Source organism: Diabrotica virgifera, chromosome 4 (assembly GCF_917563875.1).
Source record: "Diabrotica virgifera virgifera chromosome 4, PGI_DIABVI_V3a".
NCBI lineage: Eukaryota > Metazoa > Arthropoda > Insecta > Coleoptera > Chrysomelidae > Diabrotica > Diabrotica virgifera.
The window spans coordinates 112,195,532-113,348,964 of NC_065446.1; the positions used below are offsets into that span (position 1 = coordinate 112,195,532).

The window sequence follows — 1,153,433 nt, forward strand, 5'->3', positions numbered from 1 at the left end:
ATCCATTTTTCATAATTTCAATAAAACTCATTGAGTATTTTTCATTGTAAAATAATATTCTATCTAATTGCATTCTAAGTAATTAAATATTAAATTTTAAATTAAAATATAAAATAAATTAAAATATGAAATATCTCAAAAATTAAATTGATTTAAACTCATTTGTGGTGATTAAATTTGCAACCGCCCGAAAATGAGTCTAAGCCTCTTAAAATAAAAATTACTCGAGCAGACAAAAAACTCGCAGGTGTAAATGGATCAAAATGAATAAGTCAACCTATATTTCGCTCAGAGCTCGGTAATTCACGCTTATAATACAATATTTCATTTGAACGAGAAGTTAAATAGAGGGACGAGGATGTAGAAAAAATGGCGGGTAATTTACAAAGGTATTAGTACAGGAAATCCTCACCCGAAACAGTCCAGCCCTTCCGAGCATCGCTCTCCTTATAGTGCGGGGATATTTAAAGAGGTTTTGTGCATATCACGATTATAATAATTAATACTCATCTATAGGCAGTCCTAACTAAGTTGACGATCACTGGAAAATACGCTTTAAAAAATTAATAAAAATGTATAAACATTTTCAATTTCTTTGCAATCCGAAAATGCAGCAGAATTTTACTCTAGTTCTAGTTAAATCGGAGAGTGCAGGAAGAGTCTATACCGGTTTCGGGGATTCTGTTCGCCTCATCAGTAGTCCCATATCCTCTTCTCTCCAACTAAACTAGGTACGTTGCTGTGGGCCCTTCCGGATTGCAAAGAAAGAAATGCCACGGATATCGTAGAGACATCTACCAAGAAACAAAATAAGTTCTCAATACAGTAGCACAGAAAACGACAATAAATATCGTTCTCATACCACTACATTGACAACAGGTGGAAGTTCTCTGGTTACTACCCCCGTGACTTTCAAAAATTATGAGCCATACGGGTGCCGAGACTAATATTAGGATGAGGAAAATTTAAATAATTCACGTCCCATCTGCGCCGCGTGGTAAATTTCCAACGAGAAAGCTTCCTAAGTACCCTACAAAAGAGTAAATGGATTAAAAATGTATAAACATTTTCAATTTCTTTGCAATCCGAAAATGCAGTAGCATTATACTCTAGTTAAATCGGAGAGTGCAGGTCATGGGACTACTAATGAGGGGAAAATAATCTCCGAAACCGGTGTAGACTCTTCCTGCACTCTTCGATTTAACTAGAGTATAATGGTGCTGCATTTTCAGATTGCAAAGAAATTGAAAATGTTTATACATTTTTAATTCATTTACTTTTTTGTGGAGTACTTAGGAAGCTTTCCCGTTGGAACTTTACCACGCTGAGCAGATGTGACGTGAATTATTTAAAATTCCCTCATCTTAATGTTCGTCTCGGCACCCGTATGGCTCATAATTTTTGAAAGTCAGGGGGTAGTAACCAGAGAACTTCCACCTGTTGCCAATTTAGTGGTATGAGAACAATATTTATTGTCGTTTTCTGTGCTACTACATGGAGAACCTATTTTGTTTCTTGGTAGATGACTCTACGATATTCGTGACATGTCTTTCTTTGCAATCCGGAAGGGCCCAAATCAAGGTACCTGGTTAAATTGGAGAGAAGAGCATATGGGAATACTAATGAGGGGAGGGGAAAAGAATCCCGAAACCGGTATAGACTATTCCTGCACTCTCCGATTTAACTAGAGTATAATGTTGCTGCATTTTCGGATTGCAAAGAGATTGAAAATGTTCATACATTTTTAATTCATTTACTTTTTTGTGAAGTACTTAGGAAGCTTTCTCGTTGGAACTTTACCACGCTGAGCAGATGGAACGTGAATTATTTAAAATTTATTTTAAAATAATTAAATCCCAAATGACCTATAAATTTATTCCGCAAATAAAAAAAATAGAGGGTCGTGTAGAGAAAAAAATACCTTTCAAATGATGTGCCACTCGACTACACTTGCTATTTAAAAAAAACTGGATGTTGATGCGAGGGAGTAGGGGGTTACATTTGAGGGTATGGATTTTGCATGAAAATTGGTCCCCCTTTCAATACAAATTAATGTGTTTTTTTAAATTGTGAAGAAACTCGTGGTTTCTGAGTTACTTGGGGGGGGGGGGTCAAATTTTCGTTGTAACACCTTGTATTTGTTATTTTTCTTAATATGTATGCGAGTTGGGGTGTTATGAATAGGATCGTATCCAACTTGGTGTCTATGCATTTTTGATGTATCTTAGTTACGCGTGAGAGAAATGGTGGTGACATCTGGTGACTGTCTCAATTAGAATCAAATAAATATACCTATTAGGCTGACTAACTATTACTATATAAACAATGGTAATACTGTATTCATCTCTCCAAGATGATTACAAATTTAAAATATTTTGGACTTATTTCGGTCTAACACCAGGCATCATCAGCAACAACAGGTAACAACAAACAAGATGGATTCTCAACAAGAGTACTACTTCCTTAAATTATTTTTTTTATCAAATATCTTTAGAACCACAACATGTGAAGTAGTAGAATTTTAAAACTTTTGATGATTGTGATGTGTTTTAACTATACTGATCTAACTGATGCATACTCCTTCCTGTTTGGTTTGTTGCTACCTGTTCTTTCTCAGGATGTCTCATGTTGGGCCAAAACGAGTCCAAAATAGTTTAGATTTGTATCTTATGATTTTAATACATTAATTTTTTTCTTTCTTCGTGATGACTGCGGGAAAATAAAATCATTTGTGGTTCATGTTAGAGAGATTGTATTATTAACTATTTAACATATTTCTCATATTAGTCAAGGTATATTAAGTTGGTTTTTTGAAGTTTATGTAGTCTGCTAAAAGAACGACAGAGTCTATTTTTAATTGTAAAATTAGTAGTGTTTTTAGAAAAAACAGTGTTTTATTTGTTATTACGAATTTTCTTAGGTATATCTATATTAGTCATGTTACTCTTGTAACAAAATTCGATATCTGACATCCAGGGAAAGTGCGTAAATGGTATTTTATTAAAGTTAAAGTCATGGATGGTGATGTTCTTTCTAATTCTATCTCTGTTTAGATTATTGCCGCTTATATACATATCTTTAGTTTTGTCTTCATTGGTTAGGAGCCCCATCTTCTCTGCTTCCTTCTTGAACCTTACGAAAGTCTCCTTTATCCTTATACTGGCGGTTTCTATTAGATCGATATCGTCTGCAAATGTCAACATTAATTTTCGTTTTTCTCGATGAAATACAGTAGTCGGTTTTTCGATTCTTACATTTCTGATTATGTATTCCAGAGCTAAATGGAAGAGTTGTGTTTGAAGTGTATCTCCCTATTTTGGTTCATTGTTTATTTCAGATGTCTCCGAGTAATGTTGTCCAATATCTGCGGTATCAAATCGACTAGCTTTTTTGAAAGCCAAGTTCTTTCATCGCTGTCCACAGTCCCTGCATGCTCTATCAAATGCCAATTAATAATCTATAAACATCTAACGAAGTTGACAATCAAACACCAAGCATTTTTATTTTCCATTATCTGTTTTGTTGTGAATACCTGGTCAATAGTAGAGCTCTCTCTCTCTCTCTTGTCGTTTCCCCATTACTGAGGATCGTGATATCTTCTAATATTCTTAACAATGTTTCTCCATTGGTCTCTATCTTCATCTGCTCTAAGAGCTTCACAGAATGAGTTTCCAGCTAAATGCTTTATTTGGTCAGACCATCTAGTTGGTGATAGTCCTCTTGATCTTCTTCCCCGAACGTTTCCAGAAACAATTAATCTCTCCAAACTCTCGTCACCTCTGCGAACCACGTGACCAAAGAATTGCAGTATTCGTTGCAGGCATATTGTGGACAGCCTTTTTAATATTGAGTTGGTTTAGAATGGAAACGTTTGTCCCATGAGCTGTCCAAGGTATGCGCAGCATTCTTCTCCAGCACCACATCTCAAAGGTATCAATTTTTGGCGCTCGCATGCGCGAAGAGTCCAAGTCTCTGCTCCATTTAGAAATATTGAGAATACAAGGGCATTCACCAGTCTCATCTTGATATTTTGAGAGATAGATCTGTCTTTCCAGACTTTAGTTAGGCGACTCATCGCATTTTTGCCATACCAATACGTCTTCGAACTTCTGCTTCACAGTTACCATCGTTAGTTATACTAGACCCGAGATAGATAAAGGTGTTTACTATCTGGTAAGTATAGCAATAGTAGAGCGTCTTGGTCTAAATCTGCATTGAGAATCTCGAACGATTTCTGCTATGCGCCTTTCTCCATTCATCTGGAATTGTTTCTTCTCACCACTCACTGAATGTCTTGAATTAACTTGTATATCTTCTTCTTTAGGTGCCTTGTCCGTAATCTGACGTTGGCCGTCATTATGTTTACAAGTTTCTGAAATCTTTCTCTATCGATTGCTACGCGAAATAATTCTTCAACTGTGGAACCACAACACTGTCTAATATAACGCAACCATGAAAGTTTCTCCATCTCTTCCATCTCTTTCCATCTCTTTTATATAGATCTGTACAACGTTTCTCCTGTGTTTTAAGCTCTCTGCGGATATATCATCGCTGCCTGGTGCCATAAATTTTTTAAATTCCTGAGTTATTTCTTCGTATGTCGAGTATTGGTTTTCTATTTTAGCTGTATGCATTTCTATGTTTGATAAATTTCTACTAGATTTGTCGTTTAATAGTTGGTAGAAGCATTCCATCCAGGTTTTAAGGATTTCCTTGTCATCAGTAATAAGCTGTTCGCTGTGGATTGGAAGGAAGTTTCCTGTTCTTGCTTGATAGTTGGCCTTGATATCTGAGATTTAACTCCTTTAAAGAGTTATCTCACATGGTTGTTCTTCCGATTTTTTTCTATATCTCTGATTATTTGTTCCTAGTACTCCTTCTTTTCCCTTTCCGTTAATTTTCTTTTCTCTGTTCTTGTCTGTTTATACCTTTCCCTGTTGTTGTGCAAGGGATTTTGTAGCATGCTCCATCTATCCACGTTTCTTTCTTTTATGGGTTTCAGGCAATCGTCATCGAACCATATTTTACTGTTCTCTTTTGTATCCTAATATCTCATCTGATACTCGTGTCAAAGTTAATTTTATATTTCTCCCAGCAGAGACTATGTTGTTAGTTGAATCAAAATTTGGAAAAATGTTTTTAAAAACATTTTACGAAAATTTTGTAATTTATTTCTTTAACCGTGTATAATGTAGAAGCAAATAATATGCAACTTATTCTAACATTTTTAAGTCTTAGGTTTCAAACCTTGTCCTTTTTGTATGCATTAAATATTCATCCCTTTTTTCTGATCCTCAGATAATTGGCAAATCAAAAATCGCCCTCGTAAATTTTAAGGGATCGCAGAGTCTCTACTTAACGGAATTTCGAATGTCGTTTCTCACCCCTAAAATTCCGGCAGTAAATTACAGAAAAAATAAAAAAATAGTCTAGTCAAAGAGGGACAATTCTGTCATATAGGCAGGCTAAAGCATTATTTTTAAAATAGTCAACTTAATTTAGAAATTTTTAGGAATAAAAATCTGCTTCTGCTTTTACTTCATCTCCTTTTCCTTATCATTATGATAGCAGTCTCATAGTGAATCAGCGTGTTATAATGAGAGTTATGAAAAGGTGCTTGAAGAGCATTGAGATCGGATGATTGGTCCTTGATCTACTTGGACCAATCCTCCTCACGCAATTGTATGTTTAAATGTTTGGAAACAGCCGGTAATTATGGGCCCTTGAGACCTCAGGTACTATTTGAAATATATTTTTGTATTGTTTTTAAATTACATTTAAATATAACTTGACTGTTATAATATATCATAAACTTTTTTAATACTACTTTTTTTTAAATGTTAGCCACATCCCCAAACTTTGTTATTGGTACGTTTGTGTTTTTACCCAAATAAACAATGTGCAAAATATGGAGATTGTTTGAATATTTTGATTTTATCCAGAAGTGCTTCTCAGGACACTCAAAATATTTGCTATCTGATTTATTTCTTAAATTTAGAAACGTATTATATCTATTCATCTTACCAATAAAAAATGAATCAAGCAGGTATACCTAACAATATGGTCAAAATATGCGCCAATAGATATTTAACAAAAAAATTACAAGGATTTAAATACGGCGAACTTGACTGCTTATTAGTTAAAGGCATTTGTCTTATACATCCATGTTGTATCATAAAACTTTAACGAAAAATACTCCCCATGAGTAGAATCATCATCATCATTTAGAAAATTACGTCCACTGCTCTACACAGACCACGCTCTGTTTTTCGTACAATGTTCTCTATACTGGATCGCTTGTAATGGTGAAATGACAACTGACAAAAAATAACTTTTTGAAAAAGCATTTAAAGAGCCAGTTGGATTATACTCATTCTGCAAAGAAGAGGACGTGGACTTCATAGAAGAAGTAGAAAATCAAAGAAACAGGCCAGATGAACCAGAAGAAGATATCCCTCCAACATCACCAGCAGGGATAAATGTACATATTAAAAAGTGTTCACCAAAAAAAGCACCAGGCCCAGACAACATAACGAACAGAGCTTTAAAATATCTACCTGCGAGAGCTATAGTATACTTAACGAATATAATAAATGGCATATTAAGATTCAAAAAATTCCCGAATCGATGGAAAGAGGCCCATGTCATAATGATACCTAAACCTGGTAAGGACAACATTTTCCGCAAAACTACAGGCCGATAAGCTTACTTCCAGCAATCAGTAAGATAACGGAAAGAATAATCCTAAGCCGCTTACAAGCCGAAACGAACAGGCTAGAAATCATCCCAGAAGCCCAGTTCGGTTTCAGAGCAGAACACTCCAGCGAGCTACAAGTACTCAGCATAACAGAGTACATAGCAGCTGGACTAAACGATAAGCAATACATAGGGACAGCATTCCTGGATGTAAGCAAAGCCTTCGATAGAGTCTGGCATAAAGGCCTAATATATAAAATGCGAGAATATGGATACGGTGAGGCAATGACGAGGCTGATCTCTTCGTACCTGAGCGGCAGGAGATTCAGAGTTCGGATAGGACAAGTCCTGTCGGAACTCGGAACTCCAGAAGCAGGGGTGCCACAGGGAGCAGTATTGTCACCCTTGCTGTATTCAATATTCACCGCGGATATACCAAGATCACACGGTACTGTGCTAGGCCTTTATGCGGACGATACAGCAATAGCGGCCAAACATAGAAACATCGATACAACAGTAGAGAATCTACAATCCGCACTAGAAGATGTAGAAGAATGGTGCACTAAGTGGAAAATCGCCATAAACGCGGAAAAAACACTAGCGGTAATGTTCAAAAAAGAAGAGACCAGCCAGGTGAACAACTAAGGCTATTAGAAAATCCAATCGAGTGGAAAGACGAAGCTAAATACCTAGGAGTCACCTTAGATAAAGGCCTTACATTTAATAAACACGCAGAAACAACAGTAAATAAAGTCAACGCTGCGAGAGCGTCGATAAGAGGACTCATAGGTAGAAAAAGCAAATTAAAAATAAAAACGAAGATACGACTTATAAATAGCTTAATAATACCGATAATAACTTATGCATCTCTCGCATGGGGGCAAGTATGCATGACAACTAAAAAGAAAATTCAAGCGGCACACAACAGAAGCCTAAGGGAAGCAGTCGACGTATTACCAAGATACGTAGCAGAAAGATTCCTATTTAGAGAACTCAAACAAATCAAAGTAATTGACACAATAAAAGAAAGAGCGAGGACAAAATTCCCTGAACTAGAAAATCATCCAAGTCCAATATTGCGAGAGATGCTTAGGTACGACGCTTTCCACCGATGGAAACACAAAAGACCTAAACAACAGATAGTTGAATAAAGGTACGAAAACGGAAAAACGACAAAGCAGACGGTTCGTAGCTCTAGACAAAACAAAACGAAAAACGAGAAAAATCACAGTTAAGACTCACAAACTAAGACATATTCTTTAAAATAACAACAAATGGGACCAGGCCTTAAGCCTGGGACCCAAGCAAGCAAAAACAGTACCGCGGACAAATCACCAGTAGTCAAAGGCTAAAAGCGCTTCACGCTGGCCTAGTTTTCAAAACCGATTAGGACACCACATTGGAATCTTATTACCCAGGATTCCCATGTGAAGAGCATTTGGCTGATAGTTGTGCCCCCATCGCGCATCAGCGTGCTATGGGGGGGAAAGGGAAGGCCTGGAGCATTGGAGCGGGGTGGAGTGACTCCTGCCATAGGCACGGGTTAAAACATCTCGCTCCCATGAATTGTTACACCCGAACGTAATTTTTAAAGGGTGAACAAGTCTCACGGGTCGGGTTTAATCATAATGCTTGCTTGCTTACTCATTCTGTATATCACTTGAACTTGATCCAGATGGTTCGGTGCTTGCGTCTGTACCATAAACAAAGTTTTTAATATGTTTTTTTGTGGAGTCCCATACACACTTTTAAAATACTTTTCTTTTCAATTCATTCCTTTATTATAAGGGTGTACAAAACATATTAATATTTTTCAATTTATAAGATATAGGTATTCTAAAGGTATATGAGTAAATATATTTGATTTAACCATAAATAAATATTTCAGAAAAAAGGGAGAGTTAAGGTTTAATTTCGATACAGAGTAGGGGAGATCGGGTACAATTGTAACGCGGTACAAATGTAACATTGCTTCTAAACATCTTGTTTCTGGTCGACTAGAGCTGGCCACGCTGCATGTGAGAAAGTATTTTAGTGGTGTAATGTTGACCGTAGTTTGGCGATGTTAAGTGAGGGGGTTACGTTGTTAGACGAAAATATTGGTTTTTACGCCTGGCGAGTAAAATTAATTAAATTTTGTATTTTTTGGATAATCACTCTAGTTTTAGAGTTATTGTTTAGAAAGGGTGGCATAAGAATTGAGTCATATTATACATTTATCAATATATTTATTAAATTGAGATTAGATTTCGTGATCTGTTATAAAATTCTGACCAACCATTGGCATGTCGTTGTGGTACAATTGTAACACTAGCAACGGGTACATTTGTAACGTGTATTTCCCATACCAGTATATATATACACATTATATAATGTATGTATCACTATGTATGTGTGTGTATATATAAATAAATATATATATAAATATATTTATTAATAATATATATTAGGTCTGGATCCCGCGTATGAAAAAAAAGTTGATTAATAGCAAGCTGAAAATTTGTTAATAGCTTAAGGGTGTCTAGTCGGATAAAGTTTGATATGTGGGAACACTGGAACAGAGGACAGGGGACAGAGACTGGAACAGTAAGTTTGTTCTGTCGGACAAAATACAAGTGCCGTTTTCATGGTCCGACCGTTCCAAATTTTTAACCTGTTCCACAATTAAAACTTCCCCTGTTTCAGTGTTCCCATGTATCAAAGTTTGTCCGACTGGACACCCTTAAGCTATTAACAAATTTTCAGCTTGCTATTAATCAACTTTTGTTCATACGCGGGATCCAGATCTACATTATATATTATATTATAAATGTGTGTGTCTGTTTTGGAAAACATTTTTGATTTATATGTTTGATTTTATTTCAAGTAGTAGTAAGTAGGTCTTTATATAATATTTGATTCTTTATTGGTTTACAAGACACCTGTTTATAAATATTTATTTTGGGAATAAATTGGATAAAATTCCATAATTTTGACATTGCTACATTTGTCCCCTTTATGTGTTACAATTGTCCCTTGAATGGGTACAGATGTAACACTTGTTGTTAAGTTAAAATTATGCATTTTTCTGGTTACCTAATCAATAAAACTTACAAATTAAAATTGGAAATTGAAGTCAAATGTTCAACCTATATTCCTCTATGTTTATATCCCACTTATATGGAACCCATTTTTAAATAAAAAATTACAAGTAAAAATTGTTACAATTGTACCAGACCTCTCCTACCACTATTCGCATATACGGATTTCATCATTTTGGAATCATAAGACCGAGCTGTGGCAGGCTCTCTGCCCTCGCTTACATGCTTTTCGTTCTTTTGGAATCATCAGAGTGAGTTGTGGTAGGCTGTCGGCCACTCAGATCCGTGGCAGACAACCTACCACAGCTCGCTTTGATGATCCCAAAAAGAATGAAATGATATACGCGGATTGTGGTTATTCTGTATAGGAATTAAATCTTAACCCTCTTTCTTATTTTTCGTTTTCGCACACAATTGGGTGTCTTGAAATCAAATAGATATATTGACGTATTATGGAATGCAATTATTATTTATTAGATTTCTCACGTCCGTTCATTTATCGTCTGTTTGCTTTGTAAATTGTAGAAAGCACAGATTTGGGTTGTTACCTGAACTGATTTCAAACAGAAAACATCTTTAGATCTTCGAACTTCTTTTGGTTTTAGAAATACTTAAGTTATTGTTTTAACCTATATTTAGTTAAATTAAAAAAACAATAAGAAGATAAAAATAATATGTCACATTTTGACATTTCTCTGTTAGCACTTTTATATCAGAAATGAATATTAAAACAGAGTGTGGATACATTTCCTGGACTAAAACTTAAAATTGAACATATAAATATAAAACACATAAAAAATTTGACTTTCGTAAGAGCTCAGGCCTGGCGTTGTCTGGCCGGGCCCTGAAAAGACAAATTTAGTATCGTCAACTTTTCTTTCAAAACGTTATAATCCACGAGATAGGGCTGGAAAGTTTCGGCAGATCCTAAGGGAACTTATAACACAATGTAAGTACGGTCTCCAGATCTAGTACAGTTTTTCTTTTTACCGGGGATCCGCAAGCTGGCAGGTATTATCTACATAAAATATATTGAAATTTCTGCGTGAATATGGTATAGACTCAAGGGGTGGCGAAACAGTGGCCCGCGAGCCACATGTGGCTCTTTGAAGGATTTGTGGCTCTCAATAAATGTACCTGAATTACTTTTAATTTTTGTGTTTCAATATGTCTTAAATTACTGACAACTAATATAAAAGACTAAGCGTGACATCAGGACTTTGACAAGGAGATCCCCATTTCACCGTTGCTGTTCAATTTGGCCTTAGAATATGTAATGAGTAAAATATCATCTGAGCTTAGAGGGGGATTTCCCCAGATTTACAGGTTAACCACAGATGACAACAACATAATATAAATAGAGATTTCAGCAAGTATAGCTGAGTGGAATAGAACATTAAACTCCCTATCATCATTATTTAGATCTAAGTTGCTAGAAAGACAATCTAAATAAAGACTGTACATGGCAATTATTCGCCCAATGGTTACATATGAAAGTAAAACATGGACTCAACATCAGCGGGAAATAAATAAGCTGTTGGTATTTGAAAGGAAAGTTCTCAGAATGACATTTGGCCCTCAAAGAGATGAATTGACAGGAGAGTGGAGAAGGCGCCGCAAAGCTGAATTGGTGACTGTGTATGGTACTGATGCTGAAAACATCGCCAGACATATAAAAGCTAAGACAAGACGGGCAGGTCATGAGGTAATATCAGGGGAAGACAGAGTGTGAAAGACATTGTTGTTTGAGAGACGGTAGAAGATCAGTGAGCCGTCCTAGAAAAAGATGGAAGGATGATGAAGAATTGAAGTATCCTGAATTAGTAAAGGCTGCTTGTAGAATTATTTGCATATCTAAAACAACGATGTGAACCAAGTGATTTCACTTTAAAATTCGTGAAATCCAAACACCGACAGAAAAATTTAATACATTTTTTACACTTTTTAAATAATTGTTTAATTGCGGCTCTCAAAAAATTTCAAATTTTGAAAAATGGCTTGGACTATTAATTAGTTTGACCACAGACCTTAAAGAATAGTATGTTTGGATAAATACGCTACATAATGCATTCAAACTAAGATTGGTATATTTATATGCGTATTAATATTATGTAACAATACGATACGAAAAATAAGATGAAGATAACTTTTAAGTAGTTTTTTTTAAGGAGATAAGTCACATTTTAATAAATTCTGTATACAGCGAGGAGTACGGCAAGGAGACACCATCTGAGAAAAAGCTATTCACAATCCTTTGAGAACACAATTTTAAGAAGGCAGATCTGAACGAATATGGTATCTACATAAATGGAGAGAAGCTCAGTCATTTGAGATTCGCAGATGACATCGTCCTTATAGCCGATCGCATGGATGATGCAATAATAATGTTAAACAAATAATCACGCTTCCTTAGAGGTCAGACTAAATATTAACATCAACAAGACGCAAATAATGACTAATCTGGTGCTAAATCGTAATATTGTTGTTGGTGGAACGGATAGTGAGCAGACTGCATCTTATAAGTACTTTGGGACATGAAATTCGGTTGGGAAGAGAAAACCAGACGTGCGAGCTCCCACGTCTCATAGGATACGCCTGGGCAGCGTTTGGTAAACTGAACTATGTATTTAAATCGGACTTACCCATATGCCTGAAAAGGAAAATCTTTGACCAGTGTGTGTTGCCTGTACTCACTTATGGAGCGGAAACATTAACACCCACAAAAAAGGTAGAGAGCAAGATTCGCGTAACTCAGATTCAAGATCTTCTCATACCTCTCTTTAAGGGGGGCGTAGGTTTTGAAATCAACATTTCAAGCGCATATTTGTGAATTTTTTTTTGAAAGTATGGTAGAATTATTTTATTTTTAAATTAAATAAGCATATTAGGTACAATTCATAGAATATTAAAAAAAAGGAAAAATCTTGAAAAATAAGCCAACGTTGGCAAATTTTTATAGACACCTCAAAAAACAATGGATTTTGAGGTGGACATCAGAACTCATCATTGGATCTAATTAAAAAATTCAAAGAGATTTTATTAGCTTATGAGTTTCTCGAGGTAACGTTGTCAAGTTTTTTTACTTCTAACGATTTTTGACTTTTTGGTACCACTCAGAAATCAACACAACGATTTCTTTTTGTAAAAAAGTGTGAAAACCAGCATATTTATTATTGATAAACAAAAACTAAGCACAAAACAAAAATTATCTTGACATCGTACCTCAGAAAATGTCTAAAGAAAATATATACAAAATTCCATGTCGATCGGTCAAGTAGTTTTTGAATTACAATGTCTACCGCCTTTGAAAAATCAGTTTTGAGAAAAACGTGTTTAAGGTTTTGTCAACTTTTATTTTCAATTTTTTTTGTCTCTTAAATCGTAAAGTGATGCACACCAGAATATATTTTTGAATAGCGGAGTAATTTGCAAAAAAGAATGGGAACAGCTGTTGAACGTTACTCACTACGCTCAAGCGAGCTGGCGCGAACCTGCTGCAAGTCGAAGGTAGAAAGGTAGGGAGATAGTGTTGAATATCTCTACCTTCGACTCGCTTTGCCGCAAGTTCGCACCAGCGTGCTTGAACGTAGTGAACAACGGTCAACAGCTGTTTCCATTCTCTTTTGTAAATTACTCCGCGATTCAAAATCTTACTCCGGTGTATCACTTTACGATTTGACAGACAAAAATGAAATTTAAAATAAAAATTGACATAACATGAAACGCGTTTTACTCCAAACTGCTTTTTTCAAAGGCGGCAGACATTGTAACTCAAAAACTACTTGACCAATCGACCTGGAATTTTGTATATCTATATTTTTTTCAGACATTTCTTGAGGTAACCCTGTCGAGATATTTTTTCTCTTAGGTTTATTTTTTGTTTATCAATAATAAATATGTCGATTTTCACCCTTTTTGCAAAAAAATTGTTGTTTTGACTTCTGAGTGATACGAGAAACTCATAAGCTAATAAAGTTCTTTAGAATTTTTTGCTGTGTAAAATCACCGTAAAATCCATTGTTTTTTGAAGTGTATTTAAAAATTTGCCACAGTTGGCTTATTTTTCAATATTTTTCCTTGATTTTTTTTTGAATATTCTACGATTTGTATTGAGTATGCTTATTTAATTCAAAAATAAAAAAATTTACCTTAAAAAATTTTTACTTTCAAAAAAAATTCAGAATTAATAATATTATAGCACATATTATGTGCTTGAAATATTGATTTAAAACCTTACGCTCCCCTCTTAAGGATAGCTATGACAAGATTTTGATAGGCAACCCATGCAAGTAATATTTGTCTATGAATGAAGTTTAATAAAAAAAAATGTTTCATCCGGAAAAAAGATGGGTGAAGGTCGACCTAAATTCGGATATTAGATTATAAATTAAAGGCCAATATTGAAACATATTATCTGAAAATTGCATTGAAATAGAAGAACCGATGAATGAACAGATAAATGAATAAATGAACAGAAGAACCAGAAAAACAAAAGTCGTAGATCATACCTATTATTCATCGGAAAACTATTATGACACCAACAGTATTTTACGGATGCGAGACATGGGCGATGACAGAAAATATCAACAAGAAAGCTGAAAGTCTTTTCAAGAAAAGTCTGTATGGCGCAGAAATACAGATAGACCAGGAATAATCTGTAAAAAACGTGTATTTTTGGATGTCAGAGGTGGTATTCGGATTTTTGCAGATAAAGTTAGGTGACACCTTCAGTAATAATAATTGACTTATGCTCCTTCTCAACTATGCCCGGAACATTAATAATAAAATGAAAATATGTAAAAATTTCGAAAAACATCGATTTTTTTCTGCTTTCTTTACTTATAACTTTAAAACGGTTCGTTTTGGAACAAACTCGTAAGGAAATAAAATAAAAACAATTGAATTTTGTATGACATACGACTGGTCAAAAATGTCTTAAGGTATTACCTTTTCTGCAATATAGCAATAAATACAAAATAAGGGGGCAAAATACGCCTGTTGGTATTCAATATTTTTAACCACTTTGGTGGCACTTAGAAACTTAGTATTTCGCTTAGAAAATTCTTATAACTTAATTAAATGGTCTACCAAACTTCATTAAAATGGACCTAATAGATTTTGAATAATAAATTTGAAATATTAATGTTTTTAAAAAAGTTCAAATTTTTTAAAATCTTTCTGAACAAAAAGTAGACCATTTAGAAGTTGGCTAATTTTTTTACATATAAAGAGGTGCTCTACCTATCTAATACACTTTACAGAATTGAAATCGGATTATTTAGGGGCCTCAGCAATGTTTTAAAATTATAAACAATTTTTTGGCTTATAAACAAATAGCTTTGTTTAATAATAAAAAAATTAATTCTTAGCAATGCAAATAATTAAAACCGGTATAATTTGACTTAAACTTTCAAATGCTGTTAGCATAATTGCTATTTTACTTTTTAATCAAAAGTTATTCTCGTTCAAAAATTGCAATTTTTCGATTTTTTGAATGTTCCACCGCGTTTATCACGAAAACTATGCATCCTACGAAAAAACTTGTAAGAACATTTTTTGCTTAGAATTACTTAAGAAATACAAAAAAAATGTTTTATTTTGAGAAAAATCGATGTTATGTAATTCCTCAAGATCTTTGTTTATAACAATCTTATCGACATCCGGATCAACTGTTACCCAAAAAATTCGTGTTCTACGGGTCAAAATACATAAAAAAAGTTGGGTAAGTCCATCTAAATAAAGGATCCCGTAACACCCCCCCCCCCCCCAGGGCACAGCACTAATTTGTTTATAAGCCAAAAAATTGTTTATAACTTTAAAACATTGCTGAGGCTGCTTAAATAATCCTATTTCAATTCTGTAATGTGCATTAGATAGGTGGAGTGCTTTTTATATGTAAAAAATATAACATATTTTAAAAAATATTGACAAATATTGACAAATGTTTTTATCTTCTAGTTTTTGTTGTGCAAGATTTTAAAAAATTTTAATTTTCAAAAAAAGTTTAGATTGCAAAATTGTTATGCAAAATCTAGTAAGTCAATTTTGATGAAATTTTGTGGACGATTTTAGCACATTAAAAAATTTTAGGAGGAAAAATGCTAAGCGAATTAGGAAGGTTCCAAGTGTAACCTAAGTGATGGAAAAAATTTAATGAGGACAGGCTTGTTTTGCCCCTTTATTTTATATTTATTGCTATTTTGCAGCAAACGTGTTAAATTAAGACATTTTCCAATCGTATGTGATAGATGATTTAATTATCTTTGTTTTATTCCTATATGTTTTTATTCCAAAATGATTCGTTTTAAAGTTATAAACAAAGAAAAATAGAAAAAAAAAACTTTTTGAAATTTTTAAATATTTTATTTTTTTTTATTAATGTTCCAGGCATGTTTGAGAAGGAGCATAAGTCAATTATTATTAACGAAGTTATCACCTAACTTTATCCGCAAAAATCCGAATGCCACCTCTCATATTCACCTACAAACAGATCCTTCCTTGTCTAAGAATGCTCAGGGTTTTGAGACGAATGGACTCAGAGAAACATATACTAATATATTTCTGGTAAGTAAGTTGCCAGCTCTCATTGTTACAGAAATTATTGCGTCGTCGTCACGGAAAAGCTCATTAAGTCCACTTTTGTAAAAATTGAGTTACGTGTTTTGATCGATTTACAATATCAATTTTCATAGTCTAAAAGAAATAACGAAGTCCTAGAAAGTACGTAGAGATATTTGGCTAGGTCACTGAATATGCAAAAGTTCTAAATTTCCATTTTGTTTTCAGGGAGAAGTCACTAAATATTCGTTTTCTCAGATCTACTATTTTGGACTTAGTGACTTTTGCCGTGACGACGATGATTGGTGCAGTTTAGCGAATGGATATTAATCGGTAAACAGATTTAAGAACTATGTGTACCTAAGGGATATTTAGTATTGTGTTTGAACCACGAACAAACCTACTATTATCTGTTCATTGTCCAAGCACAACGGTTCAGTCTAGTGATAAATGACAATTTACTTAGTATATATCTGAGTAAATTGTCGCTTTACACCAAAGAAGACCAAAGCGACAAATAATAACAAATACTGAAACTAATAATAAAACGACAAAATAACCAGGTATGCTCTATCTGAATGTATCCACGTATGCTCTATTCATGATGTTCCAATCGAAAGAAGATGAACCTCAGTTAGGTGAGCCAATTAACGTAGTATAGCTGTGAATTCCAATAATTCGTTAACTGACCGGTCTAGATTATCGAATGAGGATATCAATAAAAAATATGTAAGTACAAAAGATAAAACTTTACGTACTTATTATAAATAACAATGGAACGAATAAATTTGACCAGATAATTTAGATTTATTCTTAGCGTGGTAAATCATAATCTGAACTTCAGAAAAAATCAGAAGACAAAATCGAACAAGTTTGTAGTACCACGTTTATTGCCAAGATAACCTCAAATGTTAGTTTTAGACGGCTTATCCGTGGGTGTGTCGTGAGGTCACAGCTTGTCACAATGACAAACTACAACGACACAAAACATACCAATGACGTGTCTGAAACTGGCCTCTAAGCTTATATTGGAAATGAATATAGTACGTTATCGTATGATTTTGCACGACTGTATAAAATGTAATAACCTTAAAACACAGTATTTTTGTCAAATATAATACTCATAGAGCCAACTTGCGGTACCCCCTAACAAAGAACAGGTACCATTTTAGTACGGGACCTCAATATGGGCTGCTCCCCTTGTCAAGTAGTGTTCTATCACAACATTAGCTTCTCCTTTCCTTATTATTTTGCTTTCTAAGTATAAAACAAGTGGTACTACATACAAAAGATATATTTTTAACGCACTATCTATATTACACATAGTACAATTTTAAGTAACATAGATCGAAGATGATTATTTTACACAAAGATAGCGCGTTTCTTAATACAAAATATTTACAATAGTTCTTACAATTTAAACAAATCACAAAAATCTTCAGTTTTAACGCCAATAAATTTTTAATGGTGCCACTATATTATGCGGTTTGCCGCCGCGTTCCTTCTATAGCTTGCGGTCTACCTGTGCGGCTATACAACACCATCATCTTTTCTCAGACGGGTTTGCATACAATAATGAAAGGCAGTAAACCGCTCGTAGGCAAAATGTTTATTGCTAAATAGTAAGTGACATTTCCATGAATATATTATTATAATAAACTTATTTCTTTACTATTATATAAATAACCCCATAATCTTCTTGATTAGGGTGCCTGCATGACTTTTTTAAGCTAGAACCATTGACTGCCTTTCTCTCTTAAATTAAGGTGCATAAATTATGACTATAATAACAATTAGGCTGTATCGTTTTGTAAATAAATAGGTTATATATAATAATTTTTTTTGTAAATATTTGAAGTGCATTTTTTTCATTTTACATTTATTTTCCTCCAAATGTTTATTATTAATAATAATCTCCCGTTTTATACCGCTCACGTGGCTTTGGGATTATAGCAGGGTAGTCTGATATATCTAGGGCCTACAGTATACAAGGAAGGTAACAGGGCCAGTGCTACGCCTTAACTGCCTATTATTACTCCTGGTTTTACCCAAGGTACTCATTTTATTCAGGCTGAGTCGACCTGGGGTCTATAAACATTTTAAAAATGTCTAGTTGTTCTTGCCGGCGGTAGGATTTGAACTCCGGACCACCGGCAAGCGAGCCAAGCACACTACCGCTTAGCTACGCCGGCCCTATGTTTATTATTACTTATGAATAAATATTTTTTTCTGCAAGATTTTTCTTGGATTTCATTATTTTGCACAAATCCTTCAGGAATTTTCAGATTGCAATCGGTACACTGCACACTAATGGTAGGGGAGGCCAAGCGGGGATTTTTGCAGTTACTCGAGCGCGTCCGATTATAACATTTATAGAAAGCTTGTACCCTGTAAATGTACCTCTACCATATATTGGCTCTTAATACAAGGGGGTTCGTTTAGGGGGGTCCGAAAAAAGTCTATCCTTAGAAAAACTTCACAAAAAAAGCAAATATTTCACGAAATGAACGTCAGATCAAAAAACTAAAAACTACGTGTTCATTATTTTTGAAAATTCTATCGAATGATACCAAACACGACCCCCCGGAAAGGGTTGGATGTCAATTTAAAATTTTAATTACGAACCCCGCGAACTTTCGCGAAATGAACATAAGATCAAAAAACTGGAAAATACATGTGTTCAATATTTTTAAAAAATCTATCGAATGACACCAAACACGACTCCCACGGAGGTGAGGTGGGGGCCTACTTTAAAATCTTAAATAGGAGCGTTCATTTTTTATTGCAGATTTAGATTCCTTACGTAAAAATAAAATTCCTTTTATTCGAAACATTTTTTTAAATTATGGATAGATGGCGTAACTGCAAATTTAGCATACTCTCCTCCCCCACTATAATAATAGACTTAAATGCACATGTAGACCGCATCCTCAGGGTAGACCGCATACTATAGTAGCACCTCTTTAATTGTATAATACGCATTTCAAATCTTTTTAAAGACCAAATTATTGTTTTACTATGTCAACTTTTTTTAATTTAATACCGGAGATTAATTTATTTAAAAAATTTCACATTTTTTTATATTAAACTAACAAAATTTGGCAATGTTCAATAAATGATTAGGTCAACTTTTAATATACACAAACTAGAGCCATTGATCTATAATGTACAGTCTCTATTTGCTTGTAACAGTTACAGCTGGCCCAAGTAGTCCTGCCGGTGTCAATAGAATGTGCAGTGGCAAAAAAACTAATAAATTACTTTGCCACTGGCAAAAGAATATAAGAAGTAAGTCCTCTATTAGTAATAATAGACTCAAGATTAAAGAAAATAATTATAATTATTTTGTATTGCGACGTTAATAATCACTCTTATCGTCTAGAATTCTAGAATATGTCTATATATTCAACAAAACATGTTCTCATACCATCTCTGGCGGTACAAAAGACCGAAGAGAAATCCACTAGTGGTCATTCTCGGTGTGTTGAACGGAGAATATCTACCTACCTATCGGAACTGGTGAGCTGAACGTATTCCTAAGTCCGTTGATTTGGCGAGTTGAACGAAATCGATAAGTCCCATCCTACCCAACGACTACATGCGCTTACATTCTTTTGCGTCTGACGTATTTGGTCTAGCACCTCTTTCCGTATGAATTTATTTCGTGTTATAATTGTACATCAATTAAAAACTAAAGAAAATAGTGTAAAATTAGAAAATAGTTGTAAATCATTATTAGATAACTAATCACTTCACAATATCTTAAAAATGTGCTTTTGAATCTGTCTCATTCATTTTTACATGAAAAAGTATGAGGTAACTTTACTGAATGTAATTTACTGGCTCAACTACTTGGGCAGAGACGCACCATCACAAAAACATCGCAAACTGCTTGTGTTCTAGGGACGTAGTCTACAGGAAATGCTCTGATAGTGAACACCACGTGACGTGAGAGGAGTAATACATCTCAAATGTTAAGTATTAACACGTACATTGTCGACAGACACCGTTGTCGTTAGCGTTAGACGACTAGAGAGTCTAAAAGTTAACAGTAAGCCAACAAAACATACGAAATGAATGCCAACGCGCCCAAAGAGGGGCCCATTCTCTGATTGCCTCCATGTTGCATCGCTTCCGGGTGTTCACCTAAAACATACATCAATATATTAATAAAAGTTTTTTACATATACACATTTTGTAATACATTTTTTTTGTACGCTTTTTAAATAATTTTATTCATACATTGAAATACAACGACGGGTCAGACAGGGTTGTGTGCTATCAGTGATTCTCTTTAATTAACGTCTACTCGGAGATAATATTTGAGAACGATTTATCGCACTTTAAAAAGGTATAAATGGACAAAGAGTAAATAACGTCCTGTGGTATTATAATATCACCCTGTACAAAATATGTTTAAAACTCATTCAAAGTCATTAATCCATGTAGTATCTGTTCTTGTATCAATAACCGCAAGTAACATTGAATCGTCATGTTTTGTTATTATTTAAATGTGTATATAAACAATAGGGAGTTTTTGTGCACACAAATACGTAAACGTAACGCATCTTTTTGACATATACGCTTGCGCATTAATGGTTGAACTCCCGTATCGCGATACGTGTTACCTAAGGTTACGGGCTGGTACGTTAGGTTCATACGCATCCCTATCGAGCCGAAAGTCACCGAATGCACACGAGGATCTTGCCCGATTACCTACCAAATGAACATTTCATCAGCGTACTATCCGTTTATAAACATTTTAAGGTTATATTGGTTATTGGTTTAGTCTATTTGAGTAAAATTATTCTGTTTGTAATTGGAAATGAGAACTTCATAATAGATTTAAAATTTTATTGTTTTTAAGTTGTCTATTAATAAAGCAAAACAAACAAATCTTGTATTAATTTAAGAAATACAGTGATCACCACAATTAATAACTAGATAAACAAATGACTTAGTTTCAGTAAAATTTTCAAATAAAATATTACCACACTATCTACCTACTGGAATTCTGATGTAGGTATACAATAATTTACAACTAAAAAGTAGGTATAAACAAAAATAAAAAAATTTTAACCTAAGGAAAAATAATATTTTTATATTTAAATAGAAGCAATTAAAACCATACAATTTCATTATTCATTTATCTTTTTTTACATTTGTATATTAATTGTATATTGTGTGAACATTGTTTTATTTTTTTGAATGTCAACGGAATTTAAAAGTGACTTTACGATTTGCTTTACGTTACGTTAAGGCAGTTACAAAAACTACCTATTTTAACATTCATCCTCTACGACACGTTAGTTGCTTTACGTATACGGAGATGCGTACGTTACGTAGCAACAAAAACTCCCTATTAACTCGGTGGAGAAAGATTATTGTACTCAGTATTTAATTGTTGTAGTAGGTCGTTACTGTGATATGTAAACATATTGTTATGATTAGTCGTTGATGGAGGTGATTGTAAATATAATGTATTTGAACCAAACAATAGAGTTTTAATTAATTGGGACCAGAAGGCATAACATCACACTATTTAATACATGGCTGATCCTGCAGATTAGAGGAGGTCTTCTGAGAGGAGCAGAGATGGCGGCAACAAATTGGAAACGGAGACGGCGAAGATGGACCAGGACGATACAGGAAACCCAGTGAAAAAAAGACAAAAGTGGAAATAAAATGTAAGTAAGAATGTCTATCTTTATTAAAAATGCTTCCCTCGTTTTATATTATTATTGAAAATTGAATATTTATCTTTGCTGATTTTTGAATAATTTATGAAGTATCGATTTTTTTTTTAAGAATATCTATGAATTTTGAAATATGAAGTGATTTTTGAATTGAATATTTTTATCAAAGTTTATTATATATGCTATTCTTGAATTTTTATTGAATTTTGAATCTTTATTAAATTTATTTGAAAAATCTCTATCCGATTTCGATTTTTAGTGCGGTTATTTTTGAATATTTTATGGAATATCGAATTTTTTTTCAAAAATTTCTATCGAAGTTTGAGATATAAACTTATTTTGAATATTTTTATCTAAGTTTTGCATATGCTATTTTTTTATTGACGAATATGTATACTATTATTGAATTTTATTAGCCAGTTGTTTTTGTTATTGAGTATATAGATACATTTTCATCGATTTTGTGTTAAATTTTGTATGAGATGAACCTGAATTAATATTTTTTTGAGTGATAAATGATATTTTTTTTAATGAATAATGATTAGTGATGACATACGTTGATCAACATTGCTATAAGCAAGAGATTTATTTTTAACGAACCGACCTGATGCGTCGAGATAAGGAATTTGGAGAAGAACTATAGAGATAAGAAGAAGAACTAACAATATTATAAGCTAAATATTATGAGGCAACTAGAGACAATAAGAAACCCACTGATCTTGTCAAATTGGGAAGGTACTAAGTGATTTATAGAAGCTTGAAAGCTTATTAGAGACCCACTCTGTGTTTTGAGAGTACCTATTTTATTCATGATTATTCGTGAATAAACAACGGCCTCAAAGCAAGGGATTGAGGTTGTGATATTTTTAGAAGAATTTGAACCGCATAAATACCTATTTCGTGTTTTGAGTTAACTATACCACCTTAATGGTGCGTACAGATCAGGGCGAAAATTCGGGTTAATATTGGCGGAGAACTAAGACATCCGAGTGAAACCTCTTTTATTAAGGTAAAACGAAGGTATCGGAGCTAGTATATGAAGTGATGATTATGATGTTATATGAAATGATATATGAGATAAATGATATATGATTGTTATATGAAATATGTATATGAAGATGAATTATGTACACTGTAGAAGTGCTACTATATGAAGAAAAATGAATTATATGAGTTGTAGTACCAGACAAGAAGAAAAGACAGAAAAAATGAGAATTTTATTCAAATATGTGGGAAAAATGAAAGAAGACACATAAAAATTGCAAGAAAAGGAGCAAAATTAAGAATAATATCAAATAAGTAGCTAATCATTGAATTATGTCTAAGAATTAAAGTTGTAAATTTTTTTTTTCTCTAAAGTAATGTTAATTATAAATAACTTATTTTTAAATGTATATAATGAATTCAGGTTAAATTTTCGCGGAAAATGGAAGTGTTTGAATTAAGGATAGACAATATCTTACAATAGTGTTAGTAGATAGTAAGCAAAGGGACACAAAAAGTGAAGTTCTTAGAGAGATTAAATCTTTATTATAGGTACAAGAGAGTTATTAGAAGTTTTTTTAGAGACACATATTAAAAGTTTTAGAGAGATTACATTTCTATTATAGGTACAATATTTTAAAGTTAGTAAGGCGTATATAAATAAATCAAAATAAGACTGAAATAATAAGATGAAATAGTAAAGTAACGTTAAATTCTTTTTTTTATATACCATTTAATAGAAGTTTAGGTAATATTTAGCTTAGCTTAGGAAGTATTAAAGTCGAGATTTTATTACAATTAGATTAGTTACGGCTTATAGGCACTAAAAGACTATTTAAAAGTTAGGATCAATTTCATTCACTGTGGACACTGTTTTGATGAAGTGAATTAGTGAACGAAAAAAAAAAGGACGAAAAGACACGACGTGAAAGTACGTGAACTAGTAATAGGTTATAAAATACCAGTTTTAGTATAGGGAAAATATGAACTTTTGTGTAAAATAGGAAAAAGAATATACATGTTTAGGGAAAAATTGATTGATCTGAAATGTACCATGTTACAGTTAGTTAGGATAGTTAGGAAATTTAATTTTTGAAAATAGTATTAGGTAATCATAAACACTCTGTGAAAGGGAAAGAGGGATATACACTCAGATATTCTTCTTCTCTTCTTAGGACTTTCTTTTTTTAAAAAAACGGCGATGATAGACAATCAATCTTATTTTAAAAATATGTAATTTTAACAAAACGGGGAGGTGTGGTATTATAATATCACCCTGTACAAAATATGTTTAAAACTCATTCAAAACCATTAATCCATGTAGTATCTGTTCTTGTATCAATAACCGCAAGTAACATTGAATCGTCATGTTTTGTTATTATTTAAATGTGTATATAAACATTAACTCGGTGGAGAAAGATTATTGTACTCAGTATTTAATTGTTGTAGTAGGTCGTTACTGTGATATGTAAACATATTGTTATGGTTAGTCGTTGATGGAGGTGATTGTAAATATAATGTATTTGAACCAAACAATAGAGTTTTAATTAATTGGGACCAGAAGGCATAACATCACACTATTTAATACAGTCCACTATGCAGATCACACTGTTTTAATGACTGATTCGGACCATGGTACAAAGACGCCAGGTACGATATTGCGCATGCGACTATCAGCTGATCCCGTTCTGTTGACGTCACAATGAGAGTAGCCGCTGTTGGAATACATATGTTTGTTGATATGGGAGTTTTATCGATTTTTAAGCTTTTGAGGAGATTTTTGTGAGATATAAGTTGATTAGTAGGCTTGTTAGTGTGAAACAATTATTATTTACCCCTTAATGTATTGTCTCCAAAATTAGTTTATTTAAAAAACAACTGACTGAAGGGTATCTTAAAATAAGTTTGATGTAGTTTATTATTCTGAGATGTTTGATAGTTTAAAATTTATTGTTTATAAAGTACAGCTTTCTTGAAACTTTTTTAAATTGATGCCGTTAATAAATAAATAATGTACAAATTAGTTTTGAAATTTCATTCGACAAATTATTGAATTTTACAGAAATTATTGAAATTTAAAGATGGATAACTACATATATAATTATGTATAGTTAATATTGGTGATTTGATAATTTGATATACTATATACAGTGCCGGCAAAAAAATCTTTACATTGTCAAATAAATCACCAAATTTGAAGACAATTTGCATGCGTTCTGTCTGCGCTTGGAGGGAAGGGTTTCGAAAGAAACACAAAAGACGAGAAGGTTTGTGCTTTAACATTACTGGAGAAAGGAGACTCCGTAATTACTGTAGCACCTGATATTGGTGCTTCAAGAGGGGCTATTTATCAACTGAAACGTTCGGCTGCAAGGTTTCAGTTGATAAATAGCCCCTCTTGAAGCACCAATATCACGTGCTACAGTAATTACAGGATCTCCTTTCTCCAGTAATGTTAAAGCACTAACATTCTACTCTTTTGTGAGTTTCTTTCGAGCCATATTTGTCAGTTCAATTTAGAATTTGACGATCTCAAACTTTACACGATAAATGAGAAGAAGTTTACCACTGACTACCCGCACAAAGCCAACTGTTTACAGTGCAAACGCGCAGAATACCCCAAATTAGTCAAGGGGTCCGTAAACTACAGATAATTGTCGTCGCAAATACGCTATCCCCCTCCCCTACCCTACCCTCCAAGCGCAGACAGAACGCATGCAAATTGTCTTCAAATTTGGTGATTTATTTGGCAATGTAAAGATTTCTTTTGCCGGCACTGTAAATTAAAACCAATATTCTTAATTATAATTTACGCTATATAATATGTCGGTATATACCTACTTAACATTTTTCCTATGCTAAATAGTTCAAATTTCAAAATTGCTGTGGTAATATTTTATATTGAACATTAAAATAATAATTAATTATTCATCAAATTTTGCCCTATCGCAAAACAAAATTCTGACATAAATTCGTATCAGTTATCATTAGTTCCGACTGGACGTTATTAGATAAAAATAAATATCATCTTATGCCTCCTCTACACATCGGCAGACGCGTCCGTGGACGGCATCTGCGTATGCATCCGCAGATGTGTAGATGGGGTAATTTGATCGTTTGTTGTTTATATATCAAGTCATGGCCGAAAAGCTCCATGGTTTTTCGGGTGCTTTAAACTATATATTGTCATCCAAAGTATACAAAATGTAATGTGCAACATCTTCAAGCCTAGCCCCCCTACAAATTTTTATATGTACGACCATGGCTCGATCCCCACCTTAACACTGGCCCCAAATAAGACAAGCCAATCAAAAACAAGCTCGTAAAATTTATTTAAAAAGCGACGAATACAAAAAATTTTTTGAATATAACTCACAAATTTATTTTATAAATTTATTTTTGTTCATTGTATTGTTAATTAATTTTTTAAATCAAAATAATAAAACACCCACATTTCAATAAATCCGAAATACTTAAACAGAAATTATATTAGTCTATTAAAATTACTCTTTGTGACCACTTTAAGACTAATTATTGTGTTCCGAACACTAATGTTTTAAATGGGGAATATTTAAAATCACTCTCATTGTGACGTCATGCGCGAACTCATCCGAATTTCGGATATTCCAGCTATCGTACCTGGCATCTTTATACCATGGATTCGGACCATAGTCTCCAGATACTATTAAATAGAGTCACTGAGAATTATGAGAAATGGGGATGAAGAATTGAAGATCAGTTAGTAATTCGATAACCAAAGTTATGAAAATATCAAGGAACAAAAATGTACCTGTCCAATATTATGTGAACCACCAACATATGGAACACCTAGACCATTACAAATATCTTGGCTGCTGGTTCAACAATCAACTTGACTATGAACAAGAAGTACGAGCGAGAATAGAGGTAGCTCGACAAGGCTTTATCAAAATGAAAAGCTTATGTTGTAACAGTATCATTAATATCAGTCTTAGGTGTCATTTTCTGCATTGCTATGTATAGTCAATACTATTGTATGGAACGGAGGCCTGGACGCTCAACATAATACTGATTAACAAGTTAAAAGCTTTTGAACTCTGGCTTTATAAAAGGATATTGAAAATACCTTGGACAACCCATACCACCAATGAAAATGTCCTGAGGAGAATACGTACAGATAGGTAGTTGCTAGAGACCAATAAGGTTAGAAAATTTAGCTAGCTAGGACAACGAGAAACGAAAAGTACCACCTCGCGTAACTAATCATCCAGGAGAAGGTTAAAGGAAAACGGGGCCATGGTTGGCGCCAGATTTCATGGCTTAAACATATCAGAGACTAGAGTGGCCTTGATTCCACATCGTTGTTTAGAGCCGCATTGAACAGAGACATACTTGCCAGTATAATCGCTAATCTCCACTAAAGGAGACAGCCTACAAGAAGATCCATACAAATTTTACTTGAAATTACTAGTTCAACATATATACATAACTTTACAACTTACAAAATTTGACTAAAAAAAAGCACATACATATATGCAAATGTGCCAAAACTGGCAAAACAAATGTCGAAAATGTTTGCAAAATATGGCATCAATGTTGGACAGAAATCGTCAAAAACTTCCGGAAAATATTTTTCAAAATTTACACCCAATGTTGCTAAAGATCAGCAGTCGAATGTTGTTTATAAAATAAATTGTAATAATTCAACATATTTATATTGTTCAAACACACCAACTTCTACATAGAAGGGCAAACAAACATAGTGCAAAAACCAACAAATTAAATACTTTTTAACATTCCTGTTTTCCTTGAGAAAAATTTCTCACCTCTGTTCAAAATTTTTCTGATGGGTGAGAGGAGTGTGTAACGTTACAAACGTCACATCTTTGATATTTTAGTTTCAAATATAATTATCTTTTTAATTTACATGTATGCACGTTTAGTAATCAGAATTTTAACTATTCTCATCTAAATTCCATGTAATTTAACCATGTCATTTACTATTTCTGAATACTATTTGACAAAGGTACAATTTGGTTTTCTTCTTGATGATTGATATGTGTCTTTATTTTATAGTTTTTGGGAATAAAGATCACAGTCCTCCCTCCGGGAGCTTCAAGCCATCCACACCGGTGATGGAACTAGGGCTATACCACAACAATGGACCATGCAATCTAGGCTGCAACACTGAACATCTTTTGCTGCACTGACCGAGGGCCTCAACATCTGCCCAGGTCAAGAGAAGTCCACAGCAGTACCATTCAACATCAAGAAGTTATCATCAGATACCAAAAGCCATAAGTATAATCCAGAATTGTTAGTTTTTGGCAAGAATTTGAATAAATTAATTTGTTAATGCAATTTACTAATTAATTTGTTAATGCAATTTACTAAGTCATTTTATTTATTATATCTTTATGAACAATAAACATGATTGGTTAAAATATATTGTTTTGTTTGCTACCATTCTAAATTTTCACAGTTCATATCTAAGGTTAGGACAAGACGAACACACACCTGAGTGACTGAGCTAAGCTAAGGGTGTAACGATGGCTATCTTGGTTAGTTGAGGTAATATTTTCGAATACTGTTTCAGTTAGCTGGGGTAGTCCATCGCTTATTCGTTACACTTATTATAATTTATATGTGACGTTTGTAACGTTACACACTCCTCTCACCCATCAGAAAAATTTTGAACAGAAGTGAGAAATTTTTCTCAAAGAAAACAGGAATTTTACAACTTTAACCGCAGCTAAGCATTCTGTTGAAAATGACCATACTTTTGACTATGAAAGTAAGAAGTAAGAAAGTAAGTAACACATTTTAGAAAGTAAACAGAATTATTACAAAATATGTATATTGTATACTGTTTAATATTAACAATATATAAAGTGAGCGAGAAGAAAATTTCACTGTAATTGAGGTTAATTATTAACCTCGTTTATTATTGACGAAGAATTAATTGATGATACTATGATGGGTCGAATGCATAGTTAAATGCCAATTTTTACCTACAAATCTTTGGTAACCCAATGGGATCTTCTATTTCTACCCTGTTGGTTGGTTTTGTCTTATATGATTTGATTTCTGATAGACTCAAGTATTTAAATTGTAACATTACTTTTGTTAAGAGATATGTGGACGATCTGATCTTGGCTGTACCCACTGATCAAATTATGAACATCCTTTCTGTTTTTAATGAATACAATCCCCACTTACAATTTACATGTGCGATGGAGGAAAATAACACCATTCCCTTCCTTGACATGTTAGTTGTACGAGGTGTTGACAACATTCTAAGAACCAAATGGTTCAGAAAGAGCGTCGCTAGCAATCGCTTCCTCAATTATTTTTCCTTTCATCCTAAAAGATTTAAACACAACCTCGTACAAGAAGTAGCCCTAAGGACTCATAGGTTGTCACATCTTCTTTACAGAAGTGAATCTAGTCAATTACTTAAGACCATTTTAAGTGAGAATTCTTATTCAACTTCTCTTATTAATAGATATCTATTTTCAACTCCTCGTTTATTACTTGACCAGACCTATTCCAATTTGGGAGAGGTTGACGATTCCTCACAAATAAATAATGAAGTTTACAATGAAGAAGTTTCCACATCTGAGTCCCCTCAGAGATACTGCTCCTTACCTTATTTCCCACATTTAACTGATGAACTTACAAAATTGTTTAAACCGTTATACACCAAAATAGGTATCATGAATTGTAAAATAGTCGGAAATCTTTTTTCTTGTACTAAAACACCAATAAATATTTGGGAGAAATCTAATGTAGTTTATAGCATTCCATACAAAGACTGTCATTTGAAATATGTTGGTCAGACAAAAAGAACCCTTAAAGAAACGATGGTTTCACATTGAAGCAATATCAGATGCAATAAGCATTCTTGTGCCCTCAGCTCAAATTCCATTACACTTAATTATCAAATTGGTTTTGATAAAATTAAAACGACCCTGTATAAATAATTATGTTAATATTTATATTACTCAATAGAGAATTAAATAATCTTTCAAGTGAGGTCGCACACGACCCCTAGTCTCATTAAAAAATCATCGATGACGTCATCACACCCAGATGGATGACGTCACTAGTATGATATATATGGCAAACAATCATAATTGATCATTAAAAATCGACTTGCTTCGGGATTTTTCCCTAAAGTCGCCGACTTATGAAATAACGAATTTATTCCGTTCATTTACACCATACTGTATAAGCAAATAAACACAATAATCACAATGATCTAATTGCAATTGTAAATAATATAAGGATATTTAAACACATCAAGAGCATAATTAGCTCTTAAGGGGAAAGACGAAAAAGGTTGCCTGTCAAAATTTTCAATGTATTTTAAATGAAGGTATTTACTTTTTTCGAATCCTGAGAAAACTAATAAGTATTTTTAAGTATACGATTACGCTATTACCGAGGCGAGGGCCAAAAGTCCCTTAGAATAAATAAAAAGTTTCTTTTGAACGAAATATTTCACCCCTGCAACTCATTAAAATCAACAATATAGAAGTTTTCAGGGACTTTCAGCCCTCTCTAATGAGTAATCTTTCATTCAGCGTTTAAATTTTTCAAAAATACTTATTAGTATTCTCTGAATTCGAAAAAAAAATAAATACATTTGAAACACATTCAAAATTTTGACAGGCGACATCTTGCGCCTTTCCCCTTAACTGAATTATAAATTAATGAATAAATCAAGCTAATTTATGTCTTTGATGAGCTGTAATTGAAACTAAAATTCGTTTATGTTGATTTACAAAATGCTGATAAATAATAAAACTGTGCCAACTTTATTTTTAATGTTACTGAAGGCGTCGGTCCATGGAAGCGGGGGAAGCGCCGCTTCCCTATTTATTCATCGATATAAGAAAACATATTATTAATTAATGTGTAATAATAAAATTTTTTCCCTAATCCAAATAATCTACATATTACCAAGCCAATAGGCATTGAAAAATATTAAAAATTAATCGCGTACAAACGAACTCAATATGCACACAATTGAACTATTTGGTCCACTCCCGGCAGAAGCGCATCTCAAAATCGCCGCTTGTCATGCAGTTGTCCCTTTTAAAATTGGTCAGGGTTCAATAACCGCAGCCACTAGTCGCGCGAATTTTGGTATGCCATAGAAGCGCTCGTCGTATCGCATTCCCGAAAGTGAGATGCTCCGACTGTTACTGCTGCTAAGGGGTGCTTAGGTATTACATACATTCGCTTAAAGAATATTTCGATTTAAATTTTTTGCAGAGATATTTCCTTTTACTGATCTTTTATTTGACATTTTACAGAAATCAAATGGTATTGCATTTTGTATAAGACAAATTGATGACTTTATTAATACAATAATTAAAAAAACGAGAGCAGTTTAAAAATATTTGGAATAAAACTGAACATATGGGGTTTGAAACATGAAAGAAAAATAATGAAGATTGATAATTTCGGAGACAGAGAGACAGAGAAAACAGAGGAAACAAAGAGACCTTTTGATAATATTCTACAACAAATGAATTCTAGCTTTCAAAATTTTAACGATTTAAAATTTGTAGAATTATATATAATCTTAATATTTCTAATTATAATTCATCAAAATTTCGCACAGAGGAATTTATGTCATTACGATTAAATAATGAAAATTTTTTGATATCCCAGCTTTGCATTCTCAGTTAAGTATCATTTATGAAACAACTGACATGAATGATAAAGAAATACCCAGAAATCTGGGATTTCTTTAAACTACTGGTTTAAACAAGTCGCTGTGTGTAGTGGTAAAGTTGTGTGAATTAGTACTACTAACTATCCCAGCCACAAGTGCATCAGTTGAACGAAGTTTTGCAGTATTATGATGCATTAAAAGTTTCAAATTAAGAGTTTAAAAGAAATTCAACAAGCGAAGACCGACTTTGAAAGTTAGCCTTATTATCCTTTAAAAAAGACTGCACTCAACAATTATCAGAAGTTGATAGGAGAATAGACCTCGAGTATAAATAAGTGTCATTTTAGTGAAAGTTGTGTGTTGTGGAAAATGCCTCGGAGTATATTTTTTTTAAATATGATTCTTCTTTAGAAAACCAAGCTTGGCGCGAGGACTCAAGGCCCGAGCTAGCAATACAGATCAATGTTAGGTCACTAGTCACTAGAAATAGCGGGAATAGAGTGCCTCACGCATTCACACGTCACGGATTTAATGTGTGAGTCTTTGTACGCAGGACGTCTCACATAATTAAGTACTTTGCTGATAGAGAGCCCCTGCGCATCAGAGTGTTATCAGGTGGAAAGTTGCTCGACCCTCGACCCTCAAAAAAATATTTTTATATCCTTATTGAATCGCCTCCCCTTTCGAAAAAGTCAACGCACGTCACTGATATCAGCACAATGAAGAAGAGGAAGACTGCAGACGCAGAAGAGGCTGACAATATCTTACGGTCATGGAGGAAAATTTACAGAAGCTAGATCTTAGTAAATGGAACGCGAGGGCACATAATAAAAAGAAACTAGAGTACAATCTTCAAGAAGGCCTGCAAAATCATATTTTTATTAAAAAACATTACATTTTAAAGGTCGCTATTTGCTAGAGTTCGCATACATTCCCAAATATTACAAAAAAAAAAATAACACAGAAGCTGATTTAGGCCAAACGAAGCAGTTATATCTGGAGTAAATGGACCATTTTTTATAAAATAGTTTTACTTCTTCTTCTTCTTCTCGTAGCACTAGAACCCGCGGTGGGTCTTGGCTGACTGCACAACTCGCTTTCATCTCGAACTGTCTTCCATGGTAGTTGGATCAGTGGGTAGCTTCATTGTCCTGAAATATGACCATAATATATTTTCTCTCCATAGCATTCGTGGGCGTATTAAGGGCCTTCTTCCTGTGGGGGCTTTCTCCCAGATTAACTTGGCAAGGCGGTTATTAGGGAGTCTATGGACATGGCCAGCCTTAGATTATATCTCAGCCCGTCTTAGACGTTGGGATACGTCGCTCGCACTGTACATTTGCTTGACCTCAGCATTTGTTCTCATTCAGTATTGGTAGCTATTATATATTATATAGTGACTGTACACTCCGATATGGGGCTAAGTCGCGAAAGCTTTCTAGATCCTATTTCTTTGGAGGATCAGTCCCTTTTGCTTATGTTATCTTCTTAACGATTTCTCTCCATTTTTTCCTGTCTCTAGTTTTTCGGCGCCATTATCTGACTCCTGCGTTTTAAGTCTACTTCAAGTTCTTTCAACCATTTTGATCGTGGTCTTCCTCTTTTCTTTCTTTCTCCTGAATTCCATTCTATCATAGTATATGTCACTGCTTCATCTCCTGCCCGCCAGATGTGACATAACCATCTAACTCTGCATTGCTTTATTTTAGTCACAATATCTTCTTTCAGTTCTTTCCTAATCTGCATTTGTTCGGCTTCTATATTCATTTTGCTCTGTTCTGATTGGTCCCAGTATGGTTCTCATGATCTTTGTCTCGACTATTCTTAAGTTTTTTTCATCTTTTTTAGTCATCGCCATTGTCTCTGCTGCGTAATATTTGGTCAGTGGATGAAGCATTTCATTAAGCATGCCAAATCAACAGCTGTTTTACCAGTCCTATTAATTATGGACAATCATGAAACCCATATACGCTATGAGACTATACAGCTCGCAAAACAAAATAATGTAATTTTTTTAACGCTGCCACCCCATACCAGCCATTAGAGAAAAGTGTTTATTTTCCTTTAAACATTTTTTACAATCGAAGCTGCCAAAACTGGTTGCTAAATAATACCGGAAAAAGGATCAATATATTATATGAAATTTCCTAAATATTAGGAGAGTCTTATCCTCTAGCTTTTACACAAAAAATTTAATGTCAGGTTTTAAGGCAACAGGAATATATCCCTTTAACAATAACATATGAAGGCAAGTGAAGACAGTCAGACAAGGTGGAAATGTTGGGGTAACACAAGCTATGAGAAATGAAGCAGGTGAACTGATAATGATGGAAACAGAAATCGTAGAGCGATGGAAGGAATACTTTCGGAATTTACTAAATATTGAAAGTGAGATGGAGGAATCAGAGACTACATTTCATTCTGCAGATGTGGAAATACCACCACCAACACTCCAAGAAGTAAAGAATGCAATAGCATCTCTTAAAGATCACAAAGCACCAGGAAATGATGGTATAAATGGAGAATTGATAAAAAAAGGAGGAAACGTTTTACATCAAAAATTGTATGACATTATTCTCAGAGTATGGCAACAGCAGAAAATGCCTAGAGAATGGAATGGAAGCGTTATAATACCCATACATAAGAAGGGAAATAAAGAGCAATTCCAAAACTACAGAGGCATATCGCTTATTAGTACTGCGTATAAGATTCTATCAATTATCTTACTAAAGAGACTCACTCCGTATTCGGAAGATATTCTAGGCGACTACCAATGCGGCTTTCGAAGTGGAAGGTCAACAATAGATCAAATATTTACCATTTGACAAATATTAGAAAAAAACTGGGAATTCAACCGAGATGTACACCAAATCTTCGTAGATTTCCAGCAAGCATATGACTCGATAAAAAGAAGCAGACTATGGCTAGCAATGCTAGAAATGGGAATACCAAGAAAATTAGTGCAGCTCACTCAAATGTGCATGGCAGACTCATATGCACAGGTAAAGATAGGAAACAGAACATCGATGCCATTTAGTATAACATCAGGGCTTAGACAAGGAGACCCTTTATCACCATTGCTATTCAATTTTGCTTTAGAATACGCAATAAGTAAAATATCGTCTGAACTAACAGGGGGATTCGCAAATCGAGGAAAAAAGTATTGTTGGCCTTTGCCGATGATCTAGATGCAGTCGCTCATTCTACAAGAGACGTAAGTGAGGTGTTTTCACAGCTCGAGGAGGAAACAGGTAACCTGGGCCTTCGAATAAATGAAGAGAAGACGAAATATATGCTAGTGACCAAAAATCCAAGACCAAGAGTTAGGCAGAACGTAACTATTAATGACCACAACTTTGAAGTAGTAAAAGAGTTTAAATATCTGGGAGCAGTAATCACAGAGGACAATCACATAGAAAAAGAGGTCTCAGCAAGAATAGCTGCTGGAAATAGAGCATTATACTCCCTATCATCATTATTAAGATCTAAGCTGCTGAAAAGATAATCTAAATTAAGACTGTACATGTCAATTATTCGCCCAGTTGTTACATATGGGAGTGAAACATGGACTCTACATCAGCGAGAAATAAATAAATTGCTGATATTTGAAAGGAAAGTCCTCAGAATGATATTTGGTCCTCAAAGAGATGAATTGACAGGAGAGTGGAAAAGGCGCCGCAATGCTGAATTGGTGACTCTATATGGTACTGAAAACATCGTCAGACATATAAAAGCTAATCGGATAAGATGGGCAGGTCATGTAGTAAGATCAGAGGAAGACAGAGTGCTAAAGACAGTGTTCTTCGAGAGATCAGACGGTAGAAGATCAGTGGGCCGTCCCAGAAAAAGATGGAAGGATGATGTTGAAACCGATCTATCTAGGATTGGGGTACAACAATGGCAAATCGAAGCGCAAGATCGCAGACGATGGAGGGCCATAGTGGATGCGGCGAAGACTCACCCCGAGTTGTAAAGCCAGTCAAGAAGAAGAAGAACAATAACATATTTACTGACCAGGATTTCATGGCTGCATCTGTAACTAATGTGCCTCTAATTCAACAACAAGAGGAATCTGTTGACACGGAACCATCCAGTAGACCACCAACATCGCGAGATAAAACCCCAGGTCCATCAGCATCGCAAAATAGAACTCCAGACCAATCAACATCGCAAGATAGAACTCCAGACCAATCAACATTGCAAAGTAGAACTCTAGACAAAACTTTTATAAGTCCTTATGAGTTAAAACAACTTCCTATATCCTCAGCTACCACATCTACGAGCAAAAGAAAATCTAGAATAAAATTGTTTCACTTCTTTATTTGCGTCTTTATGCTAATTTTGGTAGTTCTCACTGTCATATTTATTAATTTTCTGAGTTTAAGTGTGATTTTTTATTTTTCCAGAGCAATCATTAGTCCTTTTCTCTTAATCGAATTAAATGCCTGTTTGAAGTCGATGAATAGCATTTCAAAATCTAGCTTGTATTCATTTGATTTTTCCATTATTTGTTTTATCGTGTGTACAGCATCTATTGTCGATCTTCCTTCTGTGAATCCACATTGGTATTGTCCCACTCTCTTTTTCGTGATCTTTGACAATCTTTTTCTTATTATTGAAATCAATCTTTTATACGTTGTGCTTAGTAATATTATTCCTCTATAATTTTCACAAATTTGTTGGTCTCCCTTTTCATGTATTGTTATTACCTGCCTGTCTCCCAGTCCACCGGCATCTTCTCTTCCTTCCATATATTTTTCAATAGTGATAGTATTTTTTCCTTCAGTTCCTTTCCTCCATATTTTATAAGTTCCATGTTAATTTCGTCTTGTCCTGGAGCTTTTCCATGTTTGCTCCTCTGTATTACTTCCTCAAGTTTATCTATTGTTGGCTCTTTTGAGACTTCAATGTGTATTTCGTCTGCTTCTTCGTCCACCGTTTCCTCTTCCTCATACATTTCTTTTCCATTGTATTCCTCCGTCAAGAGTTCTCTGTAGTGATCTGCCCATACCTGCTTATATCCATTGTCTTCTACTATGACTATTCCCTCTTTATTTTTTATTCCGTTTGTTTTACATTTGTATTTTTTGTTTTGCTCTTTAATATTTTTATAGAAATGTTTCGTGTTGGTAGCTATTAGGGTCGTGATAACGGGCAAAGATTCGTGTGAGGATTTTTCTCTCAAAACATCTAAGTTTTTTTTTCAATTGTTTTGGTCAGAGATCACGTCTCACACTCATACATGAGCACCGGTCTAATCACTGTTTTATATAAAATATTCTGATCTTTGATGTTCTTGTTAGGCTCTTAGATTTAATAGCGTTGTGGAGGCTATACATACATCTGTTTGGTGCCTGAATTCTCATTTTCATCTCTTCCATGATATCGTTATCTGCAGTGATTGTGAAAGTCTCCCTCACATTGGTGACTCTGTTTCCCAATGTCAATGTTATCCGCGCATGCTAGTAGTAATTTTGGTCCATTTACTGTCAGTAATGCTGTTTGAATTCGTTATGTGCTTACTATTTTCTCCAGGATTATATAAACGAGAGGGACAACGCATTCCCTTGTTTCAGGTCACTGCTTATTTCGAACGATATCTTAACAAGCTGGATAATTTTTTTTGAAACTGAAAGTTCTGTCATTTCATTCCACATCTGATATCTTTTAATGCTGTCGTACGCCTGTATTAAAACTATGAAGCAGTTATGGATAGTTCTATTGAATTCCCTTCCGTTTTCGAAGAGCTGCCTTAGAGTAAAAATCTGATCAATGGTCGATCTATTTTTTTCTAAATCCGGCGTGGTATTATCCTATAAAGTTTCTACAAAAGGTGTTAGCCTACTTAATAGGATGTTCGATTAGACTTTATACGCCGTCCGTATTGAGTGGGGAGACGCTTCTATAATTAAAACACTTGATTTTGTCTCCCTTTTTATGGATGAGGATTATTACATTTTTTTACCATTTTGTTGGTATTTTCTCTTCGTTCCATATGTGTTAATAATTTGTGTATTTGTCTATGTAATAGACAATACACATACAGTAGGAAAAATGAAAGAATACCCATGAACGAACATATAAAACACGCTGTATTTTCCTGTCACCGTGTCACACAAAAAATTGGCCAGCGCAAGTACATGTAATAATTATTGTTACATGTACTTGCACTGGACAGTTTTCTTTGTGACACGGTGACAGGAAAATACAGGGTGTTTTATATGTTCGTTCATGGGTATTCTTTCATTTTTCCGACTGTATCTGGGCACGAATTTAAATAGCCAATGGGACAACTAAACAGAAATTAAACAGCGAATAATAAAAGCGAAAGCAGCATACGTTAGAATGATACCCACTTTCAACAGACGGGACATATCATTAAAAACAAAATACCGTCTGTTGAAATGCTACATATTCACAGTTCTGCTCTACGGAATTAGAGCGTGGACATTAACTGCTGCATCTATAAATCGGCTCAAAGCTTTCGAAATGTGGTGTTATAGGCGCATCTTACGGCGTATATCCTGGGTTGACCGAATTACTAATGTGGAAGTCCTGCGTAGAATGGGAAAAGCGTGTGAAATTCTCATAACCATCAAAACAAAAAATTAGAATATCTAGGACATGTAATGAGAAATCAAGAACGTTACGGCCTTCTCCAACTGATTCTCCAAGGGAAGGTAAATGGCAAAAGATGACCGGGAAGAAGACGCATTTCCTGGCTTCAAAATTTACGAAAGTGGTATAACACGACTACCACTGAACTGTTCTGCGCTGCGGTAAACAAAGTCAAGATAGCCATGATGATCACCAACATCCGAAACGGATAGGCACTTTAAGAAGAAGAAGAAGAAGTAGAAGAAGAAGAAGAAGAAGTAGAAGAAGAAGAAGAAGAAAAAGAAGAAGAATAAGAAGAAGAAGAGTCTATGTAAAATTTCTCCTCCGTACTTAAGGAGTTCAGCTGGTATATTGTCGGAGCCTGGAGCATTTGCGTTCTTCAATTTGTTAATTGCTTGCAATTTTTCGGCTATGTTTGGGTCTTCTACCAGTAGGTTCACCCCAAGATTTATTTATCTTCTCGATGTTCTTCCTCTTGATGTATGTTTAGTAAGTTTTTGAAATATCCTTGCCATTTTTGAAGCAGTTCCTCTTCGATAATTATTAATTCATCATTTCATAAAAATAGTTTTATTGTTGGGTTATAACTTAATTTTATTTTATCCCTTATATTTTATCCCTTATATTATTATTTATTTTACCTCTTATTTAAATATTAATTTGTCAATTTTAGGGTTGATCTAAAATGCGTTAATTAGCTCCAAAAATATTTTTTTGGCAAACTCTGTTCTTATTGCTTGTTTTTACCCGACATCTCAACACCATAAGAAAATCCATAAAAAACAACGACGAAGTGAAATGTCCCTTTTCACTTGCTAACTGTTTTATAATGGAACATTTTACCACCAAAGCTACGTAAAGCAAAATATAGTACAGTCGTATAAGGAAAAAAGAGGTGGTAAACAGCAAAATGGAAGATAATAATGTATATAGAACTTTCATTTCGTATTTTATACATTGTCTGAAAAATCTCATACTAGTTCGTGTATAATACACTGCGTTATAAAATTAACTCATAATTTTAAAATTATAATATTTTAGCCGATAAATCTTTACTATGTACCGATATGCAAAAAGGCTCTTTTAAAAATACCATTTCTTAATTTTTGTTTCAATCTATTTTGGTTTGAACACGTTTGACTAAATTTTAAAAGGAGTTTTTCAAGTTTTGTTAGTGTTTTTCCTTAAAATCAACTACATACCACCAACAAGAAAATAGGAATTTGTTAGAACATGACTTAATTAGAATCGTTATTTTTCGCGAAGACCGATAAACTCAAGTTGAACTTGCTACACAGTTTATTGTCACTCTATCAACCATTTTAAGAGTTTTAAGATGTTTTTTTTTGTCACTGTAAGTAGGTTAGGAAGACTCGGTCAAGGCTGTATAAGGGTTATAACTCCTGATCAAGACCGATTCTTTACCATTACACCATTGTTTTGGAGCATTACAATTTTAAAATAAGCCCAAATACGATAAAGGGAAGACTTGTCGAAATTGACCTGCGCCTTGGAAGAGCAGCCCCTGGTCTAGTATTGATAAGAGAGCAAAGAAGATAAATATTGCATTCTGCTTGTGAACATATTGTTTGGAATAATGAAGATTGGAAAAGAATGTTATTTGTCGATGAATCCAGATATCCGGGTTTTTTCTTCTTCTTCAAGTACCATCTCCCAATTGGAGGTTGGATATCATCATCACTATCCTCACTATATCTACCGCTGCTCTGAAGAGTTCTAAAGAACTGAATTTACCGACTGACCGCAGCGACCAGTCGCTTAAATTCTTCAACCATGACACTATTCTTTTTCCTATACTGTTCTTCCTCTTGTTTTCCCCTGTATTATCAGTATTAGCATTCATATCGCTGTCCCCTCAATACGTGTCCCAGATATTGTAACTTTCTTATTTTTATTGTGTTTATTATTTCGTATTCTTTGCCCATTTCTTGCCATACTTCCGTGTTCGTTTTATTTTTTGTCCATGTTATTCTAAGCATCCTTCTTTAACACCACATTTCAAATATTTTTGTTTTATCCTGGCCCTTGTTTCTTTAATTTGATCATTATTGTTTAAAATCCAGGTTCTTATCTTTGCGTATCATCTGCATATCTTATGTTGTTAATAGATCTGCCGTTAATTATTATTCCTTCACTTTTAAATAATAATGCTGATGGTTTTTGAATGCATAATAATGAAGTTTTTTTTAAATGACAGGTAAAATAGAATATACAGAAGCCCTGCGAAATGCTACGCACAGTGTAATATTGTACGGACTTTACAGTACGAAGGCGGCTCAGTAATGGCTCAATAAAGTTCGTACGGTGTTAGTTCGAATATACAGAGAGAGTCTGTAAAGTGGAATAAATTCAATATCTCAAATACTAATTGTTTTTTTGGAAAATGCCACCCGTTGTCCTAGGTGAGCGACGGAAAACGACGCGACGCGATGCGATGCGATGCGACCAGTAATTCACGCGACGTGTGGCTTATGTAGCGTCGCATCGCGTCGCTTTCCATCACTCAAACCAGGACAAACGTGACGATGTCAATTATTCATTCCTATTCTTAAGTGTGGGGAAGTATACGGCAGTGTTACTAGAAAATTCATATTTTAAATACTTAGCTAAAAAATTCCATAAACGAAAAAGAAAGACAACAAATGTCATATATTTAGAACGAGTAAATTTGGAGAGTTTAATCATTTATATCCGAAATTAATGAAATAATCCACGTTGGTTTAAAGAGTATTGCGGCTTATTCACTTTAGATTATATCATTGCAGCTGTTAAACTCAGTATTAATAACTGAGCTATCAATAACTATCAATAAGTAATTTTCAAAAACCAAATTCTATTGAGGAGAGGCTGTTACTGACTTTAAGGTATGTTAATGAAAAAACACTGGTACTATATAGTTATTATTAGTTTTTATTTATTTAATAAACTATTGCGTAGCATAATTTGAATTGAAAAAAGCAATGGGGCGTCACACTCTGTCATGTCTCGTCGCGAACAAATCAAGTTCGCACTTCGTCGCGTCTTGTCGTAGACTGATTAAACCGAAAACGTAGGCCATACACAAATACAACCATTACTTGATATTTTCGCGTCGCGTCGCGTCGTGTCGCGTTGTCGCGTTTGTCGTTCACCTAGGACAACGGGTCAGACCCGTCGATTAGTATTTCAAATTGTCCTTTTTGACATTCAATAAAAATTTATACAGGGTGTCCCAATTTAGAGATATGACGTCATCGTCGATTTTCTTAAATGGCAACACAGTCATTTTGATAGCTAATTTGATAGGGTTTGTAAAGTTATACATAACTGCAAAATATCAAATTTTCATTCTCTACCATTTACAAGATAATAGAAAATAACAAAGTTATATCTGTAATTTGGAATATATTCAATAATTAAAATACTAACTGTTTTTTTGAAAAATGCTCAGACCCGTCGATTAGTATATCAAATTGTCATTTTTGACATATAATAATAATGTATACAGGGTGTCCCAATTTAGAGATATGACGTCATCGTTGATTTTCTTAAATGGCAACACTATCATTTTGATAGCTATTTTGATAGCGTGTGTAAAGTTATACACATCTGAAAAATTTCAAAATTTTATTCCCTACCATTTAAAAGATAATAAAAAATAACAAAGTTATGAAGAACAAGAAGTAATCAAATAATAATTGAATTTATTTATTTCAATTAAGCAAATGCTCATAACGTTGCCCATTGACAATTTGACAATAATTGAGGGCAACATTATGAGTTTTTGCTTAATTTATTGAAATAATTAAATTCAATTATTAGTTGATTACTTCTTTTTCATAACTTTGTTATTTTTTATTATCATCTAAATGGTAGAGAATACAAATTTGAAATTTTGCAGTTGTGTATAACTTTACACACCCTATCAAAATAGCTATCAAAATGACAGTGTTGCCATTTAAGAAAATCAACGATGACGTCATATCTCTAAATTGGGACACCCTGTATACATTATTATTATATGTCAAAAAGGACAATTTGATATACTAATCGACGGGTCTGAGCATTTTTCAAAAAAACAGTTAGTATTTTAATTATTGAATATATTCCAAATTACAGATATAACTTTGTTATTTTCTATTATCTTGTAAATGGTAGAGAATAAAAATTTGATATTTTGCAGTTATGTATAACTTTACAAACCCTATCAAATTAGCTATCAAAATGACAGTGTTGCCATTTAAGAAAATCGACGATGACGTCATATCTCTAAATTGGGATACCCTGTATACATTATTATTGAATGTCAAAAAGGACAATTTGAAATACTAATCGACGGGTCTGAGCATTTTCCAAAAAAACAATTAGTATTTGAGATATTGAATTTATTCCACTTTACAGACTCTCTCTGTATAAAGTGCGGCTTAGATCATAACGACCTTGTCATGTCTTGCCATTTGCGCCATTTCTTGGGGAAAATGTGCCAGAGGAGGATATGTTTATGCATAATAATGTCAGGCCAAACCTTGCACATAATTGTGCAGCGATATCGTCAGGAAGTTGGAATTCCTTCCATGATTTGGCCAGCGAGAAGTCCTGACCTCAACCCAATAGATCATATTTAGAATAACATACAGAGGAAACAGCCGACCACTATCTAACCCACCACATACATTAAATCAACTCTTAACTGTCGCCACTACGGTTTAAAATATACTATGAAGAAATTATGGAAGGAGCTCTTGAGGGATAAACAGCTGGAATGAGGGTCTATGAAACACCAATCAACAACATAAAGTTGTTGAGTATGGAGAAGTATGAAGAAAATTTATGAGGTCATTCAAAACTCAAAATAACGATAAATGCCTTAAACTAACAGTAATATTTTAAAAGAAAGTAGAAAACTACGAATGTCTTGGCACGATAGTTAATAACGCCAATGATTAATCTAACGAAATCAAAGTTCGAATAGAAAAAGCACGAATAAACTTAAATAAATAAGAAAGGTACGTTGTATAAGAGAACTGAAACTAGAACTGACTCCGATTTATGGAATTGAAGCATAACCCCTTAATGCGGCGAGTACTACGAAGCTAGAAGCATTCGAACTGTGGATCTATAGAAGAATCCTGAATTGTTATACAGGGAAAGATCCAGGACAGAAAAAGTATAGGAATGAGAAGAATATCATTAGGTCAAAACGGCAAACAGGTGTATGTTTTCAAAAAACTTTTGATAGTGTGTAAAAAAAAATATATTTTATATCAGCTAAGTACTTTCAGCACATAACGTGCCATCAGCAGAGCTTCGTCCTCTTAAAATACCTTCATCGAAGAGCAATTGCTTAACAACACAACAAAAAACATGAATACTGGGCAAAAGCCACAGATATAGGGTAATACCCCTTTACAGTGAATAGAATCACATCTAAATTCTTTTATTAATTTATCAAGGCAACATGGCTGATCTGCTGTTCACGTGGGCTCAAAATGGTCTGACTCAGCCATGTTGCCTTGATAAATTAATAAAAGAATTTAGATGTGATTCTATTCACTGTAAAGGGTTATTACCCTATATCTGTGGCTTTTGCCCAGTATTCATGTTTTTTGTTGTGTTGTTAAGCAATTGCTCTTCGATGAAGGTATTTTAAGAGGACGAAGCTCTGATGATGGCACGTTATGTGCTGAAAGTACTTAGCTGATATAAAATATATTTTTTTTACACACTATCAAAAGTTTTTTGAAAACATACACCTGTTTGCCGTTTTGACCTATTCAGAAGTGTGTACAAGTCTTGCAGTCTTTTCCAATTTCCAATAGAATATCATTAGTCCATTCTTTCACGGTTTTTGCTCTAAATTTTAAAGAACCGCTTGGAAAGACATGAAATTTGGCATGCTTATAGCTTACATGTCAAAGAAAAAAAGTGATATTGTGCCGATGTGTGCTTTTGCCCTGGGGGTGACTTTCGCCCCCTTTAAGGGGTGAAAAAATATATGTCCAAAATAAGTCCGGAAATGGGTAAACTAACTAATTTTAAGTACCTTTTGTTCTATAGAGCTTTTTCGCCAAGTCAACACTTTTCGAGTTATTTGCGAGTGAATATGTTCATTTTTCAACAAAATAACCACATTTTTAGACGGTTTTTCGCAAATAACTCAAAAAGTAAATATTTTGCCGAAAAAAACGTTCTAAGCAAAAATATAGCCTATAAAAAAGTAAAAAAAATGGTGTACGCGTTAGGTCTCTGGATCTCGTAGAACTAGAGTTATAGCCAATGAAAAATAGATTCATATTCACCAAATTTCAAATAGAATATTTCGACGTGAAATATCGAAAAAATTAAGCACTTTTTGGTGAAAACCCATTTAAACATTTAAACCCTAAGAAAAGTTATTAAAAAAAGCTTTATTTCTGTTTTTACAAAAAGTTTCTAGCATTAAATTTAAGCAAGTTACGCTCAAAATAAAGTTGGTCCCTTTTGTTTTTGCAAAAAAAAATCGGGAAGACCAACCCCTAATTAGCAACTTAAATGAAATTAATCGTTACCGCTCCACAAATTATTTTATTTATTTATTTTATTTATGTTGTGTTTATATGATCTGTAAGTTTCATCGATTCAAAGTGCATATTTTTGAAAAAATTTGGTTTCAAAATAAAATTTTTAAAAATTTAAATTTTGAAAAATATGCTTTTCTTCAAAATAACTTAACAATTGTTAGAGCTACCAAAAATCTCGAAAAACAAAAAAAGTCAGATTTGCTTTTCTGAATATCACGTATTTTTGTGTTTTTCTGTTAGACAAAAATTGATTAAGATTTGGTGTTTCTAAATTTGCATACATTCGTGATCAATGACTCGTTCAACCCCATTTAACTACAGCCCTTTCAATAGTAAGGACTTTGAACCGATGAAACTTACAGATCATATAAACAATATATAAACGATTCAAGAAACTTGTGAAGTCGTAACGATTAAGTTCATTTAAGATACTAATTAGGGGGTGGTTTTCTCGATTTTTTTACCAAAACCAAAAGGGACTAACTTTATTTTGAGCGTAACTTGTTTAATTTTGATCCTAGAAATTTTTTTTATAAAACAAAAATGAAGCTTTTTTTAAACATTTTAAATAAGTTTTAATGTGTTTTCCCCGAAATGTGCTTAATTTTTGGTTATTTCACGTTAAAATATTCCATTTGGAATTTGACGAATATGAACCTATTTTTCATTAGCTATAACTCTGCTTCTACTAGGTGTAGAGACGTGATGTATACACCATTTTTTTAAATTTTTTACAAGGCTATATTTTCGCTAAGAATGTTTTTTCGACAAAATACTTACTATTTGAGTTATTTGCGAAAAACCGTCTAAAAGCGTGGTTATTTTGTTGAAAAAGTGAACATATTCACTGCCAAATAACTCGAAAAGTATTACTTAGTGAAAAAACTCTATAGATCAAAAGTTACTTAAAATTAACCAGTTTATCCATTTCCTGACTTTCTTTGGACGAATATTTTTTCACCCCCAACAGGGGGTGAAAACCACCCCCAGGGCAAAAGCACATATCGGCACAATATCACTTTTTTTCTTTGACTTGTTAGCCATCTATATGCTAAATTTCATGTCAATCCAAGCGGTTCTTTAAAATTTAGAGGTTTTGCAATATTTTACCGTTAAACAACGGACTACATGGCTCCGTAGCTTGAAAGAATAGTACGTATGCAAATTAATCGAATTCAGTACGTATGCAAACTATTCAGAGCAGCTACATCTAATATCAGAATACCCAAGTTGATTACCAACCTCCGTCTCGAAGGTGAGAGACAAGTAAAGAAGAAAGAAGAAAGGTTTGTACACAATTATTTGTCTTGGAAACAAAAAGGCTCTGTTCGGGTAGACGACGATGAGATCAATAAAATTTTCATTAAAACAGGAATCAGGCAAGGTTATGTGTTGTTCCTAACCTAGTTTAATACACGGAAATACTATTGAACGAAACTTTAGAAAGAAAATTTGTAGTTTTAATTGAAAGAAAAGTCTTCAACAACATTAAATATGTGGATAACACAATGACTTGTGGTAATATCTGTGGTAATAATAGCTACGTGGTAACTCTATACATTTCTTATTTCCTTTTATTCATCATCAACAGCTATTCCATCCACCGCCAGAAGGAAGCCTCCCTTGGGTGTATCCATTCTTTTCAGTTCGTTGTTTTTTCCATCCATTCGTGACCAACCATTCACTTGCTGTCATTACTTTATCTTGTTTAAGATATGCCTCCACTTTTCTTATTTGCTTTTGGTCGCCAATCAATAATTCGCTTTTTTCCATGATTGTCTTCCATTTTTCTTGTGTCATGTCCAGTTCCATTGTCACATGGTCATTTCTTGGTTTGCATATGTTACTTTTTGATCCTCTTCTTATTTCTTCTTTGTATTTGCGATCGCTTAGGGATAGTTTAGTTTATATATGACTCAAACTTTTCTGTATTACCATTCTCCATAGTTATAACCTCGGTTATACCTAGAAAGTAGTTTGATCCTATTTATATTCTTTTGATTTTGTATTTAGGTCTAATAGCATTTCCTGCAATTCTTCTCTTTTCATCGGCAAATCTCAGATGGTTCAGATTTTTCCGTCTATCGCCACTCCTTTATTTTCCCATTCTCAAGTTCGAAACATATCTTCTATATATTATAGAGCCAATGTAAGTAGCTTGGATGAGATAGAATCCACTTCGTAGTTTTATCTTTTCGGTGTTTTTTGTCTTTACCGGGCGGTTTTTGCTTTTGACTCGTATAATGTTTGGTAGTATTTTCTATTATAATTTTTATTTTTTGAGTTTCTCTAATCTCTTCAATTTCATCACTAACTAGCTTTGTAATTAGATTTCTACCTTCGCTTGATTTCTTCTTTCATTCCCGTATGCCTTTGTTTTTTTGTAGTATGTCATTTAACTGTGTTATTTTGTACTTCCTGAAATCTACCCTCTACCCTAGACATTTTCTTAAATAATTTGTTGATTTTTATTACCTACTTCTCTTTTATTAAGTGCTTGGTCTTGAACAAGTTGTTATCTCTTTTTTATTAAGTCCCGTATTTGCTTGCTGAGTTTTTGAACTTGATCTGTTTAATTATTATGGAGCGATTGTTTTGCTACTAATATTATGGTGTTCGTTAAATTTTTATTTAGGATTTCAAGGTTTGGCAATGGGCTAAAACAAGGAGACTCCCTGAGTTCTCTATTTTTTTAACCTGATCAACCGGATGAAATAATAAAAAAACTAAGAACTAAAAAAGGATACCAAATGGGAGAAAAATAACAACAAGAAAAAAAGTAAAACTGTAGAAGAGAAAAAAAAAAAAGAAACAATCTGCGATGCATACGATGCAATAATAATCTCTCAAAGTGAAGATTATTTACAACGTACGCTGCACCAATTTAACATAACTGCTAGAAAATTTAAATGTTAATTTCCCCAAAAAATACCAAATGTATGGTTATAACAGCAAATCTAATCAGATATAAACTAGAGGTGGACGGTCAGGTAATAGAACAAGTCATGGAGTTTAAAAGTATCACACTACCTAGTTGCGGAAAGCTCGAAACAGAAGTGGAAGATCAAGTGAATAAAGCAAGCAGAGCCGCAGGTTGCCTGAACAAAACAATATGGAGAAATAAAAATATCGAAAAATAAGTGACAGGATGAATTTACCAAACCGTCATCAGACGAATAATGACCTAAGCAGCAGGACCTGATGCATAAAGGACAAAAATAATGCAAGAAACAGCAGAGATGAAAACCCTTCGAAAAATCAATGATTAGACATTAATGGACATAGTTAGAAATGCAGACATATGACGGAGATGCAAGGTAGACAACATTAATTACTGGGTAAAAATCAGAAGAGTAAAATGGAACGACCACATCAGACAAATGACAACAAATAGAGGACAGCGAGAGACGATTCCCCAATAGGAAGACCAGTGGGAAGACCAAGAAAACGCTGGAATGACAATTTACTGAATAGTCTAAGATCCGAATAGGAGGTCAAAATGTACCCATCTACTTGCCGGATGAAATATTTTTTTTTCTTCAAACGTCAAATAATGATGACATTACTTATCTAACTTGATCCTGTCAAAGTTTGATGTCTCCGCCGGCAGCAGTTTTTTTTCCCATTTCTTTACGGCGGAGGGAAAAATGTTGTCATGGCAACAATATGAAACATGTCACAAAGCAACAATACAAATGTCATTAACAACAATTAAACATCATTTTTATTTATAGTAACATTAAAAGTACAATTAGTTAATGAGGCATTTTCAAAATTGAAACCGTGCAAAAATGTTCCCGACTCTTGATACGCATTGGTAATTGTTGATGATACTGATGGTCGAGCACAACTTTCAGCAATCATTCCCGATGTTGGCGAATCATGAGGGTTTAAAATTTTTTGAGCATTATCGTTCTTATTTCTTATTGAATCCTCTATATATCCTTCGGCAACCGTGCTTGATTTCCAGCCCCCATGTCGTTTGAGGCATTCTAGATTTCCGCCTCCATCAATTAAAAGTGTTGCTGAAGTTCGTCGTAAAGAGTGACCCGTGTATGCGCTTGCATCGTTTAAATTTAAATAACTAGCTACTTTTTGGGCTACTGCGCTGATCGAATGTATTCCCATGACGCTTCGGTAACACTTTCCATTTTGGTACTTGATAAAATATCGGTTTTCTGTGAAATTTTCAGGCCGCAGTGATGCATACATTTTATACAGTTTAATGTAGTTTTGACCAATTATCGTAAAAGATCTAATTTGTCGTGTTTTACTGTCTGGGATTTTGATAATTATTACATTTTCTTTATCCTCAATGTCCACAGTCTTCATTTTTACCATTTCGTCGCATCGACAGGCGCCGGTAACCCCAATTAACAAAACAATCTGAAATATTTTTATAATTTAGTAGAGTATACTACATGCTTTGCAATATATTTTTTTTTACCTTTAATCCTAAATACAACTTATCTGGCGCTTTAAACAAAATTTATCAAACTCGTCTTTAGTGAAAACTGTAGACTTCTTTGCAGTATATCCTTCGCTTGTCTTTTTCAGAAAGGCACGTAACTTTAAAAATTTGCTTATATCCACATTTTTTCTAATAACTAACTCGGATTTTATCATAGAGTATTGTGACCACATTGTAGAAGATTTCCATTTATTTTCATTTTCCATTATATTAAAATATGCCAGTAAAACGTCTTCGGTAACTTGCCGTACTCCTCTTGTATCGCACCACTCTTGGAAGTGCTTGTACGCTAAACGATACTTTATTCCGGACTTGGAGGGCCCCAAACGTGCTACTGCATCATTAGCCGCGGACTCAATTTCGTTTAGGTTTTCCATTTTCGCACTAAATTTGCGCTTGCGGTTGCAATAACAATAAGCTGTCTTTAATAATTGCAAACAACTGTCAAACAACTGTAACCAGGGAGACGCAAATCCCACCGACGACTTAATTATTTTAATTTCTAACATCTAGACGACTTTGATAGTTGTCACAGTTCATTTCGAGTAAAAATAGCGTATGAATTGTACTATTTATGGTTGAAAATTGCTACGTTTGAAGAAAAAATAGTATACTTTATTCGGCAAAGAAGCGACTTTTCTTGACTTGCCCTCTATTACGCGCCTCACTTCGTTGGGCGCGTAATATCGGGCGCGTCAAGAAAAGTCATGCTTCTCCGCCTCATAAAGTAATATACCATTATTAAATTTCATACATGGACAAATATTTCTAGCATGAGTTGCATATCAAAATCGTGTCATAGCTATCCTTAAGCGGGTGCCGAAGGGGTTGAAATCAATATTCCAAACACATTTTTTTTTTGAAAGTATGGTAGAATTATTTTATTTTTAAATTAAATAGGCATATTCAGTACAATTCATAGATTATTCAAGAAAAAACTCAAGGAAAAATCCTGAAAAATAAGCCAACGGTGTCAAAATTTTAAAAGATACCTCAAAATATAATGAACTCATTATATTGATTTGACATCATGATTTTATTAGCTTATGAGTTTCTCGAGGTAAAGCTGTCAAGTTTTTTAGTTCTATCTAATTTTGACTTTTTGATACCACTCAGAAGTCAAAACAATATTTTTTTTGTAAAAAAAGTGAAAATTAAAATATTTATTACTGTTAAACAAAAAATAAGCATACAACAAAAAATATCTCAACAGCTTTACCTCAAGGAATGTCTAAAGGAAATATATACAAAATTCCAGTTGGGTTGGTCAAATAGTTTTTGAGTTACAATGTCTACAGCCTTTGAAAAAAGGAGTTTTGAGGGAAATGCGCTTAAAGTATTGTCAAATTTTATTTTCAATTTCTTTTTTATCTTTCAAGTCGTAAAATGATGCACACCGGAATATTCTTTTGAATCGCGGAGTAATTTACAAAAGAAAATAAAAACAGCTGTTGACCGTTGTTCACTACGTTCAAGCGTGCTGGCGCGAACCTGCTGCAAATCGAGGCGAAGCTAGGGCTATTTAACACTATCTCCTTACTTCCCTACCTTCGACTCGTTTAATAACAAGTTCTTGCCAACGCGCTTGAGCTTAGTGAGAAACGGTCAACAGCTGTTCTTATTTTCATTATTGTAAATTACTCCGCGATTTAAAAACATATTTCGATGTGCATCAATTTACCATTTGACAGACAAACAAGAAACTGAAAATACAAGTTGACAATACTACTTTAAACGCGTTTTTCTCAAAACTTCTTTTTCAGGCTGTAGACATTGTAACTTGTAACGTTACAAACGTCACATCTTTGATATTTTATTTTTAAATAATTATTTTACCTTATTTCCTTTAATATTTCATTAATAATTATCTTCTTCTATTTGGTTTACCCATTTCCCCTTTAAAAATTGGTTGGCGTCCGTTCTATAATAAGCAACCCTATTTACATTGTATCATCTCTTGTGTTCCATGTTCGTTATTTCAAATTTCGGTCCAAGGTTCGTTGTCATGTCATTTTAATGACAGTGACAACCCCCATATCTCATCCTCAAAATGGAGGGGTAATGTTTTAAAAGGCAGAGCAGCTTCAAAAATAAATCATTTCTATTTCAACAAATCTTCCCCTTGGGTTTTTGGGATAAAAATCAACGTCCTCCCTCCGGGAGCTTCAGGAATCCTCAATCGCCGGCGATATAACAACGAGATTCCACATTCCATCTTGACTGCAACCAACCAACACCTGTAGGCCTGGTGGCCTAGAACATCCACGTCTCCAGAGCCAGTTGCAGAACCAGCAGCAGTACCATTCAACATCAAGAAGATACCATCAGCTACCAAAAGCCATAAGTATAATCCAGAATTGTTAGTTTTTGGCAATTTGAATACATAAAAAGAATTTGAATATATTTGTTAATGCAATTTGCTAAGTCATTTTATTTATTATATCTTTATGAACAATAAACATGATTAGTTAAAAATATTCTTTTGTTTGCTTCCATTCCAATTTTCATAGTTCATATCTAAGGTTAGGACAAGACGAATACACACCTGAGTGACTGAGCTAAGCTAAGGGTGTAACGATGGCTATCTTGGTTAGTTGGGGTAATATTTTCGAATATTATTTCAATTAGCTGGGTAGTCCATCGCTTACTCGTTGCACTGGCGCCAGTGTAACGAAAAGACTAAGCGATGGACTACCCAGCGAATTGAAATAATATTCGAAAATATTACCCCAACTAACCAAGATAGCCATCGTTACACCCTTAGCTTAGCTCAGTCATTCAGGTGTGTATTCGTCTTGTCCTAACCTTAGATATGAACTATGAAAATTGGAATGGAAGCAAACAAAAGAATATTTTTGACTAATCATGTTTATTGTTCATAAAGATATAATAAATAAAATGACTTAGCAAATTGCATTAACAAATGTATTCAAATTCTTGCCAAAAACTAACAATTCTGGATTATACTTATGGCTTTTGGTAGCTGATGGTATCTTCTTGATGTTGAATGGTACTGCTGCTGGTTCTGCAACTGGCTCTGGAGACGTGGATGTTCTCGGCCACCAGGCCTACAAGTGTTGGTTGGTTGCAGTCAAGATGGAATGTGGTTGCAGTCTAGATGACATGTCCCTCGTTGTTATATCGCCGGCGATTGAGGATTCCTGAAGCTCCCGGAGGGAGGACGTTGATTTTTATCCCAAAAACCCAAGGGGAAGATTTGTTGAAATAGAAATGATTTATTTTTGAAGCTGTTCTGCCTTTTAAAACATTACCCCTCCATTTTGAGGATGAGATATGGGGGTTGTTACTGTCATTAAAATGACATGACAACGAACCTTGGACCGAAATTTGAAATAACGAACATGGAACACAAGAGATGATGCAATGTAAATAGGGTTGCCTATTATAGAACGGACGCCAACCAATTTTTAAAGGGGAAATGGGTAAACCAAATAGAAGAAGATAATTATTAATGAAATATTAAAAGGAAATAAGGTAAAATAATTATTTAAAAATAAAATATCAAAGATGTGACGTTTGTAACGTTACACACTCCTCTCATACATCAGAAAAATTTTGAACACACGTGAGAAATTTTTCTCAAAGAAAACAAGAATGTTACAAACTCAAAAACTACTTGACCAACTCACCTGGAATTTTGTATATATTTTCTTTAGACATTCCTTGAGGTAACGCTGTCAAGATATTTGTGTGTTATGCTTATTTTTTGTTTAACAATAATAAATATATGTTGATTTTCACCCATCTTTGCAAAAAATATCCTTTGTTTAGATTTCTAAGTGATATCAATAAGTCAAAATTAGATAGAACTAAAAAAACTTAACAGCGTTACTTCGGAAAACTCATAAGCTAATAAAATCTTTTTGAATTTTTTGTTTACCATGATTCAATGATAAGTTCTGATGTCCACGGCAAAATTCATTATATTTTGAGGCGTCTTTTAAAAATTTGCCACCGTTGGCTTATTTTTCAGTATTTTTCCTTGAATTTTTTCTTGAGTAATCTATGAATTGTACTGAATATGCCTATTTAACTTAAAAATAAAATTATTCTACCATACTTTAAAAAAAATGTGGTTGGAATATTGATTTCAACCCCTTCGGCCCCCACTTAAGGATAGCTATGACACTTAGCTTAAGGATATGTATGAAATTTAATAAAAAAAATGTTTCATCCGGCAAGCAGATGGGTACATTTTGACCTCCTATTCGGACCTCGTACTAGGAGGCACATTGAAAAACAGACAGTCATGTCTACACAAAAAAAAAAAAGAAGAAAAAGAGGATTTCAAGGTTTGAATCTTTGTACATTAGTTCAGTAGGTTCTATCAGTTTTTGTTCGTATTCGATTTTTCTGTTTTAGTTGGTCTATATTAAATTTATTGTTTGAATAATGCATTCAAAATAATGAACAGTCTTTTTTATTTCTCATTATTAAAGTTTTCCTTGTCAGTGTGTATTTTTCACAAGACATTAAGTTTCGAACTCAGAAATCTTTCTTTAAACGATTTTTTAAAATATATTTGTTATTAAACGCACTATTGTCTACGATAAAATAAAAATCGTGTTGTTTTATTTTATATGACCGGACTACAACAGAGCTACGTGAAGCGAAAGACGGTGTCCGCCCGCCTCTGAACGAAAACTTCATGTTTTATGCAAAAATGTTATAAAGGCCTGCGTACCGAACATTGGAAAAGTAATTACTCAAGAAAAACAGAATAAAATAATTCATTAATATGCATGAGAGATAGGAAGAAAGGCGTTTCATAGAAACTCGTTAAAAGCAAAGTGTGAGACATTGTGTTGGACGGATAAAACAAGAGAAGGAATTCGACAATGGATCAAATTATACGACAATTTTAGCGCATTGAAGGAATGCCAGAAAAAAGCTTTGTTTAATCTGAATAAAGGCCTGTTTCCCATTTGAACTTTGCCATATTTTACTCACAATAATAACCACAAATGTGAGATCGATAGCCGCAAGAATGTACAAATTTATATAAATAAAATTTTATATAAGCCGCTTACTGATTGGCAGGTTGAGCTCACTCCATATTTTGCTTGGTCAGTTAATACTTCTTCTACCATTTATTCAGTATCTCAGTGTATTTCTTGTAGTTCTTCTGAATATTCTCATTTCGGCTGTTTCCAGCATTCTCTTTGGCTGTGTCGGGTCTTGTTTCTGCTACATACTACCCTATTTGTTCTTTGTTTTTGATCACCTCTTTTTCATCGTTTTCGTAGCTACGCAGTGTAATCCCTAGGTAAATTATTTCTATTACCTGTCCAATGCTAATTAAATCGACTTCCAGTCTACATCTTATTGGTTCTTTACTGATTACTATTATTTTAGTTTTCTGGGTTGAAATCGGCATGTTAAATTCTTATGCTCTTGTAATAAATTAAATTCTCCATCATCTTGCTTTGTTGGTAGTTTTGATGATTTTATTCATGATTAAAATAAAGAGTATAAGTCTTATTCCGCTGGCTATGTCTATAGGTTCTGTAAGTTGCCCATCTATTCTGACTTTCATTTTGTTGTTTTGGTAGATGTTTTAAATTGCTTTTATGATATTCAGCAGAACTTTATATTATACAGAAGATGGATTATATCTTTGAGCCTTACTTTGTCAAAAGCTTTCTTCAAGTCAATCAGACACAGAAATATTAGTCTATTACACTCTCGTGATTTCTCAGTGATTTGCTCTTGACGAATATTGCATCTGTCCACAATATTCCAATACGAAAACCCTGTTGTTCATCTGCTGAACTAACTTATCTCCTGATTCATTAGCTCTTGTAACATTTTCGTTGTAAGTTTTAACAAGTTTGTACGTCTGTAAACAGTCTGTTCTTTCTGGCTGTTTATAAAAATATCTCCTTTTTTGAATAGTAGAATTAGTTCGCTAGTTTCTAATTCTTCCGTTAGTTTATTGTGTTTCACAATTTTGTTAATTAAATTTACTAATTATTGTTCTGTTATTGCTGCTACACTGCTGGTATTCCTGCATTCCTACAGAAAAACTGGTGTCTTGCAGCTTTTCTGTTCTTCACCTTTCTAAGTGTTTTTCTAACTTTCTGTGTATTCATATTAACATTTATATGTGTACCTATACATTTGAAGGTATTTTTGTTATTTCCGGTTCTTGCGTAAATTTAGGTGTAGAATGTGAAGTAGCGTTAAATAAAACTGCCAATAACATAGAAAAAAGCATCATTGCAAAATCTATTACCGATGTAGGTAGTGAAACTAATAATTCCTGTTACAAAGAAAACCAAATAGCCGTTTCAATTAAAAATAAATCAATAAAACATGACATAATATTTACAAAAGCAGACAAAGGTAACACTACTATTGTTATCGATAAAAGTGACTATAATAACAAAACAATAGAATTTTTAAATAACCAAAATAGTATAACACTAAACAAAGACCCCACAGAAAAATACCGAAAACAAATTAAACTAGCCATTGAAAATTAAAAATCAATACTAAATCCAACAGAACAGAAATACCTTAATATTATGAACCCACAACCCCCTAAATTATACTCTTTTATTAAACTACACAAACCTGACCACCCAATAAGACCTGTAGTTTCTTTTTATACAGCTCCGTCATATAAACTTTCAAAAAAACTGTCAGATATTATTACAGAATACACTAAATTTTCACCTATATTCACCGTAAAAAATACAATAGAACTAGTTAATAAAATACAACATTTTCAATTGCCCAACAACTCCAGACTAATTTCATTTGACGTAAAAAATCTTTTACCTAGTGTTCCTCCTACAGAAACTTTTGTTTTAGTTAAAACCCTTTTAGAACATAATAGTACAAATCCGATCATTGCATCTGAAATTTTACACCTTCTTGAAATTTGCATAAATCAAGACTATTTTGAATTCAATAATCAAATTTACACAAACAACAGTGCAGGACTTATTATGGGTAATCCTCTAAGCCCATTACTATCAGATATATTTATGAACCAACTCGAAACAACAATTTCTACACACCCAGTATTTAAACAGTTCTTATATTGGTGGAGATACGTGGATGACATACTAGTCTGCTTTACAGGAACTAACAGACAACTTGACCAGTTTCTATCATACATTAATTCACTTCATAGTAATATTGAGTTCACAATAGAAACAGAACAGAATAATTCCATAAACTTTCTAGATGTAACGATTACCAGACTACACAACAAACATGAGTTCTCCGTATATCATAAACCTACCCATACTGACACAACTATACAAAATTCATCATCCCATCCTACACAACACAAATTAGCAGCCTACCATAGCATGATACATAGACTGACAGAAATTCCTATGACAATAACTTCGAGACAGAACTAAATATCATTAGACAAATAGCAGTAAACAATGGCTATAACGAACAAACAGTTAACAACATTTTAAACCAAAAACTCCATAAGAAAGCCTTGAAATTAGTGTATCCACCACCACAGAAAGAACCCAGTACCTTCTGCTCTCTCACATATACTGGCAAAATAACAACAAAAATAGCCAGATACATAAAAAAGAAAGGAATAACACCAGCTTTCAGAACTAACAACAACTTAAGCAAACATATTAAAAACAATAAAAGCCGAAAGAGAAAGCAACTACAGAGTGGTGTGTACAAACTAACTTGTGGTGACTGTCCGAAAACTTACATCGGTCAAACTGGCAGAACTTTTGACAAACGGATAGCAGAACACAAAAGGGCTTTCAACAATAGAAAAACAGACACTTCTACATACGCACTTCACCTTCTAGATCATAATCATTCTTTCAATGAAGAGTTTCAAATTCTACATATTCAAAATAAAGGCCTTAAGCTATCACTTTTAGAATCAATGGAAATTAATAAATTGAAAAATACAGATATAATTCTGAATGACCAACTCGAGACAAACAGCTCCCCATTCCTCAACCTCTTCAGTTAAAGACTTAAAAAGGCAAACACATTGTAAAATATATCACTTGAGAAAGGCACTTTGCCGAAACAGCTGTAGTAATAGCATAGTTGTAATAAATTTTTTGGAAGTATAGAAAACAAACGTTTTTCAGTGTTTTATTGTGAGATAAAATGAACTTCCATCAAGTAACGGTCGAATCAATCAATTATATTAGACTTAATTTTTGCCCAGCTTTCTTCGACTCCATCTGTTATGTTTCCGCTCTTTATATTATTATTTTTTAAATAGGTATCTTGTGAAGTCATCCTATAAGTATTCGATTTTTATATTTGTGCTGTATTTTGGTATTTTGTTAAAACATATTACGTGTTTTCATTCAAATTTTGCCCAAAACCAATTTATGATCGCTTCCTATTTCTGCTAATGTTAGTACTTTTATATCCAAGATTTTACAGGGATGTAACTCTCTAGTCGACAGAATATTCGACAGAGTTCTCTAGTGTTTCAAAAGTGTATTCGTATTGTTGTTTATGAGAGAAAATGTATTATTAATAAAAATACCAAGTTTCTTGTAAAAGTCTTTTTGTGATTTATGGTATACAGCCAGCTACAGGAAGTTTATTTTCCTCGTGGATTTTGTATTATTAATACGTATTTCGTTTTTGCTGGAGAGGTCTGTCAGAAAGTCTCCCTTTTTATTTCTGATATTTAATTATATTTTATTCCTGGAACTATATCATAGACAGCACGGGTGTTAAAGTCGTCCATAATGATTATATATTCGTCATTGGGGGTCTCGTTTATTAAATTCTGAGGGTGTATATACACTGCGCGTCATAGAAAACGGGCCCCCCAAAAAATGGGTCATGTTTGGTGTCTCGTATCTCCTAAACCTGAAGTCCGATTTAAGTAATTTTTTTAACAGGTTATAGTCTTATTCTTAAGCAATATCGCAGTAATAATATTGTTGCTAAACAGATACAGTTTCATTGTATACCGTGTGTATGAATCAAACTGTGTTTTTTCACAAAGTTCGCAACACCCTGTGGAATATTCTAGCATTTATAAAATACTTCAATTAAAATCCAACTATAGCCTCAGGTTCTCTTAACATTCTGTTTTTTGACTCATTCGTTTATGTTGGATAATACAGAAGTTAGGTAGTTTAACAACTAGCCATGTTCTTCATCAGTACAGGGTGTTTATAAATAAGTGCGACAGACTTTAAGGGGCAATTCTGCATTAAACAATAATGAGAGCTTGCTTTATAATCGTATGTGCGCAAATGCTTCATTTCCGAGATACGGGATGTTGAATTTCTTCTTACAAACTGACGATTGATTTATTACTTTAAATCAGGTTGAGATATGCAAATAAAATTTGGAGGTTTTTAAGACACAGTTATTGCGAATTCTTTGACATGCAATTAAGAATTTCATATTTACCATTGGCGCGCATACGAGTAAAAAGAGCGATCATATTACCCGTATGCACGCGAATGGTGAATATGAAATTCTTAGTTGTATGTCAAAAAATGCCCAATAATTACTTCTTAAAACCCACCAAATTTCATTCGCATATCTCAACCGGTTTTAAAGTAATAAATAAATAGTCAGTTTCTAACGAAAGAAATAAACATCCCGTATCTCGGAAACGAAGCATTTGCAGACATACTATTATAAAGCAAACTGTCATTATTTTTTAATGCAGAATTACCCTTTAAAAGTTGTCGCCCTTATTTACAAACACCCTGTACTGATGAACAACATGGCTAGTTGTTAAAGTACCTAACTTCTGTATTATCCAACATAAGCGAATAAATCAAAAAACAAAATGTTTAAAAAGCCTAAGGCTACAGTTGAGTTTTAACTTAAATATTTTATATATGCTAGAATATCCCACAGGGTGTTGCGAAGTTCGAGAAAAAACACAGTTTGATTCGTACACCCGGTATACAATGAAAATTTACCTGTTTAGCAACAATATTATTACAGCGATATTGCTAAAGAATAAGGCTAATATAACATGTTAAAAAAATTACTTAAATCGGCAAGTTTAGGAGATACGAGACTTCAAACATGACTCATTTTTTGGGGTGCCCGTTTTCTATGACGCGCAGTGTAGTAGTTGTAAATAATATATAACATAAATTTTTATCACGTCCAGAGGTTAGAAATCGATTTTGACTGAATGTCAAAGTTCTTTTGACGAATTTCTTTATAAAAAAGAAAAATATTGCCAGTATAACTATTACCCTTGAAATTGTAATTAATTCGTGGGACGAACCACCCTGGACTATTCCAAACATACAAATATGCTCATTTTTAACTTATTTTAAAAACTTTTGCAAATGCTAGAGTTTTTGATGCGTAAAAAATTTTCACTTTATAACTTGTTAGGATGCTCGAATATTCAGAAAAAACATATTTAGCTTAACTTTTATAAATTGATCAAACCGACCTGCAAATAATTTCGTCGTTCTCTTTTTGCCACTCGAATGTTTTTCGTGTTCAACGGGACGAACGCTGGACATCCGGTCCAAACGTCGATTAGATAAGGATTTCGCCAGTAATTAAATTCCTCTATTGAGCACCCTCAACGTGTTGACCTCTGCAGGTTAAATTCTCTGTTTTATTTAATTAGCGATTATCATACATGGTGTGTCACAAATATTTGGAAAAAATGACGTGGTGAAAGTATTACAAATATTGTAACCTGTTTTATTTGCCATAAAATTGAATTTTATTTCTTGGAAATATTTCGAATATTTTCGAATTAATTTCTATCCCTCTATATAGTCCTGTCACCAAGGGGGGTACAATGGCCTCCTTAATTCAGATGGACTTACCCAAGTTTTTTTTATGTATTTTGACCCGTAGAACACGAATTTTTTGGGTAACAGTTGATCCGGATGTCGATAAGATTGTTATAAACAAAGAACTTGAGGAGTTACATAACAGCGATTGTTCGCAAGACAAAACATTTTTTTGTATTTTTTGGGTGATTCTCAGCATAAAATAGTTTTACAAGTTTTTTCGTAGGATGCATAGTTTTCGAGATAAACGCGGTTAAACTTTCAAAAAATCGAAAAAGTGCAATTTTTGAACCGGAATAACTTTTGATTAAAAAATAAAATAGCAATTCTGCTTACTGCATTTGAAAGTTCAAGTCAAATTCTATCGGTTTTGATTATTTGCAATGCTAAAAATTAAGTTTTTATTTGTTTAATAAAGCTATAAACACATAGTGTTTCCCGTGCCCAATGCATGCGTTTTAATGTACATAATATACGTAGAAATTCTGTATGCGGGCCTACTCGTTCGATTTCAAATTAGAAATGCACTGAAAACATTATTCAATCACTATGTGTTTATTGCTTTGTTTAAAAATAAAAAAATTAATTTTTAGCAATGAAAATCATCAAAACCGATAGAATTTGACTTGAACTTTCAAATGCGGTAAGCAGAATTGCTATTTTATTTATCAATCAAAAGTTATTCGGGTTCAAAAATTGCAATTTTTCGATTTTTTGAAAGTTTAACCGCGTTTATGTCGAAAACTATGCATCCTACGAAAAAACTTGTTAAAACCATTTTTGGTTAGAATGACCTAAAAAATACAAAAAAATGTTTTGTTTTGCGAAAAATCGCTGTTATGTGATTCCTCAAGTTCTTTGTTTATAACAATCTTATCGACATCCGGATCGACTGTTACCCAAAAAATTCGTGTTCTACGGGTCAAAATACATAATGAAAATTTGGGTTAGTCCATCTGAATTAAGGAGGCCGTTGTACCCCTACTGGCGACAGGACTAATAACAGGGGGTCACCAATTGGCGGACCGCGGTCGGCATCTATTACAAATATATTGGGCGTTTTAATAAGTCTGACACGTGGAACATTTCAAATGACAGGAATTATGTTTCTGATAAATAGGAGTCTGATTTTTGCATGAGAGTTTAATGAAAGGGTGACAAATCAATTGGAAGTTCTGTCCGATAAAATTCATGGGACGTTTTCGTAGTCTGACGTTCAAAACCTGTAACCTGTTCCACAATTAAAACTTCCCCTGTTCCAGTGTTCCCATATATCAAAGTTTGTTCGACTAGACACCGTTAAGCTATTAACAAATTTTCAGCTTGCTATTAATCAACTTTTTTTTGGTGTGCGGGATCCAGGCCTAGCTATTATGTGTATACGTGCGTCTATACATATTAGGCGTACTTATGCGAAATTATATTATTTAGGTACGTACTTATGCGAAAATTGATTAAAATTTTCAACGAAAACATTTCGTTTATAAATTCGCAAAAGTGTGTGTGTTATTGCTTTGACGCTCCTGCAATACTCAGATCAGATTTATTAATGGATTCTTATGTAGTTTTTTCTTCTGAATCCAAATCTGAAAACGGCATTTCGATGTTTCTAACCGTCTTCGAGATAAACGACTTCAAAATCTAAAATGTGACGTCACAATCGTTTTATTTTCTGCCGACAAGTCCAGCTGAAATCGTTGCTATTAAGTAGGCTAGTTTTTTAATCTCGATTTGTTAAGCAAAGCATAGGTTATTTACATTTAAGTTTGACACTTCGTGAATGTCAAACTAAATTTTAAATTAAGTATTAATAAAACATCAATGACATTTGATCATCATTCATCATCATTCTCTTTGCCTTATCCCTATGCGGGGTCGGCTTCCCAAATTGCATTTCTCCACACAATTCTATCTTGGGCCATATCAATGTTAATCCCCTTTACCAACATGCCCTGCCTTATTGTCTCCCCCAGGTCTTATTTGGTCTTCCTCTCCTACTCCTTCCAGGAATCTGCACTTCAGCTATTCTTCGTATTGGGTGGTTAACGTCTCGACGTTGAACATGACCAAACCATCTTAACCTATGCTCTCTCATTTTGGCATCAATTGGTGCCACACCTAGACTTCCCCTAATATACTCATTATTTTATCCTTCTTTGTCACTCCACTCATCCATCTAAGCATTCTCATTTCCGCCACATGCATTTGCTGTTCCTCTTTCTTTTTCACTGCCCAACATTCAGTTCCGTACATCATAGCTGGTCTTATGGCTGTTTTATAGAATTTTCCCTTCAGCTTAATTGGAATTTTTCTGTCACACAACACACCACTCGCTTCTTTCCACTTCATCCATCCAGCCCTAATTCTACTGCATGCATCTCCATCTATTTCTCCATTACTTTGTAATACCGATCCTACGTACTTAAAACTATTGCTTTTTACAACCATTTCACCATCCAAAGATACCATTTTATTTGTAGTAGCTCCATCTTTAAATGACCATTCCAAATACTCTGTTTTTGTCCTACTAAGTTTTAAACCTTTTTCCTCCAGAGCTTGTCTCCACTGTTCCAGTTTTTGTTCTAAGTCTCTTTCACTATTTCCTACTAACACGACATCATCAGCATACATTAAGCACCATGGAATGTTACCCTGTATTTTCGCTGTTATCTGGTCCAAAACTAATGAGAATAAATACGGACTAAGCACAGAACCTTGATGCAATCCTACTTTCACATGAAATTTATCAATCTCTCCCACACCTGTCCTAACACTAGTCGTTACTCCCTCATACATATCCCTCACAATCTTTATATATTCACCAGGGACTCCTTTCTTATTGAGTGCCCACCACAGAATCTCTCGAGGAACTCTATCATATGCTTTCTCAAGATCAATGAATACCATATTAGCGTTTGTTTCTTTACTCCTGTATGTTTCCGTCAACTGTCTTATAATGAAAATTGCATCTGTTGTTGATCTACCCTGCATAAAGCCAAATTGATTCTCGGTTATTTCGGTCTCTTCACGTATCCGTCTATCAATTATTCTTTCCCATATTTTCATGGTGTGGCTAAGCAGTTTTATAGCCCTGTAGTTTGTACATTGTTGTATATCTCCCTGTCTCTCCCAATGCTCTCCATACTTCCCCAGGAATATCATCTGGTCCTACCGCTTTTCCTTTCTTTATTTTTTGAAGCGCTTGAGCCACTTCCTCGTTGGTTATTTTGGTGACCATTGCTGCTACTGTCTCCGTTGACTCTACAGGCTGTCTGTCAAATTCTTCATTTAATAAGCTGTCAAAGTACTTTCTCCATCTCTTTTTGACATCCCTTTCGTGAACTAGTATTTTATTATTTTCATCTCGGATACATCAATGACATTTGACAGTGAATTTAATTATTACATAAAATAAATAAGATGTTCAAAAATACAATTTAATATATTTTAAAAGCAATAATTATTTATTAACAGCCTTAAAAAGGTTTATACGGGTATACGGCTTCCCCTTTATGATAAATGGACTGTTCCATTTGCTATGAAATTAAAATATAGTCGGTTCGCTAAACTCGACACACCTAGCTAGTAATTTTAGTAGGTAACTTTTTTGTTTTTGCGAATTTGGCCAAAATTGACAAAATTGGCAAAATTATTGACTAAAATCACTAACCAGTTGTGTCTCAGTTTAGCGAACCGACAGTATATGAAATAATATTGTTTGGTATAAAAAATTATGATCTGATAATATGTGCAATTACATCCTTCTAATGGAAAAAAATATTTGAAGATTTTTCTCAAATTATGGATACCAACAACATTTTCATTTATAACTCTTTTATTTTTAATTTGACAAAGAAAAGTTATTCTTCATAAAAACCTCTTCATGTTCTAAGATTTATGATGCAACCATCATATGTAAAGTATATAAGAAATATTAATTTCGATCAAATGTAAACTACCTTTATAGTTCATAACATTTAAATTAGAATGATATAATTGCTCATTAAAACATAATTATTAATTCTAAACTACTTTTTATAATAGCAATTTTCAATATTATGAATTAAAATACGTAAATAAACAAAGTTTTCGTTATGATAATGCTCGCATTTTCAGCTTCTTTAATATATTATTAACATAGTTTTTTAAATAATTTATTTATTTATTTAGTTAATTATTGCCAATGTCCTAATTAAATACGGCAATCATATTGTGCGATACGCACGATATAATGCGACGCACCGCCGCGCCGCGGCGGCTTAAGGCTCAAGTGAACGCGCATAATTAAAAATTAAAAGCAACAGTATAAATTGAAATAAGTACCGATTACTCGCCAGAATCTTGAAATTGAATGTTTAAACTTCAATTTAGGTACTTGACGACATCAAAAATAATAATTTACAAAGTTTTCAAGCTTCAAAAATGCTTATTTTCGCGTTCTTCAGAGTTTAAATCGCCTAAAACTCGAAATCTATTAACTTTTGAGAAAAAGTAATTTATCAAGATCAAAAGTTTTGATCTTTTTTGTTTAAGGTGACCCCAAAAATGCTAAAAACATAGTATGTTCGGGGGCAAAAAGGTGATGTTTTGAATTTGTTAAAAAAAATTGTTAAACAATTTCTGGCCAAAAATTTCGCCCGGTATCCTTCTGATTTTTTTGGGAAAATTTTAACAATAATTCGCAAATAAACCGAATCAGAACAACCAGACACAGCTAGCATTAAATCCGGACCCCGAAAGTGTCATGGATTTTCGACACGGACCCTCAGGGAACATAATTGGTGACCCCTGCTCTATAGTAGCAGTAGACATTACCACTTTCTGTCAACTCGTTCTGATTCTAACGATTTAAAATCGCTTGTCGCCTCTGCTTGGAAGCTTGGAATTTAGTTGTGTTCGATCAATTTAAGCGGTGTAAGTATGCTCTTTAAAATCCTCTTTCGTTACGATTTATTGAGGTTCCCGTTTTTATTTCTTGTAGGAAAACTCAACCAGGTTTGGGCAAATGCAACTGTATTGAGTTTTTATTAACAGCCTTTTGAGTAGCCATGTATTTTGAGGATTTATACGCGTTACCGGTGCTCTAATTATATTCGGGATGGTCTGGGTCTGACAAATGCGCCCATATTCTAAAATTTGAGGTTGAGGTTCCTATTGAGGACATTTTTGTATGGTTTCTTCTCGTACTGAGGATATTTGGTAGGAGTTTGGTTTGGGATGCAATGGTATCAAGTTAAGTATAACAATAATGTGGTAATTTTATAAGCCGTTGAATTTAATTTAATTAAAAATTGTTTTTTTATGTATTATTTATAGCTGGTGTTTTGTGCCAAAAAAAAATGTGCATATTGGTACCTTTTTGTAAAGTTGATTTTTTATCGAGTGATCAGGCATGAAATTATCCGATAATTTTTTGTTTGGTCACTCATATAGATTCAAGGATTCAATATGGAGTTTGACCGATTACCTTGAAATTGGTTTTGTTAACATTTAAAAATAATTCTAAATTTTTAATTAAATTATGTTGAGATCAATTATTGGGTTGTACAAAAAAAAATATTTTCTTTTCGTTTATTTTTTATGAAGGTACGTCGCTTTTTTTTCATTTTCATTTCATCAAGAAATAGATGACCTTGACGAAATTTATCGAATTAAATGAAGAAGTAACATTACAAAAAGTAGACAAAAGGAACACTTTTATCAAGGAACAATGATCAGGATAAGAAAATTCAAGAAGCGGTGAATCATGTTAAATTGGTATGTATGGTACAAGTCGAATGATTTCTAATGACAAAAAAATAATACTCGGGGACGAGAATTCCAAGATTGGAACATAAACGGAGTACGTGGGAACCAGAGGTAAGTATAGTCTCCATGATACAACAAATAAAAATGGAAACTTTTTAATAGAATTCGCTGCTACTAGAGTAAGATACTGATCCTCAGTTCAACCTGTTTTTTATAAACGACATCCATAACACCATACGGCTCTCACCGAATGGTCAAACAACTACTCAGATTGATCGTATGTTAATAGACAGAAGAGAGGCAACAAAAGTCATGGATCTGAGAGCTAGGAGGCGCTACAAACAGACAGGAGAAGAACAAATACCCAAAGAACGAATAACCGATAGACCTATAACCTCAAAAATCGAGAAATAAAAAAGATATTGTAAAAATAATTGAATAAATAACCCTTAGAAAAAATGAGGAAATAAAAAAATATGAAAAAAAATTTTAGGAAACGCTTTTCTTTAGTTACGAGTGCCTAAAATTAAAAATATTATAAAAAATCAACTAAAAATAAAAAAAATTGACAAAAACCTAACACATTCGTTAAAGAAAAGCGTGGCGCGTCTTCATCAAATAAACGGTTTTCGCCCCACGCTTTTCTTTAACGAATGTGTTAGGTTTTTGTCAATTTTCTTTATTTTTTGGTTTTTAGTTGATTTTTTATAATATTTTTAATTTTAGGCACTCGTAACTAAAGAAAAGCGTTTCCTAAAAATTTTTTTTTCATATTTTTTTTATTTTTTACTTTTTAGTCGTACACTTTTCAAACATTAAAATATATCGTCATGTTTATTAAAATATGTATAAAACATATGATGTAGGTACAAACATGAAAAGTAGTCGGAATCGGCAAAAAATTTGAAAGTTTATTGCATAACGTAAATAATTAACGTAAAAAGTGAAATTATGTATAGTGCATATAATTAGCTACACTCTGTAAAAGTTTCAAGTTTCTTCATTGTAAAAAACAAGAGATTTTAATCATTTTCCGTTAAAATCGTTTTTTTATTTAGACAATTAATAAATATAAACAATTTTTTTATTGACTATTCGTGTATTGTTTCCGCGAATGCATATGTCTGAAAATTTTTAGTCATTTGCATTGAGCAAAACGCATTCAAATTAACGTCTAAAGATTTGGCCCAAACGATTGAACTAAAGAAAAGCGTTTAATTAATACGCCAAAACCAATGCGTTAATGTTAATTGTAGCACAAAACCTCCCTACCGGTGGTTTTTCTAAGACTACGATAAAAACAGGAATTTTTTAATTCGAAGTTTGGTTGAACGATGGCTTAGTGTAAAAACCTCGTATCTCATTGTTCAGAAAATTTTACATGAGTGACTTTAAACTGAATCTCTGCATACTATAACCCAAAATATATATGAAAAATGTATGTGTAATGATTAAAGACCGGATTATATGTTCCTGTTTTGACTGAAATATGTGCATATATATGTCTGAAATATGAGTAAAATATGTTGAAAATATTCCCTAAAAGTTTAAAATATGTTCCAAATATGTGGAATATGTGAAAAACATTTTAAAGTAACAAGAAAATATGCATTACAAAATGTATAAAAGTTTTATTAAATAACGGTAAGTACATATATTGACAAAATTAACCTAAATATACGAATGTATACCTATCTAGTACCTATTACTATTACACGTTTCTACATTTTATTCCTTCTTATAAAAACAATTCACAATCAAATGTTTTTAAATATTTTCAATAGTAAAATTATGTCGCCTATCCGTTAGTAGTAATTTGTATGTTGAAAATCTTTGTTCAACATCAACTGATGTGATTGGTGCAAATTTTATAACGTTAACAATCTCCGCATTTAAATTGGTATTGACATCAAAATCGCCCCAAAAATTATTTTTTTTTGCTTCCTGTAATAATAATTTTAAATCACTATTTTTCTGTAAAGTTTCAATCCATTTTTTATTTATTGACTGTCCAATTTTTCCAGAAACTTCTTCAGCGTTTTCCTTAAATTTCTGAATTAAATTAAGGGACTCTTTTAGTGGAAACGATTCAGTTTCATGATTGAGGATGGTTTTATAAACAAATTCATAATTCGATTTAATAAAACAAAGCTCATTGTGCAGTGATCTGTTTTCTAAAATTGATTTGCATTTTAAAATCGCACCAATATTTGTTTCTTCAAAACATAAAATTAGTTCTTTTATATGGAGAAAATGTTCCGCATAAAAACAGGCAGCTTTTAAATATGTTCCCCAACTTGTGATTATAGGCTCCGGTGGCAAAGGAGTATTTGGTAATTTTTCTTTATATATCTGAATCCTTAAAGACGATTTTAAAAATATTTTCTTCACGTTGCTAATTAAACTATTAAATGTAGGAAATGAATTTAGAACGCCACTCTGTCTAAACCATGCGACAAAAACCCGTCACATGAATTAAATTGGGATATAAAACTTTTAGTTGTTGGCCAGATTTGACCATGTATGACGCAGCATCGGAAACCATAAGCAAGATTTTGTTAGCTGGAACAATGTCGGGAAGGAAAAAGTTCATGAATGCATTATTTATAAACCCAACCATTGTTACATGGTTAACTGTGTCAAGCTGTTTACAGCGAAAAATATGTCAAAATATGCCAAAATATGTTAAAAATATGCCAAAATATGTTAAAAATATGCCAAAATATGTCAAACGGTCGAAAATATGTTCAAACCATCAAAATATGTTAAAAAACCGAAAATATTCTAAATATGTAAAATTAAATTAGTGTCAAACGCCTTTAATTATCATAATTCGTCCACATCCTGAAGCGTTTGATTGTATCTTTGATGGTTATCGATATGCAAAAAACATATAATCCGGTCTTTAGTAATGATCTAAGCATATTCAGAATCAAAAATATGTAAACATAGTTTTTTTGTTTTAAGTTATAGTATGCAGAAATTAAGTTTAAAGTCTCTCCTGTAAAATTTTCTGTGAAATGAGATACGAAGTTTTCACACTAAGCTATCGTGAAGTTTTGTTTCGTATCATATTGAAATTTGACACGAATAATAGGGGAGCAAAGTATGCTAAATTTGCAGTCACTTGAGCGATATGGGGACCTATTGGGTTGTGATTATTAGGTCCTAAAACCAAAAAAAGTTAATAAAAATTTTCCCTTTTAGTGGGAAATTCCCACTTTTTAATTTATTTTCAATTTCCAATAAAAGTTGCCTATTTTTACGTAAAGAATCCAAATCTGCAATAAAAATTTGGGGCTTCTATTTAAGATTTTAAAGTAACCTCCAACCCCACCTCCGTAGGAGGTCATGTTTGATACCATTCGATAGATTTTTCAAAAACATAATGAAATTGTATTTTGCAGTTTTTAGATCTGATATTTAAATTTAAAATTTACCCCCCAACCCTCTCCGTGGGGGTCATGTTTGGTACCATTCAATCGATTTTTGAAAAATATTGAAGACATATTTTTTAGTTTTTTGATCTGACGTTCATTTCGCGAAATATTCGCTTTTTTTGTGAAACTTTTTGATTCACGCATTTCCTTACGCCCCGCTCAAATCGTCAGATTTTTGAAATATACACTCTTTTGCATGTACTTAACTTACCTTATCTTATGACAATTTCGAGTATTTTTAAGGATAGATTTTTTTTTCGGGCCCCCCATAACGAACTTCCCTGTGTTAAGAGCCAATATATGGCAGATGTACATCTGCAGGGTACCAGGTTTCTTCCCATATGATAATCTGACGCGCTCAAGTAACTGCAAAAATCCCCGCTTGGGCTCCCCTACCATAAGCGCCGATTTTTATATAAACAAATATGAGCGTTCAAAATTTGAAACTTCATTGTTTATCTATGAAGCATAACGTAAACAATTAACGTAAAAAGTGAAATTATGTATAGTTCATATCATTAGCTACAAAAGGTAAAAGTTTCAATTTTCTACATTGTAAAAAACAAGAGAATTTAAGCATTTTCCCTTAAAATAGTTTTTTTTTATTTAAACAATTAATAAACATAAAAAAAAAAATTTATTGACTATTCCCGCGTATTGTTCCCGCGAATAAATATGTCTGCAAATTTTCATTCATTTGCATTGAAGACAAGGCAGTCAAATTAACGTCTAAAAATTTGATGCAAACTATTGAACTAAATAAAAGCGTTTAAAAATCATCGATTACGTCATCGCGCCCAGAAGGATGACGTCACTAGTATGACATATATGCCAAAATATCGTAATTTAAAAATAAAATCGACCTCTTTCGGGATTTTTCCTTAACCCTGGATTGCTACACTTATTTTCTAAACTCAATCTGCTACATTGAGGTACAGTGGTACCCCAAATAAAATCGACCTAAAATATTTATATATGTATGTTTTAAGAACTTATGACAAAAACAATCTTAAGATAACATGCTAAGAATTTATTTTGTATACAAAATATTTTATTATATTATTATTCACAAGTTTATTTTCATATTTTCTACACCCACTACTGCAAATTGGTGTAACTTACAAACAAGGTTGGGGTACAAGTGTACCCCAGGTAGCATTCCAGGGTTCAAGTCGCCTTTTTACGAAATAACGGATTTATTCCTTTCACTTGCATCGTACTATATAAACAAATATATGAGTGTTCAAAATTTAAAACTTTATTGTTTATTTATGACGCATAACGTAAACAATTAACGTAAAAAGTGAAATTATGTATAGGCTATATCATTAGCTACCATCCGTAAAAGTTTCAAGTTTCTACATTGTAAAAAACAAGAGAATTTAGGCCTTTTTCCATTAAAATCGTTTTTTTTATTTAAACCATTAATAAACATAAACAAAAATTTTTTGTTGTCTATTCGTGTATTGTCACCGCGAATGCATATGTCTGCAAATTTTCATTAATTTGCATGGAAGAAAAGGTAGTCAAATTAACATCCAAAAATTTGACACAATCTATTGAACTAAATAAAAGCGTTTAAAAATACAAGAAGAATGGATTTAGAATTGTGAAGCTAACATAGATAATGCATCACTAAAGAATGGAAAGAACCAAAAAACATCAAACAAAAGAGCTTTAGTGGAACAAAAAAAACCAAATACTAAAAATGGAGGAAGATTTCAATCAGGGTGATACTAGAGGAGCATATAAATTCTAACTTAACTTCTAACTTTGTCTTTAAGAGTCTGCAACAGAGGAAATTAAGGGTCTGCAACAGAGCATGTAGCAGCGGTTTTGGAGATAACAAAAGATCAGAAACAGAGTAATGAACTAACATACTCACCCACAACACAAGAGATAATGGATGCCACCAAAGCACCGAAGAATAATAAAACCAACATACCAGCTAAAATTCTCAAAATTGATGGATATATGTCATAAACTAACAAAAGACTTGTGGAACACAAAGGAAATTTTATGGTGGAAAAAAACAATCATATGCCCAATCGACAAGAAGAGAGACAAACAGCCATGAAAATTACAGAGGCATAATATCCTTAATATGCGTGAGCTTTAAGGTGTTTACTTAGATCATCATGAGAAGTTTAAATCACTTAACACTTTCAGCTCCGGGCCAATATCAGATATTTGTCTCATGTGCCCTTTTTATAGTCATTGGAATAATGTTTAAATGTAAACACGGTAGCCGTGTCGGTGGCATCTGATTTACAACAGCTTGAACACGGAAGCCGTGTCGGCGGAGTTGAATCTGTTAACAGAGCAAACCATAGACCGGCTTCAGACCAGGACAGATACTTGCAAATTGACAATAGACGATACCAATATTGAAGTTGTAAACCAGCTCACATCTAACATCTAACATGATATCACGACATGGGCTTACATCTAACTGATAACGACAGCGAGGAGGAGGAAATGCGGAAAAGGATCATGCTTGCTAACGTAGCATACTTCTTTCTGTCGCGGTATTTCATCATCATCACGTAGCGCTACAACACTGGGAGGGTCCTCGCAGACTGTACAACTTTTTTCCAATTTGTTCGGTCTTCCATCAACCTAGGGTCAAATGGAATGTCTATTTTCCGGAGATCTGCTTGGATGTTATCTCTCCATCGCATTCTGGGACGTCCGAGTGGTATTTTGCCTGTAGGAATATCCTCCCATACCAGTCTTACAAGTCTCTCGTTATGAAGTCTGTGCACGGGGCCTGCCCGTCTTAGTCACTGTGATTTAATTTCTTGGACAATGTCGGTGCCATTGTAGAGTTCTTTTAACTCAATGTTGGTTGTGATCCTATACTGGTTTGTGTTAATGTCGTGGTAAGGTCCGAAATTTTTTCTAAGTATTTTTCGTTCAAAATGTCTGAGCTTTTCTTCGTTTGCTTTGGTCATGGTCCACATTTCGCATCCATATATTAGTACAGGTCTGACGATGGATTTATAGATTTTGATATTGGAACCTCTTGTGAGGTTTTTTGATTTTATAAGCTTATCCAGTGCGAATAGGCAGCGATTTGACGATTGAATTCTGTATTTAATTTCTTTAGTAACATCGTTGTCAGCTGTCATTACGACCCCCAGATACTTAAAACGTTGTACTCTTTCAAAATTGAAGGTTTTGACCGTCACATTTTGTCCTATCCTGTCTCTTCGTGTCGTTCTATTTATACACATATATTTTGTCTTCTCTTCATTAATCCTCAGCCCTACTTCGCTTGTTGCTTCTTCGACCTTGTTCAGTCTCCAACGAGATCAATGCCATCTGCGTATGCTAGTAACAGCTTGGCACCTTAAACCGATAGCAGTTCTGTTTTTATTTCGGTCAAACCGCAAGGCTTACTCTAATACAAGGTTAAAAAAAAGTGGAGATAACGTTTCACTCTGTTTGAGTTTACTGTTGATTTCAAAGCTGTCAGACAGTTTATAGACCAGTGCAGATAGCTCTAAAATGGACCAAAAAAATAAAAAATTAATAGCAGGATGAGACCAATTCCAAATGGAAGTACACATATTAGATAACATGTGGAACATTTTTCACCAAATCTGGATGAGGTGAACACGGGTTGGGGGAGCGTTTTTAGGGGTGAAAACGGTTAATTACGATTTGCGGCAAAACGGCACATCCTATCGAAAAAAGTTAAATCGCAAAGTTGTAGGCAATATAAATATCTACAACTATTGTAAATAAACATTTTTCACATAACCTCAAAGTATCCGAGAAAATTGGAAAATTCGATGTTTTCGATTTTATTTTTTTTTCTCAGTTAAAAAAAAAATTTTTTTTACCAAATATGGTGGAAACTTACCTCTTTCTGTCCCAAACACGCTGTAATTTTTCTGTATAAAAATATTTTTTAAAACTCTTGTTTTTTATGTTTAAGGGAAAATGTAAGCATTTTGTCAATTGAAAAATCTCCCGAAATTATTTTAGCGTTTTTAAAGAAGTTGGCATTTTTTTTGTTTATTGAAACCTCTATTTTCTGATGGTGTAAAAAATATATATACGTTACTGTGAAAAATTTTGTCACAAAAGGCAAAAATCGGAAATTTATTTTCAACCTCTCACCATTTTCAGATTCTCAGATGTAATATAAGTTGCATAGCGAGCAGGAACCAACGAACCTCTGTTAAAAATTTACTACACTAATGCCGTTGTCTGTGATTTTTAATTTTGTGAATAAATTATTGTTAAAAAAAATAAAAAACACGCTTTTAAAGCACTAACAATTTAAAAATAAAATATTACTAGCTTCAATTTTAAAAGTTATTTTTAAATTTTTTGTGCTTTAAAAGCGTGTTTTTTATTTTTTTTTAAACTATATTTTTTTTTTAAAGTCAGCCTACTTACCTATAAGCTACATTTTTTTAAACTCTTTTCTTCATGAATCAAATTAAAAGTCGCAACAACTTTTTTAACGAAAAAGTTTATTTAATACAAAAGAAAGTAATTATTATAATTTTAATGGCCAATTTTTCATCAATTAATTAAGTTTTTGTTTGTTTGATGGCATTTCTTCATCACATTCGATAATGCTTACAGATTCTGCAGTTTCCTCTATGCAGCTTTCCGCAGCTATGCAACTTACATTACGTCTAAGAATCTGAAAATGGTGAGGGGTTGAAAATAAATTTCCCATTTTTGCCTTTTGTGCCAAAATTTTCCACAGTAACATATATATTTTTTACACCATCAGAAAATAGAGGTTTCAATAAACAAAAAAAATGCCAACTTCTTTAAAAGAGCTAAAAAAATTTCGGGAGATTTTTCAATTGAAAAAATGCTTACATTTTCCCTTAAACATAAAAAACAAGAGTTTTAAAAAATATTTTTATACAAAAAAATTACAGCGTGTTTGGGACATAAAGAGGTAAGTTTCCACCATATTTGGTAAAAAAAAATTTTTTTTCAGTGAGAAAAAAATAAAATCAAAAACATCGAATTTTCTCGGATATTTTGAGGTTATGTGAAAAATGCTTATATACAAAAGTTCTAGATCTTCTTATAGCCTACAACTTTGCGATTTAACTTTTTTCGATAGGATGTGCCGTTTTGCCGCAAATCGTAATTAACCGTTTTCACCCCTAAAAGCGCTCCCCAACCCATGTTCCCCTCATCCAGATTTGGTGAAAAATGTTCCACATGTTATCTAATATGTGTACTTTTATTTGGAATTGGTCTCATCCTGCTATTAATTTTTTATTGTTTTTTTGCTATTTGCACTGGTCTATTATTATTTACACGTACTTTACATATTCCACCCTCCATACAGACTTTGGTCATCCGAATATATGTCGCGGTATCTGGATGCAAAGAAATCCGTAGGGAAGTAAAGTTTAAAATATATAAAACAGTCATATCGATGGCATAGGGCACAATTGTGGTAAGTGCAAAAACTAACATTTTACAGTACAGCCATTTGAATGTTATAGGTTTGTACTTACCACTTTGTACCACTATGTACTTTTCTTATATTGTACATACCCCATTTGACAGGTATATACTACAAGCTTCTAAATGAAATTAAATAACAAATATCAAGGAAAAAATTGTTTAATTCGCAAAAACAATTAATACAAATATTTATTCATCATCAGAAGTATCATAATATTAGAACAGTGAAGAGAAACCATTTGTGGTAAGGGCACATACAACATTTGGCTTCTTTAATTTTTCTTATATTTAGCATTTACCACATTATGTCAACTTGTATTTCTTACACGTTTCATTATTTGCTTATCACATTTGTGCACAATAAACTTTGGGTCAAAATAATGTACTATGTGTACTTATCAATTTTCTAAAAAAGTTGTACTTACCACATTTGTGCACTATACCATCGATATGACCAATAGCAACATATGATAGAGAAACATGGATCGTGACAGAGAAAACAATAAACCTTACTAATACTGGGATACCGGGACCCATCTCTGATAATGGTATGTGGAGTGGAGATTAAGGTTCAACCACAAACCACACTGATTTTTTTTAATTCGTATTACCTTTTCATGTTCTGTATACATATGCGAATAACTTTTTATTTAAATTACTAATTAATTAATTACGGATATTGGTGATACAACAGTCTGGATAATATATTATATTTGATATATATGTGTTACCGTTAAAACCCGTTTTCAGTTAAAACCCGAATTGTCTAGGAAAACTAGAAAAACTAGGAAAACTATTTAACTACGCGCTTTAGACAATTCTAATTTTAACTAGTCAAAACTAGATTTGACTGCTAAATTCGGTTAACACTAGAAATCCCGAATAAATTTCAATATTATGTATGTACCTGCTGAAAACATTTTTGACATCATTGAAGCAGCCCACGTTGCTATTGGTTATGGAGGTTGGGATAGGTTGAAGACTAAAACCGCCAGAAAATACGCAAATATAACAATTTGATATGTTCAATAATTGTGTATCAATTTGTGAAACCTGCCAGCGGAAGAAGAGTAAAGCTTAGACGAGTCTTTTGTGGAAAAGTCGAAACCTATACGCTCTGAGCTTCGCTGGTGTCGCTCCTGGCGGATTACTAATTCAACTTTCACCGGTAATTTTTAAATTTAATATTTAATTGTTATCGCTTAATATTTACAACGCAAAAAAGTAATTAAATTGTAATCGATTTTTTTTAGATTTTGCTAATCATTTGGACGTTCTATTGATGAATTATAAATTTTTTACTTCGGATACTTTCACAATTATCGTGTAAATGGCGCTAAGATTACTAGATTAATTTATAATTAAATATTACGGAACATTAAAAAAACTTAAATTCAGTATTTAAAACGTAAGTATATTTAAGGTAAAAATATATACCACAGCTTTGACCAACTAATATTTTTTATAATTAATGTTTTAATTTTAATTTTCAATTAATCACTTTGACATTTATGTGAAATTTCCAGTAAACGTTTACAGACTTGTCACTACTGGCGCTCGCGAATTTGTAAATATCCCCTCTACGTACGAGCTCACAGCGTATATTGCATTCAGAAATAAATAGTCGCTGTTAGCTAGATTTGATGGATATGCAATCACAAGAGGATAACGGCTACAAGTTTGTTATGGTTTATCAAGACCATTTAACAAAATTTGTTTTGTTGAGACCATTACAAAGTAAGATGGCGGAAGAAGTTGCTTATCCATTACCGGATATATTCTTGAGCCGAGAGTTCGGTAATGCAGTTATAAATGAGGTAAGGTCATACTGGTCTGAGGCAAAATTAGTTCATGGAAAACCAAGGAACAGCCAGAGTCAAGCTTCAGTCGAGCGAGTTAACGAAGACAAAAAGAAAATGTTAACAGCCTGGACGCAAGACAATAACACAACAACGTGGTCAAAAGGACTTGCGTTTTTTACGTTTACGATCTTGTTCAGTATTTTACGTTTTAGAGAAATTATTTGCAAACAACCGGGGTAGCAAATTATTTACCGAGTTTTAATTGAATTTGGAAATTACTGAAAAGTTTAGTAAATACTAGTTTTGACTGAAATATGTTTAGTCTCAACTAGAATTAACTGAAAATATTTTATAGTTCTAGTTTTCACTAGTTAAAACTAGAATTGTCTAAAGCCCACAGTTAAAACTAGTTATCCCTGGTAAATTCGGCTTTTAACTAAAATCGGGCTTTTACGGTAACATATGAATATACTATATTATACACTATAAGTATAGGGGGGTCAGTAGAAGCTTTATTTCAAGTTGGTGGGGTCCCTTGTCCCCCGGCCGCCATCTTGGAAAAAGGGGGTTCAAGGGGTTTCGCGCTGTATCTCGTAAAGTAGCAACCCGACAAAAAATTTAGTTTAATATAAAATATAGCAAATTAAATTTTCTACAATTTTATTTCTATTACTTTTTATAGTCAAGTGACCAACATAAAAGCTATAAACAAAAATAAGTTAAACTTTTGTAATAAGTTTCCTTTTGGACGTTATAACTTTTTTCAGTTCATTTTACAATAAAATGACATCATAGCAATTTTATAGAAGGTTTTTCAACGAACAATTAACATTATAAAGCTGTTTAATTTTATTTGTTTATCTAGGTTTTATAGCGCCTCAAACGTGATCAGATTCTCTTCTCGAATGCTCATAGAAATATAATAAAAACAAAACGTTAGTTATTTTTCTATCTACATATTCTTTTATTTATACAATTTATTATAACCGTAAGATTCCTATGCTATTATTAAACTATTTTTGACCTTTCTAAGCAGGTAAAAAAGACATAAGTAGTTGTTTGAGGACAAATAAACATCTGCCTGGTATTGCTGTTATGATTATAATTTATCCTAGGTGGCACATCAGTGGGTGCACCGCTACTTATTCTTACAGTTGTGCTGCATATTTTGCCACGTGCAGTCGTGCAGTTGTATTAAAAATTTTGAAAATATTTTGAGTTTTATCAATAATACTGTTGAGAGTCTTGTGGGTAAAATTTATATTTTTGTGATAAGCAGTTTAGACTTTTTTTGAGCGTGCATCATTAATGATTGTTTCGTTTGTAAGAAACCTCTAGGGGACATTATTTGTCAGTGAGAAAGTCAAGCCATATTTACTCAGTGTTGTTGGCGAATGCTTTTGCGTCTCTTAATATGGCGAAAATAAACGCGATTCTCTCGAAACCCTGAGATACAAACGATTAGCGAAGACAGTTACAAAAAATGGATATAATCTCTTCTCACTTCCTTCAACACAAGATGTAGACCTTTTCTACAGTCTAAGAGTGTATCACCAGATTCAGTCATGGTTCGGTAAACATTGTGATCCAGACGGTTGGGGCTGGAAAAAGCATGAAAAATTTCGGATACCAATCCAAATTTACAAGCCTTCAGTACCCCCGAGCTTAACTAATCTTTTGCAGTTGCAATGGAAACTAGAAGTGCGTGTGTTTGACCAAGAGCAGGCCTCGAATGTTAGTAAGCCTTCATTATGGTGGCGAAAGCTGAAGGAACATCGTGCACATATCAACATTAATTGAAGAAAATGAATTGGAAGATGAATTACCGACAATGAGGCCAACGCTAACTCCCACTATACCACAAAAATTCACCTCAGATACTGATTCAGAGCTCTACTCACAACCTGGATCATCGAAAAGAATAAAAAAATAATTACTATTTCAATCACCTTTTTCAATTTATAATAATAAATAATATTATTTTGTCTATAAATTGTCCGTGGATTAGGCCTACTTACTGGGGATACCACACAAAAAAACCGCGCCAGATTCTCCAGACTCTACCTCATAGGTGGCGGTAAAAAGAATCATCAAAAATAGTTTAATAATAGCGTATACCTCGTCCAATTTACTTACCGTTGCACGTCATCCGCGCCATAGCCTGTGACACGATACCAACACGAAATATCTAGGCGGTAGGTGTGGTCCCCTTTAGAATAATTTTGATTCTAAAAAAGAACACACTCACCGCCTAAATATTTCGAGTTGGTATCGTGTCACAGGCTATGGCGCGGATGACGTGCAACGTTAAGTAAATTGGACGAGGTATACGAATGTTAAGATCGTAATAAATTGTATTATATGAATAAAAAATATATAGATAAAAAAGTAGGCGATTTGTTTTTATTTTATTAAACGCTTTTATTTAAGATAATAGTTTGCGTCAAATCTTTAGACGTTAATTTGAGTGCCTTTTCTCCAATGCAAATAAATAAAAATTTTCAGATATATGCATTCGCGGGAACAATACACGAATAATCAATAAAAAAAAATTTATGTTTATTAATTGTTAAAAAAAAAACGATTTTAATGGAAAATGCTTAAATTCTCTTGTTTTTTACAATGTAAAAACTTGAAACTTTTACGTGTTGTAGCTAATGATATGAACTATACATAATTTCACTTTTTCCGTTAATTGATTACGTTATGTTTTATAAATAAACAATAAAGTTCCAAATTTTTTGCCGATTCCGACTACTTTTCATGTTAGTAGGTACATCATATGTTTTATACATATTTTAAGAATGTTTGAAAAGTGTAAGACTAAAAAGTAAAAAATAAAAAAATATGAAAAAAAAATAAGAAACGCTTTTTTTTAGTTACGAGTGACTAAAATTAATAACATAAAAAAATTAACTAAAAGCAAAAAATAAAAAAATAGAAAAAATCTAACACATTCGTTAAGAAAAGCGTGGGGCGAAAACCGTTTATTCGATGAAGACGCGCCACGCTTTTCTTTAACGAATGTGTTAGATTTTTAAAAATTTTTAAATTTTTTGCTTTTTAGTTGATTTTTTTTATATTTTTAATTTTAGTCACTCGTAACTAAAGAAAAGCTTTTCTTAAAAAAATTTTTTCATATTTTTTATTCCTATGTGAACTTTTGAGAATCTGGTTAAGTTTGGAGTACTGTAAAACCTAAATAAATAAATAAAATTAAACAACTTTAAAATGAAAATTGTTCGATGAAAAACCCTCTACAAAATTGATTTAATGTTATTTTATTGTAAAATGAACTGAAAAAAAGTTATAACCTCCAAAAGCAAACTTGTTACAAAATTTTCACTAATTTTACATCCTTTAAGAAATGCAAGCTAAGGTCTAAAAAATGTCGGTAACATTTGAATGGACTAATAATCATAGTCTACAATCTATCTGTTAGGTACTTCCTTGTCATTTCTAAAATAAACTCGATCGTCAATCACATTCCTTTAAATTTCTCTACTCTACTTTCGGATAAAACGCTGATAAATCAAAAACAAAAAGGCATCTTACGTATATGAATAATGCATGGACCTTCCTCCTACTCAGCCATTGTCATTTTATAGCATAGTTTCAACAGAGAAGTATGGTGCAAAAAATCTATCGAAATGTTAGATTTAAATCTCAATGGCGTAAAATATGAATGAGATTTTCAAGTTTTTATAGGGTTTATAAAGAATCAGATATATGTATAAAATCTCTTTTTTTATCGTACTTATTTCACGAACTAGGTACGTAAGGAAACGTTTACAGGTTTGCACTATTAGGGGAGTGCAATTAGAACGAAATATGCATTGTTTCGGAAAAATTCAAACAAGCTTATATTATTCTAAAACTTTTTGTTAGTTTATATACATGTTAAAGTAAAAAGTTCTACTCGCGGATATGGCCGCTAATTGTTTATTAATTGCTTAAACAATAACAATTGTTTTGTATTAATAATTTTAAAAATATCGTTAAATTCATCATTTTATTTTGATCAAATATGTTTCTATTTTGTTTTTGATTATACTGAATCCGAATATGGCATTGCAACTTTAAAATTCTTATACAGAAGCTTTTATACAGTATGTCTGCGTAGCTAGGAACCACACGGAAAACTTTTTTATTATCAATTTTACGAAAAAAAGTTATTCTTCATAAACTGCTCTGGATAGTCAAAAATCCAAAACTCAACCATAAGATATCAAATTTTATCAATTTATACGAATTTCGTTAAAGAGTAAAGTAGGTACCTACCTTTATATTGCAGGATATCAAAAAATGTTATTATGAAAAGTTGTTTGAAATTAAAAACTATGTTAAAATATTCAATTACATTATTCTAATCGAAAAATTTTTTTTTCTAAAATTACGGATACTCATCATCATTTTATTACAATTATGATGACTATTTTATTATCACTTTTACGAAAAAAAGTTATTCTTAATAAAATGCTCTCCCTGGTCTAAAATCTAAGCTACAACCATCAGATATTAAACTTTTTTAATTTTATACGAGGTATGTAAAAAACATGAATTTTTCTTAAGAATTAAGTGCTTTATTATTCACAATATTTTAATTAGGAGGATGTAATTGAACACTAAAACAATTTTTTTAATTCCAAACAACTTTTCTTAATAACAATGTTCGATATTGCGAAATTTAACGATACTTTACTCTTGAGTGAAATTCATATTTTTTTGACATGCCTCGTATAAAATGCAGAGTATTTTATAAAGAATAACTTTTTTTCGTAAAACTGATAATAAAAAAGTTATCAATAGGTTTTAAGTTACGCAGACATACTCTATAAGAGCTAAAAAAAATAATTTTAATAAATTTTAACATAATTTATTATTGTTTAAGTTGATTATTAAATGTATTTTAGTTAAGTTTTACAGAAAAAAGTTTTGATCACTTTATATGTATAAACATTTTTTTAGCTGGTAATTTTCGGTTTTTGTATTACATTTTTGTTATCTTTCTTAACTTTCTCAAAAAGAAATAGTTGATTTCATTTTTAAAGTAAAATAATCAGTGCATTTTAAAGATTACGTCCTAAGCTTTAAAAAACACTTTCAAAACAGTAATAGATCTGTTCAAACTTGAGTAATACCGTCTTAAATGGTGGTAAGTCTATAAAAGTACGAAGATTTCGAAAATTACATTTTTTAAGACGTCATATCATTTGGATTAAATTTTTGAGATTTTTTTTGAATGAAACATCATTTAGTACGATGCTTGAAAGGCAAGTTGTCCAAATTGAGGGTTTCATAAGGAAATTTGTATTAGTTACACATTTTTAAATAATTTTTAAACAAAATTCATGTAAGGCTCATTTTTCGCGCCCACCGTACTTGTACATTTCATTTTATTTCTTTTTATTATAACCGTAAGATAGCTTAATTATTCTTCTTTTAGGTTAAATTTGTAAAATTTCATTTGATTTATTAGTTAAAGAATTACATTAAAATAACTCAATCGTGTACTTCGCCGTACGCTAGTTACAGGTTTAATTTTAGAAAAATCTTTATATAAGATTTTTTTTTGTAAAATTTTCTGAATTTTTAAATGGTCGAGTCAGTTTTGTTCTAAACTTTATATTTTTGGAGTTATTTAAAAAAACATCAAACTTCGAAGTTCATTTGTTTAATAAAAAATGAAGCACCCACTTCTCGAGTAGAACTTTTTGATATGTTGTTTATTAAACATTTCTTAATGAAATTACAAAAAGTTCTATCTTGTTTGATTTTTTTTGAAGTGAAAATCTATATGCACTCCCCTATATACCAACAAAAAATTTGATTAGACTTTTTTTAGTAATATTCTTTTTGTTTATTTACTTTATCAATTTTATATGAATAACATTACGTATCAATATAATCGATATGATTTGAGTATCAATATAAATCTATGTGTGTGTTCGTTTATTTATTTTCATTTAACAGAATTCTATGTGTCATAAAATGATCAATAAGAACAGAAAATCGATGCAATTTATAAAGTGAATTGTAGGTAATGTAATTCATACAGCCTATATTGGACAGACGCGTAAGTATTTTAAATGACGAATTACTGCACACAATCAGTGCTAGAAACAATAAACCAAACATTATATCCTTATCTAAAAATATTCTTTCGATATTAAAAATGACAGGGTCATTTCGTGATCCTCAAAAATAGGGTTTTCTGACGTTGTCTCCAAAAATGGTAACACTGCTCTTGTAGTGATCCTTTCTTAAGTTAACACTCTCCTTTTTTAACTTGGCTACACCGTACTGATGATGGCCAACTAGTCTGAAATACGTCCTTTCTATACGGTTTCCTTCCACCTTTTTATATATTTTTTTTTATTCACCTTCACGTTGCGAGTTTTTTGTCAATGATTTTTCTTATTTATGTATGTAGGTATATGTTAAGGACAATGAGATAAATTAGACATTGACGTTAAAGATCAGGCATTGTCGTAGATATCCATTTTCACTGGTTATAAGCGACAATACCCGACCTTTAACAACAATAAAATTAGCTATTAACCAATGTTGTAAAAAAAAAACTTAAATTAGAGGTTTCATCAACTTAATAAACGGTCAATAACGACAGTGAAAAGAAGCAAATGGCCAATGTTGATAAATAAATAAAATTATGTAGGATGTATTAATTTTGATTTAAGATAGCTTTTGAAAGCTAGTAATTTTTATTTTGACAAGATAATGAACCATAGCATTTCGTTTTTACATAAATTTAGGTACTAAGAGTAATTGCAGCACGAGAACAGAAATAAAGTATACAATAAACTTAACCTAGATTTTAGTCAAAGTTTCAACATTGACCGATTAACAACGGGCATTGTTGACATTGACCGGACAATGATAGAAATGTTATCAAGAATTTAAAATTATTGTCAATATCCAGTTTCGATGGACAATAACGTTAATATCCAGCCATTGTCGACAGTGACTAATTCAACAGGCCATTGTCGACATTGACCGATTAATAACGTTATTGGCCGGATTTACGTTATAGCCCGTAACATATTTAATTTCAATTAAATGACGTCGTTCCATGATAAAAAACAGTATTTTCAATGCACTTATTAAACAAGGCATACCAAAAGAAAATATGGAAAAAAGAGCAAAGACAGAAAGATTCATGGAAAGACAAATGCTGAACATTAAACTATCAGACAGGAAAATAAACGAATGGATCCGTAACAAAACAAAAGTTAAAGATGTCTCAACCCAAGTAGCAAAGCTGAGATGGAAGTTCTTCGGGCACACCCTACGGCAGAGGGATGAAAAATGGACTAAGATGGTTATACATTGGAGACCGAGAGAAGGCCACAGATGCGATGGTCGGATGACCTGAAGAAACACACCGGATCAAAATGGATGCAAATTGCCCAAGATAGAGAGGCATGGAAGAAGGAAGAGAAGGACTATATCCAAGGATGTTTAGGGCTGATTAGATAGAAGGAAACAAGAACTTTATAGCATAAACAAAATCGAAACTAGAGTAATATTTACTGCACTATAAAACCTATTAGGGCCTCGATCCCGCGTACCAAAGAAAGTTGATTAATAGCAATCTGAAAATTTGTTAATAGCTTAACGGTGTCTAGTCGGACAAACTTTGATGGATGGGAACACTGAAACAGGAGAAGTTTTAGTTGCGGAACGTGATATTAATTGTGGAACGTGTCATCCTGACAAGTTTATGATTGTAAAAACTAGCAGGTTGTTATTAAGTTTATTCAATAGGAAACCTTATATAATATATGAAAAAATGTTTGTCCGACAAATTTTTTGCGCATTTTAATAAGTCCGACACGTAGAACAGGTCAAATGACAGGAGTTATATTGGGGGTAAATAGCAGTCTGATTTTTGCATGAGAGTTTAATAAAAGGGTAACAAATCAATTGGAAGCTCTGTCCGACAAAATACATGGGACGTTTTCGTAATCTGACGTTCGACACCTGTAGCGTGTTCCACAATAAAAAACTTCCCCTGTTTTAGTGTTCCCGTACATCAAAATTGATCCGACTAGACACTGTTAAGCTGTTGACAAATTTTCAGCTTGCTATTAATAAACTTTTTATGGTACACGGGATCCAGGCCTAATAGGATGACAAATTAATTATGGAATTATAGCTCCAAATATTCGTTATCACGTTTGCCATTATGTTTTACTCACAAAAATGTACCGGTTGAGTAACTGTACAAATTCAATTGAAATTAAACGATCACGTGAATTTATTCTTATCCATTTGTTATGTTATAAAAATATCCTTACACTTTTCCAATGTATGTATAAATATATTGTAACCTAATCTGTTGCGTCAGTTATTCGAAAACATCGCCATACGTTTAGGTATAAATTCTAAATGCAAACGTTGAAATTATTCAGTCGAAAACTGAGATTTATCACATTTATGGTACACTAAACAAGTTAAATATTATGCTTGTATGGGTTTTGAAGAGAATTAATAAGGAAATATTAATTTCAATACCCGAACACATAAACTGCAAACCCTCATCTCATAATTGGATGGTCAAAGTTAACTGTGTTTTGTTATGAAGTTCCCCGAAACACCCTTGTGATTCTAATTCACTTCTCTTGTCCAGAGATACCCATATCCAATTATTATTTGGAGAGAATTACCAAATTTTACAATTACTCAAATGTCGACCCCTTCCCGGTCCATAATACAGGAGTATATGTTTGAAACCGGATGGTTGTGTCCCTCTGGGATCTACACAGGAAGCTTTGTGACTATTTATAAACCGGCAATATAATAGGACGAAGGGACGATTTCGTGAAGATAATTCTGATATACGAATCAAAAATTTAAAATCAATTCACTCTTTTCTGATATTCCTGTTTCTTTGTTATCAATCTGAGATATTTTTCACAATATATCTCAGAGGACTATAGATAGGTCGGGCACAAATTCAAATTATTATTAAAACTTTGGTGATATTAATATCTTGACGTAATTCTATCGAAACAACCTTCTAGCTTGACAATCTTTGATTTTCTCTTGACATTTTCAATTTATCTGGGCGTGATGAAGTAATCGATTTTTTAGATGGGAATAGGGGTCGTGTGCTAGCTCATTTGAAAGGTTATTCAATGCTTTATTCAGTAACATATGTACATATTAACAAACTTATTTATACAGGGTAACCAAAAATATAAAATTTTTGAATTAAATTCATTTATTTACACAACACAAAATATTTATTGATTTAATACAGTTTACTGCCGGTAGAAAACAGAAAAAAGCTTTATGGCAATTGACAGTTTTTTTTTTCAGAAAGTAAAATAATTTTTTGTTTAAATTAAAGGTTCAAATTGTCACCCACTTTCCTCTTGGCAGTAATTGAACCAAAAATGACAATATTTTTGAACATTATAGATAATTTATTGAGTTTTAATGTCATTTTTAATGTCTTAATTTTTAATGTTTTAATGTCATCTTATAAGTGGTCGCTCGATGTAAACTTTTAATTTTAACCATTCTATTGTTCCTAGTCTACCAATCCATCTCCCAGGAACATAGCGATTTAAAAAACCACGAACAGGAATTTAAAAATGTGTTTGTGCACCATCTCGCTGAAATCATAATATGTTTTTATTTGGAAAATTATGATCATTATCATTTGGAAAATTGTCCAGAATGACGGAGAGGGCCCCCGTAAGAACTACTGGCGCCTGTGTGAAAAAAAAATGATTTTGGCGCCCCTTGTCATTTTATAGGCATAGGTATTTTGATTCTGTTTTTTTATTTATTTTTTGGGGTCCGGACAAATAATCACCGGAACAATAATCCCGGACAAAAAATCCCCACAAATTATCCCTGGACAAAAAATCCCCGGACAAAATATCCCCAGACAAAATATCCCCGGACAAATAATCCCCTGACGAAGAATTCCAACAAAAAATCCCGGACAAATATTCCCCACAATTATTTTTTGACAAAATATCCCCACAAAAAATCCCGGACAAAAAATCCCGATGAATTATTTGTTGCCGGATAATTCTCTAAAAGTTTTCCCGAAATTTTACCAAATTTCGAATTACAATTCCATGCTGAAATCTTCAAATTTTACATTAATCGTCCAACACTACATGGAATACAATTTTTACGTACACCCAGCTCGACCAAAATGGCCGAGTTGGGCGTACAGAACAAACTAACTGCGGTAACGCAAATGCATCTAAGTAACTCCTTTTTACAACTTAGAATAGTGGGAAAAATATCAAACGGTTTCTGCGTAAATTCAGGACTGAGACAAAAAGATCCGGTGTCAGCATTAGAGATGCATCAAGTCAAACTAGTTTGATTTTATTCAACAAACTTGACTTGATTTGAAAACCAAACTTGTAAAAAAGTTTGACTTGACTTGATTTCAATATCTTTAGGTTTGACTTGAAATCAAACTTCTTCAAACAGTTTGAAGTTTGAATATCATATTTCCCAACGTGTTTATTTCCAATTCTAATTATTGAGAGAGTACTGACTTTTGTTTTGACTTATTTGGATAGGTCTGAATCTGCTACTCCGCAAATTAGTTTGTAAATAGTTGATATTATTAAGAAGCAATTAAGAAGTATATACTTGGCTTGTTTATTACGTTCGTTTTGAAGTGTGTGCTTTGTGAAATAATATCTGAACTTGAATATTTTTCGGCTCAGAATAAGTACCAGATCAAATTGAGTCTGATTTTGAAGGTATTCCCAGTGCAAAAATTACTATGTAAAAAATACTATGTAAAAATAAAGAACAGCGTTATAAAATGACAAATAGTGAACTAATTATTTAAATTGACATTGCAAAGTCGCAAAAAATACATTAAACCCACTCTATCAAAAATATAATATTTTATTGTTCCTTCATAAATTTTTGTTAAAGGGTTCGTTCAGGTATTACGAAACGCAATTTTTGAAGCTCTTACAAACTCTTTATCCCATCTGCATCTTTTCATATTTTGTTGTGAAGAAAGGTCCAGCTATTTATTGCAAACACGTGTTACTGTGCTTGATCTGGTTAATATAAATTTTAAGATTTTTCCACTTGAATATTATTGTCCTATTGTAACATGAGCGGAGCATGAGGGGGCAATATAATACAATCCAGGGGTTCTATGTAAAATATAAACGAAAGTTGAAAAGGTATCAAGGAGATTGTGATTCCGTAGTTTTTTATTGAAGTTAAAAACAATGCTACGTAACGCGCTGTTTGAACCCCCCCCCCCCCCGCATAACGCGCCGTAACGTTTTACATGCCCCCCACCTTGCGTTACGTAATACTTGAAAGCTTCTAAAGTAGATTAAATTACACTTTGTATGATAAAAAAAAACTATCCAATGAATTCTTTGTTTTAATCTAGTAACACTCGAATATAAAAAAGTTATATGGATAAAAAGAAACTTGCCAGCAAGCAATTCTAAGCATACAGGAATCATTTTCAAAAAATTTACCCTATTTTGATTATAAGAGCTGCCTGTATCAAGATACTTTTATGTGGCACTCATTGTATTATTAATTTTCTTATCTTAATTGGCAACTAACATGCCAATCTCGACAACAAAGTATATCTACTAAATAAATTATTTTTCAAACTATCAAACTAGTTTGACAAACAGTTTGAATTTTCAAACCTGTACAATTGACAAGTTTGACTTGACTTGAATTATTTGTCAGAATAATTGACTTGAGTTTGACTTGAAATTAAGTCAAAGTCAAGTCAAATTCAAACATTCAAGTCAAACTTGTCCAACTCTAGTCAGCTTGTTGTTTAATCTTGCCTTAGAATATGTCATGCCAAAAATTTATCCAAAAATCAAACCAGACATAGCTACTCGGGAAGAGGCCAGATGGGAGAAGGTCTGTAGGACGGCCTAGAAAAAGGTGGAAAGATGCAGTCAGAGGAGATTTGGAGAAAATGGAAGTGAGACAATGGGAAATAGTGGCACAGGACCGACAAACGTGGAAGGCAATAATAAATGCGACAAAGACTCTCGAAGAGTTATAACGACATTGATGATGATGATGACTAAATATTTTTGACGCTAAATGTACAAAAAGGAATGTACTGGACATACTTAGTCAAAACAGAGTGAGCAAAAGATTTAAGCCAATAATTACAACATGATTCCCACAGCCTTAGCTCATTCCCCATATCATTCTCTCCCACAATTTTTGAAAAATCTCACACTTTTTGTCACGTAAAATTTGAAGTTTTCGACATGGAATTGGAATTCGAAATTTGGTACTTAATCGAAATTACAATTCATGCTTAATATTAATTACTATTCATTATTTTCGTACCGAAAAGCGGTTTCATGGCGATTGCTATCGACCTATACCGATTACATTCACGGGAAAACTTTTAGAGAACTATTCGGCATCAAATATTTCTTGGGGATATTTTGTCCGGGATTTTTTGTGGGGATATTTTGTCCAAAAATATTTGTAGGGATTATTTGTCCAAGATTTTTTGTAGGGATTTTTTGTCCGGGGATTATTTATCCGGGGATTTTTTTTGTCTGGGTATTTTTTGTCCAGGGATAATTTGTGGGGATTTTTTCCGGGATAGTTTGTCCGAGGATTATTTTTCCTAGCTTCAATCCACAGGGTGCCAGGCGGTGTCGTGGTTGAAAAATTATTTAAACATTTTTTAAAACAAATTCACAAAAAAAAATTATTTCGAAAAAATTTTTTCAGATAACTTGAGTCATTCTTTGTAAAAAGGGTCCCTTGTCATTTTTCTCTAAAATGGATTGTTGTCGAGTTATATGCGATTTAAGATTTGAAAAATGCGAAAATGGCCATATAACATTACAACAATAAATTCTAGAGAAAAATCACAAGATACCTTTTTTGCTCAAAATGACCCAAATTATCTAAAAAAAAAAATTTTGGAAGTAAAAAAATTATTTTTGTGAATTTGTTTGAAAATAATTGTTTAAACAATTTTTCGACCAAGGTACCGCCTGGAACCCTGTGGATTTGTTATAGGACCTTTTTGAGTAAGTTTTTGCAAAGAAATCTAATCGAAATAATTTTGCTAACATGTGCAACGATATAGCCTGGACTATAGCGCTAATTGTTAATAATTAAAAACAACAGCTTTGTAATAAGATAATAACAAAAATTTCTTCAGAATGTTGAAGGAGGGGTTTTAAACTTTGATTTAGTCGCTTTTTGACTTTCATAATATTAATTTTTAATCGAGTTATTAAACCTTGAAAATGGTCATTTTGGCATTTTTTAAATTTTAAATCGCATATAACTCGACAACAATCAATTTGAGTGAAAAATGACAAGAGACCTTTCTTACTCAGAATGACCCATCTAAAAATTTTTTTCCGAAATGAAAAAATTATTTTGTGAATTTGTTTACAAAAAAATGTTTTACCAATTTTTCGTCCACGGCACCGCTTGGCACCCTGTGAATTTGTTATAAGGACCTCTTTTTGAGTTAATTTGTGCAAAAAATCGAATCGAAATAATTTTGCAAAGGAGGCGAACTTACAGTCCGGTCTAATTAGTTATTTGATAGGTATGCGATTTTCAAATATTGTCGATTCATCATTTGAGCGCCTCAGAATCGTTCGCTTATCGATGAGATAGAATTACCGCCCACACACTATTGTTCAACCAATGTGTTTGGAATTTTTCCACGAAATCAGCGCATAGTTAGGTATTTCTTATCTACAGCTAGGTGTTTGTTATTTTTATAGCGGGATTTTTTATTTTATATTTATAGAAAGACAAAAAATGTCATTCAAGATCCAAACAAAATAAAATTGAACTATTTAATTTCTCAACTTTTATTTTAAAATTAATTTTTGCTTTTTTATTTTTTTTTGTAAATATTTTTGCACTTTTTGACCCTCGGTTTTGGCGCCCCTAAAGGACGGCGCTCGTGTGCATTGCACACTTTGCACATATGGTAGCGGGGGCCCTGACGACGGATATAAGTTATTTATGTAAAAAATAATATATATTTGCCCCCTAAGCGGTTCATCGAAGAAAAAATTTCCTAAAATTCTAAAGTTCCTAAAGTTCTCGACTGTCTTTGCCCATAATATGTTTACTTTTTGACGGTGTTGAGTATCTGCCTCAGTCATCAAATAAGGATTCTCTTAACTTCAATATCTGCCGTTTTGCTGATTCACTGTTGCATGTAAATAGAAAGTTGCTTCATCAGAAAAAAAGATTTGGCGAAATAAGAACGAACCGTTGATTTTGATTACATGAATCTTGCACTTTTTCGCAAAACTGCATTCGGCAATCTGGATCATCCTCATTGATTTACTGGAGGGTGTAAGGTTTATATACATGTTTATATACATGTGTTTATATACATATTTTTTAGAAATATTTGTACCAGTTGCAATTTGCATTAAATTAATTTGAGCATTCCCTGCCACAGTTAGTAATACAGAACAACAAGGTTTTAGGTCGGGAAGATCATGCGCCGACGCTATATTTATAATGAAGCAGGTTCCAGTGAAATCATTAGAATACAACAAACCGGCAGATTTATGTTTCTTGGACATTAAGAATGAATGTGACATGGTAAAATTAAAGGACGTTATCCATTTATTATATGCAAGAGAGGTACCTCTAGTAATAACTAAAACGATCGAAAATATCTAAAAGGACAACACAATAAAAGTAAAAATAGATGAAGAACTAACTGACCCAATTAAAGCTGTCAATGGGATAAGACAGGGAGACTCCCTGAGTCCTCTATTGTTCAAACTGATCATGAGTTAAATAATAAAAAAGTAAGAACTAAAAAAGAATACCAAATGGGAGAAAAACAACTTAAAATAATCTGATATACAAACGACGTAATACTAATCTCTCAAAGCAATCATTTAACAAACACCCTGAATAATATTACACCCTCTACCGCGAAAACAATTTTAAATCATATATGGAATATTCTGAAGCTATGAGCTTTCGCAATTAACGAGTAAAGAAAAAAAAAATAATAACGCAGGCTCTAATTTCTCAATGTATTATTAGCGTACCTTAAAAGATTATTAGTAGCACTTACAAAAAAGTATCCGAATAACTCACAAGTTTGTTTCTTTTTTATTTATTTATTTATTTTAAAATTTATAATGTAAGTAATATTGCAGTTACCTGTTCCCTTAATCTCATTATATATTTATCTTGTTCTTCCTATACTCCGTCTATCGAACAGACGGAGTAATCAGGTAAATAAATCACAATATTTCTTCAAAATACCTTAACTCATGCTCTTGTACACAATACCATTAACAAGATATTCGGTACTAGTGTTATCGCTATTGTGTACAAGGGCGTTAGTTAAGGTATTTTGAAGAAATATTGTGATTTATTCACGTGATTACTCTGTCTGTTCGGTAGACGGAGTATAGATATGTAATTATGTAATGTATGTGTATGCGGGTAGGTGGGTATAGGTGTGTATGTTTATATAATATGTAATATAGGTATGTCTATATATGTATAAGGTTGTATTCTAGAACCTACTTGCATTTTTATACTTTTTTAATGCTATTTATATCTAAGTTATTTATGTACATGTAGCGAACTAAATTTCTTGTTATGAACCTGTAAAGTTTTTATAAACAATAAAATTCTATCTATCTATCTATCTATCTATCTATCTATCTGTCTATCTATCTATCTATCTATCTATCTATCTAATACTAATCTCTCAAAGTGAAAATGATTTACAACGTATGCTGCATCAATTTAATATAACCGCTAGAAAAAAAATTTAACATATTATTTTCCCAAAAAAGACCAAACGCATGGTTATAACATCAAATCTAATGAGATGTAAATTAGAGCTGGAGGGATAGATAATAGAACAGAAGTCATGGAGTTTAAATATCTAAGTATCACACTATCTAGTTACATAAAGCTCGAAAGAGAAGTGAACAAAGCAAACAGAGCCACAGGTTGCCTTAATGAAACGATATGGAGAAATAAAAATATCGGAATAGGAGTGAAAGGCAGAATCTACATCTACAAAACAGTCATCAGACCAATAAGGACACACACGGTAGAAACACGACCTGATGCAGAAAGGACAAAAAATTATAGAAATAGCAGAGATGAAAACCCTTCGAAAAATCGATGATAATAGGATAGAGCTATAGAAGTGTAGATATACGACGGACATGCAAGTTGGACAAGATTAATAACTGGGTAAACAACAGAAGAGTAGAATAGAATGACCACATAAGCCCAATGACAACAAACACAGTAGTCAGGACGGTGAGAGACAGTTCCACAATCACCCACGAAATGGACCACGAAAACGATAGAACGGCAACTTACTGGAGGCATATATTTAAAAACAGACAGAGTCATGTCTACAGAAAAAGAAGAAGATGACTTAATAATACATCAACGTTTACATTATCATTTATAGGTGGATAACAAGCATTTGCATTTTTCACGTATCCCGTTCTCTAAATTTCTTCTCCATTTTACTAACGGTACATGTGTTTACAAATGGGCATTAGGATTTTTTTATATTAAATAAATTGCATACTTCTTGTTGTGTTCTGGTTTTATCTTCATATCCAACCATAATAATTATTAACACTTCGGCTCTTTGCGTTTCCGTTAATGGAGCCCTTATTTATTTATTCCGGAGAACAGTAGTTCTCGCCAGTGGCGCACAAACCCCTACGTGCGACAATATACATACGCGAAGTTTTCGATTCTGGTTAAATGACTGAATTGAAAAATGGGCCACATCTCATATGTCGTTAGAACTAATTTATGTTCTAAGCATATGACAACTACCATATCCAACTTCATGTAACGAGACACAGAAGATAACCTCATTTTTATAACATGTAACATGTGACTTCAAATAAAATATTAAAATAATAAAAAGTGTATTATTTCCAAAATATCAAACGTAAGACATGGTGTCAGGTTATTAAAAATTCAGATAGATAAAAATCTTAATATGGAGGGAAACTTCAAGCCGCCGAAAAACCTGGTGTTCGACCGGAACGTCCAAGTGAATTTGGATAATTTTTTAAGAAGCTTGGACATTTATTTGAAGGCGACCGGTTTGAGCGAAAAAGATGATGAAATCAAAGTGGCAATATTACTCAACCTTGCTGGTGAAGAAGCCCAGAAAAAGTTCGAGACATTTAAGTTGTCAAATGAAGAACAAAAAATATTTACTTAAGTTGTTGAGGCCTTTCAAAATCATTGTAAGCTAATGAGGAACGAGACTTATGATAGATACAAGTTTTTCACGAGAGTGCAGCAAGAAGGTGAGAGATTTGACCATTACATCACCGATATAAAAACCCTTGCATCTCCTTGCAACTTTGGGGACCTTAAGGATTCCTTAATAAGAGATAAGATTGTAAGTGGCATAAGAGACTTGTCCTTACAAGAAAGATTCCTTCGTGAAACTAATCTAACTTTAAAAAAGGCAGAAGAATATTGCAGAGTCGCTGAAATAAGTTCAATTCAAGTAAAAGAAATAAGAAATGACCTGGAAGTGGATTTTGTAAGATATAGTAACAAGAAATCAATGGGACGCAGCAGTAATAGACAGGGTGATGATGTGTACAAATGTTTCAAGTGTGGAACAACCCATGGTAAAATGAACTGTCCAGCGTATGGTAAAAACTGTCAAAATTATGGAAAACTTAATCATTATGCAGTAGGTTGTAAATTTAATAAAAGACAGGTAGGATCAGATCAGGCAGGTCAATCTAATAGTAGGTATCATAGTAAAAGTTTTGGTTATAAAAATAAAAATCCTTTAAGAAAAAATGTACACGAGGTTGATAATGAGAGTTCAGATGAAGATGTTTCACTTTGTATTGATTATTTAACAATAGATTCAGTTGATAATAATAATAATAAGGCTTGGTATGTACAAGCGCAGATTAACAATCAGGTAGTATCGCTAAAATTAGATACTGGGGCTAGTTGTAACTGCATGCCTCTCAGTTTATTTAATAAATTAAATCTAAACAAAAATAAAATTGACAAGTCTAGTGTAACGATTGTGTCATATGGCAATAATAAGGTTAAAACAGTTGGGAGTATCATAATAAAATGTTTAATAAAAAGTGCTTTCTATAATATAAAATTCTTGTTGGTTGAGGAGGCGTCGGTGCCTATTTTCACGGTGCTTTCACGAGAGTGCAGCAAACAGGTGAGAGTTTTGACCATTACATCACCGATATAAAAACCCTTGCGTCTCCTTGCAACTTTGGGGACCTGGAGGATTCCTTAATAAGAGATAAGATTGTAAGTGGCAAAAGAGACTTGTCCTTACAAGAAAGATTCCTTCGTGGAACTAATCTAACTTTAAAAAAGGCAGAAGAATATTGCAGAGCCGATGAAATAAGTTCAATTCAAGTAAAAGAAATAAGAAATGACATGGAAGTGGATTTTGTAAGATATAGTAACAAGAAATCAATGGGACGCAGTAGTAATAGACAGGGTGATGCTGTGTACAAATGTTTCAAGTGTGGAACAACCCATGGTAAAATGAACTGTCCAGCGTATGGTAAAAACTGTCAAAATTGTGGAAAATTTAATCATTATGCAGTAGGTTTTAAATTTAATAAAAGACAGGTAGGATCAGATCAGGCAGGTCAATCTAATAGTAGGTATCATAGTAAAATATTTTGGTTATAAAAATAAAAATCCTTTAAGAAAAAATGTACACGAGGTTGATAATGAGAGTTCAGATGAAGATGTTTCACTTTGTATTGATTATTTAACAATAGATTCAGTTGATAATAATAATAATAAGGCTTGGTATGTACAAGGGCAGATTAACAATCAGGTAGTATCGCTAAAATTATATACTGGGGCTAGTTGTAACTGCATGCCTCTCAGTTTATTTAATAAATTAAATCTAGACAAAAATAAAATTGACAAGTCTAGTGTAACGATTGTGTCATATGGCAATAATAAGGTTAAAACAGCTGGGAGTATCATAATAAAATGTTTAATAAAAAGTGCTTTCTATAATATAAAATTCTTGTTGGTTGAGGAGGCGTCGGTGCCTATTTTGGGTCTAAACGCCTGCGAAAAACTAAATTTAGTACAAAAAATTGATTCTCTAAAATCGCAGTGTGATGACAAGGAAAATTTTGTCAAAAATTATATTGAAGTTTTTGAAGGGACAGGCAAAGTTCCTTTTCAATATAAAATAATGCTTAAAAATGATTATAAACCATATATAAGTTCTTGTCGTAGAGTTCCAGATACAGTAAAACCATTGTTACAAAATACATTAGAAGACTTAGAACGTAGATACATAATTTGTAGGTTGGATGAACCAACGGAGTGGGTTAACAACATTTTAATTGTTGAGAAGCCTAATAAAAGTCTTAGAATTTGCTTAGATCCAATGCATTTAAATAACAACATATGTACCGAGCAATTTCCTATACCCACTGTGGATGAGTTGTCATTGAAGTTACAAGGTAAGTCAATATTTAGAGTATTAGACTTGAAAGAGGGTTTTTATCATCTCCCTTTTGACAAGGAAAGTATGAAGTACACTGCTTTTATCACACCTTTTGGAAAATTTTGTTTCAAGAGGTTAGCATTTGGTTTAAATATTAGTCCACAAGTATTTCAACGTATAAATGAAAAGATTTTTGGAGATTTAAATATTGGGATATATTTTGATGATCTTATTATTCCAGTATCTGATGAGGAAACACATGATTTAATTTTGTCAAAAGTGTTGCAAAGAGCAAAAAAATTTGGAGTAAAATTTAACAAAAATAAAATTCAATATAAAGTAAGGGAAGTAAAATATGTAGGTAAAATATTTTCAAGAGAAGGGGTAAAACCAGATCCTTCCTATGTTGAAGACGTCTTAAAAATACAAGATCCGACTAATAAAAAAGAGTTATTAAGAATAATTGGTATGATTAATTACCTAACTAAATACATTCCAAATTTGTCTCAGTTGTTAACTCCTTTAAGAGAGCTAACTTAAATTAAGATACCTTGGTCTTGGACTACAGAACATAAAACATCCTTGAATGATGTAAAATGCTTAATTACTAAAATTCCCACTTTAAAAATTTTTGATGCAAATTTGCCTATTGAAATACAGTCTGATGCGAGTCAATTTGGAATTGGTGGGTGCCTTTTACAACAGGGACAGCTAGTTGCCTTTTGCTCACGCAGTTTAACTGAAACAGAAAGTCGATATCCATAAATAGATAAAGAGCTTCTGTCAATTTGTTTTTCACTGTCTAAGTTTCATAAATATGTATATGGTAGAAAAATTGTAATAAAAACTGATCATTTGCCATTGATCTCAATTTGCAAAAAAGATTTTTATAAAGTTAGTGGTAGACTGCAACGTTTAAAATTAAAACTGCTTAACTATGATTTGGAGGTACAGTATATATCTGGGAAATATATGTATATAGCAGACTTACTCTCTAGGTCATTCATACAAACCAAGAGTAAAGTTGATACAGAAATGTTGGTAACAGTGCATTCTCTTGAGATAGATTTGCCCATATCTGAAGAGAGATTAAAGGAATTACAGATTGCGATTAAAAATGACCCAAATTTGTCTTCAGTTAAAAACTTTCTAAGTAATGGCTGGCCACTAAATTCTCAAAATTTTAATTCTGAATTAAAAACATTTTTTAAAATTCAAAATGATTTATATGAAAAAAATAACTTAATATTTTATGATGACAGACTAGTGGTTCCCAAAAGTTTACAAAGCCTTATGCTTTCTAAATTACATATTGCACACTTGGGAATGGAAAAAACTAAGTCAAGAGCCAGGAAAATTTTCTACTGGTTAGGTATGACCTCAGATATTGAAAATTATATTTCAAAATGTAATACTGGTCTAAAATTTTCACGTAAACCAACAAAAGAACCTTTAATTCCACATGATAGGCCTAACATACCTTTTTATAAAGTTGGATGTGATATTTTAACTTTTGGTGGTATAGATTATTTGGTACTAGTGGATTACTACACTAATTGGATTGAGCTAAAAAAGTTAGAGTCAAAAACTTCTGGCGATGTGATTAATAAATTAAAACAAATATTTTCAACTTTTGGTATACCTATGATGTTGATTGCTGACAATTAACAGTGCCGAATGTCACAGTTTTGCTAAAGACTGGGAATTTAAAATTCAAATATCAAGTCTCCGCTATATCCAAAATCTAATGGTCTTGCAGAAAGGACAGTAGGTATATGTAAAAATATTTTGAGAAAAAGTCTAGAAGCAAATACAGACGTTTTTAAGGCGTTATTAGAATATAGGAATACTCCTTTAGCAGAGTGCAATATTTCACCTGCAGAATTGATTTTTAAGAAACAGTTGCGTAGTGTCCTTCCCCTTTCAGATAAACATTTGGAACCATCCTTGAATAATGAATCACAGACACTAACCGAAAAAAGGAACAAGGATAAGATTCATTATGATCAAAATTTGAAAGGTAGGTCAGAATTTAAGGTAGGAGATAGTGTAATAATCAGGTTAGAAAAAGAAAAACATTGGATACCAGGGGAAATAGTAGGGAAATGTGATACTCCTAGGTCATATATGGTTCGGGATAACTTTGGCAGAGTAAAGAGACGAAATACTTCATTTTTGAGACAATCACCAAATGAATTTCCTCCCATTCAGAAAGAAGATAATATGTTTCCATTCATTAGGTCTGAACCTAGCTCCTCACAAACAAATTTAAATATTAATAACTTTAAACCTGAGATTTGTTCAAACGAACCAACTGTTTCAACCAAAATTGTATCTAGTAACTCAAATTGTAATAGTAACTTGAATTTAGGTAATAGTAAGACAGTTACAACAAGGTCTGGTAGAGCTGTTGTTAAACCAGCTAGGTATAAAGATTAGTTATAAGTTAGAAATAATATTTTGTAGATGTATTCCTCGAGTATAGTCAGAATAGTTGTTTTTCTTAGTTTTTTTATAAGAAATGTAAAGGGGGAGATGTCTCATATGTCGTTAGAACTAATTTATGTTCTAAGCATATGAAAACTACCATAGCCAACTTCATGTAACGAGACACAGAAGATAACCTCATTTTTATAACATGTAACATGTGACTTCAAGTAAAACATTAAAATAATAAAAAGTATATTTTTTCCATAATATCAAACGTGAGACATGAGATGCCTGGGATATGAAGTTGGATTGCCCTATCACAAGTTTAGTGTCGTAACTACTAGCCCATTTGGGCGATAATGCGACAAAGGCATTTATAACGCTTAACGTGTAATCGAGGAATATTCCATTCAAGTTTATACATTTAATTTATAAAAAAGACTTTGAAAAACCCCTGATACAAAAATAAATAAAAAAAAATTGAAAAAATCTAACACATCCGTCAAAGAAAAGCGTGGCGCGTGTTCATCGAATAAACCGATTTCGTCCCACGCTTTTCTTTAACGAATGTGTTAGATTTTTTAAATTTTTTTTTATTTTTTGCTTTTTAGTTGATTTTTTTATATTTGTAATTTTAGTCACTCGCAACTAAAGAAAAGCTTTTCTTAAAATTTTTTTTCTAAAACCGTGTTAAAAATGCAATTTTTAGCACTCCATACGAGCGTTAAAAATGCTACTTTAAGGCACTAGTGCTTTAAAATAATTTTAAGGCACTGCAGTTCTTATTGACCGTATAGGCAATTTTGATGTAATGTCAAAAAAATATAAAAATGGAATGTCAGTAAAGTTCAAGTAAAAGTTTTTGTAGATATTGTCCTGTAATTACGTTTGTAGAAAAATATTGTATGATATGCGTGTTAAAAAGTACATTTTTAAGGCACTCATGTGAATTGCAGAACTCGCTATCCTGCAAACTTTCACATTCGTGCCTTAAACGTGTACTTTTAACACTTATATCATAAATAACTATTTTTTTCATATTTTTTTATTTTTTACTTTTTAGTCTTACACTTTTCAAACATTAAAATATATCGTCATGTTTATTAAAATATGTATAAAACATATGATGTACTAACATGAAAAGTAGTCGGAATCGGCAAAAAATTTGAAACTTTATTGTTTATTAATGAAGCATAACGTAAACAATTAACGTAGAAAGTGAAATTATGTATTGTTCATATCATTAGCTATACAATTCGTAAAAGTTTCAAGTTTTTACATTGTAAAAAACAAAAGAATTTAAGTGTTTTCAATTAAAATCGTTTTTTTTTATATTTAAACAATTAATAAACATGAAAAAGAAATTTTTATTGACTATTCGTGTATTGTTCCCGCGAATGCATATGTCTGCAAATTTTCATTCATTTGCATTGAATAAAAGGCAGTCAAATTAACGTCTAAAAATTTGACGCAAACTATTGAACTAAATAAAAGCGTTTAAAAAGCGTTTAAAAAATCGCTCAACGCCGTAAAAATGAATGGGCACACAATATTCCAGCTAGAAAAGATCTGATATGAATGTTACGTGGCGCGAATCTGATTTTGATAAAACTAATAAAATAAAACTATAATTTTATTTTGAAATTTGTTCGCTAGTATTCGCTATATTTGTGTGCATGCAAAGAGTACCTTTGATAAAGTTTACAGTTTGAGGCTCTTTTGTGGCGCGTTTTACTATGGAAATAATTTTCAGTAGTAATTGCACGAGAGCTCTAAAATTATCGATTTGTTTTCCGAGTGACACTTTGATACTTTTAATGTCACGACCCGAATGTCGATAATAATTTTAGAGATCGAGTGTAATTCGCTGAGATTATTTCATTATCAAAACTGTCCTTTTAAATCATTTTAACTAATATTTTATTGAAACAGACTGTGTGACTTGTACACACTTCTAAATAGGTCAAACCGGCAAACAGGTGTATGTTCTCAAAGAAATTGAAAGTGTGTAAAAGCACACTTTTTGTGGAGGAGCGGTACGGTAAGGGTTTGCGGCTTGGTGATACCCGTCCATAGATCCCTACCGAAGGGCGCTGACTTCTAAAAACGGTGTATATATTATATAAATAATCCAGGTAAATTGTACTCAGGCGAACTAGATTTTTAAAAGCTATACTTAATTCTTTTGATTTCTCGTTATTTATGTACCTAATAGGAATTTATTTTTCCCATATTTGTTTTTTTTTAAACTAGTAAAAAGAACAGCAATACTCAACATTTATTTATAAACTTCAAGTGTTTTAATAGTACCTATACTTTAAGAACTGATAATAAAATACATTACCAGAGAACGGCAGTTCTCGCCAGTGGCGCACACCTACACCCCCTACACGCGACACTATATATACACGAAATTTTCGATTTTCCAAATCTGACTGAATTGAAAATTGGGCCAACTCCCATCTTAAAGTTCACAAAAAGACTCACCCATTCATATATGAGCCATCCATTTTGGTCCAAGAGTGTGGATTTTACGGCCCTTTCTATTTAGGGTCTGTTTTTCGTTCTCGTCCCCGAAACTCTCAAAAACTTCGAAAATTTAACTCCGAACTTTACGGCTTCTAATAGAAGCGATCATTACCTTTCCAACGCATGTCTAATTTTGAAAATCGGTTATACCGTTCAAAAGTTACCGAGCTCAGAAATATGAGTCAATTTTTATTTAAAAAAGGGAAATGTTTGTGGATATCTATGTATGTATGTATGTATGTATGTATGTATGTATGTATGTATGTGTGTGGAAAAATTAAACCGATCTGAATTTTTTTCTGTATTTGAAGAGGGGATGAGGGCCGATTCAGAACCGGTGTAGTTTGTGAGTTTTGACTACCCATAAGCCAGCTATAGGACTTGGTAGGTACAAAACGGCATATTTTTGGAGGTATATATCTTCGGTTCAAGAAGAGACAGGAGAAAGTAAATATACCAAATCCATAGCGTTTAGTTAAGCTTTCGAACGGTGTTTAAGCTGTCAGGATCAGACATACACACGGCTCAGTATAGCCGAAAAACTGAAAAACTAAACTTTGAAAATTTTGGTTTTTCGACAATTACTCAAAATTTCAACCTACGAATTACGCCAATAACTAAGCGTCTGTAAAAGGACTCTAGACCAATCTAACGGTGTATACCTTATATCCGGGAAAATTCGAATTTTTAAGTTATAGACTTCATAAATATGATCAAATCTATTTCTTATGGGAAAAACGGTTTTTCAAGCTGAATAATTCCTGTAATAGCTTCAGTTATCATACTTGACCTTAGATGCATATGATACTACTTGTCAATACGTTTCAAACTCATGTTTAGTGAACAAAATCGGTTAAGCAATTTAGAAGTTATTAAGCTACAAAATATACTCCAATTAACGATTACTCCCTAAATGGGTTATGTAGTTTTAGTGGTCACGACGCTAATTTGATCTGGCAACGGTCAATCCGAGTTCATTTACCGGCCATCCCAATATTTTTTTCCATCTATTTCGAATAGAAAAAAAAATCTAGTATACATTCGATGGACACTAGATCATTTGGGAGATTTATAAAGCTTAACGTGTAATTGAGAAACATTGCATTCAACTTTATACATTAAATTTATAAATAGCTTTGAAAAACTCCTGATACAAGAATAAAAAACCGCTAAACGCCGTAAAAATGAGTGGCGCATACAATATTCCAGCTACAAAAGGTCTGATATGAATATTACGCGGCGCGAAAATGTATTTTCATTTTGATGCAAAACAAAATTCTAGTTTTATTTTAAATTTTTTTTTTATAATATTTGCTAAATTTGAAGTAAACGCGCCACAAAAGGGTTTCAAAATTCAAACTGTATCAAAGTTACTTTTTTGTGGCGAGTTTTACTTTAAAGTGGGCAAATATTATAAAAAAATCTTTTAAAATAAAACTAGAATTTTGTTTTGCATCAAAATGAAAATACATTTTCGCGCAACGTAATATTCATATCAGATCTTTTGTAGCTGGAATATTGTATGCGCATGCGCCACTCATTTTTACGGCATTTAGCTGTTTTTTATTCTTGTTATTATAAACAAAGTGGTTTATATGCCTGAGCATAACGCCGAAAGCTTTGTTTCAGCAATCTGAACTGTCCTTCGTTATATTTAGATTCCTCGCTGCTATGGAAACATTATGATGCGGATAAAAAATTGATTTATTTGTAGGGAGCAAACAATAAAAGGATCGTTCTCCATTAAATGGATAATAGCACACTGTATTTGTTGAATACATATTAAAACCGATGAATGCGAATTTTACGAGAAATTTACTTTTATTAAAATGTAAATTTATTTCACACCGACATTCACCAATTCAAGATTTTATGGAATAAAAATGTATCCCAATAACCATTATTTTTTATTAGTAGATACATATAACAAAAACAATTTAATAAATTTAGACAGGTATAATTTTTTATTATACCTGTGGATTAAACCTACCTATTTAAATATTATAGGATACCCTATTTAAATTGGTCTGGAATAAACTGGCGTCTGATCGGCCTATGGAGGAGCGGTACGGGAAGGGATAAGGGCTTCCGGCTTGGTGATACTCCTCCATAGATCCCTACCGAAGGGCGTTGGCCTAAGAACGGTGTATACATATAATTTTTTAATTGAATAAAATTTTGTGTCAACGTACGTAGGTAAATCATTGTTTTAGTAATTAGTATGTTTTCCTTTTAATATACACGGTGTCCCAAAAGTAACGAAAGGTCGAATATTTCGCGAAATGAACATCGGATCGAAAAACTGAAAAATACGTGTTCAATATTTTTCAAAAATATATTGAATGACCCTAAACACGACCCCCCACTACACCCCCTGGAAGTGGGGTAGGGGTAACTTTAAAATCTTCAATAAAAACGCCCATTTTTTATTGCAGATTTGTATTCCTTACACAAAAATAAACAACTCTTATTCGAGACATTTTTTTTGTTGATAGATGGCGCTATAATAGATAAAAATGATTTATCGTGATACCATAATGTAAATTATAGAAACGGTCTAATTTCTCGAGAAATACACTTCCAAATGAAAAAACAAAAACATGTTTTTAATATTTTTCACTCCATGCCCTGGAGGTGGGGTGGGGGGTAACTTTAAAATCTTAAACAGGAACCCCCTTTTTTTACTGCAGATTTGGATTCCTCATCCACCCTTTGGATCCTCCTTGGGGGGTCGTGTTTGGCGTCATACGACAGATTCTTGAAAAGTGTAGAACACGTATTTTTCAATTTTTCAATACGACGTTCATTCCGAAAAAATATTCGACCGTTCTGCTACTTTTGGGACATCCTATACAATAAAATAGACGAATTGGATTTTTCAAAAAATAATAACAAACCATTACTGGAATCAAAGAGCCTAAATTGCATAAGATAACGAACCCAGCTAATGGACAAAAGCCAGACGAATGGAGAATTAGTATATTAGTACCTGTCTACAAAAACAATGGAGACATATAACAATGCACAAACCATTAAAATATATGGGAGAGAGTAATTGATAGACGGATACGTGAAGAAACCGAAATATCCGATAATCAATTTGGCTTTATGCAGGTCAACTCAACAACAAATGCAATTTTCATTGTAAGACAACTGATGGAAAAATATAGGAATAAAGAGACCAACGCTCGTATGGTATTCATTGATCTTGAGAAAGCATACGATAGAGTTCCTCGAGAGATTATGTGGTGGGCACTCAATAAGAAAGAAATCCCTGACGAATATGTAAAGATTGTGAGAGAATTTCAGGTGAAAGTAGGATTGCACCAAGGCTCGGTGCTTAGTCCTTATTTATTCTCATTAGTTTTGGACCAGATAACAGCGAAACTACAGGGTAACATTCCATGGTGCTTAATGTATGCTGATGATGTAGTGTTAATAGGAAATAGTGAAAGAGACTTAGAACAAAAATTGGAACAGTGGAGACAAGCTCTTAAAACTTAGTAGGACAAAAACAGAGTATTTGGAATGTTTATTTAAAGATGGAGTTACTACAAATAAAATAGTATCTTTGGATGGTGAAATGATTGTGAAAAGAAATAGTTTTAAGTACCTAGGATCGGTATTACAGAGTAATGGAGAAATAGATGGAGATGCATGCAGTATAATTAGGGCTGGATGGATGAAGTGGAAGGAAGCGAGTGGTGTGTTGTGTGACAGAAAAATTTCAATGAAGCTGAAGGGACAATTCTATAAAACAGCCATAAGACCGGCTACGATGTACGGAACTGAATTTTGGACAGTGAAAAAGAAAGAGGAACAACGAGTGCATGTGACGGAAATGAGAATGCTTAGATGGATGAGTGGAATGAGTGGAATGCTTAGAGAGCATAGGTTAAGATGGTCTGGTCATGTTCAACGTCGAGACGTTAATCACCTAACACGAAGAATAGCTGAAGTACAGATTTCTGGAAAGAGTAGGAGAGGAAGACCAAAGAAGCTCTGGGGGGGAGATGATAAGGCAGTACATGTTGGTGAAGGGATTAACATTGATATGACCCAAGATAGAATAATGTGGAGAAATGCAATTATGAAAGCCGACCCCGTATAGGGATAAGGCAAAGAGAATGATGATGAACGAACCTAGCTAATAACTAACAGAAGAACTATTAACAAAAAACAAGCTCTGCTGAACAATTTTTTTTAAATATGTACTAAAAATGAAGATACAAAGATACATTTACACTATGTAAATTATATGATAATATAGGAAACAAATATACAAACATACATTTGGGAGATGTGCCGATAGAAAGGATTAATAAATACAATGAACTGGGAACCTGAATTTCAGAAAATAATGATCTTCTTCTTCTTTTTCTTTTATGTATGCTGTTATGCCTGTTTTTCTTCAAGGGTGCCTTTCATTCTGTCCCTAAATTGTCATATGCTTCTGATTTCCTCACTTCTTACTCTGTCCTCTAGTCCTTTTCCAGCAATTTTTGTTAACATCTTCATTTCGTTGGTCTCTTCAAGTACTAGATATTACTGATATTTGTATATTATGTAAGTAATGTAACCGTTATGTCGCTAATATTCTTCGGGAGGATGCGGCTTTCTGTTTTAAATAAAAAGAAATAGTTTTCTGGTCCATATTGAGTCTTTTAGTCTCGCTATGTGACCTGCCCAATTCCATTTCAGCTTGGCTATAAGTTCGATGGCATCAGTGATACCTATTCTTTTCCTTAGGTCTTGGTTCCTAATTTTTTCTTTTTTTGTCACTCCGAGAATCGATCTTCCCATGCACCTTTGTGCCACTCGCATTTTTAGTGCTGTTGTTTTTGTGAGCGGGAAAGTTTATGCTCCGTATCAGGAACAAGTGCGTATGTCATGTCATAATAGGCAGAACGCATTGGTCAAATAGCTATCGGGATGTTGCTCTTAAATATGTCTCTTAGTGAACCATACGCCGCCCAAGAAAGTGTTTTTCGTCGTTGAAATTCACAAACAAATTGCTTTGTTTCAGCGGTTATTTTTTCTTCTTGGCGTCTTTAGGGCAGCATTTTTCTTGGGCCTCTCGAATAGCTTCTACGATATTTTCGTTTATGGCATTTACATTATTCATGCATTCATATTGTTGTAGGATTTTATTGATATTATCTTGGTATTTATTTAAATTCGTTGGGTCGTTCCATATTTGGTTGACTTTCTTCCTAATCATTTTGGATATTTCTGTTATTAAGTCTAATTTTACTTTACCATTCTATGATCGCTGCCTGTAGTAAATCTATTAAGTACAGTGACATTGTCAGTAGTAATTGCACAAGAGCTCTAAAATTTGACAGTTTGAAGGCGAGTGAAATTATTTCAAAGTGTCACGAGGGCAAAAATTCTATATTAATTTTAGAGATCGAGTGCAATTTGTTGCGATTATTTCATGAATAAAACTGTTCAAAACCAAAATTTTATTGTAATTTATTTATGTAAGTACAAATTAGTACAATTAAACACACAGTCCTTATAAATATTTCACGGTTGAAAGTCATCACTTTTATAATTTTTAAAACATTAATAGGGATGTTCACAAAAAATTAAAAAGTCATTTCAAACATGTAAAACGATTAAGAAACACCCTAGGAATAATTGTCCAAAATTTCAACAAAATTGAAAAAGCCTTTCTATAAAAAACCTTTATTAGAAATCTAGCATTATTTTAAATTTCAAGAACGCTTCTCTATTGGCCTGACGTCACTAGTTGCATATCCCAAGCGCGCGCCATTCTCAGAGTGTTACTGTTTACCTGTTTTATAGTGAGTTTTATAGTGAATTTGTTTAGTTTAAAGTGGATAGACTGTTTGTAAGGACATATTTTGGGTTTTACAAAAATAAACAAATAAAATGGAAGAAGGTTTTCATAAAGCCGATTCGTATAAACTACCGACTGTAGTGTAGATGTAACAATGGTGTATGATTTATTGGCATCTTGTAAAAAAATAAATCTACCACAGCTTTACTGAGTGTATATTCCATATAATTTTCCATGTCTTCTTTAAGCTAAAAATAAATGCTTAATACTCCACAAAAAAAAATAGAGAAAGTTGTATGCTTGCATTGTACGCATGCATATTGTATACATACATTGGCTGGTTATTACTTTACCTTGGTTAGGTGTATTAAAAATATTTTTATTCTTCTTCATGTGCCTTGTCCGTTGTGGACGTTGGCTATCATCATGGCAATTTTAATTTCATTTGAGGCGTTTCTGAATAACTCGATCGATTTTTGTCCAAATCATTGGCGTAAGTTTTTAAGTCATGAGTGTCTTTTCTTCCGGGTCCGCGTTTGTTCTCTATTTTACCTTGCGTTATCAGTTGGAGTATACGATATTTATCATGCCTCATGATATGACCGAAATATTTAAGATTTCGTTTCTTAATTGTAAAAGAGATTTCTTTTTGTTTTCCCATTCGACGCAATACCTGTACGTTGTTGTGGGTCGCCCAGGATATTTTGAGGATACGTAGGTACACCCACATCTCGAATGCCTCTAGCTTTTTCATTAATGTTTCCATTATTGTCCAGGCCTCTGCGCCATATAGCAAGACCGGAAATAATAACATTTTAGCAGCCGCATTTTTAGTGGGAGAGATATTATGTCGCAATGGGTGAAAATATTTGTCATGCATGTTGTTAAATGTTGCTATGTCCTTTTCAACTCTAGATCTTATTTCGGTTGTTTCGTATTTCGAGTTGACAACTGTTCCAAGGTAAAAAATATTTTTGAACTTGGGTATTATACATTTTCATTTCAACCAATCTTTTCACTAAATTATTAATGATTTTAATATAATATAAAGTCATACCTACATCCACATGTAGTTATTTCAAGGTTTACTTTTACTGTATGTATTATTAGAATCCCGTTTTTAATAATATCCCAGTTTAAGGAATACAAATTTGAGGTCCCGAAACTTTTTCATTTACTCTTTAAGGGGGTAGGTGCAAAATCTTGGTCCAATGTTATTTAAATTCATTCATTTTTTCCGAATCCTGAGAAAACTAATAAGTATTTTTGAAAAATGTAAATGCAGAAAGAACAATTTTAACTATTTAGAATGGGAAATAAGCCACAATATTATTAAAAAATTATTTTTATTAACGTTTCGACGCCCAAATCGGGTGCCGTTGTCAAAATACAAAATACTATTAATATAAACAAAAATGTTGTTGCTTAGTAAAAAAATTCTTCTAATAATTTATTTAATTTGACTCATTTATATCGGCAATTCAGATACATATGATACATTTTAAAGTAGAAGACTTTAAAATGATATTGCCAATATTTATGAGTTGCGTTCCTGGGACGACTTTACTGAAAGATAGTTCATTCGATTACATGAAATCAACCCCAACTCAAGAATATCCGTCACAAAAAAAAAAAAAAAAAAATCATAGCATGTGATCTGTCTTTAAAAAGACAACCACATGCAACGGTGACATTAAAATTCTCGCGTTAGAGATCTCATAGTAAATCACGAGGGAAAACCAGGAAAAACCTCGTGATACTATCCCGACATCGTAAGTATTTGGTCTTACATTTAATTTACTCTCAAAATTAATACCAAATTCTGACTTTACTATAATTTTGTTTAAATTATAAATAATATCAATAATACATGGGTATATAAGTAATACTAAAATATAAAATATGTACTAACTCGACTATTGACTTACTAATTGTGATATTTTCTTTCTATTGACTTCCTCTTTCAGTATGGGTATCCATATCCTACTGCATTCCACCGAGGAATTTGCGACACAATTGGTTTCGTTTAGCATAATTAGAGCCGCTTCTTTGATTTTTCTCTTTTTACTATCTGTTTCTTTCAGGACTATACTTGAATCTCTCCACTGAACTCTATGTTCATTATCCCATGCGTGTTGACATATTTGAGATCTATTAAATTCTCTATTTTTAATATAAGATTGATGTTCACTTATTCTAACGTTTAATGGTCTTGATATTTCACCTAGATAAAACTGTTCGCATTCACAAGGTATTTTATAAATACAATTCTTTGTCCTTTCTTGTTCATTGTTAGGTTTAGTTTTAGATAGAATAGATCTCAATGTGTTGGTTGTTTTGAATGTTGTTGAAATGTTGAATTTATTTCCTATTGTTTTAAGTTTCTCGGATAGTCCTTTTATGTATGGTATTGATATTTTCCTCGTATTATTTCTTGTGAATGTTGTAGGATCCCGTTCTATGTTGTTCTGTTCCATTCGATCCAATCTTGACAATTCCTTATTTATAAACGATAAAGGATAATCATTTTTTAATAAAACAGATGTTAAGAATTGTTTTTCTTCTAAAAAGGAATTTTCGTTAGAACAAGTAATTTTGGCTCTATCATATAAGGATTTTATGATTCCCTTTTTAACGTTGATGTGATTTGATTTGTAATTGAGATATCTGTTGGTATGTGTTGGTTTTCTATACACTTGAGTCTCATATCCAGTATCCTTCTTTAAGACTAAAACATCGAGAAACTTAAAACAATAGGAAATAAATTCAACATTTCAACAACATTCAAAACAACCAACACATTGAGATCTATTCTATCTAAAACTAAACCTAACAATGAACAAGAAAGGACAAAGAATTGTATTTATAAAATACCTTGTGAATGCGAACAGTTTTATATAGGTGAAACATCAAGACCATTAAACGTTAGAATAAGTGAACATCAATCTTATATTAAAAATAGAGAATTTGATAGATCTCAAATATGTCAACACGCATGGGATAATGAACATAGAGTTCAGTGGAGAGATTCAAGTATAGTCCTGAAAGAAACAGATAGTAAAAAGAGAAAAATCAAAGAAGCGGCTCTAATTATGCTAAACTAAACCAATTGTGTCGCAAATTCCTCGGTGGAATGCAGTAGGATGTGGATACCCATACTGAAAGAGGAAGTCAATAGAAAGAAAATACCACAATTAGTAAGTCAATAGTCGAGTTAGTACATATTTTATATTTTAGTATTACTTATATACCCATGTATTATTGATATTATTTATAATTTAAACAAAATTATAGTAAAGTCAGAATTTGGTATTAATTTTGAGAGTAAATTAAATGTAAGACCAAATACTTACGATGTCGGGATAGTATCACGAGGTTTTTCCTGGTTTTCCCTCGTGATTTACTATGAGATCTCTAACGCGAGAATTTTAATGTCACCGTTGCATGTGGTTGTCTTTTTAAAGACAGATCACATGCTATGATTTTTTTTTTTTTTTGTGACGGATATTCTTGAGTTGGGGTTGATTTCATGTAATCGAATGAACTATCTTTCAGTAAAGTCGTCCCAGGAACGCAACTCATAAATATTGGCAATATCATTTTAAAGTCTTCTACTTTAAAATGTATCATATGTATCTGAATTGCCGATATAAATGAGTCAAATTAAATAAATTATTAGAAGAATTTTTTTACTAAGCAACAACATTTTTGTTTATATTAATAGTATTTTGTATTTTGACAACGGCACCCGATTTGGGCGTCGAAACGTTAATAAAAATCATTTTTTAATAATATTGTGGCTTATTTCCCATTCTAAATAGTTAAAATTGTAAAAATGCCACAAGAAAATAGCTTCAGAACAGCAGAAAGAACAATTGCATTATTACCAAGGGCCGAAAGTCTCTGGAAAACTTCTATAATGTTTATTTTATTAAGTTAGTTCTTTAAGTTAGTTATTTTAAGTTCTAGCTGCAACAAACCATTTCTTTTCCTGTTTTAAATTTGCTGGAACGGTAATAAAAATCTTGTCAGAACTGTTTTTTGATGTATTTACACACCCAGGAGCAAAACACCACTTATTTGGCTTTATTTTTAATAATGAAATACGTAAAAAACTGCGCACATTCAAATACACTGAGTAACTAAGTGTACAAAACTAGTCGTCGATCAAAGACGTTACGACTGCTGACGTCACAGACCGTAGCCTCGCTGCAGGGTACCGTTTTTCTAGCCTCCAAGAAAATCAACATTATGAACTAATTTATTTTAAAAAATATACATTTTTAAACAGTTTTATGATTGTTACGTTATTATATACCTTGTAATCTATTGAATTTAACTATATTTAAAAATTAGTGAACATCCCTATTGTCATTAATGTCACTGAATGTATTTTTTCGTAACAACGAAGGGCATCTGACGCAATATACTTGACGACGGAAAATTATCAAAAATTATCGATTTAATTTAGATTCCTGTACCTTTCTATTGGTCAGAATCTCCTATGAATGAAATAATCGAATATATATTTTTTGTCACTGATTATCTAGTCTATTTCGTTTCTGGTCTTGCCATCTCGGCTTTTCCACGTCCATCTTCTGTGGCCTTTTCTAGAGAAGAAACTATTCTTCTGGTATAGATTTTGTTGTAATATAAATTCTAGTAGTGTTTTTCCACGCTCATTTCTGCCTTTGGATCCAAATTTACCTAGTCCTGTTTCCTGTTCATCCTACTTTAGACCGATTTTTGCGTTAAAGTCGCTGCATATAATCCTGTAGTGTGCTGGTGGTTCTTTCAGTGCCGTTGAGATTCGTAGAAGTCCTCAATATATATACCTGATTATAATATAATCTTTATTTTATACCTTCGGTTTAGCTTTACGATTAAATAGGCTTCTCTTGTGGATATTTATTTGTAATTACTATATCATCTGCAAGCCTTTTATGTATAAATAAACCGACCCCCCGATTGATTCGGTTTCACTATCTATACTATAAAATATATTCCCGATTTTAGTGCTGTCAAATTTTCTCCATGTTGCCTTACTTTACTGACTCCAATGATATCCCATTTTACTTTTGACATCTCGATTTCCATTTCGGCGAATTTTTCTTCAGATAATAATGTTCTGGCATTGTAGTTACAGGTAAAGGTATTTTCGTTTTCTTGTCGTCAGTTTTCTGTCCCCCCCCCCCCCAGTATCCTTGGGACAGACTCATAAATCAGTGTGAAACTTTCGATTTCGCCTTGTAGTCCAGAGCGCATCTGTTTTGAGATGGACGTTGAGAGGTGACTCAAATTTTTTTGCAGAAATTGCTTGAAAATAAGTCAAATAATCATATTTGAGTTATCCTCCTTCTCAAAAAGATCCGGAACATTGTTTAAATAATCAAAATGTCAAAAATTGAAGGAAAAATTCGATTTTTTTCTTCGTTTTTTGATTATAACTTTAAAAGTATTCATTTCCGAGAAAAGTTGTACTGACATAAAAGTTGCTTAATTAAATTTCCTACAATATAGAATTGGTTAAAAATTTAAAAAATAGTCACCCTAGTTGCAAAATAGCAATAATTGCTAAAAAACCATACAAAAACAAGTATTCGCATTCTACGTTTTTCAACCATTTATGCTAAACTTAGGAGCTTCATATTTCACCCAGAAAAACTTTATAATACAGTTAAACAACATTGTAAATTTCATTAACATTGGTTTAATAGATTTTGCAAAATAAATTTTGCAATCCAGCTTTCGCAAAAAAAATTCATTTTTTCAAAATGTTACAGGACTGAAAATAAAGCAGATAACAAGTTGATTTTTTTTTGCTTATAGAAGTATACTGTACCTTTAATTTTCAATTTTCAAAATTAAAATCGATTAATTACCACGGCGTCAGAAAATTTTTGAAATAATCAATAATTTTTGGTGCTACGCGCAGGACAGCGGTGTTCGATTCACACAAGTTGATTTCCACCAAAATTTCTTCCAATCTTTATCTAATATATTATTTTCTTACTCTATATTTTGTTATATTTTAATATTTTAATTCCACAAAAATCAAACTAATATTATTATTGTTTGTGAAATATTGTTTAAACAATTGCATATGTTTAAAAATAATAAACGTTTAATATTTAAGTTAAAAAATATGAACAAAGAAAGTTTTTGCTAATAATAGTATTATTTCAAAGGATAGAGTATGTGTTTTTATTTTGCAATATGCAAATTTATTTATTTATATCGAAATGTAATAAAAATTAAAATGTATTTCATTATCAAAGGTCATTGGAATGCTCAATCAGAGCAAACTATCCGCTGTCCTGCGCGTAGCACCAATAATTAATGTTTATTTAAAAAAATTCCTGACGCCGTGGTGTTAACTGATTTTAATTTTACAAAATTGCAAATGAAAGGTACAGTACACTTCTATATGAAAAAAAATTTTCAACTTGCTATCTGCTTTATTTTCAGTCCTGTAACATTTTGAAAAAATGAATTTTTTTTACGAAAGCTGGATTGCAAAATTTATTTTGCAAAATCTATTAAACCGATCTTAATAAAATTTACAGTATTGTTTAATTGTATCATAAAGTTTTTCAGAGTGAAATATGAAGGTCCTAAGTGTAGCATAAATGGTTGAAAACCGTAAAATGCGAATACTTGTTTTTGTATGTTTTTTCACAATTATTGCTATTTTGCAACAAGGGTGACTATCTTTTAAATTTTTAACTAATTTTATTTTGTAGGAAATTTAATTATGCAACTTTTATGTTAGTACAACTTTTCTCGAAAATGAATACTTTTAAAGTTATAATCAAAAAACCAAGAAAAAAATCGAATTTTTCCTTAATTTTTTGACATTTTGATTATTTAAACAATGTTCCGGACTTTTTTGAGAGAGAGGATAACTCAAATATTATTATTTGATTTATTTTCAAGCAATTTCTGCAAAAAAATTTGAGTCACCTCTCAACGTCCAAATGTACTAATATTTTTACAGATGCGCCCTGGTCTATTGAAACACCACGCTGGCAAGGCGCGTTGGTAAGTTTTAAATTCAGCCGCTCATTCTGAGTACCGACGCTGTTTGAAGCCGTCCGCTCCGGGTCAGACGCTTCTAGGTTTCTGATCTTATACTAACCCTAAAATCAAGGGTTGCCAACTCCGCCATCTTCTCCGTACCGAAAGTATTTTTAGTCGCCTTGGATGCTATTTTGGACTTCATCCGTGACCCTGGACAAGGGACTCTTAGAAGATGCTAGCTTACCGGGTCAAGAAGCTCCTGGAATCTGCGGAGGGCAGGGATTGATTCACTTTCCCTGATAGGACTATCCAATAGAATCCAAGGGACTCCAAAGGATACCCTCAAGGAATGGACATTATGGTTAAAAAATATCCTTTCAGACTGTTTTAGTTTCTGACTGTTAACGACAATTTTTTTTGTAAATAATTTACTGTATCATAATGGATCACCAAAAGTTTAAAATGGATGCCAAAAAATTTAATGAAAAAATATAATATAAGGATATAATCATTAAATAAACCAAGATATTGGAACAAGATATTTGATTAAGAGACATATATGGGAGCATATGAGGAAGATTGTGAGGGGCGAACAAAGAAAAAAGTGAAAAAATCAATTTAATAATCAAAAAATTAAACCATAAAATAAATAGGTACGTAATTTTTAAATTAATTAAGCTGCTTACCGTTTAGTACATGTACAGTCACATTAGCCGACCTGGCATTGGAAGGGTTACACTGATAGTTTCCTGAGTCCGATGGTTTGGCTTTTTGGATCAAAAGAACGCTTCTACTTGTTTCACCTCTTTCAGTTGAGACGCTAACGCCACCTCTAGAACTCGTGTAACTAATTATCTGAAAGAAAAAAAATATTTATTAAAGATTAAAAAACTTTCTAGAGAGGAAAGTTCTCTAGAGGGTAACTTTCTTGTTAAATTTTACATTACTATTTAGCAGTATACGTCTATACGCTGTGAGCTCGTACGTAGAGGGGGTATTTAAAAATTCACGAGGGCCAGTAATGACAAGTCTGTAAACCTTTACCGAAAATTTGACATAAATGTCAAAGTGATTAATTTAAAATAAAAATAAAAACATTAATTATAAAAAATATTAGTTGGTCATAACTGTGGTATATATTTTTACCTTAAATATACTTACGTTTTAAATACTGAATTTAAGTTTTTTTAATGTTCCGTAATATGTAATTATAAATTAATCTATTAATCTTAGCGCCATCTACACGATAATTGTGAAAGTATCCGAAGTAAGAAATTAATATTTCATCAATAGAACGTCAAAGTGATTAGCAAAATCTTAAAAAAATCAATTACAATTTAATTACTTTTTTGCGTTGTAAATATTAAGCGATAACAATTAAATAATTAATTTAAAAATTACCGGTAAAAGTTGTATTACTATTCCACTAGGAGCGACAACAGCGAAGCTCAGAGCGTATACCAAAAACACAATAAAGATGCACTTGAAATAAACAAACCAAGACAAGTTGAATGTTACAAGGGGCACTCCCAAATCATAATTTGCAATGTACATACATTGTATATCCCAAATAACGATTACATAAATATTGTACATCCCAAATATGATTACATAAATAAAGATCCATACATAAATATGGAGTTAATTTCTTTCTTATTTAACACATTAACCGCCACACTGACATTTTTTGTATGTGCCGTCAGGCCCCACCTGCAGAATCTCATTGTTAATGTGAATTATATTTAACTCACTGAGCGCCTGGGCCTAGGACTTACAATACCGGAATTCCGGAATCCCGAATACGGGATCCCGGACGATTGTTGTCCGGTATTGGATACCGGTATTTATAATAAAAATACCGGTATTTCGGTATTAGCTTAATTTATAAAAAGTGATTGATGCACAATAAACTTTCTTCTAAGATATTTTTTGCTATTACAAGAAATTATTTTTGAAGCTAAACAACCAATATCATTGTAAAAAATGTTTATTAAATACGTTTATTACACAAACAAGTCAAGCATAGCGCTTTCTAAAAGCGTGAATGTCGTTAATTTAAGGCGAAGGGTTATATCAGCTTCTACAAACAAATTATTAAATTTCGTCTATACAAATACATAAAATGAGTCATATAAAAATTCTTAAATATTTAAAATTAGACTACTTGATTTTAGAATGATTGTTTTTACATTTTCAGATCTATTTTTCATTTTTTTGTGTATTGTGGTGTATAAATTAGGCTCACTTATTTTCTGAATTATTAATAATAACTGAAAATATATAGCAATCTAAATACAGAGTACCCAAGTAGCAATTTTTCGACGCATTGGTTGTCAGTATAAACAAATGCACTGTATACAACGTTGGCCGAGAGCATTTTCAGTTGTTTCGGCCAACGTCCCCTACGCCAACTGACATTACGATGTTACAACCTTTAGTTATACGGGCAACTAATTTATTACCATTGTGACAACTACATATCACAGTTCAGTTTTTTCAACAATCGCAACGACTTAAAATAAATGTTATAATGCTAAACTAATTTACGCCCTGGCCGACTCTGTAGTTGAGTAGAAGATTTGTCTGTCACGTCACGACCCTGTGTTGTTCTAGAGGTGTGATACGTTTGCGGCAATTTCCAGAGGAGAAATTACTTTATAACCTTATTTTTTTCTTATTATTATATATTTTATTTTGATGGAATTTTTCGATTTATTTAACAACCTGTTTATTTGTTTTTTTAATAGATGGTTTCCATTCCATTGTTTTATCAATAGATTTGAGATTTGATAATCTTTGTATCAGCTTTCGTAGACAGGGTTGCCAGGTCAGTTTTTAATCTTTCAGTAGTTTTGTTTTCACAAAATCAGTAGATTCTTTTTAGGCCATGTAAATATACAGTAATACAGTGATATGCACATCCGTCCTAAATGTCCCAAGAGAAATTCCACAAAATTGGAAACCTAATTATTCCAAACCATCAACTGGTAATTACCATTTTTTAGCTAAAATCTACTAAATCAAAAACTAAAATATACTTAAGGATTTTTGGGATATATTTGGGATTTTTTACAATAAAAACAACAGCTAACTTAAGGGGATAGGCGCAAATCGTCTGTTAAAATGTTCAATGTATTTTAAATGTTTTCATTTTTTGCGAATCCTTAGAAAACTAATAAGTATTTTTGAAAAATTTAAACGCACAAAGAAAGATTACGTTATTACCGAGGACCGAAAGTCCCTGAAAACTTTTATAATGTTTATTTTAATAAGTTACAGGGGTGAAAAAAAGAAAAAAATTAGTGTGACTTTTAATTCCAAATATCTCGTTCAAAAGAAACGTTTTGGTTTTTCCAAATAATGCAGTCTTTCATTCTGCGTTTAAATTTTTCAAAAATACTTATTATAGTTTCCTCATGATTCGAAAAAAATGGATCAAATTCTGTTAAAATATACCAAAAATCTACTAAAAAATATTGCCTACTAATGGTTTTTTTTTAACCAAGAGGAGTGATTCAAATTTACCGCGCTGTAATGCTTGTTTGTAATTGGTCCAACTGCAGGCAAGTTTACTCCACTCTTATAAAATTTTGACACTAATGACATTTATCAAATTTTGACACTAGTGGAATTTCATAGGTTAGTTAAGTTATACCGGCGATTTTTTGTGTTAACTGTGTTATTCCTTTAATAATTGTTAGTCTGCTGCTTTTATATAAAAAGCAGTCGTTTTTAGAACTCTTTAGCGACGTATTAATATAATACAATATTAACATGGATTACCGTTGAGGGCCGACATGATCAACCAAAAAAGAAGATGTATTTGGTTATTATACACTGGTCACATGACTTCTGTCGCCCAATAAGAGGGTGCGTTCTAAAATGGTTTTGATAGTCGGCGCGGTCGGGTTTGGTTGGCGATTGGACTTCTAAGTTGTTTTATCCGTCTAAGGTTGGTTGTAAGGTATTTTTTTAGTAATATTGGTAATATTTTTTAATGCGGCATTTTGGTTTTACTTGAGATTTTTGGGATGTAAAGAAAAAGAAAACACAGAATATAAAAAATGCAGGCATTTTCTGATACCTTTAAAAGCACCATCAATACATTAAATTTATACAGAACATCTTTAACATAAATTTTGACATTTATATTAAAATTTGGTTTTTTAAATTTGCATATTTTTGTCAAAAATGTCATAAAAAAAGGAGCGCGTGTGTTTTTTAAATGTGAAATATCCATATTTGACGGTAATCTGAGATGCGTTTATAAATTTCACATCAGGTAATAAGTCCTTTATGTATTTATATAAATTTAAATACCCAAGACGATGTCAAAACAGTTTACTTTTTGGTTTTCGCATTCACCATACAGGTGTTAAAAATATAGGTAAAAAAACATAACTAGTCTGACTCCTTGAGCAACTATTGCACGCGCAGGTGCTTTTTATAGTCGCTTCAGTTGTCTTATGCAACGCTTACGAAACGATGTTGCTTACAGGAGGTTGCCTAGGCAACGTCAAGACAACTCAAAAATCGTCCACCAAATCAGTGCAGAATAGGGTCGTCTTCTAGGCAATAAAAACGTTGTAAGAAAACGTTGCCACGCGGTAGACAACGTTGTCGCGTCGACAAATTGCTACTTGGGTAATCCATATAAAATATTTGTCACAGTAAGTTAATCTTTGTATTAATATATTTTAAAGTTAAATTAATTTACAAATAGCAAATTTCATAGGTAAAAGTACTATCCTATTACATATATGCAAAATTTATCCTACTATCAAATATATAGTTTTTCTCTTTGCACATTTTTTGTATCTATCTATTCCTACTCTCTATGTAATGTTATGGTAGGGGAGCTCAAGCGGGTATTTTTGCAGTTACTCGAGCGCGTCAGATTAGCATATGGGGAGAAACCTGGTACCCTGCAGATGTACATCTACCATATATTGGCTCTTAACCCAGGGGAGTTCGTTGAGGGGGGCCGAAAAAAAAATTTATTCTTAAAATAACTCGAAATTGTCAAATTAAGATAACGCTCATTAAATGCAACAACGTCATATCTCAAAAAATCGAATTTTTGAGTTATGTGGTTTAACAGAAAGTAAATTGTATAAAGTTTACTTTGTTAGATCGATATATCTGTAACTTAACAATTAACTGAGAGATGGCGCCAAACGATTGTAGTATTTCTGCGACGAGGTCTAAATTTTTACCGCAAGAGTGTTTTATTTCAGTTGTGGTTTGTCAGTTGAAGTGGCACGTGCTTACGCTTTTGTTTAAAAACGTGTTATTGTGTTTTATGAGGATATTTCACTAAAGGTAAGATCTTTTATTTGATAATATTTTATTTCAATAACGCATTATTTAGAATTAGTACTTTTTTCGCCAAAAAATGATAAACGTTTAGGTTTTAATAATTAAAAATATGACGCTATTGTTCTGAAAAAAATATTTGTTTGGTGTATTATTTTTTCTTGAGACTTTATTACAAAGAATTTAATATTTTTTTGCTGGAGGTGTCTGAGTTTTTGTAAACAATATGACTTTATTGTTACAAAATATTATTTAAAAATTTAAAAGGAATAATATTTATTTAATGTTAGGTCAATCTTTAAACACAACTTTTTTCTCCATTTGGGATTGCAACCAATTGATTACATTAAATTTTACTAATTTTTAAATTTAAAACCAAAAATAATTGCATATTATATTTATTTGTCTAATACTTTTTATTTGATCTAATTTAAAAAATATACTATTTTAGGCTTTCAACGTAATAATGTCCTAAATTTCGCTTAAAAAAGATTCAGCAGCTTTTAAAGCAGCAGCAATCTACCAATGAGGATGCATCGACCAAACAGTATATGTCTGACTACACAGTTTCTGTTTTTGAATGTGAAAATGGTACCCCAAAGAATATGCTCGACAATGATGAACAACAAAACAAACAAGAATATGAAACAAACGTTTCAGAGATGGACAATGAGTTTTTTTTGTAAAAAATCAAGAATCTTCAAGTACACTAGGTAAGTATTTTTTCAGTGGCTGTTCCAGCTTTTGGAAAAATGTGAGGGGGCGCGGCGTTGCGGTTTAGAAATATTGGTGCTACAAGGAAAATATTTTTATAAAAAAATTAGTTCTGAAACATTAAAATAAAAAAAAATATAGTTTGCCTACGTATTTTATGTTATAATATGGAAAAAACAGTATAAGATTTAATGGTGTATTTTATTTGACACCTAGTCACTCCCATATAAAATTAAAAAATGCAAAAAAATTCAAAAATGGTATGATTTTGGAAGTTAATAGTGTTTGAAGATAATTATTTTTTACAGCTGATAAGAATATAGCTGTTCCTGGAGTTTCTAAGTCAACAAGTTCTTCATCATCTTCAAGCAGCTGTTGTAGTAGGTGTTCTAGTAGGTCTTCCAGTAGTAGTAGCTCTTCTTCGTCCTCTGAAGATTGTGAAGACATAATTAACGATCATAACTATGTACCAAAGAGTGATGAAGAATCAGAAAAGTGTGATAAAGAAAACCACGACGACGGTAATAATGAGCCTAATCAAACCTTATCAGCAAACCAAGACATTCCTATTCTTGTTACACCCCCAAAGAAAGGCAAGAAACGTCAACGGAATACTGAAAACTGGAAGAGAAATCTTACAAAAAAAAAATGAGAAATTGTGGTGAAGCCTACCAAACTCATTCAAAAAACAAAAAGATGAGACAAAAAAGACAAGTAAGGTATCCGTGCAAAGATTGCAAACTCAAGTGTCCATCTAAATTTACCGAAGAGGAGGGAATACAGATTTTTTTAAGCTATTGGTCACTCGGTGAATTTCAAAAACAGAGAGAGTATATTAACAAACTGTTGGTACCAGTTGTACCCCAATATCGGTATATTCGTGTCGGAGGTACAAGAAAACCCAGAGACAAAAACAACGCATACTATTTTGTAAAAGAAGGTAAGTAGATTCGAGCTTGCAAAGTGTTTTTTGCAAACACTTTGGACATACCTGATCGCATAATAAGAACTGTGCAAGAAAAACGGAATAAAGTTTTAGAGGTCCTCCTTGATTCGGACAAATGTGGAAGACACGGAAACCAGAAATCGCTAAATCTAGAAATTCGGGAAGATATTAGACAGCACATAACATCAATCTCAAGAATTGAAAGTTATTACTCGCGCCAATACATCCCGAATATTTATTGATGGTAGCCGCTCATTGGCAGATATTCATAGAGACTATATTGAAATCTGTAAACAAAGAAATAGACCTTTTGCAAGTTACGCAATTTTCCATGAAGTTTTTGTCAAAGAATTTAATATTTCTTTCTTTACACCCAAGAAAGACCTTTGCGAAACATGCGTATTTTCATTAAAATATCTAAGCCAAAATATTTTATTAATGTTTCTTGAACTGTATTTTTATTTGTAGTTTTCTTATTTTGTAACTTCTTGTTTTTAACAAGTTGACATATTAAAATTATTTGGGAAAAACTGTGTTTAAATAATGACAAGATCATCATATTTCAATTTGTACCTCTTTTACAAATGCATTTAAGTGACAATAACGTCACAAAATGGAACATTTTTTAATAATTTGACCTTATTAACCCTTAAAATTAAAAAACTCTTTTTTTTTCAATTGATTCTTAGACAAAACAATCACATTGTCTAATGGTTTTAAGCATTTTTTTTTTCAATAAATTAAAAATTTTTTTAGCAGCATCCAAAACTTAAAATTGAATTTTCTCGAAAGTAAGTTTTTTGAGATATGACATTGTTGCATTTAATGAGCGAGTAAGTTAAATACATGCAGAACAGTGTATATTTAAAAAATCTGACGATTTGAGCCGGGCGTAATAGTCGAGGAAATGAAGCATTTTGACTCGCAGTTTTTTCGTCCAGAATGCATTTACTTGAAATTTTCACAGAAGATAGGGAAGAGTAAAAGAATCATTTTCTATATCATGCCGCTGTACGCTAAAACCTTGGGGGTGGTTGCCATCCCATCTCGGGGGTGGGAATTTTTTATTAAATTTTAACCATGTAAATCGATGTAAAAATTAATTCTAAGAAAAAAACGTTAATTACATTTTCTTCCTAAAACTAATATTTTTCGAGTTATTCGCGGTTGAAAATAACAGTTTTTCGACGAAAAAATCAACTTTTTAAAGGGTTTTTTGAGAATACCTCGAAAAATATGCATTTAATCAAAAAAAGTGTAGATATTAATCTTGTATATTTTAGTAACACAAACCAAATTCTTTTTCTGTAATATCTTTAAGACCAATACAAACCGAGATACGGCATGTTAAAAGTTAGCTTTTTTCGTCAAATGCATAATTTGAAATATTAAAAGTCAAATAACGGAAAAACTTTGAATTTTTCGAGGAAAACTTAAATAATATTTTTTCAAGTATACAGCTAGACGTTTCAAAAAATAACAAAAAGTTTCTAGCATGAAACTTAAGCGATTTAGGATCAAAAAAATTCCGGTACCTGCTTTTCTCTATGAAAAAATCAGTGAAAACAACCCCTTACTACCCTTCTAATTAAAAATTGGTCTTCACCTTTCTGTATTTCCTTTCATATTTATATTTTCAATACACCTAAGAAGATTGGCCTATTTAAAAAGCCTAAATTTATAAAAATTGGAGTTTAAAGGAAAATTTATTTTTTGCAATTTCCTATTTTTCACCTTTTACTTCAAAATATCTCCGAAAACACTCGAGATACGAAAAAAATGATGGACTACTAAATTGTAGCTTTTTTAATAACTAAAATTCCCTTTGCATATATTTTCATTACAGTGCACAGTTAGTGAGATACAGCTGTTTAAAACCTCTATTTACGAGCAAACACCCCCTTATTCGAGCCCTTTAAATCCACCCCAATTAAAAACTAAGGGATCTTACGGAATATAGTTTACACAGTCTTATAGCTACAAAATACTACAAAATCATTTTTGAAAAAACTTTTTATCGCCAAAAATGAAGGAGCCATGTTAATAAAACGATTTTTTTTTTGAAAAATTTGAATAGTCCGCTTATGGATTATTTTCAATGTATGTATAATACCACAGAACCGGTTCGTATACTGGAAGATGACCAATAATCTATTTGTATTCGTATTTGTACATATTTGTAAATTCGTATTTTTGTGTAAATAAATGTTTTTAAATAAATATTTTTGTAATTCTTTAATTCTACTTTTTTTTCTGTATAGATCTATTAAACTATCTACTTATAAAAATTTTCATGTTATTAAGGGTGGTTTTTAAGGGTTGAAATATTATGAACTTATATCCTAAAACATAAAACAATCATTATAATCAAAACCAAATTTTTTCCATATTAAAGTTTACAATGTTTCTACATAATTTTTGACAATAAGGGGTAGTTTAGACCCCTAAAAATAATCAACCTCCTTAAGCATGATATAGAATATGAAGTACAGGGTGAGATGATCATATTCCCAAATTTTTATGTAAATCGATGCAAGCCAAAATTATTCTCTTAGGATAAGTAAACTTTTTATATATAGCTCCAACAAGGGTGGTTTTAAGGGTGGAAATATTATGATATTATATATTAAAGCATAAAACAATCATTATGTAACTAATAAGAACCAATTGTTAACAATATTAAAGTTTAAAATGTTATTTTATAATTTTTTAAAATTAGGGGTAGTTTTCACCCTTAAAAAACCAAAAGCGTACAACGGCTCAATATAGAAAATGAGCTAGAGGGTGAAATGAGCCTAATCCCAAATTTTTGTACAAGTCGATGCTGGACGAAAAAATTGCGAGGCTTTGCCATTTTTTCAGTTTCATTTTCTCGACTATAAGGAAATGAGCGAGTCCCAAAGTTTCACAAGAAAAAAGCGAATATTTCGCGAAATGAATGACACAGCCAAAAACTAAAAAATATGTTGTCAATATTTTTTAAAAGTCTATCGAATGATACCAAACAAGATTTCCACGGAGAGGAGTGGGGGTAAATTTAATATTTTAAATACGGATCAAGCGATATTTCGCGAAATAAACATCAGATCGAAAAACTGTAAAATACACTTATTCAATATTTTTAAAAAATCTATCGAATGGCACCAAACATGACTGTCTACGGAGGTGAGGGGGGGGGGTTACTTTAAAATCTAAAATGGGAGCTCCCATTTTTTATTGCAGATTTGGATTCCTTGCGTAAAAATAAGTAACTTTATTCGAAATATTTTTTCGAATTATGGATAGATGGCGTTATAATAGGAAAAAACGATTGTTGGAAATGGAAAATTAAATTAAAAAATGGCAAGCGCCCACTAAAATGGAAAACTTTACCTAACTTTTTTTGGTTTTAGGACCTACTCTTCACAACCCAATAGGTCTCCATAACGCTCGAGTGACTGCACATTTAGCATACTTTGCTCCCCTACTATTATAAACAACTACTTATTTCAAAACAAAATTTAATAGGTTTCATATACTAATTAATAACAAGTCGATATAACAACTAAGGATAGTATAAATACACTAAGCGCCAAAATTAACGCACCACCTTAAAAATGGGACATTTTTAATGTCTCATATTTCCTAAACCTGTTGTCCGATTTTAGTGATTTTTTAATATGTTATAGCTTTATTATTCAAGAATATCGATGTAATAATATTGTTGCTAAACAGATAAGTGTCATTGTATACCGGGTGTAACAATGATAATGTGGTTTTTCCTCAAAGTTTGGAACACCCTGTGGAATATTCTAGCGTATATAAAATATTGAAATTACAACTCACCTGTAACCTTAGGCTATTTTAACATTTTGCTTTTTGATTCATAAGCTTATGTTCGATAAGAAAAAAGTTAGGTACTTTAATATCTAGCAACGTTCTTCATCAATACAGGGTGTTTCTAAATAAGTGCGACAAACTTTAAGGGATAATTCTGCATGAAAAAATAATAACTGTTTGCTTTATAAACATATGTCCGCAAATGCTTCGTTTCCGAGATACGGGATCTTGAATTTTTTCTTACAAACTGACGATTTATTTATTGCTCTAAAACCGGTTGAGGTATGCAAATGAAATTCGGTAGGTTTTAAGAGGTAGTTATTGCGCATTTTTTAGCATACAATTAAGAATTTTTTATTCACCATTGGCGTGCATACGGGTAATATGACCGGGTAATATGACCGGGTAATATGGCCCGTATGCACGCCAATGGTGAATATAAAATTCTTAATTGTATGCCAAAAACTACCTCTTAAAACCTACAAAAAATTTCATTTGCATATCTCGACCGGTTTTAGAGCAATAAATAAATCGTCAGTTTGTAAGAAAAAATTCAACATCCCGTATCTCGGAAACGAATCATTTGCGGACATATGTTTATAAAGCAAACGTTCATTATTTTTTCATGCAAAATTACCCCTTAAAGTTTGTCGCACTTATCTAGAAACACCCTGTATTGATGAAGAACGTTGCTAGTTATTAAATTACCCAACTTTTTTATTATCCACCATAAGCGAATGAATCAAAAAGCAAAATGTTAAAATAGCCTAAGGTTACAGTTGAGTTGTAATTTCAATATTTTATATACGCTAGAATATTCCACAGGGTGTTCCAAACTTTGAGGAAAACACACACTATCATTGTTACACTCGGTATACAATGACACTTATCTGTTTAGCAACAATATTATTACACCGATATTCTTGAAGAATATTGCTATAACATATTAAAAAATCACTAAAATCGGACAACAGGTTTAGGAAATATGAGACATTAAAAATGTCCCATTTTTAAGGTGGTGCGTTAATTTTGGCGCTTAGTGTATAACGTGTATATTTTTTATTCATAATACCGGTTTTAATACTGTGATCTCGGTATTTGAAATTTTAAAAACCAAATACAGGTATTGAGATTTTAGCTCGGTATTGTATGCCCTACTGGGCCAAACAAGGCGTCAGTTAAATACAACTCGCGTGGCGTTCAATGTGTTAACAGCACAATGTTCGATAGCGAATGCGAGTTGTTAAAGCAGTCATCTTGTTAAACCAGTAGCGTTGCGCGCTAGCTCTCTATCATTTTATCTCTGATACCTCGCATTTTTAACAGCTGGCAATCTGAGTTTCTTCTTCTTCTTCTTCTTCTTCTTATAATAGGCCTCTTGGCCTGTTCCTTACCGATTTTGCGCTTGTATTCGTAGCTGTGATGTTGACTGCCAGCTATCTCGCCACCTTTTAAAGGGCCTTCCTATTGGTCGCTTGCCTGTTGGCTTCGAATCTCTGGCTATACGGGCTATTCTCTCGCTGTCCATTCTCGTTACATTATGCTGATTCCACTCTCGTCGTTTCTGTCTTCCCCATCGTATTATATCTTGTATGTTACAGAGATATCTTATTCTGTCGTTCGGTATTCTGTCTCTCAGTATTTTCCCAGTTATTGACCTCAGTGTTCTCATTTCTGATGTTCTCAGTATCCTCTTGGTTTCTGCTGTGTCACATCTTGTTTCTATCTCGTACGTCATGATCGGTCTTACACATGATTTGTATATGCGTACTTTCCCTTCCAGCCTCATATCTCTGTTTCTCCAGATGACATCCCTCTGACATCCTGACACGTAATTGGCTTTATTTGCTTGCTTTCGGACGCTCTCTTTAACATCTCCATAACTACATATATTTCGATTCCCAGATATTGGAATCTCGAGACTTGTTCAATTAGTTCGTTGTTAATTACTAATTGGCATCTTATGTGTTCCCTTGACACTACCAGGGATTTTGTCTTAGCTGTTGATATTTTCATGTTGTAGTTCTTCGCCACTGTATTGAAAGTTTGTGCCCTTCGCTGTAGGTTATCCTCGTTATCGGAGATTAAGATTGCGTCGTCAGCATAACAGAGGATTTTTATTTGTTTTTCCGCCATCTTATATCCATTTTCAGTACCTTTAATGTTTTCTATGATTTTGTCCATGACTAAATTAAAAAGCAATGGCCTCAAGCTATCCCCTTGCAATCTTAATTTGCAGCCATTTTTTCACAAGCAACCTTATATTATCGTCTTAACAAAACATTATCTTATCTACTAAGTAGATGTATAAACATACATCTACGTCATAAACGAATTTTTTTCAAAAATGAATTAGTATTAATTTAATTTAAACTATTGCCGATTACCTTTTGGATGGCAGTAAATGTATTTTTCAATTCTTAAACTATAAAATTGTATTTTAATTAACTAACTTATTAAACCGGGAGATATTAACAGAACTTCAACCACGATTTTGTAAGTCCTGCTCTTCGCAATACTGGAAGGTTAGAAAAGGTACTTATAATTTATGGAAAAATCCACGGGTTTCCTGTGACATTTTCCTGCGAAAGTTAGATCTTCCATGAGGAAAAAAATGGGGAGTTGCGATGAATTTCTGAGTCCTGCCATATCCATAGAATGACAGGATACTATCAATTTTATGAAGAAAATTTTTCGGGCAGGAGGGTTGCAAAAGGACTAAGAGTGTATATGGATATACGAACATGTAATGAAAATAATGAAATTTTCATAATTTTCTGAGTCCTACCAACTTAATAAATTAAACATAATTATTTGAAAATGATCGAAAAAAATGTTGGCATGACGTCTCCTAATGTTTAACTGCACTTGTCCCTTGGAAAATTCTGTGGACAATTTTCACCCTGGTTTCGTGATTTTCTGAGTCATAAAATTAATTGTATTATAAAATAAATAATTTAAGTAGACATTATTCAAAATGGCAGGATGTTTAGTTACACCTTTTTTACTACACATGGTTAAAAATATGTAGAAAAATTCGTGGAAAGTTACACGATTTTCTAAGTAATGCCATTTTGGACATATCTCAAGAATGTTAATATAAAGCTATTTACAAAGAGGCAGGATGGTTGTGTAGTTATTTCTTATATAAAAATATAATTTTAAGTAAAATTATTGCAGGTTGTTATACAAACATATTCATATCACCACAATTTTCTGAGTCATGTGATGTCAAGTATGCTTAAAAACACTAATCTAAAACCGTTTACAACGTGGCAGGATAACCGCAGAGATATTTAATACATAAAGATGAATTTTTATATCGTTAAAAGAATCGTACGGTAATAAATATTATTTTCCTGAGTAATGTCTCGGATTTTTACACGCCTTTCAAATCTAATACCAAACTGTGACCTATTTATTTTAAGCGATTAGATCATATTTGTATCTAAGTAAACGTAATAAAAGTAATAGGAAGAAAATCAATAATTTTACAATTAATTGGTTATAGTAGGGATTGTATTTATTATAGAGGTTGTCCAGAAACTCTTCTAACAATCGAAGCCCGGAGATTCCTCAGATAATTTTAAGAAAATTTTACTCAATTCACATCGTCGGAAAATGCTTCCCAAGGAAGCTAGAGCTCTTTAAAGATGGCGTATCCTAATTAGTTTTTTTTTAAATAGCTCCAGAACACTTCTATTTAAAAAAACGAAAACTGATACACCTATTTATCTTCCAAAGATAAATTGATTCCATCATTCGTCAATTTTTAGTACCGGTCATAGGCGTCCGTTTAGGGTAGGGAAACGGATATTTTATCGCATAACTTTTCTGTGTATAACTTTTAAGCATTTTTGACACTGGATTATTAAACTATGGGGTATTCTTGTACTAAAGCTTGCTTTAAGTCGGTAGAATACGCCATGTTCTAGAAAAATCGATTTGAAAAATTTTTCGGTTTTTGAATTTGAAAAAAAAAATTAAAAAACTATTTAGAAAAACGAAAACTGGTACGTTTATTTCTCTACCAGAGATGAATACTTTATCAATTGTTAATTTCTAGTATCGGTCATAGCGTCCGTCTTGGGTAGATCAACGAAATCTCATAACTTGCTTTAATTATTAAGCATTTTTGACAGTAGAGTATTCAATTATGAGGTATTCAAGTACTAAAAGTTACTCTTGCTTTAAATCGGTAAATACACCGTTTATTAAATGCTATTATTAAACTTCAAATCTTTAGACGTTAATTTGACTGCTTTTTCTTCATTGCAAATGAATGAAAATTTGCAAACATATTCACTCGCGGGAAAAATACACGAATAGTCAATAAAAATTTTTTTTTCATGTTTAATAATTGTTTAAATAAAAAAAACGATTTTAATGGAAAACGCTTAAATTCTCTTGTTTGTTACAATGTAAAAACTTGATACTTCTACGGATTGTATAGCTAATGATATGAACAATACATAATTTCACTTTTTACGTTAATTGTTTACGTTATGCTTCATTAATAAACAATAAAGTTTCAAATTTTTTGCCGATTCCGACTACTTTTCATGTTAGTACTTCATATGTTTTATACATATTTTAATAAACATGACGATATATTTTAATGTTTGAAAAGTGTAAGGCTAAAAAGTAAAAAATAAAAAATAGGAAAAAAAATTTTAAGAAACGCTTTTTTTAGTTACGAGTGACTAAAATTAAAAATATTAAAAAGAAGTCAACCAAAAAGCAAAAAAGAAAAAATTGAAAAAATCTAACACATTCGAAAGAAAAGCGTGGGGCGAAAACCTTTTATTCGATAAACACGCACCACGATTTTCTTTGATGGATGTGTTAGATTTTTTCAATTTTTTTTACTTTTTGCTTTTTGGTTGATTTTTTTATAATATTTTTAATTTTAGTCACTCGTAACTAAAGAAAAGCGTTTATTAAAATTTTTTTTTTTCATATTTTTTTATTTTCATTTTTTTCAAACTTTTCTTAAATTCAAAATACGAAAATTTTTTAAATTGATTTTTCTAGAAAACGGTGCTGCAGATAAAAAAAATCTAATTACAAGGCGCCATCTTCAAAGAGCTCTAGCTCCCTTAGGAAATATTTTTGGATTATGTGAATTGTGTTAAGTGTCTTAAAATTATCTTAGGAACCTTAAGATTATATACAGGGTGTTCCATTAAAAAAATAGAAGTTTGTGTCATCCTGTCAATACGGGTAGCCCTGTATATTAGAAAATATTTTTAAATTATGATCCTCTTCTTGCCCCACGTTTTACCTAAATAACTTTTTTTCGTATCTCTTACGACAAACGAGTAATTGAACTTTGTCACAATAATGCCCCACCCTGTATACGAAATAACTATAAAACCATCCTGCCTCTTTGTAAATAGACTTATATTAAGATTCTTGAAACATATGCAAAATGGCATGACTCAGAACATCTTGGAATTTTTCACGAATTTTCTTACAAATGTAGGACTCCTGCCATCTTACAAGAACCGTTTAACCTTACTGCCGAGTACCAAAAAAGTATTGATTGCATTTGAGTATTAGAACGTTTTAAGGCAGGTCTCAGAATATCACGGAATCGGGGTAAAAATTTTGCGCATAATTTTCCAAGGGACAAGTATACTTAAACAGTAGGAGACGTCATGCCAACATTTTTTTTGATCATTTTGAAATAAATATGTCTAATTTATTTAGTTGGCAGGACCCAGAAAATCATGAAAATTTCATTATTTTCCTTACATGTTTGTATACATATACATATATACTCAGTTAGCACGTTTGCAACCCTCCTGCCCAAAAAATTTTCTTCATAAATTCCATAGTATCCTGTCATTCTACGGATATGGCAGGACTCAGAAATTCATCGCAAAACCCTATTTTTAGTTTTTGGAAAAATCTAATTTTTACAGGAAAATGTCACAGGAAATTTGTGGATATTTCCACAAATTGTAAGTATGGGCAATTCTACGAACATACGCCTGTTTTGGATTACTTCCACAACGAATATTTTACTGTGCAACATAAGAAGTACGAAAGTAAATGGCGCTAATAATTATTCCAATAAACAACAATGTAATTTGCAATTTACTTTCGTTCTTCTTATTTTGCACAGTAAAATATTCGTTGTCGAATTAATCCAAAACAGGCGTATGTTCGTGGAATAGGGTATACCTCGTCTACCCTTCCACTATTGCAAAATGCAGGACTTAGAAAATCGTGGCTGAACTTCTGTATAATATCTCCCGGTCTAATGAACCTGCCCAAGTAGCACCGAACGGGTTTATTATAAGTATTTTAAGGATGCTTTAAAACTGTAGAATAAAACTAAAATTAAAACCACTTGGTTTTTAAGTAAACTTTAAGGTTGCAATAAACCCGCTTTCAGCATAAAAGGGCCCACACTGAAAGAGGTTAATAAAACCAAAAATAAAAACCTTCTTAAAACTTTGTTTCCTTATGCAGCTGGTGTTAAAGCAGCCGTAAAGGTACTTTTAGAACCATGTCAAAAGAAACTTAAGTTCACGCGGTTTTATAGAAAACTTAAAAATGTTTCTTAAATGGAGACTTTTAAAGACAATTTACCTTATTATAAACATAAACTCTAAATTAAATTGATTATTTAAAACCATATACTCCATATAGACCAACAAATTTTTACATGTGTTATGGTATGGTAGGTAGGTACGTATTTGTAACCATAAGATAATAAAAAGTACTTGGTTATTTGGGACCGTCAAGGTAGAAAACACTGTGCACCAACTTTATTGATAATGTTAAAAAAATAGGTCTAAATATCTCACGCGCCCTAAAATTTCTCTTGACGATTAAAAAATAATAATAATAATAATAAAAAAATTTAAATTAGAAAACTATGAATTTGAAAGAAAATAATTATATCTATAATTTTAACCCTTAACTGGTCCGGTACTGTAGCAGTAGCGTAACTGGTCCGGCGTCGTCTGCGAAATTACTCTTTTCAAGAAAGCAAAACAACAGTCAAAAATAATTTTTTATTAAGAATAAATTCTTCAATTCTTAAGAATAGATTTTTCAATTTTTTAAGAATAAATATTACAAACATACCTTGATATGTTTATATAAAAGTGAACGTATTAGATTTGGGCGTTATTTGGGCTAAGAAAAAATATTAAAATAAAACTGAAATCCGCACAAATATTTGTGAAAAAGTACATAGTTTTGTAAAGTAAATAAAAAAAAAATAACATGAAAAAAAATGTATTGCTAGGATAGATTCTCAAACTGCACTCTAAACAAAAAACTAGGTAAAATAAAAATCGACCAAAAATGTTTGTTTCCAGCATCAGTCAAACTTTACCTATTTTATATGCAATTTTTACATAGGTAGTGGGTATATACATCCCAAACACACAGGCTTTTTGCAACTCAAGCACAGGTATTTTGTCATCCTGCACTTTCTACAAGGACATAAACTGCAAATCTTGCGCTTTTTCTAAAATAAGAACATCCTCTTGCTCTTCTTGAACTCCAAGTATGAACAAAAAAAGTGACACAAACGGTCCGGCGTCGTCTGAGGAGCTACTCTCAACCTAAATGTTGCGATAACTTTTTAGGAACTGAGAGAAACTTGTCTCAAATACCCCACTTGTCAAGCTCCAATTGTTTAAGGATTAGATAGAACGACTTGCCTGTGGGCGGTGCCAATTTCCAATAAAAAATAATCAAAATTATTGAATCGTCTGTCAGACGACGCCGGACCAGTTAAGGGTTCATGTTTTAGTGTTAAAATAAATCGAATTGGTCTTTAATGCCTGGTTGAGTCCGACGCTCTAATAGGGCATAAGGACAAAGAGAAGAAGAATGCCTGATTGCACCCACATATCTTATGCTCAAGACGTGTCTTAAGATTAGCTTACTAAATATACGCGTTACACCATTGAGCCCTAGATCAATTTTCAGCTTGTAACAATGGATTGCCACGTCGATTGCATCTTAAACTTTGTTTCAATTAAGACGTGCTTAGATAAAAATCGAAAATTATGGATCTATAAACTGAGCTGAGCTAAGCTGGAGCTTAAGATTTGTTGGCGCAACCAGGCATTAGTCACTTATTTATTTTTATATAAGCCTTATATTGTAATCTATCGTGGCTTTCAGCATCTCGGGAAGGCAATATGGCCAAAAACAAAATAAAAATATCTAGTCTATCGATAGAGAATTGTTAAGATCAAATGGTTTTATTTTATACCTTTTTATAAGAGCGTATATCCTACGTAAAAGCATTGTTTTCTTGGAATTAAAACCGTGTAGATTTAATGCGACCGTCAATAGTTCCATTTGGTTTTAATGTGAATCTAACCTTAAAATCGAGGCGTCGTAGTGCTGTGTGTGTTGTGTTCTTTGAAAAATAAGCCGTAATGACCAGATCGTTTATATCTTAAGTGTTTGCGACTTATTTCTTCCCTACTAACTGCACTTCCACTTTTTACAACACACTACACCACTTTTTTGCTCTAAAACAAATGACCGACCATTTTGGACATAAAAGAAAAGGGGATGAGTTTAGTTTTATTGTTTTTAACAAGAAGCATAGTTTAGCCTTTACAATAACCAAATTGATTCAGTTAAGAGTGTTCGGTTTTAAAATAGCCTACAAATTGCTTTTAAGAGAGCAACTGACATAATAGTCTTGAGATCAAAAGTAGATTTAATAATAGGTTTTATTAGTCATATTAGGAGAATCTTTAAAACTGCAATAAAACTACAAGGTCACAAACTAGAATCTAATAAAACCAAACAGTCCGAAAATTCTTCATAAAACTGAGTAGGTTTAAAGTGAACTGAGAATAAACCAATTTAAAACTACAATAAGACAACAAACTTATCTATGAAGATTAATTAGTCTTATTTGATAATCTTATTAGATACTTAAAAGCCAGTGACAAATGCTTAACAGTTTTAAAATTCTGGCAGTATACCTACATCTGGCTTAAAAGTGTTTCCTTACAATCTGGCTTTTAAAGTTCTGGCTTTAAGGCCATTATCTTCTTATTTACCACAATATAACCTTTTTAACCATTAAATAAACCTAAAATGTTTTTATTATGCTACTTGGGTAGTGATTCTGCAGTGTAATCTCGTACTATGTATTTATTAAGCATATTCTAAATTGCTATAACTAAATAAAAAACACGTATATTGTATCTGTTTCACCGCCTTCAAAATAACTAGAGAAAAATCAATATACCTTCTCCCAAATCACTTACAAATTAGAATCCCGCACATTCAAGTTTACGTCATTTTCTTCTACTTCAAAATTCTCTCAAAGCTTCCCCAAACTCAAGTCACAGCCCTAGCGTTTGTTCTCATCCATACAAATTCCAGCCACACTCAACACAAAATCAACAATCTTTTCTTTGCTGTAAACCAAACTAATTTAAATATGAAGGGGTTCGTTACATAATATTTGTTTTTCACAAATTCGTAATTGAGAGAAATATATTTTTTTAAGTTAAAATTAGTCAATCCCAATTGAATTATAAATACGTACAAATTACAGAGATATTTAAACGCAAAGCATGCTTTTTAAGTGTTTACTTCCTCTTGAGAACATCTTTTGTACTTATTCCACGAAAAAATTTTATGTCTATAAAATAATTTGTTTATTTCATAATAAGTAAGCTAACACCAAATGAAAAAAGTTGTAAAATAAAAATATATACCATCTTTATCCAGTTGCAATGCGAAGCAAAATTTGTCGTAATTTTTACTTAGATTAGAGAGCGCAACCAGCACTCTTATCGACGATTTTACCTCTTGTTAGAGGCTCTTCAGAGAATGCATAGGCTGCTATCTCTACTCCAGGTAAAATTTTTTGACATTTATTAGCCCCTCATTGCAACTGACGTGAAGGTAGTAGGTGCGTAGCGGCATCTGCTAAATGAAAGTTTTTCAACCCAATAAAAATGTTTGTAAAATAAAATACTTTTAAAAGATTATTAATTGAAAAACTTATTGGACTATTTTTCTGGTGACAACCTCCATGGATTGTAAAAATTGCAAGCCAGATGGATGCTGCAGTGAAGACAAGAGGGAATTCTAAAAAGTTGCAATTCACAACCCCGTCTAGAGCTTGGTAAAGTTCCAACGGAAAATGGACTTGTTACTCTATAGGAGTAATATACTAATATAAAATAAAAATGTATACAATTTTTATTCAGTTGCAATGCGAAGCCAAAACTGTCTTAATTTTTACTTAGGTTAGAAAGCGCAACCAGCACACTTATCGACGATTTCATCTCTTGTTAGAAGCTCTTCAGAGAATGCATAGGCTGCTATTCCTACTCCAGGTAAAACTTTTCGACATTATTAGTCCCCCATTGCAACCGACGTGAAGGTACTAGGTGCGTAACGGCATCTGCTAAATGGAAGTCAAGTTTTTCAACCGGGAAAATGGTCCAACAAGTTTTTCCAACAAAATATTTTTTTTATATTATGATTACTTCTATATTGAATGTTTGGAATTTTGTTGACTCTAATATTATACTCATTGTATTTTTGATAAAATCTGTAGAGTTATGTTCAGCTTCTACTGTTATTTTCTGTTGCATGTTCTATTTTTACTGCTTTTTCTCTACCTGATCCGCACCAGACTTTTTCATGTTTAAAACCGGTATACAAATCTGTCTACTTCCTTTATTTTATTTCGATTTATTTTAATTTCTGTTTAGTGACTGTTACTTTTGTCTGTTATTTATTTTAAGTATAGAATAGAAACAGACTGTTTGACTTGTACACACTTCTATATAAATCAAAACGGGAACTGGTGATGTTTTCAAAGACTGATAGTGTGTAAATAAATTTATTAAAATCAGCTACAGTCGGAAAAATGAAAGAATACCCATGAACGAACATATAAAACACGCTGTATTTTCCTGTCCCCGTGTCACAAAGAAAATTGACCATCGCAAGTTCATGTAATAATAATTATTTCATGTATTTGCGGTGGTCAATTTTTTGTGTGACACGGTGACAGGAAAATACAGCGTGTTTTATATGTTCGTTCGTGGGTATTCTTTAATTTTTCCTACTGTAAGTACTTTCAGGATTTTTAATGTCATCATCAGAGCTATCGTCTTATATAAGAATAGGTCCTGGTGAGTCCTGGAATCCTGCGAGTCTCGTAAAATCACTTTTGAATCGTGTTACGTACAATATTTTTCTGCAGCCGTTACGTAAGTAATAAAACCAATATTATATTAATTTATTAAGTACGACAAGCTGTTAACAAAAGACCCTACAGGTAGTAGTCAATGGAAACTATTGCTTCTTTCCCATGATGAAAATATCCCTAACAATAAGGAGAGTAATGATCAGTCCAATATGGAGAATGTTGCCCCTGAATGCACAGAGTGCATCGATACTGATTTCTTTTTAATATTTGTCTTTCTATTGTTTAAATAAAACAAAATTTTTGTCACTAGAATTTTAAAAACTTTTTTTGGAAAATTACCAGTTTTGTGTTGTTCCAATATTGCATACAGCCGACGATAAGGAAAATATAAACTACTGTTGTCTATCGTCGCAATAAAAGGTAAATTTTAAATACTTATCGTCTTAACGGCTCTACTACCATTTTTGTTACATCCAAAGGTAATCAATAATGCCGAAAAAGTTATTGTTTTTTTTTTCAATAAATGCTTAAATCATCAAATAGACAAATTAACCTTGTATCTCCGAAGGACTTTTTCCAACACGTGGCAGTCACCCAAAGCGGAGTTATCCGCTCTTCTGGACTTCCTAAAATTCCACCAATTTCGGCGACTTCGACTTATTCGTATCACAGAGGCCCACTACTGGAATCCTCTTTATCTTAAATGTCGATATCACCTTATCCGTGTCGCCTGCATGCAAAAGTGGTTTAACTCACACATTAACAAAATTGAGCTAACATCAACAGAGGGCTTGAAAAAGCCTTATTTCTGATCTGCAACACTGGCACAATAATAGTAGCCCAAACGTCCGCTAGACGTCACTAGTGTCGCTATCACATGTTGTCAGTTAAGATCTTAGAATATAAAATAAACCAGGAAGTAGTTCAATGCGAAATGACTTCGAGCCAGGAAGGAGGCTGCAAATGGCGATCAGCTGTCAGATTTGCATTCTATCTCCAGTGACGTACCTTTGAAAGAGGGAACAAAAGAAATTCCTAACGACTTTATTACGTCTTTGATGTTAAACTAACAGCTATAAATGAAGAGAAAATAAGTATTAATATAATATTTTGTTGAAAAGTCAGTTAAATAACATTATATTATACTAATAACTTCAGTTAATTGATTGCATATACAGGAGCTTTACCAGATGGTACGCCTATGCACACAGCTGATCCAATACACAAACACCTTCTACCTCGTTGACAAAAACTTATGAGTCATCCACAGACGTTCAAGATGGCCGGTTCCGCTAGAAATTTAAGGTGTTGTTGATATATGACAGACTCCTTCCTCTTTATTTTATATTCTAAGGTTAAGATAAATCGTTTCTTGCAGTACTGGCACTTTTAAGTTGAGTTGTGGAAGTCGAAACTCGCGGTTAGAGAAAACATAATACTTTAGCTGGCGAGCTTCTAGACAATTGACAGTCTAGTCAGGATTTGGCGGGCAATATTTGAAAAGCATATTTAAAATAAATATAATATTTAAGACAGTAAATAAAAGATCTCATTCGCTTGTTCGATTATTTATATAAATGAAATTCAAAATTTGCTTTACCTAATACAGTGGAACCTCGATAACTCGGATTAATCGGGACCGCGGCCGATCCGGGTTATCGAAAATCCGGGTTAGCCGGAGAATATAGTAAAAATTAATAAATAACCTCCATTACAATTACAAAAACATGAAACACATATGCACAGTACACATCTAAATTACGTATAGTTGTATAGAGTGTAGAGTTTTGTTCATTTCTTGGTAAAAAACTCAGTCATACTGTAGAGATGTACCGACACCATAATATGGTAGGTCTGGATCCTGCGTACAAAAAAAAATTGATAAATAGCAAGCTGAAAATTTGTTATTAGCTTAAGGGTGTCTAGTCGGACAAACATTAATATATGGGAACACTGGAACAGGGGAAGTTTTAACTGTGGAACAGGTTAAAAATTTGGAACGGTCAGACCACGAAAACGGCACATGTATTTTTTCCGACAGAACAGACTTAAACTCTCCGAACAGAGATTAAACTCTCATGCAAAAATCAGACTGCTATTTATCACCAAATTGGCGTTTTAATGAGTGGAACATGTAGAATTTGTCAAATGACAGGAATTATGACAGGTGATAAATAGCAGTCTGATTTTTGTATGAGAGTTTAATCTCTGTTCGGAGAGTTTATGTCTGTTCTGTCGGACGAAACAAATGTGCCATTTTCGTGTTCTGACCGTTCCAAATTTTTGACCTGTTCCACAATTAAAACTGCCCCTGTTCCAGTGTTCTCATATATCAAAGTTTATCCGACTAGACACCCTTAAGCTATTAATAAATTTTTAGCTTGCTATTAATCAACTTTTTTTTCATACGCGGGATCCAGACCTATGGTAGCATAATATCATATTATGATGCTGCAATAAATTTATTTTAAAGATTCGTCTTTATCAATCCTACGTAATGTTTCTAGTTTCTTTTCCATTGTCACTGCAACATTTTTACGTTTTGTTACCATTACGTAGACAAAGCAAACACAATCTGAAGCACGATTACATTACAGAACGGAAGTGATTAATAGGCTGTACTACACACAATACAAGAATTTTTAAATAGTCACGTCTTTTTTAAACAATGCTAAGACAGTTTGACATAAATAAAGAAAAAGGAATACAGACAGGTGTCTGTTCTTTCCGATAAGCTGAGACGGTCGCTCTGGCTGCCGCCGTGTGCATGAATCATTTTTACTATTGTACTTATGTGTTCAAATTACACAAATACACATTATCTCTGAAATATTATTTGGCCTACATACATTTTTATTTGATAAAATTGTTAAATTGTTTATTTGTTAAATTTTTGTCTGATGAAAATCGGTCCGGGTTAGCCGGACTTCCGGGTTATCGGGGGCCGACTTATCGGGGTTCCACTGTACCTAATTGTAAAGCAATAGCAATACTTTAAATATACAACATCAATAATATGTATTAGTTATATCACAAATGGGAATGTAGCAATTTTAGAGCATTGTTTTGAATTTCTTTAATAGAAGATTTGTTCAAACGCCAACTTTGAGTTTTTTCTTAACCTAATTTCCTTTGTTTAGTAATATTTTTATTGTGCGGAATATTTCTATTTTCCTCTAGTATTATTATTGATGTGCTTCCTTCTGCATTTAGCACAGCCTCAATGAACGGTTAAACGTTTTGTTTCATTTAATTCTGTCATTGAGGAAATTAGATCATTGTGAGCACATATCAAGCCAGTTTTTTAAATGTAATTTTTCTTTGTCTAACTTGGCATCATGCATTATCATCATCTTCAGTTTCCTTAATATGTTAACTAAATCCAGTATTTTGAATTTCTCTATAAAATAATTAACCATAGGAAAGTTACAAATTATAGTAAAATAACCATATAAAAGTCATATCATTACCAGATTAAAGAACAGTCCAAAGGAAAATAGAAATATTCCACATAATAAAAATTTTCTTAAACGAAAGTGATTGTTTTCAAAAAACAATAAATCCTGTATAAAAGGTATATTTAAAAAACCCTCAAAAGGGCCACATCAAATTCACATAACTAGTTTTCGACTGGTTTACCAGTCATCATCAGTGCTTACGTGCAATGTACATGCTAACCACCAAGATAGTATTATACAAAAATATGTGGGTCAAAGCCCAGTAAAAGTAGTCCGTCAAGGAAACATAGGTATAAAATGCTACCTTAAGCCTGGATGTTTAAAATATAATCTAATTTGCCCTAGGTAACATCTGAGATCTAGATATGACTTGTTCACAAGTTACCTAGGGCAAATTACATTATATTTTAAACATCCAGGCTTAAGGTAGCATTTTTTACCTATGTTTCCTTGACGGACTTTCCTTTACTGGGCTTTGACCCACATATTTTTGTATAATACTATCTTGGTGGTTAGCCTGTACATTGCACGTAAGCACTGATGATGACTGATAAACCAGTCGAAAACTAGTTATGTTAATTTGATGTGGCCATTTTGAGGGTTTTTTAAATATACCTTTTATACAGGATTTATTGTTTTTTGTATCACATGGTATACAGCCAACTACAGGAAAACATTTTCCTTGTGGATTTTTGATTGTTTTCAGTTAATAAGAGAAAACATAAAAGGGAAAATTATTGTTTAAACAAACCTTCTGTTAGAGAAATTCAAAATACAGGTGTAAAATTGCTAAGTCCCCAATAACTATAACCTATAGCATAGGTATCGTATACATAATATACATAACGATGTTTTTTATTTAAAATATTGCTAATACTATATACTCCATCTAATTTACTTACCGTTGCACGTCATTCGCGTCATAGCCCGAGACGTCACATGATACCAACACGAAATATTTAGGCGGTAGGTGTGTTCTTTTTTAGAATCACTTTGACGAGTACACTGGCGTTACAGCCACTAGGCATATTTTATTATGTACGCGTAGAAATAATATTTAAAGATTTCTATTAATGTTAACTTAAAGAAATACACAATAATATGTTTCACTTAATTTGTATAAATTGATTATAAAGCGTTTTTATGCAGCACATTTGTTCGGCATACACTGTAACTATAATCGAACGAAGGTATTATTTTGGCATAAATTGGTAACATTTATTTGACAGTTGCGATGATAACACTTCATATTTGTTTATATTCTTTACTATAAGTATTTGTTTCATTACATTTACTGTTTATATTATGTACTTTAACGTAAGATTATAACTTAATTCTTGTTTTCTATTTCTAAAGTTTTTATTTATTTACATTGAATATTAATTTGTTTTGCTGTATAATCCACTTCCGCAAACATTGTGTGATGTATTTGATTTAAAATGAATTCAAGAATTTTCAAGAACTTAGATCTCTAACGTAAATAATGACGTGCAACGGTAAGTAAATTAGACGGACTGTATAATTATATTAATAAATATATTTTGAATTTCATTTATATAGATAATCGACCATGCGAAGTGAGGTCTTTCATTTATTACTATGGTAATGTATTAAGTGTATAATATATGCTTTTCAAATTGCCCGCCAAACCAGAAGCTCGCCAGCAAAGTATTAGTGTTCTCTAGCCGCAAGTAGGGATGGCGGTTTTTGACAAAACACCGGTTTTCGGTTATACCGGTTTTTTTGCTTACGGTTTAACCTGGCGGTTATAACCGGCCAAAAAAAAAACGGTTTTTGGAAAAACCGGTTTTCGGTTTTTTTAATCCAATAGGTTACAAAGTTACATTTACAATGCACTTTAGTTTGCGATACTCCATTCGACTCGATATCAATATGATCAAAATTAGTACTATCGAAAGAACATAAATATCAATATAAATAAAACACAATTTTTAATAAAACCATTTTATTCCATTAATTAATATATTTATTTATTATTTTATTATTATTATATATTTACTGATTATTATTAAATATAATATAGCGTAAGATTAATATAATAATACAGTAGAGCCTCGATTATCCGAACTAATTGGGGGACATGGGCGTTCGGAAAACCGATTGTTTCGGATAATCGAACTATATTAAGATTTTCATACATAATATATTTATCCACCAGTGAATAAAAACCATATTTATATAACTCTATATTTGTTTATACCTTGATAATGACAAATAGCAATTAAACAAAAAAGTGCAGTCTTTGCAACAACATATTTTTGGCTACACAATTGAAGAAAATTGAAGATATTTTAAGCGTTAATTACTAACGCTTGCTCAGTACTCGAGTGCGGGAGTCGGGAGTTCGTATAACCGGTCGTTCGGTTGATCGACGTTCGGATAATCGACGTTCTACTGTATACATTGGATCGAAATAAAATTTGATTTGTGTGAATCCCAAAGATTTGTGAATTTCAGTAATCAGATGTAGAGAACAGTAAACCAAAATTATTATTATACTACTGCTCAGCAGAGAGCGCTGAAATAATTCAGGTTCTATCGTCATTGAATATATTATGAGAGTAGAATATAATAGGCAATTATTGTATTCAATTAATGATGCAAATTTAATTCACAATTTAAAAACATAATCCTCTAAAATACCCACCAATTTTCCTCTCCTCCCAAACCCAAAAAATCCCCAACCATTTCAACTTATAAAAATTTCCCAGACTCTTTGAAATGGGATTTAAAAAAATAATATCAACATAAATATTTTACTTAAAAATAAATTGGATAATGCAATTTATCTTTTATTTTCACTACCATCTAAAAAAAAATTTTCATGTATTACTTTTAACACGTTTGTATATTTGTAGAATAGGTACATTTTAACTCATTTAATACTTCCTGTATGGGTGTATCGTTTTGAAAACGTAGGGAAACTCTTGGAGATTCGTATTCGTAATCAGTAATTTGATATTCATAATCAGACCATTAATTTTGGTAATCAGAAAAAGTAATTCACCCACTTTCAATGTCAAGAGTTCAGTGTGAAAAATAGATGATGTTTGCGTCTTTAACCAGATCACTTCGTATGTAAATATTATGATTACAAATACCTTTTCAAGGAAATATTATAATAAAACTTATAAATTGTTTCTGGCTGATATGAGATTGCACTTTTAGTTTGCTTCTGTATTTATAAAATAAAATAAAATTTGAATTATGGTTTTGTTTGGAATAATTACTTGAGAATAATAATTATGATTTGGATCCAAAATAATACCTAACCTAATCCTAATCACCGTGAAAACCTAATAATAACCGGTTTTTACTTTAAAAAGAAAAAACCGGTTATAACCGGGACAAAAAAAACAATCGGTAAAACCGGTTATTGCGAAGTAAAAAAACCGGTTTTAGGTTTAAACTGGTAGGTTTTTCCCATCCCTAGCCTCAAGTGAAGTCGAACCGTGTCAGTATCAAATGTCTCTGCAATACCGACACTTTAGTAGGAAATCTTAGATATTTTCAAACTGCATCAGTAAGCATTTTGGAGTTGTGTTACATTAAAATAAAGGGAGTCATTTTATTGTTTTAAAAAGTCAGATCCGTAACGTTATCAGAAAAGAAGTGAATTAATCAAATCTCGAGCTCGAGTAACGTAAGTAATAAAACCAATATTATATTAATTTAATAGGTACGGTAAGTTGTTAAAAAAAGACCCTACAGGTAGTAGTCAATGGAAATTAGAGCTTCTTTCCCTTCCCATAATGAAAATATCCCTAACAATATGGAGGGTGATGATCAGTCCATTATGGAGAATGTTGCCGCTTAATACACAGAGTGCATCGATGCTGATTTCTTCTTAATATTTGAGGACCTTGCTGAAAGAACAGCTCCATTTATAGTAACTTTTGGGAAAATAGAAAAACGCTGGACGGAAGGGCCGCCCGAGAACTTTATCGTACCGGTCTATTATCGTTATCGTACTAGATACTGGCATTCTATAAAAATAACAAAATTACTCGTTATTTTGATATTTTAGAAACACCTTGTATACTTGAAAATATTTTATGGTTCTACGCATTATTAATTCCTGCATTTGAGAAAATGTTCGGGGACACACTATAGATTATTGTATAAATCAATAGAATATTAGTCATACTTTCATTTCAAATTAGTTCATTTTTCTGAGAAATTAATAGTTTACAATATTTGCATTTTACTGCATGGATTTTAATGAAATTTTGAGAGTATCTCCTAATCTCCTAATTCAAAGTCTATCCTATATAGTATATACAATGGCGCTTTTATCATGGGGGCGGTTCCCACCACTTCTCGGGGATAGAACATTTTTATTTTCGAATTGCATGGAGCAAAAGGAAGAAATTAAAAAAAAAATAAAATGCGCTCTATAATTTGATCTTATTTTTTCACCCGCCCTACTTTTTGAAAGTAGAAATAACACTATATATAAGGTATTGCAAAAGAAAAACAATGCATTTAAATTCTGGTGGATGAGGGGTTAAATGTACGTACTTCTTATTTTTCCTTAAAATACATTAGTCATATATATTTTTGCACCATATCTCACTTAGTTTGAATGTAACCGACATTTAAAGGTGCTCGTTTTAAAGGCCTTTTCAAACACTACAAAAGCATGAGCACTTTGAGCATGCACCAAAAAACAAACTCTTTTTACCTACCATATCTCTTTTTGTATTATAAATAGAAAATTTACGAAGGAACGAATCTCTTTGTTATTTATAATCTAAAAAAAATTTTATACAGTGTTTTTAGTTTGATGCATAGTTTTTAAGGTATTCACAAAAAACCGTCCGAAAACGTGTCATTTTTAAATGAAAATGGCCAATTTTCAACTACGCATAACTCAAAAAGTATTGAGTTCTCAAAAAAAAGTGTAGATCAGTTTTGCGTAAAAATAGGTTCTCTAGCCACTTCCATGCTTATTTTGACCAATAAATTTTCCACCCCATTGAAGGGGTGGGAATTGCCCCAAGATAAAAGCGCCATAGTATATAGGTTAGATATTGTTCCTTGAGCTATTCCCTGCTTACTGTGAAAATATCAAGTATATCGATGTAGTAGGATGGAATTGGAAGCCAAATACCCTCATTGACTGCCCTATAATAATGCTCTGCTATGATCGCGTGAGAGAGGACACACACAAGATTTTAGCAAAATTTCTATTTTCTGTAACTTTTCGAGTGTTTGAGATACAGCAACGAGTTTTATGTCTTTGGAAAGGTAATTTTACATTATTTCAAAATGTGTAAAAATATACAGGACGTATGTAAAAAATTAAGATTTTTTTTTTCATTTTCGGTTCAACCAGAAGCCACATTGTGGCTAAAATTGATTGTGCTAATAGATAATAAAGTACTATATATGTCTGCCAAATTTCAAATTTTAGTTTATATTACAGAGAAAGTTATGGGCAATCGAATATTTTTTTATAAAAAATTCATAACTCCCCTCTTATGAGGAATTAAGGAATCTGACTAACGTTATTCAATTTAACGATAGGATATTAAAAATATGTCAAAAAACAAACAAATTCCTTGGAGTAATTTTTGAGAAAATTTAGTTCAAATTTATATCAAATTTTGACCCCTTAAATATAGGCAACCCATAACTTTTTCTGAAAAACGATAATATTCTTGTTATAGCCCCAACTTTAGGCTATATAAATGTTTTTTCAAATTAAATTTATCTTAAACAAGTTTTTAGATTGGTAGGGAAATGTATCGGGTGGGCGGTCGGCCATGCTGGCCGCCATTTTGGATTTGGAAATGTCAAATTCCGTATTTCTATGTAACTATCGATGAGCTAATTTTAAGTTAAATTTCATTCGTTTCGGTCAAAATTTGAAAAAATGGGCCCCAAATAACCCCCCTATTTCGGCCCCCCTTTGAGAGGTTTTTTTCAAAAGCTTAGTTTCTCGACAAAATTCTCTTAAACTTACTCATACCGAATTTCATCGAAATCGGTCCAGTAGTTTTTGCTGGGCGGTGGCGACATACGTACGTACGTACATACTTCCGACATGTTTTTTTATTTGCTTTATATAGTCCGTTCTTTAACGGTAAAATATTGCAAAACCTCTACATTTTAAAGAACCGCTTGGATTGACATGAAATTTGGCATACACATAGCTAATAAGTCAAAGAAAAAAAGTGTTATTGTGCCGATATGTGCTTTTGCCCTGGGGCTGCTTTTCACCCCCTCTTGGTGGTGAAAAAATATTCGTCCAAAGAAAGTCAGGAAATGGATAAACTGGCTAATTTTAAGTAACTTTTGTTCTATAGAGTTTTTTCACTAAGTCAATACTTTTCGAGTTATTTGGCAGTGAATATGTTCATTTTTTCAACAAAATAACCACGCTTTTAGACGGTTTTTCGCAAATAACTCAAATAGTAAGTATTTTGTAGAAAAAAGATTTTTAGCAAAAATATAGCCCGTAAAAATTTTTAAAAAATGGTGTATATATTACGTCTCTACACCTACTAGAAGCAGAGTTATAGCTATTGAAAAATAGGTTCATATTCGCTAAATTCCAAATGGAATATTTTAACGTGAAATAACCCAAAAATGAAGCACATTTCGGGAAAACTCATTACAACTTATTTAAAGTGTTTAAAAAAAGCTTCATTTCTGTTTTGTAAAAAAAATTCTAGCATCAAAATTAAACAAGTTACGCTCAAAATAAAATTAGTCCCTTTTGGTTTTGGTAAAAAAATCAAGAAAATCACCCCTAATTAGTATCTTAAATGAACTTAATCGTTACGACTTTACAAGTTTATTGACTCGTGTATATATTTTTTATATGATCTGTAATTTTTATCGGTTCAAAGTCTTTATTATTGAAAGGGCTGTAGTTCAAAGGGGTTGAACGAGTCACTGATCACGAATGTATGCAAATTTAGAAACAACAAATCTCAATCAATTTTTGTCTAACAGAAAAACAAAAAAATACGTGATATTCAGAAAAGCAAATCTGACTTTTTTTGTTTTTCGAGATTTTTGGTAAGTATCTCTTACAATTTTCAAGCTATTTTGAAAAAAAGCATATTTTTCAAAATTTAAATTTTTAAAAATTTTATTTTGAAACCAAATTTTTTCAAAATTAAGCACTTTGAATCGATGAAACTTACATATCATATAAACACAACATAAGTAAAATAATTTGTGGTGCGGTAACGATTAATTTCATTTAAGTTTAAGACCAACTTTATTTTGAGCGTAACTTGCTTAAATTTAATGCTACAAACTTTTTGTAAAAACAGAAATAAAGCTTTTCTAAATACTTTAAAAAAGTCATAATGGGTTTTTCCCAAAAAGTGCTTAATTTTTGGGATATTTCACGTCGAAATATTCTATTTGAAATTTGGTGAATATGAATCTATTTTTCATTGGCTATAACTGTGGTTCTACGAGATCCAGAGACCTAACGTGTACACCATTTTTTTTTACTTTTTTATAGGCTATATTTTTGCTAAGAACATTTTTTTCGACAAAATACTTACTTTTTGAGTTATTTGCGAAAAACTGTCTAAAAATGTGGTTATTTTGTTGAAAAATGAACATATTCACTCGCAAATAACTCGAAAAATGTTGACTTAGCAAAAAAGCTCTATAGAACAAAAGTTACTTAAAATTAGTCAGTTTACCCATTTCCGGACTTATTTTGGACATATATTTTTTCACCGCCAAGAGGGGGTGAAAGTCACCCACAGGGCAAAAGCACACATCGGCACAATATCACTTTTTTTCTCTGACATGTAAACTATACGTATGCCAAATTTCATGTCAATCCAAGCGGTTCTTTAAAATTTAGAGCAAAAACCGTGAAAGAATGGACTAATAAGACTCAGGGGGACTCGAAACGTCAAAAAAAAGTGAAATCTAAAAAAATTTTTTTTGCACGATCCTATAACTTTATCTATTATACTCATACTAAGTATGTAGTACGATAAAGTAAAAATGCTTTATAAAAATTTACTCATGTATTAATTACAATAAAGCAGTTTAGTTAAAAGATAATCATATTGGTACACCTTCGAACTTTTTCCTTTATTTATATAAGCTTCTTTTTGCAGAAAAAATGCAAAAAAATTTGGAGCTGCCCCTCTCTTGCACCAAAATTAAAAAAAAAATAATATCCATTGTAGTTATTATTGGAAAATAAAAAAAAAATACTGCAAAATCTGTTTATTATTATTAAAAATTAACAAACTCAATTTCGTTGGCTGGAACGTAGTTGGTAGCTAACTGCATTAGGACTTTTTACTTGGCCTTTTTTAGGGGTATTAATGACTCATACACCATCAAGTTAGCTTCAACTGAAATATTACCTTCATTGTCCTTAAAATGTAGTGCGGTTCAAAAATAGGAATAACAGTTGTAATAGACACATTAACTGTATCCATGTGGTCCTTGCTGTATTCAAAAATCCGGTTTTGAGAAATCTTAAACCTCTGTTTCTGAGAATTCATTATAACTTGTTTAAAATGGTTCTCAAAGTGATTGCCAAAGTTGAAGATCATATCTTGAACCATAATGGGTATGAAATATTTGGATGTCTGTTGAATAAACTGACAGTATTGTGTAGGAGAGAAAATATAATCTTTTTTTCGTAAAAACTTTTCTATAACACCAAAACAACGGCCACACGGTAGGAAACTGTGCCCTGGTTCAGGGAAATGATGTTGAATATTCCCCAAAGACGTGATTCTTACAAGAAGATGCAGAAACTGTAGTATCGTTAAATTTTTATTTTGAGCTGCAGCATTATCGGAAAAGAGGTACAGTTGTCTGACATTTTTTGGAAGGATATTTTTTATGTAGTGATAAAATAAAGAAACAACTTCATTTGGTGATTTTCTAGCGGTTGTTTCATCGTAAATGTAAAAATGAACTTTGCCGGTTTTGCCTGAATGTATGCAAAAGTTGTAGACCCATAGTTGACGTTTGTAAAAGGCTTCGCCGGCCGGAAATTTCAGCAGTGGAAGATTCTGCTGAAAATCAAACGTTAAAATTTCAATGTCGTTATTTTGTTGGCTCAGTTTTGTCTTTTCTTTTAAGTCTGCAAAAAAACGACTTGTTTTAACCTCATGTACTTTCTTTTTAAGTCGTAAATTTTCCTTTTCATTATCATCAAGAGATGGATCTTGAAGGCTATTGTGTAATATGTCACATATTTTGCAGGTGTCTGAACGAGGCGTCCCAAAACTATAATTAAAATTTGCATTAAAATACCTAAAATAAAAATCGTAGGTTACTTTAGGTTTATAGTTTTTATCAACAACACTTTCCGGTTCATTCACTTGCCAATAAAGTTCATGCATCTTTTTAACATTGAGATCAGGAGACAAATAAAAACGGGACGTTTTCACTCAGCTGTAGTGTGACACACGTCGTGGAAAACTTTTTATGTGATTATCTACCTTCTGCAGTAAATCTTTTTAAATGCGGTTTTTTGTATTTTTATGTTTACGTTGTTTGCTGTTCGATTGTGTAATGCTGTTACAGCGCAAAGTTTTAGCAATATTATCCACCTTGTTTTTTGGATATCCCGTGTATTGCTCCTAATTCACTCCTACAAACTCGTATTTTTTCCATACCCAGCTTAATATAGTACTTGTGAGCACAACTACGCCTCTGATGCTCACCAGTTTTAGCTCGAGTTCTGGCAACATTGCTTGTTGTTATTAAACCACCCAAGTAGGTAGTTTGAATCTGTTTGTCTCCTATTTCATTAAAGTTTACTTAAACTGCTTGTCTCTGTTCTTCTTTCACCTTTTCAAAATATTAAACTTACATTCACAATTAGGTCCAGTTTGCCTAGGTCCCACACTACTACCTTTCCAGTTAACTTAACTTTTTCCTTCTGCAATACACTTTTTCTTAATGTTCCGTTTCCACTTAGCTGGATCAACACTTTTTCTATTCTTCGCAAACGAAACACTCTGAACCTCGTTTTGAACTGTATTGACTGGAAGCTTTTTTACACGCCTTCTTCTCACTGACGGCCCTGCTTCATCAGGATCAGAGCTTTTTCCGATTCGGATGGATTATACAGATCAGACGAACCTCTACTAAACAGACTAACATTATCAAAATCAGATTCTTTACCACTCATGACACAAATAAATTATAAACAAGCTGAAAATGCGAGCATTGTCTTAACGAAAACTTTGTAGATTTACGCATTTTAATTCATAATATGGAAAATTTCTATTATGAAAAGTAGTTTAGAATTAATAATTATGTTTTAATGTGCAATTATATCATTCTAATTTAAATGTTATGAACTATAAAGGTAGTTTACTCTTGATCGAAATTCATATTTTTTATATACCTCGTATAAAATTAATAAAATTTTATACAAGGTGTCCCAAAAGTAGTGGAACGGTCGAATATTTCGCGAACTGAACATCGGATCGAAAAACTGAAAAATACGTGTTCAATCATTTTCAAAAATCTATCCAGTGACACCAAACACCAACCTCCACTACACCCCCTGGAGGTGGGGTTGGGGGGTAACTTTAAAATCTCAAATGGAAACCCCTAGATTTTCTTGCAGATTTGGATTCGTTACGTAAAAGTAAGCAACTTTTATTCAAGACATTTTTTCGAACTGTGGATAGATGGCGCTATAATTGGGAAAAACGATTTATCCTGATACCATGGGTAAATTATAAAAACGGTCTAATATCTCGAGAAATACACTTCCAAATGAGAAACCAAACAAATTTTTTATTACTTTTCGAAAACCTATCGAATAACACTAAACATGACCCTCCAACCCACCCCCCTGGAGGTGGGGTGGGGGGTAACTTTAAAATATTAAATAGCAACCCCCACTTTTTATTACAGATTCGGATTTGTCATGAAAAACTAAGCAACATTTATTCGTTACATTTTTTAGAATTGTTGATAGATGGAGCTTTAATTGGAAAAATACGATTTATTAGCGCCATCTATCAGCATTTTTAAAAAATGTTTCGAATAAATGTTGCTTAGTTTTTCATGACGAATTCGAATCTACAATAAAAAGTGGGGGTTGCTATTTAAGATTTTAAAGTTACCCCCCACCACACCTCCAGGGGGTGGGTTGGAGAGTCATGGTTACTGTTTATCGACAGGTTTTCGAAAAATATTAAAAACCTGTTTTTTGGTTTCTTATTTGGAAAGGTATTTCTCGAGATATTAGACCGTTTCTATAATTTACCCATGGTATCAGGATAAATCGTTTTTCCCAATTATAGCGCCATCTATCCACAGTTCGAAAAAATGTCTTGAATAAAAGTTGCTTACTTTTACGTAACGAATCCAAATCGGCAAGAAAATCTAGGGGTTTCCATTTGAGATTTTAAAGTTACCCCCCAACCCCACCTCCAGGGGGTGTAGTGGAGGTTGGTGTTTGGTGTCATTGGATAGATTTTTGAAAACGATTGAACACGTATTTTTCAGTTTTTCCATCCGATGTTTAGTTCGCTAAATATTCGACCGTTCCCCTACTTTTGGGACACGGTTGCATCATAAATCTTAGAAAAAGAAGAGCCTTTTACGAAGAATAACTTTTATTTGTCAAATTAAAAATAAAAGAGTAATAAATGAAAATGTTCTTGGTATCCATAATTTGAGAAAAATCTTCAAATATTTTTTTCCATTAGAAGGATGTACACAGACACAATACTGGCTAGTGATTTTAGTCAATAATTTTGCCAATTCGACAAAAAAATAATTTCTAAATAGTTAATAATTATTACTAAATAATTAGTAATTTTGCCAATTTCGGCAAAATTCTCAAAAAACAAAAAATTACCTTCTACAATCACTATTCAGTTGTGTCGAGTTTAGGGAACGACTAGGTATACATAATATTTTAATTTTATAGCAAATGGAACAGTCCATTTATCATAAAGGGGAGGCCGTATTTATACTGGTATAAACCTTTTTAAAACTGTTAATAAATTATTGCTTTTAAAATATTTATACTCAAATTGTATTTTTGAACATCTTATTTATTTTATATAATAATTAAATTCACTATCAAATGTCATTGATGTTTTATTAATACTTAATTTAAAATTTAGTTTGACATTCACGAAGTGTCAAACTCAAATGTAAATAACCTATGCTTGGCAAATCGAGATTTAAAAAAAAAAGTAGCCTACTTCCTAATCAACCATTTGAGCTGACGTTTAGTACGTCTGTAGGAGATAACCGGATTGTGACGTCACATTTTAGACTTTGAGGTCGATTATCTCGAAGACGGTTAGATATATCGAAATGCCGTTTTCAGATTTGGATTCAGAAGGCAAAACTACATAAGAAGCCATCGATACACCTGCTCTAAGTATTGCAGGAGCGGCAACGCAGTAACACACAGCCTTTTGCAAATTTATAAACGAAAAGTTTTCGTTGAAAAACACTTAAAAATAAATAAACAATTGTATAGAAACACACGTGGTTAACTTTCGTAAAATGCACTGCGAGAATACGTTAGACCGTTAGAGCAATGGACTTCAATCTACTGAAACATAGACTGAATACTAAACTTAAACTTCCGTTAATTCCACATAAGGCCAAGCTAACGGTTACAGCTGAAGCGTCTCGATGTTTGGTGAAAGAAGGTGGCAGCTCCGGAGCTGCATCCTTCTTGCAGCAAACAATTTCGGAGGCAGGTACATAAACAGTTATAGGTTTACCGTTCATAAATGGATCTGCTTCTTTCTTGCACTAATCGATTCAACTAATTTTTTACAAAATATGCATTTATAAACTAAAATTTGACCAAAAATGGAGCTGCCCCTTCTTGCAGCAAGGTCCTCATTTGTCTTTATTTTGTTAAAAAAAAAACAAAATTATAGTCAGTAGAATTGTAAACAGCTTCTTTGGAAAATTACCAGTTTTTTTGTTGTTCCACTATTGCATACAGTTGACGATAAGGAAAATGTGAACTGATGTTATCTACGAGTATTGTCGCAATAAAAGGTAAATTTTAAATATATTTATCGTTACAACGGCCCTGCTACCATTTTTTGTTACATCCAAAGGTAATCAATATTGCCGAAAAAGTTATTGCTCTTTTCCAATAAATCCTTAAATCATCAAAAAGACAAATTGAACATTGTATCTCCGAAGGCCTTTTTCCAACACTTGACAGTCACCCAAAGCGGAGTTATCCGCTCCTCTTGACTTCCTACAATTCCACCAATTTCGCCGACTTCACCTTATCCGTGTCTCAGAGGGCCACTACTGGAATCCTCTTTATCTTAAATGTCGATATCGATTGGGGAAACTCTTATATAGCAACTTTTGCATTAATGAATGTTCTGCGCGTCTAAAGGTGTAATTTAGAGCTCGAGGCCAGTGCTAATGGTCTATAACTTTTTTTAAACTTCGGGAAGTGAGTATCTTACCGTGATCGATGAATGTAGAAAAAGAAGTAGTCCGGAAAACGTTAAGTGAATTATTTTTAAACATATTAACGATTTATTTGACAATATATTTCAGTTAAAAATTGCTTTTATATTATATTTGCAATAGCTTTCTTAAATTTGTTATTTTCGAAGCAAAATAATCAAAAAACTCGTAAGAGTCTTTTTGATATGTAATTCGTATAGTTTCCCAGAAAACAAAGCTGGAAAACACTTAAAAAATTGAAATATTAGTCAATAAAAAAGGTGTACTCTCTCGTGGGTATCGAAATTTTTACTGCGTGAAAAAAAACTTTTTCATTCATTTCAATATTTTAAAAAAAATTTTTTAAATATTTGCTCATTAATATGAGATTTTTTAAATTAAGGAATACTTATAAACAAAAAACTTATTGCAAATAACTTTTTTGTTTTTTGTACACGAAAATAAGCATTCGTTCAATTGCTTGATATAATTAAAATGAGCACTAATAGTTATTTATAAAACAGTTGGTGAAGTATGCTTTTTGCGAACGCACGCGATGTTTAGAGCACGACCGACAGCGGAGCGAGTGCTATACATCGCGTAAGTTCGCAAAAAGTACTTCACGCACAGGTACGATAAACAAATGAAAAAACTGTAACATTTCGTCACTGAAATTCATTTCTATTCTACAATTTTTAGAACTTTGACATTTAAAAATCCTAACTTCTTCCAAAGCACAAGACTGTCAAAACTTTTGTTGTAATTTATTGCTCATTATGTCATCACCATAACAACACGAACGTTAAGGATATTTGATAATATGAAAGTGTGCCAAATAACAGTACGAAAAAGTAAATCCCATTTAAAATACATTGTTACTTCACGCACACTTTAAACCCTTCACGCACTGCTATCTATAATGACAGTTTTAACAAACTAAAACTTATACATAATATGACATAGAGTAGATAATAGTTATTTATGTATTAAGAGCGAATTACTCCAAAGCAATAATGTAACTTTGCGCTTGTAATACATACAACATTTTTTCTACAATCACTTAATAAAATGAAACTGTTTTTGGATCATTAACTTTATTGTAACTATTTTATATCTGTCATTATAATGTCATAACATAACATTAACTTTTATATCTTTCAGTTTGAATGTTCAATTTGTTTGTATTTTATGGTCGTACGGTTGCTACGGACAACGCGCGTAAAATCAAACTTTACAAGCTAGAGCGATAAAGTGACAGTACTCAGTAAACGTCAACTTGACGTTGCGAAAAAAATTGACAAGCGAAAAATTTTTCTTTATCAAGTGATTGCAGAAAAAAATAATTATAGCACTTTTATAAAATGTTTTTATGTTTTTATCCAGTTACTATACAGTGAGGATGTTTGAGTTCGAATAAATTCATTATCTCGAGAATGGGAGAATTTGGAGAGAAAGCCTGAGACAGATCGATTTTCAATTTTAAATTATGACTTTTTGGCATAAGTATACAGGGTGTTTCATTAATAATTGTCCATATAGTAACTGGAGAAACGTCATCACAAAATACGAAGATTCAACGTAAAACACTTAAATAAAATGTGGTTCCTTACTGAGTTACAGGGTGTTTTATCTAAAAATTTAAAAAATTTTTGCTCAGCATTTTAAAACTATTCAACGCATCCTTTTCATACTTGGCAGAAAATGCGAATACTAGACACTCTACTAAATTATGATAAACAAACGTTTCTAGTTACTACCAGAGGCGTACGACAGGGGATGGTGAATGGTTGACCCTTCTCAAATTCTACGCCACTGGAGGAATTACTATTTTAGTGCCATTTTTAGATTCTACAATACTTTCTACGTAAATAATATACTCTTCATTGGTAACGATAAAGACATTCGAGATATTTGAAGTTAAATATGAAACGGCACAGTTATTTTGATTAAATTATGACATGATTCATAGGATTAAAACTTAAAAATTATTTGTACCCAGTACTTTAAAACTATTTGGCGTATCCTTATCATACTTGGCAAAAAGTGTAGGTACTGTACACCCTACTAAATTATGATAAATAAACGTTTCTAGCTACGACCAGAGGCGTACGACAAGGGTTAGTGTCTGGTTGACTCTTCCCAAATTCTACGCCACTGACGAAATTGTTATTTTAGTGTAATTTTTTAATTTTTCAATAGTTTTTATGTAAATAATATACTCTTCATTCGTAACGATAAAATGATTAGTTTTCGAGATATTTGAAGTTAAAAATGAAGCAACACAATACACTGATCAAAATAACCGTGTAGTTTCATTTTTAACTACAAATATCTCGAAAACTAATGACTTTATCGTTACGAATGAATAGTATATTATTTTCATGGAAAGTATTTTTTTTTTATTAACATCCAAGTTTTTTTACAATCTGTTTTACAATGAAAACAATAAGTAAAATTGTTTGTCTTTATAATGGCAGAGAGATGTGTAAGGTCCAGTGACCAAAGCATCACGACACACACACATTACCTTGTTTACCGGTAAGATGCGCACATACACTGATACGCGAGCACGAAAACTAAAACTAAAACTGGCACAGAACACAATGGCTGGACGCTGTTGAAGGCGTAGCTTCCTCTGCTGTAGGCTCTATCAGGATCGGTTAGGTAGGTCCAAGGGATCATATCGCTTCAATTTCTTCGCTTGTTGGTTGTTGAGAAGATTGTGTGCCAGGGTGTTTGGATGTACCCGCAACCTATTTTGATATTTTTCAGAAGATTTTTTGCACTCTTCGGAGACTGATAGTACCTGAAGATCTCTATGTATTGCGTCATTATGGATGTACCAAGGGGCATTAGCGATTGTTCTTAGAGTTTTGGATTGAAATCTTTGTATGTTCATAATATTAGATTTGCTAGCTGATCCCCAGAGCTGCGAACCATATGTCCAAATGGGTTTTATTATTGTTTTGTATATAAGCAGCTTGTTATCGATCGATAGGTGAGAGTTTTTTCCCAACATCCAGTAAAGTTTTCTATATACAATTCCCAGTTGAAGTCTTTTCGTCCATATATGTTTGGTCTAAGTTAGTCGTTTGTCAAGGTGAATACCTAGATATTTTACGTCATCCTTTTGAGGTAAAGGATGTCCATCGAGATTAAGTTCTGGACATGTACCTCTTCTTAGAGTAAATGTAATGTGTGTGGATTTTGAGGGGTTTACTCTAATTCTCCAGAGTTTAAGCCATTCATTTGTTTTATTCAGATGTAGTTGTAGTCTCTTTGATGCTATTATTGGATTACCATGAGAGGCCAGGAAAGCAGTATCATCTGCGAATGTTGCAAGTGTTAGGCCGTTGCTTGTTGGCAAGTCAGCCGTATATATTAGGTATAGGATCGGTCCGAGCACACTACCCTGAGGTACACCAGATAGGATGGGGTAGAGTTTTGTATAGGCTTCACTATATTTTACCAGATATCTCCTTTCTGTAAAGTATGATTAAAGCAGTTTGAAGTAAGTGTAGGTAGGTTTTTCTTCAATTTGTACAGAAGTCCTGTGTGCCACACCTCGTCAAAAGCTTGAGAGGCGTCTAAAAAGGCTGCAGTGCAGTATTGCTTGTTTTCGAGACTAGTTCTTATTGTTGTGTACAGTCTGTGAACTTGTTCTATTGTACTATGTTGATTACGAAATCCGAATTGATGGTCAGGTATGAGACTCTTCTCTTCTAATATTGGTTTTATTTTTCTTAACAGAAGTTTTTCAAACACCTTAGAGATGACTGGGAGCAGACTTATCGGTCGGTATGAGTTGACATCTTTTGGATCTTTTCCAGGTTTTTGAATTAGTATAATCTGTGCCAGTTTCCATTGCAACGGGAAGTAGTGCAGACTTAACTTTAACTTAACTTAACTTTAATGGAAAGTATTGAAGAATCGAAAAATTAAACTAAAATAGCAATTCCTCCAGTGGCGTAGAATTTGGAAAGTGTCAACCATTCACTTTCCCCCGTCGTACGCCTCTGGTAATAGCCATAAACGTTTGTTTAACATAATTTAATAGCTTGTACAGTATCTATACTTCCTACCAAGTATGAAAAGGATACGTCGAATAGCCTTAAAATGCTGAGCAAAAATAGTTTTAAACTTTTTAGATAAAACACCCTGTATCTCAGTAAGGAACCACATTTTATTTAAGTGTTTTAGGTTAAATCTTCGTATTTTGTGCTAAGGTTTCTCCAGTTACTATATGGACAATTATTAATGAAACACCCTGTATATTATTCTAGTGACGTCGTTAATCTGGGCGTGATTACGTAATCCATGATTTTTTTAAATGAGAGTAGGGGTTGTGTGATAGCTCATTAGAAAGGTTATTTAATTCTCTATTTAGTAATATAAACATTAATATACCTATTTATACAGGGTGTACAAAAAATATTTTTTTATTAAGATAATTTACACAAAAAGAAGAATGTAAGCAATTTATTTAATTCAGAATACATTTTACTGCTGTCAGAAAAACGGGTAACAATGTTTATTTCTCAAATAAACATTGCTTTTCGCTTGAATTGAATGTTCAAACTGCTAAGAGACAGGTGGGTGCCAGTTTTAACACTGAATTTAAGCGAAAAGCAATGTTTATTTGTCAAACAAATATTTATTTCTGTTTTCTGACAGCACTCAAATGTATTTTGAAATAAATGAATTACATAAAATTTTCTTTTCGTCTCAATTAATTTAATTCAAAAAAATTCTTTGGTACACCCTGTGTAAATAAATATGTTAACGTTTATATTACTGAATAGAGAATTAAATAATCTTTTAACTGAGTTGTCACACGACCCATACTCTAATTTAAAAAATCATCAATTACGTCATCACGCCCAGATAATTGACGTCACTAGTATATGCCACAAAGCCACAATTTAAAAATAAAAATCGACTTGTCTCGGGATTTTTCTCCAAATTTATCCCTTCTCGAGATAAGGAATTTATTCCAACTCAAACGTCCTCACTGTATATGAAAAAGATGAACCTGATTGGGCAATTAGTTATTGACCAATTCTATATGTTTATGCAATTTGAGAAAAAAACAGGTAATTTTCAAATGGCTGTATAGTGCAGTCACTGGAGGTGGATATGAGCTATTACCTCCGATTTCGTTGAACCTTAATAGATTTACATGAAAATTGGTGAGTGGTTAGAGGGTATCTCAAGGAACAAAGGTGACATGGTGTCAATTGCGCTTTTACCCTGGAGGTGGATGCCACCTCTTCTCGGGGTGAAAATTATTTTATTGAAAATAACCCCATAATTCGATAGAAAAACAAATTCTAAGCCAAATTTGTTATATAAAGTTATTAAAATAAATCAAAACTTTTTGAGTTATCGAAGATTAAAGATTTTAATTTTGCTTTAGTTTGCTTTAGAAAAATGCATGTTTTAACCGATTTTTCATCAATAACTCAAAAACTATAAGTTTTTGGAAAAAAGTTAATATTACCAAAATTGAAGCTAATAAAAAACGGAATAAATCCTTTACTAGAAAAACCTTTTAGTGTTAACTGAAAGTGAGTTATAGGTAATTGAATATATATTTTTTTCGGCTAGTAAAAAAATCTAAGTATTCAAGCTGAAATAACGGGAAAATGATACATTTTATAACACAAACTTATTTAACATTTGTCAAAGTACTTAAAAATATCTATTAAATGAGCATCCGAACATGGTTGATAGCATTAAAATTTATGCACCAAAACTTTTTCAAAATTTATTTTTTTTTAATTTTTCCAAAAAATGTTATTGTTTTTTTTTTTAATAACTCCGTTTATTTTTAAGGTTTCAGGTTTATCTAAAAACCGTTTGGGAGTTAATTCCAAGGGATATTTATCCACGTTGAATTAAATCTTTTAGACCCCTCACTTTTTTAAAAATAAAAGGATAAAAGGGCCCCGGTTGCATGGTTTTCACGGCAAAATTTAAGATTTAAACGTTTCTATCTCGGTTATTTATTACCCTATGGAAATAGTAAAACAGGTAAAATATTTGACACAGAATAACGTAAAATTTGGGTTTTTATCATTTTTTACATATATTAAGTATTTTTGGAGTTGTTATCAAAAGAATATAAAAATTACAATCATTTTAAAAATTATGATTTTTTTTTAATTATACAAGGTGAGTCATGAGGAACTGTACATACTCCTACCTCGTATAGAGGCTCCTATGGGGAATAACAAATGACCATTAAAAAGTGTCTGCTCCCATTGTTTAATAATATACAGGGCGAGTTTCGCATTTTGACAGAAATTTGTATTCGTCATAATTTTTGAACGGTCAGATCGATGTATGTATCTCTTATTTTGGCCAATCGTTACACTATTACCACCTAATCACTAAGTTATTCAAACTAGAAAAAAATCAGGTCCGGCTTTAAAAAAATTAGTTCGTTTGGGTCTTAGAAAAAATTTCACCCTGTATACGCTTTTTGAAAACTCTAATATGAATTTTACAAATTAGACAAATAGGCAATTAAAATGGCATATTTATTTTTTTCCGCACACGATTACTTAATTTTTTATAAAAAAATCAAATTTCACTATGAATTAAAAGTTTGGTAAAGTGAACCATAGATTAAAAAAAATAACTTTTATTACAAAAATTAATTATTTTTGCACAAATAAGTAATTTATGTTACCATCCAATCAACTGACTTATTCAAACTAGAGAAAAATCAGGTCCGGATTTAAAAAATTAGTTCGTTTTGGTCTTAGAAAAAATTTCACCCTGTATACGCTTCTTGAAAACTCTAATATGAATTTTACAAATAAGACAAATAGGCAATTAAAATGGCATATTTATTTTTTTCCCCACATGATTACTTATTTTTTATTAAAAAATCAAATTTGTCAAAATCGGAATTTTAACCTAAAAATGAAAAAAAAAATGAACTCACGGTTTAACTCGCTACAACTCTGTTCCATTTTAATATTCTTTTTCTGAAATTTTTACAGCACATACCTCTTACCATTGCGAAGACTATGAAAATTGTTGTAGACTTTCAGTCTTCTTCTTGTAAAATTGGCAAACTTGTAAATCGCAAAATTTAGGTGGAAAAATTTAAAATTTATCAATTTGATCACGTCTGTGTTAAACTATAGAGTCCAAAAGAAGTGTTATGGGCAGTTTTAGATCTAGACGTGTTATAGAAAAAAAAAATGGTAAAACTTTTAATTTTAAGAAAAACGTTTTTGTAAATTAATTTTTGTAAAAAAAGTTATTTTTTTTAAATCTATGCTAAAACTTTGCCAAACTTTTTATGCATAGTCAAATTTAATTTTTTAATAAAAAAATAAGTAATCGTGTGGGGAAAAAATAAATAAGCAATTTTAATTGCCTATTTGTCTTATTTGTAAAATTCATATAAGAGTTTTCAAAAAACGTATACAAGGTGAAATTTTTTCTAAGACCCAAACAAAGTAATTTTTTAAATCCGGGCCTGATTTTTTTCTAGTTTGAATAAATCAGTTGATTGGGTGATAACATAAATTAAATATTTGTTCAAAAAAATTCATTTTTGTAATAAAAGTTATTTATTTTATATCTATGGTTCACTTTACCAAACTTTAAATTATTCATAGTCAAATTGGTTTTTTTTTATAAAAAATTAAGTAATCGCGTGGGGAAAAAATAAATATGCCATTTTAATTGCCTATTTGTCTAATTTGTAAAAATCATATTAGAGTTTTCAAAAAGCGTATACAGGGTGAAATTTTTTCTAAGACCAAAACGAACTTATTTTTTAAATCCGGGCCTGATTTTTTCTTGTTTGAATAAATCAGTTAATTGGTGGTAACATAAATTAAATATTTGTTCAAAAAAAAAATAATTTCGGTAATAAAAGTTAATTTTGTTAAATCTATGATTCACTTTACCTTAAGCAATCGTGTGCGGAAAAAAATAAATATGTTATTTTAATTGCCTATTTGTCTAATTTGTAAAATTCATATTATAGTTTTCAAAAAGCTTATACAGGGTGAAATTGTTTCTAAGACCCAAACGAACTAATTTTTTTAAAGCCGGACCTGATTTTTTTCTAGTTTGAATAAATCAGTTGATTAGATAACAATAGTGTAACGATTGACCAAAATAAGAGATACATCGATCTGATCGTTCAAAAATTATGACGAATAAAAATTTCTGTCAAAATGCGAAACTCGTCCTGTATATTATTAAACAATGGGAGCAGACACTTTTTAATGGTCATTTGTTATTCCCCATAGGGGCCTCTATACGAGGTAGGAGTATGTACAGTTCCTCATGACTCACCCTGTATCTTTTTTTTTTAAATATGCATTCTAAACCGGTCAAAATTATTGAAATCATTATTTATGCAAATTTAAAGAAGTTGTTGTAAGGATTATTATAAATTTTAATTTTTGTGGAAATGGCGTATGTTTTATTTTTCACTTTTTCCCAAAATATTCGAAAGGGTTCTTTATTTTCATCATAACTTGCTTAATTTTGACGCAATTAAGTTGTTCTGAAGCTCATTTAATAGGTATTTCAAAGTACGTTGACAAATGATAAGCAGGTATATTTTATACATTGCATCGTTTTCCCGGTATTTAAGCTTGAATACTTAGATTTAAGTACTCGTCGAAAAAATACACATTCAATTGCCAATAGCTCGCTTTGAACTAACATTAGTTTAGTTCTTTAAGTGAGGAATGTATTCAGTTTTTTATTGTCATCAATTTCAGTTATAATATCTATTTTGTAAAAGCTTATAGTTTTTGAGTTATACGTGAAAAATCAATTTAAAACATGCATTTTTTTACGAAAAAATTAAATCTTTGGTCTTTAATAACTCAAAAAGTGTTAATTTATATTAATAACTTGATATAACAAATTTTGCTTATAATTTGTCCCTCTATCGATTTATGGCATTATTTTTAATAAAATAATTTTCACCCACGAGAAGGGGTGGCATCCACCCCCAGGGTAAAAGCGCAAGTTGGCATTATGTCACCTTAGTTCCTTGAGGTATCCTCTAATTACTTACCAATTTTCATGAAAATCGATAGAGGTTCAACGAAATCGGAGGTGAAAACCTTCAGTGACTCAACTAGTACAGGTGTTTTGTCAACATTTAGAAGAATTTTTCTTGTCTTATTCTCTTTGTAATGCCTCAAGTTTTCGTGTTAAAAAAGTGCATTATTTCTTTATTTTTTACTTCTAAATTATTGAGGCAGAATGAAGTAATACCTTATTTCGTCTTATAAACTAAATTATCTGCGCCGCTTTATCCTTTACAAAATAACAACATACGCCATCGCAAAGGTTATGAAAAAACCAATCATAAAAAAATAGAAGTTTGTACGGTCCGGAGAACCGGAGATATTTATATTTTTTTAATCAGGGGGCAATTGTTTAAAAACATTTATGCCTAATTGCACCAACAGATTGTAAGCTTAAGACGTGCTTTAAGCTCAGCTTACGAAACATACGCTTTGCACCATTGAGTCTTTGATCAATTTTCAGCTTGCCACAATGGATTTCTACGTGAAGTGCTTAGACGAGAATCGAAAATTGTGGTGCAACGTAAGTGAGACTTAAGGCGGCATTAGGGATACAATGATTTTAAATTAGAACAATAGCGGAACAATAAAGAAATTGGTACATATATTACCTATTATAAAATATTTACTACTGAATTTAATATCGGTTTCTTCCAACAAAAAAAAAGATCAATGCGATCTGTGTAATACCTACAACAATTCCAATGTTAATGAAAATAAAGACCTGGAGCAAAAATATAAATCAAATTTAGAAGAAAAAAAAACTGGAGTAGGGCTGAGAAATTAAATGACCGAAACAAAGTCAGCCAAAATGTAAGAGTAGCTAGCTGTGCTGCAATGTCATACAGGTCAGTCTTCTTCATTTTATTATAAATCAAAACTGAACTGTTACAATTCAACGGTGTCGGAACTGACAGAAAGAATCTAAGCAGGCATATAAAAATGTACACTGTTATTTTTGATCTAAATGTGATGCAAAACGAGGCTCCATAGAAATCGGTTCTTCCATATGGGCATATTTAAAAAAATATAAGTGAAGAGGGCGATGGTGAAAAATAAGTCATATTCTATTCAGACAATTGCTGTGGACCAAAACAAGAATAAGTATATAACGTCGCTGTATTTATTCGCTGTGCACACGTTAAAAATTAAGAGAATTACACATAAATTTTTAATAAGGGCCCACAGTCAGAACGAAGCCGATAGTGTGCACAGTCTTATTGAGAAAGAAGTTAAAAAGAGCTTGAAATCTGGATCTACTTACACTCCAGACCAATATGTAACTTTAACAAGGAATGCTAAAAAATCGAACCCACCTTTAATTGTGCACGAGATGAATTACCAATCATTTTATGATTTAAAATGTTTGCAAGAAGAATTGGGGTATAACTTTACGATTAATACTGAGGGAGAAAATGTTAACTGAAACGAAATCAAAGCAATACAAGTGAACAAAGATAATCCTATATATTTTTTATGACATCATACAAGGATGAGATTTATAAACAGGTAGATGTAAGGAACAAACGAAAAAAAAAATAGGATCAATAACGGAAATATCACTCAAACCCGCCTATACAGAAAAACAAAAATTGAGTACAAACAAACGGAAAGATTTGCAAGCATTGCTATCTAAAGGATTGATTCCTTCTTTTTACTCCCAATTTGATAATTCAATAATTTAATCGTTTTTTTAATTCATAGTTCTAAGATAAACGTTGTGCCATATTTAAGAGTAGCTACACAAGTTTCTTGAAACAATCTATTTTATATTTTCTGTTTATTTTTAAAATGTATTAACATATTTTCATTGTATTATTATAGTGTTACTTATGTTTTAGTTTAATTTTGTAGTCAGGCAATTATGTTAATAAAGATAAATAAACGAATAATCAGTATTTTTTATAAAGAAAACGAAAATTCATTTTGTGTTTAAGAAAATATAGAAACAACTAGGATTAATTCAGTGTCAACTCAAAGTTTTTACATCAAAACTGCAACAAACCTAATTGTTTATTTTACATGACAGTTCATTTAGCAATAAAAGAGCATCATGTAGAATTATTTCATCGGCGCAGAATATATGTTTAATCATAAAGTGAAATAACTATAAACTATCAAAAGAACAACACATTTGCACCCTTAACAATAGACAAGAGGATTAGCATTTACTAAAATCTAAGAGCTTACTAATTAAACTCTCCACACCAACCTTTAGAATTCCTCTAACCCGTATGATTTTTGTGAAATTAATTTTTAACCTGTACTGTGCAAAACTTAAAAACTTTGACTGCAAATTCCCACAAACTGTGTTTTTTGAGTTATTTCTTTTGTTATTAAAGGCGCAATATTAGTCTGGGCTGATTATCGGAGAATAGGCCATTTTTGGGAAAAGTTATTTACCAGCAATTTTATTGCTGGAATCGAATCTTGTGATTGTATATATTAATAATATAGATATGCAAAGTCCACAGATAGTGTGCTACTTTTTTTATAAACAAAATGGCGCCCAAAAATCGTGTTTTTTCAATTTTTGCTCTATCAAAGATTTTAACTTTACACCAAAAACACTCAAATAAAAATTCATCGCAATTAAATTCTGCATAGAGTCGTGTTTTTTCAGATTTACTTCGATAAAAATTTTCCCCGAAAAAAGCGGGGTTTTCCAACAAAATCTTTAATTTCAACTAAACTTTTAGATGAGTATTTGTTAATCAATAATTAAATAACTTGGTAATGTAAAAGCCCTTTTCGTATAGATTATAATTCCAGAAGTCGATGGAGATTGAATGAACAGTTTAGCAACAATTGAATTGTTAATTAAAAATTTACGGTCGCTGTAATAACGAAAATAATTATGATGCATAAGAATAACTATGAATTTTTCATAAAAAGGCACTATACCTATCTAATGTACTTTACGGAATTGAAATTGGACTATTTAAGCGGCCTCAGGCATATTTTAAAATTATTAAGAATTTTTTGGCTTATAAACAAATAGAATATCTCGGGAAATAATAAACTAAATTAAATTATAAAAACGGTATTCAAAGAACAGCCTCAGGACGCTTCTTTTAAAATAAAAACGTTTAATTATGAAGAGTGGTTCCTCAGATACAACCGGTCAAAGTAGACCGGAATTTACGGCAAAGATATAAACAATAGGATCATAATTTTCAAACCATCACCTTTTTATTTTTGTCGTCTTTCTCCACACCAATTTTCATATCCTTAAAATACTCATAACATATATTATTATAATAAAAACTATCGATAATACGTGTGAAAATTGCCAAAAATAACAAAATTCCAATCAAAAATTAGGTTGGAGAAAATGTAACCCTCAAAGTTCAAAATCGTTATACCTTAAAAAAATGCATTTTCTCGGCTACTCATGGAGCAATTTCCTTCATTCTTTTTTTGTTCCCAAGTAATTCGAGTAGAACCATCGAACTAACGCATTATTAAAATGTCAAACTTGCTTTTGTTTTGTTATAATAAATTAATTTATTTATTATAACACAAAATTTTAATATGTTTAAATAATAATTGTTTAAATAATTATACAGCTGTCAAATGAGAATATTTATGTTTTTAACTTTAAAAGGTACACTTGTAGTAAGTTTATCAAAAAAAAGCCTACAACTGGAAAAATTATGTAGTTTTCTGTTCTTATAAATAAATTAATCTATTATAACAAAGCAAAAGCAAGTTTGACATTTAATAATACGTTAGTTTGATGGCTCTACTCGAGTTATTAGGGAAGAAAAAAAGAATGAAGGAAATTGCTCAATGAAAAATACATTTTTTTAACGTATACCGATTTTGAACTTTGTGGGTTACATTTTCTCCAACCTAATTTTTGATTGGAATTTTGCTATTTTTGGCAATTTTCACACGTATTATCGATAGTTTTTATTATAATAATATATGTTATGAGTATTTTAGAGATATTAAAATTGGTCTGGAGCAAGAGGACAAAAATAAAAAGGTGATGGTTTGAAAATTATCATCCTATTGTTTATATCTTTGCCGTAAATTCCGGTCAACTTTGACCGATTGTATCTCAGGAAGAACTCATCATAATTAAACGTTCTTCTTTTAGAAGAAGCGTCATGTCGCTGTCTTTCGAATACCGTTTTCATAATTTCGTTTAATTTAATATTTCCCGAGATATTCTATTTGTTTATAAGCCAAAAAATTGTTTATAATTTTAAAATATTTTTGAGGCCGCTTAAAAAGTCCAATTTCAATTCCGTAAAGTACATTAGATGGGTATAGTATCTTTTTATGAAAAACTCATAGTTATTTTTATGAATCATAATTATTGTCGTTAGTATAGCGACCGTAAATTTTTAATTAACAATTCAATTGTCGCTAAACTGTTTATTCAATGTCCATGGTCTTCTGGAATTATAATCTTTACGAAAAGGGCTTTTACATTACCAAGCTATTTAAATATTGATTAAAAATTACTTACCTAAAATTTTAGTTGAAAATTAAAGATTTTGTTGGAAAAACCCGCTTTTTCCGGGGAAAGTTTTCGTCCAACTGAATCGGGAAAAACACATCTCTGAGCAGAATTTAATTTCGGTCAATTTTTGTTTGAGTGTTTTTGGTGTAAAGTTAAAATCTTTGGAGTTATAGAGCAAACATTGAAAAAAACACGATTTTCGGGCGCCATTTTGTTTATAAAAAAAGTAGCACACTATCTGCGGACTTTGCATACCTATATTATTAATACATACAATAATAAGATTCGATTCCAGCAATAAAATTGCTGGTAAATAACTTTTCCTTGTATTTTGCTAATTAGCCCAGAGTATATAGTTTCAGAACCTTTTCAACATTTATATTTTCTGGATTTATATTTAATTATTTTAATAAAGTATTTAACAAAAATTTGCATAATGAGAAATTATATTAACATGAATATAATTCATAACAGACACAGCAAATTGTTTCTTAAATACTTGTTAAAATAATCAAAGTCTAATTTAACTAGTTGCTCTCTTGTTCAGTATGTTTAATAAAACTTATTAAATTTCGTCTGGAAGACTTGTTGCTAACTTGACGACTTACCGTATAAGATTTCGTGTCTCCCGACAACTTACAATGATTTTAAGTCTTTAATGTGGCCCTCGGCACTCTGAGCAATATAAGTAGGTACGAGAAGTTTGGAAAATGTAAAATTAAATAAAACTTTTTAAGAAAAAGGTGTCGCTACCTGATATATACGTCAAGTTTATTATTAAGAAAGTAATTGAAATTGAATAAGTTAAGATATAAACTAGGGAAGCAACGATTTTCCCAATAAACTTTTTGATACAGGTATTAGACCAGGGTAATAAGCTAGAAATAGACCATGTTCGGGACACTCAAAGATGCAGGTAGCTGACTACTGTTTTAGTTATTATAGACCTATAGGAAGAAAACCTACCTGTTTCCTGCCTAGAGTTCGCTTCCGTTTTTAATTATTAACAATTTAGTGCAAAAATCGCGATTTTTTCAATTTTTTGCACCCCTTTCAAAAGATAAATAGTTGACATAAAATTTCAAAATTTAATTTTTTAGAACATTAAAAACCTTCAAAATGCCGATTTTTGAAAGATAAAAAGTTAATTTTATTTGTTACTACGCAAACTGCACAATAAGCGAAAATCGTTATTTGTTAATAACTTTTACTAAAACTACCTTAGAACTTTAGTGCTTCACCCAAAGTTGGGTATTGGGGTACTTAACAATTTCCTTAAAATTTGAGACCGATCCATTAATTAGTTTAAGAGTTATTCTAATTGTTTATCCCAGATACCTTTATTCTGCAATAACGTAAGACAGAAAATAATGAATATAGGACAATTCTGAGTATGCCAAATGAAAGTAGAAAACTGGTACTATCAAAAAGTAACTGGTACTATCAAAAAACGATAAAAAGATTATCTAATATAGTCAAAAATCCTAAGGCCAAATTTGTGAAATTTTGTATTTTAGAAACATTTAGAATAACTTTAAAAATATTGTCTGTAAAAAAAGTAATTTTACATTTTACAAAAGCTGGTATTTTTCACGAATTTGTAAAAATGTAGTTTAACTGGTGACTAGTCGTGGTAAGTGAAGGGAGAGCTGGGAGCCGACAAATGCACGAGTTCAAAAACTAAAAAAAGCAATTTAAAACTACTATCATTTTCTATATCTAGGGATCTACTGAATATATTTTGATAGTTCTGTTTTTAATTCCTATGTAATTTTTCTGTACATTACAGATATGTAATTTGTCTAGACATTTATTAATTAATAAACAGTCTAATTTGTTCAAACAATTTTTGAAAAAATAATTTTTTCCCAAAAATCCATAATTTTAATCATACTATCCCTATTAATCATAGAAAAAGTTAAGGCATACTTTAATAAATAAATTATCTTCAATAAATAATTATGTAGTAAAAATAATTTATTAATTAAAGTGTACTTTAATTTTTCTGTGATCATTAATAATACTATGATTAAAAAAATAGATTTTTGTAAAAAAAAATATTTTTTCAAGAATTGTTTAAACAAATTAGACTGTTTATTAATTAATAAATTTATAAACAAATTACATATTTGTAATGTACGTATAAATTACATACCAATTAAAAAAAAACAAAGTCAAAATCCATTGAGTTGATCCAGAGATACGGCAAATTGTATTCGTTTTGAAATGGCTTTTTCGGTATTTTAACTCGCTGGATTTGTAGGTTCCCCCTAGTAATCGTTGGCACTCAATTTTTGAAAAATCGTAGAGGGTGCTGTGAAGGTATAATGTTTGTGCAATTTTTTTAAGAAAAAATACAAATCCCCTTTTTTAAAATGGCATTAATGAGATTCCTTAATTATTATAAACAAATTAGCTGTGAATTAAAAAATACATATGGCCAACTTTGTCCCAAATGAGCCCAGGCTAAATTTTTTTTTTGAAAATTCGTGTTAAAATACTATCTTTTCGAATATATAAAAATAATGTTTCTACGGACAACATCTTTAAAGTTATTCTAAATGTTTATAAACTACAAAATTTTAAAAGTTTGGCATTAGGATTTTTGACTATGTCAATCATTTTTTATCTTTTTTTAATACATTTTGATGCTATCACTCTTCTACTTTCATTTGGCATACTCAGAATTGCTCTATCTTCATTATTTTCTGTCTTATCTTATTGCAAAATAAAGGTCTCTGGGATAAACAAATAGAATAACTCTTAAACTAATTAATGGATCAGTCTCAAATTTTGAGGGTTTGTTAAGTACCCCAATATCCAACCTTGGGTGAAACACTAAAGTTCTAAGGTAGTTTTAGTAAAAGTTATTAACAAATAACCATGTTCATTTATTTTGCAGTTTGCTTAGCAACAAATTAACTTTTTAACTTTTAAAAATCGGCATTTTGAATGTGTTTCAATGTTCTAAAAAACTTAATTTTGTAATTTTATGTCAACTATTTAGTTTTTGAATGGAGTGCAAAAAATCGAAAAAATCGCGATTTTTGAACTAAATTGTTAATAATTAAAAAAAGGACGCGAACTCTAGGCAGGAAACAGGTAGGTTTTCATCCTATAGGTCTACAATAACTAAAAAAGTAGTCAGCTACCTGGATCTTTGAGTGTCCCGAGAAAATTCTTATTACCCTGGACTATAATCTAACAATTGCTTGTGATACATTTGGTGAAAGCAATAATGTGATTTTTAGTTACAATTTTTCCAATTTATTTTATTTTTAACATCGTCTTGTTTTTTATTTGTCGGATTTTTTTTGTTTTCTATGATAACGTTCAACGTAATAGCGCAATCGAGCGTATGTTTCTATTTCAGGACATTATTGTTTAGTTAAACAACAATTGATTGCTGATCATCGAAATTGGTAATGTTAATTACATTTTCCAATATTGTTAATTTTAATTTGATAATGTATTGCCAGCCGTCAATTACATATTATGGCATATAATTAATTTGTTTGATAGTTGCATCATTTACAAAGCTCGGTAGTTTATTTGTTATACCCAGATGCATTAAAAATTTACTGTTCAAAAAAAAATTAATTTCTGTACTGCATTTAGACTCATAGAAGCCAATTGGAAATGAAAAAAGAATATGTTGGAAAATAGCTATTTGTATAACAAGGGAGGAAAGTGCTACTTTTCCTCCCGAGAATGAAGTTTACTGCCCGACGCGTAGCGGAGGGCAGTAATCATTCAAGGGAGGAAAAGGCACTTTACTCCCATGTTATACATATGGGTTTTCCACCTTCCTCTAATAACAAGTCATTTTTTCATTTTTACTTAATTTATTTATGTAACTAACCAACAAAATTTATTAGAACTAAAACTAACAAGTAGGTACAATATAACTGTCAACTGTCAAATATAAGTCAAATTATTAATGTAAACATTGTTAAATCAGAATAACAATTTACTGTTTTTTTACCATTCTGCACAATACAGAGTGTTTTTAAATAAACGTTAACCCAGGAGTAGTCGCGCTCACTTCTGTAACGTCGATAGTCGCGTGTGAAATTCTATCTCAAAATACCAATTTAAAACAAATTTTTATTTTGTACTATTTTTATCTACTTTTTATATTGAAAATATATATTTCTAACAATTTTATTAAAAAAACCTGTGTTAACGGCCACCTGCCAACATCGGCCACCTGTCCTAATGGCCAGTTTAAAAATTTCCCAAACCAATTATATGTATACTACAAAAACTGGCAATACCGTCCACCTTTCTATATCGGCCAATAGTTCTTTCATTTTTAGTGGCCGTTAATGACAAATTTTACTGTACAGCAAAACCTGTGTTAACGGCCACCAGCCAACATCGGCCACCTGTCCTAACGGTAAGTTTAAAAATTTCCCTTCCAAACGCATTATATGTAGACTACAAAAATTGGCAATAGCGGCCACCTTTCTATATCGGCCAATAGTTCTTTCATTTTTAGTGGCCGTTACTGACAGGTTTTACTGTATTACGAAAAAGGATGAAATGTGTGATTCTATCTAACGGCGCGACTACTCGCGGGTTAAAGCTAATTGGCTCTCCCCAAAGCCATAAATTCCACAAAAAGAAGAAGAAGAAAAAAAAATTCCTACGCATTACTACACCCTTTCTCGAGGCACTTACAAAATTTCTTCAAAATTGCAAAATTTTTCATCAAGTTATCGCGAAAAAGGATAAAAATTGAGATTCTATCTCACCGCGCGACTACTCGCGGGTTAAAATGTATAGATACTTACGTAATAGAAAATAGGTATTGTACAGAGCGTCAATAAGTTATATTTAATGAATGAAATACCATGACGTCACTTTTACTTTTCCTCCTTAGGGAGGAAAAATATTTTCCTCCCTAGGGAGGAAAAGTACAACTTTGCTCCCTACAATCAGGTCCGGAAAAGTATACTTTCGGTAGAGGTAGGTGGAAAAAACAATTTACTAAAATGTAGACAAATAGAACCGCACTCAATGAAGTCGTTACTCAAAACACAAATTTATACAAACCAGTAATGGTTTAACATTTTTTTTGTGTGTGAATTTGATGGCCTCGGCTGAGCCAATTAGCCAGAAAATTTATTTTAAAAACAAACAATTTTTTTTTCAATCAGAGGAATTTTTTCTGTATTTCTAACTCTAAATATATACATAGCAAACTAATATACTACTATCTAAAAGATACACTCTTTTGATGTAAATTTTTTTTGTATATATTTATTTTTTTTTTGTATTTTTTTGTATTTTTTTATTCTACGTTTTTAATTGTTTTTTACTACGCTAAGAAATAAACCCGATTCAACATCCTGGAGGTTTACATCTTCTTAGTTCTTAGTTTTGTGAAATTGTTGTTTAGGTAGTGTGATATGGTATATCAAAAGGCATTTTGACTAATTTTATATTATTCTTTTTATAAATAAGGGTGATATGGAGTGTATCCCACAAGATACATGACTAATTTTATATTATTCTTTTTATAAATAAGGGTGATATGGAGTGTATCCCACAAGATTCAACATCCTGGAGGTTTACATCTTCTTAGTTGTTTTTTCCTTTTTTTTTTCCTTTTTTTTTCTTTGTGGTTTGTTTTTTTTTGTTCTTTTCTTTCAATTATAATATAAAATAATCACTTAAATCTACAGAGGTGACACTCTTTTACTTAAATACAGGGTTAATTATATTGCTACAATTTATATTTACAGTTTTTGATATGTTCGTAAATTGTTTTTAATGTATTAATATCTTCAGAAAAAGTCAAATTGTTCAGGTAGACGGGAAGTGGAATTTTTAAAATATTAAGATTTTCATAATTTGTTTATATTTACTGATTGATGGGAACATTCGAGCAGAATATGTAGTAGATAACCTTCTTCCACACCCACAGTTAGGTGACTCTGTGATACCCAAACTGAACATATGGAGGGGGTAAGAGCGTGATTATATCTCAATATATTTATAACTCTTATGAAATGGCGATTTGATAGAGAATGAAACCATCTTTTTATGGGAATTTCAGGCTGCATTTGTTTGTAATTACTTCCACTTCTCGTGTTTCGATAATACGTTTGCCAGTTTTTTTTTCTTGATGTCGTTTACTAATAATATCAATATCCGAAATTGGTAATAAGTTCAAGGGAGGTTCTTCGCCTATTTCTAGGGCGGATTTGGCTAGCCTGTCTACTATTTCGTTACCCCTAATGCCCGCGTGTCCCTTTATCCATGATATAATGATGTTTTTTCCTAAATTTGCAATTTTATTATAAAGAGTCATAATTTCCAGTTCTGTATGATTTAGTTGTTGGGACTTATGTACGTAAGTTAGTCTGTCAACGGCACTCTTACTGTCTGTAAATATTATGCAGTTATAGGGTTCGTTACTATATATTATTATGTGTCTTAAAGCAAAAGTATCGCTATCATTTCAGCAGTGTATATCGATTATTCATATGGCAATATGAATAATTTTTAAATCGACTTTGAATATTTATTATTGCACATCCTACTTTTTTTTTCCTTACATTACGCATCAACCACGCAGGGTTATTAGCGTGTATGGATTGTGTTACAAAATGATAACTTAAAAATAGATTTTAAACATAACAATAGGAAATTATAAAAAGCTCTAAATCTATACAAAGTAAAGTAAAATACTATATTTTTGGTAAGAGGTTGCAGTCTTTGAGGAATGTGAAGATGCTTTTTGTATCACTGTCTTTTCCGAGTGCACTATTTAATGTTGGTGGTATGTTGCACTTTTTTCGTTGCACTTTATACTTCGGACACTGCAATAAACAATGCTTTACGGTAAGGACACTTCTACACAAATCACACACAGGTTGATCGGCACGTTGGAGTATGTAGTCATGGGTTAATCGAGTATGGCCAATCCGGAGACGAGTGAAGATTACTTGCTCTCTTCTGTTTTTGAATTGTGGAATTTGATTGTGGTTAATGTCAACTTCGTATAGCTTGGTTGATGAGTCCCTCCATGTTTCCTGCCATATTTTAAAAGTATTTACTTTGAAATATGCTTTCAGGTCGGTGTGTAGGGTTTTCATGTTCTCTTCTGCGTTTGGGTTATTAGGTGCATTCTTTGCTATTTTGTCCACAACCTCGTTACATTCGATTCCAGTATGAGATGGTACCCAAATAAAATTAACTTTAATATTCATATTTTCTGCATATTTCAGTTCCTTTTTAATGAAAAGTAGTAGTGGATGATCAGAATAGAGTTGTTTTAATGCCAATACTGAGCTGAGAGAATCTGTGATAATGATGTTTCTCTTATTATTTTTGTTAACTATCAGAGCCAATGCTTTTAGAATAGCAAACAGTTCAGCGGAGAACGTTGTTGTATATGAAGGTAACTTATAAGCTGCTGTGTAATCTGACGAGTAGATTGCTGCGCCAGTTCCGTCTTCGTTTTTGGAGGCATCGGTGTAAACTTTGAAGCAGCTACCATATTTGCTTAATATTTTAAGAAATTCTTGATTGATTTGACTTGCAGGCGTTTCTGATTTGTTTAGTCGCAATAAGCTGGTGGTAGCGGGTAGATACTTCTCTGCGATCCCGGCAGGGAATAGATCTACTTCAGGAATAGCACACCTGCCCACGCGAGCTCATGGATTTCCCCAGCATCCCTTCACCGGGGAAACCATGTCCTATCCCAAAGCAATCCCATCTCCACCCTTTCCTCCCTCCACATCCAGTCAACTCGCCAACACGCACTAGCCAAGCGTGGCGTTTTAATGGCTTAAAACCCCAAAGGCAAATTTTCATGAAAGACGATAGTACTGAACGGCCCTCAGTCTCCGGCCGCTCCAATACCCCCAACCAAGGTAGCGGATGGAAAAGGGTTGGAGCAGAGGGTGCTAAGAATCCCCGGAAAAGATCAGGCTACCACAAAGAACGACAAATGCATATCACCTCATACAATGTTAGAACCCTTATATCGGACCAGAAGATGATGGAACTGGAGGAAGAGCTGAAAACAATAAAATGGGACATCATCGGCCTCAGCGAAATCAGACGAAGAGGAGAAGCCCAAATTACTCTTAAATCGGGACATTTATTTCATTTTAGAGGAGAAGAAGACACTTCACACGGTGGAGTAGGATTTATTATACATAGAAAACACACCCAAAATATAACTAAAATTAACAGCATAAGTCCCAGGATTGTATACCTCATCTTCAAACTAAATGCAAGATATAACCTTAAGATAATCCAGGCATATGCTCCAACGACAAGCCACTCCGATGAAGAAATTGAAAAATTTTATGATGACCTAGAAACAGCATTACATACTACACCAGCATATTATACAATAATTATGGGCGACTTTAATGCGAAAATTGGCTTCAAACAAGATGATGCAGAAGTAGCAATGGGCAAGTATGGGTATGGCGACAGAAATGAACGAGGACAAAGACTGCTTAATTTCTTACACCAGGAAAATTTATCCATGATGAACTCTTTTTTCGATAAAAAGCCTCAGCGTAAATGGACATGGATAAGCCCAGATGGCAGTGTCAAAAATGAGATAGATTTTATAATAACAAACAGAAAAGAAATCATTAAAGATATTGAAATACTTAACAAATTTTCGGTAGGAAGCGACCACAGATTAATCCGAGCAAAGATTCGATTAAATGTCAATTTCGAAAGAACCAAGATGATCTTCAAAACACGAAAGACGAAATGGATTCCCCCAGGAAACAACAACCTCTATGAAGATGTACTAACCAGACGTATACAAGACCTTGAAAACGACATAGAAGACATTGAACAAGCAAATAATGTCATAACGAAAGCACTAAAAGAAACAGAAAGGGAGTGCTGCCCGACTGTCGTGACCCATAAAGAAAAATTAAGCCAAAATACCAAAGAGTTAATAAGTAAAAGAAGACAATTGACGGAAAAATACGACTCCAACTACACAACACTGAAGAAATTAAATAAAGATATCCACCGATCAATCCGAAAAGACATAAGAGAAAACAACACAAGAGAAATAACTCACATAATTCAAAAAAACAAAGGTTTAAAAGTTTTGAGGCGTAATACGAATAACATCGGTAACAAAAATATGTACAAAATCAGAAACAAAGATGGCAACATTGCCACGGATAAAGCCGAAATCCTCAAGGTTGTCGAATCGTTTTATCGCGAAATGTATGAGAGCACCAACGAAAGGCAAGATCAGCCCCTGCCCAAAATCACAAACCAGGGATCAGAATTAATGCCAGAAGTAACACCACATGAAGTTAAAAAGGCACTTTCAGAAATGAAAAATAATAAATCCCCTGGCGATGACGGAATAGAAATCGAAGCAATCAAACAAGGTGGAAATAAAATTATCCAGGCTTTGGCCAAACTTTTCACCCAATGCATTTACCAAGGAAAAACTCCTTCTCAATGGAACAATGCAGTCATTGTTTTATTACACAAAAAGGGTGACATAACAGATCTGAAAAACTACCGTCCTATCAGTTTGCTATCACACATATATAAACTTTTCACAAAAATTATCAAAAAAAGACTGGAGGCTAAGTTAGACTTCTATCAACCTAGAGAACAAGCTGGATTTAGATCTGGATATAGCACTAACGACCACTTACTGGTAATAAAAAATCTAATAGAGAAGTCTGCGGAATACAACAAACCATTGGCACTGATATTCGTGGACTACGAGAAAGCATTTGATACCATAAGCCAGCAGAAAATGTTAAAAGCATTGACAGAATGCCGAATAGACCATCGCTACATTAACATGATCAAATATATCTACCAAACGGCAACGGCTAGCGTAAGACTGTCTGAACAACAAACAAATACATTCTGTATACAGCGAGGAGTACGGCAGGGAGACACCATCTCACCAAAGCTGTTCACAACCCTTTTAGAACACACATTTAAGAAGGCAGATCTAAACGAATATGGTATCAATATAAATGGAGAGAAGCTCAGTCATTTGAGATTCGCAGATGACATTGTTCTTATAGCCGATCGTATGGATGATGCAATAATAATGTTGAACAAATTTTATTACGCTTCCTTAGAGGTCGGACTAAAGATTAATATCAACAAGACGCAAATAATGACTAATCTGGTGCTAAATCGTAATATTGTTGTTGATGGAATGGATATTGAGCAGACTGCATCTTATAAGTACTTAGGACATGAAATTCGGTTGGGACGAGATAACCAGACGTGCGAACTCCCACGTCGCATAGGATTAGCCTGGGCAGCGTTTGGTAAACTTAACTATGTATTTAAATCGGACTTGCCCATATGCCTCAAAAGGAAAATCTTTGACCAATGTGTGCTGCCTGTACTCACTTATGGAGCCGAAACATTAACACTAACAAAAAAGGTAGTGAACAAGATTCGCGTAACTCAGAGGGCTATGGAGCGCCAGATGTTGGGTGTCTCCCTGAGAGACCGAATCCCAAACGAAGAAATACGCCGTAGAACAAAAACAACAGACGCTGTCGAAAAAATCGCGTCGCTTAAGTGGAATTGGGCAGGACACGTCGCCAGATTGCCAGACAACCGATGGACAAAACGTATTGTCGAGTGGAGGCCGCGAGAAGAAGCACTACGGAGCAGAGGACGCCCACTAACCAGATGGGCCGATGATTTGAAACATGTTGTCGGTAACTGGATGCAAGCCGCACAAAATAGAGATGAATGGAAAGAGCTGAGGGAGACCTATGTCCAGCAGTGGACGCGTACGGGTTGATGATGATGATGAATAAGCTGGTATCAGTATAGGGAAGGCGAATTGTCCAAGGAGGAGGGGTTTGGATTGCGGAAATATCGTAGGTGTCTGGAAAATGAATACCTATTTTTGATAAGTAAGTTTGTATGCGGTAATAAAAAGGGTGATCAGTTCTATTTGAGTTTTGGAAACAACTTTTAAAGCGGTCAGCAAATACGTTGTGTATAACTGCGTTATCTTGATTAGAGGATACTGCAGCGGCATAAGAAAGACTTAGATATTGTCTTCTAAACGTGAGTGGGATCTCTCCAGTCTCCCAGTATAGAGTTTGTATTGGACTTGTGTGGTGTGCTCCTAAGGAAATTCGAAGACCTGTATTTTGAATCATATCTATTGTTTTTAAGTACGTCTTTTTTGAGGAGTTGTAAACGATTGAGCCGTAGTCAAGTTTGGAACGTACTAGGGCCTTGTAGATATGTAGTAATGTAGACGAGTCGGCGCCCCATTTTTTGTTTGCAAGTGATCGTAACAAATTTATTCCAGGCTGACATGTCTTTTTTAAATATTCTAAATGTATTTTCCAAGTTAGTTTTTGATCAAATATCATACCGAGAAATCTAACTTCGTCTACATATTTAACCTGTGCTCCATTTAAGTATAAGTTCTTCAGTTGTATTTGGTGACTTTTCGTAAAACACACTGCTTTGGTTTTAAGGGTATTAAACTGAAGTCCACTTGTGGATGACCATTCTTCAATATGATTTATGGCTTTTTGGACATGGTTATGGATGGTTGTTGGGTTCTTTCCTCTACAAAGTATAACCAAATCATCTGCATATAGCCTAGCTTTTACAGGATGTTTAATTTTTGCGGTAATAGAGTTCATAGCTATAAGAAACAGAGTTGTGCTAAGGTTCGAGCCCTGTGGTATACCATTTTCTTGATTTCTTATTGCGGAATATACGCCATCTACTCTGACTTGAAACTGTCTATTTTCTAATAAGTTTGATATATATTTGAGTATATTACCTCTAATTTTCCATTCGCTAAGAGTTTTTAATATTGATAATTTCCACACTGTATCGTAGGCTTTACGAATGTCGAAAAATATTCCGATACAATGTTGTTTAATTGCAAAAGCCTCATGTATTTCCGATTCTACGTCAATAAGATTGTCTACAGTAGAACGATGTTTTCTGAAGCCACTCTGTTCTGGTATAATTAATTTTTTTGATTCCAGATACCACATTAGTCTGTTATTTATTATTTTCTCTAGCATTTTGCCCATACTACAAGAAAGAGATATTGGCCTATATGTTTCGGGATCTGATTTTGATTTACTTTGCTTAGGAATAGGAATTATTATTGAATTTCTCCACGATTTTGGAAATAAACTTTTCGAGAAGATAAAGTTGAAAATGCTGAGTAAGTGTTCTTTAGATGGGTAGGTGAGGTTTTTTAGAAAAATAGTGGGTATATTATCTGGTCCAGGGCACGAGTTCTTACAGTTTTTTATTACCGCTTCTAATTCATCCATTGATATTGGAAAGTTTATTTCACTATTATTTTGATCTTCATAATCTGTGGTATATCTTTCCTCATTTCTTTTGTTCCTTAAGAAATTTGGTGAATAGTTTGCGTCGCTTGAATTTTTTTCATAAACTAATGCCAGTATATTTGATATTTCCTTTTGGGATTTATATATTATATTATTTTGCTCTAACAGATTTATTGACTTGTGTGATTTTGCACCAGATATTCTTTTTACTTTTTTCCATACAGTTGCCATTGGAGTAGAACTGTCAATTGTTGAAACGTATGTTTTCCAAGATTCGCGCTTAACTTTTTGATAGTAAATCTGGCTATAGCTCTTAATCGTTTAAATTCTAAAGAGTTTTGTTCATTTTTCTGTCGTTTGAATTTATTAAACGCTGTTTTGGATTGTTGTATTGCTTGTCGACATTCATGATTCCACCAAGGAACTGGATGGAATTTACTATTGAAGTTAATTTTTCCAATATTTTTATCTGCTGAATCTATTATTAGTTTTGTAATGAAATCTACTTCTTCGTTCACATTACTATTTTCATTTATGGCATGCAAGTTGCGTTCGATATGATTTTGAAATTTCGTCCAATCCGCATTTTTTAAGTTCCATTTTGCTTCTGGTATAGCTGTAGATGCATCTTCGTTATGGATTAAAATAGGATAATGGTCGCTGTCGTATGGCTCTGGTAATACATCCCATGAAAGTGTATGCGTTATTGATGGTTCACATATAGATAGGTCGATAGCAGAACCCTCGCCCGTTCTTATGTCGAAACGGGTATCTCGTCCATCATTAAGTAAATTTAGGTTGAGTTTTTCCAGAAGTACTTCTATTTTTCTACCAAGATGTGTTAATTTTTTTGAACCCCATAAAGGATTATGTGCGTTGAAGTCCCCGACAATTAATCGTGGAGTAGGTATTTGTTCTAAAAGATCCGATATTTCGTTATGGTTAAGTTCTTGATTGGGGGGGGGGGGGATGTATATGTTACATACGGAAAAACTAGTTACGTCTTTGATTCTGACTGCAATTGCCTCAATGTTTGTTTCTAGTGGTATTGCTGTGCTATTAATGTCGTCCTTTATGTATATGGCTACTCCTCCACTGGCGATTTTAGCATGTTGTCGATTTTTAAAGAAACAATTAAAGTTTTTTAGTTTATGTGCAGTGTTGTTTTTAAAATTAGTTTCTTGTAAACATAGAATCATTGGTCTGTATTTTGAGATTAGTATTTGCAACATTTCTAAATCGGTGTAATACCCATTCAGATTCCATTGAATTAAACTAGTGAATGATATTGATATTTTAATATGTGTCCGTAGAGGTGTCGCTTTCTGGTTCGGTATGGAAGTCCGGATCAATCTGTCGTAAAATTTTATTTCTTATTCGGGTGCATGTACTTTTAATTTTTCGGTCAATTAGTTTAGGATAACTTTTTGTCAGTAGGTCTGTAACTTCAGAAATTTCATTGGTATACATTTTTGTAATGCTTATTGGGTCGGAAGAGCCTGTACAATTTTCGAAGAAATCTATCAGTTGATCATAGTTTAAGGGATAACTGGAATTTTGGTCTCTAAATAATTCTTCTGTAGGTTTCAGCATTTCCTCTAACGTCTTTTTTGGTTTATTGCCTTGGTTTAATTTAGTCTTTTTCTCTTTGTTTTTTGTTACTTCAATAGCGTGTTCTGATGAAGGAGTTGGAGAACGCTCAGAAACTGTGCGTTTTTGTGATATTGGATCTGTTTCTATTTGGTTAGTTTGGAGTTCTGTGCTTAGTGTTTCATTTTGTACAACTTGATCGTTAAGTTCGGTTTTATTTTGTGGGATGCCACTCGTTAGTTCTTTAGTCGCCTGATTGTAATTATTTTCAATAGAGTTCTCACCTGATTCTGTATTTTGAGGAATTGAAGTGGTGTCACCTGATACAGATGCCTTTGTTGGACAGTCTTTTGCTGAATGCTTGGTGTTTTTGCATATATGACAAGTCTGGTTGTCTAAAGATATCCATATTCTATATGATGTCTCCTCGTGGGTTATAATAAAAGAATCGGGTAAGGTATGGTTGGTTAAAGGGGATATATAGGTTTGTCGCCTAAAGCTTAATATATGCTGGAACTCAGGACTGGAAGTCCCTATACGGAGAAATGATAAGGGTGACAAAAGGTTGACACCAAGTGCTTGCAATTCGGATTCTAAGATTGAGTGTGGAATAGATGGACATACGCCTGAGAGTACTAGTCGTTGGCTGGGTGTGATTAGTCGTCGTGCTTGTAAGAGTTGTTGATTAACTTTGATTTTTCCGTGGTTGGTAATAAAGTCGTCCACTAATTTTTCATTTGCTAAGTAAATGCACATTCTGTTGTTGGATAGCTTTGAACAGAAAATAATATTTATTGGTCGAATAATTTGGCTTAAACTGTGGAGGTAATCTTCAATTTTGGTGTTGTCAATTGCGTCGAACACAATTGCTTGGTTTCTTGATGGAAAAACATTACGGTTGGTTGTCTGGTTACGGAAGAGTAGCTTTTAGGTTCTAGAGATTGTTGGTCTGGTGTAGAAGTAGGTTTAGTTGACGTAGATGAGGATGCCATGATGTAAAAATTGATATTTTGTATGCCAAAATATCAATTATTTGGGGCCAGTAAATACTGGCCTATTTTTGAAGTCGTCTATAATATGTATTTAAATAAAGTCACCTTACCAATGTTTATCGTTAGAATAACACATTCACAAAACGCGTTTTTAACTTTTGCAAAAACTGTAAGCGAATATTAATTAGAATTTAACGTCTTTACTCGTCGGCTGGTATGATAAGACTCCTCACATCCTACTTTGTTTTGTACTTTGGATGCATCTGTATAGTAAAACTGATAATGTGGCCATTTATGAAGTATAAATGATTGAAAAACAGCTGGATTTAAATTAGTATCCATAAAAAAAGTATTAATTTGTTTTCAGAAAAGATCTTCTAATATATGGGAATACATTATAGGTGAAACTTAATTTTCATAAGTATAGAAAGTACTTCGGTATTGAGATATTTTCAAGTAACTATCTACAAGAAGTGAACATTTTTTCTTTGTCCAATATTTATGAGTTAGATCTAAAATTGATAACTTATGTATATCCTGCAGATAGTTTGTATCTTTTCCTATGGTTCTAGTAATGAATTTATCACTTAAAAACTGTCGTCGAAATTCCAGGGGTGATTTTATCGCCTCAACTTCCATTACATTAACGGGTGTAGACTTCAAATACCCAAGACAAAGTCGAAGGCATTTATTTTTTTGTGTTTCTAATTTATCCAAATGTGTGTTTGCGGCACTTCCATAGAAGTGACAACTGTAATCGGAAATAGGACGAATCATAGTACGGTAAAATAAAAGTGCTATATTTGGATCGGCACCCCAATTTGTGCTACAAAAAAGGTTAAGGACAAAAAAGGGGGATTTAAAAAATTATTATTAATCAATATCATACATTGGGCTAATGCATTCAGTAATTATTAATATAAAATAAGTTCATAGTAGAAATGAACGAAACTGATTGTAAGAATGAATAGAATTGCTTGTAAGAATAACCGTATTTATTGTGGGAATGAACGGAATTAATTGTAAGAATAAACGGAAATAATTCTAGAAATAAACGAGACACGTTACGAGAAATAACACTGGTATTGACACAACGAATAGTCTGCGTCGGTAAATTAACGACGTTGTTGTTTCAATGAGTAGTGTTTTTTGACTCAATAAACAGAGTTCGTAACATCAATAAAGTGATATTATGGTATACATAATGAATGTTCATCCATTCAATAAACGTAATAGATTGGCTCAACTAACGAAAATAATGAATTGATGAGCATCGCTTTGTTGTTACAATAAAACCAAGAATTTGACAAATTTTAGGTAATGCGTTTGTTGTCTGAATTAACATTTTTATTGATATTACGTACCTTTTTCGTTGAGTATACCTAACTACCGGCTTCTCCCACTGTTCAAACTCACTTCAACCCTTAATTTGGCAAGCCTTAATATAACAGTAATTTTTGTGAAATTGTTGTTTAGGTAGTGTGATATGGTATATCACAAGGCATTTTGACTAATTTTATATTATTCTTTTTATAAATAAGGGTGATATGGAGTGTATCCCACAAGATACATAGCCAAATATCCAAATTTATTGTAAAAGTTTATTATGTATCTTATAAGAAGCATAGTCTAAGATTGTAGTTGAAACCTCACAATAAAAGCAGAAACTAAAAGTACTAAAACTAGTTTTTTAATAAAAAACGGAAGCAAAAAGTAATAAAGGAAGATATTAATTTTTTATTTTAGTCAAAAACAACCAAAACTGTTGTAAAACTTACTAATGTGCTATTATGAAAAAACAGTTTCTATCCTTTACTACACACAATCTAAGAGAACAATTTGAACATGACCAGTGTGTCTCTCCTAATTTGCAATACCTAACCTGGCATTGGTATCATAAATAAGAAAATGATCAACTTTATCAAATCGTATTTCATCTGATGGTCTCGGCAGAACGCACATTTTAATTTCTTTAATTTCTTTGTTTCACTCGGCAAACACTCTCTTATTGTTTCTTCCTTTTTCTGTTAGAGCCTCTGCTATGCCCTGCCTAGAATATTTAAGAGTATGTGTATTCTTTGGACGTGTGTTGTAAAATATTTTTATCCCTTCTATACAGAATCCATGCGTTATTTATACAAATATCTAGCATTTGTGCAAATATGGAAAGGTACCAGCGACGAGTTTTTAACTCGCCCATGTGAGAATTGTAGTGTTTTATGAGAGTGAGGATTTCAATTTTTGCTCGCTGAATTTTATCATACCTTTTAATTGTTTGGATAAGTGTAGAAGATATAATATATGTGTTATAGTCAAAGCCCGAATTTCAGGCACTCCTAGGTTTGACTAGGCAATCCTCAGGTCTGACTGACGGTCTTAGTCAAAGCCCGAAATAAATTACAGTTTCGGCCTTTGACTAGTCAAACCTAGGAGAGACCAAGTTGGTCAGGCAAAGGTCGAAATTTAATTTTATGAAATCGGGGTTTGACTAGTCAAACCCCGATCATCTATTAAAATGTCGTAATTTGTTAGATTAGGTTTAATAAAACGTCATTTTTTAATTTCAATCTTTATTATTTAAGTATTGTAATAATTAAAAAAAAATAGTGTTTATTCTCATATGTTGAGGCATTACGGCATTTAGAGTTGCACAATACGTTACACCTTTTACACTTACATAATTTTGAGCAGATAAAATAGCAGCCTGATTTTTGCATGAGAGTTTAATGAAAGGGTAACAAATCAATTGAAAGTTCTGTCGGACAAAATACATGTGACGTTTTCGTTGTCTGACCGTTCCAAATTTTAAACTGTTCCACAATTAAAACTTCCCCTGTTCCAGTGTTCCCATATATCAAAGTTTATCCGACTAGACACCCTTAAGCTATTAACAAATGTTCAGCTTGCTATTAATCAACTTTTTTTTCATACGCGGGATCCAGACCTATTATCTTGTATGATACACAAAATATTTCGAACATCTGCTTTGCCTCTATCAAAGCTTAGGATACGTATTGTTACAGTTTTACAGACGTGGCTGACAGACTAGACAGCCACGTCTAGTGTGTCAAAATGTAACTAAATCGGCAAAAAAAATTACTAAAATCACTAGCCAGTTGTGTCTGAGTTTAGAGAACCGACTATATTCGTGACGTTTAGTCACAATGACGACCTGTCGTGGATGTTTCCAATAATTCTTTTTTTTTTTTAATAAAACTTTATTTGAGCTGTTAATATTGTGAGATAGGAAATTTTATGTTGTATGTTTCCTACTCTGAATTTGTCAAAATGCGTTTGAGTTGAGCGAACGGAGTTTGATTATTATTTCCACGTAATTTGGTTTGACTAAGTATATGAGTTTTATTTTAACACAAACAGATGGAATGGGAATGTCATCGTCAACTGTGAAAGAAGACATTGCAATCGGAGAAAAAATTGGAAACTATTATGGATCACCATAATACTAACGAAGCCCCTGGACCGTCGTCACTAGGAGAGGAAGAAATTTGTCAGAAAATTCAGATTACTTCTTCAGACGTGGTTTGTTGTATTTGTCAAAAAGAGAGCTCTGACGCACATACGTGCGTCATATGTGCGTTTGTAATTAGGTGGTATAGTCGGTTCGCTAAACTCAGACACAACTGGCTAGTGGTTTTAGTAAGTCATTTTGCCAATTTGGTAAAATTGGCAAAAAAAAATAATTAGTAAATATTTAATAATTACTAAATAGTTAGTAATTTTGCTAGTTTTGGCAAAATTGGCAAAAAACAAAAAAATTACCTATTAAAATCACTAGCCAGTTGTGTCTGAGTTTAGCGAACCGACTATACATGATGTGTGCGCTGACAGCACATTGGTCCATACTATGAAGGTTTTGAAAGAAAAGTTAATATGCATGCGTTGAGCACAGACAGAAAAGATTAAAATAAATAAAGGGAAGGCGATTGAATGCCCAGGCTAATGCTATGAAACAATTAAGTGAAAAAAATTGTCTCGAATTTCGATCGGAAAAACTGTAACAATACGTATCCCCAGCTTTGATACAGCCAAAGGACATGTTCGAAATATTTTGGGTATTATACAAGATAAAGCAATTGACGGTTTATATAAAGTTGATACGAAATCATCATCATCATCAGTAGCTCGACAACCCTTTTTGGGTCCTGGCTTGTTCTAGGATTTTCCGCCATTCTGCTCTGTTCCTTGCTTTGTTCTTCCAGTGGGTAATCTCAAGTGTTTTCAGATCTTGTTCCACTTGTTTCATGTATCTAGGTTTGGATCTTCCCTTTGACCTTCTCCCTACTGGTGTTTGCTTCATTATGTGTTTTGGTGTTTCGGTCTCCAACATTCGTTCAACATGGCTCATCCAGCGCAGACGTCCGATCTTTATGGATGTTATGACGTCGGGTTCGTTGTATGCTGCGTATAGAACAAAATTATATCTTCTGCGCCATACGTCATTTTCTTTCACCCCCTTATATATGTGTCTAAGGATTTTTCGTTCAAACGTACCTAATAAGTTCTCATCGCTTTTCGTCAGTGTCCATGTCTCTGATCCATATATAAGGACCGGTTTTATCAGGGTTTTGTATATTTTGCATTTGGTTTTCCTCGTGATGTTGTTAGATCTTAGATGTTTAATGATTCCATTATATGTTTTATTAAAATATGTATTCTTCTCTTAACTTCTTCGCTGACATTGTTATCTGCGGTAACTAGTGAACCTAGACATGTAAAATTTTTTACGCTTTCGATGTTATAGTCTCCTATTGTAAAATTCTGTAGGTTTCTTTGGCCTGTGGATTTGCCGGCCTTTATGTATTTGGTTTTTATTTCATTAATATTTAGGCCACTGTTTTGTGCCGCTCTTTCTATACCATTAAATGCTTCTATCATTTCTCTTTTACTTCTAGCTATGATATCAACATCATCTGCAAATGCCAATATTTGTACACTTTTTGTTATTATTGTTCCTCTGGTGTTGACTTTTGACTCTCTAATTATTTTCTCTAATGTGATGTTGAATAGAATACAGGATAGGGCATCTCCCTGTCGTAGGCCCGTTCTAACATGGATTGTATCTGTTAGTGCGTTTTGAATTCGAACCCTGCTTTGTACTTTAAGTGTTTCTTTTACTATTTCAATGAGATGAGTTGGACTATTAAACTCTTTCAGGGCGTTGATCAGAAATTCTCGATGGATACTATCATAGGCACTCTCAAAGTCAATGAAGAGATGATGTGTTTCTATATTAAATTCACTAGTCTTTTCTAAGATATGTCTCAAAACGAAGATCTGATCTATTGTGGACTGCCTGCAGAAACCACATTGATATCCCCCAACTATTTGTTCCGCATATGGTCTCAATCGCTCAGACACAATATTTGACAGTATTTTATATGCCACAGTCAGTAGCGTTATTGCCCGGTAGTTGTTACATTGAAGCTGATCTCCCTTGTTATGTAGTGGAATGATTACTCCGGTATTCCAGTCTTGTGGGAGCTGTTTATTATTCCATATATGTTGATACGAAATACGGAACAATAAACACACTTTTTTCAAGAAATTAAATAAGAGAATTCAAAGAGAATTTTCTTAATTTCGAAGATGTTCCAGACGTTAAGCTGTCTCTAAGAGAAATAAGTACAAAAGATTCTAAATTTGGAGGACAGTACTTTATAAAATGCTACTGCAATAAGAAATACTGTTCAGAATTATGTAAGTGTAAAAGATCTAACGTATTGTGCAACTATAAATGCTATAATCCTACATATGATAATAAACACTAGATTTTTATTTTAATTACGACAATGTAAAAATAATAAATATTAAAATTAAAAAATGACGTTTTATTAAACGTAATCTAACAAATTACGACATTTTAATAGCTGATCGGGGTTTGACTAGTCAAATCCCGATTTCATAAAATTAAATGTCGACCTTTGCCTGACCAACTTAGTCTCTCCTAGGTTTGACTAGTCACAGGCCGAAACTGTAATTTATTTCGGGCTTTGACTAAGACCGTCAGTCAGACCTGAGGATTGCCTAGTCAAACCTAGGAGTGCCTGAAATTCGAGCTTTGACTATAACATATGTACTAGCACGGAAAACAGGTTTGTTGTCAAACCATTTCACAACATTTATTTTATTAATGTTGTCACTTCTTGAACAAAACGACTCTCTTCCTTTTTTCTTCAGAGAGTAATCATCTTCTAAATCACAATTTTTTAATCGATCCTTTCTCATTGTTCCCAGAGCTAAAATTCGATAATCATGGCGAAGAATGTAAAACAAATCAAAACTTGAAAAGAAATTATCGACATAGATAACACAGAGCGCCGGTGATTTCATTGATTGTGTTAGAGCAAGAATAACTTAAGCCCCTATCAATCCTAGGGATTCTTCTTTTTGTGAAAATGTTTGCTGCCTAAAAGTATCATCCCCCCATAAACTACGAAATCGTACACAAACCCTGAAATGCCGGCTCTAACAAATATTTTAAAACCCCATTTTTTTGGTTTTGATTTTATGTACTGTCGTCGTGAATCAGCCTTTTTCCCTTTATAAGGGACCATCATCTCGTCGATACTCTGGCGTTTTTCTTCTTCTATATTACAACAATTTCTTCTCACTGTGTCCAAAACTGGGCGAATTCGGTAGCACTGATCAATGTTTATATGATCGTTATAAGCGAAGTGAATATACCGGCGAATTTCCTGATATTGTTTGAGAGGTATTATTTCTGATATTTTATCGTATCTGAAGTTTACATTCCAGTAGTCCAAGTATGATGGCGTAGCTACTATACCCATCAAAATCTGTATCGCTATGAAGTCACTTATATCATCTTTAATAACACTTATCGACTTGCTTGTTTGCTGAACGGAATAAAGGTATGTATTGTTGACAATACACTGTAATAGATCGTCTGGGCAGGTAGATTCTAATGGTGACTTTAATATGCTTTAATTCATCTATCTCAGAGAAGTTATTTTCGCGAATGTTTACAGGATATTGAATTTCTTCTTTCGTCCAGTGGTATTCAACAAAATTCTGTCGTTTTGTGCGTTTACTTTGTAGTTTGCCTTTAGGTTGGTTAGTATTGTCGTTAATCTCTTTATATGGTCCAGGGATCTGATGTTGTGATCGTGTTTTTAGAGGACTTGAAGCAGATTTAGGTGTACTGCAAATAGATTTAGGCGTACTATAAGCAGATTGATGTGTTGATAGCTCTGGTTTTGAATGTTCAGTTTCGGATACTGAATCTGTATCTGATAATATATCAAAAATCTCTTGAACTTCAGAAGGTAAACTTTCGACCTTTCATCGGTTTCAGAACTTTGAGTTCTAGATGGTTTAGTATAACTTTCATTTTCTTCATCGCTCGAATCATCCATATCAGATGAAGGTGGTGTAAGTAATGCCAAAATTCTTTCGGACCTTGATGATGTCATATTGGTATTTCGCTGAAACCAAGGAAACACTATACTTACATTATAACTAAATGAATTCATTTTGAAATATTTCATTAAAACAAATTCTATTAATGTAATTGGAAATGAAGTGTGGGATAGGTACAAAACAAAAATATTTCACAATACTGAATATATGTTCACAATACATAACAAAAAGTTCCATGCTATATATGTGGCAAAGTAGATTACAGGATACAAAATAAAAATGCTCCTTTATACTGTATCTTTTGCAAAGTAGATTATAGGACACGGCTTAAAAACGGTTCGGTATTGTCACTTTTGGATATTTATATATAAATATTTATATATGTATGATCACAACACATCATCATACTACAACTTCACCTCCTGTATTAAAACAATATACTTATTTTTACACTAATACTGAATAAAACTTACCAGCATTTTTCTTATCGGCGTTCACTAGACAACCATCTTATAAATAATTGTAAATAAATTTAAATGATCGCTATAGATGGCAGTACTATTAGCTTTCTGAGTTTAGTATACGTATAGGCAACACAATTAACAGACAATAGTGAGTAAAGTAATAGACAATTTGAATATCTGAAAATGACGTAGCTTATAAGATACAAATCCAAATTAGGGTTAAAAAATTTGACTTTCCTCCCCTTTCTTAACCCTCCCCACCTTTTTATCAATTGGCCACTCAGCTAATACCCTCACTTCCTAACCCATCCGAAATCGGTTTCTTCCAAACAAACCTTGCATACCAAAATAATTTCTCTTTTTCCTACGAAATCGAATTCACCGTAGTTCCATGTAAATCAATATTTAATTATATTTACAAAAATACTGTGCTACCTATCTATGTACAAATCGTAATTACCTTAATCTGTATAAAAGTTTCTATTTATCCGAAACTTCATTGTCTTGACTATGCCGTAATAAAAAAATACTCGCATGCTGCATTTTCACTGGCCGTGAAACTTTTTGGTTATGCCGTAAATTTTAATATAATCTTCTCATACATTCAAACATTCATCGCATTTTCGAATCACTACTATAGGGTGTCCCAAAATGTGCGGAACTGTCTATTTCGCGAAATGAACATCGGATTGAAACACTGAAAAATACGTCTTCAATAATTTTCAAAATTCTGTCGAATGACACCAAACACGACCTTCGACTCCACAACCTGGAGGTGGTGTGGGGGGTAACTTTAAAATCTTAAATAGAAACTCCAAGTTTTTATTGCAAATTTAGATTCCTTATGTAAAAGTAAGCAACTTTTATTCCAGACATTTTTTCTAATTGTGGACAGATACATTTTTTTATATATCATTTAGTTATTTTATAGATATCTTTTCTAATTGTGGAATATTTTATAAATTTCATTGAAACTAAAGACAAATTTACCGAAAGAATTTCAAAGATGATTTTGGACAAGATTCAAGCTGATGGTCTAGATATTAAGCAACTGTAGAGGCCAAGCATATGATAATGCTGCTGTTATGGCTGGAAAGTATCCAGGAGTTCAGCAAGGAATTCAAGAAATAAACGCTAAAGTTGAATTCGTACCTTGCTCAAATCATCCGTTAAACCTAGTTTGTTTACACGCTGCCGTAGTTGAGGTGGATTCAGTAACTTTTTCGCCACTTTAGAACGTTGCTATTCTTTTTTTCTTCATCAACACATCGTTGGGAAGTTCTGATAGCAGCTACATAGCAAATCTTAAAAAGAGTTCAAGACACGCGGTGGAGTGCAAGACGCGATGCCGTAAATGTGACATGGCATCATTACAAAGACATTCTCGTTACTTTGGGAAAACTGACAGGGACAGGTGAAAGTTTAAATACTAGGAAATATGCAGGTGCTTTACTAGTTTCGATGCAGTCATTTTCCTTTCGTTGTTTTTTGAGCCTGTGGCAACCGGTGCTACATGAAGTGAATGAGGCACAAAAATATTTACAAACAAGGGCACTTGACATAAGATTGTGCGCTTAGACAGTAAATGCTTTGCATGTGATATGGACAGAGAAAAGAGAGGAATGGGCAAATGGCGCTGTAGGTTATGCAAAAATATGTGTGAAGAACTTGGAATTTTTATAAAACCTAGGAGGCGCATAACAATATAGCATATTTTTGATGAGGGAACTAGAGATGCTAACTTGTCTTGTGAAAATGAGTTGAGTCGAAAGCTGTTTTCTTCGTTAGATAGTTATCGCAGAAATTCGTGAGCGTTTTCTTCAACAGCTACAGAATTTAACGGATAAGTTTTCATATCTAACGCCGGCTATTAGATCCAGGCAACACTGAATGTAATCTAGACTACGCAACTGACGAAATTGACGAGCAGGATTTCAAGCCGGAAAGACTTCGACTGCGGACTTTCGTTGCTGCTACAGGCAACGAAAATAAATAATTGAATAATGCAGACTCACTTGAATTATTTAAATTTATTGTTAAATCCAAGCTGGAAGATAATTTGGCAAATATTTTAATAATATTCCGAATATATTTCACAGTTGCTATAAGCAATGCCAGCTGTGAGAGAAGTTTTTCAAAATGGAATTTGATTAAAAATTAATTAAGATCGACAATGAGTAAGTGTTCTAAGAATAACTAGTTTGGCTATTTTGTCTATTGAGCAAGAGGTGTGTGATGAGATAGACATTGACGGTGCAATAAAAGACTTTTCTCTTAAAAAAAAGTAGACGTATAAATTTTTAATTGAAGGCGGAAATTTTGTTTTTAATTCGAACAAATACTCATATTAATTTTCAATAAATATAAAAATAAAACATTATAGTTTTGTTCTAGTTCTAATTAAAAATTGATTTTATTTAATGTTGTCGATCGTCAAGGTGTACCTAATCTTAACTGATAGGTACCTAAGTTATATCAATGTATCTAATTGGATAAAGTAATAGAATTTTTGTATTAATAAACGTGATTGTAAAACTTAAATAAACTTATTTATTTAAAATCCAACCAGGATAATGCAAAATCATGATGACTGTTCTCGCCGAAAAGTTCTCTATAATTAATTTATGTAATGTATAGTATACATTAAATTAAAATATCTCAATAAGAGGGCGGCAAAATTGTCTTCTGCAATAAGAGTACCAGCAAACGTCTAATGAAAGCTTCCTACTCAAGTAGTAATCTTACAATGGCGCCTTCTACTGCGACAGCTCGAAGAAAACTTACAAGTGTTAAGAGTACGAAATTGATAAACGCCAATTCAAAGCAGAGGAAGGAATGGAAGCTGAATATAGAACAGGCGAAGACTCACCAGGAGTTGTGAGCCAATGGTGATCAATTAAATTGTTGATTTTATTACTTTGCTTAATCAATTATGTTTCTAAGTGTTAACATTCTTATCTATCTAAAAAAGCTCTATGAAGAGGAAGAACAAATGATGCTAGAACCGGAAACACCAGAAATTACCACAAATTCTGAAGATGTTAATACACTAAGCACCAAAATTAACGCACCGCCTTAAAAATGGGGCATATTTGATGTCTCGTATTTCCTAAACCTGTTGTCCGATTTGGGTGATTTTTTAGTATATTATAGCTTTGTTTTTCAAGAATACCGATGTAATAATAATATTGCTAAAGAGGTACGTGTCATTGTATACCGGCTGTAAAAATGATAGTGTGTTTTTTCCTCAAAGTTTGGAACACCCTGTGGAAAATTCTATAGTATATAAAATATTGAAATTAGAACCCAACTGTAGCCTTAGGATTTTTTAATATTTTGCTTTTTGACCCATTCGCTTCTGTTGGATAATAAAACAGTTAGGTGCTTTAACAACTAGCAATGTTATTTATCAATACAGGGTGTTTCTAAATAAGTGCGACAAACTTTAGGGGGTAATTCTGCATGAAAAAATAATGACTGTTTGCTTAATAAACATATGCCCGCAAATGCTTTGTTTCCGAGATACGGGATGTAGAATTTTTTCTTACAAACTGACGACTTATTTATTACTCTAAAACTAGTTGACATATGCATATGAAATTTGGTAGGTTTTAAGAGATCGTTATTGTGCATTTTTTGATATACAATTAAGAATCTGATATTCACCATTGGCGTGTATACGGGTATAAATATTTTAGATACATCCCGTATGCACGCCAATGGTGAATATAAAATTCCTAACTGTAATTCAAAAATGCGCAATAACTGCCTCTTAACAACCACCAAATTTCATTTGCATATCTCAACCGGTTTTAGAGCAATAAATAAATCGTGAGTTTGTAAAAAAAAATTCAACATCCCGTATCTCGGAAACAAAGCATTTACGGACATATGTTTATAAAACAAACGGTCATTATTTTTACATGCCTAATTACCCCTTAAAGTTTGTCGTACTTATTTAGAAACACCCTGTATTGATAACAAACATTGCCAGTTGTTAAAGTACCTAACTTTTTTTATTATCGCACATAAGCGAATAAATCAAAAAGCAAAATATTAAGAAAGCCTAATTCTACTGTCAAGTTTTAATTTAAATATTTTATATACGCTAGAATATTCCACAGGGTATTCCAAACTTTGAGGAAAAAACACACTATTATTTTTACACCCGGTATACAATGACACTTACCTCCATTTGATATTCTTGAAGAACAAAGCTATATTATACTAAAAAAATCACTCAAATCGAACCACAGGTTTAGGAAATACGAGACATCAAATATGTCCCATTTTTAAGGTGGTGCGTTAATTTTGGTGCTTAGTGTATAAGTGCACAGGAAGTACGCAAAACACTCGAAAAGCTGAAGAACAGAAAAGCTGCAGGTAAGGATGGAAAACCAAACGAATTACTGAAATATTGTGGAGCAGCAATGATAGAACAATATTAACAACATTAATTAACAAAATTGAAATCTACTGAGAAATCACTAGAGTATAATATACCAGCATTTCTATGTCTGATTGACTTAAAGAAAGCATTTGACAGAGTAAGACTCAAAGATGTAATCCATCTTCTGTATGATAGAGAAGTCCCTCTAGATATCATAAAAACTATTGAGAACATCTACCAAAACAACAAAATGGAAGTCAGAATAGATGGACAACTTACAGAACCCATAAATATAGGCAGAGGAATAAGACAGGGAGACTCATTGAGTCCTGTGCTTTTCAATTTAATCATGGATGAAATCATCAAAAACGTCAACAATAGTGGAGTCAATGAAAGTTTTCACCTCCGATTTCGTTGAACCTCCATCGATTTTCATGAAAATTGGTAAGTATGTAGAGGATACCTCCAGAAACAAAGGTGACATGGTGCCTACTTGCGCTTTTACCCGGGGGGGGATGCCACCCCTTCTCGGGGGTGGAAATAATTTAATAAAAATAATACCACTAATCGATAGAGGGACAAATTATAAGTAAAATTTGTTATATAAAGTTATTTCAATAAATCAATAGTTTTTGAGTTATTAAAGATCAAAAGTTTTGATTTTTCCTGAAAAAAATCCATGTTTTAAAGCAGTTTTTCATAAATAACTCAAAATAGTCCTTAGGCCCCCATATAAAATTATTATTTATGACCACACTGTTGAAACTTTTTGTACTTGTTATTTGGGTGGAGTCGGACCAATTTCGAGCTTAGCGCATCATGGCAGTGCGGCGTTTGTCTGTCAAGCGGTCACGAAGTTGTCAATTTTATGCAAGAAAAAAAATTTATAACCACATTGGTCATTTTATTTTAATCAATGGTTTTTATCATTTAAACAGCGAAAATAATTTTGTCGGACAAAAATATTGGGGCATATGACGCGTCGGACACGCTAAAGATGTCAAATTTATGAAAAAAATAAATTTATTACCACATGGATGATTTTAACGGTATCTACCATAAAACCCTTTTACAATAATGTGGTAACCTTGTCGGACAATTTTCACGGGGCATATGCACAATCGGACGCGCCGAAGATGTCAATTTCCTGAAATTTTTTTATTAACAACCATTTTTCCGACAACATTAGTAGGTTATAAGTAATTATATTCTTAATCAAAAAATCAAAGTGTCGGACAAAAATATTGGGGCAACTCGACAGTCGGACAAAAAATTTAATTGTTATTAGTAAACTATATTTTCAAACAATGCTGCGTTCGTGCATCCCTTATCTTTACAACCATTTTTCCGACAAAATTAGTAGGTTACAAGTACTTATATTCTTAAACAAAAAATGTAATTGTCTGACAAAAATGTTGGGGCAAACGAAAAGAAAACTTAATTCTTTTAGGCTATCGACGAGGAGGTATTATCAAAAAAAAATTCAAACAGTGTTTCTCGGTTACTTTTGAATCGATTTAGCTGATAATTGGTACACACACTAAGTAAAACATTTAAAAGGGTATGACGTAGATCTGAACCCAAAATTTTCTTAAAAAATTTTCCTACGAGAGGGAAAATTTTAGAAAAATTTTGATCTGATAATTTGTGTACATACTCCTTGAACAACGACAAACATCGTTCTGTAGTTTTATTTCTCGAATTAAAATAAAATCCGACACATGTATCAGGTTATAAGTAGTTATATTCCAAATCAAAAAATCTAAGTGTCCGACAAAAATATTGGGGCAAATCCAAAGTCGGACAAAAAATTTAATTTTGATTAATAAATTATACTTTTAAATTATGCTGGGTTTGTGTATCCCCTATCTTTACAACCATTTTTCCGACAAAGGCAGTAAGTTACAAATAATTATATTCTTAAACAAAAAATCTAATTGTCTGACAAAAATGTTGGGGCAAACGAACAGAAAACTTAATTCTTTTAGGCTATCGACGAGGAGGTATTATCAAAAAAAAAATTTTAAAACAGTTTTTCTCGGTTATTTTTAAATCGATATAGCTGAAAATTGGTACAGACACTAAATAAAACATTTAAAAGGGTATGACGTAGAGCTGTAGCCAAAATGTTCCCAAAAAATTTTCCGACAAGAGGGAAAATTTTAGAAAAATTGTGATCTGATATTTGCGTACATACCCCTTGAAAAACGACAAACATCGTTCTGTAGTTTTTTTTCTCAAATTAAAAAAAAATTCCGACACAAGTATCAAGTTATACGTACAGTGGAACCTCGATAACTCGGATTAATCGGGACCACGACCGATCCGGGTTATCGAAAATCCGAGATAGCCGGAGAATATGGTAAAAATTAATAAAATACGGTATACTTACAGATAAACTCCGTTAGAATTGAAATAACATGAAATATTTTTATAAATATGCACAGTACATATTACCTACTCATTACAATTCTAAAAAAAACACCAAACCCAAACAATACAAGACACACAATACTAAAGACCATTGTTTATAAAAGAATTTTTTAAATAGTCTTTCCTAAACAATGCTGACAGTTTGAAATAAAAAGGAATCGATACTACAGACAGCTGGCTGTTGTTTCTGCGGCGTGTACTCTGAGTAATTTTTAATCTCGTGTTCAAATTACACACATAAGTACACGACACAGAGAGTCTAGACACATAATCTCTCAAATATTATATTACATACACTTTTATTGTTGAAAGGATTGTCTGATAATTAACTATTTTGATTGGAAATAAGCCACAATTAAATTGAAAAATACAAAATATTGAAAATCAAAATGTTTATCTGATGAAAATCGGTCCGGGTTAGCCGGACTTCCGGGTTATCGGGGGCCGACTTATAGGGGTTCCACTGTAGTTATATTCTAAATCAAAAAATCTAGGTGTCCGACAAAAATATTGGGTCAAATCCAAAGTCGGACCAAAAATTTAATTTTTATTAATAAACTATACTTTTAAATTATGCTGGGTTCGTGCATCCCTTATCTTTAAAACCATTTTTCCGACAAAGGCAGTAAGTTACAAGTAATTATATTCTTAAACAAAAAATCTAATTGTCTGACAAAAATGTTGGGGCAAACGAACAGAAAACTTAATTCTTTTAGGCTATCGACGAGAAGGTATTACCAAAAAAAATTTTAAAACAGTTTTTCTCGGTTAATTTTGAATCGATTTAGCTGAAAATTGGTACAAACACTAAGTAAAACATTTAAAGGGGTATGACGTAGAGCTAAACTCAAAATTTTCTTAAAAAATTTTCCGACAAGTGGGAAAAGTTTAGAAAAATTTTAATCTGATATTTGCCCACATACTGCTTGAACAACGACAAACATCGTTCTGTAGTTTTTTTTCTACAATTAAAAAAATTCCGACACACGTATCAGGTTATAAGTAGTTATATTCCAAATCAAAAAATCTAGGTGTCCGACAAAAATATTGGGGCAAATCCAAAGTCGGACAAAAAATTTAATTTTTATTGATAAACTATACTTTTAAACAATGCTGGGTTCGTGCAGCCCCTATCTTTACAACCATTTTTCCGACAAAGGTAGTAAGTTACAAGTAATTATATTCTTAAACAAAAAATCTAATTGTCTGATAAAAATGTTGGGGCAAACGAACAGAAAACTTAATTCTTTTAGGCTATCGACGAGGAGGTATTATAAAAAAAAGTTTAAAACAGTTTTTCTCGGTTATTTCTAAATCGATTGAGCTGAAAATTGGTACACACACCAAGTAAAACATTTAAAGAAGTATGACGTAGAGTTGTACCCAAAATTTTCTTAAAAAATTTTGCGACAAGAGGGAAAATTTAGAAAAATTGTGATCTGATATTTGCCTACATACTGCTTGAACAACGACAAACATCGTTCTGTAGTTTTTTTTCTACAATTAAAAAAAATTTCCGACACATGTATCAGGTTATAAGTAGTTATATTCAAAATTAAAAAATCTTAGTGTCCGACAAAAATATTGGGCAAATCCAAAGTCGGACAAAAAATTTAATTTTTATTGATAAACTATACTTTTAAAATATGCTGGGTTCGTGTATCCCTTATCTTTACAACCATTTTTCCGACAAAGGTAGTAAGTTACAAGTAATTATATTCTTAAACAAAAAATGTAATTGTCTGACAAAAATCTTGGGGCAAACGAACAGAAAACTTAATTCTTTTAGGCTATCGACGAGAAGGTATTATCAAAAAAAATTTAAAACAGTTTTCTCGGTTATTTTTGCATCGATGTAGCTGAAAATTGGTACACACACTAAGTAGAACATTTAAATGGTTATGACGTAGAGCTGTACCCAAAATTTTCCCAAAAAATTTTCCGACAAGAGGGAAAATTTTAGAAAACTTGTGATCTGATAATTTGTGTACACACTCCTTGAACAACGACAAGCATCGTTCTGTAGTTTTTGTTTTCAAATTAAAAAAAATTTTCCGGCACATGTATCTGGTTATTAGTAGCTATAATCCAAATGAAAAAATCTAAGTGTCCGACATAAATAGTGGGGCAAATCCAAAGTCGGACAAAAAATTTAATTTTTAATAATAAACTATACTTTTAAATTATGCGGGTTCGTGCATCCCTTATCTTTAAAACCATTTTTCCGACAAAGGCAGTAAGTTACAAGTAATTATATTCTTAAACAAAAAATCTAATTGTCTGACAAAAATGTTGGGGCAAACGAACAGAAAACTTAATTTTTTAGGCTACCGACGAGGAGGTATTATCAAAAAAAAATTCAAACAGTGTTTCTCGGTTACTTTTGAATCGATTTAGCTGATAATTGGTACACACACTAAGTAAAACATTTAAAAGGGTATGACGTAGATCTGAACCCAAAATTTTCTTAAAAAATTTTCCTACAAGAGGGAAAATTTTAGAAAAATTTTGATCTGATAATTTGTGTACATACTCCTTGAACAACGACAAACATCGTTCTGTAGTTTTTTTTTCGAATTAAAAAAAATCCGACACATGTATCAGGTTATAAGCAGTTATATTCCAAATCAAAAAATCTAAGTGTCCGACAAAAATATTGGGGCAAATCCAAAGTCGGACAAAAAATTTAATTTTTATTAATAAATTATACTTTTAAAATATGCTGGGGTTGTGTATCCCCTATCTTTACAACCATTTCTCCGACAAAGTTAGTAAGTTACAAATAATTATATTCTTAAACAAAAAATCTAATTGTCTGACAAAAATGTTGGGGCAAACGAACAGAAAACTTAATTCTTTTAGGCTATCGACGAGGAGGTATTATCAAAAAAAAATTTTAAAACAGTTTTTGTCGGTTATTTTTAAATCGATATAGCTGAAAATTGGTACACACACTAAATAAAACATTTAAAAGGGTATGACGTAGAGCTGTAGCCAAAATTTTCCCAAAAAATTTTCCGACAAGAGGGAAAATTTTAGAAAAATTTTGATCTGATTTTTGCGTACATACCCCTTGAAAAACGACAAACATCGTTCTGTAGTTTTTTTTCTCCAATTAAAAAAATTTCCGACACAAGTATCAGGTTATACGTAGTTATATCCTAAATCAAAAAATCTAGGTGTCCGACAAAAATATTGGGTCAAATCCAAAGTCGGACAAAAAATTTAATATTTATTAATAAACTACACTTTTAAACTATGCTGGGTTCGTGCATCCCTTATCTTTAAAACAATTTTTCCGACAAAGGCAGTAAGTTACAAGTAATTATATTCTTAAACAAAAAATCTAATTGTCTGACAAAAATGTTGGGGCAAACGAACAGAAAACTTAATTCTTTTAGGCTATCGACGAGAAGGTATTACCAAAAAAAATTTTAAAACAGTTTTTCTCGGTTATTTTTGAATCAATTTAGCTGAAAATTGGTACACACACTAAGTAAAACATTTAAAGGGGTATGACGTAGAGTTAAACTCAAAATTTTCTTAAAAAATTTTCCGACAAGTGGGAAAAGTTTAGAAAAATTTTAATCTGATATTTGCCTACATACTGCTTGAACAACGACAAACATCGTTCTGTAGTTTTTTTTCTACAATTAAAAAAATTCCGACACATGTATCAGGTTATAATTAGGTATATTCCAAATAAAAAAATCTAAGTGTCCGACAGAAATATTGGGGCAAATCCAAAGTCGGACAAACAATTTAATTTTTATTGATAAACTATACTTTTAAACAATGCTGGGTTCGTGCAGCCCTTATCTTTACAACCATTTTTCCGACAAAGGTAGCAAGTTATAAGTAATTATATTCTTAAACAAAAAATCTAATTGTCTGACAAAAATGTTGGGGCAAACGAACAGAAAACTTAATTCTTTTAGGCTATCGACGAGGAGGTATTATAAAAAAAAAAGTTTAAAACAGTTTTTCTCGGTTATTTCTAAATCGATTGAGCTGAAAATTGGTACACACACTAAGTAAAACATTTAAGGGGGTATGACGTATAGTTGTACCCAAAATTTTCTTAAAAAATTTTCCGACAAGAGGGAAAATTTAGAAAAATTGTGATCTGATATTTGCCTACATACTGCTTGAACAACGACAAACATCGTTCTGTAGTTTTTTTTCTACAATTAAAAAAAATTTCCGACACAAGTAGTTCTATTCAAAATCAAAAAATCTTAGTGTCCGACAAAAATATTGGGCAAATCCAAAGCCGGACAAAAAATTTAATTTTTATTGATAAACTATACTTTTAAACTATGCTGGGTTCGTGTATCCCTTATATTTACAACCATTTTTTCGACAAAGGTAGTAAGTTACAAGTAATTATATTCTTAAACAAAAAATGTAATTGTCTGACAAAAATCTTGGGACAAACGAACAGAAAACTTAATTCTTTTAGGCTATCGACGAGAAGGTATTTTCAAAAAAAATTTAAAACAGTTTTCTCGGTTATTTTTGAATCGATGTAGCTGAAAATTGGTACACACACTAAGTAAAACATTTAAAAGGTTATGACGTAGAGCTGTACCCAAAATGTTCCCAAAAAATTTTCCGACAAGAGGGAAAATTTTAGAAAACTTTTGATCTGATAATTTGTGTACACACTCCTTGAACAACGACAAACATCGTTCTGTAGTTTTTTTTTCAAATTAAAAAAAATTTTCCGGCACATGTATCTGCTTATTAGTAGCTATATTCCAAATCAAAAAATCTAAGTGTCCGACATAAATAGTGGGGCAAATCCAAAGTCGGACAAAAAATTTAATTTTTATTAATAAACTATACTTTTAAATTATGCGGGTTCGTGCATCCCTTATCTTTAAAACCATTTTTCCGACAGAGGCAGTAAGTTACAAGTAATTATATTCTTAAACAAAAAATCTAATTGTCTGACAAAAATGTTGGGGCAAACGAACAGAAAACTTAATTCTTTTAGGCTATCGACGAGGAGGTATTATCAAAAAAATTTTAAAACAGTTTTTCTCGGTTATTTTTAAATCGATTTAGCTGAAAATTGGTACACACATTAAGTAAAAGATTTAAAAGAGTATGACTTAGCGCTGTACCCAAAATTTTTTAAAAAAATTTCCGACAAGAGGGAAAATTTTAGAAAAATTGTGATTTGATAATAATTTGTGTACATACTCCTTGAACAACGACAAACATCGTTCTGTAGTTTTTTCTCGAATTAAAAAAAAATTTTCCGACACATGTATCACGTTATAAGTAATTATATTCTTAATCAAAAAATCAAAGTGTCGGACAAAAATATTGGGGTAAATCCAAAGTCGGACAAAAAAATTAATTTTTATTGATAAACTATACTTTTAACCATGCTGGGTTCGTGTATCCCTTATCTTTACAACCATTTTTCCGACAAAGTTAGTAAGTTACAAGTAATTATATTCTTAAACAAAAAATGTAATTGTCTGACAAAAATGTTGGGGCAAACGAACAGAAAAATTAATTCTTTTAGGCTATCGACGAGTAGGTATTATCAAAAAAAAAATTAAAACAGTTTTTCTCGCTTATTTTTAAATCGATATAGCTGAAAATTCTTACACACACTAAGTAAAACATTTAAAAGGGTATGACGTAGAGCTGTACCCAAAATTTTCTTAAAAAATTTTCCGACCAGAGGGATAATTTTAGAAAAATTGTGATCTGATATTTGAATACATACTCCTTGAACAACGACAAACATCGTTCTGTAGTTTTTTTCCTTAAATTAAAAAAAATTTCCGACACGAGTATCAGGTTATAAGTAATTATATTCTAAATCAAAAAATCTAAGTATCCGACAAAAATATTGGGTCAAATCCAAAGTCGGACAAAAAATTTAATTTTTATTAATAAATTATACTTTTAAACTCTGCTGGGTTCGTGCATCCCTTATCTTGAAAACCATTTTTACGACAAAGGCAGTAAGTTACAAGTAATTATATTCTTGAACAAAAAATCTAATTGTCTGACAAAAATGTTGGGCAAACGAACAAAAAGCTTAAGTCTTTTAGGCTATCGAGGAGGAGGTATTATCAAAAAAAATTTTAAAACAGTGTTTCTCGGTTTCTTTTGAATCGATTTAGCTATAAATTGGTACATACGCTATGTACAACACTTAAAAGGGCATGACGGTGAGTTGTACCCAAAATTTTCCAAAAAGATTTTCCGACAAGAGGGAAAATTTCGGAAAATTTTTCTAAAATTTTGGAATGTTCTCTACGTTGCGTCCTTATAAACATTATAAGGAGTATTTATACAAATTTTCAGTTTGATCTATGTAGATCTAACCGAGAAAAATTGTTTATAGTTCGCTTTGGTCTCCTTGATGCTTATTATTTTTTTATATCCCAGAGAACGGCTGTTCCCGTACATGCGACACTATATTATACAAGAAATTTTCGATTTTCTAAATGTTACTGAATTGAAAAAATTGGGCCAAATCCAATCTTAAAATATAGGAAAAGAGAAATATGTCAACCATCCATTTTGGTACAAGGGTGTGGATGTTACGGCCATTCCCATTTAGGGTCTGTTTTTCGTTCTCGTCCCCAAAACTCCCAAAAATTTCGAAAATTTAAGTCCGATTTTACGGCTTCTTATAGTACTGAACATTACCTTTCCAACGCATGTTTAATTTTGAAAATTCTTCTCTTCTTCTTCTTCTTTTTATATAGACATTACTCTGTCTGTTTTTCAATGTGCCTCCAGTAAGTTGTCATTCCGTCTTTTTCGTGGTCTTCCCATTAATCGTCTTCCTATTGGGGAACCGTCTCTCTCCGTTCTTACTACTCTATTTGTTGTCATTCGGCTTATGTGGTCGTTCCATTCTACTCTTCTGCTTTTCATCAAGTTATTAATGTTGTCCACCTTGCATCCCCTTCATATATCTACACTTCTAGCTCTATCCCACAGCGTCTTACCATTGATTTTTCGCAATGTTTTCATCTCTGCTGTTTCTATAGCTTTTTTTTGTCCTTTCTGTATCAGGTTGTGTTTCTGCCGCGTATGTCATTATTGGTCTGATGACTCTTTTGTAAATTCTGCCTTTCACTTCTTTTCTGATGTTTTTATTTCTCCATATTGTTTCATTCGGGCAACCTGCGGCTCTGTTTGCTTTATTCGCCTGATCTTCCACTGTTGTTTCGAGCTTTCCGTAGTTGCATAGTGTGATGCCTAGATATTTAAACTCCATGACTTGTTCTATTATTTGGCCCTCCAGCTCTAATTTACACCTTATTAGATCTACTGTTGTAACCATGCATTTAGTCTTTTTTGGGGAAATTAAAATGTTAAATTTTCTAGCGGTTATATTAAATTCGTGCAGCATACGTTGTAAATCATCTTCACTTTGAGAGATTAGTATTGCGTCGTCTGCATAGCAGATTATTTTAAGTGGTTTTTCTCCCATTTGGTATCCTTTTTTTGTTCTTACTTTTTTTATTATTTCGTTCATGATCAGGTTGAACAACAGAGGACTCAGGGAATCTCCCTGTCTTATCCCATTGCCATTTTGAAAATTGTATATACCATTCAAAAGTTACCGATCTCAGAAATTTTATTCAATTTCTATTTAAAAAGGGGAAAATGTTTTATATGTTTGTGTGTATGTTTGTGGAAAAGTTATACCGATCTGAATTTCTTTTCTATGTTTTAAGAGGGGGTCAGGGCCGATTCAGAACCGGTATAGCTTGTGACTTTCGACCACCCATAAGCCAGCTATAGGACTTGGTAGGTACAAAACGGCATATTTTTTGGGGGTATATATCTTAGGTTCAAGGAGAGACAGGAAAACCGAAAGTACACCAGATTAATAAAGTTTAGTTAAGCTTTCAAATAGTGCTTAAGTGGTTAGGATCAGAGATACACACGGCTTTGAAAATTTTGGTTTTTAGACAATTACTCAAAATTTCAACCTACAAATTGCGCCAACAACTAAGGAGGACTCCAGATGCGTCTATCGGTGTATACCTCTATTTGGGAAAATTCGAATTTTTAAGTTATAGCCTTTATAAGTGTGATCAAATCTATTTCCTATAGGAAAACCGGTTTTTCAAGCTCAATAGTCCTATAAAACCTTCAGTTATCCTACTTGACCTTGGATGCATCAGACACTACTTCTCAATACGTTTCAAACTCATATTTAGTGATCAAAATCGGTAATACCGATTAGAAGGTATCTAGTTCCAAAAGTATAATCCATTTGACCATTATCGCCGAAATGGTTTATGTAGTTGTAGTGGTTGCGACTCTAAATTTAGATAGATTTCTTTAAAAATAGAGCAATACGAGTTCATTTACCGGCCATTAAAATAATTTTTTATTCTATTTCGAATAGAAAAAAAAACTCTAGTGTACATTCGATGGACACTAGATCATTTGAGAGATAATCATAGAAAGGCGACCATATATATCTTAACGTGGAATCGAGAAACAATACATTCAATTTCATTTAATTTATAAACCGGTAAAATTTGGTAAATAATGGGCCATAGCTTAACGTCAGGTTCCTGAGGTAAAAATAGACCGATTTAAGCGTAGTTAGTTAGCTTAGATTTAAACTTATCTTAGTACAAAATTTATAATAACCGAGATAAAGGATGTCAAAGTTAAACTTTTTTTTATTTATTATTGAATATTTCCTGACAGGTATGAGATAACAACATGAAATTTGGTATGTGGGGGTTTTTGGATCGAGAAAACTAAATTCCCTACCAAAAATTATGTATTGCCCAGAGGGCGCCACATACGCCTTTCAGCACTCATTTATTACGTTCAATTTTTTTTATACCTCACTCTGTATAATTTTGACATTAAAATTTTTATTTTCCTATTAGTTTTACTTAAAAAAGATATACTTCTTTGATCTCCCTAATCTCAACCGTTTTCGAGATAAACGCATTTTAAATCTGCGATACACCATCATTTTTAGCATAATATCATTGTAGTTACACCCGAAAAATAATTTAATACCATAATATTTGTGCCAGTTCTCAAATTTATGTCATTGCATCGCAAATTCCATTTGAAGAAATTTGCGATACATTTTTGGATAATTTTTTGGTTTTAAGTTATTTGCCGGGTGTAACTACAATGATATTATGCTAAAAATGATGGTGTATCGCAGATTTAAAATGCGTGTATCTCGAAAACGGTTGAGTTTAGGGAGATGAAAGAAGTATACCTTTTTTAAGTAAAACTAATAGGAAAATAAAAATTTTAATGTTAAAATTATACAGAGTGAGGGATAAAAAAATTGAACGTAATAAATGAGTGCTGAAAGGCGTATGTGGCGCCCTCTGGGCAATGCATAATTTTTGGTAGGGAATTTACTTTCCTCGACCCAAAAAACCCACACATACCAAATTTCATGTTGTTATCTCATACCTGTCAGGAAATATTCAATAATAAATAAAAAAAAAGTTTAACTTTGACACCCTGTATCTCCAAAACGCCCCATTATTTTTGTCCGACAAGTGATCCAATATGCATTACAAATATAAAAGAACAGCACAAAATAAAAATGACATCTGTGGTAATAAATAAAAAATTTTCAGGAAATTGACATCTTCGGCGCGTCCGACTTCGCATATGCCCCGTGAAAATTGTCCGACAAGGTTACCACATTATTGTAAAAATGTTTTATGGTATATTCTGATAAAATTAGCAATGTGGTAATAAATTTATTATATTCATAAATTTGACATATTTAGCGTGTCCGACGCGTCGTATGCCCCAATATTTTTGTCCGACAAAATTATTTTCGCTGTTTATATGATAAAAACCATTGATTAAAATAAAATGACCAATGTGGTTATAAATTTTTTCTTGCATAAAATTGACAACTTCGTGACCGCTTGACAGACAAACGCCCCACTGCCATGATGCGCTAAGCTCTAAATTTGTCCGACTCCACCCAAATAACAAGTACAAAAAGTTTCAACGGTGTGGTCATAAATAATAATTTTATATGGGGGCCTAAGAACTAAAAACCATAAGTTTCTTCAAAAAAGTTGTTATTACCAAAATCGAAGATAATATAAAAATAAATAAGCTCCTTATTCGAAACATCCTTTATTATATATACAAAGTGAGTTATATGCAATTGAATATATATTTTTTTTCCGGGAGTACTCAAATCTTAGTATTCAAGCTTAAATAACAGGAAAACGATGCACTTTGTTAAATATAGATATTAAACATTTTAATAAAGTACTTAAAGGTAACTATCAAAAAGCTATATAAGAAGTCGATAACATCAAAATTAAGCAAGTTATGATGGAAATAAGAGGACCCTTTCAGATTTTTTAGGGAAGAATGAAAAATGAAACATACGTCATTTCCACAAAAATTAAAATTTATAGTAACCCATTTAAAACTTTATTTATTTTAACATGAGTAATAACTTCAACAATTTTGACCGGTTTAGAGTGCATATTTTTGAAAAAAAAAATTCGATTAAAAAAAATTAGAATTTTTCAAATTTTCGTGAATTTCATTTTCTTTTGATAATTACTCCAAAAATACTCGATATACTTAAAAAATGGTAGAGAACAAAATTTTAGTTTGAACTTTTTTTAAGTTTTTTCTTTTTTTAATATTTTTTTACGACAAAAAATAACCGAGATAGAAACATTTAAATCCTAAATTTTACTGCGAGAACCATGTAACCGAGGCTATTTCACCTTGTATTTAAAAAAAAATAAAGGATTTAGAAAATTATGTTTAATACAGTGTTATAGAACTTTTACTTAGCTTTGTAATGGTTTTTGGATAAATCTCATATTTCAAAATTTAACGGAGTTATTTTAAAAAACCAATAACATTTTCTTTGAAAAAATTTTATAGCGGAGATTTTGTATGTATACAGGTTGTGGGAAGTCCAATTAGTCGTTTGTTGTAGGAGATACGAAAAAAGTTTATTTAGGTGAGATTGGGGCATAGATAATATCAGAATTTAAATACATTTCCAAATATACAGGGCCACCCATATTGACAGGGTGAAACAAAATTATCTTTTGTTTAATGGAACACCCTGTATATTTTTACATTTTTGGATTCTCCTCTATGTTTATTTCTTAAAATATCAGGTTTTGTGATGTTATACGAAGTAGTTTAAAAGATAATTACGTTTTTATTTTCAAATTTCATAGCAATATTCACCCCCTGTATAATTGTAGTGATTTGACATCAGAAAATCAATTTATGTTCAAGTGATTTTTAATATAATCTATTATTGTTAAAAATTATTAATCTAGCAAAACGTTTAATTTTAGCTAATACAGGGTTGGTCGAAACTGAATGAGTGTTTTCTCAAAGTTTGAGAGTATGAGTTTTCTCAAACGGAGCAGCCTGTAATGCCTGTAATGAGCATTGTAATGAAATGCTATTGTATGGCACTTTATTATTTCCCACCCTGCCAGTGAGAACTGAATTTATTATTGAAATCCCTAACTGTATGTCTTTAATTATTTTAAATATTGTAAATGATTAAAAAACAATCAAATTAAATTGAAATGAATAACCAGTGTATATCTTTGCACATATTACTTCATATTTAACGTAGCCTGTACCATAACATTGCACAGATTATTATCCCTGTATAGCAACGATATACCATGAATGTGAATTCATACTTGAGAAATGTCCTATATCCAGTCTCACAAAAAAAGGGATTCCTCAAACATAATATATATGCAGACAAAATCAGCCGAAGTGATTTGCGATATCTAATTAAAGGCCCTACCAAGTTGGTTTTGTTGAATATAGCATGGAAGCACGACGATACTTTAGTGATAAGCGTATTTTTCGTAGTAGCTATAGTATGTTGTTTTATATTATGTATTACCTATATTAAATTAGTTTTATTATGTTTCGTTTATCTAAAAAAATGTAAAACAAACAAAAATTCTGTTTTTCTTGTAGTTGTTTTTTCGTATAGATATTGTTTTATATTGTAGTAAATTGAATTTAGTTTTAGTATGTTCCGTTTGTTTGTAGAATTATATTTAATTAGATTTGCTTTAATTACTAAAATAAATAAATTTTCAATTATATTTTATGTATTTGTGGAAAAGGAAATCTAGCATTAGCGGCCACATTTCTATAACGGCCAATTGTTTTCTATTTTTAGTGGCCGTTATTGTCAGGTTTGACTGTATCAATAATATTTTATTAAATTATGAAATATTATTTAAATAAAAAATTTATAAACTTGATAAAAGAAAGTTTGCTTAGAATTTACTCCTCTATCTAATTATGGGGTTATTTTTAATAAAATAGTGTTCACCCATGAGAAGGGGTAACATCCACCCCCAGGATAAAAGCGCAAGTTAGTACCACATCATTTTTGTTTCTTGAGGTATCCTCTAACTACTTACCAATTTTCATGAAAATTGATGGAGGTTCAACGAAATCAGGGGTGAAAACCTTCAGTGACTGCCTTTTTGGAAATATAAAAGATTAATTTTTTTCGTGATTATCGATTTGCTAATTTTCTGATTTTTGGTTGCTATAAGGTTTAAAAAATTAATAAAAATTATAAATCATACACATAAATGTAAAAAAATATTTATTTTACTTAATTAAACGAGATTGCTTGAGCCAGAATGTTGAAATCTGCATTTTTATCATTAAAAAAAAGGTGGATTTCACTCCTAAAATGCAGAAAGCGCAACTTGGTGCCATATCACTTTTGTTTTTTGAAGTATCCTCTAACTAATCAACAATTTTCATGAAAATCGATGAAGGTTCAAAGAAATCGTGGGTGAAAACATTCAGTGACTACACTTTCAGAAATATAGAAGAATAAGGTTTTCGTGATTTTCGACTTGTTAATTTTCGGATTTTTGGTTGCTATATGGTTTGAAAAATTACAAAAAAATTGTAATTCATGCACATAAATATAAAAAAAATATTTATTTTTCTTAATTAAACGAGATTACTTGCGTCACAATGCGGAAATCTGCATTTTTTACAATTTAAAAAGTAGGGGTGTATTACACCCCTAAAATGCAAAAGCGCAAGTTGATGCTATATATCTTTTATTGCTTGAGGTATCCTCTAACTACTTACCGATTTTCGTGAAAATCGATAAAGGTTCAACAAAATAGGAAGTGAAAACTTATAGTGACTGCACTTTCAAAAATCTAAAAAATAATTTTTAAAAAAGGGGTGTATTTCACCCCTAAAATGCAAAAAGCGCAAGTTGGCACTATGTCAACTTTGTTCCTTGAGGTATCCTTTAACTACTCACCAATTTTTATGAAAATCGATGGAGGTTCAACGAAATCTGAGGTAATAACTCATATCCACCTTCATTGACTCCACTAAAAGGAAGAGGGTATAAAATGGGAAACAAGGAAGTAAAAATACTCTGCTACGCAGACGACGCAATATTGATAGCCCAAGATGAAGATATTCTGCAAAGATTAGTCCACAGATTTAACATAAGGGCAAAAGAATTCAATATGACAATTTCATCTCAGAAAACCAAAACAATAGTAATCAGTAAAGAACCAATCAGATGCAAAATAGAAATTGATGGTATCAGTATTGAATAAGTAATGGAAGTAAAATACCTTGGAATTACATTGTCAAGTTACGGAGACCTAGACAAAGAAGTGAGAAATCAAGTACAAAAAGCAAATAGATTGGCAGGATGCCTTAATAACACTATATGGCGAAACCGACATATTAACACTGAGATGAAATCAAGAATTAATAAAACCAGTGTAAGACCAATAATGACATATGCATCAGAAACAAGACCCGATACAGCCACAACACAAATACTACTGGAAACGGCAGAGATGAGAGTACTGAGAAGAATTAATGAGACACTGAGAGATCGAAAGAGGAGCGAAGATATTAGAAGACAATGTAACGTACAGTGTATAAACGAATGTATACTAAATAGAAAAAAAGAATGGAACAACCACATAACCAGAATGGGGGAGACACGTGTGGTCAAAATAGCACGAGATACATCACCAATCGGTAGAAGAAATATCGGCCGAACGCGCAAAATATGGAGTGACAACCTTCCATAGAGGTATCAATCCGCCAATGAACAAGCAGAACTGTTTATAAAGAGGAAGAAGGAGAAGAAGAACATTCTTATAATATCTTTCTTTCTCTTACCGCCCTGTTTTTTACGCTTTATTTCTGTGCGATTAGGAGTGTTTATTGAAGGAGTGATTATTGAAATCTTTATACGAAACATTTTTCCATTTCGCCAAAACACGTATTTATGTAATACCCTGCACCTGATCGGCATGTTTGACATTCTGTATTTGATACTGAAGTAGTAAAAAATTTCTTGCTACTCATATTTCCCGAAGGAGCAATATTTCCCTTTTCCCCCTATTTAGTTTTTCATCGGGAGGCTCGGGATATTCGATACAGGCGGGGTGTAGCATTAAGGTACTAAAAGACGCTCCCTTCAGGGAGAACAAAATGTGCCAATTAACGGTGTTTCCTACAAGAAAAACGTTCTGTCTTGGTAGAGATATTTGGAAAAAATGTTAGAATATCATAAATAACTTTATCATGACAGAATTTATTCACTAAACAAAATTTATTCAGTAATATATTTGTTCAGTATTACTCAGAAGTGGAAGATCATGTAACGATACAGTTTTTGTGATAAGGCAAATAGCGGAGAAATCCTTAGAATATAACAAGCCAGCCTTTTTCTGTTTCATAGATCTAGAGAAAGCGTTTGATAGAATACAATTTAAAGATGTGATACACCTACTATATCACAAAAATTCACCACTAGATATAATAAAACTAATAGAAAACATATATGCAAGGAATAAAATAGAAATGAAAGTCATGGAATAAGAACAGAACCCATACAAGCAAAAACAGGAATCAGGCAAGGAGATTCACTAAGTCCTCTACTGTTTAATAGGGTGCATCTAAAAAATAAAAGTTGGAAATGTTATATCTAATAGCGTGAAAAAGTTGCTAGCGTTATTTTTCAGCATATTAGTATTTTAAATTTCTTTTTCTAAGCGAATTTTCTGCCTCCCCGCACCCCCCCAACGACCATGGATTTTATTAAATATCTGATTTTATGGAAATTTCAATTTATATTATTGGAAATAAAATATGTGCTAACTCGATCTAAGATCAATTAAAGAAAACTTAAAATGTTGTCAATTACAAATATTTAAACGATATTTAAAGTTTTATTTGTTTTTTCAGTCTCCCCAACCCCTTTGAAATGTACCGCTTCGTGAGTGCGTGCGTGCAATTTTCACTTACGTTTGGTGCGATGCCTTAATTTGTTATTATTGTTGTTTGTAAATAAAATATTTTTAAAATAGATAATCCAGGACCATGGGGAATAAAAAATCAAGATGTGCTGTGGACCGCCCCATTTTTGGGCAACCACCAAATATACCTGAAAATGTTTTACCGAAATACAAACAAGCGATGAAGTTTTGTGGTGCAAGAGGATAAAAACTTAGCAAGAAAGAGCCAGAATTTTCTGGTATTGCCGAACACAGGTTGCAATTAAATTGGAGGAAATATGGAAAAAGGTTTTAATTCTAATAATTTAACATACAAGAATTATTCAGCTTTTAAAAACCTATCATGACAAATATATGAAACTTATGAAACCATTTAAGAACAGGCAAAACAGTGAATTTTACAAAAATAAAATGCAATGCTTTAAGAACAAAAGTAAAACTACACTTTTCGATCTTGCAGCATGCAAATGTGACGTTATGATTAATTGTCTTTGTAGCAAATCTCAAAAAGTACCTCTGGATGAGCGCGAATTTCTATCAAATCAATAGGTCCCAGAAAAATGGTGATAAGCTCGTTTGATAGGGAAAACAAAATCAAATATAATCAGAGAGAACAACGGTAAAAGAAGAAAGTTAGCGATGCAAAGACAAAACTTAAGCTCAAGTAAAAAACAGTACCAAGTTTTATGGTCAGTCGATCGTGGAAGAACACATAACACCTGAGCATGAGCCAGGGTGCAAATATTTTTGATATGGGTATTCGCTATCTGGTATATCAGAAAGTCTTGCATGTGACGAAACAGTCGTAAATAGTGGCGTTAAGGGTGATGTAATACCGCTGTTAGAAGAACATCTTATAAAACCGCTTCAGTGGTTTGTATGTCTGCGACATTTAAACGATCTACCCCTTGGACATCAAAAGAAGTTTACCAGTGACCAAATCAAAAAACGTGAGGTTCTTCAAACTTTCTCCAATAAAAATTTTGATTCAAACGACTACTTTGAGTTAATTAACTAGCAAGAATATCACCTTACAGAACTACCTATATTCTCTAGATTTTCGAGTGAAAATCTGCGAGATTTTATTAAGAATCCTAACTTAGACCCTTTTAACATTGAGATTGAGAAATATCACTGCCACAAACAATGTGTAGAACGATGTGTCAAACTTGTGACACAAGCTTCTCTAGCAGTTTGTGAAGCGTATTCGAGGGATGGATTTATAAAAACTCGAATTGATTCAAGAAAAACTATGCCTCACTTTAATGCTAAATCGGAAGGCATCTTCGAATAGAATGCTTTTACCATATTTTTTTGTAATATTTTATACCTTTTGTTGTCCTTTGCTTTATATTTATTTTATTGTTAAAAAACTTGGGTAACGTCAGGGAGACGGATATCTTAGGCTATTTTGTTATAAAAAGAATGTTTTAGTATATGTACTTTTCTTAAGTATAATTTTTAATTGCCTTGTGAAACCAGAAAATATTTTCCAATTTAAACCGAATTTATTTATTCAAGTTTTATAAGGTACTACATTTCCCTTACAAAAGAAATTCGCATATTAATGTATTTTTCCTAATTTTTAGTTGACGTGGGGGGCAGAAAATATTTTTTTATTTCAACGCAATTTTACTAAAATACTAAATTGTGTGTTAGGTAACATTTGTGAGCTATTACATTTTCGTTTCGAAATAAAAATTTTTTTCGTCTGTTAACATTTTTCAAAATTTTTAATTGTCGTGGGGGGGGGCAGAAGATATTTTCCAATTTCGATAAAATTTTACCAAAATACTTAACAGTTGGGCAGATTGGGCAACTTTTGTGAGATATGACTTTTCCATTGCAAAACAAATTTTTTTCGCCTTTTTCGATGCACTCTACTGTTTAACATAATGTTAGATGCAATAATAAAACAAGTGAAGAAAAAAGAGGGTACAAAATGGACGAAAGAGAGATAAAAAATACTCTGTTACGCTGATGACACCGTGTTAGTAGCAGAGTCCTGAGACGACCTATAAAGATTATTGCACGAATTCAACATAAACGAAAAAGAGATTAATATGAAAATATCAGCCCAAAAATAAAAAGCTTAGTAATAGCCTAAGAATCAATAAGATGCAAATTGGAGTTAGACAATCAAATTATACAACAAATAATGACTTTCAAATTTCAAACTCATGTTTAGTGAACAAAATCGGTTAAGCCGTTTAGAAGTTATTAAGCTACAAAAGTATAAACCCATTAACGATTATTCCCTAAATGGTTTATGTAGTTGTAGTGGTTACGACGCTAATTTGATCTGGCAACGGGCAATCCGAGTTCAACTACCGGCCATCCAAATATTTTTTCAACCTATTTCGAATAGAAAAAAAATCTAGTGTACATTTGGTGGACACTAGATCATTTGGGAGATAATGCGACAAAGGAGACCATTTATACAGCTTAACGTGTAATCGAGAAACATTGCATTCAACTTTATATATTTAATTTATAAATAACTTTGAAAAACTCTTGATACAAGAATAAAAAACCGCTAAAGGCCGTAAAAATGAGTGGCGCATACAATATTCCAGCTACAAAAGATCTGATATGAATATTACGTGGCGCGAAAATGTATTTTCATTTTGATGCAAAACAAAAGTCTAGTTTTATTTTAACAGATATTTTTATAATATTTGCTAAATTTGAAGTAAACGCGCCACAAAAGTGTTTCAAAATTCAAACTGTATCAAAGTTACTCTTTTGTGGCACGTTTTACTTCAAATTGGGCAAACATTATGAAAAAATCTTTTAAAATAAAACTAAAATTTTGTTTGGCATTAAAATGAAAATACATTCTCGCGCCACGTAATATTAATATCAGATATTTTGTAGCTGGAATATTGTATTCGCCACTCATTTTTACGGCGTTTAGCAGTTTTTTATTCCTGTGACTTTCAAATACCTGGTAATTAATCTATCAGCCGACAACAATATCGAAGAAAAGGTAAATAACCAAATAATTAAAGCCAGTAGAACGGCCGGATGCGTAAACGACAAAATTTGGAAAAACAAACACCTAAGACTATAAACAAAGGACGAATATTTAAGTCAGTTATTAGGCCAGTTATGACTTACACGGATAAAAAAATACCAGATACAAGCAAAACTCAAAAACATCCGAAGACCATCGTATTGAAATCTTGAAGGATTGCTTGAAAAGGACTACAGGACAGGGTAAGAAGTGAGAAAATCAGACGCATATGTAGGGTAGACAATAAAAATACCTGGGTAAAAAACAGAAAAGAAGAGTGGAATCAACACATAAGCAGGATATCTGAATCAAGGATAGTAAGAATAGCCAGGGACAAGTCATCGTGAGACAGAAGAAGTATAGAACGCCCAAGGAAAAGATGGAATAACAATTTAGGGACAGAATGAAAGTCACCGTTGAAGAAAAACAAGCAGTACTGCTTGTATAGAAGAAAAATTAAGAAGAATAAAAAGAAGTGTTACTTAGCATTATTCAGTAATATATTGGAAATAAACAAAACAAATATTATACTATACTGCGTTCCACGGTCACCTTTCAGTACAGACTCTTATGAACAGTGTTGCCAAGAGATATTAATATTTATATTAAATCAATTTTAAAGCCTTTTTATACCTCACTTGGTCTATTAAATTTGTCAGTGTGTATGAAAAATCTTGTAAGCTGTCAAAGCAAAGGGAGTTTAGCTCGGTGGTAGCGCGTTCGACTAGAGATCGAGAGGTCCCTGTTTCGAATCCTTGTGTTATCTAACTTTTTTATTTTTAGTATTGTTTTAATAAAAATTTTTGGAAAGTAGTAAGTCAAAAGTATTTTAATCTTTAAATACAAATAACCTGTTAAAAGTATATTTATTTCGTTGAAATCATATTATAATAGAAGTATAACTTCTTACGTGCGTACAAAGTACACGTGTTATAATAGTTATTTATGAAACAGTTCGTGAAGTATGCTTTTTGCGAACGCACGCGATTTTTAGAGCACGAGCGACAACGGAGCGAGTGCTATAAATCGCGTAAGTTCGCAAAAAGTACTTCACGCACAGTTTCATACAATATTTTATCTACGATAAACAAATAAAAAAAGCTGTATCTTTTCGCCACTGGAATTCATTTCTATTCTACAAGTTTTACAACTTTGACATTTAAAAATTCTAACTACTCTCAAACCACAAAACTGTCAAAACTATTGTTGTAATTCATTGCTCATATTGACACTTTGACACCATTATGACAACGCAAAAGTAAGGATTGTCACCATGACAACGCAAAAGTTAAAAACAGTGCGAAAAAGTAAATCGAATTTAAAATACATTGTTACTTCACGCACACTTTAAATCTTTCACGCACTGCTATCTATAATGACAGTTTTCACAATTTCACAAACTAAAACTTATACTACATAATATGACATAGAGTAAATAAAGTACATTTTTAAGGCACTCATGTGAATTGCAGAATTCGCTTGGCTCATTCTGCCAACTTTCACATGCGTGCCTTAAAATTGTACTTGTAACACTTATATCATAAATAACTATTAAATAAATATAATATTAATCACAGGCTAATTATAATTAATATTCAAATGATATATCTTTAATATCGAATAAATATCTTTCATAGTACCTATCTATGAATTATTATATAAAAATAATAAAACCCACAGATTTTCAAATCAAGATTTTTTGGACTTCTGAAATATTCTATTTAGACGGACTTTAAGTTCGTTTGCTTAAAACCGGCAACATTGAGCTGCAAGGTTCCATAAGTTTTATATTGGGATATGCTGCCCACACTGCAAAGTGACTGCGGAACGCAGAATAGGCAGTTCAATATGTTTTGCGGATCGATAAGAAAAACACAATTTTATGGTTTGAAATAAACTTTATTATTCAGTATAGTCTCTCTCAACATCAATACACTTATTCTAATGAGATTCCAATTCATAAATTTCATCCCTGATGTGAGAATTTGAAAGGGCTGCAAAATACGCTTCCACAGCTGCGGATTCACTTGTTCATTTGAGGAAAACCGTTTTTCACGCATGAATTTTTTCAGGTATTGAAACATATGGAAGTCAATAGAGGCCAAGTATGTTGAATACGGTGGATGCTCCAACAATTCAGCAAACCAAGTCTTTTTTCACGGACTTTTTCCTTGAGCTGATCTAAAATGTTAAAACGATATCCAGGATTTATTGTTTTAGCAGTGTGTAAGTAATTCACAAACAAAATTCCTCTCGGATCTTAAAAAACTAATGATAACACTTTCTTGGCTGATTTCTTGACATTAACTCGTTTTGGAGCCGAAGATCTAGGTTCACACCAGTCTTTAGCCTCTTGTTGTAATTCAGCATCACGGTGATAGACCCAAATCTCATACATAGTGAAGAATCGATGCACAAAATCTACTTTGTCTTTTGAGAACGCTCTAAGTCTAAATGTTGCTCAGAAAGTAGCATTAGAATGTGTTTTTGTTCCGTCGTTAGCTAATGCAGCACCCACTGTAAACGCACCCATTCTGAAACGCAATAGTTCAGTAAAAGTATTGCTTACACTGACCATTGATATGTCAAGGGTTTCTACTAAATCTCTTTTAGTCACTCGACTATTTGCCAACACCGTTTCCTGTATTTTTTCTCCGATTTCTGCCGTTGTTGCTGTCATTGGATGACCTTGACGTGAATCGTTTTTAAAGCTTGTACGACAGCGTTTATATTCAGCAACTCTTCTTTCTACTGCATTAATAATTAAATGCCAAGAAGAGTCCTTAAACGCTCACTATACTACTCGCGAAGTCGATCGAAGTTCAGCGAGTACGAGAGTGTAGACAGCTACTTCATGCGACTTCGCTTCGCTTCGGCCTACTTCCATTCTGTGGCGGTTTTTGCGACCGAGTCAAAGGAAATGAAGTCGGTATTGCCCCGCGTGAATGTGTTCCTCGCGAAGTTGAACGAGTGTGTAGTGACGGGTACTGCGGACTTCGGTGAACTTTCCCGAAGTAACTTCGTAAGAGTGTGGTGCTTCCTATATATTTCTGATATTCGTTGTTTAATTTCGTTTGCTTTGAACCTTAACAAAAATAAAAATTCAATCACTGCACGATACTTGATTGTGTCCATTCTAAAAAATACTTCAAACGTCGATACTAAAAATGGCTTTTAAACAAAAAATGAATTGATACACCGAGAGAACAATTTCTTTTTCCTAAAACGCTGATTCCTTTGAGCCATCTTTGTTAAAATTTAACATAAATATCATAATATTAACCTAAAACACACCGGTACACGTATAAAGAAACGAGTTTTTTAAACACAACTTAATAATTTCTTACAGATAATTTCTTCAATACTAAGAAATATTCTTAGGGCTAGAGCCGAAAAATCATCGTCATAAGTAACATGGAGTTTGGCATGTGAAATGTGTCTATTTTATATTGATAATTATGACCCTTTTCAGGCTGACACGTCAGTGAATACAGGAAGTAGCAATAAGGGATGAAAGGGGAAAGTTAATGTAGTCTTTAAAGGTTTTCACCTCTTATTCTGTTAAACCTTTATCGATTTGCATGAAAATTGGTGAATAGTTAGAACATACCTCAGGAAATAAAAATGATTTGGTGCCAACTTACACTTTTACCCTGGGGGTGGGTACCACCCCTTCTCGGGGGTGAAAACGATTTTATTAAAAATAACCCTCGATATAGGGACAAATTATAAGTGAAATTTGTTATTTATCATGTTATTAAAATAAAGCAATACTTTTTGAGTTATTAAAGATGAGAGATTTTTCTGTTTAAAAGCACATGCGTGAAGTTACGGATGACAAAAAGAAATTATTAATTAATTGTATGTTACTAAAATATTATTTTTATATTATTCGATATTATAAATTTAGCAAAAGTGTATTCGAATATGTCAAATGTACCCATTATTGGACACCCCCAGTTTCTGGACATATTCAGTTTATAAAGAAAAAAAAATTCAAATAAATATCGACATAATATAAAAATAATATTTTACTAACATACAATTAATTAACATGGTCTTTTTATCATCCGGAACTTCACGCATAAATATGCTCTTAAATAGACAAATCTTTCATCTTTAATAACTCAAAAAGTATTGATTTATTTTAATAGCATGATATAACAAATTGTACTTAAAATTTGTCCCTCTATCGGTTTGTGGGGTTATTTTTAATAAAATAGTTTTCACCCGCGGGAAGAGGTGGTCTTCACCACCAGGGTAAAAGTGCAAGTGGCACCAAATCAGTTTTGTTTCTTGCGGTATGCTCTAACTAGTCATCAATTTTCATGCAAATCGATGGAGGTTTAACAAAATGGAGGTGAAAACCTTTAATGACTGCACTGACTTTCCCGTTTCATCACTTATTGCTACTTCCTGTATCCACTGAGGTGTCACCCCAAAAGGGTTCATAATTGTCAATATAAAATGGACACATTTCACAGGAAAAACTCCATATTACTTATGACGATGATATTTTTCGGCTCTAGCTCTCCGTCTAAAAGGCATTAATCGTTACATTTTTATTTTCTTATCCTAAAGTTTTTTTCTTAAATTAAAAACTACAAATATTTTTCAGTATAAGAAATAATATGTTAAGTTAATCTATACTTATGTTTGTGAACAAGAAATTTTCTTGGAATCAAATAAATATTTTAAACCACAAGGAATAATTCTTCAAAAATACTCTCTGTAGTAACTGTGGATATAAAATAAAAACTTTATCATTAAGCCGAATGTTACTTGCAAATAGATTTTCTTCCACAAAAGAGTTGCGCAGATTAACTATTTATAATTTAATCGTCAGTGTTTGTCAAGATGGCGTGATATTATTTCATGTTCATATAGATGGATTTTGTAATTTTTTTTTTATTGAATTAACGTGTCTCGATTACAATGATCATTGACACAGGTACAATTATACATTAGTGAACAATACATACATACAATTAATACACAGATACTAGTGATTTACATTACATGAACATTTATATTTTATTGAAAATATTTATACTTCTTAGGTAGCTTATTATATGGCGTGGAGAATATCAGTTGGCGAGTTTAGTGCTTCATTCAGGCTACTCTTGAGTCCATGAAATCGTCGTTCATGTTGATATTTTGGCCAATATTGGCACATAGGAGGGTCTTCAGAAGCCATTAAATATCCGTGGGTTAGTCTGGTATGCCCAATTCTCAGTCTTCTAAGTACTACGGTTGATTTTCTGCAGATATTCGGCGGTGTAAATGTACCAGTATTCAGTTGAATTTCTTTCAGTTTCTAAGGCAGCCTATTCCAATGGGTTTGCCAGCAGTTGCCTGTTAAATGTTTGAAATGACATTTTGAAGCTTTGTCTATTTGGATACATTCAGGATCACTGGTTGATGATAGTGCTGATGTCGCTGCGGCGTCTGCTCTTTCATTTCCCTGAATACCTACATGAGAGGGTACCTAGATGATTGTCGGATAGACCCCTTGAGAGGTCGGTGAGTTAATTGAGTCATGGATGGCTTTAACAATTGGATGTCTTGTGAAAATATTTTTTATGGAATTGATAGATGCTAAGGAGTCAGTGCAAATTGCTGGAGATGCGTAATTATGTGATAAAGAGTTTATTGCGTTAAGTATTCCTACTAATTCAGCTGTATGAATGCTGCAAAATGATGGGAGGGTCGATGTTTTGATGATTTCTGTTGACGTTGTGACTGCATAACTAACTCTGTCATTATTCTTGGAGCCATCAGTGTAGATTATTAGGTCAGAGTGTAATTGGCTAACAATATTTAGGAAAATTTGTTGGAGAGTTAACGGATGAGTTTCATGTTTGGGATATTGACTTAAGGTAGTATTTATTTTGGGGATAGTTTTATTCCAAGGAGGAACGGAGGAGATCTTATTGGGGGAAGTAACTGTCAAGTATATATTTTGTAAAAGCGGTGAGAGTAGCTGTCGAATCGTGGGTAGTTTGCCCGAAGTAAGACCAATATTTTCTTGGGGGTTAGCTATCAAAGAATATACTAAATTACTGGGAGTGGCTGATATCCTAGCAGCGTAGTTAAGTAGTAGCTGCTGGCGTCTGACCCAAAGTGGAGCTTCATTAGCTTCAACGTGTAAACTATCTGAGGGACTGGATCTGAATGCTCCCAAGCATAGCCTCAGAGCACTGTTGTGTATCGGATTCAACTTCTTTAAATCAGATTTTGATGCAGTCATGTACAAAAAACAACCATAATCTAACCTGGAACGAATCAGGGATCTGTATATTATCAGCACCATTTTCTCTTCTGCTCCCCATTGATGATGTGCAAGTGTTTTCAAGATGTTTAGTTTACCAGCACAGTTGTCCTTTAGATTTTTTAAGTGATTTTCCAATTTAATTCTGATCGAATACTAGCCCCAAGATTTTATGATGATTTACTGTGGGTAAAGCAACATCGTTTAGATATATTTCCGGGTTATGAGCACTTGATTGCTTTTTGGTAAATCTTATTATTTTAGATTTTGAGTTGGAAAGTTTGATGCCATGTTGTGTTGACCAGGAATATACGTTGTTTACAGCATTTTGAATAAGATTTGATGTACTGGATATTCTTGCTCCACTACAGTAAATAAGTAGATCATCAGCGTACAGTAGAGCTTTTACCGGTTGATTAACTACTTCTGAAATATCATTAATTGTTAAGTTGAACAGAGTTGGACTTAAAACAGAGCCTTGAGCTACACCATTGAGTTGTTCGAGAACATGCGACTCACTTCCATTTATTCCAACTTTAAATTTACGGTCATTTAAAAAGTTACCCATGAATGCGTAAATATTGCCTGTAATATTATTATCGATGAGTTTCTGTAATATTACATTCTTTGGAATATTGTCGAAGGTGCTTTCAATATCGAAGGCCGCCACAACTGAATCATGTTTCTTATTGAAATTCTCGGTTATATCATTTTGTAGTAATACTAAACTGTCCATTGCGCTTCGTTCTGGTCTGAATCCCGATTGAACCGAGCTAATTATGTTATGCTTTTCAGAAAACCAGATAAGCCTATTATTGATTAATTTTTCCATTAATTTGCACATGCAACAAGTTAATGAGATGGGTCTATAAGAGGATGGCTCTATTGAAGGTTTGTCGGGTTTGTCGGGGGAAGAATGATTGATTGTCTCCATAGGTTAGGAAACTTTCCGTTGATCCAAAGAGAATTATAAAATGAAAGTAATTTTGTAAGTCCATTGATAGCTAAATTTTTGAGGAATATGGATGGTATATTGTCAGTTCCTGCCACAGAATTTTTTAGCGTGGATATCGCAAAAGTAAGCTCTTGAAAGGTGAAAGGTGAATTTAAAGCGTGAAGGTCATCTGACAGATCTGTAGTAGAAGAAATAACTTTATGGGGAATTAGAGTATTTTTTTACTGGTCATTTTTGCTTTTATTATGAAAATGAGTTGCCATGATGTTAGCAATTTGGTCATCTTCCGTTACTATTGAATTATGAAAACTAAGGGCTGAAATTGACAAGTGTGTTGTTTTTCCATGCATTTGTTTGATTTTCTTCCAAACTTGACTGGAAGGAGCATCAACAGATATGGAGGATATATATTTATTTCAGCAGTCTTTTTTACTTTGTTTTATGACTCGTCGCGCTATAGCTTTTAGTTGTTTGAATTTGATCAGGTTTGCCTCGGTTCTGGTTCTACGATATTTATTTAATGCCGTTTTGCTTTCTCGGATAGCGTTCTTACATTCAGTATTCCACCAGGGTACAGTTTTTCGAGAAGCCGATATTGTGCATGTTCCAATGTGTGTTTCAGCGGCTAGGGAGATTAAACTCACTAAGGAGTCTAGTGCTGTTTCAGGATCTTCTGACAGTTGTAGCTGGTTGATCTTGTTTTCAATGAAGTCTGAAACATTTTTCCAGTTAGCTTGAGATAATTTCCATCTTGAAATTTTTGCTCTGGGTTTGCTGATAGAATTAGAAATCAAGATAGGAAAGTGGTTACTATCATAAAGGCAATCCATTGTGGTCCAAGTTGGAAGTGGTGTCAACCTTGGATCACATAAGCTGAGATCAATTGAGGAGAAAGTACCACTAGAAATGTTGAAGTGTGTTTTGGATCCAGTATTTAAGATGCAGATGTTCGAGGAGTTTAGAACATTTTCAACGACTTTTCCTCTACCAAATGTTTTTTCCGATCCCCAAAGTGAATTATGGGCATTAAAATCACCTACTAAAATAAAGGGGGCTGGAAGTTGATTAATTAAATTTATTAGTTTAGATTCAGTAAGATTGTGGGAAGGTGGTATGTAAATGCTACAGATAGTAATTATATTTGGGCACCAAAGAGTAACCGCAATGGCTTCTAGTGTGGTAGTTAAGTGTACTTCTTGACAATAGTAGTCTTTAGAAATATATATCGAAGTGCCTCCGCTAGCTCTAATGTAATTTGTTCTTAAACAGTGATGTGCTTCAAAACCATTAAGATAACCCTTGTCCGTTTGCTTGAAGTTTGTTTCTTGCAGGCAGATAATGTCAGCATTCGTGTCCATAATTAATTGTTGAATACGTTCTAGACGGGGGTAAAACCCGTCGCAGTTCGATTGGCTTAAATTGAAAATGATTAAATAAAAATGTATACCATTTTTATTCAGTCTGCTACTTCGTCTGAAAATGATTACTTTATATTTCTGATGTGGCTGGACCTTCAGAGAAATGGTCTTCTTCGAAATTGTCCTGTGAGGATACCGAGATTATGCTTTCTGCGTCAAAATTAGTTGAGCCTAGTTCCATTTTAATTTTTTAAATAATTCTAGTTAGTCGATTTTTGAGAGATCTATCTGTTAGTGATTTGTGGATCTTGGAAATATCAGAGAGGAGATCTTCTATATTTTTTGTAAACAGAAGTGCTTCACTCAGTGGGCTGGATTTACCGTAACAATTCTCTAAGAAAGCTATGAAGTTATCGACCGGTAACATAAAAGAATCTTTTTGGTAGTGGTCTCTGATTGCATTCTTGGATTCCAAAGATATTTTGCAGTCATCGTGAATTGAAGAGTCCCTTTTGAGTTTCTTTTTGGGTTGAGTTGCTTTTTTTGTGACTTGCTCCGGTATGATAAACTCTGAATTAGTTGGTTGTTCTATTTCTGACGAGTCCGATGACTTTGGTCTCTTTGCACCTTTTGAATCTGTATTAATTTTTTGCGTGTCATTGGGAGTTTCCGAATTATGGTCTTGTGGAGCTACCGGTGGTGTGTTTAGACTTGCAACTTGGGAAATATCAGAAGGAGGGGAAGGTGTTTTGTTCGAATTTTCTGATTGATTAGATTCAGGAGTGGGGCAATTTGATGCAGTGTGACCAGGTCTTTTACATAAGAAACAAATCATTTTATCTGTGGATAAAAATATTCTATGATCAAGATTGTCAAATGGAATAATCAGCGATGTTTCAACTTCAGGATTATCATGGGGTGGCACAAAATATACTTGCCTACGGAAGGACAAAATAGGGTTGTATTCATCTCCTGGAATACCAGCTCGTAGAAATAATATTGGAGAAACTAACTGAAGTCCTATATTTTTCAGGGCGGTCTCTAACATTTCATGTGGTATTGAGGGACATATATTAGATATGTTCAGTCGTTTTGCTGGTGTGACTAATTTTCTTACTGACAGGATATGGCTTCCGATGTTAATAGTAGTGTTTGTGGAAATAAGCTGCTCAACTAGGTCGATTTTGGTTAAATAAATACATATTCTGCTGTTTGAGATCCTTGAGGCGAAGCATATATTTCTTGGTCCGATAATGTCTCCTATGGATTTGACGTAGTCATATAACTTAAGGTCTTCTTCAGAGTGCATCACTACGGCTTGCTGTTTGCTGGGAAGGATACTTTCGGTGGTATGTTTTTCTTTACTGCTGCTGTGTACGAAGTGGAAGGCTGTGAGGTGTTTGTCATTGTGGTGGTATCTGCGGTTGTTGAACTCATATTTTTTTATTTATGGTGCCCTCGTAGTCAAAAGCAACCCTGGAGATGATCTTTTATTTTTAGCGTCTATTTGTGTATATTATGTTCAGCAACCAGTAATTACTCATCGTAATTCTGGCTGCCTATCGACAGCTGATTAGTTGTTCCAAGAATAGGTTTGTTTTGATTATTGATAAGAGAAGCAAAAAGTTGTTTAACAAATATGGTGTTGTGAATGTTTATATTTAGTGCCAGTAAGTGCAGTAAAACTAAATTTCACTCACCGAAATATCACCAGCAGGGGCACAACACAATAGATTCACTTCACTGTGACTCCTATCAATTAACATCAACTTTTTCTCCACCAAAACTTCAAAATATTACAGAGGTCGTCCAATGCGAAATAACTCGTTCTAGCTCGATTAGGCCAGTCTCGGATTTTGTAATTCTTAGAGCTCGGGAAATATGCACTTAAAAAACCCTAAAATATGCATGCAAATATGCAAAAAAAAAGTTGAAATATGCACTAAAATATGCGTTTATGCATTTAATGCATATAAATAAAAAACTCAGCAATCTTTGTATTCAAAGTATTTAATTTATTTTATGCTAGTCACAAAAATTATTTATTGAAATTTCTATTATCATTCTTTATTATTAGCCCGATCAAAGAACAGTCTGACCTCAAAAAAAATAAAGGAAGGATAAAAATTTGGAAACAGGTAGTTGAAATTGTCTATTATTTTATAAAAAAAAGTTTACAATTCTACACCCCCTCCATTTTACAAAAATAGGGATATAAGGGTTGGTTTTTCATTAAAAGTGCTGTATTTCGGAAAATAAAGCAATAATAACCAAAAATTGTATTTAAAAATCATCAAGGTACTTTTATCCTAACATTTTGACTAAAAACTTTGTTTGCATCTTGATTTGTTTCTAACCTATAGCCCTTTTTAAAGTACTTAACAGGGGCGCTTATTTGACTTGCGCGCGCAACAAAAATGTCACATTTTAAAATTAACTAACTTTTAAATCGATAATTTGGGGCATTTATCAAACATTAAAATGTACGAAAAAAACACAATACCTTTAGAAAAATATCAATTTTAACGTGAATATATTTTCATTGTGAATTGCAAATTATTTAATTTAGAAAAATATGTTTTAAAATATACTAATACAAGTTTTGAGAGCAACACATATTTTTTGTCACAAAAATTTACATAATCATTTAAATTAAAATTCCTTTTAGATCTACATTTTAAGATGGCTAATTAACATTTAGATTTAAAATTGCACAACGTTACTTTAAAGGATAAAAATTTGTATGGCGATAAAAAATGGATATTTTTTTTATTTTTATTTTAAGTCAATTTTCAAGATTTCAATCAATAATATCTTTGTTGAAAATTCATAAAAGAACTTTAAAAATATGCTTGTAGATTCTTGAAAATGTACTCTTTCGAAAGCGGTGTACATTTTTCTTATGCATAGAATACCTTTTAAATAAAGCTCACTTATTATAAACAACTACAAAAATATGTCATGTTTTAATAAAATCGATGCCATGCTTTTCTGAAAGCCTTTTTTTAAATGAAAACATGGGAACATATCAAACAAAGGCTTGAGTAACATATTACATATATACACAACAGGCCTATTGCAAAGGTAAAAATATATGGGGCACGTAAACACAGGGGAAAAAGTTGCTTAAAAGAGAAAACGGCGCGCTTCCTAAACACAGTAGACGAACATAACCTAAAAAATTGGAGCAATGTTCAGGCTGCAATGTTTTGTTATCGTTTTCGGCTGTCAAAGTTGTTGAACTTATAACTTATTATCAATAAAAGTGATCTGTTTGTTATATAATAATTGTGTAAATATTTACAATGAGTGCGAACAGTGAAACAAATAATAATACTTTGTTTTATTTGTGAAAAACATTTAGAATGTGATAACGAAAGAATTGTAATTGTCAAACGTGGAATTGAAACAGTAAAAAGTGTAAGTTTAGAAAGAAAAGATGATAGACACAAAATGCTTTTGGACTGTGATGAAATTAGAATCTAGACAAAAATATGTATTAAAAAGAGGAGAAACGTTTTCATGCTGCATGCGGAAGTTGTCAACCTGGTAATTGTACAAATCACAAAAAGGAAGACATTATAGTTTCTGATGATTAAGATGATAATAGTTTAGATGGTAGCTGCCAAGAGACCCAAATTTATGATTTTACAGTTGATTCTATTATAAATAAAGTTGATTCAGACACAAATTTTACATCAGACGAAGATGAAAATGAACTTTGAATAATTTAGATTAATTAATTAAATGTAAACAGTGACGATCCAGTTCGATATACAATAAATGATTTTTCATTGCACCTTTTATCATTTTAGTACTTCATACTCATTTGATCCTTATATAACTTTTGATCCTTTATAACTTAGGAGGCAACATCAGCGCGAGAAAAACGCGTTCCAATATTGCAACTTTAATTTTGAATATTCTGTCGAAATATCTGGCACACGTATTCGCAATATAGTAAAGAATTTGTAGTACAGAGCCCAATTTAAAAAACATGTTATTATGAATATGTAGAAATTACTCTAAAATTAAATTAAATATAAAAACGAGTCTGTGCCGCTTTAAGAAAAACAAAAAAATACAGTTTCCTCAAATAAACTTTTTTATCCCATGTCTAGATTTTATGTCACAATGGAATTACTAGAAAACGATTATCTATACCAAGAAATCGAACAAGCATCGAAGAATCGAAGTTATCACATTACTGTGCCTTTGTTTCTGAAAGTATAGTGTATAGTGTATAGTGTCACTGACACTGTAGTACTGCCGACACACTGTTGCCGCACTGTCGAAAGTTGGGAGAACTATCGAAAAAAAATATTGATGACGCGCTGATGTAGCCTCTTAATAGAGTACATTTATTTTTAATTAAGTTAATTTAATTTTTTAATGAACTTTAGAAAACCTAATAAATATTAAGTAAAAGAAATATTTTTTTGAGAAATTTTGATATATTTTCATTTTATATGTTTATATTGAAATAGTTAACTTAAAAATACAAGTATGTACTTTAAAATTATAGTTTTTCAAATTATTAACTTAAGTCAAAAAGAAAATAATATAGGATACGTGCACGCGCATGTAATTCGTTCAGGTAAATACATACTTACAAGAAAAAACAAAGTTTTCAGTTCTTTTTCCAAAAATTCAAAAAAAAATTCCAAAATTTTTCCACTGGCCGTAAATTTTTTTTGAAAATTTTTGGAAAATCTTAACCTCAAGCCCTTAATAGATCTGTAAAGAGTGTGTTCACCAATTTTCAGATTAATTGATGCAAAACTAACCGAATAAGACCGTTTTAAAAATTTTTGGTTTTCAACCCTTAATAAAAATAGGCTATATCTCATAAAATAATCGAGATCTAAAAGAAATTTTAAGACCAATTTTTAAGGTTAAATCCCTCTGATGACTATTTTATTTTTTACTGTTACATTTTTTTTATTATTTCATTATTTTTAAAATACAGCACTTTTAATGAAAAACTGACCCTTATTTCCCTATTTTTGTAAAATGGAGACGGTTTAGAATTGTAAACTTTTTCTTATATAATAATAGACAATTTCAACTACCTATTCCCAAATTTTCATCCTTCCTTTAATTTTTTTGAGGTTTTTGTAAAGTTTTGTGTTCCTTGATCGGGCTATATATTGTTATTAAAGTTAAAACTATATATCATTAAATGTTTTTCTAAATTTTCTAGAGAAAAACTGTGCCGTCTATCCGATAATAATTGTTTATACGCGGAAAAACTTCTTTATATTTCACCCCTGTTGAGCTGACCCCCCCCCCATAGGCGTAACTGGGGGGTTTTGGGGGTTATAACCCCCCCCCCTTTCCAGTAGTTGTACCCCCCCTTTCCAGCAGTTGTAACCCCCCCTTAGGATCATCTTGGTTACGCTTATGGGCCCCCACCTTAGAGACTTAAAATATAAATAGTGCAAAATTACGAGCTATTTATGAGATTTCATATACCGCAGATTAAAAATTTCGGGCTCGTTACAGTGGGCAGAAATTTAATATTTTTGTGGGGGCTGACGTACACCCCTCCCACTACTTAAAAATAGAGATATTGAATTGATCTTTACGGCGGAATTGCGAGCTATTTATGAGCTTTCGAAGTGATACAGTTTAGATTTTTGAGCTTATCCCCTTATCCCTAGAACAACACTCTAATCTAATTGATTCAACTCAATAGAAAAATGTCGAGAAAAATTAAAATATATGATATCGAGGATATAATTCATATAGCGTATAAATTATAAGAATAAACTTTTAAAATACGCTCATTTCGATTATTGAGCTACAATCCCTTCGCAAGAAAACCTCCCCATCTTCCCGGATCAAGAGAGAATTGTACTTAAAATAAAAAAAAAATAATTATATTGCAACTACATATATTTATTAATTTATGAGCTTGCAAAATATGCGCATTTCGATTATTGAACTGCAATGTCTTTTCTAATTATAGTGCCGTCACTGAAGGTAAAAATCAACTATTACCTTCGATTTCAGTCAACCTCCAACGATTTTCACGAAAATTGGTGTATGGTTAGACGGTACCTCAATAAACAAGAGTGAAATAGTGCCAACTTGCGCTTTTACCCTGGGGGTGGATGCCACCCTCTTTTCGGGGGTGAAAATTACTTTATTAAAAATGACCCCCCAAATAGATAGAGGGACAAATTCTAAGGAAAATTTGTTATATAAAGTTATTAAAATAAATTAACACTTTTTAAGTTATCAAAGATCACATATTTTGATTTTTCGTGGAAAAATGCATATTTTAAAGCGGTTTTTCATAAATAACTCAAAATATGCATTTTTAATAAATGCATATGCACTTATAAAATTTATCCAAAATATGCAAAAATGCACTTAATATGCATTTTGCATATTTCCCGAGCTCTAGTAATTGTTGGTGTTCTTTTAAAATTAACGGATATTTGGAAGGTACGTACATATATAGGTATTAAATAAAAGTAAATTGAGTAATTTAAGATGTAATAATAATATTGTTACGTATCCCAATGATTATAAAAGAAACATAATACATAGTATCTTTATATGATTTTAGGTATAATGATGGACAACTCTGAAAGAAAGGAGCTTATTATTCTAACTGGGAATGCCACAATTTAAAGCTGGGACAGAATGATATAATAGCTTTAGAACAATATTAAGAACGGAGCTATTAACCAACTACGGGGCGTTCCAGTAATGGTAGAACTTTGTACAAGTAAGTACCTTTTTATTAATGTGTATACTTATACAGGGTGTAACAAAAATACAGGTCATAACTTAAGTCACATATTCTGGGACCAAAAATAGTTCGATTGAACCTAACTTACCTTAGTACAAATATGCACACAAAAAAAGTTACAGCCCTTTGAAGTTACACGATAAAAATAGATTTTTTCCGATATATCGAGAACTATTCGAGATTTTTTAATGAAAATGGACACGTGATATTCTTATGGCAGGAACATTTTAAAAATAAATTATAATTAAATTTGTGCACCCCATAAAAATTGTATGGGGGTTTTGTTCCATTAAACCCCCCCAAACTTTTTTGTACGTTCCAATTAAATTATTATTGTGGTACCCTTAGTTAAACACAATGATTTTAAAACTTTTTTGCCTCTTAATATTTTTTCGATAAACCAGTTTTAATCGAGATGCGGCTTCTTTTTTAATATGTTTACATAAAAATTTTATGGGGGTTCTGTGCCTTTAAACCCCCCAAATGTGTGTGTACGTTCCAATTAAACTGTTATTGCGGTACCATTAGTTAAACAGGATGTTTCTAAAACTTTTTTCCCTCTTAGTATTTTTCCGATGAGGCACCTTTTATCGAGATGTGGCTTCTTTTCTAATATGGTACAAAATATACCTCAAACTGTAATTTATAAAAACAATTTCATATTATTACCAGGTCTCTACAGTCGTACGTAACAGTATACAAAATATGTGGTGGATTGGACAAATTTTCAACATATCTCGATAAAAACTAGCTTTTCCAAAAAGTACTAAGAGGCAAGAAAGTTTAAAAAACATTGTGTTTAACTAATGGTACGACAGCAATAATTTAATTGGAACGTACAAAAAAGTTTGGCGGGTTTTAAGGGAACAAAACCCCATAAAGTTTTTATGGGGTGCACAAATTTAACTATAATTTATTTTTAAAATGTTCCTGCCATAAGAATGCCACGTATCCATTTTTATTAAAAAATCTCTGATGGTTTTCGATATATCGGAAAAAATCGATTTTTATCTTGTAATTTCAAAGGGCTATAACTTTTTTTGTATGTTCATTTGGACTAAGGTAAGTTAGGTTCAATCGAACTATTTTTGGTCCCAGAATATGCCATTTAATTTATGACCTGTATTTTTGTTACACCCTGTATATTAAACAATAAGAGGTTTCTTGAATGTATCGTCTTCTATAAAAATATAAAACACAACGCTATATCAAACATGGCGGATGCAACGCTGAGGATGTTTTCTGTTCATTTATTTGTGATAAAAAAATCAGTTAGCCTAAAAGAAATATTTTAATTGTTAAGAAATTTTATTGGCGAAAACTGTGAATTGGTTAATATGTATTAAATTATTTAAGATGTAAACTAATAATACTTTCCCGTAATAAAATTTCTTAATGATTAGGTATGCTGTCCCTTTTAGATTATAAAATAAAGAAAATTACATATTATGTCTGCTTCAGTGTTTTACATTGGTTGTATTTTCCCTCTTGTTTTAGCTAAACAATGTTTATTGTGTGACTTAATATTATACAGGTAAATAATTAATATTTCATTAACAAAAAGAAAAAAATAAACAAAGATATGTAGGTTAAATAACACCATGTTTGAACTAAATATGATTGATTATTATTAGTATTAATAGTTCTTATCTGGGGCCGTGTATTTGTTTTTTTTTTGTATTCCCTAAATTTGTCAAAATAAAGATCTATATTTTTATAAACAAATTTTATTAAAATAAGGTTACTCTTTCTACGTAACGATTTTGTTTTAGTGAATTGCTGATATACAAAGTGCTATTAACAAAAGAAGGAAACATTGAGAAAATTGGATTTGCCTCTCCAATCTTTTATTGTTGTATAGGTGTAGAAGTCGGTGGTTTAAGAGTGGAGAAAATATTTGTATGTAATAATAACGTTTTATAATATCTCGTTTTTATTAATAAATAATGATTTTACCTTAACACAATGATTTATTTCGCCTTATGTAATATCACTTTATTTTCAAGAAATATTAACTTAATTCTAAATATACGATTATATCTGCGAAATATATTTCGTAACATTAAATACATTACTTATTAATAGTAAGATAATAATATTCCTTACTAAGAAATATTTTTGCTCAGAAATAATAGTTTTGTAATGTCAAGAAAATATATTATTATAACTAATTCAATTAACATCAAGTGTAATTTCTTTCTGATAAATGGGTTTAAAGTTTGCCAGAAAGTGATAGTTCAATCATGTTTAAGAAATATTTCTTTGGCTATAGTAAAATTTATTTGAAATATTTTAGAAAATTATATATTACATACAAAGGTATATTTCTTAGGCAATTATGCCAAGTCGATCTTTCTTAAATATAAATAAAGTTTCTTTATGTCAAGAATTTTTTTCTCTCGGTGTAGATTTAAATGAAACTTTATACACGTTATATGAAGAACGTATATAACAAAATAAAATTGGGCAAGTAGCAACGTCCTATCTTATCGAACCGCAAAACTTATTGAACAGCTTAGTATTTATAATGAATATATGTATTGAAAAATATAATTTGGAAAGCTAAAATAAAAAGTAATATTTTACATACATTTACAGAAAAATATTATTGTCGATTTATGTTTTGCTTTTTATGCTGTATTTCGGTTAGATGTTGTATACTCGAAGATATATTCTAATGAGAGGTTCCACATTCCCCTGGGCAATTTTAGATGTAAGAAATCTGATATCTTACTTCTTCCAAAAAGGTGAACGAACGCAACACAGCAACATAAACAAAGTTCAAAAAGAAACGCGGAATTTAAATATTTTATCTTAAATAAAATTATACTTGAAATCGTGGAACGAAATATGAACTCTAAGGTTCATAAAAACTCAGAAGTTCGCAACCAAAGTTTTATAAAACACGGCAGTTCTCGTTATTATCTATATTCCTCTTTCTGCCGCAATTTCAAACGGATTCCTCCGTGATGTCGCCGCATACTGCAAAACGTACCTGAATTAATTATTTCTCTTCTATATTATAACTGTCTTCTAAACCTGAAATTTTCAACGACCTATGTCTCTTTTGTTCACAGTTAAATTTCTTGGAAACTAATTAGTCGACTGTATTTTTTGGAAACGTCACTCAAAGCGATAATTTAATTAAAATATTTCGTAAACTGTTTTATATTTGATTACAAAAACGTAATTGAGAGACGGGAGAATCATATTGTACTATGACTTAATATTAATATATGATTATATTCAAGGTGTCTTGAATTAATCATTTCTGAATTAGATTTTGTTCTATTTAATTCTAAATTAAATAACCAAGCACACTCTATCGATGAATATTGTTTCTAGATGCTAGCATATCTTCAGTTCAATGAAGAATTACACTATGTACTTGTATAAATAGCACTATCCTATTCATTGGGGTCAGTGCAAAACGTAACAAAAGTCCATATGTTTCTATAATTGAGTTAAGTGGAGGCATCTACAGGGTGTTTTATTAATAATTTGAAATATTTTGACTGTAGATTCTTGGGCTCAAAATATTAACCCGCGAGCAGTCGCGCCGCTTAGAAAAAATTTAACATTTTACCCTTTTCGCGATAACTTGATGAAAAATTTTGCAACATAACTTTCCACTCGTAAGTGCCTCGAGGAAGGGTGTAGTAATGCATAGGTTTTTTTTTCGTCTTCTTCTTCTTCTTTTTGTAGAATATATGGCTTTGGGGAGAGCCAATTAGTTTTAATAATTGTTAGAAATAATATTTCTAACATAGCAAGTAAATAAAAATACTATAAAATAAAAATGTGAGATAAAATCTAACACGCGACTGTTCACGTTACAGAAGTGAGCGCGACTGCTCCTGGGTTAGGATTTAACCCACATCACTAAAATGTGGCTCCTTACTGAGTTACAGGGTGTTTTATTTAAAAATTTAAAAACTATTTGTACCCTACATTTTAAAACCATTTGACATATCCTTGCCATACTTGGCAGCAAGTGTAGGTATTGTACACCCTAGCAAATTATGTTAACTAACGTTTCTGGCTAGTACCAGAAGCGTACGACGGGGGAAAGTGAATGGTTGACCCACACCAAATTCTACGCCACTGGTGGAATTGCTATTTTAGTGCAATTTTTGGATTCCCCAATTTCTATGTAAATAATATACTGTTCATTCGTAACGATAAAATCATTAGTTTTCGAGATATTTGAAGTTAAAAATGAAACGGCACAGTTATTTTGATTAATGTATTATGCCCCTTCGTTTTTGACTCTAAATATATCTAAAACTAATGATTTTATCGTTACAACTGAAGAGCTAAAATAAACATCGAATTATTGTCACTTACTTGGTTAATGCACATTTCAGCATAGGGTAGATTTTGCTTGTTGTTATTCCCTTCTTCTTCTTAAGGTCCTATCTTTTATCGAAGGTTAAATATCAGCATGACAAATATTATTTTACTTACAGCAGTTCAAAATGGTTGGTTAGAGCTCAAACTAAACCATTCCCTTAGATTTCGTAACCAGGAGGTTTGTCTTCTTCATATATCTCGTGTACCCTTTATTTTGCCCTTAATAATCAAACGCAGCAGGCTATAACGAGGACCTTTTATTATTTTTTTTTAATTTTTTTTTAATGTTTATTAGGCAATCTGTTATAACATATAACAATAGGCACATTTTATCTGAGTAATAATGACATGAAGAGATTGTGACCAGCGCCACACATCTCAATAGAGATAATATTAAATTACTGTGTTACATATATTAAGTTAGCTACTGTAACAATATTAATGTCTGTGCGGTAAATCTAATGGTGTCTGTCTCTTTAACCGTTTTGTTTCCTGACTGTTGTCTAACAAATTAATTGCAAGCACATTCGCGTGGCTTTCAAGACGTACGATGTATTTTGCACTTAACTCCACTATCACTTCACTGACGGTTTTGGTTTCCAGATCATTGTAAATATCCCAGTTAGTAACAAACCACGGAGCATCGATTATTGAACGTAACACCTTGGACTGGAATCTCTCAATTATGGATACATTCGACTTGGATGCTGTTCCCCAGAGCTGCAGACCATATGACCAGACTGATTTGAATATTGTGTTGTAGACTAGCAGTTTATTTCTTGTCGTGAGCTTAGACTTACGCCCTAGAAGCCAATAATGCTTACTAAATTTTATGCCCAGTTGTTTCCGTTTGTTCTATATATGGGTTCTCCAGGTTAATCCCCTGTCCAAGTGCATGCCCAGATATTTTACAGAGGTAACTGAGGGAATTACCTTATTATTTATTGTTACTGTAGGTGATTCGCCGTGATATTTTGTAAACCTCTTATTATGTGACCAAAATATTCAATCATCCGCCTTTAACTGTATAGTTTCTTCCCTCATATTAACCGTATCAAAAACTTCAATATTACTAACCTTATCTACCTATAACATTTGTAGCATTCTCCGATAATACCAACCCTTAAAAGCTTTCAATTTATTAATCTCTAATGATTTCAACATCCAGGCCTCAGATCCGTAGATCCGTAGATCAAAGTTATGAAAACGTAGTAGCCCAACAACCTTAAGTTTAGATCCATTCTTAGGTCTCTGTGCGACAGATTCGTGCAAATATTATAAGAATTGTGCATCTAATGGTAGAATCATATAATTTGGACCACATATACTACACATATAAAGGTTTGAAATTAGATATCACTCCATGTCAGATTTTACCTTTTACAAAAATGGCGGACATTCAAAATGGTGACGATACATATATGACTAATAGCACGATAACTTTTGAACGAGACGTCAGATTTTAACCAAGTTTGGTATATACATAGGTTCTTTTTTTAATGTGTAAGATCGAGCTCCTGAACCGGAAGAAATGGTTTGCCAGAAGTTGTGTTTTTCCTGATTTTATATATAAAAATATGTTGCTTTTTTTTTCAATTCTTTCTCCCTGTATATATTCATTTTTCAAAAAGGTAATACCGGCATTAAAAAGCTCGTAAAATATTTGTCAGGAAATATTTTGAACTTTGTAGTTCAAAATATTTGGTGAAAAGTATATAAATACCTTTTAGAAAAATGGCGGGCATTCAAAATGGCGACTATACATACATATGTGACTAATAGCACGATAACTTTTGAACGAAAAGTCCGATTTGGACCAAATTTGGTATATAGCTTCTTTCTATGATGCATAAGATCGAGCTTTTAAACCGGAGGAATCGGTTTACCAGAAGTTGTGTTTTTCCTGATTTTTCTTGTAAAAGTAAGTTGTTAATTTTTTAAATTCTTTCACCCTGTATATATTAATTTTTCAAAAAGGTAATACCGGCGTTGAAAAGAGCATAAAAATATTTTTTAGGAAATATTTGAAACTCTTTAGTTATATTAATTACCATTTAATAAATGCATAACGTATCTTCACATGTAGGTACCTATTCGCGGCAGATTCTGGCAAATAATAATATAAGAATAATTGTGAATTTATTGGTAGAAGCATATAATTTGGACCACACATACTACACATACATAGATTTAAATTTAGATATGAGGCCATCTCAGATTTTATCTTTTACAAAAATGGCGGGCATTCAAAATGAATCTGCCGCCCATAGGTATGTAAAAATGTGAACATACGATATGCATTTATCAAATGGTAATTAACATAACTTAAAAGTTCAAAATATTTTCTAAAAAATTTTTAAACTATTTTCAATGGCAGTGTTACCTTTTTGAAAAATTAATATATACAGGGTGAAAGAATTAAAAAAAAAACATCATATTTTTACATAAAAAAAAACCGTTAAAACACAACTTTTGATAAACCGATTCTTCCGGTTCAAGACCTCGATCTAATTCATCAAAAAAAAACCTTGATGCCAAATTTGGCTGAAATCGGAGTTTTCGTTTAAAAGTTATCGTGGTATTAGTCATATATGTATAGTCGCTATTGTAAATTCCCGCCATTTTTTTACAAGGAACAAAAACTGAGATGGTCTCATATCTAAATTTGAACCTTTTTATATGTAGTATATGTGGCCCAAATTATATGCTTGTACCATTACACGCACAATAATTCTTATAATATTTGCACAAATCTGCCGCACATAGGTACATGTGAAGATACGTTAAATACGATTAAATGGTAATTACCATAACTAAAGAGTTCTAAATATTACCTAAATAATATTTTTACGTTCTTTTCAATGGCAGTATTAACTTTTTGAAAAATTAATACGTACAGGGTGAAAGAATTGAAAAAGAAAACAATATATTTTTATATAAAAACCAGGAAAAACACAACTTTTTGTAAACCGATTCTTCCGCTTCAAGACCTTGATCTTACACATCAAAAAAAGAACCTATGTATATACCAAACTTGGTTAAAATCTGACGTCTCGTTCAAAAGTTATCGTGCTATGAGTCACATTTGTATAGTCGCCATTTTGTATGCCCGCCATTTTTGTAAAAGGCAAAATCTGAGATGCCCTCCTATTTAAATATGAACCTGTATATGTGGAGTATATGTGGTCCAAATTATATACTTCTATCATTAAATGCACAATTGTTTCACATATCGGCTACACGTTACTACATAATACATGTTTCATTTTCACAAAATTTGCCCTTTGTATTTCTATACGGCGTCTCATCTCTTGTGTTTGTTCTTCGTTTTGACTAACCGATGTTCCTAGATATTTGTATTTGTCTACATTTTCTATCGAAATATTATTAATATGGAGTGCCGCGTTGTCTTTTGGATGTTTTGTAATGACCATGAATTTTGTTTTCCTTGAGTTCATCTTAATACTATATATGATATACTTTTCGTTCTTCCGTTCCAGTATGTTTATCATACTTTGTAGAGTTGAAGTAGATGTGACATTGTCATCGGTATATCTTATATTATTAACGATTTCACCATTTATGATCCCATCCTTACAGTGTCCTAAAGCCTATGTAAATCAGCTTGATGATTCTGTCGTGGATTGTTCGTAGAAATACTTTCAAGGGGTGGCTCATTAATGCAATTTATCAGTGTCCTGAGCATTCTTTTGCATTTTTTTCCATACTAACTATTCTTTTGTAATAAAAAGTGTGATAAATATGATAATATAAATCTCCTAAAATTTCTATCATTTCTTGATAGACCAGTTTAAGAAAATTAATCGGAATTTCATCCGGACTTTTTTCCTTTTGTCTGTTTTAATGCGTACTCTACGCCATGCGTTGTAAAAATTTCGGTCCCGATTTCTTCAGATTCATCAGTTATAATTTGTTGTGTGTCATCTCCGAGCAGTTGCTTTCCGTCTTCTATTCATCTGTTTACTTGTCTGCCATCTCCGAACAGTTATTTGTATATATGATATTGTTACCGTTCTAGCCTTTTTCTTCATACTTTCCAAGTTATTCCATATTTACTGTTAAAATTTCAAGAAAATCGATGCATGATAATGGCATTCGGAGTTAACAACCTTGGTATACTGCACTATAATAACCTTGCCTCTACAGCAACGCACTCTAAAGTTGTGCTTACTACGGAGAGCAATGGATTGTATCCTCGCTCCTACCCTTGCTCCCTGGTATTTATATTCGTGAGTTCTCGCATTTAAAATAATGTATTTATTTTAAATGTGACAATTCACGAATATAAATACAAGGGAGCAAGGGTCGGAGCGAGGATACAATCCATTGCTCTCCGTAGTGAGCACACCCTTATACTCTGCTGATGTTGAGTATACGACTACCATTTATTTCAAATGTGTGTACAATGCATTTATAAATAATGAGATACAGAATATATCTTTAGCAAATATTTCAAATGTGTTTAGTCCAGGCCCAAAGAAAGACGTCAATATTCAGGTAATTTTCTTGGAATGTCTCAAATATTCTCACGCTGATGAAACGCAAACCAACACGCAAAACCTTTTCTTGTGTTTCTGAGACAATGGCAACTAGAAACAGGGTCGTTTGCAGGAAAGAGTAAACACGCTGGAAGCATTACGTCCCGGAAAATTTAAGGAAACATATACTATTGTTTCGTATCTACATTGAACATTCTGATTCGAGCGTAAATGAAAGAATGTTGGTGAGACTTTATAGGACACCCGCATGAATTAAATGGCGTCCTTGGAAACACATACAGGAATGTAATAAACTGTTGTCACGGTTAACTGTTTTAAAAATCTTTGTTGGATTATTTAAAAAAAAAAAGAATATATGATGGATTCGACCGATATTTGATATAAGTTCAAACAAATGAAATAGAGAATGTGGAAAAATCCCCTTACGAATAACTCACACATCCACCATTTCTGGCTGGGAAAAATTTTTCGAATAGAATCAAAGATCCAAACACCAGTTCTTAGAAATGTGTTTCGCCCTCTTCAACCTCCGTGGGCTCATCGGTAAAGATGAGAGGTTGAATATCTTTAGACACATTCCATCATGATATAAGTTATATATAACACATGATATAAGTTCATTTTATCTAACAATGAAACACTGAAAAACTGTGTTTTTAACACTTCCACAAAATTTATTACAATTTATTGTCAGTATAGCTGTTTCGGCAGCGTGCCTTTCTGAAATGATATATTTTTATTACCCGTCTATAGCCTTTAACTAAATAATTTGAGTAAGGGAGAACGGTTTATTTCAAGTTGCTTATTCAGAATGATTATGATCTAGTCTAGAAGGTGAATTGCATATTTATGCCCGATTTCACCAACGATACCTAAATATTTAAGAACTACCTAAGTGGATTTAGGTACTTCCTAACTCTAAAACGGATTTCACCATACCATAAGAATTGCCTAAATCGCTTAAGCATTACCTTACGTTAGGATACGGTTTTCGATCTTCCTAAATATTAGGTATTACTTATCGTTGACAGTCAGGTTATATTTTTACAATTTTGACTAATGTACTTGTGACGTTTTTCAATAATTTGTTTCTTACCTTAATTTTTCTGTTATTCTGTAATATTAGGTATATTAGTCGTTATTTTGTGTTATCTTTTATATTAATAATATATGTAATATGTGTTGGAAAATATAGAAAATCGTTTGGAGTTTTTTACAGGTCTATTGTCAAAATTATGTAGTCTACCTACTACCTAACAAACTAGTGTTCTGTTTCAAAAACCCATTCATGATATCGCTAAAAGTCTATCGTTAAAAATTAATAATAAAAGAAGCAATTTTTAACATGGTGTTTATTTTAAAATTATTTCATTAATGACAATTCACCTAACTTTAATTTTTCTTCATATATGTGAAATTTACAACTCTTTTCTTTTCCTCCATTTCACTGTACATATACAAATAACACACAAAACTTAACAAACTGAATTCACAAATAACTAACTACTAAATAAAATAACTATAACATTAGGTACAAAACTGAATAAAACCAACTTAGCAAACAAACAATTTTGACAATTAATCAAAAAAGTAAGGTAATGTCATCTTATTCTTCTTTTTATTTATCAAAAATAGTTCAAACGTACCCGAATTAATACCTAGGAAATAATTTCCTAGATAAACAGTTCTTTTAGTTGTGAAACGCTATTATTGTTCTTAAGTACTGACTTGGGAAGTTCCTATCGATAAGAATTACTTAATAAGGCAACTGTTTAGGTATCGTTGGTGAAATCGGGCATAAGAGTCTGTTTTCTGTTATTGAAAGCTCTTGTGTGTTCTGCTATAAGTTTGCTTAAGGTTCTGCCAGTTTGACCGATGTAAGTTTTTGGACAGAAAACCACAGATATAATTATTCTGAATGCCTAACTTGAGACAAACAGCTCCCCACTCCTCAACTAGGACCTATTTTACCACTAGGCCCGTGAGACACCTGCCTCGCATAAGTCTAATGGGGCCCGGAAAAATCACCAAAAAAATTTTTTAGTGCAATAACAAAATGAAAATTTAAAAATTCTTTTATTTTACGAACAGGAAATCATAAATGATAACTCCGCTGTTGATTTTCAAGCGACTTCACTTGTCGCAAGTACATGTCCGTCATCTCCTATAGAAAACGACAATGTTAAAACTCTTTTCCTAGCGATAGGTATAGGCGATTGGTCAAAACATTTAAATCTGGAATTTCAACAACATTTTATAAAAAAAAATCGACCGAATCAATACATTGATAAAATTAATGAATGTGTCACACAACTGGATAATAATAAAACCAGATATTTGCAAAGTGCGATTTTTTATAAAATGTAAGCTATTGGGAAAAATTCTTCGCGAGTGGTTAGTGTACAGTCCTAAATGTAGCCGTGTTATGTTTGCAAACTGATTTCCACGAAAATGATTGTTCTTCTAACTTTCGATGGGTATTACCGCTGGACAAATATCAATAGGACAGATTCAACATGAGCGATATCTCCTGAACATGTTTTATCAATTAGTATGTTAGTCAAGAGAAGTAATACAGCAGGACAGATTGTAATATTAATTTACTGGTTTCTTTGGGAAATAAAGCCAGAGTTCTATTTTAAAATTAATTTATTAACATTTCGACTTCCACGTCGAAAGTTGAATGAAATTATTTAAAATTATTCCAAAGAAAACAGTAAATTACATAATTATGACACAAGGAAATAGCTTCAGAACTTTGCAGCATTACTGAAAAAATGTTATTTAGAAGAAAAGGAACATTAGAGAAACGTTCTTCAACGAATAATAGCGACCATTAAATTTTTGTCCAAGAACGGTCAATCCTTTTATGGTTCAACCACGAAATTATTTACAAACAAATTTACATATTTATATACAGTGTGTCGCATTTAAGATGAAAACAGCCCTATATTTTCACTATCAAAATAAATACAAATTTGAAGTTTTGCACAGCCATACAGGCTGATTTTTCACATTTTTTAAGATAATCGTCTGAAATTTAAATTTTAAACGCAGCCTACTGCGACTCCACAAACATTTTAGATATTTTGCTTCGCGTTTGAGATATCGGGAGTTATTTCTGAAAAAGTTGTCCCAAATATTATTCTAAACCCACATAACAAATTTCACGACAACATTCGCACTTTTGTTTTTTCATTATTTGTAGTCAGGGTTAAGACCCTAAAACTTAAAATTGGTTGCTCCGAGATGCATCTCGTGACAGCTGAGATGAATTTAAGGGTCCTGACTGCAAATAATGAAAAAACTAAAAGTGGGAATTTTGTCATGCAATTTGGTATGTGGGGTTAGAATAAGATTTGGAAGTACTTTTTTAAATTTAACTTTTTCCGATATCTAACGTGAAGCAAAATATAGAGAATTTACGCTGTTTGTGGATTCGCAGGAGGCCGCGATTAAAATTTATTGAGTATTAAAAAAATGTGAACCTTCAACCTGTATGACTGTGCAAAACTTCAAAATCTGTATTTATTTGACAGCCGAAATATAGAGCTGTCTGTACCTTAAATGCGACACACTGTATTTAAATGTATTTAAACAATGATTAATTATTAATACAAACTTAAATTTCTGGTGCAACTATATTTCTATTAAATAATTAATTCTATTCAAAAAGTTATTATTATTATTAAATCATAATTAAGGGCCCGAAAATTGTGTAGTGCCTCGGGCCTGATTTGAAGTAAAATAGGCTCCTATTCAGTTAACCCGGCATCTGCCACGTGGGGTGCTACCAGCACCCCATAACACATTTTTATCAAATATTTGGTATTTCAAGTTTGGTAACCGAGCTGTGCGTCATAGTAGCTTTCTATAATATTATATAACATAGATGTGTTAGTGTTTGAAGTCGTTATTTAGTATCATTCTGAATTTATAGCTCTAAAGTCGAATTGGGGTGTCATCATCTGGCACTTTAAGTTTTAAATCTTTTTTTATATTTTTGATAAACAGGTCAAATTTACATTTTTTTATTGAAATAACTGATTTAAATTATTAATATAGTCTCTATACTCACTAAGTCTTAATTTTTTAGATATTTTACTTGACTTCATTTATTATGGCTTGGTACTTGCTAATTTGCTTATAACACCTTTTTCATTTTATTTTTTAACTTTTATAACATATTAGTGGCTAATAAGTTAATAAAACATGTTTTTTTATATTCTTGTGTTACTCAACACATTATTTTGTTTTTTAAACAAGTAGATCACAGAAAATTTTTAAGGGGTGCTGTTAGCACCCCACGTGGCAGTTGGCGCCTTGCAAAGCCACGTGGAAGGTGCCAGGTTAAGGATTATAAATTCAACGTATAGTAAAAATAGATCAGTTGAGAAAGGCACTCAACCGAAACAAGTGTAGTGACTAGATAAATTGCAATAAATTTTAGGAAGTAATGAAAAAAAAAGTCATCAGTGTTTTATTGTTACATAAGAATCACACTATGTGACAAACCAACTTCTCGAGTTATTAGGCCGATGAATAAAAATTAATATAATAAAATAAATAAAGAATATTAAATTTCTGGTTCTCCTTTTTTTCTTCTGTTGCCGGAGGCTACGCAGCGTATAAGCATTCATACTGTTGGATTATGCATAAGAATTCTTATGGCTCGTTTTCACGCTATGTCTTATTTTAGGTTTTGTGTGGTATGCAAAACGTACGACAAAACGTACGTTTTGTCCAGTGTATAATATGGCCTATAAACAGCAAAACGTACGTCTTGTCGAATCGAAAAATGTATAGGGTTTGTCCTATCACAGAAAACATACAATAAGACGTAGCGTGAAAACAGCAAAACGTACGTCTTGTCGAATCGAAAAAATTAAATCCGCTTATTGACAAAACGTATGTTTTGTCGTACGTTTTGCATAACATACAAAACGTACAATAAGACGTAGCGTGAAAACGCCGCTCTATTTTGCTCTTCTCATTATTGTACCTACTGATGTTAGATATGTCTCACCAGAATATTATGTATTTTAACCATGAGTAGATATAGTTTGCGACTTGATCCTCTCCAACATTCAATTTTACCCATTAAAATGGTCCTTAATAGATTATATTTGTCGCCTCTTAATAGATGTCCAAGATGTGAGAGTTTAGCGGTTTAACAATGTTTAGAAGCTCTCTTTAGGTTTTAGCCCTTCTTAAGACTTTTTCATTTGTAATACGGTCGACCTATGCAATTTTAAGCAATTTTCTTAGACACCACATTTTGAACGCTTCAATCCGATTTGGCGATCTTACTTTAAGCTACCGTACATTATTATTGGCCATATCTAAATACTAATCTACAGTAGTTTCTTGCTGACAAAAGTAGTTATTGAATTTGTTAAAAGAATTTTTAGCTATTTCTACTTATATTTTGACTTCTTTGTCGCAATCCCACTTACTGTTTAAGGTAGCTCCAAGCGATTTGAATTTCTCAACTCTGTCTATAAGTTGGTTGTTTACATTCAACTGTATGGGATTGTCTAATGATTGCTATATGAAGAAAATTGAATGCATTGCCAAATTCGAGTTCACAATCATCCTTTGTTGTAAGGGAATGGCAATATACTTCACTTGTTATGTAACCCCATATAAAAAAATCTTTAACAGAGCTGTTACTTCTGGTGGTCACCATGAAGTTTTATTAATTCAATGGAGATGTTTCCAGGTACTGCGGTTTTCACGTTTTTCATTTCCTTTAAGGTTCGTCTTATCTCCCCCATACTAATTGGTTGTATTTTTTGTATTTCTCTTTGTCTATTGGTCTGTTCTGAAGTCTCTTTACTTTAATTCGCAATCTGGTCTTGCTTCTGTTAATGGGGATTTGCAATATTTTCCCACTCTAACATACTTCTTGGGTTTCATTCCCCTGTTCCTTTGTGATCTTTTTTGAGGTTTTCTATTAATTTTCGTGCTTCAGGTACTAGAGTTCCACAGATCTATTTATTTTTTTACATTTTTGTCCGACGCTTCTCTTTTTCTTATGGTCAAATTTTTGTTAACTTCCCTATTCCATTGTATGTTTTTCAGTCATCTGGATTTTTTGTTTGTAGCCACATTAGATAGGCTTTCGTTTTGGTGTCTAGCAACTCTCTTATTTCTTGTGATCACCACTTCGGATGTTGGTTTTGAATATTTTCCTTATAGCATATGGCGTCAATGGGAAACACTAAAAAATTGCCTACTTGTTCCATGCGAAGAGATATTTAAAGAACCGGTAAGAAAGAGAGACAACTGGATGACCGACGAGATACTCGGCATGATGGACCAACGGAGACAAGCCAAGAACAAAGACAGTCACAATTACAAAATAATTAACAATGAAATCAGAGAAAAGATAAGAGAGACAAAACAAACTTACTATGAGGAAAAATATAAAGAGATAGAAGATCTTCAGAACAAATACTATCTATTCAACCTGCATAAAAAGGTTAAAGAAATGGCAGGGCTGCAAAAAAGAAACCGCAACACAACTCTTTTAGACAAAAATGGAAACACTATTATAACGACTGACGAAAAGCTAAAACGATGGAGAGAATATATGGAAGAGCTATTCGACGACGAAAGAGGAAACCTACAACACATATCTTTCGAAAACAGAGAAACAAGTAATGAAATTAAAAAGGAAGAAATATTGTATGCACTAAAAAACACCAGTAACGGAAAAAGCCCGAAAAAAATGAGTACTTAGATGTCCTCTTAAAGCTCTTTAATGAAATTTATCAGTGGGGTGACATACCCAATGAATGGTTGACCTCAACATTTATTTATCTCCCAAAAAAGAAAAATGCTACATAATGCACCGACCACCGCACCATAAGCCTGATGTCTCACACACTTAAAATGTTTTTAAAGATCATTCATAAACTCATTTACCAAACAATTGATATGGATATTGAAGAAACCCAATTTGGATTCCGTATAGGCGTAGGTACCCGTGAAGCTCTCTTTGCATTCAACGTACTAATCCAGGAATGCTTGGACGTGAACCAGGATATGTACGTCTGTTTCGTAGATTACAACAACCCTTTCTATAAAGTCCGCCACAAACAGCTAATGGATGTCTTCAAAGCAAAAGAATTACAATTCGATGACCTTCGAATTATAACAAATCTATATTATAAACAGCAAGTACACATACGCATTAACCAACACACATCAGAAGAGTTCGAAATTAAAAGAGGAGTGCGACAGGGGTGTGTATTATCACCACTACTATTCAATGCATACTCTGAAGAAATTATGAAAAGAGCTCTTGAGGGTGAAACAGCAGGAATAGAGGTAAATGGAACGCCAATTAACAACTTTAGATATGCGAACGATACTATCATAATAGCAGACAACCTTAAAGACCTCCAAAAGCTAATGAACAAGATAGTTGAGTATGGAGAAGAATATGGATTATCAATAAACATCAAGAAAACTAAATTTATGAGGATATCAAAACCCAAAATAATGACGAAAGCCTGACAATTAAAGGTAAAACTTTAGAACAAGTAGAAAACTACAACTATCTTGGCACAATAATTAATCACACAAACGATTACAACAAAGAAATCAAAGTTCGAATAGAGAAAGCAAGAACTGAAATTAGACTTGAGAGTTAGGCTGGCGAGGTGTTATATTTTCTCGGCTCTGATTTACGGGATAGTAGCATGGACACTTAACACATCGACTACTAAAAATGGAAGAATTTGAACTGTAGGTGTATAGAAGAATCCTGAAGATATCATGGACCGAGCATATAACAAACAACGAAGTCATGAGAAGAGTCAACAAAAGACTGGAAATATTGGATACCATCAAGACACAAGAGCTGCAGTACTTGGCGCATGTTATGCGTAATGAGGTATACAACATACTTCAGTTGAATATACAGGGGAAAATCCAGGGCAAGAGAAGTGTAGGAAGGAGACGAATCTCGTGGTTGCGTAACTTGAGGGAATGGTACGGATGCACATCAACCGAACTATTCAGAGCAGCAGCATCTAAGATCAGAATAGCCATGATGATTGCCAACCTCCGTCGCGGAGATGGCACGTGAAGAAAAAGATATGGCCTCTTGTACTGCATTATGCATACAGTATTTAATGGATAATATGGTTCCTCCTATATAGAATAATTCAATAACGGACTTAGCATAAACACATCAAAGACAAAGTTACTTGTGGTGAATAAACAAGTAGTCCAGAAAGCCACTGCGCATCCGCTAGGAAAAATATTCTAATTCGGATTTTTTGCCCAATCTTACTCAAAAAGAACTCCTTTTAACAAATTTGCATGTTGCCAGGACCAAAAGGTGGTCAAAAATTTTTTAAACGTTTTTTTTTTTTGTTTTTTTCCTAAAATTATTATTTTTGCATGGAAAAAAGTTTTTTTAGGTTTTTTGGATCATTCCAAACAGAAAAGGTCTTTAGTGACTTTTCTCTAAAAATGGGAGTTTTTGACATATAAGCGATTAAAAATTGAAAAATTGCGAAATCGGCCATTTTTAACCCTCAAAAACTATGTGAAAAACTCAAAATTTGAATGTTGCCAAGGTAGGTAGATATTCTTTAAACATCGATTGATGAAATCCCGAAGAGTTTTTTGCAATACAATATTCAAAACTCCTTTGTTTTTAATTGCTAATCAAGTGTGCGCGACACTATTTTCCACCGACAGTATGGTGCAAATGAAAGGAATAAATTCACATAAAATCACTTTTAGAGAAAAGTCACTAAAGATCTTTTCTGTTTGGAATAATCCAAAAAACATAAAAAAACTTTTTTCCATGTAAAAAAAAATAATTTTAGGATAAAAACAAAAAAAAAACGTTTAAAAAATTTTTGACCACCTTTTGGTCCTGGCAACATGCAAATTTGTTAAAAGGAGTCCTTTTTGAGTAAGATTGTGCAAAAAATCCGAATTAGAATATTTTTCCTAGCGGATGCGCAGTGGCTTTCTGGACTAAAGACCTATTACAAAAGTTAACCATTTTAAATACCTAGAATGTGAGATAAACGAGCCACTAAATCCTGATGGAGTCTTAAATAGAATAGGTCAAGACGAAGGTGACTTGACAAAGATGATCAAAAAGCGGAAACTTGAATATCTGGGGCATAAAATGAGAGATAGCAGATACTGGATACTGCAGTTAATACGCAACAGAAAGATCAAAATACAAATAGGAATTCTATGTCTCCATGGCTTCGAAACCTTCGTCAATGGCCTATCAACAGTTGAATTGTTACATGCCAAGCAAGATCGGCAACAATATCGGCAAATTGTCTTGAAAGCCACCCACACCTCAAATTTGGTCAAGATACTCAAAGAAGAAGACAGCTACATCCTTTGGCTCAATTGCTCTTTGGTATACCGCTGCACATTTGCATATTATTATAGTTACCGACTTTTTCGTTACCGTTACTTTTAAATTTATTTCCGTCAGGACACAGATATCGATTCCTTTTTTTTTTCTATTTCCAATATCACTTCCTTTTGTGTATTTGATAATATTAATACTCAATATAAAACTATAATTTATTAGTTGACTCCCGGAACTACTTACTGATAACAATTTTTTTCATATTCAGAAATAGCTTAACAACAACATAACTAAAAATTTTATTCCACTACAGGTTCGTTCTAAAATAGATATCCAATCAATGCATATCCCCTTGTGATTAATAGAAAACTTGTAATTGTATACTTACAGCATCGTTGTGGTTCCAGAATATGAAGGCTGGCGGCTCGGGACTGTGTCGAACGACGCAGGTGAGGTTAATAGTGCTACCACGATCGATGAACAACTCAGGCCCGCCCACGATTTCTGTATCTGGTTCTGCAACAACAACAATCACAAACGAATTAGATTTAAGCGTGACACCAGATGATGCCTATATATAAAGCACAGACAGACGAAATTGCCTGGATATCCCTTAATCTCTAACCTCTATAAACAGGCTTTTTAGTTGAATGATATACACAGGTTAATATTTTACATACAGGATGCAGACAAAAAAGCATACTGAAAATAATTGACGTAGATAAAAACTTAGTTGTATGCAAAATTTGTATACAAAAGTCAAAAGTTAACCTTCAAGAGGGCGCGTTGTCGTAAATTTTACGACAAAAACTTGTGATTGGGCCCCCGCTCATATCACACGGTCTAGCGCATCGAGTTTCTGGATTTGTGAAGTTCAGTATGTTACCCGTGTTCAGCTGCCCCCCCCCCTCACTTGCAAAAATCAAAAAACAAATAGCCCTGATTTATGAGCTATTTATGAGCTTTCATATTCCGCAAACTAAAAATTTTGAGCTCGTTCCACTGAGCAGGAATTTAATACTTTAGTATATAATACCACTACTTAAAAATAGGAATATTGAATCGGTTTTTGCGGCAGAATTACGAGCTATTTATGAGCTCTTGAAATTATAGTTTCGATTTCTGAGCTCATCCCCTTCACCCCCAAACAACCCTTTAATTGATTTAACTTAAGAGAAAAATGCCGAGAAAACTTAAAATACATTGTATTGCGGATATAATTCCTATAGCTTATATACTCTAAGAATAAACTATTAAATCACGTGCATTTCGATTATTGAGCTACAACCCTTTCGCAAGAAAACCACCCTATCTTTCCGGCTTAAGAGAAAGTTGTACTTAAAATGCATTAAATTAATTATTTGGCGACTACATATCATTTAATAATTTATAAGCTTCCAAATTACGCGCATTTAGATCAGTAAATTGCAATTTATTTTGTATAGTGCAATCACTGAAGGTAAAAATTAACGATCACCTTCAATTTCGGTGAACCTTCATCGATTTTCACGAAAATTGGTCAGTGGTTAGAGGATACGTCAAGACACAAAGGTTACATGGTACCACCTTGCGCCTTTACCCTGATGGTGGATACCGCTCCTTCTCGGGGGTGAAAATTATTTTATAAAAAATAATTGCACAAATCAATAAAAGAACCAATTAAAAGCAAAATTGATTATATAAAGTTACTAAAATAAATCAATACTTTTTAAGTTATTAAAGATCAAAAATTTTAATTATTCGTGAAAAAAAAATGCATGTTTTGAAGCGGTTTTTCGTAAATCACTGAAAAACTGTAAGTTTTTATAAAAAAGTTAATAGTAGTTTAATTCGTATAGCTTATATTCTAAGAATAAACTCTTAAATCACGCGCCTTTCGATTATAGAGCTACAACCCCTTCGCAAGAAAACTATCCCATGTTCCCGGCTTAAGAGAGAGTTGTACTTAAAATAATTTAAATTAATTATCTGGCGACTACATATCGTTTAGTAATTTATGAGCTTGCAAAATATACGCATTTCAATTATTAAATTGCCATTTTCTTTCTATGGTGCAGTCACTGAAGGTAAAAATCAACTATGACCTTCGATTTCGGTAAATCTCCATTCATTTTCACGAATTGACAATAACAACTTCACCCCTTCTCGGGGGTGAAAATTACTTTATTAAAAATAACCCCACAAATCGAGAGAGGGACAAATTGAAAGCAAAATTTGTTATATAATGTTATTAATAAATCATTACTTTTTGAGTTATTAGAGATCAAATATTTTAATTTTTGTGAAAGAAAATGCATGCTTTAAAGCGATTTTTCATAAATAACTCAAAAACTGTAAGTTTTTACAAAAAAGTTTTCATCCCTAAAATTGAAGCTAATAAAAAATATAATAAATTGCTTACTTGAAAAAAACCCTTTAATGTTAATTCAAAGTAAGTTATTGGTAATTAAATGTATATTTTTTTTGCGACTGTTCAAATCTAAGGATTCAAGCTTAAATAACGGGAAAGAGATGCATTTTATAACACTTTGGTACTAAATACTTGTCGAAGTATTTAGAAATACCTATCAAAAATGAGCTCCAGAAAAAGTTGATAGCATCAAAATCCGCTCAACAATTTTCGTGAAAATGAATGGAGATTTAGCGAAATTGAAGGTCATAGTTGATTTTTACCTTCAGTGACTGCACTATATAGAAAGAAACTGACAATTCAATAATTGAGGTGCGTATATTTTGCGAGCTCATAAATTATTAAAGGATATCTAGTCGCCAAATAATTCATTTAAATTATTTTAAGTACAACTCTCTCTTAAGCCGGGAATATGGGATGGTTTTTTTGCGAAGGGGTTGTAGCTCAATAATCAAAAGGCGCGTGATTTAAGAGTTTATTCTTAGAATATAAGCTATACGAATTAAACTACTATTAACTTTTTTGTAAAAACTTACAGTTTTTCAGTGATTTGCGAAAAACGGCTTCAAAACATGCATTTTTTCACGAATAATTAAAATTTTTGATCTTTAATAATTAAAAGTATTGACTTATTTTAATAACTTTATATAATAAATTTTGCTTATAGTTTGTTCTTTTATAGATTTGTGCAGTTATTTTTTATAAAATAATTTTCACCCCCGAGAAGGGGCGGTATCCACCCTCAGGGTAAAGTCGGAAGGTGGTACCATGTCATCTTTGTTTCTTGAGGTATCCTCTAACCACTGACCAATTTTCGTGAAAATCGATGAAGGTTCACCGAAATTGAAGGTAATCGTTGATTTTTACCTTCAGTGACTGCACTATATAAAATAAATTGCAATTTACTGATCTAAATGCGCCTAATTTGGAAGCTTATAAATTATTAAATGATATGTAGTCGCCAAATAATTAATTTAATGCATTTAAGTACAACTTTCTCTTAAGCCGGGAAGATAGGGTGGTTTTTTTGCGAAGGGGTTGTAGCTCGATAATCGAAATGCACGTAATTTAATAGTTTATTCTTAGAGTATATAAGCTATAGGAATTATATCCGCAATACGATATATTTTAAGTTTTCTCAGCATTTTTCTCTTAAGTTAAATCAATTAAAGGGTTGTTTGGGGGTGAAGGGGATGAGCTCAAAAATCGAAACTATATAATTTCAAGAGCTCATAAGTAGCTCGTAATTCTGCCGCAAAAACCGATTCAATATTCCTATTTTTAAGTAGTGGGGGGGCTGACTCAGACCCCCCCCCACTAAAGTATTAAATTCCTGCTCAGTGGAACGAGCTCAAAATTTTTAGTTTGCGGAATATGAAAGCTCATAAATAGCTCATAGATCAGGGCTATTTGTTTTTTAATTTTTGCAAGTGGTGGGGGGGGGCAGCTTAACACGGGTCAGTATGTTCCTAAATTAACAACGTATCGGGTGTACGTACGCACAGATGTTTGGTATCGATAAAATTTTCTGGAAAATGGATCCCGACACTAAAGACTTATACTAGATTATAATGAACCCAAAGGTGAAGTGGACACTGTAAATAACATGTGTGTTGGTTACTCGGCCTCTAGTATAAAAACGAGATGGCGTGTGTAATGTTCTACTTGTTCTTCAAGTGCCATCTCCGCGACGGAGGTCGGCAATCATCATAGCTATTCGGACTTTAGAAACGGCTGCTCTGAGAAGTTCATTTGATGTACATCCGTACCATTCTCTGAGGTTGCGCAGCCATGATATTCTACGCCTCCCTGTGCTTGTTTTTCCTTGGATTTTCCCTTCGCAATGAGTTGGAGCAAGTTTTATCTCTCTCCAGGTGTAATGTGACCAAGATATTGCAATTTATAATCTGGTTTTGATTGTATTTAAGACTTACATTTTTTACTGACCTTTCTCAGAACCAAACAAAGAGTTTGTGACATGTTCTGTCCATGATTTTTAGAATTCTTCTATACACCCACAACTAGAATGATTCCAGTTTTTTATTGATGCCAAATTCAAGGTCCAAGCTTCCATTCCGTAAAACAAAGTCGAGAACACGTAGCACCTAGTCAACCTTACTATTAGCTCTCACTTCAGATCGTTTGTTCAGAGCATTTTTCTCATTTTGTTAAAAGTAGCTCTAGCCTTTTCTACTCTAATTTCAATTTCCTAAAAGTAATCATTTGTGAAGTTGATTAATGTTCCTAGATATGTACCAAACATCAGACTGGTGTTTCTCACCAACTGGGCATTTTAATGAGTAGAACACGAAGAACATGTCAAATAACAGGAATCATGTTGGTTAGTAAAAGCAATCTGGTTTTTAATAATAGCAGACTGCTATTACTAACCAATACGATTCCTGTCATTTGACATGTTCTTCGTGTTCCACTCATTAAAATGCCCAGTTGGTGGGAAACACCAGTCTGATTTTTGCATGACAGTTCAATGAAAGGATAACAAATTAATTGGATGTTCTGACCGACAAAATACATGGGATCTACATGGGAAATACAATGTTTTCGTAATCTAACTCTCCAAATTTTTAAACTGTTCCACAATTAAAACTTCCCCTGTTCCAATGTTCCCGTACATCAAAGTTTGTTCGACTATACACCGTTAAGCTATTAACAAATTTTCAGCTTGCTAATATTCAACTTTTTTTGGTACGCGGGATCCAGGCCTATAAGAATCTTCCTGTATAACCGGAAGTAGCAAACATTTGAAAATATTTTCGATAAACAGACCACTCTTCAAAACACCTTAATTCCAATTTTCATGATAAAGTTATCTTTAGATCTCGAAATATTTTTAGTTGGGTTATCTGCTTCACTCTTTATATCTTTTGATAATAATTACTATGAATAATTGATGCGATTTTTTGTGACGAAATAAACAAAAAGTTGTTAGAAATATGTAGACAACTTAAATCCAAAACAGCAACACCTTTTTTCGATGTCGTATTCTGTTTACTGAAAACACAGTCCATTAAGGTGATCACCGTTTTAAGTTGATCCTCTTATTTAGATTGATTGCATGAAGTAGTTGACGGTGAGGACTCACTTCGACTTTCATACAAAATTAATGAAGATGAATTGGATTCTTTACGCGTGTAAATATTTTCCGCAATCTTACAATCGAATCGACATAAATCAAATAGCTGTTGTAGCTTGGCTATATTACGATGATGTTTAAGGAGTAAGTAGCGGTTTGGGAATAAAATAAAGACCAAAAGTTTAAACCTATCTTTAGATTCATTTAATTTTATATATGTTACGGTCAATGATGTAAATTGGACATTGACGTTAATGGCCGGGCATTGTCGTGAATGTCCACTTTCCTTGGTTATTAACGACAATGCCCGGCCATTAACGACAATAACCTTAAATATTGGCCAATGTTGTAAAAACTTAACGAAAAATTAGATTTTTCATCAATAACCGAGAAATAATGACAGTGACCAGCAGCAAATAACCAATGTTGATAAATCGAGCCTCAGAAGCCAATCGGTGAAGTCAATAAGTGTTTAAAATGAGATACTAAGATGTTTCTGAAAGTAGTTGCAGATATATAAGTAGTTATCATCATTCTCTTTGCCTTATCCCTATGCGGGGTCGGCTTCCCTAATTGCATTTCTCCACACAATTCTATCTTGGGCCATATCAATGTTAATCCCCTTTACCAACATGTCCTGCCTTATCGTCTCCCCCCAGGTCTTCTTTGGTCTTCCTCTCCTACTCCTTCCAGGAATCTGCACTTCAGCTATTCTTCGTATTGGGTGGTTAACGTCTCGACGTTGAACATGACCAAACCATCTTAACCTATGCTCTCTCATTTTGGCATCAATTGGTGCCACACCTAGACTTCCCCTAATATACTCATTTCTAATTTTATCCTTCTTTGTCACTCCACTCATCCATCTAAGCATTCTCATTTCCGCCACATGCATTCGCTGTTCCTCTTTCTTTTTCACTGCCCAACATTCAGTTCCGTACATCATAGCTGGTCTTATGGCTGTTTTATAGAATTTTCCCTTCAGCTTCATTGGAATTTTTCTGTCACACAACACACCACTCGCTTCTTTCCACTTCATCCATCCAGCCCTAATTCTACTGCATGCATCTCCATCTATTTCTCCATTACTCTGTAATACCGATCCTAGGTACTTAAAACTATTGCTTTTTACAATCATTTCACCATCCAAAGATACCATTTTATTTGTAGTAGCTCCATCTTTAAATGAACATTCCAAATACTCTGTTTTTGTCCTACTAAGTTTTAAACCTTTTTCCTCCAGAGCTTGTCTCCACTGTTCCAGTTTTTGTTCTAAGTCTCTTTCACTATTTCCTACTAACACGACATCATCAGCATACATTAAGCACCATGGAATGTTACCCTGTATTTTCGCTGTTATCTGGTCCAAAACTAATGAGAATAAATACGGACTAAGCACAGAACCTTGATGCAATCCTACTTTCACATGAAATTTATCAGTCTCTCCCACACCTGTCCTAACACTAGTCGTTACTCCCTCATACATATCCCTCACAATCTTTACATATTCACCAGGGACTCCTTTCTTATTGAGTGCCCACCACAGAATCTCTCGAGGAACTCTATCATATGCTTTCTCAAGATCAATGAATACCATATGAGCGTTTGTTTCTTTACTCCTGTATTTTTCCATCAACTGCCTTATAGTGAAAATTGCATCTGTTGTTGATCTACCCTGCATAAAGCCAAATTGATTCTCGGATATTTCGGTCTCTTCACGTATCCGTCTATCAATTACTCTTTCCCATATTTTCATGGTGTGGCTAAGCAGTTTTATAGCCCTGTAGTTTGTACATTGTTGTATATCTCCCTTGTTTTTGTAAACAGGTACCAGTATACTGCTTCTCCATTCGTCTGGCATTTGTCCAACTTCCATAATTCTATTAAATAGACCTGCTAGCCACCTTGTTCCTGTCTCTCCCAATGCTCTCCATACTTCCCCAGGAATATCATCTGGTCCTACCGCTTTTCCTTTCTTTATTTTTTGAAGCGCTTGAGCCACTTCCTCATTGGTTATTTTGGTGACCATTGCTGCTACTGTCTCCGTTGACTCTACAGGCTGTCTGTCAAATTCTTCATTTAATAAGCTGTCAAAGTACTTTCTCCATCTCTTTTTGACATCCCTTTCGTGAACTAGTATTTTATTATTTTCATCTCGGATACATCTAATCTGATTAAAATCTTTTGCTTTCTTTGCTCTCTGTTTGGCTATTTTATATATCTTCGTTTCGCCTTCCCTGGTATCAAGTTGATCGTATAGGTTTGAATACGCTTCTGCTTTAGCTTTTGCTACTGCTACTTTCGCTTCCTTTTTGGCGACCATATAGTTTTGAAGATCTATGTCCGATCTGGTTTCTTGCCACTTTTTATATAATTTTCTCTTCTCTTTTATTTTTCCTTGTACTTCATTTGACCACCACCAAGTCTCTTTATCTTCAAACTTCTTTCCTGACGTTTTCCCAAGTATTTCAATAGCCGTCTCTCTAATAATATTGGCCATTTTTCTCCAAATTGTGTTAGGGCTTCCTTTCATGTTCCAACATATTTTTTCTACTATTCTTTCCCTGAATAGACCTTCCTTCTCATCTTTTAGCATCCACCACTTGATTTTTTGTGGTCCTCTCCGATATTTTTGTTTAGTTTCGCTTTTTACTTCGATGTCCAGAACAAGCAGCTTATGTTGTTGGCTTACTGTCTCACTAACTATTACCTTGCAGTCCTTGCATTCACGTATGTCTTCTTTCCTTATCATGAAGTAGTCTATTTGGGATTGATGTTGTCCACTTTTGTAGGTAATAAGTTGAGTTTCTCTCTTTTTAAAGAATGTGTTAACAATCGCCATATCCAATGCTGTTGCTAATTCTAGCATGTCATCTCCAGCTTCATTTCTAGTTCCAAAGCCTAATCCCCCATGTATTGTTTCATATCCTGTCTTGGCTTGGCCCACATGTGCATTGAAATCACCTCCTATTATAACTTTCTCCTCCGCTGGAATATCACTCAGTATGTCTCCCAATTGATCATAGAAAGCTCTTCTTTCATTCTCACCCAGACCTGTTTGAGGAGCATACACACACACAACATTCAATACCTCTTTATCAATTACAAATTTCACTGACATCATTCTATCACTCGTTCTTACAACTTCTACTACGTTATCTTTCATTTCACTATCAGCAATTATACCAACTCCATTTCTAGTGTTACTACTCCCTACATACCACAATTTATATCCATCACCTAGTTCTTTCGCCCTTTGTCCTTTCCACCTAGTTTCTTGAATACAAGCAATTTGAACTCTTCTTCGTTTGAGCGCATCCACTAACTCCAGACTCTTACCTGTAAGACTACCAAGATTCCAAGACCCTATCCTGATTTTTCTAACCTGTAATGGTGTTCCCCCTGAGATAGTCCTCACCCGGAGATCCGAATGGAGGCTCATTTTACTTCCGGAACATTTTACCTCAGGAGATGCCATCATTTCAGTATAAGTTTTTATTTCGTTTGGAGAAGGTCTTTTCATTATTATGGCCTGAAAAGATTTTTGGATATTTGATGCCTGAATGCCTTTTCTATCAGCACCATACCCTGCCCTGTCCTGCACGTTTAGCCAATACACCACCAATGCAACCAAAGTGCAGTATTACCCCACACCCGCCTGCATTTTTCTGTATAGGCCAGGATCCCTACTGTAAGGACTGCCCTATAAGCCAATGTATTGTTGCCCGTATCCCGCCACTAGGAGGCACGTACTTCATTCGGGATACATATATAAGTAGTTATTAAAAACAAATAAAACGTCTTTATTTATCATAATATGGGTAACATATTCATAAATACAAACAAGGAAATAATAATATTTTTATATACAGTATGATGCAAATGAAAGGAATAAATTCGTTATTTCGTAAACCGGCGACTTTAAGGAAAAATCCCGAAACAGGTCGATTTTTATTTTTAAATTATGATATTTTGGCATATATGGCATACTAGTGACATCATCCATCTGGATGTGATGACGCAATCGATGGTTTTTTAAATGACAGTAGGGGTCGTGTGCTACCTCATTTGAAAGGTTATTCAATTATCTACTCCGTAACATAAACACTTACATAGTTAATTATAGAGGGTGTCCAAAAAAAATTTTTAAATTAAATTATTTAACAAAAAAAGAAGAATGTATGTAATTCATTTAATTCAAAATACATTTTACTGCTGTCATGAATCAGAAAAAAATATTTATTTTACAAATGAACAATGGTTTTTCGCTTAAAATAATGTTTAAACTTCCCAGAGGCAGATGGCTGGCGGGAGCTGGCTTGATCATTAAATTTCATTCTATAGTGCTTTGTTGTTTTTTTAGCACCCGGTGTTCTTAAAATAAAACGAAGATGCAAGGCAAATAAAAAACTGTACTATCAAAGTATATGCAAAGAAATTATGAGACATGATAAGAATAATCAGCCGAGAGATCTATTTAAAAAAATACGCTACTTTACAAGAGACTTCAAAGCCAGAACTTGGGCCATTGAAGGCAACACTGGAACTCTGAGAACAAACAGAGAAGATATAGCAGAGGTATGGAGATCGTATTGCAGGGACCTATATAAATATGATCAATGCCAAGAACCTGTTAACCAAATCTCTGACGAGGTAGAAGAAGAACCTGATATACTTGAAAATGAAGTAAGACTCGCGATCATTAAGCTAAAATATAATAAAGCACCAAAGCTCAAAGCCACAGAAGAAACTGGCGTAAAATTACTTCATCTACTCTGTACCCAAATATGGCAATCTAAACAATGGCCTGAAGACTGGACAAAATCTACAATAACAACAATTCATAAAAAAGGCAGCTTCCATAAATGCGACAATTATAGAACTATTTCTCTTATATAACATGCCAGTAAAATAATGCTACATATAATCAATGAGAGACTAAAAACTTCCCTTCAAAGAGAAATTCCACAAGAGCAAACTGGATTTACCAAAGGTATAAGTACTCGAGGACACCTGTTGAATATAAGACAAATAATCGAAAAATCTAGGGAATTCAATATTTCACTGTACATATGCTTTATAGATTATCGTAAGGCGTTCGACAGGGTCAAGTGGGAAACACTTATGGCGAATACTAAAAGAAGTAGGCGTACCTCAACACCTTAATTCACTTATAACTGAACTATACGAACACACTACTGGATCAGTTAAAGTTCTTGACACACTTTCAAACGAATTTCATCCAGAACGGGGTGTCAGACAGAGATGTATACTATCTCCGCAGTTATTCAATATATATGGAGAGCATATTATGAGAAGAGCACTTGAAGGATGGGAAAAAGGCATCTAAATAAATGGTCATAAAATCAACAACCTACGTTTCGCAGATGACACAGCCCTTCTTGCAAATAGTCAAGCAGAGCTGATTGATCTTATACGACTGGTTGAAAACGAAAGTCAAATATTTGGTCTGCAATTAAACATATCAAAGACAAATATCATGATAGTGGATAGACTACATAACAATCATCCACACATAACCACAATTGATCGCTTTGAATTTGTGAGCTCATACTTATATCTGGGATCATTAATCACAAACACAGAGTCACTACAAGAAGAAATAAAACGTAGATGTGATCTAGCAAAAGTTGCCACAGCAAAAATGACCACAATATGGAAGGACTGTCAAATTTCAAGAGCGTTAAAGATGAGATTGATCAATTGCTTAATATTCCCAATACTGACCTATGGATGTGAGTTTTGGACCCTGAGAAATTCGGAAAGAAGAAACATAAACGCCACTGAAAAGTTCTGTTGGAGACGAATGCTACGAATTATTTGGACCGACCATGAAACAAATAATTCAATTTTAAGAGAGCTTAAAGTTAGCCAACGACTCTCCAGTAAAGTCCATCTCCAACAATTAAAATACTTTGGACATGTTATGAGAGCAAATACAGAAAACATGGAAAAACTCATTATACAAGGAAAGGTGGAAGACCGAAGATCACGAGGAAGATCCCCAACAAGATGGATCGATCAAATTACGGGAATATGCAAAAGACTTATGCATAAGTTAAAAGAAATGACCAGAGACAGAGATCTTTGGAGACGGACAATACACGACATCACGTCGACCACTACACTCCCTCCGGGGGGTCAGGATTGAAGAGAGAGGGATAGTTCTTAAAATATTTTTCGCTTCTTTAATTTCAGTTATTCGGCTATTGTATTACAGTTTAAAAATGATTTATTGTCATCACGTTTTGACTTGACCATTAAGTTTATATAATTAATAAAACGAGTGAGCACATCGTTGATATCCATGATAACACTTGTTAAATAAATTTACGAATAATTAAAGCACGAAAGCAATACAAAATATACATAGTATACATGAAGTAAACAATAGTAAACCTACACATAACCTATCTTTTAGTTAAAATATCAACATTGACCGATTAACAACGGGCATTGTCGACATTGGCCGGGCAATGATAGAAATGTTATCAAGAATTTAAAATTATGATCAATGTCCAGTTTCTATGGACAATAACGTTAATATCCGGCCATTGTCGACAATTACCAATTCAACCGGCCATTGTCGATATTGGCCGACCAATAACGTTATTGGCCGGATTTATGTCATTGTCCGTAACATATACATTTGCTACACTTATTCTAAGATCCGAATCTAGGTCGAACTTCACCCATCTTTTTGCCGGATGAAACATTTTTGAAATGAAAACTTCTTTAGGGACGTTGTGCGATTTTTGGATGGGGGAAAAAGCATTGAACTCGCGACCGTCATCGCGACCGTCATCGCGACCGTCATTGCGACCGTCATCGCTTATGCTATAATATTATGTGTATGTATATTGTATATGTATATATAAATTGTGTAGAGGTATTTAAATTTAAAATAAATGTAAAACCTATTTTAGGATGAGGAAAAAGGATTGATTTCGCGACCATCATCGCGACCGTCACCGCTTCGGCGAAATAAATTTTATACATATATAGGTATATTATGTGTATGTATATATAAATTGTATAGAAGTATTTAAATTTAAAATAAATGTAAAACCTATTTTAGGATGGGAAAAAGGATTTATTTCGCGACCGTCATCTCTTCGGCGAAATAAATTTTGTACGTATCTATATTATGTGTATGTATACATAAATTGTATAGAAGTATTTAAATATAAAATAAAAGTAAAACCTATTTTTGGATGGGGAAAAAGGATTTATTTCGCGACCGTCATCTCTTCGGCGAAATAAATTTTGTACGTATCTATATTATGTGTATGTATACATAAATTGTATAGAAGTATTTAAATATAAAATAAAAGTAAAACCTATTTTTGGATGGGGAAAAAGGATTTATTTCGCGACCGTCATCGCGACCATCATCTCTTCGGCGAAATAAATTTTGTACGTATATTTATTATGTGTATGTATACACATAAATTGTGTAGGAGTATTTAAATTTAAAATAAATGTAAAATCAATTTTGGAATGGGGAAAAAGGATTGATTACGCGACCGTCATCGCGACCGTCATCGCGACCGTCATCGCGACCGTCATCGCTTTGACGAAATAAATTTTGTACGTATATTATTATTATGTACGTACAATAATAGTAGGTAATATTATTGAAGTGAAAACTTCTTTAGGGACGTTGTGCACTTTTTAGACGGAGAAAAAGTATTGAATTAGCGACCGTCATCGCGACCGTCATTGCTTCGACGAAATACATTTTTGAAGTAAACACTTCTTTAAAAATACTGTGCACTTTTTAGATAAGGAAAAGTATTGAATTAGCGACCGTCATCGCGACCGTCATTGCTTCGACGAAAATAAATTTTTGAAGTGAAAACTTCTTTAGGGACGTTGTGCCCTTTATAAATGGGTAAAATGTATTGAATTAGCGACCGTCATCGCGACCGTCATTGCTTCGACGAAATACATTTTTGAAGTAAACACTTCTTTAAAAATACTGTGCACTTTTTAGATAAGGAAAAGTATTGAATTAGCGACCGTCATCGCGACCGTCATTGCTTCGACGAAAATAAATTTTTGAAGTGAAAACTTCTTTAGGGACGTTGTGCCCTTTATAGATGGGTAAAATGTATCGAATTAGCGACCGTCATCGCGACCGTCATTGCTTCGACAAAAATAAATTTTTAAAGTAAAAACTTCTTTAGGTAAGTTGTGACCTTTTTAGATGAGGAAAAAGTATTGAATTAGCAAACGTCATTGCTTCGACAAAATAATTTTTGAAGTGAAAACTTCTTTAGGGACGTTGTGCCCTTTTTATATGGGGAAAAAGTATTGAATTAGCGACCGTCATCGCGACCGTCATTGCTTCGACGAAAATAAATTTTTGAAGTGAAAACTTCTTTAGGTACGTTGTGCCCTTTTTAGATGGGCAAAAAGTATTGAATTAGCTAACGCCATTGCTTCGACGAAATAATTATTGAAGTGAAAACTTCTTCAAGGACGTTGTGCCCTTTTTAGATGGGGAAAAAGTATTGAATTAGCGACTGTAATCGCGACCCTCATTGCTTTGACGAAAATAAATTTTTGAAGTGAAAACTTCTTTAGGGACGTTGTGCCCTTTATAGATGGGTAAAATGTATTGAATTAGCGACCGTCATCGCGACCGTCATTGCTTCGACAAAAATAAATTTTTAAAGTAAAAACTTCTTTAGGTACGTTGTGACCTTTTTAGATGAGGAAAAAGTATTGAATTAGCAAACGTCATTGCTTCGACAAAAATAAATTTTTAAAGTAAAAACTTCTTTAGGTACGTTGTGACCTTTTTAGATGAGGAAAAAGTATTGAATTAGCAAACGTCATTGCTTCGACAAAATAATTTTTGAAGTGAAAACTTCTTTAGGGACGTTGTGCCCTTTTTATATGGGGAAAAATATTGAATTAGCGACCGTCATCGCGACCGTCATTGCTTTGACGAAAATAAATTTTTGAAGTGAAAACTTCTTTAGGTACGTTGTGCCCTTTTTAGATGGGGAAAAAGTATTGAATTAGCTAACGTCATTGCTTCGACGAAATAATTATTGAAGTGAAAACTTCTTTAGGGACGTTTTGCCCTTTTTGATGGGGAAAAAGTATTGAATTAGCGACCGTCATCGCGACCGTCATTGCTTCGACGAAAATAAAATTTTGAAGTGAAAACTTCTTTAGGGACGTTGTGCCCTTTATAGATGGGTAAAAAGTATTGAATTAGCGACCGTCACCGCGACCGTCATTGCTTCGACGAAATAATTTTTGAAGTGAAAACTTCTTTAGGGACGTTGTGCCCTTTTTAGATTGGGGAAAAGTATTGAATTAGCGACCGTCAGCGCTTCGGCAAAATAAATTTTTGAAGTGAAGACTTCTTTAGAGACGTTTTGCACTTTTTCGATGGGGAAAAAGTATTAAAATAGCGACCGGCATTGCTTCAACGAAATAAATTTTTGAAGTGAAAACCTCTTTAGGGACGTTTTGCCCTTTTTAGATGGGAACAAAATTGAATTAGCAACCGGCGTTGCTTCGAAGAAAATAAATTTTTGAAGTGAAAACTTCTTTAGGGACGTTATGCCCTTTTTAGATGGGGAAAAAGTATTGAATTAGCGACCGTCAGCGCTTCGGCAAAATAAATTTTTGAAGTGAAGACTTCTTTAGAGAAGTTTTGCACTTTTTCGATGGGGAAAAAGTATTAAAATAGCGACGGGCATTGCTTCAACGAAATATACTTTTGAAGTGAAAACCTCTTTAGGGACGTTTTTCCCTTTTTAGATGGGAAAAAATTGAATTAGCGACCGTCATGGCTTCGACGAAAATAAATTTTTGAAGTGAAAACTTCTTTAGGGACGTTGTGCCCTTTTTATATGGGGAAAAAGTATGGAATTAGCGACCGTCAGCGCTTCGGCAAAATAAATTTTTGAATTGGCGACCGTCATCGCTTCAGCGAAATAAATTTTTGAAATGAAAATTTCTTGAGGAACGCTGTGCACTTTTTGGATGGGGAAGAAGTATTGAATTAGCGACTGTCATCGCTTCGGCGAAATAAATTTTTGAAGTGAAAACTTTTTTAGGGACGTTGTGCAATTTATAGGTGGGAAAAAATTATTAAATTAGCGACCGTCATTTCTTCGACAAAATAAATTTTTGAAGTGAAAATTTCTTTAGAGGCGTTGTGCACTTTTTATATGGGGAAAAATATTGAGTTTGCGACCGTCATCACTTTGCCGAACTAAATTTCGTACGTATATATATTATGTGTAATTACATGATACTAAAAATAACCAGATACTATCTTTCCGTAGCCCAAATACGTCCGAGTTCGCGCATGATGACGTAACTGGAAACCAATTTGAATTTGAATTCTTGTTAAAGTTAAAAGGGATTTGTATGCATTCTGTCATGAAATTATTCAGTTAGAAAAATAATATGAAACGACTTTTTGTGTCATTTGTTTATAAAAGATATCTCACTTTTACAAAGATAAAATATAAAATACACTTATCTTACAACCGCGAACGATTCAAACTAATCGGACGTTACGAACCATTACGAACGTGCCGGTCTCCAGTTATGTCACGACTCCCCCTCCCTTTAGGATGCGCAATATATTATCTTCTTCTTTATAGTATCATGTGTATGTACACATAAGTAGCATAGAACGTACCAAATGCGTATATAATATAGGTATAGCACTTATTTTCGGATGGGGAAAAAGCATTGAGCTCATAATTTATATACTATAAAAAGTTTTCACTTCTGTCGGCACTCCCATGAGTGCTTTAATTTTTTTTTATTAAATTTCATACATAGACAAATAGGACTTGCATGGGTTTACTATTAAAAAGTATTGTCATAGCTATCCTTAAGGCCCTGATCGACAGGTGAGTAAAACCGCGGTTTTGTATCTCGTCGGGAAAGCTCGTCAGTGTATCATTGCAATACCGCGGTTTTATATACCGGTGAGCCTGGCTCGCGGCTCGTCAGTTTGTTTTATTTTTTACCCGGCTAGTAGCTCAAAACCGCGCGTCGATCACGGCTGGCGAGCCGAGCCTGCAGTTTTCGGCGACCACTGCAGTAAAAGGACGTGCGCGCGAGTTTTTAATAATGGATATGCGAACTCTCAGGCGCGATTTTGTATTGGAATTTATACTAGACTGTCCTTTTTTATTGAAATCTACATCTCCATAGAATAAAAACATAGAAATTCGACTCTCCGCATATGTATGTATTATATACCGCAGCTGTTAGAGATCCTAAAAAATATGAACTGAACGCAAATATAGCCGATGTCAAGCAAAAGATTAGTCATTGCGAGCTTCCTACAGGAAATAACGTAATAAGGTTACGGCAAACATTAGAACAGGCTCCGGAATTGAAGATTATCTGCCATAGTTATGGTAGTATCTATGCAATAGTATCTGTCAAAATTATGGTATTATAAGGATCTTGAATTTCTCAACGATCAGGCTCGCTAGTCGATCAGCACTAACGACCCAAGTAGCACCGAACGGGTTTATTAAGTATTTTAAGGATGCAAAACTATAGAATAAAACTAAAATTAAAACTAATTGGTTTTTAAGTAAACCTTAAGGTTGCAATAAAACCGCTTTCAGCATAAAAGGACCCACACTGAGAAAGGTCAATAAAACCAAAAATAAAAACTTTTTAAAACTTTGTTTTCTTAAGGAACTGGTTTTAAAGCTGTTGTACAGTTGCTTTTAAAACCATGTTAAAAGACACTTTAAGAGCAGGCAGTTTTATAGTAAATCTAAAAAGTTTTTTTAAATGGAGACTTTTAAAGACAATTTACCATATTAAATGATCCTTTAAACCCATATACTCCATATCGGCAAACAAATTTTTACATGGGTTATGATAGGTAGATACGTATTTGTAACAATAAAATAATAAAACGTACTTGGTTATTTCGGAGTGTCAAGGTAGAAAAACACTCGCGCACCCAACTTTATTGATAATGTTAACAAAAATAGGCCTAAATAACTCACGAGCCCTCAAATTTCTGACTTTTGGCGATTAAAAAATAATAATAAAACAACTTGTCGAAACCCAAAAGACTCCATTTTCAAACAAATAAATGTTTAAAAATAATAAAATCTTTGGATTTCTTAGGTCGGAAACAGATTCTCTCTTATACCTATTCCCCATCCTTCTAAAATTTGCAAGGAATAAAGGGTGATGAATGCAGAGACATGGGGAGTCTATATAGTTGCACTCCACAACACATCAATTCACCGAGGCAAAGATCAACAAATCTGTTTCCTAGTACTCAATACGTGAGTAAGAACGTAGGTAGATAAAGGCATTATTTTTATTTTCGATTCAGAGATCATTACCATCTTTCTATGTACCATTTCGAACTCCTTAGTTCTCATCAGGAAAGCTACCGTAATGATGCTCTGTTACGGTATGATGAGCATCATTACGGTAGCTTTCCTGATGAGAACTAAGGAGTTCGAAATGGTCCATAGAAAGATGGTAATGATCTCTGAATCGAAAATAAAAGTAATGCCTTTATCTAATAATAAAACAATTTAAACCCGAAATGTTGTTCTGCAGTTATTTCCTTGTGGCATTTTTATAATCAACTAATTTTAATAGGAATAAGCCACAATTTTACCAAAAAATTATTTTATTAACGTTTCGAAGCACAAATCGGGTTTCGTTTTCAAAATACAAAATACAGTAGTATTTATATCTAAATATTCATCATATGTTGGTATGCCTATTTCATTATCTCTAATGTCTTCCATTGTGCCTCCTTTCTATTTTGGGATTTCTATGCATCTATATATTTCTGTGAAGTGTGTTTTCCATGATCTTTTGTCAATTTTAACTACTGGTCTGACTTTTCTTTGTGAGCTTTTAGGTATCCAAATAATTTGGCGCTGTCTTTCCTATTCTTTTCTAGGCCCTTTAACAGCTTTTCAATCCACAGTTTTTTTGAAGTGAAAACTTCTTTAGGGACGTTGTGCGATTTTTGTATAGGGGAAAAAGTATTGAATTCGCGACCGCTATTGCGACCGTTACTGCGACCGTCATTGCGACCGTCATCGCTTATGTTATACATTAAGTGTATGTATATATAAATTGAGCAGAGGTATTTAAATTTAAAATAAACGTAAAACTTTTTTTCGGATGGGGAAAGAGGATTGATTTCGCGACCATCATCGCGACCGTCATCGCTTCGGCGAAATAAATTTTGTACATAGGTACAAAATGTAGATGTAGGTATATTATGTGTATCTATATATAAATTGTATAGAAGTATTTAAATTTAAAATCAATGTAAAACCTATTTTAGGATGGGGAAAAAGGATTTATTTCGCGATCGTCATCGCGACCGTCATCGCTTCGACGAAATAAATTTTATTATTATTGTTGTTCTGGAGCTATTTCCTTGTGGCATTTTTATAATCAACTCTTTTTAATGGGAAATAAGCCACAATTTTACCAAAAGCAATGATTTTATTAACGTTTCGAAGCCCAAATCGGGTTTCGTTGTCAAAATACAAAATACTACTAAAATAAACAAAAATGTTGTTGCTAAGTAAAAAAATTCTTCTAATAATTTATTTAACCTGACCCATTTATATTGGCAATTCAGACATATATTGTACATTTTAAAGTAGAAGACTTTAAAATGATATCGCCAATATTTATGAGTTGCGTTGCTGCGACGACTTTACTAAAAGATAGTTCATTCGATTACATGAAATCAATCCCAACTCAAGAATATCTGTCACAAAAAAATCATAGCATGTGATCTGTCTTTAAAAAGACAACCAAATGCAACGATGACAGTAAAATTCTCGCATTACAGATTCCATAGTAAATCACGAGGGAAAACTTGGAAAAACGAAACGTTAATAAAATCATTTTTCTGGTAAAATTGTGGCTTAATTCCCATTAAAAATAGTTGAGTATATTATTATCATGTACGTATAATATTACTAATATTATTGAAGTGAAAACTGCTTTAGGGACGTTGTGCACTTTTTAGGTAAGGAAAAGGTATTGAATTAACGACCGTTATCGCTTCGGCGAAATAAATTTTTGAAGTGAAAAGTTCTTTAGGGACGTTGTGCACTATTTAGATGGGGAAAAATATAAATTAGCGACCGTCATTGATTCGACGAAATAAATTTTTGAGGTGAAAATTTCTTTATAGTGCGGCAGATTGGTGCAAATATTATAAGAATTGTGCATTTAATGATAGAAGCATATAGTTTGGACCACATATACTACACATATAAAGGTTCAAAATTAGATGGCCTCCTATCTCAGATTTTGCCTTTTACAAAAATGGCGGGGATTCAAATTGGCGACTATACATACGTGACTAATAGCACGATAACTTTTGAACGATATTTCAGATTTCAACCAAATTTGGTATATAGGTTCTTTTTTTATGTATAAGATCGAGGTCTTGAATCAGAAGGATCAGTTTACCAGAAGTTGTGTTTTTCCTGGTTTCTATATAAAAATATGTTGTTTTTTTTTCAATTATTTCACCCTGTATGTATTAATTTTTCAAATAGTTAATACAGCCATTACAAAGAGCGTAAAAATATTTTTTATAAAATATTTTTAACTTTTTAGTTATGCTAATTACCATTTACCTATATGCGGCAGATTCGTGCAAATATTATAAGAATTATTGTGCATTTAATGGTAGAAGCATATAATTTGGACCACATATACTACACATATAGAGGTACAAATTTAGATACGAGGCCATCGCAGTTTTTGTTCCTTTTACAAGAATGGTGGGCATTCAAAATGGCGACTATACATATGTGATTAATAGCACGATAACTTTTGAACGATATGTCAGATTTCAACTAATTTTTTTATATAGGTTCTTTTTTTGATAAATAATATCGAGGTCTTGAACTGCAAGACTCGGTCTACCAAAATTTGTGTTTTTACTGTTTTCCTTTTATGTAAAAATATGTTTTTTGTTTTTCAATTCTTTCACCCTGTATATATTAATTTTTCAAAAAGGTGATACCGGCGTTGAAAAAAGCGTAAAAATATTTTTTAGGAAATATATTGAACTCTTTATTTATAATAATTACCATCTTCCTACCTACATTACCACCTACATGTGAAGATACCAAAGTATCTTCACATGTAGGTACCTACGTGCGGCAGATTCGTGCAAATTATAATATAACAATTATTGTGCATTTAATGGTAGAAGCATATAATTTGGACCACACATACTACACATACAAAGATTCAAATTTAGATATGAGGCCATCTCAGATTTAGTCTTTTACAAAAATTGCGGGCATTTAAAATGAATCTGCCGCCCATAGGTACATGTGAACATAAGTTATGCATTTATTAAATGGTAATTAACACAACTAAAAAGTTCAAAATTTTTCCTAAAAATATATTTACACTCTTTTTAAAGGCGTTATTACCTTTTGAAAAATTTAATATACAGGGTGAAAGAATTGAAAATTAACAAAATATTATTAAATAAAAAAACAGTAAAAACACAAATTCTGGTAATCCGATTCTTCCGGTTCAAGACCTCGATATTAATCATCAAAAAGAGAATCTATACACCAAATTTGGTTGAAAGCTGACGTTTCGTTCAAAAGTTATCGTGTTATTAGTCACATATGTATAGTCGCCATTGTTAATGCACGCCATTTTTGTAAAAGGAACAAAACTGAGATGGCCTCGTAACTGAATTTGAACCTTTATATGGGTAGTATATGTGGTCCAAATTATGTGCTTCTACCATTAAATGCACAATAATTCTTATAATATTTGCACGAATCTGTCGCATATGGGTACACGTGAAGAAATGTTTTGTATTTATTAAATGGTAAAAATATTTCCTAAAAAATATTTTTACGCTCTTTTCAATGGTGGTATTAACTTTTTGAAAAATTAATACATACAGGGTGAAAGTCCATGCCTATTTAATTTAATAATGGATGAAGTTATAGGTAGTGTTAACATAATGAATCAGGGATACAAAATGGGTAACCGAACCATGAGAATACTTTGCTACGCAGATGATGCAATCTTAATAGCCGAAAACGAAGACGACTTACAACGCCTACTACAAAAATTCAAAATAACCGCCGAAAAGTATAACCTGACACTATCCAAAGAGAAAACCCAATCGATGGTAATATCCAGGAACCCAATTAGATGTAAGTTAGTAGTGGACGACCATATAATCGAACAGGTAATGGATTGCAGATACTTAGGTGTGGAAATATCTAGCGACAGGCATCTGTGGCAAGAATCAAAACAGCAGGCAATGAAAGCAGCGAGAATATTTGGTTTCCTGAGGGATATAATCTGGCGGAATAAATATATGAGCACCGAAAGCAAAGTCCGCATTTATAAGACATGTGTTAGACCCGTACTGACATACGCAGCTGAGACAAGGGCCGAGACAACAAAGACCAAACAGATAATGAGAACAACAGAGATGAAAACCCTAAGATCCATAAGAGGTATCACACTCAGAGATAGAGTACGAAACGAAGACACATTGAGAGAGCTAGGCGTTCAGGACGTAGTGAGATGGACAAGAGCGCGACGACGCATGTGGAGAGACCACGTAGATCGGATGGACCCTGAACGTATGGCGCATTGGGCGAAAACACAGAAGCCCAACACCAAGCGACCCATAGGAAGACCCAAAAAACGATGGTACGAGAGTTGGAGCTCCGGATCGCAGCAAAGACTGTAACAGAAGAAACAGGACATAGTCCTATTACAAGAAGAAGAAGAAGAAGAAGAAGGGTGAAAGAATTGAAAAAAAAAACAGCATATTCTTATTTTTACATAAAAACCAGAAAAAACACAACTTCTGGTAAACCGATTCTTCCGGTTCAAGACCTCGATCTTATACATAAAAAAACCTATATACCAAATTTGGGTAAAACCTGAAGTCTCGTTCAAATGTTATCGTGCTATTAGTCAAAATGTATAGTCGCCATTTTGAATCCTCGCCATTTTTGTAAAAGACAAAATCTGAGATGGCCTCATATCTAAATTTGAACCTTTATATTTGCAGTATATGTGGTAAAAATTATTTTCCACCTACCTCTACCGAAAGTATACTTTTCCGGACCTGATTGTAGGGAGCAAAGTTGTACTTTTCCTCCCTAGGAAGGAAAAGTAAAAGTGACGTCATGGTATTTCATTTATGAAATATAACTTATTGACACCCTGTACAATATCTATTTTCTATAACGTAAGTATCTATACATTTTAACGTTTATTGAAAAAACACCCTGTATTTTGAAGAATGGTAAAAAACAGTAAATGGTTATTTTGATTTAACAATGTTTACATTAATAATTTGACTTATATTATTGACAGTTGACAGTTACATTGTACCTACTTATTAGTTTAAGTTCTAATAAATTTTGTTGGTTAGTTACATAAATAAATTAAGTAAAAATGAAAAAATGACTTGTTACTTGAGGAAGGTGGAAAAACCATATGTATAATTGCCTTTTCCTCCCTTGAATGATTACTGCCCTCCGCTAGGCGTCGGGCAGTAAACTTCATTCTCGGGAGGAAAAGTAGCACTTTCCTCCCTTGTTATACAAATAGCTAATACTTCTATCATTAAATGCACAATTGTTTCACATATCGGCTGCACTATTTAGGGACGTTGTGCACTTTTTAGATGGGGAAAAACTATTAAATTAGTGACCGTCATCGCGACCGTCATTGCTTCGACGAAATAATATTTTGAAGTGACAACTTCTTTAGGGACGTTTTGCCCTTTATAGATGGGGAAAAATTATTTAATTAGAGACCGTCATCGCGACCGTCATTGCTTCGACGAAATAAATTTTCGAAGCGAAAACTTTTTTAGGGACGTTATACACGTTTTAGATGGGCAAAAAACTATTGAATTAGCGACCGTCATCGCTTCGGCGAAATATATTTTTGAAATGAAAACTTCCTTAGGGACGTTGTGTACTTTTCTTATGGGAAAGAAATATTGAATTAGCGACCGTTATTGCTTCGACGAAATAAAATTTTGAAGTGAAAACTTCTTTAGGGACGCACTTTTGAGATGGGGAAAAGTATTAAATTAGCGACAGTTATTGTTTGACGAAATAATTTTTTTAAGTGAAAACTTCTTTAGGGACGTTGTGCACTTTTTAGATAGTAAAAAATTATTGAGCTTGCAAACGTCCTCACTTTGCCGAACTAAATTTCGGCAAAAAAAATATTATGTGTATGTATACATAAATAGCATAGAACGTAAGCAACGCGTATACCTATAATATAGGTATAGCGCTTCTTTTTGGGTGGGGAAAAGTATTGAGCTCGTAATTTATATACTATAAGAACTTTTGAGTACTTTCATTTTTTTTTTTTGTTCATGCAACATTTATCAGCTGCTTGCTTTTTTCTTTATATACGTCGAAAATACAAGATTTTAAATTGGTGCTCAATTTAATATACATAATCAATATTTTGTTACTCTATCATACGGGGTGTCGCAGATGTATTTATTTCCATATTTTAAGCGTGCACTGTATATGTGTGTATGAAAGGAATTACTATTATGATCATTCAAGATAGAAATTAAAAATGGATAAACATTTTCAATTTCGTTGCAATACGAAACTAAAACCGTATTATTCTTTAGTTTTATCAGAGAGTGCCGCAAGCACCACTACCGTAAGATGGGGTTACTTTGATCAAAATTAATCTTTCATCGCACCTAGCAATCATAAAGTTATGATTTAGTTTTTGAAAAAAATATATTTAAATCGGTTTTTACTTAGCTATTACACTATATAAAAATATTCTCAAAAAATAAAATATTTTAATAGAAAAAAAAGGTAAATGCCTGATCAAAGTTACACTTCAAGTGGGGTTACTTTGATCACACATACAATTTACCTGATATTTGTATTGTAAGCCCTAAATTTAAAAAACAAAATATTAGAAAAAGTGTTGTTATGTTTGCTAATAATTTCGCCGTACGGTAGATTCTTCTTTATCGCCTGGACGTGGCTCACTTGACCTGTGTTTGGATGGTTGAAACTTTGATTTATCCATCTGATCTAAACACTGTCTTAAAAGGATAGGAAAACGATCTTTAGGCACAGTAGTTAGACGTAAATTTTGTAGTTTCCAAGTTGTTGGTGTAGCACGCCATGCGCTCTTCATGGGTCTAAAAAATCCGACATCTAGGGGTTGGCACAGATGAGTCGAATTTGGCACTAAGCAAACGAAACTGATGTTGTTCTCATTGCATCTTTTTATTACATCCCCATCTAGGTGTGAAGAAAGGTTATCTCCTAAGAGTACTTTTCTGCATTGTAATCTTTTGACATGCGGTAGAAAGGAGGTCATAAACCAGTCGCGAAAAGTGACTATCTATCCAACCGCTAAGTGTTCTATTGTATCTACTGCCTCTCGAACAATATGGTTGATCGCAACAAGGTGCTCCAACAGGACCACTTTCTTTCCACGTGTCATAAAGATGGGTAACTTTATAGATAATGTAAGGAGGTAACAGTATTCCATTAGCAGAACCACAAATCATTATACTAGTTGCCGTCTTGAAATGATTACATATTTTTTCGGGGTATTTTACCCCTCGTTTGTATACTCCCCATTTTGTTCCTGGGTCGTCAGATACATTGGACTCATCATAATTAAATATGTTTTCAGATGGTACATCTTTTAAAGTATCTGATAAGTTTGCAAAATAAGCCTCAATCGTTTCTCTGGAAATTTTACTTCGTACTTGTTTAATGTTTGTGGATAAACGTTGGCCAAATTAATTTTTGTGTCGTATTAATAGACTAAGGGCCCAATCTTTTCCCGGCATGTTATTGACAAACTTTATTGACCACCCTTCCTTGACGTTCCAAATAACATCATTCTTATATCGAGTAAAGTTTGTGGAAAACCCCAATCTGCACACTTAGCCGCTGCTGCTAAAATAGCTTTTTCTTCAACATGACCGAAAACCGGCTGAGCTCCTGGATTTTTAATATGTGCCCCTTTGAATTTGTTACGAAGTATTCCAAACGGAATTTTATAAGTTGCTGAAGCTTCTCTTAAGGCAAGACTTCCAGTAACGATGTCATTAAGTGCTCGTTCTACCGTTTCTTCATCGTAATTTTTGTAAGGCCTACTGCCAAGACGTTTTGTGTACGTACGCACCATATTTCCGAAAAAGAAAATGTACACTAGTAGACTATTTTTTATACGCTGGGGTTACTTTGATCACTGATTAAAGAAGCCCCACCTCTCCGATCAAAGTTACCCCGCGACACAATATTAAAAATAAAAACATGGTAAAATACAGTACGTTAAAATTTGAGGTTAAACCTACATCATGAAAGTACCTATATTAACATAACGAAATGATTTTGTTACCTAAATAACATGCCTATAGCTTACCATAGAAGTAATTCTGGTGCTAAAATATGCACAAATTATTGTTTCTTATAATAATACTTACATGTATGTATATTTGCCAGAAAACACGTGAAAACACGTGAAACACGACTCACACGGTTAACAATAACATTCCACTGTTGCCACGTATAAAAATTACATCGAAATATTCGATCAGTTTCGATTGAAATGAAATATATTTTAGGCGGGAAGTTATGATTAAAGTAGCCCCATCTTACGGTACCGGTTTCGACACTTATTAGTCTCTCGTCAGAGAGAGCATATGCAGCTCTCTCTGACTGAACCAGAATAATGCCCTAGCGACATCTGCTAGAAAAAAGTCTAAGCTTCAATCTAATAGCACATAAAATAAAATTTAAAATATTATTTTACATCTCATCAGAATAAAATATTGGAACCATTTTGTGGTTACACCTCCGAGGCTTCCAAAAATGCAAGCCATAACTTATGCTGAGACTAAAGAAGATGAGGGATTCCAATTTTCCGAAAAGAATCCTTTTTACTCCAATCAGAGTTATGGGTGGATCAATTTTCGTTGGAACTTTACCGCGCTGAGCCGATGGGACATGAATTATAAATTGTAAAATTCTTTCATAATCTTTAGTCCGAGCATCCGTTATGGCTTGTATTTTTAGAAGCATCGGTGTAACCAGAAAATGGTCTCAATATTTTTAATCTGGTGAGATGTTATATGGGATATTTTAAATTTTACTTTATGTGCTATTAGATTAAAACTTAGACATTTTTCAAGATAGAAACTTGGAAAAATATAATTAAGGAAGCCGACTTGGCATATTGCTAAAGGCAAAGAGAATGATAAATTAAATAAAAAAGCATTTTTAATTTTAAAGCTGGATTTTGTATTGTATTTTATACCTTATCTAGACATTTTTATAACCAAACGCTAATCATAAAAGCCCAAGCAGCTTTTTTTAATTGAATAATATTACAAACTCAAACCTCCTTAAACTTTTCCTTTGCAGTTAAAAGTATTAAATCTGTTATAAAATGTTTACAGCCCTAATTCCGTTGGTTACGACTGCAACGATGTTTCATTATACTTGTATAATTAAAAATCTTGTCGTCATCAGGATAACGAACTAATGCCTAATTCTATGTTTACAACCTTTTGCGAAATTTACGATTGTTGTAAATACCGGCATTGCTGACTTTTAGCACGAGTTAAAGAATTTATAGAAGATATAGAACAAAACTAAGCACTGCGACAGATGGCAAAATCTTTTGGAAGTGTAGAAACGAACTTTTATTAACTTTGTGATATTTCTCATTCTGAGTGCAATGTTTATTTAAATTAATCATCTTATAGAGTAGCAAAATACAGTTGACTAATAGTAAGCTGAAAAATTGTAAATAGCTTAGTGGTGTTTAGTCAGACAAACTTTGATGTATGGAAACACTGGAACAGGGAAAGTTTTAATTGTGGAACAGGTTAAAAATTTGGAACGTCGGACTACGAAAACGTTCCATGTATTTTATCGGACAGAACTTCCAATTGATTTGTTACCATTTCATTAAAATCCCATGCACAAATCAGACTGGTGTTTATCACCAACTGGGCATTTTAATAAGTTTAACACGAAGAACATGTCAAATGACAGGAATCATGTTGATTAGTAGGTAATAGCAGACTGCTTTTTGCATGAGAGTTTAATGAAAGGGTAACAAATCAATTGGTTGTTCTGTCCGACAAAATACATGGAACGTTTTCGTAATTTGACGTTCCAAATTTTTAAACTGTTCCACAATTAAAACTTCCAGTGATCCCGTACATCAAAATTTGTCCGTCTAGACACCCCGTTAGGCTATTAACAAATTTTCAACTTATTATTAATCAATTTTTTGGTACCCGGGATCCAGGCTTATTAGAGAAATTTTTATCTAAAATGAATAACCATTTTCAATTTCGTTGCAAAACGAAAACACAGCCGAACCATATTCTAGTCCAATCAGAGAGTGCTGCAAGCACCCCTACCGGTTTCGAAACTTATTAGTCTCTCATCAGGAGGCACATATGCTGCTCTCCCTGATCCAACCAAAACAAACCCCAGCGTGTAGTCCCGGATTGCAACAAAAGAAATGGCATAGATGCCCTAGCGGCAACTGCTAGCAAAAAGATTAAGTTTTCACTTTAATGGCATATAAAACAACATAATGCTATTCTACACCCCACCAGAATGAAAACAATGGGAACCTTCTCTGGTTACACCTCCGAGGCTTCTACAATTTGCAAGCCATACGGATGCTGAGACTAAGGAAGATGAGGGAATTCTACAATTTACAATTCACGTCCCATCTGCTTAGCGCGATAAAGTTCCAACGAGAATGGTTCCCTTCATACTCCACACAGAGTAAATGTAAATCAAAAATGAATAACCGTTTTCAATTTCGTTGCAAAACGAAAACACAGCCGAACCATATTCCAGTCCAATCAGAGAGTGCTGCAAGCACCCCTAACGGTTTCGAAACTTATTAGTCTCTCATCAGAAGGCACATATGCTGCTCTCCCTGATCCAACCAAAACAAACCCCAGTGTGCAGTCCCGGATTGCAACAAACGAAATGGCATATATGCCCTAGCGGCAACTGCTTGCAAAAGACTAAGTTTTCACTCTAATGGCATATAAAACAACATAATGCTATTCTACACCCCACCAGAATGAAAACAATGGGAACCTTCTCTGGTTACACCTCCGAGGCTTCTACAATTTGCAAGCCATACGGATGCTGAGACTAAGGAAGATGAGGGAATTCTACAATTTACAATTCACGTCCCATCTGCTCAGCGCGGTAAAGTTCCAACGAGAATGGTTCCCTTCATACTCCACACAGAGTAAATGTAAATCAAAAATGAATAACCGTTTTCACAGTTAACACAGCCGAACCATATTCTAGTCCAATCAGAGAGTGCTGCAAGCACCCCTAACGGTTTCGAAACTTATTAGTCTCTCATCAGAAGGCACATATGCTGCTCTCCCTGATCCAACCAAAACAAACCCCAGCGTGCAGTCCCGGACTGCAACAAACGAAATGGCATATATGCCCTAGCGGCAACTGCTTGCAAAAGACTAAGTTTTCACTCTAATGGCATATAAAACAACATAATGCTATTCTACACCCCACCAGAATGAAAACAATGGGAACCTTCTCTGGTTACACCTCCGAGGCTTCTACAATTTGCAAGCCATACGGATGCTGAGACTAAGGAAGATGAGGGAATTCTACAATTTACAATTCACGTCCCATCTGCTCAGCGCGGTAAAGTTCCAACGAGAATGGTTCCCTTCATACTCCACACATAGTAAATGTAAATCAAAAATTAATAACCATTTTCAAAATCTTTATCTATTATTTGCAGTTTTAGTTTATAACAAATGAATCAGATTTGACGAAATCTGCCCATTAGGCGAGAAAATGAAACAGTAAAAAGTCCAAAATTTATCCAAATTTTTGCAGTTGGGTGCATCTCAATGAAAAGTTTTGCATTTTTGTAACTTTGTGAAAAAACATGCATTTTCAAAGTTTGTTTCGAATTGATGAAAAATTATAAATTTTTATAAATATATAAATTATATATAATTTATATAAATTAACTATAATTAATATATTTTAATTTAATTATAATTAATATTATAATAATTTTTATATGAATTATATAAATTTTTAATTCGGAAGTAATAATTGACGAAACTGAGTTAAATTTTGCTACCTGGGGGTTTTTGGGCTAGCCGTACACGAATATCATGACGACGCTGGTCTGCGACACATCTGGTGCCCGTGGATTAAAGAAATTAAATTAATTAAAATTAAATTGGATATAAAATCAATGCACACTCTTTACTCGGGTGTTTCTGTGGTCACTGAACACCAATATCATGTCGGCGATGGTCTCTTAAGGTACATATCGGTACGTGGGTGCTCTGTGCTCAGTGTAGCTGCTCAAATGGATACGGCATGCGCTCCCCTACATATAAACCGCAAACCGGTTGAATCGAAGAGGGTGAGCGCCGCGCGGTGAGCACCAACGTATCCACTATTTGGAGCTGCTACACTGCATAAAATTTCCATAAATCTCCAGGAGACGAGGCTCATCATGTGTACTAAGTGTCTCAGAGACCATCGCCGGTATGATATTCGTATTCAGCGAGCCCAAAAATCGCCAGGAAACAAAACTGAACTTTTCTTCTTCTTCTTCTGCTTCTTCTTCTTCTTCTTCTTCTGCTTCTTCTTCTTCTTCTTCTTCTTCTTCTTATTCTTCTTTCTTCTTCTTCTTCTTCTTTTTGTATAGACATGTCTCTGTCTGTTTTTTTAATGTGCCTCTAGTAAGTTGTCGTTCCATCGTTTTCGTGGTCTTCCCACTGATCGTCTTCCTATTGTGGAACCGTCTCGCGCTGTCCTGACTACCCTATTTGTTGTCATTCGGCTTATGTGGTCATTCCATTCTAGTCTTCTGTTTCTTACCTAGTTATTAATGTTATGCACCTTGCATCTCCGTCGCATATTTGTACTTCTAGCTCTGTCACATAGAGTTTTACTATCGATTTTTCGAAGGGATTTCATCTACGCTGTTTCGAGCAATCTTTTGTCCTCTCTGTGTCGGGTCGTGTTTCTGCCGCGTATGTCATTATTGGTCTGATGGCTGTTTTGTAGATTCTGCCTTTCATTTCTTTTCCGATATTTTTATTTCTCGATATTGTGTCTTTCAGGCAACCTGCGGCTCTATTTGCTCTATTCACTTGATCTTGTACTTCTGTTTCGAGCCTTCTGTAGCTAGATAGTGTGATGCCTAGGTAGTTAAACTCCATCATTTGTGCTATTATCTGACCTTCCAGCTCCAATTTACATCTTATTGAATCTGCTGTTATACCCATGCATTTTGTCTTTTGGAAGGAAATTAACATGTTTAATTTTCTGGCGATTATGTTGAATTGGTGCAGCATAGGTTGTTAATCATCTACACTTTGAAAGATTAGTATTGCATCGTCCGCATAGCAGATTTTTTTGAAGTTGTTTTTCTCCCATTTGGTATCCTTTTTTATTTCTTACTTTTTTTATTATTTCGTCCATGATCAGGTTGAACAATAAATGACTCAAGCAATCCCACTGTCTTATCCCATTGCCGGCTTCATTTGGGTCAGTTAGTTCATCGTCCACTTTAACTTTTATTGTGTTGTTCTGGTAGATTTTTTTGATCGTTTTAATTATTCCTAGAGGTACCTCTCTCGAGTATAACAAATGTATAACGTCCTTTAATGTAACCCTGTCAAATGCTTTCTTAAGGTCCACGAAACACAAATATGCCGGTTTTTTGTATTCCAACGATTTCTCTTGAACTTGCCTTATTATAAATATAGCGTCAGTGCATGTCCTTTCCGACCTAAAACATTGTTATTCTCCTGCTAATGTTATAATTTCATTTAATTTGTTTGTTATCACTTTGATTGTTAGTTTTAATGTTGTGTTTTGACTAAGTTAATTCCTCTGTAATTCTCCGGGTCCGACTTGTCTCCTTTTTTGAAGAGAGAAATTATAATGCTTGATGTCCATTCTTGTGGTATTCTGTTTGGTTCTAATATTTTTTCGTATTGGTGTTAATAGTTGTTTAGTTAGATCTTGTCCTCCGTACTTTAGGAGTTCGTTCGATATTCTGTCCTCTCATTTACCTCTCCCTCCTCGATGTTTATTTCTTCGTTTGTCGTAACTTCAGGTGTTGGTGGTTCATTATCGTCGCCTTTAGCAAATAGAGATCGAAAGTAGTCTGCCCATGTTTCCTTCTGAATGTGTTTCGCTTTTATTAATTCGTTCATCTCCTTTCTTTGCCCTCTGATTTTTCTCCATACTTTTTTTTGTGTTCCGTAGAAGTCGTGTTCCATGTGTTTTGAGAAACTCTGCCAGTGCTCCCTTTTTTTGCCTCACTGAAGTATTGATTAAACTGAACATAAGTATTGATAAAAACTGAACTCATTTCCGTCAATTATTTCCGAATTACAAATTTATCATTTTTTTCATCACTTCGAAAATCATTTTGGAAAAAAACATTTTCCTTTTTGAATAATGCAATTTTCATTTTGGGCTCATTATTTTTGTTCACAAAGTTTCCTAGGTCTCTTATGAATCATTCAGTATATCCATAAAAATCATAAACGCATTAGAGAGGTCGCAGCTAGAATTTGTAATTTACAACAAAAATAAGATACGATTAAATACTATCCCGACGAATAAGATTTTGCTAATAAAACCTAGTGGGTAAGTAAATAAGAAAGAAAGAAAACGAATAGTAAGCATAAAATGGATTCGTCATTTTCTTTTCCCTGCCTAAAAAGGCAAGTCAGGAAAAGCAAAATAAAAGGTCTAAACTATTTTATATGCCCTATTTCTTAAATCTTCCCTTATGTCCGTAGCTTAGCACGTTGGATACAGTTTTTTTGCAACCTCTAAAAAGCCTATTTTGTTTACCTTCAAACGAGTAACGTTGAAGATCTGTGCCATTTAGCATCTCTGTAAGCTTTCTGTAGCTATTTTCTGCTAGCATCCTAGGCTGATAAGATATTTCTTAACTGATAGGTGTCTCACTAGGTTGTCATATTTTTACAAGTTTTTTATACTGACTGGTGGTAATTTACGTGCCTTTGACTCTCTTTTGATTTACTTCTCTGTTGTTGGGGATGGGGTTCTCCTTTCTTGTCTTGTTTTACTTTTTTTTTTAAGTTTGGAACTCGAAATGGCTGTACCATCATGCCGTATTGTTTATCCTAGTTTAACTTATTGTGGTTCCTATGGACAAGCGGTTAGCAGACCTAGTATAATAAGTAATTCCTGAATAACTTGATGCACGTGCAAAGATAGATTGGAAGGTCTATATATATTGTGAATATAAAACTTTTATATCGTATTGTGCAAACGTGGGGTCCGTCAGGGATGTATACCATCACCACTGCTGTTTAACATCTACTCTGAGGAAATCTTTCAAGAAGCAGTGGATGATGTTGAAGCCGAAATTCGAATTAACGGAGAATGTATCAATAACATAAGATACGCAGACGACACAGTGGTATTCGCTGACAGTTCTGAAGTCCTCCAGGATTTAATGAACAGAATCGCAGAAGTCAGTCAGAGATACGGACTTTCGCTAAACACTAAGGAAACAAAATGGATGATGATCTCTAGAAGGAACAGCAATTTGGATGAATCAGTGTGAACGGTCAACAAATAGAAAGAGTAAAAACATACACCTACCTTGGTACGAACGTCAATGAAAATTGGGACTATTCCATAGAAATCAAATGTAGGATAGAGACAACAAGATCTGCATTTCAAAAAATGGCTAAGTTATTCAAATTTCATGACTTGTTGATACCAATAAAAATCAGGTTACTAGGATATTATCTTTCCTATACTGTTGTAAGATGTTGAGTCGTGGACTCTCACAGACGCCACCTGCAAGAAAATGGAGGCTTTTGAAATGTGGCTTTATCGTCGAATTCTGAAGATATCTTATACCGACCCCATTACTAATCAGTAGGGAGCGGATTTATATGCGATCAATTTTGATGAAATATGCGCATATATATGCAGTAAAAAATTACGAAATATGCGTAAGATATGCACAAAAATTAAAAAAATGCGCATTTCGGGAAACCACAAATTTTTTGTTCTATTCTATTCTAGGGGGTTCTTTTATAGGGGGGTGGGCTGAATCTTATGTTATCTTTGAAATAAAGACATATTTTTTTAAATATTATGCAATTTATTCACATTTTCTACAAAAACTGATACCAGTAGTTACCTATTTAGAATAAAACAACAATATTACTATATGTATCTTCGATTATAATTCACTACAATGTGTTTTTCCAAATTTTTTACGAGGAAACATTTTCTTTGATCAGATAAAATATTTTTATAACTTGAAGAACTCCTTTCAACATCAACAGAAGTAATTGGGGCGTATTTAAAATAACTTGTTAAAGCCGAAAATTCTTCACCAAAATCAATTTTAAAATTTCCATTAAAAATTTCGCATATGTCCTCCAAAGTTTTAAAGCCGTTATTTTTTTCTAGAACCGATTCTAATTTCTTTATAACTGAATTACCGATTTTACCGGGAACTTTCGAAATGTTTGCTTTAAAATTTCTAACTATTTCGACGGACTCTGTTAAAGACATTTTCCGCTTTTCTAAATTATTTATGGTTTTTACTATAAAACTATAATGCGTCTTAATAAAAGTTAGCTGATTTGCCAATGAAGTTGCTATAACAATATGTTGTGCCTTTATAATAGCAGCACTGTCTTCGGCGTTAAATTCTAAAAGCAATTCCTTAATTGCAACAAAATGTTCAGCATAAAAAATTGCAGCTTCCAACCAAGTTCCCCACCTAGTCAGTACTGGTTCGGGAGGTAAAGGTACATTAGGTAATTTGTTCCTGTACAACTGAACCCGTAAAGGACTTTTGACGAATACTTTTTTTACACTACTTATTAGTACATTTACATCAGGGAATTCACCCCTAATATGTTCAGCTACTCTGTTACATCCATGCGCTAAACAAGTTACGTGAACTAAATTTGCATAAATTAATTTAATTTGTTGACCAGCTTTAACCATGTAAGGGGCAGCGTCTGATAGCATAAGTAAAATTTTTTCAGTGGGAACTACATTAGGAGCAAAAAAATTCATAAAACATTCATTGACAAATCTTAAACTACTTAAATGATTAGTTTTGTCTAACTGTCCACATGCAATTAAATAAGATTCACTAGGTTCATCTTCGCGCATAGATCCTACTAATAGATTTATAATGTAACGTCCACAAGAATCTGTAGTTTCATCTACAATAAAATAAATGTACCGATTTTCCACTATCTTTTTGATTTTTTTTTATGGTATCATTGTAGATTTGAGGTACGTAATTTTTTCTCAATGTACTTTCATCGGGAACACTTTTCTTGGAATATGTTTCCAAAAAACTTTTAAAAATAGGATTTTCCAGTTTTTTCAAAGGTATGTTTGAACAAATCATTGCCTCGCATAAATCAGAATTAAATTTATATTGGTCATTGGATGACCCCATCAAAGATTGTCTACTGTCAATGGGTAATTGGACAACTTTAGACTTGCTCATTTTCTTGCACTTTGACTTATGTAGTTCTGTCCCGACGTGTTGTGTGACCGAAAATTTTCGCTGGGATGGTATCTACGACAATAACACATACTTTTTCAAACTGTTTAAACGTTAAATAGGGTACATGAAACTGGAGATTAATGGGAAGGAGTGGAAATGGGACCATAATAATGAGAAAATGATACAAACTCACATAAATATCGGTTAAAGGACTCCAAAAAACTAACAGAAAATAATAAGACCGGACCCACAAAGATGAAGACCAAGGCAATGAATAGGAATAGAGCTAGGGAAAAAGATGATGCAAAGATAAACAAGAATGAAAATAAGAAGGTGAAAGCTGGATTGCGGAAAAAAGGAGAGATAAAAATGGGACCATAATATGTGCTAAGAATCGATGGAAAAGAGGAAGAACTGGTAGAAGAAATGAGAAGACAAAAAATAGAAATACTAGGAATAACGGAAACGAAGATGAAAGGAAAATGTCTTAAGAAAATATACAAAGGATATTGGTTACTTTGGGTAGGAGCGGATACAAAGGAGAGAGCAAAAGAAGGAGTCGGGATAATAATTGCACCGAATAAACCACACACGTTATAGAAGAAACATAATAGAAGAAAACGAAAGAGAATGATAAATTTTTCGAGGTGCTCCAAATGCAATTGATAATGAGGAAGAAAACATAATTATTATAATGGGAGATCTAAACGGTAGAGTAGGAAACAATAACAACGGAATAGAGGAGTGCATGGGAAAAGAAGGGGAAGAAATACTAAACAGAAATGGTGACAGAATAATAGACATACGTTTAGAGAACAAACTAGTGATAACAAACAAAATATTTAAACGTAAAAGAGTACACAAATACACGAGAGTAACTACAAGATAGCAGAAACGAAAAATCAAAGATTTTCTTTTGGTAAGCAGCAACAAATGGAAAGAGTACAAGACACGAACGTGAAAAGAGACTCAGAAATTGGCAGTGACCATCATCTAGTAATAATAAGAATGAGATCAACAGAGGAAAAAAAAAAAGAAAAGATATAAGAAGAAATTCTAAGAAAAACTAGATAATATTTTGAAAGGTAGGGCGAAAAATAAAAATAAAGAGGCAAAATGGGATTATTTAAAAACCAGCATAATCAAAGTAGCTGAGGAAACTTGCGGGAGGCAAAAATAGCAAATACTAACATGACGAGAACGGAATGGTGGACGGACGAAATACGAGAGAAAATAAAGAACAAAAAGACACATGAAAGAGATACCTAAGCACAAAGCACCCGGAAGATTACGGGGCATATAAGGAAAAAAAGGAAAGAAATTAAAATAGCGGTGAAAGCAGGAAAGGAAAGGTCATGGGAGAGGTTTGAACAAAAAAGACAAGAAAATTATAAGGAAGACGAAAAACCTACGGCGCGTTAAAGCAATTCAGACAAAAGAAATAGCACACGATGTCGAATAAAAAAGACACGAATGGTAACGTACTAACAGAAGAAAAACAAATAATGGTTTGATGGAGACAACATAGTGGAGATACAAGAAATGAATGAAGAATAAGAAACAGGGAGACAAGAGAAACTGTAATAATTACCAAGGTATCACCATATCAAGTATTCCTGGGAAGATATTCGCAAGAATTATAGAGACCAGAATAAAAACCCAAATAGAACCAACTATGGAAGACACACAGTGTGGATTCAGGAAGCGCAGAAGCACGCTTATTCACAATAAGACATGTAAGTGCGAAGGTAATCAATAAGAATAGAGAGATACATACACGCTTCATCTATCTGGAAAAGGCGTTTGACAGAATCCGGAGAAAGGACGTATGGAAGAAACTAAAAGAGAGGGGAGTCGACAGGCACAAAATAGAAGTAATAAATGATGTGTACAAAAATAATACAAATACATTAACAACCAATAACGACGAATCCAGAAAATTTACTACAAGTCAATGCGTCAAATTATAGGGATGTGTGTTGAGTCCACTGCTATTCTCAGTGGTACTGGGATTCCTGTCCTGAAGAGTACAGACAAAATACAAAACGAAACAATCAGCCAAAAACCTAGAACCAATAAATGCAAAAATAGTAGATGGACAACTTAGATGGTTGGGGCACATGTGTAGAATGTCGAACGTGAGACTAACAAAACGAGAATGCAGGGGAAAAATAAAAGTCTCCTGGAAGACCAAGAGTTATGTGGGTAGATGAAATCAGGAAAGAAGTCGAGAAGAAGGGATTGACATTGGAAACTGCAAGAAACCTAACACAAGATCGGAAGACATGAAGACTACAATGCCAAATTCAAATCCACCAGCCTTACACCTAAAGGTAGAAAGGCTTAGGACTAAGTAAGTAACTAAGGCATTTATTAGGCAAATATTAGGCATTTATTAAAGCAAAAAGAGGAAGAAAGCAATTTTAAAACTCACCATTTTACTACACGCTTTTCAGAATAAGTTTCCATTGCTGTAATGAAGCTCGGGATAGGTTCTGATCCAGGAATAAACCAGGCTAGATTCTTTCGGCATATTGAAATATTTTCAAACAGAAGTATTAAACAAAAACTAAACATTCGCATTGACCAACTAAAGGTAACTAATTTTACTGATTTACGGGATCTGATCTAAAGCATGAATATTTCAATTTTCGTTAGAAAATCGTAAAACTATGGTTAAATGTGTAAATAATTCTCTTAACAATAGGGGATTTAAAATAATCACCAGAATTATAGGTACTTACTAAATATAATAAAAGTAGATACAATTCGGATTTCCCGGTAAACCATCCTTCATCATTTTAACATCCTACAAAGTACTTTGTGTAAAGATCGGGTATTTTCTAAGAAAAAATGAAAAGGCAATGAATAAGCCGTCTCTCTTCAGGTAGTTCTTCAATTAATAGATAATATGACAGCCTGTGCGGGGAAATATTTTGTGCCGAATTAAAAAACTTTAAATTTTTTTTGGACGTAAATGTTTTTAAATATGCACGAAATATGCATGTTTCTTTAAAAATATGCAAAATTTCGTAAAGTTCTCATATATGCGAAATATGCATTCAATATGCATTTAGCATAAAATCCGCTCCCTACTAATCAGGGTGTTTTGCTGAGAATGAAGAAAGGAAAAGAGCGGTTAATTACAATAAAAACAGCCAAAATCGAATACCTCGGTCACATCATGAGGAGCAGTGAAACATATGGACTGCTGCAACTAATCTTGCAAGGAAAAGTAGAAGGCAAGCGACGACCAGAAAGGCGAAGGATTTCCTGGCTGAAAAATCTGCGTACGTGGTTCAACACAATAACCACAAATACTTTAGAGGAGCAGTGTGCAAAGTACAGATTGCCATGATGGTCGCTAACATCCGAAACGGATAGGCACTACAAGAAGAAGAAAAATATATCATATTACTATAGGATTTTAACTTTGCAAGTAAAAAGTGTCAAACTTTTATCACAATGGGCTTTTAATTATTATCATCGTATATATGGCTTTATTCATTTGCTATCGATACGTTGTTTACTTGACGGAATTCAAATGAATACTCATTCTAATTTACATACGCAATGTTTGTTTTACGAATACTGCATTACTTCACATGATAAATATAAACATCTAACTAAACTCAAATAACAAATTACGTTCAGCAGCCAATTATATTTGATTTGGAATTCAACTCCAGTTTCCCAATATTTACTGCTCAGTTTACTCTTTCATATATTTTGTTCTTGATTGCCTTCCATCGACTTGAAATTCCACAAAAAAATACGATAAAAATGTCAATATGGCCCCTTTTCAGTTCCAGTCCCAAACCTTTCGAAGGACCGAAGATATTTTTCTTGAAACTTTCCAGATATACCTACACACTTTTAATAGAAACGATTTGATACTTTATCGACGCGATGGCCCCATAAATGTCTTAGGCTTCGACCAACAGAAATTTATTTCATGTTGACATTTTCAATATATTTTTAGGTACAAATGTACTTGATGTTTTTCTATGGATTTCTATTTTTTTGTGACATCATAAGTTTTACAGTTTTGTACGGTTTGTTTTTGGACATATGGTCCTATTATAGGTAAAACTTACTAACTACACTTTTCCGAAAAAGAATAAAAATCGATTTAAAGGATCAAATTGTTTTTTTTTTAATTCACCTCACTTAAATATTAGAATTTTTTTAATGCAACTTAAAGAATAAATAAAAACAGATATGAACTATGGTACAATCAATATTAGATCAATGTTTGTACTTGATGAGTTTTTCCATGAACACAATTATTGGATATTGATATCCGATTAGAGGCAAAACTCAATAACTACACTTTGTACTTGATTTTGTACTTTGTATTTTGTACACTTTGTACTTTTCCTTGGACACATTTATAAGATATTGAGAAGTTAATGAATTTGTCTCCGTAAAATTTCGCTGAGTTACAACAAACGAACTATCAAAAATAACAGTCTATTATTTAAAAAATAAACAAAATAAATGCAATTTTTTCGGCATCTATGACATCCACAAAAGTCGCCTGCTTAATCGCAAAATAGATTATATTACCCTTTATGTAGGCTATCACTGTTACAAAGAACTGTCAAGTTCAAGTAAAAGTTTTTGTAGATATTGCCCTGTAATTGAGAATAAATAAATTAAAATTGTTGATATACAAGACGTTTGTAGACAAAATATTGTATGATATACGTGTTAATAAGTACATTTTTAAGGCACTCATGTGAATTGCAGAATTCGCTTCGCTCATTCTGCAAACTTTCACGTGCGTGCCTTAAAATTGTACTTTTAGCACTTATATCATAAATAACTATTAAACACATTTTTCTTTAATCAATCGCCGAACACAAATATAATGTACAGTTTCAACAATACAATGTAACACACAAGGCACCTGCTTAATTAGAAAATATATTATGTTATCTAATGTATTGTTTGAAAAATCACTAAGTACAGATTCGGCATTCCAGATTATAAGGAAAAATTCACTAAGTGCAATAATACGTTTTAATGAGTTTTGACCTGAAACAGAAATTCACAATAATGCACTTAGTGAATTGTACCATAAATTTAAAATAATAATTCCATTTTAATTCAGTTGCAATGCGACGGCAAAACAATCTTCCATTTTCGCGAATCGACGATTTTCGACTCTTATTGGAGTCATCATCGGAGAGGCGTAGGCATGCTGCTCTCTGCTCGAAGTGACCAAACCATGAAAGTTTATCCTCGCATTGCAACTGACGTGTATGGAGTAGGTGACTAGCGTCATCTGGCAACTGAAAATTAAGGTAAAGTTTTCATTCTAATAGCAACATTAATAATATTGAAAAAAAGCAGCAGGCCTACGCCTCTCCGATGATGACTCCAATAAGAGTCGAAAATCGTCGATTCAGAGTGCTGGTCTGCGCTCCCTGTTCTAAGTGAAATTTTTTTAACTCCTTTATTCTGCAATCTATCAGTAATGACAATAAGCGTCTTTGTTGATAAATGATTATGACATGTACAGGATGCTCCATTAAGCACCCTGTTTTATAATGTAGCTATTGCTAACTTTGTGGCATTACCTCTAATATTTACAATATGTTATTATTTACAAAGATATGTAGGTACATTACTAATTACTTAAACCTATTAAGTCTCTTGGTTTGAATTTTTTAATCTTCTTTCTTCATGTTCATGTAAGTCTTCAAACAACCGCTTGGCTAACTCGTTAGGATGTTCAGACACTCTTTCGCGATATGTTGCACTATATCACCTCTTGCACTGTTGGAACTGCTAAGTCTCGTTGGATCACGTAGTTGGGTACGTAGTATGGAGCATCAAGAATCAGCCTTATCGTCTTGTTTTGGAACCTCTGTATTATATTTAGGTTGCTATTAGAGACTGCTCCCCAGAGCTGGATAACGTAGGTCCAAATGGGCTTTATAATGGCTTTGTAGACCAGTAGTTTGTTTTCTAGAGACAACTTCGAGTTTCTGCCGATAATCCAATATAGACGGCTTAGTTTTAGTCCTAACTGTTTGCGTTTAGTGAAACTATGTTTTCGCCATGTTAGTCTTCTGTCTAGGTGGATTCCCAAGTACTTTACATCTTCGGCTTGAGGTAAATTGTTGTTGTTAAGTTGTACTGGTGGGCAAGTTTCTTTACGGAGTGTAAATGTTACATGTGTAGATTTTAGTTCTTTAGCTTTCATGCGCCATTTCGACAGCGATTTTTGTATCTTGTTAAGCCAGATTTGAAGTTGTCTTGATGCCATCTTTGGGTCTTCGTGTGAAGAAAGAGCAGCTGTATCGTCCGCAAATGTGGCTATTGTAACCATCGGTGTAGTAGGAAGATCACTTGTGTACAGTAAATACAGGATAGGTTCGATTACACTGCCCTGTGGTACCCCTGACTTTATGGCGTTCAGAGAAGAGTATTCTTGGTTTTGTCTGACAAGGAAGTGTCTATTGGTTAGGTATAATTTTAGTAACAGGAAGTGGGGATATGAAAGTAGCTTCTTAATTTTGTAGAAGAGTCCAATATGCCAAACTTTATCGAATGCTTGTGACATATTAATAAATGCAGCAGAACAATAACGTTTTTCAAAAATGAATAACCATTTTCAATTTCCGTTTTTGTTGGAAGTCATCGTTAATCTTGTTAACTATTCTATGTACTTGTTCGATAATGCCATGTTTGTTTCGGAATCCAAATTGGTAGTCTGGAATTAAGTGCATCATTTCTGTTATCGACTTCAGCTTTTTGACGTATATTTTCTCGAAAATTTTGGAGATAGTTGGTAGCAAGCTAATAGGTCGATAAGAGGTAACTTCTTCTAATTTTTTGCCTGGTTTAGGGATCATTATTATTTGTGCTACTTTCCAGATCTTTGGGTAGTACCCTAGTTTGAGGACGGCATTGAAGATATTTTATATAGAAGATAATTTAAAGCATTTGGGTGTTGATTCCTGAAGCACTTTTCCTGTGATAAGATCCAATCCTGGTGCTTTTTTAATGTCAAGTTCATTCATTATTATATTTCTGGTTTCACTTACTAGAATTTTTTTTACAGGCAGGTCCATTTGGAAGGGTGCATTAAGTGTTTCGTCTATTTCTTTATCTTCTGAATGCTGCTCTGGATCGTATGGATGGAATACTTTTTTTAAGTGTTCAGTAAAAACTTCTGATTTTTCTTTGTCATTTCTTGCCCATTTATTTCCGTTTCTAATTGGAGGATTAAACTGTTGAGGTTGTTTAAGCTTTTTTGTAGCCCTCCATAGTGCATAGTCTGAGGCTTTCGTTGGGGTTAGAGATTCTAAATAATTCTTAATGTTTTCATTTTTACTGTTCGATAATGTCTGTTTTAATTCTGTGGTAGCTCTGTTATATTTTCTTCTATTTTCTAGTGTTCTGTTTTTCATCCATTGTTTTCTCAGTTTTCTCTTAATATTTATTTTCTCTTTAATTGATTGGGGTAGTTCGTTTGCTTCTCCTTCTCGGTATATTATTGGAGTTGCGTTCCATGCAGCTTGTTGAATTTTTGTCGTTAGGTCTTCTGTCGTGACGTCTATATCATTTTCTGTTTTAAGTGGTATATTTAGTGATATTAGGATATCTAAATTGTTTCTGTATTCATCCCAATTGGTTTTTTTATTATATAATGTAGGGGGCATTTCTTTTTTAAGATCTTTGAATGTATTGTAATTATTATCGGGGAGTGATCGGAGGACAGGTCATCAGATGTGGTCACCTTGCATTTTCTTAATATCTAGGCCTTTGATGGTTGCGAAGTCTAACAAGTCTGGAAGTTTGTTGATGTCTGATGGCCAGTAAGTAGGTTCATTAGTAGATAGGTATTTGAGGTTATTTGCATTCATTGCCTTTAATAGTTCTCGGCCTTTAGTGGTTGTTATACGTGATCCCCAAACGGTATTTTTGGCATTGTAGTCTCCGCCGGCTAGAAATTTATTGCCCAATGTCTTGAAGTATTCTTCGTATTGTTCTTGTTTATTGTTGTGTTTGGGCGGGCAGTAAATTGCAGATATGGTTAGTGGACTGGAGTCATTTGTTATAGTTACGCTCGTGGCTTGTATGTGTTCGTTAGGAAATTTTTCTCTCTCAAAATATTGAATATTATCCCGTATAATTACTGCGGTTCCTCCATGTGCCTTCTCGCTCGGATGTTTCGTAGTGTACACTTTGTATTTTGCTATAGGGAAGTGGTGTTTTTCTGTACAGTGAGCTTCAAATATAAGCAACATGTCAAGGTTTGCATTATTTATATATGACTTTATTTCATCTCATAAGTGAAAAATAAGGTTGTTTTGCCTTCGCATTGCAACTGAATAAAAATGGAATTTTTATTTTATTTTTATATTGGTCTTTACTCCTTTGAGTAACTAGGTCCATTTTCTGTTGGAATTTACCAGCTGAAAAGACGGTGTCGTGAATTGTAAGTTTTTGAATTCCCTCTTCTCTTCTTCGCTTCAGCATCCATCTGGCTTGCAAATTTTAGAAGCCATGGAGGTGTTACCAGGGAAATGGACCAAAAAGTTTTCATTTAAAAATCTTTTGGTAGGTAATATTTTTAATATTTTCCAATATTGTTAATGTTGCTATCAGGATGAAAACTTTACCTTATCTTTCAGTTGCCAGATGACGCTAGTCACCTACTCCATACACGTCAGTGGCAATTCGATGAGAAACGTTCATGGTTTGGTCACTTCGAGCAGAGAGCAACGGGTCTACGCGTCTCCAAATATGACTCCAATAAGAGTCGAAAATCGTCGATTCAAAGTGCTGGTCTGAGCTCCCTTTTCTAAGTGAAAAATAAGATTGTTCTGCCTTCGCATTGCAACTAAATAAAAATGGAATTTGTATTTTATTTTTATATTCGTCTTTACTCCTTTGAGTAAACAAAATATTTATTTTTTTAAAATATTTTGGTTGGATCAGGGAGAGCAGCATATGTGCCTCCTGATGAGAGACTAATAAGTTTCGAAACCGGTAGAGGTGCTTGCTGCACTCTCTGATTGGACTAGAATATGGTTCGGCTCTATTTTCGTTTTGCAACGAAATTGAAAATGGTTATTCATTTTTGAATTACATTTACTCTGATTGGAGTACGAAGGGAACCATTCTCGTTGGAACTTTACCGCGCTGAGCAGATGGGACGTGAATTGTAAATTGTAGAATTCCCTCATCTTCCTTAGTCTCAGCATCCGTATGGCTTGCAAATTGTAGAAGCCTCGGAGGTGTAACCAGAGAAGGTTCCCATTGTTTTCATTCTGGTGGGGTGTAGAATAGCATTATGTTGTTTTATATGCCATTAGAGTGAAAACTTAGTCTTGTTGTAGCAGTTGCCGCTAGGGCATCTATGCCATTTTGTTCGTTGCAATCCGGGACTGCAACGCTGGGGTTTGTTTTGGTTAGATCAGGGAGAGCAGCATATGTGCCTCCTGATGAGAGACTAATAAGTTTCGAAACCGGTAGAGGTGCTTGCTGCACTCTCTGATTGGACTAAAATATAGTTCGGCTGTATTTTCGTTTTGCAACGAAATTGAAAATGGTTATTAATTTTTGATTTACATTTACTCTGATTGGAGTACGAAGGGAACCATTCTCGTTGGAACTTTACCGCGCTGAGCAAATGGGTCGTGAATTGTAAATTGTAGAATTCCCTCATCTTTCTTAGTCTCAGCATCCGTATGGATTGAATATTGTAGAAGCCTCGGAGGTGTAACCAGAGAAGGTTCCCATTGTTTTCATTTTGGTGGGGTGTAGAATAGCATTATGTTGTTTTATATACCATTAGAGTGAAAACTTAGTCTTGTTGTAGCAGTTGCCGCTAGGGCATCTATGCCATTTCGTTCGTTGCAATCCGAGACTGCACGCTGGGGTTTGTTTTGGTTGGATCAGGGAGAGCAGCATATATGTGCCTCCTGATGAGAGACTAATAAGTTTCGAAACCGGTAGAGGTGCTTGCTGCACTCTCTGATTGGACTAGAATACGGTTCGGCTGTATTTTCGTTTTGCAACGAAATTGAAAACGGTTATTCATTTTTGATTTACATTTACTCTGATTGGAGTAAGAAGGGAACCATTCTCGTTGGAACTATACCGCGCTGAGCAGATTGGACGTGAATTGTAAATTGTAGAATTCCCTCATCTTCCTTAGTCTCAGCATCCGTATGGCTTGCATATTGTAGAAGCCTCGGAGGTGTAACCAGAGAAGGTTCCCATTGTTTTCATTCTGGTGGGGTGTAGAAGCATTATGTTGTTTTATATGCCATTAGAGTGAAAATTTAGTCTTCATTTTAAAAAAATTTAAACGCAGAATGAAAGACGAAATTATTGTCGAGGGCCGGAATTCCCTTAGAATTAATAAAAAGTTTCTTTTGAACGAGATGTTTGAAATTAAAAATCACACTATATTTTTCTTAGATTTTCACCCCTATAACTTATTAAAATAAATATTACAGAAGTTTTCAGGTATTTTGGGCCCTCGCTAAGAACGTAATCTTTCATTCTGTGTTTAAATTTTTCAATGCAACATACTTATTAGTTTTCTCAGGACTTGAAAAAAAAAATGAATCCCATTTAAACAGCCTTGGAGCCGAAACTACGTACCCATCCCCTTAATTAATTCATGATATTTTTTTATAATGCATATTACCCCTACCTGAGCTCTATTTTTGTCTTCTACTTCACTATATTAATAAGTTTTCGTTTCTCAATACCGTGGTTCCTCATCCTTCCCCTTTCTATTGCTTTTCCGAGTTTTATTTCTTTCCCGTTTATACCTGTTAGATTCCGTGTTACAATTTGTAAAATGGCCTTCTCCTTGTTTGTCATAATGTTGCCCTTTTCATATGATTTCTTTCTGTGTGTTTATCCTCTTTATATTCACTCATGTCCCTATTCTGTATTTTTTACATTTCCCGTTTCGTCAACGTATTTTCTTACACTAGTTTTTTAACTAGCTGGCATTGCACCTATTGTTTGTAGCGTTTTTCATCAAATTTGTTTTTTGGTTCCAATTTGATCTTGTGCCTTCTATATTTATGAACCCTTAACCAATTTTTGTCCTTTTCCCATTTGCTCTTTCAACACAACAACCACAAATGCAGTATTTTTGTTACCCAAGAAATACAAAAACAACTAAAGAGTCAAAAAATTTACTGTGAATAATATTCATAAAGAACAAAGAATTGAATCAATGATAATAATTTTTAAGACGACTAGCTTCCTTGTGCACTCAACTGTAATGAATGTATAAAGCAAAATGTTACGCTTCAATAATTAAAATTCATCAATATTTAAGTATCTCTGGAAAAATACAACATTCAAATTATAAAAAGATTGTTTTGCTAGATTTTGTTTTTAATTGAAATAGCAGAGAACTATTTGCTAAAAAAAGTAGAGTTTACAGAATTGAATAGAATGAAAAGAAGAGGCTTTTATGATTTAATTAATAATTACTAATATTTTACAGATTTTACAGTGCCGTAGGTATAGTGTAGGAAACAGAGTTTGAACCTCGCAAAGTGGACACAAGTCCGGTTTTATTTTTTTTTTTTCTGGTACATCACGGAGTGCTTAATATGAGACTTTTACTTAAAAATTCACCCCGGAACTCTCCTTTTCATCGCTTTAAATGGGGTAATTTGGGGTTTTTGTGAAACGTAGCACTTCCTGTACGTTTTGCAAAAAATTTCCTTAATAGAAATATGAAGAGATCTATAGTTCCTACTATTTATTTCCCGATAGCATATGTCTACCAACCACCGTTTAGCGGGGTGGCGCCCCAAACTTGACAAGTTTTTAAAAAGATGTTTTTAATTATTTTTCCCTAACTGTAATGGAAATCAAGAAGAAAAAGTGCGGCAATTAATCAAAAATAAGTGACTGATTTTTTGGATACGTTTCATTTAAGGGCAATCGCCCATTTTTTAATTACAGGGTGTTACATTTTAAAAAACCCCTTTTTATACCATGTGAACCGCCTATTCTAGAGTAAAAAGCCTTTCAGCGATTATCCACGTACTCGTGTTATTTACAAATTTGTATAATACACCCCCCTTTTTTCCCCGGAAGCACCCAAAAAAAAGGTGAATTAATAAAGAAAGTGATTTTCTTGGAATCCTTGCCCATTATTAAAATGCTTCATATATCATTTTGGGCACGCTCTTATTACCCATGCATGGCCACCAAAAGCGATTTCTTGATGCAACCCCTGTAGCCAACAAAAATAAATAAAATGGGGGGTTGAAAATTTTTTTTTGCTTTTTGACCCATATGGGTATATTCTTCATCAATAGGGTTTTTTCATAAATAAATATGGTTATTCCATATATCTCTGCGGAAACTACCCCAATCCCTGAAAATAAACTGCGGAAACTACCCCTATCCCTAGGCGAGCACGTTTTTACGATTTTATCATTACCTATTCATTTACTTGAAACAAAGCTTCCACAGAATTAAAGACCACTATTTTCTCTACAAATAAGGTCGAATGCATTTTTTTTTCGTATAAGCAACCGTTACGGAACAGTGGCGCCGTAAATCTAAAAAATACTTTGGCGGGCTCCAGTTTTTGTTTTTTGAAGTTATACTGCTTTACCGGCGATATGAGGGTGAATTTTTATATGTTAAAACCTATGATCCCGGCTCATGCGCATTATAAGTTTGTTCTGATTGGATGTTCAAATGACATGTCAAAAATTATTCAATATGGCGGCTGTGGCACAGCTGTAGTTAGATTATTTATGGTTGTTGCATTTTAAAATTTGTGTGAAAAGAAACAACAAACAAAAGTTAGTTAATAGTTATACTGCCTTTTTAAATAATTTTCATATACCTATATTTTTGGACTTTTGGACTATTTTGGACAAGAAAAACTCATTCTAATTTGGTAAGCAGTTTCTATTATAATCATATTGTAATTATACATTTGGATTAGGTTGAAATACAGTAGAGCGTATATTATCCGAACTAATTGGGGGACATAGGTGTTCGGAAAACCGATTTGTTCGGATAATCGAACTACAATATATTGATACATATTTATAGTCATACATATTTATCCACAAGTGAATAAAAGCCATATTTATATACCTACATATTTATTTATATCTTGATAATAACAACTAGCAACTAAACAAAAAAGTGCAGTCTTTGCAACAACATAATTATTTTTGGATACAATATTGAAGAAAATTGAAGATATTTTAAGCGTCAATTATTAACTCTTACTTGGTATTCGAGTGCGGGACGCGGAAGTCGATAGTTCGAATAAGCGGTCGTTCGGTTGATCGACGTTCGGATAATCGACGCTCTACTGTACATTTATTTTCTCAAGAATGGGGATTTTAGAGAAAAATCCCAAATTAGGTCCGATTTTTATTTTAAAATTATGATTTTTTGGCGTAGATTTATTTATCTAGTAGGTATGTAATGCTTTGATTTACATACTTAATTTGATTACCAACAAAAGTTCTACCAATCTTCATCTAATATATTGTTTTCTTACTGTTTTGTTATAGTTTAATATTTTCTTCCACAAAATTTAAACTACATAATTTAATTATATTCAAAACAACTGTCAAACAGTAAAACGTTCAGTTATCCTATTTTTCCACATGACAAATAATGTGGAATTGGACGAGTGAGTCTAGGCTTCGATTACGAATCAAAGCGCCCCGAAAGTCACGGGTTCGATTCCCGATGCAAGTTTTTATTTTTTTATTTTTTTATGCATTTTATGATTGTAAGTATATTTGTTATATAATTTTTTTTTCAGAAAATGCGTATTTAAAATTTTTGCCAACAATTATTATCGTTCAGAAATCATTTTTTATTTGTGGCATTTTGCAATGTGTTTGTGTGCGTTTTATTCTTTTATTTTTTTAAATTTTTGGTATTGTCTTAAAAATCACATAATATGTAGTAGAAGTATAACTTCTTACGTGCGTACAAAGTACACACACATTCTTTTTTTTTTTCGTCACCTATTCATTTTATTGATAACATATTTATCGAAAATAAAAGAACACACTGCCTGCTACACATTATGACCTATGCATATTTTACTTTCTTTGCATCCTAAACGGCAGTGGTGGCCCAAAATAAATTTTTGATTATTTTCCTTATTAATTCTCCATTTTATTGGGGTGGTTTTGAGAAAAATATGGGGGTGCATTATACAAATTTGTAAATAATACTTTTACATGGGTAATTGCTGAAAGTTTTTTAACTCTAGCATAAGCGGTTCAAATGGTATAAAAATGGGTTTTTTTTTTAAATGTAACAACTTGTAATTAAAAAATGGGCAATTTCTGGATGTTGTTTTATGAGCTATTAGATTGAAAACTTAGTTTTTCACAAGAATTAAAGTTTTTAAAGCAGTTTATAGACCTGTCCTGACTTTTGGTAGTGAAACGTAGGTACTAACGAAACGTCAAAAGAGCAAGATACAGGCTATAGAGATGAATTTTTTAGGAGTCTTAAAGGTAACCCAAAATTAATAAAATAAGGAACACGGATATAAGGAACGAGCTGAAAATACAATCCACATTAGAGTTAGAACAGAGAAAGCTCAGTTCGTGGGGTGATTTATTCTGGAGGAAAGATAATATACCAGTGAGAACAGTGTGGGAAGCAAAAATATTCAAAAAAGGTGTAAGACCAAGGCATGGAATGAAGCAATTGGAAAAATTGTGAAGAGAAGAGGAGTGACGTATAAATATGATAAGATATTGGCACGTAACAGTAAAGGATGGAAGATATTTCTTAAGAAATAAATTAAACCTTACACCCTGACACCATTATATTATGAGTGTTATTAATTGAAGTAGCGGAGAACTTTTATGAGTTAATTAATGATATTTTACGGAGCCGTAATAAATTATTAATGCTTGAGAAGTTAAAATTTTGGTGGACGCTCTCGTTCAAAAATTGGCGTACCTCGTCCCAGTTCTTTCCAATTCCCTACAACACCCTACAATAATTTTTTTTTCAATTACCTTTCAATTATCTGCAAAGTTTCTGTTTTAGTTTTGTCAATTTCTGATTAAATAAGCTACATTAAATTACCAATGTCTTAAAGTTGATTTTATTATTGTATTTTGTTCTGGCTGTTAAATAGTATTGACAATCACGAAGTATATTCGTGTTTTATTGAAATAGAGGGGATGCAATACTGAGACTGACTAGACCAACAGTGGAATGTTGAAATTTATTAGTGTACATATATGTATAGGGTGAGGTAGATAAAGGGCCTATTAGAAATATATCGAGAGCTTAAGGAAAGAGAATAATAAAAATTGGAATACAGATGTTTTGAAGTATGAACTATTCAATGAAAATATTTTCATCTATTTTCTACTTCCGGTTCATTCTATATAAATGGAACATTCTATATATTTTTAAATTTTTGGATTCTCCTTGATGTTTTCTTTCTTAAAATATGGAGTTTCTTAAAATAGCACGAAATGTATTTTAGTATTTTAATTAAATGACATTTTATAGTACTTTTTTATTTCTTAAGCATTCCCCATACCAACTGCTGTATTTTTTGAGTTATTCGTGATTCCTCAAGCCAAAGATTATTTGCAACAAAAATTACGTGAAATTTTATTAGGGTGGCTGTGAAGATGTTCAATCAAACATAATTTTTTGAAAATAAAAACATATTAATTTAGAATGATCCTTAATTTATTAATATTGGATAATATAGCAAATTGCCTACATTGCTAAGATTGTTGGTGCATAAAATATTAGTAAAATCATACCACATTCTACCTAGTTCCTAAGACTTTGACACTAAACTTGCTTAAACATTAGACATTATACTATTTTTATAGTTCCAGTTGCTTTATTACCATTACTTATATAAATTTTTCTAATGCGGAAATAATTAGTATGGTTTTTGTTCTAGGAGAGTGTAACAAAAATGTACTACCAATAGCCATAAGAATTTATCATCTGCAATTCCCTGATAGACGACAACCAAGAAGAGAAACTTTTCAAAGTTTACTAGAATAGTTTCGACACTTATATTACGAGAACGTTCGTACTAATATACAGATTTTCAGTAACACTAACGATTACATTTAATTCATTTTCATCATTTACAATAGTTTTTGTTCGCTCAGATTTCTGGTAATCTGAATGTCCAGTCCGTTAAAACCGCTCTGGTAAATTTTTAAAAGTTTTTTGGTTGCCGTCTATCATGGAATTGCTGATCATAAATTCTTATTGCTAGTAGAACATTTTTGTTATACTCTCCTGGATAAAAAAAAACATCTTAATCAGTTCCTCATTAGAAAATTCATATTAGTAATGGTAGCAAAGCCACTGGAACTACAAAAATAGTAGAATGTTTAAGTAAAGCCAATGTTTAAGCATATTTAGTTTCAAAGTCATAACCAACTAGATAGGATATTGTATATTTTTATTAATATTGAACGCACCAACAATCTTGACTACGTAGGTATAGTCTTTTTACTACAAAAGCACGCTTACATCAGTCAAAATTTCTGAGATCAGAGCACTGTCAAAACATTAGAATGTGACTTTTATCATCTTCTTCTTTGGGTGCTATGTCCGTTTATATAACGTTAGCGATCATGTTGGCTATCATAACTTTATTCGCAGCAGATCTGAAGAGCGATTCCGAAGTGTGTCCAAACCATTTCCTCAAATTTCTTAACCAAGATGTTTTTCTTTTTCTCGATTTATTCTGCCTAATATTTTACCTTGCATAATTAGATGTAGAATGCTATATTTTTCCGGATGTCTACAAACATGCGCAAAATACTCGAGTTTTCGAGACTTTATCATTTTTACCAGTTCTCTGCCTTTCTTCATCCTGCTCAGAATAATATCATTACGCACCCTGTCCATCCAGCTTACTCTCAGCATTCTTCGATAGCACCATAATTCAAAGGATTCAACCATCTTAAGCATTCTTTCTGTTAAGGTCCATGGCTCAACTCCGTAGAGAAGAACGGAAAACACGTAACACTTTAAAATTCTTGTCCTAAGACTCAAATGTATGTCACGACTGCATAGAATTTTCTTGTAACGGAAAAATGCTGATTTGGCTTGAGCAATTCTGCAACGTATTTCGGTGGATGGATCCCAATTACCAGTGATTCTGCTTCCCAAGTATGTTATAGCTTCAACTCTCTTAAGTTGTACATCATTAACATGAATTCCAGCATCGATGGTATTATCCTTACTGACGACCATATATTTTGTTTTTTTGATGTTAAGGTGGAGACCATAATTACTGCACTGTGCTACCACAGAAAACAATAGATATTGTAATTCGGTATCACTACTGGCAATCAGTACAGTGTCGTCTGCATATCGGAGATTATTTATCAGTTTCCCGTTTATCACAACTCCACCTTGTGTAGTACTGAGTGCCTCTTCAAACATCTTTTCTGAATAAATGGTAAGAATTAATGGCGAAAGAATACATCCCTGTCTTACTCCACGTTGAATTTGAATCTCTTCTGTGTGATCACCGTCTAATCTAACTGTGGCTTTTTGATTCCAGTACAAGTTAGCAATGATTTTTAGATCTTTATCGTCAATATTAGTTGACCTTAAAACATCTAATATCTTAGTATGTGATACTTTGTCAAATGATTTTTCGAAATCAAGAAAACATAGGTACACATCAGCATTTACATCTCTACTCCTTTGTACTAATACCTGCAACCCAAACAGGGCCTCTCGTGTACCTAGTCCATTTCTAAAGCCAAATTGAGTTTCGTCCAAATGTTCTTCGATTCTTTTACATATTCTCGCATGGATCACACGCAGAAAGACCTTAAGTACGTGCCTCATTAGGCTAATGGTTCGATGATCCTGACATTCTTTTGCCTTAGCTTTCTTGTGAATTGGTATAAAAGTAGATTTTAGCCAATCATGTGGTAAGTAACCATGATTATATATAGCATTATACAAGTCAACCAGTACTTTACTTCCGCAATCTCCTAGTAGTTTTAGAACCTCTGTGGATATTTCATCAGGTCCCATGGCCTTTTTTGATTTTGACAAGCGTATAGCATCTTCCACTTCCCTTTTAGTTATAGGTGGTCCACTATTCGCGTCCGTTATGTTATGTTGTATTGGTCGATCATCCTGAAAAAATCCTCAATGTATTTCCTCCATCGGTGCAGATTTTGTTTGGTGTCAAACAATAGATTTCCATTTGAATCAGCTATCGCACGACTACTTATATGTCCACACTTTGCTAATTCTTTTACCTTCTTATGCATGTTGAAAGAATCATATTTTCTTTCATACTCCTCGATTTCGCTACTTTCTTGGGAGAACCATTGCGCTTTAGCACTCCTTATTTTCCTGCTTATTTCAGTGTACAATAACTTATATTGGTCTTCATTGCGATTTCTGTGTAGTCTTCTTCTTTCCATCAAATCGAGAATTTCTTGCGTCGTCCATCTTTGTTTTGGTTCAGCTTTCACCGTCTCCAATTTCCCTTTTATATGATTCTGAATGGTATCTCTTATATTTGTCCATATTTTTTCGATTCGATCTTCCGGTGATACTTCAGTGATACTTTCGATGTTTTCCATTTCTCTTTTCAAGTCTGTTACAAATATATGCTTAACGTTTGGCTCTTTAAGCGCTTCTAGATTCATTTTAGGTTTTGGCTTTTTCCTAAATATGTGTTTTAATCTTACAGTCATCTTAGCCAAGAGTAAATTGTGATCTGATGGCACATCCGCGCCTGGATAGGTTTTGACTGACGTTATAGTATTTATAAATCGTTGATTGACCGCTATGTAGTCTATCTGGTTACGGACAATATTACCAACTGTATCTGCTGGCGCTTTACACGTATATAGGCGATAGGTCTGGAGCCCGCGTATGAAAAAAAAGTTGATTAATAGCAAGCTGAAAATTTGTTAATAGCTTAAGGGTGTCCAGTTGGATAAACTTTGATATATGGGAACACTGGAACAGGAGCAGTTTTAATTGTGGAACAGGTTAAAAATTTGGAACGGCCACACCACGAAAACGGCACATTTCTTTTGTCCGGCAGAACAGACTTAAACTCTCCGAACAGAGATTAAACTCTGATGCAAAAATCAGACCGCTATTTATCACCAAATGGGCGTTTTAATGAGTGGAACATGTAGAATATGCCCAATGACAGGAACTATGACAGGTGATAAATAGCAGTCTGATTTTTGCATGAGAGTTTAATCTCTGTTCGGAGAGTTTAAGTCTGTTCTGTCGGACAAAATAAATGTGCCGTTTTCGTGGTGTGACCGTTACAAATTTTTAACCTGTTCACAATTAAAACTGCCCCTGTTCCAGTGTTCCCATATATCAAAGTTTATCCGACTAGACACCCTTAAGCTATTAACAAATTTTCAGCTTGCTATTAATCAACTTTTTTTTCATACGCGGGATCCAGACCTAGACGCTTAGGTAATTTGAAGAAAGTATTCATTATACATAACTTGTTTTCGGTACAGAACTCTACGAAACGCTCTCCTATATCATTCCTGTTGCCTATACCATACTTCCCTACAGTGTCTTCTTCTTCTCCACTGCCTACTTTGGCAGTTAAGTCTCCCATTAGGATAGTGATCTCATTGTTCTTTATCTGTTTATCATGACCATGTTTATGTTATTACTTGTCACAAAGATATTTATTTTTCTTTGTTTTTGTTTACTGTAATATCTAAAAAATAATTATTTATTCTAATTACTTAATGATTTCAATAGGTTTTCATTACTTGAACTCAAACTACTGCAAAGGGTAAAATTTATAAAAAAACTTTTTAACCTTTAAATCTAATAATAATCTTATTTCTACTAAACCTAATCTAAGAAATAATCTAAATTATTTAACTTACTGCTCTGCTGTTAATGGAAAAACGGGATCCCAGTATTTCGTTCTTGTTCAAAATAATCTATTACAGAAGCATTTTGATTTGGCATGTTTCTAACACAGGAATGTAATACAATGCACAACAATAATTACAATAGTTTTTAAATTAAGCTATATTTAATATGTAGGTACATTTACGTTACATGTAGGTATACTCCATCTAATTTCTTACCGTTTCACGTCATCCGCGTCATAGCCCGCGACGTCACATGATACCAACACGAAATATTTAGGCGGTAGGAGGTTCTTTTAGAATCCTTTTGCCGAGTACACTGGAATTACAGCCACTAGATATATTTTATTATATACGTGTAGAAATAATATTTGAAGATTTCTATTAATGTTAGCTTAAAGAAATACACAATAATATGTTTCATTTAATTTGTATAAATGGATTATAAAGCGCTTTTATGAAGCACATTTTGTTCGGAACACACTGTAACTATAATCGAACGAAGGTGACATTTTGACATGAATTGGTAACATTTATTTGACAATTGCGATATTGACACTTCAGATTTGTTTTTATCCTTGACTCTAAGTATTTGTTTTATTATATTGATTGTTTTTATTACTTACTTTAAGGTTATAACTTAATTCTAGTTTTCTATTTCTAATGTTTTTATTTATTTACATTGAATATTAATTTGTTTTGTTGTATAATCCAAGTTTGCAATAATTATGATTGATTTAAAATGGACTCAGGATTTTTTATACTTTGGCAACAATGTCAAATTAGATCTCTGACGTAGATAATGACGTACAACAGTAAGTAAACTATACAAACTGTATGTAGATACTATTTATAAAAGCAGTACAGTTTTTTAAAAGCTTTATTATTGTGAATCAAATTGTGTATGAAATAAATTATGTAAAAATTTAGTAACACTGAACTGTCATACCATTAACGTACGACGGTGTAAAATATTTAATTAAAATTATTATTTTCTGGAGTATTTAACTTAAACGATTGTTTCATAAAATTTTTATTATTAACAATACAAAATATTTTTGGTTACTTAATGAATATAATTCTAAAATTCCCAATGTAATGGCAATTACGTTTTCCTTATAGGGCTTTTCATCGATTTTCATTTGTTTCGAGCTTGTCATGTGTCACATAATATTAATATATCTCCGTCATACGTCTTTGGTTTTATTCATTGGCATAAAAATAACGTATGACGTAGATGTATTATTATTATTGACACATGACAGAAGCTCGAAACAAATGACTGTGAATGAAAAGCCCTATTACAAAACCATAGGGCTTTTCATCGATTGGCATTTGTTTCAAGCATCTGTCAAATGTCGTATAATCCGTGTATAACATTAATATACACGGATTATACAACTATGTCAGAAGCTCGAAACAATTGACTGTGAGTGAAAACCCTATTGACACGTTGACACTTATGCAAGATCGAGCAGTACCGTGTGGATGTCGTATAGCTAGAGAAATGTCAATTTCTAAATTTGATGTTTATTTTCCTTAATAAACATTACAAATATTTCGGCGTATTATTAATTTAATTTGGCAAGAAATGAAAGCCGATTGAATATTAATTAGAATAAATAATGATGGATATTATTTGTACAATAAACAAAAACAAAGAAAACTATCTGGCAAGTAATGACATTAAGGTAGCCATATAAAGAATCATATTCTAATGTTTTGGCAGTGCTCTGACGTCAGAAATTTTTACCTACGTAAGCGTGCTTTTGTAGTAAAAAACCAGTATTAATAAATTAAGGATCAATCGAGATTAATACGAATTTTTTTTTTAAATTATTTATGATTGAATATTTTCACGGCAAACCTAATCAAATTTCACGTAATTTTTTGCAATTAATGTTTGGGTTAAAGAATTACGAATAACACAAATAAAAAAGTATGTAAAATTTCATTTCAATACAATAAAAAAACACATTCATTATTTCGTAAACGGGCGACTTTAATAAAAAATCCGGAAACAGGTCAATTTGTATTTTTGATTTACGATTTTTGTCATATATATCTTACTATTAGTGACGTCATCCATCTGGGCTTTATGACGTAATCGATGATTTTTTAAATAGGAATAGGGGTCATGTGATAGCTCATTTGAAAGGGTAGTCAATTATCTATTGATTAATATAAACATTAACATAATTATTTATGTGTTCAAAAAAATTGTTTTAATTAATTTAATTGAAACAAAAAGAAGAATGTGCGTAATTTATTTAATTTAAAATACGTTTTACTGTTGTCAAAAAGAAGAAAAAAAAATGTTTATTTGACACACAATGATTGATTTTCGCTTGAACGAAATGTTCAAATTGCCAGAGGCAGGGGGGTGGCAGCTTTAACATTGAATTTAAGCGAAAAGCATGTTTGTGTATATAAACATTTTTTCCTGTTTTCTGACAACAGTAAAACGTGTTTTGAATTAAATAAATTACATATATTCTTCTTTTTGTCTCAATTAATTTAATTAAATTTTTTTGAACACCCTATATAAATAATTATGTTAATGTTTATATTAATCAATAGATAATTGAACACCCTTTCAAATGAGCTATCACATGACTCCTATTCTCATTTAAAAAAAGCATCGATTACGTCATCAGATAGATGACGTCACTAGTATGATATATATGCCAAGAAATCGTAGATCAAAACTTAAAATTTACCTGTTTCGGGATTTCTTCTTAAAGTCGCCCTTTTACGAAATAATGAATTTATGCGTTACTTTATGGACGCACTCTATAGGCAGTTCCATTCAACAAAACTCGGAAAATACTCATTCCGAGTTTCGACCAACCCTGTACACTAAAATTAAACATTTCGCTACATTAATAATTTTTGACAATGATATACCTTATTAAAAATCATTTGAACATAAATACAGTTTTGATGTCAAATCAGTAGGTATACTAATTCTACAGGGGGTGAATGTTGCTATGAAATTAATAAAAAAACGTAATTATCTTTTAAACTACCTTGTATAATATTACAAATCCTCATATTTTAAGAAAGAAGACATCGAGGAGAATCCAAAAAGGTAAAAGTATACAGGGTGTCCTATTAAAAACAAGTTACAATCAACTTCCGGTATAACCGGAAGTAGCAAAGACACCAAAATATTTTCATTAAATAGTTTACACCTCAAACCCCCTGAATTCCAAGTTTCATGATTCTCTTTAGTTCTCGAGATATTTCTAATAAGCCCTTTATCTGCCTCATCCTGTATAAGCCGTGGGTGTTCTATTCATACCAGGGACATGAGATTTTATCAAGAGAGTCTCTGTATGTATTGTTTTATAATTGTTTTAGGTTTTACATGGATACATTTTTATTTATTAACAATTCTGGGGAAAAATTGTCGATTATAAGAATATTCGTCTATAATTTTCAAAACTTAATTACACAACTAATTTCAAAAATTACACAACTTTTGTTATTTTACCCATATTTAATCCAAAGCCATTATTACTAATATAATAGTTACAATAATACTCTAGGGAAATAAGCTAGAAATAGACCATGTTTGGGACACTCAAATATCCAGGTAGCTGACTACTTTTTTAGTTATTGTAGACCTACAGGAAGAAAACCTACCTGTTTCCTGCCTAGAATTCACATCCGTTTTTTAACTGTTAACAATTTATTGCAAAATTCGCGACTTTTTCGATTTTTTGTACCCCATTAAAAAGCTAAATAAAATTAAGCCCACATAAAATTACAATATTTAGTTTTTTAGAACATTGAAAAACCTTCAAATGTCGATTTTTGAAAGTTCAAAAATTAATTTGTTGCTTCGAAAACTGCAAAATAAGTAAAAATCGTTATTTGTCAATAACTTTTACTAAAACTACCTTAGGACTTTGGTGTTTCACCCAAAGTTGGGTATTGGGGTACTTAACAAACTTTCAAAATTCGAGACCGACCCATTAATTGGTTTAAAGTTATTCTATTTGTTTTTACCAGAGACCTTTATTTTGTAATAACATAAGACAGAAAATAATGAAAATATGGCAGTTTTGCTAATATAGTCAAAAATCCTAATGCCAAATTTTTAAAATTTTGTAGTTTATAAATATTTAGAATAACTTTACAAATATTGTCCGTAGAAGAAATCAATTTACATATTCAAAAAGCTGGTATTTTACACGAATTTTTAAAAATGTAGTTGAAATGGTGACTAGTCGTGGTAAGTAAAGTGGGAGCTGGGAGCCGAAAAATGCACGAGTTTAAAAACTAAAAAACAACTTAAAACTACTATCATTTTCTATAACTAGGGATCCACTTAATGGATTTTGGTCTTTCTTTTTTTAATTTTTGTGTAATTTTTGTATAATAATCAGTCTAATTTGTTTAAACATTTTTTGAAAAAATTATTTTTTTTTCAAAAATCCATGTTTTTAGTCATACTATGTAAAAATAAAATCATTGTTAATCGTAGCAAAAGTAAAGGTATACTTTAATAAATAAATTATTTTCAATAAATAATTATCTAATACAAATAATTTATTTATTAAAGTGTCCTTTAACTTTTTCTATGATCATTAATGATACTACGATTAAAAAATAGATTTTTGGAAAAACAAATTTTTCAAGAATTGATTAAACAGTTTAAACAGTAAGATTGTTTATTAATTACTAAATTTATGAATAAATTGCATATTTGTAATGTACGTAGAAATTACATACAAACTAAAAAAGAAAGATCAAAATCCATTGAGTTGATCCGGAGATACAGAAAATTGTATTAATTTAACATTGCTTTTTCGGTATTTAAACTCAGTGGTTTTGTAGGGCCCCCCTAGTAACCGTCTGAACTATATTTTTGAAAATTCGTAGAGGGTGCTGTGAAGGTACAATGCTTTTGTAAATTTTTGTGCTTGTGCAAATGCTTGTTCTTTAAAATGGCATCAATGAGATTCCTTAATTATAATAAACAAATTAGCTGTGAATTAAAAAAAACACATGGCTAACTTTGTTCCACATGAATCTAGGCTAAATTTTTTTATTTAAAAATTCGTGTTAAAACACTAGCTTTTATAATGTATAAAAATATTGTTTCTACGGACAATATTTTTAAAGGTATTTTAAACGTTTATAAACTACAAAATTTAAAAAATTTGGCATCGGGATTTCTGATTATGTTGATAATTTTTTTTGTCTTTTTTTGATACATTTTGATATTATCACTCTTCTGATTTCATTTGGCATACGCAGAATTGCCCTATAGTCATTATTTTTTATCTTATGTTATTGCAAAACAATGGTCTCTGGGATAAACAAATAGAATAACTTTTAAACTAATCAATGGATCGGTGTCAAATTTTGACGATTTGTTAAGTACCAAAATATCCAACTTTGGATGAAACCATAAAATTCTAAGTTAAGTTTAGTAAAAGTTATTAAAAAATATTGACTTTTATTTTTAATGTTGTTCTGAAGCTATTTCCTTGTGGCATTTTTATGATTAATTATTTATATGGGAAATAAGCCACAATCAAAATGAAAAAATAATTTTATTAACGTTTCGACGCCCAAATATTTTTATTTATTTTGCAATTTTCGAAGCAACAAATTTCAGTATTTGAAAATGGGGATTTTAAAGCTTTTTCAATGTTATAAAAAATCAAATTTTGTAATTTAATGTCAAATATTTAGCTTTTTAATCAGGTGCGAAAAATCGAAAAAATCGCGTTTTTTGCACTAAATTGTTAATAATTAAAAAACGGAAGCGAACTCTAGGCCGGAAACACGTAGGTTTTCTTCCTATAGGTCTACAATAACTAAAAAAGTAGTCAGCTACCTGGGTATTTGAGTGTCCTGAGAAAATCCTTATTTCTCTGGACTACAAATAGAGATAAAGGATAAAGACGAGGCGGAAGAAAAGCAAGTAGGACACCCCAAAGGAAAGTAGTCGAAGTAAGGATAAGGATTTGCCAAGAGTGTTTTAGAGTAGAGTGATGGAGGAGCTTGTGGAAAAAGATGCAGTTAATAACTGAGAGCAAGTGCTAGGAAAAATACCGGGTCCATATAAGAGCTTCCTAGGGACAAAGAAACTTGGTGGTGGAAGGACGAAATGCAACAGATGTTTAGAGATAAGAAAGATGCTAGGTATAAAACAGAGGAAAATAAGGAAAGACACAAGGTAGGGAATAGATAAGCATAATGCGCTGTAGGCAATGCTAATGGTCCAGGAACTGAAGCTTTTCACCTCGCAATTTTTACAGAATTGATCGATTTGTTAGAAAATTTGAGAACAAGTAGTGGATAGTCCAAGGATTAACATCTATATGATGCGGAAAGGCGCATTTACCATGGGGTTGCCACACTATCGCGGGGGTGGAAATTTTTTATTATATTTTGACCACAAAAGTTGATAGAAACATTCATTTTAAGCAAAAAATGTTCTATACATTTTTTTGATAAAATGAATAGTTTTCGATTTATTCGCTAACGAACGTGTTAGTTTTATATCGAAAAAATAAGTGTTTTTCAATAATATACTAATTTACGATTCACTTAATTTTTACCGTAGAAAAAATTTTCTCAAACCAATTTCTTGGGAAATAAATAACATACAATTTCATATTTAAACATTTTTTCGTATCTCTGATGCTAATCTTTCTATTCTGAAGAAATCCACATTTTTACCAAACTACAAAAATTCGGTATTCGCTTTTAACTCCAGTTTTTTAAAAACTAATTTTTTTAAGCCAGTCAAACTTCTAGAATCCATTAATAATACATAAACAAAGACGAATGAATAAGGCCAATGACTAAAAACATCGCTAACTTACATTATTATGCTTCCAATTGGATTTCTCAAACTATTAATTTTATCAAAAAAATGTATAGAACCTTTTTTGCTTAGAATGAATGTTTTTACTAAATTTTGCGGTCAAAATATAATAAAAAATTTCCACTCCCGCGACCCCCCATGGTGAAAGCGCCTTTCAGCATCATATAGATTTTGATCCTTGGACTATCCACTACTTATTCTCAAATTTAATATATAGAGTATACCTATACTATGTATCTTATATTTATATAAATTAAGATATTTTTTTATGTAGGCAAAATATTTTAAATATTTTAATATTTTTTTATCTATATTGAAAAAGTATATACAGTCAGGACGTTTGAGTTGGAATAAATTTATTATCTCGATAAGGGACGAATTTGAAAGGAAATCCTGAGACAGGTCGATTTTTATTTTTAAATTATGTATTCTTGGCATATATGTCATACTAGTGACGTCATCCATCTGGGCGTGATGACGTAAGCGATTATTTTTTTAAATAAGGGCGGGTGTCGTATGACAGCTCTTTTAAAAGGATATTTAATTCTGTATTCAGTAATATAAACTTTAATATAATTATTTATACAGGGAGTCCAAAATTTTTTTATGTATGTAATTCATTTATTTCAAATGCATGTAAGTTCTGTCAGAAAATAGAAAGAAATGTTTACTCGACAAATAAACATTGTTTTTTGATTAAGTTCAATGTTTAAACTGCCACCCACCGGTCTATTAGCAGTTTGAACATTGAATTTAAGCGAAAAGCAATGTTTGTTTGTAAAATAAACAGTATTAAAGATATTTTAAACTCGTCCGATCATCTTCATAACCTAACTAATTTCTTGAAAGATATTCAATTATTTAACACAATATGATCTTTTGTCTTTATAATACCTACCTGTTATTCAAAATTCAGTGATTAATAATTAATCATTATAATTAATAATTAATGGTTGTTGTATTAATTAGTTTTACGTCTATGTTGTTGTATTAGACCAGGGCATTTAGCACTAAAAACACCCGAATACAGCACCTAGAGACTTGCAGTTTTTTGCATTATGTTCAGAATGACGTCAGGAAAAAAGTCTACTATTCAAAAATGGGTGGAAATGCATAACTGCACTGTAAAGTGCATAAAATGCATCAAAAATTGCATAAATATAAAAATAAAGTCAAAATCAGTATACTAAGGAGTAAAATTTATTATTTTGGGGGTTTTGGGGGTCACTAAATACGATTACGCCATCAGAACTGATCCCCGAATCACCTGGTGCCCAAGGTCACGACAAGAGACGTCATCTTCTGGAGTTTCTATGGTTTTCGGCATTAAATCGATGCAAAAGGATTACTCACGAGTTTTAGAGGTCGCTAAATACGAATATCATATTAGTATTGACCTCCGGAGTACCTGGTGCCCAGGGTCGCTACCAAGGCACGTCATCTTTTGGAGTTTCGAGAAATTTTGGCACTATATTGATGTAACTGGACTACTCGGCGGGTTTTTGAGGTGGTTAAACACAAACACGAAGATGCAATCAGGACAGACCTTAGGATCACCTGGTGCCCAAGGCCACTGTAAGGGACGTTATCTTCTGGAGTTTCGAGGGCTTTCGGTATTAAATTGTTGCAAACGGATTACTTACGTGTTTTTGGAGTTGCTAAACACGAATATGATATCATAATTGAACTCCGGAGTATCTGGTGACCAGGATCGCTACTAGGGCACGCCATCTTCTGGAGTTTCGAGGGTTTTCAGCATAAAATGGATGAAAATGGATTACTCGGGGGGTTTTTGAGGTCGATAAACACGAATATGCCATTAGAACATATCTACGGAGCACTTGGTGCCCAAGGTCACTGCAATGGACGTCATCTTCTGGAGTTTCGAGAAATTTCGGAATTAAATTAATGCAAATGGATTACTGAAGGGTTCTTGAGGTCGCTAAATACAAATATGCCATCAGAACTGAATCCCGGAGAACCTGCTCCCCAAGGTTATTGCGAGGGCGTCATCTTCTGGAGCTTCGAGAGTCTTCGGTATTAAATTAATGCAAATGGATTACTCATAGATTTTTGGGGTTGCTGAACGCGAATACGCCATCAGATCTCACCCTCGGAGCACCTGGTACCTAAAACAGGCCATCTTCTGAAGTTCCGACGGTTTTTGGCATTCAATTGATGCAAACGAATTACCTACTTACTAAGCGGATTTTGGAGTTGTTGAACACGATTGCGTCATCAGAGCAGACACCGGAGCACCTGGTGCCTAAGGCACGTTATCTTCTGTAGTTTCGATAGTTTTCGGTACTAAATTAGTGCAAACGGATTACTCTTGAGTCTTTGGGTTTGCTGAATATGAATACGCCATCAGACTCAACCCACGCAGCATCTGGTGCCTAAGTAGGTCATCTCCTTTAGTTTCGAGTATTTTCGGTACTAAATTGATGAAAACGGATTACTTATGGGTTTTTGAGGTACCCGAACACGAAAACGCCATCAAAATAGACACCGAAGCACCTGGTGCATAAAGCGCGTTATCTTTTGGAGTTTCGAGAGTGTTCGGTAGTAAATTGATGAAAAATGGATTACTTTTTGGTTTTGGGGTTATTGAACACGATATGGCTTACATGAGGAATTCTAGAGTATTTTGTGATTACGATCACTAATAACGTCAACGCATAATAACACTCATATAAAAAGAAATAAATATATCAACATAGTAGAGTTCGTATTCCGCAAACCCAAAAACCCATGAGAAATTTGTTTACATCAATTTAGTACCAAAATTTTGCTAAGCTCCATAAGATAAGTATACTCCGGTGTTTGCTCTGATGGTGTATTTGTCTTCAGCAACCCCAAAAACCCGTGAGTAATCTGTTTGAATCTATTTAAAGACAAAAACCCTTAGAGGATAACGTGCCTTAGGCCCAAGTGCTGCGGTGTCTCTTCTAATGGCGTATGTATGTTTAGCCACCCCAAAAACCCGTGAGTAGTCTGTTTGCATCAATTGAGTACCTAAAACTTTCGAAACTCCAGAAGATGACGTGAATTAGTCACCAGGTACTCCGGTGTTTGTTCTGATCGGGTATTCATGTTCAGCATCATCAATAACCTATAAGTAATATGTTTGCACCAATATAGTACCGAAAACCTCGCCTAACGGATGACGCCCCTTGCAGTGACCCTGGGCACCAGGTTCTACGAGGGTCAGTTTTGATGGCATGTTAGTGTTTACCGATCTCAAAAACACCAGAGTAATTTATTTTCATCAATTTAATGCAAACATTCCTTAAAACTTCTGAAGATGACGTCCCTTGTAGTGACCTTGGGCACCAGGTGCTCAGGAGGTCGGTTGTGATGGCAAATTCGTGTTTAGCGACCCTGAAAACCCTCCAGTATTCCAGCTGCATCAACTAAATCCCGAAATCCCTCGAAACACCAGAAGATGACCTGCCCTAGTAGCGACCCTGGGCATCAGGTATTCCGAAGTTCAATTATGATGGCATATTCGTGTTTAGCGACCCCAAAAACCCGTAAGTAATCCGTTGGCATAAATTTGATAGCTAAATCTTTCAAAACTCCAGAAGATGACTTCCATTGCAGTGACCTTGGACACCAGGTGATCCGGAGGTCTGTTCTGATGGCATATTCGAGTCTAATACCTCAAAAACTCCCCGAGTAATCCATTTTTATCAATTTAATGTCAAAATCCCTCAAAACTCCAGAAGAGGACGTCCCTTGCGGTGACCTTGGGCTCGAGCTGCACAAGGGGTTGGTTCTGATGGCATATTCGTGTTAAGCGACCTCAAAACCCTCCAGTAATCCATTTGCATCTATTAAATGCCGAAAACCCTCGAAACCCCAGAAGATGACGTGCCTTAGTAGCGACCCTGGACACCAGGTACTCCGGAGGTCAATTCTGATGGCATGTTCGTGTCTAGCGACCCCAAAAACCTTCCAGTAATCCATTTACATCAATTAAATGCCGAAAAACTTCGAGACCCCAGAAGATGACGTGGCCTAGTAGCGACCCTGGGCACCAGGTACTCTGGAGTTCAGTTCTGATATCATATTAGCGTTTACCGACCGCAAAATCCCGTGAGTAATTAGTTTAAATCAATTTAATGGCGAAAACACTCGAAACTCTAGAAGATTACGTGCCTTAGTAACGATCCTGGGCACCAGGTACTCCGGAATGAATTCAATATTCTGATGGAATATTCGTGTTTAGCGACCCCAGAAACCCGCAAGTAATCCGTTTGCATCAATTTAATACCGAAAGTACTCGAAACTCCAGAAGATGACGTCCCTTGCAGTGACCTTGGGCACCAGGTGATCCAGAGCTCTGTTCTGATGGCATATTCGTGTTTAACCACCTCAAAAACCCCCCAAATAGTCCAGTTGCATCAATTTAGTGCCGAAATCCCTCGAAACTCCAGAAGATCACGTGCCTTACTAGCGACCCTGGGCACCAGGTATTCCGAAGGTCAATTCTGATGGCATATTAGTACTTAGTGACCCCTAAACCCGTGAGTATTTCGTTTGCATCGATTTAATGCCGAAAACCATCAAAACTCCAGAAGATGACGTCTCTTGCACTGACCTTGGACACCAGGTGATCCTGGGGTCTGTTCTGATTACGTAATCGTATTCAGTGACCCCAAAAACTTCCCAAATAATAAATTTTGTTCCTTACTATACTGATTTTGACTTTATTTTTATATTTATGCAATTTTAAATGCATTTTATGCAGTTTACAGTGCAATTATGCATTTCCACCCATTTTTGAATAGTAGACTTTTTTCCTGACGTCATCCTGAATATAATGCAAAAAACTGCAAGTCTCTAGGTGCTGTATTTAAAAATTTATTTATTTTGTGCTAAATGCCCTCATGTATATCCAATGATTGTATATCCATTTTTTTTTCTTCGAAATTTTTACCTAATGTTATTTAAGATTTAGAAATTAACTGTTATAATAATTAGTTTTAAGTCCTTATTGTAATTAATTATTGTAAACCAATGTTGTTTGTGTCAATGGCCATTGCAGCCGAGATACATAAATTTAAATAAAAAAATATATTACGTGTTTTCATGATAGCAGTAATAGTCTAGGCGCCAAATAGAGGTCACCGTCTTCTTTTCAAATCTGATGGACAAACTCAACAACGGTTTCTTATGGATTTTTTTCTGCTGATTACGAATTTCGAGGGTGAGATAAAGAGATAAAAAATATTTCAAATAAAATTTGTTTCTTAATAAAAAACGAAGAAAAAACGTTTACTAAACTTAAGTCCATCAATTAGAACTCAAGATATTGTAAAATTAGTGCACAATGCAAATTGCAAATTGCAAAATAAGTACTTTTCGAAGCTTTATCGATCGTAACTAGGCTTCTACGCATGCACATGAGCCTTAGAAGGTCTCATTTTAAAACTTGATTAATAGGCTTACAAGCAAATTTTGTTAAATTACTTTAGTTTTATTTGTTTTAAAGTTATACTCGTTTTAATTTATAATTTTCTTAAACAAAATGTACATTAATTTGTTTATGAGGGTTTCAAGCAAATATGGACTATAAACATTTATACTCTAATTAACAATAATGATAGAAAAACTCAAAAGGAACAATTTGACCTTATGAAAGTGTTCGTAAGTTTATTTTTGACTAATATATCGATATTAAAATGGCGCGCTATGAGGCGCAAGATCGGCTCACTTCGTAAAGGTTCAGGCGCTAACTTCTCGATGCAAATTATAATTTCTACGTATTTAAACGATATCTTTATTTTGCATTTATGAAGATCCTAATAAAATCTCATCATATAATCCTTATAATTAAATCATTACATTGTACCTCACCTATCACCTTTCATTTTATTTACTTTCTCTTCTATTTTTTGTACTAAATGAGAAAAAAAAAACATTAAAAACCAATATTTCAGAAATATAACTAAAAAGTAAGTTGATTAGCCAACTGATTAGACAGATTGGTGCCTGAAAATTCATGACAAGATGTCTGAAAATTCATAACATCTTGTCATGAATTTTCAGGCACCAATCTGTCTAATCAGTTGGTTGTTAACCTCTCACCTGATCACAACCTTGTGTAAATTCCGAGCAAGGATGACATACATCCACATGTGATATATTTTTAATCTTAAGACATCGACTTATTGTCGATTACTACACAGCTCATAATGTAGCAATAATGTTATTTTGAGGTTTTACACCTATTCAAGTGGCTAGTTTCAATTACTTGTACACTGGACGTAAGTAACCACATTTTCTTTTTTTAACTGTCGAAATTTCACCCTTTTGCATTTCAATCTAAGTGGTTCACTTATTTCCAGGTTTACACTGAGGATGGTCAGTTTGACCGAAAACGTTTTGTTGTACTTCCACTCCCTTGTGGATAAATTTTAAGAATTTTTTAATAAATTATATACCTACATACAACAGAAGTGTTTACTTCATTCTACGTTGTCTTAACAAAAGTATACAGCCAACTACAGGGTTTACCCTTTTAAAGTTTTAAAATATTTTTTTGTACACGCTGTATAAATAATTATGTTAATGTTTATATTACCGAATAGAGAATTGAATGACCTTTCAAATGAGCTATCACACAACCCCTACTCTCATGTAAAAAAATCATTGATTACGTCATCATACCCAGATGGATCACGTCATTAGTATGATTTATATGCCAAAAAGTCATAATTTAAAAATAAAAATCGAACTGTCTCAGGATTTCTCTTCAAATTCATCCATTCTCGAGATAATGAATTTATTTCAACTCAAACGTCCTCACTGTATGATCTGTTTTTATAGAAAAGTTCGAACCACCTATTATGTCATAAAACTTTCAACATTCTTTGGAAGCTAGCCATAAAATACAATATTACCTGCTAACGCATCTTTAAAGTGATACATTATTGGACAAGAATATTGAATTACCTTATAACGACCATCAATTGCTAAAATTACTTTCCAAGAACTTACAGTTTTAAAGTAGACTATTAAAAATTTATTTCCTGATTAAGGATCTTGAAGTGTGCAACTAACTTTAAAATTGACTCAAAGAGAATATCTTTCAGTATTCAGACAATAGCATTAATTTTTTAGATGATATTTAATTATTTAATTACAGTGAGGACAAATTGAAAAAAAAAGATCTGTTAAGTTTGATTTTGGAGATATTTTATAGGTATTTAGGCATCATCATTATCAACATCTATTCTATTCACGTATATAAGTAAATGATATGGCATACAAATCAGATCAATAAAAAAAATGATAGAAGACAACAACATATGCGTGAACAGTGAACAATGAAGAAACATAAAAAAAACAAGAATAAGGAAAGAAAATATAGCGAAAGGTCTCCAACGGGGATGAATACGATAAAACAAAAATGTCGAAGGTTCTTAGAAACTCTTCACGCCCTGATACAAGGACAAAAAACTGATAAAAGAGGAAACAAGTTATAGGACTGAATACAGGATAATAATTAATACCGCTGCGATAACGGAATATGATAGGACAATGAATGAAAATGACAAAAGGACAAAACAAATCGAAAAGCAAGAGATAAAAAGGTAATAAATACGGAAAAAGAAGAAGAAATAGAAAAAATGTATGTACCAAAATTAAGGATATTGAATGTCCGAACAATGCTGGTACCGGGTAAGATGCAAGATATTACTACTGAGCTTGAAAGATACAAAATATATGTTGTAGCAGAACAGGACACAAGATGGTGTGGCAAAGGGAAATCGATAAACAAAACTTTACACTCCTATATTCGGTGGATCATAAACAGTGGCAGTGTGGATTTTTGTAATGAAAAAATTAGTTCGAAATATAATAGAATTCAGACCAATAAACGAGCATATTTAAGACTGAACTTGAGTCCTTTTAATATTTCAATATTAAATGCCAACTGAAAAGGCCGAAGAAGAGAAAAAATATAACATATATGAAAAGATAGAAGAAGAGGTAAAAAAATTGCCAAAAGAAGACACAATTGTAATAATTGGAGATTTCAACGCACAAGTAGGAAAAGAAGACGATATTAAAAAGTTGCTGGAAAGCATACTATACACGAAAAAACAAATAATAACGGCCATAGATTAAGCAATGTAGCAACAAGCATGAACGTGGTTTTAAGTAGTACAATGCGTGAACATCCTAAGTAGCACAAAATAACGTGGGTATCTTCTTTTTTTTCTTCTACGGCACTACAGCCCAAATTGAGCCTTGGCCTCCTTTATTTTTTGCCTCCACCCTTGCTTTTCTGTGGCTGCTCTTCTCCATACACGGACTTCTCAAAGGGCTTGTGTCTTCCCGGCGCTTTTTTGGCTTTCCAACCGGTCTCTTTCCCTGCATTCTAGCATTCAGTGCTCTTTTTCGTAACCTGTCCTTTCCCATTCTTATCACATGTCCAGACCATAGCAATCTTTGTATTCTAATGAAGACTGCCAGGGGTATTTCCTAATAAAGTTGATAAAGCTCGTTGTTGTATAGACTTCTGAAAATTCCGTTTTCACTCACAGGTTCTAGTATTTTCCTCAGTACTGTCCTTTCGAATGTGTCGAGTTTGTTTTTGTATGTTTCTTTCAGGACCCATGCTTCACTGCCATAGCATGCTATTGGTCGAATTAAGGTTTTAAAGATTCTCATCTTTGTATTTCAGTGGACATTTTTAGACCGAACGTGGGTATCACCAGACCAGAAATCCTCTACACAAATAGACCATGTACTGATTACGAAACGAAAACAATCAACTATAAGGGACGTAAGAACTTATAGGGGAGCCTGTGCAGACAGATCACTTTATGGTCACAACAACAATAGAACAAAAAGAAAAAAAAAAGAGTTAATAGTACAAACAAGCTGAATAAATGGGATGTAGAAAAATTAGACAGCACATATGTAAGACGTACATATGCGATAAATGTAAAAAAAGTTGAAAGAACAAAAAAAAACAGACACCAACACACAGAAATGCAGTGGCAATATATAAAATAACGCTTAAATGAGGCAGCAAAAGAAAACCTGGGAGTAAAAGACAAACGAAACATAAAGGAATGGTATAATCAAAATTGATATGATATACAAAACGCGAAAGTAGAGGCAAGAATTAAATGGTTATAAACGAAAAAAGAAGACAAACAACATTATGTTAGCTTGAGAAATGACAGCATAAGATTTACGAAAATAAGAACTTGGATTATCAACAAAGTAAAGGAGATTGAAAATTAACGTACAAGCAAAAATTTGAACATGTTCTACCAAAAAATCAGTCAGAAAAATAAAGCACATAAAAGTCAAATAAGAAATATAAAGGATGTGAATCGAAGATTTACTTAAAGTAAGGAACAATTCAAACAAGTATGAACTGACTATTTTAAACATCTATTCATTTCTCTGGAAGCAAACCCAGAACTAGAAGTAGTAGGAGAAGAAAATATATTAGAAGAACCAACAAAAGACGAAATCAAGGAGATGATTAACAGAAGCAATAATGAAAAGGCACCTGGTAAAGATGGTATAAACATGGAATTAATCAAATACGGTGGAGAAGAATTACAGGAAAGACTATATATTATGTAATCATTCAAAGAATATGAAACGAAGAAAAAATGCCCATAAATTGGGAGCATGGACAAACTATCACGATATACAAAAAAAGTGACCAACAAACATGTAAAAGTTACAGAGGGTTTATATAACTAAATACGGCTAATAAAATTATGTCGACACTCATTCAACGGAGATTATCAAGCGCAACAAAAAATATACTAGGACAATATCAATGCGGATTTTCCCAAGGCAAGTCAACGATAGATGCAGTACACACTATGGAACAAATAATGGAAAAGGCTTATGCATATAACATGGACATATAGTTACTTTTCATTGACTTCCAGCAAGCCTTCGATTCGATTAATAGGAAGAATTTAATAACTACTTTAGGGGAACTAGGTGTACATTCTAAATTAATAAGAATGATATGAGAAATGGCAATGAGAAAACAACTCTAAGTATAAAAACACAAACAGGAGAAACCGAAGAATTTGAGATAAACAAAGGCATCAGGCAGGGAGACTCACTGTCGGTATAACTAATATTATACGAAGATGATATAGTGCTCATATCCAAGCAACAACACATACTGCATGAAATGTTAAAGGAGTTAGTGGAGGAACGGAAAAATAGGGGTTAGAAATAAACGAAAAAAAAAACTGAAACAAAGATCACAATAGAACACACATTTGAAGAAGTAGAAAAATTCAAATATTTTAGAGTGGTAATTAGGTACTTGCAAAAGAAGGTGAAAGAGATAGCGAAATAAAAGAAAAAATTACAGCCCAAAATAGAGCTTTCCAGGCCAATAAGAAGTTATTAAAAAACAAAATTTCTGGGGAAACGCAGCAAACTATAAATATATAGGGTGTCCCAAAAGTAGGGGAACGGTCGAATATTTCTCGAAATACACATCGTATCGAAAAACTGAAAAATATTTGTTCAATAATTTTCAGAAATCTATCGAATGACGCTAAACCCGACCCCCCACTCCACCCCCTAGAAGTTGGGTGGGGGTAACTTTGAAATTTTAAATAGAAACCCCCAGTTTTTATTTCAGATTTGAATTCCTTATGTAAAATAAGCAGCTTTTATTCGAGAATTTTTTAGAATTATGGATAGATGGCGCTATAATCGGAAAACACAATTTATCGTGGTACCATAGGTAAATTATAGAAACGGTCTAGTATCTCCAGAAATACACTTCCAAATGAAAAACCAAAAAATACTTACTTCATATTTTTTAAACACCTATCTAATAACGCTAAAAATGACCCTGCGCCTCACCCCCTAGAGGTGGGGTGGGGGTAATTTTAAAATATTCAATAGCAACCCACATTTTTTATTGCAGATTTTTATTCGTCATGAAAAATTAAGCAACATTTATTTGAAACATTTTTTAGGATTGTTAATGGATAGCGTTAATAAATCGTCTTTTTCCAGTTATAGCGCCATCTATCAACAATTCTATAAAATGTTTTCAATCAATGTTGCTTAATTTTTCACTACGAATCCAAATCTGTAATACAAATGGAGGTTGCTATTTAAGATTTTAAATTTACCCTACACCCCACCTCTAGGGGGTGGGGTTGTGGGTTATATTTATTGTTGTTCGATAGGTTTTTGTAAAATTTTAAAAACGTATTTTCTGGTTTTTAATTTGGAAGTGCATTTCTCGAGATATTAGACCGTTTCTATAATTTACCTATGGTATCACGATAAATGGTTTTTTCCATTGTAGCCAAACATTTGTTTCCAAATTGTTTCCAAATTGTTTCCAAAATTGTTTCCAAATAAAAATAAAACAAGAATGTGTGTGTACTTTGTACGCACGTAAGAAGTTATACTTCTACTACATATTATGTGATTTTTAAGACAATACAAAAAATTTAAAAAAATAAAAGAATAAAACGCACACAAACACATTGAAAAATGCCACAAAGAAAAAATGATTTCTGAACGATAATAATTGTTGCCAAAAATTTTAAATACGCATTTGCTGAAAAAAAATTATATAACAAATATACTTACAATCATAATATGCATAAAAAAAATAAAAAAATAAAACCTGCATCGGGAATTGAACCCTTGAATTTCGTGCCGCTTTGACTCGTAATCGAAGCGTAGACTCACTCGTCCAATCGCACATTATTTATCATGTGGAAAAATATAAATAAAAAAAATGAAAAAAAAATACGGTAACTGAACGTTTTACTGTTTGACAATTGTTTTGAAAATTATGTAGTTTAAATTTTGTGGAAGAAAATATAAAAAAATAACAAAACAGTAAGAAAACAATATATTAGATGAAGATTGGTAGAACTTTTGTTGGTAATCAAATTAAGTATGCAAGTCAAAGCATTACATACCTACTAGATAAATAAATCTGCGCCAAAAAATCATAATTTAAATATAAAAATCGAACCTAATTTGGGATTTCTCTCTAAAATCTGCATTCTTGAGAAAATAAATGTATGTATTTCAACCTAATCCAAATGTATAATTACAATATGATTATAATAAAAACTACCTACTTACCAAATTAGAATGAGTTTTCCTTGTCCAAAATAGTCCAGAAGTCCAAAAATATAGGTATATGAAAACTATTTAAAAAGGCAGTATAACTATTAACTAATTTTTGTTTGTTGTTTCTTTTCACACAAATTTTAAAACGCAACAACCATAAATAATCTAACTACAGCTGTGCCACAGCCGCCATATTGAATAATTTTTGACATGTCATTTGAACATCCAATCAGAACAAAGTTATAATGCGCATGCGCCCGGTCGCTAGGTTTTCCCATATAAAAATTTACCCTCTATCGCCGGTAAAGAAGTATAACTTCAAAAATAAAAAAAATAAAAAATAAAAATAAATAAATCCATTGTAGCGCCATCTATCCATAACTCGAAAAAATGTCTCCAATAAAAGTTGCTTACTTTTACATAATGAATCCAAATCTACAATGAAACCTGGAGGTTTCTATTTAAAATTTCAAAGTTGCCCCCAGCCCCACCTCCAAGGGGTGGAGTGGGGGATCGTATTTAACCTTCGGATGACCAAGCGGGGGAAATTGTGCCCCAGCTCATGTTTTTCTTTAATAAATTCAAAAGTATTTTCAATTTTTAACTCATTATTTTTTTATTTGACTTTAATATCATTCTAGATATCCTCATATTTTGAAATAAAAAAAAATCCCTAAATTTTACGAATAAAAATATATTCTGAAGTTGATGTTTAGTAAAATACCGTGTATTATGTGTAATTCAAAGTAGATTTACGCTAATGACGTCGACTTTGAAAAGTAACAAGACACTTACTCAACATACACACTACACATGACACTAATACTCACGTTGTGACTGGCTGAATGACATAAAGTCCATGCCATAAAAAAAATTCATTTTTTTGTTAATTGTCATTTTTGACATTTTTTACCTGGGGTCATTTTTTCCTTCTTGATCATCCGTGTAACATGGTCATGGTCATGGTTGGTCATCGGAAGGTTAATGTCATTGGATAGATATTTAAAAATGATTGAAAACGTGTATTTCAGTTTTTCGATCCGATGTTTAAATCGCGAAATATTCGACCGTTCTGCTACTTTTGGGACACCTTGTATAAAACTATAATACGACCAGTATTTATGTATGGCGCCGAAACGATGACAATGAATAAAAAGCAAGACGAAGATCTAAGAATAGCTGAAATAAAAATATTGCGGTCGATTCTGGGACCTGTCAAAATAACTGAGAGTGATTACAGAAGAAGGACAATCTATGAAATATTACAAGAGATAGGAGAACACTTAGTAAAAAAATAAAACAACAAAGAGTAAAATGGTTAGGACATGTATGGAGAGCGGTGCCAAACACAACAATATACTCGATGTTAGAGTGGGAGCCTGGAGCTAAGAGTAGACGGTTTAGGCCTAGATCAAAATGGCCACGAGAAGTGGAGGACGATGTTAAAACGGCCGGAATTAGCAGTTGGAGAAACGAAACAGAAAATACAGAATTATGGAGAGTTATTGCTAGCAAAATACAAAGAGAGAAAGAGGGATTGGTCTACCCCGGGAAATAGACTTAGAGAGCTTTTATGAAGCGGTGGAACCCCTCAATAGGGTATTTAGCCACTGTATATATTCCATTCATTACCGGATGTAAGCCTCCCTTATGTGTGTCCATTCATATCTGTTTGCGGTATTGTTGAATCCCTTCGTGGCCAGTCGTTGACAGGGGCTGCCATTCACTTGATGTCATCAGTCCATCTTGTTTGAGATCTGCCTCTGCTTATTTTGCTTGCCCTTGGTCGCTGTTCGAGAATTCTCTTCGTCCAACGGTTGTCTTCCATTCTTCCGACGTGTCCGGTGCAGTACCATTTTAACATGGCAATATTCTGGAGCATATCTGTTACTTTTGACCGTCTTCTTATCTATTTATTGGATTTAAGAATCATCATCACATAGCCAAATTTGTCCACTGTCGGACATAGGCCTCCTCAAGATATCTCCACCCTTCTCTGTCCTGCGAAGCTGCAATCCAGTTTGTTCGCTATTCTTTTAATGTCGTCGGTCCATCTGGTAGGTGGTCTTCCACGACTTCCCTTGTCTGCACTTGGCTTCACTCCAAAATTTTCTTTGTCCATCTGTTGTCTCTCTGTCTTGCGACGTCTCCTGGCCATTTCCCCTTCAACAACGTAATGCGTTTTATGATGTCTTCCACTCCAGTTCTTCGCCGTAACTCATCATATCGTATTCTGTCTCTCAAAGTTAGGCCAAGCATGGATTTTTCCATTTTTCGTTGTGCTACTTGTAATTTTCGTATTGATGCTTTAGTCAATGTGAGTGTTTCAGCTCCATAAGTAAGCACCGGAAGTACGCACTGGTTAAATACTTTTCTTTTTAGATTTATTGGGATGTTTTCCTTGAACAAGTCTCTTAGTTTGCCATACACTGCCCATCCTATAGCTATTTTTCTAGATAATTCGCATGTTTGGTTGTCTCTACTTTAGATGTATTTGTTAACTGTTTCGATATGGCAGTTTTCTAGTTTCAATGGTCCGCTAGGTACCAAATTGGCCATCATTTTAGTTTTCCCAAAGTTTATTTCCAACCCTACCTTTTGAGAAACTCGTATTTCTTGCAGCATTTCGTGGGCTTTCGTTGGTTATGTAGGTTTATTGCTGTTGTGGAATTTGCATAATAATATACCTATATATTGAATAATATTGGATTTAAGAATGCTAGTTTTAAAACTGTAATTAGTTTTTATCTGCCTCATCAAGTTTTTTCTGTACCTCACAATCCAGCATGGATCATAAGACAGCTTGGATATTAGTGCACCCTAATATGTCTGTGTAGATTTTGGCATTGGATCCGAGCATGATATGTAACACCGTTGCCGTATCCTCTATTTTTTCATACTATCACATTACAATTTTTTGTGATGTGTTATATACAGGGTGTCCCGAAAAGATTGGTCATAAATTATACCGCACATTCTGGGGTCAAAAATAGTTCGAATGAACCTAACTTACCTTAGTACAAATGTGCTCATAAAAAAAGTTACAGCCCTTTGAAGTTACAAAATGAAAATCGATTTTTTTCAATATATCGAAAACTATTAGAGATTTTTTATTGAAAACGGACGTGTATGATTGTTATGTCAGAAACATCTTAAAACAAAATTATAGTGAAATTTGTCCACCCCATAAAAAATTTATGGGGGTTTTGTTCCCTTAAACCTCCCCCCAAACTTTTGTGTACGTCCCAATTAATTCATTATTGTGGTACCATTAGTTAAACACAACGTTTTTAAATCTTTTTTGTCTCTCAGTATTTTTTCGATAAGCCAGTTTTTATCGAGATGCGGCTTCTTTTTAAATATATTTACATAAACATTTTATGTGGGTCTTGCTCCTTTAAACCCCCCAAATGTTTGTGTACGTTCCAATTAAACTATTGTTGTGGTACCATCAGTTAAACACAGTGTTTTTAAAACTTTTTTGTCTCTTAGTCTTTTTTTTTGACAAGTCACCTTTTATCGAGATGTGGCTTCTTTTTCAAAATATACATAAAAATGTAAATTATAAATAAATTTTCAGATTATTAACAGGTCTCTATAATCGTACTTAACCATATACAAATATGTGGTGGATTGGACAAATATTCAAAATATCTCGATAAACACTAGCTTATCGAAAAAGTAATAAGAGGCAAAAAAGTTTTAAAAACAATGTTTTTAACTAATGCTAATACAATATTAATTGAATTCGAACGTACACAAAAGTTTGAGCGAGTTTAAGGGAACAAAACCCCCATAAAATTTTTATGGGGTGCATGTTTTGGCTTTTAGGAAAACCAAATGGAAAATATTTAATAATAATAACTTACCGAGATTTTCTTAGATTTTCTTCGTGTTGTTAAATGTTGAAGCACTATTTTCGGTGGCATTAAGGAAAATGAAGGATGGGATAAAAGAAGGGAACTTACCGAAAATATGTTGTCTGGTATCGTCAATTTGTCTCACGGAAAACACACACAAAATCAAATTAAAATTGTCAAAGTGTACTATACGTTCCGACCGTATGTCTGTTAACGACTGACTGACTTAACATAAAGGACAGAAGATTATGCTTACTTAGAACTGTGTTGCCAAGACGTTCCCGAATTAAAATAAATGAAATATATATTTATATTGGCGCAAACATAGCCCCCGCCCTGAAAAACCCATTTTTCAGCCAAATCTGTATGCAATTTGTGCCGAAAACACAATAAAAAAACTAGTTCCAAATAAATACTCAAAGGACCAGGCATAAATTAATATACCAAAATTTTCAGAGTTAATTACCGTAACTCAAAAAAAATAATCGAAAAAAATAAATAAATTCTAATGAAAAATACCTATAACTATATTCAAAAGATATTACTCTAAATTTATTGATTCGGAAGAGGGCATAACTTCAAAACTGGTCGTGTAAATGTCCCTTTCGAAGTTTTTACAGTAACATTTCTAACAACTCCGTCTTTACCCGGATGAACCTCAGTAACAATGGCCAACGGCCAACAAAGTGTAGGTACATTGTCTACCTTTAAAATAACAACCGTTCCGATTTTAACATTAGGCAAATCTATATTCCATTTTTCTCTAGTTTGTAAGGTAGTCAAATATTCCAAACGCCACCTTTTCCAGAAATCTTGCACCATTCGATCGATTAACTGGAACCTATCTAATCGGTTTATATTTAAATCTGTTAAATCGTCGGCCGGCAAACTTCCTAACGGTGTTAAATTTAAAAAATGTGATGGAGTTAATACCGATATTTGAGATGAATCAGTTGGTCGACGACAAAGAGGTCTCGAATTTAAGATTGCCTCTATTTGAATTAATAGATTATTTAACTCTTCATATGTTAACAACTGATCCCCTATGACCTTATAGAGATGCGACTTAGCGCTCTTTACATTACTTTCCCAAAGACCCCCGTGACTCGGACTTTGTGGACTTATAAATTTCCATTCCACACCGTTCAAATTTAATTCACATAACAGTGCATTTTGATGTTCTTCCGAACTAGCAAACCGATTAATTTCACTTAAAACCGTTTTCGCACAAACAAAAGATGATCCCTGATCAGAATACAAAACCTTGCATGGGCCCCTTCTTGCTAAAAGTCTTTTAAATGCTTGCATAAAATGTGGTGTGCTTAAAGAACTCACCAATTCTAAATGAACCGCTTTTGTGCTTAAACAAACCGCTAATAAACAATACGATTTATGAACCGCCGCATTACGTTTTTTACCTAATGTAATATTTATTGGCCCAAAATAGTCAACCCCTACGTGTAAAAAGGGTTTAGTAGCAGTAACCCTCGATACCGGTAAATCTGCCATGAGCGGTGTCAAAATTTTCGGTTTATTTCTAAAACAACGATTGCATTTAAAAACCCGATTTCTTATAAGATTTCTTGCCCCAAGAATCCAATACTTTTGACGCAATAAAGCTTCAAGCAAATATGCCCCCGTATGCATATAAATTATATGATAAAAATCAACAATCCGTTCAACTAACGTTTCTTTTCCCGGTAAAATTAGTGGATGTTTTCCCGAAAAACTAAGGGATGAATTATTAAGTCGTCCCCCCACCATAAGTAAACCGTCTTGTAAAAATGGCCGTAATTTCTTAAGCTGTGTTTTACATTGTTTGTTTTCTTTTATCATTTTTATTTCAGTTTCAAAATGTTTTAACTGAATTAACTGAATTAAATAACATTCTGCTGTTCTTAGCGCAGTAGCCGTAATTAATTTTTGCACAGGAATTAATTTTAACAACATTAAAACCCGAACCGTAATCCGTAAAATTTTATGCCAGCTAGAATGACGTTCAACCAATTCAAGTAAGGGATGAATTTTTTCACCCTGCTTCTCCTCCTCAATAACCAAAACCTTAACCTCCGAAATATCCGATTCTAATATTGAAGAAGGCCAGTCCGATTCCCGTAATTTTATCCAACTAGGACCTTGTAACCAAAGTTCATGATTTATTAATTGTGAGGGTGTCAACCCTCTTGACAAGCAGTCCGCGGGATTATTTTTACCTTCAATATGTTGCCATGAAATATTAGGAAGGTTTTCTTTAATTTGCTGCACTCGATTAGCTACAAAAATATCTTTGGTATTTGCCGAAGTTAACCAACTCACCACCGTGGTCGAATCAGAATAAGCAACTAGTTGTGAAATATGAGTAAGTTTGCTATAATTTTCAAATATTAATTTCAGCAAAGATGATAACAACAAAGCCGCGCATAATTCTAGCTTCGGAATGGTCATGGTCTTTTTTAAAGGTGCACATCTCGATTTTGCAGCAACCAGTCTCACACTCACTTCACCGCTAGAATTTACAACCCTTAAATAAACTACCCCACCGTAACCGTCTCGACTTGCATCCGCAAACCCCAAAATCATAATCGGAACATCCCTCATGGCTCCTACATGTCTAGGGACCTCAAATTTTGAAAAATCTTGCCATTCATTGCATACCTTTTCCCATGATTTTTTAATCGTATCCGGGGGTGAGTCATCCCAACCCAATTTTAGTTGCCATAACTCCCTGATCATTAACTTTAAATGCAAAATAAATGGAGCAATCAGACCAATAGGATCATAACATTTTGCAGTAAGAGATAAAATCTTACGTTTTGTACAATTTTTATCGGGGGTGGTTAACCTATAGTTCAAAACATCCCTCTGCGGATCCCATTGCATCCCTAAAACTTTAGTCTCCGATTTAAATGTAACCGAATTTTGTAAACGTTTTTCCAGCGGAATTTCTGATAACAAATTGTCCAAATTAGTCGACCATTTAACTAAGTCAAAACAACCACCTTTGAAGAGCTTTACCGATTGATTATATAATTCTTTAGCTTCAATTTCGTCCGGAACACTCGTTAAAAAATCATCCATATATAGCCCCGAAGAAATATATTTTTTAGCTAAAGGATAATCTTTGCCATCTTCATTTATCAATTGCTGAACCGTCCGTAGCGCTAAAAAAGGTGACGACCTTAAACCGAACGCAACCACCGTAAATTCATACGTTTTTATTTCCTCGTTTGGATCAAATCTCCATAATATTCTTTGAAACCGCCAGTGATCTTGTACTAATTTTATTTGTAAAAACATCTTTTTTAAATCCGAACTCAATGCTACTGGAAAAAGCCGAAAATTTATTAATAAAGTGCATATGTCCGCCTGCAGTTTAGGCCCGCTATGCAATAAATCATTCAAGGAGACATCACTTTCTGAAGGGCAAGATGCATCCAATACGATACGTATAGGTGTACTTAAACTCTCTAATTTTATTACAGGGTGATGACTAATATAATAGGATAAGTCACAATCTTCTTTTTCCAATAATTTTAAGTATCCTTGATCCAAAAAATCCTGCATAATTTTATTGTAATCCGCACGCAAGCTGTCCGATTTTGTTAACCGTTTTTCCAAGGTTTTTAACCGATTTTCCGCCGAAACCCTTGAATTTCCCAAATTTTTTGGTGAACTTTTAAAAGGTAATGCAACAGTAAACCGGCCCAATATATCCCTGGAAACCGTGGTTTTATAAATATTTTCACATTCTATAGCGTCTAAATCCGGAATTTCCCGTTTTGGAACCTGCTCTAATTCCCAAAATTTTGTCAAAATTTGTTCAATCGATGTTTCTTCCCTTAAAGTGAGCAAATTTATGGGAGTGGAATATTCCGTATCCACCTGACCCATAATAACATACCCGAACGTTGTTTCTAAAGCCGCCCCTAAACCTGAAGAACTCAAAATCCGATTACCGCCGAAAAGAATAGGAAAAAACTGCGCACCGATTATGCCATCGATTGATTTAGGTTCAAAAAACTTATCGTCCGCTAATTGTAAATTTTTAAATTCCGATAAAGTTTGCAAATTTAATTTCGTTTTTGGCAATTTATCTGTAATATGATCAATAACTAAAGCTTGAACATCGTATTTTTTAGTCTGATCAAAACGCGAAGCGATAATAATGTCCGTTACTCCCCTTACCGACTGAGAGTTTTGTCCCAAACCTTGTACCGAAGAATTAATTTTTGTATATCTAAGACCTAGTTTTTTACAACATTCCGTGGTCAAAAGATTACACTGACTACCGTTGTCCAAAATAAACCGCGCCGTTGCATTTTGTAAAGGACTATTTAACACACATACCGTTACCGTTGCTAATAGAACCGTTTTTTCCTGATTTCTACTCAAAAAACTAGAATTTTGAAACGCACAATTAACTGAACCCGAATTGTGGTTATTGGAACCCGTTTCTGGAATACCGACACCAGAATTTGATTGATTATTTTGATTATTTTCCTTCGCACCCCTTATTTCCGGTTTTCCTGCGCATAAAAGAAAATGATGATTCTTGGCACACTGGGCACACGGTCTTTTTAAGCACTGTCTTACACCATGTGACTGTGTAACGGAACGTTACTTAATGAAAATATTTTAATTAAAAATCAATAATTTAATATTTATAAAATGCTACTTTTCCATCTTGCAACACCGCCAACACTGGATATTAGTTCCACGAGTAGCCGCTGTCGCAAGTATCAAGAAGAACTGTCAAATTTTTAAAAAGTTTCACTGTTAGCTGAACCTCCAAATAAATAAGTTCCAAGTGGTCGGTGGCTTTTTGAACAAAAAAAGGAATCACCTTTTAGTTATTTTTTTTTATACGGAAGCTATCGTAATTAAGTTGAAGGAGGAGAAAGTTTTGTTTTGTTGAAGGAGAAAAGTATTAATTTGGTAAAAATTTGGGATGATTGCTATCGGGTAAGTTGTATTATTACTTCATCCATATAGGAAGCCATATTGATGACCGGAAAATTTATAATTTCCATAAATTCTTTTCATTTCTTCTTGTCTTTATTATATATTTCGACTAACTATCTATAGATACAATTTTTAATATCATTCCTAGCTCTAAATCCACATGTTTCTATATAAAATTCCATAAAGTTATTCAAGGTCAAGTGGAACCTATGTTTTTGGTACAGAAAAAAAAAACAACACTTCTTTTAATGGATCCTGACCAGTTTTTATTGGAAGTTTAACTTCCAACTTATTTCCTAATTCCATAAGATTGATTACCCAAATTAACAACGGGTTTGTATCTTTTAGCCACTTGGAACCACTGGAATATTCATCCCACTAACATCAGGGATGAAATAAAAAAAAACTTTAGCGCAGTCACGGGGTAGCCTAGGAGCTGGAATCGTCTTTTGAGTTGGTTTTTGGACTATCATTATTTTGTTTGGAACTTTGGAAAAGACTTTACGTTAGTTGGTGTTGGACAGTGATTAAGTATTTTTTTTTATTATTATTTTCAAGAACATTAATTTTTTCTAAATAATTGGAACATTCAATATCTATTAAAAATATAAAATTAAATAAGTTTACATTATACTCCACTAAATTATTCATAATTTTTTCAAACAAAAACAAAAGAAATAATTTAAATATTTTCAATTTTTAATAATAAATAATACCTCCTCTTTAAGGCTTCAAATTTGCATTTTTCTAATAAATTAATTTCTTTTGTTTCTTTTCTCACGTGTAAAGGTAATTGAGCTCAACTATCCGGAGAAAATTTGGTAAATTTTTTATATATTATAATTACTGAACCTTGGCTTTTGTCCCCCTCAGGGTAATTGACCATTTAACTTGTTTTTTTATTATTGTAACCGCACATGAGTTTTACCTCGAGTAGTGTGTCGGTTCATTTTTGTACCATAAATTGGATTTGACATTTCAAACCAATTTTTAGGGGTGGACTTTGTTCCTCTTTTGTTTAAACTACTCTGTAGACTGTAAATTGTACATACTTTATTAGTAAAATATTTTTTATTAATTTTAGGGTATACCTTGTTGGTACATATATGAATTTTTTTGTACATATAAGTAAAAGCTAAATACACTATTGATTGGGTTGTATAATATTTCTTTTATTACCTAGTGGTTGTCATATGTTTCTAGGTTTACTAATTTTATTGTCATAGCAACTAACTAGTACGAGTGCAGCAGTATAGGATACCTGGTAGAGCCATAGTCTACGCTCTACTGGCGCCCACGATTTATTGTTATTTTTCTATATTTTCTAGTCTTTGTTCATCTTGATATTCCCTTTATATCCATCATCTATATTCTGTAGATTTACTGTCTTTGACGGCGCGAAAATTGGCCGAACTATCCTTGAGTATCAAGGGCTCATTCTCTTCTATACCCTGCTAGCTTAACTACAGTCAGTTTCATCCATCTACTTCTGTTTCTGTCAATAGTTTACCATCTGACTTTTTCATTTCACATTCCCATACAAGTACTACTTGTACGCTAAGGTAGTATTTGTTACATTTGCTTCCCAACGTAGAAGCCCCTTCATTCCAATACATTTGCTTCCCCTTCTTTGCCTACTTCTGTTGGAGTTTAGATATTTCTCCCAACGGTTACTCAAACAGAAGTACCCCACATTTTTTGTTACAGTGACGTATCCCAACGTGGTGCCATCTTAGGTCAAAGACAGTATTTTCTTTAGGTCATATTTTCTCTTTTATCTAAGTTTCTGTATTATTTTCTGTTGGTATACCCTCGCATCTTGTTGTTGATTTATTTTATCCCTAATTTTGTTATTACTATTTTTCAGGTACTCTTATATTGCTGTATTGTTAGATAAATATTTAAATACCCTATTTTTTGCTTATAGTTGTACAGCTGACAGTCTATATTGGAGTTTTAACAATAAATAACTAAAACATATATTATTCTATACATTTGAATACATTCAGACAATATTGGTATATTTTTAGGATCAACTAATTGTTGACCAAATATATAGGTACATATTTTTTTTCAGAGCTATTTTTGAACATAACTGAAAATTATTTTCATTACTCACATTTACATTGATAACCTGATTATAATTATTGGTGAGATTTGTTGATTCTGTTGGTGTGTTGCTAATATTTTCTTCATAGATACCCTTACAAACTTAAATATACTTTGCTGGTCACATTTTTGATTTTGATTGTTTCATTGTTTGTTTTTCCTCTCATCATGTGTGCTTTTAAAGCAGATCACCTCTTAGTGAAAGAAGTGGATTATGAGTTGAGGATAAGGGAGGTCGAAGTTGAAGAATCTGCCAAGGTCGAGGCGAAACGTAAACTATTGCGAGGTGCTCTTCAACAAGAACAAGGGAATAGAAGTTTCCGACAAATTTCTGCTGCAGCTATTCCTTTTCCTGAACAACAACAAGGGATAAACGAGACAATTGAGGATCTTGCTAAAAAGATATCTGAGTTTAGAGGGACTGTACATGATAGCAAGTATTCTAGGTACATCTCACGTCTTGCCCATATCTCTGGTCGTGTTCATTTACTAACTTGTGCTGATGAGGAACAACAAACTTACAAGCGCTCTATGTCTGTTAGGATTCTCGGGTTAGAAGGCGAACTTGATTCTCGAGTAAGTCCTGTAGCCACCTCCACTCCTATTTCTTCTGTTCAAGCCGCTAACCCTTTGTTACACCCCAAACCTATTCATATACATAAGTGGGGAATTTAATTTTCTGGTCAAGGTCACTACGATCAAGTAATTACATTTTTGGAAAGGGTGGAGTGTCTCCGTATTTCAAGAGGTGTGAGTGAGGATGATCTTTTTGCAGCTTCTGCTGAATTATTTACAGGTCCTGCATTTACTTGGTATATGAATAATCGTAATAGTTTTTCCACTTGGTCTGAGTTAGCTCAGAAATTAAAATCTGATTTTCTCCCTTATTCTTTTCAAGATGACCTCTTAGACGAAATAAAGAACCATAAACAGAAACCAAATGAACCTGTGACTATGTTTATTAACACAATTTTGGGCATGTGTAGTCGACTTGAGACTTCTCTAACAGACTCTGCCAAAATTAAAATCATTCTCAAATGTCTGTTACCTTCTTACCATAAGCAATTAGCTTTGATGGACATTCAAAGTATCACAGACCTCACTGAAAAGTGCAAACGTTTGGAGGAAACGTTATCTTGGTCTTCTCCACCTTCTTCCTCATCTCGACAATCACCTATTTCTTCCTCTCAGCCAAGTTCTTTTAGGCCCCGTTCATGGCAAAATAAGGGTCCTGAACGGAATGTTTCGGCATTGAATTCTGTTGTCTGCTGGAATTGTCATCTTCCGGGTCACACGTTTTTTGGGTGTGAGATCCCTCAAAATCGTATTTTCTGCCACGGTTGTGGTCGAGAAAATACCCTCAAACGGAACTGTTTCAAATGTTCGGGAAACGGAACGTTGGAGGTCCGTCCCCTGAGCGTTTCTCCTTCCACTTCCCTATCAGGGAACCAAACCCCAGCATCAACAGAATCTGCAAGTCCAAGCACGTCAAGCAACACAAACCCATCTCCCAGTCGGAAAGGGGTGTCATCAAAAAGATCAGCACGCTCCACAGATCAAAATCCATCAAAACAGTAAGCTCTAATTGTGATATATTAAGTCCACATGGTTCAAGTGATCATAGATGGTCATCCATAAATACTCATTTAGTTGATAGTGTTGAACATAATGGTAAGTGTAGTAGTGAAGTAGTTCCCTTGTCTATACCCGTTTCTAGTTGTGTTAGTAATGATAATATGTCTGTGTTGTTACCCCATAATTTTGATAACCAAGCAGATGCTTTAGGTTTTGATATAAATTCTTTATTAGTCAGAAAACACAATGATAACCGACCGTATCTTGAAATTGAGATATTAGGACAATCATGCTTAGCTCTATTAGATAGTGGCTCAAATATTTCTTTAATAGGTTCTTATTCATTAAAGTTACTAGAAAATACTGATATTACTATTATGCCTATTTCTTCTTTGCAAGTGTCTACTGCAGATGGTACAGTTCAGTCAATTACAGGTAAATTTGAGACAGACATCTTAGTTGCTAATATTCGGAAAACAATTACATTTTATATCATACCTTCTGTTCGAAACTCCATAATTCTTGGCATGGATTTCTTAAATACATTTAACAGCACATTGAACTGTTCTGACTTTTCCGTTTCTATATCATCATTCAATTTGTCAACCCTCAGTGCTATTCGTGAGTTTTCTAGTTTGTCTGTCAGGGAACAAAAACAACTAGAGAATATCGTTTCTAAATTTTCATCGATTTCTTCTAACGATAAATTAGGCCGTACTCATCTAATGTCTCATACTATTGAAGTGAATACTTCAACCCCTTTTCGACAATATCAGTATCCCATACCTCAAGCATGGCAGGCAGATCTAGAAAAGGAGGTTGATTCGATGCTCTCCTTAAATATGATCGAACCGTCCAAGTCTTGTTATTGCAGTCCGCTTTGGCTCATAAAAAAGAAGGATGGATCCTTTAGAGTTTGTTTCGATGGTCGGAAATTAAATAGTATCACTGCTAATAGGGACGCTTATCCTATCCCCAGAATAGATGTTATCTTAAGCAAACTTCAGAATGCTAAATACATCTCTTCCATTGATCTATCTAAGGCCTTCTTACAAATTCCTTTGAGTGAAGAGAGTAAGAAGTATACCGCTTTTGCTGTCAGTGGGAAAGGGCTATTTCAATTTGTTACCATGCCTTTCGGTCTTGTTTCTGCTCCCCAGACAATGTGTCGTTTAATGGACTTGGTTATCGGTCCACAACTTGAGCCATATGTCTTCTATTATCTAGATGATATTTTAGTTGTTACTCCTGATTTTGATTTACATATTGAAATATTAGGCAAGCTATTTTCACGCCTTAAAGAGGCTAATCTTACGGTGAATTTAGATAAATGTAATTTTTGTCGTCCTAATTTAAAATTCCTAGGATACGTTGTTGATAGTCAAGGTCTGAGGACAAATCCGGATAAAGTATCTGCTATTAAAGACTTCCCCATACCTAAAACCACCACCCAGTTACGTAGGATCTTGGGAATGTGTGGATACTATCGCCGGTTTGTGCCTTCTTACTCTACTTTGTTGTCACCTCTTACTGACCTTCTTAAGAATAGGAAAAAGGGCCAGACTATTACCTGGACTCCTGAGGCTGATGATGCTTTCCATCGCATTAAAGAAGCCCTTACCAGTGCTCCAGTCATGACCTCTCCTGATTTCAAGGAACATTTTTACCTCATGACTGATTGTTCGAATACAGCTTCAGGTGGTGTACTCTTTCAGATGAAAGACGGTTCAGAACACCCCATAGCTTACACAAGCAAGAAGCTGAACAAGGCTCAGAAAAATTACTCCACTACTGAACGTGAACTGCTTGCCATCATTCATGGCTTGGAGGCATTCCGTTATTATTTGGAAGGTCGTAAGTGCACACTTATAACTGATCATAGTTCGTTGTTGTGGTTGCATTCTATGCGTAATCCATCCCAACGATTATCTCGTTGGATTTGTAAGTTATCAGCGTTTGACTATAATATCGTACATCGCAAGGCTAATGGTGTTGTAGTAGCTGATGCATTGTCTCGAACGTTTGATGTCAACCTTCTTGACATATCCACCTTAGTTCCGGATACATGGTATCAGAATATGTTGGAGAAAGTTACCCAAGAACCTGGTCAGTACCCTGATTTCAAAGTAGAGAATAATGTCCTATATAAACATGTTATCAGTCGTATAGAGTCACTGTCGAATATGTCTGACTGGAAAATAGTAGTTCCAACAGCTAATAGGGAAGAAGTCTTGAGAAATTTTCATGATGATGTGACATCAGGTCACTTCGGGTTTTATAAAACTTTTTGTAAAATAGCTGAGTTATATTACTGGCCTGGTCTGCGCAATTCGGTCAAGAAATACATCTCTAGATGTAGAGTTTGTGCAACCTGCAAGCCAAGTAACCTACCTCAAGCTGGACTCATGGGTTCCTTCAGGAACATTAATTTTCCTTGGCAAATGATATCATTAGATCTTATTGGACCATATCCACGTAGCTATAAGGGTAATACATGTTGTTTGGTAGTTGTGGATTATTTCACTAAGTTTCCCTTAGTTTTTCCTCTTCGTCAGGCCACAACTCCAGCCATTTTAAAATATTTAGGAGAACAAGTTTTCTTACTATTTGGGGTTCCTCAAATAGTATCATGTGATAATGGACCACAATTTGTGTCCAAAGCTTTTAAAGATCTCTTGAGTAAATACAAGGTCCAAAAGATTTTTTATAATGCTGCCTACCATCCGCAGGCAAACCATACTGAGCGTGTTAATCGCAGTATCGTAACTGCACAAAGGTCTTATACTTATATGGATCATAGAGCTTGGGATCAATATATTCATTCAGTCGCTCAGGCCATTCGTACTTCTGTTCATGAAGTCACCCAATGTTCTCCAGCCTATCTTAATTTTGGAAGAAATGTTCCATTGTCTGGTGACTATTTTGGATTAATTTCTTAGAATCGTACTACTCTTCCTCAGATTTCGGAGAATCTCCATCGTCTGGAAGATCTCCAACAGTTACCCCCCATTTTTGCTGACATTAGGAAAAGGTTAAAAACTTCTTACCTCAGGAATCAGAGTCAGTATAATTTAAGGAAACGAGATTTGCGATTCTTTGTTGGTGATCGGGTCTTAAAGCGTAATTTTGTAAAATCCAGTAAGGATGATGCCATTTCTGCAAAGTTATGTCAGAAATATATCCCGTGCACGGTCGTGAGGGTATTATCTCCCTTAGTGTATGAATTAAAGGACAATTCGACGAACAAACGAATTGGTCAGTTTCACATAAAGGATTTACTGCCTGATAATACCATGGACGAGGTTGGTTCTTCCTCTTCAGATGAAAATTAGCTAAACAGAGTTGTTTAAGCTAATATCTTCCTCTGTTGTCTTTAGCTCGATTTTTACTGCGGTTTGTTATTTTAATCTAATGTTGTTTTGTCACCAGATAGGTTTTAGTTACATGGATTAATTTTTATCTTTTGGCAGTTTTTGGAGACTTCAATTTATTAGGTAATTATTGGATATGTAGTACCATATGTGTGAGTTCATCATTTTTTTTGTAATATAAATTGTGCATTTTAATTACTATCAGTTAATAAGCTTACTAGGTACTAGTCCTGTCATCAGCAATATAAAATAAATAGGGACTCAGACTTATTTCTTTTTGTTCTTTTTGATATACATCCACTACTTTTGATAGGAAGGATGATTTATATGTCTATATAATATATCTGGCAGTGTAGACTCATACAACTACTCGTATTTATCTGAAAGGGGACTACGTTGTACACTACTATATCTTGACTTGTGTGTTACCTTTTGATATTTGATTATCTGCTATTTGTTTTATATCCTGTTATTGGATTTGCCATATTGGAAAGATGTTACAGTTTAATTTGCTATTGGTTTACCTTATCTATGTTGTCACGGATGTCCTAAATACTTCACAATAATTTATACCCTTATTAATATACAGTATGAACCTGGAATTAGTTGTAATTTAGATTTAGGTATGGATTCTTGTGTCTTCCATATTATTTACTCTAAGAATTAGTCTGTGTGTACTAGGATTTAGTGAATACGTGGGTTCGAAGTTGTTGTTCGGTACGTGGCCAGTGCTGTTCGATTAAATTTCGTAATCTATGTCTTTCATGGCAGAGTACACAGATGTTTATTCGTCATAACCAAGTTCAATCATGAAATGATTGATCCTTTTTTGTTGGATAATGACAACCATTTTTAGTGTAATTATCTAATTATTCCAGTTACCTTGTTACAGGTTGATAGGGAAGTTTATTTAGTTTATATTATGTCTCTTATTCATAGAGTTTGTGCTTTGACTATCCCTATACCTAGCAAGTTCATTTGATTCCATATTTAGGGTATTTAGACAGATGAGTTGTTATTGTCATTATATTGTTACTTCTTTCCTTAGGCAAAAGTTGTTGTTTAGATTCAGGTATATTTCCTAGATAATCCTACATATGTGAGAACATATCATAAATCTACAGTTTTATTTAAAATTGTTTGCTTGTTCTCGACATTTTTCTGTTACCCAGATAGTGGTATCACAGAACAGAATATTAGTTCACCACTTTATTTTTACTTATTATTGTGTCTGGTTATTGGCATACATCTGCTGTAGCAACATGCTATAACTAGCGAATACCAGCACGAATCAATTTTATTTAGTCACCGAATTCCTTTAGTCGATATACTTTGGGTATTTATCTTATTATCGGTTTAATTGATTACATTTCTGTTGGTTAGTATGGATAAGTGTGACATACATTACCTCACACTTTGTTCATTTTTTTTTTGTTTATTAGATTTGGTTCATGGATGCTATGGTAACTCGATATAAGGATGGAATCGATCTATGGCTGTCCTTTTGTTCGAAACCATAAATTCTATATCTATATCCAATAGATTAGTTTGGTATAAGGTTTAGGTAGACCTAAGTTATTTATTTTATATAGTGTTAATGAGAATTGGTCCATAAATCTTCCTGATCGTTCTTCTCTGGATATGCTTTTATGAATCTGGTGTCCATTGTTAGTCCGATTTTGGATAGCGTCCGATTGCTCTTATTTTGTGTTAATTATTTCCTTGTTATATTAGTATTATTTGGTATTAGTGAGAATTGTTCCAAAAATCTTCCTGGTTGCTCTTCTCTGGATATGCTGTTATAAATCTGGTGTCCATTGTGAGTTCAATTTTGGATTAAGTGTTCAATTCTTCATTTCCTTTAGTCAATCATTACTATGATTTTATTTTAGTATAGCTACTAGTTCCTTATTGTGCGAATTGGATCACATTTTGCCTGGTTGTTCGTCCTTGGATATGCCATCATAAATTTGATGTCCATGGATATTTCAATTTTGGACCTAGTGCCCAATTCGACACTTATTTGTCACTATAAATTTATTACTATAATCGAGTCAATGTTTTGGTTTCTTCACTAATGGTTTATACAGACATTTAATATGACTTTGAGTCATCTTATGGAATCTGAAGAAGTCCATACTTTTTCTTGATAAAATTGTCTTAATCTTGTTAATCAATGTGTAATGAAAAAATAGACCACTATGGTTAGTGATATATTAAGTTTAGAAAAAAAAAATTTTTGTACCTAAAATTTTTTTTTCATCAAGTTGGAGGGGAATGTAACGGAACGTTACTTAATGAAAATATTTTAATTAAAAATCAATAATTTAATATTTATAAAATGCTACTTTTCCATCTTGCAACACCGCCAACACTGGACATTAGTTCCACGAGTAGCCGCTGTCGCAAGTATCAAGAAGAACTGTCAAATTTTTAAAAAGTTTCACTGTTAGCTGAACCTCCAAATAAATAAGTTCCAAGTGGTCGGTGGCTTTTTGAACAAAAAAAGGAATCACCTTTTAGTTATTTTTTTTTTATACGGAAGCTATCGTAATTAAGTTGAAGGAGGAGAAAGTTTTGTTTTGTTGAAGGAGAAAAGTATTAATTTGGTAAAAATTTGGGATGATTGCTATCGGGTAAGTTGTATTATTACTTCATCCATATAGGAAGCCATATTGATGACCGGAAAATTTATAATTTCCATAAATTCTTTTCATTTCTTCTTGTCTTTATTATATATTTCGACTAACTATCTATAGATACAATTTTTAATATCATTCCTAGCTCTAAATCCACATGTTTCTATATAAAATTCCATAAAGTTATTCAAGGTCAAGTGGAACCTATGTTTTTGGTACAGAAAAAAAAACAACACTTCTTTTAATGGATCCTGACCAGTTTTTATTGGAAGTTTAACTTCCAACTTATTTCCTAATTCCATAAGATTGATTACCCAAATTAACAATGGGTTTGTATCTTTTAGCCACTTGGAACCACTGGAATATTCATCCCACTAACATCAGGGATGAAATAAAAAAAAACTTTAGCGTAGTCACGGGGTAGCCTAGGAGCTGGAATCGTCTTTTGAGTTGGTTTTTGGACTATCATTATTTTGTTTGGAACTTTGGAAAAGACTTTACGTTAGTTGATGTTGGACAGTGATTAAGTATTTTTTTTATTATTATTTTCAAGAACATTAATTTTTTCTAAATAATTGGAACATTCAATATCTATTAAAAATATAAAATTAAATAAGTTTACATTATACTCCACTAAATTATTCATAATTTTTTCAAACAAAAACAAAAGAAATAATTTAAATATTTTCAATTTTTAATAATAAATAATACCTCCTCTTCAAGGCTTCAAATTTGCATTTTTCTAATAAATTAATTTCTTTTGTTTCTTTTCTCACGTGTAAAGGTAATTGAGCTCAACTATCCGGAGAAAATTTGGTAAATTTTTTATATATTATAATTACTGAACCTTGGCTTTTGTCCCCCTCAGGGTAATTGACCATTTAACTTGTTTTTTTATTATTGTAACCGCACATGAGTTTTACCTCGAGTAGTGTGTCGGTTCATTTTTGTACCATAAATTGGATTTGACATTTCAAACCAATTTTTAGGGGTGGACTTTGTTCCTCTTTTGTTTAAACTACTCTGTAGACTGTAAATTGTACATACTTTATTAGTAAAATATTTTTTATTAATTTTAGGGTATACCTTGTTGGTACATATATGAATTTTTTTGTACATATAAGTAAAAGCTAAATACACTATTGATTGGGTTGTATAATATTTCTTTTATTACCTAGTGGTTGTCATATGTTTCTAGGTTTACTAATTTTATTGTCATAGCAACTAACTAGTACGAGTGCAGCAGTATAGGATACCTGGTAGAGCCATAGTCTACGCTCTACTGGCGCCCACGATTTATTGTTATTTTTCTATATTTTCTAGTCTTTGTTCATCTTGATATTCCCTTTATATCCATCATCTATATTCTGTAGATTTACTGTCTTTGACGGCGCGAAAATTGGCCGAACTATCCTTGAGTATCAAGGGCTCATTCTCTTCTATACCCTGCTAGCTTAACTACAGTCAGTTTCATCCATCTACTTCTGTTTCTGTCAATAGTTTACCATCTGACTTTTTCATTTCACATTCCCATACAAGTACTACTTGTACGCTAAGGTAGTATTTGTTACATTTGCTTCCCAACGTAGAAGCCCCTTCATTCCAATACATTTGCTTCCCCTTCTTTGCCTACTTCTGTTGGAGTTTAGATATTTCTCCCAACGGTTACTCAAACAGAAGTACCCCACATTTTTTGTTACAACTGGGAAAAACACAGAAAGCATAAATTATTATTTTTTACCAAATCGTACCTTTGTGTAGGATTCATAGCCTTAAATTTATCACACCTACCCAAAAAATGTGACGATTTTTTACATAAAACACAAAAAGGCATTCTGTTATTGTTTTTATTCTCATGCTGGCTTACAAAAAATGATTTCGAATTTTTATTTTTATGATAGCCACCGGAGCTAGCCTCTTGTGAGTCACTATTATGCAAAATTTTTGTTTGATCCTTAACAAATTTAATTAAATCCGTGTAAGTAGGAATAACCGTTCCGCGCATGTGATTTTCAAAAGATTTTACCGTTTCCCTGTCCAGTTTTGAGAGTGCATGATAAAGTAAAATAAAATCCGTTAAATCCGGGACATCCAACTTTTTTAAGGCATTAACCGAGGCGTCAAAGATTTCTAAAAAACTGTTTAGATTTTTTTCAGATTCCGATTGCAAGGATTTAAAATTAAAAATTTGTTGTAAATAAGTGTTTGCTAACAACCTTTTATTATGATATTTTTCTAAAAGTGCTTTCCATAACGTGTCATAATTATCCCCAGAAGTAGATATTCCCGCACAAATACTAAGGGCCGATCCCTTTAAATGTGAAACCAAAAGCCGAGCCTTATCTGCATCCGTCAGCTGGAAATTATCGTGTACCAATGGTTTGTAAATCGAATAAAAAGTTTCCCATTCCTTTGTTTCTCCGTGGAAATCTGGAATAGTGATTTTTGGCAAAAGACTGTGTACATTACACTGTTGTTGTGTACTTTGCTGTAAAGTTGGAATTACAATATTGGTGCTTGGTTTTAATTTTGTATAAGCCGCCCTTGCTTCACAACACATTTCGTTAATAACAGACATCACCTGAAAATCTGGTTTATAGTTTTCATCAACGTCAAACCCGACTGCGTTGATTTCATCCAAAATTTTGAGAATTTCTCTCCTTGTCGAATCCAACGACTGATACAAGTTTGTGAATTTTTTAATGGTTTTATCCGGTTTTTCGATAAGTCATATAAAGTCTGAATGATTGTATAAAGCGTTTCTTTTTTAGCCGTTAATATTTTAAATTGCCTTTCGTAAGTAGTCATTGTTACTGAAATCAATCCGCAAAATCAGAAAAAAAACAAAGTCTACTTTAAGAAAACTGTAGCATATAACAAACCAGGTCTGAGTATAAATTTTGAATAAAATTAATTAATCATAGAGATTTGTTAAAAAACAAGCCTTCCGGGCAGTTATTATGCAAACTCTTTATTTTGTTTAGAACCGTGAATCAAATTTAGTATTTGTTTACAAAATAATTTTTATTCATACATCCGAATTTTTCCGTAACCGATTGAGTCGAAAAATATTCACGTTTGACAACACCGCAAATATTTAAAAACCTAACTTCTTTCACGCCCGAAGCCCAAGTTGTTCCGAGAAACAAAAACGATACAAATACAAAAATCAGCAAAAAGTTATCACAGAGTTTTTTTTTTCCGATACGTGCCGACATTAAATTTTACCGAACAATTTGTTTCTAAATAAGAATATTATTATTTAATAATACAAAACTAAGCAAAGCAAACTGTAAACCTACGCTGAATATCCGAGCTAAAAATTGACCAATTATGTTTTGGCTTTTAGGAAAACCAAATGGAAAATATTTAATAATAATAACTTACCGAGATTTTCTTAGATTTTCTTCGTGTTGTTAAATGTTGAAGCACTATTTTCGGTGGCATTAAGGAAAATGAAGGATGGGATAAAAGAAGGGAACTTACCGAAAATATGTTGTCTGGTATCGTCAATTTGTCTCACGGAAAACACACACAAAATCAAATTAAAATTGTCAAAGTGTACTATACGTTCCGACCGTATGTCTGTTAACGACTGACTGACTTAACATAAAGGACAGAAGATTACGCTTACTTAGAACTGTGTTGCCAAGACGTTCCCGAATTAAAATAAATGAAATATATATTTATATTGGCGCAAACAAATTTCACTTTAATTTTTTTTAAGATGTTGCTGCCATAAGAATGCCACATGTCAATTTTCAATAAAAAATCTTTAAGAGTTTTCGATATTTGAAAAAAAAATCGGTTTTCATTTTGTAAATTCAAAGGGCTGTAACTTTTTTTATGTGCACTATTGTATATAGGTAAGTGAGGTTCAATCAACCTATTTTTGACCCCAGAATCTGTGTTATAATTTATGACCAATCTTTTCGGGACACCCTGTATATGTGTGAAATGTATCATTTGTGTATTTTAGGTATGTTCTAGTATGTTATGTAAAGATAGGTTATTGCTTGATTATCATCATTATTAAATCATTGTGAAGTTTAACTTGCTAGACACCTTGTAATATTGTGTAATGTGTAAAAATGAAATAGTTTTGAAGCACCAATTAAGTAAAGTTTATTATGTTGTTGTTTTCACCAATTTTGAAAAATGTGAAAATGTTGAATTATCTACGTTCGTCTGTCCGTCTGTCCGTCTGTCCGTCCGTCCGTCTTGTCTGTTTGTTTGTAAACTCAACTCCTCCGTCATTATACCAGGTAGAATGGCAAATGAAGTGTCAAATGAAAGTTTTTAATTCAAGGATGGTACCAAAGGTGAGAAATTTAACCTAGGCTGTCTGTCCACCTGTCCGTCCGACCGCCAATATAACTCCTCTGTCACTATAGCAGGTAGAATGACAAATAAGGTGTCAAATGAAAGCTTATAATCCAAGAATGGTACTAAAGGTGAGAAATTTGACCTAGGCTGTCTGTCTGTCTGTCCGTCAGACCGCTAATATAACTCCTCCGTCACTATACCAGGTAGAATAACAAATAAGGTGTCAAATGAAAGATTATAAACCAAGGTTTGTACTAAAGGTGAGAAATTTGACCTAGGCTGTCTGTCCGTCTGTCCGTCCGACCGCGAATATACCTCCTCCGTCACTATACAAGGTAGAATGCCAAAAGATGAGAAATTGAAAATCGGACTTCCGGTGTTAGATTTGCAAACGTAAGTACTGTTTTTAAAGTCACCGAAACAGTATAAGCAATATATTATATCATTCGACGTGCCTTACCAAGATGAGAACAAATGTATAATTTTGGTTTTTATGTCGTGCCATATTATAGTCGCAGAAATAAATGTAACACATCAATCGAAGCGTATTTAAAAGTCTAGTTTGAATCTTTAATTTCGATTTTGAAGTCATTTCTGATTAAACAATAATTATTATGACCCACAGTTTAGTAACTATGACTCAAAATTAGTAAAATCGTATATCAATCGACGCAAAGTTACAGGAAGGGTTCAAATATCGACTTCCAGTTCTACTTTCGATTACTTTGGGTGAAAGCCTTGGACTTGGTTGTCCAATTACTACTTCGTCTAATAGGACGAAGTCCAATTACTTGTTTTTTACAAACAGCTCAAAAGAGGGATGTTAATTATAAAAAAGTAGATAAATAATTATAATAAATTAAAAAATAGTTTTGGAACACCAATAAAGTAAAGTTTTTTTAATACAAAAAGCTCAAAAGAGGCATTTTAAATCAAAGTTACCTTAAAATTGTTATAAAAAAGAAGATCATCTGATAAATAAAAGAGTAAAAATGTTTTTAAATCGAAGTTAATTTAAATCGTTATAAAAAAGTAGATAAATAAATAAATCAAACTAATGAATAATTATAATAAATTAAAAAATAGTTTTGAAACACTAATAAAGTAAAGTTTTTTTTTTCATTTGACACCTCATTTGTCATTCTACCTGGTATAATGACGGAGAAATAAACGTTCTTATAAAATTATTCTATTGTTCTTGTAGGTACATTTAACATTGATTGAAATTATGAAACAAATAATGAAAACAGTACCTATGGCAGCACTGTGACGCACAAGCAAGATGTTGGTTACATAGGGTGCACTAATATCCAAGCTGTCCCACTATTCATCTCCTATTGGCAGAAACTAATCTTTTCTGATGGAGGGAACGGGGTTTAATGACGCTTACGATGACGACAGGTCTATACTGGACTTGTTCAATTACGTCTGAGATCCTTTTTAGTGACACGTTAAAATTTTTCTCTTTTATTTTCTATTTCTTGTTCTATTTCTTCAGCCCACCTGTACGAGAGTTTTCTTTGGTTCTGAGTTTGGCGTCCAATGTCTTCTGGTGCTGTCCACTCTGGGTACATGTTTATAATGTTATATTTTATGCTATTATTCAATTGAATATTTTACAACTCTTAGTCCGTCTTAGCGCTAACGGACATAGACGAGGGAATACTTATAAACGGAGAACGATTGAACAACATAAGATACGCTGATGATACTGTCATTTTTGCAGACAGTCTTGAAGGTCTGCAGACATTTGTCTCCAGGGTGGCAGAAGTAAGTACCAGGTTTGGGCTTGATTTCAACATCAAAAAACCAAATACATGGTTATAAGCAAAAATAGGATACCACCTGATCAATTACTAGTTAACCAACAACCTATAACACAAATCACCAACTTTTGTTATTTGGGTGCAAACTTAAATGAACAGCGGGACCAATCGACGGAAATTAAGATAAGGATCGAGAAGGCAAGATCAGCTTTCGTCAAAATGAAAAAAATCTTTAACAGCCACGATATAAAATTGGAAATATAAGTTCGTTTACTAAAATACTACGTATTCTCCGTTCTTTTATATGGCGTGGAGTCATGGACCTTAACTGAAGCATCACTGAAGAGACTCGAAGCATTTGAGATGTGGTGCTATAGACGCATGTTGAGGATTTCCTGGATAGACAGAGTTACCAACGAAGAAGTTCTACATAGAATGGGTAAAGAGCGCGAACTAGTCGTAACCATAAAATGTCGCAAACTGGAATACATGGGCCATATAATGCGCAATGAACAAATATATGACCCACTTCGGACCATACTTCAAGGTAAAGTGCATGGGAAAAGAGGTCCAGGACGAAGAAGAATATCCTGGCTGCATAACCTGCGAAAATGGTTTAACTTAACCACTACCGGACTTTTCAGGGCAGCAGTCAACAAAGTCAGAATAGCCATGTTAGTGTCCAACATCCGTAACGGATAGGCAACATAAGAAGAAGTCCAGATTCTTTCTATAAAATTCTCGATCGTTATCTTGTTCTAGGATCTTTGAGTTGTATCTCTTTTCTGGTAATTTCTTTATTTTATATTTTTCTTTTAATTTTTGTGGTTCCGCTACTTCAAATGTGATCTTAGTCTTTCATAAGTAATAGTAATAATCTTTTAATATTATACAAGCCACACTGTATTCCTTAAGGTACATATACATATGCGCGCCGCTCGGTGCGCGCGCTGCTCGCCCTCAGCATGTTTGTCAGATTATTATGTGTTTTTAACAGTGCGCACCGTTTGTGCGCCTCTTGAAAATACAGACTAATCTAACAAACACCCGGCGCGCGAGCGGCGCGCAAGTAAATACTTTTCGAGTTATTTGCGATTAAAATCGTTTATTTTTCGATAAAAAAAAACACGTTTTGAGGCGGTTTTTCGCAAATAACTCAAAAAGTAAGTATTTTATCGAAAAAATTATTCTTAGAAAAAGTTTAGCCGAGAAAAATACGAAAAATATTTTGTACTCGCGAAGTCTATACACCCAGCAAAGGAATGTTGCAGCTCATGGAAAATATGTTCTTAATCGTCAAATTCCAAATCGAATATTTCAACGTAAACTAACCTAAAAATGAAGCACTTTTCGGGAAAATACCTTTCAAACTCTTTTAAAGTGTTTAAAAAAAATTAAGTTTTTTTTTTCTCTTTTTTTTTAATTTTTTTTTATGCCATGGACTTTACGTCATTCAGCCAGTCACAACATTAGTATGAGTATTAGTGTCATGTGTAGTGTGTATGTTGAGTAAGTGTCTTGTTACTTTGCAAAGTCGACGTCATTAGCGTAAAACTACTTGGAATTACACATTATAGACGCTATTTTACTAAACATCAACTTCAAAATATATTTTTTTATTCGTAAAATATAAGGAATTTTTTTTATTTCAAAATATGAGGATATCTAGAATGATATTAAAGTCAAATAAAAAACGAATGAGAGAATTGAAAATACTTTTGAATTTATTAAAGAAAAACATACGATGGGGTCACAATTTCCCCCGCTTGGTCATCCGAAGGTTAAATGATCTGTAAGTTTCACCGGTTTAAAGTGTTTGTTTTTGAAAGGGTTATAGTTGAAAATGCTTAAACGCGTCACCAATCACGGGTGTATGCAAATTTTGTGCAGCCATATCTTAATCAATTTTTGTCTATCAGAAAAACAAAATAAAACTAGATTTTTAAAAGCAAAACCTACATTTTTTTACCCTTTGATCATTTTCGTATCGCTTATACTTTTTAAGTTGTTTTGAGAAAATGGCATTTTTCCAAAAATTATATCAACAATTTTTTTTACTACAAAACCAATTTTTTTTAACAATAAGTACTTCGACAGATTCTATAAAAAATGCACATACATTTAAAGTAAATGGTATAATAAAGCGGTAACGTATAATAAAGCGGTTAATTTTATTTAGGGCGCTAAATAGAGGGAGATTTTCACGATTTATTTTTACCAAAAAAAAAAGGGGGCAAACTTTATTTTGAGCATAACTTGCTTTGTTTTGATAATGAAACTTTTGTAACAAATACAATTAAAATTTTTTTTAAAACACTTTAAACAATTTTAATAAGATAATCCGGAAATTTGAATAATTTTTGGGTTATTTCACGTTGAAATATTCTATTTGGAATTTGGAATTTTACGAAGGTATTTTTCATGAGCTACAACTTTACTTTTACTGGGTTTATAGACTTCATTAATGTACCATTTCGTGTTATTATCAGCTACAATTTTGCTAAGAATATTTTTTCGATAAAATACTCATAAAGTAACACACATGGAACAACATTTACTTAGAATTAGTCAATTTATCTATTTTCGGACTTAGCTGGAACGAATATTTTTTAACCCACGACAAGGGGTGGCTCTCATCCCCCAAGTAAAAGCAACCAACAGCACAAGTTCAACTTTGAACTGGAGGGTAAGTAGAATCTAAAACCAAATTTTCATGCAATTCGGAGTTGATTCTGAAAATTACACTACAAAACAGTCATTTACTGGGCCAACAATACTTTTTCTGTCGTTAATTTTCTCTTTTTGCCCTATACAATACGATTTCTATACCAAGCAAAATAAAAAATTAATAAATATTTTTTATACCATTAATAAATCAAATAATATAAATAATACCCACCATTAAAACCATTAATAATTTATTTTCAGTATTATACAGGGTGTTTCATTAATAATTGTCCATATAGTAACTGGAGAAACCTTAGCACAAAATACGAAGATTTAACCTAAAACACTTAAATAAAATGTGGTTCCTTACTGAGGTACAGGGTGTTTTATCTAAAAATTTAAAAATTATTTTTGCTCAGCATTTTAAAACTATTCGACGTATCCTTTTCATACTTGGCAGAAAGTGCTACTACTATACACCCTACTAAATTATGATAAAAAAAACGTTTATAGCTACTACCAGAGGCGTACGACAGGGGATAGTGAATGGTTGACCCTTCTCAAATTCTACGCCACTGGAGGAATTACTATTTTAGTGCCATTCTTAGATTCTCCAATACTTTCTACGTACATAACATACTCTTCATTGGTAACGATAAAGTCATTAGTTTTCGAGATATTTGAAGTTAAATATGAAACGGCACAGTTATTTTGATTAATTTATGATATGATTCATATGATTAAAAAATTTAAAAATTATTTGTACCTAGTACTTTAAAACCATTAGGCGTATCCTTATCATACTTGGCAGAAAGTGTAGGTACTGTACTCTGTACACCCTACTAAATTAAGATAAACAGACGTTTCTAGCTACTTCCAGAGGCGTACGACAGGGGATAGTGGCTGGTTTACCCTTCCAAATTCTACGCCACTGACGAAATTGCTATTTTAGTGTAATTTTTTGATTTTCCAATACTTTTTATGTAAATAATATACTCTTCATTCGTAACGATAAAATGATTAGTTTTCGAGATATTTGAAATTAAAAATGAAGCGACACAATACATTAATCAAAATAAAAGTGTCGTTTCATTTTTAACTTCAAATATCTCGAAAATTAATGACTTTATCGTTACGAATAAAGGGTAAATTATTTTCATAGAAAGTACTGGAGAATCCAAAAATTGAACTAAAATAGCAATTCCGCCAGTGGCGTAGAATTTGGAAAAAGTCAACCATTCACTTTCCCCCGTCGTACGCCTCTGGTAATAGCCAGAAACGTTTGTTTAACATAATTTAGTAGTTTGTACAGTACCTATACTTCCAGCCAAGTATAAAAAGGATACGTCGAATAGTTTTAAAATTCTGAGCAAAAATAATTTTTAAATTTTTAGATAAAACACCCTGTAACTCAGTAAGGAACCACATTTTATTTAAGTGTTTTAGGCTAAATCTTCGTATTTTGTGCTAAGGTTTCTCCAGTTACTATATGGATAATTATTAATGAAACACCCTGTATATGGAATGTAAACAATAACACAAAACATCAGAAAATTGAATTGTTATATTTATTTACTTTCGCATAAAAGGAAAATTTCAGGGCGAACATAACAATAGGATTAAATTAAGGTAATTAGAACATAATTATATTTTTATATCATCCGCTCTATTTTCTTTGTTGGCTGTTTATATAATCCGGTTTTCTTCTACCGTGAGGTGTAGAGAAATCTGTTTCTAATTCCTATTCATCTCTCTCCGAAGTTTTCTGTTGGATGTCCTTCCCTTGGCTTCCTCCCACATGAGGTTTCTGCTTTGTAGTGATTTTTCCACAGTATCTTGCCATTGTTGATACGGTCTTCCTCTTCTCCACGTACCAATTCCCTTTGCTTCCCAAACTATCTTGGCTTGTCATGTGGATCTAATCTATTTAAATGACCAAACCATCTTAGTTGTGATCTATTTATTGCTTTGTAGGCACTCTCCACATCTAGGTTGTTTCTTATCGTTTCGTTTTTTACCTTGTCCATTAGCGTAACTCCTTCTACTCTTCGTAAATCCTTCATTTCGGAAGATTGTATCTTGCTTTTCCCCCGTTCTGTTAGCATCCATGTTTCTCTTCCATGTAGCATAGTTGGGAGGCTTTTTTTTTTCAACCCGACCTGTGGGAATGTCCACTCTCTCGAAAGAGTACATTCGGGTGTAACAATTCATTGGGGCGAGGTGTTTTGACCCGAGTGTAAACAGGGATCACCCCACCTCGCTCCAATGCCCCAGGCCATCCCTTTCCCCCCCCCCCCATAGCACGCTGATTCGCGATGCTTAGGCTCAGCGTGATGCGCTCTATGCCTTTATCGTCTTACTTACTTAACCGCGGTACTAAAAATTGCTTCCTTGGGCCCCAAGTCATTGTGCTGAGCCCTATTGGGCTCTGCCCAATGACTTGTTGCTCGAGTTTTTATGTGTTTTTTTGTTTTATTATATTTTTTTGGGGGCTTACGCCTTTTTATTTTTTATATATATTTTTTTGGGGGCTTGCGCCCTTCTATAATTTTCTATAATTGTCTTACCTTGAAGGTGATCGTGGTGTTGGATCTTCGTGTGTAACGCTATCTTCGTCATTTGTTTTCGAGCTACGAAGTGACTACTATCACTTTTCACTGTTGTTCACTTTATTCCACTATTTGCTGTTTAGGTCTTTTGTGCTTCCATCGGTGGAACTCATCATACTTTAGCATCTCTCGCAGTATGTGACTTGGGTGGTGCTCTAGTTCCGCGAATTTGACCCTTGCCTTGTCTGTCATGATTTCGGTGACTCTCACCTGTTGGAGTTCTCTGAACAGGAATCTTTCTGCTACGTATCTTGGGACTCTGGCGGCTTCTCTCAAGCTGCTGTTATGGACCGCTTGAATCTTCTTTTTGTGGGTGTTACATGCTTGTCCCCATGCGAGAGATGCGTATGTTAATACCGGTAGTATAATGCTGTTTATCAATCTTAACCTTGTTTTTAGTCTTAGTTTGCTTCTTCTGCCTGTAAGTCCTCTTAGTGTTGCTTTCGCTATGTTGGCCTTCTGGACTGTGGCATGTACATGTTTTTGGAAGGTTAATCCTTTGTCCATGATGACTCCTAGGTATTTAGCTTCGTTTTTCCACTCGATGGGGGTGTTCTGTACCGTCAGCTGTTCCTCTGGTTGTTGTCTTCCTTTCTTGTATAGAACCGCTTGTGTCTTTTCTGAGTTGATGGCTATCTTCCATTTTATACTCCATTCCTCTATTTCTTGTAGTGCTGTTTGCAGGTTGGTCACTGCTATATCTACATTTCTGTGTTTGGCCGCTATCGCTGTGTCGTCGGCGTATAGGCTCATAAGGGTACCTGGTGTTCTAGGTACGTCAGCGGTGTATATCGTGTACAGCAGGGGTGACAGGACCACTCCCTGGGGTACTCCAGCCTCCGGGTTCCCGAGTTCGGACAGGACTTGTCCTATCCAAACCCTGAAACTCCGGTCGCCCAAGTACGACGAGATTAGCCTCGTCATCGCCCCGCTGTACCCGTAACCCCTCATTTTGTATAAAAGCCCCTTATGCCATACTCTGTCGAACGCTTTGCTTACATCCAGGAACGCTGCTCCAGTGTACTGCCTGTCGTTGAATCCAGCTGCTATGTACTCGGTTAATCTGAGTACTTGTAGCTCGCTGTAGTGCTCTGCTCTGAATCCGAATTGAGCTTCTGGGATAATGTTTAATCTATTTGTTTCCGCTTGCAGTCTGCTAAGAATGATTCTTTCCACTATCTTGCTGATCGCTGGAAGTAAGCTGATTGGCCTATAGTTCTGCGGGAATGTGTGGTTCTTGCCAGGTTTTGGGATCATAATGACATGGGCCACTTTCCACCTGTTCGGGAATATCTTATATCTTAGTATCGCGTTCATTATGTTTGTGAAGTACACTATAGCTTTTCTGGGCAAATACTTTAGGGCTCTGTTTGTTATTTCGTCTGGACCAGGCGCTTTTCTCGGTGAACTGTTTCTGATGTGTTCGTTGATTTCTTCCGGTGATGTTGGGGGAATGATGTCCTCTGGGTCTTCTGGTCCTTCTTCTTGTTCTTCGACTTCTTCCAGGAAGTCGTCGTCTTCGTTTTGATGGAAGTTTAGGTCGCATTCTCTTTCGAGTGTAGACCTCATCGCCTCTACTTTATCCTCTATGGTGTATACCATGCCGTATCTTCCATGTAATGGGGGGATGGGTTTTCTGTCGCTTCTCAACATTTTTTTGAGCTTCCAAACATTTTTCATGTTTGAGTCTAGTTCTTCCATCTCTTGTACAAAGTTGTCCCATTTTTGCTGCGGTGGAGTTGTAGGGCCGTTTTGACCTCTCTGTTTAATGTATTTGCCCAGGTTTTGTCTACTCCGTTTCTTGTTCTTCTGGCTATTTGTTTCGCTCTATTTTTTTCCCTTATCAACTCTTGAGTTTCTTGTGGTATGTCTTTGAACCTTCCCGTACGGATCTCGACTTCTTCCTCTGTTGTGCTGTTTCTGATTGCCTCTTGGATGATGTTTTCGAGCTCTAGGACTTTTACTTCTATTTCTTCAGGGTTATTTATAACTGGCACTATATTTATTCTTTCACTCACTAATCTTTTATAGTTCGTCCACTTTGTTTTCTTTTTTGTTCTTTTCGGTGGGTTTGTCTCTTCCCATGTTCCAACTTCTAGTAGAATGGGGTTGTGGTCTGTTGATCCTTCATCCAGCGTGATTAGTTCTAATTGTAGTCCTAGGTTTTTGGCCACAACTATGTCGATATGGGTGGGAAGTCCATTTCCTGGGAAGTGTGTTGGTTCTTCTGGGCCCATTGCCACTCTATCTTCGTTATTTTCTATGTAGCTATTTAGTAGTCTTCCATTTCTGTTCGTAGCTCTATCGTACCAGTTGGGGGATCTTGTATTCAGGTCTCCTATTATGATGGATGTTTCAGCGATGTTAAGGAACGCATCTAGGTCATCGTCCATTAATGGGTGTTGCGGTCTTACGTAGGCTGATGTTATTCTGACTGCGCCTTGCCTCATTTTCACTTCTACTGTTGTTGCCTCCATCTTAACTAGTGGTGGAGTCGTGAATCTGGTGTGAGTGATTCCCTTCTTAACTAGGATGGCCGTTCCTCCTGATCTTCTAGTGAGGTCGTTCCTATATACATCGTACCCAGGAAACTTTAGGTTGAAGTTGTTTGTTAGCTTGGTCTCCTGGATTGCTACGATGTCCATCTCATATCTATTGGCGATTTCATCCATGATGTTTTGGTTTGTTGATATACCGCCCGGATTCCAGGAGCCTATCCTCAAATATCCCCTGTCTGTCAGCATTACTTCTGTGTCTCCCTGGTGCCTAGTATAACTTCTTTGACTACCCTAGTCACTATTCTGACTATGTAGTCTTCATCAGGGATCGCTGCTTGGTGTTGTTTATTCTGCGTGGCCTGGGCGTAGGTGGTGCCGGTAGCTTGTGGTCGTCTTGCTTGTGGTTTTTGTTGTGGCCTCCTTGGTGGGGGTCTTCCGAATGTAGGGCATCCTCTGTAGCTGGCTGGATGGCTGCCTTTACAGTTGGCACATGTAGCTTTGACTTCTCTGGCCCGTTTGCACATCTTAGTGGGGTGATCCTCACCGCATTTGACACACCTGGGATCCTTGTGGCACGCGTTCTGGGCGTGGTGGTAGCTCTGGCAGTTGAAACACTGCGTTGGTCCTGTCGCTTTTCGAAGATCCTCTACCACGACCTTCATGTGGCACAGGTTGGTTATGCGCCTCGCCGCCTCGACGTCCCCCTGATCCAGAGTAATGACGAACATAGGTAGCTGTCTTCTTGGGCCGGCTCTTGTTGACATGTTTTTGGCTGCTTGGCAGTCAATGTTATATTGTTCTGCCATGTCATTCTTGATGTCTTCCTCTTTGGTGTTCGTTGGTAGCCCTCTTATTACCATTTTAGGCTTTACTTCTTCCTCGAATGGGAAGGCTATCCATTGTAGTCTCTTCTTGCGATCTTTTAGGGTCATATTCTTTGCATAATCCTCGATAATGTGGGTCATCTTACGATAATCTTCCGGGCTTTTCGCCTGGATGAGGGTTTCCCTTCCGCTTCTGGAGATCTTGTTTATCGTGATCACGTTTTGTTTCTGGGCTATACTGAGGATAGCCCCTGTCTCGCTCACGCTCTGTAATTTAATTACAGGCGGCTTTCTTTGACGGGTTACCTGTTGTTCAGGTAACGCGGCAGCTTCTTCTTCTTGATTCGTCACCATTCGGTCCGACTCTGAATCATTGGGATGCCGTGCGGCAGGCGTATCTCCACCCGTGCTCGTAGATGGATGGATTGGTGGGGCTTTCCCTCGGGGCAGATTGAAAGATTCTTCTGCTGGGGGTGAAGCAGCTCTCATGGCGTTGCTCGCTTGGAGTTCCCATGCCGTCGTCTCGTCTTTTGAGATTGGAGCCTTCAATTATGGGAAATCTTCTCGAATTTTCTTTAGTATTTCCTCTGCGGGTGACTTTTTGGCTTCAGGGAGTGGCTGCGATTTTTCGACTTCAGATACTGGCGTCTGTTGGGAATTCTGTATGAGTTTTGTCATTGTTCTTATTTTTCCTATCATCTCTGCCATTTGGGCTCGCATTGTCTGCATCTCATCGTTTTGTTGTGAGATGAGGATCATCAATCTCTCGTTTTCGGCCTTTTGTTGGTCTCTCTCTGCCGTCATCGCCTCTAGCATCTTTCTCATCTCTTCTTGTTCATTCGTCTTTAATAACTTATCTTTCTTGTCTTCGTTTGCTTCACTCTCTTTTGGTGGTGCCTCTGACTGCCTGCTCTGCTTCGTCGTCCATGGGCTCTGCTTTTGGATTTTCCCCATCCTTCTTCGCTTCTACGTCTCTCTTCGTATTCTGCTCTTTCTTCTTTTTGGATTTCTCCTTTTTCCTCTCGCTCCTAGGTTTTTTGAAACCATTTTCATCCACGGATGAGCAGTCGTCTGTGTCGGAGCTTAATCCCTGAAACAGGTTTGGGCCCACTTTGCGTGAGTCCTCATAGATTGGCGGGGATTGCGCCATGGATCGGGGCCGTGATCGAGACCTAGCTTGATCAATCATCTGGGGTTGGGGGCGAACGGTCCTAATATTGACGAAGCCTTTTTTTTCTGCCGACTGGCCCGACTTCAGGGTTGGCTCCCTGCACCAAGCGCGGTAGATCACGTACCCAGACAGAACTAGGTACGGGTTCCTCTTGCGTTTCTCAATCTACTGACCTAGGGGCCGGGGCTGCACGATGTAGGATTCTAGAAAACTACACCTTGCAGTGTCGAGGTACAATGTTTTAAATTGCACCCATCCCTTACGGAGGCACAGTAGATATCCCGTAGCGGGCTCACGTCGAGCCCGCTAATTCTTTTTCCGCTAGCCGATCTCTAGCTGTGGCGTCTCAGAGAATCCAATAAAATCAAATTCCCTCAGTTTCACCACATCCAGCCGATCGGCCTTTGCCTCTCCTTCTCGCCTAAGGCTTTGAAGTGCACGACTTCGCTATCACGCTTACATTCGTGATTGGAATGAAAATTCCTGCTAGCCGTACAACTTCTTCCACCGTTGGCTCGTCGTCTTCACGCCTCGGAGAGTGAAAACGCTCAACTGCTGCCTTGCTTACATTCAAGGCAGGACTGAAAAGTCCACAGCCGAGCTATCCCCACTTCTCGTTGGCTTCTCTTCTCTGCTGCTGCTCCGCTCCGCTCGCACGCGTGTTACTAGTTCGGTGGTCGGCACCGAACTTTTTGTAGTTGGGAGGTATATTGTCTTATATGCTGTCATTTTTTTTCTTGCTAATTTCTCTTTTGCTAATGAAACCTGTATTTAGGGAGTGACAAAATCCTCCACTTGTTCTACCAAATTTTGGTCTGGGTTTATATGGCTTTCTCTCGGTGTCTTAAATATAAGTAAAGTTTTGGTCTTTGTTAAATTTATTTTCATTCCTTTGTCTGCAAGTGCTCTCGTCCATAAATTTAGATTGCTTTGTAAAGATTTGTCTGAACTTGTTATCAATGCAATATCACCTTCAAATACAGATTCACCACAGTTAAACTTTTTAATCGATGGTAACCTAAATCTAATTCTCGGGACTCTCTACTGCATTTTTCTATTACTTCATTCATGTATATCATAATGAATAGCGGTGGGCTCAAAACTCCACCTTGCCTTACGCCTTGTTTGGTAGTATATTTGTTTGATTCACAGTTTGATGCTCGCACAATGTTCCAACTCTTCCAGTACATAGATTTTAACATCGAACTGTTCAAGCGCTTTCCAAATATGATGTCTGGGTACCTTGTCAAAGGCTTTTTCCATATCTATGAAATACATGTATCAGAATTAAAATACTTTATCAAAATTAAGGAATTTTTCTGTTATTTGTCTTACACTAAAGATATGATCTTGGACACTGTGCCCCGGTCGGAAACCACCTTATGCATCGTGTAGTTGATGTTCCAATTTCTTTCTCAGACTCATCTCCAGTTTATTTTTCTTCGGTATGTTTTAATTTCACATTTTTCTTTTAGATAGAAGGCGAAGAGATAGTAGAGGGAGTTGATATGGTGAAGAAAGCTGTAAATGAACTAAAAAATGGTAGAGCTCCAGGGCCAGAAAATATTCCTGCCGAATTAATAAAATTTGGCACAGATAAACTCTTTCAAGCACTTACTTGGTGTATGAACAAATATATAAACGGTGTCACACCACCCAGTTTATGGAAAGTAGCTTATATTTCTTCCATTCATAAAAAAGGAAATAAGTTGGATTGCTCAAATTACAGAGGAATATCCGTAACTAGTACACTAAGCCGGGTGTACGGGCGCATTCTCAGAAATCTCATTGAGATGGAGTATAGGGAACAAGAAGAAGAAGAACAGGCTGGTTTCCGCGCTGGAAGGACTTGCAGAGATAATGTCTTCTGCCTAAAAGAATTAATTGAAAAAAAAATCAGCAACCAATCAAGAGACCCATCTCATGTTTGTTGACCTCCGTAAAGCATACGACAGCGTTCCTGTGACTAAATTGTGGAAATCACTACAAAAAACTAACATCAGCTACACTCTAGTCAACGCCTTAAAAAATCTATATGAAAATTCTACATCACAAGTAAAAATTGGCAACACACTATCTAAAAAGTTCATAGTTAACAAGGGTCTGCGCCAGGGCTGCTGCCCTATTTCACCAACTTTGTTCAAGATATATGTTGCAAAAGCACTAAACCAGTGGAAACGTAAATGCCACGGTATGGGTATAGACCTCGAAGAGGTTTGTTTATATACCTTACAATTTGCTGATGACCAAGTGATCATAGCTAATGATAAAGACGACCTACAGTATATGGCAAGAAAACTAAAGGAGGAATATGAACAGTGGGGCTTGGAAATTAATGTGGAAAAAACTAAATACCTACCCATAGGAGCTGAGTTATCCAATATCGAACTAGAGGATAATGAACAAATCACATCCTGTAGTGAATACACGTACCTGGGAGTAATATTCGATAGAACGGGAAAAGACGATGAGAAAATAAAGAAAAGGGTAACACAAGCTAGAAGAACAATTGGCTGCCTAAATGGAATACTTTGGAGCTCCGAAATAGGAATACAGCGAAAATACAATATCTATGAAACACTTATTAAAAGTAGCCTACTTTACGGAGCAGAAACTTGGAGAATAACCGAGAACAACAGACAAAAATTAGAAGCTGTAGAAATGGATGTGTTTAGAAGATCGTTAGGTATATCCCGTAGGGAAAGAGTTCGAAATGAGGAAGTAAGACGACGAATTGGAATAGATGGCTACTTAACAACAGACATTGAGAGGAAACAGTTGATTTGGTATGGTCATGTTCAAAGAATGGAAGACACAAGATTGCCCAAAAAGATCATGTAGTGGGTACCACCAAACCGCAAAAAACGAGGAAGACCCAAAAAGACATGGAAAGAAGGGGTAACCAAAGCAATGAGTGCAAGGGATCTTAGAGATGGCCAATGGGATGATAGAAGGACGTGGAAGTTAGGCATCGGAAAACGTCGAAAGACGTTCTAAAACCGATACATATACATATTATTCTTTTAATTTTTATAGTTTCGCTACTTCTAATAATGTGATGTTAGTCTCTAATAAGCAATAGTTAACTAACTTTTAATTATGCAAGCCACACTGTATAATTCCTAACAGAAGCCACAAAAAATAATATTTTTTCTTTCGTTAATTTGCTGTTTTTATTCTGTACATACGATTTCTAAACCAAGCAAGACAAAAAATTAATAAATATTTTTTACACCGTTAATGAATAAATCAGATAATATAAATAATACCCACCATAAAAACGATTAATTTATTTTCAGTACGGAATGTAAACAATAACACAAAACATCAGAAAATTGGGTTTTTGATATTTATTTACTTTGGCATGAAAGGAAAATTTCAGGGCGAGCATAACAATGGAATTAAATTAACGTAATCAGAACAGAATTATATTTTTATATCATCCACTCTATTTTCTTTGTTGGCTGTAATAGATTTTTAAATTTGCTTCTATTATATGTAGCAATACTTGGATTGGATTTAATGCGTCAATAATGATAGCTACAAAAAAGAAATAACGATAATAATTGATTCGAGTATTCAAGAAAATAGTTTAAGATGCAGACAAATTGATAAAATTTTATCTAATTAACAATAAAAACTGAAAAGAATCTAATAATCAAATTAAAAAGCAAACAGAATGATATAATATCCAAGAGGACTGAGTTGTTTAAAACTGTGGAAAGTTTCTATCAAAAACTATACATTAGTAGACAAAACACCGAAATAAAGAGAAAAAAGGCAATTGAAAAAAACAATATTAAATGAAGGCTCTGAACTTGTGGCTCAGTGGTTAGAGCGCCTACCTTTGGATCGAAAGGTCATGACATCGAATCTCACCAGGGTCAGGAATTTTTCGTTGTTATAAATTAATAAAAGAAAATAGTTTCTGTCCTTGTGGGATCGGTCCTCACCGGAGGGAACGCAGACGTTCGGATACAATTAGCGTCTCTTTGCAAAGACAGTGACGTAGACTTTGCAAAGTAACAAGACACTTACTCAACACGCACATTACAAATGACTCTAGGTACCTAACTGAAAAAATTCACCGTACCTACGATGCCAATGGCCATTAGTTGTCGAGGCATTAGCTAAATAAAAGAAAGGCGCTGAAATAATAGCAGAAATCAGATAATCGATGGATCAGATAAAAGATAAGACAATCTATTGATTGAAGGAGTCTGATCCTCAAAAGACAATAACTTTTTAATTGATACTTGCGAGAAAAGTCGGTATGGTTTGTTGAACAGTAAATGGTTGAGTGCAATTAGTGCGGTCGTAAATATTATTAAATTTATCTGACCTGACCCATTGTTAAGACCCACCCGGAGTGATAAGCAATCGAGGTAGACAGAGTTGGTCTTTTGACAATTAAAACTGACTAGACGGTACTCCCATAATAAAGCAAAAGAAATTTTACCAGAAAACATATATAAATTTTACCTGAAACCCGGCCCTTTATACTATTATCGGTTAATCCAAGATGTTTATAGTGGTAACTAATTGAAGTCAACCATTTACTGTTAAACATACCATACCGTCTAATGGAATATGGCTGTAACGATTCTGCTTCTGCGATAAAAAGAAGAAAAAACTAAACTAGAAAATTATCAACCCATCAACCTATTCAGCCATATGTATAAGAACCATTCTTTAAAAGAATCCTAATAACTGTATTGGATTAAAAACTTGATTTGTACAAAGAGTTTGACTCGGTAAACACGGGTAATGTAATCGAAGCATTAAGTGACATTCACATTTATAGCCTTCATTCCAGACCATTACAAAATATTTATAGAAATGCGACAAACCTAATAAAATTATACGAAAACGGTAACGAAATCAAAATTCAAAGAAGTGTCAGACATGATGACACATTAGAGAGATATCGAAACCCTATTAATTTAACATCGTCCTTTAATAAAGGTCGTTTATTTTGATATAAACGCAAGCGGCGCAGTATCACGTCCTTTATTTTTTTCCTGTAATAAAGTACACGCCGCCCGTATGTAAGGAAAATAGAGGACAACAATTTTTTAAGAAAGGATGCTTTATTCTGACGTAACGTGTCAAAATGTGACAAATTTGTCGAATTATGTGAAGAAACAAGAAAAGAAAGGCGTCTAAGTTCACTTATATTTATGTTTTTATCTAAAAATAAATTTTTAAAAGTTATTTTTATATTTACAAAAATATTTAATGTGTCATTAGTCAAAATAAGAGATTCCTTAAAACTGCGTTTCCGATAACTCTCATTAGAAATATCTCGAGAACTAAAGGCAACAGAATCATGAAAATTTGAATTAAGGGGTTTTGAAGAGTCATCTGTTTAATGAAAGTATTTTCATCTATTTGCTACTTTCGGTTATACCGGAAGTTGCTTATAATTTCGTTTTTTTAAATAGATATACATCCTGTATATTTTTATATTTTTGGATTCTCTTCGATGTCTTATTTCTTAAAATATGAGGTTTTGTAATGTTATACAGGGCATTTTAAAAGATAATTACGTTTTTTTATTAATTTCGTAGCAACATTCACACCCTGTAGAATTGTAGTAGCGTGACATCTAAAACTCTACGTACGTTCAAATGATCTTTAATATAGTCTACTATTGTTAAGAATCATTATTATAGCTAAATTTTTAATTTTAGTATACAGGGTTGGTCGAAACTCGGAATGAGTATTGTCTGAGTTTTCTTAAATAGAACACCCTGTATTTTAGTATTGTAATGAAATGATATTTTATGGTACTTTTTTATTTCTTAAGCATTCCCTATACCTAACTGCTTTAATTCGTGCTTAATTGTTAATCGCACCAACAATCTTAACTACGTAGGTATTTTAATAGCTAAACCATTATTGGTAATTTTAAGAATCAGTCTGGATTAATATGTATTTAGTTTTGAAATATTATTTGTGATTTAATATTTTCACGGCCAACCTAATAAAATTTTACGTATTTTTTGTTGCAATTAATGTTTAGCTTAAATCACCAATAACTCACAAATTAAAGCAGTTAGGTATAGGAAATACTTATAAAATAAAAAAGTACCATGAAATATCATTTCATTACAACACTAAAATACAGGGTGTTCCGTTTAAGAAAACTCAGAAAATACTCATTCCGAGTTTCGACAAACCCTGTATACTAAAATTAAACATTTCGCTATATTATTAATTTTTAATAATAACAGACTATATTATTATAAATCACTTGAACATAAATGGAGTTTTTGATATCAAATCAGGACAATTCTATACGGTGTGAAGTTTGCTTCAAAATATATAAAACACCGTAATTATCTTTTAAACTACCCTGCATAATTTTTTTGTCAATTTGCCAAATTATTTAATTTAATAAAAATTTTTTGGACACCCTGTATAAATAATTATGTACATGTTTGTATTACTGAATAGAGAATTAAAGAACCTTTTAAACGAGCCAGCACACGACCCATATTCTCATTTTAAAAAATCATCGATTACGTCATCACGCCCAGATGGATGACGTCACTAGTATACTATATACGCCACAATATCATAACTTAAAAATAAAAACCGACCTGTTTTGACATTTTTCCTTAAAGTCACCGGTTTACTAAATAACGAATTTATTCCTTTCATTTGCACCATACTGTATACACATGCAACGGTGGAAAATAGTATCGCGCACGCTTGATTGGCAATTAAAAAACGAAGGGGTTTTTGATATTGTATTGCAAAAAACTCTTCGGGATTTCATCAATCGATGTTTAAAGAATATCTACCTTCCTTGGGAACGTTCAAATTTTCAGTTTTTCACATAGTTTTTGAGGGTTAAAAATGGCCGATTTCGCAATTTTTCAATTTTTAATCGCTCATATGTCAAAAACTATCAACTTTAGAGAATAGTCACTAAAGACCTTTTCTGTTTGCAATGATCCAAAAAACCTAAAAAAATTTTGTTCCATGCAAAAAAAATTAATTTTAGGAAAAAAACAAAAAAAAAACGTTTAAAAAATTTTTGACCAACTTTTGGTCCTGGCAACATGCAAATTTGTTAAAAGGAGTCCTTTTTGAGTAAGATTGTGCAAAAAATCCGAATTAGAATATTTTTCCTAGCGGATGCGCAGTGACTTTCTAGACTAATATTTTGTAAAAATAAATGCTGGAACATACTTTAATATTATTATTAATAATTAATAATAACATAATATCTGAGATATAAGTACATAAGTACAAGTATGTATATAGGGTTGTTAAAAATTATAATATAATTGAAAGTATCAAAACCGAAACTTCAACGATAGAAAACACAATATTTAACCAAAGCACTCAGTGTTTTTCATCTGAGTTTGAATCTTCAAACCAAGCATCTGATTCAGACTCGATCCCCGCTTCATCATCCTGAACGGACAAAACAACATGATTTTTATCTGTTTTTCGTTTATTACCAAATTTAAATGAATATCTTCTGAATTTTATCCTGTGATCGTATTTCTTTTGCTGGTATGTATGAGGCCGTGTAAAGACCAATTTCTGAAGAGGCGGAAGATGGAGGTCCATTTAAAATTCGGGAGCCAATTGGCATAAGTGGCTGCCATGTAAACAAACCTTGCCACCAAATAATGGGATGAGCATTATTCGCACTATCCCATAAAGAATTTCGACTAGAAGATCCAGTTTTTATACTAAATCGGGTTAGATCTGCCACTACCTTCCCTACATCTAGTTTAAGTGAACGAGCCATTTTAGAAATGAAGTGTATAGCTTCAATTGGTTGGTCTTCGTTCAATGATTATTCTCCTTTAAAACGAGCATCAAGAAAATTGGCTGCAAAGTCAATCGGCCTAGAACAAAATTCGTAACTTTCTTCAATATATTTTAGCAAGCTTTCGATAATAGAAATAGTCTGGTTAACTTGTTGGGCAATATTTTTTAATATTGTGTCTTTTATATACTTAAAGACAAAAGGCACTTCTGATAATACAGATGTATGCGATTCTACTAAATTTATCGATTTTAATACGGGATGCAGGATATGTTTATTATATTGTCACAAATTTCAATTTTTCCTTTTTTTCCGGAAAAAATAGGTTTTTTTCCTTCACCCAATTTTTCCGGAAATTTTAAATCTCCAGACACACCTAAGAGAACGCTTACATCCTACTATGGATGGAATAGCTGTTAATAATGATGATACTTTTGATAGGAGATGACTATGTTAGAGGAACTGGAAAGAGCCTGTAGAGAAATCGGTTTAAAAATAAACATCCCCAAAAGAAAATACGTGACAAACCTCGCAACAATTGAAAAATTGAGAAAAACGAAGTAAAACTTATTGATAAACACATATGTATACCTAGGTCACAAAAGTAAAATAGGTAAGGACAACCAACAGGTAAGGTATTAAGAAGAATAGTACCTACCTCGATAAGCAGCATATGGAGCTCTTAAAAACGTATTTAAAGATGGTAACATACTGATTAATCTGAAGAAAAACATCTTCGATAAGTGTGTTCTGCAAGTAATAACCTAAAGGTATGTATAAATATGCGCGCCGCGCACTTCGCGCAGTGTGTGCGCCGTGCGTTCTTGGCGCAGACAGAAGTTGGATCGTATGCGCACCGTTTGTGTGTCACTTGAAAACACGAACTAACGCGTAGTAATCTAACTAACCCACGACGAACGCGTACCGCACACACGGCGGGGAGTGTTCGGCGTGCATATCTATACGTACTTTAAGGTGAGGAAAGACTGTCCCTAACAAATGGTACCCTAAACTATATGGTGTAGTACCCTCAGCCTACACTGAGGGGAACATGCCAAAGAATACCATCAGGGCCAGCCCTGTCTCTCGTAAGAGGCGAGAAATGGGCCTGAACGAAAGGTGCTTAGGCCGTCGTTTGAGGTGTCGAGTTCGTAGAAACGAGTGCAGGGCGCGATCCACTTGCTGCTTGCAGTAAGGGTAACGTGGCCGTCGTTTGAGGTGTCGCCAGGCGGGAGGGGCCTGATAGTATCCGAGACGAGCCATTAGTCGCACTGACCAACGGTCTACGTACTTAGTATCCGAGACGAGCCTGACGGGGGACCACTCTACTTTCGTTCTGTATAACCTCGCCAATGGTTAGGCGCAGTCCGGGAACGACAAACCCTACTGTGACTTTGGGTTAGGCAAACAGCAAACCCTGGAGGCGCTGGTAAGGCGTTTTAGCATACCCTGCGACTCTCAGGTTAGGCGACATGCAAACCCCACTGACGCTTATAGGTTAGGTCACATGTTCTTAAACGCTGGATCCAAGGGCCAGCGTGGACACAGCAAACCCAGAAGCGTGGAGAGAGTGGTACAGGAGTAGGCTCCTGGAACGGTTATCCTGTCAAACGTGCTATGCCGGTGGACCATTCCGCCAAGATGTCGACCTGTTCTGCCGGATAGGACTTCGTCTAATAGCGACACAGGTACTACGGGGAAGGGGAGCCCCACGTGTTCGGCCAGCGTGCCTCTTCACTGGAGACGGACTCGTAGGGGCAGTAGTCTTGCTTGATAGGACAGTTTCTTCTCCTGATGCGGAGACACTCTCGGCGCGCACCTTTCCTCCCAAATGGGTGTTTGCTGAAGACTCCGTATCGGGGAGACCCCAGACTTCACCACCTGGGGGGGATGTCTCGTTATCCATTTGTGTTGACACGACATACTTAGTAGGGCAGGGGGTTGATGGGTCTCCTTGGCTTCCATCGACTTCTAATCCCACACTGACGCGCAGGTGCGTCCTTCTAACGAGGGACGCGTGCGACGGTGCCGCTCACAGACCGGAAGATCGTCTGTACATAGTCCATAGTTCCTCCTGGAAAGGCCATCCAAGGCGTAGCGCCGCACTCCAATTCCTGCCACTTGGAGCACTTGCCACGGCATTTAGCAACGAGGAATGGTGTAACGGGACATCCGGGGAGGAGTGGTCGGTATTGCGGGCAAGTTGCGAGTACGGGAGGAGGCCGCATCTGTCTCCGCAAAGACATTCGAACGTTTACGGGGGGTCCTTACGGGACCAAAAGCCTCTTTTGGTTTTGGGGGGGATTACCATCCCCCCCAAACCCCCCTGGTGCGGTCGTAACTATGACTCTCTTGAGGAAAGACTGTCCCTAACAAATAATAATGCTTCAAAACTAAGAATAGAACAAATAAAAGACAAGATCACAAACGATGACCTACGTACAGAACAGAGTTACAGCTGTTGTGGAGAGAGTTGCAGATTGGAAAAGCGATCGGCTGGTCACATGGCAAGGATGAATAGTAGAAGGTGGAAACGCAAGTTAACTGAACGGAGACCGAGATTAGATAAAGCAAACAGAAGAAGTCCATCACCACGATGGAAAGGTGATCTAGCACAAATGACAAAAAATTAGATCCATACTACAAAAGACCGTGGTACTCCGGATAAAAACAGGGAAGTGAACTTAAAACGGGCTAATGATAATATAGATACTGTTAAATACTTCGGCACGTGTTTTCGAATTTCTCGTTATTTTATTTTCCCGTTCTTCGTTTAATTTTGGAAATATGTATATAAATAATAATAGTGCCAAAATTAGTAAGTTAAATGAGATTATTTTAATGGATACGAATAAATATCCGAAGCGCCTGATTAGAGCGATCAAAAGTGCTCTCAACTTCTTTAAAAGTTCTTAAAAATCATTAAAAGTATAAAACCTTGAAAAAGCAGAACTTGCTTCAAAATAGTCAACCTTATGCAAGAGACCATTTTAAAGGTAATTGACTCCTCTTTATAATAAATGTACCATTGCGTATACCTATAAATGCGTAAGAAGAGGTTACAGACCAATGTTTGCAAAATAATGGGAAAAATGACCCAAAAATGCTGTGAGCGGCGAATTTTGATAAAAATTCTATTTCGAAAAATATAAAACCAAGGGACTTCTACTAAACGTCATTTTAAAGAGAAAGAATGTAAGTTATTTTTTGCTGAAGCAATGTCTATACTTTATACCTATATCCCCGTGGAAAAAAGTTATGGGACAAAAAACAAAATTGCTTTCTTTTGTGTTGTTCTTTTGCTTTTCTTTTGAATATATTTTTGTAAATAAAAATAGTATTGACTTTAAAATGTAATATTTCGATAGTAAATTTAACCTGAAACAATTTTCCTATAGACGTATCTGTACCAAGAGTGCATAGCACGCACCCTTATTCACCCTGTGCCTAGGAACTAATTCACCCATTTCTCAAAAACGCACCCATTTAAATGGTAGCACTCCGCGGTTTTTTCAAATTTAGAGGTCCATTGACTATATGAGACAATAAAATCCCGTTAACGTTGTAGTTCCTTTTAGCTCTCTTATTTTGAACATAATCAATAGCCTATAAAAAGTAAATAAAAAATAAAAAAAGGTTTGCAAAATATGAGACTACATATTATTATACATATTATTCATGCATAACCACGTTTTTACCTTTACCTCCCTACAGGTTGTCTCAAACTTCTGTTTCGGTTAAAACACAGGTAAGTTACAAAACCGTCTATTTTTTTGTTTCTAAAGATATGAGGCACATTTAAAAAACAAAATGTTCACAAAACATAAGACTGCAATACCATTCCGATGTATGCTCAAATTTGTACCTCGTCCTTTGTACCCTATAGGGTGTTTTAAACTTAACATAAGAAAAACATTTATTTTATTCTACCCGATATAAGTACAAAAAAGAAGTTTGAGCAAATATTTGCATACCTGTGTAAATGCTAAAGAAATATCTAAAATAATAAAAAAATGGCGGGAACCCTTAATCCGTTCACGAAAAAATCAACTATGAAAATGAGCATACGTTTTCTATATCCCGAACTTATGCTATATCTCATTCAAAAGAAAATTTCTATTCAGTTTAAGGGACTTTCGGCCCTCGCCTCGGCAATAATTTAGTCTTTCATTCTGCGTTTAAACTTTTCAAAAATATTTATCAGTTTTTTCAGGATTCGAAAAAAATGAACACTATGTCCTCGGTGGTATTTTCCAAATCGAACATTCGCTATCTTTGTCATACAACGCACTCAGTCGAACAGAATGTCGTGCTGAAAATACAGTGACAAACAAGGCAACTAAATACTTGACACGGCTTCAGGAATATTTTGAGTTGTTTATTAAATAACATTGATAGTGTATTTGATAAATAATTGATTTAAGACGTGAAATTAATAAAAAGTTATTTATTGCTTATTATTTATGGAAGATCCAAGCAGAGAATACATTAGGATATACAGTGATGAGCGCGCTAATAACTAGCCAACTAACGCAAAATATGGAAAATATAATACATTGTCTAATACAAAGAGATGAAACTAGTAGAGGTATAAATTATCGATATAAACGTATAAGTTATCATTACATAGTTTCCCACCTTTAGACGTCTGTGACAAGAGTTTTTTTTTGTAAAATTCTCCTGTCACAGTGACAGTTGTCATACTCCTCCGATACGTCTATAGGTAGAAAACTATGTAATGCAATGTTAATTTATACGTTTATCTCGATTATTTCCACCTCTATTAGATTCATCTCTTTTTACTCACAATGTATTTTGTTTTCCCTTTTTGCGTTATTTTGCCGGTTATTCGCGCTATCACTTTATTCTGCGATCCAAGTATTTTGTTGTTAACCCGGCATTGGTCGCTAGGTTGGCTTTTACGTGAATAGTCGCACGTGAGATTTTGTCTCACATATCCAACTTTTGCCTTTTTTTACGAAATAAAATTTTGAAAATAGTTTAAACTTAATTATTAGCTTTACACCATGTGACTGTTGATGCGCTTGTACATTTTAATCTAATTAAAAATGTAAAAATAATATTAAATTTAATATTCCAATATAAATTTCAAATTTGTACCAGTGCCTTTATTTTCTTGTCCTGTAACAGGGCAAGTTCTAAAACTATCTTTGCACGATTCATATTGCAAATACAAAATAAAATAATACTGCAATATAAAGTAATTCTAAATAATATTATAAACGGTGGTCGCGCGATGAGAGAATATCTCACGTGAAGCGCATCAACTTAACAGTCAGGCCATGCTAAGTCAACTGAACCACCATCTGAGCAGACGAGTCTATTCCATTGTAGAGGAAGGATAAATAGGGACTAGAAGGAACTACAGCATGTGTAACTTACCAGGGAAAAAGTTGTGTGCAATATTCTAAAACCGTGAGAGAAAATCGAATATAGCGACAAATGCTGGGATAAAGATTTTCAAAATTGATTTAAGCCTTACATAGTAGTAAAAAAACACTTTATTACTTTTCCTCTTTTCTAGATTATTATCTAGTTTTATTGTATAGTATATAAATCACTGTAATCACTGGATACACAGTTAGTGAAAAATAATCATATTAATTAACAGAATTAATAATTAATTAATAACTTAAGTAACAGTTATCCAAGAACATTAAAGAGCCATCTCTAAGTTAATGATGATGATATCACTGTGAAGTAATGTTTACATCTCTATACCAGTGAGAATTTTACTACACGTAATTTTTCGTGCAAAGACAAAAAGGTAGGGATAGCCGTAAATTTTTACGCCTACGCTCTTAATACACTGTTAGTCTGGGCAGATTATCGGAGAATAGGCCATTTTTGGGAAAAGTTATTTACCAGCAATTTTATTGCTGGAATCGAATTATAAGATCCTATATATTAATAATATAGGTATGCATAGTCCGCAGATAGTGTGCTACTTTTTTTATAAACAGAATGGCGCCCGAAAATCGTGTTTTTTTAAATTTTTGCTCTACTAATAAAAAGATTTTAACATTACACCAAAAACACTCTAATAAAAATTCACCGTAATTAAATTCTGCATAGAGACGTGTTTTTCCCGATTTACCTCGACGAAAATTTTCCCCGGAAAATGCGGGTTTTTCCAACAAAATCTTTAATTTTCAACAAAAATTTTAGATAAGTAATTGTTTATCAATAATTAAATAACTTGGTAATATAAAAGCTCTTTTCGTATAGATTATAATTCCAGAAGACTATGGAACTTGAGTGAACAGTTTAGCAACAATTGAATTGTTAATTAAAATTTTACGGTCGCTATAATACCCACAATAATTATGATACATAAGAACAACTATGATTGTTCATACACTGTACCTATCTAATATACTTTACAGAATTGAAATTGAACTATTTAAGCGGCCTCAGGAATATTTTAAAATTATAAACAATTGTTTGGCTTATAAACAAATAGAATATGTCGGAAAATATTAAAGTAAATTAAATCATAAACGGAATTGGAAAAAAATGGTAGGACACTTCTTTTAAAAGAAAAAACGTTTAATTGTCATGAGTGGTTCCTGAGATACAATCGGTCAAAGTTGACTGGCATTTACGGCAAAGATATAAACAATAGGATCATAGTTTTTGAACCATCACCTTTTTATTTTTATCCTCTTTCTCCGCACCGATTTTCATATTTTTAAAATGCTCATAACATATAATATTATAATAACAACTATCGATGTTACTAGTGAAAATTTCCAAAAGTAGCAAAATTCCAATCAAAAATTAGGTTGGAGAAAATGTAATCTCAAAGTTCAAAATCGGTATACGTTAAAAAAATGCATTTTCTCGGCTTCCCATGGAGAAATTTTCTTCATTTTTTTTGTTTCCAAGTAACTCGAGTAGAGCCATAACTATCGCATTATTAAATGCGTAATATCGATAGTTTTTATTATAATAATATATGTTATGAGCATTTTAAAGATATGAAAATTGGTGTGGAGAAAGAGAACAAAACTAAGAGGGTCACGATTTAAAAATTATGATCCTATTGTTTATATCTTTGCCGTAAATGCCGGTCAATTTTGACCGGTTGTATCTCAGGAACCACTCATCACAATTAAACGTTTTTTCTTTTAAAAGAAGCGTCCTGCCTCTTTTTTTTTTCAATACCGTTTGCATGATTTAATTTAATTGAACATTTCCCGAGATATTCTAATTGCTTATAATGCAAAAAATTGTTTATAATTTAAAAATATTCCTGAGGCCGCCTAAATAGTTCAATTTCAATTCTGTAAAGTATATTAGATAGGTACAGTGTCTTTTTATACAAAAATCATAGTTGTTATTATCTATCATAATTATTGTGGTTATTATAGCGACCGTAAATTTTTAATTAGCAATTCAATTGTTGCTAAACTGTTCATTAAATTTCCATGAGCTTCTACAATTACTATCTATACAAAAAGAGCTTTTATATTACCAAGTTATTAAATTACTGATAAACAATTACTTATTCAAAATTTTAGTTGAAAATTAAAGATTTTGTTGGAAATACCAGCATTTTCCGGGGAACATTTTCGTCGAAGTAAGTCGGCAAAAACACGTCTCTATCCAGAATTTAATTACAGTGGATTTTTATGTGCGTATTTTTGGTGTAAAGTTAAAATCTTTGGAGTTATAGAGCAAAAATTGAAAAAAAACACGATTTTCGGGCTCCATTTTGTTTATAAAAAAAGTAGCACACTATCTGCGGACTTTGCATACCTATATTATTAATATAATATACAATCATAAGATTCGATTCCAGCAATAAAATTGCTGGTAAATAAATTTTCCTTGTATTTTGCTAATTAACCCAGAGTATTTCCTGGTATTTTCTGAAATTATAATATAATATTATTATGTATCTTAAATAGTATTAACTTACCTATGACAGTAAGATGAATGAAATGTGAGAGATGCGGCGTCGACGACACTTGGCATTCGTAAACCCCCGAATCCCTGTGCTGGGGATATTTGATTTGGAGAGTCCAATCCTCAGAGTGTGGTTGATGGATGGCCCGAAACCTCTGGTCGCTGGTGTACGTGTATCTGCCGACGGTGAGGAGGTGGACGTCTCGGTGCCTCACCCACGACACCTGCGGAGACATCTGCAATAACATTTCTGTTTGCCTAATAGATTAAGCGAGTGATAAGAGGCTGGCAATGGGTGATATGTGTTTGGCATGCGGTAATGAACTTCGGTGTAGTTTATATGTATTAGATTCAAAAATACGTTTAATACATACTAAATTTACAATCAAGATGCAGTAGAAATAAACAAACCAAACACATTTTAAATCCTAAATCATGATTTCCAAAGTTTACACATTGTAAATGTAAATTATGATTCGGGAGAGCTCCTAGTAACATTTAACGTGTCTTAGTTTGTTTATTTATACTTATACTGCATCTTGATTGTAAATTTAGTATACAGAGAGAGTCTGTAAAGTGGAATAAATTCAATATCTCAAATACTAATTGTTTTTTTGGAAAATGCTCAGACCCGTCGATTAGTATTTCAAATTGTCCTTTTTGACATTCAATAATAATGTATACAGGGTGTCCCAATTTAGAGATATGACGTCATCGTCGATTTTCTTAAATGGCAACACTGTCATTTTGATAGCTAATTTGATAGGGTTTGTAAAGTTATACATAACTGCAAAATATCAAATTTTTATTCTCTACCATTTACAAGATAATAGAAAATAACAAAGTTATATCTGTAATTTGGAATATATTCAATAATTAAAATACTAACTGTTTTTTTGAAAAATGCTCAGACCCGTCGATTAGTATATCAAATTGTCCTTTTTGACATATAATAATAATGTATACAGGGTGTCCCAATTTAGAGATATGACGTCATCGTTGATTTTCTTAAATGGCAACACTCTCATTTTGATAGCTATTTTGATAGGGTGTGTAAAGTTATACACAACTGCAAAATTTCAAATTTGTATTCTCTACCATTTAGATGATAATAAAAAATAACAAAGTTATGAAAAAGAAGTAATCAACTAATAATTGAATTTAATTATTTCAATAAATTAAGCAAAAACTCATAATGTTGCCCTCAATTATTGTCAAATTGTCAATGGGCAACGTTATGAGCATTTGCTTAATTGAAATAAATAAATTCAATTATTATTTGATTACTTCTTGTTCTTCATAACTTTGTTATTTTTTATTATCTTGTAAATGGTGGGGAATAAAATTTTGAAATTTTTCAGATGTGTATAACTTTACACACGCTATCAAAATAGCTATCAAAATGATAGTGTTGCCATTTAAGAAAATCAACGATGACGTCATATCTCTAAATTGGGACACCCTGTATACATTATTATTATATGTCAAAAATGACAATTTGATATACTAATCGACGGGTCTGAGCATTTTTCAAAAAAACAGATAGTATTTTAATTATTGAATATATTCCAAATTACAGATATAACTTTGTTATTTTCTATTATCTTGTAAATGGTAGAGAATAAAAATTTGATATTTTGCAGTTATGTATAACTTTACAAACCCTATCAAATTAGCTATCAAAATGACAGTGTTGCCATTTAAGAAAATCGACGATGACGTCATATCTCTAAATTGGGACACCCTGTATATATTTTTATTGAATTTCAAAAAGGACAATTTGAAATACTAATCGACGGGTCTGAGCATTTTCCAAAAAAACAATTAGTATTTGAGATATTGAATTTATTCCACTTTACAGACTCTCTCTGTATACAAAATATGTATTCCAAAATTTCTTAATCAAATAAAAATGTTTACGATAGTTTCTTATACAATATACACAAAAATTAATAGACAGTTTCATATACAATAGATAGCTTCCTAAACAATATACACAAAAGTGGATTTTGTATGGGTAGATCCACAACAGACAATCTTAGCCCGATCAAAGTACAATCTGACCCCAAAAAAAATAAAGGAAGGATGAAAATTTGGGAATACTTAGTTGAAATTGTCTATTATTATATAAGAAAAAGTTTAAAATTCTACATCGCCTCCATTTTACAAAAATGGAGGGGAATACCCCCTCTCGAAGGTGAAAAATATACATTTCAAATAAGACCGGAATTGGGTAATATCACTAATTCTAAAAAACTTTTGTTCTATAGCGTATTTTCACCAAGTCAATACTTTCTGAGTTATTTGCGAGTGAATATATATTCATTTTTAACAACAAAAAACATGATTTTGGACGGTTTTTCGGAGATAACTCAATAAGTAAGTATTTTATTGAAAAAAATATTGTTAGCAAAAATATAGCTTATAAAAAATTTAAAAAAATGGTTTATACATAAGGTGTGTAGACCTAATAGAAGCAGAGGTGAACCTAATGAAAAGTAGGTTCTTTTTCGTCAAATTCGAAATCGAATATTTCAATGTGAAATAACAAAAAAACGGAGCACTTTTCGGGGTAAATTCATTTCAACTTTTTCAAAGTGTTTAAAAAAGGTTTATTTTTGTTTAAAAAAAAACTTCTAACATAAAAAGTAAGTAGTTACGCTCAAAATATTGTTGGTACCTTTTATTTTTTGGTAAAAAAAAATATCGCGAAAATCACCCCCTAATTAGCATCACAAATAAATTTTATCATTACCATTTGACAAGTTACTTTTCTTATGTATTATTTACATGATCTGTAGTCTGTAAGTTTCATCGGTTCAAAGTGCTTATTTTTGAAAAGGCTGTAGTTAAAATGGCTTGAACGAGTAACTAATCACGAGTTTAGGCAAATTTTTAACAGCCATAGCATAACCAATTTTTGTCTAACAAGAAAACAAAAAATCAAAAATATTCAGAAAAGCAAAACGAACATTTTTATTACTCTTTGATATTTTTGGTATAAGTAATAATTTTTAAGTTAATTCCATAAATAATTTCATTTTTTTTTCGAAATTAAAAGAAGTATTTTATTTTAAACCCCCCAATTTTTTTCAAAAATGAGCACTTTGAACCAATTGAGCACACTTTTGGGAAGCTAATTAGGGGTGTGATTTTCGCGATTTTTTTTAGCAAAAAATAAAAAAGACCGGCAATATTTTGAGCGTAACTCATTTACTTTTAATGTTAAAAGTTTAAAAAAAAAACAAAAATAAACCTTTTTTAAACACTTTAAAAAACTGTAATGAATTTTCCCCGAAAAGAGCTCCGTTTTTGGGTTATTTCCAATTGAAATATTCGATTTGGAATTTGACGAAGAAGAATCTACTTTTCATCAGCTACAACTCTGCTTCTCCTAGGTCTGCAGACCTCATTCATACACCATTGTTTTCAGTTTTTTATAAGCTATATTTTTGCCAAGAATTTCGCTAAAATACTTACTTTTTGAGTTATCTGCGAAAAACTGTCCAAAAACATTTTTTTTTGTTAAAAATGAAATTCGCTCACAAATAACTCGAAAAGTATTAACTTAGTGAAAAAACTCTATAGAAAAAAAGTTATTTAGAATTAGTCATTTTATACAATTTCGGACTTATTTTGAACGTATATTTTTTCACTCCCGAGAAAATATTTTTCACCCCGTATTTTCCAATTTTTGTAAAATGGAGGGGATGTAGAATTGTAAACATTCTCTTATATAGATAATTTCAACTACCTATTCCCAAATTTTCATCCTTCCTTTATTTTTTTGGAGGTTTTCGTAAAATTTTGTGTTCCCTCATCGGGCTATCTAGGAAGACAAAAGTCTGCTACATATGGATCTTTTCTGCACAACTAAAAATTTATCGTCGTGTTTTTTGACATAAGAAAAGCTTTTGACACATTATGGAGACATCCTATATGAAACACATCAAGAATGGGATGTGCAACGGCATATGCTGTCCTTTATTAAACATTTTCTTCTCCTTCTTCTTCTTCTTCTTCTTTCTAGCATGACCCATCATTCTAGTATTCTACTGCCCGTTCATTACCATCAAGTCTTCCTCGGACGATGAGGTCCAGCACTCTCGCCATCGTTTTGGTTGTATACTCTGTGCTATTTTACCTACTAGTCCAGGTCGCATCTGTTTTGAGATGGACGTTGAGAGTTGACTCAAATTTTTTTGCAGAAATTGCTTGAAAATAAATCAAATAATAATATTTGAGTTATCTTCCCTCTCAAAAAGGTCCGGAACATTGTTTAAATAATCAAAATGTCAAAAATTGAAGGAGAAATTCAATTTTTTTCTTCGTTTTTTGATTATAACTTTAAAAGTATTCATTTCCGAGAAAAGTTGTACTGACATAAAAGTTGCGTGATTAAATTTCTTACAATATAGAATTGGTTAAAAATTAAAAAAATAGTCACCCTAGTTGCAAAATAGCAATAATTGCGAAAAAAAAACATACAAAAACAAGTATTCGCATTTTACGTTTTTCAACCATTTATGCTACACATAGGAACTTCATATTTCACCCGGAAAAATTTTATGATACAGGAAAACAATACTGTAAATTTCATTAAGATCGGTTTAATAGATTTTGCAAAATAAATTTTGCAATCCAGCTTTCTCAAAAAAAATTCATTTTTTCAAAATGTTACAGCACTGAAAATAAAGCAGATAGCAAGTTGAAATTTATTTTGCTTATAGAAGTGTACTGTACCTTTCATTTGCAATTTTCAAAATTAAAATCGATTAATTACCAAGGCGTCAGAAAAATTTTGAAATAAACAATAATTTTTTGTTCTACTCGCAGGACAGCGGTGTTCGATTCACACAAGTTGATTTCCACCAGAATTTCTTCCAATCCTTATCTAATATATTATTTTCTTACTCTATATTTTGTTGTATTTTAATATTTTAATTCCACAAAAATCAAACTAATTTTATTATTGTTTGTGAAATATTGTTTAAACAATTGCATATGTTTAAAAATAATAAACTTTTATTATTTAAGTTAAAATATATGAACAAAGAAAGTTTTTGCTAATAAAAGTGTTATTTCAAAGGATAGAGTATGTGTTTTTATTTTGCAATAAACAAATTTATTTATTTATATCGAAATGTAATAAAAATTAAAATGTATCAATCATTATCAAAGGTCATTGGAATGCCCAATCAGAGCAAACTATCCCCTGTCCTGCGCGTAGCACCAATAATTAATGTTTATTTAAAAAATTCCTGACGCCGTGGTGTTAATTGATTTTAATTTTGCAAAATTGCAAATGAAAGGTACAGTACACTTCTATACGCAAAAAAATGTTCAACTTGCTATCTGCTTTATTTCCAGTCCTGTAACATTTTGAAAAAATGAATTTTTTTTACGAAAACTGGATTTCAAAATTTATTTTGCAAAATCTATTGAACCGATCTTAATGAAATTTACAATTTTCTTTTACTGTATCATAAAGTTTTTCAGAGTGAAATATAAAGGTCCTAAGTGTAGCATAAATGGTTGAAAAACGTAAAATGCGAATACTTGTTTTTGTATGTTTTTTTCACAATTATTGCTATTTTGCAACAAGGATGACTATTTTTTAAATTTTTAACCAATTCTATATTGTAGGAAATTTAATTACGCAACTTTTATGTCAGTACGACTTTTCTCTGAAACGAATACTTTTAATGTTATAATCAAAAAACCAAGAAAAAAATCAATTTTTTCCGTAATTTTTTGACATTTTGATAATTTAAACAATGTTCCGGACCTTTTTGAGAGGGAGGATAACTCAAATATTATTATTTGAGTTATTTTTAATCAATTTCTGCAAAAACATTTGAGTCACCTCTCAACGTCCAAATGTACTAATATTTTTACAGATGCGCCCTGGTCTATACTGGGTTATTCGTTTTTGCGCTTGTAACGAGTCTGCTGTCCTCCACTCTCTTTATATATTTGTTCCAATATCTTCATCTCTATCTGAGCAACTTTCCTATGGCCTGTATTCCACAGTTTTGTCTGATGTCTTCACTTCTTATTCTGTCACGTAGAGTTTTGTCTTGTTCACTTCTTAATGTTTTCACTTAAACTGTTCTCATCATTTGTAACGTTTGATGTGTGTCTGGTCTTGTTTCTGCCGTATATGTTATAATAGATCTTATTGTTGTTTTGTATATTTTAACTTTATTTTCAGTATTTAGATATTTGTTTTTCCATACGATTTCTTTCAGGCATTTCGAGATTCTAGCTGCTTCATTGTTGTTTGTTCTCTGACCTCTTTTGAGAGATTCCCATAGCTTGTTATTTCCGCTCTAAGATAATTGAGGTGATTCACATTTCACAGTCTTGGAGTCAATTTCCACTTGCACTTAGTCTTCTCGGTGTTGATGAGCATATTTTTTTCTAATAATTTTATAATTTTCGAGTTAGAACATTTTATATAATACGAAATTTTCGAGTTAGATTTAATGGATTTACATTTTCCATACGAGTACTTCACAGACCCGGCCCCAGGGGTGGGCGAACTGGGCGGCCGCCCAAGGCGGCTAATTTAGGGGCGGCAAGTTTTAGAGGACGGCCAATTTTTGAAATTGAAGAAATAATAAATTATGTTTTTAATATTATAAAAAAACAAATTTATGAACAAAAGCGGCGAAACCAACGACAGTCACCTAGGACTATCATCAGCATCCACATCTGCTGCCGCCCCCTCTCACTCCAACGACAGTCATCTAGGACAATCATCAGCATCTATGTCAGCTACTGATGACACTACTACTGTCTACTGTCAAAGGTAACAATGTTATTATTTATTATGATCCAGCAAAGTGGTCCAATAAAATGAATGATTTTGTTAGAACAACTTTGATAACAAGAGACCCCCGCCAAAATTATTCGTTGCAGAGGCTCAGTTGTGCCCGAAAGATAATTCAGATTTCTAGATAGATGCCCGTATATTTACAACTAACTACTACAGTTACAAAATCTGCAATGGTGAAACTCTTTAGAGAAAGTGGTTAATTTATTCTAAGACAAATACTTCTGTGTATTGATTTTTCTGTAAAATATTTTCCAATGTCAAAATTAAATTTAGTGAAAATGAATATAATAATTGGAAACATATGGCTGACTTTGTCCAGCCGCGCTAAGTCTCCAGCTCATCGACAGTCACAGCGACAGTGCAAGAAGCGAACTAGCAATTAGACAAGAATCGGACAAAACCATAGACGAAGAAACACAAAAAGTAGAACGACTTATATCAATCATACAGTTCCTAGCACAACATTGTCTTCCATTGAGAAGCGATTCTGATAAACTTTTTCATCACAACAATGGTAAGTTTTTAAAGCTTGTTGAGCTTTTTGGAAAATTTGATTCTGTTTTAGAGGAGCACATTAAGAGAACAACGAATGGTAGTAACAATCAGCATCACTACTTGGGAAAATGTATTCAAAACAAAATTATTCAGATCCTATATGACCAAACCAAAAATAAAATTTTAAACTTTTTAAAATCAGCAAAGTTTTATAGCATAATAGTCTAGTAAAATAAAATTACACTACATGTAAATCAAAATGTAAATTCGTACAGGTTGAAACAAATTTTATATCAAAGTTTAGGTGGGTACAAAAGATATTTTCAAAAAAGTATCCAAATCATACAAGGGGATCATTGTTTAAATAATTAAAAAGGGGTCATTTTTGCAAAAAAAAATTGCTTTTTTAACTGCTGAGGCCATTCAATTACTAATGAAGGTCTATAGGATTGTTTTCTGTAAAGTTGAAGGGTAAATCTTTCACATAAGTCTAACTAAATTAAATTTGACCCCCTATTTATTTAAATAATTATATATAAATCTTTAAAAACAAATTTGCAAAAAATTATTTTTAGCGTTTTAAATAAGCACTATAAGATATCTTATTTTACAGGATAAGTTGTGCTATGTTATCAGTATTAAGCAAAAAAAATTGGTCGAAAAATATTTGATATTTTTTGAGATATTGAATTTGTTTATTAAATGTTACTATTTTCAATCGGAAAAACGCGGTTGTTGCCAAGGAAATATTCACCTGTATTAAATCTTATTATTTTTATTTTTATGTATATTTTCGATAAATGTCTTGATAAATTTAAATTTCAATTAAACTGCCCCCTAAAATTGCATTTGAATATAATTCAAATTTGTTTATAATTTGTTGTTTTAATAACGTCGCGGTGATTAAATATTTTAAAATGCCGTTTCGATAATTGGGTTCCTGGGAATTTTTCACTAATTAGCAAAATTTTTTGTCTTTTTTTCCTCTCCTTTTTTTTTCTTGGCATTGTATTACTACGGGCCCTTTTTGGGTTAAGTTTCATTAAGAATGTCGAATCTCTAAGTTGTAGATTCTAGACCTAAAAATATCAAGATTGGTCTAAAATCACTTAAATAAAATGAAATTACTTACTGAGTTACTGGGTGTTTTATTTAAAAATTTAAAAATTATTTTCACCAAGTACTTTCAAACTATTTGACGTATCCTTATCATACTTTACAGAAAGTGTGGCTACTATAGAGTCTACTAAATTGTGATAAATAAAAGTTTCTAGCTACCACCAGAGGCGTACGACAGGGGCCAGTTAATGGTTGACCCTTCCCAAATTCTACGCCACTGAGGGAATTACTATTTTAGCGAAATTTTTCGATTCTCCAATACTTTCTATGTAAATAATATACTCTTTACTGGTAATGATTAAGTCATTAGTTTTCGAGATATTGGACGTTAAAAATGAAACGGCATAGTTATTTTGATTCATTCATTCATTCATTCATTTTAAACTTCCAATATCTCTCAAACTGATGACTTTATCAATACCAATAAAGTTATTTACATACAAAGTATGGGAGAATCGAAAAATTTCGCTACAATAGTAATTCACTCAGTGGCGTAGAATTTGGGAAGGGTCAATCATTCACTATCCCCTGTCGTACGTCTCTGGCACTAGCTAGAAACGTCTATTAATCACAATTTAATAGGGTGTATAATAACCACATTTGCTGCCAAGTATGATAAGCATACGTCAAATAGTTTTAAAGTACTTGGTAACAATAATTTTTAAATTTTTAAATAAAACACCCTGTAACTCAGTAAGTAGCCACATTTTATTTAAAAGATTTTAGTTAAATCTTAATATTTTTAGGTCTAGAATCTACAACTCAGAGATTCGACATTCTTAATAAAATTAACCCTAAAACGGCCCGTAGTAATATAACTCCAAGAAGAAAAAGAAGAAGAAAAAACGACAAAAAAATTTTGTTAATTAGTAAAAAAATCCCAGGAACCCAATGATCGAAACGGCATTTCAAAATACTTAATCCCCGCGACGTTATTAAAAAAAAACAAATTATAAACAAATTTGAATAATTTTCAAATGCCATTTTAGGGGGGAGTTTAACTGAAATTTGAATTTATCAATACATTTATCGAAAACATACATAAAAATAAAAATATTGAGATCTTAAGCAGGTGAATATTTCTTTGGCAACAACCGCGTTTTTGCAATTGAAAATATAGTAACATTTAATAAACAAATTCAATATCTCAAAAACTATTAAATATTTTTCGATCAATTTTTTTTTGCTTGATACTGGTAACATAGCGCAACTTATTCTGTAAAATAAGATATTTTATAGTGCTTATTTAAGACGCTAAAAATAATTTTTTGCAAATTTGTTTTTAAAGTTTTTTATATAATTATTTAAATAAATAGGGGGTCAAATTTAATTTAGTAAGTCTTATTAGAAATATTTACTCTTTAACTTTGCAGAAAAAAATCCTATAGACCTTCGTTGGTAATTGAATGACCTCAGCAGTTATAAAAGTAATTTTTTTGCAAAAATGACCCCTTTTTAATTATTTAACCAATGATCCCCTTATATGATTTGGATACTTTCTTGAAAATATCTTTTGTAGCCACCTAAACTTTGATATAAAATTTGTTTTAACTTGTACGAATTTACATATTGACTTTTTTTTACTTTATTAGGCTATAATTTTAGATTGTATATTCTGATATTTCTGGAGTGGAACAGATGACTATTTGTTGATTTAGGTACCTGTTCTTCACAAAAGGTAAAAATTGCAGAACTTTTTCTTAGATTTGTGCCTGTACTGGTAACCACTGGCTTGGGACTTACAGAAGTTATTTTGCAAATGCTGAATAAACTGGGAATATCTTTGGAAGATATACAAGGACAAGGGTATGATAATGGGGCAAACATGAAAGGGAAGAACTTGGGAGTTTAAAACAAAAGTTTGAAAATAAATCCTAGAGCATTTTTGTCCCATGTTCTAGCCTAGCCATTCACTCAATTTAGTCGTGAACGGCTGCTAAAGCCTCACATTTTGCAGTTTCTTTCTTTTCCGTAGTAACAAAAATTTACAACTTTTTCTCAGTATCTCTTTATCGTTGGACTGTACTGAAAAATCGTATTTCTAGCCTAAAATTGAAACCTTTCTCCGAAACTAGATAGGAAAGTAGAATTGATACCATTACTTCCATAAGATACCAAATTGAAGAAATCTACAATGCTTTTGTAGAAATGGCTATCAATAAAAACAACGATAAAATGGTTGCTCATGCTGTTTGGCAAATCAAATTCGTGATTTTACTTTTCTTTGCTCTGTGGTAATATAACATGACATTTTACTTCACATCAACGTAGTCAGCAAATCACTGCAGAGTATTGATATGGGAGTGTATCAAGCTGTAAGTTTATTAGAAAAAACGGAAATCCATTTTAGGTCTCTCAGAAGTTATTTAAAATTCCAGGGCTATTTAACAGACGCAAAACAGCTATCATCAAAGTTAGAAATCGAGAATCCGAAAATCGGAGGCACAGTAATACCAAGAAAGAGAAAAGTGAAAAATGATATTAAGTTGACTTCTATTTAAAAATTATAGACACAACCGTTAAGGTGAAACAGTAGCGATCAACAGGTAGCGAAAACGCGTTCCAAGATTGCGGCTGTAATTTTGAATATTTTTTTTCGAGATATTTGGCACACATATTCGTAATATAATAAAGAATGGCGGTACAGAGCCCAATTTGAAAAATATATTAATATGTGGAAATTACTCTGTAATTAAATACAATATTAAGAAAACGAGCCTGTACCGCCATTAAGAAGAACAAAAAAATACACTTTCTTCAAATAAACTTTTTTATCCGATGCCTAGATTTTGTGTCATTTTGGAACTACTAAAATATTTTATTTCATTAAAGGACTTTTAAAAAACCGGTGTTTTTATTATATTTTTATTATATAAAGCTATAACATATTAAAAAATCACTCAAATCGGACAACAGGTTTAGGAAATACGAGACATCAAAAATGTCCCAGTTTTAAGGTGGTGCGTTAACTACGATGCTTAGTGTATCATTTTTGTTATAGTGAAAACTTCTTTAGCGACGTTGTGCAATTTTGGGGATGGGAAAAAACATTGAATTCGCGACTATCATCGCTTCGCCGAAATAAATTCTGTATGTACATATATAATATTATGTGCATGTATTTTATATAAATATTATAGGACGCACGCAACCCGTATATAATATAGGTGTAGCAAATCTTATATGCATTATATAGCACGTATAGCTTGTGTTATTAATAGCAAATATTTACAACTAATATCTTATCAGGAAACTTATTAGAGGTAAATAAAAAAAAATCGTGAATAAACAAAAAACAATATATTGAACAAATGATTCACCAGAAGGATGAATCCCAAAAACAAGAAATTAATTGTTATCTTCAACCTATAGGTTGAATACATACACACATAAAAAATTGTAGGTACCAAAATTAATCTGTGGTTGTATACAAGTGGAAATAAACAAAATGATAAAAGAAATACCTTTACGTCTATCATATGGTAAAATCATGCACAAATAAATGATCAGTAAAGAGAGACTGGTAATTACTTGAAAAAAAAAAAACATTAGCAAAAAAAACAAATATTTAGGGCTTATCTCGAGATAACGGGTATTGTAAATTTAATAATGGATATGACATACACAAATCAAAAGTAATTTAATTTAAATTCAAAGAATACAAATAGGTTACAAAATTTTGTAGTACAATCACCAAGAACCAACTCGCACTTGGTTTTACACTGTCCTTCTGAATGTTGAATGTTGAATGTTTGTAATTAATATTTGATAATGAAAAGTTCTTAATTAACGATTGAAAAGTTCTATTGAGGAAATAGCTGTCCTTTAGTGGAACAGGTATATCGATGGTTACCTTAACCACAGATCAAGAAAAGTTTGTCGAAGATAGCCCGTAGATTGTTCTACTTATGAAGATAGTTGTAGGTAGTGTTAATAACAAAAAAGAATTATAATAATTCTATATGATTGCTGCCTCTTAAATTGCACTGAATCTAAATTTGACTTTACTATAGGTACTTAACTAGTATCAAGCACTGAGGTTAATTTATGAGGTATATTAAATATTGATCTAATCGGGTGTTAGATCAAAATACTTAAAGATATCTATATATTAGGCAAGCCGCACACCAAAGAAACATGAAACGAAAAACATGAAACATGAAACGAAAAACATGAAACATGAAACGAAAAACATGTTTCATGAAAACAAAACACTGCTAAACAAATCTCAAAGTCCGCCTACCAATGAAACGAGTGTGATTCATGCTCATGACACATTTTTATTTTCGGAGAGTTTCATAATTGGCCGGACATATATTTGTTTAGCAGTGGTTTATTTCCATGAAACGTAATTTACGTTTCATGTTTCTTTGATGTGCGGCCTGCCTTAGAAGTGTATCGAGACATTCAAAGAAATCAGAGGTAATAGATCATGTCCACCTTCAGTGATTGCACTAAGATGGCAGTAAGGTATTCAGTCAAAAGGTTTCCTTTGAAATATAATGTAAACGGAAAATAGCCATAAAATATTTTAATACAGATCCCCGTTTGAATAGAGTACCTAACGGGATTTTAGTAAACTGTAAGCCCAGCCGCACACCAAAGAAACATGAAACGCAAATTACGTTTCATGGAAATAAACCACTGCTAAACAAATATATATCCGGCCATTTATGAGACTCTCCGAAAATAAAAATGTGTCATGAGCATGAATCACACTCGTTTCATTGATAGGCGGACTTTGAGATTTATTTAGCAGTGTTTTCTTTTCATGAAACATGTTTTTCGTTTCATGATTCATGTTTTTCGTTTCATGTTTCTTTGGTGTGCGGCTTGGCTAAGGCAGGCCGCACATCAAAGAAACATGAAACGTAAATTACGTTTCATGGAAATAAACCACTGCTAAACAAATATATGTCCGGCCATATATGAAACTCTCCGAAAATAAAAATGTGTCATGAGCATGAATCACACTCGTTTCATTGGTAGGCGGACTTTGAAATTTGTTTAGCAGTGTTTTCTTTTCATGAAACATGTTTTTCGTTTCATGTTTCATGTTTTTCGTTTCATGTTTCTTTGGTGTGCGGCTTGGCTAAAAGGTCTTTAACAGCTATATAGGTGCCTCTTGTAGCCAACAGATTGAAATAATAAGGCCTAGATAAAATATGAGACTTTAGGTCCACTTCCAAAACACCGTTGTTTCGGCAAAGCTGCAATAAAAAATGGTATCGCTTATAATACCGACCACCTAGGCCCGTTATTATTCCATGAACTAATACGTTTGTCATTCCGACAGCGAAATAACCAGGACACTTAGGCCATGGGCGTAACATCAGATAGGGTGTAACCTATTCATTAATTTAATTATAAAAATTTTTTTATAACTTTCATGAGCATACTACTTTCAATCAGTACTAATAAGTTGTGCTTACGGAGCACATAGTTTGGAGCCATCAGAGATTTAACTTCTGTCGGGTGCCATTTTTTTTAATTTAATTTTTTATGTTAAAGGTTTCCCTTGTATACAAATTTGATTGTTTCATACAGTCACTGCACGTTAATTGGTGGCAGAGCTCTTTCAACCTTCACTCGTAAAATTTGTTTTTGGATACAGTAAAGTTTTCAAATTAAGATGAAGTGACACTTTCAAATTTTACGATCTAGAGTTTAAGGTTGATTAGATCTCGTCGGCCGATACGGAAAACAATAAACTCGGAAAGTAAACAAATAGAAGTTTTACGACTCTTCGCTAGCAATTGGAGAACTTTTCGCTGGCACAATGCAGTAAACATATAACCTGTCTCATATTCAATCAAAAGTACGTAGATATTTTGTGAATAGTTGGTATAAATTTTGAGTGTATTTGCGAGTTTGTTTATTTAAAAGAGATTATGAAACTGTGTTCTTGTAGCATGTTTAATTTGTATTTTTATAGATTTTATTCCTATTGTATTCTTATAAACCTATTACTTTGACTTGTCTTGTGTATTATTAGGTTTGGTTTTGGATATGATAGATCTGAGTGTATTGGTTGTTTTTATTTGTTATTATGTTGTACAGTATGCGGCAAAATAAACAGTACTGAAGTAAAAATTGAAATGTTTATGATATTTAATATGTTTAGTAGTATACGATAAAACATATCGAGGGTAAGTCAATTTTTTTAGTTATTCAACTATTGTTGCAGTCGTATATAAAAAGGTATGCTCTGTATACTGCAAAAACATACTAAGTCGTACTTATTATAATAACAGATAAAAATTTAATACTAAGTCAGTTTGACTGTTTCATTTACTAGCAGAATGCATTAAGTCCTCTTAATGGTACAAAGATTTGCCGTTTGATGAAAAAATTATCAATGTTCTGCGGGAACCTGATGGATTCATATTAGATCATTTAGCACTAAAACCACCGGAGTAAATAGATTTTAAATACAGCATCTAGAGACTTGCAACTTTTTGCATTGTGTTCAGGATGATGTCGGGAAAAAGTCTACAATATAAAATGGGTGGAAATGTATAATTGTATTTTAAACTGCATAAAATGTATCCAAAAGTGCATAGACATGTCAAGATAATTCAGGGCCAGATTTTATCACTCGGGCGATTTTGGGGGCGCTGAATACGAATTCGCCATCAGCACCGACCCTCGGTGTACCTAGGACACAGTTTCACTACTAAGGCACATTATCTTCTGGAGGTTAGAGGGTTTTCGGCATTAAATTGATCCAAACAGATTACTCAGGGAGTCTTTGGATGTGCTGAAGACGAATACACCTTCAGAACAGACACTTGGTGTCTACGGTCACGTCATCTTCGAAGTTTCGAGGGATTTCGGCACTTAATGCATGCAAATAGATTACTAGGCTGTTTTTGGTGTCACTTAGTACGAATACGCCATCAGAAATGAAGCCGGACCACCTGGTGCTCAAGGTCACTGCTAAGGCATGTTACCTTATAGAGTTTGGAGGGTGTCTGTGCTTCGGGGGTCGGCTCTGATGTCGTATTCTTATTCAGCGGTCCCAAAAACCCTCAAGTAATCTGTTTCCATCAATTTGCCGAGAACCCACGAAACTCCAGATCATGTGCCTTAGTAGTGAACCTGGGCACCATGTGCTCCGGTGGTCGGTTCTGATGGCGTCAGCGACCAAAAAACAATCGAGTGGTATCTGGCCCTCAATACACTTATTTGGATATATTTATGCAACTTTGGATGCATTCTTTGCTTTTTTAAAATGCAAGTATGCATTTTCATTAATTTTCTATTGTAGATTTTTTTCTAACAGTATCTTGAGCACAATTCAAAAAGTTTTAACTTTCTATGTGCAGTATTTAATAATCCTAAATGCTCTGGTCTAGATAAAGAAGACTAATTATCTATTTGCTTTTTGAACAATAGAAATTTCTTAAAATTTCTATTGTTCTTTTTTATTTTTATTTTTCAACAGGATTTTTTTAATGCCGAAATTCTAGTTGTCTAAGAATATAGGATAAAACATTATAATGGTAAAATTGATACAACTAAAATTAACATTAAAATGGGATTAGTTGTGTGTCTACTTGTGTAAAATAGTAACATTATGAACAAGCAGAATGCACTAAGTCAGTTCATTATTTATAAAAAAAATAATTACTAATTAACCAAAAACAATAACTGTTGTTGTAATATATCACATTCTTTAAAATAACATTATAGCCCAGGATACCATTTGACCTTGCATTAGGAGCTGACCCAAATTTTATTTTCTAATCTTTAGGGGGTCAATAGTAGTATAAATTTAATATCTCGACTGAATTTGACCGTTGCGTTAGCCGCCATCTTGATTTTAAACAAGAACCGTTTTTGCTCAATATCTCCGCCATTTTCAACTTTTCGACAAAAAATCGCACCTTGAAAACCATATGGCAATATCTGCAATTTTTTCATGAAATGACCTTTGAATGCAGTCTAATAGGAAAAAAAATCTATTTTTTAATGCTATATAGCAGCGTCTGCAAAATATTTTAAGTTCGGCACCAGAAAGATACATCTCTATGGCTTTTGTCAAAAATCGATTCTTCTTTTTATACCATCAGGCATTATCTGCAGTAGTTGATGCTCTACGGTTCTAAAATTGGAACAAAACCCCAGATCTATATGGCAATATGTGCAAAATGTGACCCACGCTCGTAAAATGAAAGCAAGATCTACTAAGGAAACATCCTTTGAATGCAACAAAACAGAGTGCTGCATAGAGATTTGATTGCAACACTGGAAATAAGCGACAAGACTATAACAAATTGATATACAACGTCGTACTGCATATGGATTTATCCCAAAAGAAAAGCGAATTATAACCGACAGACATTATAATATAAGCGACAGATTATAATATGCAAGACTTTGATTAAGTGTTAACACTAAAAATTTGTAATAAATAAGTACAATCAATAAAAAAACTGTTATTTTATATGAATTTTTACTGTATCATGTGCGAAAATTGATATATTTTTTAAAACCATATGGCCGTATGTGCTAAAATACCTATTTCCTGGGGGAAATTTTACGTACTTTTTAATTCATACAAAAATATGTAAAATTAAAGAAAATTGTGCCAAATACCAGGTTTGAAGCTTAATTTTTGGAATTACAGTAAATAAAATTAACTTTACAAAAACTTAAAATGCTCATAACTCAATATTATGATTTTTGCAGTTACTGCCCTATGGTTTTCAAGGTGCGAAATATACAAACTGAAATTGTTGGAAATGCGATTTTCTATAATTTAGTACATTATAATTTTCTTCGTGCGGTCCATATTTTCCGAGTTATGGGGAAAAACACTGACAGGTAAACCATAATTATTGATTTATTGAATTATCTCGTTTATTATTACTTTTACAACAAATTTTAACCCATACAAAAATTAAGATAATTAAATTTTGTACAATTTTGATCTCCTTAATTTTTTTGATAAAATCAATATTTAAGGTAGTATGTATGCGGTAAAGGCGCGAGCGTAAGACCCGATTGATTTTAAAGCAATTGTTTTTGTTCAATATCTTCCTTATTTTCAACTTTTCGACAAAAAGTGTAGGGACTGAAATTGTTGCACTTACGATTTACTACAATTTGTTAAGAGAACCAGTGGTAGGTCTAAGAGGGGGGATGGGAAAATTCCCCCCCAACGGGGTTCAAAATTTAAAAAAAATTGTTGAAATATTAAAATATGTTAGCTGACATGAAACTTCATTCAACCAATAAAACCTGCTGGTTAATAAAATTAAGTGAACTTAATGCATATAAGTTATTATTTATGTCTTTTATGTACTTAGTTTGGTTGGTGTTTCATTGGAAGTTTCAAAAATTGTATATAATATAATACTCTTTATTTTTGTTTATGTACAATTTTGTCGTAAAGTTGATAATAAATGAGACAACTCAATAATTATGCTTGCCCTCCGCTTCCATTATTTTCCTCCCTAACTCGGAGAATATTGATCGTATAAAAAAATGGTGGAAAAGCAATTGTAGGAAATTGCGTTTCCAAGAATTTTAGTTCTTACCGTTTTTGTCGAAAAGTTGAAAATGGCGGAGATATTAAGCAACAACGGTTCTCCTTTAACATCAATACGGCGGCTAATGCAACCGCGCAATTCAGTCGAGATTTTAAACTTACACTACTATTGATCTCCCCTAAAGCATTGAATTATAAAATTTGGGGCAGCTCGGAACAAAGATTCAATTCAGTAATTATGCTCCCCCACCACTTTTTAATATTTTCCCACTTAACTCGGAAAATATCAACCGCATGAAAAAAAATTGTTAAAAAGAAATTGTAGGAAATCATATTTGGAACAATTTAAGTTGAAAATGGCGTAGATATTGAACAAAAACAATTGCTACAAAATCAATCAGGTCTTACGCTCGCGCAAATATCGCATACATTCTACCTTAAATATTAACTTTAGCAAAAAAATTAAACAAACTAAAATTGTGTAGAATTTAATTCTCTCTATTTTTTTATAGGAACATTTTTGTCGTAAAACTAACAATAAACGAGATAATTCAATAATTATAATCTATTTATATATAACTGTCACTATTTTCCGCTAAAACTCGGAAAATATCGATGACACGAAAAAATTGCAGAAATAGAAATGATAGAAAATTACATTTTTAACAATTTTGGTTGTTATACATTTTGTCGAAAAGTTGAAAATGGCGGAGATATTAAGCAAAAACCGTTCTCATTTAAAATAACGATGGCGGCTAACGCAATTGCGGAATTCAGTCGAGATTTTAAATTTACACTACTATTGACGCCACCTAAAGATTAAAAAAATAAAATTTGGGGCAGCTCCTAATGCAAGGTTAGGCCTGTTATTCGTCAAACCCGACTGGACTATTACTATTTCTATACAAGTAATAGAATAAAACTAAAATTAATACTTTTTGTGTAATTTTGATTTATATTTAAAAATTTTACTAAAACTAGATTTTCTCAAAACACTGATTTTTGACTTAGTGCAATCTGCTCGTATACGCTCGAGATGTTAAAGATGCCCTCTGGCAAGAGAAAATTTTTTTATTCTAGTCCGCAATTCCGGAATGTCTGACGGTGGATCGGTCTGCCCCCTTCAACATTACCCATATTTACGCATCAGGTGGCGTTATGTGATAAGTGGCGATCTCCAAAAATGATCGGGCAGTATCCGAAGAGACTCTATGGCCGTGAGACAGGTTGCCCCGTCCTGCTGAAACCATTGCTTATTTTACGTTTGGATCGTTTTCGCGACTGTTATTGCCGAAAATAGCACTCCGCGATCATTTTTTTTTTCTGCAAAACTGAGAACCATCTTGAAACACCTAACATTAATACGACATTCACAAACATTATAACAACATTCGAAAACCACTCGGTACTTTTCGGTACGTGACACATACAAATTTGGGGCATACGCATTTCAGTACTGTTTATTTTGCCGCATACTATACTTGTTTCCTATCCTTTTTGATTTTTATTATAAGCCCTTTACAAATGATATTTTTGTCAACCTTGATTTCCTTCTTGTGCATGTACCTTGATTGATTGTGGTGTTTTGTTGTTTTCTTTCTTCTGTCTTGTGGAATTTCTTGTTTATCTATAAGACAATGGGTAGTCATTTTTGAAGATATTCTTCTTTAGCGGCGAATCGATTGAGGGTAAAATTGTACATGAACCAGGCGCCTGCGCACACTGACAGAATGTAGTTCTGGCAGTATGTAGTTCATTGCTAATCTTTCAAGATAGGTATGTATGTATCTGTAACCGTGCAAATAAGGCATTAAAAGAATATATTAGTGGTTTTAGGAAATGTATTATTTATTATATTTCTTGTGTTTTTGGATTTGTGTTTCCCTGTAGTAAAATAATAAAATATGTAGGCATAACATTTTTACAGTTTGTCGCCGTGTTGTGTAATTATATCCGAAACTTACGTGTCAATTCAAGTGGCTCGATGGCGTAGTTGGCAGAGCGGTGGGACAGAGAACGGAAGCACACGGAAGGTCGCGGATTCTAATCCTGGACGATTCATAATTTTTTTTATTTTTCGTTATTTTAATAAAAAATTTTTGAAAGTGGTAGATAAGGAAGTTAGTTTCATTTTTAAATAAAATACAAATAACCTGTTAAGTATATTTACTTCGTTTAAATTACCTATATAATAGAAGAATATCTTCTTACGTGCATACAAAGTACACACACATTCTTTTTGTTAAAGCCTTTGTCAGTAGGTTTTTTCTTACTGATATGCCTTTTATTAGACCACGTGTTTTGAGCTCCATCATATAAAGACTGAATAATTCGTTTTTTTGTATTCCGAAAATCAAAAAATTACCAGGAGTCAGTGGTTGCTCTTCATTAGGATCAAAATTAACTGATTCTTGGTACAGGACCGGTCTTGCAACACAAAGAAAAATACTTGGAAACTGGCTCAATTCATATCCACATGGAAGAATTTCCTGTAGCTGGCTGAATACCATTAATTAAAAGTAAATTTAATGAACAAATTGTCTTGATAATAGGTCCTGGGTTCTATTCAAGTCAGCAGAGTTTAGAATTTTCCATAACATTTTAACTTGTGTACCCAAAGCACGATGGAAATGGTTTTTAAATGACCTAACATCAGCCTCGGCTAATCTATTAAGGTGCACCGGTTAGGTACATCTGGATGTAATCTACTAGGGTTAGGTTAGGAAAAGATGGGTTCATTACCAGTAGGCTTTCACTTAACCGAAGAGGTCTATTATGACATCACTAAGTTTAGTTGTCCATTTGGTTCATCTTATTTAACAATGTTTATTATGGTCTTTTGTGACACTTCTATGAAATCGTAGAGCTCGAGTTGATAGTTCTCAAGATATTGAGTCTTACTCTAGCCAACCCTGGGCAGCTTTAGAGATCTCATCATCAGCCTTACAGAATCTGCAGTTCGCAGTTTCTGTCATTAGATTTTGTTCATGCATTCTTTGAGGTGACAATGTACTGGGAGGAGACATAAAATCATTTGTAGGTCATTTCTATTCATATCTAGTAGAGTATTGGATCTCTTCTTCGAAGGTTTATGTATATTTGGGATGTTTAGGACCCATTTCCTTCGAATGTTTAGGACCCATTTCCTTCGAATGTTTAGGACCCATTTGTTGGTACTAGTAGTTATGTTTCCAGTCCCAAATTGTTCTTCTGGCTGTGGTTCTTGCTATAAAAATGAAGGGGTCTAGATATAATATGATTGTTTCTTTTGTCCCTCTCCTGTCAAATACGTCTGATTTTTGATTCCCGTCAAGTGTGTTCACGGACCTGGGAAAACTTACTTTGTTAATTTTTTTTGATCCAAATCAGATTCTGAAGACAGTTCCAAACCTGGTAGATTAAATTCTTACGTAATAGAAAGAGCTTAAGCAGCAAAATAGTGAGCTAGTTTATCAATTTCGATACTGGCTTCCTTAAAATTTACACCTTCATCACACCTAATAGGTAGGCGTTTTCGGCATCAAGTTATGTCAATAAAAACAGCTAAAAGATGCAGAGCTAAGACTAGAAGTTATTTCCAAGTAAATAGTCTTTATGCTAGTTCACACAAGGACCCAATCATATCCTTTGTATGTTTTTTATCTCTATGTTTGGAAATAAGTAAGAAAAAGCTCCTGAAAAATCAATACATACGGACAGAAAACCAAACAAGAGAGTAAATAGTCGTTGTGCTAGTTCACACAAAGACACAATCATATACTTTCTATGTTTTTGTATCTCTATGTTTGGACATTAGTAAGAAAAAGCTCCTGAAAATTCAATACATACGGAGAGAAAACCAAACAAGGGAGTAACTTGAACAGTTGGAGCAGAACAGCTGAAAAGAATCAGAGCTAAGACTAGAAGCTATTTCCCAGTAAATTGTGGTTGTGCTAGTTCACACAAAGACACAATCATATCCTTTGTATGTTTTTTATCTCTAAGTTTGAACAATACTAAGAAAGAGCTCCTGAAAAATCAATACATACGGACAGGAAACCAAACAAGAGAGTAAATAGTCGTTGTGCTAGTTCACACAAAGACACAATCATATCCTTTGTATGTTTTTGTATCTCTATGTTTGGACATTAGTAAGGAGAAGCTTCTGAAAAATAAATGCATAGGTACGGACGGAAAACCAAACAAAAGAGTAAGTCCCGGCGCAAATTGAATCTAAGCGAGACACAACCTACGCCGGCGGGACGGGTGACCCGTGCATTTATTTTTCTAGCGCACCGCATATTGAACACAAGCCAACCCAACCGTTGGCCATCGACGTGGCGAATAGAGACGGGTAAAATCAGTGCGGACATGTAACAGTTACTTTTGATACCGGTTCTAAGTGGTACTGAGTACAAATACTGATTACAAAATACTTATGTATCTGATCCTTGTACTGAATTGATTAGGCAACTTAAAATCGGTATTTCCGTACTTGTAACTAGTAACGTTTTAAAAATATCTTACACGTTCCTAGTAGTCGTAGCGGTATGACTTTCGAACGAATTTGATCATAAGCGGGTGTATAAAAAGATATCTTACACTGAGTATTTTATTTCTACATGCCTTTATAATAACAAGCATAAGTTAAACACTGCATTGATTGTGATTGCAAAAACGATTCGCATGTTTTAAATAAGATTTTTGCTGATTATTAATTTTGCTAAAATACTAAATAACACAAAAAATACAATTCACAACCATCGTTTAATTTTTAACGATAAACAAAAGTCTAATATGATGACAAGTTTGAAATTGATCGACTTTGTCGATAACAGTGTCATTAACAGATATTTTTAAATACCTACCATGAATCATTTTCCAATGATTGTGTGGATTTAAGAAATGCATACTAAACAATTTTTTTACCTGTACATAGGAGATTATAATTATTATGACACATTATGGTACTCCTTATTTTTCAAATAATATTAATATGCTCTTAAAAATAATTAACATGTAATAAATTCACTGTTTTAATCAGATATATTATATTCCCTACTATTGCAATAAAATATTATTCATAAAGATAGTGTAAAATATATCGCCGCTTATCTGGTCCGCTGGTAATAAAGTTGTCAGCATTTAATTGCAAAGCGGTCTTCTTAGCTGGAAAATACTTGTAAATACCATCCGTATTCATTTCAGATACTTCCATCTCGCAAACAAAACCCGTAAAAATAAACATCTGGCGGTGAGTCACGCGTCCCAAGGCCCAAGAAAACTGTACGCCGATGACAAACCTTCCCAAGCGAGATCTGCGAACGCATGAACTGATAGTAGGATGCGCAGAACGGTCTACGCAGTCCGCCGACGCAGGTTGTGTCTCGCTTAGGTTCAATTTGCGCCGGGCCTAACTCGAACAGATGTCAAATTTGCCATAATGCGATTATATGTAAATAATTCAGTTAAACTATGTGTTTGCTAGGAAAGTTTTGGGTTAGTTCTGATTGTCTGATTCCGTTCATTATACAGGTATTTTGGGGTGCTGAGTCCAAATATGAGGTTTGCGGACAAAATTTAGTGACGCAATATTGAAAAAATCGCGAAAAAAAAAACGAAAAATTTCTGTTTTTCCCGCTTTTTTACTTAATCTCCAAAACTTTTAACTTTTAGTAAATGCTCTGTTTACAGGAATTAAAATACCAAAAATTATCTACAAATAGGACAATTTAATTTTTTTTTCAGATGAGCAGTTCGGTCTGCAGTGCGAGTTAAAAATGAACAATTTTCAGCGGTCTCTGCAAAACCCACTTTTTAGGAGGGAGAAATGTTAAAATACTTATTCGTCAATTAAGAAAAGATGGAATGGTTGTCCGGGAAACAAGCCAACATTAAATTTTGTAAAAAGAGCTTTTTTTATTGAATTATTTACATGTGGTTTTTTATTGAAAGTGTTACGGGCCGCTCACACCACCGCGTAAAAACGACGCACACCACCGCGTATGAGTGCGAAATTTCAATAACGCACTAAAACTTATTAATGGATGGCAACGCATGCACAGACACGGAACTTGTGCCAAGATGAGTACTCCGGTCAACTTACACATCCGAGGCTACAAAAATTACCCTCAAGCTGAAAATTGGCATGATTGTTTAAAATACCATCATAAATAAAATCTAAAAGGTCCTTATAAATCCGACCCGAGGTCAAAGCGGGGTCAAAGGTCACTAAATATAGTTTTTAGCGATTTTCAGTGAAACGGTAAGTTTTATCATAAAATTAGCTCTAAGAAAAAATGTACATTAGATAATTATCTATAAAAAATGTCATTACTTTTTTTCCTGAGAGCCACACCATTTTTGAGATATACCGATTCAAAAGTGATAATCGTCATAATATGCGCACACGTTTTCACACCACCTTTGAGGTATTGTCCTTTTCATGAGCATTTTTCAGTGCGTAACAAATGATAGGAAAAAGGGTAAGTCCGTGATAATACACATTTATGACATTTATTCTAACATGACATTTTAGTTAAATCTGACAGTTGTCACATTTTATTTTCAATTTGGAATAAAAACAAATCAAATGTGTTTCTTGCATTTATAAAATGGTATTTTCTTTGATTTGTATAGTCTTATAAATTATACAGATTCTATTTGTAATATTATTATCTAATTAAAAAAATATTTTTTTTATTATGGCGCCATCTATCGGCAACTAGAATAACTAGAATAAATGTTGTAAATGTCTGTAATCACGGACGTGCCTTTTTTTCTGTCACATACAATTTAATGCGTTAGAAAGAAATCGAAAAACTGTGACGCACTGAAAAATGATCATGAGAAAAACAATAGTGTGCCTAGCGCGTGCTATTGATATGATATAAAAATGATAAAAGTTATATAAAGCGGAATAAATTAAAAAAAGGGAAAACATAGTATATGATTTTGACACTTTGCAAAAGTAGATAAACTTTTCGATGAATGTATTTCCGATTGGTGTTGAGCTTTTCCAGGTTTAAAAAAAAAGTTAGTTTTTTCGATTGGATTTCTACCAGTGAGAAATACGAGCAAATCTACATCTTCACCTACAAGAATAGGGGCCGGTTGTTCGAACGCTAATCAAAAATGATCATTATCAAATATTTAATTACTGTCACAACTGTCAATGTCAACTTTGATTAGGTTGCTGAAAACATAATTATTGATTACAATTATGAAATTAGTTAATCAATTATGTTAATAATTGTTATGTTAATTGATTAACTGATCTCATAATTATAATCAATTATGTTTTCAGTAACCCAACCAAAGTTGACATTGACAGTTGTGACAGTAATTAAATATTTGATAGTGATCATTGTTGATTAGCGTTCGAACAACCGGCCCTAGTTGTATTTGTTAAATTGAATTGCTATATGGCTGTTTCAATTATCATTACGTCAGCATTATTATTAGCTTGTTGAATCTAGCATCCAAATACCTGAAGGATTTCGCCACCCAGGAAGATTACGGTGTAATTTGCCTAATAGTAAACAAACTAAACTTGCATAAAGTTTATTGTATATTGAAATATTTATTAGTACTGAGCAAAAAAAATTTTGCCTAGAAAGTTGTCTTTCATTATTATGTTCGAACCCTTCTGAGAAAAGGAAAGGTAAGGTGATTAGATTAGCCAACGAACGTGCTTATTCCGACAAAACCCATCTTTACAAATTGAATAAAGGTGCATAAGTAAAAAGAATTATTATAAGTTAATCATATCAATTTACTATTTTTGTTGGGATTAAGCCGTAAAATTCAAATAGGTAATTCTTATTATTTTCGCGTTACATTCACTTTTTAAAGATTTTTTTGTTGGCACTGTAATATAATACAGCTTATACATTGCATCCCTCGGTAGACCGCAAGCTGTATAATAGAAACATTATCATATTTATAATCTTATATTATTATGTGTAATATAAGTTAAGTTGACCGATAGAATATTATGTTTACTTGTATTACAGCTTCAGTGATGTATATACCTGGTATACTAATACATATATTATGACCTGACGATTAGAAGTCTTTCAACTTTTGAATCGTTCTATTTCAAAAACGGTGGCTCTTAGGAAAAAAAGTATTGAGATATTTTTTATAGATAATTATCTAATCTACATTTTGTGTTATAACTAATTTTACGATAAAACTGCTGGTGACCATATTGTAAAAAACCATATTTGGTGACCTTTGACCCCGTGTAAATTTTTTAGCTCGGGTCGGATTTTTTAGGACTTTTAGATTTCATTTATGATGGTCTTTTGAACAATCCTGCCAATTTTCAGCTTGATGGTAATTACTGTAGCCTCACTCCTATTTTTGAGTCTAACTAGACCGGTCTAGAGTCAGTTTGTGAACGTCGTATGGGGCTCAGATTGGCGGTGCCGGCGACCGTGTACTTACCTACCTGCGCGTCTGCGTTCCCAGTCATTTTGTCATTTTTCGATGTCTATAAGTTGTGTTTACGTGTGATCAGTCTAAACGACTTGAGATACAGACAATACGTATCTTCATCATAGAAAAATTAGACCAATATTACATCATTACCCCTACGAAGCTGCTGCACGAGAACTTTCACTAAGAGTTTACTAGTTTACTAGCAGGTGCAGCAGTGGTTATCCTTATATCAAGCCACACCAGACAAGCAACAAAAATATCCAAGTGAGTGGGGGTGGAAAAAAATACTAATGGTCTCGTGCCAGTGCCAACCACTTTGGACCCTGCACCAAACTCAATACTCTGGTATATTTCATGTAAATGTAAAAAAGGGCTTTCAACGCAATTGTGGATGCAGGAAGGCGGGCATCTATTGTTCCCCAATTGGCACATCAAGCGAAGGACTGTTAAATAAGTAAAATTGTATTAGTTACACATTTTTAAATCATTTTTAAACAAAATTCATGTAATTCTCATTTTCCGCCCACACATTACTTATTGCCATACATTTAATTTAGTTTTGTTATAACTATAAGATAGCCTGAATATTCTTCTTTCATGTCCAATTTGTAAAATTTCATTTGATCAATTGGTTAAAGAATTAAATTAAAATAACTCAACCGTGCGCTTCGCCGAACGCTAGTTTACAGTGCGCCAATGTTTGTGAGAATGGTGACTTTAGCGTTATAAACAAAACATTATAGAAGATATATATTTAGTTTTAGAGAAATCTTTGTATAAGGTTTTTTGTGTAAAATTTTCTAAATTTTTCAATGGTTAAGTCAGTTTTTTTCTAAGATTTATATTTTTGTACTTATTTAAAAAAACATTTAATTTCGCAGTTCACTAGTTCACTTGTTTGATAAAAAATTAAGCACTCACTTCTGGAGTCGAACTTTTTGATATGTTGTTTCTTAAAAATTTCTTAATCAAATTACAAAAAGTTCTATCTTGTTTGATTTTTTCCGAAGTCAAAATCTCTATTGACTCCCCTTATTAGAGAGAATAGAATTCTGCCTAATATTAGAATGATGATAAATACATACAGGTATGTCAATCATTCACTAGGAAGGAAAAATGTTATTTCGTTTTATTATAACAATTTATACATGTGCTAGTGACAGACCGGTGAGGTAAAAAAGGCAACAGCGACATTCGAAATATCCTCCTGTGAAATATATGCGAATAATAAATCCAAAGAGCCATCCTCGCGTACATAAAACTTCAAGTATACTTTTCTACATGTAGTTATAAATTTTAGAGGCTCACATTTTACTAAATGTTATTTTCTCTACGCATGCATGAGATATATGTTAGGTATACGGGGCGTGAGTTTGAATTTAGAAATAAATCAAACTCAAAAAACTACACTCAAAAAATTAAAAAAAAAATCCTTAAATAAACTATTATGAAATAAAAAATTTAACCATTTTTTATTCTATTTTTTAAGAGGCTACAGTAGCGCGTCATAAAAACGGAAAACGCGTTCCAAGATTGAGGATTTAATTTTAAATATTTTGTCGAGATATTTGGCACACATATTCGTAATATAGTAAAGAACGGCGGTACAGAGCCCAATTTGAGAAATATGATAGTATGTGGAAATTACTCTATAACTAAATACAATATTAAAAAACGAGCTTGTACCGCCATTAAGAAGAACAAAAAAATTTACTTTCTTCAAATAAACTTTTTTATCCAATGCCCTAGATTTTGTGTCATATTGGAACTACTAAAATTTTTTATTTCTAACAAGAAATCGAACATATTATAACTAAATAACCGATTAGTTAACATAGAGAAATAGTCACTGTCATTTTGACGAACCTGCGTCAGATTTCTATGTGTAATAGCCGTAATAGCACGATTCTCTTACTAGGGCAGTCAATGAGGGTATGTGGCGCCGAATTCTATCCTACTACATATATCGATTTACGTGATATTTTCACAGTAAGTAGGGAATAGCCCAAGAAACAAAGTCTACCCTATGCCGATGTGTGCTTTTGTCTTGGGGGCGGTTCCCACCCCTTCTCGGGGTGGAAAATTTTTTGCTTAACCCGGGAAAAATCCTATATACGGATTCGAGCGCTTACCGGGCGGCTTCGCGCGGTCGGTTAAAATACAGTATCACACTACAACTAATTAAAGTTAATGGAATAATAACACTAATTTTATAAATAAAACTATTTTTATTAAATTTATTATCCTACATAGTATGTGAGTTAAATTAAATTGTATCCATAAAATGCCATTTTAAAAAAAAATTATTAAAAAAGATAAATAAGATAATTCGTATGGAATTCCCCAGATTATTTTGTGCTTGATATCGCCCCAGTCTCCTAATCTGGGAAATTCCATCTGAATTATCTTGCAAGGGATAGTAAGGTAAGTTGTAAACAGCAGCACAGTAACTTCACCTCCCACAAAATCTCATCAGTCAAACATCCAAACAACCTTATCACTTTATCGCCAATCAAATTAACTAAATCTAATCTCCCTCTGGACACCACCCACTTTTGGGCGTGGTTTCCCCACTTTTAGATTTGAATAAGGTAATTCGGACGGAACAAAACAACGGTGGCCCGCTGTATATGGCGAGGAAAGTTTGCCCAAATATTTGACAACCAGTAACTTCCTTATTCAGAATCCAAGCATTTATTCCTACCATATCTAAGATATTAAAAAAAGCCTGCAACAGCCATCTTCTTGAAGCTGATTTGGTTGAACACTGTATGGCCACCTGATCTACAACGTCTACTCCGTATTTTGTATGGTTGTAGTAGGTAATAGTTTTAGGTTTCTCCTTTTTGTCTATGCCTATTTCAATATTGTTTGAGTATAGAGAATTCAGCGCTAGAACATTTTTTATCATTTTTCTCTGGTACACCTGGCTTCCCTGGTTAGCTCAAGTCGTCGTGTATGAACATTTTTTATTTGTATAATTCCATCTTTTGAATCGAATATAAACAAAACCTGCCTTGAACCCTTTTTAATCCATCTTTTGGTTTTTTATTGACGGAGGAATATCCTTTCTTGCTCGGTTTATTGTTCCAGTAATGCTGGTAGCCTTCTTTCGTAATACTTTTTATGTATCGTGACATTTCTTCCCTTATTCATAAATGGGCCCATTAGACGGCTAATTACATGTTCCCGTAGAAGTTGATTGTCTGGTCGTTGTTCATCTTTCCGTAGGTAAGGAAATCCGTGCAATAATAATTTGGACTAGACATTAGCTGTAAGCCAGAATTTGATTCCAAACTTATCGGGTTTATACGCCATGGACTGGGTGAAGGGACATCTTGCCTTTGTGGGAAAAAGCTGTTCGTCGATAGATATATTTTAGCCAGTTGTAGGTGTAGCAAAATATACAGTTCTGTATAAATAAGTTCCATATTGCCGACGTAAGAGCAAATTTATCTGTTGATCATCGCTCAGATCTGGTACTTCTCTGGTGCTTCTAGTGTTAAAAGATGGTTATTTTCGAAGAACCTCGAAATGGAGAACTTTCAATCTCAAATAACTCGAAAGCAGTGCAATTTTTTGGGAAAACTTAAGAGACATATTTTAAGGTTAGTTAAAAAATCTTTCAAATAAGTTCTGAAAAAAGTTTTTTTGCATAAGAACTGACTGACTTATGATGAAAATAAAGTCACTCTCTGCTTTTTCTTTTTGAAATATAATAATTAAAACCTCGTGAACACACTGATAATAGAAATGAATAGCTTCCCACTTGAAACGAACTTTATTTAAATTTATAACTGATACGAACCATGTGATTCGACTAGTTTGGAATGCTTAGTTTAGAAAAGATAGTTGATTAAATCGAAAATGACATTATTATAATTTAAAAAAAAGTGTATTTTTCTTAAATAAACCTAAAAATGTTGATGATAGAAAAACAAAAAAAATGAAAATTTTCAATAAAAGAAATTCTACAATTAATATTTGACACATTTTTTTATATTATAAATACTTTCAGATTTATTTAAGAAAAATGCACTTTTTTAAAAATTTAAAAAATGTCATTTTTCATGTAATCAACTATTTTTTCTAAACTAAGCATTCCAGACCGGTTCCTAAATCACATGGATCCTATCAATTAGACCTAAATAAAGTTAATTTCAAATGGGAAGATATTCATTTCTATTAGGATTCTAACGACAAGGGTTTAATTTTTACATTTCAAAAAGAAAAAAGCAGAGATCGACTTAATTTTCGTCATAAGTCAGTTAGTTCTTATAAGAAAAACTTTTATAATAGTTTATTTGAAAGGTTTCTTAATTACCTTTAAAAGATATCTTTTAAGTTTTCCCAAAAAATTGCACCACATTTGAGTTATTTGAGATTAAAAGTACTCCATTTCGATGTTCGTCGAAAACAACCTTACTTTAAAGAGCAATAACTCAGTCGTTATTGGGTTTACATAAGTCTTTTAGACGCAAATCTATTTGTTTTTGTATTAGCTACAATTTTGTTCTTTTTTTATAAAATTCAAATTTTTTTTGTTATACATTTTGATTGAAAAAATTTTCATCCCCTAGATGGGGTTGCTTTCACCACAGGGCAAAAGAGCAATTCGGCGTAGGGTAGATTTTGACAAACGTTATACAGTCGAACCCGCTTATTGAAACAGCTTTCGTGCCACTATAACCGGGATATTTTAATAACCGATCATTGGTGGCTAGTAGAAACGTTTCGGGGCCTCAAATTCCTATTCCTTAAACCGGGATATGCCTATAACCGGTATTCTAATAAGCGGATTCGACTGTAATTACTACCTAAATCTAAATTTTCAAGGAAATCGACCTTAATTCTCAAAATTCCACGAGAAAGTGGAGGTTGATTGGACTATTATCAGCTAAAGTAAAAACTCGCAATAATATCATTCACAAGCTTACAAACACCTCTTGGAGAGCCAATGCAGACACAATCAGGACAAGCGCTCTTGCATTAGTCTACTCAGCAGCCGAATATTGTGCTCCAGTCTGGCTAAACAGTCATCATACTAACGTCCTAGACACACAACTAAATCAGACAATGAGGTATATTACGGGGACCATAAAAAGCACACCAACTCAGTGGCTTCCAGTTCTAAGCAATATTGCACCAACCAAAACACGACGGTTAGGTGCCCTTAAATCACAATACCAGAAATGTCAAAATAATCCCTCATTGCCAATAAATACCGACATAGATCAGTTAAACCAGGGCCAATTGCGGCTGAGATCTCGAAACCCGCCAACAAGAACAGCAAAAAATCTTCCAAACAATGGGTGCGTTCGGACGACCACAGCGGCTGGATAGCTGAGCCAGCAGTAGCTGTCAGACGTCACCGCTGGAAGCCAGCCGCTGAGAGATTTACTAAGCTTTCCCTATCACGGCTGGATGCAACCACTCAGCCGATTTCTGCTGCCAGCCAGCCGCTATGGTCGTCCGAACGCACCCAATTTCACAATCGATGAGCATTGGATAAGCGAATGGAACGAAGAAGTGAACAATGCACACCTAATAGGAAATCCCACAGTCAAACTCAACGGTTTCTCTCTTCCGCGCCGAGAATGGTGTAATCTGAACCGAATCAGGGCAGGTCATGGAGTGTGCAATAAATCACTTAACCAATGGGGCATCGCAGACAGCCCGCTATGTGACAAATGCAATGCTGCCGAACAAACAGTCCACCACATTATACAAGAATGTCCAGCCACCCGATTCGAAGGAAGCTTAATTGAAATCCACGAACTAACTCCTGAGGCAATGGAATGGCTCCACGGTAGCAATATCCGCCTTTAATGTTTCCATTTATATTCTTACAATATATTGTATATTTTAGCAATTTGTAAAGTTCATACGAATATATATATTGGACTGTTATTATTGTTTTATTATTATTTCGTGAAAATACTTATGTTAATATAAAACTTTCACCCATTTTGGTTTATTTTTATAAGTATTTATCTACTAATAATAAAATTGTTTTCTATTACTTCCATTTAGGGCGCCTATGAGTGTTATGTCAAAACATTGATCTTAGATAATTTTAAATATTGCCACTGTTGCCAAAGTTTCGCAGAACTTTCGAAAAAGGGTATGATACTATCTCCCGAAGTTATATTGATGGCGCGCTACTGTAAACTCTTAAGTACTGTAATAGTAATGAGTGCGCTAAGAACTGGCAAAATAACACAACAGATGGGAAACACATACTTTGTTGAAACAAAAAGAGGTGAAACTAGTAGAGGTGGGAATTATCGATAGAAACCTATCAATTTCTTCTATAATATAGATATTTGTTATTCTACCCATATCTCTTTCACGGTTACCAAATATTATTTTAAACAAGCTAAAAATGCGAGCATTATCATAACGAAAATTTTCTTAACGAAAACTTGCTCTTATAAAAAGTTGAATAGCATTAAAAACTATGTTTTAGGGCAGGTTGTTCGAACGCTAATCAAAAATGATCATTATCAAATATTTAATTACTGTCACCAATTGTCAATGTCAACTTTGTTTGGGTTGCTGAAAACATAATTATGGATTACAATTATGAAATTAGTTAATCAATTATGTTAATAATTGTTATGTTAATTGACTAACTAATCTCATAATTATAATCAATTATGTTTTCAGCAACCCAACCAAAGTTGACATTGACAGTTGTGACAGTAATTAAATATTTGATAGTGATCATTGTTGATTAGCGTTCGAACAACCGGCCCTAAATGTGCAATTATATCCTTCTAATCTAAATATTGTGAACTCTTTAGCGAAATTCATATTTTTTGACATACCTCGAATCAAATTGATAAAATTTGATAATATGGCTGCATCTTAGATTTTAGATCATGCAGATATTTTTAGAAAAAATAGCTTTACTTCGTAAAGTTAATAATAAAAGAGTTGTAAATGAAAATGATTTTGGGTATCCGTAATTTGAGAAAAGTTTTCAAATATATATTTTTTTTTTTCATTAAAAGGATGTAATTGCATACATTAAAACAAAGTATTTAATTCTTAACAATTTTTCATAATAACAATTTTCAATATTGTGTTTTCAATTTCTACAAAAAGAATAAGAAGAAAAGAATATTGTGGAAAATAAAGGTACTTTACTCTTTAGCGAAATTCACATTTTTGACATACCTCGTATAATATACACAGATAAAATTTGATATGTGATGCTTGAACCTCAGGTTTTACCCACATTATGCACAACTTTTTATGAAGAATAACTTTTTTTTGTAAAATTAAAAATAAAAAAGTTTTCCCTAATATGTCTCCAACTTAAGTAGACACGCTGTATTATATAAGTTACAGGGAAAGTTAGGTAAACCGGTAATCCTAGAACTACCCAAGTAAAGTGCAAAGTACTCGCCAGGTTTTGGTAAAATAAGTGCAAATGTAAAACTGCTGTAAATATTTGTAACTCCAAATGTCACAGCAGCTTGTCTTGTTTTAACAACTTTACAACTTTTATTTTTGCAGTATTTATAGTTTTACTTTCCTCACTTCTGCAAAATGCGTTGTGTTGACCCTTATCCGGGCAACATATTTTACTTACGTAACCGGGCAACTCGGGTCCGTTGGGCCCACCACTGTTCTTGATTGTACTATTCATATTTACCCATATATTTCTAATATTCTTTTTTTGATTTTTTATTAAAGTTAAATTTAAATTGTCTAGATTAAAAAAAAAGGTGCTACTATAGTATGCGGTCTACCTCGAGGGCGCGATCTACCTGAAGGATTTGCACAAAATAATGAAATGCAAGCAAACTTTTGTAGAAAAAATATTTATTCACAAGTAATAAACATTTGGACCCAAATAAAGAGTTAATTAATTAAAATTCAGAGAAATAAGAAAAAAAATTATCATGTTGCAAAAATCGATGATTTTTTTAAATGAGAATACGGGTCGTGTGCTAGCTCATTTGAAAGGCTGTTTAATTCTCTATTCAGTAATATAAACATTTACATAATTATTTATACAGGCTGTCCAAAAATGTTTATTAAATTAAATTATTTGACAAATTGAAAATAAATTAAATTATTATACACCCTGTATAAATAATTATATAAATGTTTACATTAATGAATAGAGAATTGAAGATCCTTTCAAATAAGCTAGCACAAGACCCCTATTCTCATTTAAAAAGATCATCGATTATGTCATCACGCCCAAATGGATGACGTCACTAGTATACCATATATGCCACAATATCATAACTTAAAAATAAAAATCGACCTGTTTCGTGATTTTTCCTTAAAGTCGCCGGTTTACGAAATAACTAATTTATTCCTTTCATTTGCACCATACTGTACACATGCGACGGTGGAAAATAGTGTCGCGTACGCTTGATTAGCAATTAAAAAACAAAGGAGTTTTGAATATTGCATTGCAAAAAACTATTCGGGATTTCATCAATCGATGTTTAAAGAATATCTACCTACCTTGGCAACATTCAAATTTTCAGTTTTTCACACAGTTTTTGAGGGTTAAAAATGGCCGATTTGGCAATTTTTCAATTTTTAATCGCTTATATGTCAAAAACTATCAACTTAAGAGAGAAGTCACTAAAGACCTTTTCTGTTTGGAATGATCCAAAAAACCAAAAAAAAATTATTCCATGCAAAAAAAAATTTAGGAAAAAACAAAACAAAAACGTTTAAAAATTTTTGACCCACTTTTGATCCTGGCAACATGCAAATTTGTTAAAACGGGTCCTTTTTGAGTAAGATTGTGCAAAAAATCCGATTCATAATATTTTTCCTAGCGGATGCTCAGTGGCTTTCTGGACTAATTAGGATTAATTCATTTCTAGCAGTAGTTCTACAGTGTCTCCATTGTAGAATTATTATCGCGCTATTTAAAATTGATCAAAGATCCTAGATTGCTGTCCCGAGATGCAAGTTGATTTTAAGGTCGGTTATCTTGAAGATGTTTTGAGATATCGAAATGCGGTTTTCAGATTTGGATTTAGGAGAAAACTACATGGAACTCCATAAGTAGATCGTTTCCAAGTGTTGTAGGAGCGGCAAGGCACGAACGAACGAACGAACGAACAGACTTTGCGAATTAATTTATAAACGAAAACAAACTTTTCGTTGAAAATAACATTGTAAGCAATTCTTTGTTTGTCTTTAATTGACCCAAGTAATTTTCAAGTAACTTATAATTATTCCATTCCGCTCAAAATATGCAATAAATCTAAAACCTGTAAATTGAGAAAGAACTTTTAGACAGATTCGTTTATTTTACTGCTCGTTGTATCTGCTTAACTATCAGTGAATAGTAACTTTAGTGTTATTTTTATGGCAACTCTGATAGTTTAATACTCCGTGAAGTTTTGATAGCTAGGTGTATAACGCGCTTATAGTTTTCGTATGGACTTCTTTATGTGTTTAGCGCTACACAAACTGTAAACACTAATATATTAGAAACTTAAAAGATTTACCCAATAGGAAATTAAAATGTTTATGGGAAAATACGTTTAGATATAATTTTAGCGAAATTATAATATTCTTCCAAATTTAAATTACTGGGATTTAACTAGCTATAAAATTTTAAATGACTATAAATCATATTGGCCTGAAAGTTGTATTGCGATCATATCGTTTATAAAGTACTAGAAACATGAAGCAACTTCAATAAAGTTTTTTTATTTATTAAAGGAACACTCCTTATTATCCTTTAAATCACCAGAAATCTCAGGTAAAAAGTTTACTACAATAAAACAATTAAAATAATTGAAATAAAATAATAAACAATATGTTAAATCTAAGACTTCTCGTTAAAAGCAACTGCTTTCTGGTTACACCCTGAATCTTCAGCTTTAACAATTTTTAAGCACGGAGACGACGAATATACAAGAAAGCAGAAAGGGCAACGGTCACGTATCTACTTTCTTTTCGTCTAGGAAAAGGGCCGAAAGACAGTTTCAAGTACTCAAAAATCCGAGTAAAGGTGAAAAAGGAGGAAAGGTAGTTTTGGTTTTTTTTTTATTCAGAGTTGGACCACCACCTCCTGATAGCTATTTCTCCCTCTCAGGCGTTATCAATGGAGTGATGCATTCATAACTCTGAACCAAATACCAACAGACTGCCTTATTTAAGGGAAATTACCGCGAATGCAATAATTCCACATTTTAGACGCAAATCAGCGACATCTCTCGAGGAAATCGAAATCCATCAATCTCGAGGAAGACACCATCTGCAGATGGTGGTCCAACTCTGAATCAAATAAAAGAAAAAACTGCCTTTACTTCTTTTTCATCTTTACTTCAGATTTTTTAGTACTTGAAACTGTCTTTCGTACCTTTTCCTAGACGAAGGGAAAGTAGATATGTGACCGTTGTCTTTTCTGCTTTCTTTTATATTCATCGTCTCCGTGTTTATAAATTGTTAATGCCGGAGATTCAGGATGTAACCAGAAAGCAGTCTATAATTAAAAAAAAAGATATCAATTTTTTTGCGTTTACGTCGCTACAACTCTGTTCAGTTTTAATATTTTTTTCTAAAATTTTTACAGTATATATCTCTAACATTTACGAAGATAACGGTGCCTGCCTTGGGCTTTTTTCCTTATTCTGATAAAGGTTATGAATTTTTCAAAGGAATAGGTGCGGATTTGTGCATTGCAAAGTTTAATCGCAAAAGTTGAGTAACGAAATTTAAAATTTAGCCTATTAATCACGTTAATGTTAAAATAGAGAATACAAAGAAGTTTTCTGGAAAATTTTAGATCAAAGTGTTTTATAAAAAAAATAGTACAAGTTTTATTATTGACATTAGAAATTCCCAATATAACAGTTATTTTTCGAGTTACTGACCATGGCGGTGAATGGCTAATTTTGGTCTTAGATTATGTTTTTGTCGGTGCTGAAAATGAAAATAAAATTTATTTTAAATTTCAGGTAGGGGAATATTGTCAAAATCGCAATTTTACCATAAAAATAAAAAAAAATTTAATCAAATTTTTTTGCGTTAACTCGCTACAACTCTGGTTGATTTTAATATTTTTGTCTAAGGTTTGTACACTACGTATATGTTGCTAAATTTTTAAAGACACCGGTATCTGATTTAAGATTTTAGTCTTGTTCTAGTAAAAGTTATGAATTTTTTAAAGTACAAGGTGCAGATTCGTGAATTGCCAAGTTTAATCGCAAAATTTAAAAGACAAAATTTAAAATTTATCTTATTAATCACGTTTATGTTAAAACATAGAATACAAAGAAGTTTTCTGGAAAGTTTTATTTACAACACTGTTTAATAGATAAAAAATGGCGCAACTTTTAATATAGACGTTATACATCCCCAAAATAACGCTTATTTTTCGAGATACTGACCATGGGTGGTGAATGGCTAATTTTTGTCTAATTTTATGTTTTCGATGGTGCTGACAATGAAAAAGGGGCTTATTTTGAATTTTATGTGACGGAACATTGTCAAAATCGCAATTTTAACCTAAAAAAAAAAAGTGAAGTCACGAATTTTTAGGTTTAACTCGCTACAACTCTGTTCCGTTTTAATATTTTTTTCTAAAATTTCTTCGGCATAATTATATTTCTTACATTTGTGAAGACTATGAAAGTAACTGTAGTCTTTCAGTCATTTTTTATAAAAGCTATGAGTTTTTAAAAATAAAAGGTGCAGATTCGTGAATTGCAGAGTTAAATCGCAAAAATTAAGTGACAAAATTTAAAATTTATCTATTTGATTACATTTATGTTAAACCATAAATTTCAAAGACGTTTCATGGGGAGTTTTAGGCCTAGATGTGTTATAGAAAAAATATGGTTCAAATTAGTTTTAGGCATAGATGTGTTATAGAAAAAATATGGTGCAAATTTTAATTTAAAAAAAAACGTGGTTTAACTTTTTTTTATTTTTTGGGCAAAATTGCGATTTTGACAATTTTCTCCCACCTCAAATTCAAAATATACTTGATTTTCGTCTTCAGCACCATGAAGAACATAAAGTAAGACCAAAATATTAGCCATTCACCACCAATTATCAGTATCTCGAAAATTTAGCGTTATTTTGGATAAATATAACCTAGATGTTAAACGTTGCACCATTTGTTTTCTATAAAATATTTTGATCCAAAACTTTCCAGAAAATTTCTTTGTATTCATGTTTTATTTATTAATTTGATTTAAAATCTATATTTTAAATTTTGTCAGTCAAATTATGCGATTAAAAAATGAAAAAAATGAATAACCATTTTCAATTTCGTTGCAAAACGAAAATACAGCCGAACCATATTCCAGTCCAATCAGAGAGTGCTGCAAGCACCTCTACCGGTTTCGAAACTTATTAGTCTCTCATCAGGAGGCACATATGCTGCTCTCCCTGATCCAACCAAAACAAACCCCAGCGTGCAGTCCCGAATCGCAACGAACGAAATGGCATAGATGCCCTAGCGGCAACTGCTAGCAAAAGACTAAGTTTTCACTCTAATGGCATATAACATATCCCACCAGAATGAAAACAATGGGAACCTTCTCTGGTTACACCTCCGAGGCTTCTACAATTTGCAAGCCATACGGATGCTGAGACTAAGGAAGATGAGGGAATTCTACAATTTACAATTCACGTCACATCTGCTCAGCGCGGTAAAGTTCCAACGAGACTGGTTCCCTTGGTTGGATCAGGGAGAGCAGCATATGTGCCTCCTGATGAGAGACTAATAAGTTTCGAAACCGGTAGAGGTGCTTGCAGCACTCTCTGATTGGACTGGAATATGGTTCGGCTGTATTTTCGTTTTGCAACGAAATTGAAAATGGTTATTCATTTTTTATTTACATTTACTCTGTGTGGAGTATGAAGGGAACCAGTCTCGTTGGAACTTTACCGCGCTGAGCAGATGTGACGTGAATTGTAAATTGTAGAATTCCCTCATCTTCCTTAGTCTCAGCATCCGTATGGCTTGCAAATTGTAGAAGCCTCGGAGGTGTAACCAGAGAAGGTTCCCATTGTTTTCATTCTGGTGGGATATGTTATATGCCATTAGAGTGAAAACTTAGTCTTATGCGATTAAACTTTGCAATTCACGAATCTGCACCTTGTACCTTAAAAGATTCATAACTTTTACTAGAATAAGACTAAAAGCTTAAAGCAGAAACCATTGTCTTTAAAAAAGTGAGCGATATATAGTGTACAAACTTTAGAAAAAATATTAAAACGGACCAGAGTTGTAGCGAGCTAAACGCAAAAAAACGTGATTTATTTTTTTTTTATTTTTAGGGTACAATTGCAATTTTGACAATATTCCCCCACCTAAAATTTAAAATAAATCACATTTTCGTTTTCATCACGGTCAAAAACATAATCTAAGACTAAAATGAGCCATTCTCCACCCATGGTCACTATCTCGAAAAATACGAGTAAATTGGGGATTTCTAATGTCGACATTAAAAGTTGCACTATTTTTTTTTTCTATAAAACATGTTGATCTAAAACTTTGTACTCTCTAATTTAACATACATAAACGTGATTAAGAAGCTAGATTTTAAACTTCGTCACACAACTTTTGCGTTTAATCTTTGCAGTGCACAAATCCTCACCTTTTCCTTTGAAAAATTCATAACCTTTATCAGGATAAGAATAAAAGCTTGAAACAGATACCGTTGTCTTCAGAAATGTTAGAGCTATAGACTGTAAAAACTTCAGAAAAAAATATTAAAATGGAACAGAGGTGTAGCGAGGTAAACGCAAAAAATGGGATTTTATTTTTTTTATTTTTAGGTTAAAGTTGCGATTTTGACAATGTTCCCCCACATAAAACTCAAAATAAACTTCATTTTCGTTTTCAGCACCCTCGACAATATAAATTGTGAATAAAATTAGCCATTCGCGCTTTTTTGAGGGTGTCCCGCTCGTATATAAATGATTATATAATATAATTCTGACTAACACGAATATAGCAGTTTAAAAAAATGCAATTTGTAACCGGAGATATTGAAAAACTAGTGAATTCAGGGTACGGACAATGCGAAGGTACATGGATGTACGCGGTGAAGGTCGCAGTCGCGGTCGCTACATCGTGTCAAAACAAACGTTCATTTTCATATGAGATCGCACATACTAAGAATGTTTCACCCATTCACACTCGCGACCTGCTCGCGACCTATCATCGCGGTTTACAGAGATGTCGATGCCAGAACAAAATAGTTTGTTTTACATCGCGATCGACCTGTTGATCGCGTGGTAAATTACAAGTTTATTGGAGGTTTTTAAACCACGTGATATTCGCGTCTGAGTGGCGTTTCTTAAGATCTGTAAATAGGTGATGGTATTCTCGTACATACTGCCTTTCTTGGTTTATAGGATGAGCCGAAAACTGGCGATTTGAAAAATTACAAAAAATTCACCACTTTTCACTTGAAGACATGCAAATACTGTCGTCACTACTGTTGCTCATGTACATAATTTTATAATGTGAAAAAACTAACTTTCTCGGAACACGTGTCAGTCAATACCCTCGTTATAATCGAAAAATTATTTATAATAAAGTTAAAATAATTTACAGATATTTTTATTAAAAAAAAGGCATATAATTAGTTAAGAGGCAAAAGTAGCGACAAAGTTGTAGCAACAAACGCGGTCCAAGATTGCGGCTGTAATTTTGAATATTTTGTCGAGACACACACACAATATTCGTAATATAATAAAGAATGGCGGTATAGAGCCTAATTTGAGAAATATGTTAGTATGTGGAAATTACTTTCTTCTACGAGCGTGCAAAACTTTCGCGCACGCATTTTAGTTTAGAAAATTTCACTTTTCCGCACGCGTGTTACTTTTCCGCATGCGTGTTAATTTAGATATGTTAATATGGCTTTAAAGTAATTATAATACATGCAATAAACTAATATTTAGATATTATTTACTAATTTATTTCAAATATATCTTATTGTGTTCCTGTTTTAATGAAATTAACGCGACAATTCGATGAAATAAAATTATTTTGACATAATATTCGAAAGTCAAATCGGTAGACAATAACAGTCGTTTTGAGTCATCATCATGGAAACCAAGATCGTCGTCAGGCTAACTAATTATATTGAAAGTTTGGTTTTGACAACCTTGTCAAAGAATTAATTTGTGTATGTATTTTCATATTAATTAAATTAATTGATTAAGATTTGGTAATTTTTTAAAGACTCTTAGAAAAAATATTGTTCCTAGCTCTTGCAGAAAGTCTCTTTTCCGCACTCGACTGCTTGCCGAACTCCCGCTTGGCGTCGTTCGGCAAACTGTAGTCGCGTGCGGAAAAGAATGACTTTCTGCACTTGTTAGGAAAATAACTATAATATAACTAAATTAAATATTGCAAAAAGGAAATTTATTATATTTATTGTTTTTATTATTACTTTACTTACTCATACTTTAACGTAAGGTTATAACTTAATTCTTGTTTTCTATTTCTAATGTTTTGATTTACTAACATTGACTATTAATTTTATTAATTTGTTTTTATGAATAACATTATACAGGATGTCCCAAAAATAGCGGAACGGGCGAATATTTCACGAAGTCAACATCCGATAAAAAACTAAAAAATACGTGTTCAATAATTTTCACAAATCTAACAAATGACTTCCTGACGTCCCCCCACTCCACTCTCTGGAGGTGGGGCAGGAGATAACTTTAAAATCTTAAATAGAAACCTCCAGTTTTTATTACAGATTTAGATTCAATACTTAAATGTAAGCAACTTTTATTCGAGACATTTTTTCGAATTGTGGAGAGATGGAGCTATAATCGGAAAAAACCATTTATCGTGATACCCTATGTAAATTATTATATAAACGGTGTGATATCTCGAGAACTACACTTAATTAAAAACAAAAAAAAAACGTGTGTAAGATTTTTCAAGAACCTATCGAATAACATCAAACATGATCTTCCACCCACCCCTTGGAGGTGGGGTGGGGGGTGTAACTTGAAAATCGTAAATAGGAATCCCCATTTTGTATTACAGTTTTGGATTCCTCAAGCAACATTTGTTCGAAACATTTTTTAGAATTGTTGATAGATGGCGCAATGATGGGAAAAATACTAATAAATCGTATTAGCGCCACCTATCAAGAATGCTAAAAAATGTTTTGAATAAATGTTAATTATTTTTTCATGATAAATTTAAAACTGCAATAAAAAATAGGGGTTACTATTTAGGATTTTCGAGTTACCCCCCACCCCATCTCAAGGGTGTGGAGTGGGAAGGGGGTCGTGTTTGGTATTATTCAATAGGTATTTGAAAAATATTAAACAAGTGTTTTTGGGTTTTTATTTGGAAGTGTATTTCTCGAGGAGATTAGGCCGTTTCTATAATTTACCTCTGGTATAACGATACATCATTTTTCCGATTATAACGCCATATTCAATCATAAATTAATCCATTATGTAATCTCACATTATTCTTATTTTCCTTAATTTTTATAGTTCCATCGTGTATAATTGAAACATATTGAAACATATCGAGTAATATTTTAATAATTAGAGTCCATTCAACCTGCAAAGCTGCAAACTTAATAAATTGCCAAATAGTATATTATTATATTTTCTAATTGAACTTCCTAAGTTTTTAATTATGTCCTCGATTCAATTGTATTGTAAGCTAAGAAGTCAAAGTTTGTTAGTATGATAGATACATTAACCTCTTTGCTAAGGTAGATATGTGAAATTATAAATTGGGGTTTTGAGCTCTTTTGAGCGCAGTCTATTATAGAGAGTTACCTAACCAACAACAATCACGTTCAATAAAATTATATTTTTTACTCCACGACTTCAAACATTTATTTATCATCGTCGATCTAGAAGAAACGGACACAGGGCATTAGAAAACAATTCGAACCTGATATTACAGCGAATTGTCTACGCCCTACGCCATCTATCCACAATTCGAAAAATGTCTCGAATAAAAGTGGCTTACTTTTACGTAAGGAATCCAGATCTGCAATAAAAACTAGGAGTTTACATTTAAGGTGATACAGTAGCGATCAACAGGTAGCCAAAACGCGTTCCAAGATTGCGGCTGTAATTTTGAATATTTTTTCGAGATATTTGGCACACGTATTCGTAATATAATAAAGAATGGCGGTACAGAGCCCAATTTGAAAAATATATTAATATGTGGAAATTACTCTGTAATTAAGTAAAATATTAAAAAACGAGCCTGTACCGCCAATAAGAAGAACAAAAAAATACACTTTCTTTAAATAAACTTTTTTATCCGATGCCTAGATTTTCTGTCATTTTGGAACTACTAATGAAATAAATAATTTTAGTAGTTCCAAAATGACACAAAATCTAGACATCGGATAAAAAAGTTTATTTGAAGAAAGTGTATTTTTTTGTTCTTCTTATTGGCGGTACAGGATCGTTTTTTTAATATTATATTTAATTATAGAGTAATTTCCACATATTAATATATTTTTCAAATTGGGCTCTGTACCGCCATTCTTTATTATATTACGAATACGTGTGCCAAATATCTCTAAAAAATATTCAAAATTACAGCCGCAATCTTGGAACGCGTTTTCGCTACCTGTTGATCGCTACTGTTTCCTCTAAGATTTTAAAGTTACCCCCCACCTCACCACGAGGAGGGGGAGGGGGTAGCAGTGTTTGGTGTCATTTAATAGATTTTTGAAAATTATTCAACACGTATTTTTCAGTTTTTCAATCCGATGTTCGTCTCGCGAAATATTCGGTCGTTTCGCTATTTTTGGGACAACCTATATAATGACTGTTGTATAACATTTCGAAATAATTATGTGATATATTTGATTTAAAATTAATTTAACAATTTTTTGTAATTGAGCAATAATATACAGCTAGATCTCTGACGTGGATAATGACATGCAACGGTGTCTATATTGTATATACTGTATAAATATTGTATATTTATATAAATGATTTTAATAATAGTTATTTATGATATAAGTGTTAAAAGTACACGTTTATGGCACGCATGTGAAAGTTTGCAGAATGAGCGATAGCGAGTTCTGCAATTCACATGAGTGCCTTAAAAATGTACTTTTTAACACGCATAACATACAATATTTTTTATACAAACGTAATTACAGGACAATATCTACAAAAATTTTTACTTGGACTTGACTGACATTCTATTTTTATATTTTTTTGACATTACATCAAAATTTCCTATACGGTCAATACGAACTGCAGTGCCTTAAAAATTTTAAAGCACTAGTGCTTTAAAGTAGCATTTTTAACGCTCGTATGGAGTGCGAAAAATTGCATTTTTAACACGGTTGTAGAAAAAAAATCTAAAGTAACAAGTCATAAAAATAAACTAGTAAGAGCCAACTAATAAAATACATGCTTAATATAAGGTTAAATAGTTGTAGAACGCTTTTATTATTATTTTTACTATAATTTTTAATCCATACCTCTCAAATTGCTCTCATATAATTGCTATTGTCAGTATAATGATGTACGTCATTTTAACTAGTAAAAATAATTACATAATGGCCATTATAATATTGCATTGAAATTATTTGAAAATGATTTTCAATGTTTTTGGTCTAATAGACAATTATCCATTTATATTTTAAAATGTTGATTTGAAAACATAAACAATTGGTGAACAGGGGCATTGATGCTGCAATTTCCATATAGATAAAACAACAATTAATTATGCTGCTAATGCAATGGAGGTTTTAATAAATTTTGTAGAAAATAAGTTTTTGGCAAATATTTGTTATATTAATAATGAAATTAATATTATTTTACCGGCACGCTATAAACAAAATCATAATTTTAACGACAAAGCTAGAATCATGTTTCAGTTTTTAATTAAATGAGTGCTAGACCAGACAGTATATTTGGTTAAACAATTTGTGAAATAAATTAGAAAATTTCAATTTATTTTCCACTTTTCATTGCTACATTTGGGCAGCTATTCATTTTATATTTTTTAAGCGCACGCAGTAAAAGTTAAACAGATATTATACAGTAGGTTGGAGCGCTGTTATATGCAGAAAAATGAAATATCAATTTTTACAAATGCGGGGTGCGGAATCGACGCTACTGTGGGAAATGATTGGAAAAGTTAATTGTCATTTTTTTATATTTTGACTCTAACATCTGCCCCAACGTGAGTCAAATTTTTAAATTTGAAAAAAATTTTTTTTTACAATTTTACCTACGCGGGGTGCGGTATCAATTCGCTTCTAGGATATCAATCGAAAACTTCAATAGCACTTATTTCTATTTTTATCAGAATAACTGCCCCAGCGCTACTTAAATTGACCTATTTTGAATTTCACGCCAACCCCCGACCTAACGCTGCAACCAAAGAGTTATAACCTGTCACAGGAGTCGACCTTCACTCTCCCACTCAATTTCAATTATAAGTTAGTAGAACACAAAACAATATTGGCCAGAATTATTAGTTTTCCACAATAAGTATATAACATTATTGAAACATTATGAAGGCAGGAAGCACGAAGACGGTTACAAAGAGAAGCTATTAAAGTTTGGTGAGGATAGCAAGAAATTATTTGATATTGCAACTTGCAAATGTTTAGAGTTCAGAGATTGCAACTGTCCTAGAAACCGAAAGATTCCAATACCAGAACGAAATTTCTTAATCGACCAACGAACTGACCATAAAATAATGATTAGTAGTTTAGATCGTGAAGCGCCAAAAAAAATTGAGATGGATTTACATAGATTACACCAACAAGAGCAACGTGAAGAAAAAATAGTCTTGCAAATAGGGGTGGAAGCTATTCCTAGTACTTCTAGATTACCTACAACTTCAAAGATACGACCGAATGTTCAACAGCCAGATACATTAAACAAAAGCGGTGAAATTGAGGACTTCCAATCGCAATCGATTATTTCCACTTCTTCACTCACAATCACTGATGTCACATTTCCGGTTTTTGTCAGAACATTAGATCGTTATGGGGTTTCAGATCGAGCTGGAGTAGCAATCAGTTCTGCAGCTTTCCACGACATTGGTTTTATTACTGAAAACGATTCATCACGGGTTATAGACATAAATAGAGTTCGACGAGCTCGTTCTAAAGCTAGTACTGTGTAACTTTATTCTGACATTTATTTCCTCGAACTCTATCGATGTAAATCAAATAATGGCTGTTGGTTGTGATGAGACTGTCATTAGCCAAGGAAACAAAGGTGGCATTATTCGTTTATTGGAAATCAAGTTTTCACCTCCACTCCAATGGATCATATGCCAACTACGCGCCAATAAACTGACACTGCGTCATCTTTTTTAACATCTAGATGGCACTAGAAGTGGACCAAAAGGTTTCACAGGCCCCATTGGCAAGGCAGTTACTAACCGTGAAGTATTACCCATTGTTCCGTTTGATGCAATTAAATGTACGTTGCCCGATATTACCAAATCGACACAGAAATTAGGCACCGATTAACTATATCTACTACATGTCAGTATATCAATAGTGGACATTGCGATGAAAATTGTGTGAAAAGAAAATCTTGGTAAACTAGTTCACTCTAGATGGTTGACAATGGTTAATCGGATATTGAGATTATATGTCTCAAGCCAAACTCCGTCAGAAAACCTAATTATACTAGGCACATTTATTTTAACGGTCTATGCTCCTATGTGGTTCAGGATCAAGACTAGGCCAGTTTGTGTTTTTGGTGCCAAACATTTATATTATACGATAAAACTGTCGCGCTATTTGCCAAACCACTTAAAGAATGTTATTGTCCCAGTCATACAGAGAAATGCATTCTTTGGCCATTCAGAGAATCTACCACTAGGAATGTTAGCCGACAACAGACAGTACGTCAGAGAAGTTGCACTCGCAGAATATTAAAGATCAGAGAGACATCATACATAGGAGCCTTACATATTTCCCAAGTACCTACCTACAGTGGGTGATCATATTATTAGAGCCACCTTAGAAAATTTTACTTTTGTTTAATAATTTATATGTAAGTTTTTTCTTTATACGGTCCACGTTGCCTTTGAAACTTATAGTAATGTATGTTATGTTTCTGTTGGAGTGATTAGTGTAGAATAATAAAGTTTTTATTTCTACTATTCCCCTTGGCTTTTCCCATTATGTTCTAGTACCACTGGTGTAACGAACGGCATGTTTACTAAATTGACAAAAAATAGTATATGACTGTCAGAATATCACTATAGAGCAGTGGAAACTCTCAAAGTTTATTATAATTCTAAACACCAAGAATACAAAATAATAGGCACACCAGTTGCAAGTTAGGCTGGGCAATACTGACAAACAATGGCATCTCAGTCATGTATTACCACACACGCGTGCTGTCACCATTGGCAGACTATTTATTGCACTTTCATAAAGTGTAACAAGACAGTCAAATGGAAACAAACGCATTAGTATATTATACAGCTCAATTATATACCCTTTCTATAAAACATTGAATTTTACTAGGTGGCTCTAATAATTTGATCACCCACTGTAGTTTAAATATGGATGCTGATGATTACATCGATATGATAGATTGGAAAGATTTTTATATTCAATTGATTTTTCAATCAAGACTTTGAGGCACTGTAGGTGGTCATTTGTACCGTAGTTGGGGCGAAAACCAGCCTGTTCTTTTCGTTGGTACAGCTCAAATTTTGCTTCCAATCGATTGGTTATTATTCTGGTGTACAGTTTGTATAAATGGTTGAGTAGAGAAATTGGCCTGTAATTCTCTAGGTTCATGTTGTCACCCTTCTTATGCATAAGAATTGTAATTGAGTTATTCCAAGCTATAGGAATTTTTTGGCTATACAAGCAGAGATTGAAGAGGTCTTGTATTTTTTTCAGAAGAGAAGTTCCGCCAAGTTTTATAGCTTCTGTAACTATTCCATCATCTCCCGGAGCCTTGTTGTTTTTCATTTTTTGGAGTGCATATTGTATCTCATCTTGACTAATTTCTGGAATATCCTCAGATCCCTGGTTTTGTACCGTGTGTCTATTTTCTGGATTTATGACATTGTTAACTTGGTTTGTGTATAATATAGTGTAGAACTCTTCGACTATTCCTAGTATTTTCTGTCTGTCTGTTGTTATCTCACCATTTTTATCCCTAAGCTGGAAAATTTCTTTTCTACTTGTCGTCATTTTTCGTCTCATTACCTTCATGCTCCGGTTTTGCTCTATAGTCTGTACTATTTTTTCATGTTTAAATTTCCTAATATCTCTTCTCACAGCTTTCGATATGTCTTTATTGAGTGCCCTAATGGTTTGTGGATCAATGTCCCTTTCACTTTTTAACTGTCTTCTTTCTGTTATTTTGTGTTGTGTTTCTAAAGTGATCTTTTCATCTCGTTTGGTCTTTGGGCAAAAACGTGCTTGTGCCAGTTTAAGTGTATCAACTATTTGTTTGTTCAACTCATCGACATCGTTTGATATTATGGTGTGATCAAGAGTGTTATTAATGTAGTCTCCAAATGCTGTTTCGTCTTGTGGGCGTGTCCAGTGAAAGTATTTCTTTTTTAATATATGGCTTCTATCTAAATGAGTTGGTATCTCAATGGTAGCTCTAACCATCCTATGGTCAGTGTTTGTCGAGAATCTATTAAGAACGGTCACATCTCTAAATATAAATTTTTTATCTGTAATAAAATAATCTATTTCGTTGCGGGTATTTCCGTCTGGGCTCCTCCATGTCCAGCGTCTGTGTAGGTTTTTGTAGAAAAAGCTATTCATTTGATAAAGATTATTCTCTAGTAGAAATGACAAAAGCATTTCACCTCTCTCATTTCTACCCAGACTTCCGAAATTTCCCAGAGATATTTCCGATGCATCTAACTGTGTTCCCATTTTTGCGTTGAAATCACCACCTATGACAGTGTAGTGGGCATTATTCTCTCTTATGGCTTCTAATATATCTTCGTAAAATTGTTCTACCTCTTCGTCACGATGGGTTGATGTTGGTGAATAGACTTGTATGAACTTAACAGTACATTTTTTATTTAACTGTATATTTATATAAATTACTCTCTCAGATATTGCTTTTACTAACACCACATTTTTGGAGAGTTTCTTGTGTATTATGATGCCTACTCCTCCTACAGAGATGTGTTCACTTCCCATATAGTAAAGTAGGTGGCCAGAGTTTAGTGTTTCGAGAGACTCTCCTCGTCTTCTTACCTCACTGAGTCCGACTACGTCCCATTTAATGTTCTGTAGTTCGTTTTCTAATTCCAGTAATCTGTCTTCCGACATCAGGGATCTAACGTTAAGCGTTGCAACTTTCATCGTAAATCGCTTTGTGTTTTTCTCAGGTTGTGTCAGAACTTTGTCCCCCCCAGAATCCGTGGGACAGACTGATAGATCAGTGTGAGACTCTGGGTTTTGAACCCTACTCACCTGGGGTAATCTTCCTTTATTATCTGACATTTCATTTTTCGAGGGAAAATGGCAATTTAAAACGCCGCGCTTGCCATGCGTGTTGGCGAGTTTAAGAGGAAATAATAGATAGTGTGAATAAAATAGTGACCCGTCTGCCCTCGGAAACCTAATAGCCATTCGGGGTCGGAAGAAAACAAGAGTTAGCCAAGGGAGGCTGATAGGATAGATCAAAGAACATTTCACTTAAGACCAGTTGAAGAAGAGTGAAATGTGAAGGCCCTCATGACTCGCCAGGTGCGATTCATGAGCGTATGAGTATTTATGCATATTGTGTTCCCGCTCATACATCGGGGTAGTGACTACAGGCTGTATGGCTCGTCCAGCATGCCATAGCATGTACAACTGGGGGCACGATATACTGCGCTGCAAACCTCGTACCCCCCGAAGTCCATGGCCTGACCAGCAAAACCTCCACTTACGAAGAATTTAAGTACCGAAAGAATATCTCAGGCCATCACAGAAAAATTCCGTATCACACACAATCCTCTGAAAGGTGTGTCAAATTAGTTACAGAAGCAAGTGCTGCCCTCTGTGGGTCAAAGAGGAGAGACGGATTCATTAAGAATAAGCTCAAACCATGTCTTTTGATGCCTATATTTCATACTAAGAAAGACTATCGTTCACAATGTTATATTGACTATTTTTCTTTTTTTTTTCTTTATATTATAGTCCTAATAGCTTAAATAAATGAATAAAACATTATCGTTGACTCTAGTTGATTCTATCGAATTTTTTTAGAAAATTTTTTTTTTGAAAAATTCCAAAATTTTAATCCTCTTGGGACACTTTTCAGACTGAAAATACGAAAACATGTCATCTAAGTTTTTCATTCGAAAATGAAAGGCGCATCAATTCCACACCCCGCGAAACTGAAATTCGAAAAAATAAATTTGCGCTCCACCCTATTATACAGCCTTTTGTCACCCATCTTTTTATATTTATTTCATCTGAAAGATCTTGTTCAACTTTTATTCTTGCCACTTGGTGCCAGTATAGATTTATATTTATTCGTAAATGTTTATGGCCAATCTAGCTGTTTTCAGTATTTCTTGTATTTTCTTGTATCGGACCTTGTCAAAAGCCTTTTCAAAATCAAATTCATAGATGTACACATTTTGATTTATATCTCTGTATTAGTACTGTGATACTGAACAAGGCTTTTCTTGTACCCAAGCCACTCCTATCGGAACTGAGTATTGCTAATTCTCTCCTGACGAGAACTTGGGTAACGATATTTATGTTTTTGTTTTACACAAAAACTAAAAGTATGGTCGGGTATATTGGGAACTTATTAATTGTGCCATTTTTTATCGAAGGGATTTTAACAAAGGAGAATTATGAAATGACATTTTTCTACAATCGTGTTAAAAATGCTACTTTAAGGCACTAGTGCAGGGATTCCCAACCTTTTATGTCTGGCGACCCACTTTCTGATGTTTTTTCATATTCGCGACCTATCCCTCACCTATGATATAAATGTACGTTATTCAGCTACTGTAAGAGCCCCTGCGCGACCCACCTGAAATCCGCACGCGACCCACTAGTGGGTTGCGACCCACCGGTTGGGAAACGCTGCCCTAGTGCTTAAAAATTTTTAAGGCACTGCAGGTAAAAGTGAATTGTCAAATTGGGAAACGTCCAAATATTTATATTTAATTTATTAACATTAATATTAATAGTACAACTTGCGCAATTTGAAAAAGGTGGTTTTAAAGGTTTTTTAAAATTGAATTTAAACTGTATTATTGTATTGTTAGCACGTTTGTAGCAAAAACAAGTTTATGTAACGGTATAATATTTTCGCTAAGAATTTTTAGACATTCCCCACGAGTGCAGACAACCAGTTCTATATTTATGTTTTTGTATTACACAAAAACTAAAAGTATGGTCGGGTATATTGGGAACTTATTAATTGTGCCATTTTTTTATCGAAGGGATTTTAACAAAGGAGAATTATGAAATGACATTTTTCTACAATCGTGTTAAAAATGCTACTTTAAGGCACTACTAGTGCTTAAAAATTTTAAAGGCACTGCAGTTAAAAGTGAATTGTCAAATTGTGAAACGTCAAAATATTTATATTTCATTTATTAACATTAATATTAATAGTACAACTTGCGCAATTTGAAAAAGGTGGTTTTAAAGGTTTTTTAAAATTTAATTTAAACTGTATTATTGTATTGTTAGCACGTTTGTAGAGAAAACAAGTTTATGTAACGGTATAATATTTTCGCTAAGAATTTTTAGACATTCCCCACGAGTGTAGACAACCAGTTCTACCTTTTACGGGTCATAAGTTTCATGGTTTCAGCAATTAACAAAAATTTTGTATTTTATAAATTTATAACGTTTGTAGAAAACATAATATTGTATAATATACGTGTTAAAAAGTACATTTTTAAGAAGCTCATGTGAATTGCAGAATTCGCTTCGCTCATTCTGCAAACTTTCACATGCGTGCCTTAAAATTGTAGTTTTAACATTTATATCATAAATAACTTAAAAACGAAACTGTACCTGAGCTGAGAAAAAAGTCTGTAGCCAATTTAAATGAGATAGGGTTTCAACAAGACAGAGATCCAACTCATTTTGGTGTAAACGATAGGCGTTCTTTAGATCAGACATGTCTTGGACGATCAAGTGGTAGATTAAGTAGTATTTAATGTCCTTCTCGTTCACCTGATTTAAATTCAAAAGATTATTTTAATCAGAGATATTTAAAAAGTAAAATTTCTAAAACTAAACCAGCCAGTATTGCAGGGCTAAGGCGAAAAATTATGGATGAATCCATATTAAATTCTAGAGAAAAACATGGAGAAATATCATAGACGCATTCTACCATCGAGCATGTTAAACAACGAGAGACATTTTAAACACTTGATTACGGAGATATTAACTTAGTAATAATATAGTAAACTTTTATCTATGTATTACGTTAAAATTTCTTCTTCTTCTTCTTCTGCTTCTTCTTCTTCTTTTTGTATAGACATGACTCTGTCTGTTTTTTCAATGTGCCTCTAGTAAGTTGGAGTTCCATCGTTTTCGTGGTCTTCCCACTGATCGTCTTCCTATTGGGGAACCGTCTCTCGCTGTCCTGACTACCCTATTTGTTGTCATTCGGCTTATGTGGTCATTCCATTCTATTCTTCTGTTTCTTACCCAGTTGTTAATGTTATCCACCTTGCACCTCCGTCGTATATCTGTACTTCTAGCTCTGTCCCATAGAGGCCTACCATCGATTTTTCGAAGGGTTTTCATCTCCGCTGTTTCGAGAAATCTTTTTGTCCTCTCTGTGTCGGGTCGTTTTTCTGCCGCGTATGTCATTATTGGTCTGACGACTGTTTTGTAAATTCTGCCTTTCATTTCTTTTCCGATATTTTTATTTCTCCATATTGTGTCATTCAGGCAACCTGCGGCTCTGTTTGCTCCATTCACTTGATCTTCCACTTCTGTTTCAAGTCTTTCGTAGCTAGATAGTGTGATGCCTAGGTATTTAAACTCCGTCACTAGTTATATTATCTAACCTTCCAGCTCCAATTTACATCTTATTGGATCTGCTGTTATAACCATGCATTTTGTCTTTTTTGAGGAAATTAACATGTTAAATTTTCTGGCGATTATGTTGAATTGGTGCAGCATACGTTGTAAATCATCTTCACTTTGAGAGATTAGTATTGCATCGTCCGCATAGCAGATTATTTTAATTTTTCTCCTATTTGGTATCCTTTTTTAGTTCTTACGTTAAAATTTATTTATACATAAAGCCGGAAAAATTAAAGAATCCCATGAACGATCACATCAATCACTTATTTTGTATTTGCTGTCTTTTTCTATAAATAACAAACGTTTGTTATAGAAAAACATAGCAAATACAAAATAAGTGATTTGTGTGACCATTCATGAGTATTCTTACATTTTTCCGACTGTATACACCAGGGAAATAAGGCAAAAATATCCCATGTTCGGGACACTTGAGCAGCCAGGTTTCAAATAGGTTGTTTGGCCACTATATACCTAATGAATGATAAATACAAAAATGCCCGTCACAGTTCGGACGAGAATTTTAGTTATTAACAAATAAGTAGCAAAAATGACAGGTTTTTCGTTTAAATTGTCACAGGTAAAAATACGGTAGATAAATATCTTATTTTGTAGTATCCTTCTTTTAGTAGATGAGCAAAGATTAAAAATGGCATTTGTGAATTTTGTTCCTATCCTTTGATGCTTCATAGATTTTAAAATAAAACTAAAATTGTTCTAATCTCATCTATTAGTTGCCTGTTACCTCTTGTAACATAATGAGCTAATTAATTTTTACCTAGTAACTCACGTACCACGTGTGGGAGTCATATGTTGCCCTTGGGCCGTATCCATAGGAATTATATCCATCCTTTGGATTTTAGCATGTTTACATTTATATAAGACTTTTAGTCTATTTTTCAAAAGGTTTTAAATTTTGTATTTTTGGATGGCTCACCATGTCCTTGTAAGTATAACCAAACTTTACTTTTACCTTGGTCATCATTTTAACTTTAACATTTTGCTTTAATTAATACGGTTATACTTATTTTAGGTAACACTGATGATGCTCTTGTTACAGAGCGAAAACGTTTTGTTTTTATATTTGTACCCCTTCCAGGGAATTTAAAATTAATATACCCTTTACCAAGAGGAATTTTTCATTAAAACTTGTAATTAATGGTATAGAGCCAGCTACAGGAAATTCTTCCTTGTGGAAATCTATTCAAATTGTTTTTAAGCCAAAAATGACTCTACTTTATTAAAATGTTTTCGGAATTATAAAAATGACTTTTAAATGATTTTTTTAATTATCTGAAAATATAAGCGTTCTTCTTTCATGTAGTTTCCACAGAATTGCTGCATCATTATTATTTTCTGCACAATAACATTTGGGATAAACAAATTGAATAAAATTTAAACTAATTGACGAAACGTTTTGAAATTTTTTGTGCATGATATGTACTGGCTGTCTCAACTTTTCATGCAATATCAAAGTTTTAAGTTGATTTTCGCAAAAGTTATAGCAAATTTTTTATTTTCGAAATTAGAGTCTTTTTTTGCAATTAGCGAAGCAAAAACTGCCATTTTGAACCTTTACTTATCTACGAAAAGATGGATGCTCTAAATAAGATATTTAATTACCCTTGTTTTACCTGTAGCGATTTAAACGAAAAAACTACCATTTTTGACACTTATTTGTTAATAACTAAAATTCTCGTCCGAACTGTGACGGGCATTTTTTATTTATAACCTATTAGGTATATATGTAGTACCCAAAAAAAGTATATATTATGTAGTACCCAAAAAACCCATTTGCAACCTGGCTGCTCAAGTGTACCGACAAAAACCTTATTTCTCTGGACTAATAGTTTTAATCAAAAAATTTAATGTGACGATTAGTCGTTTCTAGGCTTTTGTTTTATCTTAATAATATGTCATACGTAACATCGAAAGTATTGTATCCGGTTGAACTGCTATTGAAGTGGATATTTTAATAAAGGTACAATCTATACGGTGGTATATTTAAAAAATCAAAGTCACTAATTTTCAGAGCATTGAAAGTGGGGCACTATCGCATGCCTTTGTCAGATCTATAAAGACTATACGAGCAAAAAGATTGTGGGCAAATATTTTCTCAATAATCTGATTTGGATAAAATTTGCTGTATATACAGGATCTACCTATACGGGTTCTTTTTAGTCTTCTACATAAATATCATGTCTTTTTTAATTTTATTTTTTATTATTTTTCCATAGACTCTAAGTGAGACTTTATGGCCCACTCTAGTTTGAACAGTATTTTCTATCTTTTTTTTTTGTAGATGTTGTTAATATGTGCTTTTATCCACTCCGGTGGTAAATTATGTCCTTTATAGAATGAGGTGGAAATATACGCTAGTATAAAGAATAAGCGTGCATAACCCGTAGTTTAGGGACTGGTTAATCTAAAACAGATTATATTGCCATCACTGTGTTTGTACAATTGATAGTATTCTATTCGAAGTAGCACTCTCTTAGCTACCCTAAATACGCTGAACTTAAAATCTCGTCATGTATCAATATTTATTGCGTAAATATGTTTTGTATACTTTTACTTTCATATGTGTGTTATGTTTAATAAATGATATAATATACCAAACTGCAATCTTATAGTAGTACAAGCGTGAGTTTGTTTTTTGGAATGATCTGAACTATTATTAAGATATTGTACACTAATAACTCCCACAGTTAACAAGTAGCAAAGTAATTATTCAACGAGCATGTAATAAATGACTCACGTTGATAAAGTTTGCGACACGAGCCGTAGGCGAGTGTCGTAATTCATCAGAGTGAGTAATAGCCATTACATGCGAGTAGAATACTATACTTTTTCTACGACCTTTTTTTATTTTAATTAGTAAAAAATTTAATTATCAACTACTCGAGATTTAAATTATAATAATTTACAAAAATACCTAAATGCTCTTTACCCCTAGTACGTGGCTGAATAATTGGTTGCCTACTATTACTAAATTCTTATTTATTGTAAAAATACAACTAGAAATAGTCAATATAAGTTATATTCGTTTCCAAAAAATTATAAGCTTAAAGTCCCTCAGTGAATCTAATAAATAGGAAATGGCTGTTGTCGGTGGACGTATTTCATATATATAGTAATATAGATATAATGTATATTTAACCCGCCATTACACGCGCTATGAGGGAATCCCTCACCATATTTGTTTATAACCAATGAAATTGTGTAAACTAACACGATAACCTTAAGCACCCAGGAATGCCTTTAACATGGTTCATGAGAGGGTATGAAAAGGTTATAGAATATTTCTGGCGGTCAGTGTGCTGTGTGATAGTTGAAAGAAGAGACATCCCTCTTCAAGTGAGGGAATTCCTCACTGCGCGTGCAATCACGGTGAAATCACGTTTCTGTTATCTCAAAGAAACTTTTAGGTTTTTATTTAATATTTAGGTAGGTTTAATTAAAATATTATTGTTTGGATTAGGTTAGGAGCAGTGGCACACCGAGTGGGGGGTTTAGGGGTTAAAAGCCCACCCAGAGCATATAGAATAATATACAGTGAGCACGTAAAGGTTGGAATAAATTCATTTTCTCGAGAATGGACGATTTCGGAAAAAATCCCGAAACAGGTCAATTTTTATTTTTAAATTACGACTTTTTGGCATATATATCATACTAGTGACGTCACCCATCTGGGCGTGATGACGTCATCGATGATTTTTTTAAATGAGAATAGTGGTCGTGTGATAGCTCATTTGAAAGGTAATTCAATTCTCTATTCAGTAATATAAACATTAACATAATTATTTATACAGGGTGTCCAAAAATTTTTTTTTGGATTAAATTTATTGACATAAAAAGAAGAATATATGTAATTTATTTAATTCAAAATACATTTTACTGCTCTCAGAAAACAGAAAAAAATGAATATTTGAAAAATAATCATTGATATTGGCTTAAATTAAATGTTCAAATTGTCACGAGGCTGGTGGGTGGCTGCTTTAATATTGAATTTAAGCAAAAAACAACATTTATTTGCCAAAAAACATTTTTTTCTGTTTTCTGATAGCAGTAAAATGTATTTTGAATTAACTAAATTACACACATTCTTCTTTTTATGTCAATAAATTTAATTCAATTTTTTTAGGCACCCTGTATAAATAATTATGTTAATGTTTATATTACTGAATAAATAATTGAATTATCTTTCAAATGAGCTATCATACGACCCCTATTCTCATTTAAAATAATCATCGATGACGTCATCACGCCCAGACGGGTGACGTCACTAGTATGATATATATGCCAAAAAATCGTAATTTAAAAATAAAAATTGACCTGTTTCGGGATTTTTTTCCAAAATCGTCCTTTCTTTAGAAAATAAATTTATTCCAACCTTTACTTGCTCACTGTATAAAAGAAAGTAGGAAAATGTAACTTGTCTTTCACAAATAATACAAAAAACTTTCGGTGCCCAAGCTGAACCCCCCTCCCCCCAGAGGAAAATTCTAGGTGCGCCACTGGTTAAGAACCCATTTTTAAATTTACCTATTCTAATTGGGAAATAAGCCACAATTTAACTTAAAAAATTGATTTTATTGACGTTTCGAATTCCACCTCGGACGTCGTTATCAAAATACAAAATATTAATAGTTAATTACATAAATACCACAAAGAAATAGCTTCAGAACAGTTGTTAATTATAATTTGTATTTTTAGTAAAATTAATTCCCGTAAAGAACGTTAATTTCTTCAGTGGCTTGCTGAAATTGAAAATTAAGAAAACTTGCTTTTGATCTATGTATATTATTTTTACTTTTGTTTTGTTAAATTAATAAAAAAAGTTGGTATACGAGACTTTCTATAATATGTGAGTACAACCCATTTTATATTTATACATGTTGACATTCATTCTTCTTCGAAATAAGTCGACCTTATATAGGTGAGGGCGACGCTCATACGCGTGCAACCACGTCCGAATAGAAGACGCGTGTAACGGCGGGTTAAATTTAACTATATATAATATAATAATATAACTATACATTATATGTTATAACATATTTAACACAATATAACTTGAAAATCAAACACAATATTAATTATAAATTCCAATTAACATAAACAAAATGCGCTAATATCACGTCACTAAATTAAATTATAAACGTCAAAATTTTTAGTAAACAAGATATAAACGTAAAAAATATGCTGACATTGTTACCGTTAAAATTCCTTTAAAAATTTTTCGAAAGTAATTATTGGTATAAATTACAATAATTATTGTATTAAATAAACAAGTTTAAGTAATTTTATTTGCAGTTTATATACGATTAATATTACAAGCGGCATGCGCCACTTGAATCTAACTTCAGCCCGTGTGTAATGACCCGTGAGTAACTTCAGCCCGTGAGTAATGAATTATTACTCACGGGTACAGTAATGGGTGCTATTATTTATGCAAAAATAGCGAATAATGAGCATGTTATTAAACGGTCGTAGAAAAAATAATTTGTTTATTTTGTATTTTAAAACGATTTTTGAAGTGAATATCCAACCGTCAAAAAACGTATTATTTTAGCTGAAATAGTGCTTTATTTTTTAAAAGTAGCTGTTTTCCAAATCTGAACAGTTGTCTTAAGAAAATTATGTCTAGGTTGTAGAATGATCTTACTTCGACATCTCGCTATTTTTTACGAAAATTATATGGTGCAGTCAATGAGGTTATTTGGCTCCGAACTCCATCTTACTGCATCAATTTACTCGATATTTTCACTGTAAGTAGGGAATAGCTCAAGAAACAAAGTCTACCCTATATCCTATGAGGCTTTTATATTGGGGTGGTTACCACCCGCTCTCGGGCGTGGAAATTTTTTTCGTCAAAATAACCACGGAACTAGCTAGAAAACCTAATTCTAAGCAAAAACTGTTCTGTAATTTATTTTTGAAAACTTAATACTTTTTGAGTTATTCGCGATTGAAAATTTACCTATTTCATTGAAAAATGACACCTGAAAAATGGACGGCTTTTTACGAATACATTAAAAATTATGCATCTAACGAAAAAAATTATAAAAAAACATTTTTGTAGCTTATGAAGCATCAAAGAAACTCATTTCTTTACTAATCTTCTAATTATAACACAAAAAGAGATATGGTAGGTGAAAAGAGATTTTTTTTGTTGCTTGCTCAAATAGGTGTATTCAACTTAAAATAACAGAGAAATGGTCGATTTTAGGGTTTTAAGGCTACCAATACCTTTTGTAGTGTTTGAAAACACCTTTAAACGAGCACTGTTAAATGTCGATTACATTCAAAGTAAGCGAGATATGGTGCAAAAAAATTGATGACTAATGTGTTTTAACAAAAAATGAGAAGTGTATTTAATCCCTCTTCCACTAGAATTTAAATGCATCGTTTTACACCTACAGTACTTTTTATTATAGTGTTATTTCTATGTTCAAAAAGGTGGAAGGGATTAAAATGAATGGTTTTTGAGAAAAATAAGATCAAATTATAGAGCGAATTTTTAAATTTTCTTAAAAATCTTCCTTTTTCTCCATGTAACTCGAAAATGATAAGAGGTACGAAAAAAAATACAGTACAAAAATGTAGGGTTTTTTCAGATAAAATTTTGTTTTGTTTTTCATTGCTGTTCGAGTTGCATGAAGAAAAAGGAAGATTTTTAAAAAAATTTAAAAATGCGCTCTATAATTTAATCTTATTTTTTCAAAAACCTTTCATTTAAACCTGTCCAACTTTTTGAACATAGAAATAACACTGTAATAAAAAGTATTTTAGAAGTAAAATGATGCATTTAAATCTGGTGGATTAGGAGTTAATTAATATACTTCACATTTTATCTTAAACTAAATTAGTCATCAATATTTTTTGCACCATATCTCGCTTAGTTTGAATGTGATCGACATTTAACAGTGCTCGTTTTAAAGGACTTTTCAAGCACTACAAAAGATATTCGTAGCATACCCTTAAAATCAACCATTTCTCTGTTATTTTAAGTTGAACACACTGATTTGAGCATGCACAAAAAATTATTTTTTCACCTACTATATCTCTTTTTGCATTACAACTAGAAGATTTATGAAGAAACGAATAGCTTTTCATAAGCTACAAAAATGTTTTATATAGTCTTTTTTTTCGTTAGATTTATAATTTTTAAGGTACAGTGGAACCTCTTTACTTTTTGAGTACCTTTGCACTACTGAACTTGATCTTCTGAACAGGGGTAATAAGCCCACCTTCAGGACATCAAGAGCAGAATCACTAATCGACCTAAGCCTATGCTCTATGGGGATTGGGAACATAATATCTGACTGGCATGTGTCGGATGCGTTATCCTTATCGGATCATGCATACATATGCTTTGAGATAAACTCAGTCAAACCGGAACCAAGGTTCTATAGAGACCCTAAGGTGACCGATTGGGAATCCTTTAAGAGGGATCTTGGAACAAGGGTACGGAATTATCCTAAAAGGCCAAAAAACAATGTTGAGGTTGAGATGGCAGTAGACTGGTTGCAGCATGCAATAGTCGTCTCATATGAGGAAAACTGCCCGTTAAAAGAAAGTCGCCCTCCCAGGCAAGTAACTTGGTGGAATAAGGAGCTGTCTGATCTCAAAAGAGAAACAAGACGGCTCTTCAATAGGGCGAAGAAATCAGGTGATTGGGAAGCATATAAGGCTAAACTGAAAACCTATAATAAGAAAATCCAATCCGCTAAGGAAAGATCCTGGAGAGAATTCTGTGAAAACATTGAAAGTGTACCTGAAAGCGCCAGGGTTAACAGAATCCTCAAAAGAGATAACATTAACAAACCCAAGTCAATGAAATTGCCCAATGGGAAGTATACGGACACAGAGAAGGAGGCTGTAGAGCATCTTTTAAGTGTTCACTTTCCAGGGTCGACGCAATTGACTGCTAATAACAATCATCAAGCAAACAATAGCCCAACCAAAAGGGACTGGCTGACCTCTGACGAGATCTTTGGTTCTCACAAGGTCAGATGGGCTATTGAAACTTTTGAACCTTATAAAACTGCGGGACCGGATGGTATATTTCCTAAGCTTCTCCAGGAGGGTCTGGAAATAATCATGGGTCCCCTGATCACAAAATTTAGAGCTAGCCATGCTCTGGGATACATTCCCAAAGCTTGGAGAAGGGCAAGGGTGGCGTTTATTCCCAAACCAGGAAAAACAGATTACACCTTAGCAAAATCCTACAGGCCTATAAGTCTGACCTCATTCATGTTAAAAACCATGGAAAAAATCTTGAACGAACACATCAAGAAAAACAATTTAAATGAAAATCCACTGCACCAACGGCAATGGGCGTATCAGGCAGGGAAATCAGGTGAAGCCGCCCTGCACAATCTAGTGTCGGAACTCGAAAGGAGTCTGCATCAGAAAGAAGTCTGCATCAGAAAGAAGAATCTGGGTCCAGGATTTCGCAGATGATATCGTGATAGTAACTAGGGGAAAATTTCCCAGCACTGTTGCGTATCAGATGCGATATGCCCTTCACTACATAGAGAACTGGTGTCTGAAAGAGAACCTCTCCGTGAACCCTTCTAAAACTAAACTGGTAGCCTTTACAAATAAGAGGAAGCTTACTGGACTGAGTGAGCTGAAATTATTTGGAGAGGTACTGGAAAGAACCAATGAGGTTAAGTATCTAGGGGTAACCCTGGATTCGAAACTCAATTGGAATACTCATATTACCAATATAACCAATAGGGCTAAGCGACTCTTCTGGAACTGCAGACGAGTTGTAGGTAAAACCTGGGGATTGAAACCAAAGGTGATATGTTGGTTGTACACATCAGTGATACGACCGACAGTTACTTATGGGTCAGTACTCTGGTGGAGAAAGACGGCTTTGCAATCTTGTGTGACCACTCTCACCACCCTACAAAGACAAGCGCTTCTAAATATATCAGGAGCCTTGAATAGTACAGGAACGGCTTCATTAGAGGCTATCACAGGTCTCCCTCCGCTGGAATTGTATATTTCGGCGGTAGCCTTTATGACCATCCTGAGGCTCAAAGCAAACAATACTTGGAGGCCAAATTATGTATTGAATAGCCACACAAACATTACTGGGACTATACTTGAGGAATACATCTTTATGATGAACTTAGATATGATGACACCAGAACTAATCTTCACTGAGAAGATTAACACAATTATACCATCTAGAGAACAAAAAGTCCCAAACATTAATGGAGACTTAATATGGTTCACTGATGGATCTAAAACTGCCCATGGTACTGCATCAGGAGTCTTTGGGCAAACATGTAACTATAATAAATCTTACAGCCTAGGTCAACATACAACGGTGTTCCAGGCTGAAGTTTTTGCTTTGGTGGCCTGCATTGATGAAATAATTGATGAGGACCCTAAAGCTAAGAGAATCAACATTTACACAGATAGCCAATCGGCTATTCTGGCTGTAAAGAACCCTCTCACCAAATCAAAACTGGTGAGAAACTGCAAAGCTCTCCTCAATAACCTGGCAAAAGACAACAAAGTGTCTTTAATATGGGTGCCGGGTCATGAAGGGGTGCATGGGAACGAACGAGCAGATATGTTAGCGAAACAAGGCTCGAAAAAAACTTTTGAAGGCCCAGAACTTTTCTGTGGCATCACTAAAGATGCTATGAAAAACGAGGTTCAGAAATGGCTGATAAAGAATCATCAAAATAAATGGAGAACCACTCAAGGGCAAATCCAGACTAAAAAAATAATCAAGAATATTGATAAAAAACTCTCGAACAGTTTGATGAACCTCAATAAACGAGAGATCAAAACGGTCACTGAAATGGTGACTGGACATTGTCGTTTAAGAAATCACCTATACAAACTAGGTAAGGTGAATGAACCATGGTGCAGAAAGTGCGAAATGGAAGAAGAAACTGCCATACACATACTATGCTATTGCAGTGTGCTAGATGATGTAAGGCAGAACTTCACTGGTCAAATGAGGTTTGAACCAGAAGAGATCTTAAAACTACCAATAAGAAAACTGTTGGCCTTCGTTGAGGCCACAGGACTTATTAAAGTTTAAGGAGAAGAACAGGGTTTGGTACAAAGGTCTTATGACCAAGTGCCAGAGACTAACGAGTCTCGCCTGAGTTAAGAAGAAGAAGAAGAAGACCCTTAAAATCGACCATTTCTCTGTTATTTTAAGTTGAACACACTGATTTGAGCATGCACAAAAAAATTATTTTTTCACCTACTATATCTCTTTTTGCATTACAACTAGAAGATTTATGAAGAAACGAATAGCTTTTCATAAGCTACAAAAATGTTTCATATAGTTTTTTTTTTCGTTAGATTTATAATTTTTAAGGTATGTATTCGCAAAAAATGTCAGAAAAGATGACATTTTTCAATGAAAATGACAAATTTTTAACCACGAATCACTCAAAGAGTATTGAGTTTTCCAAAAAAAATGATAAAACAATTTTTGCTAAAAATTAGATTCTCTAGCCACTTCCGTGGTTATTTTGAACACAAAATTTTCCACCACCCAGAAAGGGGTGAGAACCACCCCCAAGATAAAAGCGCACATATGCATAGGGTAGAATTTAAGTTAGGAGATAAGTAGAGGTTATTCCCAAAATTTCATTAAAATCCATGTATTAGTATAGAATTCGGAGGTAATATCCTGTTCTTGCTCTTATTGACTGGCGTAATAGGCTAATTAAAAATTAAATAGTGCAAAGTTCAACTTCGTAACTCTCAACAGATAAATGTCTGTGTTTAAAAGCCAAGATGATTAAACACGATCTAAATACACAGTCGCATAACCTCAAGTAGTAGTAGAGTCATCACTTACCTCGACTAAAGGCAGAAATGCAGTTAAAATAACCCTTTGATGAAGTTGAAACGACAGTCCCTTTTCTTTGTGTAATCTTTTCAGACAGAACTCTTAACTGAAATCCGCATTTCTGATGGGCCGTTAGTGACGGTGATCGATGGTCTTTTCATTCTGATCTAATGTATTTGCCAGAGGAAACAGACTCAGCAAGAATGGAGGTGATTTTTCAAACGGATAGTTCGTTGCGAAAGAAAACTAATTATTGCTGCGGCTTGTTTGGATTGAGGCGATTTTTATTTATTTGGATACATTGCTGCAGGATTAAGTACTTAAATTAATCTTTATAAATATGTTTAAAATAAATCAAAAATAATACGCTGAAATATTTTGTTTGGACACAAAAAAGATAAACAACCCTCAATATGGTGAAGATAAATAGACGATGTGCAGTGGCGTACTGATAGATCAGCGGGCCCTGGTTCCAGTTGGGACACGGGCCCGCTCGCCCAATAAAAACACACATTGTATATCAAAAGTTTTTAATAAACATTAAATATACAAATAATCATCATATATCATAATCATCATTGTAAATTATCATATATTATAGAATATAAATATTATTTATTTATAAAAACTCAAGCTAATTTATAAATAGTCCATTTGCTCACGGTTTTTGCTGTATATTTTAAAGAACCGCTTGGATTGACATGAAATTTGGCATAAGCATAGCTAGTGAGTTTCCCCCCCCCCCCCCCCCCTCCTTCTACTGATATGTCCTGAATTCGGTAAACTGACTAATTCTAAGCAACTTTAGTTTTCTAGAGTTTTTCCACTAGTCAATATTTTTCGAGTTATTTGCGAGTGAATTTGAGTTCATTTTTCAACAAAAAAATAAGTATTTTATCGAAAACAATATTCTTAGTAGAAATAAAACTTAGATAAAAGTAAAAAAAAAATGGTGTACCTATATACGAAGTCTGTAGACTCAGTAGGAGCAGAGTTGTAGGTAACTAATGCAAACTAGGTTCTTATTCGTCTAATTTCAAACCGAATATTTCAACGTGAAATAACCAAAATATTAAGCACTTTTCGGGAAATACTCATCATAACTTTTTAAAAGTGATTAAAAGCTTTCTTTTTGGTTTTTTAAGTTTCTAGCATCAAAATTAAGTATGTAACGCTCAAAATAAAGTTGATCCCTTTTAAGTTATTGGTGATATCAAAAATCTCAAGTAGCAAAAATATAAATTTTTCTTTTGTGAGTATTTTGGACTTTTGTTTTCCTGAAGACAAAAATTGGTTTAGGTATGGCTATTCAAAATTTGCTTGTGATTAGTGAGTCTATTAAGCCCATTTAACTACAGCCTTTTCAAAAATAAGCACCAATAACCAATGAATCTTACAGATCTTATAAACAATACATAAGTAAAGTAATTTGTGAAGCGGTAACGATTAATTTCATTTCGGATGCTAATTATTAGGAGGTCATTTTCACGATTTTTTTACCAACAAAAAAGGACCAACATTCTATTGATCGTAACATACTTTTGATGTTAAAACAATAATAAAGCTTTTTTTAAATACTTTTAAAAAGTTAAAATCAGTTTTCACGTTGAAATATTCAATTTGGAATTTGACGATTAAGAACCCACTTTTCATTAGCTACAATTTTGCTTCTACTGGGCCTACTGACTATCATTTTTTTCACTTTTTTATAAGCAATATTTTTGGTGATAATATATTTTTTGTTAAAATACTTACTTTTTGAGGTATTTGCGAAAAACCGCCTGAAAAGTGTTTTTTTTTTGTCGCAAAATAAATATTTTCACTCGCAAATAACTCGAAAAGTATTGACTTAGGGAAAAAACAGTATAAAAAAAATGCTTAGAACTTACTTACTTACTTAAGCCGCCCTCTTGTACCTTACGGTGTCGAGGTAAGTGGAGAAAAGAGACGTCTCCATGCCTTTCGGTCGGTAGCTAGTCTTTCTGCTTCTCTCCACCCAATATTTCTTTTTCCGCAAGCCTTTCCAATATTTGCATTCCACGTTCTTGCTGGCCTGCCTCTTCTTCGTTTGTTGTCAGATGCCGCTTTCCATACCCTCTTTACAGTTCTACCTTCACTCATTCTCGCCATATGTCCGAACCACGATAACTGTTTTGTTTCAAGTCTGTCTAAGGTCCTTCCAACACCGCACTTTTCACGTATGTCTTCATTTCTTATACGATCACGTCTGGTCACCCCGGATACCGCACGTAAATATCGCATTTCGCATGCTTGAATTTTACTACGGATGTTGTCGTTCACTGTCCACGTTTCACTACCGTAGAGTAGCACCGGCTCGTATACGGTTTGAAATACTTTCATTTTTGTTTTCAGGCTTACTTCTTTCTTCCTAATAAAACTTTTATTTAGTGCATAGTATAATTTTATTGCACTCATTACCCTGCTGTTTATTTCTGGTTCTATATTTCCTTGCCCATTCATTGTTGATCCTAGATACTTGAAGTCCTCAACTTGTGTAATGGTCTCATTATTCAACTTAACATTTATATTTTCTTGTATTTTCGATATTACTAAAGCTTCTGTTTTTTCAATATTTATTCTCATCCCAAATTTCTTAAAGGCTTCATTCCAAACATTCACATTTACTTGCAAGTCTTTTTCTGATTTTGCCACAATTACCAGGTCATCGGCATATATCAACTCTGACACGCATACTTGTTGAAGTTTATACACCCCAACCCTAGTTCTTTTTACCTTACCCCTGCATTCTTTTGCAATTTCGTCCATTAGAGTGATAAATAACAAAGGACTCAGAACACCACCTTGTCTTACACCTGTCCTTGTGTAGAATTCAAGAGATGAGCAATTGTTCGTTCTTACATTATTACGTGTACATTTATATATACTCTTTATTGCTTGGATTAACTTCGGTTTCACATTTCTACGGTTTAATATTTCCCAGATCTTGTTACGTGGCGCCCGATCAAATGCTTTTTCCAAGTCCACAAAACAGAGATAAAACTTACTGTTATGCTCTAGGGCTTTATATGATAACTGTCTCACCGTGAATATGAGATCGGTTGTACCTCGCCCTGGCCTAAAGCCGCATTGGCTGTCATCCAGTGTGGCTTCGATATTTTCTCGCAGCTTTTTCTCTAGTATTATTTCGTAGATTTTACTAGCAACTACCAACAATGATATTCCTCTATAGTTAGAACACTTATGTTTATCGCCTTTTTTGTGTAATGATAGAATAGTTGCAAGCGTCCAATCTCTAGGTATGCATCCGGTACGCCAACAGCTCTTTATGATCTTTCATAGTAATTGTAATCCTTCTCCTTCCATATATTTAATTACCTCAGCCTTAATATTATCGTGTCCTGCAGCCTTGCCATTTTTAATTTTAAAATTGCTTCCCTGTATTCTTCGTATGTTATGTCATCATCATCTTGTTGTTCATTTAAATTGTACTCCTCCCTGTCATTCTCTATTTCGTTGTTGTCTCCCATTAATAACTCCATAAAATGTTCTCGCCATCTTTCGGTAATCTCTTCATTTTTTAATAATATGTTACCATCTTTGTCTTCTAAACCTGTTACTCCGTTTGATTTCTTTTGTCTTAGATTTTTTAAAGTCCTATAAAGCAACTTCGCATTCCCCTTACTATCACTTTCCATTTTATTTCCAAATTCTTCTCATTGTCGATTCTTAGCTTCTTTAATTTTATTTTTAACCAGTATTCTCTGTTCCTTATATTCTTGATAATTACTTTCACTTTTATTGCTTATATACTTTTTCCACAATTTTTTCTTCTTCAAAACTTCCAATTTTATGTCATTATTCCACCAAGTTGTACCTTTCAGATATCTTCCTTTCGTTACACCACATACTTTACTCCCAGTTGCGTACACCAGCTCCTTAAAAATGTTCCATAATATTTCTATATCCTCCTCATTTTTCCAATTTGTTTTTCGTATTTCTTCATTTAATTTACGACAGTATTCTTTCCTAATATTTTCAGATTGAAGTTTGTATACTTTAATACTTGGTTGTTCGTAGCGATTTTCTTCATTTTTAATATTAAATGCCTGTTCTCTCCTTGTCTTTACTTTAGTTTCAACGAGAAAATGATCCGAGCTGATCTCATAGCCTCTTTTAACACGCACGTCCGCTATTTCATTTTTGTATCTGTTCTGTACTAATACTAGGTCAATAACGGATTTTTCGTTCCGCGAATCCATCACTCGTGTGTATTTATGAATCTCCTTGTGTTGAAAAAATGTGTTACTAACTTGCATATCATTCATGATGCAAAACTCGATGACTTTTTGTCCATTATTATTCCTGACGATTTCCTGCATATCATTCATGATGCAAAACTCGATGACTTTTTGTCCATTATTATTCCTGACGATTTCTCCATATGGTCCTATAGGGTAGTCATATTCATTGCTTGACCCCACTCGCCCATTAAAATCGCTTACTATTATGACCTTATGATTTATTTGGTCCATTTCGTCCTGCAATTGTTCCCAGAAGCTATCTTTGAGTTCCTTGGCTTCATTTTCCGATGGTCCATACCCAACAATAATTGTTGTCTTCTCGTTTTTACTCATATCTATTCTAAGGAGTCTTTCCGAAATATTTTTCCATCTAGTGATATTTTTATGCTCATTTCTGTGAACCATTAGGGCAACTCCTGCCCTCGCACGTTCTGACTCATTAACACCTCCAAAAATCATGTAGTGCTCATTTCTCATTTTAATACATCCACTACCTTTTCTCTTTGTTTCAGTTAATGCTAAATAATCCATTTTTGTGTTTTCAAACTCATCAATAAGTTCCTCTTCTTTAACATTTAGACTTTGTATATTCCACAACCCAATTTTCCAATACTTATTTTGTTTTTCATTTTTTGCATTTATAGTTCTTTCATTGTCTGTATTTTTACGGTTTAGTTTTTGCATATTTTTGTCAAGACTCGCATCGATTTTGTTATATTCTCTCATGCCCATAATCTGTGCCATGTTCGTATCCATATCCATCCTCGAATTTGCATTAACTAGTAGTTTTTTAAACCAGTTGCTGCTACATTATCTCTGACTATTTCTATATTATTCCTACTATGGTTCCATCTCCATTTGGTGTCTTCAATAACGATAAAACCATAACCCATTTTTATTCTTTTGCCATTTGCCTTTTCTTTTGCTGCTATATGTCTAAGATTTTTCTGCATATCAATCTCTTTAAGTGTTAAATCACATTCAATGTATACGCGGTGTTGTCTATAACTTCTAAGATTACTTTTTGCTTTTAGTACTCTTAGTTTGTCTTCAAACTTACTAAACTCAATAATGCACATATTGTCGTTGATCTTTTGTACCTTATTTAACTCTGCCATTATTCGTAGCTCTTTATTTAAAAAGTTTCCTATTTCATTCTTAAGCTGTTCCATATCAGACGTACTTATTGGCAAACCCTTCATTATTAAATTATTTTTCTTTCTTTCTTTTTGGCAGATTTCTAAAATTAGCTCTAATTTATCCATTTTTTGTTTCATACTCATCATTTCCTTTTTTAAATTTTCATTTTCTTGAATTATTTGTTTAATCTTTTCTTTGTACTCGCTATTCTCTTTTCTGAGTTCTTTCATTTCTCCTACCAACTCCCCTACCATGTTTTTTATATCCTCTAGTTCTATCTTTCTTTTTATTATCAGTTATTAACGTTTTCATCAGTTCCGTGATTTCATTCTCTCTTCCTCCAGCATTCTTTTTATCGGGAGATCGATATACTTTTCTGCTCTTACTAAAGATTTCGCCAAATTCATTTCCTTTCCTTTTACCATCCTCTGATAAATAAGTGTCGCTGCCGCTGTCCGTCATCTTAATTTCAATTACTATTATTATTAATTGTTTGGCTGTATTTTACTGGTATTCCTATTTTTATCTGAATGTTGTTTGTTTTTATTTATAAAATAAATATATGTTTTGCAATCAATTTGCTATTTACAGTAAAGGTTTAATTCAAATTGTTTATGCACGAGGAATTTGACACCGATTTCAACTAGGTCAAATTTATAAAACCATTACTAATTAAAAAATCACTTACCGCTCGCAAAATGTTAAATCAAAATCATTCTGTGTCCTTTGTACACAAACAACATTCACAACACTAAATAATCCTAAAACAATCCTAGATCACTTTTAAATCAATTTCCATCACATATCTAAATGGTTTTCGTGGTAAAGCCCGAATCCGAGTTGTTTACCGCCGAATCACATAAATACGTGCCACCTCCGCGCTTGCTTCGACTCAACTCTCCAGTTAATCCATTCGACTCCAGAATTAGTCAGTTAATCCAATTCCGAACTTATCCAGTTCCCTGTGTTCCTTAATAAATTTTGTTTTTTGATGAATAAGTATTCTTCGTTTTTATTATGAGGGTAAGTCCCCATCAAATAAGAAATAAAAGAAGCAAAAAGAGCGTTAGAGGGGGCCCCTGCGGGGCCCGTGCCCTGCTTCCACGGAACCCGCGGAACCATGCTCAGTACGCCACTGACGATATTTTCTCTGTTTGGCCCAACAGAACAGAAGCATTAGATAAATTCCTGACCAACATAACAATAAAGAAAATCAATCAAATTCACTATGAAAAAAGGCAATTCACTTTCTTTTCTGGGTGGTTAAATCACAAAAAACGATACAGGATATGCAAACAAAGATTACACAAAGTCATCCCACACCGGCAGATTTCCACTCAAATCACAACGTAAATATCACCAACGTGGAGTAGAGGGGGTGGGTCGTGTTTAGTTTTATTTGACAGATTTTTGAAAATTATTGAACACGTATTTTTCAGTTTTTCGATCCGATGTTAATTTCACGAGATATTCGACCGTTCTAAAACTAACGCTCTGTATGAGGTTACAACTGACATACTGTTCGCCAACTCTTCTGTAGACAAAGTTTTGTAAGTCTTGTTTCCATAATAATATGTTTAACGCTATGCCAGATGTAACCTCACACAGAGTGTTAATTTTGGTTGTGGCGGCATGATGCTATGGAGTGGTATTTCTTGGAAAGGAGATACATGATAACATTTGAATGATAGCTGATATGTACAGCTGGTTTCTAAAAGAACTGATACCACTCTTAGTAAGATTTGATCATTTTGAGCAGTGTATTTGATTGGTCTGACATTATGTTATATTTATTACAGTGAACTCTACCTTGAACGGAGAGTAGTCGTTCCGCATAAAGGGTCCGTTTAAAGGAGGTGTCCGTTGAAGAGAAAAAAAATATGTTAACTTTAATTTTTTTAAAATAAATGTATGTATGTATGTATTATATAAAAAGGGATACTAGTTTAATATTACGTAACACAAAGTGTGGATGACCACGCAGCATTGTATATGAACATTGATTATTGAATTTTTCGATTTTCTCTCTGCATTCTTTTATCAAAATATCATATTGGTACAAAATAGAATTGTGATCCTATCTTTAGAAGCTCTGCCTTCAATGCACCTTTCTCCTTGCAGGGTGTAAGTTTTCTCGGGTAATGCTCTAAACTCTAAAAAATAATCCCGTCTCATCTGCGTTAATAATGTCTCCCACTTAGAGTACCTTATTAAAATGAGCAGTTTTTCCTTTCAGTTAAAAACTACTAATAAATCTACAGCAGCTGCTTCTCCACATACAGATTTGAAGGAAATATTGTGTCGCTTACAAAATTTCTCGAGCCATCCACCAGAAGCTTTCATATCAAGTTCCCTTGCAACTTCTAATTCTTTTTCTTGAATAGTTTTACCAGAAACAGGAATATTTTTAGACCGTACTTCACAAAACCAATCGAAAACAATTATTTACAGGTCTAATGCAGTACCATCGGTTTTAAAAAAATTTCTTTTCGCTTCCAGGTTTCCGTTCTTAGAAAACTGATTGATTAAATCTATTTTATGTTTTAAAATTTCACTGGCTTGAGGTTTTCCAATTCCAAATTTTTCAGCTAACTGTCTAACACTTAACTTATCCTTCTCTCCATAATCAACCACATCGACTTTTTCTTTCAAACTTAAAAAAATCTAAAACTAGACACAAAATTTAATATGAAATTTAATCCGAAAATAAAATTTTTAAGAAAACACTTATAAAAATACAACGACGTCTATTGCATATTATGCTTAATCAGACATTCCGGTTAAAATTCTTAAATCCTTGTTCCAGTCAAAACACAATTTTTAACAATTTCATGGTGTCGCATTTCTTTCACCGAACAACAAAAACATTAAATTTTTATTACTTATGTAGTGTTGATAACGTGAAGAGTATCAAATATCAGGTCGTAGACATCTGTATTAATTTGAAATAATAAATGTATTATATACATATAGTTTTATATTGTAAAATATTTGAAAATTTTTTTTTCATTTACTGTCCGTATTTACACATCATTTACTGTCCGCGTCCGTTGTTGAGAGTGTCGGCCGAAGGGAGTTAATGGATACAGGTTCATATATGGCCGAATAATTTTTGTTTTAAAAATCGTCCGTATAGAGGAGGTGTCCTCCGAAGAGAGGAGTCCGTTAAGAGGGAGTTCACTGTATTATGACAGACAAATAATAAAATAAACAAACAAACAACAAACAACTCATTAGTATCGTTCGCGGTAACGATTCCGTACTTGTCCAGGACAACTTCGCATGCGCACTTTAAAAAAGAGCGTTCTCTTTTTTAAAGTGCGCATGCGATTTTTAAAGTGCGCATGCGAAGTTGTCCTGGACAAGTACGGAATCGTTACCGCGAACGATACTATTACATACAGTGCGCTGGAATAAATGTTACCCCTCCCTATTAACTTATTTATTTTTAGCACATAACCAAAACGCTCGAACAGGTCGATTTTTAAAATAATCATAGTATATTATAGCATAAATGTTTCGAATTTTACGCGACCCCTCTTCAGGTGACAGGCATACCTTTGATTTTTTTAATGGGAAAGTACGTCATATATTATGACACCTCATTTAAAACTTTTTGAAAGACTGATTAAAAAATGTATAATACTTTAATCCTTTTTGAGAGAGTAGGCGAGAAAGTTCGATCGAATTCTTTTTAAATGCATTAATTTTTTTTAATCCTGAGAAAACTAGTAAATATTATTGAAAAATTTAAATGCAGAATAAAAGATTACATTATTACCGAGGGCTGAAAGTCCCTTAGAATAATTAAAAATTTATTTTGAATGATATATTTGATATTAAAAATCACACTCGATTTTCCCTTTTTGTTACCAGTGTAACTTATTAAAATTAACATTATAGAAGTTCCCAGGGACTTTCAACCCTCGGTAACACTGTAATCTTTTGTTGTGAGTTTAGTTTTCAAAAATACTTATTAGTTTTCTCAGGATTCGAAAAAAATGAATGCATTTAAAAATAATTTGATCGAAAAATCAAAGTTATGCCTCTCACCTGAAGAGGGATCGCGTAAAGTTCGAAACATTTATGTTATAATACACTATGATGATTTTAAAAATCGACCTGTCCGACCGTCTTGCTTGTGTGCTAAAATAAATAAGTTAATAGGGAGGGGTAACACGTATTCCAGTGCACTGTATATGTTAATTCCTACATTGTAATAATTATTAAGGTCTATATTTTGATATTATTTTGAAATTCTGCATTTCATAAAGCGTATATAAATGATAGTTTTTACATAAAATAGGGTTGTTGTTATTATTTTTATTATTATTAAGGAATAAAACAAACGACTTAACTAATGAAACTGTGACATAATTTTGTTCTGAAACTTTTTGTGTTCATTTGGACGTCGAAACGAAACGTGGTCAATTTTTGATAACGGCATTCGATTTGGACGTCGAAACGTTAATAAAATAATTTTTTTAGTAAAATTGTGGCTTATTTCCCATCAAAACTAGTTAATGTGACATATTTCTTGCAGTTTTCGCATCTTCAAAAGAATTCTCTTCTAATCTCTGCAAAAGCCCACGATCTTCATGAGCGGTAGATATTTTTGGTCTTCCAGAACCTTGCTTTCTTTCGAGAGTTTTTTGTTCTCTCCATCTTTTAATAATACTGAAAACTGTTTTTCTGCTTACGTTAAAATGGTTCGCTACGGCAGATAGTGACCACCCATCTTCTAACTTCGTTACAATTCTTGCTTTTAGTTCTTTGCTAGCATGCGGAGCCATTTTTTGAGGTTGAACAGAATAAGTTATCCGACAAATTTTAAGATTTGGCAGTGACAGTGACAGTATGTAAATAATAAGTATTTATCCTTCAAAATACGCTGCTCAATTTTCTACAAAATACGCTTTAGAAGTCGTATCAGTTTTTTTAGGAACCAGCTTCATCTCGGGAGAATAGTGAATACTTACCGTGATGACATTTAATCTAAAAATTATATTGGCCGCCATATCAAATTTAAATCCGATTATATTATTTATATTATACTTCAAAACATCACATTCGGAAAAGACACTCACTGGGGGCAGCACAAAAATTTTTACTTCACACATTAATTTCAAAATATGCAATATTTTTGTCCGTGAGTGTATGATATAAAAAAAGTAAGTTGAGAAAATTACCCCTTTCTTCTATATTTTAAGATGATGCGTTAATTTCTTGAAGAAATGTATTTCCCCGTGATTCAAAATTTTCGTATTGTGTTCGTTTTTGTATCACTTATCGGTACTAATTAGAGTTGAATCAAACTCGTAGATATCATGTTGTTAAAATTTGTGTAATCGTGTCTTCTGCACGCTCCCATGATTCCAAAAATGCAAACCACTTTTGTTAGTAGTAAATATTTTTTATCCAGGGCTTCTGCGGTAAGTTGCTTCATTTCATTCGTGAAGGATGTTTTGCCCTTTTGCATTTTTTTTTCAATTATAAGGTTTTTAATTCCAAACAACTTCTCAGAATAACAATTTTGGATATTATGAAGTATAAAGGTACTTTGCTCTTGAGCGAGTTTCATATTTTTTGACATGTCTCGTATAAGATTGATAAAAATTGATATCAGATAGTTGCACCTTGGGTTCAGTCCCTGCAGAGCTTTTTATGAAGAACAACACTTGTTTCTTAGTTAATAATAAAACAATTTCCCATGTGGTTTCGAGTTACGTAGACACACTGTATATAGTTATTTTATAATTCCATTATCCTATCATAAAAGAATCTAATGAATAATTGAACATTCGTAGTAGTATTATCGAAGCAGCACATTAAAATAGTAATTACTAAATGTTTAATATGGATTACTTGGAATATCAAACTAATTTAAATTTGTAGGTGGAATGAATGCTTTTAGTTTACATTTAATTATAATTATATCGCACATTTGTTATCCATTAGAAAATCAAAATCGTATTCATATTTGGCATTGTAATAACTGCACATTAATAAAAAACATCAGTAATATCAGGATCACTGATAACGATGCGACTTGACGTTATTTTTTTCTATCATATTAGCTATACAGGGTGTCCAAAAACTCTCCCGACAAACGAAGACCGGAGATTCCTCGGATTTTAAGATAATTTAACCCAATTCATCTAGTAAGAAAATGGACTAAGGGAGCCAGAGCTCTTTAAAGATGTCGTCTTGTAATTAGTTCTTTTAAAATAGCTCCAAACGCTTCTATTTAATAAAACTAAAACTGGTACGCCTATTTATCTTCCAGAGATAAATCGACGGCATTAATTGCAAATTTCTAGTACCGGTCATAGGTGTCCGTTTTGGGTAGGACAACGGTTATTTTATCGCATACCTTTTTTGTCTTTACCTTTTAAGTATCTTTGACACTGGATTATTAAATTCTGAGGTATTCTAGTACTAAAAGGTACTCTAGCTTTAAGTCCGTAGGATGCACCGTTTTCTAGAAAAATTGGTTTGAAAATTTTTCGTTTTTTAAATTTGCAAAAAATTTAAAAGGAATTTTCAAAATAAAACGGTGTATTTTATCGACTTGAAGCAAGAGTAAGTTTTAGTACTAGAATACCTCATAATTTAATTATCTAGTCGATGGCTTAAAGCTTAAACATAGTACGTCCACTTTTTTCTGATTTTAAGATAACACCATAGGAATATTCAGTAGGGTCATATGAATGTTCTGCACAATTAGGTCTGGATCCCGCGTATGAAAAAAAAAGTTGATTAATAGCAAGCTGAAAATTTGTTAATAGCTTAAGGGTGTCTAGTCGGATAAACTTTGATATATGGGAACACTGGAACAAGGGCAGTTTTAATTGTGGAACAGGTTAAAAATTTGGAACGGTCACACCACGAAAACGGCACATTTATTTTGTCCGACAGAACAGACTTAAACTCTCCGAACAGAGATTAAACTCTCATGCAAAAATCAGACTGCTATTTGTCACCTGTCATAATTCCTGGCATTTGACATATTCTACATGTTCCACTCATTAAAACGCCCATTTGGTGATAAATAGCAGTCTGATTTTGGCATGAGAGTTTAATATCTGTTCGAAGAGTTTCAGTCTGTTCTGTCGGACAAAATACATGTGCCGTTTTCGTGGTCTGACCGTTCCAAATTTTTAACCTGTTCCACAATTAAAACTTCCCCTGTTCCAGTGTTTCCATATATCAAAGTTTGTCCGACTAGACACCCTTAAGCTATTAACAAATTTTCAGCTTGCTATTAATCAAATTTTTTTTCATACGCGGGATCCAGACCTAAATTATTTAAGTCTAGAATTATTGTAAATTGATTAAACCGCCCTGCCTAAACATAGTATCTCCCATTTTACTAAAAATCGACTTGCACAGACACGTTATGTCCGTTGGAAGTGTACAAACATAGTATGTTTTGGACATACAATATTAGTGCTCACTCGATCAAACTTATCATGGCTGTAAATATTGTTTGACTGGACATGTGATATTTGTGCTCTTTAAATGACTTGAAATTAAGCTAATAACATGATATATGCGGATATACCAGGGGGCTTCGCAGGTTGCGATGAGCGAAAAGGAAAGTTTCAGATAATATCACACTCGAATAGCTAAATCTTTCTATTTTGTGTAAATTATACAAATATGTATATTTCCCTGAGGAAATTCCGGTTTCAATAAACATTTATAGATCAATTTTGAACTTGTTACCAAAAAGGATCAATGTTCTACGTGCAATATTGATTATAATGCCTCAGACAAATCTTCTTTGGAGAATAATTTTAAACTCCATAAGCAAAGGGAAGAAGAAGCTATGATAATGAAAAAAGCCGTATAGCTCAATCACATTTGACTTAGAAGCAATTTTGACAGTGCCATTTCCTGCAGATTCTCAGATATATTACAAACAAAAACTTCCAGTTTTTAATAATATCATTTATGATCGTATTGATCAAAGTGGTCACTGTATGTGCGATGAAACCCAGGATTCAAAAAATGTCTCAGAGATAGGTACATGCCTTTTAGAATACCTATATAGTTTGCCGAAACTGTTGAACATAAAGTCACTTTCTCAGACACATGTGGTGGGCAAAACCGCAACTAGTTTGTTTGTGCTGCAATGCTATACACTGTTGCAAAAATTTACAATCTTAAAACGATCGACCTAAAGTTTATGGAATCTGGTCATTTTTATTTGGAAGCTGATTTAATTCATGTAACAATTGAGCATGCTCGTAAATGCATATTACGTAAAAAGATATACACGACAAAATAATGGACACTTTTGAAGAGCATGACTAGACACAAACCACGATCATAAGAAAAATAAAAACTAAACTATTCAGATTTTTATGACCTGCAAAATCTTGTATCACTTTTAATGTAACATAGAAAAACTGGTGCGTTAGGTGATACCAATAAAATGGCTTTAGGTTAAGTAGTTTAGATTTAAAAAAACAAGGCCATTTTTTATTCAACATAAGTACTCATTGACTAATGAACATTTTTTTGAATTGTTTTACCCTGTACATGTTCTATCGTCTATTCAACAGATTTTTTAAAAATAAAATCGGTTGGCAAGTAATCAATAAAATATCAGTCTATTTTTGTTAATTATATGTGTCCCCGACTAATTTATCTAGGCCCTAGGCTATATTTCTTAAACGAATAGAGATTTTCGAATGGAAAATGGAAATGCTATTTCATTTGTAATACACTGTAATATGGCGTAGAAAAAATCATCTCATCCCCTAAATATTCATCCCTTTGTTACAACCCCTAACTTCACTTTTTTTAATAGCACCCTGTACATTTTTTTATAGTTTTGTATGTGGTCTTTTATCGTCTATTTAACAGATTTTTTTTAAATAAAATGGTTTCGTTTTACAAAACTATACAAAAATGTACAGGGTGCTATTCAAAAAAATTTAAGTTAGGAGTTGTAACTGAGGGATAAATATAAGGGATGTAATGATTGTTTCTATTGATGAAAGTTCGGGGTTGTAACTAAGGGATGAATATTTGGGGATTATTTTTTCTATGCCATATTAAAGTGTATTACAAATGGAATAGATAAGTTTTTGTCCCATTCGAAAATCGCTATTCGTTTAAGATATATAGCCTGGATAAATTAGTCTGGGATACCCTGTATAGGGTATATATTAATTTACGTGTATCTATATTATAAGTATTTATTCTGTAATAGGAGCCAATTAAACTTAATTTTATATTAATTTGTGATAATCATAACACTCTAAATGTAGGAAATATCTAACTATATTATCTTAGAAATCTTAAACCACCATGAAACACTTTGCAAAGATACCTCTCCGTTTGATTAATAAAGTAATCTGGCATCAGGCTGGATTATACGACAGGTACATTTCTATTTCAATCTATTAGAGTTGAATACATGTTTATTTGGGCACTTAGTCTTCTGGAAGACCCTAACAGCATCTGTAAAGATTACACATTGAGATAAGTCCCAGATCGTTATTCGTCCCTTTGTCCAGGCGTTAATACGATACCATCAGGGGCGCTTATTGTCTTCATCAAATGTTCCAGACGGTTCAAATTATGAAGGGTTGTCTAATATCAGGGACTTCTCATATGTGTCTCGGGTAATTGAGCTTTGCGGGGGATATTGTATCTCATAAACAATTTTCAGATTAAAACTTGAAGAAATTTAACACTGATCTAAAACTAACGGGGAAATGAGTCAATACTTTTTCTGCATAAATGGCAATTGAGTCAGGAGCAAATGGAAAATGAAAAATGGAAAATGATAATAATATCTAATAATAATGTTTTATAGACAATATATTATATATAATAATAATCATATATAAAATGTCAATGAGACAAAAAACAGATCAAAATGTATAATTAAAAATAAACATACGTAGCCACAAGGAAATAAATCCTCAAGTTTGCGGTTGAGTCAAATAGTCCATATTATGATACAAAAAAAATTTCAAGACGACTCGTCAATAAGTTTAAATTTTATTCAATTTGTTTACCCCACAGAGATTTTTTTTTTGCAATGTTATTGCTGAGAAAATAATAATGATACAGCGATATTGCGGGTACGATATAAAAGAAAGACCTATACATATTTTCATTATTTTTAATAAAAAATATTTATTTTAATAATGTAAACTAATTAAATAATTTGAATAACTTTGTTAATGTTAACTGTAGACTAAATCCACTTTGTTATTTTTGTAAAGGTGATATTTTTTTTGCCTAGATCAATTAAGGTCAATGTTAGCCCCTTTTTTTTTGTTTAAATTACAGCTAGCTTTTTTTATAACAATTAAGCAAGCTAGAGCCATTTTGAAGTTCAAGGTATATAGTTTATATATAAAAGTTTAAGTAAACTTTGATCTTCAACAGAGCGGTTAATAAAGCTTTAAAGATGACGTCCTGACGAAATCGGCTCGGGGTCGGTGAAGGGGAATTATTAAAATCAGTGCACTCAAAAGAAATTAATTCTTTAAACATATGCTGCGATTAATATCTCCGGAGCTTGTTGATGGATGTTGATCAATATTTTTTTAATTTTTATGTACTCATAGTCTACTAGAGTACGTTATGGACACATATCCTTATCCCCCCTTATCACTCAGGGACATGAAAAATAGATTACGACCGACCGATTCTCAGACCTACTGAAGATAGATATATAATTTCATAAAAATCGGTCAAGCCGTCTCGGACGAGTATAGTAACTAATATTATGACAGGAGAACTTTATAGATGTAAATATATCGATGGCTATTAAAAAATAGGAAATAGAAAAATAGAATTTTCCGCAAACTTGAAGAAGATATAAGTGAAACACAAATGGGCTTCAGGAACGGCCTTGGTACGAGGGAAGTGCTCTTTGGTGTGGGCATGCTATTGCAGCGGTGTTTGGATATCAATCAGGATGTATACGCCTGCTTTATAGACTTTGAGAAGCCCTTCGATAGAGTCCGACACGACCGACTGAGACAACTTCTAATCGAAAAAACATTGATTAAAAAGATATTAGACTAATAACTAATTTGTATTGGAATCAAACAGCACAAGTCAAGGTCGATGATGAAATGACTGAGGAGATCAAATATGTAGAGGAGTAAGACAGAGGTGTATTCTGTCTCCTCTTTTGTTTAATTTTTATAGCGAAGTCGTATCTAAAGAAGCTCTGTCGGAGGTTAGTTGTGGTGTAATGATCAACGGAAATACAATCAATAATGTGAGATACGCCGACGACACAGTGATATTAGCAGACAATCTTGCAGATCTGCAACGACTGATGGAACGCATTAACCACTACTGCTACAGCTACGGACTTACATTAAACCTCAGAAAAACTAAATGGATGGTAAAAACAAAAGATCCACACGCCAGGAATGATTTGGCTGCCAATAACACCGTTATATAAAGCCTCCTATAAATACCTTGGAGCTTGCCTGGATCATACAGGCGATCAAACAAAAGAAATTAGAGCAAGCATAGAAATAGCTAGATCAGCATTTAACAAGATGAAAATATTTCTCTGTAGTCGTGACATAAATCTTGATCTGAGAGTGCGTATGCTGCGGTGTTATATCTTCTGCACTTTATTATATGGAGTTGGGTCATGGACCATGAAGATGGGCAGCATTAAAAACATTGAAGCTTTTGAGATGTGGTGTTACCGTAGAATGCTCCGTGTATCTTAGGTGGACCATGTGACGAATGCCGAAATTTTACGTCGGATCGGAAAAGGATGTGAAGTTTTACTTACTGTTAAAAGAAGAAAGCCTGAATAACTTGGCCTTGTTATGAGAGGTGACAAATACTCGCTGCTGAGTGATCATCCAGGGTAAAATCAGGGGTAAGAGAAGTATCGGTAGGCGCAAAATATCTTGGTTAAGAAATCTGAGGGAATGGTTCGGCTGCAGTTCCATCGACCTATTTAGGGCGGCCGCCAGTAAAATAAGAATAGCTGTGATGATTTCCAACCTCCGACAGGAGACAGACTTTAAGAAGAAGAAGAATTAAAAAATAGGGGTTGGTGATGAAAGGGTGAAAATTAAGGGTTTTGTGTATTTTTTAATGCTACATCATTCAATGTAAATAAGGTAAATAATTTTGTCCCAAAACAATTAAAAACAATGTCAGGGGGGCAACCCCTTATAACTTATGCGTATGAAAAATAGGTTACAATCTAGTCTAAGTCCCACAGGATATACGTGTAAAATTTCATAAAAATTGGTCAATCCGTTTCGGAGGAGTATGACATGAGGGGTATGTAACACTGTTACAGGATAATTTTATATTTAGTGAAGTAGCTGCGAATTAAATAAAAAAGTGGCTAACTTTGACCGTAATTAACCTAGGGAAAATATTTTTTTCAAAAATTCTTGTCAAAATCCCGGCTTTTCAAATCCCAAAGTAGATTTAATCTATTGTCAATATTAAAAAAGTTATTCAAATTATTTATCAGCCATAAATGACTTTACTTTAGTAAAATGTTTTCCGAATGGTAAAAATGAGTTTTTATTGATTCTTTTAATACGATGAAAATATGAGTATTTTTCTTTCACAAAATTTCCCCAGAATTGCTGTATCGTTATTATTGTCTGAGCAATACCATTGCAAAAAAAGTTCTGTGGGAAAACAAACTGAATAAAATTTAAACTAATTAACGACTCGTAGTGAAATTTTTTGTGTATTATGTGAACTGTTTAACTCTCCTTCTTATGCAATATCAAAGCTTTAAGTTTGCCATTAGTGCCATAAAAGTGCCATTTTAAACCTTGGCTCATCTACTAAAAGAAGAATATTATAAATAAGGTATTTAATAACCCCATTTTTACCTGTAGCGATTTAAACGAAAAAACTGCCATTTTTTACCCTTATTTGTAAATAACTAAAATTCTTGAGTTGGCTTTCACCTTTCTCTTTGTGAAAGACAGAGAAATCAACTCAACCACCCACATGCTCGTGGTATAGTCATATGTTGCTTTGAGGTATATCTTGTTTAAATTTCACCCAGGGTTTAATGAGGGTTTAATATATAACACGCCAATGTAAGACTTTTGGTCGGCATTTTAAGGGTTTTAACCCATGTATTTTTGGTGACTTAGCATGTAGAGCTTGCTTAGAACACTGATGATGCTCCCTTTAGAGCGAACACATTCTGTTTTTAATGTAGCCCTTTATTGGGGTTTTAAATAAATATACCTTTTACACAGAAGATTTTTCTTCAATTTTTTTAAATTTCTCGTCGGAACTGTGACGGGCATTTTTGTATTTATAATGAATTAGGTATAATATAGTACCCAAAAAACCCATTTGCAATGTGGCTGCTTAAGGGTCCCGACAAAAACCTTATTGCTCTGGAGTAATCGTTTATGGTAATATTTTGCCTCATTCGTCGTCTTTTTTTTAAACCATGCTTTTTGTTTTGTCTTCATTTATTTTTAGACAGATATTTAAGTCTGGTTTGATATTTGGATACATTTTTCGCATGACATATTATATTCTAAGGTGAAATCTGACAGCGGATCTCCCTGTCTCAGTCCAGAATTTACGCACAAAGCATTTGATATTTTCCCCTCTGTTCTAACTTGTGCAAATTTATTACACACATTTGCGTTACCGCAGCTAGTTTTTTTAGTACGTTTAGCTACGTATGTTAGACTAATTGAATCATAAGCCTGTTTTATATCTACAGTGCGTCCATAAAGTAACGCATAAATTCGTTATTTCTTAAACCGGCGACTTTAAGGAAAAATTTTTTTGGCATATATATCATGCTAGTGACGTCATCCATCTGGGCGTGATGACATAATCGATGATATTTTTAAATGGGAACAGGGGTCATGTGATAGCTCGTTTGAAAGGGTATTCAATTCTCTATCCAATAATATAAACAATAACATAATTGTTTATGCAGGGTGTTCAAAAAACATTTTTTTAATTAGAATATGTGAGACGAAAAGAAGAATATATGTAATTTATTTTAATTAAAAATGCATTTTACTACTGTCAGTAAAGATAAAAAAAAATTACTTGACAAATAAACATTGATTTTCGTTTAAACGAAATGTTTAAACTGCCAAGAGACAGGTGGGTGGCAGCTTTAACATTGAATTTAAGCGAAAAGCAATATTTATTTGTCAAATAAACATTTATTTCCTGTTTTCTGACAACAGTAAAACGTATTTTGAATTAAATAAATTACATACATTCTTCTTTTTGTCTTAATTATTTTAATTGAAAAATGTTTTTTGAACACCTTGTATAAATAAATATGTTAATGTTTATATTAGTGAACAGAGAATTGAATACCCTTTCAAAAGAGCTATCATATGACCCCCATTCTCATTTAAAAAAAAACATCGATTACGTCATCATGCCCAGATGGATGACGTCACTAGTATAATGTATATGCCAATAAATCGTAATTTAAAAATAAAAATCGACCTGTTTCGGGATTTTTCCTTAAATTCGCCGGTTTACGAAATAACGAATTTATGCGTTATTTTATGGACGCACTGTATAAAAATCTGATGAACGTCTTGATTATACTCCCAATACTTTTCCAGCTTTTGTCTAATAGTAAATATTTGATCAATAGTCGATCTTACATGCCTGAAACCACACTGGCAGTCACCAACTATTTATTCGGATTATGGTAGTAATATTTTTAGTAATACCGAAGCCAATATTTTAAACGTAGCACTGATTAGTGAAATTCTTCTGTAATTCATACATGATTCCTTTTTTCCTTTCGTGTGTATTGGTACACTAATATCTAATACCACACCCTTCTTTAGGCATTATCTCTTGTTACCAGGCCTTTTCTATAAGTTCACTAATCTTTATTTAAAATAACATAACACTTTAATACACTTTTCTGATTAACTGGATATAAATAAAAGCGGAAAAAGTAGGTGCTATCAGACTGGTAGTTAAATACGTCTAGCTTTGGCGAAGGTTCAAATCCTTCAGCAGAATGTAATAATTTTATAGACGAGGGCATTTAGCACAAAATAAATAAATTATTAAATACAGCACCTAGATACTTGCAGTTTTTTGCTTTATGTTCAGGATGACGTCAGGAAAAAAGTCTACTATTCAAAAATGGGTGGAAATGCATAATTGCACTGTAAAGTGCATAAAATGCATCCAGAATTGCATAAATATAAAAATAAAGTCAAAATCAGTATACTAAGGAACAAAATTTATTATTTGGGGGGTTTTGGGGTCACTGAATACGATTACGCCATCAGATCTGACCCCCGGATCAACTGTTGCCCAAAGTCAGTGCAAGAGTCGTCATCTCCTGGAATTTCGATGGTTTTCGGCATTAAATCAATGCAAACGGATTACTCACGGGTTTTAGGGGTCACTAAGTACTAATATGCCATCAGAATTGACCTCCGGAGTACCTGGTGCCCAGGGTTGCTATTAAGGCACGTCATCTTCTGGAGTTTCGAGGGATTTCGGCACTAAATTGATGCAACTGGGCTATTCGGGGGGTTATTGAGGTGGTTAAAAACGAATATGCCATCAGAACAGACCTCTGGATCACCTGGTGCTCAAGGTCACTGCAAGGGACGTCATCTTCAGGACTTTTTTCAGGTGCAAACGGATTACTGGGGATTTTTGAGGTCGCTAAACACGAATATGCCATCAGAATACACCGCCGGATTACCTTGTGCCCAAGGTCACTGCAAGAGACGCCATCTTCTGGAGTTTTGAGTGCTTTCAATATTAAATTGATGCAAAGGGATCACTTATGGGTTTTTGGGGTCGCTTAACACGAATATGCCATCAGAATTAAATTCCGGAATATCTGATGCCCAGAATTGCTACTAAGGCACGTAATCTTCTGGAGTTTCGAGTGTTTTCGGCATTAAATTGATGTAAACGGATTACTCACGGGTTTTTTGGGGTCGGTAAACACGAATATACCATTAGAACTAAACTCCGGTTACCTGGTGCCCAGGGTCGCTACTAGGGCACGTCATTTTCTGGGTTTTTTTCTTATGCATATATTTTTTTATACAAATGGATTACTGGAGGGTTTTTAAGGTCGCTAAACACGAATATGCCATCAGAACCGACACCCTGTGCACCTGGTGCCCAATTTCGGCATTAAATTGATAAAAATGGATTACTCGGGGGGTTTTTAAAGTCGTTAAACACGAACAAGCGATCAATATATGCGAATACGCCGTTAGAACACACACTGGAGCACCTGGTGCCCAAGGCACTTATCTTCTGAAGTTGCGTGAGTTTTCGGTACCAAATTCATGCAAACAAATTACTTTTGGGTTTTTGGGATTGTTGAACACGAGTATGAATTGGATGAAGGATTCTGAAGTACTAGTGATTATCCGATGGCGTATACTTCGTGTTTAACGACTCAAAAACCCCCGAGTAATCTATTTTTATCACTTTAATGCCGAAATCTCTCAAACTCCAGAAGAGGACGCCCCTTGCAGTGAGCTTGGGCTCCAGGTGCACAGGTTTGTCGAACGCCCTCGAATCTACAGAAGATTACGTCCCTTACAGTGGTCTTGGACACCAGGTGATCCTAAGGTATGTCCTGAGGGCATCGTCGTGTTTAACCCCCTTAAAAACCCTCGTGTAGTCCACTGACATCAATTTAGTGCCGAAATCGCTCGAAACTCCAGACGATGACGTGCCTTTGTAGCCAACCTGGGCACCAGGTACTCCGGAATTCAATTCCAAAGGCATATTCGTGTTTTGAGACCCCAAAAACCCGTGAGTAATCCATTTGCATCAATTAAATGCAGAAACCCCTCAAAACCCCAGAAGATAACGTGCCTTAGTAGCGACCCTGAGCACTAGGTACCCCCACTAGATTTAGCGACCTCAAAAACCCGTAAGTAATCCGTTTGCATGAATTTGATACCGAAAGCCCTCGAAACTCCAGAAGATGACGTCCATTGCAGTGATCTTGGGCACCAGGTGATCCAGTGGTCTGTTCTGATGGCATATTCGTGTTTAACCACCTCAAAAACCCCCCGAATAGTCCAGTTGCATCAATTTAGTGCCGAAATCCCTCGAAACCCCAGAAGATGACGTGCCTTAGTAGCGACCCTGGGCACCAGGTAGGTACTCCGGATGTCAATTCTGATGGCATATTCGTATTTAGCGACCCCAAAACGCGTGAGAAATCCGTTTGCATCGATTTAATGCCGAAAACCATCGAAACTCCAGAAGATGACGTCTCTTGCCGTGACCTTGGGCACCAGGTGATCCGGGGGTTAGGTTGATGGCGTAATCGTATTCAGTGACCCCAAAAAACCCCCAAATATTAAATTTTGTTCCTTAGTATACTGATTTTGACTTTATTTTTATACTTGTGCAATCTTGGATGCATTTTATGGACTTTACAGTGCAATTATGCATTTCCACCCATTTTTGAATAGTAGACTTTTTTCCTGACGTCATCCTAAACATAATGCAAAAACTGCAAGTCTCTAGGTGCTGTATTTAAAAATTTATTTACTCGGGTGTTTTTAGTACTAAATGCCCTGGTCTATTAGTTACAATAAGATAAATGGCATAAAGGGAAATCGCTGTACTATTATTTTTAGCTGGAGTGTTATTCGGATGGTTTACTTTGGGGCAAACTTTACAATGTTCATTTTGAGCCGGGATCCCAATAAACGAGGCACTCTTCACCAGTTTACGTCGGCAAAGAGAAATAGAAAATATATAATAGTGAAGAGAAAAGAGAGCACGGTTGGTACTGCACATTACTGTGAAATTAATAAATATTTCTTCTTCTTCTTCTACGCAACTACAGTCCAAATTGAGCCTTGGCCTCCTTTATTTTTGCCTCCACCCTTGTTTGTCTGTGGATAACCTTCTCCATACGCGGACTCCTAAAAGTGCTTGTGCGGATTGTGTCTTCCCAGCGCTTTCTTCCCAGCGCTTATTCTGAAGAGGTAATGCGAGAAACTCTGGAAGATGAAGCAGTCGGCATAAGAGTAAATCGAGTCTTAGTTAAAAACATCAGATATGCAGATGATACAGTACTAATAGCCGATAGTTTACAAGACCTGCAAAGACTCATGAGTAAAATAGTAAGGTGTAGTAGGGAGTACGGACTCTCTCTCTCTCTCTCTCTCTCTCTCTCTCTCTCTCTCTCTCTCTCTCTCTCTCTCTCTCTCTCTCTCTCTCTCTCTCTCAATATCAAAAAGACGAAGTTTATGAAAATTAGTAAAAACAACCATAATAATAACGAAATCCTGATAGTAGAGGGCCAGCAGATCGAAAGAGTAAAAAAGTACACTTACCTAGGAACACTTATAACAGAAAATAATGACTACACTGCAGAAATCAAAGTCAGAATCGAAAAAGCACGTTCTAATTTTATGAAAATGAAAAAGGTCCTATGTAGCAAAGATTTAACATTAGCTCTTAAAATACGCCTAACAAAATGTTACGTATACAGTGTACTATACTATGGAGTCGAATCATAAACGTTGAATGTAGAGACAATGAGACGACTTAACGCCTTTGAAATGTGGAACTATAGAAGAATTATGAGGGTTTCCTGGGTAGATAGAGTTACGAGCAACGAAGTACTGAGAAGAATAGGTAAAGAGAAGGAAGTTGAACTTACAATTAAAAAAAGAAAACTACAGTATCTCGGACATGTGATACGGGGCGAGAAGTATGGCATCCTGCGACTCATAATGCAAGGAAAGATAAATCGCAGAAGAAGCATCGGAAGAAGACGAATTTCATGGCTGAAGAACCTGATAGAATGGTTTGGATGCAGCTCAAAACAACTATTTAGAGCTACTGCCTCAAAAATTAAAATAGCTATGATGATTGCCAACCTTCGTAGCGGAGATGACACCTGAAGAAGAAGCGCTTTCTTGGCTTTCCAACCGGTTTATTTACCTGCATTCTAACGTTCAGCGGTGGCGCCCAAAATCCCGACAGCCAAAATCTCGACGGCCAAAACGCCGACACGCCAGAATCCCGACACGCCAGAGTCCCGACAGGCCAAAATCCCGACATGCAACAATTCTCGCATAAGTAAAAATTCCGACCACTACATTTTGAATATTTATTTTTTCTTTTTCAAACACAATACCAAATCATATTATAGAGATTATTGAAATTGAAAAATTATTACTTACTAATACGGGTACTAATTATTGTGTATTTTAAAAGACAAAATTATTTAAACACTTCATTTTATAATAATTAGACTTAGGCAAATATGCAAATAAAAAGGTATGAAATATGCGCATAAATATGCAGTATTTTCCCCAAAAATATGCACGTTTATCTAGAAAATATGCATGTAGTTAAAAAAAATATTTATTTTTTATTTAAAAACATATTTACAATATCTCCACATGGTGTATTAATTAACATGTATATATTTTTCTAACTAAGCTAATTAATTAAATATTTAAGTATTTAAGTATTTTAACAAATAAATAATTAATATTATTTCGAATTGTGGTAATAATAAATAATTACCAAATGCTGTTCAAAATTTTCTAACAAATACTTATGACTTCTATCTGATTACATAGAAAAACTTCTTTCGATATTAACTGATGTAATTGGGGCATTGTTCCAATTTACGATAATAGTTGGTTCTAAATTAAGTGCTTCGAAAAATGTCCTAGCTAGTACTTGAACCACTTGAGAAAGAATCTGGTAATAACCACTGTTTTTTTTCCATGGTTGCTTTAAATTTTTGAAAAATTTCCTATCCAATATGTATTACTTTTAACGTTTTGAAACAGTGATTCAAATTCTTTTATTTAAAATGTACTGTCTAACAATGATATAATTATTTGGAGGATTCTAATTAAGTAATAGTTTTCTGAATAAAACTATAGTTTGATTTTATGAATGACACCACGACACTGAACTGTTTATTTTCGGCATTTTCAAAGCACAATAATTATTCACAATTACGAAGACACGTGTTCACGGCTTATTTTATAACAAAAGCGAAATGGTCCGTCAAAATAAAAATTTTTACCCAGAGATATCGTGGGCGTACTGGGAAAATCCACTAACTCAAAAGTAAAGTTTTCAGAAAAACGCATTTAAACATTATTATACCTTATGGCTTACCTCCTAAAAATCGAGTACACTGGCTGTTCAAATTTTGGTATCTGGATTTGATTTTGAAAGATGTTAACCACAGGTAGTGTGCACATACATGTACATAAAAATATTTGAAAAAACATTATTTTATTCATGAAAACTTAGAAAAAGATGGAGTTAGTTGATTTTATCTGTCATTGAATGTACTGATTTAAGCACGGTGGATGGCGAATTTGGAGATAAACTTAGACACAACTGGCTAGTGATTTTAGTCGGTATTTTTTTTGTTTTTGGCCAATTTTGCCAAAATTAGCAAAATTACTAACTATTTAGTAATTATTAACTATTTAGTAATTATTTTTTTTGCCAATTTTACCAAATTGGCAAAATTACTTACTAAAATCACTAGCCAGTTGTGTCTGAGTTTAGCGAACCGACTATAAAAGGTTTTTCCTGTTAACATATTGATGTTTGTGGATTTAACGGTATTAAAATCTCAAAATTGAAAAAAATGGAGTTAGTGGATTTTACCAGTACGCCCACGATATAAACTGGCTGCATATAACTTGTGTACATATAATAAGCCGCTCTTTTGTTAGTTACTACATTCAGATACCCAAAATTTGAATATGTACCAAGAGATTATAAAACAAAATTAAATGCATTATATGCAAAATATGCAATTTGCATATTTGCCTAAGTCTAATAATAATAATATAAAAGCTATACTTACTAAAATGGAAGGTTGTAAGTGACATAATAATATCTATTATATGAAAGTACACTTGTGAACTAGAAAATTAGTTCATATTAAATGGTAAATACTTTTGTTTAGTAACAAAAAATAAAAAACAGATGGCCATAAACAAAAAACAAGAAATAAATGTAATTATATGTTAAAAAGAAACTTGTCAAACCTGTCGGGATTCTGGCCCGTCATGATTTTGGCCTGTCGGGATTCTGACGTGTCGGGATTTTGGCCGTCGGGATTGTGGCTGTCGGGATTTTGGCTGTCGGGATTTTGGGGTAGACCTAGCATTCAGTGCTCTTTATGGTAGCCTATCCTCTCCCACACAAACATAGAAGTTTTACGAAGGATGCAGAAGGAACCGGAGATTGTGTTTACCATCAAACGCATAAAATTGCAGTATCTGGGACACGCTATGAGAAATCAGCACCGTTACTCCCTGCTGCAGTCCATATTGCAAGGCAAAGTCAAAGGTAAGCGAGGACCCAGTAGAAGGAGACTATCATGGCTGCGGAATTTGAGAACATGGTTTAAAAAACTTCAATGGAACTGTTTCGAGCCGCAGCGAGCAAGGTTATGATTGCCAATATGATTTCCAACATCCGAAACGGATAGGAAGAAGAAGAATCCTCTCCCATTCTTATCACGTGCCCGGCCCCTTGCAATCTTTGTATTCTAAATAAATATATCTGTATGTATCTAAGTATATATATATAATAAATATTTACTTTTTGATTCGGTCGGACCTTCTGATGTGTGTTGTCCGTAGAAATTTTAGTAAGTTGGTTAATTCATATACAATGATAAAAGTTTCAACAGAACGTCGTTAGACTACTTCATAGTAACTGGTACTAACCGTACCAGCCCCTAGTAGAGTCGGAAAGGTTGAAGGGGTACTTACCTATTAGGGTGGGTCGGTTCTCTAGTTTTTTTATGCCTGTAGTGAAGAAAGTTGCCAAATGGTCTAAAATAAATAGTGATATTTTTATTTTTTTTATTTTAATATTTAGCCCCCCCCCCCCCCCCACCGACCCCTAAAAAATAAAAATTAAATTCTTACATCAATGAAACCTGATGCTTCAAACGACTAAAAATAGCTTCAAATGAACTTCAAAAATACTTATTTAATTTAAACAACCTTAAACCCCACCGCCAGGTAAATTTGTCCAGGTCCAGAAGGACCCCTAATACCCCCAAGCACTCTACTTCTACACCGCCTACCTTTGACTGCAATAGACCGAACTGGATTATCGAGTAGAAAAGGATGAATGATCGCTAGTGCAGTTCTTGAAGATATTGGATTGATATTCAAAAATGACAAGTCTATGTAATAGACAAGTCTAAATTAGATCTACAAAGAAAAAGGCAACCACTTGATTTACAAAAAAAAACATAAAGGATAATGCTAGTCTGCAAGCTCTCTATTTTGATGGTCGCAAAAATCAAACCCTTCACATTCAAGAACAGGGAGAATCGTCATCTAGAAAAACCATTATCGAAGAACATAAAGTGTTATTTAAGGAACCTGGTAGCGACTATATAGGGCACGTAACATCTCAAAATGGTACTGCAAAGACCTTAGCATCAACGATTTTTAACTATTTAACAGAAAATCAGGTGTCAATTAGCGAGTTGACTGCAGTTGGCTGCGGTGGTACTGTCGTTAACACTGGGCCCCACGGTGGTGTAATACATTTTATGGAATTGCGAGTACGTCATAAACGACCCTTGCAATGGAAAATATGTCAACTACATACAAACTATTTACCACTGCGACATTTGGTTAAATATCTGGACGGAAATACCACAGGACCTCTATCATTCTCGTGTTCTATCTGCAAACTTATTGAAACTTATGAGCGATTACCTGTTGTGTGCTACGAAAAATTCAAAGTTGTGTTGCCTGAGGTAAATTTAAAAGAACTAAGCAGCAATCAAAAATATTTATACCAGATGTGCACTGCCATATCTTCCGAAAACTGTCCAAATAATTTAGCGAATAACCCTCCTGGCAAATTATCTCATGGAAGATGGCTAACTACAGCGAATCGTATCTTGGGGGCTTACATTGCAGTAAAGAATCCGCCGCCTAGTTTAAAAATTTTAACAGAGTATATTCTGCGAGTATATGCAAAGGTTTGGTTTATAATAAAAACTGTACCAGTGTGTACATTTGGAACTCTTCACATTTGGAAGCTAATTGAATATTCCAGATATTTAAGTGACGAACTAAAAGCTGTAGTTAACAATGTGATCCCACGAAATGGCTTTTATGGCCATCCTGAAAATATTTTACTAACGATGATCTTTGACTCACGTAGTCATATAAGAAAATTAGGATACAAAAGGATATTAAAGTGCAGATCGAAAGCGAAATAAAATCTTATAAATTTGAATAACACTGCGAGAAAATTGGAAATTCCCAAGTTCAATAGTTATGAAGCGGAATCCTAGATTGATTGAATAAATTGGCAAGAGTGCAGATAATCGGAGCCGCTAATGACGAAAAATCTGGATGATGAAGACATTCAAGAATTTATTAAAACTGGTAGTTATCCAGAAGGAGATTTATGGAAGTTAACCTGCCATACACAGGCTGGTCAAAGAGGTGTCAAATTAGTGACGGAGGCATGTGGGTATGTATGTGGCCGTATGTGCGTTTACTAATAGGGAAGGTTGGATACGTACAACTATAGTATCTAGAAGCAACATGCCAAAGCTTAATAGCAAATTAAACTATGAAATAGGAAATTAAAAATTGCTCATATGGTTGGGTGGATGGGTGGACAGGGATGGAACTCGATGGCAGCTACCTCCCCGTGGTTCATTCTAGGTTATTTTGTATATTTTAAACCACAAAATAAGCGAAGAGCTGCTCCAAAGTGGAAAAGTAGCTATAGTATAATGTACATATTATATTATAGTATATCATATCGCTGACTATAGTAATGAGTGAGCCTGCACATACGGAAGCATTAGTTCCATGTATGCTGCCTCACTCATTACTATGAGAGCGGTATGATATAATATACTATTATATTATAGTATAGCTCCCCGTGCGTAACAAGCTTTAAGGGCTGGCGGGGGCCTAAATATATCCAAAAATTAAAAATATTTTTTTTTAGTTAATAAGAGGACCATATTGCATTATTTCATAATACAGGGAAATTAATTTGTTGATTTAATTTTTTTTGTTTTTAAGGGGACTGGCGGGGAGCTCAAATAGTGACAAAAAAATTTAAAAAAATTTGTACAAGATAATTTCACCAATAGCAACTTTTTCAACTACAGGCGTCTTGAAATTTTATAAAAAGTACAAAAACGACCCACCCTATTACCTATTCTGTATCAGCTTCTGACTTTCTTTGAACCGTGTTTATTTATCAACAAATGATGAGAGAGCCCTCAACGACCCGCGTCGGCCATAAATAGAGGGTTTTGTCCTAGCCCAAGGATAGTAAATCACAAATTTTAAGGGACATAATACTATTTAACGTTGCATTGATTCCCGTTTTTAGTTTTTATCATAAATATTCTCTGTTTTTACATATCGTTCTGAAACTTAAGAAGAAATTAAGGAAAAATGTCTCCACTTGACGAAAACCGAAAATAGAAAAGTCAGTACCAATAAATAAATTAATAAATCAATATCCCTTTGTCACTTTTCGAGACAATTTTCTTAGTCGTCGACAAGGGCATAAAGCGTTGTCATTAGTCGACGATGAAAGTTCCCGTCGGCGTTTTTCCAACTTCAATTGGCACAAGACATCACTGAATTTCCAATAAATCACGTCATTGATTGTGAATGTAGCGATTCGAACTTTTGTTCACTTTGTTGGACCAAAACAAACAGTGCTCTCTTCAGTGCTGGCCGACCTCGCTTTCTGCTTCCGAAAATAATTTTGGAAAGCTTGACAGACAGTTAGGAAAGCGTGAGTGTCACGTTTGATTTTCAATTATACACAACTCTGGCTAACGTTGGTAAACGGAGAGTGACTAAAGTGCCCCGAGCCGTTTATACTATGTTTGTGAAAATTCCTACAAATAGTTTCTAGAAAAACAATTGGGGTAGAAAACTAAAAACGAATATTTATGGAAAATAGATTGTTTAGTTGAAGCTTTTACATGGTTGAAATGTATAATGCGTTTGAGGTAATGTGGGACCATAATTGAATCGTTTATTTCAGAAACCCGTCAAGTGCAATGATATGCATATGTATAAATGTCAGTTAACGGGCTTCTGAAATAAACGATGGAATTGCAGAAATAAGTCGTCTTACGAGGTGTAAATATTAATCAACTATTTTTATTTTCTATATCTTTTTCTTGTTAGGGTGCCTGTCCGTTCCAACCCTTGGCGATCATTATGGCTATGATGATTTTTTTGGTTGCTATACAGAATAGTTGTGTTGAGGTCTTTCTATACCATGCTCTCAGGTTAGCAAGACAGAATATTATTCTTCATCCTGGGGCCCTTTATCCTTCAAGTTTACCTTGCAAATGCATTGGAGTAGCTCGTTGACGAAATCTGCGGTTGTGTTCATTCTCCGTAGTACGTCTTCATTGGTGACTTCAATACCTTCATGAAGTATAAATCAAACGAATTTTGTTTAATTGTGCATTTATTTTTAATACATGTTCCCTGGTTGTGTAATCTATATTAGTTTAATTCATTGAGTCCTCCTGTGATTAATATCATGTACAATTAATTAGATTATGTATAATTTATTAATTTTTTTTCGTTGTCTTAAATCTGTGACTCGTTTTAAAGTAACTTTTAGCCTCTAAAAAAATATCCGCAGATTTTGTCTGTTACATCACCTTATTAATATACAATATCTACTGGTTATTTACCGTAATATCTACCGAAATTTTCACCTTTTTAGGGAGGAGTGGATTAACCTCCAATTGCTCCAAAATATTTATAAATGACCACTGGAGTAATAATAAAAAAATTAGTGAGATTTTTCCTTCGATTTACTTAAGTGAACTGAAATAGGGCTGATCCAAACGTTGACAAAATTATCGCAATTCTATGGTTACAAGATATTTATAAATATTATGTAGAGTATAGCCTTAAGAGGATGGGTACGTGTTTTCGGCTGCAATGCTATTCAAATAGGGATTTATTTTTTTCGAATCCTGAGAAAACTAATAAGTATTTTTGAAAAATTTAAACGGAGAATGAAAGATTACGTTATTGGCGAGGGCCGAAAGTCCATGAGAACTTCTACTTATATTGTTTATCTTAATAAGTTGCAGGGGTGAAAAACTAAGAGAAAATTTAGTGTGATATTTAATTTAAAATATATAATTTAAAATAAACTTTTTATTTATTCAGGGGACTTTCGGCCCTCGGTAATAATATAGTCTTTCATTCATAGTAATATAGTCATAGTAATAATATAGTTTTTTCAGGATTCGAAAAAAATGAACACAATGTTCGTGGTAATATTCCAAATCTATCTTTGTCATACAACGCACTCAGTCAAATAGAATATTGTCAGGATACTGTCAGTCAGACAGTGACAATAAGTGACAATTTTAAATATTTGACATGGCATCGGGAATATTTTGAGTTGTTGATTAAATAATATTGATATATAGTGTATTTGATAAATAATTGATTTAAGACGTGAACTTAATAAAATGTTCACAAGGAAGAACTTCCTGTAGTTGGCTGTATATCATTAATTACAAGTGAAATTTAATAAAAAGTTATTTATTGTGTATTATTTGTGGAACGTCCAAGCAGAGAATATGTACATCAGGATAATATATTCTGTGATCCAAGTATTTTGTTGTTAAAGATATTCAAAATTGTAAGCGTTCCGTAGTAGGTAACAATATATTATTAACAAATCACTTGAACACTTTTCCTCTTGTCTCGATTGAGTATTAGTTTTTGTTGTACATATAAATCATTACAATCACTGAATACGTAGTTAGTGAAAAAATTATCAGTAGTAATTGCACAAGAGCTCTAAAATTATTGAATTTTTCCCGAGTGTCACTTTGACAGTTTGACAGCGAGTGAAATTGTTTCAAAGTGTCACGAGGGCAAAAATTCTATATTAATTTTAGAGATCGAGTGCAATTTGTTGCGATTATTTCATGAATAAAACTGTTCAAAACCAAAATTTTATTGTAATTTATTTATGTAAGTACAAATTACTACAATTAAACACACAGTTGTTATAAATATTTCACGTTTTAGAGTCATCACTGCTATATTTTTTAAAACCTTAATAATTGTCATTAATGTCACTGAGTGTATTTTTTCGTAGCAACGAAGGGCAACGAAGGACGACGGGAAAGTATCAAAAATTATCGATTTAATTTAGATTTCTGTATCTTTTTATTGGTCAGAATCTACTATGAATGAAATAATCACATTTATTAATTGAATTAATAATTTGCAATAATTATAAAAATAACAGTTATCCAAGAACATTCAAAAGCCATCTCTTTAAATTAATGATGACATTTTCAAATAGAATGACATTCTAGTAATGTTTACATATCCATACTAGTGTGAATTTTACTACACGTAATTTACCGTATAAAGACAGAAAAAGTAGGGATACCCGTAAAATATTTGCGAATTATATACCGATGGCCTTAAAATGCTTCGGGGAGAATTTAACAAAATGACAAGTACACGTACAGAGCAATCAGCGAAAATAACGTTTTTAGACAATAACACGCATTTTACATCATAGCGATGCGAGAAACAACACTAATACGTCTATTAACCTCATGGAGGTATTTTCAACTGACTGGGGAACAGGAAACTAGTTCCTGACACAGATACATTTACAAAATCTTATACAAGTTGTTTAATATATTAGTTCCAGATATTAGAATAAAATAATATAGGTTGTTTTTACAACAAATACTATATATTTTAGGAGACTCCCAAAAGTCAGAAGCTAGTCACGCACGGGGAGCTATTCTATAATATAACATATATCGTAGCTAAATAGTGAAATGTATTATTAGGCCAGGGTCATAAGACAAAAATATACCCTGTTCGTGACACTTCAACAGCCAGGGTACTGAAGCGTTTTTCGACAAGTAATACCAATACGCTCTGAGCTTCGCTGGTGTCGCTCCTAGCGGACTACTAATTCAACTTTCTCCGGTAATTTTTAAATGTATTATTTAATTGTTATCGCTTAATATTTACAACGCAAAAGAGTAATTAAATTGTAATCGATTTTTTTAAGATTTTGCTAATAATTTTGACGTTCTATTGATAAAATATGAATTTCTTACTTCGGATACTTTCACAGTTATCGTGTATATGGCGCTAAGATTAATAGATTAATTTATAATTACATATTACGATTACGGAACATTAAAAAAACTTAAATTCAGTATTTAAAACGTAAGCATATTTAAGGTAAAAATATATACCACAGCTTTGACCAACTAATATTTTTTATAATTAATGTTTTTAATTTTAATTTTAAATTAATCACTTTGACATTTATGTCAAATTTCCGGTAAAGGTTTACAGACTTGTCACTACTGGCGCTCGCGAATTTGTAAATATCCCCTCTACGTACGAGCCCACAGCGTATAGGAACAAATTGTAACTATTTCCTGCGTAGGATCTGGCGGCCATTTTTATTTATAAACAATTAACTGCCAAAAAAATGACATTTCTCCCTTTTTTTTCAAATCAATTGCAAACAGTGAAACTTATGATTTTGTTAGTACAAATATCTTTGAGATTATGGAAAAAGCTTTAAAATGACATATTGCAAAGTTTGACATACTCATTTATTGTTAATGGCGAAAAAAGTCGGAATTGCAAAAAAAAAATATTTTCACAATAACTGTTGTATAAATTAGTGTACAGGTTTGAAATTTTTGTCAAATGAGGGTTCTCTGGTGTTTAATATGTGATAAAAATTTCAAAGCTATTCATTCAATTGTTTAAATTTTATTCGAATTGTTTATCTCAGAGAGCATTTTTTTGCAATAACATAAGTCAGAAAAAATGACGTTAGAACCAATCCACAGGTGTCAAATGGAAGAGCATGAGCTATATTTTCAACTTGGTTTAAAAAAAGCGAATAAAAAATGCATTTATTAGTAACAAATAATTATGCAAAAGTATCGTAAATATTTCCTTATAAACTTTTTGAATAACTTTTTCCAAAAAAATTAACTTTTTTACCCTATTTTAAGTGCACAACTACCAAGTAATGTTATTTATATCATAATTGATACAAAATTGTAATAAATATATATAATTTCTTAAATAACAAACTAAAAAGCTTATAAGGAAAGATTTACTCTACTTTTGCATAATTATTTATTACTAATAAATGCATTTGTTATTCGCTTTTTTAAACCAAGTTGAAAATATAGCTCATGCTCTTTCGTTTGACACCTGTGGAATGGTTTTAACGTCATTTTTTCTGACTTATGTTATTGCAAAAAAAAATGCTCTCTGAGATAAACAATTTGAATAAAATTTAAAGAATTGAATGAATCGCCTTAAAGTTTTTATCACATGTTAAGCACCAAAGAACCCTTATTTGACAAAAATTTCAAAGCTGTACACTAATTTTTACAATAGATATTGCGAAATTAGTTTTTTTTCAATTCCGACATTTTTTCGCAATTATATTAACAATAAATGAGTATATCAAACTTTGTAATACGTCATTTTAAAGCTTTTCCATAATCTCAAAGATATTTGTACTAAAAAAACCATAAGTTTCACTGTTTTCCATTGATTTGAAAAAAAAGGGAAAATTGCATTTTTTGACACTTAATTGTTTATAAATAAAAATGGCCGCCAGATCCTACGCAGGAAATAGTTACAATTTGCTCTTATAGGTATTATCTGTCGAAAAACGCTTCAGTACCCTGGCTGCTCGAGTGTCATGGAAAAAACCTTATTAACCTGGACTATATACGTATATTAGTAAGTATACCCACATAATGATACAATTTCAAAAGCTATGCATCACCTAAAAAGTATGGTCATTTTCAGAGGTGATTGAACAGATTAACGCATTCCGCTATTTTTTTTTTATTTTGGATTTTTCTTTGGTTTTTACACAGTTTGGCAAAGGTTTACTCAAACTTCTATTTTGAATTTATACCGGGTGGAAGAAAAAAAAATGTTTTTGTTATGTTAAGTTTGAGATATCCTTTAGGGAGGACGAGGTATACACCTCGAGGTATACACCTCGAGGACGAGGTATAGACGATGGAGGTATGTAAGTATGGGTATACATTAGGGTGTATCATAATAAATACTCAAATAATGAATTTTCGAAATTCAAACTTTCAAGTTGATAAAAAGTTGCCTCTTACATTACTCTTTCAGGAAAAAAAAGTTTTGTTTTAATTAAAACATATTTAGGTCTCCCGGAATCGACTGAAACTTTAGAATTTTTTCTCAAAAACACGATTTTTCATCTTTTTTTTTATTGAAAATTAAATTTTATATTTTTATTGTCAACTTAAAAAAAATTCAAACTTTCAAGTTGATAAAAAGTTGCCTCTTACATTACTCTTTCAGGGAAAAAAAGTTTTGTTTTAATTAAAACATATTTAGGTCTCCCGGAATCGACTGAAACTTTAGAATTTTTTCTCAAAAACACGATTTTTCATCTTTTTTTTTATTGAAAATTAAATTTTATATTTTTATTGTCAACTTAAAAAAAATTCAAACTTTCAAGTTGATAAGAAGTTGCCTCTTACATTACTCTTTCAGGGAAAAAAAGTTTTGTTTTAATTAAAACATATTTAGGTCTCCCGGAATCGACTTAAACTTTAGAATTTTTTCTCAAAAACACGATTTTTCATCTTTTTTTTTTATTGAAAATTAAATTTTATATTTTTATTGACAACTTAAAAAATATTAACTACGTGATAACAGTGAACAATAAAAATTAGGATAATATCTGTAACTAAGCATAAAGTCACCCGGAATCTTTATGAAAATCTCAATTGTAACAACGAAAAATCGAGGTACGAAATTTATTAAAGAAATACAAAAGTTTACTTAAAGATTACAGATAAAAAGTTGACAAAGAAAAATCTTTAAAATGGTTCTTTATTTCATCTTGAAGGATGTTGGTTAACAAATCCAGTTAGCCTTCAAAGCCACAGGTATTGTAATGCTTCTTCGATCTGGAACCAAGAGAATTTGTTAGGGCGAGTGTCAGATTGTAATTATAGTACTAATACTAAGTTACTATTCAAAATAGAATGCTGTGATGTAATCCTAAATAAGTATGAAATAAATCTTACCTGTAATTTATTTTTGCAATACAGCTGTAGCAGATGTGTACTGTGCTTAGTTTCAAACTTAGGAAGATACTTTCTGTCCAATAATCTTGATCTTATAAAGCCTTCTCGTTCTTGAACGCCACAAACGTGCTTAGAAGCTGGAGTAACTTCCTTTACAACTCGTTCTACCGCTTGAGTGTGAAGTGGTATTTTGAACTCTTTTCTATCACTGCTTCCTGAACTAACAATCATCTCAATCTCTTCTTTGCTGAAGTCAGCTATAAGTGGTGTTTCTGTAACTGTGGTGGATTGCCAGTCAATGAGATCGATGTAGTCTTCTGCCTCAAAATTAACTTATGGTGGTTTGAAGACTCGATGTGCCCTTGTTTCTGTCTGTCGAGCTTTTTTTATCCGTTTGCCTGCCAAGGCTTTTATATGTTTTTGAGAGTCAAACAACATCCCTAAAAGGATGTGTTCAGGATGAGCCATAAAGGCGTTTCTTTGCAAGGAAGACTGAGCCACAGCCTTCAGTTCACTGTCTAAAAACTTGGTGCACTGTACGATGAAGAAAAAGTGTTGTGATGCGTGGATAACTTTAGGACGACATTTTATGGTAAACCATGAGGTAGCATAGACTTTCATGACGAACTCAGCAAGCTTTTTAAGTTGTGGGGTTGGTTCAATAGTTGAAATATACAGACGTAAGATTCTATTTGCTAATGTCAGCTACCGGGCGTGGGACAAGTTTCCGGGGTTTCTACTGGCCAACTCAGAGGGACATTCACCTTTGACTACAGCCTGACATATATCCCAAAGGTATTTCTGGTCCGTACTAAGTTTTACTATCGACTTCTGGGAAGGTGCTATCTATTTTGTCATAATTAACAACCGGGAAGTCTTGGCAGTTGATCAAACCTTTGCCTAGTGGCCCACTGAATGATGTTGGTCCTGTGGTTGGACCGTCAAGAGCAACAAAAACTTTCCTCAGAGGCAATTCGTTTAAGTGCAACATACATATTACTACTTGGACCGGATGTTTCAATGCGCGTTCAAACAACGAAACTGCTCCTTGCGATGTTCCAGTATTCGTTGCCGTACCATCACATCCAAGCGCTTTGATATTTGAGTTATCAATGGAGTTATCACTCATGTAACTTAATATTGATGATACTATATCTTTCGCAGATCCACTGTTTGGAGTTACATGACCGAAATATGCTGAACCTGGTTCCTCGACCAAAGATATGTGTTCTTCTTGTATGGTTTTACGGACAGATTTCCCACGTACAATTTCTTTGATTATGGTTTCATCCTTCCTACCATCGAAGTAAAGAGCAATTATTTCGTTTGTGCGAGTTGAATTAATACTTCGGCGGTACTTTAACCTTTCACGAAAAATCTTGGACTTGTCTATAACTGCGGCTTGGTTTTCTGGTGATATGACATTCAAATCTTGTAGAAGAGCACTTGCTAGTTGAGCACCTGCTCTGTTTGAAATGCCTCTGCGATCACATGCCCTAGAAAACAATGACAGATTCACTGGCAGGCCTTGTTTTACTTTCACGCTTGGACTTTCAATTTTGTGTCTTAGAGGAGTTATTTTAGAACCTTGAACTTTTTCATCAGGCCTACTTGATTCTTCTTCCATGGATTCATCATCAGAGTCACTACTAAGAATATCCACATTTATTAAATCAGGTGGAGTAGTTAGTTCCACATTCCTACTTAATTTAGATCGCAGGGACTTTTCCTTCCGTTTGTTTCGTTTTTCAATTTTTTTAGTCTCTGCTTGGTCAGTACCTCCGATAATCATCATCCTCAAGTTCCGTTGGTCTGTCAAGAATGCATGTTCTAATTTTGGTACTTTTCTTGGAGCTGGGCACAAATATCAAAAAGACTATTATCAATGTCAGATCTAAACTTTTCAACTGCAACTTTAAAACTCTTGGCATTTTTTGTTTTACAACCTGAAGATTTTTTAATCTTTTCACACCTCTCATGCAATTGTAGAATCATAAAAACAATATTGTTAGTAGATGAAACAGGTATTGATGATTTTTTCCAAATTTGCTGTAACTTATGTGTCACTCGCATTGCAATTAACTTTTTCTGTGGTTGGTAGCATCCTTCAGATTTCAACTGATTTCTCACCCATTCAAAATACCTCAGCACGTCACTTTTAATAGGTAAAACATTAATATCACTAATGTCAAGAGGCTGTCCGACTATAGGAGCTTCAGTGCATTTCCTCGTTGTTATAGTGTTTGTCTTTTTACTCATGATAGAAAAACAACAAAACCACACGGAATTCACAAGTCATAAACCACACACACTAAACAAAACACACTGAAATACATGTAATAACGCGCAAACCACGTGCTGTCAGATTGAATGGTGGAGTCAGACTAACAGAAACAAAGGGTGTGAGTGAGTGGTGGAGGGGAGCCAGACGCCAGATATCCGGTGACTCACAAGTCAGTGCCAGCTGCCCGTCTCATTGACCCATTGCATTAAAATACAGCACTGTAATGATTGTACTAGAATTTTTTTTACTGTTTCTGATTCATGTCAAACTTGAATTAAATACGAAAATTGTGATATATTTAGGGTAATTCCGGGTTACCTAAATAATTTAACTCAGAACCAAAATGTTTACTATGGATAAATTAAATGTAAAAATACACATTTTTTAACTTAATTACATCATTTGTAATTTATAAACTTTGTAAATTATTTTTTCAAAAACGTATTTTTTTACAAAAATTTTTATACTTTTTGTACATTCCGGGAGACTTAAATATTGTTGGAATTCAAAAAGATTTTTTTTGGTAGATCTATGATGGTAGTAACAACTTTTTATCAACTTGAAAAAATAAAAAAAATAATAAAAAATATAATAAATAATAAAAATAATAAAAAAAATTTTTCTGATACACCCTAGTATACACAGAAATGGTATTGTACTTTGTCTTATGTTTTGTGAACATTTTGTTTTTTTTTAAATGTCCCTGATATCTTTAGAAACAAAGAAAACATACGCTTTTATTCTTTAAAATGACGTGTTTTAACTAAAACAACACTAAATTAACGATAGAAAACAGTTAACAATTCTTTAAAAACGGAAAGGCATATAACGTTAACAATTCTGGTCGACACCTTAAGATTTCTTTGACTCGAGCGACCAAGTGAGCGGTATGCACAGCGCAACATAATAGAGACGAGATTGTTTAATGGAGGCTCTGTGATGTTTAGGGGAGGAATTAACTTGATAGTAAGTACGGTTTTGGTGTCTACGTAGTGACTCTTTAAATAGCGAGAGGTACATTGCGCAGATTTTCTTTCTTTGAAGACTTTGTTCCTTTCGTTCGATATGGGTATGAAATGATTTCATCTTAGTGTATGATAAGACATTAAATTCTCACGTATCGCATGTCGTCAGTTGAAACGCATATTACAGAGTTAAACCGTCTAGTTTCTTTGATATTAAAGATATCAGAAACTAAATAAATAAATGTGCACAAAATATGAAACTACAATATAATTTCGATGTGTTTCACCTTTGAACTATTTGATTCCAAAAGAGTGTCTCAAACTTTTGATTCAGTTAAATCACATGTTAAACAATAAAACCGTACATTTTCGATATTTCAAAACATACCAGGGACATTAAAAAAAATATTCTCAAAATATATGACTATAAACGATTTCGATGTACACTTTTAACTTGTCCTCCCTATAAAGGGTGTAGCAAACTTAACATAAGAAAAACATTTCTTTTCTTCCATCCGGTATAAGTACAAAAAATAAAATTTAGCACCTAAACCTTTGCCAAAGTGTGTAAATACCAAAGGAAAATCTAAAATAATAAAAAAATTAGCGGAATCCGTTAATCCTTTCTCGAAAAAATCAACTATGAAAATGATCATAAATTTTCTATATCGCTAATTAATTAGCGTTTGATCTCAAAATTATGTAGAGTGGGGAATAAAAAAAATGAAGTATTAAATGAGCGATGCAATACGTATGTGGCACCCTGTGGGTAATATATAATTTTTGATGGGGAATTTAGATTTCTCGTCCCAAAAAACCCACAATTACCACAATTCGTGTTGTTATCCCATGCCTGTCAGGCAATATTCAGAAATGAATAAAATAAAAGATTAATTTTTGAAAAATTGGAAAAAATCCTTTATAAAAGGTATAAAATTTTATTAAAATCCCTTTAAAGGGCTACATCACAACAAAACCTTTTCGATTTTTATAAAAAAAAGTCATCATCAGTGTTAGATAAACTGGATGCTAGCTGAGCCACAAAAGAAAAATATCCGGGTAAAAACCCTTTAAATATAATATAGATGCATTAAAAGTACATACTTTAATAAAAAGCCTAATGATGGTCACATGGCAACTAGAATAATGCCCGAAGGTAATGTATTGAAATTTCCCAACATGTGGGATCCAAATTGAGTTATTTACATTTCAATGACTTAATGGCATTATCCTAGTTGCCATGTGACCATCATTAGGCTTTTTGAAGTGAAAACTTCCTTAGGGACGTTGTGCACTTTTTGGATAGGGGAATAGCATTGAATTTGCGACCGTCATCGTGACCGTCATCGCGACCGTCATTGCGACCGTCATCGCTTATGCTATTATATTATGTGTAAAATGATTTATTTGGCGACCGTCATTTCTTCGGCGAAATAAATTTTGTACGTATACATTATTATGTGTATGTATATATAAACTGTATAGACGTGTTTAAATTTAAAATAAATGTAAAACCTATTTTAAGAAGGGGAAAAAGAATTTAGTTGGCGACCGTCATCGCGACCGGCATTTCTTCGGCGAAATCAATTTTGTACGTATATTTATTATGTGTGTGTGTATATAAATTTTGTAGAAGTATTTTTTAAAATAAATGTAAAATCTATTTTAGGATGAGGAGAAAGGATTGATTTCGCGAATGTCATCGCGACAGTCATAGCTTCGACGAAATAAATTTTGTACGTATATTATTATAATGTACGTACTATAATAGTAATATTGTTGAAGTGAAAACTTCTTTAAGGACGTTGTGCATTTTATAGGTGGGAAAAAAGCATTGAATTCGCGACCGTCATCGCTTCGGCAAAATAAATTTTGTACGTATATGTTTAATTAATATGTATATGTATATATAAATAGTGTAGGAGGCACGCAACGCATATATAAAATTGGTATAACACCTATTTTTGGATGGGGATAAGAATTGAGTTCGCGACCGTCATCGTTTAGTCGAAATAATTTTGTGTATATATATATATATATATATATATATATATATATATATATATATATATATTTAAAAACATAAGATGTAGATCTTTGAAACACACTCAGTGAACCAAAGATCCAAGGTTATTGGTTTAACGACCACTCGTACGAAATCAAATAGATGAAATAGAGAATGTGGAAAAATCCCCTTACGAACAATTCACACATCCACCATTTCGGGCTGGGAAAAATTTTTTGAATAGAATCAAAGATCCAAACACCAGTTCTTAGAAATGTGTTTCGCCCTCTTCAACCTCTTTGGGCTCGTCGGTAAAGACAAGAGGCTGAATATCTTTAGACACATTCTAATCAAAAAACAACATTCGAGACCTAGACATAGAAGGTGCGTAAGTCTACGGCAAATCCGACAATGACAGTCTCAAGTTTTAATTCCCTAATTACTTAAAGTAAGTAAAATATATGTTTAAAAACATAAGATGTAGATCTTTGAAACACACTCAGTGAACCAAAGATCTTTATATATATATATATATATATATATATATATATATATATATATATATATATATATATATATATATATATATGTCAAACGATGACTACCGGGACTTTTTTTAAGGTGTATATACAGACGCAAAATCTTGAGTACATTACTATTTTCTACACGGTACACTATATACTTTTTAAAAAACTGTAATATTTTTGAGTTTCTCATATATTGATGAGTTCCGGTACATTTTAATTTTTCTCAGGTAACGTATTTAGTTAATTATTTATGTCAAACGATGACTACCGGGACTTCTTTTAAGGTATCTATCCAGACCCAAAATCTTGAGTACATTACTGTTTTCTACACGGAACACTATATACTTTTAATAAACGGTAATATGTTTGAGTTTCTCATATATTGATGAGTTCCGGTACATTTGAATTTTTTTCTGGTAACGTATTTAGTTAATTATATGTCAAACGATGACTACCGAGACTTCTTTTAAGGTGTCTATACAGACCAAAATCTTGAGTCCATTACTATTTTCTACACGGTACACTATATATTTTTTAAAAACAGTATACAGTGTATAAAGAAACAGTATATTCTACACTTTGAAATATTGCGATTTAAGCCAACTTACTTTAATAAAATGTTGATATGTATTAAGAATTATACAGGGTGTTGTGCAATTTTAAATTTTTTTTACTACAACTTTCATGAATGTGGACATTTATGTATAAAAATTTATGACTGGAGGCGTCTGAGTATGTGCAACTATAATTTGATACATACGTTGATGTAGCTTATATAGGCCGCCACATATGCCACGTATACGGGATAAATTTGGGCTTAACATTTTGCTTTTCAAGTTATCGCTATTTGTGTGAAAAAACTTGTTAATAACTTCAAAACTCAACAGTTTTCGAGCTAATTGCATTTTTCAAATCAGCCATGCGGGTTACCTCGTAATTTGAATGGTGAGAACTATTTACATTTTTTACAAAATGATTTTATTGATTTGTTGGTAGAATTGCCATTAAACTTAAGGCAAAATTTGTGGTTCATGCAAGATGATGCACCCCCACATTATACGAGGGCAGTGAAAACATACCTAAATACCGAATTTCCTGAACGCTGGATTGGTCGTGGTGTATAGTGGTACATAGGGAGCAAAGAAATAACGTGTTTACAAGAATCCCATATACATTCGCAAACCAACTTTATTCGCAAACCAACTTTGGGAAGAAACAGATAATACAGCAGTTTGTTTTGAACCAACGATGCTATTTAATATGAGACGATCTTTTATGCAACGTACTGATACCTAAATACATTGAAGAAATTGGTGGATATATCGAACACTTACTTTGAAAAAAAGTTTAATGTTATTCAGTTTAACTAATTCTTACTTTGGTTTATAAATAAAATGTATTTTATTATGACTTTAATTTAATATAAAACGTAAAATGTTTGATATCAAATCCTATAAAACGTTATTAAATATCCTACTGATGTATGTAAACAATATTAGCGTATACTATTTTTATCGTCAATCTTTTGGAAACTATCAATTTAGTCAAAAGTACTCGTATTCAAAAGTATTATTGTTTTTGTTTTTTTCCTTTGTTGCCTGCAGTAATTGCATTTAAGCCGAGTTATGCAGCTGATCTGAAAAATACGATTAACTCGAAAACTGTTAAGTTTTGAAGTTATTAACAAGTATACAAGTACATTTTTATACATAAATATCCACATTCATTAAAGTTATAGCGAAAAATAAAATTTTAAATTGCAATTTCAACACCCTGTATCTTTCTTAATATTAACATTATAATATTTTAAAGTGTAGAATCTACTGTTTATTTTTGTACAATTACTTAAGGACAACCCTGTATACAGACCTAAAATCTTGAGTACATTACTATTTTCTACAGAGTACCCTATAAACTTTTTAACAAACTGTAATATTTTTGAGTTTCTCGTATATTGGTGAGTTCCGCTACATTTTAATTTTTTTCAGGTAACTTATTTAGTTAATTAGTATTAAGGTGTAAATACAGACCCAAAATCTCTTACTATGTCCTGTTTGGTAGGTACACTATATACTTTTGAAAAAACTGTAATATTTTTGATTTTCTCATATATTGATGAGTTCCGGTACATTTGAATTTTTTTCAGGTAACGTATTTAGTTAATTATATGTCAAACGATGACTACCGGGACTTCTTTTAAGGTGTCTATACGAGTACAGATCAAAATCTTGAGTAGGTACATTACTATTTTCTACACGGTACACTATATACTTTTTAAAAATCAGTATATAGTGTATAAAGAAACAGTAGACTCTACACTTTAAAATATTGCGATTTAAGCCAACTTGCTTTAATAAAATGTTGATATTAAGAATTATACAGGGTGTTGAAATTGCAATTTTAAATTTTTTTGCTATAACTTTCATGAATGTGGACATTTACATATAAAAATTTATGACTGGAGGCTTCTGAGTATGTGCAATTATAATTTGATACATACATTGATGTAGCTTATATAGGCCGCCACATATGACACGTATATGGCATAAATTTTGGGCTTAACTTTTTTGTTTTTCAAGTTATCGCTATTTGTGTGGAAAAAAGGTAAACTTGTTAATAACTTTAAAACTCAACAGTTTTCGAGCTAATCGCATTTTTCAAATCAGCCATGCCAGTTACCCTTGTAATTTGAATGGCGAGAACTATTTACATTTTTTACAAAATGACCTTATTAATTTGTTGGAAGAATTGTCATTAAACTTAAGGCAACATTTGTGGTTCATGCAAGATGATACACCCCCACATTATACGAGGGCAGTGAGAACATACCCAAATACCGAATTTCCTGAACGCTGGATTGGTCGTGGTAGTCATTTTCGTTGGCCACGACGTAGCCCAGAATTTAATCCGCTCGATTTTGGTGTATGGTGGTGTATAGGGAGTAATGAAACAACGTGTTTACAAAAATCCCATAAACACTCGCAACCAACTTTTTAGGAACAAATAAATAATACAGCAGTTTGTTTTGGTAACGTATTTAGTTAATTAGTATTAAGGTATAAATAGAGATCTTACTATTTTCTGTTTGGTAGGTACACTATATACTTTTAAAAAAACGGTAATATTTTTGATTTTCTCATATATTGATGAGTTCCGGTACATTTTAATTTTTTTCTGGTAACGTATTTAGTTAATTAGTATTACAGTGTAAATACAGACCCAAAATCTTGACTACATTACTACTTTCTACACGGTAGACTATATACTTTAAAACAAAACGTAATATTTTTGAGTTTCTCATATATTGATGAGTTCCGGTACATTTTAAACTTTTTTCAGGTAACGTATTTAGTTAATTAGTATTAAGGTGTAAATAGAGACACAAAATTTTGGGTACATTAATCAGAGTTGCCAGATCCGATTTTCTAAATCCCCCACTTTTAAACTAAAATTCCCCCAAATTGAAACTCAAATCCCCCAAATTTAAATTTTTGCCGCATTTTAATAGCTTTGTTCGCGGAGATACTCCATGACTGGTGTCTGACTGTTACGCATGCGCAGTTCCGTTTTCAAACCCTTAAAAACGGAACTGCGCATGCGAATCAGTCAGAAACCAGTCATGGACTGTCTCCGTAAACAAAGCTAATGAATTAGTAGCAGTAGTAGTACGAGTAATACACGGTAATACTCAAATGTATAGAACAGTAAACCAAAATTTTACTACTTATCAACAGAGGGCGCTGAAATAATTCGTATGTTCTATCATCTTCGATTATATGAGAGTAGAATATACAGTTCTTTCTATGTACATTCATGTACATGACCGTTAAATTTTACCATGACCGTTAAAATTATCCATAATTCTTCCCCCAAATATCCCCCAAGCATTAATTCTTCCCCCAAAAAATCCCCCAACCATTTCTGCTTATAAAAATTCCTCCAGACGCTTTCAAATTACCCCAAAAATGGGGGGAAATACCCCAATCTGGCAACTCTGACATTAATACGTTCTACACGGGACACTACATACTTAAAAGAAAAACGTAATATTTTTGAGTTTCTCATATATTGATGAGTTTCGGTACATTTTAATTTTTTTGAGGTAGGTAACATATTTAGTTAATTAGTATTAAGGTGTAAATACAGACCCAAAATCTTAAGTACATTACAATTTTCTACACGGTACACTATATACTTTTACAAAAACGGTAATATTTTTGAGTTTCTCATATACTGATGAGTTCCGGTACATTTAAAACTTTTTTCAGGTAACGTATTTAGTAAATTAGTATTAAGGTGTAAATAGAGACCCAAAATTTTGAGTACATTACTACCTTCTACACGGGACACTACATACTTAAAAGAAAAACGTAATATTTTTAGTTTCTCATATATTGGTGAGTTTCGGTACATTTTAATTTTTTTGAGGTAGGTAACATATTTAGTTAATTAGTAATAAGGTGGAAATAGAGACCCAAAATCTTGAGTACATTACTACTTTCTACACGGTACACTATATACTTTAAAACAAAACGTAATATTTTTGAGTTTCTCATATATTGATGAGTTCCGGTACATTTTAAACTTTTTTCAGGTAACGTATTTAGTTAATTAGTAATAAGGTGGAAATAGAGACCTAAAATCTTGAGTACATTACTATTTTCTACACGGCACACTATATACTTTTTAAAAAACTGTAATATTTTTGATTTTCTCATATATTGATGAGTTCCGGTACATTTGAATTTTTTTCAGGTAACGTATTTAGTTAATTATATGTCAAACGATGACTACCGGGACTTCTTTTAAGGTGTCTATACGAGTACAGATCAAAATCTTGAGTACATTACTATTTTCTACACGGTACACTATATACTTTTTAAAAATCAGTATATAGTGTATAAAGAAACAGTAGACTCTACACTTTAAAATATTGCGATTTAAGCCAACTTGCTTTAATAAAATGTTGATATTAAGAAGTATACAGGGTGTTGAAATTGCAATTTTAAATTTTTTTGCTATAACTTTCATGAATGTGGACATTTACATATAAAAATTTATGACTGGAGGCTTCTGAGTATGTGCAATTATAATTTGATACATACATTGATGTAGCTTATATAGGCCGCCACATATGACACGTATATGGCATAAATTTTGGGCTTAACTTTTTTGTTTTTCAAGTTATCGCTATTTGTGTGGAAAAAAGGTAAACTTGTTAATAACTTTAAAACTCAACAGTTTTCGAGCTAATCGCATTTTTCAAATCAGCCATGCCAGTTACCCTTGTAATTTGAATGGCGAGAACTATTTACATTTTTTACAAAATGACCTTATTAATTTGTTGGAAGAATTGTCATTAAACTTAAGGCAACATTTGTGGTTCATGCAAGATGATACACCCCCACATTATACGAGGGCAGTGAGAACATACCCAAATACCGAATTTCCTGAACGCTGGATTGGTCGTGGTAGTCATTTTCGTTGGCCACGACGTAGCCCAGAATTTAATCCGCTCGAGTTTGGTGTATGGTGGTGTATAGGGAGTAATGAAACAACGTGTTTACAAAAATCCCATAAACACTCGCAACCAACTTTTTAGGAACAAATAAATAATACAGCAGTTTGTTTTGGTAACGTATTTAGTTAATTAATATTAAGGTATCAATAGAGATCTTACTATTTTCTGTTTGGTAGGTACACTATATACTTTTAAAAAAACGGTAATATTTTTGATTTTCTCATATATTGATGAGTTCCGGTACATTTTAATTTATTTCTGGTAACGTATTTAGTTAATTAGTATTACAGTGTAAATACAGACCCAAAATCTTGACTACATTACTACTTTCTACACGGTAGACTATATACTTTAAAACAAAACGTAATATTTTTGAGTTTCTCAATATTGATGAGTTCCGGTACATTTTAAACTTTTTTCAGGTAACGTATTTAGTTAATTAGTATTAAGGTGTAAATAGAGACCCAAAATTTTGGGTACATTAATACTTTCTACACGGGACACTACATACCTTAAAGAAAAACATAATATTTTTGAGTTTCTCATATATTGATGAGTTTCGGTACATTTTAATTTTTTTGAGGTAGGTAACATATTTAGTTAATTAGTATTAAGGTGTAAATACAGACCCAAAATCTTAAGTACATTACAATTTTCTACACGGTACACTATATCCTTTTACAAAAACGGTAATATTTTTGAGTTTCTCATATATTGATGAGTTCCGGTACATTTAAAACTTTTTTCAGGTAACGTATTTAGTAAATTAGTATTAAGGTGTAAATAGAGACCCAAAATTTTGAGTACATTACTACCTTCTACACGGGACACTACATACTTAAAAGAAAAACGTAATATTTTTAGTTTCTCATATATTGGTGAGTTTCGGTACATTTTAATTTTTTTGAGGTAGGTAACATATTTAGTTAATTAGTAATAAGGTGGAAATAGAGACCCAAAATCTTGAGTACATTACTACTTTCTACACGGTACACTATATACTTTAAAACAAAACGTAATATTTTTGAGTTTATCATATATTGATGAGTTCCGGTACATTTTAAACTTTGTTCAGGTAACTTAGTTAGTTAATTAGTATTAAGGTTTAAATAGAGACCCAACATCTTGAGTACATTACTATTTTCTATATGGTACGCTATATACCTTTTAAAAAACGGTAATATTTTTGAGTTTCTCATATTTTGGTGAGTTCCGGTACATTTGATTTTTTTTTCAGGTAACGTATTTAGTTAATTAGTATTAAGGTATATATACAGACCCAAAATCTTGAGTACATTACTACTTTCTACACGATACACGGTGCTATCGACGAATCCTAAAGATATCGTGGGTTTCACACACTTCCAATGAATATGTTATTCAAATGCTGAATTCAGAACGTCTGCTCATAAGCATCATAAAGAGGAGAAAAACAGAATACTTCGGCCATATAATTAGAGGACCTAAATACCATCTGCTTCGCCTTATAATACAAGTAAAAGTGGAGGGAAAGAGATGGATTGGTCGAAAAAAAGCTTTCATGGCTGCGTAATATTAGACAGTGGTGTGGCTGCACAGTAGAAGAATTATTTCGCGTAGCAGCCGATAGAGAGAGATTTCAAGAAATTGTAAACATGATGACGGCCAACGTCTGAATACAGACACGGCACCTAAAGAAGAAGACACGGTACACTACATACTTAAAAAAAACGTAATATTTTTGAATTTCTCATATGTTGATGAGTTCCGGTACATTTTAATTTTTTTCTGTTAACATATTTAGTTAATTAATAGAGAGCGGATTTCGTTCGGTCAATTTGTAAAAAACAGAGTTGTAATCGGGAACTCGTGATATAACTAAAAAGAGGATACCACTTTTTTCTAAAGAAAAATTAATTGGGGTTTTTTGGAGTGACTAAATTACGATTTTGTCAGATTTAAAATCCAAAATAGTGGATTCGGTATGGTGGACTGCTTATTAGAAATTTATAGCCAATTTACACGATGCAAGTAATTGCGCAATTAATTGCACAATTTCTTGCGCAAGAATTGAGGACCATAACCACCCCTTGTGGGGTTAGATAGTTGTTTTACTAATAAAAATTGAGGCCCATAACTACCCCCTATGGGGTTAGATTGTTTAATATTTAGAGACCGGTTACCTGTTTACTTATCTTTATGTCCATAAAAATCGCATTGAAGACTGTCAACTTATCTTTCGTGCAAAGTGCATTCGTATTTAACGAAAGGATAACAGTAAACTCAGACAAAAGAGCGTGTAGAAATTACGCAAATACTGCAGTATATTGAAATTGGCCATACCGCATATTCATCGATGAATCACTTTTTGACCACTAGGACGAAAGCGGTTTAGTTGTTGGTGACGTATTCAAGTGTGATATATTATAAATATGGCTGAATCTAGCACACAACTTAGAGTACCTATTGCAATAACAGTGAAGAAGTAGATAACTAGTAACCCGTAATTTGAATATAATGGTACTCATACATACGTCGGCAGTCCGATAAGTACTTAGCCTACAGAAGAAAAAAGAAAATTTTGGAAAAGTGGCAATTTATTTTTCTACATAGTCTCCTTTTAGCTCGATACACTTGACCCAGCGATGCTCCAACTTCTGTATCCCGTCTGAAAAATACCTTTCTGAAACAAAAAAAATCGTACGGTATTGAAAAAGGAAGGTTTCTTACATGACAATTTACCACCGTTATTGAAAAATTCCGCAAAAAAGGGTTTTAAGGAAAGGGCCCCGCAGAAACCTTTTGGGAAATGGCTCTCTGTCAAATGCTCTGAAACTTTGGATTCTGGTGGTCCTTGATGTGTAGAACAAAAGACTCTATGGGCGCGTAGCTCCAAAAAATCATGGTTTTAAGATATAAGCCTCTGCAGTTATAGGTACAGTGAGGACGTTTGAGTTGGAATAAATTCATTTTCCAAAGAAGGGGCGACTCTGAAGATAAATTACAAATGAGGTTGATTTCTATTTTTAAAAGATAGTTTTTGGGCATATATGTCATACTAGTGACGTCATCTATCTGGGCGTGATGACGCAATCGACGATTTTTTTAAATAAGAATAGGAGTCGTGTGATAGCTCATTTGAAAGGTTATTAAATTCTCTATTCAGTAATATAAACAGTAACAATATTATTTATACAGGGTGCCTAAAAAATTTTTTTGAATTAAATTAATTGAGACAAAAAGAAGAATGTATATAATGTATTTAATTCGAAATACATTTTACTGTTGTCCAAAACCAGGAAAAAATGTTTATTTGTTAAATAAATATTGTCTTTCGCTTAAATTCAATATTAAAGCTGCCACCCACCTCCCTTTTAGCAGTTTGAACATATAATTTAAGCGAAAGGGGTCGTGTTATAGCTCATTTGAAAGGTTATTTAATTCTCTATTCACTAATATAAACATTAACATAATTATTTATACAGTGTGCCCATTTTTTTTTAATTAAATTAATTGAGACAAAAAGAAGAATGTATATAATTTATTTAATTCGAAATACATTTTACTGCTGTCAGGAAACAGAAAATATGTTAATTTGTAAAATAAACATTGCTTTTCGCTTAAATTAAATGTTGAAACTGCTAAGAGACAGGTGGGTGGCAGCTTTAATATTGAATTTAAGCGAAAAAAATTATTTATCAAATAAACATTTTTCCTGTTTTCGGACAACAGTAAAATGTATTTCAAATTAAACAAATTATATACATTCTTCTTTTTGTCTCAATTAGTTTAATTCAAAAAAATTTTTTGGGCACCCTGTATAAATAATTATGTTAATGTTTATATTATTGAATATATAACTAAATAACCTTTCAAATGAGCTATCACACGACCCCTATCCTTAAAAAAATCATCGATTGTGCCATCACGCGCAGATGGATTACGTCACTAGTATGATATATATGACAAAAAATTACAATGTAAACATAAAAATCGACCTGATTTGTAATTTATCTCCAGAGTCGCCCATTCTCCAGAAAATGAATTTATTCCAACTCAAACGTCCTCACTTATACTACAGTGTCGCGCCCGCTTGATTAGCAATTAAAAAACAAAGGGGTTTTCGATACTGTATTGCAAAAAACTCTTCGGGATTTCATCAATCAAAGTTTAAAGAATATCTACCTTCCTTGGCAACATTAAAATTTTTAGTTAAATGTCCGATTTAGGGTTAAAAATGGCCGATTTCGTAATTTTCAAAATTTTTAATCGCTTATATAACAAAAACTATTAACCTCAGAGAAAAGTCACTAAAGACCTTTTCTGTTTGGAATGATTCAAAAAACCTAAAAAAACTTTGTTCGATGTAAAAAAGATAATTTTAGGAAAAACCCCTAATCTTTCCCCTCGCCTGGCAAGGTCTTATGCTCTTCAGAATCGCCTGTCATTGTACACATTTCTTCTAAATGACTTACTCAAACACATACTTAAATTTAAACTTTACATGAGAAAGTTTATTTTACCCCCTAAATTTGCACTTTTCGATACCTGGTAGATACACGTGCACGGCTGATGCCTGCCAGGTCATGGTTTTTAGCCTTGGTGTGCTATGAATTGTCACTAGACAAGTTTCTAGCCTTACAGGACGACCGTTAGTCGGAGGGTTCACTAGCTCTTAGACTATTAGGTACCTTCTCTTAATCTGACGATTTCGAGTTTTTCTAATAGGTCTGGCTCCCGCGTATGAAAAAAAAGTTGAAAAATAGCAAGCTGAAAATTTGTTAATAGCTCAAGGGTGTCTAGCTCAACTTTGATATATGGGAACACTGGAACAGGGGCAGTTTTAATTGTGGAACAGGTTAAAAATTTGGAACGGTCAGACCACGAAAACGGCACATTTATTTTGTCCGACAGAACAGACTTAAACTCTCCGAACAGAGATTAAACTCTCATGTAAAAATCAGACTGCTATTTATTACCTGTCATAATTCCTGTCATTTGACATATTCTACATGTTCCACTCATTAAAACGCCCATTTGGTAATAAATAGCAATCTGATTTTTGCATGAGAGTTTAATCTCCATTCGGAGAGTTTAAGTCTGTTCTGTCGGACAAAATACATGTTACGTTTTTGTGGTCTGACCGTTCCAAATTTTTAACCTGTTCCACAATTAAAACTTCCCCTGTTCCAGTGTTCCCATATATCAAACTTTGTCCGACTAGACACCCTTAAGCTACTAACAAATTTTCAGCTTGCTATTAATCAACTTTTTTCATACGCGGGATCCAGACCTATAAGGATATATATTTTTTTCGGGCCTACCTTAGCGAATTCTCCTGTATTAAAAGCCAATATGTGGTAGAGGTACATTTACAGGGTACAAGGTTTCTCCAGTAACTGCAAAAATCCCAGCTTGGGCTCCCCTACCATTAAATACATAATTTTATTTCAATTTTTTATAAGATATATTTTTGCTTACAATATTTTTTCGATAGAATACTTACTTTTTGAGTCATTTGCGCAAAAACCATCGAAAAACGTGTTTTTTTTGTTGAAAAATGAACATATGCAGTCGCAAATAGCTCGAAAAGTATTGACTTGGTTTATTTGTAGATGAATAAAAGAGAACAAAAGTTGCTTAGAATTAGTCGAAAACATGTCAATCCAAAATCCAGGCGGTTCTTTAAAATTTGAAAGTTTTGTAAAATTCTATCGTGAGTGAATGGACTATACAGGGTAGCCATCTAGTGCTTTTTCAGCAAAAATTTTGTTTGGCCGATTGACCTAATATCTAATTGCACACTCTGCAAACAGTTTATAAGTAGGACGTTTAGTCTGTACAAAAACAATTGAGTGGCTGTCCGTAACAACAGTGGATATGCTATTCGTATTATATTGTTATCACCTTTTAGGCGACATATTATATCTTTAAAAGTTTAAATGCGATATTATTTTACTTTCGGCATCACACAACACAGGAAGATTATTTTATGAATGGAGCTATTCTCAAAATCTAGACAGTTACAATTAATTTCGGAGCGAAGGCGTCGCGTCGTCTGATATTAGGAAAGAATGGAATATTTTATTTTTACATTGTAACAATTTATTATGACCTCTGACTACGTATCCAATAAATAAGTGTTCTTATATGAATATTTTAATTCGCTATGTATGTTTACCGTATTATTCATAATGCGGATAAATCCAATTTTCAAAATTTTTGTTACATATTTTTTTGTATCTCATACAGTGGCGTAGCTAGCCGTATGGGGGACCACAGGGGCCCCATATCAAAGTGTCGCGGGGCCCTTTTCCACGACTGATATGGGATAGTGCTAAAAAAATGTTCAACAAAAGCAGCAAAAACGCGTGTATAGAATAGAATAGAAATATACTTTATTGTCACTGAAAATTTTACAATTTTATGGACAAAGCGTAGGTACAAAGAGTAGGAAAAAAACAACAACAAATACAGTTTACTGAAATTACACAAATCGTCAATATTATTACAAAATAAAAGATAATGAAATAAAACAAAACAATACAGGGTGTTTCATTAATAATTGAAAATATTATAACTGTAGATTTCTGGGCTTAAAATATTACGGTTTAACCTAAATCACCTACTCCGAAAAGGCTTCCTAAGGGAGCTGGAGCTCTAGTTTTTTTTTTTAAATACTTCTAGAACACATCTATTTAGAAAAACTAAAACTGGTACGGCTATTTATCTTCCAGAGATAAATCTATTTCACAAATTGCGAGTTTCTAGTACCGGTCATGCATCCTCTTTGGGTAGGGTAACGGTTATTTTATTAAAAAATACTGAAATTAAAACCCAACTATAGTCTGATGTTTTCTTAACATTGTGTGTTTGATTCATTCGCTTATGTTGTATAACAAAAAAGTTAGGTATTTTAACAACTAGCCAAATTTTTCATTAATACAGGGTGTTTTTAAATAAGTATGGCAAACTTTAAGGGGTAATTCTAAACAAACGAGTCATGTTACGTATGCACGCCAAAGGTGAATATTAAATTCTTAATTGCTTGTCAAAAAAAAACACATAAAACTTACACTTTCGATAGCGAATAAATCGAAAACTATCAATTTTATCAAAAAAATGTATAGAACACTTTTTGCTTCGAATGAACGTTTTTACCAACTTTTGCGATTAAAGTATAATAAAAAATTTACACCCCCGAGATAGGGTGGCAACCACCCCCATGGTAAAAGCGCCTCTCGGCATGATATAGATTTTGATCCATGGACTGTCCACTACTTATTCTCAAATTTTCAAACAAATCGATCCATTCTGTAAAAATTGCGAGGTTTATCCATATGCGATCCATCTTTTATGAACATAGTATCAAAAAGGAACATGAGCTGTTTGTAAGCCTTCAGTATCAATTAAAGTAGCGTAGATTATAGGTTTAGTTAGAGTATGGTTATCGTATATGTTCATTATAGGGTGGAGCGCTGTTATATGGAGAAAAATTAAATAACAATTTTCACAAACGTGGTGTGCGGGATCGATGCTACTGTGGGAAAGGATTCGAAAAGTTAATTGTCATTTTTTATATTTTCACTCTAACATTTGCCCCAACGTGATTTTAATTTTGAAATTTGAAAAAATTTTTTTTTGCATTTTTACATACGCGGGGTGCGGTATCAATCAATCCGCTTCTAGGATATGAATCGAAAACTTCAATAACATTTCTTTCTATTTCTACTGAAATTGATCTATTTTGAATTTTGGGACAACCCCGACCCAACAGTGCAACCAAACAATTATAACCTGTCACAGGAGTCGACCTTCACCCTCCCACTCAATTTCAATAATTCTAAATACACGATTGGTAGTTTGATCGTGAAGGGACCAAAAAAATTGAGATGAATTTACTTAGATTACACCAACAAAAGCAACGTGAAGAACAAATTGTCTTGCAAATAGAGGTGGAATCCATTCCTAGTATTTCTAGATTGCCTATAATTTCAAAGATACGATCGAATGTTCAACAGCCAGATTGAGGACTTCCAATCGCAATCGATTATTTCCACTTCTTCACTCACAATGGCTGACGTCATATTTCCGGTTGTTACCAGAACATTAGATCGTTATGGGGTTTCAGATCGTGCTGGAGTTGCAATAATTTCTGCAGCTTTTTACGACATTGGTCTCATTGCTGAAAATGATTCATCACGAGTTATAGACAGAAGTAGAGTTCGACGAGCTCCTTCGAACGCTAGGGCTACATGACAGATGAACCTACAATTTTTGGTGCTGATATCATCGGAATATTTTACGATGGTAGAAAAAATAAAACGTTGATACACGAAGATGGTCGTAGAAGAGTCACTCAGGAGGAGCATATTACAATATTGAAAGAACAAGACTCTGAATAACTAGGCCATATTTCGTTGAAAATTGCTGACGCCAAAACGATTTGCAACTCTGTTCTGACATTCCTTCCTTCCAATTCTATCGATGCAAATCAAATAATGGCTGTTCGTTGTGATGGGACTGCCGTTAATACAGGAAACAAATGTGGCCCTATTGGTTTATTGGAAACCAGGTTTCAACGTCCACTCCAATGACCCATATGCCAACTACACGTAAATGAACTGATATTGCGTCATCTTTTTCAACATCTAAATGACAATAGAAGTGGACCAAAAGGTTTTACAGGTCCCATTGGCAAGGCAGTTACTAACTGTGAAGTATGTACAGTGGAACCTCGAGTATCCGTCTCTCCATTAACCGTCACCTACGTAAGTTGTATTGACTACATAAGCAAAAATTGGGTCATGAAGTCATTTTGTTTGAGCATTGCGATAAGCCAAACGAAATTCGCTGAAATGTACATTGCGGTAACGAATAAAGTTATGGCTGGATCAACTGTTTTGTTTTCGTTGACTAAAGATGACATAAACGAATCGTTAATTTGTGATAAGGACGCAAACGGCTATCGATTGCTGACAGATGATGAAATCATTGAAATGGCAAAAGTGGAGGACGAAACAGATTCAGAAGCTGACACAGACTCAGAATTTGATGGTGGCGATGTCGATGATGTTATTGCAACTGACTGAACTGACAAAGATTTGCGTAAAGAAGCTAGAAAAGCTGCATCACACATGCAACAATTCATCGACTGGTATTCTTGACAAGAAGCCAATAAAGTAGATTGCATGATCTTACGCGGATTAAGAAAAATGTGAAGCATCAGTAAAACAAAAATTTCAGAATATTTTAAACCAAATTGATTCGTTTGTATGAACAAAAATTCCTCTTGTCTTGTAAAACAAAAGATATATACAGGGTGTAACAAAAATACAGGTCATAAATTAAATCACATATTCTGGGACCAAAAATAGTTCAATTGAACCTAACTTACCTTAGTACAAATATGCACACAAAAAAAGTTACAGCCCTTTGAAGTTACAAAATGAAAATCGATTTTTTCCGATATATCGAAAACTATTAGAGATTTTTTTATGAAAATGGACATGTGTAATTTTTATGGCATGAACATCTTAAAAAAAAATTATAGTGAAATTTGTGAAGCCCATAAAAATTTTATGAGGGTTTTGTTCTCTTAAACCCCCCAAACTTTCATGTACGTTCCAATTAAATTATTATTGTAGTACCATTAGTTAAACACAATGTTTCTAAAACTTTTTTGCCTCTTAGTACTTTTTGGATAAACCGGTTTTAATCGAGAGGCGGCTTCTTTTTTAATATGTTTACATAAAAATTTTATGGGGGGTTTGTGCCTTTAAACCCCCCAAATGTTTGTGTACGTTCCAATTAAACTCTTATTGTTGTACCATTAGTAAAAACACAGTGTTTTTAAACTTTTTGCCTCTTAGTATTTTTCAGATAAGGCACCTTTTATCGAGATGTGCTTCTTTATTAATATGGTTCAAAGTATACCTCAAACTGTAATTTATAAATAAATTTTCATATTATTAAAGTCTCTAAAATCGTACTGAACTGTACACAAATATGTGGTGCATTTGACAAAATATTCAAAATATCTCAAAAAACTAACTTTTCGAAAAAGTACTGAGAGGCGAAAAAGTTTTAAAAACATTGTGTTTAACTAATTGTGCCACAATGATAATTTAATTGGAACGTAAACAAAAGTTTGGGGGGGGGGGTTTAAGCGAACAAAACCCCCATAAAATTTTTATGGGGTGCACAAATTTCAATATAATTTTTTTTCAATATGTTACTATCATAAGAATTTCACATGTCCGTTTTCATTAAGAAACCTCAAACAGTTTTCGATATATTTAAAAAAGTCGATTTTTATTTTGTAACTTCAAAGGGCTGTAACTTTTTTTAGGTGCACATTTGTACTAAGGTAAGTTAGGTTCAATAGAACTATTTTTGGTCCCAGAATATGTGATTTAATTTATGACCTGTATTTTTGTTACACCCTGTATATTATAAATAAAGTTTGAGAGTTGTCTATCAATTTTCAATTTTTTTAATGTTCTGTTAACCGTCTTTTCTATTATCCGTCATACTCTTGGTCCGGTGCCCTGACGGATAATCGAGGTTCCCCTTATTCCCAATTGTTCCGTTTGATGAAATTAAATGTACATTGTCCGATATTATCACATCGACACAGGAATTAAGCACCGACAGTATATCAATAGTGGACATTGTGATGAAAATTTTGCGAAAAAAATCCTGGTAAACTAGTTCACTCAAGCTAGATGGTTGACAATGGCTAACCGGATGAGATTACTTATATGTCTCAAGCCAAACTCTGTCAGAAAACCTAATTAGACTAATCACTGTTGTTATTTTAACGTTCTATGCTCCTATGTGGTTCAGGATCAAGACCGGGCCAATTTGTATTTTTGGTGCCAAACATTTTTATATGATACGATAAAACTATAGCGCTATTTACCAAACCACTGGAAGAATGTTATTAACCCAGTCATGCAGAGAAATGGATTCTTTGTACATTCAGAAAATCTACTACTAGAAATGTTAGCCGACAACAGACAGTAGGCTACCTACGTCTGAGAACTTGCACTCTGCAGAATATTGAAGATTATAGAGACACCAGACATCGGAGCCTAACTTTTTTTCCAAGAACCTACTTTAAATATGGATGCTGATGATTAAATCGATATTATAGATTGGAAAAACAAGATAGAACCTCCACCTACGAAGAATTTAAGTATCGAAATGATGTCTCAGGCCATCATAGAGCCACTGATTGTAGAAAATGAAATCCTAAGAAATATTGGAAAAATTCCGTGTCACACATAATCCACTGGAAGGTGTCTCAAATTAGTTACAGAAGCAAGTGCTGGCATCTGTGTACCACAAAGGAGAGACGGATTCATTAAGAATAAGCTCAAATCATGCCTTTTGATGTCTAAATTTGATACTAAGAAAGATTATCGTTCACAATGAGTTTTTATATTATTCTTCAATTTGTAAGCATATTTTTTTTATTTTGTATTGACTATTTTTCTTTTATTTCTTCATATTGTAGTCCTAATAGCTTAAATAAATGAATAAAAACATCATCGTGTACTCTAGTTGACTCTATTGAATTATTTTTAGAAAACATTTTCTTTATAAAATTCCAAAATTTCAGTCACAATGGGGCACTCTTCAGAGTGAAAATAAGAAAAAATGTCACATCTAAGTTTTTCATTGGAAAATGGAAGACGCATCAATTCCGCAACCCGCGAAAAAGAAATCCGAAAAAAATAAATTTAAGCTCCACCCTAATGTTCATTAAACATAAGTAAATGGTATTCACAATATAGGTATTATCAAGTTTATCTTCTTCTCGTCTAGCTTCAAATAAAGTCGTCTCAGTTAAAACGAAACTTGAAACATGTAACTGTCAAAGATGCTAGAAGTCGAAATTATAATTTTTAGTATTGGGTATAAAGGAGAACTTTAAAATGTGAACAGAAAATTAATTTTTTTCTTACAGTTATAACTTACATGAGCTCATAAAAATAAGTATCCTACTAACTAGATTAATGACTATTTTTTCGAGATGCTTAAAACTGTACCGGAAGCAGGCATTATACATAAATTGATTTCCGGGACAGTCCTTGAAGTCATCATTAGACGTATAGGAATGCCGGCCAGACCCGGAATTCAGTAAATGTCCCTGAAGTCATCGTTAGGTCGCTTAGAATGTCCCGGGACTCATCGCTTGATATATATATATATATATATATATATATATATATATATATATATATATATATATATATATATATATATATATAAACTAGAAATGATCACAGCTGATTAGTAATTATCAATTTACAAATTATTGGGTAAAAATATATAGATGCATTAAAAGTGCATACTTTAATAACAAATTAGGGCATTCGTGGGAGTCCCGACAGAAGTGAAAACTTCTTACGAAGCAAGCCCCTTCGGGTACACACTCTATCCCTCCTCCAACCATTATAACTTCGGTCGAACTTATACGCAATTCAACCTATAGTATATAAATTACTAATATCTGCCGTGTCGATAACGATCGTGAGTTCAATGTTTTTCCCCATCCAAAGAGAAGTGATATACCTACATTATATACCCATTGGGTGCTTCCTATACTATTTATGTAAACATACACATAATACATAAACGTACAGAATTTATTTGGGCGAAGCGATGACGGTCACGAATTCAATGCTTTTTCCCCATCCAGAAAGTGCACAAAATCGCTACAAAAGTTTTCACTTCAAAAATACTTTAAACACTAATCACTTATAATGATTGGAGTAGGGACCGTGTGTCCCCTTATGCGCTTGCTTCGCAAGCTCCTTCGGGTACACACTCTATCCCTCCTCCAACCATTATAACTTCGTTCGAACTTGTACATACTCAATTCAACCTATAGTATATGAACTACTATTATCTAGCCGTAGCGATGACGGTTGCGAATTCAATGCCTTTTCTCAATCCAAAAAGAAGTTCTATACCTATAAGTATTATACACGCGTTGCGTGCGTCCTATACTATTTATATATACATAAACCTAATATTATGTAGGTACCACAAACGCGAGAATTTCAAACCAAGAAGCCTGTTGCCACATCCGTACAGAATTCTTACCAAAATAATTACTAACAGGCTATCAAATAAATTCGATAGTTACCAGCCTGTTGACATAGTACCATAGAACACCTACAGACAATAACGACACTTATCGAAAAGTTCAACGAATACAATGAACCTCTTCATTTGGCATTTGTGGATTACAATAAGGCATTCGATTCAATAGAACTCTGGGCCGTATTAGAAGGAATGAATAACGCAAGGATTGATTCTAGATATCTAGATTCTAGATAAGAGAATACTACTCAAATACATATACGACAATGCAACTATGCAAATAAATGTATTAGAAGGTCCAACAACAAGCAAAATAAGAACAAAGAGAGAAGTTAGACAGAGGACAAAAACGAATAAAACAAAAGTGATGAATATATCACAATCGACTTAGATGGAAGTGATATCGAAAGTGTCGAAAAGTATATATACCTAGGTCACACGATCAAACTAGGCAAACAAAATTAAACGGCAGAAATAACTAGAAGACTCCGAATGACTTGGGCAGCAGGCAGTAGCAAGACTCAGTGATGTGTAGAAGAACAAAAAGATACCAATAAATCTAAAGAAAAGGGTATTCAACAGTTGTCTTCTATCAATTATGACCTACAGAATGGAGACGATGACACTTACAGATGTATCAGCCAATAGATTGAGAACTACACAAAGGGCGATCAAACGAGCTACGTTAGGGGTATCTCTGAGGGAACATATACAAAATGAGGACGTGCGAAGCAGGACGAAAGTGGAATATGTAATTGGATTAATTGAAATGCAAATGAAACGGACGGAAACGTTGTACTTTGGAGACCACGCGAGCACAGTCGTAGTAGAGGAAGACCACAAAAACCATGGCTAGACGACATCAAAGCAAAAACGGCGAGAAACTGATACCAAATAGCACAAAACAGAGAAGAATGGGGAACTCATGGGGAAGCCTTTCTCCAAGAGTGGATGCAAACAGGCTGAAGAAGAAGATAATATATATATATATATATATATATATATATATATATATATATATATATATATATATATATATATATATATATATATATATATATATATATCAATTTACAAATTATTGGGTTAACAGCTGAAATGGAAGACACAGTGTACTCTTTTCTACGATTCCAATATTTCGTTAACAGTCGTTAACATCATCAGGGACGCTGAAATAATATTAAAGGTATAATAGTGAAACTGGGTATTAAAAAATAACTCACCAGTTTGAGATTTTAGTCAACGATGTTATAAATGTGTAAAAAAGCGGCATTAACAAAAAGAATTGCAGTGAATGTTATTAAAAATTAAAAATATAACAATAAAAAAGATAAAAAATGGAACTATAATATAAATAACTATGTTAAAAACCACTAATTATTAAAATCTTTTAAATTCGTCGCACAGAAAGGTATTAGAGACAATTATGTCAATATACTGTCAATTATGACAGAAATAGGTAGTATATTATGAACTAGAATCTAAACTAAAATCTTTATTGACATTTAAGCATTTATTTATCAGAATGAACAGACAATTAATAAAAGAACAGATATTAAACAATTAACAGAAATCTATTCTTTCCTTCTTGAACTTGATAAAAACTTAAATGTCAATAAAGATTTTAGTTTAGATTCTAGTTCATAATATACTACCTATTTCTGTCATAATTGACAGTATATTGACATAATTGTCTCTAATACCTTTCTGTGCGACGAATTTAAAAGATTTTAATAATTAGTGGTTTTTAACATAGTTATTTATATTATAGTTCCATTTTTTATCTTTTTCATTGTTATATTTTTAATTTTTAATAACATTCACTGCAATTCTTTTTGTTAATGCCGCTTTTTTACACATTTATAACATCGTTGACTAAAATCTCAAACTGGTGAGTTATTTTTTAATACCCAGTTTCACTATTATACCTTTAATATTATTTCAGCGTCCCTGATGATGTTAACGACTGTTAACGAAATATTGGAATCGTAGAAAAGAGTACACTGTGTCTTCCATTTCAGCTGTTAACCCAATAATTTGTAAATTGATATATATATATATATATATATATATATATATATATATATATATATATATATATATATATATATATATATTGATGCACGTTAAGTTGTGACTTCCGGTATACAGAAGAGGCTGTCCGACTTCCACCTTTTCTACTAGGAATTATTTTTTAAAAATTGTGTATTTGGTAAAAGGGGGGCTTATAAAATGGGTCTACCTATTGAGGAGAAAGGATTTACCAAAATAAATTTTGTATATATATACGTATATACCGAAGCGTACAGCATACGTTATGGCTTCCATATATAGGGTAGTTCAAGGTGCGTTGTCACTTCCAGCGGTGTTGTCATATTTTGGAAGTCACAACGACTCGTCTGCTGATTTACCTCTTACTTTAAGCGTAATGTGTGATCTTTTGAAACTTTTACTGTGAATACAGTTGTGAATGCAGTTCTATGTTTTAAAGTTGTCTATTTAAATTAAAAGATTGATATTCTTTTGATTAAACAGGTTTACAAAAAAAATACATTTCGGAATATTTGACGAAACCATATGACTAGGGGGTTTTTGGGGTCGCTGGTCACGAATCCGGGGTCCGCTGACCTCTATCACGTCAGGTAATGGTAATCTCAAGGTCAAATCAAGATAAACCGACAGTCTCTCTGAAAAAGTATATTAGGGGGTTTTTGTGGTCGCTGATGACGAATTTGTGTCCGCTGACCTCTATCACGTCTAGCTCAAGGTCATTTCGAGGTCAAATCAAGATAAATAGACACGATCGCTCTGAAAAAGTATATTAGGGGGTTTTTGGGGTCGCTGATCACAAAACTGGGGTCCGTTGAGCTCAACCGCGACAGGTAAAGGTCATTTCAAGGTCAAATCAGTTTTGTGGACTTGTCCTGATTTGGCCTTGAAATGACCATTACCTTACGTGGTAGAGCTCAACGGACCGCAGTTTTCATGATCAGTGACTCCAAAACCCCTATATTTTCAGAGCGATTGTGTCGATTTATGTTGATTTGACCTTGAACTAGACGTGATAGAGGTCAGCGGACTAATGATTCGTCATCAGCGACACCAAAAACGCCCTAATATACTTTCTCAGAGCGACTGTCGATTTATCTTGATTTGACCTTGAAATGACCTTTACCTGGCGTGAAAGAGGTGAGCGGACCCCGGATTCGTGATCAGCCACCCCAAAAACTCCCTTGTAACATGGTTTCGTCAAATAGTCCGAAATTTAGTTTTTTTTTGTAAACCTGTATTATTTATGATATGATTGATATTTATTTTACAAATACTAATATTTTATTATTGCTGCAAAATGGATTTTTTGGAATTAATTAAAAAAGTGTTATTAGTAAGTAATTTATTTATGAAAATTATATCAAAAATTTTAATAAATAAATTTGAACTTATAGGAAATTTTAATATTTATTATTTTTCTTGATTAAATTTTGAATTTTAGATTTTATTACAGGCACCGTCCTTTTAATTTTTGATGTACCAATAATAATGTGTAATAAGAAAATTAAATGGCTAAATACACCAGGTGGGGTTGAGCTGCTAAAAAGCTATCTAGATCCATCTTTTTAGAGCAGATTAGTCCCAGTCTGCTACTCGATACTATTGACTGTGCTTCTCCAGTTCTTTCTATCCTCTGTCTTTTTCTGCTAGTCTCTAATTCCTGCCCTATATAAATTTTCCTTTACTTCCTGTAACCATTTATTCTAGTTCCTCCGCGTCTCCTTCTAACTCCGGGTTTCCATTGTAAAATTGAGTTTATAGTTGTTACGCTACCTGCTCTCCATATATGCCGCAACCATCTAACACTGTGCTGAAATCTGAAAATCTGGAATAATATCTACCAGGGTCGAAACATTTTTTTTTAATATATGAAAATAGTTATTTATGAAACAGTTCGTGAAGTATGCTTTTTACGAATGCACGTGATGTTTAGAGCACAAGCGACAACGGAGCGAGTGCTATACATCGCTTAAATTCGCAAAAAGTACTTCACGCACAGTTTCATACAATATTTTATCTACGATAAACAAATAAAAAAACTGTAACTCTTCATCACTGGAATTCATTCCTATTCTACAATTTTTAGAACTTATTTAAACATTCTAATTTCTTTCAAACCACAAAACTGTCAAATTTTTTTTTGTAATTTATTGCTCATTATGTCATCACGATGACAACGCGAATGTTAAGGATATTTGATTATATGAAAGTGTGTCAAAAACAGTGCGAAAAAGTAAATCCCGTTTAAAATACATTGTTACTTCACGCACACGTTATCCATTAAATAGATCGATGCAGATCGGCCTTATATCGGATCCTCTACTATTAGTCCGTTCGCTGACGGTAAAATATTGCAAAACCCATAAATTTTAAAAAACCGCTTAGATCAGGGGTGGGGAAATTACTTTTAAGCGCGGGCCAAAATGAAAGTTTCAAAATGTCTCTCGGGCCGGAGGACTATACCGGATATGTACGCTGTGCCCACGCGAATTTTTTTGGTGTAGTTTATTCCCTGCCCAAGAAATAAATACTATAAGTATTATTTTAAAGCATTTGGACAAAGAAATTTGACTGTTAATAATTAGAAAATGGTAATAAAAAATTGTCCTACTTGGGAATACATGCGAAAAACTTGTGCCCAGTAAAATATGTCACGTAATTGAAAAAAAAAATGGTCATTATATTAAATCATAAGAAGATCCAGAAAAAGAACCAGATAAAAAATGAAGATATTGAGCAAGTGGACAAAATGAAATACTTACTTAGGAGTCTGGATTACGGAAGATTTAAATTCGAAATCATAAATTCGATCAAGAATAGAGCAATTGAGGGTAGACTTTTTGAAGATGAGGACATTTCTGAGTCACCAAAGACTCAATCTACAAATCTGATATTAGTTGATAAAATGTTGTATATCCACTCTATTCTTTTTTATGGTGCCGAAGCTTGGATTGTTAATGCTGACTTAATGAGAAAGCCGGAAGCTTTTGAGATGTGGCTTTTTGGGAGAATTTAGAAAATACCATGGACCGATCATATACGAACAAAATGATGTTGCACGAAATGGAAAGAGACAGAGAACTTTTGACCTCCATTAAAAGGAGACAGACAGCATATTTACGGCACATGCTCAGAAATGATATGTACGAGTTGTTCGAAGGAAAAAGGGGTCCTGGTAGACGACAAATATTCTGACTGAAAACATTTGAGACTGGACCGGGTTAAACACACAGACGCTTTTAAGAAAAGCAGAAAATAGAGACGAATTTGCAATGGTGTTTTAGCCAACCTTCATTAGTGGAGTCGGCGTTAGAAGAATAATAATAAATTAATGGTAATTAAATAAATCAGTTATTGAAAGATTTTATTTTCTTATTTATTTATATTTTAACGATACAAATTAATTTATATTGATACATATTTTGTAAATATACCTAATATTAAATAAAATTATAAAAAAAGACAAACATTAAACGTTAAAATTAATAGAATACTCATTATAAGTATAACTTCTATAATAGTTAATGCGAAACGTGAAATCGCGAATGTTCATGTGATATTATTTCTTCAAAATTGGGATCCAAATCACTTGTAGCAATCCTTAATACCGAGTGTAGATTTTCGTCAGTAATTTGTGATCGATATTTATTTTTCGTGGAAACCATCAACGAAAAAGTTCTTTCACAAATATATGTCGAACCAAATAAAACTAGGTATTTTTGAACATAGTTTAAAAAATGTTTAAAATGTTCTGTATTCAAAGCACCGTAGAAAGCACTCAATTCGTTTGATTGAACATTTTCTTTTAATAAATTATTTGCCTGTAAGTCAATTAATTCTAGCTGAATTTCAACAGGAGCTTCTTGCACATCGAAATTGAAAGGTTGACTAATTAATGACAAAGGTTTTTCAATAGCTTTGAAATCTTGAAATCTTCTTTGGAATTCAGTATGCAGGTCTTGTGTTACTGAACTATATTTAAGAAAATCAGAATTTTTCAATAATTCTCGTCGTGTTTGTAATGATGGGAAGTGGTTTAATATTTTTTTATTAAAGTTCTCAGCAAATAAGTTTAGTTTTATCATAAATGCTTTGACATTTGAGTGCATATTGAAAGCGAACTGGTTTTTCCCTTGTAAATTTACATTAAGTTCATTTAAATATTTTACAATATCTACAGAAAACGACAAATCGTTTAGCCATGCCTCATTTTGCAATTCAGGAAAATCATGTAGTTTTTCTTTTATCGACAAGAAGGATACTATTTCATCAAGCAAATATTGAAATCTGTCCAAAACTTTACCGATGCTAAGCCATCTCACCTCAGTGTAGTAAGGAATTTCGTAAAAGTCACTTTCAATTTCTTTCAAAAATTCAACAAACTGTCGATGATTTAAGGCACGTTCCCGGATAAAATTTACAACTTTTGTCACAACAGTAACGACGTGATTCAATTTTAAAACTTTTCTACATAACACTTCTTGATGAATAATGCAGTGTAAAAATAATATGTCTTGTTCTGGCTGCAACTGTTTTACTTTGTCGCTGATTCGTTTTAGTAAGCCCACATTTTTCCCTGTTAAACTAGGACAGCCATCCGTAGTGATGCTTACTATTTTGTTCCAAGGTAAATTTACTTTAACTAAACACTCTTCAACAGCGTTAAAGAAGTCTTCACCGGTAGCTGTATCTTTCATTGGATGCACACTAAGAAGTTCCTCGCGAATTTCACATTTTTGTTAATGCCCCGAATAAATATTAATAATTGACTTGTGTCAGTAATATCGCAGGACTCATCCAACGCCAGAGAACAATATGTAAAATCAGCAATTATTGTTTTTAGCTGGTCGAGTAAATTTCCTGAAATATTTTCGATCCGTCGTACTATTGTTCTCCTTGACAGGCTTAAATTTTCAAAAATATGTTTTTTTTCAGGACAACATATCTTCGACACTTCTACCATGCACTGTTTAACAAATTCTGCTTCAGAAAAAGGTTTACATAACTTAGCAATTTTGTGTGCAATAACATAACTTGCTTGTGTGGTAGATTTCCCGATGTTACTTTGTTTGCTAAAAATATTTTGTTGTTTATTTAAGTTTTTTGCTAAGTTGTCTGCAGCATTTTTAAGTTCTTCTAAAGAAAACGATGCATATTTTGGATGTTTTGATGTAAAATGCCTCTTTAAATTATATTCCTTGAAAACAGCAATGGTTTAATGGCAAACTAAACAAATTACTTTCTTACCAATGTTCGTAAAAAGGTATTTTTCTGTCCATGCTTCATTAAAATTTCTGCATTCCAAATCAACTTTTCTTTTTTTAGATTGTATCATTTTGCAAATGCTTACAAATAAATATTTTAATACAATAAAATAAAAACAATGTTTTCAAATTTTACTTACAAAATGTCCTCCACTTTTTCAATTTATTATATATTTGCAAAATAACACACACTGTATCAAAAGAAATATGAGGAGTAATAGGAAATACGACCAGTGCTAAATCAAAATAAACTTATAGGCGTCTTTCGAAGTAGTTGTAAAACTTCGCCAAAAATCGGTAACAATGAATTTTATGCTGAAGTAGGTATTCCAAACAACCATACTTAATTCAGATTTAATAAATAAAGAATCATATTATTGGGACCAAAGTGCTGAGGTATTTAGATCATAAACTGTCAGTGATATGGTTGAAATAGATACCCAAACACCGAGTGCTTGTCTTGAGACCTTGAGAGTTAAATACGATTATTAATACCGAATAAACAATTATGAATCTCCGGGGATTTCCCTATATTTTAAAAGAAATTTAAAGTAAATAGTGACAATTAAACAGTTTTTAAAAATATAGTTAGCTAAGGCTGTTCGTAATTATAATACTCTCTATTATTTATATATTTAATAATTTATGTGAACACTATGCAAACTATTACTGTTGATTTCAACAAAATCACATAAAAGGGATTAAAAAGATTAGGTACTTGCGGGGTTTTTCAACGGGCCGGACAAAGTAAGCGAAAGGGCCGGACCCGGCCCGCGGGCCGGCTTTTGCCCACCCTTGTGCTATAGCCTTATTCTTTAACTATATCGCTGTAATAACATTGTTTCTAGACAGGTAAATTATCATTGTATACTGGGCGTACCAATCAAACTGGTTTTTTTTTTCAATTTTCACAACACCCTGTGGAATATTCTAGCCTTTATACAATATTGAAATTAAAACCCAACTATAGCCCCAGGTTTTCTTAACGTTCTGTTTGTTATTCATTCGCTTATGTTGGATAATAAAAAAGTTAGGGACTTTAACAACTAAAGATGTTCTTTATCAATACATGGTGTTTCTAAATAAGTGCGACAAACTTTAAGGGGTAATTCTGCATGAAAAAATAATGATCGTTTACTTGATAAAGCTATGTCCGCAAATGCTTGCAAATATAAAATTCTTTTGCCAAACGGTCATTATTTTTTCATGCAGAAATTACCCCTTAAAGTTTGTCGCACTTATATTTAGAAACACCTGTATCGATAAAGAACATGGCTAGTTGTTAAAGTCCTTAACTTTTTATTATCCAACGTAAGCGAATGAATAAAAAAACAGAATGTTAATAAAACCTGGAGCTATAGTTAGGCTTTTATTTAAATATTTTATAAAGGCTAGAATATTCCACAGGGTGTTGTGAAAATTGAGAAAAAAAACCCAGTTTGATTGGTATACCCGGTATACAATGAAAATTTACCTGTCTATCAACAATATTATCATAGCTATTTTGTTAAAGAATAAGGCTATAACATATTAAAAAAAATTACTTAAATCGGACAACAGGTTTGGGAGATACGAGACATCAAAAATTACCCATTTTTTTGGGGTGCTCGTTTTTCGTGCCGGTGAGTGTAGATTAAATTAGAAGTTCATTGTAAAAAAGGAAGTAAACAAAAACACGAGAAAAATGAATTTATATAAGTAAATAGGTAAGTAAATATTATAGATTAAAATAAGTACAGAAAATATATAATTATAGAGATATATAATCACTTATTGTACCTTCATTTAAGGCTAACTTTAAAAGTAAAGCAGATCTGCTATTATTCATGTTTAAAAACAAAAGGCACACAAAACACTAAGTACGATTAGGACCGCGAATCTACAACAGATAAATGTCTGGAAACCGTTACAGTGTTGCCAAAAAACGGAAGTCACACCGAGCGGTGTGGTATACGGAAGACGCTACGCGTTGTGTACATAGCCTGTATAGTAGCACGGGAGCGACACTAGCGCTGGTGATATACCGTCGAACTAAAATCTGATCTTATGAGTATGTTAGATACGATATGACTTCCAGCGAAATTTTTAATATAAGCCTTCTGATACCATCTAGTAGCCAAATTCGTAAAAATATAGGCAAAACGTTGTGACTTCCGAAATCGGAAGTCATAACGGTATATATGAAGTAACAACGTATTACGAGAATCTACTTTGGAAGTCACATGGATACATGTATCAATATATATATATATATATATATATATATATATATATATATATATATATATATATATATATATATATATTATCTTCTTCTTCAGCCTGTTTGCATCCACTCTTGGAGAAAGGCTTCCCCATGAGGGAATGTAAATTGATATATATATATATATATATATATATATATATATATATATATATATATTGATGCACGTTAAGTTGTGACTTCCGGTATACAGAAGAGGCTGTCCGACTTCCACCTTTTCTACTAGGAATTATTTTTTAAAAATTGTGTATTTGGTAAAAGGGGGGCTTATAAAATGGGTCTACCTATTGAGGAGAAAGGATTTACCAAAATAAATTTTGTATATATATACGTATATACCGAAGCGTACAGCATACGTTATGGCTTCCATATATAGGGTAGTTCAAGGTGCGTTGTCACTTCCAGCGGTGTTGTCATATTTTGGAAGTCACAACGACTCGTCTGCTGATTTACCTCTTACTTTAAGCGTAATGTGTGATCTTTTGAAACTTTTACTGTGAATACAGTTGTGAATGCAGTTCTATGTTTTAAAGTTGTCTATTTAAATTAAAAGATTGATATTCTTTTGATTAAACAGGTTTACAAAAAAAATACATTTCGGAATATTTGACGAAACCATATGACTAGGGGGTTTTTGGGGTCGCTGGTCACGAATCCGGGGTCCGCTGACCTCTATCACGTCAGGTAATGGTAATCTCAAGGTCAAATCAAGATAAACCGACAGTCTCTCTGAAAAAGTATATTAGGGGGTTTTTGTGGTCGCTGATGACGAATTTGTGTCCGCTGACCTCTATCACGTCTAGCTCAAGGTCATTTCGAGGTCAAATCAAGATAAATAGACACGATCGCTCTGAAAAAGTATATTAGGGGGTTTTTGGGGTCGCTGATCACAAAACTGGGGTCCGTTGAGCTCAACCGCGACAGGTAAAGGTCATTTCAAGGTCAAATCAGTTTTGTGGACTTGTCCTGATTTGGCCTTGAAATGACCATTACCTTACGTGGTAGAGCTCAACGGACCGCAGTTTTCATGATCAGTGACTCCAAAACCCCTATATTTTCAGAGCGATTGTGTCGATTTATGTTGATTTGACCTTGAACTAGACGTGATAGAGGTCAGCGGACTAATGATTCGTCATCAGCGACACCAAAAACGCCCTAATATACTTTCTCAGAGCGACTGTCGATTTATCTTGATTTGACCTTGAAATGACCTTTACCTGGCGTGAAAGAGGTGAGCGGACCCCGGATTCGTGATCAGCCACCCCAAAAACTCCCTTGTAACATGGTTTCGTCAAATAGTCCGAAATTTAGTTTTTTTTTGTAAACCTGTATTATTTATGATATGATTGATATTTATTTTACAAATACTAATATTTTATTATTGCTGCAAAATGGATTTTTTGGAATTAATTAAAAAAGTGTTATTAGTAAGTAATTTATTTATGAAAATTATATCAAAAATTTTAATAAATAAATTTGAACTTATAGGAAATTTTAATATTTATTATTTTTCTTGATTAAATTTTGAATTTTAGATTTTATTACAGGCACCGTCCTTTTAATTTTTGATGTACCAATAATAATGTGTAATAAGAAAATTAAATGGCTAAATACACCAGGTGGGGTTGAGCTGCTAAAAAGCTATCTAGATCCATCTTTTTAGAGCAGATTAGTCCCAGTCTGCTACTCGATACTATTGACTGTGCTTCTCCAGTTCTTTCTATCCTCTGTCTTTTTCTGCTAGTCTCTAATTCCTGCCCTATATAAATTTTCCTTTACTTCCTGTAACCATTTATTCTAGTTCCTCCGCGTCTCCTTCTAACTCCGGATTTCCATTGTAAAATTGAGTTTATAGTTGTTACGCTACCTGCTCTCCATATATGCCGCAACCATCTAACACTGTGCTGAAATCTGAAAATCTGGAATAATATCTACCAGGGTCGAAACATTTTTTTTTAATATATGAAAATAGTTATTTATGAAACAGTTCGTGAAGTATGCTTTTTACGAATGCACGTGATGTTTAGAGCACAAGCGACAACGGAGCGAGTGCTATACATCGCTTAAATTCGCAAAAAGTACTTCACGCACAGTTTCATACAATATTTTATCTACGATAAACAAATAAAAAAACTGTAACTCTTCATCACTGGAATTCATTCCTATTCTACAATTTTTAGAACTTATTTAAACATTCTAATTTCTTTCAAACCACAAAACTGTCAAATTTTTTTTTGTAATTTATTGCTCATTATGTCATCACGATGACAACGCGAATGTTAAGGATATTTGATTATATGAAAGTGTGTCAAAAACAGTGCGAAAAAGTAAATCCCGTTTAAAATACATTGTTACTTCACGCACACGTTATCCATTAAATAGATCGATGCAGATCGGCCTTATATCGGATCCTCTACTATTAGTCCGTTCGCTGACGGTAAAATATTGCAAAACCCATAAATTTTAAAAAACCGCTTAGATCAGGGGTGGGGAAATTACTTTTAAGCGCGGGCCAAAATGAAAGTTTCAAAATGTCTCTCGGGCCGGAGGACTATACCGGATATGTACGCTGTGCCCACGCGAATTTTTTTGGTGTAGTTTATTCCCTGCCCAAGAAATAAATACTATAAGTATTATTTTAAAGCATTTGGACAAAGAAATTTGACTGTTAATAATTAGAAAATGGTAATAAAAAATTGTCCTACTTGGGAATACATGCGAAAAACTTGTGCCCAGTAAAATATGTCACGTAATTGAAAAAAAAAATGGTCATTATATTAAATCATAAGAAGATCCAGAAAAAGAACCAGATAAAAAATGAAGATATTGAGCAAGTGGACAAAATGAAATACTTACTTAGGAGTCTGGATTACGGAAGATTTAAATTCGAAATCATAAATTCGATCAAGAATAGAGCAATTGAGGGTAGACTTTTTGAAGATGAGGACATTTCTGAGTCACCAAAGACTCAATCTACAAATCTGATATTAGTTGATAAAATGTTGTATATCCACTCTATTCTTTTTTATGGTGCCGAAGCTTGGATTGTTAATGCTGACTTAATGAGAAAGCCGGAAGCTTTTGAGATGTGGCTTTTTGGGAGAATTTAGAAAATACCATGGACCGATCATATACGAACAAAATGATGTTGCACGAAATGGAAAGAGACAGAGAACTTTTGACCTCCATTAAAAGGAGACAGACAGCATATTTACGGCACATGCTCAGAAATGATATGTACGAGTTGTTCGAAGGAAAAAGGGGTCCTGGTAGACGACAAATATTCTGACTGAAAACATTTGAGACTGGACCGGGTTAAACACACAGACGCTTTTAAGAAAAGCAGAAAATAGAGACGAATTTGCAATGGTGTTTTAGCCAACCTTCATTAGTGGAGTCGGCGTTAGAAGAATAATAATAAATTAATGGTAATTAAATAAATCAGTTATTGAAAGATTTTATTTTCTTATTTATTTATATTTTAACGATACAAATTAATTTATATTGATACATATTTTGTAAATATACCTAATATTAAATAAAATTATAAAAAAAGACAAACATTAAACGTTAAAATTAATAGAATACTCATTATAAGTATAACTTCTATAATAGTTAATGCGAAACGTGAAATCGCGAATGTTCATGTGATATTATTTCTTCAAAATTGGGATCCAAATCACTTGTAGCAATCCTTAATACCGAGTGTAGATTTTCGTCAGTAATTTGTGATCGATATTTATTTTTCGTGGAAACCATCAACGAAAAAGTTCTTTCACAAATATATGTCGAACCAAATAAAACTAGGTATTTTTGAACATAGTTTAAAAAATGTTTAAAATGTTCTGTATTCAAAGCACCGTAGAAAGCACTCAATTCGTTTGATTGAACATTTTCTTTTAATAAATTATTTGCCTGTAAGTCAATTAATTCTAGCTGAATTTCAACAGGAGCTTCTTGCACATCGAAATTGAAAGGTTGACTAATTAATGACAAAGGTTTTTCAATAGCTTTGAAATCTTGAAATCTTCTTTGGAATTCAGTATGCAGGTCTTGTGTTACTGAACTATATTTAAGAAAATCAGAATTTTTCAATAATTCTCGTCGTGTTTGTAATGATGGGAAGTGGTTTAATATTTTTTTATTAAAGTTCTCAGCAAATAAGTTTAGTTTTATCATAAATGCTTTGACATTTGAGTGCATATTGAAAGCGAACTGGTTTTTCCCTTGTAAATTTACATTAAGTTCATTTAAATATTTTACAATATCTACAGAAAACGACAAATCGTTTAGCCATGCCTCATTTTGCAATTCAGGAAAATCATGTAGTTTTTCTTTTATCGACAAGAAGGATACTATTTCATCAAGCAAATATTGAAATCTGTCCAAAACTTTACCGATGCTAAGCCATCTCACCTCAGTGTAGTAAGGAATTTCGTAAAAGTCACTTTCAATTTCTTTCAAAAATTCAACAAACTGTCGATGATTTAAGGCACGTTCCCGGATAAAATTTACAACTTTTGTCACAACAGTAACGACGTGATTCAATTTTAAAACTTTTCTACATAACACTTCTTGATGAATAATGCAGTGTAAAAATAATATGTCTTGTTCTGGCTGCAACTGTTTTACTTTGTCGCTGATTCGTTTTAGTAAGCCCACATTTTTCCCTGTTAAACTAGGACAGCCATCCGTAGTGATGCTTACTATTTTGTTCCAAGGTAAATTTACTTTAACTAAACACTCTTCAACAGCGTTAAAGAAGTCTTCACCGGTAGCTGTATCTTTCATTGGATGCACACTAAGAAGTTCCTCGCGAATTTCACATTTTTTGTTAATGCCCCGAATAAATATTAATAATTGACTTGTGTCAGTAATATCGCAGGACTCATCCAACGCCAGAGAACAATATGTAAAATCAGCAATTATTGTTTTTAGCTGGTCGAGTAAATTTCCTGAAATATTTTCGATCCGTCGTACTATTGTTCTCCTTGACAGGCTTAAATTTTCAAAAATATGTTTTTTTTCAGGACAACATATCTTCGACACTTCTACCATGCACTGTTTAACAAATTCTGCTTCAGAAAAAGGTTTACATAACTTAGCAATTTTGTGTGCAATAACATAACTTGCTTGTGTGGTAGATTTCCCGATGTTACTTTGTTTGCTAAAAATATTTTGTTGTTTATTTAAGTTTTTTGCTAAGTTGTCTGCAGCATTTTTAAGTTCTTCTAAAGAAAACGATGCATATTTTGGATGTTTTGATGTAAAATGCCTCTTTAAATTATATTCCTTGAAAACAGCAATGGTTTAATGGCAAACTAAACAAATTACTTTCTTACCAATGTTCGTAAAAAGGTATTTTTCTGTCCATGCTTCATTAAAATTTCTGCATTCCAAATCAACTTTTCTTTTTTTAGATTGTATCATTTTGCAAATGCTTACAAATAAATATTTTAATACAATAAAATAAAAACAATGTTTTCAAATTTTACTTACAAAATGTCCTCCACTTTTTCAATTTATTATATATTTGCAAAATAACACACACTGTATCAAAAGAAATATGAGGAGTAATAGGAAATACGACCAGTGCTAAATCAAAATAAACTTATAGGCGTCTTTCGAAGTAGTTGTAAAACTTCGCCAAAAATCGGTAACAATGAATTTTATGCTGAAGTAGGTATTCCAAACAACCATACTTAATTCAGATTTAATAAATAAAGAATCATATTATTGGGACCAAAGTGCTGAGGTATTTAGATCATAAACTGTCAGTGATATGGTTGAAATAGATACCCAAACACCGAGTGCTTGTCTTGAGACCTTGAGAGTTAAATACGATTATTAATACCGAATAAACAATTATGAATCTCCGGGGATTTCCCTATATTTTAAAAGAAATTTAAAGTAAATAGTGACAATTAAACAGTTTTTAAAAATATAGTTAGCTAAGGCTGTTCGTAATTATAATACTCTCTATTATTTATATATTTAATAATTTATGTGAACACTATGCAAACTATTACTGTTGATTTCAACAAAATCACATAAAAGGGATTAAAAAGATTAGGTACTTGCGGGGTTTTTCAACGGGCCGGACAAAGTAAGCGAAAGGGCCGGACCCGGCCCGCGGGCCGGCTTTTGCCCACCCTTGTGCTATAGCCTTATTCTTTAACTATATCGCTGTAATAACATTGTTTCTAGACAGGTAAATTATCATTGTATACTGGGCGTACCAATCAAACTGGTTTTTTTTTTCAATTTTCACAACACCCTGTGGAATATTCTAGCCTTTATACAATATTGAAATTAAAACCCAACTATAGCCCCAGGTTTTCTTAACGTTCTGTTTGTTATTCATTCGCTTATGTTGGATAATAAAAAAGTTAGGGACTTTAACAACTAAAGATGTTCTTTATCAATACATGGTGTTTCTAAATAAGTGCGACAAACTTTAAGGGGTAATTCTGCATGAAAAAATAATGATCGTTTACTTGATAAAGCTATGTCCGCAAATGCTTGCAAATATAAAATTCTTTTGCCAAACGGTCATTATTTTTTCATGCAGAAATTACCCCTTAAAGTTTGTCGCACTTATATTTAGAAACACCTGTATCGATAAAGAACATGGCTAGTTGTTAAAGTCCTTAACTTTTTATTATCCAACGTAAGCGAATGAATAAAAAAACAGAATGTTAATAAAACCTGGAGCTATAGTTAGGCTTTTATTTAAATATTTTATAAAGGCTAGAATATTCCACAGGGTGTTGTGAAAATTGAGAAAAAAAACCCAGTTTGATTGGTATACCCGGTATACAATGAAAATTTACCTGTCTATCAACAATATTATCATAGCTATTTTGTTAAAGAATAAGGCTATAACATATTAAAAAAAATTACTTAAATCGGACAACAGGTTTGGGAGATACGAGACATCAAAAATTACCCATTTTTTTGGGGTGCTCGTTTTTCGTGCCGGTGAGTGTAGATTAAATTAGAAGTTCATTGTAAAAAAGGAAGTAAACAAAAACACGAGAAAAATGAATTTATATAAGTAAATAGGTAAGTAAATATTATAGATTAAAATAAGTACAGAAAATATATAATTATAGAGATATATAATCACTTATTGTACCTTCATTTAAGGCTAACTTTAAAAGTAAAGCAGATCTGCTATTATTCATGTTTAAAAACAAAAGGCACACAAAACACTAAGTACGATTAGGACCGCGAATCTACAACAGATAAATGTCTGGAAACCGTTACAGTGTTGCCAAAAAACGGAAGTCACACCGAGCGGTGTGGTATACGGAAGACGCTACGCGTTGTGTACATAGCCTGTATAGTAGCACGGGAGCGAAACTAGCGCTGGTGATATACCGTCGAACTAAAATCTGATCTTATGAGTATGTTAGATACGATATGACTTCCAGCGAAATTTTTAATATAAGCCTTCTGATACCATCTAGTAGCCAAATTCGTAAAAATATAGGCAAAACGTTGTGACTTCCGAAATCGGAAGTCATAACGGTATATATGAAGTAACAACGTATTACGAGAATCTACTTTGGAAGTCACATGGATACATGTATCAATATATATATATATATATATATATATATATATATATATATATATATATATATATATATATATATATATATATATATATATATATATATCAAACCGAATGTTATTTTTTGATTGGAATGTGTCTAAAGATATTCAACCTCTCATCTTTATTGATAAGCCCAGAGAGGTTGAAGAGGGCGAAACACATTTCAAAAAACTGGTGTTTAGATCTTTTATTCTATTCAAAAAATTTTTCCCAACCCGAAATGGTGGATGTGTGAATTGTTCGTAAGGGGACTTTTCCATATTATCTATTTCATCTGTTTGATTTCGTACGAGTGGTCGTCAAACCATTAACCTTGGATCTTTTGATCACTGAGTGTGTTTCAAGGATCTACATCTCATGTTTTTAAACATATATTTTACTTACTTTAAGTAATTAGGGAATTAAAACTTGAGACTGTCATTGTCGGACTTGCCGTAGATTTACGCACCTTCTATGTCTAGGTCTCGAATGTTGTTTTTTGATTGGAATGTGTCTAAAGATATTCAACCTCTCATCTTTATTGATAAGCCCAGAGAGGTTGAAGAGGGCGAAACACATTTCAAAAAACTAGTGTTTAGATCTTTGATTCTATTCAAAAAATTTTTCCCAACCCGAAATGTTGGATGTGTGAATTGTTCGTAAGGGGACTTTTCCACATTCTCTATTTCATCTGTTTGGTTTCGTACGAGTGGTCGTCAAACCATTAACCTTGGATCTTTTAATCACTGAGTGTGTTTCAAGGATCTACATCTCATGTTTTTAAACATATATTTTACTTACTTTAAGTAATTAGGGAATTAAAACTTGAGACTGTCATTGTCGGACTTGCCGTAGATTTACGCACCTTCTATGTCTAGGTCTCGAATGTTGTTTTTTGATTGGAATGTGTCTAAAGATACTCAACCTCTCATCTTTATTGATAAGCCCAGAGAGGTTGAAGAGGGCGAAACACATTTCAAAAAACTGGTGTTTAGATCTTTGATTCTATTCAAAAAATTTTTCCCAACCCGAAATGGTGGATGTGTGAATTGTTCGTAAGGGGACTTTTCCACATTCTCTATTTCATCTGTTTGATTTCGTACGAGTGGTCGTCAAACCATTAACCTTGGATCTTTTGATCACTGAGTGTGTTTCAAGGATCTACATCTCATGTTTTTAAACATATATTTTACTTACTTTAAGTAATTAGGGAATTAAAACTTGAGACTGTCATTGTCGGACTTGCCGTAGATTTACGCACCTTCTATGTCTAGGTCTCGAATGTTGTTTTTTGATTGGAATGTGTCTAAAGATATTCAACCTCTCATCTTTATTGATAAGCCCAGAGAGGTTGAAGAGGGCGAAACACATTTCAAAAAACTGGTGTTTAGATCTTTGATTCTATTCAAAAAATTTTTCCCAACCCGAAATGGTGGATGTGTGAATTGTTCGTAAGGGGACTTTTCCACATTCTCTATTTCATCTGTTAGATATATATATATATATATATATATATATATATATATATATATATATATTATCTTCTTCTTCAGCCTGTTTGCATCCACTCTTGGAGAAAGGCTTCCCCATGAGTTCCCCATTCTTCTCTGTTTTGTGCTATTTGGTATCAGTTTCTCGCCGTTTTTGCTTTGATGTCGTCTAGCCATGGTTTTTGTGGTCTTCCTCTACTACGACTGTGCTCGCGTGGTCTCCAAAGTACAACGTTTCCGTCCATTTCATTTGCATTTCAATTAATCCAATTACATATTCCACTTTCGTCCTGCTTCGCACGTCCTCATTTTGTATATGTTCCCTCAGAGATACCCCTAACGTAGCTCGTTTGATCGCCCTTTGTGTAGTTCTCAATCTATTGGCTGATACATCTGTAAGTGTCATCGTCTCCATTCTGTAGGTCATAATTGATAGAAGACAACTGTTGAATACCCTTTTCTTTAGATTTATTGGTATCTTTTTGTTCTTCTACACATCACTGAGTCTTGCTACTGCCTGCTGCCCAAGTCATTCGGAGTCTTCTAGTTATTTCTGCCGTTTAATTCTGTTTGCCTAGTTTGATCGTGTGACACTAGGTATATATACTTTTCGACACTTTCAATATCACTTCCATTTAAGTCGATTGTGATATATTGATTTGTCATCACTTTTCTTTTATTTCTTTTTGTCCTCTGTCTAACTTCTCTCTTTGTTCTTATTTTGCTTGTTGTTGGACCTTCTAATACATTTATTTGCATAGTTGCATTGTCGTATATGTATTTGAGTAGTATTCTATTATCTAGAATCTAGATATCTAGAATCAATCCTTGCGTTATTCATTCGTTCTAATACGGCCCAGAGTTCTATGGAATCGAATGCCTTATTGTAATCCACAAATTCCAAATGAAGAGGTTCATTGTATTCGTTGCACTTTTCGATAAGTGTCGTTATTGTCTGTAGGTGTTCTATGGTACTATGTCAACAGGCTGGTAACTATCGAATTTATTTGATAGCCTGTTAGTAATTATTTTGGTAAGCATTCTGTACGGATGTGGCAACAGGCTTCTTGGTTTGAAATTTTCGCGTTTGTGGTACCTACATATTAGGTGTATGTATATATAAATAGTATAGGCCGCACGCAACGCGTGTATAATACTTGTAGGCATAGAACTTCTTTTTGGATTGAGAAAAGGCATTGAATTCGCAACCGTCATCGCTACGGCGAGATAATAGTAATTCATATACTATAGGTTGAATTGAGTATGTACAAGTTCGAACGAAGTTATAATGGTTGGAGGAGGGATAGAGTGTGTACCCGAAGGAGCTTGCGAAGCAAGCGCATAAGGGGACACACGGTCCCTACTCCAATCATTATAAGTGATTAGTGTTTAAAGTATTTTTGAATTGAAAACTTCAGTAGCGATTTTGTGCACTTTCTAGATGGGGAAAAAGCATTGAATTCATGACCGTCATCGCTTCGCCCAAACAAATTCTGTACGTTTATGTATTATGTGTATGTGTACATAAATAGTATAGGATGCACTCAATGGGTATATAATGTAGGTATATCACTTCCTTTGGATGGGGAAAAAACATTGAACTCACGATCGTTATCGACACGGCAGATATTAGTAATTTATATACTATAGGTTGAATTGCGTATAAGTTCGACCGAAGTTATAATGGTTGGAGGAGGGATAGAGTGTGTACCCGAAGGGGCTTGCTTCGTAAGAAGTTTTCACTTCTGTCGGCACTCCCACGAATGCCCTAATTTGTTATTAAAGTATGCACTTTTAATGCATCTATATTATATTTAAAGGGTTTTTACCCGGATATTTTTCTTTTGTGGCTCAGCTAGCACCCAGTTGATCTAACACTGATGATGATTTTTTTTATAAAAATCGAAAACGTTTTGTTGTGATGTAGCCCTTTAGAGGAATTTTAATAAAATTTTATACCTTTTACAAAGGATTTTTTCCAATTTTGTGATTGATGGTATACAGCCAACTACAGGAAAAACATTTTCTTGTCCTTGTGAATTAATTTTTGACACCCTGTATTCTGGTTATTATCAACTTTCGTACTAAGGTACGAAATACAGGTAAAGGAATCTAAGGTTAAGCTATGGCTTATTCATTACCAAACACCCTGTATATAAATGCATTCAATGAATAGTGAAAGTTTATCATAACAAAACATCAGAGTTGTTATTTCATAAAAATTGGGCCAATAATCACTGAGTAAAGTCAAAATGAAAAAATGTGGTCCATCTAACCCGGAATTACCCTATTATTATTATAGTTTGCAATATAAATGTATTATTATCTGCCTGTATATTATATTATATATTACCTGTCTTTCTCGGGTATCCAAAATGCCGGCGTCGTCGTGGAACTTTATTAATTTACTCGATTTACCCAATTAAGCTCCCACGTTCGATTTTCTAGAGATTTTGGATAGATTGTGATCGAGAGTGTATCAAGTTTCATAAGACAAACAATATATCATTGGGGCTGTTTGTATAAACCTCCCCAGGCGTCGCTGCAGCTACGGCTCGAGTGTTAAAACAGGGAAATTTTTATAAGACTTAATCCATTAGTGTTGTTTACCGCCAATATTAATATATCGAAGACAAAAATTAGTATCTTAACGACAGAGATACTTTGACAGAATGATTAAGTATCAGTGCTTCAAATATAACGGCGTTATAAAAAGTAGGGTTTTTTTTTCTGAGAAAAATATAAAATATAAATATATTTAATTATTATCGTGGTGAAAAAATTTTAGAGTGGGCATAGTTAATTATTCAATTAATGATGCGTCTTGTAGACAGATATGTTTGTTTATTGATCTCTTGGTGAAGAACGATGGTGTTTTCAAAGGGATGGCTTTTCAATAAATTCAAAAGGGAATTTATCGAAATGTCCTATATCTTCCTTAATGATTCATCTAATAATGTTAAATGTGATGTAAATCAAAAATCTGAGTGATATTTATCATCTTTTACTCAGATCAGATACCAGCCATATATCGAATTTACATGACTCCAACTTGACTGATAATACGTAGTTGTCAATATTAAGACTTCTTATAATAAAAAAATTATTTTTGTTTGCCGATTAATCAACAATAATTTTAATTTTTAAAAAACTTTTAAATAAATAGAATATGTAATTATGTAACATGACACTAATTTGCGGTACATTCTCTTGAAATATTTAGATGAATAAACCTTAATATTTTTGTTTAATAATACCTTTTGTCTGCACCGACTAGGTGTTTTGGTACTTCTATGCCTAGGTCAAATGAACCAACATGTCTATTTATGAGCATGCGCTCAATATAGGTAACACCGAACGAGAAAGTTCAAAAAAAGAAGGACATATTTAAACATTCATTGTTCTCATCTACATGAAAAGTGTACTTCCAACATAAAATGTAGTTATTTGGTAGTGTAATTGTTTCCTTGAGTAAATACTTCATTGATTGTAACCATATAGCCATAGTTTTCCTAAGTGAGGTGTTGTGTTTTCGTTTTTACTTCAAACAAAAATAGAGATATGTTTTTATGCATATCGTCTTTTTTAATACTGAACAACGTAACTCTACAATTCTACGTATTGGCAATGAAAGCTAACATTTTTCATGGAATATAATATAATAGTAATTCTTATAATAAAAAAATAATTCTTGTTTGCCGATTAATCAACAATAATTTTAATTTTTAAAAAACTTTTAAATAAATAGAATATGTATTTATGTAACATGATAGTAATATGTGGCTAATTAACATTTTCTTTATTTCAGCCCTGAAGAAGTGAATAAACATTCACGAAAACCTTAGGCCGTACAATTGATACACATTGAGTTTTGGTTTGCAGATTTCCCCAATATTTAAAACTTTACTGTTTAACTTATCTGAAAGATTAATCTTTCTTTATATATATGAGGAGCAAACGACTGTCAATCTGAATAATGGTAAAGTGTACAGTGAAAAGAGATGAAAAACCTTTTACACTGTGAAATTTGAAGATATCAGTCAGAACAGAGGAGAAAGAAAGGCTACGATGTCGTACTAATTCATATATTTTGGAAACGTATCGTTTTTTGTTCAAAAAACATCATCAGTCCATTTATCTGCAAGAATAGCTACCTTTAGAAAGGAATACAACTAAGTGATGGATTGCTTACTGTAAGTCAGCAATCCATGAACAATTAAGGATTGTAAATTAAAAAAAGAGAGAAAAATTCTGTTTTTAAAAATTTACATGTAAACTATTAATATTAGCTGGTAAAGGCAACAGGTATGAGAAAGTGGTACTCCAATTTGCAAAATTACAATAGAGAAAAGGTGGTTGTTCCACCGAAGCACGAAAAATATTACCAAATATACAATGAGACATGTTGATTAATATTAAAAAAACTAGGGCTCAAAGTGTTTATACGAAAATTACACCTGGGCCAAGTAACACTTAAAAAAATCGAGTAGTAAGCAATAATGGCATATAAGAAGCTTAATTTGGAAAAATTATAAAAAGTTAACTTGTCTTTTTTTTGAAGATCCGGAATCCAAAAAAATTGTCACATCACTGAATGGTCTATTGCACTAGCTGTTACGTAATTACATTATTGTTATTATTATTAGGGTGGATATAAACAGATAAATTCACCGTGTGAAAATTATAAAAAAGGGCAACCACACACAAATATTAAAAACGTTACCGTTAAGTTGTCAAAGTGTCAAATTGGGCAACAATGTCAACTTATATCTCTGACGTAAACAATGACGTGCAACGGTAAGTATATTAGACGGACTGTATAAGGCTAGCAACGTCATCCACGAAATTAAATTAAATTAAATCATTTGGATATTGCCCCTTTTATGAGTATAACAAGCTTCAAAATTAATTAAAATGAATGACATGGGTGACTTTCTATGTATACCTAAAGCAATGAGGGAAATCTCTACACGTTAGAGATACCCAATATATCTCTAACGTGTATCGTTTTGTCCATAATGCACATAAAACGGTTTCAAAAGAACATTAAAGAGTTTGGAGAGGCCTGACAATGAAGTATTGTATTTTATTTTAACGAATCTACGCCACATAAAGTCGAAAGTTTAAAAAAACGATTCACGTAGCCGGATGTTTTAATTATCTAATAATTACGCCCGTTTACAAAGGAATGCTGACTACTATGTCGGGGGTTTACGAAACGTTTCTCTGTAAAAATGTTACGAGAACATGTTTATTTAATAAAGAGATGTACCGTGCTTTAGTTAATTATTTTCTCTGTGAATTTTGGAATAAAAACCGATGAAAATTGGTTTGAGAGCTCGTGTACAGAGGTCAGGAGACGAATTAAAGATAAAGAAATAAATATATTAGTTTTTATTTAAAACTAAGTACATAATTAAAACAGGCCAGGGTCTGCGCTCATGGGCTGCAATAGTGGCACAACTCAAAAAACACGTGCTTTGGACTCAAAATAGGTGTAAATGTAATAAAGGTGTAAATGTTAAATAGGTGTAAATGTTAAATAAAATAGAGATTTTTTTTCAGCATCAATACCGGCACAATATTAGACCGTAAGATGGCTGAAATATAGTTATTATCACAATATGTGATTAGTCCCAAATACTGGCTACTACAAATAGTGGCACAACTCAAAAAACAGCATCAATACCGGCACAATATTAGGCCGTAAAATGGCAGAAATGTAGCTATTATCACATTATGTGATTAGTCCCAAAAAATACTGTCTACATAACGTCCGATAGGATCAGGGTACGTTCTTGTCATCCACAGTGGCATATTTGAAGTTAAGTCAGTGTTGCAAAAATATTTGGCTATCTCTAGTAACCTATCTAGTAACTTTTCGAGTGCCAGTAGAGTGTTGTAACTACAGTTTTTATAATCCATATTTAGTCTATTCAATGGAAAAAGATCTTGCTGAAATAGTAGTATAATTCAAAATATTTTTTTAAAACTGGCATTTAAAAGATGAATTAAAAAATAAAATCAAAATTATACACACATTATTAAATCATCCTTTACAAAAGGTACGAGATTGAAGATAATCTTCGTTTAAGCAAAATAAAGCATTTTTTTCTTTCGAAATGAAAACTTTAAACTCATTTATGTCAAAACATCATTTTTTTAGTTCTGCCACTATTGCAGCACATGAGCAAGCACGTTTACAAAGGACTGCGAAATACTATGTCGGGAATTTAGGAAACGTTTCTTTGTAAAAATGTTACGAGAACATGTTTATTTAATAAAAAGATGCACAGTCGGAAAATGAAAGAATACCCATGCGTCATGGATGATATGCATACGAGTCAATGTGACTACTACCCCACCGTACGAATTTTCGCTACGTAAATGTGTCAAAAAATTTTTGTGATGCTATTCTTTTTCTGATAATACCTATAGTCCAGGACGCATCTGTTTTGAGATGGACGTTGAGAGGTGACTCAAATTTTTTTGCAGAAATTGCTTGAAAGTGGCTCAGATAATAATATTTGAGTTATCCTCCCACTCAAAATGGTCCGGAAGATTGTTTAAATAATCAAAATGTCAAAATATGAAGGAAAGATTCGATTTTTTTATTGGTTTTTTGATAATAACTTTAAAACTATTCATTTCTGAGAAAAGTTTTACTAACATAAAAGTTGCGCAATTAAATTTACTATAATATAGAATTGGATAGAAATTTAAAAAATAGTCACCCTTGTTGCAAAATAGCAATAATTGCGGAAAAACCCATACAAAAACAAGTATTCGCATTTTACGTTTTTAAACCATGTATGCTAAACTTAGGACCTTAATATTATACCCAGAAAAACTTTATGATATAGTAAAACAACACTGTAAATTTCATTAAGATCGATTTAATAGATTTTGTAAAATAAATTTTGCAATCCAGCTTTCGCAAAAAAAAATCATTTTTTAAAAATGTTGCAGGACTGAAAATAAAGCAGATAGCAAGTTGATTTTTTTTTGCTTATAGAAGTGTACTCTACCTTTTATTTGCAATTTGGAAAATTAAAATCGATTAATTACCACGGCGGCGTCAGGAATTTTTTTAATAAACATTAATTTTTGGTGCTACGCGCAGAACAGCGGTGTTCGATTCACACAAGTTGATTTCCACCAAAATTTATTCGAACCTTTATGTAATATATTATTTTCTTACTCTATATTTTGTTGTATTTTAATATTTTAATTCCACAAAAATCAAACTAATTTTATTATTGTTTGTGAAATATTGTTTAAACAATTGCATATGTTTAAAAATAATAAACTTTTATTCTCTAAGTTAAAATATATGAACAAAGAAAATTTTTGCTAAAAAGTGTTATTTCAAAGGACAGAGTATGTGTTTTTATTTTGCAATAAACTAGTTTATTTATTTATATCGAAATTTAATAAAAATTAAAATGTATCAATCATTATCAAAGGTCATTGGAATGCCCAATCAGAGCAAATTATCCGCTGTCCTGCGCGTAGCACCAATAATTAAAGTTTATTTAAAAAAATTCCTGATGCCGTGGTAGTTAATCGATTTTAATATTGCAAATTGCAAATGAAAGGTACAGTACACTTCTAAATGCAAAAAAAATTCAACTAGCTATCTGCTTTATTTTCAGTCCTGTAACATTTTGAAAAAATGAATTTTTTTTGCGACAGCTGGATTGCAAAATTTATTTTGCAAAATCTGTTGAACCGATCTTAATGAAATTTACAGTATTGTTTTACTGTATCATAAAATTTTTCTGGGTGAAACATGAAGGTCCTAAGTGTAGGATAAATGGTTGAAAAACGTAAAACGCGAATACTTGTTTTTGTATGGTTTTTTCGCAATTATTGCTATTTTGCAACAAGGGTGACTATTTTTTAAATTTTCAACTAATTCTATATTGTAGGAAATTTAATTGCGCAACTTTTATGTCGATACAACTTTTCTCCGAAATGAATATTTTTAAAGTTATTATCAAAAAACGAAGAAAAAAATCGAATTTTTCCTTCATTTTTTGACATTTTGATTATTTAAACAATGTTCCGGACCTTTTTGAGAGGGAGGATAACTCAAATATTATTATTTGAGTTATTTTCAAGCAATGTCTGCAAAAAAATTTGAGTCACCTCTCAACGTCCAAATGTACTAATATTTTTACAGATGCGCCCTGGTCTACTATATATTTATTGGTAGTTAATGTTACATTTACTACCGTAATTAATTATTTGATATACGCTGTGAGCTCGTACGTAGAGGGGATATTTACAAATTCGCGAACGCCAGTAGTGACAAGTTTGTAAACGTTTACTGGAAATTTGACATAAATGTCAAAGTGATTAATTTAAAATTAAAATTAAAAACATTAATTATAAACAATATTAGTTGGTCAAAGCTGTGGTATATATTTTTACCTTAAATATACTTACGTTTTAAATACTGAATTTAAGTTTTTTTAATGTTCCGTAATATCTAATTATAAATAATCTATTATAATCTTAGCGCCATCTACACGATTATTGCCAAAGTATCCGAAGTAAGAAATTGATATTTTATCAATAGAACGTCAAAATGATTAGAAAAATCTTAAAAAAATCGATTACAATTTAATTTCTTTTTTGCGTTGTAAATATTAAGCGATAACAATTAAATAATAAATTTAAAAATTACCGGTAAAAGTTGAATTAGTAACCGCTAGGAGCGACACCAGCGAAGCTCAGAGCGTATAGATTAATAATACAAAAATAAGGAGTAAGCAAATATAGTATTATGGATTTCTCCTTGTTAAAGTTGCCGGACGTAAATAGTAACAGGAATTTAAAAAATGTCGCTTATGTCAGCTGCATGAAGTGACAAATAAAAGAAAATTTAATGAATTCAGATAATTTGGTATCCAGATCATTTTCCAGACATTATCTGCAAATAAATGTAGGTACATACATTCGTAACAATATACAAATCTGTAATTTTATACACTATGATGGAAAAGTCAGAGTAATATGTAGACGTTTGTAAAGTAATATGTTTAGTAAATAAAGAAATTAATTAAATAAATAATTTTGTCAAAACAAGGAGATATCAGAGTTAGAGTTTTAATTTATTAAGTTAGAGATTGTTGCAACAAAGTTAAATTTTAATATTTATGAATCATATGTACACGGCATTTAATAAAAACAGTAGATTACATTTATATGAATTTGAGTGTTGTCAATTTCCCTGTTTCTACCCTGGAAGAAGTAAGCAACTAGAAATACTAGAAGCCACAGATTACAGGTATTGTATCAAATACAAAATTAGCCCTGATAAGAAAATTGATTTCAAAATTTAATTAGAATTTAGTTATGTCTCTACATGGGCAATAAATAAAATAATTGGATAAACAATCAAATTAAGAATTTGCTAATTAATCTAAATAAATAGAAAAGGTAGAGCATATATACATATACAAATACAGTGCGTCCATAAAGTAACATAGTGCGTGCATAAATTCATTATTTCTTAAACCGGCGACCTCAGGAAAAATCCCCAAAACAGGTCGATTTTTATTTTTAGATTACGATTTTTTGACATATTTATCATACTAGTGACGTCATCCATCTGGACGTGATTAGGTAATCGATGATTTTTTTAAATGAGAATAGAGGTCATGTGATAGCTCATTTGAAAGGGTATTTAATTCTCTATTGACTAATATAAACATTAACATAATTATTTATTCAGGGTGTCCAAAACGTAATGTTCAAATTTCTAAGAGGCAGGTGGGTGGCAGCTCTAACATTGAATTTAATCGAAAAGCAATATTAATTTGTCAAATAAACATGTTTTTCCTGTTTTCTGACAACAGTACAACAAAATTTTAATTAAATAAATTACATACCCTCTTCTTTTTGTCCCAATTAATTTGAATAAAAAAAAATTTTAACACCTTGTATAAATAATTATGTTAATGTTTATATTACTAAATAGAGAATTGAATACCCTTTTTAATGAGCTATCACGTGACCCCTATTCTCAGTTAAAAAATCATCGATTACGTCATCAAGCCCAGATGGATGGCGTCATTAGTATGATATATATATATATATATATATATATATATATATATATATATATATATATATATATATATATATATATATATATATATATATGGTAAAAAATTGTAATTTAAAAATAAAAATCGACCTGTTTCGGGATTTTTCCTTAAAGTCGCCGGTTTACAAAATAATGAATTTATGCGATACTTTTTGGACGCGCTGTATATTATACATACATGCAAAAAGTACCGTTAATATGGAAAATAAAAGTTAGGACGGATTTCCTGTCACGAAATATTTGAAGCAAGGATGTTCTTTTTTCCCAACTTTATTCAAAATCTATATCAGGAAGCATTAAACATCTGGAGGAGAAAATACGTAGGGATGGGAATAGAACTTGACAATAAGTATATAACAAATATTTTCTTCGCAGAAGATCAAGTGATTATAGTAAACTAGGAGAAAAAAATGGATTATGTGATTCGATAGTTAACCCTCGTAAGGCGGTGCTTAGATTCTTACATTTGCACCCCATTTGCATCTCCATTTCTTTATATGTGAACGCCGGGGAAATTAATTTGAAAGATAATTAGGACTTATTTATTATCGTACGAAATATAATTTTACAAAAAAATACTTATTTCTTCTTAAAAAAATTATTATCGTCACAAGACAAACACATGAAATTTTTCACAGAATGAGCAACACAAAGTTTTTACACACAATACAGTTATGCCGGGACTTTCGGTCTATTTTCTCTGGCATAATCTAAGTAACACCGACCTTGCCCCGTAGCTCTGTTAGCTCCAGGTGGAACATCAGAAACGTCCAATTCAGGATACGAAATTTTCATCATTTGCACCCAAAGTAATTTTTTTGAAAAAAGCACGTAAGCGCATAGAGTTTTAAATGCTGTAATGGGTGGTATACGTTTAGAATTGAATTTAATACGAATAAAAAAATGGACAAAAATCAAAAAAAATTATTAAAAAAGATAGGTGAGAAAAACGAAGTCTGGGGTGCTGTTGCACCCCGCACCGCCTTACGAAGGTTAAGCGAGTAATATAATAATTGGAGACTCACCATCAACATTAACAAAACGGGATATCTTAGAATGAAGGACGAATAATGAGACCCATAAGTCTCGATTGGAGTGATAAAAAAATGCTAAGAATTTTAATACTTAAGGCCAGTGATAGCAAAGGAAGGAACATCGAAACGTGACATTCGGCAGAAAATACAATAGGATCGAAATGTGGTACAAACACTAAACTCATTACTTACTTTAATCTCCTATAATTCAAATCAAATTCTTTTCCTATAATATCTTTAAGACCAATACAAACCGAGATACGGCATGTTAAAGGTTAGCTTTTTTCGTCAAATGCACAGTTTGAAATATTCAAAGCCAAATAATGGGAAAAATTTGCATTTTTCGAGAAAAACTTAAATAATCTGTTTTCAAGCATACAATTATTAGACCTTTCAAAAAACAATAATAAAAAGTTTCTAGCATGAAAATTAAGCGACTTACAAAAAAATGTCGGTACCTGCTTTTCTCGGTACTTTCTTTTTACGAAAAAATCAGTGAAAACAACCCCCTAACTACCTTCCTAATTCAAAATTGGTCTTCACCTTTCTGTAGTCCCTTTCATATTTATATTATCAATACACTCAAGGAGTTTGATCTATTTAAAATGCCTAATTTTGGAAAAATTGGAGTTTAAAGAAAAATTGATTTTTTGCAATTTGGTATTTTTCACCTTTTACTTCAAAATATCTCCAAAAATACTGAAGATACGAAAAAAATTATATACTACTAAATTGTAGCTTTTTTAATGACTAAAATTACCCTGTGCATAGATTTTCATTACAGTAAATAGTTAGCCAGATATAGCTGTTTAAAACCTCTATGTACCAGCAAACACCCCCTTATTCGAGCCCTTTAAACCCGCCCCAATTAAAATCTAATGCATCTTACGGAATTTAATTTACATAGTCTTATAGCTCTTTAAAAATCCTGCAAAATCATTTTTGAGGGGTCTCATTACTGAGAGGGTATCAAAGTTGCATTCCTACGAAGGTAATTAAATCCATTTACTAAGGCTGAAAATCAGTACACAGTGAGATATAATATTTTTCCAAAAGTAGGCATTCTAAATAGGTCAAACTCCTTGAGTGTATTGACAATATAAATATAAAAGGAACTACAGAAAGCCGAAGACCAATTTTGAATTAGGAAGGTAGTTAGGGGGTTGTGTTCGCTGATTTTTTCGTAGAGAAAAGCAGGTACCGATATTTTTTTGATTAAATTCGCTTAATTTTCATGCTAGAAACTTTTTATAATTTTTTTTAAAAGGTGTAAGTGTATGCTTGAAAATATATTATTTTAGTTTTCCTCGAAAAATGCAAATTTTTCCCATTATTTGGCTTTGGATATTTCAAATTATGCATTTGACGAAGAAAGCTAACTTTTAATATGCCGTATCTCGGTTTGTATTGGTCTTAAAGATATTATTGGAAAAGAATTTGGTTTGTGTTACTAAAAGATACAATTTTGATATTTACAGTTATTTTGAATAAATGCATATTTTTCGAGGTATTCTCAAAAAACCCTCTAAAAAAGTCGATTTTTTCGTCGAAAAACTGTTATTTTCAAGCGGGAATAACTCGAAAAATATTAGTTTTACGAAGGAAATGTGAAAACATTTTTTTTCTTAGAATCACTTTTTCCATCGAATTACATGGTTAAAATGTAATAAAAAATTCCCACCCCCGAGATGGGGTGGCAACCACCCCCAAGGTTTTGGCGTATGATAGCGGCATGATATAGAAAATATTCGTTGGACTATTCCCTACCTTCTGTGAAAATTTCAAGTAAATCCATGCTGGACGAAAAAATTGCGAGCCAAAATGCTTCATTTCCACAATCGATTATTGGGGGCCGACCGACCGGCTCTGTCCCATCATACAGCTGACCGAATATAATAACTTTTATTTATATTTAATTTAGAATGTGTGTACTAATTTTCAGCCTTAGTAAATGGAAATAATTACCTTCGTAGGAAAGCAACTTTGATACCCTCTCAGTAACCCCTGTTCTACGTTTCGCTTTACCGACCACCGTATGTTTCTCTACACACTCACAGTAATCAACTGTGAAAAATCTAGCTTTAGTAAATTCAAAGAGATTTTTCAGCGCTGCCTCTCCGTCTACATGTACATTATAAAAAGACCATATTCCAGTTGCGATTTTGACCACCGCAACAGTCACTGAACAGTATTAATTTTGTAGCAGACATGGGGAGATTGGTTATAAAATACTGGTACAAACAACTAGTTACTTCCTGGGACACTCTAGCTCCCTTAGTTTCATACCACAAATTCATAAATACTTTTTCTCCATCATGTTGATAGGAATGTATTCCAAAGTTAAGAACGTGTAGTTGTCTTAAATAGTACACCTCCCCTGTATTTAGGTAGGGCAATGGAAGAGTCCGTTCTAAATCGAAAGTAACTAATACACTCGTACTTCCAGGCTGTAGGAATTCTATTTTATAATTATTTAAGACTTTTCTAGCTTTTGCAAAGATGTCAATGTGCTCTTTCTTTTTTCTGTAATTTCTATACATTTTACCTCATTATTTTCAGAATTTAAAGCAATTTGAAAAGAATCACAAAATTTGCATGTGTCCTTTTTGGGGATATATGTTCGCATATATGTACGCATGTTAAATTTTGTTCTAAAACTTTTTTCGTATAAACTTTTTTTCAATATCAGTTTTCCTTTAGCCTCGCATTTATTTTTGAATAAAGTATACATCTTTGTTAATGTAGACAATGTAGGTTCTAAATACAACCGACTTGAAACCCTATCTCTAGTAGCTTCTGTATCTAGGAAAACTTCTAATATGTTCCCTTATCCATTCTAACTTCTCCTCTGAGATCTTATTCCCTGGAACTTCCTTTCCTCTCTGATCTGGAGATAGAAGAGTGCTACCATCGCGATTTTTAATCGTTAAGGCGTAGTCCAAGCGGTGATTGCTTATTTGCAACACACGCAGAAAAAAACTCTTACAAACCTTTTGGTTATTTAGCACAAATTGTCTAGTACATAATTTGCGACTAGCTGGTTGATGCCTCGATCGTTTACGTGGTCTTTTTGGTACTATTATTTTTACAGTGCTGCACAACCAAGCTGGGCAACTGCGCATTCTATAATTTACTCACCCATAACTGCATCGTCGCCCAAGCCGGAATTGTCTGATGGCTCATAGTTATCGTAACTAGATCCAGAAAAAGACTCTGAATCACTTTCTTCATACGCTTGCAATGCAGTAGAAATAATTCTACGCGCACGAGATGTTCCAACATTATAATTTTTAGCCATTTATTAAGTATAAACTTTACTTTGAACTAATAATAACCTCAAGTAAACAACAAACACGTGCACAGTACCGCTCTTGCTCATAGTTTGCTAACGAATCAGCAGATTACAGTGTTGTTAAGACAGGAATGTTTGTCGTGCAAAGCAGATTGCTACTTAGACCACTATGGAATTCATCTAATATTTTAACTGAAGTGGTCAATGTTACACATCGTTACTTAGACCACTTTTGAATGATTTCAATATTAATTTTTCTGACAAAGCTAAAGTGAGATATTGTGTTTGTCCTTATTTAATATCAATATGTAATACAGACCAATTTAGAATAGATAGATTTTGGCTTCTAATATCTAAATTTGATGTTAACTAAATTTTGACCAAAATGTAACATAGACCACTCTAGTTCCAGGCTGGCCAAATGTATCGCTTCCCGAATTCTCACCCTATCAAACGCTTTCTTCAAATCTATCAGGAACATATTCCGGTTTGTTGTATTCCAGCGACTTTTGTTTTATTTGTCTTATTACAAAAACTGTATCCGTGCATGATCTTCCTGTCCCAAATGCTTGATGTCCCTCTTGCAGAGTTATTCGTTCGTTTATTTTTGTCGCTATTATTCTTGTTGTCAATTTGAGTATTGTATTTAAAAGATTTATTGCTCGATAATCATTGGGGTCATTCTTATCTCCTTTACTGAAGGACATCAACATGATCGCTCTCCTCCATTCATCTGGTATTCTGTCCGTGGTGATTATTTTATGAATAGGAAGTTGCAGTTGTTGTACGAGGTTATCATCTCCATATTTTAAGAGTTCATTTGGTATTTGATCTTCTCGTGGCAATTTTATAATTTTTAATTATTGGTTTATTTCTTGTTTCATATCTTTTTGGGAGATTTCGGTGTTTTCATCAGTTATTATATTTGACGTTTCTGTTAAAAATTCCTCGTTTTTTTTTGTAAATATTTCTGTCAACGAAGGCCAGCCATGCTTCGCCTCAAAGCAACAGTAGGATATGTAAAAAAATGACTTTTGTGATATCCATGACAAATGCTTCGAAATAAACCCTGCTGTTGAGTGTAACACTAAGATAAATAAAAAGTGAAATACTTTTTTCATAATATTACATATCCTTGTGTAGCTTAATTCCTTTTAGCCCAAATTCTATAATGCAACACTAAGACAACATACATCATACCATTATATTTTGTCGTTTACCCATTTTGGTCATCAATATTAATGCAACACTAAGTTATCTTACGCACATATCCTACTGTTCCCATGTAGTTATTGCTAAGTTGCAATTATGTCTTTGTTTATAATATCATCCAGCTTGCGGTCACAATTTTATCTTCAATAATCTTAAAAACAATAGTTCTATTACATTGATGTTAAAAGGTGTATGTTAAGAGTAAAAATGAATAATTCAGCCAATTTAAAGTGTTAAAATTTTGGGTAGGTATCTAGAAGAAGTCAGTATTTAGTGTATTTAGCGAACAAAAATAATACTGATTCTGAGTTGTTATCTGGAATTTATCAAGCACAGGAAAAAGGTAAGTTAAATTCATGATAAATTCCCCCTATAGAAATTTAGGGTTAATTTAAGAAAATGCAATAAGTTTTTACTTTCACAATTTTCAGCATCCGCTTTTACCAAAACTGATTCTGATGATTTTTTCATTTTATTTTGTTTATTACCTTGTCAAATTTATAAATTTTTGGAAAACAAGTATGTTCATATAGTTTCTGTCCTTGTGGGATCGGTACTCACCGGAGGGACCGCAGACGTTCGGATACAATTAGCGTCTCTTTGCAAAGACAATGACGTCGACTTTGAAAAGTATCAAGACACTTACTCAACACACACACACACACTACACATTGCACCTGAGTTAGTGATAAGATATACAATTACGTGGCTAAAGGTTCTAGTTCTAAACCAAGGCCAGAATCAGAGAAAAAAAAAGTATGTTCATGTTATAATTTATGTAATAACATGTTTGAACAACAAAATTGTTTTTTTTTGTATTGAAATGTGTACAATTTTAAACAAAATTTTAGTGAAATATACGTTTATATAACAGAAATATACGGATATCGTTAAAAAACAGATTATCTTTGAGGGCAACAGTAGGAGAACTAACTTGTTTTCCAATTATTTTTCACTTTTTTTATGAAATATTATAAATTTTTATGTGACGCATGTAAAGTTAGGTACTCAAACAAAATTCCATGTAAATCCATGCAAATATAAAAAAGTTATTAATTACTGAAGTTTCGTAAAATTTTCAATTGCGTTTTTCTCGAAACTACATACATTATTTTACATATCCTACTGTTGCTTTGTGGCGACGAATGTATCCTCTTTTATGTGTTCTATTTCAACTAGTTCTTTCATATCGCTTCTTTTTTGTCTTTTGAAGCGACATACTGGTTTCTGTGAAAACAAAATTTAAAACAGGACTTCCTAATTAGAAATCGAACGAGGCGTACGCTTAAAAAAGCTCCACAATAAAACTAGTTTTTAAGTGTTAAAAAGCAACAAAGTAATTCTAGTTTTACGTATAGAGTGAATCTAAGTGATTGTTCTAACGGCAAGTACAAAAACTGTGAGTAAAAATTATTATTTACTCTGAATAATTAACATTTATCCTAAATCCACCTAGACAGTAATCAATTTCGGATATAAAGCAAAAACTTTTTATACCTACCTGCTATGAGTTCTGGTATCAAAGGGACAGACCGTACTTTTAAAATTTATCGTGACAATAATAATTGAAAATGGATAGTTTTCCGCTTCTTGGGGCTCGTGATCAAGAACTGGAGCATAATTTACCAAATACAACTATGAAACAATCTTTTGCCACTGTCACAAATCAAAATTGACCCAAATTCCCGTTAAAATCACAAGCGGTAGAATATGTGTTTGAAGAATATGCAGTTGGAAGAATATTTGTTTGCAGTTGGTGATTTAATGCATCCCAAAAATATTCTTTTCTCCTCTAAAATGTCAAATTGTCGAATTTTTATTTGCCTAGCAAGCGAAATTTTAGTTAACAATTTTCTACAAATTAATAGGGGAATAATAACTGTAAACCACCAAAAAATTCAGGGTCGTAGATTAATATCACCAAATGAAAGATTGTTGATATCAAATGTTTGTCCTTCAATCCCTCATTCAATTATTGAAAATGAACTTTCCAATTTTAACTCCATAAATTTTTTTAAAAATTGGTATATCAAATCCTGATTACAAACACATTTACAGTTTCAGAAGGCATATTTTATTTCTTCCCCTGTCTCATCAATACCTGACTTAATACTTGCAAATTACGAAATGATATCATACCGTATATTTCTTGAAATGGAGAAAGATCTATGTACTATTTGCAGACATGCGGGACATTCGGCTGAAAATTGTCCAACTGTTTCGGAAATCCAAACATCTTAAATACAAAATGGTGCTCCAACTACTTCAACTGATCAAATAAACATTGAATACATTCCCCGAACGCAAACTATATCTTCGTTTACTCCTACACTATCGACTAAACCTAATATTCATATTTTACCCGCTACTCATGCTACACAAAGTACTGACACCCAACAAATATCACACGATCCTCCTTCAAACAAACGAACTATTTCTGAAATTATAAGCCCTCCCCCAAAAAAATGTATTAAAAAGATAGGTGAGAAAATCGAAGTCTGGGGTGCAGCTGCACCCCGCACCGCCTTACGAAGGTTAAGCGAGTAATATAATAATTGGAGACTCACCATCAACATTAACAAAACGGGATATCTTAGAATGAAGGACGAATAATGAGACCCATAAGTCTCGATTGGAGTGATAAAAAAATACTAAGAATTTTAATACCTAAGGCCAGTGATAGCAAAGGAAGGAACATCGAAACGTGACATTCGGCAGAAAATACAATAGGATCGAAATGTGGTACAAACACTTAACTCATTACTTACTTTAATCTCCTAAAATTATCTTTTAAATTGCCTCGTAAGAAATGCAAAACCTTATAAAAGAATGGGAACATCGAGGTGAATTTAAAAATGTAAAAATGTACAGGGTGTTCTTAAAACAAAAGATAAACTTGTTCCATCCTCTCAATATGGGTGGCCGTGTATATTTGAAAATATATTTTTGTTAAATACGGTTCTATTATTTATGACCCATAGTTTACCTTAACAATTTATTTAGTGTCTGTTACGACAAATGAGTAATTGGACTTTTTCAAACTAATGCCCACTCTGTACATATTTAAATATATTTAAACATAATGTTTGGATTTTATTTCTTTCTTCAAATTATATTCTCTCCGTTTAACTTGATCATAATTATATAAAAGCCTCAAATAAACAGTTTATATCAAAAATAAAACATCAAAAGTGCAAATTTTTTTAAGAATTCAGAACTAACGAGCTTATAAAAGCTTTCAAAACTGCTTATTTTCAACCGTTTTCTTCCGTTACCAGCGATATTAATAAAATAACTAAATTTTTTTGATATAAATTGAATTTGAAGGCAGTTTCAGTTTGAATAAAAATTCACTATTATAACCGGCTGACGCCGAAACGATTATTCAGGAAATTCCAGATATCTTTTTAGATAAATTATTCAAAATCACGTCTTCGGCATGGAGACCATTACAGTTTTCTGATTCCAGGAACTTCGCCCTTTTTGTAATGGCAGGGATCTCGCTGCTGGATAAATTATATAAGATTGAAGGTTTTATTGTTGAAAAATTGTCACATACAGGACGGGCATTAATATTAAATCAAAGAAGGTCCAAAACGAAAGAGCGAGCGAAAAAATTGGCAGGTAGTAAACCTTAGGTTTTCGTCTGTTTTTCGGCATTTAGAAAGGTCAGCATTCAATCTGTTGTTCTTTAATAATTTATTTATCGCCTAGGATTTTTATTTTTTTATTACACCAAAGCTAAGAAATTCGGAAGTATATGTCATTTTTGTAAGATACACTACAAGGAGTGATCTAGGAAAAAGAGCAACATGCTATTTATCGAGGCAGTATATAGAAACAAGTTTCATTTAAGAGGATGGGTACGTATACGTATTTTCGGCTGCAATGCTATTCAAATGGGGATTCATTTTTTTCAAATCCTGAGAAAACTAATAAATATTTTTGAAAAATTTAAACGCAGAATGAAAGATTACGTTATTAGCGAGGGCCGAAAGTCCCTGAGAACTTCTATAATGTTTATTTTAACAAGTTACCGGGGTGAAAAACTAAGAAAAAATTTAGTGTGTTATTTAATTTAAAATATCTCATTCAAAATATACTTTTTATTTATTCTAAGGGACTTTTGGCCCTCGGTAATAGTATAGTCTTTCATGCTGCGATTAAATTTTTCAAAAATATTTATCGGTTTTTTCAGGCAACGCACTCAGTCGAATAGAATATTGTCAGCATACTGTCAGTCATACAGTGACAATCAGTGACAATTTTAAATATTTGACATGGCGTCGGGGATATTTTGAGTTGTTGATAAAATAATACTAATATATAGTGTATTTGATAAATAATTATTGATTTAAGACGTGAACTTAATAAAAAGTTTTGTTGTTGTTTGTTTGGGTTTATATGACTGCGGACACTAAATCCATTCGCCAATTTTACTATTTTTTATTTTATTAGTCATTTTTTCGTTTCTTATTCTAAAACTAATACTAATATAATAAACAATTCTACTAATAAATAATTATTTTTGTATTTTTTTAATAATTTTTGATATATTTTTTTTCATTTATTTTTTTGTCTAAAATATATTTTTTAATAAAAAGTTATTTATTGTGTATTATTTGTGGAAGATCCAAGCAGATAATAAATCAGGATAATATATTCTGTGATCCAATTATTTTGTTGTTAACGATGTTTAAAATTGTAAGCGTTCCATAGTAACAATATACCTATTATTAAAAAATCACTAAAAAACACTTTTCCTCTTTTCTCGATTGAGTATTAGTTTTTGTTGTACCGTAAAATGGGGTTACTTTGACCGCTGGGGTGAATTTGACCGAAAACATAGAAAAATATCTATTGTGATATACTTCAGCCAACCTGTATAATATTTAAAATTATTTTTAACGATTCAAATTTATAAATATCTAAGAACTCATTTTTAATTAAAAAAAAGAATTAATATTCCAAGGGTTGTTAAATCCACCGATATAACGAATTAAGAAAAAATGGTTTAAAAAACGGTCAAATTAACCCCACTTACAAGAAAAATAATTTTACAGGCAAAAGGCATATACGGTCAACTTCCCCCCAGATGGGTGAACTTGACCAAAGGCATTTTTCATTTTTTTTAAGTCATGATTATTTTATTGTAATTATAATCTAAGCTACTGAAAGTAGACGCCTAAACCCATAACATACTTGCATATAGAAAAATGTAGCAAAATTTAAAATATGATTTTTATAGGATTAAAGTACAAAATCGGTCAAAGTCACCCCATTTTACGGTACATATAAATTATTACAATCACTGAATACTTAGTTAGTGAATAAATTATCACATTTATTAACTGAATTAATAATTTGCAATTATAAAAATAACAGTTATCTAAGAACATTCAAAAGCCATCTCTTTAAATTAGTGATGACATTTTCAAGTAGAATGACATTCAAGTTATGTTTACATATCCATACCAGTGTGAATTTTACTACACGTAATTTGCCGTGTAAAGACAGAAAAAGTAGGGATACCCGTAAAATATTTGCGAATTATGTACCGGTGGCCGCTTAGATTTTTCTGGTAAAATAAAAAAAAACAAACTTAGAGCCGCTTCTTTGATTTTTCTGGTTTTACCATATGTTTCCTTCAGGAATACACTTTTCTTTAACACAATCTTCCCATTGAAGGCTATGTACATTTTCAGATGCGTTAACATATTTGAGTTTTATCAAATTCTCTATCTTTGATATTTATCTTTGATATTAGATTGATGTTTATTTATTATAATATTTATGGTCTTGATGTTTCACCTAAATAAAAATGTTTGCATTGACAAGATATAATAACATTTCTTGGTTCTCTCTTGTTAATTATTATATTATTATCCCATATGGCTCACTCTCCCTCTAAGGGGAAAATTGTCTTATTCCAGATACCTACGGTATCAAAAGGATTGAGCTCTGGTGGGATTCTTTCCGTGTTATCGAGCCCTCTAGGTGACTTGGTATGCAGGTGTATCTCCCAAAAATTTTCGTACACATCTGGCTGTTGCGAGTATTACAGTTTTCTGCATGGTCTTGTAAAGATGTTCATTTAGACCCAGCTTTATTATGCTTTCGAGGAGGTTCTTCGGAACGACTCCGGTGGTAGACATAATAATAGGTATCGTGTGGGTACTTTGAATTCTCCATTGTCTTCGAATTTTAATTTTCAGATCTCTGTACTTGGCGATATTTTCAGTAAATTTACTACCTAGATTATTGTTGTTAGGTTTCGCCACATCAGTTAGTGTTGTTTGTCTTGGTAATTTATTAACTAGTACAAGATCTGGTCTATTATGTGCCAATGTTTGGTCTGTGAGCACAATGCAGTTGCAGTATAGCTTGTAGTTGCCATCCTCAAGCATACTCTCATGGGCGTATTGATAATATGAAAGGTGGTCCGTTTGGAGAAGCTCCAGCTTGATAACTATCTCTTGATGAAGGATTTTTCCCACTGCATCATTCCTTGTATTCGGTTGCAGAAAATGCCTGGTAGCCCCCTGTAAGATGTTGGATGGTTTCTTGGGTTTGGCATTCATATCGGCATTTGTCGTTTTGGACCTGAGGGGCTTTGACGATATATTTCAGATACAGTTTGGTTGGTATAACCTGATCCTGAATGGCCAGTAATGAACCTTCTGCTTTAGGGAACATTTTTCCTGATGTCAACCAATAGTTCGACGGTGTATTGTCGACATAGTCTTGGCTGACCTCATTGGGATGTCGCCCGTGCAGAGGTTTACCCATCCAGGTGCGCATTTTTCGTTTTAGTGAGGTGGTTTATGCGCATTTCTGGTTCCCTCAGTTTTATCGGTGTTGTGTCATCTACTGCGCAAATAGCTCGATGTAGAGTAGATATCTCAGCTTGAATCTGAAAATAAGTTCTTAAATTAGCAATTTGTTTATCTAATTGCTCACGTATAACCATAAGTCCTCTTCCTTCTAGTTTCCGTGATAATGTTCTTTCTACTGCACTTTTAGGATGGTGTTTTTGTGCCTTTGTGAGGTGAGTTCTTACTTTTCGCTGAAGATTCTATATGTCCGTTTTTGTCCACTTAACAATGCCAAACGAATAGCTAAGCGCGGAACAAGAGTAGGTGTTTAGTGCCTTAGACAAATTTCTACTGTTAAGGTGTGAACGAAGCAGCTGTCTACCCTTCGTATAAACTCAGTAGTTACCTCAGTTTTCATTTGTTCATGGTAAATTTTCCGCGCCTCCATTACTCCAAGATATTTATACATATCGTTTTCACCCATGACCTTGATGTTCTGGCCATTTTGCATATCGAATCCTCCAGGCTGTACTTTTCCTCTGACTATATTTAAAACACGGCACTTCTCTAGTCCGAAGTGCATACTAATATCATTTGAAAAAAGGATTTTATTTTTCTTAGCACTCATCTAGTTGGTTTCGAGCGGAAGCCATTAATTTCAAATCATCCATATACAACATATGACTAAGCTTCGTCACCTCTTTGTTGTTATTTTTGATGCTAAAACCTGTGTCAGTGGAGTTCAATAGCTGAGATAGTGGATTCATAGCTAGACAGAACCACAGTGGACTTAACGAATCTCCTTGGAAAAGGCCCCGGCTGATTGCGATATTTTCAGTTTAGATATTATTTTCACCAGGTATTTGAAGGTGTATTCTAGTTTTCCACTCTGTCATTATATGCTGTAAAAAGGTCAGTGTATTATCATCGACTTTATATATTCTCAATATATCTATGAGCAATTCATGCGGCACTGAATCAAAGGCCTTCTTGTAATCAATGAGGGAAATAAATAGGTTCCTCCTTTTGAAATATGCTTGATTAGAAATGACAGTCGATGATGTTGTTCTTTGCAACCCATGGAACCCGTAGTGCATCCTTTCTGTTGAGGCTCTATGATATTATTCAGTGCACAGTGTTGGTAGATACGGCGGGCTACACAGGATGTGACCAATTGATACAAAATTGAAAGACAAGTAATTGGGCGGTATTTGGCTGGATCTTGGGTATTATTTTTATCCTTCGGTATTAAATAAGTGGCTCCCTTATTTAGAAATACTGGTGTTTCCTGCGGATTAAAAATAACATTATTAATTAGTGTTGATATGCAATCAAGTTATGAAACTCTTTGATGATATTTGAGACTTCTTCAGCGGTGAAGGGTTCGTAGAGAGTAGTAGTGTAGTGTTAGCAGTTCTGTGTCGTATCTTCTATCCATCCAGCATTGTTTTTAAGAGCAGCTGGTGTGGAAAGTTGATTTCCCCAAAACTCATGAATTTTTTCTTGGCTTGGGTAAGTCTTATCGACACGTTCTACATTGGAATTGAGTTTTCGATAGAACGCCTTTTCAGAAGAAAACCAAATAGCCGAAATAAAAAGACGCATAGAATTGTCTTGGGTAGCTTTCGGCAAGTTAAGCTTTATCTTGAAGAATAAAGATATACCAATATGTCTAAAACGTGGAGTTTATGAAAAATGTATCTTGCCTCTAATTACATATGGATTGGAGACCATGGTCTTTACAAAGAAAAACTTAGAGCAGCTCAGTACAACCCAAAGAGCTATGGAGAGGGCTATTCTGGGGATTAGTTTAAGAGACAAAATTCGAAATATCGGCATTAGTGAAATAACAAAGATTACTGATGTCGTAGAACGTATAGCAAGGCTCAAGTGGCAATGGGTCGGACATGTTGCCCGAGGTCATCCCGAAAAATGGACACAAAGACTAACAAACTGGAGACCAAGAGAGAACAGGCAGACCGCAGAAGAGGTAGGCAGATGATATCAAACAAGTCGCGAGCAAGCAGTGGATGAGAATTGCCAAGAGTAGAAATCGATGGAAGAAAATGGAAGAGGCCTATATCCAGCAGTGGACGAGCACAGGCTGAAGAAGAAGAAGAAGTAGAAGATTTCAGTATAAGTTAAATGTAGGTGGGTACTTAAAAACGATTTTTAAGTAACAGTCAAAAGATTCATTCTGGTAATTGGATTTTCTTTATTATTTTACAAATATAGCACTTTTTTCATAAAATCATTGAATTTTCCCCATGAACTAAAAACCGTTTAAGGATAACCAGATTTAAATACGCAATTTTTTTATTCCAACAACCCTTAAACCCGTTCCATCTTAACATAATATCGAGCGTCTTGAAAAATCTCCATAATAACTCAACTGCCGACTAACCCTTTCCCTGAATAAAAAGGATCCAGGGAAAGTAGCTGATAAAGCAGGAAGGTCTCAAGGGGTTGGTCGATGGGGACGGAGAAAAAGGCGAACGGCTTACTGGAGCGACCCGAGCAATCGTGGAAACAGAATCAGCTTTAAGAGGTGGAGAGATAACCAGAAAATAATTAAGAGAAATCAGCAATATTTTTGAGTTATTTTTTGTAATGCAAGAGTGGTCTAGAATAGAAATTGAATAGTTTGCAAAAATGTCTCTGGTGGATTTAAATTGGTTTTCTTTTTGTTTTTGAGCAGGAAGATTTGAATATGCGGTTTGGGTATACAGAATGATTTATGGGCTCTGGAAACGGTTAGAATTTTACTCCTAGATAGACACTGAGTTATGAATTGTAGAAATGTATATATGAAAAATATTTTATCATAGTAAATTGTTTCCCACTTTCAGGTTACATTTTAATATGTATATAAAATTGCTGGAGACAAACTATTTGTTATTTTAATCTTTTCTATTTTAATTTTAAAGTTATATCCATATTTACGTTATTATTAACAATACTATAATAATTAAAAAACTAAATTTGGTGCAGCGTGTTAATACAATATTAAGCAAGCAGCATAAGAAAAGACTCGTACATTGAAACCTATATTAAAAGGAAACGATTACCCAAAGGAAGTAAGGAACATGATACTGAAGAAAAGATGATACTGGAGAAAGGACGATACTGGTGAAGAACTTGACAAAAATCAAGACTCTTAAAGAAAAGACTAAACTAAATCTTGCAAGTGAATATCTCCAAAGGATATCCTACAACTAAAGAACAATTCAATTAATTCTTACATACCGGAGTTTAGCAGATGACGGAGCACTGACTATTACCTATTGAAAACTACTAAAAGACTGAAACGTCCTATATAAGTCACTCTCCGCCTATTCAACTAAAAAACGGGAACTTAACCAGAAGTAATGCACAAATAGCAGAGCTATTTGCTACGTATCTTGAAAATACATTCAAACCAACTGTATGTCAAAAAGATAAAGAAAGATGGGAGACAATCCAAAAGAAGTGCTTGTAGAAATAAAGGAAAAGACTAACCTAAATTGTCTTGCTTGATGCGGCATAGGCTTTTGATAAAGTCTGGTATGAAAGTTTAATAAATAAGTTAAAAAGTTTTGCCCAAATTGGACTGACAACTTTTAAAGTAGTAGATAACTGAACTGAATTTTATAATTAAGCGATAAGACTGATGTTCACACTTAAAAGAAATTAGAGCAGGTGTTTCACAAGACAGTGTGATACAGGGAAATCAGCAATATTTTTGTGGCATTTTTGTAATGCAAGAGTGATCTAGAAGAGGACTTGAAAAGTTTGTAAAAATGTCTCTCATGGATTTAAATTTGTTTTCTTTTTATTTTTGAGCTGGAAGATTTGAATGTGCTGTTTGGGTATACAGAATTATTTAGGGGCTCTGGAAACAGTTAGAATTTTATTCCTAGATAGACATTGAGTTATGAGTTTTAGAAATGCATGTATGAAATATATTTATCATAGGAAATATTTCATATTTTCACATGTTTTATGTAAATATATAAAATTAAACTTGTTGTAAACAATTTTCTTATTTAACGCGTGTTACCCTAATAAGCTAACAGCAGAGCAGTAACAGCTAATTACACTTTGCTTAGTAAATTAAAGTGTTAAAAACAAAAGCAGGGTATCAATAGTGTTTTCGAGTTTTTTTATTGATACACTGCATGTTCACAACAATCTACTGTATACGAAAAGTAATAAGTAAATAGTCCGTAAGTAAATGGTAAGGTGATTTAGGTACCGTCCAATGTCCCTGTGTGAAGGCTCAAATAGAATATTTCCACAGCTTCTCCTGCTCATCGTAAAAGACGACAAAAATTGGAGCAGCTGTCAGCTGACCGTTAACTAAGTTCCTAACCTGCCCCTGTGTGTGTGATAACTTAATACACTTAACACGTTGACGAACAGTGCGTCAAATGTATAAGCAAATGTTGTGACACTATATATGTATTTTGCAAAGTAGAATAGGGAAAAATGCAACGTCTATAAAAACCAGTGGAGGAAACCACTGAAAACAAACGAATATGAATTGGACAGACGGGTATACATCATTCTAATATATCGCCACATCAACCTTAGGATGTAGCACCACTGTGACGAAAGGGTGCATGGCTCAGGAGTAACATGGTGGGTTACAAGCGATGCCTAAGGGAGATGGGCATACGCAAGGGTGTATTGCCCCACTGAACCAATCAGCATGACTTGACTGGTGTGAAGAGAGATGAGACGAAAAAAGAAAAATAATAAAAGAAGAGAGAGCAACCGGGGCGAAAGAGTAAGCACAAGAGCGGGAAAAAGAATGGGATGAAACTCGAGCGCAGAAACGTTGGAGGAGGAAAGTTGAAGGAGAAATCGGAGCTAGAAAAAGCGCAGACAAAAGCAACAGGAATACAAAAAAGATAAGAGGTAAAAGAGGAAAGAAAAGGAGGAAAGAAAACGAATTTAGGTCAATTAGGCGGCGTATTCAACTAAGATGTCTTTTGAAAATTCCAGATCCCCCTCTATAAAGGTAAAAAAATGACAGTTCTCCATGTATTTTTGCGGTAGATCTGCTGGCTCTACTCTCTTCCGTCTTGTTTGGGCAAGAGGTTGGGTAAATGAATTATCTATCAATTCGGTTTTGTGGTCAATGGTGTGGTCAATTAGAAGGTTTACTACAGCCCCATAGTTTTATTCCGTATGCTTACACTGGTATGAGTATAGCGTTGTACAGGAGCAGTTTATAATTGAGACCTTATGTTAAGTAGGCAGTAAATATTCGTTAGTTTAAGATCTAGTTATTTTCGTTTAATTTTAATGTGCGTTTTCCATGTGAGCTTTTCATCCAAGTGCTGTCCCAAGTATTTGACAACTGATTTTATGGAAATCGGGGTATTATTATAATACAAACTTGTGGACATGCAGATTTTCTTTTTTTAAGTAATTTGTACTGATTTGCAGGCATACATTGATCAACCATCGCTTAAGCCAGTATTGTAACTGGTCTAAATGATTTTGTACTTTTTGTGAATCTACATTGTGGTCGATATCCACTGCCATGATTTCCATGTCATCGGCAAGAGTAGCTAAGAAGGTATTGTTGGGTATTAGGTGAATGGTATTTAATTTTGTGATGACCGAACTCATCGTACTTTTCCACTAGTACATGCTTTACTGTAAGGGATGAACTGCGCTCATCACAAATTAAGCGGTCGTCATTTTTAAACGAATTTTCATGAAAAATTGGGTAAACTTAATTCGTAAACGGAAATTAATTATATTCTTTTGTCTAGATACCTCGGGTGGTTGCCATGATTAAATCTTACTTTTTACTTCCTGAGGCTTTGATGGTGTGGATTTCCATTTATGGTTTCAGGGTTGAAACATGTGCTCTACGATGTAGCTTTTTTTATCCAGAGTTACAGATTGGGATGACATTGTTATTGTTTGTGGCTTCTTTGACATTTCGTTCAGTATGTAATCTATTTAGTTTTTAAAACTAAATAGTAAAGATAGATAGATAGATAGTAAAGCTAATGGACGAGATATTTATCTGATGATGTGTAGTGATGACGTGATGATAATATATAATCTATTACGATTAGTATTTTATTCATCTTGTTTCAATTTGCGTGCAGTATCGCTTTGTAAATCGAATTAAGTTATCATGTTAATACAGTTGCAGCATCTGGAATTCTACGTTTTAGAATCACTATCACTGTATTGTTAATTTTTGCTACTCCAACCGAGTTATATCGATCTTAAAGTTATACTTCTTTTAAAAAAGCCTATCTTCTGGATATGTTGGCGACTACTTTGACCCATTTCATTATATTCACAGCAGCTCGAAATAGATCAGTTGACATTAGACCAGTCCACTTTCTAATGACCAGCCAGGATATACGTAGCCAGGATATACGCCTACGTCTAGGGTCTCTCTTGTCCTCAATTGTGCCTTGTAGAATCAAGTGTAGAAATCGGTATTGATTATTACGCATACTGTAGTCGAAATTAGCCAATGTTCTGTTCTTTACGGTGCTAATTATTTCGTTGTCTTTTCTTAACCTCTGGAGAATAGTTATGTTACTTGTGTGGTGTACATATGAGACCCTAAACATACGTCGATAGCACCACATTTCAAACGCCTCTAATCGTTTTACGGACTCTTCTGTAAGACTCCAGCTTTCTACTCCGTGAGGAGGACACCAAAAACGTAACATCTAAGAATTCTTATGCGTATATTGATACTTAAAGATAAGTTGCAGATAATCTTCGTAAGACTGTTAAAAGAACTTCTGGCTTTTTCAATATAAGTTTTTATTTCGTAGCTATGATTCCAATATCCTTAATGTTGCAGCCCAGATAGCATATTTTCTGTACTCTTTCTAGGGGTGTATTGTTTACGGTAATTTTAGCGTTTAAAGGTTATTATCAACTTTAATATAATTAACAAGTAAATTTAATGTAGCATATTAATGCACTTAAAAATCAACACAGATTTTAATTAAATATGAAAACAAACAAAAAGGAACAATAGATATCTCTGGAACAAAGATTCATAAACATAGTATGTATGTGACTTACTATTAGGAAAAAAAAGGAACATTAGGCTACGAGAAAAGAAAAAATACGCAACTTAGAAAAATAATACAAAAAAAATACATATTATATTATATTAAAAAAGCATTGATAAAATGGAAAACATAAGACTGAAACGACGGCAAGGGAGCTGCAAAAGCTTGGGTACGTAGAAATATAAATATACTATATTGTAGACACAAAATTAAATAATTGGAAACGCAAAGAATAGAGAAAAAAGATTATGTAGCTATAATGTCTAAAAATAGTTGAGAACTACCTGATTTTTATTACATTATAAGATGATAGTCGAAGAGATAGAAGCGGATTTTGTGCGTGAAAAGTAATATGGAAAACCTATACGGGGATATGTTAAATTAGTTGTGTACATGACTCTCACCAACGGCCGGAAACCAGAGTGGGGGCCGAGGGTACTTATAAGGGGTCAAAGTCGCGGTTTTTATTATTTTTTTTGTGACGCTCATGATCGAGATAGTGCACCAAAATTTGGGAATAAGTAGGTCATGGCGTAACTAAGTAAAATCGCTAGGGGTGGAACGCTACGTGACCGACAAAGGGGTAGGGGTAGGGGTAGGGGTGAATATAAAAAATATAAAGGGTTTTTTGCGACGTTCGTGATTAAGACAGTGGACCAAAATTTGGGAACAAGTAGACCATGACATCATTAAGTAAAATCCCCAGAGCCAGAAACCAAAGTGGGGGACGAGGGTAGTTATAAGGGGTCAAAGTCGCCGTTTTTATTATTTTTTTTTTGTGATGCTCATGATCGAGATAGTGCACCAAAATTTGGGAAAAAGTAGGTCATCACGTACCTAAGTAAAGTATTTAGGGGCGCAACGCTGCGTGGCCGACAAAGGGGTGGGGGTAGGGGTGAATATAAAAAATATAAGCGGCTTTTTGCGACGTTTGTGATTGAGATAGTGCACCAAAATTTGGGAATAAGTAGACCATGACGTAACTAAGTAAAATTTCCAGGGGTGATACGCTGCCTGGCCGACAAAGGGGTGGGGCAGGGGTGAATACAAAAAATATAAGGGGTTTTTTGCGACGTTCGTGATTGAGAGAGTACACCAAAATTTGGGAATAAGTAGACCATGACATAACTATGTAAAATCCTCAGAGCCGGAAACCCGAGGTGGGGGATAAGGGGAGTTATAAGGGGTCAAATTAGCCGTTTTTATTATTTTTTTTGTGACGCTCTGGATCGAGATAGTGCACCAAAATTTGGGAATAAGTAGACCATGACTTATCTAAGTAAAATCCCCAGAACCGGATACCAGAGTTGGGGATGAGGGTAGTTTTAAGGGGTCAAAGTCGTAGTGTGTATTAATTTTTTTGTGACCTGGCACAACATTTGCCCCCACGCAGCGTTCCGCCCTGGAGATTTTACTTAGTAATGTCATGATCTACTTATTTCCAAATTTTGGTGCACTATCTCGATCACGAACGGCAAAAACACCCCCATATATTTTTATAATCACCCCTGCTCACCATCCCTTTGTACCCCAAGCAGCGGTCCACCCCTGGAGATTTTGATTAGTTACGTCATGACCTACTTATTCCCAAATTTTGGTGCACTATCTCCATCATGAGCGCCACAAAAAAATAATAAAACCGCGAATTTTACCCCTTATAACTACCCTCGTCCGCCACTCTGGTTTCCGCCTCTGGAGATATTACTTAGTTATGTCATGGTCTACTTATTCCCAAATTTTGGTGCACTATCTCAATCACGAACGTCGCAAAACACCCCTGACATTTTTTTATATTCACCCCTGCCTCACCCCTTTGTCGGCCACGCAGCGTTCCATTCCTGGAGATTTTACTTAGTTACGTCATAACCTACTTATTCCCAAATTTTGATGCACTATGTCGATCATGAGCGTCACAAAAAAATAATAAAAACCGGGATTTTGACCCCTTATAACTACCTTCCTCCCCCACTCTGGTTTCCGGCTCTGGGGATTTTACTTACTTATGTCATGGTCTACTTATACACAAATTTTGGTGCACTATCTCAATCACAAACGTCGCAAAAAGCCGCTTATATTTTTTATATTCACCCCTACCCCCACCCCTTTGTAGGCCACGCAGCGTTGCGCCCCTAAATATTTTACTTAGGTACGTCATGACCTACTTATTCCCAAATTTTGGTGAACTATCTCGATCATGAGCGTCATAAAAAAATAATAAAAACCGCGACTTTGACCCCTTATAACTACCCTCGGCCCCCACTCTGGTTTCCGGCCGTTGGTGAAAGTCATGTACACAACTAATTCAACATATCCACGTATAGTTTTTCCATATTACTTATCACGCACAAAATCCGCTACCAGCTCTTAGACTATGAATACTTCGGTGATTATAAAAACTAACAAAGGGATAACATTGTCCTGTAAATAAAATACAGTAATTCAAAACGCAATACAAAAATATTTTTTTAATAGCAAAACATTTTGCTTAAATTACCAAAACAACCATCCCCAAATGACCTTTAAATAACTTTGCCGACCGACCGACGACAGTGCAAATTTTACACAAACAAATAGGTACTGTTTACCTTTTCACATTTATTAAAAATGATCCCAGCCTGAAAGTTTGATGCAAATTTTTTGTGAATTTTATTCTACATAAATCGATAGATTAGTATGAACTGGCTTTTTGCATATTACCGGTTAATTTCACGTGCAAAATGGCAAGTAAATGTTCAGGGATATTAAATATTACATTTTGGCCTGACGCCGTTTGAGCTAAACGTTACAAAATTTATGGTTACCCAGTAAGTTTTAGTTAAAATAGAGCAAGTATTTATATATTTACAAACACTCTTATGAATAAACTAGACTCTGAGGACTTAAATGTGATAGCAATGTATGCATATCAGTACAACCAATTAATAGGGGAGTCAATAGAGAACGAAAATATGCATTGTTTCGGAAAAATTCACCAAAGCTTGTATTTTTGCAAAACTTTTTTAGTTAGTTTATACAATGGTTTATATACATGTTAAGGTAAAAAGTTATACTCACAGATTTAGCCTCTAATTGTTTATTAATTGTTTCAACAATAACAATTGTTTTGTATAAATACTTTTAAACATATTCGTTGAATTCATGATTTTACTTTGATAGAATATGTTTCTATTTTGTTTTTGATTATGCTAAATCCGAATATGGCATTACAAATTGAAAATTCAAAAATTTTGAGCTCTTATACAGTAGGTAGGTATCTCATCATAACTAAGAACCATATGGGAAACTTTTTTATTATCAATTTTACAAAAACAACGTATTCTTCCTAAAAGGCTCTGAATAGTCTAAAATCTAACAGCATTAGATACAGTTGAGTCCGCGAGTCTTTACCCGTGCGTCATTAATACCTGGCGAGATAAAACACAAACTTTTTATCTAGCATCATTCTCTTCCACACATGAAACTCATGACAAACCAGCTGCCGTTTGTTATTAAGTAAAAACACATGTTATTTTTATGAACCATCTAGACTCAGTGCATTGAAAAGAGATAGGTACAAAAAAAGGCGATTCGGTATGTTTTCATATTTTAAGCACAATTTGTTTGACGTTTCTGCTTTGTTTATTTTTGTGGCTGTCAGTCAGTTGAATTTTTTGCGGTTTTTGTCTAATTTTTGCGTTTTAAAGTTTCTTTATATTACACAAACAGTTGTTTTCACAACTAATTTTATATTGGGCTCTGAAATTTTAAGGTAAGTTATTATATTTTGGCAATTAATATTTAAAACATACAAAGCTAACGTCATTCACACAGTAAAGAAATGATTGTGTTTAGATTTCCGTCAAAGTGAATAAAATAACAAAAATAAAATATGTTATTGAATTTTTTTATAAATTGTTTATTTATTTATTAATCGATAATAGTAAAAGAATTTATTAAGCTACTTAAAATGTAGCTGTAATTCTGCACAAAAATTTTGAAGCAAAACTTACATTTGACATTCTATATATTTGATAACGTCAAATTTTAAAATAAAACCCGTAATAGGAACAGTAGCCAATTTCTGTCAGTTGTTGTTACGTGAAATAGATTTCCAACTTATTTCGTATGCTTTAAATGATGACGCACGGGTAAAGACTCGCGGACTCAACTGTATAAAATTTTATGAATTTTATACGAGTTATATCAAATATATGAATTTCGTTAAAGAGTAAAGTACTTTTGTATTTCTGAATATCCAAAAATTGTTATTAAAAAAAGTTGTTTCGAATTAAAAACTATGTTTTAATATGCAATTACGTCCTTCTAATTGAATTTTTTTTTATTACGGATACCCAACATCAATAATTTATTATTACAATAATTGTTTATTACATAAAATTCTAATAAATTATTTATTACAATTATGATAACTATTTTATTATCAATTTTACGTAGAAAAGTTATTCTTCATAAAATGCTCTAACTGGTCTTAAATCTAAGATGCAACAATCATGTATCAACTTTTCCAATTTTATACGAGGTATGTAAAAAATATGAATTTCGCTTAACAATGAAGTACTTTTATAGTTCACAATATTTCAAATAGAAGGACGTAATTGAATATTGAAACGTAGTTTTTAATTGCTTTTTCCTAAACAACTTCTTTAATATAAATTTTCGATATTTTGAAATATAAATATAATTCACCCTTGAGCGAAATTCAAATAATTTGACATACCTCGTATAAAATTAATAAAATTTGATATCTGATGGTTGCATCTCATGCAAAGTATTCTATCTATATATGATGCAAAGTATTTTATAAGCAATAGCTTTTTTCGTAAAACTGATAATAAAAAAGTTATCAATAGGTTCCAAGTTAAGCAGACATACTGTATAAGAGTTAAAAATTTTTTTAACATTTATTATTTTTTAAGCCTGTTACTAAAAATGTACTTTAGGTAAGTTGTAGAGAAAAACGCTTTGATGACTTTGTACAAACATTTTATTAACTGATATTTTTCGGTTTTTGTATTACATTTTTTTATTTTTCTAAATTTTCTCAAAACGAAGTTGTTTATTTTATGTCTAAAGTAAAATATTGTAGTTCATTTCAAAGATTACATCTTACACTTTGTAAGAACACCTATAAATTTTTAATATATTTGTTCAAACGTGAGTAATACGCTCTTAAAGTGGTAGTAATTATGAAAAACTACGAAGTTTTCAAAAATTATATTTTTTGAGACGTCGTATCATTTGAATTAAATTTTTGAGATCTTTTTTGAGTAAAACATCATTTAGAAAGATATTTTAAAAGTAAGTTGTGCAAATTTAACCCTTAAACGCCCAACCTTTTTTAGGTTCCATGTACGCCCAAGGGTGGGTAAAAAATGTCCACCTCGAAAATAGCTAATATGTATATTTATTGAGAGTTGTTGGAAATGGATTAAACTTAAGAATCTTATGCTTCATAAACAATGCATTGTCTAAAATATTAATAAAAACAATTTACAAACCTTACAACAAAATTACAAAGTACATCAAAATTAACATACTAGTAAAAGCCAGTAAGTCAGATTTGTCGATTTTCTCCATATTCTTCCTTTCAACCTCCTCATTGACGGATAATTATGTAGATTATGTAATTATACGTCGAAAATTATATGGATTATCTTCCTACCAACGAGAAATTATATAGAAACCTTTAGTAACAAGTTTTACCAAGGGTGTACTTTTTATGCCCACCCATATTTAACTCAAGATGCTACTTTTATTTTCAAAAATATCGGTAGGCCCAAATTAACATTCGATAAAGAGCTATCTTTTTAACAATAAATAATTTTTTGAAAATTTTTAAACACGTAATAAATATGTTACAAGGGAATACGCATTAGGTGGACATTTTTTACCCACCCTTGGGCGTTTAAGGGTTAAGGTAAAACTGTATTAGTAACACGTTTTTAAATAATTTTTAAACAACATTTATGTAAGTCTCACTTTCCGCCCACACCGTACTTATGCCCATATATTTTATTTCTTTTTATTATAACTGTAGGTTAGCTTAAATATGTTCTTCTTTCATGTCCATTTAGTAAAATTTCATTTGATCCATTTGTTAAAGAATTATATTAAAATAACATGTTGTTTACTAAACATTTCTTAATCAAATTACAAAAAGTTCTATCTTGTTTGATTTTTTCCGAAGTCAAAATCTCTATTGACTGGAATCAACGGGATTTTACAGAACGAATATAAATTTGTTCATTATAAATTACTTTAATGCTCGTGCTGGGGATAACATAGTACCAGGTATGAAAAAAGTTATATTGAGGATGTTAGAAGTAAAAACGTTGATCTTCTAACGTAGTTTGGCAGAACAAAGAAATTATAGGTACACAAGTATATCATTGTAAATTCCAGAAGACGAAGATCTATGATCGACAGTATTCTCTTAAATAGAGAGCTATCACAAATTTTGGACAGTATTGCAATTAATAACACTGACAGAAAAGGAAAGGGATTATAAGCTAGTATTGTGCACAATCATAATTAAAATACACATTATAGCACAAAAATAAAATTGCAGAATTCATACACCGCAAAGATTAAAAGTTCAAAATCTGCAGGATGACACAACAAGGTGTCACAACAGGTGAAGGCATCTTCCAATTTGTGACGTTTGGTCTTTTTAGATAATCTTCTGCATCCATTTTCTACCTTGTTCTGGATCGACCTCTTGACTGAGACTTGTACTTGACAGTAGCATTTTAAGTAGGTAGTCTATCCTCTAATTAAATCTGTATGTGAGTTTGTTATATTAGCCATGTTGTTCGTTGGGTTTTTAGTACCACCAGTATGTCTGACGCCCCACATAACTCTCTCAAATCTTCATTTGTCCTCTTGGTCCAAACGCTGTTCTTCATTTTTCCTCCAAATATTTTCGTTAGTAATTTTCGTTCCCATATCTGCTCCATTTTTTCTTGATTGTTATCTAGTGTCCATTTAAATAAGTCATTATAGGTGTAATAATTGTTCTATATATTCTTAATTTGGCGCCACTTGATATGCAGTCATTTCTTAATAACCTGCTCGATGCATAAATACACTTGTTCGCTTTCAGTGGTGTATTTTGGATTTATATTTCTATACATATTTGGTTTTCGTGTTATAATATTGTTCCCAGATGTTCGAACCTCTCAACTTCTTCAAATCAATATGGAGTAGAGCATCATGTACCTAGTACTAATCCGTTGGCATCCAATGTAAGCCAAATTGTTTAACAAATTTTACCATGTAGTTAGAACATACATCTTGACCAGTGTTTGGCATTTTGGCTATTTAGCAAGGACAGAGACTTCACTGATGATGGACTGATAAGTCCGAAAACGTTTTGAACGTAATCCGTTTGGATTTTTAAAAAAATTTTAGAATTTTTATTAAATACACCAACTACACTAGACAGTTTTACTTCATGTTAATTTTGTGTCTTTATTTTAGAAAATTACAAAAAAACTATAGGATGTGTCCACTATTAAATTCAAATATTCACTGTTTAAACATAAATTTGAATATAGAGGCTAAATCACGAAAGTCTAGCACAGTTCATTATCTTTAATTTTAATGAAACACCCTGTATATGTTTATGTTTTGAGAAGCTACTTAACAACCTTAAAAATGTGCATTAGGTAGGGTCGGTTATGAATAATACAAGGTGAAATGTTGAAATTATGTATAATTTTCGTCAAGATATTAAACACAAAAGTTTGAAATTAATAATTTAGGTATCACACTTTAAATAACGGTATCATTTTTTAAATTAGCTATCAATTTTCTAAATTAAGTATCAATATAGAAGGGTTTTGTATTTAATGTTTTTTATTTAACGAAATTTTTAAATGATGTCAAAACTTCACCTAATATTATCATAATACACCCATATAGTAAACTGTTTTGAGATGAGGTTGTTAAGTAGCTTCTAATAACATAAAAATATACATGGTAGTTCATTAAAACTTATGATCATGTACATTGCTAGACTTTCGAGACTCACCCTGTATATTTAAATTTCTTAAAATTTCCTAAAATAAGGACACAAACAATTTTGTTCCATAAGAGGTTTCCATAGTATATAATTTCAAAAATTTCAGCCTGTATTGTTTATAATATAACATGATATGGTTGACTAAAATCAGGTTGTTAGGCATCTTTTAAAAATATAAAAATATACAGGGTGCTCCATTAAAAATAAAGCTTATGGACTCTGCTAGGCTTTCGTCAACCACCCTGTACATTTAAATTTATATTTAATAAGTGCATATTTATATATTAAAATCGACGGGTCTCAGCGTTAATTATAATTCTTTAAAACAAGGGCACATATAATTTTATTCCATAAGTGCCTTCCACACTGTATAATATTAAAGCGACCCCTAGAAATTAAAAAGCAAAAAATAGAAACGAACAGAAAGCCATTATCAAGCTTTGGGCCTAAAAGCTCTCTCTACCTCGCTGTTACAAAATTTTCAATCTATTAGACATTTTGCAAAATACTGGCATCATTCGAAATAATATTCTACTAATCCGCTTACACTTTACAAATTTAAATTCTGGTAAAGCATCTGTAAACCCTTTTTATTTTAGGGGTTTAAAACTCCACGTAATGTATGTTCGCAGATTCAAGCACATTTCCAGACAAAAGTTATCAGGATCTAACAAGTATAAGTAAAATGGTATTTCAGGAATAAACTTGTTGTAAAAGCTGGTATAATATCACATGCCACAAAAAGCTCTTTGCTCCATCTACTTACAGGATCGTGGAGTATATTATGCAGGGATAAGTGCATCATCTAAAAGAAAGATATGATCTCTTTTGATGTCCAATGTTTTCGTGCTTCTAACCTTTTTGCTGTGCTTGCGTCTTTCTAGGCACAAAGCTAAAGCAGTAGCGTACGTAAGTGGTGATACCGCTGACTCTATTGAATTGTAACATTCAATATCAGATTTTAAAAATAAAATTAAGTTCTTGCTTTTTTATTAACTGCATCAACCACTGAACGTTATTAGTAGGAGGACAGAATACAATAATTACAATATAAAATTACAAAGTAAATTACAATTTCAATTGGTATGTTGATTAAAAGTTCATGCTATACAGGGTGAGGCAGAAAAACGGTCTATTAGAAATATCTCGAGAACTAAAAGCAACAGAATCATGAAAATTGAAATAAACAGATTTTGAGAAGAGATCTATTTATTGAAAATATTTTCATCTATTTGCTACTTCCGGTTATACCGGAAGTTGTTATAGCTTCGTTTTTTAAAAGGGCACCCTCTATATTTTTACATTTTTGGATTCTCCTCAACTTTTCTTAAAATATGTGGTTTTGTAATGTTACATCGGGTAGTTTAAAAGATAATTACGTTTTTTTATTATTTTCTTAGCAATTTTCACACCCTGTAGAATTGTAGTCCTTTGACATCGAAAACACTATTTATGTTCAAATGATTTAAATATTTAATTTTAGTATACATGGTTGGTCGAAACTCGGAATGAGTATTTTCTGAGTTTTCTTAAATGGACCCTGCATTTTATTATTGTAAGGAAATTATATTTTATGGCAGTATTTTATTTCTTAAGTATTGGCTATACCTAACTGCTGTAATTTGTGGGTTATTGGTGATCCAAACTATTGCGGTACGCTTTAATTACTATTTTTGCTAATTTAATTTTCTTAATTTTTAATAACTTTTATCAGACCTTATGTATACAGAGTGGGCCAAATAAAAGGAGCCACCCCGATATTTGGCAGTATTTATTAGATTTTAAGAAAATAAAAAAACAGGTCAATTTTTGATCTAAGGGGGACACATTTTTACGATACAGACATCTGTCATTTGTCAACTCCCTCCCTTTCACTTCCCCCACCCCTTATTTTTAAATAGGGAATAGGGGTCGTGTGCTAGCTCATTTGAAAGGTTATTTAATTCTCTATTCAGTAATATCAACATCGACTTAAAAATGTATACAGGGTGTCCAAGAAAAATTATTTTGAATTAAATTAATTGACACAAAAAGAAGAATGTATGTAATTTATTTAACTCAGAACACATTCTACTGCTGACAGAAAACAGAAAAAAATGTTTTTTGATAAATAGACACTGCTTTTTGCTTAATTTTAATGTTCAAGCTTCTACTCATCTGCCTCTTGGTAGGTTGAATATTGAATTTAAGCAACAAACAGTGTTTATTTATCAAATAAACATTTTTTTCTGTTTTTGATCAGCAGTAGAATGTATTCTGAGTTAAATAAATTACATACATTCTTCTTTTTGAGTCAATTATATTTAATTTGAAATAATTTTTTTTGGACACCCTGTATACATTTTTATGTCAATGTTGATATTACTAAATAGAGAATTGAATACCCTTTCAAATGAGCTAGCACACGACCCCTATTCCCTATTTAAAAATAGGGGGTGGGAGAAGTGGAAGGTAGGGAGTTGACAAATGACAGATGTTTGTACCGTAAAAATGTGTCCCTCTTAGATCAAAAATTGACCTGTTTTTTTATTTTCTTAAAATCTAATAAATACTGCCAAATATCGGGGTGGCTCCTTTTATTTGGCCCACTCTGTATAACTCACTTTGGACATGCATTCAAAAACGTTTCCTAAAACTGCAGAAATGTTTCAACTTTTAAACGCCAGATCTAAATAATTTATTGCCCTTCTGGTCAGATGGTAGAAACACAAACAGATTAGCGTCTGTGGTTTCTATCAGCCACTCAGTCGGTTACCACACCCCAACCGGCATCGGCCGCTCGCTGGGCTGAAAAAATAACAAACCCTCTTACGAAATGTATAAGCAAAACACCTTTTTTTACCAAAAATAAATAAGTATATTATTTACAATTGTTTTCGTTTTAATTAATATTATTTTATATAATTGTTTCCGTCAACACACACACCTACCGGAATATTGGTGACCCCGAGAACATTTTTAAAACGCCGCGAAAATTTACAGATTAGTGCTAATAATATACTTTTGCCGGTTTTTAAATGCATTGAACATCGAAAATGACGGACGGTCAGAACAGTGCTTCAGTTGATCGAATTTCAGATAAACTCCCACCGTTCTGGCCCAACGATCCTGAAATATGGTTCCTGCAAGTAGAAAACCAATTTACACTAGCAAACATAACAAGTGACGCAACAAAATTTAACTACATTGTTGCTAATCTCGAAACAGTGTACATATCAGAAGTTAGGGACATCATTGTGTCACCATCAGCTACAGAGAGGTATATAAAATTAAAGTCAGAGTTAATTAAGAGACTTAGTGCATCTCAACAACAAAAAATTAAAGGACTACTTGAGCATGAAGAACTGGACGATCGAAGACCTTCTCAATTCTTACGATATTCACAGTCTTTAGCAGGCATAACAGTACCAGATAATATTGTAAAATCCCTGTGGTTAGGTAGACTGCCATCGTCTACACAGGCTATTCTAGCTACTCAAGCTAAAGCTAGTTTGGGAGCACTTGCCGAGCTAGCTGACACAATCTCTGAAGCTATAGCTCCTAGCGCTCAAATTTCAGAAGCTTCCAACGCGCGTGAAATTACCATCGATAAATTGACAGCCGAATTAGCTGAAATGAAAATTCAGCTTGCCTTGTCGCAGGCGCAAGCACAAACTAACACATACCGTCGTAACCGCAGCAACTCAAGAGCCAGACCATATCCTAGAGACAGAAGTTACAGTAGGGAACATAATAGTGACATATTATGTTGATATCACTACCGTTTTGGTGACCAGGCTCAAAAGTGCTCTCCTCCGTGCAAGCATCAGGGAAACATTACGGGCAGTCGATAAGTGCGGCATCCGATCCAAGCCTAAAGTCTCGCCGCATTTTCGTAACAGACTATGCAACTAAAAAACAATTTTTAATCGACACCGGTGCCAATCTGTGCGTTTTCCGCGAAAATATGTACGGAGTGCACGCGAAAAGACTACACACGAACTATACGCGGCCATTGTGGTCAATGACACTAAAATTGCGACATACGGTTATGTGAATTTGACTTTAAACATCGGACTACGGCGTAATTTCACGTGGCGATTCGTAGTGGCGGACATTTCAAAGCCTATTATTGGAGTTGATTTTCTTTCCCATTTCGCTCTCCTAGTGGACATTGCTAACCAGTGCTTAATAAACAGTACGATAACCCTTCGAACTAAGGGACTTGTTATAGAGTGTTTCGCTAGTAGCGTAAAAACTATCGCGAAAGTGTCGCGTTACCATGAACTGTTGCTACAATTTCCGGAAATCATGCGACCCGCCGGTATCGTGAAATACATTCAGCATCAAACGAAGCACCACATCGATACAACACCAGGTCCACCCGTTTTTTCAAAGCCGCGACGATTAGCACCTGACAAACTGCAATGGGCTAAAACAGTGTTTGAGAATCTTCTGCGTCTAGGCATCATAAGACCATCAAAAAGTAACTGGTCTACTCCACTGCATATGGTCCCGAAGAAAGGTAAGGACTGGAGACCCTGCAGAGATTATCGACGTCTAAACCAAAGAACAGTTCCAGATCGATATCCAATTCCGCATATCGAAGATTTCGGTCAGTCGCCAGCTGGTTAGACAATTTTCTCTACAATAGATTTAGTGAGAGCATACAACCAGATATCAGTAGCAACCGAAGACATACCAAAGACCGCCGTTACCACACCATTTGGGCTGAACGAGTACTTATATATGCCTTTTGGTTTACGAAACGCAGGACAGACATTCCAGCGTTTCATAGATGAGATTCTACGTGGTCTAGACTTTGTCTATGCCTACATCGATGACATTCTCATTGCGTCAGAATCCGAAGAGCAGCATATGTCGCATTTGGAAGAAATTTTCAAAAGGCTTAAGCAGTTTGGCGTTGTGATAAACCCAGCAAAGTGTCAATTCGGCAAAAACAAGATTACCTTTTTGGGATACGCAGTATCAGATGGAGGACTCACACCTCCACAAGAAAAAGTAGCAGCTGTACAAAATTTCACTCAGCCAAAAACAGTGAACGACCTACGCAGATTTCTAGGTATGTTAAACTTCTACCGAAGGTTCATACCCAATGCAGTTGAGCTACAAGCACCACTACATGATGTCCTAAACGGTAATGTCAAAGGAAAAGCACAAATCGAATGGAAACCACAGCGAGTCCAAGCCTTTGACGACTGCAAAAACAGTTTACCTAACGCTGCTTTACTGAGTCACCCTGTAAACGATGTTGATATCTCCATCACTTGTGACGCTTCTGATTTTTGTACTGGAACTATACTACAACAAAAAACGAATAGAGGTATGAAACCTTTAACTTTCTTCTCTAAGAAATTCTCACCTAGCGAAGAGAAATATAGTGCATACGACAGAGAATTATTAGCTACATATCTAGCCATAAAACACTTCAGACATATGATCGAAGGCAAGGACATAACGATATACACAGACCAGAAACCAATCACGTTCGCCTTTACTCAGAAGCTAGACTTTTTAAGGGTGAGTCTCGAAAGTCTAGCAATGTACATGATCATAAGTTTTAATGAACTACCATGTATATTTTTATGTTATTAGAAGCTACTTAACAACCTCATCTCAAAACAGTTTACTATATGGGTGTATTATGATAATATTAGGTGAAGTTTTGACATCATTTAAAAATTTCGTTAAATAAAAAACATTAAATACAAAACCCTTCTATATTGATACTTAATTTAGAAAATTGATAGCTAATTTAAAAAATGATACCGTTATTTAAAGTGTGATACCTAAATTATTAATTTCAAACTTTTGTGTTTAATATCTTGACGAAAATTATACATAATTTCAACATTTCACCTTGTATTATTCATAACCGACCCTACCTAATGCACATTTTTAAGGTTGTTAAGTAGCTTCTCAAAACATAAACATATACAGGGTGTTTCATTAAAATTAAAGATAATGAACTGTGCTAGACTTTCGTGATTTAGCCTCTATATTCAAATTTATGTTTAAACAGTGAATATTTGAATTTAATAGTGGACACATCCTATAGTTTTTTTGTAATTTTCTAAAATAAAGACACAAAATTAACATGAAGTAAAACTGTCTAGTGTAGTTGGTGTATTTAATAAAAATTCTAAAATTTTTTTAAAAATCCAAACGGATTACGTTCAAAACGTTTTCGGACTTATCAGTCCATCATCAGTGAAGTCTCTGTCCTTGCTAAATAGCCAAAATGCCAAACACTGGTCAAGATGTATGTTCTAACTACATGGTAAAATTTGTTAAACAATTTGGCTTACATTGGATGCCAACGGATTAGTACTAGGTACATGATGCTCTACTCCATATTGATTTGAAGAAGTTGAGAGGTTCGAACATCTGGGAACAATATTATAACACGAAAACCAAATATGTATAGAAATATAAATCCAAAATACACCACTGAAAGCGAACAAGTGTATTTATGCATCGAGCAGGTTATTAAGAAATGACTGCATATCAAGTGGCGCCAAATTAAGAATATATAGAACAATTATTACACCTATAATGACTTATTTAAATGGACACTAGATAACAATCAAGAAAAAATGGAGCAGATATGGGAACGAAAATTACTAACGAAAATATTTGGAGGAAAAATGAAGAACAGCGTTTGGACCAAGAGGACAAATGAAGATTTGAGAGAGTTATGTGGGGCGTCAGACATACTGGTGGTACTAAAAACCCAACGAACAACATGGCTAATATAACAAACTCACATACAGATTTAATTAGAGGATAGACTACTTAAAATGCTACTGTCAAGTACAAGTCTCAGTCAAGAGGTCGATCCAGAACAAGGTAGAAAATGGATGCAGAAGATTATCTAAAAAGACCAAACGTCACAAATTGGAAGATGCCTTCACCTGTTGTGACACCTTGTTGTGTCATCCTGCAGATTTTGAACTTTTAATCTTTGCGGTGTATGAATTCTGCAATTTTATTTTTGTGCTATAATGTGTATTTTAATTATGATTGTGCACAATACTAGCTTATAATCCCTTTCCTTTTCTGTCAGTGTTATTAATTGCAATACTGTCCAAAATTTGTGATAGCTCTCTATTTAAGAGAATACTGTCGATCATAGATCTTCGTCTTCTGGAATTTACAATGATATACTTGTGTACCTATAATTTCTTTGTTCTGCAAAACTACGTTAGAAGATCAACGTTTTTACTTCTAACATCCTCAATATAACTTTTTTCATACCTGGTACTATGTTATCCCCAGCACGAGCATTAAAGTAATTTATAATGAACAAATTTATATTCGTTCTGTAAAATCCCGTTGATTCCAGTCAATAGAGATTTTGACTTCGGAAAAAATCAAACAAGATAGAACTTTTTGTAATTTGATTAAGAAATGTTTAGTAAACAACATGTTATTTTAATATAATTCTTTAACAAATGGATCAAATGAAATTTTACTAAATGGACATGAAAGAAGAACATATTTAAGCTAACCTACAGTTATAATAAAAAGAAATAAAATATATGGGCATAAGTACGGTGTGGGCGGAAAGTGAGACTTACATAAATGTTGTTTAAAAATTATTTAAAAACGTGTTACTAATACAGTTTTACCTTAACCCTTAAACGCCCAAGGGTGGGTAAAAAATGTCCACCTAATGCGTATTCCCTTGTAACATATTTATTACGTGTTTAAAAATTTTCAAAAAATTATTTATTGTTAAAAAGATAGCTCTTTATCGAATGTTAATTTGGGCCTACCGATATTTTTGAAAATAAAAGTAGCATCTTGAGTTAAATATGGGTGGGCATAAAAAGTACACCCTTGGTAAAACTTGTTACTAAAGGTTTCTATATAATTTCTCGTTGGTAGGAAGATAATCCATATAATTATCGACGTATAATTACATAATCTACATAATTATCCGTCAATGAGGAGGTTGAAAGGAAGAATATGGAGAAAATCGACAAATCTGACTTACTGGCTTTTACTAGTATGTTAATTTTGATGTACTTTGTAATTTTGTTGTAAGGTTTGTAAATTGTTTTTATTAATATTTTAGACAATGCATTGTTTATGAAGCATAAGATTCTTAAGTTTAATCCATTTCCAACAACTCTCAATAAATATACATATTAGCTATTTTCGAGGTGGACATTTTTTACCCACCCTTGGGCGTACATGGAACCTAAAAAAGGTTGGGCGTTTAAGGGTTAAATTTGCACAACTTACTTTTAAAATATCTTTCTAAATGATGTTTTACTCAAAAAAGATCTCAAAAATTTAATTCAAATGATACGACGTCTCAAAAAATATAATTTTTGAAAACTTCGTAGTTTTTCATAATTACTACCACTTTAAGAGCGTATTACTCACGTTTGAACAAATATATTAAAAATTTATAGGTGTTCTTACAAAGTGTAAGATGTAATCTTTGAAATGAACTACAATATTTTACTTTAGACATAAAATAAACAACTTCGTTTTGAGAAAATTTAGAAAAATAAAAAAATGTAATACAAAAACCGAAAAATATCAGTTAATAAAATGTTTGTACAAAGTCATCAAAGCGTTTTTCTCTACAACTTACCTAAAGTACATTTTTAGTAACAGGCTTAAAAAATAATAAATGTTAAAAAAATTTTTAACTCTTATACAGTATGTCTGCTTAACTTGGAACCTATTGATAACTTTTTTATTATCAGTTTTACGAAAAAAGCTATTGCTTATAAAATACTTTGCATCATATATAGATAGAATACTTTGCATGAGATGCAACCATCAGATATCAAATTTTATTAATTTTATACGAGGTATGTCAAATTATTTGAATTTCGCTCAAGGGTGAATTATATTTATATTTCAAAATATCGAAAATTTATATTAAAGAAGTTGTTTAGGAAAAAGCAATTAAAAACTACGTTTCAATATTCAATTACGTCCTTCTATTTGAAATATTGTGAACTATAAAAGTACTTCATTGTTAAGCGAAATTCATATTTTTTACATACCTCGTATAAAATTGGAAAAGTTGATACATGATTGTTGCATCTTAGATTTAAGACCAGTTAGAGCATTTTATGAAGAATAACTTTTCTACGTAAAATTGATAATAAAATAGTTATCATAATTGTAATAAATAATTTATTAGAATTTTATGTAATAAATAATTATTGTAATAATCAATTATTGATGTTGGGTATCCGTAATAAAAAAAAATTCAATTAGAAGGACGTAATTGCATATTTAAACATAGTTTTTAATTCGAAACAACTTTTTTTAATAACAATTTTTGGATATTCAGAAATACAAAGGTACTTTACTCTTTAACGAAATTCATATATTTGATATAACTCGTATAAAATTCATAAAATTTTATACAGTTGAGTCCGCGAGTCTTTACCCGTGCGTCATCATTTAAAGCATACGAAATAAGTTGGAAATCTATTTCACGTAACAACAACTGACAGAAATTGGCTACTGTTCCTATTACGGGTTTTATTTTAAAATTTGACGTTATCAAATATATAGAATGTCAAATGTAAGTTTTGCTTCAAAATTTTTGTGCAGAATTACAGCTACATTTTAAGTAGCTTAATAAATTCTTTTACTATTATCGATTAATAAATAAATAAACAATTTATAAAAAAATTCAATAACATATTTTATTTTTGTTATTTTATTCACTTTGACGGAAATCTAAACACAATCATTTCTTTACTGTGTGAATGACGTTAGCTTTGTATGTTTTAAATATTAATTGCCAAAATATAATTACTTACCTTAAAATTTCAGAGCCCAATATAAAATTAGTTGTGAAAACAACTGTTTGTGTAATATAAAGAAACTTTAAAACGCAAAAATTAGACAAAAACCGCAAAAAATTCAACTGACTGACAGCCACAAAAATAAACAAAGCAGAAACGTCAAACAAATTGTGCTTAAAATATGAAAACATACCGAATCGCCTTTTTTTGTACCTATCTCTTTTCAATGCACTGAGTCTAGATGGTTCATAAAAATAACATGTGTTTTTACTTAATAACAAACGGCAGCTGGTTTGTCATGAGTTTCATGTGTGGAAGAGAATGATGCTAGATAAAAAGTTTGTGTTTTATCTCGCCAGGTATTAATGACGCACGGGTAAAGACTCGCGGACTCAACTGTATCTAATGCTGTTAGATTTTAGACTATTCAGAGCCTTTTAGGAAGAATACGTTGTTTTTGTAAAATTGATAATAAAAAAGTTTCCCATATGGTTCTTAGTTATGATGAGATACCTACCTACTGTATAAGAGCTCAAAATTTTTGAATTTTCAATTTGTAATGCCATATTCGGATTTAGCATAATCAAAAACAAAATAGAAACATATTCTATCAAAGTAAAATCATGAATTCAACGAATATGTTTAAAATTATTTATACAAAACAATTGTTATTGTTGAAACAATTAATAAACAATTAGAGGCTAAATCTGTGAGTATAACTTTTTACCTTAACATGTATATAAACCATTATATAAACTAACTAAAAAAGTTTTGCAAAAATACAAGCTTTGGTGAATTTTTCCGAAACAATGCATATTTTCGTTCTCTATTGACTCCCCTATTAATTGGTTGTACTGATATGCATACATTGCTATCACATTTAAGTCCTCAGAGAATTCATGTAGTAATGTCCTATTCATAAGAATGTTTGTAAATATATAAATACTTGCTCTATTTTAACTAAAACTTACTGGGTAACCATAAATTTTGTAACGTTTAGCTCAAACGGCGTCAGGCCAAAATGTAATATTTAATATCCCTGAACATTTACTTGCCATTTTGCACGTGAAATTAACCGTTAATATGCAAAAAGCCAGTTCATACTAATCTATCGATTTATGTAGAATAAAATTCACAAAAAATTTGCATCAAACTTTCAGGCTGGGATCATTTTTAATAAATGTGAAAAGGTAAACAGTATTTGTTTGTGTAAAATTTGCACTGTCGTCGGTCGGTCGGCAAAGTTATTTAAAGGTCATTTGGGGATGGTTGTTTTGGTAATTTAAGCAAAATGTTTTGCTATTAAAAAAATATTTTTGTATTGCGTTTTGAATTACTGTATTTTATTTACAGGACAATGTTATCCCTTTGTTAGTTTTTATAATCACCGAAGTATTCATAGTCTAAGAGCTGGGAGCGGATTTTGTGCGTGATAAGTAATATGGAAAAACTATACGTGGATATGTTGAATTAGTTGTGTACATGACTTTCACCAACGGCCGGAAACCAGAGTGGGGGCCGAGGGTAGTTATAAGGGGTCAAAGTCGCGGTTTTTATTATTTTTTTATGACGCTCATGATCGAGATAGTTCACCAAAATTTGGGAATAAGTAGGTCATGACGTACCTAAGTAAAATATTTAGGGGCGCAACGCTGCGTGGCCTACAAAGGGGTGGGGGTAGGGGTGAATATAAAAAATATAAGCGGCTTTTTGCGACGTTTGTGATTGAGATAGTGCACCAAAATTTGTGTATAAGTAGACCATGACATAAGTAAGTAAAATCCCCAGAGCCGGAAACCAGAGTGGGGGAGGAAGGTAGTTATAAGGGGTCAAAATCCCGTTTTTTATTATTTTTTTGTGACGCTCATGATCGACATAGTGCATCAAAATTTGGGAATAAGTAGGTTATGACGTAACTAAGTAAAATCTCCAGGAGTGGAACGCTGCGTGGCCGACAAAGGGGTGAGGCAGGGGTGAATATAAAAAAATGTCAGGGGTGTTTTGCGACGTTCGTGATTGAGATAGTGCACCAAAATTTGGGAATAAGTAGACCATGACATAACTAAGTAATATCTCCAGAGGCGGAAACCAGAGTGGCGGACGAGGGTAGTTATAAGGGGTAAAATTCGCGGTTTTATTATTTTTTTGTGGCGCTCATGATGGAGATAGTGCACCAAAATTTGGGAATAAGTAGGTCATGACGTAACTAATCAAAATCTCCAGGGGTGGACCGCTGCTTGGGGTACAAAGGGATGGTGAGCAGGGGTGATTATAAAAATATATGGGGGTGTTTTTGCCGTTCGTGATCGAGATAGTGCACCAAAATTTGGAAATAAGTAGATCATGACATTACTAAGTAAAATCTCCAGGGCGGAACGCTGCGTGGGGGCAAATGTTGTGCCAGGTCACAAAAAAATTAATACACACTACGACTTTGACCCCTTAAAACTACCCTCATCCCCAACTCTGGTATCCGGTTCTGGGGATTTTACTTAGATAAGTCATGGTCTACTTATTCCCAAATTTTGGTGCACTATCTCGATCCAGAGCGTCACAAAAAAAATAATAAAAACGGCTAATTTGACCCCTTATAACTCCCCTTGTCCCCCACCTCGGGTTTCCGGCTCTGAGGATTTTACATAGTTATGTCATGGTCTACTTATTCCCAAATTTTGGTGTACTCTCTCAATCACGAACGTCGCAAAAAACCCCTTATATTTTTTGTATTCACTCCTGCCCCACCCCTTTGTCGGCCACGCAGCGTATCACCCCTGGAAATTTTACTTAGTTACGTCATGGTCTACTTATTCCCAAATTTTGGTGCACTATCTCAATCACAAACGTCGCAAAAAGCCGCTTATATTTTTTATATTCACCCCTACCCCCACCCCTTTGTCGGCCACGCAGCGTTGCGCCCCTAAATACTTTACTTAGGTACGTGATGACCTACTTTTTCCCAAATTTTGGTGCACTATCTCGATCATGAGCATCACAAAAAAAAAATAATAAAAACGGCGACTTTGACCCCTTATAACTACCCTCGTCCCCCACTTTGGTTTCCGGCTCTGGGGATTTTACTTAATGATGTCATGGTCTACTTGTTCCCAAATTTTGGTCCACTATCTTAATCACGAACGTCGCAAAAAACCCTTTATATTTTTTATATTCACCCCTACCCCTACCCCTTTGTCGGTCACGTAGCGTTCCACCCCTAGCGATTTTACTTAGTTACGCCATGACCTACTTATTCCCAAATTTTGGTGCACTATCTCGATCATGAGCGTCACAAAAAAAATAATAAAAACCGCGACTTTGACCCCTTATAAGTACCCTCGGCCCCCACTCTGGTTTCCGGCCGTTGGTGAGAGTCATGTACACAACTAATTTAACATATCCCCGTATAGGTTTTCCATATTACTTTTCACGCACAAAATCCGCTTCTATCTCTTCGACTATCATCTTATAATGTAATAAAAATCAGGTAGTTCTCAACTATCTGCGCGGAATCCGCAACGGTCGCGGCAGAACAGCGTTCCTTTCATGAAACGCTGCATGCACGGTTTTTTCCGCTACCGTTTTAGTTTCGCGTGTTTTAAAATGGTTGTTACAGAAAAACTCATTGAAATTGTTAAACAATATCCTATAATATATGATTTAACGGATGAAGATTATAAAAATATAAGAAAAAAGGATAAAGTCTGGAATAGTATAGGGTCAGAATTAGGAGAAAATGCTAAGTTTTCATTATATATTATAATATTATTATTAATTTGCGTGCATAGAAATTACGTCCACTTAAAAATTTGGTCATTTTTGATGTCTTGTATTTCCTAAACCTGTTGGCCCCTTTAAAAATATAATTTGTTCACATTTGTATGGCGAATAGTCGCGTCGGCTTTCGCGTCAATATGGGGAACCCTTGTCCGCTACCGCTCCGCCTGCGAATGTTCCGCTACGGAAAATTCGCGTCGCAAAACTTTCGCGTCGGTTTGGGGGATCCTTTAAGTAACAATACTACGCTAAAACATCACAAGGCGACCTCCCACTCACCGTCTCACCGGTCCTACACTGCGGTCATATCGTCAGTATTGCACCATATTCCATGACGTCGGCAGTTTGCAACAAATTTAGTGAGACTCAAAATAGTTTAACATCTTACCATTACCGAAATTTGATAAATGGAATTACTATGCTAAACAAAACCTTTCCCAGCATATAATTAGAAAACACTAATATGTTTTGTTATGAAGAAATGCCAGCAGATGATTTTCCTTCTGATAATGTACCTGATTCTATCCAACGTAATTCTTTCACCCTGATAATAATAGAAAACCATCATTATGCCCTAATATATTAGATTTTAATTCAGACGACTCAGTTCTTAACGAAGATTATATTCCGGATTCAAGCGAAGATTCAGACGATTTAAATTTGCCAGAAAACCTTCCTTCGTACCGAAAATTGCAAAAGAAAAGTCAATTAGGAACTTTTCCTACAAATTTAATCTAGCCTTCTACTTCTACAGCTACACTCACCAAATCTTCACCATCTCATACATTTTGTAATTCACTGTCGTCAAAAAATAAACATAAAAAAAAGACGTGTTACGACAGATTTTCGAGAACTAAGATGCATTGAAAATAGAAAAAAAGAGCCAAGAAGACACACTGTAGATTGGACTAATAAAAACAAAAATACTAACACTATGAAAACGAAAAGCACTGGTACGGGGAGAAGTGAACTTGATGTCCAACCACAGAAACGAAAGAAGTATGACACTGGCCTAGGTGAACGGATTAAAGAGAAGAGAGCTAAAAAGCAATTAGAATATGCCGTAAAACCAGCTTGTACTGAAAAAGGTTTGAAAAAATGTAACACGTGTTTTACTGAACAAGATAGAGCACAGTTGAACTCTGATTTTTGGAGTTTGTCTTTTGAACAGCGAAGAGTCTTTGTTATGTCTCAAGTGGCTGTAGCAGTTCCGAAAAGAAAATACACAAGTGAACCTAAAAGAAAGCCGAAAATATGTTTTGCGTTTAAGAAAAAAAGAGATGGATCTGTTATTGAGGTGTGCAAAATATTTTTTTTTGACTAACTTGGGTTATAAAAAAAATAACGACGCGATATTGAGTTCACTTGATGCTACAAATCCCATTCATTCAGACATGCGTGGACAACACCAGAAAACGCCTCGTATAGATCGCCAGTTAATTAATAACCACATACAATCATTCAATCCTGCAGAGCCCCACTACAGACAGGAGCACGCGCCATTGATACGATATTTTACCGAGCGATATCAATATAACTTTTATGTACAAAGATTTCTGTTCAAAATATCCAGAAGAAAATATGTCCTATGAGGTTTATGGCAAACAACTCCAAACCTTTGAATATTTCATTCACTCGAGTAGGTAATGATGAGTTCTAAATGTGTGAGTCTTTTAATTTACATAAACAGCAAGATAAGATAAGATAGCAAGATAAGATTTCTGTTCTAAATATCCAGAAGAAAATATGTCCTATGAGGTTTATGGCAAACAACTCCAAACCTTTGAATATTTCATTCACTCGAGTTGGTAATGAGGAGTGCTAAATGTGTGAGTCTTTTAATTTACATAAACAGCAATAATATCACATGATTGTAATACTGTAGTAGATTGCAATCCTTGTGTCGAATTTCGAAAACATCGCCTTAAGTATACACAAGCCAGGGAGTTGTAAACTAAGCATAAAATTCTGGCTCAAAGTGACAATGTAATAATTTATATATCTTCAGATTTAAAAAAGATCATAATGCTACCAAGATTAGAAACCTGTAAAAGTACCTATAATCTTTTGCCCACGTTTAATTGCTTACAATCAAACTTTTGCTCCCCTGGGAACAATAACATCTAATGAAAAACCGTTAACCGTTTTGTGGCATGATGGCATAGCTGGACGGAAACAAGAAGATATAATGAGCGCCTTCTATGTTTAATGCAAAATCGCGATATCCAGAGCATTAATATATGGTTAGATAATTGCACAGCGCAAAATAAGAATTGGCTACTTTATTCTTTATTAGTTCATATGGTAAACAGTGACTCAATATCTACAGAAGAAATTTCCTTATTTTATTTTGAACCTGGTCATACGTTTATGAGCGCTGATCAAGTTCACCATCAGGTAGAACTTGCAATGAAGAATAAGGGTAATAAGGGTATGCTGTAAGATTTTACCGATTTCGAAGACGCAGTTGCTTCGATAAATAACTCCAAAGTGATAGTCAAATCTATGTCACCACAAAACTTTGTTAATGTTCCGAATTTGATAAGTGAGAGGCGTATACAAAAAAGTAACCCAAGAGGTTACTTAAAAAATATGAAATATGTTTGTTTAAACGAAATTCATTTGGGTTACTATATAAAAATAATATCAATGAAGATTTTATATAGTTATCTGCAATTTATGACTGACAGATATTTAAAAAATCCAAGTTGTATGATTCTCACATTTCGCACTTCTCCAAATGGTGTTGAACTTAACCGAAAAACTACGTTAATTGACAAATTAACGCCTATAGTACCGCCACATAAATTGACATTTTGGAAAACATTACCAACAAAAACTGATGACGAGGAGGGGAATGAAACTAGATTTAATAGAAAGACCACTTAATAATTACCTTAATAAGACTGATAAAGTGCCATTTACTTGTAAGAACTGATTGTGATAGGTAAATAATTTTTGATCTCATTTTTATGTCATTTTGTAAAGGTTTTCTAGTGATATATTATTAAGTCTAATAGTATTTTTACCTATTTAAAATTTAAAAAAATGTGACATTAACGTTTTATTAGTCAGAAAATATTTTTATCACAAAGTGATCATAGTTCTCGCGACGATGTTTATATATTATTATAAGATAAATGTTAACGTTGATAACTTTTAAATATTGTTAATGATAATATTAAAAGAGAAACAATTTCTATGATTAGGAGACGGGCGGACAGGACGGATAACAATGTTTTAAAATACGACAACATTTAAAAATAAATCTAATTCCTGATTCATGTAACAAGTAATAGTAATATTATTAGTGCTTTCGGATTCACGCGAAATATGTCTCATCAAAATCTTATCCATCATATCCACTTAATCTATCCTACGCGCCCGTCCCTTATGTGTTTTGGTATTTTTCTTAGACCAATCTAAGAAATTAAGTACACAATTACATTCTTTTCGTCTAAAAATTTGATATTCATTTGATATAAGTTTTGTTTATTGTTCGATTTTTTATTTGGCCTATGAGTGCTACTTTGTTTTTATACCTTTTCCTTTTCCTTAATTAATAATAAATGTTCCTTGTCCAAAGTTTGCCGTTTTATTTTGTTCGTTAACGACATTTTATTGTATTGCTTCAAATCTAAGGCATAATTACTTAGCTAAAACATCGCTATTAAGGAAAGGTTATCAAATAAGTGATGTTTTAGTTAAGCATATAATATAAAAAATGGCTACTGGAGTAAACTATTTTAGCCAATAAACATATAAACAATAAACACCTTTAGTGATGTTTTAGACAAGGTTGTGTTTTAAAAATTAAATCAAAACCTTAACTATAACGTCATTAAATACCGTAGTGATGTTATAGTGTTGGAATTATTGATAATTTAGTTATGTAAAAATTGTATCAAACATTTGTTCCAAAATACTAAACTACAACGTCATTAAAGTACGGTTAGTGATGTTTTAGTAAAGGTTTTCATATGTAATATATAATAAATGACACAGCTAAAACCACTTCTATTGTTTTTTATACCATAAAATAAATAAAATTTTGTTTGAGACTCTATTTAATTGGAAGAGAATTAAAACACGTTCCTTTCGAAGTAACATACATACTTCTAGGATAAATAGTTTTAAAGTAGCAATGTCTTGAATATTTCCCCCTTTCTTTTGCTCATATCTCAAAATCGGGCGCTGTGGCTTAGCGATGTTTTAGCTAACGGACGGCAGTATTGTATATAGGTAAGTGAGGTTCAATCAACCTATTTTTGACCCCAGAATCTGTGGTATAATTTATGACCAATCTTTTCGGGACACCCTGTATAATAAGTCATATTAAGATCTGTGAAACATGAAACTATTTTATAATTTTTTAAGGATATTAATGTCTTTAGATAGTAAAATTAAACGCCTAGCCAAAAACAGAAAAGCGTGGAACAGAAGGGGTGAAGTAAAAAACAACCGATCATAATCCGACGCCGTAATAGGCATAAGGAAAAAAGAGAAGAAGAAGATTGTAGATCTCTAGATAGTAAAATTGTAACTAGCTCCAAAACTCGTGACATATTGTCAGGTATTGAGTGTTTGTGTCTCCTTTTGATACTTTGCCTGCATATCACTTCTATTATGTTTCTTGTCAGACACATAAAAAAGAATGGCATAACATCAGCTTTCAGAACTAACAACTTAGGCAAGTAAATTAAGAACCAGAGCCACAAGAAAAAGCAATTACAGACTGGTTTATACAAACTAACATGTGATGACTATCCAAAAACTTACATCGGTCAAACTGGCAGAACCTTTGACAAACGTATAGCAGAACACCAAGTGGATTTCAATAATAGAAAAATAGATCCTACGTACGTACTTCATCTTCTAGATCATAATCATTCTTTTAATGAACAATATCAAATTCTTCATATTCAAAATAAAGGCCTTAATCTATCTTTATTAGAATCTATGGAACTTAATAAATCAAAAATACAGATATAATTCTGAATCACCAACTTGACTCACTCCTCCAGTGAGACTTTAGTGTAGACGCATGGTAAAAACATATCACTTGAGAAAGGCACTTTGCCCAAATCGCTGTAGTGACATTAATTTATAATAAATTGTGTACAAATATTGAAACAAAAGTTTTCAGTGATTTATTGTTTGAATTTATTTTAAAAAAGGCTGTTACAAAACAAAGGTCTTTTAAAGAGAGATCGCAATTTTACGAATCTCCCACACAGGTCCACATGAACATGCATGTATGTATGAGCTGATACACAATATTCCTGAAACTAATACAAAATATTCCCCAAAACATGCGGTGTAATCTACAACAGATGGGCCTAATGGAATATGCTAATGTTGTATTATAGCGGAAAAGGATTGAAACAAACGATATGTATCTGTCAAAAATCAGTTAGCGCTACCTATCATGACCAATCAAATATCCTTTGACCCACCGATTGGAGAATATCATTATTACATCGGTTAATTCGTGTGAATATACAAACTTATAGGAAAAGTCTAGGGATATTTTTAGAAAGAGACGTAATTTTTTTTTAATTGTTTTTACTAAATAATAATCGATTTGTAGTGACTAGTACTATGGTGTATTCCACGAATATACGTCTGTGTTGGATTATCGCGACAACGAATATTTTAGTGTGCAACATAAGAAGTACGAAATTATTTTGCTCTAATAATTACTCCAATAAACAACAATAATATTTGCAATATAACTTTCGTTCTTCATATTTTGCACAATAAAATATTCGTTGTAGCGATAATCCAAAACAGACGTATATTCGTGGAATGGGGTATATTTAATATACAACAAAATTTTTTGAATTATCAAAAATAAAAGAATGTCTTTAAGAAATGTGTCTTTAAGAAAATATGGTCTTGATAAAAAAAACAAAATTACTACACAAAGTATGGTATTCACCATCCACCCAGCCCCGGGATTACGAAAACTCGATGCGAAATCGTAAAACGAACCGTAGGCAAATTCGATGCGCATACGTATCGAAGCCAAAAAGTGATTACGAACTGGGTTCGAGTAGACTGTCAAAAAATGATCGGCAAGTCGGCAATCATCGTATTTTTGAACCTACGGGATAATGTTTCGAACAAATGGAATGACTGGCACGTTATATGTCAAGGAATTTCTCTCATTAACCTCAATTATTATAGAATATAAAACAAACTTTTTATTATTTAATTATTATAGACGTTTATTTTATATTCTAAGGATGATTTAGTGATAACGGATACATAAATATATGATTTTCGAACTTGAGTAGAATTTGAGAATAATTATGATTTTTTACCATTATTAAAGATTCTATTCCAGTCTTCCAGATTTCAGAAGGCCAGGGAAAAACGGGAGACGTTACATAAAAATATTACTAAAGTTCGTAATACACCGAGAGAACAATTTCTTTTCTCCTAAAACACTGATTTCTTTGAGCTATCTTTCTTAAAAGTTACCATATCATATTATTAACTTAAACATACCGCTTCGCATATAAAGAAACTAGTTTTTAAAACACAACTCAATAATTTCTTACAGATAATTTCTTCAATACTAAGAAATGCATTAATGGTTACGTTTTAATTTTCTTATCCTAAAGTTTTTGTTTCTTAAATTGAAAACTACACATATTTTGCAGTATAAGAAATATATGTTAAGTTAATAATAATAGTCTCCCGTTTTATACCGCTCACGTGGCTTTGGGAGTATAGCAGGGTAGTCTGCTATATCTAGGGCCTACGGGGTACAAGGAAGGTAACAGGGCCAGTGCTACGCTTCAACCGCCTATTATTACCCCTGGTTTTACCCAAGGTACTCATTTTATTCAGGCTGAGTCGACCTGGGGCCTATAAACATTTTAAAAATGTCTAGTTGTTCTTGCCGGCGGTAGGATTTGAACTCCGGACCACCGGTACGCTAGCCTAGCATACTACCACTCGGCTACGCCGGCCCCAGTTAGCTATGTTAAGTTAATCCATATTTATATTTGTGAACAAGATTGTGACGCGGTCTGACGCGTCGGATGCACAAGACAGACCGCTTGTATAAAGTTTACATTTAAGAAGTGCACAGAACATCGCTTGCGACTGCTGCTTGCGTCGAACGCATGCGACAATCGCATAATCTAAATATCGTTTGATTAACGATTTACATTATTTTAAAATTAAAGAAATAGTCCAGAGAAATAAGATTTTTCTCGTGACACATCCCCCTCCAGGCCGAAACCAAATTTTTTGAGTAGTATGGACATCTATATTAATAACCTATATGTTTCCTGCAGCCGATTTTGATGATATACATAGCTATAAACAAATGAAGATCAAAAAACGCTAAATTTTCGCTTTTTATGTCTATTACTAAAAAATGAAGCATTTTAAACAAATTTTAGAGTAAGAAACTGATAAATCATATAAAAAACTTCAATATGGCGTTCACTGCATATGGCTATCCTTATTTGTTGCTTAGAAAATTGCAAAATAAATCATAAATTTTGAGATTTTATAAATGTTTATAACTTATGTAAAAATTAAGTTAGAACTTTCTTATTAAACGGAATGCTGAGACTTCTGGTGCTTAAATTTTATTCTAAATTTCAAAGCAATTGGTCAAATAGTTTAAAAGTTATTTAATTTGTTTATCCCAAATTAATTTTTTTTGCAACACTATAAGTCAGAAAACGATGAGGTTACAGTAATACTTTGGACAGTTTATGAAAGAAGAAGATTTATTCTATTAACTTAATTTAAAAAAAAAATGACTGAAAAAATGAATGAAAAACTAAAAAGTGTAAAATTATTTTGCAAAGACATGTCGATTTTTTGCTTATAAACAATTAGAATAACTGTTTAACCGTTACCCGTAGAAAAAATATTTTTCCATATTTAGAAAGACTCAATTTTTATACACATTTATAAAGAAAAACAATTGTCCTACGACAATTAGGGACAAAGTTAGCCCCCTTCTTTTTTTAATTCACGGCAGCTTTGTTTATAACAATTAAGAAATAAAGTATAAATAAAGAACATACTTCAAAGTTTTAACGTAGCAAGTATACAAAAGATTTCCTTTCAAGGAAATCGTCCACAAAGCTTAAAAATATGGCCCTTAAAATCGGCCGGCGTTGAAACTTGGGATAGCGATGAGAGGGGGAAAGGAGCTGTTAACTGTATCTCTGGTTCTCGATTATTTATTTCGTTGTTTCTTTTTTTAATTTGTATGTACTTTTTACGTACATTACGAATATGCGTTATTTAAATAAACTAATTGTTATATACACCATCAAATTTGTTTAAACAATTTTTTTCAATTTTTTTTAATAATATTTGATGTAACTTTTATTGTAAACCGTACATATTAGTATACCGGGCGTAACAAAAATACAGGTCATAAATTAAATCACATTCTGGGACCAAAAATAGATCGATTGGTCCTAACTTACCTTAATACAAATGTGCACATAAAAAAAGTTATAGCCCTTTGAAGTTACAAAATTAAAATCGATTTTTTCAAATATATCGAAAACTATTAGAGATTTTTTATTGAAAATGGACATGTATCATTCTTATGACAGGAACATCTTAAAGAAAAATTATAGTGAAATTTTTGCATCCCAGTAAAATTTTATGGGGGTTTTGTTCCCTTAAACCCCCCAAACATTTGTGTAAAACCCAATTAAATTATTATTGTGGTACCATTGGTTAAACTCACTGTTTTTAAAACTTATTTGCCTCTTAGTATTTTTTCAATAAGGCAGTTTTTATCGAGTTGCGGCTTCTTTTGTAATATGTTTACATAAAAATTTTATGGGGGTTTGTTCCTTTACACCCCCCAAATGTTTGTGTACGTTCCAATTGAACTATTACTGTGGCACCATTAGTTAAACACAATGTTTCTAAAACTTTTTTGTCTCTTAGTATTTTTTCGACAAGGCACTTTTTATCAAGATGTGGCTTCTTTTTTAATATTGTTCAAAATATGCCTAAAAATGTAAATTATAAATAATAAATTTTCATACGATTACCAAGTCTTCATAATCGTACTTAACCATATTATACAAATATGTGGTGGATTTAACGAATATTTAAAATATCTCAATAAAAACTGACTTTTCGAAAAAGTACTAAGAGGCAAAAAATTTTAAAAACATTGTGTTTAACTAATAGTACCACATTAATAATTTAATTGGAACGAACACAAAAGTTTGAGGGGGTTTAAAAGAACAAAACCCCCATAAAATTTTTGTGGGGTGTCAAAATTTTACTATAATTTTTTTGTAAGATGCTCCTGCCATAAAAATACCACATATCTATTTTCAATAAAAGATCTCTTCTATATATTGGACAAAATCGATTTTCATTCTGTAAATTCAAAGGGCTGTAACTTTTTTTATGTGCATATTTATACTAAGGTAAGTTAGGTTCAATCGAACTATTTTTGGTCCCAGAATATGCGATTAAATTTGTGACCTGTATTTTTGTTACACCCTGTAATTATTATAATACTAATCCTATTCAATTATTCCTAAATCTAAAATAGGCTTATAATATTAAATTGAAAATAAAAAATCTTAAATAAACTAGGATTTATTTCTTGATAAACATGCTACTAGATAAACGAAAAATGAAATGTAACAAAATTAGAGAGAGGATAAAAAGAACAAAATTATTTTCAGAAATTTTCTACAATATTGTAATAATTGTATCTTACAACATTGAAAGTTATAATTTTAAGATTGCAAAAAAGCAAAATATATTTCATACATCTTGGTATGATAGCAAGACTATTAAAATAAAATTAAAGGAGGTTTATCTAGGAATACTTGTATTTTTAGGAAAAACGTAACAATTATCAATTACCCATTTATTATAAGTTTTTGTAAAGTCATGTGCATATGATCCACTCCTATAATTGCCAACAAAGTCATCCTAAAAATATCGTAAAAGAATTTCCAAAAATTGTTTCCACAATTTACATAGTTAATTAAATAACCACTTTATTAACAAAAAACATATCCGTAACGTATGCAAAGAGTACATGCATATTAAAAAAAGAAACTCCAAAATAGATAATAGAGAAAGATTGAGGTTTTGATAACCGAAGTCCATAAACTATTTATATCTCTGTACTAACAAGTACTCGGTGCAACCAGTTTTGCAAGAGCAGATAGTTTATTTTAATAAAATATCTGATATAAAGATCTGTTGATCGGATCGGCACTAACGGTTGTTAGCTTAATTTCCAACCCCAATCAATTACGTTTATCTCTTTTTTTGGTGGTTCTGTAACTTCAGTTTTTCATTCATCTAATAGCATGTTTACTAAAAATATAATACCTAGTTTATTTGAGATTTTCTGATTTACATAGACCAATACTATTTTTAGAAACAATCGAATGGGATAATTTGTTTTTTCATACTTTAAGTTATTACTAAGTTTAATAAAAAACTATGTATTATTATATTATTCATAAATATGTATGTTTTTAATTAAAATTACTTCAAATATTATTAAAAAAAATGAAAAAAATTGTTTAAACAAATTTGATGGTGTATATAACAATTAATTTATTTAAATAATGCATACTCGTACTGTACGCAAAAAGTACATACAAATTAAAAAAAGAAACGTCGAAATTCATAGGCGAGAACAAGAGATACAGCTAAAATTTCCTTCCCCCTTCTCATCGATCTCCCAAGTTTCGAGACCGGCCGATTTTAAGGGTCACATTTTGAAGTTTTGTGGACGATTTGTTTGAAGGTATATATTTTTTATACTTGGTACATTAAAACTCTGAAGTATGCTCTTTCCAATGTGACTGATTTGATTTCGTAATTGTTATAAAGAAAGCTGCTGTGAATTAAAAAATGGGGGGCGGCAACTTCGTCCCTAATTGTCCTAAGACAATTTTTTCTTTTTTTAAATTTGTATAAAAAGTCAGTCTTTCTAAATGTGAAAAAATAATTTTTCTACGGGTAATGGCTAAAAAGTTATTCTAATTGTTTATAAGCAAAAAATCGACATGTTCTTGCAAAATAATTTTGCGATACTTAGAATTATTTTTTGTCATTCTTTTTAATTATGTTATTAGTATAAATCTTCTTCTTTCATAAACTATCCAAAGTATTACTGTAACTTTATCATTTTCTGACTTATAGTGTTACAAAAAAAATTAATTTGGGATAAACAAATTAAATAACTTTTAAACTATTTGACCAATTGTTATGAAATTTAGTGTGTAATTTAAGCACCAGAAGTCCCAGCATTCCTATAATAAGAAGATTCTAAGTTCATTTTTACATAAGTTATGAATATTTATAAAAACTCAAAATTTATGAATTATTTTGCAATTTTCTAAGCAACCAATAAGGATAGACATATTCAGCGGGAGCCATATTGAAGTTTTTTATATGGTTTATGAGTATCTTACTTCCAAATTTGTTTAAAATGCTTAGCCATTTGGCAATAAACGAAAAAAGCGAAAATTTAGCGTTTTTTGATCTTCAATTGTTTATAACTATGTATATCATCAAAATCGGCTACAGGAAACATATAGGTGGTTATTATAGATGTACACACTACTCAAAAAATTTGGTTTCGGCCTGGAGGGGGTTGTGTCACCAACAGGCTATTTTTTTCCTTATTTCTCTGAACTAAAATCAAAGTATGAAGTAAGCAAGTTATGTCGTTGTGTATTCACTTTTATTAATTTTTATACTTTGATCAGCAAGAGAGAAAGTGTTATAGGAGATAAGAGATCTATCAGAGAGAGATAGATAGTTCGAGTTGGCAACTCGATAGGGTCGTCGGTATCGAGCAGTGCCTTCGAGTTGACTCGCATCGACAACGTAGGGAAAAAGGTTTCGTAATCACTCCCTACGGTAAAATATGGCGGGTACGATGCGTATCGAGTGTTCGTAATCCCACTGCTGATTTATTACGGCTCTACATCTGTCGTTCATACACAAACTGCGATTTTTTTAGGAAACGAAACGGTGTGTATATGTTAGCCATTATGTGAAGTAATGCTTCGTTGAACCATGTCCCATACATGCTCGATGTGATTTAGGTCGGGGAATTGTGCTGCCCAAGGCAACACAACAATATCTTCGTTAATAAGCCAGTCTGTCACTGGGCGGGCGACATGTGGATCACTATTTTCATGTACGTGGCGGAAGTTTTGACCAACCGCATCAGCAAACGGACGAACGATAGGTTGTAGAATGACGTGGAGGTACTTCTGAGCTGTAAGGAACCGGTTTGGAAAAACGAGGTCCGTATGTATGCGTAAACGTCCTGGACATGTTTCAAGCGTTCTACATTTCTAGATCGTCTCCACACTCTTACTTGACGAGAACCTGGATGAAATCCAAATCTAGATTCGTCGTAGAATAAAACTCTATCCAAATCATTTGCCTCACAGTTTTGATATTCTTTATACGACTGTAATCTTGCAGCGTGATTGCCTCTGAAGATAGGTGGACATCTAAGTGGCCTTCGATTATGGAGATTGGCTTCTAAGAGACGATTTTATACAGTATCGCGGCATATGGTTATCTGGTTTTCCCGCTGCAAGTCGATAAGTTCAGGATTCAGGAGCTGTAATTTTTGGTTGTCTTCTAGCGATTAACACTAAAAATCGGTCTTTAGCTGCAGTTGTAGCGGGCTCACCACCTAGATTACGTTTCGATGGACTTCCAGTATCACAAAAACGCCGCGATAATATTTGATTTAATGGTCTTATGCAATACGGTACTTACGCAATAAGTAAACAAGAACTAATAATAAACAAAATGCATACTAGCTGAATATTTACAGCAGTATAAAACCTATAGTTTTTTCTTCTCAAAAAATTGGTCAAAAAATATTCGTTATCACTTTTGCCGTTATGGTTTTTTTTATTTGAAAACTTGCAAATTTACAATCTACTCTGTACAAAAGAGTATTAAGTAAAACTGATAATTATGTAATGTTTTGTATGTGTTGCCGGCCAGTTCCGGTTCACCTTATTCACCACTGTATTCACTAACACAAATGTCACTCACACAAGTCTTCTGGCCACTGTCTCTTGAGTCTCCTAACTGGCAATGGACGATTGGAAAGCGTGGAAATCAGCTCGTTGTTGTGATTGATACTTCTTTTTCTATGTTTGGTCGCATGCAGTCCTATTACATCCTTTATGAATGGTATTTTTAAGTCCTCATGTAATGTTTGGTTTGAAATATACCAGGGTGCATTTGCAATGATTCTTAAAGTTTTTGATTGGTATGTCTGCAGAATTTTAGTGTTTGATGGTTTCGTACATCCCCATAGTTCAATCCCGTAGGTCCATATAGGTTTTAGTATTATTTTGTACTCACAATAAAACACTGAAAAACGTTTGTTTTTCTATACTTCCACAAAATTTATTACAACTATGTTATTACTACAGCTGTTTCGGCAAAGTGCCTTTCTCAAGTGATCACTTGAGAAAGGCACTTTGCCGAAACAGCTGTAGTAATAACATAGTTGTAATAAATTTTGTGGAAGTATAGAAAAACAAACGTTTTTCAGTGTTTTATTGTGAGATAAAATGAACTTCCATCAAGTAACGGTCGAATCCATCAATTATTATTTTGTACATTGCCAGTTTGTTTTCTATGGATAATTGTGATCTTCTACCAAGAAGCCAAATCATTTGTCTGGTTTTTATTTGGAGTTGTTGTTTTTTAGCTTTAATGTGCGCTTTCCATGTTAGTTTCTGATCAAGGTGAATACCTAAATATTTGACTTCAGCCTTCACTGGGATAACTTCGTGGTTTATTGTAACATGTGGACAATTTACATGTCTGTTCGTAAATGTTATGTGAGCCGATTTTTCGTGGTTGACTTTGATTTTCCATTTTTGGAGCCAGTTTTGTAATCGATCTAAATGTGTTTGTAGCTTGTTAGAGGCCACTACTGGATCATGGTCAAGCGCAATTATTGCTGTATCATCGGCAAACGTGGCGACAGTTGTTTCGTTGGTAGTTGGTATATCAGCGGTGTATAATAAGTACAAAAATGGTCCCAAAACACTGCCTTGGGGTACTCCTGCCCTTATGAGTTGGTAGCTTCTGTTATCTTTTTCCATTTTGACATCGAAATGTCTGTCGGAAAGGTATGATTTTAGAAGTAAGTAAATCTGACTCGGCATGTTTGTTTTTAATTTGTATAACAGCCATTGGTGCCAAACCTTATCAAAGGCTTGCTGAATATCTAGAAATGCTGCAGTGCAAATGTTCTTGTTTTCTAAACCGTCTCTGATTAAATTTACTATCCTATGGCATTGCTGAGTTGTGGTGTGTTTTTCCCTAAAGCCAAATTGATGATTTGGTATTAAATTATTTATGGAAGTTATACTATTTATTCTACTTTGCAGTAGTCGCTCAAATATTTTAGAGAGTATAGGCAGCAGGCTTATAGGTCTGTAAGAGGCAGCTTCTGTTGGTGGCTTTCCAGGTTTGGCGATCATGATAATTTCAGCAAATTTCCATTGCGTTGGATAGTAGGAAAGATGAAGAATTCGGTTGTATAAAGTAGTGAGAAACACGATAGCTCTTCTTGGTAAATGTTTGAGAATTTCTCCCACTATTAGATCATAACCTGGAGCTTTATGGGAGTTGATTTTCTTTATCTCTTCCATAATTTCTGATGGAGTAATTGACCTAGCAGGTGGTGATAGTTGACAGGGGCCGTTATGGTTTACGCATAAAAATCTACAGGATGAGCAACTGTACAAATTCAATTCAAGCTAAACGACCACGTGAATTTATTTTGATTAATTTTATTAAGTGTGTTTTAAAAATAGACTTTTCCAATGTGTATACTAAAGCATGGTATTAGTGAAGAGAGTATAAGTATACATAACATTTTATACAAAATCAATGTGAAAATCCCAGTAGCTGGCTGTATACCATAATTAAAAAATCATACAGAAGTAAAAAACTTCGTTTGTATAATGGTATAAAAAGTTTATTAAAAAAAACTATTAAAATGTCATCCAAATGGATTGCAAAACGTTTTCCATCTAAATCAGGTCATCTTTAGTGCGTTACGCTTAGTAGATGAAACTAGCACACTATTAAAAGTGGTAAAATCTAGATATATGATTTACATGTTAAGATTATGATAAATATAGCGACTCCAAGTCGATGTTAAAAGATTATATATTAATATTGCTCAAAGAGCAACATGGTTCCCTGCTCGAATAGAACGTGTGGTTCTTGCCAGTTCAATGGACAATTCAATGGACAGCTGGTCTGTGTCCATTGAACTGGCAAGGACTGCACGTTATATTCCAGCAGGGAACCATGTTGCCCTTTGAGCACTATTAGAATAGAATATAATAGAAACATGCTTTATTATCACTGAAAATTTTTACAATTTTATGGACAAAGCTTACATACAGAGTCAAAAGAAAAATAATATCAACAACAAATAACAAATTATTATATAATATTTTCACATCGACTTGGAGTCGCTATATTTATCATAATCTTAACATGTAAATCATATATCTCGATGTTACCACTTTTAATAATGTGCTAGTTTCATCTACTAAGCGGAACGCACTAAAGATGATTTTAGTTAGATCTAAAACGTTTTGCAGTCCATTTGTATGCCATTTTAATAGTTTTTAATAAACTTTTTATACCATTATACCAACGAAGTTTTTTACTTCTGTATGATTTAGTAATATTATGTTATTAATGATTAATTATGACCAAGAGCTCATAATATATTATTCTAAATCTGAAAATATGAAAAATAATAGGATAAATAAATAATCTTCTTGATCCTTACATTCACTTTGCGACTTTTTGCCAATATTTTTCCTTGTTTATACCTATTTATATTTGTACTAGCTTACTCAACATTACTGAAATACGTATATACGGTTGGCATCCACCTTTTTAAAACGTTTTTTATATACTTGGCTTGGTCGGTGTCACGGACTCCGCAAATTTTGTAATCCATTTTAAAAATAGTTCTAGGCTAAGTAGGTACTTGAAATTTTCAGAATAGCTCAGAGCTGACTAACAAAGCAATATTTAGTTCAAATCCTGCGTGTCGCTTACCTTTTTTTAATTTTTGTAATACATAATTAAAACTTAATATACTTAAAATTCATATTTTATAAGGTAATTGTTATATATGCCACTGTAAGCAACCGTGGTATTATAAAAAGTACTTTTTTATACTAGTGTAATTTTTGGAAAATAATCTTGACCTCGGAGGTAAACTACACTATGTTATTTAGAGTAACTGTGTTTAGCGTGTGTTTGCAACAAAGTTAGGAGCACTTAGGATGTTAATAAAAATCTGATATATCCCATAATTGGTTGAAAAACCATTACCTGCTGTTGTATGGATAAATGATTTTTTTTTAATTTCAAACTATTTTAAAAATGTGACTAATGCTATGACATTTAAATTCCATTTTAACGTAAGATAAGACATCGAGACCTGATAGCTCAGTGGTAGAAAGTTAGGCCAGAGATCGAGAGTTCCTGAGTTCGAGACCTGCGTGGCGCTTACCTTTTTTTAATTTTTTTAATACGTACATAATTAAAAGTTATTATACTTAAAATTCATACTTTATAAGTTAATTATTATATATGCCATTTTAAACAACCGTGGTATTATATATTGTTATTTCGCCGTGGCTTTATACAAAATATGGCACTACTAATTTACTCGTTTGATGTATACTTTTAATAGATGGCGTTACTTTATATGTCATATTAATCTCATATTTTATTTGTGAAAACTATTGAATATTTAAATGTCTATCAGGTCTAGTTTGCTTACATAAAAATTCTGAAAAATAAATAGGTAAACTATAAAAATCTTGTGACAAGAGGTGCAGTTCTTGTGCAGTTTATTAAATATCATAAAAGTGATAAATGAAGGCGTAGTGTTTAAGAGTAGAACAAGAATTCTGAAAAATAAATTTTTGCACGATTGATCATTTTTAACTGTTTACCGTGACATATTTTACGTCAGTAGGTGACATTTACTAGCAACTCGACGGTAAGTAATCCAACTCGACGGTAAGTCCTCCAACTCGACGGTAAGTAATTCACTTACCGTCGAGTTAAAAAATCTCTTAATTTTAATTTATTTTTTGAAAGAATAAAGAAAACTAACGAATTATTAATTAATATTGAAACTTATGGTACAATTTGTTAAATTATTTGTGAACTAGAAATTCTTCATCCGGTGCTTCCATCAGAAATTTTTCAAATTGCTCCCGTGTAAAAAATGCTCGCTTTCTTAGGCCTATAGCCAATATTTTTTCTCTTCAAATACGCGATCAAAGTTGAAAACGTGGAAATATCAATGCCATCATAAAGAAAAATGGTGGATTTAATCATTGAATATTCTGCCCAGAGGCTTCCAGGATCTTTGAACGAAATATGCCAATAGAGTCTTTCCTTCGATTCTTAAATTCTTGCCTTCGCACCATTTTTTAAAACTTTGGTAGGTATTTTGATAACGGATTTTGGATTTTTCGGGAATAATTGCGGAACACCCTTCTTCCCAAGCCCGTTCAATTTCTTCAAATTCACTTTCGCTCATATTTTAATTTATAATAATCAAAATTGTACTTAAAATTATTGACAACTAAATAAAAACTCAATTCTCCATTGTTGTTATGCACCCTAGTTACTACCTAACAACCAAAATATCTATCTTGATAAAATGAATGAAACTAGTCAATATGACGAAAATGTTTAATTTTATAATTTATAATGGTATCAATCGTGCAAAAAACGTTATAAGCATGTCGAACGTTAAGGGTAACCGATCTCAGACAATAATCTTCGATCCAAACAATTGTCTTCGATCGGTATAAAACCCTTACCGTTCTCCATACTTAATATACTATTAAGATTAAAAATTATAGAATTCTTGTGTTAGAAGGTATAGTTTAAATATTACAAAACTGTTAAGTGAAATTGTATTGTTTAGGAGCAGAAAAAAGAAGGTAAGGAATATAATTGACATCCATTGTTCAGCACGTGAATTTATGAAATATTTTGTTTTAAATATATATTCCCAATATTTTAATATGGCGACAGGAAAGCATTGTAAGCGCAAAAAATTATTTTATTAACATTTTGGAACCGTGATTAATTAACTCATAGTTAGATATAAGAAAGTTAGATATAACTCATAGTTAGATATATGATAAGTGAAACAATTTTAGATTTCAAATGCAATATGTCGTGGTTTGAACATTTGGTTTAGGCGATTATTGCAAAACACAGATATTAATATAAGTATGTCGAGCAAAAGTTGCCGAGCCAATTACAAATTTCTTCTTCTTCTTTGACGTATAGGAGATCTTTCGAACTCTTTAATTCTGAAGCTGCCTCTGGTTAATTTCCTGGGAGGTAGATTGCCAACTATCCCTCCATCTTTTAGGTGGTCTTCCGGGGGGACTTGAACCAGGCGGGTTGTTTTCTAGGGCAATTTTTGGGAGTCTATGATGTTTTCGTTATGGTGATGCTCGTATTTTTAGCTTGACATTTCTTCAACATATAAGTTTCCTGATTTGCAATAATATTTAATTTATTACATTTCTTCTTTAATTTCAGCAAGTGTACATCAAAATGACGAAAGAGACGACACTACAACGAAATCGACGATTGGAAAAGGAAGCAAAGAAGCGTCAAGAAAAGCGGGATCAAATGTCGGAAGAAAAGCGCGCTGCTATACGTAAAAAGACCGACTTCGTAAAATAAACTACTGCCATTGAAGAAGAAAAATTATATGTTGCTCCACAATATTGATATGATATGCAAATATTATATAAAATTAAATTTAATTAATTGTATTTTGCTTGCAGTACTGCATTAATAATTAATTTTATTTACTAGATACATACAATTGTTTACCCTGTAATAAATAACCTCAGTCTTAATTTTTCTTTTTATAACTTCTTTAGGCTGTGGCCTTGACAACTATCCAGCAACCAGGACTAATGCAATTGGCCAATACAATTAAAAGTGCGAAAAAAGTTGCTGAGCTGTGAAACCAGGTGTCGCTTTTCCGAACTTGCACGGTCCCAATACTTAAATTTTCATAGATATTGGGTAACACTTCGTCTAAGATTTTCATGTAATTAGCTCTAGCAGTTTTAGATATTATCCCAGTGTTATATTCTGTGGATTTTATGCTGTGACCTTTTTTACGTTAAATATGCGTGCTCTGAGCTTTAATTTTATAAGGTAGTGGATCGGAGTTTTCTTTGATTTATATGAGTTTAAAGTCGATTACAAAATTATTTTGTGACATAGAAATTGAAACAACAAAATAATTTTATATTGGGTCCTATAAATGATAAAAACGTTTTATTATAAAAAGTTCTTTTTTATAAAAGTGTAATTATTATATATTTTCTTTTACATTCACATTCACTTTGCGAGTTTTTGCCGATAATTTTTTTTTTGTCTATATTGATATGCACATCAAATTAAATTTCGAGTTCAATTCAATTTCAGCTACTTCATTGATTTAATGAATACGTTCCGCTTTTCTAAAACTTTTAAAAGATTCATCAGTTCACTACAAATGAATGATATAGTGATATAGTCGAGGAAATGAAGCATTTTGGCTCGCAATTTTTTCGTCCAGCATGGATTTACTTGAAATTTTCACAGAAGGTAGGGAATAGTCCAAGGATCATTTTCTATATCATACCGCTGTACGCTAAAACCTTGGGGTGGTTGCGACCCCATCTCGGGGGTGGGAATTTTTTGATTAATTTTTACCATGTAACTCGATGTAAAACGTAATTCTAAGAAAAAAATGTTTTTTACATTTTTTTCGTAAAACTAATATTTTTCGAGCTTTTCGCGGTTGAAAATAACAGTTTTTCGACGAAAAATCCACTTTTTAAAGAGTTTTTTGAGAATAACTCGAAAACTATGCATTTAATCAAAAAAAGTGTAGCTATCAAAATTGTGTCTTTTAGTAACGCAAATCAAATTCTTGTTCTATAATATTTTTACGACTCATACAAACCGAGATACGGCATGTCAAAGGTTAGCTTTTTTCGTCAAATGTATAATTTGAAATATTCAAAGCCAAATAACGGGAAAACTTTGCATTTTTCAAGGAAATCTTAAATAATCTTTTTTCAAGGATACAACTAGATCGTTCTACAGAAAAAAAATAAAAAGTTTCTGGCATAAAAATTGAGTGACATGATAAAAAAAGGTACCTGCTTTTCTTTATGAAAAAATCAGTGAAAACAGCCCCCTATCTACCCTCGTAATTAAAAATTGGTCTTCACCTTTCTGTACATCCTTTTATATTTATATTATCAATACAACCAAGAAGTTTGAGCCATTTAAAAGGTCCAATTTTAGAAAAATTGGAGTTTAAAAAAATTGATTTTTTGCAATTTCGTATTTTTCACCATTTTCTTCAAAATATCTACGAAAGTACTAGAGATACGAAAAAAAAAACTATTTTACTAAATTGTAGCTTTTTTCACAACTAAAATTTCCTTGAGCATAGATGTTCATTACAGTGAATAGTTAGCGAGATATAGCTGTTTAAAACCTCTATTTACGAGCAAACACCCCCTTATCGAGCCCTTTAAACCCATTCCAATTAAAAACTAAGAAATCTGACGAAATTTAATTTACACAATCTTATAGCTCTTTAAAAATCCTACAAAATTATTTCTGAAAAAACTTTTTATCGCCAAAAATAAAAGAGCTATGTTTATAAAACCATTTTTTTTTCGAAAAATTCGAATAGTCCTCTTGTAGGGCATTTTCAATGTGTATGTACAACGTTTTCAATGTATAATATCACAGAACTGGTTCGTATACTGGAAGATGACTAAAAACCTATTTATATTTGTAAATATTTGTGAATTCGTATTTTTGTGTAAATAAATGTTTTTGAAATTCTTTAATTCTACTTTTTTTCTGTATAGATCTATTAAATTATCTACTTATAAAAATTGCAATGTTATTAAGGGTGGTTTTTAATGGTTGAAATATGATATTATTTCGTTTAGCATAAAACAATAATTATTTAACCAATCAAAACCAAATTTTAGCCATAATAAAGTTTACAATTTTTGTATATAATTTTTGAAAATAAGGGGTAGTTTACACCCCTAAAAATAATCAACGCCCTTGAGCATGATATAGAATATGAAGTAGAAGGTGAGATGATCCTAATCTCAAATTTTTATGTAAATCGATGCAAACCGAAATTATTCTTTTAGGATAAGTCAATTTTTATATATAGCTCCAACAAGGGTTGTAAGGGTTGAAATATTATGATATTATATCTTAAAGCATAAAACAATCATTATGTAACTAATAAGAACCAAACTTTGACGATATTAAAGTTTAAAATGTTAAAAAAAACTTGAACTGAAATAATGATGCGGCTGTAGTTTCGTGTTGCAACGAAATTGAAAATGGTTATGGTACATTCCATGTCAAATCACTCAGGCAAAAAATTTTGGATCTCCGATTTGTCTGAAAATTGGTATATAGCTTCTGTGGGACGTAAAAATAAGATATTTAAGGTCAAAAAATCTTCTTCTTTTTTTCTCAAAATGTTATTTTATGCGATTTCACAGTGATTTGGTGTTTATTTAAACAAATTTGCATTTTCTGTCGTAAAGTATCGATGAAAAACATAATATTTTAATAGAAAGGACTCAAAAATGTCATTATATGGTATTATAACAAGTTATTTTGAATCAAAACAAGTTTTTGATCAAATTTTATAGTGTAAAAAACGTTATTCCTCCATTCCTATGTAATTTTCCTCCATTCCCAAAATACATTATCATCGATTTGGCTGAAAATTTGCCCACAAATAGCCAAAAGATAGGACTTTAAGTGGTTAGAAGGATTTGAATTATATTACAATATCAAAAAAGTTACATGCAATAATATCAGACTCAAAAGTATATATTAGTCCAGTCGGGATAGCACTTGACCTTAAATGCCGAGCTGCCCAAAATTTTATTCTTGTGATCTTTAGGGGAGTCAATAGTAGCCTAAATTTAAAATCACGAATGAATTCCTCCGTTACGTTAGCAGCCATCTTGATTTTAAAGGAGAACCTGTTTTGCTCAATATCTCCGCCATTTTTAAATTTTCGACAAAAATGGTAGGAACTGAAATTATTCCAAATAAATCGTATTTGCAATTATTACAATTTCTTTTTAACAATTTTTGTCGTGAGGTCGATATTTTCGAGTTAATTGTACTTACAGTAGACGCCTATATTTTTGACTATAATATTGCATGTAACTTTTTTCGTATTGTAATATAATTCAAATCCTTCTCATCACTTAAAGTCCTATGTTTTGTCTATCTGTGGGCAAATTTTCAGCCAAATCGATTATGTTGTATTTTGGGAATGGAGAAAAATGTAAAAAACGGAATTTTAACGTTTTCTACACTATAAAATTTGATCAAAAGCTTGTTTTGAATCAAAGTAACTTGTTATAATGCCATATAATGACATTTTTGAGTCCCTTCTAATAAAATATTATGTTTTCCATTGATACTTTACGATAGAAAATGCAAATTTGTATAAATAAACACCAATTCACTGTAAAATCGCATAAAATAACATTTTGAGAGAAAAAGAAGAAGAAAATTTTTTGACCTTAAATATCTTATTTTTACTACCCGTAGAAGCTATATACCAATTTTCAGACAAATCGGAGGTCAACAATTTTTTTTGCTCCAAAATTGAGTGATTTGAAATGGAATGGCCCTTATACATTTTTGATTTATGTTTACTCCCATTGGAGTACGAAGGGAACCATTCTCGTTGGAACTTTACCGCGCTGAGCAGATGGGACGTGAATTATAAATTGTAAAATTCCCTCATCTTCCTTAGTCACAGCATCCGTTATGGCTTGCAAATTGTAGAACCCTCGGAGGTGTTACCAGAGAAGGTTCCCATTGTTTTCAGTCTGGTAGGATGTAGGATGACATTTTTGGATGTTGTTTTATGTGCTATTAGATTGAAAACTTAGTTTTTTGATAGCAGTTGCCGCTAGGGCATCCCTGCCATTTCGTTCGTTGCAATCAATGACTGCACGCCGGGGTTTGTCCTAGTTGGGTCAGAGAGAGCAGCATATGTGCCTCCTGATGAGAGACTAATAAGTTTCGAAACCGGTAGAGGTGCATGTTACACTCTGTGATTGAACTGGAATAATGATGCGGCTGTAGTTTCGTGTTGCAACGAAATTGAAAATGGTTATTCATTTTTGATTTATGTGTACTCCCATTGGAGTACGAAGGGAACCATCCTCGTTGTAACTTTACCGCGCTGAGCAGATGGGACGTGAATTATAAATTGTAAAATTCCCTCATCTTCCTTAGTCTCAGCATCCGTTATGGCTTGCAAATTGTAGAAGCCTCGGAGGTGTTACAAGAGAAGGTTCCCATTGTTTTCAGTCTGGAAGGATGTAGGATGACATTTTTGGATGTTGTTTTATGTGCTATTAGATTGAAAACTTAGTTTTTTAAAATGTTACTTTATAAATTTTTACCATTGGGGCAGTTTTCACCCTTAAAAAAACAAAAGCGTACAACGGCTCAATATAGAAAATGGACTAGAGGGTGAAATGGGCCTAATCCCAATTTTTTGTACAAATCGATGCTGGACGAAAAAATTGCGAGGCTTTGCCATTTTTTCAGTTTCATTTCCTCGACTAATAATGTTTATAAACAAAGGAGTACAATAATATGATACGTAATTACAAAACAATTTGTAGTTTGTGTGGATGTTCTAAAAACTGTAAAGGTACACAACATTTAGAGCAAATATCTTAATGAAAAATAAACAACTACCACCGAGCACTAATGTTAACCAACTCAATTTTATGGTGATTTAAATTTTACAGATGACTTTCATCTGTAAAATTCTGGCAAATGGGTGGTCATGATTCATTATGGGATTATTACCGAGGGCCGAAAGTGCCTGAAAACTTCAATAATGTTTATTTTAATAAGTTACAAGGGTGAAAAAAAAGGAGATAATTTAGTGTGATTTTAATTTCAAATATTTCATTCAAAAGAAACTTTTTGTTTATTATAAGAGGCTTTCGGCCCTCAGTAGTAATATAATTTTTCATTCTGCGTTTAAATTAAAAAAAATGCGTATTAGTGTTCTCAGGATTCGAAAAAAATTAATGCATTTAAATAGAGTTGGACCAAGATTTTGGCCTACCCCATAATCAATTTTTATGTGCCTTAATAGACATTATTATTGAAAACAATGACAAAACTGGAAAATCGAAGTAGCCAATAGATTGGAATCCAAAAAGTTTTTGAGCATTTTATCATCCCCTGTCCGGTTTTACATCGGGTTCCTATTAGGCCAAAGATATATATGACTGCGTAGGCAATAAACATTTTTATGTCCGCCTCTGGTCAATGGCGAGGAAATAAAATTTACAAACGAGTAAAAGTTCCAAAAGTGCTGGTAAATCAGACCGACGAAACGCTGTGATAACTTGGAAAAGTCTATTTATGAATCGTAAAATTTTTGCCCTTTTTGTTAAAATGACTACACTAAAATACATTTGGGTTTTACGAGCATAAGATTGGTTCTTAACGAATGCCGTATTACTTTGGAAATTGCGTGCCAGTTTTCAAGGAACGGGAAATTTCGCTCTAAATTTTCATATGTTATAAACATGCAGGTGCATTCTAAATATGTACACTAGAGTTCAATTTAAAATTCATCATTTTTAATAATTAAAAAACCTACGTCATTTGTTGAAATTACCTCAAAGCTTGTTTCCGATATTTTAAAGATTCTTTTGATGATTTTACTTAACTTTCATAGGGTTCTCCACAAAATATTAAAAAAAGACACACTGGAAACAAAACCGACTCCATTTCTATAGTGTGTGAACACCATTTATACGAAAAAAAAAAAACGGTAATAATACTTTATTTTACAGTATTGAAGATTTATTACATTTCATTATTCGGTATGAAATGTGCTATTACTGAAATTAGGTGAGCGCACGTCATCGATTTTTAAATACAACACCTATTTTGACTTGCAATTTTTTGCTTTTTGTTCTGGAAGACGCCAGTAAAAGTTATACAATAGAAAGAATGTGCATGTATTTGGTACGCACGTAAGAAGTTATGCTTCTATTACATATATGATTTCAACGAAATAAGTATATTTTAAAGAGCTTATTTGTATTTTATTTAAATATTAAACTAATTCTAATACTTAATATTTTCCAAAAAAAAATATTAAAAAAACACCAAAAATTCAAAAAAAAAGTAAAGCAAGGCAACAGCATACGATGTTCCTAAACGTGTCAGCCATCCAAAATATAACCGCGCTCAACATTGCTTGACTATGGTTATCGGACATCAAGCGTCTAAGTCAGTGTGCCATGGCCGTAAAATTGATACCCAAATGAATTATTTTGAGAGATTGTACATATAATATTAACCTTCGTAAGGCGGTGTGGGGTGCAACTGCACCCCAGACCTCGTTTTTCTCACCTATCTTTTTTAATAAATTTTTTTTTGTCCATTTTTTTATTCGCATTAAATTCACTACATCACTGCTAAACGCACTCCACATATTACAGCATTTAAAACTCTTTGTATTGAAGTGTTTTTTTGGACAAATGACTGTAGGGTGCATAATATGATGAAAATTTCATATCCTGAATTGGACATTTCTGATGTTCCAACAGAGCTACGGGACAAGGTCGGTGTTACTTATGTCACAGAAAAAGACAGAAAGTCCCGACATAACTGTATTGTGTGTAAAAACTTTGTGTTGCTCACTCTGTGAAAAATTTCATGTGTTTGTAATGCAACGATAATAATTTTTTTTAAGAAGAAATGAGTACTTTGTTTGTAAAATTATGTTTCATAGTTTAATAAGCAAAAGCAAGTCCTATTTATCTTTCAAATCAATTCCCCGACGTTGACTTATGAAAAATAATGGATATAAGGATGGGGTGCAAATGCACCCCGCACTGTCGTCTACGTAAGAATCTAAGCAGCGCTTTACGAGGGTTAAGATTGCTTTTTAACTCGGGAGCAGTCGCGCTCACGTCACCTAAGTAGTCGCGCGTAGAGAAAAAATCTCACAATACGAATTTAAATACGAATTTAAAACAAATTTCTATTTTATAATATTTTTATTTTCTTGCTTTGTTAAAAATATTTATTTCTAACAATTTTAAAGCTAATTGGTTCTCACCAAAGCCATAAATTCAAAAAAGAAATAAAAAAATAAAAAAAAATTTAAAAAAATTTCCACGCGTTACAAAAATCTTCCTCGAGGCACTTACGAGTGGAAAGTTATGTTGCAACATTTTTCATCAAGTTATCACGGAGAAGGATAAAATGTGAGATTTCTAACGGCGCGACTGCTCCCGGGTCTTTTTATCATATTTTAATACTTATTATTATATTCCCAACGAAGGCAAATCCAAAGACATAAAAATTATATTAAATATATTTATTTACTAAAAACACCAATATCATTTTTTCAGACATTATTTATACTGATAATAATAATAATAATACTAAGGAAATAGTAATAATAGTACGGAAAGTGTCCCACCAGAGCTCAATCTTTTGATACCCTAGGTATCTAGGATGAGTGAATTTTCCCCCTTTTTAAAGGGAGTGTGGACCGTATGGGTAAATCTATGTAAATACTGATACATACGTAACTTGAAAGATTTAGCAACTACCTTCATACTGTTGGTGTGCACGTACTTCATACTGTCGTTTTTATAAAATTTCATTCTCAAAATTTTTCCCAATCGCGCCTAAAGAAGTTAATTGCATTTACAGTGCATAAAATGCATTTAAAAATCAGTACATTAAGGGGAATATTTCGTTACTCGTGGGTTTTTGGGGTCGCTGAACATGAATAAGCCATCAGAAGCGACCCCCCGGAGCACTTGGTGCCCATGGTTACTGCTAAGACACGTTATCTGGGATTTAGGTGGTTTTCGGAAATAAATCGATGTAAACAGATTACTCGGGGGATTTTTAGTGTTGCTAAACACGAATACGTCATCAGAACTAATCCCCCGAGCACCTGGTGCCCAGGGTCACTGCTGAGGCACGTCATTTTCTGGAGTTTGAGGGTTTTCGGCACCAAATTATTGCAAATAGATTACTCGCGGTTTTTGGAGTTGCGGACCATGAATATTATGACATCAGAACCGAACCTCGAAGTAACCATCACCCAGAAGGACTGCTATGTTCATTATATTCTAGAATTTCGAGACTTTCCGACACTAACTTGATGCAAACAGAGTACTTGGGGATTTTCGGTCGTAATTACGATTATGAGGTAGATGAAGGCCTCTGGAGTATCTGTCTTTAAATGTGAAAACCCTTTAAACTTCGGAAGAAACCGTGTCTTAGCAGCGATACTTGGCACCAGTTACTCCAAAATCCCCCAAGTACTCTGTTTGCATCAAGTTAGGGCCGAAAACCCTCGAAACTCCAGATGAAGTAACTTAGCAGTGACCGTGGGCACCAGGTATTCCGGGGGATCGGTTTCAAATCATTTTCAGCTACCCCAAAAACTACCGAGTGGCAAAACCTGGCCCTTAATATACTGATTTTAACATTTATGTTAAATGTTTAACATTTTATGCACTGTAAATGCAATTATTATCTCATTAATTATCTCATATTATATACATCTTACATTCCACCCTCTTCTCCCCCTAATGGTAACAACATCTTATGACGGTTTGTTTTTCAAACCCTTAGGGTTCCGGGTAGCCTGCGGGGTCCTTGGGAATTAGTCGCCTAAGTCTGAGCTTGTTTTATATATCCTCCTAGTATATTGAGATATTTTTATACTTATATTACCCCTAGTGTGATCTTTTCTTGAACTTACACAAACTCCAACACCTACCAACTATTCAAACAAAATTGATAACTTGAAATCAACATAGAATAGTTTTTCCAAGCCCCAGGTGTAATCAAAAGAGGGCTTAATATCGATTTCAGTTTAGATTCCATGTGTAATGTGGTTTGCCTACCACCCTCATTTAAAATATTCTAACTATATGATCTAGTTTATTTTCATTTTAATTGATTATTTATCACAGTGGAGTGATTGTGGTCACTGTTCTCAATTTAACTAGCTCTACAATAGAATCTACATAGCTAACAGGGAAATTTTTAATTTCCTGTGGAACTGTCATTTCTATCATGTCATCGTTCCGAATTTCCGCTGTCACTGGCACTTGCTAGCATACATCATGTGAATAAGTCACATTTGAGCTCAATGGTACCTAGAGCATACAACTAATCTCATTTTGACGACCAATAATTAATTAAAAAATAAAGGAAGATATGCCAGATTTGAATCTCTATACCAGTTGCCTTTTTTTCGTTTCTGAACTCCAATTATCAAATCCTTTAAGAAAACGTTTTAACTTCATGTATTTTTACGTATTTTAAAATTAATTTAAGCGGTTTCCTTAAGCTACTTTAATTTCTTTGTTCACCTTGCTAGATAATACTTAAAACGAAAATTACCTATCATAAATTTAAGTTTTAATTAAATTTAAAGTTGGCTAAATAATGTAGAAATAAAAATGTTGAGTTGGTTTAAACTTTGCATAAAGAAGAGAGATACAGGTTAATAATATTCCTATTTAGTGTCTTTATAAATTAGCTGGTTAGTTATGTCAGTTGTGTTGTTCATAGTTATTTCAGTTCATTGTTCTCTTTGTATTCTATGTATATGATCTTCTAAGGGTAATTAGAGGAATGGGTGTAAAGATATTTACGTAGCTAATTATTTTGCGGATTTAGCGTTCATTAAGAAAGTTTAATGAAAATAATTTTGCCTCTACCATTAATAATAAAGTAGGTAGTTTTGGTGGTTGTTATACTAATTAATATTGTATTTAAGCTATGCGTCTATTATTTGTTAAAATAGGATTGTCATTGGATAACACATTATTCCTAAAAAGACCATTAGAAAAAAAAGAACAGTCAGTAAATATTGAGGATCACAATCCAAATTGAGAAAGATAAATCTTAAATATGAAAAACTTCTCAGTGTCAAATAGCGTTAAAACAATTCAGTAAGTATTATAGAATGCTGTAATTTTGACATTAATTCATAAAACAAACAATAATTTGTTGACGTTTATAGAAAAATTTTGTAAAATAAAAGTCTAGGAGGAAAATAAATTCCTGTAGTGGCTGTATATCACAAATAATAATTAAATTCCTTTATAAAAGGCATATTTATAAAAAATCCCTAAAAAGAGCACAGAACGATTTCGAAATACTTATTCCATCATCATTGTTTAAAACAGGTTAGGTTTGTCAAAAATAGATGTCAACAAGTTGTTATAAAATAACTTCGCGATAGAATTGAACATCATTAAGCAAATAGCAGTAATAGGCCTGGATCCAGCGTATTAAAAAAAGTTTAATAATTGCAAGCTGAAAGTTTGTTAATATCTTAACGGTATCTAGTCGGACAACCTTTGATGTACGGGAACACTGGAACAGTGGGAAGTTTTAATTGGAACAACCAATTAATTTGTTACCCTTTCATTAAACTTTCATTCAAAAATCAGACTGCTATTACTAACTAACATGATTTCTGTCATTTAACATGTTCTTCGTGTTCCACTCATTAAAATGCCCAGATGGTGATAAACACCAGTCTGATTTTTGCATGAGAGTTTAATGAAATGGTAACAAATTAACTGGAAGTTCTGTCCGATAAAATACATAAAACATTTTCGTAGTCTGACGTTCCAAATTTTTAACCTGTTCCACAATTAAAACTTCCCCTGTTCCAGTGTTCGCATACATCAAAGTTTGTCCGAATAGACACCGTTAAGCTATTAAGAGGATGGGTACGTATTTTCGGCTGCAATGCTATTCAAACGGGGGTTTAATTTTTTTCGAATCCTGAGAAAACTAATCAGTATTTTTGAAAAATTTAAACGCAGAATGAAAGATTACGTTATTATTGAGGGCCAAAAGTCCCTGAGAACTTCTATAATCAGCCCTGTGATGGATGACCGAAGTTATCGTTAACGTAAAGTTATCCTGTAGTTATGTTATAACCATCGAATTGGTGTGATGTATCATACTTAACTTAACTATTTGCGTTATTTCTTGACAGTTCTTGAGTTATCTGGTCACTTTATAACGTGACGTTAAACCTCAAGTTATGAGATAACTTTGTAGTTATGTAAGGTTAGGTTCATCTTTTGACTTGTTTTTAGACAGAAATCAAGTGAATTTAGAAGCTAGTAATTTAATAATTAAGAATAGAAGGGTAATACAATTTTAAAAATTATACAAAAATCAAATCGAGCGATATAAGTTGAAATTTTATTTTAAGTACCTACTGAGCTTTCTATCCAGAGTTGCCAGATGATATTTTATAAATCCCCTTAGAAACTGAAACTCCCTGAAATTGAAGCTCAAATACCCCAAAGTCCCCAAATTTAAATTGTCGCCGCATTTTAATATATTATTAGTCAAATGAAGAGAACAGTAAAGCAAAATTCATACTACAATATCAACGAGGGCCATGGAAATAATTCATAGTTCCTATCGTCTTCGAATATATGGGAGTATAATATACAGTTCTAAGTACATTCGCAAATTTAATTTACCATGACCCCTTAAAATCATCCATAATTTTCCGCCCCCAAAAAATCCCACTACAATTTCTGCTTAAAAAAATTTCAATAGACGCTTTCAAATTAACCCAAAATTTTGGGAAAATACACCAATCTGACAACCCTGTTTCTATCTACCGTTTGAAAGCAACTTAGAAACACCAAGGAACCCAAACAGCTGTTTACTGTTCGGTCATCGGCCGTAGCCGACGACGGGTATGTTCGGAACAATCTCTCGCGCTCACTCCAACTTGTACTATTTGTACATAAGGTTCTCTTTGTTACTTCAAAATTTGTTCCTCAAAACTTCTTTCTAATATAACGTTGATAATATAACTATCTCATAACTGCGAGCGATACATCACACCAAATTTTACCTATATAGTTATGGGCACGTTATTCCTGAGAGTTATCTTAACTTTAACTCAAACGTTAAACTTAACTTCGATCATCCATCACACGACTGAATGTTTATTTTAATAAGTTACAGAAGTGAAAAACTAAGAGAAAATTTAGTGTTATTTTTAATTTCAAATAGCTCATTCAAAATAAACTTTTTATTTATTCTAAGGGACTTTCGGCCCTCGGTAATAATTTAGTCTATCATTCTGCGTTTAAGTTTTTTAAAAGTATTTATTAGTTTTTTAAGGATTCGAAAAAAATGGACACCATGTTCGTGGTAATATTGTCCAAATCTATCTTTCTCTTACAACGCACTCAGTCGAATAGAATAGTGTCAGCATATTGTCAGTCAGACACTGACAATCAGCGACAATTTTAAATATTTGACATGGCATCGGAAATATTTTGAGTTGTTGATTAAATAATATTGATATACAGTGATGAGCGCGCTAATAAACGGCAAAATAGTGCAAAAGATGGAAGGCATATTAAATTGTGAGATAAAAAGAAATAAAACTAGTAGAGTTGTTAAATTTAGCGATAGTACCATATAAACTGACATTATATTGATTGTTTCCCACCTTTAGACGTATCAGATGAGTATGTCAACTAAAACTGTCACTGTGACAGTGGAATTTCTCAAACTCGTCCGATACGTCTAAAGGTGGGAAACAATCAATATAATGTCCGTCTATAAGTTACTATCGCTAAATTTAACACCTCCACTAGAGTCATCTCTTTTATCTCACAACTTAATATGTTTTCGATCTTTTGCGTTATTTTGCCGGTTACTAATGCGCTCATCACTGTATAGTGTATTTGATAAATAATTTATTTAAGACGTGAACTTAATAAAAAGTTATTTTTTGTGTATTATTTTTGGAAGCTCCAAGCAGAGAATACATCAGGATAATATATTCTGTGATCTAAGTATTTTGTTGTTAAAGATGTTCAAAATTGTAAGCGTTCCATAGTAACAATATATTATTAAAAAAACACTTTTCCTCTTTTCTCGATTGAGTATTAGTTTTTTTTGTACATATAATTATAACAACCACTGAATACATAGTTAATGAAAAAATTATTACATTTATTAACTGAATTAATAATTTGCAATTATACAAATAGCAGTTTTCCAAGAACATTCAGACGACATCTCTTTAAGTTAATGATGACATTTTCAAGTATAATGACATTCTAGAAATATTTACATATCCATACCAGTGTGAATTTGACTACACCTAATTTGCCGTGTAAAGACAGAAAAAGTAGGGATGGCCGTAAAATATTTGCGAATTATGTACCCATGGCCTTAAAAAATTTTGAGCTTACTATGAATCAACTTTTTTTTGGTACGCGGGATCCAGGTTTATAAACAACGAACAAACAATTAACAAAATTTTAAACCAAAAACTTTCTAAGAAAGTCCGGAAATTAGTATTCCCACCACCACAGAAAAAACCCAGTACCTTCTACTCTGTCACATATACAGGCAAGATATTAACAAAGATAGCGAAACATATAAAAAAGAAAGGGTTATCACCAGCTTTCAGAATTAATAACACCTTAAGCAAATACATTAAGAACAATAAGAGCCAAAAGAAAAAGAAATTACAGAGTGGTGTTTACAAACTGACATGTGGTGACTGTCCAAATACTTACATCGGTAAATCTGGCAGAACTTTTGTCAAACAGATAGCAGAACATAAAAGGTCTTTTAACAATACAAAAACAGATTCTACGTACCTACTCACTTCACCTTCTTAATCATAATAATTATTTTAATGGACAGTTTCAAATTCTTTATTTCCAAAGATAAAGGAATTGAGCTATCTTTACAAGAATCTATGGAAATTAATGAATTAAAATTACATGTAATATTCTGAATGACGACCGGTTTCGCTGTCTATACTTTACACAGCATCTTCAGGTCTCGGTTAAAGTAAAATTAAATGCTACAAACAACAAAAAACCAGAGTTTTAGTTAAAGTCCCTGTTAAAGTAAAATTAAATGCTACGAACAACAAAAAAAGTATATATATATTGTTATGATCTGCTTTCTATTACTTTTATATTAATTATTATTTACTTGATCAATAATTTAATTAACGCAAATCATACATAAAAGTTAAGAAAGATTTTCAGGATGCCTTTTTATAATATAAAAAATGTCTAAATTATCTTATGTTATACTTATCTTCTCTCGTGGTTTCAGTATCTCTTAGTTGATCCTTATCGGGATAAAATAGGAAAAGGAAATAAATAGAAAAATCATAAATAAAAACATACAATTACCTTTATTATCAAAAGCAATGTTCTGTAAATTTATCAATTAAATTCTCTGAGCATAACTGTCCAAAAGAAACTTTTACCATATAAATTAATCCAATTCAAACAAATATTTACCGCTTTGTTCTTGATACCATTAATAAACCCAGCTAAACAAAAAATTTGGTATTCGCAAAATTACTTATATTTCCTATTAAATTTTTGAAATGTTGGAATCTTAAATTCATATGCTTTTACGTCAAAAAATTAACTTCTCTGATTATAGAAAAAATCTATCACATAGGTTATTGACTGACCTTTTTGATTCAAACACAATGATGTCTCCTCTTGACCCAAACAGCTCCTCCTTGTTGATTATGTTAGGCTACCAATCAAAGCCCTCTCCGTTCTCAGCAAACAATCCAGCAGGATACCAGCAACTATTCCTCCAAAACACAAGCCAGGCCTCTTTTTGCCAGTACTCGTTCAATAAACTCCAAAGCTCTCTCATCTCTTTCTCTCAACAATAATCTCCTGAGACCCAAGTATCTTTTTTACTTGGTGTCACAAATAATTTTAATAACGATAATTCTTGTAACTTACTCTCTTGGACTTTACAGAATCAAAGAGGTATTTCTTCTCGATTTGATTTGTCTCTCGTTCCACTTTCAGCTACTCTCACTATCTAAAACAACCACTAGTACTTGCTTCTGAACTACTCACGAAAACTTTTGATTGCTCTTCTCGAATGCCGGTAACACAATAATCTTTTCTTTTCCAAACTGTCTCAACATTCAAACAAAACTTTCCCCATTCCAAATTTCCAAGCAAATCAGAAACATTTCTCTCTCCACTCTTCCTCTGTTTCATTCGAAAAAATCCAGTCATTCTATCAAACAATACTTCTACTCAAAACTTATGACTTTTCGGAAATTATCTAAATATTCCTATCATTAAACAAACATATTTAAAATTACAAACTTTCTTTACCTTCATTTTCTAAGAACTAATTACCTATGGCTTCTATTTTTCCCGTAATATACAATCGGTTTAAAATACTAATCCTAAATAACTTCCACTTTACATTTTTTTTTACAAAAATGTTTTTAATATTCTTCATGGAAAAATTCATTAAGGAGAAACCATTTTGCGTTGAAAGCTAACTTCTAATAAATATTTACAAATCAATATACAGGGTGTATCAAATTTATGTGCCCGCGTTATATTAAAAAAATTGAAATTTTTGTTCTATCTTTGATTGATAAATTGAAACACAATAACATCCCCGACTTGTTTTGAGATAAAATCGTTTTTAATAAGTGCAACAAATAAAATTATTTTCTCTCGACAACAACACTTTTCTATTGTGTCAAAATATTGAGTCCCACCTGAAAAACAATTGCTTCCTTTTTCCCAGTGTCTGTACTTAGGTGGGATAGGGTAAGATTTCGATCGAAAATTTCCGAAGTCTTTAACCTCAAATGAATGTTCATACTTTTTGGCTACTCTGTTTTCTTCATTTTTCTTTCTATTTCTCACCTGTCCTCTTGTAATGCGTTCTCCAACTTATTTTCCAAATTTTCTAGTTCCTTTTTCTGGCAATTTGTTAACTCCTCCATTTTATTTTGAATTTTTATATCTTGTTCTTTCATGTGATCCTTCATTCTCATTCCTTGTTCTTGCATGTGATCTTTAATTTTCGTTTCTTGTTGTTCTATCTCGTTTTTCATTGTTGTCAAACATCCTTTTATTTCCTTTTCATATTTTTCTATGCGTTCCTCTATTTTCTTATTGTTCTCTTCTATTGCTTGTTTTGTTTCCTCCTGATTTTCTTTCATTACTCGTTTTGTTTCTTCCTGATTTTCTTGCATATTGTCCATTTTTTGTTGTGTTTCATCCATTTTTTGATCCACTTTATCCATTTTCTTTGATGTTTATTCCTGATTTTCTTGCAATGTATCCATTTTCTTTGATGTTTCATCAATTTTTTGTGACTGGAGTTGCATCAGTTGTAATAATTTATCTATTCCTGATAATTCCGGTTGTTCTGATGCCATGATTGTTGTTTCGAAAATGTCTTCTTGTTCTATATGTTCTTCTTGTTCCAAATGTTCTTCTTGTTTTTTGTTTTCTTTGCTTTTGCTTCTGGTTGTTATCGACATGTAGTTAAAATTTATCCCCGCCCGATACGAAATTCGAAAATACCCTGTATGCTGTAGAGACGAAAATTTTTCTCTCCCCAAATATAATCAATTTATCAAACAAATTTTCAAATTTATCAAAATTCAAATCAATCAAAAATAAAATAAATATGTAAAATTGTACCTAGATAAAAAATTAACTCAAACAAAATATTTCATAAATTGTAAATATATCAACTTTTCCGACGGGCAAATAAATTTTCCTTCACCTGTTTTTCCGTTTCCTATCATTTCAAATTCACAACCAGAGATACTTTAATGCCTTACGTTGGTTGGCCATGTTGTTATGATCTGCTTTCTATTACTTTTATATTAATTATTATTTACTTGATCAATTATTTAATTAACGCAAATCATACATAAAAATTAAGAAAGAATCTCAGGGTGTCTTTTTATAATATAAAAAATGTCTAAATTATCTTATGTTATACTTATCTTCTCTCGTGGTTTCAGTATCTCTTAGTTGATCCTTATCGGGATAAAATAGGAAAAGGAAATAAATAGAAAAATCATAAATAAAAACATACAATTACCTTTATTATCAAAAGCAATGTTCTGTAAATTTATCAATTAAATTCTCTGGGCATAACTGTCCAAAAGAAGCTTTTACCATATAAATTAATCTAATTCAAACAAATATTTATCGCTTTGTTCTTGATACCATTAATAAACCCAGCTAAACAAACAAATTTGGTATTCGCAAAATTACTTATACTTCCTATTAAATTTTTGAAATGTTGGAATTTTAAATTCATATGCTTTTACGTAAAAAATTTAACTTCTGATTATAAAAAAAATCTATCACATAGGTTATTGATTGACCTTTTTAATTCAAACACAATGATGTCTCCTCTTGACCCAAACAGCTCCTCCTTGCTGATTATGTTAGGCTACCAATCAAAGCCCTCTCCGTTCTCAGCAAAAAATCCAGCAGGATACCAGCAACTATTTCTCCAAAACACAAGCCAGGCCTCTTTTTGCCAGTACTCGTTCAATAAACTCCAAAGCTCTCTCCTCTCTTTCTCTCAACAATAATCTCCTGAGACCCAAGTATCTTTTTTACTTGGTGTCACAAATAATTTTAATAACGGTAATTCTTGTAACTTACTCTCTTGGACTTTACAGAATCAAAGAGGTATTTCTTCTCGATTTGATTTGTCCCTAGTTCCACTTTCAGCTACTGTCACTATCTAAAACAACCACTAGTACTTGCTTCTGAACTTCTCACGAAAACTTTTGACTGCTCTTCTCGAATGCCGGTAACACAATAATCTTTTCTTTTCCAAACTGTCTCAACATTCAAACAAAACTTTCCCCATTCCAAATTTCCAAGCCAATCAGAAACATTTCTCTCTCCACTGTTCCTCTGTTTCATTCGAAAAAATCCAGTCATTCTATCAAACAATACTTCTACTCAAAACTTATGACTTTTCGGAAATTATCTAAATATTCCTATCATTAAACAAACATATTTAAAATTCCAAACTTTCTTTACCTTAATTTTCTAAGAACTAATTACCTATGGTTTCTATCTTTCCCGTAATAAACAATCGGTTTAAAATACTAATCCTAAATAACTTCCACTTCACTTTTATTTACAAAAATGTTTTAATATGCTTCATGAAAAAATTCATTAAGGAGAAACCATTTTGCGTTGAAAGCTAACTTCTAATAAATACTTACAAATCAATATACAGGGTGTATCAAAAAAAAATTAAAATTTTTATTCTATCTTTGATTGAAAAATTTAAACACAATAATATATGTACTTTGACATTGGCTTGATTATTAACCTTTGATTTAAACCAGACCACTTAACTAACCGGGACCTGAAGATGCTGTGCAAAGTTTAGACAGCGAAACCGGTCGTCAGTTTAAAATAAATTGTTTGTGAGAACGTCTCTTTTTTTCTTTGCTACAAAATTAAATCACTTGAGAAAGGGATTCTGCCGAAACAGCTATAGTGATATTAGGTCATAATAAATTTTGTGGAAGCATTGAAAACAAAAATTATATTACTAGTTGCCTGAAAAACCTTTAAAAGCATTGGTTCTCTCTAAATTTGTCTTATCGGAGATATTCAATTGTAGATAAAGTGAAAAGTTTAGGTCTAGACATTCGGGAAAACACTAATTAGCACGATAATCTAGTGCCAGGATCAGTTATTCTAAAACAGAAACTTCAAATATAAATTTCTCGAGAGGGACCATTTTTCGTGAGAGCTGGCAATAAATCCAGATAGGTATATTCCAGCGAAGTAACGCAGTGAGTTATTACTGAACATCGCGCAGTATGTTCGTTTCAATTACCTTTTGACAGGTACTGGCGTAGCATTTATTAAAAGTCGGAAGTTGTATACAAAGTTCATTGCTAGACGGGAACTAAAATTAATCCTATCGAGAAATAAGCCTCAGGTAGTATGAGCCGTCAATCAATCAATTCGTTTGGAATCACCTACGGCTAGAAGTTCGGAAAAAGGACGATCTATTAATCATTGAGGGTTTTACGCCTGCTTATTAATTTATTGATTATTTTGAGCTATACAATAAATTTTTATATTAGATAAATTCATTGTAATATCCATCCTACAGAGTGTGCTGGTATAATACAGTATAGCCCGAAATAAACAGTACTGAAACTGAAACATACCGTTGAATCCACGAGTCTTTACCCGTGCGTCATCATTTAAAGCATACGAAATAAGCCGGTACACTAGACGCAACAGCAAGTGACACAAAGTGGGTATTACTCCGATCACGGGTTACAGTATAAAATTTGACGTAATTAAATAAACAGAATGTCAAATTTAAGTATTGCTTTAAAATTTTGGTGCATAATTACAGCTACATTTGAAGTAGCTTAATAAATTATTTTATTATCATTGATTAATAAATAATAAATAAACAATTGATCCGCCGAAGTGAATAAAATACCAAAAAAACTATATTATTGAATTTTTTAATATAGTCGGTTCGCTAAACTCAGACACACTTGGCTAGTGATTTTAGTAAGCAATTTTGCCAATTTCGTAAAATTGGCAAAAAAATAATTACTAAATAGTTAATAATTACTAAATAGTTAGTAATTTTGCCAATTTTGGCAAAATTGGCCAAAAACAAAAAATTACCTACTAAAATCACTAGCCAGTTGTCTCTGAGTTTAGCGAACCGAGTATAAAAAAAAATCAATAACATAGTTTTTTTTGTTATTTTAGTCACTTTGGCGAAACAATAAACACAAGCATTCCTTAACTGTTTCAACAATGAGGTTAGCTTTGTACGTTGTCAAAATTTATCGCAAAATAACAAACTTGCCAGTTGTCTCTGAGTTTAGCGAACCGAGTATAAAAAAAAATCAATAACATAGTTTTTTTTGTTATTTTAGTCACTTTGGCGAAACAATAAACACAAGCATTCCTTAACTGTTTCAACAATGAGGTTAGCTTTGTACGTTGTCAAAATTTATCGCAAAATAACAAACTTATCACAAAAAACTCCAATATAAAATTTATAAAATCTATAGTATTTTTACTACAAAAGCGATATTACGTAGGTCAAAATTTTTGACGTAAGAGAACTGTCAAAACATTAGAATGTGACTTTATTATAAACATGGCGATAAAGAAAAGTCACATTCTAATGTTTTGACAGTTCTCTTACGTCAAAAATTTTGACCTACGTAATATCGCTTTTGTAGTAAAAATACTATATACATATATACAGGGTGTCCAGAAACTCTACCGACAAACGAAGCCAGGAGATTCCTCAGATAATTTTAAGATAATTTTAAGATAATTTAACCCAATTCACCTAGTCCGAAAATGCTTCCTAAGAGAGCTAGAGCTCTTTGAAGATGGCGTCATGTAATTAGTTTTTCTTAAATATCTCCAGAACGCTTCTATTTAGAAAAACGAAAATTGGTATACTTATTTACTTTCCAGAAATGAATCGATTCCATGCATTGCAAATTACTAGTACAGGTCATAGGCGTCCGTTTTGGGTAGGGCAACGGTTATTTTATCGCCTAACTTTCTTGTCTTTCATTTTTAAGCACCTTTGACTCTGAATTATTTAATTGTGAGTTATTCTAGTACTAAAAGGTACTCTTAGTTTAAGTCGATAGGATACACCGTTTTCTAGAAAAATCGATTTGAAAATTTTTCGTTCCTTGAATTTAAAAAAAAAGATTAAAAAAAACTATTTAGAAAGATGAAAACTGGTATATTTATTTATATTCCAGAGATTAATCGATTTCATTAATGACGAATTTCTAGTACCGGTCATAGGCGTGCGTTTTGGGTAGGTCAACAGTTATTTTATAGCTTACCATTATTGTCTTTAATTTTTAAGTATTTTTGACACTAGATTATTCAATTATAAGATATTCGAGTACTAAAAGTTACTCTTGCTTTAAGTTGGTAAAATACATCGGTTTTTTTTAAATTTTTTAACTTTTTTTTTTCAAATTCCCAAAACAAAAAACTTTCAAGTCGATTTTTCTAGAAAACGGTGTATCCTATCGACTTAAAGTAAGAGTACCTTTTAGTACGAGAATACCTCACAATTTAATAATCCAATATCAAAAATGCTTAAAAGTTGAAGACAAAAAAGTTATGAGAAGACCGGTACTAGAAATTCGCAACGGATGGAATCGATTTATTTCAGGAAAGTAAATAAGTATACCAACTTTCGTTTTTCTAGATAGAAGCGTTGTGGAGGTATTTAAGAAAAACTAATTACATGGCGCCATCTTCAAAGAGATCTAGCTCCCTAAGGAAGCATTTTCGGACTAGGTGAATTGGGTTAAATTGTCATAAAATTATTTGAGGAATCTCCTGTCTTCGTTTGTCGGTAGAGTTTCTGGACACCCTGTATATCCATTCATATACATATCGGTAAAAAATTTTCTAACAAGCCTAGAGCTCCAACGCTTTAATGGTTTTCTTCTATTTATTTCTGTCCCGAACCAGGTTTCTCCAATCTTGTATTTCTTCTTCTTAATGTACCATGTTCTTTCAGAACGTTGGTTACCATCATAGCTATCTTAATTTTATTCACTGCTACCCTAAATAGCGTGCTTGTATCAATACATGTCAATCTCGCAATTTCTTCAACCATGAAGTCCTTCTTTGTCCTGGACAGCGTTTGCCTGCTATTTTTCCTTGCATAATATTGTATAGTAACCTATACAGTCGAACCCGCTTATTAGAATACCGGTCATAGGAATATCCCGGTTAAAGGAATATAAATTTGAGGTCCCGAAACGTTTCTACAAGCCACCAATGATCGGTTATTAGAATATATCGGGTATAGGAATACTTTTGTTGTCACGAAGGCTATTCCAATAAGCGGGTTCGACTGTATTTGGGACCTTTCATTATTTGTCCGAAATACTCCTACTTTCTCTTGTTGACGCTTTTTATAATCTCGATAGTCTTGCTGAGACGTTCGAGTTTTGTGGAGTTTCGAACCTACTCCACCCAAGAAACTTTTAAAATTGTTCTATAGCACTACATTTCGAAAGCCTCAAGGTGATCAGATTAGATTAATTTTATTCACAGTCCATGACCCGATAACATAAAGTAAGACCGAGAACACGTAGCAGCGAAGTAGATGAATTCTAAATGCCAATTTTAGGTCTCTTATATAATACCTTGAATATTGCTTCTAAAAGCGGCTCTAGTCTGCTCTATCCTGGACCTTATTTCACTGTAACTTTCTGTGTTATAATTTAACTGATATCCAAGATCAACAGTTTGATCAACTTGCTCAAATGTGGTATTATTTTTTTTTTCTCTTGCTTACTTATTACGAGTTATATTATATGTAAGACATTGGTATGTACTATCATGTGTAATACGTAAAATCGTAAAATTGTAAAGCCCTAGGCCTACTAGGCATATAGAGCATATTAAATAAATAAAAACTTATTACGAGTAGTTTGGTTTTCCCGATGTTCAGATCCACGCTTGCTTCCTTACTAAGTAACGTTGGAGTTTGCAGATCTTCTTGATAGTCTAAGAGCTAGTGAACCCTCCGACTAACGGTCGTCCTGTAAGGCTAGAAATTTTTCTAGTGATAATTCATAGCACACCAAGGCTAAAAACCATGACCTGGCAGGCCTCAGTGGTGCACGTGTATCTACCAGGTGAATCGAAAAGTGCAAATTTAGGGGGTAAAATAAACTTTCTCCTGTAAGGTTTAAATTTAACTATGTGTTTGAGTAAGCCATTCAGAAGAAATGTGTACAATCACAGGCGATTCTGAAGAGCATAAGACCTTGCCAGGCGAGGGGAAAAATTATGGGTTTTTCCTAAAATTATTCTTTTTGCATCGAACAAATTTTTTGTAGGTTTTTTGAATCATTCCAAACAGAAAACGTCTTTGGTGATTTTTCTTTTAAGTTAGTAGTTTTTGCTATATAAGCGATTGAAAATGTTGAAAATTGCGAAATCGGCCATTTTTAACCCTAAATCGGACATTTATCTAAAAATTTCAATGTTGCCAAGATACGTAGATATTCTTTAAACATTGGTTGATGAAATTCCGAAGAGTTTTCTGCAATAAAATATCGAAAACCCCTTTGGTTTTTTAATTGCTAATCAAGCAGGTGCGACACTGTAGTATAAGTGAGGACGTTTGAGTTTGCATAAATTCATTATCTCGAGAATGGGCAAATTTCAAGAGAAATACTCAGACAGGTCGATTTTTATTTTTAAATTAGGACTTTTTGGCATATATATAATACTAGTGACGTCATCCGTCTGAGCGTGATGACGTAATCGATGATTTTTTTAAATGAGAGTAGGGGTTGTGTGATAGCTCATTTGAAAGGTTATTAAATTTTATATTCACTAATATAAACATTAATATAATTATTTATACAGGGTGTACAGAAATTTTTTTTATTAAATTAACTTTGATTAAATTTGACAAATAGAAGAAAAATTTTTTTTGTACACCCTGTATAAATAATTATGTTAATGTTTATATTACTGAATAGAGAATTAAATAACCTTTCAAATGAGCTATCAAAAAATTTTTCGGTGCAAAAAGAATAATTTTAGGAAAAACCCCTAATCTTTCCCCTCGCCTGGCAAGGTCTTATGCTCTTCAGAATCGCCTGTCATTGTACACATTTCTTCTACATGACTTACTCAAACACATACTTAAATTTAAACCTTACAGGACAAAGTTTATTTTACCCCCTAAATTTGCACTTTTCGATTCACCTGGTAGATACACGTGCACCGCTGAGGCCTGCCAGGTCATGGTTTTTAGCCTTGGGTGCTATGAATTATCACTAGAAAAATTTTTAGCCTTACAGGACGACCGTTAGTCAGAGGGTTCACTAGCTCTTAGACTATGAGTAGAACTAGGAGTACTGTGTCGTCCGCATATCACAAATTATTGATGACTTTACCCTTCACAATTATTATTCCTTCTTGTTTTTCAGAACATTTCTGAAAATTCTTTCAGAGTAAACGTTTAAAAGTAGGAGCGACAAGGGGCATTCCTTACACACCTGCCATCCAAGTAAATGTCTCTTAGAACTTCGATCAATATAGAATGCTTAACACGATTTAATGTCTTTTGGAAGTCAATAAAACAACAGTACACGTCTACAGATATAACACGACATATTTGAGAAATTCGTTCATCCCAAACAATGCCTCTCTCGTTCCAAACCCGTTATTGTTGTAGAAATCTTGTTTTTGTATACATACTTTCCATAATTTTAGAATTTCTCTAACTGACTTACCAGCTTACGGCCGGTTTCACAAAGTCAAGTTAACAGATAACCAGAGGTTACCCCAATATATTATAATGGGGGAACCTCTGGTTATCTCTTGACCACAAGTTAACTTTACTTGTGAAACCGGCCGTTAATGTCATTAATTTTTTGGAACCTGTATCATAGAGTGTGTCGGGAAAATCGTTACTTTCCTAGTCTAATAAATTATATTTTGGCAATGGTCATTACTTGACGTATTACGTACCTTATTATAATCTGTCATAACATTCTTGACAACAACACGCGCGTTTTTTGTTTACTGTCATGTTAAAAACTTGTTGGGCTTATCCTTTTATGTTCTTATTCTCCACGTTGAAAAGTTGAGCCCTAGAGGAAATGAAGGGCTGATCAATCATTCCTTATATAAAGGACTTCGAGTACTGACTATATTTGGCTCAAAATATTACGCAATAAAGTTAACTAATGCTTCTATTATTACCAGCGGGTTGAAGCTTTCCGCTGTCGAACTAAAAAGTGTTTTTAATATATTCCTAAAAAACACTTAACGGTCAATTAATTTTGGAGACTTGCGACATGCGTCTATAAATAATATACTATACTTTTGGCTACTATCAGATAAAAAGTTAATCCGTGTATTTAATTTATTGCAAAGCCATTTTTTAAGTCAACAAAATTGAAGACATAAGTGGATAAAGGTTATATTATGTCACTTTTTTGAGAAAATTGTTTTATTAACGTTTGGTTCTTCTAATATGCCGTTTAACCCTGCTGTCTTATTTTGGTCTATCAGACCGAAAAAATAATTTATTTCTTATTTTACAAATTATTACGCGGCGTAACGATTTGGTGTTTAGTTACTTTATTACCTAATATGAGGTCTTTCAATTGCATATGAGATAAACAATCAACTTCCTGATTTTTTTGATAAAAATGAAATTGCTACCTAGGGTACGTTCGAGTCAATATGACCCGCGTATTTAACCCTTAAGTACTAACACCCCGTCTCTCAGACGGCATTGCTTGTTGAAAGTGGGATATTTCCATTCCTAGAAAATTTTTAAGGTAACCCGTTTATGACTTTTCAAGTTGGGTTGTTCCTTAGTAGTATTGAATTCGGCAATGTGCGGCAGGTTGTTATTCGAAAGATATTTAGGCTCAAAGTGTGATTTCCGTCTAATAGACGGGATGTTAGTGTTTATGCCCAGCTCGTCATTACACATAATGTACCAAAGTTCGTCAAAAAACATCAAATAAGGGAATAAAGACCTTGAGAAAACTTTTTCGAAATGGTTTGATGAGGTAGAAGACGACATAAGCGAACTGGAATCAATTTGTTATGAAAATGTTGCCACTGACTACCATTGCTACACTGTACTAAGTGTAGTACCTGTCAGTTTTTTTTTTGTTTTAACATTTTTTAAAAACCTTTTTATTTTAATTTTTCTTAATCTTTGTTTAACTCGATTATAAATTTTTATTAAGATTATTTAATTTGTTTAATTTTTATCACACTTTTTTTCAGAAGTAAAAAGGTACACAAACAATCCTTCCATTCTTGTTATAATGTTTTTTGTTTTAATAAATACAGAAAAACTAGATTATTTACTGTGTTTTTTAGATAATCAATACTTTCAGTAAGTCATCGAGATATTTTTTTGCATTAAAATATTTAACAAAAACAAAAATTACCTCTAAAATATTAAACCCGTCTGTCAGGCGGTTAGTTAGTGTTTTAGTCATTGATTTAAGATGTTAGTACTTAGGGTTAAACCGTATAAAATTACCTGTGTATGTGTATTTAGTTGGCAGTAATCTATATTGGTAGTACCTGTGTGTTTGTCAGCCGGATATGTTTGTAAATAAAAATAGGTTTCTGCAAGCCAGAACTTGTAAGATAAACTGTAGTATAGCTGGACGATGTTGCAAACCAAATTATAAATATGACCAACATGGACGGATAGCATGTCTTTGGAACCAACTAGAAAGACGTGAATAAAGTTGGTTTCCAAGCATACATTGGTTTTTTTTGCTCGAGTTTATAAGTCCCATGGTAAATCAACTAAAAGTTTGTGGAATAAAGAAACGGGTCGTAGTATATTTCAGTCAACAATGTCGCTTGATATATTTACAAAAAGTTTGCAAGTAATACGTTTTGATAACAAATCTACTAGACAGGATACCAGATGTTTTGATAAACTTGCTGCAATACGTGAAATTTAGGAAACAAAGGTTGAAAATGTACCAAATTTTTTTAACCATGATGAAAATGTTACCATCGATAAGCAACTGGTTTCCTTTAGAGGCCCGCTCCCCCTTCAAATGGTACATTCCCTGCAAGCCAGCGAAATATGGCACAAAAGTTTGCGTTTTATGTAATTATGAACAGTAAAACTCTTATGCTTTAAAATTGCAGATCTATACAGGAATGCGTGTAATGAGTGACTTGAGTAGTGATTTGGAAGACCACAATATTACGTGTAATAACTTTTTTACATCGTAAAATTCAGAACAATTTCTTCTAAAACAAAGTAGATACAATGCCGGGGACTATAAGTAAAATAAACCGAAGCTTTTAGCAAAAATCGCGGGTAAAAAGTTCATAGCTCATCTTTTTTGCTTCACGCAAGATATCACTATTGTTGACAATATTCCTAAAAATAATAAAAAGTGTTGTTCCTATGAGTACTTTGCATCATGAGTCGATGTATCATGCATCACTTTCATGAAATGAAAAAGACCCAAATTATTTTATATTACAATTCCAATAAGGGAGCGGTGGATAATTTAGATTAGCCTGTTAGGACGTATACATGTAAGAAGAGATAAATCGCTGGCCAATGATTGTTTCTTATAATCTACTGGACATTTCTGCCTACAGCGCGTTTGTGTTATGGGCACCAATGGAATACCAATAAAGGGAAAAACGGCAAATTTTTGTTTAAATTGGGAAAAAACTAATGAAACCAGTCATCATTTCCAGAAAAAATATATCAATAACTAAAGGCTCTCACGAACTGGTAAAAAGGACACGAGCAGAAACAAGTAGACAAGATGTACATGTTAGTGAACCGTCTATGGACAATCTAACTAACCATAATTAACCATAATTTCTTGTTAATAAAGGCTTATTTACCACCATTAGCTTATTTTATTTCGATTAAAGTTATTATTAACTTTTAAGACAAAAAAAGAATGTGTGTGTACATTGTACGCACGTAAGAAGTTATACTTATATTATATAATTTCAACGAAATAAATATACTTAACAGTTACAATACAAAAAATTAACAATAATTACCAAAAATTAACCAAAACTTAACAATGCCAAATATTAAAAAAAAGAAAAAAGTATGAATCGGCCGGGATTTGAACCCGCAATCTCGCGATTTCTCGATCCCTGGTCCACTGCTCTACCAACCAGGCCATCAAGGCGCATGTTACTGACGTTTCAGATATACATAATTACACATCACGGTGACAAGTGAAATATAAAAATAGATGTTTTATTATTTTACGCCCAAGGAAGACAAATCCAAAGACACAAAATTATAATAAATAATACATTTACTAAAAAACACTAATATATTATTTTAATGGCTTATTTGCGCTGATACATAATTTGAAAGATTAGCAACTAAATATCATACTGTCTGTGTGCGCATGCGCGCAGATTTATGAAAAATTTTACTCTCAATCGCGCCTAAATAGACCAGTAAGGATCTGTTTTTAGGTGGATGTGAGAGGTGGCATTCAGATTTTTGCGGATAAAGTTAGGTGATAACTTCGTTAATAATAATTGATTTATGCTCCTTCTCAAATCGTCGCCTTAATACTATAACTTGATAACTCGAAATTAGTAGTTCTGAGATAAATGGGTTTAAAGATTTTAAAGATATTTATGCTGCTACCATGATGTTGGTAAATACGGAATTCACTCTGCAGCTCTAAAATACTATTCCTTAACTTTTTGGCAACTGATCTATTTAGGAATACGGTGCAAATTTGTTTTCCAATATGGAAAATAACATCAAAAATTAAAGTTATCAACTTTTAGCACCACCATAATGTTAATATTTGGTAATGTCGCATGTCGTGCCAAGTTGCATCTAAGTGAAATTTTTAAGAATACTAATATTTTAAGCATTATTTTGGTGAAAATTAGCCCTTTGCCATGGGGGTTGCCAGATTTGCTAACAAATCTCGAATTTTTGCATTAACATGAACCGAACAAACAGATAGCAATTGTGTGGTAAGCTCAATGGTTTTAGAAAAACACGTGCTACAACTAGATAACTAGAGTTAGCTAGTTATAGCATTAAGTGTATGTCGTATTTAAGATTATTTCCTTTAAACAATAACTTGATAACTTATCTTGTCAAGTTTTAGCACTGAATATTAGGGGCATTTGAGTTTTATCAACTTTTGTCAATCATAAATAAATACTTAACCCGTTTGGAGCGAGTTATCAAGTTTTTACACAATATGAAGTCAAATAAAATACATCTTGTGAACTAGTTATCTCAAAAACGTCAATTTTGGAGTTATCAAGTTATAGTACTAAGGCGACGAAATATGCCCGGAACATTAATAAAAAAAATAAAATATTTAAAAATTTCAAAAAATTTCGTTTTTTTTTACTTTTTTGCTTTTAACTTTAAAACGATTCATTTTGGAACAAAGTCGTATAGAAGTAAAACAAAGATAATTAAATTTTCTATCAGATGCGATTGGTTAAAAATGTCTTAATTTATCACCCTTGCTGCAAAATAGCAATAAATATAAAATAGGGGGGCAAAACAAGCCTGTTTTTATTCAATGATTTTCCATTACTTAGGTTACACTTGTAAACTTCCTAATTAGCTTAGAAAATTTTTGTAATGTGCTAAAATCTCACACCAAATTTCATTAAAATTGACTTACTAGATTTTGAATAATAATTTGGCAATCTAAACTTTTTTTAAAAAATTAAAATTTTTTAAAATCTTGCACAACAAAAACTAGAACATACAAAGAATTGTCAATTTTTTTGCATATAAAGAAGCACTCCACCTATCTAATGCACTTTACAAAATTAAAATTGGATTGTTTAAGCAGCCTCAGCAACGTTTTAAAGTTATAAACAATTTTTTGGCTTATAAACAAATTAGTCCTGTGGCCAGGAGGGGGTGCTACGGGCTCCTTTATTTAGATGGATTTACTCAAGATTTTTATGTATTTTTTGACCCGTAGAACACGATTTTTTGGGTAACAGTTGATCCGGATGTCGATAAGATTGTTATAAACAAAGAACTTGAGGAATTACATAACATCGATTTTTCGCAAAATAAACATTTTTTTTGTATTTCTTGGGTAATTCTAAGCAAAAAATGTTCCTACAAGTTTTTTCGTAGAATGCATAGTTTTCGAGATAAACGCAGTGAAACTTTCAAAAATTCGAAAAATTGCAATTTTTGAACGCGAATAACTTTTGATTAAAAAATAAAATACCAATTCTGCTGACAGCATTTGAAAGTTTAGGTCAAATTATACCGGTTTTAATTATTTGCATTGCTAAAAATTAATTTTTTTATTATTAAAAAAAGCTATTTTTTATAAGCCAAAAAATTGTTTATAACTTTAAAACATTGCTGAGGCCCCTTAAATAATCCAATTTTAATTCTGTAAAGTGTATTAGATAGGTAGAGCACCTCTTTATATGTAAAAAAATTAGACAACTTCTAAATGGTCTACTTTTTGTTCAGAAAGATTTTAAAAAATTTGAACTTTTTTAAAAACATTTAGATTGCAAATTTATTATGCAAAATCTATTAGGTCGATTTTAATGAAATTTGGTATACGGTTTAAGTATGCTACAGAATAATTTCCTAAGTGAATTACTAAGGGTCTAAGTGCCACCAAAGTGGTTAAAAACATTGAATAACAACAGGCGTATTTTGCCCCCTTATTTTGTATTTATTGCTATATTGAAGAAAAGGTAATACGTTAAGACATTTTTGACCAGTCGTATATCATACAAAATTCAATTATCTTTATTTTATTTCTCTACGACTTTGTTCCAAAACGAATCGTTTTAAAGTTATAAGCAAAGAAAGCAGAAAAAAATCGACGATTTTCGAAATTTTTAAATATTTTAATTTTTTTATTAATGTTCCGGGCATATTTGAGAAGGAGCATAAGTCAATTATTATTACTGAAGGTGTCACCTGACTTTATCTGCAAAAATCCGAATGCCACCTTTCACATCCAAAAATAGACGTTTTTTCACAGATCCTTACTGGTCTAAAAGAAGTATAACTTCAAAAACCATAGTTGGGTCATATCGACCCGAACAGTACATTTGTGTAGTTGACTCGAAGGGGACAGCATGTGGTTAACCTTCTAAAATTTTAAAATTACCCACAGTAGGAAAAATAAAAGAATACCCATGAACGATCACATCAATCATTTATTTTGTATTTGCTGTCTTTTTCTATAACAACCGTTTGTTATTTATAGAAAAAACAACAAATACAAAATAAGGGATTGATGTGATCGTTCATGGGTATTCTTTCATTTTTCCGACTGTATTTTTAGCTAATTAAAAACAAGGAAGGTATTAAATCCATATGCCACACTAGATTTTCGAATTCTAGTGGATAAAGGTATTATGTCTAAAATCGAGGACATATTATTACGCAAACGAAAGGGAAATAATATCTGTATGTGAGGATGCAATTGGTTCGCTGTACCGAGTTGGCTCAAAGAAAATATTAAATCTTCAAAAACAACTTAACCAAGGTCAATCAGCTCCAAGTCCAGGTAAACAAGGGCAGCATACAAACAGGTCTCACAAGATTTGTGAAGCGGTAATAGATTACTTTACTTAACATATTCAAATGTTGCTAGCTGAGAGCTCTCACTATTCTCGAAACAAAAATCAAAACCATCATTATTAAATGTAACAAAATTGTATGAAATGTACCTAAAAAGATGTAACGATCAACAAATTGGCGAAAAATATTTAAAAAACTAGACTTAAAATCCTTTATAAAAAGTATATTTAATAAAATTCCGTAAAAAGGGCTACATCAAAAGCATAACTAGTTTTTAATCTGATGACAGATTATCATCAGTGCTGACATGCTAACCATCAAAATAAAAAATATTAGGGTAAAAACCCTTTAAACTTGGTCAGTCATGGAAACTATTGTGAACTGTATTGGGGACTATTGTGAAATTAAATATGGATGCACAAAATATTGCTTGTATTAATTATGCACATAGCACCACTTGACCCCAAATCGAGTTGGTCACATGTTGAATCTCATTTCACTAAAGCATTTCACTCAAAACTAAAGCCCTAATACAAGCAAGGAACCAACTAAACTTGCAGAATTTAATAATAGATGACGCTAACATAGAAGTAGTAGAACAGCTCACATAGCTGGGTGTATGTACACAAACAGAATAACAGCGGGGAGGAAATACGGAAACGGATAATCCTTGCTAACAAAGCATACTTCTCTCTATCACAGGTGTTTGGATTCAAATACATCCATAAAGAAGTAAAGTTTAAAATGTATAAAACCATGATATGGTTAATTGCAACATAGGGCGTAGGGAGGATATTGGGACCCATTTGCGACAATGGCACATGGAGAATAAGGTTCAACCACGAGTTATACCAATATGTATTACAAAGAACCCTCTATAGCAAGCAGGGCACCTTATAAGAATGGATAACGTAAGAACACCTAGAACGCTCAACGGAACTATGGTGAGACGTCTGTCGGTCAGTAGGAAGATCAAGGAAGAGGCGGATAGACGAAGTGAGAATCGATGCTGAAGAGACATCGAGGGTGGACAACTGGAGGAGAGCAGCCAGGGACATAGATACTTGAGGGCGGATGTTGCCGGAGGCCAGGGCCTGACTTTGGCTATTGCGCCATAGGAGAGGGTGATTCATTTTACCTTGAACCACACTGAAAAAGTCTTTTTCTTCTATAACTATCTTCCTTTGTACTCGCTAGAGACCAGTAACACTCCCATTGAGCTACTTCACCAACCCTATGATACCACAGCTTTTGATTTCAAAGCAGTTCTGGTCGTTTAGGCCTCTTTATCTATGACCTTTTTTTATCTATATTTGTATTATTTATTTAACAGCCTTCTGGTCTAGTTTTTAGTACGGAGTCATTCCATCATTCGTCATTCTCCTAAGGTGACCATACCACTTCAGTTGCTTTATTTAAATGGTTTCTTTAGCGGTTATGTTATTCCCGTTTCTCTTCTAATGTCTTTGCTTTTATCTTTACCTAGTCTGGTTTTTCTGAAGCACCGTCTCCAGTAGTGAAACACCGTTTCAGTACATTTATAATGAACATATCCATGTTGGCGCAACCCCTCTACATACGGTTACTAGGCGAAACCAAAGGAGAGATGGCACCGAAAATGTATTTAAGACGAACGAGGAGAATCATAAAATCAGTTCTTCTTGACGTATTGAATCAAGAGAACGGCAGAGATGCAATGAAGTGAATTTGGACTTTGCCGAGGTGGGCGCCTCCCTATTGACGAGGCGTATAGTCGGAACCGTATCCGCGGGGAGCGGAATAGTGGTCAGTGGCCATTCACCATCTCCGATCTGGAGACGATGGATCGGCGACTGTGTGTCGCTGATTGATTGTTATCGCATTAGGTTGAAATGTGATAAGCTCCGAGTCTGAATGTGTAGATAGATTGATACCGTGTAGCGTGACTGCTATTGTATATATTGTGTCGTGTATTGTATCATTCTATCATTCTAATACATATTTTTATTATGTTTTGATGACAGTAATAAGTATAATCTTATTTTTCCTTTGCAGAAGATACAGTGATATTTTATTTTATTTATTTTGAACTGTATATAAATATGCTAAATATATTTACTTTGGTTTTAACCTGTGTTTTACTGAGTCTGCCGTCCTAAACAGCTACCCGTCACATTATTGAGTTTATGTATTGTTATTCTATTATTTTTTGGGTAGTTCTTATGTCTGTCGTTTATCATTAATCCGAGGGCTTGGTATTCCGCTTCATTTATTTTGTCTTCATTTCGTGCTATATGCTTTTTTGCATCATGTATGGAGTATGGAACGTTCTTTTTAGCCTATTGCTTAATCCTAGTTTGTAAACAAATGAAGTTAAATCAATATGCAGGCTTTCGATATTGTATTTTTCTGTTCATTTAGGTATTTTGTTTACCATATTTATGGTCAACTTCACTGTACGGAGGGTAACAAGTTGTTTTTAAGCAAAAACGACCCATCCCACATTTGGCTCTTTGGTGTCTTCTAATTTGTATCAGGGATTTATATCTATATATAACGTAATCTATGATAGACCTAGGATTTCTTACCGGTTGTAATCAGGTGTATTTCTGAATGGCTTAGTGTTCAGAGAAACCATTTTTTATTGTTGTAAAGAACTGATCACACAATTCAATGTGTGTTTCGTGTTTATAAAGAAATCTTCCAACCAGATTGTCGTTCACTCTTCTACATCTCGATCCATTGAAGTATCCCAACATAGAAGGCCTTCTACAAGACGCTTTTTCTTTATCATTTATATTGTCAGAGGGCATATAAGCCCCTACGACCTTAATTTTATATTCTATTCGAGACATACTCATCCTAATTCATATTTTACTTACACATCCCATTCAGCCTCAATGAAGACTCCTGTTTGAGCAGGTTTAGGTGTGCTCTCTTCAAATCCAAAAAATCTTCGGATCTCCGGATCTTCAGATTTCGTTTGTTTTTAAATTTGATCTGTTTGTCAAGATATCTGTTATTTTAGTGCTCCATCCTTATATATATTTTAGTCCTCCATGTACCAAAAATCTATTTCCTTATCCATTTGCCATGTTTTCTTTGTTCATGACCGTCCGTGAGGCTTCTTTTTGGAATTTTTGCAAAACGCATTTTTTCCGAGTGTACGCAAGCCCTACTGCTCTTTATTATCTCATTATTTCGTGAATAAAACTGTATTTTTAACATTTTAACCAATATTTTATTGATAGCTTACCCTGAATATTTGCTAAACCTGTTTCTCCTTGTTATCTGTGACAAGTTGTTAGATTCTCTATGAATGAAATAATCACTCTAGTTTTGACATGATTTTTCAGCCTCGTATTTCTAACAAATGGTCATTGTAGCTAGCATGTTTACATGCTAGCAACTATAAATAAGAATGCAGTACAAATAATAGATATAAGAATATTCGGACGATATAACCATTATGGCAACAGATAAAAGAGCATTAAAAAACCTTCCAAAAGGTTAGGAAGACAAACTTAGAGGACTGGAAATAAATGAAAGTACATCAAAATACATGAATATAAACAAGAAAAAGAAGACATGAATAACAGAACTAAGAACATACGCACACACATTAAAAGAGGTTGAAACATTCAAATATTGGGGATTATAAGTCAACAGAAGAAATGAAAGTGTTAGAAAGAAAAATTTAAGCTGAAAATAGAGCAATCTACAGAAATAAAAAATGTTTAGAGATAAGAATATAAGCCGGAACACAAAAATCACAATCTACAAAATGACCATAAGACGATTAGTGGTATGGACCTTAAAAATAGTTATTTTAGGAGCAAGAGAAGAAGAAGTGAAATTTTTTGAGAGGAAAATTATGAGAAAAATACTGGGACCAAAAAAGGGAAAACGAAGAGGAAACAAGATCATGGATTAATCTCGAATTACAAGAATGGATGGGTAAAGAGAACATAGAGCAATAAAAGCACAGATAATTAGATGATATAGGCACATAATGAGATGAGAGAAGAGCAATCCGTTAAAAGTTATAACGAAATGAATACCACCAGGTAAAAGAACCAGAGGCAGATCTAAACTGAGATGAAGACAGCAAGTGGAGGAAGACTTAAGCAGTATGGAAATAACAAACATAGGAAGAAGAATCAAAGAGAGAGAAGAATGGAGAAAAGCAGTGGGAACAGCGAAGTCACACTAGAAATTGTAAAACCAAACCCAAAATGGGATGATCTCCCACACAAAAAGGATCTTTAACCCTTTGAATGCTGATAACGTCTAAGAACGTCATACCTTTACTACTGTCAAGTGCACATGACTTCTTAAGGCGTCATATTTATGCATTCACTTAGAGGTTAGTATTTGTTTAAATTTGACTGAAACAAGCTGTATCTATTGAGTACGTAGATAAAGTGTATTTAAAACGTCAGTTTAGATTCACATTATGTATGAAGAAATTCCAGGGCCATCTCGACCAAAACACTACAATGTAATACAGCGAAAAATCGAGTGAGCAACCAGGTCGCGTTAGACATATTTCGTCAGCAATGAAAAGGTTAAGTGAAAACAGCTTCAGCTTCTTTGGGAGCATATAGCTTGTATATATGTATATAACCCTCTTTATTTGGGTGGTGCGAAAAAAGTCAAGATGATAATCCAGTATCGCTATAATGCGGAAAAGTTGCGATTGGTAGTTACAAGAAAAACAAAACAAAAATTATTCAAATCGTAATTTATCTTCCGATCCCGCAACGGGCCTAAAGATTATGAAAAAATGAAATTTTACCTTTTTTTCGGAAATTTTTATTTACTCTCCATGTACATTTTATTTATCGCTATAGTAAAATTTATTTACAGTTTGCATGGTTGAGTAATAAACACAACCGTTTTACGCAATTAACGAATATCTTCCGATCCCCCAAGGTCAATCAAAATCTATAAAAATTTGAAATTGTTGATGATTTTGATAAATTAAAAAACATTTAGTTATCTCATTTTTCTGTTACATTGTGAAGCTCTTCGCTTGTTGATATATTGTATAATAATATTTAAACGACCCAGAACTCACAACAAGAATGTGGTTGCACTTTTTACTCCACCCACACCCTTCTCTCCATACAACCAATGAGTGTGTGGTTTTTACATTATTTACATAGCACATTTCTTTTTCATTGGTTTGTATCCAGCTTTTAAACGTCAATTTTGAATTATGATTTGGTGGTAAAATCTGGTAGCATGGACCTTGATTTAAGTGTTGCCTTGATGAATCCATCTCTTGATTGGGTCCCAAATATATTAGACGATACTTCCGTGACCAACGCTACGTACCGCTAGACAGGGATGGTTTTGTACATTCCAGTCTGGCGTGTTACCTGATATAATGTAGGAATTTATATCTTCATTGGAAACGCTTTGAAGATCTGATGTAAAAGATAGTTTTGCAACATTTCAATCTAATATTTCAGTGTACTCCTGTGCTTCAAATTTTAAAGTAGGAGGGATTAAATTTCTAATACGTTTGCCCTTGGCTTTAGTCTAACCGGCTTTTAACACTCTCCTTAGCCCCAGCTCTCTAATGTGTTTAATTTCTCCCTACTACTTGAAATTTTGAAGCACTCGACTAAACTGAAATAATAGACTGGAATATAATGTTGCAAAACTATTGCAGACTGTTGCCAAACTATCTTCTCCGCCACTTCTTCGAAGTGTCAAATGAAGATATCAAGTTCTTGCATTATATCGGGCGACATACCAGACTAGAATGTACAAAACTATCCCTGACATACGCAAGCTGATGAGAGGTGCCTAAAGTTGATCACGCAAGCATCGTTTAATGCAGGGGAGGCCAACCCGTCGATTGCGACCCCTAGGTCAGTCGATCGATGGCAAGAAAAAATTATCTGCCTACCTATCTATTCTCGTCCTAAATATTACAAAAATCTCTAGTCAGTAGATTCCAGAGAATTAGAAAGGCAGACAGTAGATCTCGAGTCTGATTAAGTTGGTCACCCCTGGTCTAATGTATGTGGGCCCCAATCAAGAGATGGATTCATAAGGACAACACTTAAATCAAGGTCCATGCTGCCAGATTCTACCACCAAATCACAATACAAAGTTGACGTTTAAAAGCTGGATAGAAGCATGAAAAAGAAATTTACTATGTAGATAATGTAAAAGTCACACTCATTGGTTGGTTGGAGAAAAGGGTGTGTGTGGAGCTAGAAGTGCAACCACCTCCTCGTTGTGAGTTCTGGGTTGTTTAAGTATCGTCATACAATATAATATTAACAAGCCAAAAACTTCACAGTGTAGGAGAAAAATGAGATAACTAAATATTTTTTAATTTATCAAAATCATCGAAACTCTCAAATGTTTATACATTTTGATTGACCTTGCGGGATCGGAAGATATCCGTTAGATGCGTAAAACTCTTGTTTTTATTACTTAACCATGCAAACTGTAAATAAATTTTACTATAGCGATAAATAAAACGTACATGGAGGATAAATAAAAATTTCCGAAGGAAAGGTAAAATTTAATTTTTTTCATAATATTTAGGCCCGTTGCGGGATCGGAAGATAAAGTCCGATTTTAATATTTTTTTTTTTTGTAATTACCAATCGCAACTTTTCCGCACTATAGCGATACGGGATTATAAACTTGACTTTTTTCGCACCACCCTACTATTTATATCCTAATTACTTTTAAATTGCGAAAATGTTGCGGGTAATTTTCACTCTGGTTTTAAGACACGATTTTTCAGCCTCGTATTTTTAACAAATGGTCATTGTAACTAGCACGTCCATTCCTAAAGATCCATCTAGCAGCGTAATCGTAGCATAACGCCAACGAAAATAAACGTAGCGATATGAGCTTGCTCCGGGTATCTCTTTCACTCAATTACACAAAAGGGTAAAGAGTTGGTTAACGGTCAAAAAGATGCGTTTTTTAAAATCATCTAACACATTTTTACACATGACATTTTGGTCGGAACTGGACCTATTAGTAACGATAGGCAGATATGCAATGGCCCACGTTTACGTAATTTAGTTTCTAAAACTAGTTTTTTTTGTTCTGAAGTTATATTTGTCAAAGATATATGTATTATGATAAAAGTTAATATTCTAAGATGGTTCTACTTAAATTATACTCTACTTTGACTCATCGACTTCTGCATATAATCAGGACCAAATTGACGATATTAACAAAAGTATGAAAAAAAATTTTTAACAAACGTTTTTCTTAAGTTACGAGTGATTAAAATTAAAAATATTATAAAAAATCAACTAAAAAGCAAAAACTAAAAACAAATCAAACTCGAAGAATTGTTCGAAAAAACTGCTAGACAGATTAAATATCCAAAAATCTCACACATTTTTTAAAAAATTGAAAAAATCTAACACATTAGTTAAAGAAAAGCGTGGAGCGCGAAAAGTAAAGCAGTTATCCTCAAACCGTTTATTCGATAAAGACGCGCCCCACGCTTTTCTTTAACGAATGTGTTAGATTTTTTCAATTTTTTACCGAATGTGTCAGATTTTTGGATATTTAATCTGTCTAACATTTTTTTTTTCGAATAATCCTTCGAGTTTGATTTTTTTTGCTTTTAGTTCATTTTTTATAATATTTTTAATTTTAGTCACTCGTAACTAAAGAAAAGCGTTTCTTCTTATTCTTCTTCTTCTCGTTGTTCTTATGCCCTATAAGAGAGCCGGACAAAAGCGTTTCTCAAAAAAATTTTTTTTATATTTCTTTATTTTTTACTTTTTAGTCTTACATTTTTCAAACACTAGAATATATCGTCATGTTTAAAAAACGATGTATAAGATAAACACATTTTTTGCGTTTACTTTAACATTTTACCCTATTACAGTTTTCGCAGTCTTTAAATTTCGATAAAAATGTATTTCTTTTATTTTAGTAAAGTTTAAAATTTCCAGTATTAGTTAAAAAATGTCAAAAGCAGTTCTTTAGTTAATGCAAATTGTTGCAGGATATATTTACGCGTCAAATATTTATTACATAGCTTCACACTGGACACTTAATAATTGCACGATATCACATGATAACATTCACCACAGCACATAGGTCACAGAAACACACTTGTATACAGGGTGTTTCATTGGGAAAGTAACATATATTAACAGTAGAAAGAGGACACTTAGGCGGTCTCAAAAATACCATACTTAATGGGTCTTACTCCATTAACAACAAAGATACTGGGTGTTTTTTCTATTTTGCCATCTTTTTAACCACACTGTATATTTATTTTATATTTGGCACGCAAGTATCATTTAAGGTGTACAATAAATTAATTTATTTACAATTGTTAAAAATCCATGTCCGGATTAAAAAATATTTGAAAAATATTCCGACCCAAAAACAACACCCTGTACATTAAATTTTTTTAAAATCGATTTTTGAGTTGAAAAGAGGATGAAAAACCAAATTTAGTGGTATACTTTGAGTTTTCGGCAAAATGATTTTTCTGGTCAAATTTTGAGTTTGAATTCTGAAATTATGTGAATTGCGAGAGCTTTAAGTAGAAAAAAATTAAAATACAGCTTACAACTTGTCAACCGCACTGTAAATTGATTTTATATTTAACACGCAAATATTCTTTTAGGTACCCAATCAATTAATCTACTTACAATTATAAAAAATCCTGGTCCGTATTAAAAAATTTTGTATAAATGTTCCGCCCAAAAAAATACCCTGTATATTAAATTTTTTAAATGGATTTTGTATTTGAAAAGAGGATGAAAAACTAAATTTAGTGGTATACTTTGAATTTTCGGCAAAATGATTTTTCTGGTAAAATTTTTAATTTGAATTCTGAAATTATATCAATTGCGAGAGCTCTAAGCAGAAAAAAATTAAAATGCGACTTAATTTTAATTAATACCATTATTTAATCTAAATTGGTAAAATGTTAACATTTCAGTGTTTTTTAATTATGTGCGACAAACAGTTTATGGCGAATATTCATCTTTAAATAATGAATAAATTATAAAAGGTCAATAAAGAATAATCAATTTAATCAACAAAGTATCTAAAAATTATAACAAACAGCGAAAATTTGCAGTATAATAACTATTCAAAACTAAAGCACTTATTCAAAATTGCCACCATAAAAAATTATTGTTATGTGTGCAAATGTTAATAGATTACCAATTTAGATTAAATAATGGTATTAATTAAAATTAAGTCATATTTTAATTTATTTTACTTGGAGCTTCGCAATGCACATAATTTCAGAATTCAAATTCAAAATTTTACCAGAAAAATCATTTTGCCGAAAATTTAAAGTATACCACTAAATTTAGATTTTCATATCCTCTTCAAATGCAAAATCCATTTAAAAAAATTTAATATACAGGGTATTTTTTTGGGTCTGAATATTTATACAATATTTTTTAATCCGGACCTGGATTTTTTATAATTGTAAATAAATTAATTGATTGGACACCTAAAAGAATATTCGCGTGTTAAATATAAAATCAATATGCAGTGCGGTTGATAAGTTGTAAGCTGTATTTCAATTTTTTTCTACTTAGAGCTCTCGCAATCCACATCATTTCAGAATTCAAATTCAAAATTTGACCAGAAAAATCATTTTACCAAAAATTCAAAGTATACCACTAAATTTAGCTTTTCATCCTCTTTTCAACTGAAAAATCTATTTTAAAAAAATTTAATATACTTTTAAAAAATGTTTCCAATATATTTTAATCCGGACCTGGATTTTTTACAATTGTAAATAAATTAGTTTATTGTACACCTTAAATGATATTTGCGTGCCAAATATAAAATAAATATATAGTGTGGTTAAAAAGTTATGAAACAATTAAGAAAATGGCAAAATAGATAAAACACCAGTATCTTTATTATTAATGGAGTAAGACCCATTAAGTATGGTATTTTTGAGACCGCCTAAGTATCCTCTTTCTACAGTTAACGTATGTTACTTTCCCAATGAAACACCCTGTACAAATGACCGTTGAATATGTTTAACGGTTGAATTATTACGCCAAAACGAATTCTAATATTCTCATGTTAATTGTAGCACGAAACGTCTCTACCGGTAGTTTGTGTAAGACTACGATAAAAACACGAATTTTTAGAAATCGAGTTTTGGTTGAAGTTTTGTTTCGCATCGTATTGAAATTTAACCCGAGTAAGCGCCGATGTTCATATAAACAAATATATGAACGTTCAAAATTTGAAACTTTATTGTTTATTTATGAAGCATAACATAAACAATTAACGTAAAAATGAAATTATGTATAGTTCATATCATTAGCTAGAATACGTAAAAGTTTCTTTCTCCATTGTAAAAAATAGGAAATTTAAGCATTTTTAATTTAAATCGTTTTTTATTTAAACAATTAATAAACATAAAAGATTTTTTTACTGACTATTCGTGTATTGTTCCCGCGAATGCTTATGTCTGCAAATTTTGATTCATTTGCAATGAAGAAAAGGCAGTCAAATTAACGTCTAAAGATTTGGTGCAAACTATTGAACTAAAGAAAAGCGTTTAATTAATAAAAAAATAAATAGAAACAAGTGATGGATTCAAAGCTTACTTGATAAAAGTTCATTTTATCTAAGACTAAAACACTGAATCTTTTGTCTTCTACTTCTTCTTCAAATGCCTCATCTTTTAACACGTTGACGGACAGTGCGTCAAATGTATAAGCGAGTGTTGTGACACTATTTTTTTTTAACCATGTGAACGACAACCATGGCCGTTGTGTCACATGTGATGTGCATCTGTAAATGTAATGTGACATTTTTTGATACCGATTTTTTGTTACAACTCAGTATTTTAAAAATGTCGTCTGTAGACGTTGTGTCACATTACATCAATAGAAATTAGACGTCTATAGACGTTATGTCCGTCAACCTCTTAAGGACATTGGTCATCATCACGGCCCATTCCATACTGACTGTTTGAAGCGATTCTAAAGAGTTCTGTTGTTTTTTCATTCCCAGTGCTTAAAATTTTTCAAATAAGACGTGTATCGTCTACTCGGTCCCATTTTTTTCTTCCGCTTTCCTTTGTATAACAAATCGCATCAACTCATATTTTTCATTTAGTAGTACATGACCGGAACGCATTAGAGATATGAGGCACTCATAGCAACAGTGGCCTAACCCACAACCCACAATTTTGCCAAAACGCTTTTATTACATTAAAGTTATCGCTTATTTAAGTATTTTCATGTGCAGAGTAGCTCAAGCATTGGTTAATTGAACCATTCTGCATCTGAGTCATCATTCTCTTTACCTTATCCCTATGTGGGGTCGGCTTCCCTAATTGCATTTCTCCACACAATTCTATCTTGGGTCATATCAATGTTAATCCCCTTTACCAACATGTCCTGCCTTATCGTCTCCCCCCAGGTCTCCTTTGGTCTTCCTCTCCTACTCCTTCCAGGAATCTGCACTTCAGTTATTCTTCGTATTGGGTGAATAACGTCTCGACGTTGAACATGACCAAACCATCTTAACCTATGCTCTCTCATTTTGGCATCAATTGGTGCCACACCTAGACTTCCCCTAATATACTCATTTCTAATTTTATCCTTCTTTGTCACTCCACTCATCCATCTAAACATTCTAATTTCAGCTACATGCATTCGTTGTTCCTCTTTCTTTTTAACTGCCCAACATTCAGTTCCGTGCATCATAGCCGGTCTTGTGGCTGTTTTATAGAATTTTCCCTTCAGCTTAATTGGAATTTTTCTGTCACACAACACACAACTCGCTTCTTTCCACTTCATCCATCCAGCCCTAATTCTACTGCATGAATCTCCATCTATTTCTCCATTACTCTGTAATATCGATCCTAGTTAGTTAAAACTATTGCTTTTCACAATCATTTCACCATCCAAAGATACCATTTTATTTGTAGTAACTCCATCTTTAAATGAACCTAGCAAATACTCTGTTTTTGTCCTACTAAGTTTTAAACCTTTTTCCTCCAGAGCTTGTCTCCACTGTTCCAGTTTTTGTTCTAAGTCTCTTTCAATATTTTCTATTAACACTACATCATTAGCATACATTAGGCACCATGGAATACTACCCTGTAGTTTCGCTGTTATCTGGTCCAAAACTAATGAAAATAAATAAGGACTAAGCACCGAGCCTTGGTGGAATCCTATTTTCACCTGATATTTATTAGTATCTCTCACACCTGTTCTAACACTAGTCGTTACTCCCTTATACATATCTCTCACAACCTTTACATATTCGCCAGGGAATCCTTTCTTATTGAGTACCCACCACAGAATCGCTCGAGGAACTCTATCATATGCCTTCTCACGATCAATGAATACCATATGAACGTCAGTCTCTTTATTTCTGTATTTTTCCATCAGTTGCCTTACAATGAAAATTGTAGTTGTTGATCTGCCCTGCATAAAGCCAAATTGATTATCGGATATTTCGGTTTCTTCACGTATCCGTATATCAATTACTCTCTCCCATATTTTCATGGTGTGGTTAAGTAGTTTTATAGCCCTGTAGTTTGTGCATTGTTGTATGTCGCCCTTGTTTTTGTAGACAGGTACTAATATACTGCTTCTCCATTCGTCTGGCATTTGTCCAACTTCCATAATTCTATTAAATAGACCTGCTAGCCAAGTTATTCCTTTCTCTCCCAATGCTCTCCATACTTCCCCAGGAATATCATCTGGTCCGACTGATTTTCCCTTCTTTATTTTTTGAAGCGATTGAGCCACTTCCTCGTTTGTTATTCTGGTAACCATTGCTGTTACTGTCTCCGTTAACTCCACAGGCTCTCTGTCAAATTCTTCATTTAATTAACTGTCAAAATACTTTCTCCATCTCTTTTTGACATCCCTTTCGTAAATTAGTATTTTATTATTTTCATCTCGGATACATCTAATCTGATTAAAATCTCTTGCTTTTCTTTGCTCTCTGTTTGGCTATTTTATATATCTTTGTTTCGCCTTCGCTGGTATCAAGTTGATCGTATAGGTTTGAATACGCTTCTGCTTTAGCTTTTGCTACTACTACTTTCACTTCCTTTTTGGCGACCATATAGTTTTGAAGATCTATGTTCGATCTGGTTTCTTGCCACTTTTTATATAATTTTCCCTTCTCTTTTAGTATTTCTTGTACTTCATTTGACCACCACCAAGTCTCTTTATCCTCAAACTTCTTTCCTGACGTTTTCCCAAGTATTTCAATAGCCGTCTCTCTATTAATATTGGCCATTTTCCTCCAAATTGTATTAGGGCTTCCTTTCATGTTCCAACATATTTTTTCTACTATTCTTTCCCTGAATAGACCTTCCTTCTCATCTTTTAGCATCCACCATTTGATTTTTTGTGGTCCTCTCCGATATTTTTGTTTAGTTTCGCTTTTTACTTCGATGTCCAGAACAAGCAGCTTATGTTGTTGGCTTACTGTCTCACTAACTATTACCTTGCACTCTGCATCTGAGTGTACTTAAATAATGGATAACTTTAATGCAATAAAAGCGGTTTGATAAAATTGTGGATTTTGGGTTAGGCTACTGTTGCTCTGAGCTCCTCATATAATGTGAATCAAACGAACAATCACCGATGACTTATCAACAAAACAACTTATTCGGTTCGGACGCATACAAAGAATAGATGAACAAGAAATGCCATAGAAAATAATAAAATGGCAACCAGAAAAGAGCTGAGAGAAAAAAAATATAGAAGAGGACCTATGGAAGAACTGGAGGAAGTGGCGATTGGAAGTCGGAAAACTCCTAGTTTAGTATGTGACCAAAGTAAATCATTTTACTTTCCTTCATAGTGCTGAGTAAATCTTTTTCTTTTTTCATCGTTCCTATTTGTAGGTACAATGACTGTACCTCAAATTGCCGACAATAGCCCCTGTTCAATCATTTTAATCTATTTGTTCTTTGTCCAGTGTGTTATTTGTATAATTGTTAGTTTTAAATAAATGTCGTTTGACAGTGTAATAAGGTAGATAGACAGTGTAATAATTAATGATATAAAACAACTAGGCATTCAAGAAAAACTAACAAGGCTCACGAAAATGACGATGAAGGAATCCAAGGCACGAATTTAAAAAGGGATGGCCCGTCAGATGAAGTACAAACAAAGGTAGGCGTCAGACAGGGAGCTTCCTTGTCAACAATATTATTTAACGTTGCCATAGAGGGTCCAGTAAGAGCAGTCAAAATTATGGGAACTATTATCGAATCTTCAGCCCAACTGATAGCGTAGGGAGATGATATAAAGAAGCAAAAAAGAGAGGGCTGAATAAATCAAAGCAAGACGTAATATCTCAAGTGCTTAATAGAGAGAGAGCGAACATCGAGAAACATTAAGCTTGGTGCATATACCTTTGATAGAGTACACCGTTTCAAATACCTGGGAGTGATGGTGAATGGCAGAAATGATAGAACGGATGAAGTAAATGAAAGCAACCTACTGGGTAATAAAACATACCGGAACTACCAAAAATTGTTAAAAGAAAAACAGATTAGTAAGATAACCAAATTAAAAATTTACAAGACTGCAATCAGGCCAGTTATGATCTATGGTGCAGAGACGTTGTCCCTAACACAAAAAGATGAAATGAAGTTAGAAATCTTAGAGAACAGGATAATTCGACGAATAATGGGACCGGTGAGGATAAGTGTAGGTGAATTTAGAAGATTAACCAATGAAGAAATTAAATAAGTCATCCAGGGTGAAGACATAATCAAGATCGTAAAGGCGCAAAGGCTCAGGTGGTTGGGACACACAGAAAGAGCTAACCCAGACTCTGCGGTAAAGCGAACAACTGGCTGGAGACCAACAACAAAGAGACCAACGGGAAGACCCAAAACAAGATGGAGAGATCAAGTTTAGGAGACATAAAGAAGCTAAGAATCTACAATTGAAAGGAGCGGTGTAAGGACCGGAAAAAATGGAGGAAAATTGTAGACATGGCCAAGTCGCACAACACTCTGCTATAATAATAAAAGACAACAGAGGACTCTTTCTCCGCAACAAATGAATCAGAGAGCCCAAAAGGGCGACAAACACTCCGCCAGGAGTGAATAAGCCATGATGATGATGAAGAAAATGTCTACGACATTCCGGGATGTGCTAGATAGATTTATTTTTTTTGACTAAATGCCCTTGATGATGCTTTAAGACCGAAAGGAGTTGAGCAAGATTTAATTGATAACTGTGCTCCATATGTGCCTTTTATTTGTAATTTTTTTTTGGTACTTGGGTTATAGAAAAAAATTTGTCCGTTGTGGATATACCAGGCTAAAGCTGCTTTGTTCTTCTGATTTGTATGGATGGTCCCCTTTACAAATGACGTCTTTTATTATTCTTCCGTACAGTGGACTTAGTGTGCTAGTAAGGGAAAAACCGTAGTAGTTATTTGGCTCTTGTTTACTACCTTTTTCTGGATAGATATTATCCATCTTTCTTTATATCATAGCTGTCAAATCAAACCGGCATAAGTGCAAAAAATCGATTTTTGAGATATTGTATCAAAATATTTTTCTTATTTTTGTTTATTTTATGTCAAACCGCCATAAAATTAGGACAAAAGAAAGTCCATTAAATTACATTAATCCGGTTTGCATAATGTTTTAATCACAACTTTGCTTAACAGAAGATATACTTATTGCCAAATGCGTCAGTTGCTTCCTAAACTTTAAGATGAATGGTTACGCATCTTTTAACTAACACTGAATTATTACCTCACATCTTATATCTGAATTATTGACAGATAATCAGTTGCCACTGCGGCTTAAGTGCAAATAGGAATCACATTTTAAAGTCATAGTGCCATATCTGCATATTTCTCTGGATTTAGTCAATAACCGGGTTGTTGGCTACGAATACTTCCACAAGCAAGAATTGTCATAATTGTATCCAGGCAAATCGTACCACTAGTGTGAATTGAATGGTAGAAAGTGATAAAAAATTAATTGCAAAATCTTTGGAACGCTCTGGTGGAAAATGTCTCTTTTGCGTTTATGTCGGTTTGATTTCACAGCTACGATAAGTCTGTGGTGTCGGATCTCGTTTTAAAAAGTTCTTAATATTGTTATTATTTTTGTTAATTTGTGGGTACCATATTTTAGTAGTTCTGTGGTGGGTGACATAAAGAGATAAAAAGCGGAAGTATGTATTTGATCTCGTCTTGCTAAGGCTCGTCGGATAATATAATGCTTTTACTATTTTGGCGAATTAAACATAGTCACTTCCGGTTGTAATTCCAGAACCGGAAGTCCGAGTTAAATTTTTTCATCTTTAATGTTCTTTTTTGTTTATAAGCTATAATTCGATACCTCATTTGTCATCCTATATTATGCTCTTATAACAAAAGTGTTGTGTTTACGGACAGGCAATTAAAGGCTTTCGCCATTTTTTTATTGTTGTAAATCGGGCGAAAACAAAAAAATAAAGTGTTACCTTCAAATTTACTGTTTTTATAATATATAGCCAGGGGAGTTAGATCCTGACTGAGTTATTAATCAAAAGGGCCAGACGCCATTTTTGCCGCTCATATCTATATTTTTGACCAGTCTACCCGCACATGAAATTAATCGATTCGAAATATAAAAAATTAGATAAATTTGCATTGAAGTACGCTGTCGAATAACAAAAAGCGAATAAATTTTTCCCTGTATTTGTAATTTTTCCGCATGACTACTCGCATTGTATCGGCTGTTTCATGCGGATGCCCTACACCGCTGCTATTCAATGGAAAGTGAATTAAAATATTGTTGCGTCGTGAATGGCACACTAATCGAATGGCTTTTTGTTTTTTGAATAGCTGCGTTAAATAAAACTATGTAATGAACGAGTAAATTGTAATATTACAATGGCGTTCATTACCGATACGGTCGTATCGACTAAAAGCACGGCGTTTATGGACATGTATCGCTACAAAGGAAATATGGGCAATTTGAGTTTTTAATATGAAGGAACATTAAAAATATATTATATACCATGTATGTTTAATATGTAGAAAATTGGATAAATACTGAGCAGCTTTTATCACTAACGATGAAAACAATCTAATTTTCACCACCTACTCAGTAGCATTTTAGTATTAGAAATTTCCCTTTTAATAGAATAAAGTGAGTTATAAATTCATAATATGAAATTATAAACTGTGAAAAATCGTGTAAAAATACCTCAGCGATAATAGTTATTTATGTATTAAGGGCATTAAATAGATGTTTATACCCTAAGAGCGACAAGCTTATAAACTCGACGGCCTCTGGCCCGAGAGTTTATATGTCGCCCGAGGGTATAAACATCTAATAATGCACGTGGTGCATACAAAACTTTATGTCATACCGGTTCATTGCATCAATTAAAGTTTTAATTTTATTTTATATTAATTACAAGTAATAATGTTCGCAGCAGGTATTTAGTACCGTTGCTAGAAAAGTGATGTTGGTTAGCAATTTGTTATTAACGTAAACAAAGTTTTTCTATGCGATATTGTCAAAAAAAGGTCAAAATGCAAGAGAAAATGGATATTTCTGAAGAAATAGTTAAAATATCGGTTACTGAAAATATCCAAAGAAACGTACGACAACGTAGTCTTGATAGTGATTAGACATCCGACGGAAACTGGTCTTTTGACGATTTCGTGAGGCTGCAGAAACTGCAGGAACTAAAACGCGTAAAAACTATATTATAATAATAATTACGGATAATAACCGGAAAAAGACGGAGAGGTGAAAGTGAAAAAAATTTACAGGAAAGGAAAATGAATCTAACACTACAAATGTTAGAAAATCTAACAGGTAGCATAACAGCTAACTACAACTCTCCAAGAACTAAAAGATGAACAAAAGCAGTATAGGCAGGACTTTAAAGAGCTAAGAGAAGAAAATGAAGATATTAAAAAAGGAAAAAGAGTTTACACAGAAAATTAACGAACTAGAGGAGACGATGGATAATAATGCGAAAACAACAGAAGAAATATAAGAAAAACAAGAAAGAAAGAATTAAGAACAATCTGGTAATAATTGGCTTTGATCTCGATTCGGAAGATAAAAATGACCAAATTCTTCTAACAGAAACTAAAAGTTGAGGGCAAAATTAAAGAAATACGAAAAATAGAACCACAAAGGGGCATTATAGGGATGGAAAACTTTGAAGAAAAATTGAAAATCCTCAAAAACGCATACCGGTGGAAATAAATTAAATCTCAACAAATATACAGTGATGAGTGCGCTAATAACCGGCAAAATAACGGAAGAGACGTAAAACATAACACGTTGTGATATAAAAACAGAAGAAACTAGGAGATGTGAGAAATTATCAATAGAGACTTATAAATCTCTATTATATTGGTACTTTCCCACCTTTTAGACTTATCGGTCTCAAACTGTAACAGAAGAATTTTATTAAATTTTATAAAATTTACAGTTTGGAACTACTATCCTCCGATACGCCTAAAGGTAGAAAACTATCAAAATAATATAAATTTGTTGGTTTCTATTGATAATTTCACACCCCTACTAGTTTAGTCTCTATTTATTTCACAACATAGAAGGTATTATGTTTTCCGTCTTTTACATCATTTTGCCGGTTATTAGCGCACTTATCACTGTATATGGACATGAAAAAATACAGACAAGAATTAGACAAGACGCAAACAATTTTAGATTCCGAGGTAAACGAGTAAAGACAAAATACAGGAAACTGATAGCTAACGATATAGTATGGAAGTGGAGTTAAACTTGTGAAAATGGAGGAAGACAAAACAGCGATAAATCTGGATCCAAAAAACTAGCAAAACACATGAACATAACTTATAATCGACCATAATCATGGCATACCTAGTAAGTGTGCATTGGCAGCCAGTTGCTGCGGAAATCTTAAATGGCTAAGTTCTCTTTCCTTCGTTTGATTTCTCTTCTGATTCACTACTTCATTGCTGTCATTTAAAGTTTTTTGCACCTCCATACACTATTCTTCGCCATACCAGATATGCGTTCTGTGGCAGCGTCTTCCTAGGTCCTAAAGTCGATGTCACATATATTTATGTTGTTTTTAAGATTAACCCTGTATTACTTCTGTTATCCTCCCTGCTTACATTCAAATTATATTTCTAGTTCAAAGTTAACATGTATCTTACAACCTTGGATTTAATACTTCTTAAATTCGCTACTTCCAAGATGCTGATATTGGTTCTTTGATCTTACCACGTCTGTTTCAGAATTGTTTCAAATGTACCAAAGACAATTTTAATTATATCTCTCCAAAGACCTTATGAGTTGCCTTTAGGTAGTCAAAATTTTACAGATAGAGCTGAGTGTAGGAATAACCTTGGCAAGGTAAACGTAAAATTTTGTATTACGAAGCTAATACAGCAAGCAGGATAAAGAAGTTCATTTAGAATAAAAATGTCAACCTCTCTGTTGTAAGTATCAGCAAACTGATAGATAGAAAAAAAAATTGAGAAAAAATGGCACATAATAATAAGATCTCCCGATTACAAGAATAAACTAAATAGAGCCAAACAAAAATAGAAGGAAATTTTTGCCCATTATGGAAAAATCGATTATAAAAACATAAATGAAAGAAAATGATTAGTCGCTTTGGAAAAATCAGGATTTTTTGTACACTTAGTGAACATGTCTTCACACGACAGTGGCAAATCCAACTTAAACAATGAAAAAAAATCTACTCATAGTGCAATCACTGAAGGTTTTCACCTCCGATTTCATTGAACTTGCATGAAAATTGGTGAGTAGTTAAAGGATACCTCAAGAAACAAAAGCGACATGGTGCCAACTTGCGCTTTTACCCTGGGGGCCGAGGCCACTCCCAGGCACCACAAAAATTTTGACCGATTTAGAAAGCATATTTTTGAAAAACAAAGTATGATTTGAAAAATAGCAATTTTTCAAATTTTCGTGAATTTCTTTTTTTATAATAACTCCAAAAGTAATCGATATACGTAAAAAATGATACAAAACCAAATTATATTTTTTTCTTTAGCGAATAGTTAACTTTTTTTATTATTTCTGTAGGATAAAAAATAACCGATATACAAACGTTTAAAACATACATTTTACTGCGAGACCCATGTAACCGGGGCCCGTTAACCTTTTATCTTTAACAAGATAAGGGATATAAAGGAATAAATTTAATATTATATCGCACTTGAAACTACCTTTTAAACGGATTTTAGAGAAATCTGATATCATAAAAATTAATGGAGTTATTCTAAAAAAAAAACGTAAAATTTTTTTGAAAAACTTTTTGTAGCATAAACAGAAAAATTTTTAGAGCATAATTTTTAATGCTATTGACTTCTTCGGGAGCTCATTTGATAGATATTTTTGAGTACTTCAAGTGTTTACAAAGTATAGCTTGTTTTAGCTTGAATTCTTAGATTTGAGTACCCACCGAAAAAAATATACATTCAATTACCTATAACTCACTTTGAGTTAATAGTAAAAGGTTTTTCAAGTAAGAAAATTATTCAATTTATTAGCTTTAATTTTGATAATAACAACGTTTTGGTAAAAAGTTATGGTTTTTGGGTTATTTAAAAAAAGCCTCTTTAAAAGATGCATTTTTTTCACAAAAAATTAAATTTTTTGATCTGTAATAACTCAAAAAATATTAATTTATTTTAATAACATGATATAACAAATTTTTCTTAGAGTTTGTCCCTCTATTGATTTGTGGGGTTATTTTTAATAAAATAATTTTTACCCCCTAAAAGTGGTGGCATTCACCACCTATGTCACTTTTGTTCCTTAAGGTATCATTTAGCGACTTACCAATTTTCATTAAATCGATGGAGGTTCAACGAAATCGGAGGTAATAGCTCGTACCTCGGTACTAGCTCGTCACCTTCAGTGACTGCACTATAAAAAGGTTTTGAAGATGATTTTTCTTGCTAAAAACTTATGTGAACAGCTTTATGTTTACCTCTGTCTGTGGGAATAAAGTCCCGCGATTTTTATTGCAATGATACTCTAGTCAACCAGAAATAGTAACACTAATACAGACACAAGAAGATAATAGCAATCCTGTAAGATCCACGGTAAATTATTAACTTGATAATAAGCCTAAGCTCAAAAATCCAAGTCAATTATTTAGTTCCGTAACTCACCAAGTATGAATAATACCAAAATTTTGTTGCGAAAGTGTAAATGAACTTCCATTAAGTAAACATTATTATTGTCAAAGCGAATGTAAATCAGGTTTACATTAACAGGCTATATTGTTATGCAAAACTCGCTTTGTATAACTTATATAACATTTCGTATTCTGGAAACGATGCTGGTTTGTTTTGGTTAACAATATTTGTGTTCGTTATATGTGTATAACAGTATCAGAGGCGGCTTTACCTATTGTGCAGGGTGTGCGGTGCACACGGGCGCCGGGATGTTGGGGGCGCCAAGCGCCAAAGAGAGGGTCCTTTACTTTGTTTCAACATAAAATATGAAATCGAATAAAATGTGAAGCGGAAGATGAATCGGTAACTGACGCGACAATACATTTTAAAGTAAACTTTTACTATCACCTATTAGATACGGCAATTACTAATTTTGACGAATGCTTCAAACTTTTAAAGCAAAATAATGACACTTTTTCGTTCCTTAAAAAATTAAAACACTGGAAGGATTTAGAGTTAGATACAAAAAGAGCATATTGTTCTAATTTAGAAAATAAATTGTGTCATCTTGACTCTTCAGACGTAGATAGGTTTGAGCTCTTTAATGAAATAGAATTATTACCAATCTTTATCGATGATTCTACTACACCTTTGGATATTTTAAATTCTTCTTCTTTAAGTGCCCTCTCCGCGACGGAGGTCGGCAACCATCATCGCTATTCTGATTTTAGAGACGGCTGCTCTGAAAAGTTCATTTGATGTACATCCGTACCATTCCCTCGGGTTGCGCAGCAACAATATTCTGACTGTCCCTATGCTTCTTTTTCCTTGAATATTTTCTATCACCTATTAGATACGGCAATTACTAATTTTGACGAATGCTTCAAACTTTTAAAGCAAAATAATGACACTTTTTCGTTCCTTAAAAAATTAAAACACTGGAAGGATTTAGAGTTAGATACAAAAAGAGCATATTGTTCTAATTTAGAAAATAAATTGTGTCATCTTGACTCTTCAGACGTAGATAGGTTTGAGCTCTTTAATGAAATAGAATTATTACCAATCTTTATCGATGATTCTACTACACCTTTGGATATTTTAAATTCTTCTTCTTTAAGTGCCCTCTCCGCGACGGAGGTCGGCAACCATCATCGCTATTCTGATTTTAGAGACGGCTGCTCTGAAAAGTTCATTTGATGTACATCCGTACCATTCCCTCGGGTTGCGCAGCAACAATATTCTGACTGTCCCTATGCTTCTTTTTCCTTGGATATTTTCTTGCATAATCAATTGGAGCAAGTTGTATCGCCCTCCACGTGTAATTTGTCCGAGATATTCCAATTTTCTTGTTTTGATGGTATTTAAGATTTCCATTTCTTTATTCATCTTTCTCAGAACCTCTTTGTTTGTGACGTGTTCTGTCCACGATATTTTCAGAATTCTTCTGTACACCCACAGCTGGAATGATTCTGGTTTTTCATTGATGCAGTATTCAAGGTCCAGCTTCATTTTAAATTACTTGTATACTGTATACAAATAAATTACATTCGGTGTTCCCAAACTTGTTCATTGCTCTTAGAATTTACCTCACATTGCCAGTGACAGTAGCGCATAGTGGAAGATCATTTTCTAATATTATTTCAAGATTTTGCTAATGCAAAAGCACGAAAAGTATCTTTTTTTAATTATATCTTGTAACGGGTAGTTCTTTCAGGACGACAGACTCAGTAAAACACAGGTTGAAAACAAAGCAAATTTATTAACTCTAAATTATAACAATATAACGCAAAATAATAATTTGATATTTTATCCCGTTCCAGCGAAGTCTTCCTCCGGATGGGCGTCTGTAACAGAAGAACCAAAATTAACAGAGGTATTCAAATATATTATATCTATCGGGGCTCGCTCAATACGCTTGCCTCCGTTGAATTACGAGTCGCACATTACCTCACTTCGGTACACCGTGCGTCTCGTCTCGAGTTGGCCTGCCTGAGTTTACGAATCACCTCACGAACGGTGCACGTCGCGATTCAGGTTGGCCGGCCTCGCTCACTTCGCTTGGCTGGTTATGGAGCCCAGAACGGTCGTTCAGGACTGCCGGATCGTCGCTTACGATGCTCTTAAATATCCCTCTGGCGGCGTTGGTTCGGAGAGGTGGAACTTAGTGGGGGCACCTGCGCGATTTGAGAGAATCGCACGGTTCCGAGTGTCGATGTTTGGACGGAGCGTCAGCCTATCATTACACCCCCTCTTCTTCGAAAAAAAAAAAAAGAAGTAACATACCTTTTTTTTTTTGGCGTCTATAGTCGTTTGATTCCATCTATCCCTCGTGGTATCTTTATTACAATTTTTCTCCCGTTATTGCATGAAATTCTGTATCTTTTGGTCCCTCCTTCAATTAGTCGCTTTGGGACGACTTCCAATAGGTCAGAGTATTCTGCGGTTTGAGGTTCTCCTGGAGTGGATGCGGCTTGGGCTTCGAGCCCCGTTGGTGTATCTGGGGCCGCCGGGGATTCGAGGACACTCTGCTTCCTTGGCGGGGATGGCGGCGTTCCAAATAGTTCGTGGAATCTCTTTAACATCCGTTCCGCGTCTTTCCCTGGTGTCACGGGCAGACCGGGTCTCTCTGGCGTTCCTAGGGGGGTCATCTGTTCAGGAATTTCTAGAATATCTTCCATGGTGGATGTGGACGAACTAAATTCTGAATGCTAATATTGCTGCTTATATAGTGATTTCCTTTGGTGGGGATGGGATTTCTGTCGAGACGTCTTCCCCCACCCATGGCTTTAAATCTTTCACATGCGCCGTTATCTGCTTACGGCTGTTGCTGTCGGCAAATTTCAGTTTTACGATTACTGGCGATATCGCGGATGTTACTGTGTATGGTCCTGAGTACTTTGGCGCTAACTTGCTGGTGAACGCTGCGCTAGCCGATGATAGATAGTGTTCCTTTTTCATGACACGGTCTCCTGGATGTGGCCGCCAGTTTCTTCGCCTTAAATCGTAATGTTTCTTTTGGTCCTCGAAAGCGTGTTCCATGTGTACTTTTGCCAATTCCCTCAACGCTTCTAACTTGCTTAAGTTTTCTGCGTACCCCTGTATACCCTGGTCATTTGTCACGTCTGTTGTATCTAATTCTCTTCCAAAATTGAGAAGCGCTGGTGAAAATCCTGTCGAATCATGTTTTGACGAATTTATGGCATAGCAGAATTCTGGTATGAATTTGTCCCAGTCTTTATGGTTATCCTCCACGTAAGTAGCTATCATTGTTTTCAGTACCTTGTTTGTTCGTTCTACTGGATTGCATTGAGGCGAGTATGGTGGTGTCAGAATGTGATCTATATTGTATGACTTCATGAATGCCCTAAAGCTGCTACTTGTGAACTGCGCGCCGTTGTCCGAGATGATTTTCTTTGGGATTCCGAATTGCATAATTACTTTTGATCGTAGAAAGTCGATGAGGGAGTTCGTAGAAGCTGCTTTTATTGGTTGGGCGACGACCCATTTAGTGAACCGGTCTTGCACGACTATCAGGAAAGCGTTTCCCTTTGTAGATCTTGGGAATGGTCCCACTAAATCGATTGAGACAGTATGCCAAGGCTTTTCTACAGCTGACGGTTGCATTTTCCCGGCTGGTTGCATTTGAGACGGTTTATATTGAAGGCACTTCGTACAGGTTCTAACGTAGTCTGCAATTTGTTTGAACATCTTAGGCCAGTAGTACTTCTGCGCTATCCGGCAAATTGTTTTTGCAATTCCTAAATGGCCTGCTGTGGTTGAGTCGTGATTTTCTTTCAAAATCTCTTTCCTTTTATAACTTGGTACGCATAATTTCCATGGGATGTTAAATTCTGGGTCGGCTAAATTGCGGCTGCTCCAAATGTGTTTATATAGTTTCTCGTTTGATATCTGTAAATCCGGGAAATTACCTGGGTTTTGGAGCACATTCCTATATAAATTATCGTACCAATCGCATGATTCTAGTTCCGATGCTAACAACTCCAGCTCTGGTTCCTCATTAAGGGTTTCTTGTGGTTGCCGTGATAAAGCATCTGCTACCTTGTTCAGAACTCCCTTTCTATATATGACTTCGAAATCGTACTGCTGCAGTTCTAAACTCCATCTGGCTAATCGACCTGACGGGTTTTTGAGATTCTTCAGCCATTTGAGAGATTGGTGATCCGATATAACCTTGAAGTTGTACCCTTCTATGTATGGCTTCATTTGCTTTATCCCGTACACTATGGATAGACATTCTTTTTCCGTTGTGGAATATTTTGTCTCGGCTGGTGTGAGGGTTCGACTAGCGTATGCGATTACCTTATCTTGGCCGTCGTATTTTTGTGTTAGCGCAACTCCAAGTCCGCAGTTTGATGCATCTGTTTGTAGGTAGAATGTTTTTGAGAAATCGGGACACGCTAATACTGGAGCCGTCGTAAGTTTCGCTTTGAGTTCCTTAAACGCGTTTTCCTGCTTATCCGTCCATTTCCATCTTATCTTCTTCTTTAGAAGCATGTTTAGTGGTCCTGCTATTGTCGAATAATTCTCTATGAATCGCCGATACCATGAGGTTATTCCTAAAAAGCGACGGAGCTGACGTGCATTTCTCGGTGGTGCAAGTTCGGTTATAGCGCTGGTCTTCTCCGGGTCAGTTTTTATTCCTTCTGCTCCCACAACGTGTCCTAAATATTTGAGTTCTGGCTGGCAGAATGTACATTTTTCGAAGTTAAGTTGTAATCTGGCTTCTTTTAGTCTTCGGAAGACCTCTTGTAGGTGATATAAATGCTCTTGGAATGTCTTCGATATTACCACGATATCATCCAAGTATGCGAACGCGAATTCTACATCGGGCGGTATTACTTTGTCTAGCAGTCGTTGGAAAGTTGCTCCGGCGGAGTGCAGTCCGAACGGGGTAGTTCTGAATTGGAAATGACCTTTTCCGGGTACGCTAAATGCTGTCACTGGGCGGCTTGTTTCTTCCAGGGGTATTTGAAAATATCCCTGCTTCAAATCGAGAGTTGAGATGAAATTTGCTTCCTTAAGTCTATCCAAAATTTCTGATATCCGCGGTAACGGATACGCGTCCTTTTCTGATAGTTCGTTGACTTTTCTAAAGTCAATGCAAAATCTGTACGAGTTATCTTTTTTTTTAACTAGTACAATCGGTGAACTCCAACCACTTGCAGAGGGTTCGATAGTTCCTTCTTTCAACATTTTATCCACCTCTTGGTTGATGATCTGCAACATTGCGGGATTTTGCCGCCTATACGGCTGTTTGACGGGATCGCACCTTTTCTTCAATTTTATTTCGTGCTTTATTAAGTTGGTGGGACCTGTTAACTTCTCGAATTCCCTAAGCTCTCTTCTTAGGAACCTTTCTATCTCTGTATTTTGGGTGGAGTCTTTTAAAATGTTACATGTTTCCTCTTGATGTTGTTCGTACTGTTTGGATGTATCCCTATCGAACTTAAGTTCGATCGAATGTTCCCTGAGGAATTCCACTCCTAGTATTGCATCTTCCGTTAACCCTGGCATTATTATAAATGTTTGTCTTGTTTGTAAATTATCGATCTCGCAGTCAATTGTTAATTTCTGGTTGAGCTCCATTGAAGATCCGTTTGCTAGTCTAGTTCTTCCGTTATAGCTATGTAGGGAGTGTTTGAATATCTGCGCTATTCTATCTCCGGCGTAATTTTGGGTGGTCCCTGTGTCAATTAATGCTTTGTAGGAACTTTGTCCGATTTTCAGTGATGCGAATAGTCGCATGTCGTTTCCTGCTTGTTGTGTAACGGCTAGAACGAGCGGAGTCGAATCTTGCTCCTCAGACTGGGACGACTCCTTGTTTCTCCAGTCTGTTATTCGTTTCCCTGACGTCTGGAACAGCAGTCACTGCTGTAGACCCCTTCTTTGCCGCATCGCGAACAAAACTTTTTCCATGGGTTTTTACAATTCCTACGGAAGTGACCTGTCATCTTGCACCGGAAGCATGTCCTTTTGGCATCGTATTCTGTAGGGTCTGTACGTCTCCAATTTCCGTGAAAATTTTTATTTTCTCGGGTCCTTTCGTCTTCCAAAGTTTCGTACTCTTGGGCCAATTCTTGCAATCCCGATAAGTCTTCGAAATCCCGGCGGCGAGCGTATAGCTTATATTCTGGCAGCATATTTTTATATATCCTGTCGAGTTCTTGGTTTCTTGACAAAGATCCCTCTCGTCTGATCAATGTTTGAATATCCGTGATGTATCTATCCACTGGTTCGTTTTTCCTTTGCTTCCTGTTTCTGATTTGCTCCTCTAGCTGTAGCAAATATTCTCTGGGATAAAAAGCTTTCTTAAAATCTTTGATGAAGTCCGTCCATGAATCCCAATTTCTGTTGTTGTTTCGGTACCATGACAATGCGTGGTCTCCTAACAATTCTGGTAATGCTTTTAGCAGATCTTGCTTATCGATCTCGTAGGCTAGGCTTAATTCATCTATCCTTTCTATGAAGTCTACTGCATCCGAATGTTTCTTGTCGAAGTGTGTGTTCCACCTCCGCACTTGATTTAGCAAATCTGATTGCCTCATTTGTTTTGTCATTGTTAAGTCTTGTAATTGGTTTCTGATTAATGAAATTTCTTGGGTCAGTGTTTCTGGTTCGGCTTCCTTGGAAGTATTGCTTTTTGGGATTGTTCCTGTCGCTTCCCCGCGATCCTTATAAAAGGTTCTGAGTCTTAATCTTAACTCGTCGACGGTTCCTTTGGAATCCAACCCGCATCTTTCGGCGTCGCGCTGTAATTCCTCTTTGGAAAGACGATTTATCCATGACGTACCCGTCGTGGCACCTGATACTGAGTCTGTGTCTTTATCTGTCGGCATTTTTGGTATTATCTGGGCGTCGAATAACGACGTTTACTTGCGTATATTTCGACTTTTGCTCGGGCGCCAAATTTGTAACGGGTAGTTCTTTCAGGACGACAGACTCAGTAAAACACAGGTTGAAAACAAAGCAAATTTATTAACTCTAAATTATAACAATATAACGCAAAATAATAATTTGATATTTTATCCCGTTCCAGCGAAGTCTTCCTCCGGATGGGCGTCTGTAACAGAAGAACCAAAATTAACAGAGGTATTCAAATATATTATATCTATCGGGGCTCGCTCAATACGCTTGCCTCCGTTGAATTACGAGTCGCACATTACCTCACTTCGGTACACCGTGCGTCTCGTCTCGAGTTGGCCTGCCTGAGTTTACGAATCACCTCACGAACGGTGCACGTCGCGATTCAGGTTGGCCGGCCTCGCTCACTTCGCTTGGCTGGTTATGGAGCCCAGAACGGTCGTTCAGGACTGCCGGATCGTCGCTTACGATGCTCTTAAATATCCCTCTGGCGGCGTTGGTTCGGAGAGGTGGAACTTAGTGGGGGCACCTGCGCGATTTGAGAGAATCGCACGGTTCCGAGTGTCGATGTTTGGACGGAGCGTCAGCCTATCATTACAATCTTGTAGTAAATGTCTATGTGTGTCCTTTAATAATTCGTTAATAAATTATTATTTTTTTAAACAATCACAAAGGTATTCTTTTTTATTCATCTAACCAATTTCTTCCTAGAAGTACTATTTACTCGTGTACTCAAACCTGTCAAATTTCCTGAACCATTAATTGTCCTTTATACCTCATAGATAAAAAAGTTCATTGTTAAATAAATATTTTTAACAGATTTGGGTAGGCTGTTCTGACGCCGTGAATACCTATTGGCTCCCGACATAATTTAACATTGCACTATTTGAATCTAGATTTTTGTTTACATTATAAGCGTACCTAATACCCTCTAATACTCTATGTACTATTAGTACAGGTACTAGGTATTATAGGTACCTATTCGACTATTCCATTTTGACTGCGCGTCAACCAAAGGGCGCCAGGGCATCGACTGCACACGGGCGCTACATGGGCTAGAGCCGCCTCTGAACAGTATCAAAATGGTAAAGGTTTTTACGTGGTTCTCTTAATATGTGTATGTTTTGATCCAGTGTATTTATAGTCGAGGCATTGAAGGATTGAAGTGTCGATTTTTTGCAGTAAGACGGATTTTAATGCGGATTGGTGCGTTGGATTCTTGAGAATGTCAGGAAATTTTGTGAACTAATGTAATAAATAAGAAATCTCAAATTGCATTTGTGCATAAGGAAAATACATTTCAAAAGTGCATTTTGAAATTAATAGGCAATTATTATAAATTTGCAACTCAGTAAATAGTGGGGAAATTGACTCAATTTTTTTAGTCGGGGGTTTTTTGGGGTCGCTGAAAACGAATATGAGGCCGGCGAGAGTGTGCAAAGTACCTGGTGCCTGCAGCGGGTGTAAAACATCTTCTTCTGGAGTATTATGGTAATTTATCATATAATTAGTTTAAACTCGTTACTCGTGGGTTTTTGGGGTAATTTATTTTCTTCGATGTAAATACAGTGATCGAAAAGAGTGGTATTTTTATTATAAATAAACATAAATTTTTATTATTATAATATATTTATGGTTAAAAAATTCATTATACAAAATTTATCATAATTTATCTTTAAAATTCATTTTATTCATTATTATCATCTTCTTCTTCATTATTGCTTTATAATCAATATTTTTTACACTTCTTTATAATAAATTATTTAAATAACAGGAAAACAAAATAAGAAAAAAACGTGTTCTGTTTTGCTTACAGTGTAACCGTTATATTAGTGTATACAAACGTGTGAGAGAGAAAGGCAATAAAGTCTACATGAAATTAGTCAAGAATGTATCAATACTGCCAACATAATTTTAAGCGCCAAATTAAAAAAAAATGGAGATCCTGAACAAAATAATCATGTTTTTTTAATATCCTATGAAATTAGAATTAAGTCGTTGCGATATTTATTTTCAATGACTCCAAAGGCCCCCGAATAACAAGTTTGGGCCAATTATTTAATAAATTACCATAATAATCCAGAGGAAGACGTTCATTACACCTGCTGCAGGCACGAGGTAGGTTGCACACTCCCGCCGACCTCATATTCATTTTCAGCGACCGGACCCCAAAAACCCCCGAGTAATGAGTTTAAGCCAACTATATTATAAATTACCACAATACTCCAGAGGAAGACGTTTATTACACCCGCTGCAGGCACCAGGTAGTTTGCACACTCTCACCGACCTCATATTCATTTTCAGCGACCCCAAAAACCCCCCGAGTAATGAGTTTAAGCCAATTATATTGAATCCCATTTTGGGTTGCTTTTGAATTCAGTTGTCAGTTGGCCATTAAAATCCAATATGTGAGGTTTTCTTCAAAAAAAAAAAATTCCAACCGCGTGGGAAGAGTCCTGTGTTGTCCTGGGAAACATCCAGGCATATCCTTAACATCAGATGATCTTTATATAAATATGTAAAACAACCATATCATTTACATTTAAAGGATTTTACCCAATACATTTTGGTGGCTCAGGCATGCAATTTTTGGCTTTTAAACACATCACGGATTCCTTATTCCGAAAACGTTTTGTATTGTGACCCTTATTTAGGGTATTTTAATATATACATTTTACAAAAAACTTTGTATTTTTTAAATTATATTGCCTATTTCAAAATGCACTTTTGAAGTGCATGTCTCTTATGCACAAATGCAATTTCAGATTTATTATTTATTACATTAGTTCACAAAATTTCCTGACATTCTCACGAATTCGTCACGAATCCTTAAAATCCGTCTTACTGCGCCAAAAATCGACAGTAAAGCCTTTTTTGTGCTTCAATCCCTCGACTACTAAAAATTTGTAATTTTGGTTTAAATAAAGTACGATAACATAAACAGTGACGATGATTTAATTTTATCGTCTAGAGTCTAGAGAATGCCAATGTATTAAGCAAAACGTGTTTTTATACCGTCTCCGATAGTATAAAAGACGGAACGGAAAACTATTTGACGATCCTCTGTGTGTTGAATGAAGAATAATCAACCAGGTATAATAGGTGAGTTAAGTAGTTCCCGACCATATTCCAAAACCTTTCGAACCCCGTCGTCTTGGCAAGCTGAGCGATTTCGACGATTCACAACCCCATTCCTGCGTAGTTGCTGAGCGTAGATCCTTACATGTCTTACCCGTGACCCCTGGCGGGATTTCCTCTCCTTATATATCCATTTAGCGTTAATAAATAAATGCTATTCCTAATCCAATCGATCGCCGTTTAGTATCATTTATTCATGTATCAAATATCGTCACATCAACCTGAGATTTACGAAAGTCCGATGTGTATGTAGATTGTAAATATCATGTTCTTATAAAAAAATAAACAAGTAATTAACGCTAATTACCTTACCTTTTGTATGTTTTGATTTTAAAATAAATGTCTAAAAACAAATCCTGTCTTCGACTGTATTTGTTACCCGAGATCATCACAAAAACGGTATTATATTTATATGGGATTAGTCACAGTTGATTGTAATATCATTCAAAACAGGGTTCCGACAAATCACAGATATGCAAACATTCCTCACGAGAATGAACACACAGTACAGTAAAAAGATGCATCAATAATCAGAAAGAAAAAAACCCTCATCCTAGTAAATGAAGAAAAATGTGTAACAAACCCATCAGAAGAATGTACCAGGCTTTGGTGGCCAATACTTACAGAAGAAGTGAAAACAAGAATATACCAACAAAAGCGGATAAGAGCATGTGAAATACAGGTCTCAATCATATGCAGTACATATTATGTAACACACAATACATAAACACAATTTACAATTTGTACATCACAAACTAATAACTATATGGCCTTAAGGTGAATGTAAAAAAAAATTAAAACAATAGTAATTTCAAAAAAGCACACACCAGTTATAAACATACTAGTCAACAATCTCCTCACACAAGTGAAAAAGTTTCAGGACCTAGGATGTTGGATACCGTAAAATGGGGTGGCTTTGACCGATTTTGTACTTTAATCCTATAAAAATCATATTTTAAATTTTGCTACATTTTTCTATATGCAAATATGTTATGGGTTTAGGCGTCTACTTTCAGTAGCTTAGATTATAATTACAAGAAAATAATCATGACTTAGAAAAAAAAATAAAAAATGCCTTTGGTCAATCAAGTTCACCCCATCTGGGGGGAAGTTGACCGTATATGCATTTTGCCTGTAAAATTATTTTTCTTGTAAGTGGGGTTAACTTGACCGTTTTTAAACCATTTTTTCTTAATTGGTTATATCGGTGGATTTAACACCCCTTGGAATATTAATTCTTTTTTTTTAATTAAAAATGGATTCTTATATATTTATAAATTTGAATCGTTAAAAATAATTTTAAAAATTATACAGGGTGGCTGAAGTATATCACAATAGATATTTTTCTATGTTTTCGGTCAAATTCACCCCAGCGGTCAAAGTAACCCCATTTTACGGTACATGAAATTTTAGACCAAGAGCAAGAGGTTAAATGTAGAATAGAACAAGCAAGACACACCTTTTTAAAGATGTGACAGTTCTGTCCCTACGATACCGCAATGCGGCTTTATCATGACATGATAAAGTGTTATGTATATAATGTACCATTACACCGCATGAAAGCTTGGACGTTCACAGTCAGCTCGTTATGACGTTTAGAGAGCTTTGAGATGTGGATATTTCGTCGTATGTTGAAAATTCCATGGACCGACCACGTTAGAAATGAGTAAGATTTAAGGCGTATGAATAGAGAACGTGAATTCACAGAAATTGTCAAGAAATATAAAACATTTTACCTTGGACACATATTTAGATACGACAGGTATAACTTCCTTTAGATTATTATAGAAGGAAAAAGAGAAGGCAGACGCGGTCCGGATAGATGACAAATAACCTGGCTATGCAGCATTAACCCTTAAACGCCCTACCTTTTTTAGGTTCCATGTACGCCCAAGGGTGGGTAAAAAATGTCCACCTCGAAAATAGCTAATATATTTATTGAGAGTTGTTGGAAATGGATTAAACTTAAGAATGTTATGCTTAATAAACACATCATCTTTTAAAATATTAATATAAACAGTTTACAAACCTCACAACAAAATTACAATGTACATCAAAATTAACATACCAGTAAAAGCCAGTAATTCAGTTTTTTCGATTTTCTCCACATTCTTCCTTTCAACCTCCTTATTGTCGGATAATTATGTAGATTATGTAATTATACGTCGATAATTATATGGATTATCTTCCTACCAACGAGAAATTATATAGGAACCTTTAGGAAAAAGTTTTACCAAGGGTGTACTTTTTATGCCCACCCATATTTAACTCAAGATGCTTCTTTTATTTTCAAAAAGATCGGTTGAACCAAATTAACATTCGATAAAGGGCTGAATTTGTAACAATAAATAATTTTTAAAAAAATTTTAAACACGTAATAAATATGTTACAAAGGAATGCGCATTAGGTGGACATTTTTTACCCACCCTTGGGCGTTTAAGGGTTAAATAATGGAGAGGACTAGACTTTCAAAGTTTAATAATGAAAGCCCAAAATAGAGAAAAATTGGCAGAAGTCATCGACAAACTTCGCCAAGAAGACGGCACCTAAAGAAGAAGGAAAAGAAAAACTCATAAATCAGGTGAGAGCAGGCAATCTTATTTCCAGCAAATTTACCAATGACGACGGAATCAGACAAGGAGAGGTATTGAGTCCACTAATGTTTATCTGTGTAATTCACGAAGTAATTAAAAAAGTGCTGACAAAAAAAAATATACGGAAGTACAAAACTCGAAGAGGTACCACAAAAAATGTATTTTAATAAAAGGTCATAAAAGGACGCGTTTCGGCTCTTCACGAGCCATCATCAGCTTTAAAATACAGGAACAAAGACGAAAACTGTCCTACAATATAAAATGGAAATTTTAAGCATGTGGTGATAAGGCCCACCTCAGCAAAAAACTTACCAGACCAGGAAGGAGGAAGAATCTACTAGATTACATCATTTAAGGTTCTATAGGCTTCATTATTTAAAGTTTTAAGTATTGTATTAGACATGTTTAATAATTTCACTCGCCTTCGGCTCGTGAAATTAAAACTGCCAAAGTGACACTCGGGAAAAATTCAATAATTTTAGAGCTCTTGTGCAATTACTACTGAAAATTCGATGAAATAAAATTATTTTGACATAATATTCGAAAGTCAAATCGGTAGACAATAAAAGTCGTTTTGAATCATCGTCATGGAAACCAAGATCGTCGTCATGCTAACTAATTATATTGAAGGTTTGGTTTTGACAACCTTGTCAAAGAATTAATTTGTGTATGTATTTTAATTAAATTAAGTGATTAAGATTTGGTAACTTTTTAAAGACTGCTAGAAAATATTGTTCCTAACTCTTGCAGAAAGTCTCTTTTCCGCACTCGACTGCTTGCCGAACTCCCGCTTCGCGTCGTTCGGCAAACTGCAGTCGCGTGCGGAAAATAATGACTTTCTGCACTTGTTAGGAAAATAACTATTTCAATCTACATACTTTTCCTGCTTGTGTATTTATTTTTCTCATAAACTAATCACTTTAAGCACTATGTGTTCTGTTCTCAGTACAAAGAGGAGAATCCAAAAATAAAATAAAAAAAGAGGGAAATAATTAAAAAAAATAAGGGATGGTTCGGGGGATGAGAAGGTGTTATTATTTGACTTAAAATATTATTTGACGAGTTTTTGCGATTTTTCTAAATATCAGTGTTTCAAAAGTTATTTAAGGTGGATAGTTTTATCTGAAAATCACTGTACATATTATGTGATATAGCTATTTAGAGCTATGGTAAATACTAAGATGTAGATAGCGCACCAATGGACGATAATATTGCAATAGACAATAAGGTGGGTCGAAAAACGATAATGTTTCATTTTTTAATCGCTATACCGCGGAAAACTTGCCTTTTGTGTATATAAGTAAAATGCAAAGTAAACTAAAGTTATATATTAAACCCCCAGCTAGCGCATCGTACTTAAAATTTAGTTTTTTTTTCAGAAATCAAGACATTTTTCAATTATTTTTACAATCTTTAGCCAATAATATTTAAACGTGCTATAGTTAAAACTTTTTAGTTAATAGTTTAAAAAATAGGAAATAAATTTTAAACAGAAATTATCTTTTAATTTGCGGTAGCGCAAAATACTAAAAAATTGTTAAAATTCACATATTAGCACCTTAAAAGAAGGTGTGGTCTAGTAGGTTGTGTTGGGTGTTAATAGCAAAATCCATTTTTTGTTCTTTTATTTTACACCCGATTTAATTGAAATAGAATTATTATAGTGTGTTTAAAATTATAAAGGATATAAATAAAACAACTTATAATTTTAATAACATGTATAATTGAAACAAAAAAGAAACCAAATTGTAGCCAAACAATGTCAACAAATTAAATGAGATTTTAATTTTAGTCTTTTACTCATTATTTCTGAGTGGGTACGTTGAAGCTGCGCCTGCTGTCAAACCTTGGCATCGAAGCTCTGGATGCTACGGCAGATCTTATGAAACCATCTCGTTCCTAACCACTAGGAGGACTAGTTAATCGCAATCTTTTGAGTAAAGATGAATAGTATCTTCTAGACATAAGTTGTGCGATAAAGTCAGGCAACTGCCCTGTGGACTTATCTGTTCGAGAACCGGGTCTACTTTACCACTCTCGATGGTTGACTACAGCTAACAGAGTTTTGAGACTGTATGTAAGTGTGGAAACGTCTTCAGTTGAACATAAATTGTTAGTATCCGTTATTTTTAAATCATATATGCCTGTATGGTTCAAAATAAAGTACAGCAAATATATAACAGATGGACCTGAACACGTTTTTGAGACCATCAAATCAACTAGATTTCTACCAGAGAATTTGATTAGAGTGTTGATCCTGTAATCGAAAGAAATGCATTTTTTCCGACCCAGAAAATCTGCTGCTGAGGATGATAGTGGATGAAAGGAAACACATTAGATAATTAGGATTCCGAAGAATAATCAAAGCAAGGATGTTAGCTGCAGAAACAGAAACAATTAGGGTTTTTTGACCTCCAATAATCACCTTTCATGCGACTGACTCTACTGAATTATTTGATTGGAACACCACTGAAATTATACCACCATTACTGTTACGGAGAGTCTCTGATGATGAAGTTTGGGCTAAAATCACGCTGGTGAAACACCCGAGGATTGAAACTTTGGAAAATATCCATGTCATACTCAAGCCGTGGAACGCTGCGTCAAGTTAGTGACTGAAGCATCTAAAAAAGTCGTCGGTGCTAAGTAATGAGATGGTTTTATAAGATCTGCCGTAGCATCCCGAGCTTCGATGCCAAATTTTGATAGCAATCGCAGCTTCAACGTATCCACTCAGAAATAGTGAGTAAAAGACTCTTTCTAAAGTCAAAATTTTATTTATTTTGTTGACATTGTTTGGCTATAATTTGGTCTCTTTTTTGTTTCAATTAAACATGTTATTAAAATTATAAGTTGTTTTATTTATATCCTTTATAAGTTTAAACACACTATAATAATTATATTCCAATTAAATGGAGTGTAAAGTAAAAAAACAAAAAAGGGTGTAAAAGAACACCTCCTTTTAAGGTGCTAATATGTGAATTTTAACAATTTTTGAGTATTTTGCGCTACCGCAAATTAAAAGATATTATCTGTTTAAAATTTATTTCCTATTTTTTTAAACTACTAACTACACAGTTTTCACTATAGCACGTTCAAATATTATTGGCTAAATATTGTAAAAATAATTTGAAAAATGTCTTGCTTTCTGAAAAAAATTAAATTTTAAGTGTGATGCGCTAGCTGGGGGTTCAATATATAACTTTATTTTATTTTGCATTTTACTTATATACCCTAAAGGCAAGTTTTCCGCGGTATAGCGATTAAAAAATGAAACATTATTATTTTTCGACCCACCCTAAAGACAACTATATCATTGAACGTGTGGATGCCTTCACATGTGTGGGCACATAAACCAATCAGAAGGATAATTATTATATATAGTCCAGAAAGCCACTGCGCATCCGCTAGGAAAAATATTCTGATTCAGATTTTTTGCACAATCTTACTCAAAAAGGACTCCTTTTAACAAATTTGCATGTTGCCAGGACCAAAAAGTCGTCAAAAATTTTTTAAACGCTTTTTTTTGTTTTTTTCCTAAAATTATTTTTTTTGCATGGAAAAAAGTTTTTTTAGGTTTATTGGATCATTCCAAACAGAAAAGGTATTTAGTGGCTTTTCTCTAAAAATTATAGTTTTTGACATATAAGCGATTAAAAATTGAAAAATTGCGAAATCGGCCATTTTTAACCCTCAAAAACTATGTGAAAAACTGAAAATTTGAATGTTGCCAAGGTAGGTAGATATTCTTTAAACATCGATTGATGAAACCCAGAAGAGTTTTTTGCAATACAATATTCAAAACTCCTTTGTTTTTTAATTGCTAATCAAGCGTGCGCGACACTATTTTCCACCGAGCGACAGTATGGTGCAAATGAAAGGAATAAATTCGTTATTTCGTAAACCGGCGACTTTAAGGAAAAATCCCGAAACAGGTCTATTTTTATTTTTAAATTACGATATTGTGGTATATATGGTATACTATTGACGTCATCCATCTGGACGTGATGACGTAATCGATGATTTTTTTAAATGAGAATAGGGGTCGTGTGCTAGCTCATTTGAAAGTTTCTTCAATTCTCTATTCAGTAATGTAAACGCTTACATAATTATTTATACAGGCTGTCTAAAAAATTTTTATCAAATTAAATTATTTGAAAAAACAAGAAGTAGAAGGACACCGTGTATAAATAATTATGTAAATGTTTACATTACTGAATAGATAATTGAAGAACCTTTCAAATGAGCTACCACACAACCCCAATTCTCATTTAAAAAAATCATATGTTACGTCATCACGCCCAGACGGATGACGTCACTAGCATACCATATATGGCACAATATCATAACTTAAAAATAAAAATCGACCTGTTTCGGGATTTTTCCTTAAAGTCGCCGGTTTACGAAATAACGAATTTATTCCTTTCATTTGCACCATACTGTTGGTGGAAAATAGTGTCGCGCACGCTTGATTAGCAATTAAAATCAAAGGAGTTTTGAATACTGTATTGCAAAAAACTCTTCGGGATTTCATCAATCGATGTTTAAAGAATATCTACCTACCTTGGCAACATTCAAATTTTCAGTTTCTCACATAGTTTTTGAGGGTTAAAAATGGCCGATTTCGCAATTTTTCAATTTTTAATCGCTTATATGTAGTGATGTGAGTTGTAAAATTACATAACTTACGTTACATAAATTACACGTAACTTACGGTAATATTACATGATACCCGTAACTTAATGTAATTTATGTAATTTTTGGAATTTACGTAATTTATGAAATTTAACGTAACTTATGATAAATTTACATAAATTACCGTAATTTATGTAATTACTGGTAAAATTACATATATTATGGCAACTTATGCGCGCGCAATTGTCGTAAGTGCGGTGCGCCGGTGCCGGCGCGCGCGAACCAGTGGGTGCTATTACGCTCGTCGCTCGTTAGTCGTTCCTTAGTCTGAGTCAGGCAGGTTATGTTTACATTTCTGTTATTGTATGTGTAATGTGTATGTATAAGTTAGTTTTCGACTGTTCTTTCTCTATTCATTCACGCAGCGTTGGTTACTTTACATTTATTTATAAGGAAGCACAGAAACTATAAGGTAAGAAATATATTATTTCTACAAACAGCAAAACACGTGCCGGTGATGTCCATAGCAACCTTAGATTGGGAAACACAGGGGCGGGCCTATCGCATATCGACTGTACGTTAAATCTAACGCGCGTCATTTTATATGTGGCTACAGTACTTAATTCTGAATTCGGTTTACCAAGTTTTATTCGATTTTTTAGATTAGTTTACTGTACAATAACTATAAGAATGATAGGAGCAACGGGGTACTTGTGCATGTAGCATGTGTAATTGAATTACACTGACATAACTTACTAAATAAAAAATTTTGATAACGTTGAGGGCAAAATAATGTAGTTGTCCGATCCAGTATTCTGCTTATTCGAATTTCATTAAATTGTTACACAGATTCAATTTTAATCTTTCTTCTATTTAAGGATGCCTAACAATTTTTTATGCCCTCGTGCCCATCAAATACTTTGAAAAATAATGTTTTTTCCCTTCTTAATGTTTAAGTCTACCTGAATATTTTTTTTAGGTCATAAAACATGGTGAAACGTAAGACAGATATCTGGCTTTATTTTGAAGTGTTACCTGCGGGTTCTTCTAATCAAAAGACCATAAATGTGAGGTGTAAATTTTGCAAGAGTGTACATGCAAAAAATGCTACAAGAATGAAATCTCATCTTCAACAATGCACTTATGTGCCGCATATGATAAAACTTAAATTCAATATTTTAACTCCAAAGTCAAAGGGGAATCACTCTAAATTTCCATTTGAAACATCCATGAAAAAGATCACATCGGCAAAATTGGATAACGATAACACTGATGCTGCTTGTACATCATCAACGGTTTCCACAGCATCAACATCTGCTTCTGATAACATTCATGTGGAAACACCTGTTTGCACAAAAATCAACAGAATACAATCATTTTGTGATCGAATGACACACGAACAAAATAACGAATTGAATATTTTGCTTGCTAGAGCTATTTACACCAGTTCAGCACCACATTCAATTACCGAGAATGAAGATTGGAAATTGTTTTTTAAAAAAATTAGACCTTCATACACCTTACCATCGAGATATATGTTATCAAATCGTCTCCTGACCGAAGAGTACGAGCGAGTTGAAGTTCAAGTTAATGATAAAATTAAGCAAGCTGACAATTTATCATTGCAATGCGATGGTTGGTCCAACTTGCGAAATGAAAGTGTAATTAATTTCATTGTTACAACACCCGAACCGTTATTTGTCAAATCAGTACTAACAAAAGCAGAGAAGCATACCGCAGAATATATAACAAAATTAATGGTTGAAGTTCTGGAGGAGTATGGACCTAAAAAATTTTTCGCTATTGTGACTGATAACGCAAAGAATATGAGGAAGGCTGTGAGACAATGTGAAGAGATGTATCCCCATCTTGTATCATACGGCTGTTTAGCGCACACATTACATTTATTGTGCAGCGATATTTTGAAATTATCTTCAATAGAGACACATTTGTCACATATTATACATATCGTTAAAACTATTAACCAGTGTCAAGTACTGAGAGCTCAATTCACAGAAATAAGAAATGAGATGAAGTGTGGAGTGTCTCTTAGCCTACCTGTAAAAACAAGATGGGGTTCACATGTAAAATGTCTTCAAGATCTGACTAAATGCAAGTCCGTCCTACAACGTCTAGCAATATCTCCAGATAAAACAATTCAAGATAGAATACGCAGCGCAAAAGCAAATTTACTTGATGAAGGATTCTGGATAAATTCTAGCGCTCTTGTTGAATTGCTTAAGCCAATTACTGAAGCAATAACACGTCTTGAAGGAGATTCTTCGTCAATTCATTTGGTTTGTGAAACTTTCGCGAAAATCGGTAGTAACATATCTACTCATTTAGAATGCGTGAAACTAACGGATTGCGAAAAAACAGAAGCGATGGATAAATTTATATCAAGGAAGGAATACGCCCTTCAACCGATCCATTTTGCCGCAGACTTACTAAACCCTCGGTCTGTTGGTGCAAATTTATCATCAGCCGAAAGGATTGAAGCGATGAAATACATTACTACTATGTCAACCACGACCACGATAGAGATTGGTGATGAAGGAGTGTCAAAGATTACTGAGGATTTAGGAAACTATTTAGCTAAAACAGACTTTTTTGGCGAAACATTTTTATGGAACATACTCGATAATGTCTCTTTGGTTACATGGTGGAAAGGATTTTGTGGACATTCATGCCTCTCCAAAGTTGCAGTCAGGATATTGACAATGCCGTGCACTTCTGCGGCAACAGAGAGAAGCTTTAGCTCCCAGAGCAGCATTCATACGAAGAGAAGAAATCGCCTAACAACTCAAAGGGCAGCAAATTTAAATTATATACAATATAATTCAAAATTGCTGAAACGTTCACGACAACATCACATACAAAGTCAATATCCTATAGAAGAGACTGTACAGAACAACGTTTCGATAGAAGGTAGAAACTTACAGAAGGAGATAGAAGTAATTGAAAACCATATTTCCGAAGAGGAAGAATTAGACGAGGTAATTTTAAATTTAGGCATTTTTTAGATATGTGATATGTGCATGTGATATATGCAGTTTGCTTCTTTTCCGATTTTCCAATGCATTCCACCGTTTTCGAATAAAAAATTATAAATCTTATGTTTTCAGACAATATCATCATGGCATTCAAATACAACAGGAAATGGAAATTCCGACGATGATTTTAATTTTGCTGACTTTGCAATGACCGATGATGAAATTGATCAAAGAATGGAAACTAGGGAACAGAGACCAGCACGCATTTTGAGACAAAGCAAAGTGAACATTTTAGAAAACGTCTTAATGAAATCGGTAAATTAGTGTAAACACATACATATTTATTGTTTATATTCCAAAATTATCAATTTCAGGGTAAAGGCACAGAACAACCCCAAAAAAAAACGGAAGTCGAGAAGGATACTTCAGATGCCGAAAACAAGGTAGTTAGATCTGTATATATTATATTATAAACCCATTATTTTTACTCTCTATGTTTACACTTTCCTATTTAATTTCAGGATGCAGTTCTGGATTTGCCGGAGATAAAAAAAATTACACAAGGCTCATTGGAAGAGCAAACAATTGAAACTTCGACGTTTTATAACAAGAAGGTCTCCAGTTGTCTGCGAAAAAGGAAGTTGTGATTTATAAAAGCCGCTTAAAACAAAACTAAAGAACCTATGTTTTCATTTCTTTATTATTTGTATGTATTTCTTATCCACTTTTCTTTATTTCATAAGTATGTAGTTACTTTGTGTTTATTATATTCAATATGAATGCAAACAATTGATTTTTTAATACAATGAACATAAATTACATAAGTTACATAAATTACATCTGGTTTGTAATTTTTGGGTAATTTTACACGTGTAACTTACAATTTCTGAAATTACACGTAATTTCACATCGCTACTTATATGTCAAAAACTGTAATTTTTAGAGAAAAGTCACTAAAGACCTTTTCTGTTTGGAATGATCCAAAAAAATCTAAAAAAAACTTTTTTCCATGCAAAAAAAATTATTTTAGGAAAAAACAAAAAAAAACGTTTAAAAAATTTTTCACCACCTTTTGGTCCTGGCAACATGCAAATTTGTTAAAAGGAGTCCTTTTTGAGTAAGATTGTGCAAAAAATCCGAATTAGAATATTTTTTCTAGCGGATGCGCAATGGCTTTCTGGACTAATAGTGAAGTAGCGAAAATAATGTACACATATTTCCAGTAGTAATCCTACATACATACATACTATGTTAATAAAAGATTGATGATATCATTATTATTATAAAAAAGAATCAAAATAACTATCTATAGAATATTGATTACACTGGGTAATGACAAAAGATGATGAAGCTTAATTCAGGACATTCGAAAAAAAGATACTGAGAAAATTATATGGCCCGTGCAAGAGGAAGACGGCACATGGAGAATCAGGATAAACGACGAGGTTAATGAATTGAATGAAGGGTATGATACTGTAAGATTTGTGAAAAGTCGGCAAAGACTGTCATGGCTGAAACATGACCAGAGACAAGAAGATGCAAAACAGCAAAGAAAATATTATAATGGAAGCAGATAGGAAGACCAAAAAAAAGGAGGCCCAGAAGGAGATGGTTGCGTTACGTGAAAGACAACCTGAAAACCATGAATATAAGGCAATGGAGGAGAAGGGTACAGGACAGATCTGAATGGAAGCACATAGCCAGACAAGAAAAGACCCGTTCAGGAATATGATGCCAAAAGACGAAGTAGAAGAAGAGGAAAGAACTTATAGAAGGAGAAAGGAGGAGAGACACTTTATATCGTTAATGATGATGATGGTGATGTTTGGCATGGAAACTAGTCCATTTGCGATAGATTTTTGCATATTAATATAATCTTATTATAAGTTATTAATTATGGTATATTTACGAACTGAAACTTTACTGTTACAAATCTAAATTATATATCCGGAAGCGTATAGATGATTGCATACGAGTTCAAAAATTGATTTCTGATTGAGTGACAGCAGATGGGTTATGTTTGCTGGAAGTTGCACCTTACTTTTTACAAGGTTTTCAGAAAATATATCTGAAAACTTTTTATTCTTAAAACATCCAAAAAGGATGTGATTAATATCACACTGGGAAATATTATCGCATGAGCACTTTCCTGATTCGATAATGTTGAATCTAGCCAGGTGAGCTGGAACAACACCGTGACTAGTTTTTAGTCTAACGATAGTTGCAGCTGATCGTCTAGTTATGTTATATTGAAATATATGTGGTAATTCTGTTAAGGATGGTAACTCAGGATGAATCTTATAATAATGATTATTTGAAGTATTCGCCAATACTTTCCATCTGTCTTTCCAGTTATAGTTTATTTTTATATCGTTAAATATACAATTCAATTAGTTCCAGTTAATTTCTTTTCTCTATTTATTTTAAATTTTCAGCAGATTTATTAACGAACGTCACTGATCCGTGGCGTACATTTGGGTAAGGAAATGTGACTTTAGGCCTGTTTTATGTCAACTCTAATGAAAACCGATCTCAAACAGTTTCTTGGAAATTTAATGATGGAAACGGCTGGTGGGCCTTTGCGGCATGTTTTTACTTAAATGGACAAAGGGGGGAAATGGGTCAATGACAAGATTATGCGGTGCTTCAGCCACCATCACGGCGAAGTTTTGGGGTGGATGTTTAGTCAGATGTCTCGCGAAGTTTTCGACAACGACAGAAAGTTTATCCCAAAGAAGAAAATATTATTGGGATAATGTCGTTAACAGTTAAGCGTTGAAGTTTTAATAGTAGCATATCTTCTTTAATTCCAATATACAGAGTAGACCAAAACTCTGGAAAATCCTAACTATTTCTTAAATGGATGGTCAGAATTATATAAAAGCACGGATGAACTTATTTTGGAATATAAAGATTTGAAATTTGATATTTGTAACGTTGTCAGATTTACTATTTTTCTGATATTATTAATCACTTTGTTATTTTAAATACAACATTCTATATTTATATTGTATTCTTATTGAAATTACCACTTCAATACGACTCTAACCGTATGTAAAAATTGGTATTTTATCTAGTCACTAAAGTCACTAAATTATAAAAATTAACGCTTGCTTGAGGTTTATTGAAAAGTTGATTTGTAAAATAAATTGTATTAATAACTAAAGCTGATAGTTGTTGTATGTATTTTTAAAAGCTCTACAATAAAGATGGTCTATAATGGAGAAGACCGAATTACTATTTAATAATGAGGCGCTGAAGTGAGAGAAAAATATCTTATAGTGAAGTAGCTGACTTAGATTTTTTCCCAAACCACTCTCATATTCATAAGTCAACAGCACAAAAAATTGTAAAGCTCTTTGAGGAAATGAAACGAGTAAATGATGGCTTTCGAGAAGGTGGACAAAAACTACTATAAATCATAATAAAACTTTAGATTTAATGCAGAGTTTAATGCAGAGCTGCACAAATACATGATATTGGTCATTCTTCAGTCTTGCATGTATTACATAAGAATTGATTCATACCTACGAAAATTCAGTTGTAAGAATTAAAAAAAGATTACTACGACCGTAGATTAGAGTTTAGTGAGTTAATGAATTAAGAACTTACAGAAATGGTTCGAATGCAATAGTGCAGAGTTATTTAGAGCGGCAGTCAACAGGGACTGCATTGCCATGATGATTTCCAACCTTCGATAGAAGATGGAACTTAAAGAAAAAGAAGAGTTAATGATGAATAAAATCAAAACTGATAAGAACTTCGTTAACAAGATAATAATATGTTTTCCGACGAAGCAATATACTATACACTGTGTTGAAATTTAAATCGCCAAAATTTAAGGTATATATTTATTGTGAGGTAAATCCATACTGGATACGTGAAAACCATACTCAGGCCACAAAAACTAAACGTATGGTCGGGTATAGTAAGTGTCGGGTATAGTAGGTATCGGTGGCGCCCAAAATCCCGACAGCCAAAATACCGAAAGCCAAAATGCCGACGGCCAAAACACCGACACGCCAGAATCCCGACAGGCCAAAATCCCGACATGCAACCATCCTCGCATAAGCAAAAATCCCGGCCACTACATTTTCAATATTTATTGTTTCCTTTTCAAATACAATACCAAATCATACTATACAATATTGAAATTGAAAAATTAATTATTTATTAATAAGTAAGGGTACTAATTATTATGTATTTTAAAAGAAAAAAATCATTAAACACTTAATTTTATAATATAAACGCTCTACTTACTAAAATGGAAGGTTGAAGGTAACATGATAATATCTATTATAATATGAAAGGAAACTTTAATTCAGGATTTGATTATACATATACATATATTATAATTATACATATACAATAATAATAATAATATAGTTTTTTAATTAATTAATTTTTTATTTATCCGCATCAACCACTCGGGTTATTAGCGGTACATTTATAATACAAAATAGATAGAGCAAAAGATACATTTTTAGAATATAAGAATGACAAAAATATGGAAATTATTTAGAGTTTACAAAGAAAAAAGAAATGAATCATAATTTGTTATACAGTTTACAATGATTTACAAAAGATAAAACTTCATTGAATTTTGTGACCAGTGCTTCTTTCAGGCTGTTGGGTATCTTGAATATTGTTTTCGCTGAAGTGTATTCTGGACATTCTATTATTATATGGTTAACTGTGAGAGGTATTTGGCATCTTTGGCACAATGGTGGCGGTTCCTTGGAGATTACGTAGCTGTGGGTAGGTCGTGTGTGTCCGAGCCGGAGTCTGCTGATAATTACTTGGTCTTTTCTTTTTGGTGGCATAGGAAGATTTTTTGAAGATACGTCTGGTTTAATGGTTTTCAGATTTGTGTTTGTTTGATTCCATATTTCTTGCCAGAGTTTGTTTACATGATTCTTGAATAAAGGTTTAGTGTCAGAGATTGGTATGCCTGTTGTAGTCGGAATGTTCACATTGTTTATCGCTTCGAACGCTGTTTTGTCTGCTAACTCATTACCAGTTATTCCTACATGGGATGGGACCCACATAAATGAATGGTTTTCCCAGAAAATTGGAGCTGATGCAACGCGTCTTTAATTAGAAATAGATTGATGTGGGTAGGGTAAACATGTTTGATGGCCTGTAAAGGACTTAGTGAATCTGATAATATTAGTATTTGGTTTTCATTTGTATTTTTACAATGATTTAGTGCGTCAAGTATTCCTTGAAGTTGTGCGGTATAAATACTGCAGCCATCAGATAATCTAGTGGCGGAAATTACGTTTTCTGATACAGTAGCAGCAGCTATTCCGTTGCAACTTTTGGAGGCATCGGTAAAGAAAAGTTTGTAAGAAGAGTATTTGAGTAAATTTGTATGATATTGAAGCCTGATCTCAGCAGAGGTGTGTGAATGTTTGTTAGAATTATGTAAGGAGAGGTCTACTATTGGTAAAGAAACTGTCCAGGGGGGTGTCTGATATTTTTTTATGGATGCTAAGGTGTTTTGATTGATGCTATACGGTAATCGTTTAATGCGTTCGTAAAATGGTATTGCCTTGGTGGTGTAATTTCTGTATTGTTCCGGTGGTTCTTCCGATGCTAAACTTGCGAGAAAGGTATTTTCCTTTGCGTTTAGAATTTTCGAATTGTAGCATAGTGATAGGTATTGTCTTCTGAGGTATAATGGTATTTCTCCTGCTAGAACTTGAAGGCTTCTTATTGGAGTAGTTCTAAAGGCTCCAAAGATTAGTCGTAGAGATGTGGTTTGAATGATATCCAGTTTTTTTAGTTGATTTTTGTTTGCTGTTTCATAACACATGCATCCGTAGTCGAGCTTGCTTCTTATTAAAGTTTGATATAGCTTTAGGAGAATTCTAGTGTCTGAACCCCATTTATGATTGGATAACACTCTTAGTAAATTTATTTGTTGTTGACAGGATTGAATTAAATTGTTGATATGTGAAGTCCATGTGAGTTGTGAGTCAAATACTATACCTAAAAATTTGATTTCACGGACTTGTATCAGAGAGTATCCATTTAGACACAGGTTTAAGTTGTATTCCTCTCTTCTTTTGTCAAAGATTATTACTTTAGTCTTCTCAGTTGAAAATGTTAAACCAGTCTCTAACGACCACTTTTCCAGGCTGTTTAATGTTCTTTGTAGAATTTGCCTAGCTAAACCTATATTTTTACTTTTAACATATATTACTAGATCATCAGCATAAATACTAGCTTTTACAGGAAGCTCTATGTAGTTTGTTATATTATTAATTGCGATTAGGAATAATATTGGGCTTAAGGCCGATCCTTGAGGAATTCCATTATGTAGTGATTTCGATGTTGATATGAATCCATTGGTTTTTACTTGTATGGACCTGTTTTGAAGAAAATTTTTGGTAAAAGCGAGAGACTTACCATCTATTTTCCAGTTTTTCATCATTTTGAGAATATAATGCGTCCATGTCGTGTCGAAAGCTTTTTTAATGTCAAAAAATATTGCGATTACTTTTTGTTGTTTTGTAAATGCTTTATGAATTTCCGATTCTAGTGCGACAATGTTATCAGTTGTCGATCTGTCTGAACGGTATCCGCTTTGTATTGGAGTAAAAAGGTTTCTGTTTTCCAAGTGCCATTTCAGTCTTTTACTTAATATTCTCTCCATTGCTTTGCATATATTACTGGTGAGCGCTATTGGACGATATGAGTATGGTAAGTTTTTTGGCTTATTCATTTTTAAAAATGGAATTATAATTGCTTGACGCCATATTGAAGGGAACTTTTTATTTGTGTAAATATTGTCAAAGATGTCGACTAAAATTTTCTTTGCGGATTCCGGTAATTTCTCAATAAATATAGTTGGAATATCATCAGGTCCTGGAGAAGTTTTTTTAGCATTACTTAGGCTTTCGCTAAGCTCGTCTAGTGTAATAGGCATATTGAGAGGGCATAAAATATCTTCTATTTCGATCTGTGACAATTCGGACTTTTCTTTGTGTTTTAAGAAAATAGAGTTATATTGGTCATTGCTTGAATGTAATTGATAGTGATCTGCTAAGATTTCTAAAATTTCTAGTTTATTTGAAGTAATTAAGTTATCTGTAGTAATGGTGTCGATATGATTAACTTTGTTTGAGCCTTTTATTTTCCTTATTTTCTGCCATATATCACTTATTGGTGTAGATGAATTTATTGACGAGACATAATCGGCCCAGCTTTCTTTCTTAGATTTTTTGATTAGAAATCTGGATCTGGCTCTTAAGGCTCTAAATCTAGCTAAGTTGACTTCGGAATTGTGTTTTTTAAATATATTAAATCAATGTTTTGTTTGTTTCAAAGAAGTCTCTATTTCGATATTCCACCAGGGTATGGGTGTTTTAGTGGTAGCTTTAGTTTTTTCAATCGCTTCTCTTGCTGAATCAACTATAACATTATTAAAATTTGTTATTGTTGTGTCTACATCTTCTAATATTTTGAAGTCTTCCATTCGTGCAGTTACTAAACTAATGTACTTTTCCCAATCTGCTGACTTTAATTTCCATGTTTCATATGGTTTTGTATTAATGTTTGCGTCTTTAATATGAGTGATTAAAATTGGTAGATGGTCGCTGTCATATAAGTGTGAAAGCGTATTCCACTCAAGTAGTGGTGCTAAAGTTGAATCGCTGAGGGATAAATCAATGGTTGAAAACGTGCCATTGTATGCGTTGAAACGGGTAGGCATTTCCGTATTTAATAGTACTAGTTTGAGGTTGTTAATTATTTCCAATAGGGTTTTGCCATTTTTGTCAGTTTTTTCAGATCCCCAAGATTCGTTATGACAGTTTGTGTCAGCCAGAATTAATTTAGGAGATGGAATTTGTTCTATCACTTTTTGTAGTTCTAGGAGTATGGATTCGTCTGGATGTGGTAGATATATACTAGTTATAGTACAACGACCGCTACCATCCAGTATATTCTACCACGTGGAATCAACACGAGGCTACGCCGCCCCGCAGCGTTGAACATTCTGGACCTAATTGCGACGTATTGGACAGCAAGATCAGCAATTATAAAATTATAAAACACCATGTAGAAATCAATATTTTTCAGTCTGATTTTAAATTATTGAGTTGTATCTAAAATCTTTGTTTGTCGAAATAAAAGTTTTAATTGTGAAGTTTAGTTTTTTAAAAAAGTGTTTTTCCAAAGAATTCCATTCATAATTGGCGCAGAGTCAGTACGGAAGTGGAAGAGTCTTTACAGATCCTCGTCACTTTTAAGTGTTTGTCCACTGTTCCAAGAACCAGCCCCAGGGAAACCGTTGCAGAGTTCACCCAAGGGAATTAGCAGTTAGAAATAGAAGTTAGGAGCCTTCAGGAGCAAAGGAATGCACATCGGCATCGTCTTTATCCTGTAAGCGATTTTTATTATTACTTAGAATTAAGAAGATTAATTTTTGAAAGAGATATTATTAAATCAGACTCCTCTGAGTCCTTAGATTGAATCAGAGCTAGATTAAGAAGATAAAAACAAAGATTTGAATAAATTAATAGAAAGATTAAAATAATTTAGCAATATCTCCTCTAAGTCCTTAGACTGACTTTAGAGCCAGATTTAGAAATTTATTTAAAGAAAAATTTGAATAGCTTAATAAATACTATATATTAATAAACACTAGAGATTAATAGATAAATAATAAGCAGTTTAAGATTGATATATTTGAAATTACTATACGTATTTGACTATGAACTATATATATATTGAAATTTTTTTAAATATGGCAGTTCCACAATTTGATGTGAAAAATTTATGCATTCTTCCAAATTTTGACGGAAACCCAAATGAATTACATGAATTTATTAAAGTTTCTACAATACTTCTAAACCATTATTATGATAGACTAAATGCAGCTAATATTCAAAATAAATTTTTGCTTCATGGTATTATAAGTAAATTAACAGGTAGAGCCAAAGAAGTTATATCTGTATATGGATGCGAAACTTTTGACGAAATAAAAAATGCATTAATTCAAAATTTTGGAGACCAAAGAGACGAAAATTCGCTTACAAGAGACTTAGTAAATTTAAGACAAGGAGCAACAGAATCTATCATGCATTTTTACGAAAAAATAATGGGACTTTTAAGCTGTATCAACAATTACTTAGAATTACATACTGTAAATGCCGACATTAAAAGAAGCAAACAGGAATTTTTCCGTCAAAAAGCTCTTACAACATTTTTAGCAGGCCTACGAGAACCAATGGGCTCTGTTATCAGAGCAATGAGACCAGGAAGTTTAGCTACGGCGATACAATACGTACAGGAAGAAAATAATGTTGGATATCTTCAAAAAAATCAAATAAGTCAACCTTCAACATCAGGAAGAAGCGAAAATTATCAAGAACGCCGACCTCAGAGACAGCAAATGCCTTTACCTGTCCAAAAACCATTTTATCAACAGCAAAATTTTGCACCTCCGCAATGGCAACAACCAATCAGGCAATTCTACCCACAGAATCAGTTTCAACAACCACATCGACAACAAAACTTCAACCAATTTAGACAAAATTCAAACCCTCCAGCATTCAGGACCCAGAACCAGTCAAATGTATGGGCACCCAAACCCGGACAGCCAAAGCAGCCTAGACCAACACCTATGAGTGGAATATCAGAAACCACAACCGGAGGCCGTCAAAAATTTACACCAAATTACCGAGCACAACCAAAATTCACCGTAGAAGAACTTTACAATATACAATGCCACGGAGATAAGCAAGAAGAGAATGCCGACTACAATGATTACTATGAACCCGAATACGACAATTTTCTACAAGATACATACGAAAATCAACCAACCGAATACGAAGAAAACGTAAATTTTCGAGAGGACCCACCAGAAGCAGCCGAAACGTAATTGAACTTCATTCATTTCCCGACAATAAGGAGCTACCTTACATTGAAATTTCTGAGCCTTCTTTACGACTTTTAATCGATACAGGATCCACAAAGTCATTTCTTATTCCAGAAATAGCTTCTTCATATTTTCCAAATTATATAAAACACGAACCCTTCATCGTCACATCAATTTTTCAAAATTATTCCCAAAAATATTGTGCTGAAATTCCTTCATTTTCAGAATTTAATTCTGACAGCAAAATGAAATTTTATCTCTTCAAGTTTCACAAAACTTTCGATGGTCTTATTGGGCTCGATAATCTAAAACTCTTCGAAGCCCAATTAAACTTTCCTAAATCACTTCTAGTTACAAAAGATTCTACAATCCCTATCAAATGTTATGAAACAAACAAAACACAATTTTATTCCATCCATTTGGAACCAAATTCAATTAGCCAAGTCAAAATTCCAGTCAAAGAAGAAAAAGGAACCATCATTATTCCAACTCAAAAAGTACAAGGCGTCGTAGTACGAGAAGCCCTTACTAACGCCGAGAACCACCTCGCCTGGACCGAAATTGCCAACTTCACGCCAGAACCCATTCACCTTTCTCTTATGGAACCACTCGAAAGCCAGGAAATAGACATTCAAGATTTCCATATATATTCCATGGAAACAACCTCCGGACCAGACTACAGACAAGATATCGACGACTTAATTAAAACCGAACATCTTAACGAAGAAGAAGAGGATCAAGTTCGTCAACTATGCCGAAAATTCTCCGATATATTTCATCAACCAGACACTCCTCTCAGCTTTACTAACGAAGTTAAACACCACATCAAAACCAAGGATGAAGAGCCTGTATATACGAAATCATACCGGTATCCGTATGTGCACAAAGAAGAAGTAAAGAAACAAATGTCTTCAATGTTAGAGCAAGGGATCATTCGACCAAGCCAATCGCCATGGTCCTCGCCCATTTGGATTGTGGCAAAGAAACCAGATTCATCCGGTAAAATAAAGTGGAGGATAGTGGTAGATTATAGAAAGGTCAACGAGAAGACAATTGACGACCGATACAGAATTGCTCACATTAGCGATATTTTGGACAAATTGGGAAGATGTCAATATTTTACGACCCTCGACTTAGCGAGCGGATTTCATCAAATCGAGATGGCTGAAGAAGACATTCCCAAAACAGCATTTAATGTGGAAAATGGACACTATGAATATTTAAGAATGCCATTTGGACTTAAGAACGCTCCGTCCACGTTCCAACGTATGATGGACAACGTATTGAAGGGACTTCAAGGAGAAATATGTCTCGTCTATATGGATGACGTAATAGTATACTCAACATCATTACAGGAACACATAGTAAATCTCACAAAAGTATTCCAACGATTAAGAGAAGCCCGACTAAAAATCCAAGTTGACAAATGCGAATTTTTAAAAAAGCAATTTAATTTTCTGGGACACGTAGTCACACAACAAGGAATAAAACCGAATCCAGCGAAAATTGAAGCAATAGAAAAATATCCAATACCGAAAACAGCAAAAGAAATTAGAGGATTCCTTGGACTCTTGGGATATTACAGAAAGTTTATTCGAGACCTCGCAAAAATCACAAAACCTCTAACAAGATGTTTAAAAAAGGACGCAAAGATCGAACATACACCCGAATTCGTAGAATGCTTTGAAACATGCAGGAAATTATTAATGAATGAGCCTTTATTGCAATATCCAGATTTTTCCAAACCGTTTAACCTCACAACAGATGCCAGCAATTTTGCTATCGGAGCAGTACTTTTCCAAGGACCAGTTGGCAGTGATAAACCAATTGCCTTCGCTTCCAGGACACTAAATGAAACTGAGACCAAATACTCAACAATAGAAAAGGAAATGCTAGCAATGGTGTGGGCAACTAAGTATTTCCGACCCTACCTATTTGGAAAGAAATTTAAAATACTTTCAGACCACCGTCCCTTACAATATCTATTTTCCCTAAAGGAACCCAACCCCAAACTAGTACGTTGGAGATTAAAATTAGAAGAATTTGATTACGAGGTAATTTACAAAAAAGGAAAAGCTAATACCAATGCCGACGCACTGTCTCGAATCGAAATTCACACAAAGGAAACTAAGGACATCGATTCACAAATTAAGGAAGTCTTTGACGACTTAGTAGACATGGAAGACGATGGATGGTCAACGACTAATAATCCAGATGCAGATCGAATAATCGACGCGATTGTAGAAGAAAAAGCAACAGAATTAATCCCAAAAAAACATCCCAGAAGACACTGTTGGAAACGAAGATCAAAACATCCCAGAAGACACTGTTGAAAACGAAGATCAGAACATCCCAGAAGACAATGTTGAAAACGAAGATCAAAACATGGATGAAGACGGAAATGAAACAATACATACAGCAGTAGAAAACCCAATTCTTGGTATACCTATTTCGGAAAAACCACTTAACTTCTACAATAACCAAATTATAGTCAAAATCGTCAACTACAATCCACGACCTCCAGCAATTATACAAACCTTTCCGAATAAAAGACGTTATCATATCCAGCTATCGAAAGATCAGTTAAAAGCTGATACCATAAAGATTTTTAAGGAACACCTCAACCCGAAAAAGAAGTATGCAATTTTATTTGAAGCAGAAGAAGAAATTTTTGCAGAAATTTGCGAAATTATCAGAAAAACTTTCAAAAACAACGCATATGACTTAGTAAAATGTAATCTTTTATTGGAAGATGTTAGTCTAGAAGAACAACAAAAAGAAATTATAAAAAACTATCATGAAGGTAAAACGAACCATAGAGGAATAGCTGAAACAGAATGCCAAATAAGAAGAAGATATTACTGGCCTAATATGAAGAAAGACATAGAAGATATCATAAACTTCTGCGATATATGTCAAGAAAATAAATATGACAGACTTCCTCCCAAACCAAAATTTATGGTTACACCAACTCCCACTAAACCACTGGAAATAGTTCACATCGATTTATTCCAGGCTGATGGACAGAAGTTTCTAACCATAATAGACGCATTTTCGAAGTATGGACAAGCCTATCCAATAAATGGAGGAAACGCAATCAATGTACTCAACGCCCTACTAATTTTTATAACCCATCATGGACTCCCAACAATGATAGTAGCCGATAATGGTACGGAATTCAAAAATGGAGTAATACAAGAATTTGTAGACTCCCATAAAATCTCAATCCACTATACGACACCAGAGAATCCGCAATCCAACGGGATGATTGAGAGATTTCATTCTACATTAATCGAACATCTTCGAATCCTAAGGAACACCAAGGCAAAGCTCCCGATAAAAGAACAAATGCTATACGCTATAATTGGGTACAATAATTCCATACATTCCGCAACGAAGTTACGACCCATTGGACCCATTGACATATTAAACGGCCATATCGACGCAAAAGATCCCTTTGACGTTGACATACAGTAAGTAATACTGAATAATTATATTCAAAATCATAGAGAGATAACAAAGGAATTATACAAGGAAGTAAATCAGCATATACAAGAAAATAAAAATAAAGTCATCGAAAATAGAAACAAATCGAGACAAGACCCTATTACGTATAAACCAAGTACAAAAATTTATACCCGAAAAACAGTCACTAGGAATAAATTACTTCCACGATATTCTGCAAAACTTATAAAGAAAAATAACGAAGTTACTGTAAAAACATCAAAAGCCACAGTACATAAGAAGAACATAAAACATCAACCTAAATCAAAAACTAATTCGGAACCTTCCCCACAAGATCAGCCCGACGATAGGAAAGAAATTAAAGATAAAGAAACTGAAAAACAAACCAGAAATAATTCCCCTCAACCTGGGACAAGCAAGGATTTAGATTACTAACAGACAAAAAAAATGATAAAGAAAAAAAAATAAATTTAACTTTTCAAAATATCCAGAGTTATTAAATTCAAGAGCAAACGTTCCAGAAAAATCGCGAATACTTCCCAAAAATTAGGACTACAGAAATTCAAACCAGTCAGGATAGACCACATCCCTTTGGAAAAATTCCATAAACTCTCCGAAGGAAGAAGAACATCCAGAAAAAAATAACCCAAAATTATGGAACCATAGCCATAGCCATTTTTTGGTTAACTCCTGTATAGATTTTTATTAAAATTATTTGCCTTGTATATGTTACAGATACAAAAAAACAAATTCTAGCAACGAAATTCCAAGAGATGCCAATCCAAAAGTTTTGTTCATCCCTTACAAAACTTCTTCAGGGGATGGAGTAGTTATAGTACAACGACCGCTACCATCCAGTATATTCTACCACGTGGAATCAACACGAGGCTACGCCGCGTCGCAGCGTTGAACATTCTGGACCTAATTGCGACGTATTGGACAGCAAGATCAGCAATTATAAAATTATAAAACACCATGTAGAAATCAATATTTTTCAGTCTGATTTTAAATTATTGAGTTGTATCTAAAATCTTTGTTTGTCGAAATAAAAGTTTTAATTGTGAAGTTTAGTTTTTTAAAAAAGTGTTTTTCCAAAGAACATTCATAATTTACTGCAAATGTTGATTTTGAAATGATGAAGTATTGACACTGCAACCGCTTCTAAATTTGTGTTTATCGGAATTTCTTTGGACTCGACAGCAGATTTCACAAAGATACCTACACCACCGCTAGCTATCTGCTGCACCGGTCTACATTTAGTGTAAGATGTATAGTTTTTTAAATTAACTTTATTATTAGAAAGTCGCGTTTCTTGTAAACATATTACTAAAGGTGAAAATTCATTGATTAGTATTTTTAAGTTTTCGATATGGCTGCAGAAGCCATTTAAATTCCATTGAACTATGAATTTGTTATTGAATAGGGTTACAGTCGCTTTCTTCCTGAGTAACAGAAGAGTAGTTGTCTGTTCCGTTTATCTTTTTTAAAATCCTTGAAATATTGTTTTTAAGGCGTCGGTCGTTTGCGTTTGCGTGCACCATTTGCAATTCAGCGCTAAGTCCTACTAGGTCATTAGTATAATCCTTTGCTATTGTTTAAGGCAATTTGGAGCCTATAGCATTTGTAATATAGTCACATTGTTCTGTATATTTTAGTGGGTAACGAGTAGTGGCTGACGATAAAATGGCTTCTATAGGTTTCATTGAGGTTTCGATGTTAAATGCTTTTTTTATTCTTTTGGGTGCAGACTGCTTTGGAGCTGGAAGTATTATTTTTTGATTTTCTGACTCTATTATTTCAGGAGATGTTGAAATCTGTCTTTTGACAGAAGTATGTGCTACTAGGTTGGTAGTATTAGATGATGATTCAGATAGGATTTGTGAGTTGGAGGAGGCACTTGGTGGTGAGTTGGTTATAGAAGTAGGAGGAGTACTGGATTGATGAGCAGTTGGAGACTCTGATGTAATGGATTTTTGATTTATTGGATAATTTTCTGTTTCAGAAATATTAACATTCATAGGTTGAGATAACTGGTCAAAATTTTGTTCATTAATTGATTCAGTAGTGCAGTTTTCATCTTTATGCCCTGTGGTATTACATTTAGAGCAATTTAGACCATCTAAGGAAAGATAAATTCTGTAAGCGGTGTTGTCGTGAGATATTAGAAGTGAATTTGGGATAGACTTATTAATTGTTGGAGAAACAAATACTTGACGCCTAAAGCTCAATATATGACTGTATTCAGATTCAGGCATGCCAACTTTTAAAAATGTTATTTTAGACACTGCAGTAAGCTCCAATTTTTAAGCTCTTCTTCGATTATAGTATTTGGAATACTGGGACAGACACCTGATATCACTAGTCGGCTTGCAGGAGTAATTAATCTTCTGATCTCTATGTCGTTTCCTTGTATTGAAACGGATTTGTGATTATGTAGTAAATTTTCTACGATTGTGGTATTACTAAGATAGATGCATACTCGGTTGTTTGAGATTCTGGACGCGAAGATGATATTTTTTGGTTGTACTAAAGTTCCTATTGCTGTTATGTATTCATGTATTTTTATGTCTGGTACAGATGACAAAACGACTGCTTGTTGCTTGGTGGGGAAGTTAAAATTCGTTACGGCGTTGGAATAAGTAATTGTTGAAGATGTTGAAGAGGTAGTTTGTGTTGATAGTGGTTTGGTGTGAGTTAAATTATCGCTATCCATTTTTAATTTTTGCTTTCTTCATTTGAAGGAAATTTTCTAGAGCCGCTCCTGACTTAATTTAAATAAGCCGGTTATTCGGCGTTTTTATTTTAAATAAAAATGGATTTTCTGTTGGTTAGGTTTCAGCAATATTCTTTAAGAAATGGTTTGATATGGTCGAAATGAAAATTGTACTTACAATTTTTTTTCTCTGTACTTAAAAACCACTTTAAACTTCACTCTTATTACAAACTTGTTTTCTAATTATTGGTATAAACCAACAAAAAACACGTTTCATTGGAGCTGAAATGTATCCATACTTTTATAACGAGTTCCAGGGCCGGAGACCATAATATAGTTTATTTGTACTTATAGCAACTAATTACATAATAAATAAACCCAGTTTCTAACTGAAGTTGCTTGCCACATGGACTACAACTTGTGCGTGAGGGTTAGATTTTGATTATATTATTAAAAAACATTAATGCCTGGTTGCACCAACAGATCTTAAGCTCCAGCTTAGCTAAGCTCTACTTTTAGATATGGACTCCTTGAGTATCACTTACGTTGCACCATAATTTTAGATTCTTACTTTATTATCAATTATACTATCTATTATTATATTATGGTATTCTTATTATAATATATTATAATATTAATTCTAATGATATTCTCAACTTAAGCTTAAGATCTGTTGGTGCAACCGGGCATAATTTACCTTGAAGTTTACAGAAGGAAATCAAATAAACACAGTCTTTTTTTCTCATCTGTTTTCAAATTTGGGCTCCTCTTCTCACTAACTCAATTACTGTTAAATTTTGTTTATCGGACCTACGAAAATCTGTGACAAAAATTCAAGAAAGGGTTACTAAACATTTCCCATGAGATTCTTCTGGCGGACTTCGTTTTCTATGAGAAAATGATCATGGCTTTTGAAGGTGTTTTATCCATTTGTACAATAACTTTCACAATTTAAACATTTATAAGTGGCATTTAAAAAAATATAAAATATATTGGACTATATATTAGAAAAAAAATAATTTAATTCATATACATACACATGTTAGAAAGTTTATTTAGAAAATTAATTCATAATAATAAATGGTAAATACTTTTGTTAAACAACAAAAAATAAAAAACAGATGGCCATAAACAAAAAACCAGGCATAAATTTTAATTATATGTTAAAAAGGAACTTATCAAACCTGTCGGGATTCTGGCGTTTCGGGATTTTGGTCTATCGTGATTCTGGCGTGTCGGTATTTTGGCAGTCGGGATTTTGGGGTAGACCCAGTAGGTATAGTGTTAATTGGGCCGTTTTTTATAGAAGGAAATTTAACAGGCAATAATTATGAAATTCTTCTTAGGAATGAAACTGTATCTATCCTGAAAACAAGCTTGGAGCGAATTTTAATGAGATATTATGGTTTCAGCAAGACGGAGCTTCAACACTTTTTGGTGTAAATGTTCGGCGATATTTAGATCAGACATTTCCCGGATGATGGAATGATAGATTAGGTAGTATTTAATGACCTCCCCGTTCACCCGATTTGAACCTTAAAGATTATTTTTATTGGGGATACTTGAAAAGTAGAATTTAGAAAACTAAACCGGAAAGTGTTGCAGAGCTAAGCCAAAGAATTGTCGATGAATCCATATCAATGTCTCAAGAAATATGGAGAAATGTAATAGATGCGTTCTACCATCGTTGAAAATACTGTCAATTTAATAACGGAGGACATTTTAAACACTTGATTAGGTAGACCTTAGATAAGTTTAGCAATGTAGTAACATTTAATTATTATTTTCAAATTTAATGGTACTAGTTGGAATCAAAATATTTATTGAGACGTTTAGGGCCGGTTATTCGAACGCTAATTAAAAATGGAATCAACTGATCATTATCAAATATTTAATTACTGCCACCAACTCTCAATGTCAACTTTGTTTGGGTTGCTGAAATCATAATTGATTACAATTATGAGATTTATTAATCAACTATGTTAATAATTGTTATGTTAATTAATAATTAATTACAATCAACTAATTGACGTACGAATGAGGGGTGTTGTTATTTGATGGTTGTTAAGGGACTTAATTATAATCAACTTCTTGATTAGCGTTCGAACAACCGGCCCTTAGGCGTTTCTAGGCTTTTGATTTATCTTTGTAAGATGTTTCTGACTACATGAAATCGAAAGTATTGTATAAGGTTTAATTATTATTAAATTGAACATTTTAATAAAGGTACAATATACAGGGAGTTGTATTTAAAAAACTTAAGTGAATAATGGGAGTGTTAAAAGTTGGTGTGAACACAAGTTGATTTGCTCTCTGGTGAAAAAAGTTGTTTTAGTACGGAAGTAAACATTGGTTTTTGGTGAAATTTTCACAAAGTGTGTGGTGAATTCAACATTTCAACTGTAAGTCATCTTTCTGTTAATTTGATGCACGTAAGAGAGGAGATTTGCAATAATATTATACAGAACAATATTTTTTTAAGTTACAAATACAACAAACATTAAATATAACAAAAACGTGTATAATTAAACATTAATGAATATTTAATTACTGAAAGCCATAAATAAATTAGCAAACAGAAGTACGGCCAAATATTCTGCGACGTTGCCGGCGTGTGCAAAATATCTGAGACCTTACCAAAACGTAATTAAAAATAAGAAGATAATAATAATAATAATTACTATTAGACACAGGTTACATTTTCCTATTTTTTGTGTATATTATAAGCTTCAAGTGAACTAAAAATATATTTTTCTCGCATTATATTGATAAAGATTTTCAGTCTAGAAAACAAACAACAAGACAAATAGATGAACAACGAAGAAAATAAAAAAAGAAGGAAAAAGACACAAACCGGAGCACGACAGCTCGATTGAAGAAGACAAAGAAGAGCAACATAAAAGCAAAAAAGCTCCAGACACGCGCATAAAAAAAGTAAGTACAATATTAACGGACATGGAGGAGATTAAGATATTGCTGAGCCAGATGAGGCAAGAAATTAAAGAAGATATCCTGGAAAGCAAAACAGAGATTAAAGATGAAATCAAGGATATGAAAAACGAACTGGAAGATATTAAGCAGAAGCTTAAGCAAAACAAAGCAGAAACAGAAAATTTAAAAAGAGAAGTAGAAAAAAAAGAACAAAAATGGGAGAAAGAAAACGAAGAACTCAAAAAAGCGTTAACACTCATGGAAAATAGATTAGAGAAGATCGATAAAGAAAAAATACGCAATAAATTAATCATAACAGGAATTCAGGTAGATCTGGAAGATGAAGTTAGACTAAGAGAAAACATACAAAAAATGATAGGATACAAGAAATGTATAATAGAAACGAAGAGCTGGGAAGACAAACAGAAAATACTGCAAGAAAAAGGTAAACTCAAATACACAAGAGACTGTAGAGAAATATACATAGATGCAGCGCTGACGTTCAAGGAAGCAAAGATACAAAAAGAAATCAGAGACATAGCAAAACAACAGAGAAGCAAAGGAGCAAAAGTAAAAATCAGATACCAGAAATTAGAAATAAATGACAAAGTGCTAAAATGGAATGCAAGAGAAAATAAACTTATAGAAATTGAAAATGTCCCAAAAAACTAGACAAAAGAGAATTTATTGATGAAAAGGAAACAGACAATGCAAACGAAGAGGTAAATGAGTCACGGTATATTCAAAATAATAAGAAAAATACAAAAAAAAGGAAGAGAATTAAAAAAATGACAAAAAAAATTGGAACATGGAACGTCAGGACACTGCTAGAAGAGGGAAAAATGGAAGAGCTAGCGACACAGTTGAAACAATACAATATAGATATTGCAGGAATTCAAGAAACCAGGTGGGGGGGATATGGAAAAATCGAAAAAGAAAATTATACAGTATGGTATGCTGGAGAAGAAAAACAAGGACATGGAGGAACTGCTTTTATTGTGTTAGGGGAAATGAGGCATAAAGTTATGGAACTTAAACCCATAAGTCAAAGATTATCATACATAAGAGTAAACAGCAAACCGAACAAGTTCTCCATAACAAATGTCTATGCACCCACAGAAAACAGTGATGACTTAATAAAACAACAGTTCTATGAAACACTAGAAGAAAATGCCGAAAAAATCCCGGGAGAAGATATATTAATTATTATAGGCGATTTCAACGCACAAATAGGTAAAGAAAAATGCTTTAGGGAGGTTGCAGGGGAAAACTCATTACATAGCACAACAAACAATAATGGAGAAAGATTATGTAATTTAGCAGCGGCATTAAACATGGACATAAGTAGCACGAGATATAAACACAAAAACATACACAAGATAACATGGATGAGACCAGGCAGTCTGGAGGGGAATCAAATAGACCATGTACTTATTAAAAAGTCACACAAACAGTCGATAAATGACGTGAGATCTCACAGAGGGGCAAACATCGATTCGGACCATATGCTAGTGATTGCAAAATGTAAAATAAAAACAACAAAGAATGAAAGACGAAAAGCACAGGGAAGATGGGACGTAGATAAATTGAAAGATAAAGGAGCAAAAAGAAGATTTGTAAAAGAAGTAAATGTAGAGATGCAGTTCAAGGAGGAACAAGAAATGGAGGAGCAGTGGAAAAAAATCAAACAAGGAATAAACACTGCAGCAGAGAAAGTAGTTGGAAAAATGCAAAAAGAAAGAACAAACAATTGGTTTGACGAAGAGTGCAAACTAGCAGTGGACGAAAAGAATAAAACAAGATTGAAATGGCTAAGCACAGGTAAAGAAGAGGAACGAGAAAAATACCAAGATCAAAGGAAAAAGACAAAGAAATTGTTTAAATCAAAAAAAAATAAAAAAGTAGACGAAATTATGAACGAGATCGAAACAGAAAATAAGAGACACAATTCAAAACCACTATACCAATACTTAAAGCTAGGTAGTAGAAAACGGACAGCTAATGTAGCCATAGAAGCAGAAACATGGCAGAAGTATTTCGAAGAAATGTATCAAGAAACGGATGTAGTAGAAGAAAGAGAAACTATAATGAACCCGGAACAAGGTGAAGAAGAAGAATTGACCTATACAGAAGTAAAAGATACAATATGCAAACTGAAAAACGGGAAAACAGCGGGAGACGACGGAATATGTGCAGAACTTATAAAATACGGGGGTGAAGCACTATACAGAAAGATTTATGAACTAATACAGAATATATGGAATAAGGAAACAATGCCCGAAGAATGGAAGAAAGGAATTATTGTGACAATCCCAAAACAAGGAGATTACAGGATATGTAAAAACTACCGAGCAATTAATTTAATGAATGTAACATATAAAGTACTGACTGGTATAATTAGAGACAGACTAACAATATACACAGAACAAAGCATAGGAGACTACCAGTACGGTTTCAGAAAAGGAAGATCTACGATAGATGCTATCCATACACTAAAACAAGCGATAGAGAAAACATACGAGTACGACGGAGGAGCACATATACTTTTTCTAGACTTTAAACAGGCTTTTGACAAACTAAGTAGAAGAAAAATGATCCAAGACTTACAAGAGAGCAAAATACCAAATAAAATTATAAGAATGATAGAAATGACAATGCGAGATTCCCAAGCAACAATAGACACCGGAAGAGAGAGAACAGAAATAATAAAAATTAAAAATGGAGTAAGACAAGGAGATGCGCTCTCAACTGTACTATTTATTCTATCATTAGATAAGATAATAAAAAAGTTGTCAAACGCAGGAACTATAAATAAAAATACAGTACAAATAATTGGATATGCGGACGATATAACCATAGTAGCAACAGATAAAAAGGCATTAAAAAAACCTTTCAAGAAATAGAAAACGAATCCAAACTAAGAGGACTGGAAATAAATGAAAATAAAACAAAATACATGAATGTAAGTAAAAAAAAGAAGACGCAACTGACAGAAATGACAATAGACGCACACAGCTTCGAAGAGGTTGAAACATTCAAATATTTGGGAGTATTAGTCAACAGAAGAAATGAAAGTGTAGATATGAAATGAAGAATTCAAGCAGGAAACAAAGCATTCTACAGAAATAAAAAAATTTTCAAAGATAAGAAGATAAGCCGAAATACAAAAATGAAAATCTACAAAACGACCATAAGACCAATAGTGCTATATGCTTTGGAGACATTCACATTAACAGCAAGAGAAGAAGAGCAGCTGAAAGTTTTTGAGAGAAAAATTATGAGAAAAATTCTGGGACCAAAGAGGGAAAACGAAGAGGATGCAAGGCAATGGATGAACCACGAAATACAAGAATGGATGGGTCAAGAGAACATAGTAAGAGCAACAAAAGCACAGAGAATTAGATGGTATGGACACATAATGAGAAGATAGAAGAACAATCCGTTAAGAGTTATAACCGAATGGATACCACCAGGTACAAGAACCAGAGGCAGGCCTAAACTCAGATGGAGACAACAAGTGGAAGAAGACTTAAGAAGTATGGAAATTAGAAATATAGGAAGCAAAATCAGAGATAGAGAAGAATGGAGAAAGGTAGTGGAAACAGCGAAGTCACACCAGCAATTGTAAAACCAAAGTCAGAATGGGATGATCCCCCACAAAAAGGATCTTCAAGTGAAAACAGCTTCAGCTTCCTCGGGAGCGTACAGCTTGTATATATAAGTGAATAATGATGTCAGAAAAATAGTGAATCTGGCAATGTTACAAATATCAAATATTAAAAAATATTTATATTAGAAAATAGGAGTATCCCAATTTTTATACAATTGGGACCATTCATTTAGGAGACCTTTGGTCCACTCTGTATACATAAACAGGGTGTTTGGTAAAGAACGGGCCATAGCTTAACCTTAGATTCCTGAGATTAAAATAGGTCGATTTAAGCTAACTTACCTTAGTACGAAAGTTGATATTAACCGAAATACGTCAAAGTTAAACTTTTATTTTATTTATTCTTGAATATTTCCTGACAGGCATGGAATAATAACACGAAATAATTTTCTAAGCGGATGTTTTTTGGGGGACGATAAATCTAAATCCGCCATCAAACATAACGTGTTACCAGAGGGCGCTACAATATACGTCTTTCACGCGCCCATTTAATCTTCTTCTTCATGTGCCGTGCTCGATTATCGAACGTTGGCTATCAAATTGGCTATATTAATTTTGTTAACGGCAGCTCGGAAAAGGGATGCAGAGGATCTGTTATACCATTCTCTAAGCTTTTTGACGCCATGACGTTCTTCTTCGACCTGGCCCTCTTCTTCCGTCTACCTTGCCTTGCATTATTAAATGGAGCATATTATATCTCTCTGGGTGTCGCATAACATGGTCAAAATATTCAAGTTTTCGATTTTAACTATTCTGACGACATCCGTGACTTTTCCCATCCGGTGCAAAACAACTTCTTTACGAACTCTATCCACCCAATTTATTCGTAGGATTCTCCGGTATACCCAGATTTCCAAGGCTCATTTATTACGTTTAATTTTTTTATTACCCAATGTAGGTACATAGTTTTTGAATCAAAACTTTAATTCCCTATTATTCTTACTTAAAAAAGGTATAGCTACTACATTTATTTCGCTAAACTCCACCGTTTTCGAGATAAATATTTTTAAATCTGCGATACAACATATTTCTTGCATAATATCATTATAGTTAAGCCCTAAAATTAAGTTAAAACCATAATTATTTCCAAAAATGTATCGCAAATTCCTTCAAATGGCATTAGCTCATATTCAATAATATAATTATGAGAAGTTGCACAATTATTATTATGGCAGAAAATTGTTTTGCATCCCAGATTTAAAATGCGTTTATTTCGAAAACGATTGAGTTAAGCGAGATGACTGTAGTATTACTTTTTTAAGTAAAATTATTAATAAAATAAAATTCTTGATTCAAAAAGTATGTACAGTGGCGGATAAAAAAAAATTGCACGTATTAAATGAGCGCTGAAAAACGTATGTGGCGCCCTCTGGGTAATACATTATTTTTGATGGCGCATTTAATGTTCCCGTCCCAAAGAACATCCGCTTACCAAATTTCGTATGGTTAGCCCATGCCTGTCAGGAAATATTCAAAAATAAATAAAATATAAGTTTAACTTTGACACCCTGTATTTTGGTTATTATCAACTTTCGTACCAAGGTAAGTTAGCTTGAATCGACCTATTTTATACTCAGGAATCTAAGGTTAAGATATGGCCCATTCTTTACCAAACATCCTGTATATGAGTACTAATAGCTGAAAATAAATAAAATCGAATAAAGGTTTTTAATTTTTTTCTTTTCGAGATATCCATTTTTATATAATTATACCGAATGTTTAAAATAGTGTAAAGTTAATGATTGTATTATGGCATGCAAAAGCAGAAAAGCAGCAAGAAATATTTCTCTGTACTTACTGTTCTATTAGCTAAGTTCTTAACTCGACAATTGAGATAAGCAGTCTTTCCAAGTAATGCGGTGACGTTTTTGGATGCTCCTGCATCAAAATGTGGACCTCTGGTCGTGCTTTCCGCCAAGGCGTTGCCGGTGTTTGCAGCGCCAGTTTGTGCTCCCAGAACTGAAACCAAATTAAACATGTTAAATATTTTATTAAGCATATATAAATAAATAGGAATTACTCAAGATGAGATACAATATGCACTCAAAAAAAAATGAAAAACAACAAGGCTCCAGGAGATGATGGAATAGTAGTTACAAAAGCTATAAAACTTGGCGGAACTTCTCTTCTGAAAAAAATATAAGACCTCTTTAATCTCTGCTTGTATAGTCAAAAAATTCCTATAGCTTGGAATAACTCCATTACAATTCTTCTGCATCAAAAGGGTGACAACATGAACCTAGAGAATTACAGGCCAATACTCAACCATTTATACAAACTGTACACCAGAATAATAACCAATCGATTGGAAGCAAAATTTGAGCTGTACCAGCCAAGAGAACAGGCTGGTTTTCGCTCAACTACGGTACAAATAACCACCCACAGTGCATCAAAGTTTTGATTGAAAAACCAATTAAATATAATAGACCTCTAGTTCTAACGTTTATAGACTTCCATAACGCGTTTGATACTATCCAACGAACTATCCGCACTACTTAAGGCATTGGAAGAGTGTCTAATTGATCATACATAGGTACGCCAATATTATAGAAAATATATACAGAAACGCTACAACAACTATAAATCTGCACGGTCCTACCAATAAGACATATGTATATCAGGAGAGGTATTCAACAGGGAGATAGTATGTCGCCTAAGTTGTTCACTACTGTAGTTGAACGTGCTCTGAATTCACTGGAATGGGAAAATAAATGAATAAACATCGATGGTGAGATGCTTAGTTATCTATGATTCGCAGACGTTATTGTTCTGATATCAGATGACCTAAGAACTGCTAATAATATGTTGAATGAACTCAGAGGTGCAGCACGAAAACTAGGTCTAAATACCAATTACCAGAACACAAAATGATGACGAATTTAGTCCCGAGACATCCTTTAAAGGTAGAAGAGAAATTGAAGTTGTTGACAGCTACATATATCTTGGACATACGGTAAAAATTAGCAGAGACAATCAAACTGCTGAGCTGCTAAGGAGAATAACTCTGGGATGGGCAGCATATGGAAGACTGCGTGATATTTTTGAAGGTGATAACCTATCAGCTTAAAAAGAAGGGCCTTTTATCAATTTGTCCTGCCTGTTATTACATAAGACGCAGAGATACTTACTCTAACAAGAACTGCACAAAAACTACAAGTGACGCGACGTAGAATGGAAAGATCATTATTAGGTATAACGTTAAGAGATAGAGTACGAAATGAAGAAATTCATAAAAGTGGTGTAGAAAACATTATAAAACACTTAGCCAAAATTAAATGGAAGTGGGCAAGACTTGGCGCTAGAATGAAAGATGATAGGTGGACCAAAAAATCTTGGAGTGGAGACCGAGAGCGGATAAATGAAACCCGGGAAGACCACCCATAAGATGGCCTGACGACATAAAGAGGATTTGTACCAACTGGATTGCAGCAGCGCAAGATAGATCTGAATGGAAGTTTTTCGAGAAGGCCTATGTTCAGCAGTGGATGACTCTGGGCTGATGATGATAAATAGATAAAAATAACCACAATTTGGTAGACTCTAGAGTTAGCTAGAGTTAACTAGAGTTAACTTGAGTTAATCAAAACAGTATATTATTTAGATAGTAGTCTGTTAGTTTGTTATACTTGTTCTTATTTTATCTTTTACCTTATTTTATCTTTGCCGCCCATGCGTTACGATTCATTTTCAAACAAATTAAGTCAAAACATAAAGTGAAACGTACGTGCACGTGTACAAAACCTGTATATACATTGTTTATACGTACTGTATACTACAATATACTATACACATCGACCTACGTTTCACTTTATGGTTTGATTTGATTTGTTTGAAAATGAATCATGACTCATGGGCAGAGTTAAAATGGAGCAACTATATGTACATATTTAGAGTTAGAAATACAGAAAAAATTCCTCTGATTAAAAAAAATGATTGTTTTTAAAATAAAATGTCTGGCTAATTGGCTTGGCCAATTTGGCTAATTGGCTTTTACTTTTAATGAAAGAATGTGTAAAAGAATTGAATCTTGTTAGATGTGGTCGTAACGTCGAATGTTGAAGATATCATAGAAGGACAGAGTGGCTAATGAAGCAGTTTTACAGGGCCTAAATAAAGAAAGGGATGTTTTGAATACTATAAACATGAGAAAATTGAAAAGCTAGGCCTAGGTATTAGTCCAGTCGGGTTAGACGAATAACAGGCTTAACCTTGCATTAGGAGCTGCCCCAAATTTTATTTATCTAATCTTTAGAGAGGGTCAATATTAGTATAAATTTAAAATCTCGACTGAATTTCACCGTTGCGTTAGCCGCCATCTTGATTTTAAACGAGAACCGTTTTTGCTCAATATCTCCGCCATTTTCAATTTTTTGACAAAAAGTGTAGAAACTGAAATTGTTGAAGATGCGATTTTCTATAATTTCATTTATTATAACTTTTTTCGTGCGGTCGATATTTTCCGAGTTATGAGGGGAAAATAGTGAGAGTTGGAGCATAATTATAGAATTATTGAATTATCTCGTTTATTATTAGTTTTACAACAAATATGTACCTATACAAAAATGAAGAGAATTAAATTCTACACAATTTTGATCTCCTCCATTTTTTGATAAAATTAATATTTAAGGTAGTACGTATGCGGTAATGGCGCGAGCGTAAGACCGGATTGATTTTATAGTAATTGTTTTTGTTCAATATCTACGCCATTTTCAACTAAAATTGTTCAAAATATAATTTCCTACACTTTCTTTTTAACAATTTTTTTCATGCGGTTGATATTTTCCGGGTTACATGGGAAAATACTAAAAAGTGGTGGGGGAACATAATTATTGAATTGAATTTTGTTTCCGAGCTGCCCCAAATTTTATAATTCTATCCTTTAGCAGAGAACAATAGTAGTGTAAATTTAAAATGTCGACTGAATTCCGCGGTTGCATTAGCCGCCATATTGATTTTAAATGAGAACTGTTGTTGCTTAATATCTCCGCCATTTTCAACTTTTCGACATAAATGGTGGGAAAGAAAATTGTTGGAAATGCAATTTCCTACAATTTCCTTGGCACAATTTTTTTATACGATCAATAATCTCCGAGTTAAAGGGGAAAATAATGGAAGCGGGGGGAAGCATAATTATTGAATTGTCTCATTTATTATTAAATTTACGACATGATTGTACATAAACAAAAATAAAGAGAATTATAGTTTATACAATTTTTGAAACTTCCAATGAAACATCAACCAAACTAAATATATAAAAGACATAAAAAGACATTATATGCATTAAGTTCACTTAATTTTATTAACTAGCGGGTTCTATTGGTTGAATTTGTCTGTCGATATTTATAAGTTTTATGTCAGCTAATATATCGTGATGTTTCAACAATTTTTTTTTAATATTGGACCCTGTTGGGGGGAATTTTCCCATTTCCCCCCTTGTAGACCCGCCACTGGTTCTCTCGAAAAATTGTAGTAAATCGTAATTGCAACAATTTCAGTTCTTACACTTTTTGTCGAAAAGTTGAAAATGGCGGAGATATTGAATAAAAACAATTGCTACAAAATCAATTAGGTCTTACGCTCGCACTTTTACCACATACGTACTACCTTAAACATTGATTATATCAAAAAATTGTTCGGCATCAAAATTGTACAAAATTTAATTCTCTTCATTTTTGTATAGGTATATATTTGTTGTAAAACTAATAAGAAACGAGATAATTCAATAATTATGCTCCAACTCTCACTATTTTCCCCTCATAGCTCGGAAAATATCGACCGCACGAAAAAACTTATAATATATGAAATTATAGAAAATCGCATTTTCAACAATTTCAGTTTCCACACTTTTTGGCAAAAAAATGAAAATGGCGGAGATATTGAGCAAAAACGGTTCTCGTTTAAAATCAAGATGCCGGCTAACGCAACGGCGGAATTCAGTCGAAATTTTAAATTTATACTAATATTGACCCTCCCTAAAAATTAGAAAAATTAAAATTTGGGGCAGCTCGTAATGCAAGGTCAAATGCTATCCCGACTGGGCTATATGTGATAAATCCTCAATGTGAGTTATTGTGTAATTATTTAGGGAAAAGTAGAAGGGAACGGTTGTCCTAGACGACGAAGAATATCCTGCCTCAAGAATCTAACCCCAGTTGAATATAGTCTGCACCACGACACTATTTAGGTTTGGTGCGATCAAAGTAAACATCATGCGACTGATCGCTAATGCTCAGTGTTCCAATATTATTCTGTTCGTCCATTTGGTCACATTATAATATTCTTTTCGATAATTTTTTTGGATTTCTTTGGTGTCAGTGACGTCCAAAGGTGACTTGATATTTTATTTTCGGTAATCGTCTATATAGGGTGAGGCAGATAACTGGCCTATTAGAAATATCTCGAGAACTAAAGGCAGCAGAATCATGAAAATTGGAATAAAGGGGTTATGAAGGATGATCTATTAAATGAAAATATTTTCATCTCTTTGCAACTTCCGGTTATACCGGAAGTTGCTTATAACTTCGTTTTTTTAAATGGGACACCCTGTATATTTTTACATTTTTGGATTCTCTTCGATCTCTTCTTTCTTAAAATATGAAGTTTTGTAATATTATACAGGGTATTTTAAAAGATAATTACGTTTTTTATTAATTTCGTAGCAGCATTCACACCCTGTAGAATTGTAGTAGTTTGACATCTAAAACTCTACTTACGTTTAAATGATTTTTAATATACTCTACTATTGTTAAGAATCATTAGTATAGCTAAATTTTTAATTTTAGTATACAGGGTTCGTCGAAACTCGGAATGAGTATTTTCTGAGTTTTCTTAAATGAAACACCCTGTATTTTTGTATTGTAATGAAATTATATTTTATAGTACTTTTTTACTTCTTAAGTATTCCCTATACCTAACTGCTTTAATTTGTGAGTTATTGGTGATTCAAGCTAAACATTAATTGCAAAAAAAATACGTAAAATTTTATTAGGTTGGCCGTAAAAATACTCAATCCCAAATAATTTTTCAGATATAAATACATAATAATCCAGACTGGTCCTTAAAATTACCAATAATGGTTTAGCTATCAAAACACCTACGTAGTTAAGATTGTTGGTGCGATTAACAATTAAGCACAAATTAGCAGTTAGGTATAGGGAATGCTTAAGAAATAAAAAAGTTCCATAAAATATCATTTCATTACAATACTAAAATACAGGGTGTTCCATTTAAGAAAATTTAGAAAATACTCATTCCGAGTTTCGACCAACCCTATATACTAACATTAAAAATTTAGCTATACTAATGATTCTTAACAATAGTAGAGTATATTAAAAATAATTTGAACGTAAGTAGAGTTTTAGATGTCAAACTACTACAATCCTACACGGTGTTAATTTTGCTGCGAAATTAATAAAAAAACGTAATTATCCTTTAAAATACCCTGTATAATATTACAAAACCTCTTATTTTCAGAAAGAAGACATCGAAGAGAATCCAAAAATGTAAAAATATACAGGGTATCCCATTTAAAAAAACGAAGTTATAAGCAACTTCCGGTATAACCGGAATGAAAATATTTTCATTTAATAGATCATCCTTCAAAACCCCTTAATTCCAATTTTCATGATTCTGTTTCCTTTAGTTCTCGAGATATTTCTAATAGGCCCTTTATTTGCCTCACCATGTATAGTATGTACTTCGGAAAGAAACTACAACATTAAAGGGGTTTTTTATTATTTCATATGGTCAGTGAACCCCCAAATATGAAAACACCGACAAGTGCTACCATTTAAAGGGTGCGTTTTTGAGAAATGGGTGAATTAGTTGAATTTCAGTTTTTTTTATTTTTAATTCGAATCCTATGCATTTTCCGTACATAGACATCTACAGAAAAGTTGTTCAAAATTAAATATCCTATCGAAGTATCCTTCTAGTTTTGAATATATTGACAAAAATATATTCAAATACCAAAACGAAAACACGAAAAAGCGGGATTTTTATTGGTCTTATAACTGTTTGCCAAAACTTTCATTCTTTCTCTTCAAATTGAAAATTACCGTTTGGTAAAAATCTTTAGGATTCACAGTATCCCAAATACGATTTTTCATATTTCGCCGAACCCATCATTTTTGGTTCATTTTCCCTATTCTTTCGCAAACATTGTACTTTTTTCTGTGGATGCAATACAATTTGCCACTTTTCTCACTACTTACATACAATTAAAATGAAACGTTTCCCACGCAATGAGAAAAGTCGGCCATTGCCAATTTTCCATATACATGATCGTTGTTTTCATGGTAACATGCACAATACAAACATAATAATTATTTTTGTCAAACAAAATGTGTTAAAGCAAAACTTACCAAAAATTACCTTTTAACCGTCGTAAGGCGGTGCGGGGTGCAGCTGCAGCCCAGACCTCGTTTTTCTCACCTATCTTTTTTAATACATTTTTTTGATTTTTCATTTTTTTATTCGCATTAAATTCAATTCTAAACGCATTCCACCCATTACAGCGTTTAAAATTCTTTGCATTTGGTTTTTTTTTGAAGTTATATTTTTTTAGGCGCGATTGAGAGTAAAATTTCACAATACTGCGCGCATGCGCATACAGACAGTATGGTGTTTAGTTGCTGAATCTTTCAAGTTATGTATAAATATATCAGTGCAAGAAAAGTTATGTATAAATATATCAGTGCAAGGTATAATGACGCAGATTCAAGAAAAATCGTTGGAATACAACAAACCGGCATATTTATGTTTCGTGGACCTTAAGAAGGCACTCGACAGAGTCAAATTAAAGGACGTTATCCATTTATTGTACGCAAGAGAGGTACCTCTAGGAATAATTAAAACGATCGAAAATATCTACCAGAACAACACAATAAAAGTAAAAGTAGATGATGAACTAACTGACCCAATTGAAGCTGGGAATGGGATAAGACAGGGAGATTCCCTGAGTCCTCTGTTGTTCAACCTGATCATGGACGAAATAATAAAAAAAGTAAGAACAAAAAAAGGATATCAAATGGGAGAAAAACAACTTAAAATAGTTCTCTGCTATGCAGACGACGCAATACTAATCTCTCAAAATGAAGATGATTTACAACGTATGCTGCAGGAATTTAATATAAACGCTAAAAAATTTAACATGTTAATTTCCCCAAAAAAGACTAAATGCATGGTTTTAACAGCAGATCTAATAAGGTGTAAATTAGAGCTGGGGGGTCAAATAATATAACAAGTCATGGAGTTTAAATATCTAGGCACCACACTATGCAGCTACGGAAAGCTCGAAACAGAAGTGGAAGATCAGGTGAATAAAGCAAACAGAGCCGCAGGTTGCCTGAATTAAACAATATGGAGAAATAAAAACATCGGAAAAGAAGTGAAAGGCAAAATTTACAAAACAGTCATCAGACCAATAATGACATACGCGACAGAAACACGACCTGATACAGAAAGGACAAAAAGAGTGCTAGAAACAACAGAGATGAAAACATTGCGAAAAATCGATGGTAAGACGATGTGGGATAGAGCTAGAGGTGCAGATATACGAAGGAGATGAGGATTTGAGGATTTCTTATTTTACCATAATAATAAATATAGTTAATATGTGTAAATTAATTATTAAATTAAATAAACAACCAATTTTAAAGTCTCCTTAGTAATTTTTCTACCCTAGCAGGTAGTGGCATCGGTAATCCGATCGCTGCCGATACAGTGGACGCAGTATGAAGAATAAATCCAATGCGTACGATGCGTCCAATGCGTACGATGCGGACCTGTGGACGCTTCCCTTTATACATCACTATGCAGTCCGTCAGAGACTAATGTACTCTGGATTAAACAGAAGTAACCTACTAGCTTGACAATAACCTGTTTCTTTCCTTTAAGGACACTGGATGGCGCCTGATAAAATATGTAAGAACGCCAGTAAAGTAGAAATAGAGAGAGTTGCAATGAAATATTCAGAAACAATTCACAATAGGGAACTTGTATAAAATTTTAAATTCGAAAAAAATGTTATAAATCACAACAGAAGATAATTTAAAATATTTATATATCAAAGAAAAAGAAGTTGTTTTTGTCTTTCGTTTGGCCCCTAAAGACGATTCTAAATTAAAATTATAGCAGCTAGCCCAAAACGCGTCGTGACGTCATATGATTATATGTTTACACTCCGCACCAACAAAGTAAACAAAATTATATTAGTCCATTCTTTTACGGTTTTTGCTCTAAATTTTAAAGAACCGCTTGGATTGACATGAAATTTGGCATACGTATAGCTTACATGTCAAAGAAAAAAAGTGATATTGTGCCGATGTGTGCTTTTGCCCTGGGAGTGACTTTCACCCCCTCTTGGGGGTGAAAAAATATATGTCCAAAATAAGTCCGGAAATGGGTAAACTGACTAATTTTAAGTAACTTTCGTTCTATAGAGCTTTTTCGCCAAGTCAACACTTTTCGAGTTATTTGCGAGTGAATATGTTCATTTTTCAACAAAATAACCACATTTTTAGACGCTTTTTCGCAAATAACTCAAATAGTAAGTATTTTGTCGAAAAAAACGTTCTTAGCAAAAATATAGCTTATAAAAAAGTAAAAAAAAATGTTGTACACGTTAGGTCTCTGGATCTCGTAGAACCTGAGTTATAGCCAATGAAAAATTGATTCATATTCACCAAATTTCAAATAGAACATTTCGACGTGCAATATCCAAAAAATTAAGCACTTATTGGGGAAAACCCATTTTAACTTTTTTATAGTGTTTAAAGAAAGCTTTATTTTTGTTTTTACAAAAAGTTTCTAGCATTAAAGTTAAGCAAGTTACGCTTAAAATAAAGTTGGTCCCTTTTGTTTTTTCAAAAAAAAAATCGGGAAGACCATCCTCTAATTAGCAACTTAAATGTTGAAAAAACTTAAATTAAACCAAAATTAAAAACTTAAACTAAGTAAACTTAAATTTTGAAAAATATGTTTTTTTCAAAATAACTTAAAAATTGTTAGAGATACCAAAAATTTCGAAAAACAAAAAAAAGTCAGATTTGCTTTTCTGAATATCATGTATTTTTTTGTTTTTCTGTTAGACAAAAATTGATTAAGATTTGGTGTTTCTAAATTTGCATACATTCGTGATAAGTGACTCGTTCAACCCCTTTTAACTACAGCCCTTTCAATAATAAGGACTTTGAACCGATGAAATTTACAGATCATATAAACAATATATACACGAGTCAAGAAACTTGTGAAGTCGTAACGATTAAGTTCATTTAAGATATTAATTAGGGGGTGATTTTCTCGATTTTTTTACCAAAACCAAAAGGGACTAACTTTATTTTGAGCGTAACTTGTTTAATTTTGATGCTAGAAATTTTTTTTATAAAACAAAAATAAAGCTTTTTTTAAACACTTTAAATAAGTTGTAATGAGTTTTCCGAAGTGTGCTTTATTTTTGGTTATTTCACGTTAAATTATTCCATTTGGAATTTGACGAATATGAACCTATATTTTATTAGCTATAACTCTGCTTCTACTATTTGTAGAGACGTGGTATATACACCATTTTTTAAAAAATTTTACAGGCTATATTTTTGCTAAGAACATTTTTCGACAAAATACATACTATTTGAGTTATTTGCGAAAAACCGTCTAAAAGCGTGGTTGTTTTGTTGAAAAAATGAACATATTCACTGCCAAATAACTCGAAAAGTATTGACTTAGTGAAAAAACTCTATAGAACAAAAGTTACTTAAAATTAGCCAGTTTATCCATTTCCTGACTTTCTTTGGACGAATATTTTTTCACCCCCAAGAGGGGGTGAAAACCACCCCCAGGGCAAAAGCACATATCGGCACAATATCACTTTTTTTCTTTGACTTGTTAGCTATGTGTATGCCAAATTTCATGTCAATCCAAGCGGTTCTTTAAAATTTAGAGATTTTGCAATATTTTACCGTTAAAGAACGGACTATATATAATTTTAAATGAGACATTATAAACGTCAGTAGAAAATACTAAACGAAATAGTAGAAAACAATGTGACGTCACAAGTGTTATTTGTCGTTTGAAATTATTTACATGTATAGAAGATTTTAAATTTGTACTTCTAAGTTATTATGAGTTTTTAAGGCGTGAAATTTTGGAAATCGTATTTTTAAACGAAACTGAAATTATTGTGTAATAAAAAAATTTGCAAGTTATGATTCAATAATTTGTAGTGTTAAGTGTAGTGTAGATCGTTCCGTGATCTTAAAAGCGGATTATACTGACTCGTTTGTTACATCTTTTTGTCTGATTCTACGCGCAGTCATTATTTTATCCATTAATAAATGGAGAAGAAAAAAATCGAAACTGTAAACCTGTTTATCAAAAATGGAATCATATTGTCGATTTAGCAGAGCAATAATAGAATTCCATTAATCTTTCAATCCATTAAAACCTCTCCTACGTACATCTAGAAATATCATTAACTCCCAAACATAAAACTCAGTATGAATATAAATAGGAAAAACCATTTCTGGCGTAAATTTCCCGGTTCGCCAGCCACACAACAATGGCTTTATACCCAAATTAGTGGCTGGAAGTTCATTTGGAGGCGCATAACCCAATCATAAATGTCAAATTTATTTCCTTCTTACAAAAGGAGCTCGCGCTAGCAGGAGGCTCATTATTTTTGAAACATACACTTCTCCGTTATTCCTGCTCGAAAATAAATCGTTCCGTTAGGCCAGATATCTGATGATATAATTTTTGGATTTATTATAAGCGGTAATTTACGTATACTTTTCTGTGGTTTTATTGCTTTCCACGGTATTTTTAATGCTTTTTTTCTTATAGGTTTATTTAGCTCATATTTTTTTGAATGAATTTTTACCCTTCCGAATTATTCTTCTTCATCTTCTATGTGGTCCAACTATTGTATGGGCTTGTATAAATTATGTATGCATTAAACAAAACGTGTTCTTATACCATCTCTGACAGTATAAGAGACCAAATATACATCCACTAGTTCCACTAGTAAATAAATCCACTAAAAAAAGTTAAGTAAAATTTTTCATTTTAGTGGGGACTTCCCATTTTCAAATTTTTTCCCATTTCCAACAATCGCTTTTTCCGATTATAGCGCCATCTATACATAATCCAAAAGAATATTTCGAATAAAAGTTGCTTATTTTTACGTAAAGAATTCAAATCTGCAATAAAAATTTGGGGTTCCTATTTAAAATTTTAAAGTAACCCCCTACCCCACCTCCGTGGGGGTCTTGTTTGGTACCGTTCGATAGATTTTAAAAAAATATTAAATATTAAAGTGTCAATCAGTTTTTCGATCTAATGTTTATTTTGCAAAATATCGCGGGATTTGTATTTAAAATTTTAAATTTACCTCCCACTCCTCTTCGTGATGGTTCATATTTGGTATCATTCGATAGTTTTTTGAAAAATATTGAACACGTAGTTTTTAGGGTTTCGATATGACGTTCATTTCGCGAAATATTCGCTTTTTTTGTGAAACTTTTTGACTCATCCAAATCCTTACCTCTTCTTCTTCTTGTAGTGCCTATCCGTTTCGGATGTTGACGACCATCATGGCAATCTGTACTTTGCACACTGCTGCTCTGAAAAGATTTGTAGTGGTTGTGTTGAACCACGTACGTAGATTTTTCAGCCACGAAATCCTTCGCCTTCCTGGTCCTCGCTTTCCCTCTAGTTTTCCCTGTAAGACCAGTTGCAGCAGTCCATATCTTTCACTGTTCCTCATGATGTGACCAAGGTATTCCATTTTGGCTGTTTTTATTCGGGTTAACAGCTCTTTTTCTTTTTGCATTCTCAGCAAAACACCCTAATTAGTAATGTGGTCGGTATAAGATATCTTCAGGATCCGACGATAAAGCCACATCTCAAAAGCCTCAATTTTCTTGCAGGTGGCGTCTGTGAGAGTCCACGACTCAACTCCGCACAACAGTATAGGAAAGATATAACATCGTAGTAATCCGACTTTTATGGGTATCGACAAATCATGACATTTGAACAACTTTGACATTTTTTGAAATGCAGATCTTGCTTTCCTCATCCTACATTTGATTTCTATAGAATGGTCCCAATTTTCATTGACGTTCGTACCAAGGTAGGTATATGTTTTTACTCTTTCTATTTGTTGATCACTCACACTGATTCGTCCAAATTGCTGTTTGTTCTTAGAGATAATCATACATTTTGTTTTCTTAGTGTTTAGTGAAAGTCCGTATCTCTGACTGACCTCCGCGATTCTGTTCATTAACTCCTGCAGGGCTTCAGAACTGTCAGCGAATACCACAGTGTCATCTGCGTATTTTATGTTATTGATACATTCTCCGTTAATTCGAATTCCGGCCTCAACATCATCCACTGCTTCTTGAAAGATTTCCTCAGAGTAGATGTTAAACAGCAGTGGGGATAGTATACATCCCTGACGGACCCCACGTTTGATTTTGATATCGTCGGATTCTCCTGCCTCTGTCCGGATAGAGGATGTTTGATTCCAGTACAGATTGCTGATAATCCTTAAATCACAGGTGTTAATTCCAATATTGGTTAATATCTCCATCAGCTTGTCGTGCTTTACTGTATCGAACGCTTTATGGTAATCAATGAAACAGGCATAAATATCGCAATTTACGTCTCTACATCGTTGAAATAGCACTTGTATACTAAATAGAGCCTCTCTTGTACCCACTGCATTTCGAAAACCAAACTGTGTTCGGCTGATTTTTTCTTCGCACAGTCTATATATATCCTTTGATGTATTCTTTGGTTTTGCTTTAATTTTATTTACCTCATCTATGACAAGACCAATATTTACATATGAAGCACAGACATGGACCTTCACAAAGGAAAATATGGAAAGGATGGTCAATACTCAAAGGGCAATGGAAAGAAAGATGCTGGGTATCAAGCTAAGTGACAAAAATAAAAATACATGAATCAGAAAAAAAACTAAAGTGAAAGATGTAAACAAATATGCAGCTAGTCTCTAGTGGAAAACATGACAAAACAACAGACAAAAAGACGGAAGATTGAATGCAGCGATAATCCACTGGAGACCTTGGGACCATAAAAGAAGAAAGGGCAGACCACAGATGAGATGGTCGAATAACCCAAAAAGATACGCTGGGACCATATGGACAGGAATAGCACTGAACGAAGAAGAGTGGAAAAATAAGGGGGAGGCTTACGTTCAACTTTGGACAAATGAAGGGCAAAAGATAGATAGATGACAAAACGACCACAATTTGGGCCGTACAGTTTTTGTTAGTCTGATCGGCAGGGTCGGTACCTACTCTCATCATTCTTATCCCACTTCTATCTATTTCTCTTTTGTGCGGATGTTCGCCCAATACGAAAGCTCGATAAAAGGAAAATGCAGAATTAATTATAATGTATTACTTACCTATAGAATTAAATTGTATCATGATTCATAGCCCTCTGTTACTAGACGAGATGTTTGTCTTATTATTACCTGCATTGGTGTACATTTAATTACTTTTTATTATCCTATGGATATCCGATCGAAAGTATTGTTTTTTCTTCTCTATTACCATTTCTCGTTTCCCAGATGCTAATCGCCCACCTTATCGCCCCCTTTTCTCTATTGTCCCCCATATCGCCCCCTTTGCCCTATCGCCCCCCTGAAAATCTCAAATCGGCAATAGCCCCCCGGTTGGGAATCACTGGTTTAAAGCAGCTATTGAGTTTTGCGTGGTACCTACTATAACTGCTGCAGTTGTTATCCCATGGTCGACGATGTGCTGTTTGGTTTTGCACGGAAGTCCGAACGGGACAAAAATATATTATTTAGGACAAAAAACAAAATTAAGAAACCTCGTGTTAGCAACAGCGTACGTTTTTAAAGATTTTCTTGCCACAGAAAAAACAATTTTTTGAAAGGACATAGCAGTTGACAAAGGTAAATTAATTGAATATAATAATTATTATAATATATTAGTTAAAATGATTTAAATGAAGATCATAATATGCATATACAGCGTGTCTACTTAAGTTGGAGACATATGGGAAACTTTTTTATTATTAATTTTACGAAAAAAAGTTATTCTTTATAAAAAGTTCTGAATGCCCCAAAACCTAAGATTCAATCATCAGATATCAAATTTTCTCAATATTATACGAGGTATGTCAAAAAATATGAATTTCGGTCAAGGGTAAAGTACCTTTATTTCTCTCAATATCGAAAATTCTTATGATAAAAAGTTGTTTGGAATTAAAAACTAAGATCAAATATGCAATTACATGCTTCTAATTAAAAAAAAAATAAAATTTTTTCCCCAAATTTATGGACACCCAACATCGTTTTAAATTATTACAAATATGATAATTCTTTTATTATTCATTTTACGAAAAAACGTTATTCTTCATAAAAAGCTCTGCATGGTCTAAAATCTGAGACACAACCATGATATATCAACTTTTATTAATTTTATACGAGGTGTGTCAAAAAATATGAAATTCGCTCAAGATTATAGTACCTTTATATTTCACAATATTTCAGTTAGAAGGATGTAATTGCATATTGAAACATAGTTTTTAATTCTAAACAACTTTTTTTAATAACCATTTTCAATATTGTGAAAAATAAAGATACTTTACTCTTGAGTGAAATTCATATTTTTTGACATACCTCGTATAAAATTAATAAAACGTGATATCTGATGTTTGCATCTACGGTCTTAGAACATACAGAGCTTTTTATAAAGAATACTTTTTTTTCGTAAAAGTAATAATAAAAGAGTTATCGCATGTGTAATAAATAAAAACGAAGTTCAGTATCAATAAAGAGAAAAATTTGGAAAATATTTTTTTCCAATTAGAATCATGTAGTTGCATATTTAATCTTAGTTTTTATTTCCAAACAACTTTTCATAATAAGAATTTTCGATATTGAGAGAAATAAAGTCACTTTACCCTTGACCGAAATTCATATTTTTTGACATACCTCGTATAATATTGAGAAAATTTGATATCTGATGATTGAACCTTAGGTTTTAGAGCATGCAGAAATTTTTATAAGAAATAACTTTTTTTCGTAAAATGAATAAAATTTTCCATACGTTTCCAACTTAAGTAGACACGATGTAGATATAGGTATTTAAAAGTTGTATATAAAACGTGCTTGCGTTAGATGTACAAAAACGAAGTAAAAAGGAATATTAGAAATTATCAAAAACGATATAAAATATTAGCTACTACAACTGTGAAATGAAATTGGCACTCACCCCCGAGAAGATTTCACGATATAAATGAATTTATTGACTGAAACGTCAGCTTCAATGGATGACAGATATACCTAAAAATCGATTTCCCCTTCTGCATTGAAGCAGAAACTTAAATAACAGAACGTTTTTTAGCCAAATAAATCTAGATATGCCCTTGACAAGCCATGCTGCAAGGAAAAATATTTGAAAAACAAGATTCAGAAAATTAAAAACTATCAGAACCTGGTGTAACCCTTATAGTAGGGTTATATATTTTTTTGTACTAAAATTTGATTGATGAAAGAAAGGGGTAGTGAGAAACGGCTTAACAAGTTAAAATTAGAATGAAGATAACAATTATTTATGAGGATGAGGATGAGACGTAAAAGCTCAGGAAGTGGAGATCGGCTTATTTTCGTGCTGTTGTTTAGGGGAGAAAGAGATAGTGATAAAGGAAGAAACCAGAAAAATTAAAAAGTAATGAAATACTTAAAAGAAAAGAACTGACCTATGATCAATAAACCAAAGATGGGCGCCAGAAGTAAATGCCTTTTAGAGCCTTTACTTCGTTGATAGAACAGTGTGGGAGACTAGAAAAGAGAGAGAGAGATATATAGAGAGAGAGATATATAGAGAGAGAGATATAGAGAGAGATATATATATATATATAGAGAGAGAGATATATAGAGAGAGAGAGAGAGGGGGAAATAGAGAGAGAGAAAGAGAGAGAGAGAAATAAGGAGAAAGATATAAACAATCCAAATAACTTAATCCTGAAATAAAATATTATATGAACACATATAGTTGAGAGATATCAGGTGCAGGTGAAATGATACAAACCCAATAGGTATACCTTATTTTTATTGTGTAAAAAAAATACCTAGATATATGTAGAGTAAGATTTTGGTAACTAATGTATATATATATATATATATATATATATATATATATATATATATATATATAATGTAAAATTTCTAGCTAAAAATATAAATAATGTATAATAATGTAAAACATTGGCTTGCAAGATGAATATATAATAGTAAAATTTAATTAATAATATAAATAATGAATATGAGTAATGTTAAAATTTTGGTTGCCAAGATATAAGCAGATAACGTAAAAGTTTCCGACTATTAAATGATTTCTATGAGTTTACGTTTCTTTCAGATACAAACAATAAAGAGACAGAAAAACAATAGTGAGTGCTAGTCAACAGAACCAGATGATATTCTTCATAATACCGTATTAATATACTTGTATATTATCTACCACAATACCTAAGTTATTATGTAATGAACCCTATAGAGACCAATGCTCTAGGTCTATAAGTACTTATGTTCCCTTACATGCATTGAGATTTAGATGAAAAATTGACAAAATATTATTTGTTGTGTAGACACAACCGATAGTAAAAGATATGATAAGGGAAGTTAAAAAATAATCTAATGCTTAACAACAAATGTAGAATAAATATATAATATATTGCGGAACACAATTCGGTCTATAAATGAGAACATTAATTAAGTACACTTATCTTTGTTCCAATCTAGATGAAATTCCTTCAGCTCTAATTCCAAGTGTTGGCTTATGGACGTGCCGGTTTATCAGACGGTAAGCGGCTCTATGAGTATACACATCTTGGGGAAGATTTACGTTCCGGATAATTAATAGGAATGTTATTCTTAGTGCATTTTCCATATAAGTTGTCTTTGTGGGATATTAAAAGCTTGGTTCTATTTTATAATTCTCTAGGTACGGCTAAAAAGAGAGGTTCTCATTAGGTATCTAGAATTTTTTTCCTGGATACAAGGTGAGACAGACCGGTTACAAAAGATAACCGAACATATTCTTCCACATAAATGGGAAGGTCATTTATCCAAAATGAAATTACATTATTACTTAAGTAATATATTTCTAAAAGTAGCTTTGCTAGATTTGACTTTTTAAGGTATAAAATTATTCATTTTGATATATGTGTTTCCTAAATTTCCAAAAGAAATTTTTAAAATAAAATCACTTACCAGACGTTCATTTTAGGTATATTATATCTTTACAGATATATTTAGCTTGCTTTGTAATTGCAATTCCAAAATAGATTTATTGCATATCTCCTATTCTTTTATGTATGACATCTGCCGTTTTTTCTCCAACACATATTTGTCTGTATTTGACCTTCTTAAGTCGTTGGTTAGCTAGCACTAATTCTGTTTTCATTTTCCTACCTCGATCGTAAGGTAACTTTTTGTTATTCGATGTTAATTATTACGGTTGTCGGGAGTGGCTACTCGTAAACGTAGCGGAACGCTACATTCCCCCTCCACTCGATATAATTTTCCTTCAGAAAATTATTCTGGCAAAAACCAAAACGAAGTTTATTCTTGGCAGGGTTAGTACTTTAATATGGGTCAGGAGTAGTAGCTCCTAGCAGTTGTAGCTGTAGTTACAGTCACAACCACTCCACAAAGTTAAAGATAGGATTAGTACATCAACTAACTAATCTAATCTAACCTAAAACATTAATTTTGAATTTGGCTCAAAGTGGGTAAACATCCACATTATACCACATATTTACACAAGGGAAATAAAAGGCAACACTTCTCATGCTTCCGAGCATGGAAGAGTGCGGGCACAAAAGTATGACACACTTGTGTGGATCCAACACAAGAGTGCATCAAGGTAAGTTCCCAAGATTCCGGAACCGGTATGGTTTACGGAGATCGCGAGAAAGGAACTTTTCCTTCCTTAACGTAGACAAGGACTAGTCTGATGATCTGCATCCAGACTTTATTTACGAATGAACCGTATACTAGGTATCTTAAAGTTTACTAATAGTTATTCTTGCTGTACCATTACTTACATCAATTAAACTTATTAAATCGTTCACATTAAAGGCTTAGATTACACGTAACCCCAAATTGTTATCAACGTGAACTAAAGGTACTAGAAAAAAATATTCCTGACTAAAACAAAGTATCCACCCAACTACATAAAGAACCATTAAATTTGGCCTTACTCACTATCGGACTCACTATCGATTTGGATATTAGCACCTAAGTTAATCCAAAGATGAACACAAAATTTATTGTTGACATATTCAACCGAGAGTAACCAGGATATTCTCCAACCGATTCAAAACATGGTATCAAAGATAACTTAAGGTAAGGAAATAGAGATGTAACATAACTCTCTTAGGTAAGATAAGATAAGATAAGATAAAGTGAAGTACGATACGCTAAGTTAAATATATTATATATCCAATGCAGATATAAACCAGGTAGTTAAGAATGCACAGCAAAACAAAAAATGGACAAACAAAACAGTTCCACAAATGGATAGCCATTATCGTATCCATCCAAATATGGTTCCGTCAGTATAATTCATAATCCATTCCCGAATTGACTTAATATAATCACAGGTAATAATCATTGAAAGGTAACCTAAAGATAACCTAACTTAATATCTGTATCCGATAAATCTATAGCCTAAGGCTACAGCTGATTTCAGTGTACGATATACCAAAACGTTTGATAATCAGTGTATTTTTATACTAACACATGTATAAGCATCAACACAAGTAAGTTCTTAACTACAATTTCTCAAAGGTAAAACTAAAATTTAAGAACCAAAATCAAACAATTTCATCTGAAACCGTATATTTATAGATCAGTTCCTAAAATCAATGACAGAAGAGGTCCGAACTGGACTACTATAGTGGACCAATGCGTAAGAAAACGAAAATCAAATATTAGAGTAGTCACTAAACAACAGCTAATGAATGTATTTTCCAAAATTATTGATATAACAACCATCAACGAAATTAATATTAAAGGTATTGGGTTATCGCCTTGTACAAGAAAAAAATCCATTGTATAACTTGATGAAGACTTAATCTATGCTACAGAACCGAAGATGGTCAAAGACCATATTCGCCACATAGCGACTCCAGGTAAAAGTACATCCATCACAAAATATAGCATGGATTACGAAATCCGCTAACGATCTAGTCCGGAATTTGATCAACGAATTCGAACCCACGTATTATGCTTAGATACACCTATATACCCATATACAACAAAATTTACTAATAAAAGTGAAAAGACAATATTTAAAAGCAATTTACCTATAACAGTCTAATATTTTGAGAAGTGATAATAATGGAATACCCTGTATAATGCATTTATTACACCAGACAAATGTTATGACATTCCCTGTGCAAACGCTGAGTCCATAATATATGTGAACAACTTAACTATCAAAGGTAAAATCAAGAGCAGAGGTAAAAATAATAATTACCAAATAGCAAAAATAAGAGTTTTTTTTTAGGAAACTAGCAAGTTGCAGACTGCGATAAAAGGTTCCAAAATTAATGCAGAACGCAAGTTAATACCTAATCATCCTCTGGGGTCGAGGACTCAGAATCCATGACTGTTTTATCAGGTATGAGATCTTTGACATGAAAACGACCAATTCGTTTATTGGACGAATTGTCTTTTAGTTCATAGACAAGAGGCGATATGACTTTTAAAACCGTACATTGAATATACTTCTGACAAAATTTCGCCGCTATGGCATCATTTTTACTTGATTTCACAAAATTTCGTTTTAGGACTCGGTCTCCAGTATAAAAACGTAACGGTCTTTTCCTTAAATTATAATATTTCTGGGAACGTAAATAAGAAGATTTCAATCTCTTCCGAATATCGGCAAATATAGGGGGTAGGTCTTGGAGATCCTCTAGTCGATGAAGATTCTCAGAAACTTGTGGTAAAGTAGTTGCATTATCGGAAATTAAACCAAAATAATCGCCTGAGAGAGGAACATTTCGACCAAAGTTAAGATACGCGGGAGAACATTTAGTGACCTCGTGAGTGGAAGTCCTTATGGCTTGGGCAACAGAATGAATGTATTGATCCCACGACCTATGGTCCTCAAATGTATAAGACCTTAAAGCGGTAACAATACTACGATTTACACGTTCTGAGTGGTTCGCTTGAGGGTGATATGCAGCATTATAGAAAATCTTCTGCACCCTATATTTGGACATAAGAGTCTTGAAAGCGTTCGAGATAAATTGGGGCCCATTGTCACAGGAGACAATTTGAGGAACACCAAATACTAAAAATACTTGTTCTTCCAAATACTTAATAATTGCTGGGACTGTGGCTTTCCGAAGAGGGCAAACCAAAGGAAATTTGGTGAAATAGTCCACTACTACGAGACAATAAGTATTTCCTGTATAGCTACGAGGGTATGGACCAATTAAATCGAGAGAAATCATCTGCCAAGGGAAATTAATATTTCTAAAAGAACCCATAAGACCAGCTTGTGGTAAGTTACTTGGTTTACAAGTAGCACAAACTATGCATTTAGAGATGTACCTTTTAATGGATTTGCGCATGCCAGGCCAATAATATAACTCAGCAATACGGTGGTAAGTTTTATAGAAACCAAAATGGCCAGCAGTAACTTCGTCATGACACATACGCAAAATATTTTCCCTGTTTGGCGTAGGTACAACTATTTTCCATTCGGTCATATTCGATAATACCTCAACAGGACTTAAAATGTGTTTGTACAGCACATTGTTCTCCACCTTAAAATCGGGATATCTTTGTGGGTCTTGAGTAACCTTATCGACCATATTTTGATACCACGCATCAGGAGTTAATGAAGATAGATCTAAAACATTAATATCAAAAACACGGGAAAGAGCATCAGCAACCACTACTCCGGCTGCCTTTCGATGGACAATCTTATACGAATAGGCAGTCAGTTTACATATCCATCGGGAAAGTCTCTGAGAAGGGTTTTTCATGCTGTGAAGCCATACCAAAGAACTATGGTCCGTAATTATCGTGAAATTACGACCCTCTAAATAATAACGAAAAGCTTCTAAACCCTGAATAATAGCTAATAGTTCTTTCTCCGTAGTCGAATAGTTTTTCTGCGCCTTATTCAGTTTCTTACTTGTATAAGCTATTGGGTGTTCAGAGCCATCTTTCACCTGAAATAGCACGCCACCAGAAGCGGTGTTAGAACAATCGGTCATCAGATAAAAATGTTGGTTAAAATTAGGTGAGATCATGACTGGAGCGCTCGTTAGTGCATCTTTAACGCGCCTAAACGCTTCATCGGCCTCAGGAGTCCAAATAATCGTTTGGCCTTTTTTCCTATCCTTCAGAAGATCAGTAAGGGGTGATAGTAAGGTAGAATAAGACGGAACAAACCGACGATAATATCCACACATGCCTAAAATTCTGCGAACTTGGGTGGTAGTTTTTGGGATGGGAAAATCTCTTATAGCGGCGACCTTTTCAGGGTCTGTCCTAAGACCCTGGTTATCAACCATATAGCCTAAAAACTTCAAACTTGGTCGACAAAATTGACATTTATCAAGATTAACCGTTAAATTGGCCTCTTTTAACCGGACAAATAATTTATTCAAAATTTCGATATGAGTAGAAAAATCCGGGGTGACTACCAAGATATCATCAAGATAATAAAACACGTAGGGCTCTAACTGAGGACCTATTACTATATCCATGAGACGACACATAGTTTGGGGAGCAGATACTAACCCAAAAGGCATTGTTACAAATTGAAACAATCCTTTACCATTGACGGCAAAAGCGGTATATTTCCTACTTTCAGTACTAAGAGGTATTTGTAAAAAAGCTTTTGAAAGATCTATAGACGATATGAACTTCGAGTTTTGAAGTTTGCTCAAGATAATATCAATTCGAGGGATCGGGTAAGCATCCCGATTTACTGTGATGCTGTTTAACTTACGTCCATCAAAACAGACCCTAAATGATCCATTCTTTTTTTTTCGTGAGCCATAATGGACTACTATAGGAAGAGGTAGACGGTTCGATGATATTAAGTTTAAGCATTTCATCAATCTCTTGGTCTAAATCTTTTTGCCACGCTTGGGATATCGGATATTGGTATTGCCTAAATGGTGTGGGATTATTCACTTCAATAGAATGGGAAAGCAAGGTAGTACGGCCTAACTTATCCGTAAAGGAGATAGAATTAAACTTGGAGATAGTTTCTTGTAACTGATTTTGTTCCTCATTTGATAAACTAGAAAAATCTTGTACGGCATTCAAGCTCGAAATATTAAATGAAGATATAGACATAGAAAAATCAGAGCAGTTAAGTGTGCTATTAAAAACATTAAGAAAGTCCATTCCAAGGATAACTGAATTTTGCACTGAGGGGATAACATAAAAAGTAACATTTCTGCGGATATTCGCTACAGAGATTTCTGTTACGAATTTTCCCGTGATGGGTTGTACAGTGCCATCAGCAGTCGATACTTGAAGAGAAGAAATCGGGTTAACTTTGACTTTATCGTTTTCTATTAAACGAAGAGATAAAGAACCTAGTAAAGATATGTTTGAACCACTGTCTAGAAGTGCTAAACAAGATTGACCTAATACTTCGATAGGGAGATACGGACGATTATCGTTATGTTTCCTAACTAATAGAGAATTTAAATCTAAGGTTGTTTTATCAATCACTATGGTGTTGCCAGAAAATTGAGATAAAGGTAGACAGGTATCTCCTTCCTTAATTTTTCTGGAAGAAGAAGTTAAAGGTAACGGAATTAACGCAGAGTTAAGTTCTTGTTCGAGACAAGGAGATGGGAGATTTAATGAAGATACTGAGAAAGAAACACTATCATTATCTGATTCGACATTAAAGGGTGTCTGCTTCAGAAAACTTAATCTTGAGATAGGTTGTTGTTTGAAGTTGTTGTCTTTTTGGACGAAATACCTTTCCCTTTTCGACTGGTAGAAGGTACGGGAGGGCTTGACGTGTTGAGTCCTGTATTGTTTATGGAAGTTACGGAATTCCCTGATGGAGAGACTGTCAGAGGAGGGCTCAGGGTACAATCCTCTAAACGACCGTTTCCCTGACAATTCCTACACCTGGGTTTAGTGGTATTTTCAAGGCCACACCCAAAACAAAAGGGACGCAATCTGGGGTTTGGGCACGCAGAGAAGGCATGTCCCTGAGTATAACAATTCCAACATACGATCGTGGAGGTAACGGTAGATACATTGTGTTTCGGTACTTTATTTTGCCATGATCGATTTCGTGAAAAGGAATTCTGACTAGAAGACGGGAAAGGACGAGACGAAACTACAGTTGAGGGTTGATTAGACCAAGAAAATGTTTCTTCTAACCGCTTACATTTTTCCGTAAGTTCGTCGATACTACGGATTTCTACAAGAGCTAGTTGAGAGTGATATGAGGGTAACAAAGATTTCATGATGATTCTTACCTTTTAGGATTCCGTGAGAGGAATGTCAAGACGACTACACAACCCAAGGATGTTGTTGATAAACATAGTAACGGGTTCATTCTGGAGTTGTTTCCGCTTTTTAATGTCATCCAAAAGATCATCTTGGTAGGAATATGGTAGGAAATCAGCTTTAAGTTTTTGCACCAGATCTTTCCAGCAAGAAAGGTTAGAGCGATTATTCATAAACCAAGTGAACGCAGGACCGGTAAACAACTCAGCGGAGGCTGCAAATAAGTCATCCTCTGGAATACATCTAGAGATTCGCAAACATTCAACTTTCTCTAAGAAAGCGACAACAGTATCACGATCACCTGTACCAGAAAAAGAAATACCCCATTTATGAACTTGGGCAGATTTAGAAAATGGGAAGGGTGACGCATTGTGTATGGGTGCATTTGGAGTGGAGGTAGCAGCTGGGTTTCCCCGAGCATCGAGATCACCTTCAATATCCAAGATTTTGACTGCGACGGTTTTCTGGTATAATTCCTGTTCATCGGTATCACACTCTAAGCGACTTACTCGTTCAGATAAATGAGCTACCCTAGACGACAATCTAGCAAAGGTAGGATCCAGTATTGTACCCCTGAATATCCCGATTTTCTGGGTAAGGTCTTTCAGTGTGTCCTCAATCTCCTCCTTATGTTTGTCAAAGGGAATACAGGAGGAAGAAATTTGCCGAAAACTCCTATTTTCCTTCTCCTGTCGCAGAGCTCCACGCAATATTTTGCGTTTAGCCTCGACGGTAGGATATTCAGTAACATCAATACTTCGGATTTTAAGCTCGTAATCTAACTCTTTTACCAGTAAATGATCAACTTTAAAAGTGGACATTTTAAAAAAGAACTTTCAGTATCAAGACAAAACACCCCAATGAAGTTTAGATAGATAAACTCAATAAAAAAATTTTACAACTGGCACAAAACCCGCAAATTTAATCGCATACAGTAATCTAAAGTTGAGATAGAAATCAGAACCTAATAAACATAAACCTATAACCCAAAATATATAATTGTGTGGATACAAGTGCCAGTACAGGATATCATAATAATTATAAGATACCAAAAAATATGTAACGTATAAAAATGTAAAAATTCAGTTTATTAAATATTAACGTCACCTTCAATAAACATTTATATATTACCTTTTAACTTATGTTCGTATACCACCCAACAATTAATGCTATATCCTCAATTCTAAAATAATTTCCCTTACACCTGTATACTCTCTCAAAAAAAAAAACAAAATGATACACTGCTACTATCAACTTTTTTTTTTTTTTTATTCCAAAACAACAAACAAACTGTAAGTGATAATTCGCAATAACCAAATTGAATAAGAGAATGTAGTGTAACTAACACTAAATCACCACCTAAATGAAAAACAACAGCTCCACGATGGGCTCGCCACTTTGTAACCCTTATAGTAGGGTTATATATTTTTTTGTACTAAAATTTGATTGATGAAAGAAAGGGGTAGTGAGAAACGGCTTAACAAGTTAAAATTAGAATGAAGATAACAATTATTTATGAGGATGAGGATGAGACGTAAAAGCTCAGGAAGTGGAGATCGGCTTATTTTCGTGCTGTTGTTTAGGGGAGAAAGAGATAGTGATAAAGGAAGAAACCAGAAAAATTAAAAAGTAATGAAATACTTAAAAGAAAAGAACTGACCTATGATCAATAAACCAAAGATGGGCGCCAGAAGTAAATGCCTTTTAGAGCCTTTACTTCGTTGATAGAACAGTGTGGGAGACTAGAAAAGAGAGAGAGAGATATATAGAGAGAGAGATATATAGAGAGAGATATATATAGAGAGAGATATATATATATAGAGAGAGAGAGATATAGAGAGAGAGAGAGAGAGAGGGGGAAAGAGAGAGAGAGAAAGAGAGAGAGAGAAATAAGGAGAAAGATATAAACAATCCAAATAACTTAATCCTGAAATAAAATATTATATGAACACATATAGTTGAGAGATATCAGGTGCAGGTGAAATGATACAAACCCAATAGGTATACCTTATTTTTATTGTGTAAAAAAAATACCTAGATATATGTAGAGTAAGATTTTGGTAACTAATGTATATATATATATATATAATGTAAAATTTCTAGCTAAAAATATAAATAATGTATAATAATGTAAAACATTGGCTTGCAAGATGAATATATAATAGTAAAATTTAATTAATAATATAAATAATGAATATGAGTAATGTTAAAATTTTGGTTGCCAAGATATAAGCAGATAACGTAAAAGTTTCCGACTATTAAATGATTTCTATGAGTTTACGTTTCTTTCAGATACAAACAATAAAGAGACAGAAAAACAATAGTGAGTGCTAGTCAACAGAACCAGATGATATTCTTCATAATACCGTATTAATATACTTGTATATTATCTACCACAATACCTAAGTTATTATGTAATGAACCCTATAGAGACCAATGCTCTAGGTCTATAAGTACTTATGTTCCCTTACATGCATTGAGATTTAGATGAAAAATTGACAAAATATTATTTGTTGTGTAGACACAACCGATAGTAAAAGATATGATAAGGGAAGTTAAAAAATAATCTAATGCTTAACAACAAATGTAGAATAAATATATAATATATTGCGGAACACAATTCGGTCTATAAATGAGAACATTAATTAAGTACACTTATCTTTGTTCCAATCTAGATGAAATTCCTTCAGCTCTAATTCCAAGTGTTGGCTTATGGACGTGCCGGTTTATCAGACGGTAAGCGGCTCTATGAGTATACACATCTTGGGGAAGATTTACGTTCCGGATAATTAATAGGAATGTTATTCTTAGTGCATTTTCCATATAAGTTGTCTTTGTGGGATATTAAAAGCTTGGTTCTATTTTATAATTCTCTAGGTACGGCTAAAAAGAGAGGTTCTCATTAGGTATCTAGAATTTTTTTCCTGGATACAAGGTGAGACAGACCGGTTACAAAAGATAACCGAACATATTCTTCCACATAAATGGGAAGGTCATTTATCCAAAATGAAATTACATTATTACTTAAGTAATATATTTCTAAAAGTAGCTTTGCTAGATTTGACTTTTTAAGGTATAAAATTATTCATTTTGATATATGTGTTTCCTAAATTTCCAAAAGAAATTTTTAAAATAAAATCACTTACCAGACGTTCATTTTAGGTATATTATATCTTTACAGATATATTTAGCTTGCTTTGTAATTGCAATTCCAAAATAGATTTATTGCATATCTCCTATTCTTTTATGTATGACATCTGCCGTTTTTTCTCCAACACATATTTGTCTGTATTTGACCTTCTTAAGTCGTTGGTTAGCTAGCACTAATTCTGTTTTCATTTTCCTACCTCGATCGTAAGGTAACTTTTTGTTATTCGATGTTAATTATTACGGTTGTCGGGAGTGGCTACTCGTAAACGTAGCGGAACGCTACACTGGTTCAATAAAAAATCTACGCAGCTTTTCCGAGCTGTACAGATAAGATAAAGATTGCCATGATATTCATGGATGGACACATCAAGATGTTTGTATTCTGGTGATTTCTCTTGCACTTGCCTCATTATAAATATAGCGTCAGTTTATGATCTTCCCGACTTGTGGTTCTTCTGCTACTTTTATAATTTCATTCAGTTTATTTTTTATCACTTTGAATACTAATTTTAGTATGTGTTGTGTTTAGGTTAATTCCTCTGTTGTTGTTCTCCGGGTCCAAAATGTCTCACTTTTTGAAGAGATATACTAAGATGCCTGATCTATATTATTATTGTGGTAATCCTTTCATCCTTTCGAGGTAATAGAGGCTCTGTACTATAGTCAAATCTGAACCATCTTTTCTTTTCTTCTAGTTTATACTTTATTCACTTTTGTGAATATTCAAGGACATAATTCGCTAAAATAATTATCACGGTGAATGACAGGACGTGAAATGCAATTTTAGATTTCCTTTGTCGAGTATTGCGCCACTCTCTTATGCTTTATTTTTCCATCTTAAAAAGTTCAGAGGATAAAAAATAATTTCGAATTTTATTTCCTGACTCATTTGACTTTCGATTCATAGATGGTGCTAGTAGTATCTTTGGTAATTGTTGTGGTAATTACTCCGAAAGGATGAAAGGATTTGATTGCAGTTCAGTGCCTCTACCCAGGTGCTCCGATGAGGAAACCGTTACTCCGAAATACGTATAAGCACATAGTAGAGGCTCTGTACTGTAATCAAATCTGAACCATCTTTTCTTTTCTTTTATTTTAATATATTTTTTATTCGTAACGATAAAGTCATTAGTTTTCGAGATATTTGAAGTTGAAAATTAAACGGCACAGCTATTTTGATTAATGTATTGCGCTCTTTCCGTTTTAACTTCAAATACCTCTAAAACTACTGATTCTATCGTTACGAATGAAGATTATATTATCGTTACATAGAAATCTCTGGTGGTACCCAGAAACATTTATTTAACATAAATTAGTAGCATTTAGAAGGGTGTAGAGTACTTACACTTTTTGGGAAGTATGATAGGAATATTTCAAATACTTCTAAAGTAGTGGGTACAATTAATTTTTAAATTTTTAAATGAAATATCCCTATTACATAAATATTAATTATTTGTATCCAGTACTTTAAAAGTATTTGACATATCCTTATCATACTTGGCAGAAAGTGTAGTAAATGTAAATTCTACTAAAATATGTTAAATAAACCTTTCTGGCTACTACCAGAGGCGTACGACAGAGGAAAGTGAATGGTTGACCCTTCCCATATTCTACGCAACTGAATGAATTACTATTTTAGTGCAATTTTTAGATTCCCCAATATTTTCTATGTAAATAATATACACTTTATTCGTACCCATAAAACCATTAGTTTTCGAGATATTTGAAATTAAAAATGATGGGGCACAAAATACAATAATCAAAATAATAGCTGTGCTGTTTTATTTTCAACTTCAGACTAATGATCTTAACGTTACGAATGAAAAGTGTATTATTTACATAGAAAGTATTGGAGAATAGAAATATTGCGTTAAAATGGCAATTTCGCTGGTGGTGTAAAATTTGGGAAGGGTAAATAATTCAATGTTTTCTGTCGTACGCCTCTGGTAGTAGCCAAATCGTTTATTTATAATAATTTAGTAGTATGTAAAGTACCTACATTTTCAGTCAAATATGACAAGGACATGTCAAATAGTTTTAAAGCACTGGTTAAAAATAGTTATTAAATTTTTAAATAAAACACACTGTAACTCAGTAACGAGCCACATTTTATTCAAGTGATTTGGGTTGAATCTTAATATTTTGAGGTCTAGAATCTGCAGCTCAGAGATTGGATATTCTTAATGAATCCCATGTATAGCTACCTATTTATGCTGAGTTGCATCTTACCAAATACTATTGACTGTAATACATTGAACTCCCACAGAAACCTCGAAGCACGTTGCCACTAGCGCCACTGTCGCTTTGCGGTGAAACTACGTTGTGACAACGTAAAATTTGACGTGAACATTCAAATTTAATTTTATAGATTTTTGAATAACGAGCTAATTTTGCAAAATTAAATTAAAATAAAAATAGTTCAAACACTTATATAAAAACAATAATAAAGCAATTTTATAAATGAAAGGTTAGATTGCTCTGGTTATCACCGCGGACCAATAGATGGCGCTACTTTTTGGCTTCCTCAAATGTAATGGGAAATGTCAAGAGTTGTATGTATTACAGTAAATAGTATTTGATCTTACGAAGCTGTTATGCTTTGTTCTTAAACCAGGGGGAGTAAACTAAACAAACAGATTCACACCTAAGAAAGTCACTCAAAAATCACCAAATACATCTTCTTTTTTGGCTGATCATGTCGGTCTAATTCATAAATATTATATTACCCCTACTAATATGTGGCTAAAGAGTTCTAACAACAACTGGTTTTTATATAAAGCAGACTAAATAGCTAAAAATTAAAGGAATGCAGAAAACACAAAAAATTGCCGATATAACTTAACTAACCTGCCATGAAATGCAAATAGTACCAAAATTTCATAAATGTCAATGGTGTAAAAATTTTATAACAAAGGGGTAAACTTGCCTGAAGTTGGACCAATAATTAGAAACAAGCATTACGGCGCGGTAAATTTGAATTACCCTTCCTGATTTAAAAACAGAGTATAGTTATGTTAAAAAACAACAAATCGCGACTAACAAACCATTAACTAACGGAATTTCAAACATGAAAATGAAATAAAAAAACTGGCTAACGAGTTTTTCTGCAGTAGAAATATTTACTTTGTTAGCCTATATTTTTAAGTCTGTCTATTCCCCCTAAAAAAATTATGATGACTTCAGTGCAGTATTACGTTTCACCTACATGATAATTTTTTGGAATTTATAAATAATTAAAATTAGAAATAATTTACGTTTTAGTTTTTTCTAAAAATATTTATATTCTAAAGTAATAAATGTATTCCATACTTTACGGACACAATATATTGTTATATTATGAGAGTTATGTTTGATTCATTTCATATAGAAGAAGTCTCTTGTCCAAAAAGAAAAAGAATTAAAAATCTAGAATGCTCTAGACATCGTAAAACTATCCTAAATGTCTCTTCTCAGAACCTCAGAGAAGACATGTAAACAAAAGGTTGACAGCTCAATGAATAATCGTAATTTTAGGGTCACGGTCACACGAACGTAATAGTCCAGAGAAATAAGATTTTTCTCGTGACACATCCCCTTCCAGGCCAAAACCAAACTTTTTGAGTAGTATGGACATCTATATTAATAACCTATATGTTTCGTGCAGCCGATTTCGTTTTTTTTCGTCTATTCCTAAAAAGTGATGCATTTTAAACAAATTTGAGAATAAGAAAGTCATAAATTATATAAAAAAAACTTTAATATTGCATTCCGAATATGTCTATCCTTATTATTTGTTGCTTAGAAAATTGTAAAATAAGTCAAAAATTTTGAGATTTTATAAATGTTCATAACTTATGTAAAAATTAAGTTAGAACCTTCTAATTACACGGAATGCTGAAACTTCTTGTGCTTAAATTATAATTTCAAAGCAACTGGTCAAATTGTTTAAAAGTTATTTAATTTGTTTATCCTAAATTCATTTATTTTGCAATACTATAAGTAAGAAAATTATGAGGTTACAGTAATACTTCAGACAGTTTATGAAAGAAGAACATTTATGCTAGTACCTTAATTAAAAAAAAATGACAAAAAGTAATTTTAAACAGTGTAAAATTATTTTGCAAAAACATGTCGATTTTTTGCTTACTTATAAACAATTAGAATAACTTTTTAACCGTTACCCGTAGAAAAATTATTTTTTCATATTTAGAAAGACTGAATTTTTATACACATTCAGAAAGAAAACAATTGTCCTAGGACAATTAGGGACGAAGTTAGCCCCCTTTTTTTAATTCACATGTTGTTTCAAAATAATTTTCCAAGATTTAGAATAATTTTTTTAATTTTTTTAATTAAATTACTAGTGTTAATTTTCTTTTTTCATAAACTATCCAAAGTATTACTGTAACTTCATCATATTCTGATTTATAGTGTAGAAAAAAAAATTAAATTAATTTGGGATAAACAAATTAAATACCTTTTGAACTATTTGACCAATTCCTTTGAAATTTAGGGTATGATTTAAGAATAAGAAATCTCAGCATTCCGCTTAATAAGAAGGTTCTAAATTAATTTTTACATAAGTTATGAACAAAGTCAGGCAAATATGCAGGCTGAAAAGGAAGATATCGACTCATCCGTAGAACAAAGTCTTATCTGCAAGATGCATAGTTCTCAGCAGAGCGTTTTAAAGACATAAACGTATTTATATCCTAAACTCATAAACTTAAAGTACTGAATTTCGGATATGTTTTTAGGCAGATGGGTTTATTTCTATTACCAATTACACATCTTTTTTATGTTTATTATTTCGTATAATAGTGGGTCTGATCTTAACATGCGACGTTTTAAGGCGGAATCACGAATGTCATTAGTGAATATAAAACATTATTTTACGGAAACTTAAAAAGAATACTTCGTCTTATATGAATTTAGTGCATTTTTGTCCGGAATTACGTATTTCGTTTTGGTCATATGTGAGTATATGTACTATAATTTGACAAATTTTCTGTAAATAATTTCTTGATCTATACGGACTAGGTAATACGTATTCCCTATTTTACCGAATTAAGTTACTTAAGTTAATTGAATTCTATTAAAATCAAGATTTTAGTATTTTTCCCAATAATTATTATTATTCATAATAATTATTATTCAAAACTGTCCTTAATTAGGTAAACCCTTAATGCGATTTATCAAGGAACTAGTAATAAATGAAACTAGGTAGGTAAGTTTATTTTTATAAAGGTGTAAAATTATTTGTTTATTTATTTTTACTAAATTTTTAAATAATACACTTTAACGTTATTAACGTAGCATTAGCTATCACAGGAATTCCTATTATAGTAGTTTTATAACAACATAATATAGAGTTACAACTTCTGCTAAATTAGACTGCTGAATAGGAACATATTTTATTTCACAGTCACTCATTAACAAATTCTTGCTAACGGTTTTATCTTAAGTGTATTTAAAGTCATAATAATTATACTAACGTAAACAAAACTAAACCTATAAAAAATTAAACAACAGCATTTACTTAACTACTAAATTAATGATAAGAAAATCAATCTGAATCTGCAGATTCGTTAATAACATTACTATTGTGATGTGGCAATGAATTAAAAAAAGTATAATAATCTCTTGGAATAACACCAGATTGACACATACCAATCAAATCTTTATATTTATCAATGGATATTTTGATAGGCTCAGAATACAAAGTCTTCAGGTCGGTCTGTAACGAATTTCTTGTGTTACCTCGAAGAACCAAAGTATCGTAATCGCTTTGTGTCAATTGATACTTATAAAATAATTTATTGGGATCATTACAGTTTGCATGAACCTCTTTTATAGTATTCCACGCTATCTTGACGCCTTTGATATTTTTAAGCCAAATTTTATCATTGATATGGGATTTGAAATCAAAAAAATTTTCCTGTTTCATATTTCTAACTTCGTAGGGTTCTCCTTCATTTTTTGACCATTTCACTAACAGACGCCACTCATCCGGAGTGTATATCATTTTTGTTTCAGAGGCACGCTCAATTACAGAGTGAACACTATCACCTTCATTTTGAGTGTGCCCTTTTTCCAAAAAACGATGTGTAATCGAAATACTGAATTTTTTTGCAGCGTAAACGTACAATGAAAAGACAATTCGATTGCGATTTTGGCCAGCGCAATTGTCTGACCAAAAACGGAACTCTTTGGCACCTTTTTTAACGTTATTTTCAATAAAATCCAATAAACAACTGCTCACTTCATTGGCCCCACGTTTTGCCACTGATTCATCCCACATGTAGCATGTGGCCTTTTTCTTTCCCATATCGAAAACAGTAAAATTTAAACAAGACAGCTTCCGTTTATAGTAATAGATACTGACATTTCCATGTGGGCAAGTCAGTACCTTCTCGAAATCGAATACAGCTGTTAAAATTTTTCCTTCTGACTCTATCGCTTCTTTTTTATCTTGGCTTTTTAAATGCCTGGCAACCTTTTTATTATCTTGGTGTTTGTCAAATTTACTCTTCTCTTCTTCTGTTGGAACTTTCTTTTGATGGAAAATATGGCATTCATCGCACTGGTCTTTTTTTGGTATGTGAAATGATAAATTGAAATGTGAATTAACAATATCACGATATTGTCGCTCTTTTGAAGCTTTAAATGTATATTTTGCATCATCAAACCATTCCAGATAAAGTTTGTGCATCTTAGCAATACTTAAATCTCCATTTAGGTACAGTTTTTTGCTGTTCTTACGTATGTAGTGCGATTCAACGGGAACGAACGATTTCACATGATCGCATACACTTTGCACCATAGCATCAGTTAGAACCGTTTTATGATTGTCGTGGCGGCCTCGTTTATCCTCTTCTATATAAGAAGTTCCGTCGAATTTTTTCCATGCAGTCTTCAAGATTCTTGTGCTCACTGCAAGTGTGTTGACAAACATTGTTTGGCACACTGGAACCGTGTCGCAATGTGATACGTTTGAGTCAGTGATCAGAGGTAGGAAGTATTTATAAGTATATTTGCGGTTATTTGGAGTAGCTTGGTTAAGGCACCTTTTCTTATCAAATTTTTGAGAGAACTTAACGATAAAGTGCCATTGCTTCGCTCTATCACCTAGTTGCCAAAATTTTGAGAAGCAATCTACCCTCTGTTGATGAGAAATCTTATCAAAACATTTGTAGCGGCATTTGCATGGTAGTCCTAATGTTTTTTCGTCCTTAGCTACTCCACCTTTACTCATATACTTCTGTCCCAAGTTTTTCAGACACTTTCTTTTAACATCAGACCACTCTTTCTGTCGCCTCGGTCGCTTTTTAGTTGTTTTAGGTGTTGCGTTACTTTTATTTGTAGCAGAAGAGCTTGCACTGCTAACCGAAGGAGAAGGCACCTGAAGAACATATTGTTTTTCGTGATCTGCACAAAACTCGTTGTCACAGACGGCATGAAAATTAAGAGGTGATGGCATTGGTGTTAAACTACGGCCACGGTCTGTACAAGTGGAAGTAGGTGTAATGTCAGAACATTCCAATTCGTCGATTTCTATCGTCGGAGAATGTCTAAAACTCTGGGAAGCCTCAAGAGCAACGGGACTCAAAGGATTACTTTCATCTTCCGGAGCATTATATTCCACAATATTCTCTTCCCTTAAAACATCTTCAACGATTCCCTGTAGGTCTGAATCAATTTCTTCCGCACCAGGAATTACAGGTAATAATTCCTCATATTCTTGTATATCTTCTGTAACTAAAAAGAAAAAACGTCATACCTATGGAATAATCATAAAATTATAATTTGTTCAGTGTGGTAGCAATTAATTACATTTATTTTTATCTATCCAGTATTTAATAAGCAAGTATTTTCTTTAAATTTTGAATATTTTAAAGCGAAAAACGTCTTAACTTATTTCATCTCCGAGTAAAAAGTCCGGATGTTACATAGAACTAATAATTTTACCTAAAACTTTCAGTGAAAAATGTCCTATGTAAATATGAATCATTTAATATTTCATCACAATCTATAGAATAATGTTCTATCTTTTGATATGCTTCAACATTTTGCATAGAACGTTAATCTTGTTAAAAGCAAATAATAAGGTTATAGTTAACTACGGAACTGTAATTATGCTCTTTCTGTTTTTTTGTTATTTAAATGTTAATGTTTGGCTTTAAACAGATTATTTAGTACAAACACTTACCATCAGTCATATTGGTCCTTGTAGTAATCGGCGAAACATTTAAAGTTTGGGCACAAGACTCGGGCAAAACTATGTTTTCGTTTAGCATATTAAGTATCCTACGTGATCGTGACATTTTACACAATGATATATATTATTATTCACTATTATCAGTTTAGATTCACTTCTATAACATTAAATAATTATTGTGGACTAGAACTCAGTTAAACACAACCACTCTCCAAGCAAAAACGTCTGGAATGAGAATCAGACGGAGCGCGCGCTTACCTCTATTCCTCGGCACGACGTCTTATGTTCACTAAGTTCCTTTTACTTCGTAGTGAACAAGACATGGGACGTTATTCGATTTTATATCTTCCAATCCAAATGCAATAGAAAAATTTTAAAAACACAGTTAGATAGAGCTTGCATTGCTGATTTATTTAAACTATTTACCTAATTTTTGTTCTATTATCACATCAGACTCTATTCTACGGACAAGTCGATATATGCGCATATATATGCATATTATTTGTGTCAAATATGCATGTATATGCATTTATTTATGTCAAATATGCATGTATATGCATGTATTATTTGTGTCAAATATGCATGTATGTACATAATACTTTAAGTGTGAAAGTTGCTGTGGTACTATTTTATTTTTCACCAATTCTTTGAAAATTATAAGTGATTCGGAAGAATCTTGGCTTCAATTCAGCAAAAATTTCTGCACAAAACTTTGCAGCCTCTAATCAAGTTCTCATCCAGTAACAATAGGTTTTGGTGGAAGAGGAAGATTCGGCAAATGTTCCTTATACAACTGATACCTTATAGGTGCCTTAAGAAATATTTTGTTCATATTTGAAATAAAATTATTAACAAGAGGAAATTTATTTCTAATTTCTTCTGCGACCCTACTTGAACTATGTGCTGGGCAAGTTGTATGTACTTAACGAGGATAAAAAATTTTCAAATTGCTTCCTACTTTAACCATGTAAGGTACAGCATCTGAAAGAAAAATAAAAAATTTTCGTTGGGAACAGCTAAAGGAAGAAAAAAATTGCTAAACTGTCTTGCAAAAACCTTAAAACTGTTACCGAGTGCGTTGGTTTTATTCAACTTCTTGGAAGCAATTAAATGCGATTTACAAGCTTGCCCATTTTTAAGAGATCCGATTAATAAATGTGCGATGTAACGTCCAGAACAATCAATTGTTTCATCCACACATACATAAAAATGATTGTCTCCTATTGTCTCTAATTTTATGTTACTCATTACCTCAGAATATACCTAGAGAACCGACCTCGTTTCCTCTTAAGCTTCTTTCACTTGGAATATTCGATTTGCAGTATTTTCCAAGAAATATTCGCAAATTTTCGTTTGATAATTTGGACAAAGATATATTTTATCTTAAAAATGCTTCGAACAAATCATGATTAAATGTTTCTTGCTCACTTGATTTCCGATTAGTTGATTTTAAGCACCTAGATATCGAATCTTGCTTTTTATCTCCCGATTCTAATTTATTTTTTTTTACCGGTGTGTAAAGCAGTTTTGCTGGACTATTTGAAATTGTTTTTCGCATGGAATCTGCAAAAATTCCTACAGTAAACTAAATAATTCTTAGATCGAGAGTTATTTAAAGCATTTTAAATTAAAAATGTATATTTTTTGGTTTTCTTATTATTTTTATGCAATTTAAAATAATTTAGGTTTACTTTGTATTTACTTACTGCATGCTGAGCATAATAATTTTCCCATATCAATGACCAATTCTGGATGCCTTGATCCACACAAAAATATCAGGTACGAAGGTATTTGTACCATGAATAAACAAATAAATTCGCTTTAAAAACCTATTATATGCACTTTATTTTTAAATATACATACCAGTATATGCAAAATTCAAAAGAAACTACAAAAATATGCAAATGCATATGATGCACTATTGCATATTTGCCTGACTCTGGTTATGAATATTTATAAAAACTCAAAATTTATGATTTATTTTACAATTTTCTAAGCAACCAATAACGATAGACATATTCAGCGAACGCAATATTAAAGTTATGTATACGATTTAGCAGTTTCTTACTCTCAAATTTGTTTAAAGTTGTTAACTTTTTGGTAAGAGACGAAAAAAGCGAAAATTTTACCGTTTTTTGACCTTCGTTTGTTTATAACTATGTATATCTTTAAAATCAGCCACAGGAAACATATAGGTTATTATTTTATAGATGTCCATACTACTCAAAATATTTGGTTTCGGCCTGGAGGGGGTTGTGACACCAACGGGATATTTTTTCCCTTATTTCTCTGAAATATAATTACATTTTTCTACTGTCATACTTTAATAGGGCTTTTCATCGATTGTCATTTTGTTTCGAGCTTCTGTCGTGTGTCACATAATATTAATATATCTCCGTCATACGTCTTTGGTTTGTATCATTGGTATATTATACCAATACCGTATGACGTAGACATAGTAATATTATGTGACACATAACAGAAGCTCGAAACAAATGACTGTGAATGAAAAGCCCTATACTATATCAATTATGATTTCAGTACCTGTATCATAGTGAACTTTATTATGGTCACAAAAATATATATGTACTGACATAGAGTGAGCCTACCCTACAAGCTTCCTGACGACAGATCTCTTGGACGGGTTTGGTGTTATCTCTTTCTATCACATTGTATCGAGAAACTAAGATGAAATTAAGTGTGAGTATTACTGTCGCAGCTTTACTATGCGTAAGAGTGAAACAGCCATAGACATATTAACCTGTAGATTAGGCTAGCTATGGGCCGCTCTGTGCATCGAGGTGTAACGCCGATATCAAGGACGCCATTGGTCAATATCCATTTTTAGTGGTCTAGCCAACTTTGTCCCTCATATGAGCGGTATCGCTTAGTAAAAAGGGATAGATAGACCACCGATCAACTGCCGCGCGTTACGCTTCTTGCTCAGTATGCCTTGTCTACGGTTAACAGGTCTCTGGAAACAGCACTCAACCAAATAAAAAAGATGGTGTCGTCACTTCATTTAGAATGATATTCTGTCTATGATAATATATAAGTCTATGATTATGATACATATTTTCATTATGATACACATTTTTAACCAATACAATCGCAAGATGACGTTCGCGATGAAGGTGGCACACGTACAGTGACCAATTCCGAGTCAAATACATATGCTTTGACAGTTCCCAATTAGTCCAGGAACCGAAGCTTGTCACCTCGGCAATTTTTACAGAATGGATCGATTTGCTTGAAAATTTGAGAATATGTAGTGGATAGTCCAAGGATCAAAATATATATGATGCCGAAAGGCGCTTTTACCATTGGGGTGGTTGCCACCCCATCTCGGGGGTAGAAATTTCTTATTATATTTTGACTACAAAAGTTGATAAAAATATTCATTCTAAGCAAAAAATGTTCTATACATTTTTTTGATAAAATTAATACTTTTCGATTTATTCGCTATCGAAAGTGTTAGTTTTATATCGAAAAAATCAATGTTTTTCGATATATACCCATTTACCATTCACTCAATTTTTGCTGTAGAAAAATTTTTTTGAAACTAAGTTCTTGGGAGCTAAATAATATATAATATCATATTAAAACATTTTTTCGTATATCTGATGCTAATCTTTTTATTCTGACGGAAATGTCATTTTTCACCAAACTACAAAAAGTCGTTATTCGCATTTAACTCCAATTTTTTTTAAAACTAATTATTCTAAGCCAGTCAAACTTCTAGAATATATTAAGAATATATAAATAAAGAAGAATGAACAAGGCCAATGACTAAAAACACCGCTAACTTACATTATTATGCTTCCAATTGGATTTCTCCATTTTTTTTTCAAAAAAATATATTGATTTTTTACCCGTAACCTTTTTAATTTATATCTTTGAAAGTTTGGTGAAAAAGAATTTTGTAGGTTTTTATAAGGTCTATAAGGCTGTTAATGTTGTTAAATCCTTTTAAAATCCTCAGTCGTAAAAAGTGGTGACTTTGAAAGGGTTGGTAAAGGTGATTTTTGCATGTTATTACCAGATTTAATTGTCAATAGCTCACTCAATTTTTACCGTAAAAAAAAATTTTGCAAACCAGATTTTTGGGAATGAAATAAGCTACAACTTCATATTTAAACATTTTTTCGTATCTCCGATGCTAATCTTTCTATTCTGAAGAAAAGAAAATTTTTTGCCAAACTCCAAAAATTCGATATTTGCTTTTGACTTCATTTTTTTAAAAACGAATTATTCCAAGCCGGTTAAACTTCTAAAACCTATTAATAATACATAAATAAAGAAGGCAAAATAAGGTCAATGACTAATTTTAATTAGGGTGGTGATTAGGATTTGCTTCCGATCACTTTTTCGCTGAAAAATATAGAGACTGACATTCTTTTCATTATTAACCACTTAATTTTTGAACTAAAGACTTGTTTTTATTTCCAGAGATAGATATTTTTAAATCCTTCAAATTATTTGAAACATTTTGTCCTCGAAAAATGCATAGTTTTCCCGTCTTTTGACTTTAATACTACAATATTTAGCAGTTGACGAAGAAGAGCTAATAAAGTATAGCTCGATTACTATTGGTCTGAAAGAAAATTTTAAAAAACGGTTTTGTTGATTTTTTCACAAGCTACATTTTTATTAAGCAAGGTTGTTTTGATAAAACGAAAAGTTTTTGAGTTATTTGCAGAAAACTGATTAAAAACATTGATTTTTTCGATATAAAACTAACACTTTCGATAGCGAATAAATCGAAAACTATTTATTTTATGAAAAAAATGTATAGAACGTTTTTTGCTTAGAACGGATGTTTTTACCAACTTTTGTGGTCAGAATATAATAAAAAATTTCCACCCCGGACATGGGGTGACAACCACCCCCATGGTAAAACCGCCTTTCGGCATCATATAGATTATGATCTTTGGACTATCCACTACTTATTCTCAAATTTTCAAGCAAATCGATACATTCTGTAAAAATTGCGAGGTTTTGCCCTATTTTAAATTTCATTACTTGGACTAAATATGTAAACCAATTTATTAATTTAAAAACTACATATTTTTAAGAAATTGTCTGAAGACGGTAGAGATATTAAAAAATTATCCTCAAATTCATTTTAGTAATTGTAATATATTATAAATATAAATGTAGGTAGGAACAAAATAATTAATTTAACCATATAAATTCTTAATTTGTTTGCGATACAAAATTAATAAATTTGAATATATTTTTTGTTGTGAATGATCATAGAAAAAAATCATGTATACAACTTGCATTTTAATCTCGTTATGAAGCTCGTATTCCTTAGGCTACGGTTCCACGGGCGAGAAATTGACGCTAGCAGTGGCAGTAAAATGAACTTAAGGTTCCGCGGAACGGAATAGGAATAGCCGAACTGTACCGACTACAGGACTTGTGCGTAGTCGGTTCAGTTCGGCTATTCCCATTCCGTTCCGCGGAACCTTAAATTCATTTTACTGCTGCTGCTAGCGTCAATTTCTCGCCCGTGGAGCCGTAGCCTTACGAAACTCGGCGCTCGCGGCTTGTTTCGTGTCTGTTATAGTCGCTTCATACTGATCATCAATAAATGCTCGTTGCAGAATATACTATTTTATTTTTACCGTTTCTTTTGTGTCTAATCAAACTTCAACCTATTGAAGAGTCACATAAACGTATTATGTCCACCTGCTAAGCCCGTAATTGGGTAAGCTCGATTAAAATAGACTCTAGCTAGTTCGGTCATTCAGTTAGAGGTGTTAACAAGTAATATGTTTGGTGTTTTGAAAAGAAGCAACTAGAAAGAGCTGTAACAATATAACATATCGTCTCATCTACCTTCATCACGATTGAATTTAAACTTAAATAAAGTTTATATTAACTTGCTGATTATTTAGCATAATCCTCCAGGTTTGGCCTATTTTCGCATTCCTGTTCCCTTCTGATTTGGCCTGGATGTAGAGTCTATTCACACTTTCCCGTTAATTTTCACGGTATTGAACAGGATGAAAAGAATTTGAGGTTAGGAAGGTAGGGATACAGGATAGAGTGGACTTTATATATAATCGTTAATTGAAATTTTAATCCTCTTACCTTAATTAAGGGGAGACTTTGATCAGGCGTATTGGATCGGAGAAGCAAACTGTATACAAATAAGTCAATTTTTAAAACGCGATGAGTTTTTCTAGTATAAATTATTAAGAGCTATATTATATAAACACGACTTAGGCATATGTTTGAAAAATAGATTTTGAAGCCTTATTTAGTCTATTTTTGGTCAAAAAGACTCTCTTTGAGAAAAGATTTTCTCTACACTCTATGCATAAATATGCCGCAAAACTACCTGCGTCAGCAGGCAAGAGTCCGCATTTTTCTCAGTTCTATAAGGAAGGATGCATCGAAATTTTCCTCAAACCTTTAAAGAAATAGCGTTTTTCTGACTAATTGATGTGATCAGAAATTTTTTTCTTAATTTACGTCTCCATGATGTATTCTGTTGCTCGTAAGACGATCCAGCAACTTCTCTTCTAATGTGAGGTGGACCAGTAGGTGAAAAAGCTTCAAAATACAGCGAAATTGAGTTTGAAGCGGGGCAATGTCAATGATACGATAAAGTATTGAGAATAATGCTTATTGCGTACTTATTTTTAGCCCGATTTATGTGTCTGTTAAGTGCTAATTATTGACATACTGAGACAGTAGAGGGAAGGGGCAAATAATGTCGGAAATATACTTTTATAAACTTTTAAAAAAATATATTTGATTGATGATATAAATAATAATAAAATTGATCTAAAAATCAGGAATGGTTTATATCCCCAGAAAAATATACATACATACTGTTATGATCTGCTTTCTATTACTTTTATTTTAATTGAGTATTTATTTAATTAATTATTGAATTGACGCAAATCATACATAAACAATTTAATAAAAAATCTCAGGGTGCCTTTTTGTCATAAAAATTAACTAAAATTATCTTAGGTTATACTTATCCTTTCTCTTGTCTTCAGTATTTCTTAGTTGATCCTTATCGGGATAAAATAGGAAAAGGCAATAAATAGAAAAATCATAAACAAGCACATACAAATACCTTTATTATCAAAAGTAATGCTCTGAAAATCTATCAATTAAATCCTGTGGGCATAATTGTCCAAATGAAACTTTTACCATATAATTAATATAATTTAAACAAATATTTATCGCTTTGTTCCTGATACCATTTATAAAATAAGCTAAACAAACAAATTTAGGTATTTGCAAAACTACCTATACTTCCTATTAAATTATTGAAATGTTTGAACCTTAATTCATATTCTTTTACGCAAATATTTTAACTTCTGATTATAAAGAATATCTATCACATAAGTTATTGACTGACCTTTTTGATTCACACACAATGATGTCTCCTCTTGACCCAAACAGCTCTTTCTTGTTGATTATGTTAGGCTACCAATCAAAGCCCTCTCCGTTCTCAGCATCAATCCAGCAACATACCAGCAACTATTTCTCCAAAACACAAGCCAAGGCCGCTTTTGACCAGTACTCGTTCAATAAACTCCAAAACTCTCTCCTCTTTTTCTCTCAACAATAATCTCCTGAGACCCAAATATCTTTTTTACTTGGTGTCACAAATAAATTTAATAACGATAATTCTTGTAACTAATAATTACAGCTACCTGTGGATTTTACCTTCCCGCAACAAACAATCTTTTTAAATTATAATCCGAAATAAATTGTCATTTCACTTCACTGTAATTACAAATGTCTTTAAGTCTTCAGGGAAAAACTCATTAAGGAGAAACCCACTGCGTAAAAGCTAACTTCTACTAAATAGTTACAAATCAATATACAGGCTGTATCAAATTTATGTGCCCGCGTTATAATTAAAAATTTAAATTTTTACTCTATCTTTGATTGATAAAGTGATACATAATAATATACATATACACACACCCAAACTTATATGGAATCACCATGTATTTCAAAGTAATATTTATTTCTTTTGAAAAAACTTGTTATTGTTGCGAAGAATAAGGGTTTTTATTGAAAATAAAGAAATACACAAGACAATCGGATAGTACAGCTCGGTAAGGTATAGGTTATTTGCTTGAATTGCAAATTGAACGAAAATAAGTAAAATAACTTTTGCGTCCAAAAACGAAAATATGCCTCATGTGGAGTTATAGAACTTACAACGAGGAAATATTATTGGTCTTGTGAATAAAGTAATGTTCTCAGAGGGACATGTAGAGATAGTCGTAATACAGGGCGTTGTATCCAAAACCTATGCTAGGTAACAGGAACTAGAAAAAGCTCAGAAATAAAGCAAGGAAAAGTCGCCAAAAGTAATAATGGCTCTCCGCGATTGTTTAATTGTCCAATCAGCTGGAAGACACCCAACCATTTCTCACTTGCAGCTCCAAAGGCAGCTTTTTGAAGCTACAGGTGTAACTGTTTCAGTTGAAACGATAAGAAGAAGAGTTCGTACCAAGAAGTATACAGCAGGAGACAGTAGTTATGGGTTCCCGAGTTATCCAGGCAGCACATGATTGATCGCCTAAATTGGTGTCTTCACCACCAAAACTGGAACATTGGGAATTGACAAAATGTGTTATTTTCAAAAAAAGTCAGGATTTGTGTAAAAGCAAATGACCCACGAAATCGTCCCACTAAATCGTGTACTTAGAGGTCGAGGAAGACACAATAACGAAAACTGTCAGATCTGTTCACAAATATACAAAGGGAAGTGTAATTTTCTGGAGAGGAATTGTGATCCGTAAAAAAACTCCGTTAATTTTCATCCAATCAATTTTAACTGCTCACAGATATGTTGATAACCTGTAGTCAGGCTCTGGAGAGGTGCAACAGTAGAAAATTTAATTTTATTGCATGATAATGGATCACTACATACCCTTAGAGTTACAGACATCATTGAAGCAGAAGGTATCCCTTGTTTGGAGTGGCCTGCTTGCTCACCCGAGCTTAATCTCATAGAGTATTTGTGGGATATGCTTAAATTAAAAATTAGAGCTCCCCGGGATAATCCACAAAACACCGCACGGCTATTACAAGCTGCTCTTAAACGATGGAGCAACCTACCACAATAAAATGTTGATAATTTGATTAGGAGCGTACCCACGCAAACTGAAGCTTGCATAAGGACAAGAGGTGATAACACTGACTACCACAAAAAAAAAATAAAAACAATTTAAACAATATTCGTTTTACATTGAAATTTCGTATGCTATTAGCTTTAAAACAACTACTTTCAACTTGTTTGTTAAATACTTTATTGTTTTATTTAATTGTTATGTATTTGTTATTAAATTGCTTTAAAATTAATTTTGTTTGGCTTCGTGTGTTCGTTTTTTTAAATTCGCACGAAATAATAACAAATATCAAATGATTCCATATAAGTTTGTGTGTGTGTACTTGGAATCAGGACACAAGGCAATTCAAATCATTAATTGGCTGTATTGTAGTTAGGTAGACATCTGAAGTCTAGAAATACAAAACACCCCAGTGCAGAGCGGTATACCTGGTCTGTTCAGTAAGGGAATGGAACAAAAACTCATTGTTCAATGAGGGTATTTCCAGAATGATTCACGTAACAAATGAACAAATAAGACAAATCATGGACAGAACAACCAGAATAGATGAAATACAGCAAACAGATTATTTGGAACGCATATGTTTACCGAATGGTAGACTATCGCTTTCCGAAGGTAATATTGGATTGGCAACCACCTGAACGAAAAGAACGGGGAAGACCAAAAACAATCTGGATCGATGGCGTCCAAAAAGCAATGTCAAAGAGAGATCTACGACTAGGAGACTGGGCTGATAACGTGAATGGAGAATGGGATGCATTCTCTAGACCAGCGGTTCCCAACCTTTTTTAGCTTGAAGCACACTAACTTAAAAACTCGTTCAGCCACGGTACACTTAGATAAATAATCTCTATAAGCCTAAGGCCAGACACGCGATAATTTACGGCGCCATAAGGACCGTAAAATGAAGCGCGAAAATGGGTCCCAAAGTGAGAGTAGTGGATGGACAGACTGAGCGAAAAGCCACACGGGCGATAATTTACGGCGCTATAAGAGCAGTAAACCTGACGAGGCATTGGTTGACCAACCGATTGTAGATGAAATAGGAGTTAGTCAACCAATGCCTCATGAGGTTTACTGCCCTTAGAGCACCGTAATTTATCGCCCGTGTGGCATTTCGCTGAGCTGTAAAATAACGCGCAGTAACATCGAACGGGCCCATCTTCGGCGTGTGTCGCAAACGAATGGACCTGGGTCCAAATTTGTAGCTCATCTAGCCACAACAACGACCAAACACTATATTTAAATCTCGCGACACACGCCGTATTTACATCCCCGTCTGGCCATGCTTTTTACGGCGGCTACTGAAGCTTCATTTTACAGCGCTTACTGCTCTTACGGAGCCGTAAATTATCGCCTGTCTGGCCTTACGCTAATGAGTTTAATCATAACGTGATTTTTTTACTATGTTACTTTTTAAAAAAATATAATTTAAAACATAATTCATTGAGTTAATGCTGTGCTCATTATGGAAACTAATTAGGGAAATTAAGAAAACAAAATTTTAATGCACTTACAAATGTATATTTTGTGTTAAAAGAGACGAGTTGATAATAAAAAATAATGGAGTATAAAACAGAATGTCTGTCTAATTAAAAATAGTGACACCATATCTAATGTGATATATTTGTGCTAGGTGGTCCTTCATTATAAAATCCATTTTATGACGTATTGTAGACAAGCACACCCTCAAGTCGTCCTCTAATGGTTTTAGCTGAGAATGATTTTTGTTCTTGATGGTATTCATCGACGGGAAAGCAGATTTACAGATAAAAGAAGTTGAAAACGGTATTATTGCATTCATAGCTTTCTTTGTGACCAGTGGATATTCATTGAAGAGGAGAATCCAAAATGATGCAACACCTACATTAACTTTGATTTTCTTCAGTTTTGACTGAGCCTCTGCTTCTTCAACTGGTTTACTGTACTTAAGTTTAAGTCCACGGTCGTTTTTATATTTATCAGTTCACCCTCTTCATCAGTAGATAACAAGGCCGTGTTATAAGCCGACTCGATGTATGGATTTCGCACCCAGTCCATTGATGACGTATCGAGGAAGGGAAAATACTTTTTAATATGGTCATTCAGCTTACTAAGACTTTTCAAAAAAAGCTCTGGCAGATTTGGTTCTACATTTCAATCGTTTGTTAACTTAAACATGTCCCACGTGGCTTGATTTTCAACTTTCCTTATCCGCAGTAAAATCTTTTGCTCGAGGGAACTGATTTTATCAGTAGAGGTGACGATGTTTTCTTGCTTTACCTGCATGCTTTTATTTAAAGTATACAATTTCCCAAAGGTATCTGCCAAACACGCAACTTCGGTGCATCAGGTGCACCATCACTACGGAATCAGACTCTTCACAATTAAAAAATACTAAAAGCTCCTCTTTAAGTTCATAGAATCTTTGAAGGACACGTCCGCGACATAACCATCTTACTTCTGTATGCAACAATAGCTGCGTATGCTCAGAATTTATAGCAGAACAAAAACCGTTACATAATCTCGCTTTTAAAGGCCTACTTTTGATGTAGTTTACTATTTTCACAACAGTTTGCAAAACGTCATTCAGTTCAGGTATCAATGACTTAGCAACAAGGGCTTCTCGGTGTAAAAAAACAGCGCATAACAGAAGTTTTATTCAATGAAAAATAGTCGGTAAAAGTTATTATCACGGCGAATTAAAAAAGTAAATACCAGTAAACAAAGTCGGTACAATTTCGCGGCACACCTACAGGGACTTCAGGGCACACCAGTGTGCCGTGGCACACTGGTTGGGAACCTCTGCTCTAGACTTTACGTGGCAATTATTCGCTCAGTTGTGACATATGGAAGTTAAACATGGACTCGACAAAGGCGAGAAATAAATAAGCTGCTGGTGATTGAAAGGAAAGTTCTTAGATTGATATTTGGCCCTCAAAGAGATGAATTGATAGGAGAGTGGAGAAGGTGCCGGAGTGCTGAATTGGTGACTCTGAATGATACTGAAAACATCGTCAGACATTTATAAAAACTAACCGGATAAGATGGGCAGGTTATGTGGTAAGATCAGAGGAACAAAGAGTGTGTTTGTTGAGAGACCAGACTGTAGAAGATCAGTAGGCCGTCCCAGAAAAAGATGAAAGAATGATGTTGAAGTCGATTTATCTAGGATTGGGGTACAACAATGGGGAATGGAAGCGCAAGATTGTAAAAGATCGAGGGCTATAGAGGATTTAGCGCACCAAGTTGTAAAGCCAGTCAAGAAGAATATATTGTAATGAATATATATTATGTTTGTGTAATTTATCGTTGAATTTCCTGTTCGGAATTCACTCTTTCCTTCTATTTCAATCATATTACAATCTTCAAAATAAGGATATTTTTTGTTATGATACGTCCGCATATTATTATGTAGTCGACTGTCAAAGTCAAAGTACACATTTAAAGTATTGATCATCTTTATTTCTCCAGTAATTTAAACAATTGTCTTTAGCACTGTTTTTACATATTTATATATGTACTTTAGGAATGTTTTGAAAACTTCGTGAATCTTGGAAATAAGCCTGCCCAAAAAAATGAATCCTGAAAACATTAACTATTTTAATTTTACACTGAATTCAATTTAAATTGTACAAAAAGAATGTAAAAAAGGTACGATTTTGACATCAATGGCAGGCAGCAGACGGCAACCCCGTGACAGACGTCACTACTTTGCACTGTTAATTTGTATAAGACGGATTCCGATATCTAACTGCAATTGCTGTCCGGAAAAACGTCAGTTGCTAATAATTATACAAATTAATAGTGCAAAGTAAATACGTATGTCATGGTAACAACTGTAACTGTTGTCTGCAGTTGCCGTCTGCCGCCTGCCGTCGATGTCGGAATCGTAACTTATAAGAAAAACTATAATTACTGTCTTGCTAGGAGAATGCACTGCAGATAAATAAATATTTTCAGTAAGTCGGATTTTATAGTGTCCATATCAGTGTCTCTGAAAAATGTTTTTAACATTCAGAAACTTTATAATATAATACGTGTTGGTTTAGATGCTACAATACTTTATTAACCTGTAGTGTAGGAAACAGAGGTTGAACCTTGCAAAATGGACACAAGTCCGGTTTTATTTTTTTGCCGTTATATCAAGGGGTGGTTATTATAAGACTAACTTTTTCTGAAAAAAATTCGCCCCGGAACCCCCCTTTTCACCCCTTTAAAGGGGGTAATTTGTGGTTTTGCGTAACGTAGCCCTTCCTGTATCTTTAAAAAAAAAAATTTTTTTATAGAAATATGAAGAGCACTATACTTTCGACGATTTATTTCCCGACAGCATATGTCTATCATCCACCGTTTAGCGGGGGTGGCGCCCCAAACTTGACAAATTTTTAAAAAAGATGTTTTAATAAAAATATATTTTTCCCTAACTGTAACGGAAATTAAGCAGAAATCCTGCGACAGTTATTCAAAAATAAGTGACTGATTTTTTGGTGTAGGTTTCACTTAAGGTTAATTGCCCTATTTTTAATTACAGGGTGTTACATTTTAAAAAACCCCTTTTTATACCATCTGAACCGTTTATGCTAGAGTAAAAAAACTTTCAGAGATTACCCATGTATTGGTGCTGTTTACAAATTTGTATAACGCACCCCTATTTTTTCCCAGGAACCACCCAAAAAAAAGAAGAATTAATAAATAAAGTGATTTTCTTGGAATCCTTCACACACAATGTCCTTTATTAATATGCTTCATATACCATTTTGTGCACGTTATTATTACCCATGGATGGACACCAAAAGCGATTTCCTAGTGCAACCCCTGTAGCCAAAAAAAAAATAAATAAAACGGGGGGTTGAAATTTTTTTTGTTTTTTGCTTTTTGATCCCTATGGGCATATGCTTTATCAATAGTGCTTTTCAAAAATATATATGGTTATTGCCCATACCTGCGGAAACCCCCCCTATCCTTGAAATTATACTGCAGAGACTACCTCTATCCCTTGGCGAGGATATTTTTACGATTTTATCATTACCTATGCATTCTTTTCAAACAAAACTTATACAAGGTTAAAGACCACTCTTTACTCTAAAAATTAGGTCCTATTCATTTTTTTCGTATAAGCAACCGTTACGGCACAGTGGCGCCGTAAACCTCCAGTTTCTGTTTTTTTTCGTCATCTGTTCGTTTTATTGATAAAGTACTTATGTAAAATAAAACAACACAGTGTAACCTACAAATTATGACCTATGCACACTTTACAATCTTTGCGCCCCAAAGCCACAGTAGTGGCCCAAATTCAATTTTTGCATATTTTCGCCACCTACACGCATTTTATTGCATTAATGCTAACTTAATAGCGCAATATTTACCCTTAAGTGGTCGCTAATCAGTGGCGGATCCAGGGAGGGGTGATGGGGTGATCACCTCCCCACCCCCCTCAAACCAAGTGATATTATATTCAAAGATTATAAAAATAATCATTTCTTTTTTTAGAAATACTTATATTATTATTTTTATAAGAATGGCGTACTTTTTATGCGTTACCGACAGTGGAGGATCCAGCATCGTTAAGAGGGGGGTGCCAATTGGCTAAATTTCTATAAAAATAAAACAATATTTTTATAATCTTTGAATATAATATCACTTTTTTTGAGAGGGGGGGAGGTGATCACCCCCATCAACCCTCCCTCGATCCGCCACTGCTTAGCGGGCACCTAAGGGTAAATATTTTGCTATTAAGGTAGCATTAATGCAATAAAATGCATGTAGGTGGGGAAAATATGTAAAAATTTATTTTGGGCCACCACGCGCAAAGATTGTAAAATGTGCATAAGTCTTAATTTGTAGGTTACACTGTGTTGTTTTATTTTACATAAGTATTTTATTAATAAAACGAACAGATGACGAAAAAAAAAACAAAAACTGGAGCCCGCCAAAGCATATATGAGGTTTACGGCGCCACTGTGCCGTAACGGTTGCTTATACGAAAAAAATGAAAAGGACCTAATTTTTAGAGAAAATAGTGGTATTTAACCTTGTATAAGTTTTGTTTAAAAAGAATGCATAGGTAATGAGAAAATCGTAAAAACATGCTAGCCAAGGGATAGGGGTAGTTTCTGAAGTATATTTTCATGGAGAAGGGTGGTTTCCGCAAAGATGTTGCAAGAACCATATATATTTTTGAAAAGCACTATCGATGAAGCATATTCCCATATGGATCGAAAAGCAAAAAACAAAAAAAAATTTCAACCCCCATTTTATTTATTTTCTTTCGGCTACAGGGGTTGCACTAGGAAATCTCTTTTGGTGTCCATGCATGGGTAATAATAACGTGCACAAAATTATATATGAAGCATAATAATAAAGGGTATTTTGTGTGAAGGATTCCAAGAAAATCACTTTATTTATTAATTCTTCTTTTTTTTTGGGGTGGTTCCGGGGAAAATATGGGGTGCATTATACAAATTTTTAAATAGCACCAGTACATGGATAATCGATGAAAGTCTTTTTACTCTAGCATAAACGGTTCAGATGGTATAAAAGTGGTTTTTTAAAATGTAACATCCTGTAATTAAAAAAAGGGCAATTACCCTTAAGTGAAATCTATACCAAAAAATCAATCAATTATTTGCGAATAATTGCCGCAGGATTTTTTCTTAATTTCCGTTACAGTTAGGGAAAAATATATATTTTTTTAAAACATCTTTCTTAAAAACTTGTCAACTTTGGGGCGCCACCCTCGCTAAACGGTGGATGATAGACAGATGCTGTCGGGAAATAAATCGTAGAAAATATAGTCCCCTTCATATTTCTATTAAAGAAATTTTTTGTGAAAGGTACAGGAAGGGCTACGTTTCGCAAAAACCACAAATTACCCCCTTTAAAGGGGTGAAAAGGGGGGTTCCGGGGCGAAATTTTTTCAGAAAAAGTTAGTCGTATAATAAGCATCCCTTGATATACCAGAAAAAAAAAAATAAAACCGGACTTGTGTCCATTTTGCAAGGTTCAACCTTTGTTTCCTACACTACTGGGCATTAAAAGTTTCATAAGATGCCTGACAATGTCAAATTCAAATGGTCTATGCTCTGTTTTTAAACCAGAAGGAGTAATTCAAATTTACCGCTCCGTAATGCTTGTTTGTAATTATTGGTCCAACCTCAGGCAAGTTTACTCTATTGTTATGAAATTTCGACACTATTGACATTTATAAAATTTTGACACCATTGACATTTCATAGGTTAATTAATTTATATTGGCGCTTTCTGCGGTATTCCTTTAATTTTTAGACTTTTAGTCTGCTTTTATATAAAAAATACAGTTGTTTTTAGAACTATTTAGCGACGTATTAGTACATATTTATAATAAATATAATATGTATGGATTGTCGTTGAAGGCCGAATTATTTGGTGATTTTTCTAGTGACTTTCATGGATGTGAATCGGTCTTTTTAGTTTACTCCTCCTGGTTTAAAAACAAAGCATAATATTAGTAAATTTAAGCAAAGCTTGGTATATAAGTGGATCGCTATGTATAAGTCGAGGCAACAAATGTACAAAGTTGTTGCCTCTTACAGATTTAATCAAATCGTTTGGTATATGTACTGCTTAATTAATCGTAAATTAATTCAAAATGGAGCTTCCATAGGGTCGTTGTGGCTGATTTGTAAGGAGGATTTCGAAAATCCTAGAGAAACAATGGCCTACATAAATAACACCTTTGAACAAATATCCTTTTGTGGAATTATTTGGTTTGATAATGTGTTCAGAGAGAAAAGGGGATGACTATTTAGAAGGTTTATTTGGAGCTGGATTTGTTTTGTCCAGTAAAATTGTCTAAAGAGAAAATGAAATTACATCTATTATATAAAGAGAGAATTAACTTCGTTTTTAAATTTTAAGAAGTGAATTACTTATTTTTGTTTTACATACATACATACTTACATAGCTCAGGACAGAAGCCGATGGAAAGAGATAGTTGCTCGTATTATAGGGAATCACGACATTCAGCAATGAGGAAACGACTGAGGAGGAGGAGCATACTTACATAATCGTTTCTCTTTTACTGTTAGGTGTAGAGGGGGGAGCGTCTAGCTTGTTCTTCTTCTTATATCGTCTAGTTTCTTACCAAGATCTTTTTTTAATATCTTTGATATGTTGCAGTTACACTCTTTTATTAATTTGTCTCATCCGTATATCCCCATTGGTTTATTCTTTTCACTTGTCCTTCTTGTTACTTGCCTGTTACTATACACTCGTCTTATATGATCACACCATGCTATTTTTTCCTCTTTATTATGTCAAGTAAGGGTTATTTTGTAAGCAAGTAATTTAGTTTTATAAATAAATAATTATATCGTTATAAAACGAAACAAGAGCCGTCTTATTTTAGTTCGTTGAGAGAGTGCCAAAAGCACCCTAACCGGTTTCAACGTATATTAGGATATCATCAGAGAGTGCATATTTAATAATCTCTGATCAACTAAAATTCGAACTGCCAGTATCGATTCACAACGAAATAACATGTGGATGTCGTGGCGACATCTGCTAAAGACAAGTGAAAGTTTTACTTTTAATAAAATTAAAAATGGTATCAAAAAATAAAACTTTATTGGGACCAATCTTCTGGTAACATTTTCGTGGTTTCTAAAATTTGCAAAACAACGAATTACCGGAGCAAAGAAGACCGAGGGAGATCTAACAGTTGCATCTCACTTCCCTCTTTCCGGCGTGGTAAAATTCCAACAAAAATTAATCCCCAATACTTAGTTAGGAGTAAAACTAATATAAAAAATAATCATTTCGTTCATATCAATTCAGACAGAATAAAATATCTCTTTGATGATATCTTAATAAGAGTTGAAACCGGTTAGGGTGCTTTTGGCGCTCTCTGAACGAACTAAATTCAGACGGCTCTTGTTTCGTTTTACAACGAAATGATTATTTATATAAACTCATACAGAAGTAAAAACTTCAAGTTGTATATTGGTATAAAATTGTTTATTAAAAAACTTCTTAAAATGTCGTGCAAAACGTTTTCGTTCTAATTCAGAACATCTTCAGTGCCTAGAATGAAGTATGTCCACGTTAGATTAAGGCACAAAGGTTAAAATTGTGACTGTTAATAAGAAAAACATGTGGAGAATACTTACATTCTGCTAAGTAATTGTAACTAGCACACTATTTAAAGTGGTAACTTCATAATACATGGTTTACATTTTAAATTTTATGAAAATATGGTGACTACCAGTCGATGTTACAAGATTAAATTAAGTACATGCCTAAAGGGCACCATGCTTCCCTCCTCGAAAAAACTAGGTTTTACTGCTTCGAGCAGGGAAGCATGGTGCTCTTTAGGCATGTTCTTAATTTAATCTTGTAACATCGACTGTCCGTATCCTGCAGTGATTTCCGAACCATCAGCTTAATGAGCCATATTTTAAAGCTATTTCTAAAAATTATACATCAAAGGATATATAGACTGTGCGAAGAAAAAATCAGCCGAACACAGTTTGGTTTTCGAAATGCAGTGGGTACAAGAGAGGCTCTATTTAGTATACAAGTGCTATTTCAACGATGTAGAGACGTGAATTGCGATATTTATGCATGTTTCATTGATTACCATAAAGCGTTCGATACAGTAAAGCACGACAAGCTGATGGAGATATTAACCAATATTGGAATAAACACCTGTGATTTAAGGATTATCAGCAATCTATACTGGAATCAAACATCATCTATCCGGACAGAGGCAGGAGAATCCGACGATATCAAAATCAAACGTGGGGTCCGTCAGGGATGTATACTATCCCCACTGCTGTTTAACATCTACTCTGAGGAAATCTTCCAAGAAGCATTGGATGATGTTGAAGCCGGAATTAGAATTAACGGAGAATGTATCAATAACATAAGATACGCAGACGACACTGTGGTATTCGCTGACAGTTCTGAAGCCCTACAGGAGTTAATGAGCAGAATCGCAGAAGTCAGTCAGAGATACGGACTTTCACTAAACACTAAGAAAACCAAATGTATGATGATTTCTAAGAATGAACAGCAATTTGGACGAATCAGTGTGAATGGTCAACAAATAGAAAGAGTAAAAACATACACCTACCTTGGTACGAACGTCAATGAAAATTGGGACCATTCTATAGAAATCAAATGTAGGATAGAGAAAGCAAGATCTGCATTTCAAAAAATGGCAAAGTTGTTCAAATGTCATGATTTGTCGATACCCATAAAAGTCAGATTACTACGATGTTATATATTTCCTATACTGTTGTACGGAGTTGAGTCGTGGACTCTCACAGACGCCACCTGCAAGAAAATTGAGGCTTTTGAGATGTGGCTTTATCGTCGAATCCTGAAGATATCTTATACCGACCACATTACTAATGAGGGTGTTTTGCTGAGAATGAAAAAAGAAAAAGAGCTGTTAATCAAAATAAAAACAGCCAAAATCGAATACCTCGGTCACATTATGAGGAACAGTGAGAGATATGGACTGCTGCAACTGGTATTGCAGGGAAAAGTAGAGGGAAAGCGAGGACCAGGAAGGCGAAGGATTTCCTGGCTGAAAAATCTACGAACGTGGTTCAACACAACCACTACAAATCTTTTCAGAGCAGCAGTGTGCAAAGTGCAGATTGCCATGATGGTCGCCAACATCCGAAACGGATAGGCACTACAAGAAGAAGAACATCGACTGGTACTCGATGTATTATGAAGTTACCACTTTAAATAGTGTGCTAGTTAAAATAGGGAACTTGCATAAAATTTTGAATTCGAAAAAAATGTTCAAAAAATAAATCACAACAGAACATAATTTATTACATGTATCAAAGATAAAAAAAAATTGTTTATATTTCGTTTGGCCGCTAAAGACGATTGATTAAATATTCAACTTATACCAGCCAACCCAAAACGCGTCCTGACGTCACGGGGTTGTATGTTTACATTCGTAAACAAAATTGTATATAATTTTAAATTAGACATTATAAACGTCAGTAGAAAATACAGTTATGTGACGTTACAGGTGTTTTTGATCGTTTGAACTATTCATAGAAAACTTGTACTTTTACAAAATGGTTTCATTTTTCATAGTAAACTTTCTTTTCTTTCCTTTAAAAACTGTATCAAACTCCAATCTTAACAAGCTGGTATATATTACCAGTAACCTTTTTGCCTTAATCTAACGTGGAAATACTTCATTCTAGGCACTGAAGATGTTCTGAATTAGAACGAAAAAGTTTTGCACGATATTTTATGAAGTTTTTTAATAAACAATTTTATACCAGTATACAACTTGAAGTTTTTACTTCTGTATGAGTTTTTTTAAACCATGGTATTCAGCCAACTATTGGGATTTTCCCATTGATTTCAGATTATTCATTTATATTAGTTGTACTCCCAACTGCGTATTAGGGACTAATTTTCAGTAGTAATAACCCAAGGACATTGATAATTGTTCGAAAAAATTTTATAACAGATTTCGAAAGCTTGTTGCTTGGAAACAGACCGACGCCGTAGGCGGAGGTTCAATGTTCGAGGGTTATTCGGATAGAAATTTTTTTGCTGGTTATGAAAAAAAAAATACAGAGCAGAAACAATTTATTTAAATGTGCAATTAACAAAGGAACAATTAGAAAAATTTAATGAAGATCCAGGCATGTTAGTTAATTTCATAATTTCATTAATATTCTCATCAGTTTTACAACCAAATCGTGACATTTTGAAATATTGAATATTTGAAATGTCAAAATCGAAATGAAACGAAATGTAGGTCTCCATAGCTACATGATTGAGTGAAAACAGCCCATGGGATCTGTTTTCAGTATAATGTTGGTTGTATTGGTTGTATTCAATCAGATGACCACAAATTAATTGATTTCATTGGATTTCTAATTGAGCAAAAAATTTTCGTTAGAATTTTATCACGCTCGACAGGCGGGAAGTGAGAGGCAACTGTTATATTTTCCTCGGCCTTACTTGCTTCGACAATTTGTTGGTTTGCAAATTTTAGAAACCACGAAGTTGAGACTAGAAAATTGGTCCCAATAAAGTTTTATTTTTGATATTATTTTTAATTTTATTAAAAGTAAAACTTTCATTTGATTTAATTTAATTTTAGTTTGTTTCTTATTTTTATATTTTTAAATATGTCTGGATTTCTTGCTCCTATCTTTCTCCTGAGGTATTTAATATCTGCTGTTTGTTTACTACTCTGGTGTCTTCTGCTTAAAATCCAGGTTTCTGTTCAGTATGTTAACGTTGGGTTATACCGTAATGAGCGCGCTAATAACCGGAAAAATAACGCAAAAGATGAAAAGCATAAAACGTTGTGAAATAAAAAGGATGAAGCTAGTAGAGGTGGGAAATTTAGCGATGAAAACCTATACCTTTATATTACCTTGTTAGTTTCCCACCTTTAAACGTATTGGGGGAGTTTGGCAACTACCATTGTGTCATTGAAAGTTTTAGTTGAAATACTCCTCCGATAAGTCTAAAGAAGGGAAATTATCAATAGTAATACCACTAGTTATTCAATTTTCGCGATAAGTCTGTCGATTTACTTCTAAACGAAACTGAGTTGCTTGAAAACACCACGTGTCCGTAGGACGAGTGGTGTTTTCTTTAAGCAACTCAGTTGAGTTTAGAAATAAAAGACAGACTTATAAGATAAATTAAATCACGAGTGGTATTTTATTAGACTATTTCACGAACAAAGTGATAGGTCAAAAATTCAGTAGAATGAGAGGAAGTAATTTAATAATAATACATTTGATATAGGTAACCCAAATCTACCCATTTTTTGAATAATTCACAATTAGTCATAATCATGAAATATTTATTATAACTATAAATAATTTGTTATAATTATTTTTTACCTATAACAATAAATAATTTGTACACGAAAAAAATACATTATTCTCGACTATAATTATTATAAACGGTGCAATTGTAAAAATTTTTAATAGTATGACCGTTATTAGGTGGATACAATGTATTGTTGCTATTATTACTTGATGTACTTGGAGTATTCCTAAAAGTATTCACTATGCTCTGATGATGTTCGGCACTAAGATGTAAATACGGTTTCATCGAGTTCGAAATTCCATGTCCAGTAATTTTCATAGCTTGTTGTTCACTAACGCCAGATTGTAGTAACTGACTAACTGCAGTGTCACGATTAGAGTGATTCGTTATTTTAACTTTTTTAGTGTCTAATCCTATCCTTTCTGCAGACATTTTTGTCCATTTGGATATTGTATTAATACCAATAGGAAAATTCTTGTACTAATTACTATTATTATATTTATTCCACTTGCCATTCACAGTCAGAAAAAGTCTAACATTGGTAATAGTTTCCCTTTTCGATATAAGTTTCCGGTATAATCTCACAGGACACATTTCAGGATTCTTCAAATTTTGAGTAAGCCATTTATTATCTGCACAGTTTTTATCACCACCTTGGCGGGTTTTGGAGAATAACGGGTTATATGCAATTCTGTTTGTTAAACAGCCTTTGTTGTTAGTCTCTTCCTTGAAAAAATGTAACATGGAAAAACTTGCTTCGTTACCTCTCCAAGCTAATTCTACGGCAGCTATATGAAAAAGCTTCTTTTGGTGTCCCTCTGGCGTGTCTTCGTCCCATTGTAAGAACATATTTTTATATTCATCCGAAGTCATAGCGACAGAACTCATTTTCCTTTTATCGGGTACAGTTTGCAACAATTTTCTCTTACTATCACGAGCCGCTCTCGCTTCCTTGAAGGTTATATCTTTGAAGGGATCAATATGTCTCTGATACTCACAGAAATATTTTTGTTGTACCAATTTTGCAGTAGTGTTCCATATGGTTTTAATAACACCCTCTTTGTAATCACTACCATCAATTTTTCGCATGTTGAAGGCCCAGTCTTTTAGAATGAATGCTAGTATTTCGTTGTTATTTTCTGCATCTAATTTGTAGTTGCGATCCACACAGAACATCATAAATTGTCTCCATATATAAGATTTAGATTTTCTTGTGTTACTCGGTATATTTTCTTCAATGTTTTGGTTTATAACTTCGTTTGAAGTACCACCGAAACGACTCAGTTTGACGTATACAGCTACAATAATTTTTTTGGCAAACGCCAAACTTAGCTTTGCGATCGGTATCCATGGTTACGTCGTTGAAAACACGAAGCTGATAGACCAATCAGAATTGAAAGACAGTTGGTGTTTTCGCGATAATACAAGCTGTCTTTGGTATGTGATTGGTCAGATTATGTGAAAATTTTAAGATGAGTGAAATAGTCAATAGTAATACCACTAGTGATTCAATTTTCGCGATAAGTCTGTCGATTTACTTCTAAACGAAACTGAGTTGCTTGAAAACACCACGAGTCCGTAGGACGAGTGGTGTTTTCTTTAAGTAACTCAGTTGAGTTTAGAAATAAAAGACAGACTTATAAGATAAATTAAATCACGAGTGTTATTTTATTAGACTATTTCACGAACAAAGTGATAGGTCAAAAATTCAGTAGAATGAGAGTAAGGAATTTAATAATAATACATTTGATCTAGGTAACCCAAATCTACCCATTTTTTGAATAATTCACAATTAGTCATAATCATGAAATATTTATTATAACTATAAATAATTTGTTATAATTATTTTTTACCTATAACAATAAATAATTTGTACACGAAAAAAAATATATTATTCTCGACTATAATTATTATAAACGGTGCAATTGTAAAAATTTTGAATAGTATGACCGTTATTAGGTGGATACAATGTATTGTTGCTATTATTACTTGATGTACTTGGAGTATTCCTAAAAGTATTCACTATGCTCTGATGATGTTCGGCACTAAGATGTAAATACGGTTTCATCGAGTTCGAACTTCCATGTCCAGTAATTTTCATAGCTTGTTGTTCACTAACGCCAGATTGTAGTAACTGACTAACTGCAGTGGCACGATTAGAGTGATTCGTTATTTTAACTTTTTTAGTGTCTAATCCTATCTTTTCTGCAGACATTTTTGTCCATTTGGATATTGTATTAATACCAATAGAACAATTCTTGTACCAATTACTATTATTATATTTATTCCACTTGCCATTCACAGTCAGAAAAAGTCTATCATTGGTAATAGTTTCCCTTTTTGATTTAAGTTTCCGGTATAATCTCACAGGACACATTTCAGGATTCTTCAAATTTTGAGTAAGCCATTTATTATCTGCACAGTTTTTATCACCACCTTGGCGGGTTTTGGAGAATATCGGGTTATACGCAATTCTGTTTGTTAAACAGCCTTTGTTGTTAGTCTCTTCCTTGAAAAAATGTAACAAGGAAAAACTTGCTTCGTTACCTCTCCAAGCTAATTCTACGGCAGCTATATGAAAAAACTTCTTTTGAAGTCCCTCTGGCGTGTCTTCGTCCCATTGTAAGCACATATTTTTATATTCAGCCGAAGTCATAGCGACAGAACTCATTTTCCTTTTATCGGGTACAGTTTGCAACAATTTTCTCTTACTATCACGAGCCGCTCTCGCTTCCTTGAAGGTTATATCTTTGAAGGGATCAATATGTCTCTGATACTCACAGAAATATTTTTGTTGTACCAATTTTGCAGTAGTGTTCCATATGGTTTTAATAACACTCTCCTTGTAATCACTACCATCAGTTTTTCGCATGTTGAAGGCCCAGTCTTTTAGAATGAATGCTAGTTTTTCGTTGTTATTTTCTGCATCTAATTTGTAGTTGCGATCCACACAGAACATCATAAATTGTCTCCATATATAAGATTTAGATTTTCTTGTGTTACTCGGTATATTTTGTTCAATGTTTTGGTTTAAAACTTCGTTTGAAGTACCACCGAAACGACTCATTTTGACGTATACAGCTACAATAATTTTTTTGGCAAACTTCAAACTTTGCTTTGCGATCGGTATCCATGGTTACGTCGTGGAAAACACGAAGCTGATAGACCAATCAGAATTGAAAGACAGTTGGTGTTTTCGCGATAACACAAGCTGTCTTTGGTTTGTGATTGGTCAGATTATGTGAAAATTTTAAGATGAGTGAAATAGTCAATATAATGTAAATCTATAAGTTCATGTCGCTGATTTTCCCATCTACACTAGTTTCATCTCTTTCTATTCCACAACTTATTATGTTTTCCATCTTTTGCGTTATTTTGCTGGTTAATAGCGCGCTCCTCACTGTATTTTGTTTCATATATATTGTCATCTTCTTTTTTGATACTCCTGTGTTGTTAAGAAATTCTGCATTTAGGGCCTGGCATAGTTTTGCAGAACTCTCCGGTATATTAATAAGATCATCCTTGATGCTTCCTTTAATATTTATTAGTGTTTAGAGGTATTTGTATATTATGTTTGTTTGCTTTATTTTGTGTTAACCTCTCACCACTTCGATTAGGTCATCCGTGTCTTTTTTCTTGTTATTTTCATTATCTGTGTCTTCTCTTTATTTACATTTAAATTGTGTCTTTTTGCTTCTAAGTTTAATTTTTATAAATTGTGCAGATATTCATAATTTCTTCACATAATAATTAATAGTTCTCTACTTGAGAGTGTCTTTTTTCTTGGATTATATACGCTATTCCTTCACATTTAATATTTAATCGTTCATCTATCTCTTTTTCCTTCATACATACTCTTAATATCTATTAGCATCGATCACGGAAACAGCCTTTTATTGTCATCCCATTGGTGATTGTTGCCTTCGATATTGGTGTCCAACTTATCAAAGATTTTAAATATTTTTGAAGTTATACTTCTTTAGGCGCGATGGGAGTGAATTTTACATCAAAATCCTTAGTACCGGACGCACGCGCGATATACCTTTGCTCTGAGTGGGCGTTCAAATGCCATGTCAAAAATTATCCAATATGGCGAATGTAGCACAGCTGTGGTTGGATGTGGTCTATTAATAATACTTTAGTTAATATTTGTACTGCCTTTTTAAATAGTTTTCGTATAAATTTTTGGACTTATTAACATAGAAAAGATGCCAGGTGTGGAAGCCCATCAAACAGAGAAGTGGAGTTTTTTTCTGTGACTGCCGTTTTCAATCACAAAATTACTGATATAACCGATTATCTCGAAGGCGTAGAGATCTGTGGATAACATCAATCAAACAGAACGATCTCACACAAAAACTAAAGAATCAGAGTCGAGTATAATTTATTGCTGGTAAGTGTTTTAACAATAGTTATCTTATGCTTTTTCAAGTGGATATAACAATTAAAAAATAAATAATGAAGAATGTTTGCAAATTTGTATAGAAATGACAAGATTTTGAGTGATTTAAACAATTTTAAAAGCAGACATCTCCTCTCCATTATAACATATAAGCCATCAAAATAATATATTAGTGTTTTTAGTAAATGTATAATTTGTGTCTTTGGGTTTGTCTTCCTTGGGCGTAAAATAATAAAATATCTATTTTTATATTTCACTTGTCGGCGTGATGTGTAATTATGCATATCCGAAACGTCAATAACAGGCGCCTTGACAGCCTGGTTGGTAGAGCATTGGACTAGAGATCGAGAGATCGCTAGATCGCGGGTTCAAATCCCGGACGATCATATTCTTTTTTTTTTTAATTTTTGGCACTGTTAAGTTTTTGTTAATTTTTGGTAATTATGGTTAATTTTTTGTATTGTAACTGTTAAGTATATTTATTTCGTTGAAATTATATAATAGAAGTATAACTTCTTACGTGCGTACAAAGTACACACACATTCTTTTTTTGCTTGAGATTCTGTCTTATAATAATATTGTGTAATTTTTTTACATATACTCCAAGGATTAAGTTATATTTATTTCGTTGAAATTATATAATAGAAGTATAACTTCTTACGTGCGTACAAAGTACACACACATTCTTTTTTTGCTTGAGATTCTGTCTTATAATAATATTGTGTAATTTTTTTACATATACTCCAAGGGTTTTATGGTGTATTTTTAATGTGTTTAAGTGCAATATTGACGACTAGTGGATTGTTAGTATATAGTAACCGATCTCCTTTTAATCCTTTAACGGGCTAACGGGCAGAACTATTGTTTTTGTAAAACTATACTTTTGAATATTAAAAGTAGTTCATTATGCATCGTTAATAAGACAAAAAATGTATAAAAAATTTTTTTTCTGTGCCAGAAGGGCTCGAAAGGGTGCTAGATATAGCTACCAGTGTGCAATTTGACAAACAACTAATAATTAGTGGGCAATGGTATATATAACGACCAGTAAAAACAATTACAATAATTTAAAAAAAATACTTTATTTTGAAAATGTAAAAAAACTAAATACAGTAATATTTTAAATTTATTATCTAAGAACTTTCTATCTACTATGGTAGGGTGCAAAACAGTCTTTTCATAGAGCAACGTTACAAACTTGATAAATCAAATTGCTGCGCGTCTGTTTCTTTTTAGATGAAGCACAAAAGGCACAGCGCCTATAAGTTCCTTTGGTGGATAAGTGTGAACCAGCATTCAAAGTTGAGTTTGATGGTGGTCCAGATTTTTTTCTGAAAGTAAAAGTGCTAATAAAATTATCAGCTAGTTCACTGCGGAACTTTTATGCAGTCATAGGCTTAGCACTTGAGTTTTTTTTTTCAGTCTCCTTATATAAAATATAGCTGTTTATTATTGCTGCGTCTAAAAGGTAGATAATTTGTTGCTTGAGGTAATGTTAACAGTTGTTCATACTCGTCGTCTTCATCAGAAAAAATGTTTTTAGGAAATAACTTAGCCAGCTTGTTGTGCTTGAAACCAAATCCGTCATCTGGATCAAACTGAGGATCTTGATCGGAATTATCAAAATCTTCGTTTCCGCTAGAATTATTTGTCTTTCTTGTAAGAGTACATTGGCGCACCCTTTTCAAGTGCTGTACTGAAGTACTGGAACATGTCGGCTGGCTGTCGATACTAGCAGTCGAGGATTGTGACGGAGTTCTGAAAATTGAGCTTGTTTCAGGAAAATTGTCGTCCGCATCCTCATCGCCATAAAATTCGGAAAGACAATACTCTTCATCACTTAGATTGTCTACTATATACTGGAGTTCAGCTTCTGTAAGCGGTCGGTTTCTAGACATCTAAAAAAACATAGGAGTAGTGTACTGGAAAAATCTAACCAAACCTAAATACTGTACTGGAAAAATTGTAATGACAAATAGGTCTAATAAATAATTTAAAGTCTTATAGAACCTTGCCTAGCAAATAAATACTAAACTTTCCTTCAATGTATCCGTAAAAATTTTAGTATTGGGCGTAAACTACGATCTCGAGATTTTTTGGCTTAGTATGTGAAAAAATAACTTCTTATTTGGTACAAACCTCAAAATGATTAAAAATATTTTCCTATCGCTAATGTCAAACAACAAGATTTTTACAGAAATTTGTTGCCACAATATTTTTTAATAACTGGCATAAGTTTCAAAACGAAAAAATAAAAATTGTTTGTATGCCGGGATAACTAAAAACAATGAATTTTGGGGTTACAATTCTCATAAAACATATTTATTATTGCAATAACTATGCCAGTGCTTTCAAAGAATTATCTATTAGTTAAAAATAATGAAAAAAGTACACTTGACACTTACCTTCAATTTTTGTCGAAGTAGTTTATTCCAAATGACACTTGTGCAAAAAACAAAAATAAAATTGAATGATTTTTTACATAGCCTTTTGCAGAAAGGGGCACTGGTAGCTTATCATACCAGTTTTGTGAAAATCACGTGGTTGCCACGCCGCATACAGGTTTTCGGTATTCACACCTACCAGCAAGCATTCAGTGTATCGACTTCGCCTATAAAAATTGTTTTCTCCGCAACTCCGATGACAAATTAAGCCGTAATAGCTTATGGTATATATAGCTACCAGAGAGCGTTAAAGGGTTAATAAGGCTTCCCCAATCCATGGCCTCCTTCTATTCTTTCAGATCTTCCTTTGCCAATTTTTGCATTAAAGTCGATGATAAATATTCAGATTTTTAATTTTTTTTTTTTGACATCGCTTATATGTTTTCGACCGTGTAGATTAAAGCGTCTAATGGAGTCCAAGCTGAAAAAGTTCACAAAATGATATATTTGGGAACTGTCATAACGGACCAACTAGATCCAGACATAGAAATAAAACGTAGAATAGCAATGACTAAAACCATTTTTATGAACATGAAGACATTTATTTGCAATAATCATCTCAGTTTAAAACTGAGGCAAATAATGGTTAAGTGCTACCTTTGATCTGTACTTTTGTATGGTTTGCACCACACCAAGTATGGACACTAAAAGTATCAATCAGAAACAAAATTGAAAAATTGGAAATGTGGATCCATAGACGGGTGCTGAAGATACCTTGGAGAGGAGTTGGAGTTTTGAAGACGTTATTATATGCCAATACTTTACTTCCTACATAAAAAAAGGCAAAAAACAGAAGAAAAATAGTTTTGTCAAGTATTAAACACTGTAATAGTCAATAATAATATCAATATTTCTCGAAATGTAAACCGTATAGAAAGTTTATACTAACGTTATACATATAATATGTCTAGAAATTATACGAGATATTATTAGCAGCAAGCCTTTCATCCATTTTGTGTCCATAGAAAATAGTTTCAAAACTGAATACGCCAGTCGGAAAAGTCATATAGACGAGGCTTTATTAAAGCCGAACTTCAAATTAGCATACGGAACGTAATATGTTATAAAATTGAATAATACTGTTATAGTTGAAATGCATAAGAAAACTTTTTAAATTAGTTTCAAATTACTTGACTATGGAAAAACAACAGTTGTTTTTCGCACAAGTTTAAAAATTAAATCAAATAAATAAATGCAATGCTTTTGTTCGAGGAGAGTTTTGCAATGGATTATATTTTAATTTTGCTAGTCTTTTTTTACTAAAAAAAAATACGGCATCCACCAACAGGCTATTAGCGGCATTACTTTTTAAACAAAGTATAACCATAATTTCTAACAAATAACAATAACTAGATTTGATACAAAATATTTGTTGAAATTAGAGATAGTTTAATAAGTCTTTTACTGGACAGTTTTCTCCTAGTAAAGCTGGTAGGGTGTTTGGTAGATTGTTTATTGAACGTTCACTTTGATCTTTTGGACACTGAATTAACCCTCGTAAGGCGTAAGATTCTTACGTAAACAACGGTGCGGGATGCATTTGCACCCCATCTGTATATCCATTTTTCTATATGTGAACGTCGGGGAAATTGATTTGAAAGATAATTAGGACTTGTTTATTATAGTATGAAACATAATTTTACAAACAAAGTACTCATTTCTTCTTTTAAAAAATTATTATCGTTGCAAGACAAACATATGAAATTTTCCACAGAGTGAGCGACTCGGTCTTTTTTCTCTGACATAAGTAGCACCGACCTTGTCCCGTAACCCTGTTAGCTCCAGGTGGAACATCAGAAACGTCCAATTCAAGATACTAAATTTTCATCATTTGTACCCTACATTCATTTTTCCAAAAAAAAAGCAAGTTTTAAATACTGTAATTTGTGGAATGCTTTTAGAATTGAATTTATTGCGAATAAAAAAATGGACAAAAATCAAAAAAAAATTATTAAAAAAGATAGGTGAGAAAAACGAGGTCTGGGGTGCAATTGCACCCCGCACCGCCTTACGAGGGTTAACAGATGGGTGACAGTAAGACATACATAGGTCGCACCTGGGACGTTCACTGGCCGAAAGTAAATAGGAGTGTGTAATCTTGGTGTGTCCTACGTAGGCGCGTCAGAACCGTTTGAATAAACCGTGAGCTAGCACTTGTCCACTGTCGTGTATCTGCTTTTACCGATCTTAGTTTAGATTGCGACAGAAGCCATTGGCGTTGCCACTGACCAATCACTTTTTGTTTAAAAAACGTTTTGAGATCTTTACATACACACTCGCGCAATAATTTAGATTCCGCACTTGTTGCTGCATTACGAGAACTTCTGTCTGCCTCTTCATTGCCGATAATTTCTATATGTGATGAGGTCCATATAAATTTCGGAGTGGTGTTTTTCTTTTGGGCAATTTATAGTTCAGTTTTATTTGTTTCTCTAAAGGACTTGTAGGATACAGATGCTGCATTTCAAGAAGAGAGCTGAGCGAGTCGGTGAGAAAGAGAGGTTTTAAAATATTTCAGATGTTTGCATGTTTTAGGGCGCGATACAAAGCAAATTATTCATTGGTGAAAACGCTTGAACTAGGCGGTAGTTTAAATTAGAAAGTAGACGTTGGAGTAACAAATGCACAACCAATACCATCAATAGATTTAGAGGCATCGGTGAAGATGTTTGTGCAGTTTAGGTAGTCTCGGTTGAATGTCGTTCAATTTGTTTTTATAAGTAAGGTGTTGGTGTATTTTTGGAAAACTCTAGTAAATATTGAATGTAAAAAATAGAATATAACAATAGATAGAAGCCAGCTACTGATCAATAATCAATGACCAATGATCAATGATGACTGTTTCTAATCCGGAGCTTACCTCTCCAAGAAAAACAAATATTTTTTTATTCAAGTTATTCAGCCTTGTTTTTATTTATCTTTCTTTTAAGAAGGGACATATTTTCTTTAACATTTCACTGAGACCTCTCAAATCAGAAGTGAAGTCATTCATTGAGATTATGGGTTTCGATAAGCCAGCTATGTTTTTTAGGAGAACGACTACTTGATTACTTGTTCAGCGGAAATTGTGGTTCGTTATTATTGATGAAGGTTTTTGCAGGATTTATCATGAAAAAAATGGATACATCCGAATGCGTTTTTTCAAGTTTAGATGTCTTTGTCTTGAGACAGAGCCGTACTTACTCTTGGCTCAACCCGCAAGAGTGAGTGCGGCCCTGTCCCCCTATTGGGAACCGACTCCCATTCTTGTCAGTGTAGAGCGCAATAAAATTGAAAACGTGTTTAAAATGTTAATAGTATATGCAATTGTATAATATAATAAGTAAATTATTTACTATTTTAAAAAATTACGTGAAAAGTAGATAATTAATTTGCCGTATATCACTGCTTTTTTTTATTTGTATCTATGTAGCGCTTTCACAAAAACTTAACTTATGTATAAATAAATATTATTTACTTAACAACACCATAAATTTTCTACTAATTTCTTTTGATAACTACCTATTAGCTCGTCTTCGATACGTGTTGACGGTTGGAAGGTTAAAACTCTCCTCTTGATAGTCTTTTTATTATATATTTAAAATACCTCGACAAATATGGCCATTAATATCATCTATATCACCTAATGTCTATTAGGTTAAATCTTGTGAAGTTGAGCGGTTTTAAGCGCTCGTGCAGGTGGTTGAGCAGTAGGGTGGGCCGAAAAAACTAAAATTATTTTTTTCAAGTCGTAATACCGCAGAAAAGTTGCGAATGTATGAGACTAAAAAGGGGTAAGAATTTAAAAAATATCGGTTTATATCTTCCATTCGCGCATGAGCCATAAAGTTTGCCGAAATTGGTAAAAACTGATTTTTTGCGATAATTTTTAACAGATTAAATTTAGCGTGGATACGTTTGTAGTAGCTCATTTTCTCATTCTTAATAACCGTGCTAACTAAATTTAACCGTGTTATTAAAATCCCTTAACATTTTTCGTTCGCGCATAAGCCGTAAAGATAGCCAAAATGTAAAATATTTGCATATTTCATACACGTTCAATCTTTCGTATTAAAAGTTTTTCTGAACTTAATAGTTCAAACCGTGCCGTATTAGCTTAAAGTAGCTTCCCCGCTGTGTTGTGATTCAGTCGCGTAAATGCATAATTGAAGGCCTATACTTTGATGGGAGGAAGGATGACACTTTAAAGATAGAAGTAGCTCATTCCAGACGATTTCGCAGAATGAAGAAAGAAGAGCACATCTCATTAATTCAAGAACCTAATTCAGATATATCGGACATGTTACTCCAACCTCCGGAAGTTCTGAACATATTGTCACATGTATTGTTTCTTATCTGTCTAGTCGTGATATTTCCCTTGATAGACTAATTGTTATTGTGCCAGGTACCTACAATTGACAGAAGTCAGCTAAGCAAGGATCAGCAATATCTGCTTGATATTTCAATTGCAGTATATTCAGGGATCTGTAAAGAAGACTTGTCCATACGAGATCCTGGTCCCTTGTCGTATTCTAGGTGGTTGACAACAGCAAACCGAACCCTCAGGTTATATTTAAGTGAAGAGAACTTCTGATCTCAAAGAAATCGTTCAATTTATATTGAAAACATACATGCCTATGTGGTTTTGTATAAAAAATAGTAACAGCTTTACAGATGGACCAAAACTTGTACACCAGTCAATACAAAATACAAGGTACCTGCCTGAAGAATTGCATAATGTTGTTGACCCTGTTATTGAGCGTAATGCTTTTTCGCCCATCCAGAACATTTGATGTTGGCCATGACACAAGATAACAGAAAACATATAAGAGAGCTTGGACTTCGCAGAATTCTGAAAGCTAGACAGCTTGATAAAACAAGATCTAACATCAGAATATTCAAACCGCCAAAACAAAATTTTGAATGTCGAGACTATTCAGAAATAATTCATTGGTTGATTCATAATGATGATAACATAACATTAATTATTCAGAGTGATTCAGCCCCTAACTAGGATGTAATATTAAAGTCATTTCCTGTTCATACACAGGCAGTAGAACGATGTGTAAAACTCGTAACAGAAGCCGCTGGAAAAGTTTACGGAGCTGTGAATCGCGACGGCTTCATAAGAACAACACTGTATCAAGGTCTGAAATGCCGGACTTTACACAGAAATCACAGTTCAAAATGCCTTCTACTATGTAATAGCAAAAAGATGTTAAAATAATACAAGATGGACTGGACGGACAATGTACTGGTGGACATTGGACCAGATTGTCGAATTTTAAACTTGCATCTCGTAAAAAAATTTGGTTTTTTCTATATTCACAAACAATATTTTTAAATAATAGCCTACTAAAGTTCTGAAAATGATGTGTTTAAAGTGTGTTTATTTTAAGTGTCCTCAATACAAGTTTAACAAAATGTATATATGAGTATTATTTTCATTCAACTAAACTCTTAATTACGAAAAATTAAACGTGTATGAACTATGCAATTTTGTCACATTTTGGCTATTTTTATGCCTTATGCGCGAACGGAAAATGTTAAGAGATTTTAATAACACGCTTAAATTTAGTTAGTATGGTTATTAAGAATGAGGAAATGAGATATTTCAAACGTATCTACGCTAAGTTTATTTTAATCTGTTAAAAATTATCGCAAAAATCAGTTTTTTACCAATTTCGGCAAATGCTATGGCTCATGCGCGAATGGAAGATATAAACTGATATTTTTTAAATTCTTACCCCTTTTTAGTCTCATACATTCGCAACTTTTCCGCGGTATTACGACTTGAAAAAAATAATTTTTGTTTTTTCGGCCCACCCTATTGACCAGTGGTTGACGCCGCGGTTAACCGACGTTTGTACCGTACACATGACAGCGTATGACTGGCGGTCCCATTCCCCCCTAGTAACTTACAACCGCCGCGGATTGACGATGTAGCGGTTGTACTTGTACGATCCCATTTGTTCCTTGGCAACTTGAACCGCGGTAGTTGGGTTTTTCAGGTAAACCAAGACGTCGACGTTAGCAAACCAGCCTCATGTAGACCAGCGCAGAGAAACCGAGGATGTGTTTCACGGTCTGGTAAACATTGAATTATGGTAGCAAGTTGGACGAGTTTCTGAGGACATCAAGGCACCATAGGTAAGTCTGAGTGGGTAATTCAGAGTCTTCTAACAATTGATGCTTCTCTCTAAGGAAGCCTAGGGAGAGATGACCAATAAATAAGTAGTTAAAGTTCATGAAGGGTTGTTTTACTTTTTGCCATAAGTTTGTCAAGTATCCCCTTTGACTTTTTGAAAACGATTTTGAGATGGTTAGATGGTTGATTTATGGTTATTTCAGAACTATGGTTCGTAGCTTCTTTGGCAAAATCATCTGCTGTTTTAGTCTGTACAAATGACAATATGTCTTTTTTGATGGGAGATGCATTTAAAAGCCTACATAATATTACAGGGTTCACCTGCGTAAATGGTGCATGTTAAGAGCAACCGAGATGATCTTACAAATTTATGTGTAGTGGTGACTGTAGATCCAACACCACTGGTAGTTTTAAAAGCATCGGTAAAGAGAATTCAATCATATGATTGAATAGCCTTTAGAATCCAGGTCTCTATGCCATGCAGTAACACTGACCAAAAATATAGCATTTTATTATTTGCGTAATTTTTGGTTTAATCTTTGATTACTGAAGAATGCCTTCATCTTTAGAAACGTTGTGCAAGCTGCTTCATCTGCACTTGATCTCTTTACTTGCGTCTATTTGGTCTGTAATATAGCAGATATCTTAAGTTAGTAACTCTCTTAATGTTTTGCTGATCTCTCTATAGGGAAGCAGTTTCGTGAGGTGGAAGACTATATATGATAAATTTTGTCATAGATGCATTCGATTTTAAAATTTGACGCCTCTGTGAACGTATATTCGTCACTTAATCTCGCATTGTCTCGTTTGACTATTTTCTGCTTCCAGTACAAATTTTGTTCTTAGATCTCTGCTATGAATACCTTTGTTCTTAATATGTGCAAAAACGTTCCGTGCTGTAAATTATCGATGAAAGCCACATAAAAAATGTCACTACGTTGGTCGCGACATATTTGGAGAAGGAAATTTAAACCAAAAAGTGCCTCACAGGTACCCAGCTCGTTCCTTAATAGAAACTGAGTTTCATCTAGGTTTCTCTCACAATAACTTCTTACTCTTCCATAAATAATGCAAATAGTGTAGGAAACAGAGGTTGAACTTCGAAAACTCGACGCACGTCCGGTTTTATTTGTTTTCTGGTAAATCAAGGAGTGCTTATTATGAGACTAACTTTTTCTTAAAAGATTTCGTCCGGAACACCCATTCTCAGCCCTTTAAAGGGGGTAGTTTGTGGTTTTTGCGAAACGTAGCCGTTCCTTTACGTTTTTGCAAAAAATTCCTTAATAGAAATATCAAGAGGACTATATATCCTACAATTGATTATGCGATAGCATATGTCTATCACCCACCGTTTAGCGTGGATGGCGCCCCAAAGTTGACAAGTTTTTAAAAAAGATGTTAAAAAAAATTCGCTAATTCTAATGGAAATCAAGAAGAAACCCTGCGGAAATTAATCACAAATAAGTCGCTGATTTTTAGGTATAGGTTTCATTCAAGAGAATTTGCCCATTTTTATTTACAGGGTGTTAAATTAAATAAAACCCTTTTTATACCATCTGAACCGCTTAGGTTAGCGTAAAAAAAACTATTAGCGATTACCCATGTAAAAGTGTTATTTACAAATGTGTATAATTCACCCCCATATTTTCCCCGTCTCCACAAAGGAAAAGGAGTTAACTAAAATTAATAAATTAATAATAAAAGAGTTAACATAATTGAAATAACTGAAAATAATGTTGGTTATTATATGGTATATATAATTTGGGAAAAATTTTCAACGATTATTTTTTTTTAATTAGAAGGATGTAGGAAGTCCTTAGGTCCAAACAAGTTTTCATAATAAAAAGTTTCAATATTGTGAAAATAAAGGTACTTTACTCTGGAGCGAAATTCATATTTTTTGACATACCTTATATAATATTTATAAAATTTTATATCTGATGGCTGCATCTTTAATTATGTCCTTCTAGTTGAAATATTTGGAACTATAAAGCTAAGTAGGTACTTTACTTTTGATCGAAATTCATCCTTTTCAACATACCTCGTTTAAAATTAATAAAATTTGATATAAGATGGTTGCATTTATAGGTATTAGACCATGCAGAACTTATCTTTTATGAAGAATAACTTTTTTCCGTAAAATTAATAATAAAAAAGTTTTTCATATGATTGCAACTTACAGATACATACTATATATTCATATTCTCTTTATTACAAACTGTTTTTTAAATTCTCGTTTAAAAATTAATTTTCTTTTTTTGCATTTATTTTCTTAAATTAAAATATTAATAACTGCCAATGACACGGACCCATAATTATATGCGACAGACTTATTTTGTTTATCCACCTTCAGCCAATATTTCCCATTTGGAATAAATTTAGCGTTTTTCTTAAAGCCCCGTATCACAAAACGCAGAGAAAATCGCAATTTTCACTTCGAGTGCACAACGAGGGTTGCTCGATCGACTTAAATGAATAATTTCCTCACAAAAAAAAAGGAATAGTCCAGTCAATGACCGTCTTGCAGTGTAATTTTTCTAGTCACGACAGATTTGCTTGAAAAGTACACCGCACAGATCTTATGGAAAATTGAATGTCCTTCAAATGAAATAAACTTTACAAGAATAGATTGGTCTCGAAATTAGAATCATTTCATATAATTGCGGCAACTCTAAATTTTGAATAATAACGCCGTAAATTGATATCAAAAATCTAAATTCAAATGGGTATGTACGTGAGTTAGATCGAGAACAGAGATTTTGTGTTTTAGCCTAAGAGCTAGAACCGAAAAATCATCGTCATAAGTAATATGGAGTTTGGCATGTGAAACGTGTCTATTGTATATTGATAATTATGACCCCTTTTCGGCTAACACCTCAGTGGATACAGGAAGTAGCAATAAGGGATGAAAGGGGAAAGTTAGTGTAGTCTTTAAGAGTTTTCACCTCCTATTTTGTTAAACCTTCATCGATTTGCATGAAAATTGGTGACTAGTTAGAGCATACCCCAAGAAATAAAAATGATTTGGTGCCAACTTGAACTTTTACCCTGGGGGTGGATACCACCCCTTCTCGGGGATGAATACTATTTTATTAAAAATATCCCCACAAATCGATATAGGGACAAATTATTATAAGTAAAATTTGTTATATCCTGTTATTAAAATAAATCAATACTTCTTGAGTTATTAAAGATAAAAAATTTGTCTGTTTAAGAGCACATGCTTGAAGTTACGGATAATAAAAAGAACATATTAATTAATTATTATATGTTACTAAAATATTACTAATGTTACTAAAATAAAGTTTTTAGTTTGTGAAAACTGTCATAATAGATAGCAGTGCGTGAAGTGTTTAAAGTGTGCGTGAAGTAACAATGTATTTTAAATGGGACTTACTTTTTCGCACTGTTTTTGACACGCTTTCATATAATCAAATATCCTTAACTTTCGCGTTGTCATGGTGATGACATAATGAGCAATAAATTACGACAAAAGTTTTGACAGTTTTGTGGTTTGAAAGAAGTTAGAATTTTTAAATGTCAAAGTTCTAAAAATTGTAGAATAGAAATAAATTCCAGTGACAAAGAGTTAAAGAATAAAAAAACTGTAACTCTTTCTCACTGGAATTCATTTCTATTCTACAATTTTTAGAACTTTGACATTTAAAAATTCTAATTTCTTTCAAACCACAAAACTGTCAGAATTTTTGTTGTAATTTATTGCTCATTATGTCATTACCATGACAACGCGCAAGTTAAGGATATTTGATTATAATGAAAGTGTTCCAAGAACTTTGCGAAAAAGTAAATCGCATTTAAAATACATTGTTACTTCACGCACACTTTAAACCCTTCATGCACTGCTATCTATAATGACAGTTTTCACAAACTAAAAACTTATACATAATATGACATGGGGTAGATAAATAACTATTGTATATTATTATTTCGATATTATAAATTTAGCAAAAGTGTATTCGAATATGTCAAATGTGCCCATTATTGGTCAACCCCAGTTTCTGGACATATTCAGTTTATATTGATAAAAAAAATTCAATTAACCTTTAACTACCCGCGTATCAAGTTATGACATAACTACACGCGTGGCGTACTTTATACGCCACAAGGAAATACACAATAACAGCGGATTTGTTTATTTTTTTTTTGAAAAAATACACTTAGTTGTTTGTTATAAACCTTATTTGGCATCAGTGAATACTTGGAGTTCCTTCTCAGTAAGCCAATTCGGATTTATATCTGAAATCATGGAATAACTAGATTCCATGATGAATAAAATTGCTAATAAAAAATTTTTTGAAATGTGATTTGTTACGGGAGAAAAAGTATTGTTTATAAAAAAAATATATTTTGTGCCATAATGACTAAGAAACAATTGAAATATGTACTTATATTACTACTTATATTAATATAATCGTGGCGCATATTGTGCACCACCGGAAACAACAAAAAATAAACTGTAAATTACGATCTTCCCAGAACGCCGATTATAACGAAACTAAAACCAAATTGTAAAGCACATTCCAGTGATAGGTTAGAGACATAAACAAGGTCAAAAATTAAATTTTTAAATATATTTGCAGTAGAATTCTTATATCTGGCGTACAAAATACGCCAGCGCGTGTAGTTAAAGGTTAAATATCGAAACAATTTAAAAATAATATTTTACTAACATACAATAAATTTATATGTTTTTTTTATCATCCGTAACTTTACGCATATGCTCTTAAATAGACAAATCTTTGATCTTTAATAACTCAAAAAGTATTGATTTATTTTATTAACATGATACAACAAATTTTACTTGATACAACAAATTTGTCTCTCTATCGATTTGTGGGGTTATCTATATAAATAAAAATGAACGTTTGTATATATGTACGTATGTTCCTTGTAGACTTTCAAACTATGCATTTGATCGTATGATGATCTTAATAGAAGTTGTTGTACATGAACCCGGGATGGTTTCTGAGTTGGTACGACCAATCTAAGTAAAAAGGGGGCTTGCTCCCCCATAATTGTTTTTTATTTTTTTGGACAAACTGTTATTTGTTAATTTTATATGATGTAGAATCAAAAGATACATACAATCCTAAATTTTCAATTTTCTATCACCAACCGTTATTTTTTAATAGCCATTTAAATATTACCTCTTCTATATAAATAAAAATGAATGTTTGTATGTATGTATGTATGTTCCTTATAGACTCGAAAACTATGCATTTGATCGTATGATTATCTTAATTAAAGTCATGAACCTAGATGCCAACTCCGCAAGTATTGACAATCGGCGAAATTACTGAATTCAATGGAGGGTATGATATTGCAAAATTTGTGAGAAGTGAAAGACTGTTATGGCTGGTATAAGTCTAGAGACAAGAAGATACAAAAACAATAACGAAAATATTACAAATGTCAACATGAAAACGAAATAAATGAAGACCTAGAACCATATGGTTGTTTGACGTTGAAGACGACCTGAAAACTATTAATGTACGACAATGGACAAAAACATAACTATTCAGGCAGAGACCAATCCAGGTTTATGGTGTCAAAGGAACAAGAATAATTAAAAAATACATACACCACTGAATTGTTGCCCTTTTATGACCTACTCTTATTTGTTAATAGCCAGATTAGTAACTTAATAATTTCCAACCGAGTTCGATAACTGACCAGTAATAATTAATAATTATCAGTTGAAAGACCAGTCATCCCACCAGGCATTTAACGGTGTCACTTTTTACTCAGTAAACAGCAATATAGTTGTTTATGTATCGAAAGTAGTAGTGGCGATTAATTGGTAGTTTACTTTCTCAATGTAACTCTCAAGTAAATTTATTATTAATTTGCTGGGCCACAATCACCAAGGAGAAATACAAAGAAGAGGATGTCTTTGTCCCGCGTATTCCGATGATTCCAACAGATTTGCCATTTGATTTCAGATATCTTCAATGTGCCGTGCCCTTGGCTTTTACCATGACGATAAACAAAGCGCAATTTTTTGGAACTTAAAAGCATGTGAACTTTAGTAAATTTTATATATTTCTAAGGTGGTACGAATTTCGCCGGGTCAGCTAGTTTTTACTAAAATTGTTTTCACCCGCGGGAAGGGGTGGCATTCACCACCAGGGTAAAAGTGCAAGTTGGCACCAAATCAGTTTTATTTCTTGAGGTATGCTTTAACTCAGGGGTTCCCAACCTTGTAGCAACTGCGTACCACCTGAAATAATTTAAGATTTTGGCGTACCACCAAATATTTGGTAGGGGAGGGGGCATGAAAATTAAGGAGCACCCGCTCCTTAATTTTTTTATAAACATAATGTTCCTTTGCTCGTTTTATTTTAATTAAATAACTAATATAAAAATATCAACCAAAAAAAAAGGTATGAATCAACCAAAATCAATATTAGTCATTGTGTATCGATATTAATGCGAAGCTTGTTGCAGTGTGCCTGTGAATAAAGTGTCAATTGCAGGAGTAATTGAACTTAATTTTATTCTTAAGTCCTTCTCAGCACTTGTTAGTCTGTTCCTATGTTTATTTTTCATATACAATATTTCAGAAAAACCAGTCTCACACAAATAACTAGAAACAATTGGCATCAAAAATATCATAGCTTGCCGGAAGAGCATTGGATACTCCGGATATACACCGGACCTAAAAGCCAATTATGGATTTCCCTTTAAAACTGCCTTTCATAGAACTGTCTTCTGTTAGATCGATGGATGTTCCCTGTCATCCATTTAATAAACTCATTTTGTAACATTGCTGCAAAAGGATTTCTGATCCAGTCAAGTTTGGAATTATCTTCTGATAAATATTTATTTAAACTTTCTTGAAGAGATTCTTATTGGAGAATTATATCAGCAATCACATCTGGTATTGGAGATATTTCGTTTTCTTCAAAAAATTATGACAGCGTAGAAACTGCAAACATTCTTCCCCTCTATTTGAGAACATAAAGAACCATTTTTTTAATGAGTTTATTTTCTCATTAGCTGTGAAGGGTGTTGTGTTTACTCCCTGAAGACCCATGTTCAGCGTGTTGAGTCTGTCAAAAATGTCAGATAGATACGCCAATCTTGACAACCATTCTTCATCTCAGGGAAAAGTTTTTCATGTCATTTTTTTTTTTCAGTTAAAAGCATTAAAACTTCTTACCTCAGTTCGAAGAGACGAGTGAAAATTTTCCCTCGAGATAACCATCTTACTTCTATATGCAACAGAAGAGTTTTGAACCCGCCACCCATATCTTCACACGTCAAGGAGAATAATCTTGAATTAAGAGCCCTAGCCTTTATAAAGTATGTGATAGGGATATTATAATTTTCTGGCACACTTTAAACAGCTTATTCTTCCTGATGTAGACCCAATGTGTACTTCGGCATTCAGGAGCAACTTTTTTTATTTTTGCTGCTAGTCCTGTCAATTTTCCTGACATAGCTTTTGCTCCATCTGTACATAAACGTATACACCTTGACCAAGGAACTCCTAATTTGAGCACATACGCATTTATTGTATTAAAAATGAGTTCCGCTGTAGTGTTTGATTCAAATGGTTTGCAGAACAAAAACTCTTCTATAACTTCTTCATGAAAATCAAGTCGTACCCTATCGTAATAGAGGCATAGCGTAATTGCTTGTTTCGCTCACGCGACACGTACCACCTGAAATCTTCCCGCGTACCACCAGTGGTACGCGTACCACCGGATGTGAACCCCTGCTCTAACTAGTCACCAATTTTCATGAAAATCGATATTGGTTTAACAAAATAGGAGGTGAAAACCTTTAATGACTGCACTAACTTTCCCCTTTCATCCCTTATTGCTACTCCTGTATCCACTGAGGTGTCAGCCTGAAAGTGGTCATCATTGTCAATATACAATGGACACATTTCACAGGAAAAACTCCATATTACTTATGACTATGATTTTTCGGCTCTAGCTCTCCGTCTATTTCGGCAGTTCATAAATATTTATGCAGGGCAAAAATTTTATAATTTACGCACCGCAAAATAAGGGCCAGCCTTGTTAGTTAGTCTGGGTTGAGCTGTTTTCAATAGCAACTAGACTAATAATATTTATGAATTTGGTGGTTTTGTAGACTTCAGAAATATGACTTCTATAAATTTTAATTACAATTTACTCCGTTATTAATTAAACAGTTACTCCGTAATTATAAATTTAGAGTTGACGCAATGATATGAAATGATTGCAATTTCGAGACGAATCTATTATGTAAATTTTATTTTCTATTTGAGTGAAATTTTAATACATTTGAGTGACAATTACATTTTCCACAAGATGTGTGGGTTGTCCTTTGGATATAGGTGTTTTCTAACCTCTACTTCACTTTTGGAATTGAAACCAGGGTTGCCTTTACATTGAGTAATGAAAGCTACCCCTTCTCGATGGTAAAAAAAACATACGTTTAAAATAAGTCCAGAAATGGATAAACTGACTAATTCTAAGCAACTTTTGATCTATAGAATTTTTTCACTGAGTCAAAACTTTTAGAGTTATTTGCGAGTGAAAATCTTTATTTTTCAACAAAAGACCATGATTTCAGAAGGTTTTTTTATTAATAATTCAAAAAGTAAATATTTAATCAAAAAAATATCTTAACAAAAATATTGTATTGATGAAGTCTAAAGATTCAGTAGAAGCAAAGTTGTAGCTAATAAAAATAGGTTCTTATTCGTCAAAATCCAAATCGAATATTTCAACGTGAAATAACCAAAATATTAAGCACTTTTCGAGGAAAGCTCGTCAAAAATGTTTTACACTGTTTAAAAAATATATTTTATTTTTATTTTTAATAAAAGTTTCCAGAATCAAAAATAAGTGAGTTAGCTCAAAATAAAACTGGTCATTTTTTTGTTAAAAAAAAATCGCAAAGATCAACCTCTAATTAGCACCCAAAATGTGCTTTATATATTATCTGTAAGTTTGACTGATTCAAAGTTCATATTTTTGAAAAATTTGGTTTTACTGTATTTTTTTATTTTGGAAAAAATGCCTTTTTTCAAAGTATTACAGTCGAACCCGCTTATTAGAATACCGGATATAAGAATATCCCGGTTTAAGGAATAGAAATTTAAGGTTTTGAAACGTTTTTAGTAGCCACAAATGATCGGTTACTAGAATATCCCGGTTATAGGAATACTTTTTCTTGGCACGAAGGTTATTCCAATAAGCGTGTTCGACTTATAGGCCTGGATCCCGCGTACCAAAAAAAAGTTTACTAATAGCAAGCTGAAAATTTGTTAATAGCTTAACGGTGTCTAGTCGGATAAACGTGTACGGGAACACTGGAACAGAAGAAGTTTTAATTGTGGAACAGGTTAAAGGTTTCGAACATCAGACTACGAAAACGTCCCATGTATGTTGTCGGACAGAACTTTCAATTGATTTTATACCTATTGAATAAGCTTAAAAACAACCTGCTAGTTTTCACAATCATAACCTTATCAGGATGACAAGTTCCACAATTAAAATCACGTTCCACAATTAAAAATTCCCCTGTTCCAGTGTTTCCATAGATCAAAGTTTGTCCGACCGGACACCGTTAAGCTATTCACAAATTTTTAGCTTGCTATTAACCAACGTTTTTCGGTACGCGGGATCCAGGCCTATTAGTGATTAGAAGAATTTAGTGTATCAAACAAAAATGTTGATTTTACTTTTTTGAATGTCTTGGATGTTTTTGTTTTTCTGTGGGACAAAAATTGACAAGACACTCTAGTGACTCGTTCAAGCCCTTTCAACTACAAATCTTTCAAATATAAGGGATTAAAAAATAATTTTATTGATCTTTTTGCCAAACCAAGAAATGTTTTTTAAGCATTTAATTTTCATCAAAAGCTAATAACATATTTTAGGAGATATCAGAACACGTATACTGAAGCATTGTAAGATATACATAATAATGTGCTATAGAATCTACTTTTCGTGAGCTACAACTCTGCTTTTACTTGGTTTATAGACTTCATAGTTACATGATTTTTTGGTTTTTTTATAGTCTACATTTTTGCCAAAAAATTGTTTGATACAATACTTACTTTTTGAATTATTTACGAAAAACCGTTTTTTTAAACCGACAATTTCACTCACAAGTAACTCAAAAAGTATTGACTTAGTGAAAAGGTATAATAGAACGAAAGTTGTTTAGAATTAGTCAGTTTATCCATTTCCGGTTTTATTTTGAACTAATGTTTTTCATCTCCGAGAATAGGAGGATTTCACCCCCTAAGTAAAAGCAATCCAAGAGTGGTAGACTATTAACCACCCATACAATTAATATAAAATATTAATGGCAGGGTATGGTGCTGATAGAAAAGGCATTCAGGCATCAAATATCCAAAAATCTTTTCAGGCCATAATAATGAAAAGACCTTCTCCAAACGAAATAAAAACTTATACTGAAATGATGGCATCTCCTGAGGTAAAATGTTCCGGAAGTAAAATGAGCCTCCATTCGGATCTCCGGGTGAGGACTATCTCAGGGGGAACACCATTACGGGTTAGAAAAATCAGGATAGGGTCTTGGAATCTTGGTAGTCTTACAGGTAAGAGTCTGGAGTTAGTGGATGCGCTCAAACGAAGAAGAGTTCAAATTGCTTGTATTCAAGAAACTAGGTGGAAAGGACAAAGGGCGAAAGAACTAGGTGATGGATATAAATTGTGGTATGTAGGGAGTAGTAACACTAGAAATGGAGTTGGTATAATTGCTGATAGTGAAATGAAAGATAACGTAGTAGAAGTTGTAAGAACGAGTGATAGAATGATGTCAGTGAAATTTGTAATTGATAAAGAGGTATTGAATGTTGTGTGTGTGTATGCTCCTCAAACAGGTCTGGGTGAGAATGAAAGAAGAGCTTTCTATGATCAATTGGGAGACATACTGAGTGATATTCCAGCGGAGGAGAAAGTTATAATAGGAGGTGATTTCAATGCACATGTGGGCCAAGCCAAGACAGGATATGAAACAATACATGGGGGATTAGGCTTTGGAACTAGAAATGAAGCTGGAGATGACATGCTAGAATTAGCAACAGCATTGGATATGGCGATTGTTAACACATTCTTTAAAAAGAGAGAAACTCAACTTATTACCTACAAAAGTGGACAACATCAATCCCAAATAGACTACTTCATGATAAGGAAAGAAGACATACGTGAATGCAAGGACTGCAAGGTAATAGTTAGTGAGACAGTAAGCCAACAACATAAGCTGCTTGTTCTGGACATCGAAGTAAAAAGCGAAACTAAACAAAAATATCGGAGAGGACCACAAAAAATCAAGTGGTGGATGCTAAAAGATGAGAAGGAAGGTCTATTCAGGGAAAGAATAGTAGAAAAAATATGTTGGAACATGAAAGGAAGCCCTAACACAATTTGGAGAAAAATGGCCAATATTATTAGAGAGACGGCTATTGAAATACTTGGGAAAACGTCAGGAAAGAAGTTTGAAGATAAAGAGACTTGGTGGTGGTCAAATGAAGTACAAGGAAAAATAAAAGAGAAGAGAAAGTTATATAAAAAGTGGCAAGAAACCAGATCGGACATAGATCTTCAAAACTATATGGTCGCCAAAAAGGAAGCGAAAGTAGCAGTAGCAAAAGCTAAAGCAGAAGCGTATTCAAACCTATACGATCAACTTGATACCAGGGAAGGCGAAACGAAGATATATAAAATAGCCAAACAGAGAGCAAAGAAAGCAAAAGATTTTAATCAGATTAGATGTATCCGAGATGAAAATAATAAAATACTAGTTCACGAAAGGGATGTCAAAAAGAGATGGAGAAAGTACTTTGACAGCTTATTAAATGAAGAATTTGACAGACAGCCTGTAGAGTCAACGGAGACAGTAGCAGCAATGGTCACCAAAATAACCAATGAGGAAGTGGCTCAAGCGCTTCAAAAAATAAAGAAAGGAAAAGCGGTAGGACCAGATGATATTCCTGGGGAAGTATGGAGAGCATTGGGAGAGACAGGAACAAGGTGGCTAGCAGGTCTATTTAATAGAATTATGGAAGTTGGACAAATGCCAGACGAATGGAGAAGCAGTATACTGGTACCTGTTTACAAAAACAAGGGAGATATACAACAATGTACAAACTACAGGGCTATAAAACTGCTTAGCCACACCATGAAAATATGGGAAAGAGTAATTGATAGACGGATACGTGAAGAGACCGAAATATCCGAGAATCAATTTGGCTTTATGCAGGGTAGATCAACAACAGATGCAATTTTCACTATAAGGCAGTTGATGGAAAAATACAGGAGTAAAGAAACAAACGCTCATATGGTATTCATTGATCTTGAGAAAGCATATGATAGAGTTCCTCGAGAGATTCTGTGGTGGGCACTCAATAAGAAAGGAGTCCCTGGTGAATATGTAAAGATTGTGAGGGATATGTATGAGGGAGTAACGACTAGTGTTAGGACAGGTGTGGGAGAGACTGATAAATTTCATGTGAAAGTAGGATTGCATCAAGGTTCTGTGCTTAGTCCGTATTTATTCTCATTAGTTTTGGACCAGATAACAGCGAAAATACAGGGTAACATTCCATGGTGCTTAATGTATGCTGATGATGTCGTGTTAGTAGGAAATAGTGAAAGAGACTTAGAACAAAAACTGGAACAGTGGAGACAAGCTCTGGAGGAAAAAGGTTTAAAACTTAGTAGGACAAAAACAGAGTATTTGGAATGTTCATTTAAAGATGGAGCTACTACAAATAAAATGGTATCTTTGGATGGTGAAATGATTGTAAAAAGCAATAGTTTTAAGTACCTAGGATCGGTATTACAGAGTAATGGAGAAATAGATGGAGATGCATGTAGTAGAATTAGGGCTGGATGGATGAAGTGGAAAGAAGCGAGTGGTGTGTTGTGTGACAGAAAAATTCCAATGAAGCTGAAGGGAAAATTCTATAAAACAGCCATAAGACCAGCTATGATGTACGGAACTGAATGTTGGGCAGTGAAAAAGAAAGAGGAACAGCGAATGCATGTGGCGGAAATGAGAATGCTTAGATGGATGAGTGGAGTGACAAAGAAGGATAAAATTAGAAATGAGTATATTAGGGGAAGTCTAGGTGTGGCACCAATTGATGCCAAAATGAGAGAGCATAGGTTAAGATGGTTTGGTCATGTTCAACGTCGAGACGTTAACCACCCAATACGAAGAATAGCTGAAGTGCAGATTCCTGGAAGGAGTAGGAGAGGAAGACCAAAGAAGACCTGGGGGGAGACGATAAGGCAGGACATGTTGGTAAAGGGGATTAACATTGATATGGCCCAAGATAGAATTGTGTGGAGAAATGCAATTAGGGAAGCCGACCCCGCATAGGGATAAGGCAAAGAGAATGATGAGAGAATTATTGCATGACATTTTAGTTAAATCTAACAGTTGTCAGAATCGTAATAAGCCAAATATGAAAAGGTTATTGCAATATAACCCTTTTATTTCCAATTTGGTATAAAAACAAATCAATCGTGTTTATTGCATTTATAAAAAGGTATATTCTTTGATTTGTATAGTCGTACAAATTGTACAGATCATGTATGTAACGACTAGTGTTAGGACAGGCGTGGGAGAGACTGATAAATTTCATGTGAAAGTAGGATTGCACCAAGGCTCTGTGCTTAGTCCGTATTTATTCTCATTAGTTTTGGACCAGATAACAGCGAAACTACAGGGTAACATTCCATGGTGCTTAATGTATGCTGATGATGTCGTGTTAGTAGGAAATAGTGAAGAGAACAAAAACTGGAACAGTGGAGACAAGCTCTGGAGGAAAAAGGTTTAAAACTTAGTAGGACAAAAACAGAGTATTTGGAACGTTCATTTAAAGATGGAGCTACTACAAATAAAATGGTATCTTTGGATGGTGAAATGATTGTGAAAAGCAATAGTTTTAAGTACCTAGGATCGGTATTACAGAGTAATGGAGAAATAGATGGAGATGCATGCAGTAGAATTAGGGCTGGATGGAGGAAGTGGAAAGAAGCGAGTGGTGTGTTGTGTGACAGAAAAATTCCAATAAAGCTGAAGGGAAAATTCTATAAAACAGCCATAAGACCGGCTATGATGTACGGAACTGAATGTTGGGCAGTGAAAAAGAAATGCATGTGGCGGAAATGAGAATGCTTAGATGGATGAGTGGAGTGACAAAGAAGGATAAAATTAGAAATGAGTATATTAGGGGAAGTCTAGGTGTGGCACCAATTGATGCCAAAATGAGAGAGCATAGGTTAAGATGGTTTGGTCATGTTCAACGTCGAGACGTTAATCACCCAATACGAAGAATAGCTGAAGTGCAGATTCCTGGAAGGAGTAGGAGAGGAAGACCAAAGAAGACCTGGGGGGAGGCGATAAGGCAGGACATGTTGGTAAAGGGGATTAACATTGATATGACCCAAGATAGAATTGTGTGGAGAAAGGCAATTAGGGAAGCCGACCCCGCATAGGGATAAGGCAAAGAGAATGATGATGATGACAATTAATATAAAATAGGTTTACGCCTAATTCTGAATTAAAATGTTATTCACCTTATTTAAAGCCACCTACCATCAGTAAACATAAAAAATTACTTGACGAAAAATGTTCGTGCTGTTGCAATGATTTCATGTGTATAAAACACAGACAGAATAAGGTGTAAGGTATTCGGATTAGTTCTTAGACGTGAATATTGTCGAAATAGTGTAGATAGATCAGTACTGTTATTTTTTGTTTATAGTTGTGTTTCGCCGCCGTTTTATATTATAAATATAATGTTAAACTGAAGACATTGACTATGAATTTTTTTAACTAAGTACCAAAAGACAATCTAAATAACAACTTCTGCCTTTCTTTACCATACCAGGCTCAAGTCTAAAAGTAAAATGGAGTGTAAATTTTTTCAGACCAAATTTTTCGACCAAAAAATTCGAAAAAAATATTATAAATCACAACAGAACATAATTTAAACATGTATCAAAGAAAAAAAAGTTGTTTTTATGTTCCGTTTGGCCCCTAAAGACGATTCTAAATTAAAATTATAGCAGCTAGCCCAAAACGCGTCGTGACGTCATAAGGTTATATGTTTACATTCTGCACCAACGAAGTAAACAAAATTGAATTTAATTTAAAATTATACAATATAAACGTCAGTAGAAAAAACAGTTATATGACGTCACAAGTGTTTTTGATCGTTTGAACTATTTTAAATACATAAGATTTTAAATTTGTACTTCTAAGTTATCTTTTATTTTCCATAGTAAACCTTCTTTCCTTTCCTTCAAAAACTGTGTCAAGCTTCATTCTCAACAAACTGGTATATATTATTAAAATGACATAAAATAAATGTAGTGTCATTAAACTATAAATATTGTTCCCTTATTCCGCGACGATGAGCTGGTCAAATACCCAAGTAGGTGGAGGCCAATAAACCAAAGAAGAAGAAGAAAAATATAAATATCACATTAAAATAAACATAAATAAAATATAATTATGTGACGTCACGGTTCGTTTGTACTATTTTAAACATACGGAAGATCTTAAATTTGTACTTTTAAGTTATTAAATGGTGAAATTTTGGAAATCTTATTTTTAAACCAAACTGAACATTATTATGTAATAAAAGAATATGCAAGTTCCCTATTCGGTGGTGAGACGGAAAATTTCACGGTATCGCCGTATTTCACGTTCATTTACTGAACTATAAATGAATAATTTCCTCTCACAAAAAAGGAACTGAAGGTGCGGATTTCGTGCCCGTTCATAAATCAGATTCGAATTCTCCCTAAGATGATTAGGAAACTCCGACATTCCTTTTTATTAAGCGCAACTTCTTTTTGGTAGGAAATTAATTCTGGAGCTTTGGGGGAGTTTGGCCCAATTCTATAGATGGGTCTAGCTAATTAAGGAAGTTTTGTTATCGAGAGTAACTACAATTGACAACCTTTTTATTGTTGGTAAATTTATTATTGTTGCACAAATTTAATCAGGGATTATTTACAATTTAAAATCGTTTACAAAATAATAATACTTTATTTTGAAGTAGACAGAGAGTCTCTAGGCCAGCAATTATGAGGCAAAAAATTCATTAAGCTACAGGTCCTTATATATTGGCCAATTTTATTAGTCCTGGTTACTGGATATTTATCAAGGCCATAGCCCAAAAAAGAATAAGAAGTAAAAGTAAGATTGAGGTTATGTTATTAAAAGGTAGACATTGTATGCAAATCCACTTTTACCTTTGTATTAATTTGTGCTTAGAAGTTGGAAACGAATAGAATTTAAATTGACAATTTTTTGTTGTATTTTTACAATTTATCACACAACATTTGCGAAATCTAATTTTATTCAATGACAGTAGGTATAAAATATGTCAATATGACAATATGAATTAAAGAAAGTTGCAAGATTTCTACGCTACTCGTGCACGATCGTTTCTCGTATCACTTCCAATTACTTGCACACAGCAAATTGAAATGATTTTTAAGGCAAATAAATGTAAGGCTGCACCTAACGTTGGATCCGTTTTTCTCCGATCCGATCCGCCGATGAAGATGTGTTAATGTGTTGGCTGTTGTTGGAAAACAACGTTCTTAAAAGACGTCGAAAAAAACGTGGATGGATGCATAAATTTAATAAAGACAGATCTTCAGGAGAATTTAATATAAACAAAAATCTACGTAACTATCATGATAAATTTAAAATCTTATTTTTTCGTCACAAGAATGGTAAATAATTCATGAGAAAAGAAAAATATATACATAGTAACACATAATAATGTAGTGTAATAATTATACTTCCGGTTTTATCATATATTGAGCAGTAATAAACTTCGGTTCACTTTGTAAGGTTTTATCCAAGATTATTTTGGCAATTTCAAAGACACGTAGTACCCGCTAGAATTTTATAACAAAAGTGAAATTGACCATCCCAATAAAACTATTTACCTAGAGGGACAGAATAGGAAACCACAATAATTGATTCCTATTCATATTCCATATATATATAAATAAAGAGATTTTGTAACCCTTATATTCAAGACAACATTATAAAATATCTATCTTGTAGAGACTTATCCTCTGTATCATCATCATTTGGCTCTACAACTCTATGTGAGTCTTGGCCGCGATTACTATTTCCCTCCATTGTTGTCGGTCCTGAGCAGCTATTTCCCATTATTGTACTCCCATTTTGCGTAGATCACTAGCTACTACGTCCTTCCATCTCTTTCTTGGGCGACCAACTGACCTTTTTCCATCGGGCCTTTCCCAGAATGTGGCGTTCAGAAGTCTTTCGTCACTTGAACTTAGCACGTGACCCGCCCATCGTATTCTGTTTGCCTTAATGTAGCGTACTATGTTTTCATTTCCATATATTGTCTGGAGTTCATCGTTGTGTTTTCTTCTCCATTCTTCTGTTGTCTCTTCTCTGCAGGGCCCATAGATAATCTGCAGTATCTTTCTTTCAAGTACCAGTAATTTTGTCGTTTCCCGCTGATTCAGAGTCCATGTTTCGCTTTCATACGTTATTGTGGGAAGAATTATTGTATTATATACTCTTATTTTTGCTGGTCTTCAAAGTATTTTTGATTAAGGTAGGGTCATTAATGAGTAATATGACCTGTTTCCTGCAATGATCCTGGCTGCAACGTCCTTTTCATATTTATTTTCAGATGTTATGATCGCTCCCAAGTACTTAAATTGTTTGACGACTTCAAAATTGTATTCATTAATTGTTACGTTTTGTCTAACCCTTCGTCTTGGGTTCTTCGTAACCACTATGTACTTGGTCTTGTCCTCGTTGACCTTAAGACAAACTTCCTTGGCTCCGCTCTCGAATAGGGTGAAAACTTCTTTTGCATCTCTGGTTGATTGTGCAATTGTGTCCACGTCATCCGCAAAGGCCAATAGTATTTTTGATCCTTAGGTGGTAAATCCGTTTGTCAGTTGTTGTGGCTAAGCTTTCCTTACTGCATGTTCCAGTGCGAAGTTAAACAGCAGGGGGGCGAGAGGATCTCCTTGTCTAAGCCCGGTGTCAATGAGGAATTCCTCCGACGTGGTGCTGCCAATTCTGATTTGTGCGGAAGCTTTCTCCATGCTCACCTATAATATGTGTAGAGACACATATTGCAAAATTAAATATTAAGATTTGGAAGCTATTTATTGTTGATTTATTTCATGAAATAGTTAAAAAAAAATTAAATGTAGGCACCGCCATTTAATACTTTGGGTATATTTTTTAATCCGACGTCGGTAGACGTCGGATCGGATCGGATTGGACAAAAACGGATCCAATGTAGGTGCGGCCTAAGGAATGCAGAACGATTAGTTTGATTACCCATGTTTTCAAAGTTTTCTTGCGAGTAATCCATGAACGTGTCTACAAAAAACTAGAAAATAACATAACAGGAAACCAACTGCGATTTAGAAAATGCTTTGGCATTATTTATTATACACTCATAGAATGGTCTGGTGGACATAGAGAAAGCCTTCGCCAAAATACAACATAAAAGGCTTGCAAACGTATTACGAAACACAGAAATAGATGATCAGGAGAATCATTCGAATTTATACCGAAATTAGAAAGCCATAATTCAAACCGATCACAAAAATCTAAAGAGGTTACAATAAGAAGAGGAATACGACGTATTCCTCATCCAATGATGTATACTATCCCCTCTACATTTTAATATATGCTCAGAAGAGATTTTTAAAGAGGCACTAGAAGACTAAAGGCACATCAAATTAATGGAACACCAGTAAATAATCTCAGATATGCCGACGATACAATACTCCTTGCGGACATCAAAGAAGGGCTGCAAATTTTGTGTTGATAGCATTACGCAGTATTGCGAGAGGTTACCCCGTCAAAATAGCCCCGTCGATAAAGCTCCGACAAAATAGCCCCGACATACTATCCCTCACACATAACAGCTCCGACAAAATAGCCCGCAGACAAAAAAAGCCGCGGAACAATGGCTCGCCCACAAAATATATAGCCGCGACAAAAAGCACCCTTTAGAATTCGTTATGAAATAATCCCTTAAAAATACATTTTTTCGGAAATGGTAATTATCCTATATTCAGATGTTTATCTTAACTACATTAAAAATGATCTTTTCAGAGAACTCGAACCATGTGTCTTCTCTTAGGAAAAACCAGGAAAAAAATTCCTGGTTTTTCCTCGTGATTTACTATGGAATCACTAACACGAGAATTTTACTCTCACCGGTGCATGTGGTTGTCTTTTTAAAGACGGATTACATGCTACGATTTATTTGTGACGGAAGTTGATTTCATGTAATCGAATAAACTATCTTTCAATAACGTCGTCCCAGGAACGCAACTGATAAATATTGGCAATATCATTTTAAAGTCTTCTACTTGTCTGAGTTGCCGATATGAATGAGTCAGATTAAATTAAATTATTAGAAGAATTTTGTTACTAAGCAACAACATTTTTGTTTAATTGATTAATATTTTGTAATTTGACAACGCCGTCCGAAGTTGGAAGTCAATTGTGGCTTATTTCCCAATTGGAATAGTGACTTAAAATAAATGGTACTTTGTTATAATGTAAAATTTTTATTGGGGGTATTTTCGCCGTGGCTGTTTTAGCCGGGACCCTATTGACCGGGGCTATTTTGTATGCGATCTATTTTGTCGGGGCTTTTTTGTTTGCGGGCTATTTTGTCGAGGCTATTTTGTATACGGGCTATTTAGACGGGGATTTTTTGACGGGGCTGTTTTGACCGGGCCATTTTGACAGGTCACGTTGCGAGAGGTATGGAATGGCTCTGAACTAAAAAAAAGACAAAAATCATGGTTGTCAGTAAGAACAAGATTGAAGACGAAACAATATACGTTAAAGGAAAAGCCTTACAGAAAGTACCCACATACAATTATTAGAGAAAGTACCTAGATGGATATAATTTGGGATGTGAGCTAAATGAACAATGGGACCGTAGCCTTGAAATAAAACGACGCATTGAGATGGCCAGAAGCGCTTTCAATAGAATGAAATCAGTGTTATGTAATGGAAAACTGGGAATAGAAATTAGAACTAGAGTATTGAGATTTTTACGTATTCTCTCTCTTTTATATGGAGTTTAATCCTGGAAAATTACGGACGCAACTGAAAAAAGACTTGTCAGCTTTCAGATGTGGTGTTATCGAAGAATGTGGACAATATCATAGATACAACACGTAACAAACACGGAAACATTAAGAAATATGAAAAACGCTGGACGGAAGGGCCGCCCGAGAACTTATCGTACCGATCTATTAGTATAAGAGCTGTGAGACATTTTTGAGTAGGTATTTTAGGCAACCTGAAAATTTTTCAGGTCACTCTTCTATGATAGCCGAATACAAAAATGCCGGTCTGGCTGGAGGGTAGCGGTTATTTTCCCCAAAAATCACCCCCAAAGTTAAAAAAGGGTAAAAATTGTTATTACAAAAAATATCATTGATATGACTTGAAAGTAAATTTAAGTATTCAAATATAAAGAGAATAAACAGGCCAGGCGATTTGAGGGCGATTTTAACTCTGCAAGATACTTGCATGGGCGCCCCAGGATTATTTTCAGGGGGTGCATCTGAACTTCAGAAGATTTCATCTGAATCTGTACATACTATTAACGAGTATACAATATACAACTATATACGCATAGCTATGTACATTCCTTCCGGACAGGGAGGTGCAATTGTTATTTTGACAGGGTATTTTTTAATTTTAAAAATAAATATTCTACGAAAGACAGGTTTTTTTTTTGGTGACATTTTCCAATTGCCATGTGATCAAACAAATTACGCGTGCATATAAATGAAAACCGCTATAAGTAAGCAGCAGTGTGAGAAAGAGCGTATACCGATAGCTATTTGCGTCCTCTGTTGTAGTTGAGTGAGTGCGTTCGCTCGAGAAAATCACGTGACCTGGCGATATCCATGTTGTTGTGCCTCGAAACGTTAGAGTAATTATTATATATTATAATTTTTTAAGTAATTTTTTCTTAATTAAAGTAAAATAATACGTACTATACAATAGATTTTGCAAATATGATAGAAAATGACAAATTTATTATTATAAATATATAATATAGGTAGAAAATATAAAACTATAAACTAAATTAATTCGGTGTCCGAATCTTGTACTGCTTCTTCAAACTCCTTATCTGAGCTTAAATGTTCATTATGTTCTTCTTCGTTAGACTCCCCTCGAGACTCAGATTCCTCTTCTACATGATCTGTAAATAGTTGTAATATGTGTTTAGAATTAATTAAAAATTAATCAGTGATTAATTAATTGAGTTATAATTGAGCTACGTATTCTCTGTCCTTTTATACTGTTAAGTGTTTCTTTCCTTCATAGTGTTGAGTATTTCTTTTGCCTTTTTCATCTTTATTAATGTTTCCGTGTTTGTTATGTGTGTCCATGATATATTTAATATTATTCGATAACTCCACATCTCAACAACGGCAAGTCTTTCTTCAGATGCGCCCGTGATTGTCCAGGCTTCGACTCCGTATAAGAGGACGGAGAATACGTAGCAACTCAATTAGTTAATCACTAATTAATTTTTAACTATTTCTAAATACATATTACAACTATTTACAGATCATGTAGAAGAGGAATCTGAGTCTCGAGGGGAGTCTGACGAGGAAGAAGAGAATGAATATTTAAGCTCAGCTGAGGAGTTTGAAGAAGAAGTACAAGATTCGGACACAGAATTAATTTAGTTTTATACTTTTCTACCTATATATTTATAATAATAAACTTGTCTTTTTCTATCATATTTGCAAAATCTATTGTATAGTACGTATTATTTTTCTTTAATTAAGAAAAAGTTACTTAAAAAACCATAATATATTACAATAAATACTCAAACGTTTCGAGGAACAACAACATGGATATCGCCAGGTCACGTGATTTTTTTTTCGAGCGAACGGACTCTCTCAGCTACAACAGAGGACGCAAACAGCAATCGGTATACGCTCTTTCTCACACTGCTGCTTACCTATAGCGCATTTCATTTATATGCACGCGTAATTTGTTTGATCACCTGGCAGTTGAAAAATTTCACCAAAAAAAAACTGTCTTTTTTAGAATGTTTATTTTTAATATTAAAAAATACCCTGTCAAAATAACAATTGCACCTCCCTGTCCGGAAGGAATGTACATAGTTATGCATGTATAGTTGTGTATTTTAAATTCGTTAATAGTATGTACAGATTCAGATGAAATCTTCTGAAGTTCAGATGCATCCCCTGAAAATAATTCTGGGGCGCCCATGCCAGTATCTTTCAGAGTTAAAATCGCCCTCAAATCGCCTGGTGTGTTTATTTTCTTTATATTTGAATATTTAAATTTACTTTAAAGTCACGTCAATGATATTTTTTGTAATAACAATTTTTACCCTTTTGTTTAAATTTGGGGAAATTTTTGGGGAAAATAACCGCTGCCCTCCAGCCAGACCGGCATTTTTGTATTAGGCTATCATGGAAGAGTCACCCGAAAAATTTTCAGGTTGCCTAAAATACCTACTCAAAAATGTCTCACAGCTCTTGGACCAATTATCGTTATCGTACTAGATACTGGCATTCTATAAAAATAACAAAATTACTCGTTATTTTGATATTTTAGAAACACCTTGTATACTTGAAAATATTTTATGGTTCTACGCTTCATTCATTCCTGCATTTGAGAAATTGTTCGATGCCATATTTCGGGGACACACTATAGATGTATAGATTATTGCATAAATCAATAGAATATTATGGTAAGGGAGCACAAGCGAGGATTTTTGCAGTTACTCAAGCCCGTCAGATTATTACATGGGGAGAAACCTTGTACCCTGAAAATGTACCTCTACCATATATTGGCTTTTAATGCAGGGGAGTTCGTTAAGGGGGGCCGAAAAAAATTATATCCTTAGAAAAACTCGAAATCGTCAGATTAAGCTAAGGCAAGTTAAGTACAGTAAAACCTGTGTTAACGGCCACCTGTCAAAACCGTCACCTGAACTAGCCGGCCAGTTTCAAAGCTCCCAAAACCAAAATTTGTGGACTACAAAACCTGGTATTAGCGGCCACCTTTTTATATCGGCTAATAGTTCTGTCATTTTTAGTGACCGTTATTGACAGGTTTTACTGCACATGCGAAACAGTGGATATTTCAAAAATCTGACGATTTGAGCGGGGCGTAAGGAAATGGCTGAGTCCCACAAGTTTCACAAGAAAAAAGCGACTATTTGGCAAAATGAATGACATATCGAACGACTAAAAAATACGTACTGAATATTTTTCAAAAATCTATCGAATGATACCAAACACGACTTCTCACGGAGAGGGGTGGGGGGTAAATTTAATATTTTAAATACGAATCCCGGGATATTTCGCGAAATGAACATCAGATCGAAAAACTGAAAAATACACATATTCAATATTTTTGAAAAATCTATCGAATGGCACCAAACACGAACCCCCACGGAGGGTTACTTTAAAATATTTAGTGGAGCCCCATTTTTTATTGCAAATTTGGATTCCTTGCATAAAACTAAGTAACTTTTATTCGAAACATTTTTTCGAATTATGGATAGATGGCGTTATAATCTAAAAAAAACGATTATTGGAAATGGAAAATTAAATTTAAAACGGACAAGTCCCCACTAAACTGGAAAACTTTACTTAACTTTTTTCGTTTTAGGACCTACTCTTCACAACCTAATAGGTCCCCAAATCGCTCGAGTGACTGCACATTTAGCATACTTTGCTCCCCTACCACTATGTCATACTTTCATTTTAAATTAGTTCATTTTTCTGAGAAATTAATAGTTTACAATATTTGAATTTCATTCTATTTCTATTACGCCAGTCAATGCCCGAGATTAAGAACAATATATTACCTCCGAATTCTATCCTACTGCATGGATTTTAATGAAATTTTGGGAGTAGCCCAATCTCCTAATTCAAAGTCTATCCTATATTTATACTATGGCGCTTTTATCATGGGGGAAGTTCCCACCACGTCTCGGGGGTGGAACATTTTTTTTTCGAATTACATGGAGAAAAAGGAAGATTTTTAAGAAAATTTAAACATGCATTATATAATTTGATCACATTTTTTACAAAAACCATGCATTTTAAACCCGTTAAACTTTTTGAAGGTATAAATAACACTGTATTAAAAGGTATTGCAGAAGAAAAACAATGCATTTAAATTCTGGTGGATGAGGGGTTAAATGTATGTACTTCTCATTTTTTTCCTTAAAGTACATAAGTCATATATTTTTTTGCACCATACCTCACTTAGTTTGAATGTCATCATCATCAACATCATCATTGGCTCAACAGCCCTTTCTGGGTCTTGGCCTGTGCCAGGATTCTTCTCCACTCTGATCTGTTTCGTGCTTTTTTTCTCCAGTTTTTTATTTTTAAGGTTTTTATATCATTTTCTATTTGTTCTAAATATCTCAGCTTCGGTCTTCCTCTTGTTCTTTTTCCTACTGGCATCTGTTTGAATATTTTATTTGGTATTTCGCCTTCTTCCATTCTTTCTACATGTCCCATCCAACGGAGCCATCCTATTTTAATGAATGTTATGATATCCGGATGCTGGTATATTTCGTATAGTTCAAAGTTGTACCTTCTTCGCCAAATTCCATTTTCTTTAATGCCCTTATATATGTGTCGCAAGATTTTTCTTTCAAAGGTGGCTAGCAATGTTTCCTCTCTTTTAGTGAGTGTCCAGGTTTCTGAGCCGTATGTGAGTACCGGTCTTATTAAGGTTTATTAAGGTTAGTTTGAATGTAACCGACATTTAACGGTGCTCGTTTTAAAGGCCTTTTCAAACATTACAAAAGGCGTTGGTAGCATTATACACCTAAAACCTACCGTTGCTCTGTTATTTCAAGTTGAATACACCAATTTGAGCATGCACCAAAAAACAAACTATTTTCACCTACCATATCTCTTTTTGTATTATAAATAGAACATTTACGAAGGACCGAATCTCTTTATTTATAATCTAAAAAATGTTTTATATAGTGTTTTTAGTTCGATGCATCGTTTTTAAGGTATTCACAAAAAACCGTCCGAAAAGGTGTCATTTTTCAATGAAAATGGCCAAATTTCAACTACGCATAACTCAAAAAGTATTGAGTTCTCAAAAAAAGCATACACCATTTTTTGCTTAGAAATAGGTTCTCTAGCCACTTCCGTGCTTATTTTGACCAACAAATTTTCCACCCCCTTGAAGGGGTGGGAACCGCCCCAAGATAAAAGCGCCATAGTATATAGGCAAGACTTTGTTTCTTGAGCTATTCCCTACTTACTGTGGAAATATCAAGTACATCGATGTAGTAGGATGGAATTCGGAGCCAAATACCCTCAATGACGGCCCTATAATCATGCTCTGCTACTATCGCGTGAGAGAGGACACACACAAGATTATAGCAAAATTTCTATATACTGTAACTTTTTGAGTTTTTGAGCTAGAGCAGAGTTTTATGTCACTCGAAAGGTAATTTTGCATTCTTTTAAAATATGTAAAAATATACAGGGCGTATCTAAGAAAATTAACATTTCTTTTTCATTTCCGGTTCAACCGGTATCCATATTTTGGGTAAAATTTATTTTAATGATATATAAATAAAGTACCATATATGTCTGCAAAATTTCAAATTTTAGTTTCTATTACAAAGGAAGTTACGGCCACTCGAATATTTTTTTATTAAAAATTTATAACTCCCCTCCTATGGAAAGTAATGGAATCTGACTAATGTCACTCAATTTACCGATAGGATATCAAAAATGTATCAAAAAATAAACAAATTCCTTGAAGCCATTTTTAAGAAAATCTAGTTCAAATTTATGTAAAATTTTGACCCCTTAAATATAGGAAACCCATAACTTTTTCTGAAAAAGATGATAATCGTCTTATAGGCCCATCTTTAGGCTATATAACGTCTTTTTCAAGTTAAACTTATCTTAAACAAGTTTTTAGATAGGTAGGGAAATGTGTCGGGTGGGCGGTCAGCCATGTTGGCCGCCATTTTGAATTTGGAAATGTCAAATTCCGTATTTCTATTTACCTATCGATGAGCTAACTTTAAGTTAAATTTCATTCGTTTCGGTAAAAATTTGCAAAAATAGGCCCTAAATAACCCCCTATTTCGGCCCCCCTCTGAGAGGTTTCTTTTAAAAGCTTAGTTTCTCGACAAAATTCTCTTAAACTTACTAATACCGAATTTCATCAAAATCGGTCCGGTAGTTTTTGCTGAGGGGTGGCGAAATACGTACATACTTCCGACATGTTTTTTTATTTGCGTTTTAGACTCAGGGGTACTCAGTACGTCGAAAAAAAGTGAAATCTGAAAAAAAAATTTTTGCACGACCCTATAACTTTATCTATTATACTATACTACGTATGTAGTACGATAATGTAAAAAGAAAAAGAAATACTCAACATTAAGAACGAAAGAAAAATTAGCAACTTCGCTCACATACTAACAAATGGAAAATATGAGTTGGTGCGATTGGTAATACAAGAGAAAGTGGAAGGAAAAGAGGACCGGGGAGACTACGCACGTTCCGGTTAAAAAATTTAAAACAGTGGAGTGGAAAAACATCAATAGAACTCTTTCAAACCGCTGAATACTGAGTAAAATGTGCCATGATGATCGCCAATGTCCTTAAAGGATCAAGCATACGCAGAAGAAGATTAAATATATATCCGCTTTTGTTACAGACATCCTTACTAAAGCTTACGATTTTTAAAATGGCATTTATAAATAGAGAATTCTGAGAACTGTTTTGAAAATTGTTGATGATTAATGGTCATGGAAAGGAGCGAGGGTGCAAAAAGGATATACAGACGAGAATAACAAAGGCGCAACACGCATTCAACGCTTTAAATAGAATTTGGCAAACAAACGAAATATCGGAAACAACAAAAATTAAAATCTTTAATAGTTGCATTAAAAGTATACTGCTCTATGGAGCAGAAACATGGAAACAGGACGAAAATACAACTAAAAAACTACAAACATTTGTAAACAAATCTCTAAGAAAAATCCTTAAAATATATTGGCTAAAGAAAATAACTAATACAGAACTATAGGAAAGGACAAAGCAAACTAACATATCTACTACAGTCAAGGAAAAAAAATGGAAATGGATCGGCCACACTTTGAGGAAAGACCAAAGCAGCATAGCAAGACAAACACTTGAATACCAACCAGAGGGGAAAAGAAAGAGGGGCAGACCAGATAACAGCTGAAAAAGAACAACAACGAGAGAACTCGAAAAAATTGGATTAAGATGGGGCGAAGTCAAAAAGAGAGCAAAAGATGAGAATGGAGGGAATTAGTTCACAATTTATCCAGAGAATAAAAACAAAAGAAGATGCGCTGTCCCGGCCAGACAGCAATCTTGCACTTTTGGCCAAAAACGCATAAGCGCCCAATACTCCACAAGGAGGGATGGAACGAGAGAGAGAGAATGGTTAGAAATTACCACATAACTATGTACTCATCAGCCTAGACGTTGTATCCTTATTATTAAGTAATGTTTAGAGAATAAGCTTGATTGTTATAGATTGTTATGATTGGTATAGAAAAAACAACTATATAAGAAACAACTTCTTCTTCTTCCAGTGCCATCTCCGAGACACAGATCGGCAATCATCATAGCTATTTGAACTTTAGAGACGGCTGCCCTGAAAAGTTCATTTGATGTACATCCGTACCATTCTCTCAGGTTGCCCAGCCACGATATGCTGTGTCTCCTATATTGAAGAAAAATATATCTTATGCCACCGCAAGTACCCAAACTGAAGAGTCCCGACATTTAGAACCAAGTCCAGAGCAAAAGCTAAAAAGTACAGAAGATAAATGTCACTTTGTAGTTATTAGTAACTTTACCCCAACTTACACCCCTATACAAGTGGTTCACTATATTAAAGAGAAGCTAGGCATTAAGGAATATATCAGATGTTACGCACTCCTTAAAGATGCCGACAGAACAACTGGCTCTTCGTTCAAAATAGGTATAAAATCTAAAACATCTATTAACTTATTATTTAATAAGGAAATTTGGCCACCTGGTGTTAACATTAAATGGTCTATAGAATCTTCCTATTCTGAACCAACGCTTTCATCTCAGTCACATAAGAATCCGAAGAATCTCAGAAGCCCTGTCACCTTGGAAAATCCAATTAGCAATTCTCGCAAGAACAAAGATGAAGTAGAAAACACAAACATACGTACAGACAAGCAAGCCATCGAAGTGTGTAAATCTAAGAATCCGTTCCATTCGCCAATAAATTTCGTTAAGAAGGATACTTTAGAACTATCGATAAATCTGGATCCAATAACGCTAATAGTCGATATCTTCTAGCCAGATTAAGGGAACCGGATATCTTAAAAGCCATTAACTTCATCTTTCTTATCTACATGACCAACCAGCTTTAGTGTTTTACGATGGATTTACCAACACAAGCGTTAAACTCTTTTTGGCTTCCGAGGGACTTCCCACTAAGACAGAAAATCTAAAACAAATTCTGCTAGACTTCAACAATGCCTATGGAATTGGTCCAGATGAGGTGGAAGCTGATCTTAATGCTTATAGGTCATTTCTCACTTCTGAAAGAATTATACATCTGCAAAAATCAAGGGAATGTCACCGAAATTACTATTCCGCTGCCTCTCTAAAACGAAATTTTTAAACATCACGACGTGTTCTGAGGGACTAGAATCCTCAAATTGTTTTAGTGATAACAACTTTAGCATGGTTCTGATTAATATTCGTTCTATAAGATACAAAACTGATGAATTGTTTTTGTTCCTAGAAGAATTAGGGTTTCCCCCGGTAGTTGCGGTTACAGAGCACTGGCTTGAAGTCAACGAGCCTTTTTTTGTAGATAAATACACCACAATTGCTAGGTATGATCGTCCAAGCTCAGCTTATGGGGGAACACTAATTCTGTCTACGAGTAATGATTTTTCCTTGGTAACAAAATATGACTTTCTGTTAAGTGAAGCCTCCTTTGAGTTTTCCTTAGTTTACAATAAGAATCTTAATCTTTATATTATTTGCATTTATAGATCACCTGCCTCTTACGTGGAACTATTTTTTCAGAACCTGCTAAATTAGTTAGATGACCTGCCACATAAAAGTAGAAAAATTTTATGCGGGGACTTTAACATTGATTATGCTGCTGCTTGTGCTACACAAATATCCTTGGTAAACATATTTGAATCGTATGGTCTAAAAATGCACGTTGATTCTCCTACAAGGATTACAAATACTTCATCTACCATAATTGATTATACAGTCTCAGATTTCTCACCCCTTGATGTCCACTCTACTACTATTAATGCTGGACTATCTGATCATCAAGCAGTTTATACGAAGTTTAATATCTCCAGCAAACCCTCCTCGAAAACCCGACGTTTAGGCAGGATATTTTCCACCCGGAACTTTCGTAAATTCCAAAATTTATGCTTAATCTCTGAGTGGCGTTTTCCTGCCATGGACGTGGATAATAATTTCAGAAAAATCTTAGATAAGCTTAGCTGTATTTTCAATAAAGCATTTCCTTTAATTGCAATTAAGCCAAAACATCACAAACCCTAGAATACTAAAGGTATCCAAATATCTTTCAAGAATATGCGTTCTCTTCTCTATATCAAGAAATTTACTACCAACGTCTCTATCACTGAATATATCACCAAGTACAGGGCAACCTATCCTAAACTTATAAGATCAGCTAAAAAAGTTTACTACCAGAACCGTCTGGGAAGCTCCAAATGTGTTGCAAAAGAAACTTGGTCCATAATAAACGATCTTCGAAATAAAACCCACACTGCTCAAACATTTTCCCTTCCAGACCCTGAAAATCTAAATGAATACTTTGTTAATGTGAGTAAAAATATTACATCAACTATTTTGCCACAACAAGATCCCATTTTCTATCTCCCTAATTCAAGAAAGGTCTCGAATTCATTCTTAATAAAACCAGTCGATAAATCTGAACTGATCCAAACAATCAATAGTATCAAAAGCAAATCTTCCTGTGGTACTGATGGTCTATGGATAAAATTTTTTTCTAATCTTCCAGAAAATGTGTTAGAAGTCCTCATCTCACTAATTAATGATTCTTTTGAGAAAGGTAAATTTCCAGAGTGCCTGAAGACAGCCATCATTATTCCTCTTCATAAGGGTGGTGAAATATCTAATACCTGCAATTATAGACCTATTGCACTACTACCGGTACTCTCCAAAATTATTGAGAGGCTCATAAAAGCCCGACTTATGTCCTTTCTAGTTGAAAACAACATTTTATCACAAAATCAGTTCGGCTTTTTAAATAATAAATGCACCACTGATGCCATGTTTTCTGTACTACATGGGGTTTATCAAGCACTGAACAATAATCTTCACACTGCCACCGTTTTTTGTGACTACGCCAAAGTTTTTGATTGTGTAAATCACAATATTTTGATAAAAAAACTAAATTTCTACGGAATTCGAGGCATTTCTTCAGATTGGTTCCAATCTTACTTGGATGATAGGAAACAACTGGTTAGAGCAAATGATACAGACTCTAGTCTCAAAAACATTGTATGTGGGGTACCTGAAGGTTCAGTATTGGGTCCTCTACTTTTCCTTATCTTTATTAATGACATCACTAATTTAAAAATCCATGGAAAACTCTTTCTTTTTGCTGATGATACCAGTATCACTTGAAGCAACTCAAATATTGCGACTCTTCATGCTACTATAACTTCTGATCTACTTACAATAAAAACCTGGTCTGACTCAAATTTACTCTCGTTTAACGTAGATAAAACAGTAGCATTGTCTTACAAAGGAGCTCTTCAACCATTACCTCTTAATAACAGCCAGATCAGTACCGTTGATGCTGTAAAATTTCTTGGTATTTTTTTAGACAGCAACCTTAAATTGTCCCTCCATATCGATTTATTACGGAAGAAACTCTCTTGAGCTTGCTATGCTATAAGATCTGTTTCGAATGAACTCAATTTAGCATCTTCGAAAATAACATATTTTTCTTTGTTCGAGTCACATCTTCGTTATGGTCTTCCTTTTTGGGGTTCTGGTACAGCTGCCCAATTCGATGTTATTTTCAAATTACAAAAAAGAGCAATAAGATATCTGTTTGGCCTCAGAAGAACAACACATTGCAGAAGTTATTTCAAAGATCACGGAATTTTAACCCTTCCATCTTTGTATATTTTAGAAACTGTTTTCTTAATTCGTAAACATCTACATGTCTTTCCACCAAGACCTAATCATGACTACTTCACGAGAAATTCTACGCTTGACGTCTATTTGCCGACCCCGTCCTCGGAGTTAGTAAAGAAATCGATATTATATTCCGCAAAAAAAAATGTACAACCATCTCCCCCTACAACTAAAATCTGCACCATCTTTCCACAAATTCCGTATACCTACTGACAAAAGCCTACCTATTTGAAAGATCACATTATAAAGATTTTTTTAGTCAATAACTAAGAAATTACCGTACCCTTTGCACAAGTAGTATTTTTATTATTTTTTTATCTATATTTGGGTGTCCTATGCAACAGCTTAACTTTTTAACTTTTAAACCTTTTTTATTAATTATTAGGTACACTATGCATTTGCAATTTATTTAAATTTTTGCAATTGATTATTTCTGCTTTAACTTCATTACTATTATTATTTAAATATATTGACGATTTATGTAATTTTAGTAAATTGGATTGTTACCGTTTTGTTTTTTTGACTATTTATAAGCTTTGTGGATAAAATTGTAAAATTTTTCATGGCAATAAAGCATATTTCTATTCTATTCTCCATCTGCTTCTCTTTTCTTGAACCTTTTCTTGCATAATCAATTAAAGCAAGTTGTATCTCTATCCACGTGTAATATGTCCGAGATATTCTAATTTTCTTGTTTGATGGTATTTAAGATTTCGATTTCTTTATTAATGTTTCTCAGAACCTCTTTGTTTGTGACGTGTTTTGTCCACGATATTTTCAGAATTCCATATGGAAGAATTTCCTGTATCTGGCTGTATACCATTAAACACAAGTAAATTTAATGAAAAATTTCTTTATAACAGGTATAATTATTTAAAAACCCTTAACACGTTCGGCGCCCATAGAAAATCAATGTGAGTCTCCAAATCCCAACACCTTAAATTGCTTAAAAATAGTTTTTATTGCTTAGGTTTAATGAGTTATGCAATATGTATGTATATTTTTTTTATTTGGGGGGAATAAAGTTAGTGCCGTATATGTGACGACGTGGGCCCTCTACATAAATGATTTAACGCAGGGCCCACTGACGTATGCATAACGTCACTGGTATTTTATAGAAAAACTGTTTGATTTTGGTTTTATTTGTCACCAATAATAAAATATAAATAGAATGAATGACACAAATTTAAAAAATCATACCTAGTAATATTATAACTTTAAATAAAGTGAAAATTAACAAAACAAATGTTCTATATACAGTAAATACAGTGCACAAAAAGAAACACACGTTGTACACATTGCACACCAAGAAAGAAGTTCAGGGCCTTTCATGATATTGTTTGAAGCAGGGTTGTAGACATAAACCTGGGTTCCCGGAACAAGATTTACAAAAAAATAATCTCTCTTTACGAACATCATTTTTTGAACAAAAGCGGCATCGCTTCATCAATATCCTACCACTTGGGTTTTTTGGACACTTAGGGCCAATTTCTCATATCGAGTTCAACTCCAGTTTAACCTGAACTTTTAGTGAACGTCAGTTAAAGTCAAAATCGTCTTTCTCAATTCACGTTCAACCGATGGCAGTTTAAACTTGAACGATGCTTGAACGCTGGAATTCGGCCGTTAAAATATTTCTGAACCCAGTTCAGATGATTTCATGGATTACGCATGCGTTGTGTTAACACGAAACGCTGTGATAATATAAATATACTCTATTTTATTATATTTAGCCTAACGATAAAAGATAACACTATTTTTGTTTTGATAATATTTATTTATAATTATTAAAATGATTATTTGATTATTAATACTTAAATTTAAGAGACCAAGTAGTTTTCAATCCTAATAGTAAATTATTATTATTGAAAATATTAAAAATATTACTAAAAGATTTTTAAATTGAAAACTTATTGGTACACTTTCCTGGTGACACCTCCAAGACTTCTACAATTTGCAAGTCAAATGGATGCTGCAGTGAAGACGAGAGGGAAGGAATTCTACACTATGCAAATCACATCCCCCGTCTGCAGCTGGTAAAGTTCCAACGGAAAAATGCACCTAGTTACTCTACGGAGTAATACGACTATAAAATAAAAAAAAATAAAATAAAAAAAAAAATAAAAAAAAAATGTATACCATTTTTATTCAGTTGCAATGCGAAGGCAAAACAATCTTACTTTTCAATTAGAATACGGAGTGCAGTCCAGTCCCTTGAATCGCGATTTTCGGCTCTTATTGGAGCCTTCATCGGAAGGAACGTAGGCACTGTTCTCCATATTTTAACTGATTGGTATCGAGAGGTTCTCCCACCCACTGCAACTGAAGTGATGATAGTAGGTGGCTAGCGCCATCTGGCATTGAAAGACGAAGTAGTTTTCAATCCTAATAGTAAATTATTAATATTGAAAATATTAAAAATATTACTAAAAGATTTTTAAATTGAAAACTTATTGGTACACTTTCCTGGTGACACCTCCAAGACTTCTACAATTTGCAAGTCAAATGGATCCTGCAGTGAAGACGAGATGGGAGGAATTCTACACTATGCAATTCACATCCCCCGTCTGCAGCTGGTAAAGTTCCAACGGAAAAATGCACTTAGTTACTCTACGGAGTAATACGACTATAAAATAAAAATGTATACCATTTTTATTCAGTTGCAATGCGAAGGCAAAACAATCTTACTTTTCAATTAGAATACGGAGTGCAGTCGAGTCCCTTGAATCGCGATTTTCGGCTCTTATTGGAGCCTTCAACGGAAGGAACGTAGGCACTGTTCTTCATATTTTAACTGATTCGTATCGAGAGGTTCTCCCACCCATTGCAACTGAAGTGATGATAGTAGGTGGCTAGCGCCATCTGGCATTGAAAGACGAAGTAGTTTTCAATCCTAATAGTAAATTATTAATATTGAAAATATTGAAAATATTACTAAAAGATTTTTAAATTGAAAACTTATTGGTACATTTTCCTGGTGACACCTATAAGACTTCTACAATTTGCAAGTCAAATGGATGCTGCAGTGAAGACGATAATTTGACTTGCAAATTGTAGAAGTCTTGGAGGTGTCACCAGGAAAGTGTACCAATAAGTTTTCAATTTAAAATCTTTTAGTAATATTTTTAATATTTTCAATATTAATAATTTACTATTAGGATTGAAAACTACTTCGTCTTTCAATGCCAGATGGCGCTAGCCACCTACTATCATCACTTCAGTTGCAATGGGTGGGAGAACCTCTCGATACGAATCAGTTAAAATATGGAGAACAGTGCCTACGCTCCTTCCGATGAAGGCTCCAATAAGAGCCGAAAATCGCGATTCAAGGGACTGGACTGCACTCCGTATTCTAATTGAAAAGTAAGATTGTTTTGCCTTCGAATTGCAACTGAATAAAAATGGTATACATTTTTATTTTATAGTCGTATTACTCCGTAGAGTAACTAGGTGCATTTTTCCGTTGGAACTTTACCAGCTGCAGACGGGGGATGTGAATTGCATAGTGTAGAATTCCTTCCCTCTCGTCTTCACTGCAGCATCCATTTGACTTGCAAATTGTAGAAGTCTTGGAGGTGTCACCAGGAAAGTGTACCAATAAGTTTTCAATTTAAAAACCTTTTAGTAATATTTTTAATATTTTCAATATTAATAATTTACTATTAGGATTGAAAACTACTTCGTCTTTCAATGCCAGATGGCGCTAGCCACCTACTATCATCACTTCAGTTGCAATGGGTGGGAGAACCTCTCGATACGAATCAGTTAAAATATGGAGAACAGTGCCTACGTTCCTTCCGATGAAGGCTCCAATAAGAGCCGAAAATCGCGATTCAAGGGACTGGACTGCACTCCGTATTCTAATTGAAAAGTTATATTGTTTTGCCTTCGCATTGCAACTGAATAAAAATGGTATACATTTTTATTTTACTTAAATTTAAGTTTATTAAAAACATCATAAAAAAGGTAGTTCAAAATGGCGACAGTTTTTTACCTTTTGTCATCTATTGGCATTTCTCGAAAGCTGTAGAACGTACGCTGACATGAACGTGCAATGAGAAATGCATTCCAAACAAAACCGATGTTCACCGGTGAACCTGGTTCAACTGAACCATAGATTATCGCAGGTATGAGAAATCGGACACGCGCCAACTCGTAACTTTTAATGACAAACATTTTCAAATCAAAATGTACACCGGCCAATTCGTAACTTTTCTATTACCTTACCTGCCAACTCGAAACTTTCTTCAGATGAATTCAAAACTATTGATTAAATGTAATGCCTTAAATCTAAACCGAATGTATCTTGGTTTGCTTAAAAACATTATATTTTGTATTATATGTACCTATAAAAAATGGCAAAAATTGAAATATCTTAATAAAATAATTGAAACAATATTATAGTGTTTCATTAACACGTGTTATAAATATTATTTCCATCAAGTATAGCTCTACAAACACGAGCTTGGTTTTTATCAATTAATTGTAAGTTCAATATTTAGATGTTTAGCAATGATAAATTATTTAAATCCGTCTGATAATTAAAAAAAAAAAGAGATTTTCCATATGTTTATTTTAAGTTTAAAAGATTATACCTTTATTTAATTACGAATTCACCGGTAGTTGATTGGTTACCGAAAAATTACCTGAGGGCCAGATTTACCAATTGGCCTGTAATTAGGATGGGGGATTAAAATAGTTACGAATTCACCGGTACCCGAGAAACCGAGCCTTGGGTGGAAAATGAGAATGAGAATTTTCAGCGACGTTTTTGTCATGATCTTCATCTTTTATTGTTTAAAATAACGCTTCTATAATGGATAAGGGAAAATCGAACAATGGCATTTTTGGTTTAGATGAATATTTGTTATATACCTAGCATCCATGAGTTGTGATTCATCATCTCAATCAGATGAATACCTACTTTCTTATACCATCTAAGTGTCTTTATATTTGATGGATAATAAGACATCATCTGATCTTGTAAAGCTATTCCTGACATATACCGATTGTATTAAACTAGGTCTAGGTTTAATTTTTTTTGTCCGTGTAGCGTCCTCCAAAATGTTTTCGTGCTCGGTTGTGATGTATAGCACCTCTCTTTTATCTTTCCACTTACCAACACACACGTCTCCACAATTACGTTGCACCATTTCTCCAATATTTAACTTTGAATTAGTCACTCTAGGATTTTTTTTCTTGCAGCTCGCAGAGTTCAAATGTATAAAATATTTCTAGCCAACAATTGTTTGGAAAGGCCAACAGAATTGTAAAAGTTGTCCATGGTGGCCATTTCCAAAATAATCTGTCATCAAGTGAAGTATAACTTTGTACAACTTTGAAGTACAACCGTGAACTTTGAAGTACACATCATTATCACAATTATAATCAAAATTTTATTCTAAATATGTAGATCATGTCTTTTTTATTGGGGATAATGTTACTTCGAATTTTATTACCATCTTGTCTACGAAGTATGTAAACAAAATTCTGACCCAAGTGCACTTTTGTAAATTATAAACACTTACTAAAATTCCCCTGAACCAGTGAGAAAGCCTACTACAAACGCCCACTTTATAGGAACTGATATTTATAAGCGTGTGTACGCCGTCACATATACGGCACGGGCCCTACAATAGAACATGCTAACGCCGTATATGTCACGGTGCGGCGTGGGCTCTGAAGCGTGGGCGAAGGGCTACATTATCACAGCACATTTTAACTCTAAAAAGAGCAACATCAGTGCTGTTACCTATACCACTGCTGTTATACTTATTTTAGGTAACAGCACTGATGATGCTCTATTTAGAGCGAAAACGTTCTGTAATAAATGTAGTTCTTTAAGGGTTTTTAAATAAGTGTACCTTTATAAAGGAATTTTTCACTAAACTTATTTTCAGAAGTGTTTCAATTTTATCAAAAAATAAATAAAAAGTTTTCAATCTAATAGCACCTAAAACAACATCCAGAAATTTTACTCTGCATCCGACCAGATTGAAAACAATGGGAACCTTCTTAATGGGAACAATTTTTATTGTTATTTCAATTCGTTTATGTATTAGTAGATTTGTATTTTAAGTATACATTTTTTTATTAATCTGTATTGCCATTCGGCCTGGCTGAAAGGTTTGAACAATTTTTGTTTATCGATTTGCCGATATATATTGTTTATTTTTGGTTTTCTAGTAATAACAATATTCCATGCATGTAGTAATAGAACAGAGCATGTAGGCGTATACAAAGTTTTTTGTTTCAGCCGTTTGGTTACATTCGGAAAATATAACGTCCAATGCAAATTTAATTAGCGAGGCTATTAAAATGGTTTAATCACTATATCGTGCATGACTTAGCCAGAAAAATTAAATGCATTTTTATGGAGGCTCGTGGTGTTTCCTGTTTCCATCAAAATTTTATTACGCTTACCGGATGAATGGGCGTCAGATGTGGCAAATATTTTCGGTGGCGTGGCTCCAGGTTAAAGATAAATTGTACATATATACATATTTATATAACAAGGAAAGATTAATGCGAGTTAATAGTAAAATCAAGGTATGAAGTATATTATGCCGGCATGTTTTTCAACGAGGATGGAAAAAATACGTATACGATGGAATGCAACTCCAGACACGTGTTTCTGACTTATCAGTTGTCATCAGTACGGTATAGCCAAGTTAGAATAGGAATAATTATTATAAATAGATAGACTGACTTAGGTAAGTTTATTTAAGGTGTGTAGAAACCAAGGGGTACAAGTGAATTTTTGGTACTTTTAAGAAAATCAAGTTTTAAGTTTAACACCTTTCCTAAATTCTACCGCTTGTTTTTTCAGAATAGTTAGCGATTGGCTGGTGTTTTCAACATTAAAACTGTTATTTAATAATAATAAAAAAATTGAAAATGGTTATTCATTTTTGACGTTATTTAATAGTACATTTATATCAGATTGAGAAAAACTTATCATTTTATAAGATATTTTAGAATAAGAAACATCACTTATACCCACTGCCTTCCAATTAAATACTTGGACTGTACTTGTATCTTTATTCTCTTAAATACAATTTAATCAACAAAACACCGAACTTTTGTAAAAAAAAGTAACAAACAATTGACGTATAAAATGCAAAAGCAGGAAACACACCAGAAATAAACTAGTTAATTTTAGTTTATGGATTACATACTTCTGCTAATCTTTAACGGAGACATGGGCGTAGATCAAGAAAATATTGAAGGTAGTTTATTATTCTGTTTAGTGTTTTTGTTACAAAAATTTCCTTTCCCAAATAATTTTCTAAGGATTTTTTCCCACCCTTGTAGCACACTGCTAGCACTTGTTCATCGTCATGTTTCACTGGTGTATAATGCTACAAAAATAAAAATCCGCTAAACGCCGTACAAATGAGTGGTGCATACAATATTCCAGCTTCAAAAGATCTGATATGAATATTGCGTGGCGCGAAAAAAAAATGTATTTTCATTTTGATGCAAAATAAAATTCTAGCTTTATTTAAAAAGAGTTTTCCATAATATTTGCTAAATTTGAAATAAACGAGACACAAAAGAGTTCAAAATTCAAACTGTATCAAACTGTATTACTCTTTTGTGGTCCGTTTTACTTCAAATTTAGCAAATATTATGGAAAAATCTTTTTAAATAAAGCTATAATTTTATTTTGCATCAAATGAAAATACATTTTTTTTCGCGCCACGTAATATTCATATCCGATCTTTTGTAGCTGGAATATTGTATGCACCACTCATTTTTACGGCGTTTAGCGGATTTTTACTTTTGTAGCATTATACACCAGTGAAACATGGACGATGAACCAGTGCCAGCAATGTGCTACAAGGTTGGGAAAAAATCCTTAGAAAATTATTTGGGAAAAGAAATTTTTGTAACAAAAACACTAAACAGAAGAATAAACTACCTTCAATATTTTCTTGATCGACGCCCATGACGCCGTTAAAGCTTAGCAGAAGCATGTAATCCATAAACTAAAATTTGTGTATAAATTTTCCGGAGTGGACGTCCGTAGGACGATATTAAATAATTTTCATAATCCTCTTATACGGATCAGCGCAAGTGCTCGTAAAATTAGGATTGTGAATGCAAGGAATTATAGAGGCTCTAATGACTGCAGACTCACTAACTCGTTGAGCTGCTAAATATGCTACAGAAAATTCTAGTGGTCTACTTTACCAACGATGTTTTATGTTATTTGTCTAAATTCAAATAATAGGAAACGATAAATTTTAAGTATTTTAAAGTAAATGTAAATACGGAGATTATTTATTTTTAGAATATTTTTGTTTTTGTGGTTATACGTTTGCAATAAACGTAAGACTAAAGCAAAGTCAAATAGATTAGAGGTATACGTCATTAATCAATCTCAATGAGAACACTACATCAAGTATACGACTACACGAAGAGAGAGAATAATTCAGCATAGATAGAGGAGTAAGACAAGGAGACAATATTTCACCACAATTATTGTTGAACATTCAGTGGCAAGGCATGAGCGTTAATATAGGTGGAGGAAGGATTAACTCATCTGAGGTTTGCAGATGACGTTGTAGTCAACTTACAAGAGTTACAAGATAAAGTTTCTATAATAAATTTGCTTCAAATTATGTGAGAACAGGAGAGAAACTTATGACCTTGAAATGAGTGGAAATATAACTATCGACATCGACAATGATACCATACAACAAACAGACACTTAAAAATATTTAGGACGCCAGATCAAAATAAGCAGAGATAATCTAGCACAGTGGTGCTCAGACTTATACTGCGTGGAATCTACCACATAAACTTCAAGCTTCCAACGATAGGCTGATAGTAAAAAAACAATTTTGAAATTGAAACACTTTATTGCACATTTCTATTTGATAAAAAGTTGTAACTACAGAGTTAAAATTATATTTTTCATCTTAATTTTATTTGGATGTTGATGCTTGGCACTGCGTATCATCCACAAGTTTTTCATATTATGATGGTACGTAATTACCGAGGACCAAAAATGATTACCAAAATCAGTTAGCCGATTACGATACTTCGATTTTACTACCTTAATTTGGGGAAATGCAGACTGACACAAGTATGTTGATCCAATAATGTTGTGAATTGCAGAGCTACTTGCCTCAAAGATGGATATTTGTCTGGCGATATAAAATCCAAAAAAATTTCGTATTGGGCGCTCTGAATTGAAGATATATATCCGACATTATTTTCAGTACCTCATTTTGGACGGAAATTAGCTGATTGAATCTAATTGAAAGTAATGGAGATTTCAGTGGCAATTTTTTTCATCTCTTCACAAGAAAATTGATTAGACATAAATATTACAATATCTGTGTTTTTTAAAATCAGCGAAGCGTCTTAAACTCACTACGAACTCCTTGCAGCTCAGTCTCCTAATAATAAACATAATTCAAATGAGGGTTACCCTTTTTTCAACGATGGAAAATTGTTTATATCCTTTCTGTTCATTTGATTAATCAATAATTTCAATTTGTCGATAAAAGAATGTAGGTACTGTGCTCATCACATCGATAATAATTGTTTTATTTTGATCCTGTAGTTCCAAATTAAAGAGGTTCAAATAATTTGCTAAATCTGATACGAAAGCCAGATCACTGAGCCATTTTTTGGTTTTGAAGTAGATGAGCGTCGTTCCCTCGTTCTTCTAGAAAACAAATTATTTCGAAAAGTAACTCCTGGAACCTAACTAAAATTTTCCACGTCTCAACCACCTCACATCTGTATGCAAAAGTAATCCGTGTTTTCCGCAGAGTCGCTAGCTTTCAATTGCGCTTTAAAAAGACGTCTTTGCAAGCTTCGCGCCCTGATTGAATTCACAATTTTTGTTGTCATCTTCATGACGTCTTTCATATTTAAAATTTTGGAACACAAAAATTGGTGGTGAACGATGGAAAGTCATCGTTAGCTCGATACAGTGCAACACATCCATTGTTAATGCCAGTCATGGATGGTGCACCATCTGTTGTAACACACACTAGTTTGTAAATCTGTAGCTCCTATTATTTTACAAAATTAAAAACAAAACGTTGTATATATCTTCTCCGCAAATTTTTTCTTTCAGATGCATTGTTAACAATTCTTCTTTAGCCAACATATCAGAAAATACCATCCGAATAAAAATAACAACTGGGCGGTATCATTAATATCAGTTGAGTTGTCAAATTGCAAAGAAAAGTATATTATACACGTCATATTATCACTTTTAACTTTGCTTTCCAAGTCTTTCCCATGATATAGATACGTCTATAGAGCGTTTCACGTTAAGTATTGAACATTGCGGAGATAGCCGCATGATAGTAACCGTTGGACGTTACAACAGGACTTCTTTGATAGCAGACATAATATCTTTTCCATTTGTATTTTTCCGAGAATCGCGATCGACTTCAAAAACTTTGGCGATCGACCGGTCGACTGCGATCGACTCTTTGAGCACCACTGATCTAGCACATGAATCGTACTTGAGAATTGGCTTCGCGCAATCGTACTTGAGACACTGTGTCAGGTGTTTGGATTCTGTTTGAAAATTTGCGTAACTGATATTCTGTGTTGTGAACTTTTAAAACTTTTTAAGTGTGGTTTTTGACCGTTGTGTGAAATTATTTATTTAGTTTTGAGTTTATAATTTAAACTCTTGTTTTATTTTCAAAGTGTTCTTTTTGTTGTAAGTAGAAAATGAATCGTTGCACTAAGTGTAACATAAACTTTTCGAAATCTTCGAACTTGACGGCACATGCAAAAAAAACATCCAGGTATTAATAGCATATTTTATACAGGGTGTTTGGTAAAGAATGGACCATAGCTTAACCGTAGATTTCTGAGCTTAAAATAGGTCGATTTAAGCTAACTTCTATTAGTACAAAAGTTGATAATATCCGAAATACAAGTTGTTAAAATTAAACTTTTATTTTATTTATTCTTGAATATTTCCTGAAAGGCATACGATAACAACACGAAATTTGGTAAGCGGGGATTTTTTGCGAGGAGAAATCTAAATTCGCCACCAAAACTGATGTATTTCTCAGAGGGCGCCACATACGTCTTTCAGCGCTCATTTAGTACGTGCAATTTTTTTATCCCCTACTCCATATAATATACTTTTTGAATAAAAATTTTTGTTCTCTCAATATTTTTACTTAAAAAGGTATACTATACAGTGCGTCCATAAAGTAACGCATAAATTCATTATTTCGTAAACCGGCGACTTAAACAGGAAACCGGCGACTTTCGTAAACAGGAAAAATATCGACACAGGTCGATTTTTATTTTTAATTTCCGATTTTTTTGGCATATATATATCATACTAGTGACGCCATCTAACTGGGGGTGATGACGCAATCGATGATTTTTTTAAATAAGAATATAGGTCATGTGATAGCTCATTTGAAAGGGTATTCAATTCTCTATTCCATAATATAAACATTAACATAATTATTTATACAAGGTGTACAATAAAACATTTTTTTAATTAAAATAATTTAAAAAAAGAAGAATGTATTTAATTCATCTAACTCAAAATACGTTTTAATGTTGTCAGAAAACAGGAAAAAATATTTATTTGACAAATAAATATTGTTTTTCGCTTAAATTCAATGTTAAAGCTGCCACCCACCTGTCTCTTATTGCCAGTTTGAACATTTCGTTTAAGCGAAAATCAATGTTTATTTGTTAAATAATTTTTTTTTCTGTTTTCTGACAGTAGTAAAACGCATTTTGAATTAAATAAATTACATATACATTCTTCTTTTTGTCTCAATTATTTTAATTAAAAAAATATTTTTTGAACATCCTGTATAAATAATTATGTTAATATTTACATTAGTGAATAGAGAATTAAATACCCTTTCAAATGAGCTACCACATGACTCCTATTCTCATTAAAAAACATCGATTACGTCATCACGCCTAGACGGATGACGTCACTAGTATGATTTATATTTCAAAAAATCGTAATTTAAAAATAAAAATCGACCTGTTCCGGGTTTTTTCCTTAAAGTCGTCGGTTTACGAAATAACGAATTTATGCGTTATTTTATGGACTAACGTATACAGCTAACAGGGCAAATAAATGATTTAGTTTCTTTCGAAGAATTAAAGGCTGTACAAAAACTCGTAGTCCCGATAAAACCCACCATAAATGCTATAATAAATCAAAAAGATATCAATTTGGGTTTTCCATCCTCATCCAGAATACCCTCCAATAAAAAAATTATACTCCGAAGAAAATTTTTTCCAACAAAAGAAATTAAAAAGGGAAAGAAAAGTTCAAAATTGCAAAAGCCGTACTCAGAAGAAGCCTATATGCTAGCTGCAAAATTTTTAATTTTATTTTTTGAGAAAAAATAAAAAATAGAGTACTTTTTTGAAATGCTATTTTCCGAATAGTTTATAAAATTTCTTACGCTCGATTTAATAATAAAGTTAAAGTGGACTTTAACTTTAAAGTGTTCTTTAACTGTAACAATTAATTGCGTTGTTAAAGGTACCAACTTTAACTTTATTATGAATTCGAGCGTTAGTCAAAATTCTAAATGCTCAGTAAATAATAAAAACTTATATTGAAAACAACATATTTTGTAATTTGCAAAAAACAACATATTTTCAACATAGGTAACAAAACAACATGCTTTGTTACCTATTTTAAAAAACTCTCCATCATGCTCCATGAGAAAAGAAAATAAAACTAATTTCATCCTTTTCGTGTCTCAGATGGCGTAGCTACTTTTGCTATAATTACTCAACGCTTAGCTACTTTACCTACCTACATACAATTTGTATTATTTTATCAAAAAAACAAGCATTTACTCTGCAAATTGTATATTTTGCTTTGCATTTTCATATGAAAAGACCGCGGTATTTATCTTGTACATTTTTTGAACTAGGTGCAATATATTTTTGGTGATACAGTAGCGATCAACAGGTAGCAAAAACTCGTTCCAAGATTGCGGCTGTAATTTTAAATATTTGTTCGAGATATTTGGCACACGTGTTCGTAATATAATAAAGAATGGCGGTACAGAGCCCAATTTGAAAAATATATTAATATGGGGAAATTACTCTGTAATTAAATACAATATTAAAAAAACGAGCCTGTACCGCCATTAAGAAGAACAAAAAATACACTTTCTTCATATAAACTTTTTTATCCGACGCCTAGATTTTGTGTCATTTTGGAACTACAAAAATTTTTTATTTCATTAGTAGTTCCAAAATGACACATGACACAAAATCTAGGCATCGGATAAAAAAGTTTATTTGAAGAAAGTATTTTTTTTTGTTCTTCTTAATGGCGGTACAGGCTGGTTTTTTTAATATTGTATTTAATTACAGAGTAATTTCCACATATTAATGTATTTTCCAAATTGGGCTCTGTACCGCCATTCTTTATTATATTACGAATACGTGTGCCAAATATCTCGAAAAAATATTCAAAATTACAGCCGCAATCTTGGAACGCGTTTTCGCTACCTGTTGATCGCTACTGTTTCCTCTTAATAAAAAAAATTATATTAAAATACAATGTTAAAAACTTTAATAATATTAGCAATATTAAAAACTTTAATATATTATATTATAGTATATTAAGAATCAGTAGAAATGATTATATTTAAATTTGATAAATTATACCAGCGCACGACCACACAACTCGAAACACAAGTACGCAAATACGGTTGCGTGAAGCGTGGCTCGAAACCGTGGAATTTACGAGACTAGCTCGGTTTGTAGATCCTTGTCAGCGAGTCACGGAACGTGCACAGCTGGACGTGAGGCTTCGAGACCACATAACAAACCTCAGGGACGTCATTTGAAATTTTGATTTGGGGGGGGGGGCAAGCATTATATATACAATACATTATACAATTCTATAGTAATAAAATTGATGTAGTTTTTGTACCCTGACCCTGTCAAATGACGCCCCTAACAAACCTGCAAATCAGACAAAGATCGGGAGTTAAAGACGTCATTGAAAGAATCATGACGCTCAAGTGGAACTGGGCAAGGCACTTAGCTAGAACACAAGATAGACGGTGGACAAGACGAATCATGGAATGGAGGTCCAGAAACTATAAAAGAAGCCGAGGACGACCACCGACTAGATGGGCCGATGAAATAAAAAAAGTAGCGAGAAACTGGCTACAAGCAGACCAGTGTATAGACCACTGGAAAGAATTGATCTTGAGGCTTATATCCAACAGTGGACACAATTGGTTGATCAATGATAATGATAGGGGAGGGTTATCGCTTAAAACTTAAAGCATAAAAGAAAGGATACTAGCTACTGCATCCATTTATTTGATACAAATCTTCAGTTCATCTAAAATTAGTTAAATTTTCAAAAATTCAGGGAGATAAAAAGTTGTACATGGTTTAATTATGCAGCTATATAAGATAGAAATCAAGAAACACCCTAACTTATGAACCATACAAATAGCTTGGAAACAGTTTAATTTTTGTAAGAAAAAACAAAAAAACAGAACTAAGTCAGTTTTTTTTATTTAAAAACTCGCATCAGCCTATAAAGGCTAAAAAGGCTGTCTACAAAATGTTTGCAACGAATTCTGCAATTCTTTGGTCACGTGGTTCGCAGAGGTGACGACAGTTTGGAGGGATTAATTGTTTCTGGAAACGTTCCGGGGAGAAGATCAAGAAGACGATCACCGACTAGATGGTCTGACCAAATAAAGCATTCAGTTGGAAACTCATTCTGCGAAGCTCTTAGAGCAGCTGAAGATAGAGGACCAATGGAGAAACATTGATAGGAATATTGGAAGAAATCACGATCCTCAGTAATGGGGAAACGACAAGAGATAGATCAGCCTATACGGCTATTAGCGAGAATAATAGTTTTATTAACAATGATAATAACTATAAAATATTACAGTTAAATTTTGTATAAACAGTTTATTGCTTTTTAGACCAGGGCGCATCTGTAAAAATATTAGTACATTTGGACGTTGAGAGGTGACTCAAATTTTTTTGCAGAAATTGCTTGAAAATAACTCAATTAATAATATTTGAGTTATCCTCCCTCTCAAAAAGGTCCGGAACATTGTTTAAATAATCAAAATGTCAAAAAATAAAGGAAAAATTCGATTTTTTTCTTCGTTTTTTGATTATAACTTTAAGAGTATTCATTTCCGAGAAAAGTTGTATTGACATAAAAGTTGTGTAATTAAATTTCCTACAATATAGAGTTGGTTAAAAATTTAAAAAATAGTCACCCTTGTTGCAAAATAGCAATAATTGGGACAAAACTATACAAAAACAAGTATTCGCATTTTACGTTTTTCAACCATTTATGGTAAACTTAGGACCTTTCAATTTCACCCAGAAAAACTATATGATACAGTTAAACAATACTGTAAATTTCATTAAGATCGGTTCAATAGATGTTGCAAAATAAATTTTGCAATCCAGCTTTCGCAAAAAAAATTCATTTTTTCAAGCTGGTACAGGACTGAAAATAAAGCAGATAGCAAGTTGAAATTTGTTTCGCTTATAGAAGTGTACTGTACCTTTTATTTTCAATTTGCAAAACTAAAATCGATTAACCACCATGGCGTCAGGAATTTTTTTAAATAAACATTAATTATTGGTGTTGCGTGCAGGACACCGGATAGTTTGCTCTGATTGGGCATTCCAATGACCTTTGATAATTATTGATACATTTTAATTTTTATTACATTTCGATATAAATAGATAAATTTGTTTTTTGCAAAATAAAAACACATACTCTATCCTTTGAAATAACACTTTTTTTAGCAAAAACTTTCTTTGTTCATATATTTTAACTTGAGAATAAATGTTTATTATTTTGAAACATATACAATTGTTTAAACAATATTTCACAAACAATAATAAAATTAGTTTGATTTTTGTGGAATTAAAATATTAAAATACAACAAAATATAGAGTAAGAAAATAATATATTAGATGAAGATTGGAAGAAATTTTGGTGGAAATCAACTTCATGTGAATCGAACACCGCTGTCCTGCGCGTAGCACCAATAATTAATGTTTATTTAAAAAAATTCCTGACGCCGTGGTAGTTAATCGATTTTAATTTTGCAAATTTCAAATGAAAGGTACAGTACACTTCTATACGCAAAAAAAATTCAACTTGCTATCTGCTTTATTTTCAGTCCTGTAACATTTTGAAAAAATGAATTGTTTTTGCGAAAGCTGGATTGCAAAATTTATTTTGCAAAATCTATTGAACCGATCTTAATAAAATTTAAAATATTATTTTACTGTATCATAAAGTTTTTCTGGCTAAAATATGAAGGTCATAAGTGTAGCATAAATGGTTGAAAAACGTAGCGAATACTTGTTTTTGTATGGTTTTTTTTCGCAAATATTGCTATTTTGCAACAAGGGTGACTATTTTTTAAACTTTTAACTAATTATATATTGTAGGAAATTTAATTACGCAACTTTTATGTTAGTACATCTTTTCTGGGAAATGAATACTTTTAAAGTTATAATCAAAAAACGAAGAAAACAATCGAATTTTTCCTTCATTTTTTGACATTTTAATTATTTAAACAATGTTCCGGACCTTTTTGAGAGGGAGGATAACTCAAATATTATTATCTGAGTTATTTTCAAGCAATTTCTGCAAAAAAATTCGAGTCACCTCTCAACGTCCATCTCAAAACAGATGGGCCCTGGACTATTTAAGTATTGAATGATAACTTTGGAACCGCACTTTGAGAATAGTATTTTCAAATCATCCGGGATTCCGAATTTAACTCTTTCCGCACTGTGTAACAGGCACTCCACTAGAAGATGTTTTGTTGTCAGCGGGGTCTAACAAGCATAACGCTCCTGTTGAGGATCTCGTGTCATCCGATGTCCATGCGTGAGGCGGCTATGACCACGCCGCAATCGCGAGATGATCACCTGGGAAAAACGATTTGTGGAATTATCAGACCATGGTTGAAATGTTGGTTTTATCTCAAATAACTGCGTCTCTTTTTCGTGCCATCTGCTATTCCATATATCAAATTTTTTGCTGTGGAAATATGACTTGAGATCTGATGCTGGAATTTTTGGATAGATCTCCATAGTTGTATCCTCTAAGGCTTCTCGAGCATGTTTATCTGCCAGAACCCACAGGAAAGCAATGTTTTTGTGATTTAGATTGTGCAATTCTTGTCTAATGAGCTTGTCCACAGGGTGGGGAGAATGGATTTTAGAGATGATTTTGTAAAATTTAATTATACATAAATGATTATATTTTAATGATTAGCACAAAAATTAAACATTGGATGTATTAGTTAATTTGTACAGCTAAGGTATTTTTGTTTGCCTCAAAATTCATAGGGGTATTGAGAGTTTGATAGAAGGGTGAATTTGACAGTTCTGGATTTTGTGGCGTAGATGGCTTGGACATATCTAGGGGTAAGTTTTGTTTTATTTTTGAGCTGTGTACCTTTGGTGGGTTATAAACTGTTTGAAGAACAAGCGGTGGTGGTGTCAGAAATAGAAATTGATGAATTCTGGTCTTGAGTTATGTTTTCTGATTGAGTATTGCTTCCTGTAGGTATTATACTCAAAGGTGGTGAAAATGAGGCAGTGCATTGTAAAGCATTATGTTCTGCTTGCTTGCATTTATAAAAATTGTGGCTGTCTATTGTTAAAATAACCTATTTACTACTCCAGCTTGTTCTATTTTAATATATTCCGGTAATTATGCATTTACTGGAGGCGAGATGTAGATTTGTCTTCTGAAACTTAATACGTGACAGTAAGCTGGGCCAGTAGCTCGAATTCTCAGTGTTGTCATTGGCGATAACAATGTTAAGCCTAAATTTTGTAAATGTCCTGTGATTTCTTTATTAGGAATTGTGTGGCTTACATTAGATAATAGCAATCTTTTCGATGGGGTAATTAATCTTCGAGCAACTAGACGAGTGTTGTTAATTGTGATAGTTCCATTATTTTCAAGAAAATCGTAGACAATATTTTTATCTCTCAAGTATATGAAAACTCGATTGTTAGATATATGTGAACAATATATTATATTTTGTGGGTTAACTACTGGTCAAATCTGTAAAAGATAGCCTTAAATTTTGAAACCATCTATTGATGTAAAAATTATGGCTGGATCTCTATTTGGTAGTAGAGTGGAGTTTTAAGCTAACGCCGCTTGGCGTTATGAGTTGGTGGAGTATGATTTAACAGGGTTGTTGACGTTCTGTGACATGTTAAATATTATGATGTAGGTAAATTACATAGGGACTCATGGTTCAGTGAATTTGTACTCTACAAGCTCCCTAGTGGGAAAGTTTTGGGGTAGTTCTGATTTCTTTCATAATATATGGATTTTGGGCTGCTGAATCCGAATATAAGGTTTGCGGAAAAAATTTCTTGCCAGAACATTGAAAAAATCGCAAAATCGAAAAATTTCAGCTTTTTTCCGATTTTTTGCTCAAATTTCGAAAACTAATAACTTTTAGTAAATGGTCTTTTAACAGAAATTAAAGTACTTACAATTTTCTACAAACATAACTATTTATTCTTTTTTTTTTCAGACAAACCGTTCGGTCTAAAGTGCAAGTTGAAAATTGCCAATTTTTAACGGTCTCGGCAAAACCCATTTTTCATTCCAAAATTTTAGTTTTTATTAGAATGCTGTCATTTGATAAATTTCTCCTAGTTTTCTGTACAAATAATAAATGTTAGTTCATAATATGAATATGATATGTCTCTTCTCACAGCTTCCATGAACCAATTCCATAAAATACCGAGAATGTCACTGCTTTTCCCTTAGAGCCACAGAAGAGCAGGCACAGATGGAGTCACAGTTTCAGTTGGTGTGAACATTTCCTTCGGATCTTGATTTCTTATAAACCTTGAGGTTTTGTCCTTTCAAAATGTATTAGTTGAACAGCTATCTGACTTCCATAAACCTAAGGTGCGGGTTTAGTTTTTAGTCGAGAAATGGATTGGTTAGGAGCTACTGCATGTTTTGGTGCAATACAAGAAATGCCACCCATGACGTAAAAAGTGTGGTATCCGTCGATTGTATGTACGTTAACCCTTTCTGTCCCAACACTGCATATACAGAGAGAGTCTGTAAAGTGGAATAAATTCAATATCTCAAATACTAATTGTTTTTTTGGAAAATGCTCAGACCCGTCGATTAGTATTTCAAATTGTCCTTTTTGACATTCAATAGTAATGTATACAGGGTGTCCCAATTTAGAGATATGACGTCATCGTCGATTGTCTTAAATGGCAACACTGTCATTTTGATAGCTAATTTGATAGGGTTTGTAAAGTTATACATAACTGCAAAATATCAACTTTTTATTCTCTACCATTTACAAGATAATAGAAAATAACAAAGTTATATCTGTAATTTGGAATATATTCAATAATTAAAATACTAACTGTTTTTTTGAAAAATGCTCAGACCCGTCGATTAGTATATCAAATTGTCCTTTTTGACATATAATAATAATGTATACAGGGTGTTCCCAATTTAGAGATATGACGTCATCGTTGATTTTCTTAAATGGCAACACTGTCATTTTGATAGCTATTTTGATAGGGTGTGTAAAGTTATACACAACTGCAAAATTTCAAATTTGTATTCTCTACCATTTAGATGATAATAAAAAATAACAAAGTTATGAAAAAGAAGTAATCAACTAATAATTGAATTTAATTATTTCAATAAATTAAGCAAAAACTCATAATGTTGCCCTCAATTATTGTCAAATTGTCAATGGGCAACGTTATGAGCATTTGCTTAATTGAAATAAATAAATTCAATTATTATTTGATTACTTCTTGTTCTTCATAACTTTGTTATTTTTTATTATCTTGTAAATGGTAGGGAATAAAATTTTGAAATTTTTCAGATGTGTATAACTTTACACACGCTATCAAAATAGCTATCAAAATGATAGTGTTGCCATTTAAGAAAATCAACGATGACGTCATATCTCTAAATTGGGACACCCTGTATACATTATTATTATATGTCAAAAATGACAATTTGATATACTAATCGACGGGTCTGAGCATTTTTCAAAAAAACAGTTAGTATTTTAATTATTGAATATATTCCAAATTACAGATATAACTTTGTTATTTTCTATTATCTTGTAAATGGTAGAGAATAAAAATTTGATATTTTGCAGTTATGTATAACTTTACAAACCCTATCAAATTAGCTATCAAAATGACAGTGTTGCCATTTAAGAAAATCGACGATGACGTCATATCTCTAAATTGGGACACCCTGTATACATTTTTATTGAATGTCAAAAAGGACAATTTGAAATACTAATCGACGGGTCTGAGCATTTTCCAAAAAAAAAATTAGTATTTGAGATATTGAATTTATTCCACTTTACAGACTCTCTCTGTATATGTTTTTGAAAAAGTCGGTCTGTATTCCCAGCCGCCGTATATATACGTTCAAGGTGTTATGGACTCAATTTACCAAAGCCGAAAATATGCGTTGCTTATAAAATTTAAGACTCATTGGTGTCCCAATGCCGTAGAAATATGTCCAAAAATGTTAGACTATTGTTCCCAAAGCCCCATAAAGTTGGCACCTAAGACAGGTCATGCGGACCCATTGCCGTATATATTTGTTCACATATTCTGGTCATGTTATTTGTTCACATATTTTAGATATTATATGCTATATTGTAGCACTGGTATTATACCGGGCTTATAGGTAGCTGCTGGAAGGTGAAGCGTTTGTAGCCACAGAAAAAACCAGAAAAAAAGAAGCGAATCGAGATACATGTGTGCAAGTTGCGTAGTCGACCTTTGCATAGTGGCATGTTTTGAGGAGTACCACACAAAAAAAAACTTTTAATGTTAATTTATATTACATTATTTTTTTTAAGTTAGTTGCATTTTTTTAATTTGGTTTTGCTCTCTGATGAATACTTTTGAAAAGAAAACGTTTAAGTTGGTTAAAAAAAACTCATTAAAAACATGTTTTGGTCATTTATTTGTTTATTTATATGCGACTTATATATAAGGCAATGGGACTCTAAGCATGAAAAAACCTTTGGGATTGAGGGACAAACATGCAAATTAAGTCCTGGCATAGAAAGGGTTAAAATCAGCGTTTTCGTACACCTGTTGTGTAAAGCACGGCTGGTCAATTTTCTGCGGATCGCCTGGGATTGCTGACACTTCCAGATAAGCAACGCTTGCTGAAAGTCTTGTAGCGGCAGTAAGGCCCACATAGTTGGTCTCACCATTCCTTGTAGGGTTGGCCGTTTTCTCTACAAAAAATACGGCTCAAGAAAATAGGTTGATGTAGTTTCCTGTTTGGGGTTGTGTTCATTCTATACAGAAGCTGTTCGCCTGAAAGTGTCAGCATTCGCAGGCGATCCGCAGAAAATTGACCTGCCGTGTTTTACACAGCAGGTGTACGATAACGCTGATTTTAACGTACATAAAATCGACGAATACCACACTTTTCACGTCATATGTGGTATTTCTTGTATTGCACCAAAACATGCAGTAGCTCCTAAGCTATCCATTCCTCGGATAAAAAAGAAACCCGCGCCTGAGGTTTGTGGAAGTCAGGGAGCTGTTCAACTAATTAATTTTAAAAGGACAAAACCTCAAGGTTTATCAGAAATCAAGATAACAGATCCGAAGAAAATGTTCACACCAACTGAAACTGCGACTCCATCTGTGCCTGATCATCTGTGGCTCTAAGGGGAAAGCAGAGACATTCCCGGTCTCTTAGGACGGAATGGACTCATGGAAGCTGTTACCAGAGACATACCATACCTATGAACTAACATTTATTATTTGTACAGAAAACTAGGAGAAATTTATCAAATGACAGCATTCTAATAAAAAATAAAATTTTGGAATATAAAACGTGGGTTTTGCCGAGACCGTTAAAAATTGGCAATTTTCAACTTGTACTTTAGACCGAACGGTTCATCTGAAAAAAAAAAAAAGTAAGTAGTGATATTTGTAGGTAATTTTAAGTACTTTAATTTCTGTTCACAGATCATTTTCTAAAAATTAATAGTTTTCAAGATTTGAGCAAAAAAACGGAAAAAAGCTGAAATTTTTAGCTTTTTTCGCGATTTTTTCAGTGTTTCGGCAAGAAATTTTGTCCGCAAACCTCATATTCAGATTCAGCAGCCCAAAATCCATATACAATGAAAGAAATCAGAACTACTCCAAAAGTTTCTTAGTCAAAACACAATTTTATTGAATCATCACAAATGATAATAGATGTGTTGTTTTTCACATACCTACTAAAAACTTGTGAATATTAAAAATCAATTATAAACTAATGGCTATCTATGATAACGTATTTACTGTCCGAACGTTCGAACGAGACTAAGTCAGTTTTAAATATTAAATTTTGCAAAGAGCAGGGTTATAAAAAATGTAAGTGTAATAAACAGAACTTTCCAAAAAAAAAGATACTATTTCATAAATTAACATTATTAGATTTTATATTTGACTTTTGGTAGCATTATTCAGCAAAGTTATAAATTATATCTATATTTAATTTATGTATCGTCACATTCAATTTATTTAGCAATATAATTAAAAAATACTGTTTAATTAATAAAGTTTATAATAGGAGCAAGCCTATAGAAACAACAAAGGTTGTACCTGCTTTATACTTAATTACTATTTCAAAACTTTCAATTACAAGGGACAAACCTTTATTAATATATTTGGCCAACTGCTGACAAAATTAATTTCATTCAACTCAGGGGTGGAACGCAGATATTTTTTGTCTCTGAATCCAATATTAGGGTGAAATTAATTTTTTGTTTGGATCTGGTAATCGATTTTTTAAAGTTTCATTAATTCAAATATATATAAAATATTACAGAAATTTAACTGTTTCATTTCATTCAAAATATTTTAAATAATTTTGAAGTTTAGGAATTACAATGAATTTTACTGATAAGTTTTTATTTCTAATAATTTTGTAAATTAGATAGTAAAAATCCAACAATATCGACATGATAGGTAACAAAAAATCATAAAAAATGGTGTCAAAAAGAGTCATCATCATCATGCAACCTCTTTTCGTCACTGCTGGACATAGCTTTAGTCTCTTCGATTTTTCGTCACTCTCCAGAACTCTGTGCGTCTTATTGCCATTTCTTGGACATTCCTTCAATGTCGTTCATCCAGCGTGTTGGTGGTCGTCCTCTGCTGCGCTTGTCTTTTCTTGAGCGCCAGTCAATTAGTTTTCTGGTCTATCTTGAGTCTTTTAGTCTCGCTATGTGACCTGCCCAGTTCCATTGCAGCTTGGCTATATGTTCGACGACATCAGTGATACCTGTTCTTTGCCTTAGGTCTTGATTTCTTATTTGGTCTTTTTTTGTCACGCCGAGAATCGATCTTTCATGTGCCTTTGTGCTACTCGCATTTTTAGTGCTGTTGTTTTTGTGAGCGTGAGAATTTCTGCTTCGTATGTCATAATGCCACAACACAACTCTTTTAGACAACAATGGAAACACTGTTATAACGACGGACGAAAAGCTAATACGATGGAAAGAATATATGTAAGAGCTTTCCGACGACGAAAGAGGAAACCTACAAGACATATCATTCGAAAACAGGGAAACAAGTGTAGAAATTACAAAGGAAGAAATATTGTATGCACTAAAAAACACCAGTAACGGAAAAAACCCGGGGCCAGATCAACTGCCTATTGATATTCTTAAAATAATAGAAAATGAGTACATAGATGTCCTCTTAAAACTATTTAATGAAATTTATCAGTCGAGTAACATACCCAATGAATGGTTGACCTCAACATTTATCTGTCTCCCAAAAAAGAAAAATGCTAAAGAATGCACCGACCACCGTACCATAAGCCTGATGTCTCACACACTTAAAATGTTTTTAAAGATCATTCATAAACGCATTTACCAAACACTTGATATGGATATTGAAGAAACGCAATTTGGATTCCGTAGAGGCGTAGGTACCCGTGAAGCTCTCTTTGCATTCAACGTACTAATACTAACTTTCGATAAAGTACGCCACAAACCACTAATGGATGTCCTCAAAGTAAAACAAATACAATACAATGACCTTCGAATTATAACAAATCTATATTATAAACAGCAAGCACACATACGCATTAACGAACACACATCAGAAATGTTCGAAATTAAAAGAGGAGTGCGACAGGGGTGTGTATTGTCACCACTACTATTCAATGCATATATATATATATATATATATATATATATATATATAATGTTCTTGAACTCCTAAGTGGAGCATAGAGCTTCAGTGAAAACGCGCCATCGGGTTCTATTTTGCGCTAGGGCCTTCACCTCATTCCAAGACTTTCCTTGACTTCTTATCTCGTCCATGATGGATCTTCTCCAAGTTTGTGCTGGGCGACCTCTTTTTCTCTTTCCTTGGGGATTCCACTCTAGGGCATTTTTTGCAATACTGGAACTATCTTTTCGGAGTGTGTGACCTATCCACCCCCACTTTCTGTATTTTATTTCATTTTCTACCCTCTTTTGTCGGGTCAGGTGTAGCAGATCTTCGTTTCTGATGGTGTTTGGCCAGAAAATACGAACAATTCTTCGTAGACATTTGTTAACAAAGACCTGCAATTTGTCTGTAAGGTATTTTGTCACTTTCCAGGTTTCACATCCATAGAGTAGAACAGACATAACATTTGACTGGAATATTCGGATCTTTGTCCTTGTAGTATATTCTCCAGACCTCCAAACAGGGTTAAGAATGCTGAAAGCTTGTTGAGCTTTTCGTATCCTCTTACGAATATCGTCTTCTGTACCTCCGCTTTCTGTTATGACACTTCCAAGGTACGTGAAGTTCTCCACATTTTCAATCTGCTTGTTGTCGATACTAAATAGCGTGTTGTTCCTTGCATTTATTCTCATCGACTTGGTTTTACCAATATTGATTTTTAATCCTATTTTATTGGCCTCAGTGGATAGTGTTTCCAATTGGTCGGCCACATCCTGGAACCTTTGTCCTAACAGGCAGATATCGTCGGCGTATTCCAGATCACTTAGGCGTGTGGTTAACGTCCATTGTATCCCTTTTGTGTCGAAGTCTAGTTTGGAGAGAACATAGTCCAGAGCTATGTTAAACAGAAACGGAAAAGCACACATCCCTGTCTGACTCCAGTAAGTACGTCAAATTCGTCACTGTTGACCCCATTGTGTGTCACGCTGCACGTCGCCTCAGTGTACAGTGACTTTATAATGGAAATTATTTTATGAGGAATGTTTCTTAGCTCTAAAATTTTCCATATATCAGCATGAGACAGGCTGTCAAAGGCACGTTCGAAATCGACAAAGACCATGTATAGAGGTGTGTTCCATTCAACCGATTGTTCCATTATTACCCTCACTGTATTAATGTGATCTATGCAGGAAGATTCTGGTCTAAAACCTGCTTGATTCGCTCGAAATTCAACCTTGTTTGTTAATCTTTTATGTATGATGATCGTAAAAATTTTATTCATGACGGTAAGCAAGGTTATTCCTCTCCAATTTTTGCACAGTGTGAGGTTGCCCTTTTTTGGAAGCTTAATAATATTACCTTTTTTCCAGCCCGCTGGAATGCGGTTTGTTTCCCACACCTCTCGGATTATGGGGAGCAAAAGTTCAGCGGTTAGATGCGGGTCAGTTTTAAGTAGTTCGGCAGCAATGTTATCGATTCCCGGGGACCTGTTATTTCTCAGAGATTTGATAGCTGTTATTATCTCCATTTTGGAAGGGGACTCGCAAGATATATGCAAGTCTACATTCTGCGGGTTTTCGACAATTTCATCCGCGTTATCCCTGGGCGTGCCTAGCATCTCCTGAAAGTGCTCTTTCCATCTCTCTACTTGATCATCCGTTGTAGTAAGTAATTCACCTGTCTTGGATCTTACAATGTTCGAACAGTTGGGCCCATTTTTTGTTAATCGTCTGGTAATTTAGTACAGCTCTCTAGTCCTGTTGTGTTGTGCAGCTGTTTCTGCTTGTTTTGCCAGTTCTTCAGCCCACCTTCTTTTGTCTCTTCTTGCATTCCTTTTAACTGCTTTATTTAGTGTTTCATATTCTTGTTGTCGGTTCGTTCTTCCTTCTACAGTTCTTGCTTGCAAGATATCTTTTTTTCGTTGTTTTTCAATGCATACTCTGAAGAAATTATGAAAAGAGCTCTTGAGGGAGAAGCAGCAGGACTAAAGGTAAATGGAACGCCAATTAACAACATTAGATATGCGGACGATACTATCATAATAGCAGACAACCTTAAAGACCTCCAAAAGCTAATGAACAAGATAGTTGAGTATGGAGAAGAATATGGATTATCAATAAACATCAAGAAAACTAAATTCATGAGGATATCAAAAACCCAAAATAATGATGAAATCCTGACAATTAAAGGTAAAACTTTAAAACAAGTAGGAAGCTATAACTATCTTGGCACAATAATTAATCACACAAACGATTACTCCAAAGAAATCAAAGTTCGAATAGAGAAAGCAAGAACAAACTTCAATAAAATGAGAAAGGTACTTTGTGCAAGAGAACTTAAATTAGACTTGAGAGTTAGGCTGGCAAGGTGTTACATTTTCTCGACTCTGCTTTACGGGATAGAAACATGGACTCTTAACGCATCGACTACTAAAAAGTTGGAAGCATTTGAACTGTGGGTGTATAGAGTCCTGAAGGTAATCCTGAAGATATCATGGACCGAGCATACAACAAACAACGAAGTCATGAGAAGAGTCAACAAAAGACTGGAAATATTGGAAACCATCAAGACACGAAAGCTGCAGAACCTGGGGCATGTTATGAGTAATGAGAGATACAACATACTTCAGGGGCTACAGTTGATTATACAGGGGAGAATCCAGGGCAAGAGAAGTGTAGGAAGGAGACGAATTTCGTGGTTGCGTAACTTGAGGGAATGGTACGGATGCACATTAACCGAACTGTTTAGAGCAGCAGCATCTAAGATCAGAATAGCCATGATGATTGCCAACCTCCGTCGTGGAAATGGCACGTGAAGAAGAAGATGTCATAATAGGAAGAACCTCAGTGGACCTCACTCACAGTGAACCATAGTGCTAGTGTAAGCAAGTGTAAGGGTAAGAACAGAACAAGTGGGTCGAGGTGGAGGTGTAGGTCGCGCTGGATGCTACTAGTTAAGTCGCGGTCGATGTCGACAGCACATAGCAAGGAGGTCACCTGCGTTGTTAGTCGAGCTAGAACCACTATCAAGTGAAGTAGTTTAATGAAATTTGAATGAAAAAAAGACTGTGCTATTGAGATGTTGTGTCAGTCAAGTGATGATAGTGATGAAATGTCAGCTATAAATAATCAGATCCTCCTTCATATTTCAAAAATTTACTAAATTTAATTATTTTAGAAATTCAAAAATAAACTTAATACAAAAAAGGGATTATATAAAAAGTATCGACTCAGATAGCGCAGGTAATAACAACTTGGCTTCGAACGGACCAACCACAGGGAAGCATCCTTGTAGGCCGCGCAGTAGACATCCATGTAAAACAAACTCATTTGATTTTCAAAAGCATCGATGTAAACCTCCTTGATGGCATTGAGCTAAACCTCCACCGCGACTTACCTGCTCTGTTCTTTTCCATTCACTACAATGTGTTTGTTTTACATGGATATCGACATCGACCGCGACCTCCACCTCCACCGCGACCTACTTGTTCTGTTCTTACCCTTACTCGTCGTTGAAATTCACAGGTCTGATTATCCTTGCTTATTCTTATTTCACGTCCGAGATCTACTTTTCTGTTAATTCGATCACTTGATTTTGGATGGTTAAGTTTTCGCTGGAAACTAAATTTGTCATAAATTTGGTCTTACTGAGGTTCATTTTTAGACCTATTGTTGAAGATACGTTTTCTAATAGCATTTTAAAGGCGTATGCGAGGACCGTTATAGATAATTTAGGTGAGAGAGTGTCGCCCTGTCTCACACCTTGCTTGATATGAAGTTCTCTGGTGTTATCATGTAGTTTTACACGCATTGTGGCGTTTTGCTACAACGTTTGTACTAACTTTGTAAACCAGTAGTCTATTCTACTATTATTCAGACCAGTTATAATGCTGTCTAATTCCACGGTGTCGTAGGCTTTGTGAAAGTCTACGAAGATAAGTACCAGTGATCTTTTATATTCTATCGATTTTTCTATTAAGTTTTTTAATGCTTGTAGATTGTAGATGACCGTTTGTTCTGAATTTTAAGGAAAGCCAGCTTGTTCTCGGAGCTGGTAGAAATCCAACTTTTTTTCTAGTCTTGTCGGAGCTGGTAGAAATCCAACTTTTTTTCTAGTCTTGTCGTAACTATTCGAGTATACATTTTATAGATGTGGTTCAAAAGCTGATTGGTCTATACTTTTCTAAGTGCGCCTTGCCTTCTTTCTTGTGTATTAAAATTGTTATTGCATTGTTGTTAACGATTTGTTCCATGTTTCCGGTATGCAGCAATTTGTTAGACAAAGGTTAAACAATGTTTTTATTTGGTTGAAGAGGGCACGTCCGCCCATCTTTATAGCTTCTATAACGACTCCATCTTGTTCTGGTGCTTTGTTGTTTCTTATCTTCTTCATCGCGTCCTGGATTTCGCTTAGTGTGATCTCTGGCATGAGCTCTGTACCCTGGTTGATAATTTTGCGTGATGCGGCCGCGGCGGCTTCCAAGTAATGAACGTTTCGAACGTTCGTTTGGAAGTAAGGTTGCAGAAAAAGTAACGGAAAGTATTTTAGAAAAGCGAAAAAAAAAAAAAAACAAATTAAAGACTGATTTCATGATTTTAGTATGATTAGAAGTCTATGTACAATGTCCATGTACATGCTTGCTCTGCATCAAAATTTATCTTGATCTTTTTGCATAATATATAGTACTCGTTGAGTAAATGCAATTGGTGTTATTGTTTACGCTCACATGGTTTATAAATGGTTTTTATCTGATAAATGGTTTCTATCTCGCTCTTATCAATGATTTTTTGCTGAAAACCCGGACCCAGATATTTCGAATATGCCTTTCGAGCAGTCTACCTCTGCCGTGTACCTATGTACAGCGGTTGCAGCGAAAGAGGCGCGCGGCGCGAAAATATTTGATTCAATTTAAAACTATATTTTTAGGAGTATCTTCTTGATGTGCCTGTCCGTGACAAGTATTATCATCATGGCAATCTTTATCTTATCTGCAGCAGCGAGGAAAATATGCACAGATATTTTATTAAACCAGGTTATGGGTCCTTTAGCAGGGTGTTCTTCTTTTTCCTGGACCTTGCTTTCCAAACATTTTTCCTTGCAGGGTGGCTTGTAGGTGTAGGAATTCATATCTTGATTCATTTGGCACAATGTATCCGAAGTATTGTAACTTTCGAGATTTTATGGTGGTCAGTACCGCTCGGTTGTTCTTCAGTCTTCTGAGGACGTGCCAATTTGTAACCCGGTCAGTCCACGGGATGTAGCACGGGATGTGTAGATAGCACCGGTACGTCGTCCAAATAGCCTCCCCGTCGAAAAAGCTCCGACAAAATAGCCCCGACATAATATCCCGCACACAAAACAGCTCCGACAAAATAGCCTGCAGACAAAATAGCCGCGAAACAATAGCTTGCCCACAAAATAGCCCCGACAAAATAGTCCCGACAAAAAAGCCCCCTTCAGAATTCATCATGAAATAATCCCTTAAAAATACATTTTTTCGGAAATGGTAAGTATCCTCTATTCAGATGTTTATCTTAACTATATTAAATAAACATGGTATTTTCAGAGAACTCGAACCCTGTAGTCTAAGAGCTAGAGCCGAACAATAATCGTCATAAGTAATATGGAGTTTGGCATATGAAATGTGTCTATTGTATATTGATAATTATTACCCCTTTTAGGCTGACACCTCAGTGGATACAGGAAGTAGCAATAAGGGATGAAAGGGGAAAGTTAGTGTAGTCTTTAAAGGTTTTCACCACCTATTTTCTTAAACCTCCATCGATTTGCATGAAAATTGGTGACTAGTTAGAACATACCTCAGGAAATAAAAATGATTTGGTGCCAACTTGTACTTTTACCCTGGGGTGGATACCACCCCTTCTCGGGGGTGAAAACGATTTTATTAAAAATAACCCCACAAATCGATAGAGGGACAATTTATAAGTAAAATTTGTTATATCATGTTATTAAAATAAATCAATATTTCTTGTGTTATAAAAGATCAAAGGTTTGTTTGTTTAAGAGCAAAGGCGTGAAGTTACGGATGATAAAAAGAACATATTAATTAATTGTATGTTACTAAAATATTATTTTTATATTTTTTCGATATTATAAATTTAGCAAAAGTGTATTCGAATATGTCAAATGTACCCATTATTGGACACCCCCAGTTTCTGGACATATTCAGTTTATAATGAAAAAAAAATTCAATCAAATATCGAAATAATATAAATTTAATATTTTACTAACATACAATTAATTAACATGTTCTTTTTATCATCCGTAACTTCACGCATAATATGTTCTTAAATAGACAAATCTTTGATCTTTAATAACTCAAAAATTATTGATTTATTTTAATAACATTATATAACAAATTTTACTTAAAATTTGTCCCTCTATCGATTTGTGGAGTTATTTTTAATAAAATTGTTTTCACCCGCGGGAAGGGGTGGTATTTACCACCAGGGTAAAAGTGCAAGTGGAATCAAATGAGTTTTGTTTCTTGAGCTATGCTCTAACTAGTCACCAATTTTCGTGCAAATCGATGGAGGTTTAACAAAATAGAAGGTGAAAACCTTTAATGACGGCACTAACTTTCCCCTTTCATCCCTTATTGCTGCTTTCTGTATCCACTGAGGTGTCAGCCTGAAAGGGGTCATAATTGTCAATATACAATGGACATATTTCACAGGAAAAACTCCATATTACTTATGACGGTGATTTTCGGCTCTAGCTCTCCGTCTACTGTGTCTTCTTTTAGGAAAAACCATTGCGTGTGGTTGTTCTTTTTCAAGACGGATCACATGCTATGATTTTTTTGTGACTGATATTCTTCAGTTAAAGTTGATTTCATGTGATCGAATCAACCATCTTTCAATAAAGTCGTCCAAGGAACTCTTCCCAAACCCAGGATTTTCACTAAAGTCATCGAGAAATATTGGCAATATCATTTTAAAGTCTTCTACTTTAAAATGCATAATATATGTCTGAATTGCCGACAGGAATGTGTCATATTAAATTAAATTATTTGAAGAATTTTTTTACTAAGCAACAACATTTTTGTTTAATTTATTAATATTTTGTATTTGGACAACGACGTCCGAAGTTGAAGTCGAAACGTTAATAAAATCATTTTTTTAAGTTAAATTGTGGCTTATTTTCCAAGTAGAATAGTGATTTAAAATAAATGGTACTCCGTTAAAAGGTAAAACTTTTTTATTGGGGGTGTTTTCGCCGGGGCGGTCTTGACCGGGGCTATTTTGTGTGCTATCTATTTTGTCGGGGCTTTTTGTGTTTACGGGCTATTTTGTCGAGTCTATTTTGTATCCGCGCTATTTTGATGGGGCTTTTTTGACGGGGCCGTTTTGACCAGGCCATTTTGACGGGTCACGCTTAACACAATATTTAGCACTATAGATAATAACTATCCTTGTTAAAATATTCTTACTTTTACTTCAGATTTAATGACTCTAAAGCTTGTAAAATTATAATTCATTTACTTAGTTGTTTTTTAGAGAGAAAGTTTGAAAAATCTCCAGAAGAAGGCATGTTTTCAACAAAAATTATAGATAACTCAAAAAAGAAGCATTTTTTGAAAAACTACCAAGAAGGAAAAAGTACTAACTTTGATAAAATACGTTTAAATAAATATCTATTAATGGAAGCTATTCAGGAAATCATCAGGAAAAAGATATAGAATCGAATAAAAATGGTTTGGTGGTGATGTAGAAATGCAAAAAAATGTAGTCAATTTATTATTTGCTTATAAACCACTTAGGTCTGGATCCCGCGTATGAAAAAAAAGTTGATTAATAGCAAGCTGAAAATTTGTTAATAGCTTAAGGGTGTCTAGTCGGATAAACTTTGATATATGGGAAAACTGTAACAGGGGCAGTTTTAATTGTGGAACAGGTTAAAAATTTGGAACGGTCAGACCACGAAAACGGCACATGTATTTTGTCCGACAGAACAGACTTAAACTCTGCGAACAGAGATTAAACTCTCATGCAAAAATCAGACTGCTATTTATCACCAAATGGGCGTTTTAATGAGTGGAACATGTAGAATATGTTAAATGACAGGAATTATGACAGGTGATAAATAGCAGTCTGATTTTTGCATGAGAGTTTAATCTCTGTTCGGAGAGTTTAAGTCTGTTCTGTCGGACAAAATAAATGTGCCGTTTTCGTGGTCTGGCCGTTCCAAATTTTTAACCGGTTCCACAATTAAAACTGCCCCTGTTCCACTGTTCCCATATATCAAAGTTTATCCGACTAGACACCCTTAAGGTATTAACAAATTTTCAGCTTGCTATTAATCAACTTTTTTTTTCATACGCGGGATCCAGACCTAACTCGCCTGGTGAGTACGTAAAAATATAAGAAATATGCTCTGTTTTTTAAACCAGGAGGAGTAATCCAAATTTACCGTGCCTGTTTGGTATTGGTCCAACCTCAGGAAAGTTTACTCGACTGTTATGAAATTTTGGCAATAGTGACATTTAGTAAATTTTGACACTAATGGCATTTCAAAGGTTAAGTTATATAGGCGATTTTTTGTGTTTTCTGCGTTATTTCTTTAATTTTTAGATTTTTTGTCTGTTTTTATATAAAAACAGTTGTTTTTAGAACTCTACCGATATATTAGTATAGTAGACTCCCGTAAGTTCGGCCACCTCGGGACTGGACCCTAGGCCGAACTTAAAAGTGGCCGAACTAACCGATGCCTACCTAAAAAATGCCCATTTATTGTTTGTACGGATCTAGCAAAACACAAAACACAGGGATACTCTGACATATATTTCACATATGAATAGACAGAAGGTTACAAAACAATCCAAAACAAAGTTACAGAACTGTAAGTAGGCCTAATAAAATTACTATACATTGGTGGTTTTGATTCGTGCTATCTGCGAAAAATCTGCTATTTTTTTTCTTTTTTAATGATTTTTTATATTCAAAGTCACGCCACCTTTTAATAAACATTATATCGATGGCAGTCGCTTCTTTTTGCTGTTCGATATAGGTAGCTGCCAGTTTCAAAGCTGCTTTATCTTCAATGTGGCTTATTTTATTTTCTTCATCTTCCTCTTCTATCTAAGCAGCATCTGCGTCGTTATCTTTCTCATTTTCCTGGCGAATGGCACACTCGGCGATTTCATCGTTGTTCAAAACCTTGTTGTGTCCATTTTTAAATTTGATCCACTCCAAAACATCTTCTTCAACAATGAAACCACAGTTAGGTAGTTGCTGAAGATCGTGCATTTCATCAGGTTCGTTAACAAGAATGTTGTTTGGCTCATCTGATCTTGTGTTTGCTTGGTCAATTTTATCTTCTATATTTGGCTAAAGTTTTTTCCAAGACCTTAACAAAAGAAACGTGGACGCTCTCTTAGTGTATTATTGGTCGCATAAATCAGCGTGGATGGACACATATTTGTTCAGGGAATAGTTCATTTACGAATTTGTTTTTAAAGTAAAAAAAATATTTGACAAAACTAAAACTGCCCATCAAAGCACTTCTACTTCCTGACAACGCCCTTTCTCACCAGGAAGGTATTCAGTGTGACGATGAAAAAGAAGTTAAACTGCTGTTCCCAGTCTTCAAAAGCCGATAGATCAAGGGGCCATTAAGTGCTTCCAGAGGAAGTATCGCCGAAAACTGCAATGACAATGACAAATAGTGGTCATTGTGGATGCTCGAAGCATTTGAATACAAGGCGACCGTTATCGTCTCTTTGCTGACTTTAAACTCCGCAGCAGATGTTTCTTTCGGGGTGCAAAGGTTTTTCTGGGCAGAAGTTTAAAATTTACCTCAGGTTCGTCGACGTTGTCTATTTGCTCTGGGCTCAAGTTTAGGTCACCGATGATTTTTAAAAATCTTGCAGAAAAATGATTGGTGGCCGCTACAAGCAGAGAGCCGGCCGGACTAAGCGGAGACTGAACTAACCGAGGCCGAACTTACGGGAGTCTACTGTATAATAAAATATTTATGCATTACCATCGTAGGCCGACATGATCGACCAAAAAAGAAGATGTATTTGGTGATTTTTATAGTGACTTTCTTGGGTGTGAATCTGTAATCTGTCTTTTTAGTGTACTCCTCCTGGTTTAAGAACAAGGCATAGGAGAAAAACACGACACTTTTAATTTATAGAGCAGAGTGAACGACCTTCCAGGAAAAACTAAAATCAAAGAAACCTCTTACTTGTTCTACGGGACTACGTCAATTTTAAACGACATCGAAAAAAGATTAAACTGTGGAAGAGCTATATTGAAAACAGAAAAAAGACAGTGTTGATATTTTTTAATTAGTCATCAGACCACAAATTTGTGAAACTTTCGAAAAATCTCTAAAAGTTCTACTACAGGTCGCTGGTTCACCGATATAAAATGCATTTACATAGTTGTGAAATCAGTCTCTTCATTGATTCTAGGAGCAAATATTTATTTTAGAGTTTGGATTACCTATTATATCTTTTTTTAATGCGCAAAAAATGTTTTATTAAGATGAAGTAATTTTCTAATTCCATTAAAAAAATGACCCTTTGAGATACCCAATTCACTACCCCAAAGTAATGAATACGTAATAAAGTGTTTTCTCTGTTAAAATTTCATGAATATTAATCTGGAAAGAGAAACAGTGTAGTATACTGTGTTTACAGACGACTTAAGAACCTCGCTATGTTTCAAATCTTAAAATATAAAAGCCACAGGGAAATCCTTTGTTCTGTGCTGATTACGCATCCCTATCTGTTATCATACAATAATACCCAAAGAGTTGTTTCAGCGGTTTATACCACCGCTGGCCAAAATTTCAGTTACTTTTTGCTTGTCGTGATGATATTTTACAACATAAAGGAATGGGATTTTATGAAATATTAAATTGTTTTATAGAATTAATTAGCAAAATATAGAACAAAAATACAGTGATGAGCGCGCTAATAACCGGCAAAATAGCTCAAAAGATGTAAAACATAATACATTGCGAAACAAAAAGAGATGAATCTAGTGGAGGTGGAAATTATCGTTATAAACGTCTAAAATAACATTACATTACATAGTTTCCCACCTTTAGACGTATCAGAGGAGTATGAAAACTGTCACTGTGACAGTAGAATTTTATAAAATACTTCTGTCACAGACGTCTATAGGTGGGAAACTATGTAATATAATGTTAATTAAAACGTTTATAACGATAATTTCCACCTCCACTAGTTTCATCTTTTTTTGTTTCGCAATGTATTATGTTTTCCATATTTTGAGCTATTTTGCCGGTTATTAGCGTGCTCATCACTGTATAATACTTATCGAAATAAATATAAAATCAGTCAAATATCTCGATAGTACAAAAATATTTCTACTTTGTATGAATCATTACGCACCTATTTGTATCCGCAAGGTCATAGATCACTGCTGAATGTTTCCAAGATTCTTTGTCTTGTACAGTTGCTGTCCGTTTTCATCCACGCTTATATACCTTTCTTTCGCTTCTTTAATTTTGTTTTCCACATCATTTTTGTGTTTATGTTTTCTATGTTCATATATCAGTGTCAGAATCTCATGAGTCACTCCTTTTTTTTTTTCTTCCGTTTTTTTTTCTAGTAATAATTTTTGCTGACAGACCCAAAGAAGGAATCTTGCAGGGTCAATCTTAATGACGTTATTCACTTATTAAACGGAAGAAAGATGCCTATAGAAATAACAAAACGATAGAAAATATCTACCAAAACAACACAATAAAACCTGCCTTGAACCCTTTTTAACACAATAAAAATAAACGTAAAAGAAGAACTACCTGACCAAATTGAAGCTCACAATGGGATAAGATAGGGGGGTTCCATGAGCCCTCGAATGTGCAATTTGGCTATGGATGAAATAATAAAAATAAGTAAGAACGGAGAAAGATACCAAATGGGAGATAAACAACTCAAAATAATCTGCTATTAAACCACCATAACAGTCCAGCACATTCTTACAGAATGTCCACTTAACTCGTATGAACGAAGCATCAACAACATTTCTGAAGAACCAAGTCAGCTGAAGAATTATATTAAATTATAATTTATTCAGTACAATTAATTATCTTAAAGATATACATTTATTTTATAAAATGTAATAATTATATTGTAATTGTTCAACATCCGCTAATAACCTTCAATGGTTGATGCGGCTTATGTAAATAATTTTTTTTTTATTAATTCAGTTAAATTGTGTTTTTGATTAGGAAAGTTTTGGGTCAGTTCTGATTTTTTCATTATACAGGGTGTTTGGTAAAGAATGGGCCATAGCTTAACCTTAGATTCCTGAGGTTAAAATAGGTCGATTTAAGCTAACTTACCTTAGTACAAAAGTTGATAATAACCGAAATACAGGCATAGTGCAACAACACGAAATTTGGTAAGTGGTGCTGGTACTGTACACTAGTGTACACCCTACTAAATTATCTTAAACAAACGTTTCTGGCTACTACCAGAGGCGTACGACGGGGGAACGTGAATGGTTGACCCTTCCCAAATACTATGCCACTGGTGGAATTGCTATTTTAGTGCAATTTTTAGAATCTCCAATACTTTCTTTGTAAATAATATTCTCTTCAATCGTAACGATAAAGCCATTAGTTTTCGAGATATTTGAAGTAAAAACGTGTGCCTTTTCATTTTTAACTTCGAATACCTCGAAAACTAATGACTTTTTCGTTACGAATGAAGAGTATATTATTTGCATAGAAAGTATTGTATAGTCTAAAAATTATGCTAAAATAGCAGTTTCATCAGTGGCGTAGAATTTGGGAAGGGTCAACCATTCACTTTCCCCTGTCGTACGCCTCTGGTAGTAGCCAGAAACGATTATTTAATATAATTTGGTAGGGTGTACAGCGCCTACACTTTCTGCTAAGTATGACATGGGCATGTCAAACTATTTTAAAGTATTTTTTTTAATAATCTAATCTTTATTTAAAACTTTAAGAACTACGTGTGCCCAATATTATACAACTATTTGACATATTCTTATGATACTTGGCAGAAAGTGTAGGTACTGTACACCCTACTAAATTATGTCAAATAATCGTTTCTGCTTAATACCAGAGGCGTACTCTGCTATTTTAGCATAATTTTTAGATTCTCCAATGCTTTCTATGCAAATAATATACTCTTCATTCGTAACGATAAAGTCATTAATTTTCGAGATATTTGAAGTTAAAAATGAAAAGGCACACTTATTATTCTGATTAACGTATTATGCTCCTTCGTTTTAGCTTCAAATATCTCGAAAACTCATGGCTTTATCGTTACGAATGAAGAGTATATATTATTTACATAAAAGTTATTGGAGAATCAAAAAATTTCACTAAAATAGAAATTCTGCCAGTGGTGTAGAATTTGGGAAGTGTCAACCATTCACGTTCCCCCGCCGTACGCCTCTGGTAGTAGCCAGAAACGTTCGTTTAACATAATTTATTAGGGTTTACATTACCAGCACCACTTACCAAATTTCATGTTGTTGTTCCATGCCTGTCAGGAAATATTAAAAAATAAATAATATAAGTTTAATTTTGACACCCTGTATTTCGGTTATTATTAAATTTTGTTCTAAGGTAAGTTAGCTTAAATCGACCTATTATAACCTCAGGAATCTAAGGTTAAGCTATGGCCCATTCTTTACCAAACAACCTGTATATGTATTTTGGGGTGTTGAATCCGAATATGAGGTTTGCGGACAAAATTTCGTGACACAACATTGAAAATATCGCGAAAAATGCGAATAATTTCTGCCTTTTCCCACTTTTTGACATAAACCTCGAAATCTATTAACTTTTAGTAAATGGTCTGTTAACAGAAATTAAAGTACCTACTTAAAATTCTCTACAAACGTCACTATTTAGTTTTTTTTCGGATATCCCTTTCGGTCTGTTGTGCAAGTTGAAAATTGGCTATTTTAGCGGTCTCTACAAATCCGACTTTTTAGACAGGAGAAATGTTAAAAACTTATTCGTCTATTAAAAAAAGAAGGAATGGTTGTCGGGGAAACGAGTCAACATTATATTTTGGAAAAAGACAAAAGCTTTTTTTATTGAAATATTTACATCTGGTTTTTTATTGAAAGTGTTACGGATAGTGCACACCACCGTGTTTAAAACGACGCACTAAAACTTGTTAATGGATCACACCGCACACATCACGGAACTTGTCCCAAGACGAGTCGCAAAGCCTCTACAACTCTCATCTGGCTCTGATAAAATCCTAATGGACCATATATTATTCCTTCATGCGATGAGTGGTTGTGATACTAGTTTTGCATTGTTTAATCATAGGAAACTGAAATTTCTTAAATTCCTGCAGAAAAACACAGACTTGCAATTAACCATTGAGGCTTTCAAAGACCCTAATACACATCAAGATGAGATTGTCACAGCAGGAAACATGTTTCTCATGGCTCTATATGGAAAAAAAAGAGACCAGTCTGAACGATTTGAGATACAGACAATACGTATCTTCATCATACAAAAATAAAACCGACATTGCCTCATTACCTCCTACCGAAGCTGCTGCACGAGAACATTTACTGAGAGTTTAATATCAGGTGTAACAGTGGTTATCCTTAAATTAAGCGTTATTAACCCTATAAATTCCTATATATGAAGGTGGAAAAATAACTAATAGTCTCGTGCTAGTGCCTACCACTTTGGAACCTGCACCAAACTTAATACTCCGGTATGTTTCATGTAAAAATGTAAAAAGGGCTGCCAACGTAATTGTGGATGCAGGCAGGCAGGCCATTGTTCCCCAATTTGCACATCATGCAAAGGACTGTGTGACAACTTTGACCCCTCGGAAGACAGCTCTGACATAGACGCAGAAGAAACTAATGAAAGAGACAGAGGTATGTAGAATCTCACAAGTTATTTTGTAGTCATTCATCTCTCCTTGATATATGGTCACCAGTCAGTATCTCACCACCTATTTTATTTTCCAGGAGAACGACCTCTGACGCTGACGATGAAGCAATCAGACCCTGAGCAGGACCCGATGCCATCGAAGAACCTCAGCACAATGCGGAAGGTATGTTTAGCCTCACAATCTATTTTGCAATCGTCATCTCTCCTTTAGAAGTGACACCAACTATTTTCGTCTCCAAAACAAGCAGAATATGTATCGGGACCCATCGCCACCGGAGAACCACAGCCATGACCTTCTAAAAGACAACGGCTCATATAATTTTGTATTATACAACATTTCGTATTATAATTTGTAAAGTTAATAATCACGATATTTCAAGTTTTATTTTGTTCGAGTCCTACCTTTTATGATAAGTTTGTAGAATTTCGACCTCTTTCTATTTTTAATTATTTGTGTAGAAAACTAGGAGAAATTTATCAAACGGTAGCATTCTAATCAACACCCCGAAGTATGAGCGGGAACACAATGTGTGTATTAATGAGTGTATTAATACTCATACGCTTATGAAACGCACCTTGCGGATCATAAGGGCCTTCACATTTTACTTTTTTTTAACTAGTCTTGAGTGAAATGTCTTTAGTCTTTCCTATCGGCCTCTCTTGGCTACCTCTTCTTCTTCCGACTCCGAATGGCTATTCGGTTTGCGAGGGCAGACGGGTCACTATATTTCTTTCTACAACCTACCTGCTCTTCACCGAATGGTTGCTGGTATAAGCAATCCCCCACTTACTGACCAACGGCTTCGGTCGGATGAGTTGGTAAGTGGCAGGGCACTCTTTTGTCCTGAGACTGAGAAATAGGCCTCGAAGGCGGATGAACCCTACAGAATGGTCAACGGTATAAGAATGTAGAAGGCAACGGGAAACCACTGCATTAAAGACTCATGGAGTATCCCTAGAAATCGTCATGGCTTGCAGAAATGACAATCAACAAACTACTAATCATGGTTCTCGGATGCCAAGATTCGGCATACTGACAGTAACGACAGGGCTTCCCAGGCCGTTAGTCAGCGAAATCCCTGTTCCCTAAATATATACAAATCCACCTACAAAATCGCTACATGGAATGTAAGAAGTATGTATGAACCTGGGAAACTGAGGAATATACAGCAAGAGATGATGCGACTAGATATCGATATATTAGGAATAAGCGATAAAAGATGGGTCAGTTCTGGCGAACTCAATACAGACCATGGGCGAATCTATTACTCTGGAAGCAGCGACACCCAACACAGATATGGAGTTGCTATGATCCTCAGTGAAAAAGTAAAGAGATCAGTAACAGGCTTCGTTCCGGTGTCCGAAAGAATTATAATGTTGCAGTTATTGACAACTCATGGAAAAATGAACCTAATTCAGATTTATGCGCCAACTGCTGACAAAAATGAAGAAGAAATAGAAAACTTTTATAGCGAACTTCAAAAAACATTACAGTTCACAGCATCTAGAGACATAACAGTGATCATGGGTGATTTAAATGCAAAAATTGGCGAAGGAAAATGCTACCCTAATGTAGGGCCATATGGACTTGGCGAACGAAATGACAGAGGGGATCGCCTAATAGAATTTTGCCAGGAGCATAATGTTATAGTCGCAAATACATTCTTTAAATTACCTAAACGACGTCTTTATGCAGGGAAATCGCCAGCTGATAAAGACAAAAAAATCGTCAAAAATCAAATTGACTACATCCTAATAAAGCAAAGATATCGAAACTTAATTCAGGCAGTAAACGCATATCCAGGAGCAGACGTATCTTCTCATCACAGTCATCTTATTGCTAGGTTTAAACTTCAACTAAAAAAGACGCAAAAAAGCCGCAACAACAATAAACTTAACATACAAAAACTTAAGTCAGAAGAAACAAAAGAAAATTTGAAACATGAAATCAACACAAATCTATATAGAAACCCAGGAAATAATTGCAACGTAGAACAGCAGTGGCAAATCTTCAAAACCTCTATATTAGATCCAAGTAAAAAAGTACTTAAAACAACCAAATATAAGAAAGAAGAATGAATGACGGAGGAAATTCTAGAGTTGATGAATGAAAGAAGACAAGAATGTGTGTGTACTTTGTACGCACGTAAGAAGTTATACTTCTACTACATATGTGATTTTTAAGACAATACCAAAAATTTAAAAAAATAAAAGAATAAAACGCACACAAACACATTGAAAAATTCCACAAAGAAAAAATGATTTTTGAACGATAATAATTGTTGGCAAAAATTTTAAATACGCATTTTCTGAAAAAAAAAGTTATATAACAAATATACTTACAATCATAACATGCATAAAAAAATAAAAAAATAAAACCTGCATCGGGAATTGAACCCGTGAACTTCGTGGCACTTTGATTCGTAATCGAAGCGTAGACTCACTCGTCCAATCCCACATTATTTATCGTGTGGAAAAATACGGTAACTGAACGTTTTACTGTTTGACAGTTGTTTGAAAATTAAATTATGTAATTCAAATTTTGTGGAAGAAAATATAAAAATATAAAAAAACAGTAAGAAAACAATATATTAGATGAAGATTGGTAGAACTTTTGTTGGTAATCAAATTAAGTATGTAAATCAAAGCATTGCATACCTACTAGATAAATAAATCTACGCCAAAAAATCATAATTTAAAAATAAAAATCGAACCTAATTTGGGATTTCTCTCTAAAATCCGCATTCTTGAGAAAATAAATGTATGTATTTCAACCTAATCCAAATGTATAATTACAATATGATTAAAATAAAAACTACTTACCAAATTAGAATGAGTTTTCCTTGTCCAAAATAGTCCAAAAGTCCAAAAATATAGGTATATGAAAACTATTTAAAAAGGCAGTATAACTATTAACTAACTTTTGTTTGTTGTTTCTTTTCACACAAATTTTAAAACGCAACAACCATAAATAATCTAACTACAGCTGTGCCACAGCCGTCATATTGAATAATTTTTGACATGTCATTTGAAAATCCAATCAGAACAAAGTTATAATGCGCATGCGCCCGGTCGCTAGGTTTTACCATATAAAAAATTCACTCTCTATCGCCGGTAAAGAAGTATAACTTCAAAAAAACAAAACAAATAAGACCCGCTATAAACAGCTTCAAAACTAAATAAGAAGAAAAATTAGGGAGGCTAAAGAAACCTACTTCTCTGAAAAATGCAAAGAAATAGAAGAACTTCAAAACAGATATGACAACTTCAACCTACATAAAAAAGTCAAAGAACTAGCCGGAATAGGAAATAGAAGAACCTCAAATATGTTGCTCGACAAAAACGGAAATATTATAATGGAGGCAGAACGAAAACTACGACGATGGAAAGATTACATCCAGGAACTATTTCATGACCAGAGAGAAGCTAGTACATCCGTAGATAGCCAAACCGGAGACGTAGGCCCAGAGATAACCAAATCAGAGGTTATTCAGGCAATAAACTCTATGAAAACTAACAAATCTGCTGGTCCAGATGAATTACCTAACGAGCTGATAAAGTTGGTCAACGAGAAAAACCTGGACATAATAGTAGAACTGTTCAACGCTATCTATAGTACGGAAATCATCCCTAGAGAAATGTTGACATCAGGATTTGTGTGTTTGCCAAAAAAGTGAATGCCAAAGAATGCAGTGACTACCGAACCATAAGCTAAGGGCCGGTATTTCAATAGCTACTTAAGCTTTTGCTTAGCTAAGCCTGTGTCAAAAGTTAAGGAGAAGCTTAAGCTGGGTGCCGTATTTCCATCATTCTCTTAACTAAACTGATGCTCAGCTGTAATGTTAATTGGTTTGGTACCTCTGAATATGTCAAAGTGCCAGAGCTAACTACTGTTCTGAGGTAAAAACCACTACTGTTGACATTTAATTTTATCTTGTCATCTGTATCGATGTTATTTTTACTTCACTTAATTTTGTGTACATGGTACATGTGTTTTTAGTTTATTGTCTATATTTTCTCTGGTTATATTTTTATTTTTATTTTGCATAAGCAATAGATCCGTCTTTGTAATTTTGTTTATTGCATATAGTCCTTAAAATGTCAAATTGGGATGTAAGTTTATTTTTGTAAAATAAATATACCTACCAAGCATTGTAGAAATAATCAATTTTCATGTGCCTACACCTTCCAAAAGTAGTAAGAATTTTAATAATCGTTATTACGAATAATAAATTCATAGATTATTATTTAATAATCCAATAATAACGTTTTTACTTAAAAGTTGGTTTTAAAAACAACTCTATAATTAATAATCTATAGAAATAACCTCAAAAAACAGAAAACAAATTTTAAGCAAAGGCTTAAAGCAACTCCCGCGCGAGCTTAAAATTATTTGGTTTAAGCCTATGCTTAAGCCTCAAATTGAAGTGGAAATACAGGCATCTAAGCTTAAGCAAAGGCTTAAAGTAAGCTTTGGCTTAAGTGAGGTTGGAAATACCGGCCCTTAAAGTGTATTTAAATAATAGACACATAAAAATAGACATTAAAAAAAATTCACTCGTCAATTATCGGCGCAAATGAGTTCAATTTTGTTACTCTGGGGTTTTTGGGGTCGCTGAAAACGAATATGACGTCGTAAGTGATCTCCGGAGTACCTGGTGCCAAGGGTAACTACTGTTTACCTCGTCATTAAAATTCATTAAAAAATTAGTCAAAATCATTATTCAGCTGGTTTTTAGAGTCACCAACGACGAATATGACATCGGACGTAATCTACTGAGTAATAAAAGAAGCTGATTAGTAATGTTGTCAGTATGATATTAGTAAGATATTAGTAAGATACGGACTGTTTAGATTTAAATTAGATATACTCCCTTTAAATGGCAACACTGCGCGATAGATGTAAACTAGAAAGTTGTATTAGTTGCCGATGGCAGAGTATTAATTTCAGGAGGAAAATAGAGATGGCAATTTCCTTCAGTTTTTTAACATTCTTGAACAATCTTTATTTGGGATATACAGAACTACAGAAATAGTTCTATAATGTGAATAAAAAAATCAAGGCTTGCGTATGACAGGGTCGAATTACTGAAGTAAGTCTGTTCTCCTCTGAGATTCTGGAAGAGTACCTATATACTACTGGTAATTGGAATAATAATTTCTTATACAGAACTATAGAAATAGTTCTATAATGTCAATAAAAAATTATCAAAATCCGAAGAAAAGCTTCAACCTTACGACACACTTAAAATGGCTGGTTTATTTTGGAGAGTAGGGTATAAAGAAAGACAAAAAAAAATTCGTAAAATGAATTAAATCTTTTATTTTCAATTAAAAAATTTAACGAAATGCGGCTTCGTAGCATCGTAAATCCGAATCTTGTTGACGCGGTTGTTTGGTATGTATAAGAAAGACCTCAGTAGTTGTTGAAATGGAAGCCAATTAAACTTTAAATGCGGAAAAACGAAATGAATTCTTGCGAGGATCCAATTTCCCAGAACGAAAATTATATCTTCGAGCATTTTAATTTCTGCGCAAACACAAATGACGAATGTAAACGAATGTAGCGGCCAACTTCTACAGATTGCTTTGGAAACTTTCAACTGCAATTACAAAATTGTACCGGTTTCTGAAATAATTCTAAAGTTCCTGCTTAACTCGTTTGGCAACTTCTTCTTAATATTTCACTGTCCCAACTTCAATACAGTAATTAAAATTCTATAGCAGGAGTCCACTTTTTTAACTGACGTCTTAACTGGGTAGGTGGTTATCCAAAGAAACGGTAGCTCCTGAATTCTTTTAAATAGATAATCTAAATGCCAAATTAATGGAAAAAATACAATTTTAGTAGTAAAAACTTGACAAACTTTAGTTACTAAATTTATATCTTCTTTTTTTTCAACCAAGGCGTGCATCGTCTCCCCTGTCCTCTCCCCCCTTCCACTTTCCCTTGTATAACTAATCGCATCAACTCGTATTTTTCATTTCTTAATATGAGACCAAAGTAGCTCATTTTTCTTTCCTTCATAGAAACTTTTATATATTATACTCTACACAGGGTGAGTCATGAGGAACTGTACATACTACTACCTCGTATTCTGGCCTCTATGGGGAATAAAAAATGACCATTAAAAAGTGTCTGCTCCCATTGTTTAATAATATACAGGGCGAGTTGTTAACTTTTACAGAAATTTTTATTCGTCATAATTTTTGAATAGTATTTTCTATGGGAAATAAGCCACAGTTTTACTAAAAAATGAATTTATAATAAAAATGCCACAAGGAAATAGCTTCAGAACAACATTTTGAATAGTAAGGTCGATGTGTCTCTTATTTTGGTCAATTGTTACACTATTACCACCCAGTCAACTGATTTATTCAAACTAGAAAAAAATCAGGTCCGGCTTTAAAAAATTAGTTCGTTTTGGTCTTAGAAAATAATTTCACCCTGTATAAGGTTTTTAAAAACTCTAATAAGATTTTTACAAATAAGACAAATAGGCAAATAAAATGGCATATTTGTTTTTCCCCGCAAAATTACTTAATTTTTTATAAAAAAATCAAATTTGACTATGAATTAAAAGTTTGGTGAAAAGAACCATAGATTTAAAAAAATTAACTTTTTTTACAAAAATTATTATTTTTTAAACAAATATTTAATTTATAAGTTACCGCCCAATCAACTGATTTATTGAAACAAGAAAAAAATCAGATCCGGCTTTAAAAAATTAGTTCGTTTTTGTCTTAGAAAAAAATTTCACCCTGTATATGGTTTTTGAAAACTCTAATAAGACTTTTACAAATTAGACAAATAGGTAATTAAAATGGCATAGGTATTTATTTTTTCCCCACACGATTACTTAATTTTTTTTATAAAAAATCAAATTTGACTATGAATTAAAAGTTTGGTGAAGTGAACCATAGTTTAAAAAAAAATAATTTTATTAAAAAAATTAATTTTTTTTTTAACAAATATTTAATTTATAAGTAATAATACTAATACTAAACGTATAGCACTGCTCGTGCTATACGTTTTAAATAATACAACCTTTTTAGCCAATTTCTAGAATTTTAAAAGGAACAGGTTGTTTTGAATAATATTAAACATCATCCAGTATTATATTTGTTTGTCAAAAAGGAGATAAACCAATAAATCTAAATTGAACAAAAACAAAAAGAAATTTTCCTGACATTTTCCCGTCGTTTTTTGCATCACTACCTTCTCACTATGTATTAATACTATGTATGTGTATAAAAATAATAATTTGACATTTTTGTTGTTTGAGTACATAATTTGACTTTTCATTCGCCATCGTTATTATTTATTTGTGTTTCTTACACTGTTTGTACTTTTTTGCATTTTCATATTTTACAAAATAGTTTGCCAAATCTAGTTGGCAATGAAGCCAACCGAGGTATGTACTTTAAGCCCAATGGGACATCACATTTCTCAGTTGCTGTTCGTCAACATCTTCATGTAACTTATGGAAATAAGTGGATAAGTCGCGGAGGGCCTCATGCATGACCACCTAGATCACCTGATTTTAACCCTGTCGACTATTCCCTATGGAGTGGATTAAAAGAAATGGTCTATAGAGAAAATATCAATACGCGACAAGAACTAAGTATGTAATTGGTAAAATTATTGATTCTTGTAACATTATTAGAAATGATCCCTTAACTCTCACGAGGTCTATTAGACAGTTGATGATCCGATAAAGATGGACTTCATTTAAAATTTGTTTTATTGCTGTATTTGTTTCTTAAGTTCTTTTATGTATCTATGTATACAATTGTTGTACACACATACATATTGTTAAAACTTAAACATGCAAGTAAATCCGTTTATGTTCAATGTTCTACATAATATGTATTTTATTTTCAGTAATTTTTCAAAAATAAATTTACTGTATTTTGCCTTTTGAAATAAAACGACACCTATGAATCACTAAACAAATACTATACAAGGCGATATTTTAGTATTATTCAAAACAACCTCTTCCTTTTGAAATTCTGGAAATAAACTTAAAGGGTTTTATTATTTACAACGTATAGCACAAGCTGTGGAATTAATACATATGTATAAATTAAATATTTATTCAAAAAAAAAATAGAATTTTTTTAAATCTCTGATTCACCAAACTATTAATTCATAGTGAAATTTGATTTTTTTATAAAAAATTAAGTAATCGTGTGGGGAAAAATATGCCATTTTAATTGCCTATTTGTGTAATTTGTAAAATTCTTATTAGAATTTTCAAAAACCATATACAGGGTGAAATTTTTTCCAAGACCAAAACGAAGTAATTTTTTAAATCCGGGCCTTATTTTTTTCTAGTTTGAATAAATCAGTTGATTTGGTGGTAATAGTGTAACATTGACCAAAATAAGAGCCACATCGATCTTACCGTTCAAAAATTATGACGAATGGAAAATTCTGTAAAAATTAACAACTCGCCCTGTATATTATTAAACAATCGGAGCAGACACTTTTTAATGGTCATTTGTTATACCCTATAGGGGCCTCCATACGAGGTAGGAGTATGTACAGTTCCTCATGACTCACCCTGTATATTATAATATACTCTTCATAGGAATATTTTTTCTTTTTTCATCTTTCTTAATATTTCCATGTTTGTAACGTGTTTTGTCCATGGTATTTTCCACATTATTTGATAACACCGCATCTCGAAGCTGGCAAGTGTTTTGTTAGTGGCGTTCTTAATTGTCCAGGCTTCAACTCCATATAAAAGGACACAGAATACATAGTATCTCAATACTCTAGTTCAAATTTCTGTTCCTAGTTTTCCATTGCATAATACTGTTTTCATCTTATTGAAAGCGCTTTGGCAATCTCTATGCGTCGTTGTATTTCATGGCTGCGGTCCCATTGTTCATTTAGCTCACATTGCAAATAATCGTATCCGGGAACTTAGAATAGAATAGAATAGAAATATGCTTTATTGTCATGAAAAATTTAACAATTTTGTAGACAAAGCTTACAAGAATCATAAATAAAAACAATAACAAATATAATCTACTAAAATTATACAAATCGTCAATATAAATAAAACATAACAAAGTGACGTAAAAATCACTAACAATCTATTGCAAAATTAAAACAAAATTGCGGATTGCGTAATCTACCTTAAGAAATTTAATAAGTCATTTAATAAGTTATGCTGCTGCATATGACACTCAAATATAGATTAAGATTCTACTTATACATAAGAATACTGTAATTTCTTAGTTATTGGTTAAGAAACTCTGCTATTGAATAATATGGTCTTTCAGATAAATAGGCTTTTGTCATTTTACGGAACTTGGGGAAAGATGTTGCAAATTTAAGTTGTAGAGGGAGATGGTTGTATAGTTTTTTTTGCAGAATATAATATAGATTTCTTTACTAACTCACAACACTGGATGGGATCGGTAAATAGATGTCAAAGGTAGAATTTCTGGTGGAATAGTCATGTCTAGCTCTTGCTGGAAAAACATGTAGATGTTTACGAATTAAGCAAACAGTTTCTAAAATATATTAAGAAGGTAATATTAGAATCCTGTGATCTTTGAAGTAGCTTCTGCAATGTGTTGTTCTTCTGAGGCCAAACAGATATCTTATTGCTCTTTTTTGTAATTTAAAAATAACATCGGATTGGGCAGCTGTACCAAAACCCCAAAAAGGCAGACCATATCAAAGATGAGACTCGAACATGAAAAGTATGTTATTTTGGAAGAGGCTAAATCCATTTCCTTCAAAACAGATCTTATTGCAAAGCAAGCTGAGGATAGTTTCTTGCTTAACACATCGATATGAAGGGACCATTTAAGGTTGCTATCTAAAAAAAAATACCAAGAAACTTTACAGAATCAACGATACTGATCTGGCTGTTATGAAGAGGTAAGGGTTGAAGAGTTCCTTTATAGGGTAATGCTACTGTTTTATCTACGTTAAAAGAGAGTAAATTAGAATGGGACCAGGATTTTGTTGTCAGTAGATCAGAAGTTATAGTAGCATGAAAAGTTGCGATATTTGAGTTGCTCCAAGTGATACTGGTATCGTCAGCAAAAAGAAAAACTTTTCCATCGATTTTGAAACTAGTGATGTCATTAATAAAAATAAGGAAAAGTAGAGGACCCAATACTGAACCTTGTGGTACCCCACATACAACATTTTTGAGACTAGAGTCTGTATCATTTGCTCTAACCAGTTGTTGCTCTTCCTATAAAGCTTTCCCTTTTACGTAGATTGTTGCGTCTTTAAGCTTGTTCTTACTGACAATTATTATTTTTGTTTTTTGTGTATTCAGAGCCATTCCATACGTCTCGCAATGCTGCGTAATGCGATCAACCAAAATTTGCAGCCCTTCTCCGGTGTCCTCAAGAAGTATTGTATCATCTGCATATCTGACATTCTTCACTAATGTTCCGATGTCTTCTAGTGTCTCTTTAAACATTTATTCTGAGCACATATTAAAAAGTAGAGGGCTGGTACATATCCTTGTCATACCCATCTTCTTATTTGAATCTATAGATTTTTGGTGTCTACTAGAATAATGGCTTTCTTATATCGGTATAAATTTGCAATGATTCTCACATCCTGATCATCTATTTCTGTGTTCCGTAATATGTTTGCAAGCCTTCAGTATTGTATTTTGTCGAAATCTTTCTCAAAGTAAACCATGCATATGAATACGTCATGGTTGACATCTCGACACCGTTCTATAAGTTATTTTATAGTAAATAATGCCTCTAGAGCCAAAGCCTTTTCTAAATCCCAGATGGTTTCCTGTTATAGTGTCGTCTAGTTTTTTGTAGACATGTTCATTGATCACTCGCAAGAGTACATTTAAAACATGGTTCACCAACTGATTTTTCTATATTTCTCAGATGTCATTGCGTTGGGTTTTTTGGATATTGGGACGAATTCAGATATTAGCCATTCTTTGGAACTTTTCCCGGTATAGTAAACTTCGTTGAATAATTGTATATGTATGTTAGTAATCTTAAAATTTCTGTAGGTATTTCATTCGGTCCCATGCCTTTATCATTTTTTATACGTTTTAAAGCTTTTTCAATTTACCCTTTGCTAGTAATTGTAGGTCCATTTTATTGTCTTCATTATGTTTTCGTCTTCAAATAGCTCTTTTATATATATATTCTTCTCATCTATTTATTGTCTCTGCAATTTCATTTATTATTTTGTTGTTTTTGTCGATTATGTTTCCAATACCTTTTTTTTTGTTTATGCCAGCTGTTTATTTAATTTTTCTATAAATGTTAAAGCTGTCATGTTGTTTATCTAATCTTTCTATCTCTCAACACGTTGACGGACAGTGCGTCAAATGTATAAGCAAGTGTTGTGACACTATACGTATTTTGCAAAGTAGAATAGCCAACGCCTATAGACGTTGTGTCATATTACATCAATGAAAATTAGTCGTGTATAAATAGGTCTGGATCCCGCGTATGAAAAAAAGTTGATTAATAGCAAGCTGAAAATTTGGTAATAGCTTAAGGGTGTCTAGTCCGACAAACTTTGATATATGGAAACACTGGAACAGGGGCAGTTTTAATTGTAGAACTGGTTAAAAATTTGGAACGGTCAGACCACGAAAGCGGCACATTTATTTTGTCCGACAGAACAGACATAAACTCTCCGAACAGAGATTAAAGTCTCATGCAAAAATCAGACTGCTATTTATCACCAAACGGGCGTTTTAATGAGTGGAACATGTAGAATATGTCAAATGACAGGAATTATGACAGGCGATAAATAGAAGTCTGATTTTTGCACGAGAGTTTAATCTCTGTTCGGAGAATTTAAGTCTGTTCTGTCGGACAAAATAAATGTGTCGTTTTCGTGGTCTGACCGTTCCAAATTTTTAACCTGTTCCACAATTAAAACTGCCCCTGTTCCAGTGTTCCCATATATCAAAGTTTATCCGACTAGACACCCTTAAGCTATTAACATATTTTCAGCTTGATATTAATCAACTTTTTTTCATACGCGGGATCCAGACCTAAAACATTCTGTCCGTCATCGTGTTAATTTATATAATAATGGTAACATAAGAGTGCTGTTTCGTGCCGATCAAATTCCACATAATTTCAGAGTGTAACCTTGCTAGTCGAAGCGACGAAGCACTAAACAGCACAAAACCTAGGAATTTTGTGCAGTGAGGTGGATCGTCATGCAACTTTTTGCATTCGATTCAACAGACTGTCAGGCAGTTTTGTGAACTAAATTGATCTCCGGCAAAAAAAATTGTGCATGATAAAATTCATTTTCAAAATTCATCTCGAAGAGATGGAAAATGAAAAATATAGAACTCAGGAAATATAGAAAATATAGATGAAAATAAGTTCAATTTTTATATTTGGGGGTTTTGGAGGTCACTGAACACAAATTTCAGGACGGCGATGGTCTCCGAGGTATCTGGTGCCTAGGCTGGAGCTTATCGCCTGGGACGATCGAATAATTCGCGGGACGATCGAATAGTTCGCGAAATGAAGACTGGATCGAAAAACTGAAAAATACGTGTTTAATATTTTTTAAAAATCTATCGAATGACACTAAAAAGGCTGGAGATCGGGTAAGAGGAACTTTAAAATCTTAAATGGAAAACCCCATTTGTTATTAGAGTTTTGGATTGCTTACGTAAAAATAAACAAATTTTATTCGAGACACTTTTTAGAATTATGGATAGGTGGCGCTATAATCGAAAAAAAAAACGATTTATCGTGATACCATTTTTTGGTTTTTTATTTGGAAGTGTATTTCTCGAGATATTAGACCGTTTCTATAATTTACCTATGGTATCACGAAAATATCGTTTTTTTCCGATTATAGCGCCATCTATCTACAATTCTAAAAAATGTCTCGAATAAAAGTTCCTTATTTTTACGTGAGCAATCCAAATCTTCAATAACAAATAATGGGGTTTCTATTTAAAGTTCCCCCACCCCACCTTCCGGGTGGAGTGGGGGGGTCGTGATTAGTGTAATGCGATAGATTTTTGAAAAATATTGAACACGTATTTTTTAGTTTTTCGATACAATCTTCATTTCGCGAATTATTCGATCGCCCCGCGAATTATTCGGTCGTCCCAGGCGACGAGTTCCACCCTGGGCACCAGCTACCTCGGAGACCATCGCTGTTATAAAATTCGTGTTTAGTGACCTTCAAAACCCCCCAAGTATAAAAGTTGAACTCATTTCCCTCAATATTTCCTGAGGTCTAAATTTTTATTTTTCATCTCTTCGAGATGCACTTTAAAGATTCATTTTCTCATGCACAAATTTTTTTTTCGGAGATCTATTTAGTTCACCAAATTTACCTGACACTCTCTCGAATCGAATGCAAAAAGTTCCATGACGATTCATCTTACTGTACGAAATTCCTAGGTTTAATACTTCGTTTCCTCGTCTAATATGGATGCATAGAGTATGAAATGTATGCCATAATATTATAGATTATGTATGTAAACATTTTCATTATGTATTACATTACATTATGTATGTATTAAAATACATAATACGTGGCAGTCCGATAAGTACTTAGCCTACAAAAGAAAAAGGAAAATTTTGGAAAAGTGGTAATTTATTTCTCTACATAGTCTCCTTTTAGCTCGATACACTTGACCCAGCGATGCCTTTAGCCTGTCTGAAAAATACCTTTTCTCGAGGTCTGCAAAATGGGCTTCCATGGCGGCGATGACGTCCTCATTTGACTTAAAATTCTGCCCAGCGAGTGTTTTTTCAAGTTTGGAAACAAATAGTAGTCGCATTGGGCCAAATCTGGAGAATACGGTGGATGGGGCAATAGTTCGTAGCCCAATTCGACCAATTTGGCCATGGTAACGGCGATGGTGTGAGCCGGTGCGTTGTCATGGTGGAAGAGCACTTTTTTCTTTGCCAACTGGGTTCGTCTTTTCTTCAATTCAGCGTCAAATCGGCCCAATAATTCGGGATAATAGAGCCCTGTGATCGCTTTGCCCTACTCCAAGTAGTCGATATAGATCACACCTTGTGTATTCCAGAAAATGCTGGCCATAAACTTTTCGGCCGATTGGACAGTCTTCGCCTTCTTCGGAGCACGTTCGCCGTGTGCTGGCCACTCTTCTGACTGTTCCTTGGTTTATGGTGTATACCAATGAATCCATGTTTCGTCGACGGTTATAAAACGACGTAAAAGCTCCTTTGAATCACACTTAATAGCGCCAAACACTGCTCTGAAATGGTCTCACGGTTGCGCTTGTTGTCTGAAGTGAGCAAACGCGGCACCCATCGCGCCGACAGCTTTATCATGCCCAAAATTTTATGCAGGATATGACCTACGCGGTCTTTTGAGACGCCTACTCTGTCAACTATCTCGCGCACCTTCAGTCGGCGGTCTGCAAATACAAGGCCGTGGATATTTGTCACGTTATTCTTCGTGGGAGCCATTTTCGGGGTACCTACGCGTGGCTCATCAAAAACCAACGTTCGTCCACATTGAAACTCATTAAACCAATTTTTGACAGTTCCCATCGAAGGAAAAGAGTCACTGTACACAGCACCAAAGCGCTCTTTGATTTCGCTGCATGATTTCCCTTTCAAAAACAAGAATCGAATCACCGACCGATATTGCTCTTTTTCCATTTTATTAACCTTCCGATGACCAACCTTTTTTTGTTACACGGATGACCAAGGGGGGAAAATGACCCCAGGTCAAAAATGTCAAAAATGACAATTAACAAAAAAATGAAGTTTTTTTTTTAATTTTTTTTATGGCATGGTCATTCAGCCAGTCACAACATGAGTATTAGTGTCATGTGTAGTGTGTATGTTGAGTAAGTGTCTTGTTACTTTGCAAAGTCGACGTTATTAGCGTAAAACTATTTGGAATTACACAGTAGACGCTATTTTACTAAACATCAACTTCAGAATATATTTTTTTTCGTAAAATATAGGGAATTTTTTTTATTTCAAAATATGAGGATATCTAGAATGATATTAAAGTCAAATAAAAAAATTATGAGTTAAAAATTGAAAATTCTTTTGAATTTATTAAAGAAAAACATACGCTGGGGTCACAATTTCCCCCGCTTGGTCATCCGAAGGTTAAAATCCGCGGACACGCTGACTTTCACACGCAATCACAACAATACTATAATTTCAAGTTGGCTGAAATTTTGATATTATCCGTCTACGAGAACGCCTTAAATGACAGTACACTTCATTTGCGATAGTGGCGCCATCGGAAGGAGAGGCTAAGTACTTATCGGACGGCCCTGGTAGAAAATTACTTATTTCGTCTTAGAAAATAATCGGTAATAAAATTGTAACTTGTTTTTTTTTTTGTTACATAAAGTACTAGTCCCTTGTTGCTCTAAATTATAAAACTTAGAAAAATTTACATTCGTTTGGCCATCCAGAAAATGTATTATAACATTACAAGCGATTAGAAGGGCGAACTGTTTCTTAAATTTTTATAACAGGCAAGTGGGTGACAATATGTCACATCTCCGCTCAGAGAGTGTCATAAGTCAAAAGGTTTTGTTGCACCAACAGTTTAATAAAACTACAAACTCCTATCTCACAAAGTATCACGTCTCTGGGTCAAGTATTTATCAGAATATGACACTAGTGACATTATACGATTATTCAAAATCAACGACGCACCAAAAATAAACAGTGTCACATTATTTATCTTTCTTTTTGCAGTATTTTGTGTTTATTGTTGTTACTTGTATTTAAAGTTACATCATTAAAAAGTATAAGTCTGTTAACCAGAAAATAATAATGATATTATACTGCACTGCAAGTGTCACTTTTGATAAATAATATTTCGTAAACTTTTTCGTTATTCTATCTGTATAGTGTCACAACTCAAAAAAATTATTATTTTTTAATATCTTTAATAATATACTTAATACGCTATTTTATAGATCTTCAAAAACCATTGTAACTGACTAAAATAGATATTATTCTAATTTTATTAGTTTTTGAAATAAAAACGAAAATATTGAAGGACAAACTTTAAACTTTTTTAACTATTTATAATGGGAAATAAGCCACAATATTATTAAAAAATGATTTTTATTAACGTTTCGACGCCCAAATCGGGTGCCGTTTTCAAAATACAAAATACTTTTGTATTTTGACAACGGCACCCGATTTGGGCGTCGAAACGTTAATAAAAATCATTTTTAATAATATTGTGGCTTATTTCCCATTAGAAATAGTTAAAATTGTAAAAATGCCACAAGAAAATAGCTTCAAAACAACATTAACAAACTTTAAACGTCGCGTCGCTTTCTCGAAACTTTGCTTTTTTGACTTATGATACTCTTTGAGCATAGATGCCATGTATAGTTTGTAGATAAAGGAAATTACTTTATAACCTGAAAACACATTCACAAATCTGAATTTGTCGGTGAACGATTGAACTGGTACTCATAATAAAGTAAATAAATAAAATTGTTTTTTACCTGACAAACCCTAATAATACAGGGTGTCCAGAGACTCTCCCGACAAACGAACGGAGATTCTTCAGATAATGTTAAACAATTTCACCCAATTCACCTAGTCCGAAAATGCTTCCTAGGGGAGATAGAGCTCTTTGAAGATGGCGTCTTGGAAATAGTTTTTCTTAGATATCTCCAGAACGCTTCTATTTAGAAAAACGAAAACTGGCACACTTATTCAATTTACAGAGATAAATCGATTTCATCAATTACGAATTTCTAGTACCAGTCATAGGCGCCCGTTTTGGGTAGTTCAACGGTTATTTTATCGCATAATTTTTTTTTCATTAACTCCTAAGCATTTCCGATACTGGATTATGAAATTGTGAGTTATTCTAGTACTAAAAGATACTTATGCTTTAAGTCGGTAGGACGCACCGTTTTCTAGAACAATCGATTTAAAAATTTTTCGTTTGCTGAATCTGAAAAAAAATTTTCAAAACGAAACCTATTTAGAAAAACGAAAACTGGTACACTTATTTGTTTTTCAGAGATAAATCGATTTCCTCAATTGCGGAATTCTAGTACCGGTCATATGCATCCGTTTTGGGTAGGCCAACGGTTATTTTATCGCATTACTTTTTTTCTTTAATTTTTAAGCATTTTTGACAGTTGATGATTAAATTATGAGGTATTCTAGTAGTAACAGATAGTCTTGTTTAAGTCAGTAAAATACACGGTTTTTTTGAAAAAATTTTTTGAATTTTTTTCCAATTTAAAAACGAAAAATTTTCAAATCAATTTTTCTACAAAAGGTGAGTCCTACCGAATTAAAGCAAGAACACTTTTAGTACTGGAATACCTTACAATTTAATAATCTAGTGTCATATTATGCTTAGAAGTTAAAGACAAAAAGTTAATTATGCGATAAAATAACCGTTGCCCTACCCAAAACGGGTGCCTATGACCGGTACTACAAATTCGTAATTGATGGAATCGATTTATCTCTGGAAATTATATAAGAGTTGCAGTTTTCGTTTTTCTAAACAGAAGCGTCCTGGAGATATTTAAGAAAAACTAATTCCAAGACGGCATCTTCTCTCAAGATTTCTAACTGTCTTAGGAAGCATTTTCGGACTAGGTAAATTGGGTTAAATTGTTTTAAAATTGTCTGAAGAATTTTTTGGTAGAGTTTCTGGACACCCTGTATATAAAACAGCACTACAGGCCTTCGAGGCCATTGGCGAGGAACCGTAAAAATTTATTCGTTAGCCTAAAAAATATTCTATTAAGCGGTATTATTTTATTAATACATATTCCAATAAACGAATAAATTTATTAAAGAATAAATGGAAACCTTTCGGGACATCGAATTTATATTCCACAAAACCGGGATATTCCTATAACTATAACCGATACTCTAATAAGCTGGTTCGACTGTAGCTAAAGTTCTATATTAATAATTATACACTTGTTTTCGTTATCGTAGGGGAACCCAAGCGGGGGTCAGATTATCACATGGGGAGAAACCTTGTACCCTGCAAATGTATCTCTACCATATATTGGCTCTTAATACAGGGGAGTTCGTTAAGAGGGATCCGAAAAAAAATATATCCTTAGAAAAACTCGAAATCGTCAGATTAAGATAAAGTAAGTTAATTACATGCAAAAGAGTGTATATTTCAACAATCTGATGATTTGGGGGGTGTAAGGAAATGGGCGAGTCACAAAGTTTCACAAAAAAGCGAATATTTCGCGAAATGATCGTCAGATCGAAAAACTAAAAAATACGTGTTCAATATTTTTCAAAAATCTATCGAAATATACCAAACACGACCCCCCATGGAGAGTGGTGGGAGGTAAATTTAAAATTTTAAATACGAACTCCGCGATATTTCGAAGAATGAACATCAGATCGAAAAACTGCACGATATACGTATCCAATATTTTTAAAAAATCTATCGAATGGCACCAATTACGATCCCCCACGGAGATGGGGTGGTGGGTTACTGTAAAATATTAAATAGGGGCCCAAAAGTTTTATTGCAGATTTGGATTCTTCACGTAAAAATAAGCAACTCTTATTCGCGATGATATTTTTTGCATTATATATAGATGGCGCTCTAATCGGAAAAAATTATTGTTGGAAATGGAAAACTAAATAAAAAAGTGGAAAGTTCCTCACTTTATGAAAAACTTAACTTAACTTTTTTGGTTTAAGACCTAGTTTTTTCTGTACCAATGGTTATAGTTGTCGAGGTACTTTATGTAAATAAATAAAAATAAATATAATAGTTTCAGTATAAAAAAGAAATATAAAATAAGCTTTTTTAAAACTTTTGTATCTCTTTTGATTCATAAAAATAATAATTCCTGCATTTCATCTTTTAGAGTAGAGCATAGAAAATACATTGGTAATTTATAAGCTACATAGTCTTAACGGACATCAATTGTTCTAATTTTGGAGCAATTACTCTATAATTGAGACGATGCTAAAGTTGCTCTAATTGCAGTAATAAAGCTTTTAGCTCTGACTACATAATGACATTTAATCACATATGTCATATGAGCAGACTCTCCCAGTCTTTTGTCAGTAAACAGAATATTATGAAGTAAAGTGGAATAAAATCTGGGAAATCATAAGACGAGATTTTGAATAAGCTATTTTATCGTTGCTGAACTTTTATTTAAATGTATTTGAGAACAGTTTAAAATGTCATTAAGCGTTTTTATTTTTATCTAAAAAACGATAAAATCCGTTCTCTGTAATACGTTCTTCGTACTGCAGTAGTATTTCATCTAACTGCAATTAACTTACCCGTAATTATTTTAACAATGGCCCTTGTAAGAATGCAGGAAGCGGGATTGCCATTTATGAATTCTGAAGCAGAAGAGCGAATAAGAACACATCTTTATTGGACGGAATATTCATCTATTCGAATTCATACATTATGGCATTTTGATATAAGGAACGATACATGAAAAATAATCAGTATTTCGTAAGGACTTCAAAAGGCACAAAATGTGGCACAAAGTGATCAATTTAAAATAAAAAAAGTTAATTTGATTTCTAGAAAAACGGAAAATGTGACAACAATGTAAATTAATAATATCATAGTATCGATCTCATCACAAAACCCTTACACACCAAAATATATAAAAAGTGTGCAAGCCGTTTCCGAGAACATTAAGATGTATGTAGGTATATAAATATCGTCGGTTTACTAGCAATATCCACTTTTTATCGATTCTAAGTAAAGTAGTACTTTGTACTTGAAAATTCTCAAATAATTTACTGACAAAACCAGATAAGTCCAAGAAGATTTTAAATATGCCAAAGAGAAGTGGCTTAACTAACTAAAATGATGACACTTTCATTTAGCAAAAACAGATATCCGTAGTTGCCTCTCAAAATAAAATAATATTTTATCACTTATAATATTCTAGTTCTGTTAAAAGAAGATAAGTAGTGCCTGTTAGGTTATCTTCGCTTTACAATAATATTGCAATATGCAATATGCCCAAATTTCATGTGACAACTACTGTACTTTGGGATCAGCATAGTACGTCATTGTGCATATAATATATACAGTATGAAGCAAAAGAATGGAATACATTTTGTATTTTAGAAACAGAATACTTCAAAAAAATCTTAAACCATGTCAATTTTAATTTTTGAGTTGCCATCAATTGTTATTTATCTGTTGGACATTACGTCATCGGTGTTGACGTAGGGACGTAATCGACGATTTTCAACAAAATTTTTGTTTTTTTTTTATAAATTAGCAAAGTCTGTTCGTTTGTTTGTTTGAGCGTTGCCAATCCTGCAATACTTGTAGCCTATCTACCGATGGAGTACTATACAGTTTGGTCTCCTGAATCCAAATCTGAAAACGCCATTTCGATATCTCGAACCATCTTCGAGATAACCGACCTCAAAATCAACTTACATGTCGGGACAGCAATTTTGAATCTTTTAGCCATTTTAGATAGCAAGATAATTGTAAGTACAATGGAAACACTGCTTCAAACGCATTAAACCTAATGTACGAAAAATGCAAATAAAAATTTCATATTATTAAATAATATAAAACTTTCATTTACATTTTTACGTACATTAGGTTAAATGCGTTTGAAGCAGTGTTTCCATTGTACAATTATCTTGCTATCTAAAATGCCTAAAATTGGAATAAAAATGGCGAATTGCTACTAAATAGCTAAAAAATACTAATAACTAAACTATGAAGGTAGATTCCTTCGCTGTGACGTCAGCATCTATGTTATTCTTACTCACATAAAAGGTACTTCTCTCTCTAACACATTGATTTCCCTATCTTGGTAGTCGTAAAAACATAGCCCTTCTATAGTATTTTTACTACAAAAACGTTATTACGTAGGTCAAAATTTTTGACGTAAGAGAACTGTCAAAACATTAAAATGTGACTTTTCATTATTGCTATGTTTATTATAAACACGGCAATAATGAAAAGTCACATTCTAATGTTTTGACATTTCTCTTACGTCAAAAATTTTGACCTACGTAATAACGTTTTTGTAGTAAAAATACTATACTTGAAATTTTAAAACCAGCGCGTGACTTCGACTGACATCGGCTATAAACGCTTGTGACCAGGACCCAAAATTGCTGTCCCGAGTTGCAAGTCTTTATCTAATTTAACACATAAACGTCAAATGAACTGTAATGTCAAATAAATAAATTTTAGTTGTTAATGTAGGTAATGTTAAATGGCAGCTCACTATTTTTTTATTTTTGACAAAAATTTCTTCAGGATCTTGTAGGGGGGGCATTAAACTTTGATTTAGTCACTTTCTGACTTTCATAATAATAACTTTTGTCCGAGTTATTAAGTCTTGAAAATCGCCATTTTTGTTTTCAAATTTAATTTGCTTATAACTCGAAAACGATCAACTTTAGAGAAAAATTATAAGAGACCTTTTTTATCCAGAATGGTCCAAAAAACCTACAAAAAAATTGTCGGGGCCAACAATGTTAATTTTTTGCAATTTGATTAAAAAAAATTTTAAAAAAAATTTGACCCACTTTTCACGTGGGAGACTTCTTGAACCTTGTTCTGGGATGTTTTACGAATGTAATTATGCAAAAAAATCTCATGGGAATATTTTTTCCAACGAACCCGCCGTTTTCGCCTTGTCTAGGTGGATTTGACAAATATTCAAAATATCTCGATAAAAACTGGCTTTTTGAGAAAGTATTAAGAGGCAAAAAAAGTTTTTAATATATTGTGTTTAACTAATAGTACTACAGTATTAATTTTTTAGGAACATACACAAAAGTTTAGGGAGGTTTAAGGGAACAAAACCCCCATAAAATTTTATGGGGTGGACAAATTTCACTTTTTTTTTTCAAGATGCTTCTATGATAAGAATACCACGTGTCCATTTTTAGTAAAAAATCTCTAATAGTTTTCGATATATTGGAAAAAACTTATTTTTATTTTGTAATTTCAAAGGTTTGTAACTTTTTTTTCTACGGCCGAGTGTATTAAATAGGTGTGTTGTTACTGCCTTCTGGTTCTAATTAATTAAAAAGACTAAACACGTCTTACTATACATTATATTTTATTCACTGGTATCCAATATCTAAACAATAACATTAATGATTCATAGCGCCTCGACTTACATACTAACTTCTAATAATTATTTGTATATCTATATCCATACTGATTGTTCAGCGTGTTTATATACCTATCTGAACCATAACAAATATAGTTTAAGTTCACTCGTAATAAACATGTGATACAAACTATAAGCTATTGTTTTTATGTATATTCAATACCCTAAAGGTTAATAACATCATATTGAAATTATGATTTATACAGAGGGTTCATAATATACCACATCTCCGCCGTTTTTAAAAAAGAAAGTCCTAAGAAGAGAAGAAGAATATCTGACGGTATATTCCTCTTTCCCTTTTACAAAATGTTTATGGTTACCTAATACTATTTTCAAAAATTAAATTTCCTAACTATGCTAACTAACTGTAACATGGTACGTTTCAGATCAATCGATTTTTCCCTAAACATGTATATTCTTTTTCCTATTTTACACAAAAGTTCATATTTTCCCTATACTAAAACTGGTATTTTATAACCTATTACTAGTTCACGTACTTTCACGTCGTGTCTTTTCGTCCTTTTTTTTTTTCGTTCACTAATTCACTTCATCAAAACAGTGTCCACAGTGAATGAAATTGATCCTAACTTTTAAATAGTCTTTTAGTGCCTATAAGCCGTAACTAATTTAATTGTGATAAAATCTCGACTTTAATACTTCCTAAGCTAAGCTAAATATTACCTAAACTTCTATTAAATAGTATATATATTATGGTATAAAAAAATAATTAACGTTACTTTGCTATTTCATCTTATTATTTCAGTCTTATTTTGATTTATTTATATACGCCTTACTAACTTTAAAATATTGTACCTATAATAGAAATGTAATCTCTCTAAAACTTTTAATATGTGTCTCTAAAAAAACTTCTAATAACTCTCTTGTACCTATAATAAATATTTAATCTCTCTAAAAACTTCACTTTTTGTGTCCCTTTGCTTACTATCTACCAACACTTATTGTAAGGTATTGTCTATCCTTAATTCAAATACTTCCATTTTCCGCGAAAATTTAACCTGAATTCATTATCTATATTTAAAAATAAGTTATTTATAATTAACATTACTTTAGAGAAAAAAAATTTCAACTTTAATTCTTAGACAAAAATTCAATGATTAGCTACTTATTTGCTTAGTATCTTCTTAATTTTGCTTGTTTATTTTGGCATTTTTTATGTTTCTTCTTTCATTTTTCCCACATATTTTATTAAAAATTCTCTTTTTTTCTCTTCTTCTTCTTGTCTGGTACTATAACTATATTTCTTCATTTTTCTCCACATAATAACACTTCTACAGTGTACATAATTCATCTTCATATAACAATCATTTGTCATTTAATCATCAATATATCATTTCATAATATAACATCATAATAATCACTTCCTTTACTTATCCCTCAATGCCTACGTTCGACTAATCAAAGTGGCTTTACTCGAGAGAAAAGTTCCAATTCTTCTACATATTCCATATAACAATCATAATACTCAATACTAGCCACGAAACCTCTACAATCTACCTTAACAGAAGCGGGTATAACATCGTTGGCTAGATCAAATTCTTTTACAAATTTCACAACCTCAATCCCTTGCTTTGAGGCCGTTGTTTATTCACGAATAATCATGAATAAAATAGGTACTCTCAAAACACAGAGTGGGTCTCTAATAAGCTTTCAAGCTTCTATAAATCACTTAGTACCTTCCCAATTTGACAAGAGCAGTGGGTTTCTTATTGTCTCAAGTTGTCTCATAATATTTAGCTTATACTATTGTTAGTTCTTCTTCTTATCTATATAGTTCTTCTCCAAATTCCTTATCTCGACGCATCAGGTCGGTTCGTTAAAAATAAATCTCTTGCTTATAGCAATGTTTGTCTTAAGCTCTTATATTAACGTATGTCATCACTAATCATTATTCATTAAAAAAAAATCATTTATATATCATTTATCACACAAAAATTATTAATTCAGGTTCATATCATACAAAATTTAACACAAAATCGATGAAAATGTACTAAATATACTCAATAAATATCAATATGTAATAAGATAACTGGCTAATAAAAATTCAAGAATAGTATACATATTCGACAAAAATTCGATAAAAATTCAGAAATAGCATATGCAAAAGTTAGATAAAAATATTCAAAATAAGTTTATAGCTCAAAATTCGATAGAAATTTTTGAAAAAAAATTCGATATTCCATAAAATATTCAAAAATAACCGTACTAAAAAAAATCGAAATCGGATAGAGATTTTTCAAATAAATTCAATAAAGATTCAAAATTCAATAAAAATTCAAGAATAGCATATATAATAAACTTCTATAAAAATATTCAATTCAAAAATCACTTCATATTTCAAAATTTATAGATATTCTTAAAAAAAATCGATACTTCATAAATTATTCAATTTTCAATAAAAATATAAAAACGAGGGAAGCATTTTTAATAAAGATAGACATTCTTACTTACATTTTATCTCCACTTGTGTCTTTGTTCACTGGGTTCTCTGCATTCTTCCTGTCCTGGTCTGTTTTCGCCGTCTATACTTCCAAGCTGGTGCCGCCATCCTTGCTCCTTTCAGAAGATTCTCCACTAGTCTGCAGGATCAGCCATGTATTAAATAGGTGTGTTGTTACTGCCTTCTGGTTCTAATTAATTAAAAAGACTAAACACGTCTTACTATACATTATATTTTATTCACTGGTATCCAATATCTAAACAATAACATTAATGATTCATAGCGCCTCGACTTACATACTAACTTCTAATAATTATTTGTATATCTATATCCATACTGATTGTTCAGCGTGTTTTTATACCTATCTGAACCATAACAAATATAGTTCAAGTTCACTCGTAATAAACATGTGATAGAAACTATAAGCTATTGTTTTTATGTATGTTCAATACCCTAAAGGTTAATAACATCATATTTAAATTATGATTTATACAGAGGGTTCATAATATACCACACGAGCCGTGTTAAAATAGTTATTTATGAAACAGTTCGTGAAGTATGCGTTTTGCGAACTTACGCGATTTTTAGGGCACCAGCGACAACGAAGCGAGTGCTATACATCGCGTAATTTCGCAAAAAGTACTTCACGCACAGTTTCATACAATATTTTATCTACGATAAACAAATAAAAAACTGCAACTCTTCGTCAGTGGAATTCATTTCTATTCTACAATTTTTAGAACTTTGACATTTAAAAATCCTAACTACTTTCAAACCTCAAAACTGTCAAAAATTTTGTTGTAGGTCATTGCTCATATTGTCATGTCACCATGACAACGCGAAAATTAGGGATATTTGATTATATGAAAGTGTGCCAAAAAAACCTATTGAAAGTGTGCGAAAAAGTAAATCCCACTTATAATACAGTATTACTTCACGCACACTTTAAACCCTTTACGCACTGCTATCTATAATGACAGTTTCCACAAACTAAAAACTTATACATAATATGACATAGAGTAGATAAAAGCAATTTTTAGCACTCCATAGGAGCGTTAAAAATGCTACTTTAAATCACTAGTGCTTTAAAAAATTTAAGGCACTGCAGTTAAAAGTGAATTGTCAAATTGTGAAACGCCAAAATATTTATATTTCATTTATTAACATTAATATTAATAGTACAACTTGCACAATTTGAAAAAGGTGGTTTAAAATGTTTTTTAAAATTTAATTTAAACTGTATTATTGCATTTTTAACACGTTTGTAGAAAAAGAACTATTAAAATTTGTTAGAATAGACAACAAAAAAAGTAAGATGTTATTCGATAATTGTTATGATTTACGTATTTGACAGTATAGGTAGATTTTATGTAATGTCAAGAAAAATGTAAAAATGGAATGTCAGTCTAGTTCAAGTAAAAGTTTTTGTAGATATTGTCCTGTGATTGAGAATGAATAAATTATAATTGTTGATATATAAAATGTCGAGTATATGTAGAAAAAATATTGTATGATATACGTTTTAAAAAGTACATTTTTAAGGCACTCATGTGAATTGCAGAATTCGCGTGCCTTAAAATTGTACTTTTAACATTTATATCATAAATAACTATTATGTGCACATTTGTACTAAGGTAAATAAGGTTCAATCAACCTATTTTTAAACCCAGAATCTGTGGTGTAATTTATGGCCAATTTTTCCGGGACACCCTGTATAATGACCCATATTATATTCATTCTACCTTACAAAGAAAGATTTATAAAATCCTTTGGCTTAAATCGTTATATATACAAAAAATCCCATTTCGTACCAATTAACACGGAGTTGCGAAAAGGAAAACAGTTTGAAAAGGACTTCCTAGCTCTATGTTCTTTGTTCGCATTTGTCTATCATTTTTCAGTTGAAATACTCAAGTATTTACTTTGATGCTTTAACTGTATAGTCGCTGTTCACTTACTGTATTAAAATGTTTGTTCCAGTTTTCTCCGTCTCCGCTGTGATGATATATTTGAGAAGATGTTTTGCGATATGAATAAAAGAATTGGAGTAATGCTAAGCAATATAGAGTATATTAGTCATTACTGCAACGTAAAACGAAAATAGGATGCAGTATCACCCAAAACGATTTTTTTTTTATTTTTTTTTATTATCATTCAGATAATATTGAGGCTATCGAATTTTGTAAGTATGTGAGTGAGAAAGGTCGAGAAAAAAATGTATGAAGAATTTATTATTTCATTCAAAAACGGGTTAATTTTACAACTGGTAGGGACTCATTAGAGTTTATTTCTATCTGGTGCTGCCCAAAATCCCGACAGCCAAAATCCCGACAGCCAAAATCCCGACAGCCACAATCCCGACGGCCAAAATCCCGACACGCCAGAATACCTACAGGCCAAAATCCCGACAGGCCAGAATACCGACAGGCCAGAATCCCGATAGGCCAAAATCCCGACAGGCCAGAATCCCGACATGCAACAATTCTCGCATAAGTAAAAATTCCGACCACTACATTTTGTTTAGTAACAAAAATTAAAAAACAGATGACCATAAACAAAAAACAAGAACTAAATGTAATTATATGTTAAAAAGAAACTTATCACACCTGTCGGGAATCTGGCCTGTCGGGATTTTGGCCTGTCGGTATTCTGGCGTGTCGGGATTTTGGCTGTCGGGATTTTGGGGTAGACCCATTTCTATCTATGGTGGACCTACTGTTCCTAGCATTCCTTACACATTTTGAGTGGGCGCAAAGTATGGAAGAAACCATTCTCTGGGACCTCTATATCTATGGATTGGGAGTTTTCAAATACGTTTTTATATTCTCTTATCTATGGATGTCTGGAGGTGTTTTATGACTCAAAACAGGGGCACTTTTGCTCTGCCGACTCTTTTTTTCATAGCTACTGTTCAGCTACACTAGATCGAAGTATTTGGCAACTGAGTAGAGCAGACTCGGAGCTGATGTTGTGAGAGTGGTGAAATTTGTTCTTCAGGATGATCAACATAATGATTTGTGTGATTGATAAAATTTATCAATTAATTGAATGCGCGTGCATGCATAAATATATTACGGCACCATCTGATGATGAATCGCTCGCCTTCTTCTCCATTTGACTGTGATGCAACTGAATTGCTTTACTTGCACTTTGGATGGGTTTAAAACGGGTTACTGTAAAGAGGCCGAAATCGTTAGACCGAAAAGCACTTTAACAAAACCTCACTAGACCGAACAGTAGGAGACCGAAAAGCAGGAGACCAAAAAGCATTAGGTACATAATAAAGGGTGCTCAAACATGATTGTAATCTGAGCAAAGGTAACCTCAACCTCCTTCACCCTGTTTTCAGGCTTAGGACTGGCAGCACAAAGTACCTACTGTCGAGTTTAGAGGTTGCTTTTTTTGCTTTGTTTTCTGTTTATTTTTTCTTTTTATTTTTGCAATCAAAGCGATAAGACAAATAAGACAAATATAATTAAAACTAGATGTTATTTGGATGGTTATTAGAAACAGTTAATATGGTGTTAACGTCACTCTACCCTTAATTTATATTTACCTCCACTAATTTTTTTAATGGATGAAAATTATTTTATATCAGAGTGTACAGAGTAACAATTTACACAGTCCATAAATAAAACAAAAAAAAAATACAATAAACAAAAAGACAGATATAAAAAATCTTAATTTACTGCAATCTTTTTCAATTTATGTACCATTTCCGTCTAATGCTGTTCGGTCTAGTGAGGTTTCGGTAAAGTGCTTTTCGGTCCAATGAGTTCGGTCTACTGCTTTCGGTCTAATGATTTCAGTCTAATTGTCGTGTACCATTTAAAACAGTGTTCTTTCACTTAGGACAGTTAATAGATTTCTAAAGCGTATTTACTCTGTCAATGAAGCTTGCCTCCCTTAAGTGTGTTAGGGGCGGTATCTTCAGGACCGTATTTGGTAACGTAGCAAAGATATTCACACACGTAAATTTAAACTATATATAAAAATAAATAAGAATAAAAGAATTAAAAATAAATAAATCTTATTAAGTACTAAAAATAAAAATAAAAGAAAAATGTACGTGGAGGAATGGAACAAGGGTAGTAACTCAGTTACAGTCGGAAAAATGAAAGAATACCCATGAGCGATCACACCAATCACTTAGTTTGTATTTGAAAAAGACAGCAAATACAAAATAAGTGATTTATGTGATCGTTCATGGGTATTCCTTAATTTTTCCGACTGTACACAGTATATTATTGAGAAATTTAACCCTAACCACTGATATGCGGTCCGTCAAACCTTACCGAAAATATATTTTGTTGTAAAAATTGTTTTATAAAAGATTTCTAGAACACCATCTGTGTAACTTCAAACGGTGTGTAATTTTACCTGTTACGTCTTTAACCCTTAAACGACCAACCTTTTTTAGGTTCCATGTACGCCCAAGGGTGGGTAAAAAATGTCCACCTCGAAAACAGTTAAATATTTGTTGAGAGTTGTTGGAAATGGATTAAACTTAAGAATATTATTCTTAATAAACACAGCATCTTCTAAAATATTAATATAAACAATTTACAAACCTTACAACAAAATTACAGTGTACATCAAAATTAACATAACAGTAAAAGCCAGTAATTCAGATTTGTCGATTTTCTCCACATTCTTCCTTTCAGCCTTCTCATTGGCAGATAATTATGTCGATTATGTAATTATACGTCGATAATTATATGGATTATGTTCCTACCAATAAGAAATTATATAGAAACCTTTAGTAACAAGTTTTATCAAGGGTGTACTTTTTATGCCGGCTCATATTTAACTCAAGATATTACTTTTATTTTTAAAAATATCGGTAGAACCAAATTAACATTCGATAAAGGGCTGTCTTTTTAACAATAAATAATTTTTTTAAAATTTTAAAACACGTAATAAATATGTTACAAAGGAATACGCATTAGGTGGACATTTTTTACCCACCCTTGGGCGTTTAAGGGTTAAGCTACGTTGACGTAACGTTTTCTTGAGTATCACGTACAGAATATCAGCATTTACTATTCTATAGTTAAAAGCAGTCCACTATAAATATTCTTTCGCTACTAGTATGGCAGTATGTTCATCCAGTTGTTCTACTTTTAAGTAGAAAGCACTATTTTACTATTTTTGAGTGACCAATTCTCAAGTTTTTTTGTAACTCAATTTTGAAGGATTTTGTAAAGACCTCCACCATTTTTTTACTTATTATCAATGCGTTCATAATTTCCTAAAAGAAATTTCTTTTATTTGGAGCAGTAGTTGATATTTAAAAAATAAAAAAAAAGATGTGTGTGTACTTTGTACGCACGTAAGAAGTTATACTTCTATTATATGATTTCAACGAAATTAATATACTTTAAACAGTGTATTTGTATTTTATTTAAATATTAAACTAATTTTAAAACTCACTACTTCTCACAAATTTTTATTAAAACAGTGCCAAAAATTAAAATAATAAAAGGATTAAACACACATTGAAAAATGCCAAATGATTTCTGAACAGTGTAGGAAAAAATTATAACTAAATACGTATTTTCTGAAAAAAAATTATATAATAAATAAACTTACAATCATAAAATGTATAAAAAAAAATAAAAAATAAAAGTTTCCATTGGGGTTCGAACCCGCTTATCAGCGCAGTTAGTATTGAAATTCATTCACCTTAAACTTTTACGCACGGAGACCATGTGTCATTATGTGCGAAGATCAACTAACTAAACGGATTAAACTTTTGATGCTTCTGAATTTAACCAAATTATTTTGATTTTGAATTTAAATTATTTAGAATTATTGAAAGAAATATTAAAATACAACAAAACATAGATTAAGAAAACAATATATTAGGTGAAAATTGATAGAAATTTTGATGGTTATCAAATTATATAAATCAAAGCATTACATAATATTTTGGTAGGTTCTTTTTAATTTTTCCAAATAGGTAGGTACCTATGAAATTTTTTATTAGGATACTGAAACATTTAAAATTATTACGTACCTGTCGCTTTTAAAAACTATTTAAAGTCACTACAATATTAAGAACTTGCTTTTTTCTCTGCCATCACAACAATAAAAACTAATATACACAACATTAATTTGTATATCCAAAATCTCCATATTGAACAATTATTGACAGATGATTTTAACAATCAGATCCCGTATAACGTTTATACCATACTGTCGGTGTGCGCATGCGCCCAGTAAAATGAAAAATTTACCATCGTGCCTAAAGAAGTATAACTTCAAAAAATGAAAAAAACATTTTTAAGAAAGACTTTTCTTTAGTTACGAGTGACTAAAATTAAACATTTTATAAAAAAAAAATCAACTAAAAAGCAAAAAATAAAAAACGTCTAACACATTCGTCAAAGAAAAGCGTGGCGCGTCTTCATCGAAAAAACGGTTATCGCACCACGCTTTTCTTTTACGAATGTGTTAGATATTTTCAATTTTTTTTATTTTTTGCTTTTTAGTTGATATTTTTATAGTATGTTTAATTTTAGTCACTCGTAACTAAAGAAAAGCATCACTTGAAAATATTTTTTTCATATTTTTTTATTTTTTACTTTTTAGTCTTACACTTTTCAAACATTAATATATATCGTCATGTTTATTAAAATATGTATAAAACATATGATATACTAACATAAAAAGTAGTCGGAATCGGCAAAAAATTTGAAAATTTATTGTTTATTTATGAAGCATAACATAAACAATTAACGTAAAAAGTGAAATTATTATGTATAGTTCATATAATTAGCTACAATCTGTAAAAGTTTCAAGTTTCTTCATTGTAAAAAACAAGAAAATTTAAGTATTTTCCGTTAAAATCGTTTTTTTATTTAAAGAATTAATAAAAAAAAATTTGTTATTGACTATTCGTGTATTGTTCTCGCGAATGCATATGTCTGCAAATTTTTAGTCATTTGCATTGAAGAAAAGGCAGTCAAATTAACGTCCAAAGATTTGACCCAAACGATTGAACTAAAGAAAAGCGTTTAATTAATTAATACGACAAAACGAATTCTAATGGATTGTAGCACAAAACGTCTCTACCGGTGGTTTTTGTAAGACTACGATAAAAATACAAATTTTTTGAATTCTAGTTTTGGTTGAAGTTTTGTTTCGTATCGTATTGAAATTTGACACGAATAAACGCCGATTTATATATGTATCAATAAATTTATGAGCGTTCAAAATTTTAAACCTTATTGTTTATTTATAAAGCATGACGTAAACAATTGACGTAAAAAGTGAAATTATGTATAGTTTATATCACTAGCTACTATCCGTAAAAGTTTCAAGTTTCTACATTGTAAAAAACAAGAGAATTTAAGCATTTTCCATTAAAATCATTTTTTTTTATTTAAACAATTAACAAACATAAAACTTTTTTATTGACTATTCGTGTACTGTTCCCGCGAATGCATATGTCTGCAAATTTTCATTCATTGGCATTGAAGAAAAGTCAGTCAAATTAAGGTCTAAAGATTTGATGCAAACTATTGAAGTAAATAAAAGCGTTTAATAACAAATACGACAAATATAAGACAAATTCATATTAAAAACAAAGGAGAATAGGCAACGGTATGACATACCCCATGACAAAGTCTACATCCTGAAACATCCACGTCAGTTGTTAAGGGTTAAACATAAGTCCATCCCTCCATACTGTGTTGTAAGTATCATTTTCACGAACAGCATGACCGAACCTTTTTTTGTTTTAATGGCATGGACTTTATGTCAATCAGCCAGTCATAACATGACTACTATATCAAGAAGATTAAATATTTAAAGACCGTAAGTCCATAAAATATTAATAACGAAGAAAAATTAGTTCAATAGCTGTTGAGAAACAAACCTTTTTGTACCCCTTGTTTGTTATATATGTTCAAAAACCCTGTAAACACATAGTGGTGTAGGGCGATTTGATTTAGGGATAAGCTAACTATAAGTTGTGCTTCTGTGCCCATACTTAGGTTGATAAACATAAAGCTGGACATAACCGGTAAACGATGTCGCCTAAAAAACACCACAGATAATTTTATTCGTATTAAGTTCAAACCCATGTTTAAAGAAATACTATATTGCATAACACATAATCCTTTTTATTGAACTATTGCATTTTTTATACAAATTATTCACAGTGTAAAATGCTATACTTGAAGTGCATACAACAAGAGCATAACCTGGCGGTTATAACTGATCAAACAAACCGGTTATTCCAAAAATCGGTGTTCGGTTTTTTTAATCAAGAGTCAATACCCATTCGGTTACAAAGGTACACTTCAGTTGAACTTTATTATAAGATATGTACTTGATTCGAATCGGTATCAATATTATCGAGGTTGATAATATTGAAAGAATTTAATGATACTAAGGTAAGTCAATGTATAAACGGTTCAAGATGGCTGACAGCAGGCCAGATCTGGATTCATTTCTCATAATGTGTCCATCTCATACGGCCATCGAGATTTGATGGTGCTCTCGGTTATTCTTCATTCTTCTAAGGACCTCTTCAGTTACGTCTCGTTACATAGTTCACGGCATCTGTTATCTTTTTCTTGCTAATTATTATGAGCTGTGTGCTCTATATGTACAATAATCGACAATTTTTGGCACACTGTTGAAAAGAGAGTCAATATATACCAGGGGTGGCCAAGCTCCGTGATAGTCCGAGCCATTTGTCAAAATTTGAAATTTTTCGCGAGCCGCAATTAAACAATTACCTGTGTACCAGTTTTTTACACCAAAAATTGTAAAAAATGTATTACATTTTTCTCTCACTGTTTGGATTTCACGATTTTTAAAGTGAAATAAAATGGTTCACGTCGTTATTTCAAATGTGCAAACAATTCTACAAGCAGCCTTTACTAATTCAGGATTCTTCATCATCCTTCCATCTTTTTCTGGGACGGCCTACTGATCTGCTATCGTCTCTCAAAAGACCCCGTATTTAAACACTTTGTCCATCTTAGCTTTTATAATGTCTGACGATGTTTTCAGTACCATACACAGGCACCAATTCAGATTTGCGGCGCCTTCTCCACTCTCCTGTCAATTCATCTCTTTGGGGGCCAAATATAATTATGAGAACTTTGCTTTCAAATACCAGCAGCTTACTTATTTCCCGCTGATGTAGAGTCCATGTTTCACTTTCATATGTAACAATTGGGCGAAAAATTGGCTGTACAGTCTTAATTTATATTGTCTTTTTAGCAAATTAGACCTTAATAATGATGATGGGGAGTATAATGCTATATTCCACGCCGCGCGCCGCCATCCTTGGTGAGACCTTTTTGTATGTGGCTGTCATCTGTGATTACCGCCCCCAACAATTTAAACTTTTTTACTACTTCGAAGTTGTGGTCATTAATAGTTATATTCTGCCTAACTCTTAATCTTGGATTTTTTATTTCTAGCATGTATTTCGTCTTCCCTTCATTTATTCGAAGGCTCCGACTACCCGTTTCTTCCTCGAGTTGTGAAAACACCTCTCTCACGTACCTACGTGTCTTGTAGAATGAGCGACTGCACCTATATCATCAGCAAAGGCTAACAATAGTTTTTATCCTCGATTCGCAAATACTCCTGTCAGTTGAGATTATATTTAACTTATTATATATTCTAAGAACAAATTGAATAGCAACAGTGATAAGAGGTCTCCTTGTCGAAGTCCTGATGTTACACTTAGTCTTTTATATTTGTTGTTAGTAATTTAAGACATTTTGAAACACAAAAATTAAAAGTAATTCAGGTACATTTATTGAGAGCCACAAATAATCATCCGTCAAAGAGCCACATGTGGCTCGCGAGCCACAGTTTGGCCACCCCTGATATATACTATCGATCTAGTCAAGTCAACCAATACTGGGTTTGAAGGATAATATTATAATATACATACTTGCTGTCTAGCTTGTAGATGCTTTTGTATCAGCTTATAGAGGTTTGTGTGTAAATATATGAAGATGCATTAATATAGGGACCCCATAATATATAAAAAAACTTCCTGATTTTTTCTCTGATTTTATTATTTTTTCCAGAGGTACCTTATCTGGTTTTTCACCAGGTATTACTAAAAAGAAAACAGCTGTTATAACCGGGACAAAAAAACAAACGGGAAAACCGATTATTCCGGAGAAAAAAACCTGTTTTAGATTATAACCGATAGCTTATTCCCATCCCTAATAGCTTTGTGTGCTTGTAGAATAATAAGTAAAAATGATAATAATGATTTCAGTTATTTTCCCAGTTGATAATTTCTTCCATTTTCCTTTACAGAGGGTGTCCCGAAAAGATTGGTCACAAATTATACCACAGATTCTGGGGTCAAAAATAGGTTGATTGAACCTCACTTACCTATATACAATAGTGCACACAAAAAAAGTTACAGCCCTTTAAAATTACAAAATGAAAATCGATTTTTTTTCAAATATCGAAAGCTCTTAGAGATTTTGTATTGAAAATGGACATTAAGTATTCTTATAACAGCAACATATTAAAAAAATTCAAGTGACATTTGTGAACCCCATAAACATTTTATGGGGGTTTTATTCCCCTCAAGCCCCCCAAACTTCTATGTATGTTCCAGTTAAATTATTATTGTGGCACCATTAGATAAACACAATGGTTCTAAATTTTTTTTGCCCCATAGTAATTTTTCGATAAGCCAGTGTTTATCGAGATATTTTGAATATTTTTCGAATCCACCACATATTCGTATATGGTTAAGTACGATTATAGACCTGTTAATAATCTGAAAATTTATTTATAATTTACATTTTTAGGTATATTTTGAAAAAGAAGTTACACCGTTTAAAGGTGACTTATCAAAAAAAGACTTAGAGGCAAAAGTTTTAAGAACACTGTGTTTAACTAATGGTACCACAATAATAGTTTAATTGGAACGTACACAAACATTTGGGGGGTTTAAATGAAAAAAATCCCCATAAAATTTTTACGTAAATATATTGAAAAAGAAGCCGTATCTCGATAAAAACTGGCCTATCAAAAAAATACTAGAAGGCAAAAAATTTTAGAAACGTTGTGTTTAACTAATGGTACCACTATAATGAATTAATTGGAACGTACACAAAAGTTCGGGGGGGTTTAAGGGAACAAAATCCCCATAATTTTTTTATGGAGTAGAAAAGTTTCACTATGATTTTGTTTAAACATGTTTCTGCTATAAGAATGATACATGTCCATTTTCAATAAAACATCTCTAATAGTTTTCGATATATTGAAAAAAATCTATTTTCATTTTGTAATTTCAAAGGGCTGTAACTTTTTTTATGAGCACATTTGTACTAAGGTAAGTTAGGTTCAATTGAACTATTTTTAATCCCAGAATGTGCGGTATGATTTATGACCAATCTTTTCGGGACACCCTGTATACATATATATTGTGATACAGTGCTAGTCAAAAGTCCGTACCCCCCTCGTATCTTTTAAAAAATATTACCTATAATGGTGAAATTTGGAGGGCGGACGTAAGTTTCTTAACTAGTCATGACAGGTGACGTAATTATGACAGATGACTTTACAGCGTCACTGTGACAGATAATTTTAAATGGGACCTTATGGCAAGTGATACTTCGTTTGGAAGGTATTGAAAATACCTATTCAGTCATACTAATTTTGTTTGAGTTTAATCTAATTTTGATGAATAAATGAAATAAATATAAAATTGTAGTTTCGCATTTAATTAATAAAAATTCAAAATTCCGCATATTATTACCTGTCAAAAAGGTTGACGTTGACGTAAAAGCTACTAGAGAATTGAGAAACGTCAACTTTTTTGACAAAAAAACCATAGGCGGGCATTTGAATTTTTATTAATTAAATGCGAAACTACAATATTATATTTTATTTTATTTATTCACCAAAATCAAAATCAACTAAACCCAAAAAATTAGTATGACTGAATAGGTATTTTGAATAACTTTCAAACGAGGTACCACTTGCCATAAGGCCCATTTAAAATTATCGGTCACAGTGGCTCTGTAACGTCATCTGTCACTACAACGTCACCTGTCATGACTAGTTAAGAAGCTTACGTCCGTTTACTTCCTCCCTCCAAATTTCACTATTATAGGTATAACCGTTCAAAAGATACGAGGGGGGGTACGGACTTTTGACTAGCACTGTATAATTTTTGGAATCAAAAGGCCAATATAAAGATAGACGAACAAGAGTCCGAGAATATTGATATAAAAAGAGGGGTAAGACAGGGTTGTGTACTGTCGCCGCTACTGTTTAACGTGTACAGTGAAGCCATATTTCAGGAAGCGATAGCGGAACTAAGTGATGGAATCTCTATAAACGGAAGAAAACTAAATAACATAAGATTCGCTGATGACACCGTTATAATGGCAGACACCCTTGAGTCGCTACAAGAATTGTTAAATAGAATTAACGATTATTGCATTCGATATGGACTCAAAATAAACAAGAAAAAAACTAAATTTATTATTGTCTCAAAAACACAACATGGAAATGAAAGGTTAATACTAGAGCAAACCCAAATAGAAAAAGTAAAGACATACAAATATCTGGGAACCTGGATTGATGACAAAAATGACCAAAGCAAAGAAATTAAAGTCCGAATTGAAACTGCAAGGCAAGCATTTATAAAAATGAAGACACTGCTTACAAACAAAGACCTTCAGTTGCCTCTCAGATTGAGGGCTCTAAGATGCTACATATTTTCTATATTACTATACGGAATGGAAGCTTGGACATTGAAAAGGTAACATATAAGAAAAATAGTAGCGTTCGAAATGTGGTGTTACAGAAGAATGTTGAAAATTCAGTGGGTTCAAAGGATTACCAATGTTGAAGTGCTACGACGTTTAAATAAGGAGTTAGAAATTATGAACAGTATTAAAACAAGAAAACTAGAATATTTGGGTCACATTACCAGAGGAGAGAAATATGAGCTGCTGAGAGTTATTATGCAAGGAAGGATCCAAGGAAAAAGAAGCATAGGAAGAAGACGCATCTCCTGGCTGAGGAACCTTAGAGAATTGTTTAACTGTAGTTCATTACAACTGTTCAGAGCAGCAGCCAACAAAGTGACCATAGCCATTATGATATCCAACCTCCGCTAGGAGATGGAACTTTAAGAAGAAGAAGTATAATTTTTATAGGGAGAATTTAGAGAATTAATTTTATGTCAAAAATTATGAGACCGTAAATTGTCATCGCCCTGTATATGACCAAAATTTGTAAATAAAATAATTTAGCCATAAGCAGTGTTACGTGGAAGAGTCAAAGTCTAGTGGTAAAGTTTGCACGAACGAATTAATACATTTCAAAACAATGAACTAGGAAACGGTAGTTTTAGAAAGTTAATGTGCCGTTTTGAAATGGACAATAGACCATGTTTCTAAATAGTTTCGTAGAAAGAAACGATTGTAAACAATTTTATTTAATTTAGAATAGAGGGTTTTTCTAGAATGTAAGTAAAATTTAATTTTAATATCTCCTGGAAATTTACCAGACCTAAAATTTGTATACAATACTATCTGTTCTTAAGGAAAAAAGTAGCGATATGATATATGGAGATTTCTTGTGATTGGCGAGGAGACCGATGGAGGGAGAATAGAGTGGTTGATTTTCGGATTGATGAGGAAAAAATAATTCACTGGGTAATTAAGTTCGGAAGCAACCAGTCCAGTTCGAAAGTAGTATTTTTGTGTAAAGTGGTTAATTTGGTGGCCGTGGAAGCAGATTTGTGTTGAGACGAAATCATGATCAAGTCGAGAAGTACAAACGGCTTGTGTCCCAATAGATTCCAGGTTCTGTCTGGAACGAGTAGCCGGTTTATATCAACTTGCACGAGATATCGAGCTAAGAGAAGAAATCTTGGAATTATAAAGATTGATATTGTTTGTATCGAGTCAGAGATTTAATTGAGGAGAGAATTCGAGGGAGTGCTGTTTTTTTTGTGAAACAGTTTGAACAAGAAGGACAGTCGCAGCATCCGAGGAGCACGTTGTGGGAGAACCGACGACAACACAAGCCATGAGAAAAAGTAAAGATAAAAAAGGTTAGTCAGATTAGTTGTGAAGAGAGAGAGAGAGAGAGAGAGAGATTTGTTTTATATTACATACCATATTTGTTTTTTGTCAACTTAACAGTTTTACAGCATAATTTATTCATTCATAAATTCATAGAAGATATAAGTAATCTATTTTTTTTATTAAGTAAACCGCGTCAACCATGAAAGGTTATTGGCGGGGAAGAGTTGTATATAAAATCAGATATTTGCTTATAACAACTAATTATAACAACTAATTACAATTGAGAACCTAAGCTTATTTTTATATCAGATTGTACAATTTAGTTAGTTTTAGAAACTTAGTCACTTTATCACATTTACTATAGTTCAGAACACTTTTCATATCACTTGGTAAATCACTTTGAAGTCGTTCCAGGTGATAGAGTGGGCACAATGATGTGTTCGATTGTCAGAGGAATATCACAAACATAGCACAGTTTTTGTTGTTCTTTCTTCATTAGGTACTGGTGGGTTAGCCTGGTATGTCCTATTCTCAAAAGGTGTTGTATGACTTGATCTTGTCGTTTTTGTGGCATTATCCCTTTTGGTGACAAATTTGGGTTGTTGCGTTGTAGTTTGTTGTCGTCAAGTTTTTTCCATCTTTCGAGCCATATTCTCATTGAAAATTCTTTGATGGTGTTTTGAATGTCGGAATGAGGAATTTATAGGAGCTCTTTATCTGGTCTATTCGTATAGCAGGCTTCTTTAGCTTCCCGATCAGCTTTTTCATTATCTATTATGTCTACATGAGACGGAATCCAAACAAATTCTACCCGTTTATTCTTACTGTAAAGTTCGATCAATTTTAATTTGGCTTAGTATTGGGTGGTTTGGGTAAACCTTTAATATACCATGTACTGCGCTTAAAGAATTTATGAAAATGACTGCTTCCAATTTGGGCTGGTTTGATATATGTTGTAGGGCTTTAGATATGGCATACAATTCGGCGGAATATATGGAGAACTCCTTAGGTAGCTGGAACTGATGTTTAATTGTTTCGTCAACGAAAGCTGTGCCTACCGTTTCCATTTCAGAAGTTTTGGACGCATCTGTATATATTTGGTAATATCTTTTGTACTTGTCTTTAATCTCTTGAAACCGTTGTAGAATTATATGTGATGAAGTATCAGATTTAGGATACAGTAGAATATTTGTATTACATTTGGGGAGTTTTATGGTCCAAGGGGGAGGGTAGTTTATTTTATTGGAAATAACTTTCGGAAAATTGAAACCTGTGATTCTTTTACTAAATGATGCAGAAAGAAAGGGTTTTTGTTCAAAAATTAAATGCAAATTGTCAGAAAATGTGTAGGAGTAAGCAGAATTATTAGAGTTTTTAATGAGTATTTTTTATTTGTTGTGAAATTTGTCTCTTGTAAGCATGTTGCATAACTTGTGGATGTGTTTCTTTAATTCAAAGCTGTAGCATTCCTATATGTGTGAATACGGATTGAATGTTCCAATGAATAATAGCCATTTTGTTAACTTTTTTTTATTTATCGTTGGAAGGAGTATTTTCCTGTGATGCGTCAGTATCTTCAGAGGTGTCATCCTGAATACTAAAATCTTGGTTTATTTTACTAAGTAGTTTTTTCTTGATTCTTGTAATTCTAGATTTAATTGCTCTTTAGTTCAACATGGGATATATTTCAGTTAGCATATGTCCCAACCCGTGTATATCCTGTTTGTATTCTAGGGCCAGTTCTACTGGGGTGGAAGAACCGTGAACGTCTTCTAAGAATGCTAGTAATTGGGTGTAATTTAGTACATATGGTGGTGATGCATCCTGGATAAATTGTTTGACTGGTTGTAATAATGACTCAATATTAGTAGTTTCTGAAGTGGATTTGTCTAATTTGGTCATTTTCTTCTTCTTTTTAATTTGCACTGGTTTTGGTTTCGTGAATTCTGTTGGTAAAATTTCTGTAGGAGTGGAGCAAGTTGGGGATGACACTTCCGAGTGAGATCGTTTATTTTTATTATCGGTATCAGTGCTGACTTGAGCATCCATTTCTTCTCGAGATTCGTCATTTACATGTGTAATTTGATTTTGTTCGGGGCTAGTAGATGGTATTTGTGGAAGAAAATTTTCCTCCGTTTGGGGCTTTTGAGTATTTTGTGAATAAGAGGGATTTGAGGTACAGTCCGAGGAAACGTGACCAGTCTGGTGGCATTTGTAACAAGTTAGTTTATTGGAAAGAAAAATTCGGTAAGAAATATTTTCAAAATCAATTGGGACGGAGTCGTGTACAGTAAAATTGTCTGTAGGTGCAAAGTAAACTTGTCTTCGAAAACTAAGTACATGGCTGTATTGCGCGTCTTGTATTCCAGCTCTAAGGAACGAAATCGGAGACATTAATTTAAAACCAAGACTGATTAAAGATTGTTCGATTATGTTATGGGGTATAGATGGACATACTTGGAATATAACTAATCGATTAGCAGGTGTAATTAGTTTACGTGCTTTGATTGTATGTTCTCCAATCTTAATTTTACCATGTTGACTTAGAAAATCATCTACGACTTGTATGCTTGAAAGGTAGATGCATATTCTTCCGTTTGATATTTTGGATGAGAAGAGTACATTTTTTGGATGGACTGTAGTTGTAGTCCCTACTGCAATGGTGTACTCTTCTGTTCTTATTCCGTCTACTGCCGGTAAAATTATGACCTGATTTTTTCTTGGAAATTTTGTTAATGGTTGTTGTTTAGTTATGGTAGAATAAGTAATTTTATGCTGATCAGGATTAATTGATGGACCCCTGTATTCAGAAGTTCTATCTTTTTTTAAATTTAAATTGAACATTCATTTCAATAATTTTAATTTGGGTAGGTCCGACTCTGTTTATTGAAAAGTAAATAGTCGATCCAGCAATGAGCAAGATAATTCCAACAGTTAAAACTAATTTTTAAATAATTAATAAATACGAAATATAAATAATATTCTTCGTATATATATACAGGGTGCGCCAAACCTCTGGTCTTCTTTGATTACGGCTAAACTATGAGATATACAAAAAAATGTTAATAACAAAACTAATGTGTATCAAAGAGGTCTATAATTTAAAATTATTTTCAATTATACAGGGTGAGTCAGAACGACGGTATGAACCAAAGTTGTATTTTTTTAAATGGAACACCCTGTATATTAAATCATTTTTGAATATATTATTTAAAAATATGAAAAATTTGTATAAGGTCTTATAGGCCTAAAGTTAATAATTTTCGAAATATTTACATTTTTATTGAGAAAAATGGTAATATTTATAGGGTTGTGGATTATGTTTCCAAGGAAATAAAAATTTAGGTGATAGGTCAAAGTTTTTAAAATATAGTGTTATTTTTAAATAATTTAATATTTTTTACTTTTAGCCATAAAATATACAGTGTGATCACTATTTGCAAATACAAAATTTTCTCATTTTTTTTAAATGGGACACCCTGTATATTAGTTTTGCGTTTTGTAGTAAATATTACAACCTTTCTTTTGGTATAAGGTTGTATGTACCTAGCTTGCTTCGTTTTGTAGATATTTTAAAAAAACTATAGATTTTACGTGTTTGCGGATTTTTTATTTAAAAATTTTTTTGCAAAAAAAATAATTATAATCTGGTTTTAGAAACATACACCAAAATATAAAATATGAAAATAAAAACGTAATTAAAGATTAAAATAAATCGTATGCTAGTACAATTCAATTGAATTTAATAACTTTAAATTATTTTACAAAAAATATTTTACCATATTAATGAATGCATAAATTAGTTACTAAATTAAATCAACAACCAAATTTTAAATCAACCGTAGTAATTTTTCTACTACAGCAACTTTCCTGTACCAAATTAATTGTTAGTTAAATTGTATTTAGTTAAACTTTTAATTTACCTTTTAAAACTTACATACATCTTGAGAATATAAAAATTATTATAAAGTATGCTTTGAAACAAATGAATGTTAAATGTATCATCCAAATTATTTATTAATATAAATAGTATTTACTGGTGTCACAAAAACTGGTAATACTTTTGTAGTTGAAATTTTTGTAACAATTTTTTATATTTTAAATTTTAATTTTTTAACCGAAAAATTTTTGGATATGACATTTGTTTTGGGCGAAACCATTAGAAATTATTACCAGCTTTTGTGACACGAGTAGGTACATAGATACTATTTACTTCTTAATATACTTCCATAACGTTCATTTGTTTCAAAGCATACTTTATACGTTCTCAAGGTGTAGGTAAATTAAAAAGTTATTAACTGATCTTACTCGTAAATACAATATAACTAACAATTAATTTGGTACAGGAAAGTTGCTGCGGTAGAAGAATTACTACGATTGATTTAAAATTTGGTTGTTTTTTTAATTTAGTAACTAATTTATTTATTCATTAATAAGGTAAAATATTTTTTGTAAAATAATTTAAAGTTATTAAATTCAATTGAATTGTACTAGCATACGATTTATTTTAATCTTTAATTACGTTTTTATTTTCATATTTTATATTTTACTGTATGTTTCTAAAACCAGATTATAATTATTTTTTTTGCAAAAAAATTTTTAAATAAAAAATCCGCAAAAACGTAAAATCTATAGTTTTTTTTAAATATCTACAAAACGAAACATGCTAGGTACATACAACCTTATACCAAAAGAAAGGTTGTAATATTTACTACCAAACGCAAAACTAATATACCATTTAAAAAAAATGAGAAAATTTTGTATTTGCAAATAGTGATCACACTGTATATTTTATGGCTAAAAGTAAAAAATATTAAATTATTTGAAAATAACACTATATTTTAAAAACTTTAACCTGTCACCTAAATTTTTATTTCCTTGGAAACATAATCCACAACCCTATAAATATTACCATTTTTCTCAATAAAAATGTAAATATTTTGAAAATTATTAACTTTAGGCCTATAAGACCTTATACAAATTTTTCATATTTTTAAATAATATATTCAAAAATGATTTAATATACAGGGTGTTCCATTTAAAAAAATAAAACTTTGGTTCATACCGTCGTTCTGACTCACCGTGTATAATTGAAAATAATTTTAAATTATAGACCTCTTTGATACACATTAGTTTTGTTATAAACATTTTTTTGTATATCTCATAATTTAGCCGTAATCAAAGAAGACCAGAGGTTTGGCGCACCCTGTATAAACAATGATTGTAATCAAAGTACTGCAAATTTGGAAACTGTACTTACAGCTATTAACAGATCACTGTACACTACTTCTATATATTTTGGTTTATTATTTAAATTTATAATGTTTCTTCTAAAAACTATAAAAGTTGTGGAGCTCAAAGTAGTTCGACTTTTCTACCTGAACTTTCAGGACCGGATCCAAGTAATCTATTTAAAAAGTGAAAATTAAATTTTGTTTTTTTTTAATAATAAGAACATTCTACCGAATCATTTAAATGAATTTTGGTTGAAAAAAAGGAAATAGTGGAATTAAAGATTTTTTTTATTAGATAAGAAATTTTTACAACAGAATAAAATTTAGCATACATTTTGAATCTTATATTTATGGTATAGTATATAAATAAATAATAGTTATAAAATATATATGATTTTGAGTATATTTATTTTCACTGTTTTGTCCTGGATAAAGTATGCAACGAGAAATACTAGAAGCCACAAACTAAAGGAAATACATTAACCCGGCACCTGCCACGTGGGGTGCTACCAGCACCCCATAACACATTTTTATCACATATTTGGTATTTCAAGTTTGGTAACCAAGCTGTGCATCATAGTAGCTTTCTATAATATTATATAGCATAGATGTGTTAGTGTTTGAAGTGGTTATTTAGTATCATTCTGAACTTGTAGCTCTAAAGTCGAATTGGGGTGTCATAATCTGGTACTTTCAGTTTTAATTTTTTTTTGTATTTTTTATAAACAGATCAAATTGACATTTTTTATTGAAGTAACTGATTTAAATTGTTAATATAGACTCTATACTCACTAAATCTTAATTTTTTTAGATATTTTACTTGACTTCATTTATTATGGCTTGGTACTTGCTAATTTGTTAATAAAACATGTTTTTTTATATTCTTGTGTTACTCAACACATTATTTTGTTTTTTAAACAAGTAGATCACAGAAAATTCTTAAGGGGTTCTGTGAGCACCCCACGTGGCAGTTGGCGCCTTGCAAAGCCACGTGGCAGGTGCCGGGTTAAAATCAATTAGCCCTGAGAATATTTTTAATTGGAAAGTTTTATTAAATTTTGAATTATATGTGTGTGTGTATTCATTTCATAACTACCATTTTGGAATAGCTTTCACGTACGTAAAATGAAGGATACGAATATTAAGATCCGGGATTTGCCTTAAAAATATCTGGATGTAATTTAAGGCAGTCAATATGCGGTACAGAGATTTGTAGCGACTGTCATCTCTCGAATTCCTACTTAATGCAGTTGCGGAACTGTATCCAGATCCCCATTTTTATCGCTGTCACGAGTGCATATTCGAATGCAGTGTATTTACATTTCATTTTTCAATTTTCCCAAATCCGTACCTATCTGGTATCACAAATTCTTTGTCGTCGGTTCTCTTTCTGATATTCTTCAGGGCATATTATCATTTTTGTACTTCCCATACAAGCAGGAAGTCGTCATATAGAGCTAATATAATTTGTATTTCGGCTTCCGTTATTTTTTTGGGTTGACTCCAATTATAATATCTTTATCGAAATATGAGATAGGAAGTAATATTACTGTCGATGCGAACGTACACTTTGAGGCATAAGTTAAGGATATAGAAAATGTATGCTCATTTTCATAGTTGATTTTTTCGTGAACGGATTGACGGATTTCGCTATTTTTTTTTTATTTTTTAAGTATTTCTTTAGTATTTACACAGTTGTGCACAGATTTACTCAAACTTATTTTTTGTACTTATACCGTGTGGAAGAAAAGAGATATTTTTCTTATGTTACGTTTGAAACACAATGTATAGGTCTTGATCCCGCGTATGAAAAAAAAGTTGATTAATAGCAAGCTGCAAATTTTTTAGTAGCCTAAGGGTGTCTAGTTGGATAAACTTTGATATATGGGAACACTGGAACAGGGGCAGTTTTAATTGTGGAACAGGTTAAAAATTTGGAACGGTCAGACCACGAAAACGGCACATTTATTTTGTCCGACAAAATATACTTAAACTCTCTAAACAGAGATTAAACTCTCATGGAAAAATCAGACTGCTATTTATCACTTGTCATAATTCCTGTCATTTGACATATTCTACATGTTCGACTCACTAAAACGCCTTTTTGGTGATAAATAGCAGTCTGATTTTTGCATGAGAGTTTAATCTCTGTTCGGAGAGTTTAAGTATATTCTCTCGGAAAAAATAAATGTGCCGTTTTCGTGGTCTGACCGTTCCAAATTTTTAACCTGTTCCACAATTAAAACTGCCCCTGTTCCAGTGTTCCCATATATCAAAGTTTGTCCGACTAGACACCCTTAAGCTATTAACAAATTTTCAGCTTGCTATTAATCAACTTTTTTTTCATACGCGGGATCCAGACCTAGTAGGGAGAACGAGGTACAAATCTGAGAGTAGATCGGAATAGTATTGTAGTCTTATGTTTTGTGAACATTTTGGTTTTTGAATCTCCCTGATATCTTTAGAAATGAAGAAATTAGGTGTTTTTACTCCTGTGTTAAAAACATGTGTTTTAACTGAAAAAAAAAACTAAATTAAGAATAAAAAATAACAGTTAACGATACCGTTTTATTGTGAAAATTTTGTTCAAAATTTTTTCAAATTCAAAAAACGAAAAATGTTTAAATTGATTTTTCTAGCAAACGATACATCCTACCGACTTAAAGCAAGCGTAACTTTTAGTACCGTTGGAACATCCGTTGGAACAACTGTATCTATTGTGTGGCCGGAAAGGCCCTTTACACCATAAATAGTATTGTTTCAACACCGCGTCAATGTTTGTTGGCGTTCCGGCGCATGCGCATCGTCAAGATCTCCTCGCCGGGGGACCTCGCTCCATGGGGGCGACTGAATTCGAGTAGGTTTTGTATGCAGAATATTAGTTACATATCCTATGCTATTTCGGTCCAGAAATTAACTGTATCGGTGTAGGATTTGTAAGCGAAATTCTTGATTATTATTGAGCAAATATCTATATTGTTTCAGTCATGTAAGTAAAATTAATCAAATATTTACTAAGTGGATTTAGTCTTATATCATAAAATTTAGATATGTTTTGAAAATTAACATGAATAATATATATTTGGATAATATTAAAAATTAAAAACAAATGAATAATTACTAATATACTGTTATATTTCTATTTGATATGAAAATTAAAATTTGATAATTATAGACAAAATTCAATTTAATATAAAATATTTTCAATTTTCTCAACCACGGGCATATAAATTTAGAACAACCTGTATACAACAAATTGTTATATTTAATTTTAAGGAGTGATTAAATAAGACTCAAGTGAAATCGTTAATAGGTCATTATCGTTGTTCGCGGAAGGATCGGTCATTAGCCGATGCTAAATAAGACTAAGTGGAAATAGAGAATAGGTCATTAAAATTTGTATATAGTAGAAAGTAATTTTAGAATGGGAATTAACTATTTTCTTTGAAATCCATTAAGCATATTTAGAAAGTTTAAAAATTGGTTTTGAGGAATACTGCGAATGAGAGTTGGTGGTGAAATTTTGATTTGTGAATCTGGAAGGGATATTTAGAAAGTAGGGGAATGAATGACAAATAGAAGCAGAATGTTTTGAGCTGTCGAGAAGTGAAGTCGAGTAGTAGACGGTAGTGTACGGAGAGTGAGAAAGCCGGTAGTTCCGTGAGTGTGGAGTATCTATCTTGGAACGAGAAGTAGGCCAGGTCGAGAGTAAAAGAACCTCCTTGAGCCCAGAGTGTCCCGGTAGCTGATAGCAGTTTCGAAAAAGGTAGAACACAGCATCACGACAAAAGCAGGAACGAGAGCTATTCGAGCTAGTTTTTCAAAGGAGAACATCACTGGAAGCCAGGACGAGGTTTGATCGCAGCCAAGGATAGCAGGAAAGGGTTTTGTGTGAGGACATTTTCAGTTCACCAGGAAAAGGTCAGTCTCATTTGTTTGGACATGAATGTATGGGTTTTTTTCGTATTAAATTCCACATAAAAAATTGAATAACATAATCAATAATATCAGAAAAGCTTCATCAAACTTAAATAGAGTTGTTCCTAATAACTCCTAATAGTTAAATGCTAATAAAAACTTTCAATTAAAAACCAAAAGGAAATAAGATTCCCATTTGTAAATGTTATGTTTAAGAATAATAAGAAATAGCAAATATTAAGCATTGATTGCCTTTTAAATAAAATAAAAAATATTTTGATTATAATTGTAACCCATATGTGTATTTTTTTTACTCTTTTCTTTTCTATCCCGATTAGGAACCATTAAGAAATATTTAGAAGCCACGGAAGTAAGTAATTAATTTATAATTCGCCCTGAGATTGAAAACATATTGATATGTGATCTGGTTAATTAATTAGATTAGTATTAATACATTGATTAAATTAAGTAACATATAAGAATATTATCTCATATCAATAATCAAGATCACATCAATACGAATATAATATACATTATGTCCCTGTAAGTTGGAACCATATGGAAAACTTTTTTATTATTGATTTGACGAAAAAAGATACATATTTTTCATAAAAAGTTCTGCATGGTCTATAACCGAAGATGAACTCATCTGATATTAAGCTTTATTAATAGTATATGAGAGATGTCAAAAAATATGAATTTTTGTCAAGAGTAAAGTATCTTTATATATTTCACAAGACTGAAACTTGTTATTATGAAAATTTATTTGGACTCAAAAATAATGTTTTACTATGCAACTACATTTTTCTAATTGAAAGAAAAATTGAAAATTTCTCAAATTATCTCAAATTAATTTTCTCGATATTATTAGTTTTACGAAAAAAAAGTTATTTTTTATAAAAAGTTTTGCATGGTCTAGAAACTAAGATACAACCATAATTTATCAATTGTATACAAGGTTTGTCAAGAAATATAAATTTTGTTCAAGAGTAAAATACCTTTATAGTTCACAATATTTCAATTAAAAAGATGTAATTGTATCATACATGCTTTTGAATTCTGAACAACTTTTTATAATAAAATTTTTAAATATTGTGCAAAATAAAGGTACTTTACTCTGTAAATAATAAAAATTCATATTATTTTTTGACATAGCCCGTATAAAACTGATAAAATGTGAAATACTATTATTGAATCTTACTTTGTAGAACATGCAAAACTTTTTATAAAGAATAATTTTTTTTTGGTAAAATTAATAATTTCGGAGTTAAAAATAAAAATGATGTTAGGTATCTTCAATTTTTTTTTTCAATTAGAAGAACAAAATTGTGCATTAGAACATAATTGTTAATTCCAAACAACTTTCGATAATAACAATTTTCAATATTGTGGTATATAAAGGTGCTTTACTCTTGAGAGAAAATCATATTTTTTGACATACCTCGTATACTTTTAATAAAATTTGATATCTAATGATTGTATCTTAGGTTTTCGACCATGCAAAACTTTTTATAAAGAACAACTTTTTTTCGTAAAAGTAATAATAAAAAAGTTTTCCATAAGCCATAAGGTTTAAACTTAGTGGGACATATTGTATAAGAATTAAAAAATATCTAACATGGGTATTTACTAATATTAGATACTTACTAAATTATTGAACACAGTTAAGTCAGTGTTTTTTTTGCACTAGACTCGTTTTTTTCTATGCTTAAACTACTGTTGTGAGGTTTCTCCTTTTTCTTTTTTTCCAGAGTGGTTGGTCTTCCAGACTGTATGCGATTCTGACCTTTTAGTCCCCTATCCTTTCTTCGAGCTATAGCGGTAGGTTGTACTCGAATTTTTCGGTTCCTGGCAAATCGAGTTGTGTGAGAAAACATAGATACTATTTGTGACGGATTTTTCATTTTTTCCAATGTTGTTACAAATTTTTTCAGCACTGTGGTATTCGAGGGACATTGATATTTTTTTAATATATCTGAAAGTCTTATAAATTCGGCGTGCATTCTATCATTTTTTTTCAATTAGAAGAATGTAGTTGCATATTAGAAAATTATTTTTAAGTTCAAACAAATTTTTGTAATAACAATTTTCAACCTTGTGAAATATATAAAGGTACTTTACTCTTGAGACAAATTCATATTTTTTGACATCCCTCGTATACTATTGATAAAACTCGATATCTATCAGATGATTGCATCTTCGGTTTTAGACCATGCAGAACTTTTTATGAAGAATATCTTTTTTTTTTGTAAAATCAATAATAAAAAGAGAATGTGTGTGTACTTTGTACGCACGTAAGAAGTTATACTTCTATTATATGATTTCTTAAAAATAAATATACTTTAAAGAGTTTGTTTTAATTTTTTTTAAACACCAAACTAATTTTGTGCTTACCGCTTTCAAAAAAATAAAAAAAAGTATAAGATTGCTACGGATTCGAACTCAAGACTTCTCGATCTCTAGCCAAATGCTATACCAAATACGCTACGAGGACTGTGTCTGTATCGGTTCGGACGTACCTAATGACAATTCACGGTAACAAACAGACAAGGTGAAGTAAAAATAAATATACAATAAAATGTTTTATTAATACTCATCTTACTCCTGAGGAAGACAAATTTAAAGACACAAAAATTATAATAAATATATTTACTAAAAACAACAATATATTCTTTTCACACCTTTTCTTGCACTGATATATTTATACATAACTTGAAAGATTTAGCTAAACGCCATACTCTCTGTGTGCGCATGCGCGTAATATTATGAAATTTTACTCTCAATCGCGCCTAAAGAAGTATAACTTAAAAAGTGTTCCATATGGTTCCAACTTACAGGGAAATACTGTATATATATTCGTATATTAGTAATTATTCATTTGTTTTTAATTTTTATTATTAAATATACAGGGTGAGTCATGAGGAACTGTACATACTCCTACCTCGTATAGAGGCCCCTATGGGGAATAACAAATGACCATTAAAAAGTGCCTGATCCCATTGTTTAATAATATACAGGGCGAGTTTCGAATTTTGACAGAAATTTATATTCGTCATAATTTTTGAACGGTCATATCGATGTGTCTCTTATTTTGGTCAATCGTTACACTATTACCACCTAATTAACTGATTTATTCAAACTAGAAAAAAATCAGGTCCGGCTTTAAAAAATTAGTTCGTTGGGTCTTAGAAAAAATTTCACCCTGTATACGCTTTTTGAAAACTCTAATATTAATTTTACAAATTAGACAAATATGCAATTAAAATGACATATTTATTTTTCCCCACACGATTACTTAATTTTTTATAAAAAAATTAAATTTGACTATGAATTAAAAATTTGGTAAAGTGAACCATAGATTTAAAAAAAATTAACTTTTATCACCAAAATTAATTTTTTTAAACAAATATTTGATTTATGTTACCACCCAATCAACTGATTTATTCACACTAGAAAAAAATCAGGTCCGGCTTTAAAAAATTAGTTCGTTTGGGTCTTAGAAAAAATTTCACCCTGTATACGCTTTTTAAAAACTCTAATATGAATTTTACAAATTAGACAAATAGGCAATTAAAATAGCATATTTATTTGTATGCCCACACGATTACTTAATTTTTTATTAAAAAATCAAATTTGTCATAATCGCAATTTTACCATAAAAATAAAAAAATTAAACAACGTTTTTCTTAAAATTAAAAGTTTCACCATTTTTTTTTTCTATAACATCTCTAGATCTAAAATTCCCCATAACACTTATCTTTGGAGTCTATAGTTTAACATAGACGTGATCAAATAGATACATTTTAAACTTTTTCACTTAATTTTTGCGATTTAACTTTGCAATTCACGAATCTGCACCTTTCATTTTTTAAAATTCATAACTTTTACGAGAAGAATACTGAAAGTCTACAACAATAATTGTCATAGTCTTTACAATGGTAAGAGATACGTGCTGTAAAAATTTCAGAAAAAAAAATTTTAAATGGAACGTTGTAGCGAGTTAAACCGTGATTTCATCTTTTTTTTTTTTTTTCATTTTTAGGTTAAAATTCGGATTTTGACAAATTTGATTTTTTAATAAAAAATTAAGTAATCGTGTGGGGAAAAAATAAATATGCCATTTTAATTGCCTATTTGTCTAATTTGAAAATTCATATTAGAGTTTTCAAAAAGCGTATACAGGGTAAAATTTTTTCTAAGACCAAAACGAAATAATTTTTTAAATCCTGGCCTCATTTTTTCTAGTTTGAATAAATCAGTTGATTGGGTGGTAACATAAATTAAATATTTGTTAAAAAAAAATTAATTTTTGTAATAAAAGTAAATTTTTTTAATCTGTGGTTCACTTTACCAAACTTTTAATTCATAGTCAAATGTGATTTTTTTTATAAAAAATTAAGTAATCGTGTGGGGAAAAAAATAAATATGCCATTTTAATTGCCTATTTGTCTAATTTGTAAAATTCATATTAGAGTTTTCAAAAAGCGTATACAGGGTGAAATTTTTTCTAAGACCCAAACGAACTAATTTTTTAAAGCCGGACCTGATTTTATTCTAGTTTGAATAAATCAGTTGATTAGGTGGTAATTAGTGTAACGATTGACCAAAATAAGAGACACATCGACCTAACCGTTCAAAAATTATGACGAATATAAATTTCTGTCAAAATGCGAAACTCGCCCTGTATATTATTAAACAATGGGGGCAGGCACTTTTTAATGCTCATTTGTTATTCCCCATAGGGGTCTCTATACGAGGTAGGTGTATGTACAGTTCCTCATGACTCACCCTGTATATTATTTTAAATATAAATTTTTAAATATATATTATTCATTTTAATTTTTAAAACATATCTAAATTTTATGATATATTAATAAATCCACTTAGTAAATATTTGATTAGTTTTATTTACATGATGAAACTGTATAGACATTTGCTCAATAATAATAAAAAATTTCGCTTACAAATCCTACACCGATGCAGTTAATTTCTGGACCGAAATAGCATAGGATATGTAACTAATATTCTGCATACAAAACCTACTCGAATTCAGTCGCCCCCATGACTGAAACAGTATAGGTTTTGTAAATTCGCTGTCCGGCCGGTCACACAGACAGACAACAATAATTGCGATTGAAATGTGATGGCGTACGCAAGTGAGCAGGTATACAATTTGAAGAGCGTTTGGTCGCTTCAGTGTGGGTACACGAAATGCGTCATAACAATAAAACAATTACCGATATTATGAATGACATTGTTGTTCGTTTTGAAAAACCATCACCTTCCAGGCCAACTTTGCTGTCGCGGGAGAAGCATGCTTTTTCATTGGGAAACGTTCTCGACTAACCAAGAAGTGGAAGACCAAGCACTCTAGCTGAAACTTTTCTGCTTGGGCCTTATTTTTTGAAGTCTTTTCAAAATTGAAAATACCGTTTTAGAAGATCTAAACTAAATTTTCAACGATAAGTTCACCTGATCCAGGTATTTTGAGTACTTAGCTCTTAGCCAGTCTCGTGCCATAGATATTGCCAAAGGAATATTAGACTACTTACAACGCCATGATATTCTAAGCAAATTAATTGTTATGGGATGTGACGGTACAAATGGCAATACGGGCTGGAATACGCGAGTAAATAAACCATTACAGTGGAGTGTATGCCTGTTGCACGCTAATGAACTGCCCTTACTATATTTTCTGCAAAAACTAGATGGCCACACACAAGGTCCCCCTTCATATTCTGAGCCGATTGGATCCCTTCTTCTCAACTGCGAAAAAATGTTTTTAAATTTAAAGCCATAGAAGCTGTACTGCCTCTTGTAAATGAAAATGAAATATAGATCAACAGTATTTGTACAAGCTATCCAAAGCAATTGAAGATGGAATAGGTCCTCAGAGTTTGGCAGAGGGAAGTCCAGAGGAGATGTCACACTCACATTGATTCACGACAGCTAACCGAATTCTTAGAGTATATGTTGCTACAACTGATCCTTGTGAAAATATTTTAGCTCAGTTTTTGTTAAAAATATATTCTCGTATGTAGTTTGAGATAAAAACACAGCCATGATTGAAATGTGGTCACAGGATCTATGAAAATTAATGCAGGTCTCGAGAGATTTTCCGAATAATGTATCATCAATTATCAATAAAGATAAATAAGACAATGCTTATTTTGTGCACCCGGAAATTATTCAGATTTTTATGTACGAAAGCTGACTTAAAATTCGCATTTTCAAAGTATTCCAAATCCCCAAAACAAGTTCGATGCAGAAGGTTACATAGATCTCATAGACTGGATGAATCGTACTATAACAGAGCCTCCTCTAACACAGCATATGTCCGACGAGGAATTGTGGGATATGGTGAAGCAAGTTCCAAAGTTTGACAATTTTCCTTGCCATACTCAAGCGGTGGAAAGGTGTGTCAAGATAATTATTGCCGATGCGTCGATAAAAGTGTGTGGTGAAGAATCTATTATAGAGATTGTTACATCCGAGCTAAACTTCATACCAGAAATAATTTGCCGATATTTGAAAGTAAATGACAATACTATGCTCCAAGAAGTAAGTAAAAAATGTTGACCAAAGTAGAGTGGGTTGTTGGGACTCGCCGTGCAGCTACCTCATTGTGGTAAGTTCTTGGTTGAATGATTATACGAAATAATGCTAAATATTTGCTTAATATTTCAATGTAAAGAACCTTGCGTGCCGAATATTGATTCGAGCAAAAAGCTGTATAAACGCATAAATACTAAACATGCATTTTTTACCCTCTTTTATATTTTGAGTCCTGGGGCCGGTTAAATTTTTTTAGCGTGATGAAAAGTTTTTAATAAGATAATAGTACCGATATTAATATTGTAGACATTCGCTTGTCCCAAAAATAGAGCAAAAAAATCCTATGTTTGATACACAGTATGGGAACGACCATATACAACTTTTTTGTACTAGCCCGTTTAAGATTTTCCAAGATAATTTTTTTGCCCGATTCCGGCCCAGCCTAATAATCAACATTTTTTTGCTAGGGGGTGTCACAGATATTTTTGTGTTTCCATACTTTACGTGCGCACTGTATATATAGGCCAAACATCAAAATTATTTTAATAATACAAGTTGAACAATACGATGACCCAAGAAGTCTGGTTGGAACAAATTAACTCGAGAAGCGTCAAGTGGTAAACTTGGAAGAAGTTACAAAATAGCACTCGAGAGGTCTGCTTCTGGCGTTAATGATAAATAAGTGGAATCCGGAGAATTTAGGGCATTATTCATTTCGACTCTTCTCCCATGATTGTACGTATTTAACATTACAGAACAAGTTTTTGCTAAATCTGAGTTCAGTACAGCGATAATAAAGTTTACAACTTTCCTACAAGCATTCCTCGACCCCGAACCTTTCAAGAAGCAGGATAGGATTACAGTAAAAACTGTGAAATATTTATGACAACCAGATTTAGTGTGAATGGAATAAAAAAAATTTGTAGACAATTGAATATAAAATTTACACGGAGAGTAATTAATTATTAAAACTATAAGAAAATATATGAAAATGTAGGGAGCGAAATAAAAGCCCTAAAGGTATAGTGTATGGCATACAAACACTAACTGTGAAACTAAAAGTAAAGTTATGATAGAAGGACGGGTTTCGGATAGCTTTATCACCAATAGAGGCCTGCGACAAGGTCAAAGTGACCAGTTATCAACAGATTTCTTCAATTTAAATTTAGAGAAGATTTTACGAGAATGTAGCATCTATACTAGAGGCACACTATATCATCACAGGCATCAATGTGTAGCATACGCAGATGATATTACCTTAATAACAAGAAACCTGCAGAATTAGGATAAATCTTTAATAGACCAGAGAGAATAGCTAAGAAATACGGTTTAGAAACAAACGAAGAAAAACCGAAATATATGGTGATAAAGGAAAATTAAAATCATCTGGGATAGTTCTTTAAGGTACAAAGTCCAAGTAAAATATATAACTTCGAAATTGTCGGCCAATTCGATTACTTGGGAGTAACAATAAAAAATAGGAATGAAGAGAACCAAGAAATCGCAAAAAGGATGGTCATAGTTAGTAAGAGTGCTGGGATTGTGACTAAGATATTGAGGTCGAAGGTAATATGCAGAGCAGCATAAAAACGAATATATACAACAGTTTTCCGACCTACAGTACTCTATGCTAGCGAGACCTGGACAATAAACAAAGACATGGAAGTAAAATTAGATAGATGGGAACGAAAGATTATCAGAAGAATATACGGAGGTCTAAATGAGGGGAATATCTGGCAAAGAAGAACAAATGACGAACTAATGCAAATAATGGACACCCAAAAATAACAACACTCGCCAAAATTCAAAGAATAAGATGGCTCGGGCATATAGCAAGAATGAAAGAGAAGGAAGAGTTCCCAGTAACAAGGAGGCTGGTACACGAAAAAAACGCCCTTGAAGAAAATGTCACGTAAGGTTTTTATGATCTGGAAACCAGTTTTTTGTAACCAAAACCTATCGATGAATACCCGCAAGAAGGTCCTGAAATGCTATGTGTGGTCTCTATTATTGTATGGTTGTGAGACGTGGACGTTAAAAATCGGAATGATAAATAAATTGGAAGCATTCGCATTGTGGTGCTATCGACGAATCCTAAAGATATAGTGGGTTTCGCACACTTCCAGTGAAGATGCTCTTTAAGGCCCAGTACTTTATGTCTCCGTTAACAGCCGGTTAGTTAACCGGGGTTTAATCGGGACCTCTTTAGGGTCTCTTGCGTTGTGATAAATGCAATTATAATTATTATTATACTTATTTATAGTTATATTAATACTTGTAATTGCATTTATTACAACGCAAGAGACCCTAAAGAGGTTCCGATTAAATCCCGGTTAACTAACAGGCTGTTAACGGAGACATAAAGTACCGGGCCTAAATGATGAATTCAGAACGTCTACTCATAAACATCATAAAGAGGAGAAAAACAGAGTACTTCGACCATATAATTAAAGGAACTAAATAGCATCTACTTCGCCTTATAATACAAGGAAAAGTGGAGGGAAAGAGATGGATTGGTCTAAAGAAACTTTCATGGTTGCGTGATATTAGACAATGGTGTGGTTCTAAGGTAGAAGCATTGTTTCGCGCAGCACCCGATAGAGAAAGGTTTCAGGAACTTGTAAACATGATGATGGCCAACGACTGAATACGGATACGGCACCTAAAGAAGAAGTTACAAATACTTACCGTCGTACAGGAGTGAAGAATATTACTATAAAATGTTTTCTTTAAGAGCTTACCGATGCTGTTATTATTACCTGCAACAAAAATAATGAAATAAATATTAAAATATGGAAGAATGGTTTTGTAGGATTTTGGGATTTTTGTGGAAGTAGCAGAAGCTGTTATAATTTTGACTTTTATCTTGGCAGAACAATTGCTACAAATTATCTCGAATATTAAATTTGACCTTAGGATCAAGGGTAGTACCTACTTAATATATTAGATCTAATTTCTGGCTAGGCCATTGGGTATATTTTAATAATTTATTTATCAGCAGATATTTTGATATTTAATTTATAACAATGTGAATACCAAGTGTTCAATTTTTGACATGTGCAAAACAATATTATATTTTTCGCCGTATGATTCCTACAATTATCCATCTCAATTTCAAATGATATTTTTGATATAAGGTTGATGTCAACTTATTCTATAATATATTGGTCTTGGTGTTTCATCTAAATCAGAAGGTATTTTAACAATATATAATCCTTTGCTCGTTCTTATTTATTGTTAAATTTAGTTTTTTGGTAAAATAGATCTCGACGTGTTTGTTTTACGTTAAAATGGATTTCATGTAATCAAGTGAACTATTTTACAATAATGTCGTCCCAGGAACGCAACTCAAAATTAGTGACCAAAAAAGTTAAGTAAAATTTTTCATTTTAGTGAGGACTTTATATTTTTTAATTTAATTTTCCATTTCTAACAATCGTTTTTTCCGATTATAGCGCCATCTATCCATAATTCGAACAAATGTCTCGAATAAAATTTGCTTATTTTTACCTAAAGAATCCAAATACGCAATAAAAATTTGAGGGTCCCATTTAAGATTTTAAAGTAACCCCCCACTCCTTTTTCGCGGGGGGTTGTGTTTAGTACCGTTCGATAAATTTTTCAAAAACATTTTGAAAGTGTATTTTACAGTTTTTCGATCTGACGTTTATTTTGTGAAATATTGCGGGGTTTGTATTTAAAATTTTAAATTTACCCAACACCCCTCTTATCTCCGTGTGGGATCATGTTTAGTACCATTCGATAGATTTTTGAAAAATATTGTAGACGTAATTTTTAGTTTTTCGATCTGATGTTCATTTCGCGAAATATTCGCTTTTTTGTGAAACTTTTTAACTCACCCATTTCCTTACGCCCCGCTCAAATCGTCAGATTTTTGAATTATACACTCTTTGGCATGTTTTTAACTTACCATGCCTTAATCTGAAAGGTTCGAGTATTAAGGAGAGATTTTTTTTTCGTGTCTCCCTTAACGAACTTCCCTGTGTTAAGAGCCAATATAAGGTAGAGGTACATCTGCAGGGTGCCAGGTTTCTCCCCATATGATAATCTGACGCGTTCGAGTAACAGCAAAAATCCCCACTTGGGCTCCCCTACCACAATATTATCTTTTTGATCATCTTGTAATTGTATATAGTCCATGTGGTGAGACCGCTCCCGTCTGAAAAACATTTCTAATTCGGTTTCTCTGCGGATTCATATTCAAAAATGTCCCCTTTAAACAAATCTGAAGGGTGCCGGAAGGAATTTTTGGGCAGAAATTGTTTAAACAATTTTTTTAAACAAATACATAAGATCACCTTTTATTGATCTAAAAAATATATTTTAGGTTTTTTGGGTCATTCTAAACAAGAAAGATATCTTGTGATTTGTCTCAAAAATTTACAGTTTTTAGTACGTTCTTTGAAGGTAAAATATTGCAAAACCTCTAAATTTTAAAGAACCGCTTGGATTGACATGAAATTTGGCATACAGATAACTAACAAGTAAAAGAAAAAAAGTGATATTGTGCCGATGTGTGCTTTTGCCCTGGGGGTGAAAAATATATGTTCAAAATAAGTGCGGAAATGGATAAAACGCCTAATTCTAAGCAACTTTTCTTCTATAAAGTTTTTTCAGCAAGTTAATACTTTTCGAGTTATTTGCGAGTGAATATGTTAATTTTTCTACAAAATAACTATGTTTTCAAACGGTTTTTCTCAAATAAGTCAAAAAGTAAGTATTTGGTGAAAAAAAAATTGGTATCAAAAATATAGCACATAAAAAAGTGAAAAACTTGGTATATTAGGTCACTGCATCTAGTAAAAGCAAAGTTATAGCTAATGAAAAATAGGTTCATATTCGTCAAATTCCAAATCGTATATTTTAACGTGCCATAACCAAAAAACGAAGCACTTTTTTGGGAAAAACTCATTTTAACTTTTTTAAAGTGTTTAAAAAATGTATATTTTTGATTTTAAAAAAATTGTTAGCATCAAAAGTAAACAAGTTACGCTCAAAATAAAGTTAGTATCTTTTTTTTGGTAAGAAATCGGGAAAATCACCCCCTAATTAGCATTTGGTGACCACGGTCACCATAGCAAACGAAGTTTTGAAACCAGAAAAAGACCCAATACAGAAAAAGGATTGGATGACCGATAAAATACTAGACCTTATTCAACAACGAAGAAATTGGAAAAAAAAAAGACGAAATTCGGTATAGAGAGATATATCGACAAATAAGATACGAGGTTAAGCGAGCAAAAGAGGACTGGATGGAACAAAGATATCGTGAAATGGAAGAACTACAAAGAAAACATGACGAGTTTAATATACATAAAAAGCTTAAAGAAATTACCTACACTCAGAGAAAAAGAACTCCTCACTTTATGAGAAACTCCAAAGGTTTAATTCTCGACTTGGATGAAAAAAAGGAAGAATGGACTAACTATATAAAAGAGCTCTTCCTGGATACGAGGCCACCACTTAACACCACAAAGTATACGAATACTGGTCCTAGTATTTTAAAAGCGGAAGTAGAGAAAGCCATCAAACAGAGCAAAAATGGGAAATCTCCAGGCCCTGACCAAATACCATCAGACTGGCTCAAACTTCTGGATGACGACAATGTCTCACAATTAACAAACATTTATAACCATATATATGAGACTGGAATGATGCCACAGATATGGTTGGAGTCTACATTTATTCCACTCCCAAAAAAACCTAATACATCATCATGTAAAGACTTTAGACTAATTAGTCTCATGAGCCACTCTCTCAAGCTACTTCTTAAGATAATTCTTAATAGAATCAAGCAGAAATGTGAAAAGACAATGGGAAACAAACAGTTCGGTTTCAAAGAAGGATTGGGAACAAGGGAAGCTTTGTTCTCAATGTTAACATTACTTCAACGATCATGGGAAGTACAGAAACCAATTTACGTCTGCTTTATAGATTTTGAGAAGGCGTTTGATAGAGTTCAACATGATAGGTTGTTTGAATATCTAGAAATGATTGGAATACATGATAAAGATCTGAGACTTTTACAACATCTATATTGGAATCAAGAAGCTTCTATTCTGGTAGACGGCAAAGAAACAGACAAAATTTGCATTCAAAGAGGTGTCAGACAGGGTTGTGTGTTATCCCCAACTTTGTTTAACGTATACTCAGAAATAATTTTTAATGAAGCCTTGGAAGGACAATGTGGAGTTCGAATCGGGGGAGAAACTATTAACAACATCAGATATGCAGACGACACCGCGATCATGGCTGAAAATATCGAAGATCTTCAATTCCTTATTGATCGAGTCACTAGAGAATGCTCCAATAACGGACTTAACATAAATGCAACAAAGACAAAGTTACTTGTGGTTAGTAAACAAGACGTCGGCCCTATGCAACTAATTGTCAGTGATGAATCAATAATAAAAGTTAACCATTTTAAATACCTAGTATGTTGGATAAACGAGACACTAAATCCGGATGAAGAAATTAAAACTCGTATAGAAATTGCAAGAGGAGCATTTATGAAACTTAGATCTATTCTGAGCAACTCTCAGCTGAACTTACAACTAAGAATCAAGTTCCTAAAATGTTATGTGTATCCTGTATTACTATATGGATGTGAAACCTGGATCATGAAGGTTAACATGATGAACAAATTAGAAGCCTTTGAGATGTGGTCGTATCGTAGAATGCTCAGAATATCTTGGGTTCAACGCATTTCAAACAGAGAAGTCTTAAACAGAGTAGGTCAAGGCGAAGGTGACTTAATGAAGATGATAAAAAAGAGAAAACTTGAATATCTGGGGCATATAATGAGAGGTAGCAGATAGAGGATGCTGCAGTTAATACTCAATGGAAAGATCGACGGAAAAAGAGGAATTGGTCGAAAGAAATATTCATGGCTCCGAAACCTTCGTCAATGGACTGGCTTATTAGCAGATCAATTGTTACATGCCGCACAAGATCGAGAACGATATCGGCAAATTGTTATGGAAGCTACCCACGCCTAAAAATTTGGGCACGGTACTTAAAGAAGAAGAAGAAGAATTAGCATTTCAAATGAACTTAATTGTTATCACTTCACAAGTTTTTTACTCGCGTATGTATTGGCCATATAGACGATCTGTAAGTTTCATCGATTCAAAGTCCTTATTTTTGGAAGAGCTGTAGTTAAAAGGGCTTTAACGAGTCACTTATCACGAGTGTATGCACCGTGCATAGAAACACCGAATATTAACAAATTTTTTCTTAAAGAAAAACAAAAAAATACAAATTATTCAGAAAAGTAAAGCCGACTTTTTTGTTGTTTAAGACTTTTGGTATCTCTAACAATTTTTAAGTTATTTTGAAAAAAAAAACATTTTTTTCAAAATTAAAATTTTAAAAAATATTACTTTAAAACCAAATTTTTTTCAGAAATAAGCATTTTGAATCGATGAAGCTTACAGATCATATAAACACAATATAAGTAAAGTAACTTGTGAAGCGGTAACGATTAATTTCATTTAAGTTGCTAATTGGGGGGTGATCTTCCTGATTTGTTTTGCCAAAACAAAAGGGACCAACATTATTTTGAGCGTAACTTGCTTGCATTTGATGCTAGAAATTTTATTTATAAGAACAGAAATAATGATTTTTTAAACACTTCAAAAAAGTTGTATGTGTTTCCCCAAGAATGATTCATTATTTGGATATTTCACATTTAATTACTCCATTTGGAATTTTTCGAATATGAACCTATTTTTCATTAGCTATAACTCTGCTTTTGCTAGGTAGGGACCTAATACATACACCATTTTTTTTACTTTATTATAGGCTATAGTTTTACTAGGAATATTTTTTTCGACAAAATGCTTACGTTTTGAGTTATTTGCGAAAAACCGTCTAAAAACGTAGTGATTTTGTTAAAAAATGAACATATTCACTTGCAAATAACCCTAAAAGTATTGATTTGGTGAACAAGCTCTATAAAACAAAAGTTGCTTAAAATTAGTCAGTTTATCCATTTCGGAATTTATCTTGAACATATATTTTTTCACCCCCGAGATTAGGTGAAACTCACCCCCAAGGCAAAAGCACACATCAGCACTATATCACTTTTTTTCTATGACATGTTAGCTATGCGTATGCCAAATTGCATGTCAATTCAAGCGGTTCTTTAAAATTTACAGCAAAAACCGTGAAAGAATGGACTATTTCGAGTTATAGGAGATTTAAAATCTAAAAATTGCGAAAATACGCATTTTCGAGGCTTAAAAACTCGTATTTAAATTAGTATTTTTAAGGGTGCCAATGACTTGGATTGAAGTTAAACATTCCTTTTCAGGATTCCGAAGAGTGATCGGGTCTAACTTCAATTTAAACCGTAGTTTTTTAACTGTTAATTATGCGTGTCCATCCGGTTTTTTGCCGGTGCGGCGCACACTATTTTCAAAAATCTCCAATTTCCGCCGAAAAATATTTTTTCTAGATTATTTCAGATATTCTAAATAAAATAAATTTCTTGACATTTTTCTCAAAAGTTAATAGTTTTAAAGTAATAAGCGATTTAAAATCCGAAAAAATGACAAAAAAACACATTTTCGCATTTTACATCGCTTATAACTTTAAAACTAGTAACTTTTGAGAAAAATGTCAAGAAACTTATTTTATTTAAAGTGTCCCAAAGAATCTAGGAAAAATATTTTTTGGAGGAAAATAGGAGATTTTTGAAAATAGTGCGCGCCGCACCGGCAGAAAACCGGATTGACACGAATAATTAACAATTAAAAAACTACGGTCTAAATTGAAGTTAGACCCGATCACTCTTCGGAATCTTGAAAAGAAATGTTTAAACTTTAATCCAAGTTATCGGCACGCTTAAAAATACTAATTTAAATATGTGTTTTTAAGCCTCGAAAATGCGTATTTTCGCATTTTTTAGATTTTATATCGCCTATAACTCGAAAACTGTCAATTTTTGAGAAAAATCACAAGATACCTTTCTTGTTTAGAATGACCCAAAAGCCTAAAAATATATGCTCCAGAGCAAAAAAACGTGATGTTATGTATTTGTTTAAAAAAATTGTTTAAACAATTTTTGCCCAAAAATTCCGTCTGGCACCCTTCAGATTTGTTTGAAGAGAAACTGAATTAGAAATGTTTTTCAGACGGGAGCGGTCTCACCACATGGACTAATAGAAATACTATGTATATTAACTATAAGGTGCTTTCATTACAAAAAAATCTAGTTTGATGACTACCAAATTAAATTAAAAATGATTGAATTGCTATACAATATTTATGCAAATTAAACATTCAAAATCAGCTCTACATAAAATATCACTTCAGGAATGTAATCGGTGAAAGAAAAACCGTAATTAACCGGATCCTCTGTTTTGCATATCGAAAACCCCAAAAAATCCAGTTCATTTTTATAGTAAATCCAGAGTTAAAGGTTAAACGAAAACGCAGCTTAACGGATCGGCTCCGTTTCAGCAAACAATTTAAACTTTTGTGATCTGCAAGAAAAACAGTTGGTAATGAGATAATTTGGAGTCATCTTCCGTATAAAACTGATCAATATTCAGGAGATTCTTTAGTCATTTTTTGCCTATTAGGCCGCGTTCCGCAGTTTATGTCCTTTTGGGATGCGTCCCCGCTCATTTCCGGTTTGGCTCAATTGAAAAAACAATGATTAGAAAGACGTATTGGATTTATATATTTGAGAACATTTATATTGTTGATATACGCAAGTGCACATAAAAGTAAAACATCTAAAAGAATAGGAGAGTGCATATAGATTTTCACTTCGGAAAAAATCAAACAAGATAGAACTTTTTGTAGTTTCATTAAGAAATATCTAATAAACAACATATCAAAAAGTTGTACTCGAAAAGTGGGTGCTTCATTTTTTATTAAACAAATGAACTACGAAATTAGATGTTTTTTAAATAACTCCGAAAATATAAATTTCAGAAAATTTTACAAAACAAACTTATATAAAGAATTTTCTAAAATTAAATCTGTTTCTTCTATAATTTTTTATTTATACCGCTAAATTCACCCTTCTCACAAACATTGCCGCACTGTAAACTAACATACGGCGCAGTGCACGGTTGAGTTATTTTAATGTAATTCTTTAACTAATAGATCAAAAAAAATTTTACAAATTGAACATGAAAGAAGAATAATTAAGCTATCTTATGGTTATAATAGAAAGAAATAAAATGTATGGGCATAAGTACGGTGTGGGCGGAAAATGAGCCTTACATATATTTTGTTTAAAAATGATTTAAAAATGTGTAACTAATACAATTTTTCTTAGAAATCTTTCAATTTTGCTCAACTTACCTTTAAAAAATGTTACTAAATGATGATTTCTTCAAAAAAAATCTCAAAAATTTAGTTCAAATGATATGAGGTCTCAAAAAATGTAATTTTTTCAAATCTTCGTAGTTCTAAAGAATTACCACCATTTTAATACGGTATTACTGAAGTTTTAACAGATCTATTACAGTTTTATAGGTGCTCTTGTAAAGATTAGGATGTAATCTTTAAAGCGCACTAAATTATTTTACTTTAGAAATGAAATAAACTATTTCTTTTTAAGAAAATTAAGGAAGATAACAAAAATGTAATAAAAAGTCCGAAAATTACCAGCTAAACAAATTATGTTTATACAAAGTGATCAAAACTTTTTCTGTAAAATTTACCTAAAATACATTTAATAATAAGCTTCAACAATAATAAATGTTCAGCAAAAAAAATTTTTAGCTCTTATACAGTATGTCTGCGTAACATGGGACCTATTGATATCTTTTTTATTATCAGTTTTACGAAAAAAAGTTATTCTTTATAAAATACTCTGCATCGTATTAATCTAAGATACAATCATCAAATATTAAATATAATTAATTTTATACGAGGTATGTCAAAAAATATGAATTTTACTCAAGAGTAAAATACTTTTACATTTCACAATATCGAAAATTGTTATTAAGAAAAGTTGTTTGGAATTAAAAAAAATGTTTTAGTGTTTAATTACATCCTTCTAATTAAAATATTGTGAATAATAAAGGCACTTAACTCTTAAGAAAAATTCATATTTTTTACATACCTCGTATAAAATTAAAAAAGTTTGATATCTGATGGTTGTATTTTAGATTTTAGACCAGAGAGAGTATTTTATCAAGAATAATTTTTTTCGTAAAAGTGATAATAAAATAGTTATCATAATTGAAATAAAATGATGATGAGTATCCGTAATTTGAGAAAAAATTGAAAATTTTTTTTTGATTAAATGATGTAATTGTATATTTCGACATCGTTTCTAATTTCAAACAACTTTTCATAATATAATTTTTTGATATGCTGGAATATAAAAGTACTTTACTCTTTAACGAAATTCATATTTTTGACATAACTCGTATAAAATTGATATTTGATATCTGATGGTTGAGTTTTACATTTTTGACTATCCAGAGCATTTTATTAAGAATAACTTTTTTTCGTAAAATTAATAAAAAAAAGTTTTCCATGTGGGTCCTAGCTACGCAGACGCACTGTATAAGAGCTTCTGTATAGGGATTTTCAAATTGCAATGCCATATTCGGATTCAGCATAATCAAAAACAAAATAGAAACATATTTGATCAAAGTAAAATGATGAATTCAACGATATTTTTAAAATTATTTATACAAAACAATTGTTATTGTTTAAACAATTAATAAACAATTAGCGGCCAAATCTGCGAGTAGAACTTTTTACTTTAACATGTATATAAACTAACAAAAAAAGTTTAAAAAAAATATAAGCTTGTTGAATTTTTCCCCCTAGTAGATATTTAGGCGAGTATTTCATTCATAGAGATTTTGATCAATAGAACCCTACAAAAATAAAAATTTTAGCGATTATTTCACTCATGGAGATTTTGACTAATAGAAACCTACAAGAACAAAAATCTCAGCGATTATTTTTAATGATTTTAGCTTCCAATCGTATAGTAAGATTTTTCATCACGTGTTTAATTCTGTCCAATCAGCTTATTATTACAGCGGTGATTTTCTACTGTACATTATTACTAGACTTGGGCAAATATGCAAATTGCATATTTTGCATATTATAATGCATAAAAAATGCAAACATATCAAATTTTGCATATTTTTATAAAAGCGAGCATAAAGTGCATATAATTTAAAAATTTGGTGTTAACTATATATTTTTTTATATACAAACTTACAGATAGCATGAAAATACCAATATTAAATTTTGTTTTATAATCACTTGTTATTCAAATTCTTGGTATAGTAACTAATAAAAGACAGCGGCTTATAGTTTTGTCACGTTTTGTCCTGGAATTAAGGGTTTGTGTTTGCCAGTTTATGTCTCCAGGTAAAAATTTTTATTTTGACGGTCAGTTTTACTTCGTTTAACTTTTGTTGTAAAATTGGAGGCGTAAACAACGTGTATTTCTAATTGTGAATAATTATTATTGTGCTTTGAAAATGCCGAAAATTAGCAATGTTTCAACTTGGATAAAACCTTACAAAGAGCTATCTATGGATATGGATAAAGTTTATTGCTCATGTTGTGGCAAAACCGTAAGTACATACGTATTATTTTTTATTTTATTTTAAAAGTTTACACGGTGGTACAAACAACAATTTTAAAATTGGAGATTATGTTTAAGAAAATTACCGACACAAGACTAGTTCGCAATAAATCGATGTATTTTTTCTTTTTTCAAGCATTTTTTAAACGCCTTGCGATAAATAATAGGATACCTATTTAAAATTCACATCATTCAAGAGTCTACTGAAAGGTCGCTAACATTTTTTTGTCTAACAAAAGCATAGTTTGCTCTAATTTTGCTAAAAACCAAATCATATTATATTAGACTTAATTAATTAAGTGCTTTTAATTTATGCTCAGAGTATTTTTTCTTTAAATGTAAACAGAAAAGACCAAGAGCTTCTTGTAAATATTTGGGGGTTCCTCCTTCTCGCACAGTCATTTCTTGACATTTTCAAGATTACTACGCTGATTTTTATTTGATTTAATTTAAATATTTTAACTGTTATGCAAATACGTTCATTTTTAGTTTATATCTACAATCTTAGATTTTAAAAATGGGTACAACTATAGAATACTTATATTCTTTTTTTCTGAATTTCTGATTTCATCTGAAAAAAAATTCAAATAGATCAGCATATCAGAACCGCTAAATATTTAGCTAAAAAAGTAAAATCCACATCGGGTGAAAAATATCAACCTTCAGTGTCCAAGTGCTTTCAGTCAAGTTGCAAAAAACAAACCGAACAAGAAACTTTTAACGAAGACTTTTGTCGTGAATTAGTATCTTCTAATATACCGCTTTCAAAATTATCTAATGAAAACTTTAGTCCTTATTTAAAAAAATATTGCAAACAAAACATTCCCAGTGAACGAACTCTAAAGAAAAATAATGTCAATTTGTTATACTCCTCGGTTATCCACAACATAAACGCCGAAATAGGTAATAATTACTTTTACATATATACTAAGAGCCGCTGTAGGTGAAATTTCTTAATCATTTTAGGCACGATGGGACCCTATAACTTAAATAGTAGAACCTAAAAGAAAATGTTTGAACACTGTGCCGTCACTTTTCAGTGGCACATGCGTCGACAGTGACGCATCAAACTTTCCACTTATGGACGGGATTAATAAATTAAAAGTTAACAGAACTTACTAACAGAATTAATTTTTTTTATTTTTTTAAGTTCTATGTGATTAACACATAGGATTCATCGTGATTTTAACCCACCACCACCTTCCCCCTGCCACCACCATCAAAAACTTAATTTTTAGTTTTTAGTTTTTTTTTGGTGGGATGCAATCAATTTTAAAATTTCAAAAAATTCACACGCATAGTTGAGGCTTTTATAAAATATGCCTATTTTTTATAGACCCATAGGTAGAGTGTACATAACCTCAAAAAATTAAAAGTAATTTTTTTTTCCAAAAAAGCGTATAACTTTTTTTGAGGAATAGCTGCCGGTCTAATTTTATCTTAATCTTGTGTGTTTTATCAAACACTATATTCTAAATTTTTTTCAGATCTTTCCGTAAGTCTCCGCACCTTCAAAAATCCGAAAAACTGTTTTTTGTGGGGTTTTGGGGGATTTTCCCTATTTTATAGACTTCATAATATATCAAATCAATTTTGTTTTTATAGGCTATATGTAACTTGAAGTAACTGAGTTCTTTAGAATATTTAAAAATCAGAAAAACACGTTCAAACCCCCCAAAACCCCCTTAAAAAACAGTTTTTTGGATTTTTGAAGGTGACCAACGTTACAAAAAATCTGAAAAAAATTAGAAATATAGTGTTTGATAAAATACACAAGACTAAGAAAAAAATTAGATCTGCAGCTATTCCCAAAAAAAAAGTTATATACTTTTTTTCAAAAAAAAAAATTTTAAAATTTTTTTGAGGTTATGTACACTCTACCTATGGGTCTATAAAAAATAGGCATATTTTATAAAAGTCTCAACTATGCGTGTGAATTTTTTGAAATTTTAAAATTGATTGCATCCCACCAAAAAAAAAATAAAATCGAAAAATAAAGTTTTTGATGGTGGGGGCAGGGAGAAGGGGGTGGTGGGTTAAAATTACGATGAATCTTATGTCTTAATCACATAAAACTTAAAAAAATTAAAAAAATTAAATTCTGGTAATTAGGGAGGGTATTTTTTAATTTATGTATCCCGTCCATAAGTGGAAAGTTTGATGCGCCACTGTAGACGCATGTGCCACTGAAAAGTGACGGCACAGTGTTCAAACGTTTTCTTTTAGGTTCTACTATTTAAGTTATAGGGTCCCGTCGTGCCTAAAATGATTAAGAATTTTCACCTATAGCGGCTCTTAGTCTAATATATGTGTGGACGAGACCACTGACTCGTCAGGAAGATACATTGTGCACTTATTGATTGGTGTACTTAGCGATGAAACTTTTCCAAAATCGTGTTTAATTTCCTGTAAGCGAGTGGAAAAAACCAACGCTCCAACAATATCACGGTTTCTACAAGAACCATTAGCAAACTTTTTTCTTCCTGCTGCTGTGCCTAATGATAAATTATTGCTTATTTTATCTGATGCCGCACCATATAATATGGTGAAAGCAGGACAAAATTTAAAAATATTTTATCCAAACTTATACATGTCACTTGTTTAACGCATGGAATAAACAGAGTTGCGGAGAAAGTAAGAAAAAAATTTCCACTAGTTAACACTTTAATAGCGAGCGTCAAAAAGGTATTCCTGAAATCAGCTGTAAGAATACAATGTTACAGATATATGCTTCTTGTTGTTCCGCTGCCACTCAACCCATTTTATCACGTTGGGGAACATGGTTGGAAGCAACTACAATGTACATGTGCTGGACAATTTTTTGTGTGACACGGTGACAGGAAAATACAGCTTGTTTTATATGTTCGTTCATGGGTATTCTTTCATTTTTCCTACTGTAATTTATATGCTGATCATTTTGTTGATTTAAAAAAATAATTAACCTTTTAACGGATGATAGTTGCCAACCTTTATTGGAAGCTAAGCAAGCCTTCCAAATTCACATCCTCCAACAGCAACTGTAATTCATAAAGTCAAATTATAGTTTTGTCCAGAAAACTATAACTCAAATAGAATCCTCCAAATGATCATTGTTAGAGAGTACAGTTTTAATAAAAGAATTTGAGTCATTGTGTCAAAACGTTAAAGGTACTATTGGAAAGCAAATTTTTTAAAAATTTTAAAGTAACCATGGAAAAAAATAGTGGTTACCAGGTTCTTTCTGAAGTGGTTCAAGTACTAGCTGGGACATTTTCAGAACCACTTAATTTAGAACCATCTATTATAGTAAATTTGAAAAATGCCCCAGTTACATCAGTTGATGTCGAAATAAGTTTTTCTATTTAAAAATATATGTATTCAGATAGAAGCCATAAGTTTTTATTAAAAAATTTTGAACATCATTTGATAATCTATGGTTACCACAATTCAAAAAAATATTTATATGTTAAAATAACGGTATATGTTATGTATTTATAATATTGTAAATATTGTTGTAAATAAAAAAATATTGTAAATATTTTTGAAAACAATATTGTCAATAGCCCTGTATTGGCTTCCTTTAAATAATTGATGGATTCGACCGTTACTTGATGGAAGTTCATTTTATCTAACTAAAACACTGAAAACGTTTGTTTTCTATACTTCCACAGAGGAAGTATAGAAAACAAGCGTTTTCAGTGTTTTATTGTTAGGTAAATATTTTTTATTACATACATATTTTCTAGATAAATATGCATATTTTGCATAAAATACTGCATATTTTTGCATAAAATATTGCATATTTCATACTTTTTATTTGCATATTTGCTTAATTTGTTTAATTGCAACCAATTTCCTAGTTTTGACAACTGTCACTTTTAGGAAAATGTCCATAATAAACTTTTAGTTCTGCATCTAATGTCAAATTGTCACGAGGAGATAACAAATCGGAAATGTTATGGGCTCGAGTTTACTTCGATAAAATTATTTCATGAATAAAACTGAGTTTATAAATAATTTTAACCAATATTTTATTAATATCTTTGTCTAAATATTTGCTAAACTGTTCTGTTCACTTTGACAAGTTGAAAAATGTGTGTCACATTAATTAGGATCAATGTCACTGGATGTTTTTATACAAAGACTTGAATTTTTTTATATGTAAGTATTAAAAAATAATTTGTCGAATATCACACGATAGCAAGAATAAATAAGAAAATGATGCTCCAATTTTCTTTCTTAAACTTGTTTCCATTCGGCAATAGTCACACGGGCCTCGGGCACTCGTGCCAATTGCCAGAAAACAAGTTTTAGAAAAATTGTCGCGTTATTGTCAATTTATTCTCACTCTCTTTTCATGATATCAACGTTGATAATTTTTTATGACAGTATGTGTGTGTGAAAGTGACAACTGTTTAGGCATTGCTCTGAAAAACTCAGTGAAAAAGTCAGTGAATATACAGAAAAGTGATTAAGGTAGAATAGAAAATGAATATAGAGGTATAAAAGTCGAAGAATAGAAATACAAACATGAATTTAACAAGAGCAGCAAAACAAATGCATGATAATTGCTAGAACTTTTTGTAACATACTTGACAGATAGATGGCAATTTGTATCATATAAAGGAGATCAATCGGAGATTTTCCTGGTGGAATCAGGTATACCACAAGGTTTAAATTTAGGGCCGCTATTATTTTTACTGTTTGTGAATGAATTACCTTCTTTAATTACATCTCGGTGCCTTTTATATGCGGATGATTTAAAAATATTTAGAGAAATTAAAGATTTGAATGATTATTTTCAATCACAGTACGATTAAAACGAGATTTATGATTGGTCAATACGTAATAAACTGTATTTTAATTTGAACAAATGTACGATCATGACATATAGTCGTCAGGCAAACCCTAGTTATTTTATGTACAATATGGGAAATAATAACTTACATAGGGTCAATGAAGTGACGGATCTTGGTATTACGTTTGTAAATAATTTAAGTTTCAACTTACATGTGCAAAATATTATGTCTCAGTCATACAAAATGATGGGACTTATTAAACGTGTACCATATAAATTTCATAATATCGACTCAATTAAACGGCTCTTTAATTCATTTGTTAGAAGCAAATTAGAATTTGGGAGTATTGTCTGGAGTACCTTAATAAATAGTGGCCACATGCGCCAAATTGAATCAATTCAAAACAAGTTTATTAAATATTTATTTTACAAAAAGCATAAAATATCGTCAGAATATGATTCGTATCAACCATTAAGAAAATAATTTAATATAAAAAAATTAGAGCAAAGAAGACTTTAACGTTGTTTAATTTTTCTCTATAAACTATGTAATCACTTAATAGACTCGCCTGATCTTTTGGGGCAAATACAATTTTATATCCCGGATTACAGAACCCGTCCAAAAACATATTATTTTTTCTAAATACTGCTAGCCCACTTAATAAGATGTGCCAAATTTACAACGATTTAACATCAACCACTTGTCTGGAATTATTTGGAATAAATTTGGAATAATATAAAGAGAGGTTTTTTTTATTATTATTTTTAAAGTTTTTGCTGGTAAACATCTGTCGTTTTTGTCTCTATTACCTCGAATTATTACATTATTAGTCCAAACTGTGGGTGAAAAATAGGTCAATTTCAGGATACAATTCAGGAATTTATGAAACCTATCAGGTGTTGTAAAGGACGATACCAGGAATAACTTATGCTAAAATGTAACCAAAAATTTTGTGCGATTGTTTATTTATGACGATTTTCATTTGTTAAATTTGCAATTTTTAAAGATTTTTAATTTTGCAGCTTAGGACATTCATTTTAGAGAAAAAGTTTTAAATAGAAAATTGTAGTAAATTAAAAACCTACAATTTGAGATATTGCAAGTTTAATTTCGTTAATTCGTTATTGCAAAACAGCCTGCGAAAGTCAAAAATGGCCGTTTTTTGCAATTGCCTTATTTATTGTAAAAATAACTTTTATGTATTTTTTTAAGGCTTTAAAATGAAGATCTATCAATGCTAAACATAAAAAAAATTTGTAGTGCCCCATTTGTGAACTTGTTGCTTAAATATTATAATTTGTTTATCCCAAGAGGTCAAATGTCCAAGGCTATAACTTTTTGAAAAAAAATCGTACAGAGTTAATCCAAGATCCACTCTCCTTCTATAGACTTATCTTTTCATATTCTGATGTAAATAAATGCGTATAATATTTTTCAACCTCTTATTTCGGGTTTGAAAATAAGGGGGCAAATTTTGTTATAAACATTTAGATCTGAAGCCGGCCCTGTACATCCTATGAGTTTCTAACTTACAGATTATTGTTTCTGAAGTCAAAATAAAGATTCAAAACCAAATAAAAATATTCTACGGCCAACTGAAGCCGAGATAATTGTTTTTGTTTTCTTAAATCGTAGTGACTTTATTTATAACAATTAAGAAATTACTTCACAGTCATTGACTAAAGAAAGACTGATATTATCTTAAAATAAAAATTATTTTGACCGAAAGTTACATTTAATTATTAAAAATGATTTTTAAAGTGTAGTGGAGATTTATTTTTCGTTTCGACTGTGATTTATTGTGTCGGTTGCCCTTAGCAACGGCTAGCAACTTATAATACATTGAATCACGGTTTTCGCTTTAACTTTTAAAGCACCGCTTGGATTGACATGAAATTTGGCAAACACATAGATAACATGTTAAAGAATAAAAATGATATTGAGCCTCTGTGTGCTTTTGTCCTAGGGGTGAGTTTCACCCCTTATAAGGGGTGAAAAAATATATGTTCAAAATAAGTTCGGAAATGGATAAAACGTCTAATTCTAAGCACCTTTTGTTCTATAGTATTTTTTCATCAAGTTAATACCTTTCGAGTTATTTTCGAGTAAATACCTTCATTTTTCAACAACAAAAAGACACGTTTTTAGGCGATTTTTGACAAATAACTCAAAAAATAAGTATTTTATTGAAAAAAAAAGAGTGTTAACAAAAATATAGCAAATTAAAAATTGAAAAAAACGGTGTACGCGTGAAATCTCTAGACCCAGTAAAAACAAAGTTCTAGCTAATGAAAAAGAGGTTCATATCCGTCAAATTTCAAGATGAATTATTTCAACGTGAAATAACCGAAAAATCATGCACTTTTTGGAGAAAAATCATTACAAATTTTTTTAAAGTGTTTAAAAAGATATGTGTATCTGTTAAAAAAAAAAGGTTTAAAGCAAAAGTAAGCAAGTTACGCTGAAAATAAAGTTGATCTCTTTTTTTTGGTCAAAAAACTCGGGAAAGTCACCCCCTAATTAGCATCAAAAATGAAATTAATCAATTTTACTTCAATGTTGTGTTACTCGTGTATGTGTCGTTTATGTGTGTAAGTTTCATCGGTTCAAAGTGCTTATTTTTGAAGGGGCAGTAGTTAAAGGACTTGAACTATTCAATAATCACGAGTGTATGCAAATTTAGAACAGCCATATTTTAACAAATTTTTGCCTTCCAAAAAAAAAGCAAAAAATCCAAAATATTTGTAACAGCAAAAACTATTTTTTTTTTATTCTTTGTGATTTTTGGTCACATTAATAAATTTTAAGTTATTAAGAAAAAAAACATTTTTTTAAATTAAAAGTTAAAACAGATTTACTTTAAAACCATTTTTTTTTAATAAGCTCTTTGAACCGATGATACTTACAGATCATATAAATAATACATGAGCAAAGTAACTTATGAAGCGGTAATAATTAATTTTATTTAAGATGGTAATTGGGGGTTGACTTTCGAGTTTTTTGACCAAAAAAAGAGATCAACTTTATTTTCAGAGTAACTTGCTTACTTCTGATTCTATAAACATTTTTTAAAAACAGATATACATATTTTTTAAATACTTTAGAAAATGATTTTTCTCCAAAAAGTGCATGATTTTTTGATTATTCCACGTTGAAATAATTCACTTTGAAATTTGACGGATATGAACCTATTCTTCATTAGCTAGAACTTTGTTTATACTGGGTCTAGAGATTTCATGCATACGTAATTTTTTCAATTTTTAATTTTTTATATTTTTGTTAAAACCCATTTTTTCAATAAAACACTTATTTTTTGAGTTATTTGTCAAAAACCGCCTAAAAACGTGTTTTTTTTTGTTCTTGAAAAATTAAGGTATTTACTCGAAAATAACTCGAAAGGTATTAACTTCGTGAAAAAATGCTATAGAACGAAAAGTGCTTAGAATTAGACGTTTTATTTATTTCCGAACTTATTTTGAACATATATTTTTTCACCCTTCATAAGGGATGAAACTCACCCCCAGGACAAAAGCACACACAGGCCCAATATCATTTTTATTCTTTAACATGTTATCTATGTGTTTGCCAAATTTCATGTCAATCCAAGCGGCGCTTTAAAATTTAAAGCAAAAACCGTGATACAATGTATTATAAGTTGCTAGCCGTTGCTAAGGGCAACCGACACAATAAATCATAGTCATAACGGAAAATAAATCTCCATTACGCTTTAAAAATCATTTTTAATAATTAAATGTAATTTTCGGTTAAAATAATTTTTATTTTAAGATAATATAAGTCTTTCTTTAGTCAATGACTGTGAAATAATTTCTTAATTGTTATAAATAAAGTCACTACGATTTAAGAAAACAAAAACAATTATCTCGACTTCAGTTGGCCGTAGAATATTTTTATTTAGTTTTCAATCTTTATTTTGTCTTCAGCAATAATAACCTGCAAGTTAAAAACTCATAGGATGTACAGGGGCGGCTTCAGTTCTAAATGTTTATAACGAAATTTGCCCCCTTATTTTCAAACCCGAAATAATGGGTTGAAAAATGTTATACGCATATATTTACATCAGAATATGAAAACATAAGTCTCTAAAAGGAGAGTGGATCTTGGATTAACTCTGTAGGATTTTTTTTCAAAAAGTTATAGCCTTGGACATTTGACCTCTTGGGATAAACAAATTATAATATCTAAACAACAAGTTCACCAATCGGGCACTACAAATTTTTTTTATGTTTAGTATTGAACGATCTTCATTCTAAAGCCTTAAAAAATACATAAAATTTATTTTACAATAAATAAGGCAATTGCAAAAAACGGCCATTTTGGAATTTGGCAGGCTGTTTTGCAATAACGTATTAACGAAATTAAACACGCCATAGCTCAAATTGTAGGTTTTTTAATTTACTACAATTTTATATTTAAAAGTTTTTCTCTAAAATGAATATCCTAGGCTGCAAAATTAAAAATCTTTAAAAATTGTAAATTTAACAAATGAAAAGCGTCATAAATAAAAAACCGCACAAAATTTTTGGTTACATTTTAGTATAAGTTATTCCTGGCATCGTCCTTTACAACACCTAATAGGTTTCAAAAATGTCTGAATTATATCACGTTTTTTCACCCACAGCCTGGGGTATATGTGCATGTTGTACTAAACTGGTGTCATTGTAGATACGGATACATGTAAGTAGGGAAACCTGTTTGTGTCTGTTATTAATAAATAAATAAATAAATAATTCTAAAAAAGGTTAAAGCCCACTGGGCCTTGGAATCCCTTGGAAAATTCCAAGGGATTCCTAATACACCTACACCTATGTAGGATCACCTCCAGCGGTTAAGTAAGGCAGATAAAGGAACGATACAAGAGAAAACTTGAGCTAACTAAAATGGATTTCTGGGGAAATTAAGCGGGGCAATAGAGATTAGAGAGAGTGACTAAAACTAGAATAAGGAAAATCATGAAAATAAATTATACAATAGTAAAAGATATTGGTACCCAACAATTATGATGGTATAGATATACTATGATGGTATTCCAAAGAATGTGGATTTTGATATCATCCTGAGAATTAAAAATCACTTTCAGAATTTTCAACTAAAAACATGATTATTTTCCTATAAGATCCAGGTTAAAGTAAGTGACCAATCAGTTTGAGAGACAACAGTCATACAACTTTTGGTTACAATACCACTTATTTTTTATACAATAAAACCTGTCAATAACGGTCACTAAAAATGACAGAACTATTGGCCGATATAAAAGGTGACCGCTAATACCAGGTTTTGGGTTTGTTGGTAATACCATTTGTTGGTAGCCAACAAATTTTGGTTTGGGGAACTTTGAAACTGGCCGGCTAGTTCAGGTGGCCGTTAACACAGGTTTTACTGTATTATCTAATCTTATTAGAAAATGATTTTCGGAGTAATTTAATATATATTAATATATATCGATAATAATAATTTTCATTACAATCGATTGTGACTTAATCCCATATAAAAATAATATGTACTCAAGAAAAACCAAATATAAAAATTTTGTCGTTTTTATGTCATTCAATCGATATATATTTTGTAATAAAACAATTATATCATAGAGATTGCAGTACCGTTATTTTTCTTCCGTGCAATTAACACCTTCGATATGTTCGTTATAAAAACTGGAAAGCCATAGCGGCTGTAATTTATCAAAGTTATTGCCTTCGTAACAGCTTACCTCTCCAACGTGACTTACTATACTGCTTTGCCAAAACAGAAAGATAGGTCTACCGAATAATTGAGCTGGGGAATCGACTGACTGAAAAGTATAGGCCTACCGGGCTGTTAACATATTGAGATAAAAGCTAAACCGTCCAGCGATTGAGCACTGATTAATTGCAGAACCGTTTCTTACCGGCCCAGTATTAACTGGCCTTTTTCATCTCGATCCTCGCACCGACCTTCTCTCTTAAGGTATGATTCCGACATCGGAATCCTGCCACTGCAGGTGGCAGACGGCAGTTGCAGTGGTTACTACTTTGCACTATTAATTTGTGTGAGACTGATTCCGACATCTAACTACAATTGCTCTCCGGTAGAACGCCAGTTGCTAATAATTATACAAATTAATAGTGCAAAATAAATACGTAAGTCATGGTAACAACTGTAACTGCCGTCTGCAGTTACCGTCTGCTGTCTGCAGACGGCAGTTATAGTCGTTACCATGACATACGTATTTACTTTGCACTATTAATTTGTATAATAATTAGCAACTGACGTTCTGCCGGCAATTAGATATCGAAATCACAAATCAGTCTCATACAAATTAATAGTGCAAAGTAGTGACGTCTGTCACGGCGGCAATTGCAACTGCCCCCTTCAGTTGCTGTCTATTGCCTGCAGTCGATGTCGGAATCGCACCTTGATATTGATATATATTATTGTTTTTTCAATTTTATCAATCAAAGGCAAAATAAAAATTTAATTAAATTTTTTTTTTTAAATAACGCGGGCATATAAATTTGATACACCCTGTATATTGAGCTGTAGATATTTATTAGAATTTAGTTTGGATGTAGGTGGATTTCTCTTTTTAATGAGCTTTCCGATGAACCATTAAAGACTTTTGTGAATAATTAAAGTGAAAAGGACGATGTATTTAGATTTAAAATGAAAATAGATTGTTTATTACGAGAACTATAGAATCCACAGGTAGATGTAATTATCACTTTCTGGGAAAGTGGTTTAAAAAGAAAGTTTGAAATTTTAATATCTTTGTTCAACACGAGTAAATGTTGTAGAGTTTCCCCGAAAGTAATTAGGATGGTCGGAATAATTTTGAAAATGAATGTTGTTTGTCGAATGGAAAAGATTGTTTCTGATTCTTGGCAAGTTGGAAGGGGAAAGGTAGTTTGAATGATTGAGAGAGTTTGAAAAAGAGGTCATTATGTTTTTGGCATCGCTGAGGAGCAGTTCGACGTTTTCGTGAATAGATAGTTAGCAAGTATCAGTGGTTTGTTTGATAGTGGAGAATAGTGTTGAAAAGTGGAATGAGAGACAGATCAAATTGAGACGAAATACCTCTTTGATTCTGTATTATTGTGAGAAGGAGAGCAGAGAATTTTTGGAGTTTTGTTGAATCGAGTACGTGTCAAAAGAGGCCCGGCTTGTTAGAGAATTGGTGCTGGTATGCTGATAGTTTTGAAGCTGGAGAACGGAGAGGGCTTTGATAAGTAGCCTTTAACATAGTCAACGAGGGAGAGCTGTTTTTGGGTCACGAGAAGACATCAGAGTGATTGAAGCAAAAGTTCAGTCAACTTATGTGAAAGATATTTTTATGTTCGGAAACTAAAATTTTGATTAGAAAGCGTAGGAATTAAAATTTCAATATTTCAGAAAGTAGATAGGGAGTATAGCTTATCTTGCGAATACATAATTTGGTTTTGTTTATTTTGTTGTACCAAAGTCATCGGGAACAAACCGATAAATATTTTTTAACTAGAATAAATTTAAATGTTAGAAATTTCATTCGGACATCTGTGTCCACAAGTTTTAGATTTGATAGATTTTAGAGTATAGATTTTGATAAATAAAAGACAATTCTGTATTTTTATTTTATATTTGGCTTTATTTCTTTTTCCTATTTTACCCCGATTAGGATCAACTAAGAGATACTGAACCCATGAGAGAAGATAAGTATAACGTAAGATTATTTAGACATTTTTTTAAGATTATAAAAAGGCACCCTGAGATTTTTTATTGTTTTTTATGTATGATTTGCAACAATTAAATCATTAGTCAAATAAAGAGTAATTAATATAAAATTAATAAGAAGCAGATCATAACAATATATATAATGTACTAATAAAGCGTCGAGTTTGTCATATCAAATAACTGTATTTATTCTTGTTCACAGATAACCAATAGTGAGCTTTGGATTTTTCGAACCTCCGGCGGGAATGAAATATGATTTTATTATAAAAAGAAGTTGTTTTTTATTTTTGTTTATATATAAGAATATGTTTTAATTTAAATTTAACATATGTGTTTTACTGTGTCTGGTGTCTAACAGAGCTACCCGTGGCAACACAGAATGTGACAAAATAAATATAAATATATACAGTCTGTTCTAACGAAAATTGGACCCCCCTCCAGAAACTCAGAGACCAAAGGCTTCTTTAAAATTTAAAAAACACGTCAATTTATAACGGGAGGGGGACGAATTTTCATGCAAAATTCATGCCCTCAAATGTAACTACCTACTGCTCCACATTGACCCCTACTTTTTTTTTAAATAGTAAGTGTAGTCGAGTGGTAGATCATTTGAAAGGTAATTTTTTTCTCTAAACGACACTCTATTTTTTTTAATTTACGTAATAGGTTTAAAGAGAATTTTGGACTTAACAAATTTATTATAATTTAGTCAAATCCAAAATTATCTTTGAGGTTATTCCGCAAATTAAAAAAATTAGAGGGTAATGTAGAGAAGAAAAATACCTTTCAAATGATGTGTTACTCGACTACACTAATTAAAAAAAACCGGTGGTTGATTCGGGGCAGTAGGGGATTACATTTGATGGCATAATTTTTCATAAGAATTCGTTCCCCTTTCAATACAAATTGACATATTTTTGTAAATTTTGAAGAAATCTGAGTTTCTGGGGAGGGGGTCAAAGGACCCCGCATAAACCTTATGGAAAATAGGTCCCAGTGGATTTCGTTTATACTTTGGGAAAATACCCTTTGAAGCATCCTGATAAAAAGTTATCATGGGCACAACTCAATCGTATGAAGGATTTTCAAGATATAGAGGCCCAAACTCGGAAAATTATAAGATTTACGGGGTATTCCAATTCCGTGAGTTACTGGTTATTTGGCAATATGTAGAAGTTTGGATCAAGGAAAAGTACTAGTAGTCTAGGATTTTTTCCTGGCTATCCAGTGGCGACCTTTACTTTGACCTTGACCTTCAACGCAAGTCATCTTCTATGGTTTCGTGGGTTTTAGGCATTAAATTGATATAAACAGATTACTCATGGGTTTTTGGGGCCGCAAAACACGAATATGCCATCAGAATTGACTTCCGGATGACGTAGTGGCCAGAGCCACTGCAAGGATGTCATCTTCTAGAGTTTCGATGGTTTTTGGCTTTAATTGATGCAAATGAATTACTGGAGGGTTTTTTGAGTCGCTAAACACGAATATGCCACCAGAACCGACTCCCGGAGCACCTGGTTTCCAAGGTCAATGAAAGGGGCTCCTAGAGTTTCGAGAGTCTTTGGTACTACATTGATACAAACGGATTACTCATAGGTTTTTGGAGTTGCTAAACACGAATACCCCATCAGAACAGACATCGGAGTACCTGGTGCCATAGGCACGTCATGCTTTGGAAATTCGAGAGTTTTCGGTACTAAATTAATGTAAACTGATTACTCACAGGTTTTTTTTTGTTGCTGAACGTGAATTCGATATGATATCCGATCCACGGAACACCTGGTGCCTAAGGCAGGTCTTCTTCTGGAGTTTCGACAGGTTTCGGCATTAAATTGATGTAAATGGGTATTACTCATTAGTTTTTGGGGTTGCTAAACACAAATACGCCATCAGAACAGACACCGCGGTACCTGGTGCCTAAGGCACGTCATCTTTTGGGGTTTCGAGAATTTTTGGTACTAAATTGATGCAAGCGGATTATTCTTGTGTTTTTGGGGTTGCTGAACACGAATAAGACTTAGATAAAAAATAAATGGCTGAAGACCATCGAACGATCTATATTGGGAGTATCTCTGAGAGAATATATACAAACAAAACGAGGACGTGCGAAGCAGGACAAAGGTGAAAGATGTAGTTGGACGAATTGCTCAAATGGAGTGGAACTAAGTAGGACACGTGGAAACATTGTACATTGGAGACCACGCAAGCACAGTCCTAGTAGAGGAAGACTATTACAATAACGATGGTTAGATGACATCAAAGCAAAAATGGGGAGAAACTGGCACCAAATAGCACAAAACAGGGAAGAATGGAGAACTTATAGGGAGGCCTTTGTTCAAATATGACACTTATTAAAACACTTGTTAAAAACACTTGAGTCGAATCTGATGGCGTATTGGATTGGCCTAAGCGATCCCAAAAGCCATGAGTAATCCGTTTTCATCAATTTAATGCTGAAAACCCTCGAAACTCCAGAAGATGACGTGCCATAGTGCATGTTCGGTAGTATGCAGGTATGCATGTTATGTTCGGCAACCCCAAAAACCTAAGAGTAATCCATTTGATTCCTTCGAAACTCCAGAAGATAACCTGTCTCAGGCACCAGGTGCTCCTGTGTCTGTGCTGATCACGTATTCGTGTTCAGCAACCCCAAAAACCTATAACTAATCCGTTTGCATTAATGTAGTACCAAAGACCCTCGAAACTCCAGGAGCCCCTTTCATTTACCTTGGAAATCAGGTGCTCCGGGAGTCGGTTCTGGTGGCATACTCGTGTATAGCGACCTCAAAAAAGCCTCCAGTAATTCATTTGCATCAATTAAATGCCGAAAACCATCGAAACTCTAGAAGATGACGTCCCTTGCAGAGGCCCTGGCGACCATGTCATCCGGAGGGCAATTCTGATGACATGTTCGTTTTATCGATCAAAAAAACCCATGAGTACTCTGTTTATATCAATTGAATGCCGAAAACCCTCGAAACTCTAGAAGATGACGTCCGTTGAAGGTCAAGGTCAAAGTAAAAGTCGCCATTGGATAGCCAGGAAAAATCATAGGCTACTAGTACTTTTCCTTGATCCAAACTTCTACATGTTGCCAAATAACCAGTAACTCACGGAATTGGAATACCGCGTAAATACTATAGTTTTCCGAATTTGGGCCTCTATATCTTGAAAATCCTTCATACGATTGAGTTGTGCCCATGATAACTTTTTATCAGGATGCTTCAATGAGTATTTTCCCAAAGTATGAACGAAATCCACTGGGACCTATTTTCCATAAGGTTTGTGCGCGGTCCACACTTTTTCTTGTATTTTCGTTGGAACACTCTGTATATGTAATTTGTAATATAATCAACATATATTTTGTAATTCAACAATTTCATAGAGATTTCAGAAACGATATTTTTCCTGTGTGCAATTAACACCCTCGTTATGTTCGTTATATATTTGGAAAGCCATAGTGGCTGTAATTTATCAAAGTTATTGCCTTCGTAGCAGTTTACCCATCCGACGTGATCTACTATGTCCTTTGTAGACGGTAAGCCCTTACCACACTCATATTTCGTACTTATGTCGCTCTTAAACCTCTTAGTTTGCCACGTTGAAGACTTACTAGCCACTAGCAATCACTATAATTGGATTTTGCACTTCTAATCTAAAATTTACACTGTCCAGTCGAAAGACAGGTAATTGAAAACGACAGGAAAATAACAAATGTGCTGGCTTTGATCTACTTACTGATTTTTTCTTAATATGGATGCGTTTATTCTTATTTATAGCTAGAACGTACCAATTTAAATTACTAAACTAAAATTTTTAAACTTCCGCAACTTTTATATCGGTTAACAAACGATTTTTATCATTATATGTTAATTTTACCTAATTCAACTTTAAGAATTGGATATGGTAGTCATGGTTTACAAGCATTTATTTTTTTCAAAAATTTTATTATTTTTTTTTGTATTTTCTTATTTTAATATCAACCTATTATTATATTTGCACCTTTGTACAATATACATTTAAATTAATTCTTTAAACACAAAGACATACATAAGTATACGAGGGAAGTTAAAATTAAAGGAAAAAAATCCAGAATTTATTATGTATTATGTCCTCCACCCCGCATATTTTTATGCGGGATCGGCTTCTCCAATTACATTTCCCCACAAGGACAATTAGAATTACAAAAATTGGAATAAATCCTTTGTAAAAGGTATAAAATTTATTAAAATCCCTAAAGGGCTACATCAGAACAAAACGTTTTCGATTTTATTACAAAATCATCATCAGTGTAAGACAGTCTGGATGCTAGCTGAGCCACCAAAGAAATATAGGGGTAATAACCCTTCAAATATAAAATGTATGCTTTACAGATGCATATTTACTTAAAATGCCTTGTGATGGGCAAAAGGCAACAGGAATAATGCCCTAAGGTAAGGTATTTAAATTCCCAACATGTGGGATGCAAAATATGGGAATTTAAATACCTTACCTTAGGGCATTATTCCTGTTGCCTTTTGCCCATCACAAGGCATTTTAAGTAAGTAAATATGCATCTGTAAAGCATACATTTTATATTTGAAGGGTTATTACCCCTATATTTCTTTGGTGGCTCAGCTAGCATCCAGACTGTCTTACACTGATGATGATTTTGTAATAAAATCGAAAACGTTTTGTTCTGATGTAGCCCTTTAGGGATTTTAATAAATTTTATACCTTTTACAAAGGATTTATTCCAATTTTTGTGATTGATGGTATACAGCCAACTACAGGAAAACTTTTCTTTCCTTGTGGATTTTAATTAGAATTACATTCCTAATTTGAGTCGTACCAGGTCTTCTTTGGTCTTCCTCTCCTACTCCTTCCACTAAATCGCAGATTAAAATATTCGTATATTTTTCGTATTATAACATAACCAAACCATCTTAAACCAGGCGCTCTCATTTTGACATCAATTGGTGCCACTCTTCCCCTAATATACTCATTTTGAATTTTATCGTTTTTTGTTACTCTACTAATCCATCTAAGAATTCTCATTTCCGCCACATGTATTCATTGCTCCTCTTTCTTCCTTATATCCCAACATTCAGATCCGTACATCCTAGCTGGTCTTATGGCTGTTTTATAGAATTTTTCCTCCAGCTTCATTGGAATGTTTTACACAACACACTATTCGCTTCCTTCCACTTCATCCATCCAACCCTAATTCTTCCGCATGCACCTCAATCTACCTTCCCATTTATCCGTAGTACCGATCCTGGGTACTTAAAACGATTACCTTTTACAATAATTTCACCATCAAACATATCACTTTATTTGTAATAACTATAAATTTGAAATTTTTTTCCCACTATGTTTTAAAATATTTTCCTTAAGAGCTTGTCTCCATAGTTCCGGTTTTGGTTCAAGTCGCTTTCACTACTTCCTACTAACATTAAATAATCAGCATACAAAGCAGCAGGAAATTTTAACCCGTAGTTTTTCTGTCATCTGATCCAAAACATATTATACTAAATAGGGACTAAACACAACACGAAGCCTTGTAGTTCAGAGAAATAAGGAAAAAAAATATCGTGTTGGTGACACATCCCCCTCCAGGCTGAAACAAAATTTTTCGAGTAATATGGTCATCTATAATAATAACCTATATGTTTCCTGCAGCCGATTTTGATGATATACATAGTTATAAACAAATGAAGATCAAAAAACGGTAAATTTTCGCTTTTTTCGTCTCTTACTAAAAAATTGGGCATTTTAAGCAAATTTGAGAGTACTAAACTCATAAACCGTATAAAAAACTTCATTATGGCGTTCGCTGAATATGTCTATCCTTATTGGTTACTTAGAAAATTGCCAAATAAATCATAAATTTTGAGTTTTCATAAATATTCATAACTTATGTAAAAATTAATTTAGAACCTTCTTATTACATGGAATGCTTACGGTGCTTATTATTAATTATTATATTATTAATACTTATGGTGCTTAAATTGCACCCTGAATTCCAAAGCAATTGGTCAAATAGTTTAAAAGTTATTTAATTTGTTTATCCAAAATTAATTTTTTTTGCAACACTGTAAGTCAGAAAATGATGAAGTTACAGTAATATTTTGGATAGTTTATGAAAGACGAAAATTTACAGTATTAATTTAATTTTAAAAAAATGACAAAAAATAATTATAGATATTGCAAAATAATTTTGCAAAAACATGTGAATTAAAAAAATGGGGGGGCTAACTTTGTCCCTAAATGTCCTAGAACAGTTGTTTTTATTTCTAAATGTGTATAAAAATTCAGTCTTTCTAAATATGAAAAAATAATTTTTCTACGGGTAACGGTTAAAAAGTTATTCTAATTGATTATAAGTAAGCAAAAAATGGACATGTTTTTGCAAAATAATTTTACACTGTTTAAAATTATTTCTTGTCATTTATTTTTAATTAAGGTAATAGTATAAATGTTCTTCTTTCATAAACTGTCCGAAGTATTATTGTAACCTCATAATTTTCTGACTTATAGTATTGCAAAAAACATGAATTTGGGAAAAATAAATTAAATAACTTTTAAACTATTTGACCAATTGCTTTGAAATTTAAAATATAATTTAAGTACAATAAGTTTCGGCACTCCGCGTAATAAGAAGATTTTAAGTTAATTTTTACCTGGGTTACGAATATTTATAAAAACTTAATATTTATGATTTATTTTGCAATTTTCTAAGCAACCAATAAGGTTGGACATATTCAGCGAATGCCATATTAAAGTTTTTTATACGATTTATGAGTTTCTTACTCTCAAATTTGTTTAAGTTGCTTAACTTTTTGGTAATATACGAAAAAAGCGATAATTTACCGTTTTTCGATCTTCATTTGTTTATAACTATGTATATCATCAAAATCGGCTGCAGGAAACATATAAGTTAATAATATAGATGTCCATACTACTCAAAAAATTTGGTTTCGGCCTGGAGGAGGATGTGTCACGAGAAAAACCTTATTTCTCTGGACTATTGGTGCAGTTGGTGCAATCCTGCTTCCACGTGAAATTTATTAGTTTCTCCCAAGCCTCCCCTAAGACTAATTGTTACTCACTCATAAATGTCTCTCACAATCTTTATTTCACACAGACTTTCCTTCTTTTATTTTAATATCGTCCACGATTTTCTGTGGTCCTGCTGTGCACATTTATGTACGTAATAAGTCCAGTCTCTCTATTGAAAAATGTGTTAAGAGTTGCCATATCTAATGCTGTTGCTAATTCAGTCATACCATTCCCAGCTTTATTTCTAGTTTCAAAGCCTAGTTCTCCGTGTATTGCTTCTATCTCCTACTATCATTACTTTCTTATCTGAAAGAATATCAATTAGTATATCTTCTAATTGACCATAAAATATAAAGCTTTTGTTTCATTTTTACCCAAACCTGTTTGAGGAACATACTAAGTAGTAACAAAATAAAAGAAAAATCAACAAATAGAAAAATCACATAGGAGTATGAGACAGCAGAAATATAAAAGTTGTTATAAAATAGCAATTGAATCAACAGATGAGGATAAAGTAGAGCTGTTATGGAGCTTTTTTAAGGAAATCATCGTAAATACAGCTAGAAAAATATACCAGACACGAGAGAAAAACAATAAAGCGAAATAGATGGCCTGGTAGAATAAAGAAATAAAAAACAAATAAAAAAGTAGCATAGAAAAAGTAGCATAGTTCATACCTGTGTATGAACTAGAAAGGAATTTAACGGATCAATACTGCTTATAAAATATTGGTTCAAAATTGCTAAAAAGATTACTACCATAAACTTCATTTACATTTGGTAAGTTTACAGGCTGAAAGTAGGTACCTACTTGCGGCCACTAAATTTGCCATGTGTCATCATCATCATGCAACCTCTTCTGTCCACTGCTGGACATAGGTCTCTCCCATTCTTCGCCACTCTTTCCGGTTCTGTGCTTCTTGTTGCCATTTCTTGGATATTCGGTTAACCTTTAACTACCCGCGCATCAAGTTATAACATAACTACACGCGTGGCGTACTTTATACGCCACAAGAAAATACACTTAAAAACAACGGATTGGTTTATTTTTTTTTTGAAAAAATACACTTAGTTGTTTGTATAAACCTTATTCGGCATCAGTGAATACTTGAAGTTCCTTCTCAGTTAGTCCGTTCTTTAACGGTAAAATATTTCAAAATCTCTGAATTTTAAAGAACCGCTTGGATTGACATGAAATTTGGCATACACATAGCTAACAAGTCAAAGAAAAAAAGTCATATTGTGCCGATATATGCTTTTGTCCTGGGGGTGGTTTTCACCCCCCTCTTGGGGGTGAAAAAATATTTGTCCAAAGAAAGTCAGGAAATGGATAAACTGGCTAATTTTAAGTAACTTTTGTTCTATAGAGTTTTTTCACTAAGTTAATACTTTTCGAGTTATTTGGCAGTGAACATGTTCATTTTTTCAACAAAATAATCACGCTTTTAGACGGTTTTTCGCAAATAACTCAAATAGTAAGTATTTTGTCGAAAAAATATTCTTAGTAAAAATATAGCCTGTAAAATTTTTTAAAAATGGTGTATATATCACGTCTCTACACCTAGTAGAAACAGAGTTATAGCTAATAAAAAATAGGATCATATTCGTCAAATTCCAAATGGAATAATTTAACATGAAATAACCAAAAATGAAGCACATTTCGGGGAAAACTCATTACAACTTGTTTAAAGTGTTTAAAAAAAGCTTTATTTTTGTTTAATAAAAAAAATTTCTAGCATCAAAATTAAACAAGTTACGCTCAAAATAAAGTTGGTCCCTTTTGGTTTTGGTAAAAAAATCGAGAAAGTCACCCCCTAATTAGTATCTTAAATGAACTTAATCGTTACGACTTCACAAGTTTCTTGACTCGTGTATATATTGTTTATATGATCTGTAAGTTTCATCGGTTCAAAGTCCTTATTATTGAAAGGGCTGTAGTTAAAAGGGGTTGAACGAGTCACTGATCACGAATGTATGCAAATTTAGAAGCACCAAATATTAATCAATTTTTGTCTAGCAGAAAAACAAAAAAATACATGATATTCAGAAAAGCAAATCTGACTTTTTTTTTGTTTTTCGAGGTTTTTGGTATCTCTAACAATTTTTAAGTTATTATGAAAAAAAGGATTTTTTCAAAACTTAAATTTTTAAAAATTTTACTTTTAAACCAAGTTTTTTCAAAAATAAGCACTTTGAATCGATGAAACTTACAGATCATATGAACACAACATAAGTAAAATAATTTGTGGAGCGGTAACGATTAATTTCATTTAAGTTGCTAATCAGAGGGTGGTCTTCCCGATTTTTTTTTGAAAAAACAAAAGGGACCAACTTTATTTTGAGCGTAACTTGCTTAACTTTAATGCTAGAAACTTTTTGTAAAAACAAAAATAAAGCTTTTTTAAACACTATAAAAAAGTCAAAATGGGTTTTCCCAAAAAAGTGCTTAATTTTTTGGATATTTCACGTCGAAATATTCTATTTGAAATTTGGTGAATATGAATCTATTTTTCATTGGCTATAACTCCGGTTCTACGAAATCCAGAAACCTAACGCGTACACCATTTTTTTTACTTTTTTATAAGCTATATTTTTGCTAAAAACGTTTTTTTTCGACAAAATACTTACTTTTTGAGTTATTTGCGAAAAAGCGTCTAAAAATGTGGTTATTTTGTTGAAAAATAAAACATATATTCACTCGAAAATAACTCGAAAAGTGTTGACTTGGCGAAAAAGCTCTATAGAACAAAAGTTACTTAAAATTAGTCAGTTTACCTATTTCCGGACTTATTTTGGACATATATTTTTTCACCCCCAATAGGGGGTGAAAGTCACCCCCAGGGCAAAAGCACACATCGGCACAATATCACTTTTTTTCTTTGACATGTAAGCTATACGTATGCCAAATTTCATGTCAATCCAAGCGGTTCTTTAAAATTTAGAGCAAAAACCGTGAAAGAATGGACTAAGTGAGCCAATTGGGATTTATAACTGGAATCATGGAATAACTGGATTCCATGATAAATAAAATTACTAATAAAAAATTTTTTGAAATGTGATTTTTTACAGGAGAAAAAGTATTGTTTATAAAGAAAAATATATTTTGTGCCATAATGACTAAAAAACAATTGAAATATGTACTTATATTACTACTTATAATAATATAATTGTGGCGTATATTGTCCACCAACGGAAACAACAAATAATAAACTGTAAATTACGATCTTCCCAGAACTCCGATTATAACGGAACTAAAAAAAAATTGTGAAGCATATTCCAGTGATCGGTTAGAGAAATAAACAACTTCAAAAATTAAATTTTTAAATATATTTGAAGTAGAATTCTTATATCTGGCGTACAAAATACGCCAGCGCGTGTAGTTCAAGGTTAATGTCGTCCATCCAGCGTGTTGGTGATCGTCCTCTGCTGCGTTTGTCTTCTCTTGGGCGCCAGTCAATTAGTTTTCTGGTCCATCTGGAGTTTTTCAGTCGCGCTATATTCCATTTCAGCTTGGCTATACGTTCAAAGACATCAGTGATACCTGTTCTTTTCTTTAAGTCTCGGTTTCTTATTTTGTTTTTCTTTGTCACGCCGAGAATTGATCTTTCCATGCGCCTTTGTGCCATTCGCATTTTTAGTGCTGTTGTTTTTGTGAGCGTGAGAGTTTCTGCTCCGTATGTCATAATAGGAAGAACGCATTGGTCAAATGTCTCCCGATTCATAGCTGTCGGGATGTTGCTCGTAAAGATGTCTCTTAGTAAACCATACGCCGCCCAAGCAAGTGTTATTCGTCGTTGAAATTGGCAACTCTGATTGTCCTTGCCTATTCTGATTTCATGACCGAGATATATGTACTTTTCTGTCAATTCTACCACTTGATTTTGGATGGTTCGGTGTTCGCTGGGACGAGCCCAGATGGTAAAACCAGAAACGAGATAGACTACATAATCAGTGACAAAAAATATATATTCAACGATGTCACAGTCCCTAATAGCTTTACCACAGGTAGCGATCATAGAATTGTAAGAGCCAAACTAAAATTAGACTTAATAACAGAAAGATCCAAAATGATTAGGAAGAAAGCCAACCCAATATGGAACGACCCAACGAATTTAAATTAATACCAAGGCAATATCAATAAAATCCTACAACAAAATGAATGCAGGAATAATATAAATGCCTTAAAGAAAAATATCGTAGATGCTGTTCGAGAGGCTCAAGTAAAATGCTGCCCTAAAAGACGCCAAGACAAAAAAGTAACCACTGAAACAAAGCGACTAATGGAAACTAGAAGAAAAATCAAAGGAAACGAAAGCATTGGCCAAGAAGAACTGCGAAAAATAAACAAAGAAGTATCAAAAGCTATAAGGAAAGATTTAAGGAAATTTAAGATTGAAAAAGTCCAGCGAACTATAGAAGAGAACAAAAGTCTGAACGTCCTGAGAAGACGGCTAAACAATGGAAAATGCGAAATACATAAACTAAAGAACAAATAAGAAGTCCCCACATCGAATAGAGAAGAACTACTACACATAGTTGAAGACTTCTATCAAGAACTATACACAAGCCAAAGAGCAGACCAAGAGAATTTGGAAGCCGCTGTATCACGCAAAATCATCAACCAGGGTTCAGAGCTCATGCCAGAGATCACACTAAGCGAAATCCAGGACGCAATTAAAAAGATGAAAAAAAAACAAAGCGCCAGGAGAAGATGGAGTCGTAATAGAAGCTATAAAGGTGGGTGGACGTGCCCTTATCAACCAAAGAAAAATTTTGTTTAACCTTTGTTTAACAGATTGTTGCATACCGGAAACACGGAAAAATGCAGTAACAATTTTACTACACAAGAAAGGAGACAAAGCGCACCTAAAAAACTATAGACCAAGCAGCTTGTTGAACCACATCTATAAAATGTTTACCCGAATAATTACGACAAGACTAGAAAAGAAGTTAGATTTCTACCAACCCCTAGAACAAGCTGGATTCCGCCCAAAATTCGGAACAAACGATCACCTACAAACAGTAAAAACCATAATAGAAAAGTCGATAGAATATAATAGACCACTGGTACTTATCTTCGTAGACTTTGACAAAGCCTTTGACACTGTGGAATTAGACAGCAATACAACTGCTATGAACAATAGTAGAATAGATTATCGGTTTACAAAGTTAGTGCAAACATTATACCAAAACACCACAATGCGTGCAAAACTACATGACACTACCAGAGAAATTCATATCAAGCGGGGTGTGAGACAGGGCGACACTCTCTCACCTAAATTATTACCTGAATCTCACCTGAATACGCCTTTAAAATGCTAAAGTGGGAAAATAGAGGAATAAAAACAGATGGAGAAATGCTCAATCATCTGCGTTTTGCCGACGATATAGTACTTATTTCCGAAGATCTGGGTGAAGCACAACAAATGCTACTAGAATTAGAAAACGTCTCTTCAACAATAGGTCTAAGCAAGACCAAATTTATGACAAATTTAGTTCCCAGCGAACAGCGAGCGAGCGAGCGAACAGCGATCACCTTGCCATGTGTAAACAACTGGAAAGTGCACTTGCTAGCACTTTCCTGTTGTTTACACATGGCAAGTTTAGTGGCCGCAAATACTTTCAACGAGTAAACTTGCCAAAGATAAAAGAAGCTATATGCCCAAAAAACATTTGGTCACTACCAGTGTGGCTTTAGGCCTGGAAGATTGACTATTGATAAAATACTTACTATTGGACAAATCTTGAAAAGTATTGGAGGGATAAAAAACAGTACATAAATAAAATAACTACATATACAAAAGTTTAAATTATTTTGATATATGTGACTTATTAGCATCAACCTGATAAGCAAACTACTTGGTCCTACATAGTATTACTTAACTGGGGCGCAATTCACTGTATATTCAAAACAACTTGTCAACAATTGACTAACTTTCATTGCGAACTTCATCAACTGACTTAAAAATTGCCACTCGCTTCGTCAGTTTTCTTTTATGTGAGGGGATTTTTAAGAAGTTTTAAATTCCATTAAAAAACTTTCAAGATTTTTCTCCACCGTTTTACTCTAATATTTTTAAAAGTTACGGAAAGATATGGAAGAAGGATTTTAAATTTGTTATATATACTATTAAAAAGTTATGATGTTTGTATTTATAATATAATTATGTCTATAAAAATATAGACGGTAGCATAACAGGAAACAAACTGGGATTTAGAAAAGGATTAGACACTAGAAATGCTATATTTACTATACAAACACTCATATAGTAGATCGCAAACCCTTTTTTTCGTGCGTCATTAATTTTGATGTCACATAGAATTTTAAGAATGTCGCCAATCATTACATGACGTTTTAGTTAAATCTGACACTGAAAGTTGTCCGAATATTTCATTTTATATAAACATCAATATTTATACAAATATTTGCCAGAATATTAATATTTAAAATAGTTTAATGTAAAATTAAATAAAGATAATATCAAATTTCACTATACAATGCCCGAATAATATATCAATGACATAAAATATTCATATTTACGTCATTGACAAATTTATAACCTAGAAATTTCAATAGTTATCTTACCATATGACCGATTATGTTTGTGTCAAATTATCTTTACTAGCCTCATTGATTGGTTATCTATTTAGAGTATTGTAATCGCCAACCAATTATACATCTAGATAGAAATCCGCTTTAATATGCAAATACCCGTCAAGGAATACATAATTTTTTAAGTTTTATGTATAATTATCACAGAGGTACGTTTTTTCTGACACTTCCAACTGTAAAGCGTTAGAGAGAATTCGATAATCTGTGACGCACTGAAAAAAAGGGTTTGGGACGGACTAGATAACGGTGTTAATATGTCAACTGTGACGTCTTTATATGTCTGGTTGACTTCGAGAAAATAGAACACAGAAAAAGTTCCAAGATATTACGGAACACATAAATATATAATCAGGATATGAAAATCATTACAAAATACCGATATCAGAAAACCCTAATTAGTGTAGACCAACCAAATTCTAAAGAGATTTCAAATGAGAAGGGAAGTACGACAAATATGTCTACTGTCCCCTCCACTTTTTAATATGTGCTAAAAGAGGCACTAGAAGACATCAGTAAAGGTATATCAATTGGCGGAACACTAGTGAACAATATCAGATATGCAAACGACACAATACTGATTGCGAACAACATATAGTAGGAAAAATGAAAGAATACCCATGCGTCACCGATGATATGCATACGAATCAAATCAAAAATTTCTATTCAAAACAACGTCTAAACTAAGTTAATACTGTAAAAAAACGGATGTAACTACTACCCCACCGTACGATTTTTCGCTACGTAAATGTGTCAAAGTTTTTTTGTGATGTTATTCTTTTTCTGATAATAGCTATATTGGTAATAAATGTTACTTTTACTACCGTAATTAATTATTTGATATAGATTAATAATACAAAAATAATGAGTAAGCAAATATAGTATTATCAATTTCTCCATGTTAAAGTTGCCGGACGTAAATAATAACAGTGCATAATTTAAAAAATGTCGTTTATGTCAGCTGCATTACGTGACTTAAATGAAAGTAAACTTAATGAATTCAGATCATTTTGGTATCCAGATCATTTTCCAGACATTATGTGCAAATAACTGTACATTCGTAAAAATATACTAATCTGTAATTTTATACACTATGATTGAAAAGTCAGAGTAATATGTACACGTTTGGCAAACTCATAGACAGAAGTTAACCATATTGACAGATGATTACTTACAAATTTTATTGACTTATTTCAATTAAATAAATACTTACCAAACCAAAAATACAAAATAATATCAAAATAGCTTTTAAAAGAACTGAGTTTTTTCAAGTAAATACGACTGATTATTAAAATTTATAAACTCTACCGAACCTAACCCAGTTTCACTGAAAAGAAATTAAAATTGACTCTGTCAGATTATAGTTGACCAGCACGATCACTCGAATAGTAGTTTATACAATCATTATCTCTACTGATGTTGAATGTTTTTCTAAGAATGACATAAGTACAGAAATAGTCAAGTGTGAGTTTAAATTTTCTACTAAATTAATATAACTACGTTGAACAATTGTATCGCCGTCTCACCCTTACCAAACCAAAAATACAAAATAATATCAAAATAGCTTTTAAAGGAACTGAGTGTTTTCAAGTAAATACGACTGATTATTAAAATTTATAAACTCTACCGAACCTAACCCAGTTTCACTGTCAAAGTGACTAAAATTGGATCTGTCAGATTATAGTTGACCAGCACGATCACTCGAATAGTAGTTTATACAATCATTACCTCTACTGATGTTGAATGTTTTTCTAAGAATGACATAAGTACAGAAATAGTCAAGTGTGAGTTTAAATTTTCTACTAAATTAATATAACTACGTTGAACAATTGTATCGCCGTCTCACCCTTACCAAACCAAAAATACAAAATAATATCAAAATAGCTTTTAAAGGAACTGAGTGTTTTCAAGTAAATACGACTGATTATTAAAATTTATAAACTCTACCGAACCTAACCCAGTTTCACTGTCAAAGTGACTAAAATTGGATCTGTCAGATTATAGTTGACCAGCACGATCACTCGAATAGTAGTTTATACAATCATTATCTCTACTGATGTTGAATGTTTTTCTAAGAATGACATGAGTACAGAAATAGTCAAGTGTGAGTTTAAATTTTCTACTAAATTAATATAACTACGTTGAACAATTGTATCGCCGTCTCACCCTTACCAAACCAAAAATACAAAATAATATCAAAATAGCTTTTAAAGGAACTGAGTGTTTTCAAGTAAATACGACTGATTATTAAAATTTATAAACTCTACCGAACCTAACCCAGTTTCACTGTCAAAGTGACTAAAATTGGATCTGTCAGATTATAGTTGACCAGCACGATCACTCGAATAGTAGTTTATACAATCATTATCTCTACTGATGTTGAATGTTTTTCTAAGAATGACATAAGTACAGAAATAGTCAAGTGTGAGTTTAAATTTTCTACTAAATTAATATAACTACGTTGAACAATTGTATCGCCGTCTCACTCTTACCAAACCAAAAATACAAAATAATATAAAAATAGCTTTTAAAGGAACTGAGTTTTTTCAAGTAAATACGACTGATTATTAAAATTTATAAACTCTACCGAACCTAACCCAGTTTCACTGTCAAAGTGACTAAAATTGGATCTGTCAGATTATAGTTGACCTGCACGATCACTCGAATAGTAGCTTATACAATCATTATCTCTACTGATGTGGAATGTTTTTCTAAGAATGACATTATAAGTACAGAAATAGTCAAGTGTGAGTTTAAATTTTCTACTAAATTAATATAACTACGTTGAACGATTGTATCGCCGTCTCACTCTGTCAATTATAAATATGTAACTGCGTATGTCTTGGATAACGTTTTAGCTTAGTAGACAAGACTTAATAATCTATCTCTCTCGTTTGTTATTTATAGAAAAAGGAAGCAAATCCAAAATATGTGCTTGATATGATCGTATTGATCGCTCATGGGTATAGGGCTTTTCATCGATTGTCATTTGTTTCGAGCTTCTGTCATGTGTCACATAATATTAATATATCTACGTCACACGTTTTTGGTTTGTATCATTGGTTATATCAATAACGTATGACGCAGATATATTAATATTATGTGACACATGACAGAAGCTCGAAACAAATGACTGTGAATGAAAAGCCCTATTCTTTCATTTTTCCGACTGTAGAAGGGCTGCAAATTCTGGTTGACTGCACTACGCATTATTGTGAGACTGTGAAGGCGCATTTAAATCAAAGCGAACACGAACGAACGAACGAATTCGTTCGCATTCGCACATGTTCCAACCGATGTCGGTAAGTTAGCGAATCATCAAAGGAAAATCGTTGTTCAATGTGGACAGTGGATAGAAGGTAGCGAACGAATTCGTTTAGAAGTACTGATTTAATTTATTTACAAACATTAGTTTGAGAGGGTGGTTTATTGTGTAGTCGGGAAAATATAATTTTGCAATATGGAATGAACCAATGAAAAGATACTTCAATTATCAGTTATATGGAAATGAAGAATGCCTATGAAACCCGAAATCGAAGCTATAAATAATAAACAGAAAAACTGATGCTTGTTTTACCATTTCTGTAGGAATGGGTTGTGATGTCTCTGAACTAAAAAAAAATGAATTAGCTTCTGCTATCATTTAGACAAGAAAGACAAAAAGAGGGTTCGAAGTGGTTTGCCTTTAAAAGCATAATGTTTTTATTGGATAAATTTCAACCCGGAAAGACTAATGAGGTAAGCAAATCAAATTAATTTCTAAAATTAATTAAAAGCAAATTTATTTTGATACACCAATTTTACAATTTATTATTTGAACATAATATAGTCATAATACCAAGAGCAAGCAACTTTTTCGAGGAAGAATTTTAAGAAAGCTGGTTCTTTAATATATTATTCTCTATGCTCCCTCAAACAGCGTATAATACCTGCTACCTGGCTGCTGATACATATTGCTTTCATTAGTTTGAAGCACATTACAGGTGCCTACCTAAATATATTAAATTCAAAATTATTTTAAGAAGATAATTTTTTTGTCATTACTTTTGTCATTATTAGAAATATGAATACAAATATTTTGTCAGTAATTTATATGCTAAAAAGTGTTACGTTTGACCTGTGCTCTTGTGCAGAATGGAAGCATGGACGTTAAAGGCCAGTTCCATTAACAAATTTGAAGTGTTTGAAATGTGGTGCCTTTGTCGAATGCTTAGAATATCATGAACAGAGTCAGAAATTATTAAGTATTAAGAAGCACGGGTTTGCGGGATAGGGAACTTTTTAATTATGTTAAAAGTAAGAAGACTGCATACTTGGGGCACATATTACGAGGGGAACGCTAGTGGACAAGAATCCACGGCTATAAAATGCTTTGCAATGTTGCTAAAAACAATAATATTTTATAAACAGGAAAATGTACGGTGGACGCCTACGCAGAAATGCACGGCATCTTAAGAAGAAGAAGAAATATGAATTTATAATTGCTAGATATTTTTGGACGTTTTATTTATCTCAAACTTTAGTTGATAATGCCAGATTTAAATAAAATATTAATAAATAAAACATTTCATAAAATTTTCAATAAAATAATAAAAAATGCCTGGATAAATTATTTTTGAGTATGGAAATAATTTTAATTTCAATTTAATAATTAAAATCAAATTTTTTAAATTAAATTATTCTAGAATAGAGACACGACAAAATCGTATCAAAATTTATACTTATATTTATGAATATGACATATTTTTTTCCTTACAGAACACACATTGCGTTTTATAAGCTTACAATAAGCTATTGCATATTGTATTAAAATTTACCCAACAAGAACACGACAATAAACACAACAATATTATGTGTGACTGGCCACTGGCCCATCTTAAAAACATCTGCGGGCAATATGTACTCCCGATCATCAACGAATGCAAACGTTCGCTTCAATGTAAATGGCCCTACTTTGTAGCGAACGAATAGCCAAGCGAACACCTACGAATTCGTTCCTTCGTTCGTTCGTTCGTTCGTTCGTGTTCGCTTTGATTTAAATGCGCCTTGAGAGGTATGGAATGGCTCTGAACACAAACATAAAACAAAAATCATAACTGTCAGTAAGAACAAGATTGAAGACGAGACAATAGTTTTATAGGAAGGACCCAGATACAATTACATACTTCGGATGTGAGCTAAACGAACAATGGGACGGCAGCCTTAAAATAAAACGGCGCATTGAGATGGCCAGTAGCGTTTTTAATAATATGAAAACAGTATTATGTAATGGAAAACTGACAATAGACATTAGAACTAAAGTATTGAGATATTTGTTACGTATTTTCTGTCCTTTTATATGGAGTTGAAGCCTGGACAATTAAAGACGCAACTGAAAAATACTTGTCAGCTTTGAGATGTGGTGTTATCGAAGATCGTGGAAAATATCATGGACACAACACGTAAAAAACATGGAAACATTAGAAAAGATGGAAAAAGAAAAATAAGTACTCAGTATCAGGCAGGAAAGAAAATGAGCTACTTTGGTTACATACTAAGAAACGAAAAATATGAGTTGATGGGATTGGTTATACAAGGAAAAGTGGAAGCAAAGAGAGGCCTGGAAAGACGACGCGCGATGCACGTTCTGGTTAAAAAATTTAAACCAGTGGAGTGGAAAAACAACAATAGAACTCTCTACAGCCCCTGCAGACATAGTAAAATGGGTCATGATGATCGCCAATATCCTTACAGGGTGAGGCACATAAAGAAGAATATAGGTCATCGATTCTAGAAATATTTTCTGTATATATTGTAAGGTAAGGGCGGTGGTAAGTTAGGTTCTTTCCAGTGTTAAACAGCTAAGAGAATAACACTTCTTTACTGAACGAATGAGTGTCATTATTAGAAATATGAATACAAATATTTTGTCAGTAATTTATATGCTAAAAAGTGTTAGGTTTGACCTATGCTCTTGTGCAGAATGGAAGCATGGACGTTAAAGGCCAGTTCCATTAACAAATTTGAAGTGTTTTAAATGTGGTGCCTTCGTCGAATGCTTAGAATATCATGAACAGAGTCAAAAATTATTAAGTATTAAGAAGCACGGATTTGCAGGATAGGGAACTTTTTAATTATGTTAAAAGTAAGAAGACTGCATACTTGGGGCACATATTACGAGGGGAATGCTAGTGGTCAAGAATCCACGGCTATAAAATGCTTTGCAATGTTGCTAAAAACAATAATATTTTATAAACAGGACAATGTACGGTGGACGCCTACGCAGAAATGCACGGCATCTTAAGAAGAAGAAGAAATATGAATTTATAATTGCTAGACATTTTTGAACGTTTTATTTATCTCAAACTTTAGTTGATAATGCCAGATTTAAATAAAATATTAATAAATAAAACATTTAAAGAAAGAGAGGCCTGGAAAGACGACGCGCGATGCACGTTCTGGTTAAAAAATTTAAACCAGTGGAGTGGAAAAACAACAATAGAACTCTCTACAGCCCCTGCAGACATAGTAAAATGGGTCATGATGATCGCCATTATCCTTACAGGGTGAGGCACATAAAGAAGAATATAGGTCATCGATTCTAGAAATATTTTCTGTATATATTGTAAGGTAAGGGCGGTGGTAAGTTAGGTTCTTTCCAGTGTTAAACAGCTAAGAGAATAACACTTCTTTACTGAACGAATGAAAATGTTTCTGTTGTTTGTAGTCATCTCGCACTTATTATCAAACCACTGACTCATTTTTTCTGCCCATCGAGTGGAAAGATGAAGCCAAATACCTGGGAGTCATCATGGACAAAGGACTAATTTTCCAAAAACATGTAGAAGCCACAGTCCAAAAGGCCAACATGGTAAGAACAACATTAAGAGGACTCACAAGCAGGAAAAGTAAATTAAGGTTAAAAACAAGGATAAGGTTAATAAACAGCATCATATTACCGGTACTAACATACGCATCTCTCGCATGGGGACAAGTATGCAAGACACACAAAAAGTAGATACAAGCAGTTCACAACAACAGCCTAAGAGAAGCAGAAGTACGTAGGAGAAAGATTCCTGTTCAGAGAGCTACAACAGGTGAGAGTTACATAAATGATGACAGACAAGGCTAGGGTTAAATTCGTGGAGCTGGAGCACGACCTAAGCCCCATGCTGCTAGAGATGCTAGGGTAAGACGCTTTCCATCGATGGAAGCAAAAACGGCCTAAACAGCAAAAAGTGGAATAAAGTAAAGAAAATAAAGTGGAATAAATAAAGTAAATAAAGAGAGACACAAAGAATAAAATGAAAGTGAAAGTAAAGTGATAAAGAAGTAAAAATAAAAATAGTAGATATTTCGTTGCTCGAAACACCAATTGCTGAAGAAACACGTAACCCAAGCGTAGGTCCAATACCACGATCATAATAAAGTGAGCCTACAAAAAAATATATAAAAAAGGCGCAATCCACCAAAAAAATATAAAAAAACAAAAAAATACTTAAGCACCAAGCCATTGGACCGAGCCCAGTGGGGCTTATTACAATGACTTGGGGCCCAAGCAAGCAATTTTTAGTTCGCGGATAAGTAATTAGAAGATAAAGGCATAGAGTGCTTCACGCTGGCCTAGTTTTGAATTCGATTAGGGCACCACATTGGAATCTTATTACCCAGGATTCCATTGTGAAGAGCTTTTGGCTACGATAGTTGTACCCCTATCGCGCATCAGCGTGCTATAGGGGGGAAAGGGATGTCCTGGAGCATTGGAGCGAGGTGGGGTGATTCCTGTTTTTACTCGGGTGAAAACATCTCGCCCCAATGAATTGTTATACCCGAATGTACTTTTTCGATAGGGTGGACATCTCTCACAGGTCGGGTTAAATCAAATTGCTTGTTTGCTTGCATTTTTTCTACCCTGCTTTATCCAGTATTTCAATAAATTTTTTCAATACACAGGCTTGTATGAATAAAAATTAGAATGTAGTTTATACTCCAAATGTTGGATTACATACTCCACGTGGTAAGAATAAAAATCAGCAGTAGATACTCGGTTTGAGTAGGTACTCTTATGTACATTTTGTTGTGAGAATATATTAATTTTTAATGTGAATAAAAATATCTTTATGCTCTTTAGGGTGAGAATCTACTCCACTTTAGAGTCTAATAGTTACCAGACTTTAGTTTAATCGTGGAAAAGTTATGGCTAAGTTCATGTTTAATTTTCGTTCAAAAAAATATTATAAACCAAGAAGAAGTACGTTTGATCGTTACTTTAAAGTATTATATCGATTTAATGAAGGAAATGTTGAGTGGCTCTTAAAGAACTTTTTGATTGAAGAATCTGAAGAAATAAGATATGGATAAGTAACTTTGATAAAATGAAAATATTTTAAGATATATAAGTGATCCGGGATTTCCAACAGGACTGAGAAAATATCGCACCTTGAAAACCATATGGCAATATCTGCAATTTTTTCATGAAATGACCTTTGAATGTAGTCTAATAAGAAAAAAAATTCTATTTTTTAATGCTATATAGCAGCGTCTGCAAAAAATTTTAAGTTCGGCGCCAGAAAGATACATCCCTATGGCTTTTGTCAAAAATCGGTTCTTCTTTTTATACCATCAGGCATTATCTGCAGTAGTTGATGCTCTACGGTTCTAAAATTAGAAAAAAAAACCCAGATCTGTATGGCAGTATGAGCAAAATGTTACCCACGCTCGTAAAATGAAAGCAAGATCTACTAAGGAAACATCCTTTGAATGCAACAAAACAGAGTGCTGCATAGAGATTTGATTGCAACACTGGAAATAAGCGACAAGACTATAACAAATTGATATACAACGTCGTACTGCAGATCCCAAAAGATAAGCGAATTATAACCGACAGACATTATGTAAGCGACAGATTATAATATGCAAGACTTTGATTAAGTGTTAACACTAAAAATTTGTAATAAATAAGTACAATCAATAAAAAAACTGTTATTTTATATGAATTTTTACTGTATCATGTGCGAAAATTGATATATTTTTTAATACCATATGGCCGTATGTGCTAAAATACCTATTTCCTGGGGGAAATTTTACGTACTTCTTCATTCATATAAAAATATGTAAAATTAAAGACAATTGTGCCAAATACCAGGTTTGCAGCTTAATTTTTGGAATTACAGTAAATAAAATTAACTTTACAAAAACTTAAAATGCTCATAACTCAATATTATGATTTTTGCAGTTACTGCCCTCTGGTTTTCAAGGTGCGATATATTGGTGTTCATTAAACTACTGTGTGTAAGGTTGTAACGTAAGTTGTTGACCAGATAACAGGAAAATGCGCACGTTGGATAAAATTTCCTCATACTCCGGCGGATATAATACAAGCTAAAGAAAGATCACAAACAAAGTACACAATTCCGTGTGTTGTGGGTGTGACCGACATAAAAATAAAAAACCACCTCGTCATTGTGATGAATAAATATATCAATCTCAAAGGATATCATAGTAAACGTTCAAGCAACTTTCAATGCAAGTGAGTGGTTTACAGGCGTGGACGCATCAGGGCCGTAACTACGATGTTGGGGACCCGGGGCAAACGTGATCTGGGGACCCCGGGCCCCTACCGTGGGGTCTGGGGTTTATCCCCCAGCGGAATGGGGGTCCGGAAAGATTCTTGATATTTAAGCCCTTGAAAACTCATTTTAATGCCTTTCATGACTGAAGTTTCTTGTACCTAACATATCGCTGTTTTAGTTGACCAACACAAAAAATTTTGAAATCGACTTACTTTAAGTTAAATAATTTTGCAAGTACCATATCATTTGTTTTACGCAAGCACATTGTTCGGCTACAATTTGGTTCCTTTCACGTACCAATATGTGGCTTGAGGTAAATTGGTTAAGACAATATAGCTGGGACGGGGGCCCATATTCCGGTTGCATTTTAATTTTTATTTCGCCAAAATGACTAATTTTCTCAGTAACAATTTATATCTTTACGAAAGGTCTCGGGGGCCCTAGCTTAGCCCGGGCCTCCTCTTCCAATGGTATTTTAGGTTTTATTACGCCAAAATAACATACGCCATAATAATAATAATTTAAATTTTTATGTTATGATCTCGGGGGCCCCAGCCTAAACTTTATGTTGAGGTCTAGGGTGCATCTGTAAGGTCTTTTTAAAATTGTGTCATTTGAAATTATTTCGTTGGGCTCGGCTTTTAAAATGCACATGTTTGGTAGTTACGGCCCTGGGACGCATCATGGGCAAGATCTGTCCATAATTCACGGATATGGAGCAACTCACAAAGTTGTCATATTGATAAAAATAAGTTTAGGAGGTCAAGCGCAATAAGTTTAGGAAATGAAGGTAATGGCGTAGCACCGTAGTTAATGGTGCCCTTTAGAAATACGCATATACTCCTGCTGAGCTTGCTTATCACAAATTATTTATAAAGGAGCGTGTATTAATTGAAAGATGTTTTGGACAACTAAAACAACAACTTCCAATGATTTAAAAATTAACTAGAGAGTAGCCACACTTATGTACTGTGAGTATAATCTCATCACATCAAAATATTTTTATTCATATGAAATGGAGTATAAACTTATATTTTATGCTCATATTCATGAGAACATATTCGGAGTTTATACCCCGTTTTAATTTGTATCGCCCCATATCTCATATATTTATCCATACCTCGTTATTATCTTCTTATTCCGCTTTCTGTCCTTATTTTATAGTGGCCTGTCTTTCTAGTTTTACATATAGCCGCTTAACCCGGGAGTAGTCGCGCTCACTTCTGTAACGTCGATAGTCGCGTGTGAGATTCTATCTCAAAATACGAATTTAAAACAAATTTTTTATTTTGTACTATTTTTATATACTTTTTATATTGAAAATATATATTTCTAACAATTTTATTAAAAAAACCTGTGTTAACAGCCACCTGCCAACATCGGCCACCTGTTCTAAAGGCCAGTTTAAAAATTTCCCAAACCAATTATATGTAGACTACAAAAACTGGCAATACCGTCCACCTTTCTATATCGGCCAATAGTTCTTTCATTTTTAGTGGACGTTACTAACAAATTTTACTGTACAGTAAAACCTGTGTTAACGGACACCTGCCAACATCGGCCACCTGTCCTAACGGCCAGTTTAAAAATTTCCCAAACCAATTATAATATGTAGACTACAAAAACTGGCAATAGCGGCCACCTTTCTATATCGGCCAATAAATTCTTTCATTTTTAGTGGCCGTTACTGACAGGTTTTACTGTATTACGAAAAAGGATGAAATGTGAGATTCTATCTAACGGCGCGACTACTCGCGGATTAAAGCTAATTGGCTCTCCCCAAAGCCATAAATTCCACAAAAAGAAGAAGAAGAAGAAAAACAAAATTCCTACGCATTACTACACCCTTTCTCGAGACACTTACGAATTTTTTTCAAAATTGCAAAATTTTTCATCAATTTATCGCGAAAAAGGATAAAAATAATTGAGATTCTATCTCACCGCGCGACTACTCGCGGGTTAAAGGGCCCCACCAATGAAACCTTCCGACAGAAAAGTAACCTCAATCTTTTGTTGACATAAATAGAGAGTCTCATTGCGATATAAGTCGAGTAGATAAAGTGAATTTTTTAAATTGATAACTCGGTCGAAAAATGGATTTTAGCTGAGAACATTTTCGAGCAATAATTGTTTACAATTTTCGGAGAGGATTTTCTTAACAGCAATGTCACGCTGAAATGTTTTCTGTATTTGGGAATGAAGCATCATACCAGTCAACTATTTCCTGCTGGTATTGCAAATTTCAACGTGGCTGCTCCAGTATCAGCGACGAATCCAGGCCAGGTCCGTGTTAAGTGTGTCAAAGAAAATGGTTGCAACTTTTTTGTCAAAATCTGATCAAATGGCAACAATTGCTTTAGAAGATCGCAGAACGTTTACTTCTGATTGGTATATAACCCTTTGTTTGCCAGAAGTTATCGCGAAACTATCGCGACAAAGCAAGACACAACGGCGAATCACCCTACATCAGGACAATGCAAGTGCTCACACTGCCCAAAAGACAATAGAGTTTTTGGAGCTTCAAAACATCAAATGGTTAAACCATCCACCATGTAGCCACGACCTGAGACCCAACGACTTCTTCACGTTCCTAAAGATCAAGAATTAAATGCGCGGGCGGCGATTCCAGTTGCCAGAAGAAGCCATCGATGCCTTTAAAACAGCGATTTGCAGGCGTCAACTGAAGACTGGAATACCTGTTTTACCAATTGGTTTGAACGTATACAAAACTGTATCGATCTTAGTAGGTCATATTTTTTTAAAAAGCACTATAAGTCTATATATTTTTTTGTGTTTATGGCTATATACAAAACTAAAAAGATAACTTATCTATTCTATTTGCTTTCTATATATATCGCTATGTCCCGATCTTTTTATTTTGTGAATATTTTTTCTCAATTTCTCAATATAATTCCAAATTTGAAACCCCTTTAACAGTACAACATATCTACTTCCATTTGTTTTATCCCCTTTTCCTATAAATTTTTGCTTACATGACAGGGCAATAACCGGTAATAATTCTATCTATAAACAGGGCAAGCTAACAAATATATAAGAGTTCCGCAATAAAAATCACTACACAATGGAGACATTCAAGCAAGCTGTCACGTTCCGCAGCTGGACAGATCGAGAAAAATTCGGTTGGAGGCTGTGATGCTTTCTAAACGAAAAAACGGTGAACTGCTGTCACATTTGTGAATGAAATTTTAGTAAAAACGTTATAAATGATAGTTGCAGTAACAAACTGAACGTGATAAGTATATAAGTCGAGAAAAATATTATCCAAAAAATATTAATATAAAAATATTACTCTGGGCTAATTAGCAAAATACAAGGAAAAGTTATTTACCAGCAATTTTATTGCTGGAATCGAATCTTATTATTGTATGTATTCAAAGTTCGCAGATAGTGTGCTACTTTTTTTATAAACAAAATGGCGCCTGAAAATCGTGTTTTTTTTTCAATTTTTGCTCTATAACTCCAAAGATTTTAACTTTAGACCAAAAATACTGAAATAAAAATTCACCGCAATTAAATTCTGCATAGAAACGTGTTCTTTTCGATTTACTTCGACGAAAACTTTCCCCGGAAAAAGCGGGTTTGTCCAACAAAATCTTTAATTTTCAACTAAACTTTTAGATAAGTAGTTGTTAATCAATAAATAAATAACTTGGTAACTTAAAAGCCCTTTTCGTGTGTATTATAATTCCAAAAGTTTGTGGAAATTGAATGAACAGTTTAGCAACAATTAAAATGTAAATTAAAAATTTACGGTCGCTATAATAACGACAATAATTACGATGCATAAGAATAACTATTATTTTTTCATAAAAAGATACTATACCTATCTAATTTACTTTATAGAATTGAAATTGGACTATTTAAACGGCCTCAGGAATATTTTAAAATTATATACAATTTTTTGGTTTATAAACAAATAGAATGTCTCGGGAAATATTAAACTAAATTAAATTGTGAAAACAGTATTCAAAAGACTGTGGTAGGACTCTTCTTTCAACAGAAAAAACGTTTAATTATGGCAAGTGGTTCCTGAGATACAACCGGTCAAATTTGACCGGAATTTACGGCAAAGATATAAACAATAGGATCATAATTTTCAAACCATCACCTTTTTAGTTTTGTCCTCTTTCTTCACACCAATTTTCATATCTTTAAAATCCTCATAACATATATTATTATAATAAAAACTATCGATATAACGTGTGAAAATTGCCAAAAATAGCAAAATTCCAATCAAAAATTAGGTTGGAGAAAATGTAACCCTCAAAGTTCAAAATCGGTATACGTTAACAAAATGCATTTTCTCGGCTTCCCATAGAGCAATTTCCTTCATTCTTTTTTTTGTTCCCTTATAACTCGAGTAGAGCCATCGAACTAACGCATTATTAAATGTAAAACTTGCTTTTGTTTTGTTATAATAGATTAATTTATTTATAAGGACAGAAAATTACATATTTTTTCCAGTTGTAGGCTTTTTTTTAGATAAACTTACTACAAGTGTACCTTTTAAAGTTAAAAACATAAATATTCTCATTTGAAAGCTGTATAATTATATAAACAATTTTTATTTAAACAAATTAAAATATTGTGTTATAATAAATAAATAAATTTATTATAACAAAACAAAAGCAAGTTTGACATTTGATAATGCGTTACTTCGACGGCTCTACTCGAGTTACTTGGGAACAAAAAAAGAATGAAGGAAATTGCTCCATGGAAAACCGAGAAAATGCATTTTTTTAACGTATATCGATTTTGAACTTTGAGGGTTACATTTTTTCCAACCTAATTTTTGATTGGAATTTTGCTATTTTTGGCAATTTTCACACGTATTATCGATAGTTTTTATTATAATAATATGTTATGAGGATTTTAAAGATATGAAAATTGGAAGAAAGGGGACAAAAATAAAAAGGTGATGGTTTGAAAGTTATGATCCTATTGTTTATATCTTTGCCGTAAATTTCGGTCAAGTTTGACCGGTTGTATCTCAGGAACCGCTTGTCATAATTAAACGTTTTTTCTTTTAAAAGAAGTGACCTGCCGCTGTCTTTTGAATACCGTTTTCACAATTTAATTTAGTTTAATATTTCTTGAGATATTCTATTTGTTTATAATCCAAAAAATTGTTTATAATTTTAAAATATTCCTGAGGCCGCTTAAATAGTCCAATTTCAATTCTGTAAAGTATATTAGATAGGTATAGTGTCTTTTTATGAAAGTCATAGTTATTCTTATGCATCATAATTATTGTCGTTATTATAGCGACCGTAAATTTTTAATTAACATTTCAATTGTTGCTAAACTGTTCATTAAATTTCCATTGGCTTCTGGAATTATAATATATACGGAAAGTGCTTTTATGTTACCAAGTTATTTAATTATTGATTAACAACTACTTATCTAAAAGTTTAGTTGAAAATTAAAGATTTTGTTGGAAAAACCCGCTTTTTTCGGGGAAAGTTTTCGTCGAAGTAAATCGGAAAAAACACATGCAGAATTTAATTGCGGTGAATTTTTATTTGAGTGTTTTTGGTCTAAAGTTAAAATCTTTGGAGTTATAGAGCAAAAATTGAAAAAAACACGATTTTCGGGCGCCATTTTGTTTATAAAAAAAGTAGCACACTATCTGCGGACTTTGCATATCTATATTATTAATATATACAATCATAAGACTCGATTCCAGCAATAAAATTGCTGGTAAATAACTTTTTCCAAAAATGGCCTATTCTCCGATAATCAGCCCAGACTATATGTAGTTTTAACCTTCGTCGGGCGGCGTAGGTACAATTATAACTTTTGAGTTTTCATATTGTGATAACTTTTTGTTTCAAAGAGGTAGAAACTTGAACTTTTGTGACATCTCTACATTTATCCAGTAGATTATGTGAGCCAAATATAACATAAAAATCATTATCCAATTTCCAGAAGGAGGCTTAAAAAGTTCCTACCCCCATAAACGACGGCATAGGTATATTTGTACCTTGTACATTTTTTTAATTAATGATTAAAAAAACAATACATTTTGTGTTTAAATGATAGCTTATTTGAGTCAAAATACAAAAATGAATGTTAGTGTGGATTTTCGTAACACATACATATCGTTTTAAACAAAGAATGTTCGTCACATACAGATAGAAAAAATACTACACAAGTATTTCTCCTTTTACGCTGTTTTTCCGTTCGTTTCGTCAAATATGACAACTTCCGGTTACTGCAGTAAATTCACGAATACTGTGAGATACTTGAGGAGGAGTATCTACAGCAAATACATACTCTGTCTCGACCAATGACCATTTCTACAGCACTACGTAGAAAATGTCTCGTCATCATTATCCGGTTTTTACTTTGAGATTGAAATGAAGGTAACCAAATATCTTTAGAATGATCCTTCAAAAATTTCCTGCGTTAATCTTTGTTTTTTGTAATGTATAATGCTCTCGATGTATAAGCTAGTGACGTCAATCATATTATAAAAAAAGGCCGAGGGCCAACGCAATGTTCGACATAATATGCTGGGTGAGTGTTTGGTCAAATACTTCTTCTTCTTCTTCAGGTGCCATCTCCGCTACGGAGGTTGGCAATCATCATAGCTATTTTAATTTTTGAGGCAGTAGCTCTAAATAGTTGTTTCGAGCTGCATCCAAACCACTCTCTCAGGTTCTTCAACCATGAAATTCGTCTTCTTCCGATGCTTCTTCTGCCATCTATCTTTCCCTGCATTATGAGTCGTAGGATACCATCCTTCTCGCCCCGCATCACATGTCCGAGATACTGTAGCTTCTTTTCTTTAATTGTAAGTTCAACTTCCTTTTCTTTACCTATTCTTCTCAGTACTTCATTGTTTGTAACTCTATCTACCCAGGAAACCCTCATAATTTTTCTATAGGTCCACATTTCAAAGGCGTTAAGTCGTCTCATTGTCTCTACATTTAACGTCCATGATTCCACTCCATAGTATAGAACACTGTAGACGTAACATTTTGTTAGGCGTACTTTAAGAGCTAATGTTAAATCTTTGCTACATAGGACCTTTTTCATTTTTATAAAATTAGAACGTGGTTTTTCGATTCTGACTTTTATTTCTGCAGTGTAGTCGTTATTTTCTGTTATAAGTGTTCCTGGGTAAGTGTACTTTTTTACTCTTTCGATCTGCTGGCCCTCTACTATCAAGATTTCGTTAGTATTATGGTTGTTTTTACTAATTTTCATAAACTTCGTCTTTTTGATATTGAGAGAGAGTCCGTACTCCCTACTACACCTTACTATTTTACTCATGAGTCTTTGCAGGTGTTGTAAACTATCGGCTATTATTACTGTATCATCTGCATATCTGATGTTGTTAACTAAGACTCCATTTACTCTTATGCCGACTGTTTCATCTTCCAGAGTTTCTCGCATTACCTCTTCAGAATAAGCGTTAAATAATAGAGGTGATAGTATGCAGCCTTGCCTGACTCCTCTCTTTATTTCCATTTCTTCAGATGTTTCTTTTTCAATTCTTACTATTGCTCGCTGATTGTAATAGAGGTGTGTTATTAGTCTTAAATCTCTTTCATCTAGGTTTTTATTTTTTAGGATTTCCATGAGTCGATCATGTTTTACTTTATCAAACGCCTTATTGTAGTCTATAAAACAGACGTAAAGAGGATGGTTAACATCCAAACATCTCTGTGTCAGCACGTTGAAGGAGAATAATGCCTCTCTGGTACCCATACCATTGCGGAACCCATATTGAGTGTCACTAATATCCAGCTCCAGTTTAGAGTGTATTCTGGCGTGGATAATTTTCAATAGAATTTTCAAGGTATGTGACATTAAGCTTATGGTTCGGTAGTCACTGCATTCTTTTGCATTCACCTTCTTTGGCAAACACACAAAGGCTGATGTCAACATTTCTCTAGGGATGATTCCAGTAGTATAGATAGCGTTGAACAGTTCTACTATTATGTCCAGGTTTTTCTCGTTGACCAACTTTATCAGCTCGCTAGGCAATTCATCTGGACCAGCAGATTTATTGGTTTTCATAGAGTTTATTGCCTGACTAACCTCTGATTTGGTTATCTCTGGGCCTACATCTCCCGTTTGGATATCTACGGATGTACTAGCTTCTCTCTGGTCATGAAATAGTTCCTCGATATACTCCTTCCATCGTCGTAGTTTTCGTTTTGTCTCCATTATAATATTTCCATTTTTGTCGAGCAATATATTTGAGGTTCTTCTATTTCCTATTCCGGCTAGTTCTTTGACTTTTTTATGTAGGTTGAAGTTGTCATATGTGTTTTGCAGTTCTTCTATTTCTTTACATTTTTCAGAGAAGTAGGTTTCTTTAGCCTCCCTAATTTTTCTTCTTATTTGGTTTTGAAGCTGTTTATAGCGGGTCTTATTAATGGTTTTGTTTTTTCTTCTTTCATTCATCAAGTCTAGAATTTCCTCCGTCATCCATTCTTCTTTCTTACATTTGGTTGTAGTAAGTACTTTCTTACTTGGTTCTAATATAGAGGTTTTGAAGAATTGCCACTGCTGTTCTACGTTGCAATTATTTCCTGGGTTTCTGTCTAGATTTGTGTTGATTTCGTGTTTCAGATTTTCTTTTGTTTCTTCTGACTTTAGTTTCTGTATGTTAAGTTTATTGTTGTTGCGGCTTTTTTGCGTCTTTTTTAGTTGAAGTTGAAACCTAGCAATAAGAAGACTGTGATCAGAGGATACGTCTGCTCCTGGATATGCCTTTACTGCCTGAATTGAAATTCGATATCTGTGCTTTATTAGGATGTAGTCAATTTGATTTCTGACAATTTTGTGCTCTTTGTCAGCTGGTGATTTCCATGTATACAGGCGTCGCTTAGGTAATTTAAAGAATGTATTTGCGGCTATAACATTATGCTCCTGGCAAAATTCTATTAGGCGATCTCCTCTGTCGTTTCTTTCGCCAAGCCCATATGATCCTACATTAGGGTAGCATTTTCCTTCGCCAATTTTTGCGTTGAAATCACCCATGATCACTGTTATGTCTCTAGATGCTGTGAGATGTAATGTTTTCTGGAGTTCGCTATAAAAGTTTTCTATTTCTTCTTCATTTTTGTCAGCAGTCAAATACTTACCCAGCATATTATCCATATTATTAGTCGGTTCGCTAAACTCAGACACATCTGGCTAGTAATTTTTGTAGGTAATTTTTTTGTTTTTTGCCAATTTTGACAAAATTGGCCAAATTACTAACTATTTAGTAATTATTAACTATTTAGTAATTATGTTTTGACAATTTAACCAATATTGGCAAAACTACTTACTAAAATCGCAAGCCAGTCGTGTCTGAGTTTAGTGAACCGAATATATCCATCCCGCTTTGGTTTTATTGTAATGCGAGATTATTTTTATTAATTCTTTTTTGGTAATTTTACCAAAATTGGCAAAATTACTTACTAAAATCACTAGCCAGATGTATCTGAGTTTAGCGAACTATATCAATCCCGCTTTGGTTTTATTGTAATGGATTATTTCCGGCTTTGCTACTTCACTGTCTTCTACTTTTCCTATCATAGGCATGGGTGAAAGTAGCACTACTGGTTTCTTTTTGTTTGACACATATACCTAAGAACATACAGTAGTAACTTGATTGTATGCAAAATTTGTGGAAAAACTAGCTCTTTCCTTGTTTGCTTGCATATTGGTGAGTAGAAATCGCTTATTTCGTTTAACTGCCTACTAGCCCTACTAACGTCATGTCCCATAAATTTAAGAATTTAGCGAATTTAATACTGGTAAAAAAGTTATTTGTGGGTACATTCTGTCCGTAACCTTTATAAGACGTGATCAGATCTAAAACTGATTGTTAGCCAACGTTAACTTGTCGGGAATCATATGCTGTTTTTCCAATATAAGTAAAAATGATCTTTCGTGTGAACTTTGATGCATCAAGAGCCAAAAACACTTTGATCCCATATTTAGCGAGTTTGGAAGGTATTGTGTAAAATTTGTAAGGCCCCTAAATGGACACAATTGTTAGTCGGTGGTTATGCATTTGGATGATTTGGAGCTTTGTTGCAAATTTTTATTCAGCATTGTAGAGATATCTCGTACGAGTGCAGCTTTATCGGTTTTTTTGTGTTCTTCGCGGATATTTTCATTGTCAAATCATATAAATCTTAGCATGGTATTGAAAGAATTACAAGACATTGCTGCACGTATCAGTGGCAGATACTCTATCATCCTCACCTCGCACAAGTTTTCTTTGTTATTTCTATGTACACCTAATTTGTAGCCATTTTGGTATACTAGATGTACCTATATTCACTATTCATGATAATTTTTAGGTATACACGTATTGATAAACACCAAACAACTAAATGGGGATTAGATCTATGTTTCCAATTGAAAAACAATGCAATGCTACTCTTCCTAGAATTTGCTTACGAACATTATTTTCAAGTTTATTGTTGTAGTAATTTCAATAATTTACGATAGATAAGAGCGACCACGTTATAGCGGCTTCTAATCTTTGTTTGTAAATCCGTACAGAACAAATTAACGAATATTAATATTTATTTATTGCAATATTCAACAATTTTTTACCAGTTATGCTGGGAATAAATAATATTATCTTAAAATTAACATATATTTCCCATTATATTAACGAATTTTAAGAAAATGTAATATAACAGGTACGATTGTATCTATGCCGTCTGTTAACGGTGTAAAATTATGCCGCTCCACAAAGGTTAACAACTAATAAAAAAATAGCTTGTAAGATATTATAAAATATAATAGATTTAAATGTACATAGTCCATAAGCTGTATTTTTAATTGTGTACCCTGTATATTTTTAGGCTGCTTAAAAACCCGATTGGAACGGACTATATCATGTAGGATCTATTATGAGTAATACAGGGTGAAATTTTGAAGTATGGAAACCACTTACTGAATAAAACTGTTTGTGTCCTTATTTTAGAAAATTATAAAAATACTGGGACCCGTCAAATTTTAAATTCAAATGGGTGCTTTATAAACATAAATTAAAAAAAACAGGGCGAATCCCCCAAGTATAATACAGTCGATGATCTTTAGTTATATTGAATCACCCTGTATATTTTTATGTTCTTAGAAGCTACTTAACAACCTCATCGCAAAGAATGTATTATGTGGGGTCTATTAGGAATGGTAAAGGGTGAAATTTTGAAAATATTCATAAATTTCGTCGAAACATTAAATACATAACCCTAAGGTATAGAAAATTTACGTCTTTATTTAGATAATTTAAAAAATAATACCATTGTTCAAAATCTGATAAATAATTAATTACAAATTTTTTTTCGTCTTTAATATCTTGACGAAAATTATACATAATTTTTAAATTTTACCTTGTATTACTCATAATAGACCCTACATCATACATTTTTTTGAGATGAGTCAGCAGCTTCTAAAAATATAAAAATCTGGACAGCTTGGATATTTGTGCACCCTATGTAACCCACAGCTGAATCTTATGTTTGTGCGTCACATTGTTGCCATACTGTTTTCTTTATTTCTTTCATAATTTCAATCAATGTTAACTGTACCTACAAAAACAATAGAATAATTTTATAAGAACGTTTACTTCTCCGTCAGTACTTCTCCGTGTCAAATGAGAGCTTATAATCCAAGGATGGTACGAAAGGTGAGAATCATTCATCTGTTTGATTTATCTGTTTATCTACTTTTTTAAAACGATTTAAATTAACTTCGATTTAAAAACATTTTTACAGTTTATCTTCATTGACTTCTTTTATTTATCGGTTGATCTTCTTTTTTATAACAATTTTAAGGTAACTTTGATTTAAAATGCCTCTTTTGAGCTGTTTGTAAAAAATAAGTAATTGGATTTCGTCCTATTAGACGAAGTCGTAATTGAACAACTTAGTCCAAGGTTTTCACCCAAAGTAATCGAAAGTAGAACTGGAAGTCGATATTTGAACCCTTTCAATTGAACCCCTATCAATTTAACATGTAATCTTACTTTTTTCCTTTACTTGAACTGTAAATTTTAATAAATAGCTCAAGATTGTACTTAATGTTTAAAAAATTTAGAATATAAGTTTTTTCGTTTTTTTTTTGCTTTGTCTGAGAAAATTTGCTACAGTAACATACATTTTTTTTTTCGCCATCAGGAAGTAAAGAGCTAACAAAAATCGCGTGATAATATTTGATTGAGAATTAAGGTGCTTTCTCGATATTATCTTATAGACCACGGCGCATCGGTAAAAATATTAGTACATTTGGACGTTGAGAGGTGACTCAAATTTTTTTGCACAAATTGCTTGAAAATAACTCAAATAATAATATTTGAGTTTTCCTCCCTCTCAAAAAAGTCCGGAACATTGTTTAAATAATCAAAATGTCAAAAAATAAAGGAAAAATTCGATTTTTTTCTTCGTTTTTTGATTATAACTTTAAAAGTATTCATTTCCAAGAAAAGTTGTACTGACATAAAAGTTTCGTAATTAAATTTCCTACAATATAGAATTAGTTAAAAATTTAAAAAATAGTCACCCTTGTTGCAAAATAGCAATAATTGCTATAAAACCATACAAAAACAAGTATTTGCATTTTACGTTTTTCAACCATTTATGTTACACTTAGAACCTTTATATGTTACCCAGAAAAACTTTATGATACATTAAAACAATACTGCAAATTTCATCAAGATCTGTTTAACAGATTTTGTAAAATAAATTGTGCAATCCAGCTTTCGCAAAAAAAATTCATTTTTTCAAAATGTTACAGGACTGAAAATAAAGAAGATAGCAAGTTGCATTTTTTTTGCTTATAGAACTCTACTGTAGTTTTCATTTGCAATTTGCAAAATTAAAATCGATTAACCACCACAGCGTCAGGAATTTTTTTAAATAAACATTCATTATTGGTGCTACGCGCAGGACAGCGGATAGTTTGCTCTCATTGGGCATTCCAATGACCTTTGATAGTGATTGATACATTTTAATTTTTATTACATTTCGATATACATAAATAAATTTGTTTATTGCAAAATAAAAACACATACTCTATCCTTTGAAAAAACACTCTTTTTAGCAAAAACTTTCTTTGTTCATATATTTTAACTTAGAAATAAGAGTTTATTATTTTTAAACATATCCAATTGTTTAAACAATATTTCACAAACAATAATAAAATTAGTTTGATTTTTTTGGAATTAAAATATTAAAATACAACAAAATATAGAGTAAGAAAATAATATATTAGATAAAGGTTGGAAGAAATTTTGGTGGAAATCAACTTGTGTTAATGGAACACAGCTGTCCTGCGCGTAGAACCAAAAATTAATGGTTATTTAAAAAGTTTCCTGACGCCGTGGTAATTAATCGATTTTAATTTTGCAAATTGCAAATGAAAGGTATAGTACACTTCTATAAGAAAAAAAAATTCAACTTGCTATCTGCTTTATTTTCAGTCCTGCAACATTTAAAAAAAAAAATGAATTTTTTCTGCGAAAGCTGGATTGCAAAATTTATTTTGCAAAATCTATTAAATCGATCTTAATGAAATTTACAGTGTTGTTTTACTATATCATAAAGTTTTTCTGGGTAAAATATGAAGTTTTTAAGTGTAGCATAAATGGTTGAAAAACGTAAAATGTGAATACTTGTTTTTGTATGGTATTTTTCGCAATTATTGCTATTTTGCTACAAGGGTGACTATTTTTTAAATTATTAACCAATTCTATATTGTAGTCAATTTAATTACGCAACTTTTATGTCAGTACAACTTTTTTCAGAAATAAATAATTTTAAAGTTATAATCAAAGAACCAATAAAAAATTCGAATTTTTCCTTCATACTTTGACATTTTGATTATTTAAACAATGTTCCGGACCATTTTGAGTGGGAGGATAACTCAAATATTATTATTTGAGTTATTTTTAAGCAATTTCTGCAAAAAAATTTGAGTCACCTCTCAACGTCCATCTCAAAACAGTTGCGCCCTGGACTATTAGAAAATATTAAGAAGATAAAATAAATATTTAAAATTAAAAAATACCGTATATTTGGGCCATAAAAAGGTTTTGTAAAACAAAATATTTTTTTGTGGTAGATAAAAATAAAAAACCAAAAACTCGGTTTTTTAAATTGCTCTCATAAATTTTGAGATTAAATGAAAAAAGTGTAATACAAAATAAACTTGTGTATTACACTTTTTTCATTTAATCTTACATACAACTTTTCCATTTAACTTTTTACTATTTAACAATTATTGATTCAGTCAATTTGTACTCTACGAGCTCCCTAGTGGGAAAGTTTTGGGGTAGTCCTGATTTCTTTCATTATATGGATTTTGTTATGCTCAATCCGAATATGAGGTTTGCGGACAAAATTTCGTGCCGGAACAGTGAAAAAATCGCGAGAAAATCGAAAAATTTCAGCTTTTTCCGCTATTTTCTCGCTAGTTTCTCAAAAACTAGTAACTTTTAGTAAATGGTCTGTTAACAGAAATTAAAGTTCTTAAAATTATCTACAAATATCACTATTTACTTTTTTTTTCAGACGAACTCTTCGGTCTAAAGTGCAAGTTGAAAATTGCCAATTTTTAACGGTCTCTGCAAAATCCACTTTTTACATTCCAAAACTTTCGTTTTTATTAGAATGCTGTCATTTGATAAATTTCTCCTAGTTTTCTGTACAAATAATAAATATTAGTTCATAATATGAATATGGTATGTCTCTTCTCACAGCTTCCATGAATCCATTAGATCCTAAAATACCAAGAATGTCTCTGCTTTCCCTTAGCGCCACAGAAGATCAGGCACAGATGGACTCTCAGTTTAAGAGGGTGTAAACATTCCCTTGATTTCTGATAAACCTTGAGGTTTTGTTTTTTCAAAATGTATTAGTTGAACAGCTCTCTGACTTTCATAAACCTCAGGTGCGGGTTTAGGTTTTAGCCGAAAAATGGATTGGTTAGGAGCTATTGCATGTTTTGGTGCAATACAAGAAATGCCACTCATGACGTGAAAGCGTGGTATCCGTCGATTGTATGTACGTTAACCCTTTCTGTCCCAACTCTGCATATATATGTTTTTGAAAAAGTGGGTCTGTATTCCCAGCCGCCGTATATATGCGTTCAAGGCTTTATGGTCTCAATTTACCAAAGCCGAAAATATGCGTTGCTTATAAAATTTTAGACTCATTGATGTCCCAATGCCGTAGAAATATATATGAAAATGTTAGATTATTGTTCCCAAAGCCTCAAAATATTGGCACCTAAGACAGGTCATGCGGACCCATTGCCGTATATATTTGTTCACATATTTTAGATATATGCTATATTGTAGCACTGGTGGCAACGCTTATAGGTAGCTGCTAGAAGGTGAAGCGTTTGTAGCCACATAAAAGACCAGAAAAAAAAGGAGCGAATCGAAATACATGTGCGCAAGATGCGGAGTGCTTTTGCGTAGTGTCATGTTTTGAGGAGTACCACACAAAAGAAAACTTTTAATGTTAATTTACATTTCATTATTTTTTTAAATTGGTTACATTTTTTCAAGTTGGTTTTGTTCTCTGATGAGTACTTTTGAAAAGAAAACGTTTAAGTAGGTTAAAAACACTCATTAAAAACAGGTTTTGATCATTTATTTGTTTATTTATATGCGACGTATATATAAAGCAATGGGACTATATATAAGCATGAAAAAACCTTTGGGATTGAGGTACCAACATGCAAATTAAGGCTTGGCATAGAAAGTGTTAAAATCAGCGTTTTCGTACACCTGTTGTGTAAAGCACGGCTAGTCAATTTTCTGCGGATCGCCTGCGATTGCTGACACTTGCAGAGAAGCAACGCGCTTGCTCAAAGTCTTGTATCGGCAGTAAGGCCCATGTAGTTGGTCTCACCATTCCTTGCAGGGTTGACCGTTTTCTTTACAAAAAGTAGGGCTCAAGAAAATAGGTTGATATACTTTTCTCTTTGGGGTTTTGTTCATCCTATAAAGGAAGCTGTTCGCCTGGAAGTGTCAGAATTCGCAGGCCATCCGCAGAAAATTGACATGCCGTGCTTTACACAGCAGGTGTACGATAACGATGATTTTAACGTACCTACAATCGACGAATATCACACTTTTCACGTCATATGTGGCATTTCTTGTATTGCACCAAAACATGCAGTAGCTCCTAAGCAATCCATTCCTCGGATAAAAAAGAAATTCGCGCCTGAGTTTTATGGAGGTCAGAGAACTGTTCAACTAATTCATTTTAAAAGGACAAAACCTCAAGGTTTATCAGTAATCAAGATAAGAGATCCGAAGGAAAAGTTCACACCAACTGAAACTGTGACACCATCTGTGCCTGATCTTGTGGCTCTAAGGGAAAAGCAGAGACATTCCCGGCCTCTTAGGATGGAATGGACTCATGGAAGCTGTCACAAGAGACATACCATACCTATGAACTATTTATTATTTGTACAGAAAATTAGGAGAAATTTATCAAATGACAGCAATCTAATAAAAAATAAAGTTCTGGAATGTAAAAAGTGGGTTTGGCCGAGACCGTTAAAAATTGTCAATTTTCAACTTGCACTTTAGACCGAACGGTTCGTCTGAAAAAAAAAAGTAAATAGTGGTATTTGTAGATAATGTTAAGTACTTTAATTTCTGTTAGCATTCCATTTACTAAAAGTTAATAGTTTTCGAGATTTGAGCAAAAAAGCGGAAAAAAGCTGAAATTTTTCGCCTTTTTTCGCGATTTTTCCAATGTTCCGGCAAGAAATTTTGTCCGCAAACCTCATATTCGGATTCAGCAGCCCAAAATCCATCTATAATGAAAGAAGTCAGAACTACCCCAAAACTTTCCTAATCAAAACACAATTTTATTGAATCAAATAGTTTTATCGGAAATGAGACGTGATAAACATTATTTTACCCATAAACTTTGATTAACTGACGATGAACGTCAATAAGTGAAATCCATTGTGCATTTAAAAAACGTATCACAGCATGAATTTCACATTGGCGGTAACAGTCACTCGCGGGGGAGTTGTTATATAAAGCAGTGTTGCCAGATTTATCCCAGCACGTCGCATTCTTTCTCAGCGGCATAGAGAATCTTTTTCCACGCATGGCCCTCGTAATTTCTTTGCTTGAAGCTCTTATAGAGCAGACTGTAAATATTCAGTTAAACAAAATTATCCTTTTTTTTCATTCAAAATTCCAATATTATTCCTTCTCGTAGACACCTATAACTCACTTAAAACAAAACAGCTATTGCCAGATTTTTCCCTCTCCGACTATGTGCCCTTCGCACTCTTTCATGTTTGGAGATATAGTTGGATTTCGAGAGGCTCCAAACAGATTTAAAAATAATATCTTCGCTTCGCTTAAACTGCCTTTTACTTTCAAAATACATTTTCTGATTCATTTCGTTTCTCCGCATAGTTTACATTAGGAGTTATTTATATTCATTGCCATTCGCCGTTCTTTTCTATTTTCTCTTCTTGGCTTGAGCTTTTTCAGTAGGAATGTTATTTTTTAGTATTACTGGGGCAAGGAAAGCCTTGGGATGTAATATGTAAGCTAATGGCTACAAAAGTTAACAATTTATTATTTTACATTTGCAAAACAATTTTTTGGAGAGAATTTTATAGTGCTAATTGTTGATATAACTAGACTTTACCATCTGTATTTTTACCATAAGTAAATCGTTTAATTACCTACAGGTAACTTACCATAAGCTGTTCCATTACAATTTCTGATTGTTTCATAATTTTAACAAAACATATTTGTGAGCTTGTGATGTACAAAAAATATGAAATAATCACTTAAAGGCGTATGCGCCAAATTTCGCGCCAATGTGTTTTAAATGCATTCATTTTTTTTAATTAAACTTGGACATTAAACGAATGTCCAAGAAATGGCAACAAGACGCATATAACCGTGAAGAGTGGCGAAAAATGAGAGAGACCTATGTCTAGCAGTGGACGGAAGAGGTTGCATAATGATGATCAAAAACTAAAGATATACAAGGAACAACAGGTGACGAATGATATGAAAACATGAAAACCCAAATACACCAACTGCATGAGAAGCCATTGCAAGGAAAGATTAGCAGATAATATATTATAAAAACATAAACCATATTGGTGGACGACAAAGATATAAAACCAGATAAAAGATAAAACAACTTACCAAAAGTGTACTAAAAAAAAGTAAACATACAAGGTTGATAGAAGCTTAACTTTTAACTACACGCGCTGGCGTATTTTGTACGCCAAATATAAGAATTCTACTGCAAATATATTTAAAAATTTAATTTTTGACCTTGTTTATCTCTCTAACCTATCACTGGAATGTGCTTTACAGTTTGGTTTTAGTTTCGTTATAATCGGCGTTCTGGGAAGATCGTAATTTACAGTTTAGTATTTGTTGTTTCCGGTGGTGGACAATATACGCCACGATTATATAATATAAGTAGTAATATAAGTACATATTTCAATTGCCTTTTAGTCATGACGGCACAAAATATATTTTTCTTTATAAACAATACTTTTTCTCCTGTAAAACATCACATTTAAAAAAAAAATTATTAGTAATTTTATTTATCATGGAATCCAGTTATTCCATGATTCCAGTTATAAATCCCAATTGTCTTACGGAGAAGGAACCCCAAGTATTCACTGATGCCGAATAAGGTTTATAACAAACAACTAGGTGTATTTTTTCAAAAAAAAATTAAAAAATCCGCTGTTTTTAAGTGTATTTTCTTGTGGCGTATAAAGTATGCCACCTGTGTAGTTATGTTATAACTTGATGCGCGGGTAGTTAAAGGTTAACGGGAAGCTTAAAAGCAAGGGAAGCATGAAAAACGTTGAGGAGATTCATACAGAATACCCATGAAGGGGAAAGGATAGAAACAATACAAATGGACGAAAACATTGCTCAGAATTATTCCAAGAAAAAAGATATCTATATAATATAAGAATTAAAACAAACGTTAAACAAATGTTTATATGATGAAAACATAGAGAAGAAATGAAAAATGGGCTACTTTTGCTTCATATAGAAAAATAGGAAACAAAAAGATCTCAATATTTATAGCTAAATATATGTCACACTTTCTGTGAACGCTCATATTATAATAAAAATATATTTTTTTATTAAATAGCTAGTAGAAAAAATAGTAGCATTCAACACTGAATTGCACATGGTATTCGTGAATATCTGAAAGGCCTATGCTAGTCAATAGCAGAGCCCTGTCAATATATATGAAAAACTAAGGAACTCAAACAAGAAATACAATATCCATATTCTCTTATTGGCCGATAATTAAATATTTTTAGCAAAAGTTAAACACGACATCGTCTACATGATGTCGTAAATCGTCATCATGTCGTAAAAAAGTAAATGACGTCAAACTGATTTTTATAAAAAGCAATACAATGACAATTACACTAAATTAAGGATCGACGATATTACAAGCAAAGCTAAAGCCTAAATATTTAAGACAACAAAGAAACGCTGCTCAGTGTATGGCTCAGAGACATGGATGACAAATATAAAATGACAAATAAATGAATAACTGCAGGAAAATGATGATTTGAAGATGCAGATTAGCACTAATGGAAAAAATGAGAAATGAACGAATTACATCACTAATGAAGGTGAAGGAGGCACTTCTTATCCTTGTGGTGCTGTCTCCTTTAGTGGAGATTAGCGACTACACTGGCAAATCTATCTCTGTCCAATGTGTCTCTAAAAAAGACGCTAAATTAAGGCCAGTCCAGTTTCTGATATTTTTAAGCCATGAAATCTTGAGCCTAGTAGAACCCCGTTTTCCTTCAATCTTCCCCTGGATGATCAGTTGAGGCGGTACTTTTCCTTTCTCATTATTTGCCCTGGAAAATAAACAAAGATTACGAGACATCCCAAAGGAGCGAATTTATTTAAATAATGACTCAACGAAAGAAGAATACAAAAAGATCTCAGGAAATTTTCAAAGTCCAAAAAGAAAAAACGGAAGAAAACGAAAAGAGGGTACAATAAGGTCACTATAAATGGAGAAGAATGGAGAAGGGACAAAATAAAGGAGAAATTGGTAAAAACAAGCCCAAAAAACGGAGTCAGAGGAAGGAGGTAATAAGTAACGACAAGACAAACGAGAAGGACTCAGAGATTGGAATATAAAGGAAAGACAACTCAAAACACAACGAAAAATGGCAAAGGCAAAACAACGATAACATAAAAGATAAAAGCAAAAAAAAAAACAAACAAACAAATGGAATATTAAAACACTACTAAAAAAAAGGAAAAATTAAAGAAGTGGCAAAAGAGATAATAAGGTATAATATAGACATCGCAGAAATACAAAAAGTAAGATGGAAAGAGTCGGGAGAAAGAAAGACGACGAAAAAAGACACTGTATACTGAGTATTTTGTAGTGGAGAAAAGCAGATAGGCTAGAAAAGGACAGAAAGTTGTAGGCTACTATGTACAAAATAAATATGATGACCTACGATTAGAGAAATTTAACCAGGTAAATGGAAGAATCGCCAAATTAAGGATAAAAAGAGAAACATAACATTACAGTTGTTGAACCTTCAGATGCCAGATACAAAAAGCAAATAGATTAGCAGGATGCTTTAATAACACTATATGGCGAAACCGACATATTAACACTGAGATGAAGTCAAGAATTTATAAAGCCAGTGTAAGATCAATAATGACATATGCATCAGAACCAAGACCAGATACAGCCACAACACAAAGACTACTGGAAACGGCAGGGATGAGAGTATTGAGAAGAATTACAGGAAATACGCTGAGAGATCGAAAGAGGAGCGAAGATATTAGAAGACAATGTAACGTACAATGTATAAACGAATGAACACTAAATAGAAAAAAAGAATGGAACAACCACATAACCAGAATGGGGGAGACACGTGTGGTCAAAATAGCACGAGATAAATCACCAATCGATAGAAAAATTATCGGCCGACCGCGCAAAAGCTGGAGTGACAACCTTCCATAGAGGTATTAATCTGCCAATGAACAAGCAGAATTGCTTTTAAAGAGGAAGAAGAAGAAGAAGAAAAATATTATGTGTCCTAGGTAACTTACTTTTCTAATTTTGATGATCTTTAGCAGCTCCCTATCTGTATCTATTCTCCTTAGGACATTTTCGTTAGTGGTGTGGGTTACCCAAGGTATTTTCAAGATTTTTCTATAAAGCGAGAGTTCAAATCCTTCCAACTTGTTCATCGGCGTTATGTTGAACGTTGAGGGACTAGGGTACTGCTGAACAGACAAATAATAGTACGTTCTTTAACGGTAACATATTGCAAAACCTCTAAATTTTAAACAACCGCTTGGATTGACATCAAATTTGGCATACACATAGCTAACAATTAGCTATGTTTGATAATATATTATTGTGTTTTCAATTTTATCAATGAAAGGCAAAATAAAAATTAAATTAAATTCTTTTCCAAATAACGCGGGCACATAAATTTGATACACCCTGTATATTGAGCTGTAAGTATTTATTAGAATTTAGTTTGGATGTAAGTAGATTTCTCTTTTAATGAGCTTTCCGATGAACCATTAAAGACTTTTGTGAATAATTAAAGTGAAAAGGACGATGTATTTAGATTTAAAATGAAAATAGATTGTTTATTACGAGAACTATAGAATTCACAAGTAGATGTAATTATCACTTTCTGGGAAAGTGGTTTAAAAAGAAAGTTTGGAATTTTATTATCTTTGTTCAACACGAGTAAATGTTGTAGAGTTTCCCCGAAAGTAATTAGGATGGTCGGAATAATTTTGAAAATGAATGTTTGTTTGTCGAATGGAAAAGATTGTTTCTGATTCTTGGCAAGTTGGAAGGGGAAAGGTAGTTGGAATGATTGAGAGAGTTTGAAAAAGAAGTCATTATGTTTTTGGCATCGCTGAAGAGCAGTTCGACGTTTTCGTGGATAGATAGTTAGCAAGTACCAGTGGCTGTTTGATAGTGGAGAATAGTGTTGAAAAGTGGAACGAGAGACAGATCAAATTGAAACGAAATACCTCTTTGATTGTGTATTATTGTGGGAAGGAGAGCAGAGAATTTTTGGAGTTTTGTTTGAATCGAGTACGTGTCAAAAGAGGCCCGGCTTGTTGGAGAATTGGTGCTGGTATGCTGATAGTTTTGAAGCTGGAGAACGGAGAGGGCTTTGATGAGTAGCCTTTAACATAGTCAACGAGGGAGAGCTGTTTTTGGGTCACGAGAAGATATCAGAGTGATTGAAGCAAAAGGTCAGTCAATTTATGTCAAAGAGATTTTTATGTTCGGAAACTAAATTTTTGAGTAAAAGGCATATGAATTAAAATTCCAATATTTCAAAAAGTAAATAGTAAATATAGGTAATCTTGCGAATATATAAATTTGTTTTGTTTAGTTTGTTTCACCAAAGTCATCGGGAACAAACCGATAAATTGTTTTTTTTTATTAACTAAAATAAATTTAAGTAGTAGAAATTTCATTCGGACATCTGTGTCCACAGGTTTTTAGATTTGATAGATTTTTCGAGTATTGATTTGATAAATAAAAGACAATTCTGTATGTTTATTTTATATTTGGCTTTATTTCTTTTCCCTATTTTACCCCAATTAGGATCAACTAAGAGATACTGAACCCACGAGAGAAGATAAGTATAACGTAAGATTATTTAGACATTTTTTAAGATTATAAAAAGGCACCCTGAGATTTTTTTATTGTTTTTATATGTATGATTTGCGACAATTAAATAATTAATCAGATAAAAAATAATTAATATAGAAATAATAAGAAGCAGATCATAACAATATATAATATATATAATAATATATTTGATAATATATAACATCGGAAACAATTAGCGTCTCTTTGCAAAGACAATGACGTCGACTTTGCAAAGTAACAAGACACTTACTCAACACACACACTACACATTACTCCCCTGACTTAGTGATAAGTTATACAATTACGTGGCTAAAGGTTCTAGTTCTAAACCAAAGCCAGAATCAGAGAAAAAAAAAGCTAACAAGTCAAAGAAAAAAAGTAATATTGTGCCGATATGTGTTTTTGCCCCGAGAGTGGTTTTCACCCCCTATCGGGGGTGAAAAAATATTCGTCCAAAGTAAGTCCGGAAATGGATAAACTGACTAATTTTAAGTAACTTTTGTTTTATAGAGTTTTTATACTAAGTCAATATTTTTCGAGTTATTTGCCAGTGAATATGTTTATTTTTTCAACAAAATAACCGCGCTTTTAGACGGTTTTTCGCAAATAACTCAAATAGTAAGTATTTTGTCGAAAAAACATTCTTAGCAAAAATATAGCCTGTAACAAATTTAAAATATTTGTGTATATATCATGTCTCTATCCTTAGTAGAAGCAGAGTTATAGCCAATTAAAAATAGCCTCATTTTCGTCAAATTCCAAATGGAATATTTTAACGTCAAATAACCAAAAATGAAGAACATTTCGGAGAAAACTCATTAAAACTTATTTAAAGTGTTTAAAAAAAGCTTCATTTTTGTTTTATAAAAAAATTTCTAGCATCAAAAGTAAACAAGTTACGCTCAAAATAAAGTTAGTCCCTTTTTTTGGTAAAAAAATCGGGAAAATCACCCCCTAATTAGTATCTCAAATGAACTTGACCGTTACTTCACATTTTTCTTGACTCGTGTATGTATTGTTTATATGATCTGTAAGTTTCATCGGTTCAAAGTCCTTATTTTTGAAAGGGCTGTAGTTAAAAGGGGTTGAACGAGTCACTGATCACGAATGTATGCAAATTTAGAAACACCAAATCTTAATAAATTTTTGTCTAACATAAAAACAAAAAATACATGATATTCAGAAAAGAACTGCTGACTTTTTTTGTTTTTCGAGATTTTTGGTATCTCTAACAATTTTGAAGTTATTTTGAAAAAAAGCATATTTTTCAAAATTAAAATTTTTAAAAATTTTACTTTTAAACCAAATTATTTCAAAAGTAAACACTTTGAATCGATGAAACTTACAGTATCATATAAACACAACATAAGTAAAATAATTTGTGGAGCGGTAAAGATTAATTTCATTTAAGTTGCTAATTAGGTGGTGGTCTTCCTGATTTTTTTTGCCAAAACAAAAGGGACCAACTTTATTTTGAGCGTAGCTTGCTTAAATTTAATGCTAGAAACTTTTTATAAAAACAGAAATAAATAATTTTTAAATACTTTAAAGAAATTAAAATAGGTTTTCCCCAAAAGCGCTTAATTTTTTGGATATTTCACATCGAAATATTCTATTTGAAATTTGGTAAATATGAATCTATTTTTCATTGGCTATAACTCTGATTCTACGAGGTTCAGAGACCTAACGCGTACACCATTTTTCTTTATTTTTTACAGGCTATATTTGTGCTAAGAACGTTTTTTTCCACAAAATACTTAATTTTTGAGTTATTTGCGGAAAACCGTCTAAAAATGTAGTTATTCTGTTGAAAAATTAACATATTTACTCGCAAAAAACTCGAAAATTGTTGACTTGGCGAAAAGGCTCTATAGGACAAAAGTTACTTAAAATTAGTCAGTTTATCCCTTTCCGGACTTATTTTGGACATATATTTTTTCACCCTCAAGAGGGGGTGAAAGTCACCACCAGGGCACAAGCGCACATTGGCACAATATCAATTTTTTTCTTTGACATGTAAGCTATGCGTATGCCAAATTCCATGTCAATCCAAGCGGTTCTTTAAAATTTAGAGCAAAAACCGTGAAAGAATGTACTATAAAAACAACAATGGAAATAAGAGACTGAAGAGGATGTAAGTATATGACAAGTAGAAAAGGCGATTGGGAAGTGGTACACGCCAAATACAATATGCTGTGTAAATCCACTGATAAATCAATAAAGTAAAGTAGATTAGCGGAAAACGTCATAAAATCTTGCCGTAAATAAATGCCAAAACAATTTTTTAATACTTTATAATATTGTGTTTGTATCAAAATAATATATTGTTGAGACAAAAAAATTTCTCATTAAACATCCATAGAAACTACAATAAATTGTTTTTCTTAAATTGTATTTCTGCCAGCATGCCAAAGAAGGAAAACAATAAAAGAGAAACAACCGACAGATGTCTATCGTTACGACTTCATATAATGTTAAAGCGGAAAAATCGATACCTCTGGAATCTACTTGTAGAAAAATAAAAAGGGAGTATGGGTTAGTCAGGCGAAAATGGATTTCTGATCAAATCAAAATTGTATGGTGCATCAGGAAGTCATTTAATATAGAAGAGATGGGAGAGAACTCTGGAGTATCGGCGCAGAGGCGCCGAAATGGGGCTGAATTTGGTTTAAGTTACTACTTGTTGTATTTGAAAGCTTTATAAATATTTTAACTAGCCTTAGTTGGACAAAAAAAAATTGATTTGTTACAAAATATAATACAGTATGTCCCTGTAAGTTGGAAACATATGGAAAACTTTTTTATTATTATTTTACGAGAAAAAGTTATTCTTCATAAAAAGCTCTGCATGGTCAAAACCTAAGATTCCATCATCAGATATAAAATTTTATGAATATTATACTAGGTACGTATGTCAAAAAATATTAATTTTGCTCAAGAGTAAAGTAGCTTAATTTTTCACAATATTGAAAATTGGTATTATAAAAAGTTGTTTGGAATTAAGAACTATATTCTCATATATGCAATTACAGCCTTCTAATTGAAAAAAAAAAAGATATTCGAAATTTTTTTTTAACTTCTGGATAACCAACATTATTTTCAGTTATTTCAATTATGATAACTGGTTTATTATTAATTTTACGAAAAGGTATTCTTTATAAAAAGTTCTGCATGGTCCAAAACCTAAAACAAAGCATCTGGTATCAAACTTTATAAATTTTATACGAGGTATAACAAAAAAGATGAATTTAGATCAAAAGTAACGGACCTTTATAGAATATTTCAATTAGAAGGATGTAATTACATACTGGAACATAGTTTTTAATTCTAAACAACTTTTCATAATCACAATTTTCGATATTGTGTAAAATAATAGTATATTACATACCTAGCGGGAAAGTACTCTATTTCAGCCGAGCGGCAAGGTAGTTTACCGAGGTGCGAAGCACCGAGGTAAACTACAGACGCGAGGCTAGAATGAGTTCCCGCGAGGTTTGTATACTATTTTACTCACAATCGGTTAGTAGTTTATGGATTTCTAATACTCACAATCTACCAATAATAATTTCGTTTCAAATACCTGTATCCATTTTCATTATGTGATAAGATGAATTATTTTAAGTAACCTGTGAGATCGTTGCTAGGTAACAAAACAAGTTTGTTGAATCTGACATTTAGGCGATACACGACGCCATTAATTGTACATATAATCAAATTTTGAGCAATATGGTCTTACTTTAACCGTTAATAGTAATCATAATTCCAATGTAACGATTAATATTTATAATTTCAAATAGTTTTCTTTTTGTTATTGTTGTTGTTTCTTAATTAAATAAATGTTGAGTGGATTCTGTTCTTTCTAAACCATCTTTTAATCAAAAATAACATTGACATTTGCAGGTAGAAAAGTGACAGATGCTAGCCGGTAAAGTACTTTCCCGGCTAGCTGGGAAAGTAAAGTAAATAATAAGTCGCTTCCTGATTACTTCAAAGTTTAAGTAAAGGTATTTTATTTACTCTTGAGCGGGGTTTATATTTTTTGACATACCTCGTATTAAATTGATAAAATTTAAAATGCGGTGGTGGTATTATAGGTTTTAGACCATGCAGAACATTTTATACAGAATAACTTTTTTTCGTAAAATTAATAATAAACGAGTTATCTTAATTCAATTAACTGAAAATAATGTTGGTTATCCATAATTTAAGAAAAATTAAAAAAAAATTGTCAACTAGAAGGATGTTGACGAAGGATGACTCCTGCTAACAAAACTCTTAGGACGTTTCTTTCTTGTGGCATTCTTGAAACATGTCCCAACCATCTAACTCTCTGCGCCCTGATTTTCTGTGTTATTTTGATCAATTTCCAATATTGTGAAAAATAAAGCTATTTTACTCTTGAGCGAAATATATATTTTCTGACATACCTCGTATAGTATTCACAAAATTTGATGATGGAATCTTAGGATTTAGACCATGCAAAGCTTTTTATGAAGAATAACTTTTTTCGTAAAATTTTTAATAAAAAAGTTTTTCATATGCTTTTCTTTCGTAAAATTATTAATAAAAAAGTTTTTCATATGGGTCCAACTTACAGGGACATACTGTATATGCGTGTAGTATACGAAATATTTTAACCCCATAAATTTGTCAACCTCTTAAAATTTAATGATTTCTCTTTTCTCCTTCTTCATTTCATTTGTTGTAAAACGAACCATAACTTTATAAATTTGTATTATTTTAAAAGAAATTAACTCACCTCTGCTACGTTCAAGGTGTGCGCTGGTTTTCGGAGTCTGTGTGCGAATCATCCTAATAATAGCGCGAGGTCCACTTTGCACAGGCCCGTTTAAATACGAAGGATTATTCGCACACAGATGACTGACGTAGTAAACCAGCGTGCACTTTGGGTGCACCCTAACGCAACAAAGCACGTGTACAAAATCATCATTTTTTTCAATTTTTTCTTTTTTCACGCATCATTTTTTCTTCCGTATACAAAAAGTTCTTCTTTCTCTCTCTCTCTCTCTCTCTCTCTCTCTCTCTCTCTCGCGCTCTCTCTTGCTCTCTCTCGCTCTCTCACTTTCCCTAGTATAAAAGAGCAAAGTAACTTTAACCAAGTGTGTAGTGTTTTAATAAATCGGTAAAGGAAAGTGCAGCATATAATTTCATCCTTACAAGAGACAAACAGCAGGATTAGCGACCTGAAACCAAAATCGTGCGAGTACATCCAATGCGACATGTTGTTAGAATGGTTTGATGCCCAACAACAGAGAATTTGTGGAACAATTGTCGCTTTCCCTTCAAGGAAAAGAGACAAGGATCAAGGAGTGATGGTTACCGAGAGTGTACTTAAGAAGAGAATCGAGGATCATGAAATCAGTTCCAATCAATGTACTGAATTGAAAGGAACTCAAGCCAGCGGCAGTTATGCGATAGAATGAATCGGAACTTGCCGAGGCGAAAGTGCTCTGTAGTGAAAAGGTGTTTCGCCGGAACTGTAACCGCAGTGAGCGGCAGCTGCCATCAGCGACCCGGAGCTGGCGGATGGGTAACTTTGTGTTGATGTTTGATTGTGGATACACTGGACTAAAATGTAATGGGCTACGAGTCTAAGTGTGTAATTATGTAGATATATTAATTCCATGTAGCGTGACTGCTATTGCATGTACTGTGTTATGTATTGTATTATTTTAATATATTGTTATTATGTTTTTGATGATAGTAATAAATAAAATTTTCCTTTTCTTTTTTAGACGTCCGCCTAGGCAGCTTTCTCCGGAACGGGGTGAAGATAGAATTATATTTTATTTTGTTATTTTTAATTTTGAACTGTATATAAATATTCTCAATATATTTATTTTATTTTAATCAGTGTTTTACTGAGTCTGTTATCCTGAAAAAGCTACCCGTCACACCTTTATTAGGGTTTTAGATATTCCTAGTGAAGAGATGAACAAGCTGTTAAAACAATCAAAATAAAGCAACGAAACCAGAGGGCTTGACACATGGTCCCATGAAAAACTTTTCTTTAAATAATGTGATTCGCAGGTGATTTCTGTAATAATTCTAGATTCGTTAACCTTTTTAACAGATTTGTTTTTTGAAGTAAATCTGTTGTTTAGGAAATATTAAGGGATTTTTTATACAGGATGAGTCACCACTAACGCGACGGAAGATTACAGCGAAATGGTAAAAGATTTGAAAAAAATTTAAATTGAATAGTTTGTAAGTTGATAAAAGCTACATTTTAAAATTATTTTGAAATATACAATTTTTTTTTAAATAGGGTATATTAAAAATATTGTAAATGCTACACTTCCTACCCTACTACTTCAGATGATATTTTTACGAAATTAAGAATTTCGAACGCTTTTGCGTCTATAAAACCAGCTGTGTTAAATAATGTAAACAAATCATTTAAACTCGCTTGTTGTATAAACATTTTGAACATGTATTATAGTCCAAGTAATGAAGCTTAAAATGGGACAAAACCTCGCAATTTTTACAGAATGGATCGATTTGCTTGAAAATTTGAGAATAAGTAGTGGATAGTCCAAGGATCAAAATCTATATGAGGCCGAAAGGCGCTTTAACCATGGGGGTGGTTGCCACCCCATGTCGGGGGTGGAAAGTTTTTATTTTATTTTTGACCGCCAAAGTTGCTAAAAACATTCATTCTAAGCAAAAAACGTTCTATACATTTTTTTGATAAAATTAATAGTTTTCGATTTATTCGCTATCGAAAGTCTTAGTTTTATAGCGAAAAAATCAATGTTTTTAATCAGTTTTCTGCTAATAACTCAAAAAGTTTTCATTTTATCAAAAGAACTTTGCTTAACAAAAATGTACCTTTAAAAAAAATAAACAAAACGGTTTTTTTTATTTTCTTTAAGACCAATAGTAATCGAGCTATACTTTATTATATGTTAGCTCTTCTTCGTCAAATGCTAAATATTGTATTTTCAAAGTCAAAAGGCGAGAAAACTATGCATTTTTCGAGGATAACTTGTTTAAACTAATTTAAAGCATTTAGAAATATCTATCTCCTGTAATAAAAAGGTAATCTTTAGCTCAAAAATTAAGTGACTTATAATAAAAATAATGTCAGTCCCTATTTTTTTCAGCGAAAAAGTGATCGGAAACTTCACCCTACTCACCACCCTAATTAAAATTAGCCATTGGCCTTATTTGGTCTTCTTTATTTATGTATTATTAATAGGTTCTAGAGGTTTGACCGGCTTATAATAATTAGTTTAAAAAAAATGGAGTTAAAAGCAAATAACGAATTTTTGTAGTTTGGCAAAAAAATGCCCTTTTCTTCATAATAGAAAGATTATCATCAGAGATACGAAAAAATATTTCAACATAAAATTATAGGTTATTTAATTTCCAAGAAAACGGTGTAAAAATTTTTTTATACGGTAAAAATTGAGGGAGCTATTGACAATTAAAACTTATAATAACATGCAAAAACCACCTTTACCAACCCTTTCAAAGTCACCTCTTTTTGGAACTGATGATTTTAAAAGGATTTATTATTAATATCCTTATATACCTTATAAAAACCTACAAAATTCTTTTTTAAAAAACCTTCTAGGATAAAAAATAAAAAAGCTACGGTTAAAAAATCAATATATTTTTTTTTGAAAAAAAAGGAGAATTCCAATTGGAAGCATAATAATGTAAGTTAGCGATATTTTTAGTCATTGGCCTTATCTATTCTTCTTTATTTATGCACTATTAATAGATTCCAGAAGTTTGACTGGCTTAGAATGATTAGTTTTAAAAAAACTGGAGTTAAAAACGAATAACGAATTTTTGAAGTTTTGTAAAAAACGCCATTTTCTTCAGAATAGAAAGATTAGCATCAGAGATACGAAAAAATGTTTAAATATGAAATTGTAGGTTATTTAATTCTTGAGAAATTGGTTTAAAAAACTTTTTTCTACGACAAAAATTGAGTGAAACGTAGATGAGTATATTATCGGAAAACATTGAATTTTGCTATATAAAACTAACACTTTCGATAGCGAATAAATCGAAAACTATTAATTCTATCAAAAAAATGTATAGAACATTTTTTGCTTAAAATAAATGTTTTTATCAACTTTTGCGGTCAAAATATAATAAAAAATTTCCACTCCCTAGATGGGGTGGCAACCACCCCCATGGTAAAAGCGCCTTTTAGCATCATATAGATTTTGATCCTTGGACCATCCACTACTTATTTTCAAATTTTCAAGCAAATCGATCCATTCTGTAAAAATTGCGAGGTGAAAAGCTTCAGTTCCTGGACTATTACATAACTGATAATTTTTTACTTTTAGTAAGTTGTGGTTCATTTTGTATTTAGTTATTTTCTTAATATTATTACTTAATAACGACAAAACTTATTTTACAAATCAGCAAATAAAAATATATCTACATATTTATTTACAACTACACTCTATAAAAACTAAGCCAAGATGATGGGTTTAAAAATCGAGAGTGACTAAATATTTTTAATATCTTAAAATATACCTTTAAGAAAATTGTAAATTACGCAAAAACTATAACTCCTAGTTATAGAACATATACCATATACCATTCGAAAGAGGAAAAACCTGTGTTTAGTATAATCCTTGATTAATATACATGGTGTTCTAATAAAATAACCATCATATTATGCTACATTGAAAAATCCAATAATGAAACTGTATATTTTGAACACCCTGTAAATAAATGTGTATTAATCAAGCATGGAATGCATTAATTATAAGATAGTTACCAGACCGTATTGTCATAAAATGACAATGTCATACAATGACATTAATTAACTTCATCTTTTTTTTAAATCGATTTACAGATTAAGAATTTAAATAATTGTAAATTACGCAAAAACTATGACACCTAGGTATAGGACATCCATATACCATTCGAAAGAGGTAAATTTGTTTAGTATAATTATTTATACATATACATGGTGTTTCATTTAAAGTAAGCATCATATGACACATTGAATACTCCACTAATGAAACTGTAAATTTTGATCACCCTGTAGACAAATGTGTAATAATTAATTAATGGAATACATTCAAGCAATATCCAACTATTTAGATGTAACAGTAATGTTTTTATAATTTCGTAAATAACTTGAGAATAAGCTTTCTTTTAAAACTTTACATTTTAAGAAAAGTCAACATAACTCAGAACACTCTGTAAATAGGTAAAGGGAAGCCTTATGAAACTATACCTTATTTTTTGCGGACAATTAAAAAATTCAATAAAATACAGGGTGTTCCATAAGAAAAAATAAAACTTTGATACGCCGCCATTTATTGGGACACCCTGTATATTTAAAAATAATTTTAAAATGTAGTCGCGTTAGTGTTGACTCACCCTGTATATTTAAGGTCACCCAAAGAGGGTTAAGATTATGAGAAGTGGTAATGGTACAAAAATTTTATATTTATCAGTAATTTCTTTATGCTGGACATCGAAGTAAAAAAGCGAAACTAAACCAAAATCAAGTGGTAGATGTTAAAAGGTGAGAAAGGAGGTCTATTCGGCGCTAAAACAGTAACAAAAATGTGTTAAAATTTGAAATCTAGCCGTAATACAATTTAGAGGAAGTTAACAAGTATGATTAGAGATACTACCTAGTTCACGAAAAATATGTCAAAAAGCGATAGTAAAAGTTGAGTTAAAAGAGACATCAACAGCAATTCAAAAAAATAGAAAAAGGAAAAGTAGTTAAATCAAATGATGTTGCTAGGAGAGTGTGGATGCCATTAGGAAGGACAAATACAAGCTGACAGAGAGGTTTCTTAACATAAAACTTTAAAAAGGGGGTAAACCCTGTAGTTGGCTGTATACTTTCAATATAACAACGTGGAATGAAGTAAACACTTCTGTTGTATGTAGGCATATCAATTTATTAAAAAATCCTTAAAATTTATCCACGAAGGAGTGGAAGCACAAATCGTTTTCAGTCAGACTGACCATCATCAGTGTAAACGTCCAGTGTACAAGTAATTGTAACTAGCCACTTAAATAGGTATAAAAACCTCTAAAATACATTATTGTTCCATTCTATATTAAAAAGTGGTCGACATTGAGTCGATGTCTTAAGATTTAAAGATCACATGTGAATGTATTTTATCCTTGCTCGAAAATGGCACAAGGTATGTACTTGTGTTCAGGTGAGAAGTTACGAACCAACATTAGATTTGGTTCGTAACCTCTCACCTAAACACAAGTACAAGTATATACCTTGTGCAATTTTCGAGCAAGGATGAAATACATTCACATGTGATCTTTAAATTTTAAGACATCGACTTAATGTCGACCACTTTTCAGTCTGACCGAAAACGTTTTGTACTTCCACTCCTTCTCGAATAAATTTTAAGGATTTTTTAATAAATTCATATGCCTACATACACCAGAAGTGTTTACTTCATTCCATGTTGTTCCTTAACATAATTATCAAAGTGATAAAAATCCCAGACAAATGAAGGAGAAATACCCTGTAGAAACACCAAATGCCTTTTGAAGGGAATGTTAAGTTTTTTTGTAAAATTTCATCAAAATCGGTCGGTCGGTTCTTTAGAATTCTGAGGTCTTACGATATTTTACCGTAAAATAAGGAACTATACTCGTACTCTCTTCAGTATAGAAATTACCATTTTGCTTAAAAATAATTTTTAAATAATTTACAAAATTAATATTAAAAAATAATATTGGATCGAAGACATTAATATCTACAATTATTTTATTTATTAAATATTGTAAGTACCAAAAATCCTAAATTAAATTTTCTTCCTCTATTTTGGGAATATAAAGCGCCACTGTTCTCCATTACACAAGAATTTTAGGGTATTATGTTGGCTTAACGACCTCATTTCCAACCGATTTACAGGCTCTGGTCGCTACTGAAACATCTGAGAAAAATTGGCATAAATGACGGAAAGATTTATTAACGGGAATTGCCATTCTCTAGTTTAATGTCACTTTAAAAATACTCTGGGCTAATTAGCAAAATTCATGGAAAAGTTATGTACCAGCAATTTTATTGCTGGAATCGAATTATAAGATCTTATATATTAATAATATAGGTATGCAAAGTCCGCAGATAGTGTGCTAATTTTTTTATAAACAAAATGGCGCCGACAAATCGTATTTTTGAAGATATTCTTCTTTAGGCGCGATTCCATTGAGGGTAAAATTGTACATAAATCTGCGCGCCTGCGCACACAGACAGTATGTAGTTCCTTGCTAATCTTTCAAGATAGGTGTTTATGTATCTTTATCCGTGCAAATAAGTCATTAAAAGAATATATTAGTGTTTTTAGTAAATGTATTATTTATTATAATTCTTGTGTTTTTGGATTTGTATTTCTCTGTAGAAAAATAATAAAATATTTACACTATTTGTCGCCGTGTTGGACCTCGCTGGTGTAGTTGCTAGGGCGTTAGCTCCGAGATTGGATTGACGCGGGTTCGAATTGGGCGATTCATATTTTTTTTTAATTTTGGTTGTTTTAATAAAAATTTTTTGAAAGTGGTAGATAAGAAAGTTAGTTTAATCTTTAAATAAAATACAAATAACCTATTAAGTATATTTACTTCGTTGAAATTACCTATATAATAGAAGAATATCTTCTTACGTGCGTACAAAGTACACACACACACACTTTTTTTCAATTATTGCTCTATAACTCCGAAGATTTTAACTTCAAAACATAAACTATCAAATAAAAATTCACCGCAATTAAATTCTGCATGGAGATGTGTTTTTCCCGATTTGCTTCAACGAAAATTGTCCTTGCAAAATGCGGGTTTTCCCAACAAAAACTCTAATTTTCAAATAAAGTTTTAGGTAAGTAATTATTAATCAATAATTAAATAGCTTAGTGACATCAAAGCTTTCTTGGTATGGATTGTAATTCCAGAAGCCGGTAAAAAGTAAACGAATAATTTAGCAACAATTCAATTGTTAATTAACAATTTACGATCGCAATAATAACCAAAATAATCATGATACATTGATCAAGCTTAGAATGATTAAAAAGATGAGATGCTAATTTAATATTTTAGAGACCAAGCCGTAGACTCTATTGAGTTTTATACTACGGCGTTGGCCTTTTATAAATTTGATGACCTAGCTGAGGCTCGAACCAGCGACCGCAAATCCACTAAACTTGTCGATAGACTGAGCCCCAGCCAACTGGACCGTCAAGACCGACAATTAAATAACTTGGTGAAATAAAAGCTTTCTTGGTATAGATTATAACTGCAGAAGCCGGTTAAAATTAAACGAATATTTTAGCAACAATTAAATTGTTAATTAACAATTTTCAGTCGCAATAACAACCAAAATAATCATGAGACATTGATCAAACTTAGAAAGATTATAAAGATGTGATGCTTATTTAATATTTTGTCGACAAAATATAGATTTTTCATTTTTTTGCATAATCTTTAAATGTTTAAAAAAATAGTTATAAACAAATTAATATTTCTCAAAATTTTTTTTGTTATATTCTAATTTTAAAAAATACTTAAAATGCGTATTTCAAGGGTCTTGAAAATGAATGCTTTAAAGAAATTTTCCAACCATTTGCAAAAAGGTTATGAAACAGCGAAGTAAATATACGATTTCCCCGTTGTTTATAATTCGTTTTAATTGTTTCAAAGCTTAAAAGTGAGTCTGTGGTACAATCTAATTACTCACAAAAAATATCAAATATTAGTTCCATGGTTATATTTTAATCAAAGATTAAAAATACTTTTTTTTTGTAATTTTTAGCGCGAAAGTAGGCTTGATACAGAGCCGGAGCTAAAATGTTCACTCGAAGCGCCTGACACGCAGCATACATAATACTATACTTTTATTTATTAAGTGTACGTCGCGCGGCAGTCGTCGCTTCGAGTGAAAATTTTAGCTACAGTACTGTATTAGTCTAGTTTTGAACGTGTAAATTATAAAAAAATATAATTATAATCTTTAATTAGAATATAATCATTAAACTAATAATCTCTATTTTTTGTAAATAATTAGCTTGTACTTTAAACTCACTTTTACACTTTGAAAGAATTTAAAAAAATTATAAACAACGTAGTAATCGTATGTTTAGTTTGCTGTTTCATAACTTTTTGAAGATATTCTTCTTTAGGCGCGATTCGATTGAGGGTAAAATTGTACATAAATCAGCGCGCCTGCGCACACAGAGAGTATGTAGTTCCTTGCTAATATTTCAAGATAGGTATTTATGTATCTGTATCCGTGCAAATAAGTCAATAAAAGAATATATTAGTGTTTTTAGTAAATGTATTATTTATTATAATTCTTGTGTTTTTGGATTTGTGTTTCTCTGTAGTAAAATAATAACATATTATATAGGCATAACATTTTATGTGTTGTGTAATTATATCCGAAACTTACATGTCAATTAGAAGGACCTCGCTGGTGTAGTTGGAAGGGCGTTAGCTCCGTGATTGGAATGACGCGGGTTCGAATCCTGGGCGATTCATACTTTTTTTTTATTTTTGGTTGTTTTAATAAAAAATTTTTGAAAGTGGTAGATAAGAAAGTTAGTTTAATTTTTAAATAAAATACAAATAACCCGTTAAGTATATTTACTTCGTTGAAATTACCTATATAATAGAAGAATATCTTCTTACGTGCGTACAAATTACATACACATTATTTTTTTGCAAATGGTCGCAAAAAAGTTTTAAAGCATTAATTTTCAAGATATTTGAAATACGCATTTTAACTATTTTTTAAAATTAGAATATAGTAAAAACTTTCTGAGAAAAGTTAATTTGTTTATAACTATTATTTTAACATATAAAGATTATGCAAAAAAAGAAAAAATTTATATTTTGTCGACACAATGTTAAATAGGCATCTCATCTTTATAAGATTTCAAAGTTTGATCAGTGTATAATAATTATTTTGGTTATTATTGCGACCGTAAATTATTAATTAACAATTGAATGGTTGCTAAAATATTCGTTCAATTTTCACCAGCTTCTGGAACTATAATTTAAACCAAGAAAGCTTTCAAGTCACCAAATTATTTAATTATTGGTAGATAATTACTTATCTAAAACTGTATTTGAAAATTAAAGATTTTGATGGGAAAATCCGCATTTTCCGAGGAAAATTTTCGTCGCAGCAGATCGGGAAAAACATATCTCTATGTAGAATTTAATTGCGGTGAATTTTTATTTGAGTATTTTTTTGTAAAGTTAAAATCTTCGGAGTTATAGAGGAATAATTGAAAAAAAACACGATTTTCGGGCGCCATTTTGTTTATAAAAAAAGTAGCACACTATCTGCGGACTTTGCATACCTATATTATTAATATATACAGTCATAAGCTTCGATTCCAGCAATAAAATTGCTGGTAAATAACTTTTCCCAAAAATGGCCTATTCTCCGATAATCAGCCCAGACTAAAAACGAAGTAGCAATTAAATCTTCGTTGTACACACTTGTTAATATAAGTTTCGATCAAAACTTTGTATCATTGGCTTATTAGTTTTTTAATAATCATGGAGAAAATTATGGAATATTTTTTATTACTTTATTTTAGTCAGAGGCTTATTTTTACGTAAGGAATCTATATCTGCAATAAAAAATGAGGGTTCCCATTTAAGATTTTAAAGTTGCCCACCACCCTACTTCCTGAGGGTGGGGTGAAAAGTCATGTTTGGTGTTATTCGATAGGTTTTTGAGAAATATATTTTCTATATATTTTGGTTTTTCATTTGGAAGTGTATTTCTCGAGATACTATAACCTATACTATTTACCAATAGTATCACGATAAATCGTTTTTTTCCGATTATAGCGCCATCTATCCACAACTCGAAAAAATGTCTCAATTAAAAGTTACTTACTTTTATGTAGGGAATTTAAATCTGCAATAAAAACTGGGGGTTTCTATTTACGATTTTAAAGTTCCCCACCCCACCTCTAGGGGGTGGAGTTGGGGGTGGTTCTTGGTGTCATTCGATAGATTTTTCGAAATGATTGAACATGTAATTTTCAGTTTTTCGATCCGATGTTCATTTCGCGAAATATTCGACCGTTCCGCTACTTTTGGGACACGCTGTATAAACACACATACATATTTTTCGAATTGAAAAATCATCGTTCTTCACGATTATTTATAGTGGATAAATTATTAATTTGGTAAAAGTTAATGTGTGCAATTTGATGTTTTGTGTTATGCTAAAATGGAATGAAGTGATGATTAACAGTGACTTAAATGGGTCTGTGCACGTAGTGTATGTAAACGTGCAAACTCGAAATTATTTCTGATCCGTAAATGTTTTACACGAATATCTCTAACCTCAATTTTACTCCTTTATATACGTCGGACCTATTCTTGAGTTTGCCCGGCAAGTGTGGAGTTTAGAGCTTAGTCGTGCTAAAACCTTACTTGAAAATGTTCAACGTTTAACTTCAACAAGACTAGCATTTGGTCGTGTAGGAGCTAATTTTGAAGATAAACTCTCCATGGCTCATCTAACATTTGAGCATCTACGTCTTCGAGGTTACCTAATAATGCACTTTCTATTTTAAAATATAATTTTGGAAACCTCAACACCATATTTACGCTAAATCAAGACAAACTATTAAGAGGCCATCGTTACATGTGTATAGAACGGTTACCATGTAAGGTGAGAATTGGACAACAATACTCGGAGACATTTGAAATAAACAATGGACTCAAACAGGGAGATGCACTTTCACCACAACTCTTCAACTTAGCTCTGGAGCACATAATCAGAAGTGCAAGAAATGAAAACCCGAATACAGCATTTTATCGAGAAAGACCAAACTTACTACTGGCATTTGCAGACGATATCGATCTAATAGGAAACCCACGATTAAGGATGAAGGAGACTTTCGTGAGGTTCGAGATGGAAGCAGAGAAGACAAGCCACCAAATAAACGAAAACAAGACGAAATATTATGTATATGAGCCGCAACAACCAAAGCAGAGACAGAAACGGTCAGAACATCACTATCGATTACTTTAACTTTAAGCGCGTTAGAGAATTCAAGTATGTATCTTGGAACAACAATAACTGAAGACAGTAACGGATCAAAAGAGATAAACAACAGGATACAGGCCGGCAACAGATGTCTTTTTGCCCTCCAAAACCTTATAAAATCGAAACAACTAACAAGACGTACGAAGATACAAGTCTATAAAAAAATCATACGACCCATTGTGATGTATGGAAGCGAAACGTGGACGATAACAAAGGCAAACGAAGAGAGATATGCTTGAGAAAGAAAAATCCTAAGGAAGATATTTAGTGCTTTGCTGGATGAAGCATCAGGACAATATAGGATAAGAACTAACAAAGAGTTCGAAGAACTTTATTCAGACGCCAACATCATATAAAGTCCAGAACACTCCAATGGGCAGGACACCTCAGAAGACATTCTGAACAAAGAAACGTAAGACTGGTGTGGGAGGAAGTCCCAACTGGAAGGAGACCACGCGAACGCCCTCGACTCCGGTGGAGAGATAATATAGCAGGAGACCTAAGCACTATGGGCGTGGAGAATTGGATGGAGGTTGCTTAAGACAAAACAGTGGAGGCATGTTGTCGAGGCGGCTAAAACCCACGAAGGGTGGTAACGCCACGGAGTAAGTAAGTAAGTTATAAATTAAAGAGGAAACAAGCGACAACAAGATCCAGGATGAACTTTTTACCAAACAGAATATTTAATATCTGAAAAAACTTGGATCGAGATACCATATCGGCAACTAGTGTTAACATTTTTAAAAATCGACTCGGTTGCTCATTATTTTTTAACAGGACTGAATTATTTTAGGGCGGCATTATTTATTGTTTCAGAATTATGGTGTTTTTTAATTGTAATCTTTATACAGTTGAGTCCAGGGTTCTTTATCCGTGCGTCATTAATACATGACGATATCAAACACATACTTTTCATCTATAGTCTATCCCACCCTGACTTTACAGTATAGGAAACATAGGTAATGCAGTCCATATGAGACTTTTAGAGCGGTGATGCTGATTTTATCAAAAATGATTTGTAATCGAACATTAGCGAGATTAAATTAAAACTGTTTTAGAAAGGCAATCTACAACTTCCAGGATTCATATGCGTAATAACTATAGTATAAGAATAAACTTAAACGCATACGGATCCCAAAATTTTAGATTATCTTTATAAAATAGTTTTAATTTAATCTCTCTAATGTTCGATTACAAATTCTTTTTGATATAATCGGCATCACCGCGCTAAAAACTCTCGTAAGGACTGCATTGCGTATGTTTCTTATGCTGTAAAGTCAATGTGTAACGGACTATATCATCATTGTCTTCCACGCATGAAACTAAAGACAAACCAGATACCGCCTGGTATTAAGTAAAGACACACGTTATTTTTATAAACGCTCTAGACTCAGTATATCGAAAAGAGATAGCTAAATAAAAGACGCTTGGGGACGTTTTCAGATTTTAAGTACAACTTGTGACGTATCTGATTTGTTTACTTGTCACTGTTTTGCTATTTTTTGTTCTGTTTTTGTATTTAGAAGTTATTTATGTTAAACGAACAGTTGTTTCCACAATCAATTTTATACTGGAGTTTAAAGTTTTATGCTAAGTGTATTTTATTTTGCCATTAATTTACATACAGAGTTAATCGCATTCACAGTTAAGGAATGATTTTGTTTAAGTTCTTGTAAAGTAAAGTAAATAACAAAAAGAAAATATTTTATTTTCAAATATTAATATTATAAAAAATAATCATTTTGTTGTGAATCGAAACAAGAGCAGTCTTTCTTTAGTTAGTTCAGAGAGCGCCAAAAGTGCTCTAACTAGTTTCAACTCTTGTTAAAGTTTCTTCAGAGAGCACATATTTAATTCTCTCTGAACAACTAAAATTATGGCTGTCAGCCTCGATCCACAAACGAAAAATTATATTGATATGTATGCCGTGGCGGCTAGGGATGGGAAAAACCTACCCGTTTTAAATTAAAACCGGTTTTCTACTTCGCAATAACCGGTTTTACCGGTTGTTTTTATGTCCCGGTTATAACCGGTTTTTTCTTTTTATAGTAAAAACCGGTTATTAGGTTTTTACGGTGATTAGGATTAGGGTAGGTATTATTTTGGATCCCAATCATAATTATTATTCTCAAGTAATTATTCCAAACAAAACCATAATACAAATTTTATTTTATAAATGCAGTTTTATTATAATATTTCGCTGAAAAGGTATTTGTAATCGTAATATTTACATAAGAAGTGATCTGGTTGAAGTAGACACAAACATCATCTATTTTTCACACTTGACTCTTGACGTTGAAAGTGGGTGAATGACTTTTTCTGATTACCAAAAATAATGTTCTGACTATGAATATCGAATAACCGATTACGAATACGAATCTCCAAGGATTTCCCTACGTTTTCAAAACGATACACCCATACAGGAAGTATTAAATGAGTTAAAATGTACCTATTATACAAATATAAAAACGTGTTAAAAAGAAATACATGATAATTTTTTAAGGTAGTAAAATTAAAAGATAAATTGCATTATCCAATTTATTTTTAAGTAAAATATTTATGTTGATATTATTTTTTTTTAAATCCCATTTGAAAGAGTCTGGGAAATTTTTTATAAGTTGAAATGGTTGTGTTAAATTGTATATTATTGCACTATGTATACATATTAATCTTACGCTATATTAAATTTAATAATATTTAATAAATATATAACAATAAAATAATAAATAAATATAATAATTAATAGAATAAAACGGTTTTATTAAAAATTGTGTTTTATTTATATTAATATTGATGTTCTTTCGATAGTACTAATTTTGATCATATTGATATCGAGTATCGAGTCGAGTGGATAGGTCTGGATCCCGCGTATGAAAAAAAAGTTGATTAATAGCAAGCTGAAAATTTGTTAATAGCTTAAGGGTGTCTAGTCGAATAAACTTTGATATGTGTGAACACTGGAACAGGGGTAGTTTTAATTGTGGGACAGGTTAAAAATTTGGAACGGTCACAGCACGAAAACGGCACATTTATTTTGTCTGACAGAACAGACTTAAACTCTTCGAACAGAGATTAAACTCTCATGCAAAAATCAGACTGCTATTTATCACCAAATGGGCGTTTTAATGAGTGGAACATGTAGAATATGTCAAATGACAGGAATTATGACAGGTAATAAATAGCAGTCTGATTTTTTCATGAGAGTTTAATCTCTGTTCGGAGAGTTTAATTCTGTTCTGTCGGACAAAATAAATGTGCCGTTTTCGTGCTGTGACCGTTCCAAATTTTTAACCTGTTCCACAATTAAAACTACCCCTGTTTCAGTGTTCCCATATATCAAAGTTTATTCGACTAGACACCCTTAAGCTATTAACAAATTTTCAGCTTGCTATTAATCAACTTTTTTTTCATACGCGGTATCCAGACCTAGGAGTATCGCAAACTAAAGTGCATTATAAGTGAACCATTGTAACCTATTGGATTAACCCTGCTGTCCCGCTCGATTCAACTGCACAAATGTACTGTTCGGATCAATATGACTCAACTATGTTTTACGCTCCTTAATCAAAATAAAATAAGCTAATGGAGATAAATAAAACTTTATTAACAGAATATTATGGTTAACTAAACAAAAATTATGTTATTTGTAAATTAAACCCTATTAACAAAAATAAAAGGTATTTTTCCTTTCACTAACCAAAAAAGACTAATAACAAATAATAGCTATAGTGTAGGAAACAAAGGTTGAACCTTGCAAAATGGACACAAGTCCGGTTTTATTTTTTTTCTGTTATATCAAGGGGTGCTTATTATAAGACTAACTTTTTCTGAAAAAATTTCGCCCCGGAACCTCCCTTTTCACCCCTTTAAAGGGGGTAATTTGTGGTTTTTGCGTAACGTAGCCCTTCCTGTAACTTTTACAAAAAATTTCTTTTATAGAAATATGAAGAGGACTATATTTTCTACGATTTATTTCCAACACAATCTCTCTATCATCCACCGTTTAGCAGGGGTGGCGCGCTAAATTTGACAAGTTTTTAAAAAAGATGTTTTAAAAAAATATATATTTTTCCCTAACTGTAACGGAAATTAAGAAGAAATCCTGCGGTGATTATTCACAAATAATTGACTGATTTTATGGTATAGGTTTCGCTTAAGGGTAATTGCCCTTTTTTTAATTACAGGGTGTTACATTTTAAAAAACCTCTTTTTATACCATCTGAACCGTTTATGCTAGAGTAAAAACACTTTCAGCAATTACCCATGTACTGGTGCTATTTACAAATTTGTATAATGCACCCCCATTTTTTCCCCGGAACCACCCCAAAAAAAAAAGAAAAATTAATAAATAAATTGATTTTCTTGGAATGCTTCACACACAATGCCCTTTATTAATATGCTTCATATATCATTTTGTGGACGTTATTATTACCCATGCATGGACACCAAAAGCAATTTCCTAGTGCAACCCCTGTAGCAAAAAAAAAAAAATAAAATGGGGGGTTGAAAATTTTTTTTTGTTTTTTGCTTTTTGATACATATGGGCATATGCTTCATCAATAGTGCTTTTCAAAAATATATATGGTTATTGCAACATCTCTGCGAAAACCACCCCTATCCTTGAAAATATACTGCAGAAACTACCCCTATCCCTTGGCGAGCATGTTTTTACGATTTTCTCATTACCTATGTATTCTTTTTAAACAAAACTTATACAAGGCTAAAGACCACTATTTACTCTAAAAATTATGTCCTATTCATTTTTTCGTATAAGCAACCGTTACGGCACAGTGGCGCCGTAAACCTCATATATGCTTTGGCGGGCTCCAGTTTTTGTTTTTTTTTTCGTCATCTGTTCGTTTTATTGATAAAGTACTTATGCAAAATAAAACAATACAGTGTAACCTACAAATTATGACTTATGCACATTTTACATTCTTTGCTCCCCAAAGCCACAGTGTAAACAAATTTTTGCATATTTTCGCCACCTACATGCATTTTATTGCATTAATGCTACCTTAACAGCACAATATTTACCCTTAGGTGGTCGCTACGCAGTGGCGGATCCAGGGAGGGGTGATGGGGGTGATCATCTCCCCCCCCTCTCAAACCAAGTGATATTATATTCAAAGATTATAAAAATATTCATTTATTTTTATAGAAATTTAACCAATTGGCACCCCCCTCTTAACGATGCTGGATCCGCCACTGTCGCTAAAGCATAAAAAGTCATTCTTATAAAAATAATATTAATATAATATAAGTATTTCTATAAAAATAAATGAATATTTTTATAATCTTCAAATATAATATCACTTGGTTTGAGAGGGGTGGGGGTGATCGCCCCCATCACCCCTCCCTGGATCCGCCACTGCTCAGCGACCACTTAGGGGTGAATATTGTGCTATTAAGGTAGCATTAACGCAATAATATGCGTGTAGGTGGCGAAAATATGAAATAATTTATTTTGGGCCACCACTGTAGCTTTGGGGAGCAAAGAATGTAAAATATGCATAGGTCATGATTTGTAGGTTACACTGTGTTGTTTTATTTTACATCAGTACTTTATCAATAAAACAAACAGATGACCAAAAAATAAACAAAAACTGGAGCCCGTCAAAGCATATATGAGGTTTACGGCGCCACTGTGCCGTAACGGTTGCTTAAACAAAAAAAATGAATAGGACCTAATTCTTAGAGTAAATAGTGGTCTTTAACCTTGTATAAGTTTTGTTTAAAAAAAATGAATAGGTAATGAGAAGATCGTAAAAACATGCTGGATAAGGTATAGGGGTAGTTTCTGCAGTATATTTTCAAGGATAGGGGTGGTTTGCGCAGGGATGTTGCAATAACCATATATATTTTTGAAAAGCACTATTGATGAAGCATATGCCCATAAGGATCAAAAAGCAAAAAACAAAAAAAAAAATTCAATCCCCCATTTTATTTATTGTTTTTGGCTACCGGGGTTGCACTAGGAAATCACTTTTAGTGTCCATGCATGGGTAATAATAACTAGCACAAAATGATATATGAAGCATATTATTGAAGGGCATTGTGTGTGAAGGATTCCAAGAAAATCACTTTATTTATTAATTCTTCTTTTTTTTGGGTGGTTCCGGGGAAAAAATGGGGGTGAATTATACAAATTTGTAAATAACACCAGTACATGGGTAATCGCTGAAAGTCTTTTTACTCTAGCATAAACGGTTCAGATGGTATAAAAAGGGGTTTTTTAAAATGTAACACCCTGTAATTAAAAAAAGGGCAATTACCCTTAAGTGAAACCTATACCAAAAAATCAACCATCTATTTGTAAATAATCTCCGAAGCATTTCTTTTTAATTTCCGTTACAGTTAGGGAAAAATATATATTTTTTAGAAACATCTTTTTTAAAAACTTGTCAACTTTGGGGCGCTACCCTTGCTAAACGGTGGATGATAGAGAGATGCTGTCGGAAATAAATCGTAGAAAATATAGTCCTCTTCATATTTCTATAAAAGAAATTTTTTGTGAAAGGTACAGGAAAGGCTACGTTCTGCAAAAACCATAAATTACCCCCTTTAAAGGGGTGAAAAGGGGGGTTCCGGGGCGAATTTTTTTCAGAAAAAGTTAGTCTTATAATAAGAACCCCTTGATATGCCAGAAAAAAAATAAAACCGGACTTGTGTCCATTTTGCAAGGTTCAACCTCTGTTTCCTACACTACTAGGTACAAAAATTTAATTCAGTTTGCAACTGGGACAGTAATAAAAAGAATGGGTTTTACAAATTGTTCATGTATATTTTAAAACATAATAATTACTCTTAGTTAGATTGTCCATAGACGGTTCACTAGCATTTCCATCTTGTCTATTCGCTTCTGCTCGTGTCCTTTTTACCACTCTTTGTGAGCCTTTAGTTATTGGTATATTTCTTCTGGAAACGATTACTGGTTTCCCCAATGTTTTTCCCAATTTCTCAAGAAAAATTCGCCTTTTTGCCAGTTTATTGCTATTCCATTGGAGATTTATTGATGTCCATAAAATGAACGCGTGGTAGGCAGAAATGTCCAGCAGATTATAGAAAACAATCATTGGCCAGCGTCTTGTCTTCTTCTTACATGTATATGTGCCAATAAGTTCATCTAGAGTATCCACTGCTCCCTTATTGGAATTCTAATCTAAAATATTTTCGGGCTTTTTTCATTTGATGAAAGTGATACATGTTGCATTGACTCATGATGTAAACTACTCATAAGAACAACATTTTTATTATTTTTAGATTAATATTGTCAACAACAATGGTATCTTGCGTGAAGCAAAAAAAGACAAATTTTGAACTTCTTTATTCACGATTTTTTGCTGGAAGCTCCGGTTTATTTTTCTTATAGTCCCCGCATTGTACTTTTTTTAGAAGAAATTTTCCTAAATTTTATGATGTAAAAAAGTTATCACAATTTTATTATATACTTTCCTGTACTTTTAGATCGGCAATTTTAGAGCATAAAAAGTTTTAATATTCATAAGTACATAAAGCCCAAATTTTTGTACCATATTTCGCTGGCTGGCTTGGAATGTACTGCTTGAAGGGAGAGCGGCCTCCAAAGGCAACGAATTGCTCATCAACAGTAACATCAGGGTTAAAAAATGTCGGTAAGTGATCTACCCATTTTTCCCAAATTTCACGTATGGCAGCAAGTTTATCAGAACGTCTCCTAATCTGTCGCCTGCCTTTTTAGTAGTTTTGTTATCAAAACATATTACTTGCGAACTTTTTGTAACTACCTCAAGGGACAATGTTGATTGAAATATACTACGACCCGTTTCTTCATTCCATAAACTTTTAGTTGATTCACCATGGGACTTTTGGGAACAGTTAGTTCCAAAAGCACGCTGTCCTTCCATGTGGGTCATATTTATAATTTGGTTTGCAACTATGTTTGCAACATCGTCCAGCTATACTACAATTTTTTTACAAGTTCTAGCTTGCAGAAACCTATTTTTATTTACAGACGTACCCGACTGACAAACACTGTTAGAAAATATAGAATATACTGCTAACTAAACGTAAATACACAGGTTCACAGGTAATTTTTAACGGTTTAAATACGCGGGTCATATTGATCCGAAGGACCCTAGGTAACAATTTAAACTGTATCAAAAAATCAGGAAGTTGACTGTTTATCTGATATGCAATTTAAAGACCTCATATTAGGTAATAAAGTCACGAAACATCAAATCGTTACGCCACGCAATAATTTGTAAAATAAGAAAACAAATTTTTTTTTGGGTCAAATGGACCCGAACAGGACAGCAGGGTTAAAAAAAAACCGCAAACCGGTTTTCCAAAAACCGCCATTCCTAATGGCGGCATCTGCTGAAGGCTAACGAAAGTTTTACTTTTAATATTAACAATACCAAAAATAAAATTTTATCAGAACTAATCCTTTGGTTACACCATTCGTGGCTTTTAAAATTTGAAAGCCAACGGATTGCCGGAGCTAAGAAGGCCGAGGGAGATCTATCAAGTTGCATCTCACAACTCGCCTGTCCAGCAAGGTAAAATTCCAACAAATAGTAATTCCCTGTACTCAGAAAAGGAGTAAGACTAATAAAAATAATAAATAATCCTTTCGTTGTGAATCAAAACAAGAGCAGTTTTTCTTTAGTTAGTTCAGAGAGCTCCAAAAGTGCTCTAACTAGTTTCAACTCTTGTTAGAGTTTCTTCAGAGAGCATATATTTGATTCTCTGTGAACAACTAAAATTATGGCTGTCAGCCTCGATCCACAAACGAAAGATAATCATGATATGGATGTCGTGGCGGCATCTGCTAAAGACTAACGAAAGTTTTACTTTTAACATTAACAATATCAAAAATAAAACTTTATCAGGACTAATCTTCTGGTTACACCATTTGTGGCTTCTAAAATTTGCAAGCCAACGAATCGTCGGAGCAAAGAAAGCCGAGGGAGATCTAACAAGTTGCATCTCACAACTCGTCAATATTATAACAAATATTTTTAATACCACTAATGATATTAAAAGAATTTATTAAGCTACTTTAAATGTAGTTGTAATTCGGCACCAACATTTTAAGTTCTATTTATTTGATAACGTCAAATTTTATAATATAATCCGTGATCGGAGTAGTGCCCACTTTCTTTAACTTGCTGTTGCGTGGAATAGATTTCCGACTTATTTCGTATGCTTTAAATGATGACGCATTGGTAAAGAATCATGTACTTTGTAATTGTAATTGTAATTTTTATTGGTTTTACACCGATATTTTTCTTTCTTTTGGATATAATAGGAGCTTTATAGCACTGAATTGATTTAGGGCGGCATTATTTATTGTTTTAGTATTTTGTTTGATGTTTGTTAATTGTAACTTTATTCTTAATTTGTATTAGTTGTTTATTGATCATATTTTTCTTTGTTTTTGGGCATCATAGGAGCTCGCTCCTCTGCCCTTGTTGGTTTTATAATAATAAATAATAGCAACAATATTATTACAGTGGTATTGTTAAAGAGGAATATGCAGTTCATTTATTAAGTATGAAAATCCTTATAGAACGAACAAATGAATACAACATTCCTCTATATGTAGCGTTCATAGATTTCGAAAAGGCTTTTGACAGTGTCGAACATTGGGCAGTGAAAAGTTCTTTGATTAACAGCAGAATTGACCACAGATATACAGACCTAATAGCCAATATATATAAAGATCCCACAACAACAATTAAAGTATACGAAGGAACACAATCAATTCAAATAAATAGAGGCGTAAGACAGGGTGACACAATATCACCGAAACTTTTCAATCAGGTTCTGGAAGATATCTTTAAAAGATTAGAATGGGAAGAAAAAGGTATAAAAATTTGTGGACAACGCTTCAACCATCTAAGGTACGCCGATGACATCGTATTGATAACCGATAAAAAAGAAGAATTGTTTGAAATGATGAAAGAACTGGACATAGAAGCCGGAAATATAGGCCTTAATATGAATTACAGCAAGACCAAAATCATAACAAATACAGATGAGGACATCACAATGAGGATCGGACAAGATGAAATAGAACAAGTTCACGATTATATATATCTGGGTCAAATTATAAAACTTAACAAGGAAAACCAAACAGCAGAGATCAAAAGACGAGTTAGACTGGCATGGGCGGCATTTGGAAAACTAAGCTACATCCTTAAAAACAAAAGATATCCACAACATCTTAAGACCAAGGTATACAATCAATGCGTACTCCCTGTTCTCACTTACGGTTCCCAAACTTGGACGTTTACAAAAGCAAACATGGACAAGATCATAAAGACGCAAAGAGCAATGGAAAGGCAAATGTTGCACATAAAACTATTGGATAAAAAGAGAAACGAGTGGATAAGAGAGAAAACCAAAGTTAGGGATGTTAGACAAGAAGTTGCAAAGTTGAAATGGAGATTTGCCGGACACACTATAAGACAAAAGGAAGACCGATGGAACAAAATTCTCATAAATTGGAGACCGTGGCAATATAAACGAAGCAGAGGAAGACCACAAATGAGATGGGCAGATGATGTCAAGAAGCACGTGGGCTCTAGGTGGATAACTGTAGCGACAGACAGAGAAGAATGGAAAAGGATTGGGGAGGCCTATGTCCAAAGATGGACCGAAGAAGGCTAATTAGATAGATAGATTGTTAAAGAATCAGGCTATAACATGTTAAAAAAATTACTTAAATTAGCTAACAGGTTTAGGAAATATGAGACATCAAAAATGACCAAATTTTTAAGTGGGCCGATTTCTATGCACGTAAGTTTATAAAAGACACACGCAATAACTATACAGGGTGTCCCCGAAAATAGTGCGTGCCTTAAAGGTATAGGTAGAAGGCACAATGTAGAACAAAAAAGTCTTATAACATTTTTTTTCTAAATTCATCCGTTTGACCAAAAAACGAAAATACATTTTGATATGCAAATTGAAGTCTGGCAACAATGCGCAACTCAAAATTCTAAAGATTAAAAAAAAGGTTTGTAGGTCAGTTGCATCTGGTAGGTAAAATAATGTAAATATCAACAAAACCCATATCCATTATTTTGCAGGTAGGTACCTACGAAGTCAACAACCTCAAAAATCACACCTCAAATAGTAAATAAACAAGGGGTTTTTAGGTTAAATTTCCACAGTCACAGCAAGTTCTTCTAGGCTACGTTGCCATGGCATTCAAATTTATGAAAATAAAAATTCACTCATATGGGGAACAACGTAATTTTTTTCTTGGAAACGGTTAACTTTAGAAAACGATGTTATAGAACATTTTTGTTCTAAATTGTGTATTATATCTATACCTTTAAGGAACGCACTATTTTAGGGGACGCCCTGTATAAAATAAACCAGAGTTGTAACTCTAAGTCGGTGGTCCCCAATAGACGCTGTAGGTTGTGTACAGCGTCATACCGTAGGAAAATTGTCCATTTTCGTTGCTTTTAATAAACTTTGAGGACAAAAACTATCTTACAACCAAAAATATTAAGTTAAAAAAGGGTAATTCTAAAACCAATTTCAATTACGGAGTGAATTGGTATGACCACTGCCTTAGCTGGTTGTCTAAAATAGACGCTGTATGCTCCGTAAAGCGTGTATTGGGGACCACAGCCTAAAACTAACGCAGCGTCCTCCCCATCGATGACAGTGGCCAGCCACTATCGCCAATCCTCGCTACTGAGGCGTCCCTTATATACATTTTTCACAGTTGATTACTGTGAGTGTATAGAGAAACATACTTCGGTCGGTCAAGCGAAACGTATAACAGGGGTTACTGAGAGGATATCAAAGTTGCTTTCCTACGAAGGTAATTATTTCCATTTACTAAGGCTGAAAATCAGTACACACATTCTAAATTAAATATAAATAAAAGTTGTTATAGTCGGTCAGCTGTATGACGGGACAGAGCCGGTCGGTCGTCCCCAATAATCGATTGAGATATTGAAGCATTTTGGCTCGCAATTTTTTCGTCCCTCATGGATTTACTTGAAATTTTCGCAGAAGGTAGGGAATAGTCTAAGGTTAATTTTCTATATCATGTAGCTATCATACGCTACAACCTTGGGGGTGGTTTCCACCCCATCTCGGGGGTGGGAATTCTTTATTACATTTTAATCACGCAATTCGATGGAAAAAGTGATTCTAAGAAAAAAATGTTTTTTAAATTTTCTTTGGAAAACTAATATTTTTCGAGATATTGGCGCTTGAAAATAACAGTTTTTCGACGAAAAAATCGACTTTTTTAGAGGGTTTTTTGAGAATACCTCGAAAATATGCATTTAATCAAAAAAACTGTAGACACCAAAATTGTATCCTTTAGGTACACAAATCAAATTTTTTTCCAATAATATCTTTAAGACCAATACAAACCGAGATACGGCATGTTAAAAGTTAGCTTTTTTCGTCAAAAGCATAATTTGAAATATTCAAAGCCAAATAATGGGAAAAATTTGCATTTTTCGAGGAAAACTTAAATAATCTTTTTTCAAGTATATAATTAGACCTTTCAAAAAAAATAATAAAAAGTTTCTAGCATGAAAATTAAACGACTTATAATCAAAAAAATGTCGGTACCTGCTTTTCGCTACGAAAAATTCATTGAATATAATCCCCTAACTCCCTAATTCAAAATTGGTCTTCACCTTTCTGTACTTCCTTTTATATTTACATTATCAATACACTCAAGGAGTTTGACCTATTTAAAATGCCTAATTTTGGAAAAATATTATATCTCACTGTGTACTGATTTTCAGCCTTAGTAAATGGATTTAATTACCTTCGTAGGAAAGCAACTTTGATACCCTCTCAATAATGAGACCCCTCGACAATAGTTTTGTAGGATTTTTAAAGAGCTATAAGACTGTCTAAATTAGATTCCGTAAGATGCCTTAGTTTTTAATTGGGGCGGGTTTAAAAGGCTCGAATAAGGGGGTGTTTGCTGGTAAATAGAGGTTTTAAACAGCTATATCTGGCTAACTATTCACTGTAATGAAAATCTATGCACAGAGTAATTTTAGTCATTAAAGAAGCTACAAGTTAGTAGTTTATAATTTTTTTCATATCTTCAGTATTTTCGGAGATATTTTGAAGTAAATGGTGAAAAATACCAAATTGCAAAAAATCAATTTTTTTTTAAATCCAATTTTTCCAAAATTAGGCACTTTAAATAGGTCAAACTCCTTGAGTGTATTGATAATGTAAATATAAAAGGAACTACAGAAAGGTGAAGACCAAATTTGAATTAGGAAGGTAGTTAGGTGGTTGTTTTCACTGATTTTTTCGTAGAGAAAAGCAGGTACCGACATTTTTTGTAAGTCGCTAATTTTCATGTTAGAAACTTTTTATTATTTTTTTTTGAAAGGTCTAATTGTATACTTGAAAAAAGATTATTTAAGTTTTCCTCGAAAAATGCAAATTTTTCCCATTATTTGGCTTTGAATAATTCAAATTGTGCATTTGACGAAAAAAGCTTACCTTTAACATGCCGTATCTCGGTTTGTATTGGTCTTAAACATATTGTAGGAAAAGAATTTGGTTTGTGTTACTAAAAGATATAATTTCCATATTACACTTTTTTTTTATTTAATGCATATTTTTCGAGGTATTCTCAAAAAACCCTCTGAAAAAGTCGATTTTTTCGTCGAAAAACTGTTATTTTCAAGCGCGAATAACTCGAAAAATATTAGTTTTACGAAGAAAATGTAACAAACATTTTTTTCTCAGAACCACTTTTTCCATCGAATTACATGGTTAGAATGTAATAACAAATTCCCACCCCCGAGATGGGGTGGTAACCACCCCTAAGGTTTTAGCGTATGAAGGCGGCATGATATATAAAATGATCCTTGGACTATTCCCTACCTTCTGTGAAAATTTCAAGTAAATCCATGGGGGACGAAAAAATTGCGAGCCAAAATGCTTAATTTCCTCAATTGAATATTGGGGCTGACCGACCGGCTCTGTCCCGTCATACTGCTGACCGACTATAATAACTTTTATTTATATTTAATTTAGAATGTGTGTACTGATTTTCAGCCTTAGTAAATGGAAATAATTACTTTCGTACGAAAGCAACTTTGATACCCTCTCAGTAACCCCTGTTCTACGTTTCGCTTGACCGACCGCAGTATATTTCTCTACACACTCACTGTAATCAACTGTGAAAAATCTAGCTTTAGTAAATTCAAATAGATTTTTCAGCGCTGCCTCTTGGTCTATTACAAAATCATTGAGCTATAAAATCGCCTATTTAAGCCACTTTGTTGATCCACTCAGTAACGCTGCAGAGCGGCTCGTCTGTTTCGGTTCTTAATGAAACGATATCTCACTTCAATTTGATCCAAACCTGTGTTTCAGGGCAGAAATAATTTCATAATTTATTTACCTCAACTCAATACCTCAATAACTTAATACTAACATGCTGGTGACCACACAGTGTCAATATTGCTTCGCCAAAAAAACATATCTTTTTAACGAAGTTCTCGTCAGTTACAATTTTATTTATAGTTACCTTCCTAAACTATAATCTATGGTTGTAGTCATCTTTATTTAACTATTCCTTCCAGCAACTGGTTTTTGTAGGGTTTATGTGAATTTTTGTGTAATACATGCAAGACCGAAGAAGAACTTACATCATGTATTTGTGCAACTGTGCGTGACGATGTATGTAAATTGTTCATGTTCATTTGAACATGTTCAAAAATCAAATTTTATGCGAAAATGCAAAAAATTAATTTAGATGATATAGTCGGTTCGCTAAACTCAGGCACAACTGGGTAGTGATTTTAGTAGGTATTTTTTTTGTTTTGTAAGTTCCTGCATTACATCAGGCGACATGCCAGACTGGAATGTACAAAATTATCACTACCAAACTCAAGCTGTCTAGCGGAGCTGACATTCTGCTAGATTTTTCCACAAAATCACAATACAAAGTTGGCGTTTAAAAGTTGGACATAAACAGATGACAAAAAATTTACATGATATTTACATATTATGTAGATAATGTAAAAGAAACAGACACTCATTGTTTGGTTGGAGGGAAGGGTGTGGTTGGAGCTGGAAGTGCAGTCAACTCCTCATGGTGAGTTCTGGGTTGTTTAGATATTGTCAGACAATATTTAACCCGGGAGTAGTCGCGCTCACTTCTGTAACGTCGATAGTCGCGTGTGAGATTCTATCTCAAAATACGAATTTAAAACAAATTTTTATTTTGTACTATTTTTATCTACTTTTTATATTGAAAATATATATTTCTAACAATTTTATTAAAAAAACCTGTGTTAACGGCCACCTGCCAACATCGTCCACCTGTCCTGACGGCCAGTTTAAAAATTTCCCAAACCAATTATATGTAGACTACAAAAACTGGCAATACCGTCCACCTTTCTATATCGGCCAATAGTTCTTTCGTTTTTAGTGGCCGTTACTGACAAATATTACTGTACAGTAAAACCTGTGTCAACGGCCACCTGCCAACATCGGCCACCTGTCCTAACGGCCAGTTTAAAAATTTCCCAAACCAATTATATGTAGACTACAAAAACTGGCAATAGAGGCCACCTTTCTATATCGGCCACCTTTCTATATCGGCCAATAGTTCTTTCATTATTAGTGGCCGTTACTGACAGGTTTTACTGTATTACGAAAAAGGATGAAATGTGAGATTCTATCTAACGGCGCGACTACTCGCGGGTTAAAGCTAATTGGCTCTCCCCAAAGCCATAAATTCCACAAAAAGAAGAAGAAGAAAAAAAATTCCTACGCATTACTACACCCTTCCTCGAGGCACTTACGAAATTTTTTCAAAATTGCAAAATTTTTCATCAAGTTATCGCGAAAAAGGATAAAAATTGAGATTCTATCTCACCGCGCGACTACTCGCGGGTTAAACAAGCGAAGAGCTGCACAATGTAACAGAAAAATTAGATAACCAACTAAATGTTTTTTAGTTTATGAAAATTATTAAAAATTTCAAATTTTTATAGATTTTGATTGACCTTGCTAAATCGGAAGATATTCGGTAAATGTGTAAAACTATTTTTTTTTATTATTCAGTTATGTAAACTGTAAATAAATTTTACTATAGCGATAAGTAAAACGTACATGGAGGATAAATAAAAATGTTTTTAAAAAAATGGTTAATTTTTTTTTATAACATTTAGGCCCGTTGCCGGATCATAAGATAAAGTCCGATTCGAATAAATTTTGTTTTGTTTTTCTTGTAATTACCAATCGCAACTTTTCCGCTCTACAACGCCACGGAATTATCAACTTGACTTTTTTCGCACCACTCTAGTAATTGCGAATGTGGATACTACCCATTATTTTGATAAAATACCTGTTTGATAAATAATATGGTCATATATATAGTCCTACTAAAAGGTCTATAGTTTATTTATCCATCAGTTTAAAAAACTCAGTTGGGATTTAATCCGGACCTGTATCATTTTTCCCTTTTGTCTGTTTTAATGCGTATTGAACTTCCTATTTTAAAGTTTTTAGTTCCTATTCTTCAGATTCCTCAACTATGATTTTTTGTCTGTCACCACCGAATAGTTCTTTACATATTATTCTGCCGATCTGTTTAATTTTTATTTTATATCTGTGAGAATGTTACCGTTCGAGTCTTTTATAACATGTATATTATTTTATTTTCCCGACGTCATTTACTTCACTTTCTAAAAAATATTGAAACTATCATATTTCTTCCCATATTCCCCAATTTCGTTACACTGACCAGTTAACCATCTTTCTTATGCAATTATTATGTCTTTTATAATCCTGCTCTTTCACGATTTGTATTTTGTAATATATTTGTTTTTATATTTTCTTGTAATACCTACCCTACTATTTTAAAGCGAGCAACGATATCTGAAACAATGGCTTCCGTATTAGCACACACTCCAACGATTTTGCCCTATCAGCATCTGTAAAATAGACAAAATAACTTTGAACGTATTAGTATCTATACGAACACAAAGTTTGCCTCCCTGGGGCAAATCGAGTCGACTTTATTTACACAACTGCGTAGTTAATCCCTCGAAATAGACACCACCCTCGGCAACGAAGTAAAATGCATGTGCACTTGTAATACAAACTCACAACAACTACTATTCATGCCAATGCTGCTGTAAGCCGTATTCGCGCTGTACAACCTGAAAATATTCAGAGTAAGTTCGGGATTAGTCTCCAAGGCGCAGGCGTTAACGTAAACTTATCCTGGACATGTTCAGGGTTTTTCGCTCTCGGATTCGTAATGTAATGAAGGGTTGCATACATTAAGGTTAGAGAAGGAAGCCTTTTCTTGTCCCTTTCTTATTTCGAAATCAATGTCAACAAAAAATGCAAATGCAACAAATTTGTAAGTCAACAATAACAAAGCAACTAGAAAGATAATAACAGCAACAGGCAAACGCAATGGATTAACTTTCTATTAAATGCCTTTCTTAGAAGTTAGAAATTTGATTAGCGTCTTTTATTTCGACAATATAATTTGGTATTTCCACGCCAAAATCCGGCTTAAATTTTTGTAGAGAGTAAAAGATTGTTGAGTTGCTTGGAAATTGCAGCTTGTTATTAAGATATAAAAATTACCTTTAACTTTCAGGGGGTTAAACATTATCTGAAGGAAGGAATAATTTAGTAAAATAATCATTTCCAATTTTGATATATTGAATTTGATAGGTTGTTGTATTGTGTTGTGGTTTATTACACCACAAAAATAATGAAATATTACAAGACACAAGAAATAGTTTCAGAATAAGTTTGATGTGTTGTTAATGTTTCATTATATTCAATAAGAGACTAATTTAACTCAAATTAATCTGAAAAATAAATCACATTAATATGTAGGTACTTATAAGCTCATCTGGATAGAAGAAATTGAGTAAAAACATAGTACAATTTATTGTAATACTACTGTAATAGATAACTAATTATATCGAATACGAAGAATGAAAAGTTATAAGATAATAATACTAGAAAAGGTACCTACTTATTTATAAACATACTAAATGAAAAACATTGACAAAAACAACTAAAAAAGCTTTAATATAAAAAATATTAAAATTTGTTTGAATAATATTTAAATGACACAATACTTTACATAATTTCAAAACGTTAAAAACCAGAATCTACAACGACAATTTGTTTACAATATTTTAGGTTAAGAATTGGAGGTGGAGGGAATAAGAACAGAATGGTCAGAATGTCAAGAAATTATTCCCAAATATTATGTGCGCTTGCGCCACCCTGTGCGAACTTAAAATCCGAAACAAAATCCTCGAACGTCGAGAGCGTATCCCTGACACGTTCAGGATCTTTTTTCTGTACTGCGCGAACACCGAATTAAAAATCCGGAGGGTATTCAGAGGGAAAAATTCGACCTCCCCGAACGCTCAATTTTGTAATGAGCAGGCGTTCTCCCTCTGGGTACGTTCAGGTTGTTCAGCGCGAATAGAGCTATAATAAAAGCTTATGTTTTAGTTATGTTGTAAGCGGTATTGGGCTGTATTGTTTATGTAAACTTAATCAATTTTGAATCCAAAGTTTTCTATTTGGAGAAGGTAGATGTGATGAAGCAACACAAATATCTGTAAACGCTATATCTATCTGTTGCTTTACACTTTCACCCACTTAGAAATGGATTTTGTTAATAGACTACAATTACATGAAGTTACATAATATATGTGAACTCAAATACGTGGAAGAAAATACGTAAATATAAAGTATAATATAAAGGACACAAGCAAATATAAAGTTGATGACATGGACAGAAAGACACCAAAAAGGAGCAACATAATAACAAACAAAGTGAAGGCTATTTTAAAAATCGCAATATGGAATGCAAGAAATATAAATGGAAAAGAACTAGAACTGGAGAAAGAAATAGAAGATAAGAAGATTGAAGCAGTAGCAACAGAAACAAAAAGATACGGAAAAGGAACCAGAATATTGGAAAATGGAAACTTACTAATATACAGTGGAGTAGAAGGGAAAAAGAGAGCTCTGACAGGAATAGCATAAAGAAAAATAGCATCAATAAAGTACGGCATTAGGTATATACTGCGAGGCATAAGTTAGGAATATAGAAAATGATGCTCATTTTCATAGTTAATATTTTCGTGGACAGATTAGCGGATTTTATTAATTTTTTTTAATATATTAGATTTTTCTTTAGTATTGACACAGTTGGGTGAATGTTTACTCAAACTTCTTTTTGTACTTATACCGGGTGGAAGAAAAGAAATGTTTTCCTTATGTTAAGCTTGAGACACCCTGTAGGGAGAACGAGGTACAAATGTGAGTATACATCAGAATCGTATTATTGTAGTCTCATGTTCTGTGAACATTTTTTTATGTCCCTTATATCTTTCTTTTTCTTCTTGTAGTTCCTTCTTCTATCGGAGGTTGGCTATCATCACAGCTATTCGTACCTTATTGGCAACAGCTTTGAAAAGATCTACTGAGCTGCAACTATACCACTCTCTTAAGTTTCTCAGCCAGGAAATTCTTCTTCTACCTATGGATCTTTTGCCCTTAAATCTACCCTGCATTATGAGACTTAATATCTCATATTTCGCACCTCTAGTAATGTGGCCCAAATATTCCAACTTTCTTGTTTTTATGTTCTTTATCACCGCGCAATCCTTTTGTAGCCTTCTTAACACTTCTGCATTCGTAACTCGTCGTTGTAATGCTTCCAACTTCTTTAAGTGGTCTACTTTTAATGTCCAGCTTTCCATTCCATACAACAGAGTCGAGAACACGTCGCATCTTAAGGCTCTTATTCTCAGCTCCAGAGGTAGGTCTCGATTAACAAACATTTTTTTCATTTTTATAAAAATGCTTTTCTTGCAATTTCGATGCGTGTCATGATTTCTCTACCTTGGTCGTTGTTTTCTGTTATCTAGGTTCCCAGATATTTGTAGTTATTCACTCTTTCTTCTTGCTTTCCCTCAATATCTAGACTTCGTACTGTGTGTTGCTTAGAAATAATCATGAACTTGGTTTTCTTAACGTACATTTATAGTCCATATTTTATACTGACTTGATGTAATCCATTTACTAATCGTTGCAGTGCTTCTAGACTGTCTGCAAAAATAGAGGTGTCGTCTGCGAATCTTATGTTGTTCAAGATTTTTTCGTTTATTAATATAGCCTGTTCTGCCTCTGATACTGCTTCCTTAAAAATAGCTTCGCTGTACAAATTGAATAACAATGGAGACAACACGCAACCCTGTCTAACATCTCTTTTGATTTCTATTGTTTCCGTTTCGATATTTTCGATTTTAACCTTTGCTTTTTGGTTCCTGTAAAGATTGACAATAACCCGTATATTTCGACTGTCAACATTCCTTTCTTTTAAAAGTTCTACGATATCTGATGCTGATATTTTTAGAAACAAGGAAAATATACGAATTTGATAGTTTAATATATGTTTTAACCGAAATTAAAGTTTGATTTTGTTATCGCGAATGTGATTGTTGTTGTTGAGTACAGAAAGACACCCTGTAGGGAGAAAAGGGAACAAAGGTGAGTATACATTGAAATTATGTTGTAGTCTCATATTTTGTGAACATTTTATTTTTTTTTAATTTCTCTATCTTTAAGAACACAGTAACTAGACGGTTTTAATCTTTGATATGTGTTTTAATTGACGACATGCGATATGTGAGTAGGCCATGTCTTATCATACGACTTAATATTAGATGAAATTATTTCCTATACAGAGTGTTCAAAGAAAAAATCTGTGTAATGTACCTCTCGCTATTTAATGAGCCTCTACGTAGACACCAAATCCGTAATTTTTCTTTAATCCGTAGTTACTCTTAAGGATATTCCACCCCAAAACATCACAGAGCCTCCATTAAATAATCTTGTTCCTCTTATGTTGCGCTTTGTGTCGCATACAGCTTACCTGGTCGACAAGTAACTCTATAAGTATCGATCAAAACTGTTTTTATTATGCGTTTCATGCAATGCATGCTATGCAATGCATTATGCATTGTGCTTTTGTGTTTTTGAAGTTTTGTTAACTGTTCTTTTTTAATGTTAATTTAGTTTTGTTCCAGTTAAAACACATGTTAAAGAGTAAAACCACATAATATTTTCTTTGTTTCTAAATATATGAGGGACATTCAAAAAGCAAAATTTTGACAAGACATTAATAAGACTACAATACGATTTCGATACATACCCACACTTATACCTTGTCTTCCCCACAGGGTGTCTCAAACTTAACAAAAGAAAAACATTTGTTTTCTTCCACCTGATATAAGTTAAAAAAAAGTTTCAGTAATCCTTTGCTCAACTGTGTAAATGCCAAAGAAAAATGTAAAATATTAAAAAAATAGCTGTATCCGTTAATCTGTTCACGAAAAAAATCAACTATGAAAATAAGCATAATTTTCTATATCCCTAACTTATGCCACGCAATATATTTCAATGAACACATACTTAGAATAGATATATGGTAGATGGTAGTATGAATTAAAACGGGGTATAAACTCTGAGTATGTTTTCATAAGTATGAGCAAGTTTATACTCAATTTCATATGAATAGAAATATGTTGACGTGATGAGTTTCTACTAACAGTACATAAGAGTAGATTGATACTCTCTATTTAATTTTTAAACTTGTATAGTGGAGTATGTACTCCAACATTTGGAGTATAAACTACATGTTCATTTTTATTCATACGAGCAATAGAGATCGGCACAAAGAAAGCAATCATAAACTAATTATATGCTGCGAACCTGACAAAGATCCAACAAAAAAAGCAAAGGATGCATTTTGAGACAATCTTCTTCTTCTTTACTTACCATCTCCGCGACGAAGGTTGGCAATCATCATTGCCATTCTCACTTTCTACACTACAGCCCGATAGAGTTCAGTTGAGCTGCATCCAAACCATTCTCTGAGATTTCTCAGCCAGGACATTTTTCTCCTACCTATGCTGCGCCTTCCTTGAATCTTTCCCTGCATAATTAATTTTAGGAGTTCATATCTGTCACCGGGTGTTATATGACCCAAGTATTGAAGTTTTCTTATTTTGATGGAATCCAGTACCTCCCTGCTGTTCTGTATTCTCCTTAGTACTTCCTCATTGGTTATTCTGTCTGTCCAGGAGATTCTCAGCATTCTTCGATACGTCCACATCTCAAATGCTTCCAATCTATTGAGGCATTGTTTATTGAGAGTCCATGTCTCCACACCATACAAAAGAACAGAAAATACATAACATTTTAGTACTCGCTTTCTAAGATCTAGGCTGAGCTCTCTACTACACAATATTCTAATACACAATACTAGACAATCTTCAAGAAATAATAAATAGTTGTGCAGTGGAAATAGTAATCATACAAGATATGATTGTTAGAGTGGGAAAAGAAGAAGAAAAATGGAAGAAAACTTTTACTTGAATTCTGTTTAGACATTAATATGATGATAATGAATACACATTTTCAACACCAAAAGATAATTAAGATCACAAGAGAAGTCATATCAAAAAACGAATAATTAATAATTATTATTGACTATACTATAAAGTAAAAACAGAAAGGAGTGGTAAGGAGAGTTAAGGCTGAGCATAAGCTATGAAATAGGCAGTGATCATTACCTACTGGAAACTACATTTAACAGCAAAGGAATAGAAATAAAAATCAGAAAAAACAAGAATAAGAAATACAATGAAATAATTAGAATAGATAAACTAAGTGAAGCGACAACGACAATGACAGTCAGATATAATGACAAGTTAGAGAACAAAAAATGAAAATGACAGAACTGGTAAAAAAATGGGTAAAATTTAGAATCGCTATGATAAATAGAGCAAAACTAGTATGTGGGACCACAAGAAATAATAGAAAAATTAAACCGACACCATTGTGTAATAAGGAGTTTTAAATATTTTGAAATATCATTTTATCATATGCTAGCAATTTACGGAGAATATCACAAACCCATAGTCTAAGTGTAAATCATTTTTTTTTACTTCAGACGAAAAACAGGTATGAGTTCGCTAAGCTAAAACGTAAAGATCATCTCAAGAAGCTTCTTGCCAATTGCGAGTGTTAATCAGTATTTTGTTTCATTTGCTATTCACTTGGCAATATTTTGATAAAAGTTTGAAACACTAAGATGCACATATCGAGCAACTTGCAAATTTTGAGGACTATATAATATTAATAAGCGTCTCTAATACCTCTCGGCTTATAATTTTAGCTTCTCCGCTCTGAACAAGTACTGTGCACCACTAAGAAGTAAGTAGCTTGTTTGAATAAGTCGAGGACCGTGATACCTGGTACATAACAATGTCGTCTCTTGGTGTATAATTTCCTTTTCGCGAATGCTGCAGGCTGTTAGAGACAAACGCCCCTTCAACTACTTCTCTGAATGACATTAACTTGTAATTTGCCAATTCAAAACAAAGTGAATATATGCTAAGCACTGTACGGTGTGTCCCGTTTTGCCACACAATAGTTTTATTATGTCTCGCACATCTCGTTTTAAATTGTCTTCAGTTAAAATAAAAGAGTGTTTAACTAAAAGCGTGTGGTAAAAAGTCATTAATTTAATTTCAATGAGACAAAGAAAATGAGACATGGTAACAAATTAAATAAAGAGATAATTTCTAGAAATGGTATATATAAATAAATACCTATCCATAAAATAATAAAAGACTAAAATTAATAAGCTAAGCAATACATATCTATAGTTACATTCTGGCTTACGAAAAATCGTATTTAATTTTAATAATAAATTTATTTTTCTTCTTCTGAAGGTACCGCGAATTTCTGTGTGGGCGTTCACCGTACATTGTGTTGTCAGGTGAGATATTAGATATATTCAGGAATAAATTATTCTATTTTTAGCAGCATTGCGAAGAATTTGACAACCGTGGACTCCTGTCCATTGTCGAATATTACACCGTCATGGCTTCTTTATACGTCATGGGCCTCTCTTGTCATCTATCCTTATTTCGAATACTGGTTGCTAAAAATAGTATATTATAAATATGTGACATAAGCATGCAGCCTTCTTACTATTTATATAATCGAAGACTTTCTTATCCTGGAAGCCTGCTCTTTTTAATGCTTCCGCAACCCAAGTATTTAAACTGCATGATTTGCTGGATTTCTTTTTCAAATATAGTCCGTCCGCTATAACTTTTCCCATGCGGTACGATTCATTTTCAATCAAATTAAGTCAAAACAGAAAGTGAAACGTACGCCGATGTGTGTAGTAATAGTATACAGTATACAAAATGTATATACACATCGACTTTTGTTTCAATTTATGTTTTGACTTAATTTAATTGAAAATGAATCGTACCGCATGGGAAAAGTTATAGTGGACAGACTATACATATTTATATCTTTCAGTTTGGGTAATTATTTCTGCCTATAAATCATTGTTTTTATCTTCTTGATATTTGTTTTCAAACTTGTAATAGTTCATCCATTTAAAAGACATTGAATACCTTTGATGTTATTTGTCACTATGGCTGTGTCGTAGGTAAGAAACCAAACGGCATATTATGCCGTTTGGTTTCTGATTAATGTCTGCCACTGCTTCTGCGAAAGCTTTTTCTACGTATACGCCTTACTCTTTTTATTCAAAAATTTTCCATTTCGTTGAAATTTTGAAGACGTTTTGTTGCTGTCTGGTACAGATTGACGAAAACTCTTATATCCAATCCCAGCTCTTGTAAATATTTTATCATTAGTTCGTGTATTACATATGCTATCGGACGTTTCTCATAATCGATAAATCTGAGATAAATATCCATTTTTAAAAATTCATTTTTGAAAACACACTGACTCCAGCCACTGACCTCTTCAAATTTCTTAACAAATATTTTCTCTCATAATCCAGCCTAATAATTTTCCACTCCAAATTTTTAGTTACAAGAGTGTCATCTATTTCGACGGCTATTAACATAAACAATACGATAATAGTATATTACTTTATGAGGCGGAGAAGCATGACTTTTCTTGACGCGCCCGATATTACGCGCCGAACGAAGTGAGGCGCGTAATAGAGGGCAAGTCAAGAAAAGTCGCTTCTTTGCCGAATAAAGTATACTATTTTTTCTTCAAACGTAGCAATTTTCAACCATAAATAGTACAATTCATACGCTATTTTTACTCGAAATTAACTGTGACAACTATCAAAGTCGTCTAGATGTTAGAAATTAAAATAATTAAGTCGTCGGTGGGATTTGCGTCTCCCTGGTTACAGTTGTTTGACAGTTGTTTGCAATTATTAAAGACAGCTTATTGTTGTTGCAACCGCAAGCGCAAATTTAGTGCGAAAATGGAAAACCTAAACGAAATTGAGTCCGCGGCTAATGATGCAGCAGCACGTTTGGGGCCCTCTAATTTTGACATATTCATGTTAGTCATCTTACAATTTATGGCCTCGCAAACGTTGCTTATTTTAAGCATGCAACTATACATCAAATGTGGCATTGGTCGGCAAAAAAGGTCGCCGGGGAATCACTGGATCGGGTAATCAAGAAATTTCAAGAACTTGAAATTTCTTGAGTCAAGACAAGATATAAGACGTCAAGAAAACGTCAAGACAAGATTTTTTAAGTTTCTTGATTTTTTCTCAAGACAAGACAAGAACTTGTTGTCAAGACAAGAATTCTTGTCTTATCGACCCCTAGTTACGTAATACTTTAACGCTCTCTAATTTGTTCCGACAGCGATGACAGAAAGTCGTAAAATTTTATTAGTACAATAACATCTCTCGACGTGACCGAAAAAATAGATGCGTCGCGCTGACTAAGGAATTTGAAGCTAAGATAAACATAGTTATTATTATTGATTATTTAAAATACTCGATTTCATGTGAGCTGTACTTTTGACACTATGTGCAGATCCGACTCTGTAGCGCAATTCAGTATAAAACTTAAATAATTTTATGAAAATTCACTTTTAGGACGCTGTAGCGACATCTCTTAAAGAAAAGAGAAAAGTCCAGATGCAAAATTTATTAAAAATAATAGATTAGAATTTAACTCTGAACTTTTCGTGGAACTACTTTCTGGTAACATCCTAAATCTCTGACTTTCACAATTTATAAGACAAGAGAAGACTAATAAAGAAAGCGAAAAGGACTCTACAATATTCAGTCACATTCCGCTTTCATTCGTCTAGGAATAATTGTTTTAGATTTAAATAATTATTTATTATTATTTTGATAAATTTTGTATCTGGGACTTTTCTATTTTCTTTATAAGATATCGCTACAGCGTCCTAAAAGTGGATTTTAAACTATTTTTGAAATTCAATTTAAATAGAAAGTTTGTTTTCGTTTTGATTCAGAGGTGTACACGCAGCTCCACTGAGGACGTCGTAATACAGAAACAGCTGTCTGGAGATTGTGTATCGCCTCTGAATCGAAAGGAAACATAAACTGTCTCTCATTTTCACTTTTATTTTTACCCAGATTTTGATAGGGCTTACAATACCGGAATTCCGGAATCCCGAATACCGGGATCCCGGACGATTGTTGTCCGGTATTCGATACCGGTATTTATAATAAAAATACCGGTATTTCGGTATTAGCTTAATTTGTAAAAAGTGATTGATGCACAATAAACTTTCTTTTAAGATATTTTTTGCTATTACAAGAAATTATTTTTGAAGCTAAACAACCAATATAATTGTAAAAAATGTTTATTAAACACGTTTATTACACAAACAAGTCAAGTATAGCGCTTTCTAAAAGCGTGAATGTCGTTAATTTAAGGCTAAGGGTTATATTAGCTTCTACAACCAAATTATTAAATTTCGTCTATACAAATAAATAAAATGAGTTATATAAAAAATTTTAAATATTTAAAATTAGGCTACTTTATTTTAGAATTATTGTTTTTACATTTTCAGATCTATTTTTCATTTTTTTGTGTCTTGTGGTGTATAAATTATTTTCTGAATTATTAATAATAATTGAAAATATATAGCAATCTAAATACAGAGTAATCCATATAAAATATTTGTTACAGTAAGTTAATCTTTGTATTAATATATTTTAAAGTTAAATTAATTTACAAATAGCAAATTTCATAAGTAAAAGTACTATCCTATTACATATAATATGCAAAATTTATCCTACTATCAAATATATAGTTTTTCTCTTTGCAAATTTTTTGTATCTATCTATTCCTACTCTCTATGTAATGTTATGGTAGGAGAGCCCAAGCGGGGATTTTTGCAGTTACTCGAGCGCGTCAGATTAGCATATGGGGAGAAACCTGGTACCCTGCAGATGTACATCTACCATATATTGGCTCTTAACCCAGGGGAGTTCGTTAAGGGGGGCCGAAAAAAATCTATCCTTAAATAAAGTCGAAATTGTCAAAATAAGATAGGGTAAGGTAAATACATGCAGAAGAGTGTATATTTCAAAAATCTGACGATTTGAACTGGGCGTAAGGAAATTTGCGAGTCCCAAAATTTCACAAGAAAAAAGCGAATATTTCGCGAAATGAATGACACATCGAAAAACTAAAAAATATGTGCTCAATATTTTTTAAAAGTCTATCGAATGATACCAAACACGACTTCCCACGGAGAGGAGTGGGGGTAAATTTAATATTTTAAATACGGATCCTGTGATATTTCGCGAAATAAACATCAGATCGAAAAACTGTAAAATACACTTACTCAATATTTTTAAAAAATCTATCGAATGGCACCAAACATAACTGTTTACGGAGGTGAGGGGGGGGGGTTACTTTAAAATCTTAAATAGGAGCTCCCATTTTTTATTGCAGATTTGGATTCCTTGCGTAAAAATAAGTAACTTTGGAAAGTAATGGAAAATTAAATTAAAAAATGGCAAGCGCCCACTAAAATGGAAAACTTTACTTAACTTTTTTTGGTTTTAGGACCAACTCTTCACAACCCAATAGGTCTGCATAACGCTCGAGTGACTGCACATTTAGCATACTTTGCTCCCCTACTATTATAAACAACATCTACTCATTTCAAAACAAAATTTAATAGGTTTCATATACTATTTAATAACAAGTCGATATAACAACTGAGGATAGTATAACGTGTATATGTTTTATTCATAATACCGGTTTTAATACCGTGATCTCGGTATTTGAAATTTTAAATACCAAATACCGGTATTGAGATTTTAGCTCGGTATTGTAAGCCCTAGATTTTGAGTATTAAGAACTTTCTTTCGGAGCTTTTTCCTAGACGAATGAAAGTGGAATGTGACTGCAGATTGTAGAGTCATTTTTGATTTCTTTATTCGTCGTCTCTTGTCTTATAAATTGTAAAAGTCAGAGATTAACCTTCGGATGATCAACCATTTTTTTGTTACACGGATGACCAACGGGGGTAAAAAATTACCCCAGGTCAAGAATGACCTGGAATAAATGTTTTCAGCATTTAAATCTTCATTTAACAATACATCCTCGTTTTCTGATACTATTTCATCTTCTACAGCGTGTCTACTTAAGTTGGAAACATATGGGAAACTTTTTTATTATTAATTTTACGAAAAAAAGTTATTCTTTATAAAAAGTTCTGCATGCCCCAAAACCTAAGATTCAACCATCAGATATTAAATTTTCTCAATATTATACGAGGTATGTAAAAAAATATTAATTTCGGTCAAGGGTAAAGTACCTTTATTTCTCTCAATATCGAAAATTCTTATGATTGAAGTTGTTTGGAATTAAAACCTAAGATCAAATATGCAATTACATACTTCTAATTGAAAAAAAATTTCTCAAATTTATGGATACCCAACATCGTTTTTAATTATTACAAATATGATAACTCGTTTATTATTCATTTTACGAAAAAAAGTTATTCTTCATAAAAAGCTTTGCATGGTCTAAAAGCTAAGACACAACCATGATATATCAACTTTTATTAATTTTATACGAGGTGTGTCAAAAAATATGAAATTCGCTCAAGATTACAGTACCTTTATATTTCACAATATGTCAATTACAAGGATGTAATTGCATATTGAAACATAGTTTTTAATTCTAAACAACTTTTTTAAAAACCGTTTTCAATATTGTGAAAAATAAAGGTACTTTACTCTTGAGTGAAATTCATATTTTTTGACATACCTCGTATAAAATTACTAAAATGTGATATCTGATGGTTGCATCTTCGGTCTTAGGACATACAGAGCTTTTTATAGAGGATACCTTTTTTTCGTAAAAGTAATAATAGAAGAGTTATCGTATGTGAAATAAATAAAAACGAAGTTAGTATCAATAAATTTGAGAAAAATTTGGAAAATATTTTTTTTTTAGTTAGAAGCATGTAATTGCATATTTGATCTTAGTTTTTATTTCCAAACAACTTTTCATAATAAGAATTTTCGGTATTGAGAGAAATAAAGGTACTCTACTCTTGAACGAAATTCATATTTTTTGACATACCTCGTATAATATTGACAAAATTTGATATCTGATGATTGAATCTTAGGTTTTAGAGCATGCAGAACTTTTTATAAACAATAATTTTTTTCGTAAAATGAATAACAAAAAACTTTCCCATATGTTTCCAACTGAAGTAGACACGCTGTATATGAACATAGCAGTAACAATTTCCTGTAACTCAGCGTCAGTAAGATATTTGCGGGCCAAATCTATTTATGTACACAAAATACTAAGAAACTATAATAATATACGCCAGGAAATAATAATAATGACTAACTGTAGCAGACAGGAATGTCATGATTTGTACATAACAGGCACCACAGTCTAAAAATAGATTTTGATAACGCGCAGTGTAAAACTACCTGGAATTCCACATAATAGACGGTATTTTACCAAACATCAACTTAAGAATATATCTTTTATTAGTAAAATATAGGGAATTGTTTTATTTCAAAATATGAGGATGTCTAGAATGATATTAAAGTCAAATAAAAAAATAATAAGTTAAAAATTGAAAATTCTTTTGAATTTATTAAAGAAAACATACGCTGGGGTCCAAATTTGCCCCCTTGGTCATCCGAAGGTTAAGGAAAAAGTGGTTCCAATAAGAAAAGTTTCAGATATAAATAATTATTTATTGTTATTTTAATAAATAATAATAATAATAATAATAATAATATCGTATGGCATTTTTGCCGGGGAGATACTTTCGGACAGTTCCAGCGCCATTTACATCTTTAAACCTGTTTCAAGTAACTAGTGCCGACGTACACTAGCCCAGGGGGACCGACTGCTTTACGCGCTCTCCGAGGCACGGTGAGACGGCTCGTGTCATTATTGGAAATGAAAATGGTTTGTCTTTGGCAGGGCTCAAACCCACGTTCACTGGCGTATGAGGCCAGTGGTATTGCCGTTACTCCACGGCCGCTCACAATATTTTAATAAATTTTGGGACTAATAAATGGGACTTTTATATTTTCTGAAATAATTATGTAATTTTATTAACATTTATGTTTTATTAGAGCATGCGTAATTCCAAGTCAGTAGTTTAAGAGCTGGGAGCGGATTTTGTGCGTGATAAGTAATATGGAAAAACTATACGGGGATATGTTGAATTAGTTGTGTACATGACTTTCACCAACGGCCGGAAAACAGAGTGGAGGCCGAGGGTAGTTTTAATGGGGTCAAAGTCGCGGTTTTATTATTTTTTTTATGACGTTCATGATCGAGATAGTGCACCAAAATTTGGGAATAAGTAGGTCATGGCGTGCCTAAGTAAAATCTCTAGGAGCGCAACGCTGCGTGGCCGACAAAGGGGTGGGAGTAGGGGTGAATATAAAAAATATAAGGGGTTTTTTGTGACGTTCGTGATTGAGATAGTGCACCAAAATTTGGGTATAAGTAGACCATGATATAAATAAGTAAAATCCCCAGAGCCGGAAACCAAAGTGGGAGGAAAGTGGTTATAAGGGGACAAATATCCCGTTTTTTTTTTATTTTTTTTTGTGACGCTCATGATCGAGATAGTGCACCAAAATTTGGGAATAAGCAGGTCATGACGTAACTAAGTAAAATCTCCAGGAGTGAAACGCTGCGTGGCCGACAAAGAGGGGGGGCAGGGGTGAATATAAAAAAATGTAATGGATTTTTTGCGACGTTCGTGATTGACCAAAATTCGTGCACCAAAATTTGGGAATAAGTAGACCATGACATAACTAAATTATATCCCCAGAGGCGGAAACCAGGGTCGCTTATGAAGAAGATAGAAGATAGTGCACCAAAATTTGGGAGTAATAGGTCATGACGTAACTAAGTAAAATCTCCAGGAGCTTAACGCTGCTTGGGGTACACAGTGGTGGTAGGCAGGGGTGAGTATAAAAATATATGGGGGTTTTTTGCCGTTCGTGATCGAGATAGTGCACCAAGATTTGGGAATAAATAGATCATGACATTACTAAGTAAAATCTCCAGGGGTGGAACGCTGCGTGGGGGACAAATGTTGTGCCGGGTCACAAAAAAATAATACACACTGCGACTTTGACCCCTTTAAACTACCCTCATTCCCAACTCTGGTTTCCGGCTCTGGGGATTTTACTTAGCTAAGTCATGGTCTACTTATTCCCAAATTTTGGTGCACAATCTCAATCTAGCACGTCGCAAAAAAACCCCTTATATTTTTTATATTTACACCTAGTCCCACCCCTTCATCGGCCACGCAGCGTTCCACCGCTGGAGATTGTACTTAGTTACCTCATGACCTACTTATTCCCAAATTTTGGTGCACTATCTCTATCATTAGCGTCACAAAAAAAAATAAATACGGCGACTTTGACCCCTTATAACTACCCTCGTCCCCCACCTCGGGTTTCCGGCTCTGAGGATTTTACGTAGTTATGTCATGGTCTATTTATTTCCAAATTTTGGTGCACTCTCTCAGTCACGAACGTTGCTATGATGGTAACCAACGTTCTGAATAAAGACATGGTACATGAAGAAAAAGAAAGCGATAGCAAAGTACTTACTCTGTAAAATTTACACACACACTCTCTTAATTACTATGTATAATGGTACTAAGCGCATATTTTCTTTAAATACATAAAAAATGGTGAAAATTAAATTTATTAGAAAATCGAGTATCACGGAAACAAAGTACAAAGAGGCAAACATAAAAGGACATCCTTTATAATACGAGTCGTAGATTCAAATATCGAATGATGTAGATTGGTGCATTGCGCTAACGGTGTTTACTCTCCGCGGTTAAATTCAAACCAGCAACCAAATAAATAAAACGAGACGACTACTATGACAAGATTATGTTAAAAGCGTCTGAATTCCAACTTTTAATTAGCCTGATATTTTATGCAAGACATAAACACGATTCGTACTCCTCTAGATAGCCTTAAAATATTAAATGATCTGTTTTATTGATTATACACTGTGATAATAATATTATGTATCCTCGACAACTAATGGTAAAAGAGGCAATTGATTATGTATATATGTATGACAATATTGTTGCTAATTAATATGTTATTTCAACAAGTAATGAAAACCGATTGACATCATTAATTAGAATGAAGAATTATAGATATTATTTGTACAGTAAACAAAATTAAAGAAAAATATCTCTCACACTTAATGATGCCTATAGTAGAGAATCCAATATACATAAGGTCGATCGGTACCGAGCTGTTAAATGGATAAAAATTATTGAATATGTAATTAAGTATGTTCTTCTTCTTTTTCTATGGCACTACAACCCAAATTGAACCTTTATTTTTTGCCTCCACCATTGTTTGTCTGTGGCTGCCCTTCTCCATACACGAAGTCCTAAAAGGGCTTGTGCGTCGCTGTTTACTGTGTCTTCCCAGCGTTTTCTTGGCTTTCCAGCCGGTGTCTTTCCCTGCATTCTAGCGATCAGTGCTCTTTTTGGAACTTATCTTCTCCCATTCTTATCACATGTCGGGCCCATTAAAATTTTTGTATTCTAATGCAGTCACAAAAATCAGCACAAAACCGTGAAGTGTGGAAACAATTGGGGGAGACCTATGTCCAGCAGTGGACATAAATTGGTTGGATGATGATGATGATGAATGCAGTCTGACAGGGGTGTTTCCTTATAAAATTGATAGAGATCGTTGTATCGACTTCTGAAGATTCCGCTTTCTCTCACAGGTCCTAGTATTCTCCTCAGTACTTTCCTTTTGAATGTGTCGAGTTTGTTTTTGGATATTTCTTTCAGGGCCCATGCTTCACTGCCATAGCATGCTATTGGTCAAATTAAGGTTTTATAGAATCTCATCTTTCTATTTCAGTGGACACTTTTAGACCGAAATTTATGGGAGAGGGCAAACTAAGCTCTGTTTGCCCACTTTTCCGTATTTCCCCATCTTCTGATCCGTCGGCATATATTTCTACTCACAGGTATGTAAACTTTCCAACCATTTCAATGTCATCTTCATGTACGATATTTTGTGGGACTATATCTGTATTATGTTTTCTTCTCATCTGTGTCATTAGTTTTGTGTTTTCTGTGTTAATTTCCAGACCTAGCTTTTCTGTTTGCGTTTTTAATTATGTATAATTAAAATCCCGTGGATGTTCTACTTATAATATTATTATCATGGGCATAAGCGGCCAATTGAACAGTTCGGTTGGTCAGTAGGTTTCCTTGTCCAATTTGCATTTGCCTAACCGCATACTCAAGTGCCAGGTTAAACAATGTTGGGGCCAGCCCATCTCCTTGCTTCAGTCCCTACAAAATTTTGAAAAAATATTAGTCTAAGAGCTAGTGAACCCTCCGACTAACGGTCGTCCTGTAAGGTTAAAAATTTTTCTAGTGATAATTCATAGCACACCAAGGCTAAAAACCATGACCTGGCAGGCCTCAGCGGTGCACGTGTATCTACCAGGTGAATCGAAAAGTGCAAATTTAGGGGGTAAAATAAACTTTCTCCTGTAAGGTTTAAATTTAAGTATGTGTTTGAGTAAGTCATTTAGAAGAAATGTGTACAATGACAGGCGATTCTGAAAAGCATAAGACCTTGCCAGGCGAGGTGAAAGATTATGGGTTTTTCCTAAAATTATTCTTTTTGCATCGAACAAATTTTTTTGAAGTTTTTTGAAACATTTCAAACAGAAAACGTTTTTGATGATTTTTCTCTTAAGTTAATAGTTTTTGTTATATGAGCGATTGAAAATTTTGAAAATTGAGAAATCGGCCATTTTTAACTCTAAATCGGACATTTATCTAAAAATTTCAGTGTTGCCAAGGTACGTAGATATTCTTTAAACATTGATTGATGAAATCCCGAAGAGTTTTTTGCAATAAAATATCGAAAACTCCTTTGTTTTTTTAATTGCTAATCAAGCGTGTGCGACACTGTAGTCTAAGTGAGGACGTTTGAGTTTGCATAAATTCATTATCTCGAGAATGGGCAAATTTCAAGAGAAATCCTCAGATAAGTCGATTTTTATTTTTGAATTAGGACTTTTTGGCATATATATAATACTAGTGACGTCATCCATCTGGGCGTGATGACGTAATCGATGATTTTTTAAATAAGAGTAGGGGTTGTGTGATAGCTCATTTGAAATGTTATTTAATTCTCTATTCAGTAATATAAACATCAACATAATTGTTTATACAGGGTGTACAAAAAAAGTTTTCTTCTATTTATCAAACTTAATCAAAGTTAATTTAATAAAAAAAAAATTTTTGTACACCCTGTATAAATAATTATGTTAATGTTTATATTAGTGAATAGAAAATTCAATAACCTTTTAAATGAGCTATAACACAACCCCTACTCTTATTTAAAAAAATCATCGATTACGTCATCACGCTCAGATGGATGAGGTCACTAGTATTATATATATATATATATATATATATATATATATATATATATATATATATATATATATATATATATATAAATCCTACTATCAATTTGGCATCGATACATTATGCATTTACCATCAATTTGGCATCGTCTTGCAAAGTGGCATCTGTATATCGATGCCACTTTACACTACCTTAATAACTTTTTTCCTGTACTTGTTAGCAGAAGTCTAATCAACTCTGTAGTTAGAGATTTGATTCCTTGATGTTACTTTAATATATCAGCTTTCTTTGTTTATTCCTTACTGACTTATATAAGTTTATTCCATAAAATGTTTGAGTTCAAAATGATGGCACAGTGAAAATATTATATACATTTAGTTCAGTGTTTTACCGTTTTGTCGCTGCCGCTATATACATGAAAACGTATATCCCACTTTCATTATCAATCATTTTGGCATCAGAAATTTGGCATCACTGTTGAATACAATATTATCCACAACGAAAAATAGGCAATTTGAGAATGTATATATTATTTTCATCAACAAATCATTCTGGCATCAAGTTGTTTTCACCCAATTTTGAAAAAATGTGAAAGCTTATAATCCAAGGATGGTACTAAAGGTGAGAAATTTGACCTAAACTATCTGTCCGTCGGTCTGTCCGACCGCGAATATAACTCTTACGTCATTATACCAGGTAGAATGACAAATGAGGTGTCAAATGAAAGCGTATAATCCAAGGATGGTACTAAAGGTGAGATATTTGACTTAAACTTTCTGTCCTTCGGTCTGTCCGACCGCAAATATAACTCCTCCGTCATTATACCAGGTAGAATGACAAATGAGGTGTCAAATGAAAGCTTATAATCCAAGGATGGTACTAAAGGTGAGAAATTTGACTTAGGCTGTCTGTCCGTCGGTCCGACCGACCGCGAATATAGCTCCTCCGTCATTATACCAGGTAGAATGACAAATGAGGTGTCAAATAGAAGCTTATAATCCAAGGATGGTACTAAAGGTGAGACATTTAACTTAGGCTGTCGGTCCGTCCGACCGCGAATATAACTCCTCCGTCATTATACCAGGTAGAATGACAAATGAGGTGTCAAATGAAAGCTTATAACCAAAGATGGTACTAAAGGTGAGAAATTTGACTTAGGCTGTCTGTCCGTCGCGTCGGTCAGTCCGACCCCGAATATAGCTCCTCCGTCATTATACCAGGTAGAATGACAAATGAGATGTCAAATGAAAGCTTATAATCGAAGTATGGTACTAAAGGTGAGACGTCGGTCCGTCCGACCGCGAATATAACTCCTCCGTCATTATACCAGGTAGAATGAAAAATGAGGTGTCAAAAGAAAGCTTATAATCCAAGGATGGTACTAAAAGTGAGAAATTTGACTTAGGCTGTCTGTCCGTCTGTCCGTCCGACCGCGAATATAGCTCCTCCGTCATTATACCAGGTAGAATGACAAATGAGATGTCAAATGAAAGCTTATAATCCAAGGATGGTATTAAAGGTGAGAAATTTAACTTGGGCTGTCTGTCCGTCGGTCCGTCCGACCGCGAATATAACTCCTCTACTATACCAGGTAGAATGACAAAAGAGGTGTCAAATGAAAGCTTATAATCCAAGGATGGTACTAAAGGTGAGAAATTTGACTTACGCTGTCTGACCGTCGGTCCGTCCGACCGCGAATATAGCTCCTCCGTCAATATACCAGGTAGAATGACAAATGAGGTGTCAAATGAAAGCTTATAATCCAAAGATGGTACTAAAGGTGAGAAATTTGACTTAGGCTGTCTGTCCGTCGCGTCGGTCAGTCCGACCCCGAATATAGCTCCTCCGTCATTATACCAGGTAGAATGACAAATGAGATGTCAAATGAAAGCTTATAATCGAAGTATGGTACTAAAGGTGAGACGTCGGTCCGTCCGACCGCGAATATAACTCCTCCGTCATTATACCAGGTAGAATGAAAAATGAGGTGTCAAAAGAAAGCTTATAATCCAAGGATGGTAGTAAAAGTGAGAAATTTGACTTAGGCTGTCTGTCCGTTTGTCCGTCCGACCGCGAATATAGCTCCTCCGTCATTATACCAGGTAGAATGACAAATGAGATGTCAAATGAAAGCTTATAATCCAAGGATGGTATTAAAGGTGAGAAATTTGACTTGGGCTGTCTGTCCGTCGGTCCGTCCGACCGCGAATATAACTCCTCTACTATACCAGGTAGAATGACAAAAGAGGTGTCAAATGAAAGCTTATAATCCAAGGATGGTACTAAAGGTGAGAAATTTGACTTACGCTGTCTGACCGTCGGTCCGTCCGACCGCGAATATAGCTCCTCCGTCAATATACCAGGTAGAATGACAAATGAGGTGTCAAATGAAAGCTTATAATCCAAGGATGATACTAAAGGTGAAAAATTTGACCTAGGCTGTCTGTCCGTCGATCCCTCCGACCGCGAGTATAAATCCTCCGTCATTATACCAGGTATAATGGCAAATGAGGTGCCAAATGATAGCTTATAGTTCAAGCATGGTATTAAAGATGAAAAATTTTACCTAGGCTGTCTGTCCGTATGTCTGTCCATCCGCGAATACAACTCCTCCGTTATTAATACAGATAGAATGACAAATCGGGTGTCGAATGAAAGCTTTTAACTTAAGGATGGTATTATTAAAGATGAGAAATTTGACGTCGGAGTTCCGGTTTTAGAGTTGCAACCGTAAGTATTTACTATTTTAAAGTTGCCGAAAGAGAATAAGTGATATATTATTCAACGTGGCTTAGCAAGATGAGAACAAATGTAAAATTTTGGTTTTTACGTAATTTCCGCTTAAAAAGTTATAACCGGAAATGCCATTATTCGCGGTGTGCAAGTACTTGGAACGGATACGAGAAACGATCGTGCGCGAATAGCGGAGAAATATTGCAACTTTCTTAAATAATTCATATTGTCCATTGAAATTGTCAAATTGACGTACATTTCATACCTACTGTCATTGAAGAAGAAAAATTATATGTTGCTCTGCAATATTGATATTATATGCAATTATTATATGAAGGCAAATTAAATTAATTGTATTTTGCTTGCAGTACTGCATTTTAATAACTAATTTTATTTACTACATACAATTGTTTACGTTTTAATAACATAACCTGAATCTTATTTTTTCTTCTTATTATTTTTTTGGATTATGGCCTTGACAATTATCCAGTAACCAGGACTAATATAATTGGCCAATATAATTAAAAGTGCGAATAAAGTTGCAGAGCGTAGAAACCAGGTGTCGTTTTGCCGAACTTGCACGGTCCCAATAGACTCAGAAATAGTGTACGAACACATAAATCGAAGCGTATTGAAAGGTTTGAATCTTTAGAGTTATTTCTGTGTAAACAGTTTAGTAAAAATGACTCAAAATTAGTAAATTTGTATATCAATCCACGCAAAGTTACACGAAGAATTCAAATATCGACTTCCAATTCTACTTTCGATTACTTTGGGTGAAAACCTAGGACTTACGAAGTCCAATTACTTGTTTTCTTTAAAAATAAGACATGTCATAAATATGCCTTAGGCATCATAGAAGACAATGACACAGAAAAATCAAACAAGCAGCAGGTCAAAAGGGCCTTAGTTATGTATCTTCGGTCCTATTGGTTCAATCGTGACGTACAGCGCCTGAAACGATGGGATTTAACTGGCAGAATACGATGGTGTAGACAAATGAAAATGACGGCATGTAATAACACTTTAAAATTGTAGAAATAAAATGGATTAACGCACATGGTATGACATATTATGTGAGAGTATTTAACAAATAGAATACGATTACATACGTCCAGTTTTTGACAAGCGACTTCTCTACATATGATAAACGCGAAAGGGCCCCAACGTTCACTGTTCGACATAGGCCTCCCGTTCACTGCATATACCCACTGCTTTCTGACGCTGTGACTTAAGAGGATAGGATTTAACGAATAAAACGACAAAGAAGACTAAACAAGGCAGATCACGGGAAAAACACAACTGTCCGTTTTATACTCCACAGGGAAGCATCAAATATTCAACGTAAGGATATATTATAGTATAACGGTATGATAAATCTTTTTCTTTTTTTTTTTTTTCATTTAGTGCATTCCGTACGTTTTTTAAACATAATCAGGAGAAGTTGTTGAATTTCTGAAGTCTATAAAAGAATTTCTTAACAAACCTTTTTTTAATTGTGTTATGGATTATTTTTAAGAATGTGTTTAAAAGGTAGCTCACAGGCTTATTGTTCAATGGTCTTATCACTTTTAAACGCCTGTCTTTTTTGTAGGACTATTAATTGTGATTTCAAACATTCTAGCGGGACAATGCCTTTTGTGTAACTGAAATAAATATTGTTATCCATTTAATTTTTTTCCTCAATTAATTGAATGCCTCCTACTGGTGTTTGGTCTAAGCTTACCGCTTTTCCCCATTTAAGCTAAACTGCTCGTCAAAAGTTAGGGATATAGAAAATTATGCTCATTTTCATAGCTAATTTTTTCGAGAACAGATTAACGGATTCCACTAATTTTTTTTAATATTTTAGATTTTTCGTTAGTATTTACACAGTTGTGCAAAAGTTTACCCAAACTTTTTTTTGTACTTTTACCGAGTGGTATAAGTACAAAAAAGAAGTTTGAGTAAACCTCTTGTTAGGTATTAGTTACGTATCTTCACTCCCATTGGTCCAAACGTGTCGTACGGCGGCTCAAATGATAGGAATCAGTCAACAGAATACAATGACACAGAAAAATCAATTACAGTAAAATATTGAAAGGGCCTTAGTTACGTATATTCGCTGCTATTTTTCCAATCATGACGTACGGTGGCTAAAATGGTAGGAATTAACCAACAGAATACAATGACACCCAAATCCGGTGTCGGAAAGCTGGTCGAGAACACTTCGTCGACGGAAAATTGGTCGACAAACAGTTGGTCGAATGCACAATTCATCGAATGGACAATTCATCGACGAACATTTGATCGAATGGAATTTTCGTCGACAAACTGTTATTTATCTTTAGGATAAAGGGATTAATGGTGACAAACGACGGGTAACTGGAATATTGTATTATATATTTTTTTTTGGGTTTTGTTAATTTTGTACCTAAATCTTACCGGAGGTATTGCGCCTTTTATAAATGTGTAGTTGTGAATTAAGTTTTTGATAATAAAATCAAGAGGGTAAGAATCGCTTTACTTTTAAACTCTTCACTTTTGGCGCATCATGGACGGCTCGTTTTTAAAAGAATCGTTTTAATTTTTTTTTGTATAAACATGCTCTTTCATTCGTTTAAATGTTGCTTTTCAAATTTTCTAATATTTATAAACAAAGCCCCGGTGAATTTTTGAAAAAAGTGGCTAACTCGGGTTTTAAGGGTTGTAGGGCATTAAATTTTTGTTTCAGTTTCTATAAGAATACCAACATGTCGAATAAAAAAAATTAACTTCCTACGTGTTGTTGTTCTGAAGCTATTTTCTTGTGGCATTTTTGGAATTAACTAGTTTTGATGGGAAATAAGCCACAATTTTACTAAAAAAACTGATTTTATTAACGTTTCGACGCTCAAATCGGGTGTCGTTGTCAAAATAAAACCATTTTTTTTAGTAAAATTGTGGCTTATTTCCCATCAAAATTAGTTAATTCCCACATGTTAATGCGGTTGTTATTTTAATTGTTTATTCGCGAACTCAATCGACTATAGGTGGCAGTGCAGTTGCATGAAAATGGCCGATGTAATTGGGATAATGCATTTTGATATAATTAATATTTTTATTGATGTAATTAATTAATATAAATAAATCATTCATTAAATGAACACACCAGACAAGCATTCAATCGACATTGATATATAGGTTAACGGATGTTTTGTTTAAATCTTCATCCCAATTCCTCTAGTTCAAAATAAGCGGCAGCACCCTCGCTTGAGTTCGCGAATAAGCTTAAAATAACACTACTTTTTCAAAATTATTTTATAATTATTTATAATATTTATTATAAACTTTTTATTCAAGACTTGATCTAATTTGATAAATTGAACCTTTCTCTTTGGTTTGATGTCTTTAGAATTTATGTTGACCTAATAGTTTATGCATAATAACGCTGTAGATAGAAGCTTTTTGGGATAAACAATTTCAATTTTGCAATAACTATTAGGTAAAACTTCTTGAAATTTTAACGGCTGAATACTTCTAATATTGTTCCTTTACTTACGCGAAAATAAAGCTTTTAGTGTATTTTTTAGAAAAGTTATTAATTATTTTCAAAAAATCGACTTTTGAAGCTATTTTCCCAATAACTAAGCAACAAATTAACAAAAAGAACTTTCCAAACACTCATTTTAAAGAATTTTCTATGCTCTTCAGTAAAATTGTATCACCTTTCCATACAGCATACCGGTCTCCACCTTTAATATTTACAATCAAATAGCGATCTTTAATTGTTTATATATTGTTTATAAGTTAAAAAGTACGTTTGATTTTTTGCATAATTTTTATATTGGATACTGTTGTAACTAAATTTACCCTAATGCCATAAGCAGTTCTTAGATACCTGTATCAACGGATGTCACGAAAGAGGCCATTTATTTGCTAATTTCTCTGGTCTATCACACCCTTTCTTATCTGTGTTTACAATCCAAATCATTAAGCCACATAAAGAGGTAGGGCAATAAACTCACTATAGCTATAGAAATGCTTTTACTACAAAATTTTAAAAGATAAGAGTTATAACGGAACAAGTATGCATACCTGCATTTTAAGACCCAGGTAGATTTTTGGGGATGACACAATGACACTAAAAGATGGCTTTGCCGATGATTGCATTCAATTGAGATGGTAAGTAGGTATGAATCACCTCTAGTTATATTTTAATGGCTTTGTAATTTAACTTCATGGGGTACGAAAGAATTAAGAAACTTTTAAGAATTTGAAAAAACATAGTTTTTGGGGGGTTTAGGTGTTTTACACAATTTTTGAATATCCCTAAAAACTCAGTTATTTCAAATTATATATACGTAACCTATAAAAAACCTTGAGTTAGTCTATTTTGAAGTATATAAAATGGAGAAAATCCCAAAAAACTACCGAAAAAACCAGTTTTCCGGATTTTTGAAGATGGCGCACCTTACGAATAAATCTGAAAAAAGTCAGAAATACAGATTTTGATAAAATTCACAAAACGCAAAAAAATTAGACATGCAGCCATCGCCAAAAAAAGTTATACGTACCTATTAAAAAAACAAAAAACATTGAGGTTATGTACACTCGACCTTCGGGTCCATAAAAATATATGTTTTGTAAAAGCCTCAGCTGTGCGTGTGAATTTTTTGTAATTTATAATTTAATTGCAAACCAACTTAAAAAAAAATAAAATCGAAAAATTGACATTTTTTGATGTGGGGAAAGGGGAAGGGGGTGGTGGGCTAAAATTGCGGTGATTCTTAATTTTTTTAATCACATAGAACGTAAAAAAATAAAAAAAAAATATTCAGGCTGTATCGACTTCAAAATAATACAGCATCATGCCAAAAGGGCCTTAGTTATGTATGTTCGGCCCTATTGATCCAATCGTGACGTACGTCGGCTGAAATGATAGGAACTAACCAATAGCATACAATGACATAGAGAAATCAAATACAGCCTCATGTCAAAAAGAATAGAATAAACAAAAATTTCTTTTGAATTAAATATTTGAAATAAAAAATCACACTAAATTTTCTTTTTTTTTCACCGTTTCACTTATCAATATAAACATAAAAGTTTTTAGAGAGTTTCGCCCTCGGTTATAATGTAATCTTTCATTCTGCGTTTAAATTTTTCCAAAATTCTTATTAGTTTTCTCAGGATTCGAATAAACTGAATGCATTTAAATAGCATTGGTCATAATTTTGCGCCTACTCCCTCAAGGCTTAAAAAATGTAACATTTCAAAGGAATGGAGATATTTCAAAGATTCGCTGAGACTATAATTTTTATCTAATATACATATATCTGTAGTCCATCCACTCACGGTAAATATTGCAAAACCTCCGAATTTTAAACAACCGCTTGGATTGACATGAAATTGGGTATGCACATAGCTGACAGGTCAAAGAAAAAGTGATATTGTGCCGACGTGTGCTTTTGCCTTGGGAGTTAGTACAACCACTTTTATAATGTGAAAAGACATACATTCAAAATAAGTCCTAAAGTGGATAAACTGAGTAATTCTAAGCTAGTTTTTGTTCTATAGATTTTTTCTTAACATACTGTTTGAGTTATTTGCAAGTGAATATATTATGTTCGTTTTTCAACAAAAAAGTCACGTTTTTAGACGGTTTTAGAAAAAAACTCAAAAAGTATTTTAACGAAAAATATTCTTAGCAAAAATATAGCGTATAAAAAAGTGAAAACAATGGTGTATGTATGAAGTCTGTAGACCCTGTAAAAGTAGAGTTGTAGTTAAGAGGAAACAGTAGCGATCAACAGGTAGCGAAAACGCGTTCCAAGATTGCGGCTGTAATTTTGAATATTTTTTCGAGATATTTGGCACACGTATTCGTAATATAATAAAGAATGGCGGTACAGAGCCCAATTTGAAAAATATATGAATATGTGGAAATTACTCTGTAATTAAATACAATATTTAAAAAACGAGCCTGTACCGCCATTAAGAAGAACAAAAAAATACACTTTCTTCAAATGAACTTTTTTATCCGATGCCTAGATTTTGTGTCATTTTGGAACTACTAAAATTTTGTATTTCATTAGTAGTTCCAAAATGACACAAAATCTAGGCATCGGATAAAAAGTTTATTTGAAGAAAGTGTATTTTTTTGTTCTTCTTAATGGCGGTACAGGCTCGTTTTTTTAATATTATATTTAATTACAGAGTAATTTCCACATATTAATATATTTTTCAAATTCGGCTCTGTACCGCCATTCTTTATTATATTACGAATACGTGTGCCAAATATCTCGAAAAAATATTCAAAATTACAGCCGCAATCTTGGAACGCGTTTTGGCTACCTGTTGATCGCTACTGTATCACCTTAATGAAAAGCAGGTTCTACTTCGTCAAAATACAAATCGAATATTTTAACATGAAATAACCATAAAACGAAGCACTTTTCGGGAAAAACTCATGACTTACAACTGTTATAAAATGTCTAAAAAGTTTTATTTGTATTTTTATAAACGTTTCTAGCATCAAAAGTTAGTTAGCATCAAAATGAAGTCTCTTTTTTGTTAAAAAAATGTAAAAATCACCGCCTAATTTACTTATGTATTGTTTATGTGATATGTACATTTTTTACTCTTTGAGATATTTAGTATCACTAATGTTTAAGTTATTTTAAACCAAGGCATTTTTTTTCAAAATTAAAATTTTTTTATTTTAAAACCAATTTTTGTTAATAAGCATTTCTTGCCAATAAATCTTATAGATCATATAAACAGTATAATATAAGTAAATTAACTAGGGCGGTAACTATTAATTTCATATGGAATGCTAATTAGGTGGTGATTTTCACGATTTCTTTTAGCAAAAAAAGGGACATATTTTATTTAAAGCGTAACTTACTTTTGATGCTGATGGTGATAGAATAGATACTTTTTAAATAACAAAAATAAAACTTTTTTAAACACTTTAAAAAATTTGTGGCGAGTTTTCCCCGAAAAGTGCGTTATTTTTTGGATATTTTACGTTGAACTAGTCGATTTGGAATTCGACGAATAAGAACCAACTGTTGTTCAGCTCCAACTCTGTTTTTATTGTGTGTCCAGACTTCATACATACATAATTTTTTTTACTGTTTTATAAGCTTTATATTTGCTAAGAATAGTTTTTTCGATCAAATACTTACTTTTTGATTTATTTACGAAAAACCATCTAAAAACAAAAAATACAAGGAATTTAATTAGTTTATCCACTTACGGACATATTTTTACCTATATTTTTTCACATTCGAGAAGGGGGTGGTACTCATCCCCAGAAAAAAGCACACACTGGCACAATATCACTTTTTTCTTTGACATGTTAGCTATGCTTATGTCAAATTTCATGCCAATCCAAGCGATTTTGTAAAATCCAAAAACAGTGAGTAAATTGTCCAATGATATCTTTAAAAAAGACTAGTGCATTTTACAAAAACTTAGGTCAATAAATAATATGAAAACAGCGGAATATCAACCAATGTTGAATGTTTTTACAAAGTATTGTTTATTTTTCGCTACTCGAAGGGGACAACTATTAAACTGGTTTCTTCCACTTCCAGACAATTTTTTAACCGCATATGACATCAAAACCAGAATTAAAAAAATTCGGTTTCGACCTCTTAATACACGTAAATTGATCAAGTATATTTTTCTGTGACTATGTGTGTCACTTCCGGGTACACCATTTTAACCGGAAGTGGTGTAAAACTAAAAAAAGTATTTCTTTGTTCTCATTTTTCTAATGCGCGTCAAATTTCTAATCGCTAGTACCATCTATGGGTTATAATCTTTCATTCAACCTCTGTGATTATATCTGACAGACGGACGGACAGACAGGCATAAAACCGGACAGGCATAAATATTTGTTCTCGTCTTTCTAAGGCGCGTCGAGTAATACATAGTTTGTACTATTTCTGCGAATTTAGAACAATACTTCGGGTTGCAACTCTTTATCCTGAAGTCGGAGGCCAAATTTCTCACCTTTAGTACCATCTTTGGGTTATAAGCTTTCATTCCACATCTAATTTGTCATGTTTTAACCCGGCATCCGACAGGTGAACTTTTTTGCCACTAACAGACAGGTGGGATGTGACAAACCCCAGCATTGAAAGAGTTAAAGAATCTCAAAAAATATCTCTACGTTTAGATTAGTTAACAGAAACAGTAAAGATGCAGTAGAAATAAACAAACCAAGACACGTTAAATGATACTAGGAGCACTCCCGAATCATAATTTACAATGTGTAAACTTTGGAAATTATGACTTGGAATTTACAATGTATATACTGATGTGATCTTGATTATTGATATGAGATAATATTCTTATATGTCACTTAATTTAATCAATGTATTAATACTAATCTAATTAATTAACCAGATCACATATCAATATGTTTTCAATCTCAGGGCGAATTATAAATTAATTACTTACTTTCGTGGCTTCTGAATATTTCTTAATGGTTCCTAATCGGGATAGAAAAGAAAAGAGTAAAAAAAATACAAATATGGGTTACAATTATAATCAAAATATTTTTTATTTTATTCAAAAGGCAATCAATGCTTAATATTTGCTATTTCTTATTATTCTTAAACATAACATTTACAACTGGGAATTTTATTTCCTTTTGGTTTTCTATTGAAAGTTTTTATTAACATTTAACTATTAGGAGTTATTAGGGACAACTCTATTTAAGTTTGATGAAGCTTTTCTGATATTATTGATTATGTTATTCAATTTTTTATGTGGAATTTAATACGAAAAACCCATACATTCATGTCCAAACAAATGAGACTGACCTTTTCCTGGTGAACTGAAAATGTCCTCACACAAAACCCTTTCCTGCTATCCTTGGCTGCGATCAAACCTCGTCCTGGCTTCCAGTGATGTTCTCCTTTGAAAAACTAGCTCGAATAGCTCTCGTTCCTGCTTTTGTCGTGATGCTGTGTTCTACCTTTTTCGAAACTGCTATCAGCTACCGGGACACTCTGGGCTCAAGGAGGTTCTTTTACTCTCGACCTGGCCTACTTCTCGTTCCACGATAGATACTCCACACTCACGGAACTACCGGCTTTCTCACTCCTCGAACACTACCGTCTACTACTCGACTTCACTTCTCGACAGCTCAAAACATTCTGATCCCACTTTGTCATTCATTCACCTACTTTCTCAATATCCCTTCCAGATTCACAAATCAACCTTCCACCACCAACTCTCATTCTCAGTATTCCTCAAAAACCAATTTTTAATCTTTCTAAATATGCTTAATGGATTTCAAAAGAAAATATTTAATTCCCATTCTAAAATCACTTTCTACTATTTACAAATTTTAATGACCTATTCTCTCTTTCAAATGAGTCTTATTTAGCATAGGCTAATGATCGAAACCTTCCGCGAAAAACGATAATGAACTATCATCTATTTCACTGAGTTTTATTTAGCATAGGCTAATGATCGACCTTCCGAGAAGAACGATAATGGTACGCGTCATTCACTTTGTTTATTTTAAGCGCACTGTCCCGAGTTCCGTCTAATCACTTCTTAAAATTAAATATAACAATTTGTTGTATACAGGGTGTTCTAAATTTATATGCCCGTGGTTGAGAAAATTGAAAATATTTTATATTAAATTGAATCCTGTTTACAACCATCAAAATTTAATTTTCATATCAAATAGAAATATAACAATACATTGTAAATAATTATGATTCGGGAGTGCTCCTAGTAGCATTTAACGTGTCTTGGTTTGTTTATTTCTACTGAATCTGGATTTTAAATTTAGTATAAATTTCTACGTATTATGACTGTTTCTTGTTGAGAATAAAGAAAAAACTTCACCAATTATGGTTTCATTTCGAAAACAACGCACACATCTTATGGAAAATATAATGTCACTCAAATTCAATAAAATTTATACGAATAGATCCGTTTTAATTTACCGATCAAATCTTATCATTGCGCCAACTCTCTATTTTCAAAAATAAGAGCAGAAATTGATACAAATAAATCTGAAATCAAATGGGTAGGTACATAAGTTAGAGAGAGAAAAAATATTTTAAACTACCCAGATTTTCGGTACTCCATAAATCAGCGGATTAGTTTCACTAATCCGCTTAGGCCCAGCGGGATTTAAGCTCTTATGAATAGCACTCGGAGCAATAATGATTGTAACTTTAACACTTTTAACACTTTATGGACTCCAAAAATGTGATTTCGATAAACTTTAATTGCAATTTGCGCCGTAATTAATCATAATTAAGAGTTGGCGCAATGATAAGATTTGATCGGTAAATTAAAACGGATCTATTCGTATAAATTTTATTGAATTTGAGTGACATTATATTTTCCATAAGATGTGTGCGTTGTCCGTATTATGACTGTTTCTTGTTGAGAATAAAGAAAAAACTTTACCAATTATGGTTTCATTTCGAAAACAACATAAGTCCACAAACTTTAAAACTTAATATCAAAAAAATAAGCAACATTTAAACTTTTTTGGTCTTTCAGATATAGGTCTGGATCCCGCGTATGAAAAAAAAGTTGATTAATAGCAAGCTGAAAATTTGTTAATAGCTTAAGGGTGTCTAGTCGGATAAACTTTGATATATGGGAACACTGGAACAGGGGCAGTTTTAATTTTGGAACAGGTTAAAAATTTGAAACGGTCACACCACGAAAACGGCACATGTATTTTGTCCGACAGAACAGACTTAAACTCTTCGAACAGAGATTAAACTCTCATGCAAAAATTAGACTGCTATTTATCACCAAATGGGCCTTTTAATGAGTAGAGCATGTAGAATATGTCAAATGACAGGAATTATGACAGGTGATAAATAGCAGTCTAATTTTTGCATGAGAGTTTAATCTCTATTCGGAGAGTTTAAGTCTGTTATGTCGGACAAAATAAATGTGCCGTTTTCGTGGTGTGACCGTTCCAAATTTTCAACCTGTTTCACAATTAAAACTGCCCCTGTTCCAGTGTTCCCATATATAAAAGTTTATCCGACTAAACACCCTTAAGCTATTAACAAATTTTCAGCTTGCTATTAATCAACTTTTTTTTCATACGCGGGATCCAGACCTAATAGATGCATTTATAACCCATAATACTTATATAAAATATAGTATTACTATCAGAATCTCTAACTACTAATGGAAAGATTTTTACGTTTCCTGAAAAATTTACACATTGTAACATACAGTGCTTCCATAAAGTAACGCATAATTTCATTATTTCGTAAACCGGCGACTTTAAGGAAAATTTTCGAAACAGGTCGATTTTTATTTTTAAATTACAATTTTTTGGCATATTACATATCATACTAGTGATGTCATCCATCTGGGCTTGATAACGTAATCGATGAATTTTTTAAATGAGAATAGGGGTCATGTGATAGCTCATTTGAAAGGGTATTTAATTCTCTATTTACTAATACAAACAATAACATAATTATATATACAGGGTGTCCAAAAAGAATTCTTTAATTAAATTAATTGAGACAAAAAGAAAAATGTATGTAACTTATTTAATTCAAAATTCGTTTTACTTTTGTCAGAAAATTAAATGTTAGAGCTGCCATCCACCTGCCTCTTGGAAGTTTAAGATTACGCTTAAGCGAAAATCAATATTTAGGTTTTAAATAAAACATTTTTATGTTTGCTGGCACCAATAAAATATATTTAGAATTAAACAAATTACATACATTCATCTTTTTATACCAATTAATTTAATTTAAATAACATTTTTTGGACACCCTGTATAAATAATTATATTAACAATTATATTATTGAATAGAGAATTACATACCCTTTCAAATGAGCTATTACATGCCCTTTATTCTTATTTAAAAAAATCAACGATTACGTCATCACGCCCAGATCGATGACGTCACTAGTATGATATGTATGCCAATAAATTGTAATTTAAAAAAAAATCGACCTGTTTCGGTATTTTTCCTGAAAGTGTCCGGTTTGTGAAATAATGAATTTATGCGTTACTTTATGGACGCACTGTATATTGTTTCGCAATGACCCATTAAATTATTATAAATGCAATTAACCATTGACCATGTCATGAAAATGGCAATATAAAATTAATTTTTCAAATGTCAAACTTTAAAATTTGTTTTTGTTAACAAAAAAATAATTTAAATATCTATTATGAAATTCGTTACAAACAAAATCTGATATTTCAACTAAACGAAACAAAATACACAATAAAAGTGAATTATTAAACTCATTCAGGGACCCGTTCAGACAAAAGAGCCTACAACTGGTTTTTACCTGAGTGCGAGTGGAAGACTTGTAACGTGAAGCGATCGATATTATGTATCTAACTAGGTACTGTCTTTTCCGTAAAAATGTATATCTTGGCAACATCCTGTTGTTGCCAAAGTGATGTTTAAGCAATGTTTTTGACCTACGGGGGTCAAATTGTCGTTATAGTGTAAGGAATAAAATATATAAATAAATCGGATTACTGAAAATCCGACAACGGTGCCAAGCTTAAAGAAGTGTACTAAGCGAACATTCACGGATTATACCTAGAAAATGATAGCATTTCTAGGTGATGCCAAATGACTGCAACGTGAAAAGATGCCAATTTAATAGCGGGATGTATATATATATATATATATATATATATATATATATATATATATATATATATATATATATATATATATATATATATATATATATGCCAAAAAGTCCTAATTTAAAAATAAAAATCGACCTGTCTGAGGATTTCTCTTGAAATTTGCCCATTCTCGAGATAATGAATTTATGCAAACTCAAATGTCCTCACTTAAACTACAGTGTCGCACCTGCTTGATTAGCAATTAAAAAATCAAAGGGGTTTTCGATATTTTATTGCAAAAATCTCTTTGGGATTTCATCAATCAATGTTTAAAGAATACCTACGTATCTTAGCAACATTGAAATTTTTAGATAAATGTCCGATTTAGGGTTAAAAATGGCCGATTTCGCAATTTTCAAAATTTTCAATCGGTTATAAAACAAAAACTATTAACTTAAGACAAAAATAACTAAAGACGTTTTCTATTTGGAATGATTCAAAAACCTAAAAAAAAATTGTTCGATGCAAAAAGAATAATTTTAGGAAACACTCCTAATCTTTCCCCCCGCCTGGCAAGGTCTTATGCTCTTCAGAATCGCCTGTCATTGTACACATTTCTTCTGAATGACTTACTCAAACACATACTTAAATTTAAACCTTACAGGAGAAAGTTTATTTTACCCCCTAAATTTGCACTTTTCGATTCACCTGGTAGATACACGTACACCACTGAGGCCTGCCAGGTCATGGTTTTTACAGTTTTTAGCCTTGGTGTGCTATGAATTATCACTAGAAAAATTTCTAGCTTTACAGGACGACCGTTAGTCGGAGGGTTCACTAGTTCTTAGACTATATGTCCTGTGGTTTTGTATTCGTACACATGCCTGAGTTTCATGCATTGATGCTTTAATGAGTCTAAGGGCCGGTATTTCAATAGATACTTAAGCTTTTGCTTAGCTAAGCCTGTGTCAAAAGTTAAAGAGAAGCTTAAGCTAGGTGCCGTATTTCCATCATTCCCTTAACTAAACTGATGCTCAGCTGTAAAGTTAATTGGTTTGGTACCTCTGAACACGTCAAAATGCCAGAACTAACTGTTCTGAGGTAAAAACCACTACTGTTGACATTTAATTTTATCTTGTCATGTGTTGTCATTTACTTCACTTAATTTTGTGTACATGATATGTACATGTGTTGTTAGTTTATTGTCTATATTTTCTCTGGTTATCTTTTTATTGTTATTTTGCATAAGTAATAGATCCGTCTTTGTAATTTTGTTTATTGGATATATTCCTTAAAATGTCAAATTGGAATGTAAGTTTATTTTTGTAAAATAAATATAGGTACCTACCAAGCATTGTAGAAATAAACAATTTTCTTGTGCCTACACCTTCCAAAAGTAGTTGAGAATTTTAATAATCGTTATTACGATTAATAAATTAATAGATTAATAGATTATTATTAAATAATCTAATAATAATAAGGGTATTACTCCAAAGGTGGTTTTCAAAATAACTTTATAATTAATAATCTATAGAAATAACCTCAAAAAACAGAAAACAAATTTTAAGCAAAGGCTTAAACCAACTCCCGCGTGAGCTTAAAATTATTTGGTTTAAGCCTAGGCTTAAGCCTCAAATTGAAGTGGAAATACAGGCATCTAAGCTTAAGCAAAGGCTTAAAGTAAGCGTTGGCTTAAGTGAGGTTGGAAATACCGGCCCTAATTAGCTAGTGTGGTATTGCCAATTCAGCCAATATAATCTAGTATTGTTTGTTCCATTTGATTGAGTCGTTTGAAGTTGCCTACTTAAAATCTACAAACACATTGTGAACATCAATGTCGTGTTCCCATGATTTGCTCAAGATCTGCTTGGCTGTGAATATTTGATCCAGTGTCGCTCTTCCCCGTCGGAAGCCCGTCTGATATTTTCTGCTAGTGGTTGGAGCCGCTGGTTTATAATATACGTCAGGACTTTATATGCTGTACAAAGTAAAGAAATTCCATGATAGTTTTTGCACTGGAGTGTGTCTCCTATTCTATAGATGGGGCACACTGTACTTTCCTTCTAGTCGTCAGGTATTTTCTCCTCTTGCCATATGTCCTTGATAAGTGCGTGGATGTGACTTGCTAGGTGGTCGACACCTACCTTATACAGTTCTGCTGGTATTTCGTCAACTCCCGGGGGGCTTGATTGTTTTTCTGATCCTTAATAGCTTCGAGAACTTCCTTTATGGTTGGAGCTTCTACTTCATTCTCTACTTCATTCTCTTCTAAGTGGTTTGTGCCCATTTCATTTTCCATATCTACTTGTATTCCAAGTAGGGTCTCAAAATAATGCTTTCAGGTTTCTGTGACTTTCTGATGGTCACTGATTATTTGTCCACTTTCATCTTCGCATAGACTTGTCTGAGGTTTATACAAACTTTTTATCTTTTTTAGGTATTCGTAAGCCCCTATAATTTCGTTGTTTTTGAAATTGTCTTCCATTTTTTCTAGACTTAAAAAACTTTCTAAAATTAAAAGCCACTGACCATAAGTGAACATCAAACATTACTTGGCCGTGAAATATTCGTGCTGGTGCAATGTTTTCATGTGTATACAATATTGACCATAATCAGGTATAAGACATTCGTATTTAGTAGATATGAGTATGTCGAAATAATGTTAGATATGTCCATGCTGTTATTTGTTTATAGTTGTGATTCACTACCGTATTATATTACAAATATAATGTTAAGCCGAAGACGCAGACTATGAATTTATTGAACTAAGTACCAAAGGCAGTTTAAATACTAACTTCTGGCTTTATTTATCACACCTCGTAATTACTTATTAATTATAATATTAGTCAAAACAACTTTTTTAATTTTCGATGGTAGTTGCAAAGTTTGAAGAATCCCCTAAAATAAATGTGTGTGTGGAAAGTACATCCGTTTATTGTGGAAACTGACAAATTGCCAAAGGCCAACAAAAATAAAGCGTAGAATGGAGTGCGAGAAATAAAAATGGAAGTAATTTTTTACGGGCTTATCGAAAAAGTAAATGATAAATCTTCGAACAGTTTAATAAGTTTTTGGCTATCCTGTGGCTGACAGCTGCTCGACACACTTGGAAAATTCCTCCTTTAGTTATTGGAAAATTCTTTTAAAACTTTTAGACAGAAAGAACACCGATTGAGTTGTTTTCATTAAGACCGTCCGACGGGAGATCGAATATTTTAAATACATAATTATTTTATTATTCCTTTAATTTTAATCCACTATTCTAAATGGAAAATAAGCCAAAATGAATAGGGAATATGGGAAATAATACATAGATATAAAATAATACTAAAATATAATATTATTTATTATTATTAATATTATTTATAATTTAAAATAACATATACATTAAAGTCAGAATTTGGTATTAGTTTTGAGAGTAAACTAAATGTAAGACCAAATACCTACTTAAGATGTCGGGATAGTATTAGGGATGGCGGTTTTTGACAAAACACCGGTTTTCGGTTATACCGTTTTTTTTGCTTACGGTTTAACCTGACGGTTACAACCGGCCAAAAAAAACGGTTTTTAGAAAAACCGGTTTTCGGTTTTTTTAATCTAATAGGTTACAAAGTTACATTTACAATACACTTTAGTTTGCGATACTCCATTCGACTCGATATCAATATGATCAAAATTAGTACTATTGAAAGAACATGTATTACTTTTAACACGTTTGTATATTTGTAGAATAAGTACATTTTAACTCATTTAATACTTCCTGTATGAGTTTATCGTTTTGAAAACGTAGCGAAATTCTTGAAGATTCGTATTCGTAATCAGTAATTCGAGATTCATAATCAGAGCATTATTTTTGGTAATGAGAAAAAGTCATTCACCCACTTTCAATGTCAAGAGTTACGTGTGAAAAATAGATGATGTTTGCGTCTAATTCAACCAGATCACTTCTTATGTAAATATTATGATTACAAATACCTTTTCAAGAAAATATTATAATAAAACTTAATAATTGTTTCTGGCTGACGTGACATTGCACTTTCAGTTTGCTTCTGTATTTTATAAAATAAAACAAAATTTGAATTATGGTTTTGTTTGGAATAATTACTTGAGAATAATAATTATGATTGGGATCCAAAATAATACTTAACCTAATCCTAATCACCCTAAAAGCCTAAATACCGGTTTTTACTTTAAAAAGAAAAAACCGGTTATAACCGGGACAAAAAAACAACCGGTTAAACCGGTTATTGCGAATTAAAAAAACCGGTAGGTTTTTCCCATCCCTAGATAGTATCACGAGGTTTTTTCCTGGTTTTTCCTCGTGCTTTACTATGGTATCTCTAACACGGGAATTTTACTGTCACCGTTCCATGTGGTTGTCTTTTTTAAGACAGATCGTATATTATGCTATGATTTTTTTGTGACGGATATTCTTGAGTTGGGGTTGATTTCATGTAATCGAATAAAATATCTTTCAGTAAAGTCGTCCTAAGAACGCAACTCAGAAATATTGGCAATATCATTTTTAAGTCTCCCACTTTAAAATGTATAATATATGTCTGAATTGCCGATATAAATGAATCAGATTAAATTAAATTATTAGAATAATTTTTTACTAAACAACATTTTTGTTTAATTTACTAATATTTTATATTTTAACAACGACGTCCGATGTGGACGTCGAAACGTTAATAAAATCATTTTTTTATGTAAATTGTGGCTTCTTTCCCATGTCCTTTAATTTTAGCTATATTTTCATATTTTAGTCGTATCCAACTGTCGAATTACATCAAGCTTTAATTGTATATATTTAAAATTGTCTAAATAATCTTTGAAACGTTAGTTGCCAGTGTTAGTAAAGAGTATACAATGCACTGTTTTAGGTATTGGTTTTTGACAAGAGCTATGAGTCATGCCGATTGCACAAGTTTACGTGGAATTTTCAGTAGTAATTACACGAGAGCTCTAAAATTATCGATTTATATCCCGAGTGACACTTTGACATTTCTCCACCTGAAGGGGAGTTAAATTATGTCAAAGTTTCACGAGGGCAAAACGAATCGCTAATTTTTACAGTTTCAACGTAATTCGGTACGATTATTTCATGAATAAAACTGTGTTTTTAAATCATTTTCATCTTCGCCTGAATGTGTGCTAAACCTGTTCACAGGTTGGCAAGTTGTAAAACATTAATTATGATTAATGTCACTGAATGTTTTTTTTTGCGTAGCAACGAAGGGCATCTGAAGTAATACTTGACGACGGGAAATTACCTAAAAAAAATACCAACATTAATATCACTAGAAAGTGAGAGTAAATTGACAAAAATGGGCCATTGTTTCAAAAACTTGCAATAGACACAAGAGCCTGAGGGCTCAAGTGACTATTGACGAATGGAAAAAAGTTTAAGAAAAAAATTGGAGCATTATTTTCTTATTTATTTTTACTATCGTGTGATATTCGACAGGTTATTTTTTAAAACTTACATGCAAAATTCAAGTCTTTGTATAAAAACGTTCAGTGACTTTTTCCCAATTAATTCGATACACACTTTTCATCTTTTCAATGTGACAGTTTCACATTGTAAATGTGACAGTTTTCTAAACTAGAAAACTCGCAATTAAACAGAAATAATCTACCTAAAAATTATTCCCGCTGTAATAATCTAGGTAGAAAATTACCAGTATAATAATTATAATCTGATTTGACAGAAATAAACACGTGATGAAAAATCTTACTACAGGATTGGAAGTTAAAATCATTAAAAAATAACCGCTGTAATTGTTATTCTTGTAGGTTTCTGTTAGTCAGAATCTCTATGAATGAAATAATCAAGGTAATAGGCTCTTGTCAAAATCATTACCTATAGTTAAATTTTTATTAAAATAAAGCCAATTACGTGGTTCCATAACCGATGTGGTACAAAAATCATTAAAATTGAAATGGGAATACGCTGGACATGTAGCTAGAGCGATCTAAACAAATGGCACAGAACAATTCTAACCTGGAGACCATACGAACACAAAAGACCCAGAGGCAGACCTCCTATGAGATGGACAGATGATCTGAAACGAGCTGCAGGGAAAAATTGGCTACACGTAGCGTGCAACAAAAAACAATGGAAAGGAAGACTTGAAGAGGCTTATGTTCAGATGTGGACGTGAATGGCTAGACGAAGAAGAAGAAGAAGAAGAAGAAGAAGTGGAAGAAGAAGAAGAAGAAGAAGCCACAAAATCGGGAATATGATAAAAGAGGGAAATAAAAATACTTTGAAGAAAAATACAAAGAGATTAAATATGATCTATTTAATTTACACAAGAAGGTTAGATAAACGGCAGAAGCAAGAAAACAAAATCTAACTGGCGCACTTCTGGATAGACACGGGATTAGTATAACACAGACGGGTAAAAAAGTACAACACTGGACAAAGTACATGGAGGACGTGTTCAATGATAAAAGATGAGACCTGGAACACATAGAACTTACTTCAGAAGAAATAGGTCCAGATGTTAAAAAAGCTAATAAGAACAATGAAGAGAAGGAAAAGCCCCAGACCTGACATGCTTCCTAGCAAAATACTAATACTCCAGGGCGCATCTGTTTTGAGATGGACGTTGAGAGGTGACTCAAATTTTTTTGCAGAAATTGCTTGAAAATAACTTAAATAATAATATTTAAGTTATCCTCCCTCTCAAAAAGGTCCGGAACATTGTTTAAATAATTAAAATGTCAAAATGTGAAGGAAAAATTCGATTTTTTTTTAAGTTTTTTGATTATAACTTTAAAACTGTTGATTTCCGAGAAAATTTGTGCTGACATAAAAGTTGCGTAATTAAATTTCCTACAATATAGAATTGATTAAAAATTTAAAAAATAGTCACCCTTGTTGCAAAATAGCAATAATTGCGAAAAAACCATACAAAAACAAGTATTCGCATTTTACGTTTTTCAACCATTTATGTTACACTTAGGACCTTTTAGTCCAGAAAGCCACTGCGCATCCGTTAGGAAAAATATTCTAATACGGATTTTTTGCACAATCTTACTCAAAAAGGACTCCTTTTAACAAATTTGCATGTTGCCAGGACCAAAAGGTGGTCAAAAATTTTTTAAACGTTTTTTTTTTGTTTTTTTCCTAAAATTATTTTTTTTTGCATGGAAAAAAGTTTTTTTAGGTTTTTTGGATCATTCTAAACAGAAAAGGTCTTTAGTGACTTTTCTCTAAAAATGATAGTTTTTGACATAGAAGCGATTAAAAATTGAAAAATTGCGAAATCGGCCATTTTTAACCCTCAAAAACTATGTGAAAAACTGAAAATTTGAATGTGGCCAAGGTAGGTAGATATTCTTTAAACATGGATTGATGAAATCCCGAAGAGGTTTGTGCAATACAATATTCAAAACTCCTTTGTTTTTTAATTGCTAATCAAGCGTGCGGGACACTATTTTCCAACGACAGTATGGTGCAAATGAAAGGAATAAATTCGTTATTTCCTAAACCGGCGACTTTAAGGAAAAATCCCAAAACAGGTCGATTTTTATTTTTAAGTTAGGATATTGTGGCATATATGGTATGCTAGTGACGTCATCCATCTGGACGTGATGACGTAATCGATGATTTTTTTAAATGCGAATAGGGGTCATGTGCTAGCTCATTTGAAAGGTTCTTTAATTCTCTATTCAGTAATATATACATTTACATAATTATTTATACAGGGTGTCCAAAAAATTTTTATTAAATTAAATTATTTGACAAAAAAAGAAGTAGAAGGACACGCTGTATAAATAATTATCTAAATGTTTACATTACTGAATAGAGAATTGAAGAACCTTTCAAATGAACTACCACACGACCCCTATTCTCATTTAAAAAAATCATCGATTACGTCATCACGCCCAGACGGATGACGTCACTAGTATACCATATATGCCACAATATCATAACTTAAAAATAAAAATCGACCTGTTTCGGGATTTTTCCTTATAGTTGCCGGTTTACGAAATAACGAATTTATTCCTTTCATTTGCACCATACTATCGGTGGAAAATAGTGTCGCGCACGCTTGATTAGCAATTAAAAAACAAAGGAGTTTTGAATATTGTATTGCAAAAAACTCTTCTGGGTTTCATCAATCGATGTTTAAAGAATATCTACCTACCTTGGCAACATTCAAATTTTCAGTTTTTCACATAGTTTTTGAGGGTTAAAAATGGCCGATTTCGCAATTTTTCAATTTTTAATCGCTTTTATGTCAAAAACTATCATTTTTAGAGAAAAGTCACTAAAGACCTTTTCTGTTTGGAATGATCCAAAAAACCTAAAAAAAACTTTTTTCCATGCAAAAAGATAGTTTTAGGAAAAAACAAAAAAAAACGTTTAAAAAATTTTTGACCACCTTTTGGTCCTGGCAACATGCAAATTTGTTAAAAGGAGTCCTTTTTGAGTAAGATTGTGCAAAAAATCCGAATTAGAATATTTTTCCTAGCGGATGCGCATTTGCTTTCTGGACTATTTATATTTTACTCAAAAAAACTTTATGATATAGTAAAACAACACTGTAAATTTCATTAAGACCGGTTTAATAGATTTTGCAAAATAAATTTTGCAATCCAGCTTTCGCAAAAAAAATTCATTTTTTCAAAATATTGCAGGACTGAAAATAAAGCAGATAGCAAGTTGAATTTTTTTAGCTTATAGAAGTGTACTGTACCTTTCATTTACAATTTGCAAAATTAAAATCGATTAATTACCACGGCGTCACGAAATTTTTTAAATAAACATTAATTTTTGGTGCTACGCGCAGGACAGCTGTGTTCGATTCACACAAGTTGATTTCCACCAAAATTTCTTCCAATCTTTATCTAATATATTATTTTCTTACTCTATATTTTGTTGTATTTTAATATTTAGGATCTTCTGTGTAAAAGGAATATTTATTTAAAACCCCAATAAAGGGCTACATTAAAAAACAGAACGTTTTCGCTCTAAAGAGAGCATCATCAGTGTTCTAAGCCTAAAATAAGTATAACCATAATTAGTGAAGACAAGAGTAAAAAATTTAAAGGTTGACCAAGATAAAAAATTAGGTTATACTCACAAGCTCTACATGCTAAGCCATCAAAAATACATGGGTTAAAACCCTTAAAATGCCGACCAAAAGTCTTACATTGGCGTGTTATATATTAAACCCTGGCGATGGGTGAAATTTAAACAAGATATACCTCAAAGCATTCACTATTAAGCTAACAAGAATAATATACGGAGTGAAAATAACGTTATTTAAAACCAATTGTCAGCGGGGTTTAATAAGTGTATTACTAAAGATAGACAACCAACCATACATCAGGTGTATTTTAAAATAAAATATTATTTTGTTTTAATAGTTGAAAAAGAATAATTTGCCCATACGATCAAATGCATTTAGGGCAGAGAAAATAAGTAATTTTTTTTATAAACTATTAAACATGATGAGGACAATGTCTAGGTTGAAGTTTATATTCTTATAAGTATGTAGTTATTTGACATCCAGCACAAAGATGATTGATGTACCTAACTGAATGAAATGAGAAAGTCAACAAAGGTATGACTAGTGGTAAAACTATGAGGCAGGGAGCTCTGTATGTCTGATATTTTAATATTGATATGGAAGATGAATTATTGTAACTGAAATTCGTACTATAAATAGTAAAGTTTATGGTGTATGTAAGGGTTACTCAACACTGATTAGGAATAATAGTTGTTATAAAAAGGTTTAGAAAAATTATTCTGTCCTTATTTGTGTATATCTAGAACAATGAAAAATTAAGTGATGAAAGGGTTGCCAATGCGAGTCCATTATACAATTGGATATGGTAATTGAGTCAATACTCGCAATCTTTAGTTTGTATTTTTATTAGTTGTTACATAATCGTGGGGCAACCGGTTTCGAGTCTTACAATATATGACTCATCATCAGGCCCAGTACAAAAAAGTCTTCTCAATACAAACTACAAGCTAAAAAACACAAAACGAGAGACATGTACACATATATATATATATATATATATATATATATATATATATATATATATATATATATAAAACTTAAAAACAACTTCGTCTTGGTTTTAATCACACACCATGAAGCCAAGCAACTGTGTAGTATTGAACTCAACTTTCCATAGTATGTAAAAATGAGACCTATTGTCATTGGGAGCGACCAATCTGATGAAAATTGCTTGGTATATAATTTTAATATATATACTACCATCATTCCTCAACTAGTTAAGGGATGATGGAGTTCTGACAAGATAGTATGCGATCAAAAGACATAATATAAAGTTATTAGTAATTGGTATGTACTTACATAACAGCCATTGAAACTGTTCCACAGCTAAAGATGTACATGCAGTCACCAGCTCCCATAAGGATAGTTGATCGATCAAACAACCTTTAGTCTCTTATAAGAGAATAACTTCCTCAACTAGTTAAGGGATGATGGAGTTCTGACAAGATAGTATGCGATCAAAAGACATAATATAAAGTTATTAGTAATTGGTATGTACTTACATAACAGCCATTGAAACTGTTCCACAGCTAAAGATGTACATGCAGTCACCAGCTCCCATAAGGATAGTTGATCGATCAAACAACCTTTAGTCTCTTATTAGTCTCTTATAAGAGACTAAAGGTTGTTTGATCGATCAACTATCCTTATGGGAGCTGGTGACTGCATGTACATCTTTAGCTGTGGAACAGTTTCAATGGCTGTTATGTAAGTACATACCAATTACTAATAACTTTATATTATGTCTTTTGATCGCATACTATCTTGTCAGAACTCCATCATCCCTTAACTAGTTGAGGAATGATGGTAGTATATATATTAAAATTATATACCAAGCAATTTTCATCAGATTGGTCGCTCCCAATGACAATAGGTCTCATTTTTACATACTATGGAAGGTTGAGTTCAATACTACACAGTTGCTTGGCTTCATGGTGTGTGATTAAAACCAAGACAAAGTTGTTTTTAAGTTTTATAGTTCTCGTTTTGTGTTTTTTGCTTGTAGTTTGTATTGAGAAGACTTTTTTGTACTGGGCCTGATGATGAGTCATATATTGTAAGACTCGAAACCGGTTGCCCCACGATTATGTAACAACTAATAAAAATACAAACTAAAGATTGCGAGTATTGACTTAATTACCATATCCAATTGAAAAATTAAGTATGATTTTCTAAGTTATTGCCTTTATGGAGAAAATAAAGAAAGAGGGTGTTGAGTAAAAGTTGTTGTGTAAAAAATTTTTTTTCTCTAAAATATTAAAAAGTTAAAAATTAGATTGATGAAAAGTAATTAATGCAATTAAGTTGCGGAATAAGTAAATATCAGACAGCAGATTGATTGAGATTGATGATTGAAATGGGAGACTGAGAGCCACAGGAGTCCGACCACCACCATCTACCAAAGGATGAGGGTGATAGGCGATAAGATAAGATAGATAGGTGTAAATGTGTAATTGAATCAGTAAAGGTTATTGTTGATCTTAATGAAATGAATATTATGTAGTGTTGGTTGGAAACTAGATGAAGACCCGTACAAATAGATTAAATTAGAGAATAGTGAGAGGGTATAATTTATATAGCTATGTAAGAATTGTGACAGATAGGATGTTTAAAAATAATAAATGAGGTTAAGCGATTATTATTACGCAAATAGCCTTACTCGCTATCAACGGCCAGCAAAAGTATGTATTCACGAGTAGCTGTTAGAGCAAGTTTAAATAAGCAATTCTTTTTCATGCTTACCCGAAAGAGATCCTGAAAAAATCTCTTGATAGCGAAACAGCTGGAATAAATTTAAATGGAGTTTCCATAAACAATATTAGATACGCGGATGACACTGTCATCTTAGCCAAAAATATGAAAGATCTTCAGAGACAGGTGACCAGAATAGTGGAGTATAGAAAAATACGGTCTAACAATGAACGTCAAGAAGACAAAATTTATGAGAATATCGAGAACTCAAAGAAATAATGAGAATCTTCTAATACACAAAACTGATTTCGACCGAGTAGATAAATATGCATATCTTAGAACAATGATTAACTCCAAAAATGATTACTTCCAGGAAAGCAAAATCAGAATAGAAAAGGTTAGAGCAAAATTTTTACAAACTGAGAGTAGTGCCCTGCACCATAGATTTAAAGTTGGAGCTAAAGGTTAGGTTGGCTAGGGGTCACGTTTTCTCGACTTTGTTACATAAAATGGAAGCTTATGTGTTGAGTGCAACATCGATGACATAATTAATTGGAACCATTTGAGTTGTGGATGTTTTGAAGAATTCCGAAAAAATCGTGGACAGAATACGTCACAAGCAAAGAATTTCTGAGAAGGGTAAATAAAAAAATGGAAATGGAAATACAATCAAAACAATAAAATTGGAATAGCTCAGACATATTACACGTGGAGAGAAATGAAAGTTGAAATTTTCAACATGTGGAAGATGAATGTAGTTTCATATGCTTGTTGGATTCATGTAGGTACCTACTTGATTGGTTGTTTGGATGTCGCTTCTGATGAGGTGCATCTTGATGTAAACTTCATCACGGCAGCTACTCTGGTACTTTAGTTGTCCTAGGTGTGGTTCGCCACATGGTGTCCCACCAAAATTTGAGAAAGAAAAATTCAATTATAATAGAAAACTAAAACGAGCGACCTTGTCTTGGCGACATGACAGCATAAATTTTAAGTATTGCCTTGCCATATGAAGTTTTAGAAAATTATTTAGAAAAAGCTTTTTAAAAATAAATTAGAGCAGTTGACAAAGACAATCGAATGAATATAATTATTATTATAATAAATTAAATTCTTCTTCTTCTTAAAGTTCCTCTCCTATCCGAGATTGGAAATCATTCTGGCAATTATAATTTTGTTGGTTACGCGCCGGAATAGTTTAATTGAGCTGCATCCGAACCATTCACGGAGATTGCAAAACCACGAGATTTTACGTCTTCCTACGCTTCTTCTGCCTTTGATTTTGCCCTGCATTATATTCCTTAATAGTTCGTATTTTTCACCTCTCATGATGGGCCTTAAGTATTCCAACTTCCTGATTTTTATGGAATTTAAAACTTCGCATTGTTTTCCTAGTTGTTCGAGCACTGCGTTTGTTTTACGATCTGTCCATGATATTTTCAGAATACGTCTATAACACCACATTTCGAATGCTTCCAGGTTTTTAATGTTGGATTGTTTTAGTGTCCATGCCTCAACTCCATACAAGAGGGTGGAGAAAATATAACAACGAAGCATTCTTATCCGGAGCGTTATATTGATATTGCGATTACAGAAAAGTTTCCTCATTCTGTTAAAAATGGATTGTGCAATTTCAATGCGGCATCTTATTTCTTTTGTCTGATCAGTATCTTATGTGATCCATGCTCCAAGGTATTTGTACAAAGATATTTGCTCAATTTCTGTATTATCCAGTACAAGTCTAACTCTGCTGTTTTGTGCTTTTGTAAATACCATGAACTTGGTTTTCTTCAAATTTATTTTTAGTCCATAATCGTTGCAATGTATATTTAGTTGTTGAGCAAGGTGTTGCAATTCTTCCAGTGTTCCCGCTAGAAGTACGGTATCGTCAGCATATCTTATATTATTAAGTGGCTCACCGTTTATTATTATGCCCTCATTGACTTCGGCCAACGCTAATTCTGAGATGGCTCCACTATATAAATTAAATAACAATGGTGATAAAATACACCCTTGGCGCACCCCACGACGAATCTGGATATCCTCAGTCATTTCATTTTCAACTTTCACTTTTGCTGTTGGATTCCAATAGAGGTTACATATAATTCTAACGTCTCTACTGTCTATGTTTTTATTTAACAAAATTTCTTTGAGACGATTATGCTGCATAATCAATGCAATGTCAAATGCCTTCTCAAAATCAATGAAACAGGCATATACTTCCTGACTCATATCTAGGCATCTCTGCGAAAGAACACTTACTGCAAACAGTGCGTCCCGTGTTCCCACACCTTTCCTAAATCCCATTTGTGTATCACTTATGCCTTCGTCTAATTTCTGTCTAATTAAATTAAATTAATTAACAGTTTCTACTTACATATATTATATAGCATTAATAAGGTTGAAAAAAAACATGATTTGGAGGTTAGCAAAAAAATATTATAAGAATAACATTGAATATTTGGTAGAATTTTATACTTGATTTTCAACTTACAGAAAAGATGCAGAAAAATATTGCCAGCTATATTATTTTGATGCGAAACTGACATGACAGATTAAAAGTGAGAGCTGTCATCAGAAAGAATTTTATATGAGTAGATGTAAGTAAAAAAAAATCAAATGTACGGGATTTTGAATACGGGGGATAATATATACAAAGAATAAATGAGAATAAAACTAAAATAAATGAAAATTTAAATTGCGAATAATAACTAAAGAAAATATTTAGTTGACAAAAAAGTTGGGCACCAACTATTATTTAGGAAGAAAAATAGTGGAACAAAACAGAAACTTAACAAATGAATAAAATCAACAGAAATTGAAATAAAATAATTATTTAAAGATTAATAACAAATACAGTCGGAAAAATGAAAGAATACCCATGAACGAACATATAAAACACGCTGTATTTTCCTGTCACTGTGTCACAAAGAAAATTTTCTTTTTGCTGATGATACCAGTATCACTTGGAACAACTCAACTATAGCATCTCTTCATCAAACTATAACTTCGGATCTACTGACGATAAAGACCTGGTCGGACTCTAATTTACTCTCTTTTAATGTAGATAAAACAGTAGCATTATCCTATAAAGGAGCTCTTCAACCTTTGCTTCTTAATAACAGCCAAATCAGTACCGTTGGTTCTGTAAAATTTTTTGGTATTTTTTTAGCCAGTAACCTCAAATGGTCCCTTCATATCGATTCGTTAAGTAAGAAACTCGCCTCAGCTTGCTATGCAATAAGATCTGTCTCAAGGGAACTCAATTTAGCATCTTCTAAAATAACATATTTTTCGTTATTCGAGTCTCATCTTCGATATGGTCTTCCTTTTTGGGGTTCTAGTACAGCTGCTCAATTTGATGTTATTTTTAAATTGCAAAAAAGAGCAATAAGGTATCTGTTTGGCCTCAGAAGATCTACACATTGCAGAAGTTACTTCAGGAATCACGGAATTTTAACACTTGCATCTTTATATATTCTAGAAACGGTTTGTTTAATTCGTAAACACCTTCATGACTTTCCAGCACGGCCCAATCATCATTACTCCACCAGAAATTCAATCGTTGATATTTATTTACCGATCCCATGCACTGAGTTAGTAAAGAAATGTATATTATATTCCGCAAAAAAACTTTACAACCATCTGCCTTTACAACTTAAATCTGCAACATCTTTCCCAAAATTCCGTAAACTGACAAAAGCCTATCTATCTAAAAGACCATATTATTCAATAGAAGAATTTCTTAATGAATAACTAAGAAAATTGGGTTTCATACGCAGTAGCTTAAACTGTCAATTCCTAATGTTGTATTTTATTTGTTGTAAGTATGTTCAATTTTCAATTTGCAATGTATATAAATTTTTGCAATTAATTGTTTTTGCCTTTGGTTTTATATCTTATTTACTGTATATTGACGATTTATCTAATTTTATTAAATTGTAGTTGTTATTTTTTATTTGTTGTTGTTATTATTTTTCTTTTGACTGTATGTAAGTTTTGTCCAAAAAATTGTAAAAATTTTCAGTGACAATAAAGCATATTTCTATTCTATTCTATAACAATAATTATTACATGTACTTGCACTGGCCAATTTTTTGTGTGACACGGTGAAAGGAAAATACAGCGTGTTTTATATGTTCGTTCATGGGTATTCTTTCATTTTTCCTACTGTATTGATGTTTAAAACGTTACAATTTTTATAATAGTAAGAACTTGAAAATGGTCCCTATTATTAATGTTCTAATACGTTTACTTGATTCCTGAAAGAACCCTGAGATAATGGTTAATTAGAGTCAGATACAGGAATAGATCTTTTTCCGCAGCGGAAAAAGTATTCGTCGACGAATCTTTCTGTGACTGGAGCTCATTAGCGAATGTCGCTCTAGTGAAAGACAATGGCGCGATATTTTGTAAAAATAATGCAATTAAGGACAGAGATTTATGCACAAATTTTCTCTGAGTATAATTTATCACTACGTCGATTTACTTCTTCAGCTTAAATGAAGGCGAGCATGTTTTGTCGAGAGCATTTTGATGAAAATTGGAATCCGGTGCATTACACGAATGCATAATGGAAAATATTTTCAGAATGGAGCAACTTTATCTTAAATTGAATTTGGAATAAAGAAGTTTGTTATCTACCTATTTATTATTGTTTTATTCAGTTATCATTAATCATGCAAGTGGGTTAGCAGTGGGACAGTAAAAGTATACAAATAAAAAATTTAAATAATTTTGTACAATTAAGTGAGATCTCTTGCAAAACGCGCCCATACGGTTGAAGATTGATCTAGCTATTCCGATACACGCTCTTATCTCTTGGTTGTTGGTCCATTCTTCATTTGTTATGGTGCTGAGTAGGGTGCATCGAAAAAGGCGAAAAAAATTTTTTTTTTGCGATGGAAAAGTAATACCTCACAAAAGTTGCCCAATCAACTGTTAAGTATTTTGGTAACATTTTTTCGAAATTGGAAAATATCTTCTGCCCCCCCAAGACAATTAAAAATTTTGAAAAAATGTTAACGGACGAAAAAAAAATTTATTTCGAAACGAAAATGTAATAGCTCACAAAAGTTGCCTAACACACTATTTAGTATTTTAGTAAAATTGCGTTGAAATAAAAAAAAATATTTTCTGCCGCCCCACGGCAACTAAAAATTAGAAAAAATACATTAATATGCGAATTTCTTTTGTAAGGGAAATTTAATACCTTATAGAACTTGAATAAATAAATTCGGTTTAAATTGGAAAATATTTTCTGGTTTCACAAGGCAATTAAAAATTTTTAAATTGGAAAGTATTTTCTGGTTTCACAAGGCAATTAAAAATTTTACTTAAGAAAAGTATAATAAAACATTCTTTTTATAACAAAATAGCCTAACTTTTCCGTCTCCCAGGGTCACCCAAGTTCTTTAGTACTAAAATAAATATAAAGCAAAGTACAAAATCAGGTATATAAATATTATAAAACAAATATGGCAAAAGCATTCTATTCGGAGATGTCTTCCGATTTAGTATTAAAGTGAGGCATAGTTTTTCTGGAATCAATTCGATTTTTTATAAATCCATACGCTCGAATCCTCGAATACGCTCCACAAACTGCTAGAGAAGCTTGTGTCACAAGCTTGACACATCGTTCTACACATTGTTTGTGGCAGTGATATTTTATAATCTCAATGTTAAAAGGACCTAAGTTAGGATTCTTAATAAAATCTCTTAGATTGTCACTTGAAAATCTAGAGAATATAGGTGGTTCTGTAGGGTGATATTCTTGTTAGTTAATTAACTCAAAGTAGTCGTTTGAAACAAAATTTTTATAGGAGAAAGTTTGAAGACCCTCACGTTTTTTGATTTGGTAACTGGCCAACTTCTTTTATGTCCAAGGGATAGATCATTTGAATGTCATAGACATACAAACCACTGACGCGGTTTTTTAAGATGTTCTTCTAACAGCCGTGTTACATCGCCCTTAACGTTATTATTTACGACTGTTTCGTCACATACAATAGCTGAATTTGATCCTTTCTGATATATCAGACAGCGGATACCCATATCCGAAATATTTGCACCCTGGCTCATACAAAAGTGTTATGTGTTCTTCCACGATCGATTGACCATAAAACTTGGTACTGTTTTTTACTTGAGCTAAAGTTTTGTCTTTGCGTCGGTAACTTTCTTCTTTTACCGTTGTTCTCTCTGATTATATTTTTTTTTTGTTTTCCCTATCAATAGAGCTTATCACCATTTTTCTGGGATCTCTTTGATTTAATAGAAATTGGCGCTCATCCAGAGGCAGTTTTTGAGATTTGCTACAAAGACAATTATTCAGAGTGTCACATTTGCATGCTGCAAGATCGAAACGTATAGTTCTTTTTCTAAACTTTTGTTCTTAAAGCATTGAATTTTATTTTTGTAAAATTCACTGTTTTGCCTGTTCTTAAATGGTTTCATAAGTTTCATATATTTTTCATGATAGGCTTTTAAAAGCTGAATAATTCTTGTATGTTAAATTATTGTAATTAAAGCCCTTTTCCAATTTAATTGCAACCTGTTCGGCAATACCAGAAAATCCTGGCTCTTTCTTGCTGAGTTTTTTTATTCTCTTGCAACCACAAAACTTCATCGCTTGTTTGTATTTCGGTAAAACATCTTTAGGTATATTTGGTGGTTGCCCAAAAATGGGGAGGTCCACAGCACATCTTGATTTTATTACCCATGATCCTGGTTTATCTATTTTAAAAATCTTTAATTTACAAACAACAATAATAACTAAGTAGGGCATCGCACCAAACATGAGTGAAAATTACACCCACGGACTCACGAAGCAGAACATTTCAAAGGGGTGGGTGAGACTAAAAAAACACATAAAACTTTAAATATCGTTTAAATTTGTAATTGACAACATTTTACGTTTTCTTTAATTGATCTTAGATCGAGTTATCACATATTTTATTCCAAATAATATAAATTGAAATTTCCATAAAAATCAGATATTTAATAAAATTCAAGGTCATTGGGGGGCAGAAAATTAGCTTAGAAAAAAAAATTAAAAATACTAATATGCTGAAAAATAACACTAGCAACTTTTTCACGCTGTTAGATGTAACATTTCCAACTTTTATTTTTTCGATGCACCCTAGTGCTGAGGTAGTTGTAGTGCCTCACTCTTTCTACAGGGGTTTGGTTGATATAGGGTAGACCTTCTGTTATCTTTTTCTTGCTGACGATCATAAGCTTTGCTTTCTTTACGTTTATAGTTTATATTGAGTCCATATTGTTGACTATAATACGTGATTTTGTTGATGAGGACTTCTAGGTTGTCCGCAAATACTATGGTGTCATCTGCATACCTAATGTTATTTAGCCGGTAGCCGTTTAGTAGAATACCTTTTTTAGTTTCGTGCAAAGCTTCGATAAATATTCTTTCAGATTAAAAATTTAAAATTAGGGCAGACAAAATGCAGCCCTGCCTCACTCCACGCATGATTTTCACATATTCGGTGTGTTCACCGTCAACTATGAGGTTTGCAGTCTGATTCCAGTAAAGAGAAGTTGATTCCAGAGAAGTCTGATTCCAGTTTTTCAAGAGCTCCGTTCACAACCGTTCTCTCGGTATAAGAGTAAGAATTTTGAGATGTTACGTCTTCTCTGTCCTTTTTTATGGTGCTGAATCATGGACTTTGAACGAGGATATGTGCCAAAAGTTGGAAGCATTTGAAACGTGGCTATATCGGAGAATTCTTAAAATCCCATGGAATAATCGGGTCACAAATGAAGAAGAACATCCTAGTTAAAGAACCTCAGAACCTGGTTCAACACAACATCTGTGCAGCTTTTTCGCGTTGCTGCAAATAAGCTGAAGATTGACATGATGATCGCCAACATTCCTTAGGGATAGGCACATCAAGAAGGAGAATAGTGAGTTCTAAAAAGTTTTTCAGAATTTCTGTGATCTAGCGTATCATGGGATTTGTGTGAATCTCTTGGTAGTCCACTAGGCGATGCAATAAAGCAGTACTTAACTCAAACCTACCATTTTTTGCGGTTGGAGAGATACAAGGCAGGTTTTTCATTGGGAAACGGAAATACTTTAATGGTGAATAGAGGTCACCGAGACGGTTCTAGATATACTACATTTTTTGCCCTACCGACTTTTATAACCGAGTTACAGGGTGTTTTATCGATTTTGCCCATTTCTTTCCTAAGCCATAACTTTAAAACCACCCTGTATATTTTCTTGATATATGGTAGACATATGTCTCATTCAAAACCCAAACGGCCGACATACTAACCATAAGAAAAATCCAGGTCCGGATTAACAAAAAATTATAAAGTAATTGTGACCTTAAAAAAACACCCTGTATATTCAAATTTTGAAAATCTGTTAGCATATTTGAAAAGAGCACAAAAAAGTAAGTTTAATAGTTTGCTTCAATTTTTCGGCCAGACAATTTTATGACTTTAATTTTGAAATTATATTGAATTTTTTAAGAACTCTGACATTAAAAAGCAGATATTATTAACTTTTAGTTACAAATTATTAAAGTTAATGAATAAACACTCATTTTAAAAATTATCAATACTTATTTACCACATTGGAACGACCCAATTACTAATGAAAAAAAAACAATCCAGGTCCGGATTAACAAAAAAAATATAAAGTAATTATCACCTTGAAACAACACCCTGTATATTAAAATTTTTAAAATTTGTTTGTGTATTTTAAAAGAGCATCAAAAACTGCGTTAAAAGGTGCCAGTCAAATTTTTGCGCAGATAATTTAACTACGGTAATTTTGAAATCATGTTGATTAATTCTGTCAAGGTCACAAGAAGCTGCCAGAAAAATGAAGAACAATCCCAATGTGCTTAGAAAATCGATTCGAAATCTTTTAAAACGAGCAAGGAAATGCATCGAACAATATGGCGGACATTTTGAGCCACTGTTATAGTTCAAATATTTTTAATTTATGTTAAATTGTTGAATTGTTTAAACAATTTTTTTATTAGATATAGCTGTTTTTTTAATTCTTTACTAAATCATTATGGTAGGGGAGCAAAGTATGCTAAATGTGCAGTCACTCGAGCGCTTTGGGGACCTATTGGGTTGTGAAGAGTAGGTCCTAAAACCAAAAAAAGTTAAGTAAAGTTTTCTATTTTAGTGGGCGCTTGCCATTTTTTAATTTAATTTTTCATTTCCAACAATCGTTTTTTCCGATTATAACGCCATCTATTCATAATTCGAAAAAATGTTTCGAATAAAAGTTATTTATTTTTATGTAAGGAATCCAAATCTGCAAAAAAAATGGGGCTCTTATTTAAGATTTTAAAGTAACCCCCCACCCCACTCCCGTGGGTGGTTGTGTTTGGTGCCATTCGATACATTTTTAAAAACTATTGAATAAGTGTCTTTTACAGTTTTTCGATCTGATGTTCATTTCGCGAAATATCGCGGGATTCGTATTTAAAATATTAAATTTACCCCCCCACCACACTCCGTGGAAAGTCGTGTTTAGTATCATTCGATAGATTTTTAAAAAATATTGAACACATATTTTTTAGTTTTTCGATGTGTCATTAGTTTCGCAAAATATTCGCTTTTTTCTTGTGAAACTTTGGGGCTCACCCATTTCCTTACGCCCGGCTCAAATCGTCAGATTTTTGAAATATACACTCTTTTGCATGTACTTAACTTACCTTATCTTAATCTGACAATTTCGAGTTTTTTTAAGGATAGATTTTTTTTTCGGGCCCCCCTTAACGAACTCCCCTGTGTTAAGAGCCAATATATGGTAGAGGTACATCTGCAGTGTACCAGGTTTCTCCCCATATGATAATCTGACGCGCTCGAGTAACTGCAAAAATCCCCGCTTGGGCTCCCCTACCATTAAAATATCCCAATTCTCGCAAATTTTTAATGATGTGCTTCTTCTTCTTCTTCATGTGCCATCTCCTCTAAGAAGGTTGGCAACCATCACGGCAATTCGCACTTTCGATACCGCTGCTCTAAAGAGATCAGCAGAAGTGCAATTAAACCAAGCTCTCAAATTGTTTAACCAGGAGATGCGTCTTCTTCCGCGACTCCTTCTACCCTGTATTCTTCCTTGCATTATCAATTGTAACAAGTTATAACGCTCGCCCCTCATAACATGTCCCAGATATTGCAGTTTTCTGACTTTAATTGTATTTAAAATCTCTTTATCTTTTCCCATTCTTCTCAACACCTCGATATTCGTGACTCTATCCACCCAACTTATTCTTAATATTCTTCTGTAGGCCCATAACTCGAAGGCTTCTAGTCTGTCCGAAACATCCTTCTTTAATGTCCAAGCCTCCAAACCATAGAATAATACGGAGAACACGTAGCATCTCAGAAGTCTTATCTTTAAAGAAATTGTAATGTCCCTGCTACAGAGTACTTTTTATAGTTTGTTGAAAGCATTTCTTGCCTGTCCTATTCTTGCTTTAATCTCTTCTGTGTACTCATTAGTTTCATTAATTATTGTACCCAAATATTTATATTTTTCAACCTTTTTAATTTGTTCTCCATGTATTGTTATGCTTTCTTGGCGCTGTTGAACTTTTGTGATTACCATAAATTGTGTCTTTTTTGTGTTTAGGGACAGTCCGTTTTCTTGGCTGACTTCTACCACTCTGTCAACCATTTGTTGTAAATCCTCAAGACATTCGGCTAATAAAATAGTGTCGTCGGCAAACCGTATATTATTGATTGGTCGCCCATTTACTTTTATTCCCGTGGTTAGGTCTTCTAGTGCTTCCTGGATTATTTCCTCTGAATACAAATTGAACAAAGTAGGAGACAGGACACAGCCCTGTCTGACGCCCCTCTCAATACGTATTTCATTTGAAAAGGCGTTGTTCTCTTTTACCACAGCGATCTGATTATAATAGATAGCACTAATGATCCTGATGTCCCTCATATCTAAGTTTTTCTTTTCAAGTAATTCGATAAGGCGGTTATGTCTGACCTTATCGAAGGCTTTGTTGTAATCCAAGAAACACATATATACTGGCTGATTAACATCCATGCACCTTTGCACAAGTACATTTACAGCGAACAGGGCTTCCCTCGTTCCCATTGCATTTCTAAATCCAAATTGCGTGTCGCTTATGTCCTGCTCAAGTTTGTTATGTATTCTCCGGTGTATAATTTTTAAAAATATTTTGAGTGTATGACTCATTAAACTTATTATCCGGTGGTCTTGGCATTCTTTTGCATTTGGTTTTTTTGGCAGTGTTATGAACGTTGACAGCAGCCAATCTCTGGGAATGATTCCTGTACTGTATATTGTATTAAATAAGTCGACCAATATTCCAATTTGCTGGTCCTCTATTAACCGTATTATGTCTACAGGTATTTGGTCAGGACCTGTTGCCTTGTTGTTCTTTGTTCGCTTTATCGCCTCTAGTACCTCATCTTCTGTTATGTCTGGGCCGTTGTCGAACTTTTCCTGCTCTAGTACTGTTTCAGTCCGTTCGTCTCTAAATAGCTCTTGAATATATTCCTGCCATCTTTTAAGCCTTTCACCGACGTCTATAATTATTTTTCCGTTTTTATCCAGCAGTATGTTTGATTTTTTCTTAATATTAGTGCCTGTTATTTCACTAATTTTCTTATGAAGGTTTAAGTTATCATGTTTCTCTACCAACTGTTCAATCTCTGCGCATCTGTCACTATACCATATTTCTTTTGCCTCTCTGATCTTTCTCCTTATTTCTGTGTGTATAATATTATACATGTTTTTGTCTTTGGTTTTATAAGATCGCCTTGCTTCCATGAGATCTAGAATCTCCTCGGTCATCCATTCATTTTTATTCTTAATTAGTTTAGGTGTAAGTGTTGTCTCACATGTGCGGATAAGAGCATCTTTTAACATGTGCCATTTCCTGTTCGCATCTTCAGTAGGAATAATTTCTATTTTGGTGAGCTCTTCTTTAATTTTTAGTGTGACTTGCTCTTTTGTTGATGGATCTCTCAAACGAGATACTTGTATCGTCTCTACTTTAGTTTTAACCACAGGCTTCTTTAGATTAATTCTAAACCTTCCTACAACTGGGTTGTGATCTGATCTCACATCAGCTCCAGGGTATGATTTTATGTGGTTTTATTGTAACGTCTCTAGACTTGGTTACTTCTAAAGCTTGTTGTAATTCGTTATAAAACTGTTCGAGCTCTTCATCCGATTTATCTGCTGTGGGAGCATATACTTGAATTATATTGACTCTAGACTGGGCTGTTTTAAGTGTTACCATCATAACTCTATCCGAGATGGGTAAGAAGCCAGTTACAAATTTCTGGGTGGTTTTATCAACTAATATCGCTACTCCGTTCCAGTTATTTGGGTCATTGTCATTACCAGAGTAGTATATCTTTGTTTGGCCTACTAATATGTCACCTGAATTGGGCCATCTGGTCTCACTTAATCCTAATATTTTTATGTTAAGTCTTTCCATTTCCTGAATGACATTATGGACTTTACCTGCTTGGTATATTGACTTAACATTCCACGTGCCTACCTTCATGCACTTTTTGTCGATTTTAGTCTTCTTTTTGGACGATGTGTTACTGATGGGTATTTCACAGGGATTTCGTTTGATATCGACCTGAGAGGCCCTGTGGTCTATCTGTGATTTGCCTCCCCTGCCGGATCTTGGTCTCCGATATCCATGATCAGTAACAGAGTTACTTTTTTGTACAGCCATGACAATTGTACTAGGGATATCCGTATATGATCTTTAATGTAGTGGTTTCCCCTTGCCTTCTACATCCTTATGCCGTTGACCGTTTTTTTTTTGTTCATCCGCCTTCGAGGCCGATTTCTCAACCCCAGGACAAAAGAGTGCCCTACCACTTACTAACTCATCCGCCCGAAGCCGTTGGTCGGTAAGTGGGAGATTGCTTATACCGGCAATCACTCGGTTAAATTATCGCCATATCTGGCTACCCTCACTTAGTTTAGCCTGCAGACCAATGCAGTTGCCCGGGGTGTGGCACGTGGAGCCATAAGTGAGAGTTAGTTGTCTTATGAGGACCAGTTATCAAGAACCATCTCCCGTCTATGACGCTTGATGTGGTCGTTCCGATAAAAGGTGCTACCCCTATAACACAACCCTACATCATATAATGATGTGCATACAGCTACAAATCCTGAGAATCCATGAAGCCAGCGTAGTAAATAAGTTTTAAGTATTTTTTAAATAAGTGTTGATTCATTAACATTAAATTATTAAAAGTTAATAATATATACCTGGTTTTTAATCTGAGTTCTTTAAAATTTCAATATAATTTTAAAATTGATTTAGTTAAATCAACGGCGAAAAAATTAAAATGAACTTTTAATCACAGTTTTTATGCCCTTTTAAAATGCGCAGACAAATTTTCAGAATTTCAATATAATGGGTGTTGGTTCAAGGTCACAATTACTTTATATTTTTTTGTTAATCCGGACCTGGATTTTTCTTGTCATTAGTAATTGGGTCGTTCCAATGTGGTAAATAAGTATTGATTATTTTTAAAATGGGTATTTATTCATAAATTTTAATAACTTATAACTAAAAGTTAATAATACCTGCTTTTTAATATCAGAGTTCTTAAAAAATTCAATATAATTGAAAACTTTGGGACCAGAAGGGGCAAGCCACAATTTCGTCAAAAATGAGTTAAAGTAGAAATCGCACACTTTAAGACCATATTAATATCCCAAACAGAAAATTTCAGCAGTTTTCTCATAGATAGCGCCGCTGTAGTTAAGTCCCGTTGTGTCACCATTACTTTATATTGCAACAGAAGGAGACAAGCCACAGTAGTAATCAACATGGCGGCAGAACATTCCCGTGCATGTAAACGGAAAATAGACTTTTCTGAGTTTGATTCTGAACACAGTCACCAAGATCCGTTTTTAAATAAAACCTAAGATGACAAAGACTATACAGTATTCGGAAGTAGCAGCGATTGGGAAAATATAAACTCAGGAACAGTAAGTTTATTAAATGTGTGGCTTGTCCCCTTATGTTATATTTTTCGAACCTAAAAATATTAGGATTTTTCTAAAGGTTTTTCGTGGCTTATCCCTTTTTAGTAAAATACCAACTTTATTGTAGGAAAATGAATAGGTTTATACCCCACAGACTTCTCGAGTCCTCTTGCCAACTCCAGAAAGAAAAGCGCCTTCTAGATGGAGGCACAAGGATACCCAACGACATAAAAAATTAAGCGCAAGACTAAAAAAAATCTAGTTTACGAATATGTATATAAATACAAAAGGGAATAAAATAGAACCAAAAAAATTAGGTGCACCTTGCGGTTTCAAAAAACAGTGTAGGCAGAAATATTGGTGCTTTCCAACAGATTCTACCAGATATTGAGAATAATGAACCACTGGAAGACATTGAATATTTGGACGACTTTTCAGATATTGAAAATTTTGACAACTGAATTATTTTATTGTTGCATTTTATGTTCATATTTTATATAATTTTTTATACAAAAGGAGATAAGCCTCATATTTTTTCAAAAAATGTTCAAAAACTCAAAAATCGTTAAATAAATATTTGTGTTACTTTTATTGTGTATTTAATATCATATTTACAATTGAGTATGGGCCTTACTACCAAGAAAATTTTAAAAATTGGATTTTAGGATTTGAAAATAAGTTTAAAATGATGTTTTCTCCAAAATATTATTTGGTGGCATGCCCCCTTCTGGTCCCAAGGTTTTCAATTTCAAAATTGAAGTCATGCAATTGTCTGGCCGAAAAATTGAAGCAAACAATTAAACGTACTTTTTTGTGCTCTTTTCAAATATGCAAACAGATTTTCAAAATTTGAATATACAGGGTGTTTCTTTAGGGTCACAATTACATTATAATTTTTTTTAATCCGGACCTGGATTTTTCTTATGGTTAGTATGTCGGTAGTTTGAGTTTTGAATGAGACATAGTGTACCAAATATCAAGAAAATATACAGGGTGGTTCTAAAGTTATGGCTTAGGAAAGAAATGGGCAAACTCGATAAAACACCCTGTAACTCGGTTATAAAAGTCGGTAGGGCAAAAAATGTAGTGTATCTAGAACCAGCTCGGTGACCTCTATTGACCATTAAAGTATTTCCGTTTCCCAATGAAACACCCTGTATATTCAATTTTTTACATGCGAAAAATGTGTTTTATTTTTTACTGTATTAAACCCATAATTGCAGTCCTTAGTTTTGAATAATGCTTAAGCCAACCACTAACAGTTAGACCTAGGTTCATTCCTACCTAATACAGACAATTTTCTGAGACCTTTTGTGAACTGAAAACGAACTTTCTCTCATCACCGTTGACCAGAAAAGGCAACAGAAACACATTCTCTCTTTTGCGTTACCCGCCGAAGGCTAAAGCTCTCTTTTATTAGCTTTCGTTGGCAACATATCTATCTCAGTACCCTAATCTTTCTCTGAGTTTAACTATTAACGCGAACCTTACTTTGGGTTCAGTTATGGCTGAACAAACGCTTTTTCTCTCTGCGCAATAATAAATATACGACGCTAATCCTATATAGACAAACCGCTAATCCGTTAAAACTAATTAAACCTCGTACGATAAGCAGCCGCGTGTGAAAGCGGCATATGTGTTTGATCGAGATGCGGGTGAACTGTGACCAAACAGTGACTTGGTTAATATTTTTCATAAACTTATATTGTCTATATCATCATGTTCTCTCTAATCTACCTTAAACCAGCAAACTAAAAACATACAGTCCACGCAACTCTGAAATTATATTAATAATTTCATATAATATGTACATGCCTTAATCGTACAGGATCACAATGAAATTTGTTGCCTTCGATTCGTAAGAACGATAGGAAATGCTGTAAGCTAAACTGATGTTATTTTGTGCCAGCTATGTGAAAGATTTCCAACTAAAAAAAAAAAAGAAAACTGCAATGCTGCCTGTAAAGCGAGGAACGCTCAAAATTCTCGCCAGTGTTGCCGATCTCACAGAATATTTGTAGATTTTGACCAAAAAAAATGTATTATAAATCCTATCAGAATCAGAAGTGATAAAAATCTACTACACCAAATATTACTGGTTTATTTTCGTCCATTGATATAATTTTTTAGAAAATACCATGTCGAGCTGTCAGAAGTCAATAACGAATACTTGGCAACAATGTTGAAAAAAGAACAATTTACTGAATTATTTTAATATATTTTTTTTACTTAAAATATCGTAACGTAGAGTAAAAAATTTATAGAGTAATAATTTATACGTTTATATCGATAATTTCCACCTCTACTAGTTTCATCTCTTTTTACTTCACAATATATTTGTTTTCCATCGTTTGCGTTATTTTGCCGGTTATTAGCGCGCTCGTCGCTTTATAATTGAATTAACAAAAACACCAATATATATTTTTTTCATGTGTACTTGCACTGATACGTAACTAATGAAAGATTTAGCAACTAACTTCAGACCGTTGCTTTTTCTGTAGGTGTGAAGAAGTATAACTCCAAAATAATAACACGTAGTTTTTTAACACACTTGTTCTAGACGCCATATATATTAGGGTGGGTCGAAAAAAATCGATATTTTTTTTTCGGATCGTAATACCGCGGAAAAGTTGCTAAATGGTATGACTAAATAGGGGAAAAAATATTAAAATTATCGGATGTTATCTTCCGTTCGCGCATGAGCTCTAAAGTTTGATTAAATTTTGAAAAAATTAAAGTTTTTTGGAAATTTTTAATAATTTTTTTTATTACGATATTTAATATGTAATAGGGAAAAATGTCATCTACGACACACTAATGAATTAATATAAAAATACTGGTAATGAGTTTTAACATCTTCCGTTCGCGCATGGGCTGTAAAAATAGCAAAAAAGTGTTGAAAACCTCAAAAATGTGGACTTAGGAAAAATAAATATATACAAGCTTCAACATATTATTGATGTATTATCCAATAAATACAAAGTACATATTTCACTTACGAATAGATTACATGTCTGGTAGTTTGAACTGTCTTTTGTTATCAAAGGCTGGCATCGTGGACCTTGACTTAAGTGTCGTTCTTATGTACCCGTCTCGAGCTGCAGATCCGCAAACCTTAGCAGAAGCCTCGCTCACCAACTTGACGCTTCTCTCCACTGCTTGAGTATGGACTGGCATCTTCTGTGATAGGATTTCCCACTTCGGTACTTCTTCTGTTTTGATGTAGGTTTTCAGTTCATCATCAGTGACATCTTTCAATAGAGGCGGCGAAGAAAATTCACAGTTTGTCCAATAATTTAATTCCGTGTAGTCTGTTGCGGAAAAGTTTAGCTTAGGTGCCACGTACGTTCGAATTGTTTTCCTCTTTTGGTCTCTTTCTCTTGCCTTAATGATGCGGCGGAGGCCCAGTTCTCTTATATGTTTTCTGGGATCTTGAGTCATAGTAATCATAACATGTTCTGGATGCGCAAAGAACCCATTTCTCTCTATAACTGGGTCAATTACAGCTTTGAGTTCATCTTTAAGATATCTTGAGGTTTCAATACATTGGTGCACGAGCTTAGGGCCATCAGTAAAAAGTTTGGTCTTCTTAATACAAAACCACATCGGCATATATGACTTTAGAATGAATATTACTATTTCCTGGAACTCAGCAGTTGGATTTTCTTGACTAATGTAGAGTCTTAAAGCACGGTTCGCTGTTGTTAGCCACCTTGAGTGAGACAAAGGTCCTGGATCCCTGATTGATAAATCTTTTGGGCATTCACCTGATTTAATCGCTTCTGATATTTCCAGCAAATACTTCTGATCCTTACTAAGAGTTTTTTTTTCTATCTCAGGGATTTGGCAATCAATACTTTCAAACTGCACTACTGGAAGTGTTTCACATTTGATCAATTTCCCACCAATCGGTCCTTTCAAAGAATTTGGCCCGGTCGACTTACCATCTAAATACTGAAATAAATGGCGGAAGGGTAGTTCATTAAAATGAAGAAAACAAACTGCCCATTGCAGAGGCTTACCTAAGTGTGTTTCAATACGGCGTATTATACCATTTTTCAATCCGGTGTTAACATTGGTGCCATCACAGCCAATAACGACTAATTCGTCCAAAGAAATGTCATTGCTTGTCAAATAGGATATAATAGAGGTCGCAATATCCTCTGAACTTCCTGAATTCGGGGTCACGTGACCCAGAAATATATTACCAGGTTCTTGTATAAGCACGTAATGTTCCTCCTTTACCACTCTTTTAAATCGTTTTGAATGTGCCTCTTGTACCACAATAGTGTCGTCTTTACGGCCATCAAAATATAGCCCAATTAGCTTATTTTCTGTTATAGAACTGGACAAATCAGCCCTAACATTGTGTTTTTTTCTTCTTATTTTACACTTGTCAACTACTTGTGAATTGTCGCTATTAGTTACCACGCCAACGTCCTGCAAAACACTTGAGGCTATTGCTGCTGTAGCACGATCGGAAACACCGTAACGATCACTAGTTAATGCAGTAGATTTAAGGTTAATCCTCATTTGCCAACCGGATTTCTTTTTTGGAGATTCAGGTATGAATTCTTGGTCACTGTCACTGCAATCGTCACTGGAAGTCAAGGATTCATCACGTTGTTCAGTTTCGGAAACTTGGACATCTACTTTTGGTTTTGGACAGCTGGAACGAGATTTCCTCTGTAAAGATTTGGCACGTTTCTTTGTTTCATTTAAGTCCACACCTCCAATTTTGCCAATGCCGTGAGTGCGTAGTGAATAGATAAATTTCAGCTCAAGTAAAGGTATTTTTTTAAGCTTTTCACAAGTACAAGTTATTGAGCAGATACACTGGCATTGATCCGATGTTTTATGACAGGTACATTCAAGGGCAATGGGGCATTTGCATGCCGCAATGTCAAAAAGCAAACAGCATTTTTTCTTAAAATCATCAAGGTTTCTCTTAAAGACTTCCTTGTTTTTGTCTCGAGTATGAGATTTTCTTAAACTATAATACTTGTCATGCAGTGCAGTCAACAGTTGTACTACTCTCTTATCACTTACGGTGGGAATTGATGCTCTATTGTACAAACACACTATTTTGCCAGCTACTGTATTGGCTACTTGTCCAAAACTAACTCTTTTGTTGTTTACTTTAACTGCTAAATTATACCTCTCATTCGATATACATCGAAGAACGTCCTCTCCTATAGGGAGCTTGTTAGGCGGCAAGTCTCTTGGTGTACCGAAAAACGGACACTGGAATTCTTGTCTAGTGATCACTGTCTTTGATAATGCCATCATTCATTGCACAATTGTTCAAAAAACTACACCAAAATATGAAATTTGGAACACACACTACGCAACACATCCACCGCACTCAAGAGACAACAGCAGACTGGCACAGGGTTGCCAGATGATTTTTTTTTAATTCCCTAGAATTTTTGCCAAAATGTCCCTAGATTTCCCTAACAACTTGACGACCATTTTTACCCTAGAATTCCCTATATATTTTCAATAGGTCTATTCGCGGAGCACATCCTACGCATGCGCATTACAAAACTGGGCATTGGATAGGTCGAATTCTTCCCTGTGAACAGCAAATGCGCAGGCGTGCTCCCTCTGGGTAAGTTCAGGATGTGCTCTGTGAATAGACCCAGTATTCTTGTATATATGTTACGAGCAAACCCCCGAAATTGGGCAATCCTGGCATTGTACGGAAAATATTGTACACTTCTAGCATTGTACTTCCAAACCGTACAATAATCGAAATGGTCAAAATTAAAAATGATCGAAACGCTGATCGATTCAAATCGATTATTATTGACAAGCGACACAACAAATCAAAAATCGAACATTTATGGTTATCTAATATTTTTATATTTTCTATTTATTTATTAGAGTTGTTTTTTTTCGACTCAAATGTGATAAAATGTTGTGTCCAACTAAATTATAAATAATAATAGTCGAACTATAGAAATTGATTCCAGCATCTCGAAGTTTTATGATAACATCATTGTTTATACCATACTAATGGTAGAACCCAATCCCAGATAAATTTCTTCGTGGATTTTATATATGGACAATAATAATAATTTCATCCTACAACCGAGAAACGAGTAACCCTGATAAATTATGGATTTATAACATAACCTTATTGATGTTTGTTTGCCTTTAATAACAAATGGGGAATAATCGTAAAAATTGATCTGAATCGATATCTCATATTCAATCGATATCTCAATCTGTCATATTCTTGTCTCCACTTCTAAACTTTGACGCATCGCTGTGATTCCCCGAATTCCCGAATCGCAATTATCGTAATCTGTAATATTCTCTTCACTTCTAAACTTTGACGTATCGCTGTGATTCCCCGAATTTCCGAAGATACTATTTCCATGTAGATAATATCGTTGATTGGGAAGAATAGTATGATACTTCAAAAACATTAAGTTTACAGAAAAGACAATTAAAGATTGAGATCGGTTACGAGATCGGATTACTTAAGCAATACAATATTAAATATGCTTTTCATCAGAATAATTAAAACTTACAGTATTAACTGACAATATGAGTTTTACATCCAATCCATATACCACCCCCAACTCATATTTTTCATCCCCATTTTGAGTTATAATACTTTTCTTTATAAAAATTTTGTACTATTTCACAATTATAAGGTTATTAGGGACAATAAAACGGAACAGTTTAAATGTTTTATGAAAGTTTAAACAACAATGAATGAAAAAAATCGCAGTTATAGTACAATACCAATATAAAAAAACAAAAAATTTGGGCTCCCATTAAAAAAATGAAAGTTTCTATAAGTTTGCGTAAAAATCCCTATAGTATTGTGTGGTATTGTGGTATAACCGCTACATTTTTTTTTCTTTTCAAAAAGAGAGAGCAGGCTTTTTTCACTTATTCCCACTTTCTTCTTGTAAGCTTGTTTTAGAGTAACGTCACGTGCTGATGGAAGTCGTCGTTTGCTTTGAAGAACGTTTATGGTTTTAAATTCCTGTTTTTGTACGACATTTTATATAGCAGGTGACTAGGATTTTCTTTGGTAACTTTTAAAACGCATATTCCTGAGAGAGGGACTGGTCCACCTTCTTCTGTCTTAAAAGAATCCTTCATGCCCATATCACTTGATAGTTGTTTTAGATCAAAAAAATTCTCATGACCCATTTCATGTACGTTGAATGGAGTTCCATGCTTTTTTACTTGTCTAACCAATGTTACATATTTATCTGGTACGTAAACGTTCTATAATACTATAATATGTTCTATAAATTGAACGTTCTAATAACAGAATGAACGTGGTCTCCCTCGTTCTGAGTATGACCACTAATTAAAAATTTATGGGTGATGGACTTAATATTTTCCAGAATAGAAACTGCATAGATGTATAAAGCAAATACGAAGGGGTTCTTATTTTGTCCGAAACAGTTGTCAGTATAAAATACAACATCTACCATTTCAGTATTTTTAGCGTTCACAGACTGCAAATAATTCCAAACGCACGAACCCACTTCATTTGCACCTCTGTGAGCAAGACCTTCGTGCCACATAAAGCACATTGCTTCCGTACTTTTAAGCTCGTACAATGTTAAATTATACACACTTAGTTTTGATACATAATAAAAAGAAGACGAGTCCCCTTGTGGACATGGCAATGCTGCCTGCATATCATAAACAGCGTCAATTTTATCCGGAGAATTTTTATCCATGTCCTTCTCTTTTCTTGCCAGTTCTTTGTCTTCAATGTGGTTATTGTACTGTTCCTGAAGTTCTTGTTTTTTTACCTCGGAGGCATTAGTAAAACCCTGGCAAAAAACACACTTATCTTTTTTTGGAATAAAAAAAGATAAATTAAACTCTCCTTTGAATATATTGGAGTACATCAAGTAGTATACGTTAATTTCCCGAGTTCTTTACAACGCTACTCATAATTTCTGTGCAGGTCGGCAATAGTTTTTTCTCCTTCAATGTATTCTTTCTTTGATTGAGATCGGCAGTAGTGGCTCTCAATTCGAGGAATAGATCGAATATGACTTCGCACTTCTTGTTTCAACTCTTCAGGAACACTGCTATGTTTTTCATGTCTACCTCGATTATCTGCCTGTATTATTCCATTTACTTCATTATTTTGTTTGCGTAAAATGGTCTCAATTAATTGAGAGTTAATGCAAAGAGTTGCCATAAAGAAGGATTTGCAAACACAAATTTTTTCTCCTGCATATGTGAAAAAAAATGGGTTATTAAGTATCTAGTAAGAAAAAGATATTTTAAGGAATAGAATGATAAAACGAAATAATTTCTTGGATTTGAGTTAAATTATGTTGAAGACAATGTTAACTAAAAATATCACGCTATACTTAGCGCAACATTATATTCAAAACTATGTTAACTCAAAATGAAATAAAGATAAAATTCCCACAGGTGTACTTATTTTATTCAAGAGTATCATATTATTTGTAATCATCATACTGACCAAAATTATAATAAAAATAAATGATTACCTGTTAAAGAAGAGTATGATATTTTGAAATATAATTCTCTTGCTCCAAAAATATTCACTAATAAGATGCAAGCAGAGTTAATATTTTGACTTATAATAGTATTGATTAAATAAAAATGACCTAAGCTTAGCACGAACTGTAGACAACTGAGTTACCCGAGTCTTCTCCACACCGGTTGCGTGGAAGTGGGAGATGCCATACTTGGTCACAGAGCTCTCTAGTGCTTATCGTTTAAACTGCACTTACAATACTTTTCTCCATAATAGATCCATTCATTATGAGTAGTTTGTTGATATAAACTAAAAATCAACCATTTTTGACTTATCATACTATTCTTCCCAATCAACGATATATGCAATTTTGTAAAGTTTATAAAATCCAACAATTTTTTTAAAATCATCTTACGAATATTAAGAATTCCCTAGATTTGTCATAGAATTGAATAAAATTCCCTTTTTCCCTAAGCTGGCTCAAAATTCCCTAGGTTTAGGGAAAATTCCCTAGGTCTGGTAACCCTGGACTGGCACACAAAATTGCGCGGCGGACCAGTGTAATGGCTGCCTGCAGCGGAGAGGGGGTATCACGTGACGCGGCGTGGGTCGTTGACCCGCTAGTGGCGCTGACAGTAAGTTTTGTATCGCTGCGCGCGATCGAAAAACCAAGCCTAATTACGTCTGAATTTTTTTCTTTAACTATCAGAACATGTATAATCAGATATTAGGTATTACATTATTGATATCTGTAACTATACATGAAAAGAAAATAGGACAAAAATCCGATTTTCTTGTATTTTGGCTATATTTGGATGTCCATGCGCGAACGGAAGATGTTGAAGTGCAATACCGGTATTTTTATATTACTTTATTAGTGTGTCGTAGATGAAATTTTTCACTATTACATATTAAATATCGTAAAAAAAAATTATTACAAATTTTCAAAAAAAAATTATTTTTTTCAAAACTTTAGAGCTTATGCGCGAACGGAAGATAACATCCGATAATTTTAATATTTTTTCCCCTTTTTAGTCATACCATTTAGCAACTTTTCCGCGGTATTACGATCCGAAAAAAAAATATCGATTTTTTTCGACCCACCCTAATATATATACGACTATGAGAGTCACACAGAATCTGTATACGCTCTAAGCTTCGCTGGTGTCGCTCCTAGCGGACTACCAATTTAACTTTCACCGGTAATTTTTAAATTTATTATTTAATTGTTATCGCTTAATATTTACAACGCAAAAAGTAATTAAATTGTAATTGATTTTTTTAAGATTTTGCTAACCATTTTGACGTTCTATTGATAAAATATGAATTTCTTACTTCTAATACTTTCACAATTATCATGTAGATGGCGTTAAGATTAATAGATTAATTTATAATTACATATTACGGAACATTAAAAAAACTTAAATTCAGTATTTAAAACGTAAGTATATTTAAGGTAAAAATATATACCACAGCTTTGATCAACTAATATTTTTTATAATTAATGTTTTTAATTTTAATTTTAAATTAATCACTTTGACATTTATATCAAATTTCCGGTAAAGGTTTACAGACTTGTCACTACTGGCGTTCGCGAATTTGTAAATATCCCCTCTACGTACGAGCTCACAGCGTATACTATTTGTTTCAATGCATCCACTCAATTCAGTTCGTTTTCTGCCAATTGAGTATTCATTTGTGCTTGTTTTACAAGTGTACCCCCAATATGTTTCTCGCAGTGCCTAGAATACCAAAGGGATCAGAGTGCCGACCCTCTGAGACGTTTTCAAATAAGTAAACATGACGCCTTCTCTTGAAAAGAAACGTGACTCGAACAGTCCGACTAATTCGGCAAATTCCGTAATATGATCCAAAGGAAAAAACTTTATTACAGAAACATGGCATGTAGCAAGATGTTCCAAGGAATTTACTTCAATTTAATGTGAATACTTTTTCAGGAGTGCTTTCACTAATGTTGACGTAAAAAGATGAAATGGTGTGACACTGATATGTTGCCAGGTCCTTGTTTTCAAACTTTCAAATGACAGTTTATTCGAGTATTTGTTTTCTCTCGACATTTTCGGTTTATTATTTAACTTTATTATATAAAGATACATTGTTTTGATCACGTAAAAGATCTTCCTTATTCCAGGCATATTTTAGACAACTTCCTTTGTGTTTATACGGTAGTATTTGTTAACTTTCTTGTGGTTTATATTTATTGGTTACAACGAAATATTCATTTTAATGTCAGACTGGTACATTATTTGACAAATAATGACATGATTTCGAAGTCAATTAAGTATGACATAATGCCCTATGGCGTTATTTTAAAAAATAACAAAGAAAATGGATTGTGGAACAGGTTAAAAATTTGGATCGGTCTGGACACGAAAACGTCACATGTATTTTGTCCGAGAGGTCTTCCAATTGATTTGCTACCCTTTCATTAAACTCTCGTCCAAAAATCAGGCTGCTATTTATCACCAAATGGGCATTATAATGAGTGGAACACGTAGAAAATGTCATATTATGACAGGAATTATGACAGGTGATAAATAGCATTTTGATTTTTGCATGAGAGTTTAATGAAAGGGTAACAAATCAATTGGAAGTTCTGTCGGACAAAATACATGTGACGTTTTCGTGGTCTAACCGTTCCAAATTTTTAACCTGTTCCACAAATAAAACTTCCCCTGTTCCAGTGTTTCAATATATCAAAGTTTGTCCGACTAGACACCCTTAAGTTATTAACAAATTTTCAACTTGCTATTAATCAACTTTTTTTTTCATACGCGGGATCTAGACCTATATCTAATAGTAATAGGTGCCAGTTACATGTGTATTGTATTTCAAGTATCGTTGGTAACACTTACAAAAAACCTTCTGTAAAAAAGTGTGTAACTCACACACGCAAAGGTGCCAATTTAATATTATCACTATACATTTGGCTCTCGCAACTCCAAATGCGTTTTCGCCTCACCATCACCAAGAAATGAAACATAAACACACTGCAAGTGATCTGAAAGCGAGCAAAGCGTAGGATAGAAACATTGAAGTCCGATAGAAGATGGAACCTTAAACCTTGCACTAACCGCCAGTGACGATTACTGAATTTTTTATGGTTTCTGGTTTGTATAACCGGGACAAAATATCAAACCGGCCAGGACGCCGGAACCAATGTCTCAAACCGGGACGTATGGTAAGCCTACCTATGGCGCTATATAATAAATAATGGTAGGGGAGCCCCAGCGGGGATTTTTGCAGTTACTCTAGCGCGTCAGATTATCATATGGGCAGAAACCTTGTACCCTGTAAATATACCTCTATCATATATTGGATCTTAATACAGGGAGTTCGTTAAAAGCGGGTCGGAGAAAAATGTATCCTTAGAAAAAGTCGAAATCGCCTGATTAAGATAAAATAAGTTATGCACATGCAGAACAGTGTATATTTCAAAAATCTGACGGTGTGAGGGCGGCGTAAGGAAATGAGGGTCACAAAGTTTTATAAGAAAAAAGCGAATATTTCGAGAAATAAACGTCACATCGAAAAACTAAAAAATACGTTTTCAATATATTTTTAAAATCTATCGAATGATACCAAACACGACCCCCAAAGAGGGGTGGAGGGTAAATTTAAAATTTTAAATAGTAACCCAGCGATATTTCGTGAAATGAACATCAGATCGAAAAACTGCAAAATACATGTATTCAATATTTTTGAAAAATCTATCGAATGACATCAAACACGACCCCCACAGAGGTGGGGTGGGTGGTTACTTTAAAATCTTAAATAAGAGCCTCCATTTTTTTATTGCAGATTTGGATTCCTTACGTAGAAATAAGTAACTTTTATTCGAGAGATTTTTTCGAATTATGGATAGTTGGCGCTCTAATCGGAAAAAACGATTGTTGAAAATGGAAAATTACATTAAAAAATGGAAGTCCCCACTTAAATGGAAAGGTTTACTTAACTTTTTTTGATTTTAGGTCTTAATCTTTACAATCCTATTGGTCACCATAACGCTCGAGTAATCCAAATTTAGCATATTTTCCTCCTCTACGATAAGTAATACATAATAATCTGAATATATACATATAAAAAGTTTATTAAAATATTTCGAAATAAAATCTATAAACTCGTACTCGCTTTTAATTAAATTATATATATTTTAAGCCTGAAAATCGTTTTGGAGGCAGCCACTATAAATTAACTCATTTGTATAAAGCGGCATAAACAAATGGACTTTTTAATTACTTATTATTTTTGTTTATCGCTTTTTTAATGCGCTGTTTATTATTATTTTATTTAAAACAAGTGTAATGAAGTAAATTTATTGGAAAATTCATAACTACAATAATTTTTTTTTGCAATAAAAACTATATTTATAATTATGTGGAATTTGTTTATAACTGGAAAACCCATGTGTTAAGTACTTTATGAAGTCACCTCCACTTCATCATTTATCTATACCCTAGGAATTCAAGTTGTATCTTTAGAATCGTAAATAAATTAGAATTAAAATAAAAAAATATATAATAGGAGTTGAGAGTAGGGATGGCGGTTGTTGACAAAAACCGGTTTTCGGTTATACCGGTTTTCTACTTACGGTTTAACCTGGCGGTTATAACCGGTCAAAAAAACCGGATATTGCAAAAACCGATATTCGGTTTTTTAATCAATCACCAATACCCATTAGGCACATCAAAGAATCATGAAAAGTAAATCACGTTTCATGGAAATAAAACACTGCTAAACAAATAGACGTCCGGCCATTTATGAAACTTTTCGAAAATAAAAATGTGTTATGTGCATGAATCACACTCGTTTCATTGGTAGGCGGACTTCAAGATTTGTTTAGCCGTGTTTAATTTTCATGAAACGTATTTTACGTTTCATGTTTCATGTTTTTCGTTTCATGTTTCGTTGGTGTGCGGCTTGCCTTAGGTAACAATGTTACATTTACACTGAACTTTAGTTTGCGGTACTCCATTTAAATCAGTTTCAATATTATCGATATCGATACTATTGAAAGCATATACGAGGCGCTCAGAGCAACAGTGGTCTAACCCCAAAAACAAAGTTTTGAGATAAATACCATATTTGCATTCGTATTTCCATTATACTTATGGGATGGCGCTACAAATTATGTAGCGCCATTTAGCCAAATATAGAGGTAGGTCGTGTGGACCATTGTTAATCAGAAGATTTAATGTGGCTCTTTTTAGGCCACTGTTACTCTCATATAGCGCCTCAAATAGATACCGCGAAAATGAATCGATATATTATAATAAACGATTTGTAACAGGGCATATCTGGATTCATTTCTCATAGTGTCCGAAATACGTGGCGGTCCAATAAGTACTCAGCCTACAAAAGGGAAAGGAAAATTTTGGAAAAGTGGCAATTTATCTCTTTAATTTACTGATTCCCAAAGTGGTCCAGGTGGACACCCAGGGCTCCATGTGGGACTCAACGGGGTCTACGTTGGAGTGAAATAAAAATAGGGGTTCGCAGGTTGTAAGTGGGGGTCAACGAAAATTTTATAGCGATTTGGTATTAATTATAGTAAATTTGCATTTTTTATCGTAAAATATTAATGGAAAATAATGTTTTAATAGTAGTATAGAGACAGGGACTCAAAAATGCCATTATCTTAAAATACCGGTTTTTGCATTTTCCTCCATTTCCAAAATACATGTCCTTCGATTTGACTGAAAATTTTCCCACAGATAGCCAAAACACAGGACTTTAAGTGGTTAAAAGAATTTGTATAGTTTTACAATAAAAAAATGCGTGGAATAACATCAGTGGCAAAAATATTGGCGTCTATTGTAAGTACAATTAACTCGGAAAATATCAACCGTACGAAAAAAATGGTTTAAAAATTGTAATAATTATTGTAAACACGATTTATTTGGAACAGTTTCAGTTCCTACCATTTTTGTCGAAAAGTTGAAAATAGCGGAGATATTGAACAAATACCACTGCTACCAAACCAATACGGTCTTATGCTCTCACATTTACCGCATAGGTTTTACCTGAAATGTTGATTTTAGCAAAAAAATGAAAGAAATCAAAATTGTATAAAAGGCTATAGCGGGATAAGATGGTCAAAATTGCACCAGGCTCGATTCAGTTTTGGGTTTAGCCATTCGAAAATATATAATTGAAAACTCACTTGAAATTTTCAAGTCCCTAGATGCTCCGGGGGGTCCGCTATGGAAAAAAACGTGTTTTTTTTTAAACATTTTTTTCCAGACGCTGTACTGCTGCAAAGAAATCTGAAAAAATTAATGAATGCGTATCTTAACAACACAAAGCTGACTGCTTTTTTCAGATTTTTAGCTTTAAAATTGAGCCCAGGAAAAATTTTTGAAATTTTCAAAAAATTTTTAGGTTATGTTGCAAATTTTTCGCCAACTTTAAAATATTGTTGTTTTTTGTATTTTTTTCCATTCTTTCGAATGGCATAGGCGTCATTATCATTTGCGACGTGGAAAATACCTAAAACTCGAAAAAACTGTTTTTTTGGCATTTTCTTTAATTTTTGACTCATAAACTCAACAACATACAGCTAAATTAATCATCATTTACATCTTTATATGTATTGTTACATTTACAATCAAAATCAGCTATTGGAACTTATTTTTTTTCCTACAGCATGCCCAAAAACCCCGTTTTTCGGCGTTTTTACTAAATAGCCTCAGAAATCAGTAAAAAAAATAATTCTTTTAACGTTTAAAAAATTAAAATTTTGTTGTTCTCGATAAAATGTAATACAATTAATACTTAAATAAATTATTTTTTTGTTGTGCACGATTATTTGAATTTGATATATATATAATAATATCATCCCATTAAGGGTATCATGCCATAGGCTTATAAAACAATCAAAAAATTAATTTTTTAACGCTTAAAAAATAAAATTTTTGTAGTGTTCTATACAAAAAAAACCACTCCTCAAGTACTGCCGTCGAAGTCACTAAATACTTACTTAATAAAAATCGTGTTATTAAACGTTAATGAGGAAAATTTTTTAACGTTTAAAAAATAAAATTTTTGTAGTGTTCGATACAAAAAACCACTTCTCAAGTACTGCCGTCGAAGTCACTAACTACTTACGTAATAAAAATCGTGTTATTAAACGTTAATGAGGAATTATTATATAAATAAATTACTAACTTATTTGAATTATTTAATTGCTTACATAGTGCAACCTAAAGAGTGCAGTGTTTAAAGGGATTAATAAATTAATTATTAAAAAGTTACTACGTACTCATGAAATTACAAAATTCAAATTCAAATTAATATACAGTATGATGCAAAGGAAATGAATAAATTCGTTATTTATTAAACTATCGACTCTAAGGAAAAATCCCGAAAGAGGTCGATTTTTTAATTGTGATTTTTTGGCATATATGTCATACTAGTAGTGACGTCATCCATCTGGGCGCGATGATGTAATCGATGAATTTTTTAATGAGAATTACGGTTATCTGAAAAACCATAGTAGTAAAGAACTTTGGTTTGTATAATGGTATAAAATTTTATTAAAAAACTTTTAAAAAAGTCATCCAAGAACATCCAGAATGTTTTCGATCTAGTCAAATCATCTTCAGTGACATTCTGTGTAGTAATTGACACTAGCTGATATATAGTCTTTAAAATTACTTAATTATATTAAAATAAAAATTTTATTAAAATTATACATTTGGAATGACAAATCAAGACGAGTGACACAGACTGAATTCCGTCTTGACCTCGAACTCGTTGTGACAAGTATCCCTTCAGTTTTTCGAGCAGGGAAGCCATGCTGCTTTTGAGCTTTAGTAAAATCCATTAATATCGACATTGTGCCGCATTTCAAAAGTATAATTTTAATGTTGTTCTGAAGCTATTTCCTTTGGCATATTTATGATTAACTATTTATATGGGAAAACTTAATAAATAATTATGTAATGTTGAAGACTACATAATAATATATGTATCAACCAGTGGGCTATAATAGTTTCAGTAACTAAACAGAATGTCACTAAAGATGATCTGACTAGATAGAAAATGTCCTGATGTTTTTCTATAATCTGTTTGGATGACTTTTTTAAAAGTTTTTTAATAGAATTTTATACCATTATACAGACCGAAGTTTTTTATTTCTGTGTAAGTTTTTTAACTATTGTACATAGCCAATCACTTTGATTTCACTATAATTTGGTTATTCGAAAGGTTATTAAATTCTCTATTCAGTAGTATAAACATTACCATTATTAGAAAGGACTAAGTTTTCAATCTAATAGCACATAAAATAACATCAAAAATATTACTCTACATACCACCAGATTGAAAACAATGGAAACATTACCCTTATTATTTATACAGAGTGACCAAATTTTTTTTAAATAAATTTATAAAAAAAAATGTATGTAATTTATTTAATTCAAAATATAGTTTACTTTCAGAAAACGGAAAAAAATGTTTATTCGAAAAATAAACATTGCTTTTCGCTTAAATAAAATGTTCAAACTTCCAAGAGGCAGGTGGCTGGCAGGAGCTGGCTTGAACATTGAATTTCAGTGAAAAGCATTGTTTATATATCAAACATTTTCTTCTGTTTTCTAACAGCAGTAAAATATATTTTGAAGTAAATACATTACTTAAATTCTTCTTTTTATATCAATTAACTTAATTCAAATTTTTTTTTGGTCACCCTGTATAAATAATTGTGTTAGTGTTTATATTAATGAATAAAGAACTGACTATCCTTTGAAATGAGTTGCCACACGACCCATATTCTCATTTAAAAAAATCATCGATTACGTCATCACGCCCAGATGAATGACGTCACTCGTATCACACTCGACCCGTTTCGGTATTTTTCCGAAAGTCGCCAGTTTACGAAATAACGAATTTAGTCCTTTCTTTGCACCATGCTGTATATTAATTTGAATTTTGTAATTTCATGATTGTGTAGTAACTTTTTAATAATTAATTTATTAATCCCTGTAAACACTCTGCACTCTTTAGGTTGCACTATTTAATCAATTAAGTAATTGAAATAATTTAATAATTATTTATTTAAATAATAATTCCTCATTAACCTTTAATAAAAATATTTTGTTTTATTTATTTTTTTTTATTTTTTAATCAAAACCAAACCGTAGATTTTCTTATTTTATTATTTTAAAAATATTTTTATCACGTAAGTAGTTAGTGACTTCGACGGCGGGTACTTGAGGACTGGTTTATCCTGAGTTTTTTCCAAAAACGTGGCTAGAAGCGCTTCCTTGCGTACGTCACCAAAGTGCCGAGCTTTTTTAACCTTAGCGCGCTTTGAAAATCACAACCGCAACAAGCATTTTGATAAAGGGGCAACCTTTTCTATTGAATACTACAAAAATTATATTTTTTAAACGTTAAAACGTTAAAACAATTAATTAATTTATTTTTTTTATAAGCCTATTGCAGGGTACCTGTAGTGAGACGATATTATTATATATGAAATTCAAACAATCGTGCAAAACAAAAAAATAATTTATTTAAGTATTAATTCTATTACATTCTATCGAGAACAACAAAATTTTAATTTTTTAAACGTTAAAAGAATTATTTTTTTTACTGATTTCTGAGGCTATTTAGTAAAAACGCCGAAAAACGGGGTTTTTGAGCATGCTGTAGGAAAAAAATAAGTTCTAATAGCTGATTTTGATTGTAAATGTAACAATACATATAAAAATGTAAATGATGATTAATTTAGCTGTATGTTGTTGAGTTTATGAGTCAAAAACTTCAGAAAATGCCAAAATAGAGTTTTTTCGATTTTTAGGTATTTTCCACGTCAAAATGATAATCATGATTATGCCATTCGAAAGAATGGACAAAAATACACAAAATAACAATATTTTAAAGATGGCGAAAAATTTACAACATAACCTAAAATTTTTTTGAAAATTTCAAAAAATTTTCCTGTGCTCAATTTTGAAGCTAAAAATCTGAAAAAATCAGGCAGCTTTGTGTCGTTATGATACGCATTCATTAATTTTTTTAGATTTTTTGCAGCAGTACAGCGTCTGGAAAAAAATGTTTTCATTAAAACACGTTTTGTTCCATAGCAGACCCCCCGGTGCACCTAGGGACTTGAAAATTTGGCTGAGTGAGATTTCAATTATATATTTTCGAATGGCTAAGCCCAAAACTGAATCGAGGCTGGTGCAATTTTGTCCATCTTATCCCGCTATAGCCTTTAATTCTCTCTATTTTTGTATAAGTACATTTTTGTTCTAAAACTAATAATAAACGAGATAACTCAATACTTATGCTCTATTATTTCCCCCCATAACTCGGAAAATCTCGACGGCACAAAAAAATGTATAATAAAATAAATTATAGGAAATCATGGGTTCCCTGAAATCATCACTGACATTTTCAACAATTTCAGTCCTTACATATTTTGTTGAAAAGTTAAAAGTGGCGGAGATATTGAGCAAAAATGGTTCTCCTTTAAAATTCAGATGGCGGCTAACCTAACGCAATGGCAGAATTCATTCGCGATTCTAAATTTACACTACTATTGGCATTGGCCCCCTAAAGATTAGAAAAATAGAATCTTGCTTGGGTAGCTCGGCATGCAAGATCAAATGCTAACCCGACTGGAATAAATAACTTTGACTCTGATAATATTGCATGTTACTTTTCTTGTATTGTAAAACTATACAAATTATTTTAACCGCTTAAATTCTTGTGTTTTGGCTATCTGTGGGAAAATTTTCAGACAAATAGAAGAACATGTATTTTGGAAATGGAGGAAAATGTAAAAAACCGTATTTTAACGTTTTCTACACTAAAATTTGATCAAAAACTTGTTATAAATCAAAAAACTTGTTATAATGTCTAATAATCACATGTTTGAGTCCCTTCTATTAAAACATTATTTTTTCCGTTGATACTCGATAAAAAATGCAAATTTGTTTAAATAACAAATCACTGTAAAATCTGTGTTAAAATGATATTTAGAGAAAAAAGAAAAAAAAAACGGTTCGGCTTTAAATGCCTTTTTTTACCACGCCCCCCCTTCCCCCACCAATGTGGAACTCACCCGCGACGCCAATTTCCATCGTTAGATCTTCACATTTGGCAATATGGTAAAAATGTAGCAGCGAGGGTCCACCGAAACCAGTAATTTTTTAAAGTGGTCTACAAGGAAAAATAGTTTGGGGACCTCTGCTCTACATAGTTTTCTACTTTTAGCTCGATACACTTGACCCAGCGATGCTCCAACTTCTTTAACCTGTCTGAAAAATAACTTTTCTCGAGGTCTGCAAAATAGGCTTCCGTGGCGGCGATGACCTCCTCATTCGACTTAAATTTCTGCCCATCGAGTGTATTTTTCAAGTTTGGAAACAAATAGTAGTCAAGATTGAATAATAATAATAAAATTATATTTTCATTCCTTTTGGCTAACTGGAGTAATTGAAAGATTCCTGAGAAAATTAAATATTTTTTTGAGATTATAATATCAGACTACCCTGCTATAATCCCAGACTATCCAAATTTAGCCCTATGGTCGCACTCCCTCTAAGGAAAAAATTGACTCATCCCAGATACTTACGGTATCAAAAGGATTGGGCTCTGGTGGAACTCTTTCCGTATTATCGAGCCCTAGGCGACTTGATATGCTTTAGTATCTCCCAAAATTTTCATACACATCTGGCTGTCGAGAGCCAGATGTGTATGAAATATAATATATGTATATGGACCAGCGACCCATACAGGTAAAAAAAATACTGCTACGAAACGAATATTATTGCCTCGGAATAGGACTGATTATAAAAACCAACGACGAAAGCTACGGACAAAGGATATTCTATTAGGAACATGGAATGTACTAAGTTGGTACCGACCTGGAATTGCCACGACAGCGATAAAACAACTAGAAGACTTGAGATATGATGTAGTAGCCATTCAGGAGATGAGATGGACAGAGTCTGGAACAATACACATGGAAAAGTCATTAGCATTGTGGTCTGGACATGAAACGAGACATGGAAGAGGATATGGCTTTGTAATACATGAAATAATACAATCAGAGTTATTAGACTTTAAACCAATAAAAGAAAGGATCTGCATCATAAGACTAAGAGGTAAATGGTCCAATTTAACTATATTCTCAGTGTATGCACCAACCGAAGGCGCATCAGAGGATGATAAAAATGAATTCTATGACTCTCTAAATCAACTACACACAGAAGCTCCTAACCACGATATTAAAATAATACTAAGTGATCTAAACGCAAAGGTAGGCACAAAAGACTACGTAACAGAGCCGGATTTAAGGCAGTGGGGGCCCCTGGGCAGAATTGGTGTGGGGCCCTACCTCCTACCATTAAAAAATATTGATCTATTTTTATAAATATAATTTTAAATAATAAAAAGTACAAGAGCTGTAACTTGTTACAGTAAAATATTAAAAATTATACTAAGATGTATTGTGTTAAAGTCCGGGAACTGTTCCCAGATATTTTAATTGAAAATTTCTTGATTATGTGGGATATATCTAGTTGCATTAAGACATCGTGACCAATGCTCATTGTAGAGAGATGATTCAAACACTCTTGGCCCATCATAGACCGAAGTCGATTTTTAATTAACTTATACAGGGTGTCCCGAAAAGATTGGTCATAAATTATACCACACATTCTGCGGTCAAAAATAGTTCGATTGAACCTAACTTACCTTAGTACAAATGTGCTCATAAAAAAAGTTACAGCCCTTTGAAGTTACAAAATGAAAATAGATTTTTTTCAATATATCGAAAACTATTAGAGATTTTTTATTGAAAATTCCACACCTGTAATTTTGAACCAATCAAAATACATTATTTTGACAGATCACCATGGCAACGGAGGTATTTTATCGGAAATTTTTTGCTCGTGGGGTACCCAACAGCGAATTATAGTGGAAATTTTTTGACGTTTACAATAACAGAACATTTTTGACAGACTGGTTTTTATTTGTTTACATAATTTAGTTTTGATTCATTTTCTATCACTTGTAGTTACTCAAAACTTATGTAAAATTGAAGAATATACTATTTTCTATCTTGAAATGGTATTCCCATGCAACTACAATGAGTAGAAATTACGAATTTGAAAGCCTAAATAATTGCTGACAAAGCTATGGCGCGCTATTAATCTGTTCATGCAGCTTTGCATTTTCAAATGCAAATTTGGTGTGGAATTTTCTTACCGAATACCACGCAAAGTCAAATTAATATCCGGAAATTTTTTTTTGATCATGAATATTTTTAGAAAATTTCCGTCGTCTGCGACTCGGGAAATTTTCAAAATATTCATGATCTCAAAAAAATTTCCGGAAATAATTTGACCTCTAGTGGTATTACTAGTGAAAATTGACATGTATCATTCTTATGGCAGTAACATCTTAAAACAAAATTATAGTGAAGTTTGTCCACCCCATAAAATTTTTATGGGGGTTTTGTTCCCTTAAACCCCCCCATACTTTTGTATACGTTCCAATTAATTCATTATTGTGGTATCGTCAGTTAAACACAACGTTTTTAAAACTTTTTTGACTCCTATTATTTTTTCAATAAGCCAGTTTTTATCGAGATGCTGCTTCTTTTTTAATATATTTACATAAAAATTTTATGGGGGTTTTGTTCCTTTAAACCCCCCAAATGTTTGTGTACGTTCCAATTACACTATTATTGTGGTACCATTAGTTAAACACAGTGTTTTTAAAACTTTTTTGCCTCTTAGTCTTTTTTTGACAAATCACATTTTATCGAGATATGGCTTCTTTTTCAAAATATACCTAAAAATGTAAATTATAAATACATTTTCAGATTATTAACAGGTTTCTATAATCGTATTTAACCATATACAAATATGTATTGGATTCGACAAATATTCAAAATAGGTCGATAACACTGGCTTATCAAAAAAGTAATAAGAGGCAAAAAAGTTTTAAAAACATTTTGTTTAACTAATGGTGTCACAATAATAATTTAATTGGAACGTACACAAAAGTTTGGGGGGTTTAAAGGAACAAAACCCCCTTAAAATTTTTATGGGTGGCACAAATTTCACTTTATTTTTTTTAAGATGTTGCTGCCATAAGAATGCCACATGTCCATTTTCAATGAAAAATCTCGAAGGGTTTTCGACATATGAAAAAAAATCGATTTTCATTTTGTAACTTCAAAGGGCTGTAACTTTTTTTGTGTGCGCTATTGTATATAGGTAAGTGACGTTCAGTCAACATATTTTTGACCCCAGAATCTGTGGTATAATTTATGACCATTGTTTTCGGGACACCCTGTATTTTGTGAGCGATCTCTAGCCACTGCAGTTAGTTCGCATCAGAACTAAATATAAACAAAGTGTCACCTCAACATTTGGAAAAGCATCATTCATATTATTTTCTTTTAACAATTGGTACATTTGAAGTTCCTGGCTTATATTTGATGAGCCGATTTCCTCTTTAAATTAATTGAAGAATCTTACAAACTGTACCAGATGGACACATAAGTTTTCATCTAAATCATTGCTGTAAATGCTGGTAAGCTTTAGTGAGTGAGCTTCAATTTCATTGAGAGTTAAATTTTCCAATTTTCCAAAATAATGTAAAAATCCAAAATTGGAATGAATGGATTGATATGCAGGAAGCCTCTGACTTAAGAGGTAATGAAGTGATCTCTAATAGTGATAAAATTTTGAGTCCTAAACTTCTCTGATGTTCACATAGCTTTCGAAATTGTCACGTATTGACATTGACTGTATAATTTATTTAAGCGATCTAAGTGCTGCCACTCCTGAATCAAGGTCAATATTTGTATCTTGAAGAATACGACTTGTTCTGTTTGTCCTCACTGATATCCTCTCTGTTTCCAGTAAACACATTCGATTATAGGTACAAACCATTTGCAATGCTACAAGTTTTAAATCGTTGCTCATAGTCTTCCGAAATTTTGGATAATGCTCCTTTAATCTGATTATGACCTTTAACTAATTCTTTTGCGGTATTACCTCCATGGCCATCTAGTAGTATTTGCTCTTTTAGGAACAATAATATTTTTGCCACGGTCTGCGTTGCTGTTTTTTAAAGACGCAGCCTTAAAACATTCTGTTAAGTTGTATCTATATGTAGAGGAACTGAAAAATACATATAGCTAAGAAATTAAATAATGCTGTGCTATGCTATTGCATGATAACACTCAGTTGCAGCTTTTGAAACTAAATTTAGAGAGGGCGACACGGGGAATCCCCAACTCCAAGATATTAAGGTACATATCCATACGTGGGTGCTCTGTGCTCGGTGTAGCAGCTCCACATATTGGATACGTTTGTGCTCGCCACACGGCGCTCATTTTCTTTGATTCAACCGGTTTCAGCAGGTATCCATTTGAGCAGCTACACCGAGCACGGAGCACCCACGTATGGATATGTACCTTTTTGTTCTATAATTTCAGCCTGAACACCATTGTATTTTCCACTGATAATTGACGCATTAACGTAGGACGTTCTACTGCAGTTTTTAAAATCGATATCATGTTCTTGCAAAATTGTCATTAGAGAATTAAATATATCTTCTGCTTTATGACCGCCATTTGGCAAAAATATGGTAAACTTTTCTACAGGAGTGAAACCTTCTATATAACGAAATATCACAGTTAATTGATTGGTATGAACTGAATAATATTTTGACTTCTTAATCCTTGAAACTATTTCATTTAATACGTTTTGACCCATCGGATGTACAATTTCCTCACATATGGTTAATGAAAGATAGTTGACATGTCTGCTTCCAGGATTTGAATATTTTTTTAAAATATTGTGCTTGAAAAATGGATCATATTCAGCTAATAACTGGAGTATTCCTAATTAATTTTCATTTTGTGATGAACTCGACAACTCATTTTCGCTGCGAAATGCTAAATCTCGTTCAAAAATAAACTTTATAACAGTAAAATTAGTCTTTGAGTTACCATTTTCCAGTAATTCTTTATTCCTTCAGCCTGTTTTGCTATTTCAGTATCAATACGCCCAATTCTTTCGTGTGCTTTAGACATATCGTGATCCATAAGCCTACTATCTGCATGTTTCCAATCACAAAACCCTCTGTGACTAAAATGTGTACGAAAACTAAAAAAGAATTTACAAACGAAGCAATACACTCACCCGGTGGAAGGTGAAAAACATAACCACGAACAATTATATTATCACTCCTACGCTCCCTCATTTTATACTTGTCACACATTGTCGAGTTCCTGTATCTCCTGCCAATATCTATTTAAATAAACCTCTTATGTTTGGGGCTTTGTGAGGCCCCCGAAATGTGGGGGCCCCGGGCAGCTGCCCAGCCTGCCCCCCTTAAATCCGGCCCTGCTACGTAATACAGGTGGCAGGAAGATATAGTCTACATGAAGTTACAAACGATAATGGATCACGTTTGTTCGATTTTGCGACAGGTTGCAACTTAGCCATCAGAAGCACCCAGTTCGCTAGAAAAAATATCCACAAGGCAACATGGATATTAAACGATGGAAGAACAAATAATCAAATAGATCACGTATTGATTGATGGTAGACATTCTAGCAGCATAATAAGCATAAAAACTATGAGAGGACTAGATAGCCACACAGACCATTTTCTCGTAAAGGCTAAGCTCAGAACAAGAATTTCAACACAAACAATAGATAAACACACAAATATCGAAAGATGGAATGTGGTGAAGCTGAAAGAAGAAAATAATCAAAGACCGTACCAAGTAGAATTAAGAAATAGGTTTCAGGTTTTGGAAATAAATGAAAATGAAAGTGAAGATGTAGATCAGCGATGAGACTCCATAAAAAAAACTATTACAGAACCAGCAGAGAAATCTATAGGAAGAACGAAAAAAACAAAAAAGAAAAAATGGTTCGACAAGGAATGTGAAAGAACACTCAAAGAAACAAACAAAAGAAGAATTGATTATCTGTCGAACCCATCAGAAGAAAAACGTATACGATTCCACACAGAGAGAGCCACAGCTAGAAGAACACTTAGACAAAAAAAAGAGACAATATCTGCAACAACAAATTGAAAAACTAGAAGGAGAACACAGACGCAATCGAAGTAAAAATTTCTACAGAGAGGTAAGACAACATAAGAGAGGCTCGTATATAAGGACACCCAAATTCGTAAGAGATAAAAATTGATAAATACCTACTGGCTGCTGAAAACAAAATAATCGAAAGATGGGCTGAATATTTTGAAGAGCCCCTGAATATCCAAAATTTCACTGATGAAAACAATGAAAATGGTGGACACAACGGAGAACATGAGTATCAAATGGCCGAATTAGAAATACCCTCACAAGCATGGTAGAAACTAGGCATGCCATAAAACGCTTAAAAACGATAAATCCCCTGGTCTGGACAATATTGATGCCGAGCTAATTAAAACAGGCGGTCATAAACTCATAAGTACAATCCATCAATTAGAAAAGTCGTGGCAACAGGAAATAATGCCGAAAGAATGGTGTGGTAGGATTATCGTACCCATACACAAAAAAGGAAAAAAGGAATCATGCATGAATTACAGAGGAATCTCACCAATCAACACTACGTATAAAATATTGGCTTCGATATTATTAAAAATATTAGTACCATACGCTGAAGAAATAGTTGGTGACTACCAGTATGGTTTCAGGCCTGGCAGATCGGCTATTGATCAAATATTTACAATAAGACAAATGCTTGAAAAGTATTGGGAATATAATCAGGACGAAGGCAATGATCGAGCTCGGCGTACCCAAGAAACTAACTGCGGTAACACAAATGTGTGTCCTTTGCACAAGTTAGAATAGGGAGAAAAATATCAAACGCTTTCTGCGTAAATTCTGAACTGAGACATGGAGATCAGTAATCCCCATTGTTGTTTAACCTGGCCTTAGAATATGTCATGAGGAAAATATAACATAAAATCAAACCAGACATAACTGCTCGGGGAGCAAAAATCATACTCGCCTTTGCCGATGACGAAGACGCAGTAGCACAATCAACATTAGAAATTAAGGATATTTTCTCGAGCTTTGAAGAAGCTGCATTAAACATCGGTCTAAAAATAAATGAAGACAAAACAAAATACATGGTCGTCTCAAAACAAGAACGACGGCGAATAAGGCAAAACATTACTATAAACGATCACAACTTCGAAGTGGTTAAAGAATTTAAATATCTAGCAACAATCACAAATGACAACAAATTAGTGCGAGAAGTTGAAACGAGAATAATGGCAGGAAACAGATTTTTCTTTGCAATGCAACATCTAATGAAGTCAAAAACTTCTTTCCCGAGGTGCAAAAATCCAGATATATAAGACCATAATACGACCAGCAGTCGCGTATGGAAGCTAAACATGGACGCTAACAAGAAGAGAAGTTAATAAATTGCTGGTGTGGGAACGTAAAATCCTTCGAATGATATATGGCCCTTGCAGAGACAGCGTGACAAACGAATGGAGGCGCAGATACAATAACGAGCTAGAGTCTCTATTCGGAAAAGAAAATCTAGTCACATATATAAAAGCCAATAGACTCAGATGGGCAGAGCATGTGATACGCAGTAACGACAATCGCTTTATAAACAATGTGTTCTGGGAAAGGCCAGATATAAGAAGGTCTGTAGGGCGGCCTAGAAAAAGGTGGAAAGATGCAGTCAAAGAAGATCTAGAGAAAATGGAAGTGCGACAACGGGAATTAGTGGCACAGGACCGACAAACATGGAAGGCAATAGTAAACGCGGCAAAGACTCACGAAGAGTTGTAGCGCCATTGATGATGATGGCTGTCGAGAGTAGTAGGTACAGCTTTGTGCATGGTCTTATAAAGATGTTCATTTAGACCCAGCTTTTTTTTGTCTCCGAGGAGGTTCTTCGGAATGACTCCAGTAGTAGACATCATAATAGGTATTGTCTGGGTACTTTGCATTTTCTATTCTCTGTGTATTTGAATTTCCACTTGGTGATTTTTTCAGTGTATTTAATACGTAAATTATTGTTGTACTATATTTTTATGATTAGAGAAATCGATTTTGGCACTTCTTATGCTGTATGATAGAGTGGACCACAGACTGTCGAGTGCCTAGTGATAATTAATCGCAAACTCTTGATAAGTATTTTATATCAAATTATCTATTTTCTTAAAAAGGAACACATCATGGACCCTTTTAAAAAACACGACATAGAATAATTCATAAAAATTTTTGTAGTAAATTTTTTAAAGAGTTTAATAAACCCAAGTTTAAACAAAATACTCGAAGAGGGTCGATGGGATGAAATAATTTGCAGAAAAAAGAACACAAAGAGAACAACAACGCCGATTATTATTTTTAGACGTGCTAGGAAAGAGGGTTCATGTCATAATAATTAATGAGTTCAGCAGCATTATATTTTAAGTAAGCTGAAATGGGATAATTTAATTATTTCGTAAAATGACAAAGGTGTACCTTGAGCCGTGTTCCGTTTGCTTAATTAATTATTAAAATCGAAATAATTTCGGCATTAATCATTTAGTTACCTTTATTGATAGTTGTTTGTTCTTTTGTTCGTGATATGGTAATAGTTCGTTTAAAAATAACCGGTGAAAATTAAAGAGGAATATTGTCATAAAAGACGAAGCATTGCAACTGAATAAAAATGGTATACATTTTTATTTTATAGTCGTATTACTCCGTAGAGTAACTAGGTGCATTTTTCCGTTGGAACTTTACCAGCTGCAGACGAGGGATGTGAATTGCATAGTGTAGAATTCCTTCCCTCTCGTCTTCACTGCAGCATCCACTTGACTTGCAAATTGTAGAAGTCTTGGAGGTGTCACCAGGAAAGTGTACCAATAAGTTTTCAATTTAAAAATCTTTTAGTAATAATTTTAATATTTTCAATATTAATAATTTACTATTAGGATTGAAAACTACTTCCTCTTTCAATGCCAGATGGCGCTAGCCACCTACTATCATCACTTCAGTTGCAATGGGTGGGAAAACCTCTCGATGCGAATCAGTTAAAATATGGAGAACAGTGCCTACGTTCCTTCCGATGAAGGCTCCAATAAGAGCCGAAAATCGCGATTGAAGGGACTGGATTGCACTCCGTATTCTAATTGAAAAGTAAGATTGTTTTGCCTTCGCATTGCAACTGAATAAAAATGGTATACATTTTTATTTTATTGTCATAAAATTTCAAAAAATGAGTTAATGAGGTTAATTTTTAAATTTTACTCAATATTACATGAATTCGCCTACAGTGAGATAATCTATCTTGCCTTACATTCAACATTGCCCTAGAGAAAGCTATTAGCGAATCGAAATAACTACAAGAAGGACCATGAATAATAGGAAGGTACAAATGTAGGGTCGGAAGACTAAAGCGCACAAGTCAAAAACTATAGATATTCAGAAATCGAATAAAACTGTATAAAGATATAATTAAATATTTCTTAAAAATATTTATTGCATTTTATGAGAGTGTGTATAACATATTTACTAGTAGCTAAGTATGACTATAAAAAAGTATGGAAAATTGTTTTTCCTGAGTTATGTTATATAGAACACAAGCATATATGACTTATGTCTAATAGCCCAACTAGGTATTTTTGTTTGTTATAACACAATATTTTCTTCCATCAATCCATATTAGCTACATTTTCCTTACTAGGCAAGTCTATGTAAAGGACCCCGCACAAACCTTATGGAAAATAATTCCCAGTGGATTTCGTTCATACTTTGGGACAATACTCTTTAAAGCATCCTGATAAAAAGTTCTCATGGGCACAACTCTATCGTATGAAGGATTTTCAAGATATAGATGCCCAAACTCGAAAAATTTCAAGATTAACAGGGTATTCCAATTCCGTGAGTTACTGGTTATTTGGCAACATGTTGAAGTTTGGATCAAGGAAAAGTACAGTAGTCTAGGATTTTTTCCTGGCTATCCAATGGCGACCGATACTTTGACCTTGACCTTCAACGGACGTCATCTTCTAGAGTTTCGGAGGTTTTAGGCTTTCAATTGATATAAACAGATTACTCATGGGTCTTTGGGATCGCAAAACACGAATATGCCATCAGAATTAACTTCCGGATGACGTGGTGGCCAAGGCCACTGCAAGGGACGTCATCTTCTAGAGTTTCGATGGTTTTCGGCATTTAAGTGATGCAGAAGGGTTTTTTGAGGTCGCTAAACACGAATATGCCACCAGAACCGACTCCCGGAGCGCCAGGTTTCCAAGGTCAATGAAAGGGGCTCCTGGAGTTTCGAGGGTCTTTGGTACTACATTGATGCAAACGGATTACTCATAGGTTTTTGGAGTTGCTGAACACGAATACCCCATCAGAACAGACATCGGAGTACCTGGTGCCAAAGGCACGTCATGCTTTGGAGATTCGAGAGCTTTCGGTACTAAATTAATGTAAACTGATTACTCACAGGTTTTTGGGGCTGCTGAACGTGAATTCGATATATCCTATCCACGGAGCAACTGGTGCCAAAGGCAGGTCTTCTTCTGGAGTTTCGACAGATTTCGGTATTAAATTGATGCAGATGGGTATTACTCATTAGTTTTTGGGGCTGAGGCCCAAACTCAAATTCGCCATCAAAACAGACACCGGGGTACCTGGTGCGTAAGACACGTCATCTTCTGGGGTTTCGAGAGTTTTCGGTACTAAATTGATGCAAGCGGATTAGTCTTGTGTTATTGGGGTTGCTGAACACGAATATTACTTAGACAAAGGACTCTGGAGTATCTAGTAGCCACGATGAATACCACTATCAAAATAGAATGTAGAAAATCGATATTAAAATAAATGAAGGAAAAAGATTGTCAGATATAAATTGAGTTTATATTTTTTATAAATAATTAACAGAATTGAGTACTTAAGTTACTCACTTAGTGAATACACACACCAAAGAGTAATCCAAAAGAGCAACCCCAAAAACCTAAGAGTAATCCATTTGTTTCCTCCGAAACTCCAGAAGATAACCTGTCTTAGGCACCAGGTGCTCCTGTGTCTGTGCTGATCACGTATTCGTGTTCAGCAACCCCAAAAACCTATAACTAATCCGTTTGCATTAATGTAGTACCAAAGACCCTCGAAACTCCAGGAACCTCGTTCATTGACCTTGGAAATCAGGTACTCCGGGAGTCAGTTCTGGTGACATATTCGTGTATAGCGACCTCAAAAAACCCTCCAGTAATTCATTTGCATCAATTAAATGCCGAAAACCATCGAAACTCTAGAAGATGACGTCCTTTGCAGAGGTCCTGGCCACCACGTCATCCGGAGGGCAATTTAGATGGCATATTCGTGTTTAGCGATCCCAAAAACCCATGAGTAATCTGTTTATATCAATTGAATGCCGAAAATCCCCGAAACTCTAGAAGATGACGTCCGTTGAAGGTCAAGGTCAAAGTAAAGGTCGCCCTTGGATAGCCAGGAAAAAATCCTAGACTACTAGTAATTTTCCTTGAACAAAACTTCTACATGTTGCCAAATAACCAGTAACTCATGGAATTGGAATACCCCGTAAATCTTATAATTTTCCGAGTTTGGGCCTCTATAATATCTTGAAAATCCTTCATACGATTGAGTTGTGCCCATTAGAACTTTTTATCAGGATGCTTCAAAGTGTATTTTTCCAAAGTATGAACGAAATCCAATGGGACCTATTTTCCATAAGGTTTGTGTGGGGTCCTTTATGGAAAACATTAATTTGGTATTAATGTTAGAAGAGAAACTAAGTCATCTTTTTTTATTTTGATATAGGTAAACACAATAGTGATACAACTGGAATGTGACTAGGTATTAAGGCGGGTTTACATTACTAGTGAATAACGAACGTGGCTCACGCTTACGTATTTTGCCCGTGCTACTGTTAGATATTTTATTATCTATTTTCAAACTCGAGTAGTACATTTGTATTTATGCAATGAATGCATAGGCACCAAGTTGGATACGACCTATCATATTCACAGCAACTCGGATACATAATACTAGGAAAAATAAATATTTAGGATATTATAGAAATTTAATCAATGATGTATCAAAGTTGCGTGTGAATTTAGGCGTGTTGATGACAGTCGAGATTTTGGGCTCGACCCATAAAGGATACCCTCCGTCTTAAATGCATCTTGTGAAAATTCATTTGTAAGGTGTCCGTGTAGGATACCATTTCAAATTCCGTATCATAGCGGAGCCACCGTTTTTCCAACTGCTTTACATCTACATATTTATTTCTTAATACCAAAGTCAAAAGTCCAAAAAGTCAGTATTTTCACAACTTGAAATTTGTTACTGCTGGCCTAATAAGTTGACTCCAGTCATGAGAATGATATATTTGTGTTTCTGTATTCTTTTTTTTTTCTACTATCTCATGAACTGTTCATATTTTAAATGTCCGGGAACCATAAATTGATGGTTGATTCTCTCTAACTGTAAGTTATGTACATCTCACGTGAACATAGAGCCCACGTGAGAATTTCTATTCTAACCTCCACAGATATCAGAGTAAAATATTACACTTCTTGTGTTATTAGGTAGGTTTGTTTGAAGATGTTTGAAGACAAGATGCCATCTGATTCGCTCCTCGAGCAGGAGAAGATTCATACCACACATATGATACAGCTTTTCCGATCTTATTTTCATGTATGGTCAATTTGAACGTCCACAACTGACGTTTATAAAAAGCTACATAAGAAGTCAATGATGAAGTCGGTAAAGACTGTTGTAAATCACATATACATATTCACTTGTACGGTACTATCATTTTGATACACCTGTGTGTCATTTTTTTAGATTCGTAAGCTTGATCTGATATCATTTTATGATTATCATGTTGCGAATTTATTCAATTTTGGTTTGCTCATCTTGACAAAGTTAAATATGTATTATAAATTTATCAAAAGTGTAGGACGTATCAACAACGCGGGGTTTTTGAAACACTATCCTAATTTGTTAAATTCTTGGCTGTAAGGTTTTATTGAAGGAGGTTTGATAGACAAATAGTTGATATATTTTGGTGATTGTTGGGAGGGAAGTCAAATACTCCGTTGATGTACTCTTTGTGGTGTAGCGACTTTCTTACAGTGGAAGAGACAAAACATGGTTTTTATTTCCTTCCTTTTGTCATCGAAAATTTTATTTTTAAGTACAGTTGTTCCACGCATATCATTAATTTTTGTACCACTTACTGAAGACCGTTTCTTCATTGCTACCCCCTACAAATAGCTTAACGCAGTTCATCTATTTCAACAGAATATTTATACATCTTCATGTGAAATTTCTGTTTTTCGGGGTCTATTTCGTGTTGTCTATGAGAAGCTTTTTCTTCCATCTCTATTAATCGCTTCTCTCTTAGCCATGTTTCAAGTAGTTACCTAAAGTTAAATATCTGTATATTCCTAAACAAGTAAGACCATAACGTCAATTTCTTGAGGTCCTAACAACTTAAATCATGCTTATAAATCAGCAAAACTGAATATATCAATTGTACTTTTTCAAATAAGTCAACTTATGTTCTTTATAACGTTTAAGGATTTATAGAAATTGAAAGGTTGAAAAAGTACGCTACTTAAAATCAATATGAAATAAACGTGTATGAATTATGTGCTTGAGTCAGTCGGTGGGGAAAAAATATATGAACATGTGTATATACAAAAGAAAAATCGGTTTTTTTGACTTATGTTAGTCTGCCGGCCCTAGAAATGATACTAGCGTATGCAGACGAAATTGGGTGAAATGGATAAAACGTAGTACCTAATAATGTTTCACGTATGTACTATATTTTTGAAGATTTTACTACAGTTACAAAGCATTATTACACTTACAAATGCTTTGTAAGTGTTTTACTAAAAATTTTTAAAAATATAGTACATACTTGAAGCATTAGCAGGTACTACGTTTTATGCATTCCAGCCATTGATATCGCAGCAAGAAGAAATAGTTACCTGGTTCTATCATTCACGGAATTGAAAGCAGCAGCAAACAGAATGGAGCTACACGTTAACATTTTTAAAACTACGTATATGCCATTCACAAATAATAATCAAGTAGCAAATCCTGAAGATCTTACTTTTGGAACATATATTTTCGAAGGAGTAAGAGAGATCTAGGCTTACAAACCAACCAAAGTAATGCAGTAACTGCAGAAATTAACAGATGTATATATCTAGCAACTAGAGCGTATTATGGATTAAAGAAACTTTTAACGTCAAAAATGGTCACAAAAAGAACTAAAATATTGTTATCATCATCATCATAAGTGGCTCGACAATCCATTGTGGATCTTGGCCTGATCACAAGGAAGTCGCCACTCCTGTCCAACTTCCGTATTCCAACTTGGGCGACGGGATGGAGGGCAACTTCCCTCCATCATCTGACCCCTAGAATTTTTAGGTCTTCTTCCACATCATCAATCCATCTTCTTCGTGGTCGTTCTCTACTTCTTGTGCCCTCTGGTTTTGAAAATGTTAATCTCTTAGTGTGTTCGTGGCCTGATATCCTAGCAATGTGTCCAGCCCATCTAAGTCCCTGCACTTTAACGAATTTCGCAATATCTGGATCGGTGTATAACTGATACAGTTCAAAGTTGTATCTTCGACGCCATAGCCCATTTTCATTTACTGCCCCAAAAACTTTTCTAAGCACTTTTTTCTCAAAAATACCAAGAAGTTTTTATCACTTTGAGATAGGGTCCACGTTTTAGCTCCATATATCGAAGCCGGTCTACTGCACGTTTTATAGTTTTATTTTTAAATGTTTATGGAGTTCATGAACTGTTCTGTTTGCTATTGCTATGCGACTTTTTATTTCATCGCTGGTCGTGTTTATTGAGTTTACTAGCGATCCAAGATATGTGAATTCCTTGACTTGCTCAAAGGTGTGATTGTTAATTTGAATTCTCTGTTGGATATTTCGGGAGTTTTTAGAAACCAAAATATTGTTATACAGAACTCTAATTAAGCCCGTCCTCACCTACGCGTCAAAAACGTAGACGATAACGAAAAGTGATGAAAAACGGTTATGCTATTTTTAATGTAAAATCCTCATGCGTACATATAAAGCCGTGCAGGGAAACGGATTATGGCGTACACGCTATAATTTTGAGCTTTACCGCCTTTATAGTGAGCCTAGTATTGGTAGATCTATCAGAATAAACAGGCTGCGATGGCTAGGCCATTTAGAGAGAATGAATGAGGCGTAGCTGTCACAACACATTTATAGCCTGAGATCGGATGAAGTGGGGAGAAGTGGCAGGCCCAGAGCACGATTTAAGGACCAGGTAGAAGACGAATATTACGAGTATTAATAGTACGAAATTGGAAAACCAAGGCGAAGGATAGGAAGGAACGGCAACTCTGGAACAGGACGAGACCCACCATGGGTTGTAGAGCTAATGATGATATGACATGAATTCACTCTACCCATCCAGGTCTGGTTGTACCACTACCCTGGCGTAAATTTAAGTAGAAGACCCTCTGGCCTTCACTGCCACATCTCCACTCTACGGCACTGCTTACATCGTCAATATATAGTCAACCGACCCGATATTATCTACCAGTTGTATCTATCCTACACTACGAGTACAACCGGAAAATGCTATCCCTCCTTCATCCTCATTCCCACTAAACCTATACCCCCAACACAAAAGGTAAAGGTGTAATTGTACCGTACCCATGCCCGCATGGCAGTTGTGTGTCTAAATTGAACTGTCTCAAACGGTCGACTGGGGAAACCAGGCCACACCCCCTTCCATTTAAGGCCTTATACCGGCACAGGAAGCGCTGCTGATATGGACTGTTTATTTCTCCCATACTCGTAGGATCAATATGGAACCATGCAAAAATTTAAAAGATTTAACCCTAGAGGTCTCGCAGGAGGACCCAACAAACAATCAAACTTCCACTGAGACTGTTTGTCAGAATCTGGAAGAAAATATACCCACCACATCGCGTAATAAAAATATTGAGGACGCGTTGGGGACTCCTTTAAAAGATGCTGAGAAGGATAAGGTTTCTCGGTCAAAAATATCTGGGGACAGAGAGGAAAGCTCGGGAAAATAAGAGAACAAGGAATTTACACTTATAAGGTCAAATTATCTCCTAGACCTCAAAATAAGGCTCCTGGGAATGCCGAAATCACACAATCTGTCAAGCGGACTGTGTCTGATAGAAGAATTCCTGAGGAGAAATTACCAAAAAAGCGCAGAACAGCTGCTGCCTCTTTCAAAGAGCTCCGTAGCAACTACAAAGCTGCTCTTACGGGAATAAAGACGGCAATAATTCCCAAAGAATACCCAGACATATCTGTAACGGAAAAAGACGTTGGGGCATTAAAAGCAGCCCTAATTAAACTTATCGATGAGGTCCCTTGCACACCTGGTTACGAAGTTAATCGGCTCATGGATGGATACTATGGGTTGATATGTGTTGACCAGGAGTTCTTTAAGATTATAAAGGATTTCTTGGAAGAAAAGACGGAGTGGAAGGTCATTAAGGCTGAGGAACTCCCAAAATCGATGCGTGTACTGATGTACCTTTCCGTGACTAAAAATGAGGATCTGAAAGTGCCACTGACACGAATTGGAAAACAAAATCCTGAACTAAGGACCAGTCGTTGGGCAATTCTGAGTTCCAAACCAGCAGCTGACGGAGGACTGCATGTGAGTCTCCGAATTGATAAAGAGTCAGTAGCACAGCTCGAAATGTTTTAACAGAAGCATTATTACCTTCTCCAGCGAGCAAGTATTATACAGTTGGAAGAGGGTAAAGCGAAACAGGCAGGGAACATTGGGGAACCAAATCCTGCAAAAATTACTTCCGAACTGCTGGAGGCGGCCGAAGGGGAATCTATGCAGGTAGAAGAAATTACAAGAGTGGAATTATATATTTCAGCGGTAGCCTTTATGACCATCCTGAGAACCAAAGCAAACATTAATGGGACTATACTTGAGGAACCCATCTTTATGATAAACTCAGATATGATGAACTAATCCTCACTGAGAAGATTGACACAATTTTACCATGAACCAATTATACCAGAGAACAAAAAGTCCCAAATATTAATGGGGAATTAATATGGTTCACTGATGGATCTAAAACTGCCTATGGTGCTGGATCAGGAGTGTTCGGGCAAACATTTGCAAAAATTCAGAGGTCTGGGTGTTAACGATTACTTAAACATTCAGATCTGCTACATAAATTGAGTGTTATTATGCTTTTAATTATGAATAACAAATCAAATGTTTTATAGAGAAAGGGATCTGGTGTTGCCCATAGTAGCGAATTCATGTCATTTTCTTCTTCTTCTTCTTCTTCTTCTTCTTCTTCTTCTTCTTCTTCTTCTTCTTCTTCTTCTTCTTTTTCTTCTTCTTCTTCTTCTTCTTCTTCTTCTTCTTCTTAAGTCAGGCGAGACTCCTTCTTCTCTGGCACTTGGTCATAAGACCTTTGTACCAAACCCTGTTCTTCTCCTTAAACTTTAATAAATCCTGTGGCATCAATTAAGGTCAACAGTTTTCGTATTGGTAGTTTTAGGATCTCATCTGATTCAAACCTCATTTGACTAGTGAAGTCCTGCCTTACATCACCTAGCACACTGCAATGGCATAGTATGTGTATGGCAGTCTCTTCTTCCATGTAACATGTAACATGTAACTATAATAAATCTTAGAGCCTAGGTCAACATACAACGGTGTTCCAGGCTGAAATTTTTGCTTTGGTGGCCTGCATTGATGAAATCTTTGATGAAGACCCCAATGCTAAGAGAATCAACATTTACACAGATAGCCAATCGGCTATTCTGGCTGTAAAGAGCCATCTCACCAAATCCAAATTGTTCTGAAGCTATTTTCTTGTGGCATTTTTATAATTAAGTATTTTCTATGGGAAATAAACCACAATTTTACTAAAAAATGAATTTATTAACGTTTCGAAGCCCAAATCGAGTTTCGTTGTCAAAATATTATTTTTTTTTATAATAAAATTTCAATAGTATTTTATTTTGACAACGAAACCCGATTTGGGCTTCGAAACGTTAATAAATTTATTTTTTAGTAAAATTGTGGCTTATTTCCCATAGAAAATACTTAAATCCAAATTAGTGAGAAACTGCAAAGATCTCCTTAATAACCTGGTAAAAGTCAATAAAGTGTCTTTAATAAGGGTGCTGGGTCATGAAGGGGTGCATTGGAACGAACGAGCAAATATGTTAGCGAAACAAGGCTTGAGAGAAACCTTTGAAGGTCCAGAACCTTTCTGTGGCATCACTAAAGATGCCATGAAAAACGAGTTTCAGAAGTGGCTGATAAAGAATCATCAAAATAAATGATAATAAATATTGATATAAAACTCTCGAAGTGTTTGATGAAGCTAAATAAACGAGAGATCAAAACGGTCACTGAAATAGTGACTGGACACTGCCGTTTAAGAAATCACCTATACAAACTAGGTAAGGTGAATGAACCATGGTGCAGAAAGTGTGAAATGGAAGAAGAGACTGCCAAACACATACTATGCCATTGCAGTGTGCTAGGTGATGTAAGGCAGAACTTCACTAGTCAAATGAGGTTTGAATCAGATGAGATCCTAAAACTACTAATAAGAAAATTGTTGACCTTTATTGAGGCCACAGGACTTATTAAAGTTTAAGGAGAAGAACAGGGTTTGGTACAAAGGTCTTATGACCAAGTGCCAGAGAAGAAGGAGTCTCGCCTGAGTTAAGAAGAAGAAGAAGAAGAAGAAGAAGAAGAAGATGACATGAATTCGCCACTATGGGCAACAACAGATCCCTTTCTCTACAAAACATTTGATTTGTTATTCATAATTAAAAGCATAATAACACTCAATTTATGTAACACATCTGAATGTTTAAGTAATCATTAACACCCAGACCTCTGAATTTTTTTTGTTTAGTTTATTGTGTCTTAACTACAAGGTTATTGACACTGGGCCAATTTTGTTACATAAGTTATTACATAAGATTATGGTTTACAATAAAGAGAAGAATACCTAAAAAAGAAACTTTAAATTTTATAATAAATATTTGTTTCTTGGAGAAAGTCAAGTACACTCTTAACATGTTTCAAGTCACTGAGGATCACGTTCGTAAAGCCTTGTATAGAGTATTTTTTTGTTCTTGTTCAAAACCGGTACAATGAGTGAGAATATGCTGAACAGTTATCGATTCACTTATCGAATACTTTTCACAAACAGGTCGTTTCTCTGAAGCCATGAGGTGTCCATCCATGTGTCAACCGTGTGTGATCAATTCTTAGCCTGCGAATGATTAACTTGTCTCTTCTGCTTAAGTCAGGTAGCTGAAAGGTTTCGACAGTAGTTTGTGTTTTGTATAATTTCGAGGTTGGTCTCTTCCATTGATTTTGCCAGGATTTTTTTATTTGGGACCTGAAAAGTGGTTTTAGATCTGATGCTAGTTGAACGGATTTAATGTCTGATTTGGCTGTAATTGCTTACTTTGCAGCAGTGTCGGCGGTCTCATTGCCTGAAATTCCAACATGTGAAGGAGTCCAGATTAACGTTGTATTTATTCCGGAAGTAATGAGACGGTTTTGTTTCTTCGTGTATGGCGTGAACCAATGGATGTTGGGAATATATATTTTTAATTGAGTCGATGGAGGACATCGAATCAGTACATACTGCAGTGTTCTTGGCTTTAGTTTGGCTAGATAACCATTTTAATGCTTGAAGGATGGCATATAGCTCTCCTGTATGGATGGAGTTGTATGCTGGAAGGCGGAACTTCTGAAGAACACTATTTGCAGATGTTACAGAATATTCAACCTCTGTCGCAGTTTTAGATGCATCTAGACCTTTGAATTTGTTGAGATGACAGAGATCCTGAATAACATTCGTAAATAAATCCCATAAATAGATATAATTATTAGTTGACAGTAAATTTAATTTTATGTAAAATAAGATGTTTCAAAATAAAATTTAGCTAACGTTAAAAAGGTTAGTAGAAATATATTAGTTTTATTTTATAAATTAAAGGAAATGTTTACATTGTATAACGGACTCCTCTTGTTGAGTAAATTGAGTCATCCATCTATCTATAGAGAAACATTGATCCAACGTCACTATAATAATTAATAATCCTCATTTACTTCGTAATAAAAATGGCGATTAATATTAAATTATTTAAAATAGTTTAGTACAACTTCTTAACATTGATCATCCCTATAATAATTAAAAGAAAATACCCACCAAGCAGTGTCATTAGAAGCCCCTCGAAATCTCAATGGATTCATTTCCCGTCTAGTTCCTTTATAAAAAAACAATCAATGAACCGTGGCTAATAAAAAATATATGACTTGGAAGAATTACATGTGTATAAATCATCTGGTTTCTTGCTCATGAAATTCAAAAATGAATAGAATTGAGGAAGTGAAGACATTAACGGAGGAGTCGGTTATTAAAAAGGAGATTCGGTAGATGATAGTTGTTATAAAATTATGATATATATTGTAACGTAATAAATATCACAACTTTATTAATTTAAATAATTATTTTATTTAAATTTCTCTTAAATTGATTAACGTCTTAACTTTCTGTTTTATTTTACTATTTGTTTTTCAAAAAAAAAATTTGGCGTACTTTTCTTTTTTTATCCATTAAATCTTCTAACCTTATCTTTTCCCCATATGAAAATGCAACAGCTAATTTAACCACAGTTCCATGCTTCTCTGTAACAGTTTATTTCTCGGTTTACAATTTCCCTTCCCATTCTGTCAAACTCAATTTCTTCTTATTATGGAGGTTGCAGAGTGTTTTTATAATTTTTGTGTCTACATAAGACAGCGTTTTTCTACACACATCATTTATATCGTCTGTATTTTCTTAGGGTGAGGACTATTACTGTTTATTTAACCAATCTTCATCCACCAAGTCACTTTTTCATACATTTTTTATATTATTTTTATACATAACCTCAGTTCTCTCCAAAACCACCTTTATTTTCAATTTTAATAATTCTAGGTATATCCATGTAAAACATATTCTGCTAATTTAACTAATTATTTTAATAAGAACTATATTCACTTGATCCTTGCGAATTTGCTATTTTATAATTTTATTGTAATTTTGGAAGAAATGGAAAGGAAGCTTTAAAGAATGTTTGATGTCTCTAAATACGGAATTTATTATCTAGTCCTGTCGCCAGTGGGGGTACAACGGCCTCCTTAATTCAGATGGACTTAGCCAAGTTTTTTTTATGTATTTTGACCCGTAGAACACGAATTTTTTGGGTAACAGTTGATCCGGATGTCGATAAGATTGTTATAAACAAAGAACTTGAGGAATTACATAGCAGCGATTTTTCGCAAAACAAAATATTTTTTTGTATTTTTTGGGTGATTCTCAGCAAAAAATGATCTTACAAGTTTTTTCGTAGGACGCGTAGTTTTCGAGATAAATGCGGTTAAACTTTCAAAAAATCGAAAAAGTGCAATTTTTGAACCGGAGTAACTTTTGATTAAAACATAAAATAATAATTCTGATTACTGCATTTGAAAGTTCAAGTCAAATTCTATCGGTTTTGATTGTTTGCATTGCTAAAAAATAAGTTTTTATTTGTTAAATAAAGGTATAAACACATAGTGTTTCCCGGGCCCAATGCATGCGTTTTAATGGACGTAATGTACGTAGAAATTCTGTATGCGCGCCTACTCGTTCGATTACAAATTAGAAATGCATTGAAAACATCATTCAATCACTATGTGTTGATAGCTTTGTTTAACAATAAAAAAATTAATTTCTAGCAATGAAAATAATCAAAACCGATAGAATTTTACTTGAACTTTCAAATGCGGTAAGCAGAATTGCTATTTTATTTTTCAATCAAAAGTTATTCGGGTTCAAAAATTGCAATTTTTCGATTTCTTGAAAGTTCAACCCCGTTTATGCCGAAAACTATGCATCCTACCAAAAAACTTGTAAAATAATTTTTTGCTTAGAATGACCCAAAGAATACAAAAACATGTTTTGTTTTGCGAAAAATCGCTGTTATGTGATTCCTCAAGTTCTTTGTTTATAACAATCTTATCGACATCCGGATCGACTGTTACCCAAAAAATTCGTGTTCTACGGGTGAAAATACATACAGAAAACTTGGGTAAGTCCATCTGAATTAAGGAGGCCGTTGTACCCCTACTGGCGACAGGACTAATCCTAGTTTTTGGGATTTAATAAATAATTTCTGTTCTTTTTCTCGGGAGAAATTCTGATAAACATTGTCGACGATGCAACAATTATCACATGCAACAAATTAAAGACTGCAGCTGTCTTCAATACCACACCCACTTGAAGACATTCAAGTGGTTAACCTCTGCGGCCTGACCGCATCATCTGAAACCAACCACAATTATCCCCCAGCTTCACACAGCAAGCTAGCAATCCAATATTTCCATAAGTATCACTTCATTTTATTATAAACCTATAGGCAGAGTTTCCCAAGTAGCACAATAAAAACATTTTAGTTTTATTTAAGGCTTATAAAGGTTTTATTGTGATAAATAAGAAGATACTGGTTTTAAAGTTACCTTGTAGATATACTACCAGAACTTTAAATCCGTTAAGCATTTGTCACTAGTTTTAAAGTATCTAATAAGAGTATCAAATACGATTAATTAACCTAATATATATTTTGTCTTATTGTAGTTTTAAATTGGTTTATTCTGAGTTCACTTTAAAACCAATAAGTTTTATGAAGAACTTCCGGACTGTTTGGCTTTATTAGATTCTAGTTGGTGACCTTTTAGTTTTATTGCAGTTTTAAAGATTCTCCTAATATGGCCAATTAAACCTAATATTAAAACTACTTTAGCTCAAGACTATTATGTCAGTAAATCATATGTCGTAAAACTATTTTTTTTTTAGTTTTTCTTTAAGTTGCTTTCTTAAAAGTAATTAGTAGGCTATATTAAAACCGAACGCTCTTAAATGAATAAATTTGGTTATCGTAAAGACTAAATTATGCTTCTTGTTAGAAACAATAAAACTAAACTCATAATTTTTCTTTTATATCCAAAATGGTCGGTCATTTGTTTTAAAGCGAAACGTTGGTGTAAAAAGTGGAAGTACAGTTAGTATGGAAGAAATAAGTCACAAGTACTTAAAATATAAACAAACCAGTCATTTTAAAAAGAAAAATACAATACACATAGCAATATGACACCTCGATTTTAGGTTAGATACACATTAAAACCGAGTGGCATTATTGAGAGTAGCATTAAATCTAAACGGTTTTAATTTCAAGGCAACCTTGCTTTTATGTAGGGTATGTCCTCTTGGAAAAATATAAAATAAAACCATTTAATCTTAACAATTCTTTGAATTTTCGTTATATTTTGTTTTCGGCCATATTGCTTTCTAGAGATGCTGAAAGTCATGATATATTACAATATAAGGCTTACATAAAAATTATAAATAAGCGACTTAAAGACACAAATTCGATTTATTTTAACATTAAAACATTAAAATTGTAGATAAAATTATTTTTCTTGCAGATTCATATTTTTCGAATTTAATTTTTTTAATATTACTTTTTAACCGCCCAAAGTCAGAAATTTTAGGGCGCGTGAGTCATTCAGACTTATTTTTTTAACATTATCAATAAAGTTGGGTGCGCAAGTGTTTTTCTACCTTGACAGTCCGAAATAACCAAGTACTTTTTATTATTTTATGTGTAAAACATGTAATTTGTTAGCCTACGTAGAGTATATGGTTTTAAAGAGTCATTTTAATTTAGAGTTTATGTTTATAATAAGGGAAATTGTCTTTAAAAGTCTCCATTTAAGAAACCTTTCTAAGTTTGCTATAAAACTGTCTACACTTAAAGTGTGTTTTAACATGGTTTTAAAAGTACCTTCACGGCAGCTTTAAAACCAGTTGCTTAAGAAATCAAAGTTTTAAGAACGTTTTTATTTTTGGTTTTATTGACCTCCTTCAGTGTGGGCCCTTTTATGCTGAAAGCGGTTTTATTGCAACGTTAAGGTTTACTTAAAAACCAAATGGTTTTAATTTTAGTTTTATTATACAGTCTTAAAGCATCCTTAAAATACTTAATAAACCCATTTGGTGCTACTTGGGTTGTTTGTATAAATTAAATATCATTTCATCATTTTGTTATGCTAAATAAATATGAGTATGTAGTTAGTTTTACGTTTTATCTGTCCCATTCGAAAACTCATTGTTCACTTTTAAGATTAAGGCAAGGCGAACTTACATCTGAGTGACTAAACTATTGGATAATAACCATTGTTAACCATTGGCTTCCAAAGTCAGTCGGAGTTTTATTGTTCTACAGTAACTCTAACATGCTGTGGTAGTTCTACCGTTACAATATAATTAACTACAGAAAAGAAAAATAGACGAAGATTAAATTGATTGTGTAAAAATTTCAGAAATTTTAAATTCGAACGTCTTTTGAAAACTTGCTGGTAAAATTTGAGAAATAAGTGTTAGCAGGCCATTATTAGTTTTAATAAAAGACCTTACTTAAGACAGAATTTGCATTCAACGGTAGTGATTACCGATTACTAATCATTGAATTGAGCATTATTTATAAACCTTCTCTGATTAAGTTTAAACAAATTCCACTATCTCGGGTCTCAAGTCTCAAAAATTTCCAAGGATTAAATGGTTTCAGCATATTCAGCAAAGTGATTTACAAAAAGAATTAGGCAAAAAGCCTTTTGTTGCACGCCTCATAATTTATTAAAGTAATATTCTATTTACAATATACAAAGTGACGTAAAAATCCGATGACCCACTGAATTAATATATTTAAAAAATTGGTAGTACACAAAATTATCTTGGCAAAAAAATAAATTATTAGAATTTCAGACATATAAATTTAAGTTTTTGTTTTTCATTAATTTATTTTTTAGAGCATTATTATTCATTTAAAGGGTTTACCGACAAATATCTTGACCACCCAGAAACTTAAATAATGGTATTTTTCTACTTAAAGATTTCTCTATAAAAAGTCATAATGTTTTTAATTTTATTTCATTTTTCACAATGCAAGATGTAAGTGAAGCTCGACTTGTTTTTGTCGATGCCCCTGTTTAGGGTAAAATATTTTTTATACCTTTTTTTATATTTGTATCTTTTTCGTGTTCGATGAGTTTCTCACCCGGGAACGGACCACACCAATTGCTGCATGGTTGATCGCCGAGGATGCATATTGAGGGACATGGGACAGCACATAAGAAGTGTTCCATATTATATTTTACCTGAAAAAAAAACGAGAAAATTAAATTTAAAAACAACATAAACAATATTAAAAATAAATATTATAAATATCTATATTATAAAACTGCTAAACTATCTTCTTATAATCACAGTTACTACACACTGGGCCAAAATTAACCGCCCACCTTAAAAATGGAAAATTGTTGATGTCTCGAATTTCCTAAACTGGTTTGTCCGATTTAAGTGATTTTTTAATATGTTATAGCCTTGTTCTTTAACGATATCGCTGTGATAGTATTGTTGCTAAACAGGTAAATTTTCATTGTATACCTGGTGTACGAATCAAACTGTGCTTTTTTTCTCAAAGTTCGCATCACCCTGTGAAATATTCTAGCATTTATAAAGTACTGAAATTAAAACCCAACTATAGTGATATGTTTTCTCAATATTCTGTTTTTTTATTTATACGTTTATGTTGGATAATAAAAAACTTAGGTACTTTAACAACTAGCCTTGTTTTTCATCAATACAGGGCGTTTTTAAATAAGTATGGCAAACTTTAAAGGGTAATTCTGCATGAAAAAATAATGACAGTTTCCTTTATAAATGTATGTCCGCAAATGCTTTGTTTCCGAGATAGGGTATGTCGAAATTTTTGTTACAACCTGACGATTTATTTATTGCTTTAAAACCGGTTGAGATATACAAATGATTTTTGATGGGTTTTAATACGTAGTTATTGCACATTTTTTGAGATACTGTAGCGATAACGCTACTGAATCTTTAAATTAATTACATTCACCGACCTCTAACGAATTCCCTTTTAGAGACGCCTATGGAAATCGTCCATCGTCGCCTACAGTCAAAGCGCAGCGAGTAAGAACCGCCGCGCATGGGCGTTGTTGGATCAATGAACGAGTCGGTTCAAAAAGTCAGTCGGTCACAGAAACTCAAATTAAGAGGTATGCAAATTTAAATATTTCCCTTGGGACGAAATCTGAGAAGAAAATTGAGTACAATCAAATAGAAAACATATAATTAACAACTTAATCAGTTCAAGAACACATGGAAAATCCTGGATACTCAATTTAAAACGAAAATATCAAAGAATTCAAACATTTATATAAAGCGTTGGACTATTCATTATGGCGGCTTGAAGTTTTGCATAATCTCTTCTTCCAGGTAAGTCTCTAAACTATTTATGTAATAAAACCCGTTCTCTGATATTCATCCATATATATATATATATATATATATATATATATATATATATATATATATATATATATATATATATATATATATATATACATAAATCGTTATTTTCTTTGTTGAAATCCATTTTAATCCAAAGTTTCACGTTTCCTTATCATTAGATCCTTTTTTTTATGACAGTGAGTAGTTTTTGTGTCATTTTTATAAGTAATATAAAAAGTTCTAGCCATAGATAAGGTATATATAATTAGGATATATGGTTCTAGCCTTGTGGAAATTTTATTTAATGCGCAGAGGCGACAATGTTTCAATTTGACAGTAAAGATGTCATAAGTTTGACAACCAACATGCTGTCTAGATAATGCTTGCTTGTTTGGTAACAGTAATACCGGTCGTTGACCCTATGTAAAATGTGTGCTGTTACAATCATTTTGGGAAACTGTACCTTTTCTGAAAGCTATTTTGATTGTAGATTTCGTCCTATACATATAAATAGAAGCAGTATTTACATTGTTCTGTTGGAACATTACTTTGAAGACCAGTACCTAGTTTTTGGATCCTTGCTTTTGATACCAGTAGTTGAGACAACACCACCATTACCTAATTTCCACCTCAACTAATACAACAACAGTTTCTTGCTTTTCCCAACAGATGTGAACAAGTTTTAGATTTTTGTCGTGCCTGGAAGGATCAACCTTTAGGACTTTCTCCTGGAAACAGCTGTGGGATAAGTTAAGCTTTTATTTTGATCAAGGTCTTGATTTTAATTCTCACTTTATTTATTACCAGTGTAAACTGTTTTATATGCATATAAGTCAGGTTATATATCTATTTTTTTTTCCTTGTAATAAATAGGAGTTTTCAATCATAAATAGGATTATGAAATATAGATAAATTAGGTAATGGTCAATAATAAAACAAGTTTTTTTTTAATAATAAATCAGTTCAAATCATAAATAAGTAAATTCAGTTAGTTTAAAATTTAATAAGATAGGGAAATAAAATTAAACAGTTTTAAATAAGAGAAAGACATTAAAATTTATACAGTTTTTTTTATAGCATTTAAGTAAAGAGTTTTGACCGACTCAGATCTAGTGTTTTGTATATCTCCCAGTATCTGTGGTCAAGCATATTACGTGCACCCAGATCTGGAACGTTAAGTAGTTGGACAACTGACAGTCCCAGGATTATTATATTATTAACCGTAGGTTACGACTTGTGCTTTGTCCCGGACTTTGACTGTTTACCTCTTTGATATTTTGTTATTCGGCCCAATAGTGGTGTATATTTTTATTAGTGTCCATAAAGGTCCTGTTATATCATTTATTCCTCACACACCACTATTGTTAAACTATTTATTGTATTAAATTATTAAATTGTATTTATAGAAATATTTATTAATAATAATAATATATTTGTTGTTACTATTTTTTGCTTTTATTTCAGTTCCTACTTAACAGTATATCATATAGCAATACAAGGTAATTATTGAGTTTTTTTTATTTCAGGTCACGGTATCAACTGTCGTTTAATTCCTGTCTTCTTTATTTCAAAATCTCGAAACTTTCAAATTCTGGGTTCAGAAATCTGAGCTGTTCGTTCGAATTGGCGCCCTTCTTCTTCTTCTTTCCTTGTTGTATCTCCACATTATTCTATCTCCAGCGTGCTTATCTAGTTGCGTTCCCTTCTCATATTAACCGGTCTCATTTTCTTCCTTTTTTCTACCATTTAGTAATCCCATCTCTCTGTTTGTATATTTAAAAGCCAATATTCAGTGTATTGAAGCTAGCCCGAATCCTCACTTGAGATATAGTGTCTCTCTGCCTATTTGATTTGGTCGTCTGAGCTAAGCCCCTCTTCATTAGTGTCATAAATCGCTTCTTTCCTATTTTTCCCCCATTTTATCGGTTTTTTTCCCTTCAAAATCCCAATACCCAGAGTATAGGGTTACAATACAATTAAGAATTTAATATTTACCATTGGCGCGCATACAGGTAATATGACGGCTCCCATTACCCGAAGAATATTAAATTCTTAATTGTATGTCAAAAAATGTGCAATAACTACGTCTTAGAACCCACCAAATTTCATTTCCATATCTCAACCGGTTTTAAAGGAATAAATAAATCGTTAGTTTGTAGGCAAAATTTTAACACCCTCTATATGGGAAACGAAGGATTTGCGGACATCGTTTATAAAGCAAACTGTCATTATTTTTTTATGCAGAATTTTCCCTTAAAATTTGCCATACTTATTTAAAAACACCCTGTATTGATGAAAAACATGGCTAGTTTTTAAAGTATGTACCAACTTTTTTATTATCCAACATAAGCGAATGAAAAAAAAAACAGAATGTTGAAAAGACATGAGGCTATAATCGGGTCTTAACTTCAGTATTTTATAAGTGTTAGAATATTCCACAGAATGATGTGAACTTTGAGAAAAAACACAGTTTGATTCGTACACCCGGTATAAAATGAAAACTTACCTGTTAGCAACAATATTATTACAGCGATATTGTTAAAGCATGAGGCTATAACATATTAAAAAAATCACTTATATTGGTCAACAGGTTTAGGAAATCCGAGACATCAAAAAGGATCCATTTTTAAGGTGGGCGGTTAATTTTAGCCCAGAGTGTACTTAGTACAGGGTTCTGAGTTACTAAACCTTACTCAAGGCACAAATGAAACGAATTATAAATGACACGGAAATCCAATAAAAAAATCCACGAGGAAAAAGGTTTTCCTGTAGCTGGCTTTATACCATATATTACAAAAAAACCAGTACAATCATTTATAAAAGGTATATTTATTAAAATTCTCTAAAAAGGGCTACATCACAAGCAGAACTAGTTTTCAATCTGATAACAGATCATCATAGAGTGCTGACAAGATGCTGACATTATAACCACCACAATACAAAAATATTAAGATAAAAACCCTTTAAACTTGATCAGTCGTGGAAACATTGACTATAATTATGAAATTAGACATGGATGTACACAATGTCACATGCTAAACAGCTAATAAGAACAGCAAGCTGAAGACAGAGAAGAGTTTGCAATTGTAGTAGCCAATCTCCATTGAGGAAAGGGCATCTAAGAAGAAGAAGAAGAAGAAGAAGAGAGATTTATTGTTTCTGGAAATTTTTTATAATAAATGAAGATATTTTTTGTAATGCATGGTTGTACGTCTAACGAATTTATATTACAATCGCAATGTAAGGAATAGTAATTTACGTAACAAGTTCCGAAAGTGATATTTTACGAAACGAGTAGGAAGTTTCGGAATCCTGCGAGTCTTGTAAATTCACTTTTGGATCGTGTTACGTACAATATTTTTCTGCAGCCGTTTTTATGTTAAAAAATATATGGATAAACTTTACTTATGAACTTTTATTAAACACTTTAAAGTTACTCTCGTGAATTCAACATTAATTATTTATATTGATATTGTTAGGAATATTAACAGAAGTGGCAGTATTGAAGTTAGTGTTAGACGTGTCTGACACAAAGAATCTGCACCTTTTATTTTTAAAAATTCATAACTTTTATAAAAAAAAGAATGAAAGACTACAGTTACTTTCATAGTCTTCACAAAGGTAGGAAATATATCCGTAGAAATTTTAGATCAAAAATGTTAAAATGGAACAGAGTTGTAGCGAGTTAAACATAAAAATTCGTGACTTTACTATTTTTTTCATTTTTAGGTTAAAATTGCGAGTTTGACAATATTCCGTCACATAAAATTCAAAATAAACCTCTTTTTAAACTCTTTTATTAAACGCTTTTTTTAGTTCAATCGTTTGCGTCAAATTTTTAGACGTTAATTTGACTCCCTTTTCTTCAATGGAAATGAATGAAATTTTGCAGACATATGGACTCGCGGGAACAATACACGAATAGTCGATCAAAACTTTTTTTTTATGTTTATGAATTGTTTAAATAATAAAAAAACCAGTTTAATGGAAAATGCTTAAATTCTCTTGTTTTTTACAATGTAGAAACTTGAAACTTTTACAGATTGTAGCTAATTATATGAACTATACATAATTTCACTTTTTACGTTATTTGTTTACGTTATGCTTCATATATAAACAATAAAGTTTCAAATTTATCCAGTTTCTCTCCGATTTCTATCCAGTTTTCAGCGAAAAAAAGTTATGGCACCGCAGAGGGACGAATGCTGCCCATAGTATTGTCTTGGGCTTCGACTGTCCATAAAACACAAGGCTTAACAGCCTGCAATGCTTACGTTTCATTGAGCCGAGTGCGATCATTAAGGTAGGTATCCATACAAGGGTGAACCCCGCTCGGTGTAGCTGCTCAAATGGATACAGCATGCCCTCCCTTACATATAAACCGCAAACCCGTTGAAACGAAGAGTGTACGCGCCAAGCGGCGATCACCGACGTATCCACTAAGTGGAGCTACTACACCGAGCAAAGTTTACCCTTATATGGATACGTACCTTTAGATGGCTTGCGCATCGAAGAACTGCATTGTGAGAAATTAACAGCGTCTACACCGTGCAATAGTAAAATATTAGAAGAGATGGAAATACTGCGAAAACTGTAATAGTCGTAAATAATGATTTTGATTTAAGAAATGTATGAAGAAATTACAGAAAATGTACAATGTATGTATCAAACGTTAAAATAAATGCAAAAAAGGTATCTGTCATATACCTACATCGTTTTTTTTTAAACATGACGATATATTTTAATGTTTGAAAGCAGGGCCCCCGCAAGGTTGTGCGGCGCCCGCGTGTTGGATATAATGTTGGCGCCTTTTAAATCTACCTATATATATCCAATTATGAAATAAATCTATAATTTTTTATTTTTTACTCGTAATAAAACAACAGAAATTGCAAGAACTTAAATTTTATTTTTCTTGTAACTAATTTACTGACAATGGCAAAAACAAATAAAACGTTAATATGTATATTAGTGAAGGACATAGGCGTAAAATTTCGGGCCAATGTGTTTTAAATGCATTAATTTTTCTCGAATCCAAAACAAAACTAACAAGTATGTTTAAAAAATTTAAATGCAGAATGAAAGATTACATTATTACCAAGGGCCATAAGTCTCTGAGAATGACCAAAAAGTAATTTTGACTGAGATATTTGAAATTAAAAATTACACTTAATTTTCTCTTTTTATTTTCACTCCTGTAATTTATTAAAATAAACAATATAGAAGTTTTCAAGGACTTTCGGCCCTCTTTCATTCTCCGTTTAGATTTTTCAAAAATGTCTTACATATTAGTTTTCTCAGGATTCGAAAAAAATTAATGCATTTATTAAAACACATTGGCGCGAAATTTTGCGCCAACGTCCTTAAATCTAAATTGAATTAAATGGGTGTTTTTATATATTTGACGGCAGCAAATTCTTTTATATCTTTAAAGTCAATTTTATTGACGAGCTCTTACTCGATTGCTAATATTACCAAACCAGATAATCTTTCCTGTACCATAGTACAGCTCAAAAAATTTTTAATTAACTTTAATTTTGAAAATGATCTCTCACCAGAAGCAACGGACACCGGTAAAGTGAGGATGACTCTTCATGAAACAATGATATTTGGTAAAGATGAAGTCAGATTATTTTCAAATATATATTAAAAATACCAAGTGGATCTGATGAGTTAGGCAATTAAAGAACCTAATTATAAAGCTTTTGTCTCGCTAAATAAATCCGTTGCATCAATCTTTACTTGATCAATCTTTTGGTGAAAAGCAAGACAATATTTTAAAATATCATGGTCACTTAATTTAAAAATATCACTGAAAAAAACCAAATAATATTGAATTAAATCGTAAGACCTGTGAGCTGATATGTGAAATTAAACATAAAATTAGAAACAAAAATGTAACATTTATTTGGGCAAAAAGTCACAGCGGCATAAAAGGTAATGAAATAGTAGACGAGCTTGCTAAGAATTCCACGCATTCTGGTGTACAAGAATATATTTTCACTGTTACGGATCTAACCAAATATCATAATGAAAAAATAAACTATAACTGGAAAGACAGATGGAAAGTATTGGCGAATACTTCAAATAATCATTATTATAAGATTCATCCTGTGTTACTATCCTTAACAGAATTACCACATATATTTCAATATAACATAACTAAACGATCAGCTGCAACTATCGTTAGACTAAAAACTAGTCACGGTGTTGTTCCAGCTCACCTGGCTAGATTCAACATTATCGAATCAGGAAAGTGCTCATGCGATAATATTTCCCAGTGCGATATTAATCACATCCTTTTTGGATGTTTTAAGAATAAAACGCTTTCAGATATATTTTCTGAAAACCTTGTAAAAAGTAAGGTGCAACTTCCAGCAAACATAACCCATCTGCTGTCACTCAATCAGAAATCAATATTTGAACTCGTATGCAATCATCTATACGCTTCCGGATATATAATTTAGATTTGTAAGAGTCAAGTTTCAGTTCGTAATATACCATAATTAATAACTTATAATAAGATTATATTAATATGCAAAAATCTGTGGCAAATGGACTAGTTTCCATGCCAAACATCACCATCATCATCATCATCATCGAATAAAACCAAAAATATTATCATAATAAGACATTGTATCAAATCTAATATTTAATGAATTTGACCAATTAGTCTAAAAAATAATAATACTTTAAACGCGGTTTTTGGATCATGAAATGTCTCTTTTCTATGTTCATAATCGAAAAATTTTGGTTTATATTTTCGTCTCACGATATTTAACTTGTTAACAGAACAGGATAACCTTGTTCATCAGCTGCCAGTTTTCCCGCTTGAGCAATTATTCCTTCAACAACATTTTCATCTCCGTAATTTTTTTGGCCATTGGCATGGTACAGTTGATTTCACATTAAGATTATAGTGTAATGTGTAGTGTGTGTGTTAAGTAATTGTCTTGTTACTTGAGTAAAGTCGACTTCACTGTCTTTACAAAGAGACGCTAATTGGATCCGAACGTCTGCGCTTCCTTCACCTATCCCACAAGGATAGAAATTATTTGTATTAACTGAATTTTAATAAAGAAACATTTTGTACTCAGCTGGGATTCACAACTCTGAACCCCTTGCATCCAAAGGGTCTTACCATTGAGCCACACAGGGCCGGCAATAACGGGCCTGCAAATGATGCACTGCAGGCGGACGCCCCTATTTGGTGGGCGCCAAAATGAGCTTTTTGCTGCTGGTGTTAATACAAAATACATAGGTACTTCAAAACGGTAGTTTAGAAATAAATATAAAGGTACATATTATTTTTATATTACAATCTTTGCATTTTTATAACATGTATTATTTATCAAATTGGGTGTTTCTATTAAATTATTAAAAAATCTATTTAACCCAAAATCCAACTTATCCACCGTCAAAATTTATTTTTCAAAATTTGAAATCCTCGTCTCAAAAAACCTCAATGCCAAATTTTTATGAAATTATTTTAATTTCAAAAATCCACGCAAGTTTCAAATCTGGACAGAATATTACATCCCAACCAGTTTTGACCTGTAAACAAGTTTTTACTATTTACGAATAAGTACTGCAAAATAGGTGCCTATTCCGATATTACACCGTTTTAAAAAATAGTAAATTAATAAGATTTTAATTATTTTTTCACTAATAACACAATATTTTTTTATTTTTGAAATTTCTCCAGATGTTGGTTAAAAATGTAAAATTAAAATTGTATAAAAAATTAATATCTCGTTAAAATAAATATTTATTATTTGCCAAACCTTTGGTTTGGCGCCCTTTTGGGGCTGCGCCCGCGTGCGTCGCACGCGTTGCACGCTTGGTTACGGGGCCCTGTTGAAAAGTGTAAGACTAAAAGGTAAAAAAATAAAACAATATGACAAAAAATTTTTTAAGAAACGCTTTTATTTAGTTAAATATAAAAAATCAACTAAAAAGTAAAAAGTAAAAAAAATAAAACTCGACGGATTATTCGAAAAAAACGTTCGTTAAAAAAATGAAAATATCTAACACATTCGTTAAAGAAAAGCGTGGGGCGCGTCTTCATCGAATAAACGGTTTTCGTCCCACGCTTTTCTTTAACGAATGTGTTAGATTTTTTCATTTTTTAACGAACGTTTTTTTCGAATAATCTGTAGAGTTTGATTTTTTTTTATTTTTTGCTTTTTAGTAGATTTATTTATATTTTAACTTTTAGTCACTCATAACTAAATAAAAGCGTTTCTTAAAAATTTTTTTTTCATGTTGTTTTATTCATTGTCAGCACCATCGAAAACATTAAATAAGACCAAAAAAATTAGCCATTCACCTCCCATGGTCAGTATCTCCAAAAATCCAGAAAGTCTTCCAGAAAACTTCTTTGTACTCGATGTTTTAACATAATCGTCATTAATAAGATAAATTTTAAATTTTTCGTCTTAACTTTTGCGACTAAACTTTGCAATTCATGAATCTGCACCCTGTACTTTAAAAAATTAATAACTTTTACTAGAATAAGACCAAAATCTTAAAACATATACCATTGTCTTCAAAAAAGTGAGAAATATATAGTGTACAAACCTTAGGCAAAAATATTAAAACCGACCAGAGTTGTAGCGAGTTAAACACAAAAAAACGTGATTTCTCTTTTTTTTTATTTTTATGGTAAAATTGTGATTTTAACAATATTCCCCCACACAAAAATTTAAAATAAATTTCATTTTCGTTTTCAGCACCGCCAAAAACATAATCTAAGACTAAAATTAGCCATTTACCACCTATGGTCAGTATCTCGAAAAATAACCGTTATATTGAGGATTTATAATGTCGATAATTAAAGTTGCACTATTTTTTTTTCTATAAAACATTTTGATCTAAAATTTTCCAGAAATAGTATATTAAGTATGGAGAACGGTAAGGGTTTTATACCGATCGAAGACAATTGTTTGGAGAAGGAGCGGAGCGACGAATCCAATTATTGTCTGAGATCGGTTACCCTTAACGTTCGACATGCTTATAACGTTTTTTGCACGATTGATACCATTATAAATTATAAAATTAAACATTTTCGTCATATTGACTAGTTTTATCCATTTTATCAAGATAGATACTTTGGTTGTTAGGTAGTAACTAGGGTGCATAACAACAATGGAGAATTGAGTTTTTATTTAGTTGTCAATAATTTTAAGTACAATTTTGATTATTATAAATTAAAATATGAGCGAAAGTGAATTTGAAGAAATTGATCGGGCTTGGGAAGAAGGGTGTTCCGCAATTATTCCCGAAAAATCCAAAGTCCGTTATCAAAATACCTACCAAAGTTTTAAAAAATGGTGCGAAAGCAAGAATTTAAGAATCGAAGAAAAGACTCTATTGGCATATTTCGTTCAAAGACATATGCAGTTGAAAGCTCCTGGAAGCGTCTGGGCAGAATATTCAATGATTAAATCCACCGTTTTTCTTTATGATGGCATTGATATTTCCAAGTTTTCAACTTTGATCGCGTATTTGAAGAGAAAAAATGTTGGCTATAGGCCTAAGAAAGCGAGCATTTTTACACGGGAGCAATTTGAAAAATTTCTGATGGAAGCACCGGATGAAGAATTTCTAGTTCACAAGGTAATATAAGCTAGTTGAGGTAAAAGAAATACTTTATAAAATTAAGAGATTTTTTAACTCGACAGTAAGTGAATTACTTACCGTCGAGTTGGAGTACTTACCATCGAGTTGGATTACTTACCGTCGAGTTGTTCTTTGTACTCTCTATTTTAACATAAACGGAAATAATGCCTGGTTGCACCAACAGATCTTAAGCTCTAGCTTAGCTAAGCTCTACTTATAGATAGGGCCTTCTTTAGTTACATTTACGTTGCACCATAATTTTATATTCTTACCTTATTTTCAATTATATCTATTATTATATTATGGTATTCTTATTGTAATATATTATAATTATATTATATTAATTCTTATGATATTCTCGACTTAAGCTTAAGATCTGTTGGTGCAACCGGGCATTAAAGGCTAAATTTTAAATTTCGTCACTCAACTTTTGCGATTAAGCTTTGAAATGCACAGATCCGCACCTTTTCCTTTGAAAAATTCATAACCTTTATAATAATAAGAAATAAAGCTTAGATCAGGTACCGTTGTCTACAGAAATGTTAGAGCTATATACTGTAAAAACTTCAGAAAAAAATATTAAAATTGAACAGAGTTGTAGCGAGGTAAACGCTACGCTAAAAAACGTGATTTCTTTTTTTTTATTTTTAGGTTAAAATTGCGATTTTGACAATGTTCCCCCACATAAAATTCAATATAAACCTCACTTTCGTATTCAGCACCTTCAAAAATATAAAGCATGAATAAAATTAGCCATTCACCTCTCCGTGGTCAGTACCTGCTCATTTTAGGGGTATCCCCGCTCGTCTATAAATGACAAGCGTTATCATAATAAAATATAAAGTTGATGTTATTGTCAAAGCCGTTACCTACCTACCCAAAATCGTCCCGAAAGTAAAAAAAGCGTCCCGAAAGTAAAAAAATTAGTCCCGGAAGTAGCTACTTTCGGTACGAGTTGTGTAAAATAATAGTACTTTCGATTTAATAAATCATAGGTACCGAAAGTTTTATTTTTGGGACGGCTGCGGCTGCAGAAAAAAATTTTTGTCAAATTTTCTTGCTTCTTAGTCTTCAATATTTGCTTGTTTAATTTATTCTTTATATGCATTTTATTGTATAATATTTTCCTACATACATTTTTTTTTCTTTAACTTTATCGTTTTTACTTATTAAAGACGTCACTGTATGTCGGCGATATTCGTCTCGATACTATTTCAAATTTCATCAGATCTGAAATAAAAATTGGCTCCCTAATACCCTCGGACCTGAACTTAGAAACGAAAGCCATTATGAAAAGAAAAAAATTCCCTTTATTGAACGCGTTTCGCAGAATATAAGAAAAATATATTAGTGATGAAGCGAAATGGTTGAAATACATCTGTGTTTCCAAATAACTCATACCATACGGGTCGAAAAGAAAATTGATGAGTCTATTTGTATTTTTATGTATGAAATGTCATCCCAGAAATTAGATCAAGGATCGTGAATTGTATGTTTTGGTTAGGGGATGTTTTCCAGTTAATATCATATAAAAGTTCAGAAATTTTGAAAAAAAACTAAATGATTTATTACTTTCTCGTCTACCTTTCTTGGCAACAAATTATATAAAAATATGTATCACAAATAAGGTTAAAGGCTATATTTTCGTTAATATTTTTTACGTAAATTGATTATTTCTAATAAATTTTTAGCTATTTGTATAACAAGGGAGCAAAGTGCTACTTTTCCTCCCGAGAATGAAGTTTACTGCCCGACGCATAGCGGAGGGCAGTAGTCATTCAAGGGAGGAAAGGTACTTTGTTCCCATGTTATACATATGATTTTTAGACCTCCCTCAAAAAAACAAGTAATTTTTTTATTTTTAAATAATTTATTTATGTAACTAACAAAATTTATTAGAAAACAGGGAGTTCTATAAATAAACGTTAAAATAACTTACGTAATAGAAAATAGAATATTGTATAGGGTGTTAATAAATTATTTCATCTAGGGAGTAAAAGAACTTGTCTTCCTACGGAGTAAAAGTACGACTTTGCTCCCTACAATCGGGTTAGGAAATGTATACTTTCGAGGTAGATGGAAAACTCTTTTTTATAACTTTGTATCCTTCATCTAGGCGAAAGAACTAGATAAACAATACAAATTCTGGTACCTAGAATCTAGAGTATGCAGGATATATGTTTCCTTCATTATTTGAACATATAAAATATATAGGAAAACTTTTTCCTCGTGGATTGTTATATATAAAATATGTTCTTAAATAGAAACCATTTAATATTTTCTTATTTCTCCTTAAGGTGCCATCTTCTTTTTAAGGTTGGAGATCATCGTAACTATTTGTATTTTATTAACAGCTAATCTAAAAAGCTGGCTAGATGAGCAATTACAACATTCTCTGAGTTTACGCAGCCACTATAATTCGTCACCTTTCAACTAGGGATGTGAAAAACCTACCGGTTAAAACCTAAAACCGGTTTTTTTACTTCGCAATAACCGGTTTTACCTGTTGTTTTTTGTCCCGGTTATAACCGGTTTTTTCTTTTTAAAGTAAAAACCGGTTATTAGTTTTTTACGGTGATTAGGATTAGGTTATTTATTATTTTGGATCCCAATCATAATTATTATTCTCAAGTAATTATTCTCAATCTCAATCTAACATCAGCCAGAAACAATTATTAAGTTTTATTATAATATTTCCTTGAAAAGGTATTTTTATTCATAATTACATAAGAAGTGATCTGGTTGAACTAGACGCAAACATCATCTATTTTTCACACTTAACTCTTGACATTGAAAGTGGGTGAATGACTTTTTCTGATTACCAAAAATAATGCTCTGACTATGAATATCGAATTACTGATTACGAATACGAATCTCCAAGAATTTCGCTACGTTTTCAAAAGGATACACTCATATAGGAAGTATTAAATGTGTTAAAATGTACCTATTCTACAAATATACAAACGTGTTAAAAATAATACATGTTCTTTCGATTGTACTAATTTTGATCATATTGAGTCGAATGGAGTATCGCAAACTAAAGTGTATTGTAAATGTAACTTTGTAACCCATTGGATTAAAAAACCGAAAACCGGTTTTTCCAAAAACCGTTTTTTTTGGCCGGTTATAACCGCCAGGTTAAACCGTAAGCAAAAAAAACCGGTATAACCGAAAACCGGTGTTTTGTCAAAAACCGCCATCCCTACTTTCAACGCTACGCTTTCCTTAAAATCTTAATTACATGATATTCGCTGATATTTTGTTCCTCTTATCACGTGGTGAAGGGATTATTATTTTCGTATCTTTATTCTCTTATTCAGTTCTGTTTTTTTAAGTCTTTTTACGACATCTTCGTTCGTGACTCTGTCTACGTAAGATATTCTCAGGATTCTTCTGTAAAGCCACATCTCGAAAACTTTCACTTTTCTCATCATCGATTTAGTCATAGTGGCTGCCTCGATACCCTACAGGAGGATAATAAATATGTAACATTTAAGCATACGTTTTTTAAGGTCGACACTCAAGGTTCTTTTGCAAAAAACTCGTTTCAATTTCATGAATGAGTTAAGTGCAATCTCAATTTTGGTTGGAAATTCTTATTCTCATTTATTATAGTTCCAAGGAGGTCTTTATACCTATAGTATAAGTCATAGAATAATGTCAGTGAAACGTGTACTTGATAAAGTATTAATAACTCTGGTAAACACACAGTTTGCTGCCGGAAATTTTTTTACTGTTTCTATTTGGGTCTGCTGAATCCAAAAATTCCACCAGATTTGCTCCATAGATCGCTTTCAGAAAATACGACAAAAGATCACATTTCCAACATATAGGGTAATTTAACGCAGCCCTACCTACATATATGTAGTGATGCTACCCATGAAATAAACAAAACACGAATAAAAGTAAAACAAATTGTCAAAGTACTGTCAAAGTATAAAGACGTATTTAAAAAGTTCTTTCCAAAACTTTAAATATTTCGAAGTTCTAAACCTTTTTGAAGGATCAGACAGGCTGCCGACGAGTTTGTACAACATCGAATATCTTAAAAATAGGTATACATTTCGTGGGGCAGAAAAGTAAGTAAAAAAAAAACAATTATAAAGAGGACCGATGGAGGTAAGTCCAAATATTTACTCAAATCTTCCGCTGTTTGATAATTCTGATATTGATATTGATCAAAATAATGAAAATTTAACGTGCAATGCCTTAAACGGCGTTTCTAAAACACCTAAGGCCATAGCGGAAAAGAAAAAACAGAACAACATGGAACCAGAACAAGAATCAGAAATAGTAGAGAAAAATAAAACTAAAAACAAAAATAAGAAGGCAGCAAAACGTCAAAGGCCGAATGAGTGCCAGGAAGATGAAGATTCAGTGGCTGAAATGAAAAAGCAACTAAAAGAAAAGGACGAAGAAATTAAAAAACTCAGAAACCAAATCCATCAATTGAATGAAAAAATCAATGGACTACAAAATACAATAATAAACTCTCAAGAAAAAGTAATCGAAACTATAGATAAAAGATTCGACGAACTTAAAAACGAAAACCAGACAACCGATATACAAATAAATGAAAAAAAATCGATGACAGCAATCCCAAAGAAAAAAATTGAAGATACTAATAATAACATCGCAAATACAAAAAATTTACCCATAACACCCACAACAAAAACAAATGAAGATTTCCCTTCCCTGCCAAAAAAGGTCGGAAAAGACAACAGCGTGCCATCAACATCTAAGATACAAGAACTATTTCCTTCCCTACCGAATAAGGGCAGGGAAGAGACAATGGAAACAAGCGAAATTGATAATATCCTTATCACCGAACAAAACAATCAAGAAAGCACTATAAACAGGTCCAAACCAAAACCACCCGTCATAAAACTACAAACAGTAAACGAAACAGGAACAATATTGAAAATTGCTGAAACTCAAAAGATATACACAGACAATAAAATCTCCAAAAACGGAAGAGAAACACTCATTCAAACAAAATGCCCTGAAGATTATAGAAAATTTACCCATATCTTGGAAGATTATAACAAAGAAATCAAAATTCAGTGGATCGCCTTCCCATTACACGAAGATATCAAGCCCAAAATGGTTATTAGAGGACTTCCCTCAAATACAAAACCTATAGATATACAAACGGAACTATTAAATAAACATGAAATAAATACAATTAACGTAACAAACATGAAGTCTAGGAAGGCAGACAAAAAATCTCTGCCAATGTTTATAATTACAGTGGAAAAAGAAGACGTACCCAAAGCCAAGAAAATTACCAACCTTATGTACATGAGAGTAGTAATAGAAGATCTAAGAAAGAGCAACGGACCAACTCAATGTTTTAATTGCCAGGGCTTCCACCACGCCCAAAATGCATGCTTCAAAGACGCTAGGTGCGTAAAGTGCGGAGAAAATCACAAGAGTAAATTCTGCCAAATTCCAGCAGAACAAAAAGCAAAATGTGCTAATTGCCAAGGGCAACACCCGGCAAGTTATAGAGGATGCCCAAAGATACCTGCCTGGGGAAGACCCAGACAAATAACAATAGAAAACAGAACACAACAACCTAAAAGAAACAATGGGCAATCGTACGCCCAAATCACCAAACCAACCCAAAACCCAACAACAGATTCGACCATATTAATTTCAAAAGAACAACAAAAAGGACTGGCCACGATGATAGAAGAGCTAGTCATAAAAACGGTAAGTGAAGCGATTAAAAATGTAAAAATAGCACTGAACTAAGGCACGAAACTAGGGGATACCTGAAGATAGGCTCCTGGAATTCAGGCGGCATAAGAACTAATACAAACGTGCTGGACGAATTAATAAATAGATATGAAATGGATGTCGTAGCATTGCAAGAAACTAAACTAACTCATACCATCAATATCAAGTTTCCAGGATACGACATCTACAGGAACGACCACAGAGCAAATTCAGGAGGAACTGCTATCCTAGTGAGAAAAGGAATAAATCATACATTACAACATACGCCACCACTAAACACTATGGAAGCAACAACAATAAAAGTCCAGATGAGACAAGTTGAAATAAGGATCACTTCAGCATATGTAAGGCCAACAGATCCTTTAAACGACGACGACCTGAATACGTTCCTGAACGCCGAAGAACCGTCCATAATAATAGGAGACCTAAACGCCCGATCCCCTAACTGGAACGATAGAGCTACAAACAGAAACGGTAGAATACTGAATAATTATCTAGTGAACAACGAAGACACCATGGTGATTGGGCCTATCGAACCAACCTACTTTCCTGGAAATGCTCTACCAACCCATTTAGATATAGTAGTGGCCAAAAGCCTAGGACTACAAACAGACATCCGAACCTTAAACGAAGGATCAGCAGACCACAACCCCATACTCATAGAAATAGGTACATATGAAGAAGATAACAGAACAACAAAGAAAAGAAAGAAAACCAAGTGGTCTAACTTCAAACGCCTAGTGAGCATAGGAATTGGAAACATTCCTACAATTGACAATCCACAAGAAATAGAGGAAAAAGTCCTAGAGCTCGAAAACATCATAAAAGAAGCACTAAGAAATAGCACTACTGAAGAAGAATATGAAATTCATATGGGAAGATTTAGAGACATAAATCAAGAAATAAAAGAAATGATAAGGGAAAAGAACAGAGCCAAAAAGAGAGCCAGAAGAACAAGAAACCAGGAAGATAAAAATAGGGCAAATCGACTGAATCGACAAGTCAAACAGGCACTAATAGACCATAGAAGCCAAAAGTGGGAAAACTACATAAAAGAAATGGAGGAAAGGAGCCAAAATATGCAAGAAATATGGAGGCTCCAAAGAACTTTAAGAAACGATAGAAAACCCATTCCCCCACTACATGGAGAAAATGGGATCGTCTACACAGAAGAAGATAAAGCCGAGGTGATGAGAAGGACACTTGAAAGAGAGTGTACACTGAATTATCACCAAGACGAAGATATAGACTTTATCGAAGAAGTCGAAGAAACAGAACTAGAAACGCCCGAAGAACATGAAGAAACAATAAATCCCACATCACCAAGAGAAATAAGTGAACTGATTCGAAAAAGTTCACCAAAGAAAGCACCTGGTCCAGACGAAATCACTAACAGAGCTCTGAAGTATCTTCCCTCGAAAGCAGTTGTGTATTTGACAAATATAACAAACGCAATACTAAGATACAGGCTCTTCCCAAATCGATGGAAGGAAGCCCATGTAATTATGATACCCAAGCCAGGAAAGAACCACATATTTCCTCAAAATTACAGGCCGATTAGCTTACTTCCAGCAGTCAGTAAGATAGTGGAGCGGGTCATCCAAACCAGGCTCCAATCAGAGACAGACAGGCTAGGCATAATCCCAGAATCACAGTTTGGATTCAGAGCTCAACATTCCAGCGAACTTCAAATATTAAGACTTACCGAATATATAGTAGCTGGATTCAATGACCAACAATATACGGGAGCAGCCTTTCTGGATGTAAGCAAAGCCTTTGATAGAGTGTGGCATGAAGGACTGACATACAAAATGAGAGATTATGGATTAAGCGGGGCCATGACGAAACTCATCTCCTCGTACCTAAGCGACCGGAAGTTCAGGGTCCGGATAGGACCAGTTCTATCAGAACACGGAATGCCGGAAGCTGGAGTACCACAGGGGGCAGTTTTATCACCCCTTCTGTATACCATATATACAGCAGATGTTCCAAGAACACCCGGAACATTGATCAGCCTTTATGCAGACGACACTGCAATTGCTGCCAAACATTTGAACCTAGATATAGCTGTAAGAAATCTACAGACGGCATTGGATACAATGGAAGAATGGAGTATCCAATGGAAAATAGCAATAAATCCAGATAAGACCCAAGCGGTTATCTTCAAAAAGAGAAGAGATAACCCAGAAGAACAGCTAACATTGCAAGACAGACCCATCGAATGGCAAAACGAAGTTAAATATTTAGGAGTCACAATGGACCAAGGTCTTACATTCACATCACATGTCAACGCAACAGTCCAGAAAACAGCAGCGGCCAGATCGGCAATAAGAGGACTCACAGGAAGAAGAAGCAAATTAGCTATGAAAACAAAATTAAGACTGATAAATAGCATTATACTGCCAATAATTACATACGCATCTCTTGCATGGGGTCACATAAGTCAAAGTAACAAAAAGAAGATACAAGCGGCACACAACAACTGCCTCAGAGAAGCTGCAAACGTGCCCAGATACGTCGCCGAACGGTTCTTATTTAGAGACCTAAAACAAATAAGAGTACTGGATATTATGGAGGAAAAAGCCAGAACAAAATTTGCTGAGCTAGAAGACCACCCAAACCGGATCTTGCAAGAGATATTAAGGTATGATGTGTACCATAGATGGAAACATAGGAGACCCAAACAACAAATATTAGTAAATATATAATAAAGGCTAGATAATCGTAGCTCTATCAAAAGAAGACAACTTGCTCACCTTTGGCATCTCATTATATTTATTAATGTTGATTTTTATAATTTTCAGACATCCCTCAAAAAAAATATACAAAAAACTTCAAAACGGCTTCAGCCAATAAACAAATCAATAAAATATTAACAATAGGCGAAAGCCACAAAAAAAATATTAGTAACAAAACCCAAAAAAGGGCACGAGGGGCCCACATCCTCGAGCGCCGAGTCGCCGAACTGGACATAGCCCAGAGCGGGGACTCGGCGCCCGAGCAAGCAAAACAGATCGAAGATAAGTCACTAGAGATAGCGGGAATAGAGCGCCTCACGCTGGCCTGCATTGATCGGGGTAGGATTTCATATGGGAGTCCGTGTACCCAAGACTCCCATATGATAAGCACTTTGCTGATTGAGAGCCCCTATAGCGCATCAGAGTGCTATCGGGGGGTAAGTGGATGGTCTGGAGCATTGAAGCGGGGTGGAGTGATTCCTGCTTACGGGAGTTAATCCTCCTCGCCCCAATGAATTGTATCACCCGAATGTCATTCTCTAGGGGTGAGCAAGTCTCTCAGGCTGGGTTAAATCACTATGCTTGCTTGCTTGAATAAAAGGTAAGATATTTATTGTACAACAATATACTTACAAAAATAATGACACATATCTGCCAAAAAAACTTAACTTTCAGCGTCACCTAAAAACTTCCTTGTATATGATTTTCTTGCAAAGACTTTAAAAGGACGGTGCCTTTGAAGAATCCAGCAGTAATCTACCATCATGTGATTACCCCATCTCCCCTGATACCTCCCTTCCATCGTTTTGATATCTTGGTGGAAGCGTCCCCCTTATTCCTCAATAAGGTCACCAAGATTTTCTGGGAAATGGTCTAAATGGCTGTAGAGGTATTTTAATTCTAATAAGAAAACCGTGTTTGTTAAAGTTGTTGAGCATTTCTTCCACTCTAATGCCCAATTGGTATACTTCCATATTTGTTGCCATTATGTAGAAGGACACACTTTAAACTTCGTTTGGAACTGTCGATAAAAAGACGCCAGTGATCTGGTGTTTACTCCGATACACCCATTTTTTCTAACAGTCCTTTAATATTGTTATAAAAAACCATATCATCTTGCTGAGAAAAACGGCAAAAGATCTTTTTCTCTATTACGGTAGTATGTAATTTTGGTGTCTGGGTGAAGAACATTCCCATTGTTTTAGTCTGGACGCAAGCAACTCGGATGAATCCTTTGGAAGGTTTAAAGATCTGATAAGATCGCTTAGCTCTTCATGAATAAAGCGCTCAGGACGTGTTGAATCCCATTCAAAATCACTGTCGTCTTCCCAAATCTGTTAGTCTGTAGTTCGTCAGATAACATTTCGACATTATCCTCTGGTAACGTAGGTAGACTGCTAAATATTGGAATGGGTATCTGCTCAAGCTGATGTGGAATTGGTCTTATTGCTGAGTCCAGGTTAGGATGGTCTTTGCTGAATCGTCAAAATGATTTTTTGGTTCCCTCCATACCATTGGAACACCAAACTTTAAACATTTTCGTTGTTCTTTCGTCCACTGTGGCAAGTTTTCAAGACAAGTTTTGCACACTACATGTGGAGCCTAGGATTTATCTTGATCTCCTAAATGAACACCAAAATAGGCTTAATGTGCCCTTTTGTCCATTTGCCTATTTGTCTTAGAATTTGTTAAGTTTGTTTATAAACATATTGCAATTATAGTGGTGGAATACACAGAAATGTAAGAATATTTAAGTATTTGATGTGTATGTTATATCTCGAAAACTAGAGCTGATACAAAGAAAAGGTTTGTATTTTTGGAATCAGCACAGATGAATTAACTAAAATCAGTTGATTTTTTTTGGCAGCAAGACAAAAACTTTTTTTTGTTGTGCTGTGTAATTGTTGTGTGTATATGTTATAGTCAAAGCCTGAATATCAGGCACTCCTAGGTTTGACTAGGCAATCCTCAGGTCTGACTGACGGTCTTAGTCAAAGACCGAAATAAATTAGAGTTTCGGCCTTTGACTTGTCAAAGACTAGGGGAGATTAATTTAGTCAGGCAAAGGTCGAAATTTAATTTTATGAAATCGGGGTTTGACTAGTCGATCAGCTATTAAAATGTCGTAATTTGTTAGATGAGGTTTAATAAAACGTAATTTTTTAATTTTAATGTTTATTGTTTTTATATTGTCGTAAATAGAATAAAACAATTAGTGTTTATTCTCACATGTTAAGGCATTATAGCATTAAGAGTTGCACAATACGTTAGACTTTTTACACTTACATAATTTTAAAAAACATTTCTTATTGCAGTAGCATTTTATAAAGCCTTGTCCTTCAAATTTAGAATCCTTTGTACAAATTTCTCTTTCTAGAGACAGCTTAACACCTGGAACATCTTCGAAATTGAGAAAATTATCTTTGCATTCTCCTATTTGATTTCTTGAAAAACGTAGTTTGGTCTGACTAAGTATATGAATTTTATTTTAGCACAAACAGATGGAATGGGAATGTCATCGTCAACTGTGAAAGAAGATATTGTAATCGGAGAAAAAACTAAGGAATCACCATAATACTAAAGAAAGCCCCTGGACCGTCGTTACTAGGAGAGGAAGCAAATTGTCAAACAATTCAGATTACTTCTTCAGAAGTAGTTTGTTGTATTTGCCAAAAAGAGAGCTCTGTTGGCTCTACAAAAAAAAATTGTAATTAGGTGGTACATATTGTGTGCGCTGACAGCACACTTGGTGCATACTATGAAGGTGTTGACAGAAAAGGTACATGCATGCGTTGTGCACAGACAGAAAAGATTAAAATAAATAAAGGAAAGGCGATTGAAGTTTTTCAGGCCCAGGCTAACGCTATGAAACAATTAAGTGAAAAAAAATATCCTTCAATTTCGATCGGAAAATCTGTAAACATACCTCTCCCCAGTGTAACATGGTACGTTAACCCTTAGCATTGAATAAAATATTATAAGTATAGTTTATAGTAATTTAAATATTTTCGGCTGAACATGGTACGTTAACCCTTAGCATTGAATAAAATATAATAGGTATAGTTTATAGTAATGTAAATATGTTTCGGCATTGACCGGTATTGACCTTATGATTTATTGTTGTATATAAACGAACCAAAGAAGTGACGAGACATTCAGATCAATCGAGTAGTCACGATGAAGCAATAATACCTTAGTTATTGTTTACATATATACTGTTGTTTAATTGTTTAACGAACACTGTGAAATTCAAATATATTTATAAAGTGAAAATGGTATATTATTATACATCCCGCACTTAGGGCACAATAGCTCAGCCACCAGACCTAGTACCACGTCACCAGCATTGATATGGTCAAAGAAGATGCTCGAAATATTTTGGGTCTTATCATACAAGATAAAACAATTGACGTTTTATATAGAGTTGGTACGAAATTAGAAACAATAAACAAACTTTTTTCAAAAAATCAAATATGCAAAGAGAATTTTCTTAATTTCGAAGATGTTCCAGATGATAAGCTGTCTCAAAGAGAAATTAGTACCAAAAATTCTAAATTTGCAGAAGAAGGCTTTATAAAATGATACTGCAAAATAATATGCTCTTCAAAATTATGCAAGTGTACCTAAAAGGTCTAACGTATTGTGCAACTCTAAATGCCATATTGCCTCAACATGTGAGAATAAAAATTATTTTTTTTTTATTTTAATTGCGACAATAGAAAAATAATAAATATTAAAATTAAAAAATAACGTTTTATTAAACCTCTAACAAATTACGACAATTTAATAGCTAATCGAGGTTTGATTAATCAAACCCCGATTTCATAAATTTTAATTACGGCCTTTGCCTGACCAACTTGGTCCCTCCTAGATTTGACTAGTCAAAGGCCGAAATTGTAATTTATTTCGGGCTTTGACTAAGACCGTCAGTCACACCTGAGGATTGCCTAGTCAAACCTAGGAGTGTCTGAAATTCGGGCTTTGACTATAACATATATACTTATATGTTTAAAGAGATATTGATGTAGTCTAGTCGCAACATAGGGGGTCCCGTGGGAACTTTTAGCTCGCCGCGATTTGATGGTGGTATTATAGGTTCTTTGGGTCGCTGAATCCAACGGAAGTGGTCTGATATACGTTCGTTTATTGGCTTGAAATCTATCACTGCGGTTTTTAATCTTTTTGCAATTACGAATCCACATCCGTATTCATGTCTGAACTATTAAAAAAATGAAAATTATGAACTATTTAGTAATTATTAACTATCTAGTAATTATTTTTCTTGCTAATTTTACCAAATTGGCAAAATTACTGACTAAAATTACTAGCCAGTTTTATTCAGTAATATTCAATTATAAAAAACAAAATAATGGTGTGTTTATGTTGGTGTCTGTAGCCCAAATACAAGCGGAGAAAAGCTTATTAAAAGTTGTTCTTCTTCGTCAAACTCAAAAATTGAAAGTTTTAACGTGAAATATGAAGAAATCAATGCAATTTTCGTGAAAAACTTAAAAAAAAATTGTAGTGTTTAAAACAAAAATTATTTTATTTTTGTTATAAAAGTCTTTAGCACCAATATTAAAGGAATTATGACAAAAATAAGGTTGGTCCGCATTGTTTTCAGCAACAAAAAACTTAAAAATCACCCCCTAAGTACTATCCTAATTAAACATAATCGACACCCTTTTACAATTACCTTTGCCTGGTTGCACCAACAGATCTTAGGCTTAAGCCGAGAATATCATAAGAATTAATGTAATATAATTACAATAAAATATAATAGGAATATCATAATATTATAATAGATATACTTGATAACAAGGTAAGAATTCAAAATTATGGTGCAACTTAAGTGATACTTCCGGATGTCCTATCTATAAGCACAGCTTAGCTAAGCTGGAGCTTAAGTTCTGTTGGTGCAACAAGGCATAATTTATTTTTATTATGCTTTATAAGTTTGGCTGGTTTAAAGTGCTCAGTTTTGAAAAAAATTGAATTTGAAGTGAGAGGAGAATTTTGTATTTTTCCAAAATTGTTTTTGTGTTTTTCAATCGAGAATTATTAGAGGCACGCAGAATTTTGTTGAATAGAAAATTGTAGGTTTTGCTTTTCTATATTCAGAGTTATATGTAGTTTTCCATTTGATGTATAAAAAGGGTAATTTTTGTAAAAATTCAAAAATTTTCCTCTCACTTCATCCATCTTCAAAAGCATTATCTGAAGTCTTTCTACTTTTAACACTTTTTTTCTACTATTTTTGTCCTGAATAGATTTTCTTTCTCATCTTTTAGCATCTATCAGTTGATTTTTTGTATCCTCTCTGATATTTTGATTTAATTTTACCATTTGCTTTAATGTCAAATCCATGAAACTTATGTTGTTGGATTATTCACTAGCTCCATACCTATTACCTTGCGATCTTTACATTCACGGATATCTTCTTTTCTTGTCATGAAATAATCAATTTAGAGGTGATTTTGTACACCTTTTGTACATAATAAGTTGAGCACTATTTGGAAAGAATATGCTATCAATTGCTTTATCTAATGCTGTTGATAAACCAAGCCTATCACCTCTAGCTTAATTTGCAGTTCCACGGACTACACCTTCATGTATTTTTTTATGTTATATCTTCGATTGTTCCACGTGTGCATTAAAATTACCTTTTATTATGACTTTCTCCCCTGATAGAATATCACTCAGTATGTCACCTAATAAATCATAGAAAGCTTTCCTTTCATTCTTAGTCCAGGGTAATAAGGTTTTTTCCATGACACTTGAACAGCCAGGGTACTGAAGCGTTTTTTCGACAGGTACCGTAAAATGGGGTGACTTTGACCGATTTTGTATTTTGATCCTATAAAAATCATATTTAAAATTTTGCTACATTTTTCTATATGCAAATATGTTATGGGTTTAGGCGTCTACTTTCAGTAGCTTAGATTATAATTACAAGAAAATAATCATGACTGAAAAAAAAAAATAAAAAATGCCTTTGGTCAAGTTCACCCCATCTGGGGGGAAGTTGACCGTATATGCATTTTGCCTGTAAAATTATTTTTCTTGTAAGTGGGGTTAGTTTGACCGTTTTTTAAACCATTTTTTCTTAATTCGTTATATCGGTGGATTTAACAACCCTTGGAATATTAATTCTTTTTGTTTTAATTAAAAATGAATTCTTAGATATTTATAAATTTGAATCGTTAAAAATAATTTTAAAAATTATACAGGGTGGCTGAAGTATATCATATCATATTATATCGATCATTTTACAGGCAGTATTTTGGAAGGATTTGAAAACTTTCTTGATACCCTTGCCTCGTTCCTTGATCTTAATAAAGCTTTTGATTGTGTCACTCATAGTATTCTTCTTAAAAAATTACATGCCTATAATTTTCATCCTATGTCTATTCAATTGATTGAGTCTTATCTATCAGATAGATTTCAATATGTGTTTTTTAACCAGCTTAAATCTGATAAAAAACCTTTGATGTATGGAGTGCCTCAAGGGTCAGTTCTAGGTCCAATATTATTTCTCATTTATATAAATGACTTGGGATTTTCACAAGAGGGCCCGGTAAGCACAGTCCTATTTGCTGATGATACTACATGCTATCAAAGTTACCACCCTTCCCAAATCAGTGATATTGATCTTGAGACCACAGAGAGCAATTTGTTCCATTGGTTTTTGGCAAATCGTCTCTCTCTCAATAACTCAAAATCACAAACAGTGAACTTTACCCTAAGACATAACACCATTACACACCCCATTTTAACAGATTGTTCACAGGAAGCTAAATTTCTTGGTGTTTATCTTGATCAGGGACTCACTTGGGAACGGCACATACTGAAACTTTCACAAAAGCTCTCAAGCCAACTCTTTTTATTTAGAAACCTATCTAAGGTTACCTCCCTTCAAACCTATCTTACATCATATCACAGCAACTTTCACTCACGACTAACTTACGCAGTCCTTTCCTGGGGACACTCTTGCCATATAGATAAGGTGTTTGGTCAGCAGAGAAAGTGTATTCGCATAATCACAGGTCAGGGTTATCGGGACGATTGTAGGCAGTCTTTCAGAAACCTGAGGATTCTCACACTACCTTCTGTGTACATTATGCAGTGCCTGTTGTATGTTCATCAAAATGTAGATCTGTATAAAACACAACAGCATACTTATCAGACCAGAAATCATGATGCCCTTGTACCAGACTTCAGTCGACTTGAGAGGACCAGAAATGGAACCAGATACCTGGCATTGAAATTTTATAACTGTATACCAATATCTATTAAAAGTCTTGATTTTAACCAATTTAAGAGACAAATTAAAAATTATCTTCTGATGGGTGCTTTCTACTCATTTGAGGAGTACTTCAGATCTAAATTTTGTTTTGTCCTGTAATTTAATTAGTGTTTAGTTTTTAAATTTTAGTAATAGGTTTCTTTTTACTGAAGTACTGTCAACTTTTAATGTAATTTTAGACAATTTTAATTATGACTGACCTGTAAAAGTACATTTGTACATTATTACCAATAAATACTCTACATATCACAATAGATATTTTTCTATGTTTTCGGTCAAATTCACCCCAGCGGTCAAAGTAACCCCATTTTACGGTAATACCTATAAGAGCAAATTGTAACTATTTCCTGCGTAGGATCTGGCGGCCATTTTTATTTATAAACGATTAAGTGTCAAAAAATGGCATTTTTCACTTATACTCATTTTTTGTTAATATAATTGGGGGAAAATTTCGGAATTGCAAAAAAAATATGTGTGCAATAACTGTTGTAAAAATTAGTGTACAGCTTTGACATTTTTATAAAATAAGGGTTCTTTGGTGCTTATTATGTGATAAAAATTTCAAAGCGATTAATGCAATTATTTAAATTTTATTCAAATTGTTTATCCCAGAGAGAATTTTTTTGCAATAATATAAGTCAGAATAAAATAAGGTTAGAACCATTCCACAGGTGTCATATGAAAGAGCATGAGCTATATTTTCAACTTGTTTTAAAAAACTAAATAAAAAAATGCATTTATTAGTAATAAATAATTATCCAAAAGTATCGCAAATCTTTCCTTATAAACTTTTGGTTTTCTATATAAGAAATTATACATATTTATTACAATTTTTTATCAATTATGATATAGATGATATTACTTGGTAGTTGTGCACTTAAAACAGGGTAAAAAAGGTACTTTTTTTGGAAAAAGTTATTCAAAAAGTTTATAAAGAGAAATTGACGTTACTTTTGCATAGTTATTTATTATTAATAAATGCATTTTTTGTTCACTTTTTTAAACCATGTCGAAAATGTAGCTAATGCTCTTTCATTTGACAGCTGTGGAATTGTTCTAAGGTCATTTTTTTCTGACTTATGTTATTGCAAAAAAATGCTCTCTGGGATAAACAATTTAAATGAAATTTAAACAATTGAATGAATCGCTTTGAAATTTTTATCACATATTAAGCACCAAAGAACCTTCATTTGACAAAAATTTCAAAGCTGTATACTAATTTTTACAACAGTTATTGAGAAAATATTATTTATTGCAATTCCGACCTTTTTTCGCAATTATATTAACAATAAATGAGTATATCAAACTTTGTAATACGTCATTATAAAGCTTCTTCCATAATCTCGAAGATATTTGTACTAAAAAAATCATAAGTTTCACTGTTTTCCGTTGATTTGGATAAAAAGGGGAAAATGCCATTTTTTGACAGTTATTGGTTTATAAATAAAAATGGCCGCCAGATCCTACGCAGGAAATAGTTATAATTTATTCCTATAGGTATTACCTGTCGAAAAAACGCTTCAGTACTCTGGCTGCTGAAGTGTCACGAACAGGATATATTTTTGTCTTATTACCCTGGCCTATCTAGCTTAGCCCTGCTTGAGAAGGATATGCACTCCATATCCTACGGCGCTACAGCAAAATTTGGTTCCTGCCCCCCCAGCATCCGCCTTCAAGTATCTCTGTCCTTGGCTGCTCTACTCCAGTTGTCCACCATTAGTCTAGTTGCAACATAAGTGGTCCCGTGGACACTTTTAGCTCGCCGCGATTTTATGGTGGTATTATAAGTTTTTTGAGTCGCTGAATCCAATGGAAGTTGTCTGGAAGACCAAATGTTGTGCGTTTAATTGTTATTAACAAATTATGGCAGAACTAGGTATTTTTCAGGAATTATTAAAAGCCCTGTAAATAAATTAATAGTATTAAGGTCTTCTCTGGTGTATTTTTGGTCGCTAAATCGAATGCGACTAGTCGCAATTACTCAAAATATGTTCTTGTATTGTTAATAACAAAATAATTGCTTAATAATAATTGCCAAAAAGCTCGAAGTGCGCTGTCTACAGCAAGTTTGTAGTCTTTTTCATAGTATTTTTATACGTTAAATCGATTACCGCTATTCGAGATAGCTTAAACCACGTTCCGACTTTGCCATCAATAAATTATTGCAAAAATAACGGTTTATAGTCCGTTCACTCACGGTTTTTGCTCTAAATTTTGAAAAACCACATGGATTGACATGAAATTTGGCATACACGTAGCTAACATGTCAAACAAAACAATTGATATTGTGCCGATGTCTGATTTTACTCTGGGGGTGAGTTTCACCCCTTTTCGTGGGTGAAAAAAGAAACCTTTAAAATAAGTCTGAAAGTGGATAAACTGATTAATTCTAAGCAACTTTAGTCCTATACAGTTTTTTGACTGTATTGGGTCGCTCAATCCAATGGAGGTGGTCTGGAAGCCCAAATGTGGTGCGTTTAACTGTTAATTAACAAATTATGGTAAAATTAGGTGTTTTTCAGGAATTATTAGAAACCCTGTAAATAAGTTAATAGTATTAAGGTCTTCTTTGGTGTATTTTTGGTCGCTGCATCAAATGCGACTAGTTGCAATTACACAAAATATGTTCTTATGTTGTTAATAAAAAAATAATTATTTATTCGCCAAAAAGCTCGAAATGCGCTATCTACAGCAAGTTTGTAGACTTTTTCATAGTATTTAATAAATTATTGCAAAAATGACGGTTTTATAGTCCGTTCACTCACGGTTTTTGCTCTAAATTTAAAAAAACCACATGAATTGACATGAAATTTGGCATACACTGGGGGTGAGTTTTACCCTTTTTCGGGGGTGAAAAAAGAAACCTTTAAAATAAGTCTGAAAGCAGATAAACTGATTAATTCTAAGCAACTTTAGTCCTATACAGTTTTTTCACTAAGTCAATACTTTTCGAGTTATTTGGTTTTTTTGTTGAAAAATGAACATATTCACTCGCAAATTACTCGAAAAGTATTGGCTTAGAGAAAAAACTGTTTAAAATAAAAGTTGCTTTTAATTATTCAGTTTATCCAATTCCGGACTTATTTTAAAGGTTTCTTTTTTCATCCCCGAAACGGGGTGAAACTCACCCCCATGGTAAAAGCACACATCGGCACAATATTACTTGTTTTGTTTGACATGTTGGCTACGTGCGTGCCAAATTTCATGTCATTCCAAGTATTTTCTTAAAATTTAGAGCAAAAACCGTGAGTAAACGTATTATAAACCGTTATTTTTGCAATACTTTATTAAGCCTTAAACGCCTTTTTTAGGTTCCATGTATGCCCAAGGCTGAGTAAAAAATGTCCACCTCGAAAGTAGCTAATATATTTATTGGGAGCTGTTATAAATGGATTAAACTTAAAAATCTTATGCTTAATAAACACAGCATCTTCTAAAATATTAATATAAACAATTTACAAACATTACAACAAAATTACAATGTACATCAAAATTAATATACCAGCAAAAGCCAGTAATTCAGTTTTGTTGATTTTATCCACATTCTTCTTTCAGCCTCCTCATTGGCGGATAATTATGTCGATTATGTAATTATACGTCGATAATTATATGGATTATGTTTCTACCAACGAGAAATAATATAGAAACCTTTAGTAACAAGTTTTACCAAGGGTGTATTTTTTGTGCCCACCCATATTTAACTCAAGATAATACTTTTATTTTCAAAAATATCGGTAGAACCAAATTAACATTCGATAAAGGGCTGTCCTTTTAATAATTTTTGAAAATTTTTTAAACACGTAATAAATATGTTACAAGGGAATACGCATTAGGCGGACATTTTTTACCCACCCTTGGGCATTTAAGGGTTAATAACAAAGTCGGAACATAGTTTCAGCTATCATGACTAGTGACAATCGGTTTAGCGTATAAGAATACTATAAAAAATACTACAAACTTGCTGTAGATAACGCATTTCGAGCTTTTCGGCAAATAAACATTTATTTTGATATTAACAAAATAAGAATACATTTTGAGTAATCACGACTAGTCGCATTCGATTCAGCGACCAAAAATACACCAGAGAAGGCCTTAGCAGTATCAATTTATTTACAGGGCTTCTAATAATTCCTGAAAAATACCTAATTTTAACATAATTTGTTAATAACAATTTGGGCTTCCAGACCACTTCCATTGGATTCAGCGACCCAAAGAACCTATAATACCACCATCAAATCGCGGCGAGCTAAAAGTTCCCACGGGACCCCCTATGTTGCGACTAGACTACATCAATATCTCTTTAAACATATAAGTATATATGTTATAGTCAAAGCCCGAATTTCAGACACTCCTAGGTTTGACTAGGCAATCCTCAGGTGTGACTGACGGTCTTAGTCAAAGCCCGAAATAAATTACAATTTCGGCCTTTGACTAGTCAAATCTAGGAGGGACCAAGTTGGTCAGGCAAAGGCCGTAATTAAATTTTATGAAATCGGGGTTTGATTAATCAAACCTCGATTAGCTATTAAATTGTCGTAATTTGTTAGATTAAAGGGCCGGTTGTTCGAACGTTAATCAACAATTATCATTATCAAATATTTAATTACTTGCACCAAACTGTCAATGTCAACTTTGTTTGGGTTGCTGAAAACATAATTAATTAAAATTATGAGAATAATTATCAATTATGTTAATAATTATTGTTATATTAATTGATTATAGTCTCAGAATTGGAATCAATTATGTTTTTAGCAACCCAACCAAAGTTGACATTGACAGTTTTGACAGTAATTAAATATTTGATAGTGATCATTGTTGATTAGCGTTCGAACAACCGGCCCTTAATCTAACAAATTACGACAATTTAATAGCTAATCGAGGTTTGATTAATCAAACACCGATTTCATAAAATTTAATTACGGCCTTTGCCTGACCAACTTGGTCCCTCCTAGATTTGACTAGTCAAAGGCCGAAATTGTAATTTATTTCGGGCTTTGACTAAGACCGTCAGTCACACCTGAGGATTGCCTAGTCAAACCTAGGAGTGTCTGAAATTCGGGCTTTGACTATAACATATATACTTATATGTTTAGAGATATTGATGTAGTCTAGTCGCAACATAGGGGGTCCCGTGGGAACTTTTAGCTCGCCGCGATTTGATGGTGGTATTATAGGTTCTTTGGGTCGCTGAATCCAATGGAAGTGGTCTGGAAGCCCAAATTGTTATTAACAAATTATGGTAAAATTAGGTGTTTTTCAGGAATTATTAGAAGCCCTGTAAATAAATTGATACTGCTAAGGCCTTCTCTGGTGTATTTTTGGTCGCTGAATCGAATGCGACTAGTCGTGATTACTCAAAATGTATTCTTATTTTGTTAATATCAAAATAAATGTTTATTTGCCGAAAAGCTCGAAATGCGTTATCTACAGCAAGTTTGTAGTATTTTTTATAGTATTTTTATACGCTAAATCGATTGTCACTAGTCATGATAGCTGAAACTATGTTCCGACTTTGTTATTAACCCTTAAATGCCCAAGGGTGGGTAAAAAATGTCCGCCTAATGCGTATTCCCTTGTAACATATTTATTACGTGTTTAAAAAATTTTCAAAAATTATTAAAAGGACAGCCCTTTATCGAATGTTAATTTGGTTCTACCGATATTTTTGAAAATAAAAGTATTATCTTGAGTTCAATATGGGTGGGCACAAAAAATACACCCTTGGTAAAACTTGTTACTAAAGGTTTCTATATTATTTCTCGTTGGTAGAAACATAATCCATATAATTATCGACGTATAATTACATAATCGACATAATTATCCGCCAATGAGGAGGCTGAAAGAAGAATGTGGAGAAAATCAACAAAACTGAATTACTGGCTTTTGCTGGTATATTAATTTTGATGTACATTGTAATTTTGTTGTAATGTTTGTAAATTGTTTATATTAATATTTTAGAAGATGCTGTGTTTATTAAGCATAAGATTTTTAAGTTTAATCCATTTATAACAGCTCCCAATAAATATATTAGCTATTTTGGAGGTGGACATTTTTTACCCAGCCTTGGGCATACATGGAACCTAAAAAAGGCGTTTAAGGGTTAATAAAGTATTGCAAAAATAACGGTTTATAATACGTTTACTCACGGTTTTTGCTCTAAATTTTAAGAAAATACTTGGAATGACATGAAATTTGGCACGCACGTAGCCAACATGTCAAACAAAACAAGTAATATTGTGCCGATGTGTGCTTTTACCATGGGGGTGAGTTTCACCCCGTTTCGGGGATGAAAAAAGAAACCTTTAAAATAAGTCCGGAATTGGATAAACTGAATAATTAAAAGCAACTTTTATTTTAAACAGTTTTTTCTCTAAGCCAATACTTTTCGAGTAATTTGCGAGAGAATATGTTTATTTTTCAACAAAAAAACCAAATAACTCGAAAAGTATTGACTTAGTGAAAAAACTGTATAGTACTAAAGTTGCTTAGAATTAATCAGTTTATCTGCTTTCAGACTTATTTTAAAGGTTTCTTTTTTCACCCCCGAAAAAGGTAAAACTCACCCCCAGTGTATGCCAAATTTCATGTCAATTCATGTGGTTTTTTTTAAATTTAGAGCAAAAACCGTGAGTGAACGGACTATAAAACCGTCATTTTTGCAATAATTTATTAAATACTATGAAAAATCTACAAACTTGCTGTAGATAGCGCATTTCGAGCTTTTTGGCGAATAAATAATTATTTTTTTATTAACAACATAAGAACATATTTTGAGTAATTGCAACTAGTCGCATTTGATTCAGCGACCAAAAATACACCAAAGAAGACCTTAATACTATTAACTTATTTACAGGGCTTCTAATAATTCCTGAAAAACACCTAATTTTACCATAATTTGTTAATTAACAGTTAAACGCACCACATTTGGGCTTCCAGACCACTTCCATTGGATTGAGCGACCCAATACAGTCAAAAAACTGTATAGGACTAAAGTTGCTTAGAATTAATCAGTTTATCCACTTTCAGACTTATTTTAAAGGTTTCTTTTTTCACCCACGAAAAGGGGTGAAACTCACCCCCAGAGTAAAATCAGACATCGGCACAATATCAATTGTTTTGTTTGACATGTTAGCTACGTGTATGCCAAATTTCATGTCAATCCATGTGGTTTTTCAAAATTTAGAGTAAAAACCGTGAGTGAACGGACTATAAACCGTTATTTTTGCAATAATTTATTGATGGCAAAGTCGGAACGTGGTTTAGGCTATCTCGAATAGCGGTAATCGATTTAACGTATAAAAATACTATGAAAAAGACTACAAACTTGCTGTAGACAGCGCACTTCGAGCTTTTTGGCAATTATTATTAAGCAATTATTTTGTTATTAACAATACAAGAACATATTTTGAGTAATTGCGACTAGTCGCATTCGATTTAGCGACCAAAAATACACCAGAGAAGACCTTAATACTATTAATTTATTTACAGGGCTTTTAATAATTCCTGAAAAATACCTAGTTTTGCCATAATTTGTTAATAACAATTAAACGCACAACATTTGGTCTTCCAGACAACTTCCATTGGATTCAGCGACTCAAAAAACTTATAATACCACCATAAAATCGCGGCGAGCTAAAAGTGTCCACGGGACCACTTATGTTGCAACTAGACTAATGGTGGACAACTGGAGTAGAGCAGCCAAGGACAGAGATACTTGAAGGCGGATGCTGGGGGGGCAGGAACCAAATTTTGCTGTAGCGCCGTAGGATATGGAGTGCATATCCTTCTCAAGCAGGGCTAAGCTAGATAGGCCAGGGTAATAAGACAAAAATATATCCTGTTCGTGACACTTCAGCAGCCAGAGTACTGAAGCGTTTTTTCGACAGGTAATACCTATAGGAATAAATTATAACTATTTCCTGCGTAGGATCTGGCGGCCATTTTTATTTATAAACCAATAACTGTCAAAAAATGGCATTTTCCCCTTTTTATCCAAATCAACGGAAAACAGTGAGACTTATGATTTTTTTAGTACAAATATCTTCGAGATTATGGAAGAAGCTTTATAATGACGTATTACAAAGTTTGATATACTCATTTATTGTTAATATAATTGCGAAAAAAGTCGGAATTGCAATAAATAATATTTTCTCAATAACTGTTGTAAAAATTAGTATACAGCTTTGAAATTTTTGTCAAATGAAGGTTCTTTGGTGCTTAATATGTGATAAAAATTTCAAAGCGATTCATTCAATTGTTTAAATTTCATTTAAATTGTTTATCCCAGAGAGCATTTTTTTGCAATAACATAAGTCAGAAAAAAATGACCTTAGAACAATTCCACAGCTGTCAAATGAAAGAGCATTAGCTACATTTTCGACATGGTTTAAAAAAGTGAACAAAAAATGCATTTATTAATAATAAATAACTATGCAAAAGTAACGTCAATTTCTCTTTATAAACTTTTTGAATAACTTTTTCCAAAAAAGTACCTTTTTTACCCTGTTTTAAGTGCACAACTACCAAGTAATATCATCTATATCATAATTGATAAAAAATTGTAATAAATATGTATAATTTCTTATATAGAAAACCAAAAGTTTATAAGGAAAGATTTGCGATACTTTTGCATAATTATTTATTACTAATAAATGCATTTTTTTATTTAGTTTTTTAAAACAAGTTGAAAATATAGCTCATGCTCTTTCATATGACACCTGTGGAATGGTTCTAACCTTATTTTATTCTGACTTATATTATTGCAAAAAAATTCTCTCTGGGATAAACAATTTGAATAAAATTTAAATAATTGCATTAATCGCTTTGAAATTTTTATCACATAATAAGCACCAAAGAACCCTTATTTGATAAAAATGTCAAAGCTGTACACTAATTTTTACAACAGTTATTGCACACATATTTTTTTTGCAATTCCGAAATTTTCCCCCAATTATATTAACAAAAAATGAGTATATCAAACTTTGTAATACGTCATTTTAAAGATTTTTCCATAATCTCGAAGATATTTTTACTAAAAAAACCGTAATTTCCCCTGTTTTCCATTGATTTGAAAAAAAGTGAAAAATGCCATTTTTTGACACTTAATCGTTTATAAATAAAAATGGCCGCCAGATCCTACGCAGGAAATAGTTACAATTTGCTCTTATAGGTATTACCGTAAAATGGGGTTACTTTGACCGCTGGGGTGAATTTGACCGAAAACATAGAAAAATATCTATTGTGATATGTAGAGTATTTATTGGTAATAATGTACAAATGTACTTTTACAGGTCAGCAATAATTAAAATTGTCTAAAATTACATTAAAAGTTGACAGTACTTCAGTAAAAAAAAAAACCTATTACTAAAATTTAAAAACTAAACACTAATTAAATTACAGGACAAAACAAAATTTAGATCTGAAGTACTCCTCAAATGAGTAGAAAGCACCCATCAGAAGATAATTTTTAATTTGTCTCTTAAATTGGTTAAAATCAAGACTTTTAATAGATATTGGTATACAGTTATAAAATTTCAATGCCAGGTTACCGGTTCCATTTCTGGTCCTCTCAAGTCGACTGAAGTCTGGTACAAGGGCATCATGATTTCTAGTCTGATAAGTATGCTGTTGTGTTTTATACAGATCTACATTTTGATGAACATACAACAGGCACTGCATAATGTACACAGAAGGTAGTGTGAGAATCCTCAGGTTTCTGAAAGACTGCCTACAATCGTCCCGATAACCCTGACCTGTGATTATGCGAATACACTTTCTCTGCTGACTTTCTATGCTGGCAAGAGTGTCCCCAGGAAAGGATTGCGTAAGTTAGTCGTGAGTGAAAGTTGCTGTGATATGATGTAAGAAGGGTTTGAAGGGAGGTAACCTTAGATAGGTTTCTAAATAAAAAGAGTTGGCTTGAGAGCTTTTGGGAAAGTTTCAGTATGTGCCGTTCCCAAGTGAGTCCCTGATCAAGATAAACACCAAGAAAATTAGCTTCCTGTGAACAATCTGTTAAAATGGGATGTGTAATGGTGTTATGTCTTAGGGTAAAGTTCACTGTTTGTGATTTTGAGTTATTGAGAGAGAGACGATTTGCCAAAAACCATTGGAACAAATTGCTCTCTGTGGTCTCAAGATCAATATCACTGATTTGGGAAGGGTGGTAACTTTGATAGCATGTAGTATCATCAGCAAATAGGACTGTGCTTACCGGGCCCTCTTGTGAAAATCCCAAGTCATTTATATAAATGAGAAATAATATTGGACCTAGAACTGACCCTTGAGGCACTCCATACATCAAAGGTTTTTTATCAGATTTAAGCTGGTTAAAAAACACATATTGAAATCTATCTGATAGATAAGACTCAATCAATTGAATAGACATAGGATGAAAATTATAGGCATGTAATTTTTTAAGAAGAATACTATGAGTGACACAATCAAAAGCTTTAGTAAGATCAAGGAACGAGGCAAGGGTATCAAGAAAGTTTTCAAATCCTTCCAAAATACTGCCTGTAAAATGATCGATATATTATGATATGATATACTTCAGCCACCCTGTATAATTTTTAAAATTATTTTTAACGATTCAAATTTATAAATATCTAAGAATTCATTTTTAATTAAAACAAAAAGAATTAATATTCCAAGGGTTGTTAAATCCACCGATATAACGAATTAAGAAAAAATGGTTTAAAAAACGGTCAAACTAACCCCACTTACAAGAAAAATAATTTTACAGGCAAAATGCATATACGGTCAACTTCCCCCCAGATGGGGTGAACTTGACCAAAGGCATTTTTTATTTTTTTTTTTCAGTCATGATTATTTTCTTGTAATTATAATCTAAGCTACTGAAAGTAGACGCCTAAACCCATAACATATTTGCATATAGAAAAATGTAGCAAAATTTAAAATATGATTTTTATAGGATCAAAATACAAAATCGGTCAAAGTCACCCCATTTTACGGTACCTGTCGAAAAAACGCTTCAGTACCCTGGCTGTTCAAGTGTCATGGAAAAAACCTTATTACCCTAGACTAAGAATGAAAGGAAAGCTTTCTATGATTTATTAGGTGACATACTGAGTGATATTCTATCAGGGGAGAAAGTCATAATAAAAGGTAATTTTAATGCACACGTGGAACAATCGAAGACATAACATAAAAAAATACATGAAGGTGTAGTCCATGGAACTGCAAATTAAGCTAGAGGTGATAGGCTTGGTTTATCAACAGCATTAGATAAAGCAATTGATAGCATATTCTTTCCAAATAGTGCTCAACTTATTATGTACAAAAAGTGTACAAAATCACCTCTAAATTGATTATTTCATGACAAGAAAAGAAGATATCCGTGAATGTAAAGATCGCAAGGTAATAGGTATGGAGCTAGTGAATAATCCAACAACATAAGTTTCATGGATTTGACATTAAAGCAAATGGTAAAATTAAATCAAGATATCAGAGAGGATACAAAAAATCAACTGGTAGATGCTAAAAGATGAGAAAGAAAATCTATTCAGGACAAAAATAGTAGAAAAAAAGTGTTAAAAATAGAAAGACTTCAGATAATGCTTTTGAAGATGGATGAAGTGAGAGGAAAATTTTTGAATTTTTACAAAAATTACCCTTTTTATACATCAAATGGAAAACTACATATAACTCTGAATATAGAAAAGCAAAACCTACAATTTTCTATTCAACAAAATTCTGCGTGCCTCTAATAATTCTCGATTGAAAAACACAAAAACAATTTTGGAAAAATACAAAATTCTCCTCTCACTTCAAATTCAATTTTTTTCAAAACTGAGCACTTTAAACCAGCCAAACTTATAAAGCATAATAAAAATAAATTATGCCTGGTTGCACCAACAGAACTTAAGCTCCAGCTTAGCTAAGCTGTGCTTATAGATAGGACATCCGGAAGTATCACTTAAGTTGCACCATAATTTTGAATTCTTACCTTGTTATCAAGTATATCTATTATAATATTATGATATTCCTATTATATTTTATTGTAATTATATTACATTAATTCTTATGATATTCTCGGCTTAAGCCTAAGATCTGTTGGTGCAACCAGGCAAAGGTAATTGTAAAAGGGTGTCGATTATGTTTAATTAGGATAGTACTTAGGGGGTGATTTTTAAGTTTTTTGTTGCTGAAAACAATGCGGACCAACCTTATTTTTGTCATAATTCCTTTAATATTGGTGCTAAAGACTTTTATAACAAAAATAAAATAATTTTTGTTTTAAACACTACAATTTTTTTTTTAAGTTTTTCACGAAAATTGCATTGATTTCTTCATATTTCACGTTAAAACTTTCAATTTTTGAGTTTGACGAAGAAGAACAACTTTTAATAAGCTTTTCTCCGCTTGTATTGGGGCTACAGACACCAACATAAACACACCATTATTTTGTTTTTTATAATTGAATATTACTGAATACAACTGGCTAGTAATTTTAGTCAGTAATTTTGCCAATTTGGTAAAATTAGCTAGAAAAATAATTACCAGATAGTTAATAATTACTAAATAGTTCATAATTTTCATTTTTTTAATAGTTCAGACATGAATACGGATGTGGATTCGTAATTGCAAAAAGATTAAAAACCGCAGTGATAGATTTCAAGCCAATAAACGAACGTATCTGCTATATTAGACTCAAAGGTAAGTGGTTCAATCTCACTATATTCTCAATTTATGCTCCAACAGAATATGCCGAAGAAGATAGGAAGGACGAATTTTACGAATTACTAGACTAACAGTATAAAGCAGCGCCAAAACATGACATCAAAATAGTAATGGGGGACTGTCATGCTAAACTAGGTAAGGAAGACTATTTAAGAGAAGTAATTGGTAAACATATCCTACACGATACAACAAATGATAATGGACAGCGGCTAACACAATTCGCAATATCTAATAACATGATTATTAAATCTACCCAATTTGAAAGAAAGGACATTTACAAGGTCACATGGGTGTCAAATGATGGAAGAACACGTAACCAAATAGATCATGTCCTCATTGATGCAAGACACTCTAGTAGCATTATTAATACACGAAGTATGAGAGGAGCTGACAGCGATAGTGATCATGTTCTTGTAAAATCAAAGAGAACACGAATATCAGTACAGAAGATGAAGCAACAAGAACAAAGAGAAAGATGGGACATAGAAGTTCTTCAAACACCAAATAAAGAACTGGAGTACCAAGTAGCCATGAGCAACAGATTTCAATTGCTGGGAGAGGAAGACCAAAATGTAGACCTAGGAGATGCATGGCAGCGAGTGGCATCAGTGATAGAACAAGCAGCGAAAGAAACCATTGGGAAAAAGAGGACTCGCCCAAAACAGAAATGGTTTGACAAACAATGCGAAGAAATGCTGGAAGCAAAAACTCACAAAGAATGAAAATGCTACAAAACCCTACAGATGAGAACAAAGCAGATTTTCGCAGAACGAGGGCACAGACAAGGCAACTAGTCAGAACTAAAAAGAGAAGCTACATAGAACAGAAAATACGAGTAATGGAAATAAGTGGCGAGAGGAATCAAATAAGAAAGTTCTTTAGGGAAGTGAAGACAGTCAGACAAGGTGGAAATGTTGGGGTAACTATGAGAACTGTTGGGGTAACAAGCTATGAGAAATGAAGCAGGTGAACTGATAATGATGGAAACAGAAATCGTAGAGCGATGGAAGGAATACTTTCGGAATTTACTAAATATTGAAAGTGAGATGGAGGAATCAGAGACTACATTTCATTCTGCAGATGTGGAAATACCACCACCAACACTCCAAGAAGTAAAGAATGCAATAGCATCTCTTAAAGATCAAAAAGCACCAGGAAATGATGGTATAAATGGAGAATTGATAAAAAAGGAGGAAACGTTTTACATCAAAAATTGTATGACATTATTCTCAGAGTATGGCAACAGCAAAAAATGCCTAGAGAATGGAATGGAAGCGTTATAATACCCATACATAAGAAGGGAAATAAAGAGCAATTCCGAAACTACAGAGGTATATCGCTTATTAGTACAGCGTATAAGATTCTATCAATTATCTTACTAAAGAGACTCACTCCGTATTCGGAAGATATTCTAGGCGACTACCAATGCGGCTTTCGAAGTGGAAGGTCAACAATAGCTCAAATATTTACCATCCGACAAATATTAGAAAAAAACTGGGAATTCAACCGAGATGTACACCAAATATTCGTAGATTTCCAGCAAGCATATGACTCGATAAAAAGAAGCAGACTATGGCTAGCAATACTAGAAATGGGAATACCAAGAAAATTAGTGCAGCTCACTCAAATGTACGTGGCAGACTCATATGCATAGGTAAAGATAGGAAACAGAACATCGATGCCATTTAGTATAACATCAGGGCTTAGACAAGGAGACCCTTTATCACCATTGCAATTCAATTTGGCTTTAGAATACGCAATAAGTAAAATATCGTCTGAACTAACAGGAGGATTTGCAAATCGAGGATCAAAACTGTTAATTAACTATTAATGACCACAACTTTGAAGTAGTAAAAGAGTTTAAATATCTGGGAGCAGTAATCACAGAGGACAATCGCATAGAAAAAGAGGTCTCAGCAAGAATAGCTGCGGGAAATAGAGCATTATACTCCCTATCATCATTATTAAGATCTAAGCTGCTGAAAAGACAATCTAAATAATTAAGACTGTACATGTCAATTATTCGCCCAGTTGTTACATATGGGAGTAAAACATGGACTCTACATCAGCGAGAAATAAATAAATTGCTGATATTTGAAAGGAAAGTCCTCAGAATGATATTTGGTCCTCAAAGAGATGAATTGACAGGAGAGTGGAGCAGGCGCCGCAATGCTGAATTGGTGACTCTATATGGTACTGAAAACATCGTCAGATATATAAAAGCTAATCGGATAAAATGGGCAGGTCATGTAGTAAGATCAGAGGAAGGCAGAGTGCTAAAGACAGTGTTCTTCGAGAGACCAGACGGTAGAAGATCAGTGGGCCGTCCCAGAAAAAGATGGAAGCATGATGTTGAAACCGATCTATCTAGGATTGGGGTACAACAATGGCAAATCGAAGCGCAAGATCGTAGACGATGGAGGGCCATAGTGGATGCGGCGAAGACTCACCCCGAGTTGTAAAGCCAGTCAAGAAGAAGAAGAAGTTCATAATTTTGCCAATTTTGGCAAAATTGACCAAAAACAAAAAAAATACCTACTAAAATCACTAGTCAGTTGTGTCTGAGTTTAGCGAACCGACTAAAATATATATACCTAGTTTATTTTATACCTAGTATTTTATAAAAGCAATACAATATTTTATATTTTTTACTTTTAGTACTTCTATATTTATGAAAGTTATTTCAGAATAATAGAACACAAGAATATAATTAATATATTTGTGTCCGCGTGGTGATTTCAATATTTTTATTTTATGTTTTTTCATCTCGTTTGTCAAATCCAATAAAGAGCTTTTTAAAAAACTAGAACAAAACTTTTTGTGCTGTAAACAATGTTAGTTCACCTAAACCTCTTCGCTTTTCTGCCAATGTTTCATATTAATGAACATGTCATAAGAGTTGATAGCAGCAGAGTTTAGTGAAAAATCGGAAAAGCTGTAAAAAAAGCACTTCACAAACGATTTTGTAATTTCTAGGAAGTGGGAATATTACCGGTAGATCCAGTGGCGGGTATATCTGATTATAATTATTACAAAAGAATGAAATATTCTAGAAAATAACGCTTGTAGAAGCTTTGATGGTGCTCCAGGAGATAACAAAATAATTTAAAAAATTAGAAAAAAATTTTAAGCAGTTAAAAGTATGTACAATTAAACTAAGTTTTTGTAAAGCTTTGAATATTCTGAAAATATTTATATCGTAAAATGTTTTCCAAGTGTCCAATATAATTGTTTTTTCTATAACTTCTATAACTGACTTGAAATGTCATAATTTGCCACCTCCAGTTTCTGAAGCGTCACATTGTATCTCATGGAGTAAAATCTATTTTTTCTATCCTGCTCGCGAACGTCAAAATATTATAAATGATTGTCACAGTGGATCACTCGTATTTTTATCGAGAAAAATTACAATTATTGAATTTACAATTTGAACACGTTGGTTTCATACTCTCCATTATCACTGTCCATTTCGTTAAGTTAATAGTAAACTCTCACATAATTTTTCTTATATTTAACTAGTTACCTAGGCATTCTCTGCTGCTTTTGTGATTATTTCCTGATATTTTATTTACTTTTATTTTTTACGGCAAATTTGTTTAAACTTATGGTGTTACTAGAGAGTTATAGAGAAAAATATTGTATTATATACGGCACAAAATGCAGATTTGAGCGCTCTCGTGATTTAGCGCCTAACGTTCAAGTATTGCGCTAAGATCTGCTATTTTTGCACCTTATATAACAAATAACTATTATACTATATAGAACTAATCTAAATCGTCTAATCGTCTAATTTAAATAATAATAAAATATTTATGTCCTAAAACGCTTTCCAAACTTTCAGGTAATAAATATAAATCTTATAATACAATACAATACAATACACAATACTGCCGTGCTTAGCGAAAACACCGTATCTGCAAAAATCTGAAAAAATTAGATTTATATATTTTTCTAACCCAAATGTGCATATCTATCTTATTTGCTCACTAAAAATGACGTAAGTTAAGCCAAAATACATTAAACACAACGCATTTTATGCCGTATAATATGCAAAAATATTCATGCATACTTAGAATAAATACGTCATCTGAAAAATACTTAGACAAAACACAAAACGCCGTATTTAAATGTCACTTGCCGCGTTTATCCTAAGCAGGCACTAGATGCGGCGTTCTGCCTAAGCATTTGACAGATTTTTACAGCATGTATAAATTTTTTAATAAGTTTAGTTTGTTGCCATTTCTCAACGAGAACCGAGAACGGTTGTTTGATATAATTTTTTAAGTATTATGTCAAATAGAACAAAGGTAAATACTACAGAAGGCTATTTCTTTATCAACAGAAAATCTGAACACATATGCTTGAGTTGTTGGTGATCAAGAAATAATGTGTGGGTCTAAAAACAATGCGGTACTACTAAGTGAAACCAATACTTCCATTAAATGTGAAGTGTCCTGAGGTATAGCGGAGTTTCCTATGTGTATGTATATTGTTGTTGATGCGAGATTATATTATTACGTTTCATCAGGTATTTTATAAACAGCACAAATTATATAAAGTTATTTCGAAATACGAATTTTGGTACGAAGTATTTTGGTCGCAGTGGGTCGTAGAATTTCCAAATAAAAAATATGTTATAAAAATACATAGTTAAATCAATGTCTAATACTTAATAATTAAAAATAAGCTTCATCGTAAATGTTAATCGCCTTTCTAATGTTTTTAATTTTAAAATGCAAGAAACGCCCTTAGCGGTAAACTTATTAAGTCCAAAATTATTTTCAGCATTTTTTTTGTCCATTTTCATGACACAATTTTATAAAAAATGTTTTTTTTCCTTTTTCATCGTTATATTGTATTTATTATACAGTAGACTCCCTCTATAACGAGAACTAAAATGGCAGACTAATTACCTCGTTATACGCGGATCTCGTTATATCAGACAACAATAATATTGTGCATGACATATGGATATATAGTTTTCTAAAATATTAACTTTCTATAGTGAAGCTATTCGGAGCAATATAAGATGTTATTAAATATTGTTTCCTTGACAATAAGGCTTCGCTATCATTATAAATTATATAAATAACCGCACAGATGTTGAGGATTTATGTATACAGGTAGTTGGGGTATTTACTTATAGCCATTAGAGCGCTAAAAATAGATAAAGAATAATAAAGATACATATTTTACGATTTCATTTTCCTCGTTATATCCAAATATGCCTCGTTATAGAAGTGTTCAATTCAATAGGAATTTCATGGGACATCTAGTGTACCTCGTTATAAGTGAAACCGCGTAATAACCGTGTTAGTTATAGAGAGAGTCTACTGTATTATAAAATAAGAAAATGCTTAGCGCAATCGCAGTACTGCATTCTTCCTAAGGAGGAAGAAGTTAATTTATGTAGTACTTAGTTACATGAGTTCCTATAAAGAACGCAGTAACATGAGTTTTTAGAGTAAATAAGATACATTTTGCCAATCTTATGTAAAAATATGAATTCTATGATATTTATTATGTATATAAAGTAGAAAACAAAAAAAATTCTAAATAGTTTTCAACGGCTAGACATTTAAACAAAAACTGATTTTACTCAAATGTGATCTTGCATTTTGTATGTTTTTTTAAATTTTATTAGTGTTTAGTGCTTTTAATGGGGAGGAAATAAACACTAGTAATAAAAAACGTTCACTCATAACACTAAAAATTGTTCTTTTAATGTTTTTAAATGATCACGTCAGCATAGAAACAAATTTTTGAAATTTGGCAAAAAATGATACTTTATCTGGTTAGTATTTTTAGAGATTTTTTTCATTTTTTATTACATTTACGATAAGTTTCACGTTTATTCTGATACATTCAGATCAATGTTCATTAGTGTTTGCAAATCGTGTTAGTACGACTCCAAAAAATAATCAAAAAAAATGTGGTATTACGTGAATCTGGTCGCATTATACGTTATATTACAAAAATAATTTGAATCTTAGGAAGTATCGTCAGACTGGAGAATATAATAGAAGACCGCTCTTTAACGTCAAATGTTATCGCTAGTGGTGTGTTAGAAGCTCGAGGAACTCATATTTCTGTACGAGCTGTAAGAAGAGACCTGCATGAAAGTTGTTTACGTTCTCATAAGCCAGTGGCATGTCCTAAATTAACAGCAGCTCATCGAGCTAACAGGATGAGATTTGGGATTGATCACAAAGATTGGACTGTTCAAAAATGAAGTGTTGTAATATTTTCTGACGAGTTCCGTTTTTGCTTACGATCTGCAGACGGACGCGAACATGTATGGAGAAGACCCGGAGAATGATTTGCATCGTGCTGTATTTCAGCCAGCACGCCGTTTGGTGCTGGAGGTATGGGCAGGAATTTCTTTCAACGGATACACCGAATTAATTTTCATCGAACATGGAACTCTAACAGCACACAGATACATACGAAAGTATCTGGAGGACAATGTTGTCCCCTACTCCCCTTTCGTTGTAGGTAATTTCTTATTTATTCATAGTCCAGAAAGCCACTGCGCATCCGTGAGTAAAAATATTCCGATTCGGATTTTTTGCACAATCTTACTCAAAGAGGACCCCTTTTAACAAACTTGCATGTTGCCAGGTCCAAAATTGGGTCAAAATTTTTTTAAACGTTTTTTTTTTCCTAAAATTATTTTTTTTGCATCGAACAAAGTTTTTTTTAGGTTTTTTGGATCATTTCAAACAGAAAAAATCTTTCGTGACTTTTCTCTAAAGTTGATAGTTTTTGACATATAAGCGATTAAAAATTTAAAAATTGCGAAATCGGCCATTTTACCCTCAGAAACTATATGAAAAACTAAAAATTTCGATGTTGCCAAGGTAAGAAGATATTCTTTGAACATCGATTGATGAAATCCCGAAATACAATATCGAAAACCCCTTTGTTTTTAATTGCCAATAAAGCGGGCGCTTGATTGGCAACCGTTGCATGTATATGTAATATGCGTAAATATATGTGCGGGAAAAAAATTTCGATTAAATTTTTTTCACCATCTTGTTTGAAAATATCCCCTCTTAACAAATTTGTATGTTGCCAGGATCAAAAAGTCAAAAAAATTTTTAAAAGTTTGGTTTTTGCTTTTTCCTAATACTAATTTTTTTGCATTGGACAAATTTTTTTTGTTTTTTTGGATCATTCCAAATAGAAAATATCTTAAATAACTTTTCTGTAAATGTGATAGTTTTCGAGATATAAGCTATTGAAATTTTAAAAATTGCAAAATCGGCCATTTTTAACCCTCAAAACCTATGTGAAACACCAAAAATTTCAATGATACCCCTTTTGTGAAGACTGTTTTTTAATTGCTAATCAAGCGGGAGCGACACTATTTTCAACCGTTGCATGTGTATATGTAATCGGAGAACATTGTTTAAAAACAATTGTTTAAAATTATTTTTGACCCTGGCAACATGCAAATTTGTTAATAGTAAACCTTTTTAAGCAAGATGATGAAAAAAAATTGAATGAGAATATTTTTCCGCACATATTTATATTTACGCATATTACATACAATCTTTTATACATGCAACGCCACGGTTAAAAATAGTGTAGCGACCGCCTGACTAGCAATTAACAAACAAAGGGGTTTTCGATATTGTATTCCAAAAAAGTCTTCGGGGCTTCATCAAACGATATTCTTAGAATATCTACGTACCTTGGTATCATTGAAATTTTCGGTGTTTTACATAGTTTTTGAGGGATAAAAATGGCCGATTTTGCAATTTTTAAATTTTCAATCGCCTATATCTCGAAAACTATCACATTTACAGAAAAGTCATTTAAGATATTTTCTATTTGGAATGATCCAAAACACCTAAAAAGATTTGTCCGAAAAAACAAAAAACAAACGTTTAAAAAATTGTTTGACTTTTTGATCCTGGCAACATACAAATTTGTTAGGAGGGGATATTTTCAAGCCAGGTGGTGAAAAAAAATGTGTCGAAATATTATTCCGCACATATTATATTTACGCATGTTACATATACATCAAGGTTGTCAATCAATGGCCCGCTTTATTGGCAATTAAAAATCAAAGAAGTTTTCGATATTATTATGCAAAAAACTCTTCGGGATTTCATCAATCGATGTTCAAAGAATATCTTCTTACCTTGGCAACATCGAAATTTTCAGCTTTTCACATAGTTTCTGAGGGTTAAAAATAGCCGATTTCGCAATTTTTAAATATTTAATCGCTTATATCTCAAAAACTATCAACTTTAGAGAAAAGTCACTAAAAATGTTTTCTGTTTGAAATGATTCAAAAAACCTGAAAAGACTTTGTTCGATGCAAAAAAAAAAATTTAGGAAAAAAACAAAAAAAAAAAACGTTTAAAAAAAATTCGACCTACTTTTGGACCTGGCAACATGCAAATTTGTTAAAAGGGGTCCTTTTTGAGTAAGATTGTGCCAAAAATCCGAATCGGAATATTTTTCCTCGCGGATGCGCAGTGGCTCTCTGGACTAACAGTATAATGCACGTCCACATACTGCACGAATCGTCATGGACTATCTAAATACTGTCGGAATTCCTGTTTTGAATTGGCCCGCTCGTAGTCCTGGCATGAATCCATCAGAACATCTATGGGTGATTTTAGGGAAAGATATTAAAAAGAGGCACCCTTTGTCACAAAGGTTTTAAGAGCTGAAAATAGCATTGAATGAAGAATGGGAACATATACCGCAAGCATAGATTCAGCAATGTCTTGCCAGTAAGCCTAGACGTACTGAAATCCTCCGCATATGTAGAGAAGGCAATACCGTGTGGGCAATTAAAATTTTATTTTTCTTTTGTTTAATTCCAATAATGTTAATTTTTGCCTTACTTATAACTTTTTTTAGGTTTCTTGTTTTTGCTATTATCCTTTTTTGGGGTTTTTAATAAACGACTTCTATCATTAAAATTTGTTTCCTCCCCACTTTGTCGACTTAACATCTACAGAATTTAAAAAAACATGTCCGGTTAAAAAAACTGAGTGTCCGCATTTTTTTGACCAGGAGTGCATTAACACAAAAAGTAAGATAATTGGTGAACTCAAAATCACTATTATTAAAAATTCAAATTTTACACAAGACTTGTCAACATCGCGAATCGGCCTTATAGTTAAACTATCCACATTTACAATTTAGCAGTTGTCGATCAATTGAGTGCTCTCTGCCATAATTTGAAATTTGCCAGCGCGCAACCCCTATTCCCATTTCGGTTCACCTGTATAATGACCAAAACGTGTATTTGCAAATCCCCAAATCCTTTTTATCTCCGTCTATGGATGAGTAGGCGAGAACAGGTCGACCGGAACACATAATATTTGTTTAGAAGTAGTAAAAACCTCAGTTCCCCTGCCAAGGCTTGCACCGGAGGTATTTTGAGTGAATGGCATGCTGCACAAAAACGACATTTTCAACTTTTTTACCCAACAGAATAGAGTGAATAAAGCGTGGCTGATAATTTAGGTTATCGCAATTATGCAAGTCTAGTAAATTAGTGGTTTTGCATAGGATTTGTGCAATTTTTAGAATATAAATTATACAAATTTATATAAATGCTGTCATGCCTTAATTATATTGAAACAAGGTATTTAATTAATACATTTTGATTTAAAAAATTACTGGTTTGATTTGAAATATTTTTGCACAATTTATTACTGATACTTTCTCATTCTCTCTCTCGCTCTCTCTAATTCCACCCCTTCTTGTATAGTATCCGGCTTATGCGTAACTCGGCTTATGCGTAACTTGGTAAAAATGTGAGAATGCTGACTGGTCGGGTCAGTGCATCTTCTTTCTTGTTTATTTTATGGATTAACTGTGTACTAGTTCCTTCCATTCTCTTCTATTTCTTGTTTGGTTTTGGTTTCACTCCGTATTAGTTCAATTTCATCGTATTCTCTTGTTTTATTTCTTTTTCAGCTGTTATCTGGTCATCCTCTCTTTCATTTCCCCTCTGGTTGGTATTCATGTGCTTATCTGGCTGTGTTGTTTTAACCTTTCATTAAAGTATGGCCAATCCATTTCCATTTCTTTTCCTTGATTCTAAGAGATATGTTAGGTTTTTTTTATTTCCATAGTTTTATAGTAGTTATTCTGTCGGTACAGTATATTTTTAGGATTTTTTTAAAGATTAAATCTTTAAGAAAACAAATTTTGTTTACGAAAGTTTGTAATTGTTTTGGTTGTAGTTTCGTCTGGTTTCTATGTTTCTGCTCCTGTAGTATCTGTTTCTTGTCTAAAGTAGTATCCTTACTCTTGATGAAGCTATTAACGATTTTAATCTTTTTGTCTCCAATATTTCTTTTGTTTGCGACCTTTTAATTAAAATGTTCAGTGCATATTGAGTCTTTATTCTTCACGTCTGTATATTCTTTTTACATCCCCAGTTCCTTTTCCTGATTAATCCCAAATATGCAAACTTGTCTACTTCTTTTACTTCCTTAAGGTACGATTCCGACATCGACGGCAGATGGCAGGCGGCAACTGCAGGCGGCAGTTAGAGTTGTCACCATGACGACGTCATTACTTTCCACTATTAATGTGTATATTTATTAGCAACTGCTGTCCGGCAGAACGTCAGTTGCTAATAATAAATATACAAAATTATTAGTGCAAAGTAATGACACACAAGACACACACAAGAGAAATAGATGAAGCTGCATGCAGTACTGCCGTGCTAGACCCAAAGGCGGTACCTAACTAACATTTAAAAAAATGATGGCAAAATCGATTTCAAAATTTAATGCTACAATTTTGGCCCGTTAGGGATTTATGGACTAGCTAATAGATTTAATGCATGGATATATGCCCCAGTTTATTAAGGGAACCATTAATTATATTTTAAAACAAAGTTTTATATAAAAAGAGGTAGATACCGCTAAAACGTTTTATCAAAACTTACTATACTACTAAGCCTATTAGCGGTATGTGGTTTACAGTTGTGATTGATATGAATTAAAAATCTTTTCTGTGTATTAAAGTTTATTAAATTTAAATAATTAAAGTACTATTAAATGTTATTATTTTGTTGAGCCACGATATGACAACAACAAATTGACAATATTTAGTTGTCGTTATATCTGTTTTCTTTCAAGAGTCAATAAATATATATTGGTTCATTAATAATAATGTTCCATTTGTGATTCAATATAGACAATTAAATAGACAACCGAACAACATACCTTGTGTCTGGTACATACCGAAAAACCTATTTAGTATTACAATGGTATTACCTCATAATTAACATTTTTTATAAAATCTTTTATAGTGCGTCTAATAATTTAGGCGAAACTGTACTTATACTAGGAAAAAACAGAATCCCTTCAGATTGTTATCTGCTGATGTTAAGCATTTTAAAGAATTCTTGAACTGTGAATGTGATTGTAAACCATACTTTTCTATGTCTATTTTCAGCTATTATATTCTTAGCGACAAAGGTTCGCTATTTATTTACGACATGTTATTATAGAGCTTTAACATTTTTATGATAGCCGACACCTACCCTAATATTATTATGCATTGTTATATTATTGGGTATTTCACAATATTATATTGGGTATTAAAATACCATTACATAATGTAATTAGGGCAAATTTTAACATTTTATTAGTTGTATTGTACAAACTAGTTATATGTTATGATTAAAATATGATCACATTGTCTTTTACCTATTTATTATAGCATTGTATAACTAGACTACTAGATATTGTCTAGTTAAACAATGATAATAGCTTGTATTTAAACAAAAAAAAATGCAATCAATGGGACTGCTAATCCCATGTACGACCAACAAAGGGTTAATTACAGAAAACTTTAAGTATGAAACAAACCTTGCGCCTGTACAGGCTGAACATAATTTTTTTCACCTCTTGTGATTACTTTACAATAAATTGTCCTCTTGCTATAATATTGTTTTCAGTGGTTTCACCTCGTGTTTCACAACTCTTACTCGACTCTACTTGATTTTCTAAAAAAACAAAATATTTGTTCTATTTTTCTAAAAATGCTTGTGGACAGCGTGTGGATATATTATTAAGTTTTTAAAACATAATTAAAAAAAAGGAATATTTTTAAATGTGAAAATCTCTTACTGCCTAATTCAAGATATAAATCATCCACTTGGAGTGTTGGTGGTCCGGACACGGAAAGTAAGTAAGTATCCACTTGGAGCAGAGTCATATTTTTTAGACCAACATAATTAGTTAATCCTTGAAACACTATAAACAAAAATGAAAATAAATTTCAATAGATATAATAATCTCGAAAAGTTCTCATCATCCTCGCTAATTATTTCTTTTACTAACACAACTGTTTTAACTAACACAATAATTTAACTTTGTAAAGTTAGGCCGAATTAACTTCGTAATACTAAGGCGATTTGGTGGTTTCTAAATGTAGGCGTAGCATTCTTTAAAGTAGATTAGCGGTAAGTGCAATATCCTAAGGTACATGGACGGCAACTGTAGCAGATACCGTCAAAACGCCATAGTATTTAACATTTACCGCCAAATGGCTTAGTATTTTAACTGAAAAGTGTAGATACCGCTAACAAAATTGCAATTTTATTTAAAATGTAATGCTTTTACAACTCCAAAGACTTTATAAATATATACTAAATACCCTATTCTACCTAAAAATACAAAAATCTCATTTTTGATAAAAAATCAGTTACCGCCTTTGGGCTTAGCACGGCAGAGTAGAATTAGGGCTGGATGGATGAAGTGGAAAGAAGCGAGTGGTGTGTTGTGTGACAGAAAAATTCCAATGAAGCTGAAGGGAAAATTCTATAAAACAGCCATAAGACCGGCTATGATGTACGGAACTGAATGTTGCGCAGTGAAAAAGAAAGAGGAACAACGAATGCATGTGGCGGAATGGAGAATGCTTGGATGGATGAGTGGAGTGACAAAGAAGGATAAAATTAGAAATGAGTATATTAGGGGAAGTCTAAGTGTGGCCCCAATCGATGCCAAAGTGAGAGAGCATAGGTTAAGATGGTTTGGTCATGTTCAACGTCGAAACTTTAATCACCCAATACGAAGAATAGCTGAAGTACAGATTCCTGGAAGGAGTAGGAGAGGAAGACCCAATAAGACCTGGGAGGAGACGATAAGGCAGGCATTTTGGTAAATGGGATTATCATTGATATGACCCGAGATAGAATTGTGTGGCGAAATGCAATTAGGTAAGCCGACCCCGCATAGGGATAAGGCAAAGAGAATTAAGATGATTAGTGCAAATTAATGACGTCGTCATGGCGACAACTCTAACTGCCGCTTGCCGTTGCCGTCTGCAGTCGTTGTCGGAATCGTACTTTTACGGTTTATTATTTTATTATTTGAACAGTACAGGGGAAAAGAAGGAATGTCACTTTTTTATTAATTTTGGTTTTTTTCGCCATGATGTAGCGAAAACTGGGTACTATCAACTAGGCTATCGATTCGAGACAATAAACAGAAAGATAAGTCCATATAAATTTTTTAAGACTTTTTAACCAGGCGAATGACGAGGATTGTCCGCACGCCACGGAACAAAAATAAGGAATGTTAGCAGTTTATTGGTGCATTATTAAATTAATAAGTTAATATAGATTCATATTATATTATGTAAGATTATAGAATTAGGCTATTGATTATGTTCAAAATAAGAGAGATAAAGGAACTACGACGTTTAGTCCGTTCTTTAACGGTAAAATATTGCAAAACCTCTAAATTTTAAAGAACCGCTTAGATTGACATGAAATTTGGAATACACATAGCTAACAAGTCAAAGAAAAAAAGTAAAAAAGTGATATTGTACCGATATGTGCTTTTGCCCCGGGGGTGGTTTTCACCCCCTCTTGGGTGTGAAAAAATATTTGTCCAAAGAAAGTCAGGAAATGCATAAACTGGCTAATTTTAAGTAACTTTTGTTCTATAGAGTTTTTTCACTAAGTCAATACTTTTCGAGTTATTTGGCAGTGAATATGTTCATTTTTTCAACAAAATAACCACGCTTTTCGACGGTTTTTCGCAAATAACTCAAATAGTAAGTATTTTGTCGAAAAATATTATTAGCAGAAATATAGCCTGTAAAAAATTTAAAAAAATGGTGTATATATCACGTCTCTACACCTAGTAGAAGCAGAGTTATAGCTAATGAAAAATAGGTTCATATTCGTCAAATTTCAAATGGACTACTTTAACGTGAAATAACCAAAAATGAAGCACATTTCGGGGAAAACTTATTACAACTGATTTAAAATGTTTAAAAAAAGCTTTATTTTTGTTGTATAAAAAAAATTCTAGCATTAAATTAAACAAGTTACGCTCAAAACAAAGCTAGTCCCTTTTGATTTTGGTAAAAAAATCGAGAAAATCACCCCCTAATTAGTATCTTAAATGAACTTAATCTTTACGACTTCACAAATTTCTTGAGTCGTGTATATATTGTTTATATGATCTGTAATTTTCATCTGTTCAAAGTACTTATGATTGAAAAGGCTGTAATTAAAAGGGGTTGAACGAGTCACTGATCTCGAATGTATGCAAATTTAGAAACACCAAATCTTAATCAATTTTTGTCTAACAGAAAAACAACAAAATACATGCTATTCAGAAAAGCAAATCTGACTTTTTTCTGTTTTTCGAGATTTTTGGTATCTCTAACAATTTTTAAGTTATTTTGAAAAAAAGCATATTTTAAAAAATTTAATTTTTAAAAATTTTATTTTGAAACCAAATTTTTTCAAAAATAAGCACTTTGAACCGATGAAACTTACAGATCATATGAACACAACATAAGTAAAATAATTTGTGGAGCGGTAACGATTAATTTCATTTAATTGCTAATTTGGGGGGTGGTTTTCCCGATTTTTTTTGCAAAAACAAAAAGGACCAACTTTATTTTGAGCGTAACTTGCTTAAATTTAATGCTAGAACTTTTTGTAAAAAGAGAAATATTTCTTATAAATATTTCTATATTATATTAAATTTTTTTTTAAACGCTTTAAAAAAGTTATAATGGGTTTTCCCCAAAAAGTGCTTAATTTTTTGGATATTTCACGTCGAAATAGTCTATTTGAAATTTGGTGAATATGAATCTACTTTTCATTGGCTATAACTCTGGTTCTACGAGATCCAGAGGCCTAACGCGTACACCATCTTTTTTTACTTTTTTATAGGCTATATTTTTGCTAAGAACGTTTTTTTCGACGAAATACTTACTTCTTGAGTTATTTGCGAAAAACAATCTAAAAATGTGGTTATTTTGTTGAAAAATGAACATATTCACTCGCAAATAACTCGAAAATTGTTGACTTGGCCAAAAAGCTCTATAGAACAAAAGTTACTTAAAATTAGTCAGTTTATCCATCTCCCGACTTATTTAGGACATATATTTTTTCACCCCCAAGAGGGGGTGAAAGTCACCCCCAGGGCAAAAGCTCACATCGGCACAATATCACTTTTTTTCTTTGACATGTAAGCTATACGTATACTAAATTTCATGTCAATCCAAGCGGTTCTTTAAAATATAGAGCAAAAACCTTGAAAGAATGGACTAGTTAACGGGATTTTATTATCTCATATGGTTAACGGACCTCTAACTTTGAAAAAAACGCGGAGTGCTACTATCTAAATGGGTGCGTTTTTGAGAAAGGGATTAGTACCTAGGCACAGGGCGAATTAGGGTGAGTTCTATGCACTTTTGGTACAAACGCGTCTACAAGAAAATTGTTCCAGGTTAAATTTACAATCGAAATATCACATTTTAAAGTCAAAAATATTTACTTTTTACAAAAATATATTCAAGAGAAAAGCAAGAGAAAAACACGAAAGAAAGCAATTTTGTTTTTTGCCACATAACTTTTTTCCACAGTGATATAGTTAAAAGCATTGTTTCAGCAAAAAATAAGCTCCATCCTTCCTCTTTAAAATGACGTTTGGTAGAAGTCTCCAGGAGTTATAGTTTTAAAAGTTATGTGATCACAGCATTTTTGGGCAATTTTCCCCATTACTTCGCGAATATTGTTCTCTGACTTTTTTCTACGCATTTCTAGGTATGTAGATGCCATGGTACATTTAGTAGAAACGGAAGCCAATTACCTTTATAATGGTCTACTGTATAAGGTTGTAGGACTATTTTTAAGCAAGTTCTGCTTTTTCAAGTTTTTATACATTTAATGATTTTTGATATTGCTTATAATTATTTTTTAAATTTCTCATTATGACTTTTTTTCTAGTACATTTAGATATATACATTGTGGAATAAAAAAATCTTACTTTCTTTACTTTAAAATGGTATATTGCAAAAAATTCTAAGACTACAAGTTGCAAAATTCTAAGTTTTAAACAAGATATCTGTAGAATATCCAAAGGTATTTTGAGAAAAATTTATTTTTTTTTTATTTTTTTCAGTTAGAAGAATACAATTGCGTATTGGAACATAATCTTTAATTCCCAATAACTTTTCTTAATAACACTTTTCGATATTGTGAAAGAGAATGGTACTTTACTCTTTAGTCCTGTCGCCAGGGGGGGTACAACGGCCTCCTTAATTCAGATGGACTTACCCAAGTTTTTTTTATATATTTTGACCCGCAGAATACGAATTTTTTGGGTAACAGTTGATCCGGATGTCGATAAGATTGTTATAGACAAAGAACTTGAGGAATTGCATAACAGCGATTTCTCGCAAAACAAAACATCTTTTTGTATTTTTTAGGTCATTTTAAGCAAAAAATATTCCTACAAGTTTTTTCGTAGAATGCATAGTTTTCGAGATAACCGCGGTTGAACTTTCAAAAAATCGAAAAATTGTAATTTTTGAACCTGAATAACTTTTGATTAAAAAATAAAGTAGCAATTCTGCTTACCGCATTTGAAAGTTTAAGTCAAATTCTATCGGTTTTGATTATTTGCATTGCTAAAAATTTATTATTTTATTGTTAAACAAAGCTATAAACACCTAGTATGTGAGTGATGTTTTCAATGATTTCTCATTTAAAATCGAACGAGTAGGTAGAGTAGCTACAAGTGCAAGCGAGGCAATTTCTACGTAGCATGCGTTAAAACGCATGTATTAGGCACGGGAAACACTATGTGTTTACAGATTTGTTTAACAATAAAAAAATTAATTTTTAGCAATGCAAATAATCAAAGCCGATATAATTTGACTTAAACTTTCAAATGCGGTAAGCAGAATTGCTACTTTATTTTTTAATCAAAAGTTATTCGGGTTTAAAAATTGCAATTTTTCGATTTTTTGAAAGTTCAACCGCGGTTATCTCGAAAACTATGCATTCTACGAAAAAACTTGTAGGAATATTTTTTACTTAAAATGACCCAAAAAATACAAAAAGATGTTTTGTTTTGCGAGAAATCGCTGTTATGTAATTCCCCAAGTTCTTTGTCTATAACAATCTTATCGACATCCGGATCAACTGTTACCCAAAAAATTCGTATTCTACGGGTCAAAATATATAAGAAAAATTTGGGTAAGTCCATCTGAATTAAGGAGGCCGTTGTACCCCCCCCCCTGGCGACAGGACTACTTGAGCGAAATTCATATTTTTTAACATAGCTCGTACACTATTGAAAAAATTTGATAATTGATGATTGCATATAAGGTTTTAGACTGTACAGAGCAGTTTATAAGGAATAATTTTTTCATAAAGTTAATAATAAAAAAGTTTTCCATTTGGTTCCAACTTAGTGGGGCCTATTGCATGTGTATATGTCACAATTTGATAAAGCATATCTAATTTAAAAATAATCCTAGAATTTTTTACCATACACCATTTCAAAGTAAAGAAAATATGCTTTCTTTTTATTGCATAATGTATATACCTAAATATAAAATAAAAAAAGTTATAATGAAAAATTTAAAAATAATCGTAAATAATATCAAACACCATTAAAAGTATAAAACTTTGAAAAACCATATCTTGCTCAAATACAGCCTTCTGCAATAGACCATTTTAAAGGTGATTGATTTTTCTTCCTATTAAATGTAACATTGCATACACCTAAAGCTGCGTAGAAAAAAGTTACAGAACAATGTTTGCGAAGTAACAAGGAAAATGTCCCAAAGTCGCTGTGAGCGGCGAAGTTTGAAGAATCATATTTTGAAAACTGTAACTGATAAAGACTTCTACCAGATATCATTTTAGATAAGAAGGATGGAAGTTTTTTTTCGCTAAAGCAATGCCTATACCTATATCCCCGTAGAAAAAAGTATAGGGCAAAAAGCAAAATTGTCATCTTTCGTGTTTTTCTCTTGCTTTTCTTTTGAATATATTTTTATAAAAAGTAAATATTTTTGACTTTAAAATATGATATTTCGATAGTAAATTTAACCTGGAACAATTTTCCTGTAGACGTGTTTGTACTAAAAGTGCATAGAACTCACCCTAATTCGTCCTGTGCCTAGGGACTAATTCACCCCTTTCTCAAAAACGCACCCATTTAGATGGTAGTACTCCGCGGTTTGTTCCTATTTATAGGTTCATTGACTATATGAAACAATAGAACCCCGTTAACGGTGTAGTTCCTTTCTAAAATACATAATCAATAGCCTAAATAAGAATTGCTAGAATTCTGCTGAGAATCTCCCAAGTAGTTTTTAGATATAATAAGAATTAAACATTCATTGGTGTTGATCTCAATATTGTATAAAATGTGACATACCTTGTTTTCCCATGTACTCTTCATTTCGGCGGTTATTATTTTTTAAGAGTTTGGTTTTCTTTATATTTATTCGGAGTCTTGTCGTGTAGAAGAACTGTGCCAACTTGTCAATTTTGGTTAGCATGTGATTTTGGTGTTCAGTTAACAGGTAGATGTCATCCGCAAGTTCGAGGTATTCTAAATGATTAAATAGGTTTCACCTGATGTTTGTTCGATCGTCAGTTACTTTTCTCCCTACGCAATCTATTATAATAAGAAGTAGAGTAGAGGATATAACACAACCTTGTTTTACTCCACTTTCTGCGGTTATTTTTTCTGTTACTTCACTTGAGTGTGCCAGTTGGGCTTTGTATCCTTCATAGAAAAGTTTCAAAAGATTTATGATTTTTAGTGGTATTCTGAAGTATATTGTTGAGATTTTCCACATCTGTAAATTATTGATGTACGGGAACACTGGAACAGGGGAATTTTTAATTGTGGAACATTTTACAGGTTTCGAACCTTAGATTACGAAAACGTCCCATTTATTTTGTCCGACAGAACTTCCAATTGATTTGTTACACTTTTATTAAACTCTCACGCAAAAATCAAACTGCTATTTACCACCACTATAATTCCTGTCATGTGGCATGTTCTACGTGTCGGACTTATTAAAATGCGTAACATGTTTGTTGAAAAAACATTTTTTCATATATTATATAAATTTTCTCTTGAATAAATTAAAAAACAACCTGATAGTTTTCACAATCATAAACTTGTCAGGATGACACGTTCCACAATTAAAACTTCCCCTGTTCCAGTGCTCCTATACATCAAAATTTGTCCTACTAGGCACCGTTAAGCTGTTAACAAATTTCAGCTTGCTATTAATCAACTTTTTTTTGGTACGCGGGACCCAGGCCCCTATAATCCAATGTATTGTTGCTCGTATCCTCACACTATAAAGGACTTACTTTATGTAGGATCCTAGAAAATAAGCTTAGTATATTAGTAACCTATTTACTGGCATTATTTTAAAACAACACCAGTACATAAATTATTATTACCAAAAGTTAAGCTTGTTTGGTGTTAGGACCTGTCACAACATCGACTAAAATAAGCTCTTTTAACGTAAAAGTATATTTATGTATCTTTTTAGGCAAATCCTTGAATTTGTGTATAAAAAATAACATTTCTCCGAAAAACCGTAATAGCGTAAGCGGAAAGCAACGATTTTATATTCAGAATAATAAACGGATCAAGTTCAGTTTGCATATCCCAAAAAAGCAAAGTTCCTTTGCTTCAATTATTCATCGGATAAACGACAAGTCTGATTTAGTACAGAATTTGGTTATTTGTTTTTACGTTGCGGGGGACGAAACAGAAAGTTTTCTTAATAAAATTTACCTCCAGGATTTAATGTATGTGTATACTTCTATATAGAATATAGATATAGATATATATACTCTATAACAAACCTTGAGATTCTTTGGGAAAACAGCTGAAAGAATAGGCTAAGTGTACTCTTTATTCTTTTACTGTTCCAATATTTCGTCGATAGTCATAATATTTCCTCGATAGTCAGCGACATCATCAGGGATAAGCTACAAATAGTTTTACATGAAAAATTGACAGTCTATTTAAAAAAAGTTGATGTTACTTACAATTTGAGATTAGCGCCAAAATGAAAGCTGGTAAAAGTTATAAAAAATTGTATAAGTTTTCTTACAAAAAACCTGTAGTGTATATTCACAAAACTGATACAAAAACAACGAAAAAGTGTTTTCTTTTATCAGAAGTGTTTATTAAATTAACAGCATCAGGTAGATACTTACACTACCTATCATATCACAAAACATTTAATAAAAATAAATCTATTAAAACAAATAAATGAACAGAATGATGATAATTTCCACGAAAAGCACCTTAAACGTTTGCACAACGTTTTTACAGACAACTCTTACCCCACTGATTTAGTTAAGAAAATCCTATATGACACTCCTTCATCCCTTCCTAAGAGTATGAATTAAGAAACATCAATGCAAATGTCCAGGAAGGAGGAGGTGGTGCCGAACAAATTGACACCAACATCCAAGAAATAGGGGAAAATGTTGAACAGAGTATAACTAATGAAATAACTACAGAATACACAATGATTTCTCTACCTCATACCCAGACTAGCAAGGGTACTTAATTCTTTTTATAATTTAAAATTTGCTAATAAAACGGTATTTACAATAAAAAGCCTTCACACAAAAGTAAAAGACAAAACACCTAAGGAGCAAATGTCACATGTAGTCTACAGCAGCGGTTCTCAATCTTTTTGAGTCATGTACCACCAAATACTTAATATTATTTTTGGTACCATCTAACTGAAATACTTCTTTAGCTAGGTGATCTAATTAACTATAATAGTGGTGCTGATTTTGTCTGTTTTTGTGTTTTGTGTACCACCTCAAATAATGATATGTACCACCAGTGGTACATGTACCACAGATTGAGAACCGCTGGTCTACAGCATTCCATGTAAAAACTGAAATAAAAAATACATAGGCCACACAGAAAGGCATTTAAAAAATCGTACAATTTCGCACAAAAGCGACTACAGACTGCATCATGACCGTTGCTCATTAGCGCTTCACGTAGTAAATGAAGGATATCAGATAGACTACAATTCTGTAGAGGTTCTAGAAAGGGAAACCAATTACAAGAAACGTCTTTTCCTAGAAATGGCTAGCATAGCACAAACAGAGAACAACATAAATAAAAAACAGACATCCACCGCCTTAGTGAAATCTACTCTTTTCTTCTAACAGTTGACAAACAACATATTAAATTCAATAATTCAATAGATTCCATTTTAAAATAAAAATATTACATCACCATATTATCACATAGTTTAACAATAGACTCTTAGGGAAAAATCTTACAGCACATATTCAATTATAAAATTTAACATTTCTCGTAAAAAAAAATTAAATACGAAATCTTTCAAAACTACTATTTAGCCTTTACAGAATAGCTAGGTCTTGTAATTAACCAAGATCTAGTTAAAGTGATCTTCAATCACTTTAACAATTTCAGTTGTTTTTTTATTAAAAAGCTAGAACTTGAGCTTCTAAGAAAATACAGGTATATGCACCGAATGAAGGCATGGGCCACTAAAAATCCATTCTACTTCGACCATCAAAGATAAAAGAAGATTTTAGAGGTTAGTCTTTTTTTTACTTACTAGAAGCACATTGAAAAAAACAGGCAGAGTCATATCTATACAAAAAGAAGAAGAAGAATACTACGTATAAATATTGGCTTCAGTTCTACTAAAAATATTATTACTATACTACAAACAGACCACGGCACTTAAAACACCGGAATAAATCGATTTTAAAATAGAGCTCTAGAGAATTGCAACTTTTTCATTGTGTTCAGGATAACGTCAGAAAAAAGTTTACTATAGAAAAATGGGTGAAAATGCGTAATTGCATTTTAAATTTCATAAAATGCATACAAAGGTGCATAAACATCTCAAGATAAGCATATTAACGGTCGCGCGGTCTACGATTGTAGACCAATAGTTTTTTGTAGTGTAATACCGGATTTTCTCAAAATTAACAAATTAATGGTTAATAACATGTTTACTTATTCGCAATTAAATGAAAATGATCACCAAAATAAGCTTAATTTAGTAAAAAACACAAATTTTTTTTATCCTTGAACTTATAGAATGACATAGGCATGAATAATAAAAAATAGAACTAAAAAGTAAAAAAAAAACAAAACTATTAAAAGGTCAAATTGGCACAATTTTAGTCCGTCAAACATTCAGTGCAAATATCTCTGAGATGAACCTTGCATGCAAAGTCACATCTTTGGCATGCCCTTCTTGTTAACATATTGCAAAATCGTGCACAAATACAACATCGTCCCACGTAATTTGTTGGAATATTAGAGGGAGGGGTACGACTTCTTGAACTCCGAGCAGTACGCGAGCTCGTCGTCTAAGTTCTCTTAGCAGGGAAGGTAAAGCTGGTCCATATTCAATTTGCGGTTTAATTAGTTCACATGCTAAGTTTTCAATGAAGTCGCTCCTTGAAACTTTTTCATTTATGTTACTAGCTTATAGGCTGCATATATTAGCTTTATATAGGGTGAGGCAGATAACTGGCCTATTAGAAATATCTCGAGAACTAAAGGCAACAGAATCATGAAAATTGGAATAAAGGGGTTTTGAAGGATGATCTATTAAATGACAATATTTTCATCTCTTTGCAACTTCCGGTTATACCGGAAGTTGCTTATAACTTGGTTTTTTTAAATAGGGCACCCTGTATATTTTTACATTTTTGGATTCTCTTCGATGTCTTCTTTCTTAAAATATAAGGTTTTGTAATATTATATAGGGTCTTTTAAAAGATAATTACGTTTTTTTATTAAGTTCGTAGCAACATTCACACCCTGTAGAATTGTAGTAGTTTGACATCTAAAACTCTACTTAAGTTCAAATGATTTTTAATATACTCTACTATTGTTAAGAGTCATTAGTATGTCTAAATTTTTAATTTTAGTATACAGGGTTGGTCGAAACTCGGAATGAGTATTTTCTGAGTTTTCTTAAATGGAACACCCTGTATTTTTGTATTGTAGTGAAATGATATTTTATAGTACTTTTTTATTTCTTAAGCATTCCCTATACCTAACTGCTTTAATTTGTGAGTTATTGGTTATTCAAGCTAAACATTAATTGCAACAAAAATACGTAAAATTTTATTAAGTTGGCCGTGAAAATACTTAATCCCAAATAATTTTTCAGAAATAAATACATATTAATCCAGACTGGTCCTTAAAATTACCAATAATGGTTTAGCTATCGAAATACCTACGTAGTTAAGATTGTTGGTGCGATTAACAATTAAGCACAAATTAAAGCAGTTAGGTATAGGGAATGCTTAAGAAATAAAAAAGTACCATAAAATATCATTTCATTACAATACTAAAATACAGGGTGTTCCATTTAAGAAAACTCAGAAAATATTCATTCCGAGTTTCGACCAACCCTGTATACTAAAATTAAAAATTTAGCTATACTAATGATTCTTAACAATAGTAGAGTATATTAAAAATCATTTGAACTTAAGTAGAGTTTTAGATGTCAAACTACTACAATTCTACAGGGTGTGAATGTTGCTACGAACTTAATAAAAAAACGTAATTATCTTTTAAAAGACCCTATATAATATTACAAAACCTTATATTTTAAGAAAGAAGACATCGAAGAGAATCCAAAAATGTAAAAATATACAGGGTGTCCTATTTAAAAAAACGAAGTTATAAGCAACTTCCGGTATAACCGGAAGTTGCAAAGAGATAAAAATATTTTCATTTAATAGATCATCCTTCAAAACCCCTTTATTCCAATTTTCATGATTCTGGTGCCTTTAGTTCTCGAGATATTTCTAATAGGCCAGTTATCTGCCTCACCCTGTATATACAACTAAAAACTGGAACGCGCTTAGTCGCGCGGTCTACGGTTGTAGCCAGTGCTCTTTGAATAATGGTAAAAAAAAATAAAGCAAACAGATCGGCGGCGATTAGCAAACTGAAGAGTAAGTTGGAAGTATTAGTGACAGCTACTAAGATGGATGGGGGCGTATGTGCAGTTTTCTGTAATTGGCGACCATTTAAAGGAGAGTGGTCTACGATTGTAGACCGCGCGACTAACGAAGGGTTAAGGGTCAGAATTTCTTACTCGGAAGTTTTTTGGGGTCGCTGAACATGACTACTAGGGTGCATCGAAAAAATAAAAGTTGGAAATGTTATATCTAATAGCGTGAAAAAGCTGCTAGTGTTATTTTTCAGCATATTAGTATTTTTAATTATTTTTTCCAATCGAATTTTCTGCTCCCCCAACGACCTTGAATTTTATTAAATATCTGATTTTTATGGAAATTTTAATTTATATTATTTCGAATAAAATATGTGCTAACTCGATCTAAGATCAATTAAAGAAAACTTAAAATGTTGTCAATTAAAAATTTAAACGATATTTAAAGTTTTATTTGTTTTTTCAGTCTCCCCCACCTATTTGAAATGTTCTGCTTCGTAAGCCCGTGCGTGTAATTTTCACTTATGTTTGGTGCGATGCCCTACTTAGTTATTATTGTTGTTTGTAAATTAAAGATTTTTAAAATAGATACACCAGGATCATGGGTAATAAAATCAAGATGTGTTGTGGACCTCCCCATTTTTGGGCAACCACCAAATATACCTAAAAATGTTTTACCGAAATACAAACAAGCGATGAAGTTTTGTGGTGGCAAGAGAATAAAAAAGTCAGCAAGAAAGTGCCAGGATTTTCTGGTATTGCCGAACAGGTTGCAAATAAATTGGAGAAAATATGGAAAAAGGCTTTAATTCCAATAATTTAACATACAAGAATTATTCAGCTTTTCAAAGCCTATCATGGCAAATATATGAAACTTATGAAACCATTTAAGAACAGGCAAAACAGTGAATTTTACAAAAATAAAATTCAATGCTTTAAGAACAAAAGTAGAACTATACGTTTCGATCTTACAGCATGCAAATGTGACACTCTAATTAATTGCCTTTGTAGTAAATCTTAAAAAGTGCCACTGGATGAGCGCCAATTTCTATTAAATCAAAGAGGTCCCAGTTAACCTCTAAACTTTGAATCCTGACAATTTGATATATTATGTACGTATGAAAAAAGAAGAAGAAGAAGGTGTATAATGCAAAAATGTGGTGAGCAACTTTAACAGTCCATAGCGGCCAGCTGCAGCTTTTGAACTGTGCAGAGAGCTGTGGATAAGTTTGCTATGGAACTCTAAGGACCTCATTGCCTTCTTTATGTATGAATAGAAAACAAAAAGTTGTGACTGGCTAATTGACACCCAACTCTATGCCATATAACAAAACAAAAATAAGTGGTCCCAGAAAAATGGTGATAAGCTCGATTGATAGGGAAAACAAAAACAAATATAATCAGAGAGAACAACGGTAAAAGAAGAAAGATACCGACGCAACGACCAAACTTTACCTCAAGTAAAAAACAGTACCAAGTTTTATGGTCAATCGATCGTGGAAGAACACATAACACTTGTGCATAAGCCAAGGTGCAAATATTTCGGATATGGGTATCCGCTGTCTGGTATATCAGAAAGTATATCAAATCCAGCTATTGCATGTGACGAAACAGTCGTAAATACTAGCGTTAAGGGCGATGTAATACGGCTGTTAGAAGAACATCTTAAAAAACCGCTTCAGTGGTTTTTATGTCTGTGACATTCAAATTATCTACCCCTTGGAAATCAAAAGAAGTTGGCCAGTGACCAAATCAAAAAACGTGATGGTCTTCAAACTTTCTCCTATAAAAATTTTGATTCAAACGACTACTTTGAGTTAATTAACTAACAAGAATATCACCTTACAGAACCACCTATATTCTCTAGATTTTCGAGTGACAATCTGCGAGATTTTATTAAGAACCCTATCTTAGACTCTTTTAACTTTGATATTGAGAAATATCACTACCACAAACAATATGTAGGACGATGTGTCAAGCTTGTGACACAAGCTTTTCTAGCAGTTTGTGGAGCGTATTCTAGGATTCGATCGTATGGATTTATAAAAAATCGAATTGATTCCAGAAAAACTATGCCTCACTTTAATGCTAAATCGGAAGACATCTCCGAATAGAATGCTTTTGCTATATTTTGTAGTATTTATATACCTAAGTTTGTACTTTGCTTTATATTTATTTTAGTACTAAAAAATTTGGGTGACGTCTGGGAGACGGATAAGTTAGGTTATTTTGTTATAAATAGAATGTTTTAGTATACTTTTCTTAAGTAAAGTTTTTAATTGTATTGTGAAACCAGAAAATATTTTCTAATTTAAACCGAATTTATTTGTTCAAGTTCTATAAGGTATTAAATTTCTCTTACAAAAGAAATTCGCATATTAATGTATTTTTTCTAATTTTTAGTTGCCGTGGAGAGCAGAAAATATTTTTTTATTTCAACGCAATTTTACTAAAATACTAAATAGTGTGTTAGGCAACTTTTGTAAGCTACTACATTTTCGTTTCGAAATAAAAATTTTTTTTCTTCAGTTAACAGTTTTTCAAAATTTTTAATTGTCTTGGGGGGGCAGAAGATATTTTCCAATTTCGAAAAATATTTACCAAAATACTTAACAGTTGATTGGGCAACTTTTGTGAGGTATTACTTTTCCATCGCAAAAAAAATTTTTTTTCGCCTTTTTCGATTCCCCCTAATGACTACGCCATCAGAACCATCTTCCGGAGCACCTGGTGCCCAGTGTCACAGCTAAGGCACGTCATCTTCTGAAGTTTCGAGAATTTTCGACATTAAATGAATGCAAACAGATTTCCCGGGTGATTCATGGGGTTGCTGAAAACGAATAATATGCCATAAGAACGGCACCCGGAGCACCTGGTATCTAGGGTGACGTCATCTTCTGGAGTTTCCAGTCATTTCGGCACTAAATTAATGCAAACAGATTACGCGGGGGATTCTGGGGTCGCTGAATACGAATACGCCATCAGAATTGACGCCCGGATTGAGAATACGCCCGGACCACCTGGTGCGCAAAGTCACCGCTAAGGAATATTATCTTCTGGAGTTCGGAGGGTTTTTGGGCACCATGTGCATGTGCATCGGGGGTCGGTTCTGATCGCTTAATCTTGTTCAATAACCCCAAAAATTATCGAGTAATCTATTTGCATCAATTTAGTGTCGAAAGCTCTTAAAACTCCAGATGACGTGCCTTAGCAGTGACCTTAGGTACCAGGTGCTCCGGGGATTGATTATGGCGGCGTAGTCGTGTTCAGAGACCTCAAATACCTTAAGTAACAAAATCTGTTCCTTAATTATGCTTATTTTGCACTTTTGTTTATGCACTTTTGGATGCACTTTAAAATGCAATTATGCATTTCCACTCAGTTTTTAATAATAGACTTTTTTCCTGATATTATCGAGAACACAATGTAAAAAGTTGTAAGTCTCTAGGTGCTGTATTTAAAAATCGATTTATTATGTGCTAAAGGCCCTGTTTATAATTTATAAAAAATAGTTGGTGACTACCAGTGTGCTTTCAGGTCTGGAAGATCGACTATTCATCAAGTATTTTACTATTAGACAAATGCTTGAAAAGTACTGGGAGTATAATTCAGAGGGTCTAGGACATTTCGCCGTCGCCGTTTCGCCGTCGCCATTTCGCCGTCGCCGTTTCGCCGTCGAGCCATTTCGCCGTCGCCGTTTCGCCGTCGAGCCATTTCGCCGTCGCCATTTGGTTGTTAGCATTCATATTTATAATTTCGGGATGATCATTACTTGTATATAAATTTTGAATGGTTTTCGAACGATTATATACTATCACTTTTGCTTAATTAAGTTTTTTATTTTCGATACAGTAAAAACAATTGAAATTGAAATCCCTTTTCTCAATATTGTTTATTTCCGGGAATCTGATAAGTGTCATATTTACCTATTTAATGATGTATTCTAATTATACTCTTGTTTATTGTCCTTAATTTCCTAGAAATATTAGGTTAAACTATGCCACCCTTGAAATGGGAATCTGCCACCCACAAAAAAAGAAAAAATAGATATAATTTTAAGATTAGTCCGAAACTTCAATGCCGATGGAGATATTTTAGAATATCTTAGCGGACTTGCTCATAATTATGAAATGTAACTTTTTAAATATTTTTAATACTGTAAATATTTTATTTTTCAGACGAAAACAATGTATAGTTGAATACGAAAATGGAACTTGGTTTTACTAGCAACATCAGCATTTTATTTACACTGACATTTAGTATAAAGAAGTTAGTATGTTATCACGTTCTTGCGACATTTAATATAAAAAAAGTTAGTATGTTGTCACGTTCTTGTAAACTTAACCAATGCCAGGATTGCTACGACGAAACGGCCGACGGCGAACTGGCTCGACAGCGAAACGGCCGACGGCAAAGTGGCTCGACGGCGAAATGGCGACGGCGAAATGGCGACGGCGAAACGGCGACGGTGAAACGTCCCAGTCCGTAATTCAGACGTGCATCAGATCTTTATAGATTTCAAACATGCTTTGGGTAGCTTTGACAGGCAATGGTCGAGCTGGGCGTACCCAAGAAACTCCTTTGCACAAGTTAGAATAGGAGGAAAATAT

General features: G+C 33.1%; 1 protein-coding gene and 1 long non-coding RNA gene across 2 annotated transcripts; one reads left to right on the forward strand and one right to left on the reverse strand.

Annotated features, from left to right (window-relative positions):
• Positions 1–17,610: 17,610 nt before the first annotated feature.
• On the reverse strand, positions 17,611–683,010 carry LOC114334283 (lachesin-like). The gene is made up of 5 exons (XM_050649290.1): positions 682,831–683,010; positions 371,890–372,100; positions 248,164–248,291; positions 114,529–114,697; positions 17,611–20,480 (listed from the first exon to the last, which is right to left on the reverse strand). The coding sequence occupies exons 1-5, from the start codon at positions 683,008–683,010 to the stop codon at positions 20,380–20,382; spliced, it is 789 nt and encodes a 262-aa protein (XP_050505247.1). The 3' UTR covers positions 17,611–20,379.
• Positions 330,349–331,129, forward strand: LOC126883885 (uncharacterized). Its single transcript, XR_007697734.1, has 2 exons — positions 330,349–330,597; positions 330,946–331,129. It is a non-coding gene; the product is annotated as an uncharacterized LOC126883885 (long non-coding RNA).
• Positions 683,011–1,153,433: the final 470,423 nt, after the last annotated feature.

Excerpts from the sequence above, each read along its gene's own strand:
- LOC114334283 (XM_050649290.1), bottom strand. The coding sequence starts at position 683,010 with ATGTTTAATTTGGTTTCAGTTCTGGGAGCACAAACTGGCGCTGCAAAC. Across the intron at positions 248,292-371,889 it reads CATTCATCTTACTGTCATAG|AACCAGATACAGAAATCGTG; the intron begins GTAAGTTAATAC and ends TTGTTGTTGCAG. Across the intron at positions 114,698-248,163 it reads TCTGGAACCACAACGATGCT|ATAATTAGTTACACGAGTTC; the intron begins GTAAGTATACAA and ends TTTTTCTTTCAG.